This window comes from Pezoporus flaviventris, unplaced genomic scaffold (genome assembly GCF_033815535.1).
Source record: "Pezoporus flaviventris isolate CSIRO_AGI_PZ_B2104156 unplaced genomic scaffold, CSIRO_AGI_Pfla_v1 ptg000066l, whole genome shotgun sequence".
NCBI lineage: Eukaryota > Metazoa > Chordata > Aves > Psittaciformes > Psittacidae > Pezoporus > Pezoporus flaviventris.
Window position 1 is genome coordinate 25,329,513 of NW_026892614.1, and position 1,105,924 is coordinate 26,435,436.

General features: G+C 40.1%; 13 protein-coding genes and 5 long non-coding RNA genes across 53 annotated transcripts; 12 read left to right on the forward strand and 6 right to left on the reverse strand.

Moving 5' to 3' along the window:
- Positions 1–301: 301 nt before the first annotated feature.
- ARID1B (AT-rich interaction domain 1B) lies at positions 302–329,890 on the forward strand. Of its 10 annotated transcripts, none has more exons than XM_061471608.1 (21): positions 302–2,082; positions 33,202–33,396; positions 81,201–81,347; positions 101,097–101,207; positions 184,245–184,286; positions 229,534–229,777; positions 246,907–247,005; positions 263,259–263,438; positions 269,607–269,934; positions 287,318–287,469; positions 294,939–295,048; positions 295,793–295,951; positions 301,867–302,076; positions 305,445–305,649; positions 314,075–314,213; positions 315,245–315,417; positions 317,063–317,213; positions 319,834–319,930; positions 323,082–323,871; positions 324,698–324,828; positions 326,818–329,890. In XM_061471608.1, exons 1-21 carry the CDS (start codon positions 331–333, stop codon positions 328,528–328,530), a joined length of 7,128 nt encoding a protein of 2,375 aa, XP_061327592.1. In that variant the 5' UTR covers positions 302–330; the 3' UTR covers positions 328,531–329,890. The 10 variants fall into 10 exon arrangements, with proteins under 10 accessions (XP_061327592.1, XP_061327593.1, XP_061327594.1 ...); XM_061471609.1 differs by having other exon boundaries at positions 287,318–287,463; XM_061471610.1 differs by having other exon boundaries at positions 246,907–246,996.
- On the reverse strand, positions 328,959–335,805 carry LOC133278605 (uncharacterized). Of its 2 annotated transcripts, none has more exons than XR_009746611.1 (3): positions 335,615–335,805; positions 331,317–331,394; positions 328,959–329,146 (listed from the first exon to the last, which is right to left on the reverse strand). It is a non-coding gene; the product is annotated as an uncharacterized LOC133278605 (long non-coding RNA). The 2 variants fall into 2 exon arrangements; XR_009746612.1 differs by lacking the exon at positions 335,615–335,805 and adding an exon at positions 334,898–335,042.
- Positions 335,806–339,985: 4,180 nt separating this feature from the next.
- On the forward strand, positions 339,986–342,621 carry LOC133278616 (uncharacterized). Its single transcript, XR_009746615.1, has 2 exons — positions 339,986–340,205; positions 342,442–342,621. It is a non-coding gene; the product is annotated as an uncharacterized LOC133278616 (long non-coding RNA).
- A 50,963-nt stretch (positions 342,622–393,584) lies between these two features.
- On the reverse strand, positions 393,585–414,157 carry TMEM242 (transmembrane protein 242). Of its 3 annotated transcripts, XM_061471648.1 has the most exons (5): positions 413,903–414,157; positions 412,109–412,209; positions 408,383–408,520; positions 402,113–402,197; positions 394,573–394,701 (listed from the first exon to the last, which is right to left on the reverse strand). In XM_061471648.1, exons 1-4 carry the CDS (start codon positions 414,021–414,023, stop codon positions 402,162–402,164), a joined length of 396 nt encoding a protein of 131 aa, XP_061327632.1. In that variant the 5' UTR covers positions 414,024–414,157; the 3' UTR covers positions 394,573–394,701; positions 402,113–402,161. The 3 variants fall into 3 exon arrangements, with proteins under 3 accessions (XP_061327631.1, XP_061327632.1, XP_061327630.1); XM_061471647.1 differs by lacking the exon at positions 402,113–402,197 and having other exon boundaries at positions 393,585–394,701; positions 413,903–414,149; XM_061471646.1 differs by lacking the exons at positions 394,573–394,701; positions 402,113–402,197 and adding an exon at positions 397,260–397,554.
- On the forward strand, positions 413,228–537,708 carry ZDHHC14 (zinc finger DHHC-type palmitoyltransferase 14). 6 transcript variants are annotated; one of them, XM_061471645.1, is made up of 9 exons: positions 413,228–413,293; positions 492,696–492,868; positions 502,958–503,116; positions 515,149–515,286; positions 519,185–519,233; positions 523,679–523,781; positions 525,540–525,649; positions 527,295–527,397; positions 536,447–537,708. In XM_061471645.1, exons 2-9 carry the CDS (start codon positions 492,766–492,768, stop codon positions 536,846–536,848), a joined length of 1,167 nt encoding a protein of 388 aa, XP_061327629.1. In that variant the 5' UTR covers positions 413,228–413,293; positions 492,696–492,765; the 3' UTR covers positions 536,849–537,708. The 6 variants fall into 6 exon arrangements, with proteins under 6 accessions (XP_061327629.1, XP_061327624.1, XP_061327626.1 ...); XM_061471640.1 differs by lacking the exon at positions 413,228–413,293 and adding an exon at positions 434,969–435,826; XM_061471642.1 differs by lacking the exon at positions 413,228–413,293 and adding an exon at positions 434,969–435,826 and having other exon boundaries at positions 536,492–537,708.
- LOC133278615 (uncharacterized) lies at positions 430,431–434,649 on the reverse strand. The gene is made up of 2 exons (XM_061471649.1): positions 434,308–434,649; positions 430,431–430,614 (listed from the first exon to the last, which is right to left on the reverse strand). The coding sequence occupies exons 1-2, from the start codon at positions 434,606–434,608 to the stop codon at positions 430,586–430,588; spliced, it is 330 nt and encodes a 109-aa protein (XP_061327633.1). The 5' UTR covers positions 434,609–434,649; the 3' UTR covers positions 430,431–430,585.
- Positions 537,709–546,510: 8,802 nt separating the features above from the next.
- SNX9 (sorting nexin 9) lies at positions 546,511–641,683 on the forward strand. 3 transcript variants are annotated; one of them, XM_061471621.1, is made up of 18 exons: positions 546,511–546,532; positions 599,683–599,769; positions 601,261–601,335; positions 602,213–602,335; positions 615,556–615,739; positions 616,510–616,663; positions 618,082–618,166; positions 619,025–619,150; positions 619,457–619,574; positions 622,290–622,420; positions 623,229–623,332; positions 625,637–625,740; positions 628,509–628,586; positions 633,949–634,025; positions 634,699–634,788; positions 636,234–636,348; positions 638,265–638,356; positions 639,633–641,683. In XM_061471621.1, the coding sequence occupies exons 2-18, from the start codon at positions 599,692–599,694 to the stop codon at positions 639,678–639,680; spliced, it is 1,782 nt and encodes a 593-aa protein (XP_061327605.1). In that variant the 5' UTR covers positions 546,511–546,532; positions 599,683–599,691; the 3' UTR covers positions 639,681–641,683. The 3 variants fall into 3 exon arrangements, with proteins under 3 accessions (XP_061327605.1, XP_061327604.1, XP_061327603.1); XM_061471620.1 differs by lacking the exon at positions 546,511–546,532 and adding an exon at positions 582,320–582,629 and having other exon boundaries at positions 616,513–616,663; XM_061471619.1 differs by lacking the exon at positions 546,511–546,532 and adding an exon at positions 582,321–582,629.
- Positions 641,684–659,614: 17,931 nt separating this feature from the next.
- On the forward strand, positions 659,615–728,237 carry SYNJ2 (synaptojanin 2). Of its 3 annotated transcripts, none has more exons than XM_061471622.1 (27): positions 659,615–659,917; positions 666,653–666,739; positions 678,963–679,233; positions 681,620–681,845; positions 691,041–691,124; positions 692,977–693,038; positions 695,807–695,903; positions 699,041–699,210; positions 699,596–699,677; positions 699,901–700,050; positions 700,160–700,325; positions 702,178–702,369; positions 704,472–704,553; positions 705,732–705,872; positions 708,344–708,536; positions 710,279–710,437; positions 710,659–710,815; positions 712,833–712,950; positions 714,973–715,191; positions 716,427–716,505; positions 717,684–717,852; positions 718,239–718,391; positions 720,997–721,131; positions 722,534–722,646; positions 723,631–723,739; positions 725,033–725,235; positions 727,059–728,237. In XM_061471622.1, exons 1-27 carry the CDS (start codon positions 659,797–659,799, stop codon positions 727,854–727,856), a joined length of 4,536 nt encoding a protein of 1,511 aa, XP_061327606.1. In that variant the 5' UTR covers positions 659,615–659,796; the 3' UTR covers positions 727,857–728,237. The 3 variants fall into 3 exon arrangements, with proteins under 3 accessions (XP_061327606.1, XP_061327607.1, XP_061327608.1); XM_061471623.1 differs by having other exon boundaries at positions 725,033–725,226; XM_061471624.1 differs by lacking the exon at positions 659,615–659,917 and having other exon boundaries at positions 679,073–679,233.
- Positions 728,238–732,297: 4,060 nt separating this feature from the next.
- SERAC1 (serine active site containing 1) lies at positions 732,298–757,869 on the reverse strand. Of its 3 annotated transcripts, XM_061471627.1 has the most exons (17): positions 757,828–757,869; positions 755,201–755,301; positions 753,850–753,886; positions 753,400–753,536; positions 752,995–753,084; positions 752,530–752,661; positions 748,532–748,653; positions 746,654–746,782; positions 745,159–745,272; positions 743,373–743,535; positions 741,535–741,685; positions 740,570–740,711; positions 739,749–739,849; positions 737,451–737,548; positions 736,725–736,907; positions 736,127–736,270; positions 732,298–734,231 (listed from the first exon to the last, which is right to left on the reverse strand). In XM_061471627.1, the coding sequence occupies exons 2-17, from the start codon at positions 755,298–755,300 to the stop codon at positions 734,095–734,097; spliced, it is 1,980 nt and encodes a 659-aa protein (XP_061327611.1). In that variant the 5' UTR covers position 755,301; positions 757,828–757,869; the 3' UTR covers positions 732,298–734,094. The 3 variants fall into 3 exon arrangements, with proteins under 3 accessions (XP_061327611.1, XP_061327609.1, XP_061327612.1); XM_061471625.1 differs by lacking the exons at positions 755,201–755,301; positions 757,828–757,869 and adding an exon at positions 754,537–754,880; XM_061471628.1 differs by lacking the exons at positions 755,201–755,301; positions 757,828–757,869 and adding an exon at positions 754,537–754,878 and having other exon boundaries at positions 753,400–753,553.
- On the forward strand, positions 754,536–757,732 carry LOC133278610 (uncharacterized). Its single transcript, XR_009746613.1, has 3 exons — positions 754,536–754,602; positions 755,189–755,289; positions 757,469–757,732. It is a non-coding gene; the product is annotated as an uncharacterized LOC133278610 (long non-coding RNA).
- A 157-nt stretch (positions 757,870–758,026) lies between the features above and the next one.
- Positions 758,027–761,799, forward strand: GTF2H5 (general transcription factor IIH subunit 5). Of its 2 annotated transcripts, none has more exons than XM_061471629.1 (3): positions 758,027–758,143; positions 758,464–758,583; positions 761,398–761,799. In XM_061471629.1, exons 2-3 carry the CDS (start codon positions 758,549–758,551, stop codon positions 761,576–761,578), a joined length of 216 nt encoding a protein of 71 aa, XP_061327613.1. In that variant the 5' UTR covers positions 758,027–758,143; positions 758,464–758,548; the 3' UTR covers positions 761,579–761,799. The 2 variants fall into 2 exon arrangements, with proteins under 2 accessions (XP_061327613.1, XP_061327614.1); XM_061471630.1 differs by lacking the exon at positions 758,027–758,143 and adding an exon at positions 758,171–758,263.
- Positions 761,800–773,748: 11,949 nt separating this feature from the next.
- TULP4 (TUB like protein 4) lies at positions 773,749–932,514 on the forward strand. 8 transcript variants are annotated; one of them, XR_009746614.1, is made up of 16 exons: positions 773,749–774,054; positions 803,086–805,385; positions 881,596–881,724; positions 882,043–882,204; positions 896,979–897,159; positions 900,077–900,211; positions 904,374–904,540; positions 914,719–914,943; positions 917,184–917,418; positions 917,851–917,995; positions 920,535–920,679; positions 921,935–922,028; positions 923,662–923,805; positions 927,395–929,976; positions 931,700–931,893; positions 932,251–932,514. XR_009746614.1 is itself a non-coding variant. In XM_061471637.1 (16 exons), exons 3-16 carry the CDS (start codon positions 805,134–805,136, stop codon positions 931,814–931,816), a joined length of 4,713 nt encoding a protein of 1,570 aa, XP_061327621.1. In that variant the 5' UTR covers positions 785,979–788,540; positions 789,414–789,510; positions 803,086–805,133; the 3' UTR covers positions 931,817–932,514. The 8 variants fall into 8 exon arrangements, 7 of the variants coding, with proteins under 7 accessions (XP_061327615.1, XP_061327622.1, XP_061327617.1 ...); XM_061471637.1 differs by lacking the exon at positions 773,749–774,054 and adding exons at positions 785,979–788,540; positions 789,414–789,510 and having other exon boundaries at positions 931,700–932,514; XM_061471631.1 differs by having other exon boundaries at positions 931,700–932,514.
- Positions 932,515–952,636: 20,122 nt separating this feature from the next.
- TMEM181 (transmembrane protein 181) lies at positions 952,637–989,100 on the forward strand. Of its 3 annotated transcripts, none has more exons than XM_061471651.1 (17): positions 952,637–952,842; positions 965,773–965,876; positions 970,759–970,814; positions 972,068–972,158; positions 972,723–972,841; positions 973,936–974,052; positions 976,062–976,142; positions 977,101–977,200; positions 977,986–978,116; positions 978,708–978,799; positions 979,869–979,926; positions 980,599–980,701; positions 980,799–980,850; positions 981,460–981,542; positions 982,553–982,642; positions 984,254–984,320; positions 985,259–989,100. In XM_061471651.1, exons 1-17 carry the CDS (start codon positions 952,712–952,714, stop codon positions 985,335–985,337), a joined length of 1,554 nt encoding a protein of 517 aa, XP_061327635.1. In that variant the 5' UTR covers positions 952,637–952,711; the 3' UTR covers positions 985,338–989,100. The 3 variants fall into 3 exon arrangements, with proteins under 3 accessions (XP_061327635.1, XP_061327636.1, XP_061327637.1); XM_061471652.1 differs by lacking the exon at positions 952,637–952,842 and adding an exon at positions 960,938–961,051; XM_061471653.1 differs by lacking the exon at positions 952,637–952,842 and adding an exon at positions 961,811–961,990.
- Positions 989,101–991,287: 2,187 nt separating this feature from the next.
- On the reverse strand, positions 991,288–996,318 carry DYNLT1 (dynein light chain Tctex-type 1). The gene is made up of 5 exons (XM_061471654.1): positions 996,193–996,318; positions 993,375–993,416; positions 992,262–992,385; positions 991,990–992,067; positions 991,288–991,711 (listed from the first exon to the last, which is right to left on the reverse strand). Exons 1-5 carry the CDS (start codon positions 996,217–996,219, stop codon positions 991,641–991,643), a joined length of 342 nt encoding a protein of 113 aa, XP_061327638.1. The 5' UTR covers positions 996,220–996,318; the 3' UTR covers positions 991,288–991,640.
- Positions 996,319–998,116: 1,798 nt separating this feature from the next.
- On the forward strand, positions 998,117–1,032,157 carry SYTL3 (synaptotagmin like 3). 3 transcript variants are annotated; one of them, XM_061471657.1, is made up of 17 exons: positions 998,117–998,248; positions 998,356–998,412; positions 998,773–998,849; positions 1,002,636–1,002,798; positions 1,006,050–1,006,114; positions 1,009,156–1,009,207; positions 1,010,515–1,010,581; positions 1,011,552–1,011,624; positions 1,015,012–1,015,136; positions 1,019,071–1,019,214; positions 1,022,022–1,022,200; positions 1,023,775–1,023,877; positions 1,027,406–1,027,576; positions 1,027,781–1,027,880; positions 1,029,050–1,029,158; positions 1,030,047–1,030,252; positions 1,031,430–1,032,157. In XM_061471657.1, the coding sequence occupies exons 4-17, from the start codon at positions 1,002,689–1,002,691 to the stop codon at positions 1,031,555–1,031,557; spliced, it is 1,632 nt and encodes a 543-aa protein (XP_061327641.1). In that variant the 5' UTR covers positions 998,117–998,248; positions 998,356–998,412; positions 998,773–998,849; positions 1,002,636–1,002,688; the 3' UTR covers positions 1,031,558–1,032,157. The 3 variants fall into 3 exon arrangements, with proteins under 3 accessions (XP_061327641.1, XP_061327640.1, XP_061327642.1); XM_061471656.1 differs by lacking the exons at positions 998,117–998,248; positions 998,356–998,412; positions 998,773–998,849 and adding an exon at positions 1,004,231–1,004,446 and having other exon boundaries at positions 1,002,603–1,002,798; XM_061471658.1 differs by lacking the exons at positions 998,117–998,248; positions 998,356–998,412; positions 998,773–998,849 and adding an exon at positions 1,004,231–1,004,349 and having other exon boundaries at positions 1,002,728–1,002,798.
- A 193-nt stretch (positions 1,032,158–1,032,350) lies between these two features.
- EZR (ezrin) lies at positions 1,032,351–1,068,272 on the reverse strand. Its single transcript, XM_061471655.1, has 13 exons — positions 1,067,701–1,068,272; positions 1,050,096–1,050,179; positions 1,045,527–1,045,622; positions 1,044,446–1,044,720; positions 1,043,616–1,043,699; positions 1,042,847–1,042,993; positions 1,040,482–1,040,578; positions 1,037,454–1,037,617; positions 1,036,508–1,036,638; positions 1,035,691–1,035,851; positions 1,035,304–1,035,396; positions 1,034,130–1,034,381; positions 1,032,351–1,033,790 (listed from the first exon to the last, which is right to left on the reverse strand). The coding sequence occupies exons 1-13, from the start codon at positions 1,067,710–1,067,712 to the stop codon at positions 1,033,626–1,033,628; spliced, it is 1,761 nt and encodes a 586-aa protein (XP_061327639.1). The 5' UTR covers positions 1,067,713–1,068,272; the 3' UTR covers positions 1,032,351–1,033,625.
- An 11,280-nt stretch (positions 1,068,273–1,079,552) lies between these two features.
- LOC133278620 (uncharacterized) lies at positions 1,079,553–1,082,902 on the forward strand. The gene is made up of 3 exons (XR_009746616.1): positions 1,079,553–1,079,759; positions 1,080,416–1,081,477; positions 1,082,773–1,082,902. It is a non-coding gene; the product is annotated as an uncharacterized LOC133278620 (long non-coding RNA).
- A 2,419-nt stretch (positions 1,082,903–1,085,321) lies between these two features.
- LOC133278304 (uncharacterized) lies at positions 1,085,322–1,086,766 on the forward strand. The gene is made up of 2 exons (XR_009746511.1): positions 1,085,322–1,085,694; positions 1,086,319–1,086,766. It is a non-coding gene; the product is annotated as an uncharacterized LOC133278304 (long non-coding RNA).
- The last annotated feature ends 19,158 nt before the right edge of the window (positions 1,086,767–1,105,924 follow it).

The window sequence follows — 1,105,924 nt, forward strand, 5'->3', positions numbered from 1 at the left end:
CTTTCAACATGAAATCACACAGCGGGAACAGGCGCGGACCGTAAGGAGTTCTTACCATTTCTAATCTCAAACACGGACTCGGGGAGGGAAATCTCTGTATCTCGGTGCGTGCGGAGCGGTCCGCAGGGGATACTCTTGGCTCAGTCAAGTCCCTGCCCCGGCCGCTTCTTTTTCTGCCCCTCTCCGCGCCCTCCCCCACTTCTGCTCCCCCCCCCCCCCCCCTTCTGGGGGTGAGGGTCGATATTTTCTTCTTTTGTTGTTTGGTTAGCTTTTTTTTTGTTTTAGTAGTTAGTAGTATCAGCATAATTTCTCCGGACTCGCAATGTTGCGATGATCATGGCCGCGCAAGTCGCAGCGGCTCCGGCTGGTGCGAACAACAAGGGCAAAGCCCCGAGCCTGCCGGGCGGCCTGGGCCCGGATCAGGGCCCAGGGGTGGCCGGGGCCGCCGCTACTGCCGCTCCTGGGCCTGGCCCCGCGCTGGGGGTCGTTGAAGGGAGTCCGGCCGGCGGCAGCGTGAATAATTTAGATCACCATCTCCTCCACCACCACAGTGAGCCGCTGAACATGGCCAATAACGCGGCTCCCGCCGCTGCCGCCGGTAACAACAACAACAACGCCAGCGGCGGCTGCTTCTCCTCAGAGCCGGCTCTGAAGGAAGGTGGAAGCTCCTCGGCGTTATCTTCATCTTCTTCGTCTCCTTCCTCCTCCTCCTCCTCCTCCTCCAACCCGGGCTCGGCTATGGAGACGGGGCTGCTCCCCAACCACAAGCTGAAGAGCGTCGGAGGCGATCACCCCGCCGCGCCTCCCCACCACCACCACCACCACCATGCCCACCACCCGCATCACCATGCCCACCACCACCATGCCCACCACCCGCACCACCACCACCATGCACTACAGCAGCAGCTAAATCAATTCCCGCCGCCGCCGCCGCAGCAGCCGCCGCCTCAGCACCATCCCGTGCAGAATAACAACAGCAGCCTCGGCGGCGGCGGCTGCAGCGGCAGCAACAACAACGGCGGTGGCGGTGGCGGCGCTGCTCAGCCCAGTGCAGACATGGAGCAGCAGCAACATGGAGGAAAAGACAGTGTTTTGGGCGCTCAGGCCGAGCCCCCCCAGCAGCAGCAGCAAATGCTGAATAAAGGCGCCGACGAGGAGGAGATGCCCGGCAAGATGGGCGAGCCCATCGGCGGCCGCTACGATCACCCCGGCTTGGGACCCCTGGGCGGACAGCAGCAGCCCCAGCAGCCGCCCCCGAGCGCTGGGAGCGGCGGCGGCGGCCTCGGAGGCGGCGGGAGCGGGGGAGGCGGCGGCGGCGGCCCCTCCGCGGTGGGTGTCTCGGAGTTCAATAGCTATTATGGCAACGCTGCCCCTGCCCCTGCCAGCAGCGCTACGGCGAGCCGCGCCGGGCCTTGCTTTGATCAACATGGCGGACAACAAAGCCCCGGGATGGGGATAATGCACCCCACGGCGGCCCCCAACAGCATGGACCCCCTGCAAAACTCCCACGAAGGTTACCCCAACAGCCAGTACAACCACTACTCGGGCTACGGCCGCGGCCCCGGCGGCGGCGCGGGCGGCGGCGCGGGAGCTGTGGCGGCAGCGGGCGCCGGAGCAGGCGGCGGCGGCTACGGGAGCTCCGCGGCGGGCTACGGGGTGCTGAGCTCCCCGCGGCAGCCGGGCGGCGGCATGATGATGGGCCCCGGCGGCGGGGCCGGCCTCGGCAAGGCTGCTGCCGGCGCGGCGGCGGCGGCCGGCGGCTTCGCGCGGTTCTCCGGACAGAACCAGCACCCGTCCGGGGCCACCCCTACCTTGAACCAGCTGCTCACATCCCCCAGCCCCATGATGCGGAGCTACGGCAGCAGCTACCCCGACTACAGCAGCCCCAGCGCCCCGCCGCAGCCCCAGCCCCAGGCAGCGGCGGCCGCCCCGGGAAGCCAGCAGGCAGCGGCGGGCATGGGCATGGGCAAGGACATGGGCGCCCAGTACGGAGCGGCGAACCCGGCCTGGGCAGCGGCGCAACAAAGGAGTCACCCGGCAATGAGCCCCGGGAGCACCGGTCAGGCCATCAGCAGGACCCAGGTAACCCCTGCTCCCCATCGCTGGTGGCTCCGCGCCGTTCGTGTCGGGGTCGCAGTTTCTTTATAATTCACTTTTTCTTCCTCTCCCCCTCCCCCCCAACCGCCTCTCCTTAAAAAAAAAAAAATCTTGATTTTCTTTTTTTTTTTTTTTTTTCTTTTTTTCTCCGGGCCAGTTCTGCTTCTCAGTGCCTCCGCAGCAAGGGAGAGCAGCGCACAATGCGCGGCCCCGCCGGGGCCAGGGGTAGCGGAGCGCGGCTCTGGCTGCCGAAACCAGGCTGCTCTCGGACCCGCTTCATATTTTTGCTCCTTCGTTCCGCAGGCAGCAGCGGTGGGACGCGGGGCCCGGGGACAAGCGGCTCGGGACGGGGCCGGGTTTGGTTAAGGGGCTGCCGGGCCCGGGGGATACAGTCCATTATCGTTCACGGAGCCTTTTGCTGTATTTTATTTTTTTTTTCTTCGTCCTTTCCTCCCCCCCCCCCTCCCCCTCCGTCTCTGTTTTTAACCTGTTATTTTTTGTTCGGGCAGAACCCATTGCGCGCTCTTAGCAAAGTAGTTTGTCCCTGGCGGAGTTACCGCAGTGAGATCCGCGCAGCGCGCCCGGGATCGTTGTGATTTTTTTTTTTTTTTTTTTTTTCCCCTTCCCGATGGGAAGAGCGCGCGCACGCGTGTGTGCGCGCGTGTGCCCGCGCCTCCGTCCGCGCGGCGCGGTGCGGGGTGCCTGGGGCCGGTGACCTTACGGGGGACTTGCCCCACCAGCGTTATCGCGCGTGGGTGCGCAGAACTACGTTTGTGTCCCCGAACACACGCGGAAATCCAAACGGGAGGGGGAAGGGTGGACGGGAGAGGGTGGCAGCGAAGAAAAATAAAGAGAAGGAAAAGTCCTTGGCGTCGGTAAAACGGGCACGGGCACCGGGCTGGCCGCCACAGCCACACGCACCCCCTTGTACCCCCCGCCCGGTAACTCCGCCGATCGATCGATGAGTGGATGGATCGATAGATGGGCGCGATGATCGCGGCCGGCGGACCGCTGCGCAGCGCCTTTCCGGTGCATTGCGGGGAGCCGGCGTTCCGGGAGGCCGGTTCCCGCTGTAGGGCCGGTGCTGAACGAGGAGCGGCCGGGTCTCCTCCGCCAGGTTCGGAATTTGAATTGTGGAGGTAAACTGGCTGCACCGTCTCCAGACAGCTGCCTCCGAGTTGACATCTAATCTGCCATCTGATTGGCTCCCCGCTCGCCATTGGGCACCTCGCGCCGCTGATGTAAATAGAAGTGCCGAGCGGCGCAGTCACACGAACCCCCGCCGCAAATAACACCGGGCAGCCGCGCCGCCCGGCCGGGGGGAGCAGCCCCTCCGCCCGCTCCGGCTCCAGCACCAGCTCCGGCCCTACCGGCCATCGGCGCCTTCAGGGCCCAGGGCAGGCCCTCGCCTTTTCCCCCCTTCCCTTCCTTTCTTCCTCCCTCCCTCTTGCAGTTCGGTTCCATGGCGTGCTTTTTCTGGGCATTGTTTTATTTATTCTTTCAGATTATTAATTCCTAGCTAATTGGAGGCGGTAGGGGAGTACCTAGCAATAACAGGGCTTGGGTGAGGGTTTGGGATTTCAAGGTGTGCTCGTGCCTCTGAACGTGTTTTGTAACGTTGCAGCTTATGGATATTATGCAAGGGATTAGTTTCTTACTTTATTTTTTTTTTATATAAATAATCCGGATGCTAGTTCCATTACATTCCTCTTACCTTGATACCTAACCTGTGCATGCCTTTTAAAAACATCATCTCGTTTGCGTGTGGCTGCTGTAGGTGAGAAGACGCCGCGTATTGTACAGAGATGGGGAAAAGGAGTCGTTCTGCCAGAGGTTGCGTTTGTCTCATTTCTGCAGCACATCCAGATATTCGGGGGGAAAATGCGCTTTTGGGTTTGAATTGTGTGTAGAGGACTTAAAGAAGCATCGGGAGTTGTTGATCTCATTATTTTTTTTCTACACAAATGTGACATTAGGCTTGAATTCTCAGTAGAGAAGTGAATTGTGTTAAATGGAGTAGTGCATTAGGATTTTATGGGTTTCTTTTCCCTTCGACAAGATCTTTCTATTAAGAACTGTTAAATCTTTTAATAGCTTTTAACAACAAGGACTGGCAGGAACAAATGCGGGCGTATGCTTTTGGGATCCTCAAAGGCTGGATCTTTCCATAAAGTAATAAGCAGAACCTAGAGAAAACACCATTTAATGTGGTAATTAGTGTATTAATCCTGAAAAAAAATAATGCTAGAAACCCTGGATGGGCTGAATGTATGTGTGTTTGTCTACTTCCAGCAGACCACTCCTGTCACGTTTTTAGTTTTTGTTCCATTTCTTTTCTGTTTCTTCTAGGGAAGTAAGATTTTTCGTTTTTTATGAGTGTTATTCTTACCTTTTTTAATTTGCACTGGTAAAAGGGTCACTGCAAGCCATAAGGTAATGAGGCCTTGTATCCTATACCTTTAGTAATTCATTTTAAAAGATTTGCATTGTCTGATTGGTTTTGAACACAGCTAGTTTGGAATTAATGGCTTTAAAAGCTCGGAAAATTGTTGGCAGATAGACATAGTACATGTTAGTTTAGAGCACTATTCCTTTACAGCAGAAATTGTTTAAAGTATTTTATTTTTATTGGAGGAGTGAGAGTAAATTCATTATGTCCTCAGTATGACCCTTAGAAATACTTCCTTCTATGTATGGGTTTATGTGCTCTCTCACAGTTTTTTTTTTTTGTGTGTGTGTGTGCCATAAGAATTAAGATGCAGCTTAGAAAGAATATTCTGGCAAGGGCATAATTTGATTTTTTTAAAATTATTTTCCTTAAAATAATTCTCATAAAGGCAAGTTGTCAGGGTTCCTTATGTTATGATATTTCCATCTAACCAGTAAGTGATTAAGGAATTTTGTTATATTTTAAATTAATATTTTTTTAATGTGTAAAATAGGTTGTGTCAAATAAAAGATATAACTTACAGAACACTTCTTTCATTTTTTTTTAATGCCCATGTGTCACTTTCCATGTATGTTGTGTCATTATGTAGAGAAATTAGTTACTTTTTGAAAGAGAAAACCATAATGTTCAGTCCAGCATTTGAACAGGAGGCTTTTTTTTTTTAATAATCATCTCTGTGTGTACTCTCTATATGTGTATGTGCACATTAGAATATACTCACTTGTGATATATCTTTGGAAAGCAGATGATGATTTAACCCTACACCTGTAAGAAACTGTCGGGCTGCTAACAGAGAACAAGGACCTTCAGTAGGCTACAATATCTGAGATACTTGTTGAGGAAATTGTTGCCTCAGCATGGGTAATTTCTATAATATGCAGAACTGTGGCGTCCCAATCTGCCTTGACTTCTGTGCTTGTCCAGCCTATTAAATTAAGAAAATTTTGTTTCCATTTCATTTATTCACCTTATCCGATCGTGAGACAAGATGTAAGCTTGAAAAGGAGGCCTCTTGTTTCTGAAGAAACACACGTTTTCAAAGCAGATGGATATAGCTCATGCAGGTATATTGATTTGATTGTGGAGGAGACATGTGATGCTGGTACAGTACCTTCTCATTCAGTCATTTTGATTATTAAGTCCTTGACATTGTACAGCTATTTAGGCTCCTGAAGCTGCTTTTATGCTTCTGATTTGTCCTGCCGTTTCTTAACACATTAGCTGGCCTCTGTGTGTGTGCTTTATACACTTTGTTCTTCTTTGTGCACACATGCAAGATTTACCCACACCTACAGACAAAGAGAGAACCTGGGTCTTTTCAGGAGTACCTGTATAGCAAGTGTTAGGAAAAATTCTGTCTAGCCACTCTGAATTAATGTGCGTATCAGTCGTTTGTTTTGCAGTGGAGAAACTCTGAATATGTCTGATTCTGCAGCTCTTTCTATGCCAAATAGTTAGCCTGTGTTGGGAGCCCTAAGCCAGGGCTGCAGCATCACGTCCTGTGCCTGAAGGCCATTAAACAGCTGTTAGTGTGGTGAAAAGCTTCTTGATGTCTCAATGGGAGAATAAAATATATTTTTCCCTGTGCATTTTGGAATAAACAGTTTAGTATTCATATAGCTTCTATTTAGAAGTAGCAAATAGCAATATTCTCAGTTAGTAGCATGTATATATATATTACGACCATATATTTGACACTTTGTGGTTTGGTGTTCAGTTATGGGTTTCTGTAGTAGCGCTTATGCCTACATATTGAACAGCAGGACCCTGTGTATGAGATACAATAAAGAAAGAGAGATGCAAGCCTGTCTACTGTATTACTGCCTCCATCGTGTACTGATTCTACAACTAAGCAGTCGATTGCTGTCTTCTTGGCATTCTGATCCAAATCTGTGGGGATGAAAAGGCATGTAATCTGTTGCTAAATTTCCTAGTTACATATGTAATGTGAAATTTTTGAAATTACTAAGTATGGTCTGTTAGGTGATGCTGTTTCATTTTGAAGTAGTGTCTTAGTTAAAACTAGATTAAATTTGTGCAATAAAAATATGCTTGGTTAGCTATTGATCTTTTTCTTTTGCACGTCAAATATTTTATTACAGGTATTTTGACATTCTTCTTGTTAACGTGAGAATGGCAGTAGTTTATTTATCCTTGTGTCCTTAAGATTGTACCTTTGCCCTAACTAGTTGCATTTCAGTACTTTTTCAGAATATGCCATTTATCGGGAGGCTTTGAAGATTCTCTGTGGATTTGTAAAGTAGTGTTGCCACAGTCACTGTGCATGCATGCTCAAGGCTGCAGAATTTCAGTAGCATGTGTTTGTGGTAGGCTAACTTGCTAGAATATATTTTAGAATTGTGATTATTAAGGTACTTGGGGGAAAAAAGTTTCTTTCAATTTTGGGCTATTTACATAGTGCTAAATACATGTTTTGGTAGGACTGAATGAGGACTTTAATTAAACTTAAATTAAAAGTATACCTTAGTGGTTTTCAAATTTGTTTTGAAAACTAGTAATAGAAAGGCGCTACTAAGCAGTGTTGTTTTTGTACTGCTTGGTGCTGAGAGAAGCAAATAAATATGATACATGGAAGTCTTGTGGAGCCAATTGTATTAAAGTAAAATGTATTTTAAGGAAGCCTTGCCTGTTAGTAAATTTAAATATTATTTTTTAGTAAAATTGAAAGCTTTCTCTGCAGTTGATGTGTGTTTTGCCATTCAGATCATAAGGTTACCTTTAGAATTTTTCTGTTATCAATCGTCCCTCTTTGTGCTCACTTTACACACAAACGCGGATGTGCTGGCACCGGGCTGCAGTGCTTGTGTTGCAGGTGGGCCACAGGACTTCTGTTGTTGTACTTCTGTTTTGGGAGTGTGGCAGCCAGTGATCCACCAGGAACACAGGTTGGCTCCAAAAGGACCAAACTCGTCCAGGGCAGTGTCCCACTGCAGTCAAGGAATCTTCAGGGAGGAATGTATCCCAGGATACCGATGTAATTTGTGAACAGTGCATTTTTGGGACAGTAGATGGCTAATTTATACAGGACTACTTTTAACTATCTTTATTTGCTCAGTAACAACATTTTTTATGCTACCTTTCTAGTGTGCTGTGCCCTGGAGTAAGAGATGATTCTTCCTGTTGTACAGGGTGGGGAAACGGAGATACGTAACACACACCTTGCTTTAGACAGGCACACCTTGGCAGAACTGAAAATAGAGTTCTCAGAAATAAATTGGGTCTCAGTGCCATAAACTTCAGCTTTTGCATAAATCCAGTCTTACTGTGAACACACTGTTGTGGGAGAATTTAAGCTTTACGGTCCTCTATTCAGACAACTGAGAAGGCAAATGACTGAGCGAAATGAGGGATTTGTCTGCTGTGTCAATATAGTCACCTTAAACTGAAGGCACCATCATCTAAAATGCAAGTATTCCTTGCACTGTTTTATCATTGCACATGCAATGTCATCTATATAAAGTTACTCGATTTCTCCTAGAAATTAAGCTCTGAGGAAAATTGAGTTGAACAAGTGCCCAGGAGATTTGCTGGTGTTGCAGAACTTGCCTTCTGATGAATACGATGTACAGAGAACAAGTATGTGCTGGGGGTGTGTGGGGGTGCATGCGCAGTCTTCCCTGCTGCCAAGTCCAGTTGTTTTGTGTGGCAGATAAATTGTCTTCATTTCTAAAATGAACAAATTTGAGGCAAAAATCACAATTGTTGTTTCTTGTTTAAAGATTGCTTTTCATAGGGGAATTGTTCTTCCTGCAAGTATGAAGTACCTTTTAGCAAACTTTGTATTCCCTGTATAGGATGCTTATTTCATCTGAAGGCATCTGCAACTATTTAGAAAATTCTGTAACCTGAGATCATTATCCTGTTGATATTATCAAAATGTTTCATTTATGTTTATTAAAATCTGTGTGAAATCTGTGTAAAAGTTTTCAGCGGATGTGATTGAAGCAGTGTTGATGTATCATGCATTTATATTCCATGTGTAGTGGAAATGTTAATTTCCTTACAAACTATGAAGCCAAGTCATGAGCCTGCTCAATTTCTGAATGGGTAGTGGCTAAATTGTGGATGTAAAAGAGTTTGGTGATTCTGCAGTGTGTGTAAGGAATTGCGTTCAGTACGAAGCTATCAAGTTGATCTACTTGCATATTACTTCTTGCATTTGAGTCATGGCGAGTTTATTAACTTATGTCAGAAAGACTGAGCATGTGTAGAAGTATGTAACCTATTTATTAGTTTCCTTTCTCCAGTTTCAAGGACTGTTAGTTTAGTTAATCTTTTGCACCTGAACTTGCCCAGTTGCCAAATGGTGTTCTGCATTTAGGAATTCACTGCTGTGCCTTCTCTTTCCAACCTGCACTGTGGCCTTCTCAGACTTGAAAAGATACTGAATTCAGGTTTGTGATCTGATAATCGCTTATGAAGACATTCATCTGAGTGGTAGGCCATCTGACGCTTCCAGCTGTAGGGCTGTGTTGCTGATCTCTTCCTTCCACCCCCACATCCCCCCCAGTATTTCTTTGACCATTGGGGGTGGGGAAGGAATTTTCTGCCAGTCTTTTTTGTTGTTGTTTTGTTTGTTTGTCTGTTTTTTTGATTAGATGTATGTGGGATTTTTGTCTGTTACTTATTTTCTTAACTTGTTCGCTAAAAAATAATCATGAAAATGGGGAAAACTTAATGTATAACTTTTTTTCTTTAAGGGATAGTGTTACTTGTGTTACTAATAGGGTCTTGTAAGCTTCTGCTTTAAACTGTGTTTTTTCAGTGAGAGCTTTGTTTGATACTTACTTTAGGTATCCACTTACTCAAAAAATAAATCTTGGGTAGTAGGGTTTTCTGTTGGGTGTTAGTAATTTTTTTTTTTACCTGTATTAGTTATCAAATGGTTTTGATTCTGTGGAGTTACTGAATCAACTTATTTGCCTTTTGACACCGTGTGGCCAGGTCCACTGAACTTCTGTTGTTGTAGCTGAATACTTAAGTTCAGGGAATTAATTGCATCCCTGACTAATAGCTGTTGTGGCAAACCCCTCTGTATTTAGTTTACCATTGGTGTGATAGTGTGTCTGTGCTGGCAAATTGAGCTTTTATAAGGAGGCTCTCATGAGAGGTTTACAGGTATGGCTGGTAAAGTAGAGGTAACTTGCTGAATTTTCCACAAGGTAGGTGGTTCCACAACATGTTTTGGTTGTGTTTTAAAAGCAGGAAGTGATCTGTGTTATGCAGGTAAGAGGGTTGTCTTGCTGTAGCACAGTCCCTGCTATAGCTGGTTTTCACAGAAGAGCCTGAAGTTTGAGCATGGTTGTTTTCTATTTGTTTGACTGAAGAAAGAAGATTGGTTCAGAAAATCTCAAAAGGAGAGATCCTGTTTTAAAACATAATTGTAGTCATGTGTGCCATTCCCAGTGTGGACATGGCTTAATTTACAGATTGATTGAAGTGGAATAGTACCTTCTTTACACAAGCAGCGAATTCAGCCATGGTAAGTAAATTATGTGACTTCAGGAAAATGGTATTAGTTGGGGATTGGTGAAACAGTTCTGGATAGTTGTCTGCTGACTGCATCATCTAAAGGTTGCTAGTTTCACTGTTGGATGCCTCAGTTTCTCTTTGTTAAAGTAAGGATAATATTTCCCTATTTTTAAAAGTACACCTCAAATAATTAATTACAGTATCATCCAGAATAAATAGGCAGCCTAAATACTTGTTACGTGTCTGCGCTGTGCCTTCCTCTCTGTTTGGATGGGATCTGAGACAAGGTGTTCCCAACACCGATCATGTTATTTAGTTAACTTGTCAGGCTTACTTGTTTGTAAGCAAGGTACTGAAACATCAGCTGTAAAAATTTCTTTTGAAAGCACAAGGACAGGATTTGTAGTTCTTAAATTTTATTCTTTTAAAGTTAAAAATAAAGATAAGGAGGTTTGTTTTGACAGCATCAAAGGAATATGCTGGTTTATTTGCAGCCTTTGATTTGGATGGAATGTATGGAGTTCTGCATTTTTTTTTTTGTGTAGCAATTCACGTTGTGAATATTTTGGATATTCTGTTTATATGAGGTGGTAGTATTGATGTCTTACTTACAGGCATGATTTATGGAAAATAATTGTGCTTTTGTGATTTTTTTTTTTTTTTTTTCCTACTTTAATTTACTGTTGCTTGAAATTCCCAAGTCAGGAAAAATGAGTGTGTTCTTTAGAGCTCTTGCTGTTTTAAGATATTTACAGATGGTCATAGATAGAGGCTATTTAAAGAAATATTTCTGGAAAAATACAGGTAGGTACATAGGAGGCTGCTTTAGCTGTGTACAGGCAATAGCAAAATAATTTTACTTGGCAGTTTTACTCCCATTTGACAGCGCTTGTTTTCTATAAACAGAAAGGTAGGCTTCTGCGAGGCAGTGACTTCATGGTGCCCTGTGTTTAGCGGTTGTGAGGAGTGCCAGTAATATATAGATAGCTGTTAGCTGGTTGTATTCCGTTTGGGTAATTGTTTTAAACCAGAGTTATGCTTGACTGAGGAATTTCCAGCGGGCAGAAAGGCTGAACCTGGCGATTGAGGCTTCCTCGGGGAGGGGAGGGAGTGAGCTGCTTTCTGGGGCCGGTTACAAACGTGGTATTTGTAGCGTCTGTAAAAGTTTAACACATGAAGCAAACTAGTTAGCTTGTATAGAGTCACATGATCAAAATATTTTTCCCCTTGCCTCTGCCAGAAGCTATCTATTGCTTTTCAACAATCTCGCTTGTCGGGCAGCAGGCCAGGGTGTGCGAGGCGGCCCCTTACGTGAGCTGCTCCATTCTTCACCTCCCCGGCTGGAGTGCCCTGACCTTCACATATGGAGATTAGCCATGTGCTCCCGCAATTGAAACTTGCTGCCTCAGGAAGAAAGGGGGGTAGTGGTGCTGTGGGTTTTGTCTTTTTTTTTTTTTTTTTTCTTTTTTTCCCCCTCCCCCCCTTCTTTTTATTCCCCGGGGAATTTGACAGCCATTCATCCCTGACCTGGGCAAAGGTAATGCAAGGAAATTGGACTACAGTGGCATGCGGGAGGGAATGGGAGCATGGGCCCGCAGGTGGGCTGCTGCGGGAGGTGCCGGTGGAAAAGAGAAGTTTGGGGAATATTCTTGTTCATATCAAACGATAGTTCTTGACTGCGTGCCACTGAGCTGCCTTTCAGAGGTTTTCTCCCATGTGACCCTCTGCCTTCACATCTTCAAAACAACGTTATGTGGAGTGTTGCTAGCGGTTTTCTTTAAGTGATGCTTGGTTTACTATTAATTTTGTAATTTTTGCTAATAAAGAGATGTTCTGTTTGTTTGTCTTGTATTTTGATTTACATATTTTTTTTCTTTTAAATCCTGAAGCTAGCACGTATCACTTGTGCCAGGTTGGGGGGACTACCACAAAACCATTTTTCCTGCTAATAAACTGTAGTAGCTACTGCTTCAGTGATGTTTTGGGGATTTTAAACTTTCTATAGAATACTCTTTTTGTTGTTGAGCATGTGGTATGCAAATACAGGGGAATATAGTATACATAAATACAAAGTATTTTGTTGTGGTTTCCTTTTTTTAAAGCATTAAAAACACATTTTGCTTTTCTAATAAACCCCATAACCAAACCTTTTAATGTTTTGATATAAATAGCAATTACACTAACTGAGATCCAACCACAACTAAAAGAAAACATTTAAAATCATTCAGAAGAACAGTTCCTAACTTAATTGAGCTCTTCCTTTAAAGAGGAGGGGCTGATGGGGCAGCGTCTGAAACAAACTCACTTGGGTTTTAGAACAGTCTTCTTGAAGTATTCAATGTGTCAGCATGGTTGCCAGCATTTAAAAATAAAGATTTATCCAAGAATTAATTTGGGATCTGAGGGCTACTGCTGTCTGTGCTGTCAAGAGTTTTATGTGTGAATGCTGGTGACAGTCAGAATGTTTTCTGGATGAATTGAGACCCTCAAAAAGTATTAGATTTAGGGACATGGGCTGGTTGTCTCATACATTGGGATACTAGTTAGGGATTTGGTTGTTAATGAGGAACTTGCCAAACTCAGCACTTCGGGAACTTCAGAGGGATCATCTGCCCCAGGAAGATGTTACATAGCCCCCCCATTCCTCCTTGGGTTCTTCACAGTGCATTTTAATAATACTAGCAATAAGAATAACATGCTTTGTTATTGGGGGAGGGAGGGTGAGTGTTATTTTGCTATAGAGGGTGGTTGGCAGAATGGAGAATGGAAGATTAGTGGAGCCCACTACTTTTTCTGGAGATACTAACACTTTTTGTGTGTCAGCCTTGTTGTGGGATATGATTGCTCAGGGCTCTTCCTCTATATTTTCTTCTGCAGGGAGTTTGAGATTTGTGGATCATTTGCTTCTGTCTTCTTCCCGAATTTACACTACTTTCTTGTATCCAGATGATGTCATCTTTCTTTTTGCCCCTTTGTCTTGTGATACTTCTTTTTCTTTTAAGCTCTCTGAAATTCCTCTTTTTCCAAATCATTGGGTGATGGAAAAACCATTCCTCTTGTCTTCTGCCATTTTACAGTTGCTGGAGAGTAAGTAGTGTGATCACATATACAGGGAGAAAATAGCTTTTGAGTGACTGTGATACCAATCCCTCCCTTTTACTTGCGTTTGTTCCTTTCTGTCCACGGAGGGGTCTGTGCACAAAAGTTGTTGGGGAAGGAGTGACAGCAGGGAAAGTGCCTTTACCAGCCAGCTTCCTGTGTAGGCTCTTCTAGTGACTCATGGTGAAGCTGCATTAAAAAAAAAAAAAAGGCCATCAAAAACTTGACCAGGCACACAAATCCTGGTGAAGTTTAGCATTTTTATGAGTAGTTATGAGTAGTCACGCAAGTAGTTATCTACTTGCTTGTGCCCTATTTTTTTTTTTGGGTTCCTCTAAGTAACAGCAGAGAAAAGAGAAGAAAAGGAAACAAAGGACACAAAACCAAGCTGGAATGTAAATGTTGATGTGCACAGTTTCTTTACTTTTTACCTGGCATGGCAGCTGTAATTAAAAATTTCTATATTTGCTCAAAAGATATTTGAAAAGATGTCAGCATGGAAATTGAAGTATGGTGTTGCTGTGTATGTGAAAAGTGTAGAAAAGACAGGAACTGAGAAGAAACTGTGTGTAATTGTCTGCATTAAGTAATGAATGTGATGTGCTAGATGCAGTCTGTGCAATTTTATAGTACCTGATACTTCATTTCATACATATGTTTTCCTTTTAATTTTCTCTATAGAGAGTAGCAAGCTGCTAGCAATGGTTGTTTGTATTCCGCTGTGTCATATTTTATTTGGGGGGATGTAGCTAGTTATAGTTGGTGAATGAAGCCTGTTTAAAAAGTTAAAGTTCCGTTGTTCTAGGAAACTACCTTAGGAATTTGAAGAACAAAGGCCAATTTCTTCTTGCATGGTAGTCTCCAAATTCTATTGCTTTGTCTCTAAGAAGATCTAGATGTTTATTTGCAATAATCTTGTTCCCTAAAAAAAAAAAAAAAAATCTCAGATGTAGCCATGATAGTTACTTGTCGTTTTGGTTTGAAAAAGTTGAGTCTGACTCTACCCTGTTTGTTCCCTCCATCTACTCTGGCTATTAACATTCAGTTTAAATTTTTACTTTGCTCGGGGTTGGTGTTGTCTTGAAGAGATGGAGGAAGAAAGTAGGGGCTTTTTTGTTAAAGGCTGCAGCTGATCATGGCATCATGACAGAAGGTTCAAATAATTAGGATTTCTGATGACATTTTTGCTTTCTTAAGTCCTTTAATTCACATATGGTTGTCTGTTTTATTCGAGCAAGTTGTCTCAGCCAGGGTGCCAGAAGTGGGTGTATATATTCTATTGTAGACTGAAGGAGATGATGAACATGACTTTTTTTAATTACTGAGGGCTTTCCCCCCTCACTTCTCTCTCCCTCCTGCCTCCTCCCCCCAGAAAAAATGATACTCATCTGATACTGAGCATTCAGTAAATGTTTTGGTGTTTTTAGATTAATGCTTGGGAATAAGCAGGGAGTATTTTTTATTTTTGTTTAATTGAGCTCATTCTTCAGACATTTATCAGATGATCCAAGTGGGTATTCCTCAGAAAGGCAGCTTTTTATTCTTCTTGGCTTTTGAGGATCAGGGGCTGAAACAAAGAGCAAATTGGCAAGAGAAAGGTTGTAACACATAAAAATATAGGAAAATGTGTTGAATTAAATGGGCATGTGCCTTTTGCGTAGATAAGAAGCCAGAATTTCTTCGAGGAAAACCGAAGAAAACTTGAAAAAACTAATTTATTTACCTCTGCATTTTTCTGTAGCCTGTTGTTCTGCTCCTTGGCCACTCTTTTATCGAGTTGTGTATTACTAAAAGATCTTACACCAAAGGGTGACTCTAACGATCATCTGAAGCTGATCTAAGATTTCACTTCTGCTGAAAAGACCAATCCCACCCTTTTATGAGCTCCCTGCTGCTTCCCTTGTGGCCTAAGGTGAGTCCCATCAGCTCACTGATTTGCCTGAAAACTAATCCTGCCAAACAAAACCTGTGAATGGTTATAGCTTTCAGCCAGGTCATTGAGCTGATCTGACTTTCAGCACTTTCCAGCACAGACGTAAGGCAAGGGAGAGCCTGGCAAGTTCAGCCGACGGTTAGGGCTAGGGCAGGACAGTCCCTTTCTGGTAGTTGTACAGGTCTGTTATCAGCATAAACTCATCATGAGACTGTATTCTTGAGTGTAAAATCACTCTGCAGATAGACAAATATTTCATTTCTCAGTGTTTCTCTAGAGCAGAGAATCATTGTTATCCTCCTCTTAAAAAGGAAAGAAGCTGACCCAGAGGGTAAAAGAGATTTGTATTTTTTTTTCTCACCAAGATGATAATTATACAGAATGTACCGATTGCAGTGGCTAAATAAGCCTTCAGTAGCTTTGAAATACTAGATTTCAAGGGTGGGACTCATCTAACCATATGTATTGTAGGCATTTACACCTGATCTTTTTGTGTCTCTTTGATGGAAAGAAATAGTCATTTCTTGGTGTGAATCATCTCATCTTGAAGTAGACATGTAATGCAGGTCTAATGAATCATGCTGCTAAAGTTACATGTTTTTTCCCTTCACTCTAAAGAAGGTCTAAGCCGATAAGCTCAGGTGCTGATGTCAAAGGGCAAAGTGAAATTAATTTCTTCCGCTACTTGCAGTGTTTGCAAATCATACAGGCAAATGACTCCAGACTTCTGTTGGAGTTCTGGGCGGACTAACCTTCCTCTCATTATCTTGCTAACCCATAAGAACTAATGGTTTTAGTACCCATTTCCTGTTAAGCTTGATACATTTCTTTTTTTATAATACCTATTCAAAGTTTGTCCTGCTGTTCCTTTTCTTTTGATATGTTAAATTTTTGCATGTTTCTTTTCAAGTGTCTTTGTAGGCATGAGGCATACTGGCAAATTTGAAAATATCAGGATGAGCTTCCAGATTAGTTGACCTTAATGCTTAGGTACAAAATTTCCATACAGAGGTGTGAACTCTGGATTTGGAAATAGGGCAGCGGTTTCGTTGCTGCTTCAGTCCATTGAAAACTCTTTGCCCATTGCTGGTACTTCAGCTGTGGTGAAGTGGGTGCTTCTGGAAAGAAGCTGCCATAGTGGTGGTCCTTCATGCCTAGCACTGGTGCTCTCTGCAGCTTGTCAGCCCTCTTGCTTGTCAGTCCAGGGGTCTGTCTGTGGGGCATCACATAGGGCAGTGAATGCGTTGAGTGCTTTGGCAGGACTGAGGGACTGTGCCGGGCACAGGAAGGAAGGGGCAGCTCGAGGGAGCTAGTGTCTGTGGGAGCAAACAAGGTGTGTTTGGACTGCTATGGGTACATTCCAAAACAAAGCAACAAAACCCAACCTAATGCCGATGGATGAAATTGCTCAGAAATATAGAAGAAAACACGGGGATGCCCGTCCTGCCAAGAGCCCTTTTTGGCAAGGCAATTTTATGCAAAATTATTGAAGAGGAAAAAAGGTATTTTTCAAAAGAGATTTACCTGCACGTCCTGCGAAATGGTTACAGTAATCCTTTATTCTCTCTAGGGTCACTTAACCTTTCTTAGTAGAGTGTTTAAAATGCCTAAACTGAAACATTGTTCCTATTAATAATTTAGCTGACATCTTTGTGGCAGAGTGTCTGCTTTCTACTTTTTGAAGCCTGGTGTAATCACTGTTTCCATTTGCTCCCTTTGTTTTGTAAGGGATCTTTCTGAAACAGTGACAATTTATTTGGCTTACCTTGGGTTTGGAGCTGAGTATCCTCTAAAAAGTTACATGTTTTCAAAAGATTCTGAAGACATTTCTGTAGTTTTATCGTTTGTTTATCTTCTATCGTTCTTTCTTACATTTTGAAGTTCAACTAGTGGTATGGTTTTTAGATGTACTTTTTGCCCTCCAATGTGTACGAGGGGCAGAGGAGGAAGTCTGGCTTCCTCAAGGTTGGCTGAGATGTTTTAACTTCTATAGCAAATGAGGTGAGAATGACATTGTCAGAAGGATAGAGACTAAATTGTTGAAGCACTTGACTGTTTAAAGTAGCTGGGGATGTACTGTAAAAGGTGCGAGTCTTAACAGTCAAATGTGTAAACAGCACCTTCCTTATTCCTTCCTTGTACCTGATTTCTCACCACTCGCTTTATATGATGAGAACCTAAATCAGTGTGGGAGATATTGCAGTTGTTCTGAAAGTGTTAGTTTATGATCCCTCCACCAGAAGAATAATCTATTGCCATATAGGATAGCAAAGAGAAAAGCATTTTCAAGAAAGATTAATTGAAGTAATTCATCACTTTAAAATGAAGAAGGTTCATCAAACAAAAATAAAAGCTAAGTATTTTATGTGTGTCTATTGGAATTTGATAACCATTTGTTTTGCTAGAAAATATATGTGGACTGGGCAACCAGTGCTTGTCTACACAAGGAAATTTAATGGTACAACTATGTGCTATAATTATATGCTATAATTATACCAATATAACTCCCTATGGAGACACTCTTATAGCAGAATAAGAGTTTACACGTTTTATCTTACTCTGCTTCCAAAGCATGAAAGCTTAAGTGGGAAAGGGTACTCTTATACTGGAGCAAGTTTCCACACAGAGCTAGTTATATTGGTATAATTATGCATTTTTTTCCCTTCAGTGTAGACAAGTCCCTAGTGCCTTTTCAGCTTTGAACTTTAGTTAAAAATTTCTTGGTTGTGATAAGTGTCTAAGCATTTTCAGAGTATATTTTTATAATGGGACTTGGGTATTTAAACCAATTACTTTGGCCAATTAACAGTATCCTGTGTTGTGGATAACAATAGGATGTAAAAAGAGATCAAAATTTATGTTCCTAGCTGCTTGGGTATATCTGCATTTTTCATTTCCCCCTCTGTGGTTTTACAGGTATCCAGTGTACAATGCAACAGGTGGAGAAGTCTTTGGCTGTCTAATGAATTCTGTGTTGGACACTTTTTGTCTCCTGTTTCTCATTATTTCTCAAGTTTTTTCTGTGCTGTGACTGTAATTGCATATATCTCTGTGGATCACAGAAAGAAGCTTCCTTGATGAAGTTGGAAAAGAAACTCTTCAAAAAATGTGAATTGTTTGGAGAATTGCTGAAATTTATTGATCTTCATCTCAAGACAGTTAGGACCATAACTGACTTTCTAGGCAGATGTTGTGCAAGGAGTAACTCAGATTGGTTGCAGGGAGAGGAGAGGGTGCAGGTGCATGTGATGTCGTCAGAGGAAGGGTGATGTTTAGAAGGTACGTTTGGTAGGGGTGATTTCTTTATTCTCATTCAGTCAAAAGTGGGTATGTAGAGAGGTATTTACATGGATGTTGCTTTAAGTTGGCCATCTCCTCTGGTTCTCTTTGCTGCTTAAAATATAGCATGTCTCATTCTTCACACCTCCCCCAAAACAGGAATATGTAAACACTTCTTTACAGTATTTTAGCAGTTTCTGCAGATATCAACACAAATTCCTTTTAAATGGTTTTTGTTGTATCTTTTTCACTTCTTAAGAAGTGACTGGTTTGAAAACATACTTTTTCATCCTCTTAATTTTCTTTTGTCAATATTTCTAGTACATATGTAGTGTTATAATGTTCATGTTGTCTCATTGTGTTAGAAATTGAGATTTATGACATCAAATGAAAAGCAAATGGCAGAAACAGAAGTCTTAAAATAAAACAGAGGTGATGTAATAACCTCCAAATCATAGAAGAGCAAGACTGGAGGGGACATCAGGAGGTCATTTAATCCATCCCTTTGCTCTGACACAGGATAGCACAGACCTAAACCATTCATGACAGATGTTGCTCTATCCTGTAGTAGTAGCAGACTGAGCAAAAAGGAATAATTTATGCATATACTTCTACCTGCCCTCCCAAAGCTTTGTGCAAGCTGAACTTGCCATGAAATTGGTGTGAGAGGATATGTGGATTCATACAGGATTATTTCAAGTGTCTGAGTTGTTTCTGGTTTTTGGAAATGTAATGTCTTCTGTCCAAATAGTCTAATGATGTTTGTGTAGTTCTGAGCGTAATGCCAATTTCTAATTTTATCTGGTTGTCTGTTTTTCAGGTGTATTTCTTCCTGAAAAGATTCTTTCTCTGTGTTAGCTTTGTAATGGGTGTCTTATCCTCTTGGGCATTGAGCAGTTTAGTTTAAAAATGTGTAGCATTTTCTTTTCATACTTGACAGTATTTTTGGTGTAGAAATCAGTGCCAGTTTTCCTTTTTTTGTTCAGCTTCTTTCTGTGTGAAACAAAACTAACTACTGGTAGGAGTGTAAAGGGAGAAGGGGAAGAATACATTCAAGAAATCATAGTAGTTGGCAGAAGAGCTGGGTTTAGCTGAAATGCCAGGTTAGATATGAAGTGAATAATGTGGCTTTAAGAAGAATAAATATAATGTACATCTCAGAATTTTACACATGGTATCTGCAGCTCTTTAATCGTAAATTGAAGTTTGCAAATCAGTGTCAGATGAGTAACATCTTTCTCAATTGAACAATACCTAGAACTGGAGTTGCAGATACTCTGTTGCTAAAATGAGTCTTTGGGCTTGTTTGATCTATTTTACCTTTTAGTTATATCAGCTGAGAAACACTTGTCTTTGGCCTAGTCAGAAGAGGTCATTTAGTGCCAGATTATTTTGACAGAATGAACTCTTTTCAGCCCTCATCAGCTGCAGGAAGAGGCTGCTATAAGTTGCAGCCTTGGAGAAAGGAGAAAGATTAAATGTAAATAGACTTAAATTGCTGTTGCCCTCAGAAATGGTTTACTTGGACATATGGGAAAGCTTCCCTATACCTGTACTGCTTCAGTGGCTTTTTTAAGAAGATGGTAATTTCCTCTCTATTTTACCATTTCATCTGATTGTTAATTTTAATTCTGGTTTAGATTTGGTAATTTTAGGAAGTTGGGAATGCTGTATTTTGTGTTGCACCCAAAGGGTGATCATTAATTCTGAGTATCCTATCTAATAAATGAGGTTTTTTGAAGGGTTTTTGGGAAAGCTGTGTTGCTGTTTTCACACGAAGACTGATGTGGGCTCTCTTAAGGACTGGGAAATAGGAGGTGGTCATAGAAGTGGAAAGAAACCAAGAGTTTTCAGGGAGACAGAATTGAAAATAATGGTTTCTGCTGTGGGAGAGGGGAGGAAATTCTATGAATATGGCATAGTCAGGTTTCCTGTTAAATGATGGTTTTGGGATAAGAAATACTGAAGTGGATCGGCTTTCCTGCTTTCATATTTCCCAGACCAGATACGTCTCATATGTTGATTTTTAATTTAATTTTAAATGGTGTGATATTAAAGAAAATTATGGCTGCATATTGAAAACACATGCCTTCTTTGTATAGAAGCTGAAAGTTCTGGATACTAGCTATAATAAAACCGTGCACTTAATTCTGAATATCCAGGCTAATATGGTGCAGAGGTTTGATCCCATGATTAATCCTGCTTACATATTTGTGCACTTACCCATGTGCATGTGTTACATGCATGTGTTTCTTTGTGCTGAGATGCTTTAGGATGTTTCATAGTCTGTCAGTGGTTGTGGAAGAATTTGTCCCTTTTATAGTGATTGTGAAAAGAGCAGTGAAAGCGTAGCAACTTTTGCTGGTTTTGAGTGAGAAGTAGGTGAAGGAACTAGGGTTAAAACAGGATTTGACTTGGTTTAAACCCAGGTCAGAGTTTTTTTTTCTGAGTAAACCATAGGGAAATGTGTATTTATATCCAGATATGGTTTTGGAGGTCTGTTACATAGATTTCTTTGGGAGCCATTCCCAAATCTCCATGAATTTTTAAGTTTGTTTAAAACCTGTGGGTATTAGAGCTAATAATCTTTTTTAATCAGTGGAGCTTTTAATTTTCTTGCTACCATTATTGATTTTGCTTACAAATATATTTCTATAATTGCATGTATGTTGATCTCAAGAGCATTTTTTTCTTGTAGATATTAAAGTTTAAATCTGAACAGATCCCTTAATACTTTGAGGTTTTGTCTTGCTGTGTGTCTCTTAGTATGGCTGCTACATGCATTATAGTTCTGGAATTACTCTGTTGCAGGATGTTCTTGCCACCACCACCTTTACAGGGAAATTTACAACTCCTGTAATATTTGTCCTTTTAATTCTAAAATCCAGATGAAGCATAGTCCCAGGAGTGTTGTTTTGCTGTTGAAATGTAATCTTTTTCAGATGATACATGATTTAGTTGGAAACAAATTAGCAGCTATGCATGCCTAAAGAAAGCAATTTAATAAACAAGATTTTTGTAAGACCTAATCAGAATTGTAAAATGATACTTGGGAATCAGTTACATTAAACAAAAGAGCTGGTGAGAATGTAGGCATGTGTGTGAATTCATGGTTTCCAATCACATTGTTCTCTCAAGTAATACAAGGTCTTCGACCTTCAGTCTGCTGTTTTTTCTAATTTATTACTTAACTATGAAATGTTTTCAATCAGTAATGAAGATTTCCACTCATAAGTGTAGCTTATTCTGGGGATGGATTTTAATTTTTATTTTAACTACTGAAAAAAGCTGTTTAATAAATGCTTCAAATCACCTGCTGCTGCTGGTGAATTTTTATTTGTTTTTATCCTTCCCAGAAACTTAGTTCCATGCTTCTGACAGTGTCTGTGTTGATGAGGAAGATCATTATAAATGCAAAATAATCATAGGCAAGTACTCATCGAAATTATGTTGCTCCAGCTCCACAACGTGGGTGTCTAGCCCCAGATGGTCTGTTTCTGCTTGACCCTTGGACTGAACTGGTGCTGCTGGTATGTCTCTAACTGGGGCAGTGGATTTTTATGATGTTCAACCAGCGTGATACAGAGGCTGTTATGGAATGATTGTAAAAAAAGGTGAACCAGTTGGTTTCCAGGTAACTATTAATATTTTGCACTATTTACAACCAAGATTTTTCAGCCTTTACAGGAACAGTTTTAATGTAGAGAATGTTACAAGAGAAGCAGTTTCTTGGCAGTTAAAGAAGTGACAAGGCTTCTGTTATAGAGATGAGTTTGCCTTCCCGTTAATCCTGATCCTAAATATATCCTTTAGGGATTTTGCATATATTGTCTCTAGCTACAGGCTTTTCCCTGTTTTCTTATTTAATTAAGGCCATTTCTTACCTAATTAAAAAAAAAATGTTGAAAAGAAAAAATACTAGATTAGCAAGTATGCTACCTGCTGTGAGGCTAGAAACAAAAAAAAAAAAAAAAGCAAACCAGAAAATCAGTGTTTTACACTGCTTTTTAATGTCCAAGTCTGCTATCATTTGGTGTGAGTAGCATGACTGATTTGTCTCCTTTTCCTGAGCTGCTTTTCTTCATGGTATGGCAGTAGAATATAACTCTTAAAACTCTTTGGCAACCATTTCTCAGTGTGGGCAGAACTTTCTGAACTTTCCTTAGTTGCCATCTCATGGTATATCTATGAAAAAGACAACTAACTACTTTTGTTGCCCATGGTGGAAATTTCCGTTCTGTTATGCTTCTTTATGCCTATATTCTATCCGTTCTGTAAGTGGATTGATTGGTTTTTGTTTGTTCTTGTTTGTGTGGTGTGGGGTTGTTTTTATTGTTGTTTTTTAGCTTTTTTTTCCTGATTTTATTCATCATGAACTTGAACAGCTGCAAAAAGAGGCAAAATTGCATTCGAGTCTTCACCAAAGGAACTTACACTGTGTTCCTGGAAGAGGGTGGCAGGGCACTTTGCAGAAAAGAATGCAAAAAATCCTTGATATATCAAAAGGATATAACCAGCAGTCAGGGATGAGAGTAAAAGCTGGGGTTTATAAAGGGAAAGGGGCTGTGTTTCTTAGAGTATCCACTAGATTCTAGTGTCATCTGAACTCTTGATTTATTCTGGAATTGCATTCTGGTGAGGTCCATTACAAATGCCAGCAGTGGGTATAGCTCAGTTTTTTAAGAGTTGATATTTGCTTTTTTTGTAATAGTGTAATCTCAGAGCATGGCCTAGAAATTTTAAATATGTTTCATTGGGGAGTACTTGATGAAATCTAGTGCATAAGGTTGAATTTGAGAAGTTGAGGGGCTTATTTTTGGACTTCCTAGAAATAGGTCATTTTCTCAAAGGCATTAATACTGTTCCAAGTGTTCTAGCAAAAATTTAAGGTAGGGATTTTTTTGTCCTTTTTTTTCTTTTTTTTTTTTTTCCTGTTAACATTTCCAGACACCTTTTTCCATCTGAAGGTAGGTTTCTGAAAGTTCAGAATACCGTGTTACAGCCTGTGATGCTGTAACAACGTTCTCCTTTTGAAAACCTTCCAGAGGTTTTTTTTTATTCACCCTTAGCCTACTCATTTCTGACTTCTAGTCCTGTTCCTTGCTAATCGTAACTGACATCGGTCTCCCCAAAGTCTTCTTGTCTTTTTCCTTGTTAAGATTGCATATAATACTTGTTATTATGAGAGTGAAAACCCAGTCACAGAAAGGTGAAGTGTTGTGCTCAAGTTTGCATAGCAGGTCAGCTGCTGAGCCAGGAATAGAAGTCCTGTCTTATGACTCGGTGCCCTAACCGCTGGCCTGCACTGCCTCGCTGGACCACTGGTCTTTTCCAAGAATGTAGTGGTGATGGGGTATAGAAGAAGCTACAGCAAGTATAGGAGCTCTGCTTCCAACTCTGGCAGGGCTTTGAGGCTTGTACATAGCTTAAAATACTGGGGAAGGAAAACAGCTTTCTAAAGGAGCACCTAGATAAGTTCTGTAAAGTTATGGTTTACTGTGCTCTGTTTAAAAATAAACAACAAAAACCAATTTGAAAATAGCTTTCCAGAAGGTTGTGGATGAGGGGAAAAAAGTTCTATGTGTTTGAAAGTCAAACTCTGCTCCACAAATAACCTTAAGAGCAGCCTGTGATTAAATCTTTTGTATATTCAACAACAAACTCATTTTATGCAACCACAACTATGATAAAATTGAATTAAATGAAACTGCCTCTAAGAAAAGAGACTGAATAGCTGAGTAGCGCATTATTCAATGAATGGGAAACGGGGAGGCTGGCTGGAATGGCTGGGAAATGGTTTTAACATACTGTTGGACTAAAGAGCAATTCTGTGAAATCACTGTATTTGTTTCCCCCCTACCTCCCCGCCCTCAATTTTTAAATAGCAGTGCTCTTCATACTGTCAGAATTCAGTGTTGTGACACCCCTACTCAAAAGTTATGACAGCAGTGTAATGACAGCTACTGCCTCTTGAGAATCAATCAGGCAATTAATTTTGTAAATGAAATGCTGATTATACAAAGCTTCACATGAGAGGCCCAGTGATTAAAATCAATTTAACAAATTGTTTCAGGTGGGACTTGATTAATAATTTGCCATAAATGCTGAGGATATATGACCAGCATACCTTTTTGTGTGTGTGTGTGTGTGTGTGTTAATATAGAACTATACATAACACTTGGAGTGGAAAAAATCTGGAGCTAACTGTATGTACTTTTGGCTTGTGACCTAGATGAGATTGGTTATACCTTTTTGTGGCTACCCTGTTCTCCTAGGTGTCCATAATGCCACGTTCTCAGCTAGTGCTCTTTCCAGCAATTAAGTACATCTAACTTTTATTTTTGCTAATAAAGCCAAGTAACTGAGAAAATGTATTCAGATCTACTTGAATATTTATTAGGTTTAGGAAGATTTTTCTTTAAAATTTAAAGTGGATGTAGGATATCTTTCATTTATATTCTCCCCACCTCCCTTCTGTCTCTTACTAGTTTTCAGGACTTTCTGCATTTTTCCCCTCCTACTCCAGTACTTCTCTGCTGGAGCCTTCCTGCAGAGTGCCCCTCATTCAATTTGAGGCTGCTCTCTGCTCCTTGCCTGATGGACGCTATTTTTAGTACATCCTTTTCTGTCCATCTAACCCTGTGTTTATATAAGAGCTGTACAAAGTAGGTGAGGGAGGTGGGTTTTTTTTGAGTTCCAGATGGCAGCCATGCACAGGGAGTGAAGGTGTTTACTTGTCTAGGAAGCTGAGAACCTCATTGCCAGACAAAATAGAAGTAACTGGTATTCTGGGTGGGGCTTTTCTTTCTTTAACTTACAGTTTTCTGGGTTTATGAATGAATTTCCTCTTGTTGCACCGTAGTGTTGGCTTCTGAGAAGGCCTTAGGGCTGTGAGACACCCTCTGGTGAATCTAGCCTGAGAACTTTGAGATGCTGTTTTCTCTCGCTATCTGCCTTGGTCTCCTGCCACAGGTTACTATTTCAGTAGCAGAAATGGTAGACTGAGCACTGTGCCCATGTCTCACGTGTTCCGGTGCCAAAGCTGTTGTGTTGGTGCTACTCTACGCAGGCAGGTTTTAGGTTCAGATGTTGGGCTGTGGGTGGAAGTAGCTAGAGCATGGTCATGATCTGGCAGAAAGTGGGAAAAGCACTGGAACCATTGACAAGTTCTCTGGGTGCGGATAGGTTTGCTAGAAGACATCTTTAAGAACCCCTAAATTCTGCTGCATTAGAAATTACAGCTGACTTGCAGGGGAGTCCTTTTGCTAGGAGAGTAGAGCTTGTGCATGCTTAAGAAAGATGGTCTCCTCTGCATGGAGCATCCAAGTTGGAGAATACAAAGACAGGAATATAATTCTTGAGTACTCCTTGAAGAAGTTTGGGATTGGTAAAGTGGGTTATAGAAGAAGGCTGAGTGTTCAGGTGTGTTACACCTTCTGTTGACTTCAGAACAATCAGGGTGTTACCTCTATGTCAGTAATTGGTAGTGACAAAGACAACTTGCAGGGCACCAGTTCTGAGCTGTATAGTGGTGTGAACTTATTAGAAATACAGGATTGTTTTAGCCATCATCTGTGATAAATGCGTATAGTTGCTTTTTGATGATGTCTTAACCATTGAGTGCACTTCTAGTGGCAACTGAAGAGGTTAGTTTGGTATACTTAAAAACAGGTTTCGTTGCTGTGTTGTCATTTTTTCTTTCAGTAGACATTTAGGTTTATCTGTCTACAAAATGATGACTAGAGAATGGTTGACTCAACTGACCTTCCAGTTTTCAGGCTGCGTTTAAGAGGACCCAGAAGAAAACTGGAAAACAGGCATACATACATACATCCTTCTCCCCCACCCTGCAGAGACACTTGCATGAATAATTATTTGTAAATGTTCTAGTGGAGTAATAGTTGATTTTTGGTGGGGCATAGCTTTGGTTTTCTCTGTTTCCGCTTCTTAATTACTTACTTTGGTTTGAGTGGGACTTTATCTTTCTGATGTTTCCTTGCGGTTAAAATCGGACAGTATGCAGAGCCTTTAAGACAAGGAAAATTGCTGTTATTGTTAATTCTCAGCCAGTATATGCTTTTTCATTTACTGGCCTTCATCGTAAGCTTATGTTGAACTTGGTTCTTTGTTTTTGCTTATTCCTTGTGCTTATGCAACTGACTTTTTATAATTTTAATTTTAGTAAGATACAGACAGTAGACTTACTGTTTAGAAAAAAAAATGGAAGCATGTTTGCCAGTCACCTCTCAGATTTTAATATTAATAAAAGTCAGAATTTAATGCTGTACATTAATACTGTTTTAATAGTTGTATGCATCTTTAAATGGATATTTAAAACACATGTAACAAGTGTTATGTTTTGAAACTTACGCTTTTGTCGTGTAAAAATGTTGGCTGAGGAGTCCTTGTACATGTTCATACAAATGATGGCATTATCTAGGAATGGATTATCTTTTCCCCAGTTTCGTCCTCATGCCAGCTGTGTCATTGTATTGTAGTGAATACTTGTGATTATCTCTAGAGATAAATTTGTAACTTGGTGCCTGACCTAGAGCTGAGAGCTCCATGCCCATCTTTCTTGGAATGTCGGTAATGGATTGTCAGCTGTCTTTATTATGAGGTTTCAAGGCTTTGGTATTAATGAAGAGCCTTTTTTTTTTTTTTTTTTTAATGCAGAGACAGAAGCTTTGGCTGCAGATCAATGAATAAACAAAGAGTTATTGTATTCAGTAGCTCTAGGAGTTTGAGGGCAAGCCTACTTGAGAGTGTTGAGTTCATGTTGTTTTGTTACAGGCGCAAATGATGTAGCATTAGTTGTTGGGATGTGCTGTGGCTTATAGTCCATTTAAATTGCAGCATTTGCTGTTGTTAGCCAAACCAATGCTGCTTTCAATCTTTTTTGTTTAAACAAACAAAAAAGCACACTTTCACTTGAAGGGTTGTTACATCTCATGTGAATATTCTTCTGGCAGTGAACTGCTCTGTCTGCCTTGTGTAGGAGCTCTCCCATCACATCTGAATCCCACTGTGAACTTCTGAAAGTGTTTCCCACTCCTCCCTGCCTCAAAATTTCAGTGGTGGGGTTCTTTGCGGCATCTTTAAATGGATATTATATTTTGGGACTGGGACTGGTGGTGTTCATATTCATAAATGTCTTTCAGATAAAGATTTAGGTGTTAGAAGTGAAGCATTCATTAATAACTTAATAGTGTATATATAATGCATATGTAACATTAGTAATGTCCTAAACCGAAGAACTGATATAACTTGGTCAGACTCCTGCTCAAGCTATTGCAGTGTGTATGCTGCCTCAGATCCCAGCAGAGACAAGGTATCTGGGAAAACACTGGTTAAATGATGAGAAAAAACAGTAGTGTTTTGGTTTGGTTTTTTTTATCCTCTCACTTTAGAAAATATAAAATTGAATGTCAGGTACTTCAGGGTGAGGTGATTTATTTGTTTTGACTAGGAGAAGAGCAGAAGTGGTGGTGATACTGAGTTTACAAGTGGGTGTAGAATATTAATTTTTCTACTTCTGCTTATGGCAGGAATGCCGAATTTTAAGTATTCTTTTACACAAGACATTGAAAGAAAGACCAGGAAACAGAAAGAGATTCCCGGTTACTGTCTGTGGGCAGCGTAGGCTTTTCTGTGTCCTACCTTAATGGTTATGCTGTCTGTCTAAAGACCAGGATTGAAACCTTGGCCCTATTGAAATCATTAGCAAACCTTCCCTTGGTTGTTTTAATGTGCTCACAAGGCACATAATAGGCAAGAACTCTTACGAAATGCTCTGTTCTTACAAAGCCTGATAGTACATGTGCAAATGAATCAGATACTGACACAAGATAGGCACTATAATAAAGGGGTTATAAATTATAATATTACTGTGGACTGAAGCAAGGAACAAGACTTGGGTATTTTGAGGAACTGCAGATCTATGCAAAGTTTAAATGAAATGTGGCAAGTTGAAGAGGAGGTGCAGAATCAGAAGTAAGAGGCAGAATTCATTCAGGCTTGCCTGGCAGAATATGGCAGTAAAAAATAGCATGAGCAAACACTAGCTAAATTGGTAAAGGGTAATGTGTATATTGGGGGTAAAATAGCACTAGAGAAAAATTGGACCCTCCTGTAAAGGAGGAGGGAAAAGGAAACAAATGGATATTGATGACTGCAGTGGCACTAAAATAAAATTTTAAAAGTAACTAAAACTTTGCAGTACAGCATGTAATAAAATTAAGTAAAGGCATAGAAGATGTGAGAATACACGCATCATCCATTCATGGTCATACCTGCCCACTGGGTTTTGGAAGCATGTGATAAAGCGATGCTGTCATTTTCAGTAAAATGCTAGAGGGCAGATGTGGAGTGCTTGGTGGTTGATCCCTACAACATGAAGAGGCCAATACTAATACTCATCATGCTCATCCTGTCACCCAAAACTTGTCTGTGAAAACAGTTGGAGTTGATGTTAAAGAAAATATATGTTAATAAATGTTAAAGGAACCTTCAGATGAGGTTATAATATGTATTTATCAACTAACAGCTCCTAACTTTTCAAAATGTTGTGGGTGAAAGAAACTTGTTATCTTGTTACAAAAATGAAGTTCAAAAGAATGCTAAAGCTAGAAACTGTACATGCATTAAAGTTGGAAAAAGTTCTAATTAAATTTTTACCTGCGGTATGGGACACAGTACTTGATGAGCAGTTGTGTATGGCTCCAGGTCTTTCTCACCATGTGCCATTCTGAAAATAGAACTTGTTCTTTTGTTAAGAGTTTTCAGTGGTTTTGATGACTGTCATATTAAATTCTAAAATCACTCTCTGGTGAAGAGATTTTTCCTTTTTTACAGATGGAAAACTGAGGCAGGCATTCATTGCTGTAGGAAGTCTTGAGTGGCCTGCTCATGGTGGAAATAGGTTAAATTTTCTGAAATACAGAGCTTCTGAAACGCCTTCAAAGCACATCTCTAGTCAAATTCAACAGTAGTTGCAGTTGTAGATACACAGTATAACCTGCAATTTAAATCCCATTATTTCAAGTCCGGAAATGAGGTATGCGTTAAACCTTGAAACTTTTTAGTGGAAAAACTGTGGCAGATGCAGGGGTAGACTCCAGTTCCACCTGAGCATCATACAGCTACCTTAATGGTAAAACCATCTTCTGCTGCGTTCACTGCTCATAGAGTAAGTGAAGCATTCAGTCTTCTGGTGCACAGCAACTCCTTCACTCCATTGCTCTGGGCGGATCCCCTAGAGCAGGCCCATCCGCTGCCTGTGCAGACAAAAGCGTAACTATGTATTTGAAGACTGATACAGTTGTATCTGTGAAGGAGACTCATTTAATGTTGCAAGGGCAAACTTAATTCTAACTGCTCTTAACTTCTGCAGTGGTAATATTTGTTAAACCAGGGGAAGAGCTAGCTGTTTGGTTTTCTTTTGCCTTGCCGAAATATGTTGACAGCCACTGAGTCTCTGGTAGATGTCTTCACCTTTAGCTGCACTGCACAGATGGTTGGGATCTAATCTAAAGGGAGTAAGGAATAACAGTGGTAAGTTGACACCCTACATAGGGACTGGCCAGTGCAGGGATGAGATGTACTTTGTTACTGGATGTCTTCTCCAACTGTAAAGATTATCAGAGGACTCTGTTTTGTTCTCTCCCCAACACCTTGGAGGAAGGAGGGAACAGGCACCACTGACAGCTAGGGTGGGTCACTCTGGGTTGTCCCAGTAATTTCCGTAGAGGTACTTACCGCTCTGTCTTGCCCTCTCATATTCAATATCTCCAGTCCTTGATCCTGATGCCTGACTTGCAGTGTCCACAGTAAGTTTGGGGTATGCCTGTATCCAGTGACCCAACCCTTGGTTTCAGAGTTGTGTGGGTCACTTACAGCCCCTGGTGACTTGAGTTACAGCAGTGTCTCAGGCTCTTTATCCTTCCACCTCTCTGAAGTGGACAGATGTCACCTCAGGGAAAGAGGAGCAGCTGACCTGGGGAGAATACAGGGAAGCTCAGAGACAGCAGGCTGGTGAGGAGAAGGGGACGATAAAGTGGCAGTGAGACTCGGCCTCCTAATACACACCATAAAACCCCTCCACTGGTTGGAGGTCAGTAGTCCAGAGGACAGAGACTCTTCAGCCTGTATCCATGTCACCTCCTGACCTTGTTTCCTCGTCTTCCTTTCAGCTCTTCATGCCTTGCTTCTGTTTCTGATGCTTTTTTTAAACCCATTGTCCCTATTCCTTTGTCCGGCAAATTCGAGGCTGCCTCTGTACCCCTTGTAACTCCTCTCATGAGGTCTTGCTGTGCTGCTCTTCCTCCCCTGCTCCTCATGGCCTGGTGACATTTGGGTGCTCCCATGTTGCCTTCACAGACATCCAGTGTCACCCTGGCAAATTAAAATTCCCTGCCCCTCTGGTATCCAAGAGGTATTCTGAAGTGTTTTATGTAAGAACATAAACGACGTATTTTTCTGTGACCTCATTCTAAGACATAGCTGAACTGTTTCTGCTGAATTTTCCAGAGAATTTCAGCCTCAGGCATACATATGGCCTGGAAAATTTCAGCCTAAATGCTTGAAGTTTGGCAAAGTTTATATGCACCTGAAAGTAGTCTTAATAATGGAAAGTGTCAGACTTTTAGCTGTGTAGCTATCTGCATTGTTTATAATTATATTCAAGTACTGGATGTGCAATAGAAAATACTACAGTCAAAATTAATTAAAATTTAACTTGGATAAATGTTGTTACTGGAGTTGAGACCTAGAACTAATACCCTGATATGGAAGATGATGACAGTGAACAGTGTTGTTTGGCTTCATGAGAATCTTGTGGAGGAAAAACAAGACTTGCTTTGAACAAGAATTTATATTTGAGAAGATAAATATGAGGGCGATGCAGAGAATTAACATTAAAACACATAAATAAACGTAGATAAAGTATCTTGGTCTATAGGAGGAAATTCAAGTTGCCCCCTGGGACCCTCTAAGAAGGAATCTCTAGTCCATCTGCTAAACCTTTGTGTTTGTGTTGCTTTTAGTTAAAATAGTGGTGAGAGTGCATGATTGCCTGAAGAAAAAACCAAGGAAAAGAAAAATAATAGCGTTGTTACGGGTCAGGTGGCCTGGAGTGGTTGGGGAACCATTGATTTTGAAAAATACGAAATATAAATAGTAAATTACCCAGGACATTTAGTGGTGGAAAAATAGAAACTTCTGATCTGGCCACAGAACAGCCAAATAATAAAGGGAAAATTGCTGAGTAATACTTGCCAAAATTAGAAATGAATGTGCAATTTGCTATGGTGGCAAAAAAGGGCAGTCCTCTTCTGAAGTGAATGGAAGTATTGTGTGAGGAGGACTTGGTTATCATTTTACCTCCTCATGTGTAGTGTGTCCATGTTTGGAATATTTTATTTGACTTGGGGTGACTTTCCTGGCAAATCGATGTTAGTAAGGGTGTGGAGAGACATTGGAAATAGTGGGAATGTTTGAGTTTTTTACTTGCAGGAAGGAAAGAGTAAGAACAACATGCAGTAGTTTGTTAAGCAGCAGCTACTTTGGAGAGCATATACTTTGTGTGTAAAAAAAAAAAAGTCTCAGTGTGCTATTAGTACAAACAGCAATAATGAGAAGAAACAGAGATGGGAGGGGGGGAAGTGTAATTCACCGTCAAAATAACTATTGCATCAGAATCTAATAGCCAGAAAGGACTTGTAGAGGCTGTGTTGCATACGGGGATTTAAAATTAAACTGGTCACAGTACAGTGTAGGAAAACATGTACAAAATATGCTACGGGAAGGAATCCTGCTCTTGGCGGGGGGGGGTGTGGGTGCGGGCTGGCTGGGTGAATTAATAGATCTTTTTATTGGGAGGAGGAGGGGGTGTGGGATATGTCTCTTTCAGGAAGATGAGACTGTGATAGGTTTTTTAAAAGCTCCTCCCCTCCCCCCTTTCTTCCATGAATATAACCGGCACTTGGGAATTAAAAACTGGATATCATATTAACAATACAGCGCTGCGCTTGACAAAGTCCGGTATTTTTTCTGGTTCATTTAGTCCTCAGTAATAAAACATGAGAGTAATACCGCACAATGGTTGACACCTGTCCTGAAACTGTTACAGTGCTTGGTAAGTGCTGCCAAGAAGTCTAAAAATAAAACTTCCCTCCCTTGGCTTCCCTCCCCCTCCATCAGTGGCTGCTGTTTGGATTTTCTGAGGTCTGTTAAGGAGGTGAATAAACTTCCATGTGAAATGTGGGTTATGACTTGCTTTTGATCTGGAAACTTACTAATGCACATGATAGCAATATGAAAGTGCTGAAATACAGTGTTCTGTATGCGTTGCACTTCTTGGAAGTTTTCTTTCCACTTTCCTTTTCCTTTTTTTTTTTCCCCCAAGGTAAGAAAACGGATGTTTTTTCAAGGTTGAATGGGTTGTCCACTCTTTCACTACTTGTGTGTCTTTCGATACACACAGTTTTCTTTATGTTTAGATGTTCAAGTCAGTGGTGCCGATCGGTTTACAACAGCATACTTAATTATTTCTTAACTTTATTGGACATTTTTTCTGCTTTTTTTTTGTAGGTAAGAGAACCATAAGTTTGAGTGCAAAATTATTATATTTTTTTTTTTTAATGCAGTAGAAGTGCCAAACTCACCATTCAAAACCTCACCTAATTAATATAAGCACCAGAGTATGATACTTTGCCTATTTGTGTGTCAAGTCAATATTTGATGTGTAGGGCATTGAGAAGACATACGTAGAGTCTGCCCGTGGTGAGTGTAACTGTTCTGACCTTTTTCTTTCCACACCTTAAAGTGTTTCTTGGCTTGTGTTTAACAACAGGGCAGCCCAATGGATCCGATGGTCATGAAGAGACCCCAGTTGTACGGCATGGGCAATAACCCCCACTCTCAGGCGCAGCAGAGCAGCCCCTACCCCGGGCAGTCCTACGGCCCTCCTGGCCCCCAACGCTATCCTGTGGGAATGCAGGGCCGGGCCGCGGCAGCCATGGGAGGAATGCAGTATCCACAGCAACAGGTTTGTGGAGGATTTTTCTCTGTTACTTTGGTTTCCCTCCTCTCCTTCTCTTCCCTTCTGACACTATGGTAATAGACGGGGTGCAAGGAGAAGAAATCAGAAATAAGTATTTCTCCCACAGAAGGAGGGTGAAAGGCTGTTTTGAAAGTAAATCTATTGTGTTGACAGTGTGAATGTATTCTGAAACCCCATAGTCAGAAAAGAGTTTAGTTTATTGCTGGTACTTCTTGGGGAGAGGAGTATGTCAAATGCAGTCAGTTTTCCATTTTTCTAGTTGATATTGTTTAGCCTTGTATATATTTTGTTTGTTTTTAAAATTCTCTTTCTCTCTGACTTAGATACCTTTAAATATAAGATGAAAGCTAGAGCTGACACCAGTGCAGCAGACTAGTGTTGTCCAGTGTATACAGAAGTGGTACATCTTTATATCGGCTGTTTGTTGTTGTGGTGGACTTTTCTGTTTCATATTCCTCTTTTCGCCTTACAGAAGGAGCCTGTAGATTTTACTGCTTTTTCCCCTTTACCAACTCTTTAAAGTCAGGATATTTATTTATTTTGTATCAGAGGACAAAGAAATGTAAGAGTTTCCTTTTATCTACTTGGATTTCACTGTTGATGGTGACCTTCTCTGACTTTTCCTGTCTTTGTAAAGAAGGTCAGTTCCTATGTTCATACCATATACTAAGAAAGATACAGTACTTTTCTGGGGGAGAGGGGGTGGGGGTGTGAATAAACCCAGGTTATCAAGAATTTATGTTTCACTAATTTTGTTTTTAAAATTAGGAATGTGAGTGTAGGCAATGGGAGCTCTCTACTGTTTTGTGAGCACAACAGAGTAATAACTTGATCATTAATGGGAAAGTACATTCATTTCGTGCAACTGACTAGTTGCAGTTAGCTTTTTTTAATGTCATTTATTGTTAAATATAGAGAAGATAAGAAAATCTTGCACTCCCTGGCAGATAGGTGTCTGGCTAGTTCTTGTTATCACCCATCTACCAGGGCAGGATATTAATCAGGCGGTTAATTAAATAACAGTATCCAATATACTAGTTGAGTGAATAGTACCAACAGTCTTCATTTTTATTCTTTTCTGTTCTTAAATAGATACTTATAAGGGAGAGGTTGTTTAGTTTAGAAATGTCAATGTATTTGGTTGCTGGATTCAGACAGCAAAGTGTTTTGTCAGTCATAAAAGGAGGAGAAATTGAAAAAAGGAGGCTTTATTTTTCTCTGTGTGGCTGTAGCCAAAATGAAGTTATTAAAACGTATTTTTAATTTTCAAATGAGTTCTTGTGTGCTGTGTGGAGAGGGGTGTTGAATTTTCACTGCATTTGCTAATTGCTTGATAATTGTAAATTACCCGTCAGCAGGCAGTGACCTGGCACAGTGATTGGCTGCGGGCCCTATCCGTCTTCTCACAGCATTAATGTAATTGGCTGAGCAGCAGCACAGTTCTGAGCACTAATGCTCTTTGGGGAAAAAGTGAGAGGATAATTATGACATTGAATTTTTATTGAACGGACATCACCACCTAGGCATGATTTTGTTTTGGACAGCCTCCAAAGCTTCGTGTGTTTGGTTTGTGAACCTCTAATGATCTGAATCCAGTTCTTTTCATATTGCTCATATATTACCACCTTTCTACAAAGGATTAAAATGCAGAAATGCAGGTTTGTAAATTGAATTGCCAACTTACCAGCTGAGTGGTAAGTTGTCTTTGGCACAGGATGCCACAGTTTGATTCCTGGCTGGATTTTTACTCCTGTGACATGAATATTAAATAAGGAGAGCCTAGCTACACTTGTTAAAATTGGCAGCGTAACATGTACCTACTTCTAGATATAATGTATATAAAATAAATAAGATGGCCAGAAGTTTCAGAAGATGAACCTCAGCACTTTCTGGAAATTGGAGTCCTTTACAGTGATGCATTGAATCTTTCAAAAGCACAAGGCACTTCTAAAACGTCGATGGTTTAAAAAGTATTGGGCCTTAAACACATACAGCGCTCAGATTTAAGTATTGTGTGGAGACCGCGCTGGGTAGATGGATTATGAGGGTGGAAGTGCCACACTGTAGGAAGGGTGGGAAACATCAATGGGAGAGGTTGTTCTTATTTTAAGTTCTAGTCTGCTGTTGCCCAAAGATAGCCGAGGGTGTCAGTAGTTTCTGTGGATGAAACGAACAGACTTTTTGTTATACTGTGAAGATATTTGAAGAAGACCTTGAAATGTTAAGTCTGGCTCTTTGTCAGTGAGTGTTGCGGCTTGAGGTTAGAACTATGGGACTTGACAATTTAACTTGCAGGCTCTGCTGCAGGATGCTGCAAATGAAGAAATAAAGATGAAAAACAACACCCTAGATATCTAGCTAAAATTGATGGAAATGGTAGAAATAAAGATAATTGCCTAGGTGTAGGTGGTTGGTCTGTGTCATATTGCAGCAGAGAACAGTGTATTCCAGCCTGCTGCCCATAGGTGAAAGAACTTGCTCCTGGGAAGGGAGGCCTCTGGCATAAGCAGTGAAAGATTAAAGAGGCTGAAAAAGTGTTATCAGTTGCAGTCGTTCTGCGTATTTGCAGCACAGGTGTCACACATCGCTTGGTAACTTGATGCTTCATATCAAACATAAGGTGCAAATAAACCCCCAAATTTTCGTAATGTTCTTTGTAGAAATCTCGGGATATTGAAGAGAGAATGGAAAGTATGGGATATGTTCTGTGACATGGCTGCAGAGGATGCTTTGAAGAGAGAAACCAGATCTCCTAAGCATTTGAGTTTGAAACTGATCTCTCAAGAGTTACCCGTGACGACCCCTAGAACAAAACACTAAGCCTAATATAAGGGGCAGAATTTGAAATGTCATCTTTTTGCATATACTAATACAACTAGAGATAAAGGGGTTGAAATATATATGTAGGCATGTAGGAAAGAGGTAAAACTGTAAGGAAGTTAATGGTAACCTGAGTTTTTCTTGTTCTTCTCCAACACTTGACAACAGAGATCCAGATTTATCATGTGAAGATGGGTGATAGCTTGTTGTGACAAAATGCTAAGCAATTTGAAGAATGTAGCAGCATTTTGTCAGATTTTAAGGGCATACCCAGATAACTCAGTGTGTCAAATAAATACATAAAGCATTTGGGCTGATTTGGGTAAAATTGTATTAATGGGTTAGGAGATTAAAAATCACATTATTCTGTGTAACACATTATTACCTGTGTAAAAGGGGAAATGTAAGAAAGAAAGGTGTTAGTGAACGAGTCATATACTTAATTTATGGGATTGCAGACATGACAGTTCGTCTCTTTTGTCAGTAGGCATAAATATGTATGGTGAATGAATTACTCAAAAAGAGTTTGTTATTTGGAAACTTTTGAGGTTTTGTCTCTTCCCCATCATCTTTCAGTTGGGAGGGGAGGAGGTAGGGAAAGCTAGGAGCAAGATGACCTGTACTTGTGTTGTCAGTTTTCAGCATGATTGAAACACAAGTTGCAACAAGGCCAGTGGTTGCATCCCAAGGTTTTTAAATGCTGGTCTTGCATGTAAAAGTTAATACTGCTATCTCATCATCTCAAGTACTCTGTCTCCTGGTTTACATGGGATGAATGTAATTTTAGGATTACTAACACTCCTTACGCAGGACTTCACAGAGATCGCAGTGTGTATGTAAAAACAGAAAGCAGAAAAACACACTTTCAGGTTTAATTTTTGGCTTCTAATCTCTTAGATGCTTCTGGGAATTATGAAGAGGTGATGTCAAAATTGAAAATCCTAATAAGCAGGAATACTTAGCACCTGCAGACTTCAGGCTTGATTTTGCAGTACATTTCACTATAGTGTGAGTAATAAGAAGTGATTATAAAGACAATAATTACCTTTTCACTTAACTTTTCCCTTTCCCATCCACCCCCTGGCTTCAGGCCTCAGTCAGGCAAGTGATGGTGCCCTATTCAGTTTCTGGATTCAGTTCAGTTGCTCTGCCAAAGTGTTTCTGTGCTTTAGTGCTGTATGCTATAGGAAAACCTGCTACTTTGTAAAAACATTTTGCTAAAACTAGAAATATCTCAGAGTACCAATTAAAAGTGTTTTGTTTTGGTTTTTTTTTTTCTGCTTTTGTCTAATGGTGTTGCTTTATCATGTTAATAGCCTGTAATAGTTTATTTTGTGCTGAATTTCATTAAGCTTAAAAATCAGCTCCTTGAAATACCCACATACAGGTTTTGAAAGTTTTCAGTAAAGTCTGAAGGCTTGGATTTAAGAATATGTTTGAAAGAATTGAATGCTGTGATGTGCCTGTTTAATCAGATGATCGTTGCCTAATTGATTTTTTTTTAGCATTCATTAAAATTCCTTGTGTACTTGATGGACTGGAACAACAACTTATTGTGTAAATAGAATTGTGTTGCTATAATACATAGTAAATTCTTTATGAAAGATAGTTGTGTGGGTATGTACAGTAGCCATTCCTAATAGCTGTTCAAAATGTACTGTTTCAGTACTGATCATGCAGTTGCCTTAGTGCCTTGAGCCTGCTTGCAGTAAGTCAGTTATGAGGCTTGAGCCTCCATCTGTTCTTTCTCTTTTTTTTTTTTGCTATAGAAATACCGTAAGATGAAAGGCTGCTAATCACTTGTCCCTTTAACATTATTTTTGTATATATATTCTTGTTTTGTGGAATTCAAAAATAAGCGTTGTCAGTGTCCTCATAGTTGTAAGAGTGGAACTGTAAGTATTCAGAGAAACACTGAAACACTATTTTACCCTCTCTCCCCTCCCTCCCCCCCCCCCCCTTTTTTTTTTTTAATGTACAGATTATTTCAAGGATTAAGGAAAATATGCTGCTTTTTTTTTTTGTCTTATATGGCAGGTTTCAACTTGGAGTAACTTTCTGTTAAAGTGACAAAGTTGTAAAACCTCTGGGAATGTTCAGCAAGGATTTTTTTTGTAATGGAAAATGCAAGTCAACCAGAACTATAGCAGCATCAATGTGATTACCTCATTTAGGAAAGGGTTTACAGTGCTCGTATTGGGTAATGTCCCGGATTGGAAACATCAAATTCAGGCCAAGAAAATCAATTGGCTGTTGGTTTGGCAGGTAGAGTTTTAAAGTGAGCAAACACAAATGTTGTTCACTACTGGTTGGTTGGCTGGTTGTGTGTGTGTGTCACTTTCTGAAATCATTTTAATTCTAGAAGATCGATGTATGCCAAGAAAGTGAGGCTTACTGTCATGTTTTGCTTTTGAATCATTAACTTAAAATGTGGTGCATACAGTGAATGCTCATCAAGTGATATGTTTGCACATTTTTGTGCTCCTAAGCAGCTTGTAGCATGGTTGATGTTAGTATTGGTTAAGGGAGCAGACACAGAAAATAAGCATCGTTTTCATTTCTTAGCCTATTTATTTTGCAAGAACAGAGAATCAGTCAGTATGATTGAGTCTCAAAAACAACCAGTGGAGGACAAAACATTGAGATGTGTTGCTTTTTCTTAAAGATGGATAGACTCATTTCATACACATACATAAAAAGGATCAGCACGTGCATCAAAAGTGCGTTTTTTCCAGAGTTTTTTTTTTTTCGTTTGATTTAACTTGTTTGGTTTGGGGTTTTTTTTCGGGGTGGGAGTGTGTTTTTATTTTGGGTTTGGGTTAGTGGTATTTTGGTGGGGTTTGGTTGGTTGTTGTTTTTTTTGAGTTTGGTTGGTTGGGTTTTTTTTTTTGTTGTTTTGTTTTTTGTTTGTTTGTTTTTTATTTTTTGGTGTGTGTGTGTGTTTTATTTTGGGGCTTTTGTTTTGTTTTGCTTTTTTCCCCTGGGCATTTATTTGGAGCTCTCTCTAGCAAATTGTGGACTTACAGTTCCTGGAAAGCAGAAAGGTTGAAACTCTTAAAGATGAGTATTTTTCTAACTACATTTTCTATTAAAACCATGTAAATACTTTGAATTAAAATAACTCCTCAGTAAAATATTATTTGAATGACATATCTGCTATCCTGTTGAATTGCTATAAACTTATGGGGGGAGGGGAGGAATTAAATAAGTAGGAGAACTTCCTGGAGAGTGTGAAGTTTGAATCCTTCCTTTTATGAATCAGAAAAGGAATGAGAAGTCACAGCTGTTTGTCTTCCTTGTAAGGTCATCTTTAAGAATGGGTCTTTTGATGGTCAAGTGTTAATAATTGCAAAGAAAAGTTGCTGTTCTTTGTTATGTAAAGAAATGGGATTTTTAAATTTCAGATTTGGGAAAATGCTAAATAATGTTCATGTGCAGACCGTAGGAAAATATTTAGCATGGTTCTTTCTTTGCCTATACTAAGCCTCATTGACTAAATTGAAAAAAAGGCTGCTACTTTAGTTCCTGCCAGGATAAGGCTTTATGTTGTATTGTCCTTTAGAATTATCCCTTCTATTGAGTGTAATTCACTCTATAGAGGGAGGTGTGCAGAGATTACAGATAATGACGGAATCAAATATGACATAAGTTTGAGGTCTTTATGGTAGTTTAGCTCTTCATCTTAATGCTGGTCATCTGGGACTGTTTACTAAAGAAAATCCCTAAAGTAGCAGAATTGCATTATTATGGAAAATAGAAACATTTCAGTAGCTTATATCATTTCTTTGAAACTGTGGAAAAAATGTAGGTTGAAAAAGAAAAACTGATCCTTCAGCTGGTGAGAGAAAGCTTGGAAACGAGACATTTGTATCTGTTGAATTACTATGTACTGACATTCAGTAAATGCTAATTTTTACATCCATCCTGGAGCAAATGGCAGTCTAGATTTGTGTAGAAACAGTGTAAGAATCATCAACGTACTATGCTGAATAAAATGTATTTTTGATACTGCTAACTGATTGTACTTCAGTTAGAATATTTAATAGCTGTAATCACATTTGTTATTCTGCTTGGAAGTGGGGGCATGAGAGAGGAAAACATGCAAACCCTGTGTGTTTGTGTGCTGAAAAAGGTTGCTGTTAAGGAAGCAGCAGTTATTTTGTTGTTAAGAACTTGGTTTGCTAGCAGTATTAGCTGTCATTCTACACTGGATTTTAGGCGGGAAATTGATTTTGGTGATCAGAAGTGGAGAACAGAGGGCTGTTTGCTGCTTTGTTGGGAAGATACAAAATTACTTACTTATGAACAGCTCATTTTACAAGGCAGCAGGAGACACGAGTTTATTTACATTTGAAGTAAAATAAGCATCTTGCTTTAAGAAAAGACTACTGTATTACTCTATTCAGCAGCTGCCGTATAATGACTGTGCAAGGAGGGTTTTAAAGTGTAGGTAAGGAATAATTAACTGTTACTCCTAATACTATAGTCATAGTAGTTTTCTGTTAATAATATTCATCAAAGAATAACTGACACTTGAAACTACTGAAATGACATCCAGACCCATCATGTGCACACACGGTAAGATTTTTGTAATCATACGTTCTGTAATGCTCCCCAGGGGCAACTCAGCATTTTTTTAAGAAGTCTTGGTATAAGTTTCTCAGAAGATACTATCAGTTGTCCATAAATTTAAATTTACGTAGAGGAAGCAAGGAGGGAATGGGGTTTGCTTTTTTAAAACTAGGGAGTGTGTTTCCCATAGCTGAAAATAGGGCTGAATATAAGATAGTGAAACCCGTCTGAAATCAATGGGAAATTTGCTGTGACTTCAGTGGAGCTAGATTTCACTTGGAGGCCATGTTGTTGGGGTGGGTGACATGTATTTAGTTGGTAGAGCAGCGTAGGCAGAATCAGCTTTCAAAGTCAATTGAAGAGAACTTCAGAACGAGACAGGTCAATACCCTTCACTTTGGTGACCTTGGGACGGGTAGCTTTCTTCTTGGAACAATAGACCTTTCAAGAAATATCTGATACCAGTATCTCAGGATTGGATTCCTATTGCTACCAGCAGCTTTTTTTTCTCTTTTTTTTTTTTTTTTTTTTTTTCAGACTAGGAATTGTTAGATTTAGTTTCAGCAAAGCTTAAGTAAAAATTAGTTCTACAGTAGCATAGTAAGTACTGCAAAAAGTCAAAAGCATTTTCCACTCCTTTTTAATGTAGTTAGTCTTAAATGACATGGGTCCCATGCAGTTTAAACAAAGCTTTTGCGGCATCCTGCTTCAGTTTTGTGTGTTTTATGATCTGAAGCATTAGGACCTTTGTGGGAGTAGATGAGTTATTAAAAATACATATACATATAAAAGATTTTTGTGTTTCAGACTATTAACATTCTCTGCGGTTAGTTTTGTCTAAAACTCTAGTTTGTTTATATATATATATTACATTAATCCTTACAACTGTACTAACTGGGCACATATAAAGATCCTAATGTAAATACTTTAAGCTTTTAGTGTTTTGTTATTTTTCAAGACTGATGAAAGATTTAAAAACTTAAGGATTAACTGAAAGATATAGCTTATTTTTGTAGGCTTTTATTCTCTTTCTACCTTGCGTGACCCCATTTTTGGGTGCTTCTCTGGTGCTTGCACTTATTCATTGCTTTGCCTAAAATAGAACAAATGTGTTAAATGCTTGCATCCTTGCTGATAAGTATTTGATCTCTGAATCTTGTAATGTGTTTTGCGGGTGGGGAAGAGGAGCAAGGAGAAAATCAGTGTCTGTTTTATTTCTCTGCATCCTCCATCCTTTTATGAACATTGTTTCTTAGTAATGCTTTTTACATTTCTGTGTTAAGAAGAAGGCATATAAAGGGCATAAATGCACAATATTAAAAAGTATATTTGAATCTAAATATATTTTGAATTCAAATACACATTTCAGAAAGTGAGTGAATTTGGCTTTGGTGTATATATCAAAGGCACAAATTACACTTGCTGTTGCTTTGTTTCACAGAAGAGTGATGAAGAGATTTCTGCATATTTCTTGGCAAACTCTAATATAACTTGTCTTTTGAGACAAGAGTCCAATCAAAATAAGCAAGGTTTATATAGCTACTTAGGAAAGATGTCGTTTTAATTACGGAAGTATCATTCCTTATCTTGAGCCTATGTGCATACATGTGTTTAACAGCCAATGTTTTACAGGACAGGTTAGCAAAACTGCCTTTTTCTTTTCACAGGGTTCTGTCTTTCTCTGAACTGTTTTGTGCTGTGCAAGTGGTGTTCAGTAAAAACAAATACGTAAGAGTCTATGCCAAGAGCAGAGTGAGCCTGTGCACAGTGGAAGCAAGCAGGGTTGCTCAGCAAGGACCTCTGCTTTTTGCTCCTCCTGCCCCTTTTTGCATAACTCCACTGCTCACCTCTGCTGTACATCCTGACTTTCTCAGCTGTCAGGACTGAAAATTGGCACGTGCATTAGCTCTTCTACCATACTGGAGAGTATTTAAAAGCACAGATGCAAATTGAGTCATTTGTGTTTTTCATTGGTTTAATTTTATTGCTGGTTGGCAAAACTGAAGAAAATCAGCAGCTAGATATCCCCCTGCAGGTTTGGGAAGTGTGTACTTAATAGATTTATGGCCTTTTTACATTTGGAGAGCTGTTCTAGGGAGGAAACTGTTATTTCTAAAATGAACCTTAAGTTCTGCAGAAAATGATACTTGAGGCCTTGCGTTCACCAAGGAAAAAATTGTACCTGATGTTGGAGAGCCGGCAGGTGGGTTTTCAGTCCTCTGAGGTTATGCTGTGGGAAATTCCAAGAATCCTTCTCAAATTGAGATTGTTTTATGACCTGAGTAAATTTGCAGTCTTGCAGCAAGTAGTGAAGTATAAATTCAGTAAATGCCAAGACTGTATATGTACTTGGCCTTTTTGATTTTATACATTAGAAGTAAAATAATGTTTCCTAATATTGCTTTAGGCCTGTAACATAGGGGTTACAAGAGAACATTACCACAAAAAGTAATTGAAGAATATGCAGGAAAAGATCAGATATACTTTGCCTGTATTCAGTGTAGGCTTTTTTTTCCTCTTTCTCTCTCCTGTTCTCTCATCCCATTTTTGTCTTCAACATGTAGAACTGACTAAAAATACATTCCTATTCTTGGTTTGCATTAAGGTCCTTTATAGCAGAATAAAAACCTGACTAAATATCAGAACCATGTGTATGTGTGAGTTGCTGCACTTTTACTGTAGTTGCTCTAGACCTGCTTGCAGGAACTTTGAGACTTCTGCTTTCTGTAAAGCTTTTTTTTTTTTTTTTCCTTTTTGTCACCTCCCACCACCTTTTTTTTTTTTTTTTTTTTTTTTTTTTCATGGGGAGTAAAGCAATTTTTAGCCCAGAGGATAAAATTAATTATTGTTATGAACCTGGTTGTAAGGCTGTTGTTTATAAGAATGTGGGAAGATGCACACTACGTGTAGTATTCTGCTTAGTGGAGAAAACATGTTTTTGCTTGAAAAGTATTTTTTTCTATGTGGACCCACTTCTAACCATAGGCAAGAGTGACTGTTTCCTGAATCCTTTCAGGTAATAAATTTTAAGTTTCCTCATCATCTTTATAAATATTTGCTGAAAAGAAGCACAACATGCTTTGGTACATGTTAATCCTGTAGTAATGAAATGCTGCAAATGATAGGGTTTTTCGTTATACTGTGTTTTTTACTGTCTCTGAGATGTAAAATTTCACAGCTTATTTGGCATTTTCAATAGCATCTCTGAAAAGAGGGGGATGGAAAGTCTTAAATAATAGAGTTTAGTAAAAGGCATGGAAAGGAGCCTGGGACTAGTAGGAAAGTAGTACCAGCTAACACTGATTTTACAAGGAATGATCATCCACTTCCTGCATGTCGATAAAAATGCAGGAGAGCACCTTTCTTGACACAGGGGTTGCTGAAACATCAAGTGCTGTCTTTTTTTGTAATACTCTCGTGGATGTTTTTTCACAAAGTGGTATCTGTCAGAGCTTGAAATATTCTTGCACAATTCCCTTTGAACAGGTAGCACAGGACAAGTTCTAGCACATAGCTTCTTGACATGGGGCCGCCTACCGCAGGGAAGGAATGCCTTGCTTACATACATCTGGGTTGATGTGCTAAGAACTTTGCCAGTCATTCTGCCGATTACATACTGGGCTGTAAATTATTACTGAACTTCCATTTTGAGTCATGGATTCTTTTCTTTTTCCTCCCCCCCCCCCCCCCCCCCCCCAAGACAATAGCAGTTAGAAATATTGAGGATGCTATTACAGTTTGTGATTAGCCTGGAGATATTTTACAGAGAATCTAACATAAATCTGTGCATTTTTATTGCTACACTGTCTTTGGTTTTGCAAAGCAATATTTGCTTTCTTGTGTTGCTTTAATAGTATTGTTCATCTAGTAATACACATGGTGGAGTATCATAGAATCGTTTGGGTTGGAAAGGACCTTAAGATCATCAAGTTCCAACCCCCCTGCCATGGGCAGGGACACCTCACACTAAACCATATCACCCAAGGCCTCATCCAACCTGGTCTTGAACGCTGCCAGGGATGGAGCATTCACAACCTCCCTGGGCAACCTATTCCAGTGCCTCACCACCCTAACAGGAAAGAATTTCCTCCTTATATCCAATCTAAACTTCCCCTGTTTAAGTTTTAACTTATGTCAAATAATGTCAAATTACAATTTTGCATAAATGTCAAATTACAATTGAAAACAGATATTGTGAATGGCTCACCTGGAGGATGCAATAAGAATACTTAGACTTAATATTTTCCTTGAAGTGTTATGCCTTTCTTTGTTATTTTTGTATGCTTGGCAATAGATTGTAGCTAATATTTGAACAGGGGTCGAGAGGAGTATAGTCTTGGTTTTGTGCACTTGCTGGAGTTCTTTATCTATGCTGTTAACATCTTGTTTTGGAAATTTAGATATTCAGACACTGGAATGAGATACGCTCTGAAAATCCCAGTTGTGCTGAAAAAGGCAGAATGAATTGGGCGATAGGGTCCCTTGAAAGGATGTGAATTCACTCTTGTCCCATAATTTTTCCTGTGGTTGAAGTCAGTGGAGCAGTTATTGGAGCAAACAACATACAACAGTATATTTGTATGCAGTTGCCTTGAGGGATTTTTCTTGTCTTTTCTTCCTTAAGATTCCCTATCTTGGGGCAGTTTTCTCTGTTTAGCTGCAGGTGAAATGAGCCTTGCAAATACATGTCAGCTGAGGTATATGTTTGCCCTTACTGCAGTGTTAATATTGTTAGTTACACTGTATTTGCTCATGGAAAAATAATGGAAGCCTGAAACTTGTTCTGGATAGAGGTGTTACGGATGCTTTGTTGGTTTTCTGTTTGCTCTCCCTTCTGGGTGAAGAAACTATATTGCCATATCCCTTTAAATCCTGTTTGTGTTAAGGAAGGCCACCTCTAGCCATTAGCTTTCCCATTGGTTTACATGATTTTTGGTAAACTTTGCCTAAGATTGTGCTATTCATCTTAATTTTGCTGTTCCGGCTGCAGTTTCCAACTGGAGGCACAGGAGGCTCCCTGTTCGGCATAGGCTACTGCTTTCACGGGCAGCAGGAGAGGCTACCAGCCCTTCCTGCAGCGACCTGTCCCTTCTTGGAGTTACTTAGTGGAAAACTGTGGTCATTTTGAGCTGATCTGTCTCAAGGGTCTTCCTTCTGCTTGTGAGACAGCCGAGGTAAACATAGTGACAGTAGGACTCTGGAAAAAATATGGACCTGTATTGTATATAATACATCTTGATGCAGCAGTCATTTGGGTTGAAGGTATGTTCTGATAACAATTGAAAAAAGGGTTACCATGTGAAAATAAGTGTGCAAATGCAAATCTTGAAAAAACAAAACAAAACAAAAAAACCTCAACCAACCAAACCCAAAACAAAACCCCATTTTCATAATCGTTATCCTGAATGAAGCTCATGATTGTACGTGGCTGGCTACTGCAGTTTAGTGTCTTCGACTGGACTTGACTTCTTGTCGTACTTTTGGACACGCTACAGTACCACTGGGAAGGGAGCCTCTTATTTGGCTGGGCTCCCTCTAGTAGCCTGAGATGCAATTTGTTGTGGGGTACTTCAGCTTGGGTGGGTCATGGTTTTGTGAGCAAAAGTGATCAAGGTACACAGACATAATAGGAGGGACATCCCCCCATTTTAATTGCCTGTACTCTAAAGCTGGCAGCCAGGGTAATAAACAAGAGGAGCTGAAATTTCTCATTTACAATTGTAAATTTCATCTACTTGGTATTACCTGAAATCTAGTGGGAAGGTTCACAGGATTGGAATGTTAAAATAAATGGTTATAACCTATGTAGAGAGAATTGAATGCGTAGAAGGGGAGGGAAAGTGGTACTCTATATCAAGAGTGATATTAGGTGTTTCTGAATCACTGAGTACTCAAAAGCAAATGATATTAAATATTTCTGAGTTACTGTCCTGGCAAAGAAGGCAGGAGATGAGGGTACCAGCTAGTACTTGCTAGGTACTGCTGAAATAAAGTAGCAGCAGGATGACCTCCTTTGAGATGTTACAGTGATGAGAGTGGGGGAAGCAGGGACTGAACACCTTCTGCTGCTGGTATTGAAGCCCTTATGAATTTCTGTTAAAAACTCTGTGTGTGTAAATGCAGGTGACAGTTTGTCTGTAAAAGCAGTATATCGGACACTGAGGAATTCAAAGGCAGAGGAAGAACTGGTCACAAAAGTACCATAGCTTGATTTTAATGATATTGCATGCAGGAAAAAAATCAAGCTCAAATAAGCAACAACAGAAAATCTATCACTATCATATACATATATGTCTGTTACTTTCAGAGGGATAGCAGCACAAAGATGGGCAGGGTCGTAAGCTAAATCAGTTGAGAGAATTTTTTTATTTTTTTATTTTTCTTGTAGATGATGCTTGGAAATGGCTTAAAGGTTTGGGTTTTTTTTTGTTTTGTTTTTTGTTTTGTTTTTTTACTAAATGAATAATTGAGGAAGAATTTAATTCTCTCCTGCTGTTTCTGTCTCCAGCATCTGTCAGAACTAGAAACTTCTTGAAGCTATTTCTTGTTTTGTTTAATACAAATGTTTTGAATGTGAATCGTTTGGTTTTTTTGTTTTTTTTTTTTTAAAGTGGTTTCTTTAGCTAATGAAGACCCATTTTAAAAGGAGTCAAATTCCTTCAACTATAAATGAGCACTAATTATGAATTGAAAAAATGATCTGGTAAGAATAAAATGTTCTGCTTACCATTTCTCCAATGTAATAAGCATGTTAAATTTCAGAACTGAATAAATACTTGTTTAAGTACATAATTGCTTAAATAAGTGTGTGTGGACATTTAAATAGTTTTTTTTTGGTTAGGAAAAAGACTTGCCAAGTATAGTGTGAAAACTAGAGCTAATAATAAGACAGAACAAAATAGTTACCAGTCAGTGAGACTAAACCTTTCTTAAAAATAACAAAAAATAATTAATGCAACACAAGATTAAAAAATATTATTCATACTAGATTTTTATGCTTGCCAATTTAAGTGAAGGTAAGACCACACTAATATACAACACTTTGAATAAATCCACTGTGTTCTAGGAACTAAAATGCATGTCTCACTTACGGGATATTGCTTTCTTCTGGAAAAGCAGTGACAGAGGAGGCTTTGGAGGTCATGGCAGATAATCAGTTGAGTGCAAGTTTCTTGTGCAGTCCTGCAGTTCAAAAGCTTTAATATGATATTTGGCAGAGTAAAAGAAAGTGATCCTGGAAAACTGGATCTGGGTTTTGGTGCCTCAAAATGGCTAGTGGAGATAGAGCTTAGATAAAGAATTAGGATGGCTGTAGTGAACTGGAGTGGTTGTTTGTAAGAATTCCCGTGAACAGAATAACCTTCTAGGTTAAAAGGATGTGATTTGGGTGTCTTGGCCTGAATCTGTGTATAACTGAATATGTGGAACCAGAAATTTGAAGACTTTTTCGGTCTAGTGTACAAGTATATAGATAACATGGGCTGTACTGCCAGAGACAAAAAAAGCACATTGACTGAAGAACTGTAGCCATGTGAAGATGCCACATAAGGCTTGCTGTCTCCCTCAGACATGGCAGAATACCTTTAAACAATCAAAATAATCCTATAGGTCTGAAAATTAACTTGGTCTTTGAAGTATTGAGTGACATGAATGTGAAACCACTTTCCTTCTGGATTATTCCAAAGTATTTGCTTTCCTTTGTCAAGTGAATCTCATGTTCCAACAATGCGGTCAGTTTATTAAACCTGTAGCACATTGTTATGCCTTTGGAAACTGGGAACTTTAATTACTAAAAATAACATAATGTGGTTCTTAATTTTACAAAACAAAGTGGTTTTTGTGGAGATGGGTTCTGTATGGCTGAGATTGTTTGCCACCAGGTGAGCAATTTAAAATGCATGTAGAAGATACGAAAACACCTTCTGGAGATGGAAGGCATTCTTTCTTCTTCTAAAAAAAGCTATGTGTAAACTGTAAGAGTTCATAAGACACAGACATGCTATTTTGTCTTGCTTGGAATCAGGAGCAGGACAATTACCTGCGTCCTCCAGAAAAAACTGGCAGGCTGGTCTGTGGCCTACCATGGTCTCCACAGCATGGGCAGGCATGGCTGCGGAAAGCACTAATCAACTGTAGCTTGCAGGGAAGATGTCTGAACAGGAGACTCAGGGAATGGGATATACACAAGTTTTTCTCCTCAGTTTGACTTGGTCCAGTTTTGTAAAGCCCATTTAAACTCTGAAGCTCTTCTTCCTTTGAGCTGTTCTTTTTTTTTCCCAAACATGTCCCACTGTAGATCATTCAGAGTTTCTCAGGGGAAATGGGTCAGGTGTGGGCTTGTAGGGTTTACTGCATTTGTATGAGGGAGTTTTGGAGAATTTTTTTTCATTTTATAGTGGTTAGCAATCTGTCTTGATTCTCACTGCTTATTGTGAAATCAAAAACATACAAATAAAGAAAAGTTTACTTTACCAAATTTCCATGTGAGAATTTGTGCAAGTGTATGCATCCTAAGAACTCCTCTGTATCTGTTCCTCTCTGTCTTGGTGTGCTTTGGGATTAAGGGTTTTAATACTGTTTGATTAACAGTTTACTTTCCACAAGGAAGCAAGTTAAACAAATTCATAAAGCTATACAGTAGATTAAACTGTCACTTAATCATATCAGTTTAATCTGGCTCTATTAATAGCTAAAAAATGGTTTTATATTTTTTTTAATGCCTGGGAGCTATGCTACAATATACTCCAGTTATTTCAGATAATAACCTCTAGTTCTTCTAAACAAGGAGTAGACAGCTATTACTAATTTTTATATAAAATATAAATTTTCACTTTAGACCTTTTTGGGGTATTTTTGAGAATAAATTAAACTTAATTCACAATTTATTACAATTTTATATGTAAGTTTTGCTTTAAATAGTTCAGTTTTCTTTCAAATTTCTGTAAGCCTAATAAAAATGTGACTGTAGTTACATATTTATGATAATTTCAGTTGTGTGAGCTTTCAGTAATGCATGTCTGCTACATACTAATGAGCAAATGAGATAACACATTAGAGTTGGAATATAGAAAGAATCCTGATAATTAGGGTGCTTGGGTACAAATTTTGACTCTGCTGCTGAACTGTTATGCTAATTTATTATAAAATGCATGATACTTGCAAATAAATGATAAAATACCTACCTGGTGCTGCATATTAGTAGCGTTTTATCCAAATAATGTTTGTTGAGCAGAAATGGAGTTCTTGCAAAATATGGAAGTGAAATCCAAGTTTTGAATGTGCTGGAGGTCTAGGATGCTTTGAGCAAGTGTGCTTTTACAGATCAGGTGGAAACACTTATGCTCTAAATGCGGCAATTAATTGATTTTATCTTGGCACTTTGACACTCTCCCTCCTCTCCCACTTAATGAAGTCTGGTCTTGGAAGTCTTTGCTTTTCAACATCAGGTCAAAATGTGCCTTGTTGCCATCATGAGAAACTGCCCTGCACGAGGGTTCTAGATTAATTTTCATAGTAGTGGGGGTTTGATGTATTTAATGTGAATTTATCCTTAAGATGGTAGCATCATAGGAGAAGGTCTTGAGATGAGCAGGGAAAGCATTTAAAAAATGAGGATGAGTAGGGGGAGCAGAAACCAACAGATATGCACAGTGGATATGGCCAATGCAGAGAGTCAAGTAGATGTCTGCAGAAGTGTAGGACAGTGGGCTAACAAAACTGGTGTGACTGCACCAGAGAGGAACGTTGCAGTGACTATGACATGAACTGAAAGGGCCGTTGTTGGGATACATAGCTGTGCAGGCAGAGGTAATTGTTAATTTTGGGTGCTGTTGCTCTGGATGAAGCATCAAGGCTTTGCAGTAATTAACGTCAGGATTATTGAGGTAAGAGTGTTTGGTGTATGTGGGCACAGTTAGTTTTACGTTTTCTTTCCCAGTTTACTGACATAGTATGTTACTGTAGCTGTGGAAAATCAGTCTACTGGAGTGGGCATGTGTATGTGTGTAGCTTGTTGGAATAGTATATGTAAAAGCAGTTGTAGAAGTTCTGTTTAGTTTAGTGGGCAAATTATTTTTCCTTGAGAACAAGGCAACTTAAGCATAAAATTTATAGTGGCTTTCATTTAGCTGTCAGTGATAGGCTGTCATTTAGTAATCTTTTAGAATGGGTGCCAATCCTGAAGAGATGACCATCAGAAAAACATCTTGGCCTACTCTATAGATGAGGAGAATGGGGAAAGCTGTGTGTGGGCACCCCCTTCAACCAGCCATACTGGTAGTTAGTAGATAATTCACCGTGTATTTCTGTGCTTTCTCTTCATCTTGTTCTAGTTTTGTTAAATTTTGTCTTTGACATAATATATACACACCCATATATATATATATATGTATGTGTATATATATATATACACAGACCCCCACACCTGTGCATAGATATATATATGCATACATATATATGGTGACATATCTGTTTCCAGATTCAGAAACATCCTGACAGCATGGATTCCTGAGCAGTGGTAGGGCACCACTCTTAGTAACGGCACTGTTCTTGGCTCTGTCAGCTGTAGTGATGCTTTAGATGTGGAATTTGCCATGACAATTAAATGCAGACCATGTATGGCTCACAAATCCACCTCTGCCATGACCCCAGATACTGATTTATTTGATTGGACAGTTGGAAAACTAAGCAGAACTATCTGTAGAGCAAGCAGCATTTTGAAAACAGTCTTTATTAATATTAAAATGATTGTGTCTTATAATCAAAATAATTTGGAGTTTGAGGGTGTATGTGATGTTACATAAACACTCTAGGTATGATGGGTGTTTGAACAAATTTTCTGCAGTCTGCTTACTCACTTAAAATTTTCAAAACAAGTATTCAAAAGCTGCTTCATTTGAAAAGACAGAGTTTTCACAGCTTAGCAGGCTGCACATTTAATACCAGTGAACTTCAAAGCTTTAGCCAGGACAAGTGCATGCATCTTTGTATTGCTCCACAATTTGGTGGCTTAGCTTAGAAATAAATTGTAAATGTCAGATCTGAAGAAGAGCTTGTGCGACTGTAAATTTGTGTGTGTGGTGGTGGTGTTTTTTTTTTCCCCAGCTATGTTGGTTAGCCTCGTAAGACATTCTCTCCCCCTACACACACTTCGCTTTATTTATTCCATGTGTGCTGTTATTTGTTTATTTATGTATTTATTTTTAAGTATCGTTTGCATTCCAGTCTAAATGTGCTTGAAAATTACCATCTGCTCTCCTGCTATTTAGATAGGGCATGCTACAACTGAGGTGAAGAGCTGTCACATCAAATATTTTCATTCTAGCTTTCGCACCTTTGATATCAAGTTACATAATTGCAGTGCAGGACCATTTCCAGGGATTTTTTTATTTTCTTTTTAACCCTCCCGTGCCTCCCCCCAGTCTTTATTGGATTTTGCTGCCTTTTGAGAGTGTTCCCAGTACAGATGCAAGTTTGTGGGTGCTAGGAGGTGAGGGTTCAGCCTGTCAAGAAGGTCCTTTCCTTTTGGTTAAATGCTAAAATGTAGTAGAATAAGCAGGAATAGGAAAACATAGTGTGCCTATTTATGGTGTAAAATGTTTTTAGACAGATAAAACACTGGGGGTGGGGTGTGGGGGGGGTGGATTTGAGGTTGGTGTCTGTGTTTTGTTTTCCTTTGGTTATTTTTTTTCCTTTTTCCACAATTTTCTCAAAGTGATATCTAAACATGTCAGTGACACGTGCAAAATATATTTTCTGTAAGGCTGAGGTTTACTCTAGTGGTGTTTTGGTGGTGGTTTATTTGTTTATAGTTTTTTTCCTTGGGTTTTTAGTCTTTTAAGTTCAAGGACTAGGGGAGGTAGAAACTACTCTCAAAATCAGAGGATTATAAAAATGAACAGATCATCTGTATTCACATTGACAGTCACTTTGAGTTGAATGGGAATAAACTGACAGAAGATGGTGTTTGGAAATGAAACATGACAGGACAGCAGTTAGCACAAACTGCCCAATAATTTCTCATAGTCAGGAAAAGAGCGCCATTAGAGAACGGGGGTTGTGCCAATAAAATAGCTGTAAGATAAATTAATGGTCTTGCAGTATCAGGCAGTAAATTGGGTGCATGTCATCTGCCCCCTCCCCGCTGGTTAATTCTGTAATAAGAAATGGGATGCATGCTGGCACAGGCACCAAATTCCAAGTGTTTGTATCTCCTGTGAGGAAGAGTTTGTTATCTACCTTGTTTTGACCCGCTGGGGCTCCCATGGGACAGACCTCTGTTGACTGCCTTCTGGGTGAGACCCTATGTCCTATCTGTGGGGTAGCAGGTAGTTCCTTGGTGTGCCTCTCAAGCCATCATTCACTTCTTCAGACAGTGACAGTGGTCTTATGCATGATGTGGGGATTTTTATTTCTACTGCTGAAGTAGTGGATGCAATAAATGTAATTAGTTTTACGTGGTGGTTTGTGCATTTTTGTGGCTTATGTTGGGGGGGGAATCTTTGCTTTCATTGGTGACTAAGTGCATCTTCTCTAGTGCTTTGGGACATCACGGAGACTTCAGTGGCAGGTTGGTGTTGCCAAAGCCTCTTGTGCTTACATGATGCAGGTGTCCCTCTGCTCCATCCATCAATGTACTCCTTCACTTGCCTGAGCCTGGGGAGCGGGATTGAGGAGCCAGGCAGTGGGACAGAGCTGAGGTCATGAAGCTCAACCAAACTATATGGTGGGGGTAAAATATTTTGCCTCAGCTATAACACCCTTTTTCTTCTTCATTTAAACTTCTGGAAAAACCATGCACCAGAGATGCTTCAACTGAAGTTGTACTCTGGTAGTCATAACTGTAATGTGTTGTATGAAACCATGGTGGTAGCTGTGACCTCAGGTCTGGAAAGGGTGCACATGTCTCCATGGTGTCACCCATATGTGCTCATGCGTATGTGTACCACGTGCATGCTTTCTTTTACAGCAGTCTGACAATTCCCTGCCTGTAAAAGCTGTTCCATGGTTCCGAAGTGCTGGACCATGGGTATGGTTGTTAACCTGGAGGGAAGAAATGTGGGTTTGTCCTGGTTTGGTCCTGTTTTCTGAGCTACACTGGGAAGTTTTGTTCCTGCTCACAGGTGTTACTTCATTACTTGAGCTTGAGTTTTTCTTTCTTCTGTTGGTCAGCTGAAGGATTTTGGAGTATAGTGAAAGCCCAGTAACACCCTTTTGCTCTGAGGTTGCTGTTTCAGTATATGGTTGTGTTGAATACATTGCTAAAATCCATTCCAAAGCCAGTTATGTATTTGCAGTATCGCCTTGAGATTGTTCCTTCACAGGAAACCAAGAAATTGTTCAGTGCCTTTCAGTTGGTTAATTCCCTTTTTCTGCAAGAGGAATAGAGCATGGGAAAAGTACATGCCCAGCCACTATAAGCTGGGGACTCTGCAGCAGAGCTAGGTTTATGTTTTCTTAAAAGCAATCCACCTCCTCTTAGCAAGGACTCATGTACTTGTGGTAATTGAATGAGCTGCAGGGTACATCGGGAATTGTAGTTTTGCAGTGTTTTGTGCTCTGAAGATTAATAATCTTACAACCCTCTGAGGGAGATAAAGAGAAGATGTTCTCTGACAAATTGTTATCTTGTATTTCAGAAATGTGCTTTGAGCACTGAGCATACCTTCAATTCATCCCTTCAGTTTTTACCTTGATATCCTTAGTAATGGCAATATTTTAAACATCTAAGCTTGCCTTTCTCCTTCATCTCTCTTTGTTTTCTGCAACTGTTTTGGGTTGTTTTGGAGATGTTTCACTTACAAGACAGTTGTCTCTTTCAGAAGACTGTCCCTGAAATACAAACCAGGAAAAAGCATTAAAACCACTATTGTTTGGTTTTATAACTATCTAGAGAAGGGCTCAAATTGAACAAATGTTTGCCTTTTATATCTGAAGAGTGCTGGCAATATCCTAATGACCAGGGTTTAAAGAATAATTTGTATAGTCTCTAACTTTCACGTAATTTTTGTCTTTTCTCTGCCAGTGGTTTCAGCAAGTTTTTGTTGTAATTTTTGCTGGTGTTACAAATCTGAGTCAGAATAAGGGAGATAGGGGAAATGATTTCCTTAATTTTGGACAATTTTCTCTTGCTCGTGGCAAGCCCATCCAGTTTGGGTCTCCTGCTTTCCCTGTTGGTCAATACAGTGCCTTGCTAATTTTAGTGAAGCTTAGCAGAGTTTTACTGAATGGGCGGGAGACTTTCCTTTTTGTTTTTTGTAGGAGGAGGTTTAAACTAGGAGGTTTAGTTTCCTGGTTTAATGCACTGAAATGGCACAGCTCAAGGCCAGGCTGGTGCCGGGGCCGTGCAAAAGTAGGGAGTGTGTGCCGGGAGGATGGAGAGGAGGGTAAATCTCCAGCACTTAGCAGTTGGATTGGCTTGCTTTGCTGCATTGCTACAGTCAGGATAATTTGAAAATAAGCAGTAATTTGCTAATTAAGGTTCATGTCCTTGAACAAGGCATCTTGGTGGCTCTAGCTGGGTCTGCCAAAGCTGTGTGGCGATGCCTGGTGCTCCTCTGTCCAGCAGTTCCATCCTGGACCTAAGAAATCTCTGAAAGAAATTGGTAAGTTTCCATTATTTTCTTCTGGTTAAGAACAGCATTTTGTCAAGATGCTTTGTCTGACTTCTCAAACCAGATGTGTTAGAAGGATGACAACTGACTGGCAACTATTATAAAATACATTAGCATAGGATTTTTCTTCGACAGTCCCATTTGTGAGAAGTAATGAGGTCACTGCACAAGAAGTTTTGGATTTAATTTGGCATGTTTTGGCAGCTTGTTAGAAAAGCATTGTTTGGGTAGGCGCTAATAGAGAGACTAATAAATCTTTTTTCTTTTGTAAAGAGAATGTGTTGTCAGCGCACTCTTACCACCTTATGAACTTGGTCTCTCTGCAGGAGATCCACTCACCAAAATGCTGTCTGCTCCATCCTGCTCTTTGAAATGTTGGGGTTTTTATTTCTCCTTAGTTCTGGTAGAGAGAAGAATGTGTATAACACTGATCACAAAGCTAAATAACACGAGTAAAAACCCTACCAGTTGGCCCTATTGCTGCTGGCTTTGTAGACATCGCTTTTGTACATGGAAAAAAAAAAACCTGTGGTAATCACTCTAACAATAGATCTGCTACCAGCAGATTGCTCCTCTGTGCATAACAGCAATAGGTTAACACAGAGTTGTTTCATTAAATTAATGTATCTATCAATTTGCTTATGTTACATGCACTAGCATCTAAGTTCTTTAAGACTGTTTGGAAAGCTTAATTATTTTTTCTTCACATCTCCTAAATAAGCCTTGACAATCTAAACATCAGGCAGACTGTTATTCGACATGAATTTGTTGTCATATTCCAGATCTGCCTTGGATTGTGGCAGAATTTATTTCATAAAATCTTTTCCTATTTCTTATTTCTCTTTCTTTTTAAATGGCATCACATCAAAATCTGTCCAAAATCTGACTCACTGATGAATTAAGTCTTCAAAAAAAGACAGATGGAGAAAGCAAATGTTGTTAAAATTTTGTCTCAAGTATTATAGCTGTGCTAATAGTAACTTTTTGATCATGATTGCTGTGCAAGGTTTGATTGGTTTTAAAGTCATTTCTTTTGTTCTTCACTGTTTCTTAGAGGAGAGGTAGCATATAGTTATACAATACTGTTGTTTTGGCTGTATTATAACCAATACATTCTCCTTGAGTTTCTCAGTTAAGCAGTATAAAATGAGAAATTCTGTCTTGCGGGAGAATAGACGAAATAAAAATTTGAGATTCTCTTCTAGAATTTTCACTTTTTCTTTTAAACTGCAAGCCTATATAAGTGCTTACTGAAATTTGTAGGTATCTTTAAACAGTTATAAAACTTCTTAACTAAATCACCTCATAGATGTGCACAGTGTGGTTTCTATTAAATTCACAATTCTGTGGGGAAAAACATGATTGAGATTTAAAGTGTGTGTGTGGGAAGCTGGTACGACTTTTGTTCTTGTTGCAATTTGTTTATTAGTTTTTCCGAACTCTGTACATACTTGTCTTATTCTGTTGATTTTTAAAGGAAAGGCAGTAAGATTTTTCTCTTATCCATCCAGGTATTCAATCAGGAATATTTCTCAACTGTGATGTCCTTTTCAATTATAAAATAGTATTTGCCTTTTATAGCTGAGTATTAAATAAATTTTAAAATAGGATCAGCCTGACTGAAATAAGATCTTTTTGTCAAGATTTATGTGTGTGCATACAGAAGTACTACATTTCTGAGTATGGCAAATAATACGTCAAATCTGAGCTACAAAATAGAAGTGTAGATGGATCCTTGCAGTGCATGTATTTTATTCTTACTTTACCAGTGATTTTTCTTTCATGTAGATTGACATAAAGCCAAATATGTACTTTCCTTTAGATATTAAACCCACTATCTCACCTGTGAGGGACTGTGAAATTATATCCCTTTAAAAGAGAATACATCAATCTACAAAAAAATTGCATCCTCAAGACAAGGTCCTTCTTATTTCTCTGTTCCTAAATGTATTCAGAAACAAAGGGAAAGCTACAGGATTTAAGCTGGTTTGAAGCTTGTATCAAATACGGGGATTGCTCTAGTTTTGCTATAATGTCATGGAGTATAATGACATTTTTTCACACTCTCCTGTTGGGATACAGCAAAAATGCAGTTGTTTTGTGCGTATCTGTTCAACAAGTTTTTTTAAAGGGCCTACATCAAAGGATCTTACAGGAAATTTAAAAGGATGTGGAGGTTTCTATGGTACCATAAACAGTGTAACAAATAATTTGTGGTGGCTTCTAAAATTAGGTCTTTGGGATGGGGAGAAGTGTTTAATCTGCGGATATAGCTGGTAGTTCTTAATGGTAATTAGTAGCTGTTGAAGAGTTTAGGTAGAACATTAATTAAAACAATCCTATCCAAGCCTTGCAATAATAGGCACTGACTGCCATCTATCCATGTGTGTTGTTTTTGTTTTTTTTTTTTTTTAATCAGGTCTATCAAACTATCATTAACTTTCTGCCTAGCCTGTATTTTCAGTGCAGTTTTACATCCTAATACTTGAAACCTTCCTCCTTCTGGGTGAATGCCTAAGACTTAATTTATCTTACTACGGGACTTTGCTGTTTGTCTTTTTGGCTCTGAAAGCAGAAATACAGAGCATTTTTCCAAGTATACCCTTAATCTAGAAACAGCTTTGTAACTGAAAACTGAAGTTTATGATAAACGAACAAAATATTTTTGAAGTATAGGCATCATTGCCTTGTTAATGTGCTTTCCCCTCTGGCCACCCCTTCTCCAGTCTTTCTCTTTCTGTCACTCCATTAAGTACTGCTCAGTCATCAGTTGAAAAAGCACTGAAGGTGGAGTGAATGCAATCCTGACTTTGTTGTCTTTGTTAGCTAGATGAACGATGGGGACAGCTCTTCATTTCTACAGCTGGTCACAATGGTAGAGCTCTTACCATTTCCCTCCATTACACAAATTGGGTCAGGGAGTAGAAAGGGGTTGTGAGTGATCAGATAGTGTCCTTAAAACTTGAAAAAGAAATTCTTCTGGATTTTAAGTGTGTGCTGGTGAGTGTTAAATGAGCTGTATTTATTTATTGCAGGAGTTCAGATGATATTCAGGCAGGGGCTTTGCTGCGCTGGGTGTGAGATGCAGTGTGTGAGGCTTCATTCCCCTTGGAATGCAGGGTTTGGTTGAAGTCCCATCTTTGAGAAACCCTCAAGCTGTGCAGCCCAAACATTAAGCATCCAAGCTATGTTACTTTCTGACCTGAAAACATTTCCAGTGCTATTCAAGTCTTTGGTGCCTTTGTTTTCAGGGTAATTTTGGAAAGAGAGGATGCCAGTCAATTTAGCGAAGTTATAACTCCATTTTCATTAATTTTTTGAGAATGATTTGTTCATTTTATTGATGTCCAGTCGCTTGTGTTCTACAGAAATTGAGTTAGAAAAGGTCTGTCAATGTTTTGGAGCACTGTAGATGGGCAGAGTATTTTTCTATGTTAAAATTACCCTAATGTCCAAGCATGTCATGTTCCACTTGGACTCACTTTAGTGTGTATCTGCCTACAGATGCCTACAGATTTATGGACACTACATTAAACAAACTATAATAATATGTATACATTTAACTCAGTATACTTGTCTTCATGTGCGTAAGTCCGTTGTAAGTCCATATTAATTTTGTTCTATTTATTAATGAGTGCTTGTTACATTTGAGTGTACTTTTCCACACTTAACCAAGGTAGGAAGGTACACTGCAGTGCGTTAGTTAGGATACTTGTAAGCTATTGGAATATGTGGTAAGAGTAGTTTTCTGTCAGGTAGTGAATTTCTGTCATAGTATCTCTGAAAGAAAATTGATTTCAAAAGAAATACTGGGGTGGTGGTTGGGGGGTGTTTTGAAAAGTGGGTTTGGTCCCATCCCCCCTTCCCCCCCCCCCCCAATGTTTTTATTTTCAGTGGTTTTTTGGGTTGTGGTTTTTTTTTTTTTTTTTTGCAGTTATAACTTACAACTTGTCTGTTCTTGACAGCTGTAGTCAAATCTAAATATTCAAATTTTGTAACTTTTTTGGTTTTCTGTTGTGACAGACTTTGCCCCCCCCCCCCTTTTTTCCTCCATGCATGTGTGAAAATTGTTTTTCATTCTGAGTTGGAAACTTGAAAAACTCTTAATAATTTCTGCCATGCTTTAGTACTGCATGCTACTTAAACAAAAGACCCCAAACTGACCTTCAGGAGTTTTTGCATCTCCCTGTGAAGCATTGAAATCTGCATCCATATAATGAAAAATTTTAACTTCTAAGAAAGAAGTGTTATGCACATGTATTTTGATGTCCTAGACATTGATTCTCTTCCCCCCACCCCCGATGGGTTCTGAAGAGCCTATTAATCTTCAGCTTTACTCATCTCATTTCCTAAGCTTTTTTGAAAGCTCCTGTGTTTTTGAATTGGGCATTCTGTCTCGGTTTGCCAGCTCCCCTCAGCATGGTAGAATAGGGAGAGATAATGGTAAGGGCAGAGATGCTCTGCCTGCGGCTTGGAGGGTTTCTCTCCATTAGCTGTGCTGCCTTCTTTCTCCTTGTCTGAGGTAGAGCGGGGTTTGATGGATCTTTTAATATGAGTATCATCTTCCAACACAGAGCATGGGAATGGATTAGCCTAGAGGGTATGAGATATGTTCTCTAAAGACAGTATTTTAAGGAGGACATCACTGACAATTTGGCTTCATATCCACTTTTCTTGTGTTTTGCCAGCACTGCTCTCTGTGTGTATTGGTAGCTTTGAAAAAATTTTCTATTGTTAGTTGTTAAAATAACTAAGGAATACATTTAATAGTCTTTGATCCATTTGCTCTTCGTCTTGTCCTTTCAGGTAGCATATTACTTGCTTATATGAAGAACAATTAGGGAAATAATTGAATGGATTTGTTTTGGGGTTTTCCTGAGTCAGAGGGGCTTTATTTTGGTATTTTGTTGTACATAGCCCTGAAATAGGTTCTTAGTAATTAACTACAAAATAGAAGGTGGGAGTGTAGTAGTTGCATGTGTTCAGGTGAAAGTTCTGCTGAAATATGGTGTTCTCGGACAAAAGAAATTAAGAAATTAAATGATACTTCTGGGATAAGCCTTGGACCAAGCTTAATCTCTGATAGTCTACTGGTATCTACCAGGTGACATGTGCGAGATAGTGAAAAGAAATAAAAAGTGGAAGATGGTGGTGTCGTGCTGAAATTTTTAAGAAAAAGAATGGGTTTGTTGTTGTTTTTCTTAACAGCTTTTCGTTGGCCTAAAAAGTGTTGCATGTTCCCCCCACTCTCCAAGAAAAAACAAACCAACTTTTTGCCAGTAAAGTACAAATTCAGCTACTTGAAAAATAAATTGTGTGTGACTAAATAGCTTTTAATAAAGATTATTGTGGATTGCTGCTCTTGTTGGGTACTTTTTTTCTTGATCGGGAAGAGACTGTAGCTGACTTCTGAGTTGCAGTAAGTAATCAGAACCCTTGACCTAAACAGATACTTTGTATGGATGCCTAATGATAATCTTCCCTCCTGGTTGTTTCAGTTTATTGTTGGGGAATGTTGGAGATCCCAGTGAGGTCTCCCAAGTCTTCCACATAGACACAATGATAAGTGGTAGGACTGAAAGGGTAAAATAAAGGAAAGGAGGAAAAATGCAGTACAAACAGGAAAGGATCCTGGTATTGTAAAATAAATCTGAAGAGACCATGTCTAGAGAGATATGCAGGGTGAAAATAGAGCACAGAGAGAAGAAAAATTCTCTGGCAGTCAGCAGAAGGCCCCATCTCTAGCACATCCCTGAGTTGGTAGGAGCTGTGTGGAGGCTGCAGCTGACTGCATGCAGGGGTGAGGGTGCCCACTCCTCCTCACCCAAGAAGTTGCCTGTAAGCAGGCAGGGTCTGTTAGGCAGCCTCAGTGTGGCTTTTTCTTTGATTTTGCAAACCATGATTTGAAGGGGCAGTGTTCGTTATATGCGATGATGGTGAACTTCTTGACTTGCATTTATTGACCAAAGCCTGAAAACTGCTAACGCAATTCCTCCAAATTACAAAACTTTCCTGAGGACAGGTGTCATTGTGTGGCTTGTGCTGCTCCATTGCCTTGCACAGGGAGGGGACAGCTCATGTTCTAAGCAGCATTTGGTAATTTATGTGGCTTGGGCTTGGTTTGTTCACAAGAAGGGATTTCAAAAGATGGTGAATATTGAGTTGAAATCAGCCCTATGCCCTCTTGGTGTGTGCTCATCTTCAGTTCTTTGAAGGTTTTATTTGGTTTTGTGGTGATGTTTAGACCCAAGTTGTTCACTAGAATCTTTCTCCCTTAAGCCTGGCTGAACACACTTTTTTTGTTAATATTACTGAGGTGTTTTACTGCAGCAGCAGTGGTGATTACAAGACTACTACGTTTTGGCTAACAAATGCAATAAATGTGATGAAAATCCCCCTGTGTTTTACATTTCACTGCATAACATGTTTATATAACATGTTAAACACTTCTGTCTGAAGAGCAGCTTTCCACAAAGGTAAAATGTATTTTCCTTGGCACTTTTTAGAATTACTGTGGGAAAATGTAATTCCTGCTTGCTTCTCTCCCCACATATCTAAGTCTACATTTCCTAGTGTGTTAAAAACACGCTTTTTCTTATTTTCCCACCACCCTTTGAAGTATAATTTTTGAGTGTGTCTCTCAGTTTTATGAGGTGAGAGGCTGTTCTGCAGAGGACATGGTTTTCCTGATGCTGGGGACCTGGCAGAGGCGCTGGGCAGGAGCAGCCAGGTCCCTGCCAGAGCATGCCGTTGCGCGAGCGCTAATTTGGCTTTTTGTATTCTTGTCCTGTCTGTTTGTGGTATTTAATGTTCTAACATCTCTCTGGTTGGGTGAACCCATATGTCATTCAAATGGGAACCTGTGCCTTGCCATTGGCCTGACAGCCGCTCAGCCGTGGAACACAATGGTAAAATTATGAAAACTGTGTCTCTGTTCATTGGACCAGTGGAATTTACAAGCATTTCTCCTCGATGTGCCTAAACACTATCTTGCCGTGCCTTGGCTCACACGGCAGATTTTTCTGGATTATAAGCCTTGTCAATAGTGTGAAAGCTCGCTTGTGTCTTGTTTTTGTTCCCGCTACCCTCTTTTTGTTCTCCCCCTTTATTTGTAGATGTGTACTCACAGCCAGATCACAAGTCAGCTGCCTGCTTTGGTGGTTACAAAAATAAATATTTTGTTTGTATATTTAAAAGCAGAGATATTTTTATAAAAAGCAATGTTTTGCTGCTGTTTGGGTCTGTCAAGGTATTTAATGGTAAATATCAGAAACGTTATTTACATTCAGATTCCGTTTACTTCAGTATTATTTGTAAAGCAATACTGTGTGATGGTAGAGCCACATCTGTAAAGTCCTGGGTTTGCTTCATGTCTCCCTTTTTGTGGTATGGTGTGCATTACAGATACATAATTCAAACATGAATGTTATTTGACATAAGGGAATAAAACTGTTTTCAGCTCATGAAAAAACCCTGTTACTATAAACTTGAAAAGTTCTTTTAAAATCACACTGTCAAACTGGTAGCATGTTTCTACTGTAGTGTCACCTTACTTTTTTGCCTGTGGTTGAAATGTCATGGTAATAATCAATTCATCTTATAAAACTTAGTGAAATACGCTTGCTAATGCTTGGAAGTGAAACCAAACCCTGCAATCCTGATGTATTAGTAAGGTATAATTTTGCTCAAATAGCCTTGGCTTCTGTTTCTGTGTATCTTACTTGCTTTGTGTACCTTGTCATTGGTTGAGTTTAGAAGTCCAAGACAAGTTTCTCAGCAATTAAAATTATCAAGGTTCTCCTGCACCTTTATATTACCAGAAAATCTGCTGCTCTTTCTGCATACAAAGGCTGAATTTGCTGTTCGAGCCTAGAAATAGTGTTGAATGTCTATGGCTGCATGTATATTGAAATATCAGAGGAAAAATTCGTTGCTGGGTTAATTACTGCTTGGTTCTCTGACAGCGAGTTTGATAGCATCTCTCGGTGTTATTTTTCCCCTTATTTTATCAACTGAATAAACTTAATAGGAAAAGTGGAAGGAATGGATGGTTAGTATAGTTGAAACTGATTTTGGTTTTGCATTTTTTATTTCTATTTTAGAAATAGTATAGTCTGTTCTTATTTTATTGGAACTCGTTTGTTTTTGAGAAGAGTAGAAAGACACCTGAGAATGGCTAGCAGGGAAAATTAGTTCCCAATTAGTCTTACAGTTAATCACAAACTTCTTGTATCATAGGTTGTGTAGTACCTTTCCTGACTGTCATTATCAGACAGAAAGATTGTGAAGATCCTGCTAATCTGATGAATGACAAAGCTTTTTCCTGGGTCTTCTGCTGTCCTCTTTGGGCATGCTGTAATAGTGCAACAGTGGCGTTATGTTTTACGTTCATGATCTATGAAAATTTTAAAACAGAAATATTTATTTTCTGTTGGCAAAATTATCTGCTGCTTTGTGAGTCATCGACATCCATATTCCTTGCCCCAAGGATATTGCAGGATAAATCCCTCAGCTCATAGGTTTGTGTGTACATCACTGGTTACGCTGGTAGTGTTGGTCCTGTTAAGCTCAGTGACGCTACTCATATGATGAAAATTAAAAAATGCAGTTTGTGGAGTTGAAATCTGAGTAGCATGTAATGGAGATAAATAAGGACGTGGTTGGGAAAGATGTATAGAAAAGGTTGAAGATTTTGCTGAGTTTTGTAGGGCTTCTTTGGAAACGTGTGCGTTTCAACTGGGACCGACTTCATGGTTTTATTTATAATACAAACTTTAATAAGTTATAAGACCTATATAGCAAGTACTTTGAATTCATGTATTTCATGAATCCAGCTGTAATGCGCTTTGTAGGGCTCTGCAAAGCTCTGTGCTGCATTGTGCGTCTACCCTGTTCGTGTGCTGAATTTCTTTCCTACTCCTTTTATATTACTGCACTTGAGAGAGTTTCCACTTGCTAGTTGGAACAGAAGCTTGAAGGGGATCTTTAGGAAAGCACAGTCAAGCAGGCATAATAAATTTTGAAAGGCATAAAAACCTACCTCCCAATTGAGGCAGGTAAAGATTTACAATACATCATAGAAATACTTTTTTTTTTTCTTTTTTTAACTTGATAGAGCAGAAATCGTCTGACTTTGCAAAGCTTTTCTTACTTCAAGGCAGTGGAAGAGCCACTCGCAACGTAGCAAGTTGTTTTCTTTTTGACTTGAGGATGAAATAAGATTATTTGCAGATCAGTTACAGGCAACAAAGTAGAAGAGGCAATGCTTTTAAGCAGGTGCTTGTCTAGGATTTTCTCTGATGCACAGAACAGTTACATTGGATGCTAATTATTTGATTAGATGCCTTCTGGAGAGACACAGAGATACACTGCAGAGTATCAGCTGGTCTTTCTTCAAGGGAGCAGGTCTCAATAAAGCGCATCCCAGAAAGAAAAAACAATGGTGAAACAAACTCCCATTTAGGTTAAGATAGCACCTAGTAGTGTATGCCCTGTATAATTTACAGTGTGAGGTTATAAAATTTGCTGGTTTTTAAGGGTCCTCGGTTGACTGCTACCTTCTAAAAATCAAAGCCCCAAACCTGCCAGAAAAACCACCACTAACTGAAAATGTTAAAAACCATGTTTCTTTAAACATTCACAAATTTCCAGGCTAAACAGAACATACATCTTTAAGTTTGAAAGCAAATTCTTCCCTTAGATTGATAATTTAATGACACTCACCACATATTGGAGCTGTTGAGAGAATTGGATTATAAAGATTTGTAGATTGCTTTTAACAACATGGACTATTAATTTATTTTACCTTTCTAACATTTCTGTTACTTTGAAATGTTTCTTTTTAAAGAGCTGTTATATTTTATCATAAAGCATTCCTGCTTTCACTGCAAAAGGGTATTTATTACTGCTTCTCTTCTAGGTGAAATGTGATGACATAGTCTTTTCCTATCTATTTTAAATGTAGTAAAAGGAATAGGTTTTGCAAGCGTGGTACTATATGTGAGGAGAGGAAGAAAACAGGTGGGTGCTGGAAGTGTTTTTTGTAATGGGGTCTTACCCAAAAGAGACTTCCCTTATTGTAATACAGTGTAGAAATTTACTTGTCTAAGTGAAAATCACTAATTTCACCTTTTTAATCCCCAAATTGAATACTCTTCCTTAGTGTTACATTTTTACAGACTTTTGAAGGTATTTGTGGCTACTGTGTTTGTGTGGGTTGTTTGGCTAACATTGCTGTTTTGAATGTTGATCTTAGTTTTGAATGACAAACGTTTTGCAGCTTTCTTTAGCTTACTGAATTTCTTCAAACACTGTGATCTTGGTGAGTAAATAGTAACACATGCTGTAGTTCGTTCTTTGAATTTTACAGAAAATAGATAAAATAGTCTTGATAGTCTTAAAATGCGGGGATTTAGTTTATTTTTTTTACCTATAGATGTGAAATAAAAGCGGAGTAGAAGCTGAAGGAAGGACTAGACCGAAAAAGCACAGATTATTTACTGGGGATTTTAATTGTTGGTTGCTTTTAATTGGCAGTGCTCCTGTTTCTCTTCCCTGCTCAGCCCCCAATCCCCAGTTTCTGTGCTGAACATCTAAACCAGAGGTCAGTTTGGCTCTGTGTGTCGTTATTTAAAATATGCTGCAACTGGACTGCTAAATGGAACAACAGCATCAGCATAAAATGCAGAGACCGTATTAGATCTGAGAGGGTAGAAGTGCACAGAGGTTATCAAGAAATATCCAAATCAAAGTGAGTTTACTCTATAGATGTATTTTTTCATAGTGAACTAACAGTGTTTCGAGCTGCAGTCCCCTTCACATCACAGAGTAATAATCCTAGTTCGTGCTGTTCGTGTTTTCTCCTTTTTCTTTCTTCTAACTCCCATAGCACAGCTTTTTCAATCCAGCATTCACTGCACATGTTCCAGTCATGAGGTTACAAAGCTGACATTGCAGTCTCAGCAGAGGTTATCTCTTTAAAAGTCCCTAAAATTCCCCTTTGGCACATCCAGTTTGGCAGCTGGGTTTCTGTAGGAAACTGATGGAACCACCCCCTCCCCTTATGTCCTTTATAAAAATAGAAATCTATTAAACCTCTGGCCAGAAGGGCAGATGGGTAAATACTCCCTCCAAAGCAGACAGTGCTGCTTCCTAAGCTTTTCTCCCTAGTTTTATACTCTCAAAAAAATCAGGTTTATATACTTAAAATAGTATATAAAGTATTATATAAAAAAGTAAATAGTGACAATACCTGCTTTTGAAATTAAAATGCAACTTGCCCGTTCTTCAGGACATGTGAACTCTGTGCTCTGGAGGATATGTACAGGTGCTGAGAAATGTTGACCTGTTGTTTGAAATATTTTAAATAGTTATGCAACTGCAAAATCAGAAGCTTAGTTTAATCTTAGAAGCGCGTGTCTCAACAGTGCTGTAGCTTGTAAAATACGACTGGTACTCGGACGATCTGCCAACCACACGGGATGCTTAAATATCTAACTATCAACATAGAAAAGTGATAACTGACCTAATAATATTAAAAAAAAAACAAACACAACTAAATGGGCATTGCCCGTTCACGAAGAGGCTTTAGTTTCATGGAAATATATCCCTGAAATGCATTAATTATTTGTTTCTGCTTCCTGCGAGGAAGAAAGGGAGAGAGAGAGTTGTGTGTGCATCCCCCTCCCCATATCACTGATTTTTCTCTTGGGTGGTATTTTGAGTGAGAGCTGCAGTGACTGCTTTCCTGCTTAAAGTGGGCTAAATTTTATGGCAGAATTTAAGTATCTGAGTTTAAGATGACCCAAAAAGCCACTGTCAAGGAGAGAGGCTCCTTTTGTAGCTTTGCTTTGTTGTGGAGCTTTCCTGTGATATCTGTTTCTGAGGGCTCTGCATCTACTCTCTTTTGGAGAGCTGGAAGCTACTTTGTGTATGGGGTGCTTTTTTGGAAAGTGAGAATTGTGGATTGGGATTCACAGGGTGAGGAGAGCACAGGAAAACCAAACCTGAAGGCTGCAGTTCAACAGCAGCCAAAACCAACCCAACTGGTGGCTGCAGTGCTGCTTCTCTTACATCACCTCTGGGTTCATCTGACCATGTCGAGCTGTTTCTTTGCGCTAAGCCAGAAGGCTATTGGTTAACTTTCTGCTATGTTAGTCTGGTGGAATGGCTCAGTAGAGGATCAAACCAGCTATGGGAGTGTCCTGGTTTTTACTGGGATAGAGTTAATGTGGTATTTGGTAACCGGCTGGGTTTAAACCCTAACAGGGTAAAGACAGAAGCCAGTGGGACTTCTGGAGCAACAGATTTGGAGCTGTATGCTAGCTGTCTTGGTGCTTTAGCTTCTGGAGCATCATACAAAAGGTCAACAGTCCCCCCTTGGTCCTGCTGTCTTTCCAGAAGAGGCAGTCTTATTTTTTTGTGGTGCCTGCTGTCAGGAAACCCCTTCTTTCTCCAGCCTCCCTATGTGCAGAGGTGGGCACTAGGCAGTTGTGAGGCAGGAACCTGCTCAGTGGATTTGGTGAGGAGCTGGGAAGCATTTCTGCATGAAGAGTTTCCTGTAGATCAGCTTTGAATGGCTCCCTCCTGAGAATGTGTGCTTTTTCCATCACCTTCGGAAGAGCTTAGCACTCTGTTGGCTCCTCTGGAGAACTGCAACAGCAGCTGTTATTTTGACTCGCTCTGCCTGGTGCTTGTGATCTCTCTTTGAGGACTGTGACCCCTGAATTAGACTCTTCTCATGTCTTTGTTGATGGTCAACAAGCCTACATGGCTATTTATGACTACATTCACCTGACACCTTGTGCTAAATCCTGTATGAGTTGCACAGAGCATTGTATTTTCTCACTATAAGTTGTTGCACAGAGCATTGTATTTTCTCACTATAAGTTAACCATGTCTATTTTCTTGGGTTTATTGAGGAAAATCTTTGCTAACATGGCATCACTATTTAACCATCTTCGAGTCAGCCTGAAGCCCTTTTCTTTGTATGTTGTTTTAATGCAATGAAGCATCTGCCTTCTTGTTATGCTTTCTATTTTTACCATTCCTGATTTTCCCACCTCTTATTTATTGATAACTTCTTGTTTCCTATGTCAAACACATACCAAAAAAAATTTTGCTCTTATTCTCCTCTAGAGTTTGGGGGGGGAGGGGGACCCACACAACACACACAAAACCTCACCACTCTAAATTGTTCTAATAAACTAAACAATGCAGGAATCTATAAGTTTATTACACATCCAGGTGAAAAAGCGTAATGAATTGTATGAGCGCTTGCAGTCCATTTCAGTGCAAAGTCAGATGGATTAAGACGGATTTCCCTTCATTGCACGTGCAGAGAAAATTATTTATGTAACAAAAAAGTGCTGACAATCACCTCCTGCAGCCCTTTTTGGAAAAGGCTGCTTCTTAACAGTGTTTTGTAAAGGAGAAGGGAGAACACAGAGGATAGCATTCAAAAAGCATGTGTGGGGAGCTGCAGTTACCTTGGGAATGAAGTGAGGAAGGTGTAAGGTCCTCACTTGTGTGGTGCAGACATCCTTAATCACCTTTCTGAACAAGCTGAAGTCTGGGCCCCTTCTGTGCTTAGCACTATAAGACAAAGGCTATCTGGGACACCTTTATTACACAAAAGCAGAATGAACTGTTCAGTTTCCTGCGTGTCTGTTACTCCTGGCAAAGTGCGCTGCAGCAGACGGATCCCACCATTTTTTACAGTATTGGTCTTGGAGTAAAAAGAATTGAAGTTGACTGGTTTCTTTGTTTTTAACTGAAAGATTTCTCCGTAATGCAGCTGCTTTGTCAAAAGACACTGCTCTAGACTTCACAGTTTGGAGGTATTGAATGTTCCTGATAGATCCTTTAAAGTGTTTTAAAGTGCGTAATTGGGGCACTTGAGCATAAAACTACAATTATACACTTGTGTGTTAATTTTGTGTACAGATAGATATTACTTCAGTCTGGCCATAAATGAGAAGGAAGCATTTTATTGTGAGTATAAGAATTTGTTTTGTGAATGCTTTGACAAAATAGGTGTACAGATAATAACCCCAGATGATCAGACTGGGGGGGGGGGAGTATGGTTTAAGCTTTCAAGAAAGGGAAGGAACATGTATGGGTGTATTGGAGATGCTTGGGTGCTTTGAAAGAATAGTAGGCATTACAAAGATTAACTGATGGCGGACAATATTTGAGTTAAGATTAGTTGCAATATTGATGAAAATTCTAGTAGGTTGGTGGAATGAATGCATGTGCTTGATGGTTGATTCTTTGTAAGATTTTAAGGGGCCTATTTTCAAATAATCGAAACAGGCCATTTTTGATAAATGATGTTATTACTATAAAGGTTCTTGTTTCGTTTTCTGTTCCATTTTAAGGATAATGTTACATGAATTAGATTATGTTATTTACATACTTACACTGAGCAGATGTTTCTAAGACTTATTTGTGGTAACTGATTGGAGGAATAATTTACAATAATGATCTTATTTTGAGTATAATAAAACTGTAATTCTTTAAGAAATTACAATGTACTATATGTTTTCATCCATGAATTTATAAGATTGATGTCTTTGATGTTCCTGTCAGGGTTCTTTTGATGTTTTCCAGTGCTAAGTAGTAGGTCAAATTAAATAATAGAATTGGAGTAAATGAAATATGTAAACTCTGTGACTATAGGGAGAGGGCTTGAAAGTTTTATTTTAGAAATACTTGCAGCAGTATTTGAAATCGTAGCAGCGTTAGAGTTGTGAGATACAGTGTTCAGGCCATTATGTAAGTACTGTTATTTAAGAGCCTGACTTGTTTTTTACCTGTTCCAAATAGGGAAAGAAAAGCTAGCACAGAAAATATTTACATCTTCCTCTTTTTTAATTTCTGATTCTGTTTGGTCAAACTCATCTAAAGCAGGGGTTTGGATAGGGGTTGCTTTATATTTCTTATTTTTCTAAGCAAGCATAACTAATGCAGGGTGTCTGACTCTGTTGGCTGAAATGTTGGTGTTGAGGGGCTGTACCACAGAATGGGATCCTGATCTTGGGTGGTTAATGCTATGCGTCAAGGTAATAAATTATGCTGGGCTGGTAGAAACGTAATCAAATTTTCTTATCCAGTTGGTTCAGCCAGTCATTCAGTTTGCGTCAGGATTCCTTGCTTTGGGGAATTTTTAGTGTCCAGATTAAAAGTATGATTTTGAGGCTACTGTAGTAAAAGCAGCTAGCAGAATTTGGACTGTACAAATGACTGCATTTGTCACAGAAATTGCTGAACCTAAATGATAGCTGTGGGAGGTCATGCCTTTTTCTTTTGTGTGTTGACCTCCTATGCTGTGGACACTATTTGGGGATTGAAATACATAATGAGAACACAAGGAACTGTAAATCTGTTCTCCTGCTGCATGTGCATGGCAAGTTTTCCATGATTAGAAGTGTGATATCCCTTGGGAAAGTGAAGGATTGGTATTGGTGGAGGTGGCTTGCTGTGTGTAATGGCAACCTACTGCTCTGCCGTTTCAGCCAGGCCCAGGAGGCAAAGCTGTGGGGGATAACTGGAAAGTGTCAGTCTCATCAGAGGTGTCTGGGCCAGACCAGAGAGGTTCTCTGTCAAACACTAGAAATGGAGTGTGCCCCATGGCTGTTAACTTTGTAATAAGAGAGTGAACTGGAGTATGGAAGGGACCTTAAAGCTCATCTGGTTCCAACCCCCTTGCCATGGGCAGGGACAGCTTCCACGAGAACAGGTTCCTCAAAGCCCTGTCCAGTCTGGCCTGGAACATTGCCAGGGATGGGGCAGCCACAGCTTCTCTGGGCAACCTGTGCAATGCCTCACCACCCTCACAGTAAAGAACTTCTTATGTCTAATCTAATCTCCCCTCATTCAGTTTAAAGCAAATCCCCCTTGTCCTGTTACTACATGCCTTTGTAAAAAGTCCCTTTCCAGTTTTCTTGCAGGCCCCCTTTAAATACTGGAAGGCTGCTATAAGGTCTCCCTGGAGCCACCTCTTTTCTGGTGTGAAAACCAAGTCCAGATAGATGACATCAGCTGTACTTCCCTTATCCAGCAACACTGTAATTCCATTGTAGAAGGCCACCAAAATTACCAGGCACGATTTGCAGTATGGCAAATTGTCTGGTACGTTTAGAGCAGCTCCACATCATTAAATCACAGAATGGTTGAGGTTGGAAGGGACCTCTGGAAGTCATCTGGTCCAACTCTCCTGCTCAAGCAAGGCAATGTAGAGTGGGTTGCCCAGAACTATGTCCAAGCAGTGTTCAAGTATCACCAGGGGTGGAAACTCCATAACCACTCTGGGCAGCCTGTCCCAGTACTCTGTTACCCTCACAGTGAAAAAGTATTTTCTGATGTTCAGAGGGAGCCTCCTGTATTTCAGCTGGGGCCTACCACTTCTGGTCCTGTCACTGGGCATCACAGAAAAGAACCTGGCTCTGCCCATTTTGCGTTGTCCCTTCAGGTGTTTCTGTACTTTAATGAGATTCCCCTGAGCCTTCTCTTCTTCAGACTGAACATCCCCAGCTCTCTCAGCCTCTCCTCATATGTGAGGTGCACCAGCCCATTAATCATCTTTGTGGCCCTTCGTTGAACTCTTTCCAGTCTGTCCATGTCTTTCTTACTGTGGAGCTCAGAACTGGACACAGGACTACAGGTGTGACCTCAGCAGTGCTGAGCAGAAGCACCTCCTTTGACCTGCTGTCAGTACTTTGTCTAGTGAAGCCAAGGGTGCCATTATCTCTTTTTGTGGGAAGGGCACATTACTGGCTAATGTTCAACTTGGTGTCCACCAGGACCCCCAGGTCCTTCCCTGACAAGCTGCTTTCCCGTTGGAGGATGGCCTCCAACACATATTGATGCCTGGGCTTGTTCCTTCCCACGTGTGGAATAGGAATAAAGAAAGAAGAAGCAAAGCAGCTGCTGGAGATAGAGGGTGTGCATTGGGAAAGGTCTGTGAAGGCCAGCAGTCCAGTAGAACTGAACCATTTTGGGTGAGAGGAGGAGAAAGGCACGGCTTGCTGAAGAGAAGAAGGGCTTTGAATGATCTCAAATGATTTAGCTCTGAAAGATGTCCAACTTAGGAATGCTAAAGACAGTATTCATCGAGATTGATATCTTTGGAGGGACACGTGAATCGATTAAAAAGCACCCTTCTGTCTTGAAAGAGCCTGAAAGAAAGGAGAACTCAGTCATGTGCAAGAAGCTGGGGAAGTGATGCTAAACAGGGTGTTTGTGCATTCTAGCTTTCATCAGTACTGCAATAGAAGAATAATGTTTGCATTTGTTCCAGCTACCAAGACTGTGTGCCAGAAGAAATGTAGAGTGAAAGATGTTTTACAAAGGGATTTTTCAGTCTCCAGTATTTAAGTGTCGGGAGTCTCTCTGTATAAATGCATAAAAATGGAGGATTACTCATGTGGTTAGATTACCTGCTATTCAGACTCAACCCATACCTCTCATTTGTGTTCCCTGCTTTAGGAGATTTGAACGGCATTGCAGAACTTGTCTGAAGAAAAATGATTGTCTGTAGTTTCTTAACTGTTAACCACCATTGGAGAAATAGTGGTCAAAACGGTTATCAATTTCCTGGAGAATAAAGAGCAAATACAAGACTTGAGGTACAAAGACCGTTGTGTAGTCCACTTATAGATGCAGAAGAAGTGCCCTGTAATGAATTACTTGTTATATGATTAAAACTCAGGGGCTTTTGCATTTTTCTTTTACAGCTGCCATTTTGTAGGCGAGTTTCATGCTGTCAGTGCAGTGAGAGATGAGGCTTCCTACAGGCGCCAACCATTGGAGATACCATAGGGATCAAGGGGATCCTCCTGTTGGTTGTGGCAGTTCTGATGTGCTTTTTCTTATGTTGGTTGGTAAAATGGAGGTTTATTACTTTAAGCCTATTATATGATCCTTGTTAATTGTTTTGATCACTTTAAAGAAAAAAAAAGGGAAGGCTGAGTATAAGAATAGATGTTATCTGACTCATCATTTAAGTGTGTGTGTATATATATATATAGGCATTATGATTTCTCACTCTTTTTAATACAATGTATAAAATAGCTCCCCTGAAAAAAATTCTGTTTCAAATTTCCAATCTTTTCTGTGGTGCTGGTCTGAGGGGATGGATATAACAACGTGGAAATCTCTTCCTAGAGATTATCATATTTTCATCCCTTAATTTGCAGAAAGGACCAAATGTTGCATTAGTTCAAACTGTAATGTACTGCGCATATCAACACTCTCAGGCTCTTGTGTGGAAGAAATTTCTTCCTATTGTTTCTAGCCTCAGCTGTTTACCTCTCCCTTGAAACTAATTTTAGCTCATCTAAAACATGCAAGTTTTTTCTTTCTGTTTGTTTGCTGTTTTTAGGGGAAGGTGGGAGTGGGACATGGTTGTGATATTGGCATAGATTTAGCGTTTACAGCAGAGGTAGTTTTCATCAATTTCTGACAAGGGAATCGAAGTGTTCTTTTCTGGAAGGAGAGATATTGCTTTTCCTTATAAATGATTGACTATTTTGTGGTAGTAGTCTTTATTTATTTGGCTCTTATCATGAAGAACAGCAAACTTATTAAAAATCTCAGAACATCAAAAATATGTCAATACATAAAACATAAGTACTGTTCCATACTACAGTCTATGCAAAAAACTATGTTAATAAGATGTGAAGGTTGCACAGCTAAGAAGTCAGAAAACATAAATGATAAGATTCTAGCAGCCACATTAACTGAGCCACATTTCACATCCTCTATATTTTATGAAATGCCTTTGACAACATAAATCAGAAAGAGAAGGTGCTATATATGTGCAGCATGGCTCAGTTAATGCTGCTTTTGGAACCTTAACATCTGTATTTTCTGACTGGAGAGTTTTTTAATTGTGTAATGTTAGTAGGTTTTTACAGGTTTTGGGTGGGGTTTTTTTTTGTTTTTTTATTTTGTAGTTTCTCTTTTTAAAAAGGAGAAGAGAGTTGCCTGTACTAATAATGGGTTAGCTCGAGTTGCTTTGATTTAAGCTACAGTAAAAGGCAGTATATAGAGAGCACGTTGTGACAGGTACATATTTGATGCCATATACATTGCACTGACAACTAGTGTAATCATGCTGCTGTGTGCTTTCTGAGGAAAAGGGGGCTACAGGCATGTGTTTGAAGTCCTGTCCTTTCTGTCCTGTACTTGTAGCACAGGGCATGACTGCATTGCAGACTGCAGCATGTTGTAAAGATGCTTGAGCTACCTTTTTTAGGTGAACTGGCTTGTGTACAAGAAGCAGCCTGCCTACAAGAGTGTGGATCTCCCTCTGACCTAATTCACCCTTCTTCAGAGCACAGCAGATTAGCCTAGCATGGCTTTTGGTGTGGTCTCCTTCCAATACCTGAGATAGTTTGCAGTTCTGTGTGCTGCACTGCAGTCTTCAACATAGACATGCATTTAGTGACTCTGCAAAATCCGCTATCTTGCGAGTTCTGTAATGGGGATTATTGTGCTGTGACACAGAAACATGCTTTTTATCCTTTTGCTTCCTTGCTCTGGGTCACGGGGTGAACCAGAATCAGGCCCAGTGTTAATATTTTAAAGGCTCTTAATAAGATTTTAAAGTTCATACTTCAATGTAAAGGCAAGCAGTCTAGGAAAGACGGCAACATAGGTGAACCTTGTGACCAGTGTATTGTCAAAAGGTCACAGCTAAGTGATAAGAAGTAACAGAATTTATATAATGTATGAATAAAATGCCTTAGCATCAGGATTTCTGATTTGCCTGTGATTAATAGCCTTGACATTAACACCCAGCTTTTTACTTGGTTTCCTTTTTGATTGGTTTTTTCCTTTGGTCATTCAGTGAGAAGGACTTGCAGACTTTGTTGAGATGGTGTGTGCACAAGCACTCTGGGGTTGGACATGGTGATCTGAGCTGGGAGACGGTTGTGCACCAGCTATTAAACAGTTATCTGCTGGATGTGTGCCAGGGTGTTTCCCATGTTATATTTATTTCTGTAAACCAGATAAATGTACAGGTGAAGACTTGGGCTTATGTGAACTAGAAAGTTCTAAGTATGAACTAATTTTTTTAAGTATGTGAAAGCCAGAGGGCTTGTATTTTTTAATGTTTTTTTATATTTATAATTTTCTATCCAAAAGTATAGAGAAATGCATGGTTTGAATGTTTGAAGGAAAGTATTTATGTTCTGGTAGAGGTCTGGGATTGGAAATCTTAAGACTGAAGCAGTAGATGTTTCAGCAAATCACAGAATTTTTATTTGAAGGTTTGATAAGGAACGGTGTGACAGCTTTCTTTATAGCTATTACTGAAGTGACCATTGTAAAATTAAAAGAATTAGAATTAAATTTGGCTATAATGTTTTGCTGGCTGGAAGAAGGTGCTATTGTACTCCTGGTATGAAGTACAGGGTGTAGTGGGTCTTTGGGTCTGGGATGGTTTTTTGTTTGTCTGTCCTGAATCTGTGGGATTCCCAGTTTTTCCCTGGGAAAAAAATCCCACAGTTTTTCCTGGGAAAAATCTGTGGGATTCTGTTTTGGTTTTTGTTTGTCTGTCCTGAATCTGTGGGATTCCCAGTTTTTCCCTGGGAATCCCACTCACTATACATTTTGTATTGTAATTTCTGTGCAGTTACAGTGTTATAATTGCTCTGAAAGTGGGTTGTCATTGATTATTACATTTCTGAAGCTGGTACTGGTTTCACAATGCTCAGGTCTGTTTCACTGTTTCTCAGCAAAGTAGAACACTGAATCAGGTAGTGTCAGCTTTTTTTCTACCACCCCTGCCTCTTGAGTTCAGCTTTTCCTCTCTAAACAGGGCTTAATCAGGCCAGACACACCCTTCTTCTCCTAGTTTTTTATGTCATGACACTGTGGTCCAGGATTTCTGAACTGTACTGTTGCCTGCTACCAACAGGGTCTGCCTTACCTTTTGGGTATGAAATAGATTGAAGGGAGAGGCAACGGCTGATGTTGCCAGGACTCTTTCCATGTGGTGAGCATGTCATGGTGACTGACGTGTTCAGGTGGGTCCCAGACTGATTTGGCAGAGCTTTTTGTGATGGGGGACATGTAAAGATTCTTCCATTATTGACCAGACGTAGCCATTAGGATGGTTTAGAAGTGCGGTAACTGCATATTGCTGGTATTGTTAGTGTACCTGTGCTGACACACTAATTCTGTTATATTTTAATTTTAAAAATTATTATAATGACTGTAATGCTGCCTAATGATCCTTCTCCTTTGACATCAGTTATGGATTATGCATGCAAAAATTGCTTAAAATTTCCATTACTGTGAAGGTATTACCTGGACAAAGAACATCTGCCACAAGACCCCTTGTTTAAGCAAGAATTAAAGATAATGGGCTAAGTTATAGGTTTAATTGGATTTCTCCTACCTGTTCATTCTGGCTGCCAATTTTGTTCCTCTTTTATTCTCATCCTTTCTTTATTAGCTTTCAGAGTGGTTTAATCACTGATGGCCAGTCATACTTCTCCCAAAATAATGCTATTTGTACTGTGCAAGTCAGATGGGAGGCAAAGTAATTATTACCATTTCTGTGCTTGCCTAGAAATATATTCAAACTCTGGTCCATTTCTCTCTTGAACCGTCCCAAGAATGTGTGCCTTACCACAGGCATGCTGAAGTTGCCCAAATTTCATCTCCAGTGTTGTGTGGCCAGCCACAAAGAATGTGGATATAAGGGAGAAAGGGAGGGAGGGTTTACCTTAAGAAGAAAGAAGATGCTTGGGTCATTTACTCCAAGTGTTCTAAGTAATTGGCTTCAGATTTGTTTTGTTCTGGGGAGGTTTTAATGAAGTTTTTTTTTTACATGCCATTTAATAAACATTTGTCCATAAGCGGTATCTTGTGATCTCCATCACTAAAGCAGGATTAATTTGCATGTTGTTGTTTGTTATTTATTTAAATACCCACAGAAATTATACTGACTGTTCTGCTAAGGCAGCGGTGATGGGTCTCTGCACTGAAGAGTACAGCATCTGAAGCTACATGTAGTATAGTTATTGTTGTGTTTAGGGGTGGTTTTTTGATGCCTTTTTTTTTTTACTTTTTTAATTGGGAGAATATGGAGGAAAATTCCAAGATAACCAACAGAAGTTCAAGAGAAGAGCTCAGTACTCTTTTTTTACAGCAGTGTCTGGAAGCGGATTGCTAGGGAAAACACTTTAGAAAATGGAGCAGTCTTCCAGTTTCTGGCAGTCAAGGTGTTATTGCCTCTTCAGGTTGCTTACCTTGGTTCCTAAGTATCTCACAGGACACAAATACATATTGCAAAGAGGCAGTTAGACCATAGGCATGACTTACATCAGGTCAAATCAAGGATCATGTAGCCTCCATATCCTGCCTCCAGTGGGGCTTTAACTGGATGCCTAGAGAAGAGTGAGAACAATGCAGGCATGTGATACTTCCCCCCAGTACTCTCCAAGCCTCCAGCGATTTTCAGTTCAGGGACTTCCTGAGCCAGATGTGGCTCTATATATTTGGTAACCCTCAGAGGATGTATCTCTTGTGAACTTGTCCAGTCTTTCTTTGAGCCCACATAAACTTTGTTTTCAAAACATCATTTAGCAAGGAGTTTCAAATATTTGCTACCTCTGTGACTGGAAACTTACCTCTCTTGTTTTGAAGTTTGCTTCTACCAATATCTATCATTTAATGCTTTTGTAGATGTTTTTGTAGCTTTTTATCGCATTCTACTTCCTGGTGTCTTTTCCATACTCAAAGGGTTATAGTTTCTTCATATGGAAACTGTTCATACCTTGATAATTATTGCACTTCTCCGAGACATTTCCTACTAAGTCCAAGAAAATTGTATTGAGGGACTTTTCTTTGAAAAAGCTGTGTTGATGTTTCCTAATTCTGATCTTTGTTCTTGCCTGTCCTGATTTATCCTGAACAGTCATCAGTCCTTCATTGTCTTAAATTACTCAAATGTCTGCCTTTTTCTTTTCTTAAAAGCCATACTCCAATTCTCACCTACCAAGTCAGCTCCAGGTTAGAGACTGTATGCCATCATTAGTAATTCAGCTGTTTAATTCGTGAATTTGTTTAGACCTCTGGAGTGATACTAAATGGTCAGTTTGTTCCATGCATAGTCCCATTAGATTCAAATGCATTCATCAAGTCCCTCACAAGGGAGGACTCCAGCATAGGAACCTCCCAAGATTTTTCCATAGTGCACACTAGTGCAAAAAATTTTCCAGCTTCTCTGTGATGACACTGTTTTCTCTGAATCTCCTTTTATACCTCGATCGTTACTTTGGAACTTCAGACTCTCTGGCAGACCTCCCTCTCCTGTTGTGTTTGAAGAAATAATTCATTACTCATTTGGTTCCCTTTCCTAGCTGTTCTTCCAGTTCGTTCTGGGCTGCCTTATTACATTTGAAGTGCCAGAGTTTATAATCTTTTCTGTTCTCATTTGCACGTGGTGTTGGCTTATTGAAGGGTGCCTTTTTGCTTCTAGAAACCTGCAATGAGCCATGCTGATGTCCTTTTGCTCTTCTCAGGTCTTTCTGAATAGGCGGCGAATATTGGTTCTGTGCTTTCCATGTGGTTGTTGTTAAGCAGCTTTGATGCTGACAGTGAGATTTTATTTCTTGCAGCTGTCTTTTAGAGCTTCCTTTTAACAAGCTTTCTGCTTTTTATGTAGTTACACTTTTTGAAGTTAAGCACAACAGTAGTAGATTCCTTGATTTTCACGGTTCCTGTAGGGCTGCTCAGTTTAACTGTGTTATGGTCACTGATGCATAGTGGTTCTGCACCTGTAGGATGTAGAAGTAGATGATTCCTACTGCTCAGGACTGAGCCAAAGGCAGTGGATCCTCATGCAAGTTCCTTAACCAGCAGCTCCGTGGAACAACCTTTGGCAGTTATTTGATACTTTGGTCTCTGCTTTGTAGTCCACTTACTCAGTCTATATAGGAAGTGCTGAAATCTCCCTCTATTACAGTCTTGCACCATGCCTTTACTGATCTTGGTCAGTGTACTGCTGTCAGCGTTGCCATAGTCTGGCCATGCCTGGTGGTCTCTGCACTCGCTCTTCCTGATCCAGCCAAGCTCCAGGCCTCTGCCGCTTGCTTTAGTGGAGTTCTGGTTTGAGTTGTTTCTAAACTCTATGTAGTGCATATAGTGTTACTTAATCAGTAGCTGTCTTCCCTGTGTAGCCTCAGATCAGGCAAAATGGTGACTTGCAAGTTGTTTCCCTTCTACCAGATTTCTGTTACGACTACTGCTAGTGCTTCTGTTTGAGGCTTGATGTTCCAGTGATCTGTTTTTTCTCCTACCCCCCCAACCCCTCTACTCCAGTCCCTTTGTGTAGAAGGCAATGTATTGTCTGTTTGCCTGGTGATATTCCAGCACACCCGTTTTAGTTTGTGTTGTAACAACCTCATTTATGCATCAGCAGGGAGAGGGTATTTGTCAGAAGGGGTTGCTTTGGTCACAGAAACATCTAACTGCCTGTGAAATGATAGTGAAGAAAATGAAAGTGCAGGTGAAGAGAACAAATGCAGAAGTGGAGTTAAACTGCTGACCTTCGAAGTTAGCAAGAAGTAGGGCTATCAACTTCTGGCAGAAGTAATAGGAGCAGATCAAGCTGTGGTAGTAAAACCAGCCTAGACAGGAGGTGTTGTGTTTATTACCTAGGAAATACTGTTGTATTGTTGAATGAATGTAGTAAGTTAACTTTAGGTAGAACAGGTATGTGTTTACATGTTGAGTAAACAGATTTATCAGTGTATCAGAAACTCAGAGGAAACAGTTCAGAGATCAAAGCATATCAGATGTGCTCAGGTATCTGAGACATTTGCAGCGGTGTGCAGGACCAACATAAGACCCATTCTAGAGGGGAGAAATTCTGTGTTGCATCTGTCATTCATCTGAAATGGTACTAAATACCTGTGTCTAGGGAAGAGCACAGGTACCTAAAATTGGGGAAATATAGACACAGTATCAGGCACTTGTTGAAAGTGTGCTGTTTCAAATAGCTCAAGAAAATGTCAGTGTCTATTGATACAATGCTTATAGAGTGAACTGATGCAGAAAATTCCTCTGATGTTTTAATTGACTTGCTTTTGGTTATAGCTTAAATTCTCAGTGTATATGTGGGTTCTCACACATATGCTGATTTGTCTATTAATAGCACCTGTAAGAGGTTATTTTGTGTTGCACTTGTGTTTTGCTTTTATTTTTTAAAACAAGAATGTATCTTAGTAGGGGGAGAGGAGACTTAGGTTGAACTGGACAAAACAAAAAACTTGCCAAACCCCATTTTTTTTGTGTAAGGCTTAAACACACAAATGCTAAGGGTTGTGGGCAGAGCACTTCACAAAAATTAGTACTTCCTTACTTATATATTCATATAAATAAATATAAGTATATATAAAAAGACTTTTCGGTCAGCGCATCAGAATGATTCTTCTGTTGATTTGCCTTAGTAGTGTGCACATGAAGAGCAAGCATTTAAAATAACTGCTGCTGGGCATTATGGAACTGTGATGTTCAGAAGCATAGCATTTTCCTTAGTAGCTCTTCTTGAAAAAAGTAACTATACAGAGCACTTGGGCTTATTTTCTGCTCAGGCAATCTGGATCTAAGGGCTTGCATTAACTGCTGAGTGAAAGAGTAGTACTGTTGGGTCAGTTGTATAGCTGAGGATATAATTTCTGATCAGGTTGCTGTACAGATGTGACATAGCTTGATTTCATGTCCTGCCTCAACTCATGCATTTGCTTTGCTTGGCTCTTCCAACAGATACCGCCTCAGTATGGTCAGCAAGGTGTAAGTGGCTACTGCCAGCAGGGCCAGCAGCCCTACTACAACCAGCAGCCGCAGCCTCAGCATCTGCCACCCCAGGCACAGTATCTGTCGCAGGCCCAGCAGAGGTACCAGGCTCAGCAGGTAAGCACTGTCCTTCACTACTGACAGTTACCCTGGAGCTAGAAGTGTAGAAATGATCTGTGTGAATTGAACAAAACCCACTTGATTCCTTTTTGAGAGAAGAGTGTTAAAAACAAAACTAAATAAACATGGAATCAGACAACATCCTTCTGAAAAGTCTTTGGGGATATACACACAAATACATCTGCACATGCTTTAAGGCTTTATTTTATTTTATTTTTTTTTTTTAATAAAGCCAGTGTACATACCCCAGCAACTATTAATTCTGCTTTTAAAAAGAAGTAACATTTTCTTGATCTGATGTTAGTGGCGATTTTCCTTGCCTTTATTTTGTTCTGTTTTTTTCTCTCACAAGACATTGTTGAGAGCTTCTGCATCTAACATGGTTACTACAGTTTTGGTTTTTGTGCTCCTTCATTTGAGGATAGATGAGTTCAAGGCATTTTGGAACTGCTTTGCCAAGGGAGCTTCTTAACAGATATTTTTAATTGAGATTACAGCTATTAATTTGAATGTTGTCAGTTATTACACATCCAGTTATTGAAACTGCATAATTCAATATCCATTGCTGATCTCGAAGTGTGCTTTATATGTTGGCCATTAAAATAAGGCGATTCTGTTTTTAACAAAGATCAGAGTGATAGTGTATGGGTCTGCTTCCCAGAGCTTGAGAAACACCTGAACAAAATGGATGTGCATAGCTGAATGCAGCTGAATGTGTAGGCTCAGTTCTATCTGCAGTCTCAGCTCTGTTAATCACAGAGAGGTGATCTGGAAATGGAAGAATGAAACTAAAGCATACTTGCCATCCTGGGAAATCTAACAAAAGTGAGTTGCTGAAGACTGGGTATTAGTGGAAGCAACAGCACTTGCTACAAATCACTGGGGAATTCTGTCAGCCATGGTTGATTAACATTTTGGGATAATGCTGGTGCAATGTAAAAATCTTAGCTTCACATAAAAATAGTGTCTAAAATAAACTAACAAAAGATGCCGTAAGTAGCAATGGTGCAGAAGGCTCCACTCCTTTGATTTTAAAATAAAGCTATCATAATTTCACTGTGTAATTACGTGTTAATTTTTCTTCATCTACATTTTAAAATTCCATTGAGAATAAACTTTTTTCATTAAAATGCTGGATAGGTTATGAAATAGAATTCTTAATTGTATCTGTGATGTTCTTGTAAATGTCACCACTTTCCGTCTTTTGGATTATATGTAGCTGCCACTTTAAAGATTGCAGTTGTGTCTTTAAATTTAATTTTCTCCCTTTTTACTTTGGTATTAAATGCTTGATTTCTCTGACTTGAAAATACTATTCATAACCATCTTGGTAAAGCCTTAGCAGATAAAGTCCTAGTAATACAGCCTATGAGAGAGAAACACAGCTGCTCCAATGTCTACATATCACAGTCTGTGAAACTGAAATGTTTTTTTTTGCTGCCTTGGACACTTCATAATATTCTAAATACCATCAGTTGAATGGATTGAATATTTTAGTTTAAAAAAAATACACAAAGCATACCAACTGTGCAGGACTTAGGAAATAACAAGTTACTGATTTATGTTGATACGTGTTCCAATTACATCGTTTGATATCATAACCAGTAAAATGAAGGTTTGTGCAATGAAGTGAGGGGTATCATAGGAGAGGATAAAGGCAAAATGAGAGTAAAGCTTTCCGTATATTACAGACTTTAGAGAACTGGGATGAAGAGAAAGGCAGGGACAGATTGATGAGTAGAAGACACTAGCCTCAGTGTAGCTGAATTTCTTCTTTGAGGATTTGAGGGTACAGTGGAGGTGTGTCTAAATCCAGGCTCCAAGGGTGATAAAGGCTTCTCATAGTCAGTAGGCATTTTTGCCTGAGTCTGCGAATTCAGATGATACATCAGGTTCTCACCAACACAGCCTTGCAGTTGGTAATCCTTGGTGTGAGAATTGAACCTGAAATTCTTTGTGGTTTGTGAACGGCTGTTTGGTTATCCTGTTCTTTAGTAGTGGTCAGCCTCTTAAGTTTTGAACTATGATCCCCTGTTCTGAATTATACAGGCTTTTCCTGGAGTGTTTGCATGTAGATGGGATTATTTCATGTAAGTCCTTAACACTCTGGGACTTGGTCCTTTTCTACATCTCAAGATTGGTTCCATGGTTCCTCTTCCTGTGTCTCCAGAACAGTCATCAAGTGAACACCTCCTTTCTAACATTTCTCTGTAAAACCTCACCATGTTCTTCCTCATTCTTGGGGAGCAGCAGTTCTAGAAATCTAGAAAACAAATACCTAACACAAGAAGTTGAAGTCTGTACTTTTGATACTTCCACAACAGTGTTCTTTCTCTGCTGATGATGCATTGTGAAGTAGCCATCAAGTGGTAGCCAGTGTACAATACAAAAATTAATGCTAGGATAACAAAAATTTGTGAGTGTACATCAAATTGTGCTGCTGAGACAAATATAAAAATTAACTGTGCTTATTTAAGCATACGTGTCTCTGCTTATATGAGAGTGATGATCTTTTGAAAAGAATTCAAAAATTAGAGTTTACTTGATTAGAATTTTAATCAAGAGAAATAGGAGTAGGTATTCGTGTAGTTTTATGAGTTTTAAGGGCAGAGTTCCCTGAATTTGACCTGTTGGGCAGCCTTATAAAGGGAAAGCTCAAGGGAGATCTTACTGCTGTTTGCAGCTACCATATGGAAGGATGTGGGAGAGAACTGGGCCAAACTCATCTCAGAGGTGTACAATGTAAAGATAAGAGGCAGAAGTGACAGACTGGGACAAGGGAAGTTGCAACTCAGTAAAAAAACAAATCAAACCAACAAACAAAAATCAAAACCAAACAAACCCTGCCAAAGAACAAAAAACCCCAACACCAAACCCAAAATTACCACTAGCGTTTTCAAACACAGGAAGGAGTCCAGGGAGACTGGACATCTTTATCCTTGGAGGTGCTCAAAAATCAGCTAGACAAAGTCTCCAAACGCCATGTTGTCGCTTGACTTGCTTTGAACTGGAGGTTTGACTACATGACCTTTCTCTGGAGGTCTCTTCAAACCTATGTGATTCTGTGTTGCTGTGATTTAATGTTGGCTTTACATATTCTAAATAAAACTTTAAAATAGACTCCAAAATCCTATAATACCTGTTGCACCAGTTGGTGTATCTTTCTCATTTCTTAAAAAAATACCAGTACATCCTGGTTATATAATCTTGTCAATTAGAAAACTGAGGTCGTCTCAGTCATACAATCTGTTATCCTTTCTGTCTGTAATCTTTACTTTTGTTCTTTCTTTCCAGCTCGTAAATAAATTTCCTCCATGTTTTCTGTATTTTTCGTTAACCATTTTCTTATCTTTTTATATTGATTTTGTTATACCAATGCTGAGTGCAAAAAGCAAAGTCCTAGTTTTGAATGGTCACAACTTTGAGAACTGTATAAAGGCAACTGATGTCAGTCTCAAGAAGAGAAGCTGGCCTCTGAAGATGTTTTTGCCTTGTACTGGCTAGCCAGAATTATGGCAACTTTAGACTATTGTGTCCTGGAGAGCATTGTTGGATCATGAAGCAAGAGGAGATCACTAGTAATATTGAAGTAGATCATGGCAGCCCCAGCTGAGGATCAGAATGTTGTTATTCTGGTTGTTTGCCAAGTACGTAACAAAAAGGCGGTCTTTGCCCCAAAGAGTGTACAGGTTATTCTATGCCCGATGGGCTGGAATCTTAACTTGTTTTTGTAGGAAGGGTGCAGCTGTGAGATGAAGAAGTTTCATGTTCTGTTTTAAGCTAAATAAGCTGTCTCCATAACTGCCACCTTTGTGTCTGTGATTGAACTGATTTTACCTCAAGATTGAGGAGAGAGATGCCAGATTGGAGAAAGGGGGCTTCTCAGTAATTTGTCTTCTTTTGCCTATGGTATTTTCTTTATTTCCCCTGTGGATTTATGTTGGTCTACTTACTTTGGAGATTATCAAGCTGAAAGTAGTGTTTATTCTGGATGGCTGATGGAGTTGTTCCTGCCACCAGTTTCGTTTTATGTAAAATCCTGTAGCGTGATGTGCTGGGCATTCTATTATGAGGAGAAAACTGATATGGAATTCAGTACCAATAATGTTCTATTTTCAATCTTTCAGACATTATGTGGGCGAGCGTCTGCAGTCAGGTGTAACTCTAAGTGTTGTGCCTTGGAATTGGTACTCGTCTTCATTTCTGACATTTTTTTTTTTTTCTTCTTGTGGAAGTGTGAAGCCATTGCTCCTTTTCCTTGACTCACTTGAATTCAATAGGCAACCCTGTCAATAAAAGTAAACAAATAACATAATTTCTGGGCCTGTTCGGTGACTTGTTTCTATCCTTTGTAGAGGGGAAGGAGGAGAACGGGATTTATTTAAATGTTTGAACTCTGAATTGTTTAGATCTTTGTTAAATTGATTGCATGGTGGGCAAAAAGGGAGTTTTGTAAGAGATGATTTGATAATAATACTGGCATAGTTTACTACAGAGCCATATTTTGAGCCAGCATCAGTCATCCCCTCTTCATATCAGGAACCTGCTGTGTAAAAACCATTAAAGGAAGAGCTTCGTTTGAAGCAAATTTATTGCAGTAGCAGATTCCTTGATCATTAGATATTGCCAGTAGATGTAGATACCGCGTTGGTGTTGGTTTTCTTTTTATTTTTTCTCTAGTTTTTAGAAAAACTTCTTTTTACCTTTACTGCTCTTTAAAGTCAAAAAAGAGAAAGATGTGCTGTACTACGACAGTGTTGCCCTTGGCAGGGTTTTTCATCTTGAAATGGCATATAAATGAATAAATGCTTCAGTTGTTTTTGCAGTTTTAAATCTTTTGCCGTAAGTAGAAGCTGTATTTTGCTCAAGAATGTCAGGTAATTGTGAACTTAAACTGTCATCATTAAATATTATTTTGTTAAGATAGCATGATGTATATTTTTGGTTATGATGCCTTCCAACTGGCTTGTAAACAGCCATGTTTATGTATTTTCTTGTTTTATACAGCATGTGTTCATATGCATTGAGAGAGGATCGTGCCTTTGAGGTTTATTGTGTTATTTTGAGTTGGGACCATATCACTTTTTGACAGATGAAATGATCTGCAAAACAGTTATGGCCTCACTGTTAGTTAAGCAAAAATAGTGGTTTTATTCTGCACCTGCTACTGCAATCCTGAAGCCATCCTTTGTTTTATATGTTCCTTGCAAGTTCGCAGACTAGAGTGGGATTTTGCTGATCCCTTTTCTCACATGCAGGCATGAGATTTTACAACGAGGAAAAAGTGTAGCAGGTCTTTGCGGTGGAGTATGCATGTTCACTTTTCTGGTTGGTCCTCCTAGTAACAGTGTGCAGGGAGAGGCTGTGTGTGTGTTCTTACATCATTCCCTTGTGGTTACTATGATTTCTGTTTTTTTTAAATGCCTTGAAGGAATAGTCAGGTAGTTCAGGCTCAGTCTTTAGTCTGCTTTTATTTAAAAAGAGAAAATATTTTATAAACAAGCAACCAGACGAGATTCCCTCACTGTCAGATTTTACTGAAATGTTCTAAAACCTGGCCCAGACCTGGTTTCCCTGCTTACCAAGCAATAATACCATTCCTACTGATCCTGGCAAGATTGTTTTCAATGCAAATTGTTATAGGACAAATAAAGTGGGGTGTTTTCCTGAGTGGGCCAGGGAGATGAATGCAATTGAGGCCAGTTAGAATTTAAGTTGTTTTCGTAGTCCCAGGTAGAAAGGCATTCAGAGCAGGAAGGCGGAGTGCCTGATGTGGGGAGCATCTCTGGTATCAGTCTGTCTCTGTGGGCAGAGGGCTGGAGGCAACTTAAGCTCTTTCAAGGGGCTGCAGCTTCTCTCTGTTTCCCTGAACTGCGATCAGTGAAGGCCATATGTTTCAGGTTTGTTCCTGAACTGGTGACAATGGTGTAAACTAGTCCGAGTTGCAAGCCTGAGATGATGAGAATGTTCTTGCACAGACATCTGTTTTTAGTGTTGAGTCAGTGCAAGGTAGGACAGATAAAACATTACCCGATTTGAAACAGTCTTTGAAAATGTGAACAAAATGTGAAACTAATTAATCCGTTTTCATGTCCAAGCTGTACAACTGTCATGAAAACAGAACAAATTGTATTGTGGCAAAACGCATCACATTATTAAAGTGATTTTGGTACAATGAGGATGAAGTCTTGTTTTTAAATTCAGTGTGAGCTGCTGAAGTTCTTTTAGCAGTGTAATAAGCAGCACGTTAATTAACATTGTCAAGCTGTTTTGGGGTGTAACACTGCAAAAATACTGTTGTAAGTTAGGAATCTTTGTTAAGTGCAAATACCAAATTCATTAGTAAGTAATACAGACAGTTCTCAATGAGTCCAAATTCAAGTTTTGTACCTGAATGCAATTACTCTTTTTAATAAAATCTTCACTCTTAAGTTACTAGAAACTGGTACAGAATTAGCAGACTAATTCTGTAGTTTAGTCTCAAATTCTGTAGTTTAGATTTAATTTAATTCAATTTAAACTTCTTAAAGAAGTAACACATAACTGCCCCTGGCTTAAAGTTGTGATAAAAATTGCTTGTCCTTCTGTCCCTTTAACTTCTGTGCGTGTAATCATCTAACATGAGATGAGTGGTTGCACTTAATATTTGTTGTGTTATGAACCACAGGAAATCTGGGAAGGAACAAGCTTGTATGTTAATGTGACATTTGCTGCCAGGCATATAGGAAAGCATTTTTTGTGGAAGTTGGCTATTATATGAGAACTCATAATCAAATTTAATGTTCAGAAGAGATTGTTGCCTGCCATCATCAGCAGTGGTTGACACCACTGCTTGTTGTGTACCATAAATCCTTCAAGGCTTCTGTCATTTCAGCAAGAGGTGTCCAGTGCATATTCACAGTCTTGAAATGCTGGGCTTTTTTTTTTAGCTTAGAAGCAGGTATTTTCTTTCCAGCATGAAGAGGTACAAGGGGGAAGTGATTTGTTTAAACTATTCAACCCCAGATTTATTGCACTAAGAGCTTTAGCTTCTGAGGTGTGCTTGTTGGCTGGCTTTTAGAAATCAGGGCTGCTTGTATGTAATGAGCAGACACATGCCTAACAAGAAGGCACCTGGGTGAAAATTCTCATACGGATATACATACTCTGACAGCTTTTCCGGCCTCCTTTCTGCAAGATCTGAAATTAGAGACAAGGAAAACCAACAGTATAACCTTTATAAAAAGCATACGTTTTGGTAAACTGAACCTTTTGTTGCCAACCTACTTCAGAGAGACCAGGTAGGTATCAAAAGACAGAATGCAATCTCGATTTTTTTGCATCTGTAATAAAGCTTGGCTGGACTTGGGAAAAGGAGGGAAGGGGAGCAGGCTCTCAGCAACTGACTTCCAGGCTCACACACTTAAATCCTGGCTTCTAGATAAGCCACCGGTGGCCAGCACCTCTGAAAGGTGTAACCATACCTTGCTGTATGATGTGATTTAAAAAAACCCTGTTGAAGTACTTAGGAACCACACTGATCTTGTGTATAAAGCAATATATCCTTTTTGAGCCTTTCTTAAGCACATAATATTTTCAGGAAGGGCAAATGAGGTTTGAACCTATGTAGGTTCAGTGAACGCTTAACTGATTGAAGTCTTTGCCAGTTAGAGTTCTGCTTTTATGAAGTCTTATTTCACAATCATGTTGCTTCTGTAATCAACTGATGCTTAAGTAACTGTTAAGCATATGGCTATTTATCTGTGTGGCGGAGGTTACTTAGTTTAGGAGTTCAGTGGAACCACCCGTGACTCCTGTTGTGCTACATCTTCTCCCAGTAGTGGGAGTAGCTGATTATTGTCCATTTGGGGAATGCTCTGTTTGCTCAGCATTGCTTATATCATTCCAGGAAGTGTGTCAAGCCTTTCTCTTTTTAACTCTGTGATTTATATCTGTATTTATAAGATTATAATAGGTGCTAGCTTGTCAGACTTGGAGAATGATCTTCCAGAGCCAAGTAGCTAGCAGGAATAGAGTCAGGCTGAAAAAAGCAAGGCTAATTATCTGTAAACTCACACCTGAGCATGAACACCAAATTGAGGGCATAGCTCGGAGCAGCACTTAACAGCAGTGCTGGCTCATTTTGCTGAGGGCCTATTTGACCAAACCAAAAACAGCTGTGATCAGATTTTGAGAACTTTCTTCTCCCTGTTATTTTAAAGCAAACATTTACAAACATGGTGATCAATTTAGCCAAATAAGAATCTACTCGAGTTTATTAGGTCTGAAGCCTTTATAAAGTTAGCATGTGTAATTACCCCTTCCACGTATCTGTCTTTGAAGTAACTTGGATTTGTCAAGTGGTATTACTAGAGAAGTATTTTATCTTACAAAGTGGTACTACTGTTTATGTATAAAACCTAGCAAGCTTGTTTATGTTTCTGTTTTATAATCTTCCAGAGGGCTGTCAGTGAAAGTATTTGTTTGCCTCTGTGTTGTCTTAACAATTGTGTGGCACCTTCAGTTTAAAGTTACCTCATCGTAGTTAAACATTTTCCCAGTCTGTATGTTCTTTTGCTTTGTTCATCTATTGATGGTTTTCTGACGAAAATAGGCTTTTCTATTTGCAGTTTGAAGGAGGAATTTTGAAGGTCAGCTTTCTTCTCCTGGGAAACCAGCAAGTGCACCTCTTTAGGCACCTGCTGCTGATGGGGGTTTGATGATACCTCGCCGGATAGAGGAGATGGGTCAGAGCACATTGCAAACCTGTTTGGCAGGAATGTTCATGACTACCTGTACCCCACTGGTTTTAAATTTTTATTCCAGTGTTTTTGTATCATTGTAGACTGAGTAGACATAATCGCAGTTCTTGCGCTTGTAAAATGAGCAGTGCAGTCATAAGTTTTTCCGTGTACTAAAGTTACGTAGGCATACAGTATCAAAAAGAAACTTCAGTAAATTTCAGCTAAATTGGAAAGAGAGGAGATTTAGTCTGGGGGAAGGAAGGGAAGTCTTATTTTGTTACTTTAAGTGGTCAGTTACGTAGATGCCATTAGTTTGTGGATTCAGCAGGCAATGTCCCATGTCGGTAACAAAAATCTCTGCAGAGCATTCTAGTGCAAAAGGTGAGGATGCCAAATCGTGTTTTCAAAGTAGAAACTTCAGTATTTCTAAGTAAATAATCCTGAAAGGAAAGATTTTTCATCTCATCTACAGAAAATACATAAGATCTGTCATGGATTTAGTATGTTATACATCAAGAAAAATCTGTTTAATGAGCTTAAATACAGTAAAATACGCATGTTCAAATATTTCTCAAAGTTCTCAAATCAGTGGTTTGGCTTTATTCCGCAAAGTATTATTATTGTTGTTGTTATCATGGTGGCAGTATTTAAAGTTTCTAAATTCTGATTTCTCTCAGTATTTAAATCATAGAAGGTTAATTAAAGCAGTTCTTTATTTTGCGATTGCTTGGGAATATTAACCTCACAAAGCCTGCATTAAATCAGTGAAGTGATAGAATTGCATTTGCTTTATAAAATAACTGTGCAAGAGCATAGACAAAGCCATTTACAGTTCAGTGCCATTAATTGCTTGGCATTTAGGTATTAGTGTAGGAGTCTATTAATTAACTTGATAGTAAAACTATTGGAATGCAGGCTGATAAAAACTATTTTGTTTTAGGATGTTAGTGATTATAACAATTGTTGCTCTCCTTACCACTCTCCTTATTACTTGATTTTTTTTTTTTACTGTTATTGTGAGAGCAGAATTAATATTGCAGAAATAATTTTATCTGTACTTTTGAAATTTAGCAGTAATTAAAATGGAATAGTGGGTTTATCAAAGGATACCTGATCATGTAATAGTTATTTACTTAATGAATGACCATCAGATTAATGAATCAGAGACAAAGTTATCTGCACACGTTTTAGAATATAAACGCATAAATCCTATTGTAAGAAAATTTTTAAAATGCAAATGTATAGTACTATGAATTAAATGATGAAGTTGTAAAGTCTGAAAAGTACTAATAAATCCGAGTAGTAGGTGGTTTTGTTTTCTGGGGTTTTTTTAGTTCTGTATGAGCAGTATATAATCTCAATTTTAGTGGTCTTGTAAATTATACCTCATGGCCAGTATTCTCATATGGCCTTTAAATTAACACACATTATTTTCCTCAGAGGCAGGAAAAATAAGTTTGATAATATTTCCTGGCATTAAATTTACCACTGTATTTTTCTTTGGCTGCCCATATTTTCTTTAATAATTGAAGATTTTCAGTGTACATATATTTAGTTTTATTTTCAGTATTTTGAATTGGGATTTCGTTGTTGAGACAATGTATTATCTGAATACAGGTCAGCATATATTTTATATGTATTCATTATCCTTTCCAGTATTTCCCTTTTACTGCATTTCTTTGTTACTGTAGTAGGATTCAGAATAGGTTTTGGAGCATGCAGCTGAAACCTTACAGGGTGGTTTAGTTGTTGCAATCAAATATGGAAAACAAAGAGTGAAATACCAAATCAAATTAAATACGATACCATTTGAAAAACATGTTTATCTTTACCTGTTGACAAAACTGCTTGGTGCTTTTGTTGCGGGAGAGAGAACAACTGTTGGTCTTGTTAAGTTGTCCCTCAATAAATCACACTCTGCAAGAGCACAGCCTCTCTTCATGTCTTCCTTGTGCTTCTCCCTGATACCCAATATGGGTGCTTGGCAGTCTTCCCCATGCATGGGTTTAGGTAGAAAATGAAATAACTAGCTGTATGGGTTTTGGGTGTCTGCCTGCAGAATTCATAAAGATCGTGCTCTTTCACCATCACAAGAAAGGTGAGGTTTATTGTTGCTTCATGACCTAGCAACCCCTTACCAACTTTTAATGAAAGTCACTGGTTTTTCATTGCTATATTAAAGGGTAGTCAGTGACCTGGTCTCAGAGCTTTAAGTTTTCATCACTATTTCACTTGTTCTCCACCCTCCTCGCACCACTCCCGGTACCAGCCCAACTGGGAATACTTTCTTTTGACAAAAAAAAAACAAACAACAACAACCAACCCAGAAGTGTTTGTGGTGATGGTGATGAAGACTTTTTCTGCCTCGAAGATTAAAGGAATCATTTGCCACAGTTGGTTTAAATTCTCATATTGTGCAGTCCATTGAATTGCTTCTGCTGGTGAGCGCTTCCTTCTGCAAATTATTGTTCTGTTCTGGAAATTATTGTTCTCTTTCCATTTTTTGGACAAAGGTATTTTGGCCGCATTTAAAGACTGCTGCACGGATACTGTCTTCACAGACGGCAGAGCAAGAGAGCATGTTAATGCAGCTAAGTCTCCAGGAGCCCCTAATGTAACATGCTAACCCTCTCATGTACTGAGAAATTAGGTTAACCAAAACAGTAGAGACGAGCTGAGAAGGCCACTTTTACCAGAATTGTTAGAGATTTCTTTATATCTGAGCCTCAATTCCTTCTCCTGTGATTATGCTGTCGATAAAATAGTAGGTAAGCATCATGTCAGTAATTTCAATAAAAATGTCATTTCCACCTCTGTGGTGGTGGAGTATTAGGGAATAAGTTAACAGGGTTCACTGGGCTGTGATATAAATGTTGTCTGTAACATAGCATAGCTTTGTATTTGGGGGGGGGGGGGGGGGGGAGAGAGAGGAAACAGACCCCCAAAACAAACCTCACCATTTTGGTTTGGGTTTTTCTGTTGTTTTACTTTTTTAATGTGACCTCAGTGATGTATTTGGGTGTTGCTTGCAACCTTCCCTCACAGATCTGTGGATTTTTGTGAGCCTTTAGATGCTGTCCTGGCTTTTACCTTGAAGCACAGTTACAGACGTGCCCCTAAGAAAACACTGAAGAAATGTTTCCCAGTCTCAAGTGAGGAAGTCTCATCCTTGGGTACCTAGCTCGATTAGCCTAGAGGTAGCAGCTGCTCTCAGTACAGCTTTTCTCTTTATTCTGTAAGCTGGCTTCAGGCTTTCAGCTCTGCTGTAAGCTGCGGGCAGTGCGCTGACCTCGTTTCTGCCAGCGAGCCGTATGCTTGGGAGAGCTTCCACGGCGGCAGCAGGCAGTCTGGGGCAGGCTGCTGCCCTCGGGGGCCACAGAGCCCCCAGCTCCCCTACTGCAGCAGCTGAGCTGAAAGAAATGGCGGGTTTTAAATCCTGCCCCTCTCCTGTGCCTGGTTGGGTTTAGCCATTTCTTCGGGGTGCAGAGCTGTTCCTCAGTCCAGCTTCACGTCACAGGTTGGCTGAAGAGGTGCGTTCCTCATGGAGTTTTAGGAAGGACTAGTGTGGCAGGGCGGGACGCTGGATGGCACAGAATCTGTAAGTCATCACATTAACATAGTAGTCTGTCCCAATTGACTGTAGAGAGAAGGACATCTGAAAACTGTTGGGGATCTTTTTTTCTTTCTTTCTATATAGCTTTGTCAGTGAAAGGATGGGCAGGGAGAGGAAGGAGTGGGTGTAGAAAATGAAAGCGTGGTTGGACTGCCTGGCCTTCTAGGGATTTTTAGGAAAAATACAAAAAGCTCTTATAAACATGGGAAGATTCATGAAAATAAAATTCTTGGTTTACCCCTCATTTCCAAGTACTGTTTCTCAGATTACCTCTCCAGGTTCTCTCTCATCTCTTCATTCACACTGGAACTTTACATCTGTAGAACAAAGAAACTACCTTTTTTTGCCTGTAAATGAAGAACCGACAGCTGTTTATCAGGCTGTGCAATGTGCAACAGTCACATTTTAATGCGAACATCAAACTGGCCTATTTTTGTTTGATGTGGCATGTTACAAGTACGAGAGAAGAAAACTAGAAGAAATGTCTTGTTTCTGATTAAATCCACTATTGAGATGCTCTGTGATCCATGGAATGCAATAGTGGTAGAAAGAGAATAGCAAGATAAGAGTTTCCGAGAATGATTTCATCTTGGAGCTTTTCCTGCATCACTTGCTTAACGTGGACCCTTCTGTCTAGTTAGTTGGCTCAGATTACGTGATATGTGACTAGAAGCTACGCTGTCCAAACAATGTTCTTCCTGTAAGATGGGGGGGGGGGGGGGGATGACAGCGACACACACAACTTTTTTTTGACCCTAACTGCATTTAAAATACTTTCAGTGCATTCTGCAGGGCAAAACCTTCCGTAGTATGAATTTCTAATAGCTTCCTGTGAGTCTTGATGGACACAGCCTCAATAATGTATTTGCTTACCTAAGTTAACTATCTTTAGCATCAACTGCTGCCTACCATGCAAAGTATATTTTTTCTTCCCCATCTGGTGTCTTAAGACATAACTTAATGTCAGTCTGTGAAACTTTGGATCCTGATGGGAGAAAATGGTGTTCCCATTGTTAGATTTTTTTGTTTTGTTTTGTTTTCAATTGGATTGAAGAAAGAGATCTGGAAAATAGTAAGGTTTTAATGAAACTGTAGGTATCTTGGAAAAGAAGTTATGAATAGCACTGAAGAAGACGATGAGATGTCTTGCTGACAATGACTGGTTTACACCTGAGGCATACAAACTGATAGGTTTTCTCCAAATTTCTCAAGGTACACAGGATTTGTCTCTGAGGAGTTAGGTGTGATTTCTCTATGATGAATTACCTCCTTTTGGAAAGACAAAGGACTACCTTGCTTTGCTGTTTCTCTGAAGCCCTAGATGCCCTTTAGAACATGTAACAAAGGTGAAGACTGAAATGACTTGGTAAGGCAAAGTATCGTCCTTGGTTTTGAGGGCACAGTCATGCTGTGGCTTGACTGTGGGAAAATGATAACCACCTTGAAAGAAGAGCAGTCACTGCTTGCCAGACCCACTGAGGAAACAGTCAACAAATAGCATCAGCACATGTAGGTAGATGCCAGCCTGTTGCTTGCTGTACATCAGGACAGCTGCTTTCCTTATCTCCATTCAGGTTTCATGGTGGTGTAAGGGGTTGGCTTGAAATGATTCACATATTCTGGTTGTGAGCAGGGTTTATTCACTTCACATAAACACAGACTAGCATGGTTAAGAGGATTACCAGACTGCACTGCTAATCCACCTCCGGTGGTTAGCACTCTCTTCTTATATTGTTGGCATAATAGGTGCTGGGTCCTACAAAACAATTTTTTCCTGTTCCCTCTGCACAGCAAGAGTCTTACTTTGTGCACAGTGCTCTCCAGCTGCAAGATACCAGCTTCCTTTTCCTCAGGCCTTTAGGGTTTTTATTTGTTTTGGCTTTTCAGCTTCTGATTCATAACATTAGAGACACATTTATACGTATTTCTTTTCTTGACCCAGGATCTTCTGCAGCAGTCCATCTGCATCCTGCACGACCTCTGCAGACCATCTGCCCAGGATTCAAGCAAACCAAACCTCTCTGCTCTTTTGTCCTTAGTGGATCATTTCCTACAGGGTTGCATTCTGTTGGCTGCTTGCATGAGACTCAGTGTTGCCTGTGCCCCTGGGCATACCATTTTTAATGAGTGCAGCCTTACCTACAATAGGCTTCTAACAGGTTGGCTGTCCTTTGTTGTCAGTTTTGTGCTGATGGTATACAACTGGGGAGATGACATGTTAGATATTATGGTTGGGCTAGAAGCTGGCTGTGTAGCGACAAGTCACCATTTTGGTGAGGTTTTGTTGTTGTTGCAGGAATTTTTTACATTATTTTTATTTTTTCATTGCAGCTTTTTACTGTAGAAGGTAAAAAGAGGGGAAATGTGTCGATACCTATGTGTATACACAGAATAAACAGATACTTGGTTAAGTGGTAACAAGAAATGTCCTATAGCTCTTAACATATCACTTGCTTTCTTTCTGTTCCACAGTATCCCTTCAGAGGTGAGTAAAATTATCTTGTATTGTAGGGTTGTGTGCTCTTCTTGGCTGCTGTACTGGGTCCTGCCTTCCATTCTCAAGTGGTCTGGGGGGGGGGGGAAATTAACATTTGCTTTCAGTTTTGCTGTTGTCACATTGCTGTAGAATTCACTGTTCTCACACTTGAAGTCTTCTAAGGATCAACCGAGTGAATCAAGAACATGAGCTAAAATAGTTCTTAATGAGTTTTTCGAATTGAAGTCTAGTGTATTATTTACCTTCTGTTTAATCATCATGGTGCTTATCTTCCTGGGTGGTCATGTTATCCCTCTGAAATTTGCTGCAGTAGAAGTGGATGAAGCCTGAATGATATTTCTCACCCAGCACTTCTTTAAATGTGGTTTTCCTCCAAACATTAATGCCTTCACTACGCTTTCATTTTCCATTAAAAAGAATTTTAAACTATTTAATAGTTAGATCTTATCTTCTTCGGCAGAACTAATAACAAACGTGCATTTCATCTACGTGGTTTCAAGCATTATCAGCACTATATTCAGGTTTGCAGAGAACGTGTAAATGCGGACAGGCTCACTTGTTTGAAACTAGGTCCAGCTAGAGAATGAAAGCATAACACTGATTAGCATTGTACATCAAAAGGGAAAATGCTGTCCATCTGTGGCCTACTCCAAAGTGGTTGCAATGCAGTTGACTTGGGCTGCAGTTTGGTGGCTGGTGAAGCCAGGCCTGTGGCTGGCTGCCACCAAAGGAGGGAGGTTTCCTTCCTCTCTGTGCTCACCCAACCTTTCCAGAGGCCAACTCTGCTCAGTAATAAAGCTGGGGGAAAACGGGTTACTGTTCTTCCAGTTTTAAGTTGCACCATTTCAAAAAGTGGGCAAATAAAGACCACTATAGAAACTAAGGGGGTGTGTATCCAACTACATGACTTGTGGTAGGTGGGAGTAAGGGGCCTTTGACTTTCTTGCAGGCTGGTACATCTCCTTACTTGATCACTTTAAACCTCTCTGGTAGTGAAATCCCACAGCAGAATTAGAGACTAAAAGCTGATGGGTACAGTAGCAGAGAACAAGAGGGAAGAATGTACCCCATTTCCTTCTTCACTCCTCAGGCTACACAATTCTCAAGCTCCATGTACTGCAGTCTGCACACTAAGCTAAAGGTGTATATGAAACAGGGGTGGAGAAATAGTTTTGGCTCTGTGGATGATAAGCAGTTGGTGGTTATTATTACCCAATTCGCATATGGATTGATTTCTGAACAGCTTATGCAATACATAGGTTTTAGGCTGTGTATATGTAAGCAATATGTAGGCATAGGTTTTTTTTTTTGTCTACCTTTTTTCACAGCATGTTTCTTGCAAAGCCTCAGAAGTCTAAACTTCAGCTATTTTGTGTACATGTTTATGACTTGCTGATTATTTGTCCCTGTGCCTTTTCTAAAATCTGATGGGGGAAACCCTGATTTTAGTTATTTTACAACTTTGTTGACAGTTTGTGCTGTAACAGCTATGACATGATTGGGTTTGTGCCAAGTTGGGAAGTTCTGAGTGGAAACTTGTAGCCGCCTGTTTATAAAAGGCTTGGATTTCTTTCTTACACACATGCTCTTCTTCTGTGAGGGGAAGCATTCTCAGTGATTCATAAAAATTCATAAGCTTTGCTTTGAAAGCTGATGACATTTGATGGATGAAATATTGGGAATCAAAAGAAAATAATCAAGGATCCCAGGAGAAAATTGAGCCACAGTATCAGTGGGGGTCTTCTCAGCCATGACTGTAGCACAACACGTGGTAGCATGTCTCTCTTCCCCTTATGTTCCCTCTGTTCAGCCCTCAATAAATCCATTCCTAGAGGCTAGAAAGAAAAATGACCTTTCAAACCTGAAAGTGAGAATTGCCAATTCCAGGCATTTCTTCAGTGACAGACAATTTACCCTAATACTTCTGTCCTTATTTCTTATTTATCAAAATCTGTTGTATCTATTTTGTAATATGCTGTATGTTGAGAGAAATTCCTAGTGCAAAACTGAAGAAAGGCAGTAGGGATTTTCTCTCCTCTGTTTTTCAGTGGAAATTATACTAAGCACTATTTTGGTTACAAAGCCAACCTCTTAGTGAAATACGCTATTATTTAATCATCATTATGTTTAGTATATAAATGGACTGTTTTTACTGGACAATGCATATGTATAAACACATAAAATTATACACACAGCGCCATGCGTATTTCATCTGGGAGATTCCCATGCCTGCAACTCACTGAGAGCAAACTGACTCTTTACTTCTCAAGAACCGCCTTCCAAGTTTCCACTGATCCAAGTAGCTTAAATGGCTTTATGGAGAATATAAGGAGGAGTATGTGTCCCTGGCAGGGGGGTTGGAACTAAATGATCTTTAAGATCCCTTCCATCTATGATTCTTAAGTGTATGATTCTATGTGATCTCGGTCCCATTTGGAGTGCACAGGTATCCGTATCATAACAGACATGGATGTCTGCAGTACTTGTTTCCAGACCTCATCTAGAATTGAGCAAATGGATTTGATTATTCCACATCAGAGGAAAGTACTATGGTGCTGGTGCATTTAAAAAGACAAAGGGTATCATGACTGGGGTTTTTAGTGTGCTCTTCACTGTGTGGAGAAACATTTCATAGATGGTCTTCAAATACCCAGGTAAAAGTAAATTCCATTCAACATGCAGTATTTCTCATGAGGAAGTGTGCTCTCTCTTCCCTCTCCTGCTCCATACCCCTGGAAATTTCAGTAGGAATTAAGATTAAAATCTTGCAAGTGGGTGGGAAAAAAAATGCTTGGTACTTTGTAAGGAATTAATGGCTCTTGATTTTTCACAATATAAAACACGTTTTGCTTCCCAGCAAAATCCTGTCGTGTCTTGTTCCTAAGGAAAAAGGAACAATTGCCTTTATAAAATGACATCTCCTAAATTGAATATTCTGTTTATCCGTTTTCACCACTTTCGGTGTTTCCGAGTGTTCTGTTGTTGTTTGAACAAGTGGTTCTCGTTTGGGGTATTTCTGTAAGAACTGGGAAGAAGTGAGCAGAGTGCTGAGCTGGAAGTTGCAGTCTGGGGCTGCTGGGTTTATTACAGATGCCTGCGCAGTGACAGCCCCGAGCGTGTGCATGTGTGTGTGCGCGTGTGCGTGCGCGTTTTGAAATAAAAAGGAAAGCAGAGGTTTGCTCATTTGTTTGCCTATTGTAAAGCTGTCCTGCACCTTTCTACTCCTTTGTACTGGGGTGAAGGCTGCTGAATGGGGGCCTTGTTCCATTTGTTGATTTTAAACCTCACTGTTAATCCACAGGAACCTGCTGGTGTGCGCAGCAGGAGAGCTGTGTGACAAGTGGAAATCTGGGCGGGGGGGAGCGCGGGGGGTCACAGGGGATAATAATCATTCAGCCATCAGCCTTTGTCACCCTTAAGCCTAATTGTTACCCTCTGCTGGTAACCACATTGAAATGCTGGCCTTTTAAGTGTTTCTTGATTTTACTTGGCACAGGCTTAGGGATAGGATCGTTTATTGCTGGGTTTACATCGTATCAGGTTTGCTAGGGTTTGTTTTATTAGCCGCGTTGAATTTTCTACATCCCTTAAAATAATTCAGGAGAGTCCAAAGATGTGGAAGGGGCTGGATGGAAACAGTACAGTTGTTAAGCAAATTTCCCTCTGTCAGGAGCTGGGATAAAAGGAGAGACAGAAAGCTTTCCTGCTCTGCAAGCTGGCTCTGTCACGGAGTCTGTGCATGAGCAGTAAGTGTCGGTCTGGACGCTGAGCTGTCTGAACAGTCCTTGGTAAAGCAGAACAAGGCAACGTTCAGGCTGCAGTGGGGTGGGCAGGGGTTGCTTCCCCTGCCCTGTCTTTGCACCAGGAAAGCGTGTGTTCCTTCAGCTGCGTGTCAAAACTGAAGGTGTGGGGGTGGCCGAAGCACGCTGAACTGGGAGTACACTTGGGAGGGGGAGAAGAGAATTAAACCGTTTAAAAACAACAGAGAAAAACCTTTCAAGGTGAGATATCTTTTCTAGCACTCAGGAACTGGTTCTTCAACTTTCCCTGCCAGTTACACATGCTGAAGTCAGTACTGTGTTTTCTGTTGTTTTCCTTGAAGAAGTTAGTGTAGAAGCTGCTGTGGTAGCTAAAATGAAGCCTGAATCTAAGGCTTTACGATGGGCAAGTGTGAAGTAAGCTTGTGTTGTGGGTTGTGGGACAGCAAAGGGGAGGTTGTTTAGTTGCTCTCACCACCCCTGTAGTGGGTATTGTGTTAGGCCATTATGTATGACTGCTTGGGCTTCTTGCTATAGGGAGGGAGGTAAGTCACCTTACCACAAAGCTGGTGTTGGCTTTGGATCTACACTTTCCTTCTAATCTGTCAGATGCACCATGTCTCCAGCAGAAGCAGCAACTGCGTTGTGCTACGACCTGATAGCTAGTGTTTGAAAGTTGTGTCGGTAGTAGCGATGATAAATCTAGGGTTGTTGCAGGAGTCTGATTACGTAGCATGATTACAATCTTATTTTCAAGTCCGGTCTTCCACCTGGCTCAGTACTTCCATCAAAACGCTTGAGAATACATCTCAGTAGGATGAATGTATTGAACACCTAGTGCTTGCTACTTTTACAGTAAAAGGGGGTCATTTATTTAGCAGGCTTGTTTTGGTGTGTTTCCCCATCTTCCAGTGGTATGGTTCCATGGTTGTCAGCATGTTTCTCAGCTCCTTGCATTTCTTTACAAACAGTGCAGGTCATAGTGGTAGCTGTGAGGGCTTGATAATTCCATCACAACTGTTGAATAAAAATTTCTGATTAAAAAAAAAATACAACCCATCAGCATTATGCTGTTGTATTTTCACCTTTCTGTGATGTGGATTTAATTGTAATTACTAAGTCAGGTTAATAATTCTGTTTCAACTGTTGTTTCAGGACATGTCTCAGGAAGGCTATGGAACCAGATCTCAACCCCCTATGGCCCCAGGAAAGCCTAACCATGAAGACTTGAACCTAATCCAGCAAGAAAGACCATCGAGCTTACCAGTAAGAAACTAATGCTTGTTTCAGTGTTTTAAAATTAAAGCAGTTTACGTAGCATTTCATTGCATCTAGGCTGAGCAGATGATAAATACTGAAAGAAGAAATATTGAACAAGGTTGATCAAAAACTGTTTTTAAACATATGATGAGAACAGACAGCTTGTGTATAAGTGGACCTTGCTTAGGCTTGTTATGGTTCAAAATAGCACTGTTTATGCACATGCATGTTTTGTGCTTGTGCACATATGTATTTGCATAGAGGAAATGGATTGACTTTTTTAGCTCTAGGAATTCTGTACTTGCACAAAACAATCTGTTGAGGAAGAGACTTTTTTCTGTGCCCTTTTCAAGGATTTCAATAGATTCTGGTTTAGAATACTGCTGCCAGGAGTTACTTGCTCCAAACCCTGAGCATCAGTAATGAGTTTGACATGTTAATTCTGCTACTGTCTACTACACTGTGGAAGTGTAGAAGTGATACTTGGGCTAGGTTGATCTTTTGGTTAGCAAACTATTTTGGACTAACATTTCTTAGTTTTTCTGAGTGCCGTGCATTGTGCTGTGGGGTAAACAGCACAAATTAATATACTTTGCAAAGACACTGCAGCTACTTGCATTTCTGAGTACCTTATTTCACTATAATGGAGAAAGTACTCCTTAGCCTTGTGTCTGTGTGCCCTTCGTGGTTTCGGGATTTTCTTGTTTGTTGGTAGTAATCCAGCATGAATTTAAACCAACTGGAATATGTTCAGTTTGAATGATGAAAATTTTTTATAAACTGTATGCCCACTGGCTTAGAATAATGCATCGTACTCATACAGAATAGTTTCTGCAGTCCATTATGTATGTATTCATCTGCAGCTAGCAGAGAGATCTCTATGAAGAGTTTACCTTACTAAGACATGTAACAGATCTGGTAGTATGTAATGTAGTTTACCTCTGGCACATACAATGATTGTCAATCACTGAAAATAGGGCAGTAAACATCTGCACAGCATTTTAAAGTTATTTCTTTGACATGTAGGAGGGTATATGTTCCACAAGTTCTTTATGAGACGTTTGAGACATGCATGTTGCAGGAGAAGCGATGGAGACTTGTGTAAGAAGAGATACCCGTTTGCTTTGAACCCTGTATTTATTCCACAGTCCTTCAGGAAACCTTTTTTAAAAGTACTTATTTCTCTGACCAGGTCTCAAAAATGTATGTTGGCAGTTACCTTAAAAATAGTAGCTACTGTGGACATTGTTTTGGCAATAGCTGTGCACTTTAAAAAGCAGTGACATTAAAAGGGACGTTTCACCTCCCCCAGTTTTTCATGAGCAGTGTTCATTAGGGTAGAGAGAAGCGAATTTATTTATCAATTAAATGTTCTGCTAATTTGCCTATGGCTTTCTTAAACAGTTGTCCTACTTTTAAACCATCCTCTGTCCTACCTCCATCATCATGCTATCTAAGCAGAGTATTGGGTATTATCTGTGTCTCTGAGTGTTTGGTATATTTAGTAGCTCATTATTATTATAGCAATGAGTAAGCTGGTAGTATTAACAGTGAATATTAACTGTTTTGGCCACACATCTTAAACTCCAAGTTAGTCCCAAATTCTCTTATTGAGACATCTCATTACTGAAAAGCTTTGATACGTAATCAGAAAGCACCTTGTGTACACAAAACCCCTGCTGTTTAGATATGGAAGGGAATGGGAGGTATTAACCATTTTGTATTTTGTTTTGGGTTTGGGTGTGTTGTTTGGTTGGGTTTTTGTTCATTTTTCAAATTGAGAAACAACTGCAATCCTTCATATGTGGCAATAAGGCTTTTTTTTTGATAGTGTGATCAAACTCGCCATCATCTTGCATCCAAGGAAAGCGTCTTAGAAATTAGAAGCAATCCATATATTCAGAGTATGGTGAAACAAGGTAGATGCTTTAATATAGCTCTGAGGTATGGATGGCTTGACTGTATGAAAATGGTGTTTTTTCTCTGGAGCAAGAGAGTTCAGATTTGAACTGCTACAAAAACCTGTGATCACTATCCCTTGTTTAGTATTCCTAATTATAATGTCATTTTGGGATACTAAATACGGCTTCTTAAGTTTGTTTTCAAGGTAATGCTGTTCTTCAGGCTAGTAGTCAGTAAGTCATCTTTGTACAGCGAACCTTGAAATGATAGTGGTGTTATGCTTTTAATAATAAAATCTAGTTATGTTTTTTATTTCATGGTATTCTGGTATTTATACAATATGCCCGTTATCTTTTTGTTTCTTAAGGGCATTGTGTAAAATCACAGCAGCTACATAGCAAGCTTACGTGACTGTCTAAAAACAACAAAAGAGATGTAATGCTAAATGGTGAATGGTGTTCTCTGATGTGGCTTTGAAAAGAGTTTTCCTTTGATGGATTTGAAGAAGAGCTGGCCACTTTCTGCAGCACTGAATGCTGGCTTGTGTCATCCTTTGGGGGACTTTTTTCAGCAGGTTTGTGTCACAGTAAGTGCAGCTGAACAGCTCAATAGTTGTTCCGTTTCCTTCACACATTGTATATAGAAGTCCTGGCATGAATGTTCCCATAAAGTTCAAAGCGGACAAATTTGTAATGTGGGTTGGTAACAAATGGCTACAAACAAAATATGGCTTTATTAGCTACTTCTAATGGTCTGTCAGATTCTATACAATGCTTGCTTTCCTTCTCCCAACTGCTCTGATATCTGGAGGGTTTGACCTGTGGGTCTCCGACCATGTGGAGTCACTGAGAGCCCAAATGAAAAGTTGCACAGAATAGTGCTCCGAGCAGTTTTGTTGGGGTCACAATTAGAAGGAAATCTCAAGCTTTTGAGAAAATATGGGAGTCAGGTACTCTGTGAGGAAAGGAAGTCATAAACAGAAACTGTTCCCTATTAGAGTGGAGGAATAAAGGGGTGAGAGGCTTGAATGAAATTGTCTGGAGAACAGCTACTAGAGAATATATTTATTGAGACTTAAGGGATAATAACAAAATGCACATTTCTGCTATTGTGAGAAAGCTAGAGCACACTTACAGGAAAAAGCTTCCAAATGATGTATCTGCAGATTTGTTGTTGCAGTAAAGGAGCTTGTGTCAGCAGTAGGCTGTGTGTGTCTGTGAAGGCTAATCCTTTATTTTGTCTTTAATGAGTAATTTTGTAAATGTTGGATTTTTGTTCACGTTGGGTTGTGTTGATAGAATGAAGAGCAGAAAACATAAATTAATTTTTATTGGCATGAGTGTGAAAGTCATTTTAGATAGGCATTTTAGAAAGTCATTTTAGATAGTGATGGTTTTGCTATTACTCTCTTTTAGTAAGGTATTTTTTTTGTCCAGTATCAGGTGTGCTTGTTGTCAAATGGCCTACTTGAGGTTGCCATGCTTTTGAAACACAGGTTTCTGCTGATTTTTTGTGTTGCAACCTATAGGTAAAGTTCTGTGGCTGCCAGAGGTGTTGTAAGCCCAGGGCAGTAGCAGTCCTGCTGTGTGCCCCACAGCATGCCAGCTGTGCCCTCCCATGTCCTCCACTGTCATTCCTGAGACCAGCCAGTGCATTTGACTTGGGGAGTTGAACCAGCTGAGAAACAGCCACTCTCTTTATTTCTGGGTTAGTTTTTGACTGAATCGTTGTGTAATTGCATGGGTGCCACTGGTACCTCAGACAAGGAGATGGGAATCAGAATCCATGAAGGGAAAGGAGACAGTAGGGACTGCAGCAGCTTTGATTTTAGCCACATTCTGAAAGACTGTATGATCTTCCTGGAAGGGTTTAAGATGCTGTCATTCTGTCAACTGAGACACGATGGCACAGCAGATCCCAGTGTTCACAGTTGGGCCCTGCAGCAGTCACAAAGCCACCGACAAACACAAGATACTTCACTTCTTTTTGTAAGGTTTCTGCCAGTTTACATCCCTGAGTGCAAGCCCAGAGGCATAAGCATGCACGGCTGGAGGCCACTGGGGAGCTGGGCTTGTGGCAGCCCTCATCTGCATCAGTGTAAACTGTAGGGATATTGTGGCCTTAGTCTTATGTCTTAACTTAGGCTCATCTTGCATTTACTGGAGGTCATGCAGTGTTGAAGGGGGATGATGGTTTCTGGAGTTGAGGAAATCAGTGCTTTACCTGGTCACTCAGAATTCTGAGTTCATGGATTAATTCTATGATATCACTTACTCACTGGGTCGCCTCATGAAGGCAGAGCAGGTTCTATGGAAAACAAAATAGTAGCCAACAGTGGACGTAGAATGCCACTTGTATCTTGTGCCATGCTGTGACTTGAGAAGTTTGTTTGTGGTTCTGCAGTGTCTATAGTTGTATGAACTTCAGTGTCAGGTAGGTCTCAAATACTGCATATTGTTGCTTGGACAGAGAAACTTTTTAAGTTGCCAGTTGCCTTGTTTTGTTATGCTTAGTCCTGTGGAAAACAGTACATCTGCAATCCCTTCCTGATTTTATTAACTGCTTCACAGTTCTGTTTTACCTCATTTTAACGAGCCTCTAAAGGATGTTTTGAGTGCTTCACACTCATTCCTCTGGTTGACACACCTTTTTCATTGTAGAAAGAGGGTACTAAATTAGATTTCAGAGGATATCTGTTGAGAACTGCTAATGAACTAAATGCAAGATTAGGTGTACTTGTCTCACAGAACAACATCCTTTCAGATGCATCTTGATAGGTGCAGGCTGTAAGGAAAATACATAGGATGATTGGGAATCCACATTCCCTGTTTCACTTCTAAAACATGAATTAGCTTGGAAAGTCATCTTGAGCAACAACACTCACTGAACAAATGCCTTTAATGGCTGAAGTCTTAATAGAGCAGGAAAACAGCTTCCAGCAGTATTTGAGAAACTGTGGTTGACACCAGGAGATACCTCTTTTCTTAGCAGTTAAACTGCTGGGACAAGGGACTCTGATGACATTTATACAGAGCTTAGTCCAGTAAGCCCTAATCATGATCAGGTTTGTGATCAGTACCAGAGTGTAAATATTAATCACCACTGTCACCCCTCTGGTAAGGATGAATCAGGTAAGAAAAAAACCCCCCAAAACCTTGATCTAAATTTAACTGATGTTTTAAAATTCAGAATATTATTTCTGATTTGATGGGGGGGGGGGGGGAATCTGTAAATGGATTCTTGGTAACTCTTGGGAGGCAAATGCAGTTGCCAGTTGACAAATGCATGTGTAATGCATGATAGCAATTCTGTCCTGTAGTTATTTGCTTCTATTCATGTCTCTGTTGAAAATAACTGGGAGTATGTTAAACCACGAACAAGAAGGAAATACAAGTGTGTAATACTTGTGAATTAAATTTTCCATCATTTTTACATCAAGTAGGATAAGACTGGTGTGCCTCTTTCCCACTTTCTTTTTTCTGCAGTGTTGTAAAATAACTGAATGATCTTGTTTTCCTTTGTTTGGGTCAAGAAATTTTAGCTGAAAATTGTTACTCTGTGAAAGAAGATTATTGACTCAACAAGCCTTCAATTTTCAGTGAATAACACTCCCACCATCTAGCTTCAGGAACATGTGGTGCATGCATTCTATTTTAAAGTACAGACTGTAATTTAAAACCGAGGCAGTTTGATGCCCCACTGAACTTTGTTTAAGCCTGGAATAAAAGGAAAAAAGCTTCAAGTTGCAAAGAAGTGACTAAGCTTTCTCAAAGGCTTTTCTTAGCCATTGGAGTTAGAAAAAGTTGCTATTTTTTCCAAGTAATTTTAATTCTAGAACAAATGCATTGGCTACTTTGGGGTTGGGGGTTTGGTGGTTTGTTTTGTTTTTTTTTTGTTTGTTTGTTTGTTTGATTTTGTGTTTTTTTTTTTCCTTATTGCCATTCTATGTAATACGCCTGTACTAGAACAAGATTCATACAATGCGTACGTATAGGGGTACCAAGTGCATGTATTTCAGTTTGTTTCTGAGGTGCAGAACATGCCCCATTGTTGGTGCCGATGGACATACAGATTGTGTGTGTGGGCTCTTGTTTGTGTCTTGGTGTCCATCAGAATAGTGGGTCAAATCCAGTGAAAGTCACTGCAGCGCCACCGACATCAGTGCTATTATTGGGGAGGGGGATGCACTTACACTTTGTGTGTTGTTGAAAATCTCAGCCTGCATGCTCATGCATGTTTTACACTGGCTTCAGTGAAGCCAGGATTTCACATGATGATCAAACTTGATTCATTGTCTGAGAGTCAACTTGTACATTCAGTTTAAGTCCTGTTTCTGGAGAAAAGTACAGTTAAAGTAATGCAGAGCAGCCATGGGCATATGTTGTCCATGTAGTGTTAAACTGAAACATTGAAACCAAAACTGTTGATTCTTCAACTAATTATTCTTGCTATTAAAATTAAAATGTGTAATGTGAAGAGAAGCTCCTGTTGTTACTCGTGTTTTGTGCTTTACAGGATTACTTGATTTTGCTTGATAGATTGATCACATTTATTTAAAAAACAGTGCTAGGTGATTATTGAAGTATAAAAAACTAATTTCACTAAGTACTATAAAAAAGATTCTTGGCTATTCCATCACCTTATGTTTTCAAAATACTTTACAATGTTTACATTAGCCCTGTAATAACCAGATTACTAATACAGGATCTAAGAAAATTTACAAATGAAAAAACGGAATACTTAGTCTGGCCTGTACATGAAACTTACATGGAAAACATGCTAAGGGATTATAGATCCCAGTAGTGGTTAAAGTTGCAAAAAGTTGTGTTTAAATGGGCCAGTGTTGTCCTAAGTGGAATATTAAAGTATTAGTAGGTTTTTTCCTTTTGAAGCCACAAGGAGTTGCACTAACATACTTGATACCTCCAAATACCAGGACAATATTGGTGTTGATTCAGGAATTAAAGAAACTAGATTTAATTTGGGTGGTTGAAGAATTTTTATTCCACCCCCATTGTCTCTCTCCCCCTGCCCCAAGGCTCCTGCCTCCATAGGTGGGGCAACTAACCTGCGCTTCTGATAGCCCCTGAACCGCTGAAGAAGCTTGCAGCCTGAAGTGAGGGGCAAGCTGAAAGCCCCCAGGGTTTCTTTAATATGCAAGGCCATAAACTGTGGTAGCATGGGTGCCTCTGCATGCATGGCTCAGATGTACCTGCTGCAGGGGCAGTAACTGAACTAGCTGTCCCTTCAGTCAGCCTAAATTTCCAAGTCAGTGCTTTTCAGTTCTGCATTTGGGAATCTCAACTAGAATGGTAGGGGTTTTAATTTGCAGATTAACCTTTAATTTTTGAACATTTTACACAATATGTGTCCATGGATATAGTGTGTATAAAAGAATGCTTATCTTAGCTGCTTGTTTATTTGTAAATTTTGAGTTGATGGCTTACTATAAATTCCAAAGTTTAGTATATTCTCTGGTGCCTGTCTTTGTTCATGCCTGTCTGAAAATTTGGATTACGACGCAGAAAGTAAGACAACAGAGTATTAATCACTTGAATACTATTTCAGGAAGTACCTGAGACACTGTAAATGTTTTCTTTCTTTTATTTTTACCCCAGGTATTCCTGTAAGATAGGATTTTTTTTTTTTCCAGAATGACTCCTTGTGCTCATCAACCGTTGTGAAGTGTGACCTCAGCTTCATAACCTTGACTAAACACAGTAACTCATTCTAACCAGCAACATCTGAAGCCTAGCAGTAGATAGCTTTTCTGTATCTTCCTCCATCCATTCCTGTCTGCTGAGAACTACATGTTGACTTCTCATGCTAATGTTCCAGCTTTCATATTAAAAAAAACCTAAATTTACCAGTCTTTGATGTGAAGGTCACTTGGAGCGGTCCTGGTCAGCTCCCTATTTCTGTGTAAGCAGATGTTTATGCAGTCACAGTCAATAGTCTGAAGATTAAGCCAGGTTTCACAGAGTTTTGTCTGATTGTTTATGGTGTATCCATAATTGCTTGGGATTTTAGGTACCAACATAGTGCAAATGGGAAGTGTCTGTAATGTATTGTTTGTTTTGATTGATTCATACATATGAATCCCAACAAAGTCAGTCCTGTGTGAGGCTTATTCATGTTTTGCTTTATTTTTTTGAGGTTTGAAACAGGTTTTAAAATTTCTCTCAAATGCGTTTTCTTGAAATCAAATGTCTTGTAATGCTTAAGCCTCCAAAACCTTTCTTCCTTTGCTGGAGTCATACATCTTAGATTCACTATCAAGTCCTCCCTTGAAGACAGTGATTCATGGTGGCTTTTTATAGAATCTGTGCTATATTGTGCTGTATGTGAGAAGTGCTTCTGAAGTGTGTTGCATGTAAATAGGTTTCCATTATCAAGTTACCTTTAAAAATCTAAATGCACACACACTAGATGAGAGGGGTTTCTGCATTTGTCTTTGGAAGGCACTGTACTTTTAATTCACTGCATCAGTTTTCCTTAACATCATGCAGATTATTCTGTGCCATTTCCCACACAATTCCAGACATAGTTTTGCTCTCACAGGAGTTTATATAGAGGGTCCTATTTGAATCAGCAATGTAATTGCAGGGGCTGAAGCATCATGGTGTGTTGAAATTAGGATAGAAAAGTTGATAACATCAGGAAAAGGGTACTTTCAGTTCCCAGTGTTAGGCTTTTGATTTCTTTCCTTCCATGTAAACAATTGCAGATGACCCTTTTAATCATCTCAACCTGTGAAATAAAACTTATTGCGTTACATTAGAATTAGGACCTGAATTTTGATGCACATTTGAATAATTGCATTAGTATAGGGAAATACACCATTCTGGGTCATTTACTTCACATCATAGTTAAGTGGCATGAATTTATAACTGAATATGTGGTGTTGGTGTTGGGTTTGGGTTTGTTGTTTCTTTCCCCTTCAAGGCAGAATTTCACTTAATAGTTTGAAGTGATCATTTTGGGAAGTAATATAAAGATATGTACGCATGAGAGTTTGCATCTTTGCATGTAGTAATACATTATGCATCAGTAAGCTTTAGTAAGGGTTGCTGAATACACAGTAGTGGACCTAGTTAAGAGAACAAAGCTTGTTTTTATGCCATAGCATAAGGTGTGGACTCACGTGTATGTTTATAGTATCACAGATGATGAATTTTGCCAATGCATTCTGCACAGAAGATTATGAAAGAGATATAAAACATTATTTTTTTTGTTTCTTAAACTGTGAACTATACAACTGTTAGTGCTTGTTTCTCAAAAGTATGGAAATAAAGGAACTGGAAGCGATTTGAGATTTTTAAACTTGCTTGTTAAAAATCAAGTAAGTTAGCAAGCTTGTATAGGTAGATAAAATGGTGTATGGATTAAGTACATATATTGGCCCTGGTGAACTAATTTGTTATGGCATGGGATTAAAACTTAATGCAGACTGTTACCTTTCCATTTTAGGCTTTTACAGTGAACTGAAAGCCTTGCCAGTTTTTTTGTAGGATACTGCAGTGGAGATGGAAGAAAAACTCCAGATTATCTCTATCCCTTGTTCAATTTACAGACCATGTCAAGATTTTAATAATAGGGCTTAATGAAAGCTTCATAAAACTCTTATTTTTTCCATCCTGTTTATTGTATCATTAGACACCTACATGAAAGTAGGAAAAAAATAAACTTGTTCGGTACAATTTTCCACTCAATTCTCCAGGATTTATTGTAACAAGGCTCTAGAATTTAAAAATCTATTTGGTGGTGGGTTGTTTTTTTGTTTGGTTTCGTTGGTTTTTCTTTTGTTTGGTTTTTTTTTTGGGGGGGGGGGGGTGTTTTGGGTGTTTTTTTTTTTCTAGCATCTCATGGTTGTGGCGTCATTTGGATTCTCTCGTAGTCTATTTTCTCTCCCATCTTCATTGCTTTTTTTTGTTTGTGCCTTTAAAGAAGTCTTGGGAAGACCCCCATATACACACACACACCACTGGTGTTTTTAAATGACTGCTCATTCTTCCTGCATGGCTTGTTAGACATTTTGCCCTGTTGGAAATCACAGTAACAGTCTTTTTGATCCTATTCTGATGGATAACAAAGTATAGGAATTTTTTAGGCTCTGAAAGTCTTTGGCTGCTTCTAGCCAGAGGGTTATTCCAGTGCTTAGGCCACAGCTCGGTGTGCGGGGGGCCCTTTGGGCAACCTACAGAGTTGTCTTTCTCCTCTGCAAAGAAACAGAGGTCAGATATCAGATCCTATGAAACACTGAGAAATGCACCCATACACATACTCATATATAAATATTGTAACTCTTTAATTTTTGCTGGTTAGAACTAGTGATTTCTAGTGCCTGCTTTTTAATGCTTGTATTCAGAATAGTACAGGTCAGATTGAAGTCAATCCTATAAATCCCTTACCTTAGTTTTGCCAGGAAAACAAACTTTCCCCTCCTGTATAATAATTTTGATCACTTGACCTCCATTTCCATGGAGATGTGATCAGAGGGCTATAGTCAGCTAGCCACGCAGGCCAAGAACTATCTTTTGTCACTTGCGGTGTGCAATGAAAGTAGATTGGAAGAGTAATTAAAGGACTTACAGACTGACATGTTTTTCCTCTACCACCCACATCCATTAAAAATGTAACTTGGAAACAAAACACGTGATCAGCTAAGCAAAGGGTTGTTTGGTGTTTTGTTTTTTTTTGTGTGTTTTTTTTAAATTTGTTTAAAAGAAAACAACAACAAAAAAACCCACCCTTCTTTAGTCTTCAGTGTTTAAAATTACTACTTTTCCAGCAATCCAAGAGACTGTATACCCTTCCATGTATATTTGTATTTCACACAGACTCCTGATTCCTGCACGCTTAGTTTAGATGACATGGACTCAGTTTGGCAAAACCTGAATTTGTAGCCCACAGAACAAATACATTTGTAACTAAACAAGTGCAGAGTGGGCAAGGTCAGTCTAGGGTTGTTGATTCAGGGTCTCACAAGATTTGGCTCATGCTTGTGAGCAGTAGGTACCTCCCAGTCTTACCAGGGTGACTGCCAAAACCTGATAGCAAGTGCTGGCCTGCATTGTGCCTTGGGCCAGGAGCATATAGTTCAGGGACATGGTGCGGTGGTGTGTGCTGCTCGCCCAGCAGTGCCCATGGCCCAGTCAGCTAAAGGGCTGACATGTAATCTTTGGCTGAAGCACGTGCATGGCTCCTGTGCTTGTGTTAGCTGGCTAACTAGTATGCTTTGTACTGCTGTATGTGAGGTTTTGGTCTCTGACCGCTCTCTGTCAGATGGGAAGGTGCCTTTCTGGTAAGGATACAAAAGCTTGTGGTGCTTAATGACCTGGCAAGAGGGGAGCAACGTGTCTCTACTTCTGCAGGACAGGGTTAGGTTTCCTTCAGATCAGGGTATGTATGTAATACCATTTAGATTATATATATATATATATCTGTATATGGTAACAGAAAGAAAAGCACGTTTAAAGGTGTTGGGTTGTTCAGGGATCTGTCTTTTCAGCGGCTCCTGTGTCTCCTGTCTAAGCGGTTTGCAGGTTAACCCAGCTTTAGTAAGCAGAAAGGGACTATATTACCTTTATGTTGGTTTTGGCACACAGCTGTGATGCTGTGGGCAACATGGCACCTGAGAGAACTGCTCACCCTCCCAAAGACTTGGTGAAGCAGATTTAAAAAACAAAATGCATCTGCACTTGAATTCACGGCTTCCTGGGCAGCACACCATACTATTGCTACACTACAACAGCCGCTCTATAGATTGATTTCTAAGTGGATATTTTTGTCACGCTTAATAAGAGCGAGCATATTGATGAGACAACAGTGTATAACCGAACATCTGTTTTTTCTGCACTACTGTTACTCTTAATTGCCAGTATCCACACAGTGGCAAAACTTGAAAGTGAGCTTTCGCCTTCCCTGTGAGGGTTTTCTCCACCGAACCAATCTTGCAAGTATCCCGTACTCTTTTCAGGTAGGGTGAAAAAATGAGGAGGACTTCTGCTGTTGTTGTTGAAAAAGTGAAAACGACTTTTGTTGTTGTTGTCGGAATGACAGTGTAAAATTAAAAGCGCGTTGATTCAGCAAGCTCGGATTCTTCCTCCTGGCTGGGACAAGGGGCTCGGCCTCCTGTGCCGCCTGCTGCCCGCATGGAGCGGCGCCTGGTGAAGGCACCGGTAGGAGCTCTCCGAGGAGGTTCGGCTAGGGCCAGGGAGCGGCCACCCTGCCCCGCAGCCTCGAGGACCTGACGGAAGAGAAGGGTGGTGGGCGCCGTTCCCGCCAGCACGAAGCGAAGGCGGGCTGTAAGGGCCCGGCGCTCTGCGCCTTCCCTCAGGCCGGGGGCGGCGGGGGACTCCCCCGGGGCCGGCCGGGCGGAGGTTCAGGCGGCCTCGAACGCGTCCTGGGCATTTTTATAATTGATCATCAGCTGACACCGCCCGGGCAGAGAGCTCTCACCGCTCCCTCTGGCTGCTGGAAGTCTGAAATTACATCTTTGTCTTTGAAGTCGGGCGCACTGTTAGCGTCGCCATGGCGACGGGGCGGGTAATGGCCTCCGCCGAGCGGAGGCTGGTATTTAGCGCTGAGCGTAGCTCTGCACCAGGCCTCGCTCTCCAGAGCGGTTACTGAGCTGTGCCCTGTTAGAAAATGTTTAAAAACTGCATTTTTACATGGCATTACCAGATTAATAGTCATGGTTATTTCTTTTTAACTGCAAGGATAAAAGCATTATTCCATTAAATGGGTAGGTTTCCCCCCCCCCTCCTTTGGTTTATGCATTATTAACACAAGCTTTCCTGTTTTGCTTGTAACATTTTATAGGCTCTTTCAAACATGTAGTCAGATTTGCTCTGCTGTGCTTTTATTTTTCAGGACTTAACCCTTTCTCTCCGTGATCATGTCTTAAAAAACTTCGAGACAAGCCTCTAGCAGTTCTGGTTGCTCCTGTTTAATGTGTTAAAAAACAGAAGGCGGCAGCTTCCTCCCCTCCTCCCCCCCCCCCCCCCTTTTTTTTTTTCCTTCTTTCTTTTTTTTTTTACAATTTTTTTAAGAATTCTACTTTTTTTTTAAGCATTCTTGAGAGTTATGCAGATGGGTCTGTTCTTGTAATTTAATTGAAGCAAATGCTGAAGTCAGCACATGTGGGCCTTGATATATCTGGGAAGGGTCTGAGTTGAGGAAGTATTTTGGTCTTTAGTTTTAATTCGTATGCTTATCTTCCCTTCTGTCCTTAGTGTTGCCACCCCACACTCTGTATGTGAAGCATTTTGTTGGCAGCCTTCTAAAGAGGTTCACCTTGTGTTTGAGAGACAGGAGACCAAAAATTCCGAAATGATCCAGGGGACATGGTATTTACTCCTATTGCCTTACTCTTTAACATGGAGCCAGTGAAATACATCTAGACAACCAAAAGTATTGTTACAAACACAAGCTGCAGTCTTTGTTTCACTTTTCCAGTGCTCTAAAATACAGCTTTCATTTTAGTCTCTAGTAGGAGGCATACATCCAAGTGCAGTCAAGTGCTGTGGATACAGGGATTCAGTCATCCCTGCTGACACAAATGTTCTGTTAAAAACTTAGAGGCTAGCAAGCAAACCTGGAATTCATATTTCTCTCCAGCCTCCCCACCACTCCACCTCCACCCTCCCTCTCCCCCCCCCCCCCCCCCCCCTTCCCCCCCAGTGAATTTGTTGTTATGGGGTGCTTACTGGCACCTTTATCTATTTGTATCTGTCACAGATTCTGCTTTCCTTAAACGTTTCCAAGGACACTCAGGAAAAGACAGATGCTCCTTTTTTTTTTTTTTTTTTTTTTGTCGGTTTTAAATTAATGTCATTCAGAAACATTGATGTAAATGGTACCTCTTGTGGGATGGACTTTTGGCTTCTGAACAGTGGACCAAATCTTTGAGATGTATTTTACCTATCCAGCTGTTCTGTAGACCACACTCAGGTCTCTGAGCGGGGAGACTATGTCTGCAGGGCTCTTGCTCTCCCCCCACGTCTGTGTCTAGCACTCAGTGTCTCAAAGCTCTGTGTGTTCCTGTATGCAACTTTTCCCCTGTGGACTCCCACAGACACCTTTGGTAAACAGCACTGCTTCTAAAACTCTAGTGAAATACATTTCGACTACAGGGAGTAGCCAGGATGCATGAAAAATAGATAGTCAACCCATCTCTGTGACCACCTGAGACCAGCATGAGGCCCATTTCTACTCTTGGTCAGCAGCAGCTGGAGGCTGTGTTGCAGCCCAGCCTGGAGTTAGTGTGTTGTAGTGTTGGTGAATGTGGCAATAATGTACATTTTTTTGCATTATATATGTGGTTTTAAAAATTATGTTTAAATATATATATATATTTTTAAAAAGGAGTCTTGGCAAATCTGCTCCACATGTGGGTACAGTATTGTACAACTGCATGTATTAAATAGGTCATACTAGAGGTTTACTGTCATCTCCTGGTTTTGTGGATATGAATTTCATCCTTTGAGTTGCATTTTCCTTAAATCTGCAAATTCTGGGAAAATTGAACAAAACAGTTTACATTCCATGAATAAGAAATTACTAATTGCTTATAAAACAGGTGTATCTTTATCTATACAGGGCTTTTTAAAGTTGCTGCTTAATCTTTTTTCTTTTTTAATCACTAAATAAACATGTCTCAGCAGTTGCTGCATGTGAAACCAAAACCTGGATGTGGACAAAAAGCAAACACACTACACTAATTTTCATTAGCATATCCTATCTCCTAGAACATTTATTTTTTCATCTCCTTGTAAATTGATTTTTCACGTGCTTGTGACTGATATTTGAACTGTGTGTTTGTAGTAACTGATTTATGTAAAAGCTGGTCCTGGATTCCCAACATGAATATATTACGGAGGTGACCTACTGGGTCCATAGTTAAGGTTGCACAGAGTTTTCACTTAAAATGATGTTTAAATCCCTTAATTAAACATTAAAACTCCCATGAATTCTCAAACATAGACTGTTTCAATACAGAGGATAAACTTTAATTATTTTAGGTACTCAGTGTTTTTCTTAGCGCCGTATTTGCAGAATTCAGAACAACTTAAAATTATTCCTTCCTTGTTTTTTTCCAGAGTTCTTGGTATTTTCACTTTGTCTGTTCTTTTAGAAATCTTTTGGCTAAGCCTTTCATTGCTGTAAGTTGTTGTATCTGTTGACTTCATACAACTATGACAATCTACATAAAAGAATTCAACCAAAACCAGTTCATCTTTAATTATAATAAAGCATGATACAGAAGAAGACGCAGAAGACATACGCTGAGAATGCTCTGTATATTGTATGTTGTTTTGACATGGGAGTGAGACGGTGTATTGGTTATTTATAGCTGATACCAGTCTTTGACCCCGATGATTTGGAATGAAAAGGCTAGAGAGCCTATTTAAAGAAATGCCATGGGGAAACAAAATCCAGACTCACACTTAAACACCAGTAGCATCTCTTCTGCACAGGTGGCTATTTCCGAATAATGAACAACAGCTACAAAGGTCCCAAAAGTGGGTGTAAAATTCCTTCTGCTTTTCCCCATCTCCTTATTCTTTGAGGATCTGTTTCAAACTTTGTTGATATCAGTCTTTTCACTGATTGCAGTGAGCTCTGGGTTGGGCCTTGCTGAAAAACAGTGTATTTGCATATCATACCCAAATGAAGAAATGGTTTCCTTTAGAAACTAATGTTACCTGTGTAAGTAGTATCTGTATTCAGACCCCTTAGTCTGCAAATAGAGACAAAATAGAGAAGAAACCCTTACTCATCATTAGCTTAGGGTCTAGGGAAAGTCTTTTGTTCAAGTGTTTTTGGTCAGGATCTGTGTTTTCCTGTCATTTATGGCTGCCTGCCACTGTGGTCAGGTGTGCTTATCAGTTCAGGTCTCTTAAGCATTGAAGCACCAACAGCTACTGTTTCTTAATTATTTTTGAAAAAATTCTTTTCCTGTTATCAGCAGCTGCTGGGCTTTATAAAAATGCTTACTACTTTTTATGTGAAAGCATTGTTTTGGAGTGGCTAGTTCTTTCATTTTGGAATAGGCAAGCACTATATCCTGAGATTGCATACCAATACCACAAAAACTCAGAATGACCTATTAATTTGAAGAATTGCTTACTGCTTTAGGCATTGGATGAAAAGCAAAATTGACAGGAAGTTCTTCTTGTCTCCAACGCAGGAGTAGGTTCTCAAGCTCTTCCAGAGTGGGGAATTGATATGTTGGAAATGAAAAGGCCTTTTGCACATGCACAGTGTGAGGTTCATGTGGAAAAGCATGTGAACAGAAGCTGCTGGGCCTGAAATGCTCCTTTGTTGGTGGTGATCTTGCATTTTGCTGACTCAACTGTGTGTGTACTTGCACAGTCTAAAAACAAAAGCATAGTGGAGAGGAATACATGAGGGCAGCAACTAGTGAAATAATATGGAGAGTCTAATTTGTATGGGTTGGAATCTAATATTACTATATTAGTGGTAATTTCATAATTTGGGGGTGTGGGGGGCTTGCTAGCCTGTGCACACTCTCTTTATTATTTTATTTTTTTTCAAGGGAGGTGTGTGTGTATGATGTTAAAAAAGCCCTAGATCCGAGCACAGTATGTACATTGTGGCAGCAAGGGGTTAAAGAGATGTAATTATGCATTCTTCAGTAAGTGTTCAGCAGTCAGCATTACAGCTAGCTGTACAGGAAGCTGGTGTTGGGGGGAGATGACAGAGGGAGAATATGGAGATAAGGTCAGATCCGAGGATTCTCCTAGGGTTTTCTTGTGTTTGCTTTTCCTTTGTGGCTTACTCTACTCTCTTCTGATAGAAACAGAAGAAAGCATTATGGCCTGTTAGTTCGTCTGATTGATAATGTACACTTAATCGCTTTTCTTTGTGGTAGAGGTGAATTTATGGGTTTAGTTTTTCAAGGAGTTCTGAGCTATCCCAGTACTTGCCATGGTCCTTGTATATTCCCAGCCCTTAGTTATTGCCAGGAGTGTATTGCAACCCTGTGAACACTGAACATTTCAATAAACACTGTTTCTCAGCTGTGGTTCACCCGTTCTGTTTGAGAGGATTTTAATTTCCAGCAAATCCATCTACTGGATACAGTTTGGTTTGCACCTTTTGGGGCGATTTGGATGGATGGATGGAAGCTCTTGTGGAGGCAGTATTTCAGGCTGATCTGACTGATAGAGGTAAGCTTTCATCACTGCTGACTAAGCCTTTGAGGACCAAGGGGAAAAAGCAGGGCAGTTCCCCCCCCATCCTTATAGTTGCATTGTTGGAACAAGAGGTTCTGGAGTGTTTTAGAACAGCTGCAGTAACAAAGCAGAGCATGTAAAATAGGTAGAATACCTGGAATGTGGGCTACCCTGTTACTTCCGCCCTGTGCGTTAGCCTGAGGTCTGACTTGCTGAGTCATTCAGTACACCAGAGCCTTCTTTTTTTACTGAACAAATTTAATTTGCAGCTGGATTTCAACATAACAGCAAAGCATTTCTGGGAGATATTTGTGTGTTTGGTAACATAGTGGTCTGAAAGGTGGGGGGGTTTCTCCCCCATTTTTCTTTCACATGATACAGTTTTCATTTTTTCACTGGGTACTTTCCCTGTTTAATTAAATGGGAAGAACTGCAGAAGAGTAAATGAATGGGATTTCTTCCATCATCCTTCCTTGAAACAAGAAAAAATCCAACAGACACACATTAATGCACACCCCCACTGATCCCTTGAATCCCCGAATAGCTCTTCTTTTGGGATAAAGTTCTTTAGCCTTGCTACTGACCTTATGGGGATGGAGTCTTGTGATTCCCCTAGAGAGAGGGGAGGGTGAGTTTGTCAGTTTACATGCTGGTGCAGAGTTCCTGGCAACAATAGCCTTTATGTTAAGTGAGTTAATTGCATGGGTCTTCTGAAATGCAGCATTAGGGAACAGTCTACCCCTAAGGACAACTGAAATCTTTCCTCCCACCCTTGTTAAAAGCCAGTTTAAAGCTATTGATTTCTTTCCCTGCAAAAATAACAGTTAACTCCCATCATACTTCTCCTCTCTGTTTCTTAACTTTCTCTTTTCCCTGTTTTTATCATTTTAACTGTGCAAAATTCTGAAAAGGTTGCTGTAAGCAGGAAGGGTAGTCTGATAAGTGTATTTCCTAAAGCTTTTGGCCTTTCAAGCTTCCTCTTATGGTAAGGTTGAACTGTGCCGATAACTTGGATTGAGACGACAGGGGAGTAGTGTGCAATACTTTCTGCTTCCGATAGCTCTTTGTTGATCTAAGAGAGAGCACTTAGAGAGTGGTAGGTCATTTATGTGATTATGAAGAGCACTTGGTTCTCTCTTATTCAAGATGGAAAAATAATAGTTTTTCAATAAGAGGTCGCTGTCAAGATGACATTGAATGTGACTTCTCTTCCCTCTTCATTCCCTCCCCCACTAGAAGAAAAGCAGCACTGAACAACCCAGGATAGGGCTGGATTTTTCCAAATCCATGTGACTTTCTCTCTTCTTCTGTTCTTTGTTCATTTTATTTCTCACCATTTCCTCTGTGTGTAATGTTTATGTTTCTTCATGTTGCCTGGATGTTTATGGTAACTGGAAATTTAAAAATAAATGTCATACATGTAGGGCTCTGTGTTTTTTAAAGTCTTGTTTTTCTGCTTTGCAGAATTAGCTGTGAATGTGTGATGTGGTATCTGCTTGGGTGACAGATGTCCATTCCTGAATGATGCTGTGTTCCCTTTGTGCTTTATTTATGGAGTGATTTGCTTCTAAAATAATCTCTTATTAATCTTTTCCAAACTACACTTCTGTATGTGCTCTTTTTACATGTGCCATCATTTAGGGTACCAGACTAAAACCTGAAATTACTCCTAAAAGCTTTGTTTCTAAAGCTAATAATAGTGATATAACACTGTCATTTTTGGTTTGATGTGTCCTTTCAGAACTAGGTTAAATGTGTAGTTTGGTTTTGCTTAGTGATTTTTTTGTGTGTTTGTTTCCTGTAGCACTGGTGTAATGAAATTGTATTTTAATTTAATTCACTTATCAAATGAAAAGACAACACTAAACTTGTCCTTTTTTTTATCTTAGGTTTGCTTTTATACCTCAGAAAAGGAACTGTATCCCCAAATTAGGATGCAGTTGCTCAGAGTACAGGACATAATGTATTTTCAAAAATAATTAACAGTTACTCTAGGGTTAATTTAATTAAAGCAGCATTGAACATCGGCAAACACCTAGTTCCTCGCAAATTTCCTTTTAGTAAACTTTACTAAATGTGGTTTCAGCTTGGTATGCGGATGAGCAGTGGAATATGTATCATTCCTTACATTAGGGAAGACCTTTTCAGATTCTCTTATTTGCAGTCTAAAATAAAGTGCTGTATAAAGTGTGTTGAGATTTTTCAGGTGTTTGCCTGTTGAGATATTGAAAATAGCTGGACTTTTGAAATTCTGGTTTTTGGAAAACCAAAACTGTTTTGGAGCCAGTTGAGGGAAAACTGGAATATTTTGGGTTTCTTCCTAAACTGTTTTTTACATAGTTTTCTTTTTAAATGTTGGTATTAGCAATGAACAGTAATGTGGATTTCCAATTAAGATACCTCAAAGTTAAATAGGAAGTGCTGAGAACTTCCAGGATTTATTGGTCAACCATCTAAAACTCAGGGAAATTTTGCACAAGGCTGAAAAAGCATAGTAATACCATTGATATTCAATGAGCAGACTGGAAACTTCTGGAAGTTGGACTTGGCTTCTCACAGAAAGTAATCTTGCTTAACTTCAGTCTTGGATGTCGAATTTGTTTGGATGATTGTATTTCATGAAAGCAAGCTCAGGATCAGGCCGGAGTATAGATGGTGAGTATTGAGCAGTGACACCTGAACAAAGGCTTTAGTTCTGGCTCTGTCAGGTGAACTCTTCCTGAGGGCACTTGCTGTGCTTCAGCCCCCAGAATGTGCAGTTTTTCTGGAAGCTTGCTTGATTCCTCTTAGGACTTCTCTATAGAAGTGGCCTTGCGGTCTCAGTGGCAGATCAAGCTGTGTGATGCTGGAGTGGAACTATGTTAACATTGCAGTTGGTATCAGGAGCAGGCTTTTGAAGCGACTCTCTGGTTAAGCCCTGTTGCCATACTTTGGTTCACATTACCTAGTGGGCAAGGAGCAGGTTGGTGTCCTTTTGCATGAAACTAAAATGAAAACTGTGCCCCAGGAGCCTGCCTAATGCACTACAGCTGCTAGTGGGTGCTCAGTCCCTGGGCTGGACTGGCATTCAGCCCCCCAACAGGGGTACAGCATAGGTGTTGGGTGCTCAGCACCAAGCTGCACTGCTTGTGCTACTTCTTACAGAGCTGCACCACTAGCTCTGACAGGCATAGCCTTCCCTTTCAATTTGAGATGCTGCTGGGCTGCATCTGGATGTTTTACATAAGGTCTGGATCCAAAGTCCTTTGAAGTCTTTGAATGACTTCCATTGACTTTAATAGGCTTTGTGGCAGGCCCTAATGATTTGGTTGTGATGTGAAAAGGGATGTTCAGAGATTTTTCTATAATGAGAAAATGTTACCTTTTAAAGAACAGAGTTCAAATAGTCTGATCAGTTCTCAAGTGGAAGTGAGCTTCTTGCTATCTCCTGGAATCCTTTTGTCCCTGTCAAGAAAAATGTCAGAAAATTAGTGCTCATTGCTCAAGTTAGGTCCAAGGTTGAAATTAGCAGAGGAGTTTTGGGTCATGGATTGAACTGTGCTGACAAGCAGTGGAGGGATTTGCAGTGTGCAACTGTCTGCTTCTCTCAAAATTGTGTTCTAAGCGCCTCATTCTTACCAACAGTCACTTTGCTCACAGTTTTGAAGTAAAAGAGCGGAAGGAAAAACCCAGCTAATGTTCATTCACACTAACACTGTTCTGAGTGATACCATAGGTCTAAAACCAGCACTGATTAAAAAGATCTCAAGTTTGTTTTTAAAGGTGAGGATGGAATAGAAGGTATTTCTCTGCCCTACTAACTAAATAACAAAACTATCCATTTCCTTGTATCTCACACATGACCCTTCTCTCTTTTCCAGAACAGTTTCTCAACTTTTTTTTTTGTGTGCAGTTAAATCTTTTTATCACATACGGTGTTGTTTGATCAGTATCCAGAAAAGCTTTTCTTTTCCTGCTTCTCCTGAGTACTCTCATGTGAAGTAGGAAATCAACTTACTGCTTTAACAAATTAGTGTGGATGGCTTGGATCTGTTGAACTTATTTAATGCATTATTTTATTTACTTAGTCTTCATCTTCCCATAATTATAAAAATATGTACTCTTCTTTTTTTTTTTTTTTTTTCTTTCCAAAAGAGGTGTATACTATAATAATGATGTTTAAACGATCTAGGAACAAAGCATAGCTCCATTTCATCATTGGACATGGGGATCTAGGAGAATATGCATTTACAATCATGTAATTGTATGTGTCATCCTGCAATGGTTTGTCTTAATATTTTTATTTGTACATGTTCATGGAAGAGTTCCTCTGAATTTGCACTGGGGCTGATTTATCACAGTTATCCTTGGTTTACATCTGTGTAATTACTTTGAAATCACTGAACTTAGGCCGATACAAAACTGCAGTAGTGGTGAATTAGGGTCGTGCTTTTGATGGTGCTTTTTATTCTGGTTGAAATATTCTACTGATCCAGGTGAGGATGAAATGTTGTACTAAGCTGTGAGATGTTTCACTGATTGGGTTCATGCTGCTTATCTGTCAGCACTTCCATTCTTAGGAGCTCTGTTTACTGCAGTGATTTCTGTGTGCCTTGGAAATGCAAAGGAGTGGGGAGAAAAGTCAAAATTCCTTGCTTTCCTGGTATTTATGCACTAGCTGTAGCTGAACAAAGTGGTCCTGAGGGTCTCACACTGTATTTTTGTAAAGGCATTATTCTGTCCTTTGGTTTGGCTTTACAACAAAACAAAACCACCAAATGCAAAGACCTTCTTTAAACTCTTCTCATTTTTCCTATCTGCTTTGAAGCAATGGATTAGCTTGTTAAAAGAAAATGCATAGGCTGGTGTTACCAGAAGGTGGTTTGTGTTATCAGGAGGTGGAGGGTGCCGATGGTATTCAGAATAACTAAATAAAATGCATTGTCAGGACACGCCTGTGGTTGTGTCTCTGTCAGCCTTTCACAATCCCTGTGTTCCTCTCATCTCTGAAATACAGGCCTTGGAAGTGATGGAAGGAGACCAGCTGATAGTCCTCAAATAAGCCATCCCTGTGTACTGTCCTTTTGTTTCATTTTCAAAACCTCCTCTATCGGAGGGAAGCAGTCGCAGAGCCTGCATGCTGTCATGCAGATGTAAAGAACATCATTTGATGCCGGGGCCTGGTGTTGCCATAGTCTCGGCTGTGGGGCTTATCCGCTCATCCCGGGACCTCTGGCTTCCCTGGCTGGGAGTCATCAGGGTGCTCCCAGCCTGACATCAGGGAGCCTGTGTGGCTGAAAGTGGTGCTGCGCCACTGCTGAATCAGCTTTTCCCCTCTTCCCTTCAAGATTAGGAAAGCAGGTGTTAAATCTCATTTTGAGAATTTATTGTTATCTGTTGCTGACGCTTTAGAGACCACTCTGCTTACCCGCCTAATAGCCAAATGCAAGCTAATAGTCTGTACAGGCCACTGAAGCCTAAAATCCTGCTAATTCCTTCCTCTAATGAATAATCCCTGATCTCTGTATGTGCCTTGACTACGGAAGGACTGATTATGAAATTCATTGTAAGGAAAATTTCAAACTTACAATTTCTGTGCATGGGATTTGTAAATAAATGATGTCTGCATGTATACCATGTACCAAAGTATAGCTTTCATATGTTAAGTTAAACATCCCCAAAGAAATTTAGTTAAATGGGATTGTAAAACATTTCTCTTGCTCAGTGGATTAATCACTCGTAGTTTAGGGAATAGGTTGCCTGTTCTGTATGAAAGGTCGTTCGTTCTAACCCTTAGGAGAGACATCTTACATTGTGCTGGTGAGTAAATTTGTTAATAGCTTTGAAGAAAGAAGCTTCTCACTGCGGAGCAGGAGGTGGGACTCTGCGCTGGGTCCTGGGGGCCGCTGCGCTGTGGCTGGAGAGCCCTCTATTCTCCCTGGCAGGTATTTCAGAGGAAGCATACTGGAAATGTACAGGGATGGTAAAGCTGGTTCTCTGGGTCTGAAGAATGCTTGTAAGAAACAAGTCTAGTGATCTTTTCATTTCAAATCTGAAAAAAAAAAAGAGGAAAATATCTAAGCAACCAAAGTATTGGGGTAGAGATGTTGCATAAATTATAATGAGCACCAGAGGACACAGGATGTGTTCATTCCCAAGCTGCATGATTATTTCGTGTTGCGAAGGGTTAGCTTTTCAATTGCAAAGCTTAATCACTTTTCAAATGAATATTTCATAACAGTTATTTTTTCATCAAATATACAACAGCATGCTTATTTTGTGCCTCATGTGGTAGACATTAGTTTTCAGCAGCTTTAAATTCCTTTTATTTCCCCTCGTCTCCTATTTTTGTTTTCAGCCATGGATGGGCAAGAAAATACTTGTGAATGTTTCCTGATGAGTGGCTGATCTTGTGGCTGAGAGCTAGGAAGAACCTAGAAGTTTTAGTAAAATTAGTCCCAAATTCTTCAATACATTCTAATTTATTTCACGCTGAGTGCAATTTATGTGACATTTAAAATATTCTAAGCTTAGTTTAAAATGAAAACTCAACTCTGCCACTACTAGTAAACCCTGTTTAGTTACACAGCACAACTGTAGTACCCCCTTACTACTATTTGTTCCTGGGTGATGAAAACTGTTATAAGAACACAAGGGTTTGATTACCCTTAGTACAGCTTCTTTTTGCTGGAAGAGTCAGGCAAGGGGGATCTATATATTTGTGTATATACCTCTGTAGTGATCATATGGGTGTTTGAGAATTGTCCTGGCTTAGGGCAAATTCTAGATAGCAACAAGGTTGCGCAGTTGCTGTGTTACATACCCTTCAAATCCTCAACTGGGGGATTTTCTGTAGCACTGCTGCCCTTGCTCATGACTGTTTCCTGGATCTCCTGAGTGCTCTGGCAGATAGATGAAAATGAAACAAACTTGGAGGCTTTAAAATATACTGACGGGCCAGACTGGCTGGAAAATCGGGGAAAAGCTGACCTTAAGGCACCTGCACTTCTTTTTCTGTTAATTCAAGAGTTCTTTTGGTACTCACCTGACCAGTCTGTTCAAAATTAAAATGTATTTTTCTTTGAAGTAGGCAATAAAAGAAATGTTAATAAAAATATCAAGTGTTGTTTTGACTGGACGGACTGCTTACTTTTCTTGTCTAGTTATTTTGTTCTCATACTTTACAATATTTTTCACAGTGTGCTTTGAAGCCTACAAAATACAGTATTTGTCTTTTTGCCTTCAAAGCTAAAGTAATAAATCTCTAAAACTCATTTAATCACATATATAAGGCACAAGATAAGTCTCAAGAGTAATGCAATGCACTCTGCCCATGCATCCTACACCAGTGTTATGAATGTAAAAGCTGTACATGATGCTCTTTCTAGAAGGAGCATTTTAGGGGATTTTCCAGCCCTGTGCTGGTCTATATTAGACAATGTTCAAATTGCAGCATGCTGAAATCTTTCAAATCTTGAGCAGGCAGTTTAATGGTAGTTATATCAAGGAGTTATCTATTGTGTTTGTCCTTTATCCTGTCATATATAGCAATGCCATATTTGCCAGGATGGCCTACATGTTTGTGTGCTTTTTAGTCAAGTACAGGATCCTCATGACACAGTTGCTCTTGTGTTCCTAAGTAGGAGCCACTTTCTTGTGTCCTCTGTCCATGTAGTTGAAGTTGATTACGGGACTGTTTTAAAAAAAACCTTTTTTTTTTTTTCTTTTTTCTGTTGTTCTGTTTGTGGTTAATATAGAAACCCAGGAATGACTGAATACTTCCCGAACAGCATAAAGTCCATGCTGTTAAACCTCATTATGGTATGCCTGCTTAGAAATGTCTTCTTTCTGTCTCTGATTTATGGAATATGTTGTAACAGCAACTTTCCTTGTCTTTCTGTGCATGTGGAAAACCAGTATTTTACAAGCTAGATCTACCTATGAGCAATAATTTTCTTCCTGTATGTTATGATGCCCTCTAGTTCTTCAGTTTGTTTTTATTTTACAGCCATTTTTGAAATCTGTGATTGTCTATACACTTGAATGGTTTCTGAACATGAAATATAGATCTCTCAGATGCCTCAAACATGAATACATTTTCAATCAAGCACATAGAGATATGATAAAGGCTTAGAAATTACCGACTCTTTCAACTTCTTGTTATGTCAGTGGTGGGCATAAGCTGCAAAGCCATAATACACCATTAGTGCACACTGTCACATGGAGAATTCTGGTTTCTTCAGAATTTCAGGTTCTTTAGTGCAAAAGATAGTCTGCAGAAATAGCTGCCTTGCTGTTTGGAATTAGGCAGTGTTGGGTTGCTGCTGTTAGTGCCCTGATGATATAAACAACATAGAGTTAATCTGTATGACCTAAGAGGGAGGGAGCTGACCTCACAAACATCAGCGAATTTCTTCTCACAACAGTCCTGGGAGGTAGGAAGTTGTATTATTACTATCCCTGCTGAGTATCTGTGGCACAGAAAGATTAATTGATTTGCCCAAGGTCATGGAGGAAGTGAGAGGCAGAAGTGGAATTGCATCCAGATATTCTGCATCCTGGTCAGATGCCTTAATCACAGGACCATAACCCCTTAATATTTGTGATTTTGTTTGCTTAAGTAGGTGCTGTTTGTGTGGTATCTTAAAAGCCTCTTACTTTGTTTTTTTTTTACAATCCTTACCCAGTGTGCATTTTGTCCTGAATAGAAACTTGGTGAAAAGGATTTTTAGGGACTTCATATTTAAGTGCCATCTGTTCTTTCATCTTTATAATAATTCTGAGATTATAGGTAGTTGTGCTTTGTTTCATCGAGTAAATCAAACCGCTGAAAATGCAATATGAGCAAAATATGTTGCCTTTTTTTTTAATTAATATATTTCCCCCCAATGTTTTAGTGGATGAGAATTCATCACAATAAAGGATTAAACTGTCAAAAGAGTATTAGCTGTTAGTGGTGTGTTGATTCATTATATGCCTTCATGTGTTTGGAGTCATTGTGCTTCGCAGTGAGCAAGAGATGGGGCTGTTCAAGGGGAGCACCGTGGTGACCATTAGCAGTTGATTAAAAGGGAAGGATATGCAGTGAGGAGCTGCTCATAAATTATGTCAATCCAGCTGGAGTTTATCTGCGTAAAAGGAGCTGTCAGCATCCTTATTTGTTCATTTGGCATCTGAAAAGTGCACGTAGTCAAAAAGCATTAGGTAGTAGTCTGTAATAACTGTCTGCACACACTTGCCTTGTATATACTATAGGTACTAATGGACTATTCATGGGGGACTTCATCCTGCTGTGAGCCCTGTGAAGGAAGAAGGTGCGGAGCAGCTGGTGGGACTGGCCCAGGTGCTGTCCTGCCCCCAAGGTCTAGCTGCTTGTAGGACTGTATAGGAGGTGTCGTCTTTCCTGTCCAGACAGTGAATGATTTGGCTAGGAGGAAATCTGCATTCAGGCTTTGCAGCTCATGGTCAAAGTGGGTTTTCAATCACTAGCCCAAGGCATGCACTTAATATGTAGAGTGCCTTGATGTGGTGCCCTGCTTTGCCACAGACACGTTTCAACCTCAAAGACATCTCCTTAGCTCTATAGATGTTAGAGAACAATAACGTCAAATGATTTTTTTTTTCTTCCCCTTCATTCAGTATTTATATTCGGTTTCCCTTTACACTAAAAAGAAAGTACTGAAAAGTTACATGAAGTGAATTCAAGTCAAAGGTGTTTAACGTATGTGAAGGAAATGAAGCTTAGATTTCAAGCAGTGATCAATGAAGTATAGTATTGTATGATCATTATCGAGCAATAAAGCAGGAAAGGAATTATCACAAGGATGTATATGTCATTCATCATACCCTTTTAATACCTCTCTTTCTTGCTTGCTTTCTTTTTATTGTCTCCTGTGTTTTATATTCTTTGATCCTATATATGGGGACGAAGTTCCCTCCTCCTCTCTGACATTTTCACCTACTGTTATACAGTGCCAGCTTAGAAGAGTACTTCAGGGGAAGAAAGTCTATATACTCTGCTTTAAAACTCTGAATAGAATTAAAATACCTTACGCTTCAGGTTTCGCAAATTTTGTGAGAGCTACTGCTATGTTGCTTTTATTCTGAGCACTGTCTGAGCCTGACGGAAAAAGTCAGTGGCTTTGCTGAAAAGCAAATATATTGAAAACTGAAATAAAATACCAGTATCATGTTTTTCACTCTAGCTTTGCTGCAAGTGAAAAATTTCACAGTATCAAAACATACTGTACCTTACTTGCTATGGGCGGACAACAGTGGGAGGCATCAGGGTTTCTTTAGTTCTGTTTTCTTTGTGTGCTGATCAGTAACCAACCTCACCAAATGCTTATCCCTGTATAACATACAACAGTAATTAACTACCGGTGAGTTGTTCTGTATGTAAAGATGCTTGAGAGCCTGAGATGAATGAAGCAGTGCTATAAATGTCTTCTTACGGCCTCTGAGGCCAGCCTTTCCCAAATTTTGGCACGCTTTGCTCAGATCCAGTGTTGGTGGTGTCCAGTGAAACTGGGCATCAGTCCCTGAAGTGATCCGTCATGTCAGTCCTTCTGCAGAGGCAGTGTGGTTAATAATAATAATGAATTTAGGGCTTGCAGCATAATCTTAAGTAATGCAGACCAAAACGTAAATTATTAAAGTTTCTGTTTGACAGTGAGCAAATGCACAGACTCATTCTCAGAAGGAAGGGTGACTCAGCTGTATTCTTGAATTGATGTATCAGGCTTCAGTGACTTCCTAAGATCTGACAACAGGTCTATTAAGGAGAAAAGATAGTAATTTATAATGTCTGGGATAAATCAGTACTTACTATTATACCCCAGAAGGCTTTTTTTTTCTAATTAATTTTTTTGTGTGGTAAGTAGCATTTAAAAGATATTTACAGCATCATTTCAAATGAACAGAACTTTGAGGAATCTGCCTTGAAATGTTCTTAATTAAGATGCAAAGAAATTTATCTCAGTGCACTGTGTAGATATTAATCAACGTAGTTGGAAAATGGGAACATACATGATTAGTGATAGTACTTTACCTTCAAACCTTGAAAATGGCTAAAAATGATGCACTCTTAAATCCCTTGTCACCCCAAAACAATGTAACACACCATTTTGACTCTCTAATTACCAAGCCTAATTTGTTAATTTCAAAGGGGAGCACAGCAGCCTATAAGGGCTTGCAGGGCTCTTTTAAAAAGAGCAATGTGGTATAATTAAAATGATCAAGTGGATCTAATTCGGGGGGGGGGGAGGGGGGGATGTCTTCTCTCGTAAGGTTACTTCAAATTGAATTGGAGTTGGCATATATAGCCTTTAATGAGGTAACATCCCTAGATAAAACATCTGACTTGCTGTTTATTTTAGTCTACATTTATTTGCAGGCTTTTATAGTGAGAGAGCTCTGTCTAATGGCCCTGCCAACCCGAGCGCTGCTTCCAGCGCAGTAACTGGCCTGCTGCACAGCTTTGGGAGAGCATTACACTCTCAATGGTGAAATTGGTTTATGTATGTTTCTGATGCATCCATCACTGAGACAATTATGCTTGAGAAAAAGCAAAATGCAGGAGTGATGCTCCTTGTATCTCTTTCTGCGGGTAACGGTGAAAGCACTGAAAGGCCATTTCCTTCCACTGTTTGCCTCCACAGGATAGCTGTGTCATAGAGTTAAGCTTCAGCTGGATTTTGTATAGAATTTTCCTAGTAAATACTTCCCAGCTATATTTTACTGGACTAATACAGATACAATCTCCCAGTGGACACTTGTCTTCCAAAATGTTACTGTTCATTTAGGGGACTGATAATGCCTGCCTTGGGGTAGGTCTTGGGGGTGGGTTTGGCTGTTTCGTGGTTGTTTCCAGAGTGAGGGGGTTAATGAGTATGCTTCATTCTGGGCTTTAAACTCCTGTATTAATAGAGTTCTGTCCTGTGTTAAAAAGATAAATACCTAATCTGGATAGCATCCTAATAAAAAAAAATTCTGACTACAGTAGGAGGTTTCTTGTTTTGTTTTAACTCTTCTGGGTGTTTTATCTTACAGAGCACTGTAGTAATAAAGCCATATGAATCCTCAGCTTATTATCCATATTCCTCAGTGTGCCACAAAGGCATTATGGAGCCTTGAGTTTTAAAATAAAACATTCTGTGAAGAGGATGAAGTTTCTCTAGTAAAGAGCCTTGATGGTGAATGCCCATTGCAGAGGGACGATGAGAGAGGAAAGAGTGACTACAAGAGGGATGAAGTTTGGGGACAGCAGTGCAGATCTCCTTTTGTTTCTCCTGGTGGAGTGGGTAAGCTGGAATTAATAGATAGTTCAGCTCAGAGGAGACAGAATCAAGTGCCTGACAGGTGCTTCTTCCTTAGCTCAGTGGTAGTTTTGTATGGAGAAGCAATACTAATTCTGTGACCAGTTGGTACCACCTGGGAGAGCAGAGGTTAATGTTTCAAAGGAGGAGAAAAAGCTGTTTGTACGCAAGTGACACTGAAAGGAGATATGAATATTTTAATACCCACGGTAAAGGCCAGTGGGTTGTACTACATGCACATGTTCCATTTTGGCTGGACCCCTTCTGAGCACCAGTTCTCTGGACTGTGGAAACACAGCAGAGGTCTACATTAACAAGTAAATTATAATGCTCCTCTCTGCCTTTTGTCATGTATGTAGTAAAACTTCTATAAATGAAGGTTCCAGAAAGAATTTCATAACGATACGTGGCCTCTTACTGTAATCATCTTAGCAAGCCACTGTTGCCTGTGATATCTAACATGATTGTAAACTAATACTGTATTTCTCATGCAGATCGGCAAATGCATATCAGCAGAATTACCAACATATGCGAAGGTTTTAGGATTGTTCCTAATACTTTTTGTTTCTGTTAATCTTGAGCAACATGAGCAGCATTTGCAACAGAAAACATGTCAAGAGTAAGCATGAAAAGGAACCCTCCTGCTTATGTGGTTGGTTTTTTTTCTTTCTTGGCTTGCTTTTATTGTATCACACTCAAGAAAGACACAGTTAAAGACACAGTGATTCCGTCTACAGCATTCTGAAATTACTTTCTCACTACTCAGTAAAAAGCTGAAATAGGAAGCTGCGGTAAAACAAAAGTAAGGCGGGGGAGAATGTTAATAAATATATCTAATATGCTAGTCCTGCATCCACCAGCTATTTACTAGAAGCCTTTGATGTCCAGTGTTCTCTAAACTGTTTGTATAAAATGTCTGAAAAGACAGGGGAAGTACAAAATTTGAAACAGAAGTATAAAATGTATCTTTATAATTCAGCAGATAGGCTATTCAGTGGATTTATAATTTGGCCATTGATCTGTAATTCACTGTAGTTATTTTGCACGTTCTGCATTTTTCCATTGCTTGTGTGCAATTTGGTATAGGTAATAATAACAAGAATAATGTTCACAACTCTGCTTCTTAGTGGTGTAAAGCCTGTACTTGTTGATGGGAAAAATGCCGTGTAAGACAAGTGGATTATACTAACATTTGAAAATCTTTTTGTTTCTTTAACATGTCTAGCAACTACTGAGCCAAGTGTGTAGAAGCCTTTACCCTCCTAGGTCAGATTCCAGCAAAGCCGTGTTGCTTTTATAGAATAATGCCATACGGCAAACTGACTCAGCTTTAAGCACCGCATATGGTCCCGAGGGGAGAAATTACCCATCCAAATGACGGGTGGATGGCAGGCAGGCAAGTTAGGATGTAGCTGCAGCGTGCTTATATTCTGTTTCACTAGGGCTGCAAACATTGAAAATAGCTGCTTGGTGTATTTGAATCTGATCCCCATAACAGTAAGGAGCATGAGGGGATTGGAAATAAAATAAGAACAATAGCTATTTCTCTTTACACTGCTTCTGTAAAGTACTTCTGATACATTGACGGGAATTAATGTCTTTTGGCATGGTTTATTTCATTTTCCAGAGTGGATCTGGTAAGTGAATGGGAATCAAATACAATTATAATAGCCCATTTCTCTTTCCTAAATAAAGTTTGGTATGCTCATGTTAACTCATGTCAGTAGTTGCTTAGTTCACATCAGTAAAAGTCAGTTTATAATAGCTAGGAATTTGACTTTATTTTTTCATGCTGGAGGTTTTCTCGGGAACCTGCAGCAGTAAAGAATCCTGGTTGAGTTTCAGTCCACGTTAAATGAGTAGAATAGCAGAAAGTGAGTTTACATATTCTGTGCTTTGAAAGAAACAAGAAGTAAATACCAAGCACTAAGTGAGTCCAAAACAGCGAGAACATTTTGGGAAAAAAACCCAGCTATTTTGTTAATTTGACAATTCTATAGCATGTACTGTAACTACTATGAAATTTGAGTAAACCCAGTAATGTTGTTTGATAAATTCATTAGCTAAAGTGCATTAGTGGTAGTGCCCTGCAGTCTCATAGTGCTCAAATGCTATCGCTTGTTCTACCTTTTTGGTTGTTTTTTTAAATAACTCTTTGACCTTCTTACTGCACAGTTGTAATTTGGGTGAGCTGGCAAGGTGCTTACTGGTTGCTGTCTGAAGGAAGCTGTGCTTCAGTGAGAGGCAAAGTCAGCGCAGTTGCTGAAGGACTGAGGCTGGAGTTGGGGAGCTCGGTAGGGAAATAAGGTGTGAAGAAGGTGATGGAGGGCTGCTGAAATCTGCAAGGTTTGGTAGCTGAGAGTCCTCCATCTAATCTGTGTGGATTTTCTCTCCCTGGTTGGTCCTTTGCAGCTGTCCGTGGGCCAGGGTGCGAGAAGGCTGCTCCCCAGTGCTGGGGTCTGAGAGCTCTCCAGCTCCCCTGCTGAAGCGCATCCCTGCCCCATCCTTGCAGTAAACCCTCATGAATCCATGAGATGGATTGTGCCATGTTTTCTCTTGTCACAGGCATGATCAAGTCTTTCAAGTTATCTTTGCTCAGAAGAGCAGTTTATTGAAGAGTTTTGATTGCATGCATTTTAATTCCCTGTGCATCCAGTCTTGATTTTTATAACCAGGAGCCCTGACAAGTAAAATCCTTGGGTTCAGTTGGATGTATAGCAGCGTGGGTGCCTCCCAAAACCTTGGAAAGTATAAAAGCAGTAGAGTACTCTCAATACTCTTCTAGGTTTCTACAAATTTCTCTGGATGTGTGAATAGCGTTGAAATGTTAAAGAATTTATATCACCTATTGAGGGACAGTACATAACATACTATTGCCTTGCTTTTTTAACTAGAAAAACACTTTTTACATTCCATGTGTAGTATGAACTTCTGAAACCCTGAAACTAACTTGAGATTGAAGAGCTTTCCATTTCTAAAGGTTTATACTGAAAGGAGAAATTTGTAGGTATTGCAGGGAATAACCCTGGATTCAGTGGCAAGCTAAGCCACTGGCATCTTCATAGTCTTGAGTAAATAACTGAACCATCCTGGAAACCTTGTGAAGAAATGGATCTAACTGAAAAAATACTGTGTGTTTGGACCAGCTTTCACTATTTTTGACCTTTTACCCAAGTTTCATATGCTGTGTTTCCAGTGAAATGAGCAAATATCTAAAATAACACCATCATATGCAAAATAGATTATTTTTTAATTGAACTATTCAGATAAATGTTTATTTTAATAAGCAGAATCTTCCAGCCACTCAAGGATCAAACCTAGGCTGTACTAATCATTTGATACCCTTTTTTCCCCTCCCCAAGTTGCACACTGTGTGGTTCTTTCAAGTGCTCGTGGTACGTATTATTGTGACTCCAAAGTATTTAGATTCTCTCCACATCTGTTGTTGCACTGACCTCCTGTATTATCTGTACCCATTTTTCTTTTGTGAAAAAATACTCAGTTCTCTAATTTCAGCTTAGCACCAGCTTGACATAGTGTATTTTCTGTTTATTGAAGTAAGGCTAAAAGCTGATAAGAGAAGTCTTCAAAATCCTGTTTTAGACTGCGTACTAGATTATATGCTTGAAAGGAAGTGAATAGGTATCTTTTACCGATGACAACTAGCACAGATGGAATTCACTTTCTAGGCTAACCTAGTTTTTCAGGTTGCTTTCAAAAAAGCACTGCACTTGCAACCAGTCAAAGCTATTACTGACCAAATCCATGGAAAAGAAATTGTTTGTATAAAGCCAAAACAAGAAATAAAAATTAAAAACTAAACTAACGCTATTGGATTTTTATATTTATTTGTCCTTAATTTGATTTCAAACCTTCGTCATTGGAACCTAAGAAAATTTCTAGACTTGAGTATTTTTTTTGCAATTTAGACAGATTGTGGAGGGAGAAGATAGAGAAAAGCTTTCTATATAAATTGCAGAATGAGATGGAGGAATTTGTTAGTTTTGTTTAATATCTGCTTTGGAAACTTGTATGTTTTTAATGCCCAAGCATTTTAGGGTTCTGTTGGCTTACTTAATATCCAGGACAAATGCTTTCATGGAGTCATAAAGTACGTAAATCTTGTGCATACTGGTTACTACTACAAACACTGGGTGAATGGTAACTCTTTCCTCTTTCACACCTTGAGATCAGGCTTGTAATTGTCACAGCTTTTTGTTTGGGTTTTCCTATTTCCAGTCGGGACACACTTAATAAAGATTATTTTTGAGCTTACGAGGGGGGGTGTGTGTGCTTGATTTACATACTCCCACATTGCCAACAGTCTGGGTACAGTTAGCATTGCACAAAATGCATTTTCTGTTTTTTGAAGAGACACTGCCATATCTTTCTGGAAAGGGCTGAGGATTGTTGGGTCAGTTCTGCTGTGTGTCTGTCTTCTCTCCCATCAGCGGTGGGAGCTGGAAGAAGGCTGTTAGTGTCTCTATACTATAGATAGTATTTTGACCTCTTCTAAGGCTGGTAGTAGTGTTTTAAAAATACAGCAAAACTGGTCTTTTTTAGGAAAGCTTGACAATATTAAGCATATTCCTGAAGTGTCTTCCATAAGCAATAAAGCTAGGTTAATGTATGCTTTCAGGGAAGATCCATCCTGGTAAGCACATCTTTCGCTACACGTCATCTCACGTCTTCTCATTATCTTCTGACAATCCTGCATTTTTGGTGTGTCTGATTTCTACTCTACCCTACCCTACTATGTGGTACTTACCTTCAAGGTGTTTACACCTTGTGGACACCAGCTGGACAATTGTGCTGCCAGGCATGCTCCATCAGATGATTTCTAGTACACGTTGCCTAGATGATGGGATCTTCAGCAGATTGCTTTGATTGATGGTCAAGAGAATTAGGGGCCTGATTGTCTGAGCCTTGTGGTGGATACACAAGAAAGTTCTTGTGGATCTGTAGAGGGCTTATTTATTATCACTGTTAGCAATTCCCTTTTGGACAGGCATTATGTCTGTTCACTGAAACACAGGCGTGCTTTTCTGCTCTTCACCTCCTGAGCTTTCTGAGCTGGTGGTTGCTGTGTTGACTTGGTACCTTTGTCTCAGTGTTATCATAAGGAAGGCAAAATAGTGCCTGACTGACTTGAGTGACTTCTTTGCAATGGTCATGATACAGTTCTTGAGAGAGGAAAATGCTTTTATGTAAAATGCTCTTCTTGGCAGTAGACTGAGAGAAATTATACCTTGAAAGATACACTTCTGATGTATATGGTTTACATTTAGCTGACCACAGATTTCAGTTCGGGTGGCTGAAGAGCTGGTTTGAGCTAAAGAATTATGTAGTGTCTTCTAAGCGTATCAGGAATCTCTGCCTTGACATTTGCAAGCTCACGGCTGCTCAGAGGGTCTTCCTCACCCTGAAGCAGGGATTGTGTGAATGTCCTCACTCAGCAGGGTCGTAGTGTGTCTGCACAAGTAAACCAAGCAAGGGTCTGAGATCTTTCCTAAATTGGGTTGCTTCTCTATATTGGACAAATTTGAACCTTTCTGTTCCAGGAAAAGAATAACATCAAATTAGGTAATCACCTCCACTAAAATGTATCTGTTTAGATGATAGCATGTTTGGAAGAGCCAGCCTCCTCCCACCCCACAAAACTACACATCCTGAAGGCCAACAGGAAAGGGGGCTGATTATGCAGTCGTAAGCAAGATCCATATTTCCACTGGCAATTTAAGTAGGTTGGCTGTTGAACTTGTTTACGAATATAGAAAGATGAAAAGGCCACAAGTGCTAGTAAAATCCCTTTTTCTTTATTGACCTCTTGGGGAAAAAGGTATAGTAGGTACTGTTCTGTTTCAGTCAAAAGACAGTCCTCCCATGCTGTGTTTTAATCCTAGTGAAGAGCTCTGACACAATCCTATGTGTATAGGAGCTATAAGGCTAACTTAACTAGGATGCTTAAGTAAGAGGGGTATGACCCAAGCAAAAAAACTCAAACAAAAACACTTTTTAGGGAAAAAAAAAATCAGAATTTGTTATTTAAATAGATAGCTCTGTGTCAGTAGCACCCAGGCTGCTGGGTCTCCCCTAATACTGTTAACATAAAATGCCTATCAGCTGCATCTGCTTGTCTCCTTCAGGCTGAAAAAATGGAGGATTTGTATTAAAAATAAAATAAAAATAAAAAATAATAAACCCCCAGAGACATTTCCACTGGATGATTTGTGTGTATATTCTAAGAGCACTTGTTAGTGCTGACATTTCCCTCTATGAATATTTCACGCGGGCATTCTACAGTGGCCAGCAGTTAACTTTGCTTTCCTGTAGTTAGTACATTTTATCTGTTCTCCTCAAATTGTTACTTTTCCCAAGACAGGAGGAAGAACAATACTGTTGGTGGGTGCTCCAGCAGTTGGCTTTCCTGTGAAACTGTGAAGGGTTGTAAGACCTGAGTGTAATCCATGTAGCTGCTTTGCTGTTCCCAGCCTCTATATTTTTAGGCTGTGGCTCTCTGTAAATTCCATCTAGGCAGTTATCACTCTAGGCGGTATCACTCAGAGGCAAGGCATGAAAAACCTTCTTACCAAATACTTTTTTTTCCTCCAGGTTACCATTTCTATCTATACAAGGGCCTTTTTTTATGGTCAGCAAAACACTGTGAATTTGTGCTAGTGCGTGTTGTGCCTTTTGTGTTTCCAGATTTTAAACTGGGGGGTATTTTTAGAGTGAAGAGGTGGACAAGAACTTTGTCTCCCGTTCAAATAGAGAAGTGCAGCATATGGTTTCACTGGTTACAAATTTACCAGAGGAAGAGGTAGGTAGGACTAGCAGACCAGTGCTGGCATTCTCTTAAATATTTAGAAAAACTGCGAAAAGGAGGAAGAAATCTGAAATTTCTGAGTAATTGTGACAATTTATGTAAGGAAATTTAAACTTCAGAAACGTAAGGACATTTGCTAGAGACAATATAAACCCTAGAAGAGCCAGAACTAAATCTCTGAAGTCTAATTGCAAGGCAGTCTTCTCCCATTTAATTGATATTTAAACATCGGCTAACATGAATCTTTGCCATTTAACTGACATTAACAACCTTGGTTAACTTGGTTTTGAGCTTTTGATTTTATGGTTTGTTTTTTTTTTATGTTAATTTCACTTTAGTGCTTGGATCCTTGTAAAATAGATTTTTTTTTTCTTTTCAAAAACAAACATCAAACATCCAGAATATCTGTTTTGTTTTAATATTTAAACATTTACACACATCTTGGGCATAATTGTATATGCATTTTATAGCATGAAAAAGTGAACCATATTGATTGTAAATTCTGGACATCTGCACTGCAAACCAAACCCATACTTTTTTGTGCACCTTGCTTTTTCTACATTTTTCTTATCATACTTTAAGTATTTCATTTTTATTAATTGCTGGCTTATCCCACACCTTTTTTTTTTATTTTTTTATTTTTTTATCGTATTCCTTTAAACCATTTCTCTTTTTCTCTGCATCTGTTCTCTGCATCGATAACTTGTTTGGAATAAGCCAACCTTAAAACAGGCTTTTTGACCCTAAGTCTATCGCTGCTACTATCACACTGGTGCAGTGAGCAGCATGCGGTTGCTGAGAGGTTCTGCTAGAGCAGAGTGGCCTCTTCAGTATCCGTGTTTTCCCTGTTCCTGCATGCAGACACACCGCCTTGGCAGAAGGCATGAGCTTGTGATGGGTTTCCACATCTGCAGTTAGTATTAGTGGACACACAGTCACCATTGGTACCTTGTGCTGTCACTGTAGCCCTCAACAGAGGAGGGTAAATGGCTCCTGGTGCATAGAAACTTGTTCACATGCCTGTGTTTTGCTTTCTAGAGCTGGGCACTGGAATGTAGTTAGGTGGCTTCTAATTGTCATCGGAATAGAAAAAGAGAGGAGTGCTTTCTGCCCTGAATGCCGTGTACCACATTTACTGCATTAACATCAATCAGCTTTTAATGATAGTGGCAGCTACATTTCAGATGCATTAGAGTACCACTGGCAGAAGGTTCCCACACACACACACGAGTAGGTATGTAGGTATGTACACGAGTATTCTGTAAAGCAGTCCATATGTTTACTTTTTCTGGTTTTAGCAAGCTTTGAGATTGTCACAGTATTATAATCAACTGGGAAAGTGTTAATTCACTGCGAAGGAAATGACTGCACATAAAGCTTCTTCACAAGAGCAGCAACATTGTGCTGCCTCAAGACACCTGGGTATGGTGCTCATCATGCTGTCCAGTGGGAAGAAATGTTCCAAAAGTCACGAAGCAGAAGGAACTAAACACAACCTCACTTCTTTTTTCTGTCCAGCCATTGTCTTTTATCCATCAGTAATCTCAACTGCAGTTGAATTTCTGGTGATACGTTTGCATTTTCATTCAATCTTTTACCAATTGTTCTTCACCCAGATTTTTTTTGGGGGGTATTTTTGGTGATCATAAGAACAGATTCTTGTATATAGCTTTATTTACAAGACACAGTGAGCTTGCAGAGAGAACATCGGTCTTCTGCCACTTGCTCATTTGTTGTACAGTTTTGGTTGTGATGGAACATCTGATCACACAACAGAGCAGCTTCAGAGCTGCCTGAAGACATTTCATTCTCTGTCATTCCTCTTCCTTGTGATCTTCCACAAGCTTATTCTATTAAAATGACACAGAAAGTATGTTCTGAGCCATTTAGACATTCTAGCATGAGGACATCGTGTTTGGACATGTTGAACTTAGCTGTTGCAGCAGAAGAATGATGGGAGCAAAGGACCACTGTAGGCAGCTGGATCATACAAGCCTTTTCATAGATTGATTGTGCTCAGTCTCAAAACTGGCTGCCTCACCTGCACCTGCTCTCCTCTGTTTGGATAGCTGCTCTAGTATTTGCCCAAACTCATCTCGTCTGTGTTTTTGCTTTTGTTGTTGTACATTTGCCTTTGAAGTAGACTATCTGCAGCCTTCACTGTGAGCTATTGTCTGACAACATTAATTAGGCTTCTGTAACAAGTAGGAATTAGAGCACATCTGGACTAGAGAGCATTTTAAGTGATGCAACTGTGTTGGTCAACTCTGAATGTTTTGATGTGTTGATGGGTGAGAGGTACTGTGTTTTTCTGTTGTTCCTCTGTTCTTGTGTCTGCATGGAAGGCACATGTTCCTCCTCTGGTGAATTTGTTGGCCATATTTGCTAGTGCTGCTGTAGGACTTAACTAGGTCAATGTACTACAAACAAAAATTAGACGCCATGAAAGTGGATATACAGATATCTCGTGCACTTAATTCCACGCCTCCTCTCACAAATTCAAAACAAACCCCCCATACTCTTACATTTGAAGTTATTTACTTGGCAATATTAATAAATTCCTTCAATATTCCCTATGTTGAAGACTTTAAAGAGTGAGTGACTGAGATCTACATATAACACATTTCTTCAGAAATCACTTAGACAAGGGCGTTGAGTTCAGTCACATATCAGAGACTATAAGCGACACATAGCACTCATAAATGTTTATAAAACATGAGGTTCAGGCTTAACTGATGGAGTCCCACAAGTGCAAGTGTGGAATCATAATCACTGTTTACCTTCTTTAACTGGTCTCTATCTGGTCTAGAGGGTTCTTCAAGTAATTAAGTTTTTAAAACAAATCCCCTCACTGAATAAGAAGGAACAAAAGGGTCTTGAGAGTGCCTGTATCTTTGTTTCCTCATACAGAAGTGTCCATGAAATCATGCAAAGTTTAGGGAGAACACCACTGTTAAGTTTTTTCATTTGGTTGGTTTTGTGATGAACTCTTCTTTTTTTTTTTCCTATTGAAAACAATTTTTGAAATATTTCTTTGTATAAATTCAGAATTTTCAAATGATGTTCACTTATGCTTTACATGCCTGTGGTTTTATTTACTTAAGTGTTGCTTTTGATTTTGAATATAGCATGAAGAATTGTCCTATTTCTGGTCTAAGACTTGGAGTTCAGTACATTCTTTACTCCTTTATCTTGATTTTATGCTTACTAGAAATCCTTGATGAGAAATAGGTTTTATTTTTCAGGAGATGTGGGGTAAGTTTTCTGTATTCATTTGGATGTAATTTGCTGAAGCAATGTCAATTTATCTTTAAAAGTACTACTGGCCACTTCTGATGATGGAGTTGGTCACTGCCTGAATAGATTTGTAGGCTTGTTTTCCATATATTGAAGACAGTTATTTGATTTAATTTTCGGAAACTGCTGCATAAGAAAGCTGTCCTCAACATATACTATATTAAAGTACAAAAATCACTGTGTTAAAATGTAAATAAAATAGTCAGTTCTGAGCTGGATGAACAATTTATAAACTATTCTAGACATCTTGACTCAATGAAAGTTCAAACAAGCTACACTGCAGTACCTGTTACTAGCTTTCTTTTTTCTTAATGTTATATTTTGACTTTTATGTACTAAATACGTTTTTAGTTTGCAGCTGCATTAGCTGATTTGGGACTGTATTTTTGGGATCACTGGCAGAAATCAAGTCCTGATGTAAAGATTTCTTGGTTATTATAAGGTTGATTTTGAGTTCTGATAGGTTTTTACCTCTGAAAATATAAGTTGAAGTTAATACTCCCAATGTGCGCGAGTGTAATATGTGTAAATAACATTTTAGATGCTTTGTTTGCTCAGAGATAGGCAACTTGAGTTGCAAAATTTTCCTCCTACTGTGGAGCAGCTTTAGACTCAGGTTGGAATATGGTGGGGCTTTTTTGATGTGATGCCCCTTTCAAAAAGCAAGAGGGGGAGCATTGAGGCTTTCACATATCAGGCTCACAAGTTGTTCCATTTACTTCTAAATACTGTTCACATTTGTGCTCAAAGGAAAAAGTGAACTGCAGACTTGTGAGATGTAATATGAGAGAAACGATGTATATTGATGTGTAGTGTCTGGTTCAGAGTCCCTTGCAATGAATGCAAAGGTCGCCATTGACTCCACTGGGCTTTTATCTGCCTATAGAACAATCTGTTAAGAGAGCTTCTTTCTTAAATAGAAGCAATGTGATTTGCTTTTTTTATGCTGTGCATAAGTACACTTCAGTGTGGCATAGTCAAGAGTAAAGTGTATTTTTTTTCCTGACAGTAATTAGGTATTTCCCTTCTTAGACAGTTTTCCATTGCTGTGATTTTAAAAGATGTTTAACTTTCATGAATACAACTGTAACAATAACAATTGTCAGCAGGTTTGGTCTTGTTGCAACCCTTTGCCTTGGATAAAATACCAAGTATAATTCTGAAGTAGATGCATGCTATATGACCTAGGAGTCAAATAGACGTTATCTGCCTGTCTGAAACATGGAAGCTCTAGTTTCTGCTGTATCCAGTTGGGGTATGCCTTTTTTTTTCCCTAGTATCTGTGAATGAATCTATGATTCTATGATTCTATGAATCTTATACATACAGATAGGCCAGGAGAAACTAAATCAGTTTGAATCCATCTCTGCAGTTTATAGTCTTTTCTGTCTTTTGTGTATCTCTTACTACTGTCCTGATAGATGCAGTTTTAGTGCCAGCAGAGAATTCATTTCTGGTGGGAACAAGTGTCATCTGTTAGAAATCCTACCAACTGCACATTCAGACAAAAATGAAGCACTGCCACAAGCAGCCTCACTGCTGTAAACCAGCTCTCTCTGCTAGGGCAGCTCGCTCGGTGTTGCTTAACCTAAGCAGCGTCCCAAACTGGGTGTGTGTATTTTTAAATGCCTGTTGGCCCCTTTTGCGTCTTTTGTGTCCGCTTCCCTGTCAGCGAGTGCGGAGTGAGCAGCAGGCCGGCGCAAGGCCACGCGGGCTGTTAGCAGGAGGCTGCTCCAGTGGGCTCCCATCTGTCAGGGCTGCGCTCTGATAAAGCTTGTGGCAGCTGGCTCAGCTCGCCACTAATCCATTCATCCCGGCTGTGGATCAGAAGGTGGCCTGTCGCTTCCCGGAGGCCTCTGGACCTTGGAGAGTTGCCGTAGCCCCTGAGTGGTCCCACTGGACCTGCCAGCAAGTACAATGATAGGGCACATGCAACTTGAGTGAGGGGCATGTGTGGTGGCTCTAGGGCATTGTGCAGGGGACAAAGCCAGTCGCTCCCCTCCCAGCTGACCTGTTGTGCCTTCGTCAGCAACAGTGTGTTCACAGTTGATGTGCTAGCTACGGGTGGAAGATCACTATTAATGTGTTACTTACGAAGGAGTTGTGAAGTCCTGAAATACTTTCTTGCATATCGTGCAACTCGGCACGCACAGACCGCCAAGCAGAGTCAGCCGCTCAGAGCTCCAGATGGCACCGACGACTGTGAGAGACCACGGCTGTGTGTGATCTGTCCTACTGCTTTTTGGTGTAGGCGTATTATTGCTGTTACAAATAATTGATGAGTATAGTGGTTATTTAAAACCATGTAGTAGTTGCATTTCCCTCCCCAACCAAGGCTACATAGCTTGTTAACAGAAGTATCAAGATACTTCCTGCCCTAAAGATTTATAGCGTTTTATGCACAAAATCTGTCTTTGAGCCTGGAAGGTCTGAGAGGAGTTTTGCTGAGAATGGGAGATGGAGCAGAAAATACAAAATTCAGAGAGAGAACAGAAACAGAAAGATGATGGTGGAGCGTACATGTGGCAGAGCACTGTAAGAGCTGAAACGCTGTAAAACGGGCCAGCAAGGAAGACCTTGTAGGTGACGGATGTGAGTCTTCAATCATCCGTTAGAAGTAGTAGTTCTTTCTTATATTAAAGAGGATCTGAATGTTTTGGGGATGCTTGTGAAACATGGGATGGCCACATGTTCATTTTTTTTGTTCATCTATCTGAACAATAAAAACAGAACATGTAGGCAGGAGTGATTAGCTGGTTTGTCCCCTGTCATGGTTCCCCAGTCAGTAGAAGCAGCGCACCCTCAGCTACCTCATGTCTCTTGCAACTGTGTCAATAGATTTGTAGCTTTCCTATTTATTTGCTGACGTACCTAAAAAAAAAAAAAAGGCACGCTAAATCCCAGAAGTCACGAGGTAATTAAACAGCTCAGGAGAAACTGGTTTCATCCCATAAAAGAAGTGCCTGCAAGTTTAATAGAATCCTGATCTAAGGATTGGCGTCTGTTGCAGCAAACACCTTTGGGGCAGTCCAGAAGCAAAATGGACACACTGCTACTGCTTGAACTGATTCCCCAGTTGATGGTTGACATGACCTTCAGTGCATATGACACGTTAGGAGATGCTGGACACAGCAATTTGAACTGACGTGGAGGATGCAGCATAAACAAAACAAAACAGAAACTGCTCAGAGCTCTGTCACAAGCTTTTTACACCAAAGTTTTGTAGCAGAAAGTTGCAGAGGCTACAAGAAAAGCAGTAGCATATAAAAACTATCTTCATTTGAACTGAGAGGTTCAGATGAATTCCTTTAAAAGCACATGTAGATGAATACATATACAGTAACACAGAATAAATGGATTTTGTTCTCCTTTGTTATGATGAGACCACTCCTCAGAAGGTGTACTTTAAATGAATCATTGTTTTGAAATCCTCAGAAAGGCAGGCTCAGTTGCAGAGAAAACAGAGCAAGCAATGCAAAATCCTGGAGCAGAAGCCTGGTTAGGAAAATCGCATTCACAACTGAATGGACAGGCCTCCGTGGTTTTGTAGCTCTGCTGATGGACCCAGCTCTGGATTGCTTCAAACAAAAATCTGTCTGAAGTAGCTACACTGCAGTCCGGCCTTACATGAACAGTTAAACTCTCAATACCTTAAATACACTGTGGCAACATGGATAGATGAAACCAAATGTTAGATAAAATTGGATATGGCATAGTAAATTTATATAGACTTTTCAGGCCTGTGCTATTTCTGTGGGACGCTGTTCTGTTTTGAATCTAATTTTAGTTTGGAGAACTCATTTGCTTTCCTTTTTCACATCCATATGTGCTCATATGGTGAATTTATAGTCTTTTTACTAGGTTTTCATTATGTTAACTCTAATTATTATAGCACTACGGAAGCAGTGTCGTAGTTCATACTGAGATAGAAGCTCTTGCATTTAATCAGTGAAAGTATTTTTTGGTTTGGTTAAGCATTCTGGTATCACGAATAAAGTTAGTAATTTTTGGGGGGTATGTAAATGGATGCAAAAGGAAGGCATGGTAAAATCTAGCAATAACAATTTTCTGTGTTAATTAAATTATTTAGAATTTACTGAAATGTGCTGAAAGCCAAAGCGAGGCATTAAACAGAATTTATATGAATATGCTCTGCAGATGCTGAAAGACACTTTTTAAGTAATAAAGAAGTTTAAAAACAATTGAAAATAGCATCCTAAAAGTACAGGTTACCCTGTTCCCTTTCAGTGATTTGATGGCTCACAGTACTTCTTTTCATACCTGTGCATGAGTTCTTTCCCACTGGGTTTGTCCATGTGCCTATTTGTCATGATTTTCTATCCTTCAAGGTGAGACTGGAATGGGAACAGCAGCTCTGACAGCAGCTTTTACTTAGGTATCAATGCCAAGGATTAGATTTCAAGTACTCTGTGAGTCTGTTAGGAAAAGTACAGCATTTATACAAATACAACTTGACAGTTAGGTGTTTCTCTAAAAATACTGGCTACTTTCTCCTTATTCCAGTTGTCTTCCCTCCCCAAGGCATCAGTCTTTGGCGTGAAACACTCTGTCCAAGAGTCATAGATCTCTCTTGGACAGGTGACAGAAGATTGTAAGCAGCTCTCCCAGGAACACATGGAAGAAGTTACTGGGGTTAGCACTGGGAGGGGATGGACACTGGAAAGCACCAGGAAGGGTTAAGGAGGAAGGCTGCTGGGGTGGATGAGGGAGAATGAGAATATTTGGGGCTTTGATGAGGCCCACAGGGCTTCCTGGGGAGAAAGTGTTTGAGCCAAGATCAAGCAGCAAGCAGCAGCAGCAGCAGTTTGTTTAGAAAAAGTGGACGGTGAAGACGGAGGTGAGGACATGGAAAGATGTAGTGAAGCATGTTCACTGATCTTGCTGATGGAGGAGAGATGGGAGATGAGGTGTTAGCTGATTAAGTTGTCAGATAATTTTGTTTTCCATACTGTGGAAGAATAAATTGTGAGTCTGTTGTTGAGGACTGCTGTACAATTGCTTTCTAATATTGGATAATTCTTCACAGTCTCTGGCCTCACAGACGTCTCTGCAAAACCTCTCCCAGTTGTGCTACCCACCAGTGCTTGCATCCCAGAGCTTTTATCGAGTCATTCTGTGACCTGCTGTAAGCCAGCCACGGGGCCTGGTGGTGGTAGTGGTGTTGGAGCACTGCCTCCCCCAGTGTTCCCACCAAATGCCATGTGATGAAGACTGATTTTGATGAGAAAATGACCATGTGTTTGCAGTTTGCACCGAGGCAGAAGGTAGCATCTGTCAACGTATTTTGTAGCGGTATTTTGTTGCTCCCATGTTTGTGTGGGTTATTTTTACAGTTCAACTCTGGGACATGCTACAGATGAATATTTGTGTTCAGTGCACTTGTGAGCCACCATGGCACTCTTTTTCTGCCAGTACAGTCACTCCTTCCTCAGCAGTATATGAATAAGAAGTCTTTATCATCAGCTTTTCTTTTGCAATGAAGAAGCAGTTGCAGGGAAATAAACCATAATTGCATAATTTGGTGGGCAGGCTTTGACCGGAGCTCAGAGGCTTAAAGGACTAGAAAAAGCTACCTATTGCCGCATTTGTTTGTTTGTTATTAAAAGTGTGTAAATGGAAGACATATCCGATCCTGCTGCATCATTAACAAAATGTTTTTAACCTGAAGTAGAACAGGCAACATAAATGGATGAAGAGAGGGAGAAACAGCAAGTCTTTCAAGGAAGTTGCTCAGGACAAGTGTTGTTTATTGATATTTAAAAGGAAACTGATACAGGAGAAATAGATTCAGATTTCAGCCTGAGGCTGAAACACAGATCTTTCACCATTCACAACTTTTTAGGAGGATGCATTTGTGTCTGCAGCATGTCTCTGAGGAAGGACAGACAGAGTGAAGTTGTATGTATCATTTCTATATTACTTTAAAAACAATAATGTTTTGTCTGTAGATGTATAGGCAGCCATATTCTGTTCTGGAAGTAATACTTGCAAGTTGGGTTGTATGTTTCTAGGTTCTGTTTTATGTTCTTAGCTTGTCTTTCCCTATGCCTTTTCTCTGCCGCCTTCTTACCTTTACACCTCTCCTCGTACCCCCAACAAAAAGGGAAAAAGAAAAGAGAAAAACAGAAATCAACCCAGGGGATGCAGCTAATTTGCTAATGCTTGTACATTCACTCTGAAATAAACATGACAAGGTCAGCAACACACAGAGGCACGCTCTTTGGGATAGATGAGGAACCTTTAAGCTATAATCACAGAAGATCATAGATTCTGTTACTTGATTCTGCACATAGCATGTTATCTCCGTCTAAACAGAACCTCCTTGCATTCAGTTCCCTGACTGGAATGTCGTGCCGTTACTTAGGAGCTTTTTCTCAGTTCCAGCCTAAGCGCAGCTATTCCTGGGAGTTTCTACCCATTTCTGCTTATGCCAGATTGCCCTTTCTCTTATTTAGCTGTCTTTCCCATCCTGTTTATCTTCTCAATGTTTTAATTTAGGTAGTTTATTTTACTGTAACTTTTTTTAGGCTACACCTGTAACTAATGAGGTACATAACATACACCAGTCTAATTTTTCTGCAGGTTAGGAGTAAGCTCTCTGTACAGCAGTAGTTTTGGAAGCCATTCATAACAGAACATCCCGTATTTCATAACTGGTCAACTTATGACATTCTTTTTGCTGTCCTTGATTATTATGTTGTTATCTATAGCATATGATTTCCAAACTGTTAAAATTTGTTGTACCTTGAGAAGTGATGTGGATTAAATGTGCATAAAAAAGTTCTCTCTTCCCCTGCAGCGATCGTTAAGTACACACCAATTTTATTACTGGGAGCCAAGTTTTTCAGGGAGCACGTGCAATGTCAGACTCATGGGTCCAGCACACCAGTATCGGAAATTAATCTGTATGTGTTGTCTCCTCAATTCTTTTTTACCGCTGTTTGTTATTTCCTTAGAGATACTTCGCATAAAGAGTAAATACCTTACTGATGCTAGGTTGCCCTAATTTTCATACACAGTGCAGTGTGCGAGATACCAAAACAACGTATTTCACGGAAGTGAAGAGAAATAGCAGATTTAAATCTGTTCTCTTATTTAGAAAAACTATGCACTGTAATTCACAAGTTCAAGTCTGGGATAGTGACCCTGGTTACTCCAGTTCTTGGCTTTTGAGGTAAAAGGCAGGTTCACGTCTTTTCATCTTGAGGTTTCCGGTTTCATACAGCTATGAGAAAATTCGGCGGATACTTTCTTTGTCTTATTGTGGGCAAGACCATTTCTAATTCCAAATGTCTCCTTGTCTAGTACAGTGAGCACCTTAACAAAACTGTTCCTAGCTCAGGGGAGTTCACTATCTACTTCACCTTATCTGAACAGCTGTTTGATCAAAGACTCTTACAGCCTTTCTGTAGCAGCATTTTATGTCTTAAGAGGTAGGGGTGTAACAGTGAATGCCAAAATGCAACAGGTAAGCTCTGTCCAGGCTTTAAAGGTCATTGTAGAGAATCTGGATTCAGTGGCTCAAAGGTCTTTGTGCAGCAGCACAGGTTTTAGACCGTGTGTTTTTTGTCTGGTGTCCTGACTTTTTTTTTTTTTCCAGTCAGTGTTTTTGTGCAGCCCTTCAAAACCATGTCACTTCAGAAATGGATGTGAAACCTGAAATCCTAGGTTTAGACTAGTTCCTGATTCGTGAGGAACAGTTGGTTCCCTTAGCATGCAGAGACATCTCAGTTTATGGACAACTGGTTCATGTCCCAGCAAGGATATTTGTTCTTCAAGGCTGGACAGCCCTAACACTGGAAACCCGTCCTCTCTGTCTGACTTCTGTTGTGACAAATACTTAATTTTTAATGATGGAGCGTGTTTTGTCTGTGAGCACACAGGGCTGAGGGAGTAGAATTTTCTTATCCCTGCCCATGATGACAGAACCACATGAAGGGAACAGACTTTTCTAGTTTATTTTAAAAATTATCTTGTTTATGTGGTGATGGGTTAAACCACCTCCATGTAATTTCTTTCAGTTCTCTTTGGTCTGACCTTCAATCCACAAGGATCTGTTTCTTCTTTCACCTTACTGTGAAGGTGATGTTCCTTCTGCAGTCACCTTTTCTGGAAGGTGGAAGAAATCCAGGCCTTCATTGGTGATCCTTCCCTCACAGTGCTCTGGCTGGACAAAGGTGCTACTGTAGCAAATTTGAGTTTCTCTGCAAGGTGTTTTTTTTTTAATTCCTCTTAAACCCAGTTGTCAACCTGCATGCTTTAAGCCAAACCACTTCTGGTGCCAAGGCCTCTTTTTACATCGTCAGCATCAAAAGATTCATTCTTCCTATAACGATGAAGCTGATCAGTCCCTGAGGATACTTGTAGCATATAATGAAAAGACAAAGAGTATGAACATATCTGCGTGGAGACTGTTCAACTGGATAATTAGATGCATTAAAGTGTCACACAAAACTGTCGGGGTGGAGTTCCTGTCTCTCACCAGAGCATGCTCATGCCACTGCTCTGGCCTCACTGAGGAGTACCACCATGCCTGATGTCCTTGAAATGTACACCTGGAACTCTGTCTGAAACCTCATGGAGCTCAGCTCCTGTTGGGCACACAGGCAGTTCTGGGAGGAAGGTCCTGCAGCGGTTCCTCACTGAAAAGATTCTGGGACCACTACCAGATTTGTGGGTGTGTGAATGGGGCTTATTCCCAGACCTCTCTGCATTTGCCCTTCATGTATATAAACAGGGTTTGAAAATAGGTGTTACTTATTGGCAACTGATGTCCTTCATAACACACAGCCCTCATGAATATTCAAAGTTTGCATTCTTCCTCTTTTCCGTTTCCTCTCCTGCCTGAAAGTCCTATTGGAACTCCTGTCCTCAGGATAGTGCACGATTAAAAACTGGCATGGCAGAGGGCATGCTCCGGCTTAGATGTACAGGACAGCAAGGCTGTGGGAGGACCCCATTGGTATGCCAGACAGGTACTGGTACACAGCACCTGTTCCTGAGTGACAGGGTATATGGACCTGCTGTGGGAGTGAACCTATGAGCTATAGATATCAAAGAACTGGAGCAGCAAAATATAACCTTTCTTTTCCTCTCGAAATCTCTCTCTTCTTTGTCTCCCATTATCTTCAGTGAAGTTTTTTCTGCATTCAAATTTTAGTTCAGGCAAATCTGTTACTGGTTGTTAAAATGTTCAGCTGATTTTAAAACAAGGTTCTCTCCTGTTGTTCAGAAACACACCGTCCCAGTTATTCCAACATGCCTAGCCATGTTTTTAAGCTTCACTCATGTTCTTCTAAATGAAAATGTCACACTTCCTTTTCTAGCAAACTTGTGAAACTGGTCAAACTAGACTGACACAGCAGCATACTACTACACTCACTACTTCTTTAGCTTTGTAGACAAAATGCAACCCTAACAATGCCCTTGTCTGGCTCTGGGTACATCAAAGCATGTGCTTTCTTGTAGGATAAATGTACAAATCTAACTCATCTTGATGTGTCCTCCCTGTCTTTTTCTTTGTCTCTTTTCTTCTCTCCCTCTCTTCCTTTTTCTGCTGCCCTCCATCTCTTTTGAAAGTAGTGGAGACAAATTCAAAGAGATGAGACCCTTCCACCATGTGGAGTGAATAAAGACTGATAGCTGGCAGAATGAAGAGAGAGCTCAAGTATTGATGCTGAGACGGCAGATCTTTTTTCTCTTCTCCTTCCTGCAAAACATGGGAGGAGATAGCCCATTTCAGGAAAAAAAATCCTAGTATAGCTCACTGGAGACCCACTGTACTCTGGAGTACTTTGGGATCTTCAGATTTGTGGCATTTTTACTAATGATATTTACACAGTTTTCCTTTCTGACTGTTTGACCCAGGAAGGTGAAGGTCAGAGGACCAATTATCATCTGCAGCCCCCTCATTTCCCATTTAATATGATAGAGCAGGACAATTCCAGGACTTCAAAGACTGGTACTAACCCATTCTCAACAATATATATGTAATTTCTTAGTAAGCTGTTGTCTTCTAGTCTCTCCAGGATATATTTACTTAATGTACAGTCATGTTCCCCTTTTTCCTCTCCCACCCAGCAATACATTCCTTACATGTGCATTTGTGTAACACAGTAGCACCACAGAAAGAAGTATTATTAGTGGTGCAGCAATAAAATAAGCAAAGATGGCCCTTCTAGTTACAAATACCCTTTATAAACTTAAGTATTTAGGAATGTCAAAAGTTGCTTATTTAGCTGAAGTATGGAGACGAGTGTTTCTAACAATAAAAAAATGGGGGAAGGGAAGGAGTAAAGGAAGTGTCTGAAGACAGACTCCAGAACAAGTCTGAGTAGAGCGGTAACTTCTCACATGTAGCAATCAAAATGGCAATGACAGTGACACAGTTTGCTTTGAGTTGCCTGATTCACAAATGAAGAATGACCATGACAAAATATCTGTTAGGGTTATGAAGCCTACTACACATGCATTCCTCATGTAGACAGAAAAAAAGTAGACTTAAAAAAAATAAAAAATATAATTAAATCATTAAAAATGAATTTAAATAATTAAAAAAAGGTAAAATAAAATAGAAGTGTATCGAATGGCAGAAATGGTTTATTTATGTATTTAAAGCATACGCAGAAAATACTCTGCCCCTCTTCCCTGTTCCGTTTTCACTTCAGGGTAATAGTAAATAAAGAAATCCCAAGCTTTCAATCCCATGTTTTAGTTTATTAAAATTTGTAAAAGCTCACTAGTATTTCTTGCTGTTTGTCTCATGTTCCCAGGGCTGGCTTGTTTATCCCCAGGAAGAGGTGGGAGTGTCTCTTGGGATGCTAGCCTCACAGCCTGAGTCTGGGAACAAAGTCATCTAAGACAGCACTCCTAAATTAAAAGAAGAGTTACTGGTTGGTGGTTATGGAAATCTGTTCAGGTGAAGAGAACCAGAGAACCTATTTGGAAGTTATTATGGGCAGGCGCGATAGCACTAATACTCATGGTGTCTGACATTTCCTACTGTAGGAGCCTGTTTTAAGTTGCTTACAGATAGTTTTAGGAAGTGTTGGAAACTCAGAAAAACAGCTCAGCTTTTTTAAGGAATAGATTTAAAGAAAAATGGTTTTAGTCATATTAAAAAATCCCACACCACAGCCTCTTCTCTTGAAACAGACCTTTCAGTCCCATTGGTTTTAGCAGAAACTTAAAACTGAACTGCTGCTGTGCTTGGCATGCAGGGTAGGTCACTTACCATTGCCATGAATCACAGAATAGTTAGGGTTGGAAAGGGCCTTAAGATTATCCAGTTCCAACTCCCCCACTGTCGGCAGGGGCACCTCACACTAAACCATGTTTCCCAGGACTCCGTCCAGCCTGGCTTTGAACACTGCCATGAAGCTGCCCATGTAACCTGTACTTGGCAGATCTGAGTTTGTAATGTCACCCGCTTGGCCCAGGAGCATAACTAAATTCCTCAAAAGAGCCTCTCAGTGTCATGCTTTCACCTGTGCTAGCAACAATGGGCTGTGCTCGGCAATGGAGAAAGCAGGCTGCTCTCAAAGCAGAGGTGAGACTCAAGATCTGAGCCAAGGATGTGGCACAGAACAGGTCCTTAGCAGCTGCAGGAAGGGAGTGAAACCCCATCGTGGGGGTAAAAAGACAGGGTGACTGGCTGTAGGAAGGGACAGAAGTTGAAGGAAGAAACTTGAGGTCTAATGAGGAGTCTTGGGAAGGTTAGAGCTGTGCCCATGTAGGGCAGGAGTGTGCAGGAGATGAAGGCTGGAGGTGATGATGCTGGTGGTGGCACAGACTGAATGCAGAGAAAGAGTTGGGGTGATGCTCCGTGAGGGCATGGGGAGCACAGGGCCTAGGTCCCCAGGGATGGGGGCCATAAGAAGTGCAGAGACTGGGAGCTATAGAGACAGAAATTCAGAAAGTGAAGATTCTAGGTCTGCTGTGAGAGTAAGACGAGGAGTTTCACAAGAGAAAGGTAGCAGGAGTAGGACATGAACAAATAAGTGACGACAGGGAAAGAAGACATCTGAGTTGACATCAACAACCTCAATTTTCACATCTTAACTTTTGATCCTATTTTTGTGACCTAATAAAATGTTTTAACATACAGGGCTTTGTACTGAGGGGTGTTAAAAATATCTGACCTTGGAAGAACACAGAATATCCTTACTGTAGGAGCATTTGTAAAAGCAGAGCTTGTATTTTATGAAGTACATACTTCAACATCCATGACCTCAAGTGCTCCTATTCTAAACAATCACAACACATCCTGAGATTTGTATATATTTTTTAGAGAAGAGTTCATGGAAATAAGCTCACTACAGTCTGAAGCAAATGTATATGGAATTATTCCTCATGAGATTTGTGCATCATTTTTATGTTGCAAAACTTCAGGTTTGGTTGGCTGTTTCTATGAAGGTGCTTGTAAACTGGTGTGGAGGCTTAAGTTACAATGAACAAGGTTACCAAAAGACTTTGTGAAGGTGCGAAAGCTGGGGGTTCAACATGATTACTAGATTTAACTAGTAGTGTTTTCAAAGCTAGCTATGAATCTTACTTGATAAAATGCTCCTCCAGATTTCAGTATGACTTTGGAACATAAAGGAGTCTTTTGTAAAAGAGGCAGGATTTCATGCAAGCATTTTTCCCTTCCTTCCAAATGTTAATACAGCTCCTTTGGCTTCTTAATAAAAATTTTAAATATCTTTAATATTCCACTGATAGGCTGTTATTCACAGTGGGAACCAAATTAATGTGCTCCTGAAAGCTCACTGAAGCAAATACTTATATCAGGAATGAATTTGGGCTCAAGGGTTAACTGCTGTCTCTTGTTAACAGCTGTTATATAGAGTAAAGGGAGGAAACTTGATCAGTTTTTGACTACAGCCTTTTATATAGGAAAAAACTCTTTGCCTTTTTACAGATACTTTTTTTTTTTACCCTTTAAGGTACCTGACTTTAAAGGGAATATCCAAATGTCTCTCTGTGGAGACTTAAAACAGCCTTTGTGGAAGTATTTTGAGTGGTGCTAATAACAATGGTTTCTGGCAATTGCAAAAAGGGATCTGACCAATTTTAGTAAAACAGTGGCATTAAACGCCACTGAGGTTGCTTTTGAAATGGTGTTTCAGTTTGAACTGAGTTAAAGCGATGTTTTAAGAAACAGTTTTGCACCTCGCTGGAAATGATAGACAGCTGCTAGACGAGGTAATGATCTGTCTTCATGTTTGATGCCTTCTTTTATCAGTCTAAGGCTTTTCACTGAGTCAGATCTATTGATTAGCATTAGTTTACTTCTCAGGAAGGCTGCTTTGCATTGAAATGTCATGGGATTAGGATACTAAATGCACGCCATGCTACAGCTTGAACTCTGTCTAATGCTGCCCGGTAAATTACATGTTTGCTGAGTGTTTAGCAAGGGTAATAGCTTTGCAGCCCCCCAAAATGCTAAATGAGGTCATTTTTGTCTACTGCGAACAAATACTGAGTGAGAAAATAACAGGGTCATGCGGTAGATACTCTGTGCTCTGCTTTGCTTTACCAAGTATCAGTTTACAGAATTTTACAGAGTGAGTGGAACTCCAGAAAGTTTGGGGCAAAAATCTCTGCTTCACAGTAACTGGTGTGTCTGCATTCAAAAGAATGATAATAGAAGAGTGGGAAGAGAAAGATTACGTACATCATTACTAGTAATGAAATTAATTTACCGCTTAGAAAAACCCAAACAACAAAACCAAACCAAACCTAAAAAGATAAAATAAAAGAACACACAGAAGCAGTTCTGGGAGACGGGAATTTGGTTGAATGCAATGTTCAAAATCCTCGGGGGGTTGCTTTGTTTTTTCTATTTTGCTTGCAGGGTTCCAGGTGTACCACTCTAAATATGTATGGTCACTTTGCAAGCAGAAGCTTAAATATAACACTGCTCAGTAATTATGCTAACTGCATTAATGGAGATTAGGAGAAAGCTAATAACCTTGGGTAGAAAGAAGATAGTCTGGGTATGTTGAACAGGATTTTTAACAATCCATTATTTTATATTTGTTTCAACTTCTTCAATATGTGTTGAAAATCTAGAATTTTCCACAACTGTCTGGAAAATTAACTGTTGCCTGAAAGACCGGAATGTAAATGTCAATTTTCAGTGATCTAATCTGATACTTCTTGGTTTCCTGTATTGCAATTCTCGTGTATTTTCCAGACAGTTCCCACCCTTTACTCCCTGTGTTTTCTCTTGCTTCTTTTTCCAGACAAGTTGTTATATTTCACCATGCTGTGATAAACATTAGTAGATGGGGTTTATGCCTATTACCTACTTTCTGCACTACTTGTAAATAAGAAACTGACATCTTTCTAACATTTTAGTTTCTTCCATGTTAAAAGAATATATTTTGTTTATTTAGTCACTATAAGAGATACTTGAAGATACACTGTAGATGATATTGACTCCTCAAGATTTCTGGTACTGTCAGATTCCACCCCCCACTCCTCCAATCCCCGGGATTACAGTTAGGAACAATTCAGAACACAGGTTCAAAAAAGAAAAAGGCAGTTTATGATAAAGTGGTTCTTTAAAACAATACGGCAGTATCCTGTGTGTGCAGTCTTTCTTCTATGTGTTTGTACGTTTTAAGCCATTTCCAGGAGCAGTGCTGTGTGCTGCATAAATGCACAGTAATTGCTGTACAAAAAAAATGTTTGCTTCTGTTTAATACCTATTTTTAAATAACAAAGACGTAGTGTTACTTAGCTCAGAAGTAACATCATCTGAGAAAGATGGCCATTAAATTTCAAAGAGAAGATGTGATCAAAATAGGGGAGAAGCGGGGAGGAGAGATCATCTCATCATGACTCTTGAAAGAAGATGCATCCTGTTCTGTGTATTTGTAGAGAAAATGAACTGCAAATGCTGAAATTTCCTAACAGTTTTAAAGCAGAGCTAATGTGTGGCATGCCTTGGCAAGCTGTATCTTGCCAATTTTTCTTCATCCCCTCAAGCATATGCCTTGCTTGCATAACCAGTTTTTTAGCCACATGGATTCAGTGTTCCACGCTGCACGGAGGCTGTGCGAATTTATCGCTAATACTAAAAGAACATTCATGTTAAGTTGTTTTGAATAGCAAATTTGATCTAAAAAAAAAATAAAAGAAATCCTAGATATTACTTTAAAAATAAAGACATGATCTGGTGAGCAGTGTGGGTATGCCACTGCATGCATGTGTCACCCAGCTCTATGTTCATCAGCTCTGTGCTCTCACAAAGCGTGATCTTTCTACTGTGGTGGAATTCCCTCTACCTCTCCAACTACCCCTAAATGGTCTTTACCTTGGCTAGAGTACCGAAGGCCATATGGGCCCGTAACATTTTGTTAATGCACTTCCAAATCCCAGTAAAAGCTCTTCTTTCCAGCAACGCCAGTATCTTGCCTGAATAAAATTAAATTTTAGTTCCTTGAAAGAAAATGCAATCAGCCTTCCCAGCAGCTGTGAGAATTGTGCTATGCTGATTAGATGTGACACATAGAAGAAAAACTGCTCTAGCAAGTGGTATTTGTGATTCAGTAGGTGACACTCTTCCCTCTCAACCCATGCTGAATCAATGCCCCAGCAGTGTACCAGGGGACAGGATAGCTTCTGCTGGCCCTGTTGTTCAGATGAGATGTGAAACTAAAGTCCTGGCTGCTTGTAGTCATGACAGGTTCCTTAGTAAACTAAAACAGAAGATAGGAGGTGGCCCCAGCATCTGAGTTTGATTTATTGACGAATATTGTAATGGAAAATGGGTAGATATGGTTCTCTTTATTCCTTCTGCATGTTGCACACAGTAACTCTGTGATGCTACACTCCAGGAAGGAGCTCCCGCAATAGCACACCTGGTAATAGAGATGCATCGTGCTGCTTCCAAGCAGTGTGTTGATAACTAGGCTATCCCATGCATCCAGGGAAGGGAACTGGGATTTTTGTGTTGAAGGAAGGGATTGAATATATTACTTTGGGACTGGACAGTGGTTGCCATTTTTATGAAGCCAAGGGTGAAGGTTTTCTTAAGTACTAAGAGTCCTAGGTGCAACAACTGATTTTTCCTATAACATTACCTTTCACTGAAGTTCTTGGTATCCTTATTTCTTCATCGGTAGAAAACTTGCGTTAAGAAATGAATGTGAGCCAAAGTCTTTAGCATTTCTATAATCGTGAAGGACTTACTGATAAAATGGTGTCTGCAGAAACAGGAACTATTCTGAAAATCCTTTCTCATGTACTTTAAAATTGATAATAGACTTTACATGAACTTAAGAATTTTCATACAATTGCATAGAGTGCCACAAACCTCTGGTTTTGGTTAGGTTTGGGTTTTCTTGACTGGAAAATGTGAAGTTTGAGAATGCTAGTGGTGTTAAGTTATTCAGAAACTGTGTACTGAAGTACAGTTGATAGTATTTGCAGACTGGCAAGAGCGAGCTGAATTATGTATTTTGTAGGAAGCTATTAATCTTCCTGGGGAATACCATATGCAAACAGGAATACTTCTAAAATTAAGCAAAATGTACATGCTGTGTACTCAAGAGGGGAAGACTAGTATGAGGTCAAAACGTGTACAATAGCAGAAAGATTCTTACAGAAGATTACATTCTCACATATTACAACATTTGACTATCTCAAAAACTAAAGCTTGTTTTGGTACATGTAATACAGAGCATATGTGACTTACAGTGAGTCTGTAGGAGTCTCTTTAGAACTGCAGTTTAATAGTGTCTTAATGTACTTGAACGTCCATGGACATTACTCCTTTCTCTCCCACAACTTAATCCCACTGGATTTTTTTCTACCAGTGGAGGATGAGTGGACTGTTTATCCTGAACCCATCACTGTGGGGGTTTTTGAACTAGGCTTAAATCAGCCAAACAACTCAGGAGGCATTTGCTGAGTTGGATTTTTTTTTTTTTTTCCCTTTTAAATGTATTCTTGCAGAGACGTAACTGTAATTGGCAATGAAAGATTGAACATTAAACAGAGCGAGCCATGGTGAGTGCAGTGATCCTCCCCTGAACTCTGGCTCCATAGTCATGGGGGGGGGTTTCAGACCTTTTCAGTTTCTGATGTAACTTCTGAAAAATGTTAGAATAAAATTTTCAGATTTTGTTGAATCTGACTGTAATGGAGGCATGGAAAGGGTAACAAACAGAGAGGAGGTGAAAGGAGAGGGAAGATGAATTCTGCTTTCACATGAGCCAAAACAGACAGTTAAATGGCTCTACCCATGCCCAAATTGAAGTTGTGTTTATTAAAATAAAAAGAGGAAAGAACCCAAGTATGTCTTCTTTTTTCTTCCATCTGCACACACGCTTGCATCTGAGTTTATTACCATGGTCACCGTATTGGTTGCTTCCTAGTAAGTGACTGAATAAAAGCATGGTTGCTCTCCCCAGATCAATCTGAAGTCCTAAATTGCTGTCTAATTCTGAACAACATGCATGCAGTACCCACCCTCTTGTCCACAAGAATTACCATGTATTTCAGATGCAGCCAGGCTTCCCATCAGTTTAGTTAAAGCAGCTTGTGCAAATTTATCTAAACCAAGCGTATGTAGAAGCGTGTGCATGTGTGAAAATGAAAAATCTTTTCTCTGAGCAGCTAATCCTCAGTGGTGGGGGACAAAGCATGGTTTCTGCTCTTTTTCCTATGAAAAATAATCAGTGGTGTTTTCCTATAGGCCATTTTCCAAATGCTGGGAAAAAAAGGAAACATCATATTCTTTTCCCTGCTGTCTCTTCTCTTCCAGTATGTTATTATTGCTGCTGCTGTTAACAAGTACAAATAACAATGTTATATTATTTCACTGCCTTGGCTTTTTAGGAAGTCTGCAAATTATGAATAGTCACTGTTCTTGAGCATTAAAAAAATAAACAACAAGAAAAGCAAGCAACCCAACAAAAAATCCAACCCCCCAGCAAGCAAACAAAACATTCAGCTTGGTTATCTGTAAATTGCTCTGTTTTTTTCATGGCCTGAAGAAGGCCCCAAGGCTAACACACCACTTATGAGCCAACTTTCCACTTGCAATATGTCTTACAAGCCTGTCTCCCTATTCTCTTCTCATTTTCTTGACTATTTGCTTATGCAACACAACTGTAGAGTCGTCTTCTTTGGGGGCTGTTGTGTGGGAAACACCAAGGTGAGAATTTTTTTCTGTTACATTATTTTTTAAAGTTACTGGAGTAAGGAATTAAGTCTTCCAAAAACCTCCAAAAAGAGAAATAGCTTTGGGCATTTTCCTGTGATTTTTGGAACATGGAGGCTCTAGAAGCCAAGGCATAGCAAGACACTGCCGGCTCTTTTGTGTAGGGTAGATAGAACTGAAGTTTAGAACAAGTGCTCTCCTGAGCCCTCAGCCCAGCAGCTAATACGCATTACCAGGAATAGTTCCATAGAAGTTGGTCAGTAGCAGCTGGAGGTACAGTAATTGATTTAATTATTGCTGTACAACAGAAGGTGTGGAGTAGGGCAGGTTTTGGGGCACAGAGATTGTCAGAATATTAAATGATTAGGGAAACAGTTCTTTGAAAAACATTTTTGTCCTCATCGGTTTGTGATTAAGCATACAACTTTTATTGTATCCCTGGTTATAGGAATATATTTTCTAACAAATGCTGCTGAAAGTGCAGTCTTCATTCTTTCTTTCTTCATTTTCTTCCTCTCACTAATGGACTGTCTTACTAGGTGCTACATACTGGTCACTTAAATGCACCAGTTGGAGGGTGTATGTGAAGTGAAAGTTGAGATGTCCATGACTTGCAGCAAACTGGATCATTAGCAGAATCTTCCTTCCTCGTTTTAATCCTCTTCTAGATGCTTGCATGAAAACAGGAGGAAAACTCAAAATTTTCTTCAGACTTTATTCAGTGAAGCACTGTAACTGTGCAAGAGCCACTGGGAGCGGGGAGGAGAGCGTATGTGCATGCACATGCGTACACATAAACAGCTGGAAAAGAAAAATGGAAAATTCGTATCATCAAGTCTTGCAAAGCTGTATTCTACTGCTCTGATACATACCAAAGTATAAAAGCAGTGCCAGGTATTAAGAGATTTAGTAACATTCATGTGCTGCATCTCACTTTGAAAATACCACTTGTTTTAAACGTAACAGCTTTTGTGAATAATTCTGAAGATTAGTTTTCCTGTTTTATATGATCTGGTCAGCTTTCATAGATTTGTGGTCTTTTTGATTAGTTGGAAATAAGCTTTTTCCTGTATTACGCAAACAAACTCTGTTTTTACACAAAGTACATTAAGGCCATAACATACAAACTCCATTAGAAAGCATGGTGTTTATTTACTGTTTTTTTGTGAAAGGCAGCAAATGTGTAGTGCAGCCATCCTAATTTTTCCATGCTGCAGAGGTGCGGTGCTGTGTGGAGGTGCGTTGTGTGCTGGGAGGTGCACACTCTGCAGGCTACAGCTCGTTACTAAAGACAATGCTATCTCCATTCTAAAACCCTGTGGATCTCATTTTGCTCACTTGGGGTTTTGTAATTTTGCCTTTGTGACAGGGCGGTGTGGATGGTTTTTCAGTAAGGTAATGTGGTCTTACACAGTTGGTACTGAGACACACAACACAAGTTTTAGCTCTTGACAAGCGAAGGTTTGTACATCATGTTAACTGAGGTCTGTTGAGGAGATCTACAGGGGGGTAGTGGAGGGTTGTGTGTGCACATAAAGAAAGCTATTCAACTAATAACCTAACATTTGCTACCATTTGTGTTCTGACCGAGCTCAGAATCTGCACTGAAACATGGTTGCAGCAAAGCTAGGGAACAAAATCCAACCAGGCCAAATGGAGTTAATTCCTGTAATTGAGACTCAGAGCCTTGTATTTGTAATGTTAGTGTCAGCTGCCTTTTGTGAAGACAAGTAAATTACATGCCCTGTGGAACAGAGATGATTTTCCACTGAAAGGTAGTTTGTGAGATCCAAAGCCAAATTTAATGTAAATCTCCTTCACCTTTGTAGTCATCATCTTTCCCTGCCTAAAATACCCTCCGACTCGTGAAGTGCTTTGAACGGTAGTTTCTGTTAAAGAAATACATTAAGAAATTATTTTTATATGCATATATATAGACACACACAGAGATGCTAATGCTGTGGAGGTGAGAAGACATCTGCCTGATAGCTCTGAGCTGTCATAGTTGGATTTGATTAGCACTGTTTCTGTAGTAGGCTGTCTTGTATTTTACTCCTGTTTTGAAGAACCTGTCTTCCTTATTAGCCCAAGAAGTCTGGACCTACAGTCCATTAGTTATTTTGCCCCTTTAAAAATAAGATTAAGGTCATTGTCTTCATATTGAGCAAGCCTCCTTAAAGATAGGCAACATAAGAAAGAACCAGAGCAAGTTTTCTTCCTATTTAATTTGACCTATGAAATTAAAAAGTTACTGCAGTTCTGTTGGATAAAAGTGTTACTGGGATGGGGGAGTGAAGTTACAATAAAAATAATCTTTTTTAACAGTTTATAACAACTTCTCTGATATAGCATCTCTCAGTGATGAATGACTGATCAACCTATGCTTTTTGGTTTTTTTTTTTTTTTCTTAGTAAGGTGATGTTAATGGCTTCAGTTTGTCTGAGGGGCCTTTTTTTCTCTAAAAAACTTATTTTGTAAAGGAATGAAATACTGGCAGACATTTCAAATTTTGGTAATACTTTAAGAGGTATTTATATTACATTAGAAATAATGCTGAATTCAGATTTTGGGAAATACCATGATTTAAACAGAGTAAATGTTATTTTGTACTTAGTTGATAAGTGCATGTTTAACGAAGGTATACCCAACAACTGTTCTTCTGGTAAAGCAAGTGTGAATTAATCAATGTAACCAGTGCTAGCAGTCATTCATTCCTTCTCTCAAGGCGAAAGTTAAGATGCTTGTTTTATCTCAAATGCGAAAGTCATTTAACCTTTCAAACTGTGCTTTCCAAGACTGAAAGGCTGGCTTTTCAATAAGAGGCTTCCTGGACACAGACTGTCCAACGAGTGTACTCTTCACACCCTTCCCCCAACTTGTTGGCATGTGTTTGGGGCTCCCTTAGCTTATAGCAGTATCAAAGCCTAGGGGTGCAGTTCTGGTGTTTTCAATTGTTGCTCTGGCCCAACTCAGAAAAGGAAACAAGTGGTGAGCGCAGGAACTGGTGCACTTCAAATCCTCTGATTCCCAGCTAACATCTGCACAGAAACAGGTCACCTGCTCAGAAAAGGTATCATTACATGCGTGTGTATATATATGTGTGTTTATGTGTGTATATATGTACCAGTATGAGTATCTGGTTGCCTTATAAGGGATGTTTCTGAGGGAAGAATATTGACTGCTTTAGGACTCTTGTTCATGTTCTTGGACTTTGGGACCCAATGTGCATGTGCAGAATTCCCATCTTGAGGTGCTATTTCTGAAATACCTGTGAAGTCCAGTCCCATTTATGTCTCTTCCAAAACAAGGTAGCATTCTGAAGGTAAGCAAAAAGAGACAAGTTGTAGGTATCTTTGCTTGTGCAGGATATTGCAGATGCCAGAAAAGTAAATGGGTTCAAAATAGAGGTTGGACAAATCAGTAGAAGAAAAAATCCACCAAATGCTACTTAGTGCAAAGCTTGATGACCTCTGGTTCATCAAGTCTTGAATTACAAATCACTGAAGACTGGGAATATATCTTAAATGGATGTATATAGGCAAATAAACCACATTTTTCAGCTTGGTGGGTGGCTGAAATTCTGAGTGAACCCATATGTAAGCACAGAAAGCCAGAAAATTTTATTTCCTCAGCAGTATCTGCAGAGGAACAAAACAAACATGACCCTGTTTCAGGTTGCTCTGCCCAGTATTCTGGATTACTTGCTTGAGCTGAAAAGAAGTGGGCCTCTGTTAAGTTTACTCAGGTTGCACTTGCTCTCCCTCTCTGCCTGGAACTCACAAGTAGAGATTTTTTTTCTGTGCTAATTCACCCCACCCTCCAGAGATCACTGAGGGATCCATGCAATCTCTTCGGCTCTGGCTGAGTAGGTCCTTCAGTGAAATGTCAGTACCAGCCTTAATTTCTGCATTACTCATCTGTTATAGCCAGTGTCCACATACCCTGTTATTTTTACAGGGAAGATGATAGTTACCTTCGTATCTACATAATCCTGGCCAAAAGGAAAGGAGAGACCCATGGCCTTGTGGTGGACCATTAATTAAATAGTTTTCAGGACAAGGTAGCTTCTAGGACACAAACTAAGTCTTCCTCTGAGGCCATGTCAGAACTCCATTTGAGTCTCCACAGCTTATCAGCTCATATTCTCTAAGGGCTTGGTGCCTCCTTTTGTGTCTTACATGTTTTGTGATTTAAAAAAAAACACAAAAACAAACAAACAAAAAACCCCAACCCAAAATGCTATCAGGAGCACCCCCTCAGCTTGCTGGACCTGCCACTAGACAGTTAGGAAAGTGGGAAAGGATGTGATGGCTCAGGCACCCTCCACCATAGCTCAGGTGATGCAGCATGTTTTCTCTCTCTAGGATTTTTTTTACATAGTACCTAGAGGGTTGGGTTTTTTTCCATGTTTACCACGCTTTGCATCCTGTTAGAGCCTCGCTGATTGGTGCTGGTTTGGGCAGAGCAGAGCTACAAACTCCCATGGAGTAATCCCCCTTTAGGTAATCCTCCTTAGGTAAATGGCATTTTGTGGGAAGTACAATCTGGAGCTCATGTGGAAAGGCATATAAAGGAGATGGAAAGGTTATTTACTCGTAGCCATTCTTCATCTATGGTGTGTTGTTACTCTGTATCTTCACAAGCCATCCTGTCACTCTTCTTGGAGAACCTTAGAAAAAAATTTCTCAGTTTAGGAACTGAAGGGGAGGAGCACACACCACTGATTTCGTAGCCAAATGCAGAGCATGCGGAGGGAGTCATGTTTATCTCCCTCCTCTGCAGATACTGCTGAGAAAATAAAATTCTTAGGCTCTCTGTGCTTGCATATGTTTTCACTCACAATGAGAATGTACACATAGGCAGTATTTACACAGGAACACCTATAACTGTAAAATACAGTTAAAAAAAATTATTGAAGAATTTTATGCTTGAATATTTTCAAATAAAAGCCATGTTTATGAAAGGTTGTGGGGAGCCTAATGAAGGATGTTTCATTCTGATGGAATAAATTAGCTTTGTTACAGGTTTCTTGTTTTAGAAATTGGTCCCATTGTGCTATCGAGCATGTAGAGCTCTGTTTGTAAATCTCTTGATGCATGGTAGAAGATGAGAACTTCAGTAGGTTGCAGAATCACTAAGCTGAAACTTCTCTGGCTTTCCATGTACTGATTTGGGTGCCTGGCTTTTGTACAGCATTAAAACAATCCCAATTTTCTAGTACATGAAGAAGACTTACTTCCTCCAGTGACCATGAATTCTCACTTTTGCCTGTATCTACTGTAACAGGTTGCTTTTCAGAGAAACCTCATTAGGGAGTCTGTGTAGTATACGGAAAGATTTTCCTTGCATACAGTGGATTGGTGTGATCAGCAAGTAAATTGTTTCTGTTTTGGGGGTATTTCCTACCACCATTGTGAACAGCAGTGATGAAACCAGTTCAAAGTGGGGAGAAGGAAATATCCAGGAGCAGAGGCAATTCGTCTCAATGGTGACCAAGGTTGTATCTGCCTAACCTATCTACTGTTGTCTGCTGATCATTCATTAATAAAGAGTTTTGAGATACCTAAAGTGAATAGTAAGCAGTCCATTTCTTTGTGTTTCTCGTGTTTCTTCGTTACCTGTAACTTTATCCGAGGTAGGTTTTCAATGTTCTGTATGGTGAAACAAGTATATTTGCTTTTTTTCCCTCAAGAATTGTTGTCCAGTCTATTAGTTATTAGTTTCTCCACTAGAAGCAGCACCATGCCTTTCAAACAGCTTTCTCCTGACATAGGTTGCATTTGGAGGACTGCATTAACTGGCTTAGTCTCCTGTTTCAATCTTGCTTTATTAAGTTGATGATATTGGGACTGACACTCTGCTAATGACAATTTCATTTAGTGGTAAAAGGAAGGGAATGGAAGTCAGCACTCATCTAATCACACAGGCATTTGTCTGGGTTGGCTTTCACATGCTCTGTATTTTCATACGTTTTAAGAGGACTGGAACAGTATGTCAAATATTTATGCATATAGACCTTATTTTCTCTTTCAAGTGTTAGCTCCACAGCGTGCAAAGAGATGCGAATAATTCCTATGAGGCACTACAAGCTGTCTTAGAACTTTCTAAAAGCATTTTTTAGAGCTTTGTGATTGTGTGTGTTAAACGTTGCTGTTGGATCTTGGAAGATTTTGAAACAGAGATACAGTTACCAGCAAGGGAATTTTCTTGCTTTTCTAGAGTTTTGGAAAGCTTATTTTCAAGGAATTGGGGTCACTTTCTGCTTAACAGGCACTGAAAGGGATGGCATTTGTTTTTTATGCTTCATATCTCATAATGGTCTTGTTGGCAGTTCTAGAAAATCATACATACAAAGCATTAGTGTTTCATTTGAAAAGGTCGTAAGCCAATATAGTCTACATATTAGATGTTTGGTTTTTCAAGTGTAAACAGACCATTTGCTTTCTGTACATGAGCTAGAGTTGCATGATTTTTTTTTCAATTGTTGTTCCAGCCCACATAGTACAAGACTGAGAAAATGATCTTCTTCTGCCTTATTTAAAGTCACATCTGCTGCTTACATGTCACTCTAGCTGAACTTACACCTGCTTGTATTAAAGCACAGATAAAGTGCAGGTACTCAGAGATGGTGGCCATTCATTTGTGGTTTCCCCCCACCTCCATCAGGGCAGCTTACTGGATTTTTAGTCCCCTGTCTCTCTCACTTCCTCTGACTTTGTTTTTTTTCCTTTTCTCTCCCCCCAGCCTTTAATACTGATCGTAAGTTGCGATAGTGTTAGCGTACAGAGGCATACAAAGTGACACATCATCATTCCTACAGAGCCTCCCAAAGCTGTTACAGGGGAACCAAGTGCCGTGCACTGTGCCTTTAAAGGGCTTGTCATCAAAAAGCAGCATTCTTAGCAAGTTAACTACCATGATGTAATATGATGAGGATGAGATAATTTGGGTTTTTCAAACAATTTAGCAGGTCAAGGTAACCCTTAGGTTCTAGTGATTTCAGTTTTGTCACATCACTTCAGAGCGACTGGACTGTGGCTAGAAATCTTTCCTTACTTTGGCCATCCCGAACACAGTGCACAACTCGCCCTTGCTTGCCTGTTCCCTGACTGCAGCAGGGCTGGGACAAGATTCCTGGAAGAAACCCATGAACTGTCTCCTGCAATCTCTATGCCTAGGAGGCCTGTTAACAGCAAGGAACTCTAGTACTTCTAAAGCCACTGCAGTGGATTTTTTCCCTGCATAAAGGAGCCTAGATGAAGCTAAAGATTACAGGCAGGGTGTTGGGTTCACCAGTTTTTGGTGAACACAGCAGAAGCAGCAACTGCTGCTGCTGCCCTGCATGGGGGTGAGGCAGAGGCAGAAGCCGGCCTCCTCTGGGAAGCCTTGCTGTGTGCTTGCTCCCCAGGCGCTGGAGCTTGTGAGTCCTGCAAGGGTTTTCATGGGAGGGAGCGTAAGGGGCAAGAGGAGATGAGGATGGATCAGGGATTGTTTTTTTGTTTCTTGGATAATTTAAGTAAACGAACAACAACAACAAAACAACCTTTCAGCCTCCACATTCCAGTGCTTGTAGGGGGGCATTTTTTAGCTCTTGTAAAATGGAGGGGAAGAGATGTGAGAATAATGATCTAAGGATCTACTACAGGTTCACAAACTAGAAGACGTATAAAAAGAATCCAGAGTTGTTTCCTAAAAGTTTCGTGTTTTGTAAAGCTTTTCTTCCTTGTTTTGAGCTAAAACATGGAATTTTTGAATGCTTCTGCTTGGTGAAACTGACTCCAGCTCTGGCAGAAAGCAAGAAATAGGATTATTTTTGGCATCTCTCAATTTTTTTTTTCCTCTAATACTGCTCTTTAGAGCCACCCCTGTGCCTTGCTCAAACTTACATAAAAGTTAATTTCAAATTGTGGGAAAAACAGCCCCTGTACACTCAGAAATAACAGATTCGCTTCAATGAGGTACATATACACATACAGCCTTTACCCAGTTTGCTTTTCCTCTACTTTAAAGTAGCAGTGATTCCCCCCCCCCCCCATTTAATTCCTTTATTCGAAAAAGTGCATTAACTGTGATTAATTTAATGTTTGGTGTCAGTTCTGACCATTTGTAAATGTAGGCATTGTATTCTGTTGGGGTGAGACTTAGTTATATTTTTTTCCACAGCGGTAGTTAGAACCAATCTAAATATCAGATTCAAATAGAGCTTTGAATATTTTTAATGCAATTATCACATAGGTTCTGTAGCACTAAATACCATTGCCCAATAAAAAAAAATTCCCTTTCTAGCCTCTCCATATTTAATGGCAAGTAATTACACCAGTATTTGGTTGTAACCACTGTAAGTTGGAGGTTTTTTTCTCCCTGTTTCAGAGATACAACCAGAATTTTCAAACCTAGGTCAAATTTAGATGCGTAATGGCCTAATTTTCAGAGATGTGAAATTAATTGAAAAATGTGAGTGCTTATTTCTGAAAATTAGGCCAGGTATTTCAGTAACTAAATACGAACATAGGTACCTAATATTAGGCAATCAAATTCAAAAAAATTGTAACATTAGCTTTTATATCTGGGAATCGCTTGCTTGTCTGCAGTGGTCTCAAGTGCTGAGCACCGGTGAAGTTAATTTGTTACGGTGTGTGCACAGGAAAATGTTTGGACATTTTAAAAATAAACAGCTACAAGGGATTAGAGTTTTATCTGACACTTTTAGTATCAGAACAAGGAGCACAAATGTTTATCTTCCACCTTTGCCTATTACAGTCAATTAGTACTTTATTTACCGAACTTGGCAAAAGTCTCTCCATGTGTATTTTGTCGGGTCTCCTCTTTCTTCTTCCCGTCCTTGTCAGAACAGCACCAGTTCCCACCCTCCGTCCCCCCTCCCAATCTTTAATTTCTAGGTCCTAGGGGGGTTTATTGGGGGCGGCTAGAGCAGGGGAGCGGAAGGGCTGTGCTCGTTTCTTAACTGGAACATTTGCTCTTGCCTGGCACGTCCTTGTTGGCTCCGGGTTTACTCCCCACAGCCTTTTAAGTTTAATTAATTTCCGTGTCTTTTCGCGACGCAGGTAGCAGAGGCCTTACAAAATTTAATGTGAAGACGAACCTCTGTGTCGAAGGCCCCTTCAGAAGAGCGGGGAGTGGGGGTGGCGGGTATACCAGGCGGCCGAGGCTGAGGGGGATGGCGGTTGCTGCCTCGCGGGCGCCTCCCCGCTTGGGCCCCTCGCTGCCCCCGCCCGCCCGCCGCCCTCCCCGCTCCCGTTTTGCTCCCCCGCCGGCTCTGGCCAGGCCGGCCTGCGTGTCAGTGGCGGAGTTAATCATTCATCGGCACGGGGATTTTATCTATTTTTATTGGTTGCCAGGGACGGGTTTTTGAACGGGGATTCGGGAAATGTGAGGGAGAGAAGGACAACCCCCTCCTGTTCAGATGCGCTCATCCCTCTGCGAAGTGTTATCGCGCTGGAAATCTGCCGGCGATTTAAATAATTGGGGTGGTTTAAATTAACCGTTTACCTTTCGATGAGCCAGCCCCCTTCTCTCGCCTCCCCACCTCGGGGGTGGTGAAGCAGAAGGGGATGCCCGCGGAGGGCAAAGAGTGAAAATCCGGCGCGCAGGACCAGCTAAGTGCGAGGACTTAGTTAAGCGGGGCTTTTTATTTTTATTTAGGTTGGCAGGATTAAGAGAGATTTTTGGCAAGCTGTGTGAGGCACCCCTTGACAGTTCTAAGCCCTCGCGCTACAGCCGCGCGACTACAAAGGTTGAACTTAAAATTAGAAGAAAAGAAAAACTAAACCAAACAACCGACAGGGAGAAGAAGGATTGCGACATTCGGCGCAGCCTTGGGAAACCGAGCCCCAGCAGCTTCCCGGCAGGCCCCGCGCTGCGCTGTGCCGCGACCCGCCCCTCCCCCGCCGGCTCCGCAGGCTCCGCTGCGGCGCGGGCTCCACTCAGCGCAGCACAGCACAGTGCAGCTCTGCTCTCCTCCTCCTCCCCCGCACGTAGGCGCTTGGGAAAAAAAAAAAAAAAGAAGAAAAAGGAGGAATAAAAAAACCAAAAAAGCCCTTCCAGCCTGACTAGAAAATCAGCCTTGTTTCCTCAGAAACCGCAGCTGTTGCGAGCAGAAAACGTCAGGCTGGCCCTCCAACACGCACAGATGTGCCTTTGTAAATCCACATAAACGCCGAGGAGGATTGCGTGCTGAGGACAGGCACCCTCCCCACCGAGGACGGGGCCGAGGCAAATGGCAGACGGCTTCTCTTTGCCGAAGGCCGCCTTCCACCTCCTCCCATTCTCTCCCCCCCCCCCGCCTCTCCCCGGCTTCCAGTGGCCCTGGTTTAATTCCTCAGAGCGGCTTAAAGCGCCGCGAAACCTGGGGGCGGCCTAAATACGGAAACTTTGGAACTCGCGGGGAGAAAGCCGCCCGCTCCGCTCCTCACACGGCGGCCTCGCCCCAGCCTGAGGGGCTGCCTGCCCGCCCTTCGGGGCCTTAATTTCTCTTATTATTTTTTTTAGATCGTGTGTTAAAGGGGTAGGCACCAAATATAATCTTTTTTTTTCTTTTTTCTGACAGGACTCAGTGGGAGGAACGCGGAGGGGGGAGTTTGTGACGACCTCGGAAAAAGCTTAAAATAAAACGTTGCATTTAAATGTACTGAAAGGCAAGGAGCGTTGTTTATCATGCCCTCGCCGGCTGTAACTCCACCCTCAACTCCTTTTTCTTCGTTTCCATCTCTTTCCCCGCACTCGCGCTCTCTCTCTTTTTAATATAACTTTCAGGCTGGATGAGTTGCAACTCGTTCTGCGTAATTAAAATGAGTGGATAATGGTTGAAAAGGGATGGAAAACGAGGCCGGGGGTGGGGGGGTGGCGGTGGGGAGGGAGGAGAGGAGAGGAGGGCAGCGGGAGGAAGGCGGCGGGCTGGGGCGCTGCTGCTGCCGTTGCCGCCGCTGCTAAAGCAGACAAAAACAGGTCTGGTCGCGCGGCAGCGGGGGAGGGGCTCGCGGGCCGCCATTGGCGCGCGGCGGGGCGCGGGCGCAGGGACCGTGCCGGTAGCGCGCGGCCATTTGTCTCGCCGCCGCCCGCCTCAGCCCCAGTGGCGGGAAGGGGCCGCTGCGGCCCTTTCGTCTGATTTTTGGGGGGTTTTTTCTTTTTTTTTTTTATTTTTTTTTTTTTTTTTTAGCCACTTACAAACGAGGCTCACAAGTCCACCCCGTCCACCCCCCCCCCCCCAGCCCAGAGTTGTTTACTTCCTTGTCTTAACAATGGGTTTACAGAATTGTTTTACATTATTTTGGTATTTCCTGCAAAGCTGCTCGTGATGGCTTACTCGGAAAAATATTTCTTCCCTTTAACAGAATCCGGCGTATCCCGGGCAGTACAAGTTACATACGGAAAGAGCTAACCTACTTAAGTGCTTATTTTTGTTTGACAGTTCAGTTAGGAGCTGGCCCAACCGACTTTTAATCCACTTTTCTAGGGTACGGTTCCAGGGACAGAGCTGCAGTTGTCCCTGTGGCCGCAGCAGCCGCTAACGTGCGATCTGAGGCTTGGATTGCTTTTCACTCTGCGTATAATTCTGTCTGTATTAACAAGAGGCAGCTGAATATGTGAGCACGTAACTGTCAGGGTTCTCTCAAACACACAGGACCGGCTTGTTGCAGGGAGCCGGGCAAGCGAGGAAGAGGCCGAGCCTGTGTAGGCATATGCACATACCTTTGTTACTTTGGCGGGGAGAGACTGAACTGGGTTATTAATTAACGTAATAGCGTTTGAAGAAACAAAAATTGCGTGTTTCAGACTTCAAGTGCATCTAATTAGGCTTGAAGTTAGGGCTAATGTTTTTTAGGCTTGTTTATGGTAAGAAAAATAGGATTTTATCGTTTTGGCAGAATGATGTGGTTGGCGTTCAAGCAGCTCTAGATTTCGGGAAGCCATTGCTTGCTAGTGTGGAAACAAGTTTTAAAATTATACTTCCCCCCCCCCCCCCCCCCCCCCCAAAATCCCCCAAAAACCCTAAACATAAAAAATGTCACTCTCCTTTTCTTACCTCCCCATGTGATGTATTCCTCCCGTCCCCCACCTCAGCTTTTAATGAGTAGGAGAGACAGAAGTTGTGACAGGGCAGGTACTGATTAGTTGCTGTCAGTCTGCCCAGATTAACACCTATTTTTAGGTTTTTGAACCTCTTGAGTAATACTGGTTAAATTGGCACAGGTTAATAAGTTGGGGTCCACAGAGCCTCTTAACAGTTCACTGTGAAATTTGAATTAAAGAGGCAGTCTCACTTTGTCAAAACGATGAAAAGGGTTTGTGTGCCAAACATTTACCACGTGTCTGTGTTTGTGTGCATGTGTGTACACAGCACATACAGAGGTCTGGAAAACAGAAATTGAAACTGGTCACTTTGAGCATGTTAACACAAACACATGAAAAGTTGCGGGATCTTTGCAGAACAAATCTGCAGTGTAGTAGGTTCTGAGAGGAAATGTTTCTCTTTGCTTTTAATATAAATGTGGCACTTAAAAATTAATCTTTGTTTTTTCATGCATTTTCTCCCTGTCCTCCCCCCATTTTATCACTACACTGTTACACTGACACCCACTGGTAAAAGTTGATCTGAGATCATGATTGTAAATTGAGCTTCTTGATGAAAGGGCAGCTATTACTCAGAATAAATAAAAAATGAGCAAAGAGTAGCTTCTTCCCCTTGCTACCCCTGGGGGTGAAGGAGGGAAAGTGTGGCAACGTTCTTAGGTTTATTTTGAGGAGTTAGTGTGTGGATGCTTCAGGCTTAAGAAGGGAGGCTGCAGTGATTTTCCCTAAAAAACATAACATACAAATAACTGCATTGCAAGCATTTTATTTCTAGATACTTGTATATTTGGGGACAGACAGCAGGCTGGCACAGAAGAGAACAGACACAAGTGATTAGTGTGTTAATAACTGTTTTAAAGCTGTTTCCCAGGTAAAACAACTTGAAGAAAATCAGGAATAATGGTCATGCTAGAGATACATTTGTGTGGGCACTGACCTGATTGTATCAAAGAAGAGATGAATGCCAGCACTGTGCAAGTCTTATTTAGTCTGTTTACCATTTAATTTAAACTTGTCAGTGGTCTTGAAAGCCACTTGTGTTGGAGAAACAAGGCTTATTTTATTGAAATCTACCACGGCACCAAAATCTGGTTTGTGCGAGTGTTGTTCCATAGCCCTGCCTAGCACAAGAACAATACCACACAATTATGCTGTTTCAGCCTCTGAAATAGGCTTTCTTCCAAAACACCCTCCCCTTACATTATTAGACGTGTTCTGTTAATGAAATGATTGATTGAAAATCTTCCTGTGTTTATGTTGTTTGGGCAGCAGTAGCTTGGATTTCCCCTGTCTAGACTAAAATTGTATGCAGTGGAGAAGCATGGGACACCTGTTTGTAAACTCAGAGTGAGACATAACAAATGAGCTGCAGTAGAACCTGCCCGTGACTGGTTGCTTATAAATGCAGTGAATATTCTTTGTTTTAAGGGAGAAGGGGAACCTTTGTAGAAATAAATACAGAAACAAAATGGACTCCACAAAACATGAAAGTGTTGAAAAGACCTGCCAGGGCTGCGCAGTTCAGAAATTAAAACTCCAGCCTTTCACCTTTGAGATTGTAGTTCAAGTCTTTCCTTACATTCTGAGTAAAATGAGCTTAAAAGAAGTATAAAAAGCACTCTCTGGGGTTGCTGACTTGCTGTTATAATTGGTGCAGATGCTGTAATTGGAAAACAGGGCGAGTGCTGGGATTTAGTTCTTCAGGAAAAGTCACAAGAAAAATCTTTACTCGGTTACTTGCTGTATCCTCTTGCAGGCTAACTTGTGCAATATATGTGCGTGTAAATAAGAAATCTTTACAGAAGCAGTTATTGAAGTTAACAATTTATACAAGCTTCTTGTGCCTGAAGATGTACTTCTATACTGAATATTACCTTATATGCACACCATCGTGTAGAAATGCTAAGTTTGGAAAACTGCACAAGGCTGTTAGCAATTGATTTGTTTTGCTGTTTTACTTTGAATAATAATAAAAGCATGAATAGGGGGCTTACTCTGAAATTGAGAACAGGCTGGAAAAAAAATGCTAGCTTGTATCCCATAATTATCCAGAAGCACCCTTGTGGACCCAGAATAAAACTCACGGAACAGGCATAAAGCCTGTTAAATTCATTCATAAAATGGAGAATCAGAGTTTGTGAGGAGGTGGCATGTCAATAACCTGCCACATCCTTTTTCCTCTCCCCCTTCCCCGAGTGTAGTTTTGTTCTGTTTGTGTGGAAAAACTACAGCAAACAAATAAAGGGGATGGGGGGGTGGGGGTGGGGGAGAACATTTATAGTTTGTATTGCAGTATTCAAATAAAATACTAAAAATGCTATAAACAGTTTTATAGTCATTGTTTATGGAGTCTAGATTTTTTTAATATTCCAGCATGTAATTGAATTCTGAAGCCGAGATTCTGCAATTAATCAGGCTTTTGTAAGTGAGCTGCTATTTGCTAGAGATAACTTTGAGAATAATTTGGACTTAAATTGTTGGTTTGTTTATGGGTACAACAAAAAAGTGAAATGCTCAAGTGGTCTGCAGAATAATACATTGTGCACTTGCTTGGGTGAGCTAAAGTCCTAGTTTGTGTAAGTAGTTCAAGCATTTGAGAAACCCAGTTGTTCGATCGCTGTACGCAATTTCGGGCTTTGTGCATGTGAATTGTGGAACGTGTGTTTTCAGAGGACATGTTTTCAAGGCCTGTGTTCAATATCTCTGTTACAACAGATAATTCAAGTGAAATGGAAAAAACAAACACTTTGTCACGTTAATCTAGGTTTTGATTATTATGTGCCCTACTTGGGACTGAGATGACTCCTAGGGATGTTTGTATTTTTGTCTATGCCACTGAAATGTTCAGGAGAAGCTGGACTAGATTTGAGAGCCAGTTTTTCCTTTAGTACTGAGGAGGCATATGTCTGTTGTGGGCTGCAGGAGTGTGGAGGAGTTATGGCACTGACTGGAGCACTTGTTCTTTGCCAGTCAAATCTTAAATCCTGCTAACAGAAGGGTCAAAAACTGGCCAGCTGTGACATCTGAATAATTTTTGAAGCAGTTAATCCAGTCAGAGTGTTTATCAGTCTTTGTACTTCATCAGGAGGTGGTATGGATGCAGCCTGAAATAAGAGAAAAGCTCAGATCAGTGGCAAAATCGTTTAATTTGGCTGTCTTGTTCCAAAGATTTACCTTTCCAAGTTGCAGTATGAAATACAGAACATTATCCAGGGGATTCCTTCTGTGGGGCTGTTTGGCAGGAGTACTGATACTTCGCTGTGCAAAACCATCCTTTCCAAACCTCTGTTCTGAATCTGTCAATGCCCAGATGATGCCCAAGTGAATTGTCCAGACATTGTCAGTGTAAGCTATGTTCTGTATATGGCATGATACTGATTTGGGAGAAGGGGATGTCAGGAAGAGCTTTCTATGTTCTTGGGAAGGTAGGGACTGGGTTCTGAGAGCCTGTTGCATCCCTACTGGCAATTGCCTGTGACATTTCCCCACGTAACTTGCAGTTGCATGGACCGACTGTGGTTCTGCTGTTGATCATATCATGCTCCTATGGCAACAGCAGTAATTTAGCTGAGTATGCAATAACAGACATGCACTTAGTATATTTTAATCATCTTTAGAGAAATGTGTTTCAGCCTTTTTTTTTGTGTAGAGGTGTAGGCTTTCCTTTTAATTTATGCTTATTTCCTTTCTGATCCATTCCATTTTTTTTTTCTTGATTTAAGAGTAAAAGGATCATTTTTATGTTAACCAGTTTTTTCAAGATCATGCTTTAGAAAGGCCTGTTTCACCACTGCTGTGAGGGAAAGGGGAGAGGGGGAGCACAGATAAAATATTCTGGTTTTACTCAGAACAAGTTCATGAGCAAGTCCAACCATATACAATCTAGAAAAAAATTAATCAGAACGTAAGCTGTATGTAGGTAGGTCTTCTGATGACAGATTTTTTTTGTTTCTTGGTGGTTTTATTCTTAAAAAGTACCACTTTTTAAGATAACGCAAAAGGAAAAGCAGTCCTTGTAGGGCAGGAGTATTGTGGAGATTGGACTAAATTACAAAAAACTGTTCAGAAAGGTGTTCTTTTTTCCTGTTATTTTTGAGATTCAGCAAGTTTGCATAAGTAACCTGTTCCATTAAAACTACAAATGAATGCAGTTTATGGAAGTGGTTGTGAGACACAGTAAAGCTTTTGAAGCTAAAACTGTGTTTCTGAAACAGAGTGGTCCCTACCTTATGTGCTTCCTCACCTAAAAAAAAAATAATCTTTTTAACCCACATAACCCAAAATAGTGTTCTCTCTAAGATGCAGGAAGCTTTTTTCCCCTGAGCACAATAGGAATGTGTTGACTCTCTTGAAAACAGTTTCTGTTTCTCAAACACGTTTTCTTTTTCAGCATAGATAATTAACGCCTTCTTCACAGTGCTTGGTGCCCTTGATACATCTGTTACCTTTGACAGATCCTTTCTGTTTTCCACCTCTTCCTAATATGCTTCCAATATTTTCAGCACAAAATAGCTTAGTATCTTTGATGCTGGTTATATACAGGCTCAATTAAATGAGAAGGCTGCTGACAGAATGGTGTAGAGTTGAAACTTGAAGCTTTTGTTTCTGTAAAGATTGTGTCCTTGGTCACTTATCTTTAGTTTTTGCTGCGAATTGTTTGAGTTCTTTTAGGCAAGATTGTTTAGACTTGCAGTTTTTAGCTAGGGCTGTATTTGGTTTTGCTTTCACAGGTGGTATGTGCAGTAATTAGGTAGAGATACATAGGCTCTGTGGTCTTAACAGCAGAAACCCTTGCCGCTGGTGAGGGTGGCTTTAAAACATGCCTTTCTGGAACTGTCTGGAATATTTGAAAGCATTATGGCACTGCAGCTGTTCAGTACCACCCCCTAGTTGCTGGTGGATGGTATCTTGTACTTACACTAAGCAACCTGGCTTTGAAAAGGGCTTACCACGGGTGTTCAGGTGGGCCCTGGGTTGCTGAACTATGGCAGTGGGAACCTCCAACCCTGTGAGTGAAGGGCAGCAGTGGTTTAATCCTTGGTGTTTTCTGTAGCAGGGTTCTACAGCCTTACAGTGTGGTAGTGCGCAAAGGCAGCTGCTGTAGAGACCCTTTAGTAGTGGACTTTGGTAGACAAGGTTTTATGATTCCCGGTTTGGAAGTGGGGAATTAAAATGAAATCACGGTGTTGGAACAAGAGAATGAGAAATAGAAACAGATTAGAAAAGATGCAGACACACAATACCTAAATAAAAGGCTTACCAGTGGCAGTAATTGTTCCTGCTTATGTCATGTGGTATAATGACAGTTTCTCAGATTTCCCATATACTAGAATGGGTGAGGATGAAAGGCTGGAATTTTGTTTTTACATCTTCCGCACTTTTCTTAAGGAAAATTAAATAGTGACTGCTCTGAGATTTCGATGCAAGTACATCATTTTGATATCTACTTTGTCAAACAAATATCAAAAGCTAATTTACAGTGCAGCTACTCTGTTTCATGCAGCATTCGGGTGTGAAAGAACTAATTGTATGTTACTCATCTTTGCATACATATATATGAAAAACAGTATGACAGAAAAATAGAAAAGAATTTAAAATACATGTTTACAGAGGGAAAACAAGTGTATATGTATATGTGTATCTATATATTGTACCTATTTCATCTCATAATGATGAGCAGATGAACATGTTACTGTCATGAACTTGCAGCTGATCATCTGTTTATATAGTACCTACGGGGGCATAAGTTATCACAGAATTGCAAAGGATGGGAGCGTACTCACAGATAAGTCTCAGGTTCCCTTCCAGTGAGCGTGTGCTGAGCAGAGATGTAAACAATCTTCAGTGTCAGTTTATCTGGGATTTGTAATGGTTGTTTTCTGATGCAGACCTAAATACATTTGTGCCTTTCTGTCTTTTTGAGGTTACAGGATTTGCCCCATAGCACACAACTTTTTTCTCCCGAGTTGCTTCTAATATATGTAATTCTGTTGCAAGGATTCTATCTCACAAGGATGATGGTTATTGCTTTTAGTTAGCTAATATCTAGAGTTTAATTTTTTTGCTTCTTAGGGATTGGCCTTGTTCCCAGGATTTTGCAAAATATTTGCAGTGGGAGACTAAACCAGCAGGTTAGTTAATAGCGCATCCAGCAATGTATGTTGGGCACAGTGTTGAAGATGTGAATGATTTTTTGTGGTGTTGTAAATCATCTTCCCCCAAAACATTGACATTTAAGAAAAAGTTTAAGAAAATGAGCAGAACCAATCTGTTCCACTAAACAGCTTTTAAGAACATGAGGCATCATTGTGTTTTATCTCAAACACTGGCTGACCAAGTGCAGAGCTGCTTCATCGAGCTGTGTCCTTGAGCCACTGTGTTGTCTGTACATGGTAATAAGGAGAATGAGGAGAATTAATAAGCAATTTGAGCTGCAGCATACTTTCTTGAAACATCTTTTCAAACGTTTTTAAAGCAATGTAGCACACAAAGTTATTCTTGCATTTAAAAAGAGATCATTTTGTTACTTAATTTGTATTTTTTTGAGCTAAAAGTTGCAGCTTCAAAAATCAGAGCATTGATCTGTATTATTGCTAGGCCTGGTGAGCTAAGAGATACATGACTGATAGAACAAAGAACAAGCAAAATAAATTAAAGGGAAAGTCTAAGAAAAGGTGGATGCCAGATTTAATGAATAACTGCTCTGAATTGGGTCACATTGTATCCACTTTATACATAGGTCAGAGGGGAAGGGAAGCCTGGCATTTGCTTCACTGCAAGGCCTTGAGTAAGCAGCTTCAATGACTTTGCATAGAAAGTGAGGAAATTTCATCTGATCTGTCCTTAATTAATGAGATTTACATTGTGCGACTGTCATGCCTTTATTTTGGGCATAGATTGAGGGTCATTACAAAGGTGTGTCTTTGGTGTATTTGTTCAGGGATTGCCCAGGGAACATGCCAGTCCTCACTTGCTATAGACGCAAAACATAGCCTGAAGTTACACGGGTGATTGCAGCTAAAAATAAACAAAACCAGTGGCAGATACCAGAGAAGAAGGGAAAAAAGGGTTGTCACAGTTACCAAAGTTTATTCCTACAGTTCTGCATGCATTAAGAGTTGTGTGCGCCTTCAGTAAGTCCTTGAAGGATTGTGGGTCATATAGGTTTGTCCTTGCTCCAGCCAGAAGGACAGCCATCTTCTACAATTGCCAAATCCTAAATTGCTTTAAAAGGAAGGCAAAGGGAGCAGCTACTAGAGGTAGTTAGGCTGGATTTCGTAAAGATATGACCAGCAGGTCGAAGAAGGTGATCCTGCCCCTTTACTCTGCTCTTGGGAGACCTCACCTGGAGTATTGTGTGCAGTTCTGGTGTCCTCAACATAAAAAGGACATGGAACTGTTGGAACAAGTCCAGAGAAGGCCCACGGGGATGATCAGGGGACTGGAGCACCTCCCGTATGAAGACAGGCTGAGGAAGTTGGGGCTGTTCAGCCTGGAGAAGAGAAGGCTGCGTGGAGACCTCATAGCAGCCTTGCAGTATCTGAAGGGGGCCTATAGGGATGCTGGAGAGGGACTCTTCATTAGGGACTGCAGTGATAGGACAAGGGGGAACAGGTTAAAACTTAAACAGGGGAAGTTTAGATTGGATATAAGGAGGAAATTATTTCCTGTTAGGGTGGTGAGGCACTGGAATGGGTTGCCCAGGGAGGTTGTGAATGCTCCATCCCTGGCAGTGTTCAAGACCAGGTTGGACGAGGCCTTGGGTGGCATGGTTTAGTGTGAGGTGTCCCTGCCCATGGCAGGGGGGTTGGAACTAGATGATCTTAAGGTCCTTTCCAACCCTAACTATTCTATGATTCTATGACTCTAGCCATATTCATGCTAAAAATAAACTTTTTAGGGACTTTGAAAAATGGAAACTGGATTAACTTCCTGTAAACTTTGTTTAAAAATGAATTCAGAGGTGGTGGAGTGTGGGTGGGTGGGCTGATCAGAAAACCTGAAAAGCTGCAAATCTGCACTAGAAAAAGATTACAAAGGGTGTATTGGCACCAAGTACTACAGCATCCTCTGTGTTTCATGGTATCTGGGCTGTTTTCTATAGGCAAGACTGGTGTGTGGATATAGTAATTGGACTTGCATTTGGCATTGCCCTATGGCTGAACTAATGAGTTCCATTTGTAAGTTGTGATTTCAGATCCCTCCCCTTCAACCTGCTACAAAGTCCTGTGTAACTCAAAGGGCAGACAGTTTGATTATGAACTGGGCAATGTGGTGCGTTTTGTCTTATCATGATTGAACACGACATGCACTCCAGACAGCGAGAAGGTGATCTGACAGTCATTCAGGAGGCACCACCTCTATTTCCTCATTCTTTTTGGATTTTGTTGTCATGGGGAAGAGAGTCCTTTATGGTCTGACTAATCTTAACCAAACAGGGAAAACAAAAGTATTGCAAAATGCAAGTATTAACATATCAATTTATTTTGTGTTGAGCATCTATTTAAAGTGCCAGGGGCATGCCTTTTTAGTAAGCAGGCAGTTGACAAAAACCCTCTAGGTATCAGAGAAGCCCTGTGCTATAATTTTCCTAGAATAATAATGTCAAACAAATGACAATAGAAAGCCTATAAAATTTGGAGCCAGCTGGGCAAACTCTTGCGTGTGAAGCATGGTTACTGTCAATGCCTCTGCAGAACATTTTGTCTTGATCAGAGCTGCTCCAGTCTGCTGCATTCCTAGCCAGAGTAGCTGTAACCCCCTCACCTGCCAGCTGCAAATAGCGGCTCCATTAGATGAACTCTGAGGAGCCTCTACCCAAGACAGCAGCGTTAAGTGCGTATTGTATTGGGAGCTTTTGCCTAGCTAGTTAAATGTGGATCGATGATCCTTTTCAGCATTAGTGTTAACAGGCTATTACATGGAAACTGACATGCATCAGAAATGACTATTAGTGCTTATTTTCAGATTCCCCCAGAAAAGATGGAGAGGGGCTCTGTGACCCATATCTTTTTGCAAGTCAGTTATTTTGTCCTTGCATACTTGCTATTTCGTATTCTGTTGTTTGGATAACAGTCTTGGATATTAAGCGTAGCTGTAATTTGTCCTGTTAACGGTATTCCATTTCCTGCAGCTCTTGCTCAGTTCCAGCTAATCCCGTCTCAAAGTCTTGATGAGACCAGGAGGAGCTGGACTGAGCTGAGAACCAAATCAATGCTGAGTATGGCTTTGGAGAAGACCAAATGATAATAATTCTTTGTGTCGTCTGATTACTAGGTTGTACAACTCTGTTCCAAAAAGGTATTGTTCAGCATTGCTCCTCAAGGTTTTGATCTGTGTTTCAACTTCTTTCCTCTTTGATGAAGGTAAAAATAACTTTGTGAACAATTTACTGTAATTCCTCTGGCTGCAATACAGTATTGTTTGTCGAATTGGAACTGTGTGAGTCCTTTATTGAAAAGCAAAACAAAAATAATGAGGAAGTCTCATTACTTCTGACAAAAAGAGACTCAGGGCTATTCCTGAGCTTGTTTCAGGGTACTCCACTTGTTACTTATCAGGGATTCTCCAGGCTGACATGAGCATATTTATGAATTCTTCCATCTTGAAAAAAAAAATATTGAATGCTATTTCATTCTACTCTTATAGTATGTAAGCAGTGGTGGTTTTGGCCACAGCTGCCTGTTTTGGAGATCATCTAGGTTGTGTGGGGAGATAGCAAGTTCATTTTGTCATGTGTTTGGGAAGATGTGCAGGGTTTTGGGGCACCATCCTGGCAAGTTCTTGGTCTCTGAAGGGTGGCATCTGGAGCAAGAGCCAGGAGCAGGCTCTGGGAGGGGTCAGGTGCCCAGGTAGAACAGGCATGCTCCAGATGTGGGATACTTCTGCGCCACTAGGTGTGTCTCATCTAATTGATCCGCAGCATATGATTAATACACATGCTGTCTAGAATATTACGGCATCATTTACCCCTTACCACTTACAGTGGCCTTCTAGCCCAGAATTGTAGAACAGTGTAGTGCGGTTTGAGTTTATTGATTAGAAGTGAAAAGGCTGTTAGATTCTTCAGGTAAACTGGGAGAAACACCAATTAACAGTGATTAAAACTTGCTTTTACTTAGAAATAATATACAGGGCAAACAGATCCATTTAGTTGTAACACTGTGCTGTGAGGAGTGGAAAGTGGACTGAAGCAAAGATTCAGAGCAGTGCCTAGGGGAAAGCTACTGTATCTGATACAATCAGATACATACATGTGAAATCAACAGTGCTTCATGTAAGAACCAAGTCTGCTTTTTTTAATGATGCAGTGAATTTTTCAGTGTGAAAGAAAAACAGTCCCCACCCAAGATAATATATTTACATATGTCCAGTCAGAGCAGACAACTAAAATAGGAAATGTTTAACTGCCACAAATAAGCATATTAGAAGTTCTTAATTCATGTCTGATTATCTCAAAGCAGTAATGAAACTCTTGTTCATTTTTCTGTTTACTGGAATGGAAGTGGTATATCTTGAAGACGATAAAGAGAATGATGGTGCTTGCCTGATTCTTGCCAAATTTTTCTTCTGTCTGGGGTGCTGTGCGTGCTAATTGAAGTACACTCTCATTCCCACTAGAGGGGGGTCCTCTCAGCCTAGGTTGTAATGCATTTTGGTTTGTCTTTTTTTTATTTAACTTAACATGAGGAAAAACTCACGTCCTACGTCTTGTCTCAGTACTTTCTATTGAGTATCTTATGGTGTCAGCAATTACTTGTTTCTTACTGGTCTTAACTGCCTTTTATACAAAGAGTTAAAAACCAAAATGAGTGAACACTGGTAAACACACAGTAGTAACAAAGAATACAGAAGGTGGTTTATATCATTGTCTGCAAGGTGAGGACAAGTATTTAGCACAGAAGTGGTGTGATCACTCATGGAAAACAGAAGTGGCATTATCAGACCTGTTCAATAACTTTTTTTAATTATCTCCACCAATAGCTGCACTCCATTTTATTGTCTCTGTGAGCCTTATGTTCTAAGCATGAAAGAAAATATTTCTATATGTAAAGGAGACTAGATGTATAGTTTTTACATCAACTTAAATTTCTGCAGTGCTATCTGATGTCACGATTTGTTCCTCTTCTCAGTTTCTCGGTGAAAAAGAGGAATGAGTTTTGTAAATGCTCTGGTCATTGTGCCATGCTAATTCATGCATTTTGAAACTATGGCAGTTGCGAGCATTCTCTTGGCCTTGAGCAAGCAGGAGCTTAGCACAGCCTGTTTGTTGACAATACCCCTGTACTCTACCTGAAGGTCCCCTCATGGTGAGGCGGCCTCTCCACAGATGAGGCCAAGCATGGAGGCCAAACAAAGGAAGCTCTGCCTGATCTCTGCTGGGTCAGTGCAAGAGTTTTGTGCTATCTGTAGCATGCTCTTGCTGTGGGGAGCATTGAGAGAGTACAGGGCAGAGGGCAGGCATCTCTGGACTGGCTCAGTGGGCCATCAGCCCAGCTGGGACCACTTGGGAAGAAGAGGAAGAGAAAGGAACAGTAGTCCAAGGGAAAGTGAACTGGAGCTGGCAAGGAGTTTGCCTCCTGGGGTCAAGGATGGAGGCAGAGAGGGACTCAGTGTCACAGAGAAGGCTCCAGTTTTCCTAATGAATCTCCACAACTGAAATGTAGCAGAGTAATAAGCATTAATGGGTCTGGAGGCAGCTTCTAGGATATGTGACTGGCACATACTGGATAAAGAAAACTGAGTGAGTTTCCAACAAGATTGTTCACGTTTTGAGGTCTGCCTAGTTACAGTAGCTGGATATTGTACTAAAACAGTAAGCTTAGTGGAAGTGAGCATTCACAGTTTAGATGGATACTGAATTAACCCTAACTGGACTGCTTCTTGTAGTGAAATTACTTTTTCCAAAGGCCACTTGAACGCCTGAGTAAGGTACTGTATTGGGACAGGCAGTCACACTGTTATTTCCAATCCAGTGGCTGATTATTCTCTTTTTGGCCCTGGGCAAGTCACTTAACCCTCTGTCTGTTTCTTCATCTGTAAAATATATTATGGATATTTATCAGTCTCACCAGGACTGATTGTTTAATATTTATGAAGTGCCTAAAGGATTAGAAGCTTAATATAAGTAGCTAATACATATCATTTTAGATTGATTTTATTTACTTGATTTTTTTTCCCCTACCTTCTATTGAATGAGATGCTATTTTGTAGCCTCTTGCTGCTGTTCCTAATCAGCTGGACAGGTCACATTTGGGTAACTTCAGGTTCATTTTCTTCTTTTATTCCTAGTTCCTATAAATGCTTTATCTCCTTCCTGCTTTCTTCCCTCTCTTTTTTAATTTAGAGATGAAGAGATACCGTATGTTGCTAGATCATGACATAAATATATTTAAGTGTTCCCATCATTGTTAGTTTATCTGCCTTTCCATTATAAACCCTCTTGTTCAGGGGTTTATAACTCTGGCATTATAACATGCTTCAGGCTGAAACTTGACATTCATTTTTTCCCTCTTGATTTGCTTTAAATCCTTCACTCTTCTTAAGTTAAACTGGAGATTAGATACATTAGTTATAGTTATACTAGTTGTATAAATCATGATGCAGCAGTAGGCATTTTAAACAGGATGTAAATCAGAGAAATGGAGAATTTTCTTGTTGTTAAACCATGTGCCTGGGAGTAGGAATCTGGGATTCTTTTCCTGAGTGTGTCCCTGGCTTGGCACATGACTGCTGAGAAATTACTTAACCTCTTTCCACCTTGGTCTTTTGTCTGTATATTGGGATGATGACATTTCTTACTTCACTGGTGTATTGGGAAGCTTAATTAATTAGAATTCATAAAAGAACCAAGATTCTCAGGTGAAAGGTGATGAAGTGTGAAGTATTCCTAAGGAGTCTTAACGAAAAATCAGTGTGCCTGCTCTTCTGTGTCTGTTGCCTGTTGTCCCAGATCAGTGCTTAGAGCTGTGCAGTCTGTGGCTTTACATCAGTTAGGCTGAGAAACCTTGTTTGTGTCATGAGGGATGCTCTCTGAGTTTCCTGTTGTCAGGATTTCTGTTGTCAGCTGTTAGTTTGGCATGTCCTATCGTATGTAAGCTTCCTAGGGTTGACCAAGACTGGCATCTTCATTTGCAGATCTCTTCTTTGCCTGGACTATGGTGCTGTGCTCAGGGAGAGAGAGGTTCTTGGTGGTGGCTAAATGTGAAATGGTCTTTTTCCTTATAATTTCAGGTTGAAGTGTTGGCCTCTGAGGATGCTACATTTGGACACAAGGTGTGTAGTTTGATGTAGTTTTGTTACCTAGGTCCCATCAGTTTGAACTGTTGGATGTGTTATCACAGAAGATGACAATTTTCAACCTGAGAATTCAGGACCCTGTGACTTACATCCATCAGTTCTTTCCCTTATATGTGGTAATCTGACAGTGACACATAAGACTGTCTAAATGCTGTTACTTGGCATAAAACCTGTGAGGAAGTTTTACTTGCGGAAGCCCATGGAACGTCAGCTTTGTAGTAACTTTGGAGATTGGCCTGGTCCAAATGCTGGATTTGTTCTTGTTCCATAGATTTGCAGCTCAAAAGTTGTAGTTGTTACCTGTTTTGCAGTCTGGTGAGTAAGCCACTTTGTTGATGGTCCTTTTTCACAGTGCATCTTAAGTAGAAAGTAGTACATTGAACAGCTGCATCACCCTGTATTCAGTTGTAGATCAATGTATGGCGCACAGTATGCGTGTTGGAGAGGCCCCTTAAAACCTGCTCTGCTAAATAGATGGGCTCCTAGTTATTGCTCAGGTTTCTTTGGCCAGAGAGCATTATGGTGATGACCACAGTTTTAATTGAGCACTAATCGCAGATGATTTTAAGCAGGGCAGATTGTGTGTAGGCTACATCTGCTTAGCTAGGAGGAGAATGGGGAGGGGAAGAAGGAGATTGTAGGAACAGTAGGCCAAATCATGACAATGAAGAGTTTTGTGCTGCTGAAGGCCCGCATGCTGTGATACTACTGCAGGTGAGAAAATAACAGTAAAATAGCAGTGAGAAAATACTGTCAAGGTTAAAAAAAAAAAAAGTTCTCCAGTTCTGTATCGAATATGAAAAAATTAAACAACAGAAAAAAACCCAAAACTTTTAGATCACTTAAATATTCATGATGCTAAAATTTACATTGTCTGTATTGTACATTTTTATGTTGACCTCTGATAAAGTGATTTAAATAAATTATTAAAAAACAGAACTACAGTATTATTTGAAGTATTTAACATATTGTAGTCTGCAGTATTTTCTGAGGTTTATTTAATACCCAGCCTGCATACAGAATATTTCTTGAATATTTAATAAACTCAGAGGGTCAGCTCTTGTGAACTCATCTTCATAATCCTTCAGACTAGGTGGGTAAACAGAAATGTTGCTGAAGATAATTGTAGCCAGTCGCTCTCACAACGAAAGTACTGTGGAGGAAGCTTCTTACTTGTTTCATGGTTAGACTTGCAAGCTGGTTTTCAGTCTTTGGATTATTTTGATGGACATCCTTTGAACCTCCTTTTCATTATCAAAAGTTTTAAGAATTTCTAGTACTAGGCTTCAGGTTTATAGAACTGAATCGTTACGCTTGCCAACATCATCCTTCAGAGTCTCAAGCAACTTTTCTGTAAGATTAAACTTCAGAACAAATGGGGTCTTCTTACTCACTTAAAACAGTGGCTTAATGTTACATAGTGAACTGTGTATGTCTAGGGGTGTCATGTACCTTTTATCAGTCAAGGAGAAAGGTAAATGTTCATCCCAGATGTGTTAATTCCAGAATTTATCTTAGCTGTCTAGGCATGCTGTGAAAGCACTTTCTTTCCTCCTCTCCCTTAAGAAATGCTTCCTTTACTGTCTCAATGACAAATAAATATTAGTGTCTCTGTTACATCAAATGTCTTTGTTAGATTAACAAATGAGTTGGTATGCCCATGAGGAGTATGTATGAACACCTTTTTTTAATGAAAAATAATTTTAATTTTATAAATCATAAAGTAAGCTGATGTGGTGAATACCAGGTAATACAGATGAGAAGGATATAAGGTTGAAAGTTTCCATGATATAAAGCTTTCCTTAATCCCAGCTTTTAGCTTGCATTTCGCTCCAGGTCTGTTGGCGACTGTTGAAGGGACTGTCTTTATGGGTTTGGGTGTAGCATATACTTCGACTTGAGACATTGTAGGCCCTCTCTACATGCATAAGCAGAAGCATAATTTGCTGCAGGTTATGAATCTTCTTTTGACTGTATCCATTCCATCTGTCCTTAGACACTTACCACTTAGTTTTAGGATTGTTGACAGGCTGTGTTGCCTGTAGATACTAGAACACTGGTTTAAAAACAGAGTATTTCTAGACTGCTGAAAGAGTTTACAATGTTATCTGTTAGTCGTAAATTCTCCATGATTTTAGTCTCATGGTAAATACGCAATCTGGCAGCAAATGGGGCTGTTTCCCAGGAAAGCACTCTGAATAGACGGCAGAACATTGTTCAACTTTACTGTGGTTATTGTCAGTGAAGTGAAGGTCTGGCTGGTGTAGTCTACCCCTAGGATAGTTGAGTCTTTGGTGGTGACAAGTGCACGCAGAAATCAGGTACAGGATGCTTTTGATGGAAGATACACATACTGATTTGGACTAAATAATTTTTATTTTAGAAAAGAAAATGAAAAGCAAAAATAGTTTCACAGTGTTCAAAATGCCCAGGGAAAAGAGGCACCTTGAAGTACCAAATCTTATCTGCTAAGCACAAAACAGGTGCAAATTCCAGACCATTAGCAAAAGTCCTTCAAAATGTTCACTCCACCTCACCTTTTTAATGAGAAAACAGTCTTCCCAGAACAAAGGTAGAATGAATGTAAGGCATTTATTGGAGTAAAAATGAGATTTTAATATGAACTTCTTTTCCTTTTTTTTTTTTCTTTTTTTTTTTCCTTTTGGTATTCTTTAATGGACCATGAAAATGCAAGCAGCTTTTCGATCAGTTTTAAAGTTGTGGTTTTATAAGTAAAAAGATGCACAGGTTTGACAGCATTGCTGTCCAAACCTTTCCTTTGGTTGAGTAATAGGAAGCAAAACCATTCAGCTTTCTTTGCAACTAATTTTACAGAAGTAGGAAGCTGTTAGTGTGCTGTAACAGCTTTTTCGAAGATGGTACATGTGGTGTTCAGTTTCATTTACACATTCATTGGTGTGTTTGTATGCATGTTTGTTTCTTAAAGAAAAGGAAAAACCTAAACATCTAGCTTTTGACTGATCCTTTTGCTTCAATATTTAGAAGGATTGTGATATATATGTGGCGGTTTATGGAGAGATGTAGGGGAAATGACCACCTAGCAAATCACAAACAGCTGATGGGTGACCTGGGACAGGCATTAACAGTTATGCCTGGTTCATTCAAATTCTGCTGAGTATAAACTTACATATATAATAAGTTTCTTGAAAACTGTAGTTGCCAAGAAACTAACAGAGAGTGAGTAGATGAAGTGGTATCTGCCCGAGTCTGCAGCCAACACACAGGAATGTATTTCAAAGTTGGAAACTCCTTCATTCCCATTAATCTTATTAAAGCCTAATGGTGATATGTAAAAGACTAACAGTACCAATTTATTTTGTGTTTATTTTAGCTGGAATAGGAAGATAGATCTTAGCAGATGGGATCAGTGTTCCCAGATGGTAGAAAAAAATTGGAGGGATACAAAGATGTGAAAAAAAAAAAAAAAGAATAAGGTGCACAGAGCAGAAATAAAAGGTTTAACCATTTTGAATTACGCTGATTTAAACATGAAAGCAATGAACAAATAAAAATAACAGCATCTTGAGGATTTTTAAATCCTCCTTTAGAGATTCAGATGCTCAGTTTCCGTAAGAACATCTTAATCCCTGAGGTAGAATTGAAAATCTTAGTTTGAAAGGTTGGTTATTATATGAAGATTTAACCCACATTTCATTGTTGTAGGAGCCACATATTGGCGTCAGTTGGAGTTACAGTGTCAAATGCAGTAGCACGTACTCCATACAGACTACAAATGGTGTTTGGCCCTATCTAGAGAACAAGTTGCTTGGCTTTTTAAATATTTGTGCTTGGTTTACTCTCTCTCCTTTCCTTCCCCTTCCCTAAGGCTTTTACTGTCAGCATCTACCTGACCCAAATAACGTAGGGTAGAGGAGGCTTCATTCAGTTAAGCAGGGTGAGATCACCTCATCCACGTGTCTCAACCTGTCTGTGGACGTGTAAAGTGCCAGAAGCTCTCTGTTTGCAGAGACGGCTGCAGAGCCCGCCTACCGCAGCTAATGCCGAGATGCAGTGATCCCAGCTTAGTGCAGCATTAATATAAATAAGTTTGTTAATGGCAGTCCAGCAGCTACATGTCAGAAGGCTCACAACTTTGTGCAACAGGAAAAGAGACACTTATGTTCCCACAGTGGGGGAGCTCCACCAAGAACAGGACTCTCTTATTTGGTAGTGAGCTTTAATCCTTCCATTGTGTGTCGTTTTAAGCTGTGTTGTGATGTAATTGGCTTAATCATTACTATTATGTTGCTTTGCACAAGTTAAGATTGTAATTTGACATATGGAAATGAATGGCAACTGAATTAGTGATTTGCAGGTGTCATTTAAAAATGGGGCATGGAAGAAAGCCTTTCATATTTTGCAAGCAGCATGTTTGCTAATGTACAGAAGCAGAATTAACTACACAACTCCATCTCACGCTGCCTTGAAGTAGGAGCGAGCCTCACCTGTTCGTTTCTGGGACTGTGCTGCTTGGGTTGAGAAAAGAATCATTCCCAATGGGTATATTCCCTGTAGGAGTGATTTTACATTTCCTTTGCAGAAGACAAATACAGGACAAAAGCATTCTCTTTGATTGAGAAATCAGCATAATGGAGACACAGCTCTATTAGAGAAATGCAGCAGGGGTGGCATTTCTGATGTGGCTGTGTCTGTGTGGTGGAGCGTTCAGCATTGTTCGTGGAACTAGATGTATTTTGTGACATGGCATAAAGTGATGACCTCGTCTCCATAATTCAGTAACTCTGGAATTTGTTGAAAGAATCTATTCCTTAGTCTTTCTAAGTATGTGCTGGTGGGATGCATTCTTTTAATGTTCTTTCTCTGATACAGGATAGATCGTTTTGAGACTCAAATGTACTAAAGACCTAAAATACCTTTTTTTTTTTACCTCCCAAACATGCTACTTCTACTTGAGTTTATTAAGTTGGGGTTGGGTATTTTGTTTATTTCAGTTGATTTTTTGCTTGATGGTAGTTTTTGTTTGTTTGTTTGTTTGGGCTTGTGTGGTTTGTTTCTTGCTTTCCTCCACCTTGCAAATGCTGCTTTATTGCAAGACGCAGCACATCATGGTGCGTCTTCCATAGCCCACTTATTTTCACAGTGCAGATAACGGAAGTTCAAATCCTGAGGGGAGATTCAGCTGCACAAGGTAGCTGTGTGCCAGATTCCTGGTTTGAAGCATAGAACACTGAAGAGAATACATGGCTGACTGAGAATTACGACTGCAAATCTAGAAGGAAACTGTTGTTCTAGCCATATCTGTAACACGGAAGCCTTGATTGAGGTGCCATTTGAAAAAATTAAGAAAGCGTGTTCTCAAGAGATTTTTTCCTTAATTTTATTATCACTATTTTTATTTGTATTAGCTTGATTGCAACAAAACAGTACTTAGTTCTTGGAAAGAAGGAGAAAAGAAGCCATTGAATGAGAAAAAAAGTAGGCGTTAAAAATTGTTTTCATTTACCGCATGTCTTGTTTAAGCCTGCTTTCTTTTGTTGAAGTCTCCAAGCAGCCTCTGCTTCTGCCATCTGGTGGTTTCTAATAAAAGTTGCATCTTCAAAGCCAAATTAAATTGTTTTAAAGCCAATTAATCCTTTTCAGAAGAGGATGTTTTCAAGTGTCTGAATTATCTCTGTCTTGATATGTTGACACTTGGAGTGTCTATGTGTGTGCTTAGTATATGGGAAAATACAGAGAAATGAGCCCTCATTTACATCTATCTCTGCACTGTTGGCTTAGGTAGGAATCTGGGGGTTGTAAATAAGATTTTGGATTTGTTTCAGCTTAGAAGAAATAGATATTCATATTAGCCTCCAGTGACTTCTGTTTTGTTGCTCAGAGCAGAGTTAGGATTACATGTTTCTCCAGTTCTGTTGTTTTCTTTGTGGAGTTGTTTCACCTGAGGTGTTCAGATGACTGGAAGAATTTCCCAACCTTCTTTCATTAAGTCATTTTTAAAGCTGTGTTGTAAGATTGCTGAAGTCTTATGAATGCCCTCTCCACTGTTTTACTAAGAGTAGAGAATGGCATTATAGCAGGGAACAATATTCTTAGGGACCCCTTAGACCTATTTTGAAGTAGTTAAGTAGCAGCAACTTGAACACGTTTCTGCCTAGACCTTTGCATATCACTGGGATGTTATTTGGGAAAATTCAGGAACATGCAAAAGCAAACAATTATGATAATGTTTCAGAAATTTCATTTACGTAATCAATAGTTCTTAATATCTGATGAATTTTGTCTCAATAAATAAAGTTCCTCTCTGTCCATTGTGCCGTCCTCACTGTGGTCCAGCTTTGTCCCAAGTACTGTGGGCTGTACAGGAGTGTAACCACCTTGAGTAGGTAAGGTGAAATCAGTACAAGAGTGCAGTACCCCATCAAAATCCATTCCAAACAGCACCTGTATGTTATGGTGCCCCACTCCTCACAGCTCACTCCTGCTTCTCGTGGAAGAGAGGATTTTAAAGTTCCCTGGGGGGATGGAAAAAAGTGAGAGCTTCTTAGAGTTTCTGATGCCTCCTTGTGCAGTGGAGGTGGATCTGGACAATTTTAAAACAATCTTGAATAAAGAAGAAAAGACAAAATGATACACAGAATAGGAAGAAAGGTTGTATGTTAGCCAAGAACCCCCAGATGTGAGAACATCAAGACACGCTGGATAAATGGCGTAGTAATAGTGGGTTTTTTCCTTCCTTGTACCCTGTAGTCCACACTCCTGGGCTATAGTTTCAGGAAAGACAAGACCAGGCAAGGCAAAGGCGCTGTCTCATGTGGCAGTGTCCTTGTTGAGGGTACAGCATGTCAGTGTTTCTTGGATATTCCCTTGTTTCTTTTTCTGCCAGTGACCCAAATATATCAGATGCTCCTTGTCAGCATGAAGCATCTCACGATGCTGGCGGAATAAACACTGATGGCCGCAGGGTTAGATTTAGGCACATGAATATGTGGTAACATTTGTTTTACAAAGCTTCCGAGCCTCTGTGGCAGTCTGGTGTGAGCTCAGCTGGTGAACATCAGCCTTCCTTAGCACCTTTGAATATCACTGTCCTGTGTTTTGCCCAGCACCTGCGGATTAGTGCTAAAAAATTGTAACTTGCTAGCTTTTCTCTAGCATCATCTTTACTTTTGGTCATACATAAACATAATGAACAGCCTTCATCTCCAGTACTGCACAGTTTATGTTATTAAGGTGTTGATATGGCCACACTTTGGGTTTTCAGATGAGTTTAAAGCTTTCACCACCTTTCTGAGGGCACGAGATGGCAGAAATCAGTGTGCAGTTTTCAGAAACGTGTATGTAGTTCATGGCAACTGTTAAGTATTTCCTCAAGTGATGTCTGTAAGTAAGAAGGCTTGGCAACTGGGTTTGCTTTTCTGATTCATGAGTAGTGTCCCTCTTTGGCCAGTTCTATGCCAATTTAGGTTGCCACTTTTTTGAAATTGGCTGCTACAACCTCGAATTGTCCAGCTTTTGTGGCAGCAGCCGTAGCAATCCATACTTCCCTCGCTTGTGTTTTGGAAGAGATGATCTGTAGTGTGGTTTGCCCTTTCCAAGCTCCTTAGAAATGCCAGAAGAGTACAAAGTTTGATGCTTTCATGGTGGGAACATGCATTACCTTCAGGGTTTGACTGAACCCACAACCCACCACTTCACACCAGTAACTAAGATGTGGCGATAGCAGTTACCACAAAAAAAAAAGAAAAAAAAAAAGAACTTATTTTCTCAGCCTTCCTTCTGTAACTGCGTTTTTAACTGGTGGGTGCATTTGGGCTGCCTGACCCTGGTGTGCCCGAGCTGACTGCCAGCATCTGGTTTAGGGTTCTCCCTCCCTCAACTCTTAATGTATAACCAGGGTGATGCTTGCCTGATGGGCCCGGTCCTTTACAGTTCTGTGTGGCCTCTGATTTATACTGCTGGTTTGAACTTCGAGGGAGTATCAGATCTACCAAGAAGTGATCTAACAGTTGGAACACAATGTTTGCTTGTAAATACCTGCACATTTTAAATAAATGTTGAGGCAGGTGGTCTCTTTGTTTGGGAGTGGGAAGAGGGCAGGACAGAGTATTTGCAAATAGTTTGCTGTTTCTTCTTGATTAGGAGAGCAGGTTAGACCAGATTTCTTTTTCTTCTGTAAATTCTACCTGATTGCACAACTGGTGGGACCAGAACTGCTCCCTCCAGCAACCAGCCCCACCTTGCTACAGGAAGCATGTTCTGATTGATAATGTGACTTAAAAAACAACAAGAAAGAAACCACAAATATTTACATTTTTTTAAAACTACTGTTCGTTTGTTTGGTTGTTGTTTGGTTTTGTTTGTTTTTTTTTTTTTTCCAAAACATTCTTTTTTTTTAACAGCATGAAATACACGTATAGGAAAAGATTCAGATTTCTGCTATGTGGCTGCTTCCCTTGATTGCATAGTCGGCTCATTAAAACTAGTGCCAGGGTTGAAGAATAAGAATTGCAAAGAGGAACGTGAGAAAGTTGTTGGGAAGACAGATACAATTTAAGTTTTTGTTTCCCCCTTTTTTTCTCTGAGACAGGGTCAGGTGTGTATCATGCTTCTGAGCTGTGCTTTGCTGGGAAAAGGGCTGTTGACATGTGGCAGATTTCAAAGAAGAAAAAACAATGACAATAATACAGAATCTCAGGCTTTTTACTGAACATACATTTCTTGTACAGAAAACACCATTTTGTAACTTTGATGCTTCAATTATTCCATTGTGCAGTTTTTAACAATTTCTTCTTGTGTGACAGGGTTTTCTAGTGAACTGGGATTTTGATGGATAATTTTATTATATTAGGAGGACACTGGGAAATCTTGTTTTTCAAGATCCTTTCTTTGATTTTCTTTGTGAACAGATCTTAATATTTTCTAGTACTGGAAGATCAAGATTACAGATGGTTTCACCGTGATTTTCCTGCTGTTGCAATGCCTTAAATTGTTTAATATTATACACACGTAAGCTATTGTGATATATTTCTAATGTAGCAATCATTATGTGTTTTATGATTTTATTACTAAATCCTTGCTGCTACCTGAAATAGAAAGTAGATTGATTTACAGTCTCTCTAGTAAAATTTGCCTTAACATTTTAATCTTGAGCAAAATAAGCATCGTTCGTACTGTTCAATTTAATGTGACTGTCTGTTTTCATTCCACTGGCTAATTCCTCCCCCTCTCTTTATCAAGATCTATTTGAATCTCCCTGAGCCTCCTGTGAAACTTCATCAGTGTTATTCCTTGTGTCAGAACCGATGTACCGATTACCTCGTAAATATAATCTATATCTAGAGTGGTTTTATAACTTCAGTCCTTGTGCAAGGGCTGTGCTCCAGTGGAGTGGTGTCCGCCTTAGAAACACTGTGGGAAGGGTGGTTAGAATGCATACTAATTTAAAAATTAATAAATGTATTTTGAGAAATGTGTTAACTGCTGTTTATGAAAGGAACCATTGAAGTGAATCATGTGGAACTGGCTTTTGTCACATCTAAGTAACTAAATATCATTATAACACATACGATTGTGTGCAGAACCTTTACAGTAATGTAGGTATGGCTGTTTATATGCTTATTAACTTGTAGTTTTTTAGCTGTGGTGTGTGCAGAATGCTGCTGAGGTCAGAGTTGTTAAGCTGCCCCAGATAGTACTCAGGGAAGGAATTGCATTAGCTAAAGCTTTCTTGGTTTGGTGTCTTTTAAGCAAGTTTTTGGTTTTGTTTGTTTTTTTTTTTTTTACCAGTAGTGTTGCAGAAAAGGATTCTTGAAGAAGTTTGGGGACACTGGGCTTGAAAATGGCATGAAATTAAGGAAAGTCATTAGGATTTGAACTGGTGTCTTTGGTGGAACAAATGTTTAATATGGGCATGATACTCTTAGGATCCTGTGGGTTGCCTGGCTTACTTATACAGAGGTCTGAAATGGAGACGAAGAAGTTCAAACTTGATACAGTGAGCAAGGGGAAGCTAATGGAGCACATTAAAAATGCAAGCTGACCTAGATATACTGTTGAATGGTGCCATGTGGTGTGCAGCTTTATATGGCAGGCTGCAGCATCTTGTTGACCAGCTGGAAAAGCTGAAAATACTGCACTGTTCACAAATCCAAAGAAAAGATTGAAGAATTGGGCCATCCTGTTCTTACAGGTGGTGTTAAGAAAAACATCAGTTTTTCACTATGAAGGCAGCTATTGATTTCTGTTAAATGTATACAACGTTTGTTTAAAAAAAAACCCTACAGGAACTACTTCTGGGAAATGATCAATGTGCATGTCCCATTGTTATCAGTGTGTGTCTACTTCCTGCTGTCTCCTACCTAAGCTACATGTACACAGGACCCTGGCAGATGGAAGGGAAGCCATAGTATTATGCCAGCAGTTAGTTGACCAGAGCTAAGTTCTTTCTGGAATATGATGAAATTCAGCATGGTAAAGAGTAGCAAACTCCAGTCATTTGTTTCACGCTACTTTTAATTCCAGATTAATTTTGAAGAAGTATTTTAAGAGGGGTCAAAGTATCAGAAAATGTTCATATGATATTATTTTCCAGATAATTAATAATAGGTTTTAGCTGCTGTTTGAAACCTGGTGGAAAGTCATTCATTTTTGCATTGAGACAGTTTCAACTTGGAATGATTATCTTCGCTTATTTATAAATACCAAAAAAAAAGCTTACAGAGAAAATTTTGAGTTCCCACCACCCTTGCATTTGCCTTAGGCTCTGTTTGAACTGTGTAAGTGCAGGCATATATGATTGGTATATTATATATTTTTATTAGACTAGGAGGTTTAAAATCGATTTTTTTAGGGCTGCAAGTTATAATGTGTTTTCATTTGGTACTATAATAATAAAAAAGGCTTTCATGTACCTGTGATGTATTTGATTCCTCCCTGCAGTGACTCATTGTGGATCTCTCACAGCTAAGTGCTTGTTCCTTGTGATCAGAGGAAAATGCTACACACCTTCTGCTTCGTGCCCATTAAATTCAAGTTTCTATTGTAGGCAGCATTACACAGCTATCTTGGAGAATTAAAGGAGAAAAAAATACCAGCAACAGTAACTGAAGTGGAAATTTTAAAAGCCGCTTTGTTCCCCCTCAGCCCTAATGTCAATGTTCAGGGCATTTCAGTTTTTGTGCTTGCCTCTTCCAAATACATAAATTTTTCCTTCCTCCTGTTCAGAGCACCGGCCTTTGGTACCCTGATGAAATTAGTGACCATAATGGCAGTTAATCTTTTCTCTCTTCTGGAACCTGAATGATGCATACCAACCTTTTTTTAGTCATGTTATGCTAAACATAGCATATAGTTCCTTTATCTGGACCCATATTTTGAGTTGAAGAAGGGATTGTTTTCTCTAATTTTGTTACTCTTCCCCCCCCCACACCTTTTTCATCCCCTGAGGGGAATGGTCTGGAGAACAAAGTGTCCATGGTCCTGGGAACAGAAATAGCTTGTTCCATTCATAATTTAGTGATCTATTTCTGTTTGGCAAAGTTAAGCATATGCTTAACTTCAGGTCTGTGATTAAATCTCACTGACTCCAGTACGACTTAAATGCTTTGTGAAACTGCGGCTTTTATTCCCATCTCACCATAGCACCATTCCTTCTGTCACTGCTCTTTTTTTCCTCTTTTTTTCCACTCCTCAGCCATGCTGCAAGTTGGCTGTGCTTAGTGTCAGCAGTTTATGTTCTGCATGTTTAATGAAGGCCATGGCTCAGCTCAGCATTAGCCCTTCCCCTTACGCTAACAGAATTTTGATAAATGAGATTTCCTTGTGTGGAGAGCTGAGAAGGGGCTTTGACGGGAAAAGGCAGGGCATGAAATCGGCAGGTGTCAGGGTGTGCAAATTACAGGCATTTTAAACCAAAAACAAAATAAAGAACTTGTTATGACTAACCGTCTTCAAAATGTGTATATTCCTGTGAAGTACAAAAAGGATTTAACAATATACAAGCAAACCAGAACAAAATTCAGTAAGCAATAATCTGAATCAATATATTTCTACCTCCCTTTTTGGTCCATATTCCCTACGACCTCAATTGTCAAAGTATGCTGTAAAAGCAATTGGATTACAATAATCATTGCTGAATGTAGCACGTGGAAATACATTTCAGTTGTGGTTTATATCCTGTGTTGATGCAAACCATTAGAAGTTCTCCACTTTATGCCCACTCAAGTTATTGACTGCAGTGGAATAACAGAGGGAACTAGCTGCACAGATGAAAGGAAACTGCCAGCAGATACCGGAAAAAAAACATTTCAACTGAGGAACATTTTTATGATCCTTCCTTCATTTTCAGTTCTATTTCCATTTTTGTGATACTGCTTACTACGTTCCCCCCTCGACCCCTGCTCTTCCTTCTTCCTTCCTCCTTCATGCAGATTTAGCTCGTTCAGTGACCAATCTCCTATTCAGACTGTATTGCTGTGTAATTTAAAAGAATCTTTCTGTGTGCTCGTATGTGCCAATGAGGTATTGGATTGTTGAAATAACATCAGACTCTTCACTGGAGATTATAATCTGACACAAGTGATTGAAGGCCAGAAATAGATCCTGCAGACCTGAAACCGGAGCTATTTTATTACCTCATCTAACGTTTCATGGAAGTTTCTGCAGTGGATTAGAGATGAATTGTTTTTATTGGAAAGATGAAGAGAAAGGACAGTTGGTATGGTTATACTAATTAATAAATAACACAGATAATTACTGTGCTGGCTCTCCAGTATGTTCAGAGATTAATTTAAATCAGTCTAAGCTTGCTTCTATTAAAATACTCAAAACTGTATTTTTATACACAGAGAAATGTAAAATATATATATATACAAATGCGTGTATTTAAATATATAATTTTATTTCTTATATATTGGTTTAGTTGATTGTTTTTTTTCTCTTTGGTTTTTGCATGGCTTAAAAGTGGGGATAATTGCAGGTCTAATTTTTTTAGAGGTTGGTTTGTACCATACATACAACTAAATCTTTCTGTAATGTCTACAAAGAGTTCCTCAGGATTTTCGGCTCACCTCCAGCCACCCTCTTTCCCTCCTGTCAGCCAGGTGCTGATGGGGCCCCTACACACTTTGGACAAGCTTAGCATTGCATATGGTCACCCACTGGCATCTTCTGGTGTACAAATTGTCTCTTATAGATGATATGTTTTTTTAAATTATTAAGACATACTCTTCATTCGAATTCCATCTTATCCCAAATTTGTGTATGTATGTATATACATACATAAAAAATTAAAAATCATCTAGCAGTTCTTTCTTTTCTGTTTTCTAAAACACCTTCAGATGTGTTACAGCAAAGCAGCTGCAGTTGCACAGGCAGTGACTTCCAACAGTAGCTGTAGACCTTGGGCTATATTGTACCTTCTCCATATTTTACAGTGTAACTTGTAATACACCCTTTTCAAATGCTGAATTCCAGTCTCTTAGCCCCCCTTGATCACAAAGAGTATTTACAGACTTGTCTGGGAAGTGCAGACTGGAGGGCAGGCAGGCAACATTCATGATTCTTGTAAATTGCAGCCAGAAAAGGCTCTTCCACAGCATATGATCAGGCCTTTGAGGCCATTGGACAACTGTGATTGCAGGTGCAATTAGTGTCCATGATCTTGGGTTTGTTGTGTTCAGGGCAGAAGAGTTTGGGAAGGGCCACAGAAAACCTGGGTGTGAGTGCAGCACTCCCTGTGCTGTGCATGGGTAATGTGCTACAGTCGTATCCCCATCAAATATAAATGGTCTAAGTTAAACAAAGAAAACCTGTGTTAAGAGGCAAAAAGAAAACAATGTCCATTCTGCGTTGCAGAGTTAAATGCTGTTTATTTTGCCTTAAAATGTAGGCAGGTGAAGAGTGGTTCCATTTTTTTAATCCCTCATCACTAAACCCCAGTAAGTAAGGCCCAGCAAGGTTTCCTTTCACTAGCTGTGATTTACTTCCTTCAGACTAGCAGGCAGAATTAAACCTTCAGTCCAGAAGAGAAATGTTTGAAAAGTATATAATACATTATTTCTTGCAGGAATTCTTAAAATATTGCATTATCTTGTGAAATAATTACAAGTAATTGTGATCAACAGTTTATATGGTATCACCTGTTACTTGTTTTGGGTTTTTTTTTTCCCTTCTGCAGTTTCTTTTTGTTGATCTTTACCATGAATATAAGCTTTATGAAAAAACATTGCTCACTAAGATTTGGAGACTATGGTATTTTACGGTGATGTAAAGTAATTATACTCTAAACTCTGACAGACAATGTAATTTAGAGATTGCATTCCATACATACCCTTCCGTCGTGTTCTGGCAAAGGCTGTCCTTCTGCTAAATCTGATAAAATATAAATTTCAAATCCCTAATGTGCACGCACATAAAAAACAACCATACCAAGGATGCCTGTCGCTTCGTGGTGTTGGCCAGCATCTTGGGTGCTTTACCTTCACACTCTCAGAATGTAAATTGCTATATGATAAACTGTAGCGCTAACCTTACCCCTGGGGGAGTGCTGGATTCTCCAAGCACAGCCTGCAGTCTGTGGGCTGGGTGCCACAGTTCTCTCAAGGCCAGGGTGCCTCACTGGGCAGTATGCTCCTGCTTAACCTCAAATATGTCAACAGCCCTCAATTAGAAGGCTTTTTCAAATGCGGAGTTATGTGGAGCCTGAAGTCTCACCAGAACTGGGGGCTGCAGTGTGCAAAATCTGAACTGAACTTTTAGTGAGGCCCAGATGATCACTGTAGAGGAAAAGGGTAGGCCTTCTGGTCTTTCCACTGGCACATCTTTAAGGTAAAAGGAAAAAAAAAAAGCCTACGAGGTCTACACTGATTTCCAGATCTTTCTCATGGTTAAAATTGCCTCCTCTTATTTTAGTCTCGTACTTCCAATTTTGTTCTGCGAAGTTATTTGAGTTCAGCATGTTCTATTTTAGAACTGAAAGACAGTTTTTGCTACACTCAGATACATACAGTCACTGTACCGCGGTCTCCTTGCATACGTCAGAGACTCAGACTGTCTCATTCCAGGACTTGCTTCCCTCAAGGCTCATCTCTTCTCCATGTTTTGATTAGGAGATGAAAGGTGCAGAGAAGGGCTGCTGTTGAACAGAAGGAAGTTCATTGTCTTGATCTTTGATTTATCCCCTTATCTAGATACAGAATATTTTACACCTAAATATTTTAGTAACTTAGAGGGAAGAATTGTGAAATAATACGTTTTTCTAAATTAAATTTTCAAAATGCCAGCAATCTCACTGCATTCTGGACATGCAACCTCACAGTGCAGAGTTGGAGTGAGCCACTCCACTGCGGAAATTTATCGCACACTAGTCAGTAGATTGAAGTGTACGTATTTGCATATGTACACTTGTATATGGCACTTGGTCTAGAAGAGAGTGGATTTGTTTCACGGGAAACATATTCAGTAAAAGTGAATATGACCCATTCTGACATCCAGGCTAATCGGCTTAATAGCCAAAGAAAGAAAAAAAAAACAAAAGCAAGAAGCATCCTCAAATAACAGGAAATAAGGTTTGCATGCAGTCTTACCTGTTAATATTTCAAAGTTACAGGTCCCCACTGTACAGTAAAGTTTGTGCTAGGAAGTGCATGTGGAAAAGCTAAGTTGGGTTTCTGTCAATTTTCAGACTTCTTTATGCATACACTCTGAATTTTCATGTTTTCATTGAGAAGATCTTGCTAATTTTTTTAAATCTTGTTCTGACCAAGTTATTTTTAGAGCTGTACATGCTCAATTGGAAGTAACAAAATCAAAGATTTCCAGTACCTTGGGTCAGTTGTGTGCATATCAGCAGTATGGATAGCAAAAATAGTGAACTCTTCAGTGGAAATAAAGTAAGCCTGAGATTGTCACTGTAGGTTGCCCACAGCTCTGCTTGTTGCTTATGTTTCACTGCTGAGCTGTAAGAAAGAGTGTAATAAATTTAGGAAGAGTATTGCAGGTGCCAGTCTTCAGAGATTCAAAAGGGCTGTGCAAACTTGAGGTGCATGTCTCTGTCCCAGAGGTGGCACCAGCCATAGCTGAGCAAAGGAAAAAAGCTCCCATTTTCCAGGCATTGTGCAGCAGTGGAAAGACAGTTTTTTAAGGGCGAATTTTGAAAGTTAGTTTGATATTTGAAATATATTCAGAATTGGAATGTAGTGTTTCTGGGTTTCAAAGTGTTTTATAGTAATTTTTATGTATGTTTCTCTAGTAAATTGCCGTCAAGGAATTGTTATTAAAATTATAAAAAAAACCCTGTATTAATTGTTATTAAATTGGTTTCTATTCTTACACCCATGTGATCTTTCAAATCAGGAAGAAAGCAGTATTTTAAAACAGAAGCTGTTTTAAAGGGCATCTTATGTTAGCATTATTGTTCTGTAGTAGTGTATCATCAATCCCTGACTAAAAAATACTTGTTAGTACCTGGAACTATTCTGCAAAGAATTCTAAGATAGCTGGTGGTGTTGAGCAGGTGTCTAATTCCAAAATACTATTCAGACATTACCCAGGTTTTGGAATATTTTTCAGAGAGAGTCAAAAGCTGTTTTTAATAATTCCATTTAGAGGTAACCCTCTCTGTAACCACTTTCTGAATTCAGTTACTTTATGAATTTGTCTTGTTTCTTTAATACTGTTTATGGAAGAAAACCATGGAATTTTCACTAACCTGTCTTTAAGATGATGTAAGTTATTTAATAAGATGGATTTTGAAAGTTGTAGATAACCAAAGATTATGTCATTTCCTTGATATTGTACATATACTAAGAAATTAAATAAGCACATGTGCCTGCTTCCGTTCATGTACATATAGCAAAGAAATGAGAATAGTTGTGTGTAGAACTGATTGCTTTCCATATATTTAGAGTAATTCTTGTGATAAAGGGAGCTGTAATCCCATTTCTGAGACCATGAATGTTTTTCTTACAGTCTTCCAAGCAGTAACTAAAATGCAGAGTATTACACTCTCGAATAAGAACTCTGGACAACTGTATTTTCTCTTGAATGGAAAATGCTATTACTTTGGAGACACTTGTATCCCCATGTCATAGGTGTGGTTGTGCTGAAAGATCCATGGAAAAAAATAAGGCATCGTTTCTGTTAATGGTAGAATCTAGCTGTTGTAGGAAATCTGCTAAATTAAAAGAGGCTCCCATTGTTTCTAACCTTCCTTTAAGATTTGAGGATTTTGGGGCTGGAACATAATGCATATTTTTCCTGCTCTACTCCTAAGAAAGAAGGAAGAAGGAAATGGGAAAGCAACATTCTAGAGAAGACATGCGAAGACATCCTCCCAGCTTTGTCTCAGTGCTTCTTTTTCAATCTGGAAAAGTAGTGACTGAGTGTTGCTGCGATGTTACATCTGCGCAATTTATCAAAGCTTGTGGGATTTTAACTTGGGTTACAGAAGGCTCATTAGTTGTCAAGTCAATTGAACATAGGTCATAATTATTACACTATTAGAGCATTATTGAAAAAGATAAATAAGTGTCAGGCTGTGAGATCTGTTGGAATAAAAGTATTTTAATAAAAATGTCAGGATTTTAACATTCCTCAAGTTCTACAAAACAAATGTGAACCTGGCTTCCAAATAAATGATGATAAAAGTTCAGTGATAAAGGGATACTGCTGCCTAACTTGTTAAAAATAAGTCACTGAAGTCGGGAAGGAAGGGGGACTGTATTTCTGTCAGTTTCTCTAGAACTGTCCTTGGTGAGGACGTGAAGAATTTGCATCCAGGAGAGAATTGCTGTGTGACTAACCTTTACAAATCTTCATACTTTCAATAGTCTTTAAGTTGTAGTTTGAGTAGTAGGTTATGGTTTCCTACTAACCACTTACTCCAGAGAATACATCTTTCCATCATTTCTTGGACTTACATACCTTTTCTGCCAGCCATTCTTTTGCATTCAAACACCGTGGTAATGTCCGCTACCAGCAGAGTAATGTTCAAAGACTAATTTACAGAAATTCTCCATCGTTGCTGTAGAGCTAAGGTTGGTGATATACTCATGCTTTCCCTCCTCCCCACATGCTTTTTGTCTCTGACTACAATGTTGTATAGTTTACGTCTCTCTATTTTTATCGTTTGGCAGACAGGCATTGTCCAAGAGTATGAGAATGTGTCTCATAATGTGCAAGGCAGCTGCAGCATGTCACATTTGCACTTTCTAAGCATCAACACAGAATTTCCTTTGCTGGATAGAAATTTGCATGCAGATTGAAGGCATTAAAATACTGTGCCTCTAGGAAATCTTGGTGGAACTTGATCCATTTGTTGCTTACGGAATTGCGGTCATGAAAGAGAGAAAATGTTGTTTCCAGAATTTAGTTGTTCCAAGTAATGGAAATTTAGAAATTCCTATTTAAGCTGTTTGTCATTCTGGATGTTGGTGAAGAAGACTGTATAGCATATTCCCCTTCCATTTGAAGTTCTGGGACCTTGTCTTACCAGCTGCTGTTTGCAGAGCCTTTCATATTCCCTATGGGAATTGCTTATCTGCATGTGATTTTGGAGGTTGTTATTAGATTAATTACCCTTTTCTCAAAATTATGAACTACAGTATGTGTCTGGATGTGTCATCAGGGAGGTAATACGCAGAACTTGGCCAAAGATTTTGATGATACTGTGTGATGAGCTTGCTTTTTATTTGCTTCCTTGGATCAGCTGAGATTGGTCACATATAACGTGATGTTGTAGGATTTGAGTTATGTGATTTAAAGGATCATCTCTGCATTCTTTAGATTAGGTGCCTACCAAGAGGCAGATGTTATTGCAGAAGGTGTTAACTACCCTTAGCTACTTACCATAAGCTACCAACCTTATAACATGGAAGTTTACTATAGTAGTCCAGCCAATCCCAGATTGTAGTTCAAAACATGGATTCAGTTTGTTGGAGCATCTGGGTGCAAGTTTACTTTCTCTTATCATGATTTTTCTGTAAAAGCAGCAGAGCAGCAAGGTAGACAGGTAGAACAGCGCTAACCAGACCCAGAAATGTCTGTTAAAATGAGGCTATAAAAAGCCCTTCGTCCCCGTACGTGAAGCAAATTAGCAAGGCTGCTTGCACCTCAAAATACCTCATCAGTTTGTGGGAAGAGAGGACTTCTTGGGAAGGCTTTCTATCACAGGCTGCCAAATCCTTGGCTTTTTGGCTTTGCCGGATGTATCAATTAAGAATTTAGGGAGACTTGCGTACTTCTGCAAAACGGGATTTGTTCTTAGCCTGCTTCTTCACAGAGAAGTTTTTAATTTCATAAAGCTGGATGTTGGTGTTCAGGAGAACAGGAAGATAAAAAGGAAGAATAAAAGCAGAGCAGATGCATTTCTTAGTGCAGGGTGATGTGAAGGGCAGTGTTGGCAAGGCTTGTTCAGTGACGCTGTGCTTCCCTTATATTGCAGAAATGAAGAAACCTCAATAGCTACTGAACACTTTTTATGAGCAGTAAATACACTGCAGAAAGAAAAGCAATGTCTGCAGGGCTTTATAAAGGTTCCTGTAACAGCATCTAACTTAGTGGGTTTTTCAACGTAACCTGTTATGACCTAGCTGCCTGGCCTTCATTCACTTTGTTGGGATTTATTCAGACCAGGAGGCGTGAAATCAGCAATTGCAGGTGGGAAATTAAAAAAAAAACAAACAGGTGTTTTTTTTCCCCCTAAGTCTTTCTTTCAGTTCAAAGCCAAGATTTAAAGCCAATTTTTAATGCCCCCCCCCCCCCGTTGATTGGCTTCTCCCCAAGTCACATAATTTTCAGTGAATCTGTTGAGAGTACAGTGCCTGACATTATAAGGGGTAATAAGTTGGAATCTGGAAAGAGTCCTCCCTATATTATTTGCGCGAAGTAAGCAGGCTTGGAAGGTGGTGCAGCAGAGAAACAGCGGGATTTTAAAAAGAGTGACAATTACTATTATTTCTATAGCTACTCTATACTTTTTTTTAAGGAAAAGTGAGAATGAAGATGAAAGGAGTTGGAAGGGTACAATTGGTATGCCTTTTGCTCTGCGGCTCTTAGAAGAAGAGACAGGCTTTGGCCCTGGGAAGCTGCTCAGTGGCACAGAAGAAAAAAGCGACATGGAAAGCTGTATAATTGCCATGTCTTTGTGGACTCTCAGCTCCTTTGAGGGGAAGGGAACACAGATCCTCCACCAGCTTTCCCATTGTCAAAGAGCCTTGAGACTTCTTACTTTTCCCTTCTTACGTGTGCTGTGGCTGCAGCAGCTTGTGCATGGAAGGTGCAGATCAGCAGCGTAGGTCTTATGGGAGACGTGGGGTACGAAAGGTATTTGTCTTTGTCCTGTAAATACTCAAGCTTTTGTTCTTCCCTCCCCAGCTTTGCAGCAGCAGCAGCAGTTTAATACCAAATTGTTTGCATTGTTGCACTGTATGGAACAGTGCTGGCACACAGAACTGTATGAAGAGACATTATACAAGATTAATTTTTAAAAGAAGTTCATATCTTGTCCGGCTCTATATGGGGAAGCAAGGATGGGAAGATCACCACTGATAAAATGTATCTCAGGTAACTCTGTTGATGACAAAGAAGTTACACTGGGGTAGAAATCTGAAAGTGGTTTAGTGAAAACAGTTATTGGAGCAAAGAGGTTAAGAAGAAGATGAAACATTAAAAGCTGTTTTAAAATGATGATGTGTTCTGGCTAAAATAGTAAGGTCTCAACCATTTAGGATAAAGAGATGAAAGCAACCCCCTCCCTTTAGGCTGGAATGGGTATGTAGCTTGCCCAAACTTTTCTTCCAGAAAGTCTTGATTTTCCTCATTTTGTGCTGTCTAACCTTATTGTGGGTAGAATTTGTGATTACACATAATCCTAACCAAACAGAAGGAATGCACTACACTGCTGGTCTGGTTGTATGTCTAGCAGCCCTTTCCCGTCAGTTGCATTTCATTCTGTCTTTGGGGTTGAACTAGTGAATATGCACAACCCGAGTCTGCTACCAGTGATGAAGACAGCAGAAGTTTAGTACATCTCACTTACAGTTTCAAAGAGGAGAATTAGGCTGTTGGATTTCAGAAAACTTCCTACACATTTGTAGTACATTTGAAAATTTCAACTGTGCTGAAGGAAATTTTTCTTTTAAATGCATATCCTCATTTCCCAGGGAGCTTTTCATGCCCTAAACTTCCTGCTGTTAAGAAGATCCTAGACTGCATGGAGCTGACACACTCCTGCCCTGTAGGATAAGCATATCCCAGGAGCATACATAGGCCTGGATGGTCCTAGCACCATTTGAGGGTAGCTCCTCCATCAGAGCACAGCTCTCAGTCCCGGAGCAGAGAGGTCTCAGAGCAGGTAGCTCACCTGAGATTAATCCTGCACCACCGGTTTGAGAGCTACTGTGAGAGCATGCATCCAGGAGCCTGTTAGTCTTAAATTGGCACAATGGCCATGGAGAATTCTTATTGATACTCTCATTTACTCGGATTGAGGACAGGAGACAGCAACCTGATGTTAATTTACTTGTGTTTATTTGTTTAACAAACAAAACATTTGTTTTATGTTCAAGTATATGTGTAGGATTTTAATCTAGATGTATTCAACAGACAACAAATAAAAATTATGCTTTGTGGGCATCTCGCTAGTGTTGAAAAACAAAAGGCTAATGTCTGCAGTAAGTAGCACCGTCTAAAGCAGTACCTAACTGCGTTAGATCTCATAAATCCTTTATACTTAAAGGAAAGGAAATTCTGCTTGCTCTAACATGAAATGTAAAACTTTCTACCTCAAGCAACAAACTCATCTGTCAAAGCTAGTCTGTAAAGCAGAGCCCTGCTGGATGATCTGAAGGGCAGAAAACAGCTGTGATGTATTACAGGCTTGCATTTGTTAGCAAATAGTCTTTGAGTAATATTTATCAGTGTTCATGGTCTTCCTTTAAGAAAACCAAAACAAGTTGCCTGTGAGAAGTTTAGCCCCAAAGAACAAGTTTGAAAAGGCAGAAGGAAATGGAGACCTGCCAAGCTTGTTGGCTGGAGCCATGGACAAGAGCAAGGCCTGTCTGAACTGCCACTCAGTTTTTATTCTGTGAGTTTGCAGGGTTGGTGATTAGAGTGGCTTTCGCCCAATTATGCTGTGATTATTCCGCTGCACTGTAATTGACTGGGGAGATATGCTAATACCTGTCATTTGGGATGATAAAAGATGAGCGGAGGACGCAATGCATTATTTAGCTGGCTGTGTGATAGATGAGGGATGCGCAGAGTGCTTTAATTGCTGAGAAGAGAGGTTAAGCTGAACGAACGGATGAATTAGAAATGAGTTTTTTTATGGCTTGTGGAAAAGTGAAATAAAGGGAAATGTGCTTTAATACTGTAGCAGCAGATAGAAGCAAACACAACAAGACGAGATCTTTTAGGCAGCTTACTCTCTTAATTTAAATATGTAAGACAAAACATGGTTTAGTGCTCAGTAAATAATGATAACAGTAATTGTAAGAAATGGTTGGTGAGTTCATATCCTTGCCCAAAAAATCATTATAAAAGGAACTGTTTTTATTTGAGGTGCTATTTGGTGATTTGGAACCTTTTAAATTTCTGCTGCAGTTCAGACCTTTAAAACCTCATTTCTAAGGGCTGTGGTACCACTGCTGAATAGTGTGCTTTGTGTGCATAGGTCAGATATAGATTTACATAAGTAATACCACACACATATATACATATATATATATACACACGCGCAAAATCTCTTGAGTATACGTGTTATACAGTTAATAAGTGCACGGAGAAAGAAGTGAGATAAAATGAATATTCATAGTGATTGGAGGAGTGTAGAGATACAATTAGCAAGAGTATACAAATAACTCACAAGTGACATAGCTCTTACCCTTTGGGTGGGAAGGTCATTAGAAACTGTATCTTCTTTTTTAAAAGATTACCCAGTGAAAAACAATGGAGTCAACCAGTAATTTCCCCATTGTGTCCTTTGCATTTCTGCAAGCCTTTGTCTGTGGTTTAGAAAAACATTTAGGTCTGTTCCATGAAGGCATGTGTGGATAGGTTTTTGGGAAGGACTTCCAGTTTGTAGTTAGGAAAACAAGGTGTCTGTAGTGTGATGGAACCTTTATGAAATGAAGGAATTGATCTCCGGTGTGGTTGATGTCTCCAAACCTGTCTTAACTGCTGGGAGGTTGCTGCTTCTCCATTGCAGTATGTTTTTTTTCCCCAGAATATGCTGGTTCTTGAGCCATTGTTATTGAATGATAATGGATTTGTCTAGAATATCCTGCCTCATGAGCTGAATGCCAGCTTGAGATGGATGCAGTGCTGTGCTGCTGAAGTAGAATCTGCAGGGCCCAAACACTCCCCCAAATGTAATTGTCACCTTGTTTTTTCTGCCATTCACCAAAACTTATTTATGGCTGCTTTTCATCATCTTACTTGGGGACTGGCAACTTCTTTTACAGTTGTGCAGCCCGTTGTTACTTTTTTTTCTAAAGTTATTTTTGAAAGAGCAGTTTATAAGGCAGTTTGCTGCTTTTATGGAGCGATTTATATCGCGGTGTGCTGGTTAATATAATTTTTGTAAAAGGACCACTTGGATTTCACAAAGTGAGAGCTTCTGGTTGCACCTTGGCTTCTTTCCATCAGTTGAATGGATGCAGCTCTCAGAAAAGCTGTGCATCTTTAAGGAAAGAAACAGTAAAAGAACATTATTGTTTTATGGAGTATTATATAGAAAAATCTGACTTTTAAGAATCCCTTGTTGACCATTTTTAAAGTTGATATATGAGAACGTTTATTTTACATAACTAGTGTAGTAACATATTTAATGTAAAAAGAAGCGCATTTTCCCACCCAAAGAGGGATCCAAGCAGTTTTGCTTCTTGAGGTGGGATACCCCAGATGACAGCTGGTGTTAGGGAGCATGGCCGGCCAATGCTTGGCACACTGCTGGGGTATGTAACAACATCCAGCCAGAGCCAGTGGGATATGACATTGCAATAGCCTGGTCTAATGCAGTGTAAGCCATGGTTCTAGTCCAGCAGGACACAGACAAGGACAAAGAAGTTATGCAAAGGGGCCAAGGAGCTGCCTGCTCACCATGGGTCCCAGGTGGGAGCGGGTCCCTCCAGCAGGCACACAGAAGCAGCAGGGTGGTTCTGCACTGGTGTCTGCTTGGGATCAGGGAGCTTCTGGCATGACAAATACCTTTTTTCTGCCTAAATCCCTCTGCTGGTTTTGTGGTTTGTGGCCTTCCATAGTTTTTTCTCACTACCAGGTTTGTGATGGACCCTTGCAATTTAGGAGGGAGTGAGGCCCAGCCCTGCTTGTTTGCAGATAGCATTAGCACCCTGGGAAATGATCTTATCCGACTGTGTGTTTGCAGTCAGCTATTCATCTGCTTCTGTGTAAGTTTGTGTAAATACAGTGGGGATAAGGCTACTAACTTTTTTCAGTCTTTTCTAGTCCAAATTCCCTGCAAAGCACTATCTTCACTATTATGCCATGTACAAAGCATCCAGTGACTTTCAGCATGTTGTAACTATGAAATCAGCATGCAGCCTAGGGGATTTTCATACTCCTTGAATAATAAATTTTAACCTCCCTAGGAAAATAAAAATCACTTATGATACAACAGTAAATACTGCTGAGAGCAAGCCATTTTTCCAGTACTCTGCTTTGCCACTTAGAAGATTTGTCATCATTATATGTATTGGGTATATATGTGTGTGCGTGTATGTTTACATAGCATGTAAATATCTGTAAATAAATGTGTAACACATGTAAAATGTGTTACGTGGACACAGACTCCATGGAGTTAATTTCTGTACTGCATCATGATGCAGATGTCTGTCTGTCAGAGAATTTTGGCTTATTCTGCTGAGCCCTAAGATGTGCCTGCAATAAGTATAGATGGGAAGCTTAACTGAAAACAAAGCCCAATATACCTGAAAGAAACACCTTGCTTATGATCAGCAGAAACGAATTATAGGAAGGAGCAGAATGTTAGTTCATAATAGTTAATCTTTGTTATTTTTCTTTCAGTATATTGTTCGGGCAGTTGGAAAATATTAGTCCCCAACTGTCGCTTGGCTTAGTGCTATTTCTCTACTCGTAAGGATCTACAATTTAAATTCTGAGGCAAAAATAACTTACTTTGTTACTGATAAAAGATAAAACCTATTTGACTGACGTTGTTAGAAATAAGCGATAAGAAACTTTAACAGATCTATCAATCAAAACAGCAGTTTTATTTCTTGTATTACTGGCTCCTGAGGCTTTTGCTGCACCACGTGAGAGGTAATTTCTTACCGTAGGCTTTTCTTACTGTGCACTTGATGTACTTCTGGAGTGGGCGGTGAAAACTGTACATTTTATTTTGTTTTCAGTGTTTCAGTCATAAGGTTTTGATGATCTCAGCTTGTTCCTTTAGCAGTTATGTCTGGATATGATCTAAGGAATCTTGCAAACCCACTAAGGTAATAGGAAACTGAGGTCAGGGGTGAACAGAGTAATTTTTTAGACTTAACAACACTGGGGGCAGGAGGGGGGCAAAACTGCTGTTATAATGCTTTATAAAAGCAAACCAACAACAAATCTCGAGAAATTCAAAGCATCCTTTCCTTTTCATAGTTTTCCATCAGGGCTCTATATAAATTTTGCAGTACTGCTCTAGGCTCCGTTTGTGAAGTGCCTTCCGGATTATGTGAGTGATGCTTGTGCTGGTTTTTGATCCCTAGATCAGTCCCAGTGATGGGAGTTTATTGAAGCCTCCAGTGGGTGAAACACGGGACAAGGCAGTGGAAGCTCCTTTGATAGTGCCTGGGTAGCTTGTTAAAAGAGGTAGCAGTGTCATCCAGAAGAAGCTATTTGGGAACCACAGAGTGTGGTGCTGGAGAGAGCACTTTCCTTGACTCATCTGTCACAAACATGGACCTGGTAGAGATTTTTATTCAGAAAGAAGGGAATTACTCCTTCAACCCATTTCTCTCCCTCTCTACCTCTTCTCCCCCTGCCCCCCCCCCCCCCCAATAATTTTAAACATCATTGGCCCAGAGCCCTCCAATTTTGAATTTCAAATTTTTCAGCTGTATAAAAATGAATAGACTCTGCTATGTGTAAAGCCAGGCACAGTGGTTCAAGGGCTTTATTTGGACAGAAACCTCTGTGTCCATGTAACTTCATGTAAATACGTGCACACACGCACATACACAATATACACACAATAACAGTTTTCTTATCCCCAGTGGAAAAAGGCTTTTTGTGTTTCATGAAAGAAAAAAGTAATATAAAGTGTAAGAGGCTAAGCCCAATATCTGGGACAGAGATGTTCTTCTGAGTTGATAACAACTGTGAGTTAGAAAGAAATGTATTAGGAGAGAAAAAAAAACAACAACTGAACAAACATTTGTTTCTACCTAACAGTACCATGTAAAAATCTGGAATTCAGAGGCCAGTGTAGTATCTTTCTGTTCAGTTGGAGAACAAAATTGTGAGTGGCTCTGCATCATACTTTTTAAATAATGTATTTGTTGTTCTCTGTTAAACGTATTTCAAAGCTTACTAAGTAATTTGGTATTTACCAAATAATGCCCGTGACCAGTAGTTGCTGAGTCATGATCCAAAGTTAGCATTTTGGTGGGAGATTGAAGGGGACTATGACCAGCATTATGTTTTCAGCTTTGAAAAAGATGTTCTGGCAATTCTAAGCAAAGAGCTGGGGCTGGGGAGCAGAAAGTACTGCTGTTTGGAGGGCTGAAATTTTGAATTCTCACTTACTTTAAATGTTTCAAAGGTAATAAAACACTTTCTAGGAGTTTAAATGAGATATAATGAATTTGATTTTAGGGGGAGGGGAATTCATTTCTGTGGTTGTTGCTTAATCAACATCTACTCTGCCACTTCACATCATCTTCTGTCCTTTCCAAGTGAATTAGTTCTTTGGGCAGCACGTTAAGAGGAAGTGTATTGTTCTTGGCAGGGCACTTGAATTTCTAATTACCAGATTCCTGCCTTAATTGCAATTACCTGGACACCCAGGCAGGGTGAACTTTTGGAAAAGAATGTAATTAGTGCAGAAGAAACCTTGCTGCCAACTGCTTGTCTGGATATCTGCACTAAGCAGAACCTTGATAAGTTCACATCTCTACAGACAGGCTATCCATCCATTGAAGTGCTGTCCAAATGTTGTGCAGGTCTGTTCGCAGTGTGTGTGATTATTGTGTGTCTGAGACCCAGTGTGAGGTTAAAGACAGCTATTGGCCTTTCTGTTCCCACCTGAGTTTAGGAAGCAAGAAGGACCACTCTGAGAGAATTGTCTTCATTTTTTGTAGGTGCTCACCAATAAGGAGTTCATCAGATGCAGAATTTGTGTAAATAAATGGCAACAGCAAATTGTGGCCTATGTAAGATAAATGAGGTGCACAGAGTAATTTAATTCAAGTAAAAACAAACAGTTTAGGTTATTTCTTTACAGTAAGCCATTCTTTACATACAACTACAAAGGCAAAATGTTTAAATGTTTCCAGCCCAGAAGAAATCATGAAAAACCACACTTTTGAGCTGAAGTGGAGCCACAGTGAAGGTAGCTGTAAATACAGGCTGTAGCATATCCTGATTATAAACTGAAATCACTTGGTTTAAGGGCCTCCAGAAAGGTTTGCTGCATCAGGCTTTTATTGTCAGCTCCCTTCTGTTGACTCACAGGAAAATTAAATGTAATTGATGAAAAATAAGGGAAAAGAAATTAAAGAATTACTGCATTTAAAAGAATTACTGCAAAACATCTTTCTGTAATTGCAACCTTTTAGTAATTCAGCTTTCAAATAGTGTTGCTGATGAGGAAATTGAAAAACTTTTGTGTTAAACATTTTTTGTACTGCGGCTTGAGTGCTTGGGGGGGCTTTGTTTCTTTCCTTCATCCCTTTTAATAGAAAAACCCAAAATCCTCACAGAAACATAGGTGTGATAGATCCCTATTAGGGAACAGGCAGACTTCGTCACTGTGGTGGTAGCCAGTTGTGTACCAGTGTAACTTACTGGTGGAGAAGTTCTCAGATAAGTGCCTTCTGTTTGTATAGAGGGAGTTATAAAACTGCTTTGTTCTTTCAAAAATGTAGTTAAGAGCACTTCAAATGAGCTGCTTAAATGCTAGGCTTCCTGAGCTCACATCACAGTGAAAGGGTTGTGGTGGGAAGGGTGGTGGTGGTACAAAACTCTTCCAGTTGCTTTGAAATAACACAGGGGTAAAGGAGATGAAGGAGGTGGGATGATGAAGCCCTGGTGAATAGTTAACTGGTTCAAATTCAATTACTTGGGTGTTCAAGTCGTTAACAAGTACATCAATATGGTTTTTATTAACAAAAGTTTTCCTGTCACATATGGTGTGCTTGGCAGCAAGAGCTTGCTCTCAGCCAGCCTGACTGCACAGACAAATCTTGTTCAATCAGATCCCAGGGGTTGCTGCCCATCCCTCACTTAATGCCAAACCAGAGGTGACAATGCTAAAGGCTTCGGGAGGTAGTTCATGAAATTCAAGGTCAGCAAGTTTGATGGGCTCAGTACTGAGGGGTTTACATAGCTTTTAGATTTTGAATTTGTGAAGAACAAACGCTTTAAAAAGTTTGGCTATCACAGTGTTTTCATTATATTTTTTTCTCTCCCCTCCTTGTTTAAATTTGGCTATCCTCAGTCTTAACACTCACACTTCTTTTTTTTTTTCTTTTCTTTTTTCCCAGACATACATTGTTTTAGAAAGTCACATTTGTGAGTTTGGGGGATTTTTATGTTCTTTCCAGTCTTTCTGTTTTAGCCAGAATATATATTTATGTGCCTCTTGTGCTAGAAAATAATATATACATATTAGTATCGGGGAGAAGAATGGAGAGTCCTACTCCTGCACGCAGGCGGACAAAAGTTTCATTGACAAATTGTGATATTTAGGTGCAGATTTTGAAACATTTTAGAGAAGTTTCTTCAGGCTTTTTGGAACTCTTGGAAAATGTTCCATGTAAAGGTAAATGAAGTCACAGATTCCAAACAGTGAAAGTGGATCTGGGTAATCTTTTACTTCTTAGTTATAGCAGGTCTTAATATTTCTGGTTAGAGTCACATTGCGTTTAATATTAAAACTCAGATGTATCAAAAGCTTACCTGGAATCGAATAGTGAATCCCTTTGACTTCCCAATTGCTCAGAGTGAGCAAAAGGCCATCCCCTCTGAGGATGAATGGGGACTGTGCTAGGATGACTGCTGGTTCTGTACCTTGGCTAGAATATGTCTCTCAACACATGTATTTTTGTGGTGCTAAAGTGAACAGAATAGACATTATGATTTGCACTTTGCTTTCTTTTGTTTTGAATTCAAAGGCCATCTCTAATTGATGGAGGTTTCCTTTATGATGCACTTATTTTCAAATCCATCATGCAGCGCTTGTGCTGCCCCTTGCCTTCGTGGATGAGCTGGTCTTTGACCCAGAACTGGTAAATGAACCCTGCAAGGAAATCATTAGAGAATTGGAACGGTTGCGGTGGAGGGGACAAGGGTCAAACCATTACTTCCCCATAGGGCTGCCAACTTAAATTGGACTTCTTGCTTTTTGGAAGCAGGTCAAGTGTCAGGGATGGCTGAAGTGGTCAGGTACAAAAGGATATAGATCATGGACTCAGTTCAGTGGTTTTAGCTTAAAAAATTAAGGCTAGGCAGGCTGAATTTAGTCTAATGATTCCTTCTCTGCCTCTGTCCTCTTTTGTACCTTTAAAAAGCAAAATTAAAATCCTGAGAAGTCAGTGGGAGCCAACACTCTCACATTAATGTGCTATTTGTGATTTTGTTGGTACATTCATAATTTTCTTTAGAGTAGTTGGATCAACCTTTTTAGTCTTTCCTTGCAGTTTTCTTTGATTGAAAAATAACAAATGATATTTTGTAACAAGAAAATACCTCCATAATTCTTAAGAGAAATATGCTTCCTGCTCTTTTTCCCTTCCTCAACTGTTCTTTGCATAATTTTTTCACTCTCTTAAAAAATGTAAAATGACCTTTTTCAGGCTTTACAAAATGAATGTTTCCTGCTCCTGAAGGAAAAACTCTGCAGTAGTGCATCTATGGCAATGAAATGTATAATGCTGAATATGGGAAAGTATTTAATTTAGAAATCTGAAGTCCTTGAAACATTTTTATAATGTTTTATGTAACTCCAGATGTGTAACTATGTAAAATAAGCTTAAGATACAAAAAATGCCAAAAAGCTGTGGGTATCATGCTGCTGAAATATGACCACAAACACTGAAGAACAAAAAACATTGTTTTGTACTAAAAAAAAGAAGGGGTAAAAAAAAAAAGTGTCTCTGAAACCTGAAGGTCTTTTCACTGTGACTTCGAAGTGCCACAGAGACCCCTTAGAAACATCCCACTAGGCTCTAATGCTGTTCGTAGCTCACAGCAGTTAGTAGGTCTTGTGTCTTGTGTCTGTCTTACACAAGTCTGACTTGTGTAAGGATTTCTCCATTTCTGAAATAATTAACAAGATGCAAGAATTAACACAGGTTTGAGTGAGTGGGTTGAAACCCAGCTCTCCTTTTGAAATCGGTGGCAGTGGAGTATTTCTGTGGAAGTAAATACGCTTTGATCGTAGAATCACAGAATAGTTAGGGTTGGCAAGGACCTTAAGATCATCTACTTCCAACCCCCCTGCCATGGGCAGGGACACCTCACACTGAAGGGAAGATAAATTAATTGCGATGTGTCTGATAGGTAAATGTCTTAAAAATATTAATAAGGAAAAAACTGAGGAAAAATGCATAAGTACTACTTTGACTGGGCTATCCCGCCTCAGAAACACCCATACTTGAGATGCACAAGTCAAGAAGACATGGCAGGAGTCAACGTGAAGCTGTTCAGCGTCTCCAGCCGCGGAGGTACAGACTTGTGAGATCATGTGAGGAGAGCTGCGCTAGGTTGCAGGTGGCCTGCTTCAGTGGCCTCTGATTCACAAAGTGGGCTGTCTTCCCAATTCAGTTCTCTTACGTCTTACTATGTGGGTAAGGAGGAACAAAAATGTTCATTTTTGTGTGTTTATCCTTTGAATATGGTTTATTATGGGACACACACACACACCCCTCCCCCCCTTAGTTTACACATTCATTTTCTGGAGGGTTCTTGTACCTATGATTTATAAGTAAGAAGGAAAAGAGAAAAATTGAGTAAGAGATTGTATTTTATCAGACAAAATTCCCTTTCTGTGGGGTGTCCGGTGGGTTTGCATGCTGCCTGCTGCTGGGATGACATCTTTTGAGGCGCTACAGCCCTGAGCACTCTGGCAGTGGAGAACAGACACCCTGCTCCTCAGCTGATGAGGCTCTTGGGCCTCACCATGCTGAGCTCCCTCCCCACAACCAGCAGTGCTGTGGGCCTCCTGCCCCACAGCTAGAAGTGAGCGTACGTGGTGAAGTGAGGGTTGGTGAAGGAGCCACTGGCCAAGATGGTGCCAGTGCAGGAGCTGGGGGCCCAAATCAAGATGGTGGGGAGTCAGGGGAACTGAGCACAGAGAAGAGGGTAGAAATAGAGAAGCATCACCATTTCTGTACTTGGAGAAGGGATTACAGCCTGTCCCGTGCCCTAAGGGCACCTTGCCTCTACAGATCAAGAGAGACTGACCAGCTGGAAGCTGTTATCCTTTACTCCAGCTCCTTCCTCTTCCGGCAGCTCTTTCCTCTCCAGCAGGCTGGAGATGAGAAGCACATCGTTGGTGGTGTGCAGACAGAAAGAGGGTTCCCCAGCACCTTCAGTGTTTTGTCTGATAGAAGCCAGCTGAATAGGGCCAGCAGTTTGGAACATGGCTCCCTACATTCCAGCTGGCTGAAGGGAGAGGCTGCTGTCCTTGTGTCAGAGTGGACTGTGTGGAGAAGGCACCCACAGCACGGCTGGCGACCTGCTGCCCAGAGTGCAAACCTTGCCTAAGCACAGAGGCAAAAGAGAGCAAGCTGGCAGCCCCTAAAAGTTAAACAGGGAGATTTTTCATTCACAAGGGCTGATCCAACAGCTCCTGATGTTGGTAATGATGAATGGTGTGTAATGAAGGGCTGCGCAGCTGAGAGAAACAGTTCTTTGAACATGGCTTTTCTGCTGTAGCGCATCAGGAGTAACAACCTGAGTTCCTTTGATAAGAGGTGCTTGGATGGTAAGCAAGCTGGAAGGAGAGTGATTTTCACCAGCTTCTTACAGAAGGCACACAAGGCACTGGGGCTTTTGCTTGTCAGTCATGTAATTTGCTTTAAAAGGTGAGAATTTGAGATAGCACGGATTATAGTAACAATAACATTGATCAAACTTAGCCGGTTAGAAAGGTAGACACAACTGTTTCATGAACCAGCACATTAGTGTTCAGTTCACAGGAGGGAGCTGTGTTTGGGGCGTTTTTTGGCAGGTGAGTAACTATGTTCTCTGCCACCTCTGTCATGTTAGGAGGAATGTTGTCTGAGCAGTGCTCTTCCTGCTACCAGGCATCCCCAGTTGTCCCCTGTATAACATAAGGCCTTACTTTTTATTTAATGGTGGTGTTTCCAAGGTTGTGACCTTTGAGCTTTCTTCACATCTTTACATTTTTTTATTTCAGTGGAATCAACAGAAATTAAACCTATTCTGGAGGTAGCATTGCTGATCTCTAAATTTTGCCTAATATTCTGAAAAGCACTATATATGCAACTTGAAGTCAGTATTTAATCTGTGTCTAGTTTTATGCAGCTCACTTTTCACTCATATAGGTATGAATAGAGATAGGTAGTTATGTATATGAGAGAAGTGAGGTGTTTTCACTTAGCTGTTTGTTAACTTTGAACAGGAGATGAAGGACCAGCACTTTTGATCTTAAGAACTTTTCCCTCCTTTCTTTGCACATTTGTACCCCTGGAGTTATGGGTACTGTCCACTCTGTGTTTCAAAATCCAGTAAGAAAAGAAAGTTAACACTAAATGTCGTTTTATAATTGCAATAATGATCACACAGCTGTGCTTTCCTAGTTGCATAACACGCGTCAGGATCGGTTTAGTTGCTGAGCCTCATTTCCTGCCCAGTTGTAATTCTGGTGACCATTATTACAGTAGGAAGGCTGTCCTTATTCGTTGTGGCCATAGTCTTGACAGAGGCCAGAACGGCATACCGGACGCCAGTGTAGAAGGATGCTGCAGCTCTGGGTTAGCTGCATGTAAGCTTTTAGTGAGTGCAGGAAGCTCATGTGGTGCATATGGACAGGACAGCTGCAGAAAGCACAAGCAGCTTATGCACATATGCCCCTGTGTGCATAAAAAGTAATAAAAAAAATAACTTAGGTATGCCTTTCTTTCTTAAGAAATGTTGCCTTTATTTATGAGCATGTGAAATTCTGAGGAGGAGCTCTTACACTTAAATGAACCTGCGAGCAGCCCATAGAAAAGCAAGTGCCTGCAGCGCTAATAATGAGAACTGACAAGGCAATCCTGCTGTGTTTATTTATGACCTTCTGCCTTTGTTAGCTCTTGTGAGAAATTCCTCTCTAACCATAACAGTATTGCTGGAGCTTGGCACTGCACTGAGGAATCCTACAGTGCCCCGAGGCCGCTCACTGGCACGGGTACAGCTCGCAACAGATTGGCATGGTTGTTGAAATTTTCATATGTTTTCCCTTCATTTACTTCTTTACTTGATTCATAAGGCTGTCTGTTTCTTTGGTACGTTTGTTCTGACAAGCACCCTTCAAAGTATTTTGGGACTTTGTGAAGATCCCAACTTACTGATTTGGTTTTTTCCCCTCTTTTTTGGTCGTCTGTCTAATGAATAACTCAAAGGATGAAATGGGCTTTGGTTTGATAGTTCCATCAGGTAGATCTTAGAAGTTGTGAGATACATAGGGCTTTTTTAAAAGAAAGCAGTGTATAAATACTGCCTCAATTTGTAGTCGTCAGCATAAAGACTGAGAACAGGGGACTGGAACAAATGCTCAAGCACCACTAAACAAATCAGCAATGACCTTACAAGCCGCAAAGAAAAATTTTCATCAGGGTAAGAACCACATTCTTCTTGAGCTGTAGTGCTTATGAACTGTGCCATGATGGAGCTTGCTGTTTTCTCATCTTCTTCTCACACGCATTCCCCAGAAGACCTTTCAGCCCTGCTGCATTAGGTAGCTCAGGCACAAATTCAGAGGATGGAGAATCAGCAATAGAGCTTCACCTGAAGGTCTGTCAGGGCTGAAGTCTCTTTTTACTTCATCTTGCAAGGACCAGGGTGCCACCATTGACAAGTCCTGCAGTTCCTTGGCTGATGTGTATGACATGGGTTTTCCTTGGGGGAACAGCAGCAGCAGGAGAGGAGGGCAAAGGAACACTGCCTTACAGGATCTTGCCAGACCCTCTTTCGTAGAATCATAGAGAAGCTTCCGGCTGAAGCCCATTTTTTCCAGCTCTGTCACATTACTCAACGTGGTTTTGAGCATACTCAAAATGTAGTGCAACTAGAATAGAAATTAGTGGGGAAAAAAAGTTATCTTTCATTCTCTTTACAAATACTTCATACAAGTGGCTTCCAAACGCATTGTGTCTGTGGGCTGTGGTACAGCAGTAGTGCTTGCTGAAGGGAGCTACAGCAGGGGGACAGGTGATGGGGAAGGACCATTGGCATCTCAGATGAAGAGCTGGGTAAAGCACTCTTGCACAAGAGGGCAGATGAGAGCACCCCACTCAGTAAGGCTCCACTGAGTGTCCACCCATTGTAGTGCATGGAGCTGCAGTTGCATCTGTGCAAATCACAGTTGCTGTACAGTGATCATTCTGCCCCTGCTCTCTTGGACTTTTTCTCAGAGCATTTTTACTAGCATCACACCGAATTGGTAGTTCTGTGCAATACCAACCTCCTTCTGTCAAGCCAAGGAAGATTTTTCAGGAACAACCTACTGAAAGCTTTATCTAAAAGACCTCAGGACTCCCTGTCTTCTCTGTGCTAAGAAAAAGCTGCAACTTTGAAGCATGCTCAGGCACTCAGAAACTCACAAAAATCTGTCTTTTGCAACTCATCGTGGAAATATTTCCTTTCTGTGATACATTAATTAAAGAACAGTAATAACTGGTATGTTGTTTTTTCTGTAGGCTGCATAGACTGCATGGTTTAGCACTTCTGTAGTGACTCTTCCACATTTCTCCTAATTTGTTGGATTTCAGGAGTGCACCTAAAATTATGGACCTGTTGGAGAAAGACTAACTTAATGCACTCAACGATCTGGACAGCCATGTCATCATCTTAGCTTCAAGATACCTGTTCCCGCCCCAAAAGCAGTTCATAAGCTTGGCTGGGACAGCATGCTCAGCAGTAGACAGGAGAAGGTACTGGCCTTTCTTAAAGCTTAATGGGAGTGCTACAAGTTACCCTTCTTAGTAGGGTAATCAAGACATTATTTCAAAAGGAATCTGAGGCCAGGACACTTTTCTAGGCTTTCAGAAGCCTTTTGAAATTTCTGTAGAGGCTTCTGAAACACAAGTCTGTCAAAGCCTTATCATCTCAAAATATCGCGTTCCCTTGCTGCTCAATTATTTTGCACAATAGTGTGCCCAACCAGCAGTGAATTACTGCGAGATGTGAATTCCAGAACTTCAGGCGATGAGGGAGTCTGGTTCTAGCTGGCATGTGTGAGAAGCAATCTGAAAGTTTGGTTTCTGTTTTATTACCATCTTGGATTTCCCAGCCTTTTCCCAGGTTACTGGAAAATGAAGAGGTGGGAGGGGTTGAGTGAACAGCTCTTGAAGCATAATTGTTTGGTTTTGCTCCTGTGGCCTATAAACCTCGGAAAGGATCAAGCAGTTTGTGTGCATGGTGGGGGATGTGGAGCAAAGCATAGCTTTCACATAGCTGTCACAGCCCCATTTGTGCTCTCCTGGTTGTCAAGCCACGTGCTGCTGGGGTTGCGTTGGGTTAAAAAAAAAGAAAGGGAAACGAGGAGGAGGATGAGAGATTCTTGTGTGATGCTGACAGAATGAGTCTGGAGTGACAAAGGAAGCTGAATTTACTGCAGTAAATGTTATAACACTCATTTCTGTCTGATAAGCAAGTATAATACTGCATATCCAGTTTGTCCAAGTTCTGTTAAATAAAAACTAATTAATTAATTAATTTATACTGTTCTCTGAGGCAAGTTGCCTTACTCTGTTCCCTTAAAAGGAAGCCTTTCTAACATTTATCACTCCTTTTGCTTTATACATTTTTCTGTTCCTTTCAGCTTCTGATTCAAGGGGAAGAGATGGAAAGTTATGGGAGCACCTGTGTTTTTGAAGTTTAAGATGTGTCTGTGGCTTATTTACCATCTCATTGAGTTGTGGTATTTGGTTACAGGGTTCTGTGGGAGAGAGAAGAAAGAGACGCAGTATGGTGCATGCACAAGCCCTGAGCTAATGAAAAACTGTATTTTGTAGATCCTTATTCCCACGGTAACCTGCTGGGACGTCCTTTTTATCAAACCATAACTCTACAAAGGATATTAATATGCCAAAAAGAATTAAAAAAAGGCAAGTGCTGTAGATCAGGAGCTTTTAAACCTTGGACATACAGGTGTATAGGTTCATCAGTTGTTTAAGTTACTGTGATCCACACATTGGTAGCCTTGGAAAGTTGGAACAGCTCATATTACCAAGTTGCCTGGGGGAGGAAAAGATCTGCTTTCAGTGATCAGTGGACAATTGATTGTTGGACCAACACTTTTTCTGCTCTCTCAACTGCAGTCTACAAAGCACATAGTATTGTAGGCCCAAACTTTCTAACATCATAGCTAATGCCTTCTGAATACAGTGTGGGGTGGTCTGAAAAGCACATGTGGACAGATGTTAATTAGTAATTGCAAAATAGGTGTGCTATGACTCAAGGTATGTCTGTGGTAGTAAACAGTGAGGCACATTAAGCTGTGTTAGGTTGTGTGGTCATGTTTAAAGAGTTTCTCCTGCGTGAGCTACCCTGCATAGACCTATTGAGAATCTCTGCCCTGCAATCGCATGTGGGCGTCCTGTGGGATAGACATAGTGTGAGTTTACCACATTTCATGCTACAGTATTCTAAAGTGGTGTTTGCTCCTTTTTGCTTGAGCCACACCTGCAGAATCTCAGGGTTTTTAATAGATGGACTGTGTCTGACTACACGTGCTGCAAGTTTCCAAAAGTATGGTAGCCAGATTAAACAGAATAAAAGAGTAAGCAGTAAGTTCTAATACATATTGCTGCTGCTCCTGCTAAAAATTTAAGCATCTTTCAGATCTGCTGACCCATATATTGGTTTTGGTAATGTCTTATTCTTTCTCATATGCTTCATTCAAATCCATGTTTGTCTTTCTTGTGATTCAGTACTCTCCTTGCTTGCTTGGTTGGATTTCTTTCTACATCACCTGTGAAAGTAGAACAGGCACATAATGAGAGGGTGAACAGCAGGAGCCAGTATTTTCTTTGTGCTTGGTGATGCTAGGTTCAACATGGCCAGAAGCACAGCCAGGAAAGAAGGCTGGGCTGGGAAGCAGGGGATCTGCCCATTGGCCCTTCAAATTCTGAGCTTGCTGCAGAGAGGGAGGAGGATAGCAATCCCCAAAATAACAAGCTGCAGAGAGCTTGAAAGTTTCTGGATCAGCGCGCGTTTTCCTTCATTCGGTCAGCTTCCTCTCTGCTTTATCCTGCCAGTTCAGTCTGTCTTCTCCCTGGGGAGGTAGCTGTAGGCTGCGTGATCTAGAAAATGGTTGCAATCCAAAGAGACTCTAAAGAAGGAATTCGTTATGTCTCACCTCGTTGTTCTTTGTATGAAAAATCCTTAACATTTCATGTTTGGGAATGGTTAAGATTGGCACTGAGGAAACCGTGGATGGGAAGTATTATGAGTGCGACAAAATTTCATTAGGATGCTGTTACACAATCACAACTTTTCTTCCTTCTTCATAGGGTAAATTTGTTGTGGTTTTCATTGGTTTGGTTTTAAATGTTGATGATTTATTGATGATAAATAGCTGATGCTGTAGCTACAAGAATTGTTGGCTGTTAATTTTTCTTTGCTACTCTACTGAAGAAACAAATGGCTCCTAAGGGTTTGCGGCTTTTTGGGTTTAAATTTTGTTCTCAGGAATTCTACATGCTAAGCATTCTGCTTCAGAGATAAACAGCGAAGTTCCTATCTTGAGAGATGCTGTGTTACTGTGTTTCTGTTCTGGAGGTTTACTGTTTATTTTTGATATAAAAAAGTATTGTTTTCAGACAAGCTGTGTGTCTTATCTGTTTACAGTCCTTGTTAGACTTTGTGCTTTGATAGCACATGGGCCTAGTATTTATCGCTTCATATATCAGAGTCAATGTTTGTAAACCAATGACTTTTTGTTACGCCATTAGGAGATTCTTGATGCAGCTGGAGAACTCAGGAGCTCTCTTCCCATTAACTGTCAGGAGCTGCAGACCCTGTAATGAGTGGCACTGGGCATGAGCAGGGAGCTGTGCAGTGGTCTGGGCTCTCCTCTGGGTCCTCTAAGCTACAGTGTCAGTTTTGAATTTCTAACTGCCCCAAGTTGGTTTTGCTGTAAAGCTCTCAACTGGACAAGCAAAGAAGGTCCCATTGTGGGTCAGTTTAGGTACAGAAGTGTGACTGTATCCATCTTAGCAACTTCTTCTCGTTCTGTGTCTTAACAGATACATGTATAGCATGTTCTGTTCTCGGGCGCCTGTATCCACAGGTCCACAGTTTTTATTTTTAGTTAAGGTAGTCCTACAAACACAGATCCTTGTTAAACAGATTCTTGTTAAACAAATGTAGTAAGAAATTACTCTTTCTTTAAATGAGCTGAGAACTGAATGCTGCAGTGAGATGCCATATCCAGCAGAACAAAATTACATTCGTCGTTAGGGTGGCAGTCCTGCCTAGGCAGCCAGGAAGGCCGCTAGCATTCCTGGCATTTTTTAAGACTGGGAACGAATTTTGTATCCAAATTACAAGTAAGAACTGTCCAAACCAGTCATTTGCTTAGCAGTTACTGTGACTCGAGTCTGTTTTTCAAAGTTGGTTTTTTGTAGGTAATTTCTGGAAGACCAGTGTAATTCCAGGATAGGCTGTAAAGATGTCAGGCAGAGCACTGGCACTGCAGTGCTTGCTTACACTTTTTCTCAATTGTGTGACTGAATATAGGGCTTTAGGGGAAAAGATTTTACATCCTCAGGGACTTCTCTGTGAAACTTCTCAGAGTGTTTGATACTGATTGGAGTCCTTGCAACACAGTTCAGCAACTGAGTTATTTTGGGGAGCCTGTGAGGCCTGCAGAATGAAGGGAACGTGTTTCCCCAGCAAGTTGTGCTTTGTCACTAAACTCAATGCAATAAGTTAGTGGTTTTATCATACACTTAGAAATTCCTTCATCTAGAGTGTTGCACAAATAGTTCAGCACATAGAGGTTAAAGTTAAAAACATTAAAACCTCTAGTTAAGTGGAATAAAATAAGACCAACAAGTACCATAAATAACTAAAAAGTGCCTCTACCCAACTGTATTGTCTTGCAAGTAAGTTTTTGGTATGAAACAAATCCTCTCCTTAAAATAGCATGTTCTGAGGAGAAGTTGTGCCTGTCAATAAAAATCAAGCTTTTTCCTCAAAGAGGTGTTTGAAATGGAAGTAATCTTTGCTTTTCCTTCTCCAAATCTTGAATTAACAAGATTCAGAGAACGAACCCTGTTTTCTGTCCCCAAATTCATTGCACTAATGGCACTTTGGCAAAAATGTAGCAGCAGCTTTGCTGTCTCCTGTTAAAGAATTTTTTTAAGGATGTGCATAGGGTACATTTGGTATGCTTACTGAGGGTTGCAACGCAGCTGGCGCAGAAGGAAGACCCCCATGTAGGGGGTAGCAGCCTTAGAGAATGAAAGCATTTTGCCTATGGCCTCTGTCATTGCTTTGCTCGTGTTTTCTTCCAGTTGCACAGGCCATGGGAGGCTGTTAGCTCACTCGCTGCCTCAACAATGTGACCAGCAGGGCCTTTGGAAGACTTCTTGAAACATGCTATTATAGGCTGCTTTGTGATGAAAAGAGGTCTTACAAATATCTTGAAATTTAAACAGGGCTATTGTGGGTTTTCCCTTTGTGTGTGTATGTGTGTTTGTCAGCCAAATCATTTGTTCAAAGTTAATCTCAATTACAGAGCATATTGTTCATAATCCCCCATGGCTCCAAAACAATAGCAGAGTGTATGTCTGCTTGAATATATATTTACATACTTACATGTAAAGTATATTTGCATGTATATATAATTCTGCTTCTAAGGCGGTGATTCATGTTAAAGAGGTGGATATTTCATGTAGGATCCTGTCTTTCGAGCAGCACCATCTTCCATCCTAATAAAAATACTGCAGGAAGGCCTCAATGGAGTGAGCAGTGCTTTGATCCTGCAGCCATTCAGTTGCTGGCAGTTCCCTCCATGTAATGCTGGGATTCATGCTAGCAAACGGATGGTAGAGAAGTCTTGGGTTTTCAGCTTCTTGGAGACTGGGAGATTTTGTGTATCTTTAATTTTAATATCTACAGAATACCTCTGCTTTTCTTCTAGTCCCTGAGCATAAAGGAGCCAATAAGCAATAGTTGGAAAGCTGAAATAAATCCCAAGTTGTATATGCTCTGCGCAATCCCTGCTAAGATCCCCGAAGTACAGTAACCTGTCAGTGAAAATAGGGTGTAATTCAGCGATGCATGAGTTCAGTTAGCTCTCTATTTTTACTGATTTCAGAGAAGGTGAACATCATTTTTCAACTGTAAGTATTTAGCAAGGGATTGCTTTAGTGAAACCTTGGTTTATGTCTGCTGAGACACACCTGAGCAAAACCAGCAACTGTGCAAAGTGTTTACAGTGTAAATTTTTGCTCTGTGGTGAATGCTTTGATCCTGTCACACTGTGAGTGTAAACTTATGGTGGTATTACGGAGTTACTATAGTCTTCTTTTTGCTGTTTATTGGATCTGGGTGTATTCCTTGGGTAAGTTTACATTATTATATATGGGTGTTTGTTTTGTTTTTTTTTTCTTGCACTGTGTTTATAAGTAACTTTGGGTTTCCTGGCTCTACATAAGCAGTTTATTTCTCTCTACCCCTTGCTGCCTGCATTGCAGTAGTAAATTGGTGTTCTGTTTCAAGAGCGTCTCTCCTGTCAGTCTGATAAGATCGTACCACCAGGAAGGCATAACATTATAATCCCAAGCACAATGTGATCCTGTTCATTTTAGCTCTTGTACTTGTCAGTGGGACAAGAATAAAGGTTGTGCATGGGTGGAAGGTGAGGCTGGAAGTGAAGACAGTCAGAGATAAAACACTTTGCTAAAAGAGATAGATCTTGCACAGGGACATTTCAGTTTGTAATCAAGGTATTATGTAGAAATTAACTTTGAAAGCTGGCTTGGGTGTACTGCATAATACAGGATGTAAAGCTGACAGAATACAAAACCATAATACAGATTTGTGACAGGGGAAAAATATTACTTTCATTTTTTCTTAGATTTGGTGTACTTTGAGTCATACCAATAGGCAAGAATAACAAAATTACTCTAGAAACAGATCTGCAAGAAACAAGAGATTTCTGCTAATTCCAGACTTCCGACATTTTAGCAGAAGAAAAGAGTACTTTCCAGAAAAAACCTCTGAAAAGAGGCAAAATTTAAGGCATGCCTTAGGGTATGAGGACTTGAGCCCCTTAAAAGAATCCCAGCAATTACCTAACCTGCCAACTTTCCAACAAGATAAATGGAAGCACTGTAGCTTGAAGGTGCCTTGGTTTGAATGAGATGCAGTAAGTAAGGTCTCTCTGTTCTTTACAGGCATCATAGATCTGATAGTACTTATAAAAGAAGAATAGAGTTGGTGCCCTGCTGACTAAATTGTCCTCTAGAGGAGTATTAGTTACAGAGCTTCTTTGTTAACTAGGCTATCTGCTTAAACCACTGTGAATTTCTCTTATTAGTAGGCTTTTTAATAGCTTTTCATATGGATGTGCTAAGTAAATGCAAGAATATCCACGTAATTTAGGTATATAATTGTGTATGTGTACAGTATTTTATATATAAATAAATGTTTGTGATGTGGAAATTGCACACAACTTCATTACTGTTCTGTTGAACTGAGGTAAAAGCAAGCATTAAAATACTTATAATAGCAGAACAGTAAGTCGACTTCTGCTCTTTCTGTCCGGGTGCTTCACATAAAGTCTTTCTTCTCCTCTGTAATTTCCCAATTAGCTTTTGTGGATAACAGAGGTGTTCCTAAAGCCTTTGCATGCTGGAAGTTTCCCAGTTGCTTGCCTACTCAGGATTTCTACCTTAGAGGACTAGTAAGGCCACAAAGCAGGTGTTAACAAAACATACAAAGTAATGATCTGCAAAACCGTGCTGCGCAGAAGGGCTGATATTTTTCATTTTAGCCCACTGTAACACAAGATAAAGTCTGTGTAGCACAGCCAGGCATCTAGGTAGACTACAGCTTTCATGCCGTCCTGACAGCAACCTTGTTATGAGCTTTCTTGATGGGTCTGATGAATGAATGCTACCATAGCATCCTTGGCAGCTGAGTTGATGGCGAAGTTCCCCAGCACGGGGAGGACACCCCAGTGCTGATGCTGAGCACACATGGGGAACGCAAGGTACTGCAGGTGCCATGGGACGGCCTGGCTGCTCCAACTGCATGTGCTGGGGCAGGGGGGGAGGGGTGTTGGTTGGTGTAGCCTCGCTCTTTGAGTAGCATTCCTCTTCCACTTTTGTGAAGGAGTTGCATCAGGTTGGTGAGAAAATCCCTGGAAGGCAAGCACTTGAAGAAACACCTGCGACTCCTCCAACACTCCATCCGCACAGGAGACTGTACAAGTCAGATGTGACCTGATGGGAGAAGTGAATTTCATTCCTGCCCCAAGGTTATTCCCCACATGCAGGTTCAGCAGGCTGGAGAGATACTGTGGGGAGTGGTCAGGTTTTGCCTTGGTCTCTGAACAAGAGATAATTTCACCATGGGCAGTACTAGCCATTTCATGGCTTTTCATTATTTCGGCATGTTTGTTTTTCAGGTACTTTGTGCCTTGCTGAAACAAATGAAAGCTTTAATACACACACCCTTTCTAACTCTAAATGTAAACCCCTGTGTTTTCTATATCTTTTCTCAGCTGGATACCAATCTGTTTTTTTAATGCAGAATTTATATTCTTTTAGAATAGGCTCTATTCTGCTACATTCGGTTTTCAAGGGTTTATGTATGCTTTTCAGCAGCATTTATTTTATCAGCGTTTCCTGCAGCATTTGTTGCACATCACGACAGCAGTGGCTTGATTCCATTTAGAAGAATACCATATTATGTATGGAAAGCAGTAATTGCTTACCTGTTTGCCAAATACATTCTGCTGTGAAAAATCCCTAGCATTGCTCTATACAGCATCAAGCAGTGTTATTTCTTGTTCATATTTTCTACAGTTAATAGTTTTGAAAAAGAAAATAGTTTACTGCCCATTTCACAATTAAATTTCCTTTTGTGGGGATCTGGAACTCTACTCTGAGCAAATGCAGAGTCCACACAGTCTGAAGTCTCTATCTTAATTGTTGCTTTTCATGTGCTTGTCAGAAAAAGCAAAATTAATCTGTGGTGAGAGTTGTGCTAGAAGCATTAGTGGAAATTCATTAGAAATAAGGTCTGCAAGGTGTCTTGCAGAGAGATAAGCTGAGTGAATTGTATTACTACGTTTATGCAAGAGGAGGAATAACCTGTAGTGTTCTAGGTGTTTTTAAATGATTTTTCCTGGTGTTTAAATTGTTAATCCTACTTTTTCCATGACTTGGAAGACTGTCTGTCTTAGGGGAGACTGGCTGTGAGCTTTCCACATAACCTAACTGGTCAGCATCGGGCATGACTCTTACTCAAAACACACTACTTTGCATTTTGTCCAATTTCTGTAGCTTCTATAGACACATTTATTTTTTATTACGAAAATTAGGCAGCGGTTAGGCTTTGCTTACTGAGCTCTTTGCTCAGGGAGAGCCCAGTTCTTTTCAGTCCATGCCTGACTTCTACTCGGACAACGGGTACCATTGTCTACAGTGCAACCACTTGCATGAGCCAGGCAAGTGAAGTCAAAGTTGAAGCAGCCAAAGTAATACACCATGTCATCCCAGTTATTGAAAGCCTCAGAGGTCATTTAATGACTTGTTTTATATGTGTGGTAGCTCTGTGCTTCTTGTTTGCACCTTAATTCACTAATAGAAATAGTAATGTGCTCCTTAACCTGTGCCTTGCCAGTAATCACAGAAGCACAGCTATCTTTGTGACTTTTCATTTTATGTGAGATTTTTCTGTGATTGCTTAGGAATTTCTCTGACAGTTAAGGGGCACACACTTGCTTTGTCACAGCATTCTCAGTTTTTCATATCTGATTTTACAATGATTTAAAAAAAGTACTCCCACAGATCCAAAGACCAGTATAACTCCTGTGTTACAGCTTTAGGGAATATGCCCAGCAATCTGTAGTTAGAATTCAGATGTGCTTTGACCTACAAAGGAAGTTTCTCATGGAAAATGCAGCAGTTACGAACTGAAATGGAGCAACTTTTAGCATTGTGTTCAAACAAAATGGAAGAGAAACTGAGTTGTACGCTGGTGCTTGATGGAAATAGAGAAGAGGCCTTCCTTGCTTGTAGGTGGCCAGCAGGTCATGAGCTGCTGCCGAGGGCTGGGCCTCTGCTTGCGTCTGTTCTGCAAAGTGAAAGAGCTGCATGTGAGGGTTAGAAGAGCTGCATATTTTACACCCTTCTCTCGTTTTGGTGATGGTTTAAAGAGTGAAGTATATAAGCTGTGATTGTTAAAGGTAGCAAACCCCAAAATGAAATACTGTGTGAAAATGAAACTGATGTATCATTTTCATTAGTTTTAGTATTGTCAGGCAGAATTTGTGGGATTAATTTTGAAAGCTTAATCCAGATGGAAAAGGTTAAATTCACTGTTGAGTGAATTTGGTTCCAGTTCGTTTGTTGCCCTTGCTTGTTCTTTTCTTGAAAGAATTAGAGATTAATTGGAGAATTGTATATACTATCCTTGTTTTCTGCCATCATTTAACTATGTGAACCAACATTCAAAGACAACCTCTCAGTTATCTGCTGCAATAAGTAAACAAATGGAGCTGGTAGCCATGCCAGCTCTCAAGTCCTGTGTCCTGAGTATTATATGAGTTCATAGGAGTACTTACATTCTTTTTCCTCAGGATTTATCTGGATCCATTGACGACTTGCCGACTGGAACCGAAGCAACCCTGAGCTCAGCTGTTAGCGCGTCAGGCTCTACAAGCAGCCAAGGGGAGCAGAGCAACCCTGCACAGTCTCCGTTCTCCCCTCATGCTTCTCCGCATCTCTCTGGCATCCCTGGGGGCCCATCACCTTCCCCTGTAGGCTCACCTGTTGGAAGCAACCAGTCGAGATCTGGTCCCATTTCTCCAGCAAGTATTCCAGGTAAGTTTGTTCCAACAAACAAAATTAAACTGATAGACTCGTTTATGAAATAAATAAATACTCCTGTAATATGAATTAATTTATTTTCTGAGAATCCTGCACTTTCAGGGCTGCCTTCTGGGAAAAAAAAATGCATACTTAAAGCATGGTTAAATTCCATCTGAACTTCAGCTGCCAAAACCTCAGAGTGCTCAAAGTTCGGAGCTTGACTCCACGTACGTGTTTGATAAATGTCTTTATCAACCAATGTGAATACTTGGTCATAATTTTTATATTTGGTTTGTGTGTCATCTGTGTGTCACATTCAAGGCCAGGTTGGACGAGGCCTTGGGTGATATGATTTAGCGTAAGGTGTCCCTGCCCACGGCAGGGGGTTGGAACTAGATGATCTTAAGGTCCTTTCCAACCCTAATGATTCTATGATTCTATGATTATTTACAGTGTCCCTTTTTTGGTTTTACTGTGTATTTCTGTTAGGTTTGGCTCTTTGACTTCTGTGGTGGTTTCAGACCCACAAGATGAGGCAGAGATTTTCCAACCCTGTATTGTGATAATGTGATTTTGGACATGAATAGAGAATACTGTATGAGATGTTTCTTAGTACTGCAAAGGTCAATGAGTTACTAGGAATCCAGCTCCACAGTAATAATTGAAATGCCAGTGGCACGCTTGCCACTCACTCTCATGTGCCACATAGTGTGACACACAGTCATTCATGTACTTTCAGAAAATTGTGGAAATCTCTTAAGACACTCAGAATTAAAAACAGGCATGCATTTACTCCAGTTCTTGCCTTGTCCCCACCCATCTTGCATGTTACTTGCAGGGGGTCAGGCAGCAATGTGCACTTGGTATTTCAGACGAGTTTATTCTCTTTCTGATGCCCAAGTTTTTGATTGTTTTCTGACATTTTGAATACTAGGGGAATTCCTAAGAGCAGGAGAATGCTGACATTAGCCCAGGGATAACATCAGTTTCTCACAAAACCACAAAAAATCAACATGGAGCTCAGTTAAAAGAGACAAAAACAATGATGCGTTTTCATTAGATGTGCTGTAAACCAAATGCAGGATAAAATTCAGTGAGTAGCATGTGTTTTGGTATTCAGAACAAAAGTATCTGTGTGAAGTGTAGGTGCCTGTTTGTATACAGAGGTTAAACTAGATAAGCAAAGGGGAGTAAGCTCAGTGCACACAGGAATGTTGCACACTTAAATGTGGTCTGAGCATGTCAAGCCCTGATGCTTCATGTGTGCCCTGCAGTTATTTCTTCCCTTTCCAGCCACTCTGACTGGCAGCATGTGCTCAGGTGGGTCAGGAAAAGCAGGGAGAGCAGCAGGACTGGAATATTTGCATTATGTGCAATATGGTAGCTTTGTGTATGCAGCATATTTTACAGTACATGGTGAAGCCCATCCATTTTGTCGACTGGAGTCCCACCTAGCTGGAAAGGTAGCATTTTTCCATCGTCAGATTCAAGCAAGTAAATGGATTGGCATTTTATCAGCCTGATTGCTGAATAGGGAAAGAAAGTTACGACATTGAAAGTAGCTTTATTGTAGCCATGATAGATAAGGATAAATAAGAACAGAACAGAATGTAGGGAGAATTAATAACTTCTATGAAACCAGTTGATCCCTGTGAGATAAAAATAAAAGGGGAGTGGGGCCAAAGGTCAGGGTCAGAGTCGCTTCATCACTTCAGCTGAGCCCAAAAGCTAATTTTTTGTGACTGGCCTACTGAAAAGTATTGCCTCTTCATACAAACCATCGCCACCATTTTGCATGTTCTTTTCTGGTCTGCTGCAGTCACACAAAAGCAGCTCTTCCTCGGGAAGGATTTTTATGAATGGCACTAAATCAAAACCACCCGCTGGTGCTGTCCCAGCGTGGGTGAGCTCCTGCTCTCTGCAGCTCTGTTGATAAAGGTGAACTCCCAAGCGTGAGTTCTCTCCAGAGGGGAGCCAGGCAGCTGCAGGAGCATCGCTGCTGCTGCTGCTGCTGCCATGGTTCTCAGGCTACAAAATGACATGAACAAAGCTGCTCTTTAAAACTCTGCAACTAGTAGGACGCCGCCAGGTGCTGGGGCTTTCAAGCTCTATGAATTCGACTGTGCTTTCACCTAAGTGTATTCCTGCTGTTATGCTTCATTGCTAGGACTGGGGTAGCTTTTTTTCAGCAGCCATATTTACGAGACCCTATAAAGAAGTAACACGGAGCTTGTTTGTATTTCTGTGGCTGTTCACAGTGTTCAGGTTGTGGCCGTTTTTAAACAGATTGTGTGCTACAGCATTGCCTTCAATAATTTTGCTTGCTGCTATTTTCCCCTCCGTTCTCACCCTACCCTTGTTTGTTCTGACCTCATTCCTCTCCTATTACCTCCTGCAATGTTGTGCCACAGCTTCTCCATGTGACATAGATTGGCTCTTTCAATCATTCTCTCTCCAGCAAGTCATTGTAAAATGAGCAGCTGTTGTGTTGCTGATAGCTATGGCTAGAGAAAGCCAGAATGTTGCAGGGGGTTCTTGGTGGGAAGGCCATTAAAATAAAGGTGTTGCTTTTCCAGGGTTTACTGGAAGAGAAGCATCCTTTTTCCAATGCCTCCTTCCTCACAACAAAATTGAAGACTAATTTAACATCAAAAGGGCAGACAAACAAACAGCCCCCTGTTAAACCTCCCAAATGGCTGATTCTATTCCCACTGCCTGTTTAAGCTGTCTCCCCACCCCACTGCAAGCCTGCCACCCTGCATTGCTTTCTGCCGCATGCCACAGATTTCACGGGAATGGAGTGGCACAGGCAGCACTGACATTGGCACGTCCCTAGCTCAGTGGGCATTTCCTTCCTGTGCTCTCTGAAATACTGGACGGATATATTATGTGGTAAGTGGCACACACATATACAGACTTTGTTTCCATTTGCTTGACTGGAATAGACCAGGGAGATTAACCCCTAAGAGCAGAAAAAGTAACTGAGATGGGTTTTGTTCAGAAAAAGTTTTCTCTCAGAAGGGTAACAGTTCTTTTTCACACACCCTTTCCGCCAGTCTTTTATGAAATCATAGTCTCTTATGATTTTGGGGGATTCAGAATTACATTCTGGTTTGTGTTAAGTAGATTATTATTCTGCTTTGCCAGAAATTCTGGTCTCTTTATTTTTAGGGTACGTGTTCTTCCAAAGAATGAGATGCGATGCCCTGCACTGCTTTAGGTCTTGAACTGTGCCTGATTCAACCCTAAACCATTAGTGGAAGCTGATGCAGCACATCATCAAAATGCACTGCTGTTGGCAGAAGATTTAGTAGCTGTTAATTTCACTTTTCTGTCTTTTTTTTTCCCCTTTTCCTCCTGCTCCTACCATTCCAGTTTACTAACAAAGCAAAAATGTAAATAAGCTAAACTCCCCTTTCTCCCCCCATCCCCAATTTTGATCTCACTGGCCAAAGGCTTTTGTCAGCTCTTTCTCCCTTGCAGTGTAAGCAGCAAAAATTTTTAATATTTAGAGTTCTGTGGAAGATTGCTGATAGGCCAGGAATCCCTTAACCCATGGTGGACAAGCAGGTTTTGTATGAGTCAATAGGTTCTATTATATGTAAACCTCTGCAGGGATTTTTATCTGTATGGAAGAGAAGGATATCCTATATTAATATTTAATAGCAAATATTGTCTTCCGAAATATGTAAAAGGATTTTTTTTCCACACAGATCAGTATTTTGACTTGTGCTTTTAATACATTACATTCACTTCCTGAACAAACAAGCTTATTTTCACTCTGTTAAGCATCAACTGCATTGTTGGTTTTACTGCAATTGTATTGATGTTTTCTTGCACCAAGGATCTCAGATACAGCTGGAATTACAACTTTTAGGAAAAAAGCCATGTGTGGATACTCTCACCGAAGAATCTTATTGCTGGTCATCTTAATTTATGCTAACCAGTGGTCGGCACCCTTCTCTGATTAAAAATAGCCCACATCTTTAATTCTAGTATATGAGTCAATGGATGTGTTCCATTCAGTGATCAGCTCTATTCTTTTCAATTCTGGAGGTCTTCCTCTCCTGTATTGATCAGCTAGCTAGCTTGAAATCCAGGACATGTCAGCATTAGAGTTACAGCTAACATTCTATGAAAAAAAGAGCAGGAGGGGAATGGGATACCCAGAAAGAGCTGTAACAGGACACCTTGCCTTGCTGTGCATATTAGTCAATGAGTGTGTAGACTAGAGTGATTAAAATGCTGAGAGAAGAAAAAAATAAGCAGTAGTCTATCATAGTCCAAAAGGATATTTTAATGTAAAAATCTGAATAGGAGTGATGCTTTCTTTCATGCCTTATAAAAGAAGAAGCCTAAGAGTTGAACTGCTTCCAGAAGTGGCTGCAGCAAGACAAGCCAATCAGACAAGTCATGTTTTAAACAAGAATTTGGAAAAATAATTTGCTCAGGATTGAGTTATTCCACATGCTCACTCCATTGACCACCACTACTGGTATGTTTTATGGCATGGACTTTTCAAACATTATCTGAAGGAGAGAAGGCTACCATATGAAAGTGACCAGTGCTGTTCGACGTCTTTGTCAATGACAATGACATGGACAGTGGGATTGAGTGCACCCTCAGCAAGTTTGATGGCAACACCAGGCTGTGTGGTGCAGTTGACACGCTAGAGGGAAGGGGTGGCATCCAGAGGGACCTTGACAGGCTGGAGACGTAGGCCAGTGTGAACTCATGAAGTTCAACAAGGCCAAATGCAAGTTTCTGCACCTGGGTCTGGGCAATCCCAAGCACAAACACAGGCTGGGCACAAAATGGATTGAGAGCAGCCGTAAGGAGAGAGACTTGGGCGTGTTGGCTGATGAGAAGCCCAACATGACCCAGCAGTGTGTGCTCGCAGCCCAGAAAGCCAGCCATATGCTGGGCTGCATAGGTAAGTGTGAAGAAGTGTCAAGGGAGGTGATTCTGACCCTCTACTCTGCTTTTGTGAGACCCCGCGTGCGGTACTGTATTCAGCTCTGGGGCCCCAACACAAGAAGGACATGGACCTGCTCAAGTGAGTCCAGAGGAGGGCCACAAAGATGATCAGAGGGCTGGACCACCTCTCCTATGAAGGCAGATTGAGAAAGTTGGGATTGTTTAGCCTGGAGAAGAGAAGGCTCCAGAGCAACCTTTCTAGCAGCCTTCCAGTACCTAAAGGGGGCTTACAAGAAAGCTGGAAAGGGCATGTAGGGCTGGGACAAGGGAGAATGTCTTTAAGCTGAAAGAGGGGAGATTTAGGTTAGGTATAAGAAGTTCTTTACTGCGACGGTAGTGATGTACTGGCACAGGTTGCCCAGAGAGGCTGTGGCTGCCCCGTCCCTGGCAGTGTTCAAGGCCAGGTTGTATGGGGCTTTGAGCAGCCTGGTCTAGTGGAAGGTGTCCTTGCCTATGGCAGGGGGGGTGAACTAGATGGTGTTTAAGATCCCTTTTAACCCAAACCATTCTGTAATTCTGTGAATTTTTAATTTTGTTTTACAGATATCCTTAAATAATTGCAGAACAAGGAAGGGGATTATATCCTTGTAAAATGGATATGATTTCCCTGTCTAGAAAGATTATTTTAACACATCTATCAATATTTCCCCCTTGGCTTCTCCGGAGGCAAAAATCTTGCAACAGCTTGTTGCAGGGAAGATGCATGCTGTTCATTGGCAGCCGGACCAGAAAAAAATCAAAACAAAAAATGCCATTGACGTAGCTATGTTCTTAATCACTGTTAGTGCACAAAACATCTATTCAGCAGTTTTGCAAATCTAGAATGCTTGCAAATGAAATACATGAAGGTTTCACATAGCAGTAGTTTAAAACGCCTTCTTTTGAAAGGTGTGCACAACATTTTGAGTTTTTCTGTCTTTTTGAAAAGAGGAAAAGTAAGCAAATTGTAAGGCACTCTAGCTTGAGGCATTCCTTCTAGCATATGGAGGATCTAACCTGTGATATCCATTAGAATTCAGCCCAGGTCACAGCTGATGAATAATCTGTTGTCTCAGGGCTTTGTGAAATAACTAAATAGTCTCAGCCTAGTCTGCTGAGGAAAGCCCGTGCTACAGAAGGAGCTATCAAAATTGTTATCATACTTGCAGCCTGGCCAGAGAGATCAGGGAGGTGTCCTTCTCTGCAGAGGTGGTCTTCTGAGAAGAGGTGCAGGAGATTAAATGAGACAGAGACACACTTTTCTAGTTCCTTGTGTTAGTTTTGCTTGATGACAGGGGGTTTCATATTCCAGGACCATCAAACTGCTGTTTTTCATCAGCTCTAAGTTAAGCATCAGATAGAAAAAACACAAGTCACCAAAACCAGCATGTCCTGGGTGATTATTTTTTAGAGGTAGTTTTCAGTTTTAAGTGTTTTCATTTGCTTAATATCTGGTTTATCAGTATTTATATTTCATGGTCACACATTTCAGTTTCAGTATTTTAATTGCTGTATAAGCCAGTGATGAACATTTCTGACCCATGAACTGAACATCCTGCAGGGTCTGACAAGCATGGCACTGAGGGTTGTCCAGCACCCTACAGAGGCTTCATACAAACTCACCTAGACAGCCAGGCTGGCAGCACTCACATCCCCATAGCTGTGCTCTGCTCCCTATCTGGTTTGTTCTCTTTGTTGATTCTTGCCAGGCCTGTTTTCACCATCCTGGCTGTTGCCAAGCGGCCAGCATGGTGGGGCATCTGCTACTGTGCATGCCGTGGCAGCACTCCTACAGCAGGCCGCTTCTTGTAGCCCTGTGAGTCACTGGTAGCCCTTGTGATGCTGCTACAGATCCACCTGGAGTATGATGGCTGTCGAAATCCAGTTAAAATCTTTGCATAATCAAGCACTGGTTCACATAACAAAATTCAAACCACAGCTGCCAAGATTTGACAGGTATGTTTGTTGTTTAGCTGTATACTCTAAGCCCAGCCTTGGACAATTACTGTTTACATTTCATCATTAAACTGCATTTCTTTCTGAGTTTTTTGCTCAGCCCACTTACGTTAAAAAGTTAATACAGTGTGTATTTGGGTTTGACCATTTGGGGTTTTTATTGTTTCATTATTTGGCTACACAAACACAGATTCTCTGTCCTTTGTGTTGCCTAATAGGGTATTAATTTGCATATTACAAACATTAAAAGGTTGTCTTTCACTCCCTTGTCCTTTGCCGTACTTATCGGCGATTGAATGGGAGAAGTCTCTCATGTTTGCATCAGTGTGTTTTTGTTGTTGTTGACAGATGGTTGTTATACCTAGATAAAATAGAACATAAATGGCCTAAGTGGTTTGGTTTCTGTGATGGGATAGGCTGTTGGGGCTTCCAGTTTTTCAGTGGACTCTGTATCGCTGCCACTAGAGATATTTAAAGTGGTCTTCATGCTTCATAGTTACTATCAGGCTTGACTAGATGGATATGTGGTGTGTCCCTCCTTAGTAGAAAGAACCCAAGCAATTGTAAATATGGCTTGAATTAGTAATGGACCAGCTAGAAATTAGCCATTTAGCTTCAAAAGAAGAACACTTCAACTACCTCCATATCATGTTTCTCTTTTTTTTAACAATGAAAAGCAAGATACTCGGTCTCCTCCTTAGAGACAAAATTCATGCAGGTTGAGCCAGTGGCTTGAAAGATTCAGACAGCCCTTTGACAGCTTTGCTCCATAGGTAGATATGGAAGTCAAATTGCGAAGTGAATTCTTAGAAAGTAAACAACATAAGAACAACTCACTCTGATAGTGAGCTTTTCTGTTTGTTCCCCAACTCCAGATAACAGTGGACTCAAATTATTGTGATGTGTTGATTGATTACAGCCATTAAGTTTCTTAGTAATCAGTTTCATCACTTATTCTCAATTCACACTTGCACCTTTGATTTCTCTTCTACAACAGGGTGATGTGATTTGTCGTTGACTAATGAATAACAGAATTGGTTTCGGCGTGAGACAAACGGAATGCCGACACCAATCCCAAAATGCATTAATCTTTAATAATCCACATCTGCATGTTTATAAATGATATAACGAGGGGTTGCTAACGTTGATATTCCCCCTTCCAAACAGAAGCTGACATAAAAGTTGGTGTTTGCAAACTGCATGAGAGACACGTGGCAGCGCATAGCGTGTGTGACCTTGTGGAGGGAGCTCACCAGATGAAAGTTCTCTGTTGATTAAAAATACATGAAGAATTGCTCTGCTTCTGCACCAGTCTTTGGAGCTTATCATTGTTGGGCAAGATGAAATATGGCATGATAGATACTGTCTTCTAGGAGGATCAGACCCACCAAATGGGTTTTGGAAGCAGGTTTACCTCAAGGTGCTTTTATCCTTTTATGCATTCAACTTGCCCTTTTTTCCACAGTCCCTGAGAACCATTGAGATGGGCCTCTGTGATATGTAATAACACAATAAGAAAAACTAGATGATCTAAGAGTTGTTCCTTTTGAGGATAGCATTAATGAGAGCACATACATTTTGCTACTGAAACACCCATTAATATCAGGCAGTGGACTGGTATGAGAAGCAGCAGGTAGGACTAACAAAATAGTTCATTGCCAGGTATCAGCACTGCTCCAATTTCCACCTGCTTGCCTGAACTTTAGAGTCAGGAGGAGCAGGGAGGAGTGAAACACCATCATTGCTGGTCTTTCAAGTTAATGCCACCTGATAATGAATCTTTATCCTGAACAATTCTTACGTGTAGCTGGATCAAGGGAAAAGAAATGCAGCTAAGAATCAGCAGTTTCAGTTCACATTCACTCTTTCTTTGGCATCTTGTATGTTTTCACACTGAAATACTATACATGAAAGATGGTATATGGTTTTCTTAGATTTTGTTAATTGTGTTGAATTTAGGAGTTAAGGTTTTTATTAGGTGGCAAATACTAGAAGTGTATGTCTGCTACACTGGTTGTGCTTCTCAGGCTCTTAAAAACAGATGCAATGAAGAACAGCTTAGAGAAAAACTTGCAGTTACAAATGTAGTCTAGAGAATGAGCATTGATAATGAAAAATTCTTCCTTTTGGAACTTGGATTGGCTCTCTAAATGGAATTCTAAGGTTTTATGTTTCAAGTGTGTGTCAGAGTAGTTTTCATTTCTGGAAGGAAGAAGTGAGCCAAAAATAAGGAAGAAATATTGCCCTGTCCTTTGTTAAGAGCTTTTAGATATTTAGCACTTGAATCAATTGAATTTTATATTCTGGTTAATTGACATTTTCTAAAGAAATTGAGAACGATTTTTCTCTAATCGAAGCATATGCTTTTTGCATTAACAAACATGTAATGTCGTGTCCCAAGTAATTACGAATTATTAGATCCATGCAACCCTTTGCAATCTTCTACTTCAGTGTAAATGCAAGCAAAACTGTCATTTCTATGAAAGGCTTAAAGGACATAGAGAAAAAATAACATATGATTGCAGGGTTTGGATCCTTCCCTAAAGAACACAGGCACTTTTTTCAGCAGTTTGCACAAATTTAAGAAAATACAATTTACAAAATCTAAAAGCAATTCAGAGGCCCGAGAGAAAGCGCTGGGCAAGCTGCGGCTGCAGCCTCTCCCAGCCCCTCTCATCCAGATTCACACTGTCTCTTTGGAGGGACATGGTGGCACAGAGTGCAAAACATGTGGAGGGGCGGTTAAATGAGACTTTTGAGAGGAAAAAGAAGAATTAAGTCAGTGGCTGGGCTTTGAAGAGGTCTGTCTAGTGCGAGCAACGAGCAAGTGGGGAAGAAAGGAGCAAGCGCCTCATCTAATCTTTCTCCTGGGGACCCAGGTGGACAAATTGGCAACCCTGTTCACAGCCCTCCCCCCCCCTCCTTTGTAGCATAAGAACTGCTAATCGGATCCATGCTGCTGCAACTGTGGTTAGTTATTAACAGAATAAAAGCAGATTTCTTCAAAAGAACGGGTTGGGGAAAACGGCTATACAAAATTGCAAGGTTGTTAGAATCTTAAATGCACAGCAGTTGGTTTTTCCCTATTCTGAATTAGGTGATGAATACAGCCTTTCATCTGTCACTGTGCCCATTTCTTCAGAAGGCAGCCAAACATTAAGCTTCTCAAACACACAAAAAAAAAGGAAAAAATTGTTTGAAAGAGGAAAAATATTGGGGAGCAGGAAGAACAGGAAAACGAGAAGGAGAAACCAGGTTTTGTTTTTATTAATTTGGCTTGGTGAGAGAAATACGAGCTTGCCTGCTCTGTTCAGTTCCTGTGTGCCAGCCGCTGTGAGCCACCATTTCTGAATGCAGGGATTAGAGAAGATTTAACTGGTTGCTATCCTGGGCTGCGCCATTCTGGATCGGCCTCCAGCAGAAATACCCTGGGGCTGGGAACTCTCCCGAGTTTAATGGAAGTAATGCATTAAATGAACATGGAGTTAGGCAGAGGAGAAAGAAAAAGAATTTGATCCCCCAAAATGAAACTTCTCATAACTGTGAAGTGAAATTACAGGTCTGAGGAGGGCGTTATGGAGGATAGAGAAGCAGCGGTGCCTAGATTTAGACTGACTCACACCTTTACTTATAAATAATGACTAAATGACGAATCCTTAATTTTGAGGTGCTCTGCAGCGTTTCTGCTTTGCAGCAGGATTCTGAAATATGTTAGAGAGGAGTAGTTGTCAGGCAGACAGGTACGTGCTGTGGCCTACTGGAAATCCATTCAGTCTTTGGGTGAGTCACGGCCTTTTGAAGATTTCCACTGACAGCTTGCTTTGGGCTTGTTGCCAAAATCTCAGGATAAAAATGCTGTGGTGCTTCACATCAGTCCAAATGCAGAGGTGATTTCTGGATGAAGCATGGATGAAACAGACCCTCTTTGCAGTGGCTGCTGCTCCTCGCCCTTCCTTTCCTGGGCAAAGTGATCTTTTGCCTTGGGGGGGGAGGGGGCAGTATATTTGCTTTCCTGCCTTTTGCCACTCAGCCTGTTGTCAGTTTAGGCAGTACTAACAATTATTTCACTTTATACTCCTGAGGATTTCTTAGAAGTCTTTGTACCTTACTCAGAGGTTACACAACGTGAAAACAAAACTTGGGTGCCTAATTTGGCAGACCCCAGTTTCAGCTACGTAATTATTTTTATAAAAAAAGTTCAGAATATAATGAATTATTCTGTTGTGAGGGTGACATTTGGATTGTGTTCCATAAGTAATACCTTGGGACTACATGCTGAATAATGAGCATGAAACAACATATTGAATAGCTACCTCATCCAGTCAGTGTCAACTTTGCTTTGAATTAAATGTTGTATCATGTCAAACAAGTAGCTTCTGTTTGTGAAATTAAGATGTTTATACTATTGCATGTGTGCAGAGAAAAGTCAGAGCTAGGGTTCTTCAGGCTCAGTGTTGCATCTTTTAATGGAGATTTGAGAGCAATTTAGTGCTTATGTTACAAAGACATCCCTGAAACTCACTCACAACCCTGTCCTTGATATGGTAACACAAATACGAAAAAGAAGATGGAGTGCAGCTTTCAAGGATTAGCAGTCTGAGTATTATACTTTCATGAGAAGAGAAGTGAGTTTTTACCTCTTGTTGGTTTTGTGTGGATTGTGAGTGACACTCGTGTGTGTTTGGGAATCTTGAGTCTTTAGAGCGTGATGCATTTGTTTTAAGAGGTAATATGGAAAGTCAGAGCCAGGCCCAACAACAATCTTGATAACTTTTTAATATGTCGTGTCCGTAAGTCTGGCTTGACAGTCTTCATGTTTGCAGATGCTTTGCATTACTACAGCAGAACAAGTCAGCCACTTGCGATCTCGCCTTCAGCAGCCACACAGCCAGCCACCAAAAGTATCCCAAAGCAGGAGGACTCCAGGCTTAGTACGAAGCTCCCAGGTTGGAGAGATGGAAATCATCTCAGTGAGCAGCAGGCAGAAGTGGATTACTAGCGTTGCTGTTGCGAGCAAGGAGTTCTTAGCTGCAGTGTGCAGAGCCAGAAGGCTTGGTTTGAGCATGTTTGACTCTGTGTACCACCCCACCCCCCCCCCCCGAGTGGTTCAGCACAGCCACAGCTGCTGTATCTAGAAGGGTCCACATGTCGCTGACCTTCTAAAGTATCTGTGCTCAGGTTGCTGTATAGATACAGAGAAGGTTTTAATATTTTGTGTCTTCATTTGGAGGGGTATAGGATATATGGGGAACCCTTGTTTTTTACTCAAAGAGTAAGTAATTTGAAAGTAATGTTGATACAATAGGAAGCTTGGCTACAATGCATAAACTAAGGAAGAAAATAATTTTAAAGGGTCATAGGCTTTGTAAGATGAAAGAGATAACACAAACCACGTGACCAGTTTCCCTTTACGCCACCTATAGAAAAGTTTTTCTTTTGAGGTCATTTGCACCTCACTTCCAATTTCCTGAAAAGCTCATTCAAAACAGTCCGATGTAGAAGCCTCTTTATGATCTTTAATTTCTGATGTAGGGATCCAAGACCCAGAATGTCCCTTCTGGTCTGTGAGCCTTTACTGTCACATAAGACCGGTTTTTATCAGATTTCATCTGGGTTTCCTGGACCTCATTATTCCTAAAAGGAAGTTGTTTAAAATTCCAGTAGTGGTTTGATTATCATCCTAAACATCATGCTCTTTTTCCTCCCTGATATTTAGCCACAAAAACAATTTTAAAAAGAAGTCACTAAATCACAGCTTTAGTTTTTGCCATGCTAAGTAGTAACTCTCTCAGCCTCCTGTCACGTCATGCTGGTAGATGTTCTTGGTTTCCATTCCAGTTAGCATTATACTTTCTGGTTTTGTCTGTGTGAGTACTCGCCAGTGATACATCAGCAATGGTATTATGTTGCTTTACCTCTACTAGAAACAGTTCTCCTAATTCATCCTAATAATAAATTTATTTCATTCAGGGTGACATCAAATGCTTAACTATAACCGTTTGTAGGTTATAACGATTTTTAGATCAACCAATATGGTCAGATTTTCCTTCCTTTTATTCTCCCATTTCTAACTGGTAATGCTACAGCTTTTCCGTTAGAAAAGGCTTATTTCTGGTCTGGGAATGTAATGTTTGCATTTCTGTTACTCCAACCCAAAAGATGGTCCAGATAGTTTCTGAGATAGTATTTTGATCATCTTCTATATTGACTAAGATTCCCTACTTAATAACCAATATCATTAATCCAGTTCTAGCTCTTTAATTCCTAAATTAGGGTGAGAATTGTCCCAAAGACAACTCTTGAGTTTTCCTCCAGCCTGATGTTCTCCTTTAAACACAGGCTGTGGTAAGTCCCTCTCCCTGCTGTTTCCCAGTCCTCACACATCTTAAAATTCCTGTGCTGATACCCCTCCTTAACAAGCAATTTCGCAGGGAGAACCTGTTACCGCTGGAACGCTTTCTTGATTCAGTTGTTCAGGCACAATTCTGTGAGCTGTTGTCCAGCAGGTACAGGGTGCCACTGCTGAGCATCCTCCAGTGTCATCACCGTGATGGGATCAAAGAGCCCTCAGCATGTTTCAAAACATTATCCATTTGGGCTGTAATTCATTGTAAGGACCCCTCCTCACCAGGTTATCAAAGGTCTATTCTTTCTTGCTATGTTGGCTCTAAGGAATTTACTTTTTACACTTTAACTGCAGATTTCATGGCTGTAGTCCTAATGCAATTGCCATTTAGTACTTTTCTCAATCCATCTTTTCCAAAGGTGCGGTGCAGTCTCCTCTAACTCTGTTTATTTCAAGCATAGATTTTCAGTTTCATGCAAAATGTTTAAAAGCATTTCTAACATAATTTTAAAAATAGAAATCCAGCTTACAGTTGTGCTAGTAAGCATCTTTAAATTCTCCCACCTCTTCAACTGGCTTTTTTTTGTTTAATAGCAGACATGGTATTAGCAGACATGGTATTAATTAGGCTGCTGGTTTTGATAGTTTTAATGACTAATTTTGCAAGATAGCTTTGTAAGTTTGAATTCCATTTTGCTCCTCTGTTAATATCTAGGAGAAAGAATTAGTGTGGCAGCATCTATGCTTTTAACATGCATTATTGTATTGGCTGTGATTTTGCATAATAAAAGTATTGCAAAACATGCATAGTATTCGCTTTGCAGAAGTTTTGGCAGGTGGAGCATCTCACTAATGTGACAACAATGCTATACAAAATGTGTAAAAAGGTCATTCCTGTTTAAACTTTCGTGTGTGTATTATTGGGAGGCATTAGTCTGTCAGTGAAAAAAAAAAAATTTTTTTTCCTCTCTTAAATAGCTGTAGAATTCATGTTTAAAAAGAGAAGAGGTTGTTTTCTTCTTCAGTAGGAGTTTTCCTTCCCTAATAAAATACAGAAGTATGATCATGTATTATTTAATGTGTCTTCCAAGAATCCCAACTACAATACCAGTTGAAAGAGAGAAGGATTAATATCATTTAAAGGAAAGAAGTGGAAAATCTTTAATGTAATTTTTTTTCCTGACAAAGAAACTTTAAAAGCATGGCAGACAGGATCTTCAAAGGTTTTTAAGGTTCTGTCATCAGCTCCCAGTCAATAGGAGTTAGATACCCAAATTTAGAGTTCCATTCAAGTCTTCAAAGGTATTTGGGTGCTTAACCTCCTCTTACCTTTTAGATCACTTTCAAGGATAAAATAGCAGTTCACCTGAAAAATTTTGGTGCAGTACTTTCATGTCCAGCATCTGGATAATTTGTAGCACACACTGATAAATGATGGTGTTACTTCTGCAGTTTTGTAAGAAGATGTGTAGAGCTGATCCTGTTGACCAAATTGTTTTCCTTTGTAAAGCAAAATTTTGGCTTTAAATTTTAATACTGAAAAAAAAATCCAAAACACCAGAAGTAAACTTTAAAAGGTGAACTGATGAAATAGCATTAACGTTTGGTGAGTATGGCAGTGAATTTGCAAAACTTCTGAGTCTGTATTCCATAAGTACGCAGAAGAAAATGATTTCTTAGTAGCAGGTCATACCTGCACTGTCCCAGGCTTTGACTTTACTGGTCCATTCTTGCATATCTGCCAGATAACTGAAGTTAGTATCAATGTAAAAAATTAAATACCATGTATAAATGTATTCAAAATATGTTGCCTAGCATAGATCTTCCATGCACTATTAATCTCCCTCAAAGTTTGCCAAGCCTCTATCTAAAAGGAGATCCCACTGGGAGCTGTGTGGTGCAGTCAGGACTACCCCTGCCTTTATATTACTTTTTTAAGTATTTGTAAAAATCTTCCATGGTTCAGATGTACTTGAAGTATTCTGTCTGATAGCAGTGCCTCGGGCATACACAATGGAAGTGGCAGTGCCCCGTGTTAACATGGAATTGCTGTTTGTTTATAGTCTTGAGTCACTGAATCCTTCCTGTCAAGCAGAAAGCGTTCATTATAATGCAGGCACTTAACGTCTCCACCGCCTGCTCTTGCATGACATCAAAACATAAGCCGGAATATTATTGTCATATGCCTTAGAGTTCGTGAATGGGCCGTGGATCCCAAAGCCTCAGGCACTGAGTGGCATGTTTGGTCTTTTGGAGGAGCAATTCTGCCTCTAGTCCAGCATTTGCATCTCTGAGACAGTTGTCACAGCTGCTCCCGGTAATGTTGACTGTCATGTATTTTAGTGCAAATGCACCTCATCTGAATAGCTAGGCAGTGGTTACACTCCACATTTTATGGATTTTCATTTTGTTCTTTTATCAATCTAGAGGCTGTGCTGAGAGCCAGTTGCTTTGAGACTGGGAAGTGGATGGGGTAGAGCAGACACATTTGCTTTCCTGCCTTTATGTCCAACTTGGGGCCCTTCATCACTGCAGAAAGAGCAGCGCCCCTGTCAGCCAGCTCCCAGCACCAAGGCTGGCCACAGGATTCTTGCTCCTGCCACTGTGGAGGGGCAGCTACTGAGCAGGAGGAAATGAGTCTCAGCAGGCGCAAATCTATTGCCTGTGTTTTTATTCTTTCCATTTCTTCCGAACGGAAAACAATCTGAGCAGTTTCTGAGGACGAGGGATATAAATCTGTCTGTTGCTATTTATAACATGCTCGTCACTACAGTGTCTAAATGCTTAAAGTATACATTCACTGCCTAACCTGAGGTGGTCTTCCAGCCGCTTGGGTTGTCAGGAGCAGGCGTGTCTCAGACCAGCAGCAGAGAGAAGCCCCGGGAGACATCCAGGTCTCATTCTTACCCCTGCTCATGCTGCGGCAGGTTGGCTGTCAGGCACCAGGCCACTGGACTGTTGTGCAGTGACAGGGTGGTAACGTGGACCTCCCTGCTTCACATGGTGCTGAATGGTGACCTGGAGGAGTGATTTGCATCAATGTAATAAGCATCTGCTTTACTATCCAGTAATATTGAGAGGGAACATTTGATGCCCTGAGCTTCACAGGCAGCACTGTGTGCTCTTCTTCTTTGGGTGGGTGGACAGCAGGGGATAAACTGTGTGGGTGTCTTTTGAACCAGGCCATAAAAAAGGCTCTGTCTGTTCTGGATGGATACTTTAGCAAGCAAATATATTCCCTTTCCTTTTATTTGTAATAAGATACCCTCTTTTCTGTCTGATCTTTTTCAAACGTGTTTCACTTTCACCCCATGTACCTACGTATTATTCTTTATTCCCATATTCTGCATGGACATTCAAATAATATTTAAACCACCGATTCATTGAAATACTTTTTAAAGTGTTGTTGTTAGTCATTTTTGTATTGACTGAATTTTTCATTGGTAATATTATTGGCAGCAGTCCATGTCTGCCTGGCTGGAGGCCAGTTTAAGCTCAGCAGGATGAGCCCTATTGTTCAGCAGACTTGGATTTTGTTAAAGTCTCTAACAGAAATATGTGTCAGGAGATTTGCAGCTATAAATTGAATCATGTTGGTGAGGTTGGGAACTCGCTCAATACGAAATTGAACATTTCGCCATGCCTGTTGCTAAATATGTTTACGCATGTTCCCTCCATGGGTTTCCAAAAAAAAAAAAGGAGGGGAAAAAAAGAAAAAAAAAAAAAGAAGGAAAAAAAGCTAGACCTGTTGAGCTCTGTCTCTGCCTTATATAGCTGGTGTTTTCTTTAATGTTGAGGGGTTGAAAAATGCAGCAAGGCTTGGTTTTGTGCATTGCAATGTTAAAAGCAAGTCTGTTTTCCCTTTTTTCTCTGTGTGTTGCAGGCAGTCAGATGCCACCGCAGCCTCCTGGCAGCCAGTCAGAATCCAGCTCCCACCCTGCCTTGAGCCAGTCACCAATGCCACAGGACCGAGGTTTGTTAGGTGTGGGGGCTTTTTTAGTTGGTGCCAAATGCAGCTTTTGTTGAAGATGCACATTAGCAATGTGAGATTTCCTGATTTTTCTTTTCTTTTCCCAGGGAAAATAATGACAATCCTCATTGTAAAAGGCTCAGGGGGTTTCCTTCTCTGGGGAAAGAGCAATTGAATAGCAGGTTTTACCAAAATGTAATTGGAAACAAGCCTTTCTTAAAATACAGTGAATTCCCAGAGTATAAAGGCAGTTTGCTGTAAATACTTGTGTCATGTCTTAGAGAATTCAATATTTGGTTGTCTATCTTAGAATTAAGGTATACAGAAATAGCGTTAGCTATGAGCACTGCAGTTTTGTTACGGTGCTCAATATTCTCATCTGTAATATTTTTACATGGGCACAATAGCTAGTCCTCTAGCCAGTTCTAGGATAAAAATATCTGTAAATATAAAGGGAAATCAACTATTTAGGTCAGATGATTCAAAGATTCGGAAATCTTGCAAGAGAAAACCTTGCAGGCAACAGCACTGTTCTAAAAAGGGTGCTTCCTAGCAAGTGCTTACAAAAATAAACAGAGCTGCTTTTTCTTTCTTAATGTTACTGTTTATAAACTGTAAGCTCTTCTCCTTTTCCCTCCTTCCTCCCTAGCTTAGGGAAGATAGTTGTCATAGTTTTGTTGTGTGACCATACATATGATCAACTGCTGTAAACTGGGCATTCTGTCCATGCAGTGGTTATCATGTGCCAGTGACAAGCTTGCAAAACAGACACATGATAACTGTGATAAACATGGAGTTATTTATGAAATGCTCCTCCTAAAATGTCTTGCTACCAGAAATACTCCAAGTAGCACCATATGGGGATACCATAAATACTGGAAGTTTTCTCACAAGTGAAACAAGTTGAACTCACAGATTGACAAATTTCTGGGATAGCATCCAGGAGGAACTAAGAGGACTCACAAAGCAGTGAGTCTCAATTTTTGCTGGTTTTCTGTGTTGGATGTCCCCTCCTCCAGGAATGCTGATTAATGAGAACATGAAACACAGAATTCCACACTCAGTTTGTTTGTTTTACTTCCTTTTCAGTCATTCTTTGTAGACAGTCAGTTATTGGCGCAGGAACCTATTTGCCCTTCAGAAAGTTTTTAGAGTAACATACGTCTTTAGTGAAATCAAAATTGCCTCAGCACTTTGTACAAATATATAATGCTTTGTGTGATAGTGTCACAAGGCACTGGGAACGGATCAGATTTGAGGCCTTGAACACCCAAGCATCTCAGAAAAAAGTGTACATTTTCTGGCACAATTGGCACTTCTTGGCACAAAATGTTATATTGCCCTGTAATAATTATTTCTGCAGTGTGTGTTCCTCACCTGGCTTTGGGGGACAAGTTAGGCAGGGGTTGAACCTCTCTCCATTGCTGATGTAGAACAAAACTGGAGGTCATTGTGTGGTCAGGAGAGGCAGAGGGATATTCAAAAGTAGAACAGAGAAAGACAGCTGCCATAACTGGGAAGTAAAATTTACAGATTTAGTGTGGTTCTTCCTCTGTGCAGGGGGGTGTGTGTGTGAGAATTGTCGGTATGTTCTTGGAGAAGACGTGTTTGGGAATGTTGCAGTTTTTGCACTCTTCATATGCAAAATCCAGTGTAATATGCATGATCCATGTGACCCAGCTTGTACTAGAAGCCTATTTGTTTCATGCAGCAGATATGAAATATGTAAATAGCTAGGTCATACTGATTTTGCAAAACATGTTCCCCAAAGCTTCTCTAAAGTCTGTGCTATGCTCACATAAACATGCATGCATTCCCTTTTGTGCCCTGGCATTGATTAGAGGCTCCTTTGAAATGGAAAACTTCACCTTTTAAAAAGGCTGCTACATTAGTTGATTCCTTTGCTTGCTTGAACTGCTTTCCAGTGAACTTGAAGAAAGGAAGAAGGGGGAATGATGGGGACTCAAAGGGAAGGTGCTTGTCACTTATTGATAAAAACCTGAGCAGAAAATGTTGCTGCTAAGGACACCTGATCCATAGGCATCTGTTACAGTAATTTAAACTCCTGGCTTCCTGATACACTGTCTCCCCAAAAAGAAAAGGAAAAAAAAAAAAGGAAAAAAAAAAGAAAATTAAAACAAAAAAACCCAGAGACCCTTCTTAGGATAAGGTAATGTTTTGTTTAGCACTTCGTATAACAGTTTTTTCTTGTTTAGAGAGAGAATTGAATGAACTAAAGACTACTTATGATTTCTGAAACAGAATCCTCTGCTCTTAATATTGAAACAAGTATTATTTACCAGATACTGTGAAGCTTAATTGACAGGTGGAGTGTGAGCTGTAGCACTTTTGCAACCTAAACCGCTACCTTGAACCATTAAGTTTACATGTATTTATTTTGAGAGTGTTTGATTATATTTTATCGTATTTTCCATGGTAACTCAGTACCCAGCTGGGATTTTCATGTTTGCCTGCCTAAGACTGTACATCCCGTCACACAGTGCAGCATGAAGCAAAAAGCCTATTTGTACATGCACATTCTACGTATGGGAGGAGGGGAGTGGTAATGTGTGCATATACTGTAATGGGAATTTCTTGGGGGATTGGATTTTTTGTGCTCTCCAGCTTGCTTCTTATACAGCTTATTTCATATTTTCTGTAATGAGCATAAAAATGCTTACTTTTAAAAAAGAATTTGAAAACGTTTCATGTCCTGCTCAACCTCTAGGACATTTGGACCTGAGTCAGCATAGGTGGAGCATGCTATTCTAGGCAACCCATGTCTGTTCTCATCCCAGAATCGATAACTGGCTGCTGTTGTTTGAAGCCAAATCAATGAAACTTCTTCAGTTCTACCAACACGCACTGTCTACCTTGGCAGTAAGAAATTGCATGTACTTTTATGTGCATAACCTATGTCTCAGCTTCTGTGGGCAGGTTACTTGAAGTGCACACCTTAATGGATTGTTGGTGCCAGAATGCTAAGGAGATGGCTAGGCTGTGCAGGGCTGGGGTCAGAAGTCTCCTGGAGAAGCAGGAGTGGCCATAGCTGCTCACCTACATGTGTTTTCAGCTGCTGGTGAATCCCAGCAATTACCGTTACTTGGAGATACCACATGAAAATGTAATCACGGCCAATGAAGCTCATTACTGAAACTTGCTATGCTCTGAGGGGGAGAAAGGGTTGCATGTTTTGCACTTTGTTTCTGATACGGTTACTCCAGACTTCACTATCATCAAAAGTAGGGGGTTCATTTTCTGTGTTTACTGAAGTCAAGGCTTTTTATAAACTTGAGTTACATCAGCCCCCAGAGGTCGGGCAGTGGTGATGCCACAGCTGTTATAACCATTTGGCAAATAACTGAGGTAGAGTCACTTGACTATATTCTGCTGTATATACTGACCTCATCTGTTTGGGTTTTGAAGCTGTGCTTTGAGGATGTGCTTAGTAGCCAGAACAGCTCAGTGGGTTAGAAGTTACTTGTATTCATCAAACAGAAATCCAGCATATCCAAATTGACCCCTGAATGAGTTTCCTGAAACTGCAGCATGAAAAAGAATCTTTCCATCCTGGCCATTAGCTTATACTCCCACTCTTACTTTTGGAACTTAACAGAGATGTCTGCCTGCATATCCGAATACTCACCTATGCAGATACTAATAGGAGAATGTCTGTCACAATAATGTTGAAACAGGCATTTTTACCCCCACAGAGATGAATGGTTTCTTACCTAATTTTGAAAAAAAATGTAGAAAACTTAACTACTTCTAAGTAGTGCTTTTCATGCTTATGCAGTTGGATATGTACATGTCAGGTTTCAGTCTTACATTAAAATAGTGAATCGGGAGCTCCTGAAAACCATTGAATTTAATGGGAACAGTTAATGACTTTAGGTTATTACTCTAGCAAGCACTCTCATAATGGGGATACTTAAAGAAGCCTTATTTATTAGTGCAAATGTATATGGGTCAGAATTAATTTTTTAAAAATCTTTAATTGTTTTCCCCTTACAGTTTTCACAGCGGTGCATAGTTAAATATTCATGATAATGCTGATGATATGCTAAAGGTCTGAAATAGATCTGGAGTCTCAAAATCAACACAGGTTATTTAACCCTTTTCATCTAATGCACCACTGGGGACTTGCTCAGTGAAATCTCAGAGCACTGGAATAATTAGAAGATAGTAATGAGGATTTAATTAGTCCTTGAGATATGCTGAAATAGGACCACTGAGAACTTTTCTGTTTGGACATGGACTGCAAGCAGAATTGATGCCGTTGCAGCTGCTATGATGTGCTGGAAAATGTATTCCATTGCTGGAGGCAGTTTTCATGGCAGCATTCTGTGCCTGTCAGATCTATGGGGAAAGTGCCCTGAGTAAGCACCTCCAAAATAGTTGAATAGTAGCCTTCCTCTTCTCCATCACCTCCTCCCAGTACCTTTTCTGTTTTCTTTGTTTTATGTTATTCCTTCCGTTCTAGCTTTATTTCTTTTATAGTTGACATGATCCAGCTTTTGAGGATTGTTGTACACTTGTATGCTCTATTAAAAACATAGACAGGGACATGGAGTTAGAAACTGCAGGCTTGTAGGAGTACAGGTGTTATACTAAGCAAAATTTGAATCTTTTTGGTGTAACTGCTTGTAAGGTTTATCCTCAGATCTAGTTCTTATTTAGTAATAGATCTTCACAGAAGTGATATTTATCAGTTGCTGCAATGTAGTAAATTTAAATAGCTTTTTTGGCATCCAAGATGTTATCCAGCAAGAGGTAGTAACAGATGGGATGTGAGCAGGCATTTTGATGTTCTCTTTGTGCTTCCCTATAAACACTGAGTAGCAACTGAATTCCTGTAACTGCAGTTTTCTAATTTACCCATTAGATTTCACATTGGTATTTTTCTCCCCTTAACTTTTCTGGGCATGCTTATTTACACGCAGTCATCACATAAATCCCATTGTCATGTATTTTATTCTAACAAAATAGAAATGGTTTTGCTTGCATGGAAGACACAGAATGCCAATCAGGTGTTTTGCGCCTACAATTCCTGATGAGATTTATGGCTTAATACTGACATACGATGGCAGAGATTCTTTTCCCTGAAATCTGTTTTCTTCATAAGAAACCAGAAGGAAGAAAATAGATCAAAGAATTCTTATTGCAACAAAAAGATACTGTAGTTTGCGTTTAGATCTTAAAAAGTCTTTTTTCCCTGAGAATATGTTTTTTGCTCTCATTTGGGGGTTTGGGATCTATTCAGAGCACTGAGGAGCTAGAGAATAAAATGATTCTTGTCATTAAAATTCTTCTGCTTGCCATGTTAACGATGACACCACTTAATCAGACTTGGTAATAAGTTTACTTGATGTAGACTGAAGTGTTTCAAGCTCTTGAAGAAAGATGGTTGAGACATGCACTGAGTGCAAAGCCACAGGTATGTTTGAGTGCCTCTTCTGCACGTAGCATTCTCCAAGTGGGTCAGTGAGGAGGAGCTGAGCTCCAGGTGGTGCACAGGAACACCGTGTCAGGCCAGGAGGAAGTCGATATGCCCAGAAAACTGGGGTTAGAGGAACTGGGCCCTCAACAGCTAGAAAAGTGTATCATATAAGGAGGAAAAGCAGGTTTTACTTGAAACTGTCATACTACCTCAGTAAAACATATCTTTTTCATCACAAAGACATGACTAAATAGGACATGTTGCGTAGGAACATGCAGAGCCACTCAGTATGTGAAAGCAGAGATATGCAGTAGAATTGTGCACTAAACTTCTTTGGTGACTCAAAAAGTTAATTTCTCAGTTTAGTGAGCACTAAATTTATCAAGTCTTTAGAAAGGATCAGGCCATCATTGCTTTTTACCACTTCAGTTTTAATTTGCTTGTAGAAGTGGAAGTGCACAGAAATGTAGTGTTGCGTGATAAACAAGTTTTTTGAATGTATACACACTCTACATTCTTCTTTGCTATAGTGCTTCATTTGCACTATACTATTCTTTGCTATTTCAATTGCAGTGGCACCCAAGACCGCCATTTTTCTACCTGTTTTTATTGTACTACGTTATGTAGCAATGCACAGCAAAAATGCTTACGATGTGTCTACTTTGACTAGCAGTCATTTGGGATAAATGGTTACCGGTTTTCACTCTGAGCTGTGGGAGTGAATAGTTTTGTGTCTGTCTCAAGCATTACAGGAAGACCTGCTTTTCTTGCCCAAAAGTATTAGTAATGATGTTACTCTGCCAAACCAGGTTAATTCTTAAATCAGTCAGTTGCCATTTCAGGGTGCTGGTTTTAGACTGTATTTGGATTTCAAACATATATCAGCCTGTCTGTGTTGGGTTGATCTGGTTAGTTGTGGCCTGCAACAGTATTGACTGTCTGCAAAAAGGAGGAAAGGGTATGATTTACATATGATAAGCCATGCTGGGAGAGAGGAAGACTGCAGAAGTAGGATTTGAAGTAAATAATAATATCTGGACAATCAAACCCAGACTCAGGTCACCCAAGCAATTTTTTTGTACTAGCAGCTGGTCATTGCTTTCTTCTTCCTGATGTTAAATCTTGTTATACTGGGGGATGAATCTTTATTTCATTTTTTAAACTAAATTGGGGATTCTCTTTTTGAAATTAGGGAGCAGAATTGAATTATTGTGAGAGAGTTTATACAGTTGCCAGCAGAGAAACTTCTCAATAGAAAAGTTTCCACTGACTTCATTAGGCAGCCATCAGATTCCCTGCCTCTGGGCTCTGGGAGCAAGAAAAGCCACAAGAAGTCACTGATAAAGAACTTGAAAGTGACAGTTGATGTTGCTGTCACCATGCTCAATGTAAAGTTACTGGGTACGATCCCACCCCTGGGACAGCTTCCCATCATGGTCTGTAAACTCCACTGATGGGAGCCATCAGTGCTCTGTGCTCTGCCTGTTCAACAGCACCATCATTTCCAGTATACTCTGCTCTCTCAGTACCTAAGTTAGCCTTTGTGAGAAGCTTCTCTAAAAATACAGAGCTTCTAATATTAGACCCTTTGTGTCATTTGTAGTTAATATATAAGGCAGTGAGCTGAAATCTATATAGTGTATATATTAATAGATAACACTGGATAGTTCCTTCTTTCCCAGAGAATCCCAAAAGGCTGCAGAATAATCGCTCATCAGGGAACAGCTGCAAATCCAGGAAGGAAAAAAATCAGTCAAATCATAAATCATGGTAAAATATGACCAAAAAAATATTGTTATTTATTCTATATGTGCACAAGACAGGAAAGACACGTTGTGTATATTTTAGTCTTGTCCACAAAATCCATATATATCTCATGGTATTCAATATATTTACTTCATGAAAAGGAAGATCTGAGTTGATCCATGGAACCTTTGAACAGGAGTCTCCAGGGAGGGTAAATTTTTCAAACTTGAAATTTAGACCATTAAGCCTGCAGGCCTTTCACATTACACATTGAAAAGTGCTGTTCCTTCTTTGCTCTCCTCTGTGATTTTCCTAAGTATGCATTTATTAGGGAAACTTAGACAAATGTTGACTGTATAAAGCAGACGGACTCCTCGGTTTTTTAATGTTGCTGTTCAGATTCATTCCAGCAGCTCAAAATACCTACTGAAATTGAGGATTTGCTTTGGGGGCAGTCAGGAGGGTAGGGTGAGGAGCTTTTGTGCTTGCAAGTCGCCATTCCCAGATTTTCCAAGCACCATAGTCAAAGCTTCTTGTGTAAGTTATGTTACAGTAACAAATTATATATAAGATGGTGGATGAGCAATGGTTTTTTTGTTCTGTCTGTGCACCTCCACAAATGTCTTTCTTTCTTTGCCCTCAGTGTAGCACTTAAATTTACATCAGAAAGCATTATGCAAGGTTTACATTAGGAAAGGCTGGATATTTCTTCCCCAGCTACCATCTGGGTAATCTGTCTGATCCTTCCCCAGATTCTAATTTATCAATGATAGATTATATGAATTTCAAGGCTAGGCAGTAGCAGAGGGAGGTTTAGGGGTGGGAAGAATTTAAACATTATTGCATGCTATACATAGACCGGGTTTTGTAATATCAGAGAGAGCAGCAGAGGAGATTCAGCCAGTTAACCTAATAGCGCAGCTGGTAAAACACTAGGGGGTCTGGGTTAAAACCTTAGCTAGGTCATTAGTTTCCATCTTCCCCAAAGCTATTCACATTGTGAAGAGAAGCAGTCAGACAAATAAACAGGGAGGAGACTGTAAGATATATATTAACACATAGTAAAAAATACTTTTAAAGAAAAAATAAAACAATTTCAGCACTTTTTCTTAAAGCAGAGCATTGATCCTTTTGTGAAAAGGCAAAATACTGTAGTGATCTTTGCAGAAAGCCTCAGTTTTGCTATGGTGGTGTTTTCCATAACTGCTGTTACACATAAGCAAAGAAACATCCTTTGTTGAATGGGTGTGAAGAAATATGGTGGCTGTTCTGCAGATGCCAACATGAAAATAAATCATCCAGGTACAAAAGGGAAACTGTGTCACTGGTACTCTGGCCCAGAGAACTTCAGATGTTTTTAGTAGCACCCTGATGGAGTTGGAGATGACAGGGTTTATGTGGGCTGAAAAAAGAGCTCAGTGTGGAAGTTAGATTTTTTTCATGGTTAATAGGGAAACAATTAAGAACTTTCTCCTAAAAACTTTTGGAGGCTTTTTTAAATTAAAGAGGTTGTGGTTGGAGAAATAAATGAGGATTTAAAAATTTTTCTGTTAGGTTTTATAAAAATAAAAAGCATTATCAAGGTTATTATCCCTTCTGTTAGAGGCAAGAGAATAAGCCTCTTAATTTTTCCTGTGTCAGTGGTCTTACTACATTTTTTTATGCTCCTGTCCTTCAGTTGTCCAAGTTGCTTGTCAGCAGAAGTGTTCACCTGGTGCCAGGGATATTAGTAATATCCTCATGTTTTCGATACCGAAGTACTGCTCTTGTCATCTAGCAGGTTCATACCAAAGCCATCCGAAGATGCTGTATCGGTGCAGTGCTGTAGCTTAGCCGTGCTAAATATGGATCAGATCTTGTTTGCCATCTGTTTATAAAGGTGTTTTATTTATTATTTCTTTTACCTGCCTATTAATTGCACAGGAATGTTGAGAATTGGTATTTGTATCATCTAAATGAGGTTGACACTGCAAGCTGATCTACGCATGCTCACCAGTCTTGCAGAGTATATTACCAAGTTGAATGTTACATGTATGACAAACGTAGTTTCATATGTGCTGTCACTAGTCCAGATGGGCATGTTTTTAGTAAAGCTGTCTTCTGGAAAGTGAGAGTAGGAGCTGAGGTATCTTGAACATAAAGAAATCTTGTGCCTGCTTGCTCTAGAGGCCAGTTTTCATATACCCCCCACATGGTTTCACTTGGGTTGTATTCTGGTACTTCAGTCAAACCTTTCCCAGTTTCTTCACTGATGTTACTTGTTTAGACTTTTGTCTGCTTATATTTTTTCCATTATCTAAATCTCTCACTGTGTCCTTCTTAATGTAGATTTTTAATAGTACCTTACAGGAATACCATGCCATTCTCTGCCAGTGACTCTAAGTAGCTTATGGCCACATAATGCTGGCCTCTCAAAGTAATGGCACAACAGTATTTTCTTAGCTCCTGCAGTCCATAAGCTACTCATTCCCAGGTCTGATGACACCATTTGAAGACGTTTGTTCTAGTACTATCAGCAGTCTCTGCAGACAACCTGGTTGCATATTTGGGGTCCTGGTGTCTCAGGCTTATGCAAGAGTAACCAACTATTTTGATGACTAGAACACTTCATTAATGTGTGAATGTTATACTGTTGGATGTTTCTTTGCACTGCTCTGAGGTGCTGACTGTGGACATGTTCAGCTGGGCAAAACCCCACGCATAGTTCACCAGTCCAAACACTTCCTGAGCTGTCCTTGCCATTTGAGATGGGTGGGATAGTGAGAATTTCAGTCTAACTGTGATCTTCCTGAGCATCCTGCCATGCTAACAGGTTGCCAAATTTTATTATACTCACTGCACAGGATAGTGGTTTTGTTTGTTTAGCTTTACCCTGTCACTTCTTGTCTCAGTGTTGTTTACCCATGGATGAGCTCCGTGAAGTCACCACTTTAGATCCATCTCAGTTCTGTTGTATTCTCTGGTGAAAATCCTGAGATAGTGAATACAACCCAAATGGCTGTCTGCAGAAGGAAAGTCTGCCAAAATTTGTCATGGGTGTGCAAACATTTGCTCTTTTTTCCCAAGGGTACTGACCCAGTGCCTTGCTAACGTACCAAGCAGTGGAAATTTGTGTGATTCTCCACATACACGTTTTTCTCTGTAGGTAGTGGAAAATACCTCTTCTCAAATATTTATCTTATAAACTGAATTGTAAGTAGAGAATTTTACATTCTTTTTCTCTAATTATTTGATGATTAGTGAATGCATCCAGTCTTTTTCTGCTCTTCTTATTCCATGATTTTCAGAGTAATAAGCCAATATAGCCCCTTCTTTAGCCTCTGCTCTTGAGCAAGGAGAACTTCAGAATATACTCAGAATATACTCAGAAGAGTTCCTCAGTTGTTTTGGTCCCATGCTCTGTCAGTAAGTATGCCTCTCTAGAAGGAGCGATAGCCTGATGTATTTTTATCTTACGTAAGTTCTTTTTTACAAAGTACCATTGCAAGTTCTATCATTCCTCATTTTTTGTTTATCAAATGTGTAATTTAATAGTGACCTCCTATCACTGTAAGCTCCAAAGTTTTCCTGAGCTTAAAATGAGTATGTGTTCCATGTGTTTTCAGGTTTAATTCATTCATGAAAATCAATGCAGTACTCCTGGCTAAATCAAAAGACCTCTCATTGACCATGGGTTAAGTGTGTGCCAGTAGGCAGTTGCTGTCCGTCAGCTGATATGCAATAACTTGTTACTTTGCAGTCATTTCCTTTGTGTTTGAGTTCTTGCTTTCCTGAAAGGGTTTTGTTTTTTTTTTTTCACATTCAAGCTAAGACTTTAAAATAGCAAAATAATCCATCTGAGGTTTTGCAGCAACACCCAGCACATTCAGTGGGTGTCTTTCATGGTTAGTGCTAAGGAGATAACAGCATTCAAGAAACAGTTGATTTTATATTGGGCAGTGTGCAAATGTAATTAAGACAACCTTAGTGCATAATTTCATGAAGCTTTAGTAATTTACTGTTGTTGGTCTGGTGTGTGTGCATATGCATATATGCATAAGGGAAAAAAAATGATTTTAAATGTTTTAACAAAGGCATCATAAATGGTATTACCTATATGATGTACATTACCAGAGTATTGTATGCAGTTCTGGTGTCCTCAACATAAAAAGGACATGGAACTGTTGGAACAAGTCCAGAGAAGGGCCACGAGGATGATCAGGGGACTGGAGCACCTCCCGTATGAAGACAGGCTGAGAAGTTGGGGCTGTTCAGCCTGGAGAAGAGAAGGCTGCATGGAGACCTCATAGCAGCCTTGCAGTATCTGAAGGGGGCCTATAGGGATGCTGGGGAGGGACTCTTCATTAGGGACTGTAGTGATAGCACAAGGGGTAATGGGTTAAAACTTAAACAGGGGAAGTTTAGATTGGATATAAGGAAGAAGTTCCTTCCTGTTAGGGTGGTGAGGCACTGGAATGGGTTGCCCAGGGAGGTTGTGAATGCTCCATCCCTGGCGGTGTTCAAGGCCAGGTTGGACGAAGCCTTGGGTGATATGGTTTAGTGTGAGGTGTCCCTGCCCATGGCAGGGGGGTTGGAACTAGATGATCTTAAGGTCCTTTCCAACCCTAACTATTCTATGATTCTGTGATTCTATGTTAGTACTGTGCAGGACAGCAGAAGCTTCTTGTTTGTCTTCTCTTTATCAAAGGAGCAGAAACTTCTATCGTAAGCATTACCCATTTTATATTTTTTCTCTATATTTTGCTGAAAAGGAAGAAGAAAAATACGCTGCTGCCTGACCAGTTTTAAACCTTGTATGGATTTTTATTTTAGTTACAATGTGCGAATTGTTAATAATATGCTACTGTTTCATTTAGAACTAAAAAAATTCAAAGATGGTGCTACAAGGTTAAATTGGGTTGTAATAAAAACAACCATTCTTTAGGAACATAAATGTAGCATAAAAAGTAACTAAAAAGGAAGATGGTATTTCTGGCAGACTCACTTTATTCACTGCTCCTGAAATAGCTTAGTTTGCCAAAATCCACTCAAGTGTTTTTTCAGTAAGTAATCCCTTGTTGCGATGGAAAGTAAAGCATCATCTGTACCTCTTTTATCACTAATGCTAAAGGAAAGGAGTAGATTTGTTCACTGATGAGCATGTTGTGATTGCAATTTTTAATGTCTTAACTCACAGCTTGCTCTTAGCAGTTTATTTAAAAGAGAACCACCTTGTTGTCGCAGAGGTTGACGTGTCAGATATACTCTGTTGAATCACTCCACTGCCTTTACTCCAGGGCAGCCCTAATGTAATCCTACTTCCCTTCTTTACAAAAGCAAACTTTATCTTAGATCTAATTTTCTGGAAAGAAAATTTATTTCTTTTTGTATCAGTTATAAATGAAGTTGAACGCTAGGCAAAATATCTGTAAATAAGGAAAAATGAATGTATGCCAGCTGCTCTCTTTCATTTCTAATATGATTTCTAGAATTGATGCTGTTTTCTCTTTATGATGCAAGAATGTTAACGTCTTGACCAGGAACCCTTTTTCTAAGACATCTGAGTGTTTTGCAAATATTCAAAACACTTCAAACTCATGCACTGATCTCTGAACATGCGCTGGGCTCTCTCAGAGCTAGGAGGAGGATAGACTCCTCTGTTATAACAGAATCAAGATCACAGTAGGGTCCTGATCTTACCTTCTCCTCCACATAGCATCTGTAGCTGAAATGACTCCTCTCTGAGAGCTGTCTGACACCTTCTGGGATGATGAAACTTATGCCTCAAGTCAAAAGCTGTTAAGGAATCTGTTCATTCTTGCTGTGTTAATCAACATCTCCCCAGACTAAGGCCAGAGTGTGAGTTTGAGTAGTATCACAAGTTACCTCTGCTGATGAATTACTGGTGTCCCCACAACATAGGTTTGGCTGATGCCTTTGAGCACTCCCTGAGCCATAGCTCACATGGATAAGGCATCACAAGGGGCTGTGCGCAGAAGTCATACAGATAGGACTATCAGGATTGAGTGGGAAGGTCTAGCTAGATGGACATGAATGTGCTACCTGGCTCTCCAAGCCCAGGAATGGTCCTGGCATGTTTTATTTATGACTGTGCACATAGCCACACAGTCCATTCCACAGCATTAGAAAGGATTAGAAGTTTCCTGAAGAAGAGGTCATTTGAGTGGAAACATTTATTTCACCTCTTACTCTAGTCCTTTCAGGAGCCCTTCTGACAGCAGCTGAGCTGGCTAGAACTGGTGTTCTCCTTGTTCTTCATTAGACATTAGTCCATGTTCTCCATTACATTCAACAACCAGCAGTCTCTTTTCATCACTGCTAGAAATCACTACAACCTGTACAAACGATAGCTTTTCAATGTGTCGTCCATCCTTGTGGTGTTAAGAAAAGTACTGCCTGTGATAATAACTGAGCTGAAAAAACTTTAGCCACTAACACAATGTTTGGAAAGTTTTTTTTGCATAGGTTATAAGGCCCACGGTGAACAGAAAACCCTCACTTCTGTACTAGATACTGTCTTTATAATAAAAAACTTGGTGTGACCAGTACAGAATTTTTCATTTAAATAGATCCCATGAGTGTGACACATATGATGTACGTGTGTCGGGGATGCAAACATTTATTTCATACAGATGCACAATTGTATTAGGTTCCTAAATTAGTTACAGCACTATCGGCAAAAGACACCAGCTTTGCAATGAGGTTTGTGTGCATAGTGGAACCATTTTAGAAATCAAGGGGTCTGTTTCAAAATAAAGCTAAGCAGAGAAAGTCATACAAGCTTCCTTTGCACAAGTGTGGAGTTTTCCAATCAGGACAGGCCAGTTTCCAAGCCACCATTTCACCCTGGGCTCTTTGCCATGCTGCATGCCAGCGTGTGTTTCCCGGCTTCCTCCAGAGCCAGTGCTAGGCTCTGACTTTGCACTTCAGGTGTGATCAAATCTGCTTGTTTTGGGGCTTGCAGAAGGACCAGGAGAACTCTGTACATACTCTGTCAAACATTGCAGTTGGTAGTTCTAGCATGCTATGGTTGAGCTGATCATAGCACAAAAGAACTGGGCACAAGGGGGTGCAAGATCATCTCGGCTCCTGTTTTTTCTCCTTACAACCTGCAGCATTGAGCTTGTTGTCTCTCTGACAGGGGATTAGTGGATGGGTAAGTATGCTAAATAGGAAGGGTTTGTGGAGGGCTCAAAAACTGCTTACAGGTGCTTGGACTTAAAGCCTTATCTCTGGTAAAATACACACCACCTTTCATTTCTACATCACAGAACCTGTTTGTCACCAGTGAAAAAAACAGGGAGGCTGACCCACAGAAAGGCTGGGAGGTCGTTCACCCAGTGTCACCTACTGTGTCATTGACAGCAGTGCTAGGATGAGAAACTTACTGTTTTGAGTTCAGGGCATGCTGGCTGGGGCTGTGGTTCCCACAGAGAGACCCCTGAAGGCAGCTGCCTGGTTGTGGGAGCTCTAGCACCTCAGTGTTTTCAGTTGTGAATTTGATCATGTATCTTTGTGTGGCTGAGAAAAAATTACCACTCTCCATTAACCAGATCTGTGTGATGTGTAATGCTGACCTATAGGAGGACAACCTGGCCTTTTGGGAGAGTCATTCTTTAGCCACATCTCCTCCTCCTGTCACCCGTTTGTGTCTGTCATCACAACTTGTCTTTGCCTCTCTCTCCCCTTTTTGCTTGCTTTCTTCCCTTCAGAAGCTTCCAGTTCTCAGCTCACTGTCAGGGGGGTTTGCTCTTACCTTTCCTCTGTTCCCTCCCTCATGTAAAGAAAGGTGTAACTAAGGCTGCCAGGCCAGGTGTCTTTTGCCTTTCAACTTCACACCTTACCACACGCACACCACTAAAATTAATGTAAGGGAGTGGAAACCGGCACTTTTCATAAATAATGCTTCAGCTCTCTGCAGCCTCCAAGCACAGGTGCCTGATCTAGTTGCAGGATGGGCCAAAGTGCAGACTTGCTTATGCATGTTCACCCCTTGGCACCAGCACAACGTGTCTCCTGCCTCAATCAGGCAGGGGTCAGCCGCTGGCAGCGCAGCGAACACTGGCCTTCAGCACGCTCACGTTTGGCCTCACAGAAATGTGAAGATGAAATCTAACGTGCAAGCAGAACAGAAGAGAAAGCTTGTTTCCTCCAGAAACAAGGAAAAATAAAAATCCTTGCTGTCCCCTCAACACATCCTCTTCAACCCTGAAAGCAGCACTAAAATCTTTCAAGGTAAAACGTGACAAAACCAGCGTCCCTGCGTAGACATTAATTTCATGGGCAGCATTGAAGGATTTTTCCCAGTTCGTGAAAACTTATAAAACCCTGCCACAAAATGCACCTCTCATTTAATAGGCTTAGTACTCTTCCTTTCTATGAAGCTTCTAGATTGTATATCATCTCACTAGGTCTTTTGCTGCAGGTTTTGAACCTTAAATTAAATTGGGATTCATCAATATATTTACAAAAGGAGAAAAAGAGAGACTGCAATACAGGTGTGCTGGCGACAGACCAGAAGAAGGACCTAGAGCACAGCTACATACCAAAACTACTATTTTTTTTTCTGGCTGGTGCAACTAGTCTTCACATAAAGGGAAATTTTAGCTCTGAAGAGTTTGTAAGCAATAGGAGTATTTACAGTGGATTTCTACACGCTGGAGTTAATGCATTTGGTTAGCAACATATAATTTTGGAAGGCAGGATACTCCCACCATAAGTCATCAGGCAAATTCTGTACTACTTACTAGGTAATGTAAATCATTGGGTTGTTTTTTTGTTTTGTTTTGTTTTGTTTTTTCCTAAAGATGTGTTTCATTTTAAAACTAGCAGCAATTTGTAACTAAGCAAAAGTTACAAGTAAAAGTTTCTGAACCTTCTATACAGGTTGGGTTGTTGAGACATCTTTGCTGACTTGGAGGTGCATTTATTTCTGTTCATATGAACAATAGCAGTTTTCTGGACATTTCTAGTCTGAAAATACCTGAAGAGTGTTGGGATTTTTTAATGTCAAAGATTGTTTAAATAAAGAACAGTTCCCTGAATATTAATTTTTGCTTTGGCACTTTTTTCCCTTCAGGTTTTATGGCAGGCATTCAGAGGAACCCCCAGATGTCACAGTATGGAGCTCAGCAGACTGGACCTTCCATGTCACCACACCCATCACCTGGAGGCCAAGTGCATCCTGGAATCGGTAGCTTTCAGCAGAGTAATTCAAGTGGTACTTATGGGCCTCAGATGAGCCAGTATGGACCACAAGGTAAAAGGCTTGCTGGTAATACACATGGTAGTTTATATGTACATATATATAAAAGTATATATATGTATCATATTTGTAGGTAGGTATGTGATTTCTTAAAAACAAAATAAGAAAATAAGCAAACACAACACTCTCCCTCAAACAAAACTGTCATCCAGAGGTGGAGCTGCCCCTTGTGGAAGAAGCTGCTTCTGTTATTAGCCTCTTTCTCTGTATAAAAATAGTGACTTTAAACTGGGCAAGGAAATGATGAACCTGTTGCATTGCAAAGGCCATTTGTTTAAGAGACCGAGCATGTCATCTCTGCAATGAAGCCACATTTGACCAAGCATGGAATAAGGGTCACACCACCGATCCCAAAATAGGACTTTTTTTCTTAAATGAAATCCAGTGAAGGCCAATATGAAATTATGTGGTGACTGTGAGGGTTGAAGTCTTCTAACAAGTATAATAGTACAGCGGCTACTGTGGAAATATAATATTGGGCTCTAATGCATACAGTTTGTGAACCTTAACTAATCCTACAGACTGAGAGAGAGAGTTCCTTTTATTTTGCTTGTTGGAATTGTTGGAGGATTAAGCTGAAAATAGAATACACTGTTTCTTCCCCTGGACAGCCCTAAACTTGACTGCTGTTTTGCCTTCAATGAATGACCATTATCAAATATGCATCTGTTTAGGGGCTTAATGAAGTTGGAGTCAAGCCATAGAATATATAAGGGACGGTAGAGGTACATGAGTAAGCTTTTCTTTGCCAGCAAAAAAAATAGTAGTTAAGTGCTAACTACTGTTGCTTTCTTACTTAAAATTCTCAAAAAGGACTGGAGCCAGAAGCTGGAGATTCTGTAAGAGCTTTATGGCTTGCCTATGCTAGTAAGGATGGTGACTTTAGTCTCCAGAGTTTCTGAGAACTAGTTCTGATGTTTGTTTGCAGGGACCTTTACTGCCCTGCACGATGTTCCTTTCTGTTTCATCTCTGGATAGCGTTTGTTGTAGTGTTCTGAGCGCAGGGCTACAAGCCAAGATTTCCCAGTTTCTAATTTTGGCTCTGCCTTTTACATCATCTTTCAACATAGGCAAGTAGATTCATTTCTCTGCTTCGCCTTCCTTGACTGTAAAATGGGGCTAGTAATGCCTTATAGCCATGTGTGAAGATTAATTGCCTAACTCTAGTTGACTGGTGCTTTCCTTTTATTTGGAAGGCATTTTGTGGCCATAAAATGCTGTCCAAGTGCTTATTTTTATCTGCACAGCGAGCAGCTAGCTTAACTGGTGAAAATCCAGTGAATTTATGGCGTGCTATCCTGACTTACAGCTGTACTACTGCTGCTGAGATTCTGAACCATGGGAATAGTGGGTGTCAAGTGTAGTAAAACATTAGCCATCCACACTGATTGAATGGAAAGGGTTTTGTACTAAATCAATGCATTTAAGTAACACGCTGAATACTACTTTCGTTTTTGCTTGAGTTCAGCAGTTCTTTTCCTCCCTCTGTAGATGAAAGTGCCTATGTAATGATTTTATGGGTCACGGTCAGGAAGAAACATCTATTAAAAAGTGAACTTGAGGGGCAGGAAGAAAATGAGCATCATTGTCATTAACAGGCCGTTTCAGAAGGGTCTGGTGAATAGTGTGATGGATGAAAAGCGTGTTCTTCTGCCAGCTCTTGGAGAATACTGATGTTCCTGTGCACTGGTCATCATAAAATTAGGGCCTTGCAGACTTTCAGCTCTACAGGTAGCAATTAGAGCAGAAGGATACTACATTTTCAACCGGCTAATGTGACCATTAATCTGGGGATGAAGATGGTGATATTTTGAAGTCATGTATTTACCTGGAATATAATAATGTTACACTATTTACCTTTTATTACCAGAATAACAAATATTTTGAAAATTACCTGGGTTGCAACCAAGTTATTAAAATATTAAATTAAATAATTGTCAAGGATTTTATTTGCTTTCCATGTTCTGTTCACATGGGCCTTCCTCCAGAATATTGCTAAGCACAGGCTGAGTTTGACAGGACTGCATGTATTTTTATGTACGTGTTAGAGTATTCTGTGACACTGAGCTTTCAGTTTGAATGCTAGATTTCACTATGTGCTGTCGTGAAAACTGTTTCTCAAGGCTAGTGTCCTTTCTCTGCAGTGGAATTGCACACCGTAATAAAGACTACACCAGTAAGTTTGGTTTGGAGGAATTAGCCTCCAGTTCACGAGAGCAGAATGATCCATTTCATGCATATGATTGATTTATTTGGTTTTCATGTGTTTACATGACACTTAGATCTATAATAAGAGTAGAATATATTTTCCCAGGAAGCAGTTATGTACTGGGGACCTAGTCCGATCCTTTGAAACCATTCCCTACAAAAATAAAAAATGGCTTTGGCTCCACACTTCGGTGTCTGTGATACAGCATGCAGTTACAGAACATTAGTTTTAATTTTGTATTAAATCCCGGTATTTGCCTGCACCCAGATAAAAAAAGAAAAAAGAAGAAAGAATGGAAGTTGTTGCTGAAAGAAATAGTCTCTTTGGTTTGTATTTGGACAACACCTAGCTTGGGGGCTGATGAAGCTCTGGTCTGTGACCCGGGCATCAAACTGCTGCCACAGCAAAATGTCCTTTAAATGCACTCTGGAGAGCAGTCAGATGCTATAGTCAGTTTGGTCTTTTAAGACTAGGGAAGAGAAAAACTTCCTGTGGATCAGTAAAACATGCATCCCATCTCCCTAACTTTTCCTGCTTGATTCAGCAGAAAAACTGCTCTGTTTGGGTATAAACAGAGAAACCACAAGATCGGAATTTCACAGTAAGTTAACCCACCGTTTGTTTGTGGTGAGGTAATGTGGTTTGTGCTTTGTAACTTTCAGTGCTGGACTCATTTCACAAAAGCACTTTGCTACTTAGGTCCCACTGATTTTAATCTAAGTGGTAGCATCTTAAGGATGAGATGCCGTAAATATCTCAGCCCACAAATACAACAGCTTGTGGAGTTAAGACTTAACTACCAACTGTATCTGCCAAAGTCTCCTAGGTAAAATAGTTTTGGTGGAATTCAGAGCAATGCATTTAAATGTTCTGTATGAGAAAAACTTGATGGTTAACTGCACGTGTAAAAAATTCTAAAATGACTTTAAGATGCTATTTTTAATACTGTGAATTTGACCCATTCCTGTAAAGAGCAAAATTAACAGGTAGTTCTCAAATTTCCCTCTTTTCAGCTTGCCTAGAAATGGCAAGATATCAGAGCACTTTGTTCAGCAGACCTGGACAAAGTGGGCCGGAGTTTCACCAGGAAGTATGAACATCTGTCTTTGGCAGGTTGTTATTAGTCTTTCTTATGTTTTATCTTCAATTACCCCTTTTTTTTCTTTCTTCACAGTTCCAGTTACTGCTTTGTTTTTTTCTCGTGCATTTGAGATGTCATCTCTCTGGGTACAGTTCTGCTCTGCCAAGGGGGAGTTGGAATCAAAAATCCCTCAGATATGGAGGGGAGGAGTTGTTCAGTGGTATTGTACAGCCGCTGTTGCCAGGCTTGTACCCACTTGAAAAGTGTGGGCTTTTGGACTTGGCTGCCTGACACGTCCAGCTGATGTGGGCTGGCCTAGCATCTGCTGCATTCATTGTGTTTAATGCTGCATCCATCTGCTTTCTGTCAAAGCCACTGCCAACAAATTACTAATCTATTAGAGAAACATGGAAATAAGATTGCACTCCTTATTCCTGGCAATTCCTCTTGTATTTTGCTTGGCTTTTATTTTGCCCTTTTTCTTTTTTTTTTTTTTTTTTTTGTGGTCTGGGAAAGGTAGAAGAATAGCTAGTACTTGAAGTATTGAGGAAATGCTTAGGGAAAAAAGAAACATGGAAAAAAAATTGAAACTTGTTTTCCTTACTGAAAAGATACCACTTCCCTGTGCTCTTGGATATGTATCCCTGGAGATGAACGATGAGGAGCTATTTTAACTGAGCCACATATTTTTATGGAGAAGGTTCCACTGTTTTTTCAGTGTTGTGCTGACACTGGAAAACCCAAAGCGTGAAAGAAGAGATTCTTTGTCCCAATTCAGAGTAGCATCAAAACAGCAATAGTATTTAGCATTGGTGTTTGCTCCTCCAAGCATGCTGCTGAATCGTACTTTATAGACCCTAAATGACAAAACAAATAGGCTTTATGTAAATCGGACTGACAGTAGCTCCCAGTGGTTATGGATATCAAGTCTCCTAGTCTAGGGAAGGAATTTACTTCTTTGGGAATCAGTATTGCTAATAGCATGTACATAAAATGCATTAACTGGCTGTGTGTAATCTTTGAGTGCACATATACACTATCTTGCGCATTTTTCTTGCACAAAGCAACTGGAAAACTAGAGGAACATCCGAGTTGTGTGTTACACCTTTAACACTAAGCAGAGCAGTATGAAACTAGTCAACACTTCAGTTTGTGGTCACATATGCTGAATCAGAAGTGTTGTCTCAGCAACCAAAACTCTGGCTAGGGGCGATGGCTCACTGAACGGAAAATAGTCAGCTGCCAGAGGCCAAGCCTAGAGGAGAAGTGACAGGGCAGTCTAGAGTCAGCATAAAGCTGAATCTGGAGCCTTTCATCTCTGTTGAACCACATATTGGGGATATTTCTGTGGAGGTCCTCAGGCAGGCTCTTGGTTTCTGACACAGAATAGAATTGTTGCTTCATTTCCTTGCAAAACATAGGTCTTACGTGTTCTTGCTGAGGAGAACTTGCAGCAGAGTGAGTTGGTTACTGTGTAGGGAGGAGAGGAGAGTTAGCCAAAGCACAGCAGCAGGACGGTATGAATTAATTATATGTGCATTCAAATGGTGGATGAATATATTTATTCTAAATACAAACAAGAGTTGCATGCCACCAGCTCCACTGCCTAGTAGCTGAGGGCTGAGGAGAGATGTGGCTGATCTCCATGTTCAGAGAAAGAGTCCAAGGGCTGCTGCCTTTGAACAACCGTGGGAATATCTGAGAGTAGTCAGGAAACTCTGCTCTGTGGCATCCCACAGGGAGGGAACGGGTTGTGTTTCCACTAATCTGCATGAGATGGAAATAAAGACAAGTCAAAACTGATGACTGAAGTAGTGTAATGTGATCCATTTCCTAAAATACTTTCTATCATATCTTTACTGGGTTTTTTTCCTTCCTCTTTCTCATGCTGCTTGGGTTTGTTTCTATCACTGAATAGTGTACACTCACTTCTTGACCTTTCAACATGATAGGGAAATAGGCACTCATGAGTTAAGCTGCTGCAAGTGGAGCAGTTTGCTCCAGTGACAACGTAGATTGGGGTCAGCTGCATTTTCATGCCATCCCTCATAAGGCAGCTGTTCATATTAGCATCTTTGTAATATTGCTGATTACTCTGGGAATACTAGTTTTCCCAGAGGAGGTGTGCTGTAAGCTACCACCCCTTCTGCTGGCATAGTCAAACCTGGAATTTACCAGGAAGGTAGGGTAGGACAGGAAGGAGTAGAGATGTTTCTTGGGGCCTGGCACCCATCCTCACTGTTCCATGCCAAAGCGCCTCTGACACAAATGGACAGAGCAGTTAGGAGCAAGAAGCCAGTGAGAATAGCCTGTTGCTGAAATTGCAGGAAGATGAAGAATGAGAACATGAAATTACAAAAACATGCTCCCTTGAGCTTATATGTAATGGGTTTCTTACATGCCATGTATCTCTTTACTGCATAAGGCGGTTTTGTACTCTGCGCTATGTTGTTAACCCTCTGGAGGCTGTGCTTTTCTGTCTTTCCTCTCATCCCATCATACATAACAGGCAGAAAATGTTTAAGAGTACATGAAAATCAGGTTCATAGGGTCATTCAGGTTGTCTGCGTGCTCAGGAATTGTTCTTCGCTGACCTTGTATTCAAATCAGGGTCAGATAGAAGATCAGAGCAGGATACTCATGGCATTATCCAGCTGGGTCTCGAAAATCTCTAAGGAGGGAATCTGCACAAGCTCTTTGGGCAGCTTGTTCCACTGTCTGTCCTCATGGTGAAAAAGTTGTTATGACATTTGAGGACAGTGGGGTTCACTTTAGTTCACATGTGTAAGTTCTGCAGCTGCTTGCTTCCTCAATAGATACATTTGCTCAGAAGTATGATGTTTTTCTCTGTGTTTTTTATCATTTTGTTCAGGAAACTACTCCAGACCACCAACGTACAGCGGCGTGCCCAACACAAGTTACAGTGGCCCAGGACCTGGCATGGGTATAAATGCCAACAGTCAGATGCATGGACAGGGGCCAAGCCAGCCTTGTGGTACCATGCCTCTGGGACGGATGCCATCAGCTGGGATGCAAAGCAGACCATTTCCTGGAAACATGAGCAGTATGACCCCCAATTCTCCTGGCATGTCTCAGCAGGGGGGCCCGGGGATGGGCCCACCCATGCCAACTGTGAACCGTAAGGCACAGGAGGCGGCTGCTGCAGTGATGCAGGCTGCTGCAAACTCCGCTCAGAGCAGGTATGCGTCCAGGTGAAAGGAGTTTAAATGAGTAGGAATGTTTTTTCTTGACGTTTCTGAAGTAACGACACTATAGAGGTGTCAGCATATGCATTTATACATGTTGTATCAGTGTCCTTATCTCTGGGAGGAGATAAGGTGGGGGAAGAATACTTTTTCCTTCAGTGTAAGGGGAAAACGTGCTATCGTGTTTGAATTATCCTTTCAAAAAGCAGCTGTGACAGTGGAGATGGTAACCACTTCCAGTTTGGTTCTTGGCATTGTAGGCTTTAGGAAAAGGCACAGATTTGCAGTGAATTAGGAATTGAAAACAACCCGTCTGCAACTTAAAATTGATTAGCTGGATATGTATTTTTTGTCTCCAGTAGGGAGAGGGCAAACGTATCCTTGGCTACTTGCCAAGTGCTTGACAGAGAGTAGGGAAGCTGATGAAGCTGCCCATCAGATCTTGCATTTACTGCTCATGTTGTGAGCAGCAGTGCTAATGGCAGTTCTCTTCTATGGGATGGCATGCAGAGGGGAAGAGGAGGGCAGGCTGAGAGGAGCAGCTGGAGGGGGAAGGAAGAAGGAGGCCTAAAAGCAATCTCTAGTTAACCTGGAGTTGATAACTGCCACTTATGCATCCATACGAGAGAACTTATACACAGGATTGTAGAGCTTGGAACCATCATCTTGTCTCCCCTTTGGGCACCATAACCGCATGTTGCCATTTGTGTACGGGGTTTTGGCAAAGACTCTTTTCTGTCCATGGTTACTCTTAAGATGCCTGAATACTTGTGATGAAATCATATTTTCTGGGAATTTTTTCAGATGAAGTAATTTCCACATTTCTCTGGACTTAAATAACTCCTGATGTGTTTTATTATCTTTATCTGTTACAAGAAGTTCCATTACATTTGAAAATTACACGAAGCTGCTTGCACTGTTCTGATGAGCATGTCTGTGTGTATATATTAAGCATCTTGCATTTATTGATGCATATGCATACACAGATGCACATGTATGCACACAGGTATTTATCATTCAAGACCAGTGTTTGCAGACGCTAGAGTTGCTCTAATTCCAAGATACAATGTAAAACTAGAAATAGGAAGGTAATGTGTCCCTGTTGCTTTTTTGTTCTGTGAGGTTGGAAGGCAGGTGGCTTCTCGTGATAAGCAGTAGCAAACTTCTAAAACAGTAACAGTAAATCTAGTGTACTGCGTGTTCTTGTTCAGTAAAATAGAACCATGATGCTTGTGAACCAGCATTCTCTTGCTTGTGTTGGTTGTTCAAACAGACCTGTCTAGTAGGATTTACAGAAGTCTGCTACTGTCTGTCTGGTTTAGGCTATTAACTGATGGGACAGGCACAAAGGAATCAATGGGCCATCACTGCAGCTGCAAGAATACTTTCTTTATATTCATAATAAAAGGAAAAGCTTATGTTTGTTGGTCTTGACAGCAAGAAAAGACTTTGTGTTAAGTGGAATGTATGTAGTTTTGATTCAGCTTACACCTTGGACATAGTGTGTGGCATTTGATCAAAAACTAGGTTAGATGATTACCACTTCCATCTCACACCTTCCTCCCAAGTCAGTTTTGTAACAATGCTTTTGGTTTCTAGCTTTGCCTAGGCAAAACTGCAGCATTACAGAGCCTTTCCATCACATACTGTCCATTCCAGTGCCCCAGCACCTGCGGAACGGCTGAGCAGTCATCAAATCTCTATTGCAAATACTGGCAAAAGGGATATTTATAAACTGCAAATTGAGAGAAACCTGTCACACCCCTCTGATGCCAGGGGGCTGCAAGCACACTGTTTTCCTCTTTGATCTCAAGTCAACTGTAGGGGTGAAAGCATAATGGCTTTTGCCTATTCCTGCAAATCCTCCATACCTGAATAGTGAAGGAATGTACTTGACAGTGATTCGTATTTGTGATACAGAGCAAATCCAAAGAGGCTGCTCTTTTGTTCTGCTTTAGGCCACCATACATTAGGTGCCTGCTTATCCCAGACAGTCTGGGGCTGGCAGATGCCCCGTGTTTTCTTCACAGCACCCCAGCTATGGCAGCACTCAGGCTCCCTTGATGCACCAGCCTGACCAGTATGGGTAGGTAGCAATGTAAACTAGACCTTGTTGGGATTTTTTTGTTAATGAACATGCCATCTGGCTGCTGAAGGAATATAAAAATCATGTGAAATATGCACAAGTACTTTCATCGTAGAGGAGATTGAAAGTTCTTGTTTCCTTTTTACTAACGCCACTGTTACAATAGGATGAAAATCTGCACGTCACACTGTCATACCTGCATGGCTTTTGGATTGGCTCCATTTCCTGCCTGAGTGGGAAATGAAGAAATTTGTCACTGAGAAGGAATCATCCCTCCTCCCTCTTTTACAGGAATTGTCTTTCTCCCCTCATTGTTGGTGTTCTTGTCTCACAGTGGTGCTGTGCAACCCCATTGTCTGACCTGGTGCTGGTGTTGTCGTTGCTGCCTGGGCAGTGAGCTGCAATCCCCAAAATATGCTCCCATTCTGAGAGGTGGTGTACTGCAGGAATGATGGCAGGGTTCCTTGATGGCATCTTCATGAAAGTTCTGTTACACTGTAGTTGAGCATGTACGTGTTTGAAAAATTTCAGTTAGTTGTTAGTATAATTTTTAGGAGCACCAAGTATCCAGTGCAAAACATTCAGCTGAAATGCAGCTACTCTTTTCTCACCACTCCTTCACACTGTGATTTCTGTAACTGTATCATAAAACACTGGGAGTGGCTCCCAGCCTGTTTCTCCCTGACAACCAAGTCCAGCTTCACCTGAGATTCAGGTTTCATGGATTTCCCAGCCGTCATGTTATTTCAGTTGTTACCTGCATAGGAAAACTATAATACCCAAATTACTGCTACCTTCATGCGTATTAACTAGTTTTAATTACCAGTTTTCTCTAGGTGCTTTTGTTTGGATTTTTTCTTTATCATTTATATATGTGCATATGAAAAGTACAAACAAAAAAAAAAAATAGAATGCAAGTCTATTGGTTGTCCTGTTCAAAAGAGCAGAAATTATTGAAATGGGAGAACACTTGTACCATACTATTTCATCTGACTGGAAAGACATCCACTCTTTCAATGCCAAATTGCATGAATATTGTCCAGCCTTCTTCCTTGAATGTCTTGAGTTTCTAAGATTCTGCTGTGGGATTCAAAATCTGTTGGATATTTATTACTATAAAACACACTTCTCTGAAGACCTAGAAAGAAAATGAAATGGTTGTGTCAGAGTCATGATTACCCAGCAGTATTACTGTACAAGTTGGTTGTGATCCCCTTCGAAGTCAATTTGTTGAATCAGTAACCAAGTGTCAATAAGGGACAGAAATTTATCTTCAGCTGTTAATCCACAGGATCTATCCTTTACCAGCTCTGGAGTCTCATTTAGACACTGAAAGCTGGTTTGCCTCTGCCTTGCAAAGCCACACTAAGCAGCTGTGTAAAATGAATTTAAATAGCATACATTAGAATAAAATCACTTCCACTGGGGTGGAAGATCAATGTTCGTTAACCAGAGCTGGATGATGAGGATCTGAGTGTCAGCCAGTTATACCTAGGTATCATCATCAGTGCAGACCACCATCCTTTTAATTAGAGAAGATAAAATCATATAAATAAAAGTGTGGCTGTGGAAGATACTAGGTTTACACCATTAGAATTAGCCTTTGAGCTCACCTTGAGGCCTGCTCTATGTTAAGCTTAGATTAATTTCTACAGCTACATATCTTCACTGTAACATAAAATCTTAAGATATTCTAGTCTCCCTTTTGCACAGAGGCCAGTGTTTCCCAGATGATATGTAGCATGTCATGCTAAAGAAAAGAAAGGTGTTTTTAAGACCTCTTCATTAAACCGGCACTATCTGTGGTTTCAGGCTACCCAAGATGCTTAAGTAGGTTCTGGGTAACAGTTTACATCAGGCAATGCTAAATAACTCTAATACCTTGTATAGTAATTCTGCTTATTTTCAGGAAGGCAGTGTGAAGGAACTGCAAAACCGTGTTTTCCTTTTTATATCTGTCTTGGTCTCAGCACACCCATTGACTGATAAGGACTATATGTTGAAGACCTAAGATAGCCACTGCTAGGTTCTGCTCCTGAAGGTTAGAACCCAGTGGAGGCCTCTGAGAACCAGGTAGCTCCAAAAAAGAACATGTCTTTTGCCACACTGTAGTTCTTACAATACAAGTGATAACTTGAAATTTTTCAGGACTGTGTTTCACTGTCTGTGAGCTTTTGTTTCCTACAGGAAGTGTCCAGTATACACTTTTAAAAATTGATTATTAGGTTGACACCTGAAGTCAGCAGATGTTTTTAGAGCTAGATGCTCATCATCATCGTTTTCAGCATCTGCTGTGCTCACAGTGAGTGTCATTCTGAGCGTGTTATCTTAGCAGTTGACGGTGTTGACTGTAGTATATGGAAAGGTAAAAACATAGTTGTGAAATAGCTGGCTTATGTACTGTTAGCAGCGTGGCCTTGGGAAGATGTAGTTTAGTACTATGTGGCTGTAAAGTACACATCCAGCTGGATGCTAAAATGAGCCTCTTGCTGGTGTTACTACAGTTATCGATACCTGAACTAATTACTGTAAAATGACTTTCAGTGTGCCTACACATGAGGAGCAATCCTAGCTTTGAAGGCAGCATCTTTGACCTCAGTGTACTGTAACTTAATATGATTCTCGGAATTGCATGTTGCAGTTTTGTAAATTAAAGCAATTTTTTTTAATAGATTGAATGAATTTAGAATTCAGTGTCATTGATTTTAGAGTAGGCAATTTAGACATAGTAGTTTATTAGACTGAGGAATTGGGATCCAGCTTAGCTATTTGCAGCCTCTGGCCATTTTAAATCCTGGTCATTGGGTTTCTAAATTGAAGTGGATATTTACATTATTGTCCACTGATCCCCATGCCACCTGGGAACTGGTGTTCAATTGCTATAGTAATGTGGGTGTTGCATTGCTTTGACATACTTCTAGGCATACTCTAGAATGTGGTTCTGGTTCTGAACTGCTTAGAGGCTGGTTAGATACCAGAGCTTCATTGTGGTGAGGTCAGAAGAATTCAGGTAGGTTTTCATTCGGCCCTAAAACTGATCTCTACAAGCTGACTGATATAAGAGAATTTCTGTTGTACAGAAAAACAGTTACAATTTGTGTAAATACGTTTGAAATGTGCATTCTAGGTATCTTCTTTTTAGTCTGTGTGTATACATGCACATGCACACTTCTGCACATACAGGCAGATGAACCTTCCATCAGCATTTCTCCCTTGCTAGGTATGTATAATTCATACTCCATGTTGCTGGTGCCAGCAAAGCACTTTTTCTGTATTATTTTCTCCAACAGCAGGGTAATGTAGCACTGCTGATGGACTAGAAGGTACTGGTGAGGAAATATAGTAATGGACATGGTGCATTAAAATGTCAAAAGGAAAAAGAGCAAGGCGGAAATGGGGAATAAATTTTTTAAAAAGAATAATAGTATAAATAAAACCCAGAACTCTTTTAGGTGTTTTACATCCTAGAGCCTGTCAATTTCTATGCAATATTTTCTAGTCTGGCCCTTTTGATCTTGAAACTTTGGTTTAAAATTCTAATTGTGATTTTAAAAGCTGTGGTTATGTAGCAGAAGACTTGAAGTGCTACAGTAAAACTACAGTCTTTAATCCCTGGAGAGAGTATGTATTTTCCATTGTTTTTCCTTTTCCCCTTAAGCGTGGAGGTGTTCTCTGCTGGGAAGTGCAGTGGAGTGCAGGAAGGTTAAGTACTCATTCAAGTTTCTTTGCTTATTCAAACCAGGCTGCTTCCAGATGAAAGGCTGCCAGCTGTGAAATCCCCTACGTAAACTAGGCTAAGATAGGGCTGGTAGCCATAATTGGAGCCAGTGCAGGGGTACGTTATCTGTTGCCTTTGAAATAGGCTCCTAGCAGAACTGCTGTTCTTGACGGGTCTTTTATTCAATATTCAGTCACAGGGAAGGAGTTACTCCTGTTTGAATTCAGGCCTTTTACAATTCTTCAGTCTCAAGGTGTCTCATCATTTCATCTCCACCCTGTTCCTCCCAACATGCCCAGACTTTGGATTTCCTTTAGGAATCCTGAGAGATCACCCTGCTTTGCTTTCTGTTTGCACTGTTTGAATATCCAGGCAGTACATTTAGTTCATGGAACTACTTTTGGCTTCCGAAATACAGAAAAAAAGGCATGTATGGTTTCAGCTGGAGCAAGTGGTATTGCTTCTTGGCCTAAATGGCTGTACAGTGTTTCTGTGAACTCTGAATAGCTGCTGTGCTTGCTCCACCTGAGGCTGGCAGCATTTCAGTAACAGGTGGAATATTTTCTCTCTGAGCCAAGTTTCTCTGTGATTCGAGGGGTTAAAATTCCAAGTATTAATGCTTTCTGTAACTGTAATTTCTAAGGGAGCTATTAACCACTACTGACATTCTTTTCTTCAGAAGGACCCATGCTTCTTCCTGCTTCATGAGAAATAGTTATGTCAAACTGGGTTTTTTTTTTGTTCTTTTTTGAAATGGCACTTCCTTTTCCTTATGTTTTGCTTTTTAAAGGAGAACCATATATGGCTTTTCTACAGTGTATTAGGAAGGGTGAAGTGCAACTTAGATTATATGTATTTATTATAGTAAAGGGAGAGCTGGCAGTCACACTTTGTGATTTTTTTTTTTTTTCAATGGGGATGCGTTTTGTAGATCAGCTCAAAATTGCTGATAAAATCATGTAAGGATTGGAAGAAAGTTTACATGCTGAGCTAACTGAAGCCATTTCTTGTAGGAGGCTAAGAAAAATATATTTTTATCTGGAATTTTGTTTTACTAAAAGGTAAATCCATCATTCTGGAGCCCTGGATGTCACCATGCTGCAGAGCTCGTGCAGGCAACCAGCGATTTGGGGAGGCATTTTTTTCTTTCTTTGTTGCTCATCAATCAAGTCGACTGCTGTATGTTGTTCATGCTTTTAGAGATTCACCACAGACCTCAAGAGTCCTACTCCTTTCCTTCTTCAGAGACTAACCATTCTTAAGTTGTGAAAGCAGGAGCATGTTGGGAAGGAAGGGTGATTTTCAGAGTCATGAATGAGAATTTTCGTTCATCTTAGAGACACTTCTAATTCAATTATTATTGTGTCAGGATTATTTTTGGCTTGATTTGGTTATTTAGGAGAGCTGTTGCCCTCTACAGAAGTGCTCATGATTTTGATGCCAAACTGCAGTGTAGGACTGTGTAGTGTATTAACATTCCTCCTCAGAGTCAGATGTTATGTAGAAATTTTGTACCTCAAAAGCTGATCTTTAGGGCATTAAGAATGCAGTACTTCATTAATTGTTACTGTATAATACTAAAGAAAAAGGGAGGACTTTAGATTGAGTATTCTTTCTTGGGTGGCAAGAAAATGGATTTTCACACTGCCTGTCTTTTTGCCTATTAGCTGGAAGATCTACTAGTTTAAATCACAGCACTAGTCACAAAAAAGGGAAAAAAAAAAAAAACACCACCACAAAAAGAGTAGCAAAACAATCCCAAACCCCAGGAAAATAGCCATCTCTTTAATGGGACTCATGAAGAAAGCTAATTCCATGACTGCTCTATGTGATTAAAATCTCAAAAGGAAGAAGAACAAGGCAGACATGGGAAATACATTTTTTTAAAAGGAATAATAAATAAATAAAACCCAGAACTCTTTTAGGTGTTTTACATCCTAGAGCCTGTCAATTTCTACACAGTATTTTCCAGTCTGGCCCTTTTGATCTTGACACTTGGGTTTAAAATTCTGATTTTTACTAGACATATAAGTAACCTCACAAGAATCATATTAAATAGTAACATAACAGCAATAAGATTTTTTCAGCGGTGGCCTGCAGTCCCACTAACACATTGTATACCTGTTGCAGTTGTCACAGTAGGTTTCAGGCATCCTCTGAGCCAAAGATGAAGAAAAGAGCCAGCTGAAACCATGCTGACCTATGCACTGCATTGCTCTTATGAAACTGTCTGGAGTGCCAAAGTGCCAAGGCTGATGGTAATAATGGTAGTAATAATATTGATAAACATATTAACAGCTTCGGGCTGTTGGGCAAAGATAGGTAAGAGAAAATGTATCTGTTGGGAAATCCCTCTGGAGAACTTCCTGGCCGTGCTGCTGCACAGGCACAGTTGCATTCATTGTGCTGTCAGCCTGATGACATTTTACTATGAAAAGATACACTGAAGAGCTGGCATGAAACAAACTGGATTTTGTTAGATTTTCAGTTGGTTGCCAGCACAGTGAGCTCCATGGAACTGCAGCGGTGCTCAGAAATGGTGTGGGGACATGACTGAACATGGTAAGACCTTGGTGAAAGGCAGCAGGAGATCCACATCCGCAGGTGGAAGAGGACAGAGCTTAGGGGTTGAGCCTCTTCCAAGGCAGTGCCCTACCTTAGGACATTGCATCAGTGAAACACGCAGTGTGTCCTTAGCTTCCTGTAGCTTTTTAGCACCACGCTTTGGTGACCTCCCAGCTGTTCATATGTGGGAACAGACTCTTACCCACTTACAAGTGATCATTCTGGGAGAGAGTTCATAGGGCCTTCTGACTTTTTAATACAGCTATTTATAAACATGCACAAAAATAGAAGGTGCATAGTGAGCGAGTCATATGAGTCATTCCCATTTTGATATCAAGTCACACCAGGCTAAAATCACCCTTCTTGGCATTCCAGTTCAGATTGACAGCATCATGCCATACAGGGCAAATTTCTTTTTTCGCTACAAATCCAGTTCATGCATTCTCCTGCTTGCCAGCCAGATTACTGCAGCACTCTTTCACCCATCACGCACTCCATTTCGGCTAAGAAATGTAACTCCTCAGTGCTCAGATATTGTCTGATAGGGACAGTGTGCAAGCAGCTGCTGTTAGAGCTGCTGTTTAAATCCACATTGTCAGGAAGCTAAGCAGGGGTCACTAAGAGTAGAGCTTCGATGGTATTACAAGCCATTTGACTTGGCCTACTTTTCAGTAGTCCAGTGTTTTCTATCACACGACATTATTTTGTATTTATCCAGTAGAGGTTGCACTGAGTACAAAGGGCTTAGTTCTTACACAAATAAATTCAGGTACAGAGGTCTGGTTGCACTTGTAGAAATGCTGTGCAATAAAGGCGTTTCATGGAATCCTTGTGGGTTTGAAGACTGGTGACAAAATGCTGTGGTCACCATGAAATTCAGACCAAAAAAAAACTTCCATTAACACAGTAGGAGCTTTATAAAAACAAAATAAAATCACTGCAACCTAAAAAAACAAACAACCAACCTATGGTATTTCACTAAATATCCTTCTTGTTTTTCGGTCACACACCCTTGTATCATTAGGATCAAATGAAGTTAAGGATTTATTTTTCTGCAGGCTTGTGCAGTGTTCACTGTATTCAACTACTTTGTTGAATTCTTCATTATTATTCTTGGATCTCTTCCTCAGTTTTTGTTACCTGTAAAATAGGGGGATTTATTCTGATCTCAGCATGCATTCCACAGTACAAAATGCTGTGTAGTTGTTTTGTTATTAGCATCAATACTCATGAATACTCATGTGCCTCTTATGTTGCTCTTCCAGTGTGTGATGTAGTGTGATGCTCCTGCATTTTATTGGGCTTTAAATGACAACCAAGTAGGTAGCCCACCAGGGAGATGTTTTCACTGGAAGTAGTGTGGTTGACAACAGCATGTAAACAGTAAGTTTTTGTGGCTGCTTTTCTGAGGGGCTAAGCATTGAATCAGCCTGATGGGAACAACTAATTTTTAAGTTTCTTTTCCCTCCTTGGTTGTTTATTAGTGAAATCTGAGTAATGGTGATGATGCTAAAGGCGCAAGTATTTGCATAATCAGAAGAAAAATAAAATATTTAGAAAGGCTATTTCTGTTATTCTTCCAAAAAGTGTCTTGCACAGAAATTTTTAGATCAGCCAAACAAAAAAAGCAGGCAGTGTGATCGGTCTGATTGCAGTGGATTACAGGGTGATGTGCACTGTCACATAATTGTGATGCTAGGAAGTTACTCCCCATTTTTAGCATTGCCATTTAGGCCTGAACATTGGGAAGAGCAGTTCGGTGTTGCGTCTGTGTGCCTGATGTGAGCAGACACGAACACGCACCCCAGTACAAGTCTGGATGCTTTTTCATTTATGCTTCCTAGTGTTTTGTCAGTGTCGGTGCATTTCAGAGGTTTGACCTCCCCTTTTCATGCACACACACACAAGTAAAACATTTTATTTTTCCTTCTAGGCTAAAAAATGGAAAAACTCTCATGGCAGACCTGGCACCTGTCACACCACCAGCTTTTGTGCTTGCTTTTTAAAACTGTTATCATGAGTGGCGAGCTTCCCCACTGAACAGAGGAAATGTAAATCCAGGCTAGTACACTTATAGTAGCAGGTGACAAGAGGGGGATGCTTTTCTTTCAGATATAGTGATGTTAAACTTGTTTTATTTACATGGGAACTGCCTTTAATGCCATTTTATATCTGCTCAAGCCAATATTCAGATTTCATGGGTCTTGGCCATTGCTACCAGCTAACAGCACTGACATACCAGTGAACTTCCAGTTAGAGCAAAGTAAGCAATGTTGGGGTTTATTTTCCCTTTCTCCCTTCTCCCTCCTCCAGTTCTCCCATATCCCCTGACAACAGAAACGGTTCCACTTCTCCAAGGAAGCCCATAATGTAGTGAGAAGAAAAATCTGTAACAAAAGAGCACATGTATCTGCCTGCACATGTTTATGTGTAAATTCTCCAGGGAGAAAGCATTCATGGGTCTCACTCCTGAATTACTCTCATTATAATAACCCATTTGGTGTCAAAGTATGACAGATTATAAGCGCTTAAGGCTAGTCCCAGCTCAAGACAGATTTAAATAAAGTACTTCTGGTTATTGTGCAGGTCAGTGTGTTTAAATAACAACCCCCCAAATCATACTTTGACATTTAAAAGAGAGAGGAAATACTGTCATGCTGCAGACCTGGCACAGATAAGCACAGGGCAATTTGGTCAGTACACTGTGATTTGTGAGTGCAGCCTAACGCAGTCATTTTCACAGTTTGTAATCAAGTAGCCACCTTAGCAGTGTGTCAGCATTAAAAAAAAAAAATGTTCCTTTTAAAATGTTTACACAAATTACTCCCCTGAGGTGCTGCAGTGCACTCGCTGCAAAACTGATGTAGGTTAAAGATCTGGAGCAGAAATGGCAAACTTCCATGAGCTTGGAAGCTCATGGCTTTTCTTCTCCAGCCAATTGCTCAGGTGGCCAGGCCACAGTAACAGGATAGTTCTTCAGCTCCAGTGCCAAGGGTAACTGGGAGAAATCCCTGCATTACATGAGTGCTGTGGCAAGTGTCAGGAAGCATAATGCAGATGTGCCTAAATAATAATTGATGCAAGCTTGCGGTCACCAAGATGAGTGAGGTGTGACTTGGTGGCAGCTCTTGTCTCCCTGGGCTGAATGACCCATCCTGGCTCCCATCACTGCAGCACTGCTCTTTCAGCATCACCCTGCTGTGCCATGCTGCTGGACTGGGGCTCACCCAGCTCCTGGCCAGGGTGGCCTCCTTGGAGCCTGTTGCTGCCTCACAGCACCCTGCTTTTGAGGCTTCCCTGTGATCCTCTCCCTTCCTTCAGCAGACCTGGCTGAAAAGCTCTATGTTCCCACTGGAAGGACCTTCCATGTGTTCACCCTGAAGGTAGCATCTCTCTTTATGTTCCTCCCTGCTCCTCCTGCACCTAAACGCCTTTGGCATTTTGTGAGAATGCTTCCAGCACTTGTTCATTCTTCATTTCCATCTACTCTCTCCTCCGTTTCCATCTTTTCTGCCCCAAACTGTCCTCACCTCCAGCCTTTCTAGACTCTCCACTTCTGAACCCTTCTATTCCCTATGTTTTTCCATGCTCAACTTGCCTCTGTGCTCAGGTTGCCACAAGCAGAAGCCGGATCATTTTTTGTGACTGTATGAATGGCTTTGCTCCAGTGTTACAGATTTAGATCAAAAGGTGAGCAGAGTGTCAGATGCATGCCACAAAATCCACAGAAAGTTATAGACTGTGATCACTCTGCATGCAGTAGAAACCTGAACTTTGACATGTTTCCATAGGAAAAGTTGTGTTTTCATTCCTTGTCCTGCTGAGTAGTCCACTTTTATCATTGTCCATAGCTAAAAAACACACCTACATCTGAATTTAATTTTGTAGTTAGCTCAGATTTGTTCAAATCTGAGGAAAATTACAGTAAAAACCTTCATCAGATGGCAATGCTGATGAGGTACTAAATCACATAACAGCAAGCGTTAAATACAAGGGCTGCAGAGTGTAGCAGTTGGAGACAACACACTAACCTGCTGGTCATTTCAGGTCCAGCTAAAGGGAAACATCTCAGTGTAAGAGATGCTGCTTTGCAGCTGAGATCAGCCGTATTGCCTATCTTCTTTTTTACAATTTCTTTGTTCTGCTTTTTAACAATGACCAGATCTCACATGTCATCTCCTCTCTTTAAATACATGGACTTCTGCATTAGCTCAGAAGACACAATTAGATATGATGCTGCTTGTTTTGCAGAGAAAAGAGATTAAGTGCAGATTAAGCTTTGGGTAGATTGCAAATGAAGGAAAACAAAAGAGCAGAACAGGACCTTCTTAAAGGGAATGTTTTGAATTTGTCCAGTTGTATTTTGGATCCAGTAGTACACCAGACTATCAACAGCACAATGAAGGTGACTGTTTAGGATCATAGAGTCATTCAGGATAGAAGAAACCTCAAGGGGTCTCTGGTCCAACCTCCTTCTCAACAAGCTCAGCTGAGAGCTTAGGTCTTTATCCAGTTGGGTCTTGAAAACCTGCAAGGACATAGATTGCACAACTCCTCTGGTGCCTGACTGTTTTCACTGGGAAAAGGGCTTCCTTACATCAGTCTGAACTGGTCAGGTTTTAACTCTTGCCCACTGTGTCTCATCCTCCCACCAGGCCCCACTGTGAAGACCCTAGTTTCATCCTCTTGCTGACCTTCTTGTTGGTGCTGAGAACTGCTGTCAGGTTCCTCCTGAAAGCCGTCTCTGCCCCAGGCTGAACTAGCCCCTTGTTCTTCAGCCCCTCCAGGGTGAGTGCTCAAACCCCGACCGTCTAAGGGGTCCTCTACTAAGCTCACTCCAATATGTTGTCATCATCTTTCCTTTACAGATCCCTGGGGGATCCAAAGTGGACATGATACTCTAGATGGAGTCTAATGGGTGCAGAGTAAGGAGGAGATGATCAGTTCCCTCTGTCTCCTGCCTCTGCTCCTGTTCGCACAGCCCAGGATGTTGTTGGCCCTCTTTGCTGCCAGGGCACTCTGCTGGCTCCCTGTCTGCCAGGATGCCCAGGGGCTTTTCAGTAAAGCTGTTTCCCTAGTCAGGACCATGTTGGCACTGCTGCAGCAGGCTTGTCCTTCCCAGGTGCAGGACCTTGCACTTGTCCCTGTTGACTTTCATAAGGTTCCTGTCAGCTCATTCCTCCAGCCTGTCTAGGTTCTGCTGGGTGGCAGCCCTTTCCTCAAGCATAACAACTGGCTCTGGCATTATGCAAGTGCTGTGAGTTACTAAAATGTCAGCAGGGTAAATAAACCACAGAAAGCAAGCAGATTCCCCCTCCCCTTGCCATTTTTAATCTCTTCCATTTGGTGTATACTTGGACATCTACTTGTAGCAGTAGAGCAGAAAAAAATAATGTGTAGGCTTAAGTACAGTGTTTAAATTGATAGCATAATCCTAAATTTGTACTGGCACAGCTGATTTTTCTTCTAAATGGGGAAAAATATGTGATCTGGGATCACAGTATTAGAGGAGTTAGAGCTGGAAAATACCTGACAGGTTATCTAGTTCATATGTAATGCAGGGTTTCTCCAACCAGTACATTTTCTGTGTTGTCTGTGTGCAAAGTGTCAGGTACTGGGTTTTTTTTCATTGCCTTGGAGGGTAACTGCATCTCATCTCAAAGACATTTTTTCCTTATATTCAACACAAGTGTTTCTTTTCTTAATTTCTTCCTATTATTCCTAATTATTGCTTGTGTCATCCCAGCCATTGGTGTTTATGTGGTAAATACTGTAAAACTGAATGCTTAACTGGGTTTGTTCTCCTATAGAATTCATAGTGGTCAGTTGAATATTTGCCATTAGATACCACTACGTGTACAGCAGACTTTAAAAGACTTGGGTTTTATTTATTCCTCCCAGAAAAAATGGAGGAGGGAACTGGGAGATGTAGGAGTCTGGTAGTATGCTTTGAGGTAACTGCTTCTTAAATAGTATGTTGGATACGCCTTTACTAAAAGCAGCACAGAAGGAAACATAAGATTTTTTACTTAACTCCAACAGCCAACAGATGATGCTGTGACCTTAAGCATATATAAATATGTTTAGCAGCTGCTGTGTAACATATTTATATGTGTTTAGTGACCTGGAGGTTAATCAAAATGAGTTTGGTGATCTCAGCTCAGTTCTTAATGGACTCCACTTCATATTATAGCACTGATGCAGCACAATTTGTCACAGTCAGCAGTCTTTACTCAAAGGAGGCCCACTGTGGAGTGAGAATTAAGGACTGAAGTAATACCTGATTATTTCTCCCTAAAGAAACTTTCCATTCCAAGCCATCATAGAGCAGAATAATATATGGAGGAGCTCTGTACTGTGCACTGCACCCACTCTCAGGATAAAATGTTCACTCTTATGGGATATGGCCTTTCAGTATTAGTGCTTTAGCTCACGTGTGCTGAGGTCAGTGCTTTGACAGGGGATCAGGAAAGGACAGAGTTCTGCCAGGGATGGTGCTGAGTCTTTTCACTTGCTGGGCCCTTTCCAGAGATGCAGAGCTGTGTCCATTCCAAGTGCAGCATTACATGAGTGGATGAAAGGGAAAGATACTGACTTGCCAGATGAAATTTTGGAATTAGGCTCTGCCATTCAGGTCTTTCTGAGTACCGAAGCAATCTTTTTTAGACTTCAGTTGTTTTCTTGCTGTCCTGACCAAAGCTAGTATATTTCTTTTATTTAATTTCTACTCTCCATCTAAACTGGAAGTAGTTTCCTACTTTTTGATTTAAAGCTGTTGTACAGCAGTATGCTTTCATGATCTACAATTGAGATTGATGTCCATGGTGGGTAACATGAAATAGGTTGTACCTCAATTTGAGACAATGAACAGCCCCACAGTTTAGAAGATATATATGCTATAGGAAGTAATAGTATTGAAATATTAGTAGGTAAGGACCAATTTCAACTTACTGCAAGTTGCATATCTCTTGTGTATTTTTAAAGCAAAAGAAGGACATTGGAGAGTTAGATACATGTAGAGACTTCTGCCTTTTCCAGAATTTCAGCCTTACTCCATTAAGGAACCTCTCAAAGTCCATTACTTCTCTTTTAAAGTGTAGAAATGCACTAGTGTGTTCTCTTCATCTTCACTAGTAACTTTACCCAGTAACAGAAAGAATCTTGCTTTTCCAGCATAGAAAGAAGTTTTCATTTAGCTGCATTTGTTGAAATATAGCCATTTTCAGCTAAAAAGAGGTGGGTGGGGATGTTTAAGATACAGTATTTACATAAGAAAAGCTAGATTGTGTGACTGAAATCTTTTAAAGTTGTTGCAAAATGTTCCTGCTGCTTTTGTTTCCCTTTGTAATTTTCCCTTGGAGCATTGATCCACTGTGCATTTTAAATCTTTTCCCTCCACTACTCATCACAAGCTTCATTGAGGAAATGACATTGTATGGCAGTTGTCTCCTTCATATCAAAAGAAAGGCTTTGCCTCTTTGCAAGAATGAAGAAAAGTTTGTCTTCAGAGAGCAAAGGACAAAACTGACTTGGAAAAAGATGCTTTATTTAGATAACGCGTTCTCTTTTCCTTTGAAGATATTCACAGTGAGCCAAGAAAAATTAGGCCAAGTAGTGCTTTAATGGTCTTCCTCCTGTACCTCCTAAAAAAGAAATCTATTTCTACCATTGCGTTAAGAATCTGTCATGAGTTTGGAGAAGACAAGAAGCCACTGAAGTTGTTCATGGTTGTTGGTTTGGGGGTTGTTTGCTTTGTTTGAATACTGTATAATAGTGAAAAGCAGAATTGATACCAAAACTCCATCTTGCTGCTTTCCCTACCTGTAGGATAAAACTAAATGCTTTGGTTTTTGTGAGGAGAAAAAAGCTGACAGGTACTAAAACTATGCAAAGGGGTGGTTGCTTCTTTCTTGTCTCCCTTATTTGGAAAACCAGCATAAATTTACGAGGGGTACATTGAAGAAACAGGTCTTAGTTTTGTGTTTTCATATACAGGTAAGTATATTTTTGCCTGTGGTTTTGTATGATTTTATTTGTATATCCATACAGACATACCATAATATGTGCAGTCTTCAGCTAGACCAAGAAAAGGTATATGTGTATAAGGTATATATAAATCTGTATTATGGATTAAAAGAATAAAAGGTTATTTTTGAAGTTGGATCATGCATTACATCAGGTTATTCTGCTTACTTGGATTATTTTCTTCCTTGTGCGTCAGTTTATCTATAGAATTTGATAAACCAAGTACAAAGCATACTTAGATACTTTTTACAACTTGAGAGTAGGTAAGGTTTAGCCTTCGAAAATATTTGGTCTGAAGATCTTCGTGTCTAGAAGATGTGGAGAATTAGGTAAGGGCTTCATTTAGGGCAGTTTTTCAGACAAACTTAAGTCTCAGTCATGAAAGCATTGTACAGTTTTCAAAACCAAAGTAATTCAGCTGTGCTAAGATTTCCTGTTGCAACAGAGTGTAGTATGTGCGTGGGTTTTTGTAAGATCAGACATAGATGTCATGTACAAAAGATGAGCATTGTATTCAATGCAGTAACGTCAGATAGAGAAATCTGAAACAGTCTGTGGTACCCATTATTCTTCTGGTCATTTTGCTGTTTCTTAAGCTGTGGCAGGTAGGGATTTCTATCACATAGTCAAAATGGCAATTCACTGGAATATGCCAATGCTAGGTTCTGATTTTGACTCCTGATCACATTGCTGTTTACTCATAGGATAAATAATATGAATTGTATTTTTCTGCTGATTGGTTGTGACATAAAAAGACACTGTAGACATCTCTTGAAATTTGTGTTCGGTCAAATTCTGTCTCAGATACACAGTAACTAATTCAAGACTAATTCAGAGCTCCCCATGTTGATAAAATGAACTAATTGTGTGCCTTGTTCTTAGCTATTGGCAAACAATAGGAGATGTACTCTGTGACAAACCACAGCATCTTTAGCAATGAGGTACTTAATGAGAGATGGTCTGTGTGCTCTTTCTTCTTGCAGGCAAGGCAATTTTCCTGCCATGAATCAGACCGGTATTATGGGATCCAGCTCCCCCTACACTCAGCCGATGAACAACAGCTCTGGCTTGATGAACCCGCAAGCGCCACCCTACAGCATGGCACCTAACATGGTGAACAGTTCAACAGGTAATGGTGGGTAACCTTTCAGCAGTCTTTCCTCCACAAATCTGCTTACCAGTATCAGCCCTGGGCTGGTGTCAGAGGGATGGCCTTTCTTCATTCGGTTCACCCCAGCTGGATAGTGTGGAGTGGTTTGAAACTGGGCTAAAGTATTCACATTTTTTTGTACAGTAACTCATACATTTTTCATTAAGTCCTTTTGTGCAGCATGTAGATGAGTACAGTGTTTTGAACAGTTCCAGCAACACTCGGACCCAGTTTGACGTAGTTGTTGACTAGCAAGTATATGTATATTTGTGTGTATGTGTCTGCAAGAGAGGGAAGGGTAAAAAACCCCATCTTTTAAGAGGCTGCTGTAGCTTTTCAGTGTCTTACTTGCCAAGATTGCAATTTCAGATATTTAATGTGGTACTGGTTTAAAAAAAGAGATGTGCACCTGCTCTGACTTGAAGATGCTCTAAGCTGAACACTTAAAATAATTACTCTGTTCTGAAAACATAGGCCATATTTACTGTTTCTAAAATTCATATAACCATATATAGGGTTTCTTCATTTACTTATTTAAATATCAGTATATGAAATTTAATTATAGCTGCCTTTTGGGAAAAAAAAACAAAACACAAACCACAAAATATTCAGTGTAGGTGCTGAATTTATTATTTATGTCATGAATCGTGAATTTAGCATTGTTTGCAGCTTTGTGTGTGGCTGTGAAGACAGGTGAATGCATTCTGTGCAAATATGCTACGTAGTCCATTTTCAGCTTGAACTCCTAACAGTTATCCTCCATCAAGATAATACTTCAGTAAAGGTCAATTCTTCGATTGGGGTGGGTTTGGATGGAGTTTTAATGACCTTGAAGTGGATCCTTTCAAATACTTATTCTAGTCATGGAGTTTCTGTGCATGCTTTACTGATTACATTAGACCTTTTTGAAATGTTGGAGGTTTTGAAGTTTTTCTGAAAGCTCATGTGCCAGGATGATTTGACATTGTTCCTTAGTTGGTTTCATTTCTACTTTTGTTTATTTCTGTAGAGATACGTTACTATTTAAATTGGATCTTGACAAGAGCCTGTTTTCGGTATCATCCTCTCTGCCCTGCGTAGCCCATTTCATGCCTTCATCTCTTGCCTCCTTACCTGACTTTTCTCCCTGTCAGTTTTACACGTCACTGCTTTCTGCACAGAAATCGGCCACTGTGAGAATCTAGTGTGTAGTATGGCTAGAAGTTTTCTTTCCTCTATATAGGAGTTCGTGAGCCAACTAGCAGTGTCATAGTTTTCAGTAGTACTGTGTTATGGTTTTGGTAAGCAGAGGAAACCGAAAGGAAGCTGTTAATCAGTAAGATTAAAAAAAAAATAAAGAAAATCAAAACAACAAAAAAAAAAGGGGGGCTTTTTCCAGAGCTGTCTTGGAAGCCATTGGTTAATCCAGACAGCTCACTTCACCGTCTGGATGAAGAGGGAAAAACTATTCGAAAGACCATTAGATAATAGCTTGCTTTTCCCCCACTAGAGCTGTCCCAGGTAATATTATGTTTTGTTTGTGTACTTACATGTTTTGTCTGGCTTGCTGAAATAAAATTACTTCTGAGCATTGAAACTGTGCTATAAATTCTGTTTTGCTATTAGCAGAAGTAATTTTTCCCTCTTTTTCTTTGGCCCCCAGAGCTGCAAAAATAACCAACAGCAAGCAGATGGCAGAGTGCCCTGCCTAAGAAGATTTATGTATTCCTAAGGAATAACCAGTTTAAAGGAAGATTCACAGAGGTTTTTTGTTCAGATAATTCAGCCATTTGTTATTTCATACAGTAGAAATCTGTTCAATGCAAGGCCATTTATCCTAGCAGTCTTTTGTATGGGATAGTCATACTCTTTTTATTGTGTTATGCATTCTGAAATATTGGATTTTTAATAATTTAAACATTTATCAGGGTTTTTTTTCTGCCAGTGCATTTGTGAGGTTTTCTTTTGTTCCAGTTTTATTAATTCAAAGATTACCCAATGGAAAGTACGTATGAGATGAACTGGAGGAGTTCGGTGCACCTCTTTTCATCTGTATGTGAGCAGACATGCATCTAGATTGCTTTATGCAGCCAGCATCCAAGAGCACGCACATGGGACAGCAGGGCAAAAGAGAAAATTAGGTGTGAGTATACTGCCGGGGGCACATGCAGTGGGATTGCTGTTACTTCCCCCTATCCTGACTCATCCTTCTGCTTAGGTAAAAGAAATGAAAGGCTGAGCTTAAGGCAAGTGTAAATACAGTACTTCCGTATGGTGGTGCCTTGAGTTGGGGAAGCGCTTCAGGATCAGCTCCAGCCCTGCATTTGATAAGATGCATTTGATGAGGTGGAGAACTTGCGGGTGATACTTACTTATGGGCTTTGTGTAACAGCATTTTCTGTGACACAAAGACCAGTTCTGCTATCTGGCTCTTGATCCTTCCCACACACTCAGTGTAAAGTCACCAATAAACCAGGGTTCAGTCAATGTTTAGGGCCAAAACAAAATGCAACTGAGTGGCTGCTGGTAGAGTGAAGCGTGGTCATTAGTTAACTTGCTTTCATACAGTGAACATGAGCAACTATGATTTCAGTTAGAGGCCAATAAAAGCTAAGGTAAGCAATCGGTAGAAGTTGGTTTCTTGATTGTCTGGGTTTTGGAGGGTGCAGTTGTGTTGCCCACTTTGAGGGAGGAAGGTAGGTTTTGGTTATATTCATTTTAATCAAATGCACTTTCGGGTTTTACTCTAAAATAGAGGAGGATTTCTGATGCTGATGGGACTGTTTTCATTGGAGCTTCAGTACAGCTAACACTGGTTTTGCCACACATTTTAGTAGTATTTATATCTCCTTGTTACCAGTTGATTATTACTTTTTTTTTTAATTAATGTCACAATTGAAAGGAAAATCATGTTGCAGTTGTGCATCCTGGAACCACTTCAAAAGTGACTGTGGATCAAATAACACATCACCAGCTTCTGCTGACGTAGAGCAGTTTAGGAACACAGAAATTATAAGATCAAAGAAGACAGATCCTTCTGATAGAGTATCCCATCCATAACAATAACAAAAGCTTCAAGAAAAAGTGTCAGGATTCCTTCACAATTATGGAACAAACTGCCATTCAGAAAAATTTTATGTACTGCCCTTTTGTTATGTAAGTTCACATTTCCCATGTGTATTTTATATTTTTCCTCCTATTTTTAAAATTCAGGCTTTAAAAATACATAGAATGAAAGGAAGCTTACAAAACTTACAAAAATAAAATCTCTCTTTCATGCTGTAGGCCTTATTAGCTCTAGTGAAAATCATCTTTAAAAAGAAGTAATAAGGAGTTTGGATCTCTCAGATTTCCCTATTGTGCTTACACAGACACTGGCACTCATGATCTCTGCTACCTCTGAAGGTGAACAAAACAATAAAAAGGCATTAATCTCCTTACTCCACAAGGATCCTGTCCTAATTTCACTGTAATATCTGTTCTACTGAAACCTTCCATTTTCTGGGTGGTAGTATTCCCAACAAATTTTTAACATCAGAGTACTTTACATAAAACATGAAGTTCTAGGGAAAGTTATTTGAACTAAAGAAGTTAAAAGGATGCTTTTAAAACAACATTAAAAACAGACGCAACACTTTTTCACATATATATTTGACTTTGTGTTTATTTGGGTGAATCTCTGATAGAAAAGCAATCATTTATGAATGTGAAGTTTTTTGTTTTTTTTTTTTAAGAAATTTTAATTGTTTTTCTCTGCTTGGCTACATTTTTCTGAAAAATGAAAGCTTTTTTTTTTACTGTTTTCTGGCTCCAACACTTATGAGCTGTTATATCCTGCATATTTAAATAAACTTTCTGGAGGATGCCAGCAGCTGGTAGCAGTTGAGGTACCCCATCACCTATACTCCAAGCAAGTGATGACTATGATCCAGTGGTCATTGTGTGATTGCAAATCAAGCCAGCTCCTGGCATAGATGCCCTCATCCCAAACCACGTGCACTTGTCATCCCTCAAACGAGCCTTAGTAGGCAGAAAGAAGGTGCAGTGCCGAGGTCCCTGGTGGCCCACTCATCCCTTCCAGAGAAATTGCCCGAGCACCCTGGCCTGTGCTTTTCCCCAGAGGTGGACAGTCATTCATGGCAGGACATGAAGCAATGCTGTTGTCACTCTTCCATTTTTCCTGTAGTCATCAAAATAGTAGGGATCCTCTTTCCAACTCCACATGACCCAAAAGCTTGCTGCTTTTTCTTTTCCTTCTCTCTTCCTGGAGCAGAGGAAGGAATATCTGACAAAGGATGTAATACTGTGTTTTGCCGAGTGTGATTTGTTACTGCACTAGCAATAAAGAGAAAAACAGTGTTCGTGTATTGCTGCTCCTACAGTATTTCACCCTCTTCTGGGACTGATAGAGCAGCCTTTAGCAAGAAAGAATACTTTGCTGCAGTTTTACTCATGTCAATATCTGCTTTTTAGTACATTAAAATCAGTGTGGAATAGTGAATTCAGGACCTTGACCCATACTTGCTTTTTGAAATCATTCTAGCTCTTAAATTCTTACAATAAGCCAGAGGCTACTACTTGAATCCTGTTCACGGTACGCTACAACACCTTTTGAGTCAAGATTTCCCTGTCATCCTCCTCTCTAAAATGTTTTATCCTTTGGTTTGCACTTCACACAGAGAATTACTAGTAGCTGTGTAGAAGGAGACTGTCTTATTTTAGCAGTTTCATGACAATAACAGTATTTCACTGCTCAAAAAGGGTCAAAACAATGTTCTTGCTGTACTGCTTTGCTAAAAGAAGTGAAGGAATGTCTGTTTGCAGACTGCTGGAGAGTGTGTTTGCAATAAGTTATGAAACAGCATTTCGACAGTAGGTGTAGAAACATCCTAGGGAAGCTGTATGGAAAGTAGACAACCTTGCAATTTGCTAGTAAAATCCTTGCACTTCTCTTTTAGGTAGGCAGAAAGGATGTAGATGAAGTAAACGTTTTAGAGCAAAAAAGTGAAATGGATTTTGGGACGCTTTATTATTTTTTTCATAATTGTCTCCAATTGTACTCTTGCATGTGCCAACAAGAAATAGTCAAAAGCCAAAATGAATTGGTATTTTTAAATTTCTAAACATGATTAATACAGTCAGAATATATGTGGTGATTTTCAGGCTAGAGTTACTTGCCCTTTATATGAAGTGCTAACTTAAACCTCTCTGAAAAGGAGCTTTTATAAAGGCATTCTGATAGAAACGGGACTGCCAGGAGTGGGCACAATTACTGTATTCTTTGTAATAGAAAGGCCGTGTGCCAACCTAGATAACAGTGAGATAGCAAAGGATTTCGCCATGCAGAATTCTGGTGAAGAAGCGTGATTGTTAACTTTGCTTCGTTTGACCTCTCTAAAATTGCTTTAGAGGGGAAGGGTCATCTTTGGTTGCTTTGAAACTAAAACTCAGACTTTTTTTAGCGCTTTCACAGCACAAAATGTGTTAACTGTTAAAATGGATTTTGTATAACAGTTCTGCATCCCAGTTTGAAACCAGACTGTGGTATGCATTGGACCATTTGGCACATATATTTTAGAAAAAAACTCAAAAAGAAAAATAACTTGGTGGGGTTTTTAACAGTGGAATTCATATCTAAAATGTGTTAGGCTGCTTTCCTTCACTTCATAATGGTCACAAGCTGCCCCAACTCCTAAACAGAGTATAAGGGCAAAATGCATACAAATCAAATGCTGGCTTCCCAGTGTCAGATTACTTGTCTGTTTTGTTGAGGTTTCACACACATACATAAAAATAACAGCATTTTTAGCTGATCCCAATAGATTTTTCTCTGCAGCTGCATCACTTCAAAAAGGCTTTTTGTTCCAGTTCTTGAATCTTAAGTATTGCAAGTTTGTTGGGTTGGTTTTTTCTTTAATCTTAATTATGATTTATGTGTTGTGATGACTTTAAGGGCTTGATTGGGCTACAAATGTGCTTTGAAAAAAACAAGATGTGCCCATGAAAAACACGGGCAGTTCAAAGCTGAATATTGAGCATACAGTTGTAAACTCACATGGCACATGGTTGGGTAGGTTTTTTTGGCAGACCCGTAGTCTCAACCTGCAGTGATGCTAAAGATATTAGCAAATTAGCACTGCAGAGCTTGCCAGTGTATTCGCCAGAGTCCTGCTCATGCTCTCACTGCTGTAATTAAAACTAATTATTTTCTAAAACATAGTAATACATGAATATGTGCAGTAATCATTTTGTAGTGGGCAATCTGTGAAGTATTTTTAAAGCTTCTTTATCCCCTCCTATCTTTGGCTTGCTGTGCAGTGTGCCTGCTGCCTAGTGCAAGCCAGCATTGTCATTTTGCAGAGGGGCACACAAGTCTGGTAATGATCAGATTTATGTATTTGCTTCCACAGTGATGCTTTGCTGATTCTTAAAATTTGTAAGTTTGGAATGTTGGGGTTTTTTTTCTTTTTATTGCCTTGTAGGTTATTCTGTTCTATGTTTTTCTTACCTCAGGTCCTTCTTCGAAAGAAGGGCATGAGGGGGAGAAAAAAGAGAGAGAAAGGAAGCATAATCCAGTCTTTCGCAAATGCTGTGCACATGGTTTTCTGCAGGGAAAGAATCGCCTCATGTCTTGCTGTTGTTCTCTGGTTATTTGCATTGATTCAGTGTCATGGCACCTCCTAGCATCTGGTCTGTGCAGTATTTTGTGCCTATTTGTCTGAGTGTTTCTTGCATCTTTCTAGAAATCCAGGAACCCAGCAGCTCTGCAGCAATAATACTATACATAGCACTAGCATCTTCAAATAAAACCCCCTTTAGCTCCCCACACTTCTGGGAAGCAACTGCATGTGGTTATCAAAGAAAGACATTTGTGTGTTCATTATAGTCCCACCTCATTTTGGCAGGAAGGGAATAAGTTGAGTGCCGGTTCTCCAGCAGAGCACAGTTTACAGCTTACAGTTCTGTAGTTAAGAATCACAGTGGCTGAGCCATTCATACTGAAGTCAGTAGGGGCAGGAATTATCTGCTGGCCGCCAACTTTCATACAAATGTAATCGGGAAAGTCAGCCTTTTTCTCAGATTCAACACGGCAAGCAAAATGCACATCTTTTTTATTTACATGTTTCTGTTGCTTTAGCAACCCTTTAGGGCTGCAGTAGTTATTAAAATAGGCTGTTCTGTTAACACGTAGTGGTCAAATGTGGAGACAGCTGAAGACTACCAGCAGCGTGAAGAATGAATTTTACTCTGTAAAGTGTTTGTTGTTGCATGGCTTTTGTATTCTCCCCTCCTTCTGTCTCCTCTATTTCCTCACTTCAGCGGAAGAGGTTTCCAGGTTTCCGGATGCTAGGATAACAGGACGGAGGTGGGATAACCTTTGCTTCATGTGGCGCCACAGTCTTCAGTAGGAAGCATGTTTTTTCCTACAAAACCAAACATAGTCATGCTTAACTGTTTCTCCTGTTTTCGATTAGCACCTATGGGTCTTGCAGATATGATGACACCTGGTGAGTCCAAACTACCCCTTCCTCTCAAAGCAGATGGCAAAGAAGAAGGACCCCCCCAACCCGAGAGCAAGTCAAAGGTATTTACAATCTCCGCACGTGGTGTTGGTTCAGCCCGCAAAAGTCTGCTGTGTTGTCTCTCATCTTCTGGTTTTGGCCTACCCACCTCTGTTCTTTCCTGCATGCCTTTCCATTCACGTGCAATCTCTTTGTTTGTTTCTTTTCTTATATTTTTTTCAATTTTCCTTCACTGTGTGGATCTGAAAGTTACTAGTTCTCACGGCATTTTAACTTGCGGGGGCAAAGCGACCCAAGCCAAAAGTTGCGTGGGGATTCAGCTGTGCCAGGTGGGTGGGAAAGAAGGGTCTTGCCTGGTTTCAATACTTGCAGCCATTTTTCTCTGCCTTCAGTTATAGCTTCCTGTTTTGGCCACCTCAGCAGCAGCAACATACTTTTAATATTTTGCTTTCCTACCTTATTTGTTAAAATAAGGTGAACGGCTTGTTTTTTTTTCTTTCTTTCATAAGGGGAAACCCATGCTTAGCATTCCATGTGAGCTTGAAATAAGCATGGTGGCTTAGTGACTTTAGCCAAGCATCCAGCAAACTTTCCAAATTATACTAATTAACAATGTTGTTCTTATATCTTTTATATATATATAAATATATTTATATATGTGTGTGTTTTCTGTATGTGTCTCTCTGTTTATATATATTTTATATATAACAACTGGTCAGTCTGTTAAACTGGATGTATTTTTTTGTTTTTAATAAAGTTTGCCCTGCCTTTGTCATACTTTTTTTTTTTTTATTCCTCTACCACAGGATAGCTACAGCTCTCAGGGTATTTCTCAGCCCCCAACCCCAGGCAACCTGCCAGTCCCTTCCCCAATGTCCCCAAGCTCTGCTAGCATCTCCTCATTTCATGGAGATGAAAGTGATAGCATTAGCAGCCCAGGCTGGCCAAAGACTCCATCAAGCCCTGTAAGTGGCTCTGTTTTTTTTTTGGTTTTTGTTAATTTTTTTTTTTTGTAATTAAATATACTTTAATGCTTGCTTGTTTGTTTTGTAAATTCCTTTTATTCATTATTTATCCACTAAAGAGTTTTCTTTCTTTATAACACTGGGTACAAATTCTGCTCTCGGACACATGACTGTAAGTTCCACTGTCTGGCTTCAGTGGGGCCTGAGCATGCTTATCCCAGGGCAAAATTTGTCCCAAGAGTACTTTGAAATAAGAAAAATTGTGTGCATCATGCAAGTGTGCTGTGTGGTAATGCAGCAGTTGTTGTGAAGACAACATCCTTCCTGTAATGCATCAGCTTTCAAGCATGCCGAATGTGTTGTTAAAGACAACTCCATTTCTGTTCCTGGGCCCAAACTCCTTCACACAACTGACTTCACTCTGGTTGCTGCATGTCTTTGCTAGGATTATTTAAGAAAAAAAAAACAAAAACAAAACAAAGTGAGAAATCTCCACGAATATCCATCAAAGTTTGAATTGTAGACTTGGCACCACAAAAACACTGCCAGGTCTATTTTTAAAACATTTTTAAGTGTGTATTTGAAAATAGAGTAAAAAGTCTTGAAACGAAATCATTTCTGATTTGCTTCATTCAGTTACTTCGAAATAACACAGATTGTGGGTAGGAAAACCTGATGTGTGTATGTTTTTAAAAAGCTATTTTTAGATGAATATTGTTTAGTCGTTCTCATGCAGGTTGTAAAGAAGAACCTGAGAGAGATGTGTGGAGCTAAAAATGAATTTCATCATTATATATATCTATATGTACAGAAATAGAAAATGCATATGCATATATAGACAAAAGAATGCAGGCTTAAGCTGATACGGCCTATGGGGAGCAAATGTCCACTTGGTCATTTTTGCTTTGTTGTTTTTTGAATTAGAAAAATATATATTGTTCTTTTTTTCTTTTTTCCAAAAGTAATAATGATCACAATGTTTCTATAGAAAAATACTGAAATATAATCTGGTGAGGAATATTAAGGGTTTTTCACAATGTTAATGTGCGCTTAAATTAGCAACAATTCTTTGACAACAACTTAGTTTTCACAAAGTGGTACGTTGAAGACTGTCTCTCAGGGCAAACAGAGGAAGGCCAATTGGAAGGAAAAAGGTCTACCCATCCAAAAACCAGACATCTCGTGAAACCCCCGAGCAAAGGGGCAGCATGGCATGAAATGCACCACCTTAATGTTTTGATATTTATTGGCAGCGACTTTGAGTCTCAGAAGGCAGCTGGTATTACTTGTTCCCACAAAGTCTCATCTTTTTCTTAACAGCATTTCTGAAAGTGTGGTACCAAAACCTCTGATAGTTAGTTTTCTTTGTAGTAGTGTTTTGGGTATTGTTTGTTTAGGCAGTTTTCTGGAGGAAAGCAAGGAGTTACTGCACAGGCTGTGGCAACACATCACGTTCTTCCTCTACAAGGCTGTCAAATGATACCAAATGATAATGCATTCCTGAGCTCATTGCATAAACTGAATAACAAACCCTAGAGTCATCACGAACATGGAGTTTTTTCCATGTAAATATGTCAAAGTACAGCATTAGAAAAAATAAATGAGGGAAGTTTATGTTTTCAGTTTCTTCTGAATGCCCTTCTGTCCAAATGCTGCTCCATCTTTAGCTTCAGTTAGCTTCTTGGTACACAGATATGGATAGAGGCAGTGCTTTGGAATGATAGAAAAGTAAGTCCTATAAGTTAGTTGATCCCTTTTTACCTATGAAGGCCAGTGTATTGGATAACTGCATTGACTTCAGCAGCACCCTGACATAGACTGGAATGATTGATTCCAAGCGTTTCGTTACACTTGAAAACAGCCTGAATTTGTTCATTAAATCCCAAAGCTGCTTCATGTGCTACAACTTTTCCATTACAGCAGAGGATAAAAGCAAGAATGAATGGTCTGTAATTCACTTCACAGTATCCCTGTGATCCTACTAAGTGGATCCTCTCTTTCACTGGTTTTATATGGAAGTGAGGTATGAGAAAATGTGGAGAAGGAATTGTTGAGCATTATGTTTTGAGGGCTCTTCAGGTACATCGGTAAAAGGACACTTCTGCTCTGCTAGTTTTGCACATAATGTGAATTTCTGACAGTGGCAAGGTGGCTTTAAAATTCTTCAGAAGAGAAATTTCAAGTGTGTGTGTGAGCTATGCAGGGTCACTGCAACATGAATAAAACAGTAGGTTAAGAAAAACCCATAAAATGCTACTCACTGTCTGTAAGTACACATGAACATGACAGTGAATACACCTGAATAGAACCATATCTCCATGGTGCTAGCTGTGAGGGGTCTGCAGAGTCCTTCAGGAGGAAAACTTGACAAAGGATCATGTCCTGCAAAAGCCTCTGCCAGAGGTTTGACTATAGGCAGGTTTTGCTGCCTGTGTGTGCACACTCTGTTCTGTAGTAAAATAGGTCTATGTAATAAATGTAATATTGGCAAATTCTTTGTTGAAGTGGGGGAAGTGAACAGTAGATAGTTCTATAAATATAGAGGCTTAAAGATACATACAGAAACAACTACCCACTGCCTTGATGTGAAAAGAGCTCCTGCAGAAACTTGTGTTTGCTCCGAAGGATTCTGCAGACTCACCATACAAGGGTGTGTATATAAAACAGTTTTAATAGGTGGTAGGGGTATTAAAAACAAAGTATGGCGTTAGACAGATTTAATATAGGAATTGGCTTTAGTATCCACATACTTTGGCAAGGTTTTTTAGGTCACCCATTTAAACATGGCCAGTTATACCGTGTTAGAAGAGTGCTCAGGATCAAGGGCAGAGTAGGACAGAAGTAAATTGGTAAAGGTGTGTGCCACAGGCTTGCACTAGCATTCTTTTATCACCAAAATTATCAGCAAACTTTACAGAAGAGCTCATGGTCTGTATTCTTCCAGCATTGCCAGTTTAGTTAACAGTCTCTTCATGGGATCATTTTGTAATAAACCCTTATTTTCTGAGGGTTAACATGTACCTATAGGCAAATTTAGGCTTCCAGCTGAACCTTCCCATGTGGAACTGAAGTTCATTTGTGTGTATACTAGCTTGCATACATCTGTCATTTTTGTATGTTTACATTTATAAAAACAGAGAAGGGAAAAAGATCATCACTCTTGAGGAGCAGCATTCTCCCCTCCAGTGCGTTCTTCTAAAGTTAACATTTCATTTTAGAAGAAAATTGCACCCATTTTACAAAGCATGACAACCTGAAAGCTCACACAGTAAGGAACACTTCTTACCTTCTGTAAGCTGTGAAAAGTTTTCAGATTATACTGTCATTTTAAAGCCTGCTGCCACACTGCTGAAAAGTAGCATCAGTTGAGCTGTATAGCAGAAAACCCCAGAATGAGAAATTCTTAACTGTTTCCGTTCTGCCCTGAATCTGATTTGAAAAAGAGAATCTTACCATATAAAAATGAAGATGTAAAACTGGTAAATCTGAATGTTCTTAATCAGAAACTACCATAAAAGTGAAACAGGAACTGTTTTGTTGCTTCCTATGTTAGAATATAAGCACATACAAAAATTGATGGGTAAAAGCTGAAATTTCCCACCTTCATTTTTATTAGTTCTGTGGCATCATAAGTGGCAGATTAAAATTAATGCTAATCAGCAGCAGATTTTTCTTAGTGCAGTTGGTAGTGGAGTATCTCCATTTTATTCAGCTCTTCAAGCTTGTGTGCTCATATATCTGTTCTCACTACAAAATCAAATTAGTAGCAACATGACTTGCCTACTTCCCTCTTTCCACTCAACCCCCCCGAAAAATCTTTGGCAAAGTATATTTGCTGAAAAGAGTTAAATTGCTTTTCTGTAGCACCCAGATACATTGGGAGTGATGCTTTGAGTAAACTGGTTGCCATTACAGAATCAGTTTGTAGTTTCATTGCATAATCTGCAAGACTCATGTCAGAGTACTTTCCTGCCAGCCACTTAGTAAAGCAAATTCAGTCCTGACTCTGACTCCAGTAGGTGTTGTAACACAACTGAGTCTGGCTTAAGTAAATTCAGGAGTGCATCTCATCTCTAAGTAAGAAAGGTAATAATGTCTGTTTGCAGGAAGGACTACTGTAGGGGAGTTACAGTATCAGAAAGCAAGGCAGAAAACTTTACAGGAGGCTGTTTATTTAATTAAAATGAATGTCCATTCACTGGAAAGAACAGCAATGGCTCATGGAACTGCTGGGTCACCCCCCTTGGCTTCATGTCTCTTTTCTCCTGGCTCTCTTCCAGCATTGCCAAGTTTCAGCTAATGGCTGGAGGGAGGTACAGAGCCTGTCATATTTTCCAGGCTAACATGCAAGATGAATGGTGGCAATTGGCAATGCTTTTAAAATCATTGGCAGACGGATACTACCCCGCTGCATCTTTCGTAGTGTTGAGTGCCAGTCCTCACCAGCACTATGCGGGGACATGGACCAAGTGGGTGGTTCTGTAGCATCTGTGAGGTACAGCTAGGGTCTTCTTCAAGGATGTTCAACTAGAAGTAAGTTCCTGTTTTCATCAGAATAGTGCTGTCTCCTGCTCAAATAATGAAAAGAGAGAGTGATTGACTACATGAGTTTAAAGTGTCTACTGCAATCAAAAACAAAGTTTAGAATTTCACTATACAGATGCGCTTCCCTTCATAAATCTGGCTCCTTTCCCAAAGCTTTATATCAGTCTTTTTCTCTAGTGTTTAATTCTGAACCACTCCTATCCCCCACTGCTGATCAAACCACTTCACCTTCTGCAAGCAGGGGGCTCTTCCTGCAGTAGCAGCAGCCCCTCTCTGCTGTCAGACAACAGGCAGCTCAGATAGTGTGTAGCCCATCCACACATGGCACAGAGCCCAGCTCACAGGGTTATACTGCACAGAGAAGATATGGTGAGAAGTTACAGCTTGTGTAGCAGCCTCAGTGCTTTCTGCCATATCCACATAGAGAAGGAAAGGGTATCAAGAGTTTTCATCAGCTGTGAAGTCCAAATAGCAGCAGGAAAAGGGGTTTGCTTCTGCATTTCTGCCTCATGAGACAGAATTCTTCTCTTCCACCTCTTTCACTTTTCCTAGTGGTGGTTCAGCTCTGATTGCTGTGCATCCCTCATTTTCAGCAGGTCTTAATACACACTCTCTTTGCAAGGTGGGACATGTGAGATTGGTATCTTATGTCTGTTTTCAAGGGAGGAGAGTAGCACCTACCGGAGCATTTTTGGCTCGGGAAGCTAATTGGCAGTTCACATGCAGCATTGCCCCCAGTCTCCTTGTGTTGTAGGCATTTGCTCATCTGGCTTTTTTGGCCAACAGTGGTGTGACAAGGTAGTAAAGCATAACCATTTGCGACTCTGAGAGTATTACTCCTTAGTGTACTGCCGTGAATCACACTTTAGGCTACTTTTCTGCAATGCCTGTTCTGGAGGAGCACTTTCATGCTTTCTAGCCCCTTTTGGGGGCCAAAGAGTAAATGATTGATTTGATTTGGTTTTAGGATTATGTGAACTTGTGTGGGACAAGCTTATTCTTAATTTTACTCAAATTATTGCTTGCAAAGCACTTTGAAACAAGTGGGTGAGAATCACTGTATGAGAGCTACCACCTCTTAAAATTACGTGAGGCAGCATCAGAAACTTGCCTTCTGGGATTCAAAGTTCCAATCAGTGAAAGAAATACGAAAATGGGGAGTTTGGGCCCTTTGTTTTAGAAGCTGAATTTTCCGTATATGGACAGAATGTACTGTTTGTGCCTGAACTAGTAGCCTTCATTCCTGACTGTTGTGTGATAGCTTTAGTTTGTTTGACATCTTCTCTTTTTCAGTGTTGTGAGTTTCTTACTTTCTTTTCCCTCCCCCTCCCACCCTTCCCCCAACTCTTTTCTTTCTTCTTGCGGTTTAGAAATCAAGTTCCTCTACCACAACTGGAGAGAAGATCACTAAAGTCTATGAGCTGGGAAATGAGCCAGAGCGCAAGATGTGGGTTGATCGGTACCTCACCTTCATGGAGGAGAGAGGCACGCCTGTGGCCAGCCTGCCAGCTGTGGGCAAGAAGCCCCTGGACCTGTTCAGGCTCTATGTCTGCGTCAAAGAGATTGGAGGTTTAGCACAGGTGAGAAGCGGTGCTAGAAAGTGAACCTCTTGAAAACTTGATGCGCACTCTATTTTCTAGAGTATTTCCTGCTGGTTACACCATTACATTTTCAGCCTTGACAACATTGTTGAAGAAAATAGTTTTGTGCTTTACTATTTGTCTTTAATATTTGTGCTTTAATATTTGGAGTTCATCTTGGCTGTGTAATTGCCCTAAAACTCTGGCGTTTCAATCAAAATTGGCCATTGCTGTAGACAGATGAAATTTTTAACTGTTCGGGGAAATCCAGTAACTCCACTAAAAGAAAAAAAAAGAGGAAAAGGCCATTGGATCAAAGTTACAAGTAAGTAACAGATGATAGAGCTGAAAGGAAAAGGATATTTTTAAATCCATCCTTCCCAGATAGGGATACTGCCTCTAGGACAAATAATTCATCTCTCAAAAGAGGTGTCAGATACGTTCTTGAAACATAGTCCTTCATCCCAAACCTTTCATGTCTGAGTGTCTCTGTATGGTACATTTGTTTCTAAGACATGGACTGTGCTTTCACTGTGTTTGGAAAATGCTTACAGGACATTTTGGGTTGCCTTACAAACATAATGATTACAAGGAAAAGGTGAATTACTTAACCAAGATGAAAAATGAAAGCAAGAAGACCTGAGAATAAAAAATGGGAGAGAGAAGCTTTGGTTTGTGTTCTCAGCAGTTAACTGGAAGTTTTACAAAGGGATGTTTGGAAATTAATTGTGAGTTCTGTAAGACTGATCACCACAGAGCAAAACGTTTCATTGTCTTGCACCATCAGAAGGGAAAGCAGGAGAAAACAGTCAGTATTTGCAGCCTTAGATTTAGTATTCAAAGTCATCTGTCCTTGCCTAATGTTCTTACAAAGCATCCCTGGCATTAGGGGCTCACTCTGGCTAGGTGCTAGAAGGTACTGTGAAGTGTTGAGACCCATAATTTCTGTGGATTCAAGAAGATTTGTAGATGATCAGTGCTTTGCAGGATGAGGTCCTAAGCATAGCTGTATAGATAAATACGCATATGCAATATTCAATATAAAATCGGTAATATTTAATATTCAAATAGATATGATTTTACACTAATTACAAAATTAGAACTTAAAAATTAGATCCTCAGAAAGAGAACACATTTTAATAACCTGTATGGTTAATTCAAGAAGGAAATGTCCAACATCAGTTAGTATCATTCTCTATGCTTTTTTTAATTGTACACAGTACGTAAGATTTGACTACTGAATTAGATCATTGGCCCTTCAAGTGCAGAGATTTCAACTATTCATTAAAGGTAGGCAGAGAAACGTAACATAGTTCACCTTGCCAGCTGCTAAATGCTGTATATGGGTAAGAGGTGTTATCCTGACATTTTTAGTGATCAGCTTATGCCCCCCAGCATCATAAAGATTTGATTACTTTTAGCTCAGAAACTTTATTACAGGTAAATTTTATCATGCAGCTGCTCTGCCTCATACAGCATGATTGTGCCCATAGTATGACTCTTAGCATCAAAAATTAGGCAAGATGGGGGGCAGATGAGATATTCTAGAGAGTCATTCGTGTTTGCTTATTATTTTGGGACACTTGGTGTTGATTTGCAGTGACAGACATTATGCTTTGCCAAAGAATAGATGCTGTTCATTCGGACTGATTTTTGAAAGAGCTTGAGTTACAAATGTATGTTCTTCGGTACTGGTAAAAATTGACACTTAAAGTCTCCTGGTTTTGCTGGTGTGCCCACATGAATGATAATTACTACTAGTGAGAGGCACAGAGCTTTCTTTGCTGAGGTTTATTGAAATGCACCTGTGTCCTACTCTCCTAAAAAGCTGTGGCTCCAACTGCTGCACTTCACATCTCATAATTCTGTCTGGGAAGAGGCAGGGAGCGGAGCTGTGCAGCAGCGGTGCATATTCTCTGAACAGTTGCAATTGATGTGGTCCTAACATGAACAGACCAGCTGTTGGCAGTCTTCTTTTAAATGCCAATATACTGGGCATTTAGGCATGAATGTTTCTGTTTGCATTATGCAATGTGTTCATTACGCACCACTTAGCTGTAAGCCAGTAGGCACAAAGGGCTGTGTAACTGCATTTCAAGCCTCAACAAGGGCAGTTTATGAAAATCTCGTCTCCTTTAACTCCTGGATTCTTGCAGGATGTACCAGGGAAATAAAAACCTGCTTGCTATCAATGCTATCCTCTAAAGATCTTCTCTGAGTGGCAGCAGTTACGATGTTATTAAACATTGAAAGAAATGTCAAAAATGTTTCCTTTGCTGGCATGCAGGCTTAGGAACAGTATGGCTAATGATAACCTATGTAGCTATACAAGTTAAGTTGGAGTCATTAAAATCTGAGGCCTCAGGGCAAGTAGCAGTCATGGGATCAGAATTCATCCCCAGTAAAAGCTGAGATACGTAGACCTTTAAAGCCCATTTATTTCAGAGCTGCTCCCCTCCTTGGGTGACACTTAGCAATTGCGCAACTGGTTGAATAAACTCTGGGACATCAGGTATTACAGCAAAAATACTGGCTGCTTGAGCAGTACCTCTGAGTGAGCCAGAGGCATCATCCAGGATGACAGATGAACTTCACTGTTACTACAGATCACCTGTGTTTGAGGAACTCTTGAGCAGAGTCTCTCAATATTCTCAGCCCTACACTGCAAACAAGACTCGCAGTGGAGTTGTGCAGTCAGCATTGTAATACAGAGTATTGCTGGACTATCCCTGTGTGAAGTCTGCCATAATTAATTAAGGGCCTCGCTTCACTCTGCCTCTCATCTAGCCAGAGGATCATTGATCTGTCCCTGCAAGAAGCCCTAAAGAGAAAGGACCTGAACCAGGAATTGCAGGCTGAACTGTTTGACAGCTGGTGGCTATCTTGGAGAAAAATTTATTTTTCATATTAGTGCTCAAGCACTTAAATTGCAAAATAATGCTCTTACTGCTTTCTAAATTAGTTTTTAGAAGCTGCTTTTTAATTGGAATATGGTGGGTGTGGGTGGGTGTCAGAGACAGGGAGAACAAGCATGAATTTGCTTGGAGATGGATTGCTAACTGAAAAGCATAGGCCCTAGAAGAGTGCAAGGCATTTAAAAGATGCACCATGCATAAGACTCTCCACAAGCAAAGCATTTTACGTTGCTATCAGCAGGTTCCTTAATGGTTTTATAACTGTAAATGCTGTCTGTGCATTACTTCGTGTGGGAGTAATGAGCATTAGTTAAAAGAGGAAAACAAAAAAATTACAAACCAAGACATAAAGTGCCTTTTTTTCCCCCTCTTCCCCCCCCCCCCCTTTTTTGTCTCCTGACTTAAATAAACCACATTGCTGCAAACCACCGATCCTGCCATTTATTTCGCTAGGTTAATAAAAACAAGAAGTGGCGTGAGCTGGCAACCACCTTGAACGTCGGCACTTCGAGCAGCGCAGCCAGCTCCCTGAAAAAACAATACATTCAGTACCTGTTTGCCTTCGAGTGCAAGATTGAGCGAGGGGAGGAGCCCCCTCCCGAAGTCTTCAGCACTGGAGATACTAAAAAACAACCTAAGATTCAGCCGCCATCTCCTGGTAAGTCAAGAAAACTGCAGCCTCTTGCACCACCGGTTTTTGAATGCAGAAGGTAGTAGGTTGCAGTTTACATATTTAGAAGCATGTCTTGCTAATGCTGGACAAACGACAAGGATAAGTATGTTGTTGGCGTGTTGTTTTCAAACTTAGAGCTAGCTCTTGAGTCAAGTCAGACTTAACTCTGAAGGGCCGTCTGCAGTCGTGTGTCTGGTTTGTCATTGCTCACTCTAACATATAAAGACGTGTGCACCAACATACCCTTAATATTCAGTTACACTGGCACAGTAGAAGGAATAGGATTCTGCATGGGCCTGTGCTGTAAGACGGGAGGTAGTTGGTACTAAATGGATCATCTATTTGCTTATAAAGATCAGGTTTAGGTACTTGCACTTCCTTTGCTATGACAGAAACTGCATATTCAACACAACTGTTGGTCAGTAAAGCTTCAGTTAGAGTCAGAATGACAGATGATGGACTGATGATGAGTGGTTCTCATATGGTTGCTCTGATATAGCTCATGTTGGATGTGTGGCAGGTGGAGAGTAGTGTGGTGTATCCCCAGTGCCAGACCTCATAGTTGGAGGCACGCTCTCTGCGTTTTTGTTGCTAATCCTGTATGTCAGATGAGTCATTAGCATCACTGTCTTTATCTTCTCATCTGAAAAATCTAAATTGAAATCGCTTTATTTTGGCTGTTCTTTATGCATGTATGGTGCGATGTTTGAAACCACCCTGTTTTCTTTCTAAATTTAACTTAGGTCTCTAAAGATTTGATAGTCATGATTGATACTTAAGGCAAGACAAGCATAGTACTAGTTTATGATGTTGCCTTCTGGACTACCCATGGAAGAGGAAAAAAAATTGCTTTGTTTTGATGTTTATTAGGTTTTTTCTGACCAACAAAATAATTTGACAAAATTTGTGAACTACCTTCGCAATTACTGTTACACAGACCACCTTCTATTACTGTGAAGAGAATATAATTCCTGAAATGTTTACAGCAGTTCCCTGCAGTAAGTTTTAGAAGGAAGTTTTAGGAAAGTATTAAATAACTTAATTTCTGTTAGTGCAGTTCACTGGCTGAAATTGGGAAGTGGCAAGTCAGGGACCAGCAAGCTCTGCAGGCAGTTTGCAGGCTGTCTGACTTCAGTATCCTATTGTGGATACTAGAAAATTGCAGAGACCTTTATAATCACATAATACAGTTCTAGGCTTTACAAGATCATTTCTTATGATAGTGCTTTGTCAGTGCAGAAAACAATAACAGCGATAAGGTTGAAGTCTTTTTCAGCCTGATGTATTCAGTGTAAAGATTCAGGGAGGTGTTTAGTTAAAATCTGCCTAGGTGCGGCTGTCTAATAACTTAAGTATTTCCCCTGCCTTGTTAACACCAAGGGTTATCAGGCACCCTAGCACCAATTATTTAATAGAGAAGATAACGAGGTTACTTTGCAATGCAAGTTTAGAAGATGCAGAAGAACACTTGGTACTGGAAGTGAAGCCTATAGTCCGAATATTTATCTGTCTGAAATGAGCATAAGTGTCCTGAATGTGCACTACTGCAAAAAATAAAAGATGTTGGACATGCCTGTCACTTCCTGAGAAGACTGGTAAGGGGAGCTGACGCTGTTAGACTTGTTAAGGAGGTTGAAGAGGAAATTCAGCTGTTCCTAAAATTAAACTGCAGTACTAAAACTGAAAGAGTATGTTGCTTTACTCTCTCCTGCCTTGCCCCTTTGCATCCAACACTGCGCTCAGTAGTTGCTTTAGGGATGATCACCATAAATTAGCTGAATTTTGAGCTGAAGAATCATTATTTAAATATATAAACCTGAAACAAAGGAATAAAATTGTCAGACATACCACTTCTACAGGGTTCTTTTGCATTATGACGCTACAGATGAAAATGGCAAAGTCCGAGTTTAAATTTATCGTAACATTCAAGCAAGCTGTCTACGAGGAGAACTGAAACTATTTTTCTAAAATAAAAACACAGCAGGACATAGAGACTGAAAGAGGGGGAAGCAAGCAAAGATCTCAAGGTTTGTTTTGTTGGCAAGAAAAGAGCTCGTGTCACTGAATGGGACTGCACTTCTTTACGGAGAAAGGCTTTCCCAGTGTGTATCAGCTTTAGTACATGAAATCCCGCTGAGGTATAGATGCTGCAGAGAGTACAAGCCTGTTCTCTTTAATAGTCAGCTTTTTTTCTTGCTCCTTTTCCTTTAGTATATACCAACATTAACATTTTAACTGCACAAAAGAAGTAGAGTTGTAGACGTACTTTAGTTAATCTGTTACTCTGGCATTCAGAGGGAGCAGGAGCCCAATACAACAAGAAACAGTAGCCTCCAAAGGTCCTTGCTTTAACCATTAGCCTCTGTTGTGCAGTTAGCTCAATGGAGGCAGAGTCACTTTGAAGCCAAATCCATTCACGGGGAACTAGTTACAGTATTAGGGCTTAAGTTAATTCTGATAAAAAAGCAGGGGGACTTGCCTCAGAGGGGAGGGTGTTGTATTTTTTCCGGTTCTAACCAGCTGGTGCTATGAATTTAAAATCTTGAGAGTTTAAAAATCACCTGATATTCATAAGACTTTTAAAACAAAATATTTCAATTGCTTATAAGAACACATTGCTGCCTTAGTACAGAGAAGAATGCAGTTGCTATGTAGATGTAGTTCCCAGGTAGATGTTATTCAAGGTGGAAGCAGGCTGAAGAACAGTTTAGACAGCTTAGAAGCACAGTTCTTCCAGATGTTTCACATCCAAGGGGTGGTTGTGTTATGACTGTCTTACAGAAGACCTTTAGAATGTAGTCGTAGCAGTACTAGGAAGTGCAGCTCAACAACTGTATCAAGGAGACTGCTGTAGAAGAACCCAGTCAGGGAAAGGATGCGATGTGTAAGTCAAATGTATGGGATGGCAAGGCAGTGGTGTGTTCCTTTGTAGAGCTGCCAGGGTGAGGTGAGGGCCTGGATGTGTTTTAGGGTGGTTTGCACTGCTCCGAGGCTGTGCAAGTTGGAGACGTGTTGTGGTAGGCTGAGGCCTTTGTATTATAGCTTAACCTGTCTGGGTCAGCAGCCAGCAGCAGATACTTGGTGACAGGCTAGCTATTAGAGGATGTCTGTTGGCCTTATGTCCTGATTATTGGGTCCACGGTAAGGTCCGTGTCAACTGTTGACTGCTCTTTTGAAGCATAGACAACCCCTTAAAGAGAGAGGGGCGTTGTAGATCTTCATAAGATCTTTCTAGGACCTCTGTGCTTTCCAGAAGTGGGTGCAAAGGCAAAATGCTCTGTCATGCGTGTTTGATAGTTCTGACTGAAATACGCACAAATTATGTGGCAAGTTCTAAACTGAAAGGAATTCTGGGGGCATTACACTAAGCACTAATGGGTGCCAGAGAAATTTCAGAAGAGCATCAGCACGAAGGAGTTCTATTCCGTTGCTGTGCTATGGCACTGTAGATTCTCAGCTGCAGTATGTGGTAATGTATGCATGACTCTAAAAATGACAGGCTGAGTGTTTATCCTGTACTGAATGGACAGAATGGCCACAGTGGTACAGCTAAGGATGCTCCTGAGTAACACTCAGCAGCTGGCCCTGATGTCAGCAGAGATTTTCATTACAGCAAACCTGGAAAATTGTGTGCCTGTGTTTGGAAGAGGGAGTGAGAGCACGCCAAGAGCGTGTGTGCCCTGCGTTTCCTTGGCAGCACAGAAACAACACTTGGGGAGGGGAATGGGGGGGGGGGACACGACACAGCACCACACGACACAGTCATTCAGTGAATGCATCTGTAACCAAACCCATCGTCTCTGCCGGCGGGTGGCTGACTGAAGTGCTATTATTAGCAGGCAGGTGATGTCATGGAGCGTGTCATGAGGCCAGCCAGGGAATCCCCATGGAAGATGGATGGGCAAGGGGTTGGGAAGGGTGGAAGGGGGGACAGAGAGCGGTGCCCCCTTTCCCTGCATCCGTGCCCACCCAGGGGGGCCCTGCTGCAGCAAGCAGCCCCCAGCCCAGCCTAACTGGGGCACTGGGCTCATGCTGTGTAAATTATCTTCCCAGCGTGGTGGCTGGCTGTTCACTCTGAAGTATGTGAATGTACTTAACCTTCAGTAACCTTTCCATTGTTTACTTCAGAGTATACATTTGTAGCTTCTGGCAAAAGGTAGGGATATCCTAGAGAGCACATCAGGCCTCATATTAATGGAGTTTTAAGAGGCTGCATTCTTCTTTCTTTTTTTTTTTCCTGAAGGGAAAAAAGTGCTGGCAAGAGAAAGACTTTTTTTTTTTTAAACTGCATATTCTGTTCTGGTAAATAAAGTGTCTTTCCCGAAAGCAGTACTTTCAGGAAGAGTAGGCTTTGCGTGCAGGCTGTGCAAGGAAGAATAAGGCTGTGCAAGGAAGAATAATATGTGCCATTGAGTGAGCTGTGGAAGGGTTTGTAGGACCCCACCTTCTCACTGACAAAGATGTTCATCTTATTTCATTTTGGGTGGATTTTCTGTTGTTAAAACATATTCTTACAAATCTGTTATGACATTTGAAAAGTGGGTATTCCTTAGATGTGGGTGTGGGATGAAGAATTCAGTAGCTATGTATACACAGTTTTTTTCCCTGGGCATCCCCAAATCAGCTGCATAATCATGTAAGCAGAGATTACCTGTTCTGAAAGAACACTGTTGTTTGTCTTCCTTCTTAGTTCTTTAATACTGAAACTTATGAAGCACTTCTAAAGCTACAGTTTCTATTTCAGAATGTCCACAATCAAAATTAAACATGTACCATCATAAAAACCCTGCAAGGATAGGTGTAGAAATTTCAGTGAGCAGCTTAGCAAATGTAAAAATTAAGGTAAAATATGAAAAAGGCATATGGTACTTTCTGCAGAGAATAGGGTTGTTTTCATATTCTTTAACTAGAAAGCATTGCTAATGGCTATGTGTGTAAAATATATATGTGAGAAAACATAGCTAGTTTGCATTTAATGTGTGTGCATGCAGGTAACCTGTGTGCACATGCTCTTATCCAAAAACTGTTTGAAGTGTATTGCTTTGATACAAAGTCAAGCGCTGAGAAGATAGGAAATGCCAAAAGTGAGATACAGTCTTTGCAACCTTAATTATGTTTCTTGTGCATATACAGTTCAATACACTCTTAATTACACAGCCACATTGAAAATTTTTCCATGAAATGTTTGTGTCATTCAGTGCATGGAGTAAACAGTGCTCAGTGAATGAGGGACTATTCAGTATTCTGTGTTATCCCCACTTGTGCCACTGTTTTCAACCGGACTCAGAGATTTGGGTTTACTCCTTAGTTTTTCTTGTCTTTGCTACAAATGTATTTGAGACCTTTAACAAGCATTAATCAGCCTTTGCAATACTCCTCTTGAGAGGGAAAGTAGTATGATTCCCATTCTACAGAAGAGGAACTGGGCTTCCAAAAAATTCACAACATAACAAACCCTATTACCCTGTCTTTGCTTACCAACCTCTCTCCAGTTTAACTGTGAGCGCTTGTGCAGGGTAGCTTCCTGGCTATAGGTTCTCATACTCAGCTCCACATTGAAGACTGCCCAGATCAACCCAGGAGATGAATTACAGTGGGAGTCCGTGCACCCACAGCTTGAAATAAGTAGAAACAGGATCTTCAGAGAACCAAGCAGTAAACTTATAACAAGTTAATAATCTCCACATAGAAACAGGTATTTTTTCACATTTATTTAACCAGGTCACTGGAACAGCAACAGTACTTTCCCTGTCACAGGCACATTTACAGCATTTACCACCAAGTCTCTTCTTCAAATAATGAAGGGACCACTGGTGCTGTGTATGAAAAAGTTGACCAAATACATGTTTGGCTTGGAAGACTCACAGAAAACTATTTCTCTTCTGGGGACAACAGAAGAGGACTATATATTTTCAAAGACATATTTTTAGAAAAAAATGGCCAGTTACAGCTGAAAATTGTGAAAATAAAATTAGCTTGAGGGGAATTGACTGAAGCTTGGCAAAGGTACTGAAAATCACATCCCAGAAGAGAAAGTTAAGTTGGTTTAAAGATTGTATCTGCTTTGCTAACAGTAACCATTAAGAGTACACACTTATTCTTTCTGAAGGAATGTGCTGTCTACATTTATGTTATTTCTGAAATAAAGGTGAACTATTCAGTGGCCTGTTGAGCCTATGGCAGTTTCTTGTAGGGCATATTCACGTTTGGGCCCTTCTCAGTAGCTGATGACCCAGTCCAGAGGTTGACACACTTGCAGTCCCTATCCTGTATAAGTCTCCCTGACTCAATCGTAGCAGTACCAGAAATGGCACTTCTCATGATAGCATTTGCCTTCCATTTTTACATCTGGCTTAGTCATTTAGAAAGAGGCAGGGGAAAAATAGCCATAACCACCATAACCTACAACCACCACCCAGCACAGGTAGGATAGAGAAGATGTTAATTGCTGGTTAATAGCCCACCATAAGAGAAATACACAGGGTTAGGCCGTATCGTATTTTACATTAAGTATAGGGGTACACTGAGGTGTTTACTTACATGGTTCTAATCTAACAAGATGTGACAACGTGTGGCTTAACTCAGAAATGCTCTCAAGCTTTTTAGAAGTAATCTAGAATCATGTTTAAAGCTCAAGGGCAGGAGAATGATCCTGGCTCATGCAGGCGTCATATATACAAAGGGCTCACTTTATGTGAACATGATTTTACTTTTACATGGATTTGTTTTATTATATCACTAAAGCCTTCAGTTACTGTAGCACTAGTTGTTGCAATCGTTGTTACTTTATTAATGCAATCAGAGAGCTTTTAAACTTTTTTTGAACCTCATTACTATGCAAGCGTATTCCAGAAATGCCTGGGAGAGCTGAGGACAAGAACAATGTGGTCTGCACAATGTGGATTTTACATATTACTTGCTACTGAGACTGATTTCCAGATAGTGGAACATGTGTTACAGATATAAATGAAACACATATAAAAAAGGTGTTCTTCAGTTAAAAACAAGCTCTGCCTGTCAAGATGATGAGTGTTCTAGGATTCTGAGTCAATTATAAACTACTCTCTCTTTCACATACAGAAGAAAAGACCATACTGCTTGTTCCAATTTTCCCTCTAACAGTAATTTATAAAGTTTTGTTAATTGGTTCTTGAATGTAGATAATCAGGCACTATAAAATGCCTACATGATAGTTCATAAAAAAGAAGGACCTCTCACACCAAAGACACGTCTTTCTAAGCCTATTAGATGTGTGGCTTTTTTCTGTTGGTAATTTTTTTTTTCCCCAGTTGCATCTGAAGATTTGAAGCTTACAAGTTCTCCCTAGGTAGAATTTCTGCGACAAGGGGAGTCAGATCCAATGTTTAAAAATTGTTACTAATTCCCACTTAACCACCTTCTAAATAAGAAAACCGCTACATCAGGTCTTCGGGGCTGGGAGCATTTCTCCTCAGTAGTTACATGAAAATAATAACTCCGGTGTCTACTTTAAAAGACTGGTCTGGATTTATTCTATCATTAGTTTATATGATGTATCATCTAGTGCCCTTATTACTGCTAAGTCTCATTGGAATAAAGCAGTACAAGCTTTTCTATGCTTGTCATATCAAGAATAGAGCTATTTACCATGGTGAAGGCGGCAATAGTGCAATTACTCTGAGATCTCAACATAGAAGTTTTTGAAGATGAAATAGATGCTTTGCAGAATTGACCTGGTCCTGTGACATACGCTCTACAATGACCTTAACTACAGATGTCCGTTGCTATTTTTACAGTCTTATTAGGAGTGTTAGCTGTAGCCTCCTGCTCAAATTCTACTTTCAGTGATCACTTTCTTCTTATCCCAGATTGCCTTTTGCTTTTTCTTAAATACAATCTTTTGCCATGCTGTCTCAAAGATGGCATAGGGTTGCAGTGTGCCACTTATCATTTGCCATGTTTCACCATGGCGATGTCTGCCTTTAGTGGTAAATGATGAATTTATATTATTATAGCAGTTTAAATTTGTGAGGAAAAGCTTCTGGATGAAATTTGCCCTATAAATGTATGTGTTGTGGTAGTGATTATAAGAAGAAGCTGTGCCAAAGAACAGCCTTCATTTACTCTGTTGTAAACTATAGACGGTTAACTTTGTATCTGTGACCTCTGAATTAAATAATCTTTTATCTAGGTGATTTCTGTTCCTGTTGCTTCAGGCAGCAGATTAAATTCACGGTTCCAGGAAAGATGATGACTATTACTGCACAGCATATTCTGGTATCAGAGGATTTTGGGGAAGTTCTAAAGTGCTGAGATGCATGTTATAAGCATACTTATGGGTGAAAGAACCAGTTTCTCTACTTTATGATTATTATTTCCACAGTAATTTGGCTGCTACCTTTTAATATTTCCTGTTTCTTTAATTTTCCAGCAAATTCCGGTTCCTTGCAAGGCCCACAGACTCCACAGTCTACTGGTAGTAATTCCATGACAGAAGTGCCAGGCGATTTGAAGCCCCCAACACCAGCATCAACACCTCATGGACAGATGACACCTATGCAGGGTGGCAGGTATGAAAAGAGCTTTGTTTCATTTTCAGTTGGGCTGCAGTTCTACAACAGTTCCAGTCTTTCCCAACTGTTAGGGCACTCATCTGATGCTGTGGAGATCTAGTCAGAGTCTTAAAAGTGGCAGGGAGAGGGGGAAGGGGAGGAAGGATTAGGAGCTGCATTAGCTTTCTGAATACTAGAGGTGGATCAGACAAGCACCAGTGCAAAGGGGTGCATGTGAATATGTGAAGAGTGCAGAGGAAGGTGGAGCCCAACAGCACCAGCGTAGAATCACAGCTTTCCTTTCCTTGTTTACCCTGTACTCCTCTGGTATACAGGTCCAGACATTCATGCTCAGGAACGACTAATGTGTGGTTTTAAGGTGTTACTTAAATTCAGATTATGAAAATCATATATAATAACAGTTGTTGAGATAGCAGAGGATTCAGCTGGATGGACTAAGAGATCACTTTCTGTTCTGTGTCCTGTAAATCACAGAGACAGACTTAATCTGAATTGAAGCCTTCCCACTGTTCATTAAGGATCCGTATCCCACTGAAGTCCAACAGAAAAAGTTCTTGTTGACTTCAGCAGGAATGTAGCCAAGCTGTGAACTATGTACAGTCACTCCAAACATACTTAGGTTCTTTTTTTTCTCCATCTGTGATACTCCAGGAAGGATAACAAGAACCTTTTTTAGTAATCTTTAATTCAGATTGAGTTTCCTTTCACTATTTAAAAACCAGCAAAACAACTTAGTGAAATTTCAGAAATATTTAGACTTTTCTATGAGTAACAGGAACACACACAGCTGAATTAGATTAAAACCCTTTAGGGGTTCTTTGAAGTAAGTAGCCAGATAAGCCTGGGGAAAAAATGGGTAGATTTTTTTAATGATTGTCTAGTGTGAAAGTATTTTGCATGTTCCTTAGATGTATCCTGCACTGATGACTGCCACAGCATCATGGGCTAGGTGTGTAATAGTCCAGTCTCTTTTCACAATTGTTACGAATAGATGATGATGTTAATGTCTTCTTTTTTTCATCTGCTAGAAACAGCGCAGTTAGTGTGCATGATCCCTTTTCTGATGTAAGTGATTCAGCATTCCCAAAGCGAAACTCCATGACACCAAATGCACCATACCAGCAGGGAATAAATATGCCAGATATGATGGGAAGGATGCCATATGAGCCGAATAAAGATCCTTTCGGTGGAATGAGAAAAGGTATTTTCTTTGTGGGAGGTTAAGTATTCTTCCCTACTCCTATGTAATCAAGATGTTCTAGTTGTCAAAATGAGCTCTTTACTGATTTTGCCATTGGTAAAATGGCATCCTTGTAGCAAAAAGAGAGGTGTAGCAAAAAGAGAAGTGTAGCAATTGTGTTTCATTCTGGTCTGGTCATATTTTTCCCTCTCAGAGTCACACTGTTTATTTTAGACTTAACAGAATCCTAAAAATGCTTGTAGGAATACATTTCAGGAAATGACATAAATTCATAAGGTTAGATTTTGTGCAACACCATAGGTTTCTTGAAGGTGGTTAGCCACCCTGCAAATCCGACGCTGGACTTCAGTGTTAGAATATGGTCAAGGAACATGCCTGGTTGTAGTAGGGCTGAACTTGGAATTCACTGTGTGGAACTGAGCCAGTCTCCTAAAGCTCTCTGTCTCAGTTTACATATTTTCAGAATAAGAAAGCTAATTTTTTTCTCACTTGAACAGGCCCTGACAAAAGGTAATGAACACACTCATTTGTTTATTTTTAGAAAGCAAAAATTAAAATGATTGTCAGACCTGACTCTTGTCCTTTTGGCCACTTAACCTACAGATAGATATTGTAAAACGTGCTTAAAATGAATCAATCTTGCATGCTTCTTATATAGGAAAGTGGGTGGAGAGAACACAAGCAGGGTTCACAATGCTGCAAAGAGAAGAGCAGATGGAGGAGATGAAATTAAGAAAGTGGAAACTGAAAGGGAGCAAAAGGGAGGAATGGGAAGAGGAGGTCCAGAAATCAGGGGAAGAAATATATGTGATGAAGCAGAGAGATGTTTTAAAAGAGATAGTTAACCTGACATGATTTTTTTTAAACCTTCCCTTTAAATTCTTTCACCTGGACTGTGGATGCTAGCATAACACAGTTGGAGGAAGAGAAAAACCTCTCTGCCTTCGATTCACTTCAGGTTTTATATCCGTGTAAGATTAAGTGGGTTTATTGCACTTTGGTATACATTTATCCTATCGAAATAGAAATGTCTGTGTTCCGTATCTACTATGAGGGACTAGAGTCTCTTCCTGTATTTTCTTGGGGATTTATATCTGATAATAGTTGTCAATGTGCCTTTTCTTAGACCCATAGAATATGCTCACCCTGTTCAATAAGCTACACCAGGATACAGTATGTTTTCCATGATTAAATTATGGTATACATGTGTGTGTGCAGGCTTTATGGGAAAAAAAAAAGAGCCTGATTTTGACAGCTTTGTAATCCAGACTAGGAGGTTTGCTTTAGTCTGTTTTGTAAGGTCTGTGTTTTCATTCATATTTAGCATTGTTTGGGGTGAAAAGAACAAGAGCAAGTTGATCTTCAGCTGTGAAGACCACAGGGAAGAAACTGCCTGGTGCCTGATGAGCTCAGTTCCATAGGATAAGCTTACTTTCCTCACTTGCAGCTCCTTACTATTATAACCATCATGTTGGTAGTGGTGCTGCTTCATGTGTTTTCATCAGACCGTGAAAAGCTTGTCAGATACCAACTAATTATCCTTGGCAGTGTTAAGGATCTGAACATTATTTTAAAATACATCATTTAATAGAAAGATATCTTCAAGCACCCAGAATAATATATTTAATTTCCCCTACTGTTGCAGTGCCTGGAAGCAATGAGCCTTTCATGACCCCTGGACAAATGCCTAACAGTGGAATACAAGATATGTATAACCAGAGTCCATCTGGAGCAATGTCCAACATGAGCATGAGCCAGAGACAGCAGTTCTCTTATGGAAGTGGCTATGACAGGAGGTGAGTCAATCTACAGGAAAAAGCAAAGCCCATTAGCAAAAATTATTCTCTCTCCTTATTTTCCCATTACACCTTGCAGAGAACATAGCAGCTTACATTTCCTGCAGCATCTTACTAAATCACTGGGAATCAAACCACTGGTAATGACCGAGTCTGGGTGTTCACAGGAAGTAATAAGGAAGAATTGTCACACCTTAGAAGTCACTCAAGCTGCAGCAGATCAGCATGTGGGTGTTTGACAGCCACCTTGAGCTGGTGGCTGGGCTGGGGTGTGATGGCATAAATTAGCACTTGAGTTAGTCTTCTGGCCATGTTTTCACCTAACCAGCTGTTGGTGAGCATTTTATGAAAACCAAAATGCACAGCCTAAAGGTCTGGTTTGTGATCTCCTACTGAATTCCCTTTGGAGAGTCTGAAGTCTGTTGTCTGAGCTGTAAGGACACCAGTCTTACAGTGTGTCTTGTCAGGACCCTCATAGGTTTGTCTTTCAGTGAAGTACACAAAATAAATGTGTCCCTCTTTTGTTTATCCCAGGAAAGTCTTTGGGGTAAAAAAAAAAAAAAAAAAAAAAAAGGGTAAAAAGGTAAAATCACCACTGTGTAAGCACTGATACAGCAAGCAGAATGGTTTGGCAGTGTTTGGATGACATGAAGTATTCCAGTAGGTTTTGCAGCTCTGGCTGTGTTCCTACTTTTACTTTCATTAGACTGTGTACTTTAGCTTCACTTCTTGTTTCCTGAAGGTAGCCAAAGTGATGCAGTGTGTGTCTTTTAAGTCTAACAGCGGAGTAGTTTTCAGTCAGTACATCAGTAGATGTGTAGGGTAACACAAGTATAATCACATTGTTCAACAGGTCACGTTGCTGGGGAGTCAGTGAGAGTAAGGGTTCCAGTGGAAGGTGGTAAGAGAATGCTTTCTTTAAGGGGCATGTCTTACTTTGTTGGCAGTTTTGGAGAGTAAGTGCTTTTTACAGAATGAGGTTTCCTTTGTCATTTTTTAGGTTGGATCATGGACTGGGTCCTGAAGGCATTATGGGACCACCTGGTGGTCCACCAACGTTGTGCCTTCAAACAGTGACCCAAACATGTACTCTCCTAATTGGTACCCTGGCCAGCAAAGGTGAACACTGATTTCTCTGTAGTATCTACAATAATGAGCCAACCAGTGTTACCAGTGTCTGTGAGAGCACATAGACAGAGTATGTGGCCTCTTGGTGTGTTTTGCCTGTTCTTATTTAGGGTTATACCACTGGTGCAGTTTTTTGGAGTGGCAGAGACATGGATGAATCTGTTGACTTTCTGTAGCCATAGAATCAGAGATTAGATAAGGAGTTAGTTGTGTATCTCCCTGCCAACACTGAACTAGAATATATTTTACAGGCCCAAGTTCTCCAGAGTATCATTAAATGACACCAGTTCCGAAGTTTCCACAACTTTACCTGCCTTGTGGTTATTCTGTGGCTAACAAATTGAACATTTAGGAAGCGTTCCCTTATGTATGACATACATGTACCTTTCTTAGTTTTATATTATTGCATGTACCATCTTGGACAACTGTAGACAATTCCATCAGTTGTATTGGGTTTTTAACTGGCATTAGGTAATTTCTCTCCATCCTCATCATAATTTCAGAGATACTGAACAGCTATTGCTTTCATTCTGGTCAGCTCCCAAAAAATGTGAGTTGTCTATGCTTTTGGAAAAATTAGGTCCCATTAATTCTTTTAACACGTCAGCTTCTCCAGTCCTCTGTTTCTGTGACACTCTGTGATATATTGCTTCCATAATTATACTCAAATTATAGATGTGTTCTCACTGGTACAGAGAGGAATTACTGATGTTGTGGTGTGCAGTACAACTGGTATTTATCAGTCTTAGTACTTTCCAAGTACTTCATTTCAGAAACCTAAATTTCATTCAGATGTGCTAAAAATATTGTAGTTGCACTGTAGTGCTCCTTGGAGGTCTTACATGCCACAGGTAAGTTTCCAAGTGCAACGCAGCTCTACCTTTTATGTGTATGCTTCATTATGTAGCTTTAATTAAAAATAACATGAACATCAGCAAAATTAAAAGTACTGGTGTTACTCCATAATGATGTATTTAAATGTTACATATTGTAATTAAATTTGTACTCGCTTCCTGTCACCAGCATCAGACTAAAATTACAATTTCACTTCAAGTCAACAGTTAACTATTGATTATACTCTTAAATAATCCAGAAAGTAGCTTGGTTGGTGACTTGCTTGGTAATTCTTGTTAAGAATTTTGACTTGCAATCTTTGAGCTGCACATAAGATATTTTTCCACCAGTGCTGCAGCAGCCTGTCTTACCTCTTTGCTGACCATATCCTGTTCCCATTCATGACTGCTACCTCTAAATCTCTCTTGCATCTTCCCTGCTCCTCCTTTCTTCTATCTATCTGCTTTATCTCCTCTCTTCCACAAACAGCTCCAGCAGAGTTTATTGCATCAGGCTCAGTACCATACCTCACCGTACCTTCACCTTGGTTCCAAATGGCAAATACCATCAAGGTGCAAGATCATCAAAGCACTTTGCTTTTCCTGGTGTCTTGGAAATTCCAGCAGCTCTAAGTGTTGATTTGAATGCTTCATTTTAGGCATGAACCATATGGGCAGCAGTATCCAGGACAAGGACCTCCCTCAGGACAGCCACCATATGGAGGACATCAACCTGGAATGTATCCACAGCAGCAGGTAGGAGAGGGGAAAACAGCTATATTTGTATCATTTATTTAATAAATGTCACCCCAAAATTCTGTATACATTCACATATTTGCCTTGTACAATACATGTCTTTTAACACAGAGGAGCACTGTAGCTCTGGTCCAAATCACACCCCATATAGACAAGCTGTGTATGTACAACTATAGAAAAATACGTTCATTACACCTGAAGAGTGTAAATTTTAACAGATGTTCTGTGGCTTTGGATGTGTATCAAGTGACTGTCCCAGGTTAATAACCAGCAGACTGGGAAAGTCTAATTCATAGGATAGTAAAGTGATGCTGCCTCAATTCCAGAAACAAACAGGAGAGCTGCTTGGCTGGCAGGTTGAAGGGTCTTAACCTGATTATCATGCAGCCAAGTGAACCCAGCAGAAAACTGGAACAAGTTAAAATGTGCACTACTCTCAATTATTTACAGTGCTGTGGTAGGTGATAACACCTATCTTTAATACAGATCAGATGGCACATTTCCCCACGTCTCTAGTAATAATACGGTACAAACACATGAAAGAGAACATTATTAATGTTAAAAATAGTTTAACTATTTGTGCATTCCAGTCACCCTAACCATGTAATAACTTTGAAAATAGAAAAATTATTAATAGGGTTTTTTTTGAGGTGTAACATTACTACCCTGCAGACAAAACCCCATCTTAGCAGTCAATAGCAAAACTACAATAACTGGAATTGAAGTTAGCTTCCAAAATAGAAAGCATTTCCTTACAATATAAAAATTTAAATGTAAGCAAGGTTTCAACCAATTTCAGATAGTCAGTTTGGGTAGAGTTTTACTAGGAAATTTAGGGGGTAGGGGAAGGGACACCACTAAAAGAGGAGATCTTAGTTTGCACTGCACTGGAAATGTATATACATTCCAATTTCAGAATTTCTTGCTTACGTCTTTGGTTCATAACATCTCTAAAATAGCATAATCAAAAAACTATTTTGTTGTTTTTTATGATGGTCATATGCTAGCAGTCTAGGTGATTTAATGGGGGAATTGCAAAGATCTGTAACAGAGCAGTTTGTGATATTCCATGCTAACGTATGCAGGGAATATATTAACTACATGTTCATTTAAGCAAGGAGACAGCTAGAATTTGTAAAAATATATTTGGCCCTGTCCTTAATGCTGTTTATATGCCTTGTACAATGACTCTGGAATGCAAAATGCATTAATGCAAAAAAAGCAGTGAAGAATTAAGGGCAAAGATCCTGGCTGGCCTCAGCCTCTCCCTTCCACTCCCAGAGGACTCCACTTCTTCATGCAACTAGAGGTTAGGTTGCCACTAGGTTATTTTCAATTTCCTAAATCTCAATTTATAGTAGTACAGGAAGAATGTGAAAAAAAGGCCCTTTCGAATCTTCATCTACAACCGGAAGGCTAGGGCATGATCTGGTATGAAGGTGCTTGGAGTACTCCTGCGGCTAATGAAGCACTTTGAGACAGGTTTTTCAATTCCTGTACCACATACTCATACCTTGAGTGCCATTAGGCAGCAGGTTTCCAGTGTTGGTGTCTTTCTGTCTTCTGTGAGGTCTCAGAATTCTACATCCCCAGTGGAAAGACACATTGTGCAGCCCAAGCCTCTTGCCAAACCTTTACACAGAAGGGGGAGTTCAGGTGCATCGCTGTCCTCAGCCTTGGGTACTATTAAAAGCACTGAACTGCTTTTAAAAAGGCACATGCTTCATTCCCAGTCTACTTTAAGCACTGAGTCACTGTGGCAAAACAAACACCATCTTTTTAGGTGTGGCAACTGCCAAGTCAGTTTTTAATGTATAAATTGGCCCCAAGGGTGGAATTTACTACAGCAAGTAGTTTATGTAAGGCTGAAAATAGTTATTTCTCAGATAGCCAGATAGCTCTATAGCAAGTTAGTTTAAAGAAAAAAATACTTTCATGCAATACAGTAGTTGTGGTTTTATGTGCACCAAAGTTGGAAGATGAGTTTATGAATCCCAGAGCTGTTTTAACTGACCCATATTGAATACATACAGAATTTTATCTGATCTTAACTCCAGCACATTACTATACATTGTGCAGTGTGACTGAGCTACAGTTTCCAGGGGAGCTGTAACTCTGAATTTGCCATAGCTCATATATTCAAGAATCATCCATTTAATTCACATATTTTGCTTCAGAGCACTCAGTGTGATTTGAACTGTGGAACAAACTCCCACAGGAGCGAAGGACCACTGCAAACCTTACCACCTTCTCCTCAAACTGCAACATCTTTTTTAGTTCTGCCATCTTAAATACATACAGCTTGTATGATTTAAAAACAGCTCACTTCACACAACATTCCCCACTTGAGAGGGTGAGAAACAAAGAGGGAATAGACCATAGGTGGCGGCTGTTAGTTACATTGCTTAATTCATTACTGATCAGCAGGGTAAGAACCTGCATAAACTGGAGCAGGACATTTGGATGTGACCATTTGCTGTAATAATCACACAGTAAATTAAATGTGATTAGGATGATTTGGGAAGAGGGATGGTTGCCCAAACAGGACTGTGTTCCTGGGAATTACACAGAGTAGCAAATGCAACAGAATGTTTTCTCCTACTAATAAATTTACTGTGTGTTGCCTATGCCCTGTTCTAAGATGCAGCATTCCAGACATGCATGCCTGCAGCATATCTTACTATTTTAAGAGTGTATTAAGTGCTTGTCTCTTGAAAAGATTCACTGAGTGGTTTTGAATTTTTTTAATTTTTTCTTAGTAGACCAAGCATAAAAAAGAAGTGAAAATATTTTAGTTGATGAGGACCATTGCCTTTTCATACATGTCTGAAATGAGCAGTGGAATTTAACCTGTCAGAAAGGAAAGGAAACGGAAGGAAAAGGGAAGAAATGAGAGCAAGCATAAGAAAATTTAGCCCAAAGATAAATTTCTTTTTAGTATTAAGTTATAAGCACAGCTAAACAGAGACTTAAAAAGAAACCACTGGATCAAACCTAACTGTAGCACTGTGTGCCTGGCTCTGAAATCAGCATGAACCCCTAGCACAGACTAAGCGCCTTCAACTTTTTAAGTGAGCTTTCAGCCAATATATCTGTATTGAGAATGGAATAAAAGCGACACATCTTCTCTCCACATTTTTTTTTTTTCCAGAACTACAAGCGACACATGGATGGCATGTATGGGCCTCCAGCCAAACGCCACGAAGGGGATATGTATAACATGCAGTATGGCAACCAGCAACAGGAAATGTATAACCAGTACAGCAACGCTTACACGGGACCTGACAGGAGGCCCATGCAGGGACAGTATCCATATCCATATAACAGGGAGAGGATGCAGGGCCCAGGACAAATGCAGCAGCATGGAATACCTCCCCAGATGATTGGTGGCCCCATGCAGTCATCATCCTCCAGCGAAGGTCCTCAGCAGAACATGTGGCCAACACGAAATGATATGCCTTACCCTTACCAGAATAGGCAAGGTCCAGGAGGCCCTGCACAGGCCCCACCGTATCCAGGGATGAATCGCACTGATGATATGATGGTACCTGACCAGAGGATAAACCATGAGAGTCAGTGGCCTTCTCATGTCAACCAACGTCAGCCTTCTTATATGTCATCCTCAGCCTCCATGCAGACTATCACTAGACCTCCTCAGTCATCCTACCAGACGCCACCCTCTATGCCAAACCACATCTCTAGAGCTCCAAGTCCAGCATCCTTCCAGCGCTCTTTAGAAAACCGTATGTCTCCAAGCAAGTCTCCTTTTCTACCCTCCATGAAGATGCAAAAGGTTATACCCACAGTTCCAGTGTCACAGGTCACAGGACCTCCACCCCAGCCACCACCAATTAGGCGAGAAATTACCTTCCCTCCAGGCTCTGTAGAAGCATCCCAACCAGTCTTAAAACCAAGACGAAAGATTACCTCAAAAGATATTGGTAAGAATCAAAATAAAAGCCAAATGCTAAAACAAGTTGGGAGAAAGGACTTCGATTTTGATTTTACATTTTCTTTTGACAAATAGTTAATTTTGGTAACTATAATGTGATTGTCTTCAATAGAAATGTAATAACGTATGCATTGGGGAGGATGATAGGTAAAACTCATCCCAGACAATCTGACACGAAATGAAAGCAGTATTTTAAATAGAAACCTGAGGTCTCCAGAAATGCATGAAAAATGAAGCTTGCCTCAGATTTCCAAATTATATGTGTTGAAATGTCCTTAAAAATGTCTGTTAAATCACCAGTACAAAATTTAGCTGAGCAAAGCTTTCTGTGTTTGTGTTCCATGGAAGCTCATGCTGTTCTGCTATGTAGTTATAGTCTATGCCTCCCTTGAGGGGCTCAGTTATTCAATCCAAATTATTTGTTATGTTTGTTTCTCCCCATTCTTTCCCAAGTATGTTCCTGAGTTCCTGTTACATTTCATACATTCAAGTTCTCATACTTCAAATTCCCACACTCCTAATAGAGTATCTGGCCTTTATGTACCAGTTATTTGGTTTAGTCAGTTTCTCTAAGCTTGCATGATTATTTTGGCTTCAGCAAAGTCAGGAAGAACAGCCTGTCATGCTGCAGTATGAAGGCTGAGCAGCAGTTTCAGAAAAGCTGAACAGGACTAAGTGGTGAAAGCAGGTCTTACCCAGTGTTTTACTAACTATTTAATTTAAATTCTGCATTCTCAGAATGTCACATTTTAATCTTTCAGAACTCATTAATGTCTCCAGGGATGCACTGTTTTACTTCTCCTTTTTCCCTCCAGTAACTCCTGAGGCCTGGAGAGTGATGATGTCTCTTAAATCTGGTCTTTTGGCTGAAAGTACCTGGGCGCTAGACACTATTAATATTCTTCTGTATGATGACAGTACTGTTGCTACTTTCAACCTCTCTCAGGTAGGTGGCAAAGCAGTTTGCTTCACAACTTTCCAAGGAAGGAAAACTGAAATAAGATACCTACAAAAATGCAGAAGTCCTTTAAAATTTATTATAATTAACATGAAATTGAGTATTTTGAAACTTCTCTTTTATGATTGGTGAGCAACAGTGAGCAACAAGAGATAGCTTTAGGTCAAATAGGGGAAATAATGAGCCTGAAAGAAGGGTATCTCTTGTAGAAAGGAACATGTAAGAATGTAGGAATTTTGGCACTGACATAAGACTAAATTCACTCTCATGATAGTACAAAGACAATCCTAGAAAACAGTAGTATGTTAGTAATCTTGTGTTTCCATAATAATCTTTGCAAAACTGTTTAAAATGGATTTGTAGTTGTCTTTTGGTGACTGCTTGTCTTATTCAGAAGTTCCATACTAGGCTGTGGGATTTTTTGAATTGCTTATTTTCTGTTTGGTTTCTTCTTCCAGTAAATTAATTTTGCCCAGAAATATCAGATGGGCAATATAAAGGCTAAAATCCATTGTCCGTCCACAGGATGCAAGTAACACAGGATTTAACAATGTGTGCTTTGCCTCACTACCTCCCAGCATTTTTCAGCCCTGCTTTAATCATTGGCCTGTTAGGTGGTAGTAATAGATGGCATGCAGATAGTGCACATCATCTAAAATTTGTACAAATTAAATATTCAGTTTCTCTGCTCCATTCATTCCTTGGTTACTAATAGTGTAACTCATCTTTTTTTAAATATAATGACCTTTTTTAAATACAGACACAAATGGTACATTTCATCCCGCCTAACTTTAGAACTAGGGATATCTATAGCATGATTCATCTCACCCTGAAGTAGAGATCTAAAATAGGTCAGATGAATCATACCCTAGAAATGGCCTGTAAAAGACCATTGATTATAAAGGGAATCTAGACAATTAGGTTAGGTGTCTAACTGTTGGAGGTGTTTGAAGTGAAGTGAGGTGAACCTCCTCTGAAACCTGTTAGAAACTGCATTAATGCACCCTGTGCAAGTTGCACAGAATACCAGGCATATTTTAAATACAGGGTTTTTGTTACTTTTACCTTGGGGTCTGTTTCCAGTGGCAGTCAGGACTCGGGATGATGACTGATAATTTCTGCAGTTCATAGGCATCAGTTTGTTCTTAATTCTTCGAGGGTTTGGCAGTCATAAGAGAATACAGGACAGAAAAAAGGATGCATTTTGCTGAAAACCTATTAGCCCACAATTTTAAACACCACCACCACAATAAAAGCCAGACATCAGGCTGAATACATCAGAACAGCAAAGAACTTTTAATAATAAAGCCACTGAGGGTAAATTAATACCAAGTCCAGTTGCTGGCTTTCCATAAGAAAGTGATTACAAATTAATTAAAAGGATTGAACCTAAATGAAGACTGTTTCTGAAGGGTGACTTAAAGCACCAGGCTCCAGTAACAATTTTTAAGTATTGCCAGGCAAAAATGGAACTGTTCCAATAGAGATAGGGTATTAATCTAGGACGTTGGTACCTAGACCCTGAACTGCAGATTCCTACACGACAGTTGGTTTTGGAGACTGAGACACAAAGGAGGAGAGGAAGAATTGTAAACTTCAGGCATCTAATAAAAGTACAAGTCAGAAAAACTATGTGAGTTAGAAAGTACTCTGTGCAGAACATGAAGGATGGCAGCCACTTCCAAGAGGACAGAACAGCTACGATAGATGCCTACTGTAGCTTAAAGGAGACATATGAATAAAATTCTGCACTTCTCATACCTGTAACAGTTCAAGCAAATGGAGCTATGATAGTTAGACACTACATACTGTTTGCACAGATGCTAGAAGAATTTTTCCTTTGATTAACTTCTGCCATGCAGGACCTACTCACAAGTCCACAGCACTAGGAGTCTGGAAACATTCACAGGTGTATGCATCAATGTTCCTAATAACATTTCTTTTATCTGATTTTTATGTTCTTTCTTCTCCCCTCAGTTGTCTGGATTTCTTGAGCTTTTAGTAGAATATTTTAGAAAATGCCTGATTGACATTTTTGGAATCCTTATGGAATATGAAGTGGGAGATCCGGGACACAAAGCACTTGATCACAAAGCAGCCAAGAAGGATGATAGCCAGTCCTTGGCAGAGGATACTGGGAAAGAGGAGAACGATGAATGTATTGACTATTTTGATGAAGATGAGGAGGAAGGGGAGGATGAAAAGGTAGAAGGGGAAGAAAAGAGCATTGTTTTTTCCACTCCTGGTGCCATTGCTGATCCAAGTGAGAGGCCAAAACAAGCCAGTAAATTTGACAAGCTGCCAATAAAGATTGTAAAGAAAAATAATCTATTTGTTGTTGACCGATCTGACAAACTTGGACGTGTTCAGGAATTTGATAGTGGACTTCTCCACTGGCAGCTTGGTGGTGGGGACACAACTGAGCATATCCAGACTCACTTTGAAAGCAAGATGGAGATTCCTCCACGCAGGAAAGCCCCTCCTCCCTTGAACTCTCCAAGCAAAAAGAAGGACCTAGAGGGGAAAGGTGAATCTGAAGAACAACAAGAAAAAAGTATAACAGCAACCATTGATGACGTCCTCTCAGCTCGGCCAGGAGCATTGCCTGAAGACTCAAACTCTGGTTCCCAAACAGAAAGCAGTAAATTTCCTTTTGGGATCCATCAAGCCAAAAGCCACCGGAATATTAAACTGCTAGAGGATGAGCCAAGGAGCCGGGATGAGACTCCTCTATGCACCATAACTCACTGGCAAGACTCCTTGGCCAAACGCTGCATCTGTGTGTCAAATATCGTCCGTAGCTTGTCTTTTGTGCCTGGCAATGACACTGAAATGTCCAAACATCCAGGCTTGGTGCTGATCCTGGGAAAGCTGATCCTTCTTCACCATGAGCATCCAGAAAGAAAGCGAGCGCCGCAGACTTATGAGAAAGAGGAAGAGGAGGACAAAGGGGTGGCCTGCAGCAAGGATGAGTGGTGGTGGGACTGCCTCGAGGTCTTGAGGGATAATACATTGGTCACATTAGCCAACATTTCTGGGCAGCTAGACTTGTCTGCTTACACAGAAAGCATCTGTTTGCCAATTTTGGATGGCTTGCTGCACTGGATGGTGTGCCCGTCTGCAGAGGCACAGGATCCTTTTCCAACTGTGGGGCCCAACTCAGTTCTTTCGCCTCAGAGACTTGTGCTGGAGACCCTGTGTAAGCTCAGTATCCAGGACAATAATGTGGACCTTATCTTGGCCACCCCCCCATTCAGTCGTCAGGAGAAACTCTACGCTACTTTAGTTAGGTACGTTGGGGACCGCAAAAACCCGGTCTGCCGAGAAATGTCCATGGCGCTCTTATCGAACCTTGCCCAGGGGGACACATTAGCAGCAAGGGCAATAGCTGTGCAGAAGGGAAGCATCGGAAACTTGATAAGCTTCCTGGAGGATGGGGTCACTATGGCCCAGTACCAGCAGAGCCAGCATAACCTCATGCACATGCAGCCTCCACCTCTGGAGCCACCTAGCGTAGACATGATGTGCAGGGCAGCCAAGGCTTTGCTGGCTATGGCTAGAGTGGACGAGAACCGCTCAGAGTTCCTTTTGCACGAGGGTCGTTTGCTGGATATCTCAATATCTGCTGTCCTGAACTCTCTGGTTGCATCTGTCATCTGTGATGTACTTTTTCAGATTGGGCAGTTATGACATAAGTGAGAAGCCAAGCATGTGTGAGTGGAGATTAGAGGGTCACATATAACTGGCTGTTTTCTGTTCTTGTTTATCCAACGTAGGAAGGAAAAAAAAAAATCTTTGCTCCTCTGCCCCATTCACTATTTACCAATTGGGAATTAAAGAAATTATTAATTTGAACAGTTATGAAATTAATATTTGCTGTCTATGTGTATAAGTACATCTTTTTATTTTTTTTAACCAAAGTTGCTGTCTAGTACATTCAAAGGTCACACTTTTTTTTCCATAGATTATCCTTTTCAATGTTCTTTTCCATGTTTGTATTGCATATTTTTTGGGAAGCGAACTAGTGACTTTTTAAAAAAAATGTTATGGCAAACCATTGTATGATGGAAAAAAAATCTCACCACTTTGAAACAAAAAGGTGAAAAATAACCAACATACCAAGTTCCTGTGTGTTTTATTTTTTCAAATAAGGAAAAAATAAAAAAAAACTTGTATACCATCACCCAAAGCTCTGTGCAATAGAAGATTCTAGTGATGTAGGTGTAGGGGATCAAGGAGGGTGTCAGTCAGTAGTCAGAATACAAAACAATACTGGTTTCTCCTCAGGAGAAATGGTTACATTAGGCTAGGAGCAAAACAAAACAAGAAAGTCAAGTTAAAAGATTTTTCAGCAAAACCTGATGATAAACATCAATTGCTTCCTCACCAGAACTGTCTTGTCTACATCTGTTTTTTTGACCTTCCACAATGACAGTTCTTCACAATTCCTTTAATCATTTTTTAAAATATTTTTTTATTGCCTAAGGGCCGTGATGTATATAGAAGTTGTACATTAAACATACCCTCATTTTTTTTTTTTTAGTACAGAGTTTTTAGTTTCTTTTTCATGATGTGGTATCTACAAAGTGATAGTAGAATTACTTTTTCTTTCATTTGGGCCATATCTCCAAAAAATAATTGAAAAAAAAAAAAGAAAAAAGAAAAAAACCCAACACAGAAAACCAACAACTGAGGGTAATGTACAAGTTTCTGTATGTATAAAGTCATGCTCTATTTCGGGAGAGCAGCCGATCACAATTTGCTTTATAAATCAAGGTGTGGAAATGGTTACGTATGGATTGATTTAAGAAAATGGTTACCAGTCTACAGACAAAAAAAAATATATACAGGAAAAAAAAAGAAGAAACACAACTTCAAAGATTTTTCAGTGACAAGAATCTGCATTTGTATTTCAAGATAATGTAGTTAAAAAAGAAAAAACTTGATGTAAATTCCTCCTTTTCCTCTGGCTTAATGAATTTCATTTATTCAGTATAAAATCTTTATATGTTCCACATGTTAAGAATAAATGTACATTAAATCTTGTTAAGCACTGTGATGGGTGTTCTTGAATAATGTTCTAGTTGCAGTGTGGGATATCGGAAAGCAAACTAATTACAAGAAAGAGCAATAATGATTATTCTCTTTCCCCTACTTTATTATTATAACCTTAAAAAAATATTACGCTATTGTATTGCAGCAACTTGCTCTCCTTTTAGAAAAGCCTTCTCACAGCACAGAGAAGTGTTTTTAATTCTTATTTATAAAACCACGGAGCCTCAAAGGGGAAGACATGGCTGGGAAATGATAGCTCTGACTATGCAGGTATCAAGTCTCCATGCTGTGTTTGGGGGACTGAAGACGGATGTTAGAAAAAGTGACAAAAGATTTTGTTAAAGCAATAACCAACTTGAAGAAATTGATCTGTATTCACTACCTGTAATTCTCTCTGTTGGTTAAAGGTGCAAATACCCCAGTGATGTGGGTATTTAGAATAAACACCCACCCACTTCTCGATACTGTATGTGTCATTGCATACTTACATGGCCTCTCATCCTCAGAGTCCCCCATTAAAGTGGATCAGGCTTTAATAGAGCACATCCATCGTTGTAATTGGTGGGAGATGGCCATTTCAGTTTTAGGAATTATCTGGTTTCAAATACAGCCACTCTCACCTGGTGATATCTTGTTGCTGAATATTGTTCAAGCACTAATTTTTTCTATTTCATCTTGGATCATTGACTTTGTTAGTGTGATCATAAAAAGCTAATAATAATCAATTTTCTTGGAATTGCCACATAATTACACTGTTAGTGGATATCCTCCTCCCCTCTCCAGTAACAATACAGAGGTACTTGAAAATTACAACCCCCTTTGGCATACTGCCCATTTTGTTCATATAGATTGCTGTAACATTAATATATGTAAGAGGATTTCAGAGACAGGTAGAGCACATACAATTATAAGCCAAGTTTGAAACGTGACTCCCTAGTGCCATGAAAAGTAATTTCTCCTTTTAGCTTTCCTTATTCGGTAGTTTCTCCACTCCCACATCACCTGCTGCAGCGGGCTGTCTTTCTCTGGCATATCGCTGCGTTCAGAAACACATGGTGAATTATAACCCACTTGTAACTTCTCATCACAGAAGGAGACATATTTCGGGGATGATTTTGACAGCTTAATACTGGGCAGTGTGGAAGTAGCATCCCCTGCTAAACTTATTTCTTACTAACTTTACTGCTTGATATTATGCATGGATACAATCAAGCTGTTAAATAAACCCTCTGCTGAGCGATGCCCTTTTCTTGTCAAGGACAGAAAAGGACGTCTATTCTCTTCTCAGCATTCAGACCCAGAGTCCTCTGGGGAAACTACACCGGTGACAAAGCACTCTGAGCTGTCAGAGGCAACGCTTTAATGTTATTCAGGACTGCTCTGAGCCTGGTCAAACAACATGGTGAAGGGAAAAAACCCACCCCACTAGCCAGCCAGCCACATCATGTCCATTATGTGTGTACCATTGCTGCCACTTTTCCAGCTGGACCAAGAACTAGCTGGGGAACTGGAGGAGTAGAAGGGAAAGGTTAATAATACAGAATCTGCCTGAGCGTGATTTTATGCTGTTACAGTAGGGGTAAATGATCTAAATCGCTGGATGATATTGCAGCACATTTATCAGAAGAAAGGTGAAGCATAAGAACACCAGTTCCCTCTGTTGTCTATGTATGATTTCACTTCTCCCACAATATTCTCTTAAACCTTTGGAGAAGATCTGCTTATGAGGTTTGTGAACTTGACATGTTCTGACTGAATCCTGAACGAGCTTGAGCTGCTGTTGGCATTGTTCCTACAAGAAGTATTTTGGTTTTCAAATGTAAAACAAAAAATTTACATTTTGTTGCTGATGTGATCACAAGATACTCTGTACTGAAGCTCAAGCTAATACCAACAGAAAGGTGCAATGTTTGAAACTCTAAAACTGCAATGAGTTATTTAGGGGAAAGCAGCCAGTGTGTACTTCAGACAATAATCAAACACAAATATTTGACTAATATACATATATATCAATAACCTGCTGTTTGTCTGGCAGGCCCAAGCAACTAATTGCTTATAGACTGAAAGAGCAGCAATGAGCTACACAGAATCCCTGAATCTTACTGACTTTTAGAATTACTACAGGAATTAAAAGATGCCTATCCCCTCTGGCAGAAAAAAAAGTGATTTTTTTTTCTTGTTAACATAATTTCTTACACTATCCCTTCAAAAAAAAAACCCAACCAAACAATACAGCAGGCACATTTTCACCCAAAAGGAAGGATGCAGAAGAAAAATATATGCACATGCTTAAAGGCTTCTGCAGTTTCATCATCCTTTACTGTTTTACACCACGATCAGTGAACTCTGTGCCCTACATCACTACTGTGAAACTGTTACCTTTTGGGGCCTGGATACAGCCAGAATAAAAATGTATTTAGAGGAATATTGTTGCAAAAGCATATGCTTGTGTTCCATATTAATGATTCCTATACAGCACTTTCACAGTACAATGAAGATTATACTCCTTATTTTACAAAAAATGTGAAAACACCTCTCAGTAAAAAAGAATCGAGTGTAGCTGTCATTTATGACAGAAACAGTTCCATCCAAAAAGATCCAGCCATTGCAGGGGGTAGGTTTATTTCAGCAAGTGTTTTAACCCATGTTGTTGTGCTTCACTCTCCTGCTGAAGCTTCTGTTCAATATTACTTAGTAGCAAAGAAAAAAAAAATAAATCACTATCATCTCCTCAGTTATCCCCTGTACAAGAGGAAGAATTGTAAGCAACCATAGGTGCAGATGCCCAACCTAACTTGAAACTGAACTGGAATATGAGAACTGAGCTGAGGTGGCACATAGCCAGTTCACCCTCTCAAGAAGCTGTGTGTAGGTTCCTTACTCTGCAAATAGTAGTACTGGCGCATCTAAAAAATAATACATATGTATTGCCCAAACACTGTAACAACACTGTCACAGAGGTCCATCCCTTCTGTGTTGAATTTTGAGATGAGTTGTTCAGAGAGGGATGACAACTACTAGTTTTATCTTCATTGACCTGGTAACATCAAATATATGGAAACCACACTGGCACACAAACCACAAAGCAGTCTCTGCTGCAAAAAGCTTCCTTTCCAAGTCATGAAGATGTAACTGCAGGTGGAGATAGACAGGAGAAAATAGAAACAAAAGCAAAAGTAAACTGAAAAAGCAGGTGCCACTCTTGCAGAAGAGTAGAATTGCAAAGACTTAGGCCATGGCCCCACACCCCCTGCAAATTTAATTTTCCTCAGGATAATTTGTGAAATTTCTGGGGCTCCCCCCTTCTGTTTTCTCATTACGAAATTTTACACTTCCCATGCCCAATTCATTTCCTTCCATCACTCACAAAGATTTTTTTTTTTTTTTTTTGTTAAGGATTACAGAGTCTGAAAGGAGAGAGCAAAGTACTGAGGGAGGAAAGGGAGAAAAGACATGGCCAGCTGGAGAGAGGCAGAACGTGAAAACAGAGCTGAAAGAAAAACATCCTATGTCCCTGCTGCATTGCTCTATTTTTACATTTGGGCTGTTACAGAGAAATTAATAATTAAACCAAGCAGGGGAATTTGGCATGTCATTGGTGGTTGGTATAAAGAAAAAGGAAGTAAAAAGATTTTAAGAGGCAGGAGGAGTAAGGGAAGGGAAGGCAAAGATGAGCCTAAACATGCAGACTGGTAAATGCAATTTTCAGTTAATTTCATTTACCTTTCAAATCCCCAAGATGGCAGGAATAGGGAAGGATTAATATTGTCTTTACTGTTAAATTCACCACAGTTGTTCATTTGTGCACTGTCAGAAATGGACTGTGGAAGTCTGGCCTTCCTTTCTGTGTTTGTCAGTAGTTGTGGGTACAGGAGACAGCTGTTCTGGGCTGCATACCAAATCCAGCTATTCATGCCTAAATGACTTCATTTGTGCTTCCAATTACTTATTCTAACAATTTCATTTCAATGCTCTTGTACAGTGTAAAAAAACATAGGTTTACACTTCACATTTGTTTTAACTGGCCTGAACTAGTGAGATGGAGGAGCAAGATCCTTATCCAACACCTTCAACAGAGCTATATCATCTTATCCTGCATTTGTTAATTTACTTGGTCTGTCATTACTTAGTATATATTGCATTTCCATTAATTAAGGATAGTTATTTACATTGAAAGGGTGATGGGGTGAAATTGCCTAGCAGAGTAAATCCCTAATGACAGGTATCTCTGCAATGTTTATTCAGGTCAGCAAAGAGACTCCTGAAGGACAAACATTCTGTATTTTCCTCCTCTATGGACTGTTTTAAAATGGCAACTCTATATATTATCATACGGGGGGGGGGGGGGAAGAGTATTATTGAACATGAAAAACTGTTGAAACACATGCTCAGAGTGTATATGTATACATATGCAGCTGAGAGGAACGAAAAAAAAAATCTCTAGTACATGTTTTACTGTCAAATTATAACACAATTGCAAAATCAACTATTAAACCTCTTTTCCTCTAAGAGAGTTTGAAAAGAAACAATGCGCCGCTGGTTGCACTGCCACCACTGAAGCTTACAATGGACTCCTTTTAGAAGATTTTTATATATTATAGATATATGAAGGATGAAGCTCCATACAGAATGAATCACAGCAACTGAGAGATACTGATGTTTAAGCACAAGACCTCATCAGCGGTACTAGCTCTATACATTTTATATGCAGTTAGGGAAGACAGACTTAAGTTACATGTTACCAATATCCTGTACCCACCTAAAACATGTATTTCCCTATATTTCCATTTTAAATAGTCATGAATCTTTTCCCTGCCATGGGTCATTAAAGGGTAGTGTAGGAGAAGTTGTTCTTTTCATTTGTTCTATTTTTTTCTCTCCCAGTATTTACTCTCTAAGCCTCTCATGTTGCTTCCTTCCTTTCCCCTAAGCATTAGTACCAAATAGAGAGTCCTGTTTTTCTGAATAATTGAATAGCCTGGGTTTTGTCTATTATTGACACCTTTAGTATCTAAAGGGGATTTCTCCACTGTGCTGAATAGTATCACCAGTTCTTGAGACAGCAGCATCTCCTGAACATTCTTACCCCGCAGGGAAAAGTTCCTACAACGGACTCCCAGTCTTAACAGTGGAGGTGGCCGAGATGTGTCAAGCAGAGGTAAAGAAAAGAAAAAGACTTTGAGTTACACATTTGACATTTCTACACCTCTTCAAAAGACGGGTATTTTACTTACGGTAAGCATAAATAACCAAGCTTTCCAGTCAGCAACTACAGCTTCCTCAGCTTTTCTATTATGAAGGGTCTTTTGGGTAAAGGAAGTTTTCTTTAAATAGCAAAAAACTGCTTGTTTGAAAGCACTTAGATGAATGACCACTGTACCCTGTGAAAATAGCATTATGACCTCCATAATGTCAGCTCTGCCACAACTCACTCTATCCCAGGCTCCTCAGCATACTTATCAGCCTAGCATTAGCATATGCCAACCTTCCACAACATGCATATCTGATCTAGGAAAGGCAACTCAAAGAACCAAAACACTGACTACTGAACAATCAGATGAGATATAGTTTGTTGCTTATGTATGCCATAAGGAAGAAAATATACCAATCTATAATGTGTAAGTACAGATTGTATCCATTAAACACTTTCTTTTAAACAGGACACTTTTAAGTTAATATCATTAGTTTATTTTATCTTCAGCTGCAGCTGTGACCTTACCTGAAGAGGTCACCATTGCTGGCCTGTGCCTCCTAGAAGTTACCACATCCCTGCAAACACAGCAGCACTGCTGGTAGTGGTACTGTTTCTCATCAAGTCCAGGCAAAGCAGGTTAAGCACCTGATGCACTCAGGTGTTCAGTTTGCTTCATTTTCCAGCCAGAAGAGTTTGGCAGCTGCTGTGACCATACACTCACAGTTATTCACCCATTACACTACAAACAACAATTTATTTGGCTGCCAACTCTCCAGGAGCCAGCTGATTTACCTCTCGGAGCATCCCAAAATGCAGTTTAAGAGAGCACTGACATGGACAAGGAATCCAGCCTGACTGCACAAAGCGCAGCACAGAATCTTGCCCCAGGTACTGGCAGATGTGGTACTGGAACAATAAACACAGGCTGAAAAGGCACCACAAAATATCCTTATAAATCAGCAAGGAGATTGGACAACTGCTATTAAATTCCTCTAAAAGCCAGTCTGATCTGTACTCTGTTTGCTTAGGTTTAAATGTCTGGATCTGCTGTTCGCAAAGTTACGCATTCTACTACAAGAGCTGAAGACAGGCTTCTCATTACCACTGTGTCTTGAGCAGCAACTGACTGATCCTTCACAAATGTACCCCAGCACCTGAAAGCCATGTGTGTAGCTTTGGGCAGCAGTGCCATCACTAAGTAGGCTCCAAAGTAAACCGATAATCTTATAATGTGTGTGAATTTGACATTTCCTCTCCATCAGCAGCACTTTTTTGCTTTGGCACTGAAAGTGGTGAAGTGAAAAGGCTTGAAGAGGGGTTGCCCCAGTTTTAAATTTTTAATTATTTAGCAGTCAGTGAGGAGTGATAAGAATACATAGAAAGAAGCCCCCACAGGTACTCCTGGTTGGACAGGACGACCTCATTCTCTACGGGTGTGTCCCAAACGCTCCTTTAGGCCCCGCTCCAGCCCCTCCTCCTGCACCATGCCTGCCTCTCCACATCCCGCCAGCTTCCACCTCCTCCACACTCACCCTGTCCGGCAAGAAGCCTCTCCCAGCCCCCCTGCTCTGACTGAGCCACCCCAGCCCCGATCAGCCCCGCCCCGCGACCGCCCTCGTGCCGCGGCCGTTGGAGCCCCCCGCCTTCCAGAACGTTCTCGCCCCTCGGCAGGTCACTGTGGTGGAACCCGGAGGGGCCGAGCCGCAGTCCCACACGAAGCGCCCCACTCCGCACGCATGGCAGTGCTTTACTAAGGACGCCTTTTAGGGAGCCCCAGTTCCCCCCAGCCTAGCCTTTCAGCTGCAAACATATCAATTACCACAAGCCCAAATTTATTGTTTGAACTGGTACTTAGCTTTAATGCTTTTTCAGTGCTTGTCATTTTAAATCAATTCATAAAACTCTTTACACGTGCTATTTAAATTAACTTTAATCCAAAGCCTTATCAGAATCAATATTTAGCAGGATTCTGCAATCTTCTGAAGCCTATTTACATAGGGAAAGCAGTGGGTGTGCTGCTGCAGGTGAACCAGGGGCAGCTATCCTGAGGTGGGCAACATGCTGCTGAGGAGCTCCCATGGGTGCACCACCGAACTTCCTAATCCACAGTACCATGCGACCTTTATCTGCCTTTTTAATCAGATGCCAAAAGTCGAATACCGTTGGTGATTTCCTGAAAGGTCAGTCTTACTTTTATCTTTCCCCCTACTGAAAACAGAATGAAGTTAAGGTGACAATGTTTTGTGCAATCAAAACGGGGAGGTGGGTTTAAAAGCCTATGTATATATTTGAATAAATGTTTCTCTTTCACTAGCATGTGTTTATGTGAGTGCTCTATTTATGGCCAAAGCTGTTGCTATCAGTCTTTGGTAACCCAGCAATTAATATACTATATCGAATTTATGCATGTACAAGATCAGCTGTCTTAATTGAAAAAAAAAAATTAGGTCATATTGAAAGAAATACGAGTAGTAGTCATTCACTAAAAGAATCACTTCATCATCCTTAAACTATTAAAAATGGCAATCTTCACCTCATGTTTGTAAGTATCTGGTAATACGTAATTTTTAAGACCCTTCAGTGGTGTGATGATATGTTACAGATACACTCCTTCATGTTAATGGAATAGGAAGCTGAGAAAAGTATCTCCTGCTCCAAAAATCTTTGCCTGATAAAGTAACTGATAACATTTATTATATGACACTCAAGATCAAACAATAATTTTGCCATAGTGAATTATGAAGAATGGAAGCAGAGCAATCACCTTGAGTGTACATTTTCATTTTCTCATTAGTTTGCAGGCAGTGGTGTTTACTAGTGTTAGTATCAACATTATCCACTGTAGAGAAGTCAAATTTAAAAATCCATTATATAGTACTGTGTCTTTACAGTTTTTGAACAATCTTTTTTTGCACTTTCAGTTGCAATTAGACCCACTGCGCCTTTACCTTCATAGTAACAAGTTGTTGCAGTGTTTTTTGATATGACTAGATGAAAAAAGCAGACTGGCTGACTTCTATGTGAACTTCATCTTCAACAGCTTAATTTGAGAGATCACAAACTGTCATGGCTCTGTCTTCACACCTCACACTAAAGTTCTGCTTAGATGTTCCATTCCAGCCACAAGGCTTTGTAGTGACTGGCCTGCGTCATAATGCTCTTTGCCAGGCATTAAAAGGTTTGGAGCACTCTGAGCCTTTCCCTAACTCTTCTTTTCTCTAACCTGAAGAGTTGGCAAGAATTTAAAAGACTAAATGCTGGTCTTTGGCTTGGCAGCTACCAGTAACTCTTACAACACTACCTGCGTTGTTAAATGTGTTAATTTAAACCATCCTTGCAGGTGGCATCGCCACTGAAGCTGTGGGTTCTTTGGACTTTGAATTGGGTAACACATCCTTCACATTAAGAGAACTTCCTTATTTCATCAATTCATCATGAAGTAAAAGAAGGCTGAATCAAACTTACGCAGAGCAACAGTAAGCAAAAATAAGTACATTGAGTTCTCAGTACAGAATTTTCAATAACTGAGAGTATTATAATTTGAAGTGGGAGTTCTATGATTCTAAGTTTCCCGTATTTCCCATATTTCAGAGAGTATTTTCAATTTTTGAAGCAAGCCTTGTATAAAGGTAGGAAGTCGTTTTGTTAAGACAGATGACAAGGGCATTTGTAATTTTGAAACACTGATAAATAAGAGTACAATGTTTCAGTGCTGAATAATAATAAGTAACTTCTTTATAACAATACTAACTGATATTTAATATAAAGCAGATATAAAATTAATCAGAATAATAGTTTACATCATTTTGTCAAAACTAAAGATTTCAAAGGTATTAAACATGGCCAAAACAAGAAATTCAGCTAGTTTGTTCAGAATGTTTTCCCTAATAAAAAAAAAATTTGAAAGCAGTAATTTTTTGCAAAACTTAAGTGCAGTGAAAGTTCAGTCCCCAACTGAAAAAACACACATTTTCGTCCAGAAAAAAAAGTGTGTTGGCTAGCTCTCAGCAGGGATAGGAATAAAAGAAAGAAATAAAGGACAGCATGCTGGAGAAGCTTACCAAAAACCCTGCTATTGGTGCTCCCTAAACAGTGATAAATGTTACTTCAAGCAAAGAAAAGGCAAGTTAACATTATAGTGCTCTCAATAGAACTAAGCACGTTATTGCCAAGGCATCTTCGTTTTTCTACAGGTTTCTCGTCAGCTGTATGAATTGTATAAGTCATGTTAGCATAGCAGCAGGTAACCAGCCATACCTTTGCTTCACCTGCTTACAGCCTTAGAGAATTCAGAGCTTTACAGTTCCTTGCTGGCAAAGGCTCTTTGTCTTATTGGCACATTAACTCAGCTTTGGCCTGCCACATATTTTAGTCTAACTGACAACATTCAGATTGCCATAAAATCAGTCAATAGCCTCTGATTCTACTAAAGTTGTGCTAAAACATACAACATGCTATTGCAAAGCTTCTGATCTGCCACTGCCTTTTAGTTAGGCTGCAGAAACTCACCTTCACAGGCAAAGGTTGCATAGAAACTTGTGTACATCCATTTCCTACACTGGCCTGGAAGCTCCTGCAAGGCAGCTACCTACTGTTTTGCTCTGAGGCTGTAACATATGGGAAAGATGCCTGGCTGCTCTCCAGAGCCTAGGCACCTGCAGCAGGTGAATCACATTGTAGTGAACCAGCACAGTCTCAATCAGCATCAGCTGTTCCATTAACAGAAAGAAATTATCCCAGAGGACTTGCAGCTCCTGGGTAGAATCTCTGGCTGCACAGGAGATTGTGGAAAACTAGTGGACTGAGAGGAAATATATACAAGCTTTTCCTGCACTGCTTCTGAAAGGACCTGTCCTACAAAGCTGTAGAGGATGAAAAGAGAGGGCTTTTTTTTTTTTTTCCTTTAAATTTGTTGCAGGTTTTTTGAAAGGTTAGTCTGTTTAATTTGAATGAAATTTCTCTCATAGTCAGTTTGTGCTGCCAAAGAAACAAATGATTTGGAGGTACAGAATGGGGCCTGGTAAATGGTGAAGAACAAAGTAATATTGTGATAGGTTGTTGCAGACTTAAAAGGCACCTGAGGACAGCATGAAGCATATAATGAAGTCATATAACTGTAAGTAGAATTCAAGCATATCTTTAAGCATATGATGAAATTTAAAAGACTTCCTGAGTATTTGTATTACATGGAAACTTAAGCAGAAAAAAAATTCATAGCATTTTTATACCATCCTTCTGCCTACAGGTAACGTCTATGGCCAGGAGACACTGGCTTTCGAAGGTATTTGCTGAACACAGTTTCAAATGATGCGACATAATGAAACAGCAAGTTATGTTGGTAAGGGTTTTTTTTATGTTTGTTTTTTTTTTTTCAATCTTTCTAGGACTTTTGCAGACTTTTTAGAGTACCTATGTTAAAAGTGTAGAAAGTAGCACTCTCAGTGTAGATTGTATGCTTCTAGTTTCTTCTTATTTTTCATTGAAATTCAAACAAACACAGCCTTCATTTGATAAGATACTTACCATACAAAATAATACTAAAATGAGAGAGGGAAAATCCTTTGAACCACAGCAGAGAGGTAAGATCTTGACATTATTTTTGTCTTTGGTTTAAAAAGAAAAAAAAATCTCTTTAAAAAGAGAAGGGAATTTCAAAGGAAAACATTTCAGTCCAGCAGGCTTTATATTTTTTCAACAGCATAAAAATTAAGTTTTCAAAGTCTTTTTTGTTCTCATCTGAGTAATGCATTACATTTGTTTAAATAACTAAATGTATAAATAATAAACATTTTGTAAATCTTCACGTGAAATAGTGATATTGAAGGAAAGCCTTTGAAGTGTGGATAGCTCCCTCTCATGGCCTCCTCCCCTCAATCTTCTTCAGATCTTGCAGAATGCTTTGCTGGGTCCCCAGAGGTACCTTTTGTTCCATTGAAGATTCTAGTTAAAGAAAGATGTTCAAATATTTTAACTGAGTTTTTGGGGTAGCATTAAGTTAAAACTGTACATCTTTCAATTTCCAGGACTTTCACTGCTCTGTTACTTAAGCTTCAAAGTTCAGTTCACTGAAGAACTGTTCATAATTTATAGCTCAACTGAGGATCTCTTTCCCTTATTTGCGTTTTAGTTCTCAGGCAAGTGGAAAAGGCAGATGTTATGAGCATAGTGTACATGTAAATATTGTTTGTGAAAAACATGCTGAGGCAAGGTATTCAGGCCTGACTGTTATGTTAGTGGGCTTCTGCTCTGCAAAGCTCACCTGGAGACGTCTGAAAGGTACTTGACACATTTGGAAGGCCAGCCACTTTAAAACATTATGTGTCTAGAAAGCTTTATGAAAATCCTGACTTCTTGGGGATATATTTATCCACAGAGCAGGGTCTCATCATAAAAGTTTCTGTGTTTCATAGAACAGTTAGGGTTGGAAAGGACCTTAAGATCATCTAGTTCCAGCCCCCTGCCATGGGCAGGGACACCTCACACTAAACCATATCACCCAAGGCCTCGTCAAACCTGGTCTTGAACCAGGTCTTGAATGTTTACCAATAAGCATACTTTGGTCACAATAGTGAAGAGTCAGTCTGTGGGTTAAAAGTGAATTCATGTGTCTTTATTTTTTCCTAAGTTTTCTGAAACTATTGGCATCTTGAGAAAATGGGACTGGGGCATGGAGGAGGAGGGAGGTTATGAGATGCAAGCTCCTGTTGTTCAGGAACTAGGTTCCAATCATAAAGTTCTTGATTCTTGGGAGTAGGGCAGATGCCTGCACAGAACCCCATTTACATTAATGGGATTCTTTACTGGTCAATGAACCTGCCTTCATACATCAGTATCACAGGATCAGAGCCTGAAATTTCTCCTGGAGAAAATAACTGAGTTGCTCTGTAATGCTAATGCTTTCTAGTCACTGCTTTCTAAGCCTAACATGATCAAACTAGTGGAAAAAGATACTCTGGGCTATTAAACCTTATCTACCCAGTCCCAATGACCTGTGCTTTCTGGCACTCATGCAAATACCAGCAAGCTGAGCTTTAATTATTTCTAATCCAATAAATAATAAAAAGAACAAGATTTTTTTGTTTGCTTAAAAGTGTCAATTTAGGAAGGCTTTTAAAGATAGTGTTTATAGGAAAGCACAAATGCATAGCATGTTAGCGTTACTGATTAGTTTAAAACATTGAATACAATAATCCATTATTTTAATTAGTTTTCTAAATTGCTGGCAAAAATAACAGAGAGATGCTGTCTGCAGTGAGGTAAATGCTTCCTTGTAATCGTTTTGGATTTTGCTCTAACCTTTAATGAATTTATTCTTGTAATGGCAAGAACATTATTTTTATTCCCACACTTAGGTTAGGGAAGCTCACACGAAAGAGCAAGGCATCTGGGAACTCAGCAGAGTTTTGCTTTGACAAATGACCTCATTTACCACCTTGACAAACACTGACTGTACTGACCAATGTTGCATACAGCTCTGATTTAAGCCATCACTACACAGAAATTGCCAGTTGCCGCCCGTTTCCTATGGCTCTGCTGGGGAGCTGTTTGTGTGAGCTCTGCCTTGCACAATAAAATGAGCCCAGAAAACTCATGCTGCATGTTTCAGTGGGTTACACTAGCTTGGCTGATTCTGTCTGAATCAAGCTGTCATACAAACTGCTGCAGGAGCAGAAGAATGTCAGTGGTCCTTCCAGATGAGGCAGTTGACATATATTGCCAGCCCTAAGGATTGTGGTGCATCATGAGACAGAAATTCACTCCCACCTATTTGTTCTAACCTTCTCCTCCCTTCCCTGCTAACATTTAAATACCATTCACACTTCCTGCTTTCCTGAGATAGAAGTCCTCAGAACTGGAGGCTGTGTACTCCTTTTGCAAAGCAGTAATGGTTTTGCCCACTCCTCTTTATTTCCAGTGAATGTACTCATTGTGAAGGTGACACTGTTAAATACTGTCCTAATGATTCTTTTAAGCATTTACTAGTGGTTGCCAAAGTTAGCTCAGATAGTCTTTTCATCAATTCTCCAGGATACAGAGGAGGACCTAGAAAAAGCTAGGAGGATTAGCCAGGTTAATAAATGGTTAAGATGGTGGTGTCATAGTCAGGGGTTTGGGTGTCTTGAGCACGGGACCCAAGTTAGTAGGCCAGGTCTACTGGGTGCTGGTTTTGGTAGGCTGACTGGTCAAGGAGGCTTTAAACTAGATGTGTTGGGGGAGAGGGGTATCATTCCATCCGAACACAACCAGTCAGTTGCCAGAACCCATAAGAAATGCTGGGAGCAATATAGACATATCCCAGCCGCTCCAGCCAGTGAGCCAGCTTCATTTGGAGCTCGGCTCAGATGCCTCTATACAAATGCCCATAGCATGGGGAACAAACAAGAGGAATTAGAGATGTGTGCACATCTATGGGGGTATGATATAATAGGCATCGCAGAAACATGGTGGGATGGCTTCTATGACTGGAGTGTTGGAATGGAAGGTTACAGGCTCTTTAGAAAAAGACAGGCCTGGCAGGCAGGGAGGGGGAGTTACCCTTTCTGTTAGGGATAGGCTGGAGAGTATGGAACTGTGTCTGGGGACAGGTGAGCAGTCCACAGAGAGTTTGTGGGTCAGGGTTAAAGGGAATATAGCTATGGGAGACATTACTGTGGGGATCTGTTACAGACCGCCTGATCAAGGAGAACCTGCGGATGAAGCACTCCATAGAGTGATAGGAAGAGCCTCATGCTCACAGGCCCTTGTTCTCATGGGTGACTTCAACCACCCTGACATCTGTTGGAAGGACGGTATAGCCCGGCACAAGCAATCCAGGAGGTTCCTCGATTGTGTGGAAGACAACTTCCTTCTGCAAGTAATAGAGGAGCTGACAAGGAGAGGTGCCATGCTTGACCTCGTGCTCACCAACAAGGAAGGGCTTGTTGGGAATGTGGTGCTCCAGGGCAGCCTTGGTTATAGTGATCACGAGATGCTCGAATTTGAGATCCTCAGGACAGTGAGAAGAGCATGCAGCAAGCTCACTGCCCTGGACTTCAAAAGAGCAGACTTTGGCCTCTTCAGGAACCTGCTTAGGAAGGTTCCATGGGATACAGCCCTAGAGGGCAGGGGGGCCCAAGACTCTTGGTTGATATTCAAGGATCACCTGCTACAAGCTCAGGAGGGTTGCATCCCAACCAGAAGGAAGTGCAGCAGGAGGGCCAGGAGACCTGCTTGGATGGATAAGGAGCTCCTGAGGAAAATTCAAATGAAACAAGAGGTTTATAAAATGTGGAAGCAAGGACAGGTGGCCTGGGAAGAGTACAAGGATGTTGTCAGGGAAGCTAGGAACCAGGTTAGGAAAGCTAAGGCCCAGTTAGAATTAAACTTGGCTAGGGATGTGAAAGATAACAGAAAGGGACTCTATAGGTACATTGCAAATAAAAGACAGACTAGGGACAATGTGGGCTCTCTCCAGGATCTATCAGGAGAGCTGCCTACCCTGGATTTGGAGAAGGCTGAAGTTCTGAATGACTTTGTTTCCTCAGTCTTCCCTGACAAAGGCTCTGACCACACCATCCAAGTCTTGGAAGGCAGACACAGGGACTGTGAGAATGAAGACCTTGGGCCCACTGTAGGAGAGGATCTGATTTGAGACCATCTTAAAAATCTGAACATGCACAAGTCCATGGGTCCTGATGAGATCCATCCACAGGTCCTGAAGGAGCTGGTGAATGGAGTTGCTAAGCCACTGGCCATCATATTTGAGAAATCATGGCAGTCAGGTGAAGTTCCTGACAGCTGGAAAAAGGGAAATATAACTCCCACTTTCAAGAAGGGGAAAATGGATGACCTGGGGAATTACAGACCAGGCAGTCTCACCTCTGTGCCTGGCAAAATCCTGGAGGAGTTTCTCCTGGAAGGCAAGCTAAGGCACATGAAAAACAACAAGGTGCTTGGTGACAGCCAGTATGGCTTCACTAAGGGGAAATCCTGCCTGACCAATTTGGTGGCCTTCTATGATGGGGCTACAGAACTGATGGACAGGGGTAGAGCAGTTGATGTCATCTACCTGGACTTGTGTAAAGCCTTCGACACTGTCCCACACAACATCCTTGACTCTAAATTGGAGCAACATCAATTTGATGGATGGACCACTCGGTGGATAAAGAACTGGCTGGATGGCTGCACACAGAGAGTTGTGGTCAATGGCTCAGTGTCCAGCTGGAGACCAGTAACGTGTGGTGTCCCTCAGGGATCGGTGTTGGGACCGGTCTTGTTCAACATCTTCGTCGCTGACATGGACAGTGGGATTGGGTGCGCCCTCAGCAAGCTGTATGGTTCGGTTGATACCCTGGAGGGAAGGAATGCCATCCAGAGGGACCTTAACACACTTGTGAGGTGGGCTGATGCCAACCTCATGAAGTTTAACCATGACAAGTGCAAGGTCCTACACCTGGGTTGGAGCAATCCCAGGCACAGCTACAGGTTGAGCAAAGAAGAGATTCAGAGCAGCCCTGCAGAGAAGGACTTGGGGGTGCTGGTTGATGAGAAAATGAATATGAGCGGGCAGTGTGCGCTTGCAGTCCAGAAAGCCAACCGTATCCTGGACTGCATCAAAAGGAACATGACCAGCAGGTAGAAGGAGGTGATCCTGCCCCTTTACTCTACTCCAGGTGAGGTCTCACAAGAGCATTGTGTGCAGTTCTGGTGTCCTCAACATAAAAAGGACCTGGAACTGTTGGAACAAGTCCAGAGAAGGCCACGAGGATGATCAGGGCCTGGAGCACCTCCTGTATGAAGACAGGCTGAGGAAGTTGGGGCTGTTCAGCCTGGAGAAGAGAAGGCTGAGTGGAGACCTCATAGCAGCCTTGCAGTATCTGAAGGGGGCCTATAGGGCTGCTGGGGAGGAACTCTTAGTTAGAGACTGTAGTGAAAGGACAAGGGGTAATGGGTTAATACTTAAACCAGGGAAGTTTAGATTGGATATAAGGAGGAAATTCTTTCCTGTTAGGGTGCTGAGGAACTGGAATGGGTTGCCCAGGGAGGTTGTGAATGCTCCATCCCTGGCAGTGTTCAAGACCAGGTTGGATGAGGCCGTGGGTGATATGGTTTAGGGTGAGGTGTCTCTGCCCATGGCAGGGGGTTGGAACTTGATGATCTTAAGGTCCTTTCCAACCCTAACTGTTCTATGATTCTACAAAGTTACACCTCCTGAGAGTGCAGTGTAACATTAGGTTACATCATGCCTTCCCACAGACTGTGTGTTCATATACTGCATAACCTCCAGCCATATTTCATCAGAAGGGTAGGCAGGATTTTTCTGAAGGAGACACAGGTGTCCAGGTAACTTGGAGATGAAGGAGGCCTTGGTGAGAGAAGTTTCCCCATCACCTGTGGGAGGACAAAGATGAATCATGAAAGGGGCACTGAGTGACCTGAAGTGGGAAGTGTAAGCAGCAGTGAGTGTTACTAGTATTCTGATCTGAGAAGAGCAGGTGTGTGTTTTCGGACTTCGAACATCTTCAGTACACCATCACATCACATGCATTTATGGAACACTGTACACTGCTCACACTTTCTCTGAATATCAGTCCTTTGATCACCAAGCAGGCTTACCCAGCACAGGAGGTAACAAAAGAGAGATTCTGGTAGTATGTGAGCTTGTGCTCTCCAGCAGCCGTACACCTCTTCCCTTCCTGGTCTTGTGACTGGACACCAATGTATCACCCTTACACACCACAGTGCCTTCGCACGTGTCTTGAAAGGTGTGAAAAAGGAGGCAGAACACGTGGAAGTGAGTGACAGAAGGAGGTCAGTCCCTGAGACTCCCTTTTTGTAAAAATACGGGCTTCATTTTGAAGGGAGTTCTTTGCTCTGACAATAAGCAAACTCTGAAATAGGTTTGTGCTACACAGAATGATAGTGTAACTAACATTGGTCTTAATGCAAATTCACTGAAGTGTTTGCTAAGTTACCCAGTGGCTGCTTTGCGACAAAGCTAATGGTGCAGGGAAAAATCTTTTGATATTCGTTTGTGCATTCACATAAGCACCAAATGAAAGCCAGAAGTTTAAATACAGTGTTGTAATTTTAAGGTTTCTTTTCTTTTATTTTTTTTTTTTTAATCTTATCAAAAATTATTGGTTTTCATTAGTAAGTGGTTTTTGTATTGAAGAAAACGTTGGTTTGGATATAAGTACAGATTTCAAAGAGGCCTCTGAGATTCGGGGTCAGTGGTGCAAGAGAGAGAGAGGAGTCTTCGGGGAAGGGGAGAGTAGTCATATGATACTGGGGAAGGGACACAGCTATTATGGCTGGGGAGAAATAGGCAGAAAAATGTGTGCATGAGAAAGAAATCTGATTAATATTGGTCCTGTTGGTATTGCCATCTCTGGAGTGTAAGAAATTGTCTCTAGATGAAAGCTTTTCTTGTAGAAGCTCAGGGTAGACACAACAGTGAAGCAGCTATTTATTAACATTTTTGCAAAAACTGGGTGTCCTAGCAAGTAGGCACACACAGCAAAAGCAGAATTTTGATTTGTATTTCCTATCCCACACACAAATTCCCTCCCTTGTTTCCCCATTGGTTGGGTACTCCAAGGTTTACAACCTATCCAATTCATATAATCTACATGCTAACTATTCTGCCTCTGTTTATATCTCCCCTTACTCTATTTTGTATGCCCCTTCCTCAGATTTATTTCTCTCCTTTTATGGTTTGATTTCATAACTCTCTGGCATACATGTGGTACCCCAACTTACTGTTTAACTACAGAACCAGTTTGCACCAACTTAGTTTCATAGGTTGTCCAAAGATAGCATTCTTTTTAACCACAGTGTGTCTAATTCATGGTATTTCAAACTCTTTGTTTTGTTCCCTTAGTGTCTTAGACCCAGCACCAATATTGCAAAGCCCCATCCCCAATATGCGGAAGTAACACTGTTTTCTTTCACGTGGAGTGCTGGCTTTTTCCTATGCTGTTTAGTGCAAGGTCAATGATTTTTAAAAAACTGAATCTGTGATTGTCCTGCTAAGTCTCCCCTTCTCACCTCAGTTTCTGCTCTCTGAACTTCTGCTCTGGCTTCCTGTCTATGCTGTTTATCCGGCTCATGTTTTAATGCCTGTAGGTGATTCTTGCCCTTCACTGATAGCATGGAGACAGTAAATTTTGTCTTTCCCTTTCTTGCTTATTCATGACTTTGCTCAGGCCTTCTGACAGTGCTTCAGAACAAACAGTAATAGTACAGTTCATTACAAGTCTTGAAAACAAAGCACGTCAAAAATTGAATCAATGCAAATAGTCTTTCTGTGGGAATAACTCTCCTCACCTCAGAGCTATTTTCAGCCTTTCTTTGTATTTATTGGCTTTTGTGTGGGTTTGTTGTTTTTTTTTGGTTCCACTGTTACTTTGCCCTGTCATAATGTTCCGTTATTCTTGTACTGTGTTTTGACCTAATTTAGGACAGTAGTCTGAGTCTCAATACAGATGTTCAGGTGTGGTACCAGAGAGCAGAACTTACTCGAGAGTACTTATTGCAATGTGTTAGGGTGCACTGCATGAAAATAAATCTTGCTTTGTTTTTTGCAAACTGTGTCAGTATTAAGGGTTTGCAGTACTGCAATTACTTCACTGCAGCGTGAATTTCTCTCATATTCCACATCCTACAGGATCAAGAGGCAAGGACCCCTGTCTTGTTACTGGATAGTAAAATAACATGCTCACATCCATTAGGTGTAAATAATAGACGACAGCCCTTCCCTGCCTTTTTCCCGCACTAACTAGGATTGGTCTGCATCTATAGGCAAGTGTGTCTTTTTTGGTCTCTGTATGGTGATGGAACTACTCATAATTTTGGTTCACTAACCTTCATAATACTCAAGGAGACATTTGGAAACATAAGTGCATTTCTAAGCATACGCAGTGTATCATTACTCCCAAACTGATTTCACAGGGCATTTGTAAAGTGTGGTATCACAAATGGTCTGCTGAGACAGAAAAGAAAGAATATTTTTCATTGGCATTAATTTGAGGAGAAATAGGAGTCACAGGAATGGAAGAGCAGTAAGAAAACCAGAGGATGATCTTAGAGGCTGCAAATAGATCAGCCTTATGAAAGGCTGAGAGGAGGATATAGTCCTTTCTAATTTGAAGGAATAATCTGAAAACAGCCTTTAGACATTTAGAGATCACAAATGCACAGACAGTAGTCAATAGGAAACTGGAATTTGCTGGTTAGTATTACACAAACTTGCTATTTTTCATTTGATGGAGCTCCAGAAAAAGCTCTGATGATAACCCCCATCTGTCCTAAGTCATTTAGCAACAGTTCCTGATTCAGTACCACCTGAGCATGAAGAAATGAAATACCGTCTGTAAGAATGCGTGGCTCCTAATGCTTCATTTGCACACTCCTCAGGTCTCAAATCTATTAACAGAGCTCCAGGAAATCTTGAATTTAAAGTATCTGACTGCACTAAGCTTTGCGCTTGACTAATCAAGTCAAACATTGTCTTCTAATCAGATTTACAGGTGTGAACCTGTCAGGATGTGGGGATAGGCCACGTAAACATGCAGAGAGATTCAGATAGCTGCCCAGCAGTATCTGAAATGACAACCTGGCCAAGACAGCGGAATAGTGGATTCCTTAAAGCATACTGCTGCAGGGATTGAGTGAATTATCCGTATTTTCTTCCACATACTGTGTTTCTGATGAGTGGCATTTTAAAAAAATCTGTTCCTTGAAAAAAACTACCTTCAAGTAGTCCATATTCTTGGATAATCTGAACTTCCAGGTAAGATGCCCAAAAGCAGAGGCAAAAGCATAGAACTTTTGCTAAGGAGGAAGAGGTTATGGGGGGATTGACAATGAAGACACTGTTAAAAAAACACTCTGGGATAAACTTCCCATTGTACTGCTTACACACAGACATATTACCTACACAGATACCAACCAGGGTTTAGGGATTTTACAGATAACCTGGGAGCTATAAGTGTGACAGCATAATAGCTAATTTCCATATAGATATTTCCATGCTTTTTCTTGCTATAGGTTCTCCTTCTATCTGCATCTCATAAGTACAAGAGTTTTCTGCCAACAGAATTTATTTTGGTTGTGTGCTTTGAACACTCAGTTGGAGTTTGGCCTAATGGTGATGCAGTCGTATCCAAAAAGAAGTTACTGTAAAACTTTCTGAAAGCAAATCAAAACATATTTACATCAAAATGGTGTATAGCATAGTACCCCAACTCAGACTCCATCTATAGTTGCCTTTGATCATACTGTACATTCAAGTATGTATATTTGAATAACTACACATTATTAAATATATCCTATGTAGTCTGAGGGACAGTGTGACACCTGTGGAGCAGGAAGACAACAAGTTAGTGCTTTAGGATGCTGATCTAACAGGAGTAACACAAATGTAGCTTAATCTGTAAGGCATTGAAAAGCAGTTCCGTCCATGAGCAAAATAATTAGATGTGGTTCTGGGTAAATAGGATTTCTAGAAAATGTTCCTGAGTGTAGCTGTGATTCTCCTAGGTGGACAAACCTCACAGGTGAGAGAGAATGAGACACCTCCTCCATATTTACCAAAGGTGTAAAGGGTTTAACTGTGCCTACTTAAAATAGCATGGCCCATAGTCTATCATGCGTTACTTTATGCTTTCATTCAGTATAGAGTTGCTTTTCCTGCAATAAAAAGGTGTTCTTACTCTTAGACCTGATGGCAATATTTAAATAGTGAATTCTTCCAGAACAGGCTGTCAGCAGCCCAAGAAGCTAACTACATGTAGAGGCAAGTGCCTGCTAGCATGGAGATCAAGAGGTAAAGATGGACGCAGGTCAAAATACATTCCCTTTGCTCTCCCACCCCAAGTCTAGTTCACCACTAGCAGAAGCTGCAGTAGGAAACAGGGCTGCCCTATGTATGTAGTCTGCAAGAAGGTTATTCTACTGCAGACTGCAAAATCTGAGCATCGCTATTTTCCAGATTAAACAGAGCCCATGCTTTGCTCTGTGGAATCATTTTATGGAGCTTTTTTACATAAAGAATTCAGTCTGCTGAGATCTGAGACATTTCAGTATCTCCTTCGGTAGCACTACAGCTTACAAGTTTAATTGAGAAAGGCTGACTATAAACTGATCCCAAGACTTATTAATTACCTTTCTCCTTTTGTAATTAACAAACTCTGAAATATTTTATACATTAGGTGTTTGCCCTCAATTCCAATTAAAAAATATGTTTTCTGGGGACATGAATAAAAAATATATTTAAAAACACTAATGCAATCTCGTAACATGGTTAATATCATCTATTGTATCATTAGATAAATTTGTAAGAATCATTTTTGTGTGTTCGAGGAAGTTTGTAGAAAGCTGAAGGTCAATACTGCCTACTTCATATTTCTCCACAGCATTAGGGCAGTGGAAGGGGGAAAATTAAGGAAACCTGATTTCTTTTCCATACATAAATTATACAGAGTGCAGATTCACTGATTTTTCCAGTTTCTGACACAATGGGGGAGAGACCTATACAGATTTGTGGGTAATGATGAGTTCTTATTTCAAAGCAAATACACTCTGTCTAATACAGAAAAGATGTGACTCATTTTGAATATTCATGACCACCCATGCCCTGCCTTCTAGTTTCTGCATCTTTATTAATTTAGTAATTGTACAAAAGTGGTGAGGGCTTGATTCGACCTGTGATGGCTAAGTAATCCTCACTAGATTAGTAATAAGACATGGCTAATTTATGATCAAGAATTACTATGGACACTGTTAAAATAATACTTTGTAGAAATGTTTGGCTTGACTGTATTAACTGTAATTGCAGCTGGCTAAACTTCTTTGAGGGCTAAAATTTCCTTCAAGTGTCTTTCCTTTGTGATGGTTGGTTGTTCATTTTTATGCTTAGTAATGAGGTTGTTTGGGATTTTCTGCATTTTTTTTTGCCAGCAATCCACTCACAGTTTGCACAGATTCCCCTTTCTTTTTCTGAAAAGAGATTCACTAGATACAAATTCCCCACAGTTACAGTTTGCCTCTTGAGGCTGCGAACGTGAAGGTCATTCCCAGAATATGTGTTGCCAGTCTCAGAAAGTCTTTTCTCCTTGTTTGGAAAGGGAGATAAAAAAGAAGAAATATTAAATATATGGAACGTGAATATAAAATGCAGACTGCCTGTTACCTGAACTAATATATGACACTCAACAACTGTAATTTACTGTAAACAGCTGAATCTTAAAGTATTCAGTGCACAAACTGGAAGTGCCAAGTCAAATAAAATCCTGCATGACTTGGACCTTGGATGGAATCATGGTGGTTTTACAATAACTTTTTTCCCCCAAGCTATATCTTGTGACACCAGGTAGGCAGCTTTCTTTTAAAAAGTCAACTTTTTTGTCTTGCAGTTGTTGAAAGAATGTGAAAACAGAATCCCTACTTCACTAAAAGACTTATGCCAAATTGTTACTATTTCTTTACCCTAATAATCTGTAATGCAGTCTCGTAGTTCCTTGGAACCCAGCTTAATGCCTCTGAATCTTTTTTTTTTTTCCTTTGTATGCTATTTGATTTGCTTTTGTTTTCATTGCTGTTTGATAGTTCAGTTGGGTAGAAATAATCTTATTAATTTAGTGAATTTAGCTGAATGCGTCAAGCAGCGGGAGAGCAGAGTAAGTACTTGTATTTGTATCTTAAGAGTTTTCCTAAATATAAATGAATCTGATATCAGCACAAATTCTTACTTTAACTCAAGCAGTGTTACTGAGAGTCTCCATCTCTGCAAGGATCCTCTATCCCTTTACAAAAGCTAAGAGGCCCAAGAGGTGGAGCAGAAAATCATTCCCAAGCCCACATTTTTGGATATATGATTGCAAGTGAGTGGGGAGTGTGGAGGTGCACATCACAGATGGATGTGCACATTTTCCTATGGAGCTGCTAGGCTGGTGGTCATCCCCAGTGCTGGGCAGTTAACCATGATTTAGGCTATTCCTCATGTCTATGTGCCAATGTCATGGGCCACTGATTCCTGAGATCCAAAGGTGTCAGCTTGCTACCCTTACCTGAGTAGCAGTGTAGGAAATATGGAGGAAAATGGCAAGAGTGAGCAAAGTTAGGGAATGACTTCCAGGTGTGAAATAGGTGCACTGGGATTGTTCTGTCTGGGAAGCAATGAAGATGGTGACAATCCAAATCTGCAAACTTGAGGGACACAGGGAAGCAGACAAGGAACTGTTGCTTTTTCCAATCCAAGAAATGTTGCTACTGGAACTAGCAAATTGGTGGTTGAAAGTAACAAGAAGAGATACTTTTTTTAAAAAAAAGTTTTCATTTGGATCTATTCCTCATATAGAAGTCAGAAGTTTAGATGAGTTCCAAAAGCAATTAGCTAGATTCTTTCAAGAGGAGTTTGTGATGCTACCTCTGGCTTTAAAAGCATCTGTGTTCTCATACTGTGCTCTAGGCATCTGCTGTTAAGAGCATTGCATGCTAGACAGATTTCTGTTACGTTCTCTCAGTGCTGCTCCTCTTGAGGTGCAATTGTAGCCTGCAGTTCAGATACAAGATTGCAGCGTGATGGTAACTACAACCTCGCAGGGTTTGACATAGGCTGCCGAGCCCATCAGGGATCCTGCATAATACTTGGCAGCCGAAAGCTCTTATCTGTAGGGGTTGCAGCTAAGCATTTGAATTGTAGTGCGCCCTAGTGAATTCAACAGGCAAGTTCAGGCAGATCTAGCCAAGGAGAGTATAACTGGCCTACTCCAGTGCCAGAGGCTGTAGCGACTATCGCAGGGGCAGCAGAATAGCATGTGTGCCTGCATCTCAGCCAGCTCAATTCGCAGCTTGCCACTGTAGCACAAACTTCCAGTAACAGTGCTGAGATGGGCTGAAGCACAAGCACGCCATGCATTCTGCAATAGCCCCTAACAAAGAGGTGAATCCAAACAAACACTGGAAATAACATCCTGAATTGCCATGGCTAGATCTATCAGACTTCATCTGTGAGCTTCCTTAGAATGCATGACCTTGGAACAGTGCTTGTTATAGGAAAAGATCATTACTGATGCAGAAATTCAGTGTTGCCTCTGCTGTGGCTTAGAAAGTTCTGACTGCTCCAGGTAAAGGGCTAAAATCTTCAGATTTTAGGGCCTCATATTTGTTTTCCATTGGATGCTGACTTAACCTTTAAGTAGCATGCTGCTTTTCTTTGTATGTTACCATCTTTCACAGGGAAGAATGTAGACTAGCTTTTTCAAAAATCTAGGTGTATTTAAATTACTCACTGACCATCTTTTGCTTACAGACCAGCCACAGGGTTTTTTACCACGTGCTATCTGGGAGCAGGCTATTAATGTCTGTAGATTGTACTGTAAGCAGCATGTGTGCCTTCATTTCTCTTGCACATCATCAGTTTTCATCTGATTCTTGTAGGAATCTATAATGTAAAAATTCACTTGGTTGATTTTTAACGTCATGAATTGATATTTTATTTGAGAGATAAACAGTGCCAGAGCTTCACCACAGAAGTGACTGTGTATCTTTCCAGAATGACACCAATTTTTTGTGACACAGATTTCGGAAGAGTCTCGAAGTTAACAAACCTTTTAAATACTTATTAGTAGCCATATTACAGATCAGTATCTGTAAGAAGATGACAGGTTATTATCTCGCTTATCTGGCTGAGCACCAAAACATTGTTAGACATGTATGATGCAATGGAGACCCTTTCATGCCTTTTTTTCCCGAGAAAGGCTGTCATTGCTCAGCTGATGGTATTTCTGCTTCCTAAACTATTCTACAGGGGGTGGGGGAAGCACTGGTTATCTCTGCACAAAGCCAAACATCCTCACGTCCTGAATTGTCAGCCTCCCTGTTTCAGAACCCAGGCGATCAGCTGAGTGCATCCTGGTGGGCAATTCCTTCATTCCCATCTTCCTGTATCCCAAATAAGCATAATGGTAACCTACCCACAGGATACTCAGTCGATCCATAGAAATGTGTTATTGCCTGCTCAATATTTACTTTGTTATTGTAAAAGAGATTACATTAAGTTTACAGTGCTTGGTGATAATTTGTGCAACTAATTAAAAACTGGGGTGGGTTGAACTGCTTTTTTAAAGGTTTAGTCAGTCACAAATGCTACTTCCATTCATGAAAGCAAATGCTAAAGTAAATAGCTTCTGATAATTTCTGTTTTAAAATAATAAAAAGCCCAAAGAAGTTAAGTATCAACCTAATGTTATTAACTTTGAGTATTAAACAGTTTGATGAAACCAGGAAGCAATTAAAACATACTGTTTTATAGAGTCCTTTATAGCAAGATAGTTTTTATAGGTCTATGTTTGCTTTTTCTGGAAGGTGAGCCACAGTTCAGGTTTGCCCAGGAAATAATAAATGGTATTAAGAACACATCAAAAGTGCAGCTGTTTTCATGAGGTGTTTGGTGGTAGTCTTTCTGTGGAGAAGGGAGTGAATAAATCCAGCATCCAGGGCCTCCAATATACTCCAGTGTATAACATACTTTTCATGCACACCAGCTTATCCAGAGTGTCCTTGCACAGCGGGTATGGTTTTAAAGTACTATATCAAAGCTAGGCTCTTGCCCTTGTCACCTAGTGCTTAGAGATGTGCTTTTCTTTACTACTAAAAAATAATTATCAGCTATGCTTCTCAAGAGATACATAAGAATAATGATAAATCTGGTTATGCTAATAAATATGAAAATCACACGTAAGCAGCAGACCTGATATAATTCCTTTTTATTTTTCCCCTTTAATACATATCTTTTATCCACTTAGGAAGCCAGTGTTTTCTATGAATTTAAGTTTTTGGTGTATGCATTTCTTGATGGGACCCCTGCAGGAACAAAAGGGCTTTGAAAGGAAATCATATATGGTATCATAGCTGAATACAATATTGCTGTGCTGGAAAGTGTCAGTGGCTGCTGGCAAGTAAGCCTGTGATCTCTAGGCCATGGCAGCTCTACCTAAATACGTGTTAAACACCCTCAGTTCTGGGTAAAGGGAAGGCTTGGTTAAGCTCCTTTATACAAATGACCTAGCTAGAAAAAGTAGCAGTCCCCTTCAGTAGCAAAAAGCTTCATGTTGGGGCCTGATTCACATTTAGGCTGTGCACCATGAGTTCTCCAACTACAGGCAGAGATACAGGGTGCTTGTTTGGCTTTAATGGGGAACAGAAGAATGGAGAGGACTTTCTGGGGCACAGAACAGACTGGAAAGACGAACTTGACAATTGTGAGTGTGAATGTTGCCTATCTTTGCTCTATGTTTAGAGATACAGGGTTGAATGCGTTTTCAATAAAAGAGTAAAACTGCATCAGGGAACAGACCCAATTGCATCACTCCTTTCTCGTTTTAACAAAAGTGTTTCTTGGCTTCCTTTCACTGCAGCACTAACATGTCCCTTGCACCAAGCAGCATATGCAAATGGCAGAGCTTACTTACACATTTTCAGGCAATGAAAGCGTGTATCTGAATAATTTGTGTTAAAATTAATTAGAAATGTGTCTGCTGCAAGCAATTGGTCACTCAACATGAGATTTTTGGGGAGCCCCTAATAATCTTCACACAGAGTATTATAGGCTTTCCACATTTTCCCTACAATTAAAGGTTACTGAGTACAATGCACTGTTTGTATCTGAAACCTTTGGCAGAGAAAATATGGAAGGAAAAGTGTCTTATTTGTTGGTATATGATCCAGAAATTTCCTCCTGAAGAGGTTGGCACATCAGATCCATAAAAAATATGAACCCTCTTCCAAATCATTGCTATCTCCTGGGTTTGGGGATTTTTTTGGTGGTTTTTGTTTGTTAGTTAGTTTGTTTGTTTTTTCTTCACACCTGCCTAAACACTTAGAATGATTTTTTTCCAAAATTATCGTCATCACCCTTTTTTCTCCATGGGATGTGGAGAACAGTTCTTCCTAACACAGACTAGTCACTGTCCCCATTTGCTCCTTGTTGATGATTCTCTCCAGCACATGGTGGCAAAAGCCACTGTTACCCTTCCCGGAAGCAACTTTACTTTGTTGCCATTGCTTTGAGGGTGGGGAAAAAAAAAAAAATCAAATAGGGTGCCCAGAAGGAAAAATAGGAGGCAGTAGTCATCTTGGAAACATCTTTTGGCAAGAAAGCTTTTGAGCTTTTCTGCATAGAAAAACTTACAAAGATGAAAGCGTAAAGCTAGGACACCAAAATTACACTCTGTTTTCTTCCACAATGACAACCTAAACAAGGAATAAAAGACACAACTCTTAAAAAAAAAAAAACCAACATAAAATTACAGTCTGATTTAATCCTATGTCTTTGATATACATTATACTTTATTAGCAGTATGTGCTATGAGGCTTGATTCTTTCTGCATTGATTGTGAATTGTTTTATATTTTGAGTTTGAAAGTTCTATATTAAACAGTGTAGCCCTCTGCCATTAGATATTGCAATTTACTTTTCTTCCCTAGGTACATTAAATTAATGTAATAATCATTTTCATTTAAGCCACCATTTTTTTTCTACTTCCTTTTTTAGCAGATTGCTGTCATAACCAAACCTGCAAAGAATATGTCATGTGTGGACCTTAGTCAAAGCTACTATGAGTTTCTGCAGAGGGATTCAGATAAAATTAGTAACAGTAGAGCAAATTATGTAGTAAAGTTTACTAAGCAACTAAACCTGTTTTCTATATTTATTCTCAAAAGTAGTCCAATTTTTATAGAACAGGATATGTAAAAATCCCTGCATGGTAAACATTTTTTATTTTTTTTTTTTCACACTTGAGGTAACCAGACCTAATGTAAACCATTTTATGATGGCACTTATTTTCACTTCAGTTCTCAGGCTGAAGGACAGGCTCCATCTATTATCACCAGGACGTTTCTGTTTTTTTTTTTTCCCTTTCTTTTAGGTAATACTGATTTCAGAATTCCACACATCCATTATTTAAAATTATAAACGTGGAAAAACATTTGATTTCAGTTTCTTGACTTTCTGGAATATATTTTTGTGGCCAGCTGGGCTATGTTGCAGCAGAATCTAAACATGTGGCTTCACATGGCCATCCATATCCTTCCCTAATAAACTCCCCAAATGGCAGTCAGTGAGGTTGTCAAAACCTGTTAGAAGACTTGTTCCTTCTAATTTCCATAATTCATAATCTACGATAACCTAACATTACCAAGCTAATGATGTAAACTAAATCTTGCCAACTGAGTTGTAAATGAAACAGATGCTACTATTCTCCATCTCACTTACAGGGACAATAGGAAGGTAGTGGACAGTAAGAGCAATGTCTCTCTTTGCAGTCTGCCTGTTTGCAATGAATCATCCTCAGCACAGGCCACAAAGACTGAACAGGTGTCAGCATAACCTGTTATCCCCATAAGCTCCCTTCACTGCTCCCTAACAAATTCACTCCATAAGATGAGAATGAAGGACAAAAATCAATGCAAAATGAAAAGTCAGGACAAGTGAAAGGAGGGGAAAATGTTAGAAAGAAAGACCAAGTATATGGATTAAAAGAGGTGTGGTAGAAAGTGTAGAGTGGTAGAAAGTGTAAAGTAATAAGACCTAGTTAAGTACAATCAATTAAAGTTTTTCTATTTTTAAATATAAGAATTAGTTCTTAATATTATACGCTTTACATCTCCAACTGGATTGAAGGCATTTTTCAAACATGAAGGAAAAGAATGACCTTTTACAGCCTACTGGCATAACATTGCCAATGCCGGCTTGTCCTAAGAATGTGTCCCCTTGATTTTAATGGCACTACTCAGATGAAAAGATTTATATAAGTGAATGCAGGTTTGCATATCTGAGTCTTAAATTTGAAAAGAACATAATGAGACAAACAATGAAGCAATTTAATGAGCATTATAAAGTACTTTAATATTTTTTCCCTAATCTCATATTATAAGGCTAAGAAAGGAATCATCTACTCTGCTAGGAATTTCAAACATCCTTTTAAAATAAAAGATAGGCTGCTGCTTAGATTAAAGACTTTTCATACAAGCCAGAAGATTCAATGATCAATTCATCTTGAGGATTTTGGAAAATATTTGTTTGCTTCTTAGATTTTTATATGCCAACTTTTCATTCAGTTGTCTTTCTGTTTTAATTCCCAACCTAGTTAAATAAAATAATTAAAATACTTATGTATGCTTTAATAACAGCTAGAAGCATTTTTTTTCTTGTAAGAAAATGTTGTCCCTGATATCCTCCTTATGAGAACAAAAAGCAAAGGAGAAATTACAACAGCTATAAATCAGTTTTGTGGTTTTGGTAATTTAATACATTTTTCCCTGGTTGCTCTCTCTGTTTGGCACCCTTATAACAACTCATTTGGCATGTGACTTTGCAGTCAATCTTGTATTTTTCCTCTGCCCTCTCTTCCTTCCCAGTATCATATACTTAAAAGGAGTTCAGATTCCAAGAAGTGTTTTGCCAGGTGTACAATCCAAAGACTCATCTTTTAATCCCTGACATTCACATGATCCCAATTCTACAGATGAAAAGGTATTTAATTCTTTTGTTGCGTGGACAAAGCAATGAATATTATTGTAGGGTTAGTAACTCTAAGTGGCTATGCTGATGAGCTAGCTCAATCCTTTGGAAGGGGATAATAGGGTAATAATACACAAAGGACTAATGTTGGTCATGTCTCTGTGGTATTCTGACAATTGCACCCTGTTATAAAGTAGTTTCATGTAAACCGACCAAAGAAAAATTACCTGTAGTCATCAACTGCACAGATGAGGAAAACATCCATGGTAGTGTCAGTCATTTTAATGAGCTCACAGGAGGAGGGAAAGTGGAAGAACAAATTAAAAACAACAGTATTTTTCTCCCTTCCCCCAAACAGAAGAAAGTGAGAATAGTTGCAATTTCATTTGCTTTTAAAGCACAGCACTTGGGTAATAAACATCCTTTGCAAATGTGCTGAGCAAACACCTCCACATTCATCAATATGCCGGAGCTGTTTATTGCCTCATAAACTTGGAAGCAAGTGATATTGTCTCTTAAATCAATGGCTGCATGGACATCCTAGGCACTGTAGGAGAACAGTACATCCAGACAATACCGATACTTAAATTAATGGTTCTAGTAATGACTGAAAGGTGCTTTGTCACTACCAAAGAAGTTAGACATAGCGTAAAAGTATGCCTAGGACACAGTGTGTGTATGTTGTGATAGAGAAGTGTGTGTGTGTGTGTCTCATTACAGTATTTATTACTTTGGCATTAAAACTTACTACTCCATGCAGTTTTGATTTAAATGCAGGTTGGGCTGCCAGTATTAATAGGGTCAAACTTGCTTTAAGCCTAGTTTATGCACAAGCCTAGTTTCTAAATGTATGGAGAAGATGGCTTGGCTTGTGAAACTGTTAGCTTTATCAAATTCAGATCAGATAAAATAGCCAATAATAATCTGAATTCCATAGCAGCCATTATCTGAAAATGATTTATAAACACTATGGAATTAGCTGACTTCACACTGTAAGTTTCTCATCTGCAGTGTCTCAAGCTGATCTTATTTTCTTTTTATCTGAAAGGAGGAGAATACACAGCTGGAAGGTATTGCTCCTGGTCTGCAACTGTTAGTGTTTAGGGTAGGAAGTCGGTATAGGAGATGTGCCAAGGATCAGGGAAGGGCTGACTGATCAAGGACTGTGTTTTGCTTTCTGGGTATTTGCAGTGTCTGTATTGCAACTAATTGCTTCCTGAGCAACAGTAACTTTAATTGCAGTGGTGAAATGCAGCGTAATGTGAATTAAACTTCCATGTAAACTAGCCATCTGACTATATACCACGGGTCCCAAGCAGATGTGAGTAGTTTATGTTGCTCTTCATGCTGTTGAGAAAACTAATTTAGGAGCAGTAAAGGCACATTTACACTTGCTGCTGTCACATCTTCTCAAGGCAATCATCCGTGGTGCTAAAGCATTCCCTCTTTTGCAGAGGAACAGCACAAAGGTAGCAAAGGAAAAAATATTCCTTCTCATTTTTTACCCTGGAATGATTTACAAATACTTATGAAATACTAACATTACACTATAGTGGATATTTCTCATCTGCAGATTGTTCCAGGCAGATCCTACCTTGTGTATCTAAAGGGAGAGCGCTGCTCTATCTGAAGTCATTTAGACATATTTATTTCTGAAGTATTTTCTCCTGGTAAGTTGCATTTCTGAAGATCTTATGTATGTACTTAGTGCCAGAACTTTAACTTCTACAAGTAATAATGTACTGCTGCTGATGTCCCAGGAGAGTGCTTGTATGAACTCTTTATCAGGCCTATAAACAATTTGATTTTAATCTTTAACTTCAAGTCCTTTTTGAATTGGCCATGTCCATTGGAGCATTAGAATTGTTTTCTAATTAGCAAAACTGTTTCTTTTGTTAGGGTAGCTTAAGATCTGAGTAGGCATTCTTCAAACTATGCAAAGCAAAAATCTGTTTTCATTATGTAAAACTGTTAGCTGAAAAAGGTAAATATTTTGCTAAAATTCAGACCTCTCATAATACAACAGCTTAAAAATAAATTGTATTTTCTTACTAAAGTCCACAGTCACCCAATTCAGATTTCAGATTTTTTTTTAACGACATCATTACTAGCATTCAAGCAGTGCTCAGAAAGAGTGTAAGCAGCTGAATAGCCTGATAGCAGTGTCTTCCATATTGTTAAAGGGTAATAGTGAGCAGAAAATTAAGCATGCATATGTAACATAACACAGCTTCAATGAAGCGTAGCAAAATTTCAGGCTTCATGTGCAAAAGCTGTGCATCACTGAGCCCTGTTTTAATAGCCCTTTGTGTGTAGTTCTTTTGTAGCCTGGCTTGAATACTAGGTATGCATTTGATTTAGCATGTTGCTGGACTGCAGCTGATAAACTAAAGCAAATCCAGAGGAGGAGAACAAGATGATGAACTAGCACAGAAAAAGTAACAGTCAAGTATAGGCAACTTAATGAAAGAGTAATTGAGATGAAATGTAACAAGTTGTAAATGTTTATAGGATGTAAATGCTAAGGAGAGAGAAAAATTACCTTATTGTAAAGCAAAGACAAAATCAGGACAAAGACATTAGGAGTAATGGAGTATGCTCCCAGAAGGAGTAGCAGAAGACCTACCCACTGGGAATATAAACGAATTTTAACAAGGCAATAGAAAATTAATATCAAATAGTGTTCTCGGCTACCAGGATTTGGTTTTGGTGATGTAACAGCTTTTCCCTCTTGCTGCCTCTCAGGGAATGAAATTAGTGCTTTATTAGTGCTTTCTCACTACAGAGAATAAAATTATAAATTTCTATTGCCTAGTGAACCAGCAGTCTAATATTTGTATTTCTGCTTGAAGAAGCACTGCAAGATTTTTAACAGGTGAAATACAGCTTTTCACATGAGAATAGCTGCTCCTGGTGTTTCCTTCTCATCCTGGAGAAGGCAGTCTCCAGACAGACTTCAGGTGTGGCACCTTTGAAATACAGAAGATGAGTGCTATAAATGCTGAATATTTAAGGAGTACGTATGTTTCATACTTCTTGAAAACAAAATATGTTTCCTAGTTACAAAGTGAACAGATGAAAACCCATAACAATATTGTGCCAAGTTCCCAAGCACAAACACAGCATACCTCTTTCTTTCCAAAGACACATTCTGAGCCTCACTCTTCCCTACTGTGGTCCTAAGTTCAGCTGACTTGGAAGCAATAACCTTTGCTTTGCCTACAATGACTCTGAGTTCTCATTACCTGTATCCTCCTTTTGAACCCATATGCTGTCCTTGACAATTTTGATTCTCATCTGTTACTTTTTGCAGTCCCATTGGATACACTTTCCCCTCCACTCTTTCTGTCCTCATCCTTTCATGATTTTGCTCTACCTGTAGTTACTGTATCTCTCCTGGCCTAATAGAACGGTTAGGGTTAGAAAGGACCTTAAGATCATCTAGCTCCAATCCCCTGGCAATGAGCAGGGACACCTCCCACTTGACCAGGGCCCTGTCCGACCTGGCCTTGAACACTGGCAGGGATGGAGCATTCACAACTTCCTTGGGCAGCCTGTTCCAAGGCCTGCAGTATCCATCAGTTTTCTGCATTTTCTGCTCTGGTGGGTTTTTTTAAGCCATCTAAATTAGATACATTCACACAGACAGCATTCAGTCAGTTCCCTTTTAATTGAAAACCAGCTGCACTTAGCCCTAGAGAAGCTAAATGGATATAGTGCCTTTGACTTCAGTGAGGACAGGATTTCAGGCTTACACTCCTCACATCTCTTGACTGTCTCAAAAGCAGGAAACTATGAAGACACTAGGCAGTACAAATACAGTGATTTGTGCCATGCAAAATGTTGCCTGATTATAGGACTGTTACTTGCTTGGCTTTTCAGTAATACCAGAATACCTTGGCAGGCTTTCTGCTAAGGTTAAGAAAACTTAGATAAATAAGAGCTTGGTGAGCTCAGATACTTTATCTTTTCATGTTTTTTCACTATATCTGTATTTAGCCAGAATAATGTTGGCATGTTCCTGTCTCATTTCTAGATGCTGGAAAGTTAATTGTAATCAAGGTATTTCTTTTTAAGAGGACTGATTTTAAGTTCAAATGGAAGTCTCTACTCCTTGCAGCTTCAGGTCCTTCAAAACTGAGGGAATATTGAATTTAGGAATAAAAGTAGTAGCACTGTATTTTTTTCCCCCAGTACTCTTATTTTCCATCCTTTTTCTGTGTTCTTTATAGAAATCTTCCTTTCCTTCCTCTACATAGTTTTTACTCTACCTTGTTGTTCCTCATGGTTGAAGGCTCTGTTGACATTCAGCCTTTTTTTTTCTTCATTCTTGATGCCTGATTTCTCCTTTTGCTGGCCATAGCGACTATCATTTTATCTCTCTAACCTTGAAGGACAGATTTAGGAGGAAGAATAGAGATGACAGATGCTCAGTAGAAAAATAGAAAAAGGGTGGTTGTAAATTAATCAAAGCAAGAGGAGAACAAGAGAGCATCAAACTAAAGTGGTTAAGAAGACCCAAAGAAAAAGGAATAAGAAAAACACCTAAAGGAAGGAAGCAAAGAGGAAAATAAACAAACAAGCAAAAAAAAAGGAAGGAGAAGTGATAAAAATGGGGGCTATGATCAACATTTATATAGAAATGGTCAAGCTTTATGCAGAAGGAAAACAAACCCCAGAAAGCTTAGGAAAATCATAAAGCCCCCTTACTGGGGAAGAGAAATGGGGCATGAGGAAAGAAAGAGGTAAGGAAATAGAAGTTGGAAGTTGCCTCATTGCATTGTGTTTCAGATTTTGATGGCAATTTTACATACACAAGATCCATACAAGATAATAGGTATGTATAAAACCATAAAAGATTTACTATTTATGCAAACCACACATAATTTTGTCCCTGATTCAACATAGCACTCAAGCACTGGCTTAATTCCCATAAAGTCAAGCAAAACTAAGTATTTTACTCAAAATGAGCCCAGTTCCCCCCAGATTACTTAGGATGTGTTGGGTGAATACTCTGCACTGAGGGCTCAGAATTTGCCTTATTCAAACAAAAGAGCCATCTCAAGGCTCCTCAGTGATTTTAGTAAAATAAGTAGATGGGAAAGGGGTTGAAGGGAAAGGTAGAGCTGGCCTGGATAGTTAAGGGTACAATTTGCTGCTCATGTAGCCCCAGGGCGGGTGAAGTTATTCCTTCTTCCTCCCAGCAGCACATTTTATTCCAGTGTCTGCTTGATCACCAGTCTTACTATCCAAAGCTCTGACATAGTTGAAGTCGATGACATTTTCTTGCTATGTGGTGTCCCCACCCATCTGCTGCTGTAGACCAGCCCTATGCAGTGCTAGTGCCTTGGTTTCCTGTGTGTGTCCATCCAGCTTTTGTTCCATGAGCCAACAGAAGAGCTATACATGAGGTGTGACAGTTCCACAGAGCACTTACTGTGCTGACATGATATTAAAGTTCACTGTATCCTTATCCACACAGCACTGAGTTTTGGTTTTGTCCTTATAACAGCTCTAGTTCCTTCTTTACCCAGTAACCTACCAAGAATGTCACCCAGTATTCCATCTCTGCATGTGTTCTGGGTCTATCATACAAAGACCAACCAATAAACTGTTTGCTATCTGCAGTTATTCTGTACATGAAGTCATATCCAGCATTTCAGGAATTAGTCTGGTACCTAGCTTGCTCAGGTATGTTTTGGTTTTTCACTCTGGGTTGAGCATAGCTGGAAGCTATAAATCGCAGTCAAAGTGAATAAATGAAATTCCATCTAAATACAGCTTTGAAGAAAAGACATCAAGTAAGGGATTCCACAGGACTGTTCACGCAGTAAACCTCACAAAGACATCAGTACAAGCATTACTAAGAAATTTGGAAATTAATTGCCTGATACAAGATACTGGTTACCACCAGGTCACCCTCTGTTCACATCAACACCCGTAGGAGTTGAGGTTCATTCTGTCCTCTGAATATGAAGTCATTATTGTCTTCCTATTCCCAAGTGAAATGGGGGTGTCAGTTTTACCCATGGCTCACTACTTGACTATCTGGGAAAACCGTAGCTGTCTTGGACATCTACAGATCAGGAGCTTTCAATTGAGCAGAAAGGAAATTTTTCAATGGGCAGCAAGAGAGAGAAAAAAATTTTCTAATAAAGATTTCACTTCCCAGTGAAATAGGCATCCATACAGGCAGTAAATAAATCCTCCAGCTCTACTTTCCTTATCCCACCTTTGCAGCACAATGCATTGGGTTGTCATCTGCCATTTGTGTATTCATTCTAATTCTTTCTGCCTTGTTATTCTGTCAATTTCTTAATCTATTTACACTGACTTTATTTTCAGTGTGTCTATTGCGACAGCAAATCCTAGAATTGCCTTGGGTGTTGTCTGAAAATGGCCATTATCAAATCATAATGCCTACCCGGATGAGGAACTGTAAAGGCCCTAGGCATCAGTAGGAGTCCTTAACAGCTGCCTGCAGTTTAGACCTGCATATCAATTTCCACCTTGGAGGATCTGCTGCAGTGTTGTAAGGTGAATAGGCACTGTCTGTATTAAAATTTGGATTAGTGGCTCAACCAAAACATTCACTTTCCCTCACTCTCTCTCTTTCCTTTCTCTCTCTCCTTTTTTCACATTAATAAACTTGCTATCTTCATCTTTTGTTGGTAAACTATATAAAAATGCAAATGACCCAGAATCCAATTAATTTCTGGAAGGTTGCAGCTGTTTTGGGCCCTATTCACAAAGACATGTGGTGTGCGTGCGTGTGTGTATGCATGTGTATGCATCTGATTGCTAAGAAAATCAGGCCTTATTATTGAAGCCTTGACTCTCAAAATTTGAGCTATTGTTCATTGCCAGTGCTGATGCAAACAGATAATTTCCAAATTGTATTCCACGTTTATTAAAGTGGTAGAAAATGTGGCTAATTTCAGACAAAGCTGAGAAAAGGTGGAGCTTGAGAGCTGAAATAGGAGATCTGGGAAATCTGTTTCTATTACAACAAAGAGAAGTTTATCTAATATCTCAAAAAGCATTAATTACTGTGAGGCACAGGCGAACACATTGTGGATTTCTTCATTGGTTTTGTCATTCTTCCTTGCTTTATTCTACTACTGTGAGTTGTTTGGCTTCATTTTGTGTTTTGGGGTTTTTGGGTTTTTTTGCTTATATCTAACATGTAGTTATGAAATTGAGACCATCTTGGGAATATTTTTCATTACCCAGCTCAGGCTCTGAACAGTAATTTATCTAGACCAGACAGTTTGAAGCAATGTACGTAATTGTTCCTGTTGTTGGTTAAACTTGGGCAACACAATCAGGACTGATTCTTTAATTTCTATTTTTATATTAAGGGGCTTCATTTATGGCTGCCCAGTATGCACCTGCAGCTGGAACCACAAAACTAACAAAGCGTGCAAAACTAGTAACATTGTGAGCACATAGGTCTTGATTTCCTATGTATCTATTCCCACACATTAACATGTTATCCACAAGAAAAAACATCAACAGAATCTAATTTTCTATGATGTTTAAGTCTTCATATGCTCCTGTTTGCCTCCTCTTAAAGCTAATACAGGTTAAGCATATTTCTGTCAGTGGGATATTGGCAGGATGTTCGTACTCTCTCCCCTACCTAATGAACCTCAAAGCAGCTTAATATCCATGAGATGTCTTCCCCTGTGCCATTCTATTTGTTTAAGTTGGCCAACAGCTCAAAATTTATGGAAGTGAAGGGAGCCGGGGCTGAAGGCAGCATGATCATATACCAGGCTGAAAAGGGAACATTTTTCTTACTTGTAAATAATCTGGGAATCTTATTTAATTTATTCTTAAAACAGAATTCTGGTATTTTTCTATACCAATCACTAAAGAAGCATAGATGCTGCTGACAAGGAAAGATGAACTTATAATTTGTCATTTTCATTGTGCTGTGAGCATGTAGTGAAATTTTAGCCATCACAGAAGTCCTGCATTTAAATAACATAGTAGCCTATTAGACATATGTAGAACAAGCCCTCCTCAGTTTATTGTAGTCAGCAGTTGCAGCAGGGAGTGCATACAAGGTTAAATTCAGCCTTGTGTGGAAAGCTTGTGTCAGGTCAGAGCACTAGATAAATCCCACTTGAGCACTAAAAATTGAATTTGAAAGTGGAATTTAAAGCCTTGTGATAGCGTCTGGTACAGACAAGAATTTAACAGAGAGGAGGCAGTTTTTGCCAGGGTACCGACTCTAAACACACGCTTGCAAGCATGGATCCATAGAGGCAGCAACCAGGCCAGTTTCACCAAGTATTGCTGTTTGTTGAATAACATGCTGAGGTGCCTTGATTAATAAGAATAGGCAATAAGCTGAAGGCTGCTCTCTTCTCTGAAAAAGAGCCAAAGCTTTTGATCAGATAACTGGGGTTTTAAGTTTAATATTTTACAGGGAAAGCCTTTATTTTTTTTTTTTGCTTTGTTGTAACTGATAATGCACAGAGATAATGCATATTGGGAGCACTGATAACAGAAAGAATAAGCAGATCTATAGCAAGAAAAATGGGAGAGAGGCTCCCATCTCAAGCACCATTCTGGGAAAACTGAGTGGAGGGATAGAATCAATAAGGTTATGTGTGGATCAGCTGTAACTGCTTGTCTTGCTGCCAAAGCAAAATTTGATGTTAGAGCCTTGCAGGTGAGCTTACGATTGCATGGTGAAATCAATGTGGCAGACCCTGGGTGTAGTCCTTGTGTAGGATACTTTTTTTCCAGTTTACATATAGCTGTCTCCTTGAGTAAAGAGTAGTATGGGTTCAGGCAATGCCTTTATTCAGAAACCTCAAGAAAGCACAAAATAATTCCCAGAGTAACAGCTCTGATAGCGATGTTTGGGCAGAAAGCAAACTCCCCTGCTGCCTGCCATAGCATCCAGAGCACAAAAATTATTTCACAAAATTATGCAGTACATAAAGTCTTAAAACAGAGGGTCCTTGCATGCAAAGAAGGACAATTTAGAAGAGTGTAAGTAACAGCTCCATCTGGTGATGCCATCCTTATAACTATGTATTTAAGTCTCTTTTATATAGATCCCCCCCACCCTTCCCCAGACTTCTTTCAGTTTTAGATCCTTTTCTTCTTCATTATCTGAAATCATTCAGATTTCATTATAGTGAACAAATTTCTTCAAGGTACCAGCTACACTGGAAGATTATGGGAGAGCCTGGCAAATTGTCCTAGATCACTAGATAAGGTGATCTCTGCCATAAATCATTTGAGAGTAGAAGAAGGAAAAATGTCTCTCTGGTATAAGAAATGTCCTCTTATAGTAATCAAAGAAAACAGTTTGATACATGTGGGTTAAGAAGAAGTATGTGAAGCTATACAGTTTTCTTAAAGGGCCTACTCCTACAAAGCGTGCATTGCCTTCTGCAGCTGCTAGTTATCCTTAATCTGTATTGACATAAAGTTTGTCAAAACTACTGTTTTGCCTGAATTGTACAACACATGTTATTCATTCCCTCATTTTTCCTCCCTCATCTTAGTAAACCACATTTTGAATATCTCAGATGCAGCAATCTGTTAGAAGAATGTAAAAGCCATTACTAGTAACACCAAAGGCCCATGTAACTCAGCATTTGTATCTGCCTGATACTTGCTCTTGCTGTTCTCTCAGACTCCAGCTATGTTCATTCTGAATAAATGTAGTCTCTGTACCTTTGGTAATTCTCAGAGGATGATTGATCTACTTGTCTAGTTTCCTTTTCAGTCTATGCATCTACAGCATCATCAGGCAATGATTTTCATGTCTACAATCTATTGTACAAAGAAGCACTTGTGTTTGTTTTGAATGTGATTTTTATTATCTTCATTTGATGCTCCCTAGTTCTCATATAGGAAGGGTCAAGATCCATCCTCTTCATTGCATTCATGATTTCTCATATTTCTGTCATATTCTTACAGGTCATCTTTTTTTTTCAGGATAAAGAGTACTAGCATCTCCTGTTGTAGTTGCTTTTTTAATCTGCAGCTTTGATGATCTGTGTTGCTTTCCACAAAAACTTTCTGGTTTACCTGTATCCTTTTTTGAAAGAAGGGTACCAGGCAGTATTTGACACACAGTATTCAATACGGGGTTGAGCGATGGCATTCTGTAGCAGCACACTGATGTTCTCTGTTGTTTTCTTCACTTACTTCCTAATATTTTCTAACATTTGACTTGCCTTCTTGGCTACTATTAAGCACCAGGTTGACATTTGGGTAGGACTATCTATCATAACCCCAGATCTATCATCTAAGTAGTAATGATCAGTAATGGTCAACAATCATCAATGCGTGGAGTTAGACGTGTTTGTCCCATGTGCATTATTTTCCATTTATTTGCAGTGAATTTAATTTGTCATTTAATTACCCAGCCACTCAGGCTCATCGTGTTCCTCTGCAGGTTTTTTTGGTCACTGCTTGCCCTTGCTACCTTGAATAACTCTATATTGTAATCAAGCTTCCAAAACTCCCTACTCACCCACTTTCCCAAATCATTTATGAATACATTAACTATACCAGGTGCCACCTCAGACCCTACTGGAATTCCAAGGGTGGAATGAACACTGTTGCAGAAACTATCCATTCGCTTTTTCTCTCTGTGTCCTGTCCTTAACCAGGTACCTATCCACTCAGGGCTCTTTCCTGTTATCCCATCGCTGCTCAGCTTGCTTAAAAATCTGTTGGGAAGGATGTTTAGAAGACCTTTGGAAGTCCAGGTAGATTACGTCAACTGAATTAATACTACCCATATACATGTTGATCTCTTTAGAGAAGTCTAGTAAATTTGGAAGACAAGGCTCTCCATTATAAAAACCATTTTGACTCCCACGTGGGTTAAAGTTTTTACCTGCTTTTTCTTAGACTATTACTATAAGCAGAAAAATATGATGTATTTAGAGTGGTTCCCAGAAGTATTTCTTTAAACTTTATCTGAGGTGTTTATTTCGATGGTTAGGCAGGAGGGCTAGTAATACATTACTTGGTATATATGCTTTTTCTATTTTGACCCAGTACTCCACTATCTTACAGACACTACAAGGATGGATATTCTAGTCAGGGTGAAGAAACTATAGGTATCTACTATAACACTCATTGCTTGTGGCATGTGCATTGGTGATCCCATGTGAAAGTTGCATGCACCAAGAAGATTAAGTCCTCTCAAATGACTTAGTGACTTTCGTTACCACTCAGTTTAACAACAGGGTATGGTACAAAAGGTGATGTAAAAATCTGTCTGAAAAGGTAATTTGTAATCCATGCACCCCAAGTGTTATGCTAAATATTTCTGAGTATTAAGCACTGTCACTTTATTTATTTACTTTTTCCATTTTGCATAGTACAGTAATAACCTGTTGATTTATCATGATAGAAGTTTAGCACTAGGATAAGTCCCCTCTGTTAAACCTACTGTCATTTTATTCAGCCTGGTATAAAAGACATAGGAACAGTGATGAAAAATACCAGGGGAAAAAAATACAGTTTGCAGAGTTAGTTCTTTTTTATGTGTACCTGCACCCTATTAATGTGCCATCTGCTGATAAGACATAGATTCATTTACCACTACAGAGTTCTAACATGATTATCTTTTTTTCCCCTCAAAAGTCACATAGGTGCTAAATATAGATTTACTTAAAATTCTAGGGAAAGAGGCGGTCCTTGTCCTAGACACAATTGTTCCCTTGATTTTGAGAGCATTACCACTAGCATTAAATGTAATTTACTTTATCTGATGACAGTTTGCTGAACCAGATCTTAAGTTTTAATAGGATCAGGACATAGATGGTAAGTGGAGAGAAGAGAAAAGCATTGTGGGTGGAATTCATCCCACCCCATTACCCCTTTCTTAACTAAGAACAAATTGAGCACAAAGACGAGATTACACCTTCTCCAGGAGGTAGGCCAAGTTAGAGGGCATTAGCACAGTCTGTCTCCAAGCTGGAACAGAGTCTGACACCCTGCTACATTTCCCCTTGTGGGTTGTTGCCCTGCTGTAGTACGGTTGTGAACTCATTACTCAGATATATGCTCCTCTCCTCTCTATTCACCACTGCACTTCTAATTACCCTCTAGTTTATGATAGCTGGTAAGGAACATGCAGTTGCTCAGGGTACCTGTTCTGTAAGCCATCCACCCTTTACACAGCAGAAGCTTTCTTTTTTTTTATGTCTCATACTATCACGGGCAAATTTCAGAGCATGATAAAACTCTTCACCAATCAAAGCATCTAGTGTTAAAGGAGAAATTGGTTTCTCATTCAGAGTTATGGGACTATTATGACCTCCCACATTACTGCTGGTTCATTTGCAATCAGCTTTTTCATTATCTTTCAGCTACACTGGACCAGAATTATGTTAATTGCCCATTAACTACAGTTGGGTGATTCATTTATTCTTTTAATTTAGAGTATCGAAAATGGATCTAACCTCTATTTTGCTTTTAAAACTTTCTGATACAATCTCTGCCATTACTGAGGTGAAAGTAAAAACAAGTTATCAATAAAGCCATGTCCTTCACTGGGTATAGAGCCTCTGTGGACAGCAAAGTAGTCCGCAAAGAATGACAAGTTTATTAAATGAGTTCATTTCTTTTTCTCTCCTCTTCTGCTGGAATAGATTTTCCTGATGTATACTGGATGTTCTTAATTTTGTTTTTCACTTCATTATTTCTGCCTTTGAAAAGGGCTTGTGCTTCAAGGCTTATATCACCCTCTACCTAGCAGAAATTTGGATAAGCCTTCTATGTGGCAAGCCTAGCAAAAGTGTGGAGTTTTCTGCAGTTGGGATGTGTAGCCATTCTCACCCAGAATACCAATTCCAACACTGTTTTTACCTTTGAATTGTTTGGATTCTTGAGCTTTGTACTCCTTTGCAGGGGTGGGGTCTTAACTGAGTATTTTTCTTTCAGATGTTTTTTTCATTGGATTCCTCAGAATTAGGGACTGGAAGCATCCTCATCTCTATTCTCTAGAACAGATTGTATTTTAACTTATGTTTTCCCCTACAGCAACATAGAGGTGTTTGTGATAACTGTTGAAGGTAGAGGTCTTACTGGAAGTGTAGCTACCCTCCTACAGATACTGAAGTATCACTTTACTGAATTAACATAATTTATATGACTCCAGTACTGATCTGAATAAACATGTAACTTATAAGGGTGAACATATTAATCCTTAGCTAAAGGTAGACTCTCAAAGAACTTTCTACATTTTTCCAATTTGGACTATCATAATACAATCTTAACCAAGGATGCAGATACCATGTCACTGAATGCAGTACAGGTTAGTAAGGAAGAAAACACACTAAGCCTCTTGAGAGCTTATATGCCAAGTGTGACAAGACAAAGGACGTGACAGAATAGGTGAAGTGGTTTGGGATGAGAAAGACAGGGCAAAAGAGGGCATTTCTACCCTGAAGATTGGAATGTAATTGATAGGTCTCTAGGGTGGGGAGCCCCAGAGTGAGTAAAAGACAAAGAACAGGCTAAAAGTGGGTTTGAGGGAAGCCAGGTGTCAGTGTGAGATGGAGTCATTAGGACAGCTGGAAGGTCTGGGGAAAGTATAAGAAATTTTGAATTGCAGCAAGAGGAAGAAGGAAGGTCACATAGGATCACATGTGTATTTTGGTGTAGGCATGGCAAGATTCCACTTATTTTTATCAGATGAACTCAGATGAGCATTTGAAGGTGAAGGTGCACTTGCAGGTTTGAAAAAGCTGACATTTAAGCATGTCAGGTTTTTAGGGAGGGAGGTTTGGGGGATTTTTGTTTGGGTTTTTTTTCTTGGTGGTGGGGTTTTTTTTCATGTGTTCTTGTGCAAGGAAAAGTAAGAAGGAAAACAAGGAAGCACTGGAGTATGAAAAAAGCAAGTAGGCAGTACAAGATGGTTCATGTTGAAATCAACAGTATTTTTGTCACATGAATACAGCTAGCGTTGCAGGATTAGGAACAAAACATTACTGACTCACTATTAAACCCTAGTTTTTCAACAGAATTAACAGAACTGCTTTTGTGTTATTTTTTCTCAGGGAAAGATTTGCACATTATCTAGAAGTGTGTAGACCTTTATTTTTCTGAACACCTGAAGGGTTGCCTACACAGGTAATTGAATTTTTGAGGGGTTTTCATGTCAGAAACAGAGCAGAAATATGTTTCATGCTGTATTCTCATTTCCATAGATGGCATGTTTTATCACGATTTTCCAGTATGGCAAAAGCCACAAAATCAGTAAATCTGATAGTCGGTGTCACAAAACCATACATAAAATTCACAAGCTTGTTCTCTGCTCAGTCTGCTTCTAACCCATCACCATGAACTACATCTATGAAAAGCAGGTGTGTCTTGCACACTTACGGGTTCACTTTGAAAAACCAGAGGTTAATTCAGCATCTTAAAACATGGCTGTTGCTTCCAGCAGTCCCTTTAACTTTTGTTTACAAAGCATCCCTTCCCAAACTCTTTCTTGATCTCCTAGTCACAGTTGTCATCTTCTTGGAGAGGGTAGAAACCTCATAGATTAATTATGTTAGTATTGTCAGTGGAACATGCAAACCACTTGCCTGCCTTACAGCATCTTTAAAACAGGGTGGTGCCATTCACTATAAAGTTAAGCAGTATCATGTTGTAAAGATGTAAATTCAAGAGGACAGCTAGAAGTTAGAAGGAAGGAATACCACAGATAAGCAGAGTCACTCCAGTGTGGCTCAGCCTCTCCACCTCAATATTAATGCAGCCAGATTAGTAAAAGAATGAAACTGCAAAGATAAAAAAAAAAGAAAGTCTTAAAGAATCATAATAATTTAGCTGCTGTTGCATTGATAGATTGTTTACCCACACCTCTTCTTAAAAGCCAAGGGCCTAGAAGTGCTTAATAAAGCTGCTCTGGTGTGTGTGTCTGCTGGAATGCTCATCTCATTGATTTTATACACACACAGATACACATACATGTGTTCAACACTTTCTGAATTGAGGTCCCCCTCCCTGATTGGGATTGATTGATTTAGTGATTCCTAAACTGTCTATATTTAATCATAGTAATCAATGTTATAATAGTGTCTGTGTTGTAAAATATGCAGAATGCAAAATATGGAGAGAGTTTGAGTCAACTTTGCTTCTGGAATCTCAATTATTTCCTTGCTGATAATTTTCATTTAAATATGTAATCTTAAATCTTGACTTAATGTTTTTAATATAATGCTTTTCCATATTTTATTACGTTCTCAGGATCGGATGATTAGTTCGTTTACCTATGAGCTAATAAGAAGGGAAAAGGCTGAGATTCTGGGGTTTGTAAAAGATGCAGCAGAAAGCACTCGGCAGAGGCGCAATCATTTTTCCATATACGAATACTACCCTCTGCTGGACAATTGTTACATTACAGCTTAATTATCTTGAGATTACTCCCTCCGAGTACCTTTTCCCAGCCTAACTAGAGGTAACAATGGTATGGATTTACTGTCCTGATTCACAGTTTTGCTTCCTCTGAATACCAGCCACAGTGTTTCCCTGGCAGCCCTACCCTTGGAGAAGTGACATCTGAGAGGTATCTCTGACTTTGCAAGGCTCTTAAGACCAAAGCAAGACACGGTTTCTCTCTCATGCAGGTTTCTGCAGTTAAGTGCATTGCTCTTCTCTTCTGCTTTGTAATGGGAAGTTAAGTTACTTGTCTGCAAACACAGAAGGCTATCGGCATATAGCTGTTGGATGAATAAAGCGTACCAGACTGTTTTCAAAACCTCAGATTAAATTTGATTCTGTAACTGGATAACATGGCTGCCTGAATTTTGTCCTGACAAAGGCGGCTACCATGTGCCTGTGAGAACCACTACATAGTAGTAACACTGCACATGGACTTCCTTACCTTCATCTCAGCCCTGCACCATCAGCAGCTGATCTAAATGTTGACTTTCCTGCATCTGTCTTTACTTGCATGGAAAGAACTTGCTTGGATCTAATTCCACTTCTAGTTTTCATTCTTTCCCTTAAGTCTATCCCCAGTCTGTCTTCTTGGCAATCTACCCTTTTCAGGGTGACTATTTAATTCAGGATGAAAATCAGCTTTTGTATGAGTGGTTTTCTGTATAAGATTAGTACCAGCCACCGGGATTTCTAGTTCTGGCATTCAAAGTTTTTACTGTCCCTGCCTTAAGTTAAAGCAAGATGACTTTTTAGTCATAGTTTGGAGGGAAGAATAGACCCTGAGAGAATGTAACACAATGCAATCAACATACCAAATAACCAAAAGAAAGTGTAATTTATGCCAATTTTCACTACCTTGATGGGTAAGCCCAGCAGAATATATTAACAAATGATACTTCTAAAGGTTTCTGGTGCCATCTGCTATAATTTAATGTATAATTATGTCTTTAGTACAGAATACTAAAGGATGGTTTAAAAACCCATAGAACATATCTCAGAATTACAGTAATTTCTGTGGATCCCAATTATGTTTCATAAAGCTCTGTTGATTTTTTTCTTCTTTCTTAAAGTGTGCACTGTTTTCATAAAGCAATATTTGATTCTGGTTTGCAGACTTCATAAGCAGAAGGGCTTATATCATAATCAGCTATATTAATCCCACTGCTGCAATATATATTCTTCATAGTGGGCAGAAATAAAGCAGGGTATTTACTGCATGAAGACTTACTACATGTAAAGGTACAAAATTCAGTTTAACGTTTTGAGATAAGCATAGAGCAGCCAGCTTTCTTGCAGGACTCGGGTCCGATTTTGCATCAGCCTGTGCAATTTTAGAGTTTGCTTCAGAGCCCATATGAAGCCTGTCATTTTAAAAAGGCATAAAATACGGGCAGGGATACTATTTGAGTTTTACATAAAACTTGGTGGGGCTTAATCCATAGGAAAAATGTGCTCTATCATCATTAGAAATAGAACTATTTCTATTTTCCCTTATAGTTTTATGTTATTTGTTTTGAATGATCTTGTTACCTTTGTCCAAATATTTGTTTTCCTTAAATTTATAAAACTTGGAAAACAAGTAGTTGAACCTTTCCAAAATGACTAGCACATGCAAATAATCAGTAGATTCAAAGGCTTTGAGTAATTTTTTTCTAAGATACAGAAGATATTTTTTAGCCCTTAGAGCTGTAACTTGAACAAATTACTGTCAACATTTTATTGTATTTTGAGCTGCAGCAAGTTTTGATCTTTATTGTTTATCTCCAAAGCAAGAAAATAAAACAGTGCATTATAATGCTTTGTTGCCATCTCCATAAACCTCAACCATGCATTGGGTAAGCAAATATATTCCTCAACACCTTCAAAATTTACACACATAGAGCTGATGATGGAAAAAATAAACAGTAATAGACATGCTACATTAAGACAGAGGGATCTGACATGATCAAGAGTGAAGGAGTGTTTCTAACAAAATATTGCAGGAAATCTAATAGGAAAACTTTCTTTGTGTGTATGTTAACTCTTTCTCTTTTTCTCATGCTGGGAAAAAATGGCAGAAATGCTACCTGAGAATGTAGCTCCATGTGTGTTTTCTATGGATGTATTTATAGCCTTTTAGCACAGATATTTGTTTTAGAATCACAGAATAGAATCATAGAATAGTTAGGGAGGACCTTAAGATCATCTAGTTCCAACCCCCCTCCTATGGGCAGGGACACCTCACACTAAACCATGCCACCCAAGGCTCTGTCCAGCCCAGCCTTCAACACTGCCAGGGATGAAGAATTCACAACTTCCCTGGGCAACCCATTCCAGTGCCTCACCACCTTCACAGTAAAGAACTTCCTCCTTATATCCAATCTAAACTTCCCCTCTTTAAGTTTCAACCCATTACCCCTTGTCCTATCACTACAGTCCCTGATGAAGAGTCCCTCCCCAGCATCCCTATAGGCCCCCTTCAGATACTGGAAGGCTGCTACGAGGTCTCCACGCAGCCTTCCCCAGGCTGAACAGCCCCAACTTCCTCAGCCTATCTTCATACGGAAGGTGCTCCAGACATCTAATCATCCTTGTGGCCCTCCTCTGGACTTGTTCCAACAGTTCCATGTCCTTCTTGTGTTGAGGACACCAGAACTGCACACAACACTCCAAGTGAGATCTCATGAGAGCAGAGTAGAGGGGCTGGATCACCTCGACCCATTGGTCGCTCCTTTTGATGCAGCCAGGATACGGTTGGCTTTCTGTGCTGCAAGCGCACACTGCAGCCGGCTCACGTTCATTTTCTCATTGACCAAAACCTTCAAGTCCTTCTCTGCAGGGCTGCTCTGAATCTCTTTGCCCAACCTGTAGCTGTGCCTGGGATTGCTCCGACCCAGGTGTAGGACCTTGCACTTGTCATGGTTAAACTTCATGAGGCTGGCATCAGCCCACCTCACAAGTGTGTCAAGGTCCCTCTGGATGGCATTCCTTCCCTCCAGCGTATCAACCGAACCACACAGCTTGGTGTCATCAGCAAACTTGCTGAGGGTGCACTCAATCCCACTGTCCATGTCAGCGACGAAGATGTTGAACAAGGCTGGTGCTAACACCAATCCCTGAGGGACACCACTCATTACTGATCTCCAACCTGACACTGAGCCATCCTGCCAGTTATCCACCGAGTGGTCCATCCATCAAATTGATGTCTCTCCAATTTAGAGACAAGGATGTCATGTGGGACAGTGTTAAATGCTTTGCACAAGTCCAGGTAGATGACATCAACTGCTCTACCCCTGTCCATCAGTTCCGTAGCCCCATCATAGAAGGCCACCAAATTGATCAGGCAGGATTTCTCTCTCCCTAGTGAAGCCATACTGGCTGTCACCAATCACCTTGTTGATTTTCATGTGCCTTAGCTTGCCTTCCAGGAGAATCTGCTCCAAGACTTTGGCAGGCACAGAGGCGAGACTGACTGGTCTGTAATTCCCCGGGTCATCCATTTTCCCCTTCTTGAAAATGGGGGTTATATTTCCCTTTTTCCAGTCATCAGGAACTTCACCTGACTGCCATGATTTCTCAAATATGATGGCCAGTGGCTTAGCAACTCCATTCACCAGCTCCTTCAGGACCTGCGGATGGATTTCATCAGGACCCATGGACCTGTGCATGTTCAGATTTTTAAGATGGTCTCTAACCAGATCCTCTCCTACAGTGGGCCCAAGGTCTTCATTCTCACAGTCCCTGTGTCTGCCTTCCAAGACTTGGATGGTGTGGTCAGAGCCTTTGTCAGGGAAGACTGAGGAAACAAAGTCATTCAGAACCTCAGCCTTCTCCAAATCCAGGGTAGGCAGCTCTCCTGATAGATCCTGGAGAGAGCCCACATTGTCCCTAGTCTGTCTTTTATTTGCAATGTACCTATAGAGTCCCTTTCTGTTATCTTTCACATCCCTACCCAAGTTTAATTCTAACTGGGCCTTAGCTTTCCTAACCTGGTCCCTAGCTTCCCAGACAACATCCCTGTACTTCTCCCAGGCTTCCTGTCAGGAGCTCCTTATCCATTCTTGGAGGTCTCCTGGCCCTCCTGCTGTGCTTCCTTCTGGTTGGGACACAACATTCCTGAGCTTGTACAGGTCATCCTTGAATATCAACCAAGTCTCGGGGCACCCCTGCCCTCTAGGGCTATATCCCATGGAACCTTACTAAGCAGGTTCCTGAAGAGGCCAAAGTCTGCTCTTTTGAAGTCCAGGGCAGTGAGCTTGCTGCACGCTCTTCTCACTGTCCTAAGGGTCTCAAATTCGACCATCTCGTGATCGCTATAACCAAGGCTGCCCTGGAGCATCACATTTCCAACCAGCCCCTCCTTGCTGGTGGGAGCTTGGTCAAGCGTGGCACTTCTCCTTGTTTGCTCCTCTATTACTTGCAGAAGGAAGTTGTCTTCCATACAGTCGAGAAACCTCCTGGATTGCTTGTGCTGGGCCATACCGTCCCTCCAACAGATATCAGGGTGGTTGAAGTCCCCCATGACAACAAGGGCCTGTGAGCGTGAGGCTTTTCCTATCTGTCTATAGAGTGCTTCCTCTACGGAGTCCTCTTGATCAGGTGGTCTGTAACAGATTCCCACAGTAATGTCTCCCATTGCTGTTCTCCCTTTAATCCTGACCCACAAACTCCGTTAATTGATCACCTGTTCCCAGAGTTCCATACTCTCCAGCCTATCCCTAACATAAAGGATAACTCCCCCTCCCTGCCTGCCAGGCCTGTCTTTTCTAAAAAGCCTGTAACCTTCCATTCCAACACTCCAGTCATAGGAGCCATCCTGCCATGTTTCTGCGATGCCTATTATATCATACCCCCATAGATGTGCACACATCTCTAATTCCTCTTGTTTGTTCCCCATGCTACGGGCATTTGTATAGAGGTATCTGAGCCGAGCTCTAAATGTAGCCAGCTCACTGGGTGGAGCAGCTGGAGTATCTCTGCATTGCTCCAAGCATTTCTTATAGGTTCTGGCAACTGACTGGGTGTGTTGGGATGGAATGATGCTCCCCTCCCCCAACACATCTAGTTTAAAGCCTCCTTGACCAGTCTGGCAAGGCTCCTACCAAAACCCCTCTCCAGCTCCACCAGCACCCACTAGACCTGGCCTGCTAAATTGAGTCCTGTGTTCTAGATACCCAAACCCCTGACTGTGTCACCACTGTTCTAACCATTTATTAACCTGGCCAATTCACCTGGCCTTTTTCAGGTCCTCCCCTTTATCCTGGAGAATTGATGAAAAGACCACCTGAGCTCCAGAGCCCCTAACCACCTTTCCCAGGGCTCTGTAGTCCTTCTTTATGTTCTCTAGGCTACTGCTGTCTGTATCACCCACATGGACAACTAGAAGGGGGTAACAGTTGGTGGGACTTACCAGAGCAGGCAGCCTCCCTGCAACATCCCTATCTGTGCCCCTGGTAGGCAACACACCTCACTTGAGACTGGGTCAGGCTGCTTTTTCCTGCTGGCATCAGTAGTGATCCTCTTTACCAGTGCATCAGCTGGTTGTTCATTCACTGAGGTGTGTGTTTCCCCGTTAGCCCCCTGAAGAACTGTGAAGAGGTTGTGTAGGGACATCAGATTTAGGAGGAAGCCCATTGCTTTTAATTGTCCTCTTCCTCCTTTTTTTTGTTGTTGTTTTATTTTTTTGTTATTGTTGCTGTTTCCTAGCTTCCTGGGTTAGTGGCTTCCTTCTTTCCTCCATGAGCTACCAGGGACGCTTGAGGCCCCTGCACAGTTTGGGACTGGAGCAAGCAGCCCTGCAGCCCTGCTTCCTCTCAGCTTCCCTGACATCTCTCAGTCTATTAACAGCATCCCGCAGCTCAGCCCCTGCTGCAGGAGGACCTCCACCAGGGAGCACCGAGTGCAGCCCTGCCCATTGTGCACCCTCCCCTCACCAGACCAGTGCAGGCACTCTCCTCTCCACACCCCGAGCTCTGCCCTGCAGCCTCCCCTCTCACCGGCTCTGTCTGGGTGCCTACGCTGCCACCGCCGGGGCAGCCAGAGCAGAGCCCCCGGACTGGGCCCTGATCATACGACGAGTGCTCACCGGCCTGCTGGCTCTACCCGCGCGAACTGCCGGGCCACGCCCTGGCCGGTCGCGCTCCCTGGGGCAGGTTTTTACCCAGTCAGGGCTGCCGCCGCCCCTCCTGGCTCCGCCCCGTGTGAGTCAGCTGCTCGCTCGCGTCAGCTGAGCTGCCGGCTCCTGGGCAGGTCCTGTCGAGGACTGAGGCTTCCTCGGGGGCTGTCGCCGCTCTAAGTTGAGGCTCCTGGACGCTGAGGTTCCCCCTGCTCCGGGGTTGAAGGCGTCCTCTCTCGAGCTGCCCACCTCAGCAATTGACATGTTTTCATGTCTAACATTAAATTCCTAGGCAGCACACATTAGCATTACAGTCAGACAAGTTTATACCAGTAATCTCATCTGATTTACAGTGTCCTTCTGCTTTTTTTTTTTTATTTTTAAAATATCTTTCCAAGCAGTGTTTTTAGTGAAAGAAAATGGCTGCTCATACAGAAGAGGCCTTAGGAAGTAATTAAAGTCAGGTTTCAGAATAAATGGATGAATGGTAGCTATGAAAACATTTAGCCTGAAAAATCAGAAGATAGTTCCCAGTCATATGGGTATAGTGGGTATAGTGAGAATAGTAGCAACTAAATCCTCAGTTTAACACGTGCAGAATATAACGTGGTGCTTGCAGTCAGAGTCTTGAGAACCTAGGAGGTCTCTTCCACTGATGTGTTCCTAGAAATAAAGTGTGTATTTGTAGTGGGAGCAGTTGACTGTAAATGGCCATGAAAACTTGCTGAGAGAAAGCTGCTTCTACCATTCAATCCTGTCACAGTATTTCTTAACATCTTCCTTCCTGTGGTTTTCTATACCAATACCCCCCTCTTCATAGGACAAGATTAGAATAACCTTCAGGTGTCTGTGGATCTTGATACCCAGTCTTAAAAGCACAGCTCGGACCACTGAATTGTGATGTATACATCGTAGCATCTTACAGTGCTAATGAAGGTGCTCCTCATTACAGAAGTTTTCTCTAATTCAAGGGAACTGTAAGTTTTGCTCCTAACACTTTCTAAACACCAAGTGGTGGAAAGAGCAGATTTCTGAGAGCTGCCTAGAATGGCCCTCCTTTGACCCTGAGATACATCTCCTACTTCCCCTGGATTTCCTGTGCCCCCTGGTAGCATATTTGGGACCCAGACTTGGATCCTTGCCTACCACCTTTCCTTTTTCATCTTTTCAAGTACAAAACTTGCAGGATCAAACCAACTGCTGAGCTAACTTTCGTTTTGGAAGGTACTGGAAGAGACATCCCATGATGCAGAATAATTTCTTGCTCCATAACCAGATCAGCTGTAAAACCTTGATTGGATATTCATTTCCTCCTGTGGCCCATTTTATGGTGGCTGCAAGATATAAAAAAGATGAAATCTGTCTTTATAATGTCTTTCTTTTTCCCCATCTGCATTCTAGCAGATTTGAGCAGGCCTAAAGGTCACACTGCATGTAGCCATAGTAGCTTTTTTAAAATCTTTGAATGCTAATCCAGCTCTGAACTGCTTTGCATTTGCATATTTGCTTAATCAGAAGTGTGTAAGGTCAGCATGGGAGCTTCATTAGGATATTCATGGCTAAAATTGCTCTCCTCATCACTTCTCTTAGAGTGTTCAGCCAAGCTCTGCACAGGTTGCACACCTCCCTCAAGCCCCTGCTGGGAGTGACAGTGGGGATAAAAACAGATCCAGAAATAAGTGGGAAGGCTGTAACCCTCCCGTAAGTAGGGGGACTGAGGGAGCTTGTATCATGCCAACCATGTTTTAGGCTGTGCTAGTTTAGCTATTGAGAAAATCAAAACAAAGTCTATTTAAGAAAGCAGAAAGACAAAGCTGCAAAGATAAGCTAAGAGGTGCAGATGGCTGGGAACAACTTGTTTTGAAGAAACCTTAATTGTTAGACAGCAACGATGGAAGAATGCAATGGGTTCATGTTTATACTCTGCAATATTTCTTCCTAGGAGGCAGTATTTTTCAGAAACCTGCAGTGCCACCTAATAACTGCCTGCCTCCCACTCATGTAGCTGTACTAACAATCACAGTGATGTCTCTCACCAGGCCGTGTTGTGTGAAACGGCGACCTCTGGGCATTTTCCCATTTAGTATGCTGGTGGATCTTCAGAAAGAAACAGTGTCCCTTAGTCTCATAATCTCTCACATTTTAGCTGCTGCCTTTCTGAAGATTTTCCTCTTACTTAGGTCATTATTTAATCATGTTCTTCACCCATTTCAAACATCTATTTCCTCTGCTGTTTCTACCCCTATTTCTTCTACCATCCATGGGTACAAAGCCTAACTGTATAATTATTTTATATAATAGGAGTGAATTTAGAAGTAGGGAAGAGAAAATGCTAACAGGTACATTAAAGGAAATGGGTGCATGCTTATTTTACAGAACTTATAATTTATGAATTTTAGGAAGCTGTTGCACTGTGATACATGCCATACAAATGCTTAACCTTTCTTCTACCTACCACATGGGAGGCAGGCATATATTATGTTCATTTGGCTGGTAGAACGCAAAATGGCATTGTGTGATACTTCCCTTACTTGTTTTCAAGTTGCTTAAGCATGCTTTCCCTTTGGTGAATCCATGCTGACTATTCATAATCACCTTATTGTCTTCTATGTGCTTGGAGATGGCCTCCAGGATGAGCTGTTCCTCCACATTTCCAGAAAAGGGGGTGAAGCTGACTGGCCTGTAGTTTGCAGGGTCTCCCTTCTTGCCCTTTTTGAAGATTGGGGTGACAATTCCTTTCTTCCAGTCCTCAAGCACCTATCCTGATTGTCATGACCTTTCCAAGATGATCAAGATAAGCCAAGAAATAGTGCCCACCTGCTCCCTCAGCACTTGTGGGTGCATCCCATAAGAGGCTATGGATCTGTGGATGTCAAGTTTGTCTAAATGATCTCTAACCCAATCCTCCTCAACCAAGGGAAAAAACTTCCTTTCTACAGACCTTTCCCCTGGTCTCCTGGGTCAGGGATTCCTGAGGGCCAACCTTGGCACTGAAGACTGAAGCAATGAAGGCATTCAGTATCTCTGCCTTCTCTGAATCCTCTGTCACCAGGGTCCTTGCTCCATTCAGTAGCGGGCCCATATTTTCCCTAGTTTTCCTTTTATACTGAATTTGAAGAAGCCCTTCTTGTCCTTGACATCCTTAGCCAGATACAATTCTAAATGAGCCTTGGCTTTTCTCGTTGCATTTCTAATTAAGGCTTTCAATTTTGTATTTCAGAATGAATAGGGACTCCAGAGATTACAGGCACTGACAATGGGATAACTGCAAAGGCTATTTTGTGAGGATTTTTGAATACTGTTTCCTCAAAGTAGGGAGCTGTCAATGGAAGCTTTCTGTTCAGGTTTTACAAAGCTGTTACAGACACTCTGGAGGCAATATAAGAAAACTTATTGTTCTAAGAGTATAAAGTATATTAGTTGAGTTGAGAAAGATTACAAAACATACATGTAGAAACCTGAACATCTGCTACGAACGAGAAGGCTTTTTAAATGGAAAGTGGAATAATGCTAACAGATGGCCAGCAGGACAATTAAAAAAGAAAAAAGTAAAAGTTGATTCTAAGCATTGCCTTAAAAGATGAGATTCTGGTGTTCATTGCATTCTGTTTTGGGCAATTTCATTTTTCAAGATTTTCTAAAAATTAATTACTGTACCTCCACCATTGTCATGTCTCTCCCCCTTCCTTGTCATTCACCCATCTTCTAAAGCTTTACATTTCACCAAATCAAGCCTCGTCTGTCTTTCAGTGAGATTTCATGCAGACTGCTTTTATCACTTCACCTTGAATTTGAACAGCCAAATACTAGCTGTGAATACTACCTCCTCGCTACGTGAGCACTGCTTCCCTGACCTGTAAGTAACGGCAAGTTCTCCACATCTGACAAATGAGGCAGACTGGATGAGTTGGTTTTCATATAACAGGGTCTGAACCTTTACTTTTGGTAGAGCCATTACTTTATGAATTAACAAAGAATGCATTTAGAAAATCTGAAGCATATCTTTTTTCCCTTAGTTTCTTTAACTATAAAGACATATTCTTACCATGTAATTCATGGATCTCCAGTGATCAATGGAACATGAAGAAACATTGCAAGAAAACCTGCATATATCCACAATTAAGTATGCAAATAGATAAAAACTGAAATTCCACTGTTAGTACAAATTTTTTTATAGTTGGCTTTAGATGAAAAACATGCTGGTTTCACTCACACAAGACAGTCCCTAGATTTTTTTCAGAGTGAATATGGGCTTTTCTATTAAAAATGCGTGGGCAATACTGTGATAAGTTGCTTGTGTAATAAAGGATTTTTCAGGAGCATGTCTTTAGTATAATGGTAATAAGAGCTTACAACAGCTAAAAATCTGGCAACTAACGAAGTATTCTGTCTGTCTAGAACTCAGCAAGGAAGATAGATCTGAAATAGAAATCTTTTGATCTTAAAATGACAAGATCTGAATAGTAAAACCCTCTCTCATAAGAAACACAGGCTATAATTATGGCACATCTATTATTTAAAATGTTCTTGAAAATTCACATAAAAGCTGTTCAAAACAAAGTAAAGCATTAGGTCAGGAAGTGGTGTGTAATACTGGGAATATTTTTTATTTAACATATTTCTGCCTTCTTTACTCAAACAAGTGCTTGCTTGCAGTAATCGCCATGCAGTATGTAAAATGTTTGGTCCAAATGGGTTGATTCTTTCCTTGTAAAAATAGATTATTATTTATTCTCTTTTGTTTTAAAGATGACCATGTGTAAAGTGTCTGACGAGGCTTAGGTCTTTCCCTTCCCCTATACAGTCTCCTCCCTGGACAGCTGAGCTGTATTTGTGCCTGATAGCTAGGAAATCTGGCAAAGAGTCACTGTTAACATGTTAGCCACAGCTATTATAAACAGAATTCTGCAATGTTACTGTCTCACAGCAGACATCAAATAACCTAGGAAAACAACTGAGCTGGAGCTTAGTCATATTTGATAATTAATGTGTGATGCTTTCCAACCAAAATTAATTTAGTGATGGAGAAAAACATATGGAATAATACTTAAGCTTACATCAAAGGCAAATATTGAATACATTAGGATACATTATCTCTCCTCTTTCTGGAGTACATTATGTTCTGTTAAGATGTGATGTTCTGAATTTCTGCCTGGGCTTCTCTGAGAATTTGTGTGATGGCTCACAAATGTGTTCCCCAGTGCCCTCCTCTCTAGCATCAGCTATCATTTTTTGTTTCAGATGAAGCATTAACACTCATTATCTGTCAGTGGAATAAAAAAAAAGAAAAGAAAACAAAACCAAAAAACCCAACACCACTTTTTTTTTAGATAAAACATCTTTCCTGGGTGGCACTTCTGATGTTATCAGTAGGAAAAGCCTTCAAAGAAACTGGGTATCAAGCCTGAAACATTACATAATGCTGAGTTGAAAGACAAAGTGTTTTCTGGAATTTTAATTTTTTTTAAAGCAGCTGCCTTTAAGTGAACACAGCCATCACTGTTATAAAATATTCAAAGCCTCATACATATCAAAGAGACACAGTTACTAGGGCAAACAATCTCACATATCTGTTAAACAAACACTTGGAATTTTTCCTGAGCCCTCTCTAGGTCCTTGCACAATGCCTCTAATTTTAACTGATTTTTATCTAATATCCATTTGTTCTCTTTTTTATGGTAATTTTCAACTTTCCAGGACCCTGCTAGCTTTGTGGGGGAGTGCGTCAGCATGCAGTCATGGGAGCCAGAGATTAAAAGACTTCTCCATGTTAGGTCATTAGCCATTCCACTTGCTGTACCGTAGCTCATTTTCCCATTCCTAATTGATCACTTCATTGATCAGACATTACGGAGATGGCTTAGTAACCTAAGCCTTAGCTTTGAAATGCAGCAGAGACTGCAATTACCTGAAAGCCTTCAAGGGTGCCTGCAATTTTCAGACAGTCGGAGGCTCAGTTAATCAAAGATTCTGGCTAATGGAAAAGAGGGAGAAGAGCTATTTCAGCTGGGCTCCCTAGGGCCAGTACTTTCAAGAGAGATCTGGAGAGGCAACAGAAACATGCGTATAAAATTTTCTGTGCAGAAGTCTTGTGGGGTACCAGCACATGTTGAGAAGAGATACAGAAACCACTATCCTGAAGACAGGTTGGTGTAACTGAGAGCACAAAACACCTGCTGAGTGAACCCCAGGACTAGAGGTTGTTGCACCCAGGAGTGAGGAATGGTGCACACCAGCCTATTCTGCCCTGTGATTAGATTCTTTCCTCTGCTTGCCACCATATTTGTCTTGAAATGTACTTGCAGGGTCTTGAGTGGTAGAGGTGCTTTGGGGTGTTTGCTACATGGAAAGCTGGGAGACCCAATGTCTGAGACAGGCACAGGGCTGGAGCAGCCTGCCCAGTCAGTCCTCTCCCACCTACATCTGTGTGAGCTGAGGATTCAGTCGTCACATTGCATGTGTGCATGCATGCTCACGTATGCAGACACTGCCACCATCCTCTGCGTTTTCCTCTTGAAATCCTTTAAAGGGCAACAGCTCCCAGGGATGCAGGCTTGAACTGACCACGTGTAGTTGTTAATCGAGACTGACGTAGCGATCAGGACTGAGGTAACCTGCCCATAGGATGCCCTTGTAGTTCCATGAGTCCCTTACAGATGCCTCTCATTCCAATTTAGATAGACATGCCATTAAAAACTGAGTTCTTTACTATTTTCTCTCCTATTACAGATCCTGCCAAATAATGTGTTCTTCTGTGTTTTCTAATTATTGCCTTAATGTCTGTTAATATAAACCATGCTATAGGTCATCATCGAGTCAGAAGACTGGTTTTTGGTGGTGTGCACATTGTGGTATAGAGGATATTTCCCTTTGAAGGCAGTTTATAAATCTTGTTGCACTTCTTCATGATGAAAGGAACTATAGATATGTAAGAGATCAAAGCTGTGTAAAGATCAGTGGTATTTGTTTGCATGAGGTTTCTCTTTCTGTTCCTTCTGAGGATTTTGAGCTTCAAAGTTTCAGCTCTAAAGAAACTCAAAACCCAAACGAAAACCCTAGTAAAACCCACCATGTTACAGCTGGTTTGAGGTCAGGCCAGTCAAGGGCCACAGGATTCTGACATAGACTCAGATGCTCTTTTCCAGCCTTCTTCTATCTGCCAGCAAAAGCTGGCACAAGGGAAAATTTTTGGTCTTTCTTAAAGACAGTGAGGCCCCACAGCAGTAAGTTTTGGAAAGGAAGAATGCAACCTAACAACAAAGAGGGAAATAGAGCTTAACTCAAAATGTGTTTCTGTTGTGACTTGTCAGCCTGATTGCAAAATTGTTATCATTTGTGAGTATACAATAACAATTGGCCTGAACCCCCAAATTAATTTATTACACGGTGGTATATTTTTAAGGTGCACTTTATTATTCCCTTAAAGGTTTCAATGTTGAGAATTTCAATGTATGTTTCTGCAGATGCCTATAGGAATTGGGACTAGAAATCCAGTACAGTCACTGAAAAGCGCTGGCCTCACCCAGGTAATATTTAATATTTAACTGCATTGTACTTTAATACCAGATTAGTGTTTAGTATCAAGTAAGTCATCCCTGACATGTGAGTTTTTCTTTTTCAACAGGAAATTTTCTTTGCTTCATAGTCTGCTTTCATAAATGACATCAAAATAAACCTGTGAAGCATAAAAATAGCTTTCTATATTACAGCCACACTATGGTCACAGAGAACTTACTAGTAAATAAAATTAAAAAAACATAGCCAGTTGACCCTGTATGCCCAATCTGAAAACCATTCTCCTTTAAAGGCCTGCTGAAAAGTGTTTGTCAGTATTTTCTGTCTGTTCATCATCAGCAAAGCTCTCACTGCAAGCATCCAAAACCCACACATCTAGAACCATTTGGTTTTGGTTTTGTTTTTTTTTTAATTTTATTCTTTTTAAAGAAAAGAGGGATCTAAACGAAAGGGGAAGGAGAAGTAATAAAGAACTGGTATGGATCTACATGTGTCTCTGTAAACAATGAAGCATGAGAGCAGTGAGCCAGGCACAGATACATGAGTGAATCCCAGACTTCCTGCAATATCATCTATACGCTCTTCTTGAGATGAGTCATACCAAATAATAAATAAGCTGTGTAGCTGCGCACAGTAGAGAACAATAACCTGTCTACTATGTTTTATCAATATAAAGTCATAGTCCAACAGCCAAGGGGAAGGATAGGAATTGGGAATTGAGTTTAATCAGTTGCTATTGCTTGCAAGAACTCCAGAGGCCTTACAGAAGAGATGAATGCAAATTAAGTCCAGTGGCGCAGGATAAAAGTAAGTTCAGTTTTGAGGTGAAAATGTTTCTTTTTGCAGAGAATACAGGAAATGTTTTTGTATTGGAAGAATCCAGCCAACCATGAAAGTACATGTTCCCATTCTGAGCTATTTAGTCTATTTTTTTGTAAGGAAAAATATATATGAAGAGCAAAGCAGAAAGCGTAACATTTGAAATAGGTCTTTGTGTCCCAAGAGGATGGCCTAGGGTGTTGCCTTATGCTCATGTATCTCATCCCACTCCACTGTCAGTGCTGTCTTCCTTTATGTTAATTGCCCTTGAACTTTACCCTTTCCTATCCCAAGCGAATAGCTTGACCATAAAATTGTCATATCAGCCTCTTGTTTTTTTTTCTTTCTTGCTGGCATAATAACTGTTGCATTATTTACATTCAATGAAACAGCTTCAGCAGGAGCTAATGAGACAGGTGGTGTTGCTGCGTGTTCCTCAGCCATACACTGTGTAAGAGTTTTGGGTTGGGGAACTTCCCTGTGGTTGAGAAGACTGGTTTACAAATTCTTACTGCCTGTCAGGTCACATGGCTTTTAAAACTGTCACCGCAGTTTCGTATCTTAGCCGTTGTTAATTAAGTTAAAGAGAAGAAAACATACTGTGTTTTGCCAAATGGCTGTACAGACTTCTCTTTCTGTATATATGCATCCACATGCATGAGTGTGTATGTACACACACAAACACAGAGTTATTTAGGTACTGGCTCTGCTTTCGACAAACAATTTGTTCAGCTTCATAGAGTGGGTCCTGCCAGCATCAGGTTGCGCTGCAGAGCTGATGGCACCAAGTGCTTTAACTCTGGAGTGACAGCCACTGGTGCACCTCCTCCCCTGGGAGAGGAAGGCCTTATGCCAGCAGGTGAGGCTAGCTAGACTGTGGACAAGGAGTCACAAGGGAAGAATTGTGCCCATACCCAAACTGTTAATTGTTAAATATCTCCCCCCTGCTCTGCTGCTGATGAGAATAACACATCAAGCAGGAAGGAGAGCAGGTTTCCCAGTTGTTGGGCTGATGAATAACTCAATTGGTTTTCTCAAACCAGTCCGATTAACAGCAAAATCTCTTTCATAGAAACAAATGTTCAGCCAAATAAAATTGAGATTCTTTTGGGACTTGGAGAATTAAAAATTTATTTTACACTTTCTGCATAACAGTCTGCAAAAGCTGATTTGTTCCCTTCCAGAATCTCAGGATTAGTCCCAAATATACTTGTGTGAGGTTTCTGCAAATTTTTTTAGATGTGAAAGGAAAATAACTTGTCTTGTACAATCCATTCTAAGTTTCTAGTGCTCAACACCCATGAAATGGATTGCTTATGGGGAGATAATGTCTTTTTTGTGCCTTCCAAAGTCTGTGAAAAATGTCTTCCTGGTTAATAGGTTGATTAAAACTGTATATGCTCCAGAAGATAAATATGATTATTTATCATACTTGCCCAAGATAATGACAGTAAAGAAAAGGCTGGAATTCTGTATGATTTCCTCTTTTCCACATTCAGAGACATTCAGCACACAATATGCAGATGGTGCCACATAAAGGATCACATTAACTGTTAAACATTTTTTCTTCCCATTAACTAATTTAACAATATGTCCCTGCTATTAAAGAAAGAGACAAATTACACAAAACTTCTGTCAGCTTAATCCTGATTGCTAAAATGGACCATTTGCCCAGATGGGATTGTTTTCTGGCCTATCAGGTTCAAAACGACTAGAAATTCAGCAACCACCAGCCCAGACTCTCGCAGTGTTGATTCAGCTCTTCATCCTTAATTGAGTTTCAGGCATGTAACTCTCTGGAGATTTTTGAATGACAGCCTAAATATTGAAGCCTATTCTGCTCTTGTTTGTTAGGTGACCTGAATTTTCTAAAACTATGAGCTCTTAGAAGCCTAGTTTAAGTCAGCAGATGCTGTAGGTGTCAAAAATCACAGCAAAAGCTCCTGAGGCATTTTTGCCAGAGAGCAGCGGACCAAATTAAACAAACATCTCGAGTTTGTTTTCATTTGCCACCTCCTACAGCAAAGACACTGTTGCTGACTGGTGCTGTGGAGACTCCCTTTGTAAGCATGTGAATGGTGGAGTAGCCTGACTATCAATGTTTCTTACACAACCGTTTGCCATACTGATCTCTTTTCATCACTGCTTTCCTGTTTCACTTCTTGCTTCTAAGCAACAAAGTAGTATGGAGGGAGCTCATGTATTATTAAGTATTAGCTTGCAGGCTAATTTTCAGGAACATACTTTGCCTCCATTATTCCCATAACTAAATGTGACCAAAAAGTTAGAGAAATCAGCATAAATGTAACACAAAGGTCAGCTGAAAAGTGACTTGAAACAACTTGAAACCGCACTGTGACTACACTACATTCCCCCACTTTGGATGGCAGTGTTGCAATCATCCCGTTGTTTTAGTGTAACTTTTTGTACAGGAAAAGTTGATAAGGAAAATACACTTCTTCCATGTTTTATTCTTACACTCCCTTGATGCAGAAAGAGAGTAAGCAATTTTTTAAACAAAAGAGAAAGCAATAGGGGAGGCACTGGACTTGCCAACTTTTTTAGTGCCACTGTCTACTTCTAGTATCTAAGTCTTGAAATTTGACTTTTTCTTTTTAATCTGTATTTTCTGATTTTTTTTTTTTTTTGCCTAATTTTATTTGCTCAGTTTCAGTAACTGAGTATACTATGGTACCTAGCTGCTATTGGTGTACTAGGTACTTTTCCTCTGTATTTGTTCAGGGTTTTGTTGTGGTTTCCAGTAACTCTTTGCCAAATATTTTCATAAAGAGGAAAAAATGAACCATCACAAAAACAGCAGAATGTTCACCAAGTGAAAAGAGCTGCACAGTGCAATAAAGAAAATCCAAGATCTCCCATGTTTTTCATGTGGATTGAGACTTGTTTACTTTCACATTACGCCTGCACTCTTCTACAGAAACCTTTATCTAAAGAAAACCCATTTCCAGCCAAAAGCACAGAATAAAGCTTGGAAAAAGATGATCTATGAATTCCTCTCTCCTTGAAAGATGTTTTATGTTCTGCCTTATACCTCAGCATTGATTTACTTGAGCATTCTGTACTTGCCCTGGGTGGTTCTATTTTAAAGATTTCTGTCTTTATATAGTGTCTTTATATTTCACTATGTTAGGATTTTTTGAATCTGGTATGTCCATATAACTGGGCACCTCCAGATTCAATTCATCCTATCTGTCGTAAGGGATTTTTTTTTTAATAATAATACAGTTACACTGATCCCATGGCTAACCATTACCAGAAGGGACAGCTTTCTTGTGCCAGGACTAGCACTGTTCTAACCCTCAAAGCTCTAAAGCACTCAAAAATGATTCATTCCTATCCTCAATTGTGTTCTCATGCAGTTACTGTGCTAATGGGAGGTAAGCAACGGTAGAGCAACTCTTTTCAAAGGCAGCCAGCAGGTAGGTCAGGTCAGATGCTTTGTACAGTTCCAGAAACAGCCATTCATTTCAGTACAGTGCAGGTAACCCTTCTGCCAGTCCTGTCTTTCTCCACTGACTCTGCAGGAAACTTTGGATGGCTCACTTAGGTGAGTTATTTAATCCAGATAAAGACAGATGACCTGAACCCCACCCTAGAAACTAAAGGTAAGCAACCTTATGGACATCATGTGATTTGCATCTATTTAGTTCAGTTCAGCAACTGACCAGTTTTAATGACATGGCTACTTGTTAAACTTGGTAACTCAGCATAAGTGTAATCAATATGGTATCACCATGCACACAAACTTAACAGAAATATGAAAATAATAGTACCATTTTTCATGTGCATATGATGGCAGTATTCACCAAGAATTATTTAATATTGTATTACAAGCATCAAGCTATGGAAAAAATATCAACTATTACCCTTCAGTTGCTTTAAAGATACTAGTTTAGTGTCATGTTTCATAGGAAAACCATACCTCTCTATTAGTCATCTAACCTTTAAAGCTTTTTTTTTTACGTTTTTTTTTCCCTAGGAATATAAAGACTTTATCATAAAAGACAGGCTTTAAGAGGACTTCATTGAATCTGACAATTGACTAATTGGGCAGTGTGCAATATAAAAAAAAACCTGATAACTGAGCATTCAACAAAGGATTTTTCACTTATAGCATTTATTTTTTATTATTTCTGCATTTTTACAGATCTACAGTTCTGCAAATACAATGTTTGAGTAAGACATTATTCACCGTATGCCCACATTTTATGAGATTACTGCAGTGTGCAAAAGTGTCACATTGCTTCTCCAGGTAGAAGAACCACAGGAACAACTGAAATACAAAAAAATTAGCCCAGCCCATACACTTTCTCAGCTGAAAATATTGCGTAGGACACACTGTGTGTCTTATAATTTTATACCTTTTTCACAATTTAAATTGGTATACAAATACAGTAGAAACTTTTATGCAAATTATCAGATTCACTATTGCGGGATCCAATAAAAAAGCTAACACTGAGAAAACAGTGCACTTTGTAGAGATCTCTTCTGATGCTCTACAGAGGAGCTCAGTAGGTCACTGCCAGCATATTGGATGTTGTAAACTTTCTCTTCAGACACAAAGAAATAGTTTGATTTAGATACTTTCTCTGTTGCAAATTTAAGTATCTCTTTTATTTTTAGAAAAATGCACTGTATGCTTTACCTTCAGTCTCAGTAACAGATCTCTTACAGTGGACTATGATGTTACATTCCTAATGGGATATGTACATGTCACTGAAAGTACTGTTGTGTGTCCTGGAGAAATTTCCTAAAACTTCTGTAAGACACAGGATGGGATAAGAGTTTACTGGGGTTTCGTCCTGAAGATCAATTTCTTCTTTAAGTCTTCATAAAATAGAGTCTTTTTTTCCAAATTGGATCCAACTTCTCCTGGGGAGTTCACTTCCTCAGAAAATAACTATACCGAGCATGCTGAAAAGTACAACACAAATTGTTTTGCTTGGTTTTGTTTTTTAATTCCCTTGTTGCTAGATGTTAATTGACATTCCCAGGATCACTGAACTTGGTAACTTGCTCACTCCAAGTTTTCTTCTCTCTTTTTTCAGATGGGATACTTCTGCTGCTTCAGCTCCTGTTCTTACTGAAGGGACATCTCCAAATGGCTCCACGTCTTTCACTTCGATTTAAGTAAGTCTTCCCATTCAACAGTGGACTCAGTATTTTTAGGAATTGCTGGAAACATTGACTGCATTTTAGTTTTGAATTCTTTCATCTATAAAAGAAATTTTAAAAATAGTATCAGTTAACTTTTAATAAGGAGCAGATGAAGTGGCACCATGAACCTCAGTCTTACTCCACAAAATAAGCTGCGTGAGGTAAAGAAGTAAGAAGACTTCAAAAATAACAGGAAATTAAGACTTTCCCTCTGATTATGTTGGTTCAACTAACAAAGTAAAAAAAAAGTTAAAAAGGACCCACAACAATCCCACCTTCTAAAAACAGCACACTGGGGTGCCTAATTTGGACACTTGCCTGAGCGATTCACTGCTATTACATGAACACACATACTTTTACTTGGGGGAAAATTACTCCCATAGAATGTGCCAGTATTTTCACTGCAGCACCTTTTTCTACACTGGTCATGGATTAAAGGCCCAACAGGGTTATTCAAGGATTTCAAAATGAGGATTAAAGAAAAAATACTGGTCAGCTCTGACAGTTTAGGTTTATCCCACCATATGGATAGAGGTGACAAAACCAAGTGTTGTTCAGATTTATACATTGGTAGGAAGGGATACAAGATTCATAACAATATATAGAACCAAGCTTTGCTTTCACCGTTGCTAAAATAAAATGCTGTGAAAGACAAAGTTTGCTAGTTTTATATTCTGTATATTAATACTAATCGCCAAATCTATACTTATAATAACCATTTTATCACTAATGTCTGATTTAATAGTCCTGGCGGAACTGAAATTTAATTTCATAAAAAATCACTTCTGTTTAAAGATAATATTTAGATTTAGCGGGTTTCTTTCTTCCAATATTTTTTACATATAATATATTTTTAAAGGATAGGAATGAAAAAATCAAATCGATGAAAATCCTGTTACACAAACAGCAGAATGTACAGGGGAAGTTTTGGACTGCTATATTTAGGAACCTATACAGAACCTATGACATTCGTGCAGAGGAGACAGGATGTGGTACTGAAACACTGGATGCAATGACCTCTTGAAGACCTAATGCTGTCTTAGACAGTATGTCCTGGAGAGGTTCCAGGAAATCTAGATATTCTAAACCAGCCACAAGCAGGCATCTTCTCTTATATGCCCACACTTTGTCAGGGCAAATAAATCTGAGTCATCAGATTTGTTACAAATACCTCTGGGCCATTTTCTGTTCCAAGTCCTGCATAAGACTAATTCTGACAGAGAACTGGTACTCCTTTAGAGAAATTATGCTGGAATGCAGTTATTCAAGTTACAGCTGATACAAAGAATGAAACAATTTACGAAGAAATTACCAATCCTTTGCTAACACAATAACTAACAATGATGGATGAAAGCATTTTAGATCAAATTTTTGTGTAAAAATGCATGGGTAGTGATAATCAAATAAAAATACATATTATATAAAGTAGGAGGAAAATTCAGAGCCCAATTATCCTTTTGTTTTATCCTGATTGTGTTCTTCTGTAGAAATTAATTCACTGCCTGTTTTATGTTTTATTCTGATCACACAGCTGTTTTTTTATAAATCATTTGGTTTTGATTTTTAAAAATCTTGGCAGTGACCCACAGTTGTTCCTAAACTAACATTTTTGCTTCTTATTTAATACTAAAAAGCTGTCATAAACAGTATTTCAAAGGATAATAAACACCAGTATCAGAGCTGACATAGGGGAACAGCCCAAATTACACTAAACAATTGCTGACTATCAAATACTAGTATTTACAGTAGGAAATGCTTTATAAGCTTTGGCTTAGCTGTTTTTTCCAGTCGTCTATAATCAAGTTACCTCAACTCTCTGATGTGTGGAAAGTGCTCAACTTACTTAACATTTCTTACTTCCTGAAGTAAAACTTTCCACTCTTTCACCTCATTCAAGTATTATCTGGGTATTTAGTAACACAGGAATGGTCAGATCCTAACCTGGTATAGCTGGAAATAAAACATTTTATACCAGCTAATGAGCTGGTACAATGTGAATTTTTTGGATGTTTCTAAACTCAGACTTCTACATTTCTTTACTGTCAAATTTAAATGAAGGACTTATAAGCCCTACAGGGCACCTCTGTTACTCCACTGAGGACACACAAAGCCAAATTAAAACTAAAAGGAATTACACAGAGCCTTCAAAAGGGAGTGGGGTGGAGGAGCCACTGTCTTCCCTTCACTCATAGCTCCTCTAAAGTTTACTTGCCGCTAAGCAAGTGAGAAAAAATAAAGGCATGGAGAAGACTTTGAAAAATAACTATTCTCTGATGTAATGGAACCACATCCAAAGTTCCTCTCCCTTCTCTCTTAGTGACAATGTCTGCCTGCTTAGGAACCGTTCTAGTATCAAATTTTAGGCTGCTCTTAAGGTTCTTTCCAACCCTAACCATTCTATGATTCTTTCAATCAGAGACTATCAGCTCAATATCCTGGGCTTTGACTGGCCAAACTCTTATTTAATATATTTAGGACTAAATCTGGCCTCCAAAGTTATCCACACTGGCCTCAGGGTTGTTCTTGTTGACATCTGGTTGACATTATCGTACCAGGCCCACTGCAACTTCAGACAAGGAAATATTTGTTCACTAAGCTTGTAAATTAGCTGTCATGTCATGGATTACCACTGTCCAGTCACCTCCTGCAGTGTGGTGAGCTTCTTGTGAAGATGATGAATCTAGCTTTATGTTCTATTACTACTGCACACTTGAGGTGCAAGAACTGGGACCTTGTCTTTAGCTCTCCAGGGACAAGAGCACTTCTTGATGAGGGAAATGCTGCAATTAGGAATCTGTCTTACCTTGCCTTCTCTTTTTAGTACACATGCCACTTGGCAGGTCTCTTCTCCCCTCTCCTGGAAATCTTCTCCTGTATTTCCTCCACATTCCACAATACATGTGCAAGTGGCCTTAAATCAACAGGCATGAATATAACTATGAAAGCTAATGTGCTATGTACTAACTACTGGAATGCTTTGAAATAATTCACTGAAATGGCTGCCTCTTTGTTATTGCCAGTGGCACTGCCACTGGCATACTCAGTTCAACTGTGAAAATGAAAATAGTGAAGTAAACCGAGCACTAAAATCTGCTTGTATTTAACCTCTTTTTGCTACCTTCAATACCATGGGCCACTCCCTCAGCTGATGCTTCTGAACCTAGTGGTATGTGAATGATTTGTAACACATTTCTTAACATTTCAGCATGCTCTCTTCCTGGAGGCAACTCTCTGAAGTGAACTGCACTCAAGTGAATTTAATTTTTATCACAGATATTGCAAAGCTTGATGCTGTTTTTTCTTGCCAAATAAATTACAGTAACTGTTCTACCTCTGTCAGGCTGCTTTCTAAAAGGGTATCATCTACCTTACTGCATTAAATAATCTGTAATAGCTACAGATCACTGTTATTTTCTTATCTTAACCTAATGATCGTGCCTCAGATGGCAAAAATATGGGGACCTAAAAGCATCTTCCATTTAATAATCTCTTTTTAATGTACATCGTTGACAGAATGTCACACAAAAACTGAGATAGCACTATTACTGAGAGCACTTACATGGCCGTTCATATTAAAATGAATGGAAGAGGGGCTAGAGGAGTTTGTTTGAATCCTAGAATGAAAGTTTTAGGAAGAAATGTTCTCTTTAATGTCTGACATTCATAATAGGCCAACCCAGATTCTAGGAATTATTAGTTTCCTATTTCGGTACTCATACCAGTAAGAACTGCTTACATTAGCTTGAAAATGAAATGAGGTTAGATGCCCTGAACTGGAATATCAACTGGCAGCAGAATACAGTACATACATGCCCCGTGTCCTCCTCAGCCACCTTCCATTTCACAAGCACAAAGATGAGATGGGCTGCCCTGGATTTAAAAAGCATCAGCGAGGAGTGTTCTTGCTGCCTCTTCCCAAATCTTAAAATGATCGTTGTTGCCCCTGTTAGCGGATGATTACCAAGGTCCACAGACAGAAACAGCAAGTTATTTGTAGAAAACGGCAAGCGCTGACCCCTTGCAGTACTTGAAGAGTAGAGCAAACAGCCTGCTGGCTGAAGGTGATTCTCAGTGTAAAATCAGGCACTCACTACACATCACCCTGTGCTGGTCTGCATGCTGACCTCTAAGATAAGCATGGAAAATAGAGCCCTGGTTCTTATTCTTAGAACTTACACTTCATTGGCAAAGGCATTATGAATGTTTGGATTATGCACAACTACAGGTCTATGAAAATGGCCGTCAGACAGTCAATGCTGGCAATATACATCCTAATATTTAACTGTCTAATGCTGTACTGTCATAATACACTGTGCACAACCTGTTTGCTGATTCCAGTGTTTCAGGCTTGCATTGAGAAAAGCAGCAGCAGAAGTTTATTAAACCATCTAAAGAAGTCAAGAGCTCATATTAACCCCGTATCCCATGGACATTTACACACATGCTTAACCTTATGCAGCATTGAATACTCTCTTTGAAATCAGCAGGCCATTTACAACACCTAGAACTAAACAAACACATAGCCATATTTTTCCAGAAACTTATCCCTATAAATCCTGTGTAACTGGGTAAAACATGTCCTGTGCTTTTTTAAAGAAAAATAAGTAAGATAAAAATAACCTAAGTGAACTTTACAGGGAGAGGGGGAGAGGATTGTCACTGTTTAGAATGAAGCTGTCACAGCTCCCAGACCATTATACATATGTAGTAGCCTCCCATAGTTACTACGTAGTGTGTCTCAAATTACTGGTGAACTACTGAGAACTACCAACGCACAGGGGCCAGGCTGCCTCTTTTCCGGTGATTGGGTCACATGAAGAGATAAAACGCATGAAATACTTTCCTCATATTATTTTTCTAAGCAGGCAGGAGCTGTGTTACCCATTCATACATGAATGCATTTCACAAATGGGAAGATAGCTGGTCTACATCACAAACTTATTTTACTAGCCCCATTTTGTCTGGTTTAATTTCTGCGCAAATGTGACCCACCAAAAGTGGGATTATTACTGGTATCTTATATATATCTATCAGAAAAGGAAGATCCCATCTCAGTAGAAAAGCCTAAAGAAAACAAAACTGTTCTGGTTTAAGGCTAGATTATTTTGAACACACACAGAAAAGGTAGTGATTAGGTAATTATGATCCATTAGAAAGACAGCTATTAATTCATATAGACCGAGAGTAATTTTGTAAACCACAATCTGAAAAAAAAGTTCAAAGATACAGGAGTACCCTTAAAAAAACTATACATTACCATGTTGATCCTTCTGAAATTAAATGCCTAGGACTTATTTTTTTTGTGGTATATGATATCTCAAAGTAGATGAAGTCAGTGTCTCATTCTCAAGCCTGTTCTTACTGACTTCAGTGCTGCTGCAGCTGGCTTCAAAATAAAATTAATGGTACAAAGTTTGGATTATACCATCTTGTTGCAAAAGGCTTTCACGCCACGCAGAAAAACAGTGAAATACTTTTGAAATCACTGAGGAACACACCCTGTATTTCTGCAGAATCTTAGTTTCAAATCTGGGTGCCTGGAAAGGACATCCACATGATTAATCAGTCTATTATGGTGTATTAGTCATTACTCTTTAGTCACCCTGGGCAATCTGAAAAATTAATATTAAGGAATTAAAAATAGTTAAATGTATAAAGCAAGTTGGTTAATGGACCCAAAACCTCATTATTGGTGTCCCAACTCTATAAACTCTCCTGTGCTGTAATTTGGATTTCTGAAATAAAAACACAAACTGTCTGCAAGCAGGCAGTTCCTGAAAAAGGCAACCTTTGTAATTTTTAATGTTCTTTTTCCTCTGTATGTCCAGGAATCGAGTGTATGCATCATCCACAAGTGAAATTTATGTCTGGGAAAAGTCTAAATAAACCACAACTCTTTGAGTGATGTATAAACCTCAATGCCATGACCAAGGCTGAACTCCATGTGGGAAATCTGTCAGAGCCAGGCAGGGATGGCTGGGTGCCTCCAGGCAAGCAGGGCAGCTGGGCTCTTAAACCACAGAAAGGCAAGACAAGCATGGCCATACCACCCCACTTAATGAAGCACAGGAAAATCCCATGGGACCAAGATGCAGCATGAATAATTTGCACCTACCAGATAAGCTCTTATTCAGATTTCAGTTGTATACATATCTGTATACAGATTGCAGTTACATGCAACCAAGAATTCAGTCACACCTGCTCATCTGCTTATGGCGACATGGGACTGCTCCAAAGGCAATTTCAAGACCACAGGCTGAATATGTTTTTTTCTTTCCAGCTTCTTAACAGGCTGGTGGCAGTTAACAGCTATGAGTCCCTCCTAAGACACAGCAGAGTAATCCCTCAAGACAGCTACAGTTAGAGTCTTCCCATATTCTTCAAATACTTACTTACAGCTACCCCTATTCATAAAGCAGATGTAGCAGTAGAAAAATGATGACCTTACTCCTTGAATAAGCATTCTGCCCTATCAAGTATACAGTGAAGTTCATAGGTTATTTTTTTTAATTCTTTACTTCATGGATAAAATACTAGCAGTACATATGTGTGGAGGCAAGTCTTCTCCACAACAAACTAACTAGGCAATATAAGCAGTACTGAAACCCCTATATTAATAGGATGGGGAAGTGCTAACTTGGACTAGCACTCTATCTTCTTTTAAGAGCTTGAATTTAAGTAAGTATTGAAGAAATAAAAGAATGTTAAAAAAAAGGGCAGATTTGATTTATATGGAAATATATGATCATGAAATAGCAAGGAAAAGATATGCTTTTGTCATGCAGTCAAACATAAGCCTGATAAGGAATAGAAACTTCATGAATAGTACTTGGGTGATGACTGAATACAACTATAATTAAAAACTAATAACAACATAAAAATCTAGGAATTACTTGATTCTAGAAATTGTACTGCTCTTATAGCAATATTTGTTCACTTGTGAAATAGCATAAAAATTTCAGTCACTGCACTATGCCTGTACTTGACTGAGATCTATAGATCTTAGTTCTATTTACAGATAGAACCCAATAATTTTTTAAGACTGTCTCCATGTTCTCTTTTTAATTTTAATATATTTTAATGAATCCATCCTTAAAGCAAACACTACTTTGCATTTATACTGTACCCATGACTATAGTCTCATGAAATTACATTAAGTATATCTCAAAATAAGCAAGGGAATGATATTCTTTTCATGCTTAAAATGCTGATTTAGAGGTTAGATTTCCTCTAGAGAAAAGCAGCCTGCCTAGGAAATGTCCTTACCAACACCACCATGACCAGCCTATACTGTCTGTATTGCTTTTAATTGTTTTAGATGTCTGCACAGCTGCACAGTTGTTTTAGACTGTCAATATTTTAAAGGTTAAGATCAATGAAAACAAGGATATTTCATTATAAGTCACCATAAAAATGACAAACTAATATTTTGTAACTATATTAGTCACAAATTGCTGGGTAATTCTCACTGTTTCTCCAGCTTTCCATGGAACAGATGTGGCAGCAACAGTCAGAATCTCACAAACCTTCATGTGAATCACCCTGGCCTTTTTCCTATGGGAGAAAGAACACTTTTATTTCTGAGGAAATAAAACCTGATTTATGGAGGGCATGAAGAGCAAAAGGGCTTTTAAAGCATCATTTATCTTGTTTGTTAATTGTTGTATGCTTCAGTCTACTAGGGCTAAGGGGCATTGTTCTGCCTTTAACAGTAGCTTCATAATTGCTGACAGCTATAAAAAAAAAGGAAAAGAAAACCATTAGGCATTCATAGGTATGCTTTAATACCTGTCAAGTACTCTATAGCTCCAAGTTTAATTAGAAACAAAAACCTGCTTATTTAAAACAAGGGTTTACAACTCAACTGTAACTTCCAGAAAATTGCAAAACTAACATTTTTCCAAGCAATAAAAAGGTGTGGTGCATCATAACATTTGTAGAATAGGTAAATTAAATAAGGAAAGTTTGATTTTTGGAAAATCCCATGAAAATACCTGGTTAGGTAAACTTTAACTGCACGTTTAAGATCATTTTTAATTTGTTACTCTTAATTAATTTTTTTTTTAGTGAAACACCATTTATTTTTCAACTGAAAATCTGAAACTTCATTGAGCATTTCATAAGAAGAATATTGAAACAGGATGCTTAAACTACTATTCAACTTAAAAAAATAATGTTAAATTGGCCAAACCTGTTCTTTTCTACAAAATTTATTTCAATGCCTCTGTGGTTTTGCATCAACAGTCAGCCCACTGCACCAGGAGCTGCTAACGACAGAGTTCTGAGGTTGCAAACTCAAAACCATGGAGGGCGCTGTCATAGAACACAATGTGGAAGTTCTTAAATAGCAAATACACTCATTTAAAATGATGGAGCCGTTTTGTTTCAAGGCGGATGACAATTATTAAGCTTAGGCCTAACATTGCACATGACCTTCTACAAAGTGTTGTCAGAGAAGGCAGCTGTGGGTGTGCCTGGATGAGCTCTCAGTTCAGACCAGCAGTGCTCTTTGGAAGCAAATCTTCCAGTTGTCCTATTTACTGGGCGTGGGTTTGTGCACTGCTGAACAGTCTCGAACTGTTTCTTTAAGGTGATGCAAAGCTGAAGAGACATTCTAGGAGCACATATAACCTACTCCAGCTGCAGGCAGGCATGCAAGCCATGCGGCAAGGCCAGAGGCAGTCCTCCAAGTTTTAAAAATCCCTCAGCATGACTGTAGGTGTCCTCAGTCCCAGTTGCTTCACTGCCCCTGTGCTGCTGGTTGATGACACTTGCTAATACAGACAGAGGTTCTGTGCTCAGAGGTAATCAAAAGTAGACTGGCTTTAAATATTTTCCTAAGAGACTCCAAGAAGCAAGTTAAAAAAAGTCTGTTACTGACAGCTTGTTATTTTCTGCAAGAGGAACAATGTAAACCTAGGTAACCACCATCTCCTAGGTTCTGAAAACAATGATTTCTCTTTTACATTACTGAAAAATAGGACTTAAACCATTACCAAACCAAGTACTCGCTGATCTATCACTTCTCTGTTTACGATTAAGAACTGACTGGAATTTAGTAGGGTTTATTCCTTACCAACCTATCCTCAGAATACAACAGTGGTACCTGCAGTCAGGGGATATTAACAACCCTACCTGAGACAGCATAAAATGGTTTATATCCCTTATCAAGACAGAAGGATCAGTTACCTACTATCACCCCTGGGTTTTCATGCTGGCATAAAAAGCAGCAGCCTGTAAAGCTACAAGGAACCACCTTTAACAATAAAGCCATTTAAGAGCTGGAAGTAGGCACTGTATTAAAAAACAATAAACCACAAAGATTAATAAAAGTCTCATATCACCAAAGCTGGTGCAGCACTTCAGTGTCTGGAACAGATGTTGGCAATGACTTGCTTCTATGACAAACACAGGCTGTCTCAGAAGGCGTAAGGATGAGGTGTACTGAACTACGGCTTCAGTTTCTTTTCACGACACAAACTGCAGAGCAATCACGATGCTGCTTCCAGATGACAACACAGATTAATTACAGCAATTATAAGTCATCAAGTTTGCTCTTGTCATTTATCTCTTTGTAAGTAGTGATAAGATCATTTAAACAAAGTTTAGGGTAATACACGATTTTATCAATCACTCGCTGTCCTGTTGATAATTCATGCTCCTAGGAAACAAATCCCCGAACGTTAAAAGTCACAGCATTTTGGTAACGGTAATGATGTAATGCCGCTATCTGCATGGTAATACCATGCAAAACTACTCTTCAGGGCTCCACCTAACGGCAACACCTTTGGCTACTTGTGCACTGATGTATCCCCCGCTCGTTATAAAACGATTAAAGACGTTACAAGATGTTTAAACCCACTCATCCCCTCAACGTGAACAATAACCGGGGCCGCTTCCTGTGGAGGCTGTGCCTGCGCTGCCACTCCCGCCGAGGCCAGCTGGGGTCGCTGCGGGGTAGCAGAGACCATCCCCGCCTTCCCTCGGCCCGGGAACGGGCTAGAGCTGACCGGCGCTCTGCAGCGGAGAACTCACACCGGAACTTTCCCTTCCTTCACCCCCAAAACCCCACCAGAAATAATGGTAGCAGCAGCTGGCTGTGCTAATTCTTCCCTCTCAGGTGTGCGGGAGGCGCTCACCGCCTCATGCGGGCACAACTACAGTAACAACGGATCTACGGCAGGAACGCCGAGGTAAAGGGTTAGGGCAATTCTGCCACACGAACTGAATAGTCCATCATTTCCAAAGCAGTGCGTGGGTAACGGCAGCAGAGTTCAAAGCACAAAGACCGCCGAGTACAGCTTTCACTGCACTTCAAATTCACAAACGAGCTTTGCTGTGTCCCTCCTGTAAAGCCACCGGCGGCTGGCCAGGCAGTAGGGGAGCTGCTCAGTAGCTTTCCTGGTCAGAGCAGCTCCACTTCAACATCTAGCAATTTCACTCCCTTCGGTGTGGCTCCTGCCAAACCATCACGGTCGATTTTCCTGGTTTTCCTGCAGCTTCTTGTATTTTACTCCTGGAGGTGACAGGAGGCGCTAAACAACACTTTGCAACTCAGTCTTACTTAAGTCAGAACTCCCCTCCAAACTCTGCAAGTGAAGGTCAGTCCTTTACTCACTATGATCTCACCAAGACAGTTACACGGACTGAGCTGGCAATGGATTTCAGAATGCGCTGGAGTTAATGTACTAAGGGAACAGCAGCAGCTTTCTTGTTTGCAAAATGAAACGTATGCAGTGTTTACAATTAGAATTTTATTATCCTTCACGATTTAATAAACAATTTTTTTAATCTCGAGAGACTGTATTAGATGTCAGTAATGTTATCAATATTACCAGTAGCTCTTAAATTAAGCTGCTGCCCAGCAGGGCCATATCACTAATCAGCAGGTCCCAAAAGCAGCTGGTTACTGTTACAGGCAGCAAGGTGAAGAGGCTGGGCAGAACCTCTTCTTCTCTTTGCCCAGCTGCCAAAGCTTTAGTTACTAAGTTCAAACAGATTCCTGGCATCAAAATGAGTCAAGTCTCCCCTCGAGTCACACACAGTTTAATACTTTCAGAGGCTGAAGCCTATCTTAAGCTCATAGCTTTGAAATTCTGATACCTGATGCTAGGTTTGAAATTGTAACTTGAACTTCTATAGGCATTGGGGAACCTACATGTACTACAGAGCAAATGAACTCACAGCACTTGGTCATGCTGAAGAATCACGACATTTTTATCCAGGTACATCTGCAAGAGCCTCTTTGTAAAATGTTTAATTAAAATCAAAATGTTCATTTGAAAATGTTGAGTTTAGTATAAAATCTGTGGTGTTTGCTGTGGTCTCAACAGTTTATATGGAAAGAAACTCTTTCACTCAGTGATAAATTCAGTAAAGAGTTTCCCACAAACAATATTTATTTTTGTGGATATCTAATAATTATTAGATACAACGTATGCATCTAATATCTGTTTTTAAAAAACAATAGTTTGTCTGAATGTTAATTATCTCTGCTTATATGATAGCAATTAAGAATTTTCAGAAGTATCACAATGTTCCCCTGAAATAGGAAAATAAATAAACTGCCCTTCTTAAAATGACCCTGTGTCTAAGAGTCCAGAACTAATGATGTACCAGCCAGCTTATAACTGCTTATTTAATCTCAACTGCTTGGGAAAATAATATTTAAGCACAAAAAATACTGTCTTTCAACAGTCAGTGTTTGCTCCTGAGTGTTAAAGCAGCATGCAAAAAGTGTCAAAACCAATCAAAAATCAAAGATGACTTATTCTAGAAGTATATTGTTAATGCTAATGAGCCTCTTTGCTTTGGTCAGAGTACTGCATTTTTAGCATACTGCTGCTTTTGTACCTTCACCAATTTTCAAGATGTTTATACTTGATTTTAACAGACAGTAAACCAGGAAAAATGTATGTGTCACAGGAAACTTATAAATTGCTAGTTTTTTATTTTGCAATAATGAGTAGCACCATTGTACATCTTTCCTTTCTGCAGTGGGAATTTACAAGTCTATAGTGAAGGCAGTATGTCATCAGAGAGCAGAGAGCTGTTCAAAATCCTGTGCAGAGACAGTCTCTTGACAGGAATATGCTTCCTTTGGCATCTGCAGTTCTTGGTGTCCACTATGGCAAAACGTAAGCACTCCACAACAGAAACCAATGCCAACAGGCATTTGCTAGAGACTCTTAAAATACAGTTTTCCCCAACTCCTTTCGACACTAACACAACACAGAATACAGTAAGGTGCAGCTTCCTGAGTAGGAACTTTTGATGAGTCTTTAAAATGCCCTGCAATGTGCTGTATGCTTCTGACACAAGACCTCATTGCTGTCAGGTAACCAGAAGCCCCAACAGTCTCTGACACATCATGGGTCTTGGCCATCTCAAGCTTACAGAGATGTTCTCAAGGAAAGCAGCCTCACAGGGAAACCAGGCAACTGTGGGTATAGGCCAATAACTCTTAAGGAAGTAAAAGTTAAGCTTACTGAGAAACAGTTAATGTACATTGCAGACTAGGGTCAGACTCTGATGTTCTTTGGCAGGACCAGAAGTACTCTGACAGTCTGAAAATAAGAATATGCAACATAGTGTGAAACGGATCCTTTTAGCTGGTGATTTAACTGACAAAACTGAGTAGCTCAGCATGCCGAGTATAAACTGGTACTCCCACTCTTCCTCCCCTTCTCTGCCATTCCGTAACAGCCTCACAAGGAGGACCCGAGTTGAAACAAAATGTGTTGTAGCTGTCTCCTATGTCCTGATACGTTTTTTTGGTATTCTGCCTTCCTTTACTGGTTCCTATTGAGAATTGGCATTGGAAACTAAGGAATGAGGGACTGTGTAGTGCTGTATGCTGGGACCCAAGTCATGACTTACCGGATACATCAGAACAGAAAACAAGAAATGAGAACACTACTGAAGTAGTATCTGTCTTCTTCCTTCTAGTTTTGGGAGACACTGCTGAACATATAAATAATTTGCCATGGAAGGTGAAGAAAGTCTATTCATTCCCAGTCCTAGGATGCAGACAGCTCTGCCAAACCTACCGCTGCAGGGGACTCTTAAGTAACGCTGCTCGTTACTAGGGGCAAACAAAAATAATTACATGAACTTCAGTGTTCGCACTCCCCACTGTGAAACACTGGAATGTAAGCAATTTACTAAAGATAGCCTTAACCTCTTGGGACATACAGCTGCTTCCCAAGTTTCTTTGCGTTGATGTGGCATGTCACGGACCACCATTCTACCGCACATGAAAGTCAGATCTTCTGCCCTCTTGACCCTTCCAGAAACACACTAAAAAGCAAGCTGGTTTCCTCTCTTTTTTTTTTTTTTTGTATGTCCCCAGTGCCCTGACACAAAAAGAGTGGGATTTGGACAAATAAACTGATTGCTGTAAAGTTAGGATTTAGAGGGTAGCCTTCAATTCAGTTAGCAAAGAATATAGAAAGCTGTAGCTACTGTATTAGTCTCTAAATAGAACACCGGCTCTTTTGTGAAGTATCTGAAACATCTGTGCAAATAAACATAAGCAGGACAAAACTGTTCACCCCAAAATTGTCTCCTCCCAAAGCATCCTGTTTTTCACCGTCCCAGTGTGCATGGACTCTACTTGGACACTCTATGCATGGTGAATGAAGATGTGACTCCCAGGCTGAAGCATATAGAGATGCCATCCCACGATGCATTACCCAAGGAAAAATACAGTGTTTGAGGGGCCTGTACTTGCTACTCACACTGTGCACACCCAGAGCCTTCCAGATGGCAAAACTTAGCAATCCAACTCCACACCACGCATACAGTGAGCCCCATCCTAGGGCTCGTAAAGCCAGTGACGAACCACTCTCTGGTAATGTAGCCGTGGCAGTAATCCCCTGGAACCAAAAATAAAAGTGATTAAGACAAAGTGACCAATAATTGAAAAAAAAAAAAAAAAAAAAGGAACTAAAAATGTTAACTTAGCAATCTACAATTTTTCCCTACTTGCCAACTCTACTGGTGTTATGGCTGCCAGCAGACCCAAAGAGCCAAGCAAGGGGGTGGATGAGCTGGCTTCCCACCAGAAACAGTTTTCATGGTTGCCACTACCACTTGGGTGTGATTCTTATTACCCAGAAATGCTGGTCAGCTGTTTCATGGGCACAAGAATCTGACACTCAGCTATCCCACCAGTCAAAACAGCTGTCACAAGCCCTTATGCCAGTGATGTCAGAACATAATCACTGTACATCAATCACTGATTTTGGTACTTGTTCTTAGTGGGGTGTGGGTGGGAGGCAACCACTGGCCTACAGGTCTTTATCTGCAGTCCTGAAACAGCAGATTAGGAAAATGGCAGAACCTGAGTAGTTTCAACTGGACACAGGGTATAACAGTGACTGAGATTTTGAAGGGCTACAACTCTGAAGGAGCTCTGGAAACTAGTAGTAGTATTCAAAATTATAGGAAACTACAGTAGTAGTAGTTAAAATTTTGTAAAGAGCAAACAACCATCCCCCTGCAGAATTCACCAAGTGGCAACATAGAAAATGCTCTGCAGGCTCCATACTTCTCATTTTTGACAGAAACAAGAGCAGGTGGTTTTAACCAGTTGTTAAGATAGTGCTGCAAAAGAGCATGCCATGAGATATGTCCTGAAAACACAAAACACTGTCCCTTGGAAAGGCCACCTCAGGCCAAGAGGAATGGAGCCTCAGCCACAATAGGGTCACAACCATGATGAAACATTCTCTGTTGCAGCACATTGCAGCTACCAAGGGCATAAACCACATGCTGGCTGACATCAACCAATTCACCGTTAGCCAGCTGTTTTCATCTCACAACGCCCACCTCCCTGTACCTATTTGGTATAGGACAGCTTCAATCTGTGTAGCCCACAGCAGCAGCAAGTCAGATATAATCCTATTGCTTATAGTGGGTAAACGTCAGCAAAAGAGTCTGTTTAATTTCCACAAAGGATCACTTGTTCAATTCTTCACATAGAAATACAGATTTCAGCTGGTAACTGTTGAAGACTGTCATCTACGGTCCTTACACAACTGAACAGTCCTACTTACTGAGTATCTCAGGGCAAAAAGCAGCTAAACATAAATGAGGCTGCAACCATACAAATACATTCAATAAAGAATTGTTTCATTTATAGTCTAAAATACTGAAACTTGAGGATCAAAAAAAGATTTCCTTCAAAGCATGCCAAAGAGCTGCATTTTTCTATTCATCACGAAAAGTGGGATAAAAAAAATCTTTTGCATTCTTGTTTTAAAGGACTGCTTTTTTTTTTTAATGGTTTCTTTTCTTCTTTGATGTAATTAAATATCTGCGGTGCCTATCACTATGGTATTTGTTCAGTGAAGTAGCATCAATGGGATTTTTTTCCTCTTGGCTTTGTATTTATTAAATGACCCTCAGATAGTCCTCAGCATTAACACTTTTTTCTTAGGAGTTAGCTATAGGCACAGTTATCCAAGGACAAATAAACACTTGCAAAGGGCACAAGGAAAATGCATATTTATCCTTATTTATTGTGATTTGGACATCCCAAAGTGGAAGCTGTTAACAAAACCACACTCTATAAGCATATACATACACAAACAAGGACACAGAGATCTCTAGTCACACTATTATACCAGATTCTATTAATTTCCTTACCACAGCTAATGAACTTTCGTAACTCTTTCAGCAGCGACTGCTCTGAGTAGATTTAAAATGCTGATGATTGTTTCTGACATTTTTCCTGCTTCCATAGTCTAACTGTATATAACAACATGCAGGCAAATTTCTCCCATTTGGAAGATGGGAAATGAATGGACAAAAATACCCTCTACACAGCATCTTTAAATAGGAGCCATTATCTGTGAAAATTGCTGGGGAAAAAAAAATAAAGCACGCCTGAATACTATTTAAATGCTTGATTGCCCCAGAAAAATAGTGGCAAGTGGAAACAATTGATTTGTTTTTACTGACAGCATTCAGTCACAGGCTGATTCCTCGGGGTACACAGAGAAGGAATTCTGTAAACAAGACAGTTTATTATATGATGATAAGATATGCTGTTCAGGGCATCAAGAAAGCTGAATAATGAAAGGCTATAAAATTTTAAAAGACACCAGCAGCGTGGAAGAAAAAGATGTCACAAACAAAAGAACATTTTTAACAGAACTGAGTTTTATCCATGAGCCCATTCTTCTGTGCATAGATTGTTTTCTCTTCATTACTGCTCCTATCTTTTTTTTAAGCAACACTTTAAAAACAAGCTATTAAACAATACTTGAGTCTTTCTACAAACCAGGCCAGGAAAATATAGGGCAGAATTAGTTGATTACCAAAATATTTGCTTTCACCCCCTCCCCTCCTTTATTTTTTTTCTGGAGGATATAAGCAGGAAGTGGGATGACAGTGGTTTTTTTTCAGACACAGGCCTCAATCCTGTAGCTATCATCCCCTTGTGGGTAAGAGTGTGTCTAAAAGGAAGCAGTGCCTAAAATAAATGGTGTGTTCAGCTGTTCTGGTTGATTGTACTCCACATGTTCACTGTTTTGTATGACCTAATCCATTGCAAAATTCAGCATTTGGTAAAACTAGATACAAGAAAGCTGCTGCATCTGAGCATTTAATTATAACACCACCCACAGTAATTTCTTAACTGAAGGTCTCTGCAGTGGTTCATCACTGAACAGGAACACATAATCTCAGTTTCAAGTCAATTTGGAGGCCAGTCCTACATATGCTCATATTTACTTTACCTCACTACCATGGAGGAGGTACAGTAAGTGCCATTCCAGCTCTCTCTCTTGCCAGTAACACTCTACTGATGCTGCTCTACAAGAGTAGTTGCTACTTTTGCTTTGCAGTCTTTTTCTTCACATGTTCAGGTAAATCCTGTTACCAATTGCATGAGATCAGATTATTTTTGGCCATCAGATTTCAAACTATCAAGCCACTGCTCACTTCATCAGTCCCTTTAAGTGGTGCGAAGGGAGGGGAAAGCCTGAATTTTGTCTAAATTATTTCACTTCCATATTCTACATCTTAACAGGCTTTCCACCTCCTCATTCCCATCCTTAGCACAGTTACCTCGCTTCCTGGTTCACTGCAGTATTGTGAGACCACATGGTGAACTGGACCACAAAGGTGATACAGGCTTGTGACTGAAGCGTGTCAACACAGTATGCAGTCAAGACAGGACATCAATTCCATTGCATGCTGCAGCAACAGTAATGAGTCCAACAAACAGCATAAGCTTTATGTACGTCAACTAATCTCAAGTACTTAAGTATTTAGCAGTGCCAACTCTGAATGGATTTTTAAGTTAATCCTACCCCTCCTGACTTCCATTAAGTACAGTGCTCTTACCATCAATTTTGTACAACCAAACTTAACATGTACCAACATTTCTATAAAGCGTCTGATGCATTCTTTTTTCCTGCATATGACAACTGGAAAATAGTTTAAAAGGAACAAACCTTACTGAACCAGTCTGGGTTCTTCTTTTTTGTCATGGCAAGTGTGGTGCCAAAACCTGCTATCATTCCTGCAGTAGCAACGGTACCTAGAAAAATTCCACCTGCCAAGAAAAGTTAAAAAAATAAAGATTAATATTTTGATTCTTAAGGGGAGAAAAAAAGCTCAACCAAGCCACAAACCCAAACCTGTCTGGGAATTAAAATCTGAAAAGTTAAGATCTGTCAGTACATGCTGAAGGGAAAGGCACAGTTGTCTACATTGTTTACATTAACCCAATATGGCAAGAAAGCCAGACAGAGCATTGATTCTGTGAATTACAGCATTCTGAAAACTAATGGCGAGTGTATTTGCAAGCCAAACACACACAGAGAAATCATTCAAATGCCATGATGCCTTCTTACAGTACTTCAGATTTTTTCTCACTTCAGAGCCAGGCTACTAAAATTCTCTTGTAAGAATGCTATGCATCACCCTTCACCTGAAAATTCACCAGTACCTCTGCAGACCACTCCATAAGCAACACTTGTTCTTCAGCTTTCTCTGGTTTATGTTCCCATGCTCCATGACAAGACAAAAAAAAAACAAAACCAAAACCAAAAACACATAACCAGCAGTTTTCCCAAGACAGAAAGGATTCCTCGCTTATCCGTTCTTTCAGAATGCTTCCAAAGCCATTTGGGGTCCTTTGATCCCTTCTAGTTCTTGTGTCACAGCACATGTAGCTGCCCACTTTTAAGAAAAGGGCTTGTTACAAAGACTGAGTGCACTGTACAAAACCATCTGAGTCACAGTACACCTGAAAAAATTGGGGGTGGTGGTGTACAGGTTCTTTCTTTGCAACTACTGGTACCCAGCCTCTTCTCCCTTTCCTAATACCAGTTAGGTAATTACAAAAAAGGCCTGAATAGGAAGCAAGAAGCAAACATGTTTGTGTGAGGCTGCACTATTTAACACTTGTCCTGTTACTGTGCTGGACAACCTTGCTGAGCTCCTGCCCATGCAACCTATGAAGTACCTCTTCTGCCTGGGAGCTGCAGGGCCGCACGCACTGCCCCCCACCGTGCAAGGGAGGAGCTCCGGCCTCCGCTCCGCCAGGGGGCGCGGGCAGGCCCCGCAGAGCCCCTCGAGCAGCCGGCGCTGACCGCGGCGGTGAGTGCCCGTGCGCCCGCTGCCGCCTTCCGCAGGTGCGTGCGACCGCGGGGACTCGGGCTGCGCCCCTGCCTCAGCCGCCCCGCTGGGGCCCAGCCCGGGAGGACCCGCTCCTTTGCTTTACGGGGCCCGCGGCGCTGCCTGTAACCCGTACGAGCCGCCTCTTTCCCAACGGGTCCTACCCCCTCAGGGCATCCCGGCAACCACCGCCCTTAGCCCCCGCCGCCGCACTGAAGTGCGAGGCAGGCAGGCGGCTTTCCCCCGTGGCTGCCGACCCCGGCCCGTACTCGGCTCACGCGCACGGGGGCCCCCAGATCCCTCCCAGCAGCACCGTTGCGGCCGGTGCCTTGTCGCCCCGTGTCTGGTCCCCTGTCGGGGGCGGGTGGCTGTGGGGCGACAGGTGCCGTTGCCGCTGAAGGGGAGATAAAAGGCGGGCGGCGTTCTAAGGGCTTTCTCACTGCACCCAGACGTATTGGCCAAGGCAGGGAAACGCCCTTCTCCCGGCCGCCGCCTGGGCTGTCCCTGAGGCACGACCGGCCGGGACAAGCAGCACGGCAGGGGCGACCACGGGGCTCCGGCACCCGCTGCTGCCCATCCCTGACCCGTGCAGGCGTAGGGGGGCAGACGAAAAGCGCTTTCTGCACCTTTGATTAAGAAGAGCTTGTCCTGGGACGCCGCGTGGCTCCCGCCCCCCCGGGACAAGGGCAGCTCTCGCCCTGGGTTGAGCGGGCCCTCCGGGGCGTCCCTCCCGTCAGCAGCCCTCATGGCACGGGGGGCGAGAGGCCAAGGAGGAGGTGGTGTGCCGCAACCCGGAAGGAAACGGAGCTGGGGCGGGACACGCAGCCTCTTTTCTTCCTCCTGCTTCTCTTTCCCTGCCGCGCGGCGGGTGTTGGGAAGCCACCACCTCTGGGGCCCTGGCCGGGTGCTGCCGCCCCCAGCGAGACCGGAGGAGGGCGGGGAGCAGGCGGCGGGGAAGGGGCGCGCTGCTCCGGGCGATGTTGGCCGCGGCTGAAGCAGCTGCGGCTCACCTGTGAGCCCGGGCGGGTCCCAGTACCGAAGTGGCCCGAGGCGGGGTGGTGGGGCTGCCCCGGCAACGCGGGGCCCGGGCACCGGAGTTTTCAGCTCGTTCAACCGGTGGCCTCAAGATCCCGAATAGCGCAGAGGGGAAATGGGCAAAAGTTGTCAAAGCCTCTTTTAAATCAAGCGTTTTGTCGCGGTCTAGTAAGAGGGATTTTGTTTAGATCTGTGGGACAGATAACGTTATAGACTTCACTAAACAAAGCTGTGAGAAATTCTTCCCGCGAGTTTTACAAAGCTGTATTCCTACAAATGGTGTTGCTCTAAAGGACCTATTTTAGTTAAAAATTCTCATTTTTCCAAGTTATATAAATAGTTTTTCATATATGTCTAAATTCTGTCAGAATGGGATCCTAAAGTAACATTACGAGAGCCGTCTGTTCCTTTATTCTGTCATGTCTGTCCACAGTAATTCTCAGTTGTTGCTGATGGATATAAATTGCTGTGCAGTTACCTATCACTCTGTTGGATATGTGCCTTTATCAAATAATATACTAACTGATCAGGACAGACAGGTAAAGTATATTTTTGTTTATAACAGTCAGTACTTCAACAGCAAGCAAAGAATGTAAATAAATCCAAACCAAGCGTTTCTTTCACAGCTTCCTTTGTATCTTTTCATGATCATTTATAGTCTGTATCTAAGGGGCTTATTATAGGGGCTTGGGTTGCTAGGCAGAAATTCAGTATTTTGGGAAACTTCCTGTTCACTGTACTTGTGAAAACCAATCCAAAGCCGTTTCCTAATAGTACGTGTCCTGTGTCAGTTAAACAAAATCTTACACCGTTAAGAAGCAGTTATTGCAAAAGAAGGAGGTGTTATCTCTGCTGTATAGCACACCCGTCATCACTGGCTCCTTTTTTTCTCATCTGGACAGCACCTAAATGATTCCTAGCCTTCTTCCCTCCTTTGGCAAAAGCACCCCAAAACCCTCTGTGTGTTTTGGAATAGCATTAGACTTTGTCACAAATAATTATAAAACATCCTGGAAAAGCTTAGAAAAGGTGGTCATAGAAAAAAAGGCACAGTGATAATATTAAAAGATGAAATTACTTTTTATTTTATCTTCATGCAGAAGTGCATACGATGATATGAAGTATTCAAATGTTACCAGTATGCATGAAAGTAACCAGCAGCGCATGTGGTTTTGAGTGTAAATTGTGTCAAGATCACCGCTGCATCTGCTGGAAGAATCCTTGAGCTGTGCAAAATAATAACCTATTTTTTTATGTCTTTGATGATAAAATCCTAGAGTTTATCTTCTCAGGATGGTTTTTTTTAGTTCACATCAATCAAGATATCACTTTCTTTCAAATCTTCTCCAGAACTAGAAAGAAAGAGAAGGAAAGGGTACAATGATGTTATTTAATCCTGGTTTGAACAATGACAAGAATCTGAGTCAGATAAGATGTTTGTATTAATCATTCACAGAGACTTAAAAGTAGGGCATAAACCCCATGAAGTCCACTCTGTCTTAGTAAGTAACTTGAAATTCTTAGTATTGCAAAATAGATCGTCCTACGTGAAAAAAAGATGTTCAGCAGAATTGAGTCTATTTAGGTTATAATATTAATCTCTTCTTGTTGTATAATTGAATATAATGTAACGCTTTCTCTCCTTTTCTGTATACCTCCCCCAAAAGCCTTGCATTTTCTGTCATTATTCCTTCTCTGTCACTGTTACAATACATGTGCAATGTATTCATCTACTTGTGGCTACTCAGAATCAACCATTTATCTTCTATAATGCAGTTATGTTTTCCTGAAAGTGTACACATTTGTTTGAAAGACAGATTTAAATGATTCTGATATCAAACATCCAAATCTTCATAAAAGGAGGGCATGAAAATGTATATGCAACTAAGTAGGTTCTATAGGTGATAGCAGAATTGAAAAGTACTTTTACTCATTTAATTTGACCATGGGTCTGCGCTCCTGTAGCTTAGAATTTGGACAAAGTGTGGGTACCCCTCTGACCAGGCTCAGGCACTGTGTAGTGCTTTCTGTAGGGGTCTGCAATAGCCAGGGTGCCCTGAGCTTCACAGAGAAGCACTTGTGCATGGTGGGCTTCCATCTGTGGGCTTCCAGGTTTATTACAAAAAATACAGTGAGCCAAAATCAGATGGTGAGAGGCAACCAAAGTTTTCCGCTTCAAAGTATGTGTTAGTCTCCACAGTGATGCTGAAGTTACAGTTAGGATTTCTGCATCAACCCCTAGGTTTTAATAAAAAATAGGTGATGTGGTGTTTCTCTTGTGGAAGTTCATACAATTTTACTGTATGGGTGAGGGAGGAGTGTGGGAAGAGAATGAGCAAGAGCAGAAGGAAGAAAAGAAATTTAAGGAAAATACAAAAGAAAAATTTGCATAAATATACTTTTAAATATGCCTTTTACAAGGGCATGTAGTAACAGGACAAGGGGCAACAGTTTTAAACTGAAAGAGGGGAGATTTAGATTAGACATTAGGAAGAAATTCTCTACTATGAGGGTGGTGAGGAGCTGGAACAGGCTGCCCAAGTGGTAAATGCTCCATCCCTGTCGTGTTCAATGCGAGATTGGACAGAGCCTTGGGCGACATGGTCTAGTGTGAGGTGTCCCTGCCCATGGCAGGGGGGTTGAAACTAGATCATCTTTAAGGTCCCTTCCAATGCAGACTGTTCTGTGATACCCTGTGAAATCTTTATAATCTTTGCAGACACAATGTATTGCTGCCAGTAAGTGGCTCTATCAAGAAATAAAAGCACGATGTGCAAACTTCCTAACATGCTGCAGAACATTTCAGTCCTGGCTTGGGTCTCTGCTGCTCCCCTTCCTCTTCCATGCAGGACTGCACAGTGATACCTGGACACCTCCGATGAAGGCGAGTTTCACTTGAGGACCAAGCTTGCAATTTAGGCCTTCAGAGGAGAAGCAGCTAGTTTATAAGCTGACTGTGAGCTAATAAGTACAGTAATTTGGTATATTCACTAAATTACCTAACTGGCTGATTTTCTATAGCCAAACAGTCTCAAGTGCCACCACATAAAAAGTTGGCAGCTGAGGTGCAGAATCCTGCTTGGAGCTTAAAAATCCAATTCAAAAAATAGAGGAGGTTGATTTGAATGCTGGTTAAACTGACATGTTCACTAACAGAACTGGATTATGTAAAAGAATTTGGGAAAGCGCCAAACACTGGTTTTGGAACGAGAGAAAAGGCAGCAGTTGATCTGCTCTCCCGCTCCCAGGAGAGCTGAGCTTTGCTCTCTGCCTGACTCACTGGGTCATTTCCTGTATTTATGGGAGCTTTGATATTCCTGAAAGCACGGTGCAGCCTCAAGAGCTGTGTGCCGGCACGGGCATGGGGAAACGGGTTACGTGTTTCCGAACAATTTTCTGGTCAATTAGACAAGAAATGAAAGCGTTCTGCAGCTATGGTTTGGTTTCTGTTTTTACAGTAAGCTGGTTACTGTTGTGCATCTTAAAAATCTGGTGGCTGAAATTCCCATGTCAAGATAAGTCCTTAGGACTTTCAGTTCATATTGCAGCAAAAATCTGGTCACTGAAAAATGACTTACACACTGTAAGCACAGAAATACTGACAAAATCAGTACTTATTTGGCAAATGTAGTAATGATTATAAGAGCCTTGCATCGGAGAATCAAAAGGCACTTTAAAAACATTGAGCTGGCTTCACACATTTATGGGACGGGTATTTTGCCATCTGGAGAAGATGAGGAAATTGACCAGTTTGCACAAGGTTCTGCTTTAGTTCTCTGGCAAAGGCAGGAGCTGGGGGCCGGATCTCCAGATTCCTGGTCACCTCCAGCCCTGGAGCTGCTTTCTAAGCCAGAGCTTACTCCAGCAGAATAGGAAACGCTGCTTTTTTAATTCCACTTTTACATGTGGTTATTCAGCCGGGCACGTCAGGCATGACTTCAGACAAGGCCAAGCATGCTGGCCGGCTGCACAGATACCACAGCAGCCTTGCTTTTTACAGCCAGAGCCTGGCCACGTTTCAGGAAGTGGCAGAAGTCCCACTGGCAGAATGGCCCAAGTTTCAGTTAGAAATCCCAAATTAGCACTCATGGATGATGACATAATGGCTGCTCAGGGGCACACTGCAAATTTCAGAACTGTTGGTAACATGTACCAAGGCTGTCATATGGTTTGCATGGCATTTACGTGGGGCTGCAGACATGCGAACATTTACAGAGGGTCTTCCTTCATATGTGTATATCTGATTGCTTTCTGTTCTTATCCTTTACTAAATTATAGGTTTTATTACCTGCTCAGTGTTTACGGTACTCTCTTGACAAGTAAAATAAGCCCATATGTCTTCGGCTCTGCCCATATTAACTAGACAGGCAAGACATGGATCCCTCCCCACTTCCTGTGGTATTACCCCTGTCTTTAGGGACCTAGTGAACATGTTTATGAGCTCTTTTAATTTTACTGGGTACCATGTCTTTAATGCGTTCAATATGTATTTCATTACAGAATAGTAGTCTATCAACTTTTAGTAGTTACTTTACACTGTATTAGAAAAACCTTTAAAATGGTCCACAAAACAATGTATTTCTGACTGAATTCAGAAAAGAAACAGCAAAAAAAATAATTACTATTATTTCCATGGCATCATGAGAGCATGACCTGGTACTTGAGGCTCAGCCACCCAGCCCAGAGGTAGCAGTGCTGATCCTGCGGCACCAATTAGATCTATCAGCCGTGGTCTGCCTGGTGACAGCCTGGAAGGAGAAATTTCCACAGAAAAAATGCATCCAGAATTGGAAACTTCTAAAATGATTGTTGGCAGGACAAAGCAGGCCTCTTGGTGACAGTCCAGTACATCGCATTGTCTGTCCTGTGCATTTCCTGCTGTGGGCTCTGGTAGATGACTGTTGGTAGCTCAAACGTGTCCCCATGAGGACAGCCAGGCTCATGTCAGGCTGCCTGCAGGGGTTGTGCGGATTTCTTTCAAGGAAGAGACTTCATGAGGATAAAGCCCTGAGTGAGCAGCTCTGAGCTCACATCTGAGCCTGCTTTAGGGAGGAGGTTGGACCAAGACCTGCATGTCTGGGTAGACTTCCCACTGATTAGTTTGTGTGCAGGGGTGACTTCAAGCTTGGCACATGGCTCTGATGTGACACCCTCATGCCATGGTAGCTGTGGGACGGGGAGGGATGTGCTGCTGGCATGGGCTACCGCTGGCCACCACAAGGTCCTCAGGTGCCACGTTCAGAGGCTGATGCATTGTGTGTGCTGGTGGGAGGGCTGCTGCACCACCCGGTGCCACTGGCTTTCCTCGTGTGGCCAGTGACACTGGTTCGGGGGCCGTAAGTGGCAAGTGCTGAAGAGCACGTGGCTGAGGGAAGAAACTGGATTTGCGTTCCGTTCATCGTGGGGAGGTAGCCAGTGTAAACTTGACTCATTTCTGGTAGTACATCACCTGCTGAGAAATCCAGACGTAAAATTAATTGGCATGGGTACAAGATGTATACTTTTCCTGATCGGCTCCGGTGCAGTTACATCCAAAGGCCCTTTTTACTGCCATTCACAGAGCTTAATTGCTAGGGTTTAATGTTACAATTAAAAAAGGCCTGGAAGGAGAACGGAATATTAGGCTCCTGATGAATGATAATTATCACTTTGTGTAGATGGATGGAAAACATTTCTAATTAAATTATTCTTGTAACATAAATTAATAGTGTGATCTGGATAAAATACTTCTGATTCCACATCTAGAATGCAGAAAGTTTGTGCCAGAATTTCAGTTGGCACGTTAAATTGTCTTTTAAAAACACCTGACTCCAGTCAGTTTAGCAGCTTGTAGGTTTCTGCAGTGAAGATGTTCAGCAATGAGAGAATGATTCAAACATCGCACAGAGAATAAAGTAAAATAAAATAATAATAATGAAAAAAATTAGCAACTAGCATAATATTTTAGTTGTAAGAGCATGGGGAATTCCAGTCTAACTGATAGGGTTTTGTAGCGTAACTCTCACACATTTTCTTCCTACATTAATTTCATCTCCACCTAAGGATTTTTGTGAGACATAAACCATTAAGCTAATACTGTGAAAACAGGAAAGCTCATTAGCAGCTTTATGGAAGGGAGAGAGATGGGCAAGGAAGGTGCGGGTTGTTAAGGTTTGAAAGAGAAGGAAATGTGAAAGTCTGAAGAAGAATTACTCGACAGGCAATCTGTCTGTACTCTGTAAAAATTCAATGAGTTTTGTCTACCTCGCTTTTATTTCTCATTAGTGAGACCTGCAATTAATACAGTAAACAGCCAGATGTACACGTCTCAGCTGAAGGTGTCAGACTGCACCTCAAGAAGTGGATTACAGATTATCATTCTAAGGTGACCAGTAGGTTCCTGGCCTAATCCATGTAGTGACACAATCAGTGTTGACAGCAGCCTTTCCAACAGGCCTCATTAGACACTTGTTTGAAGTTTCTAGAGCAACTGTCCATGACTCCAGCAGGGCATTTTTGAAGGGCATGAAGTAGTAATAGATGGCCACTTTCTGTCAGAAGATAATGGGAGTTCTGTGTCCTAGTGCTCGTGGTGCATATGGAAGACTATCCCTGAGATTTTCTGCATGCATGTTCTCTTGTGTATGCAGTACATTAGTGTTTACTGTATATATCAAATTTGGCACTACTGCATCTCTCTAAACATCGCATTAATCCATCTGTCTGTCACCATGGTAACAAAGCTCCCTATTGATGACTTAGGACGAGCTGAACCATTAAAACTAAATGTTTTAAATAAACGGTTAAAAAAAAAAATGGGTAAGCTCACTTGGTGTAGCACTACAGAGGTGGAAACGGTTGAAGATAGGCTAATTAATATTTTCTATGCAACATTTTTATTCATGGTTGTAGATCTGAAATAAACCTATTGCTAAAATGATCCCAAAATCTGATCCTTGCTTCTGTGCATCTATTTGCTACATATTCTGCTGAAGTCAATATTAAAAAACGTGCATTTCTTTCAGAAGTTTACATGTTCCTTGGTTTGTATTTATTTGTGCTGGGGCGTGGAAAGATGAAATTAGTATCTTAAAGATACCAAGTACAAAGCAGATTAGAAATGTTGCTGAACATTTTGCTGCACATGTTCTCTTGCTCGCTCGCTTCCATGCTTGTAACATCGCCAAAATAAAATCAGTAAAGTGCGCCCATTCATTACAGGATCAATGTCTAACTGAGCACTGTTAGTTACTGGACCTGAGATTTTTTGAGAAGCACAATGTTGTGGAAACTCTGACATGAATTACTGAGCTTCATAAATCATTCTTGGACACTAAATTTCCATTTTTTATTACACTGGCGCCATGCATGCTATTAATGGTAGACTCGAGTCTATAATTCTGTTAGGCTATAAAGAGGTCTTTGGTTTTAGAGCAGAAATAAAGCTTAAAACTAACCACTGACATCTCATCTCCTTCTGTGTTCATTGGACAGTGCTTTTTGTTCTCTGAAAAAGGCTGTGTGTTTTCCTGACCCTTTGCAGAGTTTCTTTTCCAAGCTTCTTTGCTTTGCTGGCAAGGTTAATGCTAATAACAGCTAGAGTGGATAAAATGAGGAGCCAGGTAAAGAAACAGGAATACTGTGTTTCCAAAGGCTTTGCAGCATTCACTGAGCTGAAAATATGATTATTCTTTCTTATGTCACAATTTATAACTCTTTGATACCTGTTTTAAACTGTGGCCCTGATCTTATAAGCCCTTGAGTCAGGATGTAACTCATGGAACATTCTGTCAGCCCCATGAAAGCCTGGCTGGTTGGAAGGTCAGACAGGGCCATTGCTCTCTTTGCACATGGAGGGGTAGAGTTTGTACATGTGCGTGTATATTAGATTATATATAATAATGTATATATAATTAGATATAACAGGTGGATTTTATTTAATCTGATGTCCTAGTGGGCAGACATGAATGGTTTGCTCTGCTACAGGGTATATGAACCCCTGGAAAGACCAGGAAGGTCGGCTGAACCCACTCAGTAGAACAAGGAGGCACAGATGCTACCAGCTAGCCAAGCGTTTGTGATTCATGGCTGACATTTAAAATGCTTTCAGCTCAGCAAGAGGAACTTGCAGGTGTGTGTCAGCCCATCAAGTAATAGAACCAGCACAAGCAACTTCTAGCTTGAGCATCTTGTATTTGTGGTGGTTGAATCCAGTGCTTCTCCACTGAAGTGGTCTGCATAGCAACACTGGATGAAGCCTAAACATGTATGCACTTTGCTCTGTTTAACTTGAGGGTTTAATAATGGTAAACTCTTCGACATATCAGAATATTTTTACATACCAATCCACATGTGTTTTACGACATGCTTTTGTTTAATGTTTTCTGCTTGCCATCTATTTTTAGTAAGGGCTTGGAAGGCAAGTATTTCCCTCAGCTCAGCTCATCAGCTGGCCTTCTAGAGAGGGATGTATGGAATGTGGGCTGCCTCTGTCTGGAGGGGATATAAGGCAGGCAGCAAAGCAGTGAGATACTGTAATTCTACCTGAGAGAGCTTGGGGTTTGTTCTTGTGTGAGCCTTTCATGGCACAGGCCTTGCTACTGACCTTTGCAATGAGCTGACCTCAGCCCGCCAGCTTCTCAGAAGCAGGGAAGGAGCTAAGCTTATGAGGTGTTAAGAAGATGGAGAGTTGTATCCTTTGGGCAGGTTGGTGAACAGATCAACTGGTGCTTTTCATGACTTTAAAAGGAGGTGGGAAAAGGAAGTGGGAGGACTGTTTTTTTTCAGTCTTTTTGTATGAAGAGGAAACTCTTGCTTTTGTCCTCTTGAGGAGGTACAGAGGAAGGAAGGAAATCAGTGCTTTTTTTTTTTTGGTCATGTGTGGAGACAAAAATTCTGCTCTGTGCGCACTGGTTGGAGTGAACATTCATTAACGTAGTGCCTTTCTTGCCCTACAGAGTAGGTGGTGCTTGTGAGGCAGTGCTAACACACGTTTGCTTGCCATCCCGTTGCTCAGGATGGTTTGGAGACAGCAACAGTGCTGAGTGTATAGGTACAGTGAAAGACATAATCTTATGGGGCTAATCTACATTGAGGGGTTTACCAGACCCCTTGTAAAGAGGTGGTGTGAGATGCATCCTGCCACAGGGATTCTCACAGAACACAGGAAACTGGTGTCCTCTGTATCCTGCAATGCGTGTACTCACAAGCTGAATGCGCAGTCCCTCCCGACACCGCATGTGCACAACTTGCCTGGGTACAGGCACTTCACCCAAGATTGGAAAGCTGCAGTGCCTGAAATAAACACAGCCTTCCAGCCTTGCAGAAGGCAAGGTGCTGCAGAGGGGGAGAGAGTGCCAGCTACTCACTCTGGAAGAGTGGAGAGTTGACAATGACTGACTGGTATTTTTTCTCTTAGTGTAGTTGCAAGAACTGTGTAGATGCAGCCTGTGTGAACGTGAATCCTGTCTTTTGTTCCCTGCAGTGGGGAGTCTGCACTGGGGAAAGAGCTGACAATACTTTCACAGTGTTGCTGATGATTACATGGGGATATATATTGTTGGGGGGGGGGGGGGGGGGGGAGAAATCAATTTTATGTAAGTCTAGAAGTTTCTGCAAGGTGTTGAGATGTGACATGTAGAGCTGGCTTCCCTGGCCTAGGCAGGCGTAGGAGAGGCCTGAGATGCTGTCGTGATTTCTTGAGCTGTTGCACAAGGAGCAGGTACAGTGGCAGCTGCAGAAAGCAGAATCCTGGCAGGTGGGGTGTGTTTGCAGTGTAGGCTATGCCAAGGTTACAAGTGTGGCTTAGTCTGAGCAATGCATTGTGGTTAGGTGCTGTGGTTAGAGCAGGCAATCGCTGAGTGTTGTGCATAATGTATAACAGACAAGGCTGTGGTATGCAGATAAAAAAGTCATAGGATGGATTTTGCACTAAAATATGCTACTCTGAGTGTGAAGAAAGGATGAAGCTAGTCAGCTAGGAAAGCCCTAGCTTTGACCTATATGCCAAAAGCTAGTCTGCACCAGTTGGCCTGGATGAGAATCACAAAAAATGGGAGCTGGGTTCTCATAAATCTCCATGAGCTGCTCCTTCATGCCACCAGTAATTTGCTTTTTGTCTGTGTAGGAATCCTTCCTAGTTGCAGTTATCTTGAGAAGTGGAAAAGTACAAGGTTTTACAGATTATTTCCTGTATAAGGTTTTCCTTCTGAGTAAGGTGTCCCTAAAAATCCACCTGCAGTTTCTCCTATGGGTAGTGAGTGCCAGACTTTTCCTCTGTTGACATCCTCTCTCCCTACTCCCCAGCTCTGAGCAGCTATCTGAAGCTTCAGCCATCAACTTTCCCAAGTATTTACTATCTCTGAGGTGGCCAGGGCTGTTTGCATGAAAGACGCAGGCTCTTCACAATGGTTATTTGGAGACTTTGTGCTTCTGTATGTAACCCCACTTTTTAAATTTCCACATTGAAGTATCATGGGGATATTTATCCCAAAGTTAAAAGGGAAGCCTACTTACTAGTAACTGAAGTTCTTCAAGCTCAGTTCCTCACACAAGTATTCCCCTCTTTACCTCTTTCCTTCTGATGTTACGGGTCACCTGGGGCTCTGGCTTGAGAGGCAACTGAATTAGGATGGTCCAGTTGCAGTTCCCTGCTGAAAGGAAGGCAGGGTGAGTGTGCCCCACTACAGTCAAAGTGAAAAGATTTATCCACTGTCTGCTTACACAAACCTGTGGTAGAAATACCTGGATTCCACACTGGGAGGAACTCTGGTTACTAGTAAATACCTTCATAGCATCACAGAATGGTTTGGGTTGGAAGGGACCTTAATCTGGTTTCAACCCCACTGCCATAGGCAAGGACACATGCCACTAAACCAGGTTGCTCAAAGCCCCATCCAATCTAACCTTGAACACTGCCAGGGATGGGGCAGCCACAGCTCCTCTGGACAGCCTGTTCCAGAGCCTTACCCTCTCATAGAATTTCCTTCTTATAGCTAATCTAAATCTGCCTTCTTTCAGTTTAACACCATTCTCCCTTGTCCTATCCATACATGCCCTTGTAAAAAGTCCCTCTCAAGATTTCTTGTAGACCCCCTTTAGGTAGGTCTCCCTTGAAACCCCTTTCGTTATCTTTACATCAAGTCTGAGTATAAATTGTTCTCCCAACCTCCTTTCTTTTTTCCTGTTATTTTCCTGCTAATATTCTGTACCTATATTCCTTTTAATCAAATAAAACAAACCAATCTATAATGCCTCCAAGACTAACCTTTGCATATTATTTATTGCATGAATAATTTTCTTTAGCATTCTGAATGGTCTTCCTGGATTTCCTGGTTATGGTCTTATTGGTTTAAGATGTGATTATACTGCAGACTGCCATTTGCTCATCAGAATTATTTTATGTGAGTAGATTAGTATAGTTCTACAAAAATTCAGATTTGTAAACTCATTTTCCTATTTTAGTGTAAAAAAGCATATGTTCTAAAGCCATATGTTCTAAAGTCATTCCCAGAATCTTGGCCAAAACCATCTCTTAACCATGTAAGTAATCCTGTACCTTTTCTTACAAGAAGTGCATGAATTTTTTGAAGAATAATTATTGGTTAAAATAATGAATGGCTAATAATCATAGGAAAAAAACAGAAGTACGTCTTATGAGGCCCAGTAAGGTATATTTGAAGAAGATAAACTTCTGAGAATGCTTAAAAGTGGGCCATCACATTGACTGCAATATGAAATACACATTTATTAAGTGAAAACTGCATTTCCATCAGATGTTGCATCATCTAGTCGTAGAGGTAATTGCTAAAACTTTGGTGCCATAAACACATGCCTAGTTGGGTGCGGGCTTCTGAGCAAAACCCATCCATTTAAGTGTTCACACAAATATGGGAATGATAATTATAGTAAATAAATGATCAAAAATAGCAGAAGAATGTTTCTGGTTTATGCCTCTGACCACATTTGTGTATGATCAGTATCACGTTTCTGCTGATTGTCAGACTTCCTTTCTCTACTGCAGTGTTGTCAGCCATATGATTCATGAGTCACATCTAGTCCGTTGTATACAGAGCTCATTGAATATTCAGATCCTATGGAGTCTAAATTATCAAGTAAATGAAATATTTTTTTCATCCTGTTGGCTGGGGGAGCAGGGATTTGGTGGGGATGGGTTCCAAATTTGAAATCAATTCAGTCCTTGCAGTGCCCCACCCCTGAGTCTGTCAGGACATATTGTCCTGAAAATATCTCTGAGAGGTGTGAAATGACCTGTTCTCCCTTATTGGTTTTGCTCATTGTTTTATGGTAGGAAGGTGGGAAAGAGGGTGGGTATGAAACCCATGACACACATTGCTGTTTGCTGAAATGAAGTATATGCAGGGGGGGATGGGCAGGTCTGGAAGAGACACAAAGCCAAGTTGAAGGCAGGGAAAAGAGTACGGGAGAGAAAATTAAGGCAAGAGAGAAAGAAATGATATAATATTATAAATGTTCCCCATTAATGATGCTGAATTTTAACAACAAAACATTAAAGAGATTTTCAGAAGCAGTTAGCTCCATTTTGAGATGCCCTACTTAAGTGTTTAATGATGCAGACAGCCCCCCTCTGGGATATACAGAAGTCTCTAATTGCCCAATTTCTCCAGGAAAGCTATTATATATCTTGTGTCAATCCATATAAGCACACATCATGGATGTGTTCTGCTGACAGCAATGGATGGTTCTGATGTAAATGTTCCCAATGTATCGTTCAGAACGGTGAAACAGCCCACAACTAAAATTATACAGAAGGCTTTTCTCCAAATGAACGTCACACTTCTGGATGAGCTGGATGGAATCACTTATGCTCCACCGCAGAGCACAAGATCCTACTTTCCCCCAGTACTGGAAGTGGCTGTTTGCTGAGACAGCAGGGAAGAGAAAGAAAGAGGTGTTCAGGAAACATACACAGAGGTGTGGGGGTGGGGAAGGTTGTAAATTGGATAAATTGGAGCATATTTGTGGTTATTCTTTTTTCAGTCAGGAGTCCAGTCCCTTCTATAGCCCCAAGTGAAAAGTGGGATGAAAAAGAAACACCTGCAAAAGGGATAGTCTTTTACAGAGGAGATATTAAAGAACTCTATCTCAAAACATTTTTCCTATTTCAATTGGTTAAAGAAATTAATTGCAGTTGACAGCATCCCTTTAATGGCAGGACCACTTGTAGGTGTGTATTATTTTTTGTTTTGTTTCCTATGGGAACAGATTTACCCAATTGTTTAAAGTGTCAGTCAGATTTTCCTTCTCTCCCCAGAGGAATACTTTGGAACTTGCTCAGATGAATAGGCAAAAGAATAGAAGTTTCAAGTATAATTAAATTCTTGAAAGTTTCCTGAAAATCGATGGAAGACAGACAAATCAATGCCCATGCTGTGGAAAGGACTTGGTCATTATGTACTACCATACCAAACAAGTCATAATGAGGTGGCTTGGGCTTATCTAACAGTCCACCACTACCAGAGGCAAAGGTCCTGCTCTCCCTTCCTTTTCTGTCTTTAAGCTGTGTGTTGTCTCCTCTTACTTTTTGCCAGCTCTTGCACCTATGGGATGTCCCCATGAGCACATCTGGTTGAATCTGAAGTTCAGTGGCAGCCTAGACCGATCCAACTGCTGCCTTTGGTCTTACTTTCTGTCCCTTTATATTTAAATTTAAATACATTTATAAAGAGGAAAACTCTTTACTCTTTCACTTCCCTTTGCCTGGGCAATATGTTCCTGCCCCTCCTTTGTCCCAGTCCTGATGCTTTGTCATGTCCTTTGCCGAGTCATTTCAGTGTGATAACTTGGTGGAAAAAGAAAAAAAAAGTGAATAGTTTTCTATTATTTGTGCTGATACTTTTGCACCGAGTCAGCCCAGCAAAACATCCGATGAGCAGTAGAGAGACTGCAAGGGAGGGTGGAAGGGACTTGGGAGAGGAGAGGACAACTGCCACCCTTCGCTGCTAGTTTGGAAGAGGGGAGATGGAGGCCTTCCTTGGTGCTTGTGAGCTGCTCACTCTGCTCAGCCACTGACTCATCTCGTGTCACGTCATTTTTGGTCATTTGGTGGCAGGCAGCTGGCCCCTGGTCAGCTTGTGTGCTGCATCCACTTAGTTACAGTGTGTGATCTGCTTGTCATACGAGGAGTGTCACGTGGACCACAGGGGAAAGCAAAGTTGTTGTGATGGGGAAAGGAAATCCAGCTCCACTTCATCCACTGCTCACTCAGACACTTGTTTTAATATTGATTGTGATGAACACAAAATGAGGCCTGGTTCAACAGAAATTTTAGCAGTGGAGACACCTAGAAATCAGAAAGCAGATGTGCTGTGCATGGACAGGTATGACCCATGGTCATATGTCTATTTCGCTGAAGTGCTAACTTCATTTCCTGTATGTAATGGGGGGAGGAAAAAAAAAAGTGGATTCAAGAGGAAGTTTACTGAAGAAAAAGTACTTGTTTGGTGAACGGGGATAAGGATAAAACTGTATGAACCATGTTAATCAAGAATTAGTAACGTGGGCATCTGACCTTCACTGAAGTACACAGTACTGACCGGCTAAATGATGGTGTTTTGCATCAAGCAGTGATGAATGCAAGGTTCTTCACAGGAAAACAAAACATCAAACAAACTTGGAATTCATTCTACTTTTTGAGTAGTGTACTTTGCTAATACATGATGTAAGACTGAGGAAAATCATTTCCTCGCTCCATCATGGGAATGTTTGATGTGCTCCAAGACTGATGACACTTAAAAAACTGAGGGTTTTTCCTCACTTAACTGTGCTTTCCTGGCCCTTTCTTTTGGTTGGCTCATGTTCTGTGTCAGCTTCCCAGAATGAAAGACTTTTTTCTTCACTCAAATCAGAACAAAGAGAAATGTTAAATAGGGTTAAAATACCACACTGATGACTGCACACAATGTTTGCATTATTTTTTTTTCAGTTTAAATGGTAAGATTTTTGAAGTAGTCTCCCTTCGGCTTTGGAAGCAGTCACTGATCAGGGAAACATGGCCAATTCTCAAAACTTCTGGGTTTTGATTGCATTTTTAAGGAGAATTCTCATTTTATTCTGTATTCTGCTGGAATAAATTAAAATATCCATAGACTCTCATTTCTATGCAAAGCAATGAAGCTCTGTGGTAAGAAGCAAAAAGCAGAAATTGAAAAATGACCAAAAAAAATCCAGACTACATGGTTAAGCTATTTCAGATCATTAAATTCTAAACAACTGTGTTTCTAATGCTTCAAAACAGAAAAAAGTCACCCCAGTCAAGAGATACGGTTTTAACATGGGGTGGATACATATAAATACAACATTGATTCTGGCCTGCAGAGCTTGCCATGAAGAAGCTTTCTTCCTTCCTCTTGTCTTCTTAATTTGTCTACTGCAGAGAAGCAGTACATGTTACACTTTGTTGGAAGGCTGTACAACTAGTCACCTTGGTCTTTCAAAAGCAAGAGACATTTAAAAACTTTTTGGACCTGCTTAAATTGATCACATTGTTGTAATGAAAACCTCTCTTTATATTTTTGGATTCCTTTAGAAAGTGTTTCTGATGTGCATTCTCAGTCTTACTCTTCCTGCCAACTTCTATGAAATGTAATCTCCAGTTTAACCAAAACCTTGTTTAAGGAAATAAAGCATTTGACAAAACGAATGACTGGTGCTGGTAAGACTCTAAAACATTGGCTCACTGTCCAAGCAGCGGTACAGGGAAAGGCAACTTCTGAAAAACAGCAAAAGGAGGAAAACAAAAATGGTCAGGAAAACAGGTAGAAAACTCTCAGCACTGTGTGCTCTTGACACTAAACCATATCACCCAAGGCTTCGTCCAACCTGGCCTTGAACACAACTTCCCTGGGCAACCCATTCCAGGGCCTCACCACCCTAACAGGAAAGAACTTCCTCCTTATATCCGATCTAAATTTCTCCTGTTTAAGTTTTAACCCGTTTCCCCTTGTCCTGTCACTACAGTCCCTCTGAGTGAATGAAGAGTCCCCCCCCAGCATCCCTATAGGCCCCCTTCAGATACTGGAAGGCTGCTATGAGGTCTCCATGCAGCCTTCTCTTCTCCAGGCTGAATAGCCCCAACTTTCTCAGCCTATCTTCATACGCTACAGTTTGCTAGTTCGTGTTTATTTAATCACTTACATATTTTGTCTGATAATGCTTCCAGCACAGTCAAGCAGATTCTGCCATGAAGCATGGTAACAGATGTTCTATATATGTAAGGTGATGTGTCATCTCAGCAAATTAGGTCCCCTGTTGTTTTAAGTCTTGCCCGTACAACACCTCCACACTGCAGAGAAAGAGAGCAGCTTTCAATAGCAATAGCTCTTTTGTTAATATTTTCTTAACAAAAAGATAATCTGTCTTCTTTTTTTTGTAACTAAGTAATGTTGCTGCAACATACACATCTACTCCATGAAATCAACCTGGCTCACAAATAAGAAATCAAAAGAGTAGATACCGTAACAAATGATCCTACAAAGTTTTATGAAGGGAGAATATTTTTCCTACTGTGTCTATGGTTTAATCTATTCAGTGCCTCAAACCAATGTTTATTAGTGTTGTGAATAAACAATAACAAATGCTTTCAAGAACAATGTTGAATTGTGTGAAATATTAGCTGTATAAAGTCTTTTTTGTAGGGGAGTTTCCAAATAATTTTAAAAACAACTTCAAAGAGGTGTTGATAGTGTTTGTAATGTTTGCAGAAAGACATCACTAACACTCTAAATTCCAGTGCAGTACTGGTACTGATTAGGGACTACAACAGCCTGTCATGTGAAAAGCACAATGTGGGGCATTAGATGATCCTGTTGGAATCAAAGCAGATTCACTACTGAAAGTAAAAGTGTGTTTGTTCTCTGAGCATGACTTTTAGAATTATTTTTTCAGGCACGCCTCAAATTCCTTTATGTATTTCTCTCAACTGATATGGCTGAAGTTCACTTCCCAACCATAACATCTTAAAACCCAAGGGGAAGGCTGTGAAATGAGACGGCAGCTCAGGCAAGGTACTGGTATTGTTTACCAATGGTTTGCTTCTGTAGAGTGTTTCTGAAATTAGCCTGAGTGCTACCTTTAAGATAAGCCAACAATGGCATTTCTACATAAACTGTTTGCTCTATTCGCAATTGTCTAAAATATTTCATAATCTCAGGAGTGAACAGTGCCATTTGACATCATAAAGTCATTAATATTGTCAAAGTGCTGAAGGCAGTATGCTAATAAAAGCCTAGTGAAGACTAAAAATGCTTGTCAGTGAACCACGAAATTTGTCAGCAGCCTTCTGCTGGCACATACTGACGCTGGGTTAATGAAGATAGAATTAAAAGTTATTAGCTGTTTATAAAGAACATTTCAAAGAACAAAAAATACTGTGATATCTGAGTTATGAGACAGCAGGCAAACTGTTGGCAACAGGTACTACACGAGGGAAGGAATAATGCAGCAGCATCTATTACATGTGGGGGGAAATGTAAGCCAATGCATCTGCATGAGAGATGGTATAGGAAACTGGTTTTACATTCTGCTGCCCACTTGCCAAAGGACTACTCCTTTATACCTTGCAGAGGGAGGCACCCCTCTTTTTTTTCCCATGAGGCAATAACGTTTTCCAAACGATTCTTGTGTATCAATAATACGGATTGTAGGCTCACCAGGAGTGTCTACCAGTCTTCTCTGTATAATTTGGTTACCAAAGTAATTAATTTCCTCCAAGGAAGGGGAGTATCCAGTGATGGTCAATCTGTTTCATGGTTACTTTGTTATCAGGCACTGTTTAGGGATAAATAATTAGCTTGTCATACTAAATTAAAGGGATAAATATTCCCTTCCAAAATTAGAAATGGAATTATGAAAATGGAACACATATTGCCTATGTATGAGAGCTCAGTTGCATCCTCACACTGTTTCTGGTGTCTCTGCTAGGACAACATTCAACTGTGAGAAATGTGGGCTGACTGTAATATATATCTAAACTTCTTCCAGAAATTTCTTCAGTATGCTTTGGGGTTTTTTGAACTGAGGATTCAATTCTACTGCATGTCCCAAATTAGTCCATCCTTTGTTGGTTTAAACTGAAAACCTTCCTAAAAGATGTGCCAAAGTAAACGCCTTGTTAGAGCTGTGCATGGCTGCTTATCTCCAGCAGTACACAGAATCATTTAGGTTGGAAAAGACCTTTTAAGACCAAATCCAATTGTAAACCCAGCACTGCTAGGTTCACTACTGAACCATGTTCCTAAGTGACATATCTACACATCTTTTAAATACCTCCAGGGATGGTGACTCAGTCACTTCCCTGGGCAACCTGTTGCAATGCTTAACAGCCCTTTTGGGATGCCCTTTGGATTGGACATCCAGTCTAAACCTTCCCTGGCACAACTTTAGGCCATTTCCTCTGATCCTATCTCTTGTTATGTGGGAGAAGAGATCGACCCTCCCCTCATACAACCTCCTTTTAGGTAGTAGAGAGTGATAAGGTCTCCCCTGAGCCTCCTTTTCTCCAGCCTAAACAATCCCAGTTCCATCAGCTGCTTCTCACAGGACTTGTGCTCTAGACCCTTCACCAGCTTGACCTCTTTGAATGCACAGGGACACCATAGTAGGCAGAAAGAACAGCAAGCAGCTTTGAGAGTAGCTGTGGGAAGCCTCCCTCCCTGGGCTTCCTGCCACCAGTGCCATTCTTCACCAGGATAATACTGTGCAATAACGGCTTAGTGCAGGACTGCGTTTCTGAAAAGCTTTTCCTTAGCGGCTTGTACCTTTCTGGCCTGTGCCTCATGAAGTCAGGACAGAGTACAGGTCCGTACAAACACACCGGTGTTGGTGGACAAGCCTGTAACCGAGCATGCCACTGCTAAAGCAGTGGAACGTTTGCGTGTACGGGCATTAGTAGGGACATCCGCCTGGTGGCCATCTCACCAGTGGGCTTTGGGTGAGTGAGACAGGCACATGTGGTTTCGATGGCTGACCAGGGAGCAGCGGAGGACAACGCACCGCCTGGCTGCATGGATCGGGGGCTGTAGCCTCAGGCCTAACAGACACACAAGCTGCGGCCGCGGCCGTCCCAGCCCGCGGGGGCAGGTGGGAGGGAACGGCAGGGCCGTCTCGGGGTACGGCGGGTCCCGGCTCAGACACCTCGGGCCCGCTGAAGCAGGTATTGCCGCCTTCGCGGCAAGCCCGCCGATTCTGCGTTCACCTCACCCCGGGCCCTGCCGGCGCTCCCGCACCACCCCCTCCCGCCGGGGCCGCTCGCAAGGCATGCTGGGGCTTGTAGTCCCTCCTACGGTCCTCCCGCCTCCGGAGCGCCTTCACGGAAGCTGCCGAGCGAAACTACAACTCCCAGCAGGCGGAGGGGGGCTCCCCGAGCGTCCGCGGCCGAGCCAGCACGGGGAGGGAGGCCGGTCCCGCTAGGTCGTGTCGCGCGGGCGAGTACCAGGACGGGTCGGCTCCGCCCGGGGCTGACGGCAGGCATCGCTCGCGCCTGTGTGCGCGCGTGCCGGGGGCGGCGAGGGCTCAGGCGGCGGGAGCGGGTCTCCAGCGCAGGCACCGCGCCCGGCCCGGACTCCTGTACCCGCACGGCTGGCCGCTACCCCAGTGGCGGAGGCGGCGATGGGGGACAGTTAGTGCTGTCGCCACGCTCCACCAGCCGGAGGGAGGGCTGGGCTCGGCTGCATCGACGGCGCGGCGTCCCCAGCGCTGCTGGTGCGGGTGACCTGCCTGCCCCCTCGGCAGGAAGCAGCTGACTGACGGACCGACCGCGGCAGGGGGTGTCCGCCTGTGTGGTCCCGTCCCTCGCCGCCTCCTCCCGCGGGCGGCCGCCGCTGCGGTGGTTGCCGCCTCTCCCTGAAGATGAGGAGGCGGCAGCTGCTGATTCTGGGTCTGGCTGCTGGGGAGAAGCCTGGATAGAGACTGTGGAGAAAGCGGGGAGAGAAAGCCGCCGCTCTCCAGCTAGCGGAGGGGAGCCGGGCGTTTTCCTCACCTTGCTCCGGCCGAAAGCCCAGCCGAACCAGAGACGCCGGCGGGAAGCCGCTCCTGTGCGCCGGGGCGGGGGCAGGATGCGGGGGGGGACCCGGCACCGCCGCGGGCCGTGAGCGAGAGCCTGCGCTGCCGCAGCGTGCGACCGCCCGCGGCGGCCGTGAGGCGGGAGGCGAGGATGGTGACGGGCGGGAGAAGTTCCGCAGAGATCTCCCACCGGCTGCGAAGCCTCCCTGTCCTCTCCGTTCCCCAACGTCCCTTCCGCACGGCCGCCCTCTCCGAGGGGATGAGGCGCTGGGGAGCATGAGGCGGCGGCTGGGACCTGTTGTGTAGGGGAGGCGGGGGTTAAGCGCGGCGGCGCGGAGCGTGAGGCGGGGGAGCGGCTCTGCGGGGAGGGGGCAGAGGATGAGGACCTGCTCTCCGGGCGCTGGTGTCTGTCGGGGACCGGCTCTGCCCCGCGCTGCCTCGGGTTCGGGAGACTTCCCTGCGGCGGAGCTGTGACAGGGAGGCGGGCCCGCGGCGGGGAGACCCGCGACCCCGGCTCTGCGGCGAGCAGCGGCCGCTTCGCCCTGGACTAACTGCGGCGGCAGGGAGAAGAGCGCTTGAAGTGTCTCGGAAGCTGGAGTTGCAGCCTGGCTCCTTTCTCCCCCCCCTTCGTTTTTTCCTCCTCCTTACTGATCTGTTCCGCGCCTTTCTTGAGGGAACGTTTTAGGAATGGTCATTTTTAGCAGTGAAATCTGCTGCGCGAAGGAGGATTATAACAAATCTCTATGAATGCTAAACTCGATTGCTAAACCTTGCCTTGACCAACCTTCTGACCCTCGGAGAGCTCTCTCAGGGTGCGCGTGGGAAGGAAAGAACAATCTTCCCATTTGAAAATAAACTTGAAAAAAAAAAGACTAATTTTTTTTTGGACAGACTAACTGCTTTATAATTCTTTTTTTTTTTTAATTTCCTTTTTCTTGTTTTGTGATAAGTTGTTTTAAAAAGGATTGTCTTACATGGTGGTTTTGTAACTGATGGAGGAAGCTGAAGGAAGGATCCCTGTCAAGCGTTTCTGATGTGACAGCTTTGGTTTCTGAGGAGTTAAGTGGTGTTTGCATGATACACCTATTGCTAGCCTGGTAGAGACTCTTTTTTCATCTTTTTATTTGCTTTTTTTAATTAACTGGGGCTGGTGGAGAGGGCTGTCTTGGTCGGAAGACTGTTTGCACACATTTATATATTGTATATATTTTTGGTGGGGTTCTCCCCACATTTTACTCTCCCTTGATGACTCCTGGAGGTAGTAGTGGGCCCATGAAAGACTGTGAATACAGTCAGATCAGCACACACAGCTCTTCGTCTCCCATGGAGTCTCCCCATAAGAAAAAGAAATCGGTTCCCAAGAGAAAATGGGAGGTTTTTCCTGGAAGAAACAAATTCTTCTGCAATGGGAGGATAATGATGGCTCGACAGACTGGAGTCTTCTATCTGACTCTTGTTCTCATCTTGGTCACCAGTGGACTCTTCTTTGCATTTGAGTAAGTGACATTAAAGTCTTTGTATCTTCCTTATCTTTCTCTAGTTACCTGTTTTCTGACTGAAAGGAAACTAATCATGTTTAGCCAGATATCATGGAGAATGCTGACTGAATTCAGCTAATGTTGGTTTATATAATTGAAAATATTACCTGATAAGATGCTGGGGGCATAGGATCCAGTTTTGGTTATCACACTGTGGAAAACTGATGTTTGTGGATTAAGGTTGTAGGGTTTTCATGCCACAGGTTTCCAGCTCTTGCTGATGTTGCAAGAAGAGTGTAAAACAGCAGGTTTGGGATGGTCGGGAAGTTATGTACCTTCTTGTCTGTGAGTTACTCTGCTGAGAATCAAAACTGCCAGGTGCAAAAATACTTTCGTAACCTTTTGTAACAGAAAATGCAAGGAAAGCAGTATCTTTCATCAGTTCATGGGTTAGGCATGATTTTAACTGAAAATGAAAACCAAAACCCAATAAAAAACTAAAGCCAAAACCAAGAGCATATACCTAGCATGTGCAGTTTTGCATATACCTAGCTTTCCACCGCTAGGTAACAGCATTACTTTCTGTTTGTGATTATAACTTGTATGTGAGTTTGGTCTTAGTTTAAGTTGTATCAGTTTTGGAAGTTTGGGTTTTTCTTTAAGCAAGCTTTTGATGTCCTCCTAGGGCTTTTTTCTCTGTTGCTCTGAATCTTCTGGAGTCCTTTTCATTTATATAAAGTGGACACACGGTGACAGCAGATCAGATATACTGATTTTTGCACTTATGTTGGAATGGCTAAATGAAATATGTATGGCAAGAAAGAATTAGGCACATGAAATGGACAATATGCTTCGACTTACTTTTTTTAAAGAGTTCCCAGATGCTCACACTGCAAAAACACTGGCTGTAGTAATAATTGAATTATTTTTAAAGTGTTAATGCTGTTTTACCTGTTCTAAACTATAGTAGCTTGGCTTGTGGCAGGAAAAAAAATCTTCAAATTATGTATTAACAGCTCTTACTATTTTCTTGACTAGAAACTATTATGTATAAGTAAGCTTCAGTGCTGCTTTCAGAAATTATGTTCACTTTGATGAGTGATACAGTTGAATGACGAAAGTCATTCGTTACTTGGTGTCTTCCAGGAAGATGCCAGTGATGTTAGCAAACCATAAATTGCACCAGTTAAATGCAGACCATGTTAACATACTGATAGTAGTAAAGGTAAAAATGCTCAGCAGGTGACCAGTTGCTGAATATATCTGTGAGCTCGGCAAATGAATTGTCTTCAGTGGGCTTCAGGTTACTTTAGCGTGATGCTTTAATTGTAAATCTTATGCAGACATTACAAAGCTGCTTGAATATGCTTTGAGTAGCTGAATAACAGTCAATATGATATCCATATACTGCAAATGTGTTTACTTTCCTGGTTTTAAAGGGGTGTTAAAGGTGTAACCTGATAGCACGCAGTCCTGATGCAATACTACTCTATTCTGTGTGTCATGATTAGGCTTAATTTTGGAAAGCTTTTGGGTGGGAGCAGATATCTGCATCTCTGTGCAGCCTCATCACCTTCAGCAGAGCCTCTGAAGGGAAGTGCTGGACTGCCTGCAAATACCACAGTGTAAATGTGGGATCAAAACTGTAATGTTTTATAATCATGATTGTGAAACTTATTTATTAAGCTACAGTTTATAGCTTATTTAGATGTCTTAACACTTGGTTGCTTCAGAGAGAAGTATTCTCTGCAGCTGCATGATTCAGAACTGCTAAAGCAGGATGAGCTTCTAGCAGTTCATCACCTTCCAATTTCATTACTACTGTGAGTTATGTGTACCTACCAAAGTTGAACACTACAGCTTCTGTCATGTCTTTGAGCTTATTTGGAGTGATGGACGACATCTTTAGTCAAGCTGCAGCATTTTTTTATATATAATTGGTGCTTATTCTAACTGGCAGTCTTGAAGCAGGGAAAAATCTTCAGCTTTATGTAACTATATAAATTCTCTGTGTGTGTGTGTTTGCTGGTCTTGAGTCATTCTTGTATCACTTGCACTCTCCTTTTAAGGAAAATCAAAGTAGAGGGTGGCAATGATAATTTATTTTTATAATAATAAGGTAGACTTTGTTTTTTAAAAAGCACTTACACTGGAAAAGTATTACTCATCCTCTGGAGGCTAATTAAAAAAACAAACCCTAAGACTATGAGAATGGTGTTGAGCACATTTGTGATGTTTGGACTGCAGAAGGTTGTTGATTTTACAATGAAAAGGGATTTAGAATGAAAACAGGTAATTTCTGACTAAAAAGCGTTCTTTTGAAGCAGTTTCCAAGTGATAATCTAAAGTTACTATTTATTGATCAGTTGATGGCATCTCGAGGAGTTAGTGTCACTTCCATTATTTGGCTGACTTGGTTATGGTGCTCCTCGTTAACCACCAGAATGACAGAAATGTGTTTCAGTTGTTTGTGTACAGGTGGGTCAAAGTGATTTTTAAATGGGCATGTGGAGTGTCTGAACTGTAAGCTCAAACTGTCATTGAAGAGGAAAGACACCCTGTATGCTCTTGCAATTGTTTGGTCTTTTTGCTACAGGTGAAATAAATGATTTTGTTCCTTTGGTTTCGGAAACTGGAAGATAGGTATCACATTCGGAAACTGGAAGATAGGTACTCATCACATTCCCAGTCATTCCCCGGTTGCAGCCTGTGAAGTGGGGGTGTAGGAAGGATAGGACTTTGACAGCTAATTCCTGGGGAAGCATCATGCTAACATAAACAGTTGTCTTTTACTCTTTTGGCTTCATTCATTCTTCCAACATGATTTCGCCCCGACCCTCCTTTTATTTTACTGTTGACACCCGTTCATCCAGAGCTACATCTCAGGTGCTATGGAATCCTGTCCAGGGGAGAAATACATGTCTCTGAGTCAACAAACCCTAGTTCTCCAAAAGCAAACATATGTCATACATCTTGACCTGTATAGCTTTTGACATTGAACCATGCCTTTGCAGTCTTTTGTATTTATACTCCTGTGCTTTTTCCTGCCTACTTTTCCCAGTACCTACTGTTGGTTGGTTTTATTCCTTTCTCTCTGTTGACTTTTATCTCTCATATACTCCAAATACATCACCATTTCTCCCTTTTGTCATTTCACTGTTATTTTCATTTTTGAAGAGGTAAGCCAGAATTTGCTTAAAAGAAAACAACAATCTAGGAGCTTTCAAGCTGGTAAAATATTTATAATTCCTGCCTCCCTGCTTTTCCAGAGGTAGAGAATGGAAGTAACAAACAGTTTTATTTCTGTAACTTATCTATTAAACGTAACATGAATTATTGCAAGAACTTCTGGGTCCCAAGAGGGATGCTGTGCTTGAGGTATTCTTAAAAATGCCTATTTCAAAATGCTCAAGATGAGGCACTGCAAATTATTTACTTTGTCTTTAAAATTTGGGTATGTTATTTTATTTTAGAAATATATTTCCTAACTCTAACCCTATGATATTCAGCCTTTTTTCTTTTTTTCTTGCAAATTTGGCTTTGTGTTGCACTTCCTTTTTTTCCTTTGCCTTGCCTCATTACACAGACATATATATTTTTTAAACTATTCAGTGCTCATGTAAAGTAGCTGCATGAAAGCTTGGAAAACAAATTCCTTTCCCCAGAGCAAAGACAGCATCCATAACTGAAGGGCAGATCTCACTGCTGTACTTAGCCAGTTCAACCGCTGTATTTACATAATTTAAGTCCTTTATTGGTGCAATAGAGAGGCAAAACTAAGGCACTTCGTACTGCTTTTATGCAGCTAGGAATGCATAGTCAAAAGAGAAAAGAACCCTTTATTTCCATGGTCATCTGGAGTCCTATTTTTGTAGGTTACAGTAAAGCAAAATGGAGGCTGAATGACATATTTAACACAGCAGGATATGTAAAACAAACATCTTGATGTTAAATGGCAAATCTTAGATGAATGCACAAGCTTCACAGGTTCCAGAGCAGTGGTAGATGAGTTTGGCTGCATTACTACTGTGAGTTAACGCTGCTTCTGTGTGCCAGCTCCCTTTTTCTTGGACCTCATGGTGCAGGTAGCACGAGAGAACATGTCTGCACCTGAGCTGCTTCAGGTCAGGCAGGCAAATTAAACTTCCCATAAAAGGTGGGTTTAAGTGAAGATGCCAACTGAACTGAATTGACTCGGGCACAGTCATGTTTTCTTCTATCCAACTCAGTTGCAGGGTGAGTGGTTCTGGAAGAAGGTTGGAGCAGATGGTGGGATGCCGGAAGGGCTGATGCAGTGCAGCTTTTTTCTCTGTAAATGTGAGTCAGAGCCCTATCACTTCTGATACCATTTAACACTTGCACTGATTCAACAAACTGGAGGGTTTGGGGTTTGGGTTTTTTTTGAGCTGGTTAACACTTAATTTTTGTGTAATTGCACTGTCTTTCAAAAAGGATGCTGGAAAATTATTTAAACTGAGATTGTCCATGTGCATGTGCATACAAATCACTGCTTTCTGTCTGCTCTTGCAGTCACTGGCAACCTGCTCCATGCCTCCCACCCCGAAAACCAGTGTGACTGGAGGACATTTATGAGTCACACTATCGGGTGCAGTGTAGATTGTTCAGTATTGAACTTCTATAGCACGTACTATGGCAAAGTGGTGTAACTCACTGCTCACTATGACAAACCTCTGTGTGTAAACATAGCATCTTCACTGTGGTATCAACAATTGTCATCGTCTTATGGCGAATGTTCTGTGGTCTTGAAAGAGGTGGATTCTTAATGTGAGGTCCTATGCCAATTAGGTGGAATGTTCTTAATCTGATAAGCCTCCTTTATCTTTCTTCCTCTTGCTCTTAGGACGAGTAGCTTACTTGCATCTTTTGATGTCCTTACACAACGAGTTCCTTAGCAGGAAGTGCTACCAGTGTGACTTCAGGTATTAAAGGCTGCTATAAACATTTCCTGCTGAAGATGTCAAAATGGATTTCAAAGCAAAAATTGTGGCATATAAACTGGAATGATCATTTAACAAGAGAACTGCGTCCTTTTCTACATGAAGGGCAGTAGCTGCCTAATAGTGCAAGTGGTGTAGGCAAGTGCACTGATGAATAGGTGTTTCCCCCCAACCTGCAATTTTCTTTGTTTAAAAATAATCTGTCATTAACATTAAACCAAAGCAGTATTTCTGTTTCTCATTTTGCCATATTATACATCTCTGACAGTTTAGTGAAAAAGACATAGAATGCAGCAATTCTAATTTTCAGGGTTTACTTTTTGTATTGAATTTATATAGAAGTACCAAATAATACGGTAAATTCCTAAGGGATGGCATGCATTCTAACCAGATGTTGTTTATTCTTTGCACTTTAATTACCCTGAAAATGTTAGCTGCAGAATCTAATATCTTTCAGGTACAAAGTATATCTAATATTTTTCTCCTTTGATAAGGGACTTTCCTCAATCACAAAAAAAAATATTATGTAATCCATCTCTTCTAAGTTTCCAGTGATCTATCTGTTCATGGCTGCTGAAGTTTCTCCCTGGCCAAAAGGGTATAGTTTTGTACTACCCTAACTTAAACTAGCGCCTCACTGAGCAGGTACCTCAGTTTAATCTTTTAAACCTGCTTTGAATGAATAGCATGATATAAACTGAAGTTGTTTCACCCAGAGATGTACCAGTAACATTTGATATTAGGTCATGCATCTCTACTTTTCAAGGCTAGATCTATTTATGTGGAAATGGATAATGACTAAGTGCTTCAGTTTTTCAGAGTGAAATTCTGTGAGGATAACCTCTTTTACTTTTGGAAGTCAAACCTTCTTTAGTTCTCCTGAAACTACAGAGGCTTTTTATGATTTTGTAACACTTCACTTGTTTTCCAAAATAAATGTTAAAGAGCTTTTTTCCCAGTGTTGTTTTGGTTTGGGATTTTTGTTTGTTTGTTTTTTTTTAATTCAGCTTAGTTGATGGCCTTTATCTGCTGTTTCATGGAGAAGATAAGTTTTGAACACGAGTTTTTGTCTTTAAATTTCCTCCTTTCTCCCCTATAGTTCTAGTTGTATTTCCACTTCTTTTTTTTTTATTTTCCTTTTTTTTTTTTTATTTATTTTTGCAGAGGTGGGGGACAATGAAAACAGGGAGTGTAACAGTGCAAGAAGTGATGTTGGCTTCTCAGATACTATGTCCTCTCAGGACCTGGAGGAAATCCCTGTGTAGCTTTGGACCATTGGTACATGCACATCTTCAGAGTGAAATGTGAATGTTTGTGCTCTTCTTTGCTTGATGTCATTCTAACCTCTTGGAGAAAGAGAGGAAATTTCATCACAGCCTGCTGGGTGATGGTTTTCTATGTTCATCATAGCTCAGCATGGTTCTTGTAGCTAGGTGTAGATTCTCACCTGGGATATTTGATATCCTTTCCAGAGTGGGGAAAAAGGAAATTTTCAAAGTTTGTTTATTATCTATATAAATGTCTTCAAATATTTACAAATGCTGATGAGTAATACTTATCTACGTCTTCATTCTCCAGAACATGAGGTTAGACTTGTAATTTTGTGACACTTGTTTGATAAAGTCTTAATTTATCACTTAAACATTTGTGGTTTCTATTGTTTATATAATCTGTATAGTATGCCTGTTTTCTTTTGTCTTTTCAGAGCAGGTACTCTTGCCCCTTTAACCGAATGGATGTGTGCCCAAGGTATAAGATGTATCTCCTGGAGACTAGTGTAAGGGAGTTACATTAACTAGATTTACACTATTGAAAAAATAATTTCTATTAGTTCTGGTCATTGTCATGTGACCGTCTCTGGAACTCTTTTCACATCACCCTGCAGAAGTTTTCATAACTTGTTTGAAAGGGAGATGTTAGGGCTTTTTTTCACATATATTCTCAGGAATCATGTTACATGTTTAAGTTTGTGTAAAGTATTCTTTATACGCGTGTTCAACTTTGGACTAATAGTGCAAAAAATACCTTTGTTGATAGGTGATTTATGTCATAGCTGCATTGTAATATCAGTTTGTTAATGGCATTTTGTACAAAACACAAAACAGTATTATCAGTGGATCTGGATGACTGAGAAACTATCTTGCTTTGGAAGGAAAAGGGGAAATAGTCTGTACAGAACTTGAACCAAACTGTCGGGTTCATTCACCTTTTTTTCTATTTTTTTAGAGGGGGGGAGAGGAGAAGCATGGAGCTGAAAAGAAGTATTTTGTTAACAATATATGGGCTTATTTGTAGCTTCAGTAGCAACTGGAATGCTGGAATTTGAACTGGGCATTAAATACAGAAATTCTTTCTTAACAGTTAAGTTATACCTTTCAGGTAGCTAAGAACAAGAAGACAAAACTTCTAACGGAAATGGCCTCTCCATTTATTGCAGCATTAAACTGATAGTAGTAATATTCAAATGTGAACTACTTAATGGGAAGGTGAAGAAAGAGGAGAAAGCTGAGAATATTTTTATCTTTAAAAGCTGCGTGATTGTTTCAAATTGGCCCAGCCAAAGACTTCACTGGCTTAAAATACTGGAACATCTTGAAAAATTGCTTAAAATGTTGTAACAACTTTATCTAGGAAATTTTTGCTCACCTGATTGAGAGTCCTTCTAAGTGAGGCTGTAGTAGCTAATGATCACTTAAGTTACAGGCTGCCAATGAAGGTTTGTACATGTCAGTGCTTCTTGTCTTTCATTTGGCAAAGCTGATGGAAAAGCGGCAAAATCCCCTGAAGTCAGCTGGAACTACCAAAGTTTATTACACTTTGTATAATCACGGCCCTTTTTTTTTTTTTTTCAGAACTTCCTACAAAAAATGTGAAGTGGTTAAATATTTTACAAACCAAAGAGACACACTAAAATCAAGAAATCAATATGAAGCCTGTGTTAATAGCCAGAAATAAAATTCTGTTCAGATTTATTGAAGTAGTGAATGTTAGTAACGTAAAATGTATTTAGGGAAAGAAGCTGAACTGTTTTGGAATTTCAGTTCCGTGTAACACTCGCCCCATCCTTTTCCCTGTTGTATGTGTTCATAGTCAAACTCCTGTTCATACCTCAGTTACTAGGCGAGGCGGGCTTTGTATTTGTGAAGCCTGACAATGGGCTTTCTGCAGTGTGCATTAGTGGAGTTCTTGCCCAATTGCATTCCAGAACTTTAACTGCTAAGTTGACAGTGTGCTGTGGTGCTATATGGTTATTCAGCATCTGTATCACTTCCTTTTCATCAGTGTCCATAGGGTCTATTCACTGGTGGCTAATGAGGTCTTACATAATGTGCTTGGCTAATGAGATCACAGCTGGTTTTGTTTTATAGTTTTCCCCTCCTGCCATCCCCTTAAGTTGCTTACTGCAATGAAGCAGTTGCTTACCAGCAGCATGCATTTATTGTGGTAAATATGCAGTAGGTTCAGTTTCTTCTTTAGCTTTTACTGTTAAAAAAATGTCTTATGAAACAGAGATTGAATAGAATGCTGATAATTAAATTGAAAGCTGAGAACCTGAACTCAGAAGTTAAAACGCACATAAAATTTGCAGTTTAGGAATTTTATATTACAGTTTAAGGGCAGGTCAGATTGTCTACACTGAGTGAATGTATGAAATAAATTTGTGAGGTTTGGAACTAGATGATCTTAAGGTCCTTTCCAACCCTAACTATTCCATGATTCTAACATACGTTTCTTAATACATATCTATTAGTTCTTAAGAGCAAGGAACAGTTATGTTGGAATTTGTTACTATTTTAGCATAAACACTCAGTATATTACTAAAAGTTAGATTAACAACATTGGCTGGGTTTGGAAATAGTAATCCAAAACTTTTGTTTCTGATTGTGATAGATTTTGTGTGCTTTTTTTTTTTTTTTTAAACTATCTGGACATCTGGAAATTGGAATCCTGGTCTTACGTGTTCAGTGCACTTGTTAAGATATCCCATTGGTTACGAATGCCATGTTTCAGGGTAGAGAAGCAGAAGTACTGTTGGACCAGTACAGTACTTAAGTTTTGCTGTATGCTTGTTTATGCTCATGGTGTGGGTTTTTGTGGCACAACTGTCTATGCCTGTTCCTTAGTGAATACTGTTTCATTGGCAAAAGGGCTTTCTAGTGTTGGATTAAAATGTGGAAGTTATAATTTTTCCTAACTTGGAACTATTTGAGCACTAAGAAGAAAAGTAAAAGCTAGAATAGTGTTGACTTTTCTCTCATCAGTATTGCACCTCTTTAAGAGACATGCTTCTTGTGAGTGTGGTTTCTTTAGAGCTCATAATGCTTTTATGTAGTGAAAAAATGCAACTTTTGAGATACTTTTATTATTCAACATGAGTTGTTGGTTTGAGGGCTGGACAGGCATCAGGTGTAGAAATACCCAAGTAAACTTTGTCGTTAGTCTGAATAGACTGGAACATGAAATGTGTTGCATGGTGTGATAAAGAAAATTGGAGGGTACAGGCCAGTTCACTGATTTGCCTCAGTGAACTGGCCTGGAGAAGGCTCAGGGGGCATCTTATACCTGAGTGGGGAGGACAAGTAAAAAATTAAAAAAAAAAAAAAGGAGCCCTGGAGGGAATGAGCACAAAATGAAACACCATTTAAACATCAGAAAGGACTTGTGGTGGTTTTTTGTTTGGTTGTTTGTTTTGGTTTTGTCTGTTTGCCTATTTGGTTTGGGCTTTTTTGCTGTGAGGATGATTGAACACTGGCACAAGTTGCCCAGAGAGGCTACAGGCATTCTGAAAACCAGCCAGATGTAGACCTGAGGAGTCTCCTCTGACTCTGCTTTGAGTTAGCTTTGGACTCTGTCTCCAGAGGTCCCATTCTACCTCAGTCATTCTGTTACACGTGAAAACCTGAGAACTTCTTCCCATAAGACAGCGAAAGGTATATCTAGTGAGATTGTTTTAATAACCCATTTATTACATTACCTATTTCACAAGAACTTCAGTTATACGTAGTCTTAGAATCTGAACCTAAAGTCTCAGTCCAACAGAACTTAAAAATTTGCAAGTGAAATAGACATAGCTGTTGTTTCTGTCCCCTCTCCTTTTCTCACCTTTGAATATGGCTTTCTCAGTACAAAGTGCATTTTCCAGCATTTCTTGGAGGTTCTTTTTCTGCATTCTTTCACTTATCTGCTGTTCCTAAACAAGCTTTGCCCTCTACTATTTGTCTGGTTTTTGCTGAACTATAGTTAGTATTTTCTTATCATGTAAGCAGCAGCATTTTATTAAACATTGATTTGCTAAACAAACAAACAAGTAAATAATTCCAGTTCTGGATTACAATTTGGGAATGAAATAAGAGGAGAAAGCTTAAATGAAGTGGAGCATATTGTTTTTCCGTAAAATATATCTGAATCTTTACATGCTGTAGTAGCTATCACTGCTAAGTTTCTCTCAGGCTGGTGGAAGCCAAAGGGGCATATCCCTATACCACTTATTCAAAGCACCATTTTCCAGAGTGCACTTCGTGCCTGTAGACCTGCCTGGACAGAGGTTGGATTATTACTGCTCATGAATTCAAACAAAACTTTAGAGTATTTCATAGGAACATCCCAGTTTCCTTTCTGTTTATCAGGCCTAGTTTCAGTGAGACTAATCTGATCGTTGTAGGCTGCTGAAAAGAATGGACCCACCTCTTCCCTTCTCCCAGGCCTCAAACGTTGCTTCTTTTGTCTGGCTCTGTTTTTTACACCTAGTGGTGAACCTCTTCAGGGAGTTCCCTTCCTGCTGAAAGCTAATCCTGCCCTTCTTCTACACAGAGAAAAACTTTTTGCTGTTTTAGATCCCTGAAGTGAATTCCTGAAAATCCAGAAAAATGTTATTAATAGTGCAAGGGAGGATGTGAAAGGGAGGAGTTCGTCAGATCAGCATAGCTGTGATTTGAAATTGTATCCCAACTTTAGGAAACTTGGTGTTATATAGTGTTGGTTTGTTGTTTGGCATCTGTGAGGGCACAGACATAACATCTTTAGGCTTACCCAAATTATTATTTAGTTGCTTAATGAGAATCTTAGAGTTCTGGTGTCTTAACCTTATTTTATTTTAAAAGTAACTGGATTGTATTTTACAGAACTTGAACTGCTGCATTTTCCAGATAACACATTATTAAGTACTCCTTAGTTGTTAGTGCCTTACAGTTTTTCTGTATTTTTTTAATGAAGACATTATACCCAATTCTGTAACACAACACAGGGGTGGTAACTGAAGTAATTCTTCCTGCATCCTTGCCTATATAGTCTGTGTTCCCCATATCCAGATTGCAGAGCCCATGTATTCTAATAGAGGGCCTATGAATACTTCTTCACCTTAGTTTGTATAAAAACAGATAAGTTAGCTCAAAATACGCTGAACTGAACCAGGGAATGAGTATTCTCAGTCCTTGCCATTTCTCCCACGCTTCAGCTGAGATAGCAAACAGCGCAAGAAAATTGCCTGTTTCTTCACAGTCCTGTTCAGCTGCCCACTTGCTTGGGTTTTTGTTTTGCTGGTTAGTATGGTAAAAGTTGAAAGTTTCAGCATTGGGAAGAATCATAAAGCAGTAAATGGAAAATTGAACAGCCTGCATGCAAGAGGAAGTTGGAGTGGATGCCTCTATTCACAGTGTGATAAAAGAATTGGCCTTTAAAATGTTTTTGTAAAATAAGACACCTAAAGCTAATCAGAGCAGAAGGAATTGTCTATAGAGAGAAGACTGGGAAGAAGTTGTGGACTGAAATCTGACAGAGATTAATCTAATTTACTGTAAGACCTTGAAAGGTTAATAATTCTTCTTTTACAAGATACTAAGCTTAGAAAGCTCTCTTTTCTTTGCCTTGAGGCTCTGAGATCTCTCATCACTGATGTGAGTGTTCTTCTTCAGAGTAAAATATGTTGTTTTTTTTTCACCCCCTGTAATGTAATGAACCCCAGATCGTTTCAGTATCAGGCTGTGCTGTGTGCACTGTGGGGTTTTTTAAATGCTGTTCCCTGGAAGCTGGAATCTCATTTCCAGTACTTGAGTATACCAAAAAAAGTGTGCTGCGGGCAGAAGGACATTTCAGGGGAAAGCATATAGAGATTGGGTTGTATAAAATAATTTTGCTTTTTTACTCAGCTCATACTCAAAAGTAGAGGGAAGCAGGCAACTGGCTGTGAATGTGAAAATCTAAACAGTCTGATATGCTAGGATCCCAGTAAGTGAAATTATTATGGGCTGACATCCAGCTCAACTGAAAGGTAAACATGCCCTTCCCAATGCACATACCTTTCTGTTATTGAATCCTAGAAAACTTTAACTAACAGTTGAAGTCTGGAGGTGCAGTATTAGCCAATGGTTGACTGTTCTTGGCAAAACTAAGTTTATTTTCTGTTCTGAAACTCCTTTTTTTTTTTTAAGCAGTTTTTGGCACTAACCCTTTCTGTTGCAACAAAGAAATAGCATTTGTGAGAACATAGGTTTGTTGCTTCTTAGTTCAATACAAAAGAAGTGACACTTGTTGGACACTTGTTGCAAAGGCAATTTACTATTACTGAAATAACAATGTCACTGAAATAAGCTTTTAATTTGAGCTTTATTACAAGTATTCTTTCTGGCTGCAAAATAGAGATCAAAGATTTAGGGAGCATACCACTTGTCACTGAAGTTGATCCCTACAGATCAACTGTAGTTGCATGGTTTTGTTATTCATCTGGAGTGAGTACATCCATCTGTGCTTGCCTTCCTAGTCTGAATGATAAAAAGACTGACAATTTCGGAAGATTGTTCAATGCAAGCAGAACCGTTGGGGCAGGGTGATAAGGAGTGGGGAGGAACTCACTTATCTGCTGTAGCATTTCCTTCTGGAAATTAATTTCAGTTACTTGAGGGACAGTTGTGCTCTGTCCATATTTGGTTAGTACCTATAAGCAAGCTAGTAATAACTTTTGATGTACAATCTGGATTTTTCCATTATTAGTGTACCCAGTACTGTAGACAGAGTCAGACTGCAGTCAAAGTTTGTAGAATCATGGAATAGTTAAAGTTGGAAAGGACCTTGAGATCATTTAATTCCAACACCCAAGTTGCTTATCTGTGTTGTGTCCTACCAACATCTTTCTCACTTCAGAGGCTGAAAGTGAAAAATAAATATATAGTTGTGCAGAGATACGAGATGTTGAAGTGGCTCTTGGAGATACACCGGCAGTTCTAGTTTATCAGCACAGAATTCAGAACTCTTGGAATGACAGCATGGTGCATAAACCTTGTTATTAGACTCCTTTTGGAGTTTGGTAATTTATGTATTATAAGAGAAGGCCAGAAAAGAGAACTGTTAAGGACAGTAACACCAGTAGTGCTGTAAGGTTTCAAAATATTTTTGTGTGTTTTCAGTTGTGAAATACTTTTCCCTTTTCTTACTGTTCCTGATTTTTCTTCTGCTAATCTTTGCTGATGGAAAGGCTCTGTGGCTCTGAATAAAGTTGTTCTTTTTTTACTTTCAGTGCCATGATGGTGAGGGAAATACCCAGGAGGCAGACTTGCGGGTTACATATGGGAGACATAGTGGGTTATTCTGAATGTTATATGTAGGCAGGAATCTGCAAGTGTGACAGTCTCTCAAAGGTGTATGTTGTCTTCATAAAAGTATTGATATCTGTGCAAGTTTGAGTCTTCTGTGTGTGCTAGGAACTTGATGTTTATGATGTGAAATCTTTGAAACCTGTGCCTGTGCTGGGCATGCCTCTCTGAGGTTTTTGCAGAGCTCTCACTGAAATTAAAGTTTTGAGCAATGCCAGCCTACTCCTGAGTTTGGTTGCACAACTGTTTTTAGGAGCTAAGCTCTGCTGTGTGGGGATGCTTTCATCTGTGGCTACAGGCAGCATAAACGAAGAACAATGAAATGGCTTCATTTACCCCACATCTTCCAGTTTCCACAGCCTCCACTTCTGCGTATTACAAAAGTAATCTTCACTTAAACCCCAGTTCATCTCCAGTGCATTCTCACCTACAGCTTTAAGTAAAACGGGGCTCCTTGGTGGGTTGGAGGGGGTCTTGAAACTAAAAGCTCTGCCATAAAGCATATGACAGGGGAAGGAGAGCTTGGCAGAAGGGTATCAGATTGAACTTATACAGTCATGCTGGCGTTTTATTTTGTTTTGGTAGTCTTCAGTGTAGCAATCTTACAGTTTTAGCGGAATTGTTCTGTGTATAATTATTAGGCCGTTAAGTTCACAATCAGGTTCTGTCTCTGTTCTCTTTCACATGCTTATCTCAAATCAGTGTTTCTCCTTCTCTTTCCAAATACCTTATACATGCTTGCTCTTTACCATTGTGTTCCGTGGACTGATGCTTCTATCTCCAGCCCTTTTATCTCCAGCCCTTTTCAGGGGCAGCACTGCCTCTTTCTTCTGTTCAAAACAGCTCTTGAACTTGTTGCAGGGGTGGGAGAGGTAAAGGCAGGGGGCTTCATTTTGTAGTGGTATTGTAGTCTTGCCCTATTTTCTTCTCATTTCTGCAAGTCTTGCATATGAGTCTTTTAAAGTTGTTTTTGTTTTTCCATGTGCCTCTAATTGAGGAGGGAAGCACTTATCTTTCACAGTTCTCATAGTGTGGGTGACTGGGAGAAACTGGCGAAGGTTCAGAGATGGTCTTTGCAGGCAACAAAGTACAACCAGGAATGAGCAGAATTGGACAGCCCAGGCCATGATGGGAATACTTGTGCACAGAGGGGCTCCTGCTCTGTTGTATAAACCAAGATGGCTTGATACATAATCTGTCTTTAACATGGTACAGAATACTTGATTAAGTAGGTCTAAATGTTGCTTGTATAGGAATTACTATGAGAAAAAACCTGCTTTGTAACCCTAAATAAGCATTTTACCTTTCAGTTAAAGTTCTAAACAAGTTGTAAAAGGGAAGCTATTGGATTTAAGTACATCTGAATAGTCAAACTTGTGGAATAGAAAAGTGACCAGTGAAATTGCTGGGGTTCCAGTGAAATGGAAATTCACAGCAAATTTAGGTTGGCAGAGTCCATGGTGTAACGGTATTTAATGCAGACAGTTTTCATTTTGTGACCATTTTACATGGGCTTTCTTTACGTTTCAAAAGAACAATCTTCTAACGCTTAAGGCACTGCTTTTCACAAGGTAAGGTCCTGCAGATAGTTTGGTAATTAGGCATACCAGCCCTATATTGACCAATTTTAATTTTTCTATTGTAGTGCCTCAGAACCTACTTTTTTACTTTTGCATTTGCTTGTATTTTTGTATTCTAATTCCGACAGTCAGCTTTCATTTTTGCTTTCTGTATGTTAGCATTAAATATTTAATATTTTTTGTTTTGAAGGTGTGGGAAACTTACTGCTACTTTAGCTTTGGTCATCTGTTATAGTTCTAAATTTATTTTCAGTTTGTAAGATGACCCCACCTTCTGATAGCTGTGTTGACTAAAGTGGACTAAAGTTCATTTACCAGTGGAGGACACTGAGGGAGATCAGCTTGGTTCTTCAGTGACAGCATTGGTCTAGTAACATGAAAAAATTATAAATAACTCAAAGTACTGTTTAACTGTGTGTGGTCATAATAAAAGGGCCAGAGGTCTGTGCCTGTGTGTGACAGACATGCAGGGTGATAATTTCTGCTCTATACAGACTTTCCTCAGCTGTGTTGAAAAGCAGGCACAAAAACTAGTTAATAGTAAATGGCTGGCAGATCAGAGAAGTGAAACTACTTTTGCTTTGCTTTTTGTTGTAATTTATCATTACGTTATTACACTATGGCTTGGAGTAGTGTTTTTGCACTAGGATTGGCACTGGCTGCTTCCTCAGCTAGTTATCAAGGCTCCCTGCCATCTCAAGTTTATTTTTCTTGCGCAATGCCTGGGAAAAAAGCTGAACCCTGTTCTGAAGGTCACTGTGTCCAGCCATCCTTCTGAGCAGTGGGAGCAAATGCATTTCAGAAGTACTGACCCTTCAGCCATTGGCTGCCCTCATTTAAAGCTGGGACCCTCAGGGCACTGAGGGAATTTCAGCAGCTGTGGAAATGAATGAGGAGGATGTCCCCTTAAGGTAGCCAAATGCAATCTACTCTTGTACTGGCAGGTTCCACTGTAATTTTCTTTAAATAAAAAGTCATCCACAAACACACTTTTTTTTTCCATTTGATGAAAGCAGAGTTTTAAAGGGACTGACTTATTCTTATGGTAAGACATCAGTTAAATTTGAGTGCTATTTGTGACTTTGATATAGGAGAGCTTTAAACCCAGTCTTCCGTGTTTGTTTCTTTTGATCTCATATTTGGTTTGTGAACCCAACTATGTCACCAGTTTAATAAAGGTATACCTGTAAGAGAACTTTGATACATCGTGGAGTCTTTCCAAAGGAGAAAATGACCACTGATGAGTGTGTCAGTCTCAGTGATATGCTTGCTCTCTTTTTCTTTTTTTTTTCCTTTTCTGCTGGGGACACACATACTACATCCTTTCCCAAGAAGTAGCTGAAATCTAGTTATGTTCTAGAGATGGAGTTTGTAGCACAATTTGTACTACAAATTGAAGACCAGCTCTTAAGATCGTGTTTATTAAGCCAAAAATATCTTTTGAATAACACTGTGTTTTTAAGATGGTATCTTCCCAATCTTCAGACGTTTTTAATTTTTTTTTCCCCTTCACATGCTTATGCAGTAAAGTGTTCTTCAGCAACTCTTGTTTTCAGTTTGTACTACAGTAGTCAGAGTAGCCTAGTCAAATGAAACTCCTCAGGATAGTGCATTTCTACTTGCAGCGTTGCTTGGTTAGATGCAGGATAGCAATTCAACAAATTGTGTGTGCTCTGTGTTGTGCAAAATAACAGTAAAAATTTCTGTAAAGAGCAGTCTGTTGGGTGTGAGTGGTCTTCTTTCTCAGTGGCACTGAACTATGACAAACATGGTGTCATAGTTTAAACCCTAGCCAGATAGCTTGTTCACTTACTCCCAGTGAGTGGTGCCGGGTGCTAAGAATCCATGCAGAGACCAGATTATTCTTTTCAGATTTGAATGGCCATTTCTATGAAGTGAAATCTTAATATGTTTGGAAGAGATCACAGGCAACGCTTATGATGTGTACAAAAAATTGTTAAATGCTGTTATTGTCAGTGTAAACTGTTACTGTAGATGGCATGTGTTTAATTACTTGAACATGTGGAGTTTTCTGTTGCTTTTACTAAAGAACTGGTCTCTATCTGCAAATTCCTTATTGTGCTTGGGGTGATGTGTAAGGGCAATGTAACGAAAGGTGCTGTCTTCTCTTGGGCATTGCTTTCCTAACAATAGGTAAATTAGGTTGTTAAATTGAAAAATGTCTTAGTTTTTATTTCAATTTTCTGAACTTCTAGCCTTTTATCTCTCTCAAAATAAGGGAACCTATTGGTAAAACTGGCATTTTCTTCCATTTCTTCCTTCTCCTTCCCTCTCACCACCCCAGGTACCTTAAAAAAGGTTGGGATTTCTTTTGCCCAGAGAGGATGATGATGAGTGAGTCATGGTGATTTCCTTTGGGTATGTAGGATGATAATAAATACTTCTCCACATTGTTTGGGATGTGACAGGAATTTCTGACTCTTAAGCTGCAGCAGGAAGTATTCAGGTTAGAGGTTAGTAGACATTAGGGAAAAAGAACCCTTTCCAAGCACAAAGATAGATAAGGACTGAAATAAATTTCCTAGGAAGATTGTGGAATTGACATAGTTAGAAGTTTTTTTGCAAAGCAGTCTAGACAGTTCTATCTGAAATGGTTCATGTAGAGCTGATCTTGGTTCCACTACCTTTATTCAGGAATAATATCTATGAGATATTAGAAGGATTTTAGCTGAAACTGTTCTTTTTCTTGTCTTTATTAATAATGAAACTTTCTTGGTGGGGAGAGGAAGGAGTGTATTGTATATTGAGCAGAACATGATTAGGATAGTTAGTTAAATTCTTAGTTACTTAATCCATTTGTAACTTGCTATGTAGAAGTGGTATTAGAAAGGACTTTTGAGCTTTCAAAAAGGGGAGGGCTATTGGTGGTTCATATAGAAGAGTTTTAAAAGGAACTACAATCTAGAGCTTAGTTATCATAGTAGACTATTAATGTGGGAAGAAATCAATCTAAATACTCACTGATGTCTTAGGAAAGGTAGGTAATGAAGTGTGGGAAGAAATCAACCTAAATACTCACTGATGTCTTAGGAAAGGTAGGTAATGAAGTATGACATGAAAAATTCAGTAGGTTACCAAATTGACCAGATGGTTCTTTGCAGTCCTACTGCATACCAAAAAAAAATAATTTTATTGTAAAGCATGCTCTTTCCTATGTTCATGTTAATCAACTTGTTATAAATGTATTTTCTTGTTAGTAGGAAGTATCATATTCCATTAGTACACATAAAATTTGGTTACTGCCTGCTAAGGACATTCATGATCCCATGCCTTGCAAAGCCTGAAGGCTCTTTGGGAACAAATAGTACTATAGGCCTGGGCGTCATTTTTCCTTTTTTTTTTTATTTATTTTTTTTTTATCTCATTGCAGTAGGGAAGAGTTAGGCCCCTTTATTCCCCTTTGAACAAAGTGGCAGATGGAAACTGCTTGATGATGTCCACAGCTGCTTGGATGGCTAGAAGTAGATGGGACCAAGTAATCAGGAGGGGTGTTTAGCTTCTGTCTACCTATATTCTCAGATAGCGTATAGTTCCTAGGAAGCCCTGGAACTGTAGTGTGTATACTTACCAGCTTGTCTTTGCTACATAAACATGGAAAGGGCTATTGCCTGTAGACATCTAATGCCACTGGAGAAGTTTATACAGTCACCTTATTAGAAATAGCATGGCCTGATATTTTAAATATATTGAACTAAAATCAAGGGTAGGATGCAAAACTTGCAGAACTTTGAAAGCACTTTCATGTGATACATTGAGTAAATACCTGAATTTACAGTATGTGTTATGACCATCCAGTGAGTTTCAGCAGCACTGGTGAGAGCGATACTAAAAATTAATAGTGTGTGAAAACATGAATGTTTGTTTTGGCCTACATAAAATAAGTGCTCCTGGAATCCATTCTTACTGTTTGGATTGCTAAACTTCTGAAGTCTAATGAATTAGTACTTATGATTTTTTTTTAACATGTCTAAGGAGGTTTACTTGTCCAGTGTTACCTTGGAATTAGAATGAGCAATGAAAACCTCAATTTAACAAGGAAACTGAGATAGTCAAAGGCAAGTGGTGAAAGCATTAGCAAACAAATTACCAGAATGGTGCTGAATGGGCTGAATTGACATTACCTGAATGGTCCACAATGGCAAGTGGAGGGGAGTTTGGTTCTTTCAAACAGTTGAAGTATATTTGGGACAAGTTGTCAGAGCTTTTATGGGAAATAACCTCTTAAGCTGGCATGGGAGCAATGTGATGGTGAGAGAACACTTCTGGATCTTGTGGCATGGCTGTAATTACTGTGTTTGATTTGAGTGTTCTAATAAGTAATTGGGATAGATAACAACCACCTCTGGACCTGTTGTTTTGCACATCTTTGAGATCTCATTTGTCTGCTGTAGCTAGGTGTTCTCTCTGTTACTACTGTTGACAGTCTCTTCAGCAGCTAATAAGCAAACAGCTGACCTGCTTCATTTTATTAGAATTAATTTGTAAGTTGTTTACCAACATGTGGAATCTTGCCTGCTTGCCAGTCAGCCATACTTTTTGTCTATTTCTTTGTTAGCAAAGGAGAAAGCTGTGCTTAGCTTCAGAATATATTGTGAACAAGCTAGTTTGTATAGGTCGGACTTGATTGTGAGTTTTTATCCTTTATGAAGAGGATTGGGTTAGTTACCCTCTCAGCTGGAGTCAGCTCCCATGTCTCTCTGTGACCCCAGCTGTAGTGAAGCATTAGAAAGCGGGGAGAAGAGGTCTTTTTGGATAAGTGGATACCAAGCTATTTTAGTCTTTATTTGCTTCTATTTGTGGCTGTAACGTTTTACATTATGCAAAAAGGCTAACATTTAATGTTAAAGGGACTATGTGGGAATTGTAGGGAACAGAAGTTTCAAATTTTAAAGCTTTCCTAGTTGAATGTAAAAAATCTGTGGGATAGGAGTGGATCATAACTGCCTGGTATCATGTTCCCACTCTGTGCTTTCACAGTAATTGTGCTTTTGCCTGAGTAGAGACAAAGACTCTAATTGTCTGTAGATTGTATGTTCAAATATATATATTCTTATCCTCCACAACTTCACCATGTGTCTACTCAAAAACTGCTTTTGAGGCACTCTCTTAAATGCATGAGAGCTCAAAATGAGTTAACTCTACGCCTAACATGGCTTCTGACACTGGGACTTTGCAACTAATCTAGTCTTTGTCCTGTTTTGCTTTGTTTTCCCTTTGGTTAGTAGTTTTTTTGTTTGGTTTTATTTGTTGTTTTTTTTTCCCCTCTAAAGTGTGGTGTACTTTAGTAAAGGCAAAAACTAATGTTACCTGTTTTCTGTTTTCAGATTTGGTAATGCAATTGATTGTAAGCTTTACTGAGGCAGTGTGTGTACTAGGTGTTGTGCTGGACAAACCAATTAGTGCTTGGTGTTACCATGACCACCTTCAGCCGGGTCCTTCCAGAAGTTTATCATTTTTTCTGACAAAAAGTCGATACTGTAGTTACCACTTGGACATATTTGAGAATTAGCAAATGGAAGAGATAGTGCCATAATTCTCCACCCTGTGTTAGAGACCTCTGTTAGGTATCTCAGTGCCTTTAAACCAGTAGGCAGTTGTTTGTAAAAAAACTTCTTTTTTTTTTGTACTGTGAGATTTAAATAACCATCATAGCTCTGACAGTCATGTGATTTACAGCACATTCTTATGGTACAGATTTGTTTATTCTCTTTTGTTAGCTGTTTTTTTGCATTGATTTGTGTTACATTTAGTCCCTATTTTAGGTGTGTATAGTGTAATTGGTAAAATTCTTTGGAAAATAGGCTTCTTCTGTATCATTTCATAATGAAAGAATTATGTCTGTCATTTTAGATCAGAAATATTGTCACCAGAGTACCTATTTTATCTTCCTGCTTTGACAGCCCTTAACATACTTGGATTTTGTGTGTGAGATTTACCAACAGCACATAGTTTGATGCTGAAGAAGGAGTAGCACTAGACTGTTTTGTGTTTCTGAAGCACTGATTGAAAAATAACCCAACAACACAGCTAACTTAGTTCCTCTGTTCTTGTGAAAGGGACAGTATAGCATCACTTGAGTAACAGCCAGTTTCATTCCCACTGAAAGATATAATAATACTCATGGATATATTTCAGTTACAGAATTTTGTGATAAGAGAATGAGTCCTTTGATGTAAACCAGAAGGTTCTGAAACTAACAATATGTGGTGGTTGGCTTTTTATAATTTATCATTGCAACTTTTAAGTTTTTGATTAGGTTTACACTGAGTAATCGCTGGCATATTCAAGGCAGAAACATTTGATGAGGAAGTTCATTAATTTATTCCATCTGCCTTTTCTTGCCTTCTTTTGAAATCCTGTGTGGATCTTTTTTAACTTTAAATGTTTTGCATTATCCTACACTTCTGTATGTTACCAAAGATTATTACTTTTTTTTAAATGCACTTTTTTTTCTGATATTCATCTGTAACATTGTCCTCTCGAAATAACTGAAAAGTGCAAATTAAATACTTCTGAGAATTTTTCTGGCATAATAAAAGCACTGCTGCAGAGACCATGGATTTTCTTTCCCGGCTTTTCCCAAGTTAATAAATGCAAGTACAAAGTAAAACTATGTTCCATGTTTTTTGGGGGGGATTTGTTGTATACTAATTGGTTGCCAATATCATGCAGCAAAATATAAGGTGGTTCAGTAAAGGATTTCCCTTGTATAACTGTTTTCTTGTGTGCATTTAAGAGTGGAAGATGGGAAGACTTTGAAATTAAACAGAATAGATCTCTGCAGAGTGTTCTGGAAATCTGAATCAAACTCTGCTTTGGATGTCTTTTGCAATATGGAATGTTGTCATGTGTTGTATGTGTTGTAGGTGGAGTTTGAGGAGATCTTGTACTTTGGATCTTGGCCAGCTGAGTGAGGTTATGTTGTATGGATGTTGTTTAAATAGATCTGGGCCTTCCTTTCTATCAGATAATGAGGATAATATTAAATCAACTGTAAAATCTCCTTTGCAATGTCCAATATCTAACTTTGTTGTCAGTGTAAAACTAGGTTGGCTTCTGATTGATTGTTTTCATATGAACTATTTACAATATAAGCAGCATAAATTAATCTTCCATTTCTGCCATGGCTTTTTTAAAAAGTTTCTAAGAAGAATCCACTAAAAAAATGAAATAAAAATCTCAGAACTGTTTTGTCTACCTTGTCAGCAGCTTCTGAATGCACTGTCCATGCCGTTTCCAATTTTTGAGGTAACCCAAAGGAAAGGGAGGGAAGGACTACAAGAACAGTTCTTTTCTAAACCTGGACAGAACAACCGAGGTATCTTAATGAGTCAGAGACAACTAGAAGTAAATACAGTCATAGAAGACACAGAATTACATAAAGCCCACTGTCATCTTTGTGTTGGCAATTCAGGTGCATCTGCTCATGCAGATCTTGACCTTTGGTGATGTCTCAGCCTCTTGCTGTGATACTTTGTATGAATATCTTAACTGTCAACTTAGGCTTGGTGTGACCAAAACAAAGTATTATCTCATTTTCCCACTTCCTCTTTGATCAGTAGTAGCAGTAAATCTATTTCCTACGAATTTATTGGCCATCACTCAACGCCACTGGACATCCCATGTCATAAATGCGCTTGCATTTTCTCATCTGTGATGGCAGTAACAGCAGGAGGTTTTGGTCTTGTGTATACGCAGGGAGAAATACTCAGTTACTTGAGCACTTTGTGCATATAGCCCCTAGCTGTCTTGCTATTTGCACAGTGATTTACTTTTGGTGGCCTGCCAATAACCTGCTGGGATTTAGACATTTATAGAAGAAGAAGGGTTTGTGAAATGCTTTCAGTAGACTCATTGAAAGGTCTACAGGAAATAAGACCTTTCTGGATGACATTTGCTATATTTGTAGAAATGTTTATAGATGATACTGTGGTTTTGAGAGTTTGACTGTAAGGGTTACACCTTGGAACACGAAAGAAAACTAATTTTGGGATATTTTATTTGACTGCTGTCTGTAGAACCTGACATCAGGTTGTGGAGTCCTGTCCAGAGTTAATCAGTAGTGCATAGTCAGGAGAGTGAAGGATGTTAAAGCAAGTCTAGTTAAAGATCAAGGAGTGGATAAAGCAGTTTTGCAGAGCACTTGTAATTTTTTTTCCAGTTTTTGTAAACAGAGCAACTTTTAGTGTTGTTTTTCAGAGAGTAAGAGTCCAAATCCAAGGGTTCTTCTGAACACTGTAATTATTAAAATCTGCTCTTGGGTAGCTGCTTGCATGGGAAAGCAAATGTTTTTGTTAGTCAGCAGAGATGTGAGCAACTCTTGTCAAAGTAAAAATTAATCCAAATTATGTTTTTGGGTTTGTGCTCATAACACACGTACTCTGAAGAGGCATTTCTTCCAAGAAGGTGTCTGGTTTTTTTTGGTTTGTTGGGGATTTTTTTGGGTGGGGTGTTGTGGGTTTTTGTTTGTTTTAAGCAAAGACGGTAACTTTTGTATTTGGCTTATTGAAAGGAATAATATTACTTACTGTATATTTTAATGAAATTATTTGTAGAAGAGATTAAGCAAAGTCTTATTAGTTAAGTAGTGATCCAGATGGATGATAATAATTTTCAGAGTTCATTTAGTGCAGTATTTGTATAAGCAGATGTTTGCCTGCATGAAACAGTTTCTTTTTTTTAAGTAAGATCCTGTCTGAGAATGGTAAAATTCAAACAAATGCAGAGATGGCCTTCTAATGATTTGTAGCTCTTCAACTTAAATAGGAAGTATGATGTATTTTGTATGCAAATTTAAGTATTCATACCATTATGGGGTAGGATTATGTGCTCCGCCTTTTTTATTGGCAGCTGCCTGGAGATACGGTTTAACCTCATTTTTGAAAGCTATGTTCAGTGTTCAGACAGTGAGCTATTTTCCGAATTTATACTTACTTTTTCAGTTTTGATAACAAGTAAGACCAATTGCAGGATGTAACAGGCATAATATTTGAAAGATTTGCAGTAGCTAGAGGAAAAACGCAGTTGTGATATTGCTAGTGATTTAAAAGTTGAAGGCTTTCTCATAGGAATTGACAGCATTTCCTATTATGTTTTTCCCTTTGAGATTAAAAACAAAGCATCTAGACAAATTAGGATCTATTTTTTCCTCTGTCTTTCATAAACTGTACCCTTTGGCTGACTGTTGAACACAACAAACAAATGTTAATGGGTTTTTGTAAATAGTACTTGTGACTTCTAGCCGAAGTATGAAAACTGCCTTTGCTACTTTTCAACAGGATAGTAGTGCCTTAACCACGCACACTGTTCCCCTCCTGACTAAAGAATGAATATAGATACCAGAACTGAATTATTCTCAAGGCGGCTTCTCAAGATATTTATGCTTTTTAGTATTAAAATGTATAATGTACAGATAAAAACACATGGTGACTACTGAGAGTTACTTTGTATTGACTGCTGAAGATGTACGCAGGGTGTTTAAAGAGGTTACTTTGTAACCTTTTGGTGCCCCTTTTTTCTGTAGGGGATAAAACCTTTGGAAACCTGAGGTTTGCATATGAGAAACAGTTGTGCTGTCAAGAAAGCAGTGGAGCAAATTAAGACTTCATTTTACTACACATCCTAAGATGCATTTTTCTCTTGGGCCTAGAATCCAAGTTTTAGGCATTTTTGTTCAGCAAGTGGATCTTTATAAGGGGGAATTAGTGAAGCTTTTTTCCCTTGCATCATCTATAAAATCAGTTCTTCTTCATGTTCCTTGTATGGTAGAGTGACCACCAAAGTGTTTTGGTAATTTTTGTGAATATGTACATACTGTAACAGATTGTTCCCATGTGAGGTGAAAATACACAAATAATACTTACTGTAAAATGGAAGTAATGTGCTTTTGCATGTTTTCCTTAATTTCTCTCTATTTAATTCTTTTCTATGAGGGTAAATAATGCATTGAGACTTTAAAAAAGAGTTTTGAAAAGTAAGAGCCCAAATGTCATGTTTCCTCAATTTAGGCCTGTGGCCCAGCATGAGTGGAAAGAGAATGTACACAAAATCTTAGAAGTGGAGACTGTAAACAAAGAAATGTAATCCAAGTGAAAGAGGGATATTGTTTTTCCTGTATGAAAATGGTATGTCAAAGGCAATGGGTTTATTTGTTCATCACATCTTTGTTCCCCAAATTTTATTTTTTTAATTTAACTCGCAAGATAATAACTGAGATACTTTGAGGCAATTGGTTAAAATCTCAGCAGTAGGCCATATGTAATGGTTAATACCTGCCTCTTTCTCAAAAAGATCTATGTATGCTTTTGGATGTTGTTTTGTATATACTCTAAATTATTATAAAATGTGCAAGAGAACTCTGTAATTGCTCATCCTGTTTGGCCAAGGAATTCTGTGGCAGTTGCAAAGACCGGATCTGCATCCGGAGACAGTAACTATTGCAGCTGACTGGCACGGAGTGTTTTCTTGGAGTTTGTTAGCTGATTTTATTTTTATTTTCCTTGTATAGGAATTGTACAGACAGGTGATGCTTTGTCTGCACTGTGTGCTTTCATGTGTGTTTGACTGAGACAACTACCACATTTTTGGTTTGAGGGGACCACAAGAGCTCTTTGAACTTGCATGCAAAATGTATTTAAAATTTGACTTAAATGGTAGCTAAGCTGTATCATACAGATTTTCGTTGCTGTTTTTCCCTGCTGCTTGGATTTAACAGTATTGAGTTCTGTAGAGGACAGAGGAATTGGCAAGTTTGTTTTCATCAAATGCATGTCATCCACTTGGCCTAAACAGGATGCTTGTACATATTTTTAGCATAATTGACTGTCCTTCTGGTAACTTCAGATATATAAGCTCCTGGTTGGGATGTATTAATAAGATCTTTATTTGAAAGAAATAATCTCTTAAATTGTGCTACTATTATTTCCTTTTATATAGCAACAAAACCAAACTATTATAACCTTCTCATAATACAATTGATTTGTATGGTGTTAGTGTACAAGTAGACTCTGGTCCATGGAGGTATTTAGATACGTAGCTTCGTGCTGGAGTTGGTAGACATTCAGAGAGACATCTTAAATACATTTCTGAACCTGACCACAAGTACTTCAAATGCTTTTTAGGTCTAATGATAACTTCTCTTTAAAGTAATCACTTTATTCTTTAGAAGTATAAGTTTGTTTTGTGAGAGATATTGATATAATACTATGTATCACAGATAATACCATAAAAAATAAATGTCTTTCATAATGATGACATAGACTTGAATTCAGTTTTTATGTTCACTGCAAAGGTTCTGTGCTTTTTTGTTCTTTAAGGGTAACTTGACTTTGCTTTAGGAATTATGAGACGCAGTAACTGCTTTGGTAAGTATTGCTGGTTTGATATTAGATTAAGTTGTCTGCTGACAGAAGAGACTGTAACTGAGCAAGTAATTACAAAAACCCCCAAACCTGGTCATCTTTATTTCTCTCACACACACAAGAGCAGTGTGTGTGAGGGAGGCTAATGTGAAGTACATAGCAAATTGTGATTGAATATAAGGAATAAGGAAGGAGGATGCATAGGGGATTATTCTTGCTATTCTACCTTGTGGATAACATCTCCAAAGGTGGTCTTTCCCCCTGGCAAAGAGGATTTTGAGGGAGTCTTAGGTTAGTGAGTGTGGGCATGACTTAATTTTTTATAATGATGTGTTTATTGCATGGTTTCCTTTGACACAGTTGTTGATACTGCACATGGCTAGAAGGGACCATTAGATGATCTAGTCTGCTATCTTTTACATACTGCAGGTCGTTCTTTCATCTAGTTCTCGTGATAATGAAGCTTTTGACTTACCTGACCAAAATGCAGTTTGTGCTTGGCTAAAGTGCATTTGCTGAAAGGAAATCTTCATTTAAAGATATTAATGGATAGAGAAGACACTACTTTCTGCGATACCTTTGTTCTGATGGTTACTTCACTTCTCCCTTTTAAGGGAATAAAAAAAGTATTTCTTCATTGTGACATTGACTTAAAATTGATCCTGACTTCACATGTTGATAACGTGTTTTACAGTTGCATGTCTGTAATAAAAATGTGTATGTACATGTAGTGCATACATAGGTCCCTACTCTTGGTCTTAATTACATTTAATATATTCTTGTTTTGGAGAATTCTGCTATGCCCTTTGGCATGTATCTACACACAATGTGTAGATATGGTACAAAACTCACAAATTGAGGATTATCATAAAAGTTTTGCTTTTTTTTTGCGTTTTATTTTTATAAAATGCAAATGTTTTATGAAATTCTGAAAATTAATAACATTATTTTAGTTTTTTATTAATTAACTTTGCCTCTGGAACCATTTGCAGCACAGAGCTTCCATTAAACAATATCAGGACTAGACTGCAAGAACATTTGCCCTTTGATTTTTAATAACTTTTGATTGGTATTTATCTTTTAGGATGTGCTAATTGCATCTAGAACTCTTCTAGCTGAAGTTTTTTTTGACAACATTCTGCAAAAGTAATATTTTTATATCTAAGTTTTTGTCTCGGGTTTATGTGCCCATAGTATTAGTCAGTTCCCACACTGTGTGTGCGCTGAAAAACCATTGCATTGGCCAAAATCCCTAATTACTTTTCAGCTTCCTATTGAGATTGTTCTTTTCCATCAGGTTTTGTGTTATTGGAATCTGCCCCACATAGTATTAATAGGCCTTCAAATATGGTGTTATTTTCCGTTCTCCTTCATCAGATTGCTGTTTGGCATGCTATTGCTTTGAGGTGCAAAATTGCTTTCAGGATGTATATTTTGGTATACATGACTAGCATTTTCTGTGTTGTGTGGTTTGGTTTTGGTTGTGTCGTGCATGTTGCCTCTCCTGCCGTAAAAAAAAATTCAGCCCTTCATATGTAATCCTTTTATTTTTAGTATGGTGACCTATATTTTTCATCCAAGCATATAGTTGAGAAGCTTGGAACTACCAGCCGTATCATTGACTTTGTTTTAGAATTTAATTATAGAGTACGGCTCAGTGCTGTGTTGAGAGCTGGACGGTGTTCCTTACCCAGATTCCTTCTGATGATTCACTTAAAATGAGAATTTCTGTAGGTAGTCACTACTTGTATTTTATTTTTGTTCAACTTTAGGACCTGGAATTTGACTTAGAAAAGTGCTGTGAACTCTCAAATGCAATTGAATTCATTGTAATTTTCTGTTAAGTAAAAGTAAAATATGACTTTTATGTGTAATGAAGATACTATGCAAGGCGGCATAGTCTGAAAAATATGTTCTGGGTGTTTCAGTTTGGCACCCACAAGTCTTGAACATTTTTTGCTTTTCTTTGCTGGGATTCTTCTATCTCAGATCTTGGGGTAACACTTCATAGATTTTAGGGATGTGTTTTGAGGAGAGTGCTTAGGCTCACTCAGTTGATATGATAATGAGCCTTAGGGAATACCACAGCAGAAAACTGAGGAGTCAGCCTTTGTAGAAAGACTTGAGTAGTGCTCAGTATAGAAGCCCTCAAGGTATATTTCAAATGCTGAGGACAAAATATTTAATATTTGCTTAGTAAATGTGTGTTGTTTCTTCTTTTTAACTGAATCAGGGAACAGCCTTGTGGGGTTAGGTAGGATGTGATCCTGTAACTAAAAACTTGACCATAATGCGTGCATATAGGGCAAGGGCAGATCAAGGCTCCCAGGCATCTTGCCCATTGTTTCTGGCAATGTCTTCGACATTTGCTGACTTTGGAGTGATTGATTTTTGCAGCTTGGTTTTTCTCTGGGCCTAGTGTCTGTGTTCATAACTATGTAACTCTAGGAACAGGAACCTATGAGACAAGTGAGTTATGGTACAGAACAGCTTCTAAAAGTTTATTTTGACAAGGTCCATTGTTGAATTGAAAAGGGTCATGCCAGAAAAAAGTCAGGCGGTTTTGAATTAAGAACAAATGGCTGGTATGCCAGTGTATTTGTAAACTGTGTTTAATCATTGCTGTGAACAATCCATAATTTATCTGCCACTAAGGAAAAGGAACATGAAATTTCCTTCTCGGAATGAGCAATCTAGTATGGGAGCTATTCATCAAAGTTTGAATGTCAAAAAGGTCATGGGAAGAGATTTGTAAAATTTTCATAATTCCAGAAATAACTCCTTTGGCATCCAAAAAGAAACTTGTGTACTTAGGAGAGAACCCGTACTGTATCAGATACCATCCTGCGGTGGGGTGGGTCAGCTCTGTTTGATGGATGTTCTTCTGTTCAGCAGAGCTGTATGTTTTCACGTAAACCTCCCTTCCACCCTGTGGGAAGAAAGGGGGAGGTAACAAGCATATATTTTGTGTGTGACAAGCAGAGTTCGTTCCCTTTGATGCTTATGTCTGTCTTTTTTTGATTTTACTACTCTGGATGAAAACCAACAGTATACTTCAGAGACCTTATATTAAACTTGCTGTTAATTAAGTTCTTCAGATCAGTTTTTCCCAGCAGATTTTTGAGTTGGGAAGATTTAAAATGGATCTCTCAACAGAAGCTCTGCTGTAACATGCTGTGCTCTCTGAGAAGGCTAACATGTCAGAATAACAAGATATTCATCAATGTTTGTTAATATTTTTTCCATTTATTAGGCAGACATATCATCATAAACTAATTCCTTTTTGTAGCTCCAGATATTTTTCTACCTCTGTTTTGTTTTCTCATGGCCCCTAATTGTCCTTATTTCTAAACACGTTCTATGTCAAAATGCTTTTCCTAGTATCTTCTTTTCCCCAGTTCTGACTCTTAAAACTGTTAATATTATATGATTGCAGGTAAGACAGAAAATAGATTTCAGAGTTGGTTTTTTGGTTTGGTTTTTTTTCTGGGTTAAGTATGTCTAGATGCCAAATATTCAGTTGCTCATTGTAGGTATGAACTGCCCTTGGAAAATTTTACTTTCAAAGAGATTAGTAGGAGGAATCAATAGTATTCACTTTTTATTCAGTCTTTCCTCCACTCCCCCGAGAGTTGAACTACTCTGTGTGATCAGTATTAATGCAAGTAATAGCAGAGACTATAAATCTTATTTCTAAAATAATAATAACAGAAGTAACTAATTTCTTTTCTTTAAAATTGAGGTATATGACATTTTCATGCAGAAAAAGATATGGCATAATTGGAGCAAACTGTCTTCAATTTGAAGTCTTGTGGACAAGATTCACTTTACAGAAAAAAGCTGCTTGCAGAAATTCCCTGTATTTTTCCCACTTCCTTATTTTTCTCTACATCAGTGTTGTATACAGGTCCATAGAGTATTATGCGTGCAGTGTCAGGTAAAGGAACATTTGATAGATAATTGGTAGTCCAACATAAATCATTTAGGAAAGTATTTGATTGCAATAGGCAACACTGCCATAAATAAACCTCTAACAAATTCCCAATCAGCACTGTGTGGGTCTTCTCCTTTTTGGATAAGACCTTGTTGATGGCTGATGTAACAAGGTAGGCAGAAAGCAGAGGCAATTCAGGAACATCTTAGGGTCTTTCCTTATGGTTTTCACAGTTGGAAAAGAACCAGAATGTGACAAGGCTTTTAAAATATTCTCTCATCCATGTTTGGAGGCATTTAAAATAGTTCATGCAAAAATGTGAAGCCTTCAGGAAAGGCATTGGTTTTACGAGTTAAAATTTTAGTTATTTTGAGAATAAATGTTACAATGAAGAAAAAATTCATTTTTCTATATGGATTAATGCATTGGGTTTGGAGTTTGTTTTTTTGTTTATGTATATATATATAGAATTACCTAATATTGCAGTAAGGTTTTTAAATTATTTTATTGTTTGGGCAACCATTTCATCTGTCTGAATCCAGTTTTATCTTCTATATGATACTTTGTGCCATTTTTCCCTTTTTGCTTTTATAATCTGAAGTGCAGCCTGGCAATCTTGTTCTTCCTGTATAGTGCTTTGTTTCTGATATCCGATACTTTGTAGTAAAAGACTGGCACAAATTTAGCAAAGCCTTATCTGAAGAATTGCTTTATTAGAGGAGTTGTGAATTTACAGTCGTATGTTAATGCTGTGTAAGTATACATAGAAGGTAGCTTTAATTGTAATGATGTTTTGGAGTGCCTTGACTCTGCTGAAGGTGGCTTCAAAAAGGATGAAAACTGCAGTTCTTCAGCTGAAAGGAATTAACAGAGCCTAGGAATTGCTGTGTAATGGTTTTCTTGATGATTCACAGCACATTCATTTTTAGCCAAGGAAAAAAAATTGCTTCACAACCTGGTGGTGTTTCCAAAAACTGTGAAAGAAATCAAAAGGTTTGTTCTGGAATGCATCACTCCTATTACAAACTAAAAATGGGTTTAAATTCACTAATCAGAATTTATGTTTATACATTTTGTCTTTTTAATAATTCAATTCTAAAATTCATGTTTTTTTTTAAAGAAAGGATGGAATTGGTAGAACATTTTATTTTTAATGGATCCTTTTGGGACAAAGAATAGTACGGCTTTTATGACTTGTGGAGTTGCACTGTCATTTTTACTTCCTCTTACTTGTATCAGCACCACTATGCAACAGACTTGTTGGTTTTAAACCTTTTGCAGATTTGGAATAGTTGGTTCTGGTGAGAGAAAACAATTACAGAAATGTTTCTAATGTTTCTAATTCTCCTTCACTACCTAATGTTTATGTCATCTTTCTTTGTTCTTCAGCGATAAAACTTTGAATTAGATTTGTATTGCTCCATAGTTATAGTGACCTTAGAAACACTTTGAAGTTTCTTGGGACAATGAGGGGCAGAATACACGTGTGTGGATGTATACACTCATCTATATAAACATTACTCATTGCATATGAGTAATTGTGCGCGTGTATACATATGTATATGTGCTCATGGTCTGAAAAAAATATGGATTTTGTACAAGACATTTGAAGGCATAAAGTCGTCTAGCAAATTCTTTGGAGTTTATGAGATTTACACATACAGCTATTTTAGAAGAGTTTAGAGATGGTTTTAATTCATGTTTTGCATAAGGGGATGAGCTTTTGTGCAAAACATCTGTTTTCATTCCCTACTTTGCCGAGGCGGCTGGCCTATTACAGTGAGCAATCAAGATGCTTATCATTTCTTATACATAATTCAGTTATTTAATCACAGTTGGAAGTCCTGTAATCTTGGCCATCACCTCTGGAAGCTTTAATAGAAGACCAGTCTTAACACTTCTGCCCTGAAGACGTTCTTCAAGGTTGGATGATATTTAGGTTAACATGTTATGCAGTATTTGGTGTCCACTATTAATGTACGTGGTATGTGATTGCCAGGGTTTCTGATTGTTTTGTTTGTAGCATGATGTAATGTATTATTGAAAGTAAAATCAGGGTTATTTATAATCAACATTTTTTCTAAGTTCTTACTAGTTGTATCTAGCAATGCCATGAGTAAAAGCGATGGTTTGAAGTGGTTTTGAGGAAGCAAAATGAAATACTGAGAAATGATTACCTAATGGCTTGCTGTTTTAAAACAGTGACTGCTATTATAGCTGTATTTCTTCACAGAAGAGAGCAAGTGGAGTACTAGGAAAAAAAAAAAAGCTTTCTTAAATGCTCTTTGTGTTTTGTGTTGGCTGTCAACTTTCATGCTTAGTGAGAGACTATCAAAATAAGTGTATGTAAAACCCCTTGCAAAGCCTTGGCAAAGGTTAAATATGAGAACAGGTATCAAAAGAATAGTAAAGCAGTTAGATTTGGGGGAAATCTAAGGTGTTTGAAAGAGTAAGTGAGCAGTTTCTTCAGCTGACACAGCCTGCTGTTAGATTTACTGCTACCAGAAGAGAGAGATCTTTCTAATCCACTCCCACAGCTGTCTGTATGGTACTTTTTTCTCCTATGCTGCAGTTCTAATGCTTCATGGACTAGTCCCTGATTTCCTCCAGTTTGCTAATGCAGCAGAAAGTGCCCTTCCCCAGCCCTTTGCTGGGTGATGGAACTGCACAGGGTGACACAGGGTAAGCTGCAGGGTGTGTGGGCAGAGCAGGACTGATATTCCTTCGGTTGCATGGAGTCCTACCTTTGTAATCACCATGCTTTTTCATACTACAGAGCAGTAATTTTCCAAATACACCCTACACTCAAGTTCTAATTTTTCTCATTTCAAACCATATTGCTAGTCTCCCCTACCAAAGCTGCTTTGCAAGAGATTGACCTTGACCTCTGGCCCTATCATAGGCTTTTTATTTCTTAGGATTTGCAGATTATAGACCTCACGTTTTAAACACATATCTTCCCACTTGCACATTTCAGTGGTTTAAGATTGGTTTTACTGGAGCTGGACTTCATAGCATTCATATTTTGCATACCTTATCAGTATGTTTATTGTAACTTCTAAATCCTCTGAATGAGTTTCTGACAAGCTGCAGAAATCCTTTCTTGTGAAGCTTTTAGTACAAAATGTTAACAATTTTCTGCCTCTGCTCCTGGTTGATCTTTTTTTTAATCATGTGCCCCTGTTAATCTGGGGATTAGTATCAGCTTCCTATAAATTAATCAATTTAGAAGAGGATAGTTCTTTTGGCTAAAAGTATGTACATGTGCAGCTTTACTATTATTATTGAGAGTTTCTTACAGAGAAAATGTTACTATTTTTATACAAGTTAATTATTACCAAGAATATTACTATTGAATATACGTGAGTTTTCTTCCAGGTTTTCAGGAATTCACAAGAATATATTCTTATATTTTAGCAAAAAAAAAGTGTAACTATAAATAACTGTAATCAAGTCTAGACTTCCCTATATCATTTCATTTACTATATGCCAGTGACACTGACTTTTATAATTGTAGGTTTGGGGATAATTTACAGGATCCATCACATTCTATAGTCTATAGCTTGGTTTGTTACTGTGTGTGTCTTGTATATGGCTTGGTTTATATCGTGCATATGGATTATGAATCACTTAGTGATCTGAGAAAATATTTTTATCTATTTTTTGCTTCTGCACAAAATTGGATTTAAATAGCTGTTTCCAGTGATGTTAATTTATGTGTCTGTTTAAATCAACTTTGCTTCATAACAGTCCTTTTAATAAATTAGGGTTCTTTAGTGTAGCAGTAATCTAGGATCAGTAATCTGCTTTTAAGAAGTGTACTAATTTGAGACAGAAATCATTGAGGCAGACTGTGAAATAGAAGGACAGCACTTTACATTGGCTTTTGACTTATGCATGGAAAAAATAAATTGCAAAAATATCTATGGTCAAAATATGATTGTGTTGGCAAAAGTAATGGATTATGCTCTTCAGAAATATCTCACTCTCATTCTGTTCTTTTCTGACAGGTAAACTCTGTTATTTAATTTTAATAGCTTATTCTGCTCTTCTGAGCTCTTGTGATTTAGGTGAGGTAGAGATTTTTGGCAAGCCTGAGCAGAAAAAGGCTACTGTGCAGGTTTTTGCAAAGAATGTGGGATTTTGAACTAGGTCAGGTGAATGTGAACTGTAAATCTGGGTAGGACAAGAAGCAGGAATTTGTGTTGTTTTTATAGTGAAAGAATCTGACCTAATATGTTTGTCACTTCAGTGTAATTGATTTTGCACATTTACATAAGGATCATTAGTTCACCTAAGTAAACATGGAAAGACTAATGGTGGGAGTTAAAACTTTCATTGTCATGTTGCTGCTGTGGGTGCATTACACACTTGTTAGTACCATTCTGAGTAATTGGCAGTCTTTGTTTCAGCTATAAGTCCTTGTTCTGTAGGCACAGGTTATTGAGCATCTGAATATTTAAAATCTTGTGGATAGAAGTAAAAACAAGAGCCTCTTGGCTTGTAGCCTTGAATTTTGAATTTCTGCAGTTAACAACTGTTATCTCAATGGTATTGTTGCTATCTGTTTATGCTCAGTGTTCATGAAGTTCTGAACTGAAAGCTTCTCTCAAAGACAAGCAGTTCATCTTTTGTTAGATGTTAGTTGGGTGGTCTGACTGTCTTTCAGCAATGAAGGAAAACACTGTTTTAACTGACAGGATTACTTGAAATGAGGGATGTATTCCTGCTTCCTCAGATACCTCATTTGCATTTTGATATCTCTGAGGTTGAACTTCATGAACTCTCAGTAATTTAAAAAAATGTGAATAGCACTTTTCTGTTAAGTAAAGAATGGTAATGATACCGTTCTCTCCAGGGTGGCATATGGCCATGGTATTATCATAGAATCATAGAATCATGGACTAGTTAGGGTTGGAAAGGACCTTAAGATCATCTAGTTCCAACTCCCCTGCCATGGGCAGGGACACCTCACACTAAACCATATCACCCAAGGCTTTGTCCAACCTGGTCTTGAACACCGCCAGGGATGGAGCATTCACAGTCTCCCTGGGCAACCTATTCCAGTGCCTCACCACCCTAACAGGAAAGAACTTCTTCCTTATATCCAATCTAAACTTCCCCTGTTTAAGTTTTAACCCATTACCCCTTGTCCTGTCACTACAGTCCCTAATGAAGAGTCCCTCCCCAGGATCCTGATAGGCCCCCTTCAGATACTGGAAGGCTGCTATGAGGTCTCCACGCAGCCTTCTCTTCTCCAGGCTGAACAGCCCCAACTTTCTCAGCCTGTCTTCATACGGGAGGTGCTCCAGTCCCCTGATCATCCTCATGGGCCTTCTCTGGACTTGTTCCAACAGTTCCATGTCCTTTTTATGTTGAGGACACCAGAACTGCGCACAATACTCCAGGTGAGGTCTCACAAAAGCAGAGTAGAGGGGCAGGATCACCTCCTTTGAGCTGCTGGTCATGCTCCTTTTGATGCTAGCTTGCTTGCTCTAAGATGTAAACAGTTACAAAGACTTGCAAACACACACACACCCCTGAAAACAAACATAGACAGAAGATAATGAAATATACCAAAAGTACCCCAGCATATGCTTCTGTAAGTTTGTATCTACTTTTTAGTTCTACTTCTGTTACAGTGAATGTTTGTCTGAAGCCATAACTCAGGTAAGGGCTTCAGAATCTTCTTTCTCCAGATTTTGGGAAATAGGCTGCATTTTTTAAAAGATTTTATGTCTCCTGAGACAAAAGATTCAATTCTTAGAATGTATGTATTAGACATTCCAGCTTTTATAATTTGGTGAGCCTGTGACTGAAATAATACAATAGGATTTCTTAATTAGAAAGATAAAACTGGTAGCTTGCTTTTTCTGGTTTCAGAGTCATACAAATACCATTCTAAGGTTTAATTAATACTCAGAGTGTCTAGTGCAAATCCTTTCCAACTGTGTGAAATCTTTATTATAAAATTGTGTTAAAGGAAACATTAAATATGAAAAGTGAAAGATTCAGATAAACTGAAGTTCCCTTTTCAGATTTTCTTTACTGAAGTCCAGGTAGATGAGGTGGACTGCATTTGCTTCCCCTTTTTTCGGTTCATCAAAGGCAGATATTGAGTAAAACTTTATAGTTTATCTTTGTTTACTTCCCATTTCTCCAGTTCTTTCTTTCAAAATGCATTCTAAAGCTTTTTTTATGGCACTTAAGGCAAATTCAGTGTTCTATATTTGTCTGAATTGTTTTCACAAGTGAGGTTATTTGCTGCTTGCTAGTCATATGTTAACATATAACTAATCTCATAGTCTTACTAAGAAAATCTTCTTACTTAACTTCTACTTTAATATGATGCTTTTTTTTAGTTTTCTGGATTATCATCCCCACAGCGGAGCATGGCATGCTGTATGGGTTTCTTTCACGTAAGGTTTTGGTGTTGACATTTCTCATCAGTCTTGTTACCCTTCTCTCCATGCCTCTGATTTTTGCTCATCTATTGTTTCTTGGAGACAGAGGCAAAACATCCTTTTGGATACTCACATGATCTTTGATTTCTATATGGCACAAATGTGCACTTCTTTTCCTGGTTCTTGGGGTTTGTTTTTTGGAGGTTGGGTTTTTTTTAGTTTAGTTTGGTTTGGTTTCTGTTTGTTGGGGGGAAGGGGTGTTGTTGTTTGTTTGTTTTCCCTGATTAAAAAGTGGAACAAAAAGTATGATTTTGTCACTATTTCCTAATTCAAATGTATGAGTAGTTCTCTTCTTACACAAACAATTGTTGACTTTCAGGGTGTAAATGTTTTAGTATGTCTTCCCTCAGCATTTCTGTTGGCCTTCTGTTCAGTCCTGGTGATTTTCTTAAGGTGTTTATTTGTATAGTTCATTTTGGGCACCTGTTTCTGTCTGTGCCCCGAACTACAGAGAGATGATTTTCGTGGATTTTTGACTGAAGAGATGACAAATTCTCCTTCAGATCCAGGTTCTTGTGTTCTCCAGTACTCCTGTCTTTGTCCTGCTGAGTTGGGATGGAGGGAGGGGTGAGGAAATACCCAGTTACTGACTGGTTTATCCTTTCATCTAACATCAGTATTTAAAAAGTTAATTCGGCTTAATGGCAGTTTATTTCCTATGACCTGTTCCTCTGTAAAGTCCTTCCTACTACCCAAAACCAGGTTTTAATTAACATTGCTTCTTTCTTAGAGTAGTGCTTTTTTGACTGAAGTCTTTGTCTATAAGGAATATAGGCTGTTGGGGTTTTTTTGGTCTATTTGTGAAGATACTGTTTCCAAGATGATGGAATTTTTGTTCCATTAACCTCTATTCATTTCCCAGCCCAATTATTGCAAACCCTTACTACTACTGTAAATATAACCTCTTTAAACAATCATTTCCTTAAATGATCAGAGCTAATTCTGCTTTATCCAAGAAATCTTGTATTTCTAGTTGGTAAGATGTTACTAATGCACTTCAATATATAACTGGCTTTACTTTTGTGTTACTCTCCTGAATACCATCTGCCCTTCAGCTTTGACATGGATATTCCACTATTCTTTTTTTGTAGTCTCTTTAACATGCTGAATATAAGGTCCTGAACCAGTATTTCTAATGTTTCACATTGTGTCTTCCAGGCTTCATATATACAGGTGAAAATGTTCGTTGTTGCTCTCTGGCCTCTCCTGAAGAACCAGTTCAGGTTCAGCTCTTTCACGAACTACTGCAGTAACTAAAGCTCAGATCCATATCAGACCCGCATCTCTGCTGACCACCATTGTAGCTGGAGAATTCTTTAATCCTCTGCTGTGTCTGTGTATCCAACTTCACTTGGGTGCGGAAACAAAAAATTCTTGTGACTCTCTCAGAGTGCAAGGATCCAAAATTTCTAGGGTACTGACTTCATCCAAAGTTTAAGTTTAAGCTTGTATACATAGGGAGTTTCCATATTTCCTGCCTTATGCCTCTGTTAGACATTTTTGCTTTGGTGTGCAGAATTACTGCACATAAATTAGATTGGGTGATTTACCTATAGGGTATAAAGCCGCTTCAACTTGCTTAAAATCCTGCCTTTAATTAAGATGATGCAACTCTGAGTGTGGGTGAGACCTGATTAAAATCCAAAGTGCAGTTGACAGTGTCCTTCCATTCTACTTTGTTAGATCAAGGAAAAAATAAGTGCTAGAGGGACTGTTACCAAAGTCAAAATAATATAAAAAGCTAGTCTGAGTGTCACCTGTATAACATCTGTAAGTCACAGTCTGAGGGGGGGGGCTTATGAGGCAGATTTTTCTGCACTTCATCAACAAGATGGACCTCACTGGTCATTTTCATTGAGTTCACCCAATTAACTCATAACATGTCGCTTACAAAATGGTAGTGGTGGTGTGCAGAAAGTTACCAAGGATACTTAAAAGAAAAAAGAATCTTGGTAACAAAGGATTGCCTGTCTCTTGAATGTTTGAATTTCTTTAGGGATCCTTCTGTCCTTGTTCTAAAGCTTGAGGCCATACAAGGACATACATTTTTGTATGGCATTCATCATTCACTGCAGTGTTGAGTTTTGGTGGGGTTTTTTTTCCCATTTCAGACTTCACTATTGATTGCACAGTCACAGAGTGAGCTGCAGGGCAGAAAGGGAAATGTACTTTTCTGTCACTCAGAATTTGCTTTTGTTGGACAAAGCAGCAGTGCTGAAAGGAAAAAAATGAAGCATTCAGTGCTGCATCAAAAATGCCTTCTCCAAAAAAGATTCTTCTCTCTTGATTATAGGTTTATAACACTGGGATATAGTTTTTTCTTGCCAAATTGAGATCACTGAAACTGCTGAGTTAAGACATCCTCCTGTATAATGACTCTCTCAGGTGCAGTAGCCTATAGATGTTTCTCTGTTGAGCAGAGGGAATGGTCCCCTGGCCAGAGTCTGCTGTGTTGGAGCACTGAAGTTTTTGTCAAATGCTGAGGCAGGCTTGTTGCCTAACTAGGAAGTAAAAAGGTTGGTTACATTTTTATTTGTAAAAAATGATTCTGTGGATGCTTCCCTCAACAGCTCTATTGTTGCTGTGCTCTGTAAGATGCATTTCACCATGAACACAAGGCACTGGTGTTATGGTTACTACCTATGTATTGGGGCTGGTATGTACTAGGGGTAGAAGGGCAACACTCAGGACTCTTGAACATTGGCAATAGGAAATGATCAGTTCACAGGAAAGGATTCTGAACTAAGGAAAGCTATTATCCAACAGCTGGGTTTGGAGGGAGGCATTTTGGTGATTTCCTCCTCAGATGGCCAGTAAGCTTCACTGCTTACTCCATTTGTAGTTCTCTCCAGTGCTGCAGCATTAATCCTTTTCTGATTCAGAGGTGTTTGTGTCATCTTAAAGATGATACTGAATGTTTGGCTTTTGGATTAGGGTCATGTGATTCATTCTGTGTTTGCTGGAGTTGATTTAATCAGCTCATACAGGCATTGGGAACAAATACAGATTTGTCCAGTCTCTTAAGTAAAGACTTCTGATAGTAAATGCCAGAGTGACTGACTTGGAGATGCGCTTTTCTTGCAGATTGAAGGTGCAAAATGTCTGTAGTCAAGGCTTAAAGAAAGAAAGCAAAAACTAAGGGAAGTTTGACAACATAAGGAATTTTTTATTTCATTTTTTTCACCTATGGAGTCATAGTATTTATAATTTAATGAGGCCTAGAAATTGTCTAGTTATTGAAGTATCAATAATAATGATATACTGTAGTGTGGAGAATATGTATCGATTCCAACTGTCAATTCTAATTTAACTGTCATTTTGCTCCAAGATTTCAGTTCTACTAGGTAAATTCATCTTGGAGCAAATATTTTTGCTTGACACAAGAGGAAATTCCAGGTTAAACAAATTTTATATTAACTAGCAACAACTCCTATGAGTTTTTTTCAGTATCTAGGAATCAGAGGCCTGCTGTATAACAAAATCAACAAAAGAAAGTAAGGGGCAAAGTAAAACTTGCTTTGTTGTTATGATGGCAATGGTAGAATTTGGTTTGTAAATGTAGTTCACACACCTCTGCGAATTACCTGACCTATTTAAACTTAAATAATTATGTTTTGAAGAGACTGAGTGGAATTGAGTTTCTTTTTGAAAACGTTTTGTATGTAAAATTTTGTGGAGTTCAACAGTAAAATGTTCAAAGGGCTAGGTATTTTCAGGTGCTTTGGACTGTTTCTTTAATCAGTCATCTCAATGCAAATGGGCAGCAAGTACTGCTTAGTAATGCCTCGTCATATTATCTGTAAACGTCTGTGGCTTTCCTTTAAAGTTTTTCATTAAATTATTTGATTTCTTGCAGGTTCAGTATTTTATGTAGAATACTGCCGAGATTATAGATGTAACATTTAACTTACACTGCAGAGTGCTAATTATGCTGTCAGGTTTGAGTCAGCCCTATGATGTGTCTCAAGTAACAGCGTCTAATTTTCTCTAAAAATATTTCAGACTTTTTCTCTCTTGTAGCTGTGTTTACAGTTTAAATGAAGATGATTTTGGATCTTTGACGGCTGGTGAGCAACTATTTATTAATAATTAAAATGAGAAACAGACAAATCTAAACAATGAATCATAGAATTGGAAGAGGTCTCAAGGATCATTTGGTGCAACCTTTCTAGGCAAACCTAGACTAGATGTCCCAGCATCCTTCACAGCAAATATTGAAAGTATCCAGTGTTGGGGAATCTGCCACTTCCCTGGGGAGAGTATTCCAATGATTGATTGTTCTCATAGTGAAAAACTTTGTGTCCAGTAGGAATCTCCCCAGGAGTAACTTGTGCCTGTTACCCCTCATCTTTTCCTGTGACTCCTTGTAAAAAGGGAGTCCTCATAGGCTTTGTAGCCACCCTTTAAATACTGGAACAATGAAAACTCAAGAGTTTTCAAAACAACCAGACCACCATCTCACTTCTCTCTCCAGCATGTTTTCTGCTCTTCATTTTTTCCTGAGAAGTGTGTCAGTCTGGTCTGTTTCCTCATTACCTGGAACATTTATGTCAGCGCAAGGCAGGGGTGGAAATGACTGGGCTGTCTGATAGGAAGAGGAGCTTCAGTTGGCACTGTCAACAAAAAGTTACTCACTCTCAGGATGTTGGTGGGGATATCACTTTGGCCTGCATGAACTACTGTTACTCCTCACAGTGGCAAATAGCTAGTACCTGACTGCTTCAAGGCTCAGATGCTGTAATCCAGGCAGTCTAAGGCTTTTTTTTTTAAATGAAGATATTTTCTTAGAGCACACATGTTTCTCAATATCACTCACTTTACAGAAAAAAGGGGAATTCAGGTATCTCAAGAAACATTTTTTCCCCAGGACTTTAAAGTCATTTCCTCAGAGTTATTGTCTAAAATTTCACAGGCATGTGCTTGACTGTATTTGGAAAGAAACCGTTGCTAACGTTATCTGTCAACACCAGGTTCCTACTAACTGTTTTTAAAAAACAGTTAAGTTCTTACCTAAAATTGAAAGTTGTAGCTTTAGAAAACAAGATTTAAATGTATAAGGGACAAACATTCTCTTTAGGAGAGGCTGAAATACCTCTGCTTTGGTATATTTTAATTTTTTGTAATTGCAGTAGTTTTTTAATCAGACAACTAATAATCAGCATTGTACCATATGGAGTTACTATTTTAAGTAGTCCTCCTTTTTTTTTTTCCCCTATTGTATTGTGTAAGCCAAGCTGTCTATCCTGTTGGTAATTATTTGTATTTCAGCATTGCCTAGAGATTCCAGCTGATTTGCTTGCTGTATAGACGGTGGTTTTGTACAGTAGAGCATCCAAGACTATCATTAGTGTTCACTGTCATCAAAAAAACTCCAGTAAAAGTGTATAACGGGGGGGCGGGGGGTTAATAGTCGTACAGAGTTTGGCACATAATTATTCTGTCTTGATTGTGTCCTGGACAGGTGTACGCTCCAAAAAGCAGAGGAATAATAAAGAGGTGAATTGCCTTTGCTCAAGGTCATGCAACAGATTCCTCGCTGATCCAGGAAGACAACTTTACTGATTCCGGTCTCCTGTCCTATCCCCTGAGCTGTTTCTGACCTCTGTTGTAACGGGCTTCTTTTAGGCTGATCCATCCCTTTTTTGAGAGAAAATAAAATATTATTTCATTGACCAAAAATAGTCTGAAGCACACATTCACTATCCTTCAAGAGGGACAAAAGCAAAAAGGGATTTTGTATTTAGTAACAGTTGGAGGACACAGTATTGTTTGTGCAATACTCTCTAGGTCTCCAGAGATTCTTTCCTAAGCATAGAAAGGCTGAGGAAGTGGAGGCATTGGCATGATGTTGAAGCAGCTGCAGAGGGTTGGCTAAGCTACAAGCATCAGAGTGCAGAGTAGGTCAAAAAATAAGGAATGTTTCTTTGTTCTTGTGAAATAATATATAGTTTTAGCTAATTTTAGCATGAGTGCTGTAGTGTTATATACAAAATAGAGATGATTGCGATGTAGGGTTGTAGTAACAACTGGGTGGTTTAACTGAGAGGGTTATGACATGTATTTCCAAAATATTTTAAATTTATTTTTTTTTACTCTAGACACTTTCTTGCACCAGTTTAATCATCATAGGCCACTTCTGGCCAGAAATGCTGCCAGGGCTTTTGTTTATACTTTACTTACTCTTGCTGACTTCCTCAGCGTGGAGATTTGTATTTTTTTTTCACTTCAGTCTTTAGTAAAGGAGAAACACTCCTTCAAATTATGAATGTTTAAATTGTATTTATAGACTCAAGGTTTAATTTAGCTCTCTGGTATCATATGAGAAACACCTTGAGAGGTTTTTGACAGGAGGAGTGTGCTAGCTCTTCAAGGAGAACAGTAAGGAAAAAGAGGAAAGAACTGAAGTCCTTTGTTCTGGATATTTAGCAGTCAGTGAAGAAATAGTATAGATAAAATAATACAGGATTTGATGCTGTTCACCTTTTCTTCTTAAAAATCTCAACAACTTTTTTTGTCACTTTTCATAGAATCATAGAATTGTGGACTAGTTAGGGCTGGAAAGGACCTTAAGATCATCTAGTTCCAGCGCCCCTGCCATGGGCAGGGACACCTCACACTAAACCATATCACCCAAGGCCTCATCCAACCTGGTCTTGAACACTGCCAGGTATGGAACATTCACAGCCTCCCTGGGCAACCTATTCCAGTGCCTCACTACCCTAACAGGAAAGAATTTCCTCCTTATATCCAATCTAAACTTCCCCTGTTTTTTAACCCGCTACCCCTTGTCCTGTCACTACAGTCCCTAATGAAGAGTCCCTCCCCAGCATTGTTTCATTTATTGCTCTGTTGTCAGTTTTAATGTAGTTTCATGTTTTTTTCTGTGAATATTATTGTTTATGCAGTGATGCTCTTGACTGTAACAGTGGGAACCGGGCTTAAAGGAAGCTTCTCCTTAAAAAGTAACAGTAAGAACACAGATAATTATGTTTATAGACCTCCACTGTGCCTGAAACACAAGCCTGGAACCCATGGTTCACAGGTGTGTACTGTTAAGTTTTAATGGCTGTTCATTGCTATAACAGACTGAAATTTCATAGACCTCTTATCTTAATATTTCTCAGTGTCTGAGAGGAGTTGGACACCAATAACAGGACTCACATGTATTCATGGCTATGAATTTCAATTCAAAGATAGTTGCATTACAAATCTTTTGGGGGAATGGCTTGTATTTGCCATGCTATTTGGAGATTTATAGCTTTTCTGAAGAGAAAAACTGCACTCTCTACTCTTGCATTTTTACTTCCATTTGCCTCCAGCCCTAGTATTTTTTGCATGTTTTAAACAAGTTAATAGGTGGTTAGTATGTATTTAGGACATAAAGGATATTAATATTTATTTGCAATCTAGGACAAAATGCAATGTTTAGAATTTTAATTAACATAAATGTGAAAGTAGATTATAGAGTATGGGTTAGGATCATGTCAGTTCTTTATAAACCATCTAACCTTCAGACCTTTTTCATCCTGTCAGCAAAATCTTGTTAGAATCTTCTGTCTGTGAGTAAGAAGCTTTGACTCCCTGGACAGAACAGAAATGTATATGAAAAAGTGTCAAACATAAGAAAAGAATGGAAGTGGTCCAGTAGTGAGAATTGTTTGGTTTATTAGTTTAATTAAGGACTTTAAAAAATAAACAAGCATGAATTGAATACTTAGTTCATCAGTAAGTTCAGTTGCCTGGCAGTGCTTTTCATCTTCAATTTGTGAACTTATTTACAGTGATATGATGAATTATTTGGTGTGTTCTTCATACCAGGGAACCTCTGAGGGTTTGATGTTCTTCAGGCTAACGAAACACTAGGCAATAAGTTACGGTATAATGGATGTGAAAAATGAAGTTTTGTTTTGGAATGTAAGAGGGGAAAATAATTGCTCTTGGAGGAGTAAGTGCACATAATATTGTTTAAGCTTGTAATGTAAAGTTCAATGGACCTGAAATTAGATTTAAAGCTTTATTTTGATCTAAGATTGCTTGCATACTGTCTATTCTTCATTGCTTTCTCCCCAGCCCCCTTCAAACAAAGCAGAGTATTGGAATAAAGAATTCTGTACTTCAGTTGTAAAGCAGAGTAATCTCCTATGCTTTGAGAAGAGCAATATTTCTGTTTTCTATACCTGTTAAGAAACAGAACAATATTCTAATTTTCTATACCTGTTAAGAAACAGAATCTTGTGCTCCTGCTCTGTCTTTTATTTATAGATAGAAATTACTTACTCTACTGCAGTGTTGCATGTATCTTTCATACACTTTGGCTTTTCATTGTGAGCATTAGCTTCATGTTTGTAAGTAGGAGCAAGATGCATCAAGGTCTCCCCTTTCTGAACACATGTAGATAGAAAGTGCTAGAAAACCCCATTACATTGTACCTTTATATAGGAAAAATATTGAAAAGTGAATCACATACCTGACATCTGAACTTTGTTGTCATGTTTGTAAGGGCACAGAAAAGGAAGAACACATTGGGCATTTATCCTTTCATTTAGCGCAACTACCTGAAATAACATACCAGCACTCTTCCAGTTACATGTAGCTCCTCTCCTTGAATGTAGTATGTTCTGCAAAGCTGAAAGGAAAGCTTCTGCATGGAGAATGGACTTAAATCAGAGGATGGGCTAGAAGAAAATAATAAAGGCTGCAGAGCATTATGAGCTCTAGACCTTCCTCCTGGTTAGGTAGGGTATGTGCCTGTTGCCTTGGGTTTTCAGTGCAAGTTTAGTTGCCAATATCCTCAGATAAATCAGGACGCTGGCAGGGTGTTGTAAAGGCTACTCCTCTCCTCTGGTGCTGTAAAACAGGGAGTATGTTTGGAGCAGGCAGGAGGGCCTGGACAGTCTCTGTTCCCTGATGATCAGAGTGCAGCCAGGAGAAAGCCTGAGAAACTTGGGAGGGACTGGCCAAAGGCAGCAGCAAACCTGATTAAAGGCAGAACACTGAGGCAAAAAGTGGGGCTTGTGATATCAGTGCTTGAAGGACTCGATGAAATAGGTTACACATCACCAGTTTACATTTAGAGTTGGTGCACTACACATATATAAATGTTTTGTTCAGCCACTTGCTTTTTGTTGTGTTGGGTTTTTTTTGTAGGATTGTGGTCCTGTAGTGGTGTTGTGTTTGTTGCTGGAATTCTGGCTTTATTTTAGTTTCTATGCAATTGTTTAATGTATTCAAAATATTTCAATTTCTGTTTAACTTCATGACCTGCTAATTTTCTGTTTGTGCAAAACTGCTCAACTGCAGACCAACAGAGCGGTAATTGCATGGTTAAGTGTGCCTGGGAGAACTGTTTACATGTCGGCATCTGAAACTGGGAGGAGGACAGCAGAACGTGTTTGACAATGGAAAGATGGACTGCGAATCTTGTGTTGCAATTCCTTAGAGTATATTCTGGGAACAATGAAATAACTGAGCTTTGCTCTGATTTTCACGTCTGGCTTGCCTTAGGGAGAGAGATCACATTATTCCACTTGCAAAAACATCTACTAGATGTCCATGTAAATAGTAGCAAAAGAAATGATCTTTCAACGGGGCTTGGAGTCATATAATATAGGCTATAACAGGTTGCGTAAAAAAACCTTAGGAGAAAAATGCTTGAAATTTACGGTTGCAATGGATGTAATAAAGACTTCATTCTCCCTGCTTTGCTTCGCCTTCTCATGACGCTTTGTTAAAAGGCTTTGGCAGTCTGACAAAAATAGACAGGTGCTAAACTGAAGAAGTAAATTATACTTTTGAAGAAGGGTAGCAGTAATTCCCAGTGTTCATTATTCTCCCCTACCTGAAATCCTGGTTCGATTTATATTAAAATTTGAGGTTTGTGGTAATTACTGAACAAAATTGTAGTAAGAACACAACTGGGGAAAGGCTTGAAAATTCTAACGGAATAGGAGAAAGGGGAATTTGTGTATGAAAAATTTAAAACTGAGTAGAAATTTTAAATAAAATGTTTTTAAAGAAACAGTGTAAAAGCTGGGCATTTCTTTGTTCACCTTCTGTTCAGGTCTGGTTTGTGCATTAGCAGTCAAAATATTTAGTTACTGTACAGCAGCTAAGTATAAAGTAACTGGATTTTAAGTGATTGACATTTGTATGAAGAACTTAATTCTCTTAAATGTGAAAATTATTTTGCTGTTGAGCTTGCTGCAGAACCTTCTGTGATACTCTCAACTTTCAACTGTTAATATGGATGGTCTTCATCCTTAGTTTTTAATTTTCAAAATAACATGTTATAACTTCCCTTTAATTGAATTTTTCTGTAATACATATTTCTTAATTTAGTTGGCTTAGGAGGAAATATGCTGGAATGTTTTCCTTATTTAAACAAGTTATTTAAATTTTAGAATTGATGCATGATACAAATAATTTTTGGTGAACTATACAGGTGTTCAGGAAGGGAATATGGAATTAGTAATTTCAGTCAGTGACCTTTCTCAAGAGGAAAGCGCTTGTGTGTGATGCATGGAACTACAGAGAAAAGCATAATATGATAAATCCACTATTTCCAGTTTGCATGTGCTTATCTGGGTTTCATAAGTGTTTAACATAAAAGGGTATACAGAGCATTTTAAATGTCTTCATTTAAAATAAAAAAAAAAAGAGGGGGTGGAATTCAGGCAAAAGTCTTTCAATGTTCAAACAGCACAATCTTTTCTGTACACACCCCTAAAGGTAATTCAATGCTATGATATTGCTAATTCTGGTGATTCAGAAGCAATCTTCAGTGTAGGGTATTTTTTAAACTTTTAATGCCTGGATTTACATGACTTGCACCCAAATCTCAGTTCTAATGCAGAACAGTGAAAGGCTATTCTTAGTTGTTTTAATTACATTGCCAACCAAAATATTTGTAGTGGTAGTGCTGTCTATGTAGATGAAGCACTATGTGCTTTACTTTTCTCTATGAAATTAAAGATTTGCCCCCAGCTGATCTTGGAATTTATTTAGATATAAACTGACTCATTTTTAGATACGGATTGCTGGCACTGCTTTGGCACGATGTGTGCCAGTTAGTTGTTGGGGTGTTTTTTTAATCTAAAGTAGCTTGCGTGATGTTAGTCTGTTTGTCCAATGAATGCTTAGTCTGGGATAAGAGAATTCCAATGGTACTGTGAGAAGGCAGTAGGAAAAAACGAAGTGTGCCATTTCAGGTACAACTGTGAAGTCACTGAAAACAGGCCCCTCAGGTCTTTGAGAAGGGTGATCAAGTTGCTGAATTGCAAGTGCTCAGCTCTGCTTCTTTTGGGGAAGAGGAGGTTAAACTCTTGGTTTTATGCTTACTTTATGTTCCCAGTTGTTATATTTATAACAATGTGATGTACACTTTTGAGCTGTAGTGTGGGCAGGATCATCAGTTTTCCACTTCTTATAAGTAAAGGAACCCCAGAAACTGCTGCATCTGTAAAGCTTAGCTCTGTTTCAGTTAAAAAGCGAAGGCTTGTATTGTAGTGGGATCCACTGAGAAATGATGGATTTAATACTTTTTCCCCTGTGTTTCAGATTAAAGTTAATTTGTGTGTTTTATGCTAAAGACTTGCAATATGGAGAATTAGGGAGGGAAAAAGACAAAGTAAAGAAAATATAAATCTGTATAAGACACTGGAACTACTATTCCTAAACTCTTATGACTATGTGTGGGATTTCATTTTATGACTAATCCACATAGCAATTGAATGCCTCTGGAGGTGACAGTTGAACTTCATCCTGCCCTCTACCTGTTCACTGGGACTCATTACATCAAACAATGAGTGAAGTTATTCAGGAAACTGAGAATTAATATTCTCTTTAAGAAAAGGGAACAAGTTGAGAGCAATTCCTTTGTTTTAACTCAGTGTTAGCCAGCTCACTTTTGCTTATATGAGGGAGGTGACAGTCGAGTGTGGTCAGGGGAAGATATTGATTGCGTTGACAGGCCTTTGTCCTTTAGTAAAAGCTAGGCTTTTACATCTAGCCCTTTGCGTTGTGAATTGTGCAGGGCTAACACAAAATATGGCTCATTGAGAGCTCAGAGTCCGCTATCTACCAGCAGTATACTTGCATACATTTCAATTTCCAGAGAATCCTGTGGCAAATCACCTAGAAGCTTGTACTCCTTCAGGGACTTGTTTGTGACATAAGGCATTTCCGCTTGTTTTGTCCCAGTTTTCGTTTCTGTTTATAAGTACTTGGGATTAACCTGGTAGTTTAGTTATAAAATCACATAACAGGAAATAATAAGAAATAATAAGGAAGTAATATGAAGCAGAACAGGAAAGTGTTCGATATGAGCTGATTAAAAGAAATTGTGAGTTTATTCAGTTAAGTGGAATTCATTAATCTGTAGTCTTTTACTATGGAACCCAGACCTTGCACTGTGTTCAAAACCAGAGAATTAAAGTACAAATATATTTTTAGCTTTTCAAGTGATAATTAGTGAACAGAAATTGCAATAAAGCAAGCCTTCAATTTGCTGCGTGGTTGGAAGCCATGCCTTTTGTGAGTTTGCCTTTTGAGGATGCAAGTCATACTTGCATTGGCTTTTCAGAAGGAAAATTTGGTAAGGCTTGGGCTCTTGATGTATAGGTATTCCCCCTTTTCTTACTACCATGCTTGGAAATTTCTGCCCAAGGCAGTGCAGTCAAAGTTTTATAAATTGTATTTTGTAAGACAAAAGTTCATTCTCTGTATAACAAGGAAAAATTTAGTTGCCCTAGTAGGATTTTAGTAACCACATCTGTTCTGCAGATGGTTTCTTTTCACATAATGTATTTTATCTATCCCAACCTTGAAGTTTGACAGTGGATCATTAGAGTTAATTCATGTTGCAGTAAAAACTGGGAGGTTCACGCAAGGCTATTACTTTGATTGTTGCATATCTGTTACATTAAGCCCTTGAGAGCTTTACTTGCGGGAGGGAATTTGTGGTTATTTTGTACAGTTTCACAGTTAACACTGCTTGCTTAGCTTCATCTACACTCCTACATCCAAATGCAATGGGTGTAAATCTGATTTCAGTGGTAATGCGCTACAATTTAATGGAGTCAGCGCTGCAAGGAGTTCCGTTGAACACTTGCTGGTTTGAGCAGGGCAGAGAAAGGTCCCTGCAGTCTTTAATTTTTTGGTAGTTGCTCATGTGTTTTGACATTGTCTTTAAAGACCAAATTGTGTCAGGTTTTCACATGAAATTTTGAAGACCAGTCGTTGAGCTTTTGCTGTTCAAGGTAACATTAAGCTGATTTTACTTTGTACTAGGTTTGAGAGAACTTCTAAAGTACTTTATTTGTTAAGCTTAAAGAACATGCTGTTCTGTAATCTGTGTGATTTTGTCATATTAATCTTCTTTGTTTCAAGGAATAATTTCTAAGTGCTGGTAGAGGCTGGGATACTTATATTCACAATATAATTACTCTTATTCTGTATGTGTTCCCACTTAAAAATTATTTTTAATTAGACTTAATTTTAAGTGGAGTTATTCCCAAGAAGTATAACAAATACAGAAAAAAATATGTATATGGTATGATAACATATCAGATAAACTTGTAAAGCATTCAAGCAAGGTTAAATGCTGAAACTAGTCAATAAATCTGCATTTATGATGAGGGCATAATATTTTAGATTATTAAACTGAGGAGGAGGTAATATCCTGCCAATTTTTTCCATTCCTGCTGTCATTCTGCCTTTTATTTATTAGCTGTTGTGTTTTCCATAGTCTTCATGTGTTTGCAGCATTCCACATCTTCTGGATTTGAAATTAAGCAAGGTATTAGAAGAGTGATTTTTGTATTTTATCAAATAAGTTCTTGAAACTGACCATTCTGAAATGTGGGGGTGTATGATGTTAAAAAATAGTTCAAAATACAAAAAAGAATAATGAAATTTTTTTCTTTTTTTTTTTTTTTAAGTGAATTTCAAATCCCATTGAAATTAGTCTGTGGTTTCCTTAATTTTATTGAAAATTTTAATAGGAGTTTTAAAGGCTGTACAAAAGAACCAGGCAGATGTAGGAAACTAATGCAAACTTCCTAGCTAATCTTCTTAAGCATTTCGTATAACATTACTTGGGCTAATCTGTATTTACAGCACAATTTTTGTGTGCCAGTGGCATGCTTGTGAAAAATTAGCCATCAACTGGTTGATGAACTTGCAAGTTGTTTATTTTTGTAACTTTTTTCTTCTGTGAGACCTTTCTTAAGAGTTTCTTCATCCTAACTTTAAAAAAAGGTCTTAGAGGTAGTTGTAGGATGCTGGGATATGGGAGTGGAAGTGGAAAATGCCGTCTGAAGAACCGATACATTCAGACATTCTCTGATACTATTTTTCTTCTGGTCTTTAAATTCCTGTGACTTTGATTTCTGCAGTAGCTATGCAATTGGAAAACTTACACCATTCTTTTTGCAATTCTGAGTGTATTAAAACTGTGTTTTAATATCATACATGCAGTACCTTTGAAGTCATCTGTAGCAGGTTGAATCCACGAGTGCAGTCTATAAAAATAATACTTCTGTGATTCTTTTTATGCCTCCTTATACTTCATTAACACTCTTCCGAACAGCAGTGTAAAATGTAGTGTTCTCCAGCTGACATTCTGTTCTAAAACAAGTAAAAAGAGGCAACCCTCCAAACTCTACAACAGTGAAATTTATTTCACTCTGATCCTTCTCTTTGCCCCATTTATCTTCCTGCAGTCTTTGTCAGGCAGCAGCCTCCAAGGTTCTTGCTGTCCCTCACATTTTGCCTATCCTTGCATCTTCCACTGTCTGTGTTGTGGTCTATGTGCATATTTTTAAATGTTTTATTTAAATTGGTAAATTGTCATTAGAAAAGTAAATTATAAGCCATTTTTGTTCTTCTATCCCAGAGTCTTGATTTGCCTTTCATCTGTTTGTATGGCTATTCTGCTGCCATCTCTAAATTGAAAGAGATCAAGGTTAGAATGTGGTTTCACAAGAGGCAGTGGTCTGAATGAAAGCCCTACTGACAGCTGCTCGAGTGGAGGTCTCCTCCCTCTGTTCCATTTTCCCTCTCCCGCTGGTTTTGTCTCTGTCTCTCTTGCTTTGTGCTAATATCACTGCTCCTTTCCAAGTGCATATTTGATTTGTTGAAAAGGCAGAAAGAGAAGTCAAGAAAATGGTGTCATCTTCATACATTTTAGTAGACTAATTTGGCTCACAGAAGAACCTGATGAACATCTTTGTTGGTGTAAGGGAAGAAGTTTGGGACCAAATGACTTGAAGCAGTGATGTGGAGTTGAGAGGAAGGGGAAGCTGAGAGGAGTTGTAGGTAAGAGTGGAAGGACAAACAACAAACCCATTCATTTAGTTTAAGGAAGTTGCACAGTCTTGTTCGGGTGTTAACTTGTAACATGTAGAACCGCATCCAGGGTTTGGAGTGCATGCGCTCTCTCTCAGCATTGGACATCAGCTGTGCACCAGCAGGTACTGGTATATCAAATAGGCAATACTTGCAGAAACATAAATTAAATTGATGATGTAGGGAAATGAACAGTATTTTTTTCCCTTGTTACTTGGTTCAGCTATACTTACATAGAGAACAATATACAAAAAATGTACTTGTAGAGTACATTCTTAAAGTATCTGCTGCAAAGAGTTTCATGCTGATGAAAAGCTCAACATATAGTATGCTTGACAGCCAAGCTAGTTGGGGGGGAGGTTTTTTTGTTGGTTTGTGTTTGTTTTAATTAGTGTAATTAAGTGTGATAGCTGCTACATCTTTGCATAAATCTGTACTTTTATTGCTTTTTGCCTGTCATCTTAGCAAATGTTAAGTGAGATCTCAAATTTCTCACAAGTATAAAACCCTGTCTTTTTTTTATACTCTTAAGTAAGTGGTTGTGTTTGTTACTAATGTTTTTTGGTAACTACCAGGTTAGCCTCTCTGCAGGTTAGACTCTCTCCAAATCTCCATTATCCCCACTGGATAGGTTTGTCATTTATTGTATCTCTCATCAATGAATAACAACAACTGTCAGTGAACTATTTGAGAAAGCCTTCATCTTTCCAGGAAAGGCCTTAAGGAGGCTTCTTTTTTCCCCTCCTCTTTTCTAATGAAGGGGTTGAAAGTTGTAGGATTCTGACTGTGTGTGCTCTGTGTGTCCTCTTCAGTACAGTTACTGTGTGTATTTTTCTATTGATCTCACTAGCCACATGGAGCAGGTTACACAGTTCAGAGGGCTGCTGGGTGGTAAGAATTACTTTTGTTGTTCTTCTGCATCCTTCATTCCTAGGGATGATACTTGATAATTATCTCTTAAATGCCAGTGTGTTGTTATTTTTATCTCGCTGTGACAGACTGGAACTTATTTCCCTCCTACACTCATGCAGACTTTCACATGATGCTTCAAAAACAGCTGAGAAGCCAAGCAAAAAGCAGGCCTGATTTGTATAAAACCCCTATATTAATTCAAAACTTCAGGTTGTCTTACTTATTGCTGTGTGCAAATCCAAACATTGTTCTCTGAAGAAGCTATTTCCACAATAACAATTTCTAGTGGGATCTATAGTCAATTAATACTTCTAACAACTGTTTTCTGGGATGGACCTAGTCAGTACTTGCTATCATTACAGATACTGATTGAAATAATTTGCTTTACTCTGTGTTAAGATGTAAACTGAGGATATCAATTCACATTTAGTAGTTACCAACTGCTAATTTAAAGGTATTTGTCACTACTTGCTCTGCAGTAGGACAGAGATTGTTCTGGAGCTCTCTGCTGTGGATGGGCTGTCTTCTTCATGGGGATCCCTCTGTGTGAAAGTTCTGAAATTTGCTGTCGGGAAATACCTGCTAATATTTACTTTAAAAAGACACTGAAAGTGCCATCCAGAAAACATATTTCTTGTAACATCTGAGCAAAGCTGATGTCTGAAGGGATGCAAACTGAATTGAAGCAAATTAATTAAGGAATTTGAGCAGATATTGGGAATAATATTTTTTTGTGTACAGTATTTGACAATTCTAAAAGGAGCAACTCTAAAGCTGTTTAAAATGATATTAGCATTGACTTAATGTAGCAGTATAAACGCATTTGTTGTGTAAGTGTGAAAATATAAATGATATAAATATGCAGTGGTATTTCTACAGATGTGTTGACAATTTGGGGCTAAAATCTACATTTTTAATTCGAAGCCATTTTAATTGGACTTTTTAGTAACTCAGGAGATACTAAGATGTTTTTTCCCCTCCCCCCCCCTTTTTTTCTCCCCACAGACATGAATGAAAAATAAAAAGTCCTGTGCAGTGTCTGGGGGTTTTGTAATTATTAATTGAATTGATAGAATTTTGAAAAAGTGATTGGGCCTTCCTAAAGGATGGAGATCATTGAACTCTGATGCAGTATTATATGGTCTGTTCATACATAAATCAGACTGGATTGAATAGTCCTGCCTAGGCTTACAATCTGAATCTCTTTAAGAACTGGTTTCTCAGCTTGAAATAATTTCTTAATTGGTGGAACATTAGTTGGTTATTATTGCAAAAAATAACATCTTCAGTGTTTTCTACATTACTGCAAGTCAAAGTTGTTAAAATACAGGTTGTTAAATGCTGAAAACAGCTTTAGGTGAAGCAGATTACCTTACACTTGCCTTTGGTGAACAGTGTACAGGCTTTGAGAGTGTTTGGGTGTTGTTTTTTTTTATACAGATGGACTTGGTTCAGCAAGGCAGAGGCATTTTCATGCTTTTTTACTATAGTGAAGTCATCACTTTACAGCAGTGCAAGGCTTTCTCAGTTTTTTCAGCACAGGAATTTGTTCTTTGTACCAGTTCCCTGTAAAATTACAGTTAAAGCGTGTCACTGATATGATGGCCCACAGTTTCCGTTCTCTAAGTATCACTGAGAATTTGTGTAGGCAGATGCCACTGCAGTTTTTGTGTTGGCACCTGTCTAAACTGTGTTGCACCTGCTGTGCTGCTCTGAGATTATCTCATGGTACCTTTTGCACACATACAGCTCGTTTGGTCAACAGACTTCATCACAGTTGCAATTTCTTCGGTATGTGTAATGAATAATGTAATAGAAGAATAGCAGAACTGTGCTATATTTAGTGTTCATTAACGTACATGTTCCCTCTAATCCTTTTAAAAATATGTTCTTGCAGCCTATTTGTACTCCTCTCTGAGCATATCATAGTAGTTTTGATTTCAGTAATCCTTTGTGGCAAGAAATAAATTGAGCAGTAGGACATGTATGTGGTATGAAAGCTTCTTTTTGGTTGCTCATTCTCACTGACTTTTCTGACGTGATGGGAGCAAGGCTTATGTCTACCAGCTGTCTTGCTGCTGCTTCCTGTAGTTAACACTGATTTCATAAATCTGGGGCTTTGAAACGTATTTTCTGAAAGTGTGCATTTGAAGTACATTTCCTAGTATTTAAAAAGTTTATTCATTATATGAAACTACAGATTCTCTTGCCCTTCACTGTTGAATTTTTTATACCCAGTTGTCTTTTTAATCTTTCATAACTTGTTATACCTGTAATATCAACATTCATGTAGGGTGAAAGAAGAATTCCACTCAGCGATGGTATGGTGCTCTGAGTAGCATGCTTGGACTCACTGCATCTGTGAAACCCACAGTGTTCAATGAAACAGCCAAGTACATTTAACAGAATTATGCAGCAAGATAAAAGCTTGGTACATGGTAGCTGGTATGAAAAGTGTTTCCATTCTCTCCCCATCCTGTCAGCAGAAGTGATGGATGATGAAGCTGACATTGTCATCACTTGCTCAGAGTGAACATTCCAGTGAGGTTAACTGACTTGCAGTGCAAAAGCTTGCACTTCTGAATCATCATTGAAGGCAGTCCGCAGAAACAGGAAGACGATGTTGATTAAACTTGATTGATACCTGGAAGCTTCAGATGAAGCCCTAAGGCCTGGAACTTGTTGGCTTTCAGCTTATGTTGGGTTTAGTCTTATTTTAGGACTTTTGACACATATTGGAAAAGGATGAAACTATCTCTGTGTTTTGGCCACTTCTACTTAATATAAGAGCTATGAACATAGTCTTCAGCCTGTGTATTTTCTAAGATGATCCTGCAGCGCTTGTGTGACTCAGATTGACAAGAGAAGAGTGATATATACTGTGTAATGTCCAAGTGTCCATATCCCTTCTTTTTGCACAGCTATAAAGAGACATATTTTTTTGTGTTGTTTAGATTCCAGTTTTTGTGTCCATTTTGATTTTATTACATGGAAGATTTGCTAAAACTGTGATCCAGTCTTAAGCCCTGCATGTATATTGAAAGTCTGACAACCACAGAGCCTTTTGTGCTGGAAAAGGGCTGTTGATGTTGCCATGTTGCCCTAGACACACACCCCCCCCCCCCCCCCCCCCAGATTGTTTGTTTCCAGATGTGATGCTGTGATGCATTGTCTTTTTCAGTCATCTTTGTAAATTAGTTAACAAGCATACCAAGTTAACAAAATCTGATTAAGAAAGGATTAGCAGTGGTGTTACAATATTGGTGTATATCAGGGCTATTAAAGGAATGTGTCACAGCTGCAAGTTCCTGAGCACCATCTTTGTGATGGATGATAAATTCATTTCATAGACTTAATTGCATTGCTTTTTACTGCTGAATATCTTCAGGTTATTTTGCTTTTCCCCTCACCCCAGTTTACTTTATGTAATAGGGCAGTAGATTAACAAATACATGATCTATAATATGCTGTCATAAATATTTTTTTATGAATATTGTATTCATTGAGATCATTATTATGCTATTTGGACCTTTATTATATTAAACAGATTATAAGAAATTTCAGAAGTGTCGTAAATACCTAAATATAAATTTCAGCTTCAGTAAACATTTTGAGACAAGTCGTGTATCAGTAGAAGAAAGTGAATTCTTCACATGTATTTATAATGGTAATCAGAGAGCAAGTTGGACTGTGTTATTGATTATGTTTAATCTTTTTTCTTTTTCCAGCTGCCCATATTTGTCAGAGAAGATTACACCTGCTATACCTGCAATTGGTGGGATTCTTTTCTTTTTCGTGATGGGGACCCTGCTGCGCACTAGTTTCAGTGATCCTGGTGTCCTCCCACGTGCAACACCAGATGAAGCAGCAGATCTAGAGAGACAAATAGGTAACACTGAAGGTCTGTTGTCTCTTCACTTTCCTCCCGAGGGTGCATGTACTGTGTGAAGGCAGTGTGCTGCTCTGCTCATGGGAGGAGTTACTCCCATCTTGTCCGTTGTTCTGGAGTTGTAATGTCTGATGACATTGCAGTGATTCCTGTGGAAAGATGGTTGATCAGTTCTTCACCAACAAAGATAGTAAGCAAAATCCTGGCCTTGAAGAATCATAGTTATTACTGTAAATACTTTTCAGCAAGTCTGGTAGAAGTCTCAGTAGTGCACAAGAGAATACTTCCTAAAGTGTTTTTGGCAAGAAAGCTGTTATTGCAAAAGTTTTACAGTTGTGCCTCTTTTAATGTAATGAACCCTCAGAGTTTATCTGCATTTAATTATGTTGTTACTCATGTTGTGAAAGAGTTAGGTAAGTCTCTGTGTTAATATACAGTCTTGTAAGTTGATGCAGTCTTGGGAAGATTTTTCTTCAGTAAAAGTAATAAAATGTTACTATTTTTGAGTAAAGCCAGCACAATTAAAGGAGAGTGAACTAGATTTTAATCAGCCCCATTTATCAAGAGAATTGTTAACTAAATTCTAATTGTGGAATTTCTACAGCTACAGACATGCTGAATAACTAAAGTGTGCTACAAGGATAAGAAAACACAGGATGAGTTTGCAGAACTGCTTCATGAACAGTGGTGGGTTTTGCTTATTTTTATGTAAGCTACTAAAGCTTACTAAAGGCTACTACATCTGCTTTAATATGAGAGTCAATAGAAATCCCATTTCTGAAGCAATTTCAGAGGAGCACTCACTCATATAATTGAAAAGACAGATAACAGGTTTATGCAGTCACAGGAGAAATACCTGCAGTGTCCTTGCTGTTTAATACTACTAGAGTACAGTCTTAGGTCTTGTTTACTGTGACAAATAATTTAATGCAGTAGGAGCAAAAGCTGTTGTTGTAGGTGCTTCTGCATCTGTAGAGTGTGAATTTGAGCAGTTAACTTCAGACTATTTTTTTTCTGGTTCTCTAGGTTGTATGTCCTCCACAGAGCGCTAGTGAAAATGTCTGAGGGGCAAAGTCATTGATTTAGACTAACACCATATTATGGTGTACACATGAAGCAGAAGTTCTAGTTTAGTTTCCTCAGAAAACAAATGTAGTTTGTACACACCTAAATCACACTGTGAACCATGCCCAAGTAAATGGGAATGATACAAGAATTCATGGCAAAATAGCAAAATGTTAACAGCAGTATGACCTCTTACTACATAGCTGTCAAGAGACTGAAAGCAGTCATGCAGCTATATCTTCCATTTAAGAGATCTGTTGGACAAAGAAATATTGATAAGGTAGAACAAAAAAAGTTGGTATTTGTATTCACTCTTTTAGGCCTTAATAAGCATTTAGCAGAGAAAAGGTAACAAGTTACCTTAGTTACTACCTTAGCAGTTGGTTGAATCTAATGGTTTAATTGTGATTAAAAGTCTTCTCAGAAGGACTTAGTTTCAGAAAACTGGTGCTGGAGGCTATTTTATTTTCTGGAAGCACGTGTTATCTTTGATACAGCTCAAAAAAGCAGCAGGATTTCAAAATACAGTGATGAGTTCATTGATCATCACTACAGTGAGATCATTTTTTTTCACGAGGTTTGGAAGTTCTTGACCGCAGCTGTTATACTATGTTATGTGTTCCGCTAAAAAGGTGTCTGTAATAAGCATTATTTTGTGTCTTTTAAAGTGTTTGGGTTTGAGTTCTGAAGTGGAATCAATGCATTTGCAACATGCTATATTTAGCAGCTAGTTGTATTTGCGCTGTATGTGCTTTGTCTGAAGGTTTTGAGGCTTTTAGAAATGTATGACCATGGAACAGCATCCTCAGACTTTGTGGAAAGGAAATTTTATAGACCTGGTATAGCATTCCAAACCAGTGTATTCTGCTGGCATTCACATTTCAGGAAGAAGATCTACACTGCTTTTTTACATTGTTTGGATTAACTGTGTATAGCTGGGAGTCAGCTGTCATTGCCATCACAGGAAGGTTACATTTAGTCAGTCGGGGCTTAGCTTTGGGCAAGGACCGTACCGAACATAGTATACAGGAAAGAAAACTATTAGATCCTACATGACCCAGATAGCTCCATCCCAGATGGATGCATTTCAATTCATACATATTTCTTCTGTTTGCTTACTTTTGGATATGGCACTCTGGATTATTTAAAAAGGTAATCTTCAGTTGGCCTGCCCTTACATGCCATAAAGAAATTTTAATACAAAATGGAGGAGTGTTGTGAAGCCATATTCTCACTGCACTCTAAATAAACGCATTAAAATGGATATGGAATGTTTTTTTACCAAGGAACAGGAATTCTCTTTGAACACAATAATTTCAGTCCTTGCTTGTGTAATAGAAGAATTCCTAATATTCGCAGAATCCAGATCTGTGAAAAACAAATGCCAAAGTTCAAATTTGTGTTGTTGGGAAAGCCAGCAGATTTCTTAAGACAACTGATTTTGGAGCTCGTTTTAGCTTTAGCCAGTGCTGTCACTGCAAACTCCTTTCGGAATTGAATACTGAGTATGTAAATGTGCTGCATAGAAGTAAGTTGCTATAATGGGTAATGGTGTATTTTTCTTATAGCTGGGAAGGAAAGGATGGAGACTGGGGGAAAAACACATCTCACAATTATTTGAGGAAGTGTAGGAAAAGTTACAATTTCCGTTCGCTTCTCTTTTTTGGCCCCATCTCTTCTCAAAAAAACTATTCTTTCTGTAAGAATTATGGGTGGGAGGAGGATGGAATTCAGACAGGGTATCTTCCTTAGTGTTGCCAAAAAGGAATGCTCCTTTATATCATAAAGCTGTGTTCCAATTTGTAGATAAATAATTGTTTAAAATTTAAGAGTTTTCCAGAGAGAGCAATTTCAAAATAGAGATTCCCATTTAGCTGTTTTATTGCTTTTGTAGTTACTGTGGCAGCTTGCCAGTATTCTGGTTTTTTTTAAATTAAGGGGTTTTTCAATTTTATTAATGCAATATTTAAGGAGCAGTGGACATTTTTTGTCTGTTTCAGTACCGGAGATCCCAGTAAAATGTCTTATGATTGGAAGGTAAATATATTTGTTAGAGATTTGAAATCATAAGTCTATCATTTTAATTGAGTAACCTTTCATAAGACTTACTTGGAGAACTTAGATTGCTGTTAAACCTTTACATGTCATAAGCCTGACGTCTTGACCTCTCCTAGCTATTTTACTCCAGCAGTCCCAGCACACCTATTTTTTTCTCCTCTTGTGAAACACAAGTAATCTTAATTTGCCAGCCATCAAACTATTCTCTGCTGTCCTAATGATAAAGAACAGAATGTAATCTGTTTCCAAAGTGTAAAAGTAGGTCTTTATCGTATGTGGTATGAGTTACTTAAAACACTTAATAAAGGAAGCAGTACTTTCTAGATAAAATAAAACATATGTGATACTTTAGAAAGTTTAAATTAAGAAAATAGTGTTGTATGGTTCAGTTAAATTTAATCTTTCACAAATTTAGCATTTTAAAGTAGTTTAAAAATGAAAGCTTAACAATTGTTTAATGAGTACCAAACTTGTTTTTAAATCACTTCTACAGAACAACACACAAACCTTCCTACTTATATGCATAGAACCAACCCATTTGTGTTAATTGGTCTTCTGCCTTCTCTGAAAAACAGCACTGTGTGTGTCACTGCTGTACCTAATCAGGAGTTCTCATTAGGAAAAGGCTGGACCACCATAGGAGGGCACTGTATAGAAATCACACTCATAAAGCATATTTAAACCAGAACTAGGAGAACAGAAGACATTTGTGTCCAATACTGCTGACCAACCATCTTTCTTTCACTTATTATATTAACAAATTTCTTTGAACCCATTTTTGGCTAAGGATAGGATTTTGAAGTTGGTTAGAAGTAGGATTTACAGAAAAATCTTCAGGCTTTTTACTGCTGGTAATCCATGTTGTTTCTTTTTCTCTGTAATGAGATAAGTTTTAATGATTGAGAGAATAATTTATTCCTACTATAATGTGGGATAATTGTAACCAAAATCTGAAGCATAACTGTGTATGAAGAAACATGTATTTGAGGGAAGTTATCTTAGCCCTGGTTAAAGTAAAGGATATACTTGTTGCTTCCCTTACTAAGAAGTTTTCTGAGTGAAAAAAAGGGTCATCAGTTTAGACAGAAAGGCAGCTATGGTGTTTTGAATTGTGCCACTGGTTGCTGATAGATCAGCCACAGGAAAATCATAGTTCTAATTCCTTAAACTGTTTGAAAATTTAATAAAATCTTCCTAAACACTGCGAGGCATTCGCACCTGTGTTTGAAAAGGGACAGAGAGGAGGTTAAGATTGTGAAAAGATTAGTAGTATCCATCTAGGTACTGTCGTATGTTCCCTATCATCTCTGTAAGTACTTTTCAAATTCTGTGTTCATTTCTTTGAACTTACTGAGTCTCTTAGGCAGAAAATGAAATTAAAATCCATTACTGAAGCTGCTACTGAAATTTACTTGCTGATTATCTACCTCTAAAAATGGCAGTGCAGTTGGGGGAAAAAAATTTTCAGAACAAAAACTAGGATAACTTATTCTTTTCATGTAAAACAGTGGTCTTTCTAATGGGAATTTACCTTTTCAGTAATTACGTATAAAGATGATAGTGATGATGGTCTGCTAAATGATATTGCAAGTGAGCTTTTGAAGAGTAGTTATTAGGATTTAGTTATCTTGCTAAGACAGTTTTTTCACCATTGTATCCAACTACTTGGTGAAATCTTGAGTGTTCTGTAAATCATGTTTTAAATACACCTTCAGTAAAGGATTTTCCCCAATTTAACCACAGCAAACAAATTCCTCAGTTTTTAAATCCAGTATTCATATATGTGGTATTTAATTGTATCTGGTTTTGAAATGAATGTGGTGTAATAGTCTCTCTAGAATTTTAGATGTACAGTTTAATTCTCTATTCTTATAGAATGGCAGACGTATAAGCAGGCTATAAATTAACTGTCTGTGTTCTTGGCTCCATTTGAAGGATGAGGTATATTTGAACACTGGCTAATTGGCATAGAAAGTGGCTTAGATAAATTATTTTCATAATCCAGAGGTTATAAAGACACACGCACACACAAAAAAAAAAATAATCAAAAGGAGCAGTGAAGTTGTTCTTTGGGTAATAACCTAGACAGGCAAGGCAGAAGGCAGCGCTGTAAGAATGTACATCTGGTTGTTGTGGCCTAGACACAAGAAGTTAGTACAGTTTGTTCTGGAAATTTGTTCAGGTTTTGGTTCGTATTTCTGGAGAATCCTGTGCTTTCTGGTGTTTAGAGTCCATTCTGGGCTCTCTTCTGCCTCTTGCACTGCATGCTAGGTACATATATCCTTGCATTCTGCCCTGTCTTTCCTGTACTTCTGTTCAGCCCTGCCTCCATGGCTCTTAGCTGAATCCTGCTTGGTTGTATCTGGTGGTTGGCTGTCACTCCTTCCTGTTTTTCTGATCCTTCCTTTTACTCTGCTATTTACTCACCTTGTGTTTCTGTGGTGGATTTACTCAAAGCTTTTCCTTTCTCTGGGTTGGACAGGTGCCATCTCTTTCTTGTGGAGGTGGTAGGGAGGTAGTCAGATTCCTTGACTCTTGATTCCTTGCTGTGCTTGACTGCAGCAGTCTCCAATAACCCAGTTCTGCTGGAACATGTCATCCTTGGTTTCTCTGCAGTGGTGGAGTGTTCATAACCTTTTCATAAACAGGTTAATCTGTGCTCTGCAGTAAAGAAATACAGAAGTTAACTCTATAGCTCTTAACAAGATGCTGCTGAGGATAGCTAAGCTGTGACAATACCAACACCCTGCCCATCTTTTTTCTACCAAAGTTTGTGCAGAAAAAGTTCCATGGTAAGCTCAAGGATACAGCATGTGCTAGGTTTCAGCTCCTTTTTCAAATTTGTCTAATATGATAAAGGTGTTAAAATGTTTATAATTCATCATGAGTTCCAAAGGGGTTGAATCATCTTTCTTAAGCATCTGAAAAACAGAAATTGGTATCTTAGGAAAATTCTCCCAAAAACCAAGAGCTTGATTGAGTGGAAGAATCCTGGTGATACCTATGCAAAATGCCAGCCTCTGAGTCTCATCTAAATAGCACCTCCCATTTATTTTTGATGTAATAATTTGAGAAATCTAGGTGGAGTTTGTTGTCACATTGGAAGGTTACTAGACTGTGCTGTATCTCCATTAAGTACTTGGGGTGACTTCCTTATAGCAGTTCAGGTACCTTGGTCCTGCAAGAATATGGATTGTGTGTTTGGGGGTTTTGTAGTAGGGTAATGAAAATGCTGGAGCCCCATCTAGTGCATGAACATCTAACACTGCTAGAGAAGTTATAAAATGTGTCAGAGCAGAGAGGATGGAAGGCAATCCCATTAGTGGGAAATTTTTAACTTTTTGTAAAGTGTCTTGCATTACTACATCTATAATGGATTAGAAAAGTATAAAAAGTAGTGATTAAATGGAGGTTCATTTGGGGAAGGTGGTTCTGTAAAGGTTAATCTTAATGTGCCTTAAAAGGAGTGCGTATGTTAGAAGATTATCTGTATTAGAACCCAAGTATGAGCAGTCCAAGTGAAGGCTAATTACAGTGTGAAAACATCACTGAAACACCAGGACATGTTTAGCACATTTGGGTGAGATAAATCTGAGTAAATCCAAGCACATTGGACCTTGCCGTGTTGCTTTGTTCAAAAACAAAAAAAAATTGTTAATAAACATAAAGACTGGGATTTCAGGTTTGATCATGCAATGTAGGATTGTGGGTGAAAGTTTGACTCCATGGAAAGTCAGCAAGGCTGTTGTTGTTAATTTCACTTTCATTAGCTTTCATCCTTGGATTTTGAGATTAATTTTCCTCAGAGAGCTAGGATTTGCTGTCTCCCTGTGAACTTGAACTTCCCTGCAAAGGTTCAGAAGGAAATCCTCTTAGAAAACCAATGTTGTAAGTATAATGGGCTGGCCAGTAGTCTCCCTTTTCTGCCAGAGAAGAGGGAAGTGGCCTTTGAGAATTTGCCAGAGCCTATTTTAAAATAAAATAAATACAGTGCACTTTTTGAACATCTTAAAAAGTGGGAAAATACTGGGTTTAGTCATTGTGCATTTTGGATGCATAAATGATTCATTAGGAAAAAGAGCTTTTTTCTTCTGAGCAATTCACCTTGACTGGTTTAAGTATTTTTGTTTCAATGATCATGTACGTATTCAGGAACAATAAGATTTTGTAAAAGAATACGTGAAAGATTACTGTTATTTTAGGAAATTCAATGATTCACTGATTGTAGTAGTATAGAAAGCTACATGTATAGAAAATTCAGGCTTTGTGTGCATTTTTTACAATTATGCACCTAATTTGAGTATGAGTATCAATTGGTCATCATTGGTTTATTAATGAGCGCTATACATTCACGTGCTAAATGCTTTTTTTGATAAATAGCCAATTGGTGCTAATAACCTACATTTTTCTTTGCAATTTAAGTCTATTTTGACCAGGCTGTTGTCAGAAATGGGCGTAACAGTGTGTTTTGTAAGGCCCATGAATTTATAGAAAGGCTAAGAATATTACAAGCCTACTGCGGATGTTGTCACCCAAGTACAGTGTATTGAAATACATTTATCTTTTTCAGTGGTAGTGACTAATATCAGCTATAGAGGATTTTTAATAACAAAAACTTCCTATGGTGATTTTCTTCCCTAAAATGTATTGTCTTTTGTAGACAGTTATTTAAATAATTTATTTCAGCATTTCATGCAGCCTGTGATAATTTGTTTTACAGAAAATAAGTTTTCACTGCAAACAAGGAGGCTTTTCTAAATGTAGTCTCTGGATGATGAGAGATTCTTCCCTATTTTCTGGATTTAGGAATCATACATGTCTCCGTAAAGCTTTAAATAGTGTAAGCACAGTTGTGCTGTGCCCTTCAAAGAACATCTTTTCAGCTTAGTGCTGAATTAGAATTCAAAAATCAAAAATTACCCAACTCAAACTGATATGTCATGAGGACAAATAAACTGTTATGCAAGTAAATAAAAAAATACATTTTTTACTATAACCCGAACAAATTATTTCTGTTGACCTCATCAAATTCTTGTACCTGCTGGAGTGCTTTAAAATCACAATTGTTAAACCAATGCGGTTTTTTTAAATGACATAACTATAAAAAAATAACAAAAAAGGAAACTCAAGATAATGCCCACGTTGCACATGAAACAAATTTTATTGTCTAGTTGTGCTTCAGCATGTTAATACACCAGTAGCTTGTAATGCAATACTTACTTACTTAATTCAAAGTACTGTCAAGTAGTGTTGGCCTTGAGGTCAAAATCGGTAATATGGATTGTTACGGAGCCATACAGTAATCTCTGCTTCCGCGTGCAGACAATAGGACCTTTTTCAGCATTGCAGGAACATTGCAGGAGGTAGTTTTGATACAACATAAGCAAATGCCTGTAGCTCATCAGGGTCTAGTAGGCTGCTTCTAAGCTGCTGTTTCTTCAGTATTCACTATTTTGTTCTCATAAGAGACATTCAGGAACTTCAAACCCTGATTCTACCATTCTCAGCTATTGCTCCCCTCCTTCCCACCCTCTTCTCAAGAGTTTTCTGAAGTCCAGTTGTTTCAGTGGTCATGTTTACAGTGGTGTCCCACAAATACTTTTATTGATGCATATTTATGAAGTGGTGAGCTTGTTGCAATTGGGAATTTCTTAAGCTCGATTTGCTGCCAAATCTAGTAAATTGTTTAATGACACCTTTGCTAGCAGTTATGTTACAGCTAATTTGAATACCTTACGAGGTAGGAGGCTTTCTAGTTGTCCCCTTGGAAAATGTAGTTTGTAGGCTGTGTAAACGTGTCTACAGACCTGTCAGAAATTGTGAGTGATACTTCCAACAATTTGAGCTCAAATGCAAGTCATGGATCTTTCAGTAACCTGTCATTACAGTTCCACATTTGTCCAACATGAAAGTGAGGGGGACAACTTGATACACAGTTATGCAGGTGACTATGACTTTGAAATGTAGTTTCATTCATATATTGGAAAATAATTTATTTTACTTCCCCATTGTTCTTGCTGTTCAGCCTGTCCAAGAGTAATAATTTAGGGTTGTTTGTTTTTTTTTTTTTCACTTCTGTGGTTTGATTTGATTGTGATTACACAACAAACTGGGAAAAAGGTACCGCTTTTACATGTTCAGCTTTCAGAGTATAGCTCAGCTTGCACACATTTAAAGGACAAAATTGAACTTCAGTGATTCAACCTAACCAGTCCTTTAGTTGCTGGATAAAATGAGTGCTGATATTCTAAAATAAAGCAAAAGTAAGCAAACAAACAAAACTCAGAACCCCACCACTTGCACCAAATGAGGTAGTTGGAAACTATTTTTATGCAACAAACTTCAAGATGTGTAAAAGTAACACTGGGAGTTAGATATTCAAACTTAGAAACAGCAGGAGCTGTGAAATACTATTCTGGATGTGCTCCATTTTATCACAGCATTTAAGAGATCTCAAAGTGATGACTGATCTTATTTCTACCAAATACCAAGGTCTAATGACAGATCTGTTGTTGCTTAAGTAAATGTGCAGATTCTATATTAGGTTGGCGAATTTCTGCATCACTTCTAGAGAGTCTTTTTGTTGTTATAGGAATTCTAAAAAAATTTATTAAAATCCTAAAGATAATTTGTCCAAGTTTTACCATCCTGCTACAGTGGTCATAGTTTTTAATGTATTCTCCATGAATTATTGGGGGTGTGAAAGTATAAGAGTTTTGTGATCAAGGTTGATGTCAGCATTTGAGAATTGGGTTGGGTGATCTCTTTAATTCGAATTGATCGGCTATGGATGCTATTTGTAATTAACTGTCTTTTTGCTACATGTTATTTTAGGAGAATACAAATGGGAAAAAAAGTTGTTTATTTTAAGTGTGTTGATATCAATTTAAAACTTAAAATAGGTTGCCATCAAAGACAGTTCTATGCATACACCAAAGCTCATGTGAAAAATGCAATGCGTTCTATTTCCATGTTTAGATATTGCAAATGGCTCCAGTTCAGGAGGATATCGCCCTCCTCCCAGAACAAAAGAAGTGATCATCAATGGACAGACAGTGAAATTAAAATACTGTTTTACTTGCAAGATTTTCCGCCCACCTCGTGCCTCACATTGCAGCCTTTGTGATAACTGCGTAGGTGAGTAAAAAGAAAAAAAGATATGGTGTATGTTCAATTTAGTAGCTTATATATTGTTACGAATACTTTTGATATGAGAGAGAAAGAGTTAGTGACAAGATTACTCAAGAGGTCACTTGCTGTATTAATCTTTCTTTCCTGTAAGCTCTGTTACATGTTAAGAGTTTTAGAGGAGTTGGGAGATTTGGCCTAACAGATGGTTGTTGCTAATCTAAGGAAGAATATCTTCTGGTGCATACATCTTTCCTAACCTGCTCTGCCAGACAAAGAACACACCCAGTTCAAACAGAGCGGCATAGTATGTGCGCTGAACTTTCCAGTGCAGAGAGCAAAGCTTTATGGGAGTCTCTAGAGTTGTTTCCTTCATCAGACTACACTGAGGGCAAGGAAATGTTTTTTTCACTTCATTATAGGCTAACTATGTGTCATAGTTCAAATGGTTAGAGCTTGCACTGTGACCAGAATACACACGATAGGTGATTCTTACCTGTGAACAGTTTTAAGACTAGAAATCTGAAAGTCAGAATCCATAAGAAATAGCTGGACAAACATGCTATTTTGAGAGTAAGATGTTGTCAAGACCTAAGAATATTTTGTAATGATAGGTTGGATTTTTTCCTCTGAACATCTTATTTCATTACTCTCTTCTTTGGAGGGCAGACAAGGTGATTAAGATATGCTTGGATTTAAAAGCAAACCAAAAAAACCCCACCAATCAAATCTGAGTAGTTTCTAGTTAATTAGATCACATTAGAGTTCAGTGCAGCTGATTAGCACACTGTTGAGCCTGGATCTTATGCATTCAAGAAAATAATGTAGAAAGATGTCTCCAGATGAGAAATGTAATTGCAGCATTCAGGAGCGTTATTTTTAGATATAAAGCAGTCATTGGAAGAATTACAGTTTCATGTTTAGATGATATTCATTTAGGGAGTACACTTAATTCAGAGTGAGAAATTTAGCCTTTTGGCCCTGTACAGTTGATTGGTATCTGTAGATGTTTCCTTCAGTAAATAATTTTTCTGATGTGTTAAAATTGAGTAAGTGTTGTAAAAGCTGTTGAGCTTGGCAAATAGGGATGTTTATGAATTACAGTTGACACATTTTCAGAAAAATATTTTATCAGATATGTAACCTGGACGTAAAAGTGTTGTATTGCTCAGCAAACCTGATAATATGAAAATGAAGTTGTTCACCAGTGCAGTAAATAAAAGTTGAAGGCTGTTGTCTTCACCAAGAGTGCATAAATAAGAGCAACTCACACACACACATCCTGAAGCTTATTTTAAGGTAATGTTTCAGGTTTTTTAATAAATTGGTATGAAGGATTTTGTTACAGATTATTCTGTAATCTGATGGTGTCCTTGTCATACTAAATTTGGAAAACATACTCCATGAAACATAAAATTAGTGATGGCAGGTAACCAACTCAATCCTTGCTTTCTGATTATGGCTGTGCCTGAAGCAACAGATGTGAATTATTATGAATGTAGATCAAAAAAGTCTGAGCAAATGACTCATAAGAGTGATAATTGTATCCAAGATTAGTCTTTTCTGCTCAAAAAATAGCTATGATCATTGTAATATCCTCTTGCACAGTTTTAAATTTGAAGTTATTTGTGTTAAAAAAAAAAATCCATTCATTTAGTGGAATGAATTTGCTGTGTTTTTTCTCCTCACCTCATTCTGCAATGGGAATTACAGTCAGGGTGCATTGGATAGTATTTCTGTTTCCTGATTCAGTACAGGTATTTGTCATGTAACTATTCAGGTCTTTTGAAGGAAAGAAGTGAAAGCTGCAAGTACCTGCAGCTAATTTTCTGTGAAAAATAGATGTCAAGAAAATAATTTTGCTCACATATTTGTGAAGAACTAACAGAGCATACACTTAATCAGAATGTGTTACATAGTTTACCACCACTCTTTAAGTTAGGATTGTCTATATGATGATGCTTTTATTTAATTTTAGTTTAAGAATAAATCTTATAATAGCAATGGGTGTTCTTCTGCCACTGTTGTTTGCTATTTCCTTACTGGTGTAACTAAACACAAAAATATTCCTACTTCACACACATACAGATGCATAAGTAACTTAATATTGCATCTCACTACCAATATGACTATGCATTCCTTTCTACCACGTAGTTCTGGAAGCTTTTGCTGCAGTTGTAAACTAGCTACAGAGACTGTGTGATACAGGAATGGAATCTTTCTTCAAACCAGCACTCACTACTTAAAAAAACAGTATGCTATTTTTTCCTAAAGGTGTTTTATGGTACTGGGCAAGTAAGTGCAGTTTTAAAGAGAGGTTCTTACGTTCCATATTTTCTATTGATGCTTTTCATCCTGTAAGGAATCCTTAGCAACATTTTAAATATGTGAGTACAACAATTATTCATTGTTGGCATTTTCCCTCTTGAATTGATCCTAACGTTCTAGTTGTCCAGTAAGCATATCTGTTACTTATCTTGTTTCTAATTTTAATTTCCTCATTATTTTTTAATAAATGACATGTATATTTAGATAAAAACATGAAGAAATAGCTTTTTGTTAAAAAATCAGACCACACCAAACTAATTTGAGTTCTACCCATAATAATGTTTCAAACTCCTTTAGCTTTACAATGTGTTCATAATAGTATCCCAAAAAAATTCTAGATTTTTATAAAAATTCAGTTTGTTGCATTTTTTTGCATTTGTTGCATCTTTGATCAAGTAAGTGTTCCCTGAGACACTGAGATACTTTGGGTGTATTCTTGACATGCTTTCTTTTAACTGCCTTAGTGATTGGCAGTTGGAAATTAGCCCTTCAGAGTTCTTCTGTGTACCATTATGTTGCTTGAAGATTATAATTGAATTTAAAATAATGTACACATAAACACAAGAGATAAAGAAAAGAATAACAACAGCAGACAAATTCTGAGCTCAGGCTAGTTATTGCAGGGTTTTAAAAAGAGGTTTTGATTGCACTGTGTGATGCTAGTAAGAAGCCATTGGTTGGCTTTGGTTCTGAAATGACCAAATTACTTTAAAAATGTATTTATCTATTTATGGTCATTTCAACACTAATGCTGTAATTTCCTTGTTGGTTGTTTGGTTGTTTGGTTGGTTTTAATAAATAACTTTTGTCTTTTTTAGTTTAATTTCTATAATAAAATCATCTCCCTAATGGGGAGGGACTCTTCATTAGGGACTGTAGTGATAGGACAAGGGGTAACGGGTTAAAACTTAAACAGGGGAAGTTTAGATTGGATATAAGGAGGAAATTCTTTCCTGTTAGGGTGGTGAGGCACTGGAATGGGTTGCCCAGGGAGGTTGTGAATGCTCCATCCCTGGCAGTGTTCAAGACCATGTTGGACGAGGCCTTGGGTGATATGGTTTAGTGAGAGGTGTCCCTGCCCATGGCAGGGGGGGTGGAACTTGATGATCTTAAGGTCCTTTCCAACCCTAACTATTCTATGATTCTATCTGACTATTTCCAAGCAATCTGTTTAAATATAGTACCAAATGACTAATGAGAAACAGTGAATAATAATTAACAAGCAGTAAATCAGCTTAGTCCAATAATCTGTCTAAAGTATTCCTGGTATTCACATGCCACAGTTTTGCTTATCAAGTGAAGTAACTGGTACAGACTGAGGCAGAAGTCCAGATGGAAGAAAAGATCCATTTATAATAATCTAAAACAATATGGCCATTTTATTTCTTTCATAATCTGTATGTCATAAGTTTGTGTGTGACTGATGGATGAAAGTAGCTTCTCTTCTCCAGTTCCACTATGTTTCTTTCAACACATGACTTTTTTCCAAATTTTTGAAGTTGTCTATCACAACCTTTAAATGTTTAGTTTGACTTTTCTGGATCACCAATGAACATGAGAATGTCATATTAAGTTAGACCAACGTTTCAGTTTGTGTAGTAGCCCATTTCCCACCATGGCCAGAGAGGATACCTGGTGAAGAATAGGAGAAGAGGGCAAGCACTCGAGGATGCTTTCCATTGAGTATTCTTATTTACAGCATATGCCTTCTTGAACCCTGAGGGAACATCCCCTTTTTTTTTAATAACCCTTGATAGATTCTAGTTGGCCTTCTTTGTACCTAATTGTACCTAATACAAACTTCTTTAGATGGGGAACCATAATGCCAATAGTGCTGAGGCACACATGCCATACATTTTTTGTTTCTGTAGGAGATAGGATTCCTTTCACTTGTAAGTCTGGTTGCTTTTCTATCGATCCCAAACATGAGACCAAGTGTCAAGTTTTTGGCAAAATTTTTTACAGAAAATAGTCTATATTGGAAGCCAATAGACACCTCTTTTCTGATTAAATCACTGCTTCTGTAAAGCACTTCTACCAGGCAACTGTAGGTATTGTCTTTTGGTTTTGGTATTGACTGGACTACATTAATTTATTGTTTTGAAAATACAATATGCTAGCACTCTTCTTTCATTACCTTATTATCTCCCCTCTTGTTTTCAGTTCTTTTTCATGACCTTTGCCTTCTTTCCTTACATTTCCAGCAATGAGGAGAATATAATTTTCACTTAATTTTGGGGCCTGATTTTTGAACCTGTTAAACCTTGGTTCTGGATGTGCAGAAGTGACTCTGTAGCTGAAGAGTTAAAAACACAAAGTTGGCTGCTATGTCCTTTTTTTCTTCTTCTTTTGTGTATTTTTTCCAAGTTTTTACATGTGAGAAATGGCTTCGGCTCTTTCTGTTTGTGCTACCTTTTTGGGCACCCAAGATGCTGCTGAATGGAGTATGCAGCATCACAGAAGTCATATTTGTTTATGATTGTGCCATCTGTATACTGTATGTTAGAAATTCAGGGAGCATGCCATGTTTGTCAGAGTTTTTAAGTCTAAGCCAAACCAGTGGTAAATATGGTAGAAAGTCTCTTAAAAAAATACAATAGTATAATAGATTACTTCATAGAGAGACTGCAGCTTTTATATACTGGTCTGCATATTAAAAAAAAAAAAGCTGAGATGATCATAATACCCAACTATGTAAATAATGTTGTAAGCCACAGATGTCAGACAGTAGTTACCAAGAAAAATTAGGAACCTAAGACAAAAAATACTTATATATTTGGTGCAATACCAATTTGAAAGAGGGTTAGGAATTCAAAGGCAGATACAGAAGTGTGAATAAAACACTGTGCTTTCATGTAGAAAAGAGAGGAACAAGTCCATAAATTTTGTGGATGCTGATACCTGGTAAGGATACTATGCGTTCCCTAGAGACAAGTTGGGATTTTTAACTCTCTTCCTCCATGGTTGGCTGTGTGTCTGGCACTTATTTGGTTCCCAGTGTGTGAAAGTATTGACAAGAATAGGTATTTAACTAGAGATTGTTAAGCAGTGAGGTCCTTTGCTGTGCACTCTTTGTACCTATCAAAGAACAGTCATTCTGAACTGCTGCTGCTGCCTTTGAACATGTCACCATTAATGTGCATGCACAGGGATTTGTTGTGAATTAGTCGACATTTATTATTGGAGATAGCAGTGAAGTGGGCTATGTGACAATATAGTTTAATTACTGTGAGCTATCCTAGGGCAATGGATGGATTTTCTCCTAATAAATCAATTGCTATTTTTATTTCAAAAATTAAGCATGTTTATTTTCTTTTTGTGATTAACATTAGCCTGCTACTATTTAAGCTGATGAACATGGGAAAAGCTGACATTGCAGCTGATTTGCTTAAATAAACCCCACCCAAATATTTGAGCTGTCTGGGGCAGTATTTAAATGATTTTAAGAGTGAAATATTTGTTGAGTAGCCCTTGTGTTTGTGTTTCTGATTGACCTTTTGTTGTAGATATCCATATACACTATTAATTCATTTCAGTAATACAGGCCCATCTTTCCCAATGTTACATCTCTATTTCAGTTTACATCACCTTGTAGATTATTGTAGTGACCAGAATGTAATCTGGAGTAAACCTTTGGTATTTCTCAAAAGTGAATTTGAGGCTAGAAAGCTCTTTTTGTACAATTTGGTTTTCTTTGGGTGTTTTGATTTGGGATCAGAGTACACAAGTACTGAAGTGTGGCAATTTAAAGGATCCATTGTGCATTGTCTATAGCAGATGTTCTAAAATAACATCAGCATGCATATAAATGTAACTTGCAATCAGTCTTTTGTTACTCTGCCTCTTTTTCATGTAAGTTCCTACTCCAATTGCACTCCACAAAAGTAGCAGCAAAGGCATTTTTAGGGGAATGACTGTCACACAGGTGAATGTCTAAGTTAAATTGATCCATGTATTTGACTGCTGTTGGCAATTGATGGAAAGTCTCATCAGTGGCTTTTTTAAATATGATTAAATACATAAATTTCTGAGGAGTGATGACTTAAGTAGTGGAACTGAACATCTCAGCTAAGGATAGGTTTTATGAAGTTTGCCTTGAATATCAGATACAAGATTTTTTACTAATTAAGCTAAATTATTAGATATTCTGAAGTGACTGTAAGGGATTTAATGCTATAGTTATATTGGCTTTTGTGCATGTGTGCATGACTCAGCAGGCTATTGGATTGGACTGCTGTATCTTAGAAGAAAAGAAATATTTTTTTGTAATAAAACATGTTCCTTATATGAACTTTAAAAACCTCATTTGTTTGCCTAAACATTTTAAGAGCACCCAGATTCTGAAAGTGCCATTTGTCATACAAAATGTCAGATCAAGAAGCCTGAATAGATGTGATCATATCATGACATCATAGTCCTACAAAAAGCTGTATTTGTCATCATTACAAATCCATGCAGATGTGTCGGTATCTCTACATAATTGTTCAGTGTGCATCCACGACAATGGACTCTGTAGTCCTATGTTGTACTGCTGCTATCAGAAGTAATTTTGAGTAATGCTGGACCAGTTGTTTGAGCTGTAATGTGATTTTTCTTTTGACTGACACAAGATTCGAATAGCAGGCTCTTCACTCTTTTCAGTCCTGGGATGCATGTTTGCATGTGCTCAGTAAAGGTGGTAGCATTTGGTGAATGCCTTAGGTTTGTGTCTTTCTTTACCCTACAATGCTTTACTTCAGTGGGATGGAAAAATCAGCAAGTCAGTTCTAACCTGTGCTCATTGGAGTCTGCAAGTAGTTTGACCTAGATATTTTTGCACCAATACACTTTCTGTCTTTGAGACCTGCATTGACATTATGCTTTAGTAAAATGTACGTTGGTGTGCAGTGATCCAGTGGAGCAAAGGAAGAAGAAAGCAGTTCATAAATAATAACAAATGTTTCTGAGATCACAGTGTGAACAGGTGGGAAAAGCTGTAAGCTGAAGAGCCAGGCTGGCCTAAAAATGTTCCATGTAAAAATGCTTTTTTGTTCGTTGTAAATTATAAAGCTTTTGCTAAATGTTTTGAAAGAGTAAAGGAAGCATTGGGGTCATTTTGTCTGTGGTTTCCTGAAGCGTAGTGATTGAAAAAATGGAAGCTGAACATTTAAGGATTTAAGAGTCTACATGCTGTGCTGTGGAAAAGTAGAGATTTGACTCTTTCATTCTGGACAAAAAGGAACATGCTTTGGTTTGGCTTCTGAAGCAAATACTATAAACGCTCCATATACAAGAACTTGGCTTATTAAAATGGGAAATGTTCTCTTTTAATCTGAGCTATCCAGCAGTTAATGTTTCTTAATTTTTCAAATGTATGTATTTTTGGGAAGGTAAAAACTGAGAAACGTCTAAGGTATGATGTAACTGGTATGCTGTTCTGTCATCTACTTAGCATATATTATTAGGTAAGTGTTAATGAGACCAGTGAGTCATATTGACAGTTTGCTGCTTGAACTTCATCCTCTTTTTTTTCCCCACCTCTGTGATTCTCTGCTTTGTTCCTATTCACACAACCCTTAGTAACACAAAGCCATGGGTATGTCAGGTTTTCTCACTAAGCAAGGAATAAAAATGTTCTTTTTTTTCCTGCTAGTTCAGAAAACTGAGCTGACTGATTCATCAGCAGCTTAGACAGTTAAAGAAGGAAGTGGGATGAAGTGGCAGGGAAGGCAGCATGTCTTCGTCTCTTTCACTGCTACTAAGTTTTTGGATTGGCTCAGTTGTCTGCTAAAGCCTCACCCTTTGGATTTGGTTATGGGGCTACTGGCTATCCTCAGGAGTTATTACCCAAATTTGAAGTTGCTGATCACTCGGGAAAGACTAGTCAAACAAAGTCACTGGTGTAGGTTTACTAACAGCTCTTGAGGTTTCTTACCTCTTTGGTTTTCTGTGGTCATTACAAACAGCATTTTTAGTCTCCGTTTACCCACCTCCTGCTTTCGTTGGTACTTCACTTTATAAACTGTTCGTACATGTTCTTTTTGTATGCTTCAGCTTTTGTTCTGAGACCCTGAAAAAGTAATCAAAACTGGATTTTTCCTGCAGTCCTGATAAGCGTTAACCTGTAGTAAAGTTGGTGTTACAGCTAAGCTAATTAACACTTAACTGTGTCTGAAAGGATCATTTCACCTCTTTTCTGGCAGTGTGTTCTCACCGCTTCGCTTGGGCCTGCCTTGGTGTTTGATACTGTGATGAGCTAGTCGGGGAGCTAGGCAGCAGAAAATTAACCATAGTTTTAAGTTCATCTGGCTCTGTCAACCAGCTCCCCACAGGGTAAAATGAACACCAGGCTTGGTGTTAAGATGCAGAGCCAGGAACACAGAAGCAAGAGACTGGTTCACAGGACTGCTAAAAAGGGGAGAAGCTGCGCCATCATTTTAGCTGTAGTTCTCAATTACATAGGTATAGCTGTCATGTCATACCACATCCTGAAGGCAAATACATTAGCAATACAAATACCTTGTTGCTGTTTTTGCTAAAAATTGAGCGCAGGAGATGGTCTATTGCTACTTTTCTATCCATGGGATGCTTCCATAGGCAAGCATTTCAGCCCTCGCAGCTTGCTTCCTGCCTGATTGAGAGTTCTAATTCACTTTTTATTATCAATAGTTTGTATTACCAATGTTTTGATTCTCTTCATTTGCCTCAAATATTTTTACATCAACTTTGTCATGAATGTATGATTAATTTCATCAATACATTAACTATACCCTGTGAATTTAAACCAGAACTGCAGTCATCACCTTGTAACAGTCTTGTTCTTCATAACAATGAGCTACATTTCTATTTGCTCTGCATTTTAAATTTTGGAGGGCTGTAATTGCCAGGCTTTCTCCTCATCAGAGGTTTTTCATTTCTCAGTGAAGGTAAATTTTAATTTTGCTGCCAGCGTTGTCCAAGCTGAGTAGGGATGTCAGGCAGAGCTTACTTTTTCAAACCATTGGTGGTTCAGTTTGCAGGCATCTGGAGTGCTGGAGGTGAACTTTAAGTTAATGTATTATTTGTTCATTAAGACTTACTAAGCCATGTCTATTGTAAGAAAGAAGGAACAGCTCTAGATTTAAGAGAGTTTGTATTTCTTAACAGCATTAGAAGTTTCTGCTTAGTTGTCTGTTCATTTTGCCAGGATTGGCTGTTTTCTCTTGTTTTAACAAGCAGAGCAGGTCACAGGCTGTAAGGCTGTTATCTTTAACTTGCATTTACATATTTATGCTCTTCAGAGTAGATTAATCTCTTGCTCTTTATGCTTTTGAGTCATATAACATAAATATCACATCCCTTTCTATTTTATGACTGAGAAAACTGAGTCCAAGTTTATTAATTCGCAACAACCATTCAAACCCTTTAATACTTCTTTTTCATTAGAGTTGATTCAGATTTAACACTGCAGCAGTGTATTTCATATTCAGCCTTTTCTGTCCGTTTCTGCTTTACAAGCATCTTAGGTAGCTTCTTAGCTTCACAATGATTGGCAAGGTATATATTGAGAAATGATAGCCTTTCAGTTCACCACAGAATTTAGAAGGCAGAAATTGGAGAGGGATGTCAAGTAGGTTAAGATTATAAAGTCAACCTTTAGAAAGGAATATATATGTATATATCAAAGTACGTATGTTTATAGACAGGGGTTTGTGTGTATGTGTGCATTTTTCTGTTTACATTTATCTGAATCCATCAAATAGATGTCTAAGGTATCTGGACATCTAGGTATGGCTAGAGACTGAGCTTTATGTCAGTATAACTTGTTGATTCTCACAGTGTCAGCATAGAATAGCATGAATGTGTATATACAGAGTTTATCATCCAAAGCCATGTCATAATTTTTTTTTCTGAAGCAGTAATTTAGAATTATGCTCTTTAAAAGGCTCTCTAACGGTATTTTTCTTGGTGTCATTATTCACTCATATGTTGTATTAGGTTCCCATTAAATAAAGTGTAGTGTTTATCAGAACATAAGAACTCATTCAGAAGCATAAATCTAAAAATAAGCATTGTTCAAATGTGATGTCAACTTATTTTTGGAATACAACTGTATTGCACTGAATAAAGGTAGTATTGCCTGGCCTTTTAAATAGCAGAGTGTTTAGTTCTTGGTATTCTTAGCAGTACTCATTGAATCAATGTATTTCTGAAGCCTTATCCTAAGAAAGTTCAGTAACTTCACCTTCTATACCCCCACTGGAATTTGAAACAGATTTAGGGCAGAAACATGTGGTCCAAACAGCTGTCACGCAAAGCCACTTTAAAGCCCCCTGAAAGTCTGGTGAACTCAGAAATCTGTTGTGCATGTTGTTTTGACTTTTTTAAATTAAGATAATACTAAATACATCCTTCAAGGAAAAGCTGTGATGTAGGTCTTTAACCTAAAACCACAGCTAAAATAAACTGCTGTGCATGGACAGATGTGCCATTTAAACATAGGGCTTAAGGACTTCAAATTTATAGCTTGCCTTTACTGTGGATTTGCATATAGTTTGATATCATACATCAATGGAGGCATAAAAGTCAAGAAAACAAAACAGGATTTGGACAAGGATCAGAGAGTGAGTCAGCATGAGAGCATCTGCTTGTCTGATGATCTTGGATTTGATTGAAAAATTCAAAATTCTGTTGTTCTGTCAGTGTAATCTCTCCAATTCAAAGTTAGGAAATGCCTGTTTGTTTCCATTTCCCAGCATACTGGGATGGATGGGGAGGGGGAGTCGAGACTGCCTGGGGAGAAGCAGAGTGAACTGTTCCCTCTGCTGCTTTCCAGCACTTGGGCATTTCCCCTGTTTTGGGAACACTCATTTCTGACCTACCCTGACCTTTTCCTGTCTCATGAACAAGTTAATCTCTCAGGCAAATAAAAGGAAAGGGTTTGATTTACTAAAAAGTGGGAGGCTATAGCACAAAGGGTAACAGAGCATTCAGGTGACGTCTACCATTTCTTATACCATGTGGTTTACAGAAAATTCCTGCAAGACTGAATAGATTATTTAAGGAAATAACCAACCCCAAACCCAAAAAAAGCATAAGCAAATTGTAAAATTGCCTGAATTTTATCATTTGATAAATAAATAGTTTATGTGAATTATTTTGCTATTTATAATAGTTCTGTGTGGCAGTGTCAAATCTTAAGAGGAAAATTAGGTGGTCTGGAATGACAGTATTTTGAGTGAAGCAATAAACTAAAGTGGGAGGGTATAAATATTTCATATACTATAATGGATGGATGAGATGATAGTAGACATAAGTCAGAAGTGTGATCATGACAGATATAAATAAATCAACATCAAAACCTCCAGTTTTGAGTAGAAGAGTCACTGGAAGAAGAAAAACCGAACCTATTTTGAAAATATAAAATACAGTGTAGTTGGACTGCTCAATATGACAGTGGATAAATACCTGCTTATTTGTCTGCACAATTTATCACAATAATGTTGTTAGTTTAAGAGGAGCTTACCTCAGCCATGCTTTGATTTCTTTGAAAGCTGTGAGGTTTTCCTTAAAATACTTCTTTTTTTATTCTTTTTCTATTTTTTTCCTTTCTAAATAAGAATTTCTCTGTGGCTAATTTGCAAATGCCATTTAAGTCATGAGTTTTAATATAGTATTCAGAAAGGTTTTTCCAAGTAAAGAGCATTTTATTAATCGTTTTCCATTTTTTTTTTTTCTTCTGCCTCTCATTTCAGAACGGTTTGATCACCACTGTCCCTGGGTAGGCAACTGTGTGGGGAAAAGAAACTACAGATTTTTTTATATGTTTATTTTATCTCTGTCCTTTCTGACAGTCTTTATATTTGCATTCGTTATCACCCACGTCATCCTTCGTAAGTATGCTGGTGAAATCAGATTACGTATGTAGCCATTTGCTTGAGTTTTTTATTTTTAAGTTAATCTTTTGATCATTCAGGGTTTATTTATTTATTTATTTATTTGCCTTTTCTCTGAAGCTTCACAATCCCCAGTAAATCCCATTTCCGGTCTGTAGCAGACCCTGGTCATAGTAGTCATTGATCTGGCACTGGCTGTATCTTAATATAGTGTTAATTTTCTTAATTTTTTTTGTCCTTTTATGGGTGACTAAATGGAAAAGCAGCACACATAGTGTATGTCTAAGGATACAGACAGTATTATTTTCTCAAAGAATTTTTACATGCTTTTTAAAATGTAAGCATGCGTCACTTGCCATCAGAACAAACATGGAAATTACTAGAAAATAGATTGGAGCTATTTTACACATTTTGTTGTTTGCTGTTTAGTTTTACATCTTTCTCTACCCTATTTTCAACACAAGTTACTTTCATTTGCATAGACATTCTGAGAACAACAAATTCATAATGGAATGAATAAGCTATAGGAAGATGAATATTCATAAGTTTAAGATTGATTTTTATTTGTATTCTGTTTTGGATTTGAGGTCAAGACTCTTGTGGGTACTGTCTAATTTTTTCCACAGGTCTAACAACTTTGTTACCTGCTATATGATGACAATGATCTAATTTCTGGTGGAGATTATAAGACTTTTCTTTGAAGACCTTTTGTATATTGTGGGGGTCTCTTAATTCTATCTCTAGGAAGCTTAAGTGTTCTGTCTTTTCACTAATTACACAGGATATTGCTTTGAAGAGTATTTCTTGAATCATTTTGGAAATGTGATCTTTTTATTTCTTTGTGTTCTGTATTATAATGGAAACCTGATAGAAGTAATAATTTCAGCTTACAGCACATTTGTAACGCAAACTTGATAACGGCAATGTTTAGAAAATGTTTTTCTGAAAAATAAGCTGGATAATGCTCAATTCCCTACACTGCTTACACTGTGCAGAGGAAATTTGTATTTTAAAAAGTAGAACTCCTGCTTTTATTTGTGCTTCACAAAAGGAGGATACAAAGCACTGAGTGGTTCTCCTATAGCTCAGAGACATAGCACTTAGGCTAGAAGTACGGGCGCCTAATTCTTAGGGAGTCTGGAACAAGTTGTTCTCACTGACAGATAAAGCATTTCTAATACCAGTTGAAAGAGCAGAGATAAAATGTACATATTGTTTAAAAAGGGAAAAGTAATTTTTGGAAAGAGAACACTTTCCATTAATACTGAAATTCTTGACATTTATTTGGGCATACTTGAGTATATATATACATACCTTTTACATTGAAGAAGGAAGCATGGGGGTTTCTTCTGTCATCTTACTTTGCTAGAATTCAGTAGTTGAAAACATTATCAGTCTGACAGTGTAAAGCTACTTTTGAAGCTAACCTACCTTTATTTCACAAAGACTACAGTTCTTTTTTCCTTAGCTTTCAGCATATGAATTACCAATATTATGCCAGGATTTTGTGTTCTGTATGTCAAGTGCATTTATCCAGTGGATTTTAACTTTACAGTGTCCATACCTACTTCTAAGTATGAATTAGACGAGAAATTAATTGTGCCTCTGTGTGGTTGAGAAGCACTTCAGCATTATGTATGTGTTACAGATAAGGTATAGTAAATGTTAAATGCTGAATTGTCTGTCAGCTGTAAAATATTCTTGCTGTGAAGGTTTATCTACCTTGGATGAGACAGGAGAAACCTCTTTAGTTCTATAGACCAACTATGAGGTTGGTCCTCAAAGGCAATGGGAGCAGGTATGAATTGTGATTAGTTCCTCAATGTTTATTTACTACATTTGAGCTTCAAGCCTGGCTTTCAAATTTGTCTTCTATAATCTTGACTATATCCAAAAAAAGAATTCTTTACATGTAAGGTTTTCTTATTATATTGATCACTCCAGTCTCTCTGTGCCTACCATATTTCTAGAAGTCCTCGTATCTACCTTTCTAGTAATTACCACTCAAGCATTTTTGTTCTGTTTTCCAGCCAGGCAGTTCTTCAGCTGATGCTAACCAGTAAGCAGGATTCTCAGTTCTTTAACCTGAACCTTTGCGCTTGGCATAGACTGCTTTCTGTTAGCGTGTCTGAATAAAGTCTCAGTTTTAAATCCTGGGACTATAATCTTACTGCTATTTCAGAGTCATCCATATGTATATGCATAAGTCCTGGCAAAATTCTTGGTTCTAGAGGAAATCCTGCAGGCTTAATGAAATCTTGTTTTTAGCTTTTCTGAAGACAATCTCAGCAGGATTACCTTTAGTAACACTTGTCTTCTGACAAAAGTCATTTAGGAAGGGACTGAGGGATATTTATAGCAACTTGTAGGTACTGATGTTAAAATACAAAAAATAAAAAAATAAAAAAATAAATCTGCTTGGTTCATTCCCTAATAGGGAAGTTCCTTCTGTGACCTTTTTGATTACATAGGAAATCTGGTTTTAATACATCTTGCAACCTGGCTTTTTTATAATTTTTGTTGGGCCTAAGTGGTGACAAGATGGGGGATACATCTTTTTGTTTTGTGTGTTCACCTGAGGCATTCGTTGGACATCTTCCCTTTCCAGGATTAAAAATATGTGTACGTATTGTTATTGAAGATAATAAAACGAATATATAAATCGGATAGTTTAAAGGTATTGTCTTGCAAGATTTTATTCCATCTCCCCAAGCTTAAGACGTTTTCAATAGTGGTGTCTGTCTTCACAGTCACACAGCTCTGTTTGAAGCATCAGTATTTCAACTGTTGCAGTGAGGAGCCACCCCCTTTTGATGTATTGGGAACTGCTTGGAGGAGTGTGACAAGCAGTAGGGAATAGAAATCACACCTACCTGCTGCCATTGCCATTAAGAATCTTAAAAAATTGTAAGAAGGTAGGGGAAGTTCCATTAGTCTTGTGCTTTGAGGCTAAGAATCAGTTATGAGAGTCTGAAAAGGCTCAGAAATACAAGGTAAGTAACTTTCACTTCTTAATGTCAAACAGTAAAATTGACCATGCAGGGCTAGAGAATATATATGTGTGTACACACACACATACGTGTTTTCCTTTTTTTGTTTTAAAGACAAGAGTCTTCTCTCTTCATACAAATCTTCAGGTGAATTTAGCTAAGAGGAAGCTTTTTGTTGAGGGAAAGACTTTTGGCCTGATGCATTTAAATCATCTAAGTTATACAGTAAAATGCAAACTATGTGGCTGTAGCTGTATCACATTGAGTCAGTTTCTGCAAAGTAACTTGTTGCAATCGGCAAATTGTCAAATTATTCTTTTTGATTAATATCTCATGGTTGTGGAATCCATCTTCCTAGATGCTTCTACATCTCTAGCTCACTAGATCATGCTGCTCTTGAGCTTTTTTTCAGCTACTCTTTTCTCTTACTTGCCCAGAGGCAGCAAGCACTTACTAGAAAAACCTGTGCAGGTGGAGTAGGAGCAGGACTATAGTTTATGGAATTTGTCTGCTCCCAGAACAGAGGTGGGAACGCTGACAATCTGGGTTTATAGAATAAATTTTACAAGTCAAAAAAGCACTTTGAAAAATAGTATTTCAAAATATAAAAGTAATTTATAATCTAGGCCTGAAAAGAACAGGGATAATCAGAAATCTTGTTCATGGGAACGTATGCGTTTATCAGTTTGTGGTATGACTGAGAAAATACCCTGCAGATGTTAACCTGATAACTTACCCAAGTTTTTTTCTGATGTTGTTGCTGCTGAGCAACATATTCTCAGATTCGTGTTAGTAAATCTATGATTATTTGGTTATCTTCATATATTACTTGTGTTATCTATGTTGAAAGCAGCCTGTAGTCCAATTTCTTACTCAGCTGGTAATTTTGGGTTCTGTTTCTACAGGTTCTCAACAAACAGGGTTCCTCAATGCCTTGAAGGACAGTCCTGCAAGATATCCTTTCAGTGGAACAAATTTTAGATCTTATTGCAAAATAACATCTGAGATATGTTTTGCTTGTTTTCTTGCTTTGATGGATATGGGCATTTGGGACTTTTATCAGTTAGTGATTTCATCACTTCTTGCAAAGCAGGATTTCTTGCCACATGTAGGAGGTAGGAAAGAGACTATAGCCTGGGGTGTTTTCTATTCTGTCTTTTGTAGAGTAGGACTCTTGACAAAGGTCTGTAGTTGCCGTTTGTGATGGAAATATGCTCCATATGTTTGTGATGGAATTCATAAATTTATCTCACAGTATATATATCATGCTGTGGTTTCATTTAAAATATGCAATAATTATCCTGCTTTTGCAGCAGAAACTATCCAAAATGGCTGATTCTTGTCAGGATAGAAAAAGTAGATTGTGAAACAACTGAAACCATAAGCTGTGCCTGAAGAGTTCAATTTCTGGAAGTATTCTTATGTCAGTTTACTGTTTTTTACAGAAGTCATTTTCAAGTATCAGCTTCTGTTAGGTTATGTAATGGTATGCACATGCATATACACAGCGACTACTCTTGTTTTTAAGCCTGGGAAAGAGAAGACTCTGGGGAGTCTTATTGTGGTCTTTCAATATATAAATGAGGCTCATAAGAAAAGGTGGAGAGAGACCTTTTATCAGGGCCTGTAGTGACAGGACAAGGGGCAGTGATTTTAAACTGAAAAAGAGTACATTTATGTTGGCTATAACGAAGAAAGTTTTTTACAGTGAGGATAGTGAGGCACTGGAACAGGTTGCCCAGAGAAGTTGTGGCTGCCCCATCCTTGGAAGTATTGAAGGCCAGGCTGGATGGGGCTTTGAGAAACCTGGTCTAGTGGAAGGTGTCCCTGCCCATGGCAGGGGGCTGGAACTAGATGACTTTTAAAGGTCCCTTCCAACCCAAACCATTCTGTGGTTCTGTTCTGTAAATATTCCATGTTCTTTTTATCACTTTTCAGGAGCTTTCTGTACATTTTCTACTCAGTGAGGATGGAAAAGGCTCCTTTTGTCCAAAATCAGCTAGCATAATGTCAAAACTGGAAGCTGATAGAACTACTGTTTAGTGTCTTCCTTACATTTTTGTACAGGCTGTAACCATCCCACTCCTTCTATGTTTTGATTAGTTTGTGTCTGAATAAACAGTTTGCACTTCTCACAAACATACATTAAAAGAATTCTTTTCCATGTGCCTCAAAGTTTGCTGTTTTCCGCAAACAGTAGCAACAACTCTTACTCTGTCACTTGTAGTTGTGCATAAAGACAGACCTCACTTTCCAGCTAGTTTTTCCAAGTGTCAGATTCTCCAAATTGTGAAAATACAGTTTTGTGTGTATATGTGTTTGTCAGGTTGAGTCACTGAGCTGTAAATTCCTTTGTTAAACAAAGCCGTTGTTTAGGGTGTTTTTCATAGAAGAAATTTTACAAAGCAAAACCAAACTGCTCTAAATAGCATAGTAGCTTCCAATTAAAACAATTGTAGCCAATTCCTATAAAAGATGATTCTTTTGAACTATTTTCAAAGTGAGAATAGCTTTAAGTTTTCCTTAAATCAAAAGGTAATTGAGGATTCTTGTACAGGAACAATGGGCTGCTTATTTGTCATTTGTATTCAGTGATGTGCTGCTTTGAAAGGCTGAGTAGTGCATCTTGTTGAAATGGCTGCGTTTGATAGTGATATGTTGGACAATTTAATAGCTTGGTTACAATTCATAACAGTAAAAAGATAAATTGTCCGAGTAGTATTGGGAATGCTGCTTTGGAGCAAGCAAGTCAATTCAGGCACACAACATTGCCATTTCTAGCTTGCTAGCAACACTGTGTGGGATACCAAGGGAGCATTATACCATATTATGCTAGTAAGTTATACTTTATGTTGAGAATATATTGCTTTTTTGTGTTTGGTTTTTAATTAATGGAGTCATGGTAATCTAACATGCTGTTCTAGAGATCTTTTTGTGGAGAAATAAAAGAAGTCTCTTACCTGGGGAAAGAAGTCCTTTTCAGTGGGGAAATGAAAGAGGTCTTTAACTGAAAGGAGTTCCCCTTTTTTGTCAGTAGGGATTACAGTGTGGAGGGAGAAACTTGCTTCTCAGGACCCTCTTGAGGGTAATCATGGTAAGGAATAGCCTGTTAGTGCTCAGTCATCTGAGGTTTGTAGGGAGCTCTTCTCCCTCTAAGGTTCCCCTTTTCTGGCCTGTGATTCTTCCTCTTAGTCTTGGTGTACCGACTCTACCCAACTGTGCTAATCTACAGCTGTCTTTAATATCTGTACCCTATCAAAGCCCTGTTTTTATTGTGCATAATGTTTTGGCGCTATTGCCTTCTTTATACCTTTCTGAACCCTCTGCTAACAACAGTCTACTGCTTTATTCATTTTCTCTTACTCTCTTTGCTTTAGCTGTGGCTGTTGCACAGTCAACTGAGTTTCTGTCTTGTTCGTTTGACTATGACTCCCCATAGTCTGAGGAGGAGATAAAAGGGAGAGGCTAGTGAACATGCTGCTCAGCAATGCATGTTGATCTGCCTGTTGCTTTTGGAGCAGATCTGCTTAGAATGCACACAGCTGTTTTCTTGCTTTTAAACCATTTTGAGTGAAGTAGGTTCTGAGGGAAATTATACAGACAGCTCAGGTGTTTCCCAATTCACTAGGTGAGAATACCTGCAATATAAAACTTAACTGATACTGGGATTATTTATCCCAAAAACTTTTGTCCAACCATCTGTGTCTCTGTAATGGTGAGAAGCTGTCATATTTTTCTTCTGTTGTTAGGCTTAGTGATTAGACTGTATGTTTTGTATGTTTTAAGGCTGTGGCCTTGTTCTGGAATATTTTGAGTTGATGTTGTCTTGGAAACTGACTTCACTAAGTGTTGATACATGGTTAATATACGGGTTATTTTTACCATATTCTTTTCCCATTGTCTTGTTCCTACTGATTTATTGTATCTATTTTTCCAGGAACCAAAACCTTTTTTGCTGTTGATTCATGTTCCCTTTTAAAAAAATTACTGTTGAAATGTTGTAGAATATAACATTCTCAAAGCTGATGCAGTCTGCAGTCCATGACTATTTGGGTGGAAATAAAAATACTTGCAAATAAAAAGCTATGGCAGGGAGCCTTCTATAGAAAGTTGCTCTTTATGCTTGATTATTTGAAGTTTAGAAGCAACTTGTGTTACTGCTAAAATGATGACTCCTTTAGAGTTAAAGGAATGCTGTAAACTGTAATAATGATGCAACGCTGACTTTCTTAGTATACCAGTCTCACTTTTAAAGCCTGGTTACTTTGTGGCATTTGGGTAATGCAGTTTATAAGGAGCGAGAACACAGTTCTAGTGGTGCTCACACATATGCATGTGCATGTCTTTGCTACTTTCCTGGAGGTGTATGTTTACCCTCTTGCTGTATGTGTACCTTGCTGCTCCCTACAACTTGCAGGTGAGAAGGCACTCCATGAGGACACATATACGTGCCTCAGGTGTGGGTCCCTGTAAGTTGCACCCCATACTGGCAGTTTGCTGTCTGTCTGCAAACAGCATTTGACAGGGAGGGTGCTCTTTCTGGGCTAGGTAGATGCCAGCAGAGTGATTTATGGCTGTGCCAAACTAAGTTTTGACTGCTGCTGTTCCCCTTCAAATGTTCTTCTGCCATTATTTTTTTTTTTATTTTCTTACAATTTGGGCTGATGCCTCCTTCAAAACGACTTCTTATAATTCCTCAGATACTGTTTAATAGCAGCACAGTGACTTGGGAGTTGATAGTCTTCCTTTTAGCATAAGTTTGGGGCAAATGTTGCTGAGTATTGAGGATTCAACCCCACACCAAGAGAGCAGGTGGACTTTATGTTTTACTCGGACTAGTGCACTAGAGTTAGGATCACTATCAGCATCTTAACTTCAGTAACAGAAGAGAGACAGGAATAGTCTAGCAGTTATGACAGAGATGCAGTTTGCTCAGTTGTTGTTGTTGCTGTATGTATGAGCACAGATCTAGAACTCATAGTAGTGGCTTCAGTCTTTGCTATTCAGCTAGCCTTGGGTTACGTCTAGTGTTTGATCTTCCCTTCACCCCATCAGAACTGTTATTTATTGTAACATATCAATTTATGTCTTAGGTGTGATGACTTTTAAGGGGTAAACATGAACATTTGACTTTCAGCAGTAAAGATCAGAACAACTCATCAGTAGTTTCTATGCTTTTTCCATATGCAGATTCTTAAATATTTGATGGGGTAGATGCCTGTCAGTAGCCTGTACAATCAAGCCTACTGAAAATAATTTTTGCTGACCCCACTGAAGTACCCCAAAGGGACTTGTGTGCTATAAATTGATAATCCTGAATTATGTAACTACTTGTTACTTGATTTTGTATTCTTTTTCTCTTTTTTTGGTTTATATGTATTTCCTTGACTTTCAATTACTGTGCTGGAAGCTGTGGTGTGTTTTTTCTCAGTATGGTCCATTGTTGGCCTCTCAGGTTTTCATACGTATTTGATCAGCTCCAATCAAACAACAAATGAAGATGTAAGATATGTTTCTACATACATGTTTCTAAATAGTAACGAGGAGGTTTTTCTCTGTTACTCTTAGACAAGTCACACCTGCATGCATAATACTGTGAATCCCTCAGTAGGAAAGAAAGAAGAAACCTGGTCATGCTTGATTCAAAATAGCAGAAGACATCTTTTGGACTATATCTCTTGAAGATATGCTGGTTGCATAGCATGTCTACTGTGATTTACATCCACTGGACCTTTATCTTGAAATAGGAAAATATAGAGAAGGAATAAGAAAATAGAAGAGAGGAGACAAAAAACCCAAGTATATTCTGTATAGTAGGAAATTACTAAATAATTTTCAGTATCTCTTTTTCACTGGGAGTCCTAAATATTCTTTGACTCAAAAATTGCTTACTGTAAAAATGGCAAAGTGAGTTGAATTCTCAAAATATAATTTTCATTCTTCATTTTTCCTTTGAAATGTCTCTGCCAGTCTGAGATCTAAAACCTCTGGCAAGGAGTATGTCATTAATTTAAAGGTCAGCTTTCTCATTTCTACAGTCAACCAGTTTCGTACATAGGTTTCCGTTGTTTTGGTGTGGAGTAACTGTGTGGAGGCTTCATGTGTCCTTCCCTTGCTAAAAGGGGAAATGCAAAACTAATGAAAGGAGAAAATAAAAAGTTAGGTGGCTGATAGTATAGAAAGCTTGTTGGAATTTAGCAAGTAATCTAACAAATTACTGCAGGCTTAAAGCTATTTTACTGTAATTTTCTGCCGTAACATCAAACGTGTTTTGTTATTGTTTAAGGTCACGGCTAAAATCATGATTTTTACAGTAATACCAGTCAACCAGAAAAAAATTACCAAGCATGCTCAGAATGAATTGTGCCTCAGCATCGAGTATCTGAGCAAGTAGCCTGTCTTTGAAGAAGTGCCTTGTTAGTAAGACAGATGGGTATTCCCATCTGGTATTCCTCAGTTGTTAGGTTACTCTGGTATTCCTCAGTTGTTAGGTTTAGGCCAACATTGTCTCTCTAGGTGGACCCAGTGTACTTCCACTATCCCTCTTCCCCTCAGATAGATGTGTCTTTTGGACTGTTGAAGGCCAGATAGCAGGGAACTGCAGCAGTCTAACCTGTCTAAATTCCAAGGAAACTGTTCAGTAATTTCATTTAAAGCATACATTTCCAGTTGATTAAAGTAAGACATTTTACTCAGTCCTTTCAAGTATCTCACAAACAGAAAAGCAAGATAGCTAAAATGAAATGTAATACGTGCTAAAAGGTAGTAATGACTACAGTTGCTTCATAATGTTTTAAAGCCATTTGTGAACTTCAGGGAAGATAATGTTTTGTGGTATTGCATAGCTTGAGAACTTTTACCCAAGAGTATGGGAAAGAAGTGCTCTATTGCTGGCTTTAATGGTATGTTGCAGTTGAGCCTCTTCTGTAGGACATGCTGTAATATTTGTAAAATTAAGCTTAGACCATTATGTCTAGATACTGAAATTCCTGAGTTTATTGATCCTTTGAGATTTTGGGTTGTCTAAACCTATGGATGTAAAGCATGTGCTTGCTTGTAAGACTTTAGGGTCCAGCTTTTTGTTACAGCCCAAAGCTCTAAGCTCTTTGGAAAGTGTGATCATGGTCTACCATGATCTACAAGTTTTATCTGGTCTACCTCTGATGTAAGTAGCATATTGCTGCTTTGGTAGCCCTAAATTTGTCTCAGCTGTTTTCTTTATTGTATTATATGTGATGCATCTTGTTCATATCTCTTCAGATTAAAGGATCATGGTCAAATAAAAGAGGTAAAGAAAACTATAATCCATATAGTTATGGCAACATCTTTACAAATTGCTGTGCTGCACTCTGTGGGCCCCTCTCTCCAAGGTAAGAACATCAAAAGTATTGTTAGTATAAATGAAGCCAGGTGATTATTGATGAAAAAATACTCTGATTGCTTGAGTTTATTAAAAAAAAAAAAAGTTTTGTTCCACTGTCCATTAGAAGCTTTAAGTAAGTTTTTCTTCAGTAGTAAAGAGATAAGGTGATGAATTGTGGTTAAAGTAAGCTAGTGATCTGACCCTGTAAAATACATTTTAGATGAAGAAAGAATCTATAAATAATCCAGGCTTTTCTCCCTTTTGTTAAACATTGTTTCTCATTTTTAAACGTGTGCTAGCAAATTCAGGTGCATTTCACATGTCCTCAACAAATAATTTTAGATCTTAATTTGATCCATACTTGTCAGCATAGACAGCAGTTTTCTGATATAAGAGTTCATATAACTCTTTTAAGCATCTGATTTTTGAAGGAGTGCTGTCCACATGGCAGATTGTAATCTCAGGTGGATTTCTAAGTGCTTTGAATGTAAATAAAAACCTGTTTAGCAGATATTCATGAGGAAAGCTTAAACCAGTCTCCAAGTGGTGAAAACCTCATTGGCTTTTGAGAGGGGAAACGCCTTAGGTTTTTCTATGCATCCTATTCTTATCTTTCAGAATTGAAGCCATCTTGACCCTTAGTGAATTTTGATAGATAAGTCAGCAAATAAAACCAGTTCTGTTCTGACTTTAGCTCTCAGGCATTTTAAGGCATTCCTGTCGTTACGTGTTAGTAACTGGAACTATAAACCCTCCAGTTACAATTTATATCCTGTGAAATTTATAGTTTTCTAGATGGAAAGTAACATTGTTCAGGTCACAGGAAAAAAACATTTTGACCTATGATTAAAAGTATGGAACTATAATTGAAAGCTAGATATAACTAAAAAAAAATAAATAAAAAAATGCCTGAAACTTTGAATGAATTGAAGCATAAACAAGTTTTTGGAAGCGATATGAGCTAATACACATGTATAGTACTTAGGTCTGCACATTCAGTTTTTTATGAGTAAGCAGAACCTAAATGAGGTTTAGAGTTCTCAAATTGAAAGTACAATTATATGTGTAATTTTAGCAAAAATTTTAGTTAGGTCAGGTTATTCCATTCTGTTTATGTTTTTTTAATAATCTGATGTAGATTTTTACTTTACAGTAAGCTGTTCAAATAAAAGTTCCTCTCTCCCTTTTCCTTTTTTTTTTTTCTTTTTCCCTTTCCCCTTTTCCTTTCTTTCTAAATTTTGTGATATGTAGCTTTAATTTAGAGGTGTGGAAACTGATAACAAAAGAACCTTAAAAACAGATACTGACTCAAAGTGCACCAATGAGTTTTTTAATTCATTTTCACACCCATGGTTTAGAATATTTGGGGTTTGTGGTATCTGCTGCTAAGCTTCTAAATCTTTTGTCTGTGATAAAAATCCAGAAAAGTAGCAGTGGGTATGACTATGCGGCAGTAGTATTACAAGGAAACAATTACCTTGCTGGCTGGTGGAAATGAAGTCTTGTACTTCAGTTGAGTAAAAGGGGACATTTGAAGGTATTGGTGGGATATTAATGTCTGTTGTATGATAGAAAGTTTTCCTGCCTTTTCATCAAGGCAAGGTAGTTATTGATCAGAAATATCTCTAACACTTTTTTTGATTATTCCGTAGCTTAATTGACAGAAGAGGATTTATACAGCCAGATACACCGCAATTAGCAGGACCAACAAATGGCATTACTATGTATGGGGCCACACAATCTCAGAGCAACATGGTAGGAATCATCCCATAGTGTTGTTCATCAAGATTCCTGTGAATGTTTTCCTTCTCCACTTTCATGTGAACTAATCAAGTAATAACTAACTGGATACAGCTGACTCTCTGGGTGGAATGACTTGTTTATTAACAGTAAAGAAAAAAAAATCAAGGTTCTTTTTAGTATATGTTTCATGCAGTGTAATAGTTATTGCTCATGGATTCTAAAAAAAGAGAGGCTTTTCTACACTGTTGATTTATTGAAGGTACTGGCATTTGACTTGTACTGTTGACACCTGCTGTGTTTTGAACTGGAATATTCAAGTGTCATGGGCTTGCTCGGGTTCATCATTTTCCAGCTAATTCTTGTTTTATATGGCACTTTCTTTAAACCCTATTTCCTCTGTGCTTGTACACTGTGGTTTTGCATAGACTACTGCATTTTAAAAACCAAAGATGAACAAAGGAGGTTTCTAGGAGAGAAGTACCTTGAAGAAAGAGCAGGAAGACACTGACCTTCCAATGAACAAAAAATGGAAACTGGATTGTAACAATAGAAGTTTTTAAGCATCTTTGAAACTGTGCCAATAGTTCTTACTTCTTTTTGTCGGTGTTTTTTTTTTTTTTAGTTGGTTTGGGTTTTGGTGGGGGTTTTCTTGGTGTTTTTTTTTCTGGGTTGTTTTTTTTTTTACTGGTTGCATTGGCTATCATAATGGAAAATAGCATTCCTAGTGCCAAGGAGAAGAAAATAACTGGAAAGAGAACTTTTTCCAAAGGAAAGCATCTTGCATATGTGCCTATTTTTGAATTGTTGTCACATATCTTCATATTATGTGGGTTCTAAGACTTTGTCAAAGAAACCATGAGTTATGGATGCCCTCCCTCTGCCAAAAAACAGGCAGCCCCAAGGCCTTATGAGATAATTTAGCCTTTCTTTTGAACAAAAGAAAAGACTTTTCCCAGACAGATTAGATTTAGCGTCACTGATAAACTGGTATAAAAATTTTGCTGTAGTTCCTAAGCTGGTTTTAGTCTTTATTTTGAGGACTAGATAGAAGATTTATTAGTCTTAGTGAGAAAATGTGTTAGAGACGCAGTATTGACTCTGAATCTTCTGAAAGGTGTAGTTGAGCAGAACAGTAATGCTCCATTGAAATTTAACTCAAAAAACCCAAAAGACATAACTCAATAAAGAGAAAAGGGGAGGGAGGGGGAAAAGAAAGTGAACCTTAGAAATAGCTTGAGGACTTTCAGGCATTAGCCGAATTTTCTTTTTCTGTCAAGGCTTCTTATTTGTCCGGATTGTTAACCACAGTAAGTCATAGAATCATAGAATAGTTAGGGTTGGAAAGGACCTTAAGATCATCGGGTTCCAACCCCCCTGCTGTATGCAGGGACACCTCACACTAAACCATATTGTAAGTCCCTGGCTTTAAGTTACTGTAGCATTTTATGAATTACACTTGCATTGTAAGAAGATACTGTCATTATTACTAGGTATTAATGAGCAACGCTTGTGCCAGTTTAATACAAAATTGACCAAATTTGTCTTTAGAAATGGAGAAATCTGTTACGGTATTAATTTACTTCATTCCTGAAAATGATCTCTCAGGAAAAGCTTGAAAAATGTAATACATCATGTTCAATATATAGGAATATCTCTAAGACTGTGATGCCGTTTTTCTCAGGGTATTAATCCTGGTCTGTATCCAAGACCAATTGGCTTCTAGCAGTAGCTGGCTATCAGCATTAAAATTTCTCCCTTGTGTTTTTTGCAAACTGTTAAAGACCAGCTTACTTTCTCAGTCTTTGCTGTTCAAATCATGCAGTTTTTCCTGAGTTGTTTGAAGCATAAGAAATAATAAATTCATTTCCTGCTGGCAGCAGTGCAGTGGGACATAACTTTGCCTCTGATTTGCTCTTGTTTCATGTTTCCCTTTTTCTGTATTTTAAGGTCAGTGGTTTTGTTCTTCTTAGTATACTCTGTGCCTTTCAGGTTCCCATGTCTCCTATCACATAAAGCAGCAACCAACAAAGCTGATATTCCTATTTCACAATCTTATCAACCTATTATCACAATTTTATCCATAACAGACTTTCTTTTTTCCTACCAAAATTAATTCATCTTACTGCTAGCTTAGATGTTTTCCACCATTCTGTTTAGTTACCAGATTTTCTGTTCTGAGTTAGACAGAAATAATCAAGTACAATCTCATAATTCTATTTAAACCTTTTTCCTATGAAGTGTGCCCTAGTACTTCTTCCAGGCTTTGCAGTATCTGTTTCTCTCAGTTTTCTTCCCAGTCCACAATCTTGGAATCTTCTGAAGAAGTTTGGGAACTGGAGTGCTGGGAACACCAGCCATTCACTTGCTCTCTCTCATACGAAGAACCATAGAAAGTTCTTAAGTGAAAGGCAGTAAAGTACACTTTATGGCAGAAGTAAAACAAGGCTTGCAGCATTCCACTGTTTGATTTCTAATTGGTGGTGGGTTTTTTAGAGGAGAAATCTCAGCAAAAGGGATTCAAGAGAATCCTGCAAGAACTGCAGATGCAAACCTGAAAATTTCCTTTGGTGATTGACAGTTTAAATAATAGACCATCTCAAGCCCAAGACTTCAGTGGAAGCAAAAAAGTAGAGGGAAAGTCTTTGTGGAAGAAAAGGTTTCCTTTCTATCTTGTGTCCTCACTGATAAAGATTAGGCAAAAGATGGAATATTATTCAGTCTTTCCTCCTGGAAGGTTACATACCTCTTGAGAAAAAGGCAGAGGCACAAAGTTAAAAACACGTACTTGTAGCTGAGGCAGGTAGACAACAAAGAACTGCCAAGTTTGAAGGGGATGTATCTGCTGCTGCAGGGTGTATTATTATGGTTTCAGATGAGATAGCCAAGGTGAAACTGCTTGACTTGAAAGCATGTGTAGACAGTGGCCTAAGTTGATAAGTATTTTTTAAATGGCAGAGGTTTAGCTATTTGCATGTCATCGGAGATAGTTACACTGTTTTAGCAAGTTTAATGCTTTGAGTATGGGAAATAAATTATTAGAAATCTGAAGTGTGTTCCAGGATATTGTGTCTCATTGGATTTTATTCCAGAATGCATTACATCATTTTATGTCTACATTGAATCTTCATGTCTAGATGCTATACTGCTTATTGCATATAGCATACTAAAATGCCTCTCCTGCCCATTAATATTAAAGGAAGATTTTAATGAACATCTTGTCTCACACTTGTCTTCTCTTATTCCTGTTCCTTCACCTCCCTTTATCCTTTCACTTCCCTCAAATCTTTTACTCAGTGACTGGTATGCTGAGTTCTTGTGCCTCACCCAACTAGCCTCTCATCATTCTTAAAATCTCTCTGGGTTGCTTAGTATTATATTCTGCTTTCATTTATTTTAATACATCATATAGCATAGTATCATTTTTGCTTTTAAGGTCAAAATAAATATCAGGCCAACTTTAAACTTACCAGATACTTTTTTTAGTGCAATACATTACCTCTTGTTCAGGATATCATTTATGGAACACTGCTTTTGTATTTAACATGTTATGTGGTAATTTGGCCTTTGAGACTTTGAATATTTCATAGAGGAGCTACCCTACCTGTGCTAGTGACTCGGTTTTTCACAACCTCAGAAAGTCCGGGTTGTTGCTATAACCAGTGCTTCATAGACCCATACTATGTGGTGGGGTTTTTTCGAAATCTTTATAACAGAGCTTCTTCTCCTGTTCTTTCCTTAGTATCTCCCTGATTTTATGAAAAGCTGAAGTTGTAATTTACTTTTTTTGAAGGCTGGAAGCACATACAACTTTTTTATCCCCTGTGGTTTTAATCTCTTTTCCAACACATTTGAAATTAATATGGTAAATTCATTAACCAATTTATTAATATCCACATGCACATGACAAGCATGGTCACTTGGAGCATAGGATCTGTAGACCTGATATTTCTAAAGTATTTCCCTATTGCATTTTATTATTTTTATAATCTCTTCATTAGTTTGATTGCCCATGTATCTCTGTTCTCATTCTTAAGAATTTTTTTTCACATGAAACACAATTTTTTGCCTGTATGAAATCATAATTTTCTCTGTATTTTTTCTTTTTTTTTTCTTTCATTTTAAGTCTTATATTCTTTGCATTCAGAAAAAAAGGTTCTTTATTTCACCATAAACTCATCATCTGCCATTACCTGGATCTGCACTTCTGTGGTACTTAGCTTTCTCTTAAAAGCCTGCGCCGATTCTTGGGTTTTGGTAAAGAAACACAGAATTTCAGTCTGTGCACTTTTTTTAGAGGAATTTGTTTGGTTTATTTTTACTAGGATGTACTATGGAATTCTCTAATGCCTTATAAAGTAGCAGATTTTGCTTCTATCATTCTCTATGTCAGGACAGGTTTATTTCTTTGATTTTTTAAGAAATTTGCTTGTGCTCCTGCATTTCCAGGCATCTCTTCCCCAGTGCTTAAGTAGTTCCTTGTGTGACAAATTCCCTGGATGTAAATTCTTTACTTAGAGTGCGTGTTTCTCACTTACATGTATCACTGAAAATTGTAGGAACTGTAATAGCATACACAACATTCATTATCAGCAAGGGGTGCAAAGAAGCCCTCTCCCAAATGTTCACATCAGTATTTCTAGCACTGATCTGGAAACAGGAATCCAGTTGATCCAGAGAACATTAACTCTGACCGTCCTAGTATATTTTTTCCTTTGCTTTTCCTATTGTCATTATTAGGAAAAAATATTTCTATCATTACAGAAATGTAGATGATATTTTCCTTTGCTTTTCCTATTGTCATTATTAGGAATAAATATTTCTATCATTACAGTAAAAGGGTCAGCAACCATAAGAGCCCCACTTTGCTGGGAGTTTTATGAGTGTGTTTCTTTGCATATTTGCTGCTGTACTTCACAAATGCAATTTATCATTGCCTGAAACAAAATTTAGTGCTCTTATCAACTCAACATTACTACAGTCAAGGTTGATAGAGGTTTTTCATTAAAGCGTTTTACTTCACAGTTAAAATGGACACAAATAAAATGTAGTAAACAAACCAGCATTTTGCTTTGGATTGAGGTATGTTTTAGAAGCAATTCTTTAAACTGCATATTTACTGCTTATTTGCTCACATTGCAGAGCAGTATTAGAGCGCATGAACTAGATTTCTGTCAGAAGATGGGCTTCTGAAATGCATCCAACATGCTCTAACCATTCACAAACATATAGTCGATAAGAACAGACAGGAGCTAGTCTAGTAAAAGTAGAATCCTTGGAACAGGTATAATTTCCTGTTTGGCTTCAGAAATGTTTCACCTCATCTACTCCTGCTGCACTACCACTTGGTAGTGGAGCCATTGACTTGGTGGGTTTTGTGGCTCAATTGTTGCACAGTATTTTCAATACCACGATTTCGAATGTGAAATGCTACAGCTGTTGGGAACTGTTACACAGCTCGATCCCTCCACTCTTTAGCCATCTAGCCTGGTTTTCCAGCATCCTTTCTGTTACCTTGTAGCACTGTCATTCAGGGCTGACAGTCTCCTCCAGACTTCTTGTTTTTTACTTTGTTCAGAGCTGCTGAGACAGTTCTACTGCTTTTCTCTGTCTTCTGAGGACAATTCTTTAATGTTACTAGAGTTGAGATAAAATGTAACAAAATTAATTTAAAATTCAAAGTAAATAATCTCTGACTTCGGTATTAGAAATGTGAAAAATATATTGCCATGTACAACAGCTATGTTAACATGTATGTTTTGTGTAGCTTAGGAAAAAAAAATCAGATTTTCTTCAGGAAAAAAAATGAAAAATATTGTTTCCTTAGTTGTTTATATTTATTATTTGTGAAATAAACACAATTTTAGGTTTTGTCTGATTTGTTCTGATTTGTGCCTTTTGATGTGAAAATAAATGCAGAGATGGCTTAAATTTCTATTCAAAGAAATAATTGAATTTCTGTACTTGCAGAACTTATTAAACCTGTTTTCCCTTCAGAATCTGCTGTTCCTCTGAAACAGTGGAAATTTTAAGTGGAAAATAAAATCAGTAGATCTGAAGTAAGAATGTACTGGTGAAATAATTTCTATGGTAGATTTTTAGCTATTTAGATTTCAGTGCTTGGCTTCCTTTTTGTTACAGTTATTGGCTTTTTTACTTAATTTGAAATGCTGGTATGGAATAATTCACGTGATTAATAAATTTCATTTAGTTAACAGTGGAATAAAGAATCAAGGGAAAACCACCATGCCAACCCTATAAACAAATTTTATTTTTCTTGTTTAATTTTGTGTTGGCTGTTAGACTCAAGAGTAGGTTAGCTGTATAGTATGTGTTGGGTTTGTCAGATGTTTTTGAGAGCTTCACTGAACACATCTGCGTTTTCTAATACAAACCCCAGTCTTATTCACTTTCAAAAGCTATTTACAGCCTGTATTTTCCTAAGATACTTCATGTTGATCACTGGGAAATAGAGCAAAAAAAGAGAAAACCCGAAATATATCTAAATAAGAGGAGAGGTTTTAAGGAAGTGACAAGTACATGCAAAATGAAGAGGAGATATGCAGTGCCTGAAACAGTTTTATAATGCTCTATTCAATGGAGCTTTATGAGGCTACTTTGTCTTTTTAATATTGATTCAGTTGAAATATGCTTGAGTCTGGTAAGAAGAAAATTAATTCAGGCTATAGAATGAGTTTGAATAGATTACCTTCAGGTAATTTAAAACTATGTACTTGTATTGCTTGGATCACATTAATGATTTCCTTATGAAGATCAGTGTTGAAGCTTCACTAAGACAACAAGTCAGATGTTAATGTTATTTGTTTTCAGTGTACCCTGGTGGGTTTAAGCATTTCTTTGTTATTTAACACTCTCTTTGGCTACTGCATTTCAGAGAAGATAAGTTAATTTTTAGTTGGTCTTTTTGAAGTCTGAAAACTCAGTTAAAAGATTTTTTTTTAGGTCTGCATAGTAATGCTGGTTGAAGGGTTGTAATTTAATTGAAATAAGCAGGCGTGAATAACAGCATATTAATCAAGAAAGAGTTATTCACACTGAATTACTAATTGAAAGATTGACTTTAAAAGATGCTGACAGTTTTCTTCTTAGTAAGGTACTTATGCAATGTTTTGGCTTTAAGCCTGCGAGTAATCCCTCTGAAATGATACAAGACCTCTTACCAAATTCTTTGTCTGGGGCTGTATGTTATTTTGTGGGGGGAAGATGGTTTGCAGAATATAAGAATTCAGTTTATGTAACAGGATATCAGTGCATTTATCTTACTGAAAACATAAGTGTTGGAAAATATGTAATGGAGCAAGGATCGGACTTCTGCCTGTCAAAGTATTTGGTCTGGGAGTCCTAAAATGCTTAGACATGTTTAGAATACTATCTGTCTACTGTGACCAAGTACTCTGCTTGCATGCTTCCTACATGTAATGTGTGTGCATCTATCATTAAGCTATTCAGTGGTGGAATGGGAGAACCTAAAAATATCAGAGTGATGGTTTTCATCATGCAGTAAAGTAAGCAAAAGTCTTTCCATGAGTTTGAATAGAGTATATCACAGTGGCTTGTTAAACTCAAATGGGCTTTTTTGGGAATTGCTGTAGTGTTAGTAGCAATGGTAATGATTCAGAATATATTGAACAGGTGTTGGATTTGTAATATCTTTCAGTAATTTGATATAGACTAAATAAGTCGAAAAGCAGAACATGCTGCTTAACCGAATCCTTTAAATAACAACCGTGAACATCTTACCTCTGGATATATTTTTTTGTTCTGCTTGCTTGCTTCCAAATTTTCTTTGCTGCATTGACTTTATAGATGTATTCATTAACTGTAGTGTTTCTCTTGCACAGCAGAACAGTAGTATGGCAAGTGAATCTAACAGGGTTTTGAAAATCTGCAGACGTTATAGCTGATCAGGCTATGAATTAAATGTATCTTGTCCTTGGAAGCTTTCAAAAATCATGCTAGTTTGTGTTAAAGAAACTGAATCTGGCAGTAGGTGTACTATTCAGCTAGCTGGACATCATTGAAACGCCCACCTGTCTTGTCACCTCAATGAATTAATGATAATTTTGTATAAACAGTTCTTAGGAATGATGTAGAGGAAAAGTGTTCCTGGTAATACTCACTGAGCCTAATCAGATTTATATAATGCTGAATTTGGCTTGTTATTGTGAAAGTGCTTGCCAGAAAAACTGTGGTTTGTACCTTGATTCTTCACATTGTCAAGAAACAGCTTAAAAATCATTAAAGTTGATATCAAATTAATGCATCTGCAGTGCTGCCAGATTTCTACACATCCTCCTGAGTATTGGTGTGTAGAAATCAATGGTATGGTATATTTTCTAGAGTGTATATATAATGTATTAAATTGGAAGGGGGGGTAGGGGGGAATTTTTGCTCATAGAGGCTGTATTGTTAGCTATTTCTTTGTAAAACTGCCTGCATCAAAGAGATTCTCCAGAAAAAATTCCATAGCACCTTACTTCCTACATGTGAAGACCAATTACGAAAAGATAACTTGCCTACTGTTTATGAACTTGGAAAGATGCTTTGATTATGCCTTTGGGTACCTCTCTGGACTGCTATCTACTTTAGGATAAAATGGGTAGTGTGGAAATGATTCAGCTCACTTGGAATTGGGGAGGTTTTGAGGTGCCCGATGCAGTTAGTTACACGTGGTCTGTGCAACTAGATTTTCCAAATGGCTTAGAACAAGAATATGCAAAGTATTTGAATTACAGTACTCACAGAATGCTATTTTCAGGATTACCAAAACCCGTAAGTGAGCACGTAAATGCTTATCATCATTTACTGTGATAGTAATCCAAAGCACTGGCTCAGTTATGCATGCTATTATTTTATTTTATTTCTTTCCTGGGCAGCATGCAATGGGACTTTCGGGTGGCTAACCATGGAATGATACTAATGGCTCTCTTTTTTTCTTTTCTTCTCTTCATATCCCATTCTTTTCCATACCTTTTTGTCCATATTCTCCCTTTTTCTCTGTTGTGTTTGCCTTACATGATTTTGACACTCTTCCCTTCTGCAGTGTGACCAAGATCAGTGCATTCAGAGCACTAAATTCGTTTTGCAGGCTGCTGCCACCCCCCTACTACAGAGTGAGCCAAGCATAACTAGTGAAGAGCTACCTTTACCAGGAAAGACTTCTATCAGTGGGCCTTGTGCAAGTCTAACTCTAGGGCAACCAACACCACCATCTTCTATGCCAAATCTCACATCAGATACAGGTTTGACAGACATGATACCATTAAAAGAGGAACACGAAGGTCATCAGTTTCTCACTCCTGAAGAAGCTCCATCACCCCCTGGGATGCTGCCAAGTGGAAGTCCTATTGCACACAGCCATACAATGCACGTCCTGAGTCTAGCCAGCCAGGATTCATTGCATGAAGACTCAGTACGTGGTCTCGTGAAGCTTAGCTCAGTTTGAACAGCTTTTTTGAATATTGCACCATTTCTTGGTGGCTATATAAATATCTTCTTAACAGGAATGACGCTGCAGTACCACTGTAAGACTTCGTAACATGCCTACAATGGAAACTTTATTGCCTAATGGAGTGTACTAAAAGGACAAGTTATTTTTTCAGTGGAGCTATGGCATTTTTTTTTTATCAGGTGGTTAATGGTTGTGCTATGATGGTGGCTGCATTTTATTTTTAAACAAAACCAGAAGTGGTCAATAATCTTGTTTCCTGAAGCTTGGGTACAGCAAGTTGGAAGTCAGCCTGTAACAAACACCATATACAGTATAAAAGAGAGAGATTCTTGGATGTAAGTGTCATGCTCTGTGTTCTATGCTCTTGTAATACACACTTGTTAAGGCTTACCACACTTGTGGCCAGAATGATCTGCACTTACATGTTATGCTACTAATATTTGAGATAGAAAATTACCATTCCATTTGTTAATAAAAGAAAAAAAAAGACTGCAGATAAGGATTTGCATGCCACGCTACAGTATGTGTTACAGTGGTGTTGGTATTAAGAGAAAGTGCTGCTTTTTTTTATTTGTGACTTTCAAGTGCTGTTTCACTTAAAGACAGTGCAACAAAGGAATTAATGGACTACATGAATTTTCTTTTTTCAATTTATGAAAGTTTATTTTAAATTAATCAGTGGTGCCTAGAAGATGGAGAATTACTGATTTGATCATGTTGCATATCATTTAACCCTCTGTTTAAGTGTTTAGAGTGAGGTATTGTGTTGTGCCATACCACGGAATTCTTCCACTCCCTAATGTGATACAATTACCTGTGGACCTCCAATAAAATGACATCCTCTATTTCATGGACATGTGTACAGTTATCCTTGCACAGTTTTCCTGGGGAAAGAGGGGAAAATAATGACTTGTTGATATAATTTGTAAAATTTGACTGGAATATATTTACATAATGAAACCAGAGCTATGAAGGAAGAGCTGGTTACGATTAGGATTGCTTCAGCGTCGCTTAGGGTTTTGTTTGCAATGTGTATTTGTTCCCATAAGTCTTTATTTAGAAGCAGTAGAGCTAGCCACTGCTTGGACTGTAATTTTATGTTCCTTATCTTATGGTTAAGGGTGAGGGGCTTAAGATTCAAGATACAGACAGACAGCTGTATGGACAGTGAAGTAATCTTAAATGGCTAACAATAGACTGTAGCTGCCCCCAGCCATCATACTTCATTTGTATTTGTCCTTTATTTGAAATAGAAATCTTGATTTCATAGAATTATTCTGTGCTTTTCTGTGCTGTTTTGTTTAATTAAAGCACAATATTTTGTTAAAGCACCATATTTAATTCATTGAAAAATATTTTTCCTTCAATATTTTAAGTAGAAATCTTGATTTCATAGAATTCTTCTGCTCTTTTTTTGTTTTGTTTGTTTTGTTTTTAATTAAAGCACAATAGAAAGATTAACAATATTTTTATAATTATTTTTTTTGTGACAGCTGAAGAGAACCTTACTTAAACTGAGAAAGTTTAATAGCTTTAATACTATATTATTTACCATGGTTTTCAGGATCTGGAACCTAGATCCTTCTTTTCTCAGGACAAACTAAATGCAGAATGCGCTTTATCTGATGCTTCTACTGCATGAAAGCATTCACCATTTAATCAATGTAACAGTTCTGTGTTATTTACCATGGTCATTCACTGACACCAAGCTAAAAAGTCTCTTGTTTTTACTTTCATTGTTGAAATTGAGGGCAATCAGCCTGCAGAAAATCAGTCACCCACGCTATTGAAGCTTCGGAAAAGATACTGACAAAACCCCTGCTCCTCTAAGATTTCATAAGCAATCTATTTCTATAATTGATGATGTTAGCATTGACCTAATTCAGCGTGGTTAACATAGAAACGCTTTCTGTCTGTAAGTGCCATAATGGGTCCACCAAAGAAGCTCTGGCAGACGAGTCCGTCCCAGCTGTTGGAGCCACCCACCCAGCATTTTCCTGAACCTAGGGCTGTCTCGAATTCTTTCCAACAGTAAAACCGTAGTGACTGATGTGTCCCAGTTGGCTGGTTTCCCAGTAAGCCCCAAGTATCAGCCCTTAATTCTCTGCTCTTGAAGAGTTGCTGGTGCTTATCTTCTTGAATTCATCTTTCCCTGTTGTGTCTTCTCATTTGTGAGGCCATTTACATCTGCATTAAAGCAAATGCCAGTTGAGGGCTGGAGATACTGGTCTCAAAGCACTTCACCTAGGCCTGTAAGTCTGTAGACCAGTACTTGATGGAATCATTATCTCACAGGTGTTTATAGGTAGTTAACTGTGGATGCATTACTCACTACATAGAAGGGCAAGCCAACTGTAGTATCGAACTTTTCTAGTTGTAGCAGTAATGATGAGGATCACTATTTTTAAAAGTTGTTCTTTTTAAGTCTTCCTGAAATACCCAAGAGATTCTGTGCTTCCAAGAATATCAACTTTGTGACAACATTTGTATGTCATTGCCACTGGGGAGTAGTGCAGAAAGCTGCACTTCAGCTCTGTGCGTTCAGTAGAATTAGTGTCAGTTTTAACATGAAACAGAAGGGAGAAGGACAGGATTAGAGTCTTTATGATACTTCTCTTATGCCTACATGCTTTTCACCATAATTTCTTGAACCTTCTGTTTTGTTTATAAGTAAGATGTGAAAATTACTTCACAAATTGGAAACATGTGCTGCTTCAAACAGATGTGCTAGTTATGTACTTGTTCAGGTGACTTTTTTTTCCTTTAGTTTTTAAAATGTGAGCCTTATGTTTTTTAACATGCTGCCTATGCTTTTAAGTTTTCCATTTGAGAAGAAATTAAATACTGTGAATTTGTTTATATATTTATATCACCCTTATTTTAAGTCTGCTTCCCTGCCCATCTGTCTGTTTTTTAAATGGTGACTGCCTTGTGAGGACATCTGCTGGAAGATTTCAGAACTAAGTTTATTAACCTATCTAGTGTGGTAATTCCGGTCTTTGATTGACAGCAGGCAGTGATTTAGCAGAAGGTTGATCAAAGAGGTGCCTCTAACAGGGTTTTTGCTCCATTCCCCTCACCTCCATCACTGCTGTCTTTCATATTGGGTGCTGCTCCCTTCGTTGGAAATTGTATGTACATCTGTAATGAGTCAGCAAAGTAACTCTTCATCACCTGCTCTACAGATTTGATTATTTTATTTTACTTTGTTTGAATTTTGATTACAGAGCATGCACACTAGGGATCCAAAATGATAATCTTAGTGAATGCTGTGCTGCGTGGGGTTTTTTTCTGTTTTTTTTTCCCTTTGACAATTAGAATATTAATACTAAATAGCTCTTTCTATGTTTGTCTGATTTATGAATACAAAATTGAAGTGAAAGTTGATACTTTCAGAAAAGAGTGTTTTTCTTAAAAATCTAAAATATTTGAATGTGTAAAAACTGGTTAGTTTACCAAAAAAAAGATTTATTCTGCTGTGGGTTTTTTAAATAACATTTTTCTCTTCTAGGTTTCTATAGAGTATTCTATGTAGAGTGAAATACAGTGCTTCATAAAATGTTTTTAAGGGCTCTTTGTTCTTGTGACTTCTCAAAGACTTTTCTGTTTTAAAAGGGGAGGGGTATATTAGTTAAACAGTAATGTAATAAATGTCACTATTACTGTGTTTTTGTATTACAGTGCATCCTTTATCGACTTCTAATCTGTTTGCCTTAACTGATGATATAGGTAGATGTATTTCTGCATAAAGTAGTTAATGCATTCATTAAGAATAATCTCTGGATGGAAGATTCGCTGTTTTGCAGTTGATCCTAGTGACTGATCCTAGAGGAAGCAAACCAGTCTCATAAACCCAAAGATCTGTGGGTTAGCAGTGTGTGTTACAAGGGAGGTGACCAACTGTGATACTGCAGATTTTGTATTTGTTTGAATCTGTGCAGTGAGTATAATACTTCACGGTAAGTAAATTGTTGCCTAATGTTCAAAATACTAAATGAAGAAACATCTCTGCAGAACTAACCAAATGGAGCTTCTGTTTGTCTTTTAGATCCCAAATTCAGTACAGCTTGAAGAGCAACTCAGCAATGTTATTGAGGGATCTAATCTTTACTTTGATTCTCCTATGTTTTAAATTATGTGTGGGAACTGTCATCACAGGGTTTTGTTCTTTGGGGATTTTTGGTTGGTTTCCCTTCCTCTTACCAGCAGTTGTACCCTGAAGATTAACATGGTGTGCCTGGCCATGGGCCAGCCTGACTTTGTTTGAGAATCAGTTGCTGCCCAAGTGATTCTAATGGCTGAAGTGAAACAAGGTAGTATATTTCAGCACATTTTCAGATACTCAGGCCCAAAATATGAATGGAATGTGGTTTAGACAGTTGCATATAGATTTAGTTCACTTAAACTAGAACTGTCCTAGTTTTTGGGATCCATCTGGGTCAGGGCCTCCTGGGTTTGATCATCTGCCTGTGAAGACATCTGGCTGAGTGCACTGCCTGAACTTATAAAGGACATGTGGGATTAAGTGAGCTGTTTAAACCTGCACAAATCTAGATTAATTCTGAGCTGATGGAGTAATATGGTTCAACCATCAGAAGGCAGCTATCTTCTAACATTCAACTAAAGAATTGGAGAGGTTGCCACAGACAGTGCAGGGTGAGGAGGAGAACAACTTTCCTACATTATCAAGAGATTAAATAGGAGTTTGTTTCTGAGGTAGATCAAAGAGGACAAGAATAACAAGATTAAAGGGAGAAGACTGAGTGAAACCAGAAGAGAGAAGATTAGCAGGTGACATGGAGGAAAAGAGGAATTACCTGTAAGCTGTGGAAGGAGAGGGAGGGGGTATAAACAAAAAAGCCGCATGGGAAGAGGGGAAAGAGGACAGCTGTCAGTTAAGCAAGATTAAAAGAAGAAACAAACTGGTATTTGTGAGAAATTTCTTAAAAATTATTCTGGAGAAAACAAAAATAAATAAGGTCAAGCTCTGAGAGAAAGCAACTGTAAGAAGTTGCTAAGAAAAGTGGGAGGAGTTGATCTGCCCTCAAGCTCCTCTCCCCTAATATATTTTCCTACTTCTGTGTTGAAAATACTTCTGTAAATATAAAGTGAAAGTTTGGTCTGTTTGAAATTGATGGGAAGCTTAAGATATTGACCATGTTAAAAATGGTAATTGCTTTAGCATTTTGCATTTCTGTACTGATCATTGTTTTAGCATTCTATATTTCCATACCTCAATGCTATTGCACTGAGAAAGTTAATGGTGTAGTAGGGTTCTGTGTTTCTTGGTGGTACCTTCGTTAAATTTGCTCATCTTTAACTAAGAGTGTTTTCCTAAGGAGTATTCTCACCAATTGGTCATGAAATCTGCAATTCAGCCAGAGCTTCTGTGACTGGTGTGCAAATAGGTACTAAGACTACAGGCTACATAAACTTTGTAATTTACAAACCAAAAAGATCTGTCCCACAGAGATACATTTACTTTGCAGTGTATACTGAAGTCAGTTCCACTGACAATAAAACACTAATGTCGGTGTTACCTTGATGTATTTTATATCTTTCCCATCTTCAGCTACATTGCCTCTTCTGAAAACTTGGAAAAACAAAGCTAATTTTAACCCGTCTATAATTTAAATCTTCCCAAACCTGAAGCTGGTAACAGCTGCTGGGACTTAACCTGCACGCGTTTAGGTGTCGTTACAGAAAGGACGGAGAGGGACCATCTTGGTCAAATTGGCTGAGTGGTCTGTGGTGTGAGAATGCTTGGAGCCTTTCTGGAGCCTTTCTTGAGCTCTTCTTGAAAGCACCCTGTACAATTGAGAAAAGGATATGAATTTAGGAGGCTCAAAAGTATTGTGTGACGCTTTGGTGTCATGCTCTATAGTCTGTCCACAGCAAGCTGCAGGGATCTGACTGCACTGGGGACAGCAGGTTGGGAGGTAGAAGATAAAGTGGACAATTTGAGTGTTGTACTTGTTAGGGAATGAACTTCACAGAATGATGGAAAGTTCAGGCAAGGTGGTGGCACTGTAGTTAAAGCAGTGTTTGTGTGAAGGGTACAAGTAGGTGACTCCTGTTGCATAAATGTTCACAAAGCATGAGGTTTTTGGTAGCTAAGTGTTAAAGTTCTAAGACTCATTTCCTGAGCCTCCTACACTGTCAGAAGAATAAGCAGTAGGGCACAAAGGGTTCCCACAGTTTGTCACCAGGGGTGGCAAGCAGAAAAGGCCTTGACTGTGCGCAAGCACTGTTCAGCAATAACTAAAACATCCCTGTGTTACAACACTGTTCTTGGCACAAGTCCAAAACGGCCCCATAGCAGCTACCATGAAAAAATTAACTCTACCCCAGCCCAAACCAGCACACGTAGTTTGCAGGTGAACCATGCTTTTGTTGCAGTAAAAAAAAAATTGGTTATTGGTTTTTTAGTTCATCGGCACTGCCTTGGTGTAGTGTGGCAGCTGATTGTGGCTGTTGGCTGGAATAGGAAGGGTGGAGTTCCTGGCCAAAGCCACAGCAGGGTTGGCTTGGGTTTTTTTCTTTTTTCTATCTTTTCACAAAGTGTGAAGCTTCCTTCTAGGTAGGTCACAGATAATTAAAAGCATGCTCAGCAGTGCTGACCAACTGGCTAAGTTTCTGCACGCATTTTTATGTATTTGGTTTCCTTCCTGAATTAAAGTGAAAAACAAGGTTCTGGAGAGTTTCCACAGGTTATGAAAACTTTAATTGAAAATCCTTTTGGAACACAAACGGTGTTTAATCTTTAAATCAATAGCAGGTTTATGTACTTAGTATTATTTTATTAGCTATATGGTTTTTCATCTCTATTGAAATATTTAAAGAACAGTGCAGAGTGACAGTTTTCATATTCACAATGTCTTTTATTATAGTTACATTTGCAGAAGAAAACAAGGTTAATGATTTATTCCATAATTACGTGAGTAGAAGCTGTTTCTAATATTGTTTTACTCTTGAACATTTTTTCTCCTATACCAAATATTAAAATCCTGTTCCATCCCTAAATCAATATTCTGTAATACAACATACCTTTTTTATTTATTTAATAGTCAAACTTCTGGTAGAATGAGTCAGGAATGCTAAAAACAGTTTACACAAATTGGGAAAAAAAAACCAAACCCACACTATTTTTTAGTACTTGTGTCACAAGACTTCACAGCACAATAGTAATAGAACTGGTGCAGTTGGTATGAGATGACTTGCTCTAGATTACAGATTCTGATGTCAAAGAGAAGCAGAGAAATTTCCTGGTTTCCATTTTAGGGCAACCTTTATATTCCATCCTCCTGTTTCCTCATCTCCTCAGAAAATGCTGGGGCAAATGAGTTCAGGATCCTCCAGTCTGGCAGGCAGATGCATCTGAGTTAGCCTTTACCCCCTTGGTCACCCCCTCCTTTGTGATTACCAGCACCCTGGTGCACCAATTCCTTCTGTGGGTCCTGAGAAACCCTCAGCCTGCAACAAAACAAGCCCAGCTTCCTACTGCTCTTTCATGTGGGATGTTCTTGAAACCAAGGCTGTCATTGAGCTCACCAGGGAGTTTTCCTGGAGGGCATGGGAGGCACACAGGAACAGGAGTGTCTCAGTTGCTCCTTTTCATGAAAAGCACAAGGTTTTTTTACTTTCAAGACCTTTCTATGTAATTTGATTGAAATACATTCTTATTTAGGGGTGTGGAGACAGAGACACACACTGACCATGCACTTGCATAGGAAACCAGGCTGAAAAGAAGGTATTATTAAAAATTAGTGTTGACAGAATAAAATAAGTTATAGGAAAGGCATATATGGGCAACGCTTATATCCAGAACTCTGACTACATGCCTGGGTCTGAATGTCTTCTGGCCTTTGGTTCTGTATGTATCCACATTAGTATTTTAAAACACTCTGAAATTAATTTTCCTGTTATCTCTGCTTAGCACTTCAGCTCATATTATGGAGCAGTCTCCTAATGCAAACTAGACTTCTTTTAAATACAAAATAAACCTGAAGAGAGGTTCCAGCAGCATACCTAGTGCAATCCAAATGCTAACAGGGCCTGACTAGAGCTAGTCCAAAGTTTCTATCCTTAAAAGACACAAACAGTGTGGATATCAAGTTTCGATTTGTCAGCACCAAATGTCTTGGTACAGAAATATGTGCATACCAAACTCACTACTTGTGAAAATAGATGTAACCATCGGGAAATCTATCCTAACAAACTTGTATTGTTCCTCTGGTTCATAATGCTGAAGGTGTGCTCTTCCTTTAAAAAATAAGTATCAAAATATGCAGTGTCTGTCAAACTCAGCTTTTGTGAATTTATGGGATGTTTCCTTATATTACAATCAAAAAAATAATAATTCTTACATGAGGAAGGCATTAACTGTGCCCAGTACGTGTGTAAACTCCCCACTCACTCTGACAACCTGCTTTCTGGAAGTCTTAGGGCTTGAGTTCTTGTGCATATCAGTTCCATTAGTTCATCAGCCTTAACATGAATTATTATAAAGAGATGGTTTCTGCTGGTAAGGCTTTGTTTTAATTTATGCAGATTTATTTGAGGAGTTTAAAGAATGTATTATTCCTGTTGTTCCTGAATTACAGCAGATTTCGTTCCTCTCCTAGCTGCTCAATAGTCAGTTGCTCTGATCCTACATTCTTAACATATAATGATTTGTGATCCTGATGCCTGAGGAATGAATTAATGGTTTGGGACTGATGGTTGCATTTCTTTTTCCTACACGTTTCCACTGGCTGTAATGACAATAGTATCCTACAGAATTTTATTAACATATTCTTCCAAGAGTAATTAAAGAGAACAGAACTGATTAGAATACATACATAAAATATCTTAAAGATATGCATTTCTCTCACTGACTGTAAGGAAAGAACATTAGATTGCATTAAATAGAAATATGTGTTAGATGTTACATAGTCTCATATGAGTAATATCACATTCATACAAACTGATACTTGTCTGTGGTTACTAGTATTAGTGGGAATATAAAGCAATAGAAGTTTAAAGACATAACCTCAAAGTCTTTATTTTAGTGTCTTTCCACCGAGATACAAAGGAACAAGTTGTTAATAGCACCAGTACAGTGACAGAAGCACTGCATATATGTTATGAGGAAAATGAAAGTGGGGATGCTGCACGAAGCCTGCTATATGATTCATGATATTTGTCTGCAATCTAAGCATGTGTACAGTACTGAAAATTACAACTTGTTAGCGTTTTGCCTTACTCTAGATACTAGCTGTTGACCCAGCATGCTATTCATATTATCAGTGCTTGAGCATCTGCATTATAAACATTGTGTATTCTTGATGTTGTTCATACCCAGAATTCTGTACTGGAACACACTGTAAGTAATCAGTCTGAAAACAGAAATTTCTCTCATGCTTTTTCTGGAGCTGGATTTTGTTTATTTCTCATAAAAAAAAAAAAAAAAGGAAAAAAGACAAAAAGGAGGGCTTATCTCTGACACAAAAAGCAATTTTCTCCCTTTCCCCACCCAGGGACTCAACCATACCCGAGACTAATGACTTTTGTATTCCTGCTCTGTGGTTTGTGGTAACCAGCAGGTTATCTGTTCCCAGCTGCAAGATTGTGTGCTGCTCATCTGCACAGCCCATGCTGACTGGTAGCTGGGTCTGACCATTGCTCTGAAGTGGACTGGTAAGTAGGAACCAGGTGCTGGTTCTTGCTTGCTGACCTGTTATGGTTTACAGAATAGTATCACTCAAAAAAAAAAAAAAAAAAGAGCTTTTCAAATTATTCTCCAGGGTTATAATTAGGCAGTTTTATGTAACTAAAATGTTTGAGTACTAACATGCAGTAAGGAACATGCAGTGTAAAATTATTAGTTATTAAGATTAATTTTACAGTTTGCAGCTAATTTAGAAATACAAGCATATGTGTGTCTGTGTGTGAAATCAGAATTTGGGGTATTTGTGTTTAGATGGTGTTTTTAGATAAGACATGTTTTTAGATAAGACATGGAACTTCCAACTGAAAAATACAGCTCAGAGGACAAAACCTTAAAAGCCCCACTTAAAAGATTTGTATTTATTTAATTTTTACCTTTTCAGGGGTACATAAATGGTAAATACTGTGTTGGTGAAACATTATTCTTGATATACGTAGACTTCTGTAATTAAACGAGCTGTATATTTCTGAACAAGGTAAGAGATAAAAGGAACAGGGTACTGTTCTTGTGTGTAGGAAGTCTGATATTCTTTTTTAAACATAGCTTTTTAATGCTCTGTGTCTGTTATAGCAGATAATGTATAACCCAGATCAACAATAAAACAAATACCCAGGTTTGATGTCTGACTAAGGTGCTCTGCTGAGCCAAGTGCTGTCCCAAGACAATAGTGTAGATCAGAGGTGTTTTTTGTCTGTTCTCACAGATTTAGGCAGTGTTTTCTTTCATTATGTTCAATGGTAAATCTTTTTCTAATGGACAATGCAATCAGTTGCAGTTTTCCCTCAGGCAAGGAGCTGGAAGTAGTTTGGGGCTTTTCTGTCATTTGAGTTGCATAAATACTTAACCTCTACGATTTCTCCTGTAGTTTCTTCTTCTAGGTGGCAATTCTGAATGTTGCTCTGCCCTGCTTGGGTTATTCGATTTATTGTAAGGAGGATGTTCTTTCTACTAGGAGGTTTCTTTTAAAGGAGCATTAAGTAGCGTTCCTCTCTTGATTTCTAGTTGCACCTCTCTGCAGAGAGGATCATCTATAAACAGTTTCAGATGTTCAGTTCTTATGTTGGAAGATGCTGAGGTCTGTAGTCTTCCACTGGGCCTCAAATGTCACATCTTCTCTTTGAGAAAACTTCATATGCTTTTTTTTTCCTTTGCTTTTGTAGGTCTTTCTAAATTGCCTTACTGAATATAGGAGTTTACAGGTGTCCTGGGTTCAGCAGTAGCAGTCATGTTTCTCCTTCTTGGTAGCTGGTGCAGTGCAGTGTTTTGACTTTCAGCCTGGGAAGAGAGCTGATAGCGATGTTTTGGTTTGGCCAAGGACTTTGTGAGCCTCATGCTCTGCCAGGGAGGAGGGGAAGCCAGGAGGAAGCAGAGACAGGACACCTGACCCAAACTGACCAAAGAGCTATTCCATACCACAGCACGTCATGCCCGGGATGTAACTGGGAGTTAGCCGGAAGGGCTGGGGGACTGCAGGGTTGGAGGAGGTATCGGTCGGTGCTTGGTTGGGCCTGGGGGCCGAGTTATCGGTTGGCTGGTGGTGAGGTGTTGTATTCTCTTCCCTTGTCAGCACTACCCTGGTCAGTGTTTGTATTTGCTTCCTAGATTGACAAGATGCTAATTTTGAGTCTGAGCTAGGTGATGGAAGAATATATTGCCATCCCCTCTTCATTCAAAAGCCTTGGAGTATCAGCCTCCTCCCCAAGACTCATAGTTTTTGTGATGCTCTTGCCACAGCAGCATGGCTGTCTCTCACAGCCTTAGGATGCCGCTCCCTGTATCACTGCAGGGCGTTTCTGTGGTCCAGCCAGCGGGCTCTGTGTTGTTCCTTGTTGAACTTCACAGAGACCCTGTCAGCCCTCCAGCCTGCCGCAGGCTCGCTGAATGGCAGCCCTGCCTCCAGCACATTAACTGAACACCCACCTCCACCCCTCCATACAGCAGCTTGTTGTCATCATTCTCTGGTAACTTCAAGGTTATTAGGAGGATGCATGCCCACATGCACACACACAGGCTCAGAATGATTGCTGAAGTCTCTTTTTGCTTAGAAAACCCTTCTAAACAATCCATACAATCTTAGTTTATGCTTTGATTTTCTTCACATGCAAGTCCACTATAGCTTGGACTTTCAGCCATGTCTACCTAATGCCAACTAATACCTGATTTTCTTTTCCTGATCAAAGAAAGTATGCCATAAAATAGAGTTTCTTTCAGTGTATTTCTGCAGCTCCCCAGTGTTTCTGAATTTTATCTGAAGTAATTCCTTTGAAGCTTATTTGGAAGTCTGCTGAAAGCTTCAAGATAGCAGAGTACTTTGTGTAAGTGGATTGGTGGACAGCTCAACCTATAAATGATTTAGTACCTGTCTTTCCAGAAGGGATGAAGCCATGTTATGTGTTCTATAATTCAGAAAATACTTAACACTTGAGTGAACAGGCACATATAAAAAGAAACATGATTCACCCGGTGTTAGAGCAAATCTGCTGCTTGCAATATTTTTTTCTTTCATCATTGTTCAGTGTTCATCACTTGATGTTCAGTAATGTCAGGGATGAAGAATTATGTGCACAGGTGTAGAAGGCAATGGGAACAGTAACAGCCTTGTTTAATTGTACTGTTACATCGAAGCATTTAAAAGTTACTGGATTATAAAAACAAATGTTGTTTGTCATTTTTCCTTCAGAATAACTGCTTGTTTCAGTGCAGTTGAGCTCAGTGATGTGCTACGTCAGTCCTACAGAAAATTTAATGTTTTTTTGTTTAATTATGACATTCTGTAATCTGGCATCAATGTAAACCTATTTACTTAACTGTTCTTGTAAAACATTAATCTGAGGCAGCAGTGATTCAGTGCCTGGCAGATACTGTTTGTATCAGTACTCTGCAGTGACGAGAGTTACATGCACGTGTGAGCTAGTAACCTTTATTACATTTTGCTGTCCTCTCTCATTTACTGTTTTAATGTTGCCCTCATTAAATTCTGGGATTTGGAGTTTTAATTTGCCCTTTGTTATTTCCAAGAAAGTGAGAAGCTTTTGTGTCTCTCAGGAAATCAGCTGTTTTTTTTAATGCTTGAAGCTTCTCAGTCTCAAAGTTGGAGTAGTTTGTTCTCATTTAACACACATCCTAGGCTCTGGGAACTGAAAGTTTAGCTCTATGGGGAAGTGAAGTTTGTAAGGGTGGTTTTTTTTTTGTTCCCAACCCTCATTTTCACTGTGAGGAAACTAAATTATAGGTGTGGGGCCCATAAAAGTTGTTAAGCTGGTATTAGTACTGCAGTTGATTATGTTTCACAGAAAGCAAAAGATATGGGTTGAAAGTGTTAAATTGCTGGAAGGGACCCTGAAAGCATCTCACCCATCTCTGTGTCCCAACACATACAAATACCTGTTTCTGTAACACCTGAACAATTTTTGCTTATACAGTGTGTAATGAAGGAGACTTTACAATCTCTCCAGGCTCACATCTTCTGTTGCTTCAGTAGCCTCAGCATTAGACACATTTTCTTAGTGTCCAAATGGCATCTCTGGCAAGGTAACTCATTCCCATTAATCTGGCCATTTGGGGCATGTTGGGCAGACCACTTTTCTCAGCACTGGCAGCTGTGTTCTTGGGGTAACACACCACTGGTTCACTCTGGTGGGGCTCCCGCTTCTTGGCTGTACTCATTCCCCTTCTTCCAGCTCTTGCCAGGCCAGCAGCACCTCCTAAGGTGCAAGGCCTATGGAAAGACAAATCTGAGACTCTGAGCCCTATATCCTTTACAGAACTGCTACCCAGCCAGTTCTACTTGCTTGAGCCATGCGCTTCACTGTTTCCATGAGACACCTGCAGCTGTTCTGTAAAAAAGGAGTAACTGTAGCTATTTTTGGAGGCTTCTGAGGCTTACTAATTGGGCTTGGAAAGGTCTTTAATGGAACAACTTACAGAAGATTCGGAACATCCTACTGAATGTGATTTTTTTTTTACCTAACCTGCAATAGAGGTGAAGAAAAGCTGGACAAGTACTTAGATCCTGCTGTCTTACCTGAAAGCATAGGGGACATGATGGAAATTTTGAATAACTCAGTTTTAGTGGATGCATTGTGACAGTCTATTTATGCCAGCTCATCCAAAATTCCTAAGACAACTGGTATGATTCTTTGAAAGAAATCTTGTCTTCATCATGCAGTTGTGATAAAGTTTGAGTACAACACAGCTATTGTGGAGGACTTCATTTCTCACTCATGAGAGCCTGTTGGCAATGATCATGTAAGTCTTACATAAGGCAACGCTGCACAGTGACAGGAGAGGAATTACACTGGTACATCTCTGTCAGATACTCTCAGCTAAAGTGCTCTCAGAAAAGCTGTCAAGCTGGATGGATTGTGTATATATGGTCCTGGCAGATCCTGTGCTCTGGAAAAGGGATACTTGTGTGAGGTATTTATGTGATGGTCTGACCAAGCATTGATTATCTTATTCTCTGTATAATATGAATGTCATGTCTTCACCTTGTTCAGAAATGGAGGTCTGTTGGGAAACTGATGGGGGAAGAGAAGGGAGAAGATAGGGAAAGCACAAAAGGAGGAACATGTCTTGTATTTCTACAGGGATGAACTAATACCTGTTTTAAGTCTAGGTAAGGAGGTTATTTGCACATGGTTCTGCTCTTTAGGATGTGTTGTGATGAAATCATTTGGATATATGGAGTCTGCTTCATTCTACATGTACGTTCTGCTTGCTCAGTGTACAGAGTTTACCCTCCAGCAGCTGCTTCCTGATAGCTCTGGTGAAAGGACCTTAAAAGCAGCATTTCCCAGGCTTTCAACTCAGATGAAATCACAGCAATAGCAAATACCTAGCCAAATGCAACATAATATGGAATTTCAAGCCACCCACCAGTTATAATGCATTTGGGGATTTATAACGTTCAGTTAGACCCTCAGGCTTCCTTCTCAGTCATGGGGAATACCAGTGTTCCCCAGTAGTGCTCCAGTAAGTGCTGAGTCTGCTGTTCTGGTGTGCAACATCCTGGGGCTCAGCTGTCCCAGCTGTGATCATTCTTCCTCTCAGCACACAAACAAGGGTCCTTAGCATCCTCCCCTCCTATACTGGAAATTCAGCTTCTTTCTGTGAGAGAGGTTTATTGCTGCATTCATGTATTTATCACAGAACTTGAATTCAGCAGTGTTACTCATGTCATTTGTTTGATGAGAGGCTGTATGGGGTGAGAAGGGTGCTACTCATCACTGGCAGGTAGCATGTGCCTTACGCTGTGGTTCACGCAGTGCTATAAGGGCATGTAAAGGATTTGAAAGGGAGCTCTAAGGAGTGGATGAAAGATGTGTAGGCAAGAAACTTTGGGTGCATGTGCCTCCTGCCCTAAACAGGCAACTACATTTCCAACAGTTCAGTCTTTTCCAAAGTAATTTCCATTATTATTTACAAATGGGTTGATGGGGTAAGAACAGATAGTTACAGAGGAAAAGTATGAAAGACAGAGCCTAGACTGCAAGTCGGGCTCTGATTAGGCTCAGCCCTAGGCAGAAAAGTGCTTTGAAAACTGGTGTCTCAGCGAGCAGAGGTGAGAGTAAAAGTCCTCAGAAATCCCATCAAAATGTCATTGACCTGGAAAAATCAGAGCTCTGAACTGGCTGCTTGGCTGAAGCTAGGGATTACACAGGGAATAATGATTTTGAAAAAGTAAGAAAGAAAAACTGTAATGATCATTGCTATGGAAATTTGATGCTTCACAAACACTCAAACCTCATGATCTTTCAGGTTGTAAATTGGAAAGCAGTGAAAGCCCTGTTCTAAATAGAAGGCAGTAGTACTAATGGTTTTCTGGAAGATTGGGAACTATGTAAGGCACATCTGCGCAGTAATCATAGGCTAATTAATTAATCTTTATGTTCAGTCAGTAAAGCATCTGGAGTAAGTGTGCTGTGCAGACCTACGGTTAGTGACTGAGTCATAGGACTCGGGAAGCTGGATCGCTAACTTGCAAGTTGTTTATTGTCATCATGTTTATTGTACCAAATGTTCTACAAACTGGTTAGGTTAATTTTGGGAACTAATGTTGTGTTAAAGTACAAAGATGCAGTTCCCAGGCAGAAAAGCAATTTTGCTTAATCTTCTGTTTCCTCATACGTAAAATCTGGCTTCTTGCTCCCTCCCTTTCTCCCCAGAGAAGAGTGGTGTTTAGTTAAATGCGCTTACTACAATGCTAACACATACCAGTGATTTTGAATTTGAGAATTCTGGGGTTCAGGTTTATCATCTTCTGCAGTCCCCAGGTGTTCTAGGTTCATGGAGTAACTGTACTGTGATGTGGTTTAAGTATACTGCATTATGGAAATGTCATGGATCAAGTATTTTTCACACAGGCATTTACCCTATGTATTTACTATGTGCAAGTGGCATTATATTTCTCAGGTGGAATACATTTCCTGTATTTCACTGCTGAAAGAAAGTTTGTGATAACTTGAGCCATGTGTTAGATGCTAACAGGGAGAACTAATGATAGAGAAAGTATCAAGAGAATGAGGTCTAATGCTTTCCAAATTCTGTTTCTCAGGCTACCTACAATTTTTGAACTTTAGTAACTCTTGAACTTTAGTAGTCCAGAAAAAAAGAAATTATGAACTACTTTTGATGGCTGCTGCTGTGGTTGCTGCATTGGACTTAAAAGAAGCCCAGTTTTTAAATTTCTGTTAGATTTATTACCTTGGTAAGAAACAAATGGCTGTTACTGTCACAGGGATGGTATCAGTCACTAGGAAAAAGGGGAGCAGTTATTTTCATGGTCTGTGAACAGAACTGAAAACCTTTGGCTCTGCCAGACTGTTCCAGGCAATGTTTCTCCAGTGTCTTTGGTGTAGGCAGCTGAGCTGAAACCTGTCCCTGCTCTTTGAGAATCTGTGGGGACAGATTGCAGCCCTGGTTCAGAGGATCTCAGTGCAGCTCTGTTGACTTCATTATAAATCTGTTCTTCAGGTTGCTGAGACTTGCACAGGGGTTCAAACATGCCAAGATGTTGAATGCTAAATCTTGTCTCTCGTCCCCCAGCTGCCTCTCCAAGGCATCAAGGAAGTACTTTTCTGAGGCATATTGCTGCCACCTTTTAGATCCTGGAACAGTGTTTATGGAGTCCTTATTGCTTATACCACAGTGCAAAAAAAGTGAGTCCTACATGATGATCATAGGCTAGATGGTGCAGCTCTGGTGGGAGACGGTACAAAAGTGACTTTAAACTCTCTGCTGCCCCAGCCAGTGACACATACGAGTTTTGCTGCCCTGTGAGTAGCAGGTTGATGCCCTATACATCACAGCAGCCCGGGCTTCGCTGATTATATCTTAAGGAATACAGTGCAGCAGTAAAAAGCTGTCAGGGTACAAGGATCTAGGATTCCTCATCCAAGGGGAACACAGTGCAGATGCTACACAGTCATGGTACCACTGGAGTTTTCTTCTGCAGTGTGGAGACCTTGCAATGATGTTGCACCTAGAGCCTTTTAGTGCTGCCAGGGTAGTTCAAAGCAGTGACCATGCAAGCTAGAGTCCTTTTTTAAGCACATAGGGTTGGAAGAGCAGAGTAAATATTCTGACTTTTCATATTTGGACTGTGGCCTGAATAAGTATATCTCATTGTTGGCATAGATCAACTATATTCACTAATGTCTGACAGACTTCTGTCCTGAGAGAATTGAGAAGCAGTGATAAAATGCTCTTGTCTTAATGCTAAGGCTGGCCGTAGCAGATGCAAAATAGAAAAGCAAATACAAGTGGTATTCCAACTTCCTTCCCTTGAAATCTAGATCTGACCATCGCCAATGTAGAGAGCAAGTTTCAAAGTAGGCCAAGTATGCCAATAACTATGACTCCTCCCACATCTTCATGGTTATCCAGAGCTGAAAATATGCCTGTGCTGTAGCTGTCCTTGTTTTTTGTCTTCTAGATCCTCATTATTACCTCCTAAGAGTATGCAAACCAGTACTTTCTGTGGTCTGCATTTCTGCATGGTACATAGGTCTATATCCTTAATGGAGTCTTATTCCTTCTGTCCTTTCAACCCACATTTCAAGATGATTCAGATGTCTTCATGTTAGCTAAAATTACTACGACTTTGAGTGGAAGATACATGTTATTTTCAGGCCATTTTAAATCATATTGAAATTTGAATGACAATTTTCCAGGTTCTAGCTTTTATTATTATTATTATTGATGGATTGTTTGGGTTATTTTAAAAAGATAATATATTGAAAAGAGAGGAGGAGTTGTGACTTCAGTCAGCAGCTGGCAGTGATACATGCCTACAATAGACACTGGGGAATGAGGACCAGCTGTATCTGCTTGGCTTGCAACCACTCTCCCAGTGCCCGAATGAACAAGAAAAGATGCCAGCAGCTCAGTGAATTCTGTTTCATTCTGAAGCATTTGCTCTATATAAATTACCTTACTAAACCAAAACTTAATAACTTCTTTCCTACTGAAAATGACAGTAAATAGCAAAGACCTTTCCTAAATTAATTTCAGCAAACTTCAGAAAAAAATCAGGTTTTATCTTGCTCTTTCATTAAAATTAAAAAGTTGTCATGTAGAAACATTTTGAAGAATAGCATTGTCCTCTTCCCTAAAAATCAACTAGGGGATCAGATCTGTCCAAAACAAACTGAATGTAAGTATTTATTCTGATTTAATTCCCTGAGAGCAGGAGAGGTGGCATCTTGTAATGTCCTAGTAAATCATTTAAGGTAATTGAGTCAGGGCTGATTTCATATAAAAAGGTTCCTGAAAGTGGTTAATTTCTTTATTAATCAGGATACTTTAATCAGTTTGAGATGTCTCTGTACCAGTAACAGAATTGGAAGTCAGAGCAAGTTTCAGAAGTAGAACTGTGTGTTACTATAAGTTACAAATTTAAACTTTGCCTCTTCTTTAGGCTTAATGACAAATACAGCATAGAACTAGACCAACCAGTCACATTTGTTTGCAATGGCCAGGAGGAAGATGCACTACATCCTTTCATGAGCAGTGAGGATATAATCGCTTCCAGGACGTGCTGGCTTGAGATATGAAGCCTGATGATTTGTAGCCATTTAATAACATCCAAGATGATGGAGTCCATTTTTTGTTTAAAAAAAAAAAAAAAAAGGTGGTTTTGTGTATCCCTAGAAATTTCCAATGCTTTTGATTCCTACTGAGATCTTGGCACCTGTGATACATGTGGTAGTGAGTTCCCCTAACTCAATACACATTGTCTCCCTAAAAATAATTTTTTAAACTTTAGTCCCTCCATTTTATATCTCTTTTTTTGTTTGTGGGTTTGGGGCTTTTTGGTGTTTGGTTTGTGTTTTGGTTTATTGTTTTGTTGGGGGTTTCCCCGTTGCCTTCTGAGGTAAAGCAAATACATGCATTGCTTGTCCAAGGTTTGTTTATGGTACTAGTTCATCACTGAATTTAGGCTTGCTGAAATTTGCTTACAGATAGGCACATGCAGAGCCAGTTCTTGAGAGCAGCAGCCCCTGCAGATCATATACAGCTTTCTCAGCTCTTCCCATTCAGAAGCAAAGCTCAGGACCCCCTGAGATGTCTCCAGAAAGAGTCCTCCCAAGACTTGCATCCAGTTAAGTTACTTAGGGAAAAAACAAGTGTTAAACCTTAATCTCTGTTCTTGAGATTTGCCCCCAGGCAAGCTCTATCAAAATTCCTTTTATGCTATCTGGGCTGCAGAGGTGAAGAGGGGGGTCTTTTTGTGCAGCTGCCTGGCAATAAAATTAACTGCGACACTTTAACCATCAAAGTGTGCATTTAAACCTTGTCAGCAGAGGCTGAGAGTACATTCATTAAGCTCTCCATAGAGTACCTTTCACCATAAAGTGGACAGATTATTTCTTACATGACACTTTCATAGTGCCTGCACAGGAAGCTGCAATGTCACTGTGCATGTCATTTTGACTTTTGGCATCCTGATATTTGTGCAGCAGTGGCAGAAGCCAGTATCTATCACTCAGTCCCTGTGCTCAGCCTCTGATAGGTTGTTTGCTTTTAGGGTATATTTCTGTAAACCCACAGGGGTTCCAGCTAATGTACTTGTATTCCAGAGAGCTTTAATTAAGCCCATGCTTTTCCTTTTCTCTCCCTTTGTGCCTTCTTTTAGTGAAATAAGACCTCCTGATCAGAAGGGCAAGAAGGATTGGCCAAGACTGATCACTGCAGGCTGTGGAAGAAACGCTCAGGCTTTCTGTAAAGACAGTAAAGAAAGCCATGCTCACTTATTTAACAATTAAAGTATTTTGGATTCTGCCTTCTCTGGGTGACAAGCTATAGACACTAAAAAGGGGTTGATCATGCTATATATTCTGTCTTCTAAAGGTGCAGTTGGTATATGTTGTGTCTTCTCAGGGTGTATTTGCAACAGAGAACCTCAGATTAACAAGGCAGTATCACTAATATACCCCATTTTGCTTTACTTTTGAGTCTGAAGTTTCAGTTTTCTGCCAGACTTTTTGCTGTCCTCTCCTTCTTCAGCCTGACCATGTGCAATTACTGCCTTCCCAAATGTTAAGCTCTATTAAGTAACTACCACTTCAGAGCCAACCTGAATCCTAACAGATTGCAAACCCACTGTGAAGCAGAATGCCCTTCTGCATGAGGCTGGACAACATTCATATTCCAGATTGCAGGTTGTTTCATATAATTATGTGTGTATTTGATATGAGTATATGAATTTATAGGATAGCATGAAGTGTGATTTTTCATGTAAAATTCATGGGATTTAATGCATGTAACCCATTACTGCAGGCACAGTATTAATTAAATCACTTCAGTGCAGTATAGCCTCTGTGAAGAACAGCTTGCCCATACCCTATTGTGAAACAGACAGTGAGTTCTCTCTCCATGTGACGTATTAGTCATTGAAATACCTTTTAATCAGGTTCTTAATCAGCATGCTTTGGCTTTTCTTTGTTAAAATGTGAGCTCTGAAATGCTACTTAAGACCAGATCATTCCTGCAAAAACAGGCCTGGGGGAAGTTAAGGGATGAGATCTCCACCGGCAGAGTGTACCACAGTCCCTTGCTGGGGCGATAACTGATATACCAGAGTAACCTTTCTGAGCAGTGGCAAAACCTTGGTCTTCACAAGAGCTGGTAGTGGGCTCTATGCTTCTGTGTAGGAACTTTCCCCCCTTTCAATTCTCTGAGCTGCAGCTGCCTTGGGATATTTAGCTGTTGGGGCGGGTGTTACTTTTGTCTGGGGTGCTGGTACAGTACCTGTCACTCGTGTCTGAACAGTTTGTGTTCTTGCAACTAGCGCAGGGTACACGCTGGCGGACTGGTTAATGGCATGCTTCACCTTACATGTGCTCAGTCTGCCTGTGGCCATGTGCTGGGGTGCTAAGTGTGGTTGCGCTCTTTAGTCACCTCCCTTCAAGTCCTGAAGATGGACTGCTTGCGCTTTTGCTTCTCTGCCAGCGCAGTCACACCCAGGTAGTAAAGACCAGCTCTGATGGTAGGCACCTTCTACCTGCTTTTGTGATTTTGGTAGGAGTTGAGGCACATAAATGAGTGGCTGGGGCTTAAATTCCTTTGCGGACTTCCTGTGAAGCATCTAATTTAGGCCATGTTGGAGCAGGGAATTTAAGTAAGCCTTCCAAAGCCAACTGGATTGGATAATTTACTGGACTGAGTTTCTTCTTCTGAACTCTGCTTGACCTCTTTGGGGGATGAAAAAAGGAGTCAATTCTTCTGCTCCTGGCTCACCCCAACTGCACTTCCTCCCCAGGGCAAGCCCTTAGCACAGCCCCTTGCCTTGTGGATGGGAGTCTATGGATGGTGCTCTGTGAGGGTGCACACGTGCCCAGGTTCTGATTTCTGCCTTTGCTGGGTGCTTCATTGCTGCCTTCCTCCAAGAGCAATAGGAATTACAAAGCAGCTGGTCAGTTGGTGCCCTGGCAGATATTCAGGCTCAGCTGTGTTGGCCAGAACTGCGTAGCTCCCTGTTCATCTTCATCCTGGCTGAACTGATAAATAAAGACACCCCTCAGTTAAAGAGCATTTCAGCTTCTTCACTAGTGCTTTGAAATATTTTCCTATCTCTTCTATCTGTTAATATTGGCAAGTGCCTGTGTTGGCAGATTCTTGTGTTGCCAGCTTTCATGCTTTTTTCAAAAGCCATTGGGTGGCTTTGCTAAGCTTCAGCTTCTGCAGCCAAATGATAAATGACAAGTTCTGGCCTTGTTTTTTATGACTGAGGAAGAAATGCCACCATGTCAGAGTTTTAAAACCTAGAAAAAAAGAAAACAAAACCCATACTGAATCTTCGTTGTTGTTAATAATAAAACCATGACATGATACTGCTAGTCATATAGTCATATTATGTGTGGGACACGTGGCAGTGAAGAACCCTTACCAAAGGCCATGGAATATAAATTTTACCATGAAATTTTGCATCTCCAGGCTACAACGCACTGACTCAGATCTTAATTCTGTATTGGTTTGGCCATTCAGGCAGCACTACTTTTAGTCTCTCATGCAGTAGATTTGTTGGTGTTATGATGGGTATCCACAAGGTCCATCGCTGTTAGCAAGGACACTCAGGTATTTTCTGAGGCAGAACTGGTCTCTTCCTCCAAATACCTCTCTGTGTCCAAAGCTTGGCTCATTGGTCCTACCTGTAGCATCTTCTGTGACCTCTTTCCAAGGGGCATGTGGCAACCAGCCACCCTCTCTAAACTTTTGGTAAGCAGAGATAAACCGTGACTTCCTTTGTTACAGCTGGGCGACAGAGAATACCTCAGTGTCTACATTATGCCAGGTGCAGGGAGCTGCACTACTGGAGCTCAGGAAATACTTTTCAGAGATTAAAGATTAGCCGTGGTGTACTACACATCACAGTCCAGCTCTGCCCCTTGCACTTTGCCCTGTTGAGCGTTGGCTGCCCTGGGGAGAGAGCTGCTTCTGCTCTGCAAAACGCTCCCCTCCACATTTGTTTCCTGGGGAGAGCTGTCTTGCCTAGTCAAATCCAGCTTCTTTGTCCTTTTTCAGCAAGAGAACTAAAGGCAGAGAGGTTAAATGACTAAGTAAGGCCAAACAATGAGTCAATACCAGCAGCTGAACTGGAATTCAGGAGTCCTTGGCTTCTGCTCCTGTGTTTTCTCTCCTGCTCCAGGAGACGGAAAGCTGAGAGGCGGGCGCCTGCAAGAGAGACAGTCTGCAGAAGACCAAATAAATACTCACTTGTGTGCGAGTGAACACAACCCCGTCTGTCTGTGCCTGGTGCTCTGAAAAGGAGTTCAGTGTGCACTTCTGCCGTAAATTGCAGAGCCAGATCCTCTCCGGCACTGCAGCTGCTTTGTGCTGCATGGAGGAGCATGGCCCCAAGGCTGACATGGCTGGGCAGGAGAGGACCACCTCGGGCTTAGCGTGCTATGGCATGACAGCCTCCCCTGGGACCACCAGACGGCTGTACCTCAGGAGGGAGAGGGTTTGTGTGCACCCATAGAAGGCTGGTGGTGGAGCACGTTGTGGCACTCCTCCAGCCTCCGTGGTTTGGAGACATCTGAGGACAAGGGAACTCATGAGACACCAAGATCCACTTTGCTTCCAAATACTGAGCACTCTGCTTGGCCACCCCTTGTGACAGCACAAGGAGAGGAAAATGTGTTACAGTGTTAACACGATAAATGAACATAGCTCTTCTGAAAACACTGCATAGTGTTATGGATCCAGATGGTTTGATGCCAGATTACAGTCCAGATTGAAGCTTGTACAACTGAAATACACCCTCAGCAAGAGAGTTGCTCATGGAAAGAGCAATAGGCCTTAAAATGCAGTGAATGGTGATATTGGAAATAATTTTCTTACAGTGCCATTTGATGTGTAGATAAAATTTAAAAACTTTATTGCTTTATGTTTTTAATGTATAACGTATGCATCTTGTTAATATGTCAGGGAATAGTGTGATGCTTGAATTATATAAAGCTAGGTTGCTTGTATTTGTGGCCCTGACATGAGGCAACTAAAAGGTTACTTCTTTGTCCTCCTGCCTTTTTCTTCCAAGATACTTTTGATTGTTTCCTGGCTTTGTTTTGCAGAAGCATCCAGTTCTGTCACTGAGCTGACAGTCACGGAGGGTGTTGTGCTATATATATGCTTTACGCAATATTTGTGTCAAAAAGCCTCTGTCTAAACAGACCCAATGTCAGTAAAAGATGACCCTGGAACAAATGGTCTGAAGTCCCAGAAAGCTGATCTTTCCTAAAAGTGACTAATGTGAGGCAAATGGAAAATGTTGGTCTGAAGCGAGTCAGATCCAGCTGCATGCATCTGATTAAAACCATCAATTGCTGGACATCAAAACCAAATGAAATATGAAACATTTTGATTGAGCAAAACCAGGAAACTCTTGCCATTTTTAGGATGCATTTAAATGCGTATCTATTACCTGATACCCTGATACTTTCAGTATCTATTTAAAGGGTCTCCAGTGTTCAGACAACACATGTTGTAACTTTTATCCAAAAATACTTCTGTTTCCTTGCATCCAAGATGGAAATTGCTGTCCCCCTTGACCATCAGATCAAATACAGCTGCTTTTCCTGTAACTCAGCTTTTCCTTTCCAGCTGGCCTTCTGTGCAACTGATGTTTTTCAGACCTTGTATAGGTCTGTCTGTAGTGTTTTCACTATAATCTGCACTCTACATAATCAGAGGAAAATGGCTTTCCAAAACTTTTAAACCGCATAACAAAGTATAGAGTCTGAGGAAATCTGAGAATGCAGCCAGAAAAGAAAAAAAAGTCAGGGTGAAGGGAATTATGCCATTTCAAACACAAAATGTGATCACCGCCGTACCTGAATTCAAAGAAATTCATATCAGCATGGCATGGGCATGCAATTTTGGAAAGATCTGAAAATGCTTCCTACTATATAGGGTGCCATTTGTCTTAGGACTTAGATACCAGAAGAGTGGTATCCCTAAGTATTTGTGGGTCTTCTGTCAAACAAAAAACATGCTCAGTTCTTCAGTGGAAAAGGAAATCTAACTCTTAAGGTGAATGTTTAACATGTCAATTGCTTAACATGTCAATAATCATAATCACCTGCTTCTAAAAATAAATGTGGTAATTACAGCCGTGCTCCAGCAGATCTAGCGAGTGCTGACAGTTGTGGCAAGGTTTATTTCATCAAAGATACAGCACTTCTTTCGCAAATAACACAATCGCAGTCTTAACGGCACATTTTCAGCATGCCAGGCTGCTTTGACTGCTCTGATCTCCTGAGATTGGGGCAGGTGGCCTGACAACGGATTCTGCATAGCATGCAAGGGGCTGATACTCCTGGTTATGATGTATTGTGCCAAGATAAAAAATGTAGGAACCAGTTTTCAGGAAATACAATCTCCAGTGAGCAGCTTGGGATACCGAGCAGAAAAGTACAGCAAATCAAAGCTGTATGAGATGTCTGTCATATGTTAATGCCCATGTGTGGGTTTTAATAATTTATGTTAGACAGAAGCATTAGGGGCACAGCAAAGAGGATTGCTTTTAGGTCCAGCATGAAGTGGTTTCACAACTCTCCCGAAGAAACAAGAGAAGCTATTTCAGTACAGCAGCCCTTACTTCTGCATGATTTGAGTTGACCCATTGCACACAGAGCAAGGGAATGTCCTCAGTTGTTCCAGAGGATAGCAAAATTAAAGTTGTCTTAGACTGAGTCCATCTGTCTCTACAGTATGTTTTGCCACCTCTGTAACAATGTGGTGATAACAGTTAGTTCCTGATCCCTCTGGCATATCACTCTAAGGCAGACAAGGAGTTTAGCAATCTAAGTTTAGCTTTGTGTTGTTCAAAAAAATAACTTCACCTCCCAATTCTTTTTCCCCAAGTAAGCAACACAGTTCTGATGAGTGGAGAAGGTAGGAAAGGGAAATGCCTTTCTGTAGAATAGAGGCCTCTTAATTGCAGGATACCATCCATCATCTCAGGATGCGTCCAACACTGGATTTCCTTCACTGGCTTGTGAAAAAGAAATATTTTATCAAGCATCCTGAATTTTGCTCCTGTTCAGATCCAGTGATGTAATGTGCTAATCAGGGTGGTACTGAGGTACTTACACATGCAGAGGTAATTGTGAAGCGCTTTGAACATCTTATTAAAAATCGGTTTGTCATTATGCATAAACCCGGTCTGAAACAGATGCACACAGACACAGCGGTGAAAGTTGATTAAAGGTATGTAGGTCATTAGGGTAAGGTTCAAAATCAGATTGTGTTGGTGTTTGTTCTCATTGCCTCTAATGGATGCAACCTCAATAGTGTCTATATGATTTTAGGGAAAAAGATGTTGACTCTTGCCAAAAAAAGCTGTGCTAAATCTATTCCTCCTGATGTAAATCTAATTATAATCTAAATTATATATGTATTCCTAGAGTGTATAACAATTGCTGCTTCCTCCAAAGCATTTGTCATATGCACCATAGCAGCTATCAAGGGCTAGCTTTTCTAAGATTTCTATGCACTGAGTGCAAAATTCTTCTGAAACTCTTTTCATAAAGGTCTTTTCCAACTTAGTTGATTCTGTGATTTTATATAAGATGAGCTTATTTGAAATAGTAAATTTGGGTTTATTAGGAGAGTTTATACTACATTGGAAAAAGTAGTCAGATATTCCACATCATAGGAAATCTACATGGAGTCAGTTCTGCCTTTACTTGTGTTTACTGAGTCTTTTCTTCAGCAGGTTTCCCTATAGGGATTAAAGTAAAATAGAAAAAATAGGGAACAGCTGGCATTGTTTTGCAAATGAAGATCAGCACTAGAAACTGGGGGGACACCAAGCATGCACATTTGCATTGCTCCAGTATAGATTGCCTGTCAGAGACATGATCTTGTCACTATGTTCTTCAAGGTCCTCCTGACTTTCCATGCTGTTCTTATTTGTAGCTATTGCATACGAATAGTGTAAATAGATTTCATTGGCTGACAGTGGTGGAGGAATGATTTGGCAGAAGAGTATGATTCACTCCATGAAGAAATTTGGCCAGCAAGTCACTAAAACATACACACGTGCATGCACAAACACGATACACCCATATCTAGGAAGGATATGTAAATAATGAGTAGCAGAGAGTCAGTTAAATACCTGCTGGCCCATCAGAGTTAAAGAGCTGAGAAAAGGAAGTTGCCTACAATCCAGAGCAAAGCCCATGATGAAATAGCAACAAAGTCATGACTCAGGAATCCCTGAGTGGGTAATTGGGCCTTTCCAGGCTGTGGTGATGAATCACTGAGTGTTTTTCTGGGTGTGAGCCTTCAGGTGACAGGGACAATGTTGGCCAGAGTGGAAGTGACCTCGGCAACAAGCTTGCTGGCACATATCAGGTACCTTTCTAAACCAGAAAGGCAGCGGGCCAGCAACGCAAAGCACGCAGCTAAGGCTGAATTACAATTCAGGTTAGGATTAAATAACGATTTGTCAAGACAGAAATGCACAGCTTTATTGTACATCTGAGACCAGATGGGTGCTGTGTTAGCATCTAGCTCGTCAAATTTATAATTATATATGCTACCTTCAATAGAAGAGTAATTCAAACTGCGCTGAAACAAAGTTGTAAAGGCAGCAGTGACTGGAACAAAATCCATGAGGTTTTTCTCCTTTGCCATTCTGAAGCCCTGATAAAGTGACATTCAGTTTTCAATTTTAGTTTTGAAAACTTGTGATCAAATATAACTTTGTTGTAGCACCATCAAAATCAATGCAGTTACATTAAGACTGGATTCAGTCATCTTTTTGTGATCACAGAGTGGAGTATCCCTCTTAAAACTATAATATTTGAACAAAATGCCTAAGAAATCTTAACATGCTCCAGAGTTTTTAAAGTTCATATGAATTTTTTACCAGAGTAAGTATGGGTAGCTGAGTATACTTATACAGTAGGTCTCCATGACATTCTGTAAAACAGATTATCTTGTAATACCATAAGTACCTTCAAATAAAGTCATTGAAAAAAACAAAGAAATAGCGACAAGCTAGCATAGCAAGTGACAACTAGCTGTCCCTACATGAACAGTAGTCCTGTGCTCCAGGAGAGCAGGCATACAGACACCATTGTAACAGTAGTAGTGGCCACCACCTTGTAGGCTTTAGTGCTGCAAACAAGGATTTGACTGTCATGGGTTTCCATGACCTTGTTGCTCACAGAAGTTTCTGTTGCCTGGGCAGAATTGCTGTTGCTGCAGCATAGCAGTTCTCCTCCTGGAGAGGGCTGGCTGGGGAGGGCAGTGGGGGGAAACTGCATTAAAACCTGGCAAATCACTGCTCCCACTCACCGTTATAGGAACTGTAAGAAGTCAAAATACAGGACTTATCATAGTATACCTCTCAGACCGCCATGTAGGAAAGTCCACAGACAGCAACAACCATTTGCAAAACTGGTCGTTTGAGAGGGCAATCAATTTAAATATCATAAGAAAATGTCTCTGCCTGTTGGCAGGCAACAACTGCCTGCTCATTGTACCATGTCATGCTGCTGTCAATGAGAAGAGGTTAATCTATCTGCTCAACAACAGTTCTGAGTTGTGGCTCACATGAGGCTTGATCCAAAGCTTGTCCGTGGTCAGTAAAGGGGTGTGAGTCAGCAACATGGTAATTATTTTCAATAATGAAATATTTGAATTAGGTAGTACATGAGATTCCACCTTGTGAAATCTTTCTAAAATTATCTTCTTGCACCCAAGAAAATGTACCATTTACTTGCATTAGCCTGTTTCTGTTTGGAAAATTACACTGTGCAGTGTAACCTCTCTACATGACCCAAGCTTTGTTGAGACTAAAATTATGTGAGGGTTCCCAGTATCAAGATAAATCTGTGCAAGGTCTCTCAGACTAGAAGAAAGACCCACATAATGTCTAGTTTTAAGAATCAACATGAAGAGCATAGACTTGAGCAGAGTGTGGTTTAAGAGTATTTGAGCAGAGTCTGTGCCAGTAGACTGCTGAATGGAGTTAATTTAAGAACTCCTTTGCTGACCAGGCTCTAAAGTCTCCACAAATAAAAGTTTAATATTTCAACTATGTTTATGCTGTTATGAAGAGCTGAAATGTGAGACATGAACAACAAAAGAAAAATCCCCAAAAGACAGCAGTTTATGATTTCCTGAAATTTGAGAGAATGTAAGAAATTTTATTTTGTCTTGAATTGCTATTTTAAGGGCAAAAAGAAATATCCTGTAGTAAAAAACTCTCTCTGCTTTTATAAATCCAAATGTACACGTTCCATCAGCTCAGAGTCAAAAGATTTTGGAATTTGGAATTTTCTGATGAACGATTAGCATTTATCTCACAAATAATATTGCTTTGTTTCAAGTCTCACATAGGACAAAGACACGTGAGGTTTTTTCTTGAGAAGCTCATATCTGAGCTCCTCAAGAAATCATTGCCATCAACCTGGAAACACCCTTTACACTTGAGAACAGGAAACTAGCATGCTGTGCTGACTGTGCCGTCCTATAATTCTTCCTCTTGGAGATGACCCTGGATAAAAAGCTGCTGCTTCTCATGCTGGCACCTGCTCTGGAATTTTCAGTGGCAGGAGAGGAGCAGATCTGGTCCAGGAGCATCGTCTTTCAATTTGTTTTCCACAAGTCAAAAGAAATGGCTGGAATGGTGTGGCTGATACAGGGTATGTTGTGAAGTAGCTACAGTTCTTTAGCTAAACCACCCTCAATCTGTTAGCACTTTGACTTTAAATATGGTCACTTCCATAATGTTTTTCTCCCACTTAAAAGTTCTGCAGTCTCTGGGAATATGAAGCCCTATAGAAACTTAATGTTTGAGAAACATAACAATCCAGTATTATCATAAAATATTACACAATTCATACTGTGCATCACGCTAGGTTTACTTCATAGACCCAGTTAGTGATCTTTCCTAGGTGAGAACCAAGGACTTTTATTCAGAGGCAGACTTCATCCACCTACATTTTAACTCATTAAAACTCGGAAAATATCTGGCTTCATCTGCAGACAACATGCAGATGTCCATGTCCTCTGGTCCAGAAGTCTTTCTTTGGCTGTAGCATAGCACAGAACAGTATGTGGGATAGCTCCTCCACCCACTAAAACCACTAATGTCACAGAGAGGACCTTGTGGACTGAATTTAGATTCCCTACACGGGGTCTACGATTTTGGGTGATGCTTGTCCATGGATCCTTTTTTCCTGCTCTTTTATTCACATGTTACCTCGTGCAATCAGACTTTACCCAGTAGATTACTTCATATCTTAATAGTATTGAACTTTCGCCTGTTTGATCAGCAGAGGTGCTGGAATCAGAAGACTACTGCCAGCTCTTCAACGTGCTTTCCATATAACCTTCTGTACCAGGCATTTGGGCTGGGCAGTATCATTCTTACTCATGTTGATGAGCATTTCAAACACATGAGCAGTGCCAATGACTGCTGTCAGTAAGACATGTGAGCGAGCAGTCATCAACCTGAGCAAAGGTTACATCTTGTGCATAGCTTCTCTGCATCTGAGTTAACTAGTAGGAAACAGTGTTATTTAACTTCCTTGCTGAGTGGTGAAAGCTAAAATACCTTAGCAGCTTGGGAAGAAAGATACTGCAAAAGGGTATCAGACTCCCATTATGGAGTTATTGGGCTCCCTATTGTCTGTTGTGATATTTGGTAGCCCAGGTAAAGACCTTTCCAAAGCCTGAAACAGGAAACTTCCTCCTAGGTGTGAAATGTTCTGGGTCAAGGCCTAGTGACTGTCTCTGAGCTGTGCTCCCACCTGCAGAATATCTCCCTCAGATTAAGCATCATTACCAGTTTTTTTTTAAGGTTTAGTCTTTACTTAATCTTCTTTGAAATAGGGTACTAAAAAGCTGGCCTGAATGCATCTGTCTCCCACGCAAGTTACCAGTTTGCCTGAGAGGGGTTGGTTTGTTTGTTTCCTTTTGAAAGGAAAAAAAATAATAATTAAAAAAAAAAGTATCCATTTTGTCTCTGCCAGATGAGGAAAGCAGGTTATGTTTAAAAAGATGCTCTTAACACCCCCACCCCCAAACAAACCAGTAGTAAATGCTACTTAAAACAGTTTAACTATCTAAGAGATTAGGATCACTCTTTGTCTCTACCCTGTCTAGATTGCTTTTAAATGTGACCTCCTTTCCTTGCCTAGACAGATGCTCTTTCTCTTCTGGGACCACTCAGCCGTAAAGTCATTCTGACAGCTACCTCACTTCCCAATCTCTCCCAAAGGGCCAAGACTCTTCCAAGTGGTTTCCTCCTAATGAAAAGACTATAATTAGCTGCTTCCCCCTTTTTTCTCTATTTAAAATTGGCATTGTACAGCCTTTCTTCCCATCTTCTGAAACCTCATCCCCCATCCTGTCCGGCTTTCGAACATATGTAAAAGGAAATGTTATGCTATGGGAGTATAAGCACATTGTTTAACAAAGACATCATGCCCAGTTTTATAATAAGGAATCAGCACTTTCTTCTGTTCCCATTCGGCTGTGACTTACCCTTCTGTTACCCAAAATAGATATTACCTGCTTGATTCTGATCTATGACTTCCTCCCCATTTTACTAAACATTATTATTACCCTGTTTATTTTGGAAGCCTGAATATAAAGATTTCCTTCATTGCTCGAGTGTATTATTTTCCCTTACATCTAATTAATTGCATATTAAGTTTTCCTGTGGATTTCTATCAGTGGAATAGCTTTTGAAAATGTAAATCCAGCAGCAATACACATAGATTCAAAAATTTCAGCTAAGAATGTGTTTTGATGGAGTGTTAGGGAAAGTTTCTTGGCTTTTAAGGGATTTGAAGATGAGAAGTCTCAAAATCTTATAAGCAGACACATTTTTATTACAAAAATACCATGTCACCATCAGATACTGTTCATTGAGCAGAATTTAGTGTTGGTATTTTTAAGCTTCTCCAAAAAAAATCCAACAACCAGCATCTTCTAAAGAGTGGCTCTGCATAATTATGAGAATCATCTTACTTAAAACAAATTATTCAGACTTCCCTACTCAGTTATGCAGGTCTCAAAGCTCAGTTCACCAAAGAAATGACTGAAAAGCTATTTTAAGTTATTTCGTGTGTTAGTTCATCCTAGTCAAGCTTTGTAATCAAAATGTGACAATTAGCATTCCTTTGTAATTTAACAAAAATGTATTCTTTTGTAATTTAATACAAATTTATTCCTTTTAAATGTGTTACAAATTTATTCCTTTATAATGAATGACAAAGCAGGATATCTTTATAGCTTTTTGCATAGGCTTTGGCCAGTATCCTGTTATCTACTGACCAATGTGTGTTTAAAAATAAATGTACACCACTTCCAACAGCAATTCTGAATTATTATGGAGGCACAGGACATTTTTTAGTACACATCTTCGCTTCGCTAATTAAAGTCCTATATCCGTCTTGGTCTTCAGAAACTCTAAATCTTGTTTGTTTCCGCACTTTGTTCCTGTTGGTTGTAGCCATCATAGCATAAGCACCCATTTCAGTTTTGTCTTTCAAACTACACAGAGGATTAGATGAATCTCACTTATTCCCTAACTTTATTAATTAGCATTATTTGGAGGAATTTCTAGTAGTCAAAATGCAGTTAGTTGAACAGGAAAACATCTAAGATGTGAGCAATTTCATCTATACTGTTGCAAAACTTCAAGATCTTTATGCCTTGTCTAAACCCAAGATTAATGCTGGGTTTTTACAGTCAGGATCTCTAGTACTGTAGGTCGTATACACTAGTATATGCTAGTACAGTAAGTGTATACCCTAGTAAATCAGGTGTGCATGCGAATGTTCCCAGACACTGAGGCTGATTGGCATGGCACAGCTCGCATCTGTGCTGGCAAACACACTCAGCTTCCACAACAGCATGGCTGTCTTAAACTGCCTATTGGGAACGGTCTCTATAACATTATTGTTCTAAAACTATGCCAATGAGTATTTTAGGAGGGTGTTAGTTAGCATGGTCCAAAATGGAGGCAGAGAACAATCTGATGATTTACCAGTGTATATGATTGCATTTTGCCTACAAGTACAGGCAGCACAGATGACTGGCAAACCCCTGGGATTTCTGGTGGTAAGAGAGTAGTGTAGAGGCTTGGTTTGGTTTTGTTGGTATTAGCACAGATATATTCTGCATGGTTTGATATTCAGAGCAACAGCAATGTGCCAGTTCCAGAGCTTTTGTGACTATGTGGTATCAGAAAAGAGAATTAATAGCCATTGCTGGGACTACTTATACTGAACTGATGGAGAACCCCATGAGCTGTTCTGCCATGGGATTACACGGTCAAATACATGGTTCTCTTCTTGTCTGACTAACAAGAAACCAATTTGACTTAAACAGAGGCACACTTACGGTGTGACATCCCTTATCAGTGGAGACAACTTTCTGCCTAAGAGAAAGAATGGCCAAGTAGTGGTACAAGAACAAAAGGCTGAACATACAGAAAAGATACTAATTTTTCAACTTTTATTATAGAATGATCTTCAGTCCCTAATGCAGCCATGGCACTTCCCTGCACGCTTTTGCCACTGGCAGCAGAGAATAAGCCCTAGAGAGCTAAGTGCAGCAGCAGCAACATCCCTGCCAGGCCCCAACCCTCTGTGAATTCAGGCTGTCACTGGACCAACAGAGACTTTCATTGTGTAGCAATTCTTCTACCAGTGGTTTAAAACCAGTCTGTGCCACTTGTCGCTTGACTGGCTTAATGTAAGCCCACAGCAAAATCTGCTGGTTTAACTTTTCCACAGGATGGTAACATTGAGATTATTTTGACATTATGAAACCTGGACTCTGCTAAAGCAGGTAGGAAAAATAATAAATGCTATTAGGTTATTCTGAACTGTCTGCTGGCATTCATGTCCCAGAAGCCAACTGGGAGGAATAACAGCTATCAGGGTCAGTTATTTTGGAAAGATACTTGAAGCAAAAACTCCTGGGTAGTGGGGATACCTGAAGGAGGCATGTTGTCAGAGGAATGCAGTTGTAAACAGCCTGAAATGTTCCTTCTCACATCCCTTGTAATTAAACATAATAGAAGTTAAGATTTCTCTTCAGACAAAACACTCAAAAGGAGGACTTTACATCTTTAAAAAAAAAAAAAAAGAAAAAAAGACAAACAAAAGAGAGAGAGAAATTTCTCCAGAATACAAAATCCAAGGCTGTAACACAGCCAGAGGCATTTCGCTGAGGATGGCGAGCCAGCAGCGAATGCTGCAGGAGAAACCGCTGCAGATTTGGCTGCAGAGACATTTCCAGGCAGTCAGCTGGTGTGAAGGGAATTACAGAATGTACATGGATGGGAGATATCCCTGCTTGATCAGATCAAGGTATTATGATGGTTGAGTTAAAGTAACAATCCTCTGTTTAAAGGAAGCACACCTGTCTATTGTATTTGGCCTAGGACACAGTTGAACGCGTCTGTCTCAGGGATCATCTCTTAGCTCCAGGTGAACAACTTCGTTGCAGAAGTTTCTCCTCCTATTCCCATCCTCTCCCGAGTCATGCGACTGAGCAATAAGTCTATAAATCATCTGTCCTCAAGGAGAAGTCTGAAGTTATAACTGCTTTTGTGCAAGGAAGCTTCTGAGCAGATGTAGCCTGAGAAGAAACAACAAATGATTGTTGCCAGCTGGGTTCACAGCCACAGCTCAGTAGGGTTTGGCTGAGGACTGCTAGAGAGCAGTGAAGAGGTTAGCAGTGGAATAAGTAGTCCAGGAGATGCAATCAGAAAGGGGTTTCTGTGTTGGGGAAACAGTTTAGGAGATTAGAAACCCACAATAAGGACCTGGATGAGGGAAGGCCCCGATTTTTATCTATGTTGCAACTACCTTACTGACTTAGGTGGTCTGCAGCGACAAGGGCTTGCCTCTCCACAGAGACACTGAGGGCCTGAAAAAGTGCTAGGAGACTCTTCTCTTCAACTGAGATATCCAGGGACTGCCATAATAAAGCTATATAGTACAGCCCGATCTCACACTCCAGCATCCACAGCAGCAGCAGGGCACCATGGGGTGACTGGTATGGCTGGGAGAGCATCATCATGAGGAGAGTGAAGGTAGCTGCCAGCAAAGGTGTACAGGAGACTTACTTAGAAACATTTCTGGTAGGATATATCCAGAATTAGATTTCCAGTCTGGAAAAATCAATCAGGATTTGCAGGGAGAAAAATAATCCACAATAATGATCTTGTTTGCAACCAAGCCAATTACTGAAGTAATATTATGGGAAAAAACTTATCATGCTACCTGGGAGTTAAACTACCAAATAAATTCCTTCAGCCTGAAGGTCCCAAAATGCCTTGATAAAAAAATAGACAAAGAAATGCAGTGAAGTGATAAACTGAGAATTGGAAGAAGAGTAAGGAGGTAGAGCTTGCAGTCATAGTGCTCCAAACCATCTGTTTGAGCCAGGGTGGGGTAAAAAGGTGGATGCTGCATGTTTATGGTGGAAAACAAAGTTTGGAAATAAAAGATTCACAAAACAACAAACAGAAATATTAGTAGGTTTTGGGGCACACTGCAGTGCTTAATGGGCTTGCATTGTTTTGTTTGGGTTGGTTGTTTTTTTCAATGTCATATTACAATCACCTTTCCTCTTCCATTTGTTATCATTATCTTTGAAGGGGTATCCTTTCAATTTCACTTTTCTGCAGCAACATTGTGTGAGCAGCAGTATTTTATGCTTCTAAAAACCTCGGAGTGATGTATCAATGACAGGAAGACACCAGGAACCTTATGATAAAGAATAACTTTTGGGCAAACACATGACTAGAGACAAACTGAACGATGTGATATCGCTGAAAAAAAGTACAGGTGGAGTTCAACCCAATGCCAAAAGATACCTCCTGGTGCAGCAGGTCCTCTTTTTGTCCTCAGCACTTAGGTAAACTCTCTGCGATGGACTCTAAATGTCAGCTGTTAGTTGAACGGCATAGTGCTTTTTTGTTTCTTCAGTGACTGTTTTTGATGTCAAGAGCAGCTGTGTTCAGTCTTTTTTGTCAGAAAAAAGGGAAATAAAAAAAAGAGTAGAGCTTAGCATCTGAAAAAAATTGGCTTTGTGTGGCTAACCACAAGCAGGGCACATGACTGAGTGCTGCATCTGCTGTGTTCCACTTCAGTTTGGACAACAGTATTCCACAAACTTAAAGAGGAACTCTCAATTTACAGAATGCATTTAGAGCTCCTCATTGAAGCAAGCTTCAAATTTTACCCCCCCCCCCCTCAAAAAAATAAAACATGAAAACATGTACTCTGGAAAAGGGAACTGCAGCATTTACTCCCCTCTATCTTCTCTCTTTAACCTCAGCTGCAAGGGCCAGATTTCCAGGAAATATCTGTAGATTTTTCAACATCTGGCTTTCCAGGTAGCTAGACCTACCTCTACAGCTGTTTCTGGTAATCTGAAGAAAAGAAGCATCAGCTAGTTTGAACATCTTAATACTCACATGCAGGAAGATATGAAGCACTTAGATCCCTAAGGTATCATTTTTATTTTAGCACTGGTAATAAATTAAATGCTTGAGTAGACTTACTGGTCTTGCTAGTAATAGTGGAGTTTTCAAAATGACTTGAATACCTAGTCCTATAACATACCTTGGAACTGTCAGCTCCCGTTAATGAATGGTCCTGTGCCCTGCAACCAAAGAAAAAAAATGCTTTTTTGCAAAACCTAATCTGAGGCAGTGATTACAAAAAGAAAAAAATCATAGATACTTGAAATTTTCTGACCTGCCCACAGTCACATAATTTCCTCAGCAGCAATGCAAGGTATGCAGCCTACAAAGCCTCTTTTGTAGCCCAGCATCTAGCCACAGGCTTTGCTTTTTCTTCTGTTGTACATTATTATCCCTTTGCTAGGAGAGCATGGTCTTTACTGGGTACAATGTGCAAAAGCAAATCACAAAGAGTAGGGTTAAAAAGGGACCTCAAGATTCCAAGCTCCTTCTTCAAGACAGGAAAACCTACATAAAAGGACTACATCTGTTTAAAGTATAATGAAATTCATGAAAGCTTTTACTTTCTCCCTTTATCCGCTTTTGTGCTTGTCTGGGCTAGAAGATAGTTTATGCGCCGGAGATGTAACATGGGTTGACATGAGAGAGAAATGTATGTGCACTAGAAAGAGGCCTCATAACTCCTCCTCTAGCTGCAGGACACCTTAACTCTACTAGAGAAAATGTAGATGAACAATAGCTCCTGGAAATTCATTTTGCTTTGCATTTGCTTTGGAGCAGTTCTTGTCACCTTGACCTGCATTCAAGATGGGCTCATGAATGCTGTGGGAGCTGCTGATCAGCAGCTTCTTTAAATGAAATAACTTTATTATCAATTATTTCTAAAGGAAACAGTGGCTCAAAACAAGATTTAAGGGGTACAGAACACTAAGGCCTGGTTTAGTCTTTTGATGAACTCATCATATAAATGCTACAAGACTGAATTTCTTGAGTAAGTAAGCTAGGAACCCCAAAATTCCCAAAGTCACTATAATGAAAACACACAAAAAAAGTAATTAAGTCATAAATCTGTTAGAATTGGAAAAAAGCCAAGCAGTTTGAAAACTCAGAATCACATTATTCCAAAACATCTGCCTGTATCCTGGGGAAAGAAAGCAAACATTAAACCAGGGATACAACACATTTGGGATCCATTTTGGTCAGGTCAGTAAAATGATAATTTTACTCTTCTGAAGGAGAGCACCTAAATTAGCTTTTTTACAGTACAAAGCATACACTCATGACAAATAGCATTCGTCCATGGGGTGTGCAAGTTTGCACGATCACAATCACAATGCAGAGCAAAGTGTGCCTTACAATGGCTTGATACTGACCATGCTGTTAATCTGGATGCAAATGCAATACATGCCAAGTGCCCATGGATTAGATCCCACTTTCATTAAGATGTCTTGGAAAGTGCTTGGTGCTACACTAGCAGGCTCATAGTGTGCCACCGCTCCCCTACATAGAGGCTCAGAGACGGGAGCAAGAGGGCTCAAATCCATCAGGTTAAATTTACAGCCTTCTTTAGCTTTCTCCTCAATGAGTACTCAGTGAGGATGAATAACTGCACCAGCACCTTGACGTGACTTGAAAGAATAATTAATTACATTGTTAGTGTGATTAGCAGCCTTGTGGCTGAAGACAACTTGTGTGCAATCCTTGGCTTCTTAATGTTGACAGGAACTTGTCATAGAGGTACCTGTACATTTAATCAAAATACATAGCAGATCACACTTCTCTTGTGCTGCTTTGATTGGTGAGACTGCAGTCCCCTGAGATGGCAGGTTATGGCAGCTGGCAGAGCCCTTCAACTCGACAGGAAAAAATGGAAATCTGCCACAGGCAGTCAGCACTCCAGATGGAAAGGGTCAGTAGTGGAAAGAATCAATAGTGCTAATGGTATGTTACTTCTGCTAAAGCTAGCAAACAGCAAAATGGAAACATTTATACCTTCTAAAATATTTGTTTTGCTAAACTGTATTCTATTTTTCAGGAAAGCTGAGTTCAAAACCTATTGACCTTGCATTGAAACCCAGAGGAGTATGAAGTATGAATAAAAAATCCAAATGCAAAGCAACTAAAGTGGATGATATGTATGCATGCAGAAGTATCCTAGCTCAGATGCAGACATATATATTACACTATCAATCAGTGTACAGGTCAGAAAGGAATGCAAAAAGTATGAATTACATTAGTGTTAGGTGTTTCAGGAAATCTGTTTTATTCCTTGCACAAAAAAAAAAAAAAGCATGATTTGCTGTATCATTTCTTTCAAAGCATATACTTCTGAACAGATACATCTATCACTGATTGTTCTGCTGTAAAGACAGAAAAAAAAGTACTAGGATTGGTCAAAAGATTTTTACACTTAAAGGAGAAAAGGGAGAAAAAGAATTTGCTTCACATGTTATCTAAAGAAAGAACAGAGCATCATGACCAAGCGTCCTCCTCATGTTGCAGCCATAGTGCTCATCCATAAAGATCTGCACTATGTGTTTAATCCACAAATCGCCCTCTCCCTGAGCGTGATTAAATTTGCACTGAAACATGACCTTTGCAATCAGTTTCACAAAAGAGGAAAAAGGTGCTCTCAAAAAATTGTCAGTGTCCAAAAGCATATTGCGACATCATTCTGTTTCTGGAACACCCGCAGTTCTTTTTCTATGTAGCTTTTTTACATCTTCAGTGCTCATCAGCTGTCTTTACGGATTTTTAAAGAGAAAACTGAGTCCAGGCAGTCCACTATGACTTAAAACTGTTGGCTTCACAGAGATGCATTAAAAAAAAAAAATACAACACCCTTAGAGTACAGAATTTAGCATGGCATAGCACTGCACTTTTCCCCTAGCGTAAAGAAAACAGCATATTCATGCACAGCACAAAACCACTCTTAGATATGTGTATATTAAAAATGTAACCATGTCAAATCAGAAACTATCTTGAAAAAGGCCACATAGTACACCAAAGTTTAAATAATAATGGCATTTAATCACCAGCTCTAGCAAGACAAAATCCTTAACTCAAAAGCAATTGCATGAAGCACAGATTTTCTCAGAACTGCTTATTCAAAGACAAGTTCAGAAACTGAAATACTTGGAGGAATTTGGGTGCAATGTTGAGTGCATTTTTCTAAAGCAGTTTTTATGAACCAAGGAAGTCTTGCCTTAACATCCTACAGTATTTCAGGATCAGCTGTCTTACTGGCTCGATAGCAATATTCCAGCACCAGGTGTAGAATAAGATTGAAAACTGTAATCTCGAGCACAATTTTAAACTGCCACATAAAGTCCTGAGTAAATGAGAGGCTATCATGCTTTGGCGCAAATACCACGTGATTCAAGAGTTCACAGCTCTTCTGCCCAAAGACTCCCAACATAAAAGGAAGGAAAATAATTGTATTTTTTCCTCAAAACATGTTTCATTAAATGCATTTTCCAGATGGGATTTGCAAATGATGCCATGCTGTACAGTGATGCACAAATGGGATTCAGCAGCTGCTCCCCTGTTGCTCTGTGCAGATAAACATTAGGTTTCATGGGTGTGGCAGCTCCTATCATTTTCTGTCCAATTTTGGAGGAGGGAAGGAGAGAGAAGATAGAAGGGAGCCATATTTTATCTATATCCTCTGGCAAACTTCACAGAAACACCAAAGAAATGGTGTTAAGCTAACTCTGAAACAGGAATACTGGTCACCTGAAAGGAAACACAATGACACCCAAAGAACCTCATGGGGAGAGGTAGGAGAATCTGTACGGATATGCCTTCTGAAAATGAAGAATACACTAGAACTATTTTTGATCCATAAAGATCCATAAGACATTGCTTAAACAGCTCTTTTTAAGGCTCTGGAAATGTGAAAGCTCTACCCCTCCTTAAAACAAGAGGTGTATCAGATGATTAAGGTAAACATAATAATTAAAGGGAGTAAGAAAAATTGGAAATGTTTTTGCCATTACTTCCTAGTCACTTTTAGGCCTTCCCGATTAACGTAGTTAGGAATCCTGAGGAAAAAAAACATATAGTGTGGAACTGATGTTATCATACATGCCGCACCAATAGCTTTTCAACCAATAAAAGAAAAAGAAAAAAAAGAACTCCTTACTTTATAAAACACCTGTGAAAATAAAGACCTAGGACAATACATTCTCAGTATACCTCCTGCAAAGCCTTTGGAAATTCATGTATTTGACAGACTGCTCCCTCTGCAAAGTTCTTGCCACTGAAAATAATGATTGTTCCTCAAAATTGCTCCACAGCTGTGGTAAATACCTTGCAGCCACCTGAGTCACCCCCATGCCTCACCTAGGCAATGCTAAGGGTACAGCCTGCTAGCAGGGAGAAATCCAAGGTGCACTACACCAAGGAGCTCCTGAGAACAATAGCATAGAAATGCAAACCATGGTTCTTTCTCCAGCTGGTTTTCAGCTTGAAGGTTATCTGAATAACCATATTTTTCTTTATCATTCCCCACCAAGTTTGTATAAGTCAGAACATACAAGGTCACTGACTTCCCTTGATCTTGAAGCTACAGGCAGGCCTTGCCCAGCAGAGAACAGTATTTGGCGAAAGTTCTCCATGTGCTTTCTGAGAGTCCATCTTTAATGCAAAGATTTGCATAATACCATTGGCAGGAGCTTTTAATTTGATTAGGGTCTGTGACAGATCACTTCTCACTGAAGTCTGCTGCAGCCCCTGTTCATGGGAACTACTGCAGACACATATGCAAAAATATATACTGAATAGAATTTTACAGAGAACATGAAAAAAGTAACTTCTGTGCTGGGAAAGGGATTTTCTTCTGCTGTTGCTTGGTGGGTTTTGGGTTTGTTTTGAGGTAGAGATATTTAACTATTACAGCATGCATTGAGGCTTTAGTACAAAGTGAATAATAAGCAAACTGTGGTTGAAAGCTGATAAGCTCCACACAGAGCACTCAACTTCCAGCCTATCAAATGCTTAAGTATGTAAATAACCCTGCTAAAGCCACTGAGATTTCTTATATGTCTAATGCTACTCAAACATCTAGTCTTAATTAACTAGGACTCAGCCTGGTATCAGAAAATAAACTCTTTTAGAAAATTTGGGAAATTTTAGGCGATTTCATTAGCAATTTATTGGTATTTGGCCCTTTGTGTTAAACAACGATAAAACTTGCAGCTAAGAAGATACATTTATTTGCAATCCAAAGCGATTCCTAAGAGAGTCTTTGTCAGCAAAAGAATTAAAGGCAATTAATTGCAAATAGTATTGGAAGGATCTCATAAAAAAGACTTTTTGTGGAACATTCTCTCACCCTGAAAGAAATGTTAATGTTTCCTTCATTCCTCAAACTTGCCAAGCACTGCTCTGCTAAACACATAATGGTTGTCAGCTGTAGACTAATCTTTTCTGGCAGTTCTGATTGCAGGTAAAGAATGACACAGACTCGAGCTTATGCAAAAGTTTATTATAAATCACGTTGCAAAACACAGCATCTGGTGAAGGGGTAGAGGGTGCTTCACACACCTGTTCATTGGAAGTTCCTAAACAAGACAACACTGGGCCTCTTGATTTCACACCTCTATCCTTTTTATAAGATGCTCACTAGATGGCCAGATTAAAACATACAATGTTGGAAAGACTTAGCGAGAAGGTGGAAGAACAGGATCCCTTAGTACAGAGACAAAGCTGTCTTCAGAGTTTTGCTACTACAGTGACTGAAACACCAGTCTGGGAGAGAGCACACAGTAAAACTGATCCTTAATACAATACGTCAGCTTAGAGGTAGTATCATAAAGGGATGTTTGTGGGCCACACACAGAGATTTCACTTTAGATACTCCTGTTTTAAATAATAAAAATTTGGAATCATAGTATTTAATTGAATTCTGAAAAAGTTAAAAACTGCAATAAAGGAGTTTGAAAACTTCTCAAGTTAATCAGTTCAATCACTCGAAAAGTGGTGGTGACTTAACAGCCAGTTCCTCTTAATTCCTTATCCTCACCCTCCATAGAAACTATTTTGCTGATCCTACTTGGAATTTTTTTTTCAGCTGTAAACATATTTTTCTCTTTTAATAAATCTGTCTCACTGGGAAATGATACTAATAGAAGAAGAGAAGCTTGTAATTTCCATGAACAAGGAAATGCAGGTGTAAAGAGATATGCAGCTTCCCAACAACCTACCCGTCTCTTCAGACTCTTCTTGACAGCCCTAGCAATTACACCATGTGTAGAAGAAGGGATTCTACAGGTACATAGCAAATAAAAAACAGACTAGGGAGAATGTAGGCCCCCTCAGGAAGCTCTCAGGAGAACTGGCTACACTGGATTTGGAGAAGGCTGAGGTTCTGAATGACTTCTTTGCCTCGGTCTTCACTGGCAAAGGCTCTGACCACACCACCCAAGTCTTGAAAGGCCGACACAGGGACTGTGAGAATAAAGACCTTGTGCCCACTGTAGGAGAGGATCTGGTTCGAGACCATCTTAAAAATCTGAACATGCACAAGTCCGTGGGTCCTGATGAGATCCATCCGCGGGTCCTGAAGGAGCTGGTGAATGAAGTTGCTAAGCCACTGGCCATCATATTTGAGAAATCATGGCAGTCAGGTGAAGTTCCTGACTGGAAAAAGGGAAATATAACCCCCATTTTCAAGAAGGGGAAAATGGATGACCTGGGGAATTACAGACCAGGCAGTCTCACCTCTGTGCCTGGCAAAATCTTGGAGCAGATTCTCCTGGAAGGCATGCTAAGGCACATGGAAAACCAAGGTGCTTGGTGACAGCCAGCACGGCTTCACTAAGGGGAAATCCTGCCTGACCAATTTGGTGGCCTTCTATGATGGGGCTACAGAACTGATGGACAGGGGTAGAGCAGCTGATGTCATCTACCTGGACTTGTGTAAAGCATTTGACACTGTCCCACACGACATCCTTGTCTCTAAATTGGAGAGACATCAATTTGATGGATGGACCACTCGGTGGATAAAGAACTGGCTGGATGGCTGCACGCAAAGAGTTGTGGTCAATGGCTCAATATCCGGCTGGAGATCAGTAATGAGTGGTGTCCCTCAGGGATCGGTGTTGGGACCGGTCTTGTTTAACATCTTTGTCAGTGACATGGACAGTGGGATTGAGTGCGCCCTCAGCAAGTTTGCCGATGACACCAAGCTGTATGGTTCGGTTGATACCCTGGAGGGAAGGAATGCCATCCAGAGGGACCTTGACATGCTTATGAGGTGGGCTGATGCCAACCTCATGAAGTTTAACCATGCCAAGTGCAAGGTCCTACACCTGGGTTGGAGCAATCCCAGGCACAGCTACAGGTTGGGCAGAGAAGAGATTCAGAGCAGGCCTGCAGAGAAGGACTTGAGGGTGTTGGTCGATGAGAAAATGAACATGAGCCAGCAGTGTGCGCTTGCAGCCCTGAAAGCCAACCGTATCCTGGGCTGCATCAAAAGGAGCGTGACCAGCAGGTCAAAGGAGGTGATCCTGCCCCTCTACTCAGCTCTTGTGAGACCTCACCTGGAGTATTGTGTGCAGTTCTGGTGTCCTCAACATAAAAAGGACATGGAACTGTTGGAACAAGTCCAGAGGAGGGCCACGAGGATGATCAGGGGAGCACCTCCCGTATGAAGACAGGCTGAGAAAGTTGGGGCTGTTCAGCCTGGAGAAGAGAAGGCTGCGTGGAGACCTCATAGGAGCCTTCCAGTATCTGAAGGGGGCCTATAGGGATGCTGGAGAGGGACTCTTCATTAGGGACTGCAGTGACAGGACAAGGGGTAACGGGTTAAAACTTAAACAGGGGAAGTTTAGATTGGATATAAGGAGGAAATTCTTTCCTGTTAGGGTGGTGAGGCACTGGAATGGGTTGCCCAGGGAGGTTGTGAATGCTCCATCCCTGGCAGTGTTCAAGACCAGGTTGGACGAGGCCTTGGGTGATATGGTTTAGTGTGAGGTGTCCCTGCCCATGGCAGGGGGGTTGGAACTAGATGATCTTAAGGTCCTTTCCAACCCTAACCATACTATGATTCTATGATTCTTGCTACAGAAAGGAAGCAACTCCTTGTTCCAGGCCAACCACTATACATATATAGTGTGTGCATATATATATCTATATATACATATATATAGATAACATATATATACACAACAGAGTTCCAAGTTGACAAGCAGGTATTCTTTATCGCGGCACCAGGAGACACGGGGGATAGCTCCTTCTAACATGTCGCCGTATTGCCATACAGGCCATCCTTGTATGGTCACTGGGCATATTACATCATTTTCCAGAAAGTTTCCAGCATGCATACATAAATGTGGTGATCTTTAAGGGTCATTTACTTTTCCCAACAATCTTCATAACCAGCTTAATTAACATTACAGACGTAGCAATCATCCACAGACACAGCAATCATCCTATCCTTCTACTTATCAGTTAGCTTAACTGTGCCCACCCTGGACATCTGCTAGTCCCAGATACTCCCCCAACTCCAGGTCCTGTTTTTCTATTCTGCTTTTCTTACACCTTTTGTACTAAGGTCCTAAGGACCTGAAACTAGTTCAACTACCTTCAAGCACCGCAGTTATTTTCCATTTCAAAGCCATCACACTTAACATTGCTTAGAACTGATTACATTTTGTGCTTTTGTGCCTCCTTGTCTCAATATACAGCACTATACATATCCAGACAAGAAGTTCTGCTTTTCTGATGGTGCAGTACCTTGCACAATCCCTGCTACTACATTTTCCCATTCCCTTCACTTTAGCCTCCCACTGCATCTCTTCCTGCAGGCTGGAAAGCAAGTGGGGTCACAGCCATTTTTTATGAGATGGTTGCAGAGCACCTAACAGGAATGCTACTGACCCTGACCAGCTCCTGCATGTTATTTTCTGCTGTTAATAATTGCTGTACACTAAGGCCCGGCTGAAATAGGAGGTCAGGGACGACGCACATCCCACCAACAGCTGCAGTGAGCCTGGCCGAGGGAAAATTGCTTTCCTTGCTATACAATTGCTTCCAAATCTCTGGTCAAAAGCAACGGAGGGACAGACAACGTCTTCCTGAGGGCTCTCTTCCCCACGCGTGGAAATTTGAGGGCAAACGCTGACAGCGAAGCCACTGAAGGCACCCGGGGTAGGGGAGGGCCGGTCCCCCTCCCGCACCCGAGGACCGACAGGGGGGCTCCCCCGGGACTCCCCGCCACGCCGCGGGTCCCTCCCTCCATCCCTGACGGAGCAGCTGGGACAAACAGCCCCGCCACCCCCCCCAGATGCCCATCAGTGCCGAGCCACGCTGTGCCGAAGGAAGGGGCGACCGGGGCGGAGGAGTGCAGAGGGGTGGGGAGGGGGCAGCGCCCTGCGGCTACATCAGCCCCCGCCTGCTCTGAGCCGGGGCTTGCAGCTGAGCCGCCCAACAGCCCTCAGGCGGTAGCGACCGGGGGACGCTGAGGAAGAGCCGCCTGCGAGGCCCAGCGTCGGCGGGCGGGCCGGACACACCGACCGAGCAGCCGCGGCCCGCGGCGGGGAGGGGAGACCGGGAGCCCAACCCGCAACAGCAGCGCCATGGCCACCAAGGTGAGCAGCCCCCGGCGCGGCCCGGGGGCTCGTGAGGCGGCTCCGGGGGGTCGTGAGGCGGCTCCGGGGCGCCCCCTGCGCCGGAACCCCGGGCGTCTTGCAGGCCCGGTGAAGGGGCTCGGCGGGCGGGACGGGCGGCGGGTCGGGGGAGTCAGTCCCCTCCCTGGGGCCTGCCCCTCGCCGCCGGCCGCGGGAAGGAAGAAGTGGGCCGACTGCTCCTGCCGCGCTTCGCTCGGGCCTCGCCGCCGCTGCCCGGCCCCTCTGAGCGGTGTGGAGGGCTCGGTGGGGTAGCGTCAGTCTGGAGCAGGGGAAAGTCGTTTTCTGCTGTTCCTGCCTCGCCGCTCCCCGGCTCGGCCGGAGCGACTGCAGGGTCGAAAAGCCTCCGGAGGCTGAGGGCTAATGTTCCGCTTCCACAGTGCCCTGTGGATCGGTGCCGGCCGGCGGATCGCGGCGGTGGCGGGAGAGGCCTCCGCCGCTGGCGGGCCCCGCCGTGAGGCTGGGGACGTGGTGTCCTGGCGGCCTCCCCCCTCGGCCGCCCAGTCGCTTCAGGGCGACTCATGGAGCCCCCCTCGAGTGGCATCTAGGCGGTGGGTGTGTTGTGTCTCTTGTGGGAGCCCAGAGGCTGTAGAGTGCGACCTGTTAATAGTAAGGTCTGATCTTACAATTAGAAAAGCAGGAAGTGAAATTATTTTGTTGAGTTCTTCAACAGTATCTGTTATTAATACAACAGTCGAAATTAGCTCATCCTGTCTGAAACTGGTCTCTTTCTAAATTAACAATATTTATTTACTATATAGGTTGTTGAAAGCATCTCTGCTTGCGTAGGTGTGAGTTAACATCCACTAGTAAATGTCATCTGTAAGTTGTCTAAATATCTCAGAAAGCTTTTTTGGTATTTGAAGTAATGCTTTGAGTCATCTGATTCCATAAACTGGGCTAGCAGTTCAGAAACTTCTTTTTATTGAGGCAGCTCTCATATTGTACGCTACTTGTGTTGCACTTACCAGTACTGGAGAAATTCTTCCTCTTGAATGTGTCAAATTTAATGGATAAGTAGCTGCCTCTCTAGCCATTTCAGTTGATGCTTACTCATGTTTTGGTAAACTTCTCCAGAAGCACAGAGAAGTTGATTTTAGGCTTCAAAATCCCTTAGGCAGTTTAAGAAGTATTGATGTAGTGAACTTTATGCCCTGTTGAGGTTTTAGAGTATTATTGATGGGGGTCAGTTTTAATATTGGTGGTTTCCACTGATTTGTGGAATGTGTGTATGGATAACGTGGATCAACCTAACTATTGTAGGGAGCAAGAAAATTACTTCTGTGTGCACATATACTTCAAATTGCTTTTCTTTAATTAATATTTTGGAGTTGTTATAGGCTGAAACTGAAGGGTGCAGAATTTCTAACTTCATAACCAGGACTGGCCTTAAATATGATGGTGCAGGATCTTTCTTGCAAGAAAGATTTATTTTTTTTCTACACATTGAAAGTTTTAGTAATTAACTTGAAGATTAAAATTGGAAAGTGGTAGTAAAGAACTGTTATTTTATTGTTATTTTACTGTGCTGGTAACTGAGAGCAGTAGTGAAGAGAAGCTTGCTTTATTTTCTGAGCTTCACCCAGGAGATAGATAGGTGGCTCTTTGTGAATTGCCTTGCTTGGGATTTTAACTTGTTAAACTTGTGCAAATGTCAGCTATAGTGAAAGATACACTTCTTTAAGTGTAAGGGAGTAACTGACTCAAGAAACACTCTTTAGGAGTTTGGCTAACTAACCAGTCACCATTTCAATTGGGAAGTAATTTTTTTTTGTTTGTTTTGATGGCAAATAAATTACTTGCCTCCTTCCAAAACAGCTTGTTTTGAAAAGAAATATGCAAAGTGCATTTATGTTGTATATGAAAAAGTTAACAAAACTTAACTATAATTTGTTATCTAATGTGTGAGTGTGAATTTCTCAAACTTTAAAGGTGTCAAATCCCATACAGCTGGTAGGGGCGACTGACAGTCAGGCCTGGCCTGCACTGCACAGGCTATTAGCGCTTCCTGAATTAATTCCTGTTTAAACTAGAATATACTTTCCAAGAAGGGCAGGGGAAAATTCAGTCTTCATTTGATGGAAAATCCTGTCTGGCTTTTTTGTGTGTGTGTGTGTATTTTGTTGTTTTTTTTTTAAACCATCAACTCTTGCTGTTGGCACTTTATTCTGGATCTAAATTTTTGCCCAGCTTCTGTTTCCAGTTTTATCCTTTTGTCTACAAGACTTAAAAATGCTTCTATCAAAGTGTGAGGTTTCCTGGGATGGAGAGGAAATAAGGGAGTACTTCTATAGTTAGCTTGTGAACCCTGGTCAGTCTTCTTGCCTCCCACTTTGATAAACTACAGCCGTTATGTTCCTAGAGTTTGCCAGTATGAAGACGTGGTCTACAGTTGTAACTTGCTGTCTGTTCTGTTTAATCTTGGATCTTCCCTGGACGATTCAAACTCACTGGATTTCTTACTGAAGTAAAAAATAAAAGCTTTTAGGGGAAAGAACTATTTTGATACAAAAAGGCCTTCACTCATGCTTTGCTAACATATTTGTGACTTGTAGCTTGATGGGGAGGCTTTTGTTGAAACATGTCAGTAGGCCCTAAGTACTCTGGAGGCTTTGGAGGCTGTGTCTGATGCTGTGAGCTGATTTAGCAATAAGCATTTCTCCTTCTCCTTCCTTGCTACTCATCCTGTGCTCTCTTTACGTCCAGGAGTTGACTCCAGCACTTGCCAGGCCAGTCTGTGAGCTACTGTAAGTTGCTGAAGTAGCAAAATTAGCTGAATGGAAACAGTGGGGCCATTTTCTCCAGTTCTAGGAAGGTGCAGTGGCTGAAAGTTTGCTCAGAGCTGATGTGAAAGGTTGAGTGGGATGGTAAAATTGGGAGTGGGAGACTTTCCTGTTAAAGGTTGGAGGTATAAATGGGAAATGGAGGATATGAGACTTCTGGTGGTTGTTCTTTGGACAGATCATTACTGTGTTTTGGTAGTGGATTTTGCGATTCCCTAAAGTCTTGCTCAAGGTCATATGCTCTAAAAATTGAAGCAAGTAAAAAAAAACGCAAACAAAAAAAACAACCAACAAAAAAAAACACCAAAAAACCCAACCCAAAAGGATTGTTGAAGAGATGCTAACTTCAAACTTTTACTGTAATTTAGGTGAACCTTACTTCAGGGGTAGGCAGTTTCATATCCACACTTAAAGTACCTAGCTTAATGCATCAGTTCTTATTTTGCATGCTTCCTTCAGAAGTAGATTTGAGCTTACTAATTCCTTATTTTCAACTCTGTATTACAAAAGGAGGCAAAAAGTACCTGAGCCTAAAAGAATAAAGCTTAAAAAAATATTCGAAACTCAGTTACAAAGAAAATGCAATGTTGTAAATGTGTTCATGATAATTGCTTGCAAAAGGCACAGATGAGATTCTCATTCTTTTGTTTGTACCTCCTTGACTTCTCTGGCCTTTCCTCTTCTTTTCCCACTAGAGTTTGCAAAGTCCCAGGTTTATCCTTGCCCTTTCTTTTGTTTTTGAGTTTAGCTGAATAGGGAGAGCTGGAAATGTCAGGAAGCGATATGCTGACTTTTAAATAATGTGCTCCTTACCTCAGTTTATTTTTGGAGTTATTTATTGTTTTAAATGCAGGCAAGCCATTTTATTGAAAAGACTGATGTTCTGCCATTTTTGGAGTCCTAATTTCAGAAGGAGGTGATGATATTAAAAGAAGTTGATAGGTTATGTGCACGCTGGTAGTCAAGACAATTCTTCTGGAACCTGCACTTCAAATGTGCGGTGAGGGCTTTAGTTTAACAGTTGGAAGTTGGAACTAGGAGCCAATAAACTCTGATTTATAGGAGTAATACTGAAGTTGGTGACATTATTTTTGCAAGCTAGGTATTTCACAAGGCAGGTATTGATAACCTTTGTAAGGTTGGGCCCGTCTTAGTGTCAATTGCAACAAATTTTTATTTGTAACTTCAGGGGCACCTGTATCACACTGTTAAATTCTTAATTGTTCAATGTTTTGTCTACTTTAAGACCCCAGGTATCTGGTTCTGTTTGTAGAACTGGCCCCTTTTTTGTGGGGGGAAAAAGCCCCTTGAGGTGAAAGGTTAGACTGAATATGCTGATTTTAAAGGAAGGTATAGCTTACCAATACTTCTAAAACATGGAAATGTTGTTGAAGGCTTTGTTTTTCCATCTGATCATGATGCATTATCTCTTGTGAATATCCCTAAGCAGGTATAGTTAAATTATCATGGTTCTAGTAGTTGAAGTTAGGGAAATAATTATTTATATATTAAAATTTCAGCTAGGAAAGAATAACACATTAGACTTCAAATAAAGATTATTTTGCTTAAGTGTGTATCCTTCCTTTCAGCTTTCTTTTTGGTTCTCTATTGCTCTTATTAGTGTAACGAAGCCTCAAATTTTCCTTTGTGCCATGATGAAGCTGTTTGTATGTTTGCATTATGAATCAGGCAGAAACAATTCTTTGTTCTTTTTGCAGCTGGGAAACACGACTCCCTCTGTGATAAACCCTCCAAAATACACAAACTTTGTGTTCTGAAAGTCTGCCTTCTGTATTGTCCTAACTTTGAAAGTAGGCTTTTCTAGGAAACTGCATCTTAAGAGAATATTCACTTAATAAATCTTAATACAGCTGTGAGTTGAAATGAGCTTCTGTGCAGATTATTTCATAATCCATTCAGCATGTTTCACTATTTAAGTTCAGGAAAGCAAGATGTAATAAAAAGAATGAGATTACAGTTGTTTTATATATGTAGGATGTGATGGAACAAAACTAAAAGTGAAGTAAGAATTTTGATTTTTCATGGTCTCAATTATATGAAAAGTTGGGGGATTTTTTTTTTAACTGTAATTAAGTAGATGTGAAAATTTGGACTTTTCATATTATTTTGGTGTGGTGGTTGGTTTGGGATTTTTTGTTTGTGGTTTTTGTTTGGTTTTGATTTAGTTTGGTTTTTGTTGTGGGTTTTTGTTGCTTTTTTTTTTTTAAGGGGCAACAAGATGGCTAGGGAAGGTGAAAATGTCAGATAATGCAAATTTACTGGAGGTTCCTGACCTGGAGTGAGATGTTAGGATGAGCACAAGAGCTGATAGAATCTTATTTTATGAAGATACAGGTTTTTCTGTTCTTTTATTTTTCTCCCTGACAGTATGATTTTTCTAAAGTTTTGTGATAAAGTGGGTTTATGCTGCATTGCAGCAATTACTAGTGCAAGGTTTCTGATGTCTGTGCTGGTAAACTGGTGAGAGTCCATATGATGCTATGCCTGCGTAATGATTCCTCTGACTCAGTTTTTCAAAGTTATTTCAAGCACCTAGTCATTGAGTCATCAGAGACTCATAACCAGGGGTTGTTAGTTAGAAACATGATTACAGTAGCTAAAGAGAAGGAAGTCTGGTATCAGATGATGTAATAAGCTTCATATGGGTTATAGATTTGTCAGTTCAGATTTTTGCTCTGATAGCATTTCTCCATATATCAGTGTTTCAGCAAGGAGTCTTTACAGTTAACTGTGGTTTTATAAAAACACATTTATTTTACTCCATTCTTTCAATTTCTCTGTCAATTGTATTCCTCATTTAGAACCTCTGATTTTTTCAGGTCTTGAAAAAGCCCCTGAAGCAGGGAATATCCACACATTCTTGTGTTTATAAAAACCTACTTATTTGATTTGGCTATCTACCAAATTTCAGAGTTTACAGAGATTGCGAAGGGAAAAATGGTAGGAAAACTTTTCAGTTTTAAATATATGGGTTCCCTCCTGTATTATATTTACTAGTAATTCTGATGTTGGAAGCAGTCTTGCAAAACTTTACAAAAGCAGGTAATGGAGACTGTAAAATACTGGGAGTGATTTGTTTCTGCAAACACTGCAGCAGGAGAGATCAACATTTAGCTATCTGAAATTACTTAAAGTAAATAACTATTAGTGTTCAGCATTTAGAACTAACTAATAGCTAATCTATTTTAAAGCATATTTTACAATTACAAGGTCATTCACATTCACTTTACGCTTCTCTGAGAGCCAGAGGTTGTGCTTTTATTTTCTTTAGTTGTATTCCTGCTCTCTCAGTGATTTATGACTGGAAAGGAGTTTCCCAAGTAACACAAAGTTCAAAAAAACAAGCAGTGTTGTAGTAGTCCAGTAAGTATAATATAAGTGTTACTGAGGAGGGAAAAAATAGATGTATATTGCTTACTGGAATATTTAATCTAAGCTCTGTCTGAGCCTTATCAGTTTGTTGGTTTTTTTTCCAAAGGTTTTTTTTCCCCTTTGAGCTATTAGTCAGAAATATCTGTGAGGTGGGGGGTGTGAGGGAGAGGTAGTTAAGGCCAGGATCATTGAACTTTGACAGACAGTCGTCTGTAAGAGCCACAGTAAGAGAAGGGCATGAGGGTCAACTCTTCTTTTGGGGAGCTGGCTTTACACAGGGTGATCCAGCTGTTCTGTAGTTGTGAGTGAACATTCAGGATATGGCATGGTATGAAGGGCATGTGAGCCATCCCGGGCACTGCTAGTAAGTGTGCTGCGTAGAGTCAAACCAGTGACTTTGTGCATCTGAACAATTTTGCTGGTGTTAGTAAAAACTCTTAATTTCCTCTTGTATTTTAGAACAGCTCTTTCCCCAGGCCCTGCCCCTTAAAGGAAGCCACTGTATAGGAGGGGTTTTCAATGTGCAAAGTAGGTGGCTGGAGGGAGGAGGAGGTGGTAGGAAGATTGGCAGTGCAGCTTGAGGGAGGTCCTCTGGGAGTCCAAGCAAAATAGCTGCTTCTGGGGATGGGCAACCATGCCTGACCTGGGGTTTCTGCAAGTGGGACTTGCCCAGGTGAAATCATTCAGTCCCACCTTGTAAAAAGTGGGACTGGTGTACAACTGGTTGATGGGCATTTTCTCATGACTTACTGTTGTGTTGCTGACTTCTGCTCTGAGTTGCCATCTGCTGCTCCTTGGCAAGAAAACTGTTGTGCTTTTATTTTGTGCATTCATATGGTATCTCTGTTTATACACAGTAGGTTTTGGACTTGCTTTGCTTTTCCCAGCCTTCTGAGACTCCAGCTCTCAATGTTCAGAGCAAAAATAAGTTGCCCTCTCAATTCTAGCTGAATTCAAGAAAAGCGTTTGTTTTCCTGGCTAATACAAGAAAATGGCTAATTTTGAAGAACAACTGTAAAAATCCTCTTAGCATAGCTTTAAAATGGTTCTCTTCTGTGTGAGGATTTTTTTAATTGGTTATGATTATATGTGTGATTTCCAGAGGAAAGCTGATTGATATAAGGCTATTACATTTATTGTTCCTGTTAGTTCTGACTTAAATCCTAAGATTCCCTGGACAGCCTATACAACTCATCTGTCTGTAGCCATAAGGCCATGGCTGATGAGACACATAATTTTGTCCTACAAAGTCTTCATAATTAAGGTTAAATGTTCTATTTCCTCCACTACATTAATGCGGGAGGGGGAGGGCTAAGATTTCATTCATTAATCAAATATTGCAATAACATATGATAATAGGATGTAATTAGTGCTTACCTAGTTACAGCAGTACTGTAATTTCCTCCCTTAATAGCCCTCTATTTGTCTTCTGAAAATGGTTGCTTATGGAATACAAAATTAAGCATCTTCCTTGATGCAAATAACTCCACCATATTCTTGGAAGCTTGTATATGGTGGTTGAATTGCAATTTTTATATCAACAGCTCTTGTTGCGTTTTGTCAAGCTGCCATTTTTTCTAGTAATTTGTAAGGAAGCAGAAGTTCAGACTTTCTTTTCTGACTTCTTTGATGCTTTCTGTCACTGTAAAGGTTGCTGGTAGAAGAGTTTGTGTTTAATTGAAATAAATGAAAAATGGAGATTTGTAAAAGAGAAACTTGAAATGTTGTATGACTTAATCCAGTTCTGGCATTCATTAGCTCTATTTATTTTCTGGGGGGAGTGGGGGGTGGGGTGGTAGCGGTGGTGTTTTGGTGGGGGTTTTTTGATTTGAAGTGGGATAGAGCAATACTGCCAGTGTCCACGTTGCATTAAATTGCTGCATTAAACTGCAGGTGACCAATGTCCAGTTCAAGTGCTGGGTGTTCTTTGGCCAGGTCTAATGACTGGGCTTTGCATATTTGAGCTGCAGAAAAGCATAAAATAGCTGTAGGCTTGGATACATTAGAACCCTGAAAACCTGAACTTTGCCCATTTCTAGAGTCAAAAAGCTTCATCTGCTAAAATGGTAAAATGATATTCCGACATTTATGTTGGTAGAATAGTTTCCTCGCTTGTCTTCATAAAATAAAGTAGACATAGAAATGGTTCAATTATTGGGCTTTCATAAAGTAGTGTTTCTAAAAAGGGCTAAGAGATCCCAAACAATTTGTATATTGATTAATGTTGGTTACTCAAGTAACAGAGAATTTAGCAGAAATACACATTGAGGATGTGTTCTGCTGATTTTTAGATTCCTTCCTAGATGTCTTCAATTAGCTTGCCATTAAGTTGTTTTCCTATTAATATTACCAGTGTTTGGGACTTCGAAGTAGTGCAAATGTTCCATTCTGTATTTTACCAGGTCAAGCTTTATTTGAGGTAGCATCATTTTAACATGCAGGTAGTTTGCTTTGCTAGTTTTTCACTTGCTCTAGACTGGCCTGTGCTGGTACATTGAAGTGCACAACCTGTAATAGTATGGTGAGTCTGAAAAGATTTTAACATCATTAGATAACTTTAGTGAAGCTTTGTGCCTCTCCAATTACTGGGATAATTACTGTTTTTCCTGATCTCCGCTCCTGTTGAGGGTGCGCAGTTGTGTGACTACAAGCTGTCTTAATGAGTAGGTCACAATGTGGCAATTTTTTCTGGCAAAGGCTCTAGGCTTTTTCTGAAACCTTCACCACTTCCTGGCTTTGTTCTTTGGGGACAGGACTGCGCAGGTACAATACTGGTCACCCTGAAGTTTGAGGCAAAAACATAAGGGGACTCGGAGTGTAAGGCTTCTGAAACACACAGTTAAATATTGATTCAGCAAACTGCTTCAAGTGTTGCAGTTTGATTTCAGAGAGACAGTAATGACTAACCAAGGCAGATTTTAATCATGATTGAGATAAGTGTATCCTGCCTAACATCTGTAAACATCAAACCATGTTGTACTTGTTGTTGTATGTCCTGGTGTACCTGGAATTAACCTTCTAAAATTTGAAATAATTTTGTCCCTAGCCTATTTGGGGACCTGGAATAGGTTGGTATTAAGAAAGAAAAAATATGGGGAACTCTGGGCACTTGGAGCAGTGCAGTAAATAGATTCTGAAAAAGATCTTCTGGTATCATTGGAGCTCTTCACTCACATTTAAAGATTTTGCAGTACATTGGTAATAACTTATAACTGGTTTATAAGTAACATTTTACACAAGAAAAACTTCAGGTGCTTAACCCAACTGAAAGCTGAGATCTGATTCACAGGAGTATCTGAGTCAGTATTTGGAAACATTTCTAAGTCACATGGGTGCGTTGCATGTATGTCTGCAACAGAATTTCCCTTGCTTCTGTATTGCTTCTGTTACTTGGTTTGACAGTGCCCTGTAAATAAGTCTGTATCATCCCACAATTTAGTGCATGATAGTTCTTTTGAAAGTATGAGAATTTAAATGCTCCTTTTTAAAACTACTGAGCTGCTTATAGATAATCCACAGATTTTAAAATTCTTGAGCACTGTTGTAAACTGGAAAATACCAGTTTCTCTTTGCTTTTTCCATGCTCTGTGGCAGTGGTTATCTACCCACCTGATTAGTAACTGTATGGAAAGAAGCTATAATTTGCTTTAGTATCTAAAGATTTTAACATCTCTTATATTTAGCACTTCTGAGAGATCTTCATCTTTTAACCATTTTAGTCCTCATACTGCACCAGTAACTCTCAGTCCTAGATGCTTGAGCTGAACAGGGGCTTCCTGACGTGTAGGAATTCACTCAAATGCAAGTTCTTAGTATGCATGCTGCCTGTAATGCTGGCCAGGAGTGTGTTTCAGTGGGCTTTGATGCGTGCTAATGTTTGCTTACAGGTAGACAGCTATAAAGAAGCGCATGTTCTTTAAAACAAAAATTAGATGCACAACCAAAAATGAGCTGGACCAGCCTGAACAGAGGTCAGGTCTTCTCTCCTGACCAAAATCTGATTTTTAGCAAGACAATGAAGTCCTGTGTGGTAGAGCGGAAGAGCTAATCTGCCCTCACTGAGGAAAGCCCAAGTTGCTGTGAAGAGGCTAATAAGTCATTGTCTTTATTACTACAGAAAGCATTTCCAACTCTCTTTAACACCTGAAAACTTGCCTAATCTCTTCTTTATTACATAACATCATACAAAAATGATTTCAAAGAAAGCTTATTGCACCTTTAATTCTAGAAGTGCCAGTGTGAGCCGCATGTGTGCTGGTGGTAATAAGGTATTTCATTGCTGTTCCTTACCCCGTGAACACTTCAAACTATTTTGTGCTTTTTGGAAACTCCTCATGCATTGTTAACCATTTTCTTGCAATATGAGATAATGAATACTTAATTAAATACCTTCCTGAATATTGTAAACACATGCAGCTTGTGAGGCTGAAAAGGAGCTCCCTTTCCACTTCTCCTCTGTCAGCAGGTATGTTTTATTAGCTGGAAGAAATAATGCAAGTCTGTTTCTTAGCTTTTTATTTGTATTTAATTTGCTTCTAATGTTCTTATGGTTAGTGGTGTTGACTTCAAATGGCTAGCTGCAGGCTCTTTAAAGTATTTTAGGGTTGAAAAACTGCTAAGAAAGTGAGCGAGATGGTCAAGAGACACAATATTTATTGTGAAATTGTAGAGTAATGTGAGGATCTAGCAGTTACAGCTGGTGAGGTACTTGGAGTAATGATACCTGAGTATTTTGACCTCTCTTGTCCCAGAGTGGTGTTCTGGACTGAACTTGGTTTCATTTTTTGGATGATTTTGTTTTAATTCTGATGTTGCTGAAAGCAATAAGGAAATTGTGTTATAAAAGAAGTGTAATACTAAAGGGATTTATTTTAGACAATTGAATTTTAATTTTTACCTATTGTTTAATAAAATCACAATAAAAAACAGTTTGAAGGCATGGTTTGGTTTCTTCAGGCGAGTATGCTTCTTGTCTCATAGAAATGCCTGTGAGAGGAACAAGTGTAGAGATTTCTTTACAGTAGGCAGGACAGGAGGTAGTTGCTTCTCCAGGCTGAGAGGCATAAGGACTTGAAGAGACACTTAATATTTCTGCATAGGCTATGCAAATGTACACTTTGTCAATCAGTCTGATGCAGTTGTCATGGAGAAGCTAAAATGAAGAGTAATTCTTTTTGGTCAAATCATAGCTGCAGATGTTGCAGCAGCTGCAGTGAAAATCTCTTCAGTCTTGGAGTATTTACTGGCTTTTGGATGAGTTTGGCTTTCAGGGTAAAGGGTTGGGGAAAGGTTAAGTCTGTCTAAACAATCTCCACGTTGGAAGAAAGGTAGTATCCTCAGTGCTCTGAGATGGGAAAGAAGCAACGGGACTCCTGCCTGTGTTTCTGAAGCACTTGGTGTTTTTCTGAGCTCTTTGGACGTTAGTTGTTTTAAACTTCTCACAGTACCCTTAGTAATATCCACAGTGGGGACTTAGCATGTGTTTTGACTTGCTGAGAGTATTTTTTCAAAGATTCATTAAAATGGGTCAGTTAAGGTAGTCTGTGAAATGAAACAATGGTTAAACTGTCACTTGGAGCCTTGCCTGCCCTGCTTGCATCATTTCTGTAGCTTTGCTAAGGTAATAAAGACAGCTAGGGCTTTAAAGCTGATAACAAGTCAGACGTCTTGCAGTTGTTCTAAACTACCTCAAAAACAATATTGGACAGTAATCACAGTGCAAATTGCTGTAAAAGATCAAACAGTACAGAGCTGAACATGCAAAAATAATCTCAGTTCCCTTTTGTTGGCAAAGTATTGCCACTTTTTAGACTACATGCTTCATTTTGAACTGTTCTTTTGGATGTAATCAAAAGATACTGCCAATTTCTGAACTTACTGATCTGCAGCTAGTATTTTGTCTTTATCCTTTTATTTCTGCTTCCTCAATTTCTCTAATCCTGGGATCCTAACCTGCTGTTTCTGTTTTCTTCTCTTAGAACTGCCGTGTAAAAGATGTGTTTTATTTCTAAAAACAATATTGGTGAGAAAAGTCTGGGAGAGGAAAAAAAAAAGTACAAAACCAAACAAAACAAATAGACAAGCGACACCTCCTTTCCCAAACCAATCCAACCAACCAACCAAAACCCAAACCAGAAAAATCCTCCCCCAAAAATGTGACAGCCCCCCCCCCCCCCCAAAGAACAGATGTCAAAAAACCTTGTGGTAGAAAATGAATAAAATGTTTGTGAAGACAGAAAATGTGTACTATTCTGTGTTTCCAGATGTAGTCAGCTTGCTGCTTACCGGTGTTTCTCAAGAAGCTGGTTTCAAAGGCTTACATTTGTAAGACCTACTGAAGAATATTTGTATTACCTAATATAGTTTTTGTAGCAAACCTCTCTGAAGTTTATTCATAACGGAAATGTTACTGGAGTTATTTGACCAAAAGCCCTTTGTTCTTCATTCCAGCTAAAAGCTTAAGCTGCTGTCCTAGAAGAACAGTTCAGGTCTGCTTACTGCCAAGCCTGTTTAAAATTTGAGGACTTCAGTTCTGAAGAGGAGTCCTAGCTAATGGTTAACTTCTTTATAAAAATGTTTTACAAGGCTTCCCAAATGATGTTTCTGCTTCTCTAGTGGGATGCAGGTTTCTCTGAAAAGATTTATCTGCCCCATTTACTTTCAAAAACAAAATGGAATTTGTTCCTCTTTTTAATCTCCTCCTGTGAATCTGGGAACTGCTGCCCCCAACAACAGTAGGACCAGAAACTGGAGGTGAGGCATGAACCTGGAAGGTGTTGCCCTCCTTGCTGCTGTGATACAGCAGAGGTATTTCTGAGACGGTGACATCAGGCAAATGGAAACCTTTTTCCTTTTTATAGTAGTTTGTAACTGAATGTCAAGAATTTAAATAGGGTTGGGGCTGATGCCTCTGCCCAAAGAAAGGCTAAAAGGTTTTCCATTTTAACAATACACTTATTAAATTTGGGGAAAACAGCTAGGGACTTAGTTTCACTTTAGAATTTGTGGAGTTTATACTACTTTCCCATTAAATCTGAACAGTAGGAAAGTAGCATCAAAACTTACTTGTCATGAGTTCTTAGGCACTCGATTTCCTAACTCAGCAAACGAGCCCAAAAATGCAAGTGTTACAGAGAGTATCAGCAAAAAATTTGAGGAATGTATTTGAGACATCAATATATGAATTGTTACAGATGTACTCAAATGCTTAATGTTCTGTAATAATTTATTTCTGCAGTATTGTGAGTCTTTTTATATATTATCAGTTTCTTAAACTGCATTAAGGCAAAAATAAATTTTGTTTATAACTTTTCTCCCGTTTTCTAGTTGGTTTGTTGTTTGTTTGTGCTGGTTTGTTTTTTTTTTTTTCTTTTTTTAGCAACATGTGAAACAGACATCTGGAACAGGTGAATAGATAGACTTTGGCACAATGACTTTATTAAATTCTGTGTCTCTCTCTTGGTTTTCCTTCCCTACAATCTGAAGACTTCCAGATTTTTTTAGTAACTTTATTTCTCTGCTGCATCTGGAGAACCTAGTATTTGTATCTGTTCTCTTATTACACATAAATACATCTTGCCTTTCCAGTTTGGTCATTACTGTGGGACGTTTTGAGAGTTTTCCTGAGCACTTGTAAAATCTGCCTGTGTCCTGGTGAGCACACATCATTCTTATGGATAAAAGCAAGAACTTCATACTATGGTGAGCTACTTGAAAGCTAAGAAGGCTCCCTGGTTAAGAAAGCTGCTTTTCCCATGGTTCAGATGCTTAGCATCTGAGTGTTGTTAAATTGACTTGCAGGACCTGGATAAGTATTAGTAACCTGCTGTAAAAAGACATGTTTTAACACCTTCATCTATTAGTGCTGAGGGGAAAAGCCTGGAGGGTGGCACATTTTACCCCCCTATGTAAAATGTTCTTGTATTTCAAAAGGTATGCTGATTGGTTTACTTTTTAAGGAAAGTAAGGCAGCTTATTCTTATATTTGCATGGAGGCCTGCTTTACTGCTGGAAAGAAAACAGTGTTAATACTGAAAACAGTTTTCTTCATCTTGGTTTTACGTGACATGATCTCAAAGTGCTGAAAGCCTCAGTTCAGAATGAAAAGCTCTCATGCAAGGAGGCATTCAGAGTATTTGGGGAACATGGTTTTCTGCAATGTTGTGTTTCTCTAGTGGAGAAGACCAAGTGATTGAGTTGTTATGCACGTGGTTCACATTAGCTTTGTCAGTTGAACTACAACATACAAATTTTTGCTTGGCTCTATTTTTATTTACACTGACTTAAAGTGTTTGTTACCAGCCAGAAGTATTTCCACATGATAACCAGGGGAGGGGGAGAAGTTGTGCTTTTTCTCGTTTTATATCAGAAGAAGGGATGTCTGGATGGGAATCGTAAGACCCTGCAGTTTTGGGGCAGGCAGGGCTTGATGGTGAATGTTTGTCTTCCGGGACTTACTTTTTTCCTACCACATAGCTTGCTTTCAACAGAAATCGTGATTTTGCTGTCATCTTCATGGCAGAAACAATTAGGCTTTAGGTTCATTTTTGTTCCTTCCCCCAACCTGACAAGAAGGACCTCATTGCTGTACACAGTGTCTAATGTTGTTAGTGATGCCAATAAAAAATTGTTTTTCTTGGATTCAGTTTGTTTTGTTTGGTTTTGGGGTTGGTTGTTTTTTTTTTGTGTGAGTTGAGGTAACTAACGTGTATGTCTACCTGGTGAAGAGGAGACCATAGCCTTGCCTTTTTCAAGATGTGCTAGCGAAATTGGCGTGTTTCCTGAAGTAAATTTTCTGCTGATTGTAATTCTATATAAACTGGAGAAATAAGGGCTGTGATGTAGTCTGCATTGAGTATTGATGTTTTTGTTATGGCTGTCAGTGTTGTCTATTTCTGTTTTTCTTTTCTGACCTATAGTCTTGCTTTTCTTTTTGTTGTTTTTTGAAACTTCAGCATTGGCATCAATCACATAAAATAATGTATTCATTACTTCTGGGGCACATAAAGACTTGAGGTGTAAATAATAAGGTGTTAAATTTATAAGTTCTACTAGTGTCAGTTTTCTTTCAGGGGAAGAGAAGCTTAGATAGAGGGTCTATTGTGGTCAAGTTTAAAGTCTATCTTATGTACTGTTTAAATGAAAAGCTAAAACTTTGATTCTAGATCTTCCTTTAAGAGTCAAGGGGGAAAAAACATGCAGCTGCTCTCTGAATCCATTTAAACAGTTTATGAGAAAATACAGTCCCTCTAATTCCTGAGAGCTTTCTCTACTTTTAGATTGGAAAGGAATTTAATAGCAGACAATTAAGATGTTTGGGACCGTAATTTTAGGCCATGTCGTAATTCTTTATATAAAGTAGAACCGTTCTTTAAACGTTAAATAACTTTGTCCATGTTTCAAACACTACATTTCTTTATGTAGCGTAGTAGTTAGTATATAGCAAAGCTCTTGTATGTCTGAGCACTTCCATGAAGTTGGTTTTGTTTTTCCTTCTCTCCCTCAAGCCAATATGTAACAGGCCTGCTCTCACTGTTTGTGCATTTGCATAGTTCCTCCTGTGTACAGAGAATTTCAAAACAATTTACGTACAACTTTTTATGTACAGCAGTGCTTACTTACATCTGCCGTTACTTGTTTTTGTGAATTGCTTGCTCTCTGAAACGGTTCACTTTACCCAAATTGGAGTTGGAATGTCTTGGGGGGGGTGGGTGGTGTTAATTGGATTGTTTGCTTTCTAATTGGAAGTTAGAAGCCTTACCTTTTCCTGGAAAAGGTTGTACAGATAGTTCTGGACATGGCAGAGAACAGCCAGTTTTAAACTGTGAATCTTCCTGGAAAATAATCATAGAATGGTTTGGGTTGGAAGGGACCTTAAGATCATCTAGTTCCAGCCCCCCTGCCATGGGCAGGGATGCCTCGCACTGTAACATGTTGCCCAAGGCTCCATTCAGCCTGGCCTTGAACACTTCCAGGGACAGAGCATTCACAGCTTCTTTGGGCAACCTGTTCCGGTGCCTCACAGTAAAGAACTTCTTCCTTATATCCAACCTGAACTTCCCTGTTCAAAGTTGAACCCATTGCCCCTTGTCCTGTGGCTGAATAGGAATAGGCTAAATAGCCCCTGATGAAGAGTCCCTCCCTGGCATCTCTGTAGGCTTCCTTCAGATATTGGAAGGCTGCTATGAGGTCTCCACACAGCCTTCTCTTCTCCAGGCTGAACAGCCCCAGTTTTCTCAGCCTGTCTTCATATGGGAGATGCACCTGCCCCTTATCATCCTTGTGGCCTCCTTTGAGCTTCCTCCAACAGCTCCATGTCATCCTTGTATTGAGGACACCAGAACTGCACACACGCCGAGCAGGGTCTCACAAGAGCAGAGTAGAGGCGTAGGATCACCTCCTTTGCTTCTTCTGATGCAGCCCAGCATACCGTTGGCTTTCTGGGCTATGCATGCTGAAGCTGGCTCATGTTTAGTTTCTTGTTGATCAACACCCCCAAGTCCTTCTCTGCAGGGCTGCTCTGAATCTCTTCTCTGCCCAACCTGTAGCTGTGCCTGGGATTGTCCCAACCCAGGGACCTTGCACTTCACTTTGAGCGATAATGATCATCTCTAACAAACTCCACAGGAGATTTTCATCTTATAAAGTTTGTGTTAGTGTTTACTTTGGAGTTTTTCTTAGGAAATGTTTGTTTCCTGCATGCTGAGTTGCTCTTTGTACATCTAGCCTTACTCCACTTACTGTTTCTGCTACTTAAGAGTAAGTTGTGCTGATACTTGCTTCATAAAATCTTTTTGAAAGAACCTAGAAAGCTCACAGCTATATTCTTTTTACACATACAGGCTCGTGTTATGTATGATTTTGCTGCTGAGCCTGGAAACAACGAGCTGACAGTCAGCGAAGGAGAGATCATCGTAATTACAAACCCGGTAAGACCCGAGATGGAATCAAGGTTTCAGTGCACTTTCTTACCCAATTCTAGTAGGTGGAAGAAAAGGGGTTCTGGGTGACATCGGATGAAAGCTGTGGCGGAGGTAACATTTTAAGTTGCTTCAGGAGCTTAATGGTGGTTCACAAAAGTAGAACTAAAGAAATAGTTTACCACTTTTAAGGTAGTTCCTGCTGAACAAGACATCTCTGCGTTAAGATTACTTAAAAGCAAGTAGAACTTTTTAGTTTTTCATGTCCATGATTGAACTGTGACATGGACTGCCACAAAAGCTCTTGACCTTTTTTGATATGGTAAGTTTAGATGGCAATAGCGTAAGTCATGAAAGCCCACTGATGATCACTCTGAAGTGTAGCACTGCAAATATGACTTCTGGCGCAAGGTGTCCTTGCTCTTGCAGTTAAGCAGGCTAGTTGAATTTATAATGTGAGGTGCCACATTGTTTGTGTTATTACGTGTAAGCTTTCAGGTTTATAAGAAAAAGGAAATGAATTTGTTATTTTAATAACTGATTGATCTTTACTGTTTAAAATCTTGATTACATAAGCAGACTTCTTACTATGTGCAGGATTACATAAAATTTCCAAGTTAAAGAACAAAATAAAGAATAAACAAATACATCTGTTAAAAGACAAATTAAGAAAACCTGAAATTAAAAAACTGTGGTCTAGCATATGTGGTTCCAGTTTTCAGCTGTGAGTTTGCTTGACCCATAACAATGTGTTTAAGGAACAGCTTGATTTAAAATAGAACTGGCTTATTGCTAATAAAGTTGTCCTGGAATTGACTTTGCTGAACTGCTTAGTGTATGTAGGATACTTGTTTAAAAAATAAAACAAACACAACCAAATAACAAGATGTCCCACAAAGATCAGAGGTGAACTGTCTTAGTTCTGTCCTAACTAATAGCATGAGATCTGCCTCTGAAATTCACTGTAAACTAGAGTGTCTCCAGATCTTGCATGGCATGTGCTTCTCTTAATCTTGAGATTCTGCTTAATATTTTTGTGGGTTGTAGCTCCCACTCACCACACACCTCAGTATCTTCAATATGTGAAGCAGAGATTTTACACATATTAGCAACAGCTTAATTCCTTGGGTCTTGTTTCCTTATAATCTGTTGATTAAAAGTAATACTTTGGGATTGGCATTCTAATAGCTGTGTTTTGATGCAGTCTGTGTCCAGACAGTTGACTGGTTTCATAAAGTGCTGAAAATCAACCTTTTTCTACCCTTACATTTGTTGAGTCAAAAGTCAACAGTAGCTGTGTGAAACAAGAACTCTCTGTGTTCTATATAAGTAAGTATCTGCTGTTTCAGCAGATTTAAATGAATTTGTTCGTGGTCATGCAGTTGTAACAGTATTTTGAACATTGCATTTGACAGCAAGACAGTGCTTCCTTCTGAGCTGTTTAAAGCATGCTGTGGGATCTGTCTAGCAAAACTGTTTCTATATTATTCCTTCTTCTAGGATGTTGGTGGAGGCTGGTTAGAAGGAAAAAACAGCCAAGGTGAGAGAGGACTTGTTCCAACAGATTATGTTGAGGTAAGTGCTGCTCTGCGCTAAGAAAGTAGAACTACTGAAAAAGCTATCCTCTAGTTCACTGATCAGACTGTACTGCACAAACATAAAAGTTCCAGTGTTAAGGCTTAGAATATATAATCTTATTGAGCAGCTATAGCTGGCTTTGGAGGCCAGTGCAAACATGCCATCCAAGCTACTGTGCTTCTTAATCATTCCCCAAGAAATGCAACAGGAGGTTATCTGTAGCAAATACTGGTGACCTGCAGAACATGAGCTATTTTAGACTGCTTCTTGGTTTGGGGGCCTCGTGATCCAATAATTATTGTTTTCCTGTCTGAAGACACAGATATGGAAGTGAAATGAGTAATCTATGTTTACACTGATGTTTCTGTGGCTGATTTGCCACATGCTTATAAATCTCTGGAATGGAATTCCATTTCTGGAAGTCAGGATATAGTATCTTAAAACCAGAGACTACTCAGTTTGTATTCTTCCTGAGGCCCTTTGCTTTCTCTTTGTGTGTTGATCTGCTCTTTGTTTTGAAGACAAGTGATATGGGGGTGGGAATGGAATGGGGGTCTCAGTGAAAAGACTGGAATCCATTTCACTCTTGGAGAGCCCAGTGTCTGGATGTCTGCAGGCTACCAGTGGGGTGAAGACCCTGGCTGTAATTCCTGCAGCCTCCTCTTAGGGCATGTCCCTCATTTCCTTCACCAATGCCGTGTTTATTGAAAAAGTGTGTGTGAGGGGAGAGGATGAGATGATGCTGGCTCACATGACCATATTTGTCTTCAGTTGGCTAGCTCATGGTCTACTAGCTTTTGGTTCTCCAAATTACTGTCTCAAATCATCATTTACATCATTTGATTAATGGAAAAATATTTTGCTACTTTTTCAGATTATAACTGAAGGTGCAAAAGATGGAATTACCTGTGGTAACTCATTAGCTGACCAAGCCTTTTTTGATTCCCTTTCTTCAAATACAGCTCAGACCAACTCTGCTGCAAAAAGCAGTAATCAGGTATGTCTCGTAGGTTTTCAGTGGGCATGGCAAGTTTTGTTGACATAGGTGCTTGCATTCTTCAGTTGTGCTGTACTGTATTTGTGAACCCTCAAAAAAGTACTAATTAAAATAATTGTGCTTTCATTAGGGAGCACTTTTGTTGAATATTCATGATGTGTGACTGTTCAGACACTGTCACTGCGAGAAAATTTAGTACTCTAACACTATCAGAAATAGAGCAGTTTTATTCTTTCCAGTCTGCAGTTATCAAAATCTGTGACTACCTCAGTCTTTGTACATCAGTAAGTGCACTAGCAAATTACTTTATTTTCAAGATAGTTTTGTTAGTATACCAACTTTTTAAAGGAATCAAAGCTTAAGGGGCTTTGCTTTGTTTTGGTTTGGTTTGTTTTAAATGTCCACTACAATTGAGTGGACTGTGCATCATCAGCCAGAGTGAATGGATATGTATATTTTCCAGAATTTGAGTGAGAGTTCTTTCTTTGATTGAAAAAGATGAAGCAAGTTCATGCATTGTCCCCAGTCAGTGAAGAAGAGGTTGACTTCAGTTTTGCTGGAAGAATGCTTTTCTCCACCCATTTACCCACACCACCCTCACCCCCTATTCCTAGCTTTTTGCTTGGTATGTCAGTTACCAAGTTATTAAGCAGCAAATACTTAGTTTCAGATTAGGTATCTGAGGACATACATTATCTTAAACACAAGCTGTTTATTATGATCTACAGACTGCTGCATATCCCACATGCAGGAAGAGTTAAATGTTTCAAAGTCCACAGATCAAAAGAAGTACAAAATCTGCTTTTTCCAACAGCAGCATGTGAAGGTCTTTCATTTTAGAAAGTAAATGCTTTACTTACTGTAGCAGCTGGGGACATACATCTCGTTTGTGAGTCAGTTAAATATCAGTTATTAGTTTTTTTTCATTGTAACTTGCACCAGAGGACTTTGACATGAAGTGAGATCTCTTGAAAACTCTACATGGGGCATTTTTGTCTGGCAGTGAATATTCATTGACTGTATAGTGTTTGACTTTCAGTTTCTTGTATTCAGGCAGACAATGCCAGCATTGTATTTTTGTGATCACACAAATAATGACAACTCCACACCTCAGCAGTGCGTCTGTCCCAATGCTTACAACTAATTTCTCTTTATTGATGTCCAGTTAATATTTAGGCTAAATACAGAACTCTTGAATGCCTCATGAATTTCTCATGTCTGACTGAGGCAAAAGCATTGATTATAGGTTCATTTACCCTCAGTAAACTTGCACTAACTTGAAGATAGATTGGGAGCCTCATTTCTTCTTCTCTGTTATACTTGCTGCAATTTTGCCTCTTACGGAGTTTCTAGCTAAGCTTTATTTTGGGGAAGCTTGAAATATTTGCAGTAGCTAATTCATCCTTTTGAAGGAAGAGGATTGTAGAACTTGGTCTGATCTAGGCTGAATTACTTACTAAGATAATAAACAGAATACCTTTAATGGTCGTAGAGGTATCTATCAGAGCTTGATCTGTGCTGAACACAAGGTACTTGTGCCTGGAGAAGGGAAGTGTGAGGCAGTTGGGAGAAACAGTGTACCAGAGTGTATTATAGTAAAACTCTATGGCTAACATTAATAGGAGAGAGAGAGAGAGAGAGAGAGACTAGGAGAGCGTGCACCTGGATGTGGCCAAGGACATGCAAGATGCAGGGGAAATTTCCAGAGGCTAGTGTGTCTGAGTCTCTTGTTTTCCTGTTTGTTGTTTTCTTTGTTTTGTTTCAGGAGCCATCCTGTTGCATGGTCAGAATTTTATGTCATAAATTATTTCTATTTTCTCAAGGTTTTTGGAGGTTTTTTTGTGTGTGTTTTGTTTTTGATTTGGCTTCGTTTTTTTTTGTGCGTGTGTGTGTGTGATTAAAAAAAAAGACTCGGTAACTGCCATTTGGTTATATGTAGTTTCTAGAAAAACTGCAGATCTTGATTTAAAGACTGCTTTCTTCAGCTTCTGACACAGATCTGGTACTTTTTTCCAGTGGCTTATTGCTAATGGGAAATTAATTTGTATACCAAGCAGCCTAACTTTAACTTTCTGCTGTTAGGCCTTTCTCCCAGATCAGAGGGCTCTCTATTGCATAGTATTTTCTCCTTGCAAAATTCTATGGCTAATTGTCCTCTTGAGTAAGAAATTGTTTGTTCTATCTGTCTGGTGTAAGACAATTTTTCTGCCTTCAGAAGAAAAGCTTTCTTCTGCAGTCTCTTTGATCTTACGACTTTTCTGTAACACGTACATTGGATGATGTGAAACAGGTCAACAGTGGTATAGAAAGCCTGACACAGTGAAAGATACTTGATTCCTGTAATATTACATCACAAGGTTATACTGAGTTGTTCATCCCCTGCACACCTATTTTAGAGCAAGTGCTTATAAGAGTACAGTAAGAAGAGTTCTGCTTCACCGGTATGACCCTTCCCCTAGATGTATTCCTCTGTGTTAAATTGTTTAACATGACTGTGCCCAGTCTCCTGGGATTCGTCTGTATTCAAATGCACAGTTGCAAGCAGTTGACTTACTCTTTTCAAGTGCTTTAATGAGTAAATAAGTCAATATAAAAAGCACTTAATCTTAAATAAAACAGAATAAAATGACAGATTATTTGTCAGTGTAGAGAGAATTGATGCTATAGGTGGCACAGTAGTGGGAACTAAAATGTTCATAGATATTGTCTGGTGCTCTGAATAAGAAAAAGCTGCATTCCTAAATGCAGACCTTTTATGCTATCCTATTTTATAGTAACATGAGGGGATAGAAGTTTATTACAAGAAGACTTCATGAAAGCATTTCTAAATGAACAGGATGTTTTGGGATTCTTCTTACTACTACTGTATTGAAGAAAGTACTTTCTGTAAATATGAAGTTACTTAGCATGCATGTAGTTGCACAACACTGCTCCTTCCCAAGTTCAGTAAGTCAAAAGATTTTTCATTCTTCTAACAGTAAGTAAAAACCAAACCAAAACAAACAAAAAAACGCCAAACAAACAAAAAAAATCGCACCAAAAAAAACCAAACCCAGATTGTTGCATAGCCTTTCAGTACCAAGCCGTATTAAAAGTAATACATCTGTCAGAGCTGAAATGTGTGAATGTGGGGTTTTTTGGTCTTCTTTTTTAAGAGACCAGTTAAACCATGATCTTGTGATTTAACCCTGGTAGACAGCTCAGCCCCACCCACTTCTTTCCCTCATCCCACTGGAGGGGAGAATTGGAAGAATAGAAGTGAGAAAACTCTGGGTTGAGGTAAAGACAGTTTAACAGGTAAAAAGTCAGGCGTGCAAGCAAAGCAAAACAAGGAATTTACTCACTACTTCCCACCAGCAGGTGGGTGTTTAGCTATCTCCAGGGAAGCAGGGCTCCATCATGTGTAATGGTTACTTGGGAAGACAAATGCCGTAACTCTGAACTTTTCCCCTTCCGTCTCCTTCCCCTTAGCTCTTTACTGCTGAGCATGATGCCCTATGCTATTGCTGTGAACCCTCTTGTCCAGCTTGCTGGCTGAAGCAGAGTGAGAAACAGAGGAGACCTTGACACTGCAAGCACTATTCAGCAATAACTAAAACATCCCTGCGTTATCAACATTGTTTCCAGAACAAATCTGAAACATAATACCATACCAGCTACTTTGAAGAAAATTAACCCTGTCCTAGTCAAAACCAGTACAACCAGTTATATTTGAATACAGACTTGGTCTGTAACCTTTTTTCCTGTCTTAGCTTTATTTGTAAAGTTCTGAACTGGTTAGCTTATCAGTTTAGGAATAAATCTTAAATGGCAGTGTGCTTCTGACAGGACTTCTAAAATTCAACAAATTTCTCTTTTTAGCTTTATATAGTGTAATTCTGCTGGCATATCTTCATGTGCCCTGATGTGTCTAGGGGAATGACTTCAGTGCAGCCCTGCGTGTAATACAGAATGCTAAATCATTCCAGTTTTCCCAGATCAGTTTCTACATGTGTATCTCTCTCTCAAAATAAAAGTAACTTCTTGCATCTGTCTGCACCCTTCCCTCAAACAAAAGGCTTTTGCTTTCCTACTGTGGAATCCATAACTTTTTATTGTTAAGAAAACATCATCAGCTCAAACACTGTCCTACTTCCTGCCTGTCCCTTTCTAAGAACGTTTTTTTTATTGTTGTTCAGTAAATAATCTTATGAAAAGTAATTAATAAGCAATAACTAAAAGAGCTGGTATTAATTCCTGTTCTTCACTGGGAAAGACACAATGACTACGGCAACACTATGGTGTTGTACATTACTTGGGTTTGACAGAGCTATGAAGTGACAGTAGAAAAGGGGCACAGAGGTACTTCCTCAGGAGAAGAATTCTGCATGACCCTTGGCAGTTCACTCTTCCTCAACTGATTCCTTGCATCAGTAGTGTCCTGGCAATACCTGTCTTGGTAAAGCTTACAGCTGCTCTTTTAAAGAGCTACTCATAGAAGTTGTTGGGGAGATGAAAACAATCAGAGAAAGCAATGAAGCTAATTTTGCACAAACGAGAAAAAAAAATTACTCAAGGTGACTATTTTTACACTCAGAAAGATAACATTTAATGTTTTAATCTGTCCACAAATGTGAGTTTTAATGTCTGAAAAGCCTTAAAAAAAAAAAAAAATCCACAAAATACAATTTAAGTAACATTTAGTTGTCCAAGATGGAGGCTGTTGTATGGTTTCTGTAGGGGTCTTGTTTTGACCTTGCAGCCCTCGGACAGAGAAATGAGAAATCTTTCTTCTCTGTCAGTCTGCTGTTCCTTTGAGCAGCAATGCATGGTGCTAATTTTAGACTGTCATTTGGAACAACCAGTGAGTAAGTATATCAGCACCTACTTTTTTTTATTTGTTAGAATTGCATTTATATATTACAGTTAGTTACCTGTAAAATCTCATGGTGGTAGAATAATGCTGGCAATAATAGCACTGAAATGAATATAAATTATGGCAGGTTAAACCAAATAAACATCTTGAAATACATTGAACACAATTTCTCATTTCTGATGAAAAATGAGCAATGTATTTTTCTCCTGTAGTATTTGATGCAGAGTTGCTTACAGGGGTTGTGGCAACAACGAATATCCTGTTTCACATCTCTATTCACAACTCATTGCAGTTGTTAGCTTGGTATCATTTGGAACCTTCATAATTAAAGTATGTATGGAAATAATGTGAAAGTCCTACTGAGTGGTCTCTTCCAATTGTTGGGGTTTTTTTTCTGTTTTATTGTTGGGGATCAAGACTAGTGCTTCTCAAGTCACAGGTGTACTTGCATTTATTTTGCATGTGTACCAGCTTCAGAAACTGGTGTTGTAGCAGCAGTATTCTCTCTCTACATTCTAAACCACACCTTGAGCTGTTTTTTCATTTATCCAGCTTAAAATGTTTTTTAAAGTTGTGAACAAATATCAGCTTTCCATTTTAACAGTAGTGATCATCTGAGTTATTTAAATTTCATCTAAATTAAATCTAAATTACAACTATATTGGCCCAAACTGTTTCTCCTTATTAAGAAGCTAAAACTTTTAAATCTCTAGTGGTCTGTAAACAAACTGTATGTACAGTTCATCATAATGTAGTCTTACTAGTTATATGTGTAACTTGCATGTTTGAACTTAGGATAGAAATGCTATGAATTTCAGTATACTATTTATTTTAGCCTCTATGGTTTCTCCTTCTTTCCCTCTGAAGCTGAAAGCCTTTTTTTTTTTTTATTAGTTATTTTTTTATCTCTCTTCTTCCACCAAAGAATAGAATGCTAGTGTTGAAAATGTATGCGTGAAATTCAAGTGGAGTACTGCCTGTCTGTTTCAGGATAGAAGTGGATCACCAGCTATGTTGACACAAGAGCTGTAGATGTGGCTTCACAGTATTTAAGATATGATTAGCTGCAAGACCTATTTTTGTAAGTTGTGTTTGTAGAGGAGTTTGTTCCCTTTTCTTGATTCTCTAACCACTGCCAAGGTTACTACTGTATGAAGATGACTGTACTGCTCTTCCTACTTCAGGATAAAATAAGTATCCTGAGGGTCTGTTTTTTGTGAATTGCAGATTTGTCAGTTAATTCCAGTGTGATCTTAGTGAGTCCATGTTTCATCTCTTCAGCTTTGTTGTGGGCAGAGCTGTAAGGCTTCATGAGTAGGTACAGGAAGCAACTAGCATAAACCTCTCAAGTTTGTATTGTTTTTTCCAGTGGTAAATGTGAAATCTCTCAGGATATTTTCTCTCTCAGTAAAAGAGAAACTACTACACAGTTGTTTGTTACGAAAATAAATGGACTGGTTTTGTGTAGAAAACCCTTTCCCTTCAGAAAACTGTGACTTGTGCATAGGCAGGGTGAATAAATAGTGGAAGCATGTAGTTTGATGTGCAGGAGCTGAGGCTGGTGTATAGGCTAAAGCGGCTGAATATGTGTAAGGAGGAGACTAAAGAAGCTATTCCTAGAGCTTTACTTTGTATCTTTTCCGCTGTTTGCAGCTTAGTGCTGAAAAGGCAAATTCATTTTTAAATTTGCATACCAGAACTTCCCCCACCCTGAACTGCTATTAGGAGCAATAAATGTTAAGATTGAAGAAAATAAATGCAGTGGTCTTAAGATTGCATTGTTCTACTTATGTGGAAATTTTGACATGTATGTCAGCATGTTGCTGTAACAGCATTTCCATTCTCTGACTTCCCTGTGTGTGCAGTAAAGTAGAAGTGTTATCGTGGCAAATGTGACTCACTCGTGTTTGGTTAAGTCCAGTTTGTCTTGTTAAATCAGTATGCTAAATTACATTATAAAATAAGCAGGTAGGCACACCATGGAAGTTACAATTGGTTATTTTATGGATTTTGGAAATTATCGCTTCATTGACTAATAAACCTTAACTCTGCATAAATGTATATGTTTGTAAGGTTAAGTGTAAAGTTGCCTGTATGTGTGCATAAGTTATGTCTAGAAGGGCATAGTGCAAAAGACAAAAACTACGAGCAAAACCGGTGGGTTAGAACTGTTAGAAGTTCAAAAAAAAAAAGGGGGGGGGGTTGTGGGAAGCAGTGAAAAAATACCCAGTGTTTTATGCTAGTTTGGCCTTCATGAGTAGTAACTTCTAGTTCCTCTTAACAGATAATGCAGATAGTGACACTACAACATCTTCCATTGCTACATGTAATTTGAAAGCAACTCTTCTCCTTTCTCCCCCATCTCAATTGCAGTACTGCATTCAGACCCGTAACAAGAATTTTTGAACAGTTCTTGTTTAGCTGAAGTGCCAGGCAGTGACTTCATAAAGTACTTGAAACTGTGGCTTGTTTGATTTGAAATAAATTGCATTGATATATTAAAAAACAACTGTCCAACATGTGACAGTACCAGTTCCAACTATGGAGTTGTTTTGAGGGTGGTTTGTTTTTTTTAGTGGCTGTCCAAGTGGAACGCTAAGGTTTGGGCAGCGAGTTGTTAAACTGTGGTAATGTGCTCATTCCTCACCATCTGCACCCCTGCCCTCAGGCAAAATCTGACTATTGAAATAGTCAGTTTTTCACAACTTAGTGTTTGCATGCTCTTTTTCTTGTAGCTTTGTTTTCATTTGACTTCATGAGGTAGAAACTCTAGACTTGTGGTCTAGTAGTTTGGCATTGGCTACATAAAGAATACTTGATAACAGTGACAGTCTTGTCCACCCTCCTGTGAGAATTTCTACTTGCTTGCGCACTTACTGCATGATCCCTTTCGCCACAGGAGGGGGCTTACTGCAGTATATAGTTTCCTTCCTGATTTTTTTTTTTTCTTTTTTCCCTTTTAAGTTGGAATCATGGGCATTTGTAACTGAAAGTGGTGAGCTGAGCAGCCTGAGCCATTAATACTCTTTAAACTCTTCCACCAGAAAAAAAGAAAAACGGCAACAAGGGAAACCCCTATCCTGTTCCTAGACAAAATCAGAGTGCATTTTCCAAAAAGGAAGGATAAAGCTGTTTTTAATCTTTGTGGCCTGATCCTGGGATGTCTAGAGAACATCAGAGAGGAACAGGGAGTCTTTCTTCAGTTTCTGACATTGCTGTGACTGCTGCTTGGAAGACTTGTCTGAAATTTCTGATCTGTGTTTTGAGAAGAAACCATTAGGGATTGAAATCGGCTTAAGAGAAGACAAGGATATGAAGTGGTAACTTGATTGCCATTTACATGTGTGCAGGTGTAAAAACAGAAGCCTGAGAGAGTGCCACTGAATAAATATATGTAGGATTTTTTTTAGAGGCTGAAACTTGAAACTAAGCAAACTTTAAAAAAAAAGCTATGAGGGTGACAATAGATGTGCATTTTCTCTCCCCTCATCCCATCACTGAGTATTCTTAATATGCATCTTTCTAAAGGACAGTTCTGTATTTCAAACATGGTTTTTTTTGAGCTGAATCAGGAGTTAATAGATGGAAATCCTGTGCCTACACAGTACAGAAACAATGCACCTCTAGTCCACTGTGGCTGTGAAAAAATTGAAAGAACTGTGTTGCTCTTCATGGAAATAACTCAGTTCTTCCATGGGTGGTTCCGGTTTTATGTGTACCCAAAGCAAGGAGAGTCCAGTGAGAGTGCCTTGGCTTTACGTGGTTTGTGAGCAGGCAAAGCCCAGCTCCTTTGCAGGGGCTATTTTATGAAAGGGGATTGGGGCTGGGAGTGGAGGTGCTGGGTGATGGTTTCATCTGGAAGGAAGCAAGATGATGGGAGCAGCTGAGGAATAAATGGGTTTCTTAAACAGCATATCTACTGCTCTCTTGCCAGCTGCTTCTGGAGGTCCGCTTTCCTGTTGCTTCCATGTATTTATCCACAATAACATTCTGTTTTGTGATTCTGTAAGGTTGGCTATTCATTAAAGTCTAGCCCATCTCTACTTTTGCTTTTGCTAGAGGATTTCTTTAAGGAGAAAACATATTTAAGTTGTACAGTAGAAAAGAGGGCCTTCCTTTAAAGTGGAAGAAATGCTCAGGGCCACAGTGCTAAGGTAATGATATACCAGGAAAAAACTTGGGCATAAAATATCATGGGCATGGCAGCTGCTTCATCTGCTAATGTGCATACTTGTTCTGTGGTAAATACATATGATAATACATCACAGTGACTGCAATTCTGTGATTGCTGCAGAGTAGGCTTTTAGCCATTCATATTTCTTCCTGGTGGAAAACAGCTTGATTTTTTTAGATGTCTGTTCTATATTCACTTAATTTTTAAAATATGTCTATTCAGAGGCTGTTCTCCAAAGAACTTGAATTTAGGGTAATGTCTGAGTGTAATTTAGTGTAATGCCTAAGGCATTGTCTCTGTGCAGGTAACTAAGGCAGCATGAAACTGGAGAGGTGTGTTCATTCCTGTGGGCTATTCAGCTGAGTCACCATGACTTCTTGTATTTTCTGCCATTTCTCTGTGCTGTCTGTCTTTTCAACCCCTCTTCAAGAGTGCAGTACTTTTCATTGAAGCTTTGCCTGTCCTGGGCTTCCCTTGATCTGGTCAGACTTACTTTCTCTACTCACTTCTTCAGCACAGCTTCTGTCTGTAAGAGTAGATTTCAAGGGGTGTTTCTTGCATTTGGAGGTCTTAATTTCTCATGGTACAATTACCTAGATCTTAGGTACTCAACTTAGTTTTAGCATTTGAACATTGTGTTTGTTTTGGCTTTTGTCCCTCAGGCGTAGAATGGATCTGTTCGTCCATCAGGAGTTTCCATTAATATGAGAAAGGAGTCTGCCAGAAACAACATACTTGGTGAAGAGGTCAATAAAAGTTTTTTATCCAGGGCAGAGAGACACCTCATTGACTTACCTTAGCTTTACTGTCTATAATTCTGGATTCTCTGGAAAATAGCAAAGATGTGATTTCTTCCTCTGTAATTCATTATATTCATTTGGTAAAGATATTGATATTCTACCCCGAAGCTGAGTATTTTCCTATCATGGTGGAATTTTTCCTCATTCAATTATTACTAGATCTTTATAAAAATACTAGACTCTTACTCCCCCAGCCCCCCACTGGTAGTGATCTGTTTCTATAGTGAGTTTGAATCTGCCCTTAATGGAAGACTCTTAAAATATTTAGTAATGTGTTCCCTCTGTTGTCTGTTCCCCAAATAGCCTTTTTCTCCTAGATCAGTAGGAGTAAGCAAGTATGTAGTAGTCTACAGAAAGGAAAATCAACTGCCTTTAAGGAGCTTATCCTTGAATTTAATCTCAGTGTACTGGTTTGATTTTACCTGGCAGAGCAAAGAGTTGCAATATTTCATTTGAAGGCTGATTAGTTTCTTAATTATGTATGGTGTGGCATTCGTTTTTGTGTGTTTGCATTGGAGATTGCTTGCATACTTGGATATTAGGTGTGCTGTATCAAGTCATGTTGACTAAATAACAGCAGCTTCTTGTAAGGACTTTTTTTTTGGTGCTGATTAGAGGGAGATCAAAGGATTATCAATTTCAGTTATGGAAAACTAATGGTGAGAGAACATGCAACTTAATCACTTACAAAATACTTGCAGGCTTAATTAGAGTTTGTTCAACACAAGCTAAGCCACATGAATGGCTTCTTGTTTGGAATCTGTCAGCTGCCGAGATCCATGGAACTGCTGACTGGAGCTGAGGCTACCCTTTTAATAAATGCTGTGTCTTCACTTGGTCCTCCACAGTGCTATGGGACCTTGAGGTGTCTGAACCCTTCTCCACATGTACTGCCACTTAGATGTGTCCACAGTGTGTATGGACATAAATGAATGTTTGAAGAAAGATAGGTTGGACTTGATGGTCAACCTAGTAGATCCTGCAATTCTATGAAAGGAGACCTGTATATGCTGTGAGAGGTGTTTGTCTATAAAAACATTCCTGATTCATCTGTTAACCTGTTCCCCAGTGCTTCAGAAAGAAATGTAGGCCCTTTGGCTGAAAGGAGCTGAGTGGGAATAACGTACCACCCTTTTTGTAGCATATGGGTGATATGGGCAAGAGCTTACCCCAGAGCTTTCTTGGACACCTCAGAAGTAAAATTTTCTGATTTGAATAGCGCATCCATATACATAGATAGAGATGAGTTATCTGAGAGGGTAATTTAAGTAATCTGTTTCCCCTTGCTATGGAATTCAGGATCAGCAATTGTCGGTAACTTTGATCACTCTTGTCATTCTTTAATAGCATATCCAGTATTAATATTATTGCCTCCCCCTTGTTTTGCAGTTTTTAGGGTTTCTTTGCCACCTACCTGTGTACCAGCTTTCAAGTGAACTGTTGTTCATGAAGAGGAAAACTTTGCTCAGCCTTTTAGCAGTCATCCCACTTCTCGTCTTTCACTTGAAAGTGATCAGCACAACATATATAGCAGAAGTACAGGCAAATGGATGTTATGCAAACTGTTCTTCTCCAGGTGCTCTAAGCTATGTTAGGAGCAAGGAATGCTTTTCTGTGTAGTTGGACTCCAGTGTATCTGATTTAATTTAGCATGCCATCAGTCAGTTTATTATCTTGGCATGGTTATTTCTCTTTACAGAAACTCTTAACTGATGAACATCATAGTAAGAGCAACATCATAGTAAGAGCAGGCTGGTATAAACTACCAGCAATTTCTTTTTAATTACTGAGAATACCACTGTCCACCAAATTAGGTAGACTTCAATGATGTTGCTCCCTTAGGGAGTGGTGTTTGTTCTTGCATCAGTTTCATTTTCAAAAAAAAGAAAATATCCCCAAACTATCAGTATAGAAGCTGTCCACATAATGTCTCTCACTCCATCAGCTTGGGGCTTAATATCCAGATCCTGGGGATTCTGTAGCTAAAGAACAGGTGTTACATGATATCAATAATATTTTCAAGTCTTAAAAGTTTGATAGCCTCTGTGAAGTCTGTCAGATAACTTCACTGTAAGAAAAAATAAAGCAAGAGCTCTTATTCCAAAATAGTATCTCAAAGTTGAAATGAGAGGATTTTTAGTGGAGAAGAATTGAATGTGGAGTAGCTGTACCTCTTTTTTTTTTGTGTGTGTGTGTGTGTAAGAAACAAACTTATTCAACATTTTTCAGAGAATAATTTGGCTTTTAATGGAAGTTTTATTAAATTTTCTGTACTGGCATATGTTTGAAGATTCAGGTGAATGTTATAGTCCAATAAAAATTAATTTGTATTTGGTATCCCTTTTTTGATATGCTGTTTCATGGTTTAAAACATTCACTGGCTTCTGTAGTCTTGGGACTTCCTTTTACAAAACTCAGGTTTTCTCTCTACTGAACACGACGAGCTTTGTAGGCTTTGTGTTGCTTTCCCTTCCCCTTCTCCTCTTTCTCCTGTACTTTGGGTGTATGGGTTTTGATTTGTGTGCAGTTTTTCTTTCTGTGAGCTAGTCTGCACTAAGTCTGGAGTAGACTGCACTTTAGTCAATGCTTTTTCATAGTGTTAAGGATCTGAGCAGCATGCTAAGCTATTAATCCAACTTAATGACAAATGAACTCTACAAATTGATGTAGTAGTTAGAGACACGTCTGCTCTACATTCTTGCACTGAGGTTTCCACCTCCACAACAGCATCAGCAGGAGGGTGTGTGTGATTACCTTCATCAGAAGCTTATGCTGAGAGTAGGTCTACAGGGATGTGCCAGACTGCTCATTGACAGGTGTGTGTTTCCTTCCCTTGTCTTCACTGTGAATGAGTTAAGCTCTGAGCAGTTTGCTGGCCCTAACTGTCACAAGAAGAGTGATGGTGTAGGTAGGCAATTTATGATTTGCTCTAAGTAAAGCCACTAATCTTGAGTTTGATAAAATAAGTGTTTGGAAAAATGTAATCCTTGACTTCTGAGTTTGTTTTAAATGTGGTAATCAGTCCATGGCTTTATGTAATTAATAGGTCACATGCACCATACTTATGGTATTGGTGTAATATAATTACCATGAGTAAGAGCTTTTCCTAACACTGTTGGAAGAAATAGTTTTATTTCCCTGAGGAGATGTAACACACTTATTAGTATGCATTGATGTCACATTGCAGAAAAGCTGATAAGTTCATCCAGGTTTTTACTGTATTTAAGACTTGCATGGCTGGGAATGTAAGATTTGGCAGATGTTCCTAAATTGAACGAGTGCTGAATGCAAACTCATGTTCTATCAGCAGGAAGTCAGACTTCAGGAAGTATGTGGTCTTTGCTCATTTCTTCAGTAGTTTCTTCTTTATTTTTGTCTTTATACAATGTAGACAAACAATGACAATGATCCTTGGTCCAGCTGGAACGTTGGGAAGTCTGGGAACTGGGATAACGGAAATGCTGTTGACAGCTGGGCAGCGAAACCTGAAAGTGCAGCTAGCCAGAGAAACAGCGCTTCAAATAATTGGGAGGCGGCAGCAGCATTTGGTCATCCACAGGCGTATCAAGGACCAGGTGCAGTAATAATGCTCTTATTTTTAAATAAATTAGAGTAGGTGGACAGTAGAGGTAAGAATTGCTTAATCTTTCCTAGCAATGGAACAGTGGCTTATATTAAAAACAAAACCAAACCAGTTTCCTAGTAGAACATTGCCACATGGGTAAACTGAACACTAGAATAATAGGCTTTTAAAATAAAATAAAACCAGACCTACAGTAGCAGACACCTCAAACTCGCAAACTTGCATGGAAACATGGCAAGCCAAAGTCTTGTGTGTACATGATCTATTCTCGGGCATATTGTTCAGCTTGATTAACTGAAGCTTTTAAACATTCTTGAATTTGTGCCCTGAGGCCTTTGGAGAAGTGATTTCTTAAATCCTTAGTTCTAGGAAGTGGCTAGCCTTTCAGAAGGCTTCTCTACATTTTTGTAGTAAAAGCCTAAATTATGAGAACTTACAACTTGGGAATGCTAACCTGGAGTCAGTGAATATGGAATTCATGTACTGAATTCATTTTAGCATGCCAGCATCTCTTCTTTCTTTTTATTCTTTTCTTTTTCCCTCTCCCTCAATGGTTTTCTAGCGTAGTGTTTTGCAAGTTGTATTGGTGGGGCACTAGTTGTAATTGTGGAGGAATCATAAAACAGAAGGCTGAACTAGATCTTAATATATTTACCTTGTTGGTTGTTTGCGTATGTATGCTGAGGTAGCTGCTTCTGCTTTTGAATATTAAATATTTAACTTTCTCCTTTCCCTATCCCCCTGCCTTCTTCTATACTTCAGCAGCTGCTGATGATGATGAGTGGGATGATGACTGGGATGACCCAAAATCAACTTCACCTTCTTATCTTGGTTACAAGGAGACTGATGCATCGGAGGCTGGGGGAGTCCAGCGTGGAAACTCTCGTGCAGCCGCTATGAAGTTACCACTTAACAAGTAATGGAAAACGGAGGGGAAAATATGTATATATTTAAGAGAATTGGAACTTGACAAGATGTTTAAATGTGTGACTGTTCAACCTTCTATGGAAATATTACAGTTTTGAGGTAGAAGAGGAGATGAATTTGTAGTTTGGCGTTCTCCCTGTGTGATCAGATACCACAGATCAGTGGAAGCCTGAAAGTACACAACGAAGCTGTGTAATTTTGGGAAGTGTTATACAAGCAAATGACACTTCTGTGAAATCTGAACTTCTGGACCTACTGGTCTTTAAAACTTAACTGTCTTTAACACTGTGTGTGTGCTTAGTTAAAATGAAAGGTGATTGATGGCTTGTCCATAGAGTGAGACTGATCAGAGCTGCTGCCCCAGAGTTCATGAGCAGTTTGAGTTGCTAGGAATAGGGAAAAATTCTCCTTTCCTGTGTTTATGCATTACCCAGTTTGATTCTTGAGCCACAGAAAGCTTAGTTTAGAAATAAAATTCTTCCAGTAGCATTAAGCATTGTCAGGGTTGTACTAGCATTATCTCATGTTGCAACTTAGTTTGTTTACTCTAAAACTACTGTTATTCTGAGAAGCTACTGCTTCATAATCTTTTTAAGTGGATGAAAGCAGAGTGGAAAAGTATTGTAGCATAATGGTCTCTTCGAGTGTGTAACTAAAATCAACTGGCTGTGCATTGGCTAGTCATTATTTTATTCATCAATGGATGTTTTGTCCAGTTCTGCAACAGTACATTGGCATACTGCAAAACCATTTAGCGTAACCAGTATAAACGTACCTTGTTTGAGAGCATTATCTGTCCGTGAAGTAAGTCCTATTGTACTCCTCATCTTTGTGCAAGCAGGTAATAGCTTCGTAGTACTATAAGGGCCAAGTATCTTCCTGATTAGAAGGAGGACTGCCATTTGCTTTTTATATAATGTTTTATGCAGATTTTAAGGGCATTACAGTAGGTTTTCTCTATAATTGGTGGATAAATTATTTAATATAACTCATGTTTAAAAGCATGTGATAAATCTGCAGTTTATTATTCTTTTAATGATTGAATCCTCGTGATCTGAAACAGCAGGGTGGTATGCATGAGGGTCTCTGTGTGTGGGTGTATTGCAGGGGAGTGGCAGATGTTATTTTGTGGCCTTCTGTTACATTTGTTCTGATGGGCTGCAGGGCAAGGGTAACTACTTTGCCTTGAAGAAGGAGCCTGTATTACACAAATAAAAAGTGGATGTCAGCCCCTGAAACTCTTGCTTTTTCAGGGTAAATAGGTGGTTGTTAAAGTAATCCATATAAATTCTTTTCTATACGTGAGAAATATTAAGGGGTTTTTTTTTCCTACAGTGACAGATAATTCTGCATATGTCAAATGAAAGAAAAAAACAGAATAAATGTATCCTTTTGTTTTATTGTTAGATTTCCTGGATTTGCAAAACCTGGGATGGAACAGTATCTGTTGGCAAAGCAGCTAGCAAAACCCAAAGAGAAAATTCCCATAATTGTAAGCTGGGGTTGTGTGTGTAGTTTCTGTGTGTGGGTGGTGTGTTTTGCTTTAGGGCTGGGGTTTTTTGTTTTGGTTTTTTTATGGATTGTTGCATTTGGGGGTTTCAGAAGCTTTTTTTAGTCCTCCCCACCCTTTCTTTTTTTCCCCAGTTTAACTTTCAGCCTCAGGGTTGCTGTGTGCATTTGGGTCAGATGAAACTGATACTGAATATATAATTAGAAATAGAACTGTAATTGAAAAAAAAAAAACCCAAAAAACCCCATCATGTTCCATGTAAGTATTTTGAGATTGTTGTGGACAACATTTTATCATTGAGGACTTCTTCAGTGTCAGGTCTTAAATCCTTCTTTCTTCCAGGTGTGCTGATGTAATTGTTATTTTCAGTACTTTTTTTTTCCTCATGCTGGATCTGTGTTACTTGTGATCATGAAAATAAGCCTTTTTGGGAGGAAAAGCTAATGCATTATGTTGTCTTTTGGTTATCGAATTAGTTATTTAGTTATCTAATAAACAGCAGCTACATTCATTAAGGACTGCAGTATTCAGTCATGATGGTCAGGTCAACTTATCTATAAAACCCACTCTTCTGTATATATGTTGTTCTAATGAAATGTAGTACAAGTAGTAAGCCTTAAAATTCGCCACTCCTTTGCTATTTGGGAAAAAGTGTGAAATAAAGAGGAAAAACGCAACCGTGGTCAATCACCTCTGGTTGCAAGAAACCCTTCAATTTTATGGCTATCAGTCTCTCACTTTTCACTTGGGAGTTTCCACTGATTAGAGAGAAAGTATTTGTCTCCTTGTTTGCAGGTGTTACAACATGATATATTTAAAAATACTTGCAATTTCTTACAGATTGGTGATTATGGCCCAATGTGGGTTTATCCTACCTCTACATTTGACTGTGTGGTGGCAGATCCCAAAAAAGGTTCTAAAATGTATGGTCTCAAGAGCTACATTGAGTATCAGCTGACCTGCACCGTAAGTGTGTCTGAAACAGGATCTTCTGTCTTGCAAATATGGGTCATTTGTACATATAACTAATACATTTAGTGTGACTTGGTCACAGGGTTATAACAGTAAGTCATAGTTGTCACTATTTTTATTTTTTTTTTTCCCAAAGAGTTACTTTGTTCTGTTATTTCAAGTTCTTCTGTAGTTACAGATTGAGAGCTCTAAATCATAAATCTTACGTACATTCCACGTATTTACTATTCTGGTTAAACTTGCTTCATGTCACTGTCTGTAAATGCCTGTCACAAGTTCAGAGTTATGTTTCTCTTGCAGAACACTAATCGGTCTGTCAACCACAGATACAAGCACTTTGACTGGTTGTATGAGCGTCTCCTGGTTAAATTTGGATTAGCCATTCCAATCCCTTCTCTTCCAGACAAGCAAGTAACAGGTAATTGTTCCCAGTTGTGAATTCATGGGATGGGAAATAAGGAGATCACCTTTTTATAAGGTTCAGTTATTTCTTACTGTTTGTTTTTCCCACTATTTTTAAAGAAGATATCAAAAAGACTTCAACCTTTCACCATTCAAAGTTTATGATAAGTTGTAATGGTCTACTAATAATAAAATGTCAGTGCTAAAAGCATAATTTCAGAACTCGGGTTTAATTATCTAGTCCAGTGATTTAAAAACAGAAGTAATTAAAACCAACCAAACAAGAAAAATCCCAAGTTGCTACAGAAGAGAATATTTATTATTGGAGAGAAGAGATAAATACTTATGTTCCGTATTTGCTGACTGTCTGCAGAAATAGTTTTTTGAGGGCTTTTTTTGTGGGTGGTGTTGTTTGGTAAGGTTTTGGGCTTGGGGTGTTTTTTTTACATTTGATTGTGTTATGTTGTAGGAGCTCCTGGATCAAAGCTCCTGTGAGTAAAAAAACCCTGACAAACTGGGTTTTTTGACTCACAAGTAAAACGTTGCAGCTGTTTCTCCTGTTGCTTGATTTCACACTTGATTTAAAAAGCATCTTTCATTTGTATAACATTCTGCTCTGGTTTGATGTCAGTTCAGCTTGACTAAACTCTCTGAAGCTTATGAAGAAAAGTGTGATTGGATCTTTTAAATGCTCATGAGTTCAGTCATTGCTACTGAATATATCAGTGATTGTGCATTTTCAATAGTCTCTGGCTTCCTTGCCACACAACAGTATGCCAGTGTGCATGTGAAGAAAAGAATGGACACCTCTATAGGAGGAAAATGCATTACTTTTGCCCATTTCCACTTGTGTGTTTTCTGGCAAGATTTTTATACTGCCTTTAAGACAACCAGTCTAAAACAAACATACAGAAGCAGGCACTTTGCCAACCACATGGCTGTGTGCATCACTGAAATGCCACAGCTCTGCTGTGTCTGAAGAAAGCTAAGCAATAATGTAGTTGCTGGGATAAATGCCAAAGGAATTGAAAAGTGAGGAAGGGACTTCCTTGCCTTAGCCTTATGTTTAGAATTCGCCAGTATTTTTATTTAAACCGTGCACGTGGACTAAAAGGAAACCAGAAGACCTGATGGGATCTCTAGAATTCATCTTAACTGTATCTTAAAATTTTGACTGAAGTTTGGTATCACAGTAAAACCTTGCCTGTGGATTTCTGTCTTCTGGAGACTGTGTGAGAGAATAGTTTGCTTCATGCCAAAATAAAAAAAGCATGCCTCTTTTTTCTGGAACGAGAGCTAGAAAAAGATGGTGCTTATCTTCATTGTGTTAAGGAAGCTACTTCTCTAGACAGCTGTCAGAAAGAATATTTGTCCAATGATCTTGGCAAAGCAAGACTCTACATATAGACTGACCTTGCTCAAGACTATGCTTTTACTGGTGATGATACACCTAATGACCAGCACATAACTTCCAGATGTTACTGTTCCTGTGTGTTCCTTGTAGGAATGCTGTTGAGATTTCAGTATGGGGTAAAGGTGGAACAGATATTACTGAAGGTTATATAATGTCTCTTCTGTAGTAGTTGATTTTTTTGAGGGGAGGTGGGAGGGTTAATTTTTTTTTTCTTCCCTAGGTAATTTGCTGTAAATGCACCCATAACCAAACTCCATTTTCATTGGTTGTGCTCTTTACATGCTAGTCTTGATAGTTTCCATCTTTGCAATTAATGAAAAAACCCCAACACCCACCTAAATGCCCACATAAAATACTCAACCTTGTGGAGCTGCTGCCATAGTAACTATAGAGTTATATTGAAAGAGTACATGCATTCAAGGTTTGTCATTTGCACTGAAATTAGAAGAGTAGAGTGCTGGAGGAATCTTCTCATTCCTTTCAAATACATCCTATTCACTGTATGGCTTAAGTCTGTCATGCCTTTTTTTTTTTTTTAATTGGAAAAGACTCTCAAGAAGGCACAGTTTGTGCTAAAGCTGAAAGGTTCTTAAGAATAGACAGTGATGATGCACTACTGGCTTAAAAAAAAAAAGGTTACTTTTAGAATAGTTTGTTTAAAATCTCTGAACTACCAAATAAATCAGTCTTACATGTATGTATTCTGACTGGTTTGTACATAAGATTTACTAAGATTTTTTGAGGGGTTTTCCCAACACATTGATTTACCTATATAGAAATATATTTATGGAAGGTGCTGCTTTTTTAATCAGTGATTTTGTATTTGAGCTGTCCAATTTCAGTGGTTTGTTAGCAAGGACATGACAACTTGGAAAGTAAGTAGTTCCTTTTTGTCCAACGTTTTTGAGCCTTCTGTTGACCAAAGATTTATCAGACTCTGTCAGAAAATTACCTGCATTCCAAGCGTGTGCCTAGCTTCTCTTAGTTAATCTGAATACCTAACTTCCGTCCAAGAGTTTATTGATTTTTCTTTTTCCAGAAATTGATTTATGTGTGTGTATTATGTTTTTTTAATACTTCCTGGCTATTTTAAAAAGGAAGAGTACTCTTGGTCAGTAATCAATAGAATGTAATTTAAGGTTCTCCTGATTTGTCAGCATATTTCCTTCTTGTAAGTTCTGAGTCATTAAATGGATAATAACTCACCAGATGAATTACAGCTTCTATTTTAAGTTAAATTGAGGGGGGGGGGGGGGAAGAAAAAAAGCTGAGAGTACTAGAGTAGAAATGTACCAAGTATTGTTCAATGTATAACAGGGCGCTTTGAAGAGGAATTTATCAAAATGCGTATGGAGAGACTTCAAGCTTGGATGACAAGGATGTGTCGCCATCCTGTTGTTTCAGAAAGTGAAGTTTTCCAGCAATTTCTCAATTTCCGAGATGAGAAGGTAGGAAGTAAAGGTCACATGCAGACTAAGACTGAGGAATTGCTCCCTGCCTCACCATCCCCTTTGAACTGGGTTCAGCTTTGTAGCTTCTCATGTGTCTGCCCCCCTGTGGGCAGTAGTGATAAACCAAAATCTACTGGGTTTATTAATTGAGCTGACTGATCAAAACAAGGCATAAAGTTGCTTGTGTGAAATGCTGTATGCTATTCCAGCAGGGATGTGCTCTTCAAAGTAGCTTTGTTGCTAGTCTCTTAAGGACCGTTTGTGTCCTCCAGCAGAAAGGAACAATTACAACAATTCTTTAGGCTGTGCCCTGCTCTATCTCTGTTGGACTGTGGTCCTCTGGTAGTGCTCTGATAACAGAAGCTACTTTGTAGCAGATCTAGGATGTGTGTAATCCTGTATTACATTTAAAAACACACATACACCCCCCCATCACCCCCCCCCCAAAAAAAACCCAACCTACTATTCTCAGTAGAATGGATTGTAATAGCATTATGCTGCAGTCTTACCTGATATAACCAGACCTTTTTCTTGTTCTTCTGCTTCCCCCTGCCCCAGTATTTTCTTATGCTTTTTTTAAAAGAGGTTTTGTTATCTACATGTACAATAAATAACATTTTCTTCATGATTGAGCTCTGATGAAACTTTTCTTTAAAATGTTTTGATTTCTGGGTGGTCTATTGGATAACACTTCCCCTCAACATTTCATTCACTGCTTAAGTACATGCCTTTAACCATATGCAGGAACAGTGGTGGTCAAACTTTGATGGGTTTTTTGTTTGTTTGGGGATTTTTCTTCCTCAAGGAGTGGAAAACTGGAAAGCGGAAGGCAGAAAAAGATGAAACTGTGGGAGTCCTGATCTTTTCCACAATGGAACCAGAAGCTCCTGACTTGGACATGGTTGAAATGTAAGGTGGTTTCTTTTTGCATGGACATTATGCATGTGGATATACAACAGGTACCAAGCTAATATAAAACTAGAATAGTAAGTGTTCACATATATTCATGGATTTGAAGAGGTATTTCTCAAGGCAGAGATGAAAAATTATTTGAGATTTTCATATCAATTTCTCCAAAACTTGCTGGAACTCCATGGACTCTTGACTTCAGTGGCTGAATAGTGATCCTAAAACAATTTATGCAAAGCTAGTAGACAAAGTACTGGCAGATCTTATGGAGTGTTTTTTTTTATATTGGTATGCAAGTATACTTTGGTTTTTAATCCTTCAATTGTAAACACTTCCAAAGCGTGCTAGGCTTATTAAGTAGCTTAGGATAGCTGTAGGTGGACCATCAAGGAAAACAATGCTTCTGTGAAATACTTGTATATAATGCACACACAAAGTATGATTCTAATATCTGGAATCCATGGAAAGCTATAAAAAATTTAAATGGTCAAATCTCATTTTAAATGGGTTACAACATTTTTGGAGTATTCATCTAGAAGTGCAAAGGGATATATTTGTTTTACATATGTATATGTTATATATACACATTTTTTATGTATAGTTCTCTTGATGGTAAACCTTTTGGCTTCATAGAGTGAAAGACTGGTTTTACTCTGCAGCCTTTATTTCACTCCCTTAGGCTTAGTCATTTTTTTGTTAGAAGACACGTAGTATGCATGATGTGCTTTACTTGCTGCTGTAGAACATAGGAACTTGGACAATTGTTTGTGTGTGAAGCTGTGAATAAACTAGATAGAAGAGCTAATAGTAGCAAAGCTGTAGTGTACCTACACCTGGAAATATCCCAGCATAGGCTTTATCCAAGCGATGCAGTGGATGTTAAGATGTATATAATAGCTGTGTAGTAGCAGTTCTGTACTAGTAAAAAAAAAAAGGACTTTTTTAGGTCACTACCGCTTCAAACATGAGACTTTCAAACTTGACTACTTTTCTGATGTATGTTATATATGTATCCCAGTGGTATAAAGCTGAAGGGGTGAACCAGACAGAACTTTTTGTAGGGTGCAGCAGAGGGTAAGACAGAACCCTGTCAGGGAACAACCAGTATATGGTCTGCTAAACAGTTTATCTCCAAAGAGGGCAAGGGGTAGGCAAGCAGCTTGCACTGAGACTTCACCAGAGAGTACCATCGCCTGGGCTAGGACTGACAGCCTGGCATTGTTCTGGGGATCTATCTCCAAGCGTTGCAGGAGTGCATGTAACACCTCATACATCCATACCAGTGGCATTCTGGTGCCTGGGAATATCTCGGGGTGCTGGTAAAAGTCTGTATGAACACAATCTTGAAAGCTATATCAGTGCTGGAAGTAGACAAACCAGCTTGTTGAGTAGCTGTTAGGTTCTTCAGGACTGCTGCCCTGGCTCTTGGGAGTCGCTTAGGTTGACTTGCTGTGAGAGCTGTCTCAAACAGACTGGCTGAGAGCATTTGTAAGATCTGATGCAGCTTGAATAATTCTCATGGAAAATGGGAAAATACGTGTCTATTTTTCTTCTGTGGTGTTCACAGAGCATTGCTGTGATTGCAGTGCTGTGCTAATGGAAAGCTTTTATAGCTGCATGAAAACATGCTTAAAGAGGGGTAAAAATTCAAGATTCTCTTTTTGAAAGTCACAGTTTTGTTTTTTTTTTCCTCTCAGTAACATAACTGAACACACAGTATTGTCTATATTATATGAAGTTATGCATATGTATTTCCCTAGAGGAACTGCTATATTAATTTTTATTTGCCTATTCTACACTTTTATTAAAATACCTGGAACAATTATTTTCTTTGTATTTGTTCACTGTTGTATGAATTTTGCTACATCTGTTACTCTAATTTCATATCAATGTGGGGTCCTTCTTTAAGTCCTCTAGGGGTGTATTTTCCTCAAATCTGTTTTTCTTGTTCCGATACTTGATCTCACTAGGGAGAATATTTGGCTAATAGTTTCTGTTTTGTTGTTTGGTTTGGTTTTTTTTTTTTGAGAATAGCTATAGCCAACATGATGGTCCATTATCATGTGTTTAACACTGGGGGGGGGGGGGGGGACAGAATGAAAGTTGTCTATATCTAAAGAAGGAAATTCTGACCTTGGTGAAATGGCAGAGATTCAAGGAATTCATTAATTTCTCTAATTTGGAATTTTTTTTTTTCCCCAAGACCTAAGTGACACTACTATTACAGTATCAGCATTGTGTTTAAAGGTGACGTAACGCATCTGTTTAATTGCTTTTTGGTTTTGCTTTTTCCAAATGCCGCAGAGAACAGAAATGTGATGCAGTGGGTAGGTTCACCAAAGCAATGGATGATGGAGTTAGAGAGCTGCTGACAGTGGGACAAGAGCACTGGAAGAGGTGTACAGGGCGTAAGTGTCCCTTCTGAATTAAGTAATTTCTGTGTTGCTTTTCTCTGTGGTGGTGGTGTTATTTATAATTCAAAGCACCTTTTAAAGCTAAAGGAAATCCTAAATTATCATAAGAATCTTGTGGCATTCTGGTTGCTTTCAGTGTCTGAGAGTATAAGCTGTGCAAGTTTTTTGTTTATGTTTTTGGTTGGGGTGGGTTTTTTTTTTTCTCTCATAACAGAAATATCTGGTCCCTGCCCATAGCATTAAAAATACTCAATCATTCTAGTAACCCAGCTAAATCCCTTGTTGGACATGTTCTCATATATTAGTCATTTATCTACATTTTGGTGACATGGGCAGAGTATACCTATCTGATGAAATCATAAATGATTGCATTTTATTAACCCCTTATTTAGGATTCTTGCATGCCAGGAGGAGTGATATAAAGATTACGTGAGTTTAAAAAAAAAAAAAAGAAAAAAAAGAAAATTCTACTTGATTCTAACTTAATCTTTAGCCCAATTCTTTTTCTCCTATCTTCTCTTCCTTCCCACAGATATTTAGGGTTGCAGAACTTCACACCAAGTCGCTATGACTCTGCCTGGGCTCTAATTTCCTAGTCCACAGCAGTGTTCAGTGTTTGTGGCCACCACAAGGCAGCTATTGAAAGGAAGCAGGTACTACAGCTGAGGAGCAGAATAAGAAACACTTCAGGGCAGGCTGTAGTGTCTGGCAGCTAATAGACCTATCACATAAATCTCCTCAAAGCTCCTCCATTTTTTTCTTTGGTGTTGTTTTGGGGTTTTTTTGTTTTTTTTTTTGTTTTGTTTTTTTCCTCTCATTTTAACTCCTGCAAAAGATTAAAAACAGATTGTCCCCAGACTTGGGAGTAAATACATCTGAGTTATCTCTTTGCTGCTTTCTAATCTAACACTGCAGTTGAATATCTCCAGCTAAGCAGAGGGAATGGAAAGTATAGAAGCCCAGCTTCTTCCGGTGGTGATTACGTTAGACCTTAGCCCCTGTAGGATGTGAGCTTTGAATTACTTATGTTTCACCACTTTGAATAAGAGGGTTTCCTTCTACATGTCACTGACCTTCCTGCTGGTCAAAAATAGTCTATCACAGGGCACAGCTCTAGAACTGTACAGATCTCACTTCACTAGGAAGTAGTACTGAGGGGGAAGTAATATGGTCGTTCTGATGAGACTAGAAAAATAGCACTGCTTTGCAGTCACAGAAGCTATGATCAAAACCACTGTAGTTTAGGGCTGGCTGTGACTTGTGCTTACAGAAGAAAGTCAATATTTTGTTCACTGCTAAAATGTCCCTAAACTTACAACACTAGTGCTTTGGGTATAGAATTAATGACTCTTATAATAGTTAAAGCTATTAGTTAGCATAAATGTAGTAAGTCACATGTGACTGTGCTAAAATTTTTAACTTTCCAGACGTTCATACTGAATTAAAAAAGTAGACTGCTAAATGGGGATATGCAAACCTGAAGATTTTCAGTAATCTCTTAGGTTTTAAGTTCCCTCTCAGCTCTAGTCCAACTCCTAGTCAGAAGTATTTTTGGCGCTTTTTGAGTAATAGTTATGTGTGTTACATTCTATGATATTTAAAGTGACTGACAGTGGAAACATCTTAAATGTAAGGGAAAAAAAACAGTGCTTTACTGAAGTTTCCACTAGGGATTCAGTAACAAGTTAATGGCTGATAACAGAACTCTAGTACTCTGAATGGTACCTGTTGTATAAGAAATACTAGTCGTCATAAATAACCTAGCTTCTGGGCAACAACTGGTTCAAAGATTATTTATAATAATTTTATTATTATAAAATTATGTGGTTGGGGGGGATTGGTTTGAGAGTTTTAATTTCTGTGGTGTGGGTTTTGGTTTTTTTTTGTTTTTTTGGGGTGGTTTGTTTTTTTTTTTTCTCTTCTGTGAAGATCATATTGTGTATGATTATGCAGCTAAGAAACGGCTGGTTACCTGCGCAGTGCAGTCTCTGGATATAAATATTTGACAACAAAAAGCACATCTATTTGTCGGTTTGTGTCTTTTCTGCTAGCATAGGTAGCTTATAAAGAATTGCTTTTGCTTTTCAGATTGCTGTTTAGGCGTCTGGGGTGATGGTATTCAAAGTGGTAATGAACACATTCAAAAATCACAGCTCATTGACTTCATTGTGAGGAAGCAATTTATGCATACATATTCAATAAATAGATTATAAAACACAATTTTATTATTCAGATGAGTGCATCAATTTTTATCCCTAGATAATTTTGGCTTCTAGTGCCTTTAAATAAAAAAAAATGCATTATTTGATGAGAGTTTAGGTGTTATAGTCTGTATAATAATCTCCTCCCTTAAAATATTAATGAGATCTAGTCTACATATCACTGCAGCATTTCCCCACTGGAGGATGAAGTCTGCTCACGAGGGGGAAAAAAAACACCTCACTGTATGCATAGGAGGACTGAGCTTATGAGTACAGAGAGATATTTTTTCTTTTCCTTTTTTATAGCAGTCACACACTGTTTCCCTAACTTTGTGGTTTTCAAGAATCTGAATTGCAATTGCTTTATCCAGTTTTAGAACATCTGTAGCAGGGGAGGGGGTAGGAATGTGATTGTAAAGGGCTTCACTAAGGGAAATGTGAAACTGTTTTTTTTGACATCTGCTTCAGTCAAGTTTTAGAAATGCTACAGATTTAGTCTCACTTACCCTTGTGGGCTTTTATTTCTGTTTCCCTCCCTTCCCCATCCTTTCCCACTTTCAGCACTACCCAAGGAATACCAGAAGATCGGAAAAGCATTGCAGAGCCTGGCACTGGTCTTCAGCACTAGTGGATACCAAGGTACTTCCATAGCTTCATTTCGACTTGACTTAAGAAAAGATACTTTAATTATATCTTTCTGCATTTTTGCTAGAGATCTTAATGCATTCGTTCTTGAACTTTAGGTGTCAAGCATGATTCTGGAAAAAACATTCAACTTTTTTCCATGTGTATATTACAGGGGCTTTTATATTTTAGTCTGCAGTCTTGTTTTCTCTCACCATATAAACATGTGGTGGGTTGGTGGTGGTGGGGAGGGGTTTAGCTTGATCTCAGTATATAATCCGATCACTGATCTGGTTGACAAAACATGCTGTAGCTGTAGCAGTCTTTGTGAGATCAAAGGAAAGGGGAGAAAATGCAGCCTTGAAAATATCTGTCATGTAACTGTCATGTGACTTAATGAAAACAACAACTCTATGTGAATGGAGAACTTATTACAAGATTCTTGTATACCATTGCGTGGGCTGGAGGGTTGGCTACTGTAGCCTTTTCTTGTCCTTTACTTTTTTCTCTCCTTCAAGAGTCCTAAAATACAGCCTGTCTTGTTAGGTATGAAAGTTGTGGGAGGGAAAAGGAGGGCATCAATTCCTCAAAAGTTCTCCTAAAATGTAGTCTTTAAGCCAGACTTAAAATTCTGCTTTGATACATTAAGTTCTGCTGATGTTTATCAGATAACTGTAAAATACTTATTCGGGTCCCAGCTTATTGAGCTTATTGAGACCATTTTCTCTGGCATTTTCTTATCAAATATACTTTTTTCTATAGATTTAATAGCAATACTGCTCTGTTATAAAATCTTCAATATTATATCACAGAGGCTTCCTGAAATATTTCCATCTTAAGACTTTCAGTAGACCAGTACTTACTCTCTGACTACTCATCTATCCTTTGCTTTGTACTCTTAAGGCTTTTTACTCTAGAAACTATGTATTAAAATACCACCACTTCTGAAATGCAGGTTCTCTGCTGCTGGAAACATTGGAAATATTCTCATCTTTGTCCTGTACTTCAACAGGATAACTGCTTAGTTAGAATTGGAACATATTATATTGCCTGAAAAGTTACTTTTGGATGTGAGAACCAAGTACAGGATTTGCATAGTTACATACTCGTAACAGCGGTTGAAAAACCATAAATCCTGGCTAGATACCACCTGTTGTCAGAATTCTTGAGAAAGGATTGAAAATTGCTTGAACTATAGCACATGTTCTTTTGCCAGGGTAAAGGGAAAACAGTATGGCTTAAAGCTAGGATGCAGAATTGCAGATCAGCCTTACAAATGAAAGCTTCAGTTTGATTTCCAGCATATTCAAATGGTATGAAAAAATAGATCCCATGATATTTGGGAACTAGGCAAGGTGTTTCCCTTTTGCTGTTGGCCCACATGCACCTGGTTATACCCTAGTATCTTGCTGAGGAAAATGTTCTGATGCCTTTGTCCTGGTTCCATATGTTTTGCTTGCTTTAACAACTGGTACACCAGTGTATTTTTTTCATAATATATAGGATTATTTGCTTTCTAATTTGAGTTCCCAGGAAAAGAATAAGTGCAGTCCATGTGTTACTTTAAATTACTTGATCACAACTGTCCTCAGTCTACCCTGCCTGCTGTTCACGTACAGTTGAATTCGATGGCTGCCCCAGATACAGGTCTGTGGATTAAGCAGACTCTATGCAAGCGGTAAGCACCTGGGATTAAACTGACAGGATGCAGCTTTCCTGACCTCAGTATTTAAAAAAAGTATGAAGTAGTACTAGCTGGGCTGAGTATAGATTATGATTTTTCTAGACTATCAGTAAAGAAGAATAGGACCTTCAGCCATACTTAAAGGCACTCAATTCAGTGTCTATTGAGAGCTGAATCTCTTCATGTTTTTTTTAATGAGTTCTGGAAGTTTAAGCATATAGGCCACTGAAGATTGCAACAACTGATTTGATGACATGAATATTTCCAGTTTCTGGTAGCTGATTTCTGACATACTGAATGCACTGTTAGATGGTTATTTTGCACAGTTATGATAGGATGTATCTACTCTCTTTACCTCTTTCATTATTGCAGCCTGCTTGCTTTGCAAAGCCTTATTGTGTGGTGAATGACTACTGCCTTCTCTTCTGATTTCCAGCCTAAAATGTTTAAGATGGCACCAGGCAAGATGTACTTGTTAATTTGCCTCATTCAAGCGCTTTTTCTTATTGAACTTATCAATTAGTTTCCAGCCACAGTGCATATTAGGAGACTGTCCCCAATATTTGTAGAGGCAAGGATACCCTTAAAGCTATTAAGGACACATTGAGAGGTTCTCATTTAACTTGGCTATGGGCCTATGTACTGTCAAATCAGTTTGAAGAACATGTAGTTTGGAAGTATGATCCTGGTCCAGAAATGCATATTGGGCAGTTCCAGAATATGCCTGGGAGCGTCTTGCAGCCTGGCACTATGTTACCAATCTGATTGCATCATACAGTGCTCTTGGGTACACAGCCTTAAAATAGCATGGCTTCTCTTTTGCGGCACCAAATCTGGGCGAGTCTTACTCCTATATTAAGAAAACATGACTAGTCTCTGGTATGCCATTCAACCATAGTAAGATCTCCTAATCCTACATCACCCCTCAGGAATCTTGTTAGGCAGTTACATGGCAAGTTTCACTATTCTGCCAGCTAGGAACAAGCATATCTTGCCTTTCAAGCTGCTTGTGTGCTGAACATTCAGTCTGAGGTGTACTTGCTAAGTAGTTCCCTAGTACATCAGATCCTTTTGCTACTCCTGGATTCTGTTAAAACATGCTTTGAAAGAAAAGAAAACAAAACCAAAGCATTTCTTGGCAAAAAAAAAATCTGCTATACCAGTCAAGCTTTACAGACTGTTAGTTGCTTCAGTATGCCTGTTGTGTTCCCTCAGAGGTGATGATCGCTGGCATTTACTAAGCAGTTGAACTGCCAAGAGATGCTCTGCTAAGCATCGCCAGATGAGTCCTCATAGCTTTGCATCTTATACATAATCCCCGCTGCCCAAAATTTATTATAAATGTCACCAGCACATGGGGCTTTCTGCTTTTCAGTTGATTGAAGAACCCCTGACATGCTGGTATATCCTTACACTGGGATGCAGCTCAGCTTTCATGGCTTGAGTTAAGAAGCCCATTTGCAGCTTTGAGTCAGTTCAGAAGGTGAGAATGCTAGAAACTCAGCCCTGTCCAAGTAACAGAATTTTAACCAAAACCTGTGCTGACAACAGTGATTGGAAGCAATCTGCTGCTGGAATTCACTGGCAAGGTGGTTTGGTGTAGGGAGTGACTGACTGACCATGGCACTATCTGGAAAAGAGATTGTAGAACAAAAGGATTCAGAATGAGGAGACGCTGATATTCTTTTAACACTTTGCCACTTGTGTGCCTGTATATTGCTGGGCCTACTGCCTGGAATAACTTTTAAATATGCAATCCCTTAGGCCTGTTTTTGAAGGAGTGTGAATGCCTCTGCTAGTAGTAGAAATTCTTCATGCACCCTGTGTCTTCTACAAACTGGATTTGTTCCCTGCTGCTCCCAAATGAAAGAGTATCGGTGCTGGGAGGATTTGTCCAGATTCTTTAAAGCTATGATCTGTGACGGTCTGTTGAGTGAGCTTTGCATAGAAGGGGAGGATTCTCTTTCTACTCAAATATAATACTTTTCCTCTTTCTTTCTGCTCAGATAGGAAAAGTCACTTATAGCATTATGAAATGAACAGCAACATCTAGACCAACCTGGCTTCTGACTCTTAACTGAAATGATAGTGTTTTTTTTGTTCTAAAATACAGGAGTCACTAATCTAAGCTGCAGTTACTTCAATGTTACTCAAAATTACTTCTGAGCAGATGTGAGAAATTCTGAAATAATGAAATTTTAGTCTACCTGAAATAATAAAATTGATGTCTGACATCTTTTTATGGCTTTATAACAGTATGAAGATACCTTCTGAGTTACATACCTTTTGGATTTCACAGTGGGATTTCATGTTGTTTTTATTTTATCCACACAGGCTCAAACAGAAGAAAAATAGCCAAAAATAGTTATTTTTCTTCAACAGTGTTTGTGTTGCTGGACTTACTGATTCTTAGGATCAGTAGCTTTCCCTTAAAGCTTTCGGCTTTATGAAACCAGTGTAATGGAAAGTAAGAATCGATTGATAGAACTGAAGCAACATTTAGTCATTACTTTTAGGGCATTCTAAAGTGAAGGAATCCTGCCTAATAAATCTCTAACATATATTAGTTCATATGTCATAATAAAAGAAAATAGTGTTCAATTTAATCATTAATGAAATTAATGTTTGGTAATTTTCAATTACGACGCTGATTAATGTGTATCGAATAAATACAAGGTTTTCATAAGAGGCTAATTGTGGCCCAATATCAAGATGTGTCTGAAAGGATGAGAAAAAATAATTTATTTTTTTTTCCTTAAACTGAAATTCAGCATCTGTAAATTCCTTTCCCTTTCTCTGCCTGAATTTGCTTTCTGTACTGTTGACTGCCTGACTTGGACAAGCTAACAAGGATGGAAAAAACCTGTGGTGTTTTGGGAAGGTGAAGTGGCATGAAAAAAAAGCAAGGATGTAAGGCTTGTTTCCATCTTTGTCCCACATAGCCATGTCCTGCTAGTAATATAGAGTGCTTGTGGTGCTGTCTAGAGTAGGCTTTGTGGTGATGTTTGCATTTTCAAGTGCAGTTTGTGGGGCCTTTTGATCTATTTCATACAAGGATCAAAGTTAGAAACTCGCTCTCAAAACCAGCAATTCTTACAGAGCTTAAAAATATATATTATCCAAGAGTTCCCTAAAGGGTTGGAAATCCTGTTGGCAAGGAATAAGGTTATTTGGGCCTTGTGCTTCTCTGACCTCATAACAGTTGCAGTCTAGGACTGTTGGTGAGCTTCAGGCTAGCATCAGTGCTCCATAGGGCATCATGGAGAATTTATGCTTATCAGGTATGAAAACAATTTGTTAAAAATTGGAACAGCACCTGTCTCTTCAGCTTGAACTCTATCTTCTGGTATAATCCTCCTCGTCCTCCCTCCTGTCCCATTCTCGTAGGCTTCCTGTTGTCCTGTGTGTTGGAATACCTGTGTATTTAAGCTATCTATAATTATGAAATAAGGAAGTGAATAGTGATAGTACCGGGGTAGAACAGTGTTTACATACTCCCTTCAGAAGTCATTTTCTATGAGATCTTCAGAGTTTTCCTTTAGTATTTTTTCTAACTTCTTTATTACTGCTGGCTATAAAATGCTGACTAGGCATTTATTCATGTAGAGTAAACTGTTTTAGACATTTGCCTTGAATTAAGGCAAGTTTCTTACTGCAATTCACTGTAATTTGAACACTGATGTTTACTTTTAGGAGAATCTGATCTCAATGGCGCAATAACAGAAGCAGGGAAAACCTATGAAGAAATTGCCAGTCTTGTAGCAGATCAGGTACGAGTATTATGAATGCATCGGTGTGGTATATACAAACATATCATCTATCTGGATCACTTCTGACTTTTTCTTTTAAAACATAGCTGCTAGTGTTGCATACCAGTTAAATGAAATTATTATTAATACTTTTAAATGCACTTTCACCTTCTTTACTGTGCATCCGCTTAGGATGTGGTGAGAGGGTATTTCTCCTGGTGTCAGTATTCAGGTCATAAATTGATTTTTTGTATATTAAACTTAGTCTCCAAAATGCAGATTTTTTAAAACAGTTTTCCAAGTCAGCAGCTATGGACATGCACCTGTCCCGTGTGTGTATCTGTACATGTAATAGGACTGTACTGGTAACTCCTCTTCAGTGAAAATTCAAGGCAAAATCCTTCGTGTCATAAGCTAGTGTTGAGTAAAACAAAGAACAGAGGCATCTGCTAACTTATGCTTGATGTTTTACTCCAAAGAGCTTACATTTCCAGAAGGACTCCTTTAAATGTGGAAAAACCTGCAACATACAATAAGTATTAAGTAATTTTAGTAGGGGGTGGGTTTTTTCTGTTCTTTCCTTCCTTTTTTTATTTTTTTTTTTTCCCCTCATCCTCTTTTGGCATCATAGTTTCTTTACTCTGATGTTAATGCGCCACAGATACTTCTACTAATGCTTATGCTTTGTTATTAGCCGAAGAAAGATCTTCACTTTTTGATGGAAACAAATCATGAATATAAAGGATTTCTTGGTTGCTTTCCTGACATTATAGGAGCTCATAAGGTATGTGAGGGGCCTTTTTTTTTAAGGTTTGGGTGGTAGAAGGGTCTACAGCAACAAAAGTAGTGGTGTGGTACACTGCATTTATGCAGCAGCCTGGCCCTGCTTTCAGAAACTCTGAAAGCTTCTATAAAACTGGTGTGTTGGTTTTTAAAATAAAACACTTAAAGGGAAGGGAAGCTGGAACTTGTCTTCAGATTTGAGACTATCATGACTTTCTGCTGTAGTAGAGCACTAGAAACTTCATTATTTTCTTCAGGTTAACTTTATGTTCCAACGTAGTGAGTAGCAGTAGTATAAACTTGCAGTATTTGAGTCTTACATAGTAGCTGATTCTAAGCCATCCCAGTATTGTAGAGAAAACTTGTGTGCACTTACATGGCTAGCTTACTAATATGTGATAAATAATCATGCACTGATAGAAGTTTCTTTTCAATATTTAAAAACAGCGAATAGGGCTAACTCTTGAGAGGGGAGAGATAAAAAAACACACACCACCAAAACCAACCCCAAAACAAAAACCACCAGCAGCAAAACTCAACCCCTTTGTTCTCTGTAATAGGAAAGTCATCAAATAGTAAACCAGTAAATTTAGCCATTGAGTTTAGTTTGGGATAGTCTTCCCTTTTTTTGGTCCTAGAGGTTTCCATCTGTTCTTGTGCATACTGTAACGTATTTCAGGAAAATAAAAATTTTGAACTATTAAACAAGTACACAAGTGTTTATTTTCTTTTACCCCTTGAAGTGCTAAATGTATAAAGGAAGGTCATATTTACAAGAGCAACAAAGGTGAAAGCCTATCAGTTTTATATGGTCTTTCTTAGGGCACTTACGATGTTCTTGGGGGCAAATACCTTAAAAGGAGAAGAAATGTTTTTAAAACTTAAAACGTGTTTCAAGCCTATTGCCAAGAGATGTGTAAATAGATTGTCTTGAATGTTGTTTGGCTCAAATGCATTGTGAAGGGGGAGGCATTTCTTTTTATGCTTATGTGACACAAGGCTTTTCCTGAATCAAAAGTTATACATTGCAGTGAGTTGTCTCTTGGAATATATCTCGTCACATCTTGTATAATGTGTGAATAAGGTTCTACAGGCATTTGAGGCTTTTGGATGTCTGTTGTGCTGGGCAGCTGTATTTTGAAACTTGGTCCTTTTGTCCTTTCTGTATATACCCCTGCGTATTACTGCCTTTACCAAACTCAGTTTCCTAGTGACTGCATTCATGCCTGTGTTTGAAGTCACTTTTTGTAAGCTGTTGGGACTCTTGAAATCAGTATAGTGAAATAACAAGCTTCAGGTGAAAATGTGAGGCAGAATCTGTTGTTTTGTGTGTATATGTTACGTGTATAGTGTGCAAGCTCAAAATGTGGCCAGTGGCATTTTGGACGACTGTAAAGACCTTTAAGTTGACTATTCTTTTTATCTTTCTGCATTTGGTTTTTACAGGGAGCCATAGAAAGAGTGAAAGAATGTGATAAATTAGTTGCAACTAGTAAAATAACACCACAAGACAAACAGAACATGGTGAAACGTGTGAGCACCATGGCTTATGCACTACAAGGTAAACCAAATTTTGGACTAAATAGTAATGTTGTAGATCTCTGAAATAAGTAAAAAACTTCGAAAGAATCTTTATTCTGCCAGGAGTGATAATAAGAGCTAGGCATAGGTGGGTTTGGATTTTTGGGTTGTTCTTTTGTTTATTGGTTGCTTTGGTTTTGGGTTGTTTGGAGGGGGGGGGAGGGGGGGTTGGTTTGGGGTTTTTTTAATATTTTTTCTGTGTGTGACCTGCTTAGATTGTCCTAAAATTGCAGTTATTGTTTGTTGTTTTCTTTCAAATCTCATATTGATATTGCAAAATATAGTGTTTTGGAAATGTGATTTTGAAAAATCCCAAACACACAAAAAAAAATCCTCACACCAAAACAACAAAACGGCAGTACAGTCACCCCAGACTGATTCTTTCATTTTTGAAGTGATAATGTCTCAAACAAAAAGCATGGGCCCTGTTGCAGGAAGCATTTCATGTGCAGAAGTGTGGTTTTGACTCATGGTTTAGTCAGACATGAACCAGTTGCAATCCTTTTTGTACGTAAGATTTTATTTCTTGCATGTTCTTTGAATTTAGCTTTTCCTCTTCAGGTGAGAGATGTTGTAAATATGAGATCCAGCACACTGCACTTGAAAAACTGGGGAAGCGATGAGTCAGGGCTCAGTCCTGCAGGATATCAAGTCCTTAGGTGCATCCTGTTGCTGACTTCAGTGGGACTAGTCATTGCTGAGGGAGTTGCATCTTTTTTAGCTGACTTTAAGGCAAGAGTACTTAGTGTTGTACAGGACAAAGTCACAGCAGCGCACAAAAATGGTTTCATAAACAAACAAGGGAACTCCCCAGTCCCTTCTTGGTCACAGTGACAAAGTTGGGGCTGTTCAGCCTGGAGAAGAGAAGGTTGTGTGGAGACCTCATAGCAGCCTTCCAGTATCTGAAAGGGGCCTATAGGGATGCTGGGGAGGAACTCTTAATTGGGGACTGTAGTGATAGGACAAGGGGTAACGGGTTAAAACTTAAAGAGGGGAAGTTTAGATTGGATATAAGGAGGAAATCCTTTCCTGTTAGGGTGCTGAGGCACTGGAATAGGTTGCCCAGGGAGGCTGTGAACACTCCATCCCTGACAGTGTTCAAGACCAGGTTGGACGAGGCCTTGGGTGATACGGTTTAGTGTGAGGTGTCCCTGCCCATAGCAGGGGCGTTGGAACTTGATGATCTTAAGGTCCTTTCCAATCCTAACTATTCTGTGGTTCTATGATTCTAAGAGGACTGTGCTGTGTAAGTGGTAATTGTGGAAGAGACCTCTAGGATAACTCTTACAACCTAGAATATTTCTTCTCCCTCTGTTGGTATCTCAAAATATATTTCATTTATTATTTCAGCCATAAGCTGTGATCTGACAAGAGATGCAGAAAGTGGTGAAAGGTGTTACTGATTCAGTAATGCTATTTCTGTTTACTACTGAAATAGCCTCAGTCCAGAATGGGTCAAACACTACTGCTGTATCTTTTTTTGAACTAAATATTTACAGATGTGGCTTAAAGCTTGATATCTATACCCTTGGAAATCTGAATGTCCTAGCCAATATCTTTTGGAAACACTTCAGGAAAGAGCAGTTACCTCAGTAGGATAAAGTCCTCCCTGTATTTTTCATCAAATCTTTGTACACCTCAGTATTGTAACAAGAACCTGGCTTTATCCAGGAGGTCCATATTTTATCATTGAGTAAGAGACACCCTACCAATTCTACAAGCAGTTCCATCATAACCTGAGTGCTGCAGGCAAAACAGGTTGTAGAAGCATGAGAACAGTAACTATGGTGACAGGGCTGAACATTGAGCTTGGTGCACAGTAACTAACCTGAACTAAAACTGTTCCTAATTATAAATGCTTCTCTTAAGTAATTTGCCTCCTGGGTCTACTTGCAGCTGAGATGAATCACTTCCACAGTAACCGGATTTATGACTACAACAGTGTCATTCGTCTGTATCTGGAGCAGCAGGCACAGTTCTATGAAACGGTAAGGGGTAGTATTTCAGTGCCATTTTCCTGCCATGTACCATACTGCCACTTCTATAAGAAATACTCACAGTACTTAATCTTTTTATATGAGCCTGTGTCAGAGAGCAGATGTTTCTGCTGTACATGTAAAAAAAGAATTAGTTAAAATAATATTTTCCTACAGATACTATCCTATGTATGTGATTGCCATATTAGACCTAAAAAAGTGTAGAGAAACTTTATTGCTGACAGCTTGATTTTTACTTTTATTTTTTTCAATGCTAGAACTAGATATGCAGTAAGACCTGCTGCACTGAATACATCAAAAAATCATTTGAATGAAACTTCCCTCACATAGGAATGGGGGGATGAAGGGAAGCTTCTGCGATTTAAAGCCTGATGTATACAAGTTGGGGGAAGATAGGACTGGAGTGCTTCAAGCGACTTACTAAATATGTTAATGCTGACCATTTAACCTACAACCTTGGATCTCATTTAAATTTGTTCTTATGTATGTGTTCCTTTTTGAAAAAGAAAAACAAGAACAAATTTTCTAATGTGATACGCTGGTAAAACACATGTGCTTGAGTGTGCTGGAGCCTGGCTTCTGTCTTAAAGGAGTAATATAAGCAACTGTTTGCCCCTCAACAGCAGTAAAAGGTGCCAGTGGGGCTTCAGAGGTATCTTTAGTGAATGATGACTTTAGATTCCCCATCATGTCACCTTGCTCAGTTTGTCTGACACATCTGATGGGGTTAGGCATGGGTTTTTCCCTTACCTTCTTTCAGTGTCTTGTCCAGTCCATCCCAATTCTTCTGGTTGCAGCCTCACCAGTCTCCTTGTGCTAATCCTCTCTCCCCCGGTACAGGGACAAAATCCCTGTACACGCGTGGGATGCTGCTGGCTACCATGAGAACACAGGAACTCTGTTCTGATGTGTGGCTTTGTTTAAGTAGGGAAATTGATTTAATGAAAAATACGGCTGTGTGCCTGTAATCCTCCTACATAGCGCAATGCTGGATAACCTGATAGGCAAGAGGACAGCCCTGCCTACAATACCTTCTCCAACACGAGTGGTGAGAGCACAAAATGAACAAGGCAGAAAGTGTATACATGAGAAGAAAAGTCTTTATTAATAGAATGCTTTGAGAGTCCATTATATGATATGCAAAATCTGTGGTAATAACTGCAGTTTTAAAGAAAATGAGGGAACAATTAATTTAATTTCTTAACCAGTAATTGTATTTCTGCATAAAGTGACTGCATGTTAAATATGTTCTGTTTCTTTGTTTCAGATTGCACAGAAGCTGAGGCAGGCACTCAGCCGCTTTCCTATGATGTAGAGAATAAGAAGTAGTCAACAATAAAGAGCAACTCCGAAGTGCTTTTCTGATGCTGGGGCAATGCTAATAAAAACTTGTTAGCCTTTGCTAACCCACCAAACCCACCAAAAAACCCCAACGACCACAATCAGTTGTAGAAAAAAAAATAATTGTTTAAAATTTCACTTTATCAGATGAAATCGTAAGATAAGGTTCTTACCATGAATGGTCTCCCATTTGTATCATTATTTGAATAAAACCAGCCAGATAATGCTGTCATTCTTGGGGCTCTAAATTATCAAACTGCTATGTTGCTATGGACTTCATGCAGACTTGCATCTATCAGATGTTCTTCCAAAAACTCTTAATCAACATCAGATTTACAAATTTGTATCTTTCAAGTGGGAAAGCAGACAAGCTTGAGAGAATTAATACTCATTATACGCAGTTCAGCTCTCTAGCAATTCAGTAGCCAGGAGGAATTATATTCGTGTCTGTTTCTGGTACATGTTCATGATAATCTCCTGAATGAACACTTTGTTCTAAGTGTTGCTTCCCATATGCAGCCATGGCATACTGCTCCTATTATGACTTCTGGTAAATATCTCTCATTCTTCCTTTTCTCTTTTTTCTCCTTCTAACTAAATCTTGTACTTGTGGCACAACACCTCAGAGCTTATGTCAGGCTCTTTTCTTTCTTGCTATTCACTGTGTAAGACAAAGTACAAACAAGAAATGAGCCATTCAGGAAGGTGTGAAAAGTCTTCCATACCAGCACTTTGACACTCCCCAATATTATGCCATAAGATATTGGTGTTCCTCAGTGCTGTACAGGGACAGCTTCCCTTTTACCCCTCAGAGTTTAAAGCCCTTTGGCAGAGGGGACACTGCCACATCTAACCCAAACTACTAGATGTCCCCAAATTCCAACTAAGCTCAGGTCTTCAAGTAGTAGTATGGTGTGCTATTGGCTTGGGTTAACTTTTTGTTACCTTCTAATGCAAACTAAAAGGTGACAAAAGTACTGAGTAACATCATTAGTTATCCCACAAACTCTGTGCTTTTATCATCATCTCTTATCAAGTGGGCCAGTGACCCCTTTCATATGACTGAAGCATCATTTGAGGCATAGGCTTTTCAAAGCAGAAAGCCACCATGAACCCTGTGTGCAGTGGGCACTGACTGCAGTAATTCATTTCATGCCATAAGCAAGCACAAAAGCCAAAATGCAATTTTTGCTAAAACGTGCCTAGAAAATGAACATTTCAGGAAAAGGAAAAACCAAACCAAGGCATTTTACCAATAAGCCATTCTAAGGGACGGGTGCAGTCTGCTGGTTGAATAGTTGCCTTATTCTGTTTTGCATTGGTGTTACTTTTGTGTGGTTGAAGGAAAATCTGGGCCTGCCTGAATAACCTGAAACCAAATCAAACCAGACTAAGCCTAAGTCTAGATGCTTTTCAGTGTCTCTGGTTTTGTTCACATTTTATAAACCTTGTTTTTTTTTCCTCCCAGTTTTAGTTGTTCGCTTCCAAAATTCCATAGCGTTAGTGTTGTTTCATACAGCCATTTAAATATGTACAAATTGTAAAAAATGTGTATAAATGTTTTACACCAAATGTAAGATCTGCTTGCATGTAGAAGCAGCTTCTATAATAAATTGTTACAATATGTACAGTAAATTCTGAAATCACCTTTTCAAGCCAGCATTTTTTTAGCATTTGTATATTCACTTTTTGGTAATGAAATCTCTTTGTAACAGTCTCTTGATTTGGGAGGGGGAAGGGGGGGGGGGGGTCTTCCTACCAATCCTTAAATAGCTTCATATGCACTAAAGCTGAAGGCTCTTTACCTTGAAGGGATTATTTTGGAATGTAAGTGTAAGCTGTGCATTCCCAGTGCAGGGAAGCTATGACAGCAGCGACTGTGTCAGAGATGCAGCATTTTGGCACAAAAGAGAAACTGTTAAAAGACTTCTAGTAAAATGAAGTTAAAACTGGTAAATAAATATTTATGTATATCCACCAGACTATTTTATTTTTTTATTTTTTCCTTGAAATCATCATGTTGCTTTTTAACAGGGTGATGCAGCGTGAGACACATCCTCATAACTTTTCGTCGGCTTATACACTGGCCAGCTGAGAAAGGAGAAAGCATCCATGTGTCTTCCATGAAGCGGGCATCCCAACTGAAGGGTATAATAGTGCTAGTGACTGCAGACCGGCAAAGGCTACACATACGTTGTAAGCTTTCATTATTCAGGTCAGTCTAGCTCATGGCTGATAGAGCCCTCCTGACTACAAATAAGTAGTAGAGCACAGCGCTACTGTGTATTCCTGGCTTTGTGTCGGTGTGGTGTTGACCCAGAATAGGAATTTGATTGTCTTTGGTATTTGTTTTTTAAATTAGCTATCAATAGTGGCATGGTTAGGTTGAGTGAGTTGGGAGCAACAGAAAATCTTCACCCTGAAGATGCAGTCATTTAACTGTTACAAGAATAACAAGTTGGAGTAAGACTTGAGCAGTGCCCTCCTGAATTCTGTTTGTCATAGCTGAATAATTAATCTCTCTGGAGCATCAAAAAGCTTTACTACTGTTTCCTGGCTTATGCTTTTCTTCGAGGGTGAGCCAAACACTGGCATTATTACAGTGACTTTTATAAAGTCATCAAGCGCCCTAGCTGTTGGGTTTAACTTTGTATTTTAATGATTTATTCTGTTACTGGTTTTCAACACTAAAACTGTAGCCATACAAAGGGGAATGCTACCTGTATTTCTTATCTGTTGTTAATCCCACATGCAATTGGACTGCAGCAGCAGGCAGCGGTGGTGTTGCAATGTATGGTACGTTTTTGGAAGAGTACTGTCTACTGCAATTAGAGAATATTCTTTAATGCTGTAATGAGGACTAGCTTTGCCTGAGTACTGACATTTTTACATTACTGAGCAATTTCTGGTTTTTATGACGAAGTAGTTGAGAAAGTACTACCATAACATACTTATTCTGTAAATTCTGATTAAATAATATACATCAATTTTACTGCTGCCAAATTTATTCTTGCTTAGTGCAGCAGACTAATTCAGACTAACAGCTTATAAAGAAAGAGATGCATTTCTTGTGCTGTGGTTCCGTTTGAAGTGCTCAAAACACTGCCAGTCTGGATTGGCCAGTGTACTCCACATATTTGTGGTATGCAGCCACCTGCAGCAAGCAAAGTGCTTTCTAGGCATGCATCCTGTTCGGCTGCTCCTGCGTTCCTTAGGGCTTCACACTGAAATGTGTGAGCATGCACCAGAGGAAAGCAAGTTGGGGAGGTCTTCAGTCACTTGGTTTTTTTCCACTGTACATACTTTCAACATTTTTCTGTAACACTTTTGATAAACATTTGATAAACATTAATAACTGATACAATAACAAACAAGTACAGAACAGGAGAGGTAACCACTTGTGAAGAAAAAAAGCCTTTTCTGTCTAAAGAATCCCCAACAAAAATACCTCATAGAACTAGAAACACAGGGACTGGATGGAGACCAATCCACCCATCCTGTATTTTCCCATCCATCCATCAGTTATACCCATACTTTAAAGGACACCTGATTCAGAAATACACATTTTCTTGGCATCTTGAAGATTGAACAATGCGTCAGCATAGTATTTTACAGTAAATCAGCATGTTGTTGCTTGAAAAGCTTTCCTTTGCATCCATCATCTCTTCTGTAAGTTGTGTGCATATGAAATACTACCTCTATGCTTGAGTTTTCATTAACTAGAACAGTTAACCGACATGTCTGATAATGTTTATGTACTAAAAGTCTTTCTTCATGTTGATGTGTATTGGCTTTCTTCCCTTGGTGCATAAAATGAGCCTGTTCTCTTGCTTATACCAGTTCCATCAATATATGCCAGGGAGAGGATTGTACCTCTCAGCCTTCCAATAGAGTCATGCTGCTGGCCTATCAGTTTATGGTATTTATGCACATCACCTGGCTGTATTCCTGCCTGGATGTGTAAACTTCCATACAGTGGCCAAATACTATATGCAGATCTTTGTGCATCTGTCACAACTAAAATACAATTCCCAACCACACTTTTAATTTACAATACTTGTTTCTCCCTGTACTTGCAATCCAGAGCTAGTTGGGGTCATGTAGGTTGTTTTGCTTTTAACAAACTTGTTATATTCTGGTTATTTTACAGACTTTTAGTGTCAGTTTTCAACTTGGCTTATGCCTACCTCGTAGTCACTGTATTTAGAATACATTCTCTTCAATTTCTTCTGAGATCTGAATGCAAGAAATTTGCCAAAATTCTAAACCCCTGCTGTTTGCATCTCTGTACCTCCTGCATTTAAGTGGGTTCATTTTCCAGTCAAGGAGGGTGTTTGACTATTTACACGTATTGTTCTCAATGAACTGCTGCTTTTTACTGCATTTCTTTTTCTTCTCCCCCCCCCCCCCCCCCCCCCGCATGGCTCAGTATCTACTGCCTTCCTGCTGAACTTTCTGAACTCTAGGTTCTTGTCATCTACAGAGTTAAAAACTGTTTGCTCTGTGATAGACTCGATTAGTTTCTTTGAACCAGCCCTGTCAATCTGAAGCCAGCTTTCTCACATTTATTAAACACTCTTCTTCCCTTCTTCTTCTGGCCTGTGGCTGTATTCTATTAAAATATATCTTTGTAAGTCGCATATTTTTCTACTGGGGCTGAAGCAAGAACATGTTTCTTATGTACTGTTTTATGTTAACAGCAGACTTTTACTACCCTTAGTTTTACTCTTATACCTAGCATCTTTAAAAACTATTCACTTTTTACAATTATTTGCTAATAGCATCCATCAATTTGAGGTCACTTTTAATTCACTTTGCCTTCCATTGCAATTAAATCTCGGTAGATACAAATCTAAAATTGTTACTCTTCACTGGTATATTTTTATCTTCTGAAATGTCATTCCCCGAACAAACAAATAATTCTATGAACTTCTATTCCAAGAAATAGTTTTCAATTTAAAGAACAAAATAGAGCAGAATTGTAAAGATATGACTAAGTTCCTAGCTCCAAGATGTTTCTTAGAGGTTATCTCAGCAGAATAATATGACAAGAGGTAGGTGTATAAAAATAACAGAAAATATAGAAAGATTGTGGAGGATTATGTGGCATTTGGACTTAGATAATCTCCAGAGGTCCCTTCCAACCCTAATGATTCTGCTTTGGTTTCTTTTGAGTTGGATGTTAGTTATATAACTGTAGTTATTAGGCTATTCCCAAAGATACTCGCCAAAAGCAAGGAAGAGGGGACAAGTGGTACGTGTGTATGCACATATATAGGGACACACAGTATTTGTACTAGTTGAGCTGAGCTGGTCCCTGTGGGCTGTCAAGTCTGAGAAGAAAGGCATCAAACTGAGAAAATGGATCAGCCAGGTAACTAAGCAGGTTCTTTGTCCATCTAATGGAACTGATAAATGGGAAGGGAGGAGTGAGGGATACAGAAGAGAGGATTTGTGGCCAGCCAACTTAGAGGCTTGGCTGGGACAGTGGAAGAGCATTGTCTGAAGAGCTTGGAAAGGCAGAGAAAGTCTGTGAGTCTGGAGGGGGAAGAAAGAAAGGAGAAGAAAAACCATTAAAAAAAAAAAAAAAGGTTTCCTTTTAGGTTTTGAATTCCTTTTCAGGGTTTCCTGAAAAGGTTTGCCCAAAGGGAGAGAAGGGGCAGTGGTTAAGTTAATTTTATTTAGCTGCTGGGTCTCTGCCAGAAATAACTGCACTTTGGAGCCCTTGCATACTTTCAACTATAATGTCTCTTAGGAAAATGTGTCTGTGCTGGGCTACCTAGAAAGGGTCAGCTTAAGCTGTTAGAATCAGTAAAAGGTGGTGTGGAGTCAGTGGGCAGCCCCACTTGCATGAAGGGGTGATCAACAGAAAGAATGTGTCTGTAAACATGGTACTGAGCTTAGGGGAGGAAGAGCACTGCACATCCTCTAAACCAAAGCAGGTCAAGTGCCCTGGGACTAAAACTCAGCTGCCTGGGGGTGTCTGGCCAAGGGAGCGTGCTATGGTCTGATGATCCAGTGTCTGTGTTTCTTCAGACTTCTTCCTGCCTGTGAGTAATGTCTGCTTTATGCCAGGAAGGGTACCTTTTTGCTGTCAGACACCTGTACCAGGATTTGTGGGTATTCTCTCTATCATCTCACTGATAGGGAAAGTGAGGGACAAATGAATTGTCACATGCCAAGAAAGTAGGAGGACTGTGAATGGAACCCAAGTACTAATTCTGAGGAAGTAATTTGATTCTGAAATTCAGCTAAAACTCAAAACTGTAATCTCGGATGCCTGCCTAGCTTCCTTCTCTTCCCTTGGGCTTTCTCCCCTACTCCAGCCTCTTCAGCTGATGCCTGACTCCAGAGCTCCTCATAGTTTGCAATGGTAAGGTTTCTGATACATGGATTTCTTAAAAGCCCCTTGAAATGTTTATGTGAGAATCCCTCCCCACCTTTTTTTTTTTTTTTTAAACCTGCCACTGTAATGTCCAAGGGCATGCTACAAGCACAGACCTTCAGAAGCCCAGAACAGGAGAGCACCACTCTCTTAATGTTTCTCTTATGTTCTTCTGTTTATATTTACTTTATTATTTTTAATCAAATTATTTGCAAGCCAGGCACAGCATCTTGTCAAGTTTGGTGCATCCAATAATACAGTGATTCACCAAGTTGAACTACAGCCAAAGAGGAAGGTGCCTCAAAAGTTGGGGCCATACGAGGGTGAGGGACAGTTATCTATTTGTTCACAAGTTCCCAACTAGCTGACTATTATTTTTAAGCTCAGTAAAGATTTTGTTTAAAAACTCACCAGCTGGAAGCAGAAATTTAAATGTAGCATCTGTTGCAACATAGTAGAAAAATATATGCAAGGCTGCTTGCTGTTAGGATGGAGCTGCTGAGCTTGATGCTGCTTCAGAAGGTTCCCGTCTGATTGCACTCACGAGGACTGCACCACTCAGGACTTGTTATGTGTGCAAAGAAAGTTGAGAAGTAAGAAGACTCTTCATTTGTCTTCCCTGTTAAAATAGTGGCACTTTTCTGGCTGGTTCCAGATCACACCTACCAAACTTACAGCAAGGACTCTTTCTGAAGAGGACTTCATCCCTCCTATGTTTATGCTTACTTGGCAGTAGATAAATTTTATCAAGGTAGCAACTAGTGCCAGTCTATCTGCTGCTTATAAACAGTCTTAATGCTTGGCAGAAAGGAAAAACAACATAAGAAATAAAACCCCAAACAAAGAAAACCAGGATGCAAGTGCTCATGAAAATCTCCCAAAATTTAAACCTAATTTACAGTCAGTAGAAGGTTGCTATCCAAAGACAGCTGTACTGTAAAACAGGTCTGCAGGACGGCTGCAGGAGTTGGGATCTATTTGAATGTGGTGTAAAATCAGTACAAGAAAAGGGCAGCTTTCAGGGACTGGGGTGGTTTCAGAGGGGATGGAGGGTATATCCCTAGGGCAAGAGTTGAGTTCAGAAAAGTTGTGTTTGTAGGTGCAGCCTGACACAGCTCCCCTCGGAGTGAGTTGCTAGTTTCATATTGTAATTATGTAGTGCTAGTGTCTAATAAAATGGCTGGTGGCCTTAAGTCACCATAGCTGACTTCTGGCACAGCTAGTAAACAGCCCTACAAATCTGTCCCAGGCTACCTTAAGAGTTTTCTCCTGTGGGATTCCAGCCACCACCAAGTTAAACTCAATAAAGCCAGCACTAGGCAACAGTTACAGTGAAGACAATCATAAAACAAAATTAATAAGTAACTCTAGTCAATGTGCATAAATCTGTCTCTTAAGGCAGCAGATTCCTTAAAAGCAGTAATTTTATAATGCTTTCTCTGCAATATGTTGTATCCTGGCCCATTCAGGAGTCCTGTTCGTGTATCAGGGCAGCTGTCTGAGCAGAGTCTTCTAAAATTAAACTTCAGTTTAATTACTTTGTCTTTTAAAAGGCATTTTATACTCGCAGAGCATCTCTGCTTTTATTCAGGCATGCTATGAACTGTGAATCAGTGTTTCCATGTGGAAAAGATCTACACCAGTTCTGGACTTTCCATGTAGTTTGCAATAAATCTCCATGATCAAAGTCTATCTCAAATTTCTGGAAGGAGTAAAGAATGAACTTCTACCAAAATATGCAGGGAATATTATTTAAGATAGCTACTCTGTAAGAGCAGCATTGGAAAGCTGTCATTGCATCCATCTTTTAAAAAGGCACAGAAAGTGACTGGTGGGATAACCAAGCAGTAACTCTCCATATGTGTCAGGAATAATAACAGGCCTAATAACAGAAGCCAATCATCAGCAGACCAATTAGGCAAAAAGCATCAGGGAATGAAGCAGAGAGAAGGGAGAGGGAAGAACAAAGAAGAGGATGGCTAATGGGAGCATAAAGAAGAGAAAATACAAACAAGAGGAATTAGAGATGTGTGCACGTCTACGGGGGTATGATGTAATAGGCATCACAGAAACATGGTGGGGTGGCTCCTATGACTGGAGTGTTGGAATGGAAGGTTACAGGCTCTTTAGGAAAGACAGGCCTGGCAGGCGGGGAGGGGGGGTTGCCCTTTATGTTAGGGATAGGCTGGAGAGTATGGAATTCTGTCTGGGGACAGGTGAGCAGCCCACAGTTTGTGGGTCAGGATTAAAGGGAATATAGCTATGGGAGACATTACTGTGGGGATCTGTTACAGACCGCCTGATCAAGGAGAACCTGTGGATGAAGCACTCCATAGACAGATAGGAAAAGCCTCATGCTCGCAGGCCCTTGTTCTCATGGGTGACTTCAACCACCCTAACATCTGTTGGAAGGACGGTAGGGCCCGGCACAAGCAATCCAGGAGGTTCCTCGATTGTGTGGAAGACAACTTCCTTCTGCAAGTAATAGAGGAGCCGACAAGGAGAGGTGCCATGCTTGACCTCGTGTTCACCAACAGGGAAGGGCTCGTTGGAAATGTGATGCTCCAGGGCAGCCTTGGATGCAGCGATCATGAGATGCTCGAATTTGAGATCCTCAGGACAGTGAGAAGAGCGTGCAGCAAGCTCACTGCCCTGGACTTCAAAAGAGCAGACTTTGGCCTCTTCAGGAACCTGCTTAGTAAGGTTCCATGGGATACAGCCCTAGAGGGCAGGGGGGCCCAAGACTCTTGGTTGATATTCAAGGATCACCTGCTACAAGCTCAGGAGTGTTGCATCCCAACCAGAAGGAAGTGCAGCAGGAGGGCCAGGAGACCCCCTTGGATGGGTAAGGAGCTCCTGAGGAAAATTCAAATGAAAAAAGAGGCTTATAATAAGTGGAAGCAAGGACAGGTGGCCTGGGAAGAGTACAGGGATGTTGTCTGGGAAGCTAGGGACCAGGTTAGGAAAGCTAAGGCCCAGTTAGAATTAAACTTGGCTAGGGATGTGAAAGATAACAGAAAGGGATTCTACAGGTACATAGCAAATAAAAAACAGACTAGGGAGAATGTAGGCCCCCTCAGGAAGCTCTCAGGAGAACTGGCTACAGAGGATTTGGAGAAGGCTGAGGTTCTGAATGACTTCTTTGCCTTGGTCTTCACTGGCAAAGGCTCTGACCACACCACCCAAGTCTTGGAAGGCAGACGCAGGGACTGTGAGAATGAAGACCTTGGGCCCACTGTAGGAGAGGATCTGGTTCGAGACCATCTTAAAAATCTGAACATGCACAAGTCCGTGGGTCCTGATGAGATCCATCCACGGGTCCTGAAGGAGCTGGCAAATGAAGTTGCGAAGCTGCTGGCCATCATATTTGAGAAATCATGGCAGTCAGGTGAAGTTCCCAAGGACTGAGAAAAGGGAAATATAACCCCCATTTTCAAGAAGGGGAAAATAGATGACCCGGGGAATTACAGACCAGTCAGTCTCACCTCTGTGCCTGCCAAAATCTTGGAGCAGATTCTCCTGGAAGGCATGCTAAGGCGCATGGAAATCAACAAGGTGCTTGGTGACAGCCAGCATGGCTTCACTAAGGGGAAATCCTGCCTGACCAATTTGGTGGCCTTCTATGATGGAGCTACAGAACTGATGGACAGGGGTAGAGCAGTTGATGTCATCTACCTGGACTTGTGTAAAGCGTTTGACGCTGTCCCACACAACATCCTTGTCTCTAAATTGGAGAGACATCAATTTGATGGATGGACCACTCAGTGGATAAAGAACTGGCTGGATGGCCGCACACAAAGAGTTGTGGTCAATGGCTCAATGTCCGGCTGGAGATCAGTAACGAGTGGTGTCCCTCAGGGATCGGTGTTGGGACCGGTCTTGTTCAACATCTTTGTTGGTGACATGGACAGTGGGATTGAGTGCGCCCTCAGCAAGTTTGCCGATGACACCAAGCTGTGTGGTTTGGTTGATACGCTGGAGGGAAGGAATGCCATCCAGAGGGACCTTGACACACTTGTGAGGTGGGCTGATGCCAACCTCATGAAGTTTAACCATGCCAAGTGCAAGGTCCTACACCTGGGTTGGAGCAATCCCAGGCACAGCTACAGGTTGGGCAGAGAAGAGATTCAGAGCAGCCCTGCGGAGAAGGACTTGGGGGTGTTGGTTGATGAGAAAATGAACGTGAGCCGGCTTCAGTGTGCACTCGCAGCCCAGAAAGCCAACCATATCCTGGGCTGCATCAAAAGGAGGGTGACCAGAAGGTCGAAGGAGGTGATCCTGCCCCTCTACTCTGCTCTTGTGAGACCTCACCTGGAGTATTGTGTGCACTTCTGGTGTCCTCAACATAAAGAGGACATGAAACTGTTGGAACAAGTCCAGAGAAGGGCCACGGAGATTATCAGGGGACTGGAGCACCTCCTGTATGAAACATGCTGAGGAAGTTGGGGCTGTTCAGCCTGGAGGAGAGAAGGCTGTGTGGAGACCTCATAGCAGCCTTCCAGTATCTGAAGGGGGCCTATAGGGATGCTGGAGAGGGACGCTTCATTAGAGACTGAGTGATAGGACGAGGGGTAACGGGTTAAAACTTAAAGAGGGGAAGTTTAGATTGGATATAAGAAGGAAATTCTTTCCTGTTAGGGTGGTGAGGCAGTGGAATGGGTTGCCCAGGGAGGTTGTGAATGCTCCATCCCTGACAGTGTTCAAGACCAGGTTGGACGAGGCCTTGGGTGATATGGTTTAGTGTGAGGTGTCCCTGCCCATGGCAGGGGGGTTGGAACTTGATGATCTTGCGGTCCTTTCCAACCCTAACTATTCTATGATTCTATGATTCTAAAATAAATTCAGTGGTAAGGGCAGCAAAGAAGGCAATCCCAAGAGCTAATGTGTGTGACACAAGTAGGGCTGTTACTTTTGGCTTCAGAGGTGAAGAGGTGGCAATTTCCAGCCTCCCCTGCCCTCTAAAATTAGTTTTACGGGGCAGTGTAGTTCTCACACCCAGGAACTGGCTTCCCCGAGATTGACAGCTTTGCTGAACTTTTCCAGCCACACCCAAGTGCCATCTGTCCATCCCATCCCTTGCTTTACCAAGCTGCTGAGATCATTTTGGCCTGCCCAGGTCCCTGGTATTCCCGTGGTACCGGTAATGGTGGTGCATACTGAAGGTGAAGAAACATTGTAGGAATAGAATGCAGGGTACAGGAAAGACAGTTTCTCACCCTCCCTTCCACACTGACAACTTTGAGGTGCTCCCCACCACCACCATTTGAAGGTAAAAAAGGATGTTAGCCTGCACACGAGTTTAGTTCTAATCCCGGCAATTTTCAGTCAGCAGGGCCAATGAGTCCTACACTAATCTACTCACTTATGTGGACGACTAATTTCTGCAGTGCATGCCATGACCAATTTGCAGGCTGGCAGGGCTAGCAGCCCCTGAGAACTACAGACACAATGAAATCTAAACCACCTGGACCCTGGGTTGGGAATTTATTATTCTTAACCTCAAGCTCCCATAATGGTTTACGTGTTAACAGTGAGCACAGCATGAGTTAGAAGTACAGCGTGAGTTAGAGCTACAGGCAATTCTTTTTGTAAGAGCAATGCAAAATCTTGTTTCAGTGAAGCAGAACAGCACACCTAAATAAGTCAGGTTTTCAAAAAATAAATACTAGCAAGCAGAATGAAAGCCTACCTATGTTTACTTGTACATACACACAGTCTGTGGATTTAATTAGTGCACTGAGAACAATTTGACATACCAGACTGGTGGTTCAAATAATTTAAAACCATGTTATTTTCTCAGTCCTTCTCTTTTCTGGTCTGTTCCTCTCATTCACACACTACGTGCTATTTTGCCAGTTACCCCTTTACAGCAGCACTGACAGAGGTAACACCTCATTCTACAGTCGTCCTTTCCTTTCAAGAAAAACATGTTATTCACACTGCATTCACCATAAATCGTGGGGCTGCGAAATAGCTTGATACCTCATCCAGTTTGCTCTATTTTACTGGTTTAGTTTTTCTTCACCCTTCTTCAGTTCACGGTTGGTGTTGTGCTGGGGAACTCCATTAACTATCCTAATTCAAACTAGTTCATATTCACTGTCTTTTCAAACTATTTGGTCTAAGTTCTTGTATCATAAAGCTGCTGAGAAGGAAAGGAACACCTGAGTTTTATCACCCAATGCCATTTCTACAAGCTTGGGGTTGTTTTTGGTTTGGTTACTCCCCAAAACCTCAGTCTTCTGGGGAAACAAGTATGTTTTCCTTCCTTCATGGGAATGTGTCATTACACTGCCTCTTGCTCCCCTTGCTCTTTGGTTTGAAACCCCTCCTCAATCTGGAAATTAGTAGGCAGGGCTTGCTAAAGCATGAGGAGACATAATATCACAAACCATCTCTTTATAAAATGAAATCAGAGAAGCAAGCCTAACTTCAATTTAAAAGCACTACATATGTTGCACTGGAAACCACTAAAATGGAAAAAATATTGACATGTGATAATAGAAATGCAAGTCTATGTGTGCAAGACAGTTTGGGTTGCTTTGAGAACTACTGAATACTTTTTTTTTTTCCTGTGTGGGTTAGTACCTGGCGTGCAACCAGTGTCCATTATCAAAGGCGCTAGATGGAAATCATGTATCTTCAGAAAAATACTTGTATTCCTCTCTTCACTCTTGTATTCATCTGTTTCTGGTTAGCCACAACATCTCAACAGACAGTGAAACTCACAAATTCTGAATAACCAGGAAAACTCTATTCTTCCTTCTTACAATTATTGTGCATCAACAGAACAGTTCAATTCTTTCTTAAGAATGAAAGTAGGAATGACTTCGTTACACCACGTGGTATATTCCAATACCCTGGCTGTGACAATGGAAGCCACTATGGACCTGAGAAACACCATAACAGGCAATCTGGGATTGCCCCTTTCTAGAGTTTTCTTTACAGTTGGTTCACAGACAAGAGGAAAGCCTTTTCCACCTCATCAAAACCGTATCCCCTGATACGGGGTAATCATAAAACCCCTGCTTTCACTGTTGATGTTCAACACAGGTGTGCACAATTTGTTCAGATAAGAAAAGCCATATGTTCACTGATAAAACATGCCAACATACATGCTGCACCACTCTCTGTGTGGATATTAAGCAGTACACTTTAATTTTGAACTATTTTATGAAGCATTTTGTTTTTCCTATCAGGAGTTCCAGAAAGTGAGGCAAGAAGCAGTGGAAAACTCTGTGGCTTCCTAGTTCTTTGAACATAATAGAGGAATACCTATGACTAACCATAAGCATGTCAGTCTGGAAGAAAGAATAAAAATTTTATCTGGTCGTCTGGTCATTATTACTGCCTAAATAAACACTGTCTGACTGCTCATCTGCACATAGTTTGGGGATGAAGGAAGTTAAGCTTTAAAACAGCAGCTGTTACTGAAAATAGTCTTCACAAGAAAAGGCTAATATCAATCTGCCTCTCTAGCTACAGCTCTTTCATTTAGTGCACACACAGTTAAAATCTAAGTAGAAGAGGAGGTGAGAAATTCCACTGACCTCCCAGCAACACTTCAAACACATTTTCTCAGCAGCAGCATTTATAAAACAGTTAACACTCTACCAGAGCATCTCTCAGCTACTCCTGGTACACCTTCAGAGCTTCAATTCACAGCTCAAACTTCTGCCAATCTGCAGCTACAGCCTACAGCTATATAGGCCCTGGCAGTCTGAACCTAAAGCCAGCTGGCTTCCAGTCCAATCAGCTTTAGCAGCTGAACCTGCACTATTTAGTCACTCGAGAAGTCTCCCCCAAGCAGGGAGCTGTGTGATATTTAGGTTACTGATATGCTTAGACATATGTTTTAGTGTCCCACTGAACTGGAAGCTCAGGTCTGCTTTATTAACCCACCCCTCTTCTTTCCAAATAATTGGTTAAAGGGTAATACTGATAGAGAAATATTAGTATTAAAAGTTTCTTTTTCCTGTGGTAAGGATCACGGTCCCCAAGGGAAAGGATTAAGGCGAGTTCATCAAGAAAGGTTGTAAACAGGAGTGGAAGGTTGAAAATTCTGTCACTGGCTTAAGCAAAGAAAATGTCTCTGCAGCACTCGTCTTAACACTCATGGTAAGGTCAGTCTGAACACACAGAGCATACTGATTTATCACCCGTGCTTCTCATGCTCTTCAGAAGTATTTGTAAGGAAATGGTGTTGACTTTGTAGAGAAACTGTGACCTAGCTCAGAGTATATCAGACTATCTCTGTAACAAAGTACCAGATGTCTTCTGCACACACAAAGTTTTTCATGCAGTCAAGACAAGCATAGCCAACTCGAATAGAAAGCTCTTTTTTCAATTTCACTGAGAGGGTAAGAGGTGACATTAAAAACCCACAGCTACTTTCAGAGCAACATTTTGAGCACTTTATCCTACAAACGTTGCGAGTACTTCTCTGTGGCAAATTCAGCTTTAAATAAAAGTTATCATAATATTAACTAGAAAATGTGAGAACAATTAGAAGTTTCGTGTATTAGCAGCAGTGACTAGTTGTTTTGAATGTTATGTCCAGGAAAAGCTGTGCTGAGATATTTCCCCTATTTCTCCTTTACTTACTGAAGTCACAAGTTTCTCATAAAGGCAAAAAACAAACTGTTTTCAGTGACCTTGTGGGCACACACATTTCCTGAGGAATTTGTGACCACTGAGGCCATGTGCACATGGCCAGAAATCCCCAGGAAATGCCATCATAAGTAATCTTCTATGTTTAATCTCAGAGTTTAAGATTACCACTGTTTGCAATAGCATAATAGTGGACACAGGCAGGTATGTTTTGTTTGTTTCTGTTGTGTATCACCAAAGCTTTTTGTACAAGAGCCCCAGACTGTAGAGATCACTCAATAGCACAGAAAGACAGACAAGTAATACTACAGGGACATTCACCCATTCTATACCCTCAAGTCAAGGATATGGGGTTCACACAGATCTCCGAGACAGGTAGCCATCTAAGCCAAATACACCCTACTCTTCCCAGTTCTGCTAAACTCTGCTTTGTAACACCCCTGTTGTTACACTTCTAACCGTCTCCAGGCAAACATACAATGCCACCTGCTAAAATCAGCATGCAGGACTCTTCTTCACTAAGGCAGTTATCCGGACCCTCTAAACTACCCACTACCCCATTACACTGCATAGCATGCTTTAAGAGGTAAAAAAAAAGGCTGGGGAGGGGAAGGGATAGGAAATGTGGACCTAACTGAATAATGACTTGGAAGAAGATAGGATTGTTCAGAAAGTACATGGAGGTGATTTCTACAGCCGAGGTAAGAGCTGAATTTCTGATGGTGGCATATATATAAAAATAGTGTGGACATCAACACAGTTCATGCCACAGGTGAGTTAACAGGAACTAAACTTTATTTAGCAGCTGAAGGCTATATCCTCCTACTGTGAAGGCTGGCCCTCAGACATATCAGTGCTGCAATTTTGTTTGAACGTGTTTCACATAGTTCTGCAGTCAGCAAACATGGCATAATAAGGATTCCTCCCCTTCTGACAGGAAGAGAGAAAGATCTCATCACCACCACTACCCCCTCCTATAAAGACAGGAGCTGGAAAAGTAGTTGGAAGGAGAAAAAATGGAAAGCAAAGGAGCACTACTGCTGACAAGACATTCCACTCTCCAAAATACTCCCACTATTACAGAGTAATAGAGATAGCCCACAGACCTATTGCTTTTCTCAGCTGAAGATAGCAGATCACCTCCCACTATTTAGCCATGGGAACATTCAAAAAGCAATGCAAAATATCTGTGACTGCTCAGAGGTAGAAAGAGTGATGAAGAACTAAAGATGGGAGTCTGAAGAGAGGCAAATGAACTAATATGATGAAACTATCAAGGCAGAAGATTAAAGGAAAAATCCACTGAGAAAGGAGGATGGAATGAAAAAATGCAGAGGAGTTTATGAGGGTGTATGGCCTGGGTGAATACAGACGCTGTAGAAGGGAGTGAATTCACCTGGGGGACTCTCCAAATGACTGTGGGACCTAATCAGTTTCCATGATGCTCACATACAAATGCTCCAGAGCAAGACAGCTCAGCTCCAAATGTCAACTAGAAGATGATCTATCAATCTCAACATTTTTCCTTACAAATAGACTTTAATGCATTAAATCATAGTCAGTTTGGTCAGATGAAAGGATCTTGAGTGCCATAAAATGAGGTAAGGGAAATCTCTGCATGTCCTCCTTATATATGGAGAAAAGTTCCTATCTGTGCTCTCACTCTGGATGTCATTCTGTGCGGGGAAGGTTTGTAAAGCATATGGCTTTATTCACCATTCATCTTCACCATTTTCAGATAGTTGCTTTCTCAGTCTTGTGTTTCTAAGGTAACAGACCTGTGACAAAAAGTCTAATTAACTGACTTACTGCTTTTTCAATAATCACAACATCACACCTTTAAAAATGTATCTTCCTGCACTGTGGATGTTTTGCAGCCAGAGACCTCTGAAAACACACTCCTAAAAGGTTTCCAGTTTTCCACCTTGAACTTCTCACATTGATTTGAGGTACTGAAAAAATACTATCCCAGGTGCACCGGTGCTTTCTCTAGTATTTTGCCCAACAAATCTGACAGTCAGTTTTTTATTAACAATCCTAAATTGTGTGGTTTTGGAATTTGCAGTGAAAAGCACTCATGGAAAAAGCCTACTAAAGCATGGGCAACAGGGAGTGACAAACCAGTGTCCTCCAAGTGATAATTTTCTGATGGATTTCAAAGAGGACTATAAGGAATCATGCCTCAAAGGCAAGAACACACAAGAAAGTGGTGGGTTTTATTATTATCATTTTAAGATACATGAGTGCATGATGCAGGACAGCTTTTTAAAATCATATGTGATACAACTGTGTTAAGCAGCTCAGATTGTTTAAGTGATACTTTTGGAGTTTCATCTCACATAAGCACTTTTCTCTAAGGAAAGAGGTCATGATGAAAGGTGACAAAGATAGATATAAATGGATTCTTGGTCTACCATTCCCATAGGATAGCTGTAAGAAAGGCATCCCTTCTGTTTAAAATCAAGAATGGTTAATGCACACTCTTTCTTATACCCTCTAAAACCCCCAAACTTTGAGCTGTGAGCTCCCTCGCTTTTTTTCATCCTGGTCAGTTAATTTCTACTGCTTCTGAGTAATTTCTTTTACATTACCCAGCATTCTTTATCTCACCCTATATGCTGTATTAATGAATAGGATCAGAGGAAAAATAAAAAGCCCAGTGCAAACACCAATCCTACTTTTCCTACTACATTTTTCAGAATGCTACCTGTTTTAAGAAGACACCATAAACATAACTAAAATTAATTTCTAGTTTCAAATTACTACTAGTTATAAAATAAATAAAACTGAGGTGTGTGACAGGAAGACAGTACCTGCTTTTCAGTTTGTTTCCATGAAGTTCAATGAGAGCAGGGACTGTTATATTTAGAATCATAGAATAGTTAGGGTTGGAAAGGACCTTAAGATCATCAAGTTCCAACCCCCCTGCCATGGGCAGGGACACCTCACACTAAACCGTATCACCCAAGGCTTCGTCCAACCTGGTCTTGAACACTGTCATGGATGGAGCATTCACAGCCTCCCTGGGCAACCTATTCCAGTGCCTCACCACCCTAACAGGAAAGAATTTCCTCCTTATATCCAATCTAAACTTCCCCTCTTTAAGTTTTAACCCGTTACCCCTTGTCCTATCACTACAGACCCCAATTAAGAGTCCCTCCCCAGGATCCCGATAGGCCCCCTTCAGATACTGGAAGGCTGCTATGAGGTCTCCACGCAGCTTTCTCTTCTCCAGGCTGAACAGCCCCAACTTCCTCAGCCTGTCTTCATATGGGAGGTGCTCCAGTCCCCTGATCATCCTTGTGGCCCTTCTCTGGACTTGTTCCAACAGTTCCATGTCCTCTTTATGTTGAGGACACCAGAACTGCACACAATACTCCAGGTGAGGTCTCACGAGAGCAGAGTAAAGGGGCAGGATCACCTCCTTTGACCTGCTGGTCACCCTCCTTTTGATGCAGCCCAGGATACGGTTGGCTTTCTGGGCTGCAAGTGCACACTGCCTGCTCATGTTCATCTTCTCATTGCCCAGCACCCCGAAGTCCTTCTCTGACTTCTATTCTAGCTGGTAGAGCACAGCCATGACTGATGTTCTCCATGTTTATGTCAGAGAGTAATGACAGATGGTAATTTTGGTTTTTGAATTTTGCAGTTTTCTCTACATATAACTGTAAAGTATAATTCTACAATATTAACAAATTAGAATTGTGCTTAATTTACCTGTGTATAAACAGGACTGTACTTTTTGCTAAAAAAAATACAGCAAGTTTTCTCTGGTCTGAACACATTTCGCTCAGTTAGTCATAGGATGAACAGTGCGGTTTGAAGAAGCCTCCCAGTTTTCATTTTAAATCTTTAACAGATACTGCAATTAAGCCTTATTTAAAGACTAGTCTGAATAAAGCCTAGTGTTCCTCTTGCTCCTCAACCTTCCTTGGTTCTAACAAAGAGAGCCGGGTAGCACAGTGGAGGTATTTCCAAAGACAAATGCTCCAGCTGGTGCTAGCACCGTTGTCAGAGAACGATCTTTGGGTTAATGTACAGACAACGTAGTTTTGCTGGGCGGATGAATGGAATTGGGCTATGAGGATGGAAAGCACTGGAACAGGCTGCCCAGGGAAGCGGTTGAGTCACCCTGCCTGGAGGTACTTAAAAAGACACAGAGATGTGGCGCTTAGGGACACGAGTTAGTGGTGGACTTGGCGGTGCTGGGTTATGGTTCGACTCCGCTGCCGCGGCCACGGGAATCATTCAACCGCCGCCCGCCCGGGCAGCCGCTCCCCACAGGAAGCGGGGAGGAGCGCAGCCTCTCCCGGGATAAACCCGGGCAGCAGCCGCCTCACCCTGACGCGCGGCCTGCGAAAGCCATTTCGGGGACTCCAGGCGTTTCACTGGTCTCTGAACCCCCTCGCCGCGTCTCGGGGGCTCGGCGGCGGGCTTCACCTCAGCGGCCGCGGGCCACACAGGGTGTGGAGCGCCGGCTTCGGGCCGAGTCGGCCAGTCCCCACAGCGCCCCGCCGAGCCGCCGCTCTTCCCCTCCCCTCCCCTCCCTCCCCCCCGCAGCGGGCAGGGCAGGGCAGGCGGTGGCGCCCCGCCGGCGCCCCGGCTCGTACCTGTCCAGGAGGAGGAGGAGCCGCAGCCGCGGAGCGAGAGGGAGAAAGTTAACTCCGGAAAGTTTTCAGGGTAGAGTGAGTGGGAGGACAAAGCCGGTGATCAGAAGAGAAGGTCGTGCCCGCCCCGCTGGCCGCAGCCGGGGGCTCCCCGGGAAGGAGACAGCAGCGGCCGGGCCACAGGAGACGAGGAGAAACGGCCGCCGTGAACTCCCCGCTCTCGTCCCCGCTTGAGCGCAGGCACTTGGAGCCTGCTGAGGTGGCCGGCTCCCTGGGCGTCCTCGCTGCCGGGTGAAGCAGGCTGCCGGGAACCGGGGACACCGCGCTCGGAGGAGCTCCCGTGGGGGCGCGGGGCTGTTGGCGGCCCCCCGAGCGCCGTGCTCCGAGCGCTTGAGGAGACGGGAGGCTTCTTCGCTACCCGCGTTAGGGGTCGCATCTCTTCTCCACTGGCACCCCCTGCACTTTTCTTACTACGACCGGCGGCTCCCATGGCTCTGAGCAAAGGGCTACGGCTGCTCTGGAAGCAGGAGCCGGGGCCGAGCGCTCTGCTGGAGTCGCGCACCCGCCAGGACTGCCTGTTGCTGGAGGCCGGCACCGTGGCGGCGCTCAGTAAGTGCCCCGGGCCGGGCTTCGCATCCCGCGCTGTGCGTGGCGGGGAGGCCAGGCCGTGGGTAGTCGGCTGGTGGCGGTGGGTAAGCGGCTGGTGCCTGCGGAGGGGTGCCGGGGTACTGGCAGCGGCCGGTGCCCGGGGACTTGGGACATTTTCTCCCCGGAGGCTTGGAGAGAGGGAAGGGGGAGCGCAGACCTGGGCCCAGTGGGACACAGGCCGTAGGGGACTCGCCTCACTGTAAAGCCCGGCCTCCAGCATGGCACTCCAGCCCTGCCCGCTCGCTGCCGTTTTGGGGTGACACCCTGTCACCTCGTGCTACACATGGAGGGTTGGCCAGCATCTCCTCCCTCTGCAATCCGCAGGCCTGATCGGTGGCTGACAGGCTTCTCCTCTGTTCTGGATGCCTTTAGCATCCTCGGCAGCAGCCAGGTGGAAGAAGCAGGAGAGGCCACCCACCTGTCTGGTGGCTGTGGGGTCTTGGCACAGGACGTCTTTCGCGTGCAAGACTTGTACTCTGCAGCCTTGTATGAGTCTTACTGATTGCAGATTCGTACAAGAATACTGCAGAGGGGTCCAGCTAAAGGGATGGGCCCCAGTGCCTGTTGAAGAAATTTCTGTTCAGCTGTATCAGGTGCTAAACACCAGCATAGACATTAATTTCACAGCTGGGATTGTTTTGGCTTGAGATTCATGTCCCATAAGAAAACCTGGCATCTTGCTGTGGCACTGTGTCTGCCCATGTCGTTTGCACTGTATATGGTTACCTGAGCGTCTGGGCCTTATCAGAAGCGCTCGAGTCCCACCTGAGGCAGTGGAAGTTGTAGATGTGCCAAAGGTTGTCTCATCTTGTGTTCTGATACTTGCCAACCGTGAGTTAATGTAATGCTGCTGTTGAGGCACACACAACAAAATGAGGTAACTGACATAAGGTGCAAAAAGTAGTGCAGGGAACATGTGCTTGTGCTGGTTGTTAAATTGTTTTGCAGGTAATACTTAATTGTGCCTGTAATCATGCCACTAATCGGTGTTGTAGGAGTCTGTATTCAAGCAGTGCAAAAGAAAGGGAAGACTTAAAAGTTCTTACTGCAAAGAGCTCACAGTTTATGTATGTTATGGTTTGTACAGTGTCAGTCACAATGTCATCTCAGTATCCAGGTCCACTGAGCTGAATCTTCTATGATACATGATGTCAAGACATTTTAGTGTTGGGGATTTTTGACTGAAGGAAGCCAAAAAGGTCATGAGTTGGCTGTTGATTTTCATGAGGATAGTTCTGATGGTGTAAAAATTTTGATCTGCCATGATAAAGATCAGATTAGAGAATTTATGTAGTTTTTCTTAAAATGTACACTAGAAGAATTTTGAACTAGTGATCTGTATGGTGGCTAGTATAAAAGCGTGTTTGTCATGACCTTTGAAGTCCAGTGTTACCTTTTGAAAGTCCAGTGTCACCACTAGAGATAACCGTAATAATCACGTATGCTTTGGCATCCAGCCACTCCATGTTAATAACTTTGTCTTTAATTTAATTTGGTTTCTCTTTTCCAGCCTGGATTGCTTGCTATATTGTAGGAAAAGCTAGTTTATCCAGTTGAGCCTGTTTATTTCTTCTGTTACTGCAGCAAAGGACCAGAAAAGGAGGGGATAACCAGCAATAGGAATTATGATGGTAAATTTACAGTAATTGTGAAGAGCAAACTCTGCAGCCAGGGTGGGAATAGAAACAACAGGAATTCTGTTTTGTTTGACTGGCATTTAGGTTGTTACTAACCATCGAGTGCTCCAGTAGAGGTTAACATAAACTTTGTATATGTGTGGTTTCAGATGTACTAGCCCTAGGATTGTGTTAATTTTGACTTCTCTGTCTAATTTTCCGTGTCTAAAATAAAGTCTTTTTAAAAATTGCATACCTGTGGTGAGGAGGAATTTTGCAACCGTGCCTTACTTCCACACTAAATAGAAGCAGATACATAAACCTAGAGCGCTTAAGTTGTCAAACAGTTTATGTGGTTTTGCAACAGGAGTCTCATGTTGAGTGAACTGTCAAGAGAAATAATCATGGATGGACGATGAAGGCCCAAGAACAAATTTTAGTCATTGTTCATTATTCTTTTTCCATAATTAGTAAGTATTTCTGCCCTTGAACAGGCATGACAGCTACCCTTTTTTTGAAAGTTCAAGTGCTTCTATAATACTTCTGTACTACAAGAAGTTTAAATGTTGAATTTAACCTTGTTCAAGTGGCAGAGTTACAAAAAAGAAATCTAAGAAACCAGTTCTGACCTGCTGTCAAGGTAGTCACTGATGTAATCTACAGTGCAGGAAATACAGTTATTTTATTATAGAAAGTAATCTTAGTGAAATGATGTTGACAGGAATGCTCTGCTATTGAAATTCAGCATAAAAATATGTTTTTCAAGGGCAGAGCTAAAGGTACACATAATTTTATTTTTTTTTTTTTCTGAGTACTTTGGTTCTGCAGTTGTTTTTACTACGGGATGTTAGAGCACCTCTTATGGTGGATCCTAAGTGCATGTTTTTGGAAATATGCATGTTTTTGGAAAAACGTTTAGAAGCTTTTCCGTTGGTTTCACTCACAGGTCTGGGAATTAAACCTTTACTAGAGACAAACTTATATATAGTTAAGGTGTTTGTATACTCAGCAGAGCAACTCTGTGCCTCCTGTGCGGCTTCAGTTGCGAGTGTGTGTGCGGTTCTCTGATGCAGCTTAGTGAAATCAGAGTATAGCCTTGCAGGGGGAGGGATGCAAAACCAGGAAGTGGTAATTATTTACCTGTGTTATGTTTTTCTTTCTTTCTTTTTTTTTTTTTTTTTTTACACAGAATACAGTTTCTGTGCTGTAGGTACATTCAATGTTTACAATTAGCTTTAGTTTTGTATTTAGGTGGACAAATATGTGTGTAGTATGGAAATACACATATTTATCACTACCTGCAGCTAAGCAGGTGTCTATTTCCGGAATCAGGCTTAAGAATCTGAGGGAAGACCTGGAATCTGTAATTTGGTACCAGACTCTTTTCTTTAAGAGCTCTTTCTTCAGTTTCATGTGTAAGTTGTAGGTATTGTTATGTCTGTCCTTAATGTTGGACCTGGAACCAAGGTACCTTTCTGCCCTCTTACTCCAGTCACTGACTTTCCTGAGTACCCTGTGTTTGAGAACCATGCTGGTTCCTGCTGAAGTCTGGGGCATCAGCCTTAAGGAAGGGTTGAATAAAGGAAATTGTGTACAGCTGGAGAGTATGTCTGGCTTTTCCTGCTAGCCATTAAATTGAATTTGCAGCTTTCACAAGGAGGAAGTTGCGCTTGGATAGGCCATGTGAAGTTGTATATATATGCACGGTGGTGTTCATCGGCTCTAAAATATTTTATGCATGGAAAAATGTCACTTTTAGTTGAGTTTATTGAAGCTTAGTTTCATTGAATTGTTGTGTGCCTCTTGTTTTGCAAGGGTTACAATTTTGAGCTAACATGCCAGCCTTATATATAATTTACATCAGGAGCTTTTACATAATTGATACTAGGTACTTGAGGAGTGCAGACAGTGCAGTTCGGTAAAGTTGTTATGAACACAACACAGTTGTAATTATTGCAGAAAGGCGCCTTCTCAATTATATGCTTAATAGAAGGGAAGTTTACTAAGAATATTAATGGGAAGCTTTCATGGAGTTTGGTAATTACTATGTGTGCTGTTTAGTTACCTATAGTTATTAGTAAATAGTAAACAAATGCACTATGCATTTGCAAACTTGACTTGTTCTCTAAGTGGAAAACTTTTTCACAAGTTTCATCAGCTTCTGTAGCAGTATTGTTCATTAACTATATATGTATGTATGCGTGGATCTCAAGCTGTCTGGCTTGAAAAAGGAAGGATTTTACATGTGAGCAGGGTATAGTTAAACATCCAGTCCTCATCCTAAGTTTTCAAGCAGACCGCTCTCATTGCCTTGCCTCTGTATTTCAGAGTTTTTATGAAAGGCGTTGCAGAATAAAACCCCTGGCTTCGGAACATTTGACAGAGAAACACAGAAATAATTTTCATGTTACCAACTAAAAATGCTAAGCCTTTAGAGTTTTATAGTAATTTATCCCTTGAACTCTCTTTATCCAGCAAAGGTAGTAGCACATCAATTAGTTTTGTTCTCTGTCTAGTCATTCTCTTGTGTCCTAGCACTGTTTGTGAATACTCTGGGAGATGTTTCGACCAGATTTTGATGGCAGTTTTTTGAGATTTCATGAAGAATTTTTTAAGATTTTATAAACATTTCTTGGACAAAACCTTGGGTGACATGGTTTAGTGTGAGGCACCCCCGCCCATGGCAGGGGGGTTAGAACTAGATGATCTTAAGGTCCTTTCCAACCCTAACTATTTTGTGATTCTGTGAACTTGGCTCAGGCCCTCTGAAATCATATCCTCTTAAAGTCACACTCTAGTCATCCTTTCTATGTATTGTTTTTTATACTGGTTTCCTCCTCCTTCTCCCTTACCCCCTCCAAAAAAGAAAAAAAAAGTTGGCTAGGGTCTGTCAGAATCCAGCAAAGACCTCCCAGTGTTGGAGGGATGATGCCTGTATCCTCACCTGCATGTCTACAGGGCATGGAGCAAGACAGAGCCATGGTGGCTAGAGCCTCTGCAGCCCAGAGGAGTCATGCCCCAGGTCAAATGGGCCCTTATGGAGGGGTGCAGCATGTGGGAGCTGCTACTTGACCTCTGGTGCCTGGGGCCCCTGTCCTGGCCCTTGCCAAATGACGGTGGTCACGGTGCATCTCGGGAGTTTGTGCAACACCAAGGAGTGTAATGGGTCAGGGGACTTCAAATTCCATCAGTATCTATAACAGAGGGATATTCTTTTTTGCCATATAGATGTGGTCTGTATGCACTAAAATATTCTGGCCTCTCTGTGTGTGTGACCCACAGGCATGTTCCTTCCCTCTCAAAATATCTGTGGGTGAAGTCTTAAGTGTGCTGAGTCTTTCTGTGAGACAGAAAAGTTCACTGTCACTTTTTTGGTTTCTGAACCCAAATTGCTTCAGGGAGAAAATGAACCCTAGCATAAATAACAGAATCTTCCATATGGTAGAAGTTACTGGCAAGTTGTTAGCCAGCCAAAAAGAGTGGCAACGCAGCCCAAAGTTCTTCTGGAGCTTTGTGTTTGGAGCCTGTGCCTCCTGATGCGATTGTGCAGGCAAATGTTCTGTCAAATGACTTGCCCAGAATTATGGCATATTTCTGTACCGGTACTGACAAAACACAACTATTTGTCTGTGCATTTGGAAAAGTCCCGTGCCTGGAGCTGATGTGCATGTGATGCCACTGGCTTGACCTGGGAAACTGGTGGCTTCCATACATGCCAGTGTCATGTGCAGAAGCCACCAAAAACCTGATTTTGCTGAAGTTTTAAGTGCCAGAGAATTGAGCTTCCAGAGTCTTAAGTGGTGCTGTTACTGTATATTTAGATCATTACTGTCCAGAGTAACAATTGTTCTATTTCTTATGTTTTGTTTCTCTGGTGTGTGGGGCATCAACATTTTACTAGTTTTTCCTGAGTCACTCAGTGTTTCTAAGAAAGCAGAATAGATAAGTTGTGAAAGTCTGATAGCAAAAATAAAATTAAGAAAAAAATTAACAAGTCTTCCTTAGTTGTCATGGGTGCAAGAACTGAGACTAATGTGTTTTGATTTCCTTCGGGGGGTTGCCTCTGCTGAGGAATTTTGCAAGTGGAATTGTCCTTCCTTTCACTTCAAAATGTCAGCAATATACAGGATATTTGTTTGTTTTCATGCTTCTCACTGAGCTACTTGCCTCTTGAGGCTTACAAAGAAAAGTTTTTCTTTTCTGTTCTATTCTGTCATCTATTGCAGGCAGTTAATGCCAGAGAATTCAGATTTTTTTTTTTTTTTAAACTGCTGAAGCTTATTAGGAGCATAGATTTTAAAGTATTAGCTAAACTCTGAAGTACCATGTTGCTATTTATCTGTGGTTCAAAAGTAAAAGGACATTTGAGGATACAGGCTGTTTTCCTCTTTCATGAGGTTAACCTCTCTCCTTGTTGGGAAATATATAGAAAACACAGACTTACCCATTCAGGAAGTACTTTGGTTTTACTTTAAAGTAGCTAGTGACAGGTCTGGGCCATGCTAACTCTTACTTCACTGAAACATGTTTAATTCCTATTGAAATCATACCTGATTTCAGTAGGATATCAATCAAAACATCTGATGTACCTACATCACATTATTTTCCTTGCATAAAAATTGCAGCTCTATCTGAAATTAGACTGTTAGAATCTGGAAACAGAAAGCATCTCTTTTTGTACGTCAAGGGAAGATGCATTATATTTTAGCTTATGACCAGATAAATTATTATTTTTGTACTTATTTTAGATTGGTGTAAAGTTTACATGTGCTTGTATATTCCTTTATGTATTCTGAAACTGATGTGACATCTGTACCATAGAATAAGAACATTACTAATAATCATGTTGTTTGGAAAGGTAGTGAGCACCCTTCTTTCTTCTAGGGTGGTATGTGGAGGTCCTATGCCTTTCTGTCCCATCACTTTTTACTTGCTGTGTTCCTACTGCATTTCAAACCTACCTTTGTAATGCATTTACTGAGCGAAATCAACTGGAAAACATTAGTGTAGGCAGTAGCAATCTGAAACTTTTGTGAAGACTGGAAAACTAAGATTTGCTGCCTTTCATTTTGTTTCTCAGCTCCAGAAGAAAAGGATGCAATTAAAGGACATTATGAAAAACTCATGGATGCTTATGGCTGCTTAGGAGAGCTTCAGCTTAAGTGTGGTAAGTAACCATATATATGAGATTATAAAATGCCCAGATAACGCTAAACAAGAACAAGTGGGTATAAAGTTGTCCAGTTCCTTAACTTGTTCCTTAACACAGTGCACTGTGTTAGGTACAGTCTGGAAAAGATCCATTTCTTTTCCTATGCTGTGCCAAAATCATATCACTAAAGGATAGTCTAAGAATTTTGGATTTTTTCTCACTTTTGTCTACCACTCTTAGCTGCATAAAGATAATTGCCCTATCTTACCCTACTACATTTGTCCAAGGCAAGCTGTGATTTCTTACTTTTTTTTTGAAGGGTTATGTTTAAACATTGGTTAATCAAGGTCACCTGATACTGTGGTACTACAGATTGCCAGTCCTTGATACAGCGCCCGATTGCCTTTAATTAAATAATTCACATGGATAAAGATCTGCAGAAGCAGGCCTTTAACTTCAGCTATTAAAAGTCATTGAGACAATATTTATTGTCATTGCTGTAAATTTCTGTAAGGTTTGGGAATCTTCATTTACTAAAGGACTTGCTATTACGTTGACAACAGGAATGTTAATAGAAATACAGTGTTTTAGGAAGAGAGCTGGAGTCATTGATTTGAAGGTATCTTATACAGCAGACTTCACTGCATGAAAAAGATGCATTAAATCTGTATTCACTATATGCCCTGTTCCCAGGGTCTTCTTACTGTAAACCTTAATTTCAACTTGGAGGAATGACAAGGCTGTTTTCCATATAACTTGCTGCTTGGTCAAGGAATCTGCCAAAGGCAGTGGTGGTGTGAGCACTGGTGTATTTAGACCAGTAGATGTAAGTGTAAGTTTTTATAGCCTACTTACCATTTTATGGTTTGAGTAATATGACTTGAGATTGATCTGAAGAGGCAACTGCAATCAAGAGAGATTTCTATATCATAAATTAAAACTGTAGGCTCATCTAGTCTTTTAAAATGAATGTGGGCTTTTTATTTGTTTTGTTTCTTGTGGAATTAATTAAGCATTTCTATGGAGATTAGTATCAGTTTGTTAATGTAATTAAAAACAGAGGACTTGTAATTAGTTTTTCTTGGAACTTGCATCTGTTTTTCCTCATAGCAGTCTAATGAATCCTGTTGTAATAGTAAATTTAGTTACACAATAGTGTAGCTATTGCATTCAAGCTCTTCAAGCTACAGATGAGTGTAATTTCTTGTATTTGATGGGAACTAAACGTATCCAGTTTTGGTCTTCCTAGTCAAAGTTGAATGATTTTTAAGTGGGATGTGAAATTTTCTCAGCCTTTTTCGTTTCTTCTTTTATCCTTTTATTTCTGTGTATCCCATGTCCTTATATTACTTTTTGAACAGCAGCTGGTAAACTTCAGTACCCTCAAAGTGTGAGGTTTTCCCTCTCTGAATTTCATCACTGCACCTCTCTCTAGTTACAGGTTTTGATTACAAGTCCTGGTACAGAACTTCCTTTTGAAGGGATTGCTAAAAATTTTCTTAGTAATTGGATAATTAACTGGAGGCAAACTTCTAACTGTGATTGAGTGAAAAGTCAGGAGGGTCATGCTGTAATGGTAAGCAAAGATAGGCAAACATTTTCTGATGCTGAGCAGGTAACTAAGTTCCATCCCTTTAGCTGTTGATTGCATAAAGATTAACACTAGAAAATAATTGTATTGGATTTGGATGTCAAGGGTTAGGTAGCAGTGGGGGCTACAGAGGTGTCTTTCTGTGAGAAGCTGCTAGAAGCTTCCCTTGTGTCTGATAGAGCCAAAGCCAGCAGCTCCAAGACGGATCTGCTGCTGGCCAAGGCCAAACCCATTAGTGGTGGTGATAGCACCACTGCGGGAACACACTTAAGGGAGAAAAAACCTGCACAACTGCAGCTGGAGAGAGGAGTGATAACATGTGAGAGCAACAGCTCTGCAGACACCAAGCTCAGTTCAGAAGGAGAGGAGGAAGTGCGTCAGGTGCCAGAGTAGAGATTCCCCTGAAGCCTGTGGTGCAGACTGTGGTGAGGGAGGCTGTCCCTCTGCAACCCATGGAGCTCCACAGTGGAGCAGATGTCCTCCACAGCCTGCAGGTGGATCCAGCACCAGAGCAGGGCGATGCCTGAAGGAGGCTGTGGCCTTGTGGGAAGCCTGTACTGGAGCAGGTTCCTGGCAGGACCTGTGGCCCCATGGAGAGAGGAGCCCATGCTGGAGCAGGTTTGCTGCAGGACTGGTGACCCCAAGGAGGGCCCACACTGAAGCAGTCTGTTCCTGAAGGATGCACCCCATGGAATGTACCCACCGTGGAGCAGTCTGTTCCTGAAGGGCTGCACCCCATAGAAGGGGCCCACGCTGGGGAAGTATGTGAAGAACTGCAGCCTGTGGGAAGCACTCTGGAGAATTTCAGGGAGGACTGTCTGCTGTGGGAGGTATCACATGCTGAAGCAGGTGAAGAGTGTGAGAAGTCCTCTCTGTGGGGAGGAAGGAGCGGCAGAGACAGCCTGTGATGAACTGACCACAACCAGCATCTTCCATCCCATGTGCTGCTGTGGGGCAGGAGGTAGGGAAAATCAGGAGTAAAGTTAAGCCCAGGAAGACTGGAGGGGTGAGGGGAAGGTGTTCTCAGGCTTCACTTCATTTCTCACTATCCTGCTCTGGTTTGATTGCTAGTAAATAAAACTGATTTCCCTAAGTTGAGTCTGTTTAGTCCATTATGGTAATAGGTGAATGGTATCTCACGGTCCTTAACCCATGAGTCTCTCATTTCTCTCCACTGTCCAGTTGAGGAGGGGAGTGATAGAGCAGCTTTGGTGGGCACCTGGCATCCAGCCAGGATCAGTCCATACAGGAAAAACTTTATTTTTCATATAATGTATTTTAGTAGCTGCAAACAACGGCAGAATTGGCCAGCTCTTCAATGAGCAGCAGTGATCACATCAACCTGTTCAGGAGTATCAGTATTTCTTTTCTTGCTACTGAAAGCCTACAGACCATACCTACTAAATTAACTGAAAATATTTCTAAAAGTACATTCCATTGGAATATTAAGAGTATATTTGTTGAGCAGAAGGGGAGACTTTTTTCCAAAACATCAAAGATGTCTCTGAGCACTTTAATTAATCTGTAAATATCACTACTTAGGAATCCAAATAAATCACATTGTATTTCTGCCAAAGTAGATCGTGCTTTTCACAGGAAAGTAGATGAAATATGTGAAACTGGCTCACAAAGTTAATGTTTCCCACAAGAAATAACATTCATTTCTATGTACTTACGTCTGTTAACATGACTCACTAAGTTCTTCTGCTTTCTTTTGTGAGATGGATGGCAGCAAATGAATTGTACAGTGTTTCTGAGTTGTATCTCAGCCAAGATTTTGCTGCCAAAATAGATCTAGCAGTGGCAAATACATCTTAAGTAAAGTATTAAATGAGCTGGCTTTGCAGGGTTCAGTTTAGACACTGATGTCAAAAGGGGTGCATATGTAAGGCAGTATTTTGACATTATTAGCACATAGATTGTTTAGTTTAATACAGCTGCTGTATTTGGGGAGTCATTCTGAATTCATTTGACTGTGTATATACTTTTGCTCTTCCACATATACAATGTTTAGTTGAAAGGAAGAAGTTTTAAAGGCAAAAAGGGCAACTAAGTACCTGTTCTCTACTCCTTTTGAGCATTTCCTAATAATGTAATCGCATTTAGAAGAGGGAGGAGTATCTTTCAGTCTAAAACTGTAGTTTGGAAAATCTTGGTTCTTTTCTTAAGTCTGCTATAGATTTCCTCAGAGGTTTTCAGCTAGATGGTTAGAATCTGTTCCTCTGCTGTCTTCTGTTGCTAATTTTGAAGGCAGAAGAGGCAGTGATACCTTGCAAATTGTTTTTTGGAGGACTATAAAGTGAAGTGGACGTATGTGTGGAATGGTGATGGTACAGGCTGAGGGAACACAAGGCAATGGCATGACTGCATTAGAATGGAGAAAGAGCAAAAACTGGAGTCAATTAATTTTACAAAGAAAAAGGCAGTCTGTAGTGAAATACTCACAGTTAAGAAGGACAAAATAAGAATTGAATGTTGCCTCCTTTCCACTGCAGCTGATAATAGGCAATATAAACTGCAGTGGAAACAATTGCCTTGAGTCATGTAGGCAGGTTAAATACAGAAGCTGCATCTTATTATTGTAGTGTGTGACGTACCAGAACTGCATTTCCTGTTCAACATGGATTAAGGCAGTTGGTTTCACAAGAGCTTTTGAAAAAGTGGATGCGAGTTATTTTTGTCTTGATCCTATGCCAAATATTCTCCATCCTCTGCCTCACTTGTGCAACCTGATGAAAGGGCATTCAGCACATACTGCTGTGGGCAAAACAATTCTCACATTTCTTTGAAAGTGTTCTTTACAGTCGGTTGTGGTAGCTGTAACAGGGCAAAATAATGGTGTTGGCCACAATGCATGAATGTTTATACCTATCTACCTGAGAGCAAAATATGGTCCATAAGGTTCGAAATACTGTTTTTTTATCCTTTAGTACTGTAGGTGGGTCTTGCTTTTTCATAGATGTGTTGCTGTGGAAAGTGGCCAGTGAGGAACACTTCACTTTCTTTAAAATTATTTCAGAGATTGCTTTAAAACATTGCAGATTGCATCCTGAGGAAATGAGGGCCATTTCTACAGTTGTGATCTTCAATTGCAGTTTTTATGTTCCTAAATCCTAAATTACATCACGTGTAAAGTTTAGAAAGGCTAATATGAAGCAGAGCTGTACATTACTCGTAAAAGTTAAAGGAAAAAAAAAGAGTTTTGTTTTCCAGGGTGGGGGGCCTGGTAAGCAGTTTGCAGCTGATGTGGTTGCTGGTACAAGCTGAAGTTTTAAGAGCCAGACCTGGAGTCTTCATCACTTCACAGGAAAAGGTTTTCCATTTTTTTGGGTTGCTTTTTATTTGCCTTAGTGCTGGCCCCATTCATCATGTACTTCGCAGCTGTCAGCTGAACATAACATGCTTTCTGCTGCTGTACTGCATATGAAATCAAGGCAGAATTACATAATTTTTCCACCAAGTGCACTTCAATTAGTTACTTTTTAAAAATTTTTTATAGGAAATGTTGGGCTCCTGTTTCAAGAAGTAAGGATGGAGTTTGGCCTGTCCCTTACTCTAGATATGGGGGGAGCTCCTGGGAGCTGGGAGTCTTTGTGGGCTAGCTGCAGTGGTAGTACTGGCAGGGCCACTGAACATAGGGAACTGATGTAGTGTTAATTCTTCATTTCCTCTTGAGGGTGCACTGCCAGCATTTTAAAACTCAGCTTCCTGACTTATTTGAGCTTACACTTAGGGGGGTGACTGTTCATTTCATGGCTTTAGCATGTTTTTTTTTCCATGTTGCTGTTGATGTTATGAGCAGAAGAAACATAAATACTTTGAACACTGCTTGGCTCCTCTCAAAGATTGTAACCCTGTGATATGCTTTCAATAATGCTGCCAGGTGGATTTGACTGGACTGACTGATGTGTTGGTGTTGTGATAGCTGTTAGTCTGGTGCTTCAAGTGCTACTTGCATAAAAAGAGTTTCACTGGAAGCTTTAAAAGAAGCAGTATTTTTAAGATAATTACAGAACTGGAAATGGTAGTGAGCTGCAGTTTTGAAAAGCTAAGGCTGCGGGGATTAATGGAGTAGTCTGGATTGTTCTAAGGGGAAATACCATCTAGCTTTAAGGAATGTCTGGGTGTCTTTCCAACCTAGTTTATTCTGTGATTAAAGCTGTGATATTTTCACAGTGCGCTTAGCAAAACCAATTTAATTTAAAAAATAATTTATTTCTTGTGCCATGGCCTCACAAATCTAACTACCATAGGAAATTCCATGTTGTGTTGATAGCAGGATTTTGTTGTTGTTGTGGTTTGTCTTCTTTGCTTTGCTTTGTTTGTTTGTTTTGGATTTTTTTGTTCTTTCTTTTTTCTGGGGGATGGGTGTAGTAAACAAGGAATGCAACTTCTTACATTCTTTTGTGAGGTTTACTGGATAATAAAAATTTATTGTTTAGGAGCTAAAAGAATTTTTCAGTAAATTCTTGTCAGCTAAAAATGTTATTTTCCTTGCAATGAATGAACAATTACCAAAAAACTCAGTGTCTGCAATTTTTAGAAATGGTGAAAGTTCATTTTAATGTTGCTTGTTATAAAAACTGCTTGATCCGGTAGCAACATCCATCCTGATTGAGGCAATTTAAGCAATTGCTACCCTTAAATTTAAATACATTTAGGTAGGGTTGTAGTTGATACAGCTGTTTCCATGTTAAGTATCTATTTTCAACAGGAAAGATTATGGCTTGTTGACATTTATGTAACAGAAAAGAAACCACATTGACTTTTTAAAGTTTAAATTTAGAAGTAAATGGACTGATTTTTTGCTTTAATATGTCCATAATGATAACCAGACTTTCAGCGACTGGCAAACAGAAGCATTTTTCCTGTGGCTGGTAATAGGCTTCTGCCGTATTAGATTCTCTTTGGATATGTAATGCTATTGTTTTATTCCTTGGAATAGCATTTTCTATCTGACAAAATACCTAGGAGAAAGTGTGAGTGGAGGTAGCATAGTTACAATTTCCATCACAAACTTGTCCAATGTAGTTACCAATATACTTAAAATCATTGTCAGCCTGGGTTGAGGGGAAACAGTGTGAGAAAAAAACGTTTGTGATTGAAAAAAAGAAATTTCCAGACATAAACTGATTTTAATGGCAAAAAGGGGAAGATGGGGAAAAGCCTTTTTTCACTGTGTATAGCTGTATAGCTTAGTGGTGAGTAATTTCTTAGACCTTAATGGAGACATGATTAAAGGACAAATAGCAGAGTAGTATTTTGGTAGCATTAATTTTGCTGTGTGAGGTTCTAAAAGGGTGAAAGGCTGACGGGAGCCTTACCCCTGCTCAGGATCCTTTGACTCATCTGTGCTGTGAGTAAAAATGAGGCAGGGCACAGGCTTGAGCCCTGTCGATATGATACTGTGATTAGCTTGCTCCCTGTGCCAAGAGTGGCATGTACATCAGCCAGGGATCTTCCTCCCGCAGGCATTGCAGTGGTAGCCCAGAGCTGATTCCCAGGAACACTGTCCAAATACTACCTGGGATGAACGTGATGTCAGGGGAAAGGGCTTGGGACTTTTTTCCAAGTCACAGAGTCAGATTGTTTTATCAAGCTGGGGCTGTGGTGCTGTAGGATTTATGCATTCTGGCTGTTTTTTTAGCATACTGAGGGATTTAAGCGAATCAGATATTTCAGAGTTGATATGAAGACCACCTCAGCTCACAGAGCAGTCTAGGAGGACAAAGCAGCAAAGCAGACTAGCTCTGTTGTAGCTTAAATCTGTCTCTTCCTTTTACTCAAACTTTCTGGGCTCTGTGAACTCCTTTGCCATCCTGCCTCTTTTGAAAGCTATCTTGAAAAGTGCCTGAAGGTTGTTCCATGATTTGGACTGCTGTAAAGAAATTTATTCCATGTGTATAGAATCATAGGATGGTTTGGGTTGGAAGGGACCTTAAAGATCATCTAGTCAAACCCCCCTGCTGTGGGCAGGGACAGCTTTACTAGATTGCTCAATTCACAGGTTGCTCAAAGTCCCCTCCCGCCTGGCCTTGAAGACTTCCAGGGATGGGGCAGCCACAGCTTCTCTGGGCAACTTGTTCCAGTGTCTCACCGCTTTCACTGTAAAAAATGTCTTCCTTATATCCAATCTAAACCTACCCTCTTTCAGTTTAAAACCGTTGTCCCTTGTCTTGTCATTACAGGCCCTGGTGAAAAGTCTCTCTCCATCTTCCTTGTAAGGCCCCTTTATATGTTGAAAGGTTGCAGTTAAGGTCTCCCAGAGCCATCTCTTTTCCAGGCAGAACAAACCCAACTCTCATGTGGGGTTAACTGCACAATGTCAGGGTAGAGTATTACAGCTTCAGAAAGCTGTTAGTCTTCTGATGCTTTAGGGACAATGCAGTAGCTTGTTAGCTGTGATTACTATTTCTGAGCCTATTAGCTAGGGATTTGGGGGAGTGGAGATGCTGGATGCCTGCATGTGTAGATGTGTCTGCCTTTTTGGGGATGAGTGCAAGGTGTCCCTGCCCATGGCAGGGGGTTTGAAACTTGGTGATCTTAAGGTCCTTTCCAACCATAACTCTTCCATGATTCTATGAGTGCAGGAGGTAGTAAAAAGAGTCTAGAGTCTCTGCTAAGGGACAGCAAGTTTCTAGGTGAGGCAAAACCATGTAGATTTTGATTGGCTTTTTTTGTCATGCTTTAGTCCTACTAATTGCCATCTTAAACTAGAGAATTGTTTAGTTTAGATCCAGTGCCAGTGGAGCCAATGAAAGTGTTTATATTTTTTGTCTCAGCATCCCAGTCAGACAGCTCCGAGTGTGCCACTACTGGTTTTCTGTCACTGAAGCTGATAGTGAGCCATATTAATACTGTTTGTTTACATTGCTTCCAGAGTCTCATAAGTGACATTTACTTAGGCCTGTTCAGTTTTCGTGGTTTCACAGAAACTATTAGCTATTCTAGGAGACAGCCAGCTCCTCCTAACCCCTTCTGGAGGCTGCAAGGCAGTATTTAGTCAGGTATGAACTAACATGGTGGTAACTGATGTGTCTCCTATTCTTAATCCTTTATAATTATGCACACTCATGTGCAAAGGAGGAATAAGCTGTCAGGTTTTATGTATTTCTAACTCTCCACTATGGTGTCGTCTAGAAAACTACAGGAAACGTACTTCTTAGAAGCACTCAAGAAGGAGAACACAGCATACCCTTGTTAGAGAAAGAAATGTGACGAAGAGAGCTTTTTAGTAAATACCACCTACACTGGCCTTTATGCAAAACTGGAGTCAGCAGAACAGAATGAGTAAGAGCCGATCTCCCACCTTGTCCTTCCATTCCAGTCCCATGTGCCTACGCAAATATTCTGGCCTTGCTGAGAAACACAGTATCACAGTATGTTAGAGATTGGAAGGGACCTCGAAAGATCATCTAGTCCAATCCCCCTGCCGGAGCAGGAACACCTAGATAATGTTACACAGGAATGCGTCCAGGCGGGTTTTGAATGTCTCCAGGGAAGGAGACTCCACAACCTCCCTGGGCAGCCTGTTCCAGTGTTCCGTCACCCTCACTGAGAAGAAGTTTCTTCTCAAGTTTAAGTGGAACCTCTTGTGTTCCAGTTTGTACCCATTACCCCTTGTCCTATCATTGTTTGCCACTGAGTAGAGCCTGGCTCCATCCTCGTGACACTCCCCCTTTATATATTTATAGACACTTATAAGGTCACCCCTCAGTCTCCTCTTCTCCAAACTATAGAGACCCAGCTCCCTCAGTCTTTCTTCATAAGGGAGATGTTCCACTCCCCTAATCATCTTCGTTGCTCTGCACTGGACTCTCTCCAGCAGCTCCCTGTCCTTCTTGAACTGAGGGGCCCAGAACTGGACACAATACTCCAGATGCGGTCTCACCAGGGCACAGTAGAGGGGAAGGAGGACCTCTCTCGACCTACTAACCACCGCCCTTCTAATACACCCCAGGATGCCATTGGCCTTCTTAGCCACAAGGGCACAGTGTTGGCTCATGGTCATCCTGTCGTCCACTAGGACCCCCAGGTCCCTCTCCCCTACACTGCTCTCTAACAGGTCATTCCCCAACCTATACTGGAACCTGGGGTTGTTCCTGCCCAGATGCAGGACTCTACACTTTCCCTTGTTATATTTCATCAAGTTACTCCCTGCCCAACTCTCCAGCCTGTCCAGGTCTCGCTGGATGGCAGCACAGCCTTCTGGCGTATCAGCCACTCCTCCCAGCTTAGTGTCATCAGCAAACTTGCTGATAGTACACTCAATTCCCTCATCTAAATCATTGATGAATATATTAAATAATACCGGTCCCAGTACTGACCCTTGAGGCACTCCACTAGTTACAGGCCTCCAACTAGACTCAGCCCCATAGACTACAACTCTCTGGCTTCTCTCCTTCAGCCAGTTCGCAGTCCACCTCACTACCTGATCATCCAGTCCACACTTCCTCATTTTAGCCGTGAGGATGCTGTGGGAGACTGTGTCAAATGCTTTGCTGAGGTCAAGGTAGACCACATCCACCGCTCTGCCATCATCCATCCACTGTGTTATTTCCTCATAAAAGGCTAAGAGATTGGTCAAACATGATTTCCCCCTGGTGAAGCCATGTTGACTGCCCCTCATAACCTTCTTATCCTTGATATGCCTTAAGATGGTACCAAGGATAAGGTGTTCCATCACTTTCCCAGGGATGGAGGTGAGGCTGACCGGTCTATAGTTACCCGGGTCCTTTTTCTTGCCCTTTTTGAAGACTGGAGTGACATTTGCTTTCCTCCAGTCCTCAGGCACCTCTCCCGTTTCTCAAGACTTGGTAAAGATGATGGAGAGTGGTCTAGCAATGACTTCTGCCAGTTCCCTCAGCACCCGCAGGTGCATCCCATCTGGACCCATGGATTTATGGATGTCCAGATTGCTCAACTGGTCTCTAACCCATTCCTCATCGACTAAGGCAAACCGCTCTGTCGACCTGACTTCATCTAAGGTCTCAGGGGTACAGGGCTCTTCAGGACTGCCCGCAGCAGAGTAGACAGAGACAAAGAAGGCATTCAGTAACTCTGCCATCTCTTTATCTTCTGTCACCAGGGCACCCATCCCGTTCATCAGTGGGCCTACATTGCCTCTGGTTAGTTTTGTCTGCCATGTATTTGAAGAAGCTCTTTTTGCTGTCCTTGACCCTTCTTGCCAGGTTTAATTCTAAGGATGCCTTAGTCCTCCTAGCTGTCTTCCTACATCCTCTAGCAGCAGCCTTATATTCCTCCCAAGTGGCCAGCCCCTCCTTCCATGACCTGTAAACTCTCCTCTTCCACTTGAGCATACCCAGCAATTCCCTATTTAGCCACGCAGGTCTCTTGGCCCTCTTCCTTGACTTCCTGCGTGTCGGGATGCTCCTATCTTGAGCACGGAAAAAGCAGTCCTTGAATGTCAACCAACTATCTTGGGCCCCTTTACCTTCAAGCAGCCTTGCCCATGGGATTTTCCCTAGCAATTGCTTGAAAAGGCCAAAACCCTTAACTCAAGTTTCTGTAGCCAGCCTATAATCTGGGAGTAAGGACTCCCCTGCTTCAGAAAAAAAACCTAGTTGGTGTGTGAAAGTTGGTCTGCATTTTCAGACAGTGGGCCACTGTGGAGGGTTGAAGGGCTGTACTACAAAGGGTACTACTTAGCTTGCTCTTGGCAGGTCAGCTGCTGTTTCTGCTATGCTAGAACAATAAATCTTGGCTTATTCCCACCTTCTCTTACTAATTGGAGTGAATAGGATTACATTGTCTCCATTAGAGACCAATTTAAGTGAATCAAACAGTTTTTCTGAGCAAAACCAGTGTTTTCAGAGCAATTGTTCTACTGTTTCTTAATTATCATTTCAGCAAGAACAAGCAACAGTTGAAATCCTACTGTGTATGAGAGATCTGATTACAGAGGTGTTCTGAAGCTTCAAAATTTATCTTTTAGTTTTCAGGCCCTGAATCATAGAATTGTTTGGGTTGGAAGATCCAAAAGACCTTAGAGACCTTCTAGTTCCAACCCATTACACACTTTGTTTCACAGCTGGAATTTTTCTAGTGATAATTGAGGGTGTCATCTAATCGTGTCCACTCTTCTGTGACATAAAAAGGAAAATTTAAAGAATTCATAATACTGAAACTTTCTGAATGGCTGGACATGCCCAGGTTCGGCTGAAGCCAGTAAGAAACCCGAATGCTTCATATCTTTAAAATTCAGAAGTCAGTTGAAAAATGCATAGCAAAGAATACACGTTATCTCATATGTGATGAGTCTTTTACCTTTCCCTTCAATCATATCCAATGAAAACGTATGTTCTCTAGGGTGTCAAAATTTGATTTTTGAGTAGTGTCCCAACACCAAGCTCGTTGCACTTCATAAAGTACGTGGGAAAGCAGTCTAATGCAGCAAATGATGAGAGTGTAGAAGTAGTGTGGAGTATTATGCAATTGCACTTACTTACCTGCAGTCAAAAGGAATCCAGACATGTAAATAGCCCATTTTTTGTATTTGTTTTCTTCCGAAGCAAAGATACTGGCCTCTGCTGGAGCCCTGTCAGCACTGCATATGACAGGACTGATGCAAAATGGCATAGCCTGTGTTCACCTGTAACCCTTTTGTAACTGTCCCTCACCTTCTAGGTAATGCCCGGCTGCACTTTCTGGTCCTGGTGACAGGCTGTACATCGGTGGGAAAAATCCTGGATGCTGAAGTTTACAAAATTACTGCAACAGATTTCTGTCCTCTCCAGGAAGAAACCAAGGAAGAGGAGCGCGTTACTGCCTTGAAGAAAATCCTGAACTCTGGGATGTTCTATTTCTCCTGGCCTAATGCAGGCTCAAACTTTGACCTGACTGTGCGGGCTCAGAAGCAGGGTGATAACCACTATGAATCTGGTAACTCGTTCTTCTGGTTAGTACTGCATGTTATACCAAAGTCTTCTGTTATCCTTACCTGTATCTTATTGGTCAGACATTCTTAAAGGGAAATAAATGCATTTCAGGTACACCTTGTTTCATCTCATTGTCATGTCATTTTAGAGGGCATGTGGCCTTAGTGAATTCAGGGTAAACCTGGATCAAATGTGTAACTTCTCTTTAATTAAAATTAATCTGATAGTGAAATGCAGTTGTAATGACAACATTTTGTGTTTTTAAGGAAACACAGGATGTACTGCTCACACTACAGAAACGTGTCTCTAGATGTCAAGAATAGTTTCCCCTGCAGTTCTTTATAATAATTTGCTTTAAAAGTTATCTAATAGAAACCTGCACTTGAACTGTTCCTCAGTCCCATCAGCTGTGCTGACGTATCTTGTATTTCTTAAAAGTGTGTGCACTGAAAATCTGTAGTTTAATGTTTCAGTAATATGCCTCAGTTTTTATGTTGAAAACATCAATATTAATATGTTTACAGCGCAATGTAAATGTGTTGCATGGAAGAAAACTCCTGTGATACACTGCTCTGTACTTCTTACTTTCTTGTGCTTACAAAGCAAAGAAACAGTATTTTTTGTTGCGGTAAGTATCAGTTGGGTAGAAAGGAGAACACACAATGCTGGCTTTTGTCTTCCCTAGGTGGGTTCAACATTGATTTAATTCAGTTTTTTTGCTTTACAGTTCTGGCAGAATGCTTGAATTTCCATACCCTCTTTTTTTTTTCTTTTTAAACAAAAAGATAGTCACACAGGAAGCATAGTTGTACTGGAAATACACGCGGGTTATATGATGTAGGTGGAAAATAAGTGGCAGAGTTAAATGCGGGTCTGCTGCTAGAATGTGTGATGAGTCCTGTGGTCCAAAGTAGGTGAACATTAAATAAGAAAAAAAAAAGTTCATAGTGGATGATAAATAAAAATGAGAGAGCAGTTCATCCTGGCTAAGCTTTCTAGCCATGATGCGGTTTTGGCTTGTAAGATCTAGTGTTTTGAGTTTAACTCAGAAGAGAGATACATAAAACTTTCTTTCACCTGTGCTAATTATGCATCCCTCTCAAAGAGTTCACCAAGCATGTCAAGTCAGACACGTGGCACAAATGAACTATATTCCCGTGATGAAAATCCTAGGATGGCAGTATCCCTTAATAAAGAAACAACCTTTAAAGCAGCTCTTTTTACCTGTTCTGTCTGTTGAAACTTCTTTTCTTGTAAGATAGGTGTTTGAACTTTCTCTCTTTGCTGTTCTGGCTAATCTAGAAGTAGCCGTTAGGGAGATTCCATTCTTATGTTATAGAACAGGGATGGTGACAACATCACATTTAGAAAATTTATCTTGAGGCAATTATGCGATATTGGAGATATTGGGCCGAAAAGTAGGTTCTTTAGAGAAGTAAACAATGGAATAAATAGTTACACAATGAAAAGTGTCCAATGTCCTAAGTTACAGGCAGCACAAAGTGCCTGTTAAATGCACTGCAACAACAAAAATCATCTGCTGGAATTAATCTGAGTGAGTCTGTGAGTACAGCTAGGGGAAGGAGGTGGAAGAGATACAAAATCTTTTTAGAGCTGCTTTTTCAGTTACATATTTAGTTTTTAAAGGTAAGAATTACTTGCACCTTTTTCAGAGAAATGCTGTACTCTAGAAGAACAATTCTTCAGGGGTTTTGCTAGATGTAATAACTCTTGTATTACTGAGCAATATATGATCATAAAAGGGATTTTCTTGGCCCTCATCTGTGACTAAAGGCATATTTTGGAAAACCATCATAATAGAAGAGGCTAGCGTCACTGTTAACCAGGCATGATAGGTTTCTTCGGTTGTTGATCTTAAAATAAATTGAAGGTTAAAACAGACATTCCTCTTAATTTTAGTAGCGCTTTTTGCAATATCTCTGTTGACTTATGGGTCCAGTTTCTGCTTGGAAAAATTTTCCTGAAAATCCTCGTGGATTTTAAAATGGCTCTTCAACCTATAGTGTACGCTAAAGTGGTCCAGGCAACATTATTCAGAAAGTAATTAGCTTGACAGCACTGTCATTTATCAAAAAGATTACTAAATTTCAGTGTATTTCTGGAGCTGAAAGAGGTGACATTTGCATCTGAATTTATGAGAGAGAGGTACAAGATGTAAGGACAGCACCTTGGTGGTAGCTGTGCTATTACAGTTTGCCATGTTCTGTCCACTGTAGTAGTTCACAAGGATTTCTTTCTGATATTTTGTGGTTTTGGATAAAGGTACAACAGAAAAGGGGTCACAAAACATTAATTGCTTCAGTTAGTGATTATTGTGGGGTGACACCCACGGCTGTCTGTCTTAGTTTATTCAGTAATGTGTCTGTATGTTGTTGAACCTTTCAGGAACCAGCTATTGCACGTGCCCTTCAAACACTACCAGGTGAACTGCTCTGACTGGTTACTGAAAGTGATGTGTGGGGTAGTGGACATTCGCACTGTTTATGCTTCCCACAAGAAGGCAAAAGCCTGCCTCATCTCTCGCATCAGCTGTGAGCGAGCTGGTGTCCGGTTTCACATTCGAGGGGTCAATGATGACGGACATGTGTCCAACTTTGTTGAGACAGAGCAGGTAAGTGCATGTATCCACTAGCTTTGAATAATTCATTCCACTCAAGTTTAAGTGGGGCAGAAATTCCAACAAGAATTAGAGGAGCTCAGCATGTGTTTTTTCCAAGAATGTTTAAAATGCTGTTACATTTGTTCGTGCCCATTCAGCATTTCTTTGCAATCTGTTCTTTTTCTGGGTTTCTGACTTTCCATGCACACGGTTTTCACTAATACTTATGTTTTCTTTCCTGAATGCAGAAGTCTGGCTTTTTGATAGTGTAGTGAAATACAGACATGGGGTTTTAAACCTTTCAGAGAGCTCTGTGTGTTAATACATGTGAAATCAGCATGTGTAACAGTGAGTTTCTCAGCCTTATGAAACTTACTAGTTATCAGTCGTGAGGCTCATATATTAAACAAGAATGTTTTCAAATCTGTTCCATAACCTGTGTCACACTTTTATGCATTCTGCAGACATTTTAAAGTGCATTTTTCTAAAATTCATAGTGTTTTCCATGCTATAGAATATTGGAGAAGAACTAGTTTGAAAGATTTTCTATAAAGTCATGGTCTCTATGCTTCATTTCTGTTTCGTTCATTTTAAATAACACTGTTAGGTCATTCCATCAGGTTTGCTGCATTAGCCATTGAAAGTCTCTTGCGCTGCAGTGGCACAACTGTATCTACACTAATGTAAAAGAATTTGGTTAGAGATGCTGGGGGTGATTTTCAGCAAAGACTAGAGCTTGGGATTTGCTTTTGTTTCTAATGAAGTCACTTAGAATCATACAAAATCTTGTGATAAATATTTGTCCTTCAAGTCTGCCTTATTGGATTGAAGCCATCACTTCTTTGTACAATTTTATTTTCAGCTATAAAATGAGGATGATTTTTAACTTCCTGTCTCACAGGACTTTAGCAGACCAGTGAGGACAACATTTATAGAATGTAGGTAGTTTATTACTTGCTGTGGTGAAGAATTAGAGCTCAAATATATCATTCTAGTTAAGAGGAAGCTGCACAGCAAAGGAGCTGTGTTAGCTGGGAGTCAAATCACCTTCAGTTAGTAGAGTAAATGAAGAAAACCCACTATTTTCTCAGTTAAGCAAATTTCAGTACAACTCATTTTGGAAGAAACTTTGCTTTATATTCCCGTTTGCTTTGTGGGTGATTCTCTCCAGTGAGAAGTGGTATGACCCAGTTACACATAAATGATAAAAATTTTATTTCCAGTCGATGTTGAGACAAAATATATGAGTGAAATGCATTCAGCAGGCTGCCTTAATTGGCACAGCCTAACAACATAACAGTCAGTTGGTTTTATTACACATGGTTTAGCTTACTACCTTGAAAGTGAACAAAAAGCAGTGGACCCTGGAGAATCTGAGATCTTCAGCGCCAGCTGAAATGAACACTTTCTTATTCACATGTAATCACTTTTTCTTTTTTGACTAGAAGGAGTAATTACTTGCAGTCATAATCATCATACAGAAAAGGATATCTCTGTAAGCAAAATGGATAATTGGCTGGTAGTAGTTTTCAAAAATGGACAAGGATCTGTTCCTTAAATTGCATTGTTTTCATTGTCTTCTGGGCAGATCCGCAAAACCGTATGTAGTGTAGATTGTTTTTATATGTGATGTATGTGTCATATACATGCAGGTGCACATACAATGAAAATAAATTGCTTATGTGATGCTCATAAGGGGAGGCTGGAGAGACATCTTTACATGACACAGTGAGCGTAGCATAGAGATACTTAAGCTCTCTGTGTCATTACTTGTTCCAGGAGAGTTATAGCTGTGTCACTGTAGGACTGTGCCTGACTGCTGAGGGGGGCATACTCCTCTCAAAAGGCCCATACTTCAGCACTAGCGTTTCCTCCTGGCATTGTGTAAGTGTAGCAGCTTACAGTTGTGCTACCCTTTCCATTACCCTACTGCTTGCAGCAGGCATGCCTTCAGTCTCCTCTTTGTCCAAAATTCAGCAATGTTTGGGTGCTTTCAAAATTTCCTCTTAAGATGTTGCCTTGCTGGTGCAGCTTTAACCTCTTCACCCAGTTCTGTCTGAGGACAACTTGGACTTGATACAATGCAGCATTGCTCAGCAGAATGCAGGAGGAGGAATTGCAGACTGGTATTCCCCAGCCTGCTGGTGAGGCTTGATCCCCAAGACATGCTCAAAGCATGCACAACATGTGAATTTCTTGCACAGTGGTCAGAGTTCTCATCGGGATTGTGGGTGGCTCTTTGCTCATGTCCTTTCTTTTCATGGTTTGCCTGCATTTTCAGTTGGCTGGCATGGCAGCCTTCCACTTAGCGTTCAGGCTTCCACAAGTTCTGCTGATAGGATGCCAGACTCTTCCTCTGCTGTGCTTGGGTCTAATGTCAGCCTCTGAATTCTCTGCTAATAATTCTCTTTTGTGCCTCTGTCCAAAGCAACTGCAAGGCAAGTTCTGCAGCATCTACATCTTTCTAGAAAGTCTGTCAGTGCACTGGGAGAGCAGATGCAGATCTGCCCAACAAAAAGTGTAATTTCCCCTGGAATCTGGGAACAGAAGAAGGGACATATGCCATTTTAGGTAATAACATGGTACAGTCTGCTATTTTAGTTGAGTGCCTTCTCATGAGCATTAGTGCAAAGTACATTTGCACTACTGATTTGAAGAATGTTCTCTTGCTGAAATGCAGAGAAAATAAAATGTTAGAAAGGGTTATCAGCTTTCTTTCAGATCAGTGTCACGTTTGCTGCACTGCACTTAGCAGTTGTCTAATTATGGGAAATACTTCTGGTATACTGCTTACTAGTTGGGTCAGAAGTAACTCATTCTATTTAATTATGTTTCTGAAGTACAGTATGTTGCAAATGATTAGCATGAAAAATAAGACGGCTTTTGCATCCCAGCAGAGAACCTGAGGATTGGCTCCTGGTGAGCGGCAAAGCAATACTTAGTTGCTAATGCCTGCCTTAGCTGGGCCTGGATCAGGCTGTTATAGGAATTGCTGTGCTTTGTTCCTGTTCAGCCAGGGGCTGCTGTGAAGTGGGAGGACTGAAGGTTTTTGTGTGTTTTGCAACTGGGTAAGCAAAAGCAGAAGAGTGGAATGGTTATAGGGTGAAAGGCTCTAGTAGGTTCAAAATTTTAACAAGGGTTTGCATTTTTAAAGGATTGTGTGGTTTTGATTTTTGTTTTTAAAGGAAAAAAGAAGGTTGCTGTTGCTAATGGTGATAAACACTAGTTTTACCAAGCTGCACGTCCTAAGGAAGCAATGTTGGGCTAACCACTGGGATGCCTGAGATCCAGTTTAAGCTGCCATCCACTTACCAAGGAAGAGTCCTAGAATAAACTCTCTCCTACTTTCATAGTAGACTACTGACTAATTGCTTATGAAGTAATATCTTGGCTGAATAACATTGTGTTTTCATTTACTGCAGCCTGTACAGTATAATGGCATGCTGGCTGTGCACTTTCATGGATAAATAGACCCAAGGATTCTGAAAAGCCAGGACTTTTCCTCCTTTTGTAGGAATTACTTCTAACATTTCTCTGTTTTTAGGAAAGGGAGAAACAATTAGTCTTATCTTCAAGCAACTCTCTTATGCATAGATGGTATGCTTTTTTCTCCCACTGAGTTAGCCTTGTGGCATTTTAGCTCTGCAGTGAGTCATTTTTTGTGGGCTCACTTAACTGCTGTGACTCACCGTGTTTGAGAAGAAGGGGAGGAGACAGTTAAATATCTCGCTTCACTTTTGCTTTTCAAAAAAAAAAAGAAAGAAAGAAAAAAAGCTACTAGAGGATCTTTCAGATGTTTGATCATTTAGCTTGCATCTTTACAAAGAAAAAAGGAGGAAGAAAAAAGGTAGGAAACACTTAAGGAAAAAAAATATGAAAGGAAAAGGGATTTATTTTTTTATTTTTTTTAAATCCCTCTAACATGTACTTCCAGGTTTGCTACCAGTATTTTGTAATGGGGTGGTAGACCTCTCTACTTGCAGTATTGCAGTTAATCCTCAAGTAGTTTTTAAATCCTAATATTTCCCAGTAATAGCTTATGTTTCTCTTCACCTTTTCTTCCTCTCTACTAATCCCTTAAAGTTGAGACTGTATCACATTCTTTTAATTCTTTTCTGCTGATAGGATTGAGAAACAAGCGCGCTTTCTTCATTTAGTTTGCGTGCCTGTCAGTATTTACATTTCAGCTCCTCTCCCAATTATCCTTTGAAGAGTTAGGCTAAACTCTTCACATCTTATAATGTAACTTATGGGGAACAACTGTAATTTACTAAAGATAAATGAGTGGTTTCAGTTGTGTTCTCCTTCATGGAACTGTGTGAGAAAGAGAATGGAAACCTTGGCAAGGTATTAAAAGGAAATGCCATGAATTTGGATTAACCTTCCCTTTCTTCCAGTTTAAGAAAAAAATGTCAGGCGAGGATTAAGACAAATGATCCATTTCACAATAACTCCTAGACCATGTTGGACAGCTCTCCAGGAGAGGAATGGATGCAATCATGTAGTTAATTTATTTTCTGGATCAAGTTTTAGTATGGCCCCAGGCAGGGCAAAGTGCATTATTTTGGCAAGTATATTCTTGGATCCTGTGGTCTGGGCTAAAGGAACTCATGGAGAGATATGTTTAGGCCATCTGTTATCCATGCTCTTTGTGGGTTGTGTGGCAGAGCGGGGAATCACAAAACAAGCCTTGTGAGTATCTGTTTTATCATGGATGGATGGTTTCTCTGTGCGCCCTTCGAGTCTGTAAAGAATTTTGCTGTTTGAAGTTGTGACTGAATAGTTGTTTATTTCTGATGAAGCTGAGTGATGGAGATTAGTGAATAAATTATTCCAAGTGATGAATGGGCATAGCATGCTGGGATTAGAATACCAGCTGGTTGATGTGGATGTTTACTTCTTGCTCAGAAGCAGTATCAGTTTGCTTCTTGCTCAAAAGCTTACTAGCAGTACCGGTGCAGGAAGTTTGTGTTGTTAGGAAAGACCCTTGGGTCACAGGGGCAAGGTCTGACCATATGCAACAGAAAAGAAGGATTGAGAAACATCCTTTTGAACTGTCAGAACTCTCACGCTTGATCCTGGAGTCAGAGAAAGGGACCACAAAAAGAGTCTAACATGGCAAATTCTAACACCAGAGGTCAGAGGACAAGCAATCTATTATCAAGGCAAAGAGGTCCTCCACTTGGGTTAAGTATCCAGTCGCTACTATGTTGTCAGGTGGGAAACTGCAGGAAATGTCTGAAAATCCAACCAGCTAACTGGATTGGATTGTTCTATGAACTAGATCCTTTGAGATTAATGAAGTGGTCGTCAAGTGTTTTGAGAATTTGATAGGAATGAACATTCTCCTTGAGGCAAGTAGGCAACAACTTGCTGTCATTTTGGATCTAAGACAAAGATAAGGTTCCACAATAGTATTATGAAGCCCAAAGACAGGGATTTAGCAGTCTGTATCAACTATAATGACAAAGCGTTGTCTAAAATATAATGTGATTGTTGTTGAATGTTTACAGAAAAAACTGTCTAATGTTCTTGGATGTATTTCTTGTCCATGAGTTAAGGAAAATGGAGGACAGGAAAATTCTGGAAATAGAATGTATCTTCTGTGTTGTGACTTAGAATAAGGGAAACGGACTGATAGAGGATAGGGTAATAAAATCAAAACTAGAATAACAAGTGGGATAGATATGTGCTTGTAGAAAAAAACAATATTGTGAGTGAAAGATGATCAAGGCTTGGAGGAATATGAGAAAATAAATTCTGTACTTATCCATGCATAAATTTTGGAATTGAATAAGCGTCAAAAGTTGGAATCATAGAATCATAGAATCGTTAGGGTTGGAAAGGACCTTAAGATCATCTAGTTCCAACCCCCAGGGACACCTTACGCTAAATCATATCACCCAAGGCTTTTATTTGTGACTGTAATTTTAACATGGATGCATTATCAGTGCTTATTTACGATTTTAACGAATGGGTTTTTTATAGTGTACATGCGTGTTCAGTTTATGTCCATTCCTGAATTGGAAAGTCTTAATCTCAGTCTTTCAACCTGCTTACTTAACAAGTCTGCTGGTAGGAAAGCTGTTGCTGCGATTACTGTGTAAGGTCAAGGAGCATATACAATGGAAGGCAATGTCAAGATCAGGGGTTGTGTTCCTTGGAGTAGTGAATGAAGGACAGTAGGTATTGCTGAAATTCAGGGAAGGTTTGCATAGTTGTAATGCTTAATGGGTACAGTCTGTTTAAGAAAGGAATGACTGACAGAAAAGTAATTTTGGTGAGTCTCCCACTCATTAAAAACACTAGGTCTTTTCCCAACTCTGTGCAGCTTGGAAGAAAGTTATTTTGGACTCATCTGCATCACAAGAATGAGGTGAGAGGATTGTGAAAGAGCACAGGATTGCTCCAGAGAACAGGATGATGAGCCCTGTAAGTGAAAGTTAAAAAAAAATGTGCTAATGCCAAGAACTTCCTTGTGAATGACTCTGGAGGGGCCATGCTCCCAGTTCAGAAACCTCATCTGAATTTCCAAAGGCTACATGGCAATGTGCATAAAAATGTCAGTTTCTTTAAAATGCCCTATCATCATAGGAGAGTCCTGTACTAGACCCCATCCTGGCAGAGGAACCCCTAGCCCATCACATCAGGGTGTGGGCATCCTGTTTAGATCACAGGAATGATTCCCAAACAGTTTGATCTTTTTGTTGTTGTTGTTTTTAAGTTCTCCAAAAGGACAGCTTAATAGAGCCAAAAACAGAAGAGGTAGTGGGTAAAAACCAATGAAAAGAAAATATGAGTGATAGTAGTAACTAACATCTGTTAACTCTTATGATGTTGAATCACTAATAAGTGGAAATATGAGCATCTGTTAATGCAGAAAGGCAGAAATGTTTGATTAGTATTTTTCTTTTGTATTTGGCATAAAGAAGGCAGGTATATATATTCATAGTCTGTAACTGATGAAATACTTTCCATTTAAACTGTAGCTCAGCAAGATTTTAAACTGCAAGTATTAAAATTAGAATTATTATTACTATCTTTTAATCAGTGGGTCTGGAGAATTTGCAGCTGGGACTTCTGAAAGAGCTGGTCAAAGAGAAATACTTGAGCTTTGGATTTTTCAGTTAGTTACGGAAACAGCAATGTTCAGAAGGTTGTAAAGAAAGATGAACCTCTGTGGCAAGCTGCCTGAGTGGCCAAATTGTACTTCATAAAAATCTTTTCTATATTCATCATCATTAGATATTTCAGTTCAACTCATTCATCTCTAAGGTGATGACTATTGTCACATTTTGAAGTGAGGCAGTCTTGACTCTTTTTTTGCATAGATTCAGGACCTGATCCTCATTTAGTATGAGTCAGGATAATGCTAGGCTGTCAGTGGAGCTACAGAAATTTGCTTTACCTTAGAATTAGTTCCATGACTGTGATTCAGTGTTTGGAAGTCACTGAGTCATTTTGGTGCAACCTGTCCCAGAGAGGATGTGATAAAGAGAAAGAAGGTGTGCCTGTTCACTCCTCCTGTAGTCCAGCTGCAGGACAAATGCTTCTGAGCACAGAACTGCAAACAGGCGCACCAGTGTGTTCCCATGGTTATTAGCTCCTGCACGCAGGTACCATCAATGTTTAGAAAACTTTATTGGGAGAGCGTTTTTTAGGAGCCGTGTTACTCGAAGTGAGGCAGGCCTTGCAAGAAAGCTTCTCTGAGCAACTCCCTCACTTGCAAGGGATTGCACAAGGATGCAGTGTGACAGAGAAGGTTTCCTAATTCATTAGTGTGAGGCCAAAACCATAAAAACATACAGTTTTGCATTATATCTGGGCTAGCCATCATTCTAACACTGACACAGTGCCCCTGACAAAGCCTCTTAAATCTTTCTTCTTGGTGAAATGGGGATAGTTGTAAATGCTCTGCAAAAATATTGTAAAGATTAGTTAGATAAAACTGGTGACAGAATATTTAAATACCCACCTCTCTGGTGTAGCTATATACTGCTTCTTTTCACATGTGTAGCTCTAAGAATTATACACTGGTTGTGACTATATAGATATGAGAAGTCAATGTAAATTAACGCACTTCCCCTGGGCCACCCAGCCAGCACTTCTAGTGGCAAACCTAAAAGCACAAACCACATTCAAGCTGTAGAATAACCTATTTTCATGTTCTTTTCTATTTTGGGAGCTACTAGCTGGCTGGCAGCAGTTGTGCTAAGTGATACAATATGCTTAGAGAAGCAGCTACCTGGATGACCTGGATACCATTCCTCCACAGGGCTGCAGAAGACTCATTGTCATGCATGAGATAACAGAGATGTGTATCATGTGTATCATATATCTTCCATGGAAAACAGCCAGGATTCCATTACTAAGTATAGGTCAGGGGAGTGAGCCAGGCTTTGCACAGTTGCTCTGTGGTCATACTGGGTCTGAAGATAGTACCTTTTGTGCTAAGTTGACATATAATGTAACATTTGCTTGGGGGCTGGTGGAGGGGTAAGGGAAAGGGGACAGTCAACCTTTGTGCGTAGCATAGATTTGATTCAAAATCAGCTTGTTAGCAGTGATCCTAAGAGCATATATTAAGGGAGAGTTTAAGGTCTGGTTAGGGAAGGAAATAGGGAATTTGAAGCCTCTCACTGTAAGCCTCCTCGAAAAGAAGTAGATCATGTGCTGTTCACTGTATCTCAGAATGGGAGTGGCAAAGCTGCTGGCTTATTTGGACACTGACAAGGCACAACACGCAGTGCAATAAGAAATAGAAAATAAAGCAAGAGATAAGCTTATCCCACACCTGGCATTACCAGTCATCGGTCACAAGGAGCAATGACATTTTGCACAGTTAAGTTTTGAGAGAGACACAGTGAGAGTATATGGTTGGTCTTCCGGAGCGTCTCCACTAGCAGACCAAATCCGTCTTCATTGTGGATGAAAGATTCCTTTCTTCTTTGCAGTGTTAGTGTTTTAAATTTTTTGTTATTTCTGGTGAGTAGTGAATTGAGTCTGTTGTGATGACATGAAAGCAAATACGTTGTGCTTTGTTCCACTGCCTGTGAGACTATGGAAAAGTGGCTGAGCAGTAAGTGGATACAGCGAGATACATGGTTTACTTTTTTTACCCTTTGAGTTCGGTGTCGTAATCTGTCACCTTAAGAAGAGGTCACAGACTGATAGATCTAACTGCAGAGCTCCTTCCCTTTATTGCAGACTATTTACTTGGATGATGACGTCTCTTCCTTTGTGCAGATCAGAGGTTCTGTTCCACTGTTCTGGGAGCAACTGGGGCTTCAGGTAAACACACAATCAAAAAGCCTACCTTACTTATCTCTCTTGCTACTTGTAGTTCAGAGCTTCAATAGAATTTAGTTGGAGGTTTTTTTTAAAGAGCTGCAAAGTTCATTCAGTGAAAATGCTGAGCTCTGCCATTTTAGGTTTACAGGAAATTCTGCATGTTCAGATAAACAGAACTATATCAGGCAAATGCCTATAGTTATGTTTAATATTTTCATGTGTTTGTGTGCCTCTACAGGGAACTGTTTGTAAGGGATTGTGTTCTAATGTCCTAAGATGAAACTTGCAGCAGTATCTTTATAACATTTTCAGTTTAATTTGGAATAACCTTTCCTTCTAAAATGCTCGGTTGGCTTGATGATACTGACCTCCCCAGTAAAATTTGGAGTATCTAGGAATACCAAGAACTCTCTAGGAGTACATTACCTTGAAACAAAATATAATGTCTGGATGGTGTGTTTGCTGGATATCAGTCAAAAGGGTGATGATAATCTAATCTGATCTTCTGCAAGGCAAAGATGCAGGGTTTTGTCAGGAAATTCATCAAGCCTAGCGGCTTACATTTCATCTGTGACTTACATTTTATATACAGTTACAAGATCAAATAAGAATCATCCTAGAACTCTTTGCATTCTCTTAACAGAGGCATAAGCAATTGGAATGAGTATGCATTTATTTACGTATACATTAGTAGGGAGAATGCATAAAATAACTGGTTTTTTAGATACTTTAAAGATTGTTTGATACTTTCTTGTCATTAAATCTAGTACCTAGGCATTATTCAGAGCTACTAGATTTAGGGGAAAAGAAAGGTGACTAAAAGGTCTGTAGCGTTGTCTGTTAGCACCATCCATTGCCACACTTGCTTCTTTTTATAAAGCAGGTCTGCCCATATGGTCATGCACATGCCCTGCCCATGATGTAGCTGTGTCCAGCACTGTTGTTCCATATGTTATGAAGCCAAAGAGCTTTTCCTGAAGTATTTTTGGCTAGTGGGTAGCATCTCTAGTTAAACAGAATTTTCAGTTTTTTATTAGGGGCACAGTCTGCCTTTTTGCCTAATCTGGATTAGATATGCAGCTTTCATTTATGTGGTGAATACTCATAACTCTTACTCCTTGGATGTGAATGTGCTGGCACTGATGTTAGAAAGAATTGCAGAAACTAACCTCGTGAAAACAAAGGAAGATGATGAAGTATGGGAAACAATGCATGATCCTATAAATAATTAGCAGTGTAGTTTTTGGAGACAAAAGAAGCTCCCTCATACTGTAATAACAATAGCTGTAATTCAAAAGGAGTTTAGGGCTCCTGTTGTTGACATATGTATTAAAAGTCCTATTAGACTGATGACACAGGATTTCTTCCTTCCTATTTTGAAAGGACCGTTCTGGTGCTTTTTTAGTTTGTGTAAATAATGAAAGACGAAAGAACTTGGGACCCTCAACCCATGGAACTGGCATAACTGCAGCCTTTTCTGCTGAGGGAAGGGCAGAAAGAGTGCTGGGCACACAGCATACTCGTGTGAGGCAGTGTGGGATATTTGCTAGAGGAAGCTGGTGAAGGGATGTGGTTTGTTTGGCCATAAAAAGATGTGTAGTTATTCCTTTGCTTAATGATAATCATGTTTTCACTTCTAGTTGAAAGCATTGTTGTCTAATAAAAGCTGTGGATTTTTGTATTAAGAATATTATGTGTGTGGGTGTGTGGAGTCAGCTGTAGGTGTCTGGTGCTGTTAAAGAGATGTTTTTCTCTGAAGGAATAAGGGAGACATCTAGTGATTTTAGGACTCTAGCAGTTTAAGAAGTTATTTTTCTCTTTTTTTTTTTTTTCTTCCAATGTTTTCTTTTAGGTGGGTTCCCATCATCTAAGGCTTAACAGAGGTCTAGAAGCGAATGCTCCTGCCTTTGACAGGTAAGCTTCATTCCACTTTGGCCATAACACAGAAGCCTGGCATTTAACCAAGATTCTACTTTATGCCTTCATGGCAAATCCTGAGATATGTAAAACATGCAGCCAGTCTCCCAGGTGTTGTGGATTATTAAGTGGGTTTACTTAATTTATTCACTCATTTTTGTGCACTTTCCTTTCTGTTTTTAATGGTAATTGAATTAATTTGGTCTCCTGGCTTGTTTCTGTAAAAGCTAAGAAATACCAACTAACATGCAAAAGGAAAGTCCTTGTAACCCTTTGTGAGCCAACAAATGTGAATTTGCACTTAAAGTACGCAGAACATGTGTTCTTTACTACTGTAACCCAGGTAATTAAAAAGTAAACACTGCTTCCATTCAATTATGGACTTGTTTTTCTCCCCACTGCTATACAGAAATAAGCCTATTATTCTATGGTCAGTATTGTGTGATTCTATCACACTGATGCTTTTTTGCTTTAGCCAAAGACTGGCTTGTAAAACTTTCTAAACCATGAAGACTCTGCTTGTCAGCTGGAAACTGTAAAATAGCCATGCATTAGCTTGATTTCTTTGAATGTCTGTGAAGTGCTGTCCTTTAAGGGCAAACTCCCATGGATATCAGTGGGAACATTGACTGAAAAAGACATGAAGAATTCAGGCTGAGGAAAGTTTTCAGTGCATAAGTGCCAGGTCATGTGATTAGCTTCTGGTTTAGCTTGGTTTTGGCAAATCAGAGTTTATGTTGATTTTGGTTAAGGCCTCTTAATTCCCTGATTTCATTTACTACAACTGTTAACAAACATGGCGTTTGTGACTGTTAAGTTTCGCAGCACTGAAGAACCCAAACAGGGATTAGAACCTAAAGGGACTATGCACCATTACCAGTCCCTGCTCCAAAGGGTCTTAGCTTACATTCGCCAAGCTTTTTAAGGTTCTTAAATCCAACCGAATTCAAATGCCTTTGAGACTCATGGTCTTGTGGTCATCTGGTGCCATGGTAACTAGCCCTGCCAGTGCCCGTGAAGCTCCATCTTAAGAGGTTTGCATTCCACAGCAGAGAAACTTTATATAAAAGAAAACAAAAACTTATTTAGCATCTTCTTGTGCTACCCAAGAGATTGAGAGTACCTCAGCAAGGTACTTAGAGTAGCTTTCTTGTAAGAAACATGAACGTGAGTTTGATTATACTGTTCCTTCTTTCCATTGTGCACAGTAAAGCCTTTGCTTTGATCAGGTTATGGATGTCTCTGCTTACAGATCTGCAAAAGACAGTCTTTTGAAAATGGGTAAAGAATAAGCAACTGCTTATAAATAAAAAGATCCTGAAACTTAACAACCTGATACAGCTTTTCTGAGAATGTTAGATTGGATGTAGCCTATTAAATTTAACCATCTGATAGGTTAATATGTTGAGAAGACACTATGGGAAGCGAATGGTAATCTTGTTAGTGGATCTTTTGTGTCCTCTCTCCCTGGAAAATCCTCAGGCAGCTCTGCTGACAGTACTTAAGCGGGTGATCTAATCTCCAGCTGTTGTATGGAAGCAATATTGTCAAAGTAGGATTTTGATGCTGGGATCAGAGAGGTGCAAATGTATGGGAAGAGCTGGCATACAGAGAACTGGTTGCAGAATCGGGAACATCAGTATGACCAGACAGTATATTTAGCCATGTTTCTTAAAGGCCATGATGATAACTTTTTCTTTCTTTTATCTCCTTCCATGATTTTCCTTGGGGCTTGTTTCTGGCTATAGGATTTAATGGTGCATGCCAGAAGATGTGTGCTTGCTATTTTCCCGACGCTTTGCCATTGTATGTCACTTTGCAACATTTAAGAGTTTTTCATTTATGTGAGACTTTATTTTATTTTTCTTGTCTATTTCTACCCAGCTTCCTTTTAAGTACTACCAAAGTGATGGTAGTACATGATGGAAGATGGCTTTAAGATCCAACTGTTTCCTAATGAGCCAGCACAACTCCTGTAGCACATGCATGCCAACTGAAAAACAATTACTGGGAGGAGAACGGATGCCTCTGCATCTGGGTAAAAGCTCTTGGCTTGAGAGTCCCTAAGCATCAGGTTTTGAGAGATGGCATAGATGCCAGAAAAACCCACCCACGTTATGCTTGTCCTATTTTGTTTTTACTGAAGAATCTGGGTCAGGCCACTTGGCTGAAAGGACCTTTGGTCTGATCCAGTGCAGCAGTTCTGTGATTACTAACCTTCCTGCTTAATTTAATTAAGCTGAGGGTGAATGTCTCAATGTTGCAGTAGCTTAGAGATGTTTGAACCTTGTCATCTATGGCATGTGTGTTTGTGCCGCTCTGGCTTTGGCACTGGAGTCCTAGGCCCCATTGCTGCTGCTACCTCTTTGTAGGCTCAGCCCTGCAAGATGCTAGGTGAATAAAGTGTAATATGTTTTTTTTTCTCTTGTTGTCTTTCCTATGTAGTTCCCAGGCTGACAGCCAAGAGGTGGGAGAATACAAAGGGCAAAGCTAACAGTGACATAAAAGATCTGGGGCCTGTTTCATAAGATGCCTCTTTTTTTAAGTTCAGTACAGAATACTGTGTCCATTAATTGCATCCGTTCACCATTTGTACTTTAATAACTGATTGCAAGGAAACTGAGGATGATGTCTGTAGCTGCTGTGGCTGAAACTTTCTGCTGGATGGAGCAACCAGTGATCTTGACTTCTGTATTTTAAAAAAGGTAGTAGGCAACATAACATGGTTTTTTGTTTAGTACCGATTATGGTTACTTTTGCTGTAGGCATATGATGCTTCTGAAAGAGCAGTATGGAAAACAAGTGATCGTTAACCTGTTGGGAAGCAGAGGAGGGGAGGAGGTGCTCAACAGAGCTTTTAAGGTAAAAGCAATATATTTTTTTTTTTTTAACTGCTGATTTCCCCTGAGCCTTCATGTTCTTCTGTTTTCCTTCTGGCCCAGCAGGTGGTGAATAGTTTATCTAAAGAAACTGTTATCTCTTTATTAGATATTACATACTGGGAGGGTGGTGCTTCATAGTCTCATGGCTTAATTTCCAGCTCTGCCTTTCTGCTTATTTCTTCACACGGTTGTGCACATCCTCTTTGATTGGGCTTTAAAAAAAATATTGTCTTAATTCACCTAAGAGTAGTTCTCATTTGCAAAAATGAATTGTAGTCAGCTTTGTAATAGTATATAGTCACCTGTGCAGTCAGATGCCTGATGGAATTGCTGGAACTGCTTGGAAGCCAGGCCCTGACCCTGGCTCACAGAGCGTAAGCCAGCTGTCTTGCTCTGATTTTAATGGAAAATAGCTATCTTGCACTGATTGTGATGGGAATTAGTTGCCTGAGTACCAGATAACAGTGATGCATGGAGAGAGGTTTTCCTGGCCCCTAAATGTTCCCAGGCACAACTAATACCTGAAAGCAGGAATGTCAGGCATTGTAGAATTAAAGTTGCACTGAGATTTAGTGCAGTATTATCATGGCCAGATTTTTAAAACTAATGTGAAGCCACAGATTGGCACGGAGTGGGGTTTGCAGCAGTGAAATAGGTGTCTGAATCTGGCAGGAGGTTAATGGAAGTCTGCCTCTGAAACGCCTGTTGCTTTAGAAATCCAGTACTTTGGAGTATGTCTCCCTAAGAATAATATGAAGAATGGTTAAAGTACACACCTGTAATAAGAGTTATGTATTTATCATTGGTAAAGAATGATACAACAGTCTGAGATCAAATGTTTACTGTGTGAAACTAAGCAAAATGAACATTGTAGTTAAATAGAGGGATTTGTTTCCCTCTCTGTTGAAATATGTACTTGAGACAAGGAGCGGCTGGAGGGTTTTGGCAGTTTTTCTGTGTGACCATTTCCTCCTCCTCCAAAAGAGCTAGGGAGGACTCCCAGCTTTCCAAGCGGAAACTGACAAAGTGAAAGTCTTCTTCTGTACAGAATGTAGCCAAAGAGAGTATTTGTGACTAAGGCTTGCAAGGCAATGAGGAAGGTACAGAACTGAAGTCTGGTCCTAGCTTCTGTTTTTAGCTTCTTCCTGAATTTCTGCGTAACACAGCTAAGCCTTTATAATGTCCTGTTTTCCCTATCTTTAAAATAGTTTTTATGGTTTATTTTGCAAAACCACTGAAATTTAAGGGTAAGAGAGAATCACTTCTGAATACAAATCTGACATTTCTTGCAAATTTAATGCTGATATTTTATCAAACTCTGATGATGTTTAAGACCATGTTCATGGCAAGTACCATACAACCAGAAGTTAAGTCAGAAACAGGGCATCTCTAGAATAAATACATTGCATTTGTTCATTTATTTTAATGAAAGACCAGTTTTGTTTAAATTTTAAAATTTATCCCGCTTAAAAAAAATAAATTATGAAAGCAATCTGTGAGCTGAAAAAAATTAAGGCTGACAGCACAGGAACCTGAAATTTTGTACCCATTCAAAACAACCACCTCTTGGTCTTACCTTTATGTTTTAATAAATGGATGTTTGGAGAGACTATGTAGTTAATTTTTACTTAAATGATTTGAAAGGGCTTGAATTAAAAGTAAAGTAGTTTATAGGGGAATGGTTTGGAATGAAAGCCTTTCTCCTCTTATGTCATTGGTTTATTTCTTTGTTTCTTCATCTTCCTTTGCTTGTATTCCTTCCTTTTCTCCCAGCTCTTGCTGCAGTCTTAGTCATTTTCATCAGAGTTGGTTCAAAATATTCTTGTAATTACTGCTGCTGGGTTCCCTTGATCAGAATGTCACCACTACCATTCATTTATACAGCAGGAACAAGTGAAAAATTGTAAATGACCAACTTAGCATCAGCTGTTGCCAGACCAAAAATCAATACTGTTCCCAGTAATGCTGTTCCTCCCATAATCATTCTCAGTAACAGATGTAATTATATTTACAGTAAAAGCAGTGCTGTAGCATAGAGTTAGGAATACTCTGACAATGATCTACACCAAGGCAGTGGGTAAATACTCTCCTCAGCAGCTGTAAAGGCAAGTTGAGGTGTCAACAAGAGAGAAATGGATACCAAGTATTACACCAACAGTGTAATGAAATAGATTTTGCACATCCCCCTCCAAAACCATGCAACACCTTTAAATTTGTTTCTGCAGGGAAGGCTTAATGGCTTACTTGATATAATTATACTGGCGTAACTGCTGCAACTGTACACTTTTAATGTAATATCAGAATTGTTTGTTCAGTTTGTGTCATAATATAAGTGGAGAAAAGAATCCATCTCTTGGGATGAGAATGTGCAGGAAGAAAGGGAATAGACAAAGACATGCATAGTTAGAGTTAATGTAACAGTTTAACAGTTTTCTCTGCTTTGTCATGGAGAGCAGGATGTATTATTGTTGTATCTATTACAGATAATGAAATTTGTGGTGATTACAGAAATATGTGTGAGGTCATTGAAATTCGAGATGAAATAATGAGACTATTTGTGCCTCTTCTTTCACTTTTTGTGGTATGTTTCCTGGGATATAATTTTTTTCTTACTTACTTCCTAGGCAACCTCTACCTAAGTTTAAGGCCATGTTTTCCCATGTGTTTGCACTTCAGGAATGGTTAAAACAATACACCTATGCACCGTTATGCTCTTCTACCTTAAGCAGCTCTGGATAACCTTCTCATCAGGGTCCTGGAGGTCCTGAGCTTGCCCAGAGCCATATACCCTTGTGGTCAGAGGTAGCAGCTCACTGCTGCAGGGCTACGACTAGCCAAGGTGCAGACAGCAGCAATTCCGAAATATACTTTGCAGTTACAGTTTGAGTTCCCCTGCCGAAAAATTGGGGTCTAACAATCCAGATTAGTTTTAGAAAGAAAACAAATGGGGGACTTCAGTTGCTTTTTTCATGTCTGGCCTTTCAAAATTCCCAACGAAATTCTCAGTATTAAAAACATGATAAAAAGTAAGCTCAGTAGTGATAAAAGCACACTGGTATCAATCCCTACAGTGTGGTTTCAGCAGAATTTGGTTTCCTCCTTTCTCTGTCTAAACAGAAACTGCTATGGGCCTCTTCCCATGCGGCAGACACTCCTATGATAAACTTTGACTACAAGTTTGCAAAAGGTGGGAAAACTGAGAAACTGGAAAATTTGCTGAGGCCTCAGCTGAAGTTGCATTGGGAAGACTTTGGAATCTTCACAGAGGGCGAGAATGTAAGTCCACGGTGAGTGTCCCTGCCCCTCTGTCCCAGCATAGCAAGGCACCACCTGGTTGATTTCTTGCTGTGTTTGGACCATGAGTGTAAATGACCATCTTGAAATATGATTTTGAGACAAAGTGTAGTCTTGGTGCTAAATAGATTGTTTGCTTAACTGCATCTCCATTGTTTGGAATCTGCAAAATTACCGGTGCATGGATTTGCTAATACAATGTTGCAGATGTAGTCAAATAATTAAGACAATTTAATGGAATACATTGTCATTATCAAAATGTGGGTGGGAATATTCAGGCTGAATATTTGATGATCTTATTCAATCAACTTACGATTAGATAGTATTTTAAAATATATCTTTTTTTTTCCTCCCTCCTCTTGTGTTTGGTTACCAAAGTCTGCAGACAGGTACTTTTCGAATTAATTGCTTGGACTGCCTGGATCGTACTAATAGTGTTCAGTCCTTCATTGCACTGGAGGTGAGTTTGTCAGGGGACCTTTTGTGGAAACATGTACTGCATACCTGGTCTGTTCCATGGCAAAGACAAGAAAGAGGACATGAGCCTCATTTATACAAGTCTGTTTTGCCCGTACTGTGATAAAGAATGGTACTGGCTGGAATACTTAAACTGAGGATAAAAAGCAAAAACACATTTAAGAACAATGTCACTGTTGTTTTTTCTCCTTCTACACCTAATCCAGATCCTCCTTGCTCAGTTAGAGAGCCTTGGATTGAACTCTAAATCTGTAATTGAGCGCTTTGTGGAATCCTACAAAGTAATGTGGACTCTTAACGGTCATAATCTGAGCAGAGTATCAACAGGCAGTCGTGCCCTTGAGGGGAAGAACAAGGTAAAAAAAACAGCAAAACTGTTTATTCACAAATAAAGAAAGATGTCTGATTTACTCTTTGGTGTCTGAGTGATGACATTCGGTCACTAATGATTCCTGTTCAATGCAGGTTGGGAAGCTCAAGGATGGTGCCCGCTCTGTGTCTCGCACTATTCAGTCAAATTTCTCTGATGCAGTAAAGCAGGAAGCCATAAAGTTGCTGCTCATGGGTGACTTCTTCAGTGAGGAGTATGCAGACAAAGGCAAGATGCTCATGGACCACACTGCACTGCTGGGTGAGGCTGGTGTAAATCCTTTGCTTTTCTTCTGTGTCTTTTTAGCTGTCAGATATAATCAGTTGCACCCTTTTGAAAAAATCAATAAGCAAGCTACTTTTGCACAAATCTATTGTTTAAAGCCATGCTTTCAAGTGACCCTAGCACAGCTCCGTGTGTTTTAATTCCACTAAGCTTATTTCTCATATTTTGTTTTGGACTTCTAAGTATGTCTGCTCTTTGATGGTGATCTCCTCTGACAGTTTAGAGAAGTTGGACCAGAGGGAAAGATTTTAGGGCTGTATTCCCAGCCTGGTCCTAAGTTTGTCTTGAGGATGTCTCTTGAGCTCAGACCTTTTATCTCCTTACTTTTGGCCTGTGGTTTGCGCATGCTTTTAGCATTTGGATCTTTAAAAGCACAATTACATTGATATGTTGGTTCATCCCCTGCTTTACTCCGGAGCCCGATAGTCCACAACATACACGTATTGGTTTGCACCCGTCTAGGGTAAAGCACCTTATGTCTCTCTGAGAAAATACTTGTTTGCAAAATGTAGGATAATTGCACCCACAAGCAGTATCAGGTGGTCAGTTTGCTTTAAAGAGCTACCAGATATTAGTAGGATAGACTTGAAGCATTCAGCACCACTTCAATCCTGGGGCTGTTCACTGATACGGACCACAAGGAAGATTATAGATAGCTTCTCCATGCCTGACTGCCAATGCAAATCAGATAGTTAAAGATTAAGGTTACCTCAGTCGCTCAAAAGAAGCGCACTGCTAATTTTCTGTGCTCACCAAAAATAAGTGAATTATAGCAGTTTCCTGTGAGGAGTTCTGACCAGGCTAGAGAGCCACAACAGTGCTAGATTTGGACTCGTGTAAGACCCTGGTCTCTGCATTTCCCTTCACACTCTAAACTTTTTAGGACTTCAGCTTAATTCATAACGTGACATGCTTGATTACTTGTCCTATTTTTGGCTAGGATAGAGTTAATTATCTTCCTAGTAGCTAGTACAGTGTTGTGTTTTGGATTTAGTATGAGAATAATGTTGATGACACACAAATGTTTTTAAGTTGTTGCTAAGTAGTGCTGATACTAAGTCAAGAACTTTTCAGCTTCTTATACTGCCCTGCCAGCAAGAAGGCTGGAGGGGCACAAGAAGCTGGGAGGGGACACAGCCAGGACAGCTGATCACAACTGACCAAAGGATATTCCATAATGTATGACATCATGCTCAGTATATAAACTGGGGGGAAAGCTGGCCAGGGGCTGCTGCTCGGGAACTGACTGGGCATCAGTGGTGAGCATTGTGCATAACTTCTTTTGTATATTCAAATTTTTATTATTGTTATTACTATTATCACCTTAATTATTTTCTTCCTTTTCTGTCCCATTAAACTGTCTTTATCTCGACCCATAAGTTTTCTTACTTTTTCACCTCTTTCCCCCATCCTGCTGTGAGGGAGGGAGGAGAGAAAATGACTGTGTGGTGCTTAGTTGCCAGCCGGGGTTAAACCACAACATCACTGTAGGCTAGACTGAAAAGGTTAAAGGAGCAAAAATAATTTGTTTGCTTATTACTTGAAGAAGTGCAGAAAAATGTATGCTGAAACTGAGTGAATGGCCCTTCAAAGGCTTTCAAAGAGTGCCTGGTTTCTGGAAGAGAAACTGTTGGTGTCAACTCCAGCTATCTTGTAGTTCATGCCATCACCATTGGAGTTATTCCTTAGCTTTTGTGTTGTTGCTGCTAGATTAATGTCATTATTTCACACTGGCTGTTGTTTCTGTGTGGTTTCTGTTTGTATGCTTTCTGTCCTTTTACAGCACATGCTTTTACACACCCTCTTTCTCTTTCCTCTCTTTTATCAGTAACTCCAAGTATTTTGAAGGCCATGTCAGAGCGTCAGTTTGAATTCACAAGCTTCAAGCGTGTTCGTGTTGCCACAGGGACCTGGAATGTGAATGGGGGGAAGCAGTTTCGAAGCAACATCCTTGGTACCAGTGAGCTGACAGACTGGCTGCTGGATTCTCCCAAGCTCTCTGGAGTTTCTGAATTTCAGGGTAATACTTCACAGTCAAAATATGTAAGCAACATTTGCTGGCATCTCTGGAGACAGTGAATTGGGACACACGACTTGACCAGCTGTTCTTTCCAAAGGCAGTGCATCTTGGATGGCATTTTTCTGTCAGTTCTTAGGGGTGTGGGCTTGTGCTGCCTTCCTGCAGCAGTAGAATCATGTCTGAAGAGTTTCTGACACTCAGACCACCTCCTCAGTTTATACCATGTGACTGTTTTGAACTTTTCATGCTACGATGGGGTGTATCTGCTTATTCTGCATTCCATATTTCATTTTCTTCTTCCATATTCTGTTCTTTGTTCTTCATTGTAAGTGGGAACTACATTCTTACATGCCCTCAGAATGTCTACTTGGTTTTTATCTGGAGCTAAACATACCTGTACAATCTGAACTCTGAGATTGTCTGGAAATGTTATTATCAAAGCCTTCAGACAAAAAGATTTATTTTTTTGAAGGCAATTTCATTTTCTTTTCAGTATAGAAAGCTCTTATACTTGTGGCTTGTTTAAATTGGCTGCTGAGTTTCTTACTTGCAGAACAAAGTCAGATATTGCAATTGATCTACAGATTTTATTAAGGAAAATGAAAAGTGAATGTTCTGCCATTTAAAAATTGAGTGGTTACAAAACTATGGCAAAACCTGTGCTTTTGTTGTTACAGTGGAACACTTAGCTTCCTGCAGGCATCAAAGGAGTAGTCCTGTGCCTAAACTTGAAGCTCAGGAATTCATTCCCCAAATCTTTGGCTACTTGCACAAGTTGTCTTGTTTGAACCCCCAGTGCTTAGGTGCATGGATACGTGACTAGGTGCAGACCACTCTACTCTGAGCATCTTAGGTGGGTGATTGGTCCAGTCTGTTTCAGGAACAACTGAGATGTGTTAGTGCATGGCTGTGTTTGTGATATTAAAATCTCTTGAGTGCTTGTCATGTGCTAGCCTTGCCAGGCCTTCCCCTGAGACAACTGGAGAAGCAGGACTGCATGGTACATGCAGTCATAATGTGATAGGTATAAGCAGCTTCAGGAAGAGAGCTGACTAATGTGAACAGAGCTAGGGTGTGACCATGCAAATGTCTGTGTTCATGGTAATGTTAATGCAGTGCCTACACAAATGGGTAAGTGTTCAAAGACAAATGTCAAAAATTATTAATGAGAAATGCACATGTGACAGTGCCTGTCGTGTTAAGCCAGTAAACGAGACTAGCTGTCATGTGCTAGTTTCACCCTTGTGCCTACAGAGAGTTGCTGCATATTTTACTTCTTTTTCTATTCATGTTTTCTGGGGCATATCTGATTCAGGCTCTTATGGTTGTCTGCTGTTTAGGTCTTCATGTTGAATTAAGTTGCTGTTACCTTGGCCATATGACAGTTCAAAAAAAAAAAATTATAATCCCTTTAGGCAGTGGACAGACCTGATGGGTCGACTGATATACTGCACAATATGAGAGCATTTGATCTTTGGTGTTTTACAAGTGTATTATCCACAGGCCTAGGCCAGGGAAGAAAGGGTCACTGTGCTCTGGAGTGATCTAACCCAACCTTAGGTATGGGTGATCATCTAAGAAGATCTCAGAAAAAAAAGAAGAATAATCTTCAAAGTCTTCCTTAAACTGGTAGATAAATTTACTAAAGGCATTGACATGGAAATGACATACTGGTGTCTGGCCAGTAAGTGCAGTTCCATAGGATTGGTGTGGAAAACTAAAAGCATGTTGAGTAAAATGGCAAGTGAATGAAAGATGGTGGGTAGTGAGATGATGTGGCTTTAGTGATGAGTAGGGTGAGGGAGAGAGAGCATTGAATATTTTCTCATCTTAACACAGCTATAGTAAAATGCTCTATAGTGAACTGCTTCCTGCAAGAGAGATGGAGACCAACTGGTGAGAGAAAAGCAGGAAAAAAATTCAGAGGAACTGCAGGGGTTGTTTTGTGAGATTAGATTAAAGGAATTATGAATATGTATATCTTGGCAGGGGTTACACAAGCTAGAACTACAGGAGTGATCTCTAACAAATCAGAATACAAGTTGTTAGAAGAAATAACAAAATAGTAATTCTTGCATGACTTTTCCTTTTTTTGCCAACAGATGATAACTTCCCTCCTGATATATTTGCAGTGGGGTTTGAAGAGATGGTTGAATTAAATGCAGGGAATATTGTGAATGCCAGGTAGGTAAAAACAAAACAACAACAAAGAAGAGAAAAGCCATCAACAAAACACACAGAGGCAACCCCGCCCCCCCCCCCCCCCCAAAAAAAAAAACCACAAAAACCCAAATGACCAACAAAATAAACCCTCAAACCACAACTCAATACAAAACAACAACAACAAAAAACCCACCATCACAATCCAAATGCATTCTGCTCCCCCAGAGGAACCAGCCAAACAAAAGCCTCCACAGTTGTTCTTTTTTATGGTCAGATGTACAGAATACTTTCTTCCAAGCCTGTTGCTTGTAATCATAGCTGGAAATATGTTTGCCATTAACAAATGGCACTGGGAAGGTGTTTGAAGTGCTGTTTTTCTGTGAACTTCTGTACAGTGGAATATATGTTTCTAAGTCTCTTAAATCAACATTGGCAGAGAAGAATTCTGATGGTTAACACTGATTTAATGCTTGTCCTTAAATCCCTGTCTGATGTTGGAAAAATGTCCTCAGTGACTACAAACATAATTGGCATTCTTGTGGGAATTTTAAAATTAATTAATGTTTCTGTGGCTAATTGTGTTTATGAAAATTATGGCTAGAGAAGGAGTTAAAGGCAAAGCCTGAGCTTGGCATGTCAGCATGCACAGGAGGCTGTTGTGTATACTGGTCCTTTTGAATCTGGATTGGGGTTGGAAGAATTTTCCAATGTGGATCCATCAGGCTGACCAGTTAGTTCTCTGTTTTGGGAATGGCAAGTTACAGCTACAGTCATCTCCCAGTCAGGGAAGATCTCCTTTTCTCTGTGACCACAAGAAATCTTACAATTCATGAGAATGACATGTATTTTTGTTTTTATGGCTATGATTACTACAATCTGCTTCCAGTTATCCCCAGTGAATAGGGATATCAAACATCATGTGAGCATGGATCTTTCTAAGCATAGTAGACAAAAAGCCTCTCATGTCCAGAAGTAGGATAACTGTTTCTGTGTGCTGTGCCTGGGCTCACTGACCCTGCTAACTCTGGACTGGCTCACAAGGAGGTATTAATCTGATTCTGCCATGCATCCATCCTACAGCACTTCCAGTTCCACAGCCTAATGGATGTCTGTAAAGCTGAGGCACAGTTAATCTGCTCATTTTATTGACTGCATGTGGTTTCTTTTGATTCCATTAAATGATTTTATGTTTGTTCCAGTACAACAAATAGAAAAATGTGGGGAGAGCAGCTTCAAAAAGCAATTTCCAGGACTCATCGCTACATTCAGCTGACATCAGCACAGCTTGTTGGTGTTTGTCTTTTCATCTTTGTACGACCATACCATGTCCCCTTCATCAGGTAAAAAACAAAACAAGAAAACCCAACCACCCCACCCAACCTGTGTTTTCAGTAACATCTGTTGTTGGAACATAGCCAACAAAGGGTGGGGCTGGTTTTTCAGCTTGGTGGGGTCTGTGCAAAACTGGTTTCTGGTCTCTGCTCAGTGTGGGAGACAGACATGTTTCCCGGCAGCTGTAGGCTGGAGTCCATCCTGCTGGGTAGCACAAAGGCCAGGCAGCCCCAATATCTTCCTCAGGTTGAGCTGAGAAGCCGGGCATGCTTGGACAATCATGGTGTAGCACCTTGTTTAGGTGCTGTCTTTCTGGAAAGGGAATAACCTGAGCTAGTAAGTCCAAGAGTTCAAATGAAGGCAAGCGCCTCTTCCTGAAGGACATGTTTTACAGGACTAGTTCCAGACCTGAAAAGAATGGTGGAAAATGTGGAAAGGGAAGTGAGGGAAAGAGAGCTATTTTGCCATGTGACATTTTATAGAATCAAGAGCTTTTAGGGCCCATTAAATGTTTATCTCTCCCAGATGTTACAAGAACCGGAACCATGTGCCTAGTCTGGAGGGTTCAGAGCTGTGTTTCCTCAGCTTGCTAGTACCAATGTCCCTGGAGACTGACCAAACTCCTCTTCCCCCTAGAAGATTACCAAGCCACAGGGAATATCTGCATTAAAATGCAGTGGTCAAGAATTGTGCAGGGTGAGCATAAATAGGTAGGAAGTAAGTAATTAGTCAAAACTACCTTTGGGCATCTGTCTGACCTTGAAGTCTAGAGTGGTCCAATAAGTGCCATATACCCCATATTAGGGCACTGATAGGCCACTGCATTTTGTGATCAAAATATCAAAAGCTGCCTCTTTCTTCCTTCTGATCTCTTATCCACTGAGAAGATCAGTGCAGAGCTTGTTCAACATCAAGTGCTGTAGGCTAAGCAGAGTAATGCAATCCAGGTAACTGTGGTGGTCTTGCATTGCTGCCTTCCCAGTAATCTTTCTTCAGCATGATTTTAAAAAATTACATGTTTCTGCTGTCATGAAGCAGTCCAGAGGAGAATTGTGTCTGCCAGTTTTTGACTTTTCACCTGGCTTAGAAGAAATTTGAGTAATCCAGCAGGAAGTGCTTAACTTAAATGGAAATCAGAAGCAAAACAGCACAGTGGCTCTGCTGCAGCTGTCAAACTGGATGTAATCCTTTGAAATTCCAGAGGAAGAGGGAAGGGTTTGATGTTGCTAATCAAATTTCATGAGTTAATGCTGATGTGCTGCTATGTGTTATGTGAGTGTAATCAAACCTAGCCTGTATGCTTGTGTAGTTTTTTCCCATGCCCAGAAAAGGAAAACAAAAATTATCAGAAGTGCAAAAGAAGGCTTCTGTGCTTACAGAAAAAAAAAAAAAAGCTTAAGCTTTTTTGCTTACCTGAGGGTGTCTTCTGGTAGTTTTCTGCAGTCATGAAAAGAGAGAAAAAGAGGGAGGAAAAAAGATAGAAAGGTGGGGATAGAAGAAAATCAAGAAGGGAGGTAAGAGAGCTGTAGTGTCTTACATCATTCAAATCATGAATGCCTGACAGTAACTGAAATAAAACTTAGTCCACCTGCCTCTTACTTTAGCAAGTAATATTCTAGTCCAGATCTGCTTGACTTATGTCTAGAAAGTAACATTTTCTCACTAGGAAGGGCATGTGTGGTGCTGGGGTTGGTTACAGCAATGATCTCGTCATTTACTTACCTGATCAGAGAGGCATGCTTTATTCTCAGAGTAGTGTGGCCATCTGGGAGAAAATATCCTGCAAGCAGGTGGTCTGCTTTGCCAAGTCATTTTTCTGTAGTGAAGTGTATGCTAATCATGACACTGAAATGCCATGTAATTAAGAACATAAAGACCCTAAGCAATTTGTCATCAGTACAGAACTCATTTTAGGAGTTAGGTGTAAATAGTTGTATCCAATAATCACTGATTTTATTGCATCTGATTTAACAAATTATGGGTTATGATCTTTAATTGACTGAAAAATCTGGCACCAACTGCGAAGTTGGCTTTTAACATGTAGTAACACTAATGAAATTGTTAACTGCCTGAAAAACAGATTGCTGTATGTTCAAAACCAAAAGGAAATGTCATAGTAAATTTAGTTATTGTCTGTATTTTAAAGATCATAGTAGATTTAAACTTGAAAAATATGTTTTGTAGAAATTCCCAATATTTCGGAAATAGTGTCTTGCTCATCTGTTTGGAAGAGATAGAGGAGGGAAATACATTCAAATAGTTTTATTTCTCTGCTGTTGTATTATATTTACTTTGAAACACAAGTATGTGAGCATCATAAACCAAAAGATGAGCCTAAGACAACAAGTTTTCTGGAGGGGAGAAGACATGGCATTCTAAACTGGCTTTTCCTTTATGTTGCAGGCAAACCTGATTGAATGTTTGTCCCTGCAGCGCTTTACTCTCTTGTCTTTCTATTTTTACTTTTTTTTTAATATAGGGATGTAGCAATAGACACTGTGAAGACAGGAATGGGAGGAAAAGCTGGAAATAAAGGGGCAGTGAGCATTCGTTTTCAGTTCTATAGTACTAGTTTCTGCTTTATATGCAGTCACTTAACTGCTGGGCAGACTCAGGTGAAAGAAAGAAATGAAGATTATAAAGAAATCACACAGAAACTCAGCTTCCCAATGGTAAGTGTATGTGCATGTATGCTAAAAAAAAATTGAGATAAAGGCTGTATCTTTGCATTATGAAAGCTGATCTCAGGCTGTCTTTGATGACAGGTCATATCAAGGAAGTCATCTCAGTGCTATGGAGAATGGGCTTGTAGGACAATGGTAAAACATTTCACAAGAGACCAGATAACACCCAGCATAGCACTCACTTTACAAATGTTCTACCCCTTTCAAAAAATATAGTTGCTGCAGTGCTTGAAAAGTCCTTGCATTTGAACGGTTTTGAAGTTTATCATTCACAAAGGTGCAACTTAACTGACAAATCTGTAGGGCCTCATGGATAAGATCTAGGTGTCTGGCTAGAGAGCATAATATCAATAGCACTTGCTGGCACTAGTTAGTAACAGTACCTAAAAGACCATCCATGCCACTCAGAACACGAGTGCTTTAGCTGCTCCTGCTCGGGTATGACATACCAGTTGTCGGCCACTGACACGGTACTTTCTGTTCCCTTCACTTTGTCCTTACAAATGTGTCACTTCCAAGGAAGGCTGTTTGGCTTTCCTCAGTGCGTGGCAAGTAGGCTTAGCTGCTCTAGCTGCACTATTGTATGTGTATGAATAACTTTTTCCCTAAATTGTGTCAAATCAATCATCCTAGTGTTTTATTTCACACTTGTCTCCTCAGGCCAGTAGATGACTCATGAGATTTAGTAGCAGTTCTCCTTTGCTGCCTTCAATGTTGGTTGCTTTAATTTCCACAATATTTTATTTCTCAGACCTCCCTGGAGAGGTCCTAAACCAAGGAGGGAATGGACCAGCTTGTGTATTCTGGTTTGTCAGCAAAAGATTGCATTTAGGTTGCAAAGCATAAAATTTTAACTTCCTGTTGTTTGCAAGGTTTAGAGGCTTGGCACATGCAGCGTATCAATAAGTTGTTTTATGTAAGAACTAACACTGAAAGTCTGGACGTCCTGCATAGAATATCTGTTCCAAATGGCCATAAAGTTGTGCTCATGGTAGTTTTTTCCTTCTAATACCTCATTAGCTATTTTATGTCCTTTACATTTGCAATGGCTAAACGTACCTCTGTTTGCAATGCATAGAAAGAGTGCCCTCTAGTGCTGTGACAGCCGCAGCTCTGGTATGATTTCTTTACAAATCTCTGGGTATTAGAGGTTTATAGCTTAAAGGAAAGGAAGGAGGAAGAAGGAAAAAAAAACCAGAAAGACTGGTTAGAGGATGGGATGTAAAATTTAGAACTGGAGTGAATTTTCATTGACGTTTTATTTCAATATATTTACCAAACTACAACAGGCACATAAGATCAAATTTGGAGCTTGTTCTTACTCAGAGCCTATGTCATTGAATATTCCTTGGTAGCAGAAGCACATTTTGTGCTATATTTAGAATATGTAAACATATGTGGGTGAAATGTGTTAGGGAAACAAGCGTATGTTTTTAATATTCATGATAGCCAAATTGTGAATATAAAGCAGGGATCCTGGCTTAGACATACCTTCAGGAAACAGGGGTCAGAGCCTGAAACTCTTGTTTACAAATTCAGCTCAGCTGGATGCAAAAGACAGTGAAGGAACTGTTCCATTTTAGCACAAGGTGGATTTTAACAAATAGAATGTGGCAAGTAGGTCCAGTATTTAGTAATTCAGAGAAACTGGGTTCTACATTTCAGTGCATTTAAAATGTGTTTTCATTAATGTGATTTAACATTAACAGTATTCTGTACCTCCAAACTAGGGGCAGAGCATGTTCTCACATGACTATGTCTTCTGGTGTGGTGATTTTAACTATCGCATCGATCTAACATATGAGGAAGTGTTTTATTTTCTCAAACGTCAAGATTGGAAGACACTTTTGGAATTTGATCAACTACAACAGCAAAAATCCAGTGGAAAAGTAAGGCAGTGTGTCTCCTTTCCTTGAATACCTGTATTTTGGTTTGGTCTGGTTCCTTGAGAGAGTAAAAAAGTTGCATTTTCAGACCCTTGTTTGTGGTACATGAATGTACTAATTTGTTTAAAAATCAGAATGTTGTTTGTTTGCAAGGAAGCAGATGCATGACAATGGCACCTACCTCATCTGTGATTTGATCAAAGAGATGGTATTTGTCTTCATAGATTTTTAAAGACTTCCATGAAGGGACTATTAATTTTGGACCAACATATAAATACGACGTTGGCTCAGAGGCTTATGATACAAGTGATAAGTGCAGAACCCCAGCCTGGACTGACAGAGTGCTTTGGTGGAGAAAGAAACTGCCTTTTGAAAAAACAGGTGCGTAAGATCCTTCCTCCTCCTTTATCTGAAAGTTGTTTTAGATTTCATCCAGAATCCACATAAGGGTGAATGGTGAGGAAGTGAGTTACTGAGTTCTGGACATAAGGGAATTTAATCTAGTGTATGGTGAAGAAGTGAGTTAGTGAGTTCTGGGCTGTCGGTTGTCTTTAGATGTGTCCTGTAGGCTTTGTCAAATTGCGGTAGCTTTACTCTAGCAGATATTCTTTCAGCTTCACTGGAATAACTTGTAGGGCTAGAAAGAGCCATTTCTTCATGTGAACAAAGGGCTCATGCTAGAGAATTAAAAGGTGCTGGGAGTTCTCTCGGGAACGGAAAATAATCCAGCTATAGCAATCTAGAAATTATTCTGGTTTTTTTTCAACAGAATCGTTAGTCCACGTAAAGTTCCCATGTTCTAATGGCTAGGTTGTTGCCACTGTTGTCCTCAGCAGATGTATAAGCACTTTTCTGTAATTTCTTCTGCCATAGTAATTCTTAGGAATATTTTTGCTAGCTTCTGGAATCGGGGGTGATTCCATTAATTAGTGTTTGTAAAGTACTTTCTGATCATGAGTGGCCAGCACAGCAGAAGGGCTCTTTTCACTTGTTATTCATGAGTTACACGAACAAAATAAAAAATATTTCTTTGTGTGTCCAGGGACAGTTTTCATAACCGTTCTTTCAGTCTGTAGGTACATCCCCTGGTGTGTATAAAATCTGAACAAAATCAGATTTAAAGTGTAATTGCTGGAGAAGTAGTTTAGTTTGTGCCTGCAGATTTGCTTTTTCACATGCCTGGGAACTACTGCTTGGAATCCAGCTCATACCATGAGTACACTGATGGTAAAAGGTAAAAAGCAAAACTAGCGCATTCAAAGAGTATGTGTCAGTGTGATACAGAGTTATATGCTCTTATTAAAGGAATGAAAAATAATGTAAAATGAGGAGCTTAAACCATTGAAGGAGATGTAATCTGGGAAAGAAAAACTGTGTGAGATACAATAAGGAAGTTAAAAAAGCCCTCTTGTGCTGGCTGTTTTCAGTTTAGGAGAAGGAAGACCTTTCAGCATATTCCTTATTTTGCATAGCAAATCTTGCCTCTGGCAAGAATTTAGTTGATGGAGTACACACAGAATGTAGGACCTATCTAGCCAAAGCAGGTTCCTGTCTTTAGAGCTTGTAGGCCTCCCACAGCTAGCTCACATAGGTATATACCTGACCCCTTGTCTGTTCATCCACCTTCCCACCCCTTCAAAGCTTTTCTAATTATTTCACTACCAGAGTTCCTCTCCTTTACTGCTAGTGCCAAGGCTTTTCTGCCTCTTGGCTCCGGTTCTTTTGCCTTTCTTTTGCTGTTACAGGCTAGAGGATTATTTGCCTTCTGAGAAGAAAGTGTACCCACAGTACAAGTGTTTAGGCATGAACATGATATTCCATATTAACTCATTTTCAACTCCAGAGAAAAGAAATGGAGTTGTCCATTAGCCTAAACAGTGACCTAGAACCTTCCTGTTATTCACAGCAGTATAATACTCTGGCATAATGTCTAGAGCACTTTGTCACCTTCATGCATTGCAAAAGAAGTATTCAGAGGTTAGATTTGCATAGGTTTGCTTTCTCCCATATCTTGCGCATTATTTCTCCAATCCCTGTGTATTCAGATTTACAGCGTGTTTTTCAGGTACAGTGTCTGTTTGTATGCTCCATAATGGGGCAGGAGCCAAAATCCTAGCATGACAATGTCAACCCAGATTGTACAGGCAGTTGACTGGGTAACATTCAAGCTAAACATTTTACAGGTGTCTTTTTCTAGTGATCAGCTGTCTCTGTTGCACTCCCTGTCCTTTCTGTATTTTTGCCCCAGTCCCTAGCTGGTAAATATTTCAGGATACAAGAACAAAAATACCCCACCTCCTACTACTACGGTCTGTAAAGTGCATCCTAATAGAATAACTCTTAACTGTTAGTACAGCTAGTTTTGAGTGAGTTTTAAATCATGTTTTGTGCTGCACAGCTGGAGAGATCAATCTTCTAGACAGTGATCTGAATGCTGAAACTAAAGTCAGGCACACCTGGACACCTGGAGCCTTGATGTACTATGGGAGAGCCGAGCTTCAAGCATCTGACCACAGGTAAAGTCCTAAGCAAATAATGAAAGAAAGGCACTAGGTAGAATGTGTCATATTGAATTATGAAGCATTCATAATGTCATAATTGTTGTATTATGGTTGTAATACATACATTGTTGTAACAGGAATTACACTCTTATTCTGCGTTTATTATCCATTTGGAGGTTTTTTTTTCCCCTCATGGTATGTTTTATACCAGGGGGAAAGTATCTATGGTCTTGTGTAGACTTCTGCTGCACTGTGATGTCAGCAAGGATTGGATAAGCTGTAGCAACAGATAGAGAAAGCTGAGGGCTTTCTGTTGCTTGGTTTTGGAAAGCTCCAATAGCAAAACAAGCTGCTCTGATGGGCTTCCGCTCAGCTTGCCATGGCAGAGGACGAGGCTGGGACAGTGTGGCCTGAAGAGATGTAAGCCATATGCACAGGGCTAGGCATGACCATTTCAGAGTAGTGAAGTGTTGGGCTTCTGGGCTACCCTTAGAAATGGAGATGGGAGAAGCAGTTAAAAATAAAGACCAGTGCCCCTGGTTGGTCCATATCATTAACTTGTCTTTAGGGATATGAATGACCTTTGTTAAACTTGTTCACTGCTTCACTTCCCTCAAACAAATTCTGTAATAAATTTACACCCTGAAAACTCCCTTGGATTTGGAATAATCTTTGTCTCACCCTTTGCATGCCCTATGGAAGTGCTACAGTATTTTTCCTCGTAGCAGCGCTCAGTGACCCACAGTAGCTGGCTCTGTGCTTCTCACAGTGCTTCTGCATGCAAGAGCTGTTCTTTATTCCTCCAGCAATGCAAGAACGTGGCTCTTGCAATCAATTTCTCTGTGTCAAGGCTTTGACATTGCCGTCTTCCACAAAGCACAATGGAACTGCTGCACTCATTATAAAGGACCCTGAGGATGCAATTGGTGAAACATGACTGTTGTACATCATTGGTTTTCTATTTCAGCAAACTTGACTGCAGAAACTGTTTTTTAATTACAGTCAGCAGGTTTGCTTTCCCAAGGTTTGTGCTGGAAAAAGGGCTTGTGACATATGGAAATGGATTATGATTCACAGTGCATGTAGAAATACTTAACTATTTCTATGCTTCCCCCCCCTTTAGTATGTCTTTTGGGCTCTGCTGTTGTTGCTTTCACATGTTCTGGTAATGCATATTTTTAATCTAGAGCAAGTAGGAGGCAGCAATTCCACTTGCTGCTCTCTGTGTATGTGCAGGTGGCAATCTGAGAATGTGGATTGCATCCACTGAGATGGAAGCTTTACTCTTTCAGAGAGCTTTCTCAGTTTTATTTAGATCTAACACACAGAGAGGTGATTTGTAAAAAGGCTGAAGAAGTAAGTTTGCAATGTTGGCTGCTTATAATGTGATGGATTGACATATGTTTGCTACATAACCAGATTATACACTTAGAGTACTTTGTCCTGTTTTTGGAAGAAGGCATCTTTATGTGGCCTTGTCTAAGAGAAAATAATATATTGCCTTCCTTATCTATAGATGTTTGGGAACACAGTTGTTTGATAATGAGTGAAATATCAGGTTTGCCAGAAGTGCTACACACAACTGTTATTTGAATTCCTTTACAGTCCTTACTGTTACATTCAGCTAATTCAGGACTGGTAAATATATTTAACAGTGCTCAAAGCACGATTCCGCTGCAGGAAAAATGAAACAACCCACCGGACTCTGAATTTCTGGGTTGTATTGTCAACCACAGTGCTCTTTTGCAGTGAGACCTTAAGTAATCTGTTCCGCTTCTCTTTCTGAGGAGGTCATACATAATGATCACTTCCTTCTAAGGCATAGCAGGCTTAATTAAACATCTGCGATGAGATGTAACGTCATGGAGTTAATGGTCATAGTTGTATAGAGTTTAAAAAATACACTGTTTGTCCTTCATACAGTTAAGTGCTTACTTGTCCTGCTGCTTGATACTGATTTTAATTTTATATAAGCATTTCCTGTTGAGTGATATTGATCTTAATTTTAAATAAGCATTTCTCCTTTGTTTTATATAGGCCAGTGTTAGCTATTGTAGAAGTGGAAGTTCAGGAAGTTAATCAAGCTGCCCGTGAGAGTGTTTTCCAGGAAGTGTCATCTTTCCAGGGACCACTGGATGCCACAGTAGTGGTAAATCTGCTATCACCAACACCAGAAGAGAAGAATGAATTTCCTGAGGACTTGCGTACAGAGCTTATGCAAATGTTTGAGAATTATGGCACTATTGTTCTGGTCAGGTAAGTTTGGGATCTGAAATGGCATGTCAGCTATTCAAGAACATAGGCTAGAAATTCCCTTTTTGTCCTGACAGATTCTAATTTTTTATTAGAAAGCAATATGCTGCATTCCTTTCCTGCATGCTGAATTCCTCATTAGAAATTGAATACAAGTGTTTTGAATACTTTTTACCTCTCATCAACCTGTTAAAGAAATAGTCTAACAGTTCTGTCAGCTGAGTGGAGGAGAATTTTATCTGGTACAGCACCATAAAGCAGAGGCCTTGATGTGAATCATCGCCTTTACATGCAGGCCTCATTTCTATGCATTGCCTCTGTTGGCAGGGTCCTGCCTCACTTCCTCTGAGGAAGTGCTGCTCTCTTCCAGCACTGTCATGCTCACTAAGATTTCCTAGCTTGCTCACCTTTCTTTTGGGAGTCATTTTGGTTGGTTGTTAATAGTACAGCTTCTTGAAGTTCCATCACCTACTGAATTTGAGAGGTAGAGTGCAATGTGATACCTTCTGGCAGAGCAGTTTAATTTCATTCTGTACAGGGCTCCAGCATGTACAGCTCCTGTACAAGGCTGTGAGACTTCTGTTTTGAGAAATAAAGGCAAAAGATCTGGTAGTTGACCTCGGAAACAAGACCAGAAACTTGTTTGTATTATATTAGACCTGTTTATTAAGGGAGAAAACAGATGACCTCTTGTATGGTCTTATGAAGTACGAAATATAAGTTGAGGGTTTAAAAGCAACCCTGCAGGAACAGTAGCATCACCTTGCTTGTGAAGAAGTGGAGCAAGAAAAGGGTATGCTTTGGTGGTTTAGTTTTGGTTTTAATTTCCTCACACCTTGAGAGTATACCAATTTTGGGGAACATCACATGTCCTCTGAGGTGAGGACCTATGACATACATGAGGGGTATGGAGAGCTATGGAAGTTAGTACAGAGAGAGGGCAGATATCAGTCTTGGTCAGACCTGTCAACAGCTGCTGAAATGTTTGTACTTTTGCTTCTTGGGCAGGCAGTCCAGTCAAGGGCAGGGTGCTGGGGTCACACAATGCAGGGTGGGGGAGAGGAAGAGCTGAACTGGGATTCATAGATCATGTTACTCCCCCCAAAATAGTGTTGTGAGGAAAATACAACTAAAACCAGATATATAGCTATACAAAGCTATCATGCTTGCCTTTAAGGCTTTTTATTCAGTGGTGAAGTAAAATGCATTGGTTTTTCTCCTCTACCCTTTTTTCCTAGGATCAGTGGAGGCCAAATGCTGGTGACATTTGCAGACAGCAAGTCAGCTCTTCGTGTTATGGATATAGATGGTGTCAAAGTAAGACTCTCTCAAACCTTTAATAGGAATTTCATAACAAATTTCTCAAAATTGGTTGCTTAGAATAAGACAGTTGAGTTTCTATCTGTATCAAGTAGCATTATTTTAAAGAAACTTAGTGCTCACAAAGTCTTTAGCTTTCACAGCTGCTGAGGCTTTTAATGCAGTATTTCAGTTTTGGAGGGCAGGAGGTGACTTTTCTTGGAGATCCTAAGGAGGCCTTAGGATTTGGCCTTTGGTACCAGTGCAGAATATATGGACTTGGCTGTTGCTCTGGCACTTGAAGCAGTTCTCCTGAGATAATATGTGACTTCATGCTGTTGCCAAAGCATCCTCACGATTGTGGTTTGGAGACTTTTCATTACTCTTAAGTGTATCAGATAAACTCTTTCTACCAAGCTGGAACAACATGATTCATTGGCCTCCATGGCAAACTAAGCATTAGCAGTAGGCATTTACCTTCCCATCCCCTGCTCTTCCTTTCTACACACATGCTCTACAGTTCATCAGTCCCCTCATTTATGCTGATAAAACTGTGGGGCTGCACTGTAAACTTAACACTCAAGTAACAGTACAAGCCAAAATGCAGTTGCATGTGTGCAGTGTCTAAAGGTGCTGGGAACCTGACTCAGGAACTTTCCGTATTAATTTTGTTTCAAAGCTGCTGGCTTGAATACATCTCACCCCAAATGTCATGAAGCAACACATATAAGCAGTTGCAGTCTTAACCTGTTTAATAGTATACTTTCCATATACATCAACCATCATATTCGGGATTATCTGAGCAGAGAATCTCCTTACAGGTGGCAGCAAGTAGCAAATTCCTGTGTATTTTAAAGCTACTGACTCAAAAATGGAAGCCTCCACATTATTACTATGACAGTATTGTTCTGATGATATTGGATGCTTCATCAATTTCCCAAGTATTTCCCAAATGTAGCAGCAGTACTTTTGAGCTGTGAAGCTAATTTTCTTTCAAGAATATTGTTACAGCCTGAACACTTGGTTGGGGGTGTAGGAAGAGTGCTTCCTTTTCATTTAGCTTCCTAAATGAAGCTAGTTGCATCAGTTTCTGAAACAGTTGTACAACAGACTGGCAGCACTTGCTTATTCTCTTCAGGTGTTCTCATTTTGTGAAGCTGCTTGGCAAAGGGGAAACAGTTCTTTCTTTGCATTAGGTTAGAGGCAGAACAGTGAAGATCCGGCCCAAGACTAAGGACTGGCTAAAGGGCCTTCAGGAGGAAATTGCTCGAAAACGGGACAGCATTGCACCCGTATCTCCCACGGCAAACTCCTTTCTTCTGGAAGAAAATTTTGACTTCTCAAGTTTGGACTATGACTCGGAAGGTGAGCAGAAGGATTCTAAGTGAAATTGTGGGAAATTGGTTTGCTGACTTTGATTGCATAGAGAAAGTACTGTAGGAGTGTCAGTTATATCTTAATCTGGAATGAAGCCACAATACTTAAAAAGAGGATCGTAACTAAGGCCATGACCTGCCTTGTGCCTGGATAGAGAACTGTTGCTGAGATTGTCCTATCAATTTAGTGTTACAATATGTGGTAGCAAATCTAAGTTATGGTACAGTTGTCTGTATAGAAACAAGCTGTAATAAAACACATGGGTTACACAAGAAGCTTGCCCAACCTATATATTAAATGCATTGACTAATAGTAGAGAGAGACCGAGAATACATTTCCTCGCTAATTCTTTCTTACTTAATATTTTAATTCAGGTGATATAGTGGAGGATGAAGATGACTATTTAGATGATACTTTGTGTCAACATCTAGTAGATAACACAGCAGAAGATATGCCTGAGAGCTCTCGACAATTTGCATCCACACCTCTTTCAAACAAATCTGGACCCAACCCACAGCTCTATAAAGGTAGAGTATCTACCTTCCTTAAAGTAAGACCTGAAAGTTTCTCCTTTTGTCTGTATTTCCCTGTTCATTTCGATTTTCATTGTAGGTCCTCCAAAGATGAGGATCATCTTTTTGGTACATGCTCACGCTCAACCTCTCCTTTGAGTTCGTGACAGTAGCTGAGGTCCTCAGGCATAACAGCAACACAAATAATAAAGCTTACATCCTCCTTCTCTGTAGCCAAGGCAAGGCAAGAATGCTGAGAAATGCTGGTTTCCTTTTATAGTTAGGAGAAATTAAGTCTTTCTATCCAGTGCATGTTGTTTGGCACCAGAGTATACCACAAAAAAATGTCTATTATTTTCTTATTAGTGAAAGACTGAGCAAAATCAAACCAAAGGAATCCTGTAGATTCAGTGATGGGCTTGGCTCTGTCCTTTGAGCAATAGCTGTGGCAGTGCAGTCAGGTGTAAGCTGGGAAGTACAGGAGTGGTTTTGTTCTAACAGCATACTTCAAGGAGGCCTAAAGTTTCTTCTTTGTTCCCATTTTATTTGAAGAAGTTGAGGTTCACACAGCAGGTATATTCATTCGTTTAGTGCTTCATAAATTTGTTACCTTTTTTCCTGGTCACCTGGCTTGTTTGTATGTTAATGGGAACTGACTCAATAAGGAGAAGATAAAGCTGTAAAGAGAATACTGTTAAAAACTGCAGCAAGAACCAGTCAAACCAGTGGAGGTCTTACAGTGGGATGTGATCAGGTCATGCTTTGGTGATCAAGCATTGACAGGCTGGGTCATGCACTGAACACTTTATTGTGACAGCAAGTGGTTCAGTAGCTGTCATTCTGTGCTCTCTCAGAAGTGCTTTGTCTTCTGACATACAAGTGAAAACTTTAATACTTTCAACGGCTGAGTCAGAAGTAAGAGTTCAAAAAGATTAAATTAAATTCCTAACTTTACACAGATTTTCCAAACAATCAGAGTGATATACAACTTTTTTGTCCACCTTGAGTCATGCTGAGTGCAGTCTGGCCAGACCCAGAAACCTAGCCCTGGGTCAAGAAGTAATCTGTCATTATTAAATACTGTGAAGCCAATCACTTTGTACTGTAGGATGACTTGCCCTCCAAACACCTCTGGCCTACTGTGTGATGATTCATTAAGCTACAGAGAACTGCAGTGATTCTTTTCACCCCCAATAACTCTTTCCCACAAAAAGTATCACAAAGTAAACGGAGATTAGATAGTTTGAAGGAGGTCAAGGTGCTGTCACACAGCTCAAAATATTATATATTCAATCCATCGTGAAAGTCTCTGCAATTTCAGATGTGTCCATGAGCTTCCAATTCTGGCTGAGTAACTCCCAATCGAAGGTATGATGATTGTATAGCTGATGTTAGACACAGATGGAAACCAGTGATGGGCAGAACAGTGTGTATGTATGTTTCTGAGGTCAAAGAAGGGCACAGCCTCACAAAACTGATGTCACTGGAAGCCGTAGCTTAAAACCAGCAGCCTTTTAGGGGGATAGAGTGGTGATGGCTGTTTTTTGTCTGTGTTCAGTGTTACTGCCAGAATTTCAAGCCATGCTTTTAGGGGCCTGCATGACTCCTTGCATCCTACTGATGAATGTGTATTTGCAGCTTAGAAGTATAGAAAATGCAAAGAGAAGGGGGAGGGAAGGTTGGGCAGATCACAGACTGTCTCTGTGGCTACCATCCACTGCTGAGTGGGAGATGGGAACTGTGAGGCAGCTCAGTATTCCCTGCAGAGCACAGCCTTCTGAAAAACAAGAACTTGTGTAAAAATGCCTCAAGTATGACAGACTGCTGCTACACAGCTCCTTCCCCATCCTCTCCAAGCCACAGGGACAAAATTAAACCCAGTGAATTTTGGAGCCCTAAAGAACAGAGCTGCATGGCTGGGTAGCCATGGCAGGGTAAGAGAACTGAATTGAAAGTCCTCAATATAGCAGAGGGGTAGACAAAAGCAATCACTGCTTCTTACTTCTTGAGCTGTCAGAGAGGCTTAGGCAGGAGGAAAGACTGAAATTACCTAGTCATGTAAGATGCAGCCAGGGGTTACCAGACTGAGGCAATTGTACTCTGCAAAACAGAGACGTAACATGTGAGCCGTTCAGATTTCTCACTGGCATAAAACAGTTCTCCTGAGCACATAAAGTTGTCTACTCTTCAAAGGGAAATTCCTGTGTTCAGGAAGGAAGAACAAGGGATTGGCCATGATTAACTAGCCTCCTTGTGGCTGTCATGACAAAGTTTGAATGTGAACAGGTTGCTACCAGTTCTTGCTGTGAAAAGCTCAGAACCTAGTACGGTGACTAATAACACTGAAATCAGATGCAGGCAGTCTTTGTGTTGATATAAACAGTTAATAAATGCTGCAAAAGGGGAGAGAGAAAAGTGTCTGACAAAAGCGTACATGTTTCTTGGAGTGGGAGCAGGAAGACATTTAGTGAAAGCAAAACAAGATGAAAGGAGCCGCAGCATGTTGCTGAGATACCTGGTTGAGGCTTGCCATTCATAATTCCCTCTCTCCTGACCATCCGAATTTGGTGCATCTCACCCAGCAGGTATCTAATACAGATTCTTCCTAAAATTTTCCTAGATGATTCAGACCTGGCCAATCTGAAGCGGGAGCTGGAGGTGGGTGAGGAATGCCATCGCCGGCCTCCAAGCAGGTCTCTGTCCATTCCTACCAGGCCTTGGCCACTTCAGCCACCACAGAGGCCTCCCCCTCCAGGTGAGTTTAACTTTCTTTAACCTTATGTTGGCACAACTGAACAGTTTTGCTGCCAATTGTAGGTGACAAAGAAAGTAATACCTTGTTCTGAAATGTGAGCCTGTTGAGGTATTTACATTTGCTTCCCAGTCTGTTTCAGCGTGACTGTGGCTGCAGTCAGTGGGAGAAGTTTGTCCTTAAGGTGACAGATTCTCCACAAACAAATGCCTTTAGTGAGGATGGAATGGCCCATGTGTTCCATACTAACTCAGATTAGTGAGTTAACCAGCCACTTTGTGGCAATAAAAATAAATATCAGTGTTCATGCCTGTTGACTTTCAATGTCACTGAGTGTTTTCTTACTGTTTCTTTGTTTCTGACTTGATTGTAATTTTCCTGTTAAAAAGCTTTGAGAAAATATGTGTTCTGGACAGTTTTTGTCCTTTCCTGTTTTGCAAGCAGTTCTTGATTCTGTGTTTATGAGAAACAAATGCAACATGGATTATAATTCTCAGTGAGGCACAAAGGGGAAGTCATGCGCTTCACCTAAGCTTTACCCACCTGAGATGCCATCAGTGCTATGCTGCTCCTGGTTTTATGGCTACTTCTGGGTAAATGCTGATTGGTAGATCAGCATAATCATCTTCACCTTCTGTAGGACACAAGCTATCACATTTTTCTTGCAGCCCTAAAGTCTCTCTTCTGTGTATATTTTTCAGTCTTAAAAGTTCTGTCAGACTTGCTACTGAAAGATGAGTTATTTGGGATTATTCACATTCATTTCTAAGTCTTGTTGCACAGAAGTGACAGCTCTGGTATCTGTATTTCTGTGCCTGGAACTTCTGGGGAGATTCCAATTGGACACAGGAAATTTTTTCACAAATGGAACAATCAGCCATTGGAATACTCTCCCCAGGGAAATGGTGGATTCCCCAGTGCTGGACACTTCAACGATTCAGCTGGACAAGGTGCTGGGACATCGAGTCTAGGTCATGCTTGCCTAGAAAGGTTGGACCAAATAATCCTTTAAGTCCCTTCCAACCTGGTGTTCTGTGATTGTGTGTTAATGCTCAGCTGAGGTTATTAAATGAATTAAATGAAAGCAAGACTACCTGAAGCAGTTCCAGATTTCAGCATTTCATTCTGTTTTGATAACTTTTTTCAGCTTAGATTAGACCAGTAATAATTCAGCCCATCACTCCTAGATGAAAGTGTCTGGCCTTTGACAGGCAGAGGAACTCAAAGTCCGCAGTATCCTATGGGAACACCTTACCCAATGTCTGTCCCTGGAGGAGCAGGGAGGGTGATAGCATCATTTTTTACTTACCACAAACAATTTCAAAGCACATTGCTATTGCTCCATTGCAGATAAAATGTTGGACCAGTTCTTGAATGTAAAAAGCCATTTTTATTCCTCTTTCAGCTGGAACACCAAGCAAAAAGCCCCCCTCAGATGGTTCCCTCTCTCCAGAAAGCCACTCCTCCTGTTCCATCCTGGCAATGGCAAAGCTGCTACCTGGAGCCCCTCAGCAGCCAGTGAGTCCTGCCACTCAGTGTGGCCACTTAGTGTTGTCCTGATCACCCCCATCCATGTGGACACAGTAGCCACTGAACACCACGTACATGGCTGAAAGTGGGTAAATTTAGGTTAGATATTAGGAAACAATTCCTCACTGTAAGAGTGGTGTGGCATTGGAACAGGTTGCCCAGAAAGGTTGTGAATGGTTCCATCTCTGGAAGTGTTCAAGGCCAGGTTGGATGGGGCTTTGAGCAACCTGGTCTAGTGGAAGATGTCCCTGCCCATGGCAGGAGGGTTGGAACTGAATGATCTTTAAGGTCCCTTCCAGCCCAAACCATTCTATGATTCCGTGACACACCTCCCATACAAAGAAGGCAGTCTGTCACATGCCTGAGCTGGCAATGCCGAGATGAACTTCTTTGTACTGTAATACTAGATTGTAGGACCTGCTCAACACCAGATAAATGTTATTAATTTGCTAGGAATTAGAGAGGCCAAAGAAGGAGAGAGAGTGGTGCAAGACTGGGGCACTGTTGGTTTATTCCACCTGCTGCTTTTTGGCAGATGCTGACTTGAATTTTCAACGTCACAATAATATGCTTTGATTCTTTTCTCACCTCTTTTTTGATGGGCCATGCTAGTGCCCAGAATACAACTCCTGACCATTGCCAGCAAGGCTGCTAGCCCTCTGAGGAGACCAAGACCAGAATGTGGGAACACCTCCCCACTCCTGTCTCACTGGATAAGAACCCCAGAGTATTGAACAAGGGACGGCTAGGGGACTAGCTGTCACAATAAACCATTGGTCTGTCTGTTTAGAGGTAACAAAGATGTAGTATCTTCCAAAAGACCCCCCCACCATTGCTGTATTATTGATTGATTGTTGAATAGCCACTGGCAAAAACAGAGCTTTGCAGGTATCTGAGCTTAGGTGTAGGATTACAGGCATACTAGAAAAATCAGTTCTCTCAAGATCACTCATTCTTGTATTTTTTTTTAAGCCTAAAGTCCGGACTGGAATAAGTAAACCTTACAACGTCAAGCAGATCAAAACCACCACAGCTGAGGAAGCAGAAGCAGCTATTAGATGTCTTATGGAAGCTAAAGGAGGTGAGCACAGAAATCTTTATTTAAAGAAAACTGCAGATGTATTCATCCGTTCCATCGTAGCCCAGAAGCACATATTTCTATTCAGAAACTCACCTGAACACTGACATACACATTCAGGCAAGGTTGTACTTGGTATTCTCTGACAGGTTTGATAAGACTAACCTTCATTTCCAAGATGACTCAAGTTGTGTATTTCATTTTCGAACCCATTACTAAGAGCACCTTGAGCTATTTTATGTCAGAATTAGTCTGAAAATTAAAAGATAAAGATGGGATCTTACTAAACTGACAGTACCTGTGTTAGCTCAGGGTTGCGTAAAGGATATTTGCTGCTCTATCTGGTGAATGCTCACTAGTCCAAGTAGAACTAAAAAGCAAGTACAACAGTGGGAGAAATAACCTGGATTCTGTTCGTATTTGGGCAGCAAGTATAGTTGTAACCTGGACAGAATCTTGCACTACTGTAGCTTGAATAGCTGAGCTAAAAAAACATTCTGTGTTTAGACTGTTTAATCCCTGGAGAAGAGCTTCTTGCAAGGGCAAGTTAGAGCAGGAAACCAGCTTAGGTACTGAAACTCAGGTGGTGCTGAATATACCCTGCAGGGCTGCAAGTTGTCCTTCTGCTGATGCTGTATGAATGAAAAAGAAAGCAGCATGACTCTGAAGCTCTCAGTTTAGAAAGAAAATATCCCTTTTCATGTGTAAATGGAGCAAATGCAGTCTGCAATAATCCAGTTTAATTAGAAATATCATAAAGGCATCTTGATGTTTGTTCCTCAGAGAGTACTATTCATTTGGCTTTGAAATCACATTTACTCTCCATTGATTTTGAAATTCACATTAAGCATTTCACTCAGGAAGCTTGTCCTGTCAGCATCACTTTCAGTCCCTTGTGCTGTACAACCAGTTGGCATATGTAGTTCTTCCCAAAGTACAAGATGTGCTTAGCAGCATTACCTTGATTTTCCAGATAAAAAAAAACAAGGCAAAAGGAGACTCACGACTTGAGTGAGTCCAGTACTGCTGACCCCCAGCCACTGTTTTTTCCACTTGGCCAAAGGGTGGCACAGCACTGCTGACTTGGCATGAAATTATTCCAGGCAAGGGAATTTTTCCCTAACTGCCTCGTACAGATGTGATGGGATTGCAAGGGTCTGGATTTATTTCTAAAACCTGACTTCCTGGCCTGAGCCAGCCCTTTAGGCATGCACTTTTTAGAAAACATGACTGAAAGAAATTACCTTGAAGCTACATCCTGATCAGGCCAAGACACTGTATGGTTTTGCATTTCAGGACTACAGGAAGATGCAGTAAAGCCTGCTCCAACTAAAAACCAGTCCTTCACCAAAACAGAGCCTCTTCCCAGCTTGACAAAGTCAGCATCATTTCAAGGGTCACAAGCAGGACCAGTGCTTGTGCCCCATCGCCCACCACCCAAAGTTCCAACTACGAAGAAGCCGGTACCACTGCAACGGACCGGAGTCAAGGTGGAAAATGTAAGATAGTTGCAGCAAAATGCATCCAGCCTCCATTACAGAACATGAACGATGGCAGGAGGGGTGGCCTGTTAAACAGTTTTGTGTATGAAGTCCTGTCATTTGAAGGTCTTAGCCAGCAGGCACTGAAATGATTTTGTGTATTGTAGTCACCCAGGCATACAAATGTAAGAAGGATCAGAAAGAAAAGAGAGCCGCGAGTTCCTTACTTGTTTGTATTCAGCTTTTCTATTTCTCAGTCCATTCTTTTAGATTCTGTTATTTTTCTTCTGGTTTGTCTAAAGCTTCTCAGGATTTCAGACTCATCCCTTCTTTATCACAGTGTTTACTTCTGACCACATCATGAGTGGTCTGCTCTGTAATGATTTGAGGCAGCTTCATCAGTATGCTGTTCTGTATCCTGTTCAGAGACATCTAACTTTGCTCACACACCTTGTAATGGGAGTCAGCCTTTCACTTTGAATGCTGGATTCTACTCAATAGTTCTTAAAAATGCAAGCCTGGAGGTCTCTGTCAGGTCTCTACAATAGAGATAATAGTTCACCTCTAGAACTGCTAAAATGATTATTTAATGATGAAAGCAATTTATGTACAAAAGAAAGACAAATATAATCTTTTATATCCTTCCTTTGACAAAGCCTCTGCTAGAAAGCTCTGTTCTAAGTTGCTGGGATTCCTGCCTTACCTTCCTTTGTAAAGGCATTCACCCCTTCCCTATAACGGACTTTGCACCTTCTGTACTTTTCAAATTCACAGAAGTAAAAAACGCAGAGCACAGAGTGCGTGCCCTTTCCTTAAACACTCAGTAACAAGGAATGGTCGGGTTGTGTTGTCACCATTCCTAGGGTGCTCCTGAAAGGCACTCAGAGGGTTTGCTGTTTTGGTGTTAGTTACATGAGATGTCCTGCAGGAATCTATCTATTTCAGTTTGACTCTGCTTCAGGTTTCCACTTCTTCCTCCATCTGAGTGAGTTCAGATGGGAGTTGTGTACTTGAAAACCTCTACCCAATCCACCTCTATCGTTCAGAGAGCATGCAAGCAAATGCAGGCCACTTATCAACAACATATAGACAGAATTGGCAGGGGATATGTCCATTATGAAATATTAAGTAAATATTTTGGCTGCATTGAAAAGCCTGTATATTTTAATACTGTGAAAGAATAATAAAGAATTAAATTGCTTTCATTCAGTCACACAGAGTTGTGAGAAACCTGAAGCAGCCATTTCCTTCCTGGACTGGGCTCCAATTATTTATATAGTTTTAAGTGGTGAATATATGCTAGACTGTAGTTGGATAGCTTACTTTTAGTTTCTGTTCCTAGCATCACTGAGACATGACAGAGCCATTAGTGCATTTATTGGGTCAACTGAAGATAATTGTTCTTCAGCCTTATCTATTGGCATATACCCAAAGGTATGTGCTAATTTTGCCCTCCCTATGCATTCTTGCTTAAATAATATTAGTCAGCAGAGAGATGTTACAAGTAAATAACTCCTCAGAGCTGTGTTAATTGGGCCTGGAGAAAAATCCTAACAGGAAAGAGACTCGGAGATGTATTTCTCGTATAAGGAGTGAACAAGCTGTAGTGTCCTCGTCCTCAGCCAGCACTCTGTAAGTGTCCAAGGCACAATATGTGAGAACAGAACCAAGCAGGTGCAGTATAAAACTGCACTGTCAAGCCTCCTCTTTGTACTGCTCTTTTTCATTCCAGTACTGTCGGCTTCTCTCAGTAATGCCATCAATAAGACTTGCACTAGCAGTGACTTAGAGTTAAAGGTACCCTTTTTAGTCTCACATTTCTTGTTCCTTTTTCCCCTCAGGCCACATCTACAGAAGAGCAGTTTGAACAACAGCCAGCAGAGTCTCCTTTTGGCTTTCCAGAGCCCTCTCTAGAAGCTGGACCTATTCTTACTCCAACCAGGATTACTCCAGTCCCTAAACCCAGAACCACACAACCTGGGAAGCCTCAGGAGAGCAGGGGGAGCAGTGAAAGGCAGGCCCCTTCCTCCAACATGGCTGACGCCATTGCACTGCCTTCGCAAAATGCCTCCTTTGCCCCAAAGGTGCCACCAAGAAGAAAGAAGTCGGCTCCTGCAGCTCTTCATCTGCAAGTTCTCCAGAGCAGCGACAACCCACTTTTTAGTGGGCTGATGTTCAACTCCAACAACAACAATCCTGGGCTCTGCCCTCAGACTCGGGATTCTCACGGCCCCATGCAGGCATCTCTCTCAGCTCCTGCCTTCTCTACCAGCCCAGAAGACAACACAGCTAAGCAGCTGGCACCAAGCACCACAGAATTGATGACCAACCTCCAGTATCCTCCTGTACCAGGGAGCCAGCATGCACAGCTCTCAGATACCAGCTTTCTTGCAGAGAACACCAATCTTTTGGACCTGGACCTGGATTGTTCCTGCCCTCTTTCTATGCAGGTGGCATCAGCTTCTCCAGCACACACTCCAGAAAGTCTAAAACATCCCAGCTTGAAAGATTTCAGTCACTGGGTTACATTTAGTGATGATGAAGACAGTAGTGGCCTGGCAGAAGGATTCAACAAACTTCTTGTCTTAGAGCAAAATAAAAATAGCTTGATGAAGGCAAATACTGATTTAGAATTGTAAAATTTTGTCCCCTTATTGTTCCTATAGAAATTGTAATTGTAATGCAAAAGCAATCTATCTTTTGCACAAGGATTTTTATTTAAGGGAATAGATTATCTGTCCAGGCTACATTTCATGTTTAAAGGTAAGAATTCTGCCCCTGGAGGGACATGTATATACAACCTAACCTTATCTACAGCTTGTTTGAAAAGTTCTTTATCCTAAGTTATTTCTTTTTATTAATCTTAAACATCTTAAGATGTTTTACTTCATTTCAGGTACAAATCATATATAAGAATATGTAATGATGTACGGATAAAAGACCCGCAGAAAAACATTTTCCTGTGAAATTTATGTATTAATCCATTTCTGCCACTTGAAATAAAGCACCCTTATCTGAAATAGCTGGACTGCTGCAGTTATTCTGGAATGGACACCCAGAAGGAGAGTAGATAGCAGTATAGCTACAACAGTAATGCTGGCATTGTTCTGCTGCTTACTTTCTGTTGTGCAATCAAGGATTACGCAGTATCTTCTTGTAGATCTCAACTAGCTGTGGTGTTGGCAGGCCCTAGTACTTGCCTTGTTAAACGCATTCCTGTGTTAAAGTAAAATGCACGCTGTGTGCTGTGAGGCTGTGCAGCAGAATCAGGAGAAGTGGTCAGCAAGAAATGTCTCGTTTTACTTGACCATGCAAGTGAACCTGCATATTACAACAGACCTCTGTTAAGTGAAGTGCTGTGCTGTAATAACATGCCTCAACCGTTCTAAAAGGACTGGGGAGCTACTCAAAACACTGCTCTGACCTACAAAGAGATTAAAGGCATCCCTAGTAGGTTTTCTAGCACAGTTCCAAAACTCACCATAGTTTTCGTTCACAGCAAGCCAATGCAAAACAACATACTTCACAATGAAATAGCACATGGACAGTGACAGTCCCTTTTTGAAGAAACACTGTCATCTGCTCATGTATCAGCTATGGAAATACAATGGAAATACGGAGAGTAGTTGAGACCAGCCGATGGCCTAAGTCATTGATGTATTCATGTCTTATGCTAAAGGCAGGTTGGTAATTCAGTAGTTGTGTCCCTGTTCCCATCCTGTGCTTTGTAGGAAAATGCCATGGCAATCTTTTATTCCCATGGTGCAGATGAGGAAAGAGCTGCTCTTGGAACTCAAGTCTAAGCATATGCATCACAGGCTGTTACATCCTGAAACTAAGCCACAAGCACATGACTGGGAACAGCAGGACCCTCCTGCAGTGGGGAGCAGTCTCTTGTAGCCTAATTTGCTCACACTAAAACTCATCTTGAACCCCAAACCAGTAGGCAGGTACAGGGTGGAAGGGTGTAGAACTACTGCTCTGTGTGCTCCTGCTGATCATCAGCTATGCAGTCTGTTTGTTTTGTACCAGGGAAGGAGTTGCCATATGCATACCATTCCCACCCTCAGCAGCTGTGATAAAGCTGTGCTGCATCAGGGGATCACTGGCCATGAGCTGAGAAGGCTAAAACCTAGAACTAGACATGGGCAACCATGTCTAAGGCTGCATTTAAGAAGCATGTGCACCACTGTAAAAAAAAGCTTTTGCTCAGGGGCACCATGCATCTGCAAAGGGAGCACACCTAGGAGGCAGCTACCATCATCTGTTCTATGCAGTTTCTCACAACAAGAGGTTTAAAAGATGATAATGTGCAATGGTTCAGGCCACGACAGCACTGATAGGGGAAGCAGCCCCTGTTAACCACTGTGGACACCAGCCAAGTACTCCTGCGTGCCTGTCCTGCTTCTCCCTTACATGCACCCAGTGTTCACTTACCAGGGTGGGCTGACTCATGAAGTATTGCTCAGCCCAATGCAGGCTTGATCTTCATAATGAAGTCATCTCTTGTTTATTAGCAAGGCAGCAGTCACGCTTCTCAGGAACCCAAGATTTGGCAAAGATAATCCATAGTGCTAAATGTGTCTTACTGCTCTTGCTGCCTTGCCTGTGCAGTAAAACTATACCCTGTGGATGCCACTTGTTCAAAGCAGGCAGTTAAAAATGACAAACAGATTGGAGCTTGTCATGGTGACTTCTTAACAGAAGCACCAAGATCTTTCTTTTATTATTAAAGGACAGAGATAGTTTTTAAACAGTTGGTGAAGCTGAAAACAATCCCTTGGGGTTTTTCCAGGAAAGGTGTATTTTAAAAGTTCAGAATTCGGTGTTCAGAATTAGGATTTTTTTAATATGAAAATCAATTTGCTTGTTAGCATCTTGGAAACTGGAATTCAGCAATTTTGTTACTTGTTATGCCTACCTGTTTCACTGCCGCTGCCAAATTTTGGACACAGCACGTACCCTATCAGAGCAGATGCTGCCTTTATCCGAGCACCTGCCATCCTCCTCTGCGGCCTTCTTTGCCAGGCACTTAACTTAAAAAAAAAATCCCAAATCCTTCAAAGGGCAAATGCATTGCTAAGCTTATTTGAGTGGCCATTTAATGTGGTGGGAGGCTGGTGAATAATGCTGAAGCCAGACAGTTGTTTTCCTACAAGACAACACAAAGCTGTAACTTCTTTGTCCTCTTCCTAACAGAAAAGATACGGGAAATCTGTGTATCTTTTGAAACAGAAGAGATACAGGCACACTTCAGTATGAAACATCAAGAAAAGTAAAAAAGAGTATGTTATATGGCCATAGCTAGTGTTTTCTGCGAAGATAATTAACAGCTCTAGGACAGCTAATTTACATGTTAATGAAAGAGGTATCTGGAAAGCTGCAGGAAAGCCCATTAAACTGGATTTATACAAGTCAAATAAAATCTGCTTTATTAGTCTCCTTGAAGAGAAGTATGTGGCCTTTAGCATTCTACCTTATGACTATGTCTGTGGCCAGCTGCCTCTTAAAGTATGAATCCTGGCAGGCAACCGGCTTATACCATCAGTGACAGCATATACTGGTCAATCACAGCAAATCGAGGGAAAGGAACAGTCAGTTGAGCTGAAAAGGTTACAGCAACGAATGAGGAATCTCCTGGCTCAACAGATTATCTTCTACACTGGTGTCCAGCACCCCAGCCAAGGGATTTTTCAGAGGCAGGTGCTTGTGACCTGGGTTCTAGTTTTAATGGTCGGAAGCAAAGCGGGGCCAGGCTTGCCCTGTGCTTGGGAAGCCACTACAGCAAACTCAGACCCTTCTCATTCAGGATTAAGCATTTTTACGTGGCTGATCACTGAAACCAACAAAGAGAACCAACCCCAAAATATTATTTAGAATTTCCACTCTGACAAAACGACATTTTTGCTTTTTCCTTTTTGTCCAGAATTGCCATTTTCACCAGATGGAAAAAGATCTTGTCTCGAGCTGCTGCCTGGCACTACGAGCATAAATCAGAGTGAAAGCCAATTTACACTACTGTAATTACAGGAATTAAAAACTTGATGACTGTTGCTACTAGAAATACCAATACAGTTATACAAGAGTGCTGGACCACAAGTGCAAGATTAATGAACTATTAGCCCTTCCTGCTTGTCTTACTATTTTAGTCCTGGATGCCACAACACAGAGAAGAGAACATCTTTGCAGACAACTCACATGTACCTGTCAGCCACAGCCACACCTGCAAGTTGGATCCTCAGCTAGGAGGGATTAAGGACATAATTTCAGACCTAAGAACTGACATAACAGCAATATTCTGAATTAATGTGGCACCAGAGAAGCACAAAAGCATAATTTTCTAATGGAAGCAGATACAAATGCTACACAACAGACCTTCTTCTGGCCCTCGAACCAATGTCAGTACGTGGCTTAGGAAGCCCCACTGCAAAATCCAAAAGCACAACTGAAAAACTGTTCAGTTTGGTAAAACATTGATGACCGACTGCACCCCCAGTACTACACCCCTTACCAAAGATGAAGGGTACATATGGCATTCTCCCAGCACGAGACAGTCACTAAAACACAAAGCAGGTCCTTAACAAAAGTGAACATGAGCTGGAGTACTCATTTGGCAGGTCATTCAACTTTAATTTATTTTATGGCATATCTAGGACATTTTTAAAAACACACTTCATTACTATATTAAAAAAAACAACCCCCAACTTCCCCTTAAAATATTAGTTTTAAAAGTTACATCTATACATACAGTTAAAAAAGGAGAAAGTTGCCATAGTTACAGTAACAAATCAGAGATGCATTTACTGAGATGAACATGTAACGTTATTGAAGTGAATCCCTGTAAGCCAAATAAGAAGTCTATTAAAAATCCATACAAGATTTGTCATACTAGACACGCAGCATTCAGTTATTAGACGTCTTGTCTGTTCACAATGAATTCCACATACCCTCTACTTTGTGAATACAAAGTGTTCTAATATATTTACACTCAGTAAATATATTTAAATAATATATTCAAGCCACAGTGTAAAAAGGATAAACCTCTTTAGAAGTTCTGACAGTTTTGTTGCGTTTTCTATCTATCTGAAATACCTCCATGCAGTGTTCTTACCTACGTCTTGGTTAGGGGGAAAACATGCTCTTCTTGCCAGCATGGTGCTCTACTTCTCTGTACTGCTCTTCTGACTTTCACTATGCAACTCCAGCAGGTCAAAGCTCAACTTCCAGAGGTGCATTTTCAGATCTAGTGTCCCCCTGGGCTGGAGTGCCTTGAAGTAGGAAGAGCTGAGGTGGCCTCACGACCTGGTAGGACTGCAACAGCCACTGGCACCTGCACCAAGCCTGTGCAGAACTGCAAAGCCCATTCCACCTTTGGTAGCTTTCATAGCTGCAATTTTAAGGCCAGTGACATTAGATCTATTTCACATGAGTGATGTTAAGAGACATCTTAAGCCTGTCATCAGTACAGGCCTTATTTAACCAGTGATCAGCTACGACAGAGTAGCCTCATCACAGCCTATGTTTGTTTTCAGAGAGGGTTGGGGAATTGGGTGGAAGTAAGAGACAACAAGCAGATGAGGCTGCTTTTAACTACACTGCAAACTAAGACTTTATAAAAGTGACTGAGTGCTGCCATATTTTCTTTTTGCTAAAAAATACTTAATCAGTACTGCTAAGGTAGCCTTAATATAAACTCAAGTAAGACAACACTGCTGTCTTTTCTCTGTATCTACACTGCTAACACACTTGGGCCCCAACAGTCCAAAATATCTGGGATCTTCCACATTTCCAGTGGGACTTAAGATCACCTGAATTTATTCCTGCATTACTTTTCTCTACCTGAGCTCCAAACTCTAAGCATTAGCTTTCTTGTCAAGGCCTACATTTGCCTTATTCCACTTGAGCATTTTTCAATGCTCTTCTTTAAATCAGCAAAAGGAGTTTCTAAATGAGTACCATGAGCCAGAGGTTTGAACGTACCATCTTCTCCATATGTCCTAAGAGTAAAGCAGAAGAACTAAGCCTCTGTTCTGTATCTTCCATGTGAACAAGCACAGAAATGCTGTCTGATCAGATACACACTGTCCTAAAGAAAGCACTCTCACAAGTCGCTAAGGTTAAGAGAGAAATGTACAAGGTGAACACTGCTTTTGTGTTCATTAGTACAAACAGATTAAAACAACTGTAGTTGCCTATGCAACCAACCTATCTCTAACAGAAAACAGAAGCCATATTTGCTGACAAATCTGAGTGGTCTATTAAATGAAAAGGCAAAATACAAAACCTCCTGTAATTTGGCCACTAGACCAAAACGCTACTTTCCTTGACTTGGATGCACTTCTGCAGGCTCTTAACATGGCCTGTAAACCAAATCTTTGAGGCAGCCACATGCTGCTTCACCCCTTTGATACAACAAATTATCACCTGTTTCTGATCCTCTCTGTAAGATTTTAGTCCCAGATGTAGAGTTACCTTAATGAGACCACCCATCTCCAGAAAGCTCCTTTTTTGTTCTTGATAAAGAAGATACCCTGGGCACTCTCCATAGTTAAGCTGTGTTGCTCCAGAGGGATACCTGTAGACTAAGTGCTGGAGAATTTACACACATTTTGTTGACAGATCATGGTCACTCTAAGCCAACACACATTCTCTTTTTGCCAGGTTTACAGGACTTCAGTTTGTATTTGTTTTGAATATATTTTAGAAATAAGTTGGAGAAGTATCTAAGTTAGAGATGTGCTGAAATTATTTTAGCTGCAGATACTATTGACATAGCATCTTTGTAGTTCTGCAGATCCCCTAACAAATGTTAGGAGAAGAACTTACTGTGTTACGCCAAATAGAGGAATAAAATAAGCAGCCAAGGATGGCAAAACATCAATCTCCAAGTTCTTGGGCTAAAACATCTTGAATGAACTTCAGTGTATGTTGGTACAGGAAAGCATCCTTCTTCTTTGGCTTACAAATATTTAGATGATTAACATCCACTGGAATAAGGTCTCCAATTCCTAACTCTGGGAGAGGAAAAAAAAAAACAGGAAGAAAAAAATTACAGAAGTTAGTAAGATTACCTAGACTGAAAAGCACATCTTGCATTAGCAATTCCTCCTTCAAAAGCAACTTTGCCTATCTTCAATTTAATTGTTTTGTCTTTGTTATTTTTTAATGTGCTAAAAGCATCAATACACACTGTTATAGAGTCAGATAGAGCTATACACTGCTACAAAACCCACAGTGGTAAACCACCAGCTCAGAGTTCAACTATCTTTATTGGGAATACGCTAATGTACATTTCTCCATACAGACAACTCTGAAGAATCAAAACTTCATTTACCAGCATCTGACTGACAGCAAAGTCCTGACTGAAGTTTAAGCATTAATGTGAAAAGGGATAGGGCTTAAAATTAGGGTATGCAGATTCTGATCATCAGTAATTGCCCACATTCCTTATAAAAATACTTGGATGTGGAGATTAAATATGGAACTAGAGTGAACCTGAAACATGCCACAAATCACTACACACATTTCAGGGGAAATGAAAAACTTAGATTGCTTAACTGTAGAATACAAGTATTCCATTCTCAGCTAATGATTTTGGGGCACACTAGGGATTTCGCTATTACTATCACTATCCCTACTAGTGAACTTTCCAGTTAGGATGCCATGACTGCCACATTCCAGTTTATTATCTATTCACTCAACCTCCTGAGAAATCTTTCATTTTGCTTGAACTCTATCTTTAACCATGTAGAATAACACTAGAGCAGGATGAAGGTTTGCCTTCACATGTGCAAGCATGCATGTAAGAAACTGAGTGTATTGCGTGTCAGCATGGGTTTTGAACAAAATGAGTGGGGAGCCACTGAACTGTCTTGTGCCCTCCACAGGCTTTTCAAGAGAGCTCACGTGCTGCATTGTGTGTCATTGCCAGAAGAGGAGAAATACGCTATAATGTTTTAAGTGCACAGGACATATCCAGACCTCTTTTTCATTTTATTTTGTTAAAAAAAAAAAAAAGCCCAGTTTTTCAGTCCTTGCCAATAAAATTGCATCACAACATTTTCACAAAAAATTGCTTCCTTAGAAGACATGCTGGAAAAATACTGCTAAATATTGACTCAGGAAAACATGGATGTATAGTCCCCACTTTTTAAAAGCAATAAACTTGCATGTAACCTAGTGGGTTTAGCTGGTGGAAAGCCTCATCTAAAACCCAACAAAGCCATGGTTTCTGTTCAAGGCCTTACAGGTACCTCTGGCAGTGCAGAAGAGGGTTTTGCTTGGGGAAAACCTGAAAATACCAGACTTAAATAAATTCTCCATGTTGAACACCCATGAACAAAGCAAGAGAAAGAACTGCCTGGTTTTCCCTTCTCCAAAAGGCAAAAGATGGAGGAAAAACTCTTCAGGAGGAAAACTACTGATTGAATACCTGAGATACGGAAAATAATGGCATTCTTCACACTGAAAAACAGTTTTTTCCATTAGCAGTTTGATAATTTTCTTTCTTTTTTTCTAAAGGAAGAAATAGCTGAAATTCATGGGACCTTATAAAACTCTATTCAGCCTATCTATACAAGAATAAACAACAGTTACTCATAATTACAAAAGAACAGACTATAACAATGTAACCTCAGGGTTTTTTCAACAAGTGGTCCTCACAGTTAGAGAAATCAAAACAAACAATTGCTATTCTAAGATATAAATGTAGCTGCCTCTGATCTTAGCAGGAAAACTGTAATTTAAATTGAGCCAAAAGTTTAAACAAAAAAAAAAACCACAGCATAACAGATGCTTTTTTTTTTTTTCCCCCAGGTCTTCCTACCATAGCATTTCTAATGCTTCCTCATTAATGATGCTTACATGAATATAGACAAAATAAAATAAATTAAATGGCTATTTGTCTTACTTGCTGATTCCAGAGGCACAATGTGCAGTTTTATCATACTACTTATGTGTGTTGGTAAGGTTTCTGCAAAACTCAGCACTGAAAATTTCTTATCTTTGGCAAGAGACAGGAAGTCATCATTCAGCTCTTTAAGGGCAGGAGAATCTGAGAAAGAGCAACATAATTTGTGCAGCGTTATCTTGAACATAAGATTATAGCATTTGCCTAGACTGCATTCCTAGAGATGTTTTGGAAAAATCAGTACTCCAGAAAAAGAAGTAGCATTTTGCTTTTAATCCTTTTTTCCCAGCTATCACATATAGCAATTTTTTATTTGTGCTTAGCATGGAATTTGTTTAGAAGATAAGGGTGTGAAGTCCAGCATATGTTGAATTCCTACATTGCTAAACAGCTCATACTACTATAAACCAGTTCTGACTCCCTTTTTTCCCCCCTCATCTCTGCAATCAAATGAAAGTTACTCAAAATTCAACACTCAACCCACAACATTAAAACGTGTTTTTTATCCAGCTTTTTCTGACAGCATGATTAAAAAAAGAAGCTTCCTGGATGGATTAGCATAGACCCCCGCTGGGAAAGGGTAGCAAAGCAAGCATACCCTTGCTGAGTTCTTTAACCTCTGCAGACGGAAAGAGAAGATATCTGGCATTCATAGAATATTCAGCCAGCTGGGAACCATGGTGAGGTACGCTATAAAATATGATTCCTCTGGTGTTTTTTACAATTTTCTCCATTTCTGGATTCTTGGAAGCATCCACCAGCATCTTTTTGACTAGAAGACCTGGCAAGAGAAACTGAATTAATGCAGGGATTTAAACCACTGTGAAAATAATGATCATGCTACATTATCCATGAAACAACTAACCATATTCTTGCCTCAGCTGATTAGCCCTTAGTTTGTCAAATATGTAAGATTAAGTTCAAAAAAAAACACAAACAAAACCTGAGGAGGCATTAAAATGAAGTATCAATGAATGATGCAAAGCCATTTATGGTTTGCTTTAAGTGTTGCTAATGACACTCACTATATGCCTGATCATGGAGAAAATTTTGCCTCTGGGTTCCCATTTACATGAATTTCAACTCATTGATTTCATGTTTTTAAATCAACACAGTAAAAACAAACAGCAATAAAAATCCTTTCAAAATGCATATGCTGATGAATACAATGCATTAAGAAAGAAGAAATCTATTTTCCATTTTTTGCAAATGTTTTTTGATAAACTACTCCGAGTAATGGCATTTCAGACTGAATCTGTTCAACAGCTTATTCTGAAACATAACAGCAAAGAAATACTTTGTATCAAACAGGCAACCTGCTTACCACCCATGCTATGTGATACCCACACCAGAGGTCTGTCTCCAATTCCAGCAGCTCTGAGCTTGTCAAGAAGCTCATTGCTCCTGTAAGCAATAGACTTCCTGCAAAGAAAAAACAAACAGAAGCATGATGAAGCATGACAGGTTAAAAGGCCATGTTAAAACAGAAGGAATTTGCAGTGCTGCACATTAATGAAAATGAATTAAGTACACAAAACATTAATTACTTAATTATTGCTGCTACACTAAAAAATGCCAAAAAGTTTTGTAAGGTTGGCTTCACAAAGACATCAGGAATTAAGCTAAATGCAATTTTCTGATCTTGCTAGAAAGTTTTCTTTTAATTTACTCATCTCTCATTTCCTTTAGTTCAAAAGATCTTTTTATGATGTCTTACATAGTTTCATTTACACATTGTAACAAAACTATGTTTTCATTTTATGAAAGCATCATTAATGCATAATGAACTTTATTCACAGAAACAAGAATATACCTAATGTCTAGCAAAAATGTATGTTGCTAACTAAAAAATACTCACAATGCGGAGCAACGTACATGATCAACCACCAAACACACTTGAAAAAATACTGCTATACTTTCCAGACAATAATCTCCACATATTTTGCGCTGGAATAGTATAAAGCACAATAATTCTCCACTTTATAAATTAAGAGACCGAGCTCTGAAAAGTATAAGCTACATGCTAGAGGTTGAAAATGCACCTGTGGTACAACCAAAACAAAAGCAATGCCAATTCCCAATCCAAGCTTCAAAGTGCAACACTGTTACTCTTTGCAGTGTCCACAAGAATTGAACATAGAAGACCCTTTGATAATGAAATCATCAGGATAGTGGGGCAACCACTGTGCAAAGTAATTCACTTCATCTCTACTGGTTCTCAGCATTCTCACTAGAAATTGCTTTTATAACACATATGAAAAAGCCACTCAGGTGTCTTTTCAGCTGAACAATAAGTTTTAGGATAGCTGAGAGACATAATTCACTTTTAGGACAGTGAATGAGCCTGTTAGAGCTCATGCATTTAGAGCAATCATAAGGTTGTGATTCTACTTCTACATCTTTGTTCTTGATAGTTAAAAATATTAATATCTTTAAATATATTTCTTTTTTAATTAACCATATACAATTAGAAATTAATCAAATACTATGCGTGGGTGACTTGTAAATAGCAGGTGTAATAACAGCAGGTAATGTAATTTCCCACTTTGTAATAAAAAAGACATTATCTTAAAATAAATAGATATATATTCCTTTTTCAAGTCTTCTTACATGAAAGTTATTCCAGATGGACACAGGAAAAATGTTCACTTTTTCATTTAGGTTGAAAGAGACCTTTAAGATTACCAAGTCCTACTGTAAACTCAGCACTGCCAAGTCAATCACTAAACCATGTCCCTAAGTGCCACATCTTGAAAAAATCTCCAGGGATGGTGACTCAACCATTTCCCTGGGCAGTGTGTTCCAATGCCTGACAATCCTTTCAGTGAGGGATTTTTTTCCTAATATCCAATCTAAACCTTCCCTGGCATGACATGAAGCTGTTTCATCTTGTCCTACCACTTGTTACTTGGGAGACTGACCCCCACCTCATTACAACCTCCTTTCAGGTATCTGTAGAGAGCAAGAGGGTTTCCCCTGAGCTTCCTTTTCACCAGGCTAGATAACCTCGGTTCCCTCAGCCATTCCTCCTAAGGCTTGTGCTCTAGACTCTTCATTATTTTTGTTGCCCTTCTTGTTGTCAAGCATTGGAAAAGGCTGCCCAGGGAAGTGATTGAGTTACCATCCCTGGAGATATTTAAAAGATGTGTAGATGTGGTACTTCAGGAGATGGTTTACTGGAAGACTTGTCTGTGCTGGGTTAACAGCTGGACTCAATGATCTTAAAGGTATTTTCCAACTTCTATGAAAATGATACACTTCATTTTATCATGAGGATAAAGTCATAGGGATTTTTTTTGCTGGGCTTATGAAGCATTAGTGGGGCATTTTAGGAAATATTCCCCTTAAGATATAAAACTAATGTTATATTTACATCAACTAACAGCATTATCTAGTGTCTCCCTTAAACATGAAGAACAGACTGTAAGAATTTAGGAAGTTGGCACAAGTAGTTACCTGTAAGGCTACAAAGCTCAAGCATATCATGACTGTACCTAATGTTTTTCCAAAATCATTTTCAAATCCAACAGGAAAAATTAAATTTAGTTTCACACTAGGTGATCCCAAGGTTCGGCTTTACATGTCTCCCTCACTTCCAAACTGCAGACATTACATATGTTACCTGTGAGCTTCAACAGGACATTTTGCTTTCCAGTCACTCAAATCAGTGTCATATTCCACAGAAATGACTCTAAGGGCAGGACAGTCTGAAGCCAGCCATGTCTAAATTGAAGAAAAGCAAAACCAAAGCAGCTTATAATTGAAGTACTTAAACTCTTGTAGGCAATTTAGCAGAATGGAGCAAAGATGTTACTATGGGGACAATATCAAGCAAGATATTTGCTCTTCAGTTAATCCCTAAATATATCTTACACTTAAGACTATTACTCTTTCACACCACACTGCCGAGCTCTACCCTGTTCCCCAACCACAAAGTAGGCAAAGGATGCAGACAGATTACTAACTTGTGCACTCCTGGCTCCCTCTCCTGGGTAAAACAAAAATTACTAACATTACCAACAGCACTGATCAGTTTACAGAGATACTTTGGTGATTACACCAATGTGAGTTGCTTGAAGCACTAATTACTTATTTATCAAAAATATTTAAGTAGCAATCTGCAAAATCTGAGGTACTCAGACACCTATGTAAGAAATTATAATTAAAAATTAATTTTATGTATATTTTTTTCTCAGCAATAACATTCCATAGCAGAAGAATGATGTTGGAGGCTTAAAGTCAGCAGGGATTTTCCATTGCAAGAACAACCTGCTCAAGATTTCAGCTTACTAACAAAAATATATCAGGAACTTGAAAAGTGCTACTTGTATAACACATTATAAGTAATTTGATTCAAAAAAGACAACTGCAGACAGTGTAACTCTAGATCCTATGGACAGCTCTCATTCATGAGAAATTAATGAGAATGTTGTTGTCTTTTACCTTTGGCCAGCACTGACTATACTCCTCTTGTCCTTCAGAAGCTTTTTTATCCAAACGCCGGTCAATATCTTGCTGTCGCCAGGTTTTAAATGCTGCTCCCAAAAGACCATGAACAAAAAGGATGTCTGCTCTGATGGGCTGACTGACACAGAAAAAGGAATTTCTAAGAGCTGCACGGTACATATTCTTTTAGCAAGTAAAATTTACACATAACTTTTAACCTAAGGGATGACAAAATTCTATTTTCAGCACTATATGTGACATCTTATGGTAAACATTTCATGACATTTCATGATATTTCAAAGAGGATACTCAGAACCAGACAAAAAAAAGGGATCCACCCAGAAGAGAGAGATATAAAAAGAAGTACGGAAAATACCAGCTCACAAGTCATATTTTTCTATAATGAAAACCAACATTCTCTCCAGCTACTTTTAATGCAACCTGGTAGTTCCAGCTTTATCATGAAATTACATCCTTATTGTAACTAACACCAATAACACCGGGAATAGTTGCTACTATGTGACATACCACATTGGAGACTGCTTCAGCCCCAGATATACAATCACTATTAAAAGAAGCTGCAGCTGTAAATTTACTGCATCTTAAGCCAACATGTGCTGCTGCCAGCAAAATAATTATCCCGAGACAGCAAGCGCAAAGGTTACATGGTTGTAATGCATGAAAAGCAGTAATTCATCTTGTGTTCTGTTCAGATTTCTCCTGCAGTACAATAATACTTTTACAGTCATGGACTGCTCCAACCACTTCTGTTGTTCTCCTATTTGAGAATCTAGATTCAGTCCTCTCAATCCAGCAAAGAACAGGAGGAGCAGGTGACATCAGTACAGCAGCACTCTGATGTCAGCTCTTTCAAAGTTTTTTAACTGAACAGTTTAACAAGCAACTGAAAGTACAACATGTACAAGTAACTCAACATGTACAGTTATCTCCTTCCACTTTACCTGCTGCGATATTGTGGATGTAAAACATAAACACCATCTAGATACTTTTCTTTCACTGCATCTCTGTCTAGATTAGCCAAAGCTCTGGCTGCATGAGAAGACTGAATGACATGTGGGGATTTCATTACTTCAGCAAGTACAGAAATCCAACCTACATTGAAAAAATAAAGTGGCAGGTTAACTAATAGAAACATCATCCAAACAAAAGAATTCAGAAACATCATACTTCAAACTATACTTGTGAAAACAGATGTCAAAATTTAAGAATGGTAACATCAAAAATAAATTTCTAAACAGAATAAATGTTGACTCCTGTGAAAGCTCTCCTTAAGAACACTACCTATAATCTCTTTTCAGTTCTCCAAATACAATAAAAGACTGCCAAGCTAGTCCAATTAAAATTAGCAAGGTCTCTGCTTTTGCATTTCTCTTATAAGAGCCGAGATGAAGAGTCAAAAATAGGGTTCAGAATCCTTCTGCCCTCAGATGCCTTATTACAGCTAATACAGAAGAAAAGCATCATTGCTTTTCTTTCTCTTACTGTGTCACAGCTTTTGCAAAGGAAAAGAGCCTTAGAGGTTCTTGCTTCTTGCACATCATCCAGCAACAAAGGAGTAGTTTTATCAACCCTTAACCAGCAATACACAACTGCTCAACTCTGGAGTCTGGTTCACTGTCTAAAATCCCATTTATACTGAGAGCTCTGCCCCAGGAAGTTGCTGACTTTTCTGTTACAACCTCTTCCTCTAGACATACAGTTTTAGCAGTCACCCTATCAGCCATCATATCAGAAAGCAAGAAAGGTGCTAAAGCTCAGACCCAAGGCCTTTGTAGTCTAGCTGTCTTTCTCCAAAAGTAAGTAGTAATGGAAGTTGCAGAACAATAAAGGAATAGAGCAATAAAATGACAAGTATATAGGGCTGATTCTCCATTATATTCTTTCAGGCTTCCACAGCCAACTTGGCTTCTGTGTGTAGAACCTTTGGTCTTGCATGACAAGAAACAGCAGATGACCATTCCCTCTTTGCATTCTCTGCGCTAGTGAGGATTTTATAAATCTCGGTCATATTCTCCTTCAGTCACTTTTTCCATACTAAGTGTCCTATTCTAGTTATTTGTTCTTTATACCACAGTCATTCCAAATTTTTTATCACCCTCATGGTCTTTCCCTGTGCCTTTGCTACTTCTCCTTTTTGCAACAGCAGATTAAAAATGTGTTTAAGAGGCAGACAACAGCTCAGATTTATACAACAGCATATTGGTATCTTCTGTTTTTCTGATTTTTTATTTCCTAATAAAACATTGGGAATTATTTATTTGGTACAAAAATTTAATTGTGATAATTAGGGGCATTAAAAAGGGGCATCAGAGCAAAACTTAGCAGAAGTTCCTAGCCTAACATGAAACAAGAGAGGGTGGAAAGGTATGTTTCACTTTGTTCCAAAAGCTATGGACTACAAGCTGTTCTGTTCCTTTACAAGATTAAAACACAGTCAATTAAAAGAAAAATTATCTGCAAGAGAAGAAAACTCAGATCTTTGCCAGTCATGTAAACTGAACATCAATCAAGTCCAACCTATCACCATCCATCAGACTTAGCACACCTCTGCAGCACTGACATATGTTGGCCAGACAGCATACAGGACTTTTTGATCAACACCATCTAAGCTGTCTATACTTTCTGTACTAAAAAAACAATAGCACCACCTCCCCACCCTCACAAATAAAAAAACCACACCACTACCATCATCCTTTGTATTTTAAAAAAGCACTGAAACCTCCAAAATTTTAGAACAGAAACCTGACATTCAAACTGCTTGCACTTGCTTTCCTTTTACCTGCACGTACTATGGAAGCATGAAGACGTTCATCTAAAGCCATATTTCCAATAATGCGAATTATGTTCCTTTGTATTTTTGCTGAATCTTTACGCAGCTGGTATATCCTCTGTAGTAACTGAAGGCCTCCTTTAGCTTCAATTTTATCACAGTGAGAAGAAACCTAGTAAATACAGTAAATACAATGACAGTAAACAGACATTCTGCAAAAGGTCGAGATGCCGTTAATTCACATATTAGGGAGTCTGAATGATGCCGAGCCCTTAAAATGTAGAAATTCTTATGAATCTAGAATGTATTATGCTGTAGTTGAAAATAAAGTATTTTAATATGCTAAACACATGATTTCTATGGATTAACAACCTGAAAGATGCTGAGTATCATCACTCTACTCTCCTCCGCATTTGAGAGAGATGAGATAGCTCTCCACTTGGTGTGATCAAACTCCAACAAAAGTTTAAGAGTCTGAACAGGATAATTATCTCCATTTGTTAGAGCACTATCTCAACCCTAGCTACCTCTCTTCCTGTTCACCATGTAAAATGGAATCATTATAATCCCTTCTCTTTGAATGGTATGTCAAAGACATGTCTACATCCCATGCAGCGTTGCTACTATTACTGATCTTAAGGGCAATAACAAATTCTAGTCCAAGCAGATGAATATACACTAATTAGTTGTTGTGGTAACTACTGATATTGGCCAAATGCTTCTGACTTGAACATGTTCTTTACAGTGCTTGAAAATGCATCGTAGTTATATGCTGATGTCCTCAAGTCTGTGGCTTTCAACAGACACACACACATTTGGAATTAGTACAGTCACAACTTGTTTAAACTGAAAATCTGGAGTATAAGAAGTTCTATACTGAGTCAGAATTTCTATGTATACGGAAGATGAGCAAGGAATACTGGCAAGCTGCTCTTTATCCATGCCTACTACCAATAACAATTTGGCATTCTCAATGCTGTTTCTCAGTGTTCCAGGCTTCTGAGCAATTAAGCACACACAGAAGAGTACACCAATAGGGAACAAGAAGAATCACTGCTACACGAAGTCTTCCATACTCTCTATCTGTGAGAGATGTGCAAACAGCAGACTGGCCCTGGAAAGATGCATTGTATTAGGTGCATGCTGTGCATTGTTCTGCCAAAAGCAATGACCCCTGGAAGAAGGTCTTTTTTTGAAAGCCAAGGTTTGCATTTCATTCTGACTCTTGATTAAAATGAATTCATGAAGCTACTCTGCTTTCTAGAAAGCTGGCACTACAGTTAGATTAAGAGCATTAAGAGACCACTTGTAAGATTTCTGAATTAATGTACACCAACTTAGACAAATCCACACATACTTTGCACTGAGAATTTCATATTACCAATATCTCACTTACTTGAGAAGCTGCAGAGCCTCATAATGTCTATCTCAAATGACTCTGAGTGTCAGTGGGAGGTAGCCCTAAACAGAAAAAGACTTTTGGACTTGAGGCATTCTCCCCTGCTTTTCTGTGTCAGAGCTCTCTTAACTTTTTGAAAGGTACATACAAGTATACCACAGTGGAACTTATACAGGCTAATTAGAAACAAAAGAACTTACATTCACTTCCCATCAAAAAAAATGAGTCTGTCATGCTGCCTTCCAATTCTCACCAGTCTTGATTGTCTGAATATCCTTACAGAAGGGGTAAGGGATAGGAGACAAGGAAATGGCAACTCCTTCCCAATATATGAGAGCATTAGAACAGAATGTTTGTAAGTCTAGCTTTTCAGTTATAGCTTAAAGGACAAATTACCTTAGAATGCTGTACTAAAGCTTGCAAGCAGAAGAGTTCCACTGTCTCTGAAGGGATCTTACTCAGTGTCTCACAATATGGAAGGCCATTGCCTCCAAAACACCATAAACCACCCTGAAATGAGAATCAGTAAAAATTATACCACATTCCAAATGGCTACGAAAAAATCAGCATTTCTAAACTAAAACATTAAGTTTGTAATGGTCCATAGAAATTTCTACAATGAGTACACAGCATGCATGCACTTTTCAAAACATACAAATTACACAACAGTACACAATATCTAGTATTTCAAACTAAAAATATTAACTAGATTTCCAGTCAGTAGTCTCCATAGTCTATTAGCTTCAAAACATAAATTAAAGGGGCAAAATGTATGATTTTCATTTTGTTCATGAATGTCTTCTTTCAAGATCATTTACTCAAGCATAAAAAAAGCAAGATCCATACTGTATCTAGATTTGCATAGCTGCAATAAAGAGGAGGAAAAGGAGGAAAAAAGGTCTTCAACACATAGCAAGGTCTCTGAGGACCAGTCTTTCTCAACCATGCAATAGGAAGACCAGCATAACCTCAATAAAAAACAATTTTCTAGAACATCATGATTATCAAAATGCCTCCAAGTATGGTGTCTTACCAGAACTCTCTTTAAAACAAGAGGACTCAGTATAAAAACAATAAGGGGTGATAATGCAAAAATATTACACATAACTGTATCATAGGAAATAGTTATTGCACTCTGAAATCTCTAAACAAAGCCTGGCAGGCATCATTATTAAAACATGACAGTAATTTTTACGACTGCGCCTTATAAAAAATAATTATCACTGATTAAACAGTCATGAATTTTAAATAAAAAAATAAAATGCAAAATACGATAGTGGATTACACTGGGATTATAATTATTATTTTTAAGCAATAACAGCACTTTAAATGACATTCCTAAAGCCACTTAGGAAATTGTTGGACAGAGTTGAAGAAAGTTCCTAGTTTCCAAGTACAAACAGACTGCTAGACTATTTAAATTCTGGTTTTGGCAACAATGACCTGTTACAGGGAGGCATTTCCATGTGGTATAAGAGAGTTTACTATTTAAGGTGTGCTAACAATTTATCAGTTTGCTAGTAAGCTTAAAAGAGGTTTAATCATCTCAGCAGTGAAAGAATATCCAAACAACAGGTAAGATGAAACGTGAAAAATCATTTAATGAGCACTGCAAGGGAAGAAAATGTTCTGGACAAAATACTGAAATATCTGCTTTATGGGAAGGCTTGTAAGAAAATATATAATATTTCACTAGACCAACCAGTACAGCTGGGAAAGATAAACAAGCTTTCAAGCAGGCAGACTGTGTGTAGAAGAGATTTTATTTATGTTGTACAGTCACAAAGTCTCCTTCTCCTGCAACACTCAAAAATATGAAAACAGGTTTGTATCTTTGAACTCTGAAGGAACAAAGAACCCAACTAGTTCTATTCTGCAGGCGGGAACTCACCCTTTGTGCAGCGAGAATCTGGCTACTTTCACGTAAAGCAAGAGATGTGAAGTGCTGGACACATGGATCAAGATCAGTCTGAGGTAAAGATACTAACAACAGGCGAAGTTCATCTTCTATGGTATAATCCTGCGACAAATAAGCACAAATAGCTTTTAGTTCTGTTCAAAGCATGAAGCAAAACACAGAGAAAAAAAAGATACCTGAAATAATGAAATCAGCCATATTAATAAGGCCACAAACCACAAACCCTGCACTTAAGTGCTCTGCAACTTTTGTTTTATATTACACCTGTAAAGACTTTGGAAACTGGTAATTCTAAAGCCACCATCTGAGTGATGAAAAGCAAGCTTAAACTTCATACTTTGATGGCCTTATTCTATATAGGTCCAAAAAAGAAAAAAAACATTCTTCTTGGCACAGGAAGCTTAAAAGTTCACCCTTAACTACACAGTAATTTTGGTGCTGCTGCATTAAAATGGAGGCATAAATTACTAATAGAAAATACAGACAACAGTTCTTTTAATCTTTTATCTTCAAAATATTCATATAGATGTTCATTTAATAATCACAGTAGATGACAGGAAAATAGAGTATATATACAACCATACACTAGTACAACCTAGTACTTCAGGACTGACAGGTACATATCCACTATCCTGTAATGTTACAAAGATAAGCAAGCAAAAGCTGAGAATATCTCTACCAATCAAAGCTGGTTTTCAGAGTTTCATCAGTTAAGATCTACAGGTATTTTCTGACAGGGACTTCTGCCAGCATTCATTCTATTAGCATTACAAAAAACCTTTGATATTATGCTTTATGTGCCAATTCTGTTTACTGAAGAAGCTGATATGATGACGATTGCTCAAACCACCATATATATATATATATATATATATATATATATTTACTAATGACCATAAAAAAAAAACCAAGGCCAAATTTATCCAATACAGATTTGTTGGTAACCAAAAGCTGGCAATAGAAGTGGGCCTACAGCAGAAACTTACACTGGCACTGAGGATGCAAAAGCCTCCAGAAAAGCTCTCTACATGTAGAAGTCTGTCAATATCGACAAGTGTCCTGGGTTCAGCAGTAGCAGTCATTTTTTCTCCTTCTTGGTAGCTGGTGGAGCGCTGTGTTTTTGACTTTTGGCCTGGGAACGGTGCTGATAACACCGATGTTTTTAGTTACTGCTCAAATGTTTAGACTGACCAAGGACTTTCTGAGCCTCATGCTCTGCCGGGTAGGAGGGGAAGCTGGGAGGAAGCAGAGACAGGACACCTGACCCAAACTGATCAAAGAGGTATTCCATACCACAGCACGTCATGCCCAGGATGTAACTGAGAGTTACCTGGAAGGGCTAGCTTACTGCGGGGTTGGATCAAGTATCAGTTGGTGCTCGGTGAGGCGGGGGGGGGGGGGGGGGGAGAACGGGGACAAGTTATCGGTCGGCAGGTGGTCAGGTGTTATATTCTCTTCCCTTATTATTTCCTTTAGCATTATTTTTATTGCTGGTAGCAGTAGTGATTTGTGTTATACCTTAGTTACTAAACCGTTCTTATCTCAACCCATGGGAGTTGCATTCTTTTGATTCTCCTCCCCATCCCTCTGGGAGCAGGGGGAGGGCAATAAGTGGGGGAGTGAGTGAATGAGCTGCGTGGCTGGGTTTAAACCACTACAACAAGGCAATCTAGGATGACCCCAGGGGTGTATCAATATATGTTTTGTATAAAGTTTTGTATTTTGGTCTCAATTTTACTACTTTATTACTTACTTTAGAAGAACTCACTTCATTACAGTTACCAACAACAAAAGCACTAAAACCAACCAAGCAAGCAAAAGCCGTCTAATACCTGCTTTTCATTTACTTACATTCTTTATTTCTGGCAATGGTGGCGGAGGCAGGAAAAAGCGAAGGTTGATATCTTTGGATCGAGCCAACCCTATAGTAGTCCTTTGATCACAGGTTTGGGCAACTGTACCATACTGATAACCTGCAGTACAAGAACTTGAGTGATACAGTTAAAACTATACTTAAATATTTCATTTGGTTTTAAATGTAGTTTCTGATCTACTTTGTAAATACACTTGAAAAAAGAGCAACCTCTCTGCAATTTTGTAATCACAAATTCCTAAAGATAAAAATTGCAGATGTTAGACTAGCACTATACTGAGCTGAAATACACCTGGGCACTAACTGTTCATTAGAGACCAGTCTGATAATGGTTCTCAGATAGAAGATGAACCCAAGCAAAAGCAAACATTCAGTATTGCCACCTTGAAAGGAATACAAGAACTACAAACCCAAGCTTAACACCTGGGCTTCAGTTACAATTTGAAAGGCACCCTGCATACCTTTTTCTTCATACAGTATTAAAAACCAGCCTTAAATCCACATGCTGCAAAGACAGAGACATGTAATTTTAAATGATACAAAATACACGTTTCAGTAAAATTGTTACAGAAGATACAAGACAGACTTTCAGTAACCCTACCAGATTTAAACAGTAACTAATCATAGAATCATAAAATCATAGAATAGTTAAGGGTTGGAAAGGACCTTAAGGTCATCTAGTTCCAACCCCCCTGCCATGGGCAGGGACACCTCACACTAAACCATGGCACCCAAGGCTCTGTCCAACCTGGTCTTGAACAGCATTCACAACCTCCCTGGGCAACCCATTCCACTGCCTCACCACCCTTACAGTAAAGAACTTATTCCTTATACTTAATCTAAACTTCCCCTGTTTCAGTTTTAACCCATTACCCCTTGTCCTGTCACTACAGTCCCTAGTGAAGAGTCCCTCCCCAGCATCCCTATACACCCCTTCAGATACTGGAAGGCTGCTATGACGTCTCCACGCAGCCTTCTCTTCTCCAGGCTGAACAGCCCCAACTTTCTCAGCCTGTCTTCATACGGGAGCTGCTCCAGTCCCCTGATCATCCTCGTGGCCCGCCTCTGGACTTGTTCCAACAGTTCCATGTCCTTTTTATGTTGAGGACACCAGAACTGCATACAATACTCCAGGTGAGGTCTCAGGAGAGCAGAGTAGAGGGGCAGGATCATCTCCTTCAGCCTGCTGGTCACGCTCCTTTTGATGCAGCCCAGCACATGGCTGGCTTTCAGGGCTACAAGCACACACTGAAGCCAGCTCATGTTCATTTTCTCATCGACCAACACCCCCAAGTCCTTCTCCGCAGGGCTGCTCTGAATCCCTTCTCTGCCCAACCTGGAGCTGTGCCTGGGACTGTTCCGACCCAGGTGCAGGACCTTGCACTTGGCATGGTTAAACTTCATGAGGCTGGCATCAGCCCACCTCACAAGCATGTCAAGGTCCCCCTGGATGGCATTCCTTCCCTCCAGTGTATCAACTGAACCACACAGCTTGGTGTCATCGGCAAACTTGCTGAGGGCGCACTCAATCCCACTGTCCATGTCACCAACAAAGATGTTAAACAAGACAGGTCCCAACACCAATCCCTGAGGGACACCACTCATTACTGGTCTCCAGCCGGACATAGAGTCATTGACCACAACTCTTTGTGTGCAGCCATCCAGCCAGTTCCTTATCCACCGATAAGTGGTCCATCCATCAAATTGATGTCGCTCCAATTTAGAGACAAGGATGTCGTGTGGGACAGTGTCAAACACTTTGCACAAGTCCAGGTAGATGACATCAACTGCTCTACCCCTGTCCATCAGTTCCATAGCCCCATCATAGAAGGCCACCAAATTGGTCAGGCAGAATTTCCCCTTAGTGAAGCCATGCTGGCTGTCACCAAGCACCTTGTTGATTTTCATGCGCCTTAGCATGCCTTCCAGGAGAATCTGCTCCAAGATTTTGCTAGGCACAGAGGTGAGACTGACTGGTCTGTAATTCCCCGGGTCATCCATTCTCCCCTTCATGAAAATGGGGTTATATTTCCCTTTTCCCAGTCCTTGGGAACTTCACCTGACTGCCATGATTTCTCCAATATGATGGACAGCAACTTCATTCTCCAGCTCCTTCAGGACCCACAGATGGATCTCATCAGGTCCCATGGACTTGTGCATGTTCAGATTTTTAAGATGGTCTCAAACCAGATCCTCTCCTACAGTGGGCGCAAGGTCTTCATTCTCACAGTCCCTACGTCTGCCTTCCAAGACTTGGGTGGTGTGGTCAGAGCCTTTGCCAGTGAAGACCGAGGCAAAGAAGTCATTCAGAACCTCAGCCTTCTCCAAATCCAGGGTAGTCAATTCTCCTGATAGCTTCCGGAGGGGGCTCATGTTGTCCATAGTCTGTCTTTTATTCTCTACGTACCTATAGAATCCCTTCTTGTTACCCTTAACATCCCTAGCCAAGTTTAATTCTAACTGGGCCTTAACTTTCCTAACTGGTCCCTAGCTGCCCAGACAATATCCCTGTATTCTTCTCAGGCTGCCTGTCCTTGCTTCCACCTTTTGTGGACTGTTCCTTTCCAAATCCTACCTACTTCATAGCTGGAAAAATGTGAAATTACATACTGACACTGAGTAGCAAAATGAAAGGGAAAAAGAAAAAACCCACCCTCAAATGGGAATAATATTTTCTTTCTATAAAATTTCTTTCTATCTTTGTTACTGTTATACAATTCTAGAACAAAACTGCCAAGCCATATAAAATATAATTTTCACAGTCAGAGATCAGTCATACTTTGTAATTTGGTGCAGAATATTTACAGCTGCAAACTGAAGTCACCAAAGCTGTGTTTTGGACAAGCAAAATACTCTACTTATGTTAACAGACATGCTGAACAATTTGGTCTTAGCTGTGAAAAGTTAGCACATACTTTCAGTCTTAATCTTTCTTGGACTCCATTCTGGAATTACCAGCTTAAAAAAATTTTCTTTCATGAGGTAGCTAGCAAGAATAATTGGTGTTTTTGAAAATCCCAAATACTACAGCAATGAGCACTATAAAAAAGTACAGCAAAAGCAACTAAATTCCTGAGTACTGGCCATCTTGTGCACTAAGACCTGAGATCACCTGCTAACAGATATTCTCCCATAAACAGGAGACAGTTATACTAAATTAGTATACAAAGCTTCAGTTTTGGTACATCCTAGCTTTCAAATGTTTTCAAACACAGCTTTTTGATGCAAATTTCTTGAGGAAATTAATTAGAATTTTAAAGAGGTAACCTGAAACAAGATAAATCCTATAAAGCACTGCAAGAGTGAAAGGTCCTCAGCTGATCTAGTTACCACAATAATGAGAGTGAAGATTAGTGACACCTAGCTTATGTGGACTAGTGATGGAGGGGGGGGAAGAGGCCAAACATATTCACAAACACTCCCTTTACTTGGGGTTTCAAGGATATTTGCTGCTAGAGCAACAGGGAGAGCTCATTACTATTAAATAACAACTAAGATGGAAAATGGCTTACAAATAATACTTGCACATATAAGTCCTCTATTTTCTCATTGCTACTTTGCTATTACTACCTATCAGCTACTAATCAACTTTTATTAACTTAACCATGGCCTTGAAGTCACTCTTACAGAGCCTTATAAAAATCACTGCCAGGACTTGTGACCGTGCTGGCAGTCCCAGCTGAAAACAAGGAATTAATGAACATGAACTGCCTTCCCACATCACAGCAGTGCACAACAGTGGGTGCAATTGTCTGGTGGGGAAACAGAGAGAGGCCTGTACTGCAGATACACACTCTGTACCAGGGTATAAGGAAAGAATGATTGCTTGAAATATAAATAAACCCCACATATTTTAGACCAAATTTCAGACAGTATTTACACTTTTTGCAGCTCCCAGCTTTTGTTGGCAGCAGACCTGAAACAGCTGAGACACTTCCGTTTCTGGGATGAATTAGGCTGTATCTGTATACGTTACCATGCCAGTGACTGTTGTTTGCCAGGTCTTGTACAGCCTGTAGTCGGACCTCTTTGTCTTCTGACTGAGTTCTCTTTAAGAGAAGCCATAAGGCACATTCATGATCTTCTCCATCAAATGTACTAAATTGTTCTTTTACCAGGACAGAAATGAAGCAGACGTTATTATTAATGAGCATTTTAACAGTCACATTTCTATTTGTTAAGAAAAAAAAAAAAACACACCACAACTGTTTCTTTTAATAACTGAATATTAATCATTAGCGAGTAATCTCAAATCTCTTCTTAAACATCACTTTCATTTACTATTAATATAGAAAATTGTAAGTAATATTACCACCATTTCAATAACAACAAAAAAAAAAAGGTAATTTTGTAAGAAAAATTACTTTACTTTCTAAATAACTGATGTTCCACTATTCAAAAATAGTGATCATAGATAAAAAGCCACGCTTTCAATACCTACCTTTAAAAGGTCTCCGGAAAAATTTAGCTTCTGTTTCTAGAATTTTCCTCACTGCTTTATGGATTTCTTTTCTGGCTTTGTACGTGATTCCTACAAGAGAATTTTTAGATTACTAGAAGACTGAAAGACAGTTTTCTCACATTATTTTCTATATATATATATGAAAAAATATATACACACACATACACATATGGACACACATAGCGACAAGTATCTAATATACAGAGAACTGTATGTATAGAACTATCTTAAAAACCCAGCCATCAGTTTAAAATAAATTTGGTGACATTGTGAAGAACACTATTTTTGCAACAGATCTCAGGTAATACAATTTTCTTTATATAATGGTGACTTACAGAAACATTAATATGCTATTTTTAGAATCCAACCAATTATAAATCTTACCTTGATATTCACTTTGATTTAGAGAAGCTGTATGTACATATATATAGGACTTAAGTTTTTCCTGATGTAGAGCTTGAGTATCCATTCGCAGTAACTTCTTTAAGGACAGGACTTCATACGTAATGAATACAAAGCCTCTTTAAATAAAAGAAAACTGTGTATGAACATTAATTTTAAAAATATTATGGTAAAAACATGTTAACAATCACTCTGATATTTATCATGCAGATTTTACCAAGTTAGTAATAGCTGACATATTACTTTAATTTAGCAAAGTAAAGACTCTAAAATACATTAAAATAAGTAATAACTATCAGAAAATATGCTTCAAAGCTATATTCTACTATGTCTAAAGGTCCTGTAGCATTGTTACATTTTTTGAAAGATACACATAATACAATTAAAATTTTAATTCATAAGTTACATGCATGCTTGTCAGTTACAACTTACCCAAGTATCAGTGATCCAGTTACCTTTGCAATTTTTCCTTGAAAATAAACAAAAAATACATGTCAAACAAAGTTGTGTCCATCACCTCAATATAAATATAGTTAGCATTTGATTACCACACACTAAGAATGTCAGCCGCTAAGAGTAAGCTTTTTTAAACTTTTCCATTGCTCTCTGGCTTTCAGAGAATCGTTACATAAATTTACAAATAGGAAAAACAATAACTGATCAGAATTTCCTGCTCTCCTAAGCAAGACGATAAAACATGTACTCTGCCAGTACTATTTACTTTAAGTACTGCCACCCATCAATTAATTATATTCATTGCTGAGCTGCAGGCACAAACAGTAAACTTTCTCTGCCTGTGCAACTAGCATTCATTCAGAACATTTTAAGGAGTTACCCAATGGTGGATATTTCTTCAATTTATATGAATCCATACAGGAGCATGTATGTTCTTTGAAAAGTGCTGCAGAGCCTCTTTAAGAAAATAGGTTTTGAAAAAAAATTCCACTGAATCTCACATATAAAGCAAACAGCTGAATAAAAACATGCCACTTGCAATAATTTCCCTTTTAAATCCATCAATTCCTGTCAGATCTGAGTATTTTGCCTGGATTATAGGATCTCAATACAGAGAAACCCCATTATTACTAGTAGCAGCAAACCCAGTGGAACTCATCTCACCTATCATGAATAATTTCTTTTCCTCAGCATGAACTGGGAGATTTGCCTCACAACCACTGCCACCAGGTTGTGAAACTGTAAAAATTTTGCATGCACAGAAGAGGCAGAAAATGTTGAAAAACAACTGGCAGAGAAAGTTGAAAAGGCAAAAAATTGCAATGCTTCCTGTAGAGCAGAAAAATAAATATTCCATCTTTTAATGCTCAAAAAACCCCCTTAGAGTCATTAGAATTGTCATCCTATACAGAAGGCACTGAAGAAAGCAGACACTAAGTAGGAAAGACTGCAGAATTAATACCATTAAATAAGGAGAAAGAAACAATAGGAACAAACTTTATTGCAACCTTATTAATAGTTTATGAATGTAATCTTTTCATGGCTCTAACAGTTATAAAAAAATAAGATATAAAATGGAGATTGCATTTAGAGAGGGGACCTTCATCTTAGTTCTAATTCCAGATAATCTTCTAGAGTCAATTTTACATATCATTACGCAAAGCAACGTCAGAGGCAGACACCCACTTCAGGCCAAAAAAAACCCCTGATCACAAAGTATTTATGGATTTAGATCTTTAGTATCAGTTAATTATGCATGGGTTCATATCAACACAGCTTTTTCCTTTTTATTAACACCTCAGATCAATACATATAGAACTGTACTTACTGATATCATGCCAGGGTAGATGTGTTTTTGTGGCTGGACCAGGAGTTCCTATAGTTCCTATTTGTCTATAGCAAAATACACAGTAAGCAGTCACTGACATTCTGTGCGTTGAAAAAAAAAACCAAAACACACAAACAAAACAAACACCAAAAAAAAACCAACAAACAAACAAAAAGAGAGAAAGCAATGATTGATTTGAGAATTACAGCAGAAAACCTGTAGCAGTTTTTTCCCTGTCCTTTTAATACAAAGGTCATGATTGCAAAGGTCATGATTTACAGCAAAGGTCACAATAAACCGTATTTGTGTCATCTAACTCTATATAAAGTGCTCTAATTAAATAAGTCTATGAACTCCTTAAATTATTAGGCTTCATTTCAATTACAATAAAAATTTAAAGCAGTGTCTGATACAGTGTCTTGATTTTAGAATGTATCTCTAATTAACTTCCCTTCTTGTCAGCTTCCTTTCTTACTTCTTCGTAACTCTCCCTTAAATACCAGATACAGTCATATGTCCATCAAGACATTCTTCATTATGATACTACTTTAATACAACTCAGTAATGAACTTTATGCTTTCAAAGTATGTAACTGATTCTGTTAGCAATAAAGTCTTTTATTTTGACTAACAAGGATCAAAGAATTACTACTACATATTTTTTCCTTTAAAAGGGCAAATCCAACTAACACTTTGAGAATGTGAAAACTCTACAGTTAATAAAAATAAATATTGGTTCTAAAATGTCTGACTCCATGGGCTCATGAAACTCTAAAGGGCATGCTTACAGGTAAAACATAAAGGACTCTTGTCCTAGAAAAATTCTTACACATGCAAAAGAATGGAAACCTAGCCATGGCCATGAGGAACACAACCTGTTCTAAAATTAAGACCTTAGTAATCCATCATTATGAAGACTCAGATTACTGACAGACTAATTGGACTGTATTCACTGAATGCTGAAATCAAGCTATATTTTTTTTCCAGTCATCAAAACCACCTACTGTATTGTAGAATACCCAAGTTCTGAACTGCATGCAAGCATGAATCTCCTTGACAGCAAAAATCTCCATGAAAGCAGTACCCGAGTTCTTCAGAAATGGTTTAGTCTTCTGACATACATATGATGTAAGGCATTGAATTTTCCCCATTTTACAGGTTGGAAGATGAGCTAAGAGAAGCACACTGCATCTTTCTTATACATTCTAGATATTACCTTGCCTCTTTGAAAAAGTAGGACTATTCAGGAAGCACCATAAAGACACAGTGCACTTTAGACCAATGATAAAGGCTGTATGTTAACCTCTGTACAGTGAGGTTCAAAGAAAGTACAGTTTTATTAGCCAAGCACTGAAAACCAAGGTGATTTTGGCCAGGCAAAAGCACCAATTCCTCTTTCTACCACTCAGGTGTATTTGCCATTTTACATACTAGCCAAAGTTACTGCCTTCACATTTGATTTCAATGAGAAAAACTTCCCTCAGCTAGGAAAATAAACAAATTGGCTTGGCAACCTACAACAACAATCAAGTTCTGCATATCACATCTGCTGAAGACTTAATCTCAAGTCTTAGTAGATAGAATGTGTAGTATTTTTAGTACAAGAATTATGCCAAAATCCAGAAAAAAAAATTAAATATTTTTAACAATCACAAAATACACAAAAATTGGTTTTGCATAGATTGCAGAAGTAATGTGAAATTCATATTTTGTAAGTAAAACTCCACTGTCTGCATTAATGCGTTTACATTGACTTGATGATCTTTAATGGCCTTTCCAACACAAACCGTTCCACGATTCCCTGACTACCCCAGCACTGCCACAATCACAGCAGAACACTTTTTTGGGTTCTGTTATTCCAGTATTGTATTTATGCATTGTCATTCACTTAAAGAGAATATGTAACACTATGAAACACTTCCAAGGCATTAATAACCAGCCCTCTGGAGACATCTCCCCCGCCTCCAATCTATGGCTTTACTATCTTTATGCACAGAACCACAGTACTAACATTTATTCTTCTACCTAACCACAACATGTAGCCGCAATAAACAGCAAGTGCCACAATCCCCTGAACTAGGCAGCCAGCAACAAACTCCTACACGGGCCTGTGCGGTACCAAAGCTTGTAACCACCACAGCGTGGGGCAGTTGCAACTGCATAACTAGGGCATATTAAAAATAATAAAGATTTGGGCAACGTCACATCTTACTAGCCAGGAAGCAAAGTGGTAACAACTGTGCCTCTTTCCAGAGGGGTAAACCCACAGGTCCCCACCTCTGCACTCGCACGACGAAGGCGAGGCCCGAGGCACCGCTGTTACCTCGGGAGCGGCAGACAGAGCCGCTCGGCAGGCCCAGGCCGAGGGGCAGAGGAGGCGCGCTCGCCGCTGCGGGCTGCTGGAGCCAGAAAGGACTTCGAGTCCGAGGTCGTGAAAACAGTAATAAATACTAAACCAGGAAGGCAAGTAAACCTCCTGCAGTAAACAGGAGGCAGGTAGTGACAGAGGTACTGACATTCCACTCGGGTCCCACCCCGGGACCCTGCCTCCCCACCTCCAGCCACCCTCCCTGCTCCCTCCGGCCTCCGCGGCCGACCCCCCGCCCACCGGCCTAACGCCGCCGCTACCTTCCGCCTCTGCCTCTCCCCGCCGCGCCCACCAGCGGCGCCCTCGCGCTCCCGTGACGTCAGCACGCTGCAGGCAGCCTGGCCAATGAGGAGGCGATGCCGTGAGCGGAGACCCCGGAGGGGAAGGTTGCGCATGCGCATGGCATAGTGATGACGGTGGCGGTTGGTGGTGGTGATTAGTGCGGAGTTTCCGTCGTCAGGGAAGCGGTCGGTGGCAGCGGCACAGGGGAAGGTGAGGGGCGGGCGGGAGTGAGAGAGCGGCTCCCCTGAGAAGTGGTGGAATCTGCCGGTTGGGAGAAGCCCCCGGCATTCCTAGGTGCGCGTTGGGGCTTGCTTCCCTTCGCCCAGGCCGCGTTCTGCAAGGCTGCTGTGGGTGGTTGTCTCCAGCTGTTGGAGGTGCTGGCGGGGGGCAGAAGTCCCCATATTGCTTCTAGGGGTGAGGGGAAAAGGGGAAGGCCTTTAATTTTCCCAGCTCAGTGTCCTGCCTGCGCTAGGTCTGGTACTACGGCCTGTCCCTGCGCGCCACTCCAGGCCCCCGCCGCTTTTCGTGGTCGCCGGGCAGCTCGGGTCCTGGAGAGGTGACTTGTCGTGAAGTATCGCTGAGTTCAACCAAGGCGTTGCTTCCTTTGCTTTCAGGTTTACTCTTGTTTACCTGTGAAGCCCAAAGCAAGAGCTGTGCTTGTCACCTCTTCCTTTCAGCGTTTGTGAGAAAACTCAGAAGATGGTGAATGTTCTGAAAGGTGTGCTGGTTGAATGGTTAGTAACAGCACTTACTGTCTCTTGTTACGTCAAAGTCTACTTATTTCTTTAGAGCTGGAAATGTTCTATGTAACTTAAGAGTCTAGACCCAAAAAAAAGGAGTTATGGTGAGAAGGGGTGATGCTGAGTGAGCACATATGAGAAAAGCGAGGCCTTTGGGGGAAGGAGAGGCAGTTGTAGGTAATGCTAATTCTAAACTCCTTTTTTCTTTTCAAGATACTGTTTTCCATTTATGCTTAACCATTAGATGTACCCTCTTGTTCATTAAATTGCTTACAAATAATGTGGGGGATTTTGTGTTGCTGTTAATGAGCAGTGTGTTTCTTTACTGGCTGTAGAAGAAGGGATAATTTTTTATCCTTTCTTTTCTTTTTTTCATCAACTCCAGTCCAAATCCCAGCAAGGCTGATATGGGGCCCTGTTTGTAGTTGATTCTCAAAAAGGAACACTCTTTTAGTTTGTGAAAGTAAGCTTTCCATGTATATACAGTAAACATGACTAAGAATTGGATAACTAGTTAACCTTCAGAGTAGAAAGAAGCATCAGTCAGGATTTGTAGAATCATTGCGTAGCGTTATATAACATTTCTGCTGTACACTTGTAACTGCACTAAAGTAGAAGAACCTTGAACTGCTTGTGATCTGCCTGCATAAAACTGTGATCTTGCAATATCTGTCTTCTGAGCTGATTGGACATTAGCCAGCTGAAGTCTGGATGTCTAATGGCTATGTGTGAGCAGTTCAGAACTCTGCTATAATGAAAAGCTTGTCTACTCAAGTTTGGCTTCATGCTAGTACATTAATAAACCTCTGAAGCACAAAAAAATGCCTGCCTGCAGCTGATTATGTAAAGATGCTCAGAGCTCAGAATTCTTGAATGACAAGGCAAGAAGCTCTAAAATCTCAAGATGCTAGCAAAATGTTTTGTTTTGTATGTGTTTATTTTACACATATTTAAAGATCTGAGTGTTTTTATTCAGCTCCATGGCCATGTACCACTTAGTATTAGCATGGAACTTAATCATTCTGATAACAAATCTGTAGCATTTGTTATGCCATCAGATGTTTTCAACAGCTCCCTGGGAAACTGACTTTTGAGGTGGTTTTGCTAGCTCTTGGTTTGGTTTTGTTTGTTTTCTCCCCACCTTTGCATAAAGGTGACCTTTGATTTGGCACAAAATTTCATTCAGGGAGAAGATGCAGAATTACTATAAATCTGTCCCCTTCTTTACAGTTCAGACACAAGTTTTTTACAACCCAGTTTTTTGAGGATGTTTACAATACCAAATGGACAGGCAGTGCAAAAAACTGAACCAACCCACTTCTGAATGTGTAAATAATGAAAATAAGATAGTGAAATGTTGTGCAGGTATTTTTCCATGTTGGTGCTTTTCTGAAAGCACCATATCAAGGATTGTAATCTTCAAGTACTGTAATGAGATAAGTGTCTCTGCTGTGACACATAAACCTATTGGTAGTGAGTACAGCTCTCTATGCTGATTGTGTGAAAACCAGTCTCTGGATATTGCCTAGCTAGGACAAAAGCCAGTACTACTGATGTCAGTCACTGAAGTACAGCAGAATGAAACAAGCAAAAATTAAACCTCCTTGCACCCATCCAAAGGGGCATGTAGCAGAATGCTGAGAATCACGTACTTCTGGTATCTGATTTTTGTCAGTTCTTTGGTTTCTCTTCTTAAATACCAGAGTACATAAATATCTCTTCTAAAGCGGATATAGCTTGCTAACTTTCCCATTCTCCTTTCCTCAAAATTACCTTCTACTTTGAAAACTCATCTTACTCTAGTCATGCTTCTACAGGTTTGAGGCTAATGTTAAAGGTTGTTTTTTGAATTACACCATATATACTTTTAGGTAAGGGAGAATTAGTCCTTATATTGTGCTTAAAAGGAAGGATTTGAAGAGGATTTCTTTACAGATTTTTATGTTCTTAAAAATGCTTTTTAAGAATTACTGTGTTGCCAAAACAACTATGTTCATAATTTTGAAGTGTCCAGAGCTACCCGATTCCAATTTCTTGTATTTCTTGCACATATTATTCACCACTTGTTGCATTCAAATACTAAGTTTTACCAAAGAACATGCTTTTCCTGGTTTGTAAAAAAGAGTATCAGAATGATATTGCCCGAACGCGTCAAAATTTCAGTGGATCAAGGAACCACTTTAACTAGCTGCTTAGTATAATGGAGCTGTTTCAGTTACCTGCAATATCCATACTTCCAAAATGTTTTCTTCTAAACTTGTAAATTTAACTTAGGAGGTAACATCATAAAAAAGACTGTTTGGTCACTATTTGATAAATGTACAATTCATACATACATTACTATTTTTTCTCTGTGCTGTACCACTTTGAGTGGGATCAGTGTTCACTTGGGTTTTGTTTGTTCTTAAACAAAAATATGCTTTAAGAAAACATGGTTTTATGGTTCTATTACTGAAGATAAAAATACAAGCTCAGACTTGCCTTATTTAAGTGTTGTTTTGGTTTGTTGTTGGTTGGTTGGTTTTGGGTTTGTTTTTTTTAAGCTACTTAAACATCAGCATAGGGATGCTGTCTGCTAATCAAGCAGCATGTTCTCATTTGACTTTATCTGTTTAAAGTAACCCAAGTATTTACTATTGTGAAATAAACAACTTCTTCAAAGGCTTCATGAAGTTGTAAGCAACTCTTGAAATTAATACTGATTTCCCATCAAACTTTGGCAGTGTTTTCAAATGGTGGTTTTTCTGTTGGTTTTGAGCTCTATCTTACTACCGTGAGGTGGGATCTGACTTGTGTTTGTCTCTACAGCGACCCAGCAATGAAGCAGTTTCTGCTCTACTTGGATGAGTCAAATGCATTGGGAAAGAAGTTCATCATACAGGACCTGGATGAAACTCACGTCTTTGTATTAGCTGAGTTGGTTAACTTCCTCCAGGAGAGAGTGGGCGAGTTAATGGACCAGAACTCTTTTCCTGTTACTCAGAAGTAGAAAGACTAGAGAAATGAGATTACTGCAAGTTTTGGAATAGTGAATTTCAATAGCTTGGATTGTTACTGTTTTAATAAATACACTGTGGTTACTAAGTTTCACATGGGAGTGGGTACTCTAGAAAATGGATCATTTTCATAGACATACTCTTGAATTGTATTTATAAGTTTGAAAAAATCATGATATCTTTATTAAAATCCTTAAAATCATAAACTTGAGAACTTGACTAGAGAATTTTTGATTCATGCTCTCTGTTTTTTCCATTTTTTTTTTTTTTTATTTGCAAGGTGGTATGACCCAAAAGTTAGTGTTTCTGTACTGGAATGCTATAAGAACACCCCTGACATGTTATGTTCTTGTGGAATTGATAAAATTTGATTACAGTGTGACTGAAATAATTTAAAGAATGTCTGTTAAAGTATACTCTATGCTTGATGGAACATCTCCATAAGATGGAGGCATGGTCAGATAGTGCTTTAGCTTAGTAGGGTTTATACACAAAATTAAAGTTGGTGAAAGCTGTTTGTTTTGTTGTTTTTTTGTTTTGTGTCCCGTCCCCCCCCCCCCCCCAACATTTTGTAAATGCCCCATGCTACTTGTCTACTTCTACTTGAGGCTACGCTTTCTGTTTTCTTCTGGGTTTGGAGAGTGGTGGTGGGACTTTAGGAGTTTAGAGGGGAATGGGGCATATGAGGAGGTAGAGACAAAAAAAAAAAACCATTAATCCAGATCATCGCATTTTAATTTTAAACCGATTACTTGCATATCAACAATAGCAAATTAAAGGGGTAAAACAAATGGGAGAATGGGAGACCAATCCTTTAGATATAATTGCTTCTAGTTTTGCACTGAAGCTGATACTTAGTCACAATAGCCTATGTGATCAGGAAGGGGAAATAAAGACTTGTTTGGTCTACCTGTGAAGAAAGCTGGGTTTGATTTTTTTATTTTTTAATTTATTTTATTTTATTTTTTCTGGTGGTGTCGGGTTTTTGTTGTATGTGGGTTTTTTAATTCAGTTTAGTTCTGCATTCCCTATTGCACTTTACTGTGAGAAAGCCATATATTTTCATAGTTTTTTTGATTTGTTTGTTGTTTCTTTTTTCTTTTGTTTTATGCTGTATTTGTACCTTACTATCCCAGACCCTGGCTTATTTAGTAAGTTGGCTAGTGTATGATGATAAAACCTGTGAAGATTTCTGTCTACAAATATGGCAGATGCAGATTACAGAAACAAGCAGAATAACACATACTACCTTTTCTCAGCCTACTTCCTACTCAAAATAGTCAAATTTATTCAATCTTTAAGTAATCTTTTACAAATGCAAGACTTCTACAATATTACTTCAAATGGAAGCTTGGTTTTCAGAGCTGCTCATCAGATGCCATGTTTTTATTTTTTGGGGGAAAACAAGTGTAAATAGAAAGGCTTTTATAAGGAGCAGGGTTTTCTACCGACTCTCAGACCATTTCTTTTTTTTCCCTTGTTCAGTGGATATCAGATTAGTTTGTGGGTTTGGTTTGTTGGTTGTTCTTGTTGTTTGGGGTTTTTATTTTCTTTTCCCCAGTAATAGGAAAGTTTCAGGAGAAAGTTTCATTAGATGTTCTTCATCAAAAAGCTATCCAAAGTTCTGCTGAATTGCATATATTCAAGCTCATGGAGTTGAGCAAATAGCCCTGTAGAATTTAGCTTCTGGTACCCGTCCTCTGACTGTATAGAACAATTGAGTTTGGTCCAAGTTGTTTCACGTCTTCCTTTTACAAGCGGAAGCTTCTTTAGTCACATAGATCAAGAACCAGCTACACATCTTCATTTGATACAAAAAGTTGAAATCTTTTAGTAATGGTGTGTTGTTTCTTATCTTTTTCTTGACATTGGTCTAACATGGACCTCTTATTTTATGGAAGATTATTGGATACTTATTTAATTGACGCATAATCAGTAATCTTTACATGGCATGATAGCTTCATGCAATTTATTATTCATTATCCTTTCTTTGGGATCTTATTTTATTTTCCATCCAGATTTTGATGAAAGGTAATTGATCCTTCCCTCTCTTTTCAAATGGCAGTATTTGAAAAGTTGTGTTAGAATTATGCCTGGGCAACTTACCTCTATTTAGTATTTCTAGTGCTACACTTCTATTGTGATTTTCCTTTTAAATCTATGATAGATTTCTTGCAGTTCTTATCTTTTTCTCCTAGTTAATTGTGCTTAATTAGACTTCGATCCCTCCTGCAACCTAACCAGGCCTAACTGATTCTAAGATGGAAGGATAAACAAAAGATAAAAGAAGCAAATTGGTATCACCTTATGGGGTCTAAGGAGCTGAGTTCTTTGTAGCTTGTGTTTTAGTTTTGGTTTTTTGTTTGTTGTGGGTTTTTTTTGAAAGTATATAATCCTGGACCTTGCATGCTTTATGCTTTTTAAATTACATACATATGTGTGTGTGTGTGTGTATATATATGTGTATGTATATGTGTATTTCCCAGATGGGAGAAAAGTAGATAGTAGCTTTAAAAATGTCAAGACACTCTGAGATAGTTAACATTTACACTTACAGATTTTAAATGTTTTCTCTGGCTTTCATTTAGGTGTGAAATATTATTGATAAGGAGAGCTTAGAATGAAATATTGTGTTATGAGTATCTTTATTAAAGGCTGGAAGCATTTGAGAATAAAAGATTAAGGAAATCTGTTTAAATATATACATGTATCACTAATGAAGTTGGTATGGTGAGGACATCAGCTTTCACTGTATTTGGAATATTATATGTTAACGTAACATTTCTATACATAGCTAATAAGTTCAGTTTTTTGCTGTTATCTGGCACAGGGACTGTATACTTTGCTCAGGTCCTGCCTGAGCAGCAAAAAAAGAGCTTGAATGGCAGACTCCTCCTGGCATCTTGTTGAAGCAGCAGATTTTATCTTGATGGGCTTTCACTGCTATAGGTTGAGCTGGTGCTTCGCTTTTTGCTTTCAGTCCAAATTCAGAGTATCTTAACTACAGGAGGAAGAGCATGGTAGGATAATTACCTAAAGGACGCTTATTTTAACTTTATTTCTTATTTGGTATTTAACGTACATCTGAAAAGGCTTTCAAGTTCACTTGTTTGTGATATAAACAGTTGCTCTTGGGTAGTTACTGTAATTTTGAACAGGCTCCAAAATGCCACTTTAATTAACACAAATAGAGAAGCTAAAGAGTAATATCTGACAGAAAGATGAGAGATTTACAGCAGGTAAGAATTTGAACACTGCAATCAAGGTATTTGTTAAATGGAAAGAGAGGGGTGGAAACTGAAAACACAGCTTCCTATTAAAATAATCAATAGTACCTAATTTTAACTGAAAATTTAACTTTTTTTGTGGGTTTTTTGTGTTTGGGTTTGGTTTTGCTTGTTTTGTTTTCTGTTTGTTCAAGCCTCAGATTATTTTTTAAGTTTGTTTATTAATGGTTTTCAAAGAAAGCTGTTTAATACGGCCATAGTGTATCACAAAAGCAAATAAGCCTAAATGCTGTCACATATTTAGATACTTTTAGAAATTGTATGATAAGCTAATTCAGAGAGTAATTTTAATGAGGGAGTTGGCAGCATGATGAAGATTACCCTGAGTTAGTCAATACAGAGAGGGATTATAATTAATTTCTTAGTCAGTTACAAATGCAAGTCCCCTTTCCTCCTTTGGAACAGCAGTTAGCCCAGGAAGAATAATTGTCCAGTCCAATAAAGGAGGAAATAACCAGCAGTCAACAGAAACAATGGATGTGGCCTCAAGAAAAAAAACTATTGAAAGAAAATAGAGAATGCTTCAGGGAATTGCACCATTTTAGCTGAGAGAAACCAGATTGAGTGGACTTGACTTTGTAGCTAACCTACTCGTGTTTCATGAAAAGGCAGGCACCTAAATCCATTAGGAATGTAGAATGATAGAATAGTTTTGTTTATTTGTTTAGAAATTTAATGTGCTTATAATGATAGTTTGGCTTTTGTTCTATAGCACAGTGCTGAGAGCTATAGGACTAGTGTGAGGTGCGATACAAAAGCTTCTTGAAGTGCTGTTGTACATTAAGAAATCCTATTTCACAGTCTTTCCATGACTGCAGGGTGTATTCAAAAGCATCTCTTCCATTCTATTTTTTTTTCTTTTTTTTTAACATGGCATAACAACAGGTTTGCCTATTTATTCTTACTCAAGTTACCTCTGCAGGGCCATCTCAAGTATTCAGTAACAAACTAGAGAACATGTATTTTATGCATTAACAGGATTGTTTACTGTGAATTTAAGATAATGGTATCTCATTGTGTTGTTAAAATTACTTATCTTAATCTTTTAACACCATAAAAGTGTCCAATTTTAGTCGCCCCCTAGGTTGAGCTTGCAAAAGTAGGGCTGTAAAAACCATATATAAAAAATGTTATATATATAATTTGTATATTTTATATATTATTTATCTATATTGTGTATATATCTCTTTCTATAAAATCAAGTCTTTAATCATATAAACCAACACAGGTTGAGGGGTATGTTTTGTCTCCCAACCAGGCAGTAGGCCACTGAAGAAACAGTAAGATTTCATAATAAATCTTTTTCAGTTCCCAGTTCCACAGCAGATTCTGATCCTTCTGCCACATTGACTTGTTGATTATCCCACAAATGATCCCATTAAAGCTGATGGTGGTTACTGTGAAATGAGGTATTACTCAATATTTCAGAATGGGGTGTCAATGTTTGTTTTGTAATTCAGGCTTTGGCAAGTCTTACATACACTTCACAAACTTAAGGGTTCAATAAATTGGTTGAGTTCATAATGATGGAAGAATAAATTCTTCCTAAACTAAGTCATTACCTTTGGTCTTGTGATTTAACAACTAATAAGAAATTTTAAAAATAGGGTATCTGAGAGAAATATGATATGAAGCTTTTTTTTTTTTAATGAAGAATTGTGCCATACAGGTATTATTTTACCCATCTTTATTTCCTATAAAAAGATTCTCAGGACCGAAGACTGAACAGTTTGGAGACAAACCAGTAAGGGGAGCTCTTAGCAATATTTTAAACTGCTTTTTTAAAAATTGCTGCAGCATGCGCAGTGATGGGTCAGAGACTTACCTTGCTTTGGAGAATTAGTATCTTGCTCTCTGGATACACTTCTTGCTGGAGATGAACATTCCGCTTCAAAGGATCCTTTGAGAAAGGTATTTGCAGAAGGAGAATTTAGAATGTAGGATCTTTAGCTCTGAAATGTCTTAGATGTTTATTTATCCAGTGTTTTCTATCTGTGCTTTAAAATGATGTGTCTGAAGCATGGTCTTCCCTTCAGACATTACTGGTAGGTCTGTGTATTTCCACACCACTAGGCTGCTTTAGGAGTTCATCTGTATTAAGTTACATCCTTTTTTTTTTTTTTTTTTTGTGTGTGTGTGAGTGTAAACCACAGGAGGACATTATTGATACATTCAGAAGTAACTTTTATGAAGTTGGGGTTTTTTTCATCTTTATTTCCCCCTCATAAAAAATGCATGTGATTGTAGGGTACCTGTTCCTCAGAGCACATGCAACATACTGTATGGGAGACACATACAACAACTATTCAATCTTACTGTATCTCAGTCTGTACTGCAGATTTCTGCATCCCTATCGTGTTGCTAGTAGTACACAGAAATGAGATATAGAAAAGGTTTTCCCTCATTACTCTCAAAAGTTAATAGTTTTTACTGGCTTACACCTACATAAAGGTAAAATTCAGTATGTTCCCTAACCAACCAAACAAAAACTCCACAACACCTACCAGTTAAGTTTTAATATGAGGGAAGAAAAATCCCCTGACGTAATACCTTGGATATAATTGATTGTATTTTTGTATAGACAAAAAGTAATTTTCTCCCCTCCGTGTAGCTGTAATAAGAAGATAAGCTGCAGAATAGAAATGGACTATAAAATTCTGTCCAGTGAATAAATTTAAAAAGTGAAAACTTTAGTGTTGTTAGCTTTTAGCTTTTTGTGCTTGAGCAATTTTAGGTGTTGGTAACAACAAGAATAAGGTTCCTGGAAGAAATCTCATTTTCAAATTAATACTTTTCTTTTACCAAAAGAAAAGCAGACTCATAATACCCGTGCAGGAATGTTGTGCTCAAACACATTAAAGAAAACCCACCCAACACCAAAACTGACAGGTAATTCATTAGCCGTAAACTAGCCTCTCAGGAAAGAAATAGCATGCAAAATTTCTGAATTACTGTAGATTGAAAGAATTGGCTGTCTGAGCTGTACAGTTGCTCACTTTTCTAATACATGAAAGATGGACCCTGTTGTAAATTACAGGACATGGAGAACGATGGGTATGCTTGTAGCTCTGAAGTGACTGCTTGCAGCTAAGAAACTTTTGCACATTTCTACAATGTTGGCATATCTGGTATACTATCAGTAGTGAGAGGTAAACATACTAAGCAAACCTCTCTAATCTGTCAGCGTTTTGTGTGTTGTGTTCTGATATTTCAAAGCTAGAGGGGTGAGATAGGATGAGAGATATGAGGTAGGAAAGAAGGGGGAGAGTATTTTATGCTTCTGACTAGCATTTCCTGTTAATTCTGAAATTGAACAAGATCACAAGGAGCATAAGGACAAAAGTGAGATAAATTGCACTCCAATTAATTTTAATTCTATATCCAAAAATGTACTTGCAATTAACTAGAGCTTAATTGGTTTATAGAAGGTCCTCTATTTATCATCAGAGCCAACATGTGAGGACTGGGAGAGCAAGTTTTCTTAATGTTATGTCTTTTTATTCTGCCTTGCTTTTGTCCTGCATGGGACCACTTTTTCCATGTGTAATGATAGTGTAGTTTTGCTTCCTTTTAATAGCTGGTTTCTCCTACACTGACGACTTTATTGGGTATATAATGTGTTTTGCATGTGTGTGGTATGTACATCATTAGATACATAGGTATTGCAGAAGCTAGAGATTCAGCAGATATGAGTAACCCTGGAATAATGGTAGTCTTCTGTGTCATCAACCAGCTTGAAACTAAGATATGGAAGAAGAGAGTCTCTCTTCAGCTGTAATATGAAGTGTGCTCCCTGCATTTGACTTTCCTTTTGGTCTAAACTGAGACTAACTATATGTTTTAATTTTGGGAAGGTTATAAAGTCAGTATAAAATTGAAGAAAAAAGAGGCTTGGCTTCTTAAGGAATATTTGAAATTGATGTTGTCAAGCACAGCCATGGTGAGGTCAGTGTGATAAAGAACTGAGACAGCTTTTTGCTGCTGGCCAGGTTGCCATTTGGGCAAAGGCAGATGCAAACAGCCTTTGAGAGGAGCTGGAGAGGAGGGATGAGGAGTGGGCAAAGCTAAACACCTGAAATGAGCTGTGAGGAGGACGAGGGAACCTGAGGTCTTGGAACTAGTATATCTTTCCCCTTGTGGGTTTGAGTAGCTTTATCTGTCTATCTACCTACCTATTTATTTATTTATTTTTAAGCCATTTTGCCTGTTTAGCCTGAGCCAGAAGGAGCTGTGGGGTGTGGGAAGGAGGGATTCTGTGGCTGTGTATATTTCACAAGGTAGTTCCTGAAGTTGTTTGCCACAACTATGAAAAGAAACTAGACCAAGCTGAAACCGCCTTTTCAATGCGCAGTTATTCTTCTAGCTCCTTTTTACTTTGTTAAAGTTGCTAACTACAAGAAGCAATCCGCTATGCCTCTCAATTTGAAACAGTGAAGGAGGCTTTCAGGTAGTGCAATTTTTTGTTATCATTATAGTTGCATAAAGATCATGACCAAAACAAATCATAGAAACAAGGAAAGAAGATTGATAAAAATGGCCTAAGTTTAAGACTAGTGGTCAGGCATTGGCAATACTTCATCCTTGCTCAAGCCTGAGATTAATCACTTCTACCAATGTTTTAGTTTCTACTAGTCAGGAGGCTCGCCTTGAGAATCAGAAGTTGGATATGCTGGAAACTTGCCACTCTTGGGTCGAGGGAATGTCAAAGTCTGGATTTTTCAGTCTCAAAAACTGCTACACTCAAAACACGACTGGTACTTTTCTCCTTTATCCTGGCACCCAGTATGTAATGATGACAGTTGTACACATCTGTGACCACATGCAGTAATGCAGTATCATGTACAGTGAAAAGGGTGATGTATAGATTTCTTTTCTTTTAAAAGTAAAGGGTGATGTATAGATTCATTTTTCTTTTAAAAGTATGAAAATAAAAATAAGAGAAATGTGAGAACTTCTATGTGCACTATTAAGTATTGAATGAAATTTATTCCAAGTATAATCTCTGGTGCCAAGTGATTGATCTTTTTTAATGATGCAGGCATTTAAACATATGTAAATTCTGTAGCAAGTGTTGAGAACATAGACAAAATGCCAAGCCATTAGTTCAAATTTCCTCCAGATGTTGGTAAGAAAGTCATTAAAAAGTAATAAATATACAAAGCAAATATTAGCAAAGTTCAAGCAAACATGAACTTATTACCAAATGCAGCAAACTTACTATTCAGAGTTGTTCTGCTGCTTTCTGAGACCTGATCATATGTGATACTGAGCACTGCATTTAACAGTACTATTCTTACTTCTGCCTTACTGCTAGAGCTGTGAAAAGTAATTCTCTCTGAGAAGGGTAGATGTTAGCAACATTGTTCTGGTGAGACTATCTCACCACTTAAAGTATAGTTCACCTTTAAGATTATAAGAAAAAAGGGAAGAAATACTTAGTAAAGGTGACAAAGTCAATGAATAATTTCCATGTTTGGCACATCAGTTATCTTACAAATGTTGAATTTCTATTCAGCTTAGTGTATCTTGTCCAATTTTCCCGTTTACCCAATTGCTTCTGTTCTTATCTGCAAGATATTTTTCAAATCCTTCTGTGCCATTTACACCAGATGGATAACTTTGAGCTTGCCCTTACTGTTCTCCTTGAATACAAGTACAGGATCTTTTTGTATATGCTAGGTTTGGCAGACTTAATTAAAAAAGAAAAAAAAAACCCACAACAAAACCAACCCAAAACTGCTGTTGCTTTTAATTTGTCAGTTTTCAGTATCCTGGGATGATATCTGTAATGTCCAGGTTACATTAAGCTCCTTGAAGGGAGGAAGGTGGGGTGGAATATATGTGGAAGGTTGGAGCTGCTTACACAACAAAAAATGAGACAGGAGGAAGCTGGATTGAACAGCCAGTTGAATGGAGGGTTTGGTTAATCTCTCAATTACTGAGGAAATCCTTGCTCTTTTGGGGAATCCACCCAGGCAAGCAGACTTGTTTCTCTTTTTCTAATGCATTCTTCTGTGGTGGAGGAAAATTGCAAGGTTAGGTACATCAAAAGGAAAATGCCTTTTGGAATCAGTTAAGCCTCTAGAGCTAACAAAACTGAGTTAAGTTTGCATATGAAAAAAAGTATGAGTGAGTAGATTTGCATGTGAAAAAAGTGAGCAAGTTTGCATGCAAAACTCTCCAGTGCATTAAAAGTGGGATAGTCATTCATGCTGGAAGTCCAAATAGAGGTAAAAGAGGAAGACAGAACAATGGAGACATCTACAAGAACACACGAGACAGTTAAGTATCTATTCTAGTTTAGGTCCTTTGAGGTAGCATTCCGCAAGGTGAAGTGTTCTTTGCCTTTTCTTACAACACATAAAGACAACTTAAATTTCTTCTTTTTCTTTTATTTTAGGGTATTTTGGTATTTCTCAGCTTCGCTTTTTTTGCTGAAGGATTGAAAAAACTGGAGTGAAATAATGACATAAAGGGGACAGTCTTTGGTTCCTTAAGGAATGAATTTGGTTCCTTAAGGAATGGAATTAACCATTTATAGAAATGGACAGATATTGGAGTACAGCTGGGTAAGATGTAAAAGCATAGGCCTGGTCATGATTGAAATGAGCAGAGCTTATTTCCTTCTGAAAAGGCACCTGTCTTATTGCCTTTGACCTTAAATTCACAATATTCCAATAGTAAACATGAATTTACAGAATTTTCTGTACAGTTTCTTGACAGAACTTTTATTATCCAGTCAAGCTGGCAAGGTATCTAAACTTTCCTTTACATCAGTAATACCAAGAAGTTAAAAAAATAAAGGGGGTGGGGGTGGTGTGGTGTTAGGCTTCATAATAAAATTAACAATGTTGCATGTTTGATAACACAATTTTACGTTAATGCCTCTATTCATTTGTACTGCTGAAGTTGCATTAAATGTTGCAGTTGGACTATTGAAATGTTTCTGCTGTTAGCTCCATAACATAATGAACTGGTGCTTTAGGTCAAGTTGATTACACTGGAGGAAGGGATGGAGTAGACTAGTGAAGGAAGACATTCTCCCCCCGCTTTGAGATTTCTGTGGTTTGCATGTATCTTTAAATATACTTTGGAATGTGAATTCAGTGGCTTTTAAAATGTTTGATTATCCTAGAGATGTATCTTTAAGTCACAGAAAAGTATAAAATAGTAGTAACACAAAACTGATGCAGAACAGTAGTGGTATTTTTCTAAGTGTGGTCTGCCTTTGCATTTACAGAGCACCAGTGTCCTGTAGGAAAGTTAAAAGAGCATGTGCTGTTTCTGTAAATAACAGAGGTTTTGACTTACGTTTTCACTTTGAAAAATTAGGCCTTGTCTTAACTGCAAGGATACTCCTGGGTTCCAGTCACTCAGATCATGGACTTGATCTGAGATTGTTGTTGCTTCCTTTCTGCACATGTATGTAGTCTGTCCCTGATTTGGAATTGGGTCTTGCTGATTCACAGATACAAATGAAAAATTGCTCTTCTGTTGCAAGGTTTAACATAGCTATAGGCTTTGTTTTATGTATAGCCTATTAACATAGGCTATGTTTAACATAGCCTAAAGTATCTGGTTCTAGTTCCTCAGAATCTTATGTGACTTCTATGTGAATTTGTTTTGGTTTTTTTTTTGAAAATTATGTGTGATGTTGATAGCTGAAGCAATGATAAAAGAGTCCATCTTCCTGTGTATTTTCCTTTAGTCCTCAACATGTCATAGGGTGCAGAACAGGTAGGACTCCTGCACGGTATAACTCAGAGTCAGGATCACAATTTGTAGAGGCTGGTGAACAACTACCATACAGTTTTCTCTTGTGACTAGGAAGGCAGCTATAGGCAACTTCTAACACAGCTGAGAGGAGGGACTACTAGTCAACACTGTTACACTCTTAGCTAATGCGCTGGGGTGGAGAGGACAGGATTACAAAGGGGGTTAAAGCTGCAGCTTTTTGGGAAATTTACTCTTATGTTTTTCTGTTTTACTACCTGAACTTCTTATGGCCTGTAAATTGGGAATTGATCCAAGGCACACATGGCTTAAGTTAAACACAAGAACTGAGTGATACAGTGGTTTTAGCTGGTTTAGCTCCTCAAAATTTTCTACTGAAGAAGTAATCCCCATATAATAGATGTAAGCCTGCCAGTAAGGGTGGTGGTTGTCTTTTGCAGATATTCAGGAACCCTGGTCTTCAGAGCTCACCAGTTGATAACTATTGTAATGCACCCAGAAATGGAGCCCGAACTCACTGATGACTTCTTATTGCACTTCAGCGATAGGACTATTATTCTACCTTTAAGAGATGCCTGAGGGTTTAGCGTCTATGTAATGCAACTGAAAATCCTCTATGAAAAAAGCAACTTTTTCCTAAATGAGAATTATATTAGCAGTTGAAATCCATACCTAGATCTAACACATTATCTCAGGCTTCAGTCTTCCAGATTTTCACAGATGTAGCTGATCCTCTGGCACAAAGTTTGGCCCATTCTTGCTATAGGCTGCAAGACAGTGTGAAAAATATTTACCTTTTTAGTTTCTGAAATGGTCAGTAAATTTGGATTACTAAAACCAGCATGGGATTGGGCCTTTTGACTTCCGGCTCCCCATATACTGTGCTCTAGGTAGCTTTTTTAGAGGTGATAGTTACAGTTTGTTCCTGGTTCCCTTGAACTGCTAAGTATTTCACACTTTCTGTGTTTAGGCATTTCGTTGCTCCTTTCTGAAGGAATGTGCATTGAATGCAATACAGAAATACCAGAATACAGCTTCAGAGTTTGTTTACCATTCAAATCCCTTTTAGCTGGGGCTCCCCTAGGTCTTGTAGTGTTGGCATTCTGAACTGCTAAGTTTGAGGATAGAGGCATTCTCTCCCATAAAACACCCCCTTGACGTGTTATTTGTAAGCATTATTTTCTGGGAGCAAAAGTTATGCTTCACATGGTCAACACGATGTTCACTAGCTGTAGCTTTCCATGGAAGCAGAAATGCGGGAATACCATGGTTTTGTTGGGAGGGGTGTGTGGTGGGACTTGGTGCACCAACGCTTCCTTCCTTCCATGTTAGCTCTGAAGGTAGGAGGGACAAGCCAGCTCTAAGCGCTTTGTTATCAAGTAACGCTCACTACCACGTACAGCCTTGGCTGTCTGCAACGCACCCCGCGATCTCCTCCTCAGAGGAAGGTAGGGGGGTTGAGGGGGGACAGGGACAGGGTGGCGGCAGCCTTGGTCCCGCCGGCTCTTTCCCCTTGCCAAGCGAGCCGTTATCTCGTCGCGTTACAGTGTCACGGCGCTGGCCTTGCAGGGGGCGCCGGGGCTCCGCGCGCGGAGGGTCTGGCGCTCATCAACCACCACCCAGCCCTCCGGTTCCCGGTGGCGCCCGGCGCTGCGGGAGACAGAACAGGGGCGGAGCCGGGCCGGGGAAGTGTGGTGGTCACGTGGCGGGGGTCACGTGGCGGGGGAGTCGGGCCCAGCTGCCGCCGCCGCCGCCGCTGCTCAGGTAGCGGTGAGAGACGGGGCCGGGACAGCCGGGAGGGGGAGGCGCGCGGGAGCGGGGAGGGAGGGAAGGAGGGAGCGAGCCCGCCCGCAGTGTGTGGGGTGCGAGTGGCCGCCGCCCGCTCCGCAACCGCACCGAGGTGAGTGCGGGCAGCGGTGGAAGGGCCGCAGGGTGGGAGCGCCGCCGGGGGCGGGATGGTCCGGGACTAGTTTGGCTTTTGTTCCTTTGGGCACCTGCTAGGCCGCTGTGCGGGAGGTTCGGGGCTCCCGGCGCGCCGCCGCGACGTGCGCGTCCGGTGCGTGCTGCGTCCTCGCTGTGGCAGTTACCCCTAACGGACACCGGCCGGGATGAGCCCCGGCGCCGTTCCTGCCCCCACCCCACCGGTCGCTTCCTTCCCTTGTACCTGCGGCTCCGGGAGCCGGGCGGCGGCGGTGTGTGTGTATGTATGTATGTATGTATGTATGTATGTATGGCCTTGGCTCCGGCATCACCTGTGACTCGCCGGCACTGCCTGTAGCGCTGCGATTTCTTTAGTGTTATTTTCTTCCCCTCTCCCTCCCCCCTTTTTTTATTACATCCCCCCACGGCCGCGCCTTTGTCGGGGAGACGGGATACGGGGCAGACGGTCAGGAAATGTGCCCGGCGATATGGTAAAATTTGCCCAGCAAGTGCAACTACTTCGCATTCTTTTGTGTTGTGTGTTCACGTCATGCGTTCAGTAAATGTCTGCGTGCGAGCATGTTCGAGCACCTTGGCTTCCTAAAGGTTTCCCCCAAACCGTGTAGGAATCGGTTACCAATATAGTACTTAAATTTGACTGAAGCGTTAAAGCATGCAATTAAAACAGCTGTATGGGGTCAGATCAAAGATTCGTCGAGTTTGGATTCCTGTTTCTGCAAGCAGTACATAGCAGATGCTTAGGAAACACCATAACAACAGGGTGAGCATGCTGTGAAGCTTTGGGAAAGCAGCCAGGTCTCCAGCAATTTGAGGTTAGGGGACTTCCTGAGTCAAATGTGATGGTTTAGTATTTAAGGGCCGTTTTTCTTCCATGCCTTAGATATATATGTGTTTTTTTTTTTAAAAAAAAAAACAAGACAAAGGCATCTTAAAGGAAATGTTTTTTTCTTTGTCTCCTTAAAAAAACGTAATTGTTGTCATAGGTAATTTCATTTTGCCAGGATGAAATTTGCCTCTCCAAGAATTACTGATTCCTGAGTAACATACTGTGTTTTAAGTAGGTAAAGGGTATTTGCAGTGAATATTTTCTACACGTATTGGAGCTGTAAATAGTAAAAGTGTTCTTTAAGGTCTGTTTTTACTAATCATCTGTGAAATTTAAGTCTTAAACCCTAAAATAACTGTTTAATAAAATGCAATCTAGTAAGTACGTGGTTAAAAGAGTAAATGTTTAACAGTAATATAATACTGACAGTTTGAGGATAATCATATGAATATGAACCACTAACATTTAGCTATTTCTATTTAAGCTTAAAGAGTTAATTTGTATAAAAAGGTTAAGTTTGTTAATAGAACAGGTTTCTCATTACATCAAGTTTCTGGTAAAATTATTTCAGTAATACCATCATAGATTTATTTTTTTTTCCATAATGGCAAAATCGTGGTGTTCCCTAGGGATGATAACTATCACTTGATCCTGCAATCCTAAATTCAAGAAACATCTTCATGCCAAGAGCTCCTAACCTGATTGCTCTTATAAGTAACATTTGCATGAGTGGGCCTCATTTTTCACAGGCAATGTGAATGTCAAGTGAAGTAGAGCTATTTCAAAACCAGCATATCCCCACACACTTCCAATGGAGTTTTATAAGAAGGTCATAATCAGTTTCTTGGGGGCTGAGAGGAGGTAGTGGGTTGGTGTGTGTGTATATAGATAGATATTTATAAGATTAAAAATAGCTTAGAAAGCTGACAACTATAACTTGTGAATGACTGTCATGGAAAGATGGTGGGGTATTTTTTTTTATACATCACATCACTGCTTCTAACAACGGACTGTGGAATTTGCTCTCACCTAATCAACAGATGTTTATTCTGAAACCCTCAACATATCTCATTATTCTATAAAAACCCTGCATAAGTTGAACTATACTGAGCTCATAATGGACAGTTCAGATTACTCAATCCATTTTCTTCAGTAAGGGATTAATACATTTCCATGGTTCTCTTGTAAACTTACACCAAGAAAGCTGTTGTAGTGCAACTTCCCTTAGCTCACTGAATCATTTTTATCATTAAAAAAAAAAAAAGATTGGTTCAGCTGAACTTTCAAACAAAAATAGTTTTGTTTATAACTAGACTCTAGAAGAAGTTATTTTATGTAATGATTAAGCATATCTATAGTACATAGCTTTTAAGCAGTACTTTTCATTAGTAGGTCTCAAAGCACCTTACAAAAGAATTCATTGTAATTATTTTCTTCTTATCTAAGGGCAATTATTGTTATCTAGTGCTCATAAAGTGATGATTGTCTACCTGTGATCCCTGTAAGAAAATCTATAAGGTCTACCAATAAAATCAGACTTTTTATTTAAATATTTTACAATTTACCCCCCCCCCCCCACCTTTGTGTGTGTACAATTTTATGTTGTAGCATTTTTATTTCATTTGATGATGCTTGAGGTCATTTCATACCGTACCTCCCATACCAATGTTGTAATCTAAGCCAGTGCTTTAAGTAGAACTGACTTTTCTTAGTGTCAGAAGAGACCTTGCTGAAGGCTTAACCAAATTCATTCAAGAGTTAGAGAATGATTCAGGACAGTGTTTGTTAAGGTGATCAAAGTAGTAATGTGGCGCACGTCTCCAGTTCAGTTACCAGGGAGCTTGACTGCTAAGAGAGTTTGTACATAATGTCTCTTGGTACCTGTCAGGAAAAAATAGAAGTATGTGTAAGTGAATGAGTGAGTTATGTGGCCAGTATTCTCATATCTTTCTGGTTTTCATTCATTTCCATCTTGCAGAGCTGTTAGAAATGGTATGGAATATCACATTTCTTTTTTTTTTTTTCTTTGACTGGAACCACCAGTTCCAGTCACCTTCGGTGTTGCATTTTTGTAATGCATCTGGTAGCAGAACAAACCTCTGATGCTAGAGGTGCGTGAAGTACACATCCTTAAATTGTTGTTTTCGAACTACCTCTATCAGTTGAGGTGCACAGATGATTGTCGCTCATTTTAGTAGTTTAGTTTATGCCTTGAGATCTTCTAATGTGTTGATGTTTTCCAAAATAGGACAGAAAGCCATTTATTTATTTCAAGACAATACATTAAAGCATTGTCATTTAGGGGTAACATAAAAGTTAGAAAATGTATAAAAGATTGATAATGGAAGAATTACAATTTGGGAACTGTATAGTATACTATATACTAAATAGAATAGGAACTGTATTCCTAGATATTGTAATGCTGTCCTGAGACATGAGTTCATATAACTTAGATCTAAGTTGTAAACTTTATTAAAGAGGATGAAGGCTTAGCTACTGTAACAAAATGTTTGCCAGCAGTCTTACAGGTATAGTCAGTGATTTCAGTTGACTCTCTGTGTACTTCAGTTAGATTGGTGTAGATTCAGATGATTTGGAAAAATGGTCCAAGAGGAAATGTTCTGAGATGGCCAGTTTCAAGGAACAGTTGTCTTGCCTATTTCTGTGTTCATTGTTTTTGTGTGACTCATGTTTTGACGCATGCTTTTGTATTTGATCCGTTATTTCTGTGTTGTGTTATTTTAAACTAATGCTTTCCTCTGCATCATTTTACAGTACTTAAAACTTTGATATCTTTAAAATGGTCTATAATAGTTCTCACTTTGTGTAATACCCATGAAAGACCTTAGTATTATTCACCTGCACATCATATCCTTGATTATATTAAAGCTGGTCTGGAGAGCCTCCCACTGGAAAGCTGGGCTCTTTGTATAGCTTGGAGGTCCCGATTAATTTGTGTTTGTTGCCTTCTGCATAGTTTCAGAGCTGGTAGAGCCAGCCATACACTTTGCAAGTACCCTAGGTTTGAATAGTCTCCAACATCCTTGTCTGGTGCAAAGTACTCTTTGTCAGGCATGTGTTTGAAGATTAACTCTTCCATTAGAATATAAAGATCTAGCATTTCTCAGTACTAATATCAATCCATTCTGTCAGTTCTTCTGCTGCTTCGTACATGTGGTGGGATAGATTCCTCTTGTTTGAGGCAAATCTTGCAGCTAATCTGATTTCTAAATAAAATCTTCGTATTTTTCATTTCACTAGTTTGAGTAATATTTGCAAGGTAAAATTTGGAAGAAGGCCAAACCCATTCACACAGCCATTTAAAGAAAGTTACTGTAAATACTTTACCAATGGTACCTGGCACCAGACAAAACAGGCAGGACCCATAAGTGTTTGACACAATATCAAAGAAAAGACTTTCTGCATGTATGTTACGAATATGATAGAAAAGCAGTGTTTTGAAGATAAGTAGCAAAGTTATTGTGAAGCAGGTTGGCTGCCCACTGTGATTATGATGCATCACAGTCTGCAGGAGGCTCTTTAGTTTGAAGAAACACCATAGCAAACAGAATTCCTAAATTGTGAGAGGGACAGAGTGCTCTCAGTTTTGTTGTGTTTTGGGTTCAGTGTCTAGTACAGTGAAAACTCTGGTCTGTTGGGCATCCAAGCATTACTTGCAATGTTATTGCTGCCTGTGCTTGATAAAGAGCAGATCTCCCTATTCTTATGAAATGCTAGAATGACTTTAGGAAATTCTTTCAGTTCTAGGGTAACTAAAAAATAAACCCTGAAAGAGCTACTTGTCTAAAATCTGGATAAAATACACAAAAAGGAGATTGACTAACACAGATCCTGTCTTGAAGATAACATAGCTGTGGATAATAGTTAATGTTGTATAAAAATACCAAAAAATGTTACTCATAAAGCTATTTAAAGTACTAAACACAACTTGAAAGGGGGAGTGAATTCAGCTACAGGAAAAGGAGGAAAAGTTATATATTTGTGGTGTCTTCCCCAGCTCTTATGAGTGATATAAGTATATTAAGAGCTGTTACTATATAAATATCTTGGCTGCCATACAAGTGCCCTACATAGTGTTTGGAAATGAGGGAATTGAAGAGTGTAGGTGTTGAACCAGCTTTAGATAGTTTACCTTCTTTTTTCCCAGGCACAAAAAAGTAGGGACTTAAGAATGGCGTGTCAGCTCAGACCAGAGCTGTTTCTACATCAATATCTTGTTTTTAACATTGAATTATATGCCTAGGGAAGAGTATCATAGGACATGCAAATAGCTGAGTGTCTGAAGGGGGGTGTTACTGGTTTCTAGCACGATGCAGTTTAGGGTTCTGAGGGCAGATGATTTGGTATTTAATCATTTGGGTTGTGATGAATTTGTGCAGTCTCTTCTTGAACCCTTAGTAGCCTTGGCATCCACAGTATCCTGTAACACAGGAAGTGCCTGTTTTTAGTTAGGCTGTTGCCAGCTTAAAAGTTACAATTCTCCGCTCCTGTAATTTTGCATGATGTACACCCCTGTTATTTTCAATTTGTAAAATTTGATATGAAACTTACTCTGGATAAAGTTGAGTACTTGATGAGTACGTATGGAATATCGGGTCTTGTGTGCAGACCCTTATTTACTGAGAAATATATAAAAAAGAACTCTTCATAAAATCTTCTCGCTTCTAATAACGTCCAGCTTGTTTATGCTTTCTATTTCTCTCAAAATGAAACCTGAGAACCACTTACAGCCAGTTTTGCTCTTAGCAGTGTATCTTTTTATAAAGACTGTGATGTTCCTGTGTATGAATTGTATCTGTAAAAACATTGTGAGTGTAAAAAGCTTGCTTTTGAAAAGTTAATTGCCAAGCTTGTGATTGTTTATTAGATTGGGGAAAGTTTTAATTGGGATTTTGGTGTGAAGTTTCTGAAGTTAAGTAGCAGAGGGCAGGTATTAGCCCCCTATTTATCATATGCTCATCCGTAAAAACCCGTAAGACATTCAGGAATGATATGGAAAGAGAACAGTGTGTCAATGAAATGGCTCTTTCCCATGGTCAATACTTGAACTTTCATTTCATCTATAAAGAAACAGTGATATTAATTAAATGTGTTTGATTTGCCTTTCCAGACTTGGATTGCTCTGGAGACTGCTAAGCATTTTTCCAATTTGATATGGAATTTTCCCTGGCTTGGATTCCTCCTTCTGTCTGTCATGTGTTAGGGTTTGATAGCAGTTCTTTAAGGATGTTTGATGCCTAAGGCAAAGGATCCTTTATGGCAGTGTGTACATGTATAATTTATTTATTTTAAATCTGTCAGATCAGAAAATGGGGCTACAGCTCCCATTGTCTGGTAACTCTTAGTGAATTTAATTAGATAAAGCAATGAACATGGTTGAATTGTAGGAGAGAGATTTAAATAAACACATTTTAATCTCATAATGACATGTCTCAAGCTGGGCATGGGGAGGTTTAGTCTGGGTATTAGGAAAAATTTCTTCACCAAAAGGTGATCAGGCATTGGAACAGGCAGCCCAGGGAAGTGGTGGAATCAGTGTTTCTGATTGAGATTGAGATGAGGCCTTTAGTGACATGGCTTAGTGGTGGTTTTGTCAGTCCTGTGGTAATGGTTGGACTTGATGATCTTAAAGGTCTTTTCCAACCTGGTTAATTCTACAATTCTGTGATTGTATGGGAAACTATGCAGTGAAAATCTGCTATCTTGCATGGATGATGAAGGGATAAAATTAAATTGGCTCATGGTGCAGGTATGCGATTTGGAACCATTTGCAGCTCTTCCAAAGTGGAGATGAAGATTTAAAAACTAGGAGAGGGACATGGTTCTTCTAAAGATACTTATAGCTAGCCCTGTTATCAATTATAATAGACGATGAGCAAGAATTAGTCTGTTTCAACAATAAAAAGTTTAGTGCAGCAACAGACTTATATTAAGAGCAAACGGAAATCATAGGATTAAGTGTTTAAGTCCTTTTCCTCTGAGTTATAGACCTTTCAGGGGTGGATTCCTTGCAGATTTTGCCAGCCTGCTGAGAAGACCTTCTCTCTTCTTTTATACCAGCAGAATAGCCCTGGGGAACAGATCTTAAATCTGAACTCCGTTCACTGGACCTTTAGTAAGACTGAGGAAAGTATACTATGTAAGAAAGTACAATTTGAGCTCAATACTAGTGTGAAGAGTATGCCTGTGTAGTTTTAGAGCCTCCCTTGTATTTCTACTTAAGTACTTCTTGTTATTAGTAGAGGAATTGGAAATGTCTCTTTCTTCTAAGGATTTAAATGGGAGACCACTAGGTTAGGGAGTGATATAGCTTGGGAGATGAGGAAGATGATTATATGGAAAATTCTTATAATAGTTTCATTTTCAGTTCTGTGTTGGTGGGGTTTGCAGTCATTACTCATACAGAGAGCAGATGACCTGAATGGTGGTTTTTCTGGGCTGAATGACCTGTAATGCCGAAAGATTTCATAAAAGATAGTGTCCTATTTTCACAAGATGCGGCAGGAAGGTCTTTTGTCACTGTCATAGAGGTTATATTCCAAAGGTTGGGTACTTACTTAATTCAGTCTCTCCCTTCCCCCTTTGGAGTTTGGTTTAAATACTTCTGGTGTGAGGAAGCTTCTAGTTGGTTTGGAGAGAAAATATTTGTGTTTCAATTGTCTAGTGCTGTGGTGCCAGAATGAGCTTTTGCTGATTTTAAAATAACATTGCTTATTGAGACTCCAGAAATGCTGGGAAACTTTTTTCCCCAGTTTGGATTTGAATGTGTCCTCTGTTGTCCAAAGATGAGCACAAAAATCAACAAATGTCCAGCATTTGCTTTATGTTGGGCAGAGAATGAAAAAATCTAAGACAATCAAATGAGCTTTGCATAGCAAATGATAAAATGTTTTTTATAGTGTCTCCAGAAGTAGATCTGCTACTAGTTGCCCATTTTTGGTTAAGGAAGGTATAGTGGGACGGATGTGTCATGAGGGTTTGGATCATGATGATTCGCCTTCAGCTGCGTTGTCACAGTTTTGACAGATAACATGGCTGATGACTGAGTTTCCGTACTGATGTGCAACTGTTTGTTTTCACTTCTGTTTACTTCTGCTTTGCTTTGTTTGTGTATAGACTAAGAGCTCATTGCTTTTGAGCTTAATACTTGCTCAAGCTCTTAGCATAACTTCTCTCCCTTCGAGTATCTTAAGAAGTTCGGGTTGTTGTCTTCTTCACTGGCAGGACTAGTATGGAAGCATTGAATGAAGGATCTCTAAATGCTGACAGTGCTCAGTTCTGTTACTGTTTTGATTGCCCCAGATGGCGTTTTTGGGTGTAGCTTTCAATGTGTGGGCTGATAATACTACTGATAAGAATAGGCTTGAGGTGATGCAGGTTGAATGGAGAGAGCACTGGAGAGCATGCTAAAGAACACGTGATTTCTTTGAGTTTATGTCCTTGATTAGGCTGCTTTTTGGGGGGTGGTGGTTTATTTTTTTGTGTGGGGGGGTTTTGGGGGGGGGAGGAGGGTGTTGTTTTTACAACTTTTAGCACAGTTTCTTCTAACATTTCTGGTTAAGAGTTGTGACCGTATTTCCTGGCTGATACTGTTATTGTCTTTGCATTCATTGAAGTTTAAAATTTTGCAATTTTGTGGTATGCAAGGCAAGACTCTGTTTTGTTATTGCTCTCTTTTTGCCTTTACATCATCATAGCAAATATAGTCAAAAAAGAAATCTTGGATTTTTCTTTTGTTGTTGTTTTTGTCTTTGTTTCATTCTAAAGCACCTCATTATGATAGCTGATCTAAACTATCTGGAGAATCACCCCAAATAACAATTGCATGCAGACATACTTGGCTGCACAGCAAGGTCTACATTTAGAAAAGGGTTCTGTCCTATTTTCAGTTAATTTTAATGATCTGGAGTTTTACCTTCATTTAAGAAATCCGAATGAATTTTGGCATCTTTTCCAGGCCTCCCTAATAGATAAATGAATGAGTTCTCTGAATCAGATTTCAGAATCATTTGTGTAAAGGAAGCCCTGCTTACCTTTCAGATAACCTAAGGTATTCTAGTAATTCCTGGTGTGCTCAAAGTTCTGCCTCTGCTTGTTTGGTGTTTACTCTAGCAGGGTCTTGTGGTTAGAAAGGTGAAGTAGGTTGTGGGAGGTTGCTGCCATATAGATGCAACATCTTAAAAAGCAACTGCAGTCCCATATAGATGAGTGTTCTGTTGAAATGCTGGTTTTGATTTTTAAATCAATCTGTGTCAGTCTAAGTTAACAGTTACATTTGAATTTTTTTGTTGTTGTGCAGTACTTGATGAGTACAGCAGCAGACTAGGAGTCAGAGCTCCTGTACTTCTCTCTCAGTTCTGCCATGAGCTTCTGTATTGCTTTGAGATGCTTGTCTTTTACCCAGTGTACTGGGAATAATACTATTTTCCTACATTTCCTAGGATCACTGAGGCTACTAGAGTTCTTCTAGGACACCAGATAAAAGGTTCAAAGTTCAGGGTCATGTTAAATAATCATGCAGTTGAAAATGAGTCAAATGTTCGCTCAAGTGAAGATGACTAGGCTAGGGAAGGGTAAACTGAAAAAGCTGCAAAAGGAAGGGCTAAGCTATAAATATTGTGTGACTCGTTATTTCCTTGTTTTCTTGTTGATTCTTGAGATTCTGAACTCATGGCTTATCACTTGACATCTGTAAACCATCAGACACAGCAATGGTGCAAAGTAATGCTACTTTAACATAATAAGGTTGGCAACAGGGCATGCCTGGATGACGTACCTGTGTAGGGCACATATCCACAGAAAGCACTCTTGTAGTTGAAAGATTCTTCCACTTGTTTGTAGCAGACAGTGAATCACACACAGGGTCCACAGTGTTGCTAAATTAAAATCTGGTGTGTTGAGAGTTCTGGGAGTTAGTGGTGACAAGTCTGTATCTCATTCGTTGGTAAGGGTACATTTGTGACAGAAAGGTTGATTCAGCAGCTTGGTGCATTTCTTTCCCTCGTGTAATAGAAAATACATCTGTAGACCATTCAGCTTTGTGCATAGAGATGTTTTTAGGCCACAGATCTTTGAGTTAGCTTGTGGGATTTTTAATTTTCACAGTCTTTTAGCAATGCCTGTGTTTACTGAAGCAGTATGAATAAAACAGGGGTGCTCTTTTGTTGAAAAGTCTCATCCCACCTGTTTGGGATTGTTTCTGGAAAACAGACTCCTAATCCCCATAATAATTTTCTTAGCTACTATGCTCCAGATTTATGTTTGAACAGTGTGGCATACAATATGGAAAATACAATTTATCCATGTCATAGATTTGTTAAAGATGAGAATTAAACATTAAAGTTATGTAGCCTAAACTTCTGCACAGCACCGTCTTTGCATTGTATGTGAAGTTGGGTGCTTTCATTAAACTAAAGCGCTGTTCTTTTCAGAAGAAGTAAGACTTAATTTCATAATACAGGTATGAAGCTGGTTCTCTCATGAAGTCAACTGTTAACAGGACTGTTCTCTTCTTGCATCTAGGTATAGGTAGAGACCTTGTGAAGAGGAGAGTTATACTTCAAGGCAAAGAGGCAAATACAAAGTTCCTTAGGTCACAGAGAGGGGGAAGAAAAGTCAAGAGGGTCCTTGCTTTTTGTTTGGAGGGTTATCAGTGCTCTGGTGCAGATGTTTGTTCAGAAATCTAGCTGAACAAATGAAAAATGCCATGAAAGATGTGGTAAACAAAATTGCATTCTTTCATGAAAATTTTCTTCTCTAGGTTTCTCAGGTCATGCTGTGAGGCTTCCTGGGTGTCTCACCTTGAGCTGCTTACCACCTCTATATGTAATGTGTCTAGTTTACCTGTCTTTTTCCTTTCTATTTTTTGAGAGACTTATTCTCTGTCTTCGGAGGTTTACTTGCCTTCTTTGACTAGCTGAGTAAATACAGGGATCTCTCAGGGATTTACATTTGTCAAAAGATGATAATGCTGTCATGTTTCTGTGCAGTTTTGAGCTTTCTTTCAGGCCAAGTTCCTGTGGCTATGCGATTGATACCATGCATAGTTGCTCAAAGAGAACCTGTTTAGGCTTCTGCTCTCCAGACTCTGATGTTTGTTATGTGGTGTGTACCATCATATTCAAGCCTTCTTTTTCAGGCTTTTCTTGCAGATTATTTCAAAGTATAAATAAGTGGTAATAGGGAGGGAAAGGTTGTGGGAGGTGCTGGTTTCCATACGAAATAAAACTCACAGAAGTGCACAGCTTGTTTGGCAGCATTAGGAAATCTAGTGCACTTTACAGCATGCTTGCTGAGAGCTGAGAGCCAAAGACCTTTTGTTCACTGTTTTGGAAAATGTCAGGCCCAGAACTCTGGTCAAAAGACTATTCAGACAAAAAATGATATAAAGCCACTGCTCAGAAAGTCATAATCTCTCTTCTTATACTAGGGATTTCAGAATTGATATTAGATGACCCGTACTCTCCACTGTCTGAACGATTAAAGGCTTAAGAAATGTGATACTTTGGATTGTATTTTCCTGAGCACTCATTCACATGGAGTAGTTTCTGTAGATTTTTTCTAATATTTGCCCACAAGTTTGCTCACAAAGTGGGCAAAAGCTTAGATTTTCTTTAAGTAGATTTATTTAGTCTGTGCTTTTTTGTTTCCGTTTGTTTTTTTTTTTTTTTTCCTTGTCCTCTAAATTCTGAAATCCTTACTGGCGAGTCTGATTATAAACAAGACACTCCCTCATGCTGATGATAAGTTGAAATCTGCCTTGGGACAATTACCTCTTTCTTAGCATGATGTCGGTGGAAAGCCTGAAAATGCTGCCACACAGCAGCTTGCTTTCTCAGCTAGAAAAGGAATGTTTATTGTTGGTGGCTTGTTCGGTCCTTAGCATTATAGAAATTGATTGTGTCGTAATATTCATTCAAATTGCCCTGGCTCTTTGTGGTTATACCCACAGTCAGCAGGGTATCATAGTGTGTTCATAGCTTGAGCATGTCAAGACGTGTTTTGCTGAACCTAGGGCTTGATCAGATGGAGAGGTTGCTTCCTGCTTTCCACTGCTGGTTTTTGGTGCATGTTTGTGTCATGCAGAAACAAAAATGAAACAAAGGTATTGGTATTATATACAGGTTTTGGGCTGAGACAGGTGTACGGTTTGTCAAAGAGGTGATTTTGTGTGTCGTGTCCTATTGCCTCAGCCCCAGTCAGAGGATGTGATTACAGTAATAGCAGACAATGTCTGAAAAGAATCTAGCATGAGGATGGTACTTTCTCTTCTCTCAGGAGTTTGTAATCTGTATTAATTTTTTTTTTAAGGCAAACGCCTATTGTGTACGTTTATCAGTTGCGTCTTTATGGGAATAGCATGAAAAGGATCACTGCCATCCTGTCTTTGTCATCATCATTTTGTCTCTGTTTCATGTAATTGCTGATTGTTTTTATAGCAACACACTCCTATATCCTTATGTGAATTTAGTGTCTAATTTATTGAGACAGGACTGTCTTGTATAGTGGATTTTATGAACATGTCCTTTCTCACGTCAAATATTTTAGCATTTAATTGTCATGAGAATAAAAAAAAGCTTAAATAACTTTGGGTTTGTTTTCAGGGTTGAACTTTTTTAAAGTGTGTTTCAGGAATGCTGTTGCTAGACTGAAGAACACAGATTCTCCCACCCTTCTCCCCCAAACTCTCTACCCCTACTAAGCTAATTAAACATGCCTTGTACTAGATGGCAGATGATGCTTTGCAGTATGTATGTACATGCTGTTGGCCTGTTTTACTCGGTCCAGGAAGCTGATACCATGCCTGAAGTCTGATTTGGGCCTTTTGCCCCAAAGCTTTAGCATTATGGCTTCAAAATAAAATTGTGTAAATTCCACATGTTAATCCAGTGTACTTTTTGCCCTGTGACCCACCTGCCTGTTCTCAATATGACCTTAATCTACCCCATCTTCCCAGAAGGAAACTTGCTCCTTATGTTTCTGTTTTTCTCTTAGAAGTATTCCCTCCAGCTCTGTCATTGCATGACGGGGATAATGTTTGTCATGAACTGCTGTCAGCTGGAATGGAGGAGATCAGGCACTGGTCAGGTTTAAGCAGTCTTCTAAAGATTGACCTACTGCTCTCGTATGACACTGCAGGGTTTGGCAAATAGCAATGATCATTTTTCTTCTCATGTGTGCATATGTAGATGGCTTGGAATGAGGGGAAGTAGAAATACTACTTTCTGCATAGCTTCTGTATTATGAATCTGATATGTGTATTGTTCATGCCATATTAAATCTGTCTGAAATCTTGTGTATGTTGAGGTTCAAAGTATGAAAACTCGAATCTTTTCATGAAGTTCTGAAGAAATAAAACTAATATATCTAAAGGGCTTTAGCATACAAAATATGTTGAAGTCTGGCTGTGACTGTTTGATATGTCTTCTGTTGCTGTACCTGGTAGAGACTATCACCAGTCCCCTGCTGAAAGATTAGAAGAGAATGTGTGCCCGTAGCTCATGCAATTTATTTTAGAATTTGGCTTTTTAGATTGGTTTTATCTTCAGTGTCAGCTTTGAAACCGAGATTCGGGACCTTTTTGTGATATGATGGAAGTGCAGATACGGGTCCATAGTGGAGGAGAAGCCTTTCTGACAATACCATAGTCTAAAGTCTTTTTTTACTACAATATGTTAGCGAGCATTTACATGGTAGCTAAAAATGGATATAAAAAGATACTATTTTTAAGTGGAGCTTTTTGTCTAAGTCTATTGTAGTAAATTTAGCCTTTAAATAAGTTGTCAAATTTAAATAAAATAGCTTTGCTAATAAGTAATGTGAGTACATAGTGCTTGAATATTTTTTTGCTGAAGTTTTAAAGCACATCAGATCACTGAAATGAGGGAAATTGCTGGGTAAATAATTGGATTCAGTTTGCTGAAGGAGCAGGTCAGCTTGGAACAGATTTCCTTCAGTAGGCATAGATGGAAAATTGTGTGTTCATTTCAGTATAGTTAATGTCAATTATTTTTTTACAAGGAGAAACTGAAAAGGGTTGTTTTCCTCTTACAAAATGTAAAAAAAATGAAATGTGATGCTGAGATCAGCTCGCTGTTGATGTAGTGATGCTGAATCCAGAAAGTCAGCTCAGTTCACTAGCCAAAGGTAATGATTCTTTTTATTAAAAGCACGCCAACAAATTTAATTTTCAATGCAAACATGATTAGCAGAAGCATATGAATCCAAAATATCTAGTGTAGTTTTATCAGTAACTTTGTCTAAATCTTGCAAAACTTGGAGTTATATAAGCAGAATTCTAGGTTCCTTTGAAACTAACTTGATACACTTGTGAGTTTGGAAGATAATCCTAAAATGTAATCCTGCAAAATATTGCAGGTTTTTTTTGCTGTACCCATCAACATTGGTGACATTGGAGTTGACTATTGACAGTTGGAACTTCTGTTCTAAGCTGGCTCTTGTAACCGTTCAGGGTACCTTGTGTACTTGCAATGTTCCGTATGCATGTACTTTGTGTCACTTGTGCATATATGATAGCTTGGAGAACATTTGGTCCAGAAAAGGAGAAGGGCTGTTTATCATTCTTAACATCAAATATGAAAATCATTGATTTGAATAAATGTGTTTAAATTATGTAATTGCTTAAATGTGAATGTATTATAGCATTAAAGTTAGCAAAATGAAATACCAAATATGAGGTATAAGGTATATTGCAAATCAACATCAATTTAAGATTATCTCATAGCAAGCTTTCTTTCAGAAAAGGAGTAGAAATGCAAAATCAAATTAAAATTGTATATTAAAATCAAGTTTCCTTGCTTGATGATTTGAGATAGTAACTCTTTGTGGTTACTGTAAATCTTTTTGAATTAACCTGGCCTGTGTATCTGTCCATCTGCAGTGAACTGCTGAGGTGTTTTGACACAAGATATGTTTCACCAAATGTTGATGGATATTGTCAAATATTATCAAACAAAAAGCAGAATGTTGGTTATGGCTTTTCCTGTGGATCCAAAACAGGTTAAGTGTTGAAGCAAGATTGAAATGACAGAAAAACATCAAATGAGCCACACTCAGTGCTGAATAGGATCATGGCACAGACTGGAAGCCATTAATGGTACATTCTTCCCTCTTATTTTGGTGCATTCTTGTCTTTCATTATTAAGGAGGGTGCTCCAACTCTGTCGCATGGGGAAGTTTCATGATGCAGCTGAGCTGATCTAGCATCTTTCTGTTTCTGAGAGGTCTCCTTGCACCAAAGTCTTGTGGGTCCTGCCTGCTTCTTTGCTTCAGCTCTAACACTCATCTGACCCTCCAGTGAGTTGATCCAGCTCCCGAAGTCCACAGAACACTCCCTGCCTTTTTAATACTTGTTTTCTTATGTTTTAAGAAAGTGAGTCTGCCTAAGGAGATGTCAGAACGACATCCAGCAGTGGATAACCAGATCTAGGAAGGCAAATTGGAGTGGGCCACAAGGGCGTGAGATAAAGAAGCATGCTGTGAAGTTTGCTTGTGTTGCAGGCCTGTACCTTTAGTTTCTTCATCTGTTATGACAGAACCTGTCTTACAGGGTTGCTAAAAAGACTTCAGTGTGTGCATTCAAGGCATCGTAATTGGTGAGAAAGATTTGTAGAAGCAATCCTGCCTTACTGTATATAAGTATTGAAGGTACTGCTACTTTTGCTATAAAAAATTATTTCTCTAAAGATGTCATAAAGCCATTGGATTACCATTGATAATGGTAATTCTGCCAATCACATATGAGCTTTTCTATTGAGGAATGATGCTGCTCTCTTAGTATTAATAATTCTGTGGGAAGAACAGGGCTAGCTGTTTGAATCATTGAAAGCTGCTATGAGAAACCTGATAGTGTTTCCATAGGGCATGCTGATGTAATTATAGAAGCTTCTTTGGAAAACTGATAAAGTGTCAGTTATTTGTCGCTCTTCTTCAGAGCAAATAAAACAACATATGTTGAACAGAGTGGATGACCTGCTTGTATGCTGATTTTCTTTGCAATTGCATGTGGCCTTCCAGGAGATAGGTTTGGGTTTGCATTTACCCTGATAGAGCTCTGGCTGCTATGGGTACAGTTCTGAGAAGCAGCAATAAAGGACATTTGCTGTCGATCCACAGGAGTTGCTTTGTACTTTGGCTTTGGGCTTTTGCAAGGAGAGCAACAGATCCAGGAATCACAGAACACATTGCATGGGGCATTGTTATGAAACTGTAAGTGCCTTGCTATGCTCTGCTTAAGAATTTTGATAAGTTAAATTGTTGAAGCATTGAGAGGGAATAATCCTGCAACATTTGTAAGGCTCTATATGAGAAACAAACACTGTTTTATTGTAGAACATCCCTGTGTACGTGCTCTCCAGCCCAGTGGGAGACTGACTGCCTAGCAGCAGATATTGTCTGTAATCAGATCCCTGCAGCTCTGCGTTGCTCTAGTACATCTGTCTTAGAATCTCAGTGTCTTGCTTGATTTCACTGTTCATATTGCTCTCTGTGAGATGGATTTCTTCATCTGAAGTGAAAATTTGTAAACATGTAAGTGCAAACTAAAGCATGTGAGTTACATTTCTAAAAAGCCACATTACTGGTTTCAGTCAACTGATATATCAATGTAACTTGTTTTTTGGATGTGAGCTTTAGCTTCTCAAGCTTTAATCAACATAAGACATGAGGTGATAGTATTAGCTCACCAGCCTTTTTTGCTTACATCTGTTACAAGACTTCAGAAGGTACTTTGCTTCAGATGATAATTGTAGTTAAGCGGCTAAAAAGAAATCTGATGGATTGGAGATGGTATTACTTTATGAATATTTTTCCCTGAAGGGGGATGGGGAAATCCATGAACCTTGTTAATACTGTCTCCTACCTACTTGATATCTGGTAGAAATAACAAAAGAAAAAAAATAAATATATGCAAGATAATTAAATGGACCTGATAGGCATAGCAGACAATTCATAGCTGTCTTGCAGTACCGAGGGTAGAATGGATGGAAACAGGAAAGAAGTTTTAGAGAGCTCCTAAGACTTAGTCTATACTTTGATCATTCTTGAGAGCAAGGGGAAGAAAATAAGGTTTGTTAGCAACCCCTTTAAATACCATGTTTGCATGGGACCTTTTGGGGTTTACTTGCTTAAGGACTTCGTGTCCAGTAGGGATGGACAGGAAAGGATGGAGTATTTGTTTTATGGTTTTAGTGGTTATCTGTCAGTACGGTGCAGTCTACTCCTGTTCTAAGTGATAGATTTTTGATGGGTTACTGTAGGAGTGATGCTGTGGGGAATACTTGGAAAATACTGACACACTGCACATCTGTCAGGTGCATTAATTTGTGAAATTATTTGTTCCTGTATGATAATCATCTTTGGGGATTTGCTTTTTTTCAAGATTACTGTGGTGGAACGTTTATCCATTCACCGTCCATGTTGCAGTTATTTACAAGTATGTTTAACATGTTTGGAATGATGTATAACATTTCCTTATGCTCTGTTACGGCTTTGCAGTTTTATGCATGCACTGAAATGCTCATGCTGGGAACATTATGAGCTGGTTACTCATCTTTCTCAGAGACAATCCTAGTAGACTTTCCATATTCACTTTGACCAGTGGCACCAGCATTATAGAGCTTCTTGTATGAGAGAAATACTTAAATGTCTTTTCCAACCTGGTTAATTCTACAATTCTACAATACATTACAGTATGGACACAAGGAGAAATAGCAGAGGCAGCAATACAGCCATTGCTGTGATGGCCTACCATTACAAGCAAGACAGGATGTGTACGTATAATGTCTTGTTTTATATCTTTTTAGAAAGAGATAGGCTGAGTTCAGGCAAATGTATAATCTTTGGATTACATATGAAATATAACAGATTTTTTAGTTTGTTTGTTTGTTTTATATCTTGCATCATTTTAATCAACAGCCCAGTACAGGGTTGGTAGATTGACAATCCAGTGAAGTCAGCATCTGTATCAGGTATTATTAGCAGTTTTAGAATAACTGAGTAATTAGATTTTCCCATATTTAATTTAGGGATTTTTATTCTTTTGATAATTAGGAATAGAGTTTTTGTATTCTGATATTTGCGTTCATTGGCTTTGTTTTGTACTGTAATTCAGTAGAGCAGTAAGTGAATATAATAAATCATTTTAGTTATTGGGGTGGAATTTTCTTAAAATGTCATTGTTGAGTTACTTAATTTCAGATGCTTTGTATCAGCTTTATGAAATACTGTATGTTTTACTTTTTCATTGAAGTAATGTTTGTTTTGTGCATCCATCTAGTGCAGATCAAATGTAATGGCTGTTTCAGGCAGATGCTGCAGTGTTGATTTTGTTGCAATTAGCTAGTATAGATAACAAGAGAGCATACATTTTTCTCCTAGTGAACTCAGGGTATTCTGTGGTCTGTGCATAATAGGCAGTCAATGGAGAGGGCATTGAGGTGTCATGGCAGCATTAGATACTGAAGTAGTATACTGTCTTACGTTCTTTGAATCTAAAAAGAAACTAGAATATACTGATCCTCTTAAGCTATAGAATTGAAATCCTGAAAAAGATGTTTTCGTGTGTTTGTTTTAATAGACTTATGTAAGCTCAAGGGGACCGCTGACGCTGCAAGATTACAATGTTACCTTGCCAAGCTGCTTACCAGGAAAAGCAGCTGAATTTTCCTTGAGCAGTTTGCAAGCAGACTTTTTGAACACAGAAGAACCTTCAGTACAGATACTGAGTTTTATAAAGGGAATCATCAGGGTGGATTACAAGTTACCCGTTTTTTTCATTGTGGGTTTTTTGTAGGTATGGGTTTTTTTTTTGTTTTATTTTTTTCCCCTTCTAAATTGTTCCACTTTTTCACCCCTTCATGTAGACGTACAGAAAAATGGCACTCACTATATAAATATTGGGCTTTTATATAGATCTGGAGGTACTTTGTGAAGTACTTACTGAATAAAAAAAATGATTGTACTAAACCAAGTTTGTCTAACTGTATAGTAATTCTAGGCACAGAGGGAAAAAAGTGACTGTGTGTAACATAGCTTTAAAATTTTAGGTCAAAATTATTTATTAAATTATCTCAAACTGCTTTTATCTTTTTAATGTTACTTTTGGCTGGAATCTGCAAACATGATGGAATCCTAAGGAATTTAGAGTCATGTTCAAAAAAGAAGGCATCCTATGCATGAGCAAAGCATGAGTGCCGCAGGAGTATGACCTATATTTGTCAGATTTAGCAGAAGAAACCTGCTAAGTACCACCTCATCTACTAAATGCAGTCATATTCCTTTCCAAATCCAAGTTTTCAAAATAAAGTAGAAAATACATGAAGCTGACATTCTTCAGTCAAGTCAGTCTTTCTCTGGATTTTTTGAAAAGTTTCCCATCTTCATCTGGAGATCCTTATTCTCCTTGGGAAAGGCAGTAAGGTGAAACTTGGCAATGGCAAAGAAGAAAATCCGAAGAATGATAGTGGGGATTTTTTTTTCTTGGTTAATCATGGATAACTTTAGCTTTGTGTGTATGTGAATGCATTAGCTTTATGTGAGTATTTATCTGAAAGGTATAGATTTAACTGTGATAATGTTTCTCAGATTCTGAATCTGAGCTTTACCAAAAAAAAAAAAAGAAAATCTTATAAGTACAGGTTAGGTAAAGATGCATTTAAGGAGTCATTGAGAGCTTTGTGTTGAGGAAGAGAAGTAATTTGTTCCAAGAAGTTTGAGTTACTGCATTTATACAGCTTCATGAGAGAAAAAGGTAATAAAATCAGTGACAGGGCTAGCTGGGAAGTAATGCGAATATTACTTTAAAAAACCCAATATGCAAATTTACAACATTTGTTTACTTTCTTGGTGAAATCTGGATATTCAATGGAAGAGCATTTGCATAACTTCATAGGGATTATAATAAGAAGCAAGCACTGTCTGCTAGTCATGCAGAGTTAAATGAATTACACAAAATCTGGCTGTCTTGAGAAGTTGCCATGTTAAGAAATAGATGTATTAATACAATATAAAAAGATCAAATTTTATTTTTAAAATGATGCCTTTCAAAGGCTTGCTTTTTGAAGATTGGGAAGAATTGGCATCTCAACTAATTTTTAGTTAATTATAGAAATGAATTTTATAAATAGAATTTGAGTAGTCTCTTTTTTGCGTAGACAGCACTAAAGGGAAATGTTCAGAATTCCTAGTTAAAATGACTTGCGTTGCTCCTTGAATATACTTTTCCAGAGTTTCTGAAAATCTCTTTCTGTTCATTATCATCTGTGATCATTTTAACACTTATTTTTGTATCATGTTTAAGAAAACAGAAGGCACAGTGCTTGATAGCTGTCCTTCCACTAAATACCTCTGTAATCAGCAATTTTTGCCTATTACAGAATTCTTACTAGAAAGGTGATAGCGTCATAGTTATGCAAGAGGAATGATAGAGCTGTTTGCGACTACAGCTTACTGCTGTTTCTTATCCCTGCTTCACAATTTTTTGTTTTAGCTGTGTACATCTTGCATATGTCTAGAAGAAGCATCTGGCCAGGATGAAGAGAGAATCGTGATGGTGAAGACCTCTGCAAAGTAAAGCTATTTGACAGAAGACTGCTGTGCCAATTTACTTAGGGGCAAATCTGCTTTCCTGCCTTCAGTTTACCCACTAGAACATGATTTTCCATAGAGTATGCCTGCTTCTTGCTAGCCTCCTTGCTTTGGTCTGTGCAGTTGACCAGTCAACTCTTAGCATATAATTTAGACAGAGCAGCTTGGAACCATCATTCACATAACAGGGCACATACGTCTGCCTTCTAAGTCTTGCTAGTGAAACAACTCACTTCTGTACAGAAGTCCTTACTTTGCTGCAAGCGTCCGTTTAAAGTTCCTGTTTTTTACAAAGGCCTCTTCAGTGACGCTTACTTGCCAAGGCTGCATCTAAAGCAAATCACTCTTTGAGTCTTTATTCGTGATATTATATGCCTCTTCTAACACAGAAACCTTGGCACAACCTTGGGGAAAAAACATGGAACTTGAAACAAAAGGGGGACAGGTATGGGAAGGAGATGAAGCTTTTCATTAGCTTTACATCCCTTTATTGTGAGGGCAGGAGTATCCCTCCTCTGCATCCAGACTTCTAAGCAGTGGTTGTGGGTTGGGTGCAAGTCCTCCAGCACATACTGAAATCTTTAGTTACAGCATGTAGGAGGGACGGTCAGGACTAGAGTTAAGTTCTTAATCCCAAAGCCGAAGACTGAGAAACTCAAGTTCTTTAAAAACTGCAACTCTTGTCTTTTTGCATTAAAAAAAAAAAAATCCAGCCCATTGAAGGTCTCCTGCACAGCTCTAGCCAAGCAGCCTGTGATGAGCAAAGGGCTGTGTGGTGGGAAGCTCGTACTCACAGTCCACTTCAACACCTGTAATGCAGCATCACCAGGAGCTCCCTCCCTGCAGGCTGACGCAGTGTCCTTCCCTGCTGCAACATGCCACACTCAAACTGCTTCACAGCGATTATCGGATTTCTAATTGAAATATGGCTTGCTGTCCAACAGAAATAATTCTTGTTTATGAGGCTCTTCTGAATTATAAAAGCTGGTGGCTTGTTATTTTCTCCCTTCATATTCCCTTCCTTTTTTATTTCATATTTTGTTTACAGTGTTGCAGCACATATGTCACATACAACGATGTATTGGGATTTTGGGGGAGGATATCCAAACTTCAATGTATGTTCACATGAAAAGTATTCAAAGAGCCTGTGGGTAGATATTGGAGATAATTAGGAACTAGCTGAAACTGCTGCGGGCTCAAGGGATGTTTGCAGGCTGCAGAGCGTTCCTATGGGAAAGAAATTGTTCTGTAATTACAGGCAAGGTCAGTGCAGTCAGTTCAATGGAAAAGATATGGCAAGAGCTGGGGCTCCCTCCCTTGAAGATCTTTGAATGTCATTAATGAGGCACAGTTGTTACCACTTTTTAAGCAAGTGTCCCCTGAAGCATACATTGTGGAATGCTGTGAGGATTGCAGCTGTTTCTTGAGAGAGAAGATTGGCACTTGTAAGAGAAGGGAATTTCTTGGTTGCATTTTACATTTCTTTTATTCTCTAAAGATTTTGAATATGTGTTTCCGTGGTGTAAATGTCCAATTTATTTAAGAGGCTGATATATGTAATTTGTACGTTTGTCTTTTCTGAAACAGGACTTTCAACATCTGTCTGAAGTATTTCTGCCTACTTCAGTTTATTTGAAAATGAGGCATATTTGCATGGCTGATGGGTGGCTTTGGCTCCAGGACATTGTGACAGCCATCTTAAATTCATCCTCAAAAGGCAAACTCTGCTTCCTTCCCTTCTGAGGGTTAACCCTTGAGTTCAGAAATACTCCATGCCCAAATTTTCTCATCAGAAGCCTTCATGTGCCAATCGTAGTTGCGAGTACTCATCCCTTCTGTTCCTCATTCGTGCTGTACAGCTTCACCTTCTACATTTTGCCAGCTGAATGTGGGGCTGCGCTGGGACTGTGTTGGGGATTGATTCAGCTTAAAACAAAACAAAAAAAAAGGTTTTGAGCACAGGTCAAAGTGATTGAAATCTAGGCTGCTGTGGTACCATGCCTCCTACTCGCTTTCTTACATTGACTGTAGTGATGCTACATGTGCATGCTGAGTTCACGAAGAGAAGCTCCCTTAAAACTGATTGCTGTTTTGGAGGTTAAGTTTTTGTCAAGATCAGCTTCCTAAACTGCAATGATTGGAAGATTGCTGACACTTGTGTTAGGAGAGGCTGGAGGGGTATGGCTTATCACAAGGGAAGCTGAGGGTGCACCTGAATCAGGCAAAGCAGATTTATATTGTGAATCTTCATTTTTGAAGTTTTTAATTGGCTCATTTCTCTGATGTAGTTCAGAGTGTAGCATCCTTGAGTAATCATCCTGGTTTAAATGAGGGGCATGGTGTGCTGTGCTAGGTGTTGAAGAAGCGAAGAGAGCTGTGGGAGCAGAAATACTTTTATTTGTCTTGCAGCTGAATGCTTTATATTGTGAAGTTCAGGCTTCAATTATTTTTCTGGTTTGCTTCCCTGACATACAGGCATAACAGATCCAGCAGGATTTGACTCAGAAATTTCCCATGTGTGTTTGCCCAGTAGCTGATTAACTGGACTTACAGCAGTTCTTTCACAAATGGACATGACATTTATTCACCTAAAGTATACACTTTCTAAAGAAAATGTTTAAAAACCCAAGCTAAAACAAAACCAAACCCCACACCTAAGTTAGGTTTTCTCTTTTGGTAGGTTCTGTTTAGCTCATATACCCTTAGTGTGGAAGCTGAGTCTGCTTGGCAGTGCTTCTACCTTTTTTACCTTCTTTTCCCTGTGAACAGCATAATTATTTACCTCACTTCCTACACTTCTAACAATTTACTGAATATCATGTCTTCATGCCTCCGTCTTTTGGAGAATGTGACTAAATTTGACAACTCCAATAATAGCTTCTGACAATTTTCTTAAGGATCCTTGGTGTTTTTGTTGAAAATATTTCCTGAAGGCATCTTAAAACTTGTTTCTTGCTCATTCTTCCGAAATGTATTTTTTAATTTAACTCCCATTTAATTGGGTTGTGTAGCATCAAGCATTGAAAGTGGAGTATATATAATAGTTCTAGAAATAATAGAAGTATTTCCCTTATTTTTTGTGTAGGAGCTATACAGGGGAGAAGATCTTGCACTTTAAAAAAATGTAAACAAGATACATATATTGCCTTCTTCCCCATTACAAGAACCCAGGAGGGTTTCAGCACATCAGAAATACCAATCAGCTACTACTATTTTTTATTTTCACTTCTCTGAGAGCATAATTTGGTGGAGATGGTTGTAAGCTTGTCAGAGTATTGCATTGTTATAAATTTTGTCAATATTCACAAGGAATGTCTGCTGAACAGCCATTAATACAAGCTTCACTTGTCTCAGTATGCCAACAGATACATTTTCTGTCAGTTTTATTTGCTTAACGATATATAGGTGCATATAACTAACATTACAGTGCCTGTATTAGTGGGATGGCAGTAACTATCACAGTGCTTAGCATTACACCTTTGCTACGTGTCTCTTTCTGTGCAGCTGTAATGGGGTTGCAGATTTCTTTATGTCTCTGACTGACTGTCTTGCCCAGGCCATGCAGCCATCCCTGAGTAGGGGAAAAGCCTCTAGAATTACTCAAGGACAAATGTTGTGGAGAGAAAACCATTTAAGAACAGACAGAACAAAAATCAAGCATCTTCTAAACCTTTTTTTTTCCCAGGGGTGTAGAACAAGCACTAGTTAACTTACTGGTATTTGTTTAGAATCATGTCCTCCAAATTAATTTTGTATTGTTGTGTAATATGAAAGAACAGTGTTAACCTCAGTGACTTATACCACAATGGAAGGTGAATAAAGCAAAGATAATTAGAAGATATGCGTAAAAGAAGAGGAAAACCAGTACTCAAAATTCAGGTCAAAATTACATTTTCTCCCTATGGAATTGCCCTTTTTTAAAAGGAAATAAACATCCTTTTGCTTTCAAACCAGTTATCTTTTCTTGTGTGTACTTTAGCCATTTAGGAAATGAGTAGTTAATTTTGTTAAATGGTTTTCTTTCCCTTGGATAGGATTATTTAATAATTTATGTTACTTTATAAATTGGAGCAAATAAACAACAAAATGTGTCATCTCACCAGCTTCTACTCTTTAGTATTTAGACTATAATATAATGACTGTATTGCAGAACGTGCCAGTTTTGTGGTATAGTGTTCAGTAGCAACATTGAAAACTACTCCCACAGTCACCATCTGATAGCTGATGGGATCATCTGATTGTGCAGAGCCAGTTGTGGTTCGATCCTTCAGAGCAAAATGCAAATTTGTGGCCTCTCATTTTTTAAAGTATCTTGCTGTCTTCTTGGATACTGCTTTATATTTTTTCCTTTTTAGACTATAAAGGGAGGGAAAACTACAATTTCCTTTGACCTCATGCAAGTCTGACAGGAAGGAAATCTGGTTAGGCTGAAGAATCCTGGAATGTGGTAGCCTGACTTTTCAAAGACTCTGTAGCTTACATTTCTTTCCATAAGATGTTTGGGCAGTCAGAATCTTCAAAGTGCAGGATGTGAGTCCTTTTTGACTTTTTGAAGATATAATTTAGAAATAGTGTGTGCTCACCTGAATTTTCCTTCCCTGCTTTCCTTCCCCTCTGTGTCTCCTTTTATCCTCTTCTTCAGATACTCTGCTCTGGAGCCTTGATGAGTAGGGTATTGAATAAACATAAGGTACTGAAGAGCTTGCTGCAGAATTGGTACACTTGGCTGTGCATGACTTCTTTCTGTCGACAAAAGAGGCACTTCAATGAAAGATGCATGAGAATAAGCAAATATTTTCCTGGTTGTCCAGCTGTGGTTTAGCACACTTTATATGAGGTAATGGAAACAGTTAGGAGATAAAAATATTGACATTAAAATATGGCAACCACTGTTAATAAGCTCATTCTCTTTTCTGAAAATGAATATCTAAATTTATTTCTATAATGTGGAAACTTGTTGCTGGTTTTGCATTTTAGAAGAGCTACTCTTTCAAAGCAAAATCAAATGAAATATTTGTGTTTCTTTCCTGTGTTACAGGTCTAATATGTTTTTGTCTCATTAGGTGCCTGTGCTTAAGAAATGCTTTACAACACAGGGCTTAAATTCAAAACAGTATTAGAGGATGAGCCCAAGAAGCATCTCCTTTTCTTGAAGGGAAAATTAAGAACAAAGATATTTTCAGCTACTCTTTTAAGTGAGACTAAAAGCAGGTAACTGCAATGTGTTGATATTTAGTGTCCTAGTAGTGCTAGAAGTAATTCAACAGCAACGAAGAATATTTTTTCCAGAATCCAGTATGCTTGTATGGTTAACCCTTGCCCTGCTCTGGAAGAAAAGATGCATAAAGTTTGACTATTTATAAAAATGCCGTTAAAAATTTAGTTGGGATAAGTTTCATTTGGAAGACCAAGTTCTCTTTATGTAGGAAGCCCAAACTGAATTCAGACTAGTGGTAAGATGTGCAGATAGCTCTTCTAGAATGCTTTTTATCCTCAGCTTTTACACATGCTTTATAATGGATGTAGCAGCCATTATGTTGTTTTTTCATGGTGGGGAAAAAAAAAAGGCAAAAAGCTTGGTTTAAACATGTGAAAAAGAATAGAACTGTGGGACTGCTGTAAGGGCAGAGGAAGGAGGGGGTGGCTAAATTAGTTACTGATTTTCTTGAGGGAAGACTGGCATCTGAATCTTTTAATTATTTCTTAGGAAATACTGAGAGGGTAGAAATGAAAGAGAGGGGAATGGAAAGAATTAAATCTTAATATATAATATATGTAATTTTAATTCAGCCTGTCTTTTGAGTGTTTGACACTGCAGTCCTAAAAGTATTTTTTTAATAAGTGCAACATAAAGGAAGTGTTGACCCTTGGTGATTTAAAGGTAAAATAATCTTGTAGGGTGTACTGTGGAGAGAGAGAGAGAGGTGTTTGAATAATGACTGACTTTATTCCTTTTGTAGCTATTTTAGATTTTCATCTCTCCCTGTCCAGCATTCCTAATGCAGCTGGGATATTTTAATAAGAATATAATTATTTTTAAGGAGCTTTTGGTTCATCTAATCTTGAAAGTGATGGTAAATGGGACTGAGGTGAAAGAGGGTTATTGGCCAAGACGCAGAAGCGTTCTTTTCTCAAACCTGTTTATTTTATATGCAGTGAATAAGGACAGAAATTGCATACAGATTTTGTGCAAAACCACTGCATCTACTGTTGTCTGTATTTTAAAATCCACTTGTAAAGTCATGGTACGTGCACAGTTCAAACATTTCTGTTTAATGCTTACCTCGTGCTGCTCTAACTGATGTTTCAGAGACTTCCTCTTTTCTCTGTAGGCTTGCATCGTAATAGACATGCCACTAATATATAATGTCAACACTTGAATGTAAGTGTTTGTTATTAAGGTTCCAGTGGGTATGGAAATAATAATGCTGATCCTTGACAGGATCAAGTTTGTATATAGGAAAAGTGCAGAAATTCTTCCTCAAACCAGTGTGTTATGAAAGTTTGAAAGTTTTTCTGACATTTCCTTTATAGGAACTTTCTTAGGGCTGTAATTGAGAAACAGCATAGATCTGGAGAGTACAGGTGACATTTCTCACATGCTTATCATGCTGCGATGAAAAAAAATGGTAGCAGCCATTATTTTTAAATCTTCAGTTAGTTGTAATGCTGAAAAGTTTTGGTGGTGACTCATCAGACCTCACGGACAGTGCTCCTGATAAGTGTGCTGGCTGAACAGTGTTGTAAACTACTTTATGACTTCACCTTTGTATCTGAGTTTTTCTTATAATTTCCTCTTTTAAAAAAAATCTTATTGATAACCCTCAAAATGTGGGGTTAGTACAGTGCCATATGTAATAGCAACAAGTTGATTTTTACAGCTTTGATGAATATCATGAATGCAATTGTAAATTAAAGCGAGCTCTCTTTAGGAGTAACCATGTAGATGCAATAACTGTGCGTATGTATACATTTTAGATACAACTTCCAGGATACCCTGGACAGCCTTTTACTTGGTCTCTTCTACAATATTTACACTCTTCCGTATCTAACTGACTTTAGGGAATTTCACCTCTTCTTCAAATAGAGACTTTTGAAATCTAGAAAGACTACTTTTGAGTAGTCTTTCTAAGAGTAGTCTTTTTAAAATTCATCCATATTGATTCAAACTGCTAAAGCTTTAAGTTTGGAGTACCTTAGATCCTTTAAAGCAGTAATTTAAGCCCTGGAGGAAACTCCTGAATCTCCTTTGAGACTATTAGCACTGCACTTTCATGGTTTGGAGCATCTTTCATATGAGGAAAATCTGAGAGAGCTGGGACTGTTCAGCCTGGAGAAGAAAAGGCTCAGGGAGATACTTGCAATTTGCATAAACACATCATGGAGGGAATGTAGATGAGGTAACTAGGACCCTTGCAGTGCTGCCCAGTGGCAGAACTAGAAGCAGTGGGCACAAACTGAAACACTGGAGGTTCCCTCTGAACACCGGGAAATGCTTCTTTACTGTGAGAGTGATTAAGCACTGGCACAGGCTGCCCAGAGAGGATGTGAAGTCTCTGTCCTTGGAGAGATTCAGAAGCTGCCTGGATACAGTCCAGGGCAACTGGCTGTAGGTGACCCTGCTTGAGCAGTGTGGTTGGACCAGATAATGTCCAGAGGTCCCTTACAACCTCAACCATTCTGTGATTCTGTGTGCCTTGGGGTCTAACTCTGTGTTTGCCCTGTCACTGAGACCTCCCTTCCCTACCCTCACTCCAAAGTTGTGAAATCTTTAAGAGGTTACCCCAGTGACTGTGGCCAAAAGAAAGTTCCTTCTCTGCCACCCCCCCCATGCCCTAATGTATCCTTTATGTATGTGTTACCTTAGTTATACATGTCAATTGTGAAAATTTGGGAACATTGGAAGTGTGTGTGTCTGAATATTGCATGTGTCTATATTTAATGCAGGTATTTTATAGGAGTCCAGTCTAAAGTCTTTAATAATAATGCTTTGATTACTGTAACAACAGTCCTTGTATCTTTAAGTTGTTTTGTGGCTTATTAACTTTTTTCTTCTTTTTGTATGTGTGTGTGTGTTGTCTTGCAGAGTTGGAAGAATCCAGGAATTTCAAGCTTTGAATAACAGGCATCTTATAAAATCACCACAGCTAAACTGAAAAGGCAGATACATCTCAGAGTACCTGGTTGAGTGAGCTGGTGTGTGCACAGCATGTACATGAAAACGCACATGTTTTTCTCATCGCATAGACTTACTCCTGCATATTCCTGAGACCTTTGCAATTGATGAAAATTAATTTGAGAACCAGATGGAACACCTTTACAACACAGCAATCAGTAACCCATGGAAAGACACCTGCTAGTAATGTTCAGCTTTCCACATGGTCTTCACGGGTGAAAACAGTTTGCAAGAAGAGGAAGAAAAAACACCCTCTGCACAGAAAAAGCCTAACAAATACCTCCACAATCTAAATTAATAGCTGTGAGGAAGACAAGAAAAATACAGAGGGTAGAAGAAACTGACTTTGTTATTGCAGAAGAATAATGTGTGGTCTTTGCCCCTTTTTGCTCTGGGCTCAATAGATTGTGAATGGACTAATAAATCGTGACCACATGTTGAGTAATGATGACTGGAAGTAAATAAGTTGAGGAACTATGGGACAACTCTGGGCATTGAACTGAGCAAACCTCATCATCCTTCTTGAGTTAACCAGTTCATCAAACTGGTGCATATTCTTTCTCCCTCTCCTTTTTCCTCTTTTCACTTAGTGTGGTATAAATACTAATTAATTGAGCTCATAAATGTTATTCAAATAAAACGATTGGAATACTTCATATGTTTCCTTCTTGTACAGCTGCAAATGTTGTGTCTGGAACTATGAATCTGTGCTGTAGACAAGCATCAAGAAGGAAAGATCCAATCAAAGAAGCAAGGAAAATACCTAGAGAAATAGCGAACCCAGGAAGTCAGATTTTTAATGCTGCTTCTCTTTCTTTTTTAGATGATTATATTTCTTCCTTCCTTGAATTTTAGAAGATTTTGAAAGAGTGCTTACTTGATGTGCTTTAACTGTGGCATTTGCTTTTTATGATAGGAGGAAAAAATCTGTGATTCCTTGTAGCAGAAAAAAGGGAAAAGTGAAGGAAAAACAGCTTGACATTTTAGCCTGTTTCAGAGGAGAGAGAACTTCATGGTTCACCTGAGGCAAACTTATCTGCTTGAAAGCTAAAAGCTTTAGAGTATTTTTGATTCTGCTATAAATGAAGAGGGGGTTTCTTTTTCATTCGTGTGTGGCAGCAAAGAGTGGGAAAGCAGGCGAGATAGCGTGATAAACAGTTCAGGCTGTGTTGGGTCTCTGGTGGAAAAAAAGTGCTGCAATGAAAAGTGGATTGGCTTTGGATTGCAAAAACTTTTGAGTCCAACGAGCGGTTCAGTACCAAGAGGGATTTCCCAACTGGCCTGGCACACCAGTGTCTGCACAAGTTCGGGTCTGTTGTTTCGCATGGTTTGTGTGCCTTTTTTTCCCTTTATGCAATCTCTTTCAGCTTTAGCAGCAGAAATACATCAGATGGAAAAGATATGCCAGAGGGCAGCTTGGAAAAGATGAATGTCATATATATACATATGTATGTATGTGCGTGTGTTTAAATTTCTGCAACTGAACTTTTGAAGAAAAATCTGTCTGGAGGAAATCTTAAAAGCCTTAAGTTACTTGAAACCTACACATTTGCAACTCTTTGTCTCTGGAATTGCATTACGCTAAACTGGAATCTCAGGCTGTATAAAGATTATATCAAGTTGAGCAAAAAGATGACTTAACCATTTCTTGAGCGCCTCTTATGAAGTAGCTGTTTCTCCAAAGGATAAGTGCACCCTCACTCTACAGACTCAAACAAAAATGAACGTGAATTTTTTTTTTAAGTGTTACTTTTTCTTAGCCAACTGCCATCATCTTTTATAGAGGAATTTTTCACTATGCATTTGGTGGATATTTATAAACACTGACCCCATCCTCCTCCCTTTCAATGATCTATCCCAGGTCAGTCTTATCAATAAAAAAGAAAAAAAAATTGATTTAAATTTTGTGCACTAGACATATTACTTTCTTATGTCAAAAAATAAAATATTTCAAAAGCATGTATGCAGCAGTGGAACATGGGCCTGTTCTCTGCAGCGATTCCAACATCCTCTGCCTCTCCTGGAAAGGGAGAGTCCCCAAAAGTGAGAAGGAGAAACCAGTGTGCAGGAGGCGGTACTATGAGGAAGGCTGGTTGGCAACAGGCAATGGCAGAGGAGTTGTAGGTGTCACTTTTACTTCCAGCCATTGCAGGAGGGACCGAAACACCCCTCAGAGAATCAACTTCAATTTGAGGGGCCACAACAGTGAGGTAAGCTAAATGTGTGTTACACTTTGAAGGAAATGATGGCAATGCTTTTTGTGTATATTTCTACTTAAAATCTGATGGAGTGGTATGAAGGAGGTTCAAGACTAATCCAAATGTGATTGGGATCTGTTGGAGTCTTTCTGATGAATTTGAGCGCATAAGGCTGATGATGGGGAGGTTCTCTGGAAATTATTCTGGTTTTGGTCTGGCCTGTTTACTCCTTCATTCCCAGGCCCTCCCACTTTCTAAACAAATTAAACAAATGTGCGTTAAGGCGGTTAAAATTTGATAGTTGATTGCTTTTACACAGTATTAAAGTTGGGCTTGGAAGACTTATGGAAAGGCAGGGGAGTAGAAGATTTGTTCAGTAAAGTCTGCCAAGTCTTTTGGAAGCTGCAAACTGGGATGGCATGTGGCAGGGGATAGCTGTCATCTCTAGAAAAACTTTTAATTTTGTCAGGAAAAGGAGTAAGAGGGACTAATCAGAAAAAAAGTTCAGATGCCCTGCAGTGAAATGCTGTAACTTCAGAGTGCAAGCATTGTCCTGATTATAGTGATGAAAAAACCTTTCATTTTTTTCTGAAAGGGATAAATGAATTGGTAAAAGCCTGTATTTTAGCTGTGCTTTATCATCATCCCGGTACCTGTCTTTCTCTGCATAATGCCTCATGGAAAGTGCAGGTGATGCCCAGTAGCATGCAGTGTCTCCGTCAGGTGTGAGGACTTTGTTTATTTCTGCTTTTTAGTTAGGCTGCATTTGGATGTACTCCTTGAAAAAAATCTGTCCAAATCAAAGCTTTATTTTTTTTTAGTGGGTGGAATGACATTGTATATACTGAAATTAAAGCCAAAGATACAATGTGTTTTTTCTTTTATGCTACTTACTTGTTGGAGTCTCGATATATGTTGCCCTTTTGACATAAGCTGCACCAAGGATTTAGAAGTGGGTGGTTTCGTTTCTTGTGTAACATTAGTAACAATCTTCTTTTTAAGGAGAAAAGGGAGCAGAGGATAAATGTTTAGTCTAAAATAACTGCTTCCTCAGGCTTTTTTCTATATGCAGGTGTGTGGGTGTATTACAAATTATAGAAACTTTTATATTTATAGATGAGAGACAGATTCATGTATATATCTGTGTAAGGCTCATTCAGAAAATTACAGCCACCTTTTCCCAAAGGGAATGATGATGTTTGAATCCAGCATTTTGTTTTGAACTGTCTCTAGTGGTCAGCATAATTTTCAATTGCAGATTGCATTTTGTGTTTGGAATATGTAATACAGTGATCACTTTTCATTTCTCTATGTTTTGCTCTCTAACTTTTCTGGGAACCTGGGCACCCCTTTTTCCCCTTTTGCATAATAAATATCTTGGAAACCCTGGAGGAAGTGGGAACCCTGGTCATGGGAATATGAAATCTTGTTGCAGGACATGGGTATATAATACTAGGTTTAAGTATGTGCCAGTTAAATGGAGAAGATGCTGATGTGCATGCTGCCCTTTGGTTTTGGCTAGTTTGCTTTGTTTATTCAGTTGGCCATTAGATTCTCTTTCTGGGTCATTGCATCATTGCTGTGTGGATTCAGCTGTGCTGTTTGTGCATCCTTTTGCTTACCAGTGATTGGTATGAGAGAGACTCTCAGATGAGAGGAAAATGTTCTATTTGATGTGGGGAGCACTTAAAATGTGTAGGGTCAAGCTTGTCATTAATAAAGAGTTGTGTTTTTGTAAAGAACTTTCCTGATAGCAGAAAATATGTGAATGACCAGAATAGAGACTGCCAATTAATTCCTCTGTATGGCACTAAAGAATCGGTATGGTGGGGTCATATGGAAGGAAGAAGAGAAGTGGTTTTAGTGCAACTAACTTTCTGTGGTGAGTGTGGCTGCTATTAGATTCTCCTGCTGGCATATTTTTTTGAGCATCAGCGTAGATGAAAGTTCAGTGTTGTAAGATGCTGTGTTGTATAACACTCTTCAACAGGCTTACTGCATGTAATACTTTTATAGGAGAATCTTACTGATTTTGGTAGAAATGAAACTGTAATACAGGATTTGTTTGTTGTTAAAGGTATATAGTCGAGTTTTTAGAGATTATTTTCTTTAGAAAACACCTTTGCTTCTAAATCTGTCTGCTGAAAGATTTTTTGAAAGAAAACGTTGAACAACACTGTTTATTGCTAATATTTGCATAAGAAGTAGTAAACATTTTGTTTTTCTATTCTCATGTTAAAAAGCAAGCCAACAAGAACCTTGTCTCTTCTGTGTACTGTTACACAGTGGAAAATGCTAATTTTTCAAACTTATCCTGCTATATGTATCTGATTAATGTTATGTTTGTTGTACAGAATGTGCCCAAAGGAATGTGATTGAATTAAAATTTTAAGATCTTGTGTGTTTCACATGTTATATTGCCTTCTTCCCAGAAATGGTCATTTATACCACTACATATTTTGCTTTGGGATAAAGCTAGGGTGACAAGTCAAGTTTATTGCTTTTCTGACAAAGATTGCTGCTTTGATATTAGTATGAATTCAATTATAAAGTGTGAAATGCTGTAATGAACAGAGTAGAAGAGTGAAAATACAGAAGCTAAATGCTTTCCACTTGGGGTATAATTAGCAATATGCTGTGGGCAGAGCAGTACATTGTATTTCAGTTTTAGGGTGAAAATCTGGAAAAGGTGATGCAGCAGTGATGTGCTTTTGGCAAGAACGTGAGACTATTTTTAAGTGAGTCATGAAGGTGGATGCTAGTGATGCATTTTTGTTATGTTTTTATGATTGCTGAAGAGAATTCAGCTTTTCCTGCTGAAACTTTTTTTGTACACAGGTCCTTTTTATTGTCATAGCACACCTGTAGCATATCAGAACAAATAAGAATGAAGAATCTCCAGGATTTAATTGCTGACATGCATATTGCAGTGGTGAACTTGAATGACTCATCTCATTGAACAATAATTGAGAATGAAATGCTTCATAGCATGAGCTTGTGTTTTTACAGTTGCTTCAAGGTTGGTTTTTAGAGTTTGAATGAGGAAGTGGCTGCCATATTATTTTAATTAGTGACCTCAATTTTTTGTAGTTTCGAGGGATAACTACAGTGATCAAAATAAGCGTATTCCATTTATTCTGTGGCAAGAGGTGAAAATACTGCATTTGGTGATAAACCCCTTTTAATTTTGGCATTACAGTTACAGTCCTGAATATCATTTATGTAAGTCTCAGCATTCTAAAAATGAAAATTTAAATGGGCATGTACCAAAGGCAGAAGCAACTATGATGCAGAAGGAAGGGGTAACCTGTGTTGCACAGCAGTGACATGTTTCACGTGTCATAGGAACATGTTGTATCTCTGACTGTGACATGGGAGGTGTCTGTGTGGGTTAGTAGTGGATGGAGCAGATGTGAATGACTGCAGAGGCTCATGGTTCAGTTTGGCTTTAGAGCATTCCGTTGGTTTGGGAGAATAAACTGACAGGGGCTGGCTGTTGGGTTTCTTTTCTCAATGTGGCAGAAAGGTTAGAAGGCAGGAAGATGTGCTGTTATACTACAAGATGTGAATTAGTGTCTACAGAGCAGAGTTGTGGTGGTCTAAAATACCTTTCCCTCCACTGCATGTGTAAACAATGCTATGCAGAAATTACAGAGTGAAATTTAGAAGTCTTTGATTTTGACCTAACTTGACTGTCCTTGGCTGCACTGGGAAATGGCGTTAGGAAAGTAATTGAGCACTTTCCTTTATGACTCTTACTAGCTCTGTAATGAATAAAGGATTAAATGAAAAATACCTGGTCACTTCAGCAGGGTCAGGGTTTAATGTGACTAGCAGGCTCTGGAGCATGCCAGGCTATTTGTAATACCACTGAGACATTGGCTATCAGCTTCTGGTCCATCCTGAGATTTCTGGGGAGAGGTTTTCAAGGGGATCTGTGAAAGGTAATGAGAAAAAAAGCCCAAACTTATCCTTAGTGGGCTTTAGTTAGCATTACAGGGATCTTCCCCTTCCAGTGAAAGATTTAGAGGATGCCTGCAAATCATATTGGTTGGACAGCGCGGCTGTAGGTGTTGCTTTTAATGGGTTCTGTTGTATCCAGTGTATTAAGATGGTAACAGTTTCTATGCCACTTAATGTTTTGTAAATTATTAGTGTTTTAAAAAAATATTTTGCAGGTGTATATTTTCACTGTGTTAAGTAAAAAGACATCTTAGAGATATTTAATAAGATTCAGTATGTTAATTGCTGGACTGAAGCATTAAAAAAAGTGCAAGAATATGCAAATTCAGATGCTGTGAATTAAGTAACATGCTGAATACGTTATTGAGTATGTATAACGTTTTTTACTGTAAACATAAAGTAAATTGCTCATTTATTTACATTTGACATTATTTAAGTTTACTAAGTGCATGACTACATCTGCAAAAACCACCCTGTTTTGTTTAGCACAGGATTTAGAAGTAGATACGGATATAAACAAATCTCAGCTGGACTGTCAAATGAATTAGTTACAGCTTTTCAAAGGAATGCTGTGATTTAAAAATACTCAATAAATGTTTCTTTTCATACTACATTAATTATGGAAGTCTGCACGGTTCTTGGTTTTGTTTTGTTTTAGAGTGGAAGGACATTACAAATCGTTTTTCCCCTTTTAAAAAGAAAGCTTTTTGTTATTCTTTCTGCCTTTTTGAGGTTGTATATGAAAGTTCTGAGCAATTCTGGCACAGCAGATTATTTCCAGAAGTGTATTGCTTCTGTAGGAAATAAATAAATAAAAAAAAAAAAACTACAAACCAAATAAACCTTTTCAGTAGTGTTTCTTGGTTTGAAGTGTCACTGGAAGGATATAGGAAAAATACAGAAAAAAACCTTTTTGTTTTTAAAAAAATCTTTGTCTCGTTTAATTGTAAGTGGCATTTGAACCTAAATGTGATTTTTATTATGATTCCTGGACAGAAAAAACAAGTCAGCATCTGAGTCTTGGCAGTTGCTTTCAGAGACAGCTGGAATAGTTGTTACTGGTGAACACTTAAAAAATCTGGAGGTAGAGTGATAGCGTAACGATGCCTTTTGGCTATAGAAGCCTCAGTGGTACAAGGCATACCCTGATGTAAACTGCAGTGGTACTGCACATCTTCTCTCCTGGTTTTTTTTCTGTCATTGCACACAGAAGACAAAACATTTGTCATTTTTTTAAAGCAAGGTTCTGAAGGCAGACTTGTATTTCTGAAAGCTTGCCTGATTTTTACAACACTGCTAGCTGATACTGCATCTGTTACAAACCATGCCCTTTCTCTGCCCTTATGGCTACAGAAAAATAGGGCTGCAGAGAGAGGCAGAATTAGTGCTTCTGTGGGAAGTGACTTGTAGGAGGATAGGTCCTGTGTCCGACTATGCTGGCTCTGTTAAAATTTGTGTTGTGACTAGTATTGTTAGCCTTTTCTGACCACTTACTTTCAGAAAGGACAAACACATTGAAATTTCATGCAGGCTCCTTATTATACCTTCTTGACCATCTACTCTGCACTTGGTCTGTGTACTTGAATGCTTTAATTTCTTAAAGCAAGTATTAATAGAGCCAAAATAAATTTAAACCTCTTTGTTAGTCTTTTTCTTACCAATCTTAAACTTTTGATGAAACTTAAATATGCTCTGGGGATGAAAGAAGTGTCTTTCATAGCCTTCTCTTAAGAGAATTAGTAACTAGACCACTAGACCACATTGCTCCAAGCTCTGTCCAGGCTGACCTTGAATACTTCCAGGGATGGAGCAACCACAGCTTCTCTGGGCATTTGTCCCTTTCTGTCTGTCTGTCCACCCATCTTTCTCAATTTCCTTGGCATCCCAGCCCCTCTGTGAGCTCTCCAATTTTGGGGAGGTGGAGGAAGGTTATCTGTTCAATGCACCGTTGTTTTACTAAGGTACAGGATTACATTTGTGCTTGCATTGTCATGCAGTTTTGAAGAAAACCATCCAGTATTGCTACAACTATTGTTGAGTAGTGAGAGTTCGTAATGCTGCACTGATGTGCTTCTTGAAGGTTGCTTTTGTAGGTCACATGTACACAGTGTGTTTCCTGCAAAGGATGATTTTAAATTACAGTTTTTCTGTTTCATTCTAATAAGCATCTAGAAAATCAAGACTGGGTAAAAGAGGAATATATTACATGAGAACAGTATTGTCAGCTTTTAAGAAAAATTAATTGCATTTGTAAGTGGGTCATCAATGCAGTTCTGCATTTTACCATCCTGTAACATGTGGCTACAGTTTTGTTGTTAAATAATTCTCAAAATGTTTGAAGTGGAATCAAGATCACCTTTATCAGAAATGAGCCCTCAGCTTTTATTCACATTAAATTGTTGAAAGACAGCAACATGCATTTTACAAGATAATGATATGCCCAAGGGGCCTTCTTGCCTTTTGAATCAGGGCAAAAATGCTCTGTTGCTCTGGATAGGATCAATTGTTCAGCATGATAATTTGGTTGTTAAAGGAAAATAAATGCATTTTCTTTAACAAAAGTTTAATGATGAGGACTTAGAGATGTAGTGAATAGGTGAGATTGCTACTGACAATTGATGCCTAAGCTTGGAATATGAGCACATTCTGAATAAGGAAGGTCACAACTCAATATGCAGTTCTGAAGGCCATGTATATGCATACATGCTGAGCATTTGAATAGTGGAGAAATCAGGTTTTATGATGGCATTTCTGAGCCATAATAATCATTAAGGACACTGCCTTGGTTTAAACAGTTCCCAGAGGAATTAATTGAATTACAGATAGTCTGAACAGATAAGATACTCATTACAAACCATAAACGTTTCACAATATAATTGAAAGTAGAGCACCAAGTAATTGCTTGTCAAGTACAGCTAGAATGTGGTAGGACAGACAAAAGAAATGTTACAGACACTTGTCCTTGGGCAACCATCATCTCTGCTCTGATAGTGATCTTTTATGTATGAACATGTATGAACTTCTGAGGGAGTTCTTAGTGTTCTCTTTGCATTAGAAACTTATTTAAAGAGAAAGAAACCACTTGTAAACTGAAAGTGTTACTGGAAGTAACAAAAATGAAGTGGAATTGGGGATTTTTTTTTTTTTGTGAATTTTCAAAAAGTCTGGTTTTAAGTTTTCAAACTAGAATTGTGATGTTCCAGTTCTAGAATTATTTGACAAATTAGTGCATTCGAAAATAGTATCCTTATGCATTCCTCAATTTTTGCATTTTAACAAAATGAAATATATGTGGATGACTCTGCTAATGAAGAAAATACAGCTTTGTTTAGTCTGGCCAGTAGGTAATGAAACTGCAAAGTACAGTGGATTTATTCTGGTATTTAAAAGGGACGCTCTGTCAGGAGGGAACTCGCATGCCTTGCCCTGATTAACAGCATGGTTCTCAGGTTGTTGAAAGATACGTGTTGGTGGAGCCTGATTTGGCATTTTTTGTTGTTCTCTGCAGACACAAACAACACTGTCTCCTGTAAGATTCTTATATGCAAGCTGTTGATGTACCGGATGGATAAGCAGACAGTGAGGTGTATTGAAAAGTGGTTGAATGTCTGGTCTCAGAGGATAGTGATTAGTGGCAAAAACTCTATTTGGAGGCCAGGGCCAGTGATTAATGGTGTACCCCTGGGATCAATACTGGGTCCAGTTGTGTTTGACATCTTTATTGATGATCTGGATGATGGGGCAGAGTTTACTCTCAGCAAGTTTTCAGGTGATACCGAACTGTGACAAGTGGCTGAGGGACCTTGACAGGCTGGAGAAGTGGGCTCACAGGAGCCTCATGAAGTTCAACAAGAGGTGCAGAGTCCTGCACCTGAGGCGGAAGAACTCTAGGCACCAATATATGGTGGAGACCACCCAGCTTGAAAGCATCTTTGCAGAAAAGGACCTGTAGGTCCTGGTGGACACCAAGTTGAACGTGAACAAGCAGTGTGCCTGTGTGGCAAAGGTAGCAAATGGTCTTCTCAGTTGCATTAGGAGAAATATCTGGCATCAGGTTGAGGGAGGGGATCCTTTGCCTGTGTGCAGCACTGGTGAGGCCATACCCTGGGGGACTGTGTCCAGTTCTGAGGGGCTTCTCAGTACAAGAGACATGGACATACTGGAAAACGTTCAACAAAGGACCACAAGGATGAATAAGGACTAGAAGACCTCACATATGAGGAAAGGCTGAAAGAGCTGGAGCTGTTCAGCCTGAAGAGAAGGCTCAGGAGGATCTTATTAATGTATATTTCTATGATTCTGTATAAATACCTGAATGGGAGGGTACAAAGAAGATGGAACCAGGCTCTTCGAAGTGATGCTCATTGACAGAGGCAACAGGCATAAACTGAACTGCAGGAGGTTCCCTCCAAACATCAGAAAATGCTTTTTCACTGTGAGGGCAAGTGGCCCAGGTTGCGCAGAGAGGTTGTGGAGTCTCCACCCTTGGCAATATCCAAAAGCCATGTGAACACAATCCTGGGTTCCAGAAGTTCCTTCCGTTCCCCAACCATTCTGTGACTCCGTAAATCTAGCTGAAATCCATTGCACCTAAGGCAGTGGAGCAACGTCAGAAAATATGACTCTTGAAGGCAGGCAGGAAGTGCTAAATATGCAGAAGTGTGGAAAGAAGCCATTCAAGTTTGGCTAAAATGAGAGAACTGATGTACTGGAGGAGGCAGAGAGCATTTTTTTCTGCGGATGAATCCAGATGATATTCCAAGTAGTCAAGCAGTTAGAGGGCATAGTCATATTCCTCATGAGGAGTTATAGGCAGAGATAATTAAAATGCAGAAGAAAATCAGAGCTGTTGGATGTGAGGCTAACTTCAGAAGAGAAGCAGAATTTGGGAAAGTAAGTTGTCACTAAGCTGAAGAGGAGAGGAAACTGTTTAGATGGCACAAGCCATGCACCTTGCAAAGAAGTTTTAGAAGAAGCTGCAGAGTGTAAGTCTTGTAAGTGACAGAAGTCTGCAGCTCTATATAAAACAAAGTAATAAAAAATGCTAAATGTAGACAGTGAAAGATCAGACTTCTGAAATGACCTACAAGAAGTGTTGAAGTTACGAAAGAGGGAGTATTTCAATCTGTTGAAGAACAAATCCATCATCTGAGTGAGATTGAAAAAAGAAAGGCAGAGAATTCTTCCACCCAGGGAAGAGATGGCTCTAAAGCCTTTAACCTGAAAAGAGCTAGAGGTAGTTGTGTTTCACAGAAAACCAGATTCCACCAAAAGGAGTCAATCAAGGTCATTCTCCAAATAGAGACACAACAGATAATTGTGTGAATGGAAGAAGAAAGGTAGGAAGGAGACTCAAATAGGCTTGATTATTCAATTACAAAATACTAAAAATAGACATGTTTGTAATTTCTAGCTACCCTAACGAGGACCTTTCTCTAGGAATGACCTAATTTTTAAAGGGTGCACATGTGAAGATGCTGTTCTGAGCATACAGTGAGACAGCTTTCTGATGTTTTGCTATTGGCAAAAGGAATGCTGATTGCATACCAGAGAGGTTAGTTTATAAAGGATACACGCAGACCTTTACATTAGGATTATTGTAAGAAAAAGGGATCCTATTTCTTACTCTTTTTTTTTTCTCTTAATTCTGATTTGGTCCTATGAAATATTTCTTTAACTTGGTAATACACACATACCTTGTTCTTCAGAAGTATTCTGAGAACATATGATGAAGCTGTGTTTTCTGCTGCTGCACAGAATTTAGAATGTTAAATGCCTGGTTAATTAATAAACAGTATTGCTGTGGAGGGAGTTGTAGAGAATGGATGCTCAAAGTGTGGTTGCTTGAAATAAGGTGTCTTAAAAATACACAGAGCACTGAGTGACTAAGAAAGGCTGCAGTTTGAGAGTACCTGCCACTTCTTGTTTTGGTATGTCTTGAGTTAGGCATATACTTTGTGACCTAACTGGGACCAATACTGAATAAAGTGTATAAAATGGAAGAACATTTGACGTTACAGTTACAGGCGCAGATTGCTTTACTGTAGAAAGTGATCCATTAGCATAAATAATGTTTATCAGTGCGTAAGATAAATGCTTTCTCATGTATGGTATCTTAGCAGTTTGGCCACAAGACACCCCACTGATCACAGATGTTAGAGTAGGAATTGCTGTTTTTCCATGGAATGCCATGAATAATCTGCATATTTCATTTAAATTTCATTGCGTTTCCAGCATTCTTACCATTTCCAGAATAATACCCTCAATGGTTTCTTTAGATTTAGTAGTCCTTTCACTAATTAGGGAACCCAGGCCCTGCGCTCCACTTGTGAGAGAAGTCTCTGTGTTATTAGCTTTCTTGAATATTAGCAATTCTTATGCAAGTTATAAAAATGATAAACCAGCACTTGTTTATTGAGAAATATGTATTGGAATTTATATAAGTTGTTCTTGCTTGAAGGAAATTGGAAGTCTTTTGAAGCAGTGTTTCAAGTTAAGAGTAGTTGTTAAGGATAAGATTTGTCCTGCTTTATGTACTTCTTCACAAGAAACAAATCCAGCAGGGAGGTTAACAAATTAAGATTAGACTATTTTCATTTTAATATGTACTACTTATGCAACCAATTATACATTGTTATTATGTCTTACGACTGCCATGAAGTCATTCTGTTGGTTAAACAGATTCAAATTAGGCTTTGGCACACTGTTACTAGGTATCATTAAAGGTCCTACCTGAAGCTGGAGTTTCATTGGGTTAACTGTGGTTACAGTTTCTGTGGTCACTGGGTATGTGTTAAAATTGTCCTCCCTCAGCCAGCTTCCTGCTTAGTACCCTCAGAATGAAGAAGTGAGATGTGGTTGTGATTACACTGGTCAGGAAAATGACTGTGTTTAATGGCTGGCAGCAGGTGTCAGTAATTACAGGTCTAGGTCACTTCTCCATGCTGAAGGTCCCAAGTTGCTGCTAACAACTAAAATGAGCCACCTTATGCCTGAGATGGGAGAGGAAGATGCATTCTCTAAAAATAGATGAGCCTAAACTACTATTTGAGGCAAATACATGTAATTTTATTCCTGTACTTATATAATGTTTTTATACATGCCTGATTTTTTATTTTAATTGCTCTTTCTGCATCTTTGATCTATAATTGTGACAATAATCAAAACTCATTTGTAAGACTTGAAGGACTGCACCTTATTCATACGACTAGAAAACCTTATATAAAGAAGGTTTATTTTGTATGTGTACATATGTCTTAGGAAAGACATGGACCTGTTGGAGGGGTTCCAGACAAAGGCCACAGAAATAATCAGAGGGATGGAGGGCCTCTCTCCAAAAAATGGCTGAGACAGTTGCGGTTGTTCAGCCTGGAAAAGAGAAGACTCCAGGGAAATCTTACTGAGCCCTTTCAAATACTTAAAGGGGTCTTACAAGAAAGATGGGGAAAAACCTTTTAGCAGGGCCTGTTGCAGTAGGACAAGGGGTAGACTTTTTAAACTAGAAGAGGGTAGACTTAGCCTAGATATAAGGAAGGAATTTTTACAATGAAGGTGGCACAAGTTGCCCAGAGAGGTGGTAGGTGTCCCGTAACTGGAAGTGTTCAAGGTCAGGTTGTACTGGGCTCTAAGAAACCTAGTTTAGTTGAAGATGTCCCTGTTCATTGCAGGTGGGGTTGGACTAGGTGATCTTTAAGGGTCTTTTCCAGTCCAATTGGTTTAGTGTGAGGTGTCCCTCCCCATGGTAGGGGGGTTGGAACTAGATGATCTTAAGGTCCTTTACAACTCTAACTATTCTGTGATTCTCATACAAATTGTTCTATGCTTCTGTGATTGATATATATGTAAATATTAAAAGATTTATAGCATATATTGCCACCTAAAATAAATTCTTGTAAGTAAAGCTGTTGAAAAAATAATAGCTGTAGAAAAGTTCTGTTCCACAGAAAAGTAAGCTAATGAAGAATTTAACCATTTGACCTGGGGACCTCCTACAGTCTCGTAATGTTTTATGCTTTCAGCAGATTTCACAAAATATAACCCAAATTTTCTATATTGAGCTAAAATTCATATCGAGCTTGATAAATGTGCAAATAGATGAGACATACCATAACATAACGTATGAAACTATTTTAAATGAAAACATAGCATTTTTTTTTATAGTAACCTTTTTTGAATAGTCTTATTTTCTAACTAACAGTTCTTCAGATCTGTTATGACTAGGCATGAATCACATACTAACCAAAGAGTAAGCTTTCTGTCCTTATATTTTGCCTGTTCAGCTGTGGTTTTTGAATGAAATAATGTCAGCTTTTACTATGGCAGTTCATGTGCTTTCAGTGTTTCATTCCTACAAGTTCCCCATTTTTAGGGCCATGAATACTCAGTGGTAGTAATAGCTGAAACTAAACTAGATACGTCTTTTTTTCATATATGTGCCCAAGATTAAATGTCTTGCTGTGCACTAGGCATTTTATTATTTTGCTTGAGATATCTTTTCAAGGTAGTTTCTGAGCATGACTTCTGTACTGAAATACACCGAGCTTTAGTCACAAGTGTTTCCCTGTGAAAATAATAAGATATAGATTTAGAAGATTTTAAACTTGATGTTTTGGGGCAGCTGTTCCTTTTTATTTTCTTGTGGCCTTGCTTGTAATCTTCAGGACAGAAATTTGAAAGCTTTTTAGTATGGAAGGCACTCCTGTTTCTTAGGTTGTGGGGTTTGGTTTTTTTTCCTAGTGTTAATAGTAGTATTAGAAATACCTTGCAATTAACATTTCCTTTTTAAATTACTGTTGCAAAGTGGTAGCACCTGAATTGTTAGCCTTATTTCTACTCACTCTCTAAAAATGATAAGCTTTCCAATACTGCTATTTTACTGTTGAAAAATACATAATTTTACATGAGAAACATCCATTATTATTTTTACTGGCATTTATTTAAGCAGAGGGGTTTACTAATTTGATGTAGGGATCTAGGATGTAATTAATTACATGTTGAGTGGTAGCAGCATCCATAAGACCAGGGGAAGAGCTCAGATTTTAGGTTGAAGTGGGAATGAGCGGGCTCTGGGGATCAGGGCAGCCTGAATGGTTGGGTGAAAGTTTTGACTGAATGCAAGACAACAGGAGTACCTGAAGGGGAATCGGAGGCAGAGAGAGGGCAAGCCTGCCTGCCTCTTTTCTAATGAAGTTTTATGCCAGGCCCTGGGGTTGGACTCATGGTTCTGAGGTCCTGAATCCCCCTTGATTCATAAACAGCTATCAGATGTGGTCAAAATATCTTCATCCTCTGTAGTGAGTGATCCAAACCAGAGATGACAACTTTAACAGCTGTAAGTTAAATGTGTAGATAGTAGATATCAGTCCTGCTTAATGTTTTGTGAATTGATGGTGGGTGTCAGGAGCAACATGCAGGTTTTCCTATTTCTTTTGTAAAGCTTGAATGATTTGACAGGCAGCCATTGTGTATCAGGAAAAAAGATTAAGCTATCAGAAGTTGTGAAATGTCAGTGTTACCTGCACTTGATTTACCATGTCAGTTCATTTATTTGAATGTGTTGGTGCATACATATTATGATTCAGTTTTCAATTACCTGAATACGTACTTTCGTTTTTTTTGACTCACTGGAATTCTCATCCCTTTGATGCCTGTGCAGTGCCTGTGGATGAGGGAAGGTTGTCTGAACAAGCTCTATATTACTTGTTTTGGAAATCATTAAGTATGCAGTGAAGGGCATGAAGAAAAGTGAAGTCCTCCGATTGGGCAGTGGAATGTTGCTGTGGAAGATTGTGTTGCTTTGAGGGGTTTTTTTACTGAGCTTTTCGCCATAACCAGGTGTATTTTCATTTTCTGACTAACAGTAGCAGTCATTTTACTATATTTGGAACTGTGAAGATGAATTAATTAATTTTCATTAAATACTCAGATATGATAATTCTCCACAGGTAGCCAGCATTTCTTGGTCTTAAAGCATTTGCTTTTGTCAGTCTGATCTTGATGTTCTTTTGGGGATCTGATTTCACAAACCAATTTAAAAATAAATACTCATGACTCATCTTCAGAGTTTGATCATGAGTAATATTTGGCCTCACAGCATGTGGGCAACAATGCAGTCTTTTTTTGGTATGTATCTAGCTAATCTTGAGGGATTCTTTCTTCTCCAGGCGTATGGCAGTTTAGGGGATTTTTAGTTGTGTTTTACATCCAGCTTATTGTGGTTCAGCTAGTTCGTCAGCTAAGAAATCACCTCTTTGGAGTTTCAGAACAATTGTAATGATGTGGATTGTGCTCAGAGGACATATAATACAATTCCTGTTAATGGGAGGTTTTAATAATTGAGTTCAGCGTTGCTGATGATAGCAGTAGAGATGTTAGATCTGACTTGTCCTGTCGAGCTTGACTTTTAAAGTGTTCTAGAAAAATTCTATGATGTACTTAGATGCTGCAGTGATATATTAAGAGTGAGAATCACAGGCATTTAATTGAATCTGAAACATGGTTGTGTGACTCCCTTGGGTAGGCGTGAAAACTAGAAGAAAGTCAGATAATACATGGAGTGAAGTTTCTTATTGTCAATTAACTCCAGAATCACTTGAGAAATTCAGACAGTTCACCAGCAAACTTTCTGTAGCCTCACCAATACTGCAAACACCACTGCAGTCTGAAAAGGCAAGTTGGGCCTTTAATCCTCACCAGTAATCAGTTTTGTAGGTTAGCTCTCCTGTATCATCTGTCCAACATAATAGCTCCTACAAACAGTAGGTTTAAGTGGGTATAATGGAACGAACTGTTATATTTATGAGTAAAGGTATTCCTCTGGTTGTGGAAGCAACAAAAATATGTTACTGTTTCTCTTTGCTATGCTAACTTTGCAGTGTTAACTTTTCATCTTGAATTTCAGCAGTGAAGTTTGAATACACACAGTGAAAAAATTTATTGAGTAAAGTTGCCACTGTTAAACAAATAGCCCTGAAGGCTGCATTTTAAAGCCCTTAAATATTGCCAGCAAGAGGCAGAGGCCCTTAAAATGTCCTGCACAAGGTGCATAGACTGTAAAGGAGGCTTTAAAAAGGGGTTAAAATGCCCTTTGTACTTCCAGGTGGTTGCAGAGGGTGCTTTTGTAGGTTCACTGTTCAATGTGATGATGAAAAATAATATTCCAATTTTTTTTAAGTGTACTTTAATGACAGTAATTCCATCATATTGTACTGTGGTACTCAGAGGTACCTTCTCTCAGTATAGATTTAGCTACCATTGTGAAATTGATTTTTTTCTTCATAATTTTCATTATAGCAAAAGACAGGCTGTTATTTTTGAAACTATTTGTGTGGATGGCACTGGTTTTAGTAGAGCATGTTAGATTATGTTAAATGTTAATCTAGTCAGGTGATAATGACTACTCTCTATTTGTTTGCTTTGGGTTTTTGTTTTTTTCCTAAATTGAAAGTATTTGAACTTTTTCATTTAAAATACAATTTTCAAAAGCCATTTTGCTCACTCCTCTTAATCTTTGTAATTCTGTTTTAAGAAAGTAGTCTGCTGCTTTTTTCATTCGCCACTTGGGATATGTGTGTAGGGAAGGGAAACCTCAAAAATCCTTCAAATGAAACTGAAGACACAGGTTTTCCATTTTGTGAGGCAATATTAGTCTAAGTTGAAAATAAGATGCTTGTTTATCAAGGTTTTTGATCAGGTGAATTTTTTTGGAGCAACTCTAATCACGACAATCATGTAATTGTTTGTCAGAAGGCTGCTCACTGATTTGTATTCATTTTTAGGTGGTTATTAGCAAGCTAATAATTCTGGATGCTGTTTTGAAATTTCCTGTCACTTCTCGTCAATGTCACTGGAAGCAGTGGGAGTCATTCTAGGGGATCAGCCTGGCATTTTGTACCGCATCTCTCACAGGTAGTGATGAGGAATGCGGTGTATCTAGACTGGTGATGAGCAATCTTTATATCCAGGTGAACTGATACCTTATTCAAATGTTAAGAGAAAATTATGTGCTTTGGCTCCTCCTCTGCCACATGACTGGACTTTTTGTGGGGCATTATAGTCATGTACTCTCCAGATGCAATAAACGGGTAACTTGTACCAGTTGGTTGTATTTGGCCCTCAGGTGGAAGTTACCAGAGCAGCAGCTGTAGAATATGCTCATTACCATGTTTTTCTGCAGGTGGTACAAATGAGGATCCCAGCTGCTTTATCATGGTTGTGCTAAAGGAGATTTGGCTGCCCTTCTGCTTTGCTTTGTTATCACCAGCACTGATAAATTGTTTTGCCTTACACAACTGCAGGAGGCACTGCATGTTTATAGTGGTAGCACTCTGTGCAGGTAGCTGGAGCTGATGTGTCACTGGAAACGGGCTATTCCTGAAGCTGAGTTTCAACATAAGCTCTTCATCCATTTCCCCCATTTTGCAGGGTTTTCATCAGGGAAGGATCCCAGCAGCAGGAGACTTAGTCATGCTACAGAGCAGAAAAGACAGAGGCAGGATCACAGTTACAAGGATGCCAAACCATTCGACATCAAAAAGCTGTAAAAACTTAAAAGTATATGACAAACTGTAGTACAAATAGCATGCTGGATCTTCTAGAATATTTATCTATTTAACTATCTCCCTTTTATAAATAAAGTTACATAATAAAGTGCTCCAGGGTACTTTCAGATGAAAGGCATTACATAATGGCCCCTTAGATATTTACCTCTTGTCTGGCCTGTTAATTCGTTTATCACTGAAATGCTTTATATCAACAACTCTGTTCTTGCCCGTGTGTGGTATGAAACCATTTGAATGCCATCCTTATTTATTTTAGCTCATTTGTTAAGTTGCCTATTGTGAAACATCTATGGCCTGAATTAGACCGGTATGAAACACTAAGTCTTTACATAAAACCACCAGATAAAATACATAGGCAAGCAAGATTATAAATAAATAAATAAATAATCAGACACAAGGGCAAGCCCAACAGACCTCTTGCAAACCACCCACAAAGGGATTAGCTCCCAGCTACGCAAAGGAATGGGAAAAGCATGGGTAGCAAATAAAAGAGCAGAGAGAGGGGACCCAAAAATAGATAAAAACAGCTCAGTTGAAATAAACAAGTCCAGCAGTAAAGCCAGCCAGAAAAGGGCAGGAAAAGAAGTGCATGCTGAAATATTACACAAAACCATGAGTTGTTATACAGGGGTGGTATCCTGAGCCTGAATCTGATCCAGAACAGGCAGTGCCTTGCTGGCATGAGGCCTGCAGGCTTCTGGTTGGTTTTGCCTGGCTATTTCAATCTGCCCATGAATGACCAGTGGCAAGGAAGGAGACAGCAGTGCTGATGGAAGTCAGAAGGCTGCTCTTCCAAAACACAGGTTTGCTTTCTTTGGCTGGAATTACAGTATCAGGGCCTTTATCTGTTAAGCACAGAAAACCCAAGTACTAAAATGTTTTGCAGGGTATGAGGTCTAGGATTTGTAAAAATATATGCATTCTTTTGAGGTTGTGGGTTTTACTGGCTTGAGTGATTTTTTTTTTTCTCATCTTTCCCAAGAAAAGCCTATTATAGCCAGCAGAAGGCTATAGGCGAATGGAGACCACCTACAAGGGATTATCTAAACCACCCCCTTTTAATAGTGTGTTTCTTTACAAATGGATTGTACTTGTTATAAGAGCATTTAAATGAAATCTTTGTAATCTGAACTGTAATCCTACGTGTGTGCCAAACTGTTGTCCCCAAACAGGTTAAACTATTGAGGGTGGGAGAAAAGTCTAACTTGTGACTTGGCATTTTTGGTAGGGTCCACCCATGTTTCCAGCTCTAAACTTCAAAACAAACACCTTGAACATGCTGCTGCTCTTTTATTATACCTTCTGGCAACCTGTGGTTGGTTCTGCTTTACATAGCTGCCACTTCATGGGATTCTTACTGATGGTACTTTTTCCACTTGGCCCATTTGTTTAAATGGTACAGATAATAATAATTATAAGGATGGATAACTATATCTTTAGTTCCACTGCTGTCTGTACAACCTTCTGTGAGCTTGCCTGCTTTTTGTGTCTATGTAAAATTTTGACCAATCCTGTATAGTGAATTGTGCAATTTGTCTGTGAGTAACATGGAAAAGGTACATTCTTTTGTTATTTTATAATCCATCCTTCTGGTTTCATTCAGTGACTTTTTTTTTTCCCCTATGCTGGAAGAAGCAGTAGCATTTGTTACCTATTTATGCTACGCCACTCCTGATTCAATAGATCTATATGCTGCCCTTTTATAGTAATTTATTTTCCTGATTTAAATAGTGGTAGTCAGTTGCTCATACAGAATCTAATCTATCCATACATTTGAATAATCTTTTTTTTTTCCTGTCCTTAATGTCTTTTCAAGTTGCCTTATATGCATTTTGAGACTAGAGGAGCAAGAACTACACATAACAGTAATGAAAACCCCGTAGAGTGGCATAATGCTGGTTTCTGTTTTCTGTCTTCCCCTACCCTTGCAGTTGCAAATGGTGACCTACATAATAATGACAATTACCACTTGTTAAGGCTGATGAGTTCCCTTGAAAGAAAGCGTAGCAGGGGACATTTTAATGGGTGATGGATGGAGGCCCTGATGTGGAGTCCCAGTACAATTCCTGCTTCTTTGTTCCATGTAGTGTTTGTCAAAACATTGGCGATGAATGAGGATATTATTTATTTTTTTTTCCATGTGAAGGATGGCTGCATTCAGCGTGCACGCACGCAGATAAAAGAAGTTGAACAGCGTTAAAAGCTGTCTCAGTCAGTCTGTCAAAATCGCTTTGGCAGACCTGGAGTTCTGTAGGTACAGATGGGACTTGCAAGTGAGATCTGTTTGCTGATGGGTGGAAAGGGAGCTTGGTTTGACAAGATTCCCACAGAGAGCTGCTGGCTTCCCTGGCTGTGACCCATCTTCACAAGCCTTGCAAGAGGCTTGCCCAGAATCTTTCATTTCTGCAGGCTGTGTTTCCCTCCTGGAGGTGCGCAGCCTTCATGCATCATGTCCTCCCTTGGGCACCAGCCACCTGTGCAGCCCCGGCCCTGCTTCTGAGGGGCTCCCTGGGCCGCTTGCTGCGCAGGGGGTTCACACAAGGGGTGAGCAGGCAGGAGAGCTGCTGTCACAGTTACGCCTCCGCTCGTGTTCTGAGGGGTCCGCAGGGAAGCTGTTGAAGGAGCAGAAGCTGCTTTTTCATGTCAGGGGGCTTAGGGAAGAAGGGCACAAAGCAAGCAGGGTGCAGGCTGTGAGTCCTGCTTGTTCCTTCAGAATAAAGCCTTCCCTGGGACCTGAATTCTGGCTGGATTTTGTGGTGAAGAGGTGAGTGCATGTGCTCAGGAAGCCCATCCTGAGGAGAAATGTTCTTAAATTGCACTGCGCCTTGAAGCCAGACAGAAGTTGTTTACCTGTTGAGTAGAAGGTTGGTGTTTTCTTTGTTAAAGGTTTGGCAGTTCAGAGTAGCTGTTCACCTGCTGAGTTAATGGAAGTAAGTGTGTTTGAAATGCTGGGACATTCTTCTTTCTGGCATCCGTAGTCTTTATGTATTTGAAGTTTTCATGTAATCGGTAGTCCATACCTTATTTTTTTTTTGTCATGAGAAATACAGTAATCTTTATTTGATTTAAAATGTGAGCATTTAAAAATTTGTTCATGTATGCAATATACTTAATTTGTCTCTCGTGACCATGTAATAGATATGTAGTATTTTGCTAGGCTTGCTCCACAGAAAGCTCTCAGGCATTGAGGGAAAGACTTGTGGGTCTTATTAGAGTTGTCTACCTTCCTGACTTTTACCAGGTTGCATACTGTGACCTAAGAACTGTACTTCACAATAAGGCTACTTTACTTCAATTTCAGCTAGCAGATCACTTAACTCAGTAACATTTGTCCACCTTGAAAATGGTGGATATTTTTTAAAGCTTCAGTGAGGAAGATACTGAGTGTCTAATATCTGTATTGTTGAATGGAGTAAAATAAATATATGGAAATGATACATGTTCCCTTAAGAATATACTAAAATTCAGAGTAAATGAAGGACACTGGCACCTACAAACTAGATCAAATGTAAAAAGGAAAAAAAATCTTGTAAGACAAAGATTTGGAAAGGATAGAAAAAAGCTAGTACACAATAGGAGTTGAAGGGCTAGAACCTATGAATGAGTTGTTGTATTAGGAAGTGGAAAAAGAGAGGTTTAGCAAGGGAATGCAAATGTTTACTTAAATGGCAGTCTTGCACCCTTAACTGTTACTTAAATTTTCTTTATAAATTCTGATTAAGCCTATGTTGTTACAGATGATAACATTCAGAAACAACTTTGGTGGGATGTTGTTACAGCACTGAGTAGGTATTTGGTGTTTATGACTCACTAATATATTCTTGGGTGAGACTTACAGACTTTTGTCCAAAAAATTATTTTCTAAAGTAGAAGCGCAAAATTAATGAGAGATTGATTGTTACTCAACTTGAATTATTTGGCAGAGCTTCATGTGTAAATCCACTGGCATCAGTGCTATATCTAAAATGATGCTAAATTGATACTAAAATGTAAAGCACTGGCATTTTAAAATGACTCACTTTGGGGAGAAATACTATTTTAAAATCAGTCCTTCACCTGAGCTGCAGGCTGGGGAGAATGGTATTTAGTTTTGATAAGGGATATGAAAGAAAAACATTGATTGAAGGTTTACTGAGAGACAGAATCATTGCAGGCATGCAAAGTTAGACAAGGTAAAGCACTTCGGGGAGGACTGTAGAGGAGAAGCCTACTTTCAAAGAGACAGAATAGGCAGCATGATCCAAGACAGATACAAGCTAATTGGCTGACCTTACCATATTTTCTGTGAGGTTCAGCTTGAAAAGGATACTTCAACTTTAGTGGAAGGAAATTTTGTGTCCAATTTCAACTTCATTCTGTGACTTGCATTTGTAATTATTGATGTGGCTTGAGCTGAATTACAATTTTTGTAATAGCACAGAGTTGTGTGGTGTTTTTTTTTTTTATTTTGTTTGGTTTTTGTTTTTTTTTTTTCTGTGTTTTTTGTTGGTTTGTTTGAGTTAGTTCATGTTTTCACAATGTTTTGAATGTAAGAAATGCTATATAAGTGCAAAGTGTTGTTATATCTTTGGACTGCTTAATTTATTTACTTGCATGAATTTGTGCTCCAGTTCTGGTCTCCTTGTGGTTTCCATTTATCTTCTACAGCTTGTGTTTCTTGGGGTAGATGGTTTAGCTGAGAATAAAGCTGAATTTTTCAGCATTTTTCTCAGAATCACTTACTGAGTCTTTGTGGTGCTGGTTTCCTTAACTGATGTATTAGATTTTTTTATTAGTAGTATTTTTTCCCTTTTCTAAGAGTGTTCAAGCCTTCAAGTTGCTTCCCAATGTCTGAATCTAAATTTTAGTATTTCTTTACCTTTTTCTGAATTGCAACAGGTATCTTCTTATTACTTTAAAAATAACCCCCCCAAAAAGCACACCTAATATCAAATGCTGCCTTAGTTTGCTGATATGTGATGCAGCAGTAATCAAATACATTGTGTCTCATTCTCTGTATCAGAGATTTGCATAACGCTTGAGTCTTGTGTGACTGAGAAGCTTAATAAAATTTAAACTGCATCTTTGCTTTGATGCAGATGTTACTGTTTTTCAAGATAGTGGATTTTGTTTCTTGTACTACCTCGCCATATCACTGCAGCTGATGGACACAAATCCATCTGCAGTTCAGCTGACTGACTGTTTTGCTGCATACTGCAAGATAAATTTTATTTCTATGGAGCAACTTGAAATAATACTTCAATTAAAAAAAAAAAACAAAAACAGAAACCAGACAATTTATGAAAACGAGATTGCTTTTGCTGTCCAAGAAACCAGACTTTTATCTTTGCAGGTCTCTTTGAAAGAAAGAAAGTACCATAGAAGCTGAAGTTCTCAATAGTTGAATAAATCAAGGGAAGAGAATTCAACTTTACATTGGATTAAGAAAGAAATTGCTTAATATTTAACAGCCTATTTGGATTTCAGCGTTTATGGGAAAAGATGCTGTGTACAGTTTATAAAAGTGGAATCATCCAGTTGTGAATTCTGTACTGATTAATAAATGGAAAAAAATCAAAATTTAACTGCAAGTGAAACTAGTCAGTTGGGATTAGATTGCTTCAGTTGGTGGAAAAAAGAAACATTTCTGGGGAATCTAACAGATGTTTACTTGGATAAAAAAAATTGGTGGTAATAGTAATGTCCATTAGCCAAAGCTGTTAACAGCAGGAACTTCACTTAGGAAGTCTGGTAGCAAGCCCCGTTTAGTTAAATGCAGTGACTTGATGGAGGGGTATACAGGATGCTGTCTCTGGCTGCCCTGCAATTGCAACAGTGTTTGGGTGTGGTGAAAGAAATTAGATGGAAGACCAGAGCAGAGGGAGGAAGGAAGGAGATGAAAGCTGAATCTCTCACTGTAATAATAATGAGAAATAAAATATCCAGCAAGAGCCCCTTTCTCTTTGTCCCTCCTCCCATTTGATAGCGTTGAGAACTAGTGTTTTCACTAGAGCAGGGAATGGCCTGTCTTTTCAGCAGATGTCTTCTAGGGATTTCCGGTAGTGAGTAAATAGATCTGCTTATGGCTAGGAGTGGGTGTTTCTTTTTATAGGCAGAATCTATTTTTGTTATGACCTATTTATAATGCTTTACTTTCTTTAGTTCTCTGGAGAAAGCTAGCTCGTTTTTCATCTGTGTTGTATTTTGGTAGTCACTTTTTCCATGGCTTTGGAAGCCTCTGCTCAGCTGTTTTGAAAGTTTTGGGGTTTTTTATTTTTGTTTGAAGACTTGAAGCAGCAATAACTTCTAGTTAGAAGAGTGAGCTGTTTTGTGGTTAATAGGCTTGTTTGAACATCAGGTGATTTTAATTTTCTTGAAAGATCTGTGATGGCCAATGCTGTCCAATTCTCTCACTATTTGTAGAGCCTGGGTTTTGAACATTTTCTTCTAAGGGTCCAGTGGGAAATAAACTAATCGGCAACTCTGATTTTTTGCAAACATTCAACATTCTTATTTTAAAATAAAAATAAAAGTTTGAAAGCTACAGAAGAATGTAGATGTGCTTTACAGATTATTTCATTTCATCAAAACAAAATTGGTACTAGTATTTATTTCCAGCTATTTGTATGTCAGTGCATACAGTGGTAAGTTCTTCTAATCCTCATGTCAGTGTCTTCATTGTGACTTAGAAGAATGAAACTCTTCAAATCTGTAAGAGCCCAAGGAAGTAGGGGAGCAGTGCATCATCTAGTCTGGCCATCAGTAGGTCACAAACAGTAATGCCAAGCTCAGTGCAGAATTCAGTAACTTGAATATCTGTCACACAACCTGTATCAGATAAAAATCTTCTCTTACAGTTGAAAAAGTACATTCCTTTTGTCCCAGTTGTTGCTAGTTTCTGTTTATTGAGAAAATGAAAATTAGAAGCCCTTGCAGTATTTTTTCTTACCTCGAAGTAAATATCCAGTGGCAACATTATTGATAATCTGTAAATGCTTTGAAGTACTATGGAAATACTAACCTTCTCACATGTAGCTGTCAAGAGAAATGCAGAGTACTGCTTGAGAGAGATTAATTGGTAGGAATTAATGGGACCTGAGGGCAGTCTAGTCGTAGCCGTGCACAAAGATAATAGGATGCTCTTCTCCCACTATTGTCTTTCTCATTACTGTCAGAAGTCTTTTTAAGTGTCTGTCATTGCTGTAATGGAAAACCACAGAAATTTCACAAAATCACAAAAAAATTTTAGTCTCTTCCTTTGGGGAAAAGGGAGACTGAAGTAGTGTTTCATGTGATTGCTAAATTGCTACCAAAAGTGCCCCAAATCAGTCCTTTATATGAGAAAACATTTCAATGCATGCTTTAATTTTTCAGCTTGTATATGGACTGTGGAGAGATGAAAGTACAAGAACAATGCAGCTGAGTTATACCTTTTAAACATAGAGTGTGAAAATCACTGAGGTTGTTCAAAGTTCCTAGAAAATGAGTGCACTCAGGTTGGATTATGAAAAAGAAAAACCTTGTCTGCATAATGGTTGTTCTTGGAAGCACACACTAGGGTAAAATGGTTGGTTGGGTTGGGTTTTTTTACGTTGCCTATTTTCTTGAGCTCAGTACAGGTATGGAGATTGTCACCTATGATATTTTTAGGTTTTAGGGCACATTGTAAAGGAAGAAAATATATAATTAAATCTGAGCAATGAAGTAATTTGTGAGGAGCTCAGTGAAAATCTATTCAGTTTTTGCTCATCCTACTTAAACTTGATTTGTATTCTGCCTGTAGGGGAACAGTTACTACTATGCATTTTAATAGTGTAAAAGAAGTTATTAATTTTGGAGTGTTAACTTGACAGCATTTCTACGCAATTACTGTTTCTTATGGGTTGGTTGTGGTTCTTTTTAATATCTCACTCTAGCATTGGGATGGGCCTGTCATCAGCAGTTCATGTTCAGGCAGAAGAGTGGCAATTGAGTTGAGTGCTGGGCTGAGAGTGCAGTTCCATAGCCGTTCCAGCTCCCATAGTCCCAGGCAGACAGAGAAAGGGAGACAAATTTTGCTCTCAGAAAAGCTGGAGGAATATCAGTGAAGCCATTTGGATTGAAGGCTGCTTAATACCTCTGTAAATCAGATTAACTGTCCGCATGTCTTCTTTTGGGCCATACTAAACTGGCCACTACTGCACAGTCTGTATGTTGACAATTTCCACAAAGAGAAAGAATTGGGTTTTTTTTCCACCTTTCTTGCCATACATTGCCCAAGCAAATCACAGGAATTGGCTTCAGAAGCACATGAAATTTTTCAGCTGTCCGGGAGCTTTGAGGGAGATTTGAACCTCAAATTTTTGGGTCAAATCTTGATCCCACTGAAAAGAATGAAAATTATCGTCTGGTTACAGTAGAATGAGTCATAGTTTTAGCTTTGAATTAAATAATGTATTTGTGAAAAGATACATATCCTTAAAAGTTATTATGCCTAGCAGTTGTTGTCTTTTATGTATTTTCTTCAGGAAAATGAGCTAGTAGTGAAAGAAATGTTACTATATTATTATATGGTCTTTTATTGCATACAGCTTATTAATGACAGATGGCAATTCTCACTGATTTTATTACTACTGAAGAAACAGCTCTGGAATTAGCTGCTTTTTTTTTTTTTTTTTGTATCTTCATTACCTTTTATTCTAACTTAGAGGGAAGTCCAATACCCAAATTGTGTGGTGTATTGAAGGTGAAAGAATTTCTGCTGGTAAGCTGTCTTCTCACTCATGAAATGCTTTCATTTTATCTAAAATGGGATTGTACTGGGCTATTGCCTGGTATGTTGCACCTGTTCTGGTGTTGAAATGAGTGGGTACAATATATTTAAAAAGTTGTGAAAGAACACTCTGACAGATGAAATACTGAGTGCACAAATGTCACAAAATCCCTGAATTACATTCGGCTGTGTGACATCAGTTCTCTACTTTATGCACAGGCATCAGGAACAAGTCTTGAATTACACAGCCACATAGTACGGTTTTGTCTCTTTCATACTACAGAATACCTGGTCTGCTTACATTTACTCTGGAGCCTCCAAAGACAGCTTGGTGTTAAAGCTTGTGATAACAGTTAGTGCTCAAAAGTAAAAAGACGACAGAAAGTCTAGACACTAGAAGTGCCAACCCGTGTTAAGTGCTAAAGTCATTACTTGTTGCCTATGATATTGTAGAATTCCTGACAAGCTGTTTAAAAATTAATGTTTGAATCCCTGATAGGCATGCGTTAAGGGGTTTATTATCAATGTTTAAAAGCTGCTAGTAGTGTTGTAGCGCATAAGCAGAAATATTTCAGACGATTTGCAGCTATAAAGAACCATGCCCATTTCACATACCAAACTGAAAGGTGCTGAAAAATAAGAACATGATTATTTTGTACACTGTGTTATATTTAGCGAAACTGAAATTCAAAAAAATGTCAGTATATGCTAATGATGAAGAATGAACCTGAGTAGGTATTAAAGGGTTAGAATTGCACTGCTACCAGATGATAATAGGCTTTATTCCCACAGTTGACCTCATTTTGAAGATACTTGCAATGATCTGTTTTCTGGAGCCTGTTAGTGGGCTGGGGCTGTATTCCCTACGCACTGCAATGTGGCAAGCCTTTGCACAGGCTCCAACACAAGCACATTAGGGGAGATGAAGAGTTGTGCAGCTCTCCTGTTTACGGTCATTTTCTGTGTGCGTGTTCTTAGCCTGCAGCAAGTATTAGATAATTTGTGTTATCTCATTGAGCTTCCTCATAGTGACTGAAGTTATTTACTAATGATGATCTTGGACACTAAAGCTAAGATGATCTTAAGGGGCAAGGAGGCAGTTGTGATCTCACCAGTTCCTCTGCATCAGATCTAGTGCTTAGCAGCTCCAGGGAGGGTCATCTGAGCTGGTTGAGCCCACAAAAAACTACTTTTCTTGAGGATTTAGTGCCACTTCTTCCCTTTCTGAGGTTACTGTCAATTCTACTTATTAGGATTATTGTGTATATGAGCTATTCTTTGTTTCTTTCTTTCTTTGGGTTGTGCTTAGCAGTTTGTCAGCATTTCAGTTCTGCGCACTGTAATCTGCTAAGCTCATCATATGGATTTTGTGTGGCAGTGGTTGAGTTTTAACATAGCCTGTGTTCTGAATGTTTTTTGAGAAGGAAAGGAGAAACACAAAAATCACTGTATGTTTTAGAGGGAAGTAGGAAAGGAACTGAAAGAAGGCTGTTTGTGGAAAGCAGTTTTATAGAAGCTGGGGTCTTGCTTGCTCTGGCTGTTCAGAGTAAAAATAAAAATGAACTTATGTTGCTGCAGCCTGGAAAACTGAACTTCAAGGGTATGTGGGTTAAGAATGCAAGAACAGTTAGCCAATAAACTAAATTGCCAAGGGAGATAGTAAAATTGTTAATGTAAGCCCGTGTAAGCGTATGACAGATCAGGCTCTCATCCATTAGGGCCACCTTAGGGCCAGTGGCAAAATTTCTGAGATGTGCCAGAAAAATAGGTGGCTGAGCACCTGGAGAGTTCTGAAACTGAAAAAAATAAAACATTAGATATTGATTATTTAATGGCTGTAGTAAATATAAAGTAATACAGAGTAAACTCCTGTTGATTTAGATGCTGTCAACTGAGTTGTATCTTTGGTGTCAGTTCAGCCAGGCAAGTTTGGCTTGTAGGAAATGGAGAGGCTTTGCTTTCTCCAATCTCAATTTTAATTTTCTTTTTGTGATTTGTTGAGACGTTTTCTCAGTCATTTCCTTGCAGGGAATTGTTCCTGCTATTTTAATTTGCAGATAGGATTATATATGAATAAGAGGTTTGGGTTCTTTCAGTCGCTTTGAAACCTTGTTCCTTTATGGCCAAGAAAGCTTCTCCCTGTGTAGATGGTGACTACGCGCTCTCAGCTCCTTTGGTGTTCCTCTATGAAAGCTCACGGAGGAGGAGGACAGTCTTGCAGTGAGCAATAGCTGGTGATTCAATGCCAGCACCAACTGTTCAGTCTTTTTTAAAAGACTGTTTTGGCCAGTCATTTAATCTTTTTCTGGTTTGGTTTTCTCTTTGTAAAATGGGAGCGATACTAATTCTCTTTTAGCACCCTTTTGTTCATATGAAGATTCTAAACTTTTAGGACTCTTTGTTCTAGCATATTTGCACAAAATCTAGCACTGTTGGATCCTCGTTTTAGCTGAAGCCTCAGAGGAGTATCATAAGTAGTGGCAGGAATAATAAAGCTCCATTCCCTCTTTATCCCAAACCTTAAGACATGTAAGAGAGCTCTTGAGATTGAAACTTAGCATGAGACCCCGCAGACTGCTGAAGGTTTTAATCAGGAAATTGTTATCATGTGAACTGAACAGAACAAATGTTAAACTTATGAGGGAGTTAATTTTTCAACCTTATATTCCTAGTGTAAACCCTCATTCAGATGGAATTCATGTTCAGAACGTATGCAGTTCATTAAGGTGAATTTACAAAACTGTTGTGAAGACTGGAAACAGTTTAGCCTGAAGCTGTACATAGTTAAAATGCATGAACTACTAGTCATCCTCCATGCTCTTTAGTGATCAGCAAGTTGTGACTGTGAATAATAGTCTTGTGTTCCAGCTCAGATCAGGCTGATTAATTAAAACACATAGAATCTGTATTTTCTTTCTGGCTTACCCTTAGTTTATAGCTAGAGAACAAAAAGACAGCCTTGCAGGTTGAATAGCAAAGCTTTGTATGTGGCATATTTTTTCCCTCGTGGGTGGTGGTTGTTTTGAAAGAAAGGGGCCATCATCTTTCCTAAGGCCATATTGCATTACTAGTCCTTCAGGTATACCGGGATGTAGCTGTCCCATTGTGGTATGATTCTTAATGGAATTTTCTGCTACAGAGCAGAAGTCATCAGTCCCTGTTAATTTAGAAAGAGTGAGGAAAGATGACATGCCCATTAATCCTTAAACAGGTAAATAGGCAGAATTTTTGAATGATGCATGAGATTTGAGGGAGCTTTTACAGTATGTGAGAGAGTCTTGTACTAAAATCCTTTGGGACACCCAGATGATTTAAAGCAAGGCCTTCAGCATTTTGTAACCTGCTTTTAATTTAATTTCTATCTAGGCTTACCCTTGAATTCTGTATTTTGTGCAAGTATTGGACCTGCTGATGCTGGTATATACAGAATTATTAATATGTAACTGTGGCTGCATGTTTGGTTTACTTAAAAAGCCTTACAACATATAAAACTGGTAGTTGGTATTTCTGCAGCACCAGGAAGATCAGAACTTGGCATTTGTACTTGAAGATAGATAGCGATATAGATACTCTCTCCCCCCCCCCCCCCCCCCGTTGTGTTGTTATAGACAAATCTTGAAATACTAGCTATGGTTAGCACCTGCTGAGGCAAAACATGTTAGTGAACATTTCATTTTCTCATTATTAGCCTTTTCTTATAATCTACAATTCATAAATTTGCAATCCAGATTTTGTTTTACTTCATTACCAGCCTCATTTCTTGCTTTTTAAAGCCATCGTCTCCAGCTGAGCTAAAATATCAGTTGTCCAGTGGATAGAATTGGTTAGGAAAGCACCTGGGCAGACCTTCAGCGTATCTGCTTACTTGAAAGACAGAGACAATCTGCTGCAGAAATAAAAATAGCATCTGAATTATCCAGAGCAGACAGACAAAGAAGCTACTGGATTAAAGTACTGCTCATTTGTATGCAGATATGCTCTCTTTCTTCCTGAATTTGATCCTTCAGATCTGTTAATATGGAAGACTAAGGGATGAAAAACATTCTTGGAATGTTAGTGCTCTGTGGCTAAGCCATGATGTACATGTTGAGGATTATCTGAAAAAAATCTGTCTTTGAAAAAGCCTTGGGTGAACAAAGTGCTGCATCTATGGTTACTGAGGTTAATGGTCCTACATTACTTTAATCATATGAAGACTTTCATTTGCTAGAAAATTTCAGTGCCTAGAAAATCAAGTGGTAAATGCCTGCATTTTTGCTATTAAACATTGCTGATTACCTGTGAATAAACATTATCCAAATGAATGTAAATATTTTGGTGGAAGGAAATGCCTTTTTTTTTTTCCCCTGACTTGGATACAGGGTTTTTTTTTTCTGCAGAAAACTTAGGGAAAGAAAGGAGGGGAGGGAAGAGACTCTGCTTTAGAGGCTAAGATTACAGACAAGTCTGCAAATAACTATTTGTATATTTGAATCTTTACTGCTCTATTCAGTTACCTGAAGTGTAGGCTCTGTCAGCTAAGTTCCACACACTTTCATTCTATGGTAGAATTTGTCGTTTTGTAGATTTGGTGGCAAGGAAATGTGTGTAACTCGGTCTACACACTTAGCTGTGTGGGCTTTACATTGCATTCTGTCCATACCTAAAATTATATAGACTCAGGGTTTTTAATTTTCCATGGTTTTTGTGCTGTCATGATTACCCATCATATCAAGAAAGAGCAGCTCTGTATTTTTCTGTAGCAAGAAAAAATAAGGAAGCAAAATTGAAGGAATACAAAACTGTTCACTTGAAAAGAAAGCAAGGACATGAAATCAAGAAATTGAGAATTGATGCCATGTTGGGCATGAAGGAAGTGTAGCATTTAGTACTCATGCACAGAATAGCCAGAAGAAGGTCGCTTGCTCAGTTGTGCCATTCCAGAGGCAAGTTGCCTACAGCCAGGAAATGACATGTTCTTTCAGCTTGGAGATTTCTTTTTTCCCTGAATTTATGTAACTTTTACAAGTTTTTTTGGTAAAAATTTTTTTTTGTTAATTTTTTAAAAAAATTTTTACAAATTTTGGAGAGAGATTATTTACAGTATTTTCTGGGTGCATTGGTCAATACTGTTTTGTCTTACAGCACAGAATACTAAAAATATGTAATTAGGCAAATGACAAGGTAAGAACTTGTGAGGGCTTGCCATTTCCTAATGCCTGCATTATTATACATTAACTTAAAGTTGTAGTCTTTTTTGCTTTTACCCATGCTTAATCTGTTTAATGAATAGCATTTTTTATAACTTCCCATGCAGTACTTGCAACAGTCAATCTTTAGCCATTATGCTGCTTGCATAGCCTACATGTTTTGCAGTATGTTAAAAGTGGTTATTGATCTGTAGCACCTAGTATAAAATTGAGAAAGGTCATCTGAAAAAAATTGTCTTGGAGGAAGAAAGTGTGCTACGTATATAGTTGTGGTTTTTTGGCTGGTGCGCTTTATAGTCTATTATCTCTTCCATTTGTGTGACTTATCTCACACTTAATTTCATCTTTCCTTTTACCTCCTGGCAAATAGCAATATGCCTCAGCTTAATGATGAGCAGCAGCAGCAGCAAAGGTGAAAACAAATATATGTATATGTATCTTCTTTCCTACCTTTCAAGTTTAGAACTGAAAATAGAAGCTAGTTAATATCTCATGTTCAGAAGGAAAACAAAAAATATGGTTTGGGTAAGAAGTCTGGATATACTTCAACATTTTTCTGTATTATGCTTTTCTGTAGTAGGTAAAGATTTTGTAAAATAATTTTGGAATTATACTGTCAAGAAAAAGATAAGCGGGAAGATAATTAGCTCCTGGAAACACTTTATATATAGCTTTTATTTCAGTGAGACTTCAGAGGCTTAAAGCTAAAATATGCTGAACTATTTGCAGGATGAAATGTGTGGCACATAAAAAGCAACACAGTGCATGCAGAATATTTGGAGCCCATCAAGGCTTGGAATAACATATCCACCTACTGCTGTTTAATAACTGCTATCAGTGCAGAAGATAGCCTTCTGGATACTGCAGCACAATTTTGTGTTTCCACTGTCACTTGAGTGGGAAAACTGAAGATGTTGCCCAGAGAGGCTGTGGAGTCTCCACCCTTGAGATACTCAAAATGTGGCTGGACACAGCCCTGAGCTCCCTGCCCCAGCTGACCCTGCTTGGAGCAGGGGATTGGACTAGGTGATCTCCAGAGGTCCCTTCTGACCTCTGCCATTCTGAGGTCAAAGAGGGATAGCTTTTAGTAAAAAGTGCTGAAAGTGTTATGTGCACAGACTGCAACTAAAAGGGGAGTTTGGCTTATCTGAGGGCAGCTTAGAAAATACTGGCAGAGCATGGCCATGGATGTTTCTGCAAAACATCTCTAGAGCAACTGTAGAAGTAGTACTGCTAGTAAGTATTCACAAGGGGGAATGAGGAGCCCAAAGCTAACTAGGGGATGGATGTTACAAGTATGTTATCAATAATAAAAAGTATCTGCTCAAGAGCAATACAAACCAAATGTAATAGAAGAGCAGATTCAGTCAGTTGGGAGCTGCCTACAAGTTTTGAAAATGAGGAATTAGTTCCAGATTTTTCATGGTTGGAATTTTTCACATACCAAACAGTGGTTTTACCAAAGTGAAAGGTGAGCAAAATGGTTGTCTTAGCATTGCCTTAATGTGCAAAGATTGAAGGGTTTTCCCCTTTTGTCTTCTGGAAAGTGAGGCAGGCAGGGTGGCAGCAGAAGCAGTACCTTGCAGTTGGTTCGTTATGCTCCCCTGACAGCTACCTCTAGGGCAGCAGCATGATGGGGAAGCCAGCTCTGCAGGGCAGCTGGTGGTAGGGGCTTGCTGGTGGCAAAGCTGATTGCATCAGTGGGCTGGGAACATGAGCTATGACAGTTCTGTATTAAACGCAACCTCCCTCATCTGTCTCAAGGGAGAAACTGTGAATTTCAGGTTGTATTTTCTCTCAGGCTGTTTCTTGGCTAGAAGTGAACGGACATTTGGGGTTAGAAAGGACCACTGTAACCACTGCCATCTTTTATACTCTAGGCATTGGGGCATCTTTCACTTATTGTATTAATGAGCTCAGACATGGATTATCTGTTATTAGGAACTTTATAGATCAACTGTAGTTTTAGCCCATAATAGTTGTCACTATTACACATATCCTACTGATTTTCTTGCTTGAATTTAACCTGTGGTAGAAATTGGCCATTGCTTGTGGGTGTTTAAATAAAAAGCTGGAGGACAAAGTATGGCAAAATAAAACATATATCCAGGATTAAGTAAGTGGTTAGAAAATGCTTTCAGGAAAATTCATTTTGAGAGTTAGATACAAAATTCTGTAATCCTTTAGTATTTATGTTCACAGCCATGTAATGTGAAGGCCTTATTGAAGAGATTTAGGCAACAGTGGTGATGACATCATGATTATAAGATAATTGTCTACGGTACAGTGACACCAATCTAGTGACTGGTTACTGCCACAAAAAGCAGGCTCCTCTCCCTCCCCCTGACTTTTTGTTTTGGTTTGGGTTTTTGTTTTCAAATTCTTATTAGGTTTCTTTTCTTTCTCATGGTTCCCTGCCAGCTTAGCTGCTAAAGTAGGGGTTTTATGAGTGCTAGGAGAAGAGGTTTTGCAGCAACCACTCCTTTCAGGAGTAGCCCTTGGTTAGATTGGCTCAGCAGGTCATTCAGATCTAAGGGGACGTGATGGACCCTGGCAACCAAGGGAACACTAGGAACAATATTGTTAAAAATTTTATCTTGCAACACATTTGGAAAAAAAAAATATCCGTATTTTCTGAGATTTCTGTTAAGATTTAAATGTTCTGGCTGTAAAATATTAAATTTAGAATATAGAATATGACCATATTAGGGTACTGCTGTAAGAATATGTTGCTAGTGTGGACCAAGCACAACCACTGAACTTACAGGCTTGACATTGGCATGCGAATGAGTTGTCAGCACCCTCTGAATAATACCTGTCATGGGTATAGGTGGTTGATGCACTGGTGTTAACGTGATTGACATGTACACGATTGAGAGGAGAAGAAGTTAGGGCACGAGGTCAGAAATTCCCTTTGGCCTCTTTGGCTTCACAATCTTGCGCATCAAGAATTGCAAGAAAGAGGAGAGAAAGTACTATGGTGCCCTTTGGGTGTTATTAACACCTTAATGTTGTATATGTCTGAAGCAAGCTTTGTCATCTTGTCTCAGAAAGTGTTCGGTTAAAACTATGGTGTGCTTCTACAGATGCATCTATATTAGGGAGTTTGGTGACACAGACATGTTAAAGGCAGTTCTGCATCTAGGCTTTTTGTAAGCAAGCTATTGGCCTGAGCTGGACCTTTCTTTTGAAGATCCTATAGGAGAGAAGAGAGCAGAGTATGGCTGATTTTTTTTTTTTTTTTTCCTCATGAATATATTCTGAAGTACCCCATTGTGAAATATGTTTAACACTCCTCTCCTTCATTTAAGAATGTTTGTAGAGACACATAACCACATTTTTCCTTGCTTTACTTACTGATTCCATTAGAGAACCATCTAATTGGCACTCTTTCAAACTTCATGAAAAGTAGAAATTGCCTGAAAGATCAACAAAGAAGGATTTTCTCTGGAATATTGTCCAGCTTGTATTTGACTGCACCTTATCAGTAATAAATAATGAAGAGTTTTATACACTGGGGAAAAAAATAATCTTCCCTTTTCAGTGTCTGGTGCTCATATGTAGGTGTATCTTTTATGGTGTTATAGAAGGCTTGGCAGTTCTGATATAAAAATGCGTGGGATATTTTAACAATGAAACACCTTGCCCCAAATAATGCTAACCGTGTTAAAATCAAACCACTTCATATTTGTGTGCATAAGCATGACATGTATAATTATGTTTATAATCGGGCAGAGTAGCGATAGTGGTTTTCTTCATGTCCATTCATATTTCTGAACAAAGAAAAAAATAAACCCACAAAAAATACCCAAACTGAAACAACCCTTCCCCCAAGAGGTCCCTTTAACCCCTGATCACAGAATAATCGGGGGGGACCTCTGGATGTTGTCTAGTCAAACCCCTGTGCCTAAAGCAGTGTCAGCAGGAACACACCAAGACTTTCTCTAGTTGGGTTTTGAGCATCTGCAAGAATTGTGACTCCACAGCTTCTCTGAGTCTTGCTACAGTAATCAGTTTATGTTTGGGTTTAAGCGCAGTACTGAGCTAGAGTAGTTAGCAATGTTTATTTTCATGTAATGGTGCTTTTGGTATTCCTCACAGGTATTAAACCTAGTATTCAGTCACAGAAATCAAATGGACAATTGTTCTGCTGTCTTACTGCATACGCTTTTAGTTTCCTGATGTTAGTGGAAAGAGCTGCCTTTGAACCCAGGTACTACCATGTATCCCTATGAGCTTTAGTCAGGTTTATTACTAGTGAATAGGAGTGTGTTTTCATTTTTATTATTACAATAATATATAGAACTGTAGGCATTTATAATGTTTACACATGAAGAGGTGTCATGTTATTTAGAACTGTGCAGTTATATTTTTTTATGCCATAAACCGTCTACAGAAAGCCTTTGAAAGAGTGATGAGGCTGTAGCAGGCATATACAATGATCTTGTCACCCTTGAATTATTTTTCCAAAGCCTTGCTTCTCAAGCTGTCATGCGGGATACTTTAATCTCTTTTGCTGATGGCATTCAGTATGTCCTCTTTCAGGGAAAGACTTTTTAAAAAAAAAGATGAAGCAGTTTATATAATTTATTGGCTGGAGAGTATGGAACTCTGTTTGGGGAAAGGTGAACAGTCAACAGAGTTTGTAGGTCAGGGTTAAAGGAAGAACAGCAATGGGGGACATTACAGTGGGGATCTGTTACAGACCGCCTGATCAAGGAGAACCTGCGGATGAAGCACTCCATAGACAGATAGGAAAAGCCTCACGCTCGCAGGCCCTTGATCTCATGGGGGACTTCAACCACCCTGATACCTGTTGGAGGGATGGTATGCCCCAGCACAAGCAATCCAGGAGGTTCCTCGATTGTGTGGAAGACAACTTCCTTCTGCAAGTAATAGAGGAGCCGACAAGGAGAGGTGCCATGCTTGACCTCGTGCTCACCAACAGGGAAGGGCTCGTTGGAAATGTGATGCTCCAGGGCAGCCTTGGATGCAGCGATCACGAGATGCTCGAATTTGAGATCCTCAGGACAGTGAGAAGAGTGTGCAGCAAGCTCACTGCCCTGGACTTCAAAAGAGCAGACTTTGGCCTCTTCAGGAACCTGCTTCGGAAGGTTCCATGGGATACAGCCCTAGAGGGCAGGGGGGGCCAAGACTGTTGGTTGATATTCAAGGATCACCTGCTACAAGCTCAGGAGTGTTGCATCCCAACCAGAAGGAAGTGCAGCAGGAGGGCCAGGAGACCTCCTTGGATGGGTAAGGAGCTCCTGAGGAAACAGATGGAAAAAAGAGGCTTATAACAGGTGGAAGCAAGGACAGACGGCCTGGGAAGAATACAGGGATGTTGTCTGGGAAGCTAGGGACCAGGTTAGGAAAGCTAAGGCCCAGTTAGAATTAAACTTGGTTAGGGATGTTAAGGATAACAGAAAGGGACTCTATAGGTACGTAGGGAGACTAGGGACAATGTAGGCCACCTCTGGAAGCTCTCAGGAGAACTGGCTGCACAGGATTTGGAGAAGGCTGAGGTTCTTAATGACTTCTTTGACTTAGTATTCACTGGCAAATGCTCTGACAAAACCACTCAAGTCCTGGAAGGCAGAAACAAGGACTGTGAGAATGAAGACCTTAGGCCCACTGTAGGAGAGGATCTGATTCAAGACCATCTTAAAAACCACAAGTCCATGGGACCCGATGAAATCCATCCGTGGGTCCTGAAGGAGCTGGAGAATGAAGTTGCTAAGCCACTGGCCATCATATTTGAAAAATCATGGCAGTCAGGTGAAGTTCCTGACAGCTGGAAAAAGGGAAATATAACCCCCATTTTCAAGAAGGGGAAAATGGATGACCCGGGGAATTACAGACCAGGCAGTCTCACCTCTGTGCCTGGCAAAATCTTGGAGCAGGTTCTCCTGGAAGGCATGCTAAGGCACATGAAAATCAACAAGGTGCTTGGTGAGAGCCAGCATGGCTTCACTAAGGGGAAATCCTGCCTGACCAATTTGGTGGCCTTCTATGATGGGGCTACAGATGGACAGGGATAGAGCAGTTGATGTCATCTACCTGGACTTGTGCAAAGTGTTTGACACTGTCCCACACAACATCCTTGTCTCTAAATTGGAGAGACCTCAATTTGATGGATGGACCACTCGGTGGATAAAGAACTGGCTGGATGGCTGCACACAAAGAGTTGTGGTCAGTGGCTCAGTGCCCAGCTGGAGACCAGTAACGAGTGGTGTCCCTCAGGGATTGGTGTTGGAACTGGTCTTGTTTAACATCTTTGTTGGTGACATGGACAGTGGGATTGAGTGCGCCCTCAGCAAGTTTGCCGATGACACCAAGCTGTGTGGTTCGGTTGATACCCTGGAGGGAAGGAATGCCATCCAGAGGGACCTTGACATGCTTGTGAGGTGGGCTGATGCCAACCTCATGAAGTTTAACCATGCCAAGTGCAAGGTCCTACACCTGGGTTGGGGCAATCCCAGGCACAGCTACAGGTTGGGCAGGGAAGAGATTCAGAGCAGCCCTGCGGAGAAGAACTTGGGGGTGTTGGTCAATGAGAAAATGAACATGAGCCAGCTTCAGTGTGCACCTGCAGCCCAGAAAGCCAACTGTATCCTGGGCTGCATCAAGAGGAGTGTGACCAGCAGGTCGAAGGAGGTGATCCTGCCCCTCTACTCTGCTCTTGTGAGACCTCACCTGGAGTATTGTGTGCAGTTCTGGTGTCCTCAACATAAAAAGGACATGGAACTGTTGGAACAAGTCCAGAGAAGGGCCACGAGGATGATCAGGGGACTGGAGCACCTCCCGTATGAAGATAGGCTGAGGAAGTTGGGGCTGTTCAGCCTGGAGGAGAGAAGGCTGCGTGGAGACCTCATAGCAGCCTTCCAGTATCTGAAGGGGGCCTACAGGGATGCTGGGGATGGGCTCTTCATTAGGGACTGTAGTGATAGGACAAGGGGTAACGGGTTAAAACTTAAACAGGGGAAGTTTAGGTTGGATATAAGGAAGAAGTTCTTTATTGTAACAGTGGTGAGGCACTGGAATGTGTTGCCCGAGTAAGCTGTGAATGCTCCATCCCTGGCGGTGTTCAAAGCCAAGTTGGACAGACCCTTGGGTGCCATGGTTTAGTGTGAGGTGTCCCTGCCCATGGCAGGGGGGTTGGAACTAGATGACCTTAAGGTCCTTTCCAACCCTAACTGTTCTATGATTCTATTTATAGCATTCCATTTATTCCCAATGAAATCAAACAGCCTTGTGCCCAGGACTTCAGTTAGAAAGAGCAGTTTATTGAGAACCTCTAATAGGATAAAAGGAGTAACAAGTGGTACTCAATTCCCATGCTGATTACCTTTTCAGTATTGTATGGAAAAATACCCTCTGAAACAGAAAGAATTCACCACATCCGAATAGTAAAAAAAATAGGTACAATGCTTCCGTGGCATAGAACGTCAGAACTGGGACACCTGAATAACTAACATGTAATATTCATCAGGTTTCCCAGTGTTCCTTCCTGAGCAAAACCATGTGACTGGATGTTATTTTTAATTGAGATGAAAGGATTTTTATTAATAGATACTGAAATTAAGAATGTATTTGATGTGCTGGAACGGGCATGAAGACATACTGGTCATGATTCCTCATGGACAAAGGTTTAAATTGAAAGAATAATTTACCTGTCAGTCTGGATAAGGCCTACATGTGTAAAATTAGACATGTTTACACAAGTACTGATGCAGGTATGCTGTACTTCAGTACTGTATATGCTCCTTTGCCCTGGGGAGCCTTTTAGGGTTAGGATTGCCGCTAGGTCATCAGTTGGAAGAGGTGTTGAAGGTACATTAGCATTTCTTGACAGACTGACTCAGGTGATGCATGAGATTAAAACCTATGTAATTAGTGTGTGAAAAGTCATCATCTAGGATACCTCATGAACTGTGTTTTTATCTTGAGATGGAAGTTTCTAAATCTATCTTTTGTAACTGTAATATTGGTAATCTGATTGAATTGTCTGACAAGTTTGTTCTTCTAATTGCTTCTATTATAATTTAACTCTTTAGAGTTCAGTTAGTTCTATAATATGGCTGCATGGTTTAATAATAAAAATCCCTTTCAAACTGAGCAATTTTACAGCTCTGTAAATGTTATATTCTGTATTGTGTGTTTATTTTCTGTCTTTCTTCCACTTTACACCTCCCTGTGTGCCTTTAAGCTAATTTCCCATATAGGAAGGCTTTTTCCTTGGATACATTTCATTATGGATTTTCTCAAGGCCACTAGTCGTTTTCTACGTGTTCCTGTACTCCTTTCACTCTCTCTAATTTTTAGTACTTGGCCAATTAGATAATGTTAATCTTAAAGGGCCAGTTGATCAAAATGGTTGCCTGAGACTTGTGACCAAATCTGGGAGAGCACCTCCCATAAATGTGCACCATTTATAATGAGTCTGTCAAAGAAAATTCCTGAACTTCAGAATCTTTGCTATTAACGTGGTGGTTATTATTTGAAATTTGCCTCTTTCCAATGCTGAAAATTTTTTAAAGGTGCTTGAATTTGCAAAATCTGATTGCTGGAAGTAGCTCTTCATTGACTTATTTCAGCAGTTGTTGGAAGAAGGGAGCATGTAGCCAACTGATCTTAGTTGCCATGGGCAATCAACTTTGTTAGTGACATCACATCAGAATTTACAGAAAGAATTTTTATTTGAGATGCAGAGATTTTATTTGCTTTTAATGCCAGTAAGTTTTACCTTTTAAAATTTGATGCAGTTTTACACTAAGTTAGGTTTCAACTCAAGCTTCCTACCTGTAACAACCAAAGGCAGAAGCAGCCTTGGTTTCAAGAGTGAAACAATAAAAAAAAATGAAATGAAAACCGGAGAATGGTAGAGCCCTTCTTTCAATTGCAGGGCACTGCTCTTCCTCTTGTCCTCAGCCCTCAAACCCCATCTAGTTTTCCAGTGGGATTCAAGTAGTATTTCCAGGATCTCATGTTCAGGTTTTCGTTTAAAAACTGAAGGAGGCCAGCTGCAGAGAGCAAAGCCTCACCTGTAGCTAAATGTGAGTTTACTTTGTTCATCCCTTTCCTACCCTGTAAGAGCTTTAGTTCTCTCTCATATATTGTTGTTCTTTACTTATCAACCCAGAAAGCCAGATACCAATATGAAGTACACTGTGTCACATGGAAAAGTGCACACACTGGCAACATGTAGAGATGGGGCTGGAGCCTGAGGGTCATTACTTCTGAATAACAGGGTAAAATATTTTAGTGAAAACAAAAGGACTGGGGTTTTTACTTTTATTTTGAACTTCCTGAAAGCATGTTTGTAAGCAGTTAACTCCAGAGAGCATTAAGGTTCTGAAGTTGTGCTCAGGGCCCCTGTGTCCACATCCCAACATATGATTCATGTTGCATCAGTCACTTGGCCGGAGCCTGACAGAGAGACTGCCATCCATCTGGTCCATTTGTCAGCTCTAAGTGCAACTGTTATTTTTGAGTTTTCAAATAGGCACAGATAATGAAATTATTTTCTAGTTAACAATAGGGTGCTGAAAAGCAAGTAAACCACTGAAATCAGAGTAGCCCTGCAGAGAAGGACTTGGGGGTGTTGGACAATGAGAAAATGAACATGAGCCAGCTTCAGTGTGCACTTGCAGCCCAGAAAGCCAACTGTATCCTGGGCTGCATCAAAAGGAGCGTGACCAGCAGGTCGAAGGAGGTGATCCTGCCCCTCTACTCTGCTCTTGTGAGACCTCACCTGGAGTATTGTGTGCAGTTCTGGTGTCCTCAACATAAAAAGGACATGGAACTGTTGGAACAAGTCCAGAGAAGGGCCATGAGGATAATCAGGGGACTGGAGCACCTCCCGTATGAAGACAGGCTGAGAAGGTTGGGGCTGTTCAGCCTGGAGAGGAGAAGGCTGCGTGGAGACCTCATAGCAGCCTTCCAGTATCTGAAGGGGGCCTATAGGGATGCTGGGGAGGGACTCTTCATTAGGGACTGTAGTGATAGGACAAGGGGTAATGGGTTCAAACTTAAACAGGGGAAGTTTAGGTTGAATATAAGGAAGAAGTTCTTTACTGTAACAGTGGTGAGGCACTTCAATGGGTTGCCCAGGGAAGTTGTGAATGCTCCATTCATGGCTGTTTTCAAGTCCAGGTTGAACAGAGCCTTGGGTGCCATGGTTTAGTGTGAAGTGTCCCTGCTCATGGGAGGGGGGTTGGAACTAGATGGCCTTAAGGTCCTTTCCAACCCTAACTGTTCTATGATTCTATTATTCTATTTCAGAAACAAAATATACAGCGAGAAGAGACAGAGTACGGAAGTGGGAGAGACGTACACTGATAAAAGAAATGAAGTGTCACAGTGTCTTGGGTTCAGCAGTAGCAATCCTGTTTCTCCTTCGTGGTAGCTGGTGCAGTGCTGTGTTTTGACTTCCAGCCTGGGAACAGTGCTGGTGATACCGATGTTTTTGGTTGTTGCTAAGTGATGTTTACCCTGAGCAAGGACTTTGTGAGGCTCATGCTCTGCCAGGGAGGAGGGGAAGCCGGGAGGAAGCAGAGACGGGGCGCCTGACCCAGGCTAGCCGAAGAGGTATTCCATACCACAGCACGTCATGGCCGGGGTGGGGGGTAACTGGGAGTTACCCGGAAGGACACGGGCTTCTGGGTGGGACTCGTTTCTTGGCCGGTGGTATTGTATTCTCTTCCCTTGTTATTTTCTCTTATCTTTGTTGTAGTTGATAGTAGCGGTGGTGATTTGTGTTGTACATTGGTTGCTGGACTGTTCTTGTCTCAACCAGTAGGAGTTGCACTCTTTCGATCCTCCTCCCCGTTCCTCCAGGAGCGGGGAAGGGGAGAGCTGGGGGTGGGGGGGGTGGCCCTCGATTGCTCTCAGCCCAGCACCACTCACCACCACCCAAGCTGTCTGGCTAGGGTTTAAACCACGACACACAGACATTAAGTAGAGGAACAAAGGTGGGGAAAATACACATGCTGTAGAAAGTAGAATTTTAAATTGATACCAATTTATATTGTAATGTCAGGGTTATACTTTATAACTGGAGCAAGAACTCTGTCATAAATCCAGAATAATCTGTTTCGTCTGTAAGTAATGGACTGAGGAATGACTCACTCTCCATCTGAATTTATATGCTGTTAATACAAGAATGTGTTGCCCTTTATACTCTTTGGAAATGCAGGTGTTTTCCCAAACATTTTGAATGCCATGGGACTTCCCTAGTCATGGTTTCCAGTGAGGAGGTTTGCACTGGCTCATGCTTTGAGCCCCCTTGCTGGAATACCCTAGAAAATGTGTTGAGATGCTGTCTGCTGCCTCCCTTCCCGGGCATTCCTCTAGGTTGCCTTGAAATTCTCAAGTCAGGTTAAGGTAAAAGCAACATTATACAATACAGCTCAAAAAAATGTGAGCAATGTAAAGGAAATAAAACCACACAATTATCTGCCTGCTAGGTTGAACCAAGATATTCCTCCTAGCCTGTGTGGAGTGGCTTACAAGTTTCTGGAAGCTGACGTCCCTGTGGCTGAGGAGACATTTTACAAGGAGGTCTTTGGTCTTAGGTTGTAGCAGTGGAAGAAGGTTGAGGTAAATATAAGCCGTTACACCCAAACCATTTTTTTGTTGTTTGCTTGGGTTCCATTTAAATCTCCTTTACCTTCTCTTTCATTCCTACACTCGTATGAGAATTACTGATAGAGTTTTAGATGCCTTCCGATCTGTTAAATAGTCTCACTTTCTGGAAATACCAGGATCCCTTTAGTTAGATTTCCTGTAAGGCAGCAGGCTGCCTTTTGGTAGGTGATTTCCTGCACTTGAATAAACCGTTACTAAAATGTTGATTTATTGAAGAGGAGAGCTGTCCTTATCTCGTAAGGAAACACAAAAATCTCAGATTAAAGCCTTGTCATACTCTGGATGTTGCAAGCATACAGATACATAAACCAAGATTAATGTGAACATTCCTGGCTCTTGAATGAATCTAGATGTGACTCTCTGTAGGCCACTTTGGGGTGAAAATGGGTTTGGGATGACTGTCCACATTTTATTTTTTTCTCTTTAGAGAAACTATTTACCCTTTTTTCTTTGCTCATTTTCCTCAAAGGCATAGGTCTGAGCCCATTGCCTCTCATGCGATGGCAATGAAAAGCTGCGATCCCAGTTGTAGGCTTGGTTTCTCAGTCTGTGATGTTGAAGCTTTTCTGATATAATGGTGAGTTATCTCTGACTGTATTAACATATGGCCAGAGCAGTGGGTGGTGCACTCATATACTAAGCTTTGGTAATTAAGGATACCAGGTTTTATGTGGACTGAAGATTGTTAGAATGCCACAGTTGGTTTCCAGGGGCCTTGTAGGAGATATTACCTGAAAAATGTGGTGTCTTTGCATAGCTACATGATTGAATTCAGTAGGTTTGCCCTTTGCACTTTGAAGGGAATAATTCTCGTTTTACTATTTTTAATCTTGTACAAATCTTTTGATTTGCCATTGCCTTAACTTTAGTAGAGTAGAGCTAATTATAACTCCTTCTTTGCAAGGAACCATTATAATAATTGAAGGGGGGGGGGGAAGAGACTGCAAAGTGTATTACCACACTGAGCTATAAATACACTATGTATATGTGAAGTGTCATGCATAGATCTGTAATCCTTCAGGGTAAGACTAGCCTTTGATGGGTCCATTCAGTGAAACTGCACTGTGGGCAGGTTTTTAAATTTAAGATGGTGAGATTTTAAAATAGAATTTTAAAGTAGAGTAGAATAGTGTTTGTAGTAACCATTCTGACTGAAATGCTAAATTCATCATGTCAGATTTATTTTTAACACCTATTTGCTGTCTGTAGCAAGTAAGTCCCATCTCCTGATATTTCTTAGGTGTCTTGCTGAATGCATTAGCGCATTATGTGGTTGTGTTTTGGTATGTTCCCTATCTTGTCTTTTTGTGCTGTCTTGAAAGGAAATGGCTGCATGCCTCAGTGATCCACCTTTGCCAAATGAGTCTTTGCTCTTTTGTTCACAACCAGTGTGGCGAGGGAGTGGATGTTGGTGAAGGAAAGCAGCTGTTCTTGCTGTTCCCTTGGGAGTTGTTATGTATTTCTAACAATGCTAGAAGGCAAGCAGGACTTCTTCAAGCCAACAAGTTTTCCCCTCCATGAACTTGATTGTGGGCTGTCCTATAGTAACCCCAGTGTGCTGTCTTATTAAGAGGGGAGTATTGCTGAATGTATGTTTGGTATCTGGAAAAAACCAAAAAACCATCACACTTGAATGACTGATGGATTTGTTTATTTTTAGGTACACTGCTGAATGAATGACTGCCAATGTCTCAATAACTGTCTCAGCAAAAAAGCACCCGTACAGTTATTTGCTTAGTTTTGGAAAGGGAGAATCCAGCATTGTTTTATTTATATAGTTTAAATCCAGAGCCCCTTTACCAGCTTCATTTGGTGTGTCTTTGTTATGTACTTTTTCCTTCTGAAGGTTTCTGAGAGCAAAACACAGCCTATAATTTAACAGCAGAAATACCCTTCTGAAAAAACATTTTTAGAATTAATTCACTTGCACTGAACTGGTAAATTGAGACTTCTTTACATTATTTGGCATAGCTTTTATTTTGATCTACAACCAGTGAATGCTGGAAGTTACTTAATACTTACGCTAGCAAAAGGCAAAGAATAAATCAATAGCTTAATAATTTCCTCCCTTAATTACTTTTTGCTCTCTTTTTATACTTAATTTTACATTGAATGTAGTTTCCTTAGAGTAATTCAGATGTTGATTAGTTAAATAGATTATTCATGATGGAAAAAAGTTTTAATTGAAGTGAAAGCAAACATCTTTGCATATGTGTGTACAAATCCAAGCCCTGTTTTTTTCTTTTAAAGCTTTAACTTTTAAGCTGATTTACAGCAGGAATATGACAGTGTTTGCCAGTTGAGGAGATGCCTCTAATAGTGTTTCTCTTACTAAAGCTACACTTGCTGATTGGAGATTTCAGTTGGACTAACAGAAATAATAATTAAGTCATACATCTTCCTGAAAATCTGTGACTTCACTGTCTTCCAACTGTCTAACATAGTGGGCCAAGTGGGCTTCACACATGGTTCATGCTTAGGATTTAGTGTAGGTAAGCACAGAAAGATACTGTTTACTAAAGGTTTTCTCTCGCTTTCCAATGGCTGTCATCAGCTGAAATGCTTTCGTCTGAAAGTAAAGCATGTAGAGTAAATGGACCAGGTACTTAGATGTATGTGACAGTCCATAACTTAAAGCTAGGTCTGCTCACAAGGTAGTTTTTGTGATGTGTGTAGCTACTGAGTTATTACTTGGCAACAAATTTTCTTGAATTATTCTGGTATATAGTGGTTTTACATTAACTGCTTACTCAAGAGGAACTGCTGGGGAATAATGTGAGCAGGATTGAAAGCCTCTGATTTGTTAGCACTCAGCAGGAACACAGTCTAGGAAAAGAACTTCTTATACAGTAGATGATGTAACTGCATCAAATACTTAACCTGCCGTGGGATCTTTATGGTGATTTTTCAGAATCCTTTCTTTCTCTACACCAAATCCTCTATGCCAGCATAGAGGGGTCCTTGCCTCTTCTTTCTCTTCCTCCTCTTCTCAAGATCTGGTTGTTAACCTACCTGGAAGGTGAACTAAATAATTTTAATTTCAGAAGGGTTTACTGTTACACAGTTTTACAATTAATATGTCTAAATACAGTTGCACAGTAGAAGTGCGTGAACTAGACACTGGTACAGTTGTATTTAGCTTGGAAAATCTATATTGTGAACTTTATGTGCAGAGGATCTATTTCAGGAGCAATGCACACATGGAATTGCTAGGTAGCATGTGAATCACAGAGAGGAGAGGGTGCAGCAGACATGTTCTCTACTGCTCCTTGGAGTATGTACAGGTAGAGTTAACAGCATAGATTTTGCTGAGAGAATTATATCTTAGCATCCTGGGTAAAGCAGTAAGGTACTCTCTTAGGTAAAAGCCCTGCTTGTTACTGAGGTTGTCTGACACCTCTTGTTAAGAGGCTGTGTTTTAGAGTGCCTACAGGTTTGTCAGCTGGAACCACTTGGGCTGAAATTTTTACAAGTTGTTTATCTAGCTCAATATGATAGTTCTTTTTTTCTTCAAATGCTTCTGTTACCTCTGTATTGTGGAATAGGGATTTCTGTCTCAGTATTCCCCAGGTCTGCTTTTAGACCAATTTATAACTCCTTGAAATGACAGAGGCAATTTAAATTCTAGCAGTTAGATCTTTGAAGATTTCTTCCTTATTGAGTATCTTCCCATCTTTCCTTTTGCTGGTCAAATTGCACATGCAATTGCACAAATTGCACAAATGCAAACCACAAAGCGGCTCAGTGCGATGGTGCCTGATCCTATGGGGATGAGATTGGACTGTTTTTGCTTCGTCTGCTTCTGCACTGAGACAGCCAAGCTGAGAGTGGGAAAGCAGAGATCACAGGCGAGATGGAAGCGTTGTGGACAAAGTGAAGGCAGGAATGGGTGGAAGGGGAGAGCAGAGTTTGTCAGGAATTGCTGTGTGGGGGAAGAGAAGTGAATTTGTCTGGGAAAGGGGATTGGAAGGTGAAGCAAGGCATAGCTGAAGGGGGTCTGAAATGGAAAGCCCACCGGGGAGACCAAGAGTGGGAACTGGCGAGGAAGAAATGGTCGGGGGATGGTTCTTTGCAAAGATGTGAGAAAGGAAAGGAAGGGAGACTAGAATGATGTCTGACAAGGATCTGGTGGTGGGGAAGAAATAGGGTGGGGCTAAAGGACAATTTGGACAGGAAGGGGCTAAAGAAGTTTAAAGGTGGTGTACAAAAGCAGAAGAGTATTAAACACCATGGCCTGCCACAGCTGTGATAAGACCTACATTCATGAGTCTGTGTTGTCAGCAAATATCTGCAAAGCCCACTGGTAAAATCTCTCAGTACTGTGTAGGGGAGGGGTCTAGGGGGACAGCAGGCTGCTAATGTTACAGGTTGCTCTGACAGTTCATATGCCAGAGATGCAGGAGATCAACATACAAATGTCATAAGGTAGGAAAATCAGGTGTGCAGGGTTGTCAAAATGAGAGAGTTCAGGTGGTTCTTTTGGCCCAGTGTGACATACAAGAACCTGAAAATATCAAAGCAGAATCACCACCACTTTCTCCACTTAGTGCCATTTAAAGGTCAGCGTTTGCCCTCTGGTACTCTTAAGCAGTGTCAGATCTTCCTTATGCTCCCTGTATGGTTAATGTAGGAGCTCATTACATTTTCTTTGGATCACCTCCTCTCATCTGTTTTGATACTGATGGTTTGGGACACCAGATGAACAGGTTTTAATCCCAGTTTGGCTACTCACAGGCTGTATGGTCTTGGACTAGTTAATTCACCTTCATGTGCTCTATTTTTCTCACCAATAATTTGGGGGTATTAATGTTCTCTAACCACCCTCTGTAGAGGCCCTTGAGCTCTCTGAATGCTGCAGTTCAAACAAGAGCTGAGAGATGCTGGTCGTGTTATTAATGACGATTTCTTTCTTTCTGACTGGTGACTGTTTCTTTTTTCTCTTTGGATCATTGTGTGACTGTGGTATGACAGAAATCGAGGAGAAAGAAAGGAACTGCTGGGGATGATAGGTACAGTGTAACAGGGACAGCTTTCTGTCTGTTATCCAGACCCACTGCTTAGCCAACACTGGATGCATTTGTGTCTGCAGCCAGACTGACTCAAACTTTGTAATGAGTCATTTCAAAGACATACACACCTCCCTAATGACTCAGTTTATATGAAATAATTTGGAAGAATCTGGCTTTAGTAAGTAACTGTGAGTGACTTGAGTATGGCACTGAGTACCCGTTTTGTAGCTGGTGTGATAATGCTGCTTGTGCTGTGATCTTGTGGGCTATGGGATCGGGCAGCACCATGGGAGCATGGCAGGGTGAGAGACAGGGCTAGGGAGAGATAAACTGCAGAATAGCACATTTATTTTCATACCTTTCTACATTAATGTTTTAAGAGCTTTATACATCTGCCATTCATTTGAATGAGATGGCTTTTTATCTCATGTTTATTCTTGCTCTTACTATTCACAGCTCTCTTTGAGCATATGGAGTGCCTTAGTGCTGGAGATGGCTCAGATGCTGGTTTACAGCGTATATCTGTAACTATGAATTTGGAATTGAATTCAAATGCGAATTTGTTTTGATGTCATAGGTGTCTATCATTGACAAGCAACTGCATCTCAGTGGTTTGTGTGCTATATTTAGTACAGCTGTTATGAATATCTCTGACCCTTGTCATTCTGTCAAAATTATCATTGAGAAACAAGCTCAGGTCAGAAAGTTCCTGGTATATCTTATTGTTAGAGGAGAAGATGCTATCGTATGTGGCATAGAGATAAAGAAATGCCTCATTTACTACTAGATTTTAAGTAGAACTCAATGCATTGCCTCAACCACAGGAGTCTATGAAAGTGGTCATGTTCACAAGGCAGTTGGCTGAGGAAAGCGCAGAGTTAATTGTTTCAAGCTCTTGCTGTAATACCACCTCTCCCATTAGATTAAAATCTTTCCTGATTTTTTAATTGTTGTTTTTGTTCTTGAGGTTTAGTGTTTGTGAGAGTGAGCCCAGCTGGAAGCAAGCAGGCTGTAGACTGGCTCTGCAGCCCACTATCCATGCTGCAGCTTTGCTCCCAGAAACTATTCCAAGTTTTGTCCTCAACCAAACCTCCAGACTCTGCTGGGAGGGCAATACGAGAGCAGATTAAAGTGCTTAGATGTTCTTTTCAGGAATAATCCTAATTCAGACGGGTTTGAAGAGCCAGATGCTTCTGGACTGTAGAGGCTGAAACCTTTCTCAGCTGCAGTATTCCTTTCAGCTTCTTTCTTTGGTTGTTTCTGCACTAGCTGCTCTTGTGTAACCTGTTCTTGTAAGGTTACACAAGCCAGGAGTTGGATAAAATTATTTTGACATTTCTTTTGTCTCAGATCTGGGTGAAGAGGTACAGATTTTTTTTTTAATTTTTTTTTTTCAGGGAAAAGGAAGTTCCACAAACTTTGAAGTTCCACAAAATTGGAAATATATACAGTAAATCCCATTTTATACTGCATTTCCAGGTAGTGTTGCATTACTTTGAAAGTGCTGTTGTTTATGTACAGTATGACACAGCTGTTCCTTACAAGCCTGGCTAAGTGGCTGACCACGTTTCTTACCGTATGCCTCCGGTTATGATTTCTCTGTCAAGTTAATGTGCTTGCTTTTGTCATGTTTAACTATCATTATAATACTTATCTCAATGCACTGCAGCTTGAAAATAGTCCCTAAGCCACTCCAGATTGTTCAGTCCAGTACTGTACAACAGTCAACTTTGTGCAATGACCTCTTATTACACAAATGTTTTTGTAGGATCACCTCCTCTCATCTACTTAGAGAAAAGAGAGGGTGATAATTTCTGAATATTATTAATAATTCCCAAGTTGAGAACTTCTGTCCAAGAATAAATACTCCCAGTGACACTAATGCACTGTCACAGTAGCACTGTGTTGCCCATAAGTCTGTTGTTATCAGTCATGAGATACCCTGAGTAGTGAATAAATACAGTGCTGTGAATTGTGGATATTATTACACAGTGGTGATACAAAGTGGATACCAAAGTGTAGATAGTATAAGCTTCAGGAATAGAGGATGTAATTAGAAAACGTGATTTGACTGCTATAGATTTGTTTTGGTAAGAGGAAGAAAAAATCAAGAAGAGTAATGAAGTAATCTTAGTCTGTGATCTATAGAAGCCTTTTAATCTTTGTTTTTCTTCTTAGGCGTAAGATTCCTGTCCTCTTAGTGTAGTGATATCAAATAGCAGCTCTTTAAGATGACCCCCCCCCAAAAAAAAAAATACAACAACAAAAAAATTTGTCAATTTTATATTTTTGTCAATTTTACCCTTATTTATGGAATTCTTTTTTTGTTTTACCGGAGACTGATAATTCCCTGTGAAAAAGATGAAGTTACTGATGTCCCACATCCAGAGAATCAGGTTCTGGACTCTGAGATTCACCAGAAATGGTCAAAAGTATCATGTACACTTCAAATGCTTGGGCTGTATAAGCAGGGATGAGTCTCAGATGAGAGCCTTGTTGAACAGTCAGAGTATGCACAGCTTGAGTCTTAGAGCAGTGTGTACTTAGCTCACAGAAAGCCAATTTGGAAAAAGAGTTCTTTACTGTGGATGAATTATCATATCCTCTAGATTTTGGGTACATGCTGGGTGGGTGGATAAGTTAGCTTGGAACGCTTAGCTGCCCAAAAAGAAAGTTTGGGTTTTTTTAGGACCTGCTTGTGGGATATATATTTCTGGCCTTCAAACTTTTTTAATTCACTTTACATGGGAGTTGTGCATTATTTATAGCGAGTGTAGGGTATGGAAAGAGTACTGTGGAAGAAAGAAAATAAACTTTTCAGTCATGAATTTTGTTTTTGACTGTGATGCCAATTTGGGGCAAGATTCCAATCATTTTGCACCCAAAATAGAAGTGCTAAAATCCCCCAAAATTCACCAGTCTCACTCATGATCTGAATATTTTCTCAAATTAGGAAGCAAAGCACAGAATCTTGAGGCATGTGTCAGCTTCATGATGAGAAGAGCAGCTCATCCTCTTTTACCTCATTAATGTCTTCCTGCTGCTTTGAATAGGCTTTAGTGGCCAGAGGTATGACCTCTGTGTTTTGGTGTTGTCAAGGTTGCTGGGCTGTGAAAACAAACGGCAGGCACACATCTTGGGTTTTGTATTCCCATATGCTTGGTGCTCTGAGCTGTGGGCCATGCATTGGCAGCAGGCTTCCTCTTCGCTTGGGTAAGGTGTACCAAAAGCTCCCCCAGAAGGCAACCACGTTTTGGTAGTGGTGTAGTCTTTCTTCAGCTCTGGAGTTGAAAAAGCCAAGTGAAACTTGTGTGGGAGCTGAGCTGTGTTGGCCACCAGAGGCCATCACAGTAAGATGAACATGCTCTACTGTGCTTCCAGCCTGTTTCTGTCACTGCAGTGGTACCAAAAGGGCATGAATGCAATTTCATGGACAGCCTTTTGGTGTCAGAACTTATTCAAGAAGTTTATTTTCCTGCACCATAGTTCAGCAACATTTAATCATTGCGAGAGATTGGTTCTGTGGTCTGATTTACCAAATGTGGCCACTCACACAATTGCACTGGCACAAAAGGAACAGTAAGATGGGAACCAGGCCTGGGAACAAGCAGCTGAGATGGGAGTTTTGGCCACTGAAGAAAATGTATACAGCAGCTTTCCTGGGTCTCCTACAAAGCACGGTGCTTAGCACATCTGACTCAATGGACCTGGGGGTGTTTGTGTAGGACCTAAACACTGCACTGGCACGGCTCAACAGTATTTTGTTGAAAGTATCAATGCGTACCATTTCACGCATGCCTCGTTTCACTTACAGCTGAACCATGTTCATTCGTGGTTTAGCGCCACAGTAAGAATTACTTCAAGAGTCACAGCCTTGTTGTTCAGAAAACTGGAGTATTGCACAGTGCAACTGTCAAGTCAGGTTACTTTTAAGGGAAGGCAATGCCCTGGATTGTTAAAGGAAGTCAAGTATAGTTTATTTTGAGCCTGGGAACAGAGTAGCCTAATAAATACTTGTGTCAGCTTAGGTAACATGAAATGAACTACATGATCTCTAAGGTCCCTTCTAATCCTAACCATTCTATGTGTTATACATATAGACATTATATAAATGCGATGAGCAGGGCAAAGAGTAACAGGCAATGAGTCAGCCTGAATCTGCTGTGAATGTATTAACTCGTCTTGTAGGAAAAGGTAAGAGACTAAGGGTCCACAGGCGATCATGTCATTAACTGTCTTGTGTTTCTTAGTTAAGGTCTTTAGTGTTTGTTATACAAGCATTTGAAAGTCTCAGACTTTCTCAGACCCAAAATTTATTAATTTAATTTAAAAATATGGAAGATTTTCAGCTTTCTGTTTTTGAAACTCTTAGTATTTGTGGTTCTACTCTTGATGACTGCAGAAAAATAATTTTTTGTGTGTTAAACTATAAATGAGATTACTTTGTCACCTTCTGCTGTGCTTTGAGCTCTAACAAACAGGGAAAATGTTACAGTAAAAATGATCCCTTACACAAGCCCATGCACCAAGAGCAGTTTTTTTTCCTGTAATTCTGCAAGTGAGAGAAGCAGGTAAAGGAGAGGCTTGGCAGTTCCCCCATCACCAGCAGTTCTCAGGCAGTGCCTCTGCCCTGAGACCCTGTAGCTGATCCAGTAATCAGATGGTCTTCTGTGTGCACCTTGCCTGAGGAGAGCCACTGTCTTCATAAGGTGCTCAGCTGCAAGACTTAAAGGAAATTAAGCCCATACAGTAATCCTACAGCAGATGAAAATGGACCCCAAAGACTGAAATGCTGATAGAGGAGCACATGGCTGAAGGAATAGGAACAAATTACAGAGAATGCTTTCAGTGAATGAGAAACTGGAAGTTGGTGAGACAGCTGGTGGACTTGCTGGGTGGTTTACCACATGCAAAGGGAGCCACTCAGGAAAACAGAATATTGCAGAGTTGTTAAATTATTTATTAGTACCAGTCCTCACTGCAGATACGCATCCAGATTTGTTAAGAGTGCTCAAGTATGAGATGGCTAAAGTGTTAAGACAAATCTGTACAGTTTTATTAGAAATGACAGTGAAAAAGTGGAACTGCATGTGTTAGAAGCCTCTAGGAAGCATCTGGAGAATTATAGCCCAGTAAGCTTATACTGGTAGTCAGTAAATTAGCCGAAATAATAGTTACTGACAGGTCACAATTCATAGATTGCAGCCATCAAAATTGCACAGAAGAAAATTATGTCAATGTCATGCCAAACTGAAGGTGAGGAAGGTGTTTTTGACAGATGGAAAATCATTAGATTTAACTGATGAAAGCTTTTAGAAAGTTTTATTGTCCTTCACAGATGGCTATTAAGAAACATGGTACTACTAAAATGAGAGTCAGTTGGCGTGATTCAAAGCCTGTACTGGAGACAAAAGCAAAAAAGCACATTAGCTGGTTAGACCTTCTAACAGTGGTAAGCTGATAAATCCCCAGTTTAAACTGGTGAGCGCTGTTCTGTTCCTACAGGCATGAAGCGGCACCGATATGGGATTCTTCCTGCCCCACTAGCCCTGCCAAAAGGCAGAACTGGGAATTATCTAAATGGTGTTTTATCCCTGAGCATGAAGAGCTATGAGGCTGCAAGTCCTACACCCCTCCATGGAGACCTCCATTTAGCAAAGACCTGGACCTGAGAATAGCAAGCTCTTTCTTGGTATGCAGCTGACTTGAAAAATACAGTAGTAAAAGAAAAAATCCCAGTAATTTTTAAAACATACCAGTAAGAATAGGAAAAGTAATGAAGAATAGCATGGAGAATGTTACCAAAAGTAAAAGCCGATACATGAAAAACGCCCTCATCTCACCTCACAATAGCATTCAGGAGTTAGTGGGAGTTCTGGGAACACGAGATGAAGCTGAAAAAGGATCGGGGAAATCTCAGTTGTGGAGAGTGGCTGAAGAATGTGGCTGTTTACTTTAGAAAGCAGTGAGTCAGAGAAGAGATGTGCTAAAACTGTGTAAACCAGTGAATGGTAATAGAAAAGGTAGATTGGGGTAATTTCTGTTTTCCTTGTCTTAAAGCACTAAAGTAGGTGGGTATTTAAAGGAATGAGAAGGTTGCAAATTCCAAAACTGATAAAAGGAAATTCTCAATCAGATCTGTGATTAAGTTATAAAAGTCACTGAAGCAGTAAGTTGTTATGCTGATGAATTTAACAAGGTTTTAAAAAGCTTATTTTATTGGATATCAGAAATATTTACAGCTGCCATAATCCATGCTGAAAATTTTTGAAGGGGATATTAAGCCTCACGCACGTGATTTTAAGACAGTTGTGAGCTGCTAGAGGTCTTTCTGTTCTTTTGCTGGCTGTTCTTCCTTCCTAGTGTAAAGTGTAGGACTTTAGTGGTGTAATTTGTATAAAAGGTGTGAAATTAGTTCTGATTCTCAGTAACATCCTATAAAGAGCATTCTGTGTGGGTGATACCTGAATTCAGAGTCGTACAGTCTCTTTTTCAGGCACTGGCGTATCCTGGGAGGGTGGTTAAGGATGGTTCCCAGCATCTCTTGAAGTCACTAAGGTCTGTGGCTAAATAGAAGCATGCAGGTATGGGATTACAGAAAGTAATAACATCAGGAACTGATGCAATTGTAATTCAGGTAGAAGGTGTTGGGTTGCTTTTTTTTTGGTCATACATCCATTACGTATGTGAGTAAAAGATCTTCATCTCTTAAAAGTGCCCTTAAAGCAAGAGCACTTTCTGCACTTGTATTCTGGAGTTCATTTCACTTAGAGTGACTAGAAGGCATGATGTAAGCCAGTGCTGTTGTCTTCTCCTGATATCTTCAGTTGAACTGTTAAAATAAAATAGGCAAACCTAAACTAAGGAAAATTTGTTTGCCTACAAAAGCACATCTCCTTAGTGCGGTTCCAGTATGCATGGCACCCTGAGTACAGGGTGATGAGCTGTTCATCATTTTTGATAAGGTTTTTGGTGGTATTAAATTATATTTGTCCTTAAATGAATTTGACACTGAAACTTAGACAGACATCAGACAGTTCCTGCTATTTCACATGATAGTCCCCTCCTAAGGAATTGTTCCTGTGGTCTTACAAGTGCGTTCATCTTAGTGTTGGTGTACTTATTCTGAGTTGTGCCTCTTCTTAGGTGACATATTTAAAGATAATTCAGAACCCCCCAAACAATAATTAATGATGTTGTCTGCAGATCTGAGATAGATACTTGACAGGACTTTTGAAACCAAATCCTCTTGAGAAGGGATAGCTATAGATGCAAAAAAAAAAAAAAAAAAATTAATTTCTGTGTAATGGCCAGAAGGTAGGGTAATTCCAAAATTTTAATGGAAAATACTGATATTTGGCCTTCAAATGGCAAGCATACCACAAACCTGATGATTGGAATTGGTAAAATGGCATGGAAAAAACACATCTTACTGGAGAGTTTTAGGAAATCATGCATATGCCTATGTAGTAATAATAACAGAATTTTTTAAAAATGAGAAAGGTTAGCATGATTTCTGTTAAAATAGTGTTAACTAATTGGTTTAAAAATGCAAATGAAACTATTAACTTTAGATGGCTGGCTCATAGTTTGCATTATCTCAGCTATCATGGTTTCACTGCATAACAACAGTCTCTCCAGTGCATGAGTCTGCATCACATGGTTTTATTTTTAGTATTGATAAATCCAGTATGTCAAGATCATGTGAGACTGGGAGTCATGCTGGGCACCGGGGGCTGCTCAGTAGCTGCCTCTTCTGCATTCCCTCGCTCTCTGCTGAGAGAGTCTGTCCAGGACTCCCCAAATTGTGCTTGTTCCCCTCTACAGAGGTGTCAGCTTTGGCAAACAGCACATTAAGACCAAATCATTCTTCTGAGTTTGAGATTTGGTGATGCATGCAGTGCCAGGAGGGTTGGGAGCATGGTTGCAAGCTCAGCAGGGTGCCCTGGCCATGGCTCATACGAAGTAGTGGGCAGGTGTCAGCATCATAATGCCATGGGCATAATAAGGTACAACAATGGAAAAATGTTTTTTGTTGGTATTTTCTACAGGAGCATACTTTGAAGGAATTACCATGTAGTAATGGTAGCAAAGTGGGATATAACTGCAAGGATGTGGTAGGTGCTGACATGGAGGTTTGCTGAAAAACTTCTATCTGTACAGGTGGACCACAGAGCAGGAGGATACAGTGATGGCCACAGGCCACCTGTCCACCTTCCAGATGAGGCTCTGAAACAGGGGATGGTGCAGAGAGCTGCAGCTGTGGGATCCCTGTGCTCCACTGTTTGGTGATGCTTAGCTGGATCCTTCTCAGCTAAGCTTCATTTCCTGCCCTGTGCTTGGCTACAAGTCAGCTTAACAGGGCTCCTTCATTCCTGCATCTAAACACTAGAGTACTTAATGGTCTATGTAGTATCTTTGAGTCCTCCACAGAGTACTCTTTGATACTAGGTAGAGGGCTTTGCTTGGTGAAAGTCAGTTCTTATTGGATCTTAGGTCCCATTTCTGACTCCATGCTTTTGATCTGTTACCCTAATGCTCCATCTCCTTTTTTTTTGAGTGAGAAACTCTCACTTCTGTGTTATGATATGATCCAGAGTCAGCACCAGATGATAAAATCAAGTCAGATCACTAGCTGCTTAATAATATGAACAAGTAATTTCCAAATAGATCTGTTTGATCATCATGCTACTGATGTAACTGCTTTGTTACTAAAGGTTTATGAAAAAGTGAATGACTTCCAGGCTATCTCATCCTGTCTGTTGTTCTTTAGGGAGACGCTGTACTCTGCAAATGCTAGCAGACTAACATTTCAAAGTGTAACAAGAGCATACAGAGACCAAAACTTACTGGAATGACTGACTGCTTGCAGATCTGCATGCAGACGTGAAAATAGCTGCAGACCATCTAGGCAGCCATCACCTCTACCCTCAGCCTATATATAGACAGACACAAAAATCGTGATTTGATCATAGCTATATAAAGACACAGATATTCCCCTTTACCCTTATGCATAGAATAGGACTATATCTTTCTTTTTATCACGTATTTACCATATTGAAATAATGTGTTTATTCCATATATGCGCTACACTTCAGCACTCAAGTGAGCTTTAATGTGGTCCTGTTCTAGAAAAAAGAGAATGAAAAATGGTTTGTTGTTGTATTTGTTAATAAAATACAATTCTTATTCCTTAAATCTCAGTTAATGAGTAAGAAAATACTGTTTTAATAACAGAACCACTGAACTGCAGTAACCTCATGTAGTCAGTTAACACACAGAGAAAACACGCAAGTCCCTGCAGTATTCCTTCTTATGCTATGTGCAAGTTTGTATGAAGTAGTTCCAAAGGCTGGCTTTATTCCACCTTTTCTTTTAGAAGACTGTTCAACCATTTCTTCCATTGCTGGAAGCTTTACTTGATATTTAAATGAAAACACAGCTTCCTGAATATCATCCTGTTACTTACAGTAACATTTAATAACTTTTTACGTTTTTTTTTCCATGTCATTCCAGTAGTTCCTGACTCTTTGCATGACTCCACTTTGCCAGTACGCTTTTTTTTTTATTGTTTCTCTTTAATCTAAATTCTTTTAAGAATGTTAAAAAACATTACTTTAAAATCTGCCAAGTATCTAAAGAAAAGAAACCAAAATTGTGTGTAGAGTGAAGACAAGTGTTTTCTTCAGCCCGGTGTGAAGTAATGCCATTGCTGATTGATAAGGGGATGTCCAGCAGCAGTGTTTTCTGCTTTTGAGATTGAACTTCATGGTACCAGTCAGAAAGCATGGCCTGTAGCACTTGTGGGCAGCCTCTTGCATATTGTGTATTTACAGTTTTAAATTCTTCTGTGATGTTTGTTCTGGTTTCTTGCAGAACTGTCTCATTGCCTAATTATTCTGGTTAATATAAAGGTGTGGGGCTTTTTTCCGCTCCTCAAACAAAGGCATCAGAAATGATGCAGATGAATAAATAGTAAAAAACCCCAAACAACAGGGTTTGTAAGGAAAATGCAGAATTGAGGGCAGGGAGAATCAATTTACAGTGTTACTTGCGTATGCAGTCTCAGGCCCTTCTCTGGAAATACCTAATACATAGAGATATAAGACTTAAGCATAGAGAGTGTGCTGGCCTGAAGAGTAGGAAGAAGGCTTTGTGGTGAGAGGAAAGCTGCAGTGGCTTGGTGTAGAAGGCTTGGTAGCACAGACATGGGCAGGCTCTTTAGGTAGGGTAGGGTGGCACCTGGTCACATGTAAGCTTACTGTTTGGAGCAGTTATTAAGTTGGGAACTCTAACTTTTAAGGGTGTTTGACAGAAATGTAGGAATTACGAAGTCAAAAACATTGTTTAAATACTAATGCCTTTGCTTTGAAATAAAATGGTAGAGAAGTGTCCTTTTTAATTTAGATTTTTCACTTTTGGAAGGATTTGGTAGCCATCTGCTTCTGCTTCTTTGCTCTTCCTAGCCAGAATAACTCTCATTTTACAGAAAACCTGAAAGGAGACACAGTTGCATTGAGACTTTCACATGACAGGAAAGAGGGAAATGATATCTGGATAACAGCAGCAGTGCACAGGCACACATGCTTGCCTTACAGTTCATTTTTTCATTAGGTTTTTGTCTTGGTCAAATTCCAGATGCTTGTTGACAAGAAAGTGACTTGGGATAGAAAACATCTGCTTATTTTGCCTGATGAAACTTTTTTTTAAGGATTTTACTGGAGGATTTTTTTTTTTAAGGATTTTACTAAGAACGATGTACTGCTTTTCCTCTCTCTTTTCTAAGCGAATTGAAGGATAAACTATCTAAACTATAAAAATTGCTTTCCAGTGATGCATTGCTTATAAGCTAGCTGGCTCAGGTTCTTGGATGCAGATCAGACAATCTGTCAGTCTGTGTTCATATACTGGCTGGGTTGTTAAAGGTTGAGTATTGTTGCTCTGTGGTCTCCTAGAAGCAAGTCAGTGTCAATTCAGTTCCTTGAAAACTGCTTTCTATACCACAGGTAATCAATGCCTTTGTTAATACTTGCATTAGTTGAGGCCAAGTGTTGTCCTAGACAGTCAGATAAGTGTTTCCTGTCACCCTTATGGCCTGTGATCTGGTAGCCTCATGGTGGTTCTTACATCCCATTAGGGTGCCTAGGCATCACATTCCCAACCTATAGTTCAGCCCTGTAGAATAAATTGAGCAAGTACAGCCATTTTACAGTTCTGTAGAGCTAATCTTCCCTTCAGTACTTCCCTAGCCTGCTTTTAGCTTTGTCCTCAAGGCTAAAAACTTCAAGGCATGTCGTTATTCATAAACTGTGCAGTTCCAGCTACATGAGGGTCTCTTCTGGTTAAGACTTCTTTATGTCACAGTGTTAAAACACAGTGGTAAAAAGGAATAGGGGGATCTGTGCTTTCCAGGGTTGTCCACTTTGCTTATTGCGATTCTTCTATCTAACTAATTGAGCCCCTTATTTATAACTTCCTTGTGCCCTGCAAGTCAAACAAGTAAAATTATTGATCACTCTGCAGACTACATCGTGAGACAGCTTTTATTTCATGAAGAACTGAGAAATTGAAATAAAAGTGCTTACAGGGGTTTGGTGTGAATACAGTCTGTGCAGAATTGCAGGCCAGCCAAATCAAGGATGGCATTTTCAAAATGTGCTGTTTAGCATTTCGTAGGGTATAGCATTTCTCTAGCTAGTATTCACTTTATCAGAAGTTTGTATTGTATCATTTGCAAATTAGGTGGGCCAGTGTGTCTCAAGCCTGAATAAGAGCCTTCATGGGTATAGTATACATATTAACAAAGTAATTCTTGGTTGGTATCTGTTTTTTTTTATTGTAATATGATAAACTGAATGTTTTGCATGTAAATATTGTGAATTTTAGTTATTTGATTGTTAATTCAGATTTTCCTTCTTGTTCCTTTCTGTCCTGAGAGGTTCAGCTGCAGAGTGGCTGCTCTTCACTTTCTACTTTCTCTGTGTTACTGCCCAATCCCTCTCTTATATTGTTCTATTTGGAAGTACACACTATTTCATTTTCCACTTTGTTTTGTGTGTTGATCTCAGCAATGATACAGTCACCCCAATAGTTGCCCCAAACACCATTAGTTGAACCTCTTATAAAAGTGAAAGCTGAACCTCTTATAAAAGGTAGAAGCAAGGACCGGCAGCCTGGGAAGAATACAGGGGTGTTGTCCAGGAAGCTAGGGAACAGGTTAGGAAAGCTAAGGCCCAGTTAGAATTAGACTTGGCTAGGGATGTGAAAGATAACTGGAAAGGATTCTATATGTAGATTGCAAATGAAAGACAGACTACGGAGAATCTAGGCCCCCTCTGGTAGCTATCAGAAGAACTGGCTACCCTGGATTTAGAGAAGGCTGAGGTTTTTAATGACTTCTTTGCCTCAGTCTTCACTGGCAAATGCTCTGACAAAACCACTCAAGTCCTGGAAGGCAGAAACAAGGACTGTGAGAATGAAGACCTTAGGCCCACTGTAGGAGAGGATCTGATTCAAGACCATCTTAAAAACCACAAGTCCATGGGACCCGATGAAATCCATCCGCGGGTCCTGAAGGAGCTGGAGAATGAAGTTGCTAAGCCACTGGCCATCATACTTGAGAAATCATGGCAGTCAGGTGAAGTTCCTGACAGCTGGAAAAAGGGAAATATAACCCCCATTTTCAAGAAGGGGAAAATGGATGACCCGGGGAATTACAGACCAGGCAGTCTCACCTCTGTGCCTGGCAAAATCTTGGAGCAGGTTCTCCTGGAAGGCATGCTAAGGCACATGAAAATCAACAAGGTGCTTGGTGAGAGCCAGCATGGCTTCACTAAGGGGAAATCCTGCCTGACCAATTTGGTGGCCTTCTATGATGGGGCTACGGAACTGATGGACATCAATGTGATAGCTGGACCACGCGGTGGATAAAGAACTAGCTTGGATGGCCGCACACAAAGAGTTGTGGTCAATGGCTCAATGTCCAGCCAATATATATTATTACAATAATATATAGAACTGTAGGCATTTATAATGTTTACACATGAAGAGGTGTCATGTTATTTAGAACTGTGCAGTTATATTTTTTTATGCCATAAACCGTCTACAGAAAGCCTTTGAAAGAGTGATGAGGCTGTAGCAGGCATATACAATGATCTTGTCACCCTTGAATTATTTTTCCAAAGCCTTGCTTCTCAAGCTGTCATGCGGGATACTTTAATCTCTTTTGCTGATGGCATTCAGTATGTCCTCTTTCAGGGAAAGACTTTTTAAAAAAAAAGATGAAGCAGTTTATATAATTTATTGGCTGGAGAGTATGGAACTCTGTTTGGAGAAAGGTGAACAGTCAACAGAGTTTGTAGGTCAGGGTTAAAGGAAGAACAGCAATGGGGGACATTACAGTGGGGATCTGTTACAGACCGCCTGATCAAGGAGAACCTGCGGATGAAGCACTCCATAGACAGATAGGAAAAGCCTCACGCTCGCAGGCCCTTGATCTCATGGGGGACTTCAACCACCCTGATACCTGTTGGAGGGATGGTATGCCCCAGCACAAGCAATCCAGGAGGTTCCTCGATTGTGTGGAAGACAACTACCTTCTGCAAGTAATAGAGGAGCCGACAAGGAGAGGTGCCATGCTTGACCTCGTGTTCACCAACAGGGAAGGGCTCGTTGGAAATGTGATGCTCCAGGGCAGCCTTGGATGCAGTGATCACAAGGTGGTCGAATTTGAGATCCTCAGGACAGTGAGAAGAGCGTGCAGCAAGCTCACTGCCCTGGACTTCAAAAGAGCAGACTTTGGCCTCTTCAGGAACCTGCTTCGGAAGGTTCCATGGGATACAGCCCTAGAGGGCAGGGGGGGCCAAGACTGTTGGTTGATATTCAAGGATCACCTGCTACAAGCTCAGGAGTGTTGCATCCCAACCAGAAGGAAGTGCAGCAGGAGGGCCAGGAGACCTCCTTGGATGGGTAAGGAGCTCCTGAGGAAACAGACGGAAAAAAGAGGCTTATAACAGGTGGAAGCAAGGACAGACGGCCTGGGAAGAATACAGGGATGTTGTCTGGGAAGCTAGGGACCAGGTTAGGAAAGCTAAGGCCCAGTTAGAATTAAACTTGGTTAGGGATGTTAAGGATAACAGAAAGGGACTCTATAGGTACGTAGGGAGACTAGGGACAATGTAGGCCACCTCTGGAAGCTCTCAGGAGAACTGGCTGCACAGGATTTGGAGAAGGCTGAGGTTCTTAATGACTTCTTTGCCTCGGTCTTCACTGGCAAATGCTCTGACAAAACCACTCAAGTCCTGGAAGGCAGAAACAAGGACTGTGAGAATGAAGACCTTAGGCCCACTGTAGGAGAGGATCTGATTCAAGACCATCTTAAAAACCACAAGTCCATGGGACCCGATGAAATCCATCCGTGGGTCCTGAAGGAGCTGGCAAATGAAGTTGCTAAGCCACTGGCCATCATATTTGAAAAATCATGGCAGTCAGGTGAAGTTCCTGATGACTAGAAAATGGGAAATATAACCCCCATTTTCAAGAAGGGGAAAATGGATGACCCGGGGAATTACAGACCAGTCAGTCTCACCTCTGTGCCTGGCAAAATCTTGGAGCAGGTTCTCCTGGAAGGCATGCTAAGGCACATGAAAATCAACAAGGTGCTTGGTGAGAGCCAGCATGGCCTCACTAAGGGGAAATCCTGCCTGACCAATTTGGTGGCCTTCTATGATGGGGCTACAGATGGACAGTGGTAGAGCAGTTGATGTCATCTACCTGGACTTGTGTAAAGTGTTTGACACTGTCCCACACGACATCCTTGTCTCTAAATTGGAGAGACCTCAATTTGATGGATGGACCACTCGGTGGATAAAGAACTGGCTGGATGGCTGCACACAAAGAGTTGTGATCAGTGGCTCAGTGCCCAGCTGGAGATCAGTAACGAGTGGTGTCCCTCAGGGATTGGTGTTGGAACTGGTCTTGTTTAACATCTTTGTCAGTGACATGGACAGTGGGATTGAGTGCGCCCTCAGCAAGTTTGCCGATGACACCAAGCTGTGTGGTTCGGTTGATACCCTGGAGGGAAGGAATGCCATCCAGAGGGACCTTGACAGGCTTGTGAGGTGGGCTGATGCCAACCTCATGAAGTTTAACCATGCCAAGTGCAAGGTCCTGCACCTGGGTTGGAGCAGTCCCAGGCACAGCTATAGGTTGGGCAGAGAAGAGATTCAGAGCAGCCATGTGTAGAAGGACTTGGGGGTGTTGGTTGATGAGAAAATGAACATGAGCCGGCTGCAGTGTGTGCTTGCAGCCCAGAAAGCCAACCGTATCCTGGGCTGCATCAAAAGGAGCGTGACCAGCAGGTCGAAGGAAGTGAACCTGTCCCTCTACTCTGCTCTTGTAAGACCTCACCTGGAGTATTGTGTGCAGTTCTGGTGTCCTCAACATAAAAGGACATGGAACTGTTGGAACAAGTCCAGAGAAGGGCCACGAGGATGATCAGGGGACGGGAGCACCTCCCGTATGAAGATAGGCTGAGAAAGTTGGGGCTGTTCAGCTTGGAGAAGAGAAGGCTGCGTGGAGACCTCATAGCAGCCTTCCAGTATCTGAAGGGGGCCTATAGGGATGCTGGGGAGGGACTCTTCATTAGGGACTGTAGTGATAGGACAAGGGGTAACGGGTTAAAACTTAAAGAGGGGAAGTTTAGACTGGATATAAGTAAGAAGTTCTTTCCTGTTAGGGTGGTGAGGCGCTGGAATGGGTTGCCCAGGGGAGCTGTGAAAGCTCCATTCCTGGCAGTGTTCAAGATCAGGTTGGACGCAGCCTTGGGTGGCATGGTTTAGTGTGAGGTGTCCCTGGCCATTGCAGGGGGGTTGGAACTAGATGATCTTATGGTCCTTTCCAACCCTAACTATTCTATGATTCTGTGATGTAAAACAAGCCCACTCAGAGCAGCCAGGGTGTTCCGGTAGTGGCCTTGTGGTGGAAGTTAAAGAGTGCATCCTGCCTCTGCAAATTAATTTTGTGGAAATTCATAGAATCAGCCGAACCACACAGCTTGGTGTCATCGGCAAACTTGCTGAGGACGCACTCAGTCCCACTGTCCATGTCACCAGCAAAGATGTTGAACAAGACTGGTCACAATATCATTCATCATTCTCACAGGAGGATTCGCGAAACCTCTGTGAGTCATGCAAGGCCAGTCCAGGCAGTCCAATAAAGATTATGCAAATACTTTCTTTTCTCCGTTTCTGTGAGTAATTTACGGTCACCAGTGTTCCTCAGATGGCCAGCAGTGTTCTACAACTGAGTGGCAGACAGAGGCCTTACATTTGGATTTGATGATCAAGATAACAGTAGTTGAGTACTGATTTGGGAATTTGTGATAGTACAGTAATCCCACTTGAACAGTGAAATGCCTGGATCTTCCATTTGTCTGCAGTCTGCCTTATAACTCACCTTAATTAGATTAATGCACAGGTATTATCACCTGGGAAATGTTAATAGATTTGAAGGGCTGATCTGTTCTCTTACTGAAGTTTAGATTATTTTTACTTTCTTGTGTTTGAAAAGAATAATTAAGGCTGAAGTATTTACAGCCATCAGAGAAATAATAATTTTTGGACAGTACTTTTGCCACTGAATTTTAAGATCTTTACTGTTTACATTGCTGATGAAAATCAAGCTTTTACTGCAGTTCAGTAATGGGGGAAGTTCATCTCCATGGAGAGAACTTGCACAAAGCTTGTGCTGCAATCAGTTCCCACATAAGACTTGTTCGAGAGACCGTTACAGTGATTTCAGCTAAGCAGGTGCAAGCTAAGTTGTAGTCTACCCTGTAAAATCATCAAGAGAGTCATTGCTCAGTTTCTGAGTATAAAATCTGTACCACAAATGCTAATGGAGATGTTCAGTAACTGGAATAATGTTATTTAATTGCAATGCTGTATGAGTTGTGTCTGACAAGCAAAAAATTATTTGTTACATTAGTATATTTGATGCAGGCAGACATAAGTATACTCGATATGGGCAGATTCATGACCAGTATGTGGTCGTGAGACACCATTATTTTTCTGGCACTTCTCAGAATAGACACCAGAAGGTGAAGATCTTGGGTTGCCTCCTTTGTGTGCGTTAACTAGCACAGTTCTATAAAATAACATCTATGTTACATTTTATGAGTTTCTGTTAAAGCTTCCTAGTACTGCAAGTGATTTTTTTTTTCTTGACTGTTCTTGTGCATGCATATATATACATGAAAAGTTATGAAACTATATTTCACTACTACGTGAACACTTCATCAGGAATTTTTAGCCACCAAACTGGGAAGAGTGAGTACAAGGGAGGGCAGCTCTGTCATAGTCACTTCACTGACTTTTTCCAGCAATTCATTACCCTGAGGGTATTTCCAAACAAGATTTTTAGCATTTACGAGGTCAAAGATACTATAGGAATTCCTAAGTAGCTGCTGTTGAGAAAGCAGAGTAGAGCTAGTTCATTTTGGGTAGGCATGAGTTTTCATTAGTGTTTCTTGTTATCCTGCCTCCTCTGGTTTTGAGTTTTGGGGTGTTTTTGTTTGGTTTTGGTTTTGTTGGGTTTTTTTTTAATTATTTGGTTATCCATCTTTAAGGATATAATAACTGGTTCCAAACAGCATTTTGTCCTTGATTGCATATTTTTAAAAAGAAGAGGCAGAATAAAAACCATAGGCTCTGCTACAGGGTGTTTGTGTCTCTCCATCCAGTATTTTTCTGTTATTTTAGCCAGGGGAATAAAACAAACAAACAAACAAACAGAAATAATTTTAAATCTGTCTTATGTAGGGTGTTTTGGTTGTTTTCTTCCCCCCCTCTCCTTGGAGCTTCTAACAAAGATGTTCATGGTGTTTACATTCATATATGGTGATGATGCATATGTGGATGTCAGTGAGTGTTATTCTTGTTTTTAAAGTTTGATGTGATTTTACACTGAGCTTATTATATGCAGCCCAAAAGTGAAATATAAATGTGGAGGTTATAAAATGGTCCTGATTTATACCATCTGTAATATCATTTTGTCAGACCTTAGTGAAATGAGCATTAGGCTCATGTACTTTTAATTTAATATAGGCTAAATACTGGTGCTTTTTTCTCTTGCGGGACATAGATGCTCAAACCCAAGGAACTGCCACCTCTGCAGAGTTTATTGCATGCGTCTTAATTTTAACAGCAGTGGACCTTTCTAACAGTGCTCAGCAGCGATTTGAGAGGGGGAACTATTTTGCTCTGGGTATTTTGATATTAATGCAAAATGGTTGTTCATCTTTAGCTAGAATAGTCATCTCTCCTTTCTTTATTTATGGTGTTTTTATCTGTATAGAAACTAGAACAAAGCAAAATCTTTCTTCTTGTAAGGAAGGTGGTGAAAGCACTATTTTATCCTTTGCTCATCCTTATCGACATTCAGGTTTGATTTATTTTTAGTGAACTTGGGCTTGCCCCTGCACTTATAGGGAGCATGTATGGGCAATTAAACAGAAGTATCTTGCAGGGATGCTTAAAAACAAGACGGCTATCAATAGGAGATGGTGGTAGTAATGTACATGCTATAAAGGAAGTGAGCATGGCACAAGTCTAAAAAAGATTTTTCTGTGGAAAAGGTTTTCTGTGGAAGAGCTTTTGGGACTTCAGCATCCTTGTGAAGGGAAGGGATTCAAAAGCACACCATACTCCATATCACTGTCACTCTGTTGTCTGTGAGATGAGAGATGAGCAGACCTCCACCTGTTTCTCTTCTAAGAATATAGCTTGCAGATATCTTTGCATATGGGTGATTGACTTCAGGCCTTCACTCTTTTCATGCCTTAATTTTTTTCCTTCAGATTACACCCAGCTTTTTTCCTTAATAGCCCTAGAAGGGACAGTTAAGAAATACATTCAAATGAGGACTGGTAACCAGATACCAGTATCTTATCATCCAAGTAAGGTTCATATTGCCTGTCATTTCTATTTCTCATGTGCAATTTCCAGTGCTGACAAGTCACCTGTCAAAGATTGTCAGCTGCCCAAACACATTTGTCAGATACAGTTTGGATACAGCTTATTTCTGCATTTTGTTTTGGTTTATTTTGTGGTGGGTTGTTGGTTTTTGTTTTGTTGGGTATTTTTTAATGTTTGCTACAACTACAGTTCTTAGAAGCCACAATTAAATGTGTTTTTTTTCCAAAGTGAAAACAGTAATCTCTTTGGAACTGGCCCTGTGAGCCGCTTCATTTGTAGGAGCATAATGCTGCTTCTTTGGTACCTGTGAGGGGTGTTGGGGATGCTTTCCTCTAAGGTAGGTGATCAGATGGTGTGTTTTGTGTTCTGTGAACACATAAAATGGTTACATGGCAAATCCTTGGGATTAATAGACTTTGGGAATGTATTTCTTAAAATGAAGTGTATGACTTGAGGAACATATGAAGATTTGTAAAGCTTTAGAGCCTTTCTGTGTCCTTGTCTTGGCAGTTTACTATCAAGGCTCCTAAATGTATTCAGTGAGATGTTGACAGTCTAGGTATTTTTAAGATGACATCTTATTCACACTAAGTACATTTCCTCTTGAAGTAGTTAGCAAAACAAATTTTCCTTGCAGTTGCCTATATGCCAAAATCATCACCTAAAGCTTTGAAAGGTCAAAATGCCTTCCCTTGAGGATTGGATATCAACCATATAAAACCTTTCAAAAATAGGTATATGTGGTGGTATACATATAGATATATGTGTGCCAGCCTCAAGACACCTTTTAAATATAGGCATGTGTGGTGTTCATTTGCAAAGCAAATAGACAAAACTTGCTGAGGAGCATCAACGCTCTTCCTAGTGGGTGAGCAAACCACACTGTTACTTGCAGAGGGTACCAGCTGCTCACGTGGAGAGTGAGCTCTGGGTGGTTACCTCCCCTGCAACAACTCAGAGGGCTATTGCTGGTCAACTGCACTGCTCCTACCTAGCATTTTCTCTTTCTGCAGCTGAGCAGATGATCCGAGTCTTTGTCAGTCTGATGTAAGCTCTTAGCACTATGAAAACAAATGCTAAGGAGAAAGGGGGGGGGGGGGGGAGGGAAGTAGAGCAAGCATATTGAACAAAACAGCACAGAGCTTCTAATGTATTCCTACATTGTACTTAACTTTAGACCCTTACCTGAGGTGTTCGAATTAGGGATGTAATTGCTTTGAAGTAGGTTTTCACATGAAGGCCACAGAGAAGTCTGTGATCACAAGAACGTGCAGAGTTGGACCTGGACTTTTCAGATCTGTTAAGGTCAGCACCTTATTACTGGTCCAGCCTTACCTCTGATTTCAGTTAGTGCAAGGTTAGGTCCCCAGGTGACACAGATGCCATGCTTAGCCTATTGATAATGTTTTACCATGAAATCAGGTTTGGAATTTAAAAAAAGGTGTGGGGGGAGTGCTGTTCAAATTTGGCCTTTACATGGGTCTTTTTGTATCTTTAAAACCCCGTAGTTAGTAGCTTTTATGTTCTCTCTCACAAGAATGTTGTTATGTTCGTTTAAATAGTATTTATAGAATTTATAGAAATTGAAGCTCCTTTCCAAACAGCAGAAAAAGCAAGATGACAGCTGCTGGCAGAGTAATACATGTTTTTCAAGGAAAAACTAGCATCATGGGATAAAGCAGCAGACCTCTAATGTACAAATGGCATGGAAAGGGCTGCTCGTGGCAGCAGCAGAACACCCCCCCACCCCCCCCAGGAGCTGTGAGCAGCTGCGATGCCATTGGCGCACATCACCAGTGACCGCAGCTTCTCTTGTGGCAGGGGTAAGGGTTATTAAAGGACATTAATCCCTGAGATGCCTGAAGGCTACTCCAGTCCTTCCATGAAAAGAGTTTATTTTTCTTATTATTTGGACAAAAGAAACATGAAGGATTTGCACAGTGTTTTCTGTCTCTCAGAACTCATTCACCATTCATTTACCAACTATGTAACGTGCAGCCCCTGCTGTGAATTGGCAGATTTGCCTCAAGAAATGTAGACACTAACTATTATAAATTTGCTGATCTTTAGCTGCAGCACAGTGCTTGTCATTAATAGGGGTAGTTTCTTCTTGATGATTCCTTGATGGGTATCATACCTTGGAAACTGACAGCTCTGTAAGTAAACCCATGCGTAATGTCACTGGAAACAAAAAGTCAAAGCTCTGCAGGTGTGGGAGAGACAGCAAGCATATCATTGGAGAGTGCAGTGTAAGACAAGTAGGATAGGATGATGGATGTGCAAACTAGCTGTCTGCCCTGTCTGCTGATTTTTTTGTCTAGTGTTATTAGTAGGAAAGATACTTAATATGATGCTCTTTGTCTGCGGGATTATTTTAGCTTGAATGGAGAGAATTATCATCACATTATTGTCATTCAAGAAATGAGGGTCACAAGTGAAGTTGAAAGTAAGAACAATTGCAAACAAACTGCAGCATAAGAAATTAGCAAGCATGATTAGCCTTTATTTTAAAAACATTAAAAACATTTTAAAAATAGTTAAACTTTATGTTTCATTGAACATAATGTTCAGAACCATTTAGAACCAAGCACTGGTTATAGGGGAAGTATAGTAAAAAAACAAAAGCTTCTTAACGGCAACCCTCCTTCTTATTCTGAGCACCTGTTGTTGCTTTCAAATTGCATTTTAGTTCAAGAAATAGCTTTAGTAAAGTAAATTAAGTCAGCAAATGTACAAAGTTGGCACGGTTTCCGCAGGGATTTAATAGGGATATGTGTCCATAGAATCATAGAATACTTAGGGTTGGAAAGGAACTTAAGGTCATCTAGTTCCAACCCCCCTGCAATGGCCAGGGACACCTCGCACTAAACCATGCCACCCAAGGCTGCGTCCAACCTGATCTTGAACACTGCCAGGGATGGAGCATTCACAACCTCCCTAGGCAACCTATTCCAGTGCCTCACCACCCTAACAGGAAAGAATTTCCTCCTTATATCCAATCTAAACTTCCCCTGTTTAAGTTTTAACCCGTTACCCCTTGTCTTATCACTACAGTCCCTAATGAAGAGTCCCTCCCCAGCATCCCTATAGGCCCCCTTCAGATACTGGAAGGCTGCTATGAGGTCTCCATGCAGCCTTCTCTTCTCCAGGCTGAACAGTCCAAACTTCGTCAGCCTATCTTCATACGGGAGGTGCTTCCGTCCCCTGATCATCCTTGTGGCCCTCCTCTGGACTTGTTCCAACAGTTCCATGTCCTTTTTATGTTGAGGACACCAGAACTGCACACAATACTCCAGGTGAGGTCTCACAAGAGCAGAGTAGAGGGGCAGGATCACCTCCTTCGACCTGCTGGTCATGGTCCTTTTGATGCAGCCCAGCACACGGCTGGCTTTCTGGGCTGCAAGCGCACACTGCAGCCAGCTCATGTTCATTTTCTCATCAACCAACACCCCCAAGTCCTTCTCCGCAGGGCTGCTCTGAATCTCTTCTCTGCCCAACCTGTAGCTGTGCCTGGGATTGCTCCGACCCAGATGTAGGACCTTGCACTTGGCATGGTTAAACTTCATGAGGTTGGCATCAGCCCACCTCACAAGCGTGTCGAGGTCCCTCTGGATGGCATTCCTTCCCTCCAGGGTATCAACCAAACCACACAGCTTGGTGTCATCGGCAAACTTGCTGAGGGCGCACTCAATCCCACTGTCCATGTCAGCAACAAAGATGTTAAACAAGACAGGTCCCAACACCAATCCCTGAGGGACACCACTCATTACTGGTCTCCAGCTGGACATTGAGCCACTGACCACAACTCTTTGTGTGCAGCCGGCCTCCAGCCAGTTCTTTATCCACTGAGTGGTCCATCCATCAAATTGATGTCTCTCCAATTTAGAGTCAAGGATTTTGTGTGGGACAGTGTTGAACGCTTTACACAAGTCCAGGTAGATGACATCAACTGCTCTACCCCTGTCCATCAGTTCCGTAGCCCCATCATAGAAGGCCACCAAATTGGTCAGGCAGGATTTCCCCTTAGTGAAGCCATACTGGGTGTCACCAAGCACCTTGTTCTTTTTCATGTGCCTTAGCATGCCTTCCAGGAGAATCTGCTCCAAGATTTTGCCAGGCACAGAGGTGAGACTGCCTGATCTGTAATTCCCCGGGTCATCCATTTTCCCCTTCTTGAAAATGGGGGTTATATTTCCCTTTTTCCAGCTGTCAGGAACTTCACCTGACTGCCATGATTTCTCAAGTATGATGGCCAGTGGCTTAGCAACTTCATTTGCCAGCTCCTTCAGGACCCGCGGATGGATTTCATCGGGTCCCATGGGCTTGTGCATGTTCAGATTTTTAAGATGGTCTCTAACCAGATCCTCTCCTACAGTGGGCCCAAGGTCTTCATTCTCACAGTCCCTGCATCTGCCTTCCAAGACTTGGGTGGTGTGGTCAGAGCCTTTGCCAGTGAAGACCGAGGCAAAGAAGTCATTCAGAACCTCAGCCTTCTCCAAATCCTGTGTAGCCAGTTCTCTCAAGAGCTTCCTGAGGGGGCCTACGTTCTCCCTAGTCTGTTTTTTTTTGCTGCGTACCTGTAGAATCCCTTTCTGTTATCCTTAACATCCCTAGCCAAGTTTATTTCTAACTGGGCCTTAGCTTTCCTAACCTGGTCATGCACGGACCCATGTTATATGTATATAATTTGTGTACATATTATATGTGTTTATCTCTCTAATGAGAGAGACACTGCACTGTATTAGCAAATCAAGTTGGTTAGTGGTTTCTCTGGTCCCTTTACTTTTATGTTTCATTTCTATTCCTCGCTATACACTATTTGTTTTTCTTTTATATACTTACATATCTCTTCCTCTTTGTTGCTATTAAGAAACCATAATGTGTGCTACATATGTATGTATGCACATATTTTTCTGTACTTGAAACCATGAATTAAGTTCGATCTACTTATTAGGGATTGTATAATAGGATTGTTTGATACAGCAGATAGGTGATGCTCTGTGATCTGAGGTAGATTGTCCCGTCCCCTTTTCCAACGCTTTTTTCCAACCCTTATATGTCCCATTAAAAACATAAGTACTTTCCTAAAAAAGCACGGGATTGGAACAAGCCTTCAGATAGACTGTCCAGTGCTCTGCTATTGTAGGCAATAGCCTAATCTCCTTTTTTAGTTTTTCTGTTTCTGTCCTAGGAACAGTTAGGTCTTTTGCCATCACTGCATGGAAGCTGGATTCATATCAACACTTTGCATAGCATTAGAAATATAGTACGATTTATTTTTTTTTTTTAGGGAGGAAAAAAAGGCCCACAATTCTGTAGGATGTTCAGTATTGTAAATGCTCAATGGAGTTATAATGCATCACATCCTGTGCACCCTGCAAAGATGTTACTTGTAGTTTCAGAAATGCTCATGCCAGATAAGGGAACATAACTCTCCAGATGTAACAAATTGTGTTATAATCAGATAGTTGCGATCAAGTATTCTCTATTCTCTATTGCTGTGAAAGTCTGTCTGCAAGCGCATCTCCATAGCATATTTGAAAAGGAGTGCTGGAGAAGACCTCTCTTTAGAGAATATGCCTGCTCACTCCTCAGTAAAATGGATGGAGGATCAGAAATTAAAAAAAAAAAAAGACTCACTGTGACTAGCTACAGTGTTTCAGTAATAAATCTATCTAAATTTGGCATGGAACTCCAGGAACCAGTTGTCCTAGTTATTTACCCATTCAGTTTTCCTAGATGTTTGTCCCTTGCCTCTATAGTAATTATATACTGTATGTTTTAAGAACTAGAGGTAGGATTTCAGTAATGACTGGTGGGCTGCACCTCAAATGCTGTGTTAAGTTCTGGGCCCCTTGCTACAAGGGAGACATTGAGGTGCTGGAGCAGACATACAGGGACCAGAAAAAGGCAACCAAGCTGGTGAAGGGTGTGGAGAGCAAGTCCTGAGAGGAGCAGCTGAGGAAACTGGGGTTGTTTAGCCTGGGGAAGAGAAGGCTGAGGGGGGACATTAGTGCTCTTTACAGCTACCGGACAGGAGGTTGTAGTGAGGTGGGGGTTGGTCTCTTTTCCCAAGCAGCAAGCAACAGGACAAGAGGTAACAGCTTCCCACTGCACCAGGGGAGGTTTAGACTGGATATTAGGAAAAAATTCACAGGGAGGGTGATGAGGCATTGGAACAGGCTGCCCAGGGAAATGGTGGAATCACTGACCCTGGAAGTGTTCAAAAACCATATAGATGAGGCCCTCAGAGATATGATTTTGTGGTGGTCTTGCCAGTCGTGAGGTAATGGTTGGACTTGATGATCTTATAGCTCTTTTCCAGCCTGGCTTATTCTGTGATTCTGTGGAATTACCAGACCTGTTTTGTGTTGGGAAGAGGTCACATTTACCACATATTTGCTACCCCAAAGATGGCAGTTACTCAAAATTTCTTGTCTAAGATTTTAATAAATAATATCATTGCTAGCTGCATGATGGTCTTTCTGTGGCAGTGTCTTCCAAAGAAACGTGATGATCTTCCAGGCCAGAGTCTGATTGGACTTTGTTTTGTTATTTGCATCAGTGGACAAAAAAACAATAGTGAATGAAAATGGAAATTTAAAAGCATAACAAAAATTAAATTAGTGTCTGTTGTGTACAGCTGTTTCCTTGCCACAAGACTAGGCCTCTTCCAAATGGAGCATATGTGAGGATAAGAAGCACAGGGAAGTAACCGTGGTTCAAAAACTATAATTATGTACTGAGGTTCATAAGATGTAATAACTGCACAACATTTTTGATTGGAAGGAAAATAAAAAAAATATAAAAAGGAGCTCAAAGACCCAGATGTAAAAGCTCATTGAACTTCATGGAAAGCATCCTGTTTGGGTGCAATACATTGTTGTTTACATTGTACTTAGTAGATTAGGCCAGGAGTTCCTTAAATTTTATTGACGGGAGATCATTTCCTGTATGAGATAGCAGTTCAGAAACTGATTAATGTCCAGGATGCAAACACAGTTTGTGATTTTTATAGCATTTAAAAACCAAACAAATAATAAATGAACCAAAATAATCAAGCAATATACAGAAACTTCATGGACCACAAATGGGTCACAGACAACTTTCTCTGGCACACCAACATTTTTGCTCTTTCAATACAAAACAGTTTAGTCCTTCAGCACTTGTGTGAAGATGCTAAGTAGAAAGCAGAGAACCATAAAGGCAGAAGTAAAAATGAGTCCCCTGTGAGTTGAAGCTGTTAGTGAAAGTAATGCTATCTTTGCGTTTATGGGTTAGCAATAAAATTCCTCTTTGCAGAGGGGTAATTCAAGCTTATGCATTATTTAAGTGTGCTGTCAATGGGGCATGTTTTCATATGCTTTACATTTTAGCAAACATAAAAGCCAAAAGTCATCTTAATACTTAGGGCAATTCTTCTTCCTTTCTTTCTCTGCTTCAGTATGTTGTGTCTAAAATGAAATTGGAAATAGTCGAAGTAGCTGTGGACTCAACACCTGTAGTCAGATGTTAAATGTAAATGCTGGAAGCATCTTTAAAATGACCTCATAAAATGATAACATTTGCTCTGTGTTTAAAGAAGTTGAATTTTCAGATGACAAATTTGCTTCCTTATGAGGCTGTTATCAGAAGGCATTGGTTTATTTTCATCTGTGATTTTCATTTTGGAAGTTATCAATTTGTATCTAATTGGAGGGAGGGAGGCTTTGGTTAATCTTGTTTACATTCAAATGTATGCTTGGATGTTTAATCTAAAGAAAAAACAGGTTGTACAGAATTTGAATCAAATGTTATCTTTAACTTTTAACAAGATTCTTATTTAAAATAGAAAAGAGACAAATTATATCAAGGTAACTGTTGTCACTTTGCTATAAGTCTTATCATTAAGTGTGCTGATACGGCTAATCTGTAAATTCATATGCTGTCTCAAGTCTTCATGAGATAAGTAGGGCTATTTTATAACAGGTAGTAGCATCTTTGATGGCGATAGCTAAAAAAAAAAACCACAGTGTTACTTGAACAATTACCTTTTTTTTTTCCTAAATTTTCCATAGCAGTTTGGTCTGTGTGATCTATGAAATGTCTAACATGAGCAGTGTCTAAGCTTTAAAGGTCTGGTTTTTAGTGGTGATTAAGTACCTTCTACTCCTTAATAGTCATCATAAGTCTTAGTGGCTCCTAGCCTTTGAAGATGAAGCTATTTCAGCGTTATCCTCGGGATTTTCTTAACTTCTTTTGTAATATTGTTAGGCATGACTGGCAAGTACAGTTATGTTGTTGCATTTTGCCTCAGGGTGGATGAAATGATGGCTCTGTGCATGGGAGTTACATCAAAATGAAAACAAAATTTTGACAAATCTGTGCTATTTTTGTTTAGGTGGAAAGGACAGAGCAAAATCTCTGCCAAAGTACAGCTGCGTGTATTGCTATGATAGAATATTTTATTTACTGCTCTTCCAATAAAAAATATTTCTTTAAAAAAAAAGCAATATATGATACAATCCATCTAGTGGCATGATATAATCTACCCGACTGGGGACAGGACTAGTGACTGTAATCAAGTAGAAGCAAGTGTTTTTTTGGAAAATCTTAAATGGGATTCTTAGCTATGTAATAACAGAGAGGTGGTTTGTCATACTCACTTCTCCCCTTAATCTTTGTGCATGCATGAAGAAACAGTTTGCTTGTGGTTGTATAATGATTCGGAGGTTGATGATTCAGGATGACAAGCTCCATTCATCCAGATGTTCTGAAGTTCTGACCCTTGACTCTCTGAATAGGTGTAGCGCTCACTAAGTAAGTATAAGATCATATTCTTTAGCTGCAAGTTTAGGTTTCATGTATGCATACTTATATCCTAATTCTGAAAATGACTGCTGATTTTATTGTGAAGCATGGAGGGTCTGTCTACTCACAGCTCATCTTAGGACTGGAGTCTTTAGGACGGTCAGTCCATCTCTGTGGGAAGCAAAATATATTTCAAGAATATCTTCTCTGTCTCTTTTAGATGATCAATTATTTGTTTAGATTTATGTAAAAGCACTATTAGATCTGGATGCCCATTAAGTAATTAATTTAACACTCTACTGATTGACTAATACGTGTTTTCTCTGTATATGCTGTGTCTCAAGGCCAGGTTGGACAGAGCCTTGGGCTACATGGTCTAGTATGAGGTATCCCTGCCCATGGCAGGGGGATTGGAACTTAATGATCTTAAGGTCCTTTCTAACCCAAACCATTCTATCGTGCTATGAAAGCAGCTAGGGGAAATCTCCTTGTGTATGAGTGTGAGCATCCCATATATGACTGTTTTTGAAATCAAACTAATTTGAAAAAAAAGGTTTTTAAGATAAAGTCACTAATGGTAAATGGTTTTGCTGCTAATTTCTGCTGCAGGCACTAGGATGACATGCTTTTTTCAGTTTTATACTGAGGTCTCAAGAGATACTGTATTTGTTAAACTGATATTAATTAAAAATGAGAGAGCAAATTGGTAGGTTTAGACTTGATTAGTTTCTCCAGAAAAGCCCAGATAGTTCTAATGTGGAGAGAGGAGTCTAAAACCTCTTTGTTTTCCTTCTACACTCAGTAGCAAAGCAGCCTTTCTGTGTGACTGCTACTGCTGAACCCAGGACACTGTGAAATTTCTATTTTTTAATAATTTGGGACTCTCAATTTTTGTTTTCACATCACTGTTGATATGAGTATTCAGATTCAACCTGATACCAGTGCATGCACCTTCATTTGAAGACAGCAAGAGGTGATGATTTGACGTACAGTCTGATGGTCTCTGAGATTATGGTGGGGGAAATAACTGAAGAGTGTTGGATGGTCCTGTTAGCTACTTCTGTAAAGAAGTACTGCATTCCAGTGTAGAGTGTGATTTTACTGAAAGCATGCAATGCCTTCAAAAAAGGCCTGATGGTGGGGGATGGTGCATTTCCTGACAGCCATGACAAAATGATTCCAGCTGTTCCTGAGAGGCACCTAATGCTGTGCTGAAAATTGCTGATTTGTATATCTTTAGGATTTAAATGCGGCAATGTCTGTTTTGCAGTGTTGTTTAACTAACTGGTTCTAGTTAAGTGGTTGTTAGCACAACACACAGTTTTGGTAATGCTATTTTTGTCTGTAATCTTTTAAGGTTGTGCTGGTGAGATGGAATGAACCATTCCAGAAATTAGCAACCTGTGATGCAGATGGAGGAATATTTGTTTGGATACAATACGAAGGCAGATGGTCGGTGGAACTTGTGAATGATCGTGGGGCACAGGTTGGTATGCATGTTTTCTTGCAGTCAAGAGATCTGTCCTCATCAAGTCCTGGGAGGCAAAATAAAGAGGAAGTGGTGCTTTATACATTTCAAAAACCACAGGAGAAAATGAAACATTTCTTTTTTGAAAACAATATGCAAGAATTGTTACAAAGACACTTTTCAGGGACTGTTGCTTTATCCAATAGCCATGACATCAGAGCTGCACCTGGGCTAATAGTTGCCCTGCCAAGTTCTGTGCAGTGCTACCTTTTGTTAAAACAACAAAGAAGTCCTATATGGCCCATATATCTATTTTCTTATCTTTGATATATTAAGGTAAGCGACTTTACATGGAGCCATGATGGGACTCAAGCGCTTATCTCCTATAGAGATGGATTTGTGCTGGTTGGTTCAGTCAGCGGACAGAGACACTGGTCTTCAGAAATAAACTTGGAGAGTCAGATAACCTGTGGCATATGGACTCCAGATGACCAACAGGTAATGGCGCTTTTAGAGTTATTGTGTTGCATTTATGTGCTATAGAATACATCTCTTAAAAGGTTGTTAAGTGGTCACTTTGTAAGAACAGTTTCCCTCAGAACTGGTGCTCCCACAGATAAAAATTTAATTAATTCTGTCATTCTCATTAGGCAGATATGATAATGTACCAAGTTACCTATCATCACTTTTCACCCCGATTCACATGCAGTCTTATTCAAAGTTAGTTGTTTGAGGCAGGAATCTGTATTTCTACCACTAATTTGTTGATACAGCTATCTTGAAACTGCATTTGAGCAGAGATACAGCCTGGACTAGTAAACACCTGACTGGTTGTTTCTGTATACAGCTGTCCAGTCTACACTTGCAGTAAAAGCAGTTCCAGTGACAGATATAGTTATGTTTTGCCTTCACATGAGCAAACGGATCTAACTGATTGAGTGTCAGAGGCACCTCTCAGCCTTATGCAAGCAACATAATTTCAAAAGAAGGTCATTTTTCCACTGCTGAGCCTAGAAAACTTGATGAACTTTGAAAAATACGGTTAAAAAATCTTTACTGTTTATCTAAAGAAGCATATGATACTGGTCGCATCACCATTTATAGTGGGGCTTCAACTAGCCCATTGATTTCGTGTGTAGATTTTACAATGGCCCTTCGCCATTCACCGTTGAACTTACCGGAATGGTCTTTCCTTCCAAATGCTTGCTGCCAATATGGTTAATGTATGTATAATATACTACTGAAAGAAATTATGGAGATAATAATTTGCAGAAAGGGACTGTGTTATGATCACAACTGGATTATTTTCCGTCCTTCCTTTTACACCACCATGAAAAGGTGCTGGTTCAATATCCAAGGTACCACTGACTTTAATGTAGAATACTATACCATCCAAGATAGAGTTATTTTTGGAATTGCTAGTGGAATAAATAGCACTAATAATATGCATTTTTACAGCAGCATCTCATAATTTTAGAGCTGTGCAAAGAATAATGAATTAATTATTGTAACACTACTCTTTAAAGCCAGGGAGCCTAACTGCCTCTTTTTGACTCTGGGGAAGTGTAAATAAATAATTTACTCAAGATCAAGAGGAAAAGACAAGAACCAGAAGCAGCAGGAGAAACTAAGATCTAATAGCTCTCAGTCCTATGTTTTAAACATGAGGCTACCCCATTTGTGTGATACTCAGTTGTTGCTGCAGTATTTGGAAGTATCTTCACTTGAGTGTGTAATTCGGGGTGACTGACTGCCTTTAATTCAATTTAGGCAATATGTTTGTACTTTCTAATCTGGATGCTTCATAAGCGGTTATTCCAGGGAACACTTGTTAGTGTCCAGATAAGCACATTGAAACATAATGGCCTATTCCAGAGTTACAGACTCTACTGCTGACAAACTCACTGAAATAGAGACCAAAATCAGCTAAGAGCTTGACGTTGCTCTGCACCATCTTCTAACTATGGGGTTTGCATGTTAAGTGATGAGGGATTTTGGTACTGTTCTCTGGAGTTGGTGCAAAGAAGTGGTCTTCTGAAAAGTGTTTAGATGTATTTGCCTCTGGAGGCACAAGGACATACGATTTACTGAAGCACTAGGTAAGAGACTATGCTCAGTTCAAGCTAGTCAGTCTGGGGCAGGGCGGGGGGGGGTTGGGGAAGGACATTGCATATATTACACGCAAATAAGCACATACAGAAATTAATACTCTTACTAACTTACCTCCTGATCTAATTTCTCTGGTGATTTGTAACTGTGCAAGTAAGAACAGAATATTATTCTAGTCTAAATTAGGTTCAGCATCTTCCCTATTGCCTAATGTAAGCTACTTGTCAGTATAGCAAGTGAAAGATAAATTTCAACATTTAAGTTTATATTTTCATACTATTCTTTTTGTCACCGCTTTCTGGCACTGTGAAAATTGCTAATAAAAGTATTCCTGGAAAATGTCCCAGGACCTTTTAGCACAACTTGGAAAGTTAAATTTCGAAGGGGAATGTACTGTTCAGTATCAGTTTTCTATCGTCCTGATTAAAGTTTGCTCATTGTAGTCTATTTACCTCACTCTTCAGTTCTCTTAACTTTCTCCCTCAGCCCCCTGCTGCATCCGTCCTCCTCTTCAAGTTTCACCTGCCATCTTTTCTCCTACCTGTCTCTTCAATACCAGTAGGCTATTGCCTCTGACACTCCTCACCACAACTCTGTGGCATCTCTGCCACAGGGGAGGGTAATTTACTACTACGATCTTTCTATTGAAGACAAGAAATGGTTGGAGCTACATTATTGCCAGCCAATTCTGTCTTGTTTGATAGGATGCGTGTGGCCTCTGGGTTTGTGTCCTCGTTATGCATTGGCTCAGACTTCTAAGTAAAGCACCTGAGATAGTGGCTGATGTCACCTGTGGTTGAATCTCCATAGTTAATGCTTCCCAAGGTCTTCTAAGAGCCTAGACATGAGATGAGAACTAGAGAGATGGCCAGGGTGCAGCACAGTCCTGCTGAAACTGAGCATATAGTTGTATCTTTTAACTGATTTGGTACGCACTTTGTCCTGATGAAGTTATTGGCTGATTTTATTAATACTATATGCAAGCGTTCTGCATTTTCCTGTAGGAAGAGAGTGGTATCATTCTTCTTGCAGCTCTGCTGTTTTCAAGATCTCTTGAGTTCTCCTTATCTCCTGGGCACGAACTGATCATGAGTCATAGGACAGTTGATACAACCTGGTTGACTGGAGTGCTTTCTTTCTCAACATCATATGTCATCAGATGATCTTCTTGTAAAGGTCATTGGCAGATTTTTACTGTGGTCAGAACCAGGTCCCAAATCTGGACTTGAAGCTGTGAGCTTCTTTAGCTAGTTCAAGACATAGGCCTTGTGATTGTGATTCTGCTTATTTAGGCAGAGGACTAGAAGTTAATTTTCTCACTTCAATGTGTGTCTGTAGCTTCCTCATTTAGGTGTTTCCTGCTCCTGTACAGTATAACCAAAGCACATGTCTGGCCAAGGCAGAGAACCTTGTTACACCAATGGCCTCTTGAGGATAATAAGCAAATACACACAACAGGAAGACTCTGCAGGACTGAGTATTTCCTTTCACTGTTTTGAAATGTTGCTTTTTTTAGGGCTACAAGAAGCTGTAGTAGAGCCTACTTCCTCAGGGTCATGTGAAGTATTTTTCTGGTGAGAAGACTCACATAGCGTCATGTAGGGATAAGAAGTATGTTTGAGGTGAAATGTAAATTTGAAATATAAGGGAGTGCTGTACCCTGTCTTGAGACAGTTCTGTGGTGTCATTCCACGCCTGTTTCCAAAGAGGGAGTGTACATACCAAGTAAACGGAATGTCTTCCCAAGTGAGAACTGAAGATTTGGCTTGCCAAAGGGTTTATTTATCATTATACAAGCAACATCAATAAGTAACTGAAGATTTTTCCTAAGCCCACAAGTCATATAAAATATCTTTCTAGTGCTTCGTGTCCCCTCCTGTGCGCTTGCTCAGCTCATAGTGACGTTTTTCTGTCAACCTCTGCCTTTGTGCCCTCCTCTTCTTCTCCCAGATTTTACCTATTGAAGAGGCTTATCTCCATTCACGATGGGGAAAGGCACAGAGTCACAAGAACTGGGTGAAAACTGTAGAGGGGTCTGATTATACTCTTGTTTATTAGGAATATAGTGTAACTCCCTGAACTTCACTGATGTTTCTGTTGTTGTTCCTGTGTGTGAAAAAAAAAATCAGAAGGAAATCACTCTTGAATAGCGAGAAGCCTTGATGAAAAAGAAAGAATTTAATTTGTGGATATCCCAAGAGATGCTATTAATCTATATTTGTTCCCTGTATCTTATGTAGTGTAAATTACTAGGCTTTTCTGACAGCTGTAACAACCCATATCTATATTCCCCCCTCCTCTTTCCTGTTGTAAGCTTTTTTTTATGGAAATTCAGGGACTGGCCAGGACATGACAGACTACATGTACATGTGAACTTTGCCCACACGCTTCCTTCTGTTTGCTCTGAAAATAGGCATACAAGCAGTTACCTAATTTGATTTGCATCCTGCTGGGTACAACGTGAATTCCTGTATGTGGTCCCATCACAACATTACATGCATTAGTACTAAGAATGTGTAAATACAGGCCCCCAGTTTCAGCCTGTTCTGTGTCTAATCCTACAAAACTCTGCTCATGGTGGAAGAGAAAAGCAGCACTGTGTTAGGAACAGGTACTGTGTATACTGCTGGGTCTTACAAGATGCTGGAAGAAAACTATGAGACCTGTAGCAGATGAAACCGGTGTGTGAAAACACAGGGGGTGGGAGGTCTTGATGTTGTTTGTTTGCTTGTTTCTTTAATGTTTTGTAGTTTGCAATAGCTGTGCGAGAAGGCAGTTTCTATGCTGTTACTCACTCCTGCTTCCAGCCCTTGCCATCCCTACTCCCCTGGCAACCACAGGTGCTTCAGCATCCTTTTATCTGACAGGCACAAGGCAGGTGCAGGCTTCAGCTCCTTCACCCTGCCTGCAGCACCCTGCCCGCAGTGCTTCAGGGTGGAGCCCAGGACCAAGAAAGGATTTTTCCCATGAAGAAGGGGATGCATACTACTTTCTATGTTCAACAGTGTAGTTTGATGGGATCTATGTGGTGGTACTGCATTCAGAAATAGTTGTTCTGAACAATTCTAAGATGAAAACAGGGAAGGTAGCCTCACCTAGCTTCCAGAACATGGCTTAAAAATAAGGAATTTGTAAACGTTTGGACGTATTGCATCTGTGTGGGCCATGGTGTCATTTTCTCATGTATGTCTTCTCATCACCTGTAGCTCTGAAAGGAGGAGTTAGTGCTTCCATTCACTCTACTGTCTCAATCAGGCATGATTCAGGCAGTCTTTGCTATTGTGATAGTCACACTGATCAAGTTTAATTATGCTCAGACATCTAGCTGTGTGGAAAAAAAATCTTTAACACAGCCTTCTAATGAGTTGACAGAATGATGAAAGGGAGCTACAAACAGGCAACTGGGGCAATATAGGGAAGGCAAATATTTACCTTAATTATTATGAATGGAAGGAAGGATGAAATGAAAAAGAAAATACAGCCTGTTAAATTTGAAAGTGTAAGCAATGGCATTGGTCTTTATTAGAATATTTCTTGTCCCTATGCAGGATCTTTACAGGTTCACATAAAGGAGCCTTTAAAATGCCAGGGAATGTCTGTATTTTTGTGTCTTAACATATAAAAATGCATCCTTTCCCCCCATTAGTTCTGGGTGCAGAGGCTATCAAATTACTTTACTTATGTTTACAGTGACTAGGGACACTCAGAATTGCACTGTAAGGTACAGTCTTTGAGGAAGAACTGAAAGACTTTTATTGATGGATGAATTACTCAGATTACTGGAAAAATGGCTAGAGGCTTTTTATAGCATTGAAGAAGTGTCATTAATTAACTAGGCAGCTTATTCAAGCCACAAGGGCTGCAGACAATGGTTAAATCGTTAAATCTCATGTAAGGATTTTAACATTGCATGCTGCATAATTGAGCAGCACTATTAAAAAGCAAAAAGAGGACGGGAAGGAGACTTCAGTTGTCTTTCAAGATAAATCCAGTTGTTATATAAACCAAACAGATAAACAAAACCCACCACAGTTTAACTGCCTTTAATATTTTGAACTATTTTTAGAAGCATTTCAAACCTTTGTGGCAGGCTTGCTATTAAAATTAATGATTTCTGCTTGCTTGTGCTAAGGGTTCTCTGTTTACTATCCTATGGTAGACTATCCTTTTATAGATGAAATATGTGGGGCTTTATATATACTTAAAAAGTTTAAATGTTTTTCCACAGAGTTTGTATTCTTGTTTTATATGGTTATACATGCTGTTAGCCAGTAACACTTTGATTTTGTTTTTTGCTTGATGACTTGATTTTTATGATAACACATAATACTGACAGACAGATTTTGTGTGAAAAAGTAATGTGGATTCTAAGTGCTAGTTAACCTTTCTTTTTCCCATCTCTTTTTATTATGTTGTTTTAAAGCTCCATTATGCAGCTATTTCTGAAATAATGGATTTCTCTGTTTTTTTCCCCCCCAGTGTCTATATATAGTTTTATTAGCATTGTCTTTCCTTTGCCTTTTTCCTGCATCATTCTGCTGACAGAATGTCGTCCAAGAAGAAGTCAAGAGTTAAATATCACGATGAAGTGTGCCTCTTTTTAGTTGTGCTCTCCTTTTCTCACTAGCAGTGAGCAGCTACACTGCAGATTTCCCTACTCAGAGGAGGACTTTGTAGGCTTTGCCTTGAGTTTTGGAGAGGGTAGAGAATAAGGGCATTCTCCTTGGAGCCTCAGGGGTTCACCCACAGCTTCAGGAGCTGTGGCATCTCTGCAGATTTATTCCAGACTTGATTATTCCTGCCAGAAATCCTAGCTGATACTGCGCAGTTATTGAGGCAGTAATTGGAAGGAGCAAAGCAACAAGGTGATGCTTCAATGTTCTTTCTTCTTCCCACTCGCTTCATCTGTGTCTTGCCTAATCTTTCCCTTGATGCTCTTCATCCAGCCTGTAGAGGCAAGAGACTAAGAGAGCTGATGAGATGGTGCCATTTGTTCCAGTCATGAGGGCTGTAACATAGGGGATGTTTATGGGCTGACAGCATCATAGTAGCTCCTGCAGTGTTTCATGTCAACACTGTTTCAGATGAGTCTTGCAAAGAAGTTTTTCCCTTTATGATTCTGTCTGAAAGGAGTAACAACAACAATTGCTTATCCTTGTAGACAGGGTATTTTGATGTTTGTTACTGTAAAAAACAAATGGCTGAATGGATTTCTGCATCCCCCTGGATGCGCAGTCTACTAGGACACACAGATCACCTTCAACAGTGTATAACTCTTCACTTTGATCTGATGTGACACTAAGATAGGTTGCAATATTCTTATGTTAGTGGATCAGAATATGGGGTTTGTTAAGCTCTGCACTCTACCATGTCTTCCCTTCCCTCAAGAAAGGAAGGATGTCAATGGCAGTGACAAACCAGAGGTGGAGGGAGAGCTGAAGACTTGGTGCTGATCAGTTAATGTGTCTACTTAGCATTTTTATACCCAATGCTGTTTTGCATTTTTGGGTTGTCAGTGTTTGAGTCAGCAAAGTAAAGATGAGCACAAACAGCAACACGACTAGTCTCTGTGTGTGAAGTGTCAGGAAGAAAGAAGTCGTTTGCCTCTCCTCTAACCTTGCTGGCACTCATACAGAAAGATTTGTTCACATAGCCTGAAGTCCTCAGTTCTTTGGGACAGGAAGTAGTTACTTGAAACTGTGTTTCTGAAAAGCTCTGTGTTATGCTTTGAGGCAGACAGTAAGAACGAGGTTTTGCAATGCACCTGTGGAAAGCAGCAGCACGTACCTAGGCTACTTTTGAGGCAATGCAGGAAAAAAACATGGATCCTCTTGCATGAAGCAGCTCTCTTTATAAGAAGTTGTATGTAAGGTAGGAAAATTGCTTAAATTTTTTTGGTCAGATTTTGCATTGGTCAGGATAGGGCATGTGAGTGGGACTGGAATTCTTAGAGAGGGACCCCCCCCCCCCCCCCCCGAACTGTTAAGGCTTTACAGCATTTTTCAGAAACAGTCTGTGTTATTCCATTGCCAAAGCCACTTGGCTGAGAAGGCTTTGGCCCCAGGGCCCTTTTGATTCATCCAGAGCTCTGTGGTCTGTTCAGTTCAAAAGAAATACAGCTGCCAGAGTGGCTGATTTAAACTTTATTATCACAGGGACTTGATCCATCAACTTTTTGGGAAGTGTAGTAACACCAGGAGCCAAATGAGGTCTTGAACTTGGATCAGATGTGTTCAAGCCTGAGAACAGTCTGAGACCTTGGTGTAAGGAAGGAGGATTAAAGTGACTGAATCCAGAGAAGATTTGTGAATTTCTGTGCTGGGTCTTTTCTGGGAAAACAGGGTGGCCAAGTTTCACAGTAAATTGCAGATGAGAGGTGATATTTCTGGAAAGTGATATGACATGATTTTTTGATAAAAAGCAATAGTATGCCAGTGGAATGTGGGAGCAATATCTCTTTATTCTCCAAGACCTTTCCCATCAGCATTTCATCCTGTGTGGATTCCACTTGAGCTCTCTGCTCTTTGTCCAGGAGCCAGTTTCTTGTCAGTGTTCAGACGTTGTTGGCAACTGCATTGGCTGAGAAGGGATTAAGCCTTCCCTATCTTACTTGCTTTTAGGAGGATAGTCATTCTTTAATGCCTCTTTTGGTAACAGTTTATTATAGTCAACCTATCTCCATGTTGACTCAGTTAGATTTGACCTCACCCATTCTTCATATTTCCTGACCAAGCTGAGTTTTCCCTCTCTGCCTGCACCCAAGACTTAGAAGGAGATTGCAGAAGTTGAGAGGCTGGCTTCCATTAGCATATAGCTTAACCCAGGAGCTTCTCAATTTTCTATCATGAAATTCAAAACAGCAAGGACATTGCTTCTAAGCTGCTTTGTGTTGCATTTCCACTGGTCGAGAGTGCAATCCTTGTTGCTAAGGAATACCGTTTTCAATTAGGAAAAAAAACAAACCACAAAACCCAAAAAGAAGCTCTCAGACTTCTGGAACTCTGAAGGAAATTCTAGCTTTAGCAGGCAATATATCTTTCAGGAAATAACTGAAACCTGGCTTGGGAACAATGCAGAAGACTGCCAAGTGTATCAGTTGACTTCTTTGCTCGATTGAGTGGTTGTTGTTAAAACTGACTGCTTTTTCCCACCTAACAGTACCAAACAGTTGTTTTTGTTGCTATATATAATTGGATATATGTGAAGAATATATGTTTTCGTAGATAAGTGTGCACTTTCCTGGCAAAATTTAGTGAGAAAACAGTACCACTGCTTGAAGAGCATTCCAGAGTACTTCCGCTGTGGGAGCTCACTGATCCACGCTTGGAGTCCTGTCCATGTTAAAAGCCACAGATGTTCCTCCAATGTATTTACTTTGTCTTCTTATTTGACGGCTTTGTAATAGTTTTCTAGATCTTATGGACTTTGTAAGAGAGAGAGGGAACAAGCCTGAAAGTAGGTAATTAAACCAGTGCTGCTTTTGAAAGTGTTAATGGCCTCAAATGATAATTTCACTGCTGTGTACATATACAGTTAGCTGGATGATCTTGTGGTGTATCATCCATGTGTGGGGCTGGTAACTCCTCATGTCCAAAGGAAACAAAGACTTTTCTTAGTTGTTTCAGACATAAAGGCAGTCAAAGAAAACACAGTATTTCCCCCCTGAGCTTGTGTGTGAATTGTGGTGAAGTCTTTTTGTGTTAGTTCAAGAAATCATTTTACAATGGCTGAATTTTTAATGGAAATAAAAGTATTCAGCAGGAGAGCAGCTGTCTCCCTCTTTCTGGTTCTCTCTCTCTTTCTCTTTGTATTTTGAGGTAAAAAGAAGGACAGCCACAAATACCACACTGACAAAAACCAAACTTTCAATTTTTAATGTATTCTAAGAGGCAATTGCTTCAGTGTCTCCTACCTTGTGATGGAGAAACAGTAAGGAATTCAAAATGCTAATATCACAACTAATGGACTGTAAAATGTTGTAACTCAGCCTTTGGAAGACTGGCATTTTTTTTGTTAGGCTAATGAAAGAAAATGTTTAAAGGGAATAATTTTCCACGTATTTCCTATGTTACTAAGCCTATCTCATAAATAGAAGGTTGAGCCATCATTTTGTCTATGAACCAATTTATAGTTCGGTTAATTTTGAATCAGCAGTATAGATTTGTCTATATTAGTATGATGGCATTATGGTGACAACTGTGAAGGCTGTTCCTATCATGAATACTAATGTTTGTCCAGACAGCTAAATCAGGGCAGACAGAACTAATTCAGCTTCCTTGAACTGCTCAGCATCTTCTGACAATGCAAACGCAGTTGGCCTTATTAGCATTTTTGCAGAATGCGATTTCTGAGGTACTGTGATGACTTTGTCCTTTGGGGTGAGAAGGGGGAGGAGGCTGAAGGAAAAAGTGTAAGACAGGTCTAAACTTTGAAAAGGGAAATGCCAGTGAAACAGAACATCAGACGAGGTGGCTGCAAACGCAGAGGTGTGCAGAGTAAGTTGTTAGTGGTAGCATTTGCACTACCTGCTACAAGGGCAACAAGATTTCAGCAGATGTGTGTGCCAAACAGAAAATATGGAAGAATGTAAAGATATGCTGAAGGAGCAAGGACTGGAAAGTGGGTAGGTGGAAGAGGAGTCCTTCAACTTTGCAAGTGCAACTCCTGAGGATGATAAAAAATAAGGACATAAGTTTTTGTGAGATCAGTCATGCTTTACTTGGTTACAAGATGCTGGTGAGGTTTCTGCCCTGAGCTACAAATTCACTGTTATGAGACTCCTCACTTAGTCTGAGGAAATTAAAGGGGTGTCCTGGAAAAGGTTAATTTGAAATCAGCAAGCAGCTCTGTCTGACTGGTACATCCAAAGATTATGAAGGATCTTCAATATGAACTTAGCTGCCAGCCTACATAATCACATCTCTGTCCTAGAAGAACAACATTATTTTCCTGCAGTACCTTTAGAAAAGGGTTTTGGAACACTTAAGAAATGCACAAATGAAATTTACATCTGCAGATGTAAGTACTGCAGATACATCTGCAGAAGTGAACTGCTGCATAAAATAATTACTTTTGTGAGCTAGCAACATTTACATCTGCAGTTGTAAACTGGTTAAAGCAAAAACTGAACATGGAATAACAAAACACCTGTAAACTGGGTTGAAAAGACCTAGGTAGGTTGATTCTTCCAGAGGGAGATCATGACTTACTGGTCTCAGAAGTCTTTGGATGTGTCATTAAAAGTGCTGTCTAGAATAGAATAACCAAAGTGGTGTATGTAGTTCTGAAAGTTGACACATGGCAACACAAATAGGCCCCCCTTAGGATTTCCTGACAGAAATACGATTTCCTGACAGAAATACCTGCATGTGCACTTTAGCATAGTGGAGCCATATCCTCTGCATGAATGATTTGGCAGGTATAGAAACCCCAGCAAATTTAAACTATACATATTTTACTTCTGGTGTTTGGATGGATTAGGAGTGCAGGGAGAACTAGCCAGAAATCAGTCTGCGAAAAGAAAGACTAAGTAGTCAATTTGCATTATTAAGATGGGGACAGTGGATTTGCCTTTATGTTACACTCTGTTTTAAATATTTGTTTATTTATTTATTTATTAAGTTTAAAATACTGCATAAAATAATTACTGTTGTGAGATAGCAACATTTACAAGTGCCGTACAATTATTTGTATGACTCAGGGCTGTAGAAGGCTTGAGTATTTCATGTCCAGTAGAGCTCAGTTTGCTGGACTGGTCCAGTATGCATATTCTAGGAATAAGTAAGAATCACCACAAGCTTGGGTTTCATGGAGAAACAGACACTTGTGTTCCAAGACTGATCCTAACCTTCAGCTCTCGGTATGCTTATAAAACCTGTGTGGGGATTATCCCAGTGCTGTTTATCGGAGTTTTCCCTTCAAAGTATACAACGTCGGGGCACTACTGGAGACTGCTCTGCATTTGTATGACCTTTAGTCAACTATAACTTCACTGAAATTCAGGGTTCCTTATGTTTGATATGTTTTGTAAAGAAATACTGTATTCATGTTGTATAACTGACTCACACTTTGAATGTATTGAGTGATTTTAGGTATTTTTTTACCAGACTATGCATAATTCTACAAGTGGTAATGTGTGTAAAAACAGATGAAATAATGAACAGTACAAATGGAGAGGAGAGGAGAGGAGATGAGAACAAAACAAGGGGCTAAAGAATCTCTTCCAAATAAGTACTTGGGATTTTTTTAATTACCATTGTTATTATTTAGGTTTTGTATTCAGGGGATTAAAAAAACACTATAACTTGTTCACTGACTTTTTCCAACATTCCCTTAGACCTCTTAGATTTGCAAATACCCTCAAAATAATGAATTTAGGCATCTGAAATACCTTTTCATTTCTTCACTGGATCCTTCAGGCATACCGTATGGCTCAACCTTTTTTTCTGAAGGTCAGGAGGGTTTTATTCATCTGGCATAAGTACTTTGAGTGTGGCATTTATAACTTGAGTAATGTTATGGATAATAATACCATTAGACAGTTTTACAGCTTCAGCAGGAGCTCAGCCAGCAGGACTATCAGCCTGATAAATGCTTTAATCTTAAAAGGTTGTATTGCTACAATAACCCTGAAACTTAAAGCTGCTCCTTGAAACTATAGCCTGGCTAAAGAGATGAAGAGGTGCCCTCTGACATTTCTAGGTTGCTAAAGAGCTCTCAGGTTCCACATGCAGCTGTTCTGATTTGGAAATTACTATAGTACTTCATAGTTTTAAATTAATTGGGGGCAGTTCTACTTAAAAGAATTAACTTTAGATTGAGATGAGACTGGACTCTGGGTAATGAGTCCCAACATTTTGTTCCTACCCAATTATAAAGTGTTTCTACAGGATTTTAGGACTCATACTGCTATTTTTAGAAACAACAGTGAGTTTTCTCTCTTCTGTTTAGGTATTTTGCAGTTATAAAACCCCTACATGACTGCTAGAAAAACTAATCTATAGAGTAGGCTGAAAGTGGTGTAAGAAGCTAGCAATGACAACTGGTATGATTTTGGCTTTCTAGAAGAAGTTTGTTTTCTAGAGATCTGAAAGAGTAGTTATGTTCTAAAAGCAGATAGTGAAACGGATGCTTTTAGATCCTGTTCACGGATTATGCATGTTGAGTAGATAAAATAATGAACAGTGTGAAAGGAGGCAGGATGATACAAGTGGAAGAAGAGTAGAATAAAGGACCACAAGGGAAGGAAGTGTGAGATGAACACAGGTCAAGTTACAGCTCTTTTATCTAAAAATAGAAATCTGAGGGCTGTAGCGAACTTTAGTGGCTGTTTTAACCCAGCAGCTATTTAACACAAAAATATTTGTAGCATATAACAATTACAGTTAAAGCAGCCAAATACTGTTTTTCCATCTCTTTTGATGACATGAAACAATTCCATTGATTTTCTTAAGATTATAATGATTTCTCTGGAGTTCCTCTGTTAAACTGCTATTCTAGTTTACAACCTTCTGTGTTTCCTAATATCACTTTAATCATACAAAAAATTTTAGTGCTTCTCGTTTTCAGTAAGACCTTTGAAGCCATGTTCCTTACTGAAACTTTCAAATGTGCAGCCATGACAGCTGCTTCCAAGCTGAGTACTTTTGTGTAAGTGTGATACAATACAGAGTCTGAATGCTGCAAGCCTGTCATGACATCTCAGAAGGAAGATAGAAAGGAAGACATCTGACAGCAGAGGTCACCAAGTGTGATTGGAGGCTTTGAGCAACAACTGTGCAGGGAGATGCTAAATAGGCTATGATTCTTCATCTTGGAGAAGAGATGACTTAAGGGATTAGGTAATAGAGGTCTATGAAGTTGTCACCAATATTGAGAATGTAAGTAGGGAACAATTATACTGTATTTCTTTTAGTGTTAAGAGGAAAAGGTTACCAAGTGAAACTATAAATTATCAAAGAAGAGGGAATACTTTTTTTTGGAAGCTACATGAGTGTGCAGGGGAGGTGTCTGCTCAGTGCATCCTGTTCTTTTACTCTTCCTGAAACACTTGACCACTATTAGAGGTAATATACAAGGCTAGATGACTTTTTAATCCAGGCATATAATTTTTAGAATCTTAAATTTTACAAGCACTGGAAATAGGTGGTAGGCTGAAGGGCAAGTATAAAATTGGGCCTTCCTTTTAGCTTTGTTTTTAATGCTGGCTAGTTTTCAAGTTGATGAGTGCATTTAAACTTGCTTTAAAACATACTTACCTCATATAAAATCATGTGATAGCAGCAGCAGCCATGACTAATGCATTTGGTGTTTGGTGGATTTATTAATCCTTATTTCCTGATGATTTTTTTAATTCATCTGATATGCAGGATCTTAAATTGCTTAAAGCCTCAAGACTGAATATGCTTATAAAAAGAGAAATTGTAGGTTCCAGTCAGTCTGACTTCAGCCAGTGTACATTGGCTGCATAGTAGCTTGCATTATCCATTTTGTATGTGAAATGGTGGATAGAAGCTCTTCTTCATCTCTTCCTGAATGTGTAAAATATTGCCTTCCTCGGGCTGTAATAATCTACCTCCAGTTGACTGATCATACTGCTTTATGCCTCTGCTTTTGGAAGACGTTCTCCCACCTTCTCTCAGCTCATGAACTGAATAACCTGTCTTCCTCTATTCAGCCTTCTATTTCTCACAAACTATTTGAAATCTCCGCTAAGACCTCACTTTTGTCAGCTTTTCCTTTTTGATATTGTTATGACTGACACATACCTCAGTTTCTGCCACCTATTTTAGAAGTTTCTGTATAATCCAAGAATATTTCAGACTCTGTGGTAGCTCTTCTGCCAGCTTGCTTTAGTTGTAGTAATGACCAAGTTTGAATAAAGAGTAATGCGTCATATTAAAGTGAACAAAATGCACCCCACTGTGGAATGTTACTTGCTCACAGATTTTAGGAACTTAAATCTAGGCTCTTCTGCTTTAACTTTATTCTTTGTGTACATCTTTGGTTGTAGCATCCTGTTGTGGCACCATTTCACTTCCCTGACTGCTTTGCTTTCAATTAATTTCCAGCATAGCTAGTTAATTACAAGATGTGTTTGAAGGAGGAAGGGTCCATGTTTGGCTGATGTTTGGTGGGACTGAGGTCTGTTCTGGTATTTTCAGGTACTGTTTGGCACTGCTGATGGGCAAGTTATCGTCATGGACTGCCACGGCCGAATGCTGGCGCACGTGCTCCTTCATGAATCAGATGGCATCCTCAGCATGTCCTGGAACTACCCTAGCTTCCTGGTGGAGGACAGCAGTGAGAGCGACACAGACTCTGATGACTACTCCCCACCACAAGGTAGTGTTGTGTGCACATCCTTCTGCTTCATCTTTGCAAGCACTCACAAAGACAACTTGAACTCCAAGGAGTTTTCATTCTGTATTTAAACAGCAGGATGGCCAAAGTTTCAAGCAGGTAGAGTCTGAAAGATGGTGCATTGCTGTGCAGGTAGCATGGAGAATGGAGCAGAGAGCTGGTGCAGGAGAGTGGATTTGTCTCCACCTTTGCTACCAGCTTCACTGCATGGCTTGCTGCTGCTCATACCTTGTCTGTGCTGCTCTGCCTCCATTTGCACAAATGAGATAACAACACAAAGCTCAAAGCTTTTAGGGCAGGTGAGTAAAAAACACTGGATAGGGGCATAGCAGGTTTCACTGATAAGCAGATATTGTGAGGTTTTGCAGTGGTCCATATGTAAGAAGGTAGTCAGAGTGCAGCTGCAGAAGTTAATGCATTATTATTTAGATTCATGTGAAAAGACACCAGTACTAGATATAGTGGAAAGTACTACATGTTTAATTTTGTCTGTGTTGCATAGGATTTTTATATGCTCCTCATAGTAGTCCTATTCTTGATAGTCCTGACATAAAAAGCTCACTAAATTCCATAGATGGATTAGAAATGAAAGTATTTTCTGCAATTACACAGTGTAAGAAGAAAGACGACTGGTGCTGTCTGGAGTTACTAATTTCCATGCTTAAGAGCACATTGCCAATTTGAGGGTCAGGAAGAAATTCTTCCCTCCACTTAAATGTAAATATAACTCATTGGGAAATCTGTTCTTGTTTCAAACTCTTTGGAAACAATCAGTGGCAAAGACCTAGGAGACATAGGTATCCATGCACAGTCAGCCCCATCCTTCTTATTCAAGTAATGCTAATACTTCTTGTTAATGTTGTTCATTAGTCTAGAAGATCTAGGTAAGATGTTTTTGTGTTCTAGTGTATAAAGTCTGAACTAAATTAGTATCTAAATTAATAAAACAGTGATTGTACAATGAAAATTTAAATATAGAATCATAGAATACCAGGTTGGAAGGAACCTCAAGGATCATCTGGTCCAACCATTCCAGGCAAGCCACGACCTAAGCTAGATGGCCCAGCCAAATCTTTAAACTGTCCAATGCTGGGGAATCCACTACTTCCCTGGGGAGATTATTCCAATGGCTGAATGATCTCATTGTGAAAAATTTTCCTCTTTTGTCCATTTGGAATCTCCCCAAGAGTAACTTGTGCCCATTACCCCTCGTATTTTCCATGTGACTCCTTGTAAAAAGGGAGTTTCCATCTTCTCTGTAGCCACCCTTTAAATACTGGAACCTCTCCTGAGCCTTCTTTTCTGGATGCTGAACAAACCCAGTTCTCTCAGCCTTGCGTAATAGCTAGAAATAATTCTGAACTGCCATCTCAGATCTGAACTGCTGAATTGAGAACTCTTGCAGTTTTAACTGTAATTTGGATTCAGTCCAAAAATCTACCTTGTCCAGAATTGTGTATATATGTCAATAGAATAAGCATAATAAGCATATGTATTTAACAAATAATGGTAGAAGGTAATGTGATCATCTGATAAAAGAGTAGCATATTTTAAAACCGAGTTTTGTTTTGGCATTCGTGCCTCACTTTTGGTACTGTGTGAGATTTTTTACCTTAGAGGAAAAGAAAAAAACTTCAAATTTCCTAGCAAGCTTCTAAAGCAAGACAGAGAACAGCATTAATTTGATGTGTTCATTGTTTAGGTTTTTTTTTAAATGCTGAATTTCCAGTTGGAGGATGGTGAAGTTGCAGAGTACACAGATGAGAACTTAAATGATCTGAATGTGCTAGCTCTTTCTGAGTCAGTCAGGGGTGGGTGGACTCGTTACAAGCCTACAAGCCTATTTTAATAGTTACCCAAACATGATGTGTTTTCTTTAGAGCAGATTGCAGCATAAACCTCTCAAAGGTGACAAGCCTTTGACTCACACAGGTGTGTAGGAAGGACTGGAAGTTTGATGGGTTTTTCTTACTAAATTATATACACAAAGAAGTGGTAATTACTAGACTTATTTCTCCAAAGTGCTTTCTGATCAGCTTTTTTGCAAGTTCGGGAAGCTATACCACTCTTAAGTGGCTCTGCCATTTTTGTTGACTGAAAAAGATGCTGGCTGGGCCTTGAGGGGTACTTTACCAGGGCAGCAGCATCTCCTATCAGAAACTGTAAACAAAATGAGTGAAATGTCAAACGCTACAGATGATGATACTGTTGTTCATACAGTATTTGAACAAGGGAATTTCAGGGAACACTGAAAAAGAAGCCCAGAGGAGTAGAGATTTTGCAGAAATGTCCTGTCTTTAAAGCCAGCTGTTCCATTTGGGCTCACCTTTACATGTGAGCACACTGGATTCTGTTGAGCAGTATCCAATGCCTGTCTCTTAGAACACAGTAATTTGTGAAAAGTCAGTATGTTCTTTTAGAAGTTCTTATAATGTCCCTGTGTGACTCTAGGAGGAGTCTCCAGCACTTGCCCAAGCAGAAAGTGTAACTAACAAATAGCTTTTAATGTGGTTATATTGTTTATTACACTGGTTTTCAACTTGGGTTCCAAGGAAGCTTCCAAAGCACTGGTTTTCAATTTGTGGACACTTTGAAGAAATGACAGTGGAGACAGATTGAAAACCCTCACTGTGTAAGATAATAGTATATGCATAAATCACTTTGGATATACTGTGGTAAAAATTTACAAAGTAAAAACACTGGGGCTTCACAAAAACAGACAACTAACTGGCTAAACCTGCTTTGCTTTTGCCCATTGACATTGCAGCAATAAAGAGGTAGAGTTTGAGGCTTGGAAGCACTTCTGATGGTGGCAGGCTGAAGTACAGTGTACTTCAACCTGAATGTAATTCCTTCTGGTTGGTTGCCTTTTGCTCACCCTAGAGCCTTGTTTTTGCAGACGGACCAGCTGCGTATCCAGTCCCAGTACAGAACACCAAGCCACTACTTACTGTCAGCTTCACGTCGGGAGACATCAGTTTAATGAATAATTACGATGACTTATCTCCTACTATCATCCGCTCAGGGTTGAAAGGTACAAAAGGAAATCACCCCTTCCCTATGCTCTGTTTTTCTTGTATTTTTAATGGTGTGTGTTTATCTCTCCTAACCCAGAAGCACTCTGCCACCGTTATTGCCGTTTCCAGCAGTGACACCTGCTGGTGGGAGAGCAGCGCTTAACTCATGGAGTTTTTGTGTTTGAAATAATGTTTCCGGTTTGGGGATCGTGTTTTTATGGCAATTTTGTAGAGCAACTGATCCGTTTGCTGTTTCCCAGCTGAATGTGCTAATATGTCTATGCTTCTTTGTTTGAATGCCTCTGCTACATAACACTTCCTTTGCACCTTTAATTCACAAGGTCTCCCCCCATACTTTTGGTAGCCAGGTATGAATTACAGTGCTACTTTGACTTTCACAGATACTGAAAACTTGCTAGAGTTATTAATGATCAGGAAGCAAGTTATTCTGAGAGAAGGAAAATTCTACTGATTAATTACTACACATCTTGCTAAGCGATGTGCATGAAATGCATGAATGTTTGTACAATCAGTATTCCATGTGAAGCCTTTAATTCACATTGAAATTTTTACTGTTCTTACCTATCAAAAAATCTCTTACATTGCCAGTGCTCTCAGTGCAATTTACGATTCTTTGCCTGCAGAGGTGTTTTAATTCACTGCAGCACATAAGCACATACTTAAATATAGGTTCCACTGATTCTTTCTCAGCTCCATAGGTAAATTAGTTTTATATTAGATGAAAAAAAAAACCAACAAAACCAAAAAATCTTTGGAGCAGACTCTTGGCTGTTTTATAACAGTGGGATATTTTTGGTGAAAAGTTGCCCTAGCACCACCCCAGTAGTTTCTGTGTAATCCATTATGTAGGGTAGTCTTATGGCGTAAAAGAATCACCTTTGAGGTTTCTTTTCCACTCTTGCTTCCATCTGTGCCAACACAAGAAGTGCATCACTGGCAAAATATAGCATCATAAGGCAACCCCATGATCCAGAAAAGTTCTTCAGCCCGAAGGACACCTAAATTGGGAAAATTGAACAAATTTAGAGAAGCTTGTGTCACATCTACCAATGGGTCTGCCCAGCATCTTCACTGTATTAGAGTAGTTAGGGTAAGGGTAATCTTGAGTAGTCATTTAGTCTAGCTTTCAGATAGAAACAGTAAGAGAAACAAACCCCATCTTACTATCTGTTTAGAGTTGCAGGGCTCTGTCTTGCTGGGGATGTCTGTCCTGTTTCTCTTTTCCTCTGACTGTCACAAATGGAAAAAAGATTTCTTAATTGCATCACTCTCCTTTAGGAAAATATTAATGTGCAGCTAGAGTAGAAGTATTTTTATGAATTGTAAACTGGACTACGTTGTTTTCATCAGTAGACAAAGAATGTGCAACATCTTGCTGGATTGGGGGTGTGAGACCGAGGCAAGAAAGGTGATTGGGATGTCACTGTTGTTTTGAAGCATTGTACAGTGGAAAGTATTTTACATATAGTTTCATATAGTACATATTTTCTGTATCTTCTTATAAATCTATTTTTCATGAGACTGTAATTTTACTGGTTTTATCACATGCAAGAATTTGCAAAACCACCCAGCTCAGGGTTGCCATCCTTTCCAGCCACTTGGTATTCTGCTGAGGGTGTGTGGTCTTCAGTATTGTCTGCAAGTCTTAATTCATGTGGCTTTGTCTGAAATCCGGAAGTATTACTTTCTGGTCTCTTCAGCAGATGTCCTTGTCTTTATGGGGTGCTGTAGATTTCTCAATGTATTTTTGAATCAGGCAACGATAAAACTATTTTGAACAGTAACAGTATAATTTTTGGTACTCTGCTAGCTGTGCAAAGCTGTCATTTACTTGAAATATTTATATAAAATTGATACAGAAAAACTTTTGCTGTTGGTTGAGAATTTGATTACTCAAATACAAGTTCTTCTTCTCATCCAGCTTGAAAACGTCTGGATGTTTTGTCAGTTCTAGTAGAGGTCCTGAACTGTTCAGTTGTATCCTTTCTTTATTTACACCTTTTAATTCAGTGATTGACAGTGCACTGCTACCTGTGGAACTGCTGAGCTACATCTACTAGTTATACTAGTTAGCTACAACTACTGCTGCCTGCACAGCTGTTGTATAGTTAGAGAGCTCTCTTCAAGGTTTACTGAGGGATGACTGATCCACCAACTCACTTGCATATCATTACCTCACTTTTAATCTCTGTGCTTGCTCCGAGACCTAGTGATGAGTTGAGCTATTTTACGTCAAGGTTCAATAATCATTGAAGACCCTGTTGGCAGTGTAAACGTGTTGTAGAACCATGCAGGATGCTGCAGCCCACATCCACCCCATGCTGCCTTTACAGCAGCCTAATTCTATGAGTTTTGTGGGAGAGAGAGGGAGAAAACCGTTGGAAACAATAATCACTCGTCTCTGTATGGGGATTGACTGAAAGCTTTACCCGAAGTCATGTGTCCAAAGACATGTATCATTTTGGTAGCTGTGTGGTTAATCCAGTTACCAAAAGTGGAATCGATTACCTTGCCTCTTTAGCTTGCCATTAATGGAGTCATTAGCGTGCCTAGCATTATACTCTCTGAGAAAGATGAATTAAATCTCATCGTAGACTACTTAAGGGCTGAGAGCTAAGAGAAAAAAAAGGGCCATACAAAGCCTAGCTGAGGAAAAAATATCTTGAGAAGCATGTGTCTTGTCTCTGATATGTACAGAAGCATAATTCCCGTGAGAAATATCAGAAAGTTGAAATAATACAAAACCATTTTAAATTGCACATGAAAGTCCCAGAAAATGACAAGTTGACAACTTGAAACAATTTTGAGATCCTTCCTGCCAACTCTCATTTCTCTCCTGCTTCTTCATTTGAAGACAGCTTCTCGCCCACAGATGTCTTCAAAAGGTTCTTGGCAGATTGAGCATCCCAGAGCACAAAAGTTTTGTCTTTACCTTCACTTTGTCTTAGCACAAAATAGCTGCCTTTCACCTCTGGTTTAAGAGTAAAAAGGTTTAAAGACTAGCTCAGTATTCCTTGCATATGCAAATCTGCCTCTGAAACACAAACAGAAATACAAAATACTGTTTTAGTGCTTTTCTTGAAGTTTGACAAAGAGCTGGAAGATGTAAGGGTTTGAAATTAGAATCCCCAAATTAAGGTATGGGTGTTCCTCACTGTGAGGTGCCTTTAGTAGAAGTACCTGATCATATCTGACTAAGTAATCCCTGCGTGCTTCTGCCAAACTCCTGCTAGGCAGATGAGTAGATTTCCACAGGTCAGGTGTCAAAAGAAAACCTATGACATGGAGACCATATGTAATTATGGACAAAAGTCCAAAAGTATTTCTAGTTTGACATTAATATTAAACTGTAATTGAGTAATGCCAGTGAGAACACAAGACACTGACAGCTATGCTGCTTTTTTTCACTGTAGGCATTTCCAGACAAATACTCTTTGTTGCTCTCTTAGTAAGATTCTTCATATAATCACAGAGTCATAGAATAGTTAGGGTTAGAAAGGACCTTAAGATCATCCAGTTCCAACCCCCTGCCATGGGCAGGGACATCTCACACTAAACCATGTCACCCAAGGCTCTGTCCAACCTGGTCTTGAACACTGACAGGGATGGAGCATTCACAGCTTCCCTGAACAACCCATTCCAGTGCCTTACCACCCTTACAGTAAAGAACTTCTTCCTTATATCCAAATAATATATCCAAATATATATACTATTTATATATAAAATATCCAAATAATATACCCAAACTTCTTCCTTATATTCTTAATCTCTGTATTAACTTGATTCCACTTATTTATCCCCTGAAGCTGTGCATAGGATCTTCCACATAATTTTAAACATCTCTAATAAATTTTTGTCCTCATGTACTTAGGAGAAACCACTGATTACATTCTAGACTCACCACAGAGACAGAAAAATGTATGTATTTTCCACATTTTTTACAATTTACAGAATAAAAAGACTCATTCTTGGAACTGCAAATATGTGGCACATATGCTACTATGCTACATTGCTTTCAATGAAAGGATTTAGGTTTCTATGTACTTAAGTAACTTTTGAGAGCATGATTTAGTTGTCCAAGTCACTTTGCAGCATCTGGAAGTGCCATTCCTACTGATTCTAAGCAGTGATCATTGCAAACCATCTTTGTGATTTCAGATGTGGTGGTGCAGTGGTGTACACAAGGAGACTTACTGGCAGTAGCAGGCATGGAGAAGCAAAGCCAGCTGGTTGACCTAAGCAATGGTTCCCTGTTGAAAAGCGCACTTGTCAAGTTCTACAATGTGCGTGGGGAACATATCTACACTCTGGAGACACCTGTGCAGGTAGGAGGTATTTTTTAAGTCAGTTCTCAATGCTTTTCCAACATGTTTTTCCCACATTAGCTGGCTGGTATAGACCTGTAATATGAAAACAGTTGCAAAACATCCGGAACACACTCTAGTATACAGTATAGATAAAAATGCACTATGAATAATTATTGTTTGCATTAAGGTAGACATCCAAGAGTGCATCTGATTCAAAAGACAACTGTGCTAGGTCTTGTGCCAAGTATATAAAAGAAACAGTCTATTTCCCAAAATCACTGGGCCATGAACGGGCAAGATAGAAAGAGGAAATTCTGTTGTTTTGGAGTGATTAAGGATAAAAAAGCTAGATAACTTGCTTGATGTTGAAGTAGAGCCAAGAGCTAGACAAAAATATTCTAAGTCCAGTGTCACAACTACAAGATTAGTCTCCCTTTGTTATTGCTGTAATTTTCTAATGTACAACCAGTTGATCTGATACAGTATTTAAATTTTTTATGGCATCAGATGGAGAAGGTTGAATCAGAAAGTCTTGTTTCTGTTCCCACTTTCTGTACAGACTTTTACTGTAACTTAGGTCATTCTACTTGACAAGTAAATGTCAACACATGGTCTGTGTGCTGCTTAGGAGTAAAAGCTTCATAGGTCTTTGCTGATATTTCAGAACGCAGCTGAATGTATCTCTACAGTTTATTTCATTTTCTGCAAAATAGGAATGACTGTTCTGATTTCTGACTCTTACTAGTGACACTTACTGAATTTATAATAGTTTTGAAATCTAAAAGTGAAGGAAAATGCTGTAGATACATTTACTTAATTATGTTTAATGATTATACCCTTTATTACATTTTTTTTCAGTACCCTGATCTGGGATGGATACAAAAGGATGACATAGTAAACCAGCTGCTAAGCTTTTGTGTTTGCTTATATTTAGCATTAACCTGTGCTTACTAACATTAGCACTCTAATTTAGACAGAATTCTTTAGTTTTGTAATATTTAAAATTATGATCTCTAAAGCCAACCTAAATACGTACAGTGACATCTAATGTTGATTTAGGTACTTAAAGCACAGCTTTCTTGTCTTAAACATATCCCTTTGAGCAAAGTAGCGCAGCTCTTTCCTCTCTGGATTGATTTTGGAGAAAACATATTTATACTAGTGTTGCTTATTTCCAGACCAGCTAAAAAGCACACCTTGTTCTCTTTCTTTAGTACCACAATATAGTATGTCCATGTTAGCTGTTGTAGCAGTGTAACACTCTAGTGTCAAGCTGTGAAGTCAAATTGTGGTTTAAGCATCTGTTGTGGTTTAAGCCCAGCCAGTAACTCGGAACCACTCAGCCACTTGTTCTCCCCTTCCCCCTTCTTCTCCCTCCCTCTGGTTGGGATGAGGAGGAGAATTGAAAGACTATAAAAAGGTTGAGATAAGAACTGTCCAATAACTAAAGTATAATTTGAAACAACTACTACTAATAATAATAATGATAAGGGAATTAACAAGGGGAGAGAATATAAAACTAAAAAGGGAAATGAAAAAAAAAACCAACCAAACAATAAACACAAGTAATGCACAATACAACTGCTCACCACCTGCCGACCGATACCCAGCCTGACCCGAGCAGTGAATTGGCCTTCCGGGTGACTCTCCCCCAGTTTATATGCTGGGCAGGATGTGCTGTGATATGGGATACCTCTTTGGCTAGTTTGGGTCAGGTGTCCTGTCTCTGCTTCCTCCTGGCTTCTTGTGCCCCTCGTCACTGGCAGAGCATGAGACTGAAAAGTCCTTGATCAGAGTAAATGCTACTGAGCAGCACCTAAAACATCAGTGTGTTATCAGCATTGTTCTCAGACTAAAGACAAAACACAGCACTGCACCAGCTACTACCTTCATCTCCTCTCGTTTCTCCCCATATCACTTCAGCTTTTCATGTTTTCAGCTCTTCTCAGTTCTCTACGTAATCAGCTGGGAGAAAGCACATAATGTGACACATGTAAGGGCTAATTATTCTGCCATTATATGAGTACTTACAGGACAACTGACAGGTCATACAGAACAGGTAACTTCCAAGTCCATACTGCAGTATCTCTTGTAGTGGAAATATTAACATGAGCCTCTATGCTTTTTCCAGCTGCTAATTTTCACTGAAAATGCAGTGTTTTAGTATCATGAAGATTTCTTTCCCCATTGTCAACTTCAGGTGAAAAGCCAGCAGCTTCAGAAGTTGTAAGCCAGGTTGGAAGCAAAGGAGAGAGGGGCCAGGGGGTAAACAATCACCCCTTTAATAGCACAATCATGGAGTCTTGTTTCTTTGGGAAAAACTGTGTGCGTAAACCTGCCTAAAATTAGAGCCACTCCTCTTATTAACTCAGTGTTCATTCTCTCTATTTAGTGCACATAAGTTCATATTTACTTAGCTTCAGGAGGAAGTGAGGGGTCTTTCAGAAGGACGTGTGCTTCTGTTTATGTGGACTTTATGCTTCTGTGTATTTGAATGCTGGACTGGCAGTATTACCAGCTAAGCGACAGGTACGCTAGAACATTGCTAAGTATTTGATTTACTAACAAAACCAGATAAAAACTACTCTTGCTAGTAACTTTGTTATTCTCTGCCTCTACTCCAAAGATGTGTGTGCAGAGATGACAGTGAGTCAGTGGTTCCAGTAATTCATCAGAGTAAATTAATTAGTTTTCTGTACCATGATAGTCAGCCTTGTAATGGGATTTTATAAAAATCATCACTGGTTATTGAAGAAATTAATTGAAGAAAATAATTTCCTCATCTCAAATTCTTCTGCCAAAACTGTTTCTTCTGAAACAAGCAAATGTGACTGGAAAAGCAAATTTATTATAAATGAGCATTGTTCTGAATAGTCAGAAAAAGTAAAGCAGAAACAAACATAGAAAGTAGTAGGTTACAGATGCACAACTGATTTTCCATGTGGTCCTCTGTCCCAATTCTTTGATAAAGCAGATGTCTGAAAATTTTATCAGTAAAGTATACTGAACTGTTTCTTTTTCTGCTGTTTGTCTGTCCTGTCTTTGGTAGGATATTCAGGAAACAAGAGATTTTACTGTTTATAATAAAACTCAGTCTAAACTGATGTAGGATTTGTATGCAACTTGGCTGGAATGTTACCTAACATAAAGTCAGTGCAGACCCCAAGGTAGGATAGATTTGGGTACTGCAGATTAGTCATCTTGATGATGACTGTTGTCATGGTTCCCTTCAAGGTGTTTTATTCACCATCTTCCCCTCCATCTTCAAGACAGCTTTGGCATCCTTTGCCTCATTTGATTAACTCTCGTAAGCTCTTACCTTCAGTATAGGAATTTATATTTCATAAACCTAGTTTGCTGACTATAAAACCCTAGATGGGGAAATCACACTTCTTTAGAAGTATCCAAATGAACACTTTGCATGAAAAATAACATTCGTAAACAGAGTGGTAAAGTTATCACAGTATTACAGCCTCACTTCTTCCCTGATCTGAGGCATCAGCCTCCCACCCTGACATGCTGCAAGAATGTATTTGCAGAATGTAGCAGAAAGAGCTGAAAAAGCTGAAAGAGATGGAAAAAAGGTACGGGTTGGGCCAATATGGAACTTCTGCCACATGGAATCATGTTTGAACCTTGAAAGAATGGGAAGAAATTTTCAGAAGAGTCTTCAGAAAGTCACACCAGACTTTTATCTTATAGTGAGGGGTGAGGTATTGGAACCCACTGCCCAAGGAGGTGGTGAATGCTCCATCTGTGGCAGTGTTCAAAGCCAGGTTGGACAGAGCCTTGGGTGGCATGGTCTGGTGTGAGGTGTCCCTGATTGGAACTAGATGATCTTAAGGTCCTTTCCAACCCAAAACCAGCCTGTGATCCTATGATTCCATGATCTTGTTGGAAGTAGTTCTATAAAATTGGATCTATATTGTGATTCCAAAGATTCCATACTGGTTACTTATTTAATACAGAGAGCATATCTTAAAGGCTGTTGATCAGCTGATAACTATTCAAAAAATATACTATCAAATTCTGTAAAACTTAGCTCTTACTAAACTGACTCTTGTGTACATGAACACCAACATGATGTACCAAAAATATACCCATTTCTTGTAGCTGGCAGTTTTTTCATGGTCCTGCTTTTTCAACATTTAAAACTGTGATTACAACAGCAGGCTGCCTTGCTGGTCTTTTTTTCTTTTTATTATTATTCTTGGAGGCATGTTGGTTTCTTCCATTATTTGTTAAACCCTCACAGCCTTTCCCTGGCATCAAGCAGGGATGAGAATAATCAACTCATTCAAGAGTGTTTTACAGTCTTGCTAAAACACTGTGACCCAGTTCTGTCACTTCAGAATTTCTTGTTGGATGTGAAGGCAGGTCTTTATTATATCAACTAACTGTACCTGCTGTTGGTCCTGAGTGGATACAGCTGCTTCCTGTCTTCCCATTTAAGCTTTAAACAGAGGAGTCTTCTACAGGATCACTTCAAAATTACTTAACTACCAGCTTTAACAAACCTGGGAAATTTTTGTTGTCTAATGGTTCAAACTTGTAGTTTGTATTTTGGTTCCTTCTTCACTTTTTATAATTTCCTTTTTTATATGTCCCACAGAAGACCAGGGGAACAAGAACATGGACTTAGAAACCGTGATGCTGATCAAATCTGTACACATATAATTCTACAGTATATTCACATTAGCTTATGATTTTATACCACTATGTAACTGATGTAAGAACATACTAAACTTCAAGTGCAATGAAGGATGAGAGTGAACTAAGCCCGGCATGTTCCGGAATCAGTTGTATAAGCAACAGAATTAGATGCAGAAAAATTGTAATTGCATTTTTATCACTGTAATATTTTTAAACCCTAATTCAGAGTGGTATACCAAACACTAAATCTTTATTGGAGAGGTTTCCAGGAGTCTTTGAGAAGACCCTCTTGCTCTAAACCTGCTGTTCTCAGCAGCAGCCTTCACAGCATTTCACAGCTGCTTCTCAGCTGGAAATGTCCCAGCATCTGAATGGATAGATTTAAGATGATGTGATCCTGCAGAAATGTGGTAGTTGTGTAAAAGCTATTTTATTAAGGCTGAGAAGGAGGATGCAATTTCAGATTAAATTCAGATCAGAAAGCTTTGAGATAAGAGGCTGCCTTTTGTGTTAACCAGATGAACTGACCTTGCTTATTTTCTCTTCCTTTATTTCACACAGAGTGTTCAGGTTTTGTTGCTTCTGAATTAACATTGCCTTGTATTTGTATCACCAGAAATTAATCCTATTTAGTTGTTACTGGATGACAATAAAGCTTCAAGAAGAGTTTATTGTCTTACAGGAACAAGAGCAACTGTCTAGAACTACGTGGTGAAACATTCTTTGGGACATCAATAAGGACTGTGATATTTTCCATATAGGCCATAAGGTCATCTCTGATTGCTGCAGAAATGGATTGTGATGAGGACTGGAAAATGGAGACATTTGTCTAAGCAATGACTCATTTTGCTACAATAGAATCTCATTGTTGTATTAGAATCTTAAAAAAAAACCCAAAGCCAAATAAAAAAAAAAAACAAAACACACAAAAACACACACACAAAAAACCGCAACCAAAAAAAAAAGCCAAAACCCAATCAGACAGAGGCTATAAGAAACATCTGCATAAAAAATCAAACAAAGCCACAGAGCAGTGTCATTTCTGACCACATCACAGCCTTCATTGCTTTTAGCACCTTCAATCCCTACTAGTTAATATTATTCCCACTGTTAATGTGGGGAACAGAAGAATGAAGAAGTTACATTTCTTTTCAGCAGCCAGCCATGAATGCTGTGGCAGTACAGAGATGCGCATGCACAATTCACAAGAGCTGTGTGGGCACTGCAGCTGTTGTACCATCCAGCTTCTCTCTGGGAAAAGGAGAGGGAAGAATGTTCATCTCCACATCAGCAAAGTGAGAGTGAGCAGGCAACAGACATCAGAGTTTTATTTACACATACCATTCACTAGATACTATTTTGCAGTTGGGTTCTTTCTCCTGAGAAAAATCCCTCTTGTTGCTGGGCTTTCTGCTCTGGAATACCATTTTTCTTTCATTACCAGTGGGACTCCCAGTGTCAGAAGATAAGGGATTAGTCCAAGCAGCAGCAGGCCCTGTGGCTCAGGATTTCTGAGCTCAAAGCAGGCAGCACGAATCAGCTTGAACAGTGTTTTCATTGACTGAACTGCATAAAAGTGATTAAAGCCATATAAATCGTGTTTTCTCCTGAAGAGAGACAGATGAGTGAATTATGAGAAGCAACTACAGAGCTTTGAGCAGGAATATCCATTCCCATGTGCTTTTCTAAAGGGAGTCAACATTCCAGCTGGGGGTAAAGATTTGAACAGATGTAGACTTTCAAGCCCACCAAGGTGAAAGAGCTGCCTGTTTGCCACTTTTTGAGATGGGTTTTCAGTCAGTATTTCTCCTGATACAGCATCTTATTTTATTGTCCTTTAGCCAATTATTTCTAATATATAATTGTAATAGATCTGAATCCTATCTCTATGTAGAATTTCAAGGATGTTTCCATGTCTTTTTCTTACGTGTTTGTATGGAAACCCAGGAATTCAGGTATCTTACAGTTTGTGCTGAGATTTTTAAAAATCTGACAAGATATTTATATGCAAAGTGAGATTAGAAATTCTCACTAGACATTATATTTGTAGCTGCATTTCCATGTTCCTAGCAGAAAAATAAAAGTGTGCAAACATGGAAAGTAATTTTTTCTGTCCTGGGATCTGCTTGTTCATTTTCTAACAGATACAGTATGGGTATCAACAACTTTTTTCCTTCCTTCTTTGTTTTGCTAAAACAGTGCAAATAAATGGATGGTTTATGTTGGATGTTGGAATTCAATTGTTTTTTCTCAGCAGAGTCTGGAAGGAAAGGTGGCCAGCTCATAACTGACTTGCTGCAGTAATTGATTCATATCCCTGACTGTCAAGGGAAAGAGTGGGAAGCATAGTCATTGAAAAGTATTATTTGAGCAGTACATTTAAAGGTCAGGTCAGATCTGGCATTTGGGTGATCTTTTCTTTCTCCAAGCTTGTAATGACAGACTAATTTTCCCTGAACCTCATCTTAAATCTTAGCCTTTCACCATAAAGAAAATGTAGCTGGATGTTAGGCTTGAGTACTGTGGGTCCCCCCATTCCATAGAAAAGGAAGGCAAGGCATCTGTGGTGAATCAGTAAACAAAGACAAATCAATATGGTACAAGTGCTCTTTGATGAGATTGAAAATATTAAAACGTGAGGTGTGTAAGAAGACTAAATAAAGAGTAGAGGTGCCATGATTTACAAACAGTACAACTCTTGTAGCTATTGTGTGTGTGTATTTAAACATGCAGCCACTGACATATTGTTTACATAAAAATCTGTAAACAGAACATAAGGGAATCAGATATTCAGAAGCTTAAATGATGGCTGAACTATGGTTGCCTGTGGTGAAATCATGCAGTGAGGCCATGTCTTTCAACTCGTAACTTTCTACTCTTCCTGAGCTCCACAGTGCTGTGTTGCCAGATGTCCTACCCAGTGTTTCAAAGCTTCTGAAAAACCTCTTCTTTGGGAATATGTCTAAGATTGCAAATGTTCTTGCCCTAGTAGTATCTGCATCTCTGCTGTTCTCTATATGCAGCAGTAATCTGAGGAGAGAAGTGGTTTCACTTGACTCTCTTTGGATGAAGAGAGGCCTGTCTGGGTATGATATATTGGGTTATAGCAGCTGCAGTACTAGACTTCATGGTAGGGCTCTCTGGGTGTGCTATATTGTATTATGCTAGCTGGGATATTAGACTTCTCTTCTGGCATTAAACTCTTTCCAGTAATTAAAGATTTGTGTGTGAAGTCACATCCTTTTTTGTTCCTTCACTGTATTTTTAGGTAAGCTTTACTTGATGCAAGGTGAACAGAAGGATGCAGTTTGGATCCCATGGTAATGATCAGGTAGATAGTTCTGCCCGTGCAGAATTCAGTACTTGGAGAAATCAGGGTCACTTCTACTAGTGCCTTTATCAGGCTGTCATATACTAGATATGGCAGGTACCTAACTTGTGTCAGTGCTTTTTCAATTGCATTTATTTTGCAAGCTTGAACTGTCTCATTACTGCCCAACAGTATGAGGGCTGAGCCAAACTCTCAAATCATGAAAATACCAATCAGTAAGGTATCTTTTATGTGATCTCCCATCAAATTTAAGACCCTGTCCCACAGATTATGGTTATGACAAACTGTGTAATAATTATCAATGGTACACAAAGGATTTCTCAATTCTTTTGAAGTTCTCAACTACAAAATGCCTTTAGCAATTACTGTGAAAATCACACAGTTCACATGTAGCTACTTTCTATTTGCATATCAGTCAGCCTGAAGGTTTGTGCCTCCATGGAAGTGTGTGTGTGTGGTGTTGCCTAGATGCTCTAAAAATGAAGCTTCTTCATTCCTCCCACTTTAAAACCAGTGTTTTCCTTAAAATGTAAATCTAGGATAAGATGACATAGGAGGGAAGGTTTTTCTCTGAAAAAGTTATTTTTTCCAACCCTGTATCTTGATGATATATATTGATATAGTACTGTGCAGCTACATTTTGTTTCATATCATTCACATAAAAACATTTTGTCCCAATTTCTCACCTTTAAGCATCTTGAATTTGTAACTAAAGGGAAAGCTTTCTTCTCCAGACGAGATTTATAACTTCTAGGCTGATCTAACCCAGCTATCTGGTATCATATTATTAGAGAGGAGTGGATAAAAGTTACTCTTGATGGTGCGTTGACCCTTGTCTTCTGTATAGTTAATTCTTGGTTTATGCACCTTGTGAAGAGCAAACGTATTTCAAAGAGACCTTGACCTTTCAGTAAATACAGTTCATAATTCAGATTAAAAACATGTTTGGTTAAGAGTTTGAGTGTCATGGATTGTGAAAAGGAGAGAGCCCTCCACAGGAAGAGCAAACCTTTTGTAGTTTACTGATTACAACCTGCTGCACAGTATTCTTCATGACATGAGAGTTTCTTCTTTATTCTATGTTATTTGTATAGAGATAGCAGTTATGGGATTGAAATTCCATCCACTTTGTGTGTATATATGCAAATACAGATGCTTTGTAAGAGAAAGCAAGAGATGAGAGGTGGATGCAGCTAACACTTATAAAGGGCAAAAGTAATAGTGATAGGGCTGTAGGAGGTCACAACAGACTGGTGCTTTACATGAAAAAGATGGGGTTTAGAAGAGGTTAAAGAGCTCCTTGCAAGCACAGCTCAGTATCCTCACATGAACTCTTGATGTTCATGCAGCAGGGAATAATGTTCAGAACAGCATTTGAGTTGTTTATTGTTAATTCTGCTCCATGTTCTGACACTTAGTACCAGTTGCTCCTGACTGGTTTTACTGTCATGAATTTAGACATTTCTGAGTGTAGCAAGCGAAAGACAAAAGGCCATTCTCTCTTTTGTTCCTGGTGCTTTTCCACAGTTCGCTTCCTCTGGGAATAGTTCAGAAGAGATACTGTGCAGCAGAAGTCTCAGTGTAAGACAAGAAAGCTGTCTGTATTTTGTCCAGTAGTTTACTAAATGTCTCTGGGTATACAATTTAACTTTTCAGTTGTAAAATGTGGGCCATTACCAATGGATGAGGGTTGATTAGATGACTGAAAAAGTCACCTGGATATGGCATCAAAAGATTCTGCTTTTTAACATTGTGTGACTTGAAAGTCACTTATAATAGAATCATATAGTGGTTAGGTTGAAAGGGACCTTAAAGCTCATCTGGTTCCAACCCACCTGCCATGGGCAGGGACACCTTCCACTAGACCAGGTTGCTCATAGCCCCGTCCAACCTGGCCTTGAACACTGCCAGAGGTGGGGCAGCCACAGCTTCTCTGAACAACCTGTTCCAATGAATTTGATAGACAATTCCTTGTGTAAAGGGCTTTAAGCCTTGCGAGTAAAAAGCCTTGTATAAACATCAACCACTGATATTGGTAATTTCAGGTGTTTACATCCTTCTCCCTTTTTGGGGGCAATTTTATGCATTTTTAAGTTTCTGTAAGACTTGGTGTGATGTGGCTGGTGTTGAATTCATGTGGTCACTTGCTGTGCAACTATCTCTAAGCAAGTACAGGCTCTTTTAAAGTGGTGTCCTTTTCCTTTCCACGCAGCGTCCCATCATCTCCATCTGTTGGGGTCACAGAGATTCGCGCCTGCTGATGGCTTCCGGACCTGCATTGTATGTTGTCAGAGTGGAGCACAGGGTCTCCAGCCTGCAGCTGCTGTGCCAGCAGACCATTGCTAGCTGCCTGCGGGATGACAAGGATATCAGCAAACTGACCCTGCCCCCTCGGCTCTGCTCATACCTCACCACTGCCTTTATACCAACAATCAAGGTAAAAGGAAAGAAATGTGTGTGTGTGAGGAAGAGGAAAGGGTTGCTTGATTTCCCTCCCATGGTGCTACTAAGTGGCAGTGGCTAAATGATAAGATATTACATTTACCGTAATTACCATTTTAAAAGCTTGATTAAGGGTCATTCCTGTCCTCTTCAAGAGCCCACTAATCTATTTGGTGCCTATTAAAATCTCAAGAGAAGGCTCACACATACTGATCTACTTTATTCCATGGGGATGGCCTGTTCAAGGAGATCCCAAGGGTAAAATTTGCTGGTGACAAAAAAACTTCTGAAGCAGCTCACACTGTTGATAAGTCTGTGTCACAGTCACAGGAGAGATTCAGAGCTGTAAAACTGTTGCCTTCCTACCTATTACATGAGTCCTTGTTTTGCCAGGAAAGTTACACTTTTAAGACCTGTGGCTGCCCGGACATTTCTGCTGACAGTGAGCTCTGCTAACCTTACTGTTCCAACAGTGTTGTGGAAAATGAACTGGATATTATGCCTTTTCCTGTACCACAAGCAGAGCCATCTGCTCAGCCCCTTTGTTTCATGGTTTTGCCTGCAGTCATATCTCAGGATTTCTGAACTCTTTATCACAGCCTATAAACTAGGGCATTAGATAGTAAATGCCCTACATTCAAACATGTATTTTTGTGTTAGGTATTTTCTGTATATGTGTTAATAGCATTCTCCTGAGCTAGTTTCAGATCCTTGTTAAAACAACGCAGAGCTAGAATAACTAATTTGAAATCAGTGGAGTTGGCCCAGCTAAAATGAGAATAAATTATGCTTGTAAAATAATGATGCAGCACAGTTCCATTTGGGTACTGCTAATGAGGGCAATTTGTGCAACTATGAAACATTTCATTTGCCAGAGAAGAATAAATGCCTTGCTGTAACCGTAACTCCTCGATCTTCAAATCAAATGCAGAACATTTAACACACCAGTGGTTCTCAGTTCTTTCTAGCATGCCTATTTCTCCCCAGGATGCTTTCCATGTTGTCCCAGAGCCACCCCTGAAGCTCTCTAGAATTTCAGTGATGCTTGCTTGGGTGTTGGGGAGGAGATGAGATGGGATGGGATGGGATAAGATGGGGTGGGATGGGATGGGACGGGACAGGATGGGACAGAGGCAGCTGTTGGCTGTAGCAAGGCTGGGAGCCATGACATCACTCAGAGGCAGTACAGCAGAATGTACTTGCCACTAACCCTTCTGTCAGCTCCTAGAGGGGGGCTGCATAGCTGAGAGGCTGATGCAGGGTTCCCAGAAGCCACGTGCCCCTCCTTGCTGTTTCATGGGTGTTTCTGGAGCCTCCTCAACACTGATCCATACTTTCCCTGGCTTTCCCCCAGGCACATACTCCCACCAACGTTGTCAGCTGTGCCTCCAGTGCCTGAAAGGGCACCGTCTTCCCTGAATGCATTCCTCTTCCACCTCCAGCTTGAGCACTACATCACAGATCACTCCTCAGCCTATATCCCCTCCTTTTTTCCTTTGTACTAGCATTTTGAAAGAAACTGTGTTGACTTATATACATTAATACTATTTTATACGCATTATAATTATTTATACACTATTTTATACTACATTATACAAAAGCAATCTACTGCTTTAGGACTGAGCTTTTTATGGATTAATACAGCGTGTGCGCAAGCAGGGCAAAGTAACCCACCCTGAGCTTTGTGTTCATATTTCTTCATGTTGCACACAAATAGGCCCTCAGCAAAGATGGGTGATGTGCTTGGAAGTGGTACAAGAAGTACAAGCTTCTTCCACAGCTGACATCATTGTAGCGTAGTGGCTTAGCATGTACTGGTGCTAACCAGGAATGGGAACCTGAGTGGCCAAGTTCACTTGGAGGACCACCAAGAGACAAGATATTCTGAGACTTAGGCTTGACCATATTACCCAAGTTAAAAAGGAGAAGCTGAGGCTGGAAGATACGTTTGTTGTCTAATTCAGTGATCTAATCACAGGTCCAACCTTCCTTTTTCATGTAACTAGTTCCAATTTTCTGTGTACAGCTGCTTTTGACCTAACTAAATAATACACAGCTACTCTGTCTTGCATGTGGGTCCTGCATAACTCACGCAGTAACCTGTACTAATTTTGAACTGCCAAGTTAGAGTTGGGTTCATATTCAGTTAGTTGTGTTGGGATTAAGTCACCACAGGAGAAAAAAAACACAATAACCTATAGGAAACTTTCTCTTTCTTTCCTTCATTTAACTAAGCCTCCTATCCCAGACCCAAACAACATGAGAGATTTTGTCAGCTACCCAACAGCTGGTAATGAACGGCTTCACTGCACGATGAAGCGGACAGAAGATGACCCAGAGGTTGGCGGTCCATGTTATACTCTGTACCTGGAATACCTCGGGGGACTGGTGCCTATACTGAAGGGACGTCGCATTAGCAAGTTGCGGCCGGAGTTTGTCATCATGGATCCTAAAACAGATGGAAAAGCAGGTATAGCTGAGTTGTTGCTCTGTGTAAAAAAATGATGTAGAAAGACTTAGATATTAAATCCTCAATAGTTAAAGAAAATCTTAGCATGACCTGGGCTCAAGCCTCTGAAATTATACCATTGTCTCTTCTGCTCTACAAAAGGGAACTTCTTCTATTTTGAACAGTGGGGAACAGATTGATAATGAGCAGAAAATATTCTTTAATATCAGTTTTGAGTTGCAATTCACCCCTCTGAATCATGTTCACTCAGGTTCAAATCATTGGGAATTTGGAATTTATACTAGGCAGGGTGAAGAATGGTTCATTTTTCTCTGCATGGTTTTATCTCAACTGCTGCCTGTGGATTGGATTTATGCTTCTGATGGCAGATGGTTGCAATTGATATCAGTTTTCTGAAGCACCACTTACATTTTCTGGGGCCTGTCTTGATAGATGAAATCTATGGAAACAGCTTGATTTCCACTGTGATTGACAGCTGCAACTGCTCTGACTCCAGCGATATTGAACTGAGTGATGACTGGGCAGCAAAGAAATCTCCCAAAATCAGTCGAGCTAGCAAATCACCCAAACTCCCCAGGTAATAATTTCTTGGATATTTCTTCTTCTTTTTTTCCTTTTTTTTTTTTTTTTTAACACTGTCTTGACACCTCATAAAATTAAAAGCAAACTCCTTCAAGCAGATAGAAGTCATCCTCTGAAGGAGTGAGGTTCTCTACAGAGTGCAGTTATGGGGTGATCTCAAGAAACTGGTGTTGAGGTGGTCTGTGGGGAAGGTTCTGGGGCAAAAGGTGGTGGGTCATGACTTCTCAGTCTTAAAGAAAGATTTTATAAACTCTCCCACCTCTGCCTCTGCCACATGTGAACTTTTGCCATGATGGAATGTATTTTGTCCTTCAAACAGTCTGTGTTTTTACCTCTTCAGTGCTTAGTCTAGGTAAACCCTTCATTTTCTATGGGGTATTTTGAAATTCAGATCTACGCATAGGTAGCATAGATACTGGCATAGACGGCACTGCTGCTTTGGTGACCTTGCAAGGGAGCCTCTGCAACCAGATCCTCCTGAACACTGGGTTGACAAGGTTCTGTAACAATATGCAAACCAAGCTTCTAGGCTCTTGATTCATCTGGTTCTTTTCCTGCTGGCTCTTCATTATGTGCATAGACAGAATCCTCCACCAGCACAGAGCCTCACTGATGTCTGATGCTTATCACTGACATTTATCTACCAGCTTCACGTTATGGGATTGAGGCCCTGATGCCTTCTAGCTGCAACTGACGCTTTTCCAAAGACCTTACATTATGAGCTTGCCCTAGTGTGAGGCAAAGCAAATGCATCCCTTTATATATGAACAGACCAAAGTTTAGTAGTAGTACTTGACAAAAAAAAATCAGTTCCTGAGCTAAAACTGTAATAGCTCAGGAAAAACAACTATATTGCATCCTTGATTTTTTTAAGAGTGTACTTTTGAAATCTAACTTTCGTTTGCTGTTTTTCCTACCAGTCAGTTGTTTCAGGTGCTTAATCTCTTATTCATGACCCACCTTTTGTAGTGGGAGATAGGAATAACTTTTGGCTTAGAGTTTGTCTCCAAATTTTAAAGTTTGGCTCTGAATTGGAGCGACATCAATTTGATAGGTGGACCACTCGGTGGGTAAAGAACTGGCTGGATGGCTGCATGCAGAGTTGTGGTCAATGGCTCAATGTCCAGCTGGAGACCAGTAATGAGTGGTGTCCCTCAGGGATTGGTGTCGAGACTGGTCTTGTTCAACATCTTTGTCGCTGACATGGACAGTGGGATTGAGTGCGCCCTCAGCAAGTTTGCCGATGACACCAACCTGTGTGATTCGGTTCGTACCCTGGAGGGAAGGAATGCCATCCAGAGGGACCTTGACACACTTGTGGGGTGGGCTGATATCAACCTCATGAAGTTTAACCATGCCAAGTGCAAGGTCCTACGCCTGGGTTGGAGCAATCCCAGGCACAGCTACAGGTTGGGCAGAGAAGAGATTCAGAGCAGCCCTGCGGAGAAGGACTTGGGGGTGTTGGTCAATGAGAAAATGAACATGAGCAGGCAGTGTGCGCTTGCAGCCCTGAAAGCCAACCGTATCCTGGGCTGCCTCAAAAGGAGCGTAACCAGCAGGTCGAAAGAGGTGATCCTGCCCCTCTACTCTGCTCTTGTGAGACCTCACCTGGAGTATTGTGTGCAGTTCTGGTGTCCTCAACATAAAAAGGACATGGAACTGTTGGAACAAGTCCAGAGAAGGGCCACGAGGATGATCAGGGGACTGGAGCACCTCCCGTATGAAGATAGGCTGAGAAAGTTGGGGCTGTTCAGCCTGGAGAAGAGAAGGCTGCGTGGAGACCTCATAGGAGCCTTCCAGTATCTGAAGGGGGCCTATAGGGATGCTGGAGAGGGACTCTTCATTAGGGACTGCAGTGACAGGACAAGGGGTAACGGATTAAAACTTAAACAGGGGAAGTTTAGATTGGATATAAGGAGGAAATTCTTTACTGTGAGGGTGGTGAGGCAGTGGAATGGGTTGCCCAGGGAAGTTGCGAAAGGTCCACTCCTGATGGTGTTCAAGGCCAGGTTGGACAGAGCCTTGGGTGGCATGGTTTAGTGTGAGGTGTCCCTTGCAGGGGGGTTGGAACCAGATGATCTTAAGGTCCTTTCCAACTCTATTCTATGACTCTGGGATTCTAAGATCAGTGACGAAGTTTGTGGGCCCTTGCTTTGCTCTACTGATGTGAAGATCTGCCAGTTCAGGTGTCTTGTTTTCATTTCTTGAGACATTGCTCAAAGTCTTCATAGCTGAAATAACTCAGCCCTACACCTTTTATGGATTAGTAGAGGGTATATTGTATCTCACAGAACTGATGTAAGCTTTGTTAAATGAATTGGACAGTATCCAAGTCTGAGTTACTGCAAGTGTGTCAGTTCTCATGTATCTTTACATTTGACCTGTAACTGTCCATCCTGTAGACTCTAAAGACTTCATTAGTCACTTAGAGGACACCATACCAGTTGTCTTCATTACATCCTTACATTGAAAGACATGAATTTTGTGCATTTTTGCATGCCTGTTGATGATTCCAATTATTGGTTTATCTGCAGAATCAACATAGAGGCTCGCAAATCTCCAAAGATGTCACGAGCTGCGCAGGAGATATCAAGATCACCAAGGCTGCCAATAAGGAAACCTTCTATTGGTTCACCAAGCCTAACCCGAAGAGAGTTTCCTTTAGAAGATATTACTCAGGTATTGTGCACATTGTTACTAGACCTGAGCCCAAATGCATCTCCTTCCAGAGTCTGCATGTTGTGATATCGATCCAGTGATCACCAATGAAAACTTTTCATTTAATTACAGTAGCTAGATGGAGCAACTAGAGAATTGCATCTTCCAGTTCAATATTAATGTTTGAAAGAGTCAGTGGAATATCAAGTGTTGTCTGGTAATTCCTGCTACCTTTGCCTTCTGTCAGTGTGAGTCCATGTGAGAGGTTTTATTCTAGGTGATGTTGCTGGCTGTTTGAAGGTGTATGTAAAAATGCTTCATCAGTTTCTCAGAGTTATCTTAATGCTACCACAGTTCTCTGCTTTGCTAGGGATTGCAGTTATAAGCAAGTGCTTGCTTCAGAGGGCCACATGTTCTCTGTTTGATAATTAACATGTAATGGCCTTAATTGGAAGGAAGGCAAGGAATTAGTGCTTTGTGCTCTTCGTGGTGTTTGTGTCCTGTGGGTAAATGAAACTTAGCAGGTTGTAGAACTGTCAAGGTTACGTATTTTATTAATGCCAGCCAACATTCTTTTCATTTTGTTTTGTTTAATTTCAGATGTTGGTTTTTTTTTTCTGCACTATCATTTCACTTCTTCCTTTACATTGAAACAGTCTAGGTCAGTTACACAGCAGTGGTAGGTAGGACTAAAAGTCCTTTCGATAGGACAGGAGACCAGAGGCTTAGATCCTGCTCTTGGCGTGATCTAACTCCTACTGACAGTGTAACTCTTGGCCTTTGAGAAAATCTCTTGATCTTTAAGACCCATAATTTGATCACCATTGAAGCAGTGTTTTGGGAAGCTGCTTTGGAAACTCCAGTAAAAATATGTTTGTCTTTCTGTCTTATTTATTTTTCTATAAAGTGATTCGTAAGCACAGAAGCAGAGGGACGGGTATATTTACAGAATAGCCATGCTCTTGTGCAGGAGAAGCCTGACAACAGGCCTATTCTCACTAAGCTGCCATCATGTTGTTCAGTCCTTCAATAACTTTTACCAGCCAATGTGGCTGTTGTATACACAATATCTGATGGTGTACAGATAATCAAAATGAGACTTCTTAATGACTGCGTATAAGAGTTGCTACATAAGCACATTAGGATGTTTCAGTAAAATAAAAACAAGAGGAGCTGAAATTGTATTATCACTTGCAATAGCCTGATTGCTGTGCAGTTTCTTACTAGAGCTCAATACAGATTTTATTAGGTAAAATGGTCTTGTTTTGCTTTGCAGCACAACTACCTTGCTCAGGTCACATCTAATATCTGGGGAACCAAATTTAAAATCGTGGGTTTGGCTGCTTTCCTACCAACTAACCTTGGTGCAGGTAAAAGTAAACTATTGATTTTTTTGCATGTCAAACTCCTTCTAACATGCAACAAACTTAATGCCATTTGATTCTTTTCAAGTGATCGGAAGGCTTCTGTAACAAAGCATTTATTTTCTATGGACAGTAGCAGTTAGTTTTTATAAAATTCACTGTAACTAAAAGAGGTTAAAATCTATACATACAACGAGATGACCAATAAAATATTAAGTCTTAGTTGTAACAAAAATACTAATCTACAGTCAAGACCTTGATTTTTACAGTTTATTTTAAAAACCCCGAAGAACATTTTTGCAAGAAGACTATAATAAAACTCACAGGTTTTAAGCTACTGTAATAGAAATATTTTTAAAAGTCAGATTTTTATGGTCACTTGGCTACTAACTATACCAAAGTAATGCTTAAAAAGTTATTACAGCATCATGCTCAAGATTCTTCAAGTCAGTGCATAACCTTGTCGTATGGTTCTCTTTGTGGAGCATCAGTACATTGGTAGCCTTCATTAAAAGTAGTATTTGTCTGTGCTCCTTATCTTTTTCTGTGTAGGCCAGTTCTACCTAGATAGTCCTTTTGAAGGAATAAGGCTAAGTAAAGAGCAGCGTACTAGTAGAAGTGAGCTCTGAATTGAAATATTAATGCAAGTATAGGAGTCCTGTGAACTCTTCAGAAAACTTTTTTTTTTCCTGTGTTTCATTATATAGTTAGATCAGGACTACATAATGATGCCCTTGATGCAGAATTAGTTAAATAGATATCTTTTGTGGCTATATTGACTACTATCAGACAAGAGATGGACTCCAAACTGCTGGGGAGAGGACTTTCTCTGGCCCAGCCTCTGGACAGAGGTTGTCTTCTCTGGATCTTGTCATCCTGGGGACAACCAGTGCTACTATTGAAGGGCCGTGGCACCTTCCTCTTAATAAAATGTTATGGAAACCCTCAGGTTTATTCCGGCTACTTGTTGGTTTTTTTTTCCCAAGTAATATATGACTTTTTGACATCTGCATTTGCAATGATTGTCAAAAGGTAGTGTAAGAATGACCCTACTGGGTCAGACGAGAGGTCATTCTGATTTTCTCATTCAGTGACAGATAGGTAGAGAAGGATATAAGTGTAGAGTAAGTGTATAGTGACACTTCCTTCAAATATTCTCCCTGTCTCCAGTCATTAGGGTCCCAGGGAGTTCCTAACCCAGGAGGAGTTCTTTTGTATGTAGTAACCCTCAACAGATTTTGCTTCCTGAGAGCTTTCCAGTTTTCCACTAAACTCATACAATTCAGTAACATCCTTTGGTGAAGAGTTCCAAAAGTAGAATGGAAAAATTATCTTCCTTCCATAAAAAATAAATGTGAATACAAGATGACATAATTCATTATTTCTACATACTATTTAACTACAGAAATGTCACTTTTGTTTAAAGAGAAATAGCAGAAAGTAACAATATCTTTCAACTCTGTTTATGCAAAGTGTTGCATAGTGATTCAGCTATGAGTGGCCCATACTTGCATTTTTTCATTAATACAGTAAATAACAATAGTCATAGCCCTTCTTTCTGGTTTGAATTGATTCTTTATTATCTTTAGATGCTCTTTATGTAGCAGATTATTTATTTATTGTTAAATTGTCTCTCCAGTAATATATAAAACCAGTTTGCTGCATCTGCAGCCCCGGCAGATGACAATATATCTCCCAGAAGTGCGGAAGATTTCAATGGACTACATTAACCTGCCTGTCTTTAATCCAAATGTTTTCAGTGAAGACGAAGATGATTTACCAGGTAAGGAGCAGCTGGAGGTCTACCATGTTATGGGTTAAGCTAGATGGAGGGCAGATCACTTGTGTCACTAGTCCCCTCTGGTAAACACACAAATCAAAATCCCTTAGTCTGATAGGTGGTGGTGCTGTAAAACTGAATTAGAATAAGGCTAGTATGTATTATGGACACTGTTTTCTAAAACATTGGAAAATGTAATCCGTATGGAGCTGCTAAGTTTCAAGTTCATTGGAAAAATGATCATTTTCTTTTAGTTCACTAAGTATTCTCCAGAGACCATTATTCCACAGAATTCTCCTTGCATTCTGCACCTTTGGAGGGCAGAACTGTAACATGTTGGAAGCCAAAAAGGTCGTTCTCATGACCTGATGGCAGCAAAGTACAGATAGGAGCTTGGCTTGGAGGGCAGGTTCCCATAAAACTCAGCCACCCTTTGAGAAGTGATAAACACCCATTTGGATTTTTATCAATAACAAGTCTTACAGAGAGGCTAAAATAGTGACATAGTCTATAAACAAGGGGGATCGGGAAGAATTTCTCATTTCACTGGGATGTGAGGTAGCAGAAGACTCAAGCAGTGCAGGGAAGGCTTGGGTGCAGGTAATGTGAATGTGGCAGGTAAAAGAACTGGAAGTACTCAGGAGCTGCTCCAATAAAAAAAAAAAAAATCATGCCAATAAAATTAGCAAATAATAATAAAGAAGATAAATTAATATATTTTCAGAATTTTCACATCAGTGAGGGATTTCTGTTGCCAGGTTACAGGTTTCAGAAAGTAATAGAAAAATAGAAAAAAAAAGAAGTTAATACCAAGTTTTCATATCCCTTCCTGAAAATTGGATTAGATCTTCAATATCAATTCCTTTTATATTATTAAAAGAGATGAAATAGTACTCAGAATTGCAGGCTGATGAACACCAGATATAGGCATATAGTTAGAGAGCTTTGTTACAGCCGTTTGAGAAGTCTGGTAAAAGAATCATCCTACTCTGTCCTCAGTAACAGCCTTCCTCTTCTTGTCCACTTTTTTCTTTCTACTTTTTTTCTGAAAATTGATTTGTGTCTTAACAAACGGAGGCTGCGTAAGTCTCCAGAAACATTTTTGTGGATATCCTTTCTTAAAGCCTGCATCTAAAGGAAAAAAGTGTCATATATTAATGGGAAAAAAATATTGCAGTGTAAATAATGATTATATGTTAGATAAAAACAAACCTTTGTACAAAGCTGCTCTTGGGAAATGGATTGTTCATAGTGAGGTACTCTTAATGTAGTCAGTAAAGATTTGGCAAGGCAAATGGAGAGTGAATTGATTTAACTTGCAGATTATGCAAACAAATAAATTAAAAAATAAAAACCAAATAACATTGGTTTTAAACACTGTGGGATATTAAGCAACACCACAATGAATGAGGTTTTGTTTGACAAGGCACTTAATACCCATGACAGCAACATTGTGGGTTGCTCAAACCAAGCTAACAATTAAACCTCAAGCTCTGGTGGATAAATTGCTAACCTGAAGGCATCAGGACGAAAGCGTTGCCTGCCAGCCAGGCACAGAGCCACGCTGCCTTAGGGTCAGTTAAGTTTAGCTGTCAGTCTTCTTCTAAAGGAATGAACAGAACTACCATAAAAATTAGCCACAGACCTAGCTGTACACCTACTACATTCAGACTGTTGCTGATAAAAGCCTAATGCCATTGAAAATGTAATTATAGGGCATAGGTAGATGACTAGAATTTTAATTAGAAATTAATCAGGAACTGGCAGCAACCGGAAGAGTCCTGAATAATGGATCTCTTGCCTGATCTGGTCTTGCAAATTTGGGGTCTGCACACAGTCTGGCACATGTAAATGATCCTAGATATGACTGTAGGATCCTGGAGCCTAATCTCTTTTCTTCTCATAAACCTGATGATGCAACTCGCTTGCCATTTTCTGTGGGTTGTATACAAAAAGAATCTGCAAGATTATTAGGGGGTTTAATATACTGTTTAGTGTTTCTCCTCATTGTATTCTGTTCCTTCTTATCTTTCCTTCTGCACCTGTACTTGGGTCCAGTGTCCTCATTTCCCTGTCCGGCTCCAGCTTTTCAGTGGTAGCCTCTGTTGCAATCACTCTCGCCACTTTTTGCAGAAGGAATTGCAAGCAGTTGAGATAGCTCCATGCTTTTGCTTAACCTCATCAGAATTGCTTCTTACCTCCCTGTCCTTTGTTCCCAGCACCACATGTGGAAAACTTTTCCTATATACATATGCTTCTTTTCACATTCCTGATTGCAGCCAGTCCAAATGTTTATGCTGAAGTTGCCCTGACTACAGCCCCCACTTCTTGAATCTTTTTGGCTTCCCATCTATTTTCTCACATCTTCCCCTTACATTTCTGTTCTGGCTTCCCATCTATTTCCTCACATACTTTCCTTACAAATCTTCTTTCAGGAACTTTTATAAATTTTGTCTGCATTTCATTCTGTTATATTCCTCTCTCTTATTTGTTTTAGCTTCCCTCTTTTTGCGTTACTGGTTGCTTTGTCACCTACTATACTCAAAAACACTTTTCCTGACTGCTCTCTGCTTTTCACGACAACAAATGTCCAAGTTGGAGCCCGTAACTGTTGTCAGATCAGGACAGGCTTGAAGACCATCACTTCACCTTCCTCCCAAAGCTGGGTTCAGCACGGCACACTGGCACCTGAATGGCTCCAGGGGGAGTCATCCTGTGCCAGTAGGGGCTTTTCTGTGCCTTACCATTAAGAAGCAGGAGCCCTAGAGGAAGTCAGAAGTCAGTGTTAGTGGTCCTAGGGCTAGGGGCAGAGAAGAAGGTACTAGGACTAGGGGCAGCCATGGGTTTCTGAGTGGATTATCTCTGCTATGTTTTGTTGATGTATTTACTATCAGAAGACTCTCCCTGAAAACTAGTGAGTCTTGATTCAGCAAAACATACTGATTTTGGCAAAAGTAGTTAAAATTAGATGATGAGTCAGTGGTAATTCAGATTCTGAAAGTCTGTGAGAATCATAATGTAGACTGAAAGCAAGGTCTGAACTTCACCTCTGAATCATCACTCCCAAGAAGTTACTTTGAAGTTGATCACCAGCTATTACAAATAGATATTGTGCAGTGGGAATCAGTGGAGACTGGCTGGCTGACTTGTTCAAACTAAGCTCTTATCCATTGACTCGGGGATCTGATAGAAGGCCATCCAAATGCAGCAGAGTTGCTTAAGCAAGTTATGTAAAGGTAGCTAGTAGTTTAAGAAGTCAAAGGTAAAGTGTAGTGACAAAGTACAAAAGAAACCTCCTGTTTCCAAATTTTATGTCAATGCTGCCATGAAATTTTCCCATTAAACATTTTTTAGGAGCCCTCATGTCTTCCACAAGTGCTGAAGAAAACCCAAAAATATATGAAACACTGCTTGAGGAGGCTTCACTGTTTTAGTGCCTGTTAGCCAACCACTTGCCCATCTGCTGCAGCCAGCACAGGCTTGCGGCCCCTCATCGCTTCAGGCAACCCCACAGCCATCATCGCATGCGAGGGTCCCTGGGGGGTCCATGGGACGCGGTGCAGCGGGTGATGGGCTGTGTCTGTCGTTGCAGTGCCGGGCGCGCCGGGCGCCCCTGCCAGCAGCCCGCCGTGCACCGTCAACATCCCCATCGCCCCCATCCACAGCTCGGCACAGGCCATGTCGCCCACCCAGAGCATCGGCCTCGTCCAGTCGCTGCTGGCCAATCAGAACGTGCAGCTGGATGTGTTGGCCAATCCGCCGGCGGAAGCGGGGGGCGAGGGGGCGGGGCCATTCCCAGGGCCTCCGGGTCGTTTCCCCGGGCCCGGGGCAGGGGGCGATATGGGCCGCGCTGCCCCTGTGCCCCCGGCTCTCGCCCCGCCACCTCCCGCGCCCCCCGCCATCACCCTGGCCGACCTGCGGGACCATGGCGACCGTGAGCACGAGCCCCTGACCAAGGCCAAGGCCCCACGGCCGGCGCCACAGCTGGTGGAAGGGGACGCCGTCATCTTCGGCGCCACTCCGGAGCTGCAGCTGAACAAGATGAACCCGCCGCCACCCTACCCTGGCACCATCCCCACTGCACCTCCTGCTGCCCTGCCACCACCCCCTGGCCCCCCACAGCCACCCCTCGACCTCTGCCTGAAAAAGGGGGAGTTCTCCCTTTACCCGGCAGGGCACTACCAGACACCACTGGGGTATGAGCGGATAACCACGTTCGACAGCAGCGGGAACGTGGAGGAGGTGTGCCGGCCTCGCACCAGGGTGCTCTGTGCACAGAGCACATACACCCTGCCGGGGCCCGGCAGCTCTGCCACCTTGCGTATCACCGCTGCTGAGAAGAAGATGCAGCAGCCCTGCACCAGCGCCACCCTGAACCGACTCACGGTCCCCCGTTACTCCATCCCAACCGGGGACCCACCACCCTACCCTGACATCGCCAACCAGCTGGCCCAGGGCAGAAGCATCGCGCAGAGGCTGGACAGCAGTATCATTCACGCGACTCTGCGGAGGAACAGCAGAGAGGCAGCCTTGAAAATGGCTCAGCTGGTGGATGGTCAGAGAGCCACCTTGCAACTTCCCCCAAAAGCCAAGAGCAATGTCATGACTGCGCAGTACCAGCAAAGAGTACCCACCGCCTTGTACACCTGCAGCCAGTGCAGCAGCAACAACGGCAGTGGTGGCGGCAGCAACCCAAGCGCTGGTGGTGTGGGCAGCATCACTAGTGCCAACGCTAGTAGCAGCACTTCCAATATTGGTGGCATGAGATCTGATCTGAGCACTGGCAGTGCCTCCCAGCACAGCTCCGTCATGGCTCACTCTGTCAGTACTTCGCCTCTGGCCTCCCAGTCCTCCTACAGCTTGCTGAGCCCGCCTGATAATTCCCGTGACCGAGCGGATTATATCAACTCCGCCTTCACGGAGGATGAGGCTCTATCTCAGCACTGCCCAGTGGAGAAATCAATACGGCACGCACCCATGTCCCTGGCGGAGGCTGCCCTCAATGTAAAACGGCCACCGCCATACCAGTGGGACCCTATGGTGAGTGAAGAGATATGGGTTCCTCAGGAAAGGACATCTCAGAGCTCAGTGCCCAACCCTCTAAAACCGACTCCTCTTATTATTGGTCAAACTCAACATCTAGATATGTCTCGAGTACCATTTGTTTCCCCCAAATCTCCAACCAGTCCCACTGCCACTTTCCAGACGAGTTATGGGGTTGGAGTACCTTACCCAGGAAACTACAGTGCCCCTCCCCTGCAGGGAATGCAGCCTCCCTGCTCCCCCAAAGAAGCTCTGGCTCCAACACAGTTTGCACAGCAGGAGCCCTCAGTTGTGCTTCAGCCAGGTTATCCATCCAACCTCTCCTATTGCCCTTTGCCACCCATGTACCCGGGAAGTAGCGCCTGCTCTAGTTTACAGCTACCACCAATCGCCTTGCACCCATGGAGTTCCTACAGCACCTGCCCACCCGTACAGAACCCCCAGGGCACCTTGCCCCCCAAACCACTCCTTGTGGTGGAGAAGCCGGTGATGTCTCCCCCGCCGGCAGAGCTGCAGGGCCATGTGGGCACAGAGGTGATGGTGGAGACGGCAGACACCTTCCAGGAAGTGCTCTCCTTGACAGAAAGCCCCGTTCCTCAAAGGACAGATAAATTTGGCAAGAAGAGCCGGAAGCGCTTGGACAGTCGAGCTGAGGAAGGAAACGTGCAAGCTATCACTGAGGGCAAGGTCAAAAAGGAGGCAAGGACGCTAACTGACTTCAATTCGCTAATATCCAGCCCCCGGCTGGGGAGGGAGAAGAAGAAGGTTAAGAGCCAGAAAGACCAGCTGAAATCCAAGAAGCTAAATAAGACAAACGAGTTTCAGGACAGTTCAGAGAGTGAGCCAGAGCTTTTTATCAGTGGGGATGAACTGATGAACCAGAGCCAGGGCAGCAAAAAAGGTTGGAAAACCAAAAGGAGTTTGAGGACAGCCAGTGAACTGGATGAATTCAAGTGCCGGAAGGCCAGCGAGAAGGAGGATGGCAGGCTGGGGAGCCAGGGCTTTGTATATGTGATGGCCAACAAGCAGCCGCTCTGGAATGAGGCGACACAAGTCTACCAGCTGGACTTCGGAGGGCGGGTGACCCAGGAGTCAGCAAAAAACTTCCAGATTGAGCTGGAAGGACGACAGGTAGGAGGGGTGGTACACGAGGGCCAGGGTGGGGAGTGGGCAGGGGAAAGCCATGCCAGGAATGAGCTCTGCCTCTCATGCAGAGAGTGTCTCCCTCTTGTGTGAGCTGCTCTGTGAAGAACAGCTTTGTCATATGGTTGATAAAAAGCAACCATCAAAGGTCTGGATTCGGAACAGAAGGTAAAGTTCAGTTGTAAAGCAAATGTACAAAATAGGTTTGGTTTTACTGCAGTCAGACATGGGAATAAGGGCCTCCTCTGGTCCCACTGGCTCTCACTTCTGGAAGTGGGTTTTGTAATAAGCACAACATACCTCCCCTGTGGTAGCTGCGTTTGCTGTCAGTGGTTGTGGATGGCAGCTATCTGAGTGAACGCTGCAATGCTCACAAAAGTTAGCCAGTCAGAGGACAGCCAAGGCAGAGGTGATGGATGAGCAGTTAGGTTCCCTCCATGCCAAAATTTCCCCTGTGGGTTACCAGGCCTCTGGTTCTGGTTCTTAATGCTAGACCATTCCCAGAACAAAGCATTCCTGAGCTGCTTCTGACCCACCGATGGGTAGAGGGGTCTGTGGATAGTTCAGAAAACCCCACGTTTAATTTTAGGCTCTGGGCCCAAGTGGGATGTTACTACACCAAACCCAGGCTATTAAGTGGTAGTAATCATCAGGACACTGAGACTTAGGAGACACATACTTATTTCATTGTCCAGCTCTCTCATCACTGCAAGTCACTTTTGATTTATTAGAAGACATCAAGGCTGTCAAGTCCCTCTGATTTAAATGGGGCGTTAGATGTCTTAAATATCCAACATGCATGACCCCTGGTAGTCTCTTGATTTTGTTCCTCTGTAACAATAGCTCATTAGAAAGGCAGTCATCAGAGCTATTTATATTCCTTTCTTTGGTTAAATGGCTTTGGATACATGCCCATGGGCAGCTGTGCTAAATCACCTTGCTGCAGGCTTTGTTGGTGGGGGAGCAAAGCCTGACTCAGCTTCCGCAGACAGCCTCCATTCTAGCTCAGGGTTCTTCACTGTAGAGCAAATACGATCTGGGCTTCTCATGAAGCAAATAAAAAATCAATAATAATAGGCCAAACTTAAGATGTTCCCTGTGGAACAGCAACACTACCTGACTAGCCTTGCTTTACATTTCAAACATCTCCCATGGTCCCTCATTCTTGGTACAGTTATGTGCTTGTGAAGTTTATGCAAAGGAAAACAGAACTGCCAAGAACATGCAGCTTACCAGCTATGGAGTGCTAGTGTCAGGAGATTGGTTATTCCCCTTCCCTGAAAGCTTCTTTCTTTGAAAAGAAAATCTGTTTCCCTGATGGGCTGATGATTGGATCTCTCCAAGGGAGAGAATGGTATTTTACTGCATGAAGCATGTTGCTGGTGTAACTCATATCTGCTGCAGTAGTTGATGACAATTTCCTTACATCAATGCTGTATACAGTCTAGTATGTTTTAAAGCTCAATTTACTCTATAAATTTGAATATTGTAGTCAAATGCTCCATACAGCACAATAGTACGGTGTTGTTACTCTTCCTTGGCTTTGTACCCCATTCTGTGAGTAGCCCCATTCATATTAGCTCAGGAGGTGAGGTGTTTGTACAAAGGAGCAAAACCATTTTGCTTTTATTCTTCTCTGGTTCCTTTCCTGTGGATCACTTTTTTTGACCTTGTCCTCTTTTTCTTTCCCTTCTCTTCCCCTGCTTCCCAGGTGATGCAGTTTGGAAGGATTGATGGCAATGCTTATATTTTGGACTTTCAGTATCCATTTTCTGCAGTGCAAGCCTTTGCTGTTGCTCTGGCTAATGTGACTCAACGCCTCAAATGAACAAGCAGAGACTGGAGAGAGGAAAATGTTAACCTCAGAAAGTCCAACCCGGAAAATGTCAGGGCAGCCTGCTTTAGGTGTGCAGAGGTGCCTGGGAGTGAAGAAGGCAGTAAAACTGGAAAAGTCTCTTGGTGCCCAACAGAAGGGCATTAATTCTAATCAGTCATGGGGTAGAGGGTGGGGGGCTGTTTTCTGTTTCATTTGTTTGTTTGTTTGTTTTCAGGTGTTTGGTTTTTTTCCTTTGAAGCATTGTGCTGGGTCTCAGAAAGAGCAAGGGTTGAGAGCCATTCAGTGTTACTTGGAGAAGTGTGGCTTTTGGCTTGTGGTGGTTCTGCCGTGTTTGCTACAGTAGCTCATGTAAGCTCATAGGGGGATTAAAAAAGACTGCTCTTTTTGATAGATTGCCTTATATCATGTTGTTCTTTTTAAAACAGGGAACATAACTTTTTTTCTGGTCCAGTTTGTACTACTACTACATCAGTGATAGCAGCAAAAAAAAAGAAAAAAGAAAAAAAAAGAAGCTATAATACTTGAAGACACAGGTTTCTTCTTTGATATCTGATAGTAACTGAGCATCACAGGTTCCAAGGAGGCATATGTAGGTCAATGTTTAATTTATAAATAATGATGTATTATTAAGAAGAGAAACAGTTGTTACCAATGGGTGGTTTAAAACCCCACTGTATTGAAGAAGTTGATGTCTGCTTGTTTTGTGTGCTGTTATTGGGGATAAACATCTTTCAGTAGGTGATGGAAGATAAAGGAGCAATTACAAGCATTGCTTCTTTTGTTATTGGGGGATAAACATCTTTCAGTGGGTAACAGAAAATAGGAGAGGAAGTAATCACAAGCACCACTTCTTTGCTCATACTGATCAGCAGTATTCTCTGATTTGGTAGCTGGGAGAGGTACAGTGTGAGCAGGTGTACCTCTGAGGCCACACCTGTACATACTCCTCATTTAAACATGTTTACACTTCATAAACAAAGCAGGTGAGAAAGCCCAGTGTATTCAGTCTTAGCAATCAGTATGAATCAAGTTCTACAACAGTGTAGAGGAAGGAGACAGAAGTGTAACAAGTCATGACAAGCAACAGTTTCATGAGGAAAGTAGTTTCAGTACAGGAAACAACATCGTGGCTGGCTGGAGAACAAATGAGTTGAAAGAGGAAAATAAAAATGGACAGAATCATCCCTCTTATCATCTTGCTACTTGACTAGTCTTTGTGACTGTTGTTTGAGAATATAATGCTCCAGCTAAGAGCAGGAAGCCAAGTTTACGTGGAGTATTACAAAGGAAGGGTTCATAACAGTAGCATGACTCTGTGGTTCTTTCTGGTGGACATGCAGACCTGTTGTGCATTTCAGAAGGGTTACTTGCACAGAAGAGTTTCTGTGTTGTCAATGTGTTGTGCACATGCTTATTTGCTTTCTTTTTCCTCCTTGCCTGCATTTTGATACGGAAGTAGTTTGCCCAGTAACACACAAACCCCCAAACTATTGATGTTATTATTTGGACATTAGATTACAAAATGTAACTGCAGATTTCCTTCAGAAATTACTCTTTCAAAGTGAAAGGCACACTGAGAAAGTTATGTTGGTTGAGGTGTCAATGGCTGCTTTGTCTTTCATCCATGGTTTAACTTCTCACTTGAAAAACTTGTTATAACTTAAGATGAATAGGTGTGCTTTTCTTTCTTTACTTAAATCCTAATGGTAGGGCAGGTGTGTGTTCCATTTGGTTCATTCTAGAGGAACATATAGCATAACATACTGCATAAGACCCTGCTGTATTAGAGGTTATCAGCATGCAGTGAGTTTACACCTGCTCTGCTGAGGCTTCTAGAAATGTACAGCACACAAGGAGTAATGCCAATCAGGAGGGAGTTTCAGAGGGTTGCCAAGGGAGATAATGGGGCAGATCATCCACAGGTTATGTGCAGCAGGGTAAGTCCAGGAAAAACGACATGCAAGATTATTTCTTTAGAGAGAGGAAGCAGAGGTAGGAAGGAAAGAGGGGGGAAGTAGATGGTACCATGCCTGTATTATCCCAAATCTCAGCAGCTTTTGCTTGCATGTAGGAGTGGTCAAGCACAACATTCCCCTTGGCATCTAGCTGATTGTTGTTTGCTTCAATTAAGATTTTTCCATCAGTTGTCTGGGCCCATTTGTTTTCTTTCTCACATGAGTGATTATTCAACAGTTTGAGTGCCTGTGTGTATACTGTGTGTGGAACAGAGGAACTGGAATGGGCTTGGTTCCGGTCCCTTTAAAATCAGTGGAGGTGTTTCCCCTGTATTTTTGTGGATGAAGCACTGTTAAGCCCTTTATATTGAGTTACATACTGTACAAACAGTAGGTTGAATTCTCAGTCCACTGAATCCAGTCAGTACACAAGGAGGAAGGTTGGCTGATGAGAATCTTCACCTGCCCTAACATCTGTGGTAACCAGTCATACCCTAATTACAGTATAACAGGTAGGCACTGAACACCATAAGAGAAGAAACATACCCTGGCTTGCTTGCTTGCTGAGGGAAGGGCCGCTCAGTTACATGCTAGAAATCTTCAGCTGAAAGAAACATCAGTAGTTTTAAGCCAAAATTGTTAATACATGGAACCAACATGAATGTTTTTTTTTTCTGAACAAAATCTAACCTAAATAGAAGGACTTCTGCATGTGGTTTCTTTAACCTTCCAGGGAACAATATTCCTCTTCACCTGGTTCATTCCAAGTTTTTCCAGTTATCAGCAGTTTTATGCAAATGAAGAACTGAGAAATGAAACCTGATACAACAAGTAGTAGAGTTAGTAATTTGGTTTCACTGGCCCAGGTCATGATTGTGTCCTTCTGATGGCACACACAAGGAGTCTTGGCATAGAAAGAGACCTCATTTCTGCCCCAGCAAAGCGCAAGGAATAATTATCAAAAATTTGGAAACTAAATACAATTCCCAACATACTTCCCATTTACTTCTCAGAAAATGCTATAGGATAAGGTAATCTTTGTATCTTTGAAATACAAAGTCCCTTTGAAATAAAGTCCCTTTAATTGAGGATTTCAATAACATAGAGAATAGCCCATATTAGGTATATACTGAGAAATATATAGAATTTTAATGACGGAATGAAATTTATGCAAATATCTGGGTGTGCAACTGGATCCTGAATTATACAAAGAACAAGTGAAAGTGACAGTTGTTTCATTTTTCATTGGGATACAATATAGGAAACAAATTTAAAAGCCTCTTCCAAAATAATCACTTAAATCCTGAAGATTGCTATTGCATTCAGCCAAAAGATAGATATTACATTTTCTGTTCTATTAGTAAATCCCTGGTTTCCTGTGGATAACTGAGTTCTTCTAGGAAGAATGTAGCAGTGTTCAGAAATATCTAGTTCTTTTATACATACAGTAATTCCCAGTAGTTAAGTATGTTTTTCCCAAAGCTTTTTTTCAGTTGTGCAATATTTGTGACAGTCTAGGGGTTTTACTTTTTTTGTTTGTTTGTTTGTTTGTTTAGGTTTTGGGGTTTTTTAGGGATTTTTGAGTGTGGTTTTTTTAAGATAATTTAATGCAGATTTCCTGTTGATGTCCAAAAGACAAATTATTTATCTTGCATAATGTAATAAGTGATTTAGGGATTATTTTATTACTATGTATCAGTGAGTTACACACACTTTCTTATTTATATTTATAAAGCATCTTTGTAAGTAATTGCTTGCTAGCAGGATGTTTTGCTGCAAGAAATTAAAAATGCATATAGGAAGACCTGTTTTTGCTGGATAGTGTGCAGAATTCCATAATGCAGGCAGGCAAAATTATCTGTTGGCAGCTGAACACAGTGAGTTTGCTGTGAAGGATTGTAGATTACAAAGACTGTAGACGACTTCTTTGGGACCTGCAAAAATTTGTCCTTCTCCACGGTTTTTCTCTTTTGTTTCTAGCTTAATTCACTTGGGAGCTTCCAGCAGAGTCTAAAAATTGGTAGTTGAAGTCTGGTATGAAGTGCACCATGCATGGAGTGGTAAATTTTAGCTTGAAACAGTGAGAATATCATGGTTCTGCAACATGGTAAAAGACTGTAAGAAGGAGGGGAGTGAAAGAGGAAAAAGATGAGTTACTACATTAATAATTTTGCACTGAGTTCCAGAGGTAGCAGCAATATGTGCCATGGGCTGCCTGAGTACCAGTAAATCTGCACAAAGCTTCTTATCAGTTAAATAAACTTTCTGTGATGCAACCACAAGTAAAACAGCTTCACATTTCTCTCCTCAGTTTTGTTCCATTGTTTTTATGAAGATGCGTGAAAGTCTACCAGCATGAAAGATCTTTGATGAGCCTTGAGCCTAGACTTTCTGTAGGTCCAGGCTTTCCATGATGTGACTTTTTAATGTCCTCTCATGAATTCCAAACAGATTTTGGAGGTTGCCTGATCATTGCCTTAGACATTTTCTGTGCATTTGCTTTTTGCAGCCTAATGTCTGTGATCCTGTTATGTTGGTGCCCTGTTACCTGTCAGTTTAAATCCACATATGAAGAATGCAGCACATGCAAAAACTGATATGATTGAGAGAAAAGGGAGAGAAGACAGAGTAAGTTTTCACTGGCTTTTCTTTAACTTTTATGAATGTTTCCCAGAGCAACATGTTCAAACTGCACATTTCTGGAGACCCCAAACCACTCCAGACCAGCAAATCTGACTCGAAGATTAGTAACACATGAGCCACTTGCATGGCATGCTGACAGAGGGCCAACTTCTAGCCTCACTACATGTTTACACCAGAATAAATAGGAGAGTAGAATCTGACCCAAAATATACTTTCCCATTACTGTGTGATTATAAGGAACAACTTATATGACCCATGTATCCTCTTAAGAAAATTATAAAGCATTAGCCAACAACAGTTGACAGTTTTGTATAACCCCCCCTTGAAGAATCGTAGATTTTTGCTTTTTATTCCTGTTTCTAGGATTCCATCAGGAGAGCAAGGTGTTTATGTTGTTTAGAGATTGATATAATAGATTTCCTGGCATGAGAGCAAATGTTCTTATACTGCTGACAAAAATGGAAAAATTCTGGTAAATTAATTTTCCCATTTTCTAGTCCCTTCACCTTCAAGGCAAGCACAATCCGCCATCCCCAAATACCAGTTTAGAGTCCTGCTACCCTCAGGAGTAGTCCACAGGTAGGCACCACAGGTCCTCTTTGCAGGACTGGAATTTACATGCACCATTCTTCAAGGAATAAGATTAATTACTACTTGTGAACCGTGGGCTATGGGAATGATTTTATCTTTGTATTTATTTAATTTTCATCTGAAAAAATATGCAGAGAAGTTCTAAGATTAAAAAGCTCAGCTTTGTATGTTGTCTGATACCTCTGAAGATGTATCAGGAGGTAATTTCTTTGGGCATTTTGATTGCTGCTGCATCTAGAAAATTAGATTTTTAAGACAAAAGCAATTAACTAAATAAAAGAATGAAACAGGATTCAGTGAAGCAGTTCTTGCTAAGAAAATTAAGAACTTCATCCTTCAACTTTTGATTTTACAAACTGATCTATAATGAGAAATGTGTACTTCAAGGCAAATTGATTGTTGTGGAGAACTATGCCAGTGCTCAGGTTTGCTGATCCAGAGCTGACTGCAGGATCAAACAAAATGATTGTGTGAGACTTAAAATTAGATAAATGAAAATACCAAATACTTACCTATCCAGAGCATTCGATAAAAAAAATAGATGGTGTAACGTTAAAGCCTGCCAGTTTATTCTTAGTGCTTGCCCTCCAGTTTACACTGTTACAAATTTAAAGATAGGGTCTGATTCAGCAATTCGGAATCCTGTCAAATGTTGTCTATATGTGGCCTGTTTATCTTAGTGGCCAAGTAAATGGTTTAAAAAATGGCTTAAGATTAATAATAAAAGAGGAATATTTTTGAACAGTGTTCAGCCACCCGAGTTTCAAGTAATTCACTGGCATAGTGCTGGGCTTGTAATTCCTACTTAGGTTGTTTTAAGCTGTTCACAACTTTCCTAATTTTCCATTTGGTTCTTTTGCTTGCTTGATACATGTTTCGCCTTTGGTTGCCGTTTGTTTCACCGTTTCTGCATTCACTGCTCTTTTTTCTTTCTGTGTGTTGCGCTTTTGGGGAAGGGTATGTCTGTTCAAGATCTCATTGTTTATTGTAGATAAAATATATGGTGTTGTGGAATAGCATGGGGATGCATTTGATTGAAAAGGCACTGTAGCGTTTCCTGAAAAAGAAGGGGAGTTGCATTTGTTTCTAAATGCGTTATTCTGGTACTATAACTTTGACTGTGATTTGGAATTTTTTTTTTTCTTTTTGTTTGTTTTTTTGTTTGTTTTTGTTTGTTTGGTTTTTGGGGTTTTGTTTTGGTTTTTTGTTTTTGTTTTTTACCATTAATTTAATGAGCATATAGACATGCAGGTGCATGTGTTCTTAAGCCAGCAAGTCCAGCATGTGTTTTCTTCCAGCTGTTGAAAATCTGGTACACGCTTTGTGTACTTCTACATACCTGTCCTAGTTTTTAAATACATTTCTTGGAATCTCAATTTTTTTGGTTTTGTTTTTTTGTTTGGGTATTTTTTTCTCCTCAGTATACCATGGTATACTTGGTTTCCATTGTATTTAAAAACGACGCTGATATGCCTCTCCTTTTATGTATTTTGTGTAATAGATTTTGCAGAAGGTGCCTAGAAAGCATTGTTGGTTTCCCTATAAAAATGTGGTTTGTCCAGATTCTTTACTGTCTACATGATTGAGAGGTGGACTGATTGCCCTATTTTTCCTTGATGGAGTTGTAAGAGTTGTCCAGCTGTTGCTTAATAAAATTTTGCAGACAATTCCTTACGTGTTTTTGTTGCATTCTGCATCTTGTCAAGCACCTTAAATAATTTTAAAGCAGATGCCAAATCTGCGCTGGAAAGACCTGAATAATTAACAGCCAGATGCCATTATGCTTTGTCTTTTTAATAACTGTGTCCACAAGTTCCACTGAACCTGATGTGTGTACCAGCCCATCATACTTTGTGTCGTTCATACGGGAGGATGGATGGCAAAGATCTCATGGTAATAACATTCCTCTCTGGCTGGATATCAGCCAATTCTTGTGCTACTTCATCTCTGCTTTCTTGCCTTTTTGAGGAAATTACCTTTGGGTTTTGTGGTACTTCTCATTTTGTCATTCATATACTGAAAAGTTTAAAATTGCCATGAGGGATTCCTCTGTCTTGTCATCTTTAACAACAGAATAAAATGCAGTGATGGCCAGTGTTCATTTTCTGGTTTTTAACTAAAATGAGCATTCTGGGGGCTGAGAAAATAGAAAAGGTAGTGAAGTGGCTTACCTTGCATAGCAAACATACCGGTTATGGCACAAATGAGAGAATCCTGTTGTGGATCCTCATAATGGACCCAGAGTTTTGCAAGGATCTGTGCTGGATCCTCACCTGTTCACCATATTCATGGGTGGCCTTGAAAAGAGTTTGAACATGGAGCTACAAAGTTTGCTGATGATGTGAAGTTACTCAAAATACTAAAAGCAATGGACAATTGTCAGGAATCTCAGAAAGTGATTTTATGAAGGTCTTTGTGAAACTGCGTAATAATATAGCAGGCGAAAGTCAGTGCAGGTAAATGTGAAGTGATACACACGGGGAAGAAAAACAGTCCTAACTTCACATTTGCAGTAATGGTCTCATTAGAGAGACCACTCTACCACTCAGGAGAAACCTCTTGAGAGTTTGATAGGTCTCTGAAAACATCGCATTTCTTTGATGCTCAGCAGCAGTCAAAGGAGGGAAATAAAATATTGGTAATGATTAGAAGAATTGAGAGCGAAGCAAAAAATACAGGATCACCATATAAAATTGCATTCACCACACTGCACATACTGTGAGGTACTGGTCCCCTTGTCTCAGAAAAGTTAAAGATCTAGAGAAGATTCACAGAAGGGCAACATAAGGCACAAATCAACTGCTACATGAGGAATGACTGCAAAGGTTAGAACCCTTCACTCTGAAAAAGAGAGAGTTTAATGGGATTGCTGGAGAGACACCAAAAAAGGAGCAGTGTGGAAAAGTGGGAAGGGATTGTCTGTTGATTGTCTCTTCCTGCAGAAGAACTAGAAACTATAAGAAAAAAGTGAATAACAGTGGGACACGAAACCAAACAAAAAGAGGTGGTTCTTCAAAGAGGTGGGTAGCCAATGCTACTTTGACAAAGGGTGCTGCAATACAAGATGTTTACAAGATTTCAAGCAAGACTGGAAAAGTGTGTGAAAGAGAGATCCACTGGGACACTAAACAAGCTACAACAGGAGCAGAAAGCTCCCTGAGCTGAAAATAGTCAGAGGCTGGGAGAGTATTAGAGAAAATACAATATGAATTTGCTCTGTTCTCACTCTTCCTCAGGAATCCGCATATGGCTATTGTAGGAGACAAAATGCTGGGCTTAAATGGATTCTGTTTGTGAGCCAGTGTCACCAGGGCACAATCTTAAGCTTCAGCCACGGGGAATGAGGAGAAGAGGAAAGAGTCCCAGCCTGGTGTCTGAATGCTGTGCACTGCAGCCATGAAGAATCCTCTTCTAGTGCTTGGGGGTCTGCCAGTGTTCCTGAAATCTCCCTTAGCTCTAGATGAGTTTTCAGGGCTGCAATAAACAAAAATGTAAGCTTTTACAAAACTACCCTGGAAATATTCCTGTGATCATTGTGTGGCCCCGTAGAGGAACTAATAGCATTTACTTGTTCTTTTTGTATGTGACTGGTTGGTGGTGGTAATAGTGCTATCTTATTTTTATGATTTAAATGAACACAAGGGCTATTTGTTCCCAGTGCCCTCTATTTATACTGCCTGGTTTAAAGGTCAGGAAATGTGCTGACAGTGAGGGAACAATGTTTAAGCAGGGTTTTTTTAAAAAAGAAGCTGGCAATGCATCAGCTATATGTATAATTAAGCTTGTGTATATGATTTAATAAATACTGGCTGGATCATAAGCTTTTTCACCAAGACAGGTTATCGTTGTTCTCTGCCCAGTGGTATATTCCATTTTTATTGGCATTGCTACCAAAGTAACTATCAATAATATAAAAGCAGTCTGTACTTACTGCTGATTTTTTCAGCAGCAGCTCAGCTTTCATTATGCAGTCTTAATGGGACAGGCTCAGGAGCTACATAATTATCTGGTTGTGAGGGAGTTGTACAAAACTAGATAAAAACCCTGGAGCACTTCATACCAACTGAGATTCATCTTGGACCTTTCATCTCGCTCCTCATCCTTTATCGCTGTCTGTTGCATATTCTCATTTTGTGTTCTTTTTAAAACAGACACATTTCAAATCTTTTTTTTGTTGTTGCCATTTGATCAAAGGGAAACTTATTCATCTGGGGGAATGTTTTGCTTTGTTATGTCTCCTGGTATTTTTATCCTTCCAGCTGTTCCATATTGTCTTCCATTTCTCACTTCCCCATGGATAAGGAGGAAAGTTAGATTTGGACTGCAGTGAGTAACATTTCTTTATTCTCCTTTCTCATTGTGCTATGTGGTGATAGTCCTCTCTCTTAAAACAAGAGTATCTTTGTTCCCTTTGTTGCACAGTTTTGGTGAAATAAATTTATTCCTTTTCCTTTCATAGCCCTTTAGGACTTTTGTACTTTTTTGTAATCTGAAAGGATGTTTATTTTAGAGAAGAGTCTATATGGGGTGGTTATAGCAAAGGGAAAATACTAAAGATCATTTAAACATCAGTGAGTCTTCTAATTGCCTCATGTGGAGGCAACCAAATGCAGTCTCATCTTCAGAAGTCACGTAACTGATCTGACTTCTACGTGACTTCTCTCTCTCATTTTATGATGCTTTCTAGTGAGGGAAGCATCCTTGTTTTGATCCGATCTATGAACATACCTGAAGATTAGCTAGTATAGTCTGAGGTAGCAAACATTAATTTTCACAAGCTTTATTTGTATAAACCAGGATTCCAGTATTGTGCATAAATCCACTGCTAGTATTCCTATTTATATGATACTAATCATATTATCTGCAGTTCAACTATTATACAGGCTTTTGCAGATCTGTATTGTGTCTGATCAACAGAACATATCAGAGAGCGTGAAACAAAGAGCGGACATCTTCCCAGAAAACGTGGCGTATGTATAATCTGCACTGGAAGTTCTGCTATGAACTTCAGAAGTTCCAGATGCTGATGAAGTGTCCCCTCAGGCCATAAATTTAGAGAGCATCATTGGGAGAGCTGCCAGAATCCACAATTAGGTTCCACTTCTGGAGATCATGGAAAACTCCAGTAGAGAGTAAAATGCCACAGACTGGGTATCATCGGAAGTACTGCAGAACATGCATGATGGAAAAGCTCTCCAAAGAGCAAGGCAGTAGCAATCAAGAAAAGGGAAGTGTCTGAGAAGTCAGTGAAGCTGCTGGGGGTTTTGGGGGGGGGGGGGGGTGTTGAAGGGGGAGTGGATCAGCAGCAGCATAGGAGACAGAATGTACCCTGCTTCAGAAGAAGTAAGGACAAAAAACCATACGAGCTGATCCATAATTCACTTGCATTCAGGTATATCAATGAAAATCTACAGTGATGGTCATCCGTGCCATCATTGCTACAAATACAGTGGTCTTTTTTTTTTTTATTTGGTGGAAATTTTTACTACATGAATATTAAATGTGAAGAGAATCAAAATAAAATGGTAGATGGTGAGAATGATGACCTAACATTTAAACATTCTGAAATGGAAAATGTTGCATACTAATAGCAATTTACATCCTCAGAGCAATTTACATGCATTAGGAAAACATCTTTATTTATCCAAAAGCGAACAACCTCATAGCAAGATTGCTTGCATCTCTGAAGTTATAAGCATGCCAGTGAAGAAAAGATCCAAGATGTGTCCTAAGGTGGAGGCTGGGTCTGAAAGACCAAAACATGGAATTCATGAAATTAAAGCAATATTTATCATATTCTCAAAGTTGATTGTTGTTGCATTAATCTGCTATGTGTAGATTACTGACTGCAATAGACAAAGTTCAGAACAATTTCATCAAAACAACAGATGTTCAAATGGTTTTGAGTAGAGTTTTACAGACAACTGATGACATCAAGTGCCTTTAAATTGGATTGTTATGTTCTGTTGGAAGAATCTTAGTGTAGCAGGCAATTGAGAAGTAATCAGCTGAAGAGATTGAAAGAACAGGATGTACAATGAAATTTGTTCTCAAAATAGTCGTCAGAGTGTAATTATATGAATGAGTTGGTAATCCTGCAAAACTACTGACAGCCATGATTTAAGTGATTAATTTCAAGGTAACTCATGAAGACCTGTAAGTACCTATGGCTTTAAAATGTCTGATGGCTGATGAAGCTTGCTTTGAAAGTTTGAGGGCATGAGATAAATGCAGTCAGTGCTAACAAGGCAGCTGCTGTCTGTCTGTTAACTGCTTGGCCAATTTCCTCTCTGATGATGTTGATAACCTACTGAAGTATGTAAAGTTAGGTAAGAAGCACATAATGATACCAGGAGAAATTGTTTTAGACATGATCCACCTTCACAGAAACATGACTAGATGTCCAAGTGGAAACATAAAATATTTTCAAGTACCAGCAGAAAGAATGGAGTTGGTAAATGCTTTGGAAAGGATGTTGAAGGAATTTCTTAGGAAAAACATTAACTGTTGTGCAACACAGACAAAGGAGTTCCTGTGTATTACCCAGGCACTGGTGGCATTGGATGGGTTACAAGTGTGACTCCTGCTGAAATCATCATTGTCTCTGTTACCACAGAATGAATTTAATCCAAAGAATGAGCAGTGTTAATTAGCATCAGGTCATTTGCACTATCCAAATGATTCAGAAGCTAACAAGATTTATGTAATGTTGGATATTTCCAAAAGATGGCAAAAAAGGCATAGAGGGATGCAACAGAGGATGCACATATTCATTTCAAGAACAATACTGTGTAGCAACGGGGAAGGGGTTTTTTTGTCCCATCAGCAGCTCAGGCCTCATCAGATTTGTGGCAGAAGAGAGTAAGTTTATGTGATAAATTCTCCATGTCATGAATGAGTCCCTGGGCTAATCAGTGACTTGGAAAAAACCTCAGACTTCCTAAGTTCTCTTATAAAAAGCTGATGGACTTGCTTGCATGCAGTCTGTGTCTCTAGTGATGGGTACAAATCAGCCACAATTGCCCCTGAAGACCTGACTATCCTTGTGTTTAGTCTTGGCTGCAGCAATTTTGTATCAGATGATTGGAACACAAGCCTGAACAAGATTCACAGGCACCCACGAAGTCAAATGCTTCCATAGGGCTGATGTTAGTGGAGCTGAAACAAACCTGTGTGTCTTTTGTGATGTTACCACTGCTAGGTGCGGGAAAGTTGGGAGATAGAAAACTCATGCAGATGTAGCTCCAAGTACTGGTGGTTTCATCAGATGTCACATTAGTGACATGAAATCCTGTGATGGGCAATACTCAGTGTCAGGAAGTTTCTTCTATTAGCCTTTCTTCCAGAATGAATGAAGTAAGTCCCAGCTGTCTGGGCATGTGCTGTGTTGGTTTGCACTGTGGACAGTTAGGCGGGAATTTGCAGTGCAAACCTCTTGCTCAGTCATGCAAGCTGTGGCTGAATAATTGACACCCAGAAGAATCTTTGACACCACGTGGACATTTGAATCATCACAACCACAGCTGCCTCTCATATTTATTATCATTTGTTTCCTCCAGTCATTGTACATGTCCAAAACAGTAATGCTTTTGCTTGAACAAAGAGCTGGAAACTGCAACTCTCTGCCTACCAAAAATTAAAGATGAAGAGAAATACTGGGTAAAATCATTTCACTAAAGATTTGTAAGACATGGAGGTGAATTATTTTGTTTGAAATCTTACAGGTGTTTTATAGTAGATGAGCATGTTAAGGGACAATATTTTGTGCTTTTAAACACTGAATGTGTATTTTTTTGTATTAATAATCAAATTTTGACTGATAAATATGTAGAGCTTAAATGTTACAGTGCAAAAATGTGTCACCAACAGGCAGGGCACCACTTTTAGAAGCTTAATCATCACTTTGAAGCTACTAAAGGCTTTAGGATCTGAACAAAGTCCAGCAATGCTAGTGTTGTCAAAAAAGCATTATTAAGCTTTGCTTCTTCAAATGACACCAGCAGCTGAATTTTCTGACCTTGGTTCATTGATTCCATGAGCTGAGTGCTACTCCCAGGAGCTTTACACACAGCAAGCTCACAAAGTTAACTGGATTTTCCTCCCAGGAGGTTCCTACAATGACTTTTCTAACACAGTGACAGAGATGCTCTGTAACAAGTTATCTGTGCCTGACTCAGAGCGATTGAATAAGGTACTGTTTCAGCTCCTCAGTGTTGCATTCTAATAGCTTCCCTTTTATCACCCTGTTCTTTACTTCCCTTGATGTATTCATCAAGCCAATTAAAAGGGAAAAAAAAACAACAAAACCCCAACTTGAAGACAACTCCACACACACAGCACACCAGCAAGCCTCAAAGGATATTGATCAGTGATGATAACGGTGTGGTGGGGTTGCAAGGGCTTTTCATAACAGTGCATCAAAAATGAAGAGGGAGCATCCACAAAGCAAACACCAATTCCTGAGGTGCATCTGCCATAGGAAGAGGAAAGCAGGACAGCTCACCCTATTTCATCATGTCTGCATGAATTCACTGAGAGGGGGACATTCCTATGGAGCAGGTGATGAATGAACATACAGACTGCAGCTGTAGGGACCAAATATGGTATTTGGAAAGCCAGAGGAGATCAGGGAACCTCAAACTGCAGCAGTGTCTTTTGGTATGTCACAAAAATAAAGGAAATGTGAAACACAGATTCTTGCTGCAACAGAAATCACCCAGGATTGCAAAGCATTTGAGCAAACTAGCAGGTGGAATATTCATTGTAGTTCCCTGAGGAACCAGACAGTACACCCACAGGCAGCTAGGAGAGGTAGCTTGAATCATCGAAGAATTGAAGTCTTGAGAGCAATGCAGAGATGTGAGAAAGCAAGCTGTGTTCTGTCCAATTCCTCATAGTACAGATGCAATGAATGGTACCCAGGAGGTGGATTTAGTTTAAACTGATTGATCCCAAGAGCTGTAACTTTAATAATTCTTAGCTGTCTGTTGTGGACAGCAATAACTGGATGGAACCCTATTATAGCTTGAAACTTACTGTACAGCCCGAAAATACTTCTAAAGAAATTCATTTCTCCCACAAGAAGGCAACAGGTACAGAGAGGCATTAGGCACTGTGTCAAGAGGTGCCAAGCTCCAGAGCCAGCTCTGCAATTTTAGCTCCAAAGAAAAACATCTCTCTTCAAAGTACATGATCTAACTTCAAGAAAAAATGTGGGAGTCTACTAGCTGTTCTTTGCCACCTTAAGCAATGCAAGATGGTACCACATACTACTTACTCCCGGAGAACATATTGCTGGAGTTGAGCACACTCAACACCTTCCTTCCCTTTCTGCTAAAATAGATGGGTGAATCAAAGTGCAAAATTAAATGTACTGCCAAAGTTGTTCCTCAGACAGTGCAGTTAATGCCTTACAGTAATAACCAGAATTGACCTGTGCCAGTTCATCTTGTTTCACTCTTTTTTCAAAAGGCTGAGGCTTGGCTAGTTTATCACCAGGAGTGGCATAGAGCAGGCTGAAGGGAACGCCAGCCAACTGCTGTGTGTTTCTATAGAGTTTTATAGAGCCTGAGAAATTTCAGGAGCCTCAGAAAATGCTTAGCTAACAATATTGGAAGAAAAAGAGGAGGTAGCAGGCCAGCCATGCTGACCCCAGCAGCAGGCAAAGTGATAAAAAGGATGATATAGGAGTCAGTTAAAAACTAATATAAGGATGGAAACCATGAGAAAGTAATTTTAGGTTATACGTTATTCCGAAGAAGAAAAAAGAGATCTTACCCACTGTGTCTTTTGATACCATTGTTTGACGTTATTACCTCAATTTGTGGATAAAAAGTCCATTCACAGGGCATTTGATATTTTGATATATTTGATTTTGATGTATTTTGATATATTGATATTTGAAATACTGCCTGGCTTCCAATAAAGAAATTAGCAATAAGTAGTGTGAGGTAGTGCTTCAAATGGATTATGAATGAACCCAAGATCTCACAAAGTAGCCTGCAGTATGGATTTGTCACTGAGTGGAGTGTTTCTAAGAGGATTTTGCAGAGAGGGGTACTAGATCTGACAGTAAAGCAAATGCAGGACTGTGGTTGATCAAATCTGGAAATGGCACAAAGCTGCCAGAAAGGCAAATAGCAGTAAGAACAAGGCAATGACACACAACAAGGCAGTTGCAGACAAAATGCAAAGTTACACATTTAGGAGCAAGGAATGTGGACATAACCTTCAAAATTTGTAATTTGGCTCTGAAAACTGCAGGTCTGATTTGGAGGCACAGGTTGGAGCAGATAAGCAACTCAATGTACTATGTTAGAGATCTTGCAAAAAGAGCTAGTACAATCCTCAGATTGGTAAGTAGCGCAGTGGAAGTAAGTGATTTCACTTGATAAAATACCGGGTCTGCCTCTGATGTCCAAGCTTTTAAACTATCTTGGAAGAGGGGACAGTGTTGAAAAACTATGAAGTTCAAAACCTGAAGAAAATGCCTCACAGCAAGAAATTTGTCTGTTTAGCTTATTTCAGAAAGCAGCATAATTAAGTAATTCTCACTATGTTAAATTTAACTGAACTAAAATACTAATATCAAAGGGCACTTTAATTTAGCAGGGAAAGACACAACAAGCAGTAATGACTTGGGGCTGAAGAAAATTACTAAAAGAAGCAGGACACATGTAATGATGAAAACTATTAACACTGGAACAAGCTCAAAGAAGTGGATTCTCCATCTTGTGAAGAGCTCCAATCAAGACTGCTTTAGTTAAATGCATCTGGATAGATGAAGAGGTAAATGTGTGAAACATGCAATGACCAAAGGCGAATTTGCTCTGGAGGTCAGTATTTGCCAAGGTCTTGGTTCATGATTTAGCCAGACATATGCCCAAGCCCAGGAGCTTAGAAATATGCCCAAATCCTGCAAATTATCTGTAGTCCTAAATGGCTAGAGCAGGAGACACACTTGTTGGTTTGTGCAAGCAAGAGCTAATCCACTCTAGTGGGCTGCAAACACATGCTGCAAAACCTGTACAATTGATGTTTTTCTATTACTTTGAAAAAAAAAGCCACATGCTATTTGTAACTGAGTATTCAGCTTTGTGGTTCAGAACAGAAATGACAGGCTGGAGAAAGGAGATCCCCAAGCACAGAATAAGACCCTGCTGATACTGCATGTTTCTAGTTAGATCTAGCAGTACCCAAAGGTTCATACTATTAATTTATGTGTGTCTGTGCATGCAGGCAAAAAACTGCTTCTAAAAGGAGAGGTTTTCCAAAATGTCTGGTGCTTTTCACTATTTCCATGTTAGTTTTAATTGCTTCCCTTGAGATGTACAGAAAACAGTTTAGAAACAGAAGTATTATAAATGATGGGAAAGTATAATGAAGTCTTCTACCTGAATAATGACATGATGTCTGGGGTGCAGAATAATGACATGCTGTATGATGGGGTGCAGTGCCTCATGTGCAGTGACAAGCGTTTCCTCTTTGCTACCCTTGAAAACACCTCACAAGAGATTCTTCTTAAATTTTGATCAAAAGAGATTACAAATCTGATTTTATTTTCTTGTCCTCACATCTCTTCAAAGCAGGATCAATTCCGGGAAGATTCATCTCCAAGAATACAAAGAGAGAGAGATGAGGCTTTCTTGCTGCTGCTGTGAGGGTCAGGACTGCATCTGTGGCCAGCTGTGTCGAGCTTTATTCCTCCCAGCGATGACAAGAGTAGCTGTGGCTCCAAAGCGCCTGTCAGCTCAGAGATGGTTTGTTATGGATGATCTGTCAGGAGATGTCCCAGCTGATGTCTCTGTGTCACCACTTCAAATAAATCAGAAGCCTTGCTTCACAGTGAGTGCCGTGCTCCCGCTGAGCTTCCCCATCTTTCCATCCCCAACACGCTGCTGTGATCCCCTGCATGCACAGGAACCGCTACGTGACAACAGTTGTCATCACATAACTGGTTGGTTGTGACAAAACAGGTTTCTGACAGGAGGAGACAGTCAAGCCATGCTGGCCTGGGGTAAGGCAGGGGTTATTATCTTCCAAAATCAAGGCAGCGGTGATGTGAAGAGGACAGGGTGGACCAAAGGCCTGAGGTTCCTGTGGGGCTCAGCAGTTTCTACTCATGCGATTCAGAAGTAATCAGTGATAACTCCTGTATATGGTGAGACTCAGAAGCATATTTGCAGCTGTATAACAGTAGCACAGACTCTCTTGTCTTGTGAGAGTCAGTCTGGATATGTGCTGGTTTATGTGCCATCTGATATGCCAGGCTTCAACTCCATTCAGAAGGGAAAAAAAGGCAATTGCTCTTTCCAGGCAGCAGCTGCCACTACTGTCTTTCTCCAGCTCAAAACAGGTTTGAAGAAGAAAGTATTTGTCAAGCAGCTGGACTTCTGCTTGTTTGTGTGTTTTGTTCTTTTGATGAAGAAAGGGGGACTTGAGTTGGCAGCATTTATTCTCTTTAACTTCTCAGCACCAGCTACAGTTGCATAGAGTGATATTCCTGGTGCTTTTAAGTGGATTGCCAAGCTTTGTATTTAGCTATGATCCCAATTTACTATGTGCGGCTAATGCTGCAAAAGGCTAATTATACACAGGGGGAGGGGGAAGAATCAGGAAGAAGAATTACATGGGGGACTTCTGTTAGGCACCACACTCAAACTCTGTCCTTGTGATGTGATACCAGTGCATTGAACAGATGTTGAGTTTGATCGTGTCTTAGTCTTAGACTCCTGGGGCCTGTCTCTCCCTTGTGAAGCCCAGAAACACTTGGGAGAATTCACTGGGGGATGAACTGAGTTCCAGATGCTTAAATTCTAACTGAGGTTTATGGGCCTGTCAATATTAGATTGGTTTGTTCATCAATGCAGTCAGATGCTGCCTCTCTTTTATTGTGTTGTGGAAAACAGGAAAACAAGGTTGACACAGAAGGTGCTGGGCTTTGATAGGTGAGTGAAGGTGCCCTGAAATTAATGAAGCAAGTCGTACCCTAGTGCAGAGTCCCACTGCAGGTGAACTGTTGGTTACACTCGCACCTTGTTTGCAAAGCTGTCTATGAAGCCTTGTCTTCCCTTTGCTTCTACTAAAGCTGTGTTTCCTGTAGAACCAAATGCTTTTTTGTGCCAGCCCAATCTGTGCCTTGACTGCTCTGGACAGGAAAGAAGGACAACCAGTAAATGTGGAAGTGTGATCTGTTGGCATCTGCAGGGCTGTGGGTGAGTGAACGCTTAATTGAAATGTTCCATTCTTTAGGTTTTGACAAGAGCAAATAGATCGGCAATTTTAACAGGAATGCCTATTTAATATTAGAAGTCTATTTTACTATTTTTCTTATTTAATAAAAAAAAAAATCCTGAAATTTCTTTAAAGAAAGTGTTTGGATGGAAGCTAATTGTTTTTAACTTTTAAAATGTTACCTAGAATTAGTACTATGTACCAAGGGCAGCACTTCTAACAACAGCAAAAAAAGCAGCAGGCCAGACTTGTAACTAAAGTGTCATTTTCTCAAAATCACTTTCTGGTGGCTGAGCTTCACAGACCACCAATATCTTTAGTCCTTGTGTTTTTCCTTGGCTGCAGGAGGCACAGCCAGGGCAGCTCTGCATGCTTTCAGTGCCTAGTCATTGCCTCTGCACTGAAAATGTTTGACTTGCATGCTGGTACATGCATACAGCTCTGTGTGTTGCTTGTTTTTAGCAACATGTTAAAGTGTTTTGGAGACTCAAAATGAATTCTTGACCTCAGAGTATCTGAGTGTTTAATCTGAACCACAACGGAAATATGCAATCAGCTTGCTTCTTCACACGAACTTCACTATTCACAAGCCTAGTAATTTTAATCCTGTAATGTCTGGTAATTGTTAGTTAAACACTGTCTATTTTGCTGAGGTTTTTTAATAGCTGAAGTTGGAGGGTTAATATATGGCCAGAGATAACACCTTCTCTGTGCGAGTAACCTGCAGGCCTGATTGTCAGCCTTCCATAGTGAGTGTGATTTCTTCCCATAGCGCTCAAAGTGTGGGGGACAAACACAGTCTGAAGCTGGTCTGGATAATGTTCAGCACAACATGGGGGAAACCAGACTGTATCTCTGGAATCGTGATGCTTTGGGCCCTCAAGCAAACCCTGGTTTGGTTTTGGGGTTTGGTTGCTTAGTTGGTTTAGTTGGTTTAGTGTTTTTTGTTGTTGTTGGTTGGTTGGGTTTTTTAATAGATGCAGCAGAGGTCACTTAGTTGTAAGTAATTAAATGGTAGTAAGTTTTTAATCACTGAGCCTATTTTTTATTATTTTGCTGTATAACTGCATAACTCCCAGCAGTGAATGCTTTTTTTACTCAGCTGAAGCCTCAGATGTTTTATTTTCTCCTTTTGGTAAATATTTAAAGATCTGATTTATAATTCCTGCCTCTGAGCCTGAGAGCTGGAAGGAGCATATTTGTCACACATAGCAAAGAATTTTAATTCTTACTTTGAGGGAAACATGGGTAAGTCTCAGTCACAAATGAAACATTTACCATGAAATAAACACTTCCGGGAAGACCCTACGTGAGTGCATGAGCCACAGGTACTGTAGCAAGTAGGGTCATAGCTGATGAGTTGTACAGTACAGTCACAGAAGTGTGAGAAGCCGAGCCTGAGCCAGGTTTCAAAGCAGCTGCTCAGAAGCTGGTTGAGCTCTGCCTTAATTCTGCCTGGGCTCTTTGCTTCTCTTTGGAGGCCGCTCCTGAACAACAGTCCCATGGTTGGTAGGAACCTTCTCGTATCCAGCCTAAATGTGCATGTGGCTTTCATCCTGCTGCTGTCTCTTCCCAGGCTTGGAAATATTCAGAACTAGGTAAGAGAGTGTCTCAGTCAGAGGTGACCCTTCCTCTGTCTCTACCCCACCAGGACCAGCCTCTTGTCACCACCTATTGGTGCCATACTGAAGGGGGATTGTAAGTGAAAGTGCATGTTCCAGCCTTGGTATGTGATAAAATTCAGACTAGGTGGCAAGGCTGGGAAGTAACCCAGCCAACTTCCTGAACACCAGTGGGGAAGATATTTACATGGTAGGGGCAGAATAGGAGACTTCTATGTTTATGTTCTCTAGAAACAATTACGACATATCAATAGTAAAATATTTTCATGTTTTATACAGACACTATCATTTCCATTAATTCACGGGAATTATTAAGGTTTGAATTGACAGAATAATTTAAAACAGGGTTTCAATGTGAATTCGTTCATGAAGAAGAGCTTAACACACAGCTGAAGCTGGCATGACACTGTGCAAATCGGCTGGAGGTCAGCAGGAGCCAGTCTGAAAATCCAGACGGCTTTATTCCTGACGTGGGAGCACTTACGGCGTTATGACCATGAGAAGCAGACTGAGCGCAGGATGCCTTTTACGCATATGTGAGGCCTTCCTTGGCGGTGCAAACTGGCCCCATTTGGTTGGGTAAAACAGGCCGTAACAACCGGGACGTCGGTATTATGCACTGCTGGAACGTTCAACCCGCCCCCGCGCCCTGCCCGCGGTGGGTGGGTTGGGGACACCGCCCGCCCCTGTCCGTGGTGCTGAGGCGGCTCCCGCCGCCCCGGCCAGGGCCCGCCCCTAGCTGCCGCCGCGGTTTCTGCGCCGCCCGCGGCCGCGCAGCGCCGGGCGTGCTGCAGCGGGGCGCCATGGCAGCGAGCGGGGCCTGAGGCGGCGGCAGGGCCGGCATGGAGGCGGATTTCGCCGCCTTCGGGAGCCCGCTGTGCGGCGAGGTTAAGCGCTTCTGCCGGCGGGTGCGGGAGACCTACCGCGAGATCAAGGAGGACCTTACCCCCTACAAGGATGACCGTTACTACCGGTACGGGCGCGGTTCTCCCCCGGGGGCCCGGGGCCCTGCCCGCCCGCCGGGGCTCCGACAGGCTTCGTGCGGGGCGGGCTCAGCGGCGCTCGGCTGGGGCTCCGGAGGGGAGCGGGGCCGCCTCGGGGGGCGGGTGGGGACCGGCATAGGGAGATCTGTGGCCGGGCTTCATGCGAGGACCCCCGCCGTGCACTCGGGAGCAGCCGCCCCGGCCCAGGGGCCTACCCCAGGCGGGCGACGCCGCGGGCGACCCGGCACCGCAGTGTCGGGCGGGCGGCAGCGGCCCCGGCGCCGCGGGTGGTGCGCTCTGCACTGCTCTGGGGGGAACGTGGTCCGGCAGCGCCCTGGGCAGAAAGCCTCACACCTTTGGGCTGCTCCTACCCTCAGGCACCGATATCCGTGTGTAGGTGATAAAAGCAATTGTAGTCTGCATCCATCCGTGCTGCGCCTTTTCCGCTGTCATATCCAGTGAGGGAAATGTGGTCTAGGGTGGCCGTGAAGCAGTTCTGGAATAGGTACAAAACTGGCTGGGGAATCAGAGCAGCTAGCAAAGGTTGAGGTCAAAATGGACAAATGCACTGGGCAGGCTGCACCCGTCTTTCCTCCACGTCTGGCCCTGTGTTTCCATGAACGACCAGTGATGGCCGAGGAGTATTAACGTGAGATGACTCAAGGCTAGAAGAGACTCCAAAGGTTTTGGGGGACTGGGATGTAAATTAAAAGAATTTTTGGATTAGAGGAAGGGTCTGGAAAAGGCAAATGAAAATCATGAGAAACAAATGCCACCAACTGCACAGAGAATGAATGCTGTTCCGCCACACACGGGTGTTTGTAAAAAAGGTGGTAGTAATTATAGTGCTTTATATACATATACATACACATATACGTATACGTAATTGTTTTAGGAGGGCCACAAAGATGATCATAAGCCTCTCCTATGAAGACAGATTGAAAGAGCTGGGCTTGTTCAGCTGGGAGAAGAGGAGGCTCTGGGAAGACCTTATAGGAGCCTTCCAGTACCTAAAAGAGGGCCTACAAGAAATGTGGAGAGGGACTTTTTACAAGGACATATAGTGACAGGAAAAGGGGTGATGGGTTTAAGATGACAGAAAGAGATCTAGAGTAGATACAAGGAAAAAATTCTTTGTCATGAGGGTGGTGAGGCACTGGAATAGGTTGCCCAGAGAAACATGGGATGAAGTTGTAGGTGCCCCATCCCTGGCAGTGTTCAAGGCCAGACTGGATGGAGCTTTGAGCAACCTCGTCTAGTGGACGGTGTCCACAACTTCCTTGGGCAACCTGTTCCAGTGCCTCACTACCTTCATAGTGAAGAATTTGTTCCTAATATCTAATCCAAATTGTCTCATTGTTCACAATAGCAAAGACCATACAGAGTTACAGTGTTTGCAGACTCTGCCTGCCAGCTGGTCAGAGTTGAACACAACCACGGCCCCTCCTGTCAAGACAGTGGCTCCTTGTTGCTGAGCCTGAGAGATGTGAGAAGCCATGGGAGGTGATAAGGAGTGATGGCAGTGTACCTGTATGCATCTGGCAACGTGATAATGAATACTGGCACTAGAACATTCAGGAGGGGAGACATAAGCCTTGAATTAACAAATCAGAGGTCCCAGGGGAGGCATTTCTTCAGCTTTATTTCCAGATGAAACTTGAGCTCTCCAAGGGAAATTGTTATTAACTCAGTTTTATGACTTAAAGTGTGTACAGAGGGACTTTCTGTATTGAAAAGAGAAGATGCTACTCCACCGAATCAAATGAGCTTGTAGAGTAGTGCTAAATTGCCCTCTCTTCAGTGAGAGTATCCTCAAGAGAGATCAGCTGCAGAATGAAACAGAGTGATATTGGGCTTTTGGCAAGAAAATGACACTCCGTGACTTAGAAGTCATGCTGGTACTTCTCTGCGTTCCAAAGATCTTAACCCAAGTGACCTGGCTTAAAGTAAGTTTACTGTTACTGTCACTGCATACCTGCTGTTCTGGTGAGTGTTTCTCATCAGCATTATGGATGGATGTAGCAATGGCACTTGCTTTTTAGATTCCTGGTAAGGAAGAGGGTTTCTCGATCCTACTGTGTATTCTTCTCATAGCCAACTCTCACTGGTGGGAAGCAGAATTAAATACTTCATCCTCTTCTCTCTATACTTCATTCAGTATGTTTGGTCAAGTTATAGATGAGCACATTTATGGATGTAATGGGGATCTTTACTGGAATTTTGGAAATTTGACCAAGAAGATGCTGTGTGGCTTGTCTTTACTTCAAGGAGGTTCTCTAAAATAATCAGGTTACTAAAAGCAAATAATATCTTATACCAGACTAACAAAATCAAGAGATGGTAAAACCATACAAAAAGTGTGTGTCCTTTCACACACTGTATTCACAAATGTGAGGCCATCAGCCACTCCAGTCTTCCCTCCCGCTGGTTGAGCAAAGCCATCTGGCCATCAGCTGGTGATTTCCAATACCTCTTTGGAGCAGTCTTGTCCATTAAGTGGTAGAGAAGGAGAGGGCTGGGGTGGGAGCTTACAAATAATATTTTCTAGAAAAAAAATCAAAATTGGCTGCTGCAGTCTCACTCATGATTTCTGTATGGACGTCCTTCTCTGAGTGCCAACAGGGAAGCTCAAAACTGGAAAGCCATGGGGCACAGCTGATACAGAAATGGAAAACCAACATGCAGACTCCTTTGTGACTGGCAGGGAAATGGCTTTTCTTGACTGGGGGTGCTCGTTGTAGGTTGTGTGAGTATGTGGTCGTCCTCAGAAACAGCATTTGGTGCAAGAGGATGACCTATCTCAGAGGCGGCTGATGAAGCTGTTGCCCAAGTAACTGTCCTGTTGCTGCACGGATGGCTGAGTCATTTCTGATTCAGCTCGGAGGCTGTCCCAGTTTAGTGACATCTTTTGGCAATGGTTTCCTTTAAAGCATGGTGCTCTTGAACATGTGGTTCAGCTGCTGTCTATGAGCAGCCTGTTCTTTGGGCAGGGGCAACAACTGATGGTGGCCGGCTCCTCAGCCACCCCAGGCTACACTGTCCTCACTCCGCACAGCCCCAGGGCACTCATCCACACTAACGAAAATAAGGGATGTCCATGTCAGTGAGTTTGTTCTGCCCAACAGCCTAGAATAGTCTCTCTACATTGTGCCTTCTGGGGTATTTCCCCATGAGCAAGTGCTTATTTACCCAGCCATCTGGGAGAGATGTGAGAGCAGAGTTAGCCATGGCTCAGCACACTGATCAATGCCATCTGTCTGGGTTAATAGTTCTCTTAGGGAGACATGGCACCTCATGGTAAGCTTGTAACAGAGACTGTGTATTTACAGACTGATGAGTGCAGTATTAATAACCTCACTGGTAACCACAATACAAGATTGGTCTGGACTTAGCACACCTAATATTAGTCTGTGGTACATGAGGAGATGCTTGGTGCAGTAGATAAGCTCAGAAAAGAAAGAAGGGAAAAGTGTTACACTCTCCCATCAGTCCTAAGGGCTATCACAAAGCGTATCGTATTTATTACAGCACCTTCAGGATTGCTCCAAGTAAGCCACTTGAATGAGCAGTTTGTTGGCTTGTTCTCTTCCTCTCACTCTAATGAATTCCTCTCCCCACTAGCATGCCTCCTGGCCAAGATGGCAGGGCAGGAAATGCTGATGGAGAGCTCCCTTACTGCACTGGGCAATTTGATGTAAACTATTGGTATGAAAAGAGCTTAATATCGGTGTTTCTAAAATAGATACATTTTTATCTCTTCCATATGTTGTCAGTGAGATATACAAAGCTTACCAGAACACACCAGGCCTCCCAGTCACAGTTTCATAACCCTATCCCGTAGCTAACATCAAAGAGTTCAGCATGCTGAAAGCATTTTGGTAGGAAAGCAAGCAATTAAACCTGATAGAGAGGAGGGAACAGGAGGTTGGCCAAATTGTGGCCTGACAACAGGGTTGCGTAACTATAAGTAACAACCTGGTATTCTTGAAAAATCAGTTTCTAGGTTAATGAACACATCCCACTGCCCAATCAGCTTATATAGGGAAGCACAGTGTTGATGCTGAATTTAGTAATAATGCCCAGAGATTAAGATAAAAGACCTACAATCCGCCCTGCTTTAAATAAGGGATACATTTTAAACTCCTATCACAGAACAATATGACATTTTGTACATCAAAAAGAAAACACTATGTATTGGATATCATGGAACATATTATTTAACTCACAGTTTTAATTAATGCTTGATGTTCCTTATACGGGTAACAGAAGAGATTAAGTATGGATGATACCAATGTTCTTATTTCCTCAGCATCTTCTATTAGTGTTTCCAGTTCATTAAGACACAGCTACTTTTCAAAACATTTGGGAAAAATTAATTCACAGTGGTTCTGCTCCTTTGGCAAGAAGAGAATAGCAGATCATTTGACTCAGCAATAAAGAGAAGCTGTTTGTTTTTCCTTAGAGAAACTAGTGTTCACATGCTTCAGAGAAGAAAACTTGAAGCTTACAGAGAGGACTGCTTCGTCCCACCTTCTTAAAATCTTTCCCAGGTGCTCAAAGTGCAAGTCGGTGAGAAGCCAAGGGGTCAGCATGACCTTGCTGGAGAACCGCAGTCAAGTTTCCTGAAGGCTCATGCCACACTTCCAGCCTGGACCCAGGTGGGATCTTCAGTGGCTGCCTCAAGCCACATCTGGTATCCTTCCCTTGTTTTTCCAGGGCTCCCTGATGGGTCTGGAAACTAGGGGAGGAACCTGAATGACTCCAGTGTGAAGTACACAATGAGGGTGAGAGGCTGTGAAGCAGCAGGTGGAGGAGACTTAACACCTCAGCTCCGTGACTGCTATAAGCTGGCTCTGCAGCTAGAAGAATCCATCCCAGCCTTCTTTCCCTAGCCACACATTTCGGCTCTCTTGTCTGCCCACAAATATTTCTGTAGCTGCACAGGGACTGAGCAACCAATCCAGCAGAATGCCTTTTTTTTTTTTCTCCTGAGTGACTTTTAACTCAGGTAATTTCCATTATTTAGTTCACCACTCTACCGCACAAATATTCACGCTAGCAAAACCCAAAGAGCTGCCAAGAGGCTGCATTTCACCTTTTGTCACTAAAGCTGTAGGTATGAGCCAAAAAAATGTATAAACTGGTCATGAAAGTATAGCATTGATGCTAAGGTGGCTAGTGTAAGTAGAATCCCAGCTAAGCTAGCATTCAGCCTGCTTTTTCACGTCAGTCTGCCTCTTCTTGCAAGCCTCCTTCCCTATACACCATTCAGTTTCTACACTGGATGAGGCAGACAGTAGCTTCTTGCACTATTTCACCCCTGAGCACCTTCTTGCAAGTAGGAAGGCAGAGTGAGACTGACTGACTCTGTGTTTGTGAAAGGAGTGGGGTTTCACAGTACCTTTCTTCAGAGTATTTAGTTTGTAAACTCAATGGCACTCTTTTCACAAAACTTAGAGGGTGCAGAATCTGTGTTTACAATGTACTCACAAGCCTTTGAAAGCTGGTAGAAGGCAAAGAGAGATGCATTCCCATCTGTGTGGCTAATTGAAGTGAGCTGGATTTCAAGCTTTTTCAAGCACGTTTACAGGCTGGAGAGGGTCCAGAGAAGGGCCACAAAGATGATCCAAGGACTGGGAAACCTGCTGTATGAGGAGAGGCTGAGAAAACTAGGTTTGCTCAGACTTCAGAAAAGAACACTCAGGGAAGACTTTTTTCCAGGGAAGACCTTATCACCATATTGCAGTATTTAGAGGGTGGCTACAAAGAAGATGGAGACTCCCTTTTTTACAAGGAGTCACATGGAAAATACAAGGGGTAATGGGCACAAGTTACTCCTGGGGAGATTCCTACTGGACAAAAGATGAAATTTTTTCACAATGAGAACAATTAGCCATTGGAATAATCTCCCCAGGGAAGTGGTGGATTCCCCAACACTGGACACTTGTAAGATTCAGCTGGACAGGGTGCTGGGCCATCTAGTCTAGGTCATGCTTGCCTAGAAGGGTTGGACCAGATGATTCTTGAAGTCCCTTCCCCTGGTATTCCATGATTCTGTGAGTCCATGCCACCCACGCTGTTCTCCAAATGTCTTTTGACAAGACTCGGTCTCTCTGTGCTTCAATTTCCTACCCATGCAATGAGAATGTATTTTTGTTTTGAGAAGAATAATATCATTCACCTTAGTGGGACACCTGAATGCCAGAGCCATCATCCAGATAGTTCAGACGTGTGCACAGAAATGGCAGCAGCCTGAAGTTGTACCTCCTAGAACACTGGAAATGGCCACAAATGCTGTAAGCACCATTCTGTTGTTTTCTGGCCACGGAGAACTTGTTGGAGAAGCCTGAAGTGTGCTGAAAGCTACACAATGCGTATCACAGTAACTTGTGACTTAATGACCTCAACTTGTGACTTGCAATGCTGTCTTGTTCTGAGCAAATGCAGTTTGTTGTGTTGCCCTGACTACTCAAAGCTTCATTTTCCGCCCTACAACAGTGATTGTTTATTTAAAATTTGTAAATGACTTTCTTTCATCACTTAATATTATGCTTGTCTCAAGACAGCCTTTTTATGAGATTACTAAGTAATCATCAGTGCTACAAATCACAGATCTAACTGATGGGATAAACACCAGTATCAATGACTGAATTAATTCCCAGCATGTTTCTTTTGGCTTCAGGGGTGTTACACAAGAGATATACTGCATCCCACCGATCACCAGGGATTATATGAATTACCCATAGGGCAACTGAATGAAATGAGTAATATTATTAATGTGAAGTACCTTTTAAAAGTAATTGCAATAAAACTGTCTTACCATCTAAGTAAGCTTTTAATGGAAGTATTCGATTGTTGAAGAGTTAAATTTTCAAATTACATGTTGACTGATCTATCTAAATATTTCTGGGGTCACACTGATATGGCTCCACCTTATGTATACAACAAACACCAAAGCCAGGAGGTTACTCTGGATTTTATCCTCAACTAGGCACCAGGCATCCCCACATGTTTAAATAAGTAAAATGCTGACTTTCTCTAAGAGCTATCAAAAATTAATACAAAATGTAACTGTGTGAGCCCCTAGAACCGCCTGGTTTTCACCATCACTCCCCAGTGGATGGGTTGACAACCTTCGTTGCTCAGTCTCGGGACGTTTAATAAAAAAGCAGGATAAACTTCAATTTCATCTCAACATTTGTGCAACAGTGAAGTAGCGTGAGGTGTGATCTGGAGATGTTTATTAAATGGCGTGTTTGAAGTAGTAGCTTACTGCTAGCATCTCATGTCCAGTGCTTGCAAGCTGACCGGGTTCTCCGTGAGCATGATGCATTAGTTGCCTCTTCAACATCACTAAGCTGCATGCAGGTGACTGCAGTGATGGCATTTTCAGTTCATGAAAAGCCATTGCCTTTTCCCATCAGGCTGGTGGAAAAAATGGCTTACAGGCCAGGCAGCTGTCTCCAATGGGCACTGAACATGCATGTTGGGTGTGGGTAAGTCACATCAGTCCTTATGCCTGAAAGGGATTGAATTTTATAACCCTTTTTTTTTTTAATCGTTTTTTGTTTGTTTAAATGGATTCAGAAGCTCTTACTCTTACGTATTTTCTAAGGGTAAATGTCCCTCTGACGAACGTGGTTGCTGGTACTACAATACAAGCTGGGAAAAGGCCCTGGTAATGTGTAAATCACAGCTGTTCCCCCCCCCCAGCAGAACGGGGTGTTCAGCGGGCAAGGACGAGACACAGCCCAAGGCCTGGTCACTGAGGTGGCGCTTCAAAGCGCCGAAGCTCAGCGCCGGGGCCAGCTACTTCCAGAGGTAGCTCGCTCTCCCTCCGGCGGCAGTCGACGGCTGCCTGGGCCGGGCCGGTGGCCCGCGACCGCGCCCCTTGTCCGCCCCGGCTGTGGAAAAGCTGCGGTTTGCCGCTCTGGCCGCAGGCCAGGCCCTGGCCACCGGGGCTCCTCCGTGTCCCCTCTGACTCGCCGTAGAACCGCCGCCAACAGCGCTGCCCTTCGGCCTCGCGGCGAAGGAGTGGCGGGGGCTTCTGTGACGTGTCCCGGGTCGCCTGGTAGCCAAGTGACGCACACGGAAGCCGCCGCAAGGCACCGCTCGCGATCGTACCACAGCAGCGGCGGCAGCTCACGGGCGAGGGCGGGGGTGCCGCCCCCTCCGCGCATGCGGCGCCGCGATGGAGCCGTGAGTGGCGGGCGGGGAGGAGGAGCGGGGTGGTCGCGTGTGGGGGCTCGCGCGTCCGCCCTCTCGCTGGCGGCAGGAGCGGCCGTTGAACGGCCGGAGGGGCTCGTGCCCACGCCTGAACGGCGGGGCGGGGCGTGCACACCGAGCCGAGGCTGCCGGGGCGGGATGTGCTGCCTGGCTTGGGTCCGGGTCCGCGGCGGGAAGAAGAAATGCCTTCCGCTGTCCGGGAGCAGTGATTTGAGCTGCTTCTCTGTAAAGGGGTCAATCCCGTCCTTCGTCTTACACACGTTAATTCCTATTGAGGAAATAAGATCACCGAGGTTAAATCAGTGTGTCTGAGGCTATGATTCGGCAGTCAGAAAACCCGAGAGTGACTATCCGCTTCAGTAAGATAACGCTGTGTTTTCTTTCTCTTCTGCGCTGAATAACCCCTCCTCTTATCTCCACTCTCTATTAGATCTATTAAGGAAAAGCAAAACTTGTTTTCCCGGGTATGTCTTCGCTTGGACAGAGCCACAGTCGTGACTAATCATTCAGACTTCAATGAGTACAACAAACAGCACACGTAAAAAAGAAAAGCCAAATCCACCCCGTGCACACAAGCTGTTTAGCATAGTCACGGTTAGCTGTCAGTTGTCCTATAAAAGTGCTATGTAGTATGTTAATTGTATGCATCTTTTTATGTAGTCATGTGCTGCCTCATTAGTTGTTAACCGCTGTGGACTACATCTGCACGAAATTCAAGGTCTCCTGAGGGCCAACAAGGCAAGCAGTGTCTTTAAACAGTAAGGTGTGGTGTGTACAGACAGACCCAGTACTATGGTTGTAGGTAGCATATGTAATAATTTAAATCAGAGTGGTTTTGATGGTTTTATTTGGGAGCGAGCCTAAAATAGAGCATTTGGAGGCAGTATGACAGAGAAGCTGCTGTGCATAAAAGTAAGTTATTTCTGATTTTAGTATGAACTCTGTGCTACCTACTGTTTAATCCCAATTTTGTCACAGCTTTCCCATCTGTAAAGTGGGAGTCTTAAGTGAAAACTGTCATATAAGAGATTATTTTTCTTGATGGTCTTTACTCTGGCTAAGACTGTGTTGTGCAACCATGACAGGTGATTTGAAGATGAGGAATAGCCTAAGAAATATTTTGCTTACCTATTTGAGCCAAAGCTGTACTCATAGAGCACGAGTTAATTTACCTCTCCATTTCATATGTGAACAGCTACTGGAAGACTGCAGATGTTATGATGGTGCATTTCCATAGTTCGTTCTAGCACAGGTTACGTTAATGCAGTTGAGCCTTTACTGACTACTATTTGAGATGTGTAAGCATAATGTTTTTCTGTTTGTAGCTCAGTGCTTTCTGCTCCTTTGCAATTAGTTTCAGACATATCCAATTTAATTATAGAATATTTAATTCCTGTCGGAGTTAGGATAAAACTCAGTGCAGGTGGAGGAAGCTGCCTGAAAAATCTGCAGGTGCTTGGATGGCCAGTCCTGAGCTTTGGACTGCCTTGGCCAGGCCAAATAAGGCATCTTCTGTTGATGAAGCAAAGCACAGTTCTTTGCTCATTTGAACAGGTGCTTCCAGAGTGAGTAACCTTCTTCATTTTTCCTGTAAATGCCTTTTAAACATTATATTCCTTGTTAGGACTCTCAAGTGTCAGAAAGCTGTTAGTGGGGATCATCAACTTGCACTTAGTAGATTAATAAACTTTATATAGTCTCTTTCCAAAAAGCAGATGTTAAACAATGAATGTATAGGAAGATAATTTAATCTGCTTGCTTTGTCAGCTGGTGATAGGTTGATAAGAGACACTTAAACCACACAAGGAAATGCTATTACTGTAGCAAGGAGCAATCACCCGACGGGAATGCAGTTGTTTGCTGTCATGATAAATGCAGTTAAGATTTGGCTGAGTTCTTATGTTTGCTTTTACAGAAAGTGTCTGTGTTGTTTTACTGACCTGTAAAGTAGCACAAACCGTCAGTGGCTTAAATGAGACTCCAGGAGTTTCTCTTCAGAAAAGGGAAAACACAGTGTTTTCTGGTCTCCCGTCTTTGTTAAGTGCCAGTATGACTGTTCTTAGGTGGGTGTGCACCTACCCATTTTGACTTCTAGGTGTTGCACTGCCTGGAGAGGAGTTGGAATAAAGAATGAGGCAACGTCTGGAACGTGTTTCTTCGAAAGCTTGCAAGCACATCTGTGCTCTGGCATATGAGTAATGGAAGGTGATAATTACCAAAGGCTGTAGCACTGTGAGTGTTGGCTGGGTGGCAAACTCTGGTGACTTTTCTGTAAGGACTGCGGAGGTGAAGCTGCTTTTCATGTTCACATTGCGCATTTTGAAATGTCTGTAAAAATTTGGAATTAGGAATCTTATCAAAAGAACTAGGAATATGTGTAGCAAGTCAGAAGTGTCCTGTATGGGGCTGTAGCTGTTGATGCCCTGATATAAGCTGTTACAAACAGCACAAGCATATGTGATACTTTCCTGCATGTATACTTTCTGATGCTCTTCCAGTCGGCAGCAGTTCTCAACTCTTTCCCATCCAGACTTCCCCATCCAGACCTGGTTCTGTATATTGAAAGTGATTCTCAGTGCTCTCTCATGAAGCATTTGGTATGCACTTGGACCCTTACAGTTAATTTAGGCATATCAGAATTTTATGTACCATTTTTATGTATGATGGATTTTCTTGTTAAGATTAGTGTTTTGGTCTCTCAAGATACATCTTGATGCGTAATATCAATAGGCAGACAGGGAATACCAGATCATCTGGGGAACTGAAGGAACCCTTGGAACAAACAGGAAAATGTACCTTAGTTAGTTATTTGGTTAGTTACTTTAATACTAGTACAGATGTAATAGCTTTAAAGAAGGTTAAATGCATGAAGGCTGAGATTTTAAGATGCTGATTTAAGGAAAATACTGTAGTTACCCTGGTAAAGTTGTACAGACAAGTTCTGGTTTGAAATGCCTCTTTTAATTGGCATTTTTCAAAGTCAACTTTAAATAGTGTATTTAGTGTCGGTGAGAATTCTGGGTGATGATCTCTGTGACAGAGATCTGATCTGTCCCTGTTTATGACTGTTATAATTTAATGTACAATTTACCTTTTTTTGCCTATGTAATCAGCTGTTAGGACTTCATAGGCTGCTGTGTTTTTGCTCTGCCTAACAGCATGTGGCAAAGCAAGTTACACTCTGCAGGTGCTATGGCTGGAATCCTGTACAGCCAGTTTGTTCAAACTTGTAACATTTACAGTTACTTGCTTGTAGTTCTCATTACTTCTGTTGAGGTTTCCTCCCTTCCTAGTCTCCTTCGGGAGCTAAATTAAGCTTTGTGTCTTTCAATCTTTATAGTAAAGGAATAATGTAATTATTTTCGTAGTGCCTCCTTTGGAGAGAATGCAGTGATTCTTAGAAAACAAAAGGTATTAATAAATCTTTTACTGGTTTAAAGTGAATTGTTTGCCTTGCTTTTAAGGGCTGCCAGACATGCAGGCGTGTGGTACCTGATCCCAGAATTCAGGTTGGGCTTATGGAAAGGATTCCACCACCTTTTCTGCATTTCTTCATAATGTGGTTAATCAGGAAGAGCACTATTCAGCTAGTGAAAATAAGTTTTATTCCAAGCTGAAAGGGAGCACTGTCATTAAAGTCTTATGCTTTCATTTCTTTCCATGATGGTGCTCATACAACTCTGTCAGAAAACAGCCCCACCTCCAACCCTATAGCTTTCCCATATAAACTGTACAGCTTTCTGTGATCATGCCTACTGGAACAGCAGCACAAATCAGCTATACAGTGGCTCAGTTATGGCATAACTCAAAAAGAAATGTTGGCTGTATTTTAAAACATGGGGGTTTGTCATTTTTTGAACTCTGCATTTAACAAAAAGGGAGATAGAGAAGGAATGCGTTATGTAGGATTAAGTCTTTGATCAACTTTCCTTTAGGCTAGCAGAACTGGAAGTTACCTGTTTCAAAGAGTTGGTCCTTCCTGTGCTTTTTTTCCTCTCTATTTTGCCTTTAACTTAAGGATAACCACCAAACAGCTGTGGAAGAGATGTCATTGCTTTTGTGTTTAAGCACTGTATATAAATACATTGTATTTGTATTTAAGTGTCTAATAATGAACTTCAGGTTTCTATTTTCCAAGCTTTGGTAGCCTTCAGGCAGGAATGCAGGATCTGAGCATCTAACAGATTTGGGGTTCTGCTTTACTGTGTGTTAGGGGTGACCCTTCAGGGAGGAAGTGTAGTTATATATACAGAGTGCAGAAAACTCATCAAGACCCTGTGCAAGTAACTGAGTTGTTAGTGACGTCAGTCCCTTTAGGTTAAGCTGTCATTGCAGGAGACATGGTATCTTGGATGTTTAACTTATTAATGTATGAACTAAAACCACTTTTTCTTGCTCTAGAAATGCTTTTTCAAGCTCAGGTCCTAGGACAGTAGAAAATCCTGGCATCAAAAGAGTGGGCAAAATTCATACATTTTGGGGCATGACGCCCATGCATGTATATACGTATGTCTAATAATTCCTAGCGGTTACCCTTGCTCTATGAAACAGCGTTACTTTTTTTTTTTTTCCCCTCAGTGTTACCTCAGAGTTTGGTTTAATTTTCTGTGTGAGGAATGAATGGGGCCTGTTCTCTTCCTCCTTTCAAAAGTATGACTGACAACTAATTCATTGCTTTCTTTTGATTCCTGTAGGCTGGCACCTATGCGATTATATACACTGTCCAAACGACACTTTGTTCTGGTCTTTGTAGTATTCTTTGTTTGTTTTGGTCTGACAGTCTTCATAGGAATAGCAGGTAAGGATCTTGTATTTTTAAGAGATTACAGTTCTTGTATGCTTTGTCTAAACCTGTTAGTATTTACAGATGTATTTAAATGCTAATGAGCTTACTGTGCCTGGGATGTCTGAGGGAACATTATTCTTCCCAGGGAGGAGGAAGTGTTTCTTCCATCTCATTTTCTCATAGGAGTACTACCTACACAGATTTGGTGTTTGCAGCTGCCTTGCAGGGAAGAGTCAGTAAAGTAAAACAAAACCAGCCTTATCGTAATGTATTTTTTCAACAGATTGCTACGTTAATTTTCTTCTGTGTATTTCAATCTGCAAAATGGTGGTGCTAATAGATGGTTTACCATGAGGAAATTGATACCTGTTTGTAAAGCCGCCTAAATGTTTGGGTGATAAATGCCACAGAAATACAAAATACTTTAGTAATGCAAAAATACGTATTTCTGCTGTGAAACCAGAGCTTCAGTCTCTGGTTTCAGGGACCTTTGTGGGAGTCATGAGGCAGTCTGTGAGGCTAAGCACTTAGTGCCTGGATACTTGTCCTGGAAGATCAGTGCAAGTCTGGTTGATAGAGATGCAGAGTGTCATTAGACAGATGGAATGCGTGGGAGCCCTCTGTATTTCATTGCCAGAGAGCTTCTCCAGGTCTAAAACGTACTTGCAAAAGAAGTCAGCATGCTGTCCCTGCCATGTCAGTAAGCTAATACTCTGCTGTAAGGGTAGCTTTGTCAGCGCAGAAGTTAGGGAGAGGGGGAGGGATTTGTACTCAATAAGCAACTTGCCCCCCCATGTAAGAATTATAAGGATGTTACCACCTCCCCCTGCTTTACTGCTGTTTTCATGTCACCCAGCATGTTCTCCTGTGCCACTGTCTGATACCTCTTGACCTGTCTGTAAGGTTGTCTCTGCCACTGCCCTGTTCTTCATTTCCTCCTGAATGAGGCAGGCTGCCCAGGCCTGGGACTCATCTGCTCCTGCCTGCCTTGGAAAGGGAGATTAATTGGAGGCAGCTGTTTGGGCCCATCTGTGCCTTGTAGGTAGTACATTCTTCATAATAGAATTAAATAATGAAATTTGTCTGTGTTTGGTTTATTGTAGCAAACTAAGTTCCAAACAGACTTACAGTTCATAAAGGTTAAACAGTAATATTCCTGTGATTTTCCTAAGGATGCTTGCTGAAGTGCGTTATTTGGCCACTAAAATACAGTATAAACACATTCGCAAAGACGCGTTTTATATGAATGATAAAGAAAAAAAAAATCCCTGGAATAACTTGGTTTAGTGTCATTTTGCTGTTTGGCTTAAAAAGTGAACCATATTTATACTTGTGTATTTATACTGCTCAGTTGCAAGAAATGCAAGCAAGTTGTTTTATGTAAGACTAGGCAAAAAGCAGTGCTCCTGGGAGAGAAAACTAAACATTTAATTCTTAATCAGTAGGAGAACCTGAAAGAGAGCTATGTTAGTGTGTTGCATTTTGTCTGCATGCAGCTTGATCTGATGATGTTGTTACCCTTTGGTCCAGGGGACTTGACTGCTATAAGCAGCTCATATGTATCCTGCTGCTAGGGTCCCAGGATTCACCTACAGTCCCTTTCAGGAGTGAATGTGGGATTCTTGTCCTTGTAAGACTGGTTTGCTGGGTAGTTTTGTTGACAGAGCGTGAACACAGTTCATTATTATAGCTTAATTATTTTTAAAGTAATGCTGTTTACCTTGGGAGAAGACTCACTGAATACTTACAGTGATGTTTTTTGAGGCTTTCATTGACAGGTCCTTGCTGCCTGTGAATAGTAGAGTCCTCCCTCATTGAAGTGTGCAGTCTGAGCAAAACTCACCAAACCCTCTTATTTAAGTGAAAAAGTGGGATATGCATCCATATTTACTGTGCCACTTGAATATGCAATTGTCCATACTCAACATCTCTATCTGCAGTTTCATAAGCCTAGCGGAAGTCCTGCTTTTCATCTGAGAAAACAAGACAGTTTAAAGTAGCTGTTGTTTTTCTAGTTCTTGTAAGACAAGGCAGATGCAGACTTGTTGGTTTGTTGTTTTCCTTTTTTTCCTCTTTTTTTCTCCAAGTTACACTTTTCTTTCCCTTTTCCCAATGGGTCTGTGTCAGTTTTGGGGTAAGACAAGTGCAAGGAATATCCAAGGTGCATAGCTCATTTTCTGTACCTGTGTAGTTCTTCTGTTCACCACCTCAGTGTGGTTCTTTGCTTTCAGATGTCATTCTGTTAACTGAGCAAGACTAAAAGAAAAACAATAACAGTGTAATTAAGTCACCATATTTTAATAATATGACCACAGCATTGTTTTGATGTGTTGCTTGCTAGAGGAGTAGCAATTACAGCAGTAGAACCTCATAATTTATTTTGTTATGGTTGCTGCTCTTAAAAACTGGCACTGTGATCTCTTTGCCCCAGTACTGACTCATGTCTTCTGGTTAAAACCCCCAGCTTCTAAAAAAGGCTCATTCTGTTGGGTTTGTTAAGAATTAATTACTGAAATGTGATGAGACGTCAACTATGAGCACTTACTGGATTTCAGTTGTACTTTTCAAAACAAAAATACCATGCAAAAATTTGCCCTCTTTATGTGTACTCGAGAACTGGAAAGTTCAGTGATGTGGAGCTGACTTCGTAGTGGGTGGCTGTTGGTGAAGTTGAACTGTAATTCTAATACAAGGCTTTGAGTGTGATGGGTGAAATTCTTCAGTTTTCCATTTATAGTTTGTAAGGTTGTTAATATTGTAGTTGAGTGGTTCTAGAAGCCCAACCAATGCTGCATGTTTAGAGCTGTCATGACAGCTAACCTGAAATACTTCTTGCACAGAATGATCTCATGTTGCTCATTTGTAAACTTCCTTCTTTTCGACGGTTTCTCTGTAGAAACTTTGAAGTTCACAATTTTTGCGAAAAATTGCTTTTCTTGATATTCTTTTTTAATACTAAGTTTGTGGCTGAAACAGCCTGTTTTGAGAAGTAATAAATTACATTAAATTGTCAGACCAAATATGTAAGGGGAGAGACCATTTAGGCAGAGAAATTGTACTGTGGCTGGGAAGCCTCTAGAGTGACCCAAATGCACACGCATACATCTTGCCTGTGTCTCTCTACGTGCTATACATCTCTTCCCTGTCTGTTCACACCCCAGTATATAGATGCAGACCTTTTCCTACTCTTCCATTTAATTTTTCTGGTTTAGACCTTTCATATATATACACAGGCATGCATGAATACTCTTGTGTATGTACATACACACATGCATTCCTCTTCTCCCTAGTACCATGTGTTCTTGCATACCTAGGGCGGCTAAGGGGAAACCATACTGCTGTGGGCAACAACCTTATCAAAGGGTACTCAGAAGATATGGCTAGACTGTTCTCAGTGGTGCATGATAATAGGGTGAGAGGGAACAGACAAGCTGGAACACAAATTCCAGCTAGATATTAGGAATTTTTTTCTACCATAAGAGTGGTTAAATACTTCTTTACTGTGAGAGTGGTGAGGCAGTTGAATGGGTTGCCCAGGGAAGTTGTGAATGCTCCATCCCTGGCGGTATTCATGGCCAGGTTGGACAGAGCCTTGGGTGGCATGGTTTAGTGTGAGGTGTCCCTGCCCATGGCAGGGGGGTTGGAACTTGATGATCTTAAGGTCCTTTCCAACCCTAACTATTCTATGATTCTGTACTGGAACAGGTTACCCAGAGAGGCTGTGGGAGTCTCTGCCCTTGCAGATGTTCAAGATTTGATAGCACCCTGAGCAATATGGTCTAATTAAGCAAGATGGTGGACTAGATAGCCTCTGGAGTTCTCTTCTAACACAAATTAAAATTTTATTTCTTTCCATTTATTGCATACAGAACTAGAGGTAGGGTGTGAGTGGATGGATGCTGTTGTTGAGTACGTGTTAAGTGTGTTGTCTGTATGCAAAATGTTTGAAGAAACGGTTGCATAAAAGGTCTGGTAGCAAGCTGAACATCTCCTACTATAATTGGACATGAAACTCCATTGATTAAACAGATTGTTTTAGCAGAAATTGTTTATAGAACTTTTCTGCAATTCTGTTTATTTATGCAACTATATACATTATATATTACAGCCTCAGATTTCTATAGGAAAGGTGGGGCCCAGTCTGAGTAGACTGAGAACTGTTCCCAACCAAACGCATGGGTATATTGGCTTGTACAGACTAATGCAATGAAAACCAAACACTAGGCAGGAAATACTGTTACTGTGATTGGACCAGGTAAGTGTGGTACTCATACATAAAAAGGTATTAGCATCATGCACTCAAATGCCGTGAGAAGTGTTTGCCCTGGTACCCAGACCTTGAGTGCAATGCATTATGGATACAATGGTCTATGTAGATCAGGTAACAGCAGTAGTTTAGCTGTAGAAACTTTATAGTGCAGTTAAATATGCTGGTTTCTCAGGTGGGTTTTGCAGCCCTTGTTGAGTTTCAAGGTGCTGTAGCAACAGTGTTAGCCAGCTTAGCTAACTTAGCTAGCTTTTTCTGTAACTGAATACTTTCATGACTGCAGTATACAGCTTAGCTTGGCAAAAATACTGTGTGGATTGTTGTAGTAGTTTAAAGTTTAGAGTACACGTGCAGCGCTTCTGATATGGAGTTCTTGATTTATAATTTACTTCCTATTTAATCATGACTAGAAATCCTATGGCAGAGAGGCTTAAAGGAACATTCAGGCCAATTTTATTAACGATACTGAAATGTCTTAGGTGATTTATTTATCCTTCAGCTTAAATAGCTGAAAAGTGGGATACTATTTACCTGCTTTGCATGGAGATGTTTTTGAAATCATGTATTTACATCAATAATATGAATACTTTAGTATTGTTTTCTTCTTCTTTCTTATATGCTGTGTAGGTCCTAATGTAATCGAAACTTCTGTAGCAAGAACTGATTTAAATAACAGCCTAAAGGTAAGAGTTAATAAATATCATTGGATTACAGGAGTGGCTTTATTTGATGTCAGCAATGTTGAACATTTCCCCCATCCCCCAATTATTGTAAGTATTTAATTTTTTACTGGGAAACTTCTTGGCCACATGGTGCTTTCCAGTTTGAAATTGAACACGTAATATTGTACTACCACTGTGTCATTTCGTGAGTAGCCCAGCAGCAGTTTCTAGTCTCTTACCTTTGTTAGCTGGTAAGGTAGAGAATTCTGTGAATTTTCTACACAGTACTTTCTGATAAAGTAGCATGGGTGTTGATAGGATTCCCTGGGGAGTTCATGCTGGAGATCCTGGTAGGGGGTCCAGGAAGAGAAATTGAGAACATAAACTGAAAAATAATGCTCTCTGTGGCAACTAGTGATACTCCTCTCATGATGTTCCTTCCCATCAGCTGGGAAGGAACTTTTCTTTTTCTTGTTAATTGTCCACTGTCACTTGAGCAAGACCTGGGATCTAGCTTCCTAACACAAACCTTCCCATTTGTTTTCTTGAAAGCTCTCGTAGTTGGGTTCTCACTTCTTGCATTTTTATTTCTGTCTATCTCTTTACTGTCAACCTAGTATCTGAAGTAATTTTGGTGAAAGTGCTAAGAAGGTTTTGTTGCTTTGTTTTTGAGTAATTTTTCTTTAGATATACTGGAACCTTATTTTTTTTGTCTATTAGCCACCTGTATGTGTTTGGCTTGATATTACATTTTGGGTGGATTTTCTTTTAAGCGTATTTTTATATCAAATAAGAGAAGTCATTCCTGCTTGTGGGTTTGATCTGCTAATGATATCTTCTGTGCTTTTGAAATTCTTATGTGATTTTTAGAAAATGTAGTGGAAAACAGTTGTTGTTTTTCACAATTATAGTATAATAGGCCTAAAACTGAGGGGTCACAAATCTGACTTTTGATGTAAAGTGCTAGAAACGACTTTTTATTTTCAGGCTAAGTCTCAGGATTTTGTTTTTCATATCTGAACTCTTTTGGGCTATTGCTGCTGCTTTTATGTGCTTTCCTTACACTCATGATGTGCAAAATACATGTGCTATTTGAGCTACTGCTCTGTAAGACTTTGAGTTGCTTATTGTACTGTCCACAGAACAACACATATTATATCTATTCCCAGACACCATGTCACAAACATAATGAACATGTCTTTGCTCATTGTAAGTACAGATCTGTGATGTAACAGAATAATGGATGATGCTAACCAGGTGGGGTTTTTTTACAGCTGAAGCCATTTAATTTAAGTTCACCACCACTGTCTACTTACAACCAGCAGCTGTGGCTAACCTGTGTAGTTGAGTTGGATCAACCTGATGGTAAGAATCTTACCCGATTCTCAGAAAACTGCTATAGTAACCTATATATTATATATTGGAGCTTCAATTTCATCTGTCACATATGTGATCCTGTTGCTTTCTGGTATGGTTGGTGGGTTTTTCCTCTGATACGTTTTCTTCCCCCTGCTTCAGTAAAGACATGGACAGCACTGATCTGGGAACTGAAAGCAACAGGTATATGGGATAAGTTGTTTGTGAAAGCAATAGTATCTAGAGAATCTGTGTCTCTCTTCTTTAATTTTGGAGGGAATTAGATGTGTAGATTGTAATGATATTATTTTTTTCTATAAAGCTTCCCTAATTGTTGGTAATTGTTAGCCTGTCAAGGTTCAGTACAGAGCATCTGTGACTTACTGCCTAAGTATATAAAGAAAAGAGTTCTGTGGGTTTTTATTAATATACTGGATCTCTACTCTAGTAAAGTATAACTTAATAACTTTGAGTAATTTTTGGATATCAATATGTGGTTTAAACTGTATTTGGAACTCTGAATTTTCATTTCTGCACATAGCAATAGCTTAATGTTTTCTCTTTTAATTACAGTATCCCTCAAAAAGAATGTTACTATGACAGTCAAAGTACTTGGAGTGGTGAAGGATGGAAGCACACCCTATGTTAATAATCAAGTTCACAATCGGACAAGATTACTCAGTTGTTCACAAGTACACGCCTTTTTAAACAAAACCTATGTAGTACATTTTCTTTAAATCTGTTTGTGTGCATGTTACGTTACATTGCAAATGAGAAAAATATATCTGTTAAGCTTGTCTCAGGAAAGACTCTAAAGTATATTTCTATTTATAATTGCAACCTAGCTAGTAATTCTGACCAAGATACCTACCCATCCATCTTCTTTTGTTTACTTCTATGACTTGTGTCTGTTACCCCTTGAACATGCCTCTTATTAAAGTAGCTCCCTAAGCAGTGAGCCCTGCTTAGTCACTTAAGCAGATTTAGCAGTGCTGAAGAAAGGGATATTGTAGAAAATTGGATAAAGGGCTCCAAAGGAAAGAAAAATTCTCCTCTAATACCTAGCATAGAGTCTGGTTTAAATCAGCTGGTGTCTGTGTTCTAAAATAACCGTATTTCTTGCCACCTGGGAAGAAATGTTTAAGGTTTTGAATTTCTAGTTTCATTTCCACTGAAATTTTTAAGCTCAGACATCCAAAATGGCTTCTCCAGGTGCAAGTCCTTTAAGGAGGGGCATAGCTGAAGTTTTTTGTGATAAGCATATCTGGTAAATAAAATATTTTGGTTTTATGTATGTATACACATATATCCGAAAGCTGCAGAAACTGATGAATAGAGTTCCTTTAGATTTAATTACACATAGCCAAGAGAGAAATATGCTTGGGTTTTCTCCTTCCTCCTGTTAACTTCTAGAAACGAGTTACCACAAGATAGCCTCATTTCACAATCCAGTGGCTTAGAGCTTGACTGACAGAGTTATTCAGATCCTTCCCAGTACTGCAAGCAGCTGCTGTCACCAGCTTAAGTGAAAAGCTAGCCTTGTTTATCAGTTCAACCTTTGATCCTGCTGACTGACTTTATCAGTTCATTCTGCTTTGTCTGGTGTCTTTCAAGAAGTTTGTTATCTGTGTGTCTAGTTCGAGTCTTCTGATGAAGATTGTCAAGGCATATAATAAATATTATCAATATCTGACTGTTTAGAAACAAATTCTCAAGCTGTACTTATAGTGCATATTCTGGAATAAATTGAAGGTTTTTACATACTGTTCTATGTATACATTCACAGAAATGCAGTGAAATTATTGTTGCTCACCTTGGCTACCTGAACTACACTCAGTACAACATATTTGTTAGCTTTGAAAATCTAAACAAGTTAACGTACATCCAGAATATTACTTTCACAGTAAGTATAAAGCTTTATATTAGTAAAAGAAATCTCTTTAATTGCTAATGCCATGGAAGTCTGCTTTAATTATAAGGCCCTCAGTGATATGGTTTAGTGGAGGACTTGGCAGTCCTGGGGTAATGGTTAGACTTGATAAAGGTCTTTTTCCATCCTAGTTGATTTCTATGATTCTATAACTAAAAGTTATCTCATTTTTGAAGATAAACATAAAGATGCTTCACAATTAATATTCAGTGGCTGAACTGTTACAGTGTTTGCAGTTAATAAGGGTCTGGACCAATTTTTTTATAAGGGCAGATTTTTCTTCCAGAACTGTTAATGCTGTTTTCTGGAGGAGATAAATTTAGTCTGATTCCTGGGGGATATTTTTAACACTAGGCAAGCTAGACTAGAACATCCAGTTTTCTGCATTTGCTTATAAGGATGTTGGCTCTTTAAAGCACGGTATGTTTTTCAGCCTTTCCTGGAGGTGCATTTGAATTAGCAACATTTTCCAGCCTTTACAAAAGTGTGGGCTAGAAATATTTAACAAACCCAAAGATACATGAAGAGTTGTTTCGGTTTTGGTTTTGGCTGTGCTTATGAGGAAGAGAAAAATGTTTATGTAGCTAAAATAAGCAGGCTATTAAAATAATTCACTAAAATAATCCCTAGTGAAATAACTAGCTCAGTAGCGCTAAAGATTGCTTCTAAAACAGTTACCTCATCAGTGTGTGCTGGCTAGCTTCAGAAAGAAGTTTAGAAGCATTTATACTGGGAGACAATGGAATTAAACACAAGTTATAATGCAGGTTACTATGGTATAATCTACCTGTATGCAGCATTTGGTATGTCAGAGCAGGTAGCAAGCAAAAAATCTTTCTGTAAAGCAAAAGTGTTTTTCATATACTAAATGAACTTCCTGAATAATAGTATCTGTAATATTTCCAGCACATAAAGCACATAATTAAAAATAAGCTCTAAGGAGAAACAAACCAAACTCACAAACCCTTTGCTTAATTGCAGATTTCAAACATGACAAAGTGTACGGTTTATTACCTTGCTTTGTAGGCCACCTCTAAGGCAGACTTGTATACAACCCCCAGAAAAACAAACCCAAAGCTCTGCTTTCCTGCAGCAACTAAAATTGTCAGTTTATTTCATTATTATAATGGTTTATGGTGAGCTCAGTTGAAATCGTAGTTCGCCTTCTGTATAATGGATTCTGTACATGTAATTTTCATTCTACATTTGTGATTTAAAAAGACCCGAGATTGACAGGTATAATACATTGAAAGGCAGAGCTTATTGTTTAGATGGGCAGAGCATATGTTGTACGCAGGAGCTTACATTTCAAAAGTGGCTTCAAAAGAGAAGTGTGCCCGGTATGAGATAAATCATCAACAGAGCAGAGTTTATGCAAACTGACATGTTATAATTAGTGTTTGTGCCCTTCTAATGATTAGAGGAGAAAGAGCTTTTCCTCCTTAGCCTGTGAAAAAAGTTTACTTCTGGTTGGGTCATTTATTTTTCCTTTACTTGATTTTTTTTTTTTTCCATTTCTGAATCAAGAGAATAATCTTTAAGAAAACAAACCTATTACAGAAAGCATGCCTGTACCTTATCAACCTCTTCACCATCCATTTATGCATCTGACCTTGGTAATAAAAAAGAACATACTGGATTTACTCAATTATTGGCATTCAGACTTCTAACGGAAGTGTAATTGAAATCAATGAACAATACCCTTTTTGTCCTGAAAAATGCTTTCACATGTGACAGCACACTTTGTTACGAAGTGGCAGGGTAAAAGAGAAGCAAGGATATTAGCTGGTTTGGTTATCTTTTCATCAGATAGTCCTATGTTATGAATTTATCTTTGTCTTTCCGTGGTGATGTGGTGGAACTTGGTTATACCTTTCAATTTTGAAAAGCCAGAGAACTTTTCAGTATCTGCAGAATGCTAATTATTGATGTTGTATGTACTGTCAAAACAGTGTTCATTGGGCTATTCTGTTTTCTTGTAGTGGAAGACCTACAATCCAACTTTTTCACAAGTGGAAATATGGTTCCGATTTGTCTTTGTAGTTCTTACTTTCATGGTCACGGTAAGATTTTATTTCAGTTTTTCTGGAGTATATTATGTAGGCAGCTGATAACACTGCTTTGTAGTGCTGTGTTTAGTAACTTAACCCCAGGCAGCAGACTTGAGATACCACTGAATGGGTGTAAAAATGTTTCTTCAGTATGTATGTAGTTGCTGCTCTTACGTTTTTTACAAGCGGCATTGAAAGAACATAAAGAAAATAGGATAAATGGGAAAACTTGTTTTTCTAAGCTCTGATTCTGGATTTAACAGAATTTTGCTTAAACAAAGGAAACTGTGATTAGATGCTAAAAAAAATATTTTATTGCAGTGCAGGCAGGCCCAGAGCTTGGGCTCTCTGTCACTGAAAATGAGCAAAACTCAGCTGAATATAACCTTGATCCAACTTTAAAGTTGTAACTGCCTTGAGTGTGAGGATAAGCCAGATAACCTCCAGAGGTCCCTTGCAACCTGAATTATGCTATGATTTAGATTATCTCTCCCCTTCAACCTGGCTTGGCCCTGGAAAAGAAACATTTGTGGGAAAAAAACTACAAACCCATAACGTCTAATATGCAGAATTTTCGGAGTAGGGACACTGAAGCAAAGAAAACTTACATCACATTTTCCTCACATAGATGTCCCTCAGCAGGTAACTGTGGATGTGGTGTGGAATCTGTTTCTTTTAAAAAGTGAGTTTAAGCGGAAATTGTTGGTACTGTGTGACCAGTAATCAGGCAACTTTTTTTCCACACACTGTTGCTTTGCACAGTACTAGCTGGCTTCCTTCTCAGTTTGCTTGAAAGATTAAGTAATTTGCATTGGGTAAGCCACCAGACTTGAAGCAGAAGATAAGAGATGTAACTTCTGGTTTACAGTGTTGTCAGTGGCAAAGTGAAGTAGCTTTTGCAATGTGCTGTGTTCTCTCTGATTAAACCACTAAGGCTGTATTCCTTCCTTACGTATTTGTTGCTTTGTAGTGTCTGTTTGCACATTCCCTGCGGAAATTCTCCATGAGAGACTGGGGTATTGAACAGAAATGGATGTCCATCCTCCTTCCCCTCCTGCTACTTTACAATGGTACTTGTATCCTGGATTTTTTTAGAAAAGCTCCTTTTTTTTTTAACAAAGGAAAATAAAAATAAAGAGAAAAGAGTGCATGAGAGAGAGAGAAGATAAAATGAAATTTGGCTTTGAACTTACAAGCAGCTCTTTATAATGCTTCAGAAAACTAATTAAAACCTGACCAACCAACCAAAACCCTAAGCTTTAAGTATATCAAATTCAAGGGCATAATGAGTAGGTGGATTTCATTCTTTTCAGTCCATGTGAGTGTCAACTTTACCTGTGTAAAGCTCCAGCTGAAATAGGTGGCTGCAACCATTCTGAACCTTTCATACAGCAACATATAAATGCAGTTTCTGTGTTTGCTAAGTCTTACTTCTTCATTTTTCAGATACGTGCACTATAGTTAAAAATGGAGGCTACTTTTAGTCCAGTAACTACATGAAATTCTAGCACTCTCTAGCAGTACCAAATAACATTTGCCTCTCAGTCATTCTGTGATAAGTTTTAGCTCATCACCAAAAGTGATTTAGTAGAAAGTCTAATAAAACCTGAGATGTTGTAGACATGTTGGGACCATTTCAGGTTATTTCTACAGCACAGAGGATTGCTGCTGGAGGCACCATTTTCTTTGTAAATTTCTTCAAGACACAGCAAATTTCAGTTTAATTTACTGGTATAATTTGAAAGATCTAGGGGGTTTTGTTCCTCTGAAGTACATTTTGCTTTACTTTTCACAATGGAAAGACTGTGCTTTTTCCCCTCGTTTAACTTTTTGGTTTGCCCTTATTTTGTTGCAGATCCATTTTTCCCCCTTTCTTTTCTGGTGAACAGCTGGTTTCCGGGGATGCTGGATGATCTATTCCAGTCACTGTTTCTGTGTGCATTGTCACTGTTCTGGCTTTGTGTCTACCATGGGATAAGAGTACAGGTAAGAGTACTTACTGAGAAGACAGTACTTGTTTTATCAGTTCTCTAAAAAGGTGATAAAAATGAAACCAAATTTTTAGAAAAGAGACATTTATTTGATTCTTACAGTGTGGCACATGAGGCTTTGGAGTTAAAAGGATTTGTGGTGAAGTGGCTTGTGGGGCTGCCATGCCTAAATGAGATAGATGGTATGGTCCACTCTAAACATTTGCAAGACAGTCTTCAAAATTATGATGCCATTATGCTTTGTTCTTGCTGGAAGGGTTTTGTTGTTGTATATGATAGTTGATTGTTTAGTTTAAACCACTTTACTGCATAAGATAAATATGAATTTTGGAGCATATTCCCATATTGCAGTTTCAGTGAAATACATGGGACCTTATAAATAGGATGCTCCAAATTTGCAGCATCTTATTTTCACAAATGATGATACAATTTTATGTCTTCTGTAGTCACCTGTGCAGGTGAAATGAGTCTCTTAAAATAGTTCATGTTGAATGAAACAAAGATGATAGTTACTTTATTCTGTCAAGAATTAATGTAATCTCAAATGTGGGTTCACTCCTTCACCACACTGCTGTTTACTCAACAGGGGGAAAGGAAGTGCTTAACTTTCTATCTGCCCAAATTCTTTATTGTTGGACTATTGTGGCTGGCTTCTGTTACATTGGGAATATGGCAAACGTAAGTAATTTAAACTTTAGTGCAAAAGGAATGAGCTGAAAGTGTTTAAGAATGAGCAGATTGTTTGTAATTGGTATCTGTTTCTTAATGCTCCGATTATGATGTTGGAATAGTGTTCAAATTCTTACATTTTTGTTTTGCAAATTGTGACTGGTTTGAACAGTATTTCCCATTGACAATCTAGCAGTACCTGATTTTATAAATCAGCGTGAGATCTAGAAATTGCTACTTTGACGTTATGTTGTGACCCCGCTACAATACTGCCTCTAGTGCTATGTCCTAATTAGCTTTTAGCGTTCGAAGGAACAGTTTCTCTGTAGTTAACTTACAGAGTTTGACCAAACTTGCTCAACCACTAAACCTGCACAATTGCTACTGACACTGCTTAGTCAGGCTATGCTACTGCTCCTCAAAACGCAGTTCTTGTGTTTGGTTAGGTGTTTCTTTCTTTTTACCCAATTTGTTAACAATATGTTAACATACAGGTTTCCCCAGCCAGAAAACTTTCTCAGTTTTGGTACATTTGTAAGTTCTAAAGCTCTTTAGTCTCCAGTGTTTGCCTCTTATGTCTCAGAAAGAAACATACCTTCTAACCTTTTCCATGCAGCTGTACACTATTGAAAATAGTGCAGTTGTAGGCAGTGCTCATGCTAGTGACCTATCATTAGAATTGCTGTAAGGGAAGGGCTTATACCGCAGTTATTTCTTAAGTATAATTCATATCACCAGGCTAAAAATTAAACACTAAATCCTGAAGGCTTGTAGGAATTGGCAAGGTTATAAATTTTCTAAAAAGTAAGTGGGGAGATTAGACATGCTTACAACTGAAATCCTCCATATTCCTTTAAAACTGGGTTTGGGAAAGATGATGTTTTGTACTGTAAATTGTCATGACTCCATTGGAATCAATGGCATTGCACCCATTTCTACAGCAAAACCCCTTAGTTATAAACTCTGTATAGTAACTTTAAACCTTTCCTTTGTTAGTGGGTTTCTTGGTCAGTATAGCTTTTTGACCTTGTCTTTTGTAATAGTGTAAGTATCACTTTCTCATTTTGAATCTTTCTAGCGTTAATGAAGTACATGATCCTACATATCAATACAGAGTTGACACAGGTAATTTCCAGGTAAGTCAGAAATGTTTTGTTCCTATTAACTTGTCAGGTGGAGTTAAGCAGTGCAAGGAAGTATGGTTTGTCCTTCTATTAAAATCTGTAACACAATTGAGAAAATAGCAAATGCTGGTCAGATGGTGTTCTACTGACTAGGATACTTCCAGTTTTGCTTTAGATAGTGCTTAGGCCATATGGAGCTCCATCCCAGTGAAAAGAGTAAATTGTCTTGCAAATCTGGAGACTCAACACCACAAGTTTAGTGCAGGCTCATGACTGTTGTGATTTAAAGAAATTTTTTAGCCTCTTATTAAGTCCATTTTGTATATCTTTGCTCCTGCCAATATCCTCTGTCCTAGTAAATTTCAGACCTTCTTCTTGTAAAGGAAGATCTGATTTATACGGGTCATTGTACTGTTCTCAGGAGCTATGCTTTTAAAAACTCATTAAGATTCAGCTCCCTGCGAACTCAGTGAACAAAATGATGACTTCTATTAAACATCCTTTCTTTACGTTCCCCGAAAACCTGCCTCAGTGTATAGCCATCCTTATTTTAATTTGTAAGCCTACTTTCCCTGAATAAACAGAGCATTGTATGTTGTGCTTTGGGAAATAATGATTACTGTTGAGGGAAGAAGGGATAGATCATATCTTGTTAAATAATAAAAACTAGCACTCTTCTTACAGGGAATGAAAATCTTCTTCCTTGTGGTAGCAACCACATACGTTCTCTACCTTCTGTTCCTGATAGTGAGGGCATGCTCAGAACTTCATAACATGCCTTATGTTGGTAAGGAGTGTTTCTTTTGATCCTTCCCCAGACAGACTTGTTTGTCTTGGATGGAGGTGTAAATTCACTAATAACAACTTTTCTCAATCTTTTTCAGATCTCAGGTTAAAATTCTTGACTGCATTAACCTTTGTAGTGCTTGTCATTAGGTAAGGCTTTTCAAAGTATATTTCTCAGTACTGTAACCTTTATTACCCTTTTTTTTTTTAGGGCTTTGAATGCATTTTCTTGATAAAATTGTCAGTGAAACTGGGGAATGTCTTTTGATCTGATTGTTATGGCAAGCATTTCTCATTTTTTTAATGCTTCTTGACCCTTTTAGAGCTAACTTTATCTCTATTACCACTGCAAGATTTAGCAGAGATGTTTTCTGTACTGCTGAGTGGTCTCCAGTGCACCCTTCATCTCTTTTGGAGCTCTCTTGAGTTTCACTTAGTCAAAGAAGGAGTTTAGAATCGGTTGCTTAGATTATTGTTAAGCAGTTTGTTCAAATTTCTGTTGATTCTTGGACTGTCTGTAGCAGATGAAATCTGAGGAAAATAGACCATGGGAATTTTTTTCTCCACTTTGCTCGATTGACTGCTGACTTCTAATCACAAAAGAATCATTCTTAATTTCGAACTATGAAAGCAAACATGTCCTAGAATAAACAGCATATTAACATAATTATTCTCTCATATACTCTTCCATCAAGCTACTATTTCAGCCTTGCAGTTTAAAGGCACAGTACACCTGTATGCTTTAACTTTTTTCCACAGCATTGTTATACTGTACCTGCGCTTTGGAGCACAAGTTCTACAGGACAACTTTGTTGCTGAGCTGTCAACTCATTACCAGAATTATATCCTTGTGTTGTGATACTGCTCAAGTAGGAATATTAATCTCTTTTCATGTAGAATGTACTTTAAAATGATGTACCTAAGGACTGAGATCTTTGACTTTTAGGGGAGCTTTTGAAGTTCAGTTAATTTTGATCAAGGTTTCATGTCAGCATTTTGTAATGGCTCTTTGTAAAGATTATGAGTTGAGACAGTTTCAGTCTAATTTGTTTATATCACATAAATCAGAACTGCATTTAATACTCTTGAAAGGAATGCAAGCCTAGATATGCAAGCATTCAAATAATTTTAACATTACATTAACATAATATTAAAGTTACTGCCAACAAATTTGGCTGTATTTGCTGTATGAACTTAGCTTGCTCTGTACCTGTCAGTTGGCATGGGGCGTACCGAAGTATTTGAGAAATTAACAGTTTAGAAGTCACTGAAAATGCATTTGTGTATTGGTCCCAGTCTACCTGTGGAAGAGGTCATGGCAGAGAACTGTGACTTGAGAGAGACTATTTCTGATGTCTGTTGGCAGGAGGATTACAAATTGTATTTCTGGACCTGAACCATGAGGTCCCGGTTCATTCTACTCTCTAAAATTGCCTGTGTAACTGCAAGTACCCTTACTGATAAACATAGATATGTGATGGGAGCTAGTATAAAACAGTATGTAAAGCCTTTAGCATTTTCCCAAAAATGAAGGCAAGAAGCCTTCTTGCTCAGCTTTCGTAAGGCACCCAAGGCAGAATTATATGCTGCACCTCTCAAGAGTAGCCCTAACCTCAGCAAAAGTTGCTTGTGTTAAAGCTTTGTCTTCAAGCGGGAGCTTTACCTCGAAATGGCTTGAGTGCATTAGTGGGCATTGAATTTAAAACATGCAGGTTTGTTTAGCCATTCTTGCTCTCAAACTTTAGTAAGGTAAACTTCCTTTCCATTGAGGCAGCTTATGTATGGTTTGGGTGTTGTTTCTAAAGTTAATATGTATGGAGCTATATTGAGCAATATCCTTGACACTTAATACCAGCAGAATTCTTATCTTTTTATGGTTTATTGAATTTTTATCTCTACACATTAGCCTTCGTGTATTCCCCCTCAAAGAATGCACTGTATGGTAAGTGTAAGCAATTGTATGGTAAGTGTAAGCAATTGTCTGGCAAGCTTAGATGATGAGCTGGCATATTAGCAGATACTGTGTAATGCCTTCATATTTTGGCTGTCGTGTTACTATTTGAATTTGCAAAGTTTGAATACCGTTTGTATTTGAAAAGTTAACTGAAGCAGAAATTAATTTGCTCAGGAGCAGTGCAGCATTGGAAATACGATGGAACACATAAAATGTATGCAACTGATTAGCTAAACTTGAATTCTTACGTACTTAGATCAAGCTCATAGTCAATATGATGTTTGCATGTGATGCACCAACTTCTGCACTGACTCAGAGACAATCTTTAAGGAGCAACCATACTTCATTTATACTTTGTTCTAAGAAAGGTTAACATACGGTCATGCTGACAAACTGGACTCTGAAACAGGTAACATGATGTTGGAAAAGGAGGATGAAGCTGATCTCCAACATGGGAGGAATTTTGGGGAACACAGTTGGGCTGCACGGGGCCCACCAAATCAGTGGCACTTTTTTTTTATTAGTATTCCTATGTAGAGGATGTAACATGGTGCTTATAAAACATCATCCCTTTCTAACTGAAAGATATATTCGGTAAATACTTGCACCGAGTCACTCTCCACTTTAAACATTGAGTTTAAAATACATAAACATAGAACAGCCCAGGTTGGAAGGGACCTGGGAAGATCACCTGGTCCAAACTTTCATGGGAAAGGCAGCCTAGATGAGATTATCTATCACCCTGCCCAAGAACATCCTGTGTGCTGACAGGTATGCAGGGGGAAGGCTGCAATGGAGCTGGTCCTTTCTCTGAACATTTTAGAGTTGATATAGGTAGAACTGTTATGGAAATGTTATTTTCACATTAAGAAGACAAGAAATGTCTGAGTGAGAATAAAGTTAAACTTGCTGTTGGGTCACAAGAAATACTAGTTTATAGACGGCAGAAGGTAGTGCCAGGAAAAAGATGTTTATGGCAAGTTGCTGGATTGAATTTTATTTGCATATAATTATGCACTGCAGCTAAGCAGCACAGATTATTTAAGAAATAAAGGCCTTAGAGGGAATTGTCATAAATAACCAATGGAAAGTTATGTGTTTCCTTTCATCTCACCATAAAGGTACAAGTCCTTCTTTTACCTATTACAAGGGTGAAAAATAACTAGCTAATCATTGACTTGCATACAGGGGATTCCAGCCTTGGTGTACAGTATTTGTAGCTTAGAAATAACCAAGAAGTCAAAGAAGTCTGTGCTTTTCAATAATGAGTAATAATAATGAAATCTGACTTAATTACTCGTATGTGCAGGTTGAAATAATATGACATAAGAACCTGCACAAGTGAGGAAATCCACTTATACCACATGGAGAGTATCTATCTATCTAAAAATGAGGTTGTTACATTATCTCTTAAGAATACCATGATGTTGTGGATGAAGGGTGAAGAATTTAATGGATAGAATTCCTGTTTGGGTATAGTTTTGTTGAATTGTAGTCGTGACTGCCTTAGGAATTGTCAAATCTGTTGCTACAGCACCGAGTTAGAAGTACAGCCACATTTATGTATTTAATTTATTAACTCCTATTTATATTTTCCAGAATCACAGTTGAAAGACAATCCTGCTTTTTCTATGCTGAATGATTCAGATGATGATGTGATTTATGGGTAAGATTATAAAATACCTATGGGGAGTTACTTTAGGTGTGTTATTTTCGTAATGTTCTTTTCCATGTTCATTAAATAGGTGAAGAATTTGTAGGTTGTTAGTGAAAGTATTCTGAACAGAGTAACAGTCTTATTCTGAAATAGAAATGCAACGAGAGTGCATGTTATCTTGTCTTGTCTTTTTTTGGTTTCTAAAAGGGATTGCTATGACACTGATACAAACAGGTAAGAAAGCACCTGTAGGGTGCTGGTAGGTCATGGGGTGAAAGCACCAAGAGCTGTGAAAGGAAAGGGCTTCCTCTGAAACCAAGAAGGAAGTTGGGTGGAGCTGACAAAGGAGCAGCTCGTGTGTAAATACTTCATGGAAGGAGAAAGGCTCTTCTTAAGTCCATCACTGACTGAAATAAGAATAATCAAATCTAACAAAAAGTCCCAGACTTGTGTGAGTTTCTGTAATAAGAGAATTATAGTAGTACTTAAAACCCACCCCTGTCAGGTGTGTCTGTGTTGGACACTGAACAAATGCATTAGCTGCCCTTGATACTTTCACCTTTTACCAAAGACACTGACTGTGGCCGAAACAGTGAGGATGGGATTAATACTAGGGTGAACTGAGCAAATTTGTGTTAGACTAGCTGTGTTTGTCTGAGCTAGCTTGCTTTTGTTTAGATTGATGAGTAGTGGTAGTATCAGCTTGATTCTATGTGGATCCTTATGAAAAGTGGCTTGTAATTGCTGGAATAACTTCTAATATGCATCATCCTCTAAGGAAATGTCATATATATTGTTCATACTTCCAACAGGGAAGGAAAAAAGATACCAGATTCTTAACCTAATAACAATTTAATGCTTCAATGTGGTTTATCATTTTCCTGTTTATTTTGGACTTCCCATCTAAACACTGTGTTCAGAAGTTTTCACAAGTATCTCTTTCACAGGAGTGACTATGAAGAAATGCTGCTTCAGAACGGCCAAGCTATTAGAGCCAAATACAAAGAGGAGTCAGACAGCAATTGACTGATTCTGACATAGACAGACTTGTTCAGCTAAAATTAAACCAATTTTGAAGTTTTCCTAGACAACTTCTTAGCTTCCTTGCAGTCCGCTGTCAGTCTGAACAGTGACTCCCAGGAAGGACATCCTGCTTCTGTTTCTGTTTACAAAGTTTAAACTGAAGAAAAAGAATGTTTGAAAAGGTTGTGGTGAAAACTTCAGAAATCAAGAGTTTTGCCTGTCTTATAAAATGCCTGATAGCAGGATGCCTGTGGACTAGTCTTTAAGTCTATTTCCATTCACAAGTATCACTGATTATATCCTGATTTTAAAATTGCTTCCTTGCTGCTTAGTTTTTTGGGTTGGTTTGGTTTGAGGGTTATGCACAGCATACTGTCATTGCTCTGTTGCTTTTGTGTTGGCTCCTTTGTATATTGTCCACGTACGTGCCTCGTTTTGCTTCTGATTGTCTACCTTAGTCTTTTGAGCTGGAGGCGGGGAATGAAGTGTCTTTGGGCTTTCTCTCTTTTGTTTTTTTTTTTTGTTGTTTGGTGCAAGAAAACACAAGCTTTCCATTCTTCAAAGTGATACAGACTTAAGACCATTTTTGTAATTCATTGAAATGAGTTTACCAGACTTTTAAGTGCTAGGTATGTGCAAATAGTCAACTTCGAGTGAGCCAAATAGCCTCAGTGGTGCAAAACTATTTGCCTAATGTATGTTTTATATAATGTTTTGCTGCCACAACAGAACTGCCTGGTTTGGGTTTTGTTTTGCTTTTCTAACCAGCCTGTTCAAATGGAATTACTTAGACAGCAACAAATCCCAGAAGGAAGCCAGTGGATTTTTGTATGCTGAGGGTGATTGTTACACTTACAGAAAATACAGTATGAAAGCTTCATAGTGAATTAAAATTTGCAAATTCCAAACATTTCATTTCTAGAGGCTTTTTCTACATCAGGATTTTTCCTTAAGATGTATTAGGAGATAGTTAATCTACATCCCAGGAACAATCGTGGTTGCTCATGTATTGAATGTGCATCAAAGTTGGCTTTTGAGTACGTTCTGTGCAGTTCAACTTCTCTGTCATGCCACAGTCACCACCTATACTGGCCAGAACTAGCACATTTTGAGATTATCTGTATTGCAGTCTGTCCTGGAACAAAGTTAGATGGGAATTAAGTATTCCTAGTACAATGCTGCTTCTCTGTTTGAAAGTTGGTTTTCTTCTACACCATTGTTCGGTTCATTATTTAAGTGGATGCTGTTTGTCTCTAAATACTTTTGTTTTCAGGTACTTGAGTACAGGTATCTTTCTTTTCCATGAATTTGTAACTGTGATTTACTCTTGTAAAATTTCTCTACCCCGCTGCTGCAGAAGGCTCTAAAGCACCGTAAGGTGTTCAACAAAAAATGGTGCTGGCTTACACTAGGAAATTGTGCTCCTCACTGAAGTAGTTTAAACAGGAGATTGAAGTCCTATTAGACTTGCTGGATTAGACTGGGGAAAAATAAGGTTTGTTCTGCTTTGATGCAACAACTGTTGTAGACCATTCCCACTGCAGGAACCTCCTGGCAGCTGTTCAGAATTGTGAAGGGGAGGCTTCACAGGACAGTTCCAAGCAGTTTGCTTAGAAAGGACCAAAGGAACTGCCTCATATGGTTGCACCCTTGCTATCATAGAATAGTTCACATTAAATTGGTGCTCTGCTAAAGGTAATTGTAGTAAGATACTGCGTGTGTGTGTGAGAGAGAACTGTGTAAAACAGGTAGAGCTGTGAAATTTTTTGAGGGTATTTGAAATTTAAAACCAGGGATCACTTGCATGTTAGAAGCCAAAGCACTATTGTATGGCTAAAGCAAGGAAACTGCTGTGGAGGAAGGGAAAGGTTTTCCCTTTGATTTCTTAATGAATTGGTGTCAGTTTAGTAGAAGAACATAGGAAAACACTAAAGAAGTATTCAAGTTAGTGGTGTTTTGTTTCTCCAGTGTTCATAGTCAGCTCTACCCTCAGTGCTTCCTCTTAGGCTTGTTTTTTAACAAGTATGGGAGATGATCTTTGTATCCTAAAATCAGAGGGCCCATTCTCACTCTTACTATTCCCCAGCCACCTCTCCTGAGACTCACAGCTGTTTGGATGTGCAGAGTCAGACTTGGAAGCCACCTCGGCACCCCTCACATACCCCAAGTCCTTTTGACTTCCATTTGGAGTGAGTACAGGAAGTGGGTCTTCAAACACTGATATTTACATGATCCTTACATATTCCATCTGTTTGGCTCTGATATTTCTTAATTCTGTTCTAAATTGTTCTGAAGTGATCAAAATGTTTGATTTGACCGATGTGCAAGTGTATTCCTATTTCTTATCACAGTCTGCACTGATGGTTACAGTTAACCCTGAAATACAGTGTCATGCTCTGGGATTTCATTAACTAAAGAAGCTATTTTTAATCTAACTTTTGAGATGATGATTTTTTCCTAAGATGTTTTCCATTTCACTTGCTGTGTTGTTTGCATTAACTTTTCTACATCACTACATTTCAAGTGGAAATAGGAAAGTTCAGAATGGGAAATGTGTACTTAAGGATCTCACTATGAAAACAGTGAGAAAATAGTTTCCTTGTTAGTTTTCAGAGATTATATTTAAGCAGTGTTTGCCATGCAAATACATCTTTGTATTTGGGAAATTGCTAGTGTGTAGCTGTAAGCTTGGTTGAATGAAGTACTGTCACATCGAATTCAATATACAGTAAAGGCAAGAGTTGCGAAGCAAGTGAGGAAGTAGTTTTGCCAGTAAGAAATCTCAGTTTCACCCTTCTTATTTTCACAGCTGGAAAGCAGAGACAGCATTTGAGGCATATTACAACAGGGACTATAAACAGCTTGGGAATAGATGGCATAAATTCACTTCTAAGTATTGTAACTTAAGGGTGAAACAAAAGATATCTGGCTAAGAAACAAGCCTGGCTGTCCTTTCATTACTGTTGAAGTAATTATTTCCATCAGTAGTGAAGCTGTATAAAATGAGACAGCTACACAAACAGGCCCCACAGCACATGGTGTTCATCCTCTGAAGGAGGTGCCATCTCTTATGTAATTGCAAGACTTCCATGAACACAGTGGCAAGAGGGATGTTTCAGACACCGGTAACCATTGAGTGCAAGCCATTTGTGGCAGCCATTTTCAGTAGCATTTGCTTTAAAAATTGCTGGTGTTGGAAAGGGTGGGAAACTTCCCCAGGCCTGGCAAAGAGGTGTAACCCCAGTGAGAAGCAGGGACTGCAGCATGGCCCATGGCACTCATGCTGGGGTGGCCCAGCTATGGAAAGCTTCTGTCTGTTGTCTTTCTCCCAGCCAAAAGACAACTTGGTATCTACAGCCACCCAACTCTTCCCTGTTTCCATTTGCTAATGCCAGTGATAACAACCTTTGCGTTACTGTAAGACTTTTTTGAGAAGTTTGTAAATGCGTAAAATGAAAATATGGAAAAATTGTGTACCAAAATGGTATCAAAATGTGTAAGATAAATGCTCTGTTTAATGAGAAGCTGTAATTAAATGCTGCTTTGAGACAGTGTGCATGAGGACACATGTTGAATATCCTGTGTATCTAGAAGATGTGTTAATGACAGCAAGTTATCCAGTTATGTTGGAAAACTTCATGCTAATATGGAATATGAAGGAAAAATAACATTTTACTTTAAGCAAAAGTTGGGTATTGAGTTTCTTGGACAACTTCATGTGCATAATCATTGTTAAATATGTTCATAATAAAGTTTTATATCTTTATATTGTAGCTTAGTTCTATTTTCCTTCTAGCACCATTTTCATAATTTACATCTATCTATTATTTGCAGTTTACATGTATCTTCTTATGCATATTTAAACTTGGTTAATTGCATAAGGATGAGATTCAGGAGGCTGTGGCAGTACAGATTAACCAGTATCTACCTCTGGAGTAAAACTTAACGTTACTGGGTTTTTTTCCTCCCATACAGCACTTACACTGATAAGCATCCCAAACATTTTTGTCTGCACTTTAGCACCTTCATGAACCAACAAACAACAAAAAGAAAAAAAAAAAAAAAAAAAATCAAGGGTTTTGCTATTATTGGCATGAGCAAAGGACAAGGAATGTCTGAATAGCTTGACCAAGAAGTGAAGTGTTTCTAAAAGTAAACAGTGACTCAAAGTGCACAAAACTATTTCTTCTAAAAGTAAACAAGAAGCTAAAGAGGTGCTTCGCAACAGCCGCCTTCTGGAATGCTGATGGAAAGGAGATAAAGTATCTAACTATCCAGATCAAATACGAATGTCCTTAGCAATTCAGAGATTAAAGATCTGTTCTTTTTATAACAAGTTCCTCTCTCACCCTGATGACTAGTTTCAGGCACTGTATTCAATCTTTGTTTTAATATTTTCTTTTTACAGGTGTTGTATCATTTCTGACACTGAATGCTCAGCATTAAGTTTCTTGTCAAACTAGCGCTAAAGCTCTCTACTACAGAAATGCAGTACATATACACTCTATAGCTCCATCACACTCCTTAGGCCGTATGCTGGAATAAAGTGACCTGTCATAAATGAGACACGTCCACAGGTTTGTTTTGAAACTTGTACACTAACAGAAACGTGTCAGCCTTTAAACTGTATTCAAAGTCTTGATGGTACAAAGGTCAAACCTGCTGACAGCAGAAATGGGTAGGAAGAGTCAAAGCCTTGCGCAGCATGGAGCAGGGGCGGTTATGCAGTCTGTTTGGTTACACTGAGCAGTCAGCAGAGAGAAACCCCTACAGCCAGCACTATGAAAAGCAAACCCTCTGCTGGCACTGGAGTTTTTGGCACTGGAGTTTTCAGCATTGCATCTTTCTAGATCATGGAAACACACTGCATCAGCAGTGATCTCATTGCAAATGGCGTCAGCGAAGAACCAGATTCTGAAAACGTGTGTCAGGGCTTCCTCAACATAAGCAAATGCAGGTCACTCACACTGCCTCCAGCCTGGAATCCTCTACCCCGCTGGCTTTGTAATTCTTTCAACTTCACCAGCACTGAGCTACTGCTTACAGCAGCAGCACAGCAGTTCATAGGGGTAGTCTGAAATTTATAGCATGTGCTATTAGCTGACAAAAACTTACCCAAAGCCTATGCTGAAAACAAGTCTTACATGTTCCTCCTCTGCAGCTTTACTCTAGAATGCAGGAGACTTATTCACATGTTATTTAGTCATGTCCCCCTGAGGCTGGTTTTTCCCCTGTCGGAAAGGTTCATGTTTTACCAACTATCAGAGCTCATCACAAACCATCACCAAAACCAACACAGAGGATAACAGGGAAGTTCAAGACCTACTCAACATGCATAACTGGCTGTGGGAGTGAATGGTTACCCATGTACAGCTTGCTGAGCACTCCTAGAATGTGAAAACCTTATCTGCCCTTTTTCGCTGAAGACAGTTATTTCTATCATTCCATGCCTTCAAAACCACACAATCAGATTAGAGGTACCAGAAATGCAGACAAGTTACTTTCTAATAAACATCATCTAATTTTCTTGCAATTTTGTAGGGACTCTTCATTAGGGACCGTAGTGACAGGACAAGGGGTAACGGGGTTCAAACTTAAACAGGGGAAGATTAGATTGGATATAAGCAGGAAATTCTTTCCTATTAGGGTGGTGAGGCAGTTGAATGGGTTGCCCAGCGAGGTTGTGAATGCTCCATCCCTGGCAGTGTTCAAGACCAGGTTGGACGAGGCCTTGGGTGAGATGGTTTAGGGTGAGGTGTCCCTGCCCATGGCAGGGGGGTTGGAACTTGATGATCTTAAGGTCCTCTCCAACCCTAAGTATTCTATGATTCTACAACTTGGGTAAAACTACGGAAGTGCTTTGCATTCTGGTATGTACCTCAGCTAGCTTGAAGAGAAAGATTTGGAACTTTTTAAATATCAAGAGTTAAGTTTAAATGAATCACACCAATGGTTATGAATTTCAATAATTTAATGCTAACCAAAAGTACAAAGTATGAAAATCAGTGTCTCGTTTAGATTGGTCTTAAAAAAGAAATCTAGAGAAAGTGTGTGCACTGCAGCAGATTTCAGTACTAGCACCTTGAAGAGAAGTTCTTGAAGTGTTAAGACAGTGTGGCAACACTGCTACAATACTAAGAACAAACATAAACCATGTAACAGCATGTTTTTACGCTTCTACTTTTGAAAAAAAGTTACTAAAAAAGTACATTAAAACCAGAAGTTGTTCAGTGTATTCACAGTTTGAGTAGAGGTGGACTTAGGTGCTGGAGTAGAAAAGAGAAGGGTGAATAGATTCCAAGGCAATCAGATTGCAAGTCCAAAGGCACTGACAATACAGTACACAGTCTTATTCTCCCATCTCACAGTGCAGGTCCCTACAAATACAAAAAAAGGGTTTCAGAGACAGAAGAGTGTAACAGTGATTACATGCACACCCTTAGGTACAGGTTTGTAATTTACATTTAGAACCTTAAGCATGAAGCTTTCACAACAGCTAAACAGTTCATATGTAGCAGAGCTGGCACCACACCCACACAGAAAACGCACCAATGTATTTGCTATTACTCCAGAAGTACAGCACTTGGGAAAACACAAAAGTATATTGCCTAGCTTAAGGGGATGAGCTGAAAAGTCCAACAGTTGCGTGCCTTACCATCACTGGAGTTGTCCCAGAAGCAAGAGCTTGCTGTATGTAGCCCAGCACCATTTTTTTGCATAATCACACAGGTCACTGTTAGTAGAGAAGCTTTTATTAATCTATCACTGACATCAATTAACATTTAGTTCAATTTTTGCTTAGTATAGCACATACACACATGCTTATGAGTAGTTTACAGACACGGTTCTTGCCAAGATTTTCCCCCACCCCCACCCATCAGCACACTTGTCTATATCAGCTTTAACAGCAAAGAGAAAACAGCTCACCAATATACTTGAAAGGCTTCCCCAGCTTTGTGAGTTGGCTCAGCGTTTGCTCTACCACACTGGTTGTCCACTGGTTCACCTTGCTGTGCTGGTAAGTATTGCCACCTATTGCACTTTCTATGGCCTATTGGCAACAAGTACACACAATAAGCTTCACAAGGCAGCCATTAGCCTGTTCCCCATAGCCACAGAAAAATTCCTAAATCCTGCTTGTCCATACCGATCGTTGGAAGTGTTTTCAATTACTACAAAAATTTAACCCCAGCTCATTCATACATATTCCTCTACGAAAATGATATTCAGATTTGTCAGCAGAACCATTTTTGGGAAACAAAACCCCAAACTGAAACAAAAGATTCATGTGGTTGCGGGTTACTAAGAGAGCAGTAGCCTTCAGCCAAACAGACCATTTTGCTTACGAGGATAGTTTCCCCTTTAAGATACATGTAAGTACATTAAAGCTGCATGGTTTCATTGACACATTTTTTCCTCACAGAAATTGTTTTAAAAAAATAGCCACAAAATCATTTCAGATTCAGGAGAGACAAAAGCATGCACTGAAGCATGTGCATTCAATTTACAGAGTGACCAAAATGGCTGGTTTGCAATGAGAAAAAGACTGCACTAGTTTAGTCTACAAGAGGAATTCTGGACATAAGAACCCCACCCCAAATCCCTCTGGAATTTTTCTAGACAGGAAATTCATGTTTCTTAGCAACAAGAACAGTTTAAAATCCCAAACAAGAACTCATTTTGGAGGAAAGGCAACTCATACACAGTTACATGCACATACAGACAGCCTAGAAAAAAGCCCTGTACGTTACTGAAACATAAAATCTATTTCTATGGGGTTTAACCTAAAAAAATTCCAATAAGGATACACTGCAATGAGAGAGAAGCATATGAAATTACTTTAATTATCATCTGGATTTGCAATGTATATCACAACTAAAGCCAGGTATCCCACACTGGTTAAATCAGCGATTATACTTTGATAGCAACCTAGCTAGAAATCTATCACATCTCAGTTATCAAATTTTCTTGAATGCCTTTTAGAACACAGCATATGATATACTCTACTTTCACACCAACAAAATTAAAGTGTTCATTTACCTCTTTAATGATGGCACTGACTTCATCGACAACAAAGGAAGTCTACAAAAAAAAGTAGAATTTTAAATAATCAGTGGACACATTTCTCTGATCTGAGAGTTCAAGCTTTGTTAAGAATATGCACAAGAAGCTTAATTTATGCTTGTCAATTTCTTGCAAGTCAGGAGTTTGGAGTCTTCCTTTATTTGCCAACATGTCCTTTGGCCCCCTGAACCCAGGAAACATTCTTAGCAAACTAATGAAAAGTAACAGGTGAACTAATATTGGCTGGCCCTTAGAGGCAAAGTTCTCAAACTTTAACTTGGCAGTATTTTGGAACAACATATACAGCACTTCTGTAAATGTATATTCACATATTACAACAAGCATTAATGTTCACAGTTTGCAGCAGGGTTGCAGAGGTAAGCTCAGTGTGCAGGAACAGCTTACATTTAAACTAAACCAACATCTCCAGGGCACTGATGCGGACAAAACATTAATTGACAGCTTAAGGAGAAACTGCCATGACAATCTCAGCTGGGGACACAAAGAAAAGTGCCTTGGAAACAAAAGGGGAAATCCAGTTTGATGTCCTTCCCAGCACCTCAGCCTTCTCCCAGGCTCTGGGGAGCAGAGATTAAGCACAGAGAAGGCCCCAACATTTTACTAATCTTAAAACTACACTCGTATGGTTAGTATGTTTTCCTGGTTGAGTGCCTCAGCTATTGCTGCCTCCCACGTAAGACAGTTAAAACAAGCAGGACCCCACATGGCATGGCAGCAAGCCATGCACCTTGGTTTTACTGCTGGTATCTCACCTCATAAACCAGAAGAAATGAATCAGACAAAAGAAATGCACATAACAAATTAATTAATTTCAGAAGACTGAATAAGGATTTCAAAATGAACTTCATGGAGTATATATTGTCTGAGTTTTCACTGGCAGGTCTGTCAGCTTCTCCAGCTGGCAAACACGAATAACAGCATAACTCACTTGTGCAGGCAGGACGTAGTTACACCCGCTTAGAATGTCAAGATTCTATTGATAAACCTTTGGCCAGAACACTCTGGCTGGCTTCAGTGACATTCAGAAATACGTGAACAGCTGAGTGTTCTCTGAGAGAAGAAACAGCGGGATACATGCAAGCAGTGCCTTTTCTCTATTTGGAGGCACCAACCTGCCTGCACACATCAACATTTGTAAAAGCTTTTATGTGCTGTGGCAAACTGGCTTTTATTTTCAGCTTCTTGACTTTGATTTAATTTTAATACGCCTCATTTGTTTTCATGGTACTAAATTTTACAGGTGCTTATGTTTTAAAGAGCATATTGAAACAAAAAAGAGCGCCAATTATCAAAATACTCCTTCCCTAGAGCATAAGTTAAGAATATGGATGCCAGACATGCTGGCAGACATGAAACATGCTGTCAGGCAAGATGATAAACTACATATAGCTTTTTCCTTTGTGAAGTCAGGAACTCTGCTCAGAAACGCCTTCGAGTGAGCATAAACAAGTTCACCAAAGCAAACTGAATTAAATTCAACCCAATTTCAAATTCTCCAAGGTATTTTGAGGACTAATTTGTACTGAAACAAGTGGGAAAGAGCCATACAGAGATTTAAGAATTTGATTCTAGAGTTGCTGTTACCTCTTGACTGTCTTCCTTTTTGGGGATCACAGTGAATATAGGTTTAGATGCATGACAAAACAGAACACAAAGTTCTGATATCCAACTTTGTGATTTATGTGCTATAACTGAGCTGCTAAATCACACACCACTACCAGTCCATCTTTTAACAAGATGATATAAGCACTTTCTGTATTAAATCAGCAGCTTATTCTTTACCTGCGCTACCCATCTGGCATAGGGAGATCAGATATGATGTTTCCAGTACCTTGTTTAAGCAGGGCGTTCCCAGGCAACAAATATAAACGGCAAAGCAGCCTTGGTTTTTCATCATTCTGAGGATGTTTTTGGAAACAGCTCTAAGAATGATGTTTAAGCGTGTTAAAGAAAACCCCCGAAACCTGTAACTGTATAACATAGGCCAGACCCAGCAATGAGAACAAGGCTTTCAGAACAGCACAAGTCTGACCCACCTTCGCACTGCTTTGCTATTGTCTAACCAAGTCACAGCGCAGCTGTTTAAGAACAATGCAGCAAATTGTCACAGCTCACAAAAAACTGTCCCTCTGCAAGAGCACCACTTGCGGGGCAGTCACTTACTGTGATACAGACCCTTGATTTCTCCGACTCTTTATCCCCATTAACGGGGTACAATGTCTCATTAGTGAACCTACCTGGCTGAACTCTTCTTTCCTCACAAATTTAGCTTATTTGAGTCTTTCACTGAGGTAACCCGTAAACCTTCTACCACAGCATACTGCCTCACCCCGCTGGGGGGGGACCAGAGGCCACGACACCCCCCGAGCGTTTTCTCTAAGCGATTTGCAGCGGCCGCTTTCGGGGGAGAGGCAGGCGTGTGGAGAGGCCAGGAAAGAGGAGTCAGCCAACTCCCGAAACACAGGCAAAGGGCTGGCCCATCGGTTACCGGCCGTACTCCCGGGAGGAGGAACAAAGACTGGGCCTGTCGTCAGCCGCTACGCGGGATGCGCCGCTCAGAGACGCCGCCAGCGCCCGGCGCCACACCGGCGGAGGGCAACAGGGGACCGGAGCGATGAGGAGTAGAAGAGGCGGGCGGGTTCCCAGCGGCCCCGGGTTCACCCAAGCGGTGTGGTCCGGGAGGACAGGTACCACCTGAGACCCTCCGCCAGCACTGAAAGGAGAAGCCGGGGCAGTCCCGACGCTGCCCTCCCGCTGCCCCCAGCCCCGTTACCTCCTCCGCCGGCTGGAACTCGTCCATCTTCCCGGTGAAGCCCCTCACGCCGCAACCGACACCACCCCCTCACCGCTGCACTCCCCGCGCCGGCCGCTACTCGCGCTGCGCCTCCCACCGACTCCGCGGCACCGGGGCGTTTGCGCAGTGCGCCTGCGCACACACTCGCCTCCCCCGCGCTCGCAGCCGCTCCATTACGTCCCGGGCGCGTAGCAAGGGGAGGTTCCGTAGGCTATGCCTGCCCAGCGCCCGCCAAGATGGCGCGGTTTCCATAGCGACAGCGCGGAGGTGTCAAACGGCGCAAAGCCTGAGAGAGGGAGAAGCTGCTTGTCAAGGGTAGATAGCTTTGCATGCAGATAGACAGCTCGCCGTTTGTGTTCCGCAGCCGTGCCTGCGAAGAGGGACATCCAAGAGGTCTTTCCCTGGAAAGGACGGTCTGCATCTTGCTTCTGGAAACAGAGCTTGAAAAGAAGACCTGAATATGTCATGTATGCGCAGGAGCTATTGAAAAACCAAAACCAAACAAAACAACCCTAAACAAAACAAACAAAACCCCACAAACAAACAAACACATGGAAAGACATGAAGAATACCTGAATTCTTACACCTGGATGTTAATGAAATTAAAGGGCATGCTTTTCACAGTTTATGGATTTTGTGTTATGCAGTGTTAACAGGTTGTCCCAGTGTCTGATGATACCGACCTCAGAGAGCTGCTGTAGGCAGTGGGAGATGCTGTTCCGGCTCAGAGTACCATACATGAACTGGAAATATAGCCTGAATGAAGGGAAAAAATAACAGGGAGCAAGTGCAAGGTGTGTACTGAGGCAGGAATACCTAGCTCTATAAATGCAGACAGGGCAGGACTGGCTCATTCAGTACCTGTTCCATAGACCAGGGAGTAAAGGGGTGTGAGAGGTACAATTTTCCTAAATTCATCCTATGATGTGGTTAAAAAAGGGAAGATGCCATACTGGGATGTGGAAATGGATGTATAGCTTGCAGGACATGGGAAGCAGGATTTCCATTGCACTCTCTGTAGTAAGGCCTTGCAAGGAATGCTGTGTCCAGGTTTAGGCTGAGGGAGTTAAAGCCTCAGGGCCTGAGTACCAACGGGCCTGAGCCTCCCTGACCAGCCCCAGCTGTGGTCTCCACCAATGAGCCCCTCTGCTTCAGGCTTGTCTCTTCAGTGAACCTCTGCTATATGTTTCGCACTTGTCTCCACTCCTGTGTCAGACCCTGCTTTTCTTGAAGCAGAAGAGCCAGTCCCCTTGCCTTGGGAGTGTGTAGGGGCACCATGCAGGCAGCACCCACTGCTGGATGTGGTGGGATTGTGGCTGGCTGCTCAGCCTGCCCAGCCTGCCCTCAACTCATCTCTGAGCCTACACTTGCTGCTCCTGCCAGCCTGAAAGCAGAGATGAAAGGTGAGGCTATGGGAAGGTTGAACAAGTGGAGCTTGTTTAGGCATGTTCTTAGCAGGTATAAAATACTGCAGCAGTTTTCCATGCTTAGGGATGAGAGGGAAAAAAACAATGAGGTGAAAAGTGTGGTGATTAAGGTTGTGGTTAAATATTGGGGGAAAGCTGGTGGTAAGGCTGATGTCTTTCAACCTGGATTTGTGATATTACACATCTGTTGCTGTGGGTAGTTACAGTTCTCAGGTTATTTCTGAGCTTTCATTTAGTTAAAGTTTTACCTGAAATGAAGGCCCAAATCATCCAAATATTCTTTGTTGAGCATAACTGTGCTCTACTAACAGTTACTTTCTGTTTGGCAGTACAGCTGTAGAAGGTAATTAGACTTGACATACACAGGTGGAAATGTCTGAACCTATTTAACTGAGAAGGGCTGCTCCAAGGTACATACCATTTATCTGGTAGAGCCAGGAGTGAAACAGGAGATTGATTTCCAAGAGCAGCAGATTTTGAAATAACTTGGATGTAATTTTGAACTTTATCACTCCCATTTGGTTCTGTAATAGATTGAACTGGGATAACTAATCCAAATAATATTATAATTTTTAATCATTATCTGAGATCGAATTTCTAGTTATAAAGTTTAGTTTGGGTGTTTTTTTTTCACAGATGCATTAAAAAAAATTCTTTTAAACTTTTTTACATTAATTGCTTTGTCATTCAAACCTGAAAACCATTTTGTTTCCAGGAAAAGACTGTTCATGATACAAGCAGAGTTTTTTGTGCGAGTCCTGGGGCCAATGAGGTTAGTAAGATTTTCACATGCATAGTGCCAGAGAAAGAAATGATGTAGAACTCAAAGCCACTTCTCTTCCTGTGTGGCTTGAAGGCTGAGCATAGTTTGATGGTATCAGTCAGCTTTTATAGTCTTTTGTGTTCACTCTCTTTTTAATGTTAGAAAGAGGAGTAACTTTTCTTGATTGCTTGTTGCTGGTAACAAAACCAGACACCTGGGGAAAGCTGCTGTAATATTACAGATCTTTGTTGAGTGTATTTGCTTTTAGCTGTTTGAAGGATGCTCCTCTCTACATGAGTCAGTCTAATTTTGGTGTCCAAAGGAAGGAAAGGGGGTGGAGAACAGCCACCATTTTTTTTTTTCTTTAAGCAAAGATAAGTAGAGTGCTACTCATCTCTTAAAAGCAATTTACTTCCACCCGTCTTTCTCTGGTGGCTGCTGAAAAGGTAAGGGCATTGTTTTAATCTGTTCTATATGACATTGCACAGGGGGATGAATTTTTACTTGGATGTTGGGTTTTTTTAAACTGCAAAGATTTCATAGAAAGACCACAACTGGAGCTTAAGTGTCTCTGTTGGGTTTGGGTTTTGTTTGTTTTTTGTTTTTTTTACTGTAAGTGCTGGCATGGGATGTCATTAAAATCACAAGACATAACTTTGGTAAAATATTATCAAAGAACTTTCAAGTAATTTGCATGTGTGCATGCAAGGATGTGAAAATTAAACTGCTACAGCCAGGTAGTGCAAAGTAACACTTGTAATTTTCTTAACTAAGAATAAATTTCTGTGATTGGCCTCTACAGAACAGAAAATAGACACAAATTACAGTAGTTTTGTGATAGTTTTTATCTATATTTTTAATCTGTCCTAGCTACTGATGTACTGATACATCCATCTTCTGGGTTAACGGATGTAAGTAGTCCAGTTATCGCAAGTCAATGAAGGCCACAAATTTAGAAGATCAGCTTATTTATACTTATTTAATTGTAATTATTTTGCTAATGCTTAAGGATCTGAATGGAGATCAATAATACATTACATGCAAGATCGCTTTGAGAAAAAGCTTGCTAAGTCAGGCATTTCTAAGTTCAAAAACTTAAACTACCCTTTGCAAACTTAATCTTGTCTAAGGCAGGCCTTTTGGTTGATGTTCAGTTATAGAGCTGCATACTGTTCTAGTCTAATAGAAAAAAACATGGCCTTCTGAGGTTGCACTGTGTGTGTGCATCTCTCCCTCTCTTAAGGTGTCACCACACTGGTTGTCCAGTCTCCTTTACAATGGCTTTGAGCCTTTGCATGATATTTTTAAAAAGCTACTGATCCATCTGCAAGGTGCCTGACACTGTTTTACTTTAAATACATAATTTAAAATAATGTTTGAACAAAATATTTCATCTGAGCTTTGTGGGAGAAGTGTCATTGTATTTACTACAGAGGTTGCTGCTGCTTTTGGTTTCATGTAGAAGACACTCAGCTTTGAGGTTAGCTGACTATGTAAAACGGCTAGCTAGCTGGGTTCAGTGGGTAGATGTGAACGGAGGGCACCTGAGAAGGTTTTTTAAATTATTTTTTCCGGTCGAGGAGGATCATTACTGAAAACACCACTTGTAGCAAGTGACCAACTGGTTTTAATGACGGTGCTTGCAGTACCACTGATGGGCTGCAGTAGGATGCCCTTCTGAAGAATCGTGCCCTGGCTAGGGCAGAAGCTGTATTTCCAGGGGGGAGTAGCTGTGTGCAGGGCAGAGTGGAAACAAGAGGGAGGCTCCAAGCTGTTCCTTTCCTCACACCATTTAAATTTGAGCAAGCTTGAATAGCTGAAAAAATAATAAGAAAAAAATCTGCATCTCTAAATAAGATTCTATATGCCCTCAATATTTTTCATACAGTAAGATGTTATCTGAAACCCATTTACTCAAAATAGCCATGAAATGTGGAAAACTTTGTATTCTTCTATGAAGAAGGGAGATGGTCCTTTTATAAAGCATTTGAAGGAGATATAAGAAGTATTCTGTGCTTACTTAACTGCAGAAGTTGCTCTTAGTAACTGTTTTACTGTGGCACGTTCTTAGTAGCCTTGCAAGACATTCATATATTTTCTTTAAAATCATTAGAGTGCTTTTATGGGATCCAGCTAATAATGACTATCACAAATTTGCTAGCTTGTACTGATGCTTCCTCAGGGCATTCTGATGATTGTGTAGATATGCTAGCCTTTGGAAATTGTAGGAGTTCATAGAAAATGTATCTTGCCCAGTAATGAGTGTTTTGATATCCTTCATGCGGAGGTCGCTGAGTTTGTGCTGACTGCTCTTTTAGACTGTATTGACTTGAATTGAAGACTCAAAACATGTTCATCAATCCTGGGAGGTATTTTTGAGGTAAAAGATGAAAGCGGGTAAAGGAAGCAGGGGCCTTTGAAAATTACATATACTGTATTAAAAAGTTGCTCAGGCTTTTTAGCTTTCAACTGAGTAACTTCCTGTTAAACTGCAGTTTGTAAGGAAATAAAGTATGATTCTGCCTATCTCTGCCTCTTTTGCTTCCACAGGAAGACAATCTTTGAAGACAATCTTTTTTTTTTTTTTTTTTTTCCTTTCTTCCTTTCTTGACATTGCTTCTGTGAAACACATCGTTCTTTATAAATACAAATTGTCACCTGCTTTTTTCTTTTTCTTTTTGTGGGAAATTAAGTAGCTTGATTGGGCAAGCTGTATGTAAAGTAATTCCCAGCACTGAAAAAACACATTGTCGCTATATATCTGAAGTTTTGGTGCAGGGTGGGTGTTTTCCTTTGGTTTTTTGTTTGTGGGGTTTTTTTAATTTAAAACTCACAGTATTTTAACATGCAGATAGTTGGTCAGACTCTCAGCTGAGGCCCATCACTGAAGCATCAGTAACTGCTTTGGGAAAGTTTTCCCCTTGCTGTCCTAGTCCCTAGACATTCTGCCTAGAGCTTGACTGCATGTATTTCATACAGATTAAGTTTGAAACACCCAGTTTTTATGTATAAATCTTTAATATTTGGTGTACCATGTGTGGAATGCTCTTCTATGTCTTGTAATAGACACCAGACAGTAGTATTAAAACTGAATATGTGTGTAAGCTGAATTAGTTTGAGTAATCATTTTCTTGCTCTACTTTGCTGTAAAATACATTAAAATTATTTCCTATTGTTTTTGAAGTTTTACGAAAGTGAAAATCACAGAATATATCCAAAATACAGTTGTGATTCTGTTTTAATTTTATACTTCTCATTTATCTGTGCACCAACATCATCAGTTTGGAGCCAGAATTGTTAGTGCACTGAGCTGGAAATAATATATATCTTAAGTCTTCAGTGTTTGTGTGTATTAAGAAAGATAAACATTATTGGGTATTAAACTGTTTATTTAGACTTAACAGACTGAGGTAACTGGTAGGAGAGACCCTTAAAGGGTTTATTTTGCTCTTTCCTCTTAAACTTGATGTTTTATCTTTTCAGTAAGATGAGATTAGAAAGGGGCGTTTTGTCTCGACCAGTATGGCTTTTCCACTTAAGGGACCTGTAAACCTTTGTTCAAAACTAATTTAAGCTTCTTTATTGGTTGTTTTATGTTTACTGAATAAAAAATGTGAAGGCTTATGTCTGAGTATAACGGGACAAATACGGTAAAACTGTCTGCAGAACAGGACTGTCTCAAAGCCTCTCCTGTATCCGAGTTAGTGCATAAAAGGTCTGAGGATAGCAAAGTGTGGTCTTCACATACTACCTAAAACGTCCTGAAGAGGTGAAAAGACTGATAGCATGTTCGGGTTTTTTTGGTTTGTTTGTTGGGTTTTTTTTTTTCTGTAGGTCTGGAAATGTCAAATCTGCAAGACCAAATAAAAAAATCCTTCCATTCCTTTACACCATCTCTTGGTGTCCCTCCTTCTGGTGACAGTTAAAGCCCAATCCTGAGCCTTGCTGCAAACTCTCATCTCTTTTGGAACCACTCTCAGCCACAAAAAAAAAAAAAGAAAACAAAAAGTTATTTTGTGTGAAACAGACAAGCTGCTGTGATCTTGCTAATTGTTCATGTTCCCTGGGTAGCAGAAACACTTAAATGATGACTTTTGTGAAGACAGACATGGTTGTTTTTCTCTTCTGGGGTATGATACAGTGAACCATATCACTGAAATGTTAAGAATGCAGGCACTTATAAACACTCGGACCACTCTGACTACTCTATAAAGTAGTATCCATCATTCCAGGTGCTGTAGAACCATAGGACAGGAGTCTACAAAAGAGGACGAGTTTGGGGAAAATGGCCTGTGAATTCAATCTAAACTTCCTTAAGCAACAGGAACAAGAAGCTGTTCTAGAAGTCCTGTACCGTGACCAGATGGTGAGAGAAACAGAGGAGAAAAGAATAAGGTATCTGCTGTTCCCTTATTCTTGGATTTCTGTTTTTTGGTTTGGGTTTTGGTTTTTTGTTTGTTTTTTGTTGTGTTTTTTTTTTTTTCCTAAAAGGCACTCCTTTGCTATCATTCCAAATGTATTCCTTTTTATGACTTGTTAGCTAATGCCTTTTTTATTCTTTGGGAATACTAAGGGTTATCCAGAGCCCCTTACATTTACCATAATATACACTATTCTTCAGTAAAGATGAGCAAATACTGTTCAGTGAATAATCTACTTAGAGAATTTTACTTACAGCCTTCAGAGAAAAACTAAAGGCAGCAACTAAACTTTCTATGAAGGCTAGCAGTGAAATTTTGTAAGGAGGTTATGGCTTTATGGCATTCTCATCACATTCCTATGCATGCCTATATAGTCCTAATAACACAGAACATCTTCAGCACTTTGGCTGCTTTATTTAACTTACATTGTGCCAAGACTGGAATTAAGAATCACTGGATACCTGCTCATTTTGCTGAATCCATCACTGCACTACACTGTCTTGGAGATTGATACTAGTGTCAATAGGTGTCATTGGCTATCTAGTTATTTTATGCTATGCAAATATCTTGGTTGTGAAGGCTAAGGGATAAATCCTCCAGAATTTTATTTGCTTTACTTTAGGGCTACAGCAAGGATTTCCTTGCAGCTTGTCTACTTTCTCACACCGCATCCTTGTGTAAAGCGGTATTTGTGTTGCAAAGTTTGAGATTTTTAGTCTCTTAAGTGTAGAAACTTAAACTTTGCTTACAGCAAATATTTATGTAAGTATTACTGGATATTTTAAATTATGATGAAAAGTAAGTAAAGGGTTATAAAGAAAGTTGGAATTGGTCAGAAAATATCTTTCACCTGTTGAGGATTTGCTAACTCTTTGCTAACAGTTAAAAATTTAGATCTTGGTTACTGGTATATGTAATGAAAGCAAAGTCAATGAAAGGGAAAGGCTTTGATACCTTGGTCTGATATGGTTTTAGTTAACTTACAGATGGTGTATTTGTTATGAATATTTTTACTTGATAGAAGATTTTATTCTTGGATAACAACGGTAAAAAGAATCATCTAATGACAGGGACCACTGTTTAGTCTCAGTTTTTGTATGTGAATACATAATCACTTGCATACACAATTTCAATACCCTGCCCTGAGCATGCACAACTGACATGAACAGAATCCCATTTATACCAGACTATATGCACAGTTGTGGTTGCATACAAAGTCACAATGTAGAATGCTGTGTGTAGATGCCTTCAGCAAGTGCTCAATTGAAGTCAAACTTGGAGGCATATCTCCCACTGGTAATGATATTGCACAACCAGGGCATTAGCTTGCAATTTACATGAGGGTTTTGGTCTATTTAATTTTGTAATCTTTTCATTTTGTTTGCCTTTCTTACCCGGGGGATTAGGAAACTGAAACTACAGTTGCAGCAGCTTCGGTGGAAAGGGGCAAGAAATGCCAGCCATGAATACCAGGAGAGATCTTGTGCTCGATGTCAGAAATTGCTTGGGTTACTGATGAACAGGGGTGCAGTATGCAATGGGTGCAGTCATCGAGTGTGCTCTGAATGCCGTGTCTGCCTGAATCCCTGCCTTTGGAAATGCACTGTTTGTTATGCTCATGGGTAAGAAATGTTATTGGTTTGGATAAGTGCTGGTTTACACTGTTTACTCAGTGGATACATGCTGGTTTATGTTTCTGTTGCTTTAAATAATTAATGAAACCAAGCCTCTGGTGGAATGAAAATGTTATATGGAGTCCTGGTAGCAGTGAAGTTGATGGGAATTTTATGTTATACTTCATGTAGTCAGGATTTTGAAAATGTTCTTGTATTTTGCAAAATGAATCCTCGGGGTAGGCCAGAAGTAGTATGACAAAGATGATAACAGCAAAGCACAGGAACAGTTGTTAGTTTCTGAACAGCAGGTAGATCTCCTTCCCCTGACTCAATACTGAGCCAGTAGATCATAGCAAGTTACTGAAGGGGTAACTAGTACAATATACACAGGTAGTGAATTTTTTTTTTAAATTTAATATTCCGCATTACTACTTACAAAGGTATATTTTAAATGTCTAAAATGCCTTAAAATCAAGCCACTGAAAGAGCAAACACCATCCTACCTATAGTTTGTCCATCTTAACATAGAGTAAGGTTAGGTGTAAAGTGGCAGACCCAGGGATTTTGTGGCTGGATTTTGGATATTGCTGTAGCTCTCATGTTAACAGGTTTTGCTTTCTTAAGGAAACAAGCCCTACGTAAATCTACTGTCTGCATGTTGTTGCCAATTTGAAGCAATTTTGTCAAGGAATGGTAATAAAGATGTGATTTTCATAGAAAAAATGAACTCCTGGGTAGAGAAAAAGTGTAGTGGTACCTTCACGACGAAATTTTTGCAGTGGAACTTCATCCTATAATAAGTGTCAGAAAATCCACAAGGAACAGAGATACTATATATGCCCTAAAAATTAGTAAGACATTTAGATGAAAATTTCTACCCTGTAAACTCCAGAGAATCCTTTCTTCACTTAAAATTCTTTCTGTCTCTTTAATAATGGATTAATTCAGATTGCAGACTTCATCTAAGTCTGTTGGAGACAAAATGCAAGAGTCAAATCTGCTGCAGATTGGCTTTTGACAGAGCTATTTGGTCTAATATCCTTTTATACTTGTTAGTCATAGCTTTCCTGATCCTTGTGTCTGTGTATGACATTGGCAGTACTGATGTTGGTTTCCCAAAATGGAGAGAGAGAGAACATGAAGCCGTTGCACCATCAGGGTTGTGGAGCTTAATGCTCCTTGGTAGCCATCCCAAGTTCTGCCTGGGAGCACATCCTCCGTTGTTGACTTTCCCTGCTCTTCAGACTAGCCTGCAACTGTAAGCAGTCAGCACACCAGGCAGCACAACTACCTGGGCTGTACTGTAACTTGCTTGTATAGACTTGAGTGGATCCAAGACTCCTGGCTTCAAAGTTAACACCTAGAGCAGTATGCATTGCTTTGCATGGGCAGTCCTACATAGGAAAAAGTGGGAGGAGGGGAAGGAGAGGAGGAACCCTTTGTTTGCAGACCCACAGCAAAATTGATCAACAGAGTGAGCAGTCATAAAATCTTAGCTTTGTGGTAGGATTAAAAAAGAAAAATTGTTGGATTGTTAAATAGCTACCAAACATATGAATAAATGCATTTTGGAAAATGTTGATTCAAATGCCTTTTGTTTGCTTTTCAGAGATGTGAAAGTAAAGGCTGGCGAATGGTTTTTTGAGGAACGAGCAAAGAAATATCCAGGTGAAGGTAATCACTGACCATGTCATGTGTAGTCCTCATCTTTATGAAACACTGAATGTAGTTTGCCACTGTATTTAATGTTCCTTCCACTTGGTGAGAGATTTGTCAGAAATTACCATGCAGTGCATCTGTCTATGCACTAGATAAAGCATGAACACAAATTAGCAGAATGCATTTAAAAGTATAATTTACTTGGTATGAGTAATAGGAATAAGAAAATTGTTGGCCATATCAATTTAAGTTAATGAGCATGGAAGACTTCTGAGAAATACAATGACATGAAAAAAATAGAGAAATGTTAAAATATGTGTGCAGGAAGGAAATGATCTTGCATCCATTGTCTGTCAAAGTTAAAACTCCAGTTGTTTTCACTGAGACAGTTCTAAAGCTTGAAGTGGTGACAGAATGGAATAAAGAAAAACATGCATAGCTATAAATCATAGAATCATAGAATATGGAAAGGACCTTAAGATCATCTAGTTCCAAACCCCTGCCATGGGCAGGGACACCTCACACTAAACCATGACACCCAAGGCTCTGTCCAACCTGGCCTTGAACACTGCCAGGGATGGAGCATTCACAACTTCCTTGGGCAATCTGTTCCAGTGCCTCATCACCCTTACAGTAAAGAACTTCTTCCTTATAGCCAATCTAAACTTCCCCTATTTAAGTTTTAACCCATTACCCCTTATCCTATTACTACAGTCCCTGATGAAGAGTCCTTCTCCAGCATCCTTATAGGCCCCCCTCAGATACTGGAAGGCTGCTATGAGGTCTCCACGCAGCCTTCTCTTCTCCAGGCTGAACAGCCCCAACCTTCTCAGCCTGTCTTCATACAGGTGATGCTCCAGTCCCCTGATCATCCTAATGGTCCTCCTCTGGACTTGCTCCAAGAGCTCCATGTCCTTTTTATGTTGAGGACAGCAGAACTGTACACAGTACTCCAAGTGAGGTCTCATAACTGTTCCTTTACTTTCAGCCAGCTGTGCCACTGCCTTGTGTTCAGTCTTTTCAGTGCAATTACAAATACAAAGGTCTAAAAGAAATTATAGAGGATGTGGATGGGTTGCTCTATGGGGAATGTGTTTTGCCAGCCAATGGATTGTTGGTCTTCGGTTTCACCTGCAATGACTAATGAGGTGGAGAGGATTTCCTTCCTTCTTCCCCTCAGATAGGCACATATTTCACTTTGTGCTTGACTGTAGCTAAATGTTGAAGTTTTACTTACAGTATCTGCATCACATATAGATTAAAGAGTAGCTGGTATATAGGAAGGCACTGAAACATCTCTTGGAAAACTTGAATAGGAAGAAGTTTATAAATGGAAGAATGTAGTCAGGCAAATTTTGGGCAGTAGGTATTCACAAAAGACAATAGGTAGCATATTAAGAAACTGAACTACAGTTCCTGCAACAATTCATTTAAAATTTGAAAGATTACATGGAATTCAATACTAGCTAACATAATTTCTGATTTTTAAAATATTAGTTTAACAGTCTGTTATTGGAAAATGCTGAGTTTGTCTCAGAAACTGAACCTCATACTGCAAGGTACTGACTGTCCCTCTTTCCAGTAAAATGAATGAGTTCTCACCTTGCATTATCAAAGCTTTGTGGGTGCTTTGAAGCATTTTGCTTAGTTAGTTGAATAGTAATACTGTTGAAGTCACAAAAATCTAAGGACATGCAGAAGATAAGCTTCCAGGGAGATATATGTTTTGTTTAGTTCCTTTGGTTAGACCAACTAATATAATTAAAGGGATTAAAACCGTCAAACTTTGAAACAGCAGCTATTGTAGTTATGTGTCCTTCAAGTCTGGAGAGACAGTGCCCTCTTTTGGTTTGAAAATATAACACCCTGGAAGTTTAACTGAAAAAATACATGTTACGGTAAAGTTTTTCTCATGTAAAAAGTTATATCAGTATGCTTTTTACTAATTTTGTGTAGCTTCTACCTAAAGAATAAAAATGCTTTCATCAAAGTGATTGCCTTTCCTGAATAATGAATTAAAAATCTAAGAAATCTAACTTAATTCAGCAATACATCATGATGCCAAATATTACTTATTAATAACAGAGCATTAAGTCTGGAGCTCTGATTGAAGTTTGGAACATCAGTAAGTTGATGTAAGTTGAAGTAAGCAGTATGTTATGATTAATGACATAATCACCAAAGTATGGATTGCCGAAACTCAAAACACAGCACTGCACCAGCTAACATAAAGGAAAAACATGACTGCTACTGCTGAACCCAGGACAATGCTGTTTTCTATTGTATTAAGAATGAATAGCAATTAAAGCCACCCCAGATATTTTAAGTTGGCCATTTGTTACAACATTTAGCTCTTCTTCCTGTTTTGCAATCACTCAGGAGCTACATTTTTATGAGTCTTCATTGTTTCTGCCTGATGGAGTGCTTGCTCTCGTTGTGTTCACCTGAGGAATGCCACATGGTTGCTATTTCCCCACAGGGGTTGGCCTTGGCAAAGAGTTGTGAGCTAGTCATGTGTTTTCATGATTGTACAAAGTCTCTATTGGGGAAAGTGAAAAGAATTTTTTGTAGAGATGCAGGAGGTGACCATGTGCCTACTCTTGTACACGTTTTCAAGCTTTTCATAGTGTTTGAGTGTTATGGTTCAAGTGTCTGTCAGTGCAGTAGGTACTACCTGCTTCCTGGGCCTCAGGAGGCTGAGAGCACTTCTAACCTGTAGGAATGGGCCTGTTAGCACCTGTACATCAGCTGAGGTTGTCCTCAGCATTTGTGAAGTGCTGGTCTGAACATGTCGCCTGTGAAAGGTGAGGGTGAAATTGTGATGTGGCTTGTGATACAGGAGAAACTTGCATGTTGCTTGGCATGTATGCTGGTATGTGAGGCGAAGGGTAATTTTTTTTTACTCCTGACTTGCATGTGCATGAGCTCCTGTAGATACAGGCCAGCTCCTGAAAGGCACTGATTTTATAAAGGTATCATATGGATGTTAGTAACTGCTGCTGTTGCTAAATGACCTCTGTGTGGGTTTTCAGTTTGTTTGCTTTTCTCCTTTGCAGGCAGACACGAAACAGTTGGTGCGAAGCTCTTGAAATCTTATCAGAAACTGAGGTAAGACTCATAAAAGGACAAATGGTCCTAGGACACTGAGAATTTGTATAGGTGATATATTGTATGTTACAAACTAACCAACAGTTTGTTTTTATCGTAAAAAACAGATTACAATACTTTCAGCATACAAATAAAAATCATAGAAAAATGCCACTTTTACCTGTCAGCAATACATAAGAAGGGAGTAATTATGTTTAGAGTAATATGTATCTTATTTACTTGAAGGGATATATGTTGTTTTTGCCATATCTGCTTAAATTTTTACATAGCTGCTTACACCATTATCTTTCAAATTTACACACTATGACAGAGATTAAAATTATTTATGCAACAGCATCATTTTTTACTCAACGGGAGATACTGATAATCTGATAACTTTAGAATAAATAGTAGACAAGTAGCTGTCTGTTCAGTAAGATGCATCCACTTACTAAGCTTAAAACGAGTAACAAATCCAGTTTACACTGAATAAATACTTTGACTAGAGGCCTAAGCATAACCATATGTAAGTTATTACTAGTGATATATAATGAAATAAGTCTACTTAAACAATATTGCATAAAAGAAACCCTCTTCCTTAAAAAAAGTTAAATAAGATACAAAGAGATGGCCTCAGTTTTATGGTAATTAACTGGTGAGGCATAGCTGCATGAGACAGAAACTTACAGGTAGCTAGATATGATCCTAACTAGGGCTGCATAGGACTTGCTTTTATCTAGATGTGGTAAAAGTAAAAGGCAAACAAAAAAGAAGTTCACTAGCTGCCTTTAGGGTCTGTGATTGTGCTGTGGGAGCAGAATCGGTAAGATGACAGTGAGTTTTTTTCACAGGCTGGGGCTATTTACAGCAATTGAAATGGCTGGAATGCTGTAAAGGGGCTTTAATAGCTTTGGGCCCAGGCAAGGGCCTTTTAGTATGCTAAATAAAGATGACTGTTTTCTGGAAACATCTCTGAAACAGGGATGGGGCGTGTTACACAGAAATTGTGTTTTAACACTCCGGAAATGGATTGTGATAATGTCAACCATGTAGAATTGTAGAAAGCCTGTCCTAAATCAGGTCTTCCTGATTGTTTTAAATCAATAATCCTGCCTAGAGCAGCCCAAGATTAAAAAGTCAGAAAGGTAGTCATAATTGTTACAAACAGGCAGTCAACCTGTGATGCAACTATTAAACAGGATCTCAACTCGGATCTTTAGATTGCAGGAAAGGCAGATAGTAAAGATACTGTGCATGAATATGATTAATTTACCCATCTATTAGTATAATATATTAATTGTAGCACTGTTTATCTCTTAAATTTCTAGTAAAATTTCTGTCATACCTCCAACTCCACCTCCTTTCACAGAATCCACAGCAGGAAGTAACGTGATGGTAAATGTATGTATCTGCAAAATATACATATATATATCCACCTCTCAGGGTGCCATTCATATGAACAGGCCAGCCACAGAAATGCAGGAAATAGCAAATACTGCAGCATCATATTGCAATATAAATGCTCCCTGATGTTCCTTTGTAAGGTTTTTTACACACTGCATTGGTAGTAGTACAGAGAGGTCAGAGGCTGTCATGAGGGAAGTTTTCAGTTAGTTTTCAGTTTTGAGGAAAGTGATTAACCATGCCACTTGGCACTGGGATACTGCACCTGTTTTTTGGTCCCTCATTACAAGAAGGCTGTAGCTCCTGAGCTTACCTCTATCCTGAAGAATCTCATGATCCTATGATATTCAGTAGTCATTTATAAAGCTATAATTCCATGTGTTACTTTCATTACTGGTGGAACACAGTAAATTTGATGGTTGCCTTTGCATTACAATTTCTAATGGACAAACTAGTAGGGCATGGCTCAGAACTCGTTGAAATCACACTGAATTACTATTTCAGTTAATTTTGGACTGGGTCCTCAGGCCCTGGTTTGAAGCCCATTGCAATTCTGTAAACATTCTAATATGTGCTTACCTGGAGCTTGACGGAAGTTCCGATTCAGAGGCACAGGAACATCTGTAATAGATAGGACTTTCCTGCTTAGTATTAAATACATTACAACAAATTGGTGATGTAAATAGTTGTATTTAAGAAATTGCTGTGTAATCTGCCTACAGAGGAGTTCCACTTCTACATCAGAGTATGGAACTGAAAATATTATTTTCCATCTTCATACATTAGAATGACAGTCTTCAACCATGTTAACATATGTCCTCAGATGTATTTGTCTACAGAGCAAAGGGCTGCAGCCTTACCATCTGATTGTTATATGGTCTGTAGATAAGTGATCATGGAAATTTTAAAACATCAAATATTTTGTGATTTCTCACTTTTGACATCCATCTCCCATTTGCAGGAACTCGGTCAGTCTAAAAGTTTTAACAAATCTGTGGAAAACTTGTTTCTGTCTCTCACAACACATATAAAAAGTAAGTAACTTCCATTGCTTTATTGTTCTAGGGTAACATAGTGAAATGTTTTTTGGTCCAAACTGTTGGCAAAAAAATAGTTATTAAAAAAGGGTATTGAGAAGTGGCTGAAATGACTAATGCCAAGACTGAGCCAACCTGTAAAATAATACAGCAAGTATAGTTCTCCTTCAGTGTTTTGCTAATTGTTTAACAAGCTGATGATACTATCCCAGAATGCCTTATGCAGATGCGAAAAGACTGTTTAATGTCATTTTTCAGTTTACTGGGTGTTCAGATGCAGCATTTTTAATTCACATTAGTACAGTGTAATAACCGCTTTCTACTTTAGTGATATTCATGTTGTATCCTTGACTTGAACCCCAACTGACCCTGTCAAAGAATCTATCATGTAATGGAAGTAGAGTTTAATATTTTCATTCACTGGCAGTTTTCAAGAGGGCTTCCTTGCTTCCTCTTTCTCAGTCCATCTAGTTGTGTGCTTTTGTCCAGTTCATACTTTTAAGAGCCAGGCAGTCCTAACAACTCTTCTTTCATTCTCATACTTCTCATTCCTTCCATTCACTTATGCTACCTGCTGTTCTTGAGGGTACAGACTGGGTATGCACCTCTAAGGCTAACTACTAAGGCCAGCCTCTGTGAAGAACAAATTAAAGGCATCAGTGACCAAAGGAAAACAACTTCTGAGCCTTATGAAGATTACAGGGGCTTGCACATTTGCATATATTTGAACAAACCTTAGTGTTTTTTTACTAACTTAATCTTACACAACCCCAAATGTGGGATTAGACCTGAATAAATTTGGCTTTAGCGCCTTCCAGCCTTTACCCCTAACTCTTGTCCTAGCTTTTGGTTGGTCTTTAACTTTTTCCACCCATCCTAAAGGCCTGGTGTTTAACTAAACAAATTTAATGTTGTTCATGTGAACACATATTAAAGCTATGCAGAGACTCAAGGGCTGCCTCTTCTGAACAGAAGCATAGTGTAGGGTGGCACAGGACGCTTCACTGCTGGAAGCAGATAGCTGAGGTAGCACAGAATTGGATAAAAAGTAATTAATTCTGATTTCTGTTAATCTAAAGCCAAGTCATACCCCACAGTTACTGGTGAAGACTGTCAGGACTGCAGCAAGCTAATTTAATAGTTGACTGCTACCAAAAGAAAGGTCCTACTTCCCCGTCTTCCCCCCTCATCTAGCTTCCCTGTTTCTGGTTGTATGCAGCCATCACTTAACTTGAATTAGCATCAGTGTTTCTGGAGCCTTCTGGAAACTGATTTAGTTAATTAAAACGGCAGAACATTAGCACAGACAAAGCATGTAGGTGCTTTTCCACTGGTTCATTGAGTTGAATAGGTTCAGGGTGGGTTATATATGTTGGAGCTTGCACAACAGAGTGTGCTGGGCTATATGGCCAGGGGCTGAGCAGGGAAGAGCAGTGGTTGCAGAGGGAAAAATGGCAGCAAGTTAGCTCAGTTCAGCTGTATGTGGAGCCCCACCCAGGTGCTATCATTCTCTTAAGGTAGAACCTTTTAATTTGTAAGGAAATAACTGGCTGTTGCAATCACTGAAGTCAATAATTAGAAACTATAGGAAGTCTTATGGGGGAAAGGCTTGGGCTTCTTGGCTTAAGAAAACAGCTCTTTTGAACAGTGTGGCCTCTTAATGCAACCTGGTAATGTGCTGAGAAACGCTTTTGGTCACAAGTGTATGAAGTTAGTACTCTACCTTATCTAGATAAAAAAAATCCTAGTTTGAAGAGGTATTTAATACATCCAGCTCTTGTGTATTGCTGGAGAACTTCGTTCTGCCTCTGATTCTGGAGCCTAAGTATGTGCATGTCTGAGAGCAGTGGGAACAAAGGACTATCACGTGCAGCACAATGCTGCCTTGTACAGTCTGCTCTCTATGCTGTTACCTCCTGTTCCAGCATGGTTTGGCAGCAACGGGAGGTTATAATCCGATGGCTGCCATTTGGAGAATATAAAACGAGGTGCTGGTTGTAGTTTTATTTGCAGTGCAAAATCACCCTTGGCACTAGAGATGGTGTCTGTGTTACTGATATTTGGGTAGAGAAGCCAAAGTAGGAATAGATATGAAAGCTGAACAATCTTCTTTATTTAATTTGTTTGTTTTTTTCCTCACAGTAACCTGTTCTTTAACTTGTTCATTCTAGCAGAGTGTGAGGCAAGCTTGTGTTTCTGCTTCTCCTGCTGGTCAAGCTACTCAGATTGTATCTACCCCATTAGATTTCTCACTCCAGTTCTTTTTATGATCTCTGATTTCAGTGTGTATTTTAAAAACCTGGTTTCATTTACAGTCAGAAATGACTTAATTGAGCCTGCCTGTATATGTCATGTGATGCCTTAATAGTGTGCATAGAGTACAGTAAACAGCTGAGGACTGATTGCTGCTAAGAACAAAACTAATTCAAAGTGGCTTTAAGAATCACACTTAAGAGTGCAGTTTGGGGTTTCTTTAATACTGTAATGACCTGTTGTCTGAGGCTCCTCCACAGAGGCTTATGTTGTGAGAGAAATATTTATTTCTTCTGTATGAATTAAACATATGATAGCTATTTAATGTACATCTTATAAGTTATTAATTTATCATGAGAGACTATCTAGGGCTTGCAATGCAAAGTGTCTGCTGCTAAGCCTGCTAGTTTTCAACTTCAGATGCAGCTGAGTGCTGCCCTCCTCTTTATGTGAAGTTCTGACTGTACCCTGAGGAATAAGAAGCAAAAAGTACTGTGCTAAATGCCTAATTGTCCTTCAGATTTATTTGACAATAAACTAGGTATTGCTGAAGTGCTAATTCAATAAGCTACTTAAGTATGGACATAAACTTATCCATATGAGTAATGTTATTGAAGTCAATGAGGGCTACTCATGTTCTTAAAATTATATGTGATTTGGTACCTGAGTGTATAATGGCTCTCCTTTCATCTGTATTTTGGATACATTTTTAAATACTTTCCAATATGCTCTGCTTTCTAATTTCCATTGTCATGTTGCTTTATGTTATGGTGATCTTGCTTTTACTCTGAACCAAACCAAACTGCTTTACAAATGAAACTATATAAAGGGACTGTAGTAGCTACTTCTGCGTGGAAACTGTATTTGATAGCATACAACAATTCCTTGCAGTAGCTATAATGATAGGAAGCATGTAGTATAATCTCCAGTTGAAACAGCAGGAAAGATTTAGGTGGAAAAAATATTGTACAAAATGGGACGAGCACTTGCTTTCCCATCTGTTTTTTACTCTTAGGAGATCTGTACTAAAACTGCAGGATGAAAGTTTGAAAGCTACAGAGTTAGCCTATAAATCTACAGGGTTGGTTGCAATGTTTGTTATAGTGACTCCTCTTTTCATTTTCACTTCAGAAATCTCGAAGTCCCAGAATGATATGGCTGACAGATGTCTCCTAACCACAGATCATGGGCAGAATTTGGAAAGAAGGAAGCAAAGAAGGAGCCAGTCTGACACAGCCATCAACATTACAAGCAGGGTATCTGTTATTATTACACAGTCTCTTAACTGTAAGGGCTGTTTCAGGAATGGAATATGTTTGTAAGAATAATGACTTACACATTGGAATTTTACATTCATTATACGAGCAGGGCTTAGCTGTTGTTCACTGACCATGGCCAGAACTCTGATTCTTCACAAGGTTTTTGACTGAGTCTGAACACTTGATCTCAGCCCACAGCTGAAATGTTAGATTGAGATTTTTACAAAGACTTTCACACAGGGAGGGAGTGGGTCATTTCACTCCCAGTTGCTCACAGTCTCTCCTGAAGCTGATTGATGTCTGCTCTGTGTGATTGTTGGGCTGCTGGGAGGTGCTCTGTCTTTTGTCCTCTTCCTGCCCCTCTTGTTGCTGCCAAGCTATGGCCATCCAAAACCCATCTTGACAATTTCTGAGCTCTTTTTAATTTGGCAAGGAGAAAATGTTGCCTGCTGTTAGTTGTTGGGCAACTTGCCTTTTCATTTTGCTTTGGTTACAGTCTCTAGCTTTCAGTGTTTTCTTGAGAAGCTTGAGAAAAGTCTGGTCATCTGTTTTTCCACAAATCATGCAGGGCTGAAGATGATGTCGCACATCTGCTTTAAAGTTACACTGAAGATTTTGTGTTGTGCACTTTTACCTCTCAAGTGACCAAATTTTGGCCATACTCAATTTTCTACATAGTGGGTACTTACTGAATTGCTTTGTTCATCTGAATGAGGTAAATGTGGTCTACTAAGTGCCTGGATTAGATGCTGAGGAAAGCTTTTGCTTTGGACCTCGTGGTAAATACTTCTCACAGCTCCCTTGATGCACACTTTTCACTTTCCTCTGAGGTGTTAAGTGTTGATAAATGGAAGAGACAGGATGTCGGACTGCGTGGACTAGTGGTTTGAATTGGCCCAGCAAGGTCTGTGAACTCTCTGAAATTAGTTCTGGTATTTTTGTATGCAATTATATTGTAAACAAAACTGGCAACAGTTGTTAAGTACTGGAGTGCTGCTTTCATTGTGGCAAACCACGTTTCAGTGTGGCTTTATTCCACTGGCAGAGCACTGTTTTTTTTAATGCAGAAAAAAACATTGCAGTTGGAGATAATATGGACTTAAACTATGTTGCGTTGCATGCTGATCACATGCAGCCTGTCATGTTGATGAATATGGATTCTTTGTCATGAATTGGATTCATAACATGAATTGGATTCATGACATGTCATGAATTGGATTTGTCATGAATTGGATTCAATATGAATTCTTTGTCATGAAGATGAATATGGATTCTTTGGCTTGAGAAATGTACTAGTAGGAGATTACAAATTATTTGTGTGGCTTTTTAATTGCTCATTTAAAGACTTGGTACTTATGTCCACCTTTGTGTTACAGAATTTGGAAGATAGATTTCAATGGGCTTTGTGCGTCAGAGCATTATTTCTCTGAGTTGTGGAGCTTTTGTCTCATTCAAACCAGTTAGACTATATTTGTGCTAGAATTTTAGTTTTACTAGAATTACTGTTGATCTTTTTTTCTTGTAAATGCCATCTTTGACATTTAGAGATTTGGGTTTTTTAATATTAAGGAAATTTTACTCAGTTGTCCCTGCACTTATCTGATGGCTTTTGTATCTGTACTGTGATTTTAAAAATGAGTTTTAATTTCTGTCAATGGCAGTATTGCATTATTCTTCCATTTATTTTTTTCTTTTCCATCTTTGTTTTCCTTCAGTAAGGGTAGATGTTTACATCATTACTAAAAACATGACTTCAGTTTAGAGACAGGACCTGGTTTAAATTATACTTGCAAAACAACAACTCATATTTATAACAAAATACGATGTAAATCTTACTTGCAATGATTTTCACAGAAGAAAGAATTCTCATTTTTAGAGAATGCATCAAAACAGAGGGGTGGTTTTACCTAGAAAGTGTGTGTTTTTCTCCAGGAATGGCTGGGAAGTAATAGCTGTAACTGTGCTATTTTGAACGTGCAGGGTATAAGACTGGGGCACCACTTCAGTCTCAAAAGCATTATCTGTTTCTTAATGAAGTTTTCCAAACATATTATCTGTTCAGAGCTTGATTCTTTCATTAAGCTTGAAAGAGGTTATATTTAACTTCAGTAATAGTGAAGAAACAATCCCACGGCAAGAACTAGCAGCCAGTGTAAAATCTGGATTTAGAAAGTTAACTGAATAGTGTTTTCTAGGCCTCTCTCTGTCAGAATCTCCAAGCTCACTAAAGGAACAGCCTCACTGGGGGAACAAGCAGATGTATGGAAGCTTTGGAAGCTGTGGTGTGTCAGTAGCTGTGGGTTATCTCTCCTGTGACAGTGAATGCATGCTGCTTCAGATGTTAGAGCTGGGCTAGGGGAGAGTCTTGCTTGTGTGATCTGCTAGTTTAGTGTTGCTAGTTATGTTGCCTTGTCAATAACTTGTGTTCTGTTTAACCCAATAGTCTTTTCTGATCCAAGTAGAAGCTAAAATTTGGTGTGTAGTAGGTTGTTTTGGTTAGCAAGTGGGATTTGTGGTGTTTCAGGTTTTATAAAGCAGAAGACAATTTCTCTACTGAGAAATATGATGGTGGTCATTGGGGATATGTGAGACTCTATTCTGAATGTGGTTTCTGTTCGTTTCCTTTTCACAAGAGAATTTAATGAATTCTTACATCTATTCTTAAAGTAGAGCAGTTACTACCCGTAACAATTTCTGTATATAATAACAGACTAGTGGTTTGGATTTAGCACATCCTGTGGTTTAGGTTTTGGGTTTTTTTTTGTTTTTCTTTTGGGGGGGGGGGGAACTGTGTTGTTTTGTTTTGTTTGTTTTTGTCTTCCCAGAAGTACTGTCAATATATCATCTCCTCTGTTATCCTCATTCTTTAGTGCTTTCTGCTGATTGTGTGGGAGGGGTTCCCAGGTTTCTTAAATATATGTAGTTTCTTCTATGCAAATATGTTGAAGTCCTTTTTGTTGGTTCAATTACACAATGTTTTTTCCAGTCTTTCAGGTAATCCCTGTTATACATTATTTTTAAGAAATTATTTTATTAGCTCCTAACCATGTAAAGCTTCTTACTTCACTCTTTTCCTACCCATTGAGCTATGAATGTACTTTTCATAGTTTGTTTTATCCAGGGGTGGTGGTGTGCCAGAATGAGCTAAAATCTATTTTCAGCTTATTTCTAGCCTTATGTATTAGTCTTTCAGCACTTCATTCTAGTAACTGTTGTTACTTGTAACAGAGATGGCTGAAGTTAAATCTCAAGGAGTTTAGCTGCTATATATGTTAATTTTTCACAAATTATCAGGGTATTATTCATGGGAAAATTGGAAAAGTGGATGGACATAGTCAAAGCAAAGTCAAGAACACCTCAGAAATGTAAACTTTGTCTATAATCAAAGTTAAATAAGAACTTGAGAATCTGTTTCTATTTTCAAGTCTCTTTCATCTTGCTTTCATTCTTGCATAGGCAGACATGGGCCTGTGTCATGCATATTGCAAAATACTGTTTTGAGTTTCCTGGAGGCAAGGTTTTGTTGTTTTGGTTTTTTTCTTTCACAAAATTACTGGTTTGTTAAAGACTAATAAGGCCTTTTATTAGTATATTGCTACTTTTTGGTCTGTTATTAGTAGACTGTTAATAATTGCTGCAGTACTGATTCTTAGATTAGGTTGTGTTATGTTTGGAAAATTATGAATATACTACTAGCTGGGATGGGGAGAGTTGCAAATAAAACTAATAATTCAATGGAGTTACTAAATTGTCTTTGAAAGTGTGCCAGCTGTGTGACGTTGATCAGAGTGAATTGCAGCAATTCACTGAATTTTCTTCTGATAGGATAGCATTCCTGAAGGAATCAGGGCATTTTTCTTAAAACAAACAAAACCACCACACCCCCCCTCCTTCTCCCCTCCCAATTAATTACTTGCTGGATTTCTTACAGATTAAAAGTACACCCAGTCTTCAGCAGCTCATTACTGGGGCCCAAAATGACATTGAAATTCTGACCAAAAGGAATTGCAAGGAGGAAGAAGGCATAATAACGAGTCCTACAAGTGATGCAGTTTTCTGTGATGGCAAAACACATGTAAGTTAACAGGTGGAAGCACAGAAGCCCAACAGAACAGGTGTCTAATGGGAACAGATATAAAAGCTATAATATATATAATATATAATGGGAACAGATATAAAAGCTATTCTTGTGCAAAATGTTGGTGTATTTTGGGTTGCATTACAAAATGAAGGAAGACTTTTACTTGAGTTTGTATCTGATGAAAGACTAACTGCCTTTGGCACAGTCTCCAGAGTAACACTGAACTTTCTGAAGCATAAGTCCAATCAAATTCATAATGGATAGTTGATGGATATATCCATTAATAATGAATAATTGATAGATCAGCTTCCTCTGATTTTGCAAATGCAACTAACATTCTTCCCATTTTATAAGGTTGGAATTGTGAACACTATTCTTTCTAACTGAATAATAGTTTTTCTCTTAAAACTTTATTTAATGGAAGGGGTTTGTTATTCTGTAAGAGCTGTGGTAAAGGAAATGTCAGTGGAAATTCAAAAGTCAGAATGTCAATGAATGAAGAGGAAACTGACAATGATGGAAGCCAGGGGAGCAGTTCATAGGTTTAGGGGATGGCACTGAATCATCTGCTGACAGATGGCATTCTGAATACTGCAAATGAGAGAGAAGGAAGCCAGTTATAAATGAATTCAGCACATGCTTTAAAGCCTCTATAATTGACTGTGGAAAGTAATTTCTATGTATTAATGATGAGGTTAAGCAGGGTGAAGTATCCGAAGAGTCTATGACTGATATAAAGAAGGAAATTAAAATGACTTTTAGGGAATCAAAATTAAAGCAGCCTGCTCACTTTATACTCACACTTGTGAGTATAAACACTCACAAGGGCCTTGGTGCATGCTCATAGTTTACTGCACTGTGGAGTCAAGGTGTTAAGCCGACAAATGGGTAAGTTTTGAATGACAGTTGTGATTCTTATGACAACCGTTCGAACTGGGCTATAGAGAGCCCAGGCTTAAAACTGAAATATTTTCTATTCTGAAATATTATCCCCCTGGATAAGGGGAAAGGTCAAGTTCCATTAAACTTCCCTTTATGGGTGTTGGATATTGATGACTACTCCATGAAAATGTATCTTTCAAAATATCAGATGAAATTGCTTTCAGTCATGCCAGCAGAAGTGCAATACATGAAGTCATTTAATCCCTCTTTACTGAACGAAAAGGACAAATGATTTCTGCATTGAATGTATGTGACTCCTGATCAGATGGAGACATATATAGTGATATTTGGTCCAAACATCATGAGTCAGAGCACACATCCAACCTTTCTAACTAAATAAGAGATTCTGTGGAATAAATATTGGGGATTTTGCAAACATTTTTTTAGGACATATAAGCTAAGACAAAAATCTGTTTGCATTCCTTTATCATGAAGGATTTTGGTGGAAACTAAGCATTTTCTCTTCAGAAGGATAAAAATGTCAGTGAGCGAAAGAACAGAGCTGAACAAAGCTGTAAGGGAGATTGATTACACTGATATGCATCTCGTGGAGGGAGCAAGATTACATACAAGAAGCATCAGGTCAAAACAGTCCCAACACTTAATGACTTCCTCAGTAAGCACTGAGTGCTCTGACCCTTCTTTTGTCAAGTCTGTATGTTACTTAGATCTTATAAGATAGATAAGCTATCTAGATAGGTAGCTGCTTTAAACTGATTAGGCTGTTGGCGTAAATTTTACAAAGAATATTTGGCAAGCTGCACGAAGGAGGAAGAGCTTCTGCATGGGAGAGAGATACGATCTAAACACTACTCCGCACTTTTAGCTGCTGGGTTGTGCGATGTAGAGCTTGTTGGTTAACCAGTCCTGTGCAGGCTGGTGTTTATTTTCAGAGGGAGGAGTGATCTAACACATACCTTGGAAATCTAGGGCAGTGTTGCTCTGAGATTAATCACAACAACAATTATGTCCTTGTGACATATACTATGCAAAAGGTTCCTAGGGCTAACTTTAAAGAATATCATTATAAATGAATGGAGACCAAACTATTTTGATAGATTTGATAATATGTTATGTTGAAGTCTAGGTAGTATCATGAAGTTACATGTCTGTGCTGGGCCATAGAAAGGATTAGTCTCTTCCTTCCACAGATGCAAATGCTGTTTATGGATGGACAGTGTCCAAACCTTTGCCCCAGAGGTGAAAGTAGGTAAAAGGAGAACAGAGTGGCTGAGGTGAGCTAGGGAATAACTTCTTTATGCACCAACATACAACAACTGGGTATCCTTGTATTTTAATCTTTCCTGAAATGTCTGCTGCAGTATGGAGTATGTCACTTTTATATGGAATTGGGGCATATTATAGAAAATATACTGGATTTGCAAGGCCACTTTTGTTTCCGTGATAGAACATAACATCTTGGCAGTGTACCATACTATGAGTTATGTATTAAAAGCAGTCTAGTTCAATGTTTTGTATGTTCTTGTATTTGAGAGGCTTTTTTTTTTTTTTTTCTCCACTCTCTTCCTTTCAGACACTTATCCCATTTTTCTCCTGGTAAGCTACATAGCAGTTTTATTTGGAGACAATTTCTAGATCTAGATATTATATAAGAAAGCATTTTCTTAGCCTGGGGAGCTTACAGAGGGGAAAAGGCAGAGCAGTAAAACTGTAATTACAGTAATAATTTTCAAGGCTATTGTGGAAGCAATAGGATATCTTCTACAGATCACCTTAAATCTTCTTGATTTGCAGTAGCTCTAGAGTCATGTCTGTAAAGATACTGACCTTTGAGGAAAATGCATGTCTTGTCCTATTTGATCTGAAGCTATTTTCCCCAAACATTTGTTTTTTCTTAGGGGAGTTTGTATAGTCTTAACAGCACTTGCACTGAGTCTGGAAATTTTAGCAAAGCTAATGTCATGGGAGAAATAGAGTTTGCCATGAGATATATCTTCAAAGCTTGCATCTTAGAAATTTGTATCAAGAGGTGCAAGAACCTGGCTTATGGAGAAGAGAAGAAGAAGAAGTGTAACCCGTAAGTATTTCGTAGAGAAGCAGAAAAAAACAAGGAAAATATTCTGCGTTTAAGATATTTCTGTATGTTGTGTCTGATATAGCATGGTATGCTATATTTGCACTTTCAGAGCATTCAACATATTACCAATTTTACATATACATACTTGAAGTCACCTTCACCCAGAAGACACATGGGTTTTGTGCACCTTACAGAAGGTGTTGATAAAGACAAGCTTGGTGATTAAAGGAGTCTTTCTGGAACAGCAGCTCGTGACAGGGCAATTTGGGAACACATCAGAAGTGGCTCAAGGTTCTTTGAGTCCTCTGGTAACTAAGCCAGGCAAACAGTTGCAGGAAGCCTGAAAGGCAATGTGGGAAGTGCTACGTAATGAACATTACACTCTCTTAGTATGTATTTACATACTTCTGTTGGTTTCCAAGCCAACCGGAAAAGTACAGTCAGTGTATTCACTTAAGACACTTGCCAGAAAGCAGACTTTTAGCTGATTTTTAAAACCTACTGAATTATTTAGCTTGTTGACTGGACTGGCTACTTTTCAATAACATTGGTCTGGGTTGGTAGAGCAAGAGGCTAAAACTTCTAGTATCTGGGTATTTTAAAAAGCTATTGCTATGGATAAGTTTGGAAGGAATAGGGAAGATGTGTAAGCTCTGCACTGACAGTATGAGGTACAGTTGATCTTGCTTCTGAGTAAGTTAATCAAGAGGCTGTTTAAAAATTGGTTTTAATCACAATATCTGAAAAGTATACAAGCATAGTTAAAAAAACCTTGGTATTATGTCAACAATCACTCCTTTCTTGCCAAGCTGTGAGCAAGCACTCTCTGTTGCTAATACTCTTTAGTTTTGAAGCAATAACACAACTCAAGCCCACTGAACTCTCATTAAGGCGAATATTTAATGTTCACATGACCTACACATAAGAAACTTTGGATAGGAATCATTGGAAGCTTGATTCAGCTTCCAGACATTTTTTACTGGGTTTCCTTGAATCAATGTTAAGTCAATTTTCAGCACTTCAGACAATCTCCCACTTTCACTATAGTGGCTGTTTTAACAGGTAGCATTTGTAAAAGCTATAAATTATTATGTATTCTTTGTATGATTATACCTTTTTTTTTTGCTACATGGTACTTGATGTTGTAAAAATGAGATGTTTTCTTCATGAGCAAGCAACAATGATCCAAAAGTTAATTGTGCTAATATTTTTTTCTTGAGCACATAATATACGGTTTTTATTTTTGTCACAAAACCATCACTACAGCTGACAAGGTGACTACCTTTGTGGCTATTTTATGAGAGGCCAAGAGTATGAAAGCAGAAGATTCCTATTCAGATACTGATTCTTTCACAATTAGAATTGAAACATATTAGCTGAATGGTATACAGGAATCTTTATAGTCTCTGTTTTTACTGAGAAAGGATATACATCACAATTTGCCATGTTATTGCTTGGAAAATTATAGTCAGGAAATTTGTTCAAGAATTAAGGAAAACCTAATTTTTCTTCTTCGATTGCTTCTAACCAACCATTTTCTCTGGTTACTGTCCATATATCCTTCTCTCTACAAGGTATGTTAAAGTTTATTTACTTCCTGATAAATCTCCTCGGAGTAAGCGGAAGACAACTGTCAAAAAGAGAACAGTGGATCCGGAATTCGATGAGACTTTGAAGGTACTGCTTGCAATTGTGTGCTGCTAAGTGTGCTTTTCCAGGGTAATGTTTCTTTTTGTAATGTACAATCCTGCAAGTTCAGAATTGTCCTAATGGGGCAAATCTATAAGTCACTGACAACAGTTAATAGAAAAAAATTATGGTTTTCAGTCCAAATAAGAGAAAGTGCTTTTGGAGTTACAATAGTAAGTTGCAAATCATTAAAAGAGTCTGCCTTTGTCCATGAAAACATTACTCTTGAATTCCATGTTGTTCTGAGTTACCTTGTGGGAAAGCAAATTGTCTTCCATAGATGCTTTCTTTTTTTTTGTACATTTGGGAACTGGGTGCATTGCAGAGCAGCATGTATTTTACACAAGTATCTCTTTCAATCAATACCCTTTGTCAGTGCCACTGAGAGTGTGTCTCTGCAGTTAGCTGAATGCTAACTGAATTCCACCAGCTGTAAAACACTGTCTGCTTCCTTTTCCCTGTGCAATTGATGCCAAGCCATCTCTTCAGAGTTCTAATTGCAAACATTTAAGAATCCTGCCAGATAACAGTAGTTGTGCTTATAATGCTTTAATGCCTTGCAATATTACTTCTTGCATCCTTGTAAGAGCTGTGTGTAGAAAATAGAAGCCATTATTTTTGCTTCATATACACTTAGTGAAATGTAAGCCTGAAGCTGAGTACTGCAACCTGGAAGAAGTTCATAGTATCATAGAATAGTTAGGGTTGGAAAGGACCTTAAGATCATCAAGTTCCAACCCCCCTGCAAAGGGCAGGGACACCTCACACTAAACCATGTCACCCAAGGCTCAGTGTTCATCCCTGGCCTTGAACACTGCCAGGGATGGAGCATTCACAATTTCCCTGGGCAACCCATTCTGGTGCCTCACCACCCTTACGGTAAAGAACTTCTTCCTTATAGCCAATCTAAATGTCCCCTATTTAAGTTTTAACCCATTACCCCTTGTCATATTACTACAGTCCCTAGTGAAGAATCTCTCTCCAGCATCCCTATAGGCCCCCTTCAGATACTGGAAGGCTGCTATGAGGTCTCCACACAGCTTTCTCTTCTCCAGGCTGAACAGCCCCAACTTTCTCAGCCTCTCTTCATACAGGTGGTGCTCCCGTCCCCTGATCATCCTCGTGGCCCTTCTCTGGACTTGTTCCAACAGTTCCATGTCCTTTTTATGTTGAGGACACCAGAACTGTACACAGTACTCCAAGTGAGGTCTCATGAGAGCAGAGTAGAGGGGCAGGATCACCTCCTTTGACCTGCTGGTCACACTCCTCTTGATGCAGCCCAGGATACGGTTGGCTTTCTGGGCTGCAAGCACACACTGCAGCCACCAGCTCATGTTCATTTTCTCATCAACCAACACCCCCAAGTCCTTCTCTGCAGGCCTGCTCTGAATCTCTTCTCTGCCCAACCTGTAGCTGTGCCTGGGATTGCTCCAACCCAGGTGTAGGACCTTGCACTTGGCATGGTTAAACTTCATGAGGTTGGCATCAGCCCACCTCCCAAGCATGTCAAGGGCCCTCTGGATGGCATTCCTTCCCTCCAGGGTATCAACCAAACCACACAGCTTGGTGTCATCAGCAAACTCGCTGGGGGCACACTCAATCCCACTGTCCATGTCACCGACAACGATGTTGAACAAGACCGGTCCCAACACCCATCCCTGAGGAACACCGCTCGTTACTGGTCTCCAGCTGGACATTGAGCCATTGACCACAACTCTTTGTGTGCAGCCATCCAGGCAGTTCTTTATCCACGGAGTGGTCCACCTATCAAATTGTTTTCCCTCCAATTTAGAGACAAGGATGTCGTGTGGGACAGTGTCAAACGCTTTACACAAGTCCAGGTAGATGACATCAACTGCTCTACCCCTGTCTATCAGTTCTGTAGCCCCATCATAGAAGGCCACCAAATTGGTCAGGCAGGATTTCCCCTTAGTGAAGCCATGCTGGCTGTCACCAAGCACCTTGTTGATTTTCATGTGCCTTAGCATGCCTTTCAGGAGAATCTGCTCCAAGCTTTTGCCAGGCACAGAGGTGAGGCTGACTGGTCTGTAGTTCTCTGGGTCATCCATTTTCCCCCTCTTGAAAATGAGGGTTATATTTCCCTTTTTCCAGCTGTCGGGAACTTCACCTGACTGCTATGATTTTTCAAATATGATGGACAGTTGGATTAGTTTTGTTGTTCCCAGCTCCAGTTGTGTACTTAGATCACTACAAATCAATTTTTTTGTGTGTGTTAGTGCACTGCAGTAGTACATAAGATGATGACTTCTTCAGTAATGTGTTGTCTTGGAAAAGATAAGAAACAAAGTTAATGGAGGGAAAAACTTGTATTGTTGGTCCTTGAACTACACAAAAGCTTCAGTGTTACCCCCATCTTTTGGTGTGTATGAGCAAGAATTTTTAGTGAGTGAAACAGGCAATGTGTTTGAAAAGACCATTGTAAAATTCCGTAGCAACAACAAAAAATTTAAGTAATATATGTAACTCTTATATAGCCTGAAGTCTGTATATAGGGTTTAGCTGGGAGAAAAAAGATTGTGAAGTTGGAATAACTGATCCTAATTTTATAGTCCCTTTTCTATGCCAAATCATGAAGAACTGAAAAGGGGAAAGTGAGAGCCATGCCTGAGCTGGCTCTATGAACACTAAAGTTAGTTTTGTTAGAAATCTTTTTAATTAGTTTCATTATTAATTTATCCAGAGTAGTAGAAATGGTCAGAAGACCACAGTGCTAGTGCAGGTAAACTACATCATGACACCAAGATCCAGCTTGGTGAGATACAGCTGCAAATGAAGGTGCCTACATCTGGGTAGCTTCATGTGTGAGAGGTGTGTAAGTGCTCTTGAGAATTACTGGAGCCCAGGGTGATTAGTTCCACAGCTTACACCCAGCCTGTGATTCAGCAGCCTAAGTGTGGGTAGTGATGTCCTTGCCTCCAGCTTCCAGCCCAGGTGGATGTAGGTTCCTTCTAGGCTGGGTATCACATTTGCCAGTCTTATGTGCGTATGTTAGATACCCAACAATATCTCAACAGGCTCTAACTATGTTTTGGGAGCAGATCAGGGCTGTAATTAGTGATTGGCTGAATTACTTCTTTCTTCTTACTGACTGCATTGAGTAGATGTCCGCTCACCAGAATGGAAGTTGAGCACCCTTGTTAGGCATCTTAGTTTTGAACTGGCCTCCAGAGTAGCCAAATTCTGCTTGGAGTGTATAACAGAGAGAGGGAGAGAAGGGAAAAAAAATACCTCAAAAACCCCACCAGCAAAAATGGGCAAGAATTATTTCAAGTTCTGAATTAATAACCAGAATCTTTAGCAAGGCGGGTCAAGGTATTCCTGGAATGTTATTTCATATTTGGATGAGTGTTATTTAGCATTTAAATAGTGGAGCAATATGCAGATTGCAAAGCGCATTCAGACAGCATGGTTCTGTCTGTATCCAGGTATGCTGTGGCTGGCCTGGTTATGGGCATGGGTGTGCATTCACCCTCTAAATAATATTTATCTTTCCAGTACAAGATTGAATACTCCCAGCTGGGAAGTCGGCAGCTTCAGATCTCTGTGTGGCATGCAGGAGCACTCAAATACAAGGTGTTTTTGGGGGAAGTGGTGATTCCACTGGCAGCATGGGATTTTCAAGAGGACTCAATGCAGTTGTTCAGCTGGTACCAGCTCAAGCCGAAGGTGATTATTTTTTTTGTGCTTAGTTATATCTTAAAAGCAAGATGTAGTAAAAGCTATGAAAAATGTCACACTTCTAAGATCATTGGAGGGAAAAATGCTGTCAATCCAGCCCATTAAGGAGGACTTGTTGCAAACATAAATAAACTGTGAGAAGGATGTGGAATGTTTGCAGTAATGCAAATTTCTGTGTGTTCCTTTCTTCAGCTTGAAAAGCCTGGACATGATCTTATCGAGTACAGTGGTGAACTCCTTGTGTCTGCAAGACTGTCAGCACCAGCTCAGTATAAGAATTTCCAGTTTGAAGGTATAAAATGTTTCAGCATACTTCACTATGTATGCTGAATCCCTTGGCTAGAAAAGAATTGGTATCAATGAGGGACTAGCAATGTGTCCATGTAACATGCCTGTATGGGGTTTATAACAGCTGCTGCAAACAGTGGTTTGTGGTGTATTATATTTCAAATTAATTAAGATCCAAACATTTGCCAACTTCATCTTTTTTGTTCTTTTTAATGCCAACAAAAGCTGCACATTATAGTGGTAGCAGTATGATGCAACCAGCTGTTTGGGAAGCTTGTGCCAGTCATAGTGTTGCTGGTAGACCTTGTTCTGGAGGTGGTGCAGTTTTAATGCCCAAGGTGGAGTCTGCCAATTTGGGGAAAAGGTGGAAAAGAAATGGCTGCAAGGATACCAACCACCACCCTTAGCTTCCTCCAGTGGTTTCATTTAAGAGAGATTGTTTCACTTAGAAGGTGTTAGGTTCAAAATGTACAGTCAGGATTCAGTTTTTGGAAATGAAAGACTTATAAGATGATACATAAAGTATTGCTGGCGGAGTAAAAGAAATACCTTGGGAGAAGAAGGGATAGGACAACCTCATTGGAAAATTGCCTCCCTAGATCATAGTGAGATATACAGAGGTTCAGAGCTCTACTAACTCTCTCAAGTGAGAGGACCACAGCATAAGGTAGAGGCCACTAAGAAGATCTAAGTAGCTGTTAGGCTAATTTTGTTTCCTTTTCTTTTCCAAATGACCTAAAAGGTACCAACTTTCTTTCATTTTTCTTCCCTGTGCATGCCTATGTATTGGGCCTCTATAACTAGAGCTGTAACAGAGGAGCGGAATCTCACTGTATTTGGCTGTTTCTCCTGCTTCTGGCTTTGTTTCAGAGAAACACTCCTGTAGGTACTGCCCTGTATTTACTTTATACAAATACATCAGAAAGCTCGGTCTTTGGAACAGGAATCACAAAGCAACCTGCTACTCATTGCTTGCCTTTTTGGGGAGTGTGTGACTCATACCCTGTACAAACAGGTTAAAGTCTTTCAAATGATCCAAATGATCCTGTATTAGCACTGTGAGTCCTTATCTCAGTAGTACCACTTAGGCATTTTTCTACTTACTGACAGTTCAGCTGAAAGCTTAAGATGTTTCTAACTGGTTATTTCATGTGATAAATGCTCTTGTTGCAGGAAGAAAAGACCAAGGCATTCCCAGCTGCCAGCTTCAGGTTGTGATAACTGGGGCCAAGAACTTGCCTGTGCTGAGAACTTCTGGAATGCCGAACCCATTTGTTATAGGGTATGTATGAGACCTAACACTTCAAACAGAAAATGTCATACATGTGTGAATGTACGTGTTAACATGTTTTCAGTAGGAGAGTGGCCCCTGAAAGTGCATTGTCCACATTCTTAGACATTCCTTTAATGGTGGCATTTGGGTGCCTACGCAACAGCAGCATTCAGCAGTGCAGTGACAGGTCCCACTGGCTCTTTGGATCCTGAATGGAACTTCAGCAGTGACTCATGCCACTAAAATTCAGAGGTCGCTAGTTTAAGTACCTGGTTTTAGATATTGGGGGTGGGGTTGGGGTAGTGCCAATCAGAGGATATTTTAATTCTTGTTTTTCATGTGTGCCATGGCAGAATTAAATATATCTTTGGGTAAAAGGAAACCTTTATCCTCTTCATTTTAGACTTTTTAAAAGAAGAGGGACTGAATTTTTCTTCAGTGTGCTGAGTAACTTGTATGTGGGATCATTTTACTTTCTTACTGTCCAGCACCAGATGCCACTGGAAGTATGATACTGGGGTACATTTCCACCATCATGTAAAGCCATTTCATTGTTTGCGGCACCGAACTTCAGTGAAATGGGCTGGAAATTTATCTACTGAAAAGCAGGTTTGGGGCAGATTTGGGTAACAGAACAGACAGTAAAGATTTTTTCAGCAGTCAGTGACAGCAAAAGGCAAACAGACTAGAAGAGCCTACTTGCACCCACAGTGAAGGCAGACAGGAAAAGGAACAAGTCCCAGAATAAACACATTGGGACCATGTTCTACCTTGCACTTAAGCTGAACTTTTGTGCTATTTAAAGCAAACCAAAGGGCCCTGGTTGATTATTGCAAATGTTCTGTTTTCTGGTTGAGAAATCAGTAACCTTGCTGAACTCTCATTGTTTTGGGGAAGTTGTCTTATCCTTCCAGACCAACCAGAGGTAAAGCAGAAGTCTTCTGTCTGGAGGAAAGAAGCCTGTCCCCAGTGGAATCACTTCTTTGTCTTTGATGGTGTGACCCCAGCTCAGCTGCAGCAGTCATGTCTACACTTGACTGTCTGGGACAAGTCAACTTCCAGCTCAAGCAATCAGTTCCTAGGAGGAGCTACACTTGGTGCAAGTAGGTTCTTTATCATGAAAAATTGAAGGCAATTGGGGAAAAGTTCATTTACTTTACATTCTAAATAATACTTACACTGTGCTATTTATCACCCACTGCTGTGTGCCTTGGGCTTTGATCCTGTAAGAAACACTACATGTGCTTTAGTTCAGGTCTTTGCAAAAGTTCAGGGTTGTCAGTGGGAATTTTCAGGAAAGCCATTTGTTAACATGGTAAGTTACAGGACTGAAGCCTGGCCATGCTAAGGTAGGCATTAAAAAGCTGGGTGGAGTTAACTCATGTAGAGCTCTTGTTAATGATTTTTTTAAGACCGGTTCTTTGAGCTGTTTCCTATGCATTGGTTAAATACTATTTAATAAAAAGGAAGCACAAGAACTAATGACCTACTAGACTCCAACCTTCCTTATGTTTGTGCTTATTAGTTTACAGCCACGAAACAATCCAGTCACTGGGAGATACAGACAGTGAAGCTTGCTCAAAAGGGGCTATTGCACATCTGAGTTTTGGGCTCTGTTCTAGTGTATGTGCGAGTGAGGAAGCTTGCTCTCAAGGCTGAGAAATTTTTGAGAGGCCCTCTGCTCACTGAATAGGCCCCATTTCACTTTTAATTGAAGGCTGCTGCTTGAAGACTGCCTCATGGAGTCTGTCTTCCCAGAGAGTTCTCAGATGAAAGGCTCAAAAAGATTGCTCAGACACTGTGTTATGGTATCAACACAGACTTTAGGGGAGTATTATCACTAATAGCTCAGTGCTGTGCAAGCTGCCTTATGAACTTGATTGTCCTACCCAGCATCTTCCTTTCTGCCAGAGCAGGAGCTACCTGCTCCTGAGTGAAGACGACTAGTCAAGCTCTAAGCCTAGTAATGCATTAGTGACTGGAGATGAACCGCAGCATGCAACCTAGTGCCATGCTGCTGTTAGTAATACGCATGCTTGCTCCTTTGCTTTTAGTCATATAACCAGAAAATTTTTCTTTGCTGCAGGCTGAATTCTTTAGTAAGTGATTCTAGTTTAACAGGATTTAAATAATGTTTCAAAATATAACTACAATTTATTGCAATTAATGCCCTAAGGCATTAGCTACAGAACAGCTAAAGAAACAGGTTCATTGTTGTCCAGTCAGTTGGGTAAGACCAAGTGAAAAGTAACTGTACCCTTCCCTTTTGCTTTGTTGCAGTGGAATGGTTTGGCTCTACAGCCCTTTCTCAGTCAGTGCTTCAATGGCAGGAAGTACTCTGCAGACCGAACACATGGATGGACTTCACACTTGTACTGCATTCAAACAAGGAATACTTTAAATCATAAGAGAACTGCACAACAGCTTTCCCCATGTGTGAAGCTTTCAATTCAAGTGGCATGTGCCTTTCAGGTCTGGTGAAAGGTACACTGCAAGCATACCTAGTCCAGCATTTGTGAAAGAGAGTTATACATTTGAAAGTGTGTGAGGTTTTATTGCTCCAAAGGTTAAGGCTTTGTTATCTGTGCATCTATCTGAAGTATAAGGTTTCTTTGAGAGCGACAAACTCAGAAATGCAGTGTGGTGACAAGGCAACAGTAGCCAGATGAGGTGCAGCTTTCTAGTTCTGGGCATAGAACTGTCATTCTTTAATCACAGATAGGAATACATCTTAAATAACTATTACTTTAAAGTTACCTGCCTTCACTCTCATTTTGATGTTTTATATGTTGAAGGAATTGTCCTGCACTCCTCAGCAGGAGTGAGGGACACCACTTAATAGAACAGTGTGGTTGCACTAAGTTCCTTGCTCTTATCAGCTGTAAGACAGTATTAACAAGATCCATATGGCACACAGAACAGGAGTTTAGCTAGGGTTATAATTTATTCATGTAAGCTTAAGGCCCAGCTGCTGTGTGAGTTCACTTTGCCTGTGAACTGTAGTGTTACAGTCAACTGTAACAAGTGCTGCTGTTAATACCTCAAGCCATTACAGATAGTACTCTCCTTTCTTCCTTCCTAGGTAATGTGGCTTTTAAGGAGACTTAAAGACACAGGGACTTATATGCTAAGCTCAGGAACTAGATGAAAATGCACACCTGATACAAAATATGCCCTACACAAGAACCACTTGACTCCAAGTCCTTTGTTACTTTGCAGATCTTTTATTTAGATGTTTGCTGCTGCAAATAAAAAACCACACACAATTTAACTCAAGTATAAAGCAGCAGAGATGGTGTAAATGGAAGAGAAGAGCTGACAACATACTGTATCTCACTTTCTAACAGATTTTCAAGGAAAGGGGGAACTTAGGAGGGGAAGGAATGGTCACAGAAATGCTCTCTACTAGAGAGAATACAACTGTGATATAAACAAGCAGTCCCTTCATCTTTGGAGTCTGAAACTTTAAATCAAACATTAAAAAAAAATTAGAAAATTTGTTAGAAAAATAGGTGCAGTAAAATTGTATCTATTGGATCATGAGTACATAGTAAGTTTTCATTAAGTATAAAAGTGATCTTTACAAATAATGCTTTGTAGCACATAATCAGTTAATGCACTGTATCAGACTAAGCATTGTTTAGGCATTTTTACAGATGCAAGTCTTATTTAATCTGAAAAGTAACAAAATATACAGAGCAAAACTATTTCCCTTTAAGCTACTGCAATCCACATACTGCATGTTTTTAATATATATATAAATACTACACTATGACTGATCAGTAATGAAGCTGGAATGCAAACACAGGAGTGTATTAGATTCCAACAGCATATTTGCCTAGGTGTTACATGAGGAGGGTATCAGTGTCCCTGTGCCATCACTGCAGAGTTTCTCCAGTTGAGAGCAGCAACCAGAAGCAGCCTAATTTCTACACAGAGCAGTTCTGAGGTGGTGTCAGTTCTTCTGTGTGCATGGGGTAGGGAACAGGTTGTGGGCATCAAGACCAAGGATAATAAACCAGGGTATATAAACACACATGCACACATACATACAGGGCTTGCAAATTCTGAGTTCTACAACCTGTCTTTGCAACTGTTGGACTTTACTACTGTAACTAATTATACAGAAACATATGGCACAAAATATGCCCACAGTCACTTAGTTTTAGACCAACCTGAATCCAGCACCTGCTTGCTTAAACAGAGATGTGACCTAAGGCCTTTTGGCACTAAGCAAAGGTGTGAGCAAGTTACCAGGATCAGTGGTATCATGAGTTTTTAACTATACCAAATTTAATAGGAGGTACAAAATAAAAGGGAGATTCAAACACCTTGGGGTTTTTAAAGAACACTTGTTATGTCTCATACAGTGACCCCTCCTCAGGGGAAAAAAAAACAACAAAAACACCCCCAAAACAAGAATACAGCATTAAGATCTGCCCTCCCCACAGTCCTTCCTTCTTGTTACAAACATCATTACATTGCCTCAAACTCATCAATTCTCTGCTTGGTGTTGCCTTGCCGGATCTGCCGCAGCGTCTTGTACTTGTCACGTCCCTGTCGCATGTTCTCTGAGTGGATAATATCATTGTGGGTCCTCTTGTTTTCATCTCTAGCCTGGGCCAGCTCATCTGTCAGCGCCTGCAATATCAAGGACAGCAGATACAGATTATACATGTGAAGCTTTCAGCTGGTGACAGCAGTGCTCTTTGGTGAGAGTTGACAGTCGTTAGATGAGTGGACAGAGTGATCTAACAATGATGGAGATACAACACATGCTTTCCATAAATGCTATGGATAATGTGCATAAGTAATCTCAAAGCCTCAGCAACGACAGTAACTGTTGTAGATCTTGTATTTAATTCCAACTGCCTACAGGAACTGTAAAGGAAGAGAAACTATTGTGCTTTGTGTGCTTAACCAAGCAGTTAAGTGGTCTATTTTCCAGGAACAACTGTTTCAATTACTCCACTGTCTTACCCTCAGCTGCCTCTGCACACGCTCATTCTTCTCTGCTTCAGTAATGCGCTTCTCCTCGTTGCGGTCATTCCGGATCCCCTCACTGGAGAACTCTGCACTGTAGGCAGAGTACTCAGATCCCTCATCTTGCAAGTTATCATGGACATGGTAGTTAACAGGCTCATAGACAGGCGGTGGGGGTGGAGGTGGAGCAGTCATCACCAGCTGTAGCTCCTCCTTTGTCTTTACCAGATCCTCCTGAGCTTCCTTGGCCTTTGGGCAGAGAGTGAAAAATAGTTTTAAATGCATTTCTTGCTTTACACCAGCTTAATGAACACTTTAACACTTGTCTCCCCGCTTTTTTCAAGCTACTATGAAAAGCAAGAAGAGGGAGTTAAATCTCTGCAGTTGACACACTGTTGTGGTCTTAAGCAAAACATTTTTGCTAGTGGTACTATCATCCACTGTGTAATTGCGTAATGTGCAGGGGATCTGAACAAAGAATCTTCCAACACAACACACTTTAGGAAGAACAATTCTGCAGGCATCTACAGTTATCTTCATCCTGCACTCCATCTGAAGAGTTGTAGGCTGTAGATATGGGTTCCAGATAGCAAGAACTCTGGTTCCCTGGTTGGCATTTTAATGCAATTGCATACTGGGCAGTCAGATTCCATGCTGCTTCAGAGGTTCTGCACTCCTGTGCAGTCTGCAGCACCTGCCAAAGGGCACTAGGAGAACCAGGCATGCTTGAGCCTGGCATGGGTTGGGGTTGGTGCATCCAATTATTAACTCTCCCAACCCAGGTCCAGGAAGCCACTGACAACAGCACACAGTTCTTGGGACTGGTACCTGCAGTGTGGCATCTTCTCTTGATTGATGTGATGTTTGCATCATGGGTTAAATACCTCATTAATACAATGTACCACTCCCCCCCCCCCCCCCCCCCCCATGTCTCCATGACTATAATTACACTTTTAGGTTTCATACAGGCTTCAATTTTGAATTTTGACTGAGGGCTTGTTGAAAGAAAGGTGTTTTACAGACATATTGCACATTCCTCACAAGTCTGCCCTTTGCTGTTGGCCTACAGATGTTTGTCTACACATTTAGAGAACTCGTATCAGGCTAAGCACTGTGGTATGCTCTGCTCAAGTGCAGAGCTCCAGAGCAACTTCGTAAAGCTGATACTCACTCTGATTTGCCATTCTTCAACCTCGCTCTCTTTACGCCTCCTTGCCTCCTCAAGAAGTGCAATCCTAGCTGTATACTCTGCAAGCTCTGTAGCCTGTTGAATAATAAAACTGGAATTACAAGGACTCTTCAAAAAAATCAAAACACAGAGCAAACAAACACTACTGACTGAGAAAAGATCCAGGTGTTACACTCCACTGTAATAAAGACTGAATAAGAATTTAAGACTTAAAAAGCAGACTGCTCATGATAGAAACCAATGCCACAATGATGTTATCACAGGGTCTACTACTTCACCATGTTTTTCTCTGGAGAAAAAGGCTTTACCTTACTTAAAGGGCATATTAACACGCCTGTATCTCTTATCCTCAAAATGACTGGGTCTTACCAGCTGTTCCTGGCTCTTTATCTGGTCCATATTCTGTCTCTCCAGCTCTTCTTTGGCCTGCAGAGCAGCCAAGCGATCAGCTTCTAAACGTTCTGCTTCTGCCTGCGCTCGTCTCCTTTCCTCCTCCAGCTGAATGGCTCTTTGGATCTGATCTGAGAGCTCTGGAACAAGATGAATCAATGTGGTTACTGCATAAGCCTGGTCAAAGCAAAGAGACTACAGGCAGTCTCCTAGGTAACTGCAGAAGTCATGACAAGCACTTCACTCCTGCTTGCAGTACCCCTTCACTGTGCACCTCAAAGTAATTATTTGTGTAACACATCAAGTAACTGAACTCGGAAGTAGTCAGCTGCACATGATTCAATTTTCTGCAAGATATTTGCACTGAAGCCTGCAGCACTGACATGATTCTGGTGCCCTTAACTGCACGGACCAGATGTTGCTGTCTCGAACTGAATTGAAACAGAAGCTTCCTTTTCACTTTCCAAAAGTACTTTTTCTGTTAGGAGTTAAGTAAAAAGTACTTGAGAGCTGAACGCTTACTGCCTGCTGGAAGAGGCCAAACTACTTGAACTCTCTTGGCAACAGGGGGAAATAGAGTTAGTGCCCTTCAGTTCCCAAATACAATTGGCAGATTTTATGCTACTTTCATACTTTGGCTGGTATCAGTATGCAAATGTATGTATTTATCCACATAGGTATCAGTAAGGCTTGCCAAGAGATCCCAGTGTCACCAAGGTTTAGGCTAGGTGTAGGTAGTGTCCCATATAACCCTCCTATGGAGCACAATACATATGGTCTGGTACAAGTACTTTACCTTTCTCTGCTTTCTGAGTCTTCACCTCATATTCCTGTAGCCTCACCAGGAGCTCCTCCTTCTCCCTCAACATTTGCTCTTTCTCCCTCTCAATTGTCTCCCTTTTCTTCTTTTCATTTTCTAGTTGTTGCCTGTTGGAAATAGATTTCATGCTTGAAACTCACTTTCAGACCTAAGGTACAGCCAGACAAGAATGCTGCCTGGGCATTTCTCCAGGCAGCTCAGTGGGAAGCAACTGCCACAAAATGAGAGCCAGAAGACAGAAACAAATATAGCTTGTTCCTTCATCACTTCAGAATTTTTGCTCAGTCCTGGATACACCACTTCATAAAAACATTTCTATTTTAGTTGCCTGCCATAGAAATTTAGAACACCAAATAACTACTACATGCAGAGAGAGAAAATCTGGACTTGGCACTGCAAGTCTGGACTGGGTATTGCAAACCTTGGTGCAGCAGAGATTTAACTTTGTTACTTCTGTTGCAAGGGAAGCTAAGAAGGCATAAGAACAAGAGCACTAAGGGAATGATAGCAAATAAGCCACAAATACAGGAGAAAAGCATCATGATTTCTTGAACCCTGAGCAACCTACAGCCAGTAGTGGAAGTCCAACAGAACCACTAATCCTTTTTCTGTGCTTGTAACAGGTCTCTCAGTCCCCTCTTTCCTTTTCACAGCGCACCCGCGTGCACCCTTGAAGGCTTCTTCCTTACTCCCAACCATCCCTTGGTCCAACACATAAACCAGACACTAACACTCAGGAGGATCCAGAAGGAGCTCTCTGTGAGCGTGCACCACCACACAAGAGTCCACTGTGCCTTTACTTGCATGTTTCCTTGCAAAAGTCAAGTTGCTGGTAGCTGCCCTGCAGGTACAGCTGCCTGCCAAGCCCTGCTGTGGGATTCATCCCTGCCACCCTATTTCTGCTGACTGTATTTAAGCTCACCTTTCCAGTTGTTTCTGGTGCTTCTCCTCCCGGGCCTGGGCTTTCATCTGTTGCACCTCAATGGTGTCGGGCTTCCTGCGCCGCATATACAGTTCATGGTTGCCCATGCAAAGCTGCAGGATCCTCTTGTTAATTCTCAGACGAGGGGCATAGAACACAAAGTCCTAGAAAAGAGACCTGACAGTCAGTTTTCCAAGCGTGCTTTCTCCCAGCATCTTGCCACTAACTTCACTGTAATCAAGACACATACGCAAGCCACTTAAATATAGCAGTAGAGACTGACAGTATCATCTGAAGCTAAAACAACTCTTATTTATATTCTTCAGTTACAGTCTACACAGAATCAACAAGTTACTGTTCTAGAAAAGGTATCCGTTATAGAAAATTAACAATCTCCATTTAAAGGAGTCTTTGCGGAGATTGTCACAGAGGATTCTGGGCTGGCAGGTAACCATCTGGGCAACTACTCATAGATCTCTAGTACTGAGTAATTAGTTTTTCAGTTTGCAAGGTTTTGTGACCAGAAGATAAAGCATTAAACTAAAAATGCATTACAGATTGTTAAAGTAACCATAGAATTCCCTGATCTGTTTAAATCAATATTCAAGGCACCATCTGTGGGGTTTTGGTTTTTTTTCAGAGAAAGAGAAGAAACACCTTTCAATGTCATTCCTTCCTCTCCAAGGCATTTCCTAGTTAAGCAGACCTATGCTGTTACTGGAATGTCAAATGGCAGCTATTTTTTTTGGAACCAGCAAACATAAGGATTATTTTGAATACTGGGTTGCAGGCAGTGACAACACACGAGACATTCCAAAATTTCTGGTTGGTTCAGCAAAAAGAACAGCCCAAATTTGTTATCTGTGTTCTAACCGGGCTTTCATAAAAACCACGCACCAGACTGATCTCCTGGAAGTCAATCTGAGAAAGGGATACAGAGGGCCAAGGTCATCACCTGCCTGATGGTTTTTCCCAAGTCCACAGCCACACGTTTACAACACAGTCTCAACGTACACAGCGAATAAACTCTGCATCTTTGTGCTTGTTCTCCAGTACTGTGAGGATAGCGATATGGGCAGTAGGCAAGCTGCCACATTACCACCAGCACCCATTCCTCAGAATCACTCTCCCATGGATTGCCTTGCTGCTAGCAAGAGGTGGAAATGAGAAAGGGCATAACAGGGTGTCAATTCTGCATGGCAGCAGCGATCATGTTTTTAAATGCCTGAGCTCAGAAGCACAAGTTGTAGCTGTGTTTTGTCCTTGCCCATGGCAGGCGAGTTGGAACTAGATGATCTTTAAGGTCCCTTTCCAATAAAACTGTAGAATCATAGAACGGTTTTATCTCTGGAAAAACTAGAAGTTATACTAGAAGCAATGAAAAGCTCATCAAGTACTATTAAGATGATCATGAATATGCTGACAATGACTTGTTTCCTTTAATGCATTTTTCCAGCACACTGATGCAGAAGAGGCAGTCAGCAGAGTGTGTTGTTTCCTACTTCCCAGAAATCCTGCCAGAGCCATTCTGAGCTGTACCAGTCTGACACTGCTGTACCTGTAAGCTAGTCATCCAACTTCCTGACAAGTAATTTTGAAAACAGTTTGTGTGCCTTGTGATGAACACGTTCTACCCTGAGGCAAGGCTCACTTCTGTGGAGGTAAATGCTGAGGGCACAGGCAGTGGCTGCATTTATCATTTAAGGCCATAACCAAGGGACAAAACATTGATATAACACAGAAGAATCCCCACCTCCTTTCCTCATCCCCAGTCTCCTCCAGTCACACATCATTTAGCTTGATATTGTAATGATAATGTGCTGAAGGCGTTGAAGTGTGGGGGCAGACAGGCCTAAAAATTAAAAAGTTTATTCTAGGCGAGATGCCACAGGACTCTACTCATTACATTAGAGTCCATTTAAACACTGGCATGTGGAATCCTCCAAATTAAAGGGAGCTTCCAACTCACACCTTGGGTGGACTGGGTATTTTGTTGTAGTTATACTACTTGCATTTTTCAAAGGAGACACAAGCATATGAAAGACCCACACAACTTCCCGAGTGCTCAGAATTACTGTCCAGAAAAATTCTTCTTTCAGGCATAGCTTTAACTCAACTCCAGAGTGAAAAGGGCAGTTGAGGCAGAGGCAGGAAACATAATTGAGGTTTTCAATATTAACACCTTTCTATATCAGCTTCTTGCAAATCTCTAATTTTAAACTGAGTTGGATTTACTGCTGGGGAGTGGATGCAAAGCTGTGATCCATAAACAGGAGGTTAGTACTTTATAATGTGTACAACATGCCCAAGAGGCTCTTCTATTGAGGAGGGCATGCCTGACAGACCAGCTTCTTATCTCTCTGGAGTTTTGTTGGCTTTCACTAACAGCATCACAGAAAGAAGCTCCTCCCCCTCAAAAGCCAGGTTATCTGCAGGAAAGCCCTGCAGCACACTGCATGAGTACCCTTTAAACTACTGGGAGGACCTTTTTCTGTTACAGAAATTCATAAGCCATCACCTTTTGACAAAGACAAACAGCTTATTATTTCTCAGGGGTGTACTCACCCACCAAGGCCAAGTGGTGGGGGAAGAGAAAAGGAGGCCTTTCTCAACTATTCCAAGTGTTTCACAAGACTGACAGAATGAGATCCACCTATACCAGTTATTCCACTTCATGTTTCTAACAGGTCAAAGTAAGTCCCAATTCTTTACTACAGTAACTCTCAAACACATCTGTAAGTACTGAAAAGCAACATTCACAGGTAGCTACATTTCAGTTCTTCCACAGAAATCATATACTGCCATTTACCCTAGTGTTCAGGGTCAATGATCACCATGGTCCTCAACTGGCTTTTACTCTTTCAGTAGTGTGGAAGTGAGCCATGAGCAGACAGCTCTAAATACTAACACTCGTTTTGCACCTAGAATATCTGCAGCTTTATCCTCTCCAAAGACTACTTTATTTTGAGATGAAACAGCATTAGCTGCTCATATGCAGTATCCAGGAATCCAGTCTAGATATACTTACTGGTGCTTTCTTGTCAATAGGCTTTATAACAAACTTCTTGTCATTGAAAGAGATGTTTCTGATTTCGCTCCAAGGGAACCCAATCTTTGGAGTCAGCCTGGAAAGAAAATAAGTATTTTTAAGGGATGCTGCAAGGAACTCTTGCATATAAAAAGTATTAAGCTACTTGCAAGGTCAAATGTTCCTAAGCCACTTCAGTCCTGCACCCTTACATATCTTCCCAGTTCTGCAGCAAGTTCTAATATTACAAGGACTTGCATCTTTGACTGTAACCAATTCCTTTAATTCCCCCCAACAAAATATTTCCATGTTTATGTTTAATATCACATTGTTATTCTTTTATTCTTCTTTTATCAAGGAAGAAATATTCTCTAAAGACAGCAGTTAACAATTAAGAATTGTGTCTCACACAAATGATAATACCAACAAGCAATCTTCTTATTATCTAACCCCTCCAATATATGTGTCAGACACACTGAAGTGCTGACAATTATTTCAAATAAATGAAGGCACAAGTATTTAATGTTTAGCACTTAGGGAAACATCTGTCACCACAGAGAGCCACTCACACCCTGTAAGAAACCTTCCTATGGAGCTCATTGGTACAGGAAAACATGACAGTTCTGGGGGAATCTGACTCATTGTCACAGAGATGGAAGGCTACTACATAGCAGGATTTCCCTGGAGCCAAGCATTTTTGTTTAAATTGGACATCAAGAATAAAATACACCCTCTTCAGAATTTACCATTACTCAGCCTTTAAATCAACTGCGAGATTACACAACAGTGTGTGTGTGTGTAACATTAAGAACTGCAAAGAAAATTATCTGATAGACTAAGATTAATTACTCCAGTCTCTGTCATATTAGCTTAAGGGTTTCAACCCTAGATAATACAGCATGATGGACAACTAAAATGATTCACTTCTATTAATGTAAGTTTTATTGCAGGTTCCCCTCTTTAATGCAGAAAAAGTTTCAAGATACCTAGAAGCAGGACACCGACATACACTGCAGTACAGAGGCTCATACACCTATAGCATGGTCTCATGGTTGAGCTTTAACAATGAAATCTTTGTGTTTACACCTTTGCCCCAGTCCCCAAATTTTGCACGTATAAACCGGAGACGAAGCACACATTGCTATTTTTCTAGTCCCCCTACCTGCCCAAAAGACTTAATTACATAGCAGCAAGAGTTACAGCAGAAACAAGCAGTTTATTCCAGCATGGTATTTGTTTTGCAAACACTCTTGATAGCTCTTTGCAGTCAATGGCTACACTCTGTCTGCTTCTGCAGCTCGAAAAACCTGTTTGTGTGACCGTGGTTACATAGCAAGACTAGTCATTCAAGACTGAAGTATTACATGAGCGAAACTACTTTTCTTTCAAGTGACACTCCTTGTTTTCTGGGTGACAGCACGTATTAGCATTGCAGGAAAGATTGCATTTCTCTCTGCAGTCTTTAACAGAAGCTCCAGAGAGTTCAATTAATATTTGGGTTGGATTCAAAGCTTTTTGGAAGCAAAGATATGGAATGGGTGAAATCCCTTCTGTATTACAATGATAGTCTGTTACAGCTTAGTGACATGAAACTAAGACTTGGAACATACAGGGCAGGGGGAAGCCACCCAGACAGCAATGCTTTGTCTAAAAAATACCTATTTTAACACCCTTTCAATCGTTCAGTTGTGGAGTATTAGAAGAGACAAGAAGGCTTAGACACAGCTATTCTCACCTTCCTTTTATGTTTATTTATACATGTAGTCTATCATTTCCCACCTACTACCCAATTAGCAATGGCTCTGCCTTTACCAGAAGGGCTGATTAAAACTACCCATACCTTGGCAAGACCTCATTTCATTCCTTGTTCACAGTAACTATAGGTTAACTCCTCCCTGGGCTCTGGGTGTTATCCAGCTTTGGTTTCGTGTCCACCCCATAATCTTTTTCAAAACCAGGCAGTTGTACACACATCTGTTATTAACTTCAGTGTAGGAATGGCCTTGAATCTCCAAACACTCTGCAGATATGTTAGCCTATCTGGGTTCTCGTACCCAGTGCTGGCATACCTGGTAACCTGACTCAAGGAAACACTTGGTAAACTCCTTGGCTCAGGGTTCAGCTCTACAACTGTGCACGATTTGCCAGATGGCATTGTACAGCTAACATCTCTGTAGCAAGTCAGGCAAGTCATGAAAACAGAAATGATGTGAAAGCTCATTTCCTAGCACAGCTTCACCTACCGATCCAAAACTGGAACATGAGCAAGTTCTAGACCTTGCCTTGATACTGTAAAAGAGAAATGTCCCTGGGCTCCCACACCAACCCTTGCTCCGGAAGATTAGAAATGAAACAAAAGCCTCACTTGTCATCCTTTTCATAGATGTTGAGACCCAAGGCATCAACTCCCAGCCAAAGCTCAGTTCCTTTTTTATTCTTTATTTCAAAGTAGTTGATTCCATACATCTCAAGGTCTTGAGCAATCTTGAGGTATTCCAGCATGGCATTCTCTCTGTTTGACACAGGAAGGAGGGCACATGTTAGCTTCTCATTTAGCTGACTATCTCAAAAAGCACAAAGCTGTCAGAAGAAGCTTTTCCTAAACCCATACATCAAACACAGGAGTTAAAAGTGAACATTCACCATTTGGGATTCCCTTCAGAAATTAATGATATTACACCTATGAACACAAACAGTGCTCCATCTACCAAGCCATTAGTATTTCCAGACAGGAAATTCACAACACCCATCTGTCTCAGCATTCATCCTTGCCTCAAGGTACAGTAAGTGGGAAAGGTACAGAATCTGAACCTTTCCCATCTGCCAAAGCAAAAGCTTCAGTGAACATTAAGTCAGACTTACACCTTATTTTCCAACTCAAAGTCATCATTGATACACTGTACCTAGGGTTCAGGATCTTCAGGAAGACATCCAAGATACTGTTCTCAGCACCAGTGCAAATATCCTACTGAGTTTTACCATGTGATTCAATGCTGGACTAGAAGATATACACCAAGAGTTCCCAGACAGGCAACTCCTAGAGTCTATTTCAAAAGCTGGTTGTAGAACTACAAGCTTAAGGTAACCAACCAGCAACAAAGTGACCAGTCTAAGGACCAACGCAAAACACTTACTTGAGCATGCCACCATGTTCAGCATGCCACACTTGGATCCGTTCTTCCCACTGCTCTCTGGAGAGCTTATGCTGGTCCATCACCCTACACAAGCAAATAGATATTAGGAAGATTACACTTTATGTTCTGCAGTATCCATTAATGCTGATCTTTGCTACAGACTTACTGAAAAAATCAGTCCCACCCATGAAGCCTTCCTGAAACCAATAGGAAGACCCTACTCAGCCCAAAGATGTACTCTGTGAAGCAGAGCAATTCAGAATGAACAAAACCCTTTCACAAAACCTTTCTAGTCACTGACAAGAGACGCAAGCAGAATGCTGCCAAAAGAATAACATATACACTGTAGACACCAGAGGGTTAAAGCAAAGCAGAAGTTGGTGCTGTTCTTAGAATTAGACACTGCTGCATCAGGAAGTGTAAACAGGAGTCTTTTGTTTGGTAGCATACATTTATCCTTGTGGGGATGGACTACATAGCCTCAAGACATGCTTCCCAGAAACAAGACTTTTAGGACTGCTCATTAGAATTAAGTCAACGCAACTTAGCCTTCTCCAGCAATGACAGGTTCTTGACTGAACGCGTCTCTTATTGAAGAGAAGAAATTCATACTGCCAGTTACCAGCATGGCAGCAATGTTTAGGAAAGAAAAGGAGAGAGCACAAAGGCCACACTCTATGACACAGAAATAAAGGAAGGTAACCCCCCAAATGCATAGAGTTCAATAAAAAAAGGCATGCTTTCAATGAAACTCTGTATTTAACTAGAGTGCAAATTCTTGACTTCAAAAATACAGAAGAAAGGGAGGCTGCATCAACCAACTCCTTCACCTCTGGGGTATCAGACGCTCTGAATTGAGGTATCCAGGCTTGTGTACATCTTTGTTGTAATCTCCAAATTTGGCCTGCACAGCATATGAGCCAAGAAGAACTGCCGTTTCAGGAGGACAGTAGATCTCATCGCTGAGAATCCCTTCCTTCACCTGCAGGAAGAAGAGCTTCTGTGTGATGTCTTGGATCAGCTCTTCAGACACATCCTCTGGGAAGAACTTGGCACGGAATTTGAACTGGAGGGGATTCTCCTTTCTGATTTCTTGAGCAGAAACCTGAGGACAGAGGTGACACCACAACTGAGCAGGGCTGCAAACAGTAGAATAAGTTCCTTTTACACAGAAAATAGCATTTGGGGCATTTGCCTAAGAGGAGAGGGACTGTCAACTCATTACTGGAATTCCTTAATTCTGGCTGCTTACTGGTAGGAGAGTACAGGGGAGATGCATTATGTTTTCCAGCTAAGCCAGTAAAATTCCATTTGCACAGCAAACCTTGGTGACTGGAGAACGAGTTACCATGCTGTGTCAGATGGGCAAACCCATTCAAGTACCGTATGCCTCTGATGGAGAACAGCTCCCTGTCACTGAACAGGAACTCCATTGACTGCCCAATTAAGAACAACAGTTCATACCCTCAGAAGAAATGCAAGCCTACAAACGAGAGCATATCAGAGGCACCAGGGCTCTCTTACAACTGCCCAGCTTTGGAGTGACCTCTCTTTCACCGTAACAACTGATCTTGAATAAGCAGAGACCAAAACCATTCACCAGCCCAGGTGTTCCTCCAGTCACAGCAAGAATAGCTGCTTCAGTCAACCAAAGTACGGTAACAAGCTGCCGCTGTGTATCTGACAAATGCTATAAAGGTTTCTGCATTTCACACAGAAAAAGGGTAAACTTCCACCATGCCACACCTCACCCAAACAGTTCCCACCACGACCTCTAAAAGCAGTCCTGGAGTTATGAGAATTAAAGAACAATTGACAACAGGTACAAGGTTTATAAAGTTAGAGCAAATAACACATCAGGAATCATAAAAGTGTTAACCTTTGTTCAGCAATTAGCCCAAAGTCTGTTACCTTTTTATCAAGCTTCAGCCAAGTCTGGAATCCTTTGTTGTCCACATACTGAAGACCAAAGTACCACACTTCTCGCAAGCCTATGGTTTTAACCACCTGCAACACAAGGGTAAAAAAAGAAAAAAATCAATTATTGTAGGCAACAGAGCACCTGAGGTGCAAGTATGCTCAACTCTTGCACTGCCTGCAGGTGCAGGCAACAGCCTAATCCTACTCATCTGGCATCTCATCTCTTAATTTCATCTCATTGACAAAGATACACAGCTGCAGTAGACGACAGCAATAGCACAGGTCAAGCTACTTGTCCCATGCAGTTCCTAGAAGATGATGATTCTGGGGAAACCGGGAGAAATGAATGGGACAAGTGAGAGGCCACCAACTGCTAGACTGGTACACCAGCAGCATTTGGAGCTTCTGCCCTGGAAAATCTACTGTATCTTCTCAAAAGTGTATTTGCTGAAGCAGACAAGTTACTTCTTTCACCAAAGCTTACGGTGAGATAGTCTGTAATGGTGTTAGTGGTAACTACAACTAGGTAGCAGTACTCAAGTGATCTTGTCTGCCAGTCACCAAAGACTATTTGGCTGTAGGAAGCAACTACAGGATGGTTCACACAGCTCCTGCAGTGAGCTCCCTGTGCAGATCTGAGAATTAAAACAAGCTGCAAGTAGTCCCAGCCAAGGGAATTCTTTTTTAAAATTCACACACAGGCTGATTTTGAAGGACACAAACATAGGAATGGCTCAACACCAGGACAGATTTAATTTCACAAAGTGTTAATCCTAACAAGATGAAATCCCTGGGTACACCATCCGTTGACTGGATGGCACACTTACTAGTGAAAATAGTCCTGTTTGGAGACGTTCCTTTTCTTTAGTGGAGGAGATGGCCTAACAGGTTCCTGACTTCCTCCTGCTCTTGGACTGCTTGTTCTTACAGCCCAGTAGTTTGCTGTCAGCTCTGCCTCACTGTCCCCCTTTACAGTATTGCTGGGCACTCCATCTGGAGAGCGGACTTGAGAGAAACAATGATTTCAGGACACTTCATTACATTTCCCTTAAATTTTCAAGAAGTTTGTATCTGGAAGCCAGAAGCTTCCTGGGGTTGATAAAAGAGATGGGGAGAAATGCACCATTCTGATTAGCACTGAGACTTACTGTTTGTACAACATTGTCCAATAATAGGCAATCTATGAAGTTTAGTGACAGGAGCAGACTAAGAAAATCACACGGTAGTATGAAAAATGCCATTAAGCAAATACAGTGTTTTAAGGATACAGAAACCAGTCCCTAGCTGACGAAATAGGACAGCTTCATAGCTACACACTGTGGGCTCTATTTAGTAGGGTACAGTTCCCACATCTACTTCAGCAGGGCCAGTCATATCTAACTAGAGTTTATGTTAAGAAAATGAAAATAATCAAGCAAACCCCACAGCCACCCAAACAAAAGCTCCCAAGCCCCTCAACTTAAAGACCTAGGGTCTGAAAGCACTTCGGCCTTTACTGGACTAGAATTCCCCTCCTCTCTTCCCCCCAAGCAGCTCGTTTCCCCACAGAACAGACAAGTTTATGACAGCTACACGTATTTTTAGAAGGGACGGAGCTGGGCTTTACTAAAGCCAGCAGAAGAGCAGGGGTACTTCCTGTTGCACAAAAAAGTGTGGCAACTTTGTTAAAATAGGGCTACATGAATCAAGCAGTTATCAGGCCATTCCCTCTGAATGTCTCTTACAACAGAAAAAGTACACTTCTTCTACAAATCAAGTTAGAAAACTTGCAGAAGTTGTAAGCCCTCAAGTTCTTCCCAAACCTGAAAGGCAAGGAAGAAGAATGTATTAAGCTAAACATTACAATTTGGCCATTTTGAGTTCCAATACAAAGAATAATGTTATGAATGTTTTCACCTACATTCTGGGAAGTGGTCTGTAAACCTCTTCCATAGCAAAACAAGGATGAACTAAGAACCAAGGCACAGTCAAGATGGGAGTCAACTTCCCCATCCCCAGCCCCAAAATGCACAAAGCAGCAAATGTTATGCCTTCCCATTCCAGCCAGAAACGTATTTACTCCCAGACACCACCAGTGGCACACTCTCCTCCATGGGAATTTCTTCTCCTCTTGGCCAGCTGCAGAGCCCACCACTGTATAGGGTCTCAGGACACCTCAGATCATTGTAGCATAAACTCCACAGAGGTCTGGCTTGAGCAGAGCGGAACTCCATAATTACAGCTTTCCACTCTTTCCCCCTTTCTATAAAAGGGAGCTGTAACTCACCTTACGTGCAGGATACACTTATGACAGCAAAGCCTAAAGCTCAAGGGCACTGCCAGAGCAGCCTTGCTGGCTGACAGCTCAAGCCAAGAAATCATCTTGTGGTTTTTAAAAATAGCCTGCTTCTTCAATGCCCTTTTCCTCTCAGGGTGGGTCAAGTTGGGCCACTCCCCATACCTGTGAAAACCTGTTGCCTCCACAGGCTTTATCTGAGTGTAAACTCCATCCAAGATAAGGGCCTAGTAAAAGGCTTGCACAGCAGAAGTGAAGAGGGGATGTCAGAACAGTTGCAGCTAAACATACAGTCTTGACCTTCCCCTGTTTTGCTCTGCACTTCTACCTCAGTCTTCTCTTGATATGCAGAAGTACACCATAACAAGGTATGGACTACGGATAAGAACTTTCAATCAGAGGCTTTAAACCCAAGCCATGGGATGCAAGGAGCAGATCTTCATGAGGTGACAGTCTATCCCAATAGCAGCAGTAAGTGCTGCAACAAGCAGACCCCAGAAATGCAGAACTATCTAGACAGCAAGCTGGAAGTATCTTGGAATCAAAGCATCCCCACCTTTTTCCATGTTCTCAAGATCTTGTGCTTCATCTCTGGAGGTCAAGAAAGTAGTCTCTCTTCCGCCAGAGAGATGACCCTGACTCTTAACAGCTGTAAACATTAGTGAATATATGGGAGGGGGGAAGTCCTTGTCATAAAGGACATAGGACATACTTGTGGAGTCCTTGTCATAATGGACATAGGAGGTACTTACACTGTCTGATCTAAGGTATTGCTTTTAAAAACCTGGCTTTTAGTAATTTGGATTTTTGCACTCTCAGAGATGAAACCACAGTTGTCTGGTTTGGGTTAACATGGAAGGGGCTGGCAGAGGAACTTACACTGATACAAGGGTGATCAGCAGTGAATGGGAAGTCAAACACAAAGGCTGGCTCCGTACAAACACACCTTTCATATGCAATTCACCAAATTTCCAATGAATACTTTATCCCATATCATTAATAATCCAAAGAAATTAAAGTTAGACTTAATGCCAGACACAGTCTGTAGTACTTTATTTTATACTGTGAAGTTCTGCAGAGATTATAATTAGATTTCCTCCTTTCACTCCCTCCAAGGACCCACTAAACGTTTTGTTGTTTGTTAGGGGTTTGGGCTTTTGTGTTTGGTTTCTGTTTCTTTGTTTGTTGTCTGGTTTTGACAAGCACTTCTCAGTGCACAGTTATCATAAAGCCTGGCAAGTCGCAGCTAGCTCACTGAAACAAGAAACAGTACCAACAAAAACTCAGAAGGAATGGACCTTTTTAGCCAGTTCTGCCTACCTGAGTTAAAGTTTAGGCATCCCTTGCTACCAAGGCTAGCAGGGGATGAGAGAAGAAGCACAAATGAACTGCTGCAACATTTCATAAACAGCTCAATATGTGTAACTGAAGTCTGCACAGATCTGTTCCTGGTTTGGTTTTCAGGGTTCCAGCAGTAATAGCTATAAGCAAACTTTTTATTTTTTAAATTCCAGAACAGTAAATTTTTCTACTGAAATCTCAGCCTTGCTTCAGTTTTATAAGAGCAAGCTATCCAAGAAAAGAGTAACAGCTTTACAGAGTACTCTGTTTTAGTTGTCTTTATCTCACCTTTGTAGGTTCATCCCCAAACAGAACTGTATTTTGTTAATACAGCAGCAGGAAGAATAGCAGTATGGGAGGAGAGTCTTGGCTAATTCCTGCCCTCCACTTCCTTGCAAACCCCTGGGGGCAGGCTGGACAAGTCTTTGTTCAATCCTGCTGCACAGAGGCTTTTTACAAGGCATGCTGCTATAGCTGCTGCACAGTGATCACAAACTCTACTGGTTTTCTAGTAGTCTGGCAAACACCTGTGGCATGTGGCTACCTCCAACCCAGCTTCTGATGGGTCTGTCAGCCCTCTGAAGTCCCGATTCCAGGACGACATTTCAACTTCAGAATTCAGTAAGTTCCAAGATGTATTTCACAGCAAGAGGTGAACTTTTACATGCTACCTGTGCTGCGTAGACATTTTAGATCCCTTACAACAGTTTACCATCCAACACTGCTAGGGAGACAGGTTTCACTGGAACATAACATACCTGCAAGGATTTTTGCTTTTTTCTTTTATTGTGATGAAATTTAGAGCTCTTAGCTCATACCAGGGCCCTTGGATTAGAAGGCAGAGAGAAGAAAGAAAAGTAGGTTTGGAATTCAGTCTTAAGAAAACACTATAGTCTGAAATGTACTCTAAGCTTAAACAAGAGCCCATACCAAACCTCACTGACCTGGTCAAACAGCTGCTTTCCCGTAGTGTTTGGCTGGATGGCAAACTCCAGCTCTGCATCCATAGTAACAACTCGAACATTGATCTAAGGAGAAAAACAAAAAGCATTGTTTAAGACTTACAGAAAGCTATTTCTTGGTGTTAACACAGTACTTTGTGTACAGTACAGTCTCCACGCTTTGATGCACTACGGTAACCTCTTTAATATACACACTTAAGCCCCAATTAGATTTGTGTTACCACACCTGCACACTTACTTGGGGGACTGACTCTGCTGTGTTATCCAGATTGCTTTGCAGGTTTTCCCACTCAAAACAGAATTTGACTGAGCTTCTAGTTAAATGAGAGAGAATTTCTGACTTGACCATTTCCAGGCCTAAACTCCCTTAGAATAATGGCTCCTGCAAGCACACAACATAGTTGCCTACAGGCCATCCCTTGGATTACAAAAGGCCCTAATGACTAAATTAAATTTAAGACTTATAATTTAACTTCCATTTATATTAGAGCTGGCATTAATCTGAGGTTTTAAGGGCAAAAGGCTGCAGATTTTTCTTAGGAAGCAATCAGCATTAACCTGATACATGTTGATTCTTTCCCCTCATAAAAAAAAAAGTCTACTTAGCACATAAAACCAGCAGTTACAGGTACTGAATGATGCTACAGGGCAAGAGTTCATAAAGCTATTGCTGTTAGTGAAGCAACAACACAACCAGATTTACTGCAATGGCAGAAGTAGACTGCAAGACAGAGATTACTATTGTACGCAGAAGGCAAGAGTGTTTAATGACTAGAAAAAGTCCATTAGCAGTTAATCAGGAGGCAGGAGCAGCAACTAAACTTGCAGGGATCAGCATAAAGACCAGCAAAATGGCAAATCAGGGCAGGATTACCTCCAACTGTTCTGACTACAGGAGACTATACTGCTTGCAATGTATCTCAAAAAGCCAACCCCAAAACAAATATAAAACCCCACTCTGGGATAATCGTGTAATTGAGTTTACTAGCAAGTCAGATTGGTGGCTTGGTAGTTTGAAGGAAAGAGAAGAAAAAGTGGACAAGCAAACATAAGGCCAGGAAAGCTACAAGCACGTAAGGCTTCGTGACAATTTCTCAACATTTTAGAAATGTAATGTTACAGAACAGCCCAGGAGAGCCTGCTACAGCTGCAGCACTGATGCCCAGTGCAGGGGCATCATTTGAAGAAATGAGAGGAACAGGCAGAAAAGAAACAGAATCACTCACTGCAAAGCCCTGACACTGCAGCAGTTTCCAGCCACTTAAGTATATTTAAACTCTAGGATAAATGTCAGGTTAAATCAGTGCTACAGTTAACACAGAACTGCAAACAAAACAAGTTGCCTCTGCTAGTTTTAGTCAAACAGAAAATTTTGCATCCTTTTTCAGTGAGACATGAAGGCATCAAGTGTCTTTCAGCCTTTACTGAATTGTTTCTTTCTCCTGCTCTCTCCCAGATGATGCTCCTATAGAAAGACGACAGAAGGCAGTTTCCAAGACATGGAACCCCAGAACTGAACCAGAGAAGACGACTGTTTGGGTGTCTTGTCACTTTCAATCTGTATTTATAAAGCAGTGTCCTTTAAATTAGCATTAAAAAAAAAAAAAAGTCCTCTAAAAGCAGGAAGAACAAGCAATAAAGGCTAAGAGCTCCTTTTCCCAACTGTAGCATTTAAGATCCATGCTCCATTATTCCTCTGCCTTAAGAACCCAAGGTTTCTCAAACGGTGTTTCCAGTGTAGGAAGGGAGAAGTTCAGATACCAAATTCTCAGGAACAGCAAGGCTACAATTTGAAAATGTGACCTTAAAAAGCTCCTCTTGCTTAATCCCTCTTAACAACAAATCCCTAATCATATTCTAATCCCTTTCTACCCCCTCTGAGAAAACATGCTTGTAATCTACAGTTTTGTACAAGTTATTTGTACTCTGCGCTGAAACTCCACAGTGGATATAAAATAAGTATCACTTTACAAGCCGAAGAATTTGAGAGGATGTGCTTCCCATTCCTTACCAGAAAGCCTGCAGGATGTTGGCCAAGCACAGAATTCCAGCTGATACTAGTACATTCACCTTTTACTCTGTGTCTCCTTAGTGGATATTTATTAGTAACAAAAGGTAAACTCCCTAGTCTAGGGGAATACCTTGCATTACTCTAACCCTAAAAGACCCTTCTGGATGCAGTCTCCTTCCTAAAGGATAGGCTACTTAGTGAGCTATTTAGTGCTAAAGCCATCTACCTCCTACATCTTTTAAGAATTATTTTAGCATTAAGACCAAAAATTGAAGTAATCTGCTTTCCACTTCAATCATTTAAAGCCATAAACATGCAGGCACATGATTACTTGGTTACCAAAAAAGCTTTCAAGGACAGTTGGGGCATGTGGTATAGGTTAATTTCTGTGTTCTCAAAGGGCTGAACAACTAGCAGGATCAAGAGGAATTCCCTGGTGTGCCCTTAGACAAGCTGCTAGCCACATGACAGTCGGAGCAAGGAGAGACAGGGCCTCAAGCACTTGTCACTTCAATGGGTTGATGACTGCGTGGGAAAATCCTTTGAGTCTCCTTCTTGACATATTAGGTCCTCTTGCTTCTCATCTCCAAACCTTCACCTTGATTTACAGAAGAACAACTTCAACAGTGTTTCTGAACAGATGTCCTACAACCACCCCACATAAGCTTTTAACAAGAGAAGCTGGTAACGAAGCAGGCAACCAGAGCTTAAGCCACTTGAAACCCTGATTTAGACAGTCTGGAGAAATCCTCATATGTCTCTTAGGCTGACACACAACCAGTTTGGCATTCAGCTCAGACCACATAAAACTCCCCGTGGAGCCAAGATAATTAAATCAAAACCCAAGGTGCTAACCAATTGAAGATGCTGTTGGGGTGGAAAACAAGGAACTCTTGACTTATTTCTGTCAGCAACAAAAAGAACAAGACACAGTTAAGATGTCTTTCACAAGTGAAGCCCTGCTTACCCTGTGCAGTAGGCAGGGCAGGTCCTGGCAGTACCCCAGGACAAAACTGAAGTCATAACCAAAAAGAAAGCAGGTTTTTATTGTTTCAGAGCACAGGTGCGTGGAGAGGGAGCAAAGCACATGGCTGTTTTACATGACATAAGGGTTTTCAAATGCGCATAGCATGCTAAAAATCCTAGACAATAAGATGTAACTTCCTTCTCAATAAGCAAATCTCATGACACTTTCATTACCCTTTCATGTCCAAGAATAACATACTTGAAATGAATGACAAATAGGGCCTTAGAAGGTTATTAAGGAAACATTACAGAACACAAGCTTTTCCTCTTTCCCTGTCCTAGACTGCATAAATTTGCTAACAAATTTGATCCAGAGGGGCACAACCACTCTACTGAAAAGGCAACGCCATTTGCATTTAAAGGAAAAAAGCTTCATGAATCATAAAAGACAACAGAAACACTAGAACTTATACACCAGTTCCACACTTCAGACTGTTCAGGGTGGACTGTAACACATTCCATACATTTCCAACTAGGACAAGAAAGTGGAAGTAAGATGAAAGAACTGCAGTGAACTTCAGAATACAGTTTAAGTAATTGTAACACTATAGAAAGTTCTTGTATTAGAAGTTATAGTAGTTCGAATGGGATCGTCCTTGCTTTAGCAATGCCCTTGAGTCATGCATTTGTTCTTACTTTCTGGTTGGGTTTTTTCTCATTGTTTAAAATCACATCTATTCTAATGTTAAGTCAGTAGACCAACCTGTGGGGCACTGCAACCTTTCAGAGACCATACACCATACAGTACCTAACTTAGAAATTTAAAGTGCCATTGGAAAAATATTCAGAAAACATTCTATCTTAAGGAGGGAACACACTACCAACTAGCTGAGTGGCAACATCTTCCCTGTGTAAGATCCAACATCCAGGTAGGAACCCAAGATGACACTTCCTCTTCAACCCCTTCCTCTCATACATGCCCAGTTTCCAGGTGTGTTGGGCACTATGCATGCACAGGTAGACTTTATTTTTTCCCCTTAAGTTTGATTCCTGAGCTATATCCTGTTGGTCCAGAATTTGCCTCTAGCTGCAGGCAACACGGTATCTTTGAAGTTATCCTGATACTACATCTCCACTGCAAACACTCTATCTTACACTGTAGGGGAAAAGAAGGCAGAACAGAAAAAAAAAAAAACAAACAACACAGCCCTCACACATAGTAAGCCATCATGGATATTCTATACCCTGATGCATGAAATTCAATGTCTCTTAAGTTCACTTAATTCACTATAATAAAATGGTTCAGTGAAACCATGAAGTTGTGCAAGTCATTTAAAATACCACACAGTTTATTTCCAGTGAATACGTAAGATAAAGGGCAGTAAATACCAACTTTTACCCATACACACAAGATAAACCAGTTCTTAATGTGTTGCATATCATCATATTATGCAGCTTTAAATGCCTCAGACAATGCTCAGGAATGTTTTCTTCCTCTTTTCAAGGAAGGATAAAGACCAGAGCCTCTTTAATAGCAGGTTTACAAGTGCAAATATTAGAGAAGTATCTTTCCAAGTGGTAGCAATCAGCAGTATCATGGTGGAGAAAGCTAGACAGGAATGCCTTCTTTCTTCAGTCTCTGGATGTCTGGAAATACCAGGCAAATAGCTAGTACACATAAACAGATCAACTACATTCTGAAGTGCTGTGCCTGCACAGCATGTACTGTGAAAACCAGCATGCAGGCCTGTTAAGGTTTCTTGCACATACGTGAACTGACCATATAGAACACGGACATGCTTTCCTCCCAAAAACAAATAAGAGAAAGTGGTGCTATTTTAATATTCTTAAGAAAACAGTAGTATTAAGCTTGCATACACACTTCTGCAGGCCTACTCTTCTGCCACACAACAACTACTATTGTACTTGTAACAAACAGCAGACAAGCTTTTTTGTCCTGATTTGCAATGCACCTGCATGGACAAAATAATTTCATTTCAACCTTAGCAACCAGACCTGTTCATAGATGTGTGTAAATGAATCTGGTAATAAGAAAAGTGATTTCATGTAGCAGCTTCAGAAGGACCCTGAAAATGCTCTTTATTCTTCCACCTTCCATGCATTAATGCTCTTGGGTTCCAGACCCAACAATAAAGGAAGATATTGTCCTAACTGATGGAGTACCTGTAATCACAGCTCTTGCAAACTCTTCTGGGAAAACTTTCAATTTCAAATTAGGAAAAAAAACCAAACCAACAATGAAAAACAAAACCAAACCCCTAGGGGCTCCAGAGCTCAGAGCTGACCTGCTCACAGCTTCAGTGTCTGCATTTCTTTATCCTCCACAAGTTATTTCAGCCAACAGCCAATAGTTCAGACTGCACAGAGGGCAATTCTGGGAGGGTCAGCAGAGCGAATAACCCAAGCAACCAGAGAGGTATTAGTTCAATGTATTATGTTATTCTTTAGTACTTCTCAATGTGTCAAGAACATAGCGCTTAGAGTCAATTCTCTTTCTTCTCCAACAGAATAACCTGCCTGATGGATTGAACTTCATCTGTTATATTTGATGGGATCCCATATGACAGACTAGGCATACAACAAATCTGAGCCATGTGAAATGACAACTAAATGACAAGTTGCACAACTGAATTATCCATAGCTTCTGTCAAAGCAAGAGATAGTGTCACGAATATCAAGTAAATGATTTACTGCTGCAGGACTGCCAAAACATGACTTCCTTCCCAGTTAAGCTCAGCACTGTCACCTTGCTGAAACTACTGCAGGGACATGTATTCTGACCTTTCCATGGCAGACCAGGATCTTGAAAGGGGGATGGATGAGAGTGTGCTGGGGTGGAGTAAGAAAATGTAGTTAGGTATTGTCACAGTCCCTGGAAGATGGAGTGCATTTACAGGTTCACAAACAGCACCTAGTCAAGAACAAAACGGAAACTTTTGAAGGACAGGGATGGACCTCAAAGGTCTTGGTATAGTTGCAGGTGTTATAGTTGGAGATGTGAGAACGTACAAGACGCAGACAAAGAACAAATTACAGGCTTGCAAACAATGGGCTACACACAGCAGGACTGTAGACTGTAGTCTATTATAACGCCCAGAAAAGCACCACATTTCCTGGTGTGATGCTATTGCATAGGAGAAAAAAAAATAAAAATCACATTCTTGAGTGTATTTGTCACCGGATGCAGGACAGAAGGTGACTCTTCTGTTTTGTTTGCCTGACGACTCGCCAGTTGGAATGCTGTCACCCAAATTTGAATGTTTCTTTTGGAAGGGAGCAAGTTAATCAAGGGGAGTTTGCACTAATCTGCAGGTCAGGTGGGTTTGGGTTGGTTAAATGTTTCAGGGCTTTTTTGGCTGGTGCTTTGTTTTGGTTTTGAGTGTTCTTCCTTCTCTTCAAGCAGAGGGGCTGGTTCGCTAGCATAGTGCTGATCTTTTCCAAACAGGAGTTGTCTGTAACATGATGTGCTTATGGAGAAGACAAGAACTTTTAAACCTTACCCAAAAGCTTATTTTGCAGGCTAGATAACAGGAAAAGAATCAATAATTGCTGGAGTGGTAAAATACTGGGATACTATATAACCATTGCTGCAGCCTTCAGACAACTTAAGTTCAGATCCTCCCCAGTGCTACGTTTTTACAATTTAAAGGATCTCCAAGAATCTAAAATGAGAAGGCAAATGACAAACCTCCAAATTCCAATTGCTCTTCTGTGGGGAGAATACGATTCCCAAGGGAGTGTGAAAGAGACGTACAACCCAGCACCAAAGCAAGCTTTTAACACATTCCTCTCCTGCTCCCATGCCCGGATCCTTTCTGAACTACCTGCCCAGCACCTAGCATTTCAGAGGGCAATGACAGCACAACGAAAGAGTCCCAAGTGTTCCCTTCCACACTACAGAGCACAGTTTGCTAACAAGGATGAAAACAGCTTCATCAGTTCACAAAACACAAATAGGGGACGACCTCATTGGCATCCACTTGACTGACAAGGCAAGCTCATTTCTCCCATTTAACTGACCCAGTTTCTCAGCATACCATGTTAAATCAAGAAGACCTGACTGTGAACCAAAGGACACGCTCCATTTCAAATCTCATTGTGTTAAACATTGCTTCCTCTTTGCAAATAAATGGGAGCATTAAGTCACCTTCCACTGGAATTCCTGCAAGTCTATGAAGCAGAGTTAGGTACTGCTGTATCTGCAACAGGTACAATTGGAGCTAAGTAGGCTGGTCTTTGTTTCTTAGAACCTTGCTCACCTTCCTGGAGAGGAGGAAATACCACTGAGGGTAAATATCATTTATACAATAATCTAGAAGCTAGTAGTTACTTTAATATTGCCCAGCACAGTTGTTAGTCTTAACTGCTAATCGGTAAGTACAATGTTAGTAATGCTAATACTAACTACTAGTGCTTAAATGCTAGTACAAGCAACAGCTTGTACAACCATATTGTTGATAGTAATCCTTAGTATTTACGGAGCAGTAACTATATCAGCTATACTTAACTGAAATTTCTTAAGCTTACTAAAGGCAGTAAGAACCCAGGTATTCGCTGCTCTTATGTAAAGTGAAGGCACCTTGCAACAACTTACATAAAATAAGTTCTTCGAAGGAGAAAAAGTACTTTGAGTAGAAGCCAAAAATAATTTTGAAGTGAAATCTGAAAGCTACACTCTTTTGAATGAAAGACAGGGGGTAGGGCAGGCAGCAGGGCTCACACGGGCAGGAAAACCTTGAACACCCAGATGCGGGAGTCATCCAGAAATTCCAGTTTTAGCAGGTTGAATCTTCAGGACAAACCTCCCTCTCCCTCCCAGCATACACGAACAGATCACAAGAAAGCCAACCTACTGCGTTTGGTTTTGCAGCCAGGTCACTTGACTCTTCTTCACGAGACAACATGAAGTCCTCCTTATAATTAAACATGAAGATAATCCTAGACCGTAAATTCAAGCCTTTTTAGTTTAGATAGGCATGTAATTTAGATGGCATCTTCTTCTGCACATCTCAGTTTCCTTAACTGAAGCCTGGTATATCTTCTGTCAGCATATAATAAATGCGTAGCAGGCATCTGCATGTAAAGCTGAGAAGCACCCATGGCTGTAATTCAGTTCTTTATCTTTGGTCAAGCAATAATGTTCTGCATGCCAGAAGATCAGGAAGATTTCATGCAGGTGTGGCAAGCCCATGTGATGCTGCACCTCTGAGAGCCCTGGTTCCCAAATGCCTCTCTCAGACTTCCAACGTCCTCCACCCCTGGTCAGTTCTCTACAGTTAACATGAGTTGCTCAGTAAAACCTAGGAAGTACACTTCCCAGAGAAAAATATTTCTCCACCCACCAAAGTTCCCCCCAGCTCTCTCCTAACAAGCCAACTGCATCAGTCTGTTTCAAGTTAGAAATAACTGGGCGGAGAGGGAAGAGAGAGGCCTTTCCAAAATTTTAGAATTCCAAAAATCTTTTTAACATACAAAGTTACCTTGGGACAGGCCTATGTTCTGGCAAGACATAAACCAATGCAGTTTAAGCCTGAAAGGCCCCAGGATGTTGCCCTTAAAGCTCGGTACTCAGAGCCCAGATGTTTCTCATGCAAAACACCTGCTCTCACTTTCCAAGAGGGACGTAGGAATGGTTAACTCTGAACACAGACAACATTAGGAAGCAGCAGGAGGGTGTATGGTGTTCTATTGAAATACATTAACATTCACTTTAAAGACTCTCTGATACTGCATAAATACTCTATTAGCATTGTCAGAATATCTGCATACAAGCAGCAGTAAACTCTTTAAAGAAGGAACACAGCGCACAGTAGAAGCCAGTGACAGCAGGCTCAGCACAATACTGCTGCTTAGGTGAGCCATTTGTCCTCAACTAGATGGATGTTAGGATACATTTAGGAACACAGACTGGAAAAACAAAGGTCTTTTGCACCTGCAGGATAAACATGGAGGGAAGCTACGGGCTACTGGATCAAAGTCCTTCATACATAGACATTTATCATGACAGCTGCTGCATCTAATTGGACATAATGAAGTTGTGAAACTGAGGCTTTACACATGAAGTTTAAAGAACCCACAACTAGTTCTCAAATAAGCTTTATCTCAAGAAGTCACCAGAGCTCAGAACAAATTAGATAATCTTTTGGGGTCTACCATCAGAAACATCAGCATGGGGCCAAGTGCAGATAATACAGAATACAGAAGTTTAATATCTCAACTTTTATTATCATTTTAGTCTTTTTGACAATTTAACATCTCCAATATTTATGTAAGTCAGCTAAATATGATCCTTCTGCAATCCTCACAAGGGAAAAGAAAAAATTAGTATCTTACAGGCTTTATCCAGAACACAAACATCATTTCATACCTCTGCTTGGCTTTCTCATTTGGAAACAGACACACACCAATTCAAGTAAAAGCTGAACTCCACACTACAAAGTCACAACAAACAGGGGCAGGGCCTGAAGGCATGAATAACCTAAATAAAAGCTGTAACAGCCTCAGAGCTTCCCCTGAATCCAAGTACCAATGCTGCTGCCTTTTATTCTAATGCTTATGCAGAGGAACAGGTTCTGGAGACTAATGTGCATGGAAAACCCAGAGGCATTCTGGAGAGTCAAAAGTCTGACAAATGCTCACCTGGAGACCAGGCAACAACACAGCCTATCAGTACACAGCTCTTTACACTTTCAATAGACCCTGCATGAACCGCACTCATGCAAGGTACAATGACTGTTGTTCTGAGGTGGAAGAAAACCACATTATACTGGAGCAGGGTGAGCTGTGTGAATACAAGGAAAGTCTATGATTTACTCTTTCATAGGATTATGCCCAGAGGATTTAAGGGGACCAGGAACAACTGTTGGAGAAATGTTCTCAACAACTCTGCTCTTCCCAGATGGAGACATTACAGAATACAAAGCAGTATTTTCATAGATGTGAACAGGAAAGAGCTCAAGGATGTTCAAAAAAATTGAATAATTTCCATTCAAGGATCAAGTCCCTAAGCTAGTTAAGAACTTCTCAGTTTGGAAGAAAATTAACTAAGGCTAGGACATAAGAGCATACAGATTCATCAGTTACATGAATAGGGTGGAAAAGGGACACACGCTCATTGCTCTACCAACAGAATAACTACAGGGCATCACCACTGAACAAGAAAAAAGGTTTTCAAGTAGTGCTATAGCAAGGAGTTTTGTAGATAACTTTACAAACAACCTGAAGGTTATCTAGGACAGCCTTTGTTAAAACATACTGTGGACATTAGAGTTCACATGGTTTCAAGGGGAGACTGGACAAGTTCTCAGAAATCCACTTAGTAACTCATTATATAGGAACTTTCAATACCTCAGCAGCTCAGAGGAAAGCAATGGTGCATTATCCCTGAAATACTCTTCCACAGGCCAACACCAGAGGTGTACTATTAGGCTACAGGGGCTTTCCACCTGACCTACAAGGACAGCCATGTTCTTATACAAAGGAGTCAAAGTGCAGAAGGAACATGAACTCCATTTTCTTAAGGATAAATGGCCTTGTGTAACTTGTTATGCTACTCAGTAATGATGTATGTTCATTCTGCATTCAAGATATGAATCCATTTGTCAGAGGGATTTACTGACTTAATATCCCACCCTTGTGTTTTACCTGTCCATAATCAGTCTCTTTCATTTTACCTCATGGACTTTGGTGAAATGTATCACATGGCATTTGTGAACTTTATAAGTGTGATGATATGGTGTGATCACCTCTGATAGCTTAATAACCTGTTCTACGTCCAATACACTACAGTGCTTACACTTCCCAGTAAGGTACTTCAAATGGTATGCAACAAGCACTATTTGCTCCCAGATAAAGGTAGGTAGGTCAGTGCAAGTCCTGGAATGTCACCTAAGCACAAAGATATTGTTCTTGAGAAGTTATAGATTGTACAGGAAAAGTGACTGGAAGGATCAGGTCCTTCCTGACCCCTAAAATAGCTTGAGGGCTTCCGAGACAAAACTTTCCACAGGCCCTTCACTACAGATGTCTGATGGCAAACAAATATGTACCAGTGACTCCCAAAGCATACCCAGAGCACAGTGGGGGCAGAAAACATGCCAATTTTTAACATGGAAAGCTACTCTCTCCCACACTGACATCACCGAGTATCAATTATGCAAATCCACCCACCAATTCACACCACACACTTTGTGCACCTGGAGCTTTCTGTAACCACTTACCTCTACAAAAAGTGAAGCAAGCTAAGCTTTCACAACTGAAGTGTATTCAGCTTAGGTGTTAAAGAATTACTTTAGCTCCCACAAAGATCTCTGAAGTCCAGATCCTATAGCATAAACTCTGAAGTCCTCTACAGGCTAAATTCAGGCACACCACTACAAATGTGAGATTCTTAAATTTCTACTTCTTCAGGTAGCAGGCAGCCCATGAATCTCCTCTATGCATCTGCAGAATGGTGATCTGGCAGAACCAAGCAGCTCTAGACCCATTTCACAAGCCTGCTCAAGATTCATCAGCTGGGTGTCCACGCATTTGCAAACTCAGAGGAGCCTTTCTCACACACCTCACACTGGGTCTAGAGCTACCACAGCAAACAGTGATGTTTTCATGCAAAATCAAGAGATGATAACAGTGATATCTCTGAGTTTTACACAATAGCTAGAGCACTTGCTCCTGAAAGTGGGATGGAGAAGTAAGTGCACAAATACCCTCTCTCAAAAAGGGTAATTCCATACTCCCTTCTCGAAGCTAGCAGGCAGCCACAGACCATGTGTAGGAGCGCAAGCACTTCTTACATTGAGCCTATGTAGTAGGTAGCCAAATACAAGTCCTTAGTCATCAAGCAACAGTTTCTGTTGCTTACTCAATTAGAAGATGAAAGTCCCACATGTTAATTCTTAGACTAAGGATTTTTACTTCGACAGCTGATAGTATCAGGTGCTCATCAGTCACAGCTGAGCACGTGGCTGCTACTCATGCTCTCTCAAAGGTGACAGCAGATGCGGAGAAGGCAGGTGACTTTTCCCCCATTATGAAATAGGAACTAGAAAGAAAAACAAAATATGGATTTGAATGGATGAGCAACATGGAGCTATTCAATATGGTTAGCTGTTACACTGAGCTATGCCTTGTTTCCAGCCTCACATAGTAACAATTTTCTCTCTTTCCTAAGGGAAAGGATCCCATTCACTGCTTAGTAAAACCACAGATTTCAGTTGCTTCTGCAAAAAGCTGTACTTCTCATCTCATAGGCTAAATGCTATCTAATTCTGAAAACAGGCTTCAAAGCAGTCACACAAGACAGCTAAAATATATTACTTAACACAGAATGCAGTGTGGTTCAGTGATCTTGGGCAGCACTGCCTTCCTTCAAGGTCAACCGAGTGATTATGGGATTTACAGTGCACATAAAGCTCTTTGGACACAGAGTGCCAAACAAGAACACCACCAATGCGTGAATCTTCAGTGGTCATCGAGAAGTCTTACTCTCAAAAAAGTCCTGACGTACCACAGCTGTTTTCATGCCAGAGGAAGACGTGGGCAGAGGGAGGGGGAGGAACAGGAAGGCTTATCTCCCCCCTTAAGAAGGCTAAGAAATTCTTTAAGTAGTGACTAACATAACAGTTAACACCCTTGACTTCTCTGCAGCATCTAACATCCCAGAACAAACAGTCCTCAGAAACGCTTACTCAGCTCGTATAGTAAATCAGGATTTTGCAAAATTGTGAGCTCAGTCTCTTATAACTTCAGTCATCTGTGAAATACTCTTTACACTTATTAATAGAATTCTCCACCTTCCTTTGCAGCTGAGTGGGAGTTATCACATTTGGCAAATGGAAGCTTCCTTACATTTCCGTTTTGCACCAGAGTATATTCCTCCTGGTATCAAGTAGACTGCATTGGGTACTTACTTACAAGGAAAGGGTAAGATTTTATTCCTGACTAAATCTATAGCTATCCATAAGCTAAGAGTATTTTAATTAATTATGAGCACTTAAAGAAAAAGATAAAAAGATATTAAAAAATATATTCTTAGTTCACTTACAGCAATCTGCTGTGAAGAACTTGGAAATAAAACTGCTATGTGTAGTTAGAAGATACACAGTCAAAAATAAATTAGGAAGATCTGGGCACAATTACTAGTATTAATTTCTTGTATGTAGAACAAATTCCTACCGCAACACTTGCATCTCTGGGCTGGCTTATGGAAACTTGCTGAATTTTAATAACAGAATCTGTTCACAGACAGCTAAAAGTCTGGCTGAAGGCTTGCATGCTGTCTCCAACTGTTTGTTGTTTTTTTCCCAGCATTCATGTATATTCAACATCAAACACGTATGGAGGACTTGTCTAACCATGCAATGCCTAGCACACACTAGCACAACATAGGGCGGGGAAAAACCTTTTGAGTCATCAGTTCTAGTTCCCCACTCCTACAAGCAGGAGCATTAAATTGTGTCCTTGTCAAACTTTATCTTAAGGGATGATAACTCTTGGAACAGCTCAATAAAAAACCCACAAGAACAGGGGTAAAAAAAAAAAAAAATTTAAAATCACCTACCAATAAAAAAACAACCACACACACTTAACTGCTCTAATGTTTAGAATTCTCTTACACCACAAGTTCTGCTTAAAGCAGTTCTTCCTCTTCTTTGGCACTTAAACTCCTTATGTTTCATAGAGGGGAAGGAAGAGCTAGCTTGTTTAATTCTACCAGGCTAAACTTGCCAAAAACTCTTATCGTGAGGTGGCTTTCTGCCTCTAGTCATCCAAAAACCCATCTCTAAGTTCTGCTTTGAATTTCTCTCTCCTGGACATAGATGATAAGTATGCAAGGAAAGATCTCAATAGCACCTTCTGTTAATGCTTTCCATTCAAGAAACCCTATGCATTGCAGATAACATGGACAAGAGAGTCATACTGCCACCATCCATATTCTCCTATCATATATAGTGAGGGACCTTCTTCCCCCTACCCCTCTAAGTTTAACTACTACAATAGGACCTTATTACCATCAACCCTCCAATCCCTTTATACAGTGCCCCCCCCGTATCAATAATACCCCCCTCAATCAACACCATGGCATTAGCAGATTTCATGAGCATGCTTTGCTTCCCGACCACAAGCCATTAATAAAAGTATTTAAAAAAAAAAAAAAGGCGCTTCTGGATATTATTCACTTGTATGTTCTCTTTAGCACCAGACTCCATTTACTGCTGTCCTCTCTACAGAGTTTTACATACATGCGCCCAAGTATTAGAAGTTCTTGTGTGACACTACATCAAACACGCTACTGAAACGCTGAATTCATTTCTCATGAATTCTCTAGAAGCTTTTTCTTCTAGAGAAAACAAAAACCAACCCAAACCTCAAACAAAAAAGCCCTCCACCTTCACTAAAGTAACAGCGAATGCAGCTAGGTGAGATCAAATGAACAGGCCTATAGACTAGAGATCATGTTTCCTCCTCTTTCAGTAAGTACTGTTCATTAGTCCACAGCCATGCTGTTGTAGACACAATTTATAAGATTGGCTTGTTTTGCAAAAGGATATAATTCTGCTGGAACACCATCCATTCAATGAGTCAAACAGAAATAAGCTAGTAACATGCATCTATGAAAAATGCAAACAGCACAGACACTCCAGTAATGAAAAGATGCCAGGCTGAGTTTATTCACTGTTTCACTTCTTCCCAGGTAACACAGCAAGATTTGGCCAAGATGACATCTCTTGCATTTCCTTACATAGCAATTCACCAGCTGCAAAGCCCAAGGAATCTCTGCACAGACTAGATAGAAATTATGTATCTGAACTGTTAATGAGCTCCCTCCCAGCCACAACCCCTCCACTAACTGGGTACAAGTTACATACTTACAGCTTACCTCAGAGACAACTCATTATTTTGTAACTGTTACACATGGTAGAATGCCTGCATGAAATTATAGATTAACACTTGCCTATATTAACAAATGTATTTATTTCACAATTATTTTCTGGACTGTTACTAAAATTAGAGCATTGTAAACATGCATCAGATCCAACTAATTGTGATTAAATGCTGCCACAGAATCTGCAATACTGCTGACTTTCTACACTTCACTTTGGTACACAATTAAAACAAAATCACTAACTTTCCAGTGCTAATAGGCTTAGTACCTGTTTACTGTGAAAGAACGAATTACAAACACTACCTATAAGCTTTGTGCATGCAAGCAGAGTTTTTGTTAAAAATTTCATATAAAGGTTTAACTTAGTAGTTTGGGGGTTGGGGGAGAGCTGCCAAAATACTGCTATCATCTTAATTTTCACTTGTAAAGAATGGATGACCAATGTGTCAAACTTAACCCACAGCAGCACGAAGACTGCCAAGCAACATCATATTTACTTATGCCATGCAGACAAGACGCATGCAAACAAGCATAGGTAATAAATATTTAGTACCCATGTCAAATACTCATCAGAAACTAAAACTACTTCACTGTGAGTCCCAAGAGTTCATGCCATCATTCCTCACACATGCCAAAGGCTGTTGTCTCACTTGTCCTGAGCACAGTTCTGCCTCTGGAGCGACAGCTTCACATCTTCTCCCCCTGTTCTCTACAAACTGACAGAAATCCTATTTAGCTGTATTAAGACTAAATGAGCTGGGTTGGGAAGGATCCAAATCCAGTCTCAGTCGGAAGCAGTGTGCTTTATTAAAATAACCTGTGCAAAACTCCTCCTTTCTGTATGAAGTAAGGTAGCAACTACCCCTATGCAACAGTAGATTTTAAAAAAAAAAAAAAGCCACTTATATTGTACAAACTATTGACACAGTCTGGTCCATGAATCCCAGCTAGTAGGTCACGTCTCACAAACCATTATCCACCTTGGCTATTCAGCCAAGAAACAAACAAAAATCACCATCTAGGAGGGAATATGAACATAGTCATGTCAGGTAAAAGGATGAACGCAGCCTTATGTTTTCCACAAAGTAAAAGAGTTTTTCCACACTTATCCATGGCTTCCAGTACGATTTAGGCCTAAACCAGGATTTCAGATTATTCTGACCAGGATATTTCAAGAAAGCACTCCGCAATTAGCAAATGGATAATAAGGCAGAGAAAGATTATTCACACATGACCTTTTATATCCATGCTTTGTAAACCATTTGCTCCTCCAGCTGCAGAAGGGTTCCTTCTGTACCTATTTTTATATGCAGTAATAAATCACCTCCTACTAACGAAATACATCTTAAGACTGAACAGTTCTTAAAATGATTGAGCATCCTTTTTTTTTTTCCCTTAAATTTTCAGTAGGTTTACAGAAACTGCAATGTTAACCCAAGCACTCCTTTGGGGGGGGGGGGGGTGGGGGGTGTGTAAGTTAACCTCACTATAATGTTATGGTGGTAAAACATCAATTGCTTATTACCCTTAAGATAAGCTTGTTTACTCTTTATTTCACAAGGTGTAGCTAATACTTACCCAAGTCCTTCACTGCACTGCATTTTAAGAAATATTGCCTCTATCGAAAATAGATAGCAACAACAACCTGTTCCGATTATGCCCTTCAGAGTTCAAAAGTGGGTCTGCTCCAATGACGGCTCAGAGCTTTGCATCAGGCAGTTGGTTGCCCAAGGGAATTATCGTTTCTAACTGACAGAGGAGCAGCAGACTTTAAAACAAAACAAGTAAAAAGACCCACCAGATGATCAGGAAGGGGTGGGGGGTGCGTCAAGAAAAAGGAGAGATGAAAGACAGCCAAGTTTTTAAATTGAAAAAAAGAAAAGTAACCAAAACCCCAACCAAAACACCCTACACACAAACAGAAGAAACGGGGTTTTGATAACAGCTGGTAAAGAGCACTGTGGAGAACTGTATTAACAGTCCCTGTATTTAGCTTTTAGATCACAAAGCAAGGAAGGGGAAAAAAAGGTTTCTCCCGCGTTTACAGACAAATATGTGTTTCCTGTACATAAATACACGGTCCATGCAAATAGTAAATGGAAGTCAGATCAGTTTTGCCATCTCTCCCACAAGTGGGAGTGCGTTGGAAGCAATTCTTTCAAGAGTTGCTCGGGAGATCTGTATGCTGCCATCATGGAGTACTGCAGAAGCCGGAGCCATCCACCGTTCCCCCTCTCCAGCACTGCTCCCCAGGCTCCTTCCCGCTCTCCCAGCGGGGCGCTGGGACGGGAAGGGAAGGGGAGGCGCGGCGCCTCAGCCCACCCGAGGAGCCGCTGTCCCGCCAGCGGCCCGGCGCCCGCCCGTTACACCTCGGCGCCGAAAGCGAGCTGCTCCAACTGCTCCTCCCGCCTAAAGTTGGCTGGGTCTGGAGCTACCGGGTAAGGCGCGGGGGGTGCCCGCAGCTCCCTCCTCGTACCGCGGAGAACTTCTGCGAGCCCAAAAGCCCCGTCCCGGTACCGGGAGCTCGGGGGCTTAGACTCAGTTGTCTCAGTGGAAGCGGAAGGAGCCCGGCGAAAGCGCGATGCCGCAGCCCCAGGGGTGACAGCTCCGCCAGGCGCCCAAGCTCGGGCAGCCCCTAAACGGCCCCGCGGAGTGCGTGCCTGCCCGCCTGCCTCCCTTCCTTCCCTCACCCGTGCCCCGCTTACCGGCTTCGGCATTTTGCAGGCTGCTGGTGCTTCTACTCCTGAAACAAACGTTCATGCAGCGGCTGCCTCGCCGCAGCCGAGTGCCCCGTGAGGAGGAGAGGGGTGAGGAAGGAGCCGCTCTGGGCCACAGCACAGCCCACGAGTGCGGCGCCAGCCACCCGGCGGCGGTTAAGTACGCAGGTGGGGCCGTGGCGGTGACTCAACGCCGCCGGCCATTATCCGCCGCTCCCCCCGGCGCTTTCCGAGAGCGGCACCGGCCTCGCCCAGCCACCGAACACCCCCCGGCGGCCTCGCCTCGATGTCCCCAGAGCGCAGGGGGACCCCACGTTCCGGAGCGCTCAGTCTCTGCAGAGCGAGAGGCAGACACCCGCGAACTGTCGCCAACAGGTGTCGGAGGGCGGCGCCGCGCCGGTAACCTCCAGGCACAGCTGAACCGCGGCGGAGCTTTCCGTCTTCCGTCGTCTCCTCCCTGTGCCCTCCACAGCACGACCCTCACCCGTGGTGCTAAGCCCCGCCACCTACACACCGCAACATGGCCGCCTGGGCGAGACCCGCCGCCACGCCCGCACCTGCCGCAGCTGGGGCCCAGCGGGCCGGCCCGCTTGGGCGCGGTGGGGCCGGTGTTTTCCAGTCCTGCAGAGGGCTCAGGGACGAGAAGGGTATGAGGGAGGGCTGCGATGTGCGGGCTCACCGGCGGCCCTGCCTCCAAGAACGGGGCACCAGTTACTGCTTCATGCGATGGTGGGCACTGGTGCTTCTTGGGTTTTATTGATAGTCTGTAACAGTCGCTGTTTCCTGAGGTGCAAAGTCGGGAGATAGGGCTACTTAGCAAAACGCAGGATTGCACTGTGTATTAAAGCACGTTTTCAGCCATAGGAGCAAGAGATAAATATTTGAAAATCCATGAAAAGAGTATACTTCAGTTGGCCCTGATCCTTCATCAAGACTAAAAAAGATCACTCAGACTAACAATTTATAGGCACACAGAGATGACAAAGTCTGTGTCTTTGCCCCTTGTTCCTTCTTCCTCCTCCTCCATGTGAACGCACTCCCGCAGCTGAAGTGCCTGCCAGCTCTGCAGGAGCTGCTGGCCTCCCACATCTCCTCGCCTGGCTGGTCGCAAAAGCACATTGTATTTACATAGTCATGGGCAACGGCCTGTAGAGGACAGCCCTTCCGCTGTGCCGGCAATGGCATCCAGTCGAGCTGTGAAATTAAGTAAATCACACAGCCTGGACCCGAGCTGCTGCCTGCGACATCCCCACTTGAAGCGGTGTCTGGCTGTTTGGTCAGAAAAGGCAGAGGACAAGATGAGGGAGGCACAGGACAAAGCAAATAACAACCCACTCAATGGAAAATATATAGGGCAGGAGATAGCCTGGGAATGTTCAAGGGATGGTAACAAAAAGGACATTCCTAACAAATATAGGTCCTGTATTGGAGGAGATCAAAATGGTGTCTTCCCTTACAGAGTCTACTTGGCAGCCATTGGTAGTGCCCCATTGAAATAAAAGAATCATTATGGTGTCAGGTCTGTGAGAGAAAGAGGAGAGCAGCAGTGACGGGCTCAGAGAATTCACAGTTGTATTCCTGTTGCATGATCCTCAGGGATTACGGGAGGCTTTACCATCAAAACAGAGGCATGGGGGTGGCAGCTTGCAACAGCAGGTGAGACAAAACAGTCTGAGCTGAACAGCTACCAAGAAAAGGGCTATGGGAACAAACATCTTTGAGAAACAGATTTGGCCTCCATTTTCAGATGAAACAATTCCACTAAGATTTACGTGGGTCCAGTTAATTTAACAAAATATAATTTGTGGAAAAGACTTTCCATGCTCTTCTCTTAAGCAAAAAGTTTATGCTGGGATTCATGCCTTGTCCAGTAGGATGGTGCTCGAGGCAGACCAGACCAAATTATCATGGTGTTTTCAGTAGGCTACCAAGCACAAAGAACAACCATTCCAGGTAAGGAGTGCTGTAAGAACCCAGCTTTTGCAGCTCTCACTCAGAACCCTAGTTTGTAGGGTGTTGTTTTTTTTTTTTTTTTTTGGGGGGGGGTGTGGAAAAGGATAGAGAGATTTTCATCCTTAGTCTTAAAATCCAGATTTTGGCTGTGATTGGGGGGGGGGGGGGAACAGCCAGAACAAGTATGTATGTCTGCATAACCTAGAAACAGGGTTGAACAGGAAGCCCATTTCCATCCTGGGAGATTTCCATTCCCCAAATCCTTTCCTGTCCATAGCTCGACATGGGCTCAGAGACCATCCCCCTGGGGATCCATGCTGGAGCAATTCCATGCCAAAGTGATGCCTCACTTAATCATAATTTCTTCAGTGTCTTGGATCAGTCGGGAGTTTTTTCCACGTTATTTATATATTCAAGCTTAAACCCCTGATTTTTTTTTTTTTTTTTTTACACTTACCATTTGCTGCTTCCTAACTATACAGACCTGGAGCCAAAAGGAATTTAGGTGACTAATAATTAAGTGTGGCAACATACAATCTTTAGGTTCCTGTTTGCCACGGCACATAACCTTAGTGTGCCATGCTCCCACAATCACCTGCAATGCATGGGGAAAGGTAGGTACCTCAGTGGTATCCAGAACTCCCAGCTTACTCAGCACCGCTCCACCCAAACCCAACCACCATGAACATACTCAGCTTACACAGGAAGAATTGTCTTCTGTGGAAGGAACGAGAACAACTGCCATCTTGGAGTACACATTAGAGAGCCTTTGCCTCCCGGCTGGGCTTTTGCCTTCTGCTAGGTGTGTTTCCAAACCCTCTTGCCTGCAGAGCATGGTGCCTTACTAAACTCTCAGCTAGGTGGGGTAGCGAGGTGTCTTTGTAACAGTATCAAACTCTCTTTTATAGCTGGGTCCCTGAGCTCCTTCTTTTATATTTCTCTCCTCATCTCCCCCCCAAAGGATGGGAAGGTATATAATGCCAGCCCATTCTTCCCTTTTATGCAGAAGCCTACTCACACTTTGCAGATGCCAACCAATCTGGCTCCCCTTTCCTCCAGAGGTGGGGTGAAACCCCTCAGTTTTCTGGTTTTCCTGGAAGTGTCCTGACAGTCAGCATATTGAATTTTTGGAGCCTGGGCACCATGTAAAATACCGATGAGCATCGCCTGAGAATGTTTACAAACTTAATCCCTTTTGGATTCTGGGTGAGGGAATATTGGAGAAAGCATGAAATGGATGCAAAGGCCTCATCAAGACAGCCTGGGGCAGAAATACAAATATGAAAAAAAGCAGATACAAATGTAGAAGGTGGGGAAATTGAAAGACCTATGGAACTTGGTAACTTTAGGCATTAATGAAGGAAGAGAGATTTTATAGCCACCCTAACTACAGTATCTTCAGTCAGACCTTACAATTAAGCATAAGACCTAAATCAAAATGAAGCCTTTAAGTTACAGGATTAAGACCTGCTCTGATCCATCACTCATTCTTAACTTGCTTTATTAAGAGGATAACATTACTAACAATTTACAGGAATTACTAAGGCAGAGGAGGTGATGAAAGGATCTCAATTGCTCAGCAGGTCAGTAGCAGAACCCAGTTTCTGTTTTCTTCTCTCTAACAGTTCCTGTACCTTACTGACCCCTGACCAAACTCTTTCATCCTCCTCAAGCCTGCCTTTCCTGTTTCAGAGAGAAGACCCATTTAATTTTCCTGTTCTACTTTAATAACATTGCAACTTTAGGTAAAACATTTATGAATTCCAAGTCCTATAGTTATAAAGTGGTTTTTGCTTAACAGGCTTGGTGCCAGCCAATTTTTAGTTAACAGAAAACTTCCTAAGACAGACTATCCTGGAACTGGGAAACATGGAATCTTGTGCCATAAAAACATCATGTAAAATCAATAGTCTCAACAAGAAACAGACCTGAACTCCCTGCTTCTCCATATAGAAAGCTTCATCTAGGTTTGACAAGACATAGCTGGAAGAGTTTTGCAGCATCTTTGCTGGTTTGTTTGCAGTTTTACTCTGGGGCTACTTTCCAGTTTACTAATTGGGAAGTAGTAGCCAACTCTGTCTTCTCGATAACTGACAGACTGTGTATTTGGTATAGCAATTAAAATAAAGGACATTCAGTATAGTAGTTAAAGGATGCCATGTTCTTAGCTGTGCTGTATAGATTTAATGAATTTGCCCTCATCTAAGACAGTCAAGAGGGGGATTTTCTTTGTCAATTGGAAGAGCTGTAGGAGAAAAAATAACCTTATGGTGTTATTGGCAATAGCTTATTTTTCATTGTGCATGACTAAATAGGCAGCTTATTCCCCATTGCAGTTTCTGAAATTTTGGCATTATAATTCCTGAAATGTCAGACTCCAGGAAGCATGGCCAAGGACCTTAGCAGTTCTAGTTCTATCTGCACTGAGAACTGCTTCCCCACTGCCCACACTGAGCTTATTGAAAACCCAATGAATTCAGGTCACAGTGGACCAGCATCTATTGACAAAGCACTGTTGACATTCTCTGGGTTTCTTTTGAAGGGAATATATGAGGTAAAAGAGTGCAAAGCTTGTGCCTCATTTTTGGTTGTTCCTAAATGAGAAGCTGCTGCCAAGTTCAGTTAATGTTTTTTTCCCAGTAAGCGTGAGTTCCCACAAGTTGTTTTTTTTTTTGTGTAACAGACTGTTAGGTGGGTTCAGGCCTGGAAATAAACCTCATTAAATGATCCAATAGCTACATGCTGGACAACCTTTATCTTTGCATTTGTTTTATTTTCCAGCTGCACCCCTAAGTATTCATTGAGATTACCTGACCCTCCAATTGATCATCATGGAGCCCTATGGGGACATGCTAGGTTATGAAGAAATGTGTATATATATATAATGAAGTTTATGAAGGATTATTTTTAAATGTGGTAAGAAGGAAAAAGATGCAGACAAGACTCCAGGCTTTTATCTGGTTTGTTCTTACCTTCCATCAAAGGAGAGAAAAAAATAAGAAGATTATGAACATCTTCTCAGGAAAAATTCTGAACAGTCCCAAGGCCAGTTTGCTTTCAGTTTGTATGACAGCTGTCTTAGTAACAACTCCAGTAACACATTCTTCACTCTTCTTCCACAGGAGACTTCCACAGGAAGTAATGCAAAGTGTGCAATAAAATCTTCTGAAACAAAACGTAACTTGGTATTTACATTTTGAGTACACTGAGACTGAGAAATTATTCATAATAGCTGGGGAAGCCAAGACATAGCAATAGGCAAAATACAGATAAATACTACTTAAAGGCAGGTTTAAACATGCATGTAATCGGGAAAGGAAAATTGATGGTAATCATCTCTGTAACCGAAATCCACAATGAATTATTGATCTTACCAACAAAAATAAACAAATAGAAAAAGCATGGAGTTTTCTGAATCTATTGAATGAGAGCAATCATATTACAAAGCAGTGCTTAAAAATGCATAAAACAACAAATGCAGTTTGTGACATACTGAATTTGTGGAGATAATACCACATGTGTAAATCCAGCCACGTTTGTCCAAGACACAAAGCAAATGGAAAGTAGGGGCAATGCAGCTTTTACATCTCAAAATGAAATACTGATTTTAACGTGTATGAAAGGAAGGGCGTTCCCCTGGTTAAGTAATCTCTATTCCACCTTGATATCTTCCTTTGTGATTTTTTTATTTGGAATCTGATTAAAAGCAGAGCTGAGTGCCATGTACTGCAAATACCCCCTGCACATCTGAACTCTTTCTGTGGGGACCAGCTCTTTCGGTTTTGTTTTTGTTTGTTGGTTTGTTTTTTTTTTTAACATCAAACTAGAGATGTAAAGAGACATTGTTGACAGAAACAGCAGGTCAGATAATGTTAGGTAACTTAGCTTGTGCTAAATCAAGCCCAGATGTGTATTTAGAGCAGGTGTGAGTAGTAAGGAAGGTGGTGGCAAAATAAATGCTCACTGGTTGATAGAGAGAAAAATAATTCATCCGTCTATGTACAGGAGGTTTTTTACTCCAAGTTGTTTTATAATTATATATACTGCTGACATGTGTATTGTTCTCACTGTGGCTGTAAGAGTTCAAAAATATAAATAATTAGCCATTTCAACTAACTAAGAATGCCAAAATTCAGAATTTCAGGGATAAGAGTACAGAGTTCAATGCACAATTAATGGAGATAGAGTACACTTTCTTTTCCTGTGATATGATGCTGACTCACACCTTTTAAGATCAGAAGGACCATGTTGTTTGACTTTCAGCACAAACTAAGCTGTTGAGTTTCACCTGGCAATTCTCAAATTGAGCCTGTAACTTTAGAAAAGCCTTATACCCCCATTTCAAGACTGAATGACAGTGATTCTACTTCCTGCCCAGTTCTCTCCACAGCCAAGTGCTCTTTCAGGACTGGCAGTTGTACCTCTCATTTTAAAGGTCTTCTCCAACCTAGTTAATTCTGTGATTCAGTTTCAGAAGATGCATTATCTGTAATGCAATCTGCAGTTACATACTTAGTCATGATAAAACATGGCCCTTGCCTCAGCTGTGCAGTTTGGAGCTAGTTATCAAATGGCCATTTTCTCCTATTTTTCCCTAATTGACACAGGAAGAAGTTCTGGATGCAGAGGTTACCAGGTGAAGTTCAGAAGGTCCAAATATCACTTTAGACTATTTTTATGCTCAGGACTGTCTCTTTCAGATTATCTTCCCATATTTAGCCTAGCTTCATTTAAGTGCTTTATGCAACAAGGTCTCTCCCCTTTTGAACATTAGAAATCAGGTTTATTTTGTAGTGTAAGGCTAGTTATCCTTAAAAACAGCATTCAATAGCAAGAGAATCAGAAAATATGTAATATTGGGGGCTGCTGTTTATTACTGGTCTGTATATGAGCTTTCCTGATCTGCATCACTTTCTTCTGCTGTAGACAAGAACATTTCCAATCACCATTAGGAGCTGAAGTTATTTCTGCTCCGCTCAGGCTCCAACTGCCCAACAGCAGTGCACACTGCATAGGGAACTCCCAGTGCTGGATTAGGAAAGAATATACAATGGAGACTTCTCTCACAGATAAAGGAGGGTAATTTTGACCTTAGTATGTCATGAGTAAGACACTGAGCTGGAGTCTGAAGTACAAGAATCCACCTATCTCTTGGGAAATCCTCTGTTTGCCCTGTGATAACACAATTATGCTGAAAACAGGCAGGCACTGATAAAGACGTAAGACTAAGTACAAGGCAGGTATAAGCAGGGTGACATTGCTAAACAAAGCAAAACACTGCCCACTTTCACCAGACCTGAATTTTAACTCTAATATTTTGCAAGGGCTTACATGGAACTGTACCTCAATTAAAGATTCATTCATGAGAAAAAGCTATTTGGGTTTCATAGCAAACAGCTCATACACAATTTACAAATGGCTACATATATCCTTAATTAGTTTTCAACAACCCTGCTAAACACTGAGAGCAAACTAAATCCATTGTATGTCAAGGCTGCAAATACATAGTCGCTTTATCTAATCAGCCCCAGCAGCCCTAAAGCCAGTAACTCAGAAACAAAGAGGCTACCAAACCAAGTAAGTTCTGTGAGGCCTCCCTGGAGAAGAAGGGGATCAAGTTGATTACTGCTCACCTGTCACACTGAGGCATACAGGCAACCTGAAACAAAGGGAGTTTTCAGTACTTCCCAGTGACACACCTAGTTTGTGAAGTAATTACCTCTGACGCATGACACAAAAGATAAACACCAAGTTTTGTAGCATGTTGTCTAGCAACTCCTCAAAACACTTTGGAAAATATCATTATGCTACCACTAAAACTGCAGGTGAATTTCACCTGTTTGCAGCAGGTAACTCATGACCTAGGTACTAATTGAGCACCACTTCAGTCTTCAAAATAGAGCTGAAGTACTGCCTCACATATAACCAGGATTTCACACAGATTTGATTTGCTCCTTAGGCAAAACAGGGCTCAGCTCACTGCTTCACTTACTTAATTTGTCTTTTGAAGATAGCATGATGAATTATTTGGTCTCTTTTAATAAAAGACAAATGTAAGATGAGGAGGAAAAATCTGCAACATGTAACCTTATGATCACTTTCTGTGCCATGGGTTCATCTGCATGACCTCTCAACAGTTGTTAGCAATGCCTTTGGAGCTGGGTTTGTTAGTCCACTGTTCTGGTTTGACCTTCAAGTGCTTATAGTGTGGGAGGAGAAGGGTGAGGTGCTGCTGGACTCCAGAAGCAGGGTGTTGTGTCCCTTCACCTGGTATCAGTTGAGGGTGAGGATCTGGGTGACTCCAGAGCTAGTGGTTCATGAGCTAATTGCTCAGTATGTTTAATTATTCTGGAGTGGTAAAAAGCATTGTTGCAGCAACCAGACATGAAGTAGAGTTTCTGTATCCAAGAAGATTGTCTGTTTTCCCCAACTACGTCATTTGGCCTTGAGGACTTCGCTTTGGTTTAGCACAAATATATATCCGTTAGAGACTTTCATAGGTTTTATCTCCAAAGCCAGACCCAGCTCAGTCCTAGATCTGAGAGAGACCAGGAGCAGGAGGGCGGGAAATACCTTGTAGACATGAGTGAACACTATTGTCACTAAGATGTGCTACACTGTTACGTGTGGAATTTTGCTATGAGAAAGTGGGTTTCTGGTGTTGTTCTCCCTAGCTGTGGTCTGCCTGCCAGGGCAGATGTAGAATGAGGTGCCAGTATGTCAGGTATGGCCTTATTTTGCATAGTTCAGTTTTAAGGTGAAGTGCTGTAAGCACTTGGCATGTTGTTACAGTAAGGGCTTCATAGTAGGCCATACCAGGTAACATGGCCTGTTTTTGACTCAGCTTGTTGAAGCTAGTCACCCCAGGAATGGCCTCCGTTCAGAGTGTCCAAGTGCTCTGAGCCTAGGACCATGAGTAGCTTCTTGCTGTCTGTGGAGAAACTGGTCATTAAGGGTGGTTTGCAAAAGCCTGCAAGAAGGGCTCAGCCCACTCCAGGCCAAGCCTCTGGGAAAGTTCCCTGTCCTGCTATCCATGGCTGCTCTGCCAGGCAGGACAGCAACACCAAGTGGGAAAACAATCCTGGCCACTGACCTAGCTTCCCTTCACCTGCCTGACACCATGAGGCAGGAAAATGCCAGAAGGCCCTTGGAGCCGACAACAAAACAGGGTGTGCATATGCAGCTAATTCATGGGGTGGAGTAACAGCTGGACATTGCAAAGAAAGACACTGGTCTCACAGGTGGGGACCACCAACAGAGCAGATGTGCCTGTAAGGGTTCGGGGGCATCCTGGAGACTTGTACCTAAGGTGCTCCCAGAAAGCAATGTGGACAGCACAAATGAAAGCCCTTCAACTGCACTATTTATCTCTGGATCTGAGAGAACCAGGAGCATAAGGGCTGGAAACAACAGGTGCAAGTGTTTCTAGCAACACAAATTTTTTTCCAGTTGTGTTCAAACCAATGGGAACTCTAGTGATCCCTTTAGGAGGCTGTCCCATAAGTGAGCAATGTCACAGGAGGGAACAGTTTTCTAATGTATTATCTCCCCTAAGATCTAAATGTGCTCCTTCCCTGCATTGCTCTCAATACCCTCCACCCCTGTCACCTGAAATAACTGCTCACTCATCACCTTAGTGGGTTTAGCCATGCTGTGCAAATCCAGGGAGATAAGAAACAATATTCTTTAGATAACAGCACAGTCTTGCACAAAGTTCTTTCTTGTCTCAGAGTTCAGTCTGCACCCTTATTTTTTTAAAAAGGGATGTAACAAACCCCCCCTCTTTACAGGAATTACCTTAAAATGCAGCATGCAGTATCATTTGTGCAGTGCTAAGGACTTTTGAAATAGTGGTGGTGTTGCAAGTAAGATTATGGTCACCATTTTCCCCAAGGTTGCCAATGTGTAATATTTGAAACAATCTCTATTTTTTCTGTGTTTCAAGCAGCAATTAAGTATTGTGTTTCAAATGCTACCACACAGCAATAGTGAGTAAATAATGGCTTAAATAAGAAGTAAGAAAAAGATTTGTTTGCTTTTGCAAGTATTAAATTTCAGCAGGACAATCTAACTCAAACAAAGCCCTAAACAAAAGTTTCTGGAATTCCTGACAACCTGAGTTTCATGTTAGACAAGCAGATAATCAAAATGATCTCTCCTGGCTCTAAAATCTCTAACCACTGATTTTTACCGTGGCTGTAAAATTCTGAGATTGCGTTTTTTAACTTGAGGTGTAACATTTTTGTTTAAATTTTTAGTGCATGCGGAAAACAATTGCAGCAACTACACATGGTTAAATGCTTATTTTGGTAATGAGTATCCTTAAAAAAAGAAAACTCAATCCAAACCCCAAAAAACGAACCAGTCAAACTTGCACTGACAACACTGCAGGATTGAAATGTGAATTTAAGTTATTTTCTTGTTCTTCTCATAACCTGGTTATGCCTCCCTTTAGAAGAAATGCAATGATATGTACCCAGATGGATTCAAACTCACATTCCGTAGGCAATCTCAGGACATTAGCAGAAAGGTAATTGAATAATTTTTGGACTCGGTAATTAATTGTGGAACACATTTACAGGAAACTGAGCTGCAGTGGAACCCTACTTGTAGAGAAGAGAATGAAAGCTGCAAATTTCAATGTGAACTTGTGAGTCCATTCCCACACGACTCAAGCTTGCAATCCTAACCCAATGTCAATGCCCTTCAGAGTCAAGACCAGTTCTATAACTGAGAGATTTAGTGGAGAAAATTCCATAACTTCACTAGGACAGGCTCCCATTGTAATTCTTAATTGGTTACTTTAGATTACTCTCTCAGCCAACCCCTGTTAATGTGAAATGATAACCTTGAACTCTGTTCATGGTTTAAGTATTATCGAAAGACCTGCACATAATGTACAGGGACAAAGTCAGAAACTCTTGCACCTGTGTGAGGTCAGAATCAGGCTGATTCTGTCAGCCTGATCACAGAATCACAGTAATCTAGCTGTTTATGGGCCTTATCAAACATCACTGTGTGTGCTAGTCTGGGAATAGAGTTTTCCGGCCTGATTCTGCTACTTTTAGCCATGGTGCTATTACCTGATTTCTTATGCAATCTTATTTAAACACCAGTAGAAGTGGAAGAGGTGAGTTCTGTGTTTTCTAGGAAACTTGAAATGACATGAATGGAGCAAATCAGCGGTTCAGCAATTATAAAAAATTGAGGTAATTCAGGGAAGTTGAAGCAGTCTTGGCCAGTACAGTTGCCCTGTTAATTTTCCACTCAAGCAAGTGCCTGTGTTCTTTGTCCTGGAAAGAAACAGATGAGAAATTCTTTAAAATAACAGATTCCTTTTAATCTAATTTTTTACGTAATGATTTTCAGCTTTCTGTTGTTGTGCTTTTTATCTCCAATATATTTTGTAGTATTATACACATTCTATATATATTGTGTTCTATGTACACATTAATTACATCTGGCTTTGATATGCACAGATTCCTCTCACTCCTTTGAGAAGACTAGTGGTGCCACTGTTTGGTGGCACTGCTCAAGTGAGGAAGGTCAGCCAGATTTGGTTCACATCACACAAGGATGGAGAGGGTAAACATGACCCTGCTCCTTGAATTATTGAAGTATCTCCTTTACTCCTCCTTCTAGGATTATTATCTACACAAGATTTCCAATTTGGATGTATGCTCCTCTGCACCCATGTGCTCCTTCCTAGAGCTCACTCAACAATTCCTTTTGCATCTTCTGACCTGAAGCTGCTTTTTCAATAGTTGTTTACCCAATGCCTGCTCTGTTTCCTTTCACAGCCTGTCAATGGTGCCCTTCAAGCCACTGCATGGTTCAGATCCTCTCAACTCTCCCCATTCCTCCTCATCCCACCTCCCTCACTCCTTACCCCAGCTGGCAGCTGGGAAGGCAGCTGCACCAAGGGTCTTGGTTCTCCCACAGGCAAGGAAGGAGAGGAAAGCACAATGGAGTGAGGAGTGGAGTGATCCCTGTTGTTCAAAGTATGGAAGTAAGGAAGGTGTGGCTCATCCTGAATTTGCCTGAAACCCTCTCTCATCAAAGGACAGCTGTCAACCAGGAAGAAGGTTTATCAGGTAAGGGTTACTTGGAATTGCTCATCCAGGCCCTACAAAAAAGGCCAGGCTTCATGGGATTAAGTTTTGTTCTGTGCAATATGGTTAATAAAAAACCTGCCCGTAGGCAGGGTGAGCTGGCTCCTGGCTCCTGGTGTTCTGGGCTGTGAACAGACTGCTGTGGGACGCACCAGGACCTTCACTGGATCACATGTACAGGGCAGTACATGTAGGACAGAGAGGGCCTGCTACAGCAGCCAGTAAATGTTAAGACTATCCTAACAGCATAACAAATGAGTTTTACTAATGACACTATTTTACTATGACACTCCATGTAATTTTATCATTAGTTATTAATATTCAGTTAATAGGGCAGTGAGCAGAATGTACCCACAGGTCTATCCACAAAGGAAGTAATTTACAGCCTGACTTACAACAGTGCTGTGTAAATACTTAGCTTGCATTAAATACTGCATTTCTATGGGAGTAGTGGCACATGCAGGTGAGCAAACACAACACTGTGGGGAAAACCAAGCACTTTGGGTCCAGCCCCAGGCCACATTTCTACCAGCCCATGACAGTGTAAAAATAAATCAATGCTGTTAAAGAAATAAATGAGGAACTAAAAATGATCCCAACATACTCTTTAAAATTCAATGTTTCTGCTATTTCCACAGGACTTTTGATTCATGCAGCTTGAATGTAGCACTGGAGAGGCCCCGGCCTTACTCCAAAACTCTCATGGATTTCAGCAGGTCAGCCCACGATGGGCGCCTGAAACCAAAAGGGTACAGAAGAAAGCCCAAGAGATGTCATTACTTTCCATCATCATAGTGATTTCTTAGAAATGCCTTACAATACTCTCAAAAAATTACAATTATGTATACATATTTAATTCTACAACCCTTGTATTGTCCTGCTTAAGCTGCCTCTGTATGAGAGTCAGATTTTCCTCTATTCTTTTCCCTAAATCACAGAGCAGGTTTCAAATGTCATTATTCAGTTGCTTCTTTCCCCATAGATGTAACACTGTTTCTCACAGTGCAGTTTCACTGCTGAACAGCAAACGAACTGACCCAGAGGGACACAGGATCTGCAAGTCCCTCCTCAGATTTGCAGTGTTTCCTTGCCTTAAAGTATGTATCGGAACTCTTTGTTGGGACCCATATATCTCACTGTGAGGCTACTGACTTGGAACCAGCATCCTCCAGAATTTAGTGATATTATGGTACTTATTTAACCCTGTGCATATACTTTGGTCTTGCTGAACTGGTGCCTGAAGAAAGTCTGGGTCCAGCAGGCATTCCTGCATACATTCAAGGATAATAGGTGACTAATCAGTATGAGGAGAGCTGATGCCCAACTTCTAGTGACTGTGATCTTCAGTAAAACTAACTTTCACCAGTAACATTTCTAGAATCATTTCAGTGTGGTATATGTACACTGTAAGTCACTGTGACATACATACTCCCCTGTTTTCTTGCAGACACAGGAGCTTCAAATTTTTACTCTCCACCCTCCCACATTCCAGTGCAATTCCTTTCCTTAATGAGCATACACACAAAATGACCTCTGTGTTCCCTTCTGCAGAATTGTGCACTGTTTCCCTGAATTCTGGAGCTCACATTTTCATGCTAAAAGGTGCAATTATTTTTCTGTGCAGCAACATATGCAAGAAGACTGGCTTTGCAAACCAATTTTCAGCCTCTCAGTAGGTTGACAAGAATTTGGTCAGACTGGTGAGAAATCTTTTGCACGTAGAAAATTCACTTTACTTAAGCAACCCTTTACATTACTTTTTTAAAAGAGCAAAGGCAGACACTAGTGCTCCATCTGCCTTTCCCTGTGCATTACAAATTATTAATGAAGCAGGTAGAACCTGATTTTATGCAATTGATCAGGAACATATCTTAACAACTGCAACCTAAAATTAGCACCTTTCATGACTGTAACATCATTCCCAATTTTCCCTCAATTACATGCTGTTTCTTAATGGTTACAGTTCATTCTTTGTCAATCTGGTGCCTCAGAAAACTGAGCCAGGCATTACACTGGAGACCAAGGCACTGGCAAGGCAGAAAGTGGATCTGTTAATTCTTAAACACTACTTACGGATCATTTTTCCCCCCACAATACATGAAATTCAGTGAGTGCAAAACTTCACTGACATTCTTTGATGATGCCTTTGATTTGTGGTGATGGCAAAACTGCTCATCCCAGTAACCTACAATTATGACATTTAAGTGATAAAACCCACACGACTCAACACCTCTGCTAACAATGCAGTTTCACTATTTTAAAGTTGGGAAATTACTTGCCTTTTACTTGTGTACACAGGTTCTGATTTAGTTCCCAGTTAAGTCAGTGAGAGCCTGGCGAATCTTTCGGTTTGCTTCAGTGATATGGGATAAGCCCAGCAGTCAAGGATTATTCTCCAAATATTAGCAGAAGTGCAGTTGGTATTGTTAGCTCAAAGGCAATAAAATCTTTGCATCCAAATACAAGCTTTTGTGAGATCTTAGTTGACAGATGGATTTATAAATTGATACTACAATCTTTAATTTCTTCTTAAACTTTAATTAATGGAAGCATTTGGGAAAGTGTGGGTCTTTCCAAAACAACTCCTTGAGAAACCATACTGAAATTATGTTGCCTGTTCATGAACTTTAATGTGAGTGAACCTTGACTTTCCAATCATCATAAACTGTCTTAAATTAAGACTATTATAGAACTATTATAAGACTATTATAAAATCTATATTTGGATAAATCAACTCAAGACATACGACATGGAGCTAACAGAGTTAACCAGGTCTCAGGCAACCTATGCTAAAACTGGAAACTTTACTTTCAGCTTTCTCCTAAACTTCTTCCCCAGTGAAGACAATTTAGCAGTGGGCTTTATAAAAAAATTATGCAATGAAGGCATGCCCCCAAATACACTGAAATTCTTCAAAAGACTCTCATAGGCTTCAATGGATTCATAATCATGCTCTGAATGTAAGAGTCAGCCTTCCCCCAGTTTTGTTTTCTAGATAGAGTCAACAGTGATGGAAGTGCCTAGCTCTGAGAAACGTGTAAAGTTTTATAGTATGATGTTGTAAATGGCTGATAGTGGTACAGGTGTGACAGACTGGGAACCCTCATAGGATAGAGTATGGTAATTCCCCAGTGAACTGCCTTCTGGAAGAAGATTTTCTTTTAATGAATTAACAGGCAGCAGATGCTGGGAGGAATGTATTTGTCTTTCAACATTGCTTCATATGTAGAGTAAATGCAAATAAAGCAAGATAAACCTCTAAATATATGTATAAAAGATGGATTGCTCTTTAGAGATTACAAAACACTGTAGCATAATCTTTAAACAATTTGATACTTTTGAGAATAATTTTTAAGCCATAGCACAAATAGGTTCTGAAGTCCTACAACAGAAGTTGAACAGGAACAGCTTCTGCAAAGTTTATTTATTGCAGTCCACTTGCCGAAAACATGGTCTAAACCAGGAAATGGTGTGAATTAAACCAGCTGAAGTCCAACCACTTAATATTTTACTATAGCTGTTAGCAGATGAGACTGTAAAACGTCCCTCTTCCCCATCTGTGTGCTTAGCATGTGATAGGCCTACCACCTAGCAGACACTGTCCAGGATTCTTTTGGCTCTGGCTCCAGATTAGCACAGATCTTACCTGCGCAGACAAATTCCTGTGGGAGACAAAGAGCTTACACAGAAGAGCATTCCAGGGCCACACTGATATGCTGTTGCATTTCCAACCTGTCCAACTGCACTGGATGCAGAACACTGGGGATTTTCCAGAATATCCACCTCCATGTGGCTTGACTTCTGCATCTTCCCAAATGCTACATCCAAGAACTCCAGGGATGATGATTCCTGCAAGACTTAAGGGAGGCAATTAGCACTGCTTTTTCAGTCTCACACTACATTTGCCAAGTTAATACTTGCACTTTTCTTGAAGTGCTTAGTTGAACAGTTTGATGAACCGAAGAAACTTCCACACCCAAGTAAGAATGCCAGATAATTTTATCTTGACACCAGTTACTGCTGAGCTCTTCAACTACATGAAATGGCAATCTAGTCTTTCACCTTTACCAGTGGAACTTTCCGACCTTAACCTCAGGTGCATACAGATGTACCAGCAGACCTAGTGAAAAAATGAGGGACTGCAGCTGCTAAAAGCATACAAACTAAGCATGATCACAAACTTCCTCTACATAGAGCATGGAAGTAACACATGGCTTGTATGGGCCAGGTGTTCTGGAGGCTGGTTTTGAGTGGCACTAAATCCTGATATTGTATTTAGCCCATTCATTGAATGTTCACAGAGTGCTTGTGCTATATGCAAAAAAATAAATCTGCAGTGACCTGATCCATCGTTAGCCATCCTGTCATGGAGGAGTGGGGATGTGAGGATGCTCCTATGTAGAGCCCAAAATCAGCGAAGCTGAATTGTCTGTACATCTAGAGATGGACACAACCTGGCTGCCTCCTGCAGCCTCATTTGACCAGTATCAGGGGTATGCAAAGGTATCATCGCACATTTTCATGTCTGGACTAACACCTAACCCTAAGGCAGCAGTGGCTACACCCCTTCCCTCAGGTTCATGCCTAAGCACAGCTGTCCCTGGGTTTTCATCCCTTCGCTTCTGCAAGGACATGGACACACAGCCGGAAACACCATCACAGGATGTTCTTGCCCTCTGCAAGCAAGTCTAAGGATGAAACCCCAGACCCCTCACAATCCCACCCCGGACTCTGCTGCCCTCTCCAGCCTGCCCCAGGAGTCCTCGGCCTGGCTCCCGGGGGGGGGGGGGAGCATCCCCTCAGCCCCGCCGCCATTTTGAGCAGGGAGCTGAACACCCCAGAGGTGGCAGTGGGCCTCGGAACAGTGACGACCTATGTCTCCCCCACCTCCAGTAGGGGCGGGAGCCACAGGCTTCCTCCCCAGCCTGGTGTGGCTGCGATGGAGAGAGCCCCACCGCCTGGAATTGCTCCAGAAGCAGCCCCGTCGCGGTGCCACCACGCTCCCCCCTCCCGCCACGCTGACAAGACTGGCTTCCCCGACGGCACCGCGCCCTCGACCGCCACCCAGCGAAGAGGAAGAGCAGAGCGGTGGGACTTTGCCCAGGAAGAGCCGATGTCGTCACACGGCCACGGCCAATGAGCGAGCGCGATTAAAATAGCGCACTATAAATACGAGCCCGCGGGCTGGGCTGGGTGCCACCTGGCGCAGGTGCGGTGGAGGAGCTGTGGGGGATGGCCCTTACCCCGCCCCCTTCCCTCCGTTCCCCGCCCCGCCCCGTCCCGTCCCCCCCCCCCCCCCGTGGGCTCCCTGTCACCGCTACCATCCCGGCTGGGGCGCCAGCCCGCGCCCCGCGGAGCCAGCTGGGCGCCACCGGGGCGGCTGGTGGTGGACGTGGGGCGCGTCCCCCTTCCCACGTGTGAAGCCCCAGGACAAGGGTGCGACGCCCTCGGGCCTGGTCTTGTTGCTTCATCTCCCCTCCAGGACTTGGTGACTCTTTCTGCTGGTTCCAGTGCATTCTTCCTTTTAAGGGTGCTCTCCTCCTCTCTCTGAGGTAGCTGAGGGTAGCCAGTGCTATGCCATCATGAAAAAAAACCACCGTTCCTGGCAGTAATGTCTTGTACGTGCTTTGAAAACAGCATCTGTTTAAGGTCTGAGACTGACTGCTGCCAGTGAAGGAAATGGAGTGATAAAGCTTGTCATGTTGGCCTATTTCTTCTATTTCTCCTTCATTGCTCTGAACCATGCTGCAAAAGAAAATGGTTTCAGAGGTATTCTAGAGCCAGACCCTTCATGGATAAGATCCTGCTGGAAAGATACAGCCCTGCCTTGCTGGGGCTTACAGCTCAGGCCTCCTGGTCCTATACAGATGTGCACTGTGAATACATAAGCTCATACCCACAAAAGGAGAAGCATAAGGTGAGGCTTTCTTTTTGTCCACTTTCCCTCTGGAAAAGATGGGGACGCATTATATGGCGGTGAGTTAAGGAGAACTGTGTTAAAACAAACATGACTCATAACGAAAGCAAATAGTGTTCTATTTGAAGATTTTTGCTGTATTTTTCAATGTACGGTCAGGAGAATGTTAAAAATAAGCAGACTCCCTGACTATACTCAAGACTGCAAGTGCTAGGAGTGCAGTAGGTCACTTAGAAGATGTGTTCCTACTTGCTTCACCTATGCTGGGTTTGTGGAAATGCTTGTAGCATACCTGGTGTCGGTCTGCACTGTGCAGTTGCGTTACACATATTCTAACCTTACTGATTGCATTGTACTGCATTGCTACTGTCAGATAAGGTATCTGCTGTAAGATCACCAGGGTTTGTTTGGTTGCTTTTGCTGGGTTGGTTTTTATTTGTTAGTTTTTGTTAGGTGGTTTGGTTTTGCCCTCCCCTTTTTTTTTTGTGAAACATTGGCAAAGATAATAAAGAATACACATTTGCTATTTGGGAAGATATCATGCAGTGCATTTTACATAATTATGTGTGTATACTTTCATCCAGATGAATAAATATGATGTTTTTTATTTAGTTTTTTACAAAGTTGTCACTGGAATGCTTAACATAGCAGCTGAGGGGAAGAGGGATCATCAAATGGAATTAGGAGGTGGTAGGTTCAAAAGAAGGTACCTCAACATGGAACAATTAAATCTTGGAAGTCATTGCATTGTTGAGGATGCCAGAAGTTCAAAAAGCAATTAGGCATCATCATGGAGGAAAAATCTATGCAGGGATGTTCAACACAAACACCTCTGATTCAGGAACTCTTTGAGGTGCAAATCCGCATCCTGTGGAAGCCTTTTAGACAGCAGCCTCCCTTCTCCTCACACTATCATTAGGTGGTTCCTGTTGGCTGTTCCAGGAGATACAGTCCTGGACGAGACAAGAAATGCTGCTGTTCTGACACACCATGGTCATCCTGTGTTTGACTGTCATTTCATTCAATGTGTTTGGGTTTTTCCCCCTAATCTTTAATAAATCATAAACAGCAATTCTTGCAATGAACTTTTGTGATACATAAATGCTATTTCCTTATCTTGTGTACATCTCTGCTATTTCTTGCCTGTTACTTTGGCTGAGGGATGAGAGGTTGCTTTGCTATGTATTTGTATAATGCCACATTACCAAGCTGAGCACTGGGTTGTGCATGTATTTCCTACATAATTATTTGTTATAAATACATATTAATAACCTGTATTTCTGAAGATGGTCACAGGTCAGAAGGTTTGCTGCTCATATAAGTACCCTAAGCAAGGATCCGTGGGGCTCCAGCCCTCATTTGCTGGCAGAGTTAACCAGATGAGCCATTTGAGAAAGTAATTAAAATACCAGCAATACCTGCCTAAAGAGTTACAAATTCCACGCTCCTCCAAGGGCTGGTATTTATTATCTAGGAGCACAGGACCAGACCTTGTGAACCTGCTGACACTGAAGGGTGAGACCAAGGGCAAGACACCAGCAGAGCACAAAGGCATAGGCCCCACCTCTGCCCTGAGCCATCTGCTCTGGGGAAGCTGGCACTGCCTGTGGGTCCACAGTGGGTCCATGCACACCAGAGGTGTTCTGCAGCCTTAGGTCTGTGTGTGGCAGTGCCTGCAGCAGGGAGGACAGAGTGTATCCAAAGAGGCATAAGAGGGCCTTGTGAGGCATTGAGCAGGCACCCACTGAGGGCTGTATGCTTACAGCAGGCTCAGATGTTGGAAATGGGGTCAGCTGGGCTTGGTCTTTGGATTTTTCCTTGTTAGCAGGGAGATAGGGTTGGCTCACGTGACACAGGTAGCTCCTGTTCCAGCCTTGCTGCCGGAAGGGAACAGATTGATGCATACATTTTCCATTGAAGTCAGTTGTCCATATTCATGTTTTCTTTCCAAAGACAAGCCTAATTGAGGTGCTCAGGAATGGAAGTGCCACAGGATCATAAGGGGAACAGGAGTGTGATCATCCCAAGACCATCAGCACAGGTCTTCTGAAAAAGCCCTAATCCCTTTCCTGCTACAGCTGCAGAACCACTATATACTCTAATGCTCATTTTAAACTTAATGGAAACACAATGTATAAGTCTTAGGGCAGTACCCTTTTCTTACAGGGAAGTGAAAAGAGGAAGGGCATGGGATTCTGCTGAGGAGTATCCATGGCGCATGGATAGGATTTTATCAGTGTACAGCTCTTGGCTTGGATGCACAGCCTCCCATGTATACAAGGATCCAGCTCAGAATGGATGTGGGTAACCCAGCAAAAGCCAAATGGTAAACCTGTTGTTCTTCCTGTTTATCTCACCTGTGTACCTGTTGCTCTTCTAATTTTGGAGAAGTTCAGTGAGAGATTGCAATAGACACAGACTGAGAGCACATTCTTATAGAGATTGATGATGGAAGCCAGTCTTGTATGCCATTGCCATTTGTGTTGCCAATAACCACACAGCTTATGGCTTTAGCAGCTCTTCAGAGGTAACAGTTTCACAGGGACAAGTAGTTCTTCAACAGCTCCTTAAAAAGGCAACTGCACCTCGGTCTTGGATACTTTGTGTAGTCCTTTTCTCCACAAGTGAGTTAGCATATACTGTAAATAGACAAAAAAACCCTGAATTTATTCTTTAGTCTGGAGGGAAGGGGGTAGGTCACTGAGCTTAGTCCCACAGGACTGGCAGTGGGGATCGGGCTTCAGTCTAGAAAGGGCTGCAGAACAGGTATTCCACCCACCCCACATTCAACCTATGTTTATATCACGTTGGTTACACGTGCATAGCTGCCTTCTGTTCTTCCTGTTACTTGTAACAAACCTCAGACTTAGTAGATGTCCAAAAGTCACAGGTATGAGGTCCTACAGAAGCAGAGTAGAGGTCAGGGGTGCTGGCACTGTGTCCCTGCTGTTGAAGTGTTTTTCAATCTCAAGTCCCACAGTGCTGTGGCACTTACTCAGCTCACGCAAAGTCCATAGAGGAACAAGGGAAAGCTCTCCCAACTACTCTGAGTTTAAGCTCTTGAACAAGGCCTGATGCAGGTACCCCTTTAGTTTTTCTTCAGCCGATCCCATCCATTCCCACAGGTGCTGCTGCAGCCCTGTGCCTCCTGTCTGTGCATCTGGGCAGCTCCTGCAGGCAAGACTAGGGTGTAGGTGTGTTCCCATGGAGCAGTTCATCAGCTCAACTTCTGTGAGAAACCCAAGTCATCAGTGGCTGGGAATGGACAGGAGATCTTGCTGCTCAATGGCATTTGGAGGGCAGTAACATATTTTTGGAGTGGGGCAGTACCTGGGAGTCTTTGGAAGAGGAAAGCTTTTGTAAATTGCTCTTCATTTAGTGTGTCAAGACACTGTTGGAGGGAAATTGCAATTTATTTCAAAATTCAGAAAACCACAATTTTTAAGTAGTTTGTTGGAAATAATCTGGGCATGCATACCAAAATAATATACTGAATCAGTGTTTATTGAACATAGTCAAAACTACTGGGTTTTGTACTAGTGTAGATTCCAGTATTTGTGAACTGATAGTTAAGAATCATAGAATCATAGAATAGTTAGGGTTGGAAAGGACCTTAAGATCATCTAGTTCCAACCCCCCTGCCGTGGGCAGGAAAACCTTACACTAAATCATATCACCCAAGGCCTCGTCCAGCCTGGTCTTGAACACTGCCAGGGATGGAGCATTCACAACCTCCCTGGGCAACCTATTCCAGTGCCTCACCACCCTAACAGGAAAGAATTTCCTTCTTATATCCAATCTACACTTCCCCTGTTTAAGTTTTAACCCGTTACCCCTTGTCCTGTCAGTACTATCCCTAATGAAGAGTTCCTCTCCAGCATCCCTATAGGCCCCCTTCAGATACTGGAAGGCTGCTATGAGGTCTCCATGCAGCTTTCTCTTCTCCAGGCTGAACAGCTCCAACTTCCTCAGCCTGTCTTCATGGTTAAACTTCATGAGGCTAGCATCAGCCCACCTCACAAGCAGCTCCACCAGCCCCCAGTAGACCTGGCCTACAAGCTTGGGTCCCATGTTGAAGACACCCAAACCCCTGACTATGACACCACCCTTTTAACCATTTATTAACCTGTCCAATCCTCCTAGCTTTTTTTAGGTCCTCCCCTGTACCCTGGAGAATTGATGAAAAGACCACCTGAGCTCCAGAGCCCCTAACCACCTCCTCCAGGGCTCTGTAGTCCTTCTTTATGTTCCCCAGGCTACTACTATCTATATCCCTAGCGCCCACATGTATCACCAGGAGTGGGTAATAGTCCGTGGGACTTACCAGAGCAGGCAGCCTCTCTGCCACATCCCTGATCCGTGCCTCTGGTAGGCAACACACCTCCCTTGAGATGGGGCCTGGCTGGCAGACAAGTGTTTCTGTCCCTTTCAGTGTAGAGTCCCCTACTACTATGACCTGCCGCTTTTTCCTAGCGGCACCAGTAGAGATCTTTACCAGGGCATCAGCCAGTTGTTTCTGGCTCAAGTGCGCTTCCTCATTAGCCCCCTGCAGGGTAGCAAAGCGGTTCTGCGTGAAGACAGGGGATTTAGGGGGAAGCCCCTCGCTTTTGGTTGTCCTTTTCCTTCTTTTTTTCGTTGTTTGTTTTTTTTTTTTTTTGTCACTAATTCCCAGCTTCCCGGGTTAACGGCCTCCTTCTTTCCTTCATGAGGTAGAGGTGAAGCTCGAGGCCCCTGCACAGTTTGGGCCGGGAGCAAGCATTCCTGCTTCCTCTCAGCTTCCCTGACATCTCTCAGTCTATTAACAGCATCCCGCAGCTCAGCCCCTGCTGCAGGAGGACCTCCACCAGGGAGCACCGAGTGCAGCCCTGCCCATTGTGCACCCTCCCCTCACCAGACCAGTTCAGGCACTCTCTACTCCCCGAGCTCTGCACTGCAGCCTCCCCTCTCACCGGCTCTGTCTGGGTGCCTACGCTGCCACCGCCGGGGCAGCCAGAGCAGAGCTCCCGGACTGGGCCCTGATCATACGGCGAGCGCTCACCATCCCGCTCGCCTGCCCGCGCAAACCGCCTCGACCCGCTCTGTTCCCCGCTCTCCCTGGGCAGGTTTTTACCCACTCAGGGCTGCCGCCGCCCCTCCTGGCTCCGCCCCGTGTGAGTCAGCTGCTCGCTCGCGTCAGCTGAGCTGCCGGCTCCTGGGCAGGTCCTGTCGAGGACTTGAGGCTCCCTCGGTGGCTCTTGCCGCTCTGAGCTGGGGCTCCTGGACGCTGATCTCCCCCCCGCTCCGGTGTTGAAGGCGTCCTCTCGAGCTACTAGACCCAACTTCCTCAGCCTATCTTCATACGGGAGGTGCTCCAGTCCCCTGATCATCCTCGTGGCCCTCCTCTGGACTTGTTCCAACAGTTCCATGTCCTTTTTATGTTGAGGACACCAGAACTGCACACAATACTCCAGGTGAGGTCTCACAAGAGCAGAGTAGAGGGGCAGGATCACCTCCTTCCACCTGCTGGTCACGCTCCTTTTGATGCAGCCCAGGATACAGTTGGCTTTCTGGGCTGCAAGCACACACTGAAGCCGGCTCATGTTCATTTTCTCATCAACCAACACCCCCAAGTCCTTCTCCGCAGGGCTGCTCTGAATCTCTTCTCTGCCCAACCTGGAGCTGTGCCTGGGATTGCTCCGACCCAGGTGTAGGACCTTGCACTTGGCATGGTTAAACTTCATGAGGCTGGCATCAGCCCACCTCACAAGCGTGTCAAGCTCCCTCTGGATGGCATTCCTTCCCTCCAGGGTATCAACCGAACCACACAGCTTGGTGTCATCGGCAAACTTGCTGAGGGTGCACTCAATCCCACAAATCTTAGCGATACGATTTTTTAAATGAGTAGATTTTTATACCTGCCTGGAGCAGAAAAATGCATTGCTCAGTTATTTCAGTCATGATCACCCAGCATCACATGTAATCTCAGTGGAAGAGACAAGCTTTGGGGAAGCCCACAACTAGTGTCACTGCCAGCCTGCTCTCTCTCTGCCTGCAACCCTCTGCCACAAACCCACCACTGTCCCCGGCAACCCCTTGTAGTGCTGTGGTCCTCAGTGGCTCCCATGGCAAGTCCATCCTTGGTGCTGCATGGAGCAGGGACCCATGAGACTTTCCATAAGCACCTGTGCAGTGTCCATGGGCTTGAGGGCTGTTCTAGCAAATCCTAATGATTGTGGGATTGGCTTTGCCACATTGGTAAAATACTTTTCAGAATCATAGAATCATAGAATCATAGAATAGTTAGGGTTGGAAAGGACCTTAAGATCATCTAGTTCCAGACCCATTTTTCATTTTCTCATCAACCAACACCCCTAAGTCCTTCTCCACAGGGCTGCTCTGAATCTCTTCTCTGCTCAACCTCTAGCTGTGCCTGGGATTGCACAGTAGTAGTGTGTGCATCAGGAAGGACTGAGTTATTGAGGAGTACAGATCAGGGGTGACCAGCAGTGGATCCTTCAACAGGGCAAGTGTGGTTCCCAAGCTGGAGCATTCTCACAGTAAGCAGTGCATTGTGCAGGCACAGATGCTGCCAGGCAACCTCTGGCACTACCTCTGTGAAGTAGGACATTAGCAGAGATGGCTGTCCAGCTCCATAGAGAGTATGGGCCCATGGGGAGTGGGTAAACCCATGCTGGAGCTCTTTTCTCTTCCCTGCCCTTGGCCATATGAGGATTTTGGCAGGCAGTTTACATGAGCATGAAGGTTGTTCACGTTGGAGTAACCTCACTTCTCCAGCCCCAAGACATTCACTTGCTACACAGCAGAGACCCAGAGATCAGCTGTAACTCTGTCAGGTACACAACTTTTCCACCACTCATTACCAAACAGTTCCCTCTCCGTATGTCACTTTGTCCCTCCTGCACATTTCTAGTGCTGCTTTGGGCAATGGAAGGAAATGCAACAGAACCTGCCCAACAACGGGTCTGTCTAATAGCAAGATGCCCTCTCTGGGTCAGTGCAGTGCTGTTTTTATTGGCATAGGAGCAAGACAGGCTTCTAAGTAATTTCTGTTGCTCTTCATATCTTTAAGCTAGAGCGAACTTAAACAATTCCCATTCAGCCAAAAGAATGTGAGTGCGAGGCTGACTGCAGAGGCCATGCACAGCGATGTTCTTCCACCAGCAACGGCTCACTTACAAAAGGTGGCTTGCGGAGGACCATTATAATATTTTTCTTTTAAACTTGGGTACACCTTATCCATGGGAAATATTTTTTGTCAAATAAGCATTCCTGGAGCCCATACTGATGTTATCATTAAATACTGTATTTAGGGAGCATGGAACAAGTTTGTTATTTCTTTTAACAAACACAACCATTAGCTATTGACAAAAGAACACAGATTGCACCATACTTTAGAGCTAAAAGAATTTGTTACCCTATTATAATACATTTTGCAAATTTATTGTAGGGTAATTTTTACAGTGTAGTATTATTTTCATGCCACATTTGTTTTCTGAAATGCAGACTACTAAGTAGGATTTTATTTGTAAATTCTAATGAAGTAAAATGGCACTCTTATATGAATGATGCTGCAGGAGTAACATCTAAACCTAAGTTCTCACATAACCTTTCATCAGTACCCCCTACCCAAATTATAGCAGGTGGAGGGTGAAATCCCAAGCAGCATTAGCTAAAACACCTTAGGCTGAGTCTCTTGACTAAACAAACAAACTCTTCACATTCTACTTAAGAAAAAAACAAAACCAAACCCAAACCCCAAAGTTGTTACAGAGTCAGGAGAAAGATGCGACCAAAAGATATGTGGTCGTATCTAGAAACCTGCTTTCTTTTCCATAGTTGTGCACTGTTCACATCACTTCAGGTAAGTGTTATGATGGGGACTTTCTGAACAGTACTTTTAATGTTATGTGAAAATCACATGTTATATGTGAGTTTTGGAATTTCTCTTAAACATATTCTTCACCTTTCAGAACCCAATATTCCTGAATTATTGCAATGGATGCAATTAGTTAATTTTTTTCTGACAGCAATTTAAGAATAAAAGTAATGTGACTGTTTAAATACAACAATTCAAGACTCTGTAACTAAATTTTCCAGCTAATAAAGCACAGAGCAGAAATGGCAGAGATGAAAATCTTCCAATTGACCACTTTCCCCTTGGATAATTTCCAAAACAAATATTCAAATCAGCATTTGGTTCCTTGAGTCTTTTCACTAATATCCACAACAATCTTCTTAGCGATGCTAAATCTCTTGTAAAGATATGACAGGACATACAGTAATGAGTAATCCCTAAAACTGACATATAATATTCCACTAAAGCAGCTAAAACATTTACAGTTCTCACAAGCCACACCTTAATGTCCTTTTTATTTATTGTAATCCAGATAAAGTAAGCCATAATAAGACTCATTTATGTTAAGTCATGGTAGGAGTCTCCATCCTTGTGGAAACAAAACCATTGTGAAATCTTAGTCCCTTTGACTTCAATACCTAAACCAAATTTTCACTGCCAACCTTTGACTCCCATCTTGTATGTCACCAGAAGGAACTGAGCAAATGTTCTCAGATACTAACAGCCAGGTGTGGTGAGCATGGATAATTTTCATTTTGGACAGACAACATATATTTGATACTTTCAGGAATGAATGATAATGAAAAAATAGCACAGTATATTGAATTAGTGTGACTTAAAAAACAGAGTTGACAGAGGAATATTCCATCCTTAGAAAATGTCCATGGTCTTAGCCTAGTTTTGACCTGAAACCATCTTGACTACAGATCCTCAGTTTGACACACTCAAATCTGCTGATCCTCAAACCCCTGAGTGGATTTGTTGGTGGTTACATCTCATTACTTCTGGATTTCAGCTGCCTACAGAGAGATGTCGATATCTGACACCTTCCAAGGGAGCTTTTCCATATAAGCAATAGCTGCCCTTGTTATCAGTGGATATCCTAATCTAGGATGAAATGAAGGCAGGGTCTGCCTTTGAAGCCACTCATACAACTTGTCCAGTAAAAAGTGTAGATGTCCCCTTACAGAGTATGAGATGTGAAGCAGGTCCTTGTCTCTTCAGGACTGGGACTGGGATCTGGCCTGCTGGGTTAGCATTTGTGGCAGATAATGTTCTCAACCCCAAGAGCTTCAGCAGCAGCAGCCTTTGCTCCATTGCTTGCTGAGATGCCCATGTCAGACTCCATCAGGGAAGAAGAGGCAAATGGGATGATAGCTTTCCTGTTAGTCATTTCCCAGCACCCTGCCACCCTACAGGCCTACTCTGGCTGGGTCTGTCCCCTCTACCTGCCCTAGGCAAGGGGATGAGAGTGGATGCTGGTATCCCCTCTGCATCAGCCACATCAAGCCCCATGGTTGTCTCTAAAGGATGAGCCTAATCCTCTCTTTCCCACTACAACCATTTTGGTGTAAGTCAGAAGATAGACTTTTATCACCATTTCAGTTTTCAGGTTTTTGATTTTTGACCTGAAGCTGTGGAGAGCATGTTTTTTGTTACCTTGCCAGGTTGTATCAATAGGCCTTACACTGGTGTACCGTCTGGTCCCTAAGCCTATCTCAGTCCAACCTAGGGAGATCCTGGCCAGAATATTACACAACTCAAAATGCATGATAAGCAGGAACAATGCTAGGAAGGGCTTTACACTGAGTAAGCTCCGCATGACAAATGCTAAATTAATGCTTGCAACGTCAATCACTCATGGCCATGGTGCAAACAGTGGACAATAGGTGGGTGTGCAAGCCTGCCTTTGAGGGAAAACTAAAAAGCACAGGTGAATGTGCTCTGCTTTAGTGTTATCAGTGACATCTGGTGGTAATAGACAGTAAATTCAGTTTAAATCTTAAAGGCTATGTATGAGTTTTAAATGGCTAATCCAAATGGAAGTATTTTGCAAAGCTGTATTTCCCAAACTTATTTCTTTCTAACAAAACTATATAAAGACCATGCTCCATGTCAGGAGCAAGAACTAACCAGGAGACTGCCTGTACACTGCATGGTATTTTTTGATGGCGGAAAATGTTGGAACCAAGAAAGCCCCCAAAGTATATAGTGTGCCTGAAAAGCAGCTGATGAACACCTGTCCTTTATTAGCCTTAGCTACATATAGACTTTGTAAGTTTTCCGAACCTGATAGACCTTCTAAGTCAATGATCACAGCAATAATTCATCTCCCAGTTTGAAATACTTACTTCACAGCTTGTCTTTCAGTACTGGAAGTGGTTTTCTCTCTTCTGTCAGGCATTCAGACAGACTCTTCAGAAGTCCTACCTTCTCCTCTCTGTACCGCCTGTCCTGCTCTTCCAGGCGCTGTACTTCAGCAAGCTCTGCGTTGCGCAGCTCTGCATAGGCACGCTGATGTGCCCACAGCTGGGCCAGCTCTTCCTCCTCCATGACTTCCAGCAAAGCTTGCTCAACCGTTTTCCCAATCAGCACTTCCAGGATCGGCTTGACTTCAACGTCAAAGTCAAACAACTGAGGATGGGAGTCAGGGAAACAGACATAAATGTCTCTTGATCACAATCACTCTTAACAACTTTGCAAGGAGAAAAGGAGGATGAGCAAAGCCCCTGTGCTGAAGGCAGGGCTGAGAAATGGGGGGGGGGGGGGGGGGCGGCAGTGTCAGGTAGTCAGGTAGGGCAAGAAGCATGAATGCAGCTGGGAGCTAAGTGGGCTGGAGTGAGACACCACACACCCTACCACAGACACTGTGGGGCTGCAGGGAGAAGCAGAGCACTCACCTGGACCCTATCTCTGCTCACCTCTGTGTTCCCAACCTCTTCTCAGGCTGGACACTATTTCTATAGGGAAAAGCATTTCATACCGGAAAGCAGCAGAACCAGTGCACATGGAGAAACACTTTCCTTAATTTTGCACTTGGCATGACAGCATGTAGTGGAGACAGTTGTGTTTTAATACCTTCTGTGAGAAAAGCTCCTTTCTGGTTTCACTCCAGTTTTGCATCAGAAACTTGTCTCATACAGAAGACATGTTTTGACAGTGCTTGGGGACTGTACATCTCTTTTCCTACTTTTACTGCCACATGTCCTCCTCTTTCTTCTTGGGTGAAGTGCAGAGAGAATTGTTGGTCCAGAAAAGCATCTTCCTGACTGTATGTGCACCTCTTCTGAATGCTGCTCCAGAAAGCAGGGCTTCATTGTGTTTTTTAAGCCTGACAGTTCAGTAAGGTAACTGTTATCCAGCAAATGAACAGTAAAATGACTTTAGTGAAGCCAGAAACAAAACTCAAACCCCAACTTCAGACTGTGCATGCTCTGATGCTATGTTCTCTGTAATGTCTGCTGCTCTTCTTGGAAATGTTTCCTGGAATGACATTTCACTAAACAGACTTCTGAAGCCAGCATCTAGACCTTTAAGTTTCAGCTCACCTTGAAGAACAAACAGTTCTCGGAGGAGTTAGCTTTGATAAGACAAGTTCAAAAAAGGACACAGATAGCATATCAGCTATGCTGAAAATGTGTCTTTGTTTTCTTAGCCTGTTCCTCCTGAAAAGCAGTGGCAAAACAGAGACCTCTGAATCTGTTAGGTTAGGGGAAAGATGCTCTGTTTTGAGCCCAATACAAACAAAACACCACCAGCCACAGCTTTGGCCTCTCTATCCAGAGAGCCCATGGGTATCAATGCCCACTGGTGCCCCTTTGCCCTCTGCGTATGCAGGAGCTGTACTATGATGTAGGGAGCTGTGGGGAAACTGCTTCTTTTGTTCTGGGAGGTGAAACAAGGGGCTGCCTTGCCCATCACACTGCAGGCACCTGAAGTGAGGGGCATTCCCAATATGCAGGGGTGCTCTTTTGTTCAGCTTTTGCAGTGGCAGTGGAATCCCTCTGGATGTTCTGAGCTGCCTGAAAGGGGGTGGCTGGGTGGTGAGTCAACACACCTTGTCATTCATCTCCTTCTGCACTTCCAGAGGGATCGTATTGTCTGTCTCTGGGCTCAGCATATTTGGGCCCACACTGGAGTCCATCCTGTTGGTCTCAGTGTTTTGGCTGATGTGGTGGAGCAGAGAGAGCAAGTGCTTGAGCAAGGCCAGGTTTGGCCTAGGAAGTTTTTCAGCCACCCTGCATGGACAGAAATAAAACATGACATTAATTCATGGTGCAGCGGCCACTGCTTCTTCATTTGAGCAAGTTTCAATTACACTCAGACAGATGACACTTCCTCCAGAAAGAGGCCTGTGTGTGCTTTTGTCACTGCTTAGCAGAAGTATCATCCAGAAATCCCCAGCAGCAGCTGAGCGTGTGGTTAATTATAAGACCTTGAATTACAAGGTCCTGAAGGAAAGGCAAGCACTACAGCAGTCCATGTCCTTGAGTAGATGGGACGACATCAGGAGATGTCACTGCAGGCTTCCCAAAGGCATGTGAAAGCCTGCAGTTGTGCTGTGCAGCTTTCAAAGCATTGCCAGCCGGCCTCCATATCTGCTCCTTCTGAAGAGCAAAACGTGGTGGTCTCCATGTGCCTGACCTCAGCCCCAGCAGATGTGCAGGCTCCCTCTCAGAGCCTGTCCCACAGCACCGTGTCTGCGTTAGTGACACACTGCAGCCTCTCTCCTCTTCCTACACCAGCCGTTTCATAGGGCATGCACCAGTAGGGTCTACCCTGGACACAACGGAGTGTGAGGAGGAGGGTGGTAAAAGAAGCTCCCTGGGAGAGTAATGAAGGACTTGCAAGCATGTGACTAAAGCAAGGCTGTTGGAACTAGGGCCAGGTGATCCCAGAAAACAGGAATATACAGTGGGATGAAGTCTTCACCTCTGAAAGGGGTGCCACCACTAAGCCCCAAGTGCAAAAGTGATTCAGGCTCTGCAGATGCTTTACAAAAAGAGACTGTGATTATTTGAACCATCATCCCCAGAGCTGAGGAGACAAAGAAATGAAATGGGTGGTTGGGTGTGGGTCTGGGCCTCTGGAGGGGCTGCTGCTTCCCAGGGCACTTGGGGTGGCATGTTACAGCCATCTGCACACGGGTGTGCAGAGCCAGGGCTTGGGTGCTGCTGGATGCCTGGCTGCTGCAGGAAGTGTCAACAGTTGGGGTTTTTGAGTGGTTGAAGGAAAATGCAGCCCTGGATGTGTCACCTGGAAGGGAGCAGTTTTGACTTAGTGTTTGATAAGAAACCATCCACGCATGTGGGTTTGATAAGAAACCTTCCACCTCCCCACAGGGCTTCTGCTGGTGCCTTCCCCCCCCCCCTCCCCCCCAGTTTGGCTCTGCACCCACGGGGGCGCAGGGGAGTTTTCGGGCGTTTCCAGCTCCTGGCCCCATCTCAGAGCCACAACAGCATCGCTTGAGTGCATGTGAATGCGACGGGGAGCGCAGAGGAGGCGGAGGGAGACACTAGAGGGCGAGACAGCCCATAGCAATGCGGTGCAGAAGCGCATAGAGACGCAGGTCACCTATTGCACACCCTGCGCTAGTGACACCCAGCTGGACTGCTCCCCTCTGTTAAACCACAGAGGCGTCACCCTTTTGCAATATCTACTCATGTTTGTGGGATGAGGAGCCAACACTCAAGAGTCACTCTGCACTGTCTATACTAAGATTACAGACCCGGAATGGGTTGAGTTGGAAGGGACCCTTAAAGATCACCTAGTACAATGTCCCTGACATGTACCCGCTAAGATCCTGGTGTCTGGTCTTTCTAACTGCAGTTGCTGACCATCTATCAGCCCTGGGCCGGACCCTTTCAAAAAGTTCAGCAGAGGTGTTTCAGCCTGTCCTTTGGGCGAGATTTGAGGAAAAATATTTCCCTGCCTATAACCAACCACCTCTGCAGATACCTCAGTAAGTAAGCCTAGCCACCTCCTTGCAGCGCCACCATGAGATGCCTCAGCTGGGAGGTGGGAGAAATGGTGCAGCACAGCTCCAGCACACTTTGTGAGAGTGAAGCAAAGGCTTTAGCACACAGACAGGCAGGATGCTGGACTTCTGCTCTGTGTTTTGTGGTTCTCATGAAAATCTTCCTGCAATTTTCAGGGGGAAAAAGGAAGTGGCAGAATCAAACTGCTGAAAACAGAAGTTACTCTCTGGAGCAGATCTTCCAAGAAGTCTGTATTCCATGCGGGCTCCAAAAAAAAAATGGAGAAATTTTCAAAAGAGCTTAAGTTTCTGGCTGCTTTGAGAATATGTCCATGTGGAAAACTCCAGTCCCATAGCTCATGGAAATGACAGGAAGCCCCCTTTTTGTTTCTGCTTCCCATCTGAAACTGAATGCACAGAAAACCAAAGGGCAAGTAGAGCAGGCTGTATGAAACCAAATTAAATGCTCAACAGCCACCTGGAAAATGCATGCACTGCCTCGAAAATTGCAGATTACCGTGGGCTCATGACCAAACCCTGTATAGGGAGCAGCCTTGTTCTGCTTGCACACTGCATTACACTCATTTAGTCTGCGGTCCCAGAGCTGCTGCTGGTGATTCATCTCCTCCAGCACCTCTGGCTGCTTTCCCAAGAGCAGAGCTCCAGGCACAGATCCCGACACCACTCCTATCTTAGTCCATGCTAAGTAGCTCCTGCGTAAGGCACTAACATACTCTCCTCATGGAGACCTGGAGGGAGTGCTCAGCAAACATTCAGCTATGCATTATGCTATGTACTTGTAGAAATGTTTCCAGAAGGAATGCATTCCTGCTCTCTCACTGCTTGGGATTCACCAGCAATTCTTCTGGTGCTCTTTGGCCTGCAGGGACAAGGACTGCCTCATCCCATGCCACCTGATGCCTGTTTCCCTCCAGACCATGGGCTCTTTTGCAAGCAGGTCTTGCCAGTTAGGGCTGGGAACAAGAAAAGAGTGCAGACTTGACTCTTTTCCAAAGTATACAAACCCTTCAGTATTGGGCTCCTAATCAGTTGTGAAATATCGTGGCATATGCAGATTCACAGCATTTGCAGTGCCTGACTACACCCAGTGTCTCAGGGTATGGTCCATAACATACCCCCATCTTGTTAGCTGACATGAACAGAAATGTCCATCTGGGGATGACGTGAGCTCCAGGCTTGGACATAAACCCCAGGAGAGTCCCTCAGGGGCAAGTGGTGGCTGAACAAACCAACCCGGGTGCAGATTTCCTCACCTGCACTGCACTCTGCCGGCCACCAGCACTGCAGGCAGCATCCCTACAGGGTGCAAGGCGTTTATGTGGCCCAATACAGTCAGCTGCTCTCTGTTGCTGAATCTCTTCCCAGGTGGAGACCCGCTGGGCTGCACAGGCACACCCTGACATGCACACACATGGAGTAGGACACTCCTTCACTGTGGGGTTCGGGCCAAGGGCTCAGTAGATCATACTTCCCAGCCCTCTGATCTGATCACAGAGTTTCACACACCAAACAGCGCATGAATGAGAGTCTGCACATCTCTTTGATGAAAGCTCAGGGGAAGAAGGATTGTGTTTTTCTTCCCAAGACACCATTACACATGCTGAGGTCCTACTTCCCACAGAGTGGCTGGACCTCTGCCTGCTGATGGGAAGCAGGGAATTAATTCCTCTTTTTGCTCTGCTTGCATCACAGCTTTTGTTTTTCTTATTAAACTGTTGCTATATGGACCCATGAGGGTTTTTTTCATCTTATTTTCTCCCTCTGTCCTGCTGAGGAAAGGGAGTGAGAAAGCATCTGGGTGGGAGTCTGGTAGCTGTCCAGGGTTAGACTGCCAGTCCTTTTTATTGCTGCCCAATGTGGGACACAAGATAACAACAGTTTTGATCTGGGCATACTATAGCTGTGGTAGCTGATAATCGGCAGGCTTCTGCGTGGGTCACAGAGCTTGCTTGATTTATAGTGTGACAGAGCCTAGGACTCATCAGTGCCTGCTTTCAGCTCCTGTCTTTGCTGCATCACTTATCTCTGTGTTTAGCTGTGCCTGGGAATGTTCTGATAAAAGCAGCAGCCATGCACTTGGCCTGGCATGGGTACCAATCCTCTGCCGGGAGGGCTGTCCTGAGGAAAGGCGAGGGATTGCACCTCCCTCTTTCCCCCTGGGACTGATATTGCCACCTTTATTGCACAGGCTTCAGAGGTCCTCACACATCCTAATCTAAGCTGCTTGATTCATGTCATCACTTCTTTGTCATGTGCATAGAAACTGGTTTTGGTCTGGTCTTAAGGGGAAACTGTTGGTGATGTGATAAGGGAAGAGGTCAGAAGCAGAAATCCTCTTGGCACCACAATTACACATGCAGTGATGGATGTTCAAAGGAAACACCTCTACACATTGAACAACCTTCACTATGTGCAGAAAGTGGGTAGCAATGATCACACAACAAGTTTGCATGGGGAGCTCAAACTACCTTGGAATCCTGGAAGAGACGATGGACTGGCCAGAAGACAGATATTGTGGATCATGGCCCAAGGGGGCGACTCTTGCCCAAGAAGCATCACCGTATGAGTTATCAGAAAGTGAAAGGCAATGTGCTCTGTTTACCAACAAATCCCTTGTGTTGCAAGAAACTATCGGAAGTGGAAAGCTGCTCTCTATATGAACACTGGGACATCTAGGGAGAGATGCAGCATACAGGTAGGCTTGTGACCAAAGGGTGGACCTGAACATTGAAGCCGTCAAACAGGTCACCCATGAATGTGAAACATGCTGTAATCAAGACAGCCATATAAATAAAGTATCCTTGAAACAGGGGGAGGTAGCTGAGTTGTTGATATAGTGAGGCCTGCCAGATACAGCTACTATTCCTTCTAGGTTGGACCACCTGCTGAGGCAAGTTCTGTGACATGCTCACCACTACCAGACAGTTGGAAATATACCCTGTAACCCTCACCACTGCCTGAAACAGCATTTGGGCCTTCAAAGGCAAGCTCTGTGGTGACATGGTACCTCAGAAAGAATTGAGTCAGATAATGGGGCTTATTTCCGATATAAGACTCACAGACTCTTGGGCCAAGAAACATGGCATTGATGGGGTGTATCAAATTCCCTATCACCTACAAGCCTCTGGAAAGGCTGCTGAGAAAATTGAGTGCTGGGGCATGAAAACACTGGGATATAAATTTAGCAGAGGATCTGCTGACTTGGGCATTGCTGCCCAAGCACTGCCGCTGCATATTGTGGAAGGAGATAAGGGAAGTGGCTGGGAAGGGCCGTTGTGGGTTGCTCTTCCCTTGGGAAAAAGCAAACTCACTCAAGGAATTGTCTTCTCTCAAGGATCCAGGTGTATTTGGTGGATAATGTGGAAGGATGGGGAGATAGCTAGTGTGTATCTCAAGGGGATTTAATCTTGGGAGGAAAATAATCTGTGAATTGAATTGTATGTAAGTGATGTAGCAGGAACCACCTGAGCTGGTGGAGTAGACTGGACTGCCTACTTCACCAGGAACCACATGATTGCAGTGATGACCCAACACAAACTGATCTTGGCACCCAGAAATTCCACCTGCTGCTTCTTCTGTCCTGCATGATGATCTTGACGCATGGGGCCTCAGTCCTTCACTGTTCTTATGGACTTTTTTTGGGGAGGCCTATGGAATGGAGAATAATACCTCTCTATATGTCAAGGAACAGGGTATAGTGGTTAATGTTGAATGTAAAGAAGGTTCAAGTATGTAGTAGAAGTGCTGGTAAGAGGAGATTTCAGGAATAACAAAAAGATAGAATGGGGTGGTCAGAGGATACTTAGATGTAGTAGCTAACCTGGGACCTGGATGTGACATGAATGGCATGGAATTAGGGATGAAGATTGGGCTGGGTCTGGCTGGGTTGAAGTTACAAAGTTAACTTTCTCCATCACAGCCTGTATGGTGCTGAGCTCTGCATTTGGGGCTAGAACAGTGTTGATAACACAGCATGGCTGAACATTGCTTGCATGGTGTCAAGACTTTCTTTCTCTCTTCCCTGCATTCCCAAAACCAAATAAACAGGGAATGCACAAGAGGTTGTGTGGGGACACAGCCAGGACAGCTGACCCCAACTGGCTGAAGGGATATTCCCTACCACATGACATAGTGCTCAATATATAAAGCTCAGGGAAAGAAGCAGGAAGGGAGGCACATTTGTGCTTGTGGCATTCGTCTTCCCATGCAGATATTCTGCACCCTGAGGCCCTGCTTCCCACAGAGTGGCTGGACATCTGCCTGTGGATAGGAAGTAAGGAGTGAATTCCTTTTTTTGCTTTGCTTGCACACACAGCTTTTATTTTTTTTAATTGAACTGTCTTTAACTTGACCCATGTCAGGTTTTTTATCTCATTTTCAACCTCTGCCTCACTGAGGAGAGGGAGTGAGAAAGCATCTGAGTGGGTGTCTGTCAGCTGGACAAGGTTAACCCATCACACTCATGTGCACATACATACTTACAGGCTCTGTGTGTATGCTGATATACCTGAACATACATATGCTCTTCTCTGAGCTAATTCACTTAGTAGCAGCAGGCAAAGAAGACCGAGTCAGCTTTTCAGATGGTGAAAATATATTTGAAATAAACTTCAGATTGGAGAATTGCTATCAATTCCTTGAACTAATAACTGTTATTAAAATTAATAAGAATTCCTTGAACTTACTCTTATTCCTATCCTTCTTATTCTTATTATCCTCATTCCTATTATCCTTATTCAATTATTACGGTATTGCATAGAGCTTCTGGAGGATGGGCGGGGGAAGAGTGAGCAGCATTGACTGGATGTCAGTAAGATGCTGTGTCTGCCCCAAGGAAAATCCAGGCGCCAGTGCAGGTCCTGCACTGTTCAGGTGGTCCAAGCAGTGCCATTAGGGACACCTGAGGGGTAACTGTCAACAGAAGTGATGGTAGCAGAGCCTGGATCTCAGTATGTACAAGACGTGGCAGATGGAGTGCAAAAGCAAACGGGCTGGCTACCAGCAGGCACTTCAGCAATGAAGCATCACAGGAGCTCGCAGGCTCCTCTCTGATTTGACTGGGCGTTGTTCCAGAGTGTGTCTTCACCGTTTTTTTTTCCCCTTAAGTATCGCAAATGAACGCCTGCTAAGCTCTTGGATAAGATAAATGTCTCTTTAACTTCTCAGTCTCTTACGAATTTCAAATTGCAACTTTCATTATCCTAATTGGTGACTGCCTGTTTTAATTAGGCATCACAGTTAATCTTACACTGCTGACACGTATTGAGGCTTTGTGCAGAGCAAAACATGGTTTGTTTTTTTTTTAGCATAAGCACCAAAAGAAATATGAATTGTGAGAAATAAGACGACCACGTTTGCAATTCTGATTTTCATCTTCCTTTCACTGTAGCCCTCAGTTACGACCTTCCAAAATCCTCCAATATTGTACATGCAGGTAGGTCCTGGCCAGGATATTGTGTGAGCTGAGGAAAAAATTCTTCCCTGATCCAGGAAACATTTCTGATTTATACAACAAAAGGCAGAGAGCAGCGGTCTGTCTCGCTTCTCTGAAGGTCTCATGCCATCATTTTATCTGCCCAACTTGAGCTAATATCAAATAACAAACAAATTCCTAAATGTAGAAATCAATCACTCCCAATGATGCCACCTGGGAACATACAATTTCCAGAAAAGCTGGCCCGCGTTCATGTCCTAGAGGGCTTAACTGAGCCTTCACAACAGTTGCACTGATGATGCCAAACCTCGTATAACTTCCCTGTTGATTTTTGCAGGCTGCCAGAGGGTGTCACAGGGGGAACCCAGCCCCTTGGAAAGAAGTTTCATTAATATTTTACACAAAGAAGTGCTCAGCAGTAAAGCTGAAAAAAACACAAGAGGAAATAAACCCAAACAAACCAAAACCCCGCAGAACTCCCTCTGGATCCCACAGAGCTGGGAAAAGGAGGGTGATACTGGCAGGCCTGAAGTCTTATTTGCAGCTGTACACAAACAAGGGCAGAGCTGCTGTGACCAGATGCAACTTCTGCAGGAGTCTGTATCTACCTGCTCTGTCAAAGGGTCTAAGTGGACTTGAATGGTGCTGTATTATGCTGGGGTTTGTTTCCTAAGGAGTGAGTAACGGTCAGTCAGGGAATGATAACTCATTCCTCCCTCTCCTCAAGGACAAACTGGAGCTCATATTAACCAGCCCACATTTGACAGAACACTTGCTGTTCTCATGTGAAAGAGCAGTTCCTATGCTTTTTTCCTAGCAAAAATACCATAATCTGGACTACAAGAGGTAATGTCTCAATTGAATGCAATTCATCATTACATAGAACAAATCCTTTATCTCTAACTGCCAAGCAGCACAGCTCAGTGAAAGCAGGTCACGTGTA

Excerpts from the sequence above, each read along its gene's own strand:
- ARID1B (XM_061471608.1), top strand. The coding sequence starts at position 331 with ATGATCATGGCCGCGCAAGTCGCAGCGGCTCCGGCTGGTGCGAACAAC. Across the intron at positions 81,348-101,096 it reads AGAGGTACCAGGCTCAGCAG|GACATGTCTCAGGAAGGCTA; the intron begins GTAAGCACTGTC and ends CTGTTGTTTCAG. Across the intron at positions 269,935-287,317 it reads GCAAACTCCGCTCAGAGCAG|GCAAGGCAATTTTCCTGCCA; the intron begins GTATGCGTCCAG and ends TTCTTCTTGCAG.
- TMEM242 (XM_061471646.1), bottom strand. The coding sequence starts at position 414,023 with ATGAGGGCTGCTGACGGGAGGGACGCCCCGGAGGGCCCGCTCAACCCA. Across the intron at positions 412,210-413,902 it reads CAAGCTCTTCTTAATCAAAG|GTGGAATTTTTCTAGGTACC; the intron begins GTGCAGAAAGCG and ends TTTTCTTGGCAG. Across the intron at positions 397,555-408,382 it reads AGGCTCTGGGTGTGCACAGT|GCCACTTGCACATGTATTGT; the intron begins GTGAGTAGCAAG and ends TGTTGATTTAAG.
- DYNLT1 (XM_061471654.1), bottom strand. The coding sequence starts at position 996,219 with ATGGACGAGTTCCAGCCGGCGGAGGAG. Across the intron at positions 992,386-993,374 it reads TCAGTGCCATCATTAAAGAG|GCCATAGAAAGTGCAATAGG; the intron begins GTAAATGAACAC and ends TGTTGCCAATAG. Across the intron at positions 991,712-991,989 it reads CTGGGACAACTCCAGTGATG|GGACCTGCACTGTGAGATGG; the intron begins GTAAGGCACGCA and ends TTGTATTTGTAG.
- TULP4 (XM_061471631.1), top strand. The coding sequence starts at position 805,134 with ATGTATGCAGCAGTGGAACATGGGCCTGTTCTCTGCAGCGATTCCAAC. Across the intron at positions 900,212-904,373 it reads CATCCGCTCAGGGTTGAAAG|ATGTGGTGGTGCAGTGGTGT; the intron begins GTACAAAAGGAA and ends TTGTGATTTCAG. Across the intron at positions 929,977-931,699 it reads TTGAGCTGGAAGGACGACAG|GTGATGCAGTTTGGAAGGAT; the intron begins GTAGGAGGGGTG and ends CCTGCTTCCCAG.
- EZR (XM_061471655.1), bottom strand. Across the intron at positions 1,043,700-1,044,445 it reads GAGCGTCTGATACCCCAGAG|GGTGATGGACCAGCATAAGC; the intron begins GTGAAGGAGTTG and ends TTGCTTGTGTAG. Across the intron at positions 1,042,994-1,043,615 it reads GAACATGGTGGCATGCTCAA|AGAGAATGCCATGCTGGAAT; the intron begins GTAAGTGTTTTG and ends TGTGTCAAACAG.
- SYTL3 (XM_061471656.1), top strand. The coding sequence starts at position 1,002,689 with ATGGCCTGTGAATTCAATCTAAACTTCCTTAAGCAACAGGAACAAGAA. Across the intron at positions 1,027,881-1,029,049 it reads TAAGAATTTCCAGTTTGAAG|GAAGAAAAGACCAAGGCATT; the intron begins GTATAAAATGTT and ends CTCTTGTTGCAG. Across the intron at positions 1,029,159-1,030,046 it reads CCGAACCCATTTGTTATAGG|TTGTCTTATCCTTCCAGACC; the intron begins GTATGTATGAGA and ends GTTTTGGGGAAG.
- SYNJ2 (XM_061471622.1), top strand. The coding sequence starts at position 659,797 with ATGGCTCTGAGCAAAGGGCTACGGCTGCTCTGGAAGCAGGAGCCGGGG. Across the intron at positions 700,326-702,177 it reads GGACCACACTGCACTGCTGG|TAACTCCAAGTATTTTGAAG; the intron begins GTGAGGCTGGTG and ends CTCTTTTATCAG. Across the intron at positions 725,236-727,058 it reads CCGGAGTCAAGGTGGAAAAT|GCCACATCTACAGAAGAGCA; the intron begins GTAAGATAGTTG and ends TTTTCCCCTCAG.
- ZDHHC14 (XM_061471640.1), top strand. The coding sequence starts at position 435,576 with ATGACTCCTGGAGGTAGTAGTGGGCCCATGAAAGACTGTGAATACAGT. Across the intron at positions 519,234-523,678 it reads TTGAAGGACAGTCCTGCAAG|TGTGCTGGAAGCTGTGGTGT; the intron begins ATATCCTTTCAG and ends ACTTTCAATTAC. Across the intron at positions 525,650-527,294 it reads TGTGGGCCCCTCTCTCCAAG|CTTAATTGACAGAAGAGGAT; the intron begins GTAAGAACATCA and ends ATTATTCCGTAG.
- SERAC1 (XM_061471625.1), bottom strand. The coding sequence starts at position 754,729 with ATGGAATATTTATTTTTCTGCTCTACAGGAAGCATTGCAATTTTTTGC. Across the intron at positions 752,662-752,994 it reads TTTCCGGAGACCTTTTAAAG|AACAATTTAGTACATTTGAT; the intron begins GTAGGTATTGAA and ends TCCTGGTAAAAG. Across the intron at positions 741,686-743,372 it reads TGCTTCCATAGTACGTGCAG|GTTGGATTTCTGTACTTGCT; the intron begins GTAAAAGGAAAG and ends TTTTCAATGTAG.
- LOC133278615 (XM_061471649.1), bottom strand. The coding sequence starts at position 434,608 with ATGCTCCCCAGCGCCTCATCCCCTCGGAGAGGGCGGCCGTGCGGAAGG. Across the intron at positions 430,615-434,307 it reads GGGCTTTCGGCCGGAGCAAG|TGTGGAGGTGTTGTACGGGC; the intron begins GTGAGGAAAACG and ends CTTTCTCTGCAG.
- GTF2H5 (XM_061471629.1), top strand. The coding sequence starts at position 758,549 with ATGGTGAATGTTCTGAAAGGTGTGCTGGTTGAATG. Across the intron at positions 758,584-761,397 it reads AAAGGTGTGCTGGTTGAATG|CGACCCAGCAATGAAGCAGT; the intron begins GTTAGTAACAGC and ends TTGTCTCTACAG.
- SNX9 (XM_061471619.1), top strand. Across the intron at positions 625,741-628,508 it reads CTGGAAGAGGTGTACAGGGC|CACTACCCAAGGAATACCAG; the intron begins GTAAGTGTCCCT and ends TCCCACTTTCAG. Across the intron at positions 628,587-633,948 it reads CAGCACTAGTGGATACCAAG|GAGAATCTGATCTCAATGGC; the intron begins GTACTTCCATAG and ends GTTTACTTTTAG.
- TMEM181 (XM_061471651.1), top strand. The coding sequence starts at position 952,712 with ATGGAGGCGGATTTCGCCGCCTTCGGGAGCCCGCTGTGCGGCGAGGTT. Across the intron at positions 952,843-965,772 it reads AAGGATGACCGTTACTACCG|GCTGGCACCTATGCGATTAT; the intron begins GTACGGGCGCGG and ends TGATTCCTGTAG. Across the intron at positions 972,842-973,935 it reads GATTACTCAGTTGTTCACAA|AAATGCAGTGAAATTATTGT; the intron begins GTACACGCCTTT and ends ATACATTCACAG.